This window comes from Aulonocara stuartgranti, assembly GCF_965226115.1.
Source record: "Aulonocara stuartgranti genome assembly, chromosome: 20".
Classification (NCBI taxonomy): domain Eukaryota; kingdom Metazoa; phylum Chordata; class Actinopteri; order Cichliformes; family Cichlidae; genus Aulonocara; species Aulonocara stuartgranti.
Genome location: NC_138956.1, coordinates 13,425,942 through 14,407,500, shown reverse-complemented (window position 1 = coordinate 14,407,500; position 981,559 = coordinate 13,425,942). Strand labels below are relative to the sequence as shown.

Genomic DNA, 981,559 nt, shown 5'->3' with positions numbered 1-981,559 from the left:
TGCTCTAGTGCTTTCTAGTTCTCCAAAACATATAAACAATACAAAAAGCCACTGAGCAATATACTCCTTTGTACATTTTGCTTATGATTATGATAATTTCCTTTAGGGATTATTAAAGTATGCTGATTCTGATTTTGACAAAACTTTGTATGTCCTTGTAGCCCTTGTATGTGAATGTTTTTACTGATGTTCTTTTCAATATTTTTTCTTTTTTTTTCTTTTCTTTTTTTTTTTTTTTTAATCCTACAGGACTTCAAGTTGTTTGGTATCAGCAAAAGATATTTTGGAGGAACTTTCTGCAAAAGTAAACCAGCAGAAGAAATGCAAGTTCAACATTAATAGATCAACAGTCCTGGATGGAGCAATTAGAGGTTTTAAACGAGCGACATATGATCCATGCCACACAATTTCTGTCAGGTTTTCTGACGATATGGGAGTACCTGAAGAGGCTGTTGACTTGGGTGGACCAAGAAGAGAATTTCTAAGACTTCTGATCGAAGCTTTGCCCCTGTCTCCAATGTTTGAGGGTGAAGAAGGCAAAATGAACTTGGCGCTTGATAGTGCTGGTATGTGATGGACCGAGTTGAAAAACAGGAGGAGCCCAGGAATTATTAGAAAAATATAGTTTCCATTTATTTAACCCCCAAAAATTATATTTACAAGACTAATAAATGTTGAGCTCATAAAAGAGGTCAAAGACACAAAACTGAACTCAGGCAAAGACTGCAAACTTAACAAACCAAATGACTGCCACAAACAAACATAATTGACCTAAACATGAAATGACATACAAGGGTATATATAATGGCTGATCAGACCATTGTGACACATGAGGGGTAACAAACAAAACTAAATCATAAATCACAAACGATGCAGTACAATCTAGTTTGTTAATAAACTAAACACTAAAGAAGAAAACCAAAAACCCCATTAAACCCTAAACTCAAAAATGTAATTAAATACAAATACTTTGTTTTTGCGGTTTTCGTCCTGGTCGCGGAACACTGGACCAGCTCTTTATCCTCTCCAGGATGCTTGAGGGTGCATGGGAGTTTGCCCAACCAGTCTACATGTGTTTTGTGGACTTGGAGAAGGCATTCGACCGTGTCCCTCGGGGTGTCCTGTGGGAGGTGTTGCGGGAATATGGGGTGTCTGGCCCATTGCTACGGGCCATTCGATCCCTATACAACCGTTGCAAGAGCTTGGTTCGCATTGCCGGCAATAAGTCGGACTCGTTCCCGGTGGGTGATGGGCTCCGCCAGGGCTGCCCTTTGTCTCCGGTTCTGTTCATAATTTTTATGGACAGGATTTCTAGGCGCAGCCAAGTGGCGGAGGGCTTTCGCTTTGGTGGCCTCAGAGTCTCATCTCTGATTTTTGCAGATGATGTGGTTCTGTTGGCTTCATCGGGTGAGGGCCTCCAGCTCGCACTGGAACGGTTCGCAGCCGAGTGTGAAGCAGCGGGAATGAGGATCAGCACCTCCAAATCTGAGGCCATGGTTCCCAGCCGGAAAAGGGTGGAGTGCCCACTCCGGGTCGGGGATGAGTTCCTGCCCCAAGTGGAGGAGTTCAAGTATCTCGGGGTCTTGTTCGCGAGTGATGGGAGAAGGGAGCCGGAGATCGACAGACGGATTGGGGCTGCAGCTGCAGTAATGCGGACGCTGCACCGGTCCGTCGTGGTGAAGAGGGAGCTGAGTGTAAAAGCGAAGCTCTCAATTTACCGGTCGATCTACGTCCCTACCCTCACCTATGGCCACGAGCTGTGGGTAGTGACCGAAAGAACGAGATCGCGGATACAAGCGGCAGAAATGAGCTTCCTCCGAAGGGTGGCTGGCCTCTCCCTTAGAGATAGGAGAAGATAAGATGAGAACTCGATTGCCGAAGGCAATCGAGTCTCAATGCACAGGCCTTCCCTGCTCCCGGCTCAAGGAACCATGCCCCAAACTTGGTGCCCTGAAAAAGGGATTATGTTAGTATCCTGAACATGAGGTTTACAATTCCAACATAGGGTTAAAAATGGTTGGGGTTAGGATTTGGGCTTAGGGTTGGGCTCCAAGGATAAGATTAGAATCAGCACAGGGTTAGAATTGGTTAGGGTCAGGATAAAACTCATGGTTAGGATGTCACAGCAAATATATACAGACAGGTGGAGTGTTGGTGACAATGATAATAATAATGAACATGGCAAACACAGGAAAAACAGAACAGTAATAATAAACAAGTATATACATTATGTGGACTTTATGTCCTTTAAAAACTTTTTTCATTTAACCCCTTAGGGTGTACAGTGTCCAGTTTTGCAATCCAGAGTCTTTCAGCCTTCCTCCTCTGCTGAGTAGTCCATCTGGGATTTGCCTGTGTTACTGTTGCTCTGACAGATTCCCAGCCATGTGTCAGGAAGTGTTTCACCAGTTGTGTGTGTGTGTTCTTCTTCCTTAACACATTGTACCTATGCTGGGTGAATCTTGTCAAAATTGTGTTGCTTGTCTCACCCACATACTGAATCCCACATTTGCTGCAAGTGATCATATATACACAGTTCTTGGAGCGTGGAGTCCCATTAGCTTGTGAGCAGAATACATTCCCATTAGAAAAACTGCGCAACCATTTCTGGTGCTTAAAAAATTGCCCCTGGTCTCTGAGTTTGGGCTCAGAGAGAGGTGAGATTTTTGCCTTAATGAGGAAATCCCTTAGGTTTTTATTCCTCCTAAAGGCAGCTATAACCTTGTGATTCCCCAGCAATTGGGTTTTCTGGACAAGATCCTGAAAATTGTTTCTAATCACTCTGATTAGTTTGCACGTTGATGGGGCATAGGTCAAAACAACAGGCAGGACAGGTGTCAAATCAATGGGTTTTGTCTGCAGGAATGAATTGAAGCATTTCCTGAGGAAAGAGCGACAATACCCCCTACTGGTGAGAGCTGAGAATAAAATTTTGGTCGCTGCTCTGAAGTCAGTAGGTTGTGTGCAAATTCTGTGAAATCTCAACAGTTGTGACTTTATTAAACCAGCAAAGGTATGTTTTGGGTGGAAACTTGTTTTGAATAAAAGGGCATGTGTGTCTGTGGGCTTGAAGAATACTTTAATATCCAATTTGTGTGTCTGTGGAAAATTTGGGCCTTTGAAAGTGGTTGTATCCAAGAAATCAATTGTGGTTCTATTAATTGTAGATTTTAATTTGATTGAATCATTATGGCCATTCAGAGTGCTTAGAAAGGTTTCAAAATCTTGTTCAGAGTGTGGCCATATGCCCCAGATGTCGTCAAGAAACCGGTAATAGTACAGTGGTTTCTTGACACATTTTGCCAGGGCTGCAGTTTCCCATTCCGCCATGAAAATGTTGGCATATGCCGGGGCGAATTTTTTGCCCATGGCTGTACCTTTTATCTGCAAGAAGAAGTCCCCATTGAATTCAAAGTCATTTCTCGTTAAGTTGATTTCTAATAATTGTAATAATTCTTTTTCAGGTCTTTTTTTGTCAGGGTATTTTTGGAAAATATTCCTAATGGAGTTTATTCCCTCCTTAATGTCAATATTTGTGTATAGGCTGTCAATGTCAATTGAAAAGAGAAATGATTCAGTGGGGACTTCTGTCTGCTTAACCTTTTCCACAAAGTCATACGTATCCTTAATGTAACTTTCATGCTTTATGGATAAGGGATTAAGGAAGAAGTCCAGATATTCTGCAGTGTGGTAAGTTTCACTACCGCAATCAGACACAATGGGACGCCCGGGAGGCACCTGAAATGGTATAGACCACTTTGCTGGGTCTTTGTGGATTTTAGGTAATAAATAAAAGAGCCTTCCCCTTGGCTCAGCGGAGCCCAGTAAATAGGTTTTTTGTTTGAAATTAATGAATTTTTTTAGGTGTAGATTATTAACAATTTTCTCCACAATAGGTAATGTATCCAAATAGATGGGTTTCTTTAATTTGGAATAATAGGTTTTATCATGTAATTGTCTGTAGCCCTCTTGTAGGTATTGATCCCTGTCCAAGATTACTACAGCGCTGCCTTTATCTGCTGGTTTTAAGATTATTGATTTATTTTCTTTTAGTTCTTTTAGAGCTTTGAGCTCCTCCTCCGTTAAATTTGGTTTAACGTGGCTGATGTGGAAATGGTTATTAAAATATTCATAGTCAGCTTTCATTAAAGTGGACACTTCCTGTGGAAGCTGACCTAATGGAGGAGACCACTCAGATTTAAGAGTGAAATGCTGGGGTTCTGCATCAGACTTCTCCCCATAATGGATAGCCAATTTGATTCTCCTGTGATATTGTTGAATATCATGCTTACATTGTAATTTGAAATTTTTGTCATGACCTATTGCAGGAATGAAATTAAGACCCCTATTCAGGAGGTTCCGCTGGGCAGTGGAAGGCTTAAAATGCTTAGACAAGTTAATAACACCAGAACTTACCCCCTCCCTTTTATCAGATGGGCTCAAGGGGACTCCACAAAAGCATTCCAGTGCTCCAACATATGCAAAGCCGTTACGTCAGTCCAGTGGATGTTGTGCTTCATGTCGTTGACTTGACGCAGCTCAAGACTCATCATAAGACACTACTGCTTCTCTAACTCGAGGGTCATTCTTGACAACTGTACTCTGCCTGTTTGCGATTGTTTTGACTGAGACTGAAAACTCAGTTTTATTCATGAAATTCTAGTTGTCAACAAAGGACATAGGCATGTCGGATCAAATGCAGATCACTCATCATGACTTGGAATGGACTGTTAAGGATGTGCTCCCCTCCAAAGCAAACGATAACTTTTCCGTTACGTCTGATCTCTGTGAAATGCATAGCCAGTGCTCTGACACAGGGCCATCAACCTCTGAATGCTTAAAAAGCACCAGTGTATATAGAAAACACATTATATGTCGTGATAAATGCCCTGCCCAAGTGTCCCCTCTCCCCACTGCCTTTCAGCGGCAGCCAGCAGCAAACAGATCGTCAGAGGAGGCCGAGATGATGATCAAGTTTAACATTGTCTACAATATTGCCAAAGCACTTTAAGCACAAGCACTTTTTCAGTAACTTATCTTTCCTGTAGAATTGTGCTCCAAATAAAGAACTTTGTGTTGACAAGCTTGTTAGTTAATCATTTACAAATCAATATTATCTGTATGAACAGCAATTAAAATAAAGTGAAACATGTAAAACAGTGGGGTTCAGCGATGCGATGAAAAATTTGGGTGCACCTAACTTTTGTGCTGGTCCACCTAAGAAAAAAAGTTAATCCATACAATCTTAGTGATATTGATCACTAGTTTTAAATGTTAAAATTCAAATATTCAAGCAAGTCAATATTCGAGAAAATGCACGTAAAATAAATTAATATTAGTTGTAGTTGGCTTTAAACTTTGGGGTACCACCTCTCTACTCATTGGCTCTTTTGCCTCCAACAGCCACCAGGTTTGGTTCATACCTGAGATATTACAGATTATAAAGTCACATCTACCTTTTTATGCAATTTCCTTCTCACATGTACATTGAAACAGAAAAGGTAGGACTGACTAACAACCACAAGAGCTTTCAGAGACTGATTATATACTGATTTTGAGTATAAACACCACCAAGATGCAAGCTTTGCTGCAGCAGATGTCATTGACTGCTTCAGGGGTTGCTCCCAGCAGCTGGACGGTGTCCTGGAGTAAAGAACTACATATAAAAGCATTTGAATGAAAACAACGGAATTTCAATAAAAAGAACGGAATTAGAATGAAATGAATAGAATAGAATTTGAATGAAAACAAAGGAATTAGAATGAACAGAACAGAGTTTGAATCAAAACAATGGAATTTGAATGAAAACAACAGAATTTAAATGTACAGAACAGAGTTTGAATGAAAACAGTGGAATTAGAATGTACAGAACAGAGTTTGAATCAAAACAATGGAATTAGAATGTACAGAACAGAGTTTGAATAAACACAATGGAATTAGAATGAACAGAATAGAATTTGAATCAAAACAATGGAATTTGAATGAAAACAACAGAATTAGAATGAAAACAACAGAGTTTAAATGAAAACAACGGAATTAGAATGTACAGAATAGAGTTTGAATGAAAACAATGGAATTAGAATGTAAAGAAGCGAATTTGAATCAAAACAATGGAATTTGAATGAAAACAACAGAATTTGAATCAAAACAACGGAATTAACATGAAAACGACGGAATTTTAATGAAAACAACAGAATTTGAATAAAAAGAGTAGAATTAGAATGAAAACAAAAGCATTTGAATGAAAACAACGGAATTTCAATAAAAAGAACGGAATTAGAATGAAATGAATAGACTTTGAATGAAAACAACGGAATTAGAATGAACAGAACAGAGTTTGAATGAAAACAATGGAATTTGAATGAAAACAACAGAATTTAAATGTACAGAACAGAGTTTGAATGAAAACAATGGAATTAGAATGTACAGAACAGAGTTTGAATCAAAACAATGGAATTAGAATGTACAGAACAGAGTTTGAATCAAAACAACGGAATTAGAATGAACAGAACAGAATTTGAATCAAAACAATGGAATTTGAATGAAAACAACAGAATTAGAATGTACAGAACAGAATTTGAATGAAAACAACAGAATTAGAATGTACAGAACAGAGTTTGAATAAACACAATGGAATTAGAATGAACAGAATAGAATTTGAATCAAAACAATGGAATTTGAATGAAAACAACAGAATTAGAATGAAAACAACAGAGTTTAAATGAAAACAACGGAATTAGAATGTACAGAATAGAGTTTGAATGAAAACAATGGAATTAGAATGTAAAGAAGCGAATTTGAATCAAAACAATGGAATTTGAATGAAAACAACAGAATTTGAATCAAAACAACGGAATTAGAATGAACAGGGCCCTGTGCTTCGTACGTCGCTTACTACATCCAAGATCAAATGAAACATCCAAGACCAAACCATCGCGCTAACCGTGAGCGCGCTAATCCGGTTCCCCGAACACACCTGCTGTTGACGATTAGTACAGCTGGACGCAGTAATGTGACATCACTGGGTGTCGTAAAAGGGGCTACGCATCGATAGTAGAAACATTGATCGGCAACCCTCTGATTGGTCGGCGAAAATGTCGACGGAGCGCGCTCGGCTCGGTATTTTTCGGCAGCAGAGCAAGAACTCTTGAGTGAGGGATTTCAGGAGTTTCAGAGTTTAATCAGAACGCAAGGGAACACTGCAAAGGCTGCAAAAGCAAGGAGCGAGGGCTGGCAGGAAGTTGCTGACAAATTAAACTCGTAAGTAATTTAATAATAACAATAATAATGGAGTGGATTGATATAGCGCTTTTCAAGGCACCCAAAGCGCTGTACAATGCCACTATTCAGTCACTCTCACATTCACACACTGGTGGAGGCAGCTACAGTTGTAGCCACAGCTGCCCTGGGGCAGACTGACAGAAGCCAGGCTGCCATATCGCGCCATCGGCCCCTCTGGCCAACACCAGTAGGCGGTAGGGTAGATTTATTATATTACACTATATTATCCAATATTATATTACATTATATTATAATATGTTATATTTTATCCTCTGTCACATTAGAGCCACGACAGGACCCACTAGAACATGGGAACAGGTAAAAGTGAAATATAAGAATATTCTACAGAATGGTAATATTTATCACTTATATTGCTTTTAGTCTCTTGGAAAGAGACCCTGGAATAATCTGTTTGTTTATAACAGCAACCAAGAAAAGGGCAGAGCAACAAAAGACAGGTGGTGGTCCTGCACCCCCTCGTCAACAAGTTGGTTAAGTAAATAATACCCTCACGGGAAAATCGATATCTCTCTATGAGCACACTGTCGCGCTGAGCTAAAGGATCCTGTCTGTCCCGCAATATACGCTGAATTCTGAGGACTCTCCTTATCAATCTTGCACCTTCCGCAATGGGTGGCTCGCGTATACAGACAGGACATGGCTGCGACAGACTTCCCAAATCCACCTTCGCTTTTATAGCTGTGGTCTCTCATCTTGATTACACGAAGTAATTTACAATTGCTACTCTGAAATATGAATTAAATCTGTAATAATCACATACATGTAATAGAATGTTAATAGTACATTTCCCTTTTTTAGGAAATGACCTGTGTGAAATCAATAAATGGATCAGGTGCTGCATTGTCTTTAGTTACATTGATGTTATTTATTTATGGTGAAACAGTGGTGGAATATCGCTGTTGCTTTCGTATGAATGACGCGGGCATACCTGCGTGGCCGCGATCTAATCCTGTTTACATAAAGTAAACCTCGTCCCCAGCAGGTTTACGCTTACGGCTCTGTTGCTATGACAGCAAGTCCCGGATGGGCTTCAGGGAACCGAACGATCCAAGATCACGCGAAATCGTCAACAATCTAATCCAGCTAACTTACTTAGCGAGGTACGAAGAACAGGGCCCTGTTTCAGGAAGCCGGTTTAGTGGAAAAACTGAGTAAGTATACCCTGAGTTAACGAAAACTCTGGGTTTTCGGTTTCACAAAGCGAGTTCAGCTGCAGCCTGAGTGAGTCACTATGACGACACACTCCGTGAAGCTAACCTGCCCCCTAGCAGGTTTACTACAACTAACCCTGACTGTCTCCGCCCCTTTGTCGGAAACCTGACAGTAGGAAGTGTCGGACATGGCGTGCCACTTCCTTGAAGAGCCAGTAGATCGTGAAGCCCAAATTCTCCGCAGAGCTCTCCGCCGGGAGAGAGTGATCAGAGCGCGTTTGGACATTTTATCATTTCCTGATGATTTTCTGTGCGAACGTTACCGTTTCTCAGCACAATCTATAATTTATTTGGATAACATCCTCAGGCCATATATTATGCATGTGACACATCGCGGACATTCTCTCAGTTCTGTACATATTATTTGTATTGCACTTCGGTTTCTTGCAAACGGGAGCTTTCTGTATAATATTGGTGACGCTGAGCACGTTTCCAAGGCTACCGTCTGTCGGGCAGTCAGGAATGTTACAGTTGCACTGAAACGTCTCCTGTACTCGTCTGTGGTGTTCCCCGGTCACAGACCCACAAGATTTATCAAAGAGGGATGCCACAAAATTGCAGGTATCAGGATGACCAAAACTTAATGTATGATGTGGTGATACTTGGACTACTACTTAAATTGCACATTTATTTTCAGGGTTCCCAGGCGTGATTGGCTGTACAGATGGTACTCACATTCCAATCATTGCTCCTTCAGTAAATGAAGGAGACTATGTGAACAGGAAGTCTTTCCACAGCATTAATGTACAGGTACATAGTTCCCTGTAGCATGTCAAACTAACAAATTATTTCATTATAGTAATGGATGCTAATTTGTGTTCTCTGCACTGTGAAGATCATATGTGATGCTGCCAACATTATCACAAATGTGGAAGCCAAGTGGCCAGGCTCTGTCCATGACTCACAAATATTCCGTGAATGTACACTGAGCACAAAATTTGGACATGGTGAGTTGAGAATACTTTAAAATATATAAAGACCAATTGCTTCAGGGACATTTGAACTGAAGTGTACCCTTCTGTCTTAGGAGAGTTCACTGGCTACTTGCTTGGTGATAGGGGGTATCCATGTTTACCCTATTTGCTTACCCCTTACCCTGACCCTGAACCGGGCCCACAGCAGTGATATAATCTGGCTAATTGCAGGACAAGAGCCAGAATTGAAATGACTATCGGAATGCTTAAGGCCCGGTTCCAGTGCCTGCAAAGACTCAGGGTCACCCCAGAAAGGGCATGTGACATTATTGTGGCATGTGTGATTCTTCACAACATTGCCACAATTAGAGGAGAACACTGTCCTTCTGAACCAAACATCAGCAGTGATCCAAACCATGAACATCCTGACCCTCCCACGGACATACAAGATGGAAGAGCAGTCAGAGACACCATATGTCACAATCATTTCTTTTGACCCATCACCTCAACATGTTGAAAGAAGAATAAACAGATTTTTTGTTCAACTGGCTTTATTGGTCGCCTGTATTTCCTGTACACAAAGTATTAAAAGATGTAAACCTCATAAAGTGTCTCTGTTGCTTCCTCCTCTGTAACAGCTGTCAATGTTTCTTCATTATTTTCCTGTAGTAAAGAAATAGACAACATTGCTGTTCTACTGTAAACTCATATAATCTGTGGAGTATTAAGAGTACTCACAACTGCATGTTGGTCTGGCTCAACAGGAGGCTGCACCAGATGCAGTACACCATCACCATCAACTGATAGAATATGAGGTTTATACAGGTCACTTATAACTTACAAGGGACCAAATGGCAATTAACAAACATACCAATCACCTTACACTTCATTGTCATTATGCTCTCAAAGACAACCAAGACTGAGGGAAGGCAAAATCAGTCGGAAAATAACTTCACTACAAAATAATTCATTATGGTAAAGAGTTTATCAAATGAATGTGTCGCACTGCAAAGGTGACTGTGAAGAAAGGATGTATGCACATCATGTATTATTTTGAATTTACCCCTTATGTAGGCACTTGTGTCTTGCGGGGTTATTGCCTCAGAGGATGTCCCCGCAGAGATGCCTTCGGCCACAGGGCGCCCACTGTTTTGGCTGAGGGCCAACTGCTCAGCCTCTGTGAGTGGTGGTGGTGGAGGACCCCCACCTGTTTTTCGGGCCTCCGCTTTTTTTCTGTTGGCTATAACGGGCCACATTTGAGCATACAGAGTAAGCAAATATGTACTTGTAATGTGCTCAGATAATTTCAATAAGTGCTTACAGAAAGAAAATTAATGTAGCCTCTAACTGCAATTGATTTACATGGGACAAACAGACCAAGCACTATGGCTCATAATACAATTACACCTTACCTGTTTGGACTATATTTTTATATTTCATTTTTACTTGCTGCCAGGCACGTTTGGGGCCTGTTGGGTTGCACCTGCGCTCACATCACATCACAAAATAAAATGTATAAAATAACAAATAAAATAACATATGATAAAATAACGTGTTAAATGGGTGGAAATCCCTCGATCAATGTTTAAATTAACACTCACGCATTGACTCTGTCGGCTATGTTTTGCCATGCATGCTTTTGCAGCTGTGGCTGTGTTACTTTTTTCCGCGGAATTTGCATGTTATCGGCATATGCTGCCATCAGAATTTCGGCCTCAAGCGCTGTGAAATACATTGACCGCGCTTTCTTTCCCTCCGTCTCCATGGTGACTCGCTTAATCTGTGCTCCGCTTATCAGGGCTTTATGTATCCTCGTCCGCGCGCTTCACTTGGGGTTAAAGCAACTCCGCGTTGACTGAACTAATTGTTATCAGCCTTTCTGAAACGGAATATTCCGAGTTGGACAGTTCGGGGTTACTCAACCGTGAGTGTCGTTTTTCACTCTGAGTTTTCCAAACCGGCTTCCTGAAACAGGGCCCAGGCCCCAGAACAGAATTTGAATGAAAACAATGGAAGTTTAAAACAAACAAAAGAATTAGAATAAAAACAACAGAGTTTGAATGAAAACAACAGAGTTTGAATGAAAACAACGGAATTAGAATGTACAGAACAGAGTTTGAATGAAAACAACGGAATTAGAATGAACAGAACAGAGTTTGAATCAAAACAATGGAATTTGAACGAAAACGACAGAATTAGAATGTACAGAACAGAGTTTGAATTAAAACAATGGAATTAGAATGAACAGAACAGAATTTGAATCAAAAAAATGGAATTTGAATGAAAACGACAGAATTAGAATGTACAGAACAGAGTTTGAATGAAAACAACGGAATTAGAATGAACAGAACAGAGTTTGAATCAAAATAATGGAATTTGAATGAAAACGACAGAATTAGAATGTACAGAACAGAGTTTGAATTAAAACAATGGAATTAGAATGAACAGAACAGAATTTGAATCAAAAAAATGGAATTTGAATGAAAACAACAGAATTAGAATGTACAGAACAGAGTTTGAATGAAAACAACGGAATTAGAATGTACAGAACAGAATTTGAATGAAAACAAAGGAATTAGAATGTGCAGAACAGAGTTTGAATGAAAACAACGGAATTAGAATGTACAGAACAGAGTTTGAATGAAAACAACGGAATTAGAATGTACAGAACAGAGTTTGAATCAAAAAAACGGAATTAGAATGAACAGAACAGAATTTGAATGAAAACAATGGAATTTGAATGAAAACAACAGAATTTGAATGAAAACAATGGAAGTTTAAAACAAACAAAAGAATTAGAATGAAAACAACAGAGTTTGAATGAAAACAACGGAATTAGAATGTACAGAACAGAGTTTGAATTAAAACAATGGAATTAGAATGTACAGAACAGAGTTTGAATCAAAACAATGGAATTAGAATGTACAGAACAGAGTTTGAATGAAAACAACAGAATTAGAATGTACAGAACAGAGTTTGAATCAAAACAACGGAATTAGAATGAACAGAACAGAATTTGAATCAAAACAATGGAATTTGAATGAAAACAACAGAATTAGAATGTACAGAACAGAGTTTGAATGAAAACAACGGAATTAGAATGAACAGAACAGAATTTGAATCAAAACAATGGAATTTGAATGAAAACAACAGAATTAGAATGTACAGAACAGAGTTTGAATGAAAACAACGGAATTAGAATGTACAGAACAGAATTTGAATCAAAACAAAGGAATTAGAATGTGCAGAACAGAGTTTGAATGAAAACAACGGAATTAGAATGTACAGAACAGAGTTTGAATGAAAACAACGGAATTAGAATGTACAGAACAGAGTTTGAATCAAAACAACGGAATTAGAATGAACAGAACAGAATTTGAATGAAAACAATGGAATTTGAATGAAAACAACAGAATTTGAATGAAAACAATGGAAGTTTAAAACAAACAAAAGAATTAGAATGAAAACAACAGAATTTGAATGAAAACAACGGAATTAGAATGTACAGAACAGAGTTTGAATGAAAACAACGGAATTAGAATGAACAGAACAGAATTTGAATCAAAACAATGGAATTTGAATGAAAACAACGGAATTAGAATGTACAGAACAGAGTTTGAATGAAAACAACGGAATTAGAATGTAAAGAACAGAATTTGAATGAAAACAATGGAATTTGAATGAACAGAACAGAGTTTGAATCAAAACAATGGAATTTGAATGAAAACGACAGAATTAGAATGTACAGAACAGAGTTTGAATTAAAACAATGGAATTAGAATGAACAGAACAGAATTTGAATCAAAACAATGGAATTTGAATGAAAACAACAGAATTTGAATGAAAACAATGGAAGTTTAAAACAAACAAAGGAATTAGAATGTGCAGAACAGAGTTTGAATGAAAACAACGGAATTAAAATGTACAGAACAGAGTTTGAATGAAAACAACGGAATTAGAATGTACAGAACAGAGTTTGAATGAAAACAACGGAATTAGAATGAACAGAACAGAATTTGAATGAAAACAATGGAATTTGAATGAAAACAACAGAATTTGAATGAAAACAATGGAAGTTTAAAACAAACAAAAGAATTAGAATGAAAACAACAGAGTTTGAATGAAAACAACGGAATTAGAATGTACAGAACAGAGTTTGAATGAAAACAACGGAATTAGAATGAACAGGGCCCTGTTTCAGGAAGCCGGTTTAGAAAACTCAGAGTGAAAAACGATACGCAGGGTTGAGTAACCCCGAACTGTCCAACTCGGAATATTCGGTTTCAGAAAGGCTGATAACAATTAGTTCAGTCAACGCGGAGTTGCTACAACCCCAAGTTAAGCACGCGCACGAGGATACATAAAGCCCCGATCAGTGGAGCACAGATTAAGCGAGTCACCATGGAGACGGAGGGAAAGAAGGCGCGGTCGACGTATTTCACAGCGCTCGAGGCGGAAATTCTGATGGCAGCATATGCCGACAGCATGCACATCATGCAGAAAAAAAGTAACACAGCCGCAGCTGCAAAGGAAAGGGAGCATGCATGGCAAAACATAGCCGACAGAGTCAATGCGTGAGTGTTAATTTAAACATTGATCTAGGGATTTCTACCCATATAACACGTTATTTTATCATATGTCATTCTATTTATTATGTTATACATTTTATTTTGGGATGTGATGTGAGCGCAGGTGCAACCCAACAGGCCCCAAACGTTCCTGGCAGCAAGTAAAAATGAAGTATAAAAACATAGTCCAAACAGGTAAGGTGTAATTGTATTATGAGCCATAGTGCTTGGTCTGTGTGTCCTATGTAAATCAATTGCAGTTAGAGGCTACAGTAATATACCACCTGTAAGCACATATTGAAATTATCTGAGTACATCACAAGTACACATTTGCCTACTCTGTATGCCCAAATGTGTGCCGTCACAGTCAACAGAAAAAAAGCGGAGGCCCGAAAAACAGGTGGGGGTCCTCCACCACCACCACCCACAGAGGCTGAGCAGTTGGCCCTCAGCCAAAACAGTGGGCGCCCTGTGGCTGAAGGCATCTCTGCGGGGACATCCTCTGTGGCAACAACCCCACAAGACACAAGTGCCTACATAAGGGGTAAATCCAAAACAATACATGGCGTGCATACATCCATTCTGCACAGTCACCTTGACCAAAATGAACTATGTCGTAGTGAAGTTACTGTCCTACTGACAGAGAATGACAGTCATCAAACAGTTAGGTGAATAAACAACACTGAGACACTTGGAAACTGTTAACGTGCTGCACGGGTGAGGGCCCAGGGAGAGACTCACACACACCGAGCTGCAGTGGTACGTCTTTATTATGAGCATAGCAGTGTCCTTTAATTTTGCATACATGCGTGTGTGTGTGTTAACCTCCCACAGGGTGAGCTCCCTGTTCCCAGAGACAGAGCGAGTAGTACATTCCGTACCTTTCCCAATAAGTGTAACATATGAACATATACCTCAATGCAACATAAAGCTCATAAAAGCGTTTCCACCCTGACACCTACTGATTTTGCCTTCCCTCAGTGTCGGTTGTCTCTGAGAGCATACTGACAATGAGGTGTATGGTGATTGGTATGTCTGGTAATTGCCATTTGCGCCCACATAAGTCATGAGTGACCTGTATGAACCCCATATTCTTCCAGTTGACGGTGATGGTGTACTGCATCTGGTGCAGCCCCCTGTTGAGCCAGACCGACATGCAGTTGTGAGTACTCGTAATACTCCACAGACTACATGTGTCAACAGTAGAACAGCAATGTTGTTAAATGTCTCCACCACAGGCACATGATGACGAAACAGTGACAGCTGCTACAGAGGAGGCCGCAACAGAGCCACACTATGAGGTATACAGTGTACAGTGGAAAATATAACAACTGACGACAATGTGGTACTATGATGACACCATGGACTTACTATGTCCCCGGCAGAGTGATGCTGGAAATGAAGAGGAAGAGGGTCCAGCCACTCCTACAACGAACCTTTCCACAGTGGGTTGTTCAGCACTGATTTACAACCAACCTAAGTAGGCATGTACTATGGATGCCAATGCTATGTCCCTTGTTGCAATAGCTCCCTGTGAAGCAGCTGTATAAGACATATCTGGCCAGGAAGATAAGAAAGTGCGACATGGAAATGGTGCACCTCCAGCTGCAGATCCAAAAGTCGAAGCTGGAGATTGTACTGCTGGAACAACAGTTAAGGGTGGGTGGAGTGATCATAGATGGACGAATCATGTCAGTGTTTGTACAACATACTAATATACGCATTTATTCTTTGTGTACAGGACATACAGGGTGACCAATAAAGGCAGTTGACCACAGTATCTGTGTATTTGTCTTGTAACATGTTGGGTTGACGGGTCACAGGAAATGGTTGTGGCATATGGTGTCTCTGACTGCTCTTCCATCCTGTACGTTCGTGGGTGGGTCAGGATGTTCATCGTGTGGATCACTGCTGTTGTCTGGTTCAGCTGGACACTGTTCACCTCTAATCGTGGCAATGTTGTGTAGGATCACACATGCCACAATGATGTCACATGCCCTTTCTGGGGTGACCCTGAGTCCACGAAGGCACTGGAACCGGGCCTTGAGCATTCTGATGGTCATTTCAACTCTGGCCCGTGTCCTGCAATGGGCCAGATTATAACGCTGCTGTGGGCCCGGTTCAGGGTCAGGGTAAGGGGTGAGCAAATAGGGTAGACATGGGTACCCCCTATCACCAAGCAGGTGGCCAGTGAACTCTCCTAGGACAGAAGAATACATGTCAGTGCAAACGTCCCTGTGGCAATTGGTCTCTGTATATTTCACAGTTACTTCGACCCACCATGTCCAAATTTGGTGCTCAGTGTACATTCCCGGAAGATTCGTGAGTCATGTACAGAGCCTGGCCACTTGGCTTCCACATTTGTGATGATGTTGGCAGCATCACATATGATCTGCCCAGTGCAGAGAACACATATTAGCATCCATTACCATGATGCCATCACTTGTTGGTGTGAAATGCTACAGGGAATTATGTACCTGTACATTGATGCTGTGGACGGACTTCCTGTTCACATAGTCTCCTTCATTTGCTGAGGGTGCAATGATTGGGATGTGGGTGCCATCTATACAGCCAATCACGCCTGGGAACCCTGGAAATTTATGTACCATTTGAGTGGTAGTTCACGTATCACCACATCATGCATTGAGTTTTGTTCATCCTGATACCTGCAATTTTGTGGAATCCCTCTTTGATGAATCTTGTGGGTCTGTGACCGGGGAACACCACAAACGAGTGCAGGAGACGTTTCAGTGCTACTGTAACATTCCTGACTGCCCGACAGACGGTAGCCTTGGAAACGTGCTCAGCGTCACCGATATTGTACAGAAAGCTCCCGTTTGCAAAGAAACGGAGTGCGGTACAAAGAATATGTAATGGACTGAGCGCATGTCCGCGATGTGTCACATGCGCAATATATGGCCTGAGGATGTTATGCAAATAACTTATTGATTGTGCTGAGACACGGTAACGTTCGCACAGGAAATCATCAGGTAATGATAAGATGTCCATACGCGCTCTAATCACTCTCTCCCGGCGGAGTGCTCTGCGGAGAATTTGGGCTTCAAGATCTACTGGCTCTTCAAGGAAGGGACACGCCATGTCTGACACTTCCTGCTGTTAGGTTTCCGACAAAGAGGCGGGGTCAGTCAGGGTTAGTTGTAGTAAACCTGCTAGGGGGCAGGTTAGCTTCACGGCGTGTGTCGTCATAGTGACTCACTGAGGCTTCAGCTGAACTCGCTTTGTGAAACCGAAAACCCAGAGTTTTCGTTAACTCAGGGTATACTTACTCAGTTTTTCCACTAAACCGGCTTCCTGAAACAGGGCCCAGAACAGAGTTTGAATCAAAACAATGGAATTTGAATGAAAACAACAGAATTAGAATGTACAGAACAGAGTTTGAATTAAAACAATGGAATTAGAATGTACAGAACAGAGTTTGAATCAAAACAACGGAATTAGAATGAACAAAACAGAATTTGAATGAAAACAATGGAATTTGAATGAAAACAACAGAATTTGAATGAAAACAATGGAAGTTTAAAACAAACAAAAGAATTAGAATGAAAACAACAGAGTTTGAATGAAAACAACGGAATTAGAATGTACAGAACAGAGTTTGAATGAAAACAACAGAATTAGAATGAACAGAACAGAGTTTGAATCAAAACAATGGAATTTGAATGAAAACAACAGAATTAGAATGTACAGAACAGAGTTTGAATTAAAACAATGGAATTAGAATGTACAGAACAGAGTTTGAATCAAAACAATGGAATTAGAATGTACAGAACAGAGTTTGAATGAAAACAACGGAATTAGAATGAACAGAACAGAATTTGAATCAAAACAATGGAATTTGAATGAAAACAACGGAATTAGAATGTACAGAACAGAGTTTGAATGAAAACAACGGAATTAGAATGTAAAGAACAGAATTTGAATCAAAATAATGGAATTTGAATGAAAACAACAGAATTTGAATCAAAACAACGGAATTAACATGAAAATGACGGAATTTTAATGAAAACAACAGAATTTGAATAAAAAGAGTAGAATTAGAATGAAAACAAAAGCATTTGAATGAAAACAACCGAATTTCAATAAAAAGAATGGAATTAGAATGAAATGAATAGAATTTGAATGAAAACAACGGAATTAGAATGAACAGAACAGAATTTGAATCAAAACAATGGAAGTTGAATGAAAACAACAGAATTTGAATCAAAACAATGGAATTTTAAAGCAAATAACAGAATTAGAATGAAAACAACAGTATTTGAATGAAAACAACGGAATTAGAATGTACAGAACAGAGTTTGAATTAAAACAATGGAATTAGAATGTACAGAACAGAGTTTGAATCAAAACAATGGAATTAGAATGTACAGGGCCCTGTTTCAGGAAGCCGGTTTAGTGGAAAAACTGAGTAAGTATACCCTGAGTTAACGAAAACTCTGGGTTTTCGGTTTCACAAAGCGAGTTCAGCTGCAGCCTGAGTGAGTCACTATGACGACACACTCCGTGAAGCTAACCTGCCCCCTAGCAGGTTTACTACAACTAACCCTGACTGTCTCTGCCCCTTTGTCGGAAACCTGACAGTAGGAAGTGTCGGACATGGCGTGCCACTTCCTTGAAGAGCCAGTAGATCGTGAAGCCCAAATTCTCCGCAGAGCTCTCCGCCGGGAGAGAGTGATCAGAGCGCGTTTGGACATTTTATCATTTCCTGATGATTTTCTGTGCGAACGTTACCGTTTCTCAGCACAATCTATAATTTATTTGAATAACATCCTCAGGCCATATATTACGCATGTGACACATCGCGGACATGCTCTCAGTTCATTGCATATTATTTGTATTGCACTTCGGTTTCTTGCAAACGGGAGCTTTCTGTATAATATTGGTGACGCTGAGCACGTTTCCAAGGCTACCGTCTGTCGGGCAGTCAGGAATGTTACAGTTGCACTGAAACGTCTCCTGTACTCGTCTGTGGTGTTCCCCGGTCACAGACCCACAAGATTTATCAAAGAGGGATGCCACAAAATTGCAGGTATCAGGATGACCAAAACTTAATGTATGATGTGGTGATACTTGGACTACTACTTAAATTGCACATTTATTTTCAGGGTTCCCAGGCGTGATTGGCTGTACAGATGGCACTCACATTCCAATCATTGCTCCTTCAGTAAATGAAGGAGACTATGTGAACAGGAAGTCTTTCCACAGCATTAATGTGCAGGTACATAGTTCCCTGTAGCATTTCAAACTAACAAATTATTTCATTATAGTAATGGATGCTAATTTGTGTTCTCTGCACTGTGAAGATCATATGTGATGCTGCCAACATTATCACAAATGTGGAAGCCAAGTGGCCAGGCTCTGTCCATGACTCACAAATATTCCGTGAATGTACACTGAGCACAAAATTTGGACATGGTGAGTTGAGAATACTTTAAAATATATAAAGACCAATTGCTTCAGGGACATTTGAACTGAAGTGTACCCTTCTGTCTTAGGAGAGTTCACTGGCTACTTGCTTGGTGATAGGGGGTATCCATGTTTACCCTATTTGCTTACCCCTTACCCTGACCCTGAACCGGGCCCACAGCAGTGATATAATCTGGCTAATTGCAGGACAAGAGCCAGAATTGAAATGACTATCGGAATGCTTAAGGCCCGGTTCCAGTGCCTGCAAAGACTCAGGGTCACCCCAGAAAGGGCATGTGACATTATTGTGGCATGTGTGATTCTTCACAACATTGCCACAATTAGAGGAGAACACTGTCCTTCTGAACCAAACATCAGCAGTGATCCAAACCATGAACATCCTGACCCTCCCACGGACATACAAGATGGAAGAGCAGTCAGAGACACCATATGTCACAATCATTTCTTTTGACCCATCACCTCAACATGTTGAAAGAAGAATAAACAGATTTTTTGTTCAACTGGCTTTATTGGTCGCCTGTATTTCCTGTACACAAAGTATTAAAAGATGTAAACCTCATAAAGTGTCTCTGTTGCTTCCTCCTCTGTAACAGCTGTCAATGTTTCTTCATTATTTTCCTGTAGTAAAGAAATAGACAACATTGCTGTTCTACTGTAAACTCATATAATCTGTGGAGTATTAAGAGTACTCACAACTGCATGTTGGTCTGGCTCAACAGGAGGCTGCACCAGATGCAGTACACCATCACCATCAACTGATAGAATATGAGGTTTATACAGGTCACTTATAACTTACAAGGGACCAAATGGCAATTAACAAACATACCAATCACCTTACACTTCATTGTCATTATGCTCTCAAAGACAACCAAGACTGAGGGAAGGCAAAATCAGTCGGAAAATAACTTCACTACAAAATAATTCATTATGGTAAAGAGTTTATCAAATGAATGTGTCGCACTGCAAAGGTGACTGTGAAGAAAGGATGTATGCACATCATGTATTATTTTGAATTTACCCCTTATGTAGGCACTTGTGTCTTGCGGGGTTATTGCCTCAGAGGATGTCCCCGCAGAGATGCCTTCGGCCACAGGGCGCCCACTGTTTTGGCTGAGGGCCAACTGCTCAGCCTCTGTGAGTGGTGGTGGTGGAGGACCCCCACCTGTTTTTCGGGCCTCCGCTTTTTTTCTGTTGGCTATAACGGGCCACATTTGAGCATACAGAGTAAGCAAATATGTACTTGTAATGTGCTCAGATAATTTCAATAAGTGCTTACAGAAAGAAAATTAATGTAGCCTCTAACTGCAATTGATTTACATGGGACAAACAGACCAAGCACTATGGCTCATAATACAATTACACCTTACCTGTTTGGACTATATTTTTATATTTCATTTTTACTTGCTGCCAGGCACGTTTGGGGCCTGTTGGGTTGCACCTGCGCTCACATCACATCACAAAATAAAATGTATAAAATAACAAATAAAATAACATATGATAAAATAACGTGTTAAATGGGTGGAAATCCCTCGATCAATGTTTAAATTAACACTCACGCATTGACTCTGTCGGCTATGTTTTGCCATGCATGCTTTTGCAGCTGTGGCTGTGTTACTTTTTTCCGCGGAATTTGCATGTTATCGGCATATGCTGCCATCAGAATTTCGGCCTCAAGCGCTGTGAAATACATTGACCGCGCTTTCTTTCCCTCCGTCTCCATGGTGACTCGCTTAATCTGTGCTCCGCTTATCAGGGCTTTATGTATCCTCGTCCGCGCGCTTCACTTGGGGTTAAAGCAACTCCGCGTTGACTGAACTAATTGTTATCAGCCTTTCTGAAACGGAATATTCCGAGTTGGACAGTTCGGGGTTACTCAACCGTGAGTGTCGTTTTTCACTCTGAGTTTTCCAAACCGGCTTCCTGAAACAGGGCCCAGGCCCCAGAACAGAATTTGAATGAAAACAATGGAAGTTTAAAACAAACAAAAGAATTAGAATAAAAACAACAGAGTTTGAATGAAAACAACAGAGTTTGAATGAAAACAACGGAATTAGAATGTACAGAACAGAGTTTGAATGAAAACAACGGAATTAGAATGAACAGAACAGAGTTTGAATCAAAACAATGGAATTTGAACGAAAACGACAGAATTAGAATGTACAGAACAGAGTTTGAATTAAAACAATGGAATTAGAATGAACAGAACAGAATTTGAATCAAAAAAATGGAATTTGAATGAAAACGACAGAATTAGAATGTACAGAACAGAGTTTGAATGAAAACAACGGAATTAGAATGAACAGAACAGAGTTTGAATCAAAACAATGGAATTTGAATGAAAACGACAGAATTAGAATGTACAGAACAGAGTTTGAATTAAAACAATGGAATTAGAATGAACAGAACAGAATTTGAATCAAAAAAATGGAATTTGAATGAAAACAACAGAATTAGAATGTACAGAACAGAGTTTGAATGAAAACAACGGAATTAGAATGTACAGAACAGAATTTGAATGAAAACAAAGGAATTAGAATGTGCAGAACAGAGTTTGAATGAAAACAACGGAATTAGAATGTACAGAACAGAGTTTGAATGAAAACAACGGAATTAGAATGTACAGAACAGAGTTTGAATCAAAAAAACGGAATTAGAATGAACAGAACAGAATTTGAATGAAAACAATGGAATTTGAATGAAAACAACAGAATTTGAATGAAAACAATGGAAGTTTAAAACAAACAAAAGAATTAGAATGAAAACAACAGAGTTTGAATGAAAACAACGGAATTAGAATGTACAGAACAGAGTTTGAATTAAAACAATGGAATTAGAATGTACAGAACAGAGTTTGAATCAAAACAATGGAATTAGAATGTACAGAACAGAGTTTGAATGAAAACAACAGAATTAGAATGTACAGAACAGAGTTTGAATCAAAACAACGGAATTAGAATGAACAGAACAGAATTTGAATCAAAACAATGGAATTTGAATGAAAACAACAGAATTAGAATGTACAGAACAGAGTTTGAATGAAAACAACGGAATTAGAATGAACAGAACAGAATTTGAATCAAAACAATGGAATTTGAATGAAAACAACAGAATTAGAATGTACAGAACAGAGTTTGAATGAAAACAACGGAATTAGAATGTACAGAACAGAATTTGAATCAAAACAAAGGAATTAGAATGTGCAGAACAGAGTTTGAATGAAAACAACGGAATTAGAATGTACAGAACAGAGTTTGAATGAAAACAACGGAATTAGAATGTACAGAACAGAGTTTGAATCAAAACAACGGAATTAGAATGAACAGAACAGAATTTGAATGAAAACAATGGAATTTGAATGAAAACAACAGAATTTGAATGAAAACAATGGAAGTTTAAAACAAACAAAAGAATTAGAATGAAAACAACAGAATTTGAATGAAAACAACGGAATTAGAATGTACAGAACAGAGTTTGAATGAAAACAACGGAATTAGAATGAACAGAACAGAATTTGAATCAAAACAATGGAATTTGAATGAAAACAACGGAATTAGAATGTACAGAACAGAGTTTGAATGAAAACAACGGAATTAGAATGTAAAGAACAGAATTTGAATGAAAACAATGGAATTTGAATGAACAGAACAGAGTTTGAATCAAAACAATGGAATTTGAATGAAAACGACAGAATTAGAATGTACAGAACAGAGTTTGAATTAAAACAATGGAATTAGAATGAACAGAACAGAATTTGAATCAAAACAATGGAATTTGAATGAAAACAACAGAATTTGAATGAAAACAATGGAAGTTTAAAACAAACAAAGGAATTAGAATGTGCAGAACAGAGTTTGAATGAAAACAACGGAATTAAAATGTACAGAACAGAGTTTGAATGAAAACAACGGAATTAGAATGTACAGAACAGAGTTTGAATGAAAACAACGGAATTAGAATGAACAGAACAGAATTTGAATGAAAACAATGGAATTTGAATGAAAACAACAGAATTTGAATGAAAACAATGGAAGTTTAAAACAAACAAAAGAATTAGAATGAAAACAACAGAGTTTGAATGAAAACAACGGAATTAGAATGTACAGAACAGAGTTTGAATGAAAACAACGGAATTAGAATGAACAGGGCCCTGTTTCAGGAAGCCGGTTTAGAAAACTCAGAGTGAAAAACGATACGCAGGGTTGAGTAACCCCGAACTGTCCAACTCGGAATATTCGGTTTCAGAAAGGCTGATAACAATTAGTTCAGTCAACGCGGAGTTGCTACAACCCCAAGTTAAGCACGCGCACGAGGATACATAAAGCCCCGATCAGTGGAGCACAGATTAAGCGAGTCACCATGGAGACGGAGGGAAAGAAGGCGCGGTCGACGTATTTCACAGCGCTCGAGGCGGAAATTCTGATGGCAGCATATGCCGACAGCATGCACATCATGCAGAAAAAAAGTAACACAGCCGCAGCTGCAAAGGAAAGGGAGCATGCATGGCAAAACATAGCCGACAGAGTCAATGCGTGAGTGTTAATTTAAACATTGATCTAGGGATTTCTACCCATATAACACGTTATTTTATCATATGTCATTCTATTTATTATGTTATACATTTTATTTTGGGATGTGATGTGAGCGCAGGTGCAACCCAACAGGCCCCAAACGTTCCTGGCAGCAAGTAAAAATGAAGTATAAAAACATAGTCCAAACAGGTAAGGTGTAATTGTATTATGAGCCATAGTGCTTGGTCTGTGTGTCCTATGTAAATCAATTGCAGTTAGAGGCTACAGTAATATACCACCTGTAAGCACATATTGAAATTATCTGAGTACATCACAAGTACACATTTGCCTACTCTGTATGCCCAAATGTGTGCCGTCACAGTCAACAGAAAAAAAGCGGAGGCCCGAAAAACAGGTGGGGGTCCTCCACCACCACCACCCACAGAGGCTGAGCAGTTGGCCCTCAGCCAAAACAGTGGGCGCCCTGTGGCTGAAGGCATCTCTGCGGGGACATCCTCTGTGGCAACAACCCCACAAGACACAAGTGCCTACATAAGGGGTAAATCCAAAACAATACATGGCGTGCATACATCCATTCTGCACAGTCACCTTGACCAAAATGAACTATGTCGTAGTGAAGTTACTGTCCTACTGACAGAGAATGACAGTCATCAAACAGTTAGGTGAATAAACAACACTGAGACACTTGGAAACTGTTAACGTGCTGCACGGGTGAGGGCCCAGGGAGAGACTCACACACACCGAGCTGCAGTGGTACGTCTTTATTATGAGCATAGCAGTGTCCTTTAATTTTGCATACATGCGTGTGTGTGTGTTAACCTCCCACAGGGTGAGCTCCCTGTTCCCAGAGACAGAGCGAGTAGTACATTCCGTACCTTTCCCAATAAGTGTAACATATGAACATATACCTCAATGCAACATAAAGCTCATAAAAGCGTTTCCACCCTGACACCTACTGATTTTGCCTTCCCTCAGTGTCGGTTGTCTCTGAGAGCATACTGACAATGAGGTGTATGGTGATTGGTATGTCTGGTAATTGCCATTTGCGCCCACATAAGTCATGAGTGACCTGTATGAACCCCATATTCTTCCAGTTGACGGTGATGGTGTACTGCATCTGGTGCAGCCCCCTGTTGAGCCAGACCGACATGCAGTTGTGAGTACTCGTAATACTCCACAGACTACATGTGTCAACAGTAGAACAGCAATGTTGTTAAATGTCTCCACCACAGGCACATGATGACGAAACAGTGACAGCTGCTACAGAGGAGGCCGCAACAGAGCCACACTATGAGGTATACAGTGTACAGTGGAAAATATAACAACTGACGACAATGTGGTACTATGATGACACCATGGACTTACTATGTCCCCGGCAGAGTGATGCTGGAAATGAAGAGGAAGAGGGTCCAGCCACTCCTACAACGAACCTTTCCACAGTGGGTTGTTCAGCACTGATTTACAACCAACCTAAGTAGGCATGTACTATGGATGCCAATGCTATGTCCCTTGTTGCAATAGCTCCCTGTGAAGCAGCTGTATAAGACATATCTGGCCAGGAAGATAAGAAAGTGCGACATGGAAATGGTGCACCTCCAGCTGCAGATCCAAAAGTCGAAGCTGGAGATTGTACTGCTGGAACAACAGTTAAGGGTGGGTGGAGTGATCATAGATGGACGAATCATGTCAGTGTTTGTACAACATACTAATATACGCATTTATTCTTTGTGTACAGGACATACAGGGTGACCAATAAAGGCAGTTGACCACAGTATCTGTGTATTTGTCTTGTAACATGTTGGGTTGACGGGTCACAGGAAATGGTTGTGGCATATGGTGTCTCTGACTGCTCTTCCATCCTGTACGTTCGTGGGTGGGTCAGGATGTTCATCGTGTGGATCACTGCTGTTGTCTGGTTCAGCTGGACACTGTTCACCTCTAATCGTGGCAATGTTGTGTAGGATCACACATGCCACAATGATGTCACATGCCCTTTCTGGGGTGACCCTGAGTCCACGAAGGCACTGGAACCGGGCCTTGAGCATTCTGATGGTCATTTCAACTCTGGCCCGTGTCCTGCAATGGGCCAGATTATAACGCTGCTGTGGGCCCGGTTCAGGGTCAGGGTAAGGGGTGAGCAAATAGGGTAGACATGGGTACCCCCTATCACCAAGCAGGTGGCCAGTGAACTCTCCTAGGACAGAAGAATACATGTCAGTGCAAACGTCCCTGTGGCAATTGGTCTCTGTATATTTCACAGTTACTTCGACCCACCATGTCCAAATTTGGTGCTCAGTGTACATTCCCGGAAGATTCGTGAGTCATGTACAGAGCCTGGCCACTTGGCTTCCACATTTGTGATGATGTTGGCAGCATCACATATGATCTGCCCAGTGCAGAGAACACATATTAGCATCCATTACCATGATGCCATCACTTGTTGGTGTGAAATGCTACAGGGAATTATGTACCTGTACATTGATGCTGTGGACGGACTTCCTGTTCACATAGTCTCCTTCATTTGCTGAGGGTGCAATGATTGGGATGTGGGTGCCATCTATACAGCCAATCACGCCTGGGAACCCTGGAAATTTATGTACCATTTGAGTGGTAGTTCACGTATCACCACATCATGCATTGAGTTTTGTTCATCCTGATACCTGCAATTTTGTGGAATCCCTCTTTGATGAATCTTGTGGGTCTGTGACCGGGGAACACCACAAACGAGTGCAGGAGACGTTTCAGTGCTACTGTAACATTCCTGACTGCCCGACAGACGGTAGCCTTGGAAACGTGCTCAGCGTCACCGATATTGTACAGAAAGCTCCCGTTTGCAAAGAAACGGAGTGCGGTACAAAGAATATGTAATGGACTGAGCGCATGTCCGCGATGTGTCACATGCGCAATATATGGCCTGAGGATGTTATGCAAATAACTTATTGATTGTGCTGAGACACGGTAACGTTCGCACAGGAAATCATCAGGTAATGATAAGATGTCCATACGCGCTCTAATCACTCTCTCCCGGCGGAGTGCTCTGCGGAGAATTTGGGCTTCAAGATCTACTGGCTCTTCAAGGAAGGGACACGCCATGTCTGACACTTCCTGCTGTTAGGTTTCCGACAAAGAGGCGGGGTCAGTCAGGGTTAGTTGTAGTAAACCTGCTAGGGGGCAGGTTAGCTTCACGGCGTGTGTCGTCATAGTGACTCACTGAGGCTTCAGCTGAACTCGCTTTGTGAAACCGAAAACCCAGAGTTTTCGTTAACTCAGGGTATACTTACTCAGTTTTTCCACTAAACCGGCTTCCTGAAACAGGGCCCAGAACAGAGTTTGAATCAAAACAATGGAATTTGAATGAAAACAACAGAATTAGAATGTACAGAACAGAGTTTGAATTAAAACAATGGAATTAGAATGTACAGAACAGAGTTTGAATCAAAACAACGGAATTAGAATGAACAAAACAGAATTTGAATGAAAACAATGGAATTTGAATGAAAACAACAGAATTTGAATGAAAACAATGGAAGTTTAAAACAAACAAAAGAATTAGAATGAAAACAACAGAGTTTGAATGAAAACAACGGAATTAGAATGTACAGAACAGAGTTTGAATGAAAACAACAGAATTAGAATGAACAGAACAGAGTTTGAATCAAAACAATGGAATTTGAATGAAAACAACAGAATTAGAATGTACAGAACAGAGTTTGAATTAAAACAATGGAATTAGAATGTACAGAACAGAGTTTGAATCAAAACAATGGAATTAGAATGTACAGAACAGAGTTTGAATGAAAACAACGGAATTAGAATGAACAGAACAGAATTTGAATCAAAACAATGGAATTTGAATGAAAACAACGGAATTAGAATGTACAGAACAGAGTTTGAATGAAAACAACGGAATTAGAATGTAAAGAACAGAATTTGAATCAAAATAATGGAATTTGAATGAAAACAACAGAATTTGAATCAAAACAACGGAATTAACATGAAAATGACGGAATTTTAATGAAAACAACAGAATTTGAATAAAAAGAGTAGAATTAGAATGAAAACAAAAGCATTTGAATGAAAACAACCGAATTTCAATAAAAAGAATGGAATTAGAATGAAATGAATAGAATTTGAATGAAAACAACGGAATTAGAATGAACAGAACAGAATTTGAATCAAAACAATGGAAGTTGAATGAAAACAACAGAATTTGAATCAAAACAATGGAATTTTAAAGCAAATAACAGAATTAGAATGAAAACAACAGTATTTGAATGAAAACAACGGAATTAGAATGTACAGAACAGAGTTTGAATTAAAACAATGGAATTAGAATGTACAGAACAGAGTTTGAATCAAAACAATGGAATTAGAATGTACAGGGCCCTGTTTCAGGAAGCCGGTTTAGTGGAAAAACTGAGTAAGTATACCCTGAGTTAACGAAAACTCTGGGTTTTCGGTTTCACAAAGCGAGTTCAGCTGCAGCCTGAGTGAGTCACTATGACGACACACTCCGTGAAGCTAACCTGCCCCCTAGCAGGTTTACTACAACTAACCCTGACTGTCTCTGCCCCTTTGTCGGAAACCTGACAGTAGGAAGTGTCGGACATGGCGTGCCACTTCCTTGAAGAGCCAGTAGATCGTGAAGCCCAAATTCTCCGCAGAGCTCTCCGCCGGGAGAGAGTGATCAGAGCGCGTTTGGACATTTTATCATTTCCTGATGATTTTCTGTGCGAACGTTACCGTTTCTCAGCACAATCTATAATTTATTTGAATAACATCCTCAGGCCATATATTACGCATGTGACACATCGCGGACATGCTCTCAGTTCATTGCATATTATTTGTATTGCACTTCGGTTTCTTGCAAACGGGAGCTTTCTGTATAATATTGGTGACGCTGAGCACGTTTCCAAGGCTACCGTCTGTCGGGCAGTCAGGAATGTTACAGTTGCACTGAAACGTCTCCTGTACTCGTCTGTGGTGTTCCCCGGTCACAGACCCACAAGATTTATCAAAGAGGGATGCCACAAAATTGCAGGTATCAGGATGACCAAAACTTAATGTATGATGTGGTGATACTTGGACTACTACTTAAATTGCACATTTATTTTCAGGGTTCCCAGGCGTGATTGGCTGTACAGATGGCACTCACATTCCAATCATTGCTCCTTCAGTAAATGAAGGAGACTATGTGAACAGGAAGTCTTTCCACAGCATTAATGTGCAGGTACATAGTTCCCTGTAGCATTTCAAACTAACAAATTATTTCATTATAGTAATGGATGCTAATTTGTGTTCTCTGCACTGTGAAGATCATATGTGATGCTGCCAACATTATCACAAATGTGGAAGCCAAGTGGCCAGGCTCTGTCCATGACTCACAAATATTCCGTGAATGTACACTGAGCACAAAATTTGGACATGGTGAGTTGAGAATACTTTAAAATATATAAAGACCAATTGCTTCAGGGACATTTGAACTGAAGTGTACCCTTCTGTCTTAGGAGAGTTCACTGGCTACTTGCTTGGTGATAGGGGGTATCCATGTTTACCCTATTTGCTTACCCCTTACCCTGACCCTGAACCGGGCCCACAGCAGTGATATAATCTGGCTAATTGCAGGACAAGAGCCAGAATTGAAATGACTATCGGAATGCTTAAGGCCCGGTTCCAGTGCCTGCAAAGACTCAGGGTCACCCCAGAAAGGGCATGTGACATTATTGTGGCATGTGTGATTCTTCACAACATTGCCACAATTAGAGGAGAACACTGTCCTTCTGAACCAAACATCAGCAGTGATCCAAACCATGAACATCCTGACCCTCCCACGGACATACAAGATGGAAGAGCAGTCAGAGACACCATATGTCACAATCATTTCTTTTGACCCATCACCTCAACATGTTGAAAGAAGAATAAACAGATTTTTTGTTCAACTGGCTTTATTGGTCGCCTGTATTTCCTGTACACAAAGTATTAAAAGATGTAAACCTCATAAAGTGTCTCTGTTGCTTCCTCCTCTGTAACAGCTGTCAATGTTTCTTCATTATTTTCCTGTAGTAAAGAAATAGACAACATTGCTGTTCTACTGTAAACTCATATAATCTGTGGAGTATTAAGAGTACTCACAACTGCATGTTGGTCTGGCTCAACAGGAGGCTGCACCAGATGCAGTACACCATCACCATCAACTGATAGAATATGAGGTTTATACAGGTCACTTATAACTTACAAGGGACCAAATGGCAATTAACAAACATACCAATCACCTTACACTTCATTGTCATTATGCTCTCAAAGACAACCAAGACTGAGGGAAGGCAAAATCAGTCGGAAAATAACTTCACTACAAAATAATTCATTATGGTAAAGAGTTTATCAAATGAATGTGTCGCACTGCAAAGGTGACTGTGAAGAAAGGATGTATGCACATCATGTATTATTTTGAATTTACCCCTTATGTAGGCACTTGTGTCTTGCGGGGTTATTGCCTCAGAGGATGTCCCCGCAGAGATGCCTTCGGCCACAGGGCGCCCACTGTTTTGGCTGAGGGCCAACTGCTCAGCCTCTGTGAGTGGTGGTGGTGGAGGACCCCCACCTGTTTTTCGGGCCTCCGCTTTTTTTCTGTTGGCTATAACGGGCCACATTTGAGCATACAGAGTAAGCAAATATGTACTTGTAATGTGCTCAGATAATTTCAATAAGTGCTTACAGAAAGAAAATTAATGTAGCCTCTAACTGCAATTGATTTACATGGGACAAACAGACCAAGCACTATGGCTCATAATACAATTACACCTTACCTGTTTGGACTATATTTTTATATTTCATTTTTACTTGCTGCCAGGCACGTTTGGGGCCTGTTGGGTTGCACCTGCGCTCACATCACATCACAAAATAAAATGTATAAAATAACAAATAAAATAACATATGATAAAATAACGTGTTAAATGGGTGGAAATCCCTCGATCAATGTTTAAATTAACACTCACGCATTGACTCTGTCGGCTATGTTTTGCCATGCATGCTTTTGCAGCTGTGGCTGTGTTACTTTTTTCCGCGGAATTTGCATGTTATCGGCATATGCTGCCATCAGAATTTCGGCCTCAAGCGCTGTGAAATACATTGACCGCGCTTTCTTTCCCTCCGTCTCCATGGTGACTCGCTTAATCTGTGCTCCGCTTATCAGGGCTTTATGTATCCTCGTCCGCGCGCTTCACTTGGGGTTAAAGCAACTCCGCGTTGACTGAACTAATTGTTATCAGCCTTTCTGAAACGGAATATTCCGAGTTGGACAGTTCGGGGTTACTCAACCGTGAGTGTCGTTTTTCACTCTGAGTTTTCCAAACCGGCTTCCTGAAACAGGGCCCAGAACAGAGTTTGAATGAAAACAACGGAATTATAATGAACAGAACAGAATTTGAATCAAAACAATGGAATTTGAATGAAAACAACGGAATTAGAATGTACAGAACAGAGTTTGAATGAAAACAACGGAATTAGAATGTACAGAACAGAGTTTGAATCAAAACAACGGAATTAGAATGAACAGAACAGAATTTGAATGAAAACAATGGAATTTGAATGAAAACAACAGAATTTGAATGAAAACAATGGAAGTTTAAAACAAACAAAAGAATTAGAATGAAAACAACAGAGTTTGAATGAAAACAACGGAATTAGAATGTACAGAACAGAGTTTGAATTAAAACAATGGAATTAGAATGTACAGAACAGAGTTTGAATCAAAACAATGGAATTAGAATGTACAGAACAGAGTTTGAATGAAAACAACGGAATTAGAATGAACAGAACAGAAATTGAATCAAAACAATGGAATTTGAATGAAAACAACGGAATTAGAATGTACAGAACAGAGTTTGAATGAAAACAACGGAATTAGAATGTAAAGAACAGAATTTGAATCAAAATAATGGAATTTGAATGAAAACAACAGAATTTGAATCAAAACAACGGAATTAACATGAAAATGATGGAATTTTAATGAAAACAACAGAATTTGAATAAAAAGAGTAGAATTAGAATGAAAACAAAAGCATTTGAATGAAAACAACCGAATTTCAATAAAAAGCATGGAATTAGAATGAAATGAATAGAATTTGAATGAAAACAACGGAATTAGAATGAACAGAACAGAATTTGAATCAAAACAATGGAATTTTAAAGCAAATAACAGAATTAGAATGAAAACAACAGTATTTGAATGAAAACAACAGAATTAGAATGTACAGAACAGAGTTTGAATGAAAACAACGGAATTAGAATGTACAGAACAGAGTTTGAATGAAAACAACGGAATTAGAATGTACAGAACAGAGTTTGAATCAAAACAACGGAATTAGAATGAACAGAACAGAATTTGAATGAAAACAATGGAATTTGAATGAAAACAACAGAATTTGAATGAAAACAATGGAATTAGAATGAACAGAACAGAATTTGAATCAAAACAACGGAATTAACATGAAAACGACGGAATTTTGAATGAAAACAACAGAATTTGAATAAAAAGAGTAGAATTAGAATGAAAACAAAAGCATTTGAACGAAAACAACCGAATTTCAATAAAAAGAACGGAATTAGAATGAAATGAATAGAATTTGAATGAAAACAACGGAATTAGAATGAACAGAACAGAGTTTGAATGAAAACAATGGAATTTGAATGAAAACAACAGAATTTAAATGTACAGAACAGAGTTTGAATGAAAACAATGGAATTAGAATGTACAGAACAGAGTTTGAATTAAAACAATGGAATTAGAATGTACAGAACAGAGTTTGAATGAAAACAACGGAATTAGAATGAACAGAACAGAATTTGAATCAAAACAATGGAATTAGAATGTACAGAACAGAGTTTGAATGAAAACAACGGAATTAGAATGAACAGAACAGAATTTGAATCAAAACAATGGAATTTGAATGAAAACAACGGAATTAGAATGTACAGAACAGAGTTTGAATGAAAACAACGGAATTAGAATGAACAGAACAGAATTTGAATCAAAACAATGGAATTAGAATGTACAGAACAGAGTTTGAATGAAAACAACGGAATTAGAATGTACAGAACAGAGTTTGAATGAAAACAACGGAATTAGAATGTAAAGAACAGAATTTGAATCAAAATAATGGAATTTGAATGAAAACAACAGAATTTGAATCAAAACAACGGAATTAACATGAAAATGACGGAATTTTAATGAAAACAACAGAATTTGAATAAAAAGAGTAGAATTAGAATGAAAACAAAAGCATTTGAATGAAAACAACAGAATTTGAATCAAAACAACGGAATTAACATGAAAATGACGGAATTTTAATGAAAACAACAGAATTTGAATAAAAAGAGTAGAATTAGAATGAAAACAAAAGCATTTGAATGAAAACAACCGAATTTCAATAAAAAGAATGGAATTAGAATGAAATGAATAGAATTTGAATGAAAACAACGGAATTAGAATGAACAGAACAGAATTTGAATCAAAACAATGGAAGTTGAATGAAAACAACAGAATTTGAATCAAAACAATGGAATTTTAAAGCAAATAACAGAATTAGAATGAAAACAACAGTATTTGAATGAAAACAACGGAATTAGAATGTACAGAACAGAGTTTGAATGAAAACAACGGAATTAGAATGTACAGAACAGAGTGTGAATGAAAACAACGGAATTACAATGTACAGAACAGAATTTGAATGAAAACAAAGGAATTAGAATGTGCAGAACAGACTTTGAATGAAAACAATGGAATTAGAATGTAAAGAAGCGAATTTGAATCAAAACAATGGAATTTGAATGAAAACAACAGAATTTGAATCAAAACAACGGAATTAAAATGAAAACGACAGAATTTTGAATGAAAACAACAGAATTTGAATAAAAAGAGTAGAATTAGAATGAAAACAAAAGCATTTGAACGAAAACAACCGAATTTCAATAAAAAGAACGGAATTAGAATGAAATGAATAGAATTTGAATGAAAACAACGGAATTAGAATGAACAGAACAGAGTTTGAATGAAAACAATGGAATTTGAATGAAAACAACAGAATTTAAATGTACAGAACAGAGTTTGAATGAAAACAATGGAATTAGAATGTACAGAACAGAGTTTGAATCAAAACAATGGAATTAGAATGTACAGAACAGAGTTTGAATCAAAACAACGGAATTAGAATGTAAAGAACAGAGTTTGAATGAAAACAACGGAATTAGAATGAACAGAACAGAATTTGAATCAAAACAATGGAATTTGAATGAAAACAACAGAATTAGAATGTACAGAACAGAGTTTGAATTAAAACAATGGAATTAGAATGTACAGAACAGAGTTTGAATCAAAACAATGGAATTAGAATGTACAGAACAGAGTTTGAATGAAAACAACGGAATTAGAATGAAGAGAACAGAATTTGAATCAAAACAATGGAATTTGAATGAAAACAACGGAATTAGAATGTACAGAACAGAGTTTGAATGAAAACAACGGAATTAGAATGTAAAGAACAGAATTTGAATCAAAACAATGGAATTTGAATGAAAACAACAGAATTTGAATCAAAACAACGGAATTAACATGAAAACGACGGAATTTTGAATGAAAACAACAGAATTTGAATAAAAAGAGTAGAATTAGAATGAAAACAAAAGCATTTGAACGAAAACAACCGAATTTCAATAAAAAGAACGGAATTAGAATGAAATGAATAGAATTTGAATGAAAACAACGGAATTAGAATGAACAGAACAGAGTTTGAATGAAAACAATGGAATTTGAATGAAAACAACAGAATTTAAATGTACAGAACAGAGTTTGAATGAAAACAATGGAATTAGAATGTACAGAACAGAGTTTGAATGAAAACAATGGAATTAGAATGTACAGAACAGAGTTTGAATGAAAACAACGGAATTAGAATGAACAGAACAGAATTTGAATCAAAACAATGGAATTAGAATGTACAGAACAGAGTTTGAATGAAAACAACGGAATTAGAATGAAGAGAACAGAATTTGAATCAAAACAATGGAATTTGAATGAAAACAACGGAATTAGAATGTACAGAACAGAGTTTGAATGAAAACAACGGAATTAGAATGTAAAGAACAGAATTTGAATCAAAATAATGGAATTTGAATGAAAACAACAGAATTTGAATCAAAACAACGGAATTAACATGAAAATGACGGAATTTTAATGAAAACAACAGAATTTGAATAAAAAGAGTAGAATTAGAATGAAAACAAAAGCATTTGAATGAAAACAACCGAATTTCAATAAAAAGAATGGAATTAGAATGAAATGAATAGAATTTGAATGAAAACAACGGAATTAGAATGAACAGAACAGAATTTGAATCAAAACAATGGAATTTTAAAGCAAATAACAGAGTTAGAATGAAAACAACAGTATTTGAATGAAAACAACGGAATTATAATGTACAGAACAGAGTTTGAATGAAAACAACGGAATTAGAATGTACAGAACAGAGTGTGAATGAAAACAACGGAATTACAATGTACAGAACAAAATTTGAATGAAAACAAAGGAATTAGAATGTGCAGAACAGACTTTGAATGAAAACAACAGAATTAGAATGTACAGAACAGAGTTTGAATGAAAACAACGGAATTAGAATGTACAGAACAGAGTTTGAATGAAAACAACGGAATTAGAATGTACAGTACAGAATTTGAATCAAAACAATGGAATTTGAATGAAAACAACAGAGTTTGAATCAAAACAACGGAATTAACATGAAAACGACGGAATTTTAATGAAAACAACAGAATTTGAATAAAAAGAGTAGAAATAGAATGAAAACCAAAGCATTTGAATGAAAACAACCGAATTTCAATAAAAAGAACGGAATTAGAATGAAATGAATAGAATTTGAATCAAAACAATGGAATTTGAATGAAAACAACGGAATTAGAATGTAAAGAACAGAGTTTGAATGAAAACAACGGAATTAGAATGTACAGAACAGGGTTTGAATGAAAACAACGGAATTAGAATGTACAGAACAGAGTCTGAATGAAAACAACGGAATTAACATGAAAACGACGGAATTTTAATGAAAACAACAGAATTTGAATCAAAACAACGGAATTAACATGAAAACGACGGAATTTTGAATGAAAACAACAGAATTTGAATAAAAAGAGTAGAATTAGAATGAAAACAAAAGCATTTGAATGAAAACAACCGAATTTCAATAAAAAGAACGGAATTAGAATGAAATGAATAGAATTTGAATGAAAACAACGGAATTAGAATGAACAGAACAGAGTTTGAATGAAAACAATGGAATTAGAATGTACAGAACAGAGTTTGAAACAAAACAATGGAATTAGAATGTACAGAACAGAGTTTGAATGAAAACAACGGAATTAGAATGAAGAGAACAGAATTTGAATCAAAACAATGGAATTTGAATGAAAACAACGGAATTAGAATGTACAGAACAGAGTTTGAATGAAAACAACGGAATTAGAATGTAAAGAACAGAATTTGAATCAAAATAATGGAATTTGAATGAAAACAACAGAATTTGAATCAAAACAACGGAATTAACATGAAAATGATGGAATTTGAATGAAAACAACAGAATTTGAATAAAAAGAGTAGAATTAGAATGAAAACAAAAGCATTTGAATGAAAACAACCGAATTTCAATAAAAAGAATGGAATTAGAATGAATTGAATAGAATTTGAATGAAAACAACGGAATTAGAATGAACAGAACAGAATTTGAATCAAAACAATGGAATTTTAAAGCAAATAACAGAATTAGAATGAAAACAACAGTATTTGAATGAAAACAACGGAATTAGAATGTACAGAACAGAGTTTGAATGAAAACAACGGAATTAGAATGTACAGAACAGAGTTTGAATCAAAACAACGGAATTAGAATGAACAGAACAGAATTTGAATGAAAACAATGGAATTTGAATGAAAACAACAGAATTTGAATGAAAACAATGGAAGTTTAAAACAAAACAATGGAATTTGAATGAAAACAACAGAGTTTGAATGAAAACAACGGAATTAGAATGTACAGAACAGAGTTTGAATGAAAACAATGGAATTAGAATGTACAGAACAGAGTTTGAATGAAAACAATGGAATTAGAATGAACAGAACAGAGTTTGAATCAAAACAATGGAATTTGAATGAAAACAACAGAGTTTGAATGAAAACAACGGAATTAGAATGTACAGAACAGAGTTTGAATGAAAACAATGGAATTAGAATGAACAGAACAGAGTTTGAATCAAAACAATGGAATTTGAATGAAAACAACAGAATTACAATGTACAGAACGGTCCGTGTACTTTTCGGTATTTGAAGTTTTGTTTCAGAAACCAAAACGAAAAAACGATATTTAAAAGAATTTTCATTTTTTTAATTTTTGATAAAGAATAAAATGGGCGAAAATAACTTGTTTTTTCATTCGGTGGTAACAAATAGCCGTCATACACTTAAAATTAGACGTGCTTTTTTGGATTTCTTCGTGATTCAAATAATGAAAGTATACTAGCGCAAAAACAAAAAAAATAGACGCATTTTCAATGTCTGAAACGGGAAGTACTTCTTCTGCGCGTTTTTTTATGGCGCGCGCACACCGTCCCCCACACAAGAGATCGACGGCCTTAAAGTTACACTGGAATAAACAGAGGATGGACCATTACGTTGTTTTTAGGAAAACTAAGAGAGTGACACTCCGGGACGAAGACATGACTGCAGAAAAACTGGGTCGCATCTTTCAGGTAGATATGTAAACTTCGCAAACTTTGCTTTCAGCAGTTTTTTTATGAACGTTATTGTTCTTCCTTACTGCGGAACGGCTAACGTTAACATTTGGTGATTTCATGTAGGCCTACTTTTACTAATACTATGTCTAGCCGTCTTCATTGTGCTAATATGTGAATTGTGCACATGTGCTAATGTGTAAATAGTTATTCATTGACTTTTACCGGCTACTAGCTAATAAGTAAGCCTTTAGAGCCTATTAACCGTGTGCACAGGAGTAACACGTTAGCAGAGCAACGTGATTTACGGAAACTTTTCTTAAACAGGTATCCGCGCATACTCTGTACATCACGGATGATTCAAACGTGGCTATGTTCCCCGGTGCGGTCTCTGGTGTTTTCAGCGCATTAGACCTTACACCCAGAGGTCACTATGAAGTCCACGGAGAAGACATGGAGTCAATTCCAACAGCAGGTTCCAGCGGGCAGCGTTTTGCATTTATGCGAGCACCAGCTGTGGCAGCGTCTGCACCTTCACGTTCACAGCAGGCTACTTCAAGTTCCCCTATGTCCTCCAAAACATTTCAGAGGTAGGATGAGTCTGTGTTCTTGAATATTAAATTACAGAACAGGCAAAATAAAAAGAAACATAAGGTGCATGGATAGTTGAATTGTTAAGAATAGCAAAGCTGTTTTAGTACAATTTGCCTATAGCAATCACTGAATGGATTTGTGGCCTGCTGTCTTTTACAAGATATGTAAAATTATTATGTTTTGTTTTACAGATCAGTGTACTTTGCAGATGTAGTTGGTGGGAGGTTGATTCCCAATAGAATGGTGGTTGTACGATTCCTGGAGTCTGAGGCTACGCTTCAAGGGATAGTAGGAAAAGTGCAAGATGCCATTGGTAATTACAACCCAATAATTTTGACAGATGCACAGGGCAATGCAATTCTGGAGTCGGAGGGCACAACAGGTGAGCCATAATATTACAGCTAAAGCCCATATCTTATGGAGAGACATGTCTTACCAGACTCTTTGTAATATTTATTGGGTAATATGGTATTGGCTTCTAAACAGGTTTCTTTGGTTTTGTTTTTCATCTGTAGGGTCACAGTACTGGAGACAAAATGCACGAAAAATTCTTGCTGTGCCTGAACAAGACTTTAATTGCCTCCAGGGAACAAAGAGGAAGAAACTGAGGTATGTGAATAAATATGTATATACTATAGGATGAACATCAATATAGAAGAATTAATTTGATTTAAATCCTATAATAGCAGTAAGACATCACTACATAAATCATCATCTATCAGTAAGTGATGTGATGTTTCTTTAAGCCAGTAAGTAGCTTTGACATCTGATTATCCATTTTTATTTGTAGCAGCCGTAAAGATGATGACAGTGCCAGTTTGGGAGAAGTGAGTGACAAAATAGAAGAGTTGGTGTTGGCATCTCAAAGTCTGCCAGCTGTCACAGCAGCAATCAAAGAGCTCACTGATCTTGCAGTTGCCCAGAAAGTCACAACCCCCAAGCTGCAGACACTCAAGGAGGGATTTAGCTGCGTGGTTTGTATGAGTATGTTCAAATGTTGCTTAGTAAATACATTACATCTACACTAACATTTTAATTACAATTAAAACAATGTCAAACCACATTCAATCATTACTTTGGACAAACATTTTTTTACCAAACATAGGCTCTTTATTCAGCAGTGTCCATTTAAATACTTAGGCACAGACAATCAAGATGCAGGTCTACTGTAACATAACATTCAAAAGTTTACATGCACATTTAATTTGGGTTCTCCTTGCAATCTTGACTATGAAAGTATAGCTTTTCAAATTGATTACAATGTCAGTATGGGTGACGGTACACTGTTCACAGTAATGTAAAACTAAAAAGTTCACATTTAAAATGGGACTGTAGTTGCATATATTGAATCAAGTACCTGTAACTTTTTCATTTTTCTTGCTTGCTAATTGAGAAAATGTACTGATTTTGCCCCTCATCAATTATAGACAAAAATATAGACAGGGACTTTCTCAGAACAGCGTGAACAAGAGGAATTACAGAATAACCAAAAATATTCTGCATGCTGTCTGTAAATTTATGTCAAGACTGACTTTGAACCTATAGTTTGAACTAAATTCAACATAAATGGATAACAGTCTCACTTATCTGATTTACTTTTGCAGACATCATTGAGGATCCAGTGTTCTCACTGTGCTGCAGAAGCATTATTGGCTGCAAGACATGTGTGGAACAGTGGCAAGAGACATCACAGCACTGTGCAAAATGCAGGGAGAGTAACAACGGAGTTCTACAAATTACTGGTCTAACAGCTGCATTTTCTGTATTGAAATCTTTTTTTGCAGAGGAGTAATGTAGTGTGTACACACAAATGTTTACAGTCAGTTGATTTTTTTTTTTGTCTGTTCTGTACAGTTTACAGATGCAGTGGTTCATACATTTCTCTGAGTTATGTTTATGAGACAGAGCAGAGCTTCTTTGTATGGCATAAAGTCACCATTTACGGCTCTAAAAAACAAATGTGAAATATCAGGATATTTTTCTGCAAAATGACTCTCTGTTCTAAGTTTGTCCTGTTCGGTTGTGAAGGGATCAACTCCAAAAGTCGAATATTCTTTGAGTGCAGATCCCAAGTGCTGCCTGTAAAGGTCTGCTGCTTCAAGTGCATTTGGCAAGAGCTCTGGAGAAATTCTTCTTTTACACCCATGTTCTGCAAAGTGATTTGGTATGCCTTTTCCTGTAAAAAATAGAGGAGGTGTTTAAATGTTCATTATCAGGGTTGTAAGCAATCTGACTTTTTTTTTTTTTTTTTTTACCTGGGATTCTATGAGCATTCCATGATTCTACCACACTTGCAAGACCAATGTTACACAGCTGACAGGTTAGATTGGACACACAGTATCGCACAAGGTTATCCTCCATATCTATCTCCTCCTGGTCCATCAGCTGGAGTAGGGCAGTTTTTAGTGGGTAGTTGACACGGTTGTTGATTTCAGGCCAAATCCTTTCAACTGTGTGGTTCTAAAAGAGTTAAAAGAAACATGTCTTAAATGTACGTAGTAGTACACGTAATAGTATAAGAATTTCAGCTGATGTTAATGGTACTTAAATCTTACTCTTGTGGATGAGGTCTGTAAATAAGGCAGTCTCTCCTGATTGAAGCGATGATGTGACAGCATCTCTTGCATGAACAGTGTTAAATAAAATTCCTTTCCATGGTCTACTCGCACCTGGTCCCACATACCATAGGTGATCACTGCAGGTCTGGTACAGGAAAAATAAAGAACATTTATTAACTATTTTGCTTTAAGACCAGCAAAGGTGTTATTATTTTGAATGTATTCATTCATGTTTTTTTTGGGTAATATTTTAGTTGTAGTAGGACAACATATATTTCTTAAGTTTCTTTGCAATGTCACTGTCATGCTCAGACTTTAGATGTATGTCAGAACAATTGAAAGATATGTGGAAATCCAAGAACCTTGTTCCATTCATAAATGAACACTGATTAATTGCAATAAAGTAGTTAAATGATTCATGTGCAATTCCATTTTATTTATTTTTACATTAATAGAAAATGTTGATCAAAATGTTTGGTAAGTTCTTAATATATTATATTCAGGAACATAACCAGACCCATCTGTTGCATGTCTAATTTAAATTCAAATATTGTAAATTTGGGTGCAGCTCATGTCCAATATGACTAACATGTCCATCAAAACACTTAAGATGAAATAAATGGTTTGAGAGGTTGTATTACCTGAAAACATATTCATAGATGCTCAAGTTGTTTTTGATTGGCATTGTGGAATGACTCACAATCTTTTTACTGAATCCATCTACAGCTAAAACATGGGTGACTCCAAACATTACAAGTTTCTCGTTTTGGTCCAGGTGAACCTTGTGCCCCATGCATTCAGCATGGTACGGTGTGGGATTAAGATTCCGAGCTCCCTTACAAAAAAATCACAAAAATAAATGACAGCTGACTGGATAAAGGCAGATTTGATCATACGTTTGAGGAAGAGTCAAGTAACTGTTAAAGCAGGGCGTACATCTGTTAAACAGAATTAGGCCCTACCATTACATGATGTATATCACAAATATGACAAAGAACATTGGAATACAGTTCTAGTGGAAGATTAAATAACATAGGCTACCTGGCGTCTTGCTTCATGATAAGGTTGATGCACCTCTCTTAAAATTGACCCAATTCGTCCCTCTGCAGCATGTACCCCTTTTGTGGACAGATAGCCCTTCATCATTTTGCGGCCATATGTTGGGCCCACCTGTTTAAAATAAAAGATCATGCTACTACTAGAACAACAAATGTAAAGTAGCTTATTCTGAAAGCAAATGTGTAAAGCTAAAGTATTGTGCTAATTAACTGTACAAATACCAGTGAGAGACATCTTTAAAATAACTAACGTTACCCACCACCCGCAAGACGCTAAAACGCGCGGGCGCGCGCACACAGTCTAGACTAACCCCCTTACAACCCAGTTAAGACAACCATACACAGTCATAAGGTGAAGGAAGAAAGTACCTTACCTCATTTATAGCTTGTGTCACCTCAAGCTCCAACCGTGTGTCCGAGAGTCGACAGCTAGTGATTTGCTCAGCACAAAACTTTCTAACATTTCTCGCAGAAAATCCTCTCACTTCCCCGTGTTCATATGACAGACGCTCTGATATAATTTCCGATGACAGGCCTTGTTTTGCCATCTCCATGATCACGTCTGAGTATTTTTCCAACGTCATGATGTCCACACTACAGTGTTTGCCATAAGTTTGCGCATCACTTGTACAGGTTGTTGACCAACTAAAACTTCCGGTTCAGACAAAATAAATAAAGGGCCCTTTCTCGTTCTTTTTTCTTGGGTTTTTCGTTTCTGATGTGCGAAAGGACAAAATGAAAAAAACAATTGTTTTACGTTTTTCATTTTAGCTTTTTAAGTTGAGAATTAAATAAGTGTCTCATTTTCTTTTTTAAATTATACTTTCTGAAACGAAACTTCAAATACCGAAAAGTACACGGAACCAGAACAGAGTTTGAATTAAAACAATGGAATTAGAATGTACAGAACAGAGTTTGAATCAAAACAATGGAATTTTAAAGCAAATAACAGAGTTAGAATGAAAACAACAGTATTTGAATGAAAACAACGGAATTATAATGTACAGAACAGAGTTTGAATGAAAACAACGGAATTAGAATGTACAGAACAGAGTGTGAATGAAAACAACGGAATTACAATGTACAGAACAAAATTTGAATGAAAACAAAGGAATTAGAATGTGCAGAACAGACTTTGAATGAAAACAACGGAATTAGAATGTACAGAACAGAGTTTGAATGAAAACAACGGAATTAGAATGTACAGTACAGAATTTGAATCAAAACAATGGAATTTGAATGAAAACAACAGAGTTTGAATCAAAACAACGGAATTAACATGAAAACGACGGAATTTTAATGAAAACAACAGAATTTGAATAAAAAGAGTAGAAATAGAATGAAAACCAAAGCATTTGAATGAAAACAACCGAATTTCAATAAAAAGAACGGAATTAGAATGAAATGAATAGAATTTGAATCAAAACAATGGAATTTGAATGAAAACAACGGAATTAGAATGTACAGAACAGGGTTTGAATGAAAACAACGGAATTAGAATGTACAGAACAGAGTCTGAATGAAAACAACGGAATTAACATGAAAACGACGGAATTTTAATGAAAACAACAGAATTTGAATCAAAACAACGGAATTAACATGAAAACGACGGAATTTTGAATGAAAACAACAGAATTTGAATAAAAAGAGTAGAATTAGAATGAAAACAAAAGCATTTGAATGAAAACAACCGAATTTCAATAAAAAGAACGGAATTAGAATGAAATGAATAGAATTTGAATGAAAACAACGGAATTAGAATGAACAGAACAGAGTTTGAATGAAAACAATGGAATTTGAATGAAAACAACAGAATTTAAATATACAGAACAGAGTTTGAATGAAAACAATGGAATTAGAATGTACAGAACAGAGTTTGAATCAAAACAATGGAATTAGAATGTACAGAACAGAGTTTGAATCAAAACAACGGAATTAGAATGTACAGAACAGAGTTTGAATCAAAACAACGGAATTAGAATGTAAAGAACAGAGTTTGAATGAAAACAACGGAATTAGAATGAACAGAACAGAATTTGAATAAAAACAATGGAATTTGAATGAAAACAACAGAATTAGAATGTACAGAACAGAGTTTGAATCAAAACAACGGAATTAGAATGAACAGAACAGAATTTGAATCAAAACAATGGAATTTGAATGAAAACAACAGAATTAGAATGTACAGAACAGAGTTTGAATCAAAACAACGGAATTAAAATGAACAGAACAGAATTTGAATCAAAACAATGGAATTTGAATGAAAACAACAGAATTAGAATGTACAGAACAGAGTTTGAATGAAAACAACGGAATTAGAATGTACAGAACAGAATTTGAATGAAAACAAAGGAATTAGAATGTGCAGAACAGAGTTTGAATCAAAACAACGGAATTAAAATGAACAGAACAGAATTTGAATCAAAACAATGGAATTTGAATGAAAACAACAGAATTTGAATGAAAACAATGGAAGTTTAAAACAAACAAAAGAATTAGAATGAAAACAACAGAGTTTGAATGAAAACAACGGAATTAGAATGTACAGAACAGAGTTTGAATGAAAACAACGGAATTAGAATGAACAGAACAGAGTTTGAATCAAAACAATGGAATTTGAATGAAAACAACAGAATTAGAATGTACAGAACAGAGTTTGAATTAAAACAATGGAATTAGAATGTACAGAACAGAGTTTGAATCAAAACAATGGAATTAGAATGTACAGAACAGAGTTTGAATGAAAACAACGGAATTAGAATGAACAGAACAGAATTTGAATCAAAACAATGGAATTTGAATGAAAACAACGGAATTAGAATGTACAGAACAGAGTTTGAATGAAAACAACGGAATTAGAATGTAAAGAACAGAATTTGAATGAAAACAATGGAATTTGAATGAACAGAACAGAGTTTGAATCAAAACAATGGAATTTGAATGAAAACGACAGAATTAGAATGTACAGAACAGAGTTTGAATTAAAACAACGGAATTAGAATGTACAGAACAGAGTTTGAATCAAAACAACGGAATTAGAATGAAAACAACAGAATTTGAATGAAAACAATGGAAGTTTAAAACAAACAAAAGAATTAGAATGAAAACAACAGAGTTTGAATGAAAACAACGGAATTAGAATGTACAGAACAGAGTTTGAATGAAAACAACAGAATTAGAATGAACAGAACAGAGTTTGAATCAAAACAATGGAATTTGAATGAAAACAACAGAATTAGAATGTACAGAACAGAGTTTGAATTAAAACAATGGAATTAGAATGTACAGAACAGAGTTTGAATCAAAACAATGGAATTAGAATGTACAGAACAGAGTTTGAATGAAAACAACGGAATTAGAATGAACAGAACAGAATTTGAATCAAAACAATGGAATTTGAATGAAAACAACGGAATTAGAATGTACAGAACAGAGTTTGAATGAAAACAACGGAATTAGAATGTAAAGAACAGAATTTGAATCAAAATAATGGAATTTGAATGAAAACAACAGAATTTGAATCAAAACAACGGAATTAACATGAAAATGACGGAATTTTAATGAAAACAACAGAATTTGAATAAAAAGAGTAGAATTAGAATGAAAACAAAAGCATTTGAATGAAAACAACCGAATTTCAATAAAAAGAATGGAATTAGAATGAAATGAATAGAATTTGAATGAAAACAACGGAATTAGAATGAACAGAACAGAATTTGAATCAAAACAATGGAATTTTAAAGCAAATAACAGAGTTAGAATGAAAACAACAGTATTTGAATGAAAACAACGGAATTATAATGTACAGAACAGAGTTTGAATGAAAACAACGGAATTAGAATGTACAGAACAGAGTGTGAATGAAAACAACGGAATTACAATGTACAGAACAAAATTTGAATGAAAACAAAGGAATTAGAATGTGCAGAACAGACTTTGAATGAAAACAACGGAATTAGAATGTACAGAACAGAGTTCGAATGAAAACAACGGAATTAGAATGTACAGAACAGAGTTTGAATGAAAACAACGGAATTAGAATGTACAGTACAGAATTTGAATCAAAACAATGGAATTTGAATGAAAACAACAGAGTTTGAATCAAAACAACGGAATTAACATGAAAACGACGGAATTTTAATGAAAACAACAGAATTTGAATAAAAAGAGTAGAAATAGAATGAAAACCAAAGCATTTGAATGAAAACAACCGAATTTCAATAAAAAGAACGGAATTAGAATGAAATGAATAGAATTTGAATCAAAACAATGGAATTTGAATGAAAACAAGAATGTAAAGAACAGAGTTTGAATGAAAACAACGGAATTAGAATGTACAGAACAGGGTTTGAATGAAAACAACGGAATTAGAATGTACAGAACAGAGTCTGAATGAAAACAACGGAATTAACATGAAAACGACGGAATTTTAATGAAAACAACAGAATTTGAATAAAAAGAGTAGAATTAGAATGAAAACAAAAGCATTTGAATGAAAACAACAGAATTTCAATAAAAACAACGGAATTAGAATGAAAACAACGGAATTTGAATGAAAACAACGGAATTTGAATGAAAACAATGGAATTAGAATGTACAGAACAGAGTTTGAATGAAAACAACGGAATTAGAATGTACAGAACAGAATTTGAATGAAAACAATGGAATTTGAATGAAAACAACAGAATTTGAATGAAAACAATGGAATGAAAACAATGGAAGTTCGTCCTCCTTCTGCTCCGTTCTCCTGCTCCTCGCAGGTGAGCGCTTAGCCTTATGGGCCTCGGGTTACGCGTAAACTGGCATTCGCGACGACCGGGGATGCTCTCTACTCCACGATTACTATGGGGTCAAATTGTACCCACGATGGGGTATTTCGCAACCCAATGCACATTCGTAAGTTACGATGGCAAACACTGGGGTCTGGAGGGACCCTGAACCGCCGGAGCAATCAACTCTCAACTTCACATCATCATCATCATCATCGTCGTCGTCTCCTTCTCGGCAGTGTTCGCGTAAACGGGTCTAAGTCAGGACCTCGGACTCTCCCTGCCTCCTAGTCCTCCTTCCTCCTTCTGCTCCGTTCTCCTGCTCCTCGCAGGTGAGTGCTTAGCCTTATGGGCCTCGGGTTATGCGTAAACCGGCCTTCGTGAGGACCGGGGATGCTCTCTACTCCATGATTACTATGGGGTCAAAGTGTACCCACGATGGGGTATTTCGCAACCCCAATGCACATTCGTAAGTTACGATTGCAAACACTGGGGTCTGGAGGGACCCCGAACCGCCGGAGGAAACAACTCTTAACTTCACATCATCATCATCATCATCGTCTCCTTCTCGAGAGTGTTCGCGTAAACCAGCCTAAGTGAGGACCTCGGACTCAGTCTGAGTTCCCTTCCTCCTTCTGCTCCGTTCTCCTGCTCCTCGCATGCGAGCGCTTAGCCGAATGGGCCCCAAGTTACACGTAAACCGGCCTTCATGAAGATCGGGGGTGCTCTCTGCTCCGTGGGTACACTGTGACCCTTTTGTAATCACGATGGGGTATTTCGCAACCCCAATGCACATTCGTAAGTTACGATGGCAAACACTGGGGTCTGGAGGGACCCTAAACCGCCGGAGCAAACAACTCTCAACTTCACATCATCATCATCATCAATGTCTCCTTCTCGGCAGTGTTCACATAAACTGGCCTAAGTGAGGACTTCAGACTCTCCCTGCCTCCTCGTCCCGCGACCTCCTTCTGCTACGTTCTCCTGCTCCTCGCAGGTGAGCGCTTTGACGGATGGGCCTTAGGTAACGCGTAAATGGGCCTAAGTGAGGACCACGGGTTCTCCGTTGCTCCTCGTCTTCCTTGCTCCTTCTCCATCGTTCTCCTGCGCCTCGCTAGTGAAAGAGCAGCTGCTTGGCCTGCCTATTACGCAAACACCGCCCTCCAGTTGGACCTCAGGCTCTCTGAGCCTCCTCGTCCTCCTTGCTCCCTCTACATCCTTGTCACGCTCCTCGCTTAGGTTTGCAGAGGGTGGGTTTTGCGAAAACCGCCGTCGGTGAGGACATCGAGCTCTCCGTTGCTCCTCGTCCTCCTTGCTCCTTCTCCATCGTTCTCCTGGGCCTCGCTAGTGAAAGAGCAGCTGCTTGGCCTGCCTATTACACGAACACCACTCTCTGTTTGGACTTCAGACACTCCTTGCCTCCTCCTCATCTATGCTCCCTTTACATTGTTCTGATGCTCCTCGCTAGCGTACACATAGGTCTGCGGAGGGCGGGTTTCGCGAACACCCCCTTCGGTGAGGACCTTGGGATCTCCGTTGCTCCCTGTCTTCCTTGCCCCCTCTACATTGATCTCAAGTGCCTCGCTAGTGAAAGAGCAGCTGCTTGGCCTGTCTATTACGCGAACACCGCCCTCCGTTTAGACTTCAGAAACTCCTTGCCTCCTCCTCATCCTTGCTCCCTCTACATCGTTCTCATGCTCCTCGCTTGCGTACGCTTAGGTCTGCGGAGGGCCGGTTTCACGAACACCCCCTTCGGTGAGGACCTCGGGCTCTCCATTGCTCCTTGTCCTCGTTGCTCCTTCTCTACCGTTGTCATGCCCCTCGCTAGTGAAAGAGAAGCTGTTTGGCCTTCCTATTACGTGAACACCGCCCTCCGTTTATGCTCCTCGCTAGTGTACGCTTAGGTCTGCAGAGGGCCGGTTTCGTGAACACCCCCTTTGGTGAGGACCTCGGGCTCTCCGTTGCTCCTCGTCCTCCTTGCTCCTTCTCCTTCGTTTTCATGCGCCTCGCTAGTGAAAAAACAGCTGTGTGGCCTGCCTATTATGCGAACACCACCCTCCAGTTGGACCTGGGGCTCTCCATGCCTCCTTGTCCTCCTTGCTCCCTCTTCATCGCTCTCATGCTCCTCGCTAGTGAAAGAGAAGCTGTTTGGCCTACCTATTACGCAAACACCACCCTCCAGTTGGACCTCGGGCTCTCCGTTGCTCCTCATCCTCCTTGCTCCCTCTACATCGTTCTCAAGTGCCTCGCTAGTGAAAGAGAAGCTGTTTGGCCTGCCTATTACACGAACACCGCCCTCCAGTTGGACCTCGGGCTCTCCGTTGCTCCTCATCTTCCTTGCTCCCGCTACATCGTTCTCAAGTGCCTCGCTAGTGAAAGAGCAGCCGTTTGGCCTGCCCATTATGTGAACATGGCCCTCCGTTTATGCTCTTCGCGAGCGTACGCTTAGGTGTGCGAATGGCTGGTTTCGCGAACACCGCCCTCTAGTTGGACCTCGGGCTCTCCGTTGCTCCTCGTACTCCTTACTCCCTCTACATCGTTCTCAAGCGCCTCGCTAGTGAAAGAGCAGCTGCTTCAAATAGATAGATTTGAAAACTGCGTTTTCATCTGAAAATGCTCCGCGTCCACACTATCGTTTTAATTCGTTTTCACAGAGTTGTTCGCCCACATTGAAACGACCGAAAACCCTTACGTTCCAGTACTGCGCATGCCTGAAACGCAAGACAATTCCACCTGCCTCATTTCTGCCTGCGGTTTATTTACTTTCCGGCTCTTTGAAACGTCGCGGCAAAATGTCGAGGAAAAGCACCGAGTTTTTGAAATGGACTAACAATGAGGTGGAGTTGCTGCTGCGAGTAACACAAAAGGAAAAAGTTGCAAAAGCGAGTGAGAATTAAAGAATTTGAAGAAAAGCTATCTGGAGCATCTACAGACTGATATTAATCTTAAATAGGACTGTCAAAATTGAGAGCAAACAAATTAACTGCTGTATAATGCCCTCCGCTATCTTAGTTTAATTGGTCACATGACTGCAACACATGACTAAAATGTGTCGTCATTTTCAAAAAGTTTTTGCTGTCCACACTGCCCTGCGATTTCAAATGTATTTTTTTTGAGAGCGTTTTCCTTCAGCGAAAAGGCCGTCCCAGTGTGCACGGGAGGCCGAAATGGAGAAAAAACGATGTGTGGATGTAGCCTTACAGTGCTGTGATTGCAACCATTACCCAACTCTCTGTGACAGGTACTCAGGGGCTTTGATCAGTGGTTGTTGATCAATGGTCATGAGAATTTGCATATTAATGATCGAGGAACTGACCTCCCAGCCCTTCAGTGGTGCTAGTTTCAGTCATTACTGAACTGTACTGTTTATGAAGCTGGGGAAACCTGCAGTCAGCTGAGACTGAAGCAGTCACTTGGATGAGTGATGAAACGTTTCTCCCACTGAAAACGCTACGTCCAGATGAACAGACAGTGGCGTGTCCAGCGGGGTGGCCTGGGCTGGCCACCCCAGGTGCCACCCCAAAGCTAAAACAATAAAATTCAATGAAATATCAAATGTACAATTATGTTTTCACAGTGAAGCTCAGATATCCGAGTGTAAGTGAATACAGCATCGGCTTCTGCACTATGAGCATCATGTTAGCAAAGGTAGGAGAGCCAAGCACGAAAGACGGCACCGCAGAAAACAGTTTTTCGGGGAAAGATTAACAGTTTAACATAGCTGGACTGGCCATCGGGTATACCGGGCATTTGCCCGGTGGGCTGATGACTTATTTTTTGTAACAGTATAAACAATGAGAGGTGGTGGATTGGCCAGATGTTGGCCGATGTGTAAAAATAAGTCAGTTGTTTGGTGGTGGCTATGGCGGAGCTTCCACAGAGGCCAGCAGGTGGATGAGGGAAGGGGAGGCAGGAGGAGGAGAGACACGAGGCAGCCGCCAGTCTGAGTGTCAGGTGAACTGAACTTCAGGTAAGAAGTTATGACCTGCAGTCTATCTGGGTCAACTATAAACCAAGTTTAGGTGTCGTTTATTTTTGTTGTGCTGACTTTTTACAGTCAGTTACAATAACTCGTACTGCGTGCTAGCTAGCATGACAGAGTTTCTATACAGCTGGGTGGGTGCTATGTTACTGATAGTGAACTTTATTTTATTCATAAGGTTAGTTAGTAGAGTTGCCAATGGCTCCTTAAAAAATGGAATGGTCTCGTATTCAGAGAAAATATTATGCGTTTTGTATTGAGCTGAGAAGAGACGCAGTTTGTCCCGGACTTCAGCTACAATGAAAAAGACACAAAGCTGGAGTTATTCTGTCTTTGCTGCACAGCTGCCTCTTCTTCTCTCATCCGCTCCCCCTCCCTCTCCTGTTTCTACTTCAATCATGAAACTGATCAATGATCAGCTGATCGGCTTTTCTCTCTTGTTTGTTTATCGCCCACTTCGCGCCAGAAAGAGGAAACCAGCGGATGTCGCGGTAAACAACAGCAGCACCTTTAAGCTTGATCAGCTGTTGTTAGAATTTATTTAATATTAATTTCTAGTATCAGCTGATGTTTGCTGGAGCCACAGCTGTAAAAGCTGCTGCTCATGATGGTTTGTATATCTGGTGAGAGGGAAACATGAAGATGAAACCAGGAGATGTCCTTACTGAATCATCAGAGCTGAACAGGTGATGGAGAAACAGGTTTACCTTTTAGGTGACATGAATGAGTTGAAGGGAAGTTATGAACTGTTTCTGAGAGACAAATAACACCAGGATCCTTTTCTATGTAGCTGACAGCTGGTAACTGTGCAGGGGCGGATCTAGCAAAGTTTTGCCAGGGGGGCCAGGTAGGGTATTAACAGGGAAAGGGGGGCACAAAGAAATACTTTTCTTTCTTATTCTCATTTAAAATATCTAGCTTTTATTAAATAATTATCTGAATCTTGCGAACAAAGTTTTTATCTGACGTAAAATTTATAGAAATCATACATATACCAAAAAGACAGTGTACATCACTGTCACAACAGCGTTTGTTTTCATTCAAAGGCTTTATGGCTTTAATACCTGGTGGGCCAGTCTGCAGTGAAAATTAGTGATGGTAAATTTGATTCTTTTTACTGAATCGAGTTTTAATGAGTCACTCACCAAAGTGAATCAGGTTTTTTGAGTCATTTGATTCACTGAGTCAGTTGACCAGAGAGTGCAAAAAAAATGTACATTTTCACTCAAACTTAATTTGTTTCTCTTTTCATGTAAATCCTACTGCTAAGATGAATGATTCTAAAAAAAAAAATCCAACTATTTTATAGAGCAAAAACATTTCTAAAATTAAGCAATTTCCTATAAAAATTGGTTAATAAACATTTATTTTGTTTATTTTTATTTTATTAGTATTTTCCTTAAATGTGTTAAATGTATATTTTCTCATCTAAATGTCCACTGAGCTGTGCGCCAGGGGGCGGTAATGCGCCTTAACATTGGTTGCCAACCAAGAAGAAGAAGAAGCTGTGAGCCAGGAGGGAGGGGTGAGTGAGTGAGTGAGTTTTTTAGTTTAACATTTATTTAAGTGCATTATACATAAAAATCTGATCACAGTGATTGTACAAGGTTTTAAAACATTTAGTCAACAAACAGTTTTGTGGAACTTAAAAACACTGCCCTGCATGTTAAAATACATCAAACACATCTAAATTTAGAAATGAATGAATTTAAAATACATTTTCCACATCTAGGAAGCAATTCTGAACACATAAATTGAGGCCACACACTTGAAATCTTAAGTGGTAGCTGTTTTAAACAGACATTTGATGAAGTAAATTTGGCCCCTTCCTTTTTAATGCATAAAATGTAAAAAAAAAATAAAAAAACTCACATAGATAACATATGTGGCATGCATAAGACATAATATTTTACTTAACAATAGTCTTCTCTTGTAAATCTGTTTCTGACTACCACTGACTTTCACAGCAATTACTAGAGCAAATATTCACATTTGTTTATTTTATAGTGCAACGTTCAAAACAGCATTCCATAGAATTTAGTCTTGCTCAGCATTTGCCCCTGAAACTTGGCATCTTTTAGCCTGCACTAGTGCATCAATATCAGGCATCGTATCCTGAGTAGCAGCCAGTTTCAGAATCTCATTTAAGTGCTTATGTGTGAGCTTTGAGCGTAGCTTTATTTTATTAATGGTCATGAGTGAGAAAACTTGCTCACAAAGGTAGGTAGTCCCAAACATGGACAACATTTTTGCAGCCAGTGCTGTCAATTTAGGATAGCGTGGTAGGAGATACTTGTAAAATGTGTCCAAGCCCACAGAGGCAAATTTGTCCTTCAATTCTACATCACACTGCAAATCAATGATTTCAAGTTGCATGTCAACAGGCACATCAGAAGCTCTGACTGTGAATGGTGAGCGAAAAACTGCGAATTCTGTCTCGAGTTCGCTAAAGACCTGAAATCGTTTCTCAAATTCACTCAGCAACCCTGAAATCTTGTCTTTGTACTGTTTCACGTCAGGATTAACACTTGCTGCGCACACATCTCGGAGCAGGGTCTCCGCTTGCTATCTGCGTCTCCCATAACGTGAGCTTTAACTTGAATGCATGTATGCTGTCATAATACTGTGTTACAATTTTTTTGCGTCCCTGCAACATTCTGTTCAGATTATTCAAGTGCTCTGTAATATCAACCATAAATGCAAGGTCCTGCAGCCAAAGTGGGAACTGTAATTCCTTAACAGGTTTTCCTTTTTTCTCCATAAATTGTCCGATTTCCCCACGTAGATCAAAGAAGCGCACAGCACCTCTGCTTAACCACCTTACCTCACTGTGGTCTGGCAGACCATGGGTAATGTTACAGTCACTGAGAAGGCTGTCAAACTGACGATGATTGAGACCTCTGGCTCGGATGAAATTAACAGTTCGGACAACCACCTCCATGACGTGATCCATTTTTAAGGACTTGCAGCATAATGCCTCCTGATGCAAAATGCAATGAAATGTCCAAAAATCACCCCCTCCAGCAGTGTTCGTACAATATAAATATTATATTGTACGAACGTGATCCTATATTGTCCGAACGTGATCCTATATTGTACGAACGTGATAATTATGTATATTGTAATAACGTGATATTATGTTGTTCAAACGTGAAAAGTATATTGTACAAACATGATAGTATATTGTACAAACAGGAAAAGTATCTTGTTAGAACAATAAACCTTTCACGTTATAACGTGATACACTTGTATTTTTCTTTTGCCTGGGTGGCAGCTCTACGCTTCCGTAGGACAGCTCCAGATTTGACCTCACACTTTTACTGCTTTTTTTTTAAGACGTGTCAATAAAAAAAAATGTTCAGAATGGAATTTGTTCTTTTATGAAAATATCTCAGCCAGAGGCGGAGCCAGACATTTGAAACACCCGGGGCTTAGCCCAAAGAGTAGTATGCATGTGGGATTTTTTTTTTTTTTTGGGGGGGGGGGGGGGGGGGGGGTGTAGAAATGACTGAAAGATTAATAGGCTCTGTTCAAAAAAGAATGACTTCATATAGGGAAAAATATATATCACATGTGCAGGACACCTTAAACTAGTTTTTTAATTAAGCAGCAAGGCAGAACAAGGTCAGGGCTGCATCAAGACACGAGGACTAAACCCCAATTCAACCAGACCCAGAACTGATCCAGAATTAAAAACAGGACTACAACAGTTCAAAATCAGGACTACTGAGGACTTAACCAAGACAGAACCAGAATCAGAACTAGATGATAGCACTAAAAATCATCATAGACCTGCACTACACTTATTTTTTTAATTCTACCAAAGTACACTAGTTAGATTGAGAAAAGTTTATATAATTATTCAGCCTTGTTGTGCAAACAAGCCTGCAGAACTTAATAAATACAGAATTTGAAAAATAACAAACCTAAAAAGAAACACTAGGTACGAGATACATGAGGACCTATGATACGGTGATACTTTTGGTAAACAACCATTTGACTAACATGTGTGTCTCACCTGCTCTTGTTCATCTGTTCTGTCCTCGTTCTCCTCTCTCTCCCTCTTTGTGCTGACAATCATCAAATATACAGTTGAAACCAGATATTTACTCTTCAGATAAAAACACTTTTTTAATTGTAACATCAAATCAGACTAAATGTTTATTTTTTTTAGATTGATAAATATAAAAACATATTTGTTAACTTTAAGAGTAAAGAGAGAAACTGTCTGTATTTCTTAATTGCAAATGGCACCAAGTTGTATTCAAACTTGAGCCACACTTATGGAGCTCCATAGTTCTTTTCCTGGTGTTTTGGTTGACATCTCTTGATTTTCCCATGTCAAAGAAGCAGGCTCTGTGTTTTGCCTTATATGCATCCACAGCTGTGCCACCTGTTTACTCACATGGACTCTACTAACCTATCAGAAGCTTCTTCAGCTCAGAATGGAATCGTCTGGAGTTTTCTTATTAATTAACAATAAATTTAGTGTACATGTACTCCTAAATTTGATGAAAGTGATAAAAATAGCTCTGTCTCTCTTTATTCTGAAATTTAACTAATTCAAAATATATTTCAATATTTATCTAAAACAAAAATTTACTCTAAATTGATGTTGTACAGTAAAAATGTTTTATGTTTTCTCCCTAAAGTGTATGTAAATATCTGGTTACAAATGTGAATATCCTGCTGTGTACTGAAATCCCTCTTGTTTTGCATAGAAATATACTGAACAACATACAAAGCATAATATATAAAATAACATTTACCTGAGTTTTTTCTTTGAAAGAACCCTCTAATGTCCATTCTTATGTTTCAGTACATAACTGAAACCGATTTAGTCGGGGAGGGTAAGAACTGAAAATATGAAATAAACACACGTAAGCTAAGACTCTAAAAAAAATAGCATTTGTTCGGCTTTTCATTTTGCCATTTGTTGATTCACTTGAAGAGCAAGTAACGTAATATTGGTCAAGTGATCAGTTTCATATCAATCTTTCGTGATGCACCGTCATATTTACATTATTTGTACAGTACGAATGATTTGCTTTGGTACCTGGTCAAACTTAAGCTCTCCTTAGTATGGCTGGCTCCGTCTCTCCAACAGCGCACTCACGGGCAGCAGCTGCCCCGCCCCCTCGCTCAGTCGCTTAGTGCCTGAGCTCGGATCATACCAATATCAGGGGGGGATTCACGCACATTCGTAAATTCCCACAGTGTGCACTATGTGCTTCGAATATTGTGTGTACTTTTTGTTTTATACAGTTGTCAGCCAGGCATCTAACTATGAAAAAATTACACTCCAAAATACCCCGGGCTTCTGACAAAACAACCCGGGCTTAAGCCCCGTAAGCCACCCCCACGCTCCGCCCCTGATCTCAGCACCAGAAACATTCAGGCACACGTCACACTTGGGAAGTAAAGCTGACCCTCTGCCAGCAGAGGGCAGTCACGCATCGTTGTGGTTGGTGCAGACAAGGAGGAGAGTCCCGGCTTTTGACGTCACTTCATTTTCATTCTGAAGGACTTCCAAACTAGACTTCACTGGAGATTTAAACAAACAAAAACAACCACAAAACTTCCTCAAAGATCCGTGACGACAGCTTTCTTCATCATGATCAGCTGCACCTTAGTGAACCCTTGTATGGTCACATACTGTTATCTAAACTAATAAGCACAGGGAATCCAGATAATGTGGAACTGTCAGAGAATATAAACTTTTCTCTCTGTATGTGGTCTGAGCAGGTTTGAATTACATCCGTGCTTCTGCGTGAAATCTGTCACCACGCTCCATGAACTTACACCCTGCTGTCAAGCCGCAGGAGAAGAGCAATACGTCTGATGTGGATTTTCAAAATAATCCTCTCATGTTATAGAGCCTTGATATAGAACACGGAAGTATGGATGAAGTTAAGATGGAGACAGAGAAAATAAGCAAGATAAAGTGTGTGTGTGTGTGTGTGTGTGTGCGCGCGCGCGCGCGAGAGAGAGAGAGAGAGCAAGAGTTTTGGATAATGTTAATTGAACTTACTGGGGCACTTTTGAATCATTTCCATATTCCATTTCCATATTCCACGAACGAATAACATTATGTTATTCACAGCCGACTGCAGAAAGCATTCACCATGGTGAATGTAAATACAAATATCTGTGATCCTCAAGACTTACACACCTTTTACTGACAACTATTACTTCTTATAATAACAGCAATTATTATTAGTTAGGCTCCAGGCCTTAAGAGGGTCATATGATGGGGTTTTTCTCTGTATGTATCATTGTAGTTTCTACCTTAGAATATAAAACGCCTTGAGGCGACAGTTGTTGTGATTTGGTGCTGTATAAATAAAACTGAATTCAAATGAATTGACTTGATGGACTCTTCTGACAACTAATTGAGGGATTTGTTAAATTTCGACAGAAGTAGAGATATTTTCTACTAATACTACAGTCGAGGCTTTTATTTTGTAGGCTAGACTATCATCCGGTCTCGGGGTACAGACTCGGAGATTGACGCTCACTCAGCCTCACGCAAAGCTGTTGAACCCGCTCAGCTGAGTAGAGGTCCCCGTCCTGCGGCCAAACAACAGACCGCTCCTGGTTCTGAGGGGAACACCCACCCACACCCACAAAACCCACCGGACAGGACTGGGACTTTCTTTCTACGTTCAGTTGTTTTTTTCTAAACTGCGCTGAGAAAGCCTTTCTTTCTCTTTTTTCCTCCCCGTCTGAATCGCGAAGTAGAGGTTAACCCCATCAGATACTTTCTGCTTGTTAGCGTGGATGTGAGTCTCCGTTTCACTGCAGTCAGCACTATGGACGGCTGATTCACCAGCTTTACACCTAACAGGTAAGTTCAAGGCCGTCCTTGATTAAAATTGATTAAAAAAAACAACAACAAAAAACAAGCAGGAGTTGTGGCAAAAGAACCTCTTGTAAAATTAAGAATAATAGCCTGTTATTCTCATTCAGTTTTTCTTTGTTAAAGACAGAAACCTGCTTGGTGGCATAATGCGCATAATGTAATGTAAGTTTAATTCATATTAGATACTTGTTTGACATGGAAGGTGGGCCTGCTTTGTAATTTTGCAATATTGTGCTCACAGTTTGTTTGGATATAACAGAATTTGTCAGCGTAACGCACAGTCTCCGTGCCAGCTTACCCAGCACACTCAGACCAGACTGCTTTACAATGGACATAGAGCGGGGCCACCGTGCGCACTCTCTTTGTCAGCTGATGTAGGAATGTCCATGAGCTGTGCGAGCCCATGTCAAATGCCTTGCTCACCTGCTAACATTCTCCTGGACATACGCGGCTGCCTCTTTACTGCCTCGTTTAGAAAACAGAAATCATGCACTTTGTGTTCACTGAACTTGGACGGAGTTCACTGGCGTTTAGAGGCGTGAACATGGGCTCGCTCTCACTGTTGGGTAATGATTGTGGATGTTGTTTATGTCGCGTGTGGTGACGAGAAACATCTCACCAGCCTTTAGACAATGAGGAAGCTCACCCTAAGACAAAGACGTTTCTCTCATAGATTGATGTTCTTGAGTGCGGGGTGAATGCATGGTTTGGTTGAAATGGCTAAAAAAGGGAAGCTTGACTTTAGCTCAACAGCTGGTTCTCCTGTTTTAAAACAGCTGTCAGATTTAATCCAGCAACATGAGAAACAGCTTAGAGATTGATTAAATCAAATCAGAGCCTCCAGAAAAACTCTCCTCTAAGTATCGTGAGAGGTCAGTGATGGAAAGCAGGTTTTCTTCCCATTTTTTTAAAGGGGTCAAATGTTTTGATAGGACAATTCATATGCATTTTTAATGGCTGCATAGCCCGGTCTTGAACCTTGCTTATGTAGGTCCTGTCATCCAGACACTTTTGGAATAGCTGGCCATCTGCTTGCTGATGGTCTGTTCCAAAGCACGATATCGCATTACCCACGATGGACTGTGGGGGATGAAAGAAAGTGCTTTTTATTGCTTTATCACTTTGTAGAAAAGTTACACTGTTCATAGATTTAAAGCCAGTTTGTCAGTTGTGCGATGTAAGCTGACTGTAGAGATGCTTGAATGAAAAGTTTGTAAAAGGGAATATAAAACTTTGTTTCTTTGAGGGTTTTTATCTTACAATATAAAGTGCCTTGATGTGATTACTGTTGTGAATTGGGACCATATAAATAGAATAAAACAAATGTAAATGTTCTTTGAAGAAATATAGCTTATGGTTGCCAGTATTTGTTGGTATCAACATTTTTGCGTGATATCAGACACACTGATTGGATTGCCTATTGGCAAACAATATATTACCAATTATGGTGGCTAAGGTTTTTGTCACAGTGTCACAAAATAAGGTGTTGAAGACCTGAAAGATTGTAAATCTGTTTCTTTTTGTAATGAATATTAGAGCCAAACTGCTATAGACATTTGAGGACAATATCGATATTTGGACACTTATCAATATATCAACCGATAGTTTATTTTTAAGCTAATTTCCTTAGCATTTTGTTTTAAAATCTAAAATGTGTTATTTATTCACTTGTTTATGCATGTGTGGCATTCCAACTAACTGTTGTCCTTATTAGGGAGTTGCAGAGTAACTTCTGGTGGACAAACTATGCAGCATCAATACTCATATCATGGCTGAATGATGATTTTCCCTGTCTCTTCTTTGCTTTTAAAATCTTTATTTATTGGCTATTAAAAATGATGATATTGGTAAATCATCATATACCTAATATCACCTGATAACATTAGTCTGTAAGTAAATTGGTAGAGTTTTAATGAATCATTTTGGTTTGGAACCAGTCTCCTGGAGAGGGGCTGGACTCTGTCTCAGTCTCAGTCTGGACTTGCCCCTGGTGAGAGGCGGCGAGCTGGGGTGGGTATTTTAATATCCCCTCGGCTTGCTGCCGGTATGTTGGGGTTTTTCCCGGTGGATGACAAGGTTTGTTCCCTGCGCCTTAGGGTCGGGGAACGGTTCCTGACTGTCATCTGTGCTTATGCGCCGATTGGCAGTTCAGAGTACCCAGCCTTCTTAGAGTCCCGGGGGGGGGTGCTGGAAGGTGCTCCACCTGGAGACTCTGTTGTCCTGCTGGGAGACTTCAATGCTCACGTGGGTAACGACAGCGAGACCTGGAGGAGCGTGCTTGGGAGGAATGGCCTCCCTGATCTGAACCCAAGCGGTGTTTTGTTATTGGACTTCTGTGCAAATCACAGTTTGGCCATAGCGAACACCTTGTTTGAACATAAGAGTGTCCATAAGTGCACGTGGCACCAGGACGCTCTAGGCCGCAGGTCGATGATCGAGATCGATTTTGTAATTGTATCACCAGACCTGCGACCATATGTTCTGGACACTCGGGTAAAGAGAGGGGCTGAGCTGTCAACTGATCACCACCTGGTGGTGAGTTGGGTCAGGTGGCGGGGGAGGACGCTGGACAGACCCGGTACACCTAAACGCGTAGTGAGGGTGTGCTGGGAACGTCTAGCAGAGGCCCCAGTCCGCGAGATCTTCAGCGCACACCTCCAGCAGAGCTTCAACAGCATTCCGAGGGAGACTGGGGACATTGAGTCCGAATGGACCATGTTCAGCATCTCCATTGCCGAAGCTGCTGCATTGAGCTGCGGCCGCAAGGTGGTTGGTAATCCCCAAACCAAATGGTGGACACCAGAGGTGAAGGGAGCCACCAGGCTGAAGAAGGAGTCCTATCGGGCTTGGTTAGCCTGTGGGACTCTGGAGTCAGCCGACAGGTATCGACAGGCCAAGCGGAATGCGGCTCGGGCAGTGGCTGAAGCTAAAACTCGGTGTGGGAGGAGTTCGGAGAGGCTATGGAAAAAGACTTTCGGACTGCCTCGAAGAGATTCTGGCAAACCGTCAGGCGTCTCAGGAGGGGAAAGCGGTGCTTTACCTGCACTGTGTATAGTGCTGGCGGAGCGCTGCTGACGTTGACTGAGAAAATTGTCAGGCGGTGGAAGGAATACTTCGAGGACCTCCTGAATCCCACTGACATGTCTTCCGAGGAGGAAGCAGAGTCTGGGGATGAGGGGAATGACCCACCAATTTCCGGGGGCGAGGTCACTGAGGCAGTTAAACAACCCCTTGGTGGCAGAGCCCCTGGTGTTCATGAGGTCCGCCCCGAGTTCCTGAAAGCTCTGGATGTTGTAGGGCTGTCCTGGTTGACACGCCTCTACAATGTTGCGTGGAGATCAGGGGCAGTACCCCTGGACTGGCAGACCGGGGTGGTGGTCCCCATCTTTAAGAAGGGAGACCGGAGGGTGTGTTCCAACTACAAGGGGATCACACTCCTCAGCCTCCCTGGGAAAGTCTATGCCAGGGTGCTGGAAAGGAGAGTTCGTCCGCTAGTCGAACCTCGGATACAGGAGGAACAATGCGGTTTTCGTCCTGGTCGCAGCCGAGTGGCGGAGGACTTTCGCTTTGGTGGCCTCAGAATCTCATCTCTGCTTTTTGCGGATGATGTTCTGTTGGCTTCATCGGGTGAAGGCCTCCAGCTCGCACTGGAACGGTTCGCAGCCGAGTGTGAAGCAGCGGGAATGAGGATCAGCACCTCCAAATTTGAGGCCATGGTTCTCAGCCGGAAAAGGGTGGAGTGCCCACTCCGGGTCGGGGATGAGTTCCTGCCCCAAGTGGAGGAGTTCAAGTATCTCGGGGTCTTGTTCGCGAGTGATGGGAGAAGGGAGCCGGAGATTGACAGACGGATTGGGGCTGCGGCTGCAGGGATGCGGACGCTGCACCGGTCCGTCGTGGTGAAGAGGGAGCTGAGTGTAAAAGCGAAGCTCTCAATTTACCGGTCAATCTACGTCCCTACCCTCACCTATGGCCACGAGCTGTGGGTAGAGACCGAAAGAACGAGATCGCGGATACAAGCGGCAGAAATAAGCTTCCTCTGAACGGTGGCTGGCCTCTCCCTTAGAGATAGGGTGAGAAGTTCGGCCATCCGGGAGGGGCTCAGAGTAGAGCTGCTGCTCCTCCGCATGGAAAGGAGCCAGCTGAGGTGGTTCGGGCATCTGACAAGGATGCCTCCTGGGCGCCTTCTGGGTGAGGTGTTCCGGGCATGTCCCACTGGGAGGAGGCCCCGGGGCAGACCCAGGACACACTGGAGAGATTATATCTCTCGGCTGGCCTGGGAACGCCTTGGTGTTCCCCCGGATAAGCTGGAGGAGGTGGCTGGGGAGAGGGAGGTCTGGGCTTCTCTGCTTAGGCTGCTGCCCCCGCGACCCGGCCTCGGATAAAGCGGATGAAGATGGATGGATGGATGGATTTTGGTTTTACCTAACACTAAAAGAGGAATAAAAACAACCAAAAGAAAATGGCGTTGTTGTTCATAGGTTTTTCTAAATACTGGTAGCCAAACTTTAACAGTCAGTGCATCCATGATCCGTATACTGCTGTACTGCCTTGAGCTGTAGCTAGTATAACCTAGCAAACATTTTAGCTTGAATTAGCTAATGAGAACTTGCATATATTCATATATTGTCTTCATTTTTAGCGACATCTTTCTTGTCTTTATCAAGGTCCACAGTAGTAATAAGTTGTGTATTCAGTCTGTTTAATGTATTGTAATTTTCTGAACTAACTTAAAAGTTGGAATCGACATTAGCTCATGTTTTTTGTTAGCTTTAAATATTAGTCTATTTTACTTTACTGTTTCAAGTGTTTCTGATGTATGACTGACAATAGATAGTGAATCTATCTGGAAGGCTGAATCTATAGATAGTGAATCTATTGTCTATCTATTACACACACAGAGAGATCCAAAAGTAAAAAAAAAGAAATACATACAGTGGACATTCAAAAATATGGGAGTTTAAAAATTATAGTAAAAAGTGAATGATAATAGAAAGCCAGAATGGTTAAAATAACATGTAAGGATTTATATGCTTTCAACTAACACACATTAATTTAGTTCTGTTTATCACTTACAACCTTTTGTTAAATTTTGTTAGGCTTCAGACTCCATACAGCAAGAAATCTTCTGGGTCACACCCAAAACAGTATCGCAGGGCGGCTGCCATTTCTACATGGAGAGCTTTTGAAATCAAACTGTGGCTCATTATGCTCATTATATGTGGCATACAGCTAGCATTTAGGTTTCTTCCGGAGCCCAAACCTCTCAGACACACGGAGAGGAATGGGTCGAAGGCCACTTCAGCTGCAGCTGGTCATTGAAAAAGTGATGCTGCTCAAACCACCGCTTTCTAGCCCTTTCTGTGAGTCACAGAAGCAGGACTGCTCAGCACGCATGCAGCAAGGACAGGGCTTTTTGATTTATAGGTATCAAGTGTTGACTGCACTGTAGGTTAAGTAGTTTGCCTTTAAACAGTGAGAAAAGTGGAAATGAGTGGGAACAGTAAACGGAGTGCTTTTTCCTTTTGAAATCAGAAGCCTCCCCAGCAGGCCGTCTCATCCATAACCTTCTCGGGTGTCACATACCGTAGTAGGATGTGAGATATATTTTTAGCAGCATTTTTAGTAACACAGGCATCGGTTGCTAATCATAAAAACAGGAAAGGATGTGATCCCTTGCTGAGTTTTGATGAGCGCTTGTTAATGAGTAACTGTGTTGTTAAGTTGTTAGGTGATTTCAAGGCACTTGTTTGCTTAATCATAATCAGAAACATGAACTGGCATGGAAAGAAATGAGAGGGCAAACAGCCTATCCAAGTAGGTGCATCAGTGTTTGAGAGGGGGACAATGTGCACACCAGATTCTGATGATAGAAGTATTAGGGCGTTCCCCATATCGGTCACTGCAACAGCTGGTGGTCCCTTATGGTACATTCTTCTGAGTGTGTGTGTGTTTGTGGTAGTAGGGTGTGGGAGTGGAGAATCTGCAGAGAACACTTGCTGGGGCACCACTGTGGCCACAGGCATCCCTAGGAAGATAAAGGAAACTAAAAGGCATTGTTCAAGCTCTCGGCCTGTATTTTCTTCTCTTCTCTAACTCCAAGCTGCTTCTTTTATCGGTTTTCCAAGCTTAGTTAAGACAACTCACATTTGGTTGACCCTGCTTCAGATACGCTTGCTATCTCCTGGCTAGATTGGATCTTAGGCCTCAGTAAGCCCTCGCGGGAGTTGGCTGACAGTCAGATTGGCAGCCTAATAAATACTCCTTTTCATTAGGAGCAAGCTTTCATTCACTGTACTTAAATGGAAACCCCCTTTCAATTCCCCCATCCTATTGACCATACAGGATTTACAATAGAGGCGCAGGGCGTTTGTCAAGAAAAGCGCGCGAACACACACGCACGCACGCACGCACGCACACACACACACACACACACACACACACACACACACACACGTGTCACATACTGAATCTTGATTCATATCTTTGGTTCCGCTGGAAGGGTGCAATATAATTCAGCCTGAACTCTTCTTGGTAGAATCACTTAACTAAGCAGATGGATGGGGGTGCCCAGATAACCACCAATCCACAGATAAGGTTTCTTTTCTTGGCGGTGTTAGGAAGTGGAAAGCTCGTTACTCATTGTCTACAACACCTTATCTAACAATTTATCTCCTATGATTTAGAACATGCCCCTTGGAAATTGTAGGAAAGATATTTTTTTAGTGGGAAATCTGACAGGTTTGTAGAAATTTGAATTAGATTGACTCAAAAAGTACAATTTCATTGTACTTTTGTTCTGAGGAACTCCACAAAGAAAAGTAGTAATATTCTAGAATAATTTAGAGAAATTTCAAAGGCAGACTTCTTGTTTTGTAGTGCTTGACTGACAGTGTCCTAAAAATGTTTCTGCAGTGTGGTGTACAATACCTGGTATTTCATTTGAGTTTAGAAGAAAGCATAATGCGTCCTATGTGGTTGCCCCTTAATTTGATTGAAGATGTGTTACTGCCCAGGTGTTAAGAATATTTACCACACTTACCTTTTTGTTCATGGACAGGAAACGGCATTTTTTATACAAATAAAATAATCTCACAATGAGTGTAGATGTGACAGTAACTTCTATTACTAATAATGTTTATTTTACAAAACTTTCCATTGAGCAAGCTACTTACCTCATCGCAGAATAATGCTGGCGGATAAAGGAGTGCCTCTTGTTCTCTTTGTTGTGTTAGCAGCTCTTTCCTAGCTGATATTTTATGAACACATTAGTAGTTTTTATCTTGCTGTCTGCCCTTTTTTTCTTTTTTCTTATCAACTTTTAATTGGGTTTTTTATTTTCCATAACTAAATTATTCATCTTCTCCCTTTGTTCTTTGGATTGCTTATCACACTTGCACATGAAGCTGGAAAGCTTGAATATTATACTGATGTTTTCTTGGGGGGGTTGATATTTCCGTAATTTTGGCCTGTAGGTGTTTGTGTACCGTGGCTGAATTGTAACTTTAATATTGCTCTCCCTTTCTGCCGGGCAGCTTCGTCTGAGAAGACGATGTTCAGAATGAAGTATCAAAATTTGGATTAAAAAAAATTCAATATCCGGAATAGCATAGAATCCCTAGCTAATACAACAATAAGGTCAACATTAATCCTCATTCATGTAATCCTTTTTGAAAAGGTAATCTTCTTACAATAGGTCCGAAGAAGGCATGCCTTATTAAACCCAGAGGGTGTGGCTTTTATTGTTCTGAAGCAGCCCTCAGCCGTAGGACAGTTGTGCATGTGCCACTATCCACCAGTGCCCTGCCTCAGCCACATCCCTGGTCCCTTTACCAAGCTCCCTGGAGAGCCTCAGCTCTGGCTGCAGCTCATGCTCTAGACAAAACCCTAAACCCCCAGCTGCCCCATTCTGTATTACTGCTTTAGGCCCCTAACTCTCCCTCTTCACTACAGAGTTACAATACATATAAGGCACTCTTGCTGAATTGGGTTAATTAATTACAACAGCTAAAAGGAAATGACATCTTGATCTTGTTCATGTCAAAACCCAGAAGCCTTCAGAAGAAATGTCACTAATAAGCATAATTTATATTCTGCGTTGAAGGTTGAAATGACTCTGCTGTAAGAACTCGATCTGCATCCCCCTCAAATGCCATTTTAGGGACTGTTCAAACAGCATCTGTTTGCTGTACATAATGCAACCATTTTTATTGGATTTCAGATTTGACTTTCCGCTCTTTTCCAGTTCTTTGTACAGGCTTGTGTCTGAGACATCACTGATGACGTTGGATCTGCTGATGGTAATCAGGGGTCTGACTGATTGCTGAGCCTAGTCCTTGGTGGCACTAAAGAGAGTTGTGTACATATTTGAGTCCATGCTGCCTAAACTTTTAGACAGTTACATGTATGTCCAGTTGCTGCAAAGCTGGAAACATAAACCCTCTTCCCACTAAACTGTTGTCCCTGAAATCCAGCCCTAGGCATCTGGGCAGTTGCCTTTGGATCCAGTAGAGTTATGCTAGTGATGTGGCTGACTCACAGGTGGAGCATTCCTTTTTTATAAGACATGCCTAAGCTGCTTGAGCTCTTTGGTATACTGGCAACTGCCATTTAATGCCATGGGTGTTATCAGTGTTTCACAGTTAGTTCTCAAGATCAGGCTTGAATTAATGACTGCTAGTAACAATTGAAAATCACCAGTGGTCAATGAATGATCAATATAATTTGCACAAATGTCAAGATAACATTGTGAGAATTGGCTGATCAAACACACCCAACTCAGCTGCTTCACTCTGCTGTCAGTTGAGCTAATGGATTACTTGTTTGTATATTTGAAAAGTAAGGTCCAGAGGCTTAGTCAGCTTTGCTTTCTTCATTGTCTGCAGGGGTCCGCTGTTACTCGGCTGTTTGTCTAATCCTCAGGTTTATCAGCAGTGAAAGGGATTTTTAGAGTGTCAGTCTAGATGTCAACAGACAGTAGATGGATTCAATCCCCTTAGGCTACTCAAGAGAGGGGATGAGGGCAGAGCTGTAACTGTCCAAGGCTATTGATCATCAGTAAACCATACTGCTGCCATTTACTTTGTCCGTGTTAAACAGTCACTGGTATTAATGAGGTTATTTGAGCAATAGCTCTTTGGATTTGAAAAAGTTGAATTTAGTTTAGACCCTACTGAAAATGCAACTCGCTACTTAACTGCTTCCTTAATTGGATAATATTTACATTTGCTGCTCTCGATTATTCTTTCACTTTCAAATCAGCTCACTTGGCACTTTTCATGGTGGATAAAACTAAAATCCTCTTATGCTTCCTCCTGATTAATGAGAAACTGGGGGAAAGTTATAAAAAGTTGAAGAGTAAACCATAAAACCTCAAGGAACGATCAGCATGAAGTCCACTTCAAACGGAGCGTAGGGAAGATAAAGCTGGCCTTTGCTAATTTAAAAACAAATCACAAACCACATGAAAGTTTTGATTGATGTTTGGACAGTCGCATGTGACAATGAGCCTTCCAGATTACATGTATGCTAACAGGATGTCAGAAAAGTCAAGGATATGGAAGGGCTGCGGTCTGTGGTCTGAAATAACTTAAAACTTGCAATAATGTTCCTGCAAACATTAGGTTAGCAACCATAGCTAGTTGTCTTGGTATTATCGTGTTGATGTACCTCACAGTCCCATCCTTCATAAACCAAACAATGCAGGACTTGAACCCTGTTGAATATATTGTTTTCCAAGTTATATTTTTTTCTCAATAGTCTGTTGGAAGTAATTGGCTTCACTTCTGCTTTTCTAATGAATGCAAACATCTGGGTAGCCTACTTCTGTGATTGCCATTGCTTTTTTGTACAGAAGTTACTTGATTTCCTGTGCAGCACGGATTCAACAGTTACATGCACAACTGACCTGACAGCTAATCTGCAAATTCTGGCTAGAATTTTTTAATCTGTCTGACGAGTAAATTCAGAAAGCTATGTTCTACAATCAATTAACTTAGTTTCTTTGCGTTGGTTGTATGTTTTATTTAGTTGTGCAATAAATGCTGGCCTTCCAATTATGCTTAAACAGTAACTCAGCAGGAAATGCTGATCTCATTCTATGTGAGATTTCTCTGGAAGGCTGGTATTGAACCTGAAAAGTGGCTTTAAATTACCCTGTTCTCTAGCTCATGGGAACTGACAGATAGATGCTTTTCTGCCAGACTGTTCCGAGCGTTTGAGTGGCTGCTCACTCAATGTTATATTAGATGAGGAGACGAGCAGAATGGTATAATTTAGTAAAGGATCTTGGCCTTGTGGGCGGAGTGTAGCAGAGAAAAACTGGGATTTGGTGTGTGCTTACTCCAAATGCAGCAGCTGCAGCAGAAAGAGGAGGAAATCATTTAGATGGTTTGTTTGACCGGTTCGACCGTGGCAGTCCACTAGTCTGCCGCATTTCTATGATCCAGTTGGCAGTCAGCCATAATCAAAACATGCCTTCTTATTAACATAAAGCCAAGGCTGTTGATATAAGGAAGCTAGAACCCTTGTGGAAATTGTATTTTTTCCTTGATTTGTGTATGTTCATGTCTAGGTCAGTGCTGAAGTTATGCACTGTAATAATCCTATAGTCAAATCCATTTTGAATTGGCTGAGATTTTTGTCTCCTTTCCCCCCTGCTATGGTAGATGCTACGTTTCACTTTAAAAACGCAGCTGGTTTTTAGAATCACTGAATTAAAAAAGTCATAATACATTTTTTTTTTACCAATTTTATTTTATGTTTGAAAAAGAACTAAAGAAACTAAACTCCTGAACCCCTTTGTGCAGGTTTTAGAAAATATAGGCCCTAAAAGGAAGGGCCCATATGTCACGCAAGGACTATAAAGTAAAGTGAGAAATGGTCTGCTTAGGGAGTAAAGCTCCTACTGCTATACTGCTTCACTTAGTTAACATTTGTCCCTCTCCTCACCCCCAACCGGCCGCAGCAGATGGCTGCCCCTCGCTGTGCCTGTTTCTGCCCGAGGTTTCTTCCTGTTAAAAGGGAGTTCTTCCTTTCCACTGTCTGAGAAAACCCTAATAATCAGATGTCCTCCTATAAGCAAGGATTCAAAGGGGGTCAGCTGATTGTAGGGTCTTTACTATATAAATCGCATGTAGGTTATTTAGCACTATATAAATAAAACTGAATTAAATTTGACATGTGGCTGCTGTTATACATTTCTGGTTAACAGTGGCTGCAAGGTGTAGTGGTTTACACATTCACCTAAAAAGTAAAAGAACCCTGGTTTGATATCAGAAGGAAACACAGATCTCTTTGGGGTTGTGTCAGGAAGGGCATCTGGCATTAAAAACCGCCAAATCAAATACATGGAGCTACCTGCTGTGGCAAGCACTTGTGATTAAGCTTTAGTTGAGTCATAATTTGCTCCACGACACGTCACAGCATAGTGAATAATGCCTGCCAAAGCAAACTTTATAATTTGCTTCATTTACATGATCAAAAGCCCCAAACTTTCCAACTTGCATTGGCTGATTTTGCATGATTATTTTTTTTCTTGTCTTGTGATAGTAAACCCTTTGAGGTCTAAGCCAACTCTAACCGTAACCATAGCCTAGCCGCAGACTTTGTTTGGGAAGTTTGTGAATTGTTTTGATGTTTGTCAGAATTATGTTTTCTTCTCTTCTTGCACAGAAGAAAAGAGGATGATAAGTGCATTAATCATATAGCAGTCATACACAATTTAAGTACCAAAAAATAAATTATTTGTAGCAGGATAAAACAGTATCAGTGTTATTTTCCTATCAGTCACTTCTGCACGGTTAAGATCTCAGTGGGTTCTTGAGTCATGGTTCATTAATAGATGGTGATCAACAATAACTCTTGTATGTATAATGGATAAAATATACATTGGGTTATTTATTTATTTATTGGCATGGAGTGTGGAAGTGTAATTTCCTGTTGCAGGAAACAAGTATATGGATGCTCTCAGCTATGTTTACTTAATATGTATGTAACAGAACAAGTGATGTGGCAGTGGGGAGGCTAACCAAAGTGAGCACAGTGTGTCTGGGTGTAGTCGGGGAGTATAGATTTTCATAGTGGTTACAGCATAGTCGACCACACAGTAAGTGAACAGGAGGAAATGATCCAAACACAGTAACTGAATCTTTATAGACACCTGAATGTTTGACAGCTTGATGTGCACCTCTGTAGTTCTGTCACACTCCGGGCTCACCTGCTCTGTTGGTCACAGCAAACTAGGTATTTGGAAAATAGCACAGTGTAAGAAAATGACTTATTTTCCCAACATGAACGAGTAAATCTGTTTTGTTGTACGATTCACAGGCTGTTGGTGCGAAGGAAGTGAAACTGATATAAAGATTTTTGCACAGCAATTCAACCGAAAGCAAGTGTCTCTATTGTGGGACTGTTTTCACTTCAGAAAAATGAATTTCATGTTCAGCAGTAGATTGAAGTAGTGACGCATTTTTATATAAAGATTCTTACCACACCGGAAAATATAGAATGAGAATAGGTAATAGTTTAAGAAGACTTCTTTTTATATAAAAATAGTCAATTAATTTAACAATTAATAGGTGTGTTTGTGATATCTGAGGATTCACATAACTTAGTAACTCTAAACAAGGGAGTCACTAAAGCAAAAAGTTATTATTTGAAAGATAAGAGGATAGGCTAACCTTAGAGATTAAAAAAAAAAAAAAAAAGAGCTTCACCTGCACATAGTGGGTTTTTTTCTTTTCTTTTTCTTGGCCAAGTTATTTAACGTGAATGAATTTGCAACTTAAATGTTGCCTGCTAACCAAGGTCGCTAGCATTACCTGATAACTCCAGCCTCTTTCCCAAATATAGTAACTTGTAGTTCCAAAAAACTAACATGGTGGTAAAACATTAATGTTGAGGGTTCAGAATACACAGAATACCAGCGGGTGACTGTGTCCATCGTGTACAGTATGAGTCTTGGAAAAAGGAAGCTGCTTTTGAATCTCATGTCTGTGTGTTGGAGGTTTAAGTACACAGCAACACAACAATGTACCAAAGTATTGACATAAAACAATTTGAATTTATTACAGGCAGAAACATAACATAACAAATACAACATAACAGACATAATATAATACATAAAAGAAAATACTGCAGCAAAGTTACATGTCGGTGTAACAGTAGATGTACATACTGGAGTTGACAGAAACATACCAGCACCCTTATTTTTGCACCTCACCTACCTTTGCACCTTCCCTTTGGATGACATCAGGCTAGCTGTTTTTCCCAAGTTCATTGACACAGCGATATTTAATATATGGAGCTTGACTACATGGTTGTAGACAGAAGGTAGCTGCTACACGGCATCTATCTCCAGGTGGGGTCCTTGCCCCCTTTTATTGTTCTGAGTTTACACCAATGATACCTCCCAACAGGCTCAGCCCACAGGCTATGCAACCTGCTTATTATTCTAAGATCAAGCTTTCACATAAAAGAGGGTGCTGGCATTATGAGAAACGGCCCACAAGTTGTTGTTATTGAGCCTGTGTGTGTATGTGGTCTCCATTAGTTGAACAGTAGTCAGACCAAGTCTGTTTGTCCAGCTGCTGAAGGTCCCCCCCCACCCCACCAGACTCTAACTCATACACTCACACATCCACATCCACACACACGCACACACTTGCACACGTTTGCACTGGCTACAGTCATTCCCAATCCTAAACTAACTTTAACCCTTGACTAACCAAAGCTGATTTTTTTTTTAACATTTAGTATGCATTTATAAAAATCTTTTTGCCTTGAATATTGAACTGCTTTTTACAGACCAGATTATCCTTATCCCATCAGCATCACGACCACACACACACACACACACACACACATACGCATACACACCTTGGCCTTCTGGCTTTGTGTTCCATTTAAATGGATCTTCCTCTACCCCCTCTTCTTACAGAGCCATATCTATACAGGCCATGTCTGCCTGCCTCTCTCTCCTCCCTCTGTCCCTCCCTTCTGTCATTCTTTGAATCTTTTCTTATCCTGGGGGTCCACAGTTTGACCCCAGTTGCCCTTGACACATGCACTTCTAAAGCTTCAGCCAATCAATAGAGACTCCAGTGTCCCGGTGTCAGATGTTGGCTCCGCTAATTGAAACCAACAACAACCCGTAGTGAGCACGAATGAGCATTTTTGCCTGTGTGTTGAGATGATGAATGAGGAGGATGGAGGAGCTGCCACATTCACATGGTGATCACCCAGTCATCAGCTATTGTCAGGACCTTCATTTTTGCAAGATTAGTGAGAAAAATTGTACCCCAGTCATGTCAGCTGTATGACAGCCAGACAAATGTGGCTCGAGAATTGTGGTTTTAAGGTAGCAGCAGCACTCTCACTTGCAGGCTGAGGCTGGCACTATTCTGTATTCTTCTTGTTTTCAAAAATACCTTAAAAACACCACTGCTTTACACCTCTGTATAACAGCTGGGCACAAAATGAAAAGCTTAAAGAGAAAGTGGAGGAATTGTTGATGTCAGCTTGGAGCTGTGCTTTGATACACACTGCTTATAGTGTAGAATGCCATGAAAGTGATTTTGGTATTGATAATTTTAAATAATCAGCTGTGTTATTGTTTGCCATCATGAACAGTGCATTTTTAGTTGTTTTTACTAATTTTACTAGTTTTTCAGCAAACAGTGGAACTTTTTGGCGTGACACGACAGACGTGCATCACGCTTATTGGTAGTTTTTGATTTTTCTTGGAATGTAATGACATTCAATTGTACACAGTGTAAAAGCAAAGCTATCAATTTACCAGTGTTATACTTCCCTATCACCTATGGTCACAAGATCTGGGTAGTGACCCAAAGAATGAGGTCACCGATACAAGCGTCAGAAATGAGTTTCCTTTGAAGGCTGGCTGGGTTCTCCCTTAGAGGTAGGGTGAGGAGCTTGGTCATTTGAGAGGGACTCAGAGTAGAGCCGGTTGAGGTGGTTCGACCGTCTTACTAGGATGGCTGCTGAAACGCCTCCTAGTCGAGGTGTTTTGGGGCCCGGGGCAGGCTTTATATTTCTTGGCCGGCTTGGAAAAATCTCAGCGTTACCCCGGATGAGCTGCAAGAGGTGGACAGGAATAGGGAAGTTTGCTTGTCTGTTTAGATATACTACGACCTGAACCTGGATAAGTGGTAGAAAATGGATTGATGGATGAGAATTGCTTTGGCTCAAACAAGGAATTTTACCTTCCTTCCCTCTCCCTTTAAACTAGGCTTCTTCTGATTGACTGCTGCTCTCAACCGAAAGATTTGACCAGCAGGTAGGTGGTGCCTTTGTGCTCACACCAACAGCTGCGGGCTCGAGATAACAATGTTAATATCTGCTCTCTGTGAGATCACACAGAGCTAAGAGTAAAAAAGAAAAAGGCGTTTTATTTGATTACAATAAATTATTATAAAGTGTGACAGCTGCAATTACCTTTAGTTATAAACTTATATATATTATTTTATTTTAGTTATATAAGTATAGTCCTATTTTTGTGTTGTTGTTTCTTTTTCTTTTCTTTTTTTTTGTTGTTGTTATTTTCATTTCAGAGGGAGAAATAATCTGGACATAGGGAGCCAAATAAAAGTGCAGGATATAAAGGTAGTGATCTAACCTACCTCAAATAACTGTAAAAATTCCAAAGAGGAACTCGGACTGATATGAGAATGATTTATTGCCTCATGTCGTTCATTTGGAGCATTTATTGCCTTAAATGAAATGATTCATAAAGCACTTATAAAAGCAAAGTCTCACTAAAAGAGCTTAAACACATGTTGGCTGTGCTATTGTGATGTCTCACCCAGCTGCATTATCAGGGAGCCTATTAACAGAAGAGGTTACAAGTGGTCTAAAGGGAAAAGGCTCTCAGCTTTTTAGCTCTTGACCATGTGACCAAGCAGGTGACAAAAACGCAGCCAGTGCAACTGTTGCTCTGCAAAGTGTAGAAAAATACGAGGCGTATGGCATGCTTTAGAGTGTGGAGTGCAAATTATCTAACCACACGGTAATGTTTTCACTATCAAGACTCTTGTAAACCACTTGCACTGTTTAATTTTCATCTTGAATGAAAAGACAAAAAATATTGCTGGGTTCATTGTTCTGACAAAAAAAGGGAAAGGGGGGGGGGGGGGGGGTCCTTTCATAGCTACTGTAATTAATCCCAAGCATCAGTCAGACTATTCTCATTAATAATGCATTTCTTAGCAGCAGTGCTGACACAGGGAGTGGATTTGAGTCTTTATTCAGACATTCAGCAACAATGCCAGGCAACCCTCGGAGCCAATCTGCTTTACTCGAAAGCCAGCCGCTGAGAGAAGCAGGTTTCACTGCTCAGCCGTGCCCTACGTTTCCAAACAATGACGATTACAATACACGTGGAGCTCAACAACAACAGTCCCATAATCTGTCTTCTAAATAAAAACACACCACCCTTCTAGATTCAATGTATTAAAAAAAAATGTGTGCACTTTTTTCTACTTCCCTTTTCTGTACTTAAACCACCTAATGTGTTAAAGGTTCAGTTTGCAGGACTTTATCCAATAATACATTCAGCCCCAGTTTTACTCTTAGTTTTGTGTAATCAGACTCAAATACTATATACATTTCACTGAACTCAAGAGTACAAGACTATCTGCATTTGGATTTTAATAGATATTTGAGTCACATGTCTAGTTTGAACATAGTACCAAGCAGAGCAGCCAAGTAGCCAATGTAAGCTGCTATGCAGGGGTCTTTAGCAGTGGTTTGAGGTACTCAAGATCCTTTAAACGGCTTCATCAAATAAAGCATATTTAAAAATGCTCCATCTACATGAAGGGGAGCCTTTGACTCGAGTACACATCACTGGATTCTTGATACTGATGCATCACTGTGCCAGCCAGTATATGTATATGTCAGTGAAAACTGGCATATACATATGCCGAAATAACAAATAAACACTAATGCTGACTACAATTGACCAAGTGTAGCATTGGTAGACATTTCCTTTGCTCTCCCAGCTTTGTAGTGGTCACAGTAAGCAAGTCTCCATTTCAACTGTGAAGAGAAGTCTTCAAGCTGCAGGTTTGACAGGACGAGTTGCAGCAAGAAAGCCATCGCTAAGACATCAGAATAAGACAAAGAGGCTTGCCTGGGCCATGAAACACCATCACTGGACTACAGAAGACTGGAAGAAGGTTTTATGGATTGATGAATCAAAATTTGAAATCTTTGGTCCATCATATAGGATCTTTGTAGGTCGCTGAGTAGGCGAAAGGATGGTTCCACAGTGTGTGGCATCAACTGTCAAACGTGGAGGAGGAAGTGTGGGGCTGTTTTACTACATCCAGGGTCAGTGACTTGCACAGAGTGAGAGGCGCCCTGAACCAAAACTGCTACCACAGCATTCTGCAGCACTATGCAATACCCTCTGGTATGCGCGTAGTTGGTCAGGAGTTTATCCTCTACAGCAAGATAATGACCAAAAACACAAGTCCAAACTATGTCAGAACTACGTGAGGAAAAAAGAACAAGACTGTAAGCTTGAAAACATGGAGTGGCAGCACAGTCTCCAGACTTAAACCCCACCATGCTGGTTTGGGATGAACTGGACAGAAGAGTGAAAGCTAAGCAACCTACAATATCTGTTATATCTGTCAAAGTTGGCTGTATCAAAGGTTTTAGGATAAATTTTGATCTATAAATTGATTTGATGATTTCTTTTTAAACTCCAAATGCTTCTTTGTACTATGCTTTCATTTCAGAGTGCAATGAGACATTAAACTGCATAATTGGCAATAAAAAATGGAAAAACTGGGGTGTTCTAAAACGTGTGACTGGTAGTGTTTATGTTGAACTAGTGCAAAATAAAAAATTTAAATACATTTTATATGTACTTTACATTCAAAATGTAAAATATTAGAAATAAATATCTAGTTTCACTCATTAAAAGCTAAGAAAGGTCAAATAATGTTACTTAATTTAGTTTTATTTTGAACAAATGTATTAATCAACTTGAAATATATAAAAACAATGCCAACTTTATTATAGAAAGAACCCTCTTGTTTTGCAGTTTTAGAGTAGTTGTTGGGAGTTGCTCATTACCCATAGACATCTGAACATGACAAAGGAAAACCACTTTAGCCTTATTATAGCAGATTTTGCATGGTAGCCTTTGAAATCGAAACGTAGTACTCTATTTGTGTAAATGGACTTAACCTACTTTCTACCGCTGGGGCCTTTTTTAAAGCTGGTGAAAGTAAAAGACATTCAGTTTTTGTTGTTGGTCTAGTCTGACCTGTCCAATGATGTAGTTTATATCTATATAAGTTACTCCCTCTCTCTCTGTGTGTGTGTGTGTGTGTGTGTACCTAGCATTATCTTCTAGCCCATACAGATCAGTCTAAGATTCTGTTTTCCTTTCACTGGTCTGAGCCCAGCCAAAACCATGTGGGCAGGCAGCGGGATCTCTTTGGGGCTGCAGCGGTTTGGCTTTGATGGGGATGTTTGCTTCCACAGCGGCCTCTCTTAGATTCACATACAATGAACTGAATCTGGCTTTCCTTTATCCTCTTTTGTTCTGGGGTTTTTTTTTTTTTCTTTTTGCCCACTTTGGTTGTTTTTTTCTGGTCTTTTCTGTCTTTTGTCTTGTTAGAATTTGCTCTCTCTCTTTCTCTTTTATTATCACACATATAGGCACTCACACATAAAACAGCTTTCTTTGTATTTCTTGCCTCTTCACTCCCCCCCCCCCCCCCCCTCCTTTCCAAACCCATCTCTCCCTTGGTTAAAGCATCTAGTTTGATCAATCATTGATGATCCCAGGTGTCCTAAGACCTCTGGGGAAATCCTGATTGGCTACACAGTCCCTATGCAGACTCCCCACCACACACACAGACCTGCAAGGCCCAAATATGCGTGTGCGCACACTCACACACACAAACACACACACCCTCCTTGCTGTTTCAAGATTTGAGTTAAATCTTATCCTAACCTTCTCCAGTCTCTCTCTGGGTCTCGCCTTTGCTCTTTCTTATCTCACCCTCTCCTCTCTGTACCCCACTCGATGTCAGAGAGCCAGCTTCAATTAAAGAAGCAGTGGGGTTCCTTAAGCCATTAGCCATATTAGTGTTGGGTCCTTGCCCGCGCCCCTTCTTGAACAAAGACCTCTGAATGCTTCCTGGAGTAGGTTGGTTGGCATTTGTTTGGATTCACTGATTTGCAGCCACGTACCCTCTTGACGACCCAGTCGGAGGTGGTTGTGGTTTGGCCATCTCATTATGGAGCACATTGTCTTTGTGGCTCCCTACATATTCAATTATGCTTTAACACATGTTAAAGAAAGCATTGATTGGATCACACTCTAAACCAGGGCTCGAGGGCTGGACTTTACCACAGTCGATGTTACTGCAGCTGATTACCACAAAATGTCAGTGACACTGTTGGTTATTGACTGAAATAGATGACATTTGAATATAAACAGCAGTTCTTGTGTGATTAATGATATCTAGGAGCCTCCTCTTGCCTTCCTGAGAGTTTCGTCATATGCTTAACCTTTGGCAATAATTCCTTTGTCCCCAGATCACAATCACACACCTTAGAGCTTCAACACAACCAGACTCCACTCATCAATCATCTTTGATTTTCTGCCACCTATTTAGATAGCAGGGTAATGTCTGCAAGTATGGACACTCTCTGTGTGTGTGTGTGTGTGTGTGTGTGTGTGTATTTGCATATTCCTGAGGAAGATGGAGAGAGCACAGTCTATTAAGCATTTGACAATTGAAGACCTCCCACTCTAAAAGACCTGCTCAGATTGTTCCCTCGCCCTATCCCAGGAAGCTGGGGGGTGGGGGTGGGGGTGGCATAGGCGTGTCCACGAATTGGTGGTGCGGGGGTGTGGGGCGTCCATTTTCTTTCTAATGAAGCTGTCCTTCACACGGCTTGTTGACAGAAGGCAAGGATGTTCCTTCCACCTGTCTACACTCCAATACCACTTTTGAAGCTAAATGAGCCGAAGACGTTTTTGAACATAAAGGAACCAACAGGAAATGGTAAACTGTCCAAATATTATGACTGAAGTCTTCAGTATTTAGCTCCCTCATTAAATGTACTCTTTCAATTGTTCCTCACCAGTGGGCATTTTCTACAGCAGTTGCTAAATCCTGCTACAAGCTTTGCAAAGTCAGTTAACTCCACAGTAATCTGGTAATCTGATGGTTTTTACATAGCATACATACATACACATACATATTTAATAGGTATTTCTTTGAAAGAATAGGTGTTTCAAGTGCAAAGAAAAAAATAGAGCTTAAATGAGAATATTAGACCAGTTGTTCTGACAAAGCATACTGGTGTAATATTTTATAATGTGCATCTGTTTTTTTTAATGCTCCATTTAAAAAAAAATATTTGCTTTATCATGCAGGCCTACTTGTTGTTCCTAGAGTATTTAAAAGTAGAATGGGAGGGAGAGCCTTCAGTTTTCAGGCCCCTCTTCTGTGGAACCAGCTTCCAGTTTGGATTCAGGAGACAGACACTATCTCTACTTTTAAGATTAGGCTTAAAACTTTCCTTTTTGCTAAAGCATATAGTTAGGGCTGGACCAGGTGACCCTGAATCCTCCCTTAGTTATGCTGCAATAGACATAGGCTGCCGGGGGATTCCCATGATGCATTGAGTTTTTCCTTTCCAGTCACCTTTCTCGCTCACTATGTATTAACAGACCTCTCTGCATTGAATCATATCTGTTATTAACCTCTGTCTCTCTTCCACAGCATGTCTTTTATCTTGTCTTCCTTCTCTCACCCCAACCGGTCGCAGCAGATGGCCGCCCCTCCCTGAGCCTGGTTCTGCCAGAGGTTTCTTCCTGTTAAAAGGGAGTTTTTCCTTCCCACTGTTGCCAAAGTGCTTGGTCATAGGGGGTCATATGATTGTTGGGTTTTTCTCTGTATCTATGAAGCGCCTTGAGGCGACTTATGTTGTGATTTGGCGCTATATAAATAAAATTGAATTGAATTGAATTGAATGTTCTTTTTCATCAATGTCAATAATGACCTTCAATGTGGCATGACGTCAGGGTTTGCTGAGTAAGACCTTTACTCCACTCGTAACCACCAATACCTAGTTACGCCTTACTTGGTCAACATTGCTCAATCAATTACATAGATTTTGTTTCTACTTGGATAATTGCCCAACTATCTTTTGTTAGTGTTCATGACAACGTTTTGATATTAAAGCTGTTTAACCAACCATTTCTACCTTCTGTAAAGACCTCACCAGGACCAGGAAGTGCCCACCAGTAATGGACAAAAAAACCCCTGCTGGACTGTAGAGCATGATCCAGAATGAAATGTGAATTAGGAACGCCTGTCACTAGTCCCTTTTAGAGGCTTCAGGGGGATTATGTCAGCATGGGTGCCCTGGCTGCAGATGAAACACATCTTACATGAAAGTAGACTGCCTTTGCATGCATGCAAGGTTACTGACTTTCTAGTGACTTATTAGGGACAGGCAATGACATGTCAGGTGGTTCCTAACAACCAAGTAGCAGCAACCAATCCAAACAAGTTTTTCCTCGTCTTCCCAAGGCTGGGAGAAATTAATGGAGGAATGTTTATAGTCACCATAATTTGACATCCTTCATCAGAATCCTTTGCGTGAGGGCTAACACAAGTAGCCTAAAGTAGCCTATTCTCTTGCTGATATTTGATTTGTGCAAACATACAGAAGAGTCAGTGTGAAAGCAGAAGTGACCCAGCTCATTTATCAGTCTGCCAGTAGTTTCATATTTCCAACTGGTTTGACCATGTTTTCAAGTAAAGTTTAAAATGGGCCTGTCTAACCTCTGGAAATGATTTCTGTTGTTTTTAAGAACTGATATAATGATTTAATGGTGCAGGACAACAGCAGCAAAGAATCCCTCACCAAGCATTCAGAAAATGTGCGGCATTCAGATAGGCGCCTGAGATACCAGCATTGGTGGCGGGGGGGCTATGGTGAGAGAGAGAGGGAGAGAGAGAGGGAAAGACACAGGCGTGAGTATGTATTGAGATGGGTGAGACAGGAGGGGATGCAGGACTGGCTCCACTTAGCATGTTATGAGTCAAGGGTTGGCTAGGGGTCATGAGCTGCATGAATAAAACAGATCATGTTCATGGGTCTTTCTTTCAAACTCAAACATCCAGCAATAAGTTCCTCTGGGAATAGAAGAGGGTTACTTTCAGCTTCTTCTGGGTCGCATCTGAGAAGACACACTGCGTGTTTCATAACCATAAAGCTTATTAAACTGAAGGTTTGGCACAAAGCAGAGCAGATTTTCTGGTTTCAGGCCAGGCATATTAACGGTTATTGGTCTCGTGGTTACATGTGGCACTTTCTTCTGTCATTGTCAGCTCTGTAATTCAATAATCCAGCTGAAAATCAGGGCTGATGTTGACCAGAGCCTCTGAATCATAAAATAATGGTAGAAAAAAAAAACTAATAAGAAGCAACTCTGGCTTAAAGAAGGGCAGAGGAGAGCTCAAGTGTTCTTAGTCCACAGACAGTGTGACAAGCTGATTAAAATGCCCACAGACTGGGAGAGCTGGACCTCCACTCTCTATTCACTGGATCCAGGCACGTCGTCACGACAACGAAGGACGACAAAGGACTTTTTCTCAGGCTATTGAGTGCCATGAAAGAAGAGGCAGTTGTGTGTGTGTGTGTGCGCGCAACTTTGAGTAGCGATGTGGTTGTACAAGTTGTAGGTGGTAATGTATGCAGGCCATCCGCAAACAAATGAATACACATGCACGTCCCATTGCTGCCTCCTTAGAATTCTGCCACACAATGAGCGTACTAGTGTGTCCTTGATGACGTGATGCTTCATCCGAGCATATGGCCGGTCTGAAATGAGACCCTCAGCTGGCACAGGGATGCTATTTAAACTTCCTTTGTCTGTTTGTTGACAGAATGCAAATGGCCTTTTGGGTCAGTTTTTGCCATAATTTTCAGTCTTTAGTATGATAAAACCTTATGAAACAAATGGAATAGAGCCTGTGTGTTTATTATAAAATATTAATGCAACTCTGCTATAGAATCAATTCTTCTTTCTCTCGTCATTAAGGAGTAGCAGCTCAGCCTAGCAAAGGTCTTGTTACTCTTTAAGCTTTAGAGACATCTACTGTACCCTGAGACTGTATAACAGATCTACTCAGTTCTGGATTTTGAATTTTGAAGCCTCAGTGTTAGGTTTTGGGTGTTTGTGTGTTTATTTTTTCATATTTAATTTTTTTAGATTTTTCATTTAATTACATTTTTAAGAATGACCACACATGGGTGAAAAAGTTAGCAGGGCATAAACTGCGTTACATACATACACTTTTTAGACAACCATATTGGGCCATACGCATCTTTGAATTCAGGTGTTGCCATTACTACAGGCATTAAAAATCATGCTACTTAGACAAACATTGGTGAAAGGATGGGTTGTTCTAAAAAGCTCACTGAATTCCAGTGTGGTACTTTAATGGTACTTTACCGTTCCAATAAGCCAGTCTCTAAAAATTCTGCCCTTTCCTCAAAGAGTTCCAAAGTGTTCAATGAACCATTGCAGCAGTATGCACACAATACATCAAAGTTACACTCTGTAACTGGAGTTCCAAACTTTTTCTGGGGTTAACATCAGCTCAAAACCTATGTGCTGGGAGCTTCATATTTGTGGTTAGTCTGGTACTTTGTCCATATGGTGTACTTTCTAATAACAATAAATGGCACACTTCACAAAAAATACATTACGATGAGCAAATTTCTAGTAACTTCTTGACTTGGCTGTACCTCACATGTCATATTATTTGTTAGATAATTGTATTAAAATGTATTAAAACAGGCCTAGTTGACTGTGACTGTCTACAGCTGCTCCTCTCAGCACATCTGTCCACCAAAAACTTTTTACTAACTTTTCAGCCTGAACAGTGTTCAAAAAGATGCGTTATGAAAATTTGCATACACTTTGCAGTTGTTATGAATGAGAAAAATATTAATAGAGGCTCAAACTGTGCTTTGTACCATACTGTAGAAATGCTTTTTAAAGCTATCAGGTTATGCATTTTAACAATGGAGTGTATGGGCTTTAATGTACTTTCAGAGCCAGCCTGAAGTGGCCCGTACAGAAACACTTCCTCCTTGCAAGGGGCAAGTCCCAATAATACAAAACATCCTACAATAATAGTGCAATGTTCCAGCTGACTCAAAATTCATACCTTGGAACTCGGGAGTGACGTCAGCCATGATGTCAGTCAGTGTGTTCTAGTTGGAAAGTTGGAAAAGCATGAAAAACACAGGACTTGTTTTGCTTCTGAGCAAGGTAGAGCCATTCATGCATTTGTCACTTAAAAGCTGTGGCACATTGATTGGTAGAGCCTGGTCAGAGTCACAGATACATAACATTGTTAGACAGATTTAAATCCTTAAAGTTTAACTACTGTTTATGTTATATGTCTGTGAAGATTCTCAGTCATCCAGGTCATCGTAGTCTAAGGAGCTTGGAAAGAAAAGCATCTGGACTTCTTTAAGTTGCTTGAAGACGTTTCACCTCTCATCTGAGAAGGATGAGAACTGAACTGAAGAAGCTTCTGGGATGAGAGGTGAAACGACTTCAAGCAACTTAAAGAAGTTCAGACGCTTTTCTTTCCAAGCTCCTTAGACTACTGTTTACATCCTACTCTAAGAAGTAGTCTTGGATTGTTATTGTTAGTTGGAAATCCGAGTTTAGGTGGCCTTACAGTTGAAAATTCCAGCTTCTGACTCAATCTGGAACGCAACGTCATTTCGTTAGCCCGTTTCAGCAGTTTCATACACTGCTTGAGTTCTGGTATTCACTTTAGATTGTCTTGAGTTTTAAGGACTAGTTCAGTACTTGGAAAGCTAAACAAAAATGTAATACCACTTAATAATATCTGTCCTTCGTTATATATAAGCTGCAGATGACAGGTGGTCGGCCTAACTGAAGATGGGCTTTAGGGCAGTTTTTGTTTTATCATCCTTTCCTGATTTTTTTTCTCATGTTGTCATTCCCGGTAAGGCTGACTGACTTACTCTCCTATGGAGGCCAGAGACTTGAGGTCTGTAATTGTGGCAGCATTTGTTGGCTGCTTTCCATGCTGTTGTGGTACAGCCCTTTCAGCAGAAGCTCCTTCTAAGGATCTGACCACGGGCCACTTAACACACTCTCTCTCACACACGGGACAATGAAAGCACACACTTCTCACTATTATTATCTTCATTTAACTATATGGTCCAGTTTCAGTTTTAGTTCAAAGTGTACCTCTTGAGATAGACGGGATTGTGGAGGCTGTGTATTTCATCAAAAACTATAATCAAATATCCACTTTGAGATTTATAGCAGACATAGTTATTAAGAAGCCATATTTTACTGCCCTCCAGAGCCAGTTAGGTCCCACAGCCGTTTGCTCCTCCCCGATTAAAGTTAAAATTGAGTCTCAGCTGCAATTGTCAATCACTCTCTGTCCTGTCTCTCTTTCTCTCCCTCCCTCTCGCTGAGCCCGTCCACCCCCTGCTTCCTTTTGACTGTTCTTTGATCCTTCTGCCTGTTGAATGTTGAATTGAAGAATTGCAGCACCATCGGTTCCAGTCTGTCATATGTCTGTGACAGCATAAGTTGCCCCTCTCTCCCACCTAGTCTACGTCAAAAGGTCAAAGACTTTGTGTTATGCACAGAGGAACCAGTTGCACCGTACAATGGAAATGTCACTCTCTCTCGTCAGAAGCTGACATGTAAACCTTTTGCACAGTGTGTGACACTAGAACTATTTATAAGAATTTCCAATGAGCAGGGTATATAAAATGGATGAAGATCAATGATACATCAAAGTGTTAAAAATAACTGATAGACTCATTTTCTCTTTCTTGCGATTCAGGAGATATTTGAGGCGCTGTCAGTTTCCTCTCTTATATTTTCCTCATGAGAAAAGTCAAATTTATTTCATCATGGGCATGGTGAAATCAATATTTAAACAAATATTATCATCATGATTGCTACCACCACCACAACTGTCAGTCAAAAGACCTTTTACATGTCATTACTAACAAAATGTATGCTAATAAAAGCAACCCAAACATTTGTAATTGCTGCATTACATCTATGCTTGGCATCTTTAAAATGACTTCCAAAAGACAAGAAGACGGCATCACTGTGCCATGAGTTTGTGACTGAATGGGGTCAAGTTGGCATTTAAATTAAAACTAAAATGTGGTGAATAGTTGTGATAAATCGTAAAAAATCTAATTGCCCTCAGAGTCCAGAATTTTGCACAAAAACATAGCTGCTTTGCATTGTTACAATTTAACTGTAAAATGATAAAGGTGCTTGACAACATTGGTTCTCCATTGCAGATGACATGGACTCACTGGCACAGAGTGACTGAGATTGATTGCAACCTGTCGACAATCATCTGTATTTATTCTGTATTTATTTATTGAGATTCTACGCGGCGCGGAGAACAACAAAGGCACAGAACAAAGAAGCGCCGGGGAAAACGCGCTGGTATTAGGAACAGACTGAGACAGCAGGCGCATCACGCACCACTGCCCAGTATCCTACTGGCCAATGTACAATCCATGGAGAACAAGCTCGATGACCTAAGAGCAAGGGTCACCTTCCAACGTGACATGAGGGACTGCAACATTCTGTGCTTCACGGAGACATGGCTGACCCCCACCGTGCCGGACCAGGCCGTAACTCCATCAGATTCATTCTTTGTGCTCCGCGCGGACAGAACGGCAGAGTCGAACAAAACCAAAGGTGGGGGAGTGTGTTTCATGATAAACAGAAAGTGGTGTGATGCCAGGAGCATTTCTACTCTCTCCAGCGGCTGCTCGCCACATCTGGAGTTCCTGAGCATTAAGTGCCGCCCTTTCTATCTGCCCCGTGAGTTCACCTCAGTCATCGCCACGGCGGTCTACATCCCACCCCAAGCGGACACAAGTATGGCTTTGTCCGAATTACATGATGTGCTGAGCTCGCTTCAAAACAAGGACCCGGGCGCAGCCCTCATTGTAGCAGGAGACTTTAACAAAGCGAACCTCAGACAAGTCATGCCAAACTTTTACCAGCATGTCTCATGTCCAACGAGAGGGGATCGAATTTTGGACCACTGCTACACGCCATACAAGCAGGGCTACAAAGCTGTCTCACACCCGGCTTTTGGGAAGTCTGACCACAACGCCATCTTCCTCATTCCCCAGTATAAACAAAGCATATGGAGGGAAGACGTGACCAAGAGGGAGGTAAAACGGTGGACTGCCCAATCAGAAGCTACGCTACAGGACGCACTCAACGACGTAGACTGGGACATGTTCAGAGCATGCGCAGTCGACATCAACGAGTTTACGGAAGTAGCAGTATGCTTCGTCAATATGCTAGCGGAGGAGATTATCCCCACTGCGAGAGTCACCACATTCCCAAACCAGAAACCGTGGATGGACAGATCGATCCGCACTGCAGTAAACGCCAGGACCGCCTCCTACAACGCGGGTCTCGCCACTGGCGATATGAGCGCCTACAAAGCGGCCTCATACGGCGTGCGGCACGCAGTGAGAGATGCCAAACGCCGGTACCGGGAACGTGTGGAGTCCCGCTTCCACCAGGGCGACACACGGAGTATGTGGCACGGACTACGCACCATTACGGACTACAAAGCCAGGGACACTGCGCCGATCAACGCCGACTCTGCATTCACCAACGAGCTGAATCGGTTCTACGCCCGTAGAGGGCAGGGATAGCTCAGTAGGTAGAGTGGTTGCCCCATGATCGGAAGGTCGGGGGTTCGATTCCCCTTAACAGCTACCCTGAGGTACCCCTGAGCAAGGTACCGTCCCTACACACTGCTCCCCGGGCGCCCAATGGCTGCCCACTGCTTCACTGAGTGAATGGGTTAAATGCAGAGAGCAATTTCCCCACGGGGCTCAATAAAGTACAATAATAATGTACAATAATGTTTCGAGGTTAGCCAGGCGGCTAATGCTATCTACCGCCTGACTACCGAGGACAGTGACGTCATCAGCGAGAGACCGGTGACCAGCATCGCGGAGCATGACGTCCGAGCGGCACTGAGGAGAGTGAACACAAGGAAAGCGGCGGGGCCAGACGGCATCACCGGCCGTCTGCTGCGCTGCTGTGCTGACCAGCTAGCAGGTGTGTTCACTTACATCTTCAACGAGTCCCTGGCGAAGTCTGTGGTCCCCACATGCTTCAAAAGATCCACCATCATCCCTGTGCCCAAGAACAGCAAACCCTCATCCCTGAACGATTACCGGCCAGTTGCACTGACCTCGGTAGTAATGAAGGTGTTTGAGAGGCTGCTGAAGAACATCATCTCCTCCTCCATCCCAGACACCACAGATCCGCTGCATTTCGCCTACAGATCCAACAGATCCACAGAGGATGCCATCGCCCACGTCCTACACACCACTCTCAGCCATGTGGACAAGAAACAGGGTAACTATGTGCGAATGCTGTTTGTTGATTACAGTTCAGCGTTTAACACAATAGTGCCCTGCAGACTGTTCACAAAGCTGAGGGATCTGGGACTTAACAGCCGTCTGTGTGCATGGGTGTTGGACTTCCTCACTGGCAGAACTCAGGTGGTGAGGGTGGGCAGGTGCTTCTCCAACAGCATCACCATCAACACAGGAGCACCTCAGGGATGTGTCCTCTCGCCACTGCTCTACTCCCTCTACACTTCAGACTGTGTGGCCACCCATGGCTCCAACACCATTGTGAAGTTTGCTGACGACACAGTGGTGTTGGGTGCCATCTCCAACAACGATGAGGCGGCCCACATTCATCAAGTGAAGAATCTGGCATCGTGGTGCCAGGACAACCACCTCCAGCTGAACGTCAGCAAGACCAAGGAGCTGGTGGTGGACTTCAGAAGGGGTCAGCACAGAGACTACAAGCCCATCATCATCAATGGAGCTCCAGTGGAGAGGGTGCAGTCCTTCAAGTATTATGGTGTCCACATCTCCTCAGACCTGACATGGGCTGCCCACATTCAGGTCCAGACCAAAAAGGCTAGGCAGCGCCTGTATCACCTACGACAACTGAGGAAGTTCAGGGTCTCTCCAAAGATCCTCAGGATTTTCTATACAGGCGCTGTGGAGAGCATCCTCACACAGAACATGACATCGTGGTTTGGGAACAGCTGTGTGAAGGACCAAAAAGCTCTCCAGAGAGTGATCCGTACAGCAGAACGCTGCTGCAGGATTGCTCTCCCCCCGCTTCAGGACACCTACACCAGGAGACGCCAGACTAGAGCAGCGCAGATACTGAAGGACCCGTCCCATCCAGGCAACAAACTGTTCCAACTTCTGCAATCTGGTAGAAGGTTCCGCATCTTCCGGGCAAGGACAGAGAGACTCAAGAGGAGCTTCTATCCCCAAGCCATCCGTGCCCTAAACACACACACCCGCCCGCTCACATCATCTATAATTGACTGAGACAGGACTCTTCCAGACACTCTAAACCAAGGCACAATGTACATTTCAATTCCTTTCATTTTAAATATGTTTATATTGTCTATCCTGTAAAATAGTCAGATGTCTATTCATATTAATGCACAGAATTCACCTGCTTGCTGCTACTACTGCACATTCACCCAGTGTATATACTATATGTATGTATATATATATATATATATAATGTTCTTCCTCTACACCCCCCCCCCCCATTTTTGCACATGTCGAGGAGCGTGTCAGGCTACATTTCACTGTGTGTTATACTTGTATAACTATGCATGTGACAAATAAAGAACCTTGAACCTTGAACCTTATGTATTAGAAGACAGGTGTTTACAAACCTCCAACAGTCTAAGAGTGATTGTAGTCAGTCTGAGAGGGATAGTTTGGAGGCAGGTTGCCTCCCACCAATCAAAAGTGGTCGCCACAACTATTCTCAATCAATCGTTGACAGGAAAAAGTGATTGCCATGCTTTTTTTTTTTTTTCTGTGTGTGTGACTGTGTCATTAGGTGAATGAGTTGGCTTTTTTAATGCATTTAATTAATGTCATATTTAAAGGCATTGGATTGTCCTTAACACATTCATTTTTTCTGCTAGGACTACTCTTAGCAACAAAAATATCCAGCTAACAATCTAGCTTATGTTGGCTGTACAAACCAAAACAGGAATATATTTTTTTGCTACGTCATGCATGTTTTTTTTTAAAGCATCCTGTCTCTCATGAGTGAGTGAATTAAATAGCTGGATGCTGCTTAAGCTGTGGCTCTCAGTTTAACACTAGGTAGCACAGCAAATTGGCAAGTAAAGACCGTTAAGATAAATAGCAGCTACCTGATGCATATGAATCTCTAATGAAGGCTTAGCTGGCTAAAATATCAGAGCTTGACTGCCACTGAATCGTAGGTGCTGATGTCAATACAATATAATTCATCTCAATTAACTAATGACACATCTTTAAATGAGCCTTTATCTTTTTGTGTCTCATGTTAAAAGAAAACAAAATCCATGTTGGATTATATTAAACAACATTTTTCCTTTCCTAAATATCTGCTACCAGTTCAGCAGCAAATGCAGGTTGTTGAACTTTTAAACTTCTAATGCTGAGTTGTGCTTTTATACTTTAATTTACTGCACCAAGTAATTGTTTTTTTAATGATGTATACTATTTAAAGGTATTTTTATTTCAGTATTGCCTCATGCACAAAAGACATGTTAACATTTTGTAGCAGGAAAAGCTGCTGTAGTGTTAATGGCTCTTATATTTTGCTGTTTTAATCTTACACAGTGTGAACCAGTAAATAGAATTCAGCCTGCATTGCTTTATTTTTTACTGTGATGTGTTGTTATATCTTCTGTTAATGCAAGTTTAATTGTTTTTTTTAACACTTTGGTGATCTGATAAAATAAAGATAAAATTTGATTTTCTTTCTTTCATAGTGGCATCAACCTGCTATATTGACATGAATAGTCTTTTTTACTCATAGACCAGTTTTGTTAGCACACTGGTGCAGAGGTAGCAGGAGATAATTAGTATTAGATTTGGCAGATGAAAGCCAGTGGCGCTTACAATGCATCTCAGGTTGAGGGGGACACGCTGGACCAAGCAGCTAGGCTCAACACCTGCTTCTTCCGGGCAGAGCACTACTGCCTCCAGGGTGAAAGGATCCTGTCATAAAACGGGCTAAGTAAGTGCATGTGTGGGTAGACTCTCTTTTTAAGGGAAGTGGCTTTTATCCCGTGTCCGTTAACTGTAGCCACTTGGTCAGAGAGCTGTGAAAGGGACACTATTCCCTGCTGCAGCAGACAGAGAGCTCCTTCAGCACACCGGAGGGACAGAGAGAGAGACCCTCTGTGTCTGCATGTGAACTGCGGGGGGAGAAATGGCCATTGACCCTAAAGAGGGCAACGGATATGGAAAAAGGCCAAGCATGTGTGCATCTGCCTCTCATAATATTAGTGATCTAAACATACTGATCTAACTATCTAAGTGGAGAGACACAACCAGCAACCACACTGTTGTTCCAGTAGTTCTAGTATGCTATGCTTGCAGGACACACAACACTAGACAATGGCATCTTGTCTATCAGGGATATGCTCCGCTGTTGTTCATGTTGATGGTTGATTGGAAGACTCCAGCTGTCAAATCTTTGTTCTCTTCTTTGACAATCTAATCATCATTTGTATGAAAATATGAGCATCATGCTTCCAAGCACTCACACAACCAAAACACGATCCAGAACTTGCTGCAAATGAATAGTTTAATGTTGACTCATGGGTATTTTCACATCTGCATCCATGTTGTGGGGGCAGGAATCTAAGCAAAAATGACCAGACCTCCCTTCTTCCGTCCTGGGTCCAGAAAGCATTTCAATGAGATCCTTCAACCATCTCGACTGAATAGCTGAGCTCCTGTCTGGAGAACCTGTCTCTAAGTCTGAGCGCAGATACCCTCGTAAGATAACTAATGTCCCCTGATTGTATCTGTGATCTACCCCCTGTTCATGGTCATTGGTGAGCGTAGGACTGTAGAACATTATGTCCACAGTCATACATTCATTCTCAGATTGCACTTGACCACAACTGTGTGGAGACTTTCTGCTCAACTCTTCCCCTACTGGTGAACGTGATCCTGAGATACTTCAAGTCATCCACTTGGTAATAGGAACCCACTCTTTTTAGACTGAGAAAGTCAGTGAGTGCTAATTCTCATTACAGATATTTCACACTTGAACACCTCTGTTGATGCAGATTTTTTAAAATTATTAATTTACCCTTGTTCTTTTCTTCTTCTTGTTGTTGCTTCTACCTTTATATCAGGGCAGGGGTGTCCTACTCTAGACCTCGAGAGCCAGTGTCCTGCAGGTTTTAGATGTGTCCTTGATCCATCACAGCTGATTTAAATGGCTAAATTACCTCCTCAACATTTCTTGAAGTTCACCAGAGGCCTGGTAATGAACTAATAAGGGTGATATTTAAAACCTACAGGACACCGGCTCTCGAGGCCTGGAGTTGGCCACCCCTGGGTCAGGGAAACTAGTGTACGCTACCACACACATTGTCAAAGAACTGAAGCTACTTCCAGCTACTCTCTGCTTCTGATCAGGATGCTGCTGAATTTGCTGTTTGTTGTTTATCTTTATCTGGATGTCTGCAACTGAAAAAATTCAGTTCTTCTCCACCATCATTAGAAACCTCACAAACACTGCAAGTGTTCTCATAGACTTTGTTTGTAGTGAGTCAGTCTCACAAAGCTCTCTGCAGTTTTTTTGTCATAAATCGATTTCAAGCATTTCCTGATAAATACATGTTCCTGTTCTGTATATTCTCACTTGCATCCTATTTGCGTGTGGCCACTGAAAGCCCTGCTGATCTCTAACAGATCCTTTGCCACTTCCTCTACTGTATTCTCTGGAAGGGATCCACAGATGCTACTGTTGCAGAGCCCGGGGCCTGGGGCGAGACGCCAGCCAACCCACCACTACATAACAATGCAAGGCAGTGCTCCATGGCTCCGGGCCCAGTGTCCCCCCACTGTCTCTGCGCTGTTGAACTCACATATTTTATGGGGTCTTTGGTGGTCAGTGGGCTGTCGCGGCTCATTAGGAGCTTTAGAAATGATCTTGCACAGCAGACTCTCGCAGTGATTAATAAACATGGACAGAGAGAGAGCGACAGGAATGGGTAGGGTGAAAGTTCACAGATGAGACCGCATTCTGAGACATTTATAGAGGTCATTAAATATGCTGGGTAGCACAAACACAGTACAGTAAATCACCATTTCTCTTACAGTTTATTGGGTTAAACTAATTATCAGTAGCCAATCATCCAAAAAGAAACATGAAAATACAACATTTGTGAGAAAATCCCAGATAAACTTTTGCTTTTGCTTTGTTTACATGTCACAGTTTACTTCATAGTTTCTATATGACGACCCTTTCCCCTCCCCTTTTCAGCTGAAATGGGCCAACAAGAGGTTATTTATAGGTTGCTGGACTGCGTCCCATGGCTGAATATGCTGCATACCAGACACAACTGATGAACACTGGAGATTGTTGATGAAAGGCATGAGAGAGGCCGCCCCTTTGCAGCTCTAAAGGGTGTCACTGGTATTTGTTTGACTACCAAGCACTTCTACAGACCAGATGTCGTGAATAAAGCAGAGCTCAAGGACAGGAAACGTTTAAAAGTTATGAAATGAAAGTTGTTGGATGAAGTAAAAGACATGGAGTTAAATGATTTTTTTAGAAGAAGCAATCCAAATTTAATGATTGCTCATTTCATTGATGGATGAAGCGAAAATGTTGCTTATCTTTAAAAGGTCTTATACACTGACAGAAATATCCCAGATCGGACTTCCCCTCTTTGACTTTTACATTGACTACGACTCTATTTCTCACGTCTCTGTTCCTTCCCATCCCTCTCTACTCTGCCCCACACCACAGTCATTCAGTCTGATCTCATGGTAGCTTGTAGGAAGACATCACTGATGACTAGCAAGAGGAAGTTCCCATGGCAATGGGGTCACAGTTGGCTATAAATATGTTGACCTCGTCATGTTGTCCGGTCAAAGAGCAGGTGAGGACGCCTGTTAAGAGTGGCAGTGAGAATTTGTGTAGAATAGTTCCCAGGCTCTCCATTACAGAGGCTGGATAGGCCTAAAATATCCAGCTTAACAAGTTATTAGCCCTGACACAGTAATTGTTTTAAGTTAGTTTTAGATTGGAGTAGATTAAATTAGTCTTTATTGTCCCTCTTAAGAAAAAAAATTGTTCTGGGAAACGGCTGGCATAGTTCCATCCAAGTGCAATCAAATGCAGCATGCTGTATCACAACTAGACCAGAATATATTTCACAGTATGGTACACTGTACTTTACTGGATCCACTGAATTATAGTAGCTAGCTTCATTATTACGTTAACCTGTAAAATAAAAACAAACCCCTTTTAGTCTGAGCACCGCAGTGTTTCTATGATCCTAATGCGAGACTTTCAGTGACAACAACCGTTCTCTTACAGATGAAATCCCATTCATACGTAAACAAATATAAACCCCCCCAAAAAACTAAATTTCGAAGCTTCCTCAAAGTAATTTTTTATGTTATAGCTGATTTAGTACAGGCAATAGCAAAAGACAGCTAGTGTTAGCCAATGTTGGCAAACCTTACCTATGAAGTTATAAGGAGAAGTCTTAAAGTCAACTTTATTACTGTGCTATGACTCTTTATGACTTATGCTTTATGCGACCATTGAGCATGTATTAAGTTCATGCTCATGAAGCCAGGCATAGCCGTTCACACTGAGCACAGCACCCACTAGAGGAGGTCGGGGTCTCAGGCCACCCTCAGTGTCCTGCTGGAGGTCATTTTTACATCCTTGGCAGTGCTCATCCTGTTCCTCCTTGCACAAAGGACCAGATACCATTCTTGTTGATGCGTTAAAGATCTTCTACAACCCTGTCCAGCTCTCCTAGAGTAACTGCATGTCTCCTGGAATCTCCTCCATGCTTTTGACACTGAGACATAGCAAACCTTATGGCAATGACATGTTTATTGATGTGCCATCCTGGAGGAGTTGGACTACCTGTGCAACCTCTGTAGGGTCCAGGTATTGCCTCATGCTGCTGGTAGTGAGAAAACAGTCAATAAAATATCAGAGGCATCCATGTGTAAAAGCATTTCTGTTTTGGGGATTGTCTCATTGTTGCCCCTCTAGTGCATTTCTTGTTAATTTCAATAACACCAAAGCAGCTGAAACAACCCCCTCTGCTACTTACCTGACCAGATCAGTATCTCACAAGTTTAGCTGACTTAAATCTACAGGGTGGGCCATTTATATGGATACACTGTAATAAAATGGGAATGGTTGGTGATATTGAAGTCCTGTTTGTGGCACATTAGTATATGTGAGGGGGTAAACTCCTCAAGATGGGTGGTGACCATGGTGGCCATTTAGAAGTCGGCCATCTTGGATACAACTTTTATTTTTTCAATAGGAAGAGGGCCATGTGACACATCAGACTTATTGGTAATGTCACAAGAAAAACAATGGTGTGCTTGGTTTCAACATAACTTTATTCTTTCATGAGTTATTTACAAGTTTCTGACCACTTATAAAATGTGTTCAATGTGCTGCCCATTGTGTTGGATTGTCAATGCAACCCTCTTCTCCCACTCTTCACACACTGATAACACTGCAGGAGAAATGCCAGCACAGGCATCCAGTATCCGTAGTTTCAGGTGCTGCACATCTCGTATCTTCAAACCATAGACAATTGCCTTCAGATGACCACAAAGATAAAAGTCTAAGGGTGTCAGATTGGGAGACCTTGGGGGCCATTCAATGGACCCACGACGACCAATCCACTTTCCAGGTAACTGTTCATCTAGGAATGCTCGGACCTGGCACCCATAATGTGGTGGTGCACCATCTTGCTGGAATGTGCCAGCTTCAGTGCATAAAGAGGGAAACACATCATCGTGTAGCAATTTCAAATGTCCAATGACCTTGAGGTTTCCATGAAGAATGGACCCACTATCGTTGTACCCCATATACCACACCAAACCATCACTTTTGTTGTTCCAACAGTCTTGGAGGGATCCATCCAATGTGGGTTAATGTCAGACCAATAGCGGTGGTTTTGTTTGTTTTTCTTCACCATTCACATAAAAGTTTGCCTCATCACTGAACAAAATATTCTGCGTGAACTGAGGGTCCTGTTCCAATTTTTGTTTTGCCCATTCTGCAAATTCTGTGCTGCAGTAGCTGGAGTTTGTAAGGGTGCCATTTGTGAGTAGCTAATATATTTACCGAAGAGATGTTCGACTAATGCCACTCTCCAGTGACATGCGGTGAGTGCTACGCTGTGGGCTCTTGCTGAATGAAGCTAGGACACCCACTGATGTTTCTTCATTAGTGACAGTTTTCTTGCGTCCACATTTTGGCAAATCCAACACTGAACCAGTTTCACGAAACTTAGCAAGCAGTTTGTTAACTGTAGCATGGGAGATGGGTGGTCCCGTAGGGTGTTTTGCATTGAAATCTGCTGCAATGACCCGGTATCACCAGATATCAACACAATTTTGATCCGCTCCTTACGTGTTAACCTCTTCGACATGTCAATGGCTGTGAACAAAGAGAAACTTGTAAATAACTCATGAAAGAATAAAGTTAAGTTGAAACCAAGCCCACCATTGTTTTTCTTGTGACATTACCAATAAGTTTGATGTGTCACATGGCCCTCTTCCTATTGAAAAAGTTGTATCCAAGATGGCTGACTTCTTTTTTTTTTTTTTTTGATATACAATTTTTATTTGTTTATCAAAAATAGCATAAAACAACACAACCAAACAGAGAAGAAGAAAGAAAAAAAAAACCCCCAAAAAAACAAAAAACGGCTGACTTCTAAATGGCCACCATGGTCACCACCCATCTTGAGGAGTTTGGCCCCTCACATATACTAATGTGCCACAAACAGGACTTCAATATCACCAACCATTCCCATTTTATTACGGTGTATCCATATAAATGGCCCACCCTGTATATTCTGATTTAAAAGTGTTCCTTTCAATTTTCTTTTTCTTGAGTAGTATACATGTAGTGTTGTTAATGTTATTTCAGGACAAAAAAAAACATTACACTTCACCATTAAATTAAAAAAGGAAATGCGCTTTCATTTGTAACATGGTCTCACGAAGCCAAAACATACATGAACACTTTTGATGGAAGTGTTTTGAATGCATCACGTCAGTGTTTATGTAAGCATATGATAGCAATGCGTGTTGTTTCAGTGGACGCGATCATAGTTTCAAGTGCGGTATTTCATTTTGCAAGATGTGTGTGAGGTTATGACAACACAGATGATTTGGGAAAATGATCCACAGTTTCTTGTAGTTTCTGTTTCAGATGTTTGAGAAAATCCGTCACATGCATGAACACCAAACAGTGACACTGGTCATACTGGACAGTTCTATTTGAGAACCATTCATTCAGTAGCCAAAAACTGTTGGACTCCTGACGTCGCCCATTGGTCACATTGCCTTTTACTTTTAGGATTGCTGCTTACCTGATTGAAAACAACATGGATGTGAGGGCTGTAGGCAGTGTGAATCAATAAAACATGAGAATTTGTTTGTTTTATATGCATATTTCATGAAGACTATTCCTCCCATGTCTGTACGATTTTGAGCCCTGTTTAATAGAGTGTACTCGTTGGCTTCTCACACACAGTGTATAGTATTAGTGTATAGTGCATCATAAACCGGACGCAAATCCTTTGACAGTGGGCGTGGAGGTTATTCCTTATAATACTTCTTATTCTGCTCATGAATAAGTAAAGAGGAGGCCTTGAGACACACTCACTCACTTACCACACACACGCACCTGCTCCTGGATGGCCTCTGGTTATGCAGAGATGCGCACAGATCCACACCCATTCCCAGAGATTCCCCTCCCCTCCCACCTCCCTTGTCTTTGTCCTGATTGCAGCCCCAGGGGGTAGACAGTTAGGTGAGATGGCACTGCATGTCTAATCTCTTAGAAATCTATTTGCACTTCAAGGTAATGCTGCACAAAATTGCATTTTTTTTAATACCATACTCGTATTTTTCAGAGTCTGTCATTATGCTGTGTGTTTGGCCAGAAGTAATACTTGCCAGTGCTCAGTTTCAGTATTCTTCATATCCCTGGTTTAGGGCTTATACTTGTGTATTAGAATCTATACATTTTTAGTGTTTAAATTTTTTTTTGTTACGAGGCTTCAAATTATTGATGTTTTGTTAAGACTAGATGTGTTTATAGTAGCTATCATGAACATAAACTCTCCCTTTAGGATAAAAAAAAAAAAAAGGTGGAAAGAGGCACTATTGTACAGAGGAGTTGTTTAATTCTATATGACCCTTTCCAGGGTCAGTGAAAGGTCTGGGGAACCTGTTCAATAATTGAAGGAGTTTTATCTGTAATGTGAAAGCTCTCAGTGTCCATACACCACTTTCCTCAGAGGTGTTGAGTGATGGCTGTGGAAATGGGAAATGATAGGAGTTGTTTTGAATGTTTCCAATGGTAAGGGATACTGTGGCTGCTGGCGTTTCGATTCCATTAAATGCACTCTGCACAGCGACAGAGTTAAACGCTATGCAAGTAATCTTACACGCTGGTGCTATGACATTTTCAAGAGGGGGAATAAGAGTCACCTTAAATCTTGCTTCTGTATGTCATGAATTTGCCATTCTTTTCCTGCTTTGTGTGCAGATTGGATATCCCATGTGTTGCTGCTGTCCAGACAGATGAAAGGATGGGGATATAATTCTGGATGATAAGGTGAAGAATTTCTTCAGCTGAACAGAGAACATAAATGGTGAGATCCCATTTTTCTGAACAAAGCACCATTTTAAAAAGGCTAAAACCAAAAATGTGCTGTCAGATGTTAATAACCTGTCTGCACCCAGTGGACCCAAATCAATTTGTTCATACAAATTTCAGTTGGGCAGATATCACTCAAAGATAAATAAATAGTTCATTTGCTGTTCTAGCTTTATATTAATGTATACAGGTAATGGTATAAATAGGGGGAATGACACATAATAATACAGAGCCCATTTCTATTAGTGTGGCAAAGAGGAATATCCTGTTTCAGACATAATACCTGCTAGTGGGTCCGTTTGGTGTTGGCTTTGGTCATGTTCGGCAACTGTCATAAGAAAGGTACAGGATATTACTTGAAGGCATTTAGTTAAACTGTGTGCATGCTTGGAATAATCAGCATTAGTTAGAAAAAAGAGCATTTTCTTGCTAGCTTAAATTCTTAAGAGGTTTTCAACACGTAATATTTCTGATGTTAAACCTAAGCTCTATAAAACTCTTAAGTTGCACTTTCCTTAGCTATATGGAAGCAGCTTTTAGCCTTATTAAATGCTGATGTTCAATCTTAAATATACGCTAGTGCAAGCCTTTAACCCTTTTTTCCCATCCTCAGAGTGTTTGCCATGCTACATGGGAACTCCACCCTGGTCTTACTGTTCATCCTCACCATTTTTGCCACTGTCTATGGTCATTCCTACCCCCGTTTTTCCCGTAATGACACTGAGTTCCAGCACCTGGTGCTCCACCCCGACCCCTCTGCGGGGACTGTGTACGTGGGGGCCAGGGACCACCTTTTCCAACTGGATGGCTTAGATGGACTGCGGTTGGAGCAAGAAGAGAGCACTGGACCTGTAATCGACAGCAAAGAATGCCTGCCCCCAGTCACTGACACAAATTGTCCCCAAGCCAGAAGAACCAGTAATCACAACAAATTACTGCTGGTGGATCCTAAAGCATTGGAGTTGATCACATGTGGCAGTGTGCACCAGGGCACCTGCCAGAAACGTAGCCTGAGGTCAGTCAGAGAGGTTTTGTTCTCTACCGAGAGGCCTGTGGATACCCAGTATGTTGCAGCCAATGATCCATCAGTGTCAACAGTTGGTTTGGTAGTGCGGCCAAGTGGCGGAGATAGAACTGTGATGTATGTTGGTCGGGGCTATACCGCCAGCCACCCACCCATCTCCACACGCCACCTTTCATTAAAACCCATCTTTTCCTATGAAGAGACAGCTAAACTAGCTGTGGCTGGGCGTCTTTCGGAGTATGATCATCATTTTGTGACAGCGTTCACACGGGGCACGTACGTGTACTTCTTATTTTACCGCCGTGACATCAAGTCACCATCAAGGGACTACCGGACATATGTCGCCAGAGTGTGCATGGAAGACACTTCCTACTATTCGTATGTGGAAATTCCTCTTGTCTGCCTATCACAGTCCCATTCACCTAGGAGTTACAATCTGCTCCAGGCAGCCCAGGTATTGAGTCAAAACATTATGAACACTTGTGCCTGATATCTTGTTGGTTCTTCACATTGCATCACAACCATTTTATTTTAACCATTTTATTTATTAGTGATAGAATTGCCACCCCAATATTTTTGGTGACCCCCATTTATTTCCCTTAAATAACTAGAATCAACATTTAAAATTGTGCTTTGTATTTCCTTCAGTTAACTTTGTCTAATATTACAATTATTTTGATGATCTGAAACATGTAAGTGTGACAAGTATGCTGAAGAATAAGTGTTCATCAGGGTTACGCTGACCCTTTTTCTGTGCCTTTGTTGGAACAGGTGGGACACGGGCCGGGTCTGCAGGGTGAGGATCTGCTAGGAGTCTTTTCCACCAGCACCAGCCCCACAAACGACAATCCCTCACATGAGTCAGCTCTGTGCATTTTCTCTCTACACGAGCTGGACAGATACATCAACTCAACCCGTGACCTCTGCTACACCAAAGATGGGCGGGGGGAGGGAACAGGAGAGGCCTACATAGAATATGAGGTCAAGTCCAGCTGTGCCAACCTGCCCGTGGTAAGAATACAGGAGTAAATGTTTTGGGGATTAAGCGCTGACCTGCTTTTGATGTTGATCTTTCCCGTGAAAACAAATATTTTTTTTGAGCCTTTGCATGCTCATGTGAACCTTTCAGATTGCTGAGAGAGAACATCCTTAATGCTTTGTGCTAGTTATAGCAGGAAAGCCTCACAGTAGATACATTAAAACTCTCTATCATAAGGACTTATTCCCTGATGTCGACCCATACCTCAGCTATATCGACTAATTTGATGTAAGTGTTCAGCGGAAGCCAAAACAGATACAACCATGTAACGAAGAATGACAGGACTGGTAAGATTAAGTGTAGTAACAAGAAGAAGTAGTGACTACATATAATGGATGGATGAAAGTGAAGTAATGAGGTCCTTGTTAAAAAAAACCCTAAGGTCTCTAAAGCCCCAGGAGTAGCTCTGCCCAGCTGCAGCCATTCAGAGACCCTCTCCACTGCCCTGCAAACTGCTCAGGTCCTGCCAGCCCACAGAAGCATTTAATGGGATCGTTAGGGATCAATAAACCAAACTACCCCTGAATCATATGTGAAACTGCTTAATGAGCTCTGACAAGGAAGGACGAGTCTTCTTTTGAAAGCCACGGGCAGAAGAAAATAGAAAGGGAGAGAGGGGAAGAAACAGAGACGTGAAGAGAAAGCCTGTGGAATATAGTGCAAAAGAGGAGGAAATGAAAGTAAGGAAATAGATGAATGGGGAAGATAAAGTTGTATTAAATCATGAAGTTCCCCTCCTAGCAATGATGAAACGTTATCATTATTTTCTTAATAAACAAACTGAGCAAACTAAAAAAAGATCTCTCATTCTACCCACTCCTCCTCCTCCTCCTCCTCCAGGGCCAATTATCTAGAAGCAGAGCTTGGAGACTTAGTGGAAAAGCGGAATTTGGAGTGGTTGCTTTGCAAAGCCAAAGGAAAGGAGAGACCATGTCTCTGAATGAGTCTGCTTTAATCTATGGTGCAATCCTCTTACGATGTATTAAGAGGATTCAGAGGCTCTGAGGCAACAGTGGGAATATAAACTTATTTGCTCTAAAGCTTTAGATGTTTGGCATGACTTAAAACAACAAGGGAAAAATAATAGCTGTATTTGAAATGTGATATAAAAATTTAAATGTAGCTTGAAATTGTAGCAATAAAAGTCTCTGTTGTGTTTATTTGAAGATGAACCAGCAAGACAAACTCTCTATCCCGTCACATGTTTTAGAATACCCTGAAGGCATATCCCTGCGGCTCCGACCACACCCCAAGTCCAATGGCAAACAGGGAACCGCTGAAAGCTAAACCTGCATGGCACACCTCATCTGCCCGTCTCACCGCCGTGGCAGTCAGTGTCAGGGATGGACATAGCATCGCATTCCTGGGAGACTCCAAAGGGACCCTTCATAAGGTAGCTCAGACTTTTAGTTTTTGTTTCTGTGTGACCTTGGAGAGCCTCCCCTGGTGCGCAGAGTGGGAGGCAGGGAGAAACCCCTGACTCATGGAAATATTTCTACCAGTTTCTTATTAACCCGGTGGTCTAATTTTTCATTCATCGCGCTCACATAAGTGTCAGGGATTAACTGGATCTGTGTCCACGCAGGCCTGCCTTTGTGCTCTAACTTGTCTATGATTCACATCTCAGCAAAACACACCTTACACCACATAAAACACCCTGAAACACACAAATCCAATTTCAAAGATATTTAATCCAAGTCCACGCCAGTTCCCATATACTTCTACATCACTGTGTGACTCCGGCCTGGAAGATTCCTATCATTCCAGCATTCACAGTGTTCCAACAAACACAGGCTAGCATACCTTTGTGATCCCACGCTTAACGGGTTTGCTTTTTCTTCTGCACACTGCAACATGTTGGAGACAGGGTCTTATTTTGGGGGGGTTTTTGTTGGAAAGTTTCGTCCAGAGTAGATTTCTAACATCACTTAGACTTTTTATCAAAGTCTAAGTGATGTTTTCAGCTCTTCTGTACAAAACAAAACAAGAAAAGAGAACGCTTCTACCTTCTGAACAACATCTGCATAGATGTGATAGTTACATGAAGGGATCAAGATAAGAGGATTGTAGACACAACCTGTTTTGCTCTGTTTGTGTGTGTGTGTTCTTGTGTCAACTAGAGAGAGTGAGACACAGAGCCAGACTTAGTACTTTTAGGTAGCAGATCAAAGCTGCACTCAACGTAGTCATCTGAAAAAAGCTATTGTAACAGGATTAGCGTATCACAGCAGGACAAATTCCACAGCATCCAGATATGGGACTCCATTTGAGCGCGTGTTTGTGTTTCAGAGGAAAGAGGTTGACAACTGGTGACCCACTTTAAATGTAATACTGCAGTAATATGTTGATGGTCTGTAATTGGTGTAACTGACTTGATTTTTGTGGTTGTAGTCAGCAGGCTTTACCTGCGTTGCTTTGTTGGAATTAAAAGACCATTTCTGCATTTGCCTAACTGCGCATATTTGTTTTCACACCAAGGTTTCAATAAAACAATCGATACTGCTCTTACATTGGTACATTAACTGTGGAGCTAGAGCTGGAGGTTGTTTGGCTTACGCGAGCATTATGGATGGAAGCATAAAATGGAAAACATAACAACGACCATCTTACTGCTTCCTTGTTTAACTGGTACAAAAACCACACTGAACATGTAGGAACTCGAGTGCAGGAAGTACAGTACTTTTCATCCACGCAGGTTGTAATTATATTTATTCTGTTTATAAAATTTGCAACTTTGCAAATCTAATCTACGCCGTGCTATCGTGTTCTTTTTAGAGAGAAGAGGCTTTGTTGCGGCAATTCTTCCAAATAAGCCATATTTGTTCAGTTTTTTAATTATGCTGTTAAGAACTTCAACATTTACCTGTATAGTCTGAGATGAAGCTCTCTGGCTCCTTGCAGTTTGCCTGAGCAATGAACAATCTGACCTTGTCTGTAAAGGACCTTATGACCCTTCCCACATTGATGGGAGCAACAATTGCTTCTCTAAGATCATCGTCAATGTCTTTTCTCCTTAGCAGTGTGTTACCCACACACATAAATTCTTCAGACAGGCAAACTGCTGAAACCTCTGCTTTTATAGAGATGCTCACACTTGCTAATGATTCATTAATGTGCATTTGATTAGGAGCACCTGCCTGCTACTTACCCTCTTATTTCCTACAGAAGGAGTAAAGGTGTGCTTAGGTTGTCAAACAACACTTTTTAAAAATAATAATACGTGTTGTTGTCCAAACAGATTGTCTAAGGAGCGTGTAAAAAAGGTCAATGGACTTGTATCAATTTCTTGAATAGATTTCACCTCTCACCTAAGGCTTCTTTGGGGTTGTTCATTTAATTTTAAGACTAGATTATTTGTTATTAAGTTATAGGTGTGTGAAGAGTGGGTACATTTTTTTTCATGACTGTAGATTCAGAATTCTTTAAATTCTGCTGACAGTTGGTGCTTAATTTGGCTTATAGTCTCTCCTTTCAGACAATTTATAAGGATTGTGTTGCTGAATGAGTAAATAACAGTCTCAGGGTATGAAAACTTGTCGCAGAATTAGGAAAGGACTCACTGTACAAACTATCTTATGAAGACGATGGGCTAGTGGATGTATAATTCTGAATGAATAATGACATTTTTAATCAAATCAAATCAAATCACTTTTTATTGTCACATCACATGTGCAGGCACACTGGCACAGCACATGCGAGTGAAATTCTTGTGTGCGAGCCCCACAAGCAACAGAGATGTGCAAACACAACAACACAAACGAGCAAAATACAAGAATGGCCAACCTGAAACTAATAAATATATGTACAATATATAATAGTGTATGCATTTCTGGATGTGTATACTAAATATTTTCCTACGTGTGTGTGTGTGTGTGTGTGTGTGTGTGTGTGTGTGTATACACATTTTTACAAATTAAATAGTAAAAAAATAAAATAAAATAATAATAATAATAATAAAATATATAAAATATACAGAGTTGAATATGTGCAAAAGTGCAAAATAAGAAACAGTGTCTGTGATTTCTTTGCTGGCTTGGTTTTTAGAGCCACAAGTGAACATATTTTTGAGGGCTGACTACAGCTGTCTACTGCAATAGACAGACACAGACACCTATTAATTGGTGCTAAAAGACTAGAATTTCACTAAAGTGGAGCCAAAGCATCTTGGAAAGGTTGCATCACACAGAGGGCCGTGATATTTGTCAGATAATTCCATTAATAACGATCCACCACAAACACGGTCAAAAGGTCCAGTTCAGTGAACGAAATAGCTGAGATAAGTGAGTCCCATCAGACAGGTGTTGGCTACACAGCCCTAATTTTAAGTATTAACAAATGGGTGAGTGATTACGAAAAAACATCTCCCTTATTGGTGTCAGAAGGGGGAAAATTAGGTATAGACACTTTAAAGATGGATGTTGGATATTTTGACATGGAGCTCTTTGGAGATTGACTTGCTTTCAGAGACAGCCTTCAGTGCGCATTAGATGCTGCTCTGGGCAATTAAGTATTGGCTTTGTTTTTCAGGCCTGATGATTGCCACTTAATACCTTAAAGAAGCATTAGCGTGGTGGAGATACAAGTCACCTGGACGTCTTGATGGTTAACTTCCTTGTTTTGAATGAGCAAGTGGAAGAGCAGTGGTGTTCCTGAATTGGTTTATGTCAGAAGTTTCAAAATAAAAGTCAAAACGGGATGGTGTTGGTCGCTATCCTGGAAGTGGGTTTTTTTAATCCCAGCAATAGTAAAATGACAAATAATGGAGGAACATTGATTTACTGTTAAGGAGCAGTAGGCTAGAGTCAGGTTGTTGCTCATAGCTAGCTGTTTCCAGGAGATGGCCTGCCATTTTCAGCTTAAAAAAAGTTTCTATGATGGACACATCTCTTTAATGTTCCAAAGTCACAGAGCATTACAAAGCAGCTTCCCATGCCATTATGTGTTGAGTGCATCCTCTTAATGGGATAACTGATTCTCCATTCTGTCCACAGTGATCTCATTAACATGAAGTAACATGAGAGTTTGAATGCCTGGGAATTGCTTAAGCCAGAGGTGTCTTCCTGTACTTCATATTAGATTTGACTGTGTGATAATCACATTCATGCCCACTTCTACTGCGCTCCTTTGCAAGTCTGATTTGATTTGTGTTTGAGTTGTACGCTGAAGAAGGTATTCGTTTGTCTTTTATTTTTTTGCCTGTCTCAGTTTAGTCCTGCAGTGAGGGGAATAGATCACGCTCATCCTTTCTGTCCTGGAAATTCAAATTGAGTTGGACTGATATTTGCTACGTCATGTATACCACGAATTCTATGTCTTGTGCTTTTCTGCTATAAACGTCCAGGTTTATCTTGGCCGAGATGGCACTGTGGAGGTATACGAGAACACAACGATCCACCCCAACTCTCCCATTAACAGTGACCTTTTGTTGGATCAGAATGGAGGACATATCTACATCATGACCAAAACCACGGTAAGTTTACAATGAATTATAAACACTTTAGGATAGTTTTAGGTTTCCCATATTTTAAGTCCAAATATTCAACAGCTGCAGGGTTTGTTTTTTTGGTTTTTTTTGACTGAGTATCCCCATTCAACCACTCAACCAGATGTCTCCATACACAAGACTGAACATGGATTGTAATCCATCGTCAACACTATTTATTGTTTGTCAGAGTTTTTCAGGCTTTGCGTCTTCCTCAAGCTGTTTCTCTCTCACTAATAAAAGAGGATAACAGAATATAAGCCAAAGAGTAAAAGAAAACACTGAGGCCAGCTGGCTGTTGAGGTCAAAAGTCACTAACCCCACTGTGAGTTGTACAACAGTCTGCAGGAGGTGTAAAGTCGCTTTTAACAATGGTATTGATCAGAGAAAGTGGCCTCCATTGTGTTGGCACACTCCCTACAGAGTGTGTGTGGGTAGCTATAGATGCTGATAAATGGACTTGGGGAAACTGCAAGTCTATACACAAAATTGATTGTGTCAGTCCGACACCACGGAGCACCTGAATGTAGCGCAGCAGAAGTTACATTTAGCATACACATGTGAGGCAGTTCCAGTTTCCTCATATACATTGCATTTGTCAAGAGACTGCTGGTATATTTGCATGCAAAAAGTGAAGTTCAGTTTATGGTAGTTAGAAAAAAAATTATGTGGTTAACCAATGCCAACAATAAAAGGGATAAAAGACAATATGTAAATAGGAGAGCTCCTACTTCCTAAAGTTTCTTTTTCATAGTAATGTGTGACAAAGATAGCATTAGCATTCCTAAATCCAAGCTTCTTTTTCTGCATTAAGTTAAAAAAGTACATAAATAAAAACACACAGTACAGCATCAGCCTTGCGTCAATAAATAGTATTACTTTTTGTTACCTATCTTTAGTGCTTGAATTTCTAGTTAGATTAAGTTTAGCTGTATTATTGTAGGGTCATTAACTTACAATATAAAGTGCTTTGAGGCAGCTGTTGTTGTGATTTGTTGCTATATAAATAAAACTGAAAGTGGATTGAACTCAATTAAATGTCCAGTAGATGTTTGTAGGCGAGCAGCCAGTGTAAATATTTGTTAGCTAGTCAGCCGAGCTAGCTACTGACTCATATTGGTCTGGCTTGAAGAAACAGGACACACAAAGGGCCATAACACTGTTATTATAGTTACTGAGACAAACATAGTTAAATGTGAAGCTAAGATTAGAGAGCTAGAGATTAAATATCTCGCTTCGTACGTGTCGGTAAGTATGGCAGATTTATTTTGTAATGAGCAACTTAGCCATCTTTAGTAGTCTGATGTGAATAAAAAGGAAATATAAACACAATAAAACTGTCATTACAAGCTGAAACAAATATTGAGTATAACATTCAAACTAGCTAGCTAAAGATTACATGTATAGCTAACTAAATATTTAAGAATTGTTTTTATGTCATTTTGCCATAATTTGTCTTTATTTCCATTTTCACTAAAGCAAAGCAATTATCACATTAAAAACCAAAGACAACCTCTTCAGTATTTGCCACAGTAATGCAATAAACCAATTATCAAGTCCAAGTTATTACATTGTGGTTGCCAGTTTGATGAGTTCCCAGGGACTCTGATGCAAGTTAAAATCTTTGTAAAGCCATATGCCTATAAAAAGCATTCACATTTTACCACAAGATTATTGACTTACTCATGATTATCCATGTTCACATATGAACAATTTTTGCTTTATTTGAAGCTGAAGATTTTATATATAAAAAAAGATTGGTTCACTTTAAAGACTTCATAGGATTCATAGGACATTAGTGCCATTGTTATCTACTTTAATCACCTCACTAGTTTAGCCTTACTTCTTCTTTCTTTCTTCATTTCAGGTAGAGAAACGTCCAGTGGCAGAATGTGGGGATCACTTAGACTGTCAGTCCTGTCTGTCTGCCAGAGACCCCTATTGTGGCTGGTGTGTCCTGGAGGGACGGTAAGAAATGTATTATTATTATTATCATATTAATTTTCCTTTAAGATATAGGGAGATGTAAATGCATCTTTACTGTGGCCATGATTCTCTTTTCTGATCTTATTCGATTTTCTTACATGTAACATTATTCAGCTGTGGTCAGCGGTGGGAGTGCCAGCGAGGATCTGAGCAGGGTCACTGGTTGTGGAGTTTCAACCAGACACAGCAGTGTCTCAGTATCCAACACCTCAGCCTCTACAATATCAGCCGTGGAGAGGAAACTGATGTAATACAGGGGGAAAGGGGCAGCAGATCGAAGCACAAGATTACGTTGTTGTTTCCAGTTCTTGAATTAAACCCTCAGTGGGTAGAGTTAAAAAGTAATCATTTACTTTAATGAAATGCCCTCTTTGTCTCTTTTCCTCCTTTCTTTCTTCATACTGTCCTTTCCTATGTAGATTACAGTGTCAGTAGAAGGCCTACCCAGTCTAAAACAAGGCGAGGCCTATTCTTGCTTCTTCCAGTATACAGAAACACCGGCTTTGCTCACTACTGCTGGTGTGATATGTTCCACCCCTGATGCCAGCAGTCTGCCCCCCATTAGCCATGGAGATGGTGGGTGTTGCATCCACTCATGTAACTGTTGTAAATAGTGGCTGGAGTGTTTTTGGACTGATTCACAACTTGCATGTATTTGTTTCTAAGTGGCAATGTGAAAGCTACTTCCTTCTAAAGTGCAAACAATAGCTAGTGTCAGATGACAAAGATACATGACATATATTCAGGTTTTACTTACTATTCTCTTTGTAAAAGCAAAGTTGAGGCTGCCCTCAAATAGTGTCCTCCAGTCGCTCACTGAGAATTTCAAAGAATTTGTATGTAGTTACTCCGTGCACATTTTTGATTTATTGATCAGTCAACTTGAAGCTAACGTGTCCTGGCTTACTTGTTGCAGAGTTTGTAATGGTTACCTTATCGCTGCGCTTCATAAATGTCACGGTAGCAGAGACAGAATTCACCTTCTACAACTGCAGCTTGGTGCAGCAGCTGTCTGGACGCAGGCCGTGAGTACCTCTCTAACCAAGACACATGCGTACACACACTCACATTATTAAATCTAATTTGGCGAAATGCATTAGATGCTAGTAAGGTGTTTTCAGCTTGTTACTGCAGTAAGAATGCCTGTTTGCACATTAGGTGTCTGAGTCTCAATTGTTAGCACTTTGGCTTAATTAACCCTGTTGTGGATACGGACATGGACAACTGGACACACTATGGCTAAGTAGCTATTCCTGGTATACTTCTTTGAAGTCCACCACCTGGGCCACTTGTTTAGTTGGTGCATTGTAACAGAAATTTTTCAGTGAAGTCTGCACGGTCACAGAAATAGCCCTAACCCGATATTTCCATAGGAATTGCTTGGAAAAATTCATAATAATTTTTATATGTTTCAGTTACAATGATTATTTTCTTTGTTTGTATAGTAAGTGTAATGTAGCGTTGGGTTGTGTGAAAGAGTCTGATTGTTGTCATAACAGCCCTTTCAGAGATTGCGATCATGTTTTTTTAACATTGCTGTGTTCTCTCCCAGATGCCAAGGGTGTATCAGCAGTCGTTGGGGGTGTAACTGGTGTATCCACCAGCATGTCTGCACACATAAACATGTCTGCACCGAAGGAGTGACTATCTACAACCAAAATGTGAGTCTGCACGACACAGAGAGGGCTTTTAACTGTGCTGTGCATATAGATTCTATAAGGGGAAACGGATAGCCTAAGAGTGTTGTTTGTTTTATGAGCATTTATCATACTGCTTTTCGCACCACACATACCAATTTTTGCATGCATTTTCTGTTGTTTGTTGTAGTTCTGTTTATTTTTTTATTTACTGTCCCTGTTCTATTTTTTGGTTTACCATGAATGTTTTTATGTTACTCATAAGTTACTCCTTAATGTTTTTTTTTGCTTTCACCTTCTGTTTTATCCTAATTTGTCTTCCCCATGCTTCTTTTCCCTTCCCCTCCCCCTCCCCCCTTTGCTTATTCACTTGTGTTTCCTCATCGTCAAGTTCAAACCTCCAACCCCCACCACACCAACACCCAGCAGAAAACTGACCCCTCCACCTCCTACTGTCCCGACTGCTACAACAACAACTACTGCAACAACACAGCCACCACCCACAAAGACATCTGCTCCCACCACTACAGCTGTCCCCACCACTACAATCAAAGTAATGCCACCAACAACCCCCAATGCTGAATCCATCACACCTATTGGCCTCCCTACAACTTCTCCCTCTGTCAGGACCTCTACGGAGCACACTGAGGTCACCACCATTGGCTTCGATGTGGGAAGAACAACAAAGGGTACTGATGAACCTACCAGAGGTTTTTCAAAGGATCAGCTCACTGATAGCTTAAATATCACACAAAGACACACAGTCACTCCATTACCCAGCAGCACTAGTCACCAAACAGACTCTCATTCTTTTGAACCATCTGGTGGATCTTCCTCTGAAATGAGCATGAGCGCTTCCAGCGAAGTAACCCTTTTATCAGACCCAAGAGATTCCAAAACTCAAGAGAATGACTCACCACTGTGGCTGAACAGGTCGACGAACCCAGAGAGTGAGGTGGTCTCAACAAGTTCATCTGTCATTCCGACATTTGTATTGACACAATCACCTGAAACAGATATTGACCTCAGCTTTGATTCTGGAGAGAACTCCCAATCTGATTCTACAATTGACTCTTATTTTCTGGTGAGTGCCAAAGCCAGAAAAAGAACTACTGTCACAAGTCACCAAGAGGAACCACTTAAATCCCCTAAATATACATTTAGGGGAATAGGCTTATTTGTCTCCTGTTGACAGGTAAAAAAAATCAGTGCCATGCACTGTGAAGCTACATGTATCTGGCAGTTTGCTTAGCTGAACAGACAGCTTAAGTTGCTCGTACTCACTGATTTCTGTCTATTAAAGCCTCAATATTAGCATTTTTACTACCAAAAGGAGATTTTGAAGAAAGAGCTGTCAGCCAACTGTAGCTAGCTTGGTTAGAAAGGTGTGTGTGTGTGTGTGTGTGTGTGTGTGTGTGTGTGTAAATAAATAAATACAAAAAACAAAAAACTCAAATTGCATCTACAAAAAATACCCTTTAATAAGGCTAGGTAAGCAAATAGTTCTTATATAGTGCTTTTCTACTCTATCTTGAGTACGCAACTTGCGCATTCACCCATTCGCACAAGCACTTTTTTCTAAGTTCTTCCTAACAGACTAGGATCGAACTACCAACCTTCCAGTTAGTAGGTGACCTGCTCTACCGCCTGAGCTACAGCCACCCCAAGTTTAGGTTTAAAGCTTTACTCTAGGTGGTTTGCAAAAGGTGCCAAACCAGCAATGACTGACATTACTGGAATTTTTTTGAGGTTCAGTGGATTGTCTATCATCATATCATAGCTGTTAACTTGTTGAGCACTAGCATGATATTACAGTGCTACAAGCTAAGCGTCCGTCCCTGTGCTTTACTCATACATCTTATGCTACATTGTGGGACATGTCTTTGTGCTGGTTATCGTCTTTTTGTTTCTCTTAGTTTTATATTTTGTTTGCATTTTTTCTAGGACAGCAACGTTTTTTATGGGATTTACTTTTCTTTGACAGCTTGTATTTCAAAGATGAACAGAAGAATTCTTATCCATAATATACATCATTATCTATAGTAAGGGCACCATCTTATTTTTTAAATGGACAGTTTAGTGGGGTTGTTCTTAGTTTGGTGGATGGAAGTAGAATGTGGCTTGTCCCAAACTACCTTTTACCCATTGCCTATATCAAATTTGTCCAAATCAGAGTAAAAATATGAACTTTAAAAAATAAACAAACAAACAAAAATGTCCAGAGCTGGAGAATTAATTAGGATTTTATTAACCCTGAAGATTTTAGTTCTTATAGATGTTCAGTGAAAGAAAAAAGAAATGAGCAGGTGCCTGCGTAACATTAAACGTTGAGGGCAGGATGCATGTGCAGGTCTATAAATGGCTGTATTGTCTGTATGTGTAAATGATTTTGCCGTGTCCTCAGGAATGCCCGTGTGTCGAGAAAGTTCAGGATTCTCCTCTTCTCCCTGTCAATGTTGAGCGGAAGATCACTCTGGTGGGACAATACCTAAACCTGTTTCAGGTTTGTCTCATCCTTAAATCTCAACATATATTCTCTGTTACATATTTTAAAATTGAGATTTGTTTCACTTTGTCAGTCAAAAACACTTTTAGAAACTCTTTTGTGTTGATACCAGGACACATAAGTTAATAATGTGTTTATTTTGGAATGTATTTGTGGGTCCACTCTGTACATTCAGGATGAAGATTTAAACTACGAGTGTGTACTGGACATTGAGAATAAGTCAGTGGTAGTGGATGCCTCAGTGCAGCCGGATACTGCAAAGCCATCAGTCTTCTTTATCACCTGCCAACCGCATCAGGTCAGATTACTGCAAGTCTGAAAGACTGATAACTACTCTGATTGTCTGTCTCAGTGTAACTGAGTAAACGTCCTGTGTGTGTTTGTACACCAGTTTCAATAAAAAGCTGCCTTTAAATGATGATTTATAAATACTTATTTATTAATGATAACCTGTTTAGCACAGCCAACATTACAACTAGTCCTATGTTACACCAATAAACGAGGGACATGTGCTGAACGAAGCCTGTTTTTGCATCAGTGAGCTTCATTAGCTCTCAACCAGATAACTGGACGTACGCTGTAACAGCTGTACACATGGTTTGCATCACACGACCTTGTACACATTATTCTTTTTGACTGCTCGTCTTGTTTCAGTATGTGTACTCGGTCTCGCTGGAGGAGTACCCAACCACAATCAATGTGAGGAGAAAAAACAACTTCCTCATTGACAGCGCTGAGGATCTGTATGGTGGGTTTGCATAGCTGTGCATAGTTGCACTATAGACAACTGTTGTTTAGAGTACAATAGTTTTGTGTATAGTGCATTCATTTCATATTTACTACTATAGTGCTCTCTGTTTACTTTATACCCTCTCTTGCTTCAGTGACTCTGTTCAATTGTTCGGTGGGGCGGTCAGACTGCAGCCGGTGTCGCACAGCTGACCCCAAGTATGGCTGCGTTTGGTGTGGTGGGGCCAGCAGTTCTCACTGTGTGTACCAAGACTCCTGCACCGATGAGATCAAGCACACCTGCCCAGCACCAGTCATCCACTTTGTAAGATATTTCTACCTTCTTTCCAATACTTTACTCACTTTCATTAAGTAGGGCTGAAAGGAAAACCAAAAAGTTTTTCGTCACACATGGGGCATTGTTAACTCTCATTTAACATAAAACTAACATAACTGACAATGTAAATTCATTGTTTTCTACTTATCTGAAGCTGGATTGTGATGGCAGCAGGCTAACCAGGCTTCCAGCCACACTTTCCAGTTCTTCCTGGGGGATCTTAGAATGAACTGTTCTATGGACACAGTTCTAGAGTTGGATGTCTCGAGACCACTTTTACGTGGTCTTGGTCTTGTCTTGGTCTCGACGGACTTTGGTCTTGGTCTTGTCTTTGTCTCGCTGTCTTGGTCTTGCTTTCTCAGATCGACATAGTGTTCGGAGATTTGGAGTCAACCATCGGCGGAGCGCGGGGGGGTGGCTTACTGGGCTTAAGCCTGGGTCATTTTTTCAGAAGCCCGGAGTCTTTTGGAGTGTAATTTGTTTCATAGTTAGATGCCTTATTGACAACTGTATAAAACAAAAACTACACACAATATTCAAAACAAATAGTGCACAGTCATAAATTCCCCCTAATTTTGGTATGATCTGAGCTCAGGCACTAGGTGACTGAGCACAGCACTTGCGCATGCATGTGAGCGAGGGGGGAGAAGCTGCTGCCTGCGAGTTTTGCTGCAGACAGAGGAGAGCTTAAATTTGACCAGGTACCAAAGCAAATCATTCGTACTTTACAAATAATGTAAATATGACTGTGTATCACAAAAGACTAACCACTGAATAAGCACTTAACAGCTTAGAAAAAGTGATTGGATGAATGAATTAGTTATATAAAGAGCTTTGAGTGCTCGGGTAGAGTAGAAAAGCGCTGTAGAAGAACCAGACCATTGGCATGCAAACCAGATGCTGAAACCACCCAAACTGGCTGCTTTCGATATGGAGGAGCAATGGCTCTACTCCAACTCCTCACCCTACCTCTGAGGCTTAGCCCATTTGATCTCATTTTATCTGCTTGTATTCATGACCGCACTCTTTCAGTCATTACCTATATTTCATCACCATGAAATATGACTTATATATGAACCTCCACCTGATGTGGAAGGTGCATGATCTATGTTATATTTTCAAGCATGCCTGATTAAGCCCTATGGACACAGGCCTGATCAGCAGACACTTGCCTTCAAGTTCCCCTTCCCAAGCTGGGTTCCAGGAAAGGTTCCCATTTTCTTGCTTCCGGGCAAGGTGGTTGAGCTGCAAATCTTCCTCTTCATTTGTGTTTTCCGAATCGCTCGTTTTGCCAGTGGGAGACCATAAGAGTGGCTAATGCCCCAGAAACAATGGCTCCCAGGATCACACGGAAATGCAGACCTCTCCACTACTGAAAAATTGTGATTTGCTGAGGGGGAATAATAACATGTGTCTCATATGTTTTGATTTTTTATCATACAATCAAAGTTGAAATCAGATTTAAGGTGAGCACACAGATAATGTCCACCTTCAGCAGATGCCTAGAGAAACAAATTTACTGTGTCATAATCTTATCATTTTATGCCATTAAAGGCAAATATCTACGTTCCTCACAGTATGTTGAGAGGTGCTTGCTCACAACACCTGTGCATTAAAGCGGACTCCAAACCCTCATCATTTCATTTCTTCTATTTACATTCAAAATAATATACAAGATAACAACTGACGTTAAAACCCCCCACATATATCCAACAGTCTGATGAGCCCCACTTTTATTGTTGTTGTTATGTTGCTCATGCGAATATGTGCATGCTCACCTTCTGCTTTTCACACAGTTCATGCTGGCATACTGGTAAAGTTTAGAGCGTGTTTCCCCTATCTTTGCCCTGCCACCCCCAGCAACAATTCTTGCTTCAGGAAATAACAAAAGACTACAAGGAGATAAAAAAAAAGAAGTTTTAATTCATTACAATGTCACTCTGTTTTGCTTTATGGTGACATTAGTTCTTTTTCTATGCTCAGGGATTCACTGTGAGCTAATCAGATGTAGAAGTAAATGATAGTAACTCCAGCTGAGGAACCAGTACATATGGGTCAATCATACCATGAGTACATCCTTATGTCCCCGCTGGTCCCTCATTTCTATCCTCCTAACTTGGCCACTGAGACATATCAGTTTTGATCATGCACAATATTCAGTTTGCTCTTGTGTTACAGCTGGACCCAGTATCCGGTCCCGTCGAGGGAGGGACAGTGGTGACCATTTCAGGCTCCAACCTTGGTCAGAGAGCCGAAGACATCCAGGGCTCAGTCACAGTGGCAGGTGTTCCTTGCAATGTGATCCACAGCAGATATGAAGTCTCCTCAAGGCAAGTCAGGGGCACACCTGTGTGTACACCGTTCTTTTATGTACCATACTCCCTTTGTGACAGTTCTGTGACTCTGTTGTGTAGGATAGTATGTGAAACTACAAGCAGTGGAGGGGAGAAGAGTGAGCAGGCCTCAGTCAAAGTGATGGGAGGAGGAGTCGGGCTGTCAGCTCAGTGTTTCCATTTCCAGGTAAATTAAGCAGCCATCAGTGTGTTTACATTAAACTGTAAAATGAAGTATGTGTGTGTACAAATCTGTTTTTCCTGTCTTCCTTCTTTCATCCCAACCGGACGCGGCAGGTTTCTTCCTTTTGAAAGGGAGTTTTTCCTTCCCGCTGTGCTTGCTCATAGGGGGTCATATTATAGTTGTTTTTTTTCTCTGTATGTATTATTGTAGGTTCTACCTTACAACGTAAAGCACCTTGAGGCGACTGTTGGTGTGATTAGGTGCTGTATAAATAACATTTACCGTAAATCCCGGACTACAGAGCGCACCTGATTAAAAGCCGCATGCTCTAATTTTAGAAAGAAAATCAATTTTGTACTTGAACAGGCCGCACCGGATTTTAAGCCGTATGCGTTTCAATTGTAATATAAGATATTTACACAGAGGTATTACACGTGAGGATTTTTAACGTTTAATTGAATCCGTAAGGTAACATAAACATGGTAACATAAATGTTAAGGTAACATACAAAAACACATACTGCAAATGCTTTTTTTTCTTCGAACAGCGCCTGTTACACGGCTACCTTTAAGTATACGTACGTATCAGCAACACACAAATTACGTTGCTTATGTTTTTTTTACGGAACAGTGCACAAACAACATTACAACGTCTCTTAACAACCAGTAAAAATATATACCGTATATATACTACTTAGAAATTTTATTGGTCTACTGTTACCAGGCAAAATGTTTTTGGCCGCAAGAAAAAAAATATGCATTAGCCGCACATCAGTATAAGCCGCAGTGTTCACAGCGTGGGGAAAAAAGTAGCGGCATATGACCCGAAAACTACGGTAATTGAATTGTTTAGTCCAAAATCCAGCATTTGCAAAAGAGGGACGAAAGGAGAACAAAGCAAAACAAAATATAATAATACATTAGGTTGTGTGTATGCACACATGTTCAAGAAACAGCAATGCTAAAGAGAGATTTTAGGAGAAAGGCCTTGCAAGATATGTGTCGAGAATGACAAAGGATGAGGTCCACAATTAAGAGGCTGAGGTTGGCTCAGTCAGCAGCCTATTTGTTCTGTATTTAATGAATTGAACATTTTTTCTCTTATCATTTATCTTGATTTGTGTCCATTTCGGTTATTTAGACTTACTCGTACAGTGTTGAGTCAACCCCAAACTGTTCAGAAAGAAGCCTGTTCACTCTTCAGAGAGCTCCAAATTCATATTACCCAGCTACCACGAATGGGTCAAAAAGAAAGAAATAATGCACTAAAAATGTAAATAAAATGAAACATTTCAAAAGTTTAAACTTCAAATGGGAACATAACAAAGTAACAAACGTAACAAAGGACCTAAAGATTCAAAGTAAAAGGAGTTGTTTCCTGAGAACCACTGTTGGGTTTTATAGTGGCTCAAGCACTGTATCAGTCAGCAGGTACACCTTCCTGACATATTGTACTTATGTGTCTGTGTAACCGGTTTCTGCTTCATACCGCTGCAACAGTTCGGCCCAAACAGACTCCTTGACTCTGCGTTGTGTTGTGTTTTTAAGAAGACAAGGAGTCTCTGATCGATCGTTGCCACTTTATTTCCTGAATGGAAACAACGGTGTATTATCAGTGCACAGGCTCGCCACACACCACTCCGCACAGCACATTCTCGTATGGCTACGGCAGACTGGCAGCGACTACTGCAGCCATATTACAATTTCTAATATACAATAAAATAACAGCAACAACAAGTGATGTACCTGAATGGAAACAACGGTGTATTATCAGTGCACTGGCTCGCCACACACCACTCTGCACAGCACACTACGGCAGAACATCTCATTAGCATTCCGCTTTAGCATATAGTTTCACACATTAATAAACAAATGAAAAGTACATAAAATTGGTGTTGGACATGTGTCCACTAAGCACTTATTACACTCGGTGCCCATCAGCTAATCAAACATGTTTTATGTGTCTGTACTACTTAGCTATATCGTGTGTGGAACAATACAACTCACCTCTCGTATGGCTACGGCAGACTGGCAGCGATTACTGCAGCCAGCCTCACCTAACCAGCCACACCGAGAGGGGGGGGCGCTGTTTCCCCATTACACTGACATTTGTGGCAAGTGGAATAATACCACATAAACACTGTTACATTCCCCCCTGCTGAATTCCACTTGCACACTCAAATAAACAAACACCACAAACAAAAAAAACACCCTTAAAAAAAAAACAGGTACACCACAGTCACCATAACACAGAGGACAAAAACCCAATAATCCTCAAAAAAAAAAAAAGAACAAGATTTAAAAAAAAAAAATCCAATAGCTAATCCACAGCTACCAACATGTGATAAATCTGCTCAGTAATACCAGGTCGTACAGTCACAAAGAAAATTCAGTCAGAGGACTATCCCCAAAGGAAGTAGAAGAAGAAGTTGGCCAGACCCCTTCCAAAAAAAGAACAAAATATGCCAGTTACATATTTCATCACATCATAACTGTACGCCACTCTGACACAGAAAAATCAACGACAAATAATCAGTTTCAATTCTAAAGATCAAAGTCCCACTTCAACAACAATAGAATCAACTCACCATCATCAACAATATTTAAACTTTAACAGGTCTCTGATGCATCATTTCAATCAACCTGGAAACAGGCTTAAGTAACCGTCTCCCACTCGATCTAGCACGAGTCCCCACCACCCTGTTAACATCAATCGAGTCTGCGTTGGGCGGAACAACTGTGGTCGAGACATGACCCTCAATAGCAGCTTCATTGTCCTGGTCGCTGTCAGTAATGGCTGCAAACTCCAAAACAGAGGAGGCTGCAACTGGGGCCACAGACATAAGCAGGTCAGAATGTTGACCACCAGAGGTGGCATCTACCTGCTCCTCAGTGTCAACAGGGGGAACACTGGTACAGGAAAGCTCTTGATCCACCATGCTGCCTTCTGGTCGAGTAACCTCTGTCATCAGCGAGTCGCTGGACACTGCAGACGGTAAGTCAGACACCCAAGCTGTCGTCCTGTATTCAGCCGTGCCCACTGATGAGTTGCAGACAGCTTCTCCGTCGCATCCAACCATCAGCGAGCCAGACTCAGAAAGCTCATCTCCATCATCCTGAACTGAAGCACCACTGAGAAGAAGGAAGTTCACTGGCATTATCAGGTTGCGATGCACAACTTTCACTTGCCCTGTGGAATCATCCATCAGCTTAAAGGTGTGACTCTCATCATTTTTGTCAAAAACTGTATAGACAACACTCTCCCAGCGATCAGCAAGTTTTCTTTTGCCACGTCCCTTTTTGTTGGCCAAAAGGACGCGATCACCAATCGCTACTGGGGCTCCCCGCACCTTCCGGTTGTAGAGGTCCGTGTGACGCTTCAAATTTTTGCGTGCCACCTCCTGCGCCAAATCCATGGCCTCTTTGAGGTCCCTCCTCAATGTCTGGACATATCGATCATAGTTCATGATGTCTTGGTGCTCAATAACAGAGCCAAAGATCACATCAATCGGCAGTCTTGGCACTCTGCCAAACATCAGCAGAAATGGCGCATAGCCAGTTGTCTCATGGACTGTGCAGTTATAGGCGAATGTGAGAGCTTTCAGTGCATCAGGCCACCTTTGCTTGGCTCTTGGGGGTAATGCACGAATCATGTTGCCCAAGGTACGGTTCATCCTCTCGCAGGAGCCGTTTCCCATCGGATGGTATGGGGTCGTGTGAGACTTCTGGACACCTGCCACATTCAATAGCTCGGCAATGAGCACACTCTCAAAATTAGCTCCCTGATCTGAGTGAAGGCGTTTCGGAAAGCCGTAGATGCAGAAGTAGTTATGCCAGAGTTGGTGTGCCACCGCCTTAGCAGACTGGGGCATAGAAAGGCCTGAGCTATCAATCTTAGTAAAGTGGTCTGTGACCACAAGCACATCCACTGATTTGTTCGCCGAATCCTCCGCAGACCAAAAATCTATGCAGACCAGTTCAAGAGGCTCTGATGTTCTGATATTCTCCAAAGGTGCTCTCGCCTCTGGCTCAGGCGACTTGCTAACAACACACGTTCTGCAGCACCGTACATACTCTGACACATGTTTGGCCATACCAGGCCAGTAGAATCTATGCCTGGCCAGATTAAGTGTTCGTTGTTGTTCCTGGTGAACGGCTTCATCATGGACGCCTTTCAGTACAGCGAGCCGCAAGGTTGGCGGAACAAATGGTAAATGGCCTGCATTTGTATAGCGCTTTTCTAGTCCATAGGACCCCAAAGCGCTTTACACTACATTCAGTCATCCACCCATTCACACACACATTCACACACTGGCGATAGCAAGCTACATTGTAGCCACAGTTGCCCTGGGGCGCACTGACAGAGGCGAGGCTGCCGGACACAGGCGCCACCGGGCCCTCTGACCACCACCAGTAGGCAAACACGGGGTTAGTATCTTGCCCAAGGATATTTGGCATGCAGCCAGGGTGCAGCCTGGGATCGAACCACCGACCTTCTGATTAGTGGCTGACCTGCTCTGCCACCTGAGCTACAGCCACCCACAACATACAGATAAGTCTTTGTCTTTGAGATTGGATTCTTGGAGACTCGATACAGCACACCATCTCTCACAGTTAACTTGTCCCAAGCCCTTAGAAATCTCTTCGTATCAACCGGTTCACTTGCCCGCTCCCTCCTCGAGGGTCTCTGTCCCCTTTCCACATAGGAGATCACTCTGCACAGCACATCATCACGCCGCTGGTGTCCCACTAGGTCATCACGCGAGAAGGGTTGAGAGTCAGACTGGTTTGGCGTAAGCACAGTCTGAGAGCACTGGGGCAGAAGGAGAGCATGTGGCCACACCCTGGACTCATGTTCACTATGGGCCTGGAAGACAGCTCCCACCTCAGAAGATGTCAGCATTCCTGTCTGTGCAACAGCCGTGCACTGCGAAACAACAGGCTGGTCATTGCTTGAGGCCTTATCAGCTGAGTGAACAGTCCATCTGAAGGCCTCCTGAACCCCACCAGTGGCGACTGCCTCTGCTTCTGCCAGAAGTTCCTTATATGGAACCCTTATCAACCGGTGGGAGGCCCTGGGGTGCACGAAGGGCCCCCTGCTCAGCGCGTCAGCAACCACATTTTTAGGACCAGGAATGTACTTTATGTCAAACTGGAAAGGCGCTAGCTTTGCGATCCACCTCTGCTCACATGCATCCAGTCTTGGCTTAGAAAGTATGTAAGTGAGAGGGTTATTATCCGTCCATACGGTAAACTGATGACCCCTCAACCAGTGATGAAACTTGTCGCACACCGCCCACTTCAATGCAAAGAACTCCAGCCTATGCGCTGGGTACTTGGACTGTGCATGATTGAGTGTCTTACTGGCAAAGGTGATCGGACTTGATGTAGAAGCCCCAGTAGGAACTTGCGACAACACGGCACCAAGGCCACTGCTGGAGGCATCAACAGAGAGCAAAAAGGGCTCCTCAAAATTAGGATGGGCCAGGAGCACTCGATCCAACAAGGCCTGCTTCAGCTCATTGAAAGCTGCCCTGCATTCATCCGTCCAGTCCTCCTCACACAGCTTTGTATGCACCAGCACTTCGCCGTGAACCACGAGGGCCTTTATCCCCAGATGTCAGCCGAAACAGAGGTTTTGCGATGGATGAGCAGTTCTCAATAAATTGTTGGTAGAATATTACCATCCCCAAAAATGAGCGGACCTTCTGTTGGGATGGGACACTCGAACCCTCTTCCATAAGGTCTGCCTCTGCAAGGGATGTAATGGATGCTATTTTGTCAGGGTCTGACTGTATCCCATCAGCATTTACAATGTGCCCCAGGAATTTCACAGACTGTCCCAGAAAATGGCACTTCTTTGGAGCCAACTTAAGGTTGTGAACCTGGAGTCTCTGGAACACCATATGCAAATGCTCCAGTGCCAATTCTTCTGTCGGGGCAAAAACCAGAACATCGTCAAGATAACACAGCACACTGAGGAAGTTCTGATCCCCAAAAATGCCTAGCATCCTCATGAAGGTGGCCGGACTATTGCACAGTCCTTGTGGCATACGATTATATTCGTACAACCCAAATGGAGACGTAAATGCCGTGTACTTACGGTCCTCCTCATGCACCTCCACATTATAATAACCCGAAGTCAAGTCCATTGTGGAGAACAATCCGTTCCCTCCCAAAGCAGCCAGTGCGTCAGCCGGATGTGGGAGTGGGTGAGCATCTTTGACAGTTCTAGCATTAAGCCAGCGAAAGTCGTTACAGATTCTTAACTCACCGGACTTCTTCCAAACTAAGACCAGGGGTGATGCAAACTCACTGCAAGACTTCCGAATTATTTCCCGTTCCTCCATGTCATTCAGAACCTGTCTTAGTTTTTCATAATGAGTCGGCGGCACACGTCGGCATGGCAACCGGAATGGCTTATCGTCCACAACTCGAATTCGATGTAGGCAGCCGTTAGCCTTGCCACAATCCAGCTTGTCTCTCGAGAAGATAGACTCAAACTGGGCAATAAGGCCAGTTTTTCTTTGCCAGCCGGCGAAACTGCACATGAATCAATGTCGATATCAGACAGCCCCAGATTTTGCAGCACTGCATGTAAGGGGCTACAACCACTTGTCACCTCCTGTGAGGGTAAATCATCTGGCAGAGTGGAAACATCAGTGACTAGACTCTGCTCATCATGGCACCAAGCTGAGCCAGTAGACCATTGCATGTTCTGTTGCAAGTAGGAGCCAGTGGGGCTGAAGTTCTCCACTGCTGCACAGGGGGACATGTCAGCCAACTTCATGTTCCGTTTCAGTGTTATCAGCTTGTCAAAGGGGTTCAGCACTTTCACAGGGAGCCACCCATCACTGTTTAGATGCGCTACAGTTCTCCCAACCATAACTGACCTCGGTCCAGACCTTGACTCGGTGGGCTCTACAACTACAGCATTGCCCACTTCCCCATTATTCATTAGCTGCAGCCTGCCCCAAACAAGGTGTTCTGTCAAGGGCTCTAATGCTACAGCTCTCTTTAGCTTGACAGTTCCGATCTTATCACCAACATGCCCTGGGGCCACCACTCCTGACATTGAACTCAGCAGATTTTTATTAGGCTGTTCTTCAGCACTCAGGGTCTTGCTGCATTCCTCTCCTAAATGTCCCTTTTCCCTCAGGCGATTACCCAGATACCTCATTAGGTTTCTGCCCAAAATGAGGTCCTCACTCTGCCCTGCAATCACCAACATTGGCACAACAACTTTACAGCCATACATCTCCACCGTAATGTCACACACACCTGATGGAACGGTCCTCGAACCACCACAGCCAATCAGGACGACATCCGTGGGTTGCAAGGTGGGGGTCTGCAGCACTGCATGATGTAATAGTTGGGGCATCATATTGGTGCTGAGGGTGCAGGCCATAGAGCCACTGTCAAGCATGGCTTTAACAGACACTTTGCCACCCAGGGTCACATTTTCATAGAACAGCTCATCATGCTGTGTTAGTCTGTGTGTGTTCTGAAGAACGGGTCTCCGGCCTAGCTGGCGCTCCTCACAAACAGTGTGTAATACAGATTCTAAATCATCAAAATCATCCTCTTTGGGGGCAATTTCAGGCCTAACACTTGCCCCCCCACATGTAGGCCATCTAGTTTCCCAGCTGCTGGGTGGCTGATTCAGGCCCCCTCACTCTGACATTCACGGCCCTGGGGCATTGAGCCCGTGTGTGGTTCCCAGCATGGCAGATGAAACACAGCTGATGGGCTCTACAGTGGTGATACGTAGAGTGTTCAGTGTCACCACAAATCACGCAAGGCACAATTTTGTGTGTTTGGTTCCGGGGGACCCTTACATCATCCTTAGCAGGCAGTTTTGCTTGTCGAGGTTGTCCCTCCAGGACTTTCTCTAACAGGGCTATCACATGATCAAGACGATCAGTAGGTGGTTTTGCATGAAGGTCGGTAAGTGATGCTGAGACAGAGGTTGGTGATGGTGTAGTACACTTACTGTTGCCTGTCGCCTGCTGCACATTAGGACTCACCTCCTGTTGCTGAAAACTCAAGGCACTGACTGCACTAAACTGAGGGGTGCACTTCCGGTCCTTGCCATGCTTCAGCAATTTCTCGTGCACATCAGCAACCGTCCACTGCTGCAGGGGCTTGCACTTGAAAATAAGAGACAGTTCTGAGTCTGGACTAGGGATGGGTATCGTTTAGGTTTTATCCGATACCGGTGCCAAATCGGTACTTTTGAAACGGTGCCGGTGCTCAAACTGTGCTCAAACCGGTGCTTAAAGAATGGAGAACACAAAATTGGTCCAAAAACCTCTCATGTTCAGCTGGTTTTTTGTAAAAAGATAACAATGTTAGCCTTTTCTGCAGCAATGGGGCATATATGGTATCACTCTTGGCTGGAAGCAGTGCTTAAACAATGGAAAAAACACAAACTTTGTCCATAAACCTCTCATGTTTAACTGTTTTCCACTTTTTCTTTGGTCATTTTAGCCTTTTTGGCCAGGGTGAAGGGAGTATCTGCCATCAAACAAGAAGACAGCCGCATGTAGCTATGATGATGTTTGCTAGTTTACCTTACCTGCATTAATGTAATAACGTGGTTAGCCTACTCAACGTAAATTACACACGAACAACATTAAGCTACTCACGCAGAGAAGAACGGCTGCTGCTGCCATCATCATCCTCATCATTTCTGCTACACTGGCAGGGCTAGGGGCCAGGACTCTACTCTTCGTGTTTTTGGGGGATGTTTCTAACTCCGGGTCCGATAACAGGCAACAGGCGAGTAGATGCGCTCGGTGTGGTGTGAGGTCTCGCAGCAAGCTATCAAATACAGCGCATTTCTCAGCTTTTAAAAAAAACCCGCTATGCATCGCCAGGTGTTTCATCGGATTCGAGGTGTTACCTCCTTTGACAGTATCACAGTATCAGCTTAAAGCACTTGTTGCAGGCTGCTGAGTTTGCATATTTTGCTGTGAAGTACAGCCAGACTTTTGACCGCTTCGCCTTGGGCATTTTTAATCTGTAGCTCTGCTCTAAAAAAACGTACGTACCTGGACCCGCCTACTATCCTCGGAAACGTAAAATGATTGGCTAGAAGTGTATCACAGCTCAGGAAAAAAAAGCACCGAAATAAAGCACCGAAATGTGCGCTGCTTTTCGGTCTGGTTACTACCGTTTGTCAGAACTGGTGCCATCATGGTACCGGACACCGGTACCCATCCCTAGTCTGGACAGTGGCGGATAAACATAGCAGTCAGCTCTTTTGTCAGATATGCAAAGGACTTATTTTGTCTCTTCAGACAGCCTTCATTCACCTCCATGGCTCTGTTCAACCTGAGCCAGTAATCAAACGGTGTTTCACCTGAGTTGGGTAGTGTTGCATAAAAGTCAGCTAAAGGCATGCTTGAACAGGCAGTGTCACTGAAGTGCTGCTTTAAGATCTCAAAAATGGGCTCTGGGCCCCTCTCAAGACACACAGATGGCTTACTACATATGCCCACCTTGACTATTTCTCGTGCCCTCCCCAGCAGTTTACTTAGCACATCATCAGCTTGTTCAGCAACTGGTACACCTCTTCTCTTAAAAAAAAGTCATCATTTCCTCCCATTCCTGAACACTGCATGTATCACAGCCATCCCCTCTAAAACACACAGGTTCTTTAACATCAGACTTTACAATCACATTCAATAGTGAGGGTTCTGATAACACATTATTGGCAGATCCAACAACACTGTTTCCCACTCCAGAGCCCAACCGAGATTCAAGACAAGAGGCAATGCTTTCCCCAATAGAAAACCCAATTTGCGTTGCAATCTCTGCATAAAGGTTCTCTTTTGTGGGACTGGTTTCTGATCTAGTATTTTGTAGATTATCACAGTTCCCATCAATAGGGTTTTCATTTAACTCAGCAAGGACAGGCTTAGGTGTGGAGGAAACTGGGGCTGTCAGCAACCTTGATCTGCCTCTGCCAAATGAATGCAGAGGGGTAAAACCAACTGCCCCCCTTCCCCTGCCAAAACTGGGAAAATCTGCCATGGCTCAGCAATGTGTTTCTCCCCTTTTTTATTTTTTCGTTTTTATTTTTTTTTCTTTCTACCTCTCCAAAAAAAAAAAAGAAAGCACAGAGCCCCACCCCGATGTCTCTAAAGAACGCAGAAAATGGCAGGACTAAGAAAAGCCAGTCTCCCGCGACTTTTCCACCTTCCAGGAAGCAGACGCCCCCGTTGCGGTCGCAGGATTGCAGGAGCTTGGGTCACGGCACCAGTGTAACCGGTTTCTGCTTCATACCGCTGCAACAGTTCGGCCCAAACAGACTCCTTGATTCTGCGTTGTGTTGTGTTTTTAAGAAGACAAGGAGTCTCTGATCGATCGTTGCCACTTTATTTCCTGAATGGAAACAACGGTGTATTATCAGTGCACAGGCTCGCCACACACCACTCCGCACAGCACACTCTCGTATGGCTACGGCAGACTGGCAGCAATTACTGCAGCCATATTACAATTTCTAATATACAATAAAATAACAGCAACAACAAGTGATGTACCTGAATGGAAACAACGGTGTATTATCAGTGCACTGGCTCGCCACACACCACTCTGCACAGCACACTACGGCAGAACATCTCATTAGCATTCCGCTTTAGCATATAGTTTCACACATTAATAAACAAATGAAAAGTACATAAAATTGGTGTTGGACATGTGTCCACTAAGCACTTATTACACTCGGTGCCCATCAGCTAATCAAACATGTTTTATGTGTCTGTACTACTTAGCTATATCGTGTGCGGAACAATACAACTCACCTCTCGTATGGCTACGGCAGACTGGCAGCGATTACTGCAGCCAGCCTCACCTAACCTGTTTCCCCATTACACTGACATTTGTGGCAAGTGGAATAATACCACATAAACACTGTTACATCTACATATTCTCATGATGTCAATGTATATGAACAACAGTGTGAAGCCCTTATAGATAGCTCAGGCAGGCACTTCCAGCTGCACTTCCTCACACACTTGCAGTCTGTTTCTATCTATCTACAGATTTTCTCTCTGACATGCCTGCAGTACCTGCTCTTTCAACCCCTTCATCACCTTCAGCATCCACCTCAGCCTCAGTGGAAGGGGGAATATTTATGCATCGCTCACTAATGTCTTTCTTTTGCATGGTCCTCTGATTGGCTCAGAAGCTAGACACCTAAATTCTGTTCTTTTCTATTTTAACATCTTGAGATCAAAAATCTTTTTCCTGTGCGTGTCCTAGGCCAACATAAGCACCATTAATCTGTCAGTTAAATGTGAGCTTTCTGGCTGAACTGTTATAATCAAAATGAAGTTTACAGCAGTAACAGTTCTATTCATAGCAGTAGAGCTGTAACTACATACAGGGAGTGCAGAATTATTAGGCAAATGAGTATTTTGTCCACATCATCCTCTTCATGCATGTTGTCTTACTCCAAGCTGTATAGGCTCGAAAGCCTACTACCAATTAAGCATATTAGGTGATGTGCATCTCTGTAATGAGAAGGGGTGTGGTCTAATGACATCAACACCCTATATCAGGTGTGCATAATTATTAGGCAACTTCCTTTCCTTTGGCAAAATGGGTCAAAAGAAGGACTTGACGGGCACAGAAAAGTCAAAAATAGTGAGATATCTTGCAGAGGGATGCAGCAGTCTCAAAATTGCAAAGCTTCTGAAGCGTGATCGTCAAACAATCAAGCGTTTCATTCAAAATAGTCAACAGGGTCACAAGAAGCGTGTGGAAAAACCAAGGCGCAAAATAACTGCCCGTGAACTGAGAAAAGTCAAGCGTGCAGCTGCCAAGATGCCACTTGCCACCAGTTTGGCCATATTTCAGAGCTGCAACATCACTGGAGTGCCCAAAAGCACAAGGTGTGCAATACTCAGAGACATGGCCAAGGTAAGAAAGGCTGAAAGACGACCACCACTGAACAAGACACACAAGCTGAAACGTCAAGACTGGGCCAAGAAATATCTCAAGACTGATTTTTCTACGGTTTTATGGACTGATGAAATGAGAGTGAGTCTTGATGGGCCAGATGGATGGGCCCGTGGCTGGATTGGTAAAGGGCAGAGAGCTCCAGTCCGACTCAGACGCCAGCAAGGTGGAGGTGGAGTACTGGTTTGGGCTGGTATCATCAAAGATGAGCTTGTGGGGCCTTTTCGGGTTGAGGATGGAGTCAAGCTCAACTCCCAGTCCTACTGCCAGTTTCTGGAAGACACCTTCTTCAAGCAGTGGTACAGGAAGAAGTCTGCATCCTTCAAGAAAAACATGATTTTCATGCAGCACAATGCTCCATCACACGCGTCCAAGTACTCCACAGCGTGGCTGGCAAGAAAGGGTATAAAAGAAGAAAAACTAATGACATGGCCTCCTTGTTCACCTGATCTGAACCCCATTGAGAACCTGTGGTCCATCATCAAATGTGAGATTTACCAGGAGTGAAAACAGTACACCTCTCTGAACAGTGTCTGGGAGGCTGTGGTTGCTGCTGCACGCAACGTTGATGGTGAACAGATCAAAACACTGACAGAATCCATGGATGGCAGGCTTTTGAGTGTCCTTGCAAAGAAAGGTGGCTATATTGGTCGTTGATTTGTTTTTGTTTTGTTTTTGAATGTCAGAAATGTATATTTGTGAATGTGGAGATGTTATATTGGTTTCACTGGTAAAAATAAATAATTGAAATGGGTATATATTTGTTTTTTGTTAAGTTGCCTAATAATTATGCACAGTAATAGTCACCTGCACACACAGATATCCCCCTAAAATAGCTAAAACTAAAAACAAACTAAAAACTACTTCCAAAAACATTCAGCTTTGATATTAATGAGTTTTTTGGGTTCATTGAGAACATGGTTGTTGTTCAATAATAAAATTATTCCTCAAAAATACAACTTGCCTAATAATTCTGCACTCCCTGTACTGATGTAATGATGTAACGGTATAGCAGTTCAGCACGTTCTTCAATTCAAACAAGTCGGGTTACTCAGGCGTTACGCACGGTGAAATGCTAAGCAGACTTGTTCATTTTCTGTCTCTCTTATCAGACACGCACAGATACACACACACACACACACACACACACACACACACACACACACACACACACACACACACACACACACACACACACACGGTCTGCATATGTGAGAATCAGATAAGACATTGCTTTTCTTTGTTGTGAAATCTAGCTGCCAAGATCACTTATGAGGAAAACTGGGTTATATTCATACGTGATGTTAAATGTTTATGTGTCCATAAACACCCTTCTTATCTGCAGAAACTGCTGCAGCACAGTGCAGCAATTTACAAGAAATTAAACAAGCATTTCAAAAAACCAAACAAAACCAGGCCATCTCAGGGGCATTTTCACACCCAGATCACAGGCAGCAGTTATTTAGTTTGAACTCTGCTGTGATTCCCCCTGAGTTTGCTCCAGTTGCACATGCAAGAACACGCTAATCGCCCTGGGGTGTGGACCAAAGCAGATGGACCCAGACCTGACCGAGATGGGCGGGAGCGGGGCGGGTCCCCTGGTATTTTTTAAAACGCCTCCTTTGGAGAAAGTGATGAGGCTGCAATGTGTCAGCACTCGAGTGTGGCATTAGGAAGAGTCGTCCACAACTGCTGCTGTTTGTGAGAGAAGCTTTCTCACAACAGAAATCTGGCCAATTACGGAAACCTCAGCTCCCACATGGATTTTCTTAATAAGGCCTCAAAGTGTGTTTGAAATGCAAGAAAGGCACTGCAATACAATACAGTAGGAGCGCATCTACTTATTTACATAGCAGAAGAAGGACTGAAGCCCTGATGGTAGACTTAATTAAGTCTACCATCTTTGCAAATGACAAGCAAATGAATTGCTACCTTCAACGGCCATCAGGCACACTACCAGTGTTTCCCAGAATGCCCTGGCCTTTCTTTTTATCTTCCCTATAAATCTTCATCTTAGTATTGAGTTATCGATTACACTTTTATTCTTTGCGTCTCATGCTTGATCTCTCTTCTCTCTCCAGAATCCCGTGCTAAGCAGCATCTTCCCCCACAGAGGGCCCAAAGCAGGTGGCTCCTCTCTCACCATCACAGGCCAAGCACTGAGGACAGGACACCTGAACGAAGTCAGCGTCTTAATTGGAGGAATACCGTGTGATGTGTAAGCACTTCCAGAATAAATCCTGTTCATGCTGCAGGATTTGATTTGTGGGTTAAAATCTAAAAGACGTTCCTCTTCTCAGGCGCGACATCCAGAAGGATCACATCAGCTGTCTGACCCGAGGCAGCAACAGGACGGGAGAACACGGCATCACTGTGCGGTTTGGTGGTGCAGAGCGCCACCTGAAGGGCTCGGTGTATCATTACACCCCCAACCCAAACATCACCAAGGCTGCTCCGTCCAAAAGCTTTCTCAGGTGCTTTAGTGGAATATAACTGTATACATCTAGTCCATTAATGAAGTCAAGTAAAATGCTTTTAATATTATAAAATCCATTTTTATTAAATCACCAATAAAATGGATCATCACCCATATTATCTATTTGATGAGCTTAAAAACTTTAGTTTCAGAGTCTAAAGAGAAACATAAGTTTTTCCATATTGAAACAAACCTATAGAAAGCTATAGAAAAGGGACACACACGGTTTATAAAACAAACCCCAATCCAAGATTAATACAGTCACCTCACAGCAATCTGCTGGCCGGCCGGGGCCTTTCTGTGTGGAGTTTGCATGTGCTCCCTTTGCCTGCATGGGCTCTCCTCCCACATCTTAGGGATTTTGGTGATTCTAAACTGGCTTTAGGTGAATATGATTGTGAGTAGAGGACTGTAACTCTGTGTTAACCCTGTAATGGACGGTCAGTGTGGCCGGCGTGTGCTCTCCTCTCACCCAATGACAGCTGGAATGGGCTCAACACAGGCTGGGTTAGCCCCCCAAATTACACTTGTATCAGTGCATGTGTAAGGTATTAAGCAATTCGGTATTAAATATTGCAGTATTGTAAAAGTGACGACAGACATATTAAATTAACACAAATCCACTGAACTCATTTTCTTTCCTACTGCTTTCCCCCACAGTGGAGGCAGAATCATCACAGTTTCTGGTCAGAACCTGGATGTGGTCCAGGAGCCAAAAATGAGGGTTACCCTCAGTCCTCGTGATACTCTCCCTCCCAGGAGGCGGAGAAGTGTGGTTAAGAAGAAAGAAGGAAGCCTGAACCGAGGACAGGATCACCAGGGTCCGCTGAAGAGATGGAGGAGGATTGTTCCAGAGGCGGACTGCCCTGAGGGGACGCTCTGCCATGTCAAACAGGTGTCTTCATGGGATTGTACAGAAATGATTATTTACTGCACTGATTTTGTTTAAAATACGCATCCAAGGATTATCTTCTTTTTCACTTCCCCCGTGCTCTCTTCCAGTACGAGTTTCGCTGCACGGTGAACAGCTCCTCCCTCATCTTGTGCCCGACCCCAGCCGTGGGCCCGGAGGCCATTAATGCAAGGGTCAAAGTTCACTTCCTGTTGGACAGCCTTCATTTTGACTTCAACACCGTGGGTAAGGAAGCCTTTAGGTATGAGCTCAACCCCACGCTCTACAAGCTGAACCGGAATGATCCCAGCAAGCCGTACCATCACAAACCCGGCAGCATCATCTCTGTCGAGGTGAGTTACGGGAACCTCGAGCTCGAAATAAACTGGCACCACTTTGTTTCTGCTCAAGACTGTGTTAAACAAACAGTCTCACAGTGTTGTTGAAGTCAGCCTGAAAAAATAAAATAAAACGCTAACAATGAATAGAAAACGCAACAACATGCCACTTTATGGAAGAAGTAGTTGTTGTGGTTAGATGGACAAAACTCTCTGGTGACAGGTCTGTCATTTCCTGTTTCTGTACTACTTTCAGCAGTGTGGTAAGTTTTAACAGTCAGTTTCTTTAGTAAGGTCCCTACCTGAGAGAAGCAACCTCTCTGCACTGCAGTAAAGTACACTGCGCTGCAGGCATGATAAGAGCTGTATGAATGCTCCTAATATGGAAAGGAAATTGGATAAAACCCATATAAATCCCACATTTAATAATTGCACACTATCAAAATAGTCATAAAAACGATCATCGTGATTGACAAAGTAATGCAGATAATGTGTTTCCTATTTCATGTGGAGTCATTCTCAAGGCACACTCAGACCAAATGCTGTATGCATACATTGCCTCCTTGTGGGCACAATATGCAACTACATCTTTAAATAACATAAAAGGCTTTAAGAAGTCTGCATAGGACCACCTCCTATCCTCAGTAAGTCTTTCCACTTACTGGTTCAGGTTTCAAAGAACATATTGAGAAATAAATCATATGAATGTCCTTCTATAAAATATAAATGATAATAACATTTTATTGAATGCTGCAGCTGAGTGGAAGAAGAGCAAAATTACATTCTTTCCGCAGAGGCTGGGTTTCTTCTGACTAAACACATGAAATGCTGTTGTGTTTTGTCAGAGCTGCTTTAGAAAAGCCGTACTCTGTTTTTTTTTTATCAAGGGAGAACATCTAGATCGAGCCATGTCCAAGCGCGAGGTGGAGGCTTGGATAGGTGACGGCCTGTGTTCGGTGAAGACCCTGACACACAGCCACTTGTACTGCGAGCCACCGGCTCAGCAGCCCTCGGTGAAAGGTAGGAAGAAGCAGGATGGCGTGGACAGTCTGCCTGAGTTTACGGTGAGTACATGATGCAAAGAACTGTGAATTTGAGTTCAGTGAACCCTCTCTAGTTCATATAGTAAATACTTTCTTGCTGTAGTGTTAAACTTGTTCTTTTTCACCTGCTTTTCAGGTGAAAATGGGAAATCTGAACTTTTCTCTGGGCAGAGTAGAGTACGACAGCCAGACACAGTCTACATTTCCTCTAGAGGCTCAGGTGGGAGTCGGTGTTGGAGCATCCATAGTGGCTCTCATTGTGCTCATCATAGTGCTCATATACAGGTAAACATGTTCAATTCACTGAGCATCAGTTTCTCCTTTGATCAACATATTGGTTGGTTTTGGCTGTAATATTGCCTTTTCATCATGGCTTGTGGGTCAGGAGAAAGAGCAAACAGGCCATGAGGGACTATAAGAAAGTCCAGATCCAGCTGGAGAACCTGGAGACCAGTGTCAGAGACCGCTGTAAGAAGGAGTTCACAGGTAACTTCCTCTTTTTCTTCGGGACTTTTAGAGAATACATGTCCTTAAAGTTAGACTAAACCAAGACCTTTATTCTTTTTTTTAGACTTGATGACAGAGATGATGGACATGTCCAGTGATTTGGTGGGCTCTGGGATTCCCTTCCTGGATTACCGAACGTATGCTGAGCGTATTTTCTTCCCGGGGCACCAGGAGTCCCCACTGAGACGAGATCTGGATGTCCCAGAGAGTCGAAGGCAGACGGTTGAGCAAGGGCTGATTCAGTTGTCCAATCTGCTGAACAGTAAACTTTTTCTCACTAAGGTAAGCCTCCACAGCTGCTTTTTATTAAATCTGTGTTTATTTATTTATGCTGCCTACATTTGCAAAGCAAGCCCCTTTGCAACCCACAGAATTGTTGGTTCTATTTTGCTGCTACTACTCTCCAATGTCAGCCTTATGTGCATGCAATAGAAGGATGGGGAGTTCCCATACTAGAGATACAGAGCTATTCTGCCAAGGTTTACCTGGTCTCGACAGAAACGAGGGGGATTTTTCACACACAGATTAATTAACTCCATATTCTCACCTTTTTTGTTTTTCTAGTTTATTCACACTCTTGAGGTGCAGCGGACCTTCTCCCCCAGGGACCGGGCCTACGTGGCCTCTCTGCTGACTGTAGCTCTGCACGGTAAACTCGAGTACTTCACAGACATCCTGAAGACGTTGCTCAATGACCTAGTGGAACAGTATGTGGCCAAGAACCCCAAACTGATGCTGAGGAGGTGATGCCGTTTTTTTAACCTGTCCTAGTTGGCGAGTAGGAGATGTTTTTCATCCACGGATCATTTACATGTGTCTCATTTTTTTCCTCCCCAGAACTGAATCAGTTGTTGAGAAGCTGCTGACAAACTGGATGTCCATTTGTCTCTTCACGTTTCTGAGGGTAAGTTGTTTTAAGGTTGACCAGACATTAGCTGGTTAGACACTGGCGGTCAGTGAAACATGACGAACATCAGTTACTACTATAGTGTTATTTGAAGTTATAAAAAAGAATATTTTTACTGTCTCTTTACTGTGAAGTTTTTATGTCAGGAAAATGTTTTAAGAGCCTGAAAAGGGGGGAAATCTGCTAAAATTGTGCTTTCAAGGTCATTTTTAACAACTTTGGTACAGAACTGCTAAAATTTCTTCCCTTTGAAACGCACAGCACAGTCTTAGCAATAAGATGATCAGAAACATTCATTAGTTTATATTTTTTGTAAAAAAAAAAAAATTAATTCAATTTGATTTACTTAATTTTTTTAACCCTTTAAGGGGTATAGTTGGTAGAGTTTACCCTTCCTCTTCCTCTAAAAGACAGTGTTAGGGTTTTATCAGAAAACCTTTTATGTTCAAATGATTCTGAAAAAAGACAAGATAATCCTTGTTCTAAGAAATAAAGCAAAAAATTTGATTAAAATAAACTAATAAAAAAAAAATCACACGATGGTGTGTACTATTTTCTTCACAGTATTAAAGTATTAAAACTGGCTTTAATTTCTTTTTTAAAGAGCAATGGGAGGCTCCGGTGTTAAACTAAGCAAGAAGACAAGTCCATCTAAATCTCTAGTTTGAGGCCTGACAGTTCCTCAACAAGCAGTGTCGTTAAATAGTACCAATAATACCATGGGAACACACAAGTGCTTGATGCTAAAAACTCTCATCTTCATATGATTAGATACTCCAATAAATGTTACAAATAAGCAGGAAGGAGTGCTAACTGCAGCGCTGCATGAATTTGCTGTCAGTTGTTGAATTATAACATTGAAACACTTCATTATAGGAGGAACAGATGCGCTGTATTTAAAGCACATTTCACAGAAAGTCAGTGGAGATCAAATGTCGCTCACCAGTAAGACAGTGTGACTGATCAGAAGTGGAATACCACTTTAATGAATGAATTCTTCATGCCTGGCCAGGAATCAGCAGGGGAATCTTTCTACATGCTGTTCAGAGCAATAAAGCACCAGGTGGATAAGGGACCTGTGGACGCTGTGACTGGAAAAGCCAAGTACACACTTAACGACAACCGACTCCTGCGAGAGGACGTGGAGTACCGCACACTGGTTAGAACTCACACATCCTTTGATTGCAGCATTGTTAATGTTGGAAGGAGAAACCCATGTTTTCCTGTTTGGTTTATTATCATATGCTGATATTTAACTGAATAAGCTAATAAACTAAGTACGTCCTTACTGTTTCCACAGGAATTAAGAGATTTAATCAAATGCCTACACATCAACGTGTTGATGATTAATTTGTCATCAAGACGTGAGAACCTTTATAAAAGCAGATTTTTGTCACTTTGGTCTGGAGCATTCAGGGTTGCATAAAAACAATACAACAGTCTTACCAGGAGTGGGTGTATCAGGAAAGAATGGTCAGACAAGCTTGAACAAAATTCAAGAGCTCCTCAGTTTAAAGTTGATGACAGTACAGTTAGAAAAAGGATGAATAAGTGTGGCTTATTTGGAATTCCTGCCAGAAGAACATCAAATTGGGTCATGTGACAGGACAATGCTCCCAAACGCAGCAGCAAATCAGCTACAGATTGGATGAAAAAGACAAGAATCAAGATGTTGCAGTAGCCTAGTTGAAGTCCAGACATCAACCTGATTGAAGTTGTGATGGGGCCTTAAGAGAGAGCGGTGCATGGAAAAATGTTCACTAACCTCAAAGACCTGATGTGAGAGTGGGACAAAGTGTCTTAATGCTTAAACTGATGACATTTTATGTTATTGTTGCTAAAGGTGGTTATACAAGCTACTGAGTAATGGGGTGTGCTTTTCACATAACTTTGACATCTTTAAAATAAAACATGACTAAAATTAATGTAAACGTCAAACTGTTAAGATTTAAGCTTAAACAATTTAAAGTCAAACCAGTGTGGATGGTTGCACACAAGTGAACACTCAAACACTCCTCCAAAGTGCCGTGTGTCCTACAGTGTTGTCAGTGTTACAGTGTCCTACAGTGTTACAGTGTGTTTTATCCATAACCAGCATTTGTGTACATGTGTCCAGACTCTAAATGTGGTGATGCCAGCTGCAGCTGCCAGCGGCGGCACCACAGCGCAGACGGTTCCCGCTAAGGTGCTGGACTGCGACACCATCACACAAGTAAAAGAGAAACTTCTGGAACAAACCTGGAAGGGAACATCTTTTTCTCAGCGGCCGCACATCGACTCGTTACATCTTGGTGAGTCAGATTCATTTCACAACAGCATAACTCTTTCTTGTGTTTCAGTCTTCTCTTATGTGAGGATTTTAATTATAGAGATGCAGACGTTTGTTTTTTTTGTGTGTGAAGTGCATAAGAGAAAACAAAACAACTGTCATTGAGTCAGTATTTAAACATTAAACAACCTCACCAGTCATCTAAACAACACTCGGTTCTGGTTTGAAAAAGTAAAAGGTGAAAACGCATCTGCTGAAAAGATATCACTTCTAAATCTGAAATAGAATAGAAACTAGTGTATAATTACATCTTCCAACAAATTTATACATTGTGATGAACCTAGAATTAATCCATAAAAATGAATAGGAGTGGAAGCTGCCGTATTGCTCTTCCATCTTGAATACAATGGCCGAGATGGAAATCGCCACTGCAACGAGCACATTTCATGCGTGTGACCAGCCACATACGTAGTACATCAAAGGTGGAGGAAAAGAGAACTTGCAGGTATTAATGTGCCATAGAAGTCAAAACACTTTCATTAATGTTTGTACCTTTGGACTCAAGCTATGAAGGATCGTACCTGTTTCATCATCAGAGAAATGAGTGAAAAGCCGAAGGAAAGAGACAACGCCACAGGCATCTTAATAAAATGTCATCACCTGAGCAGACGTCAGGGCTCTAACACACAGAAATGTGCAACAACATGCTAATTTATTCCTGATATTGTCAGCAGATTAGACATTTGACCCTCCCGTCTCCGAACAGCTGCGACACCCGACTAAATAGCATCAATAGCTGGTTATAGGATAATATTATACCAGCTAATGTTAAGCTCGAGTGGCCCGAAAATCACACTTTCCATCTGATAAACAGTTTGAGTCATTCTCACACACTCAAGTCAGCAGTGTTAGATCCATTTGACAGACACGTTCAGGGTACCCTCAGCAACTTCTCAGTATCTCTGTCATCAGTGAGAGGTGAATGTCACTCGCTCATCAACTCGTATCTGTTTAAATTTTACAGCCTGCGCCAGAGTAAATAGACATGGACACATTGACAGTTGAGGGAAACAGGAGACTGGCGGCCAGAGATGTTTGTCTGCTGTTCATCTGTAATCTGTCACTGCCTGCAGTCAGTGACAGATTACAGTCACTGTAGGTAGGATCATGCATTTGAATTGGTGAGGGGTAAGAAAGCCAAATTCAGCTGACTGCATTCTGCAGTCCACTGGTGTGTAGTTGTGACATTTTACACAGTGCATCTTTAAACAAGCAAAGCTGCCAGCTGGTCTACCAGATTCAACCCAGGAAATAACATCTGTGGTCCCTGAGGGTTTTCGTTTTTATCAATCCTCAAAGTTTACTGTCTTAATTCTGCAGCTATTAGCACAAGCTCAAGGTTACCTGAACATTTCTCCCTTCAGAGTGGCGTGCAGGTGTTGCAGGTCACCTAATCCTATCAGATGAAGACCTGACATCAGTAGTGCAAGGTTCATGGAAGCGCCTTAATACACTGCAGCACTACAAGGTGAGTGCTGACATCACACAAACACTGATACACACACACACACACACACCTCAACTCATTAAAGTTTTGGAAGCAGTTTTAATCACATTGTGAATGTTGTCATGTGACTGTGTAATCAGGTCCCCGACGGAGCGACGGTGGCCCTTGTTCCCAGAAACAACAAACATCACCTTCACGACAGCCACGATTACATGCCAGGAGAGAGTAAGTTCATTATTATCTGTTACCCCTGTGTTGGTATTATGGTTATACGTTGCTGTCTGTATGTAGACAACTGCATCTAATGGCAATGGTTGGCGACCTTCATTCAGACGTTTTATCTGAGCAGATGAACTCAGTCTAAATAACCAGAGGAGGGCGCTGTTTGACTGTTTATGCATATCCTATTTTACAGTGGCCGTGACTTGGGTGTGAAGATGAGTTTGTGGGGGGAATAAAAGCTGTAATAATGAACAAAAACATCAGTTGTTCACTGCGTACAAACACTTGAAACAAAGACAAACAGCTCAAATGTAGTGACCTGTTTCTCACCTACCCATCCAACTGTTTGTCCCCTCCCACCAGAGACCCCTATGCTGGATGATGGGGAAGAAGGAGGCGTGAGACTGTGGCATCTGGTAAAAGCCAGCGAGGAGTCTGAGCTGCCCAAGCACAGGAGAGGTAGTGTGAGAGAGAAGGGTGGGGAGCGAGCCAAAGCGATCCCCGAGATCTACCTCACACGCCTGCTCTCCATGAAGGTAAAACACAAACAAGGTGGTGGTCACTCACTAATATCTTAATAGGTTTTGTATATTTAAATTGAACAGACATCAGATGGTACTTATACCTCTTTTTTATTTTTCATAAACAAAACGTGTTACTGAGTGTTATTCAGGTTTGTGTTGCCTCCAGGCAGCAGAGTAAACAGCTGGGAACACCAAATGTAGTGGTTTTGTTGTGGATTCTCCACAGTTGATATACAAATATGAAATGAGTCAGCAGCAAGAAGGTGTGATGTGCAGAGACATGACATACATGTTCACAACAGAGATGCCACAAAACCCTGCTACACTCGGTCCAATCCAACAAATCCAAGTTTTTTCATTTAGAGATTACATAATTGAAAAACATATTTGCTCATGTTCCATATTTTCCTTATGAGCCAGCCAACACTGAGTATGTGAACACGGTGGCCTTTGTGACTATGACGTGGTGCTATTTTGAGCTCACGTTTTCACAAAGAAACCTTTGTCAGTTAGGAACCAGCGTGAGTCTAAATTATTTAGAGCTCACGAAATATTTATCTTTATAATGTATGTTGACCCAAGACGTTATGTAGTAATGATGAACAATGAATAAACTGGGAACACAGTGGATTTAAGATGCACAAATGTCAAATAAATATTTGGCTTGTTTTTGCCGTTACTATTACATTAATATTTAATTGAACATGTTTCCATAGTTTCATGTCAGCGGCTCTGGCATATAACCACCCCTTTTACACAAATAGCATCCAGCTTTGGACCTCTGCACACCTTGAATGTGCATGTGAGGAGCTGCTACACTGATGCATCAAAAAACAAGAGGAAGAAGAAAGGATTTCTTTTTTCCTTATCACTGTGATACTGTCACCGCGGGTTTATGACTGACGCCTCTCACTCCATGTGATCTCCTGGTGACCCTGAGCTAATTAAAGGTTTAAGAAAATAGATGATTAAGTGAGGATAAGATGACCAGACAAAATAAACGAACTGTATATTTCATAAGTTGCAATGTATGCCTGTGCTGCTTACTTGCAGAATTGTTTCAAGAATTTAAATTGGCCCATCCATGATGGGAGACTTTAAAAAGTCCCCAAACAAACAAAAATAAAAATCTATTTGTCAAATTCTGTACATTAGAGGTCAAAATGATGCACTTTCAGTTTTAGATTTAAGGCTCAAGAAACTTGGGATCCTGTATTTCCTACAATTCACTGTTTCACTATTAAATATAACCTGAATATGGTCAGAGCCCCTGTGACATCATCAAACTCACTGGTTTACAGCATGTAGCTTTTTTTTTTTTTTTTTTGTGAAAAAACCCCCATATTTCATTAAATAGAAACTTCCATCAATTGAACGCCTTGCATATTTCTTATTTTTGCACCAAACACCATGGTTCATTATCCCATGGACCATTAATATAGAATCTTATTCATTAAATATGACAGAAACCGCTCAGTTCAGACAGGTGCCTTAAGGGTCAGTCCTCTGGGCTTTCAAGGGGTAAAGAGTTAAATCCAAATTGAGAAAACCTCCTGTGACATTGGGATGGGAAAAAATAGACGCGGGCTTGTTCAGAGCCTCAGGAAATGCTACATACAGTGGGGCAAAAAAGTATTTAGTCAGCCACCGATTGTGCAAGTTCCCCCACCTAAAATGATGACAGAGGTCAGTAATTTGCACCAGAGGTACACTTCAACTGTGAGAGACAGAATGTGAAAAAAAAATCCATGAATCCACATGGTAGGATTTGTAAAGAATTTATTCGTAAATCAGGGTGGAAAATAAGTATTTGGTCAATAACAAAAATACAACTCAATACTTTGTAACATAACCTTTGTTGGCAATAACAGAGGTCAAACGTTTACTATAGGTCTTTACCAGGTTTGCACACACAGTAGCTGGTATTTTGGCCCATTCCTCCATGCAGATCTTCTCGAGAGCAGTGATGTTTTGGGGCTGTCGCCGAGCAACACGGACTTTCAACTCCCGCCACAGATTTTCTATGGGGTTGAGGTCTGGAGACTGGCTAGGCCACTCCAGGACTTTCAAATGCTTCTTACGGAGCCACCCCTTTGTTGCCCGGGCGGTGTGTTTTGGATCATTGTCATGTTGGAAGACCCAGCCTCGTTTCATCTTCAAAGTTCTCACTGATGGAAGGAGGTTTTGGCTCAAAATCTCACGATACATGGCCCCATTCATTCTGTCCTTAACACGGATCAGTCGTCCTGTCCCCTTGGCAGAAAAACAGCCCCATAGCATGATGTTTCCACCCCCATGCTTCACAGTAGGTATGGTGTTCTTGGGATGCAACTCAGTATTCTTCTTCCTCCAAACACGACGAGTTGAGTTTATACCAAAAAGTTCTACTTTGGTTTCATCTGACCACATGACATTCTCCCAATCCTCTGCTGTATCATCCATGTGCTCTCTGGCAAACTTCAGACGGGCCTGGACATGCACTGGCTTCAGCAGCGGAACACGTCTGGCACTGCGGGATTTGATTCCCTGCCGTTGTAGTGTGTTACTGATGGTGACCTTTGTTACTTTGGTCCCAGCTCTCTGCAGGTCATTCACCAGGTCCCCCCGTGTGGTTCTGGGATCTTTGCTCACCGTTCTCATGATCATTTTGACCCCACAGGATGAGATCTTGCGTGGAGCCCCAGATCGAGGGAGATTATCAGTGGTCTTGTATGTCTTCCATTTTCTGATGATTGCTCCCACAGTTGATTTTTTCACACCAAGCTGCTTGCCTATTGTAGATTCACTCTTCCCAGTCTGGTGCAGGTCTACAATACTTTTCCTGGTGTCCTTCGAAAGCTCTTTGGTCTTGGCCATGGCGGAGTTTGGAGTCTGACTGTTTGAGGCTGTGGACAGGTGTCTTTTATACAGATGATGAGTTCAAACAGGTGCCATTCATACAGGTAACGAGTGGGGGACAGAAAAGCTTCTTACAGAAGACGTTACAGGTCTGTGAGAGCCAGAGATTTTCCTTGTTTGAGGTGACCAAATACTTATTTCCCACCCTGATTTACGAATAAATTCTTTACAAATCCTACCATGTGAATTCATGGATTTTTTTTTCACATTCTGTCTCTCACAGTTGAAGTGTACCTCTGGTGCAAATTACTGACCTCTGTCATCATTTTAAGTGGGGGAACTTGCACAATCGGTGGCTGACTAAATACTTTTTTGCCCCACTGTAACTGTTAGATCAGCGGTCCCCAACCTTTTATGCGCCATGGACCGGTATATGCCCGACAATATTTTCACGGACCGACCTTTAAGGTGTCGCGGATAAATACAACAGTATAAAACTAGTACCGGTACCGAAAAAAAGAAGATTTATTCATAACACATGTGAAAGGACCCAGGAAAACCGAGTTAACGCTAAAAACGCTAACAAAATAACGCTGAAAACCGATAAAAACCCTGAAAACCATACATTTCACACCTGAGCCTCAACTCTCGCGGCCCGGTACCAAACGACTCACGGACCGGTACCGGTCCGAGGCCCGGGGGTTGGGGACCGCTGTGTTAGATGACACATGTACCTTAACTTAGCTTCATGTGCATAATCTGTGGAGTGCCCCTCTTTGTGCCATGGTTTATTTATCTCTGTCACTTTCTCTGCTCTGTCTCAGGGCACTCTGCAGAAGTTTGTGGATGATTTATTCACCGCCATCCTCAGCACCAGCCGTCCTGTACCTCTAGCTGTCAAATACTTTTTCGACCTGTTGGATGAGCAGGCTCAGCAGCACAACATCATGGACCCGGAGACCATCCACATCTGGAAAACCAACAGGTAACTGGGTGAAAGACGCTTATATTGGGTTTGGATGTTGAGAGGCAGAGTTGGAAGCCAGGAATGGGTCATGGGCCGTGAGACATATGAAACACAGCATAGATATGCTTCGAGGGGAATTTCATCCATCGAGAGATTGAAGAAGCACCCCACACAGAACATATGGACAACAGCTGGTTTTATGGTGTTACTGTACTAGGACTTTACTTGCAGATCTTGTGGAAACAGCAGAGATTTGCCAGGGTTTGCCAGGGCTCATGAACCTTGCCAGAGACTTATTAAACTGCTTGTTACTTTGAAGCATTTGGTTGATACACGAGGAACATATGACATCTTAGATTAGATTTTGTCACCTTTGTATACATCACTGCTATGTGGGTCTTCCGGGGAAACCCATTGTCACTTAGGCTACTGACAGTGGGTCCACCTGCACTTGGCTGCATCTTATTTGTTTTCTATGTACTTGTAAAGAGCTCACCAGAAAAGTGGTGATGATTTCACAGACCGTGGACCTTACATATTGTGAATAATGACAAATAAATATACAAAGGACACAAAAAGAAGTGTCTTGTATGTTTGTCTTATTGGTGATAACAACCATTCCTGTGTGTTTACCATGTTTCTCATATTTTAAACTCTCTAAAAAGGCTTTAAGTGTATTTTTGTGCAAGCTTGTTAATGCGATTACTCAAGGATGAGGTGATTATTTATATGTGCTCTTTCTTTAAAGCTTATCTAGTCAGTCATATAAATGTTATGGCGCTCTTCATTGATTCATGTCGTAACCAAACCTCCTCAGAGCAGTTCGTTTAGACATCACGTGAGCTTTGCGTTTTCACCACATTCCAGATACACGAAACCAAAAGGCCCAGGACACCAGAGTGTGTTAGAATCAAACAAAAGGGATGGAAGCACCAGTAAAGAACCTGCACTTTTTTTCTGCATAAGAGGGGATTAGAAGCATTTTTTAAAATCTGATGTATAACTGTACTTTTACATTACAATCACTGCTTAAATGTGTAAATGTTTTCTTGCTTTACCAAACAGCTTGCCACTGCGGTTCTGGATCAATATCCTGAAGAACCCGCAGTTCATCTTTGATGTGCAGACATCAGACCACGTGGATGCTGTGCTGTCTGTCATAGCTCAGACCTTTATGGATTCTTGCACCATAGCTGACCATAAACTGGGACGGGTGAGCTTCATTTGTAAAGGACAAATATGAGACACTTACAGAGGGAAGAAAAATAGCCTTTTGGCTAATTCTGACACATTAACATTGATTTGTAGATTAATATGCACTGTCCCTTTTTTTTAAAAACAAAAAAGAAAAAAAAGAATTTGAATTAGATTTTAACTTATGTCCTTCTGTGTTTGTGAGCCCTGTGTTAATTATGTACGTTTCATTTTAAGATGGTCCCAAAATTAGATTCCAGAGAATGAAGCAATTGCATCTGCTGTGACCCTCCTTGCAGCATTGCTGTGCACACTTTTTTGTCTTCATAGCACTTCAGTGTCTACCCATAGTAGATGTGAGAGAGGCCTTTCATTACTTAGAAGTTAACCAGGGTCTCTTTTTACCTCAGAGACGATAACACACCTTGTTATTAGTGTGCTGTTTGTTGGGCGCCTTTTTCTGTGGAGCATTTTCTTAGACTGTCTCAATGTGGACATTTCAAAATCTTTAGAGATGTAAAAAATACTTTTTTCTAAGATCCAAAGATCCTGTGTCTTAATCCTGCAATATACAATCCCACACTTTCAAACTGTGAAGGTCAGAGGGTTTCACACCTGATTAATTCACAGCCGACTCTAATTAAACATAAAAGAGCATTGTATAGTTTTCCTCAGTACATAACCAAATCTAATAGTCTGGGCTGGGTTTTGTCTACTTAAGACTTAACACATAATATGTAGCAAGGATCAGATATTACACATCATCTCGTGCATAATAGGAATGTGAGTCTAATGAGCCCTGCAGCCTTGTTTTGTACTCAGTGCATGTTGACATCAACAAAATTATTTGTGCACATTATTACTCCTTGTTTTACATGCCTCGTTACTCTTATGTGACATCTGTCTTCCTTACTCAGGACTCTCCTATCAACAAGTTGCTGTATGCCAGAGACATCCCCCGCTACAAGCAGATGGTGGAGAGGTAAGAATATGGCAGCCGGTCGTCCCACTGACCCCAGGCATAAAAAACACTCTGGAAGAGAGAGGAGGGAGGGGTGGAAGGAGAGAGTGAGGCACAGGACGATCTGTCAGTGCCAGACAGAGGGTAGACTAAGCCCGCGAGGCTCCATGCATGGATGGTCTGAGAGCAGACTGCTACACTTACTACTACCTTCTGCACATTAAGCTCGGCATGTCGCCCTGCTGAAATAAGTGTTGCTAGACAAGATTTTAGGTAACACATGTGCTTGTTTTCGAAGCCTTATTAGCCTGATTTGCATTTAAAAATGATCACTTCATCTTTCTCTACATGTTTTCCCCACTGATACACCAGAGACTCATAATTTGTCATATTTTCTTATTTAAAATTAAACAAGTCAAAAATGAACTGACAGTAATCAGTGGAGAGAGTGGCGAGCTCTTAGGGGTAAACATCTCTCTTGCATTTGGGTTCAAATTTCTGTGGATTTAATGTAAAAATCTGTGATTCCCTGTACCTCCAGGTACTACGCAGACATCCGTCAGACCATCTCTGCCAGTGACCAGGAGATGAACTCGGCCCTAGCAGAACTCTCCCGTGTACGTTACCTACTCTTGTTTTCCCATTTAGTCAAAGTAACCTTTTTTTTACACAATGGCTGAACACATAAATACTTTTAGGACCTGGAAGATTCCATTTAGCTGGGAGAATGACAAGCTGGATGTGGAGTTTGAAATAAAATATGAATAGCAACCGATGCAGTTTTTAACAGCTTTCCACCGCTGACGTTTCTTCGCCTCTCTATTTTTTTACTCTCCCTGAACAGAATTACGCTGCTGAGGTCAACTGCCTCGTGGCTTTACATGAACTTTACAAGTACATCAACAAATACTACGATCAGGTGAGTATCACAAAATTACGCAAACATGATGCTTGCATTGCATAGTATGCTGTCAGGGGAGAGATTTACTAGTTGTGAGCTGACAGGGATTTCATGTAATCATTATTTAAAGAGCTGGCTATGTGCATATGTATGAACTGTCAGGAGTGTAGCTCAAGTTATTGATTGACAAACTGATTGAATTCCCTGAAATATTTGGATGTCCGATCTCTGAAGTCCACAGTTGTCTCATACAAAACAGCATTAAATACTCAACAGAAACAGTATTTGCTTTTTGTAGTTCTTGTTATAATTTGAATCTCACATCCCATTCGCCAATATGAAGTGGGCAGGGTTTACGCTCTGTATTGCAATCTATTTCCAGACAGAAATCAATATTTCAGGTTCACCACTAGGATCTGTCATGTCATCTGGTTTTTGTTTTTTATATATATATAGTCCCCACAAAGTGGAGTTTGTGGGGATAGGTTAATTAATTAATCCAAATTACCCATAGGTGTGAATGTGGGAGTGAATGTGAGCGCAAATGGTTGTCTGTCCCTGTGTGTTAGCCCTGCGACAGACTGGCAACCTGTCCAGGGTGTACCCCGCCTCTCGCCCTATGACAGCTGGGATAGGCTCCAGCGCCCCCTGCGACCCTGAGAAGGATAAGCGGAAGTGAATGGATAGATTGATATATATATGTAGTCCTCCTTTCCTGACACATAGGATGATCACAGTGCACAACGCAGACTTAAGGTTTCATATGGTATTGCTCAAAATTAGTAACTGAGCCCATAAACTCACCAGGAAAAGTGTTTACTAAGGTCAGCGCAGATGGCTGTTTCCTCAGACTTTCACTGAGATTTTGCAGCAATGTGCTGTTAACTTGTCTGCCATTTTAGATGTGTCACACTGTACGCTCAAGGCTCCAGTCATAGAGGCTTAAGCTGGGCAGACACTGTACGATTTTTTTCAGTCGCGTTATTCAGCTTCTGCTCAAACTGTACGATTGACTTGCAGGGGTTAGAAGTTCGTAGGTCACGATGCAGGGTCTCACACTATACGGCCCGATGCTCTGATGCAACCCGAGTGCTCAAACTGTGCGTCCATAAAAATGAAGGTTATAACAGAAAATCTGTCGCTCGCTCTCCCTCTCTGTCTTTCACTCACACAGACACGCACACCACCATCAACTTTGCTAAATTGCTAATGAAAAACATTGATCAGGCAGCTGTGATTGAGCAGCGATGTAGATCCAACTATTTTCACGGTTGTTGTGGTCGTGATGATTTTGTGATGCCACATCGAAAAGGCTCGGATGAGCTTTCCAAAGTTCTACAAGTGCCTCCATCGCTTGTGTCCAGATCACACACTGTACTGCCGTGCTACTCCGTCTTTTTCACCGACGTTTATGTGTTTGCGCGTGCGCAGTGTGAGCAGCTGCGGTGACGGGAGGTTTGAAATCCTCCCGACCAAGCGATTGATGATCAGGAGCTGGTCGTGAGGTGTTAATCGCTTCTCGTTACCCCACATATACTACACGATGCACGATGAAGGCCAAAATCAGGTCGATCACCAAAACGGTCGCACGACTGAAAAATCGGCTCAAAATGGGCCAAAAATCGCACAGCTTTAGGGACAAGTCCACAATGATCTGGCAACCACTGAAAGGAAAACGTGAGAACCAAAGCGTGAGAAGCTTCTATAGGAGTGAAATCATTTCAAGGAAGATAGCTCATTGCTCTAACTTTAATATGTTAAGTAAGAATTTTAATTGAACTCTTTTTGCCTTCTATCAGATTATCACAGCTCTGGAAGAGGACTGCACGGCTCAGAAGATGCAGCTTGGATACAGGCTCCAACAGATAGCAGCTGCCGTTGAAAACAAGGTTACAGACCTATGATTTCCACGGCTGGGATAGACATTTGTGGAAAGAAACTTTCTTTGACATCTCCTTGGAAAAAACAAAACAAAAAGAAAACGTTTTTTTTCCCTGAGAAAAGGGACTATTTGGTCCCATACTGTGATTCTGCTGTCATTTTGACAGACTAATTGTTAGTGAGGTGTGTTTCCTGTGCTGAATCGGTGTGCACAATTACACTCCTCTTTTGTCTCATTTTGGGAGCAAAAAGAGCGCCACATCGCTGAGGAGGGGGAAAAAAACTGAGAAAATGCACATCAAAACAAAAGAATTTCTTCTGAACCTTGGATTTCTGATGTTTAAGTCACCTAAAGGGAAATTAATAACAAAACAAAAGAGATCACTTTGGGGGGGGTTTCTCTTTCTTGATGGACATTTTTCAGAGTTACTGCACAGAACATTCCTGCCCCGAGTTTAAATGTAGATTTGTTGGAGAAAAAAAGAAAATCTAAGTGTGCTGGAGGACAAAATAAAGTGACAAAAGGGAAAAGGAGGATTTGACCTTAAACACCAACAGCTTTGGAGTTTTCTACCATGTTTTCTCAAAGTCTTACAAATTGATAATGACACTGTCAGTGGTCTAAGTTATCACGTATTGAATCTGCTTCCAAGTCTTACTCTGTTGTCATGTTCAGTTAGCTGTTATTGGATGGTTTCCCTGGGTATATTTCATTTTTTAAACTCGTCATTACCAGTTCTTTTACTATAATTTGTAGCTGCTGCCTAATTTAGTTTAAAGCCAAGACTAATGTTTTATAAAAGCTCTCAATCTGCTTTTTTTTTTTAAAGATAACCTACAGCTTGGGGAATTTTCTTTTTTAAGTAAAGTTTCACAAATTTTGTTGCATTTTGCAATCTTTGCTTTTATTTGCAGACGCAAAGCAGTTTGACAAAGACATTTGTAGCTGACTTAAGAACAATCCGTCCGAAAGTCAAATCTTCTACACAAGTTAAACTACATGCAGACAAAATTCATACGAGATCAAACCCGAACTTAACTAGCAAAAATATTAAAAATAAAATGCACAAAAGAACCGAGGAACACTTTTAGAAATGTCAAATACTGGGGACATTTACTTTTGATTTTAAAGGTGTCTCATAGGTTGTTCTAGAGAAGCAAAACAAATAAAATGTGGAATAAACTCAATGAATACTTGATTTGTACACTAAACTATGATGAAATCATTTTCCCTTTAAAGTCAGGTTGAATCTAACACAAGTTTTCTAGGGTCACTGTCTAAAGTACACAATTAAATAAAATTATTTATGTATTCTTTCTCACTCTGGCCCATCCTGCATAGATCAGCTGATTGTTGCGTCTGCCGTTCCAAACACGTTGCCAACCCTTACAGAGTGCCCTCGTGTCACCAATCGATACACTGTCACCACATAAAATAGTAGAAAGGTGTTTCTCCCGTCTCTGTTTTACTTACTTTTTAATTTCCATATATTGGCCATTATAAATCCTGACACCAACAGATCTGTGAATAGCTAATATTGGCTAATGACATCAGCCCGTTGATAAATTGGTCGGGCTCTACTTTATATATATTTTCAGAAAGACCTGTTTTCTCTTCTCTGTGGTCACATGACCACTGCTTAAATTCATTGTTTCAGGAAAAATATGTTTTCGCTGAATCTTGTTACGCTGATGAAGCAGTGTCAGTGTATGTGTAATTTTTTTTTCCTTTACAAAAAGGGGGGAAAAGCTCATCTCTGAGACTTATAATCACACATTGTAATTGCCTAACAAAGGTGCCTGTTGCTCTGCCACGCCTCATGCGAGAATCCTTTTATTTTCCCAGTTTAATTTATTGTTTATTTATTTTATTGCATATGTTGTTGGATTTTTCCTTACAGATCTATGAAACATTTATTCCCATCAATTTCAGATGTTTTTTGTTTTGGTTTTTTTTTTTTTGTACATCGAGTTGGATTTGAGGAGTTTCAAACTTCAAACTCAAATCCAGTTGTTCTCAGATGCTGATTATTTTTGAACATTTTGGACCCATTTTAAATGTTTCAAGGCAGTTATCTTGTAAATTTAAAAAAGCAAACAAACAGGATTTTTTTTTTTACCATGCGCATTGGTGTTGCTTGTGTAAGCAAAGCTCAGTTCTGATGTTTGTTCTGTACATACTTTTCCTAAGTAATCATGACTTTAGCGTTCTCTAACCAACTGATAGGATGAACCTAACAACAGTTTAATGTGATGCAATAAACAGGTCCAGATGTTAACAGAAGTTTCATTTTTTGCATTATTAAATTTCTGTGTAAATATTTTTTGGAACATGAGTTAATTTTGACTTCTTTTGAAAGAAGGAGGATCTTGATGTGTTTTCAGGAGCAAATATGGTTCACTTGTACAGTTCAGTTTAATTCATGTCTAGTTCATTTTCACTTCAAAGTGCCTTTATATAATTTGAGGTAAGGATCCTAAAACATTTCAAAATTTTTTAATATATGTGATTCTCTCCTCATTAAAACACTGTAACTGAACACCTCCGTCTATCCAGACGCTAGTGAGCCAGCACAATATATATATATATATAGCCACTGGTAAAAAATGGGAAAATGTAACTCGGGCAACTAACTAGGTACACTTTTCTTTTTCTTTATTTTTTACTATGACAAAAGATGGTTATCACACTAAAACACATACTCTTCATTAGGTATGCTGATTTTTCTGGAACCAAAAGTTGCCATATTTACTGAAGAACAGCTGAAGTTAACGAGTTTTTATCTGCTGTTTAGTGTTAGTTAACATGACAAATAAAATACTAGAATTTCACTGACTTCTTGGATTGTCATTTATCAGACAATTCCAATAAAATGCTCAAAAAAGGCACTAACAACACAAATACAATCAACAGGTTCAGTTTATCAGATTGATTTGGTGAAAGTAACGTCAGCAATACATGCTGCAGACGCCTGTTGGTGCATTTTTACATGAAACGGCCTACCCCAAACACCTCTAAGCCTCAACATACAGAGAAATGAGCTACAGAAAAATATAGAGAGAAATGCACTTGTTACAAAGACATTAATTGGCAATTATGACGTGTAAACTCCAGTTAGGCATTTTAATATGGAGCAGGCTGCAGGGACTGACTGGCTGTTGGTGAAACAGCAGGTTTTAGTAGTGTTAAGCTCCACTTTTAGTCCCACACACTGTCTTCACCAAGTTTGTGGTAAACACTTGGGTCCGTCCCTAGTACTCATGCAGTATTGTAGCAAAAAATAGTCAGGTCTCAGCCAACATGTCACAGTCCCATTTCCATTGCAAGATGATCTATTTCTAGAACGAGAGCATTAAAACCTGGATGGATCCAGCTCCCAGATCCAGTCCAGTTATTGTCACTGCTATTAGTTCGATCGGTCACTTTTTCTGTCTAAATGTTAAACAGGTGGCAGCCACAGGCCTTTGTTGGGAAGCTGAGTGTATCAAACACAGTATTATCATAGACTCAACAATATACAGAATGTATTTCATTTCCAGTGTTATTGGCAGGACACGTTTTTTGTTTTTTGTTTGTTTTTAAACAGCATCCCATCAGCACTGTGACAAGTCCCTGGTTCTTGATAGCGATTAGTGCAGTAGCTGAGCGTCAGCTCGTATATTAACTGCTTCCTGTCATCAGTAATCCAGGATAGAGACTCCATATTTAGACGTCTGTAAATGTAAGAGTATGAGCACCTGTCACATGCAGCTGGTAATGCCACACCATGCTCCACACAGAGATAACAGCAATAAGTATGACTGCTCAGATTATCAGTAAAAATATGAAGTATTTCTATATAAGCTGCCAGTCAGTGTGGTGTTTGTATGTGTTTTCTTGAGGCAGGCGGGCGATGAAACGTAGTCACCCCTGAAGATATTTAATGTGTGCGTTCTGTGTATATGTTTCAAGTTGTAAACCAAAGACAGGCTGGCTGACTGTGGTCATAGCAAAAAACAGTGCAGGTCACAGTTCAGTCTGTAGTGGGCGGGGGGATCAAACGCATGAGTTAGCATGTATACTTTAAGGAAGAAGTTTGTTGCATTATCTATTTATTTATCCCTTACTAACCCAATGATCTAAATTTGTGCAGGTGCTATTTTGATTTCTCCACACAAACACACACACACACACACACACACACACACACACACACACACACACACACCGATTGCTCCTGTGGGAAGTGTGTTATTACAGCTGAGTGCAACTGGAGAATGGTAACAGCCAGCACAAGCTTTTAGGATTAAGATTGGACCAACATTAGAGAGTAATACCAGGACATGAGAGGATGGGCTGGAAAACAAGAATGGACACCTGCTCGCTCCGACGCTGTGCAACAAAACAGCCTAGTGAGAACTTTAAAGAAGCCCTGGCTTGAGCTTTGTTTGTTCTACAGTCCAAACAGGCTTGGAATATTTTTCAAGAGATCAGTATAACAGCCTATATTTGTAAAAGTACTCAGTAGGTTAAGGCCTGTGTTTAATCCTACATTCTGAACCTGTGAATCTCTACATGGTCTCCATGGTCTGCTGAGCGTTTGGTGGCCTGAGCTGGAAAGCAGTGCAGATGGAGTTTGTTGTTTTGGACCAGAACTGGTCGAACACGTGTTTTGATTTTCGGCTTGAATCTTTACAGTGATACCTACTATTCTCTAGCATTTGATTCACATCATTTTTTTAAACAGACACATACTGTGTCAGCACATAACAAACACCTTAGCAAAAAACCCCATTTAAATTCACATCTTTATACACTTACTAGCAGCCTGTTGCAAAAACATATAATTTGTTCCCATTTCTTCAGTTACAATCTTTGGAATCTATGAAAAATGCCAAAGATAACAGCTTGGCAGGCTTAAAATAGGATTTTTGCACCCAAAATACCATTAACTGTTCTTACTAGCTATTACCTGAAAACCATATGGGCATGGTGTGCAGCCTCCATCCATTTGCTTCCGCTTATCCTTTATCAGAGTCGTGAGGGGGCTGGAGCCTATCCCAGCTGTCTTAGGGTGAGAGGCAGGGTACACCCTGGACAGGTTGCCAGTCTGTCGCAGGGCTAACACATAGACACAGACACCCATTCACTCTCACATTCATGCCTATGGATAATTTAGAGTTTCCAGTTAACCTTTCCCCAATAACGGCATGTCTTTGGACTGTGGGAGGAATCCAGAGTACATGGTGAGAACATGCAAACTCCACACAGAAAGACCCTGGCCTGATGGTGGAATTGGACTCAGGACTGTGAGGCAACAGTGCTAACCACCGTGCTGCCGTGTGCAGCCTGTCCTTAAAAAGAGAACTGAGGAAACTAGACAAGTGGAGGACAAAGAAGTGGCAGGCCTAAAAATGATCTACAGCAGATGAACAGTATCTGAAAGTTATGCCCTTTAGAAAAAGTAAAGAAAATGCAGCAAAGACAGAAGCAAAGAGAGATCTTCATCAGAAATGGTCTCAGTGAAAGGCTGGCTGAGACAAAAGGCTGAAGTATGATGATATCATCTGGAGGTTAGGATTGTCTGCAGTCATGTACAGTAAACACACTCCAGCTATAGTTTCGTGTGCTTTGCAGCTGGAAAATTTCAAGGAGACGCAATGCCATCATGTGTCATCTGACTATTAACAGTTCTTCATGTGAGGTCGACAGGCCTCTTGATATCTCACATCACACACACCCAACCCTCATTCCTCTGCCTTCAACACGCTTCCCTGTTTTACGAGCCAGGAGCTCCTTTGCTCCATGGCATCCACTATAAAATGTGGTGCCATGTAAGAGTGTTAACAGCATGGTGTTGGCAAGAAAAAGCAGACTCAGCCACTGAGATGTGAAGGAGGCTGTAAGATCAAGTGTACAATATATTTGTCAAGATTGTGCCAGGTGCTTCTGTTAAACTTCTTCCTCAAAAGCTGAGCTCATCTAAATGTAAAATCCTCATACAGAGAGGGTTTTAAATTGCAATCTGTTTTTAAAAAATGGAACTTTCAGCCAACCTCTGTTCTAACGACTTTATTTTAATCCTTAAGAATGTGCTGCAGGCAGGTTTAGCAGTCTGTGATCCCTGTAGCAGCTGTCGTTCCCTCTCTTCCCTCACTCTGTTCGGCCTTGTGTGACGTTCGGCTCATCTTTTAGGGGCGCCTTCTCTCTTTTATAGCTTTCCCAGCATGCACGAGACATCGAGGAACAGAGAGAGAGAGTTTAATCTGAGGCTGGTGACTGAAAGATGCAAGTCCTGCAGCAGAGCAGGTGAAAACCTGACAGACTGTGAGCCAAGACCCTGCGGGGGGATTTCCATGTTTAGACCCTGCTGACTGCTGATTCCAGCCTCCTGAGAGACTAAGCAGACCCCCACCACAACCCCTTCTACCTCCACCACCTCCACCTCTCAGCTGCTTAACTAGATTCAAGGGCAGCAACTGTAATCAGGGCTACTTGCTTTTTTTCCTGCGCCTAACTCTCTCCTCACTTTATGCCAAAAAATCGGAAATTTTAATGTACTGGCGACATCTGCTTAATCACACCATGCAGAGGAGCCCCTGCCTGCCTCATACAGAGGCTGAACAGCATCGTGTGTGAGTATAAAACTTTCTGCATTAGTATCATCATTATTATTTCGTTTCTTCTTTCATGTTTTTATGTAGCCTTGCATTCTTGCGTGACCTCAAGAAAATGCAACTCAGCTCCTAAACTCTTTTTTTTTGACATTATCGATAATTATTTAAAATTTGCCCCTAAAATCTTTCACATTTATTCGCGTCTAGCTCTTAAACTCTACTGTATATGTCCCTCTGCTGAAAACAGACCTGTGATCAGTATTTCCAGACATGACGTGACTCCGACTCCTCGGGCCATCTGTGTATTGGGAGCAGCTGGCGTGCAGAGTTATCAGGTTGCGCGGAGATGCTTCTAAATGATTTACAGCCTAGTTAGAAATAGTGCAACTTCCGGTGCTGCTTGTCCACTCTCAGCTGGGCAGTGGGGCAAACGTCCACGGCACGCTGAGTCTGTGGGAATCTCCAAAAGTAGTTCAGCTCTCAGAAACTGACACACATATGAATACACTGTTTGAATTTCTGGGTTTGTGTGTGTTTGCAGGAGTGAGGGTGGCGTGTCTAACAGTTTCAAAGCCCTTGGATGCCAGGAGCAGCTGGATCCCAAGGACAGTCAGGTCTCTGAGGACCCCCAAGAATACTGTTATGGTAACTCACACATGTATCCTAACTTTTATCCCGAGCCTCTCGAAACCCTCAAAGCAGCTTGTACCAGGATGTAATTAAAGATTCTTTCAACATGCTGACTCTGTTATTCAGAGCCCGCTCCAGCTGGAAATGATGCAGTGTTTATGAGAATGGGCCGCTGTTGCAAGCTAAGTTCCTGTTGGCAGCATCATTTTGAGACACTGAGCGTTGCTGCTACAGTTTACAAATAGTTTTCGGATTTTTGCCAGAAGAGTTGTCCAAGTACGACGAGAGGAGCGCTTGGGCGGTGGATTGGACAGCTTTAAAAAGGAAACAGTTACCAGATTCTGGTTTGTGGAAACAAGATTGGATGAGTCTGTGAATATAATGCAAAACTGCACACTGAGCTGTTTGAAAGAAATCTTAACATGTCAAATACTGGACAGAGTAAAGTCTACTTTTAGGTTTGTCAGATTCACTACACATATTACCCGCTCGTATATTAAACACACGCCTGATATCATGTACTCTCCATTGTGCCACCATTGAACATGGAGTTATGCACTCTGAGACATCTCAAGATCCCCTAAGGATATCAGACACAAGGACATTATCATCAAATCCTTTCATCTTTTAAATTGTGAGGTGGGGTCTCCATGTATCCCACAGATTCTCAGATTCAGGAATTTGAGAGCCTTAGTCAACCCCTGAGTAATCTGTCATGTCTATCAAACCCTTCATCCACATTATATAAAAGAAACAGCGACTTCAGTAGTCCAGTTCACTTCAGTAGTTGCCCTTTTACAGATACTTTTGACCAAGTCACCAATCCGTCACAATTTGGCCTTTTGCCAAAGTAGCTGAGGCCTTCTTGCACATTTCTCTTCACTCCATTGCTCATTCATGACTGTATATAAAAGATATATGCATATAAAAGATGGCTATAGCCCCTGAGACCTAACCCTTTGATTATGGTCTCTTCAGTTTGATGTCTCAATGTTAGCATTTTTGCTAACATTGCTAGCTAGCTAAGCTTCATTGTCTAAGGAGCTTGGAAAGAAAAGCGTCTGGACTTCTTTGAGTTGCTTGAAAACGTTTCACCTCTCATCCGAGAAGCTTCTTCAGTTCTAAGGGTCAAATGGTGGAGAGTCCCAGATTTAAACCTAGTGGGAGTAACCCCCCACAGAGGGACAAAAGGACCCCCTGATGATCCTCTACCTAATCACATGAGCCAAGGTGTGAAAGCGGGTGTGGGTCACAATCAGCCAGGGTTTCGGGTGAGCTCATTGTGAAACCTGGCCCACAATGAGCTCACCCAGCTCCTTAGACTACGATGACCTGGATGACTGAGAACCTTCACAGACACTAAGCTTCATTCATAAACCACATGGGTGCAATATACAAGCACAAATAAATGTGAATTAGTGCTAAGAAACAGACTAATAAAAGACTAAAGTCTAACTGACTGAAGCTCATGCAGTGTAGGTAAGACCTGGTAGGCCACAAGAACCATTTTTGTATTAGTAAACCTACATTTTAATGACGTCCAGTTGAATATTTTAACATGAAGGTTTGCTATGATTGACTTGCTTCTGGGTCAGTCTCAAGTGAACATTGGAGTGTGTTTAGCAGTGGCTTTGATTTTCAGACCAGGAAGTTGCCGGTACTGTATTTGCTAATATTCACTGCATCTTTATAAGGTCACGGCTATAATTACCTCCACCAAGGAAGTTTTGTTTTTGGTAGAACATGCACGAAAATGCTATCTGCAAACACAACAACTCAAAAGATTTGTAGGGGTGTATAGTGGGGTCATGTTAACAATCCATTAAAATGTGCCTTTTATCCACCAAGCTGATGCAAAGTGAATATATACAACAACAACAACAACAACAACAACAAAAACACTATTGCTTTAAAACTGCCAGGAGAGAGAGCTGCCTTGGTGGAGGTTTGTGCTCTTGGAGTGCTTCGTGTAGATTTAACGTTTCAGGCTCCATTTACTGAAATGCAGCAGTTTGAAAAGGAGATTTTGACTTGGGGTCAACTTCTTACAGGTCAAGAAGAAGGCAGGTTCAGACATAATTAGAACTAGACAGCCTATGTATAAGAAGAGCAAACCACAATGACCGAGAATATAAGATCACACACCTACCGTATTGTGAGTTGACTATAACGTGACCATCTATTTAAGTTTAACCTTAAGGTGAGCCAATATAACCCCTTTCCCCCATAAAGACAACATTTGACAACCTCCACTGTACCCTTATTGACAAATTCTGACACAATAAAGTTCTAATTTAACAGACACTCTTGACCACTCTTGGTAACTTCTGATGTAAACACAGTCATTTTATTCTATTAGCAGCCTGAATTATGACAGAAACTGCTTAGCTCAGAAAACAGCTTTGAGGGACTCCTGTTTGGCTTTTGAGGGATAAAAAGTCAAAGATGATCATAAGAATCCATGCATATTTTTTCTTGTGCTTTGCTTGTGTAAATCCAAAGTGTGGCTTCTCATAAGCCTCATAGCTGCACTAAGCCTGTGTGCCTCTCTCATTATGCATTGCTTTAATGCGCAGTATCTGGTTGCCAATTTGCTGGTCTGACCTTGGTCCTCGCTTCTTACCTGCCAGCTGTGCAAGTCTTTGTGTGTACCTCATATATCCTCTGCTGCGTATGTGATACCACCGGTGCCTGACACAGTAATAAATCACAGGCTGGTGTATCTCATGCTTAAATTTAATAGACACAGAAATTCAGTTTCAAGACTGCTGACAATGTCCAACAACTGTGTGTCATGCTTGCTGAAAGAGAAGCGATACAGACGTATGCCTCGCCATTTTTCTCTGTCCTACTAGCAGATCTGAATGTATTACTCACTAACAGACATGTTATAGCCTATAGGAAGTTGCAACGCCAGAAATAGCTTTAGCGGCTATATTTTTAGTCATCTTTCAAAGCTCTCTAAGCATATGGAAAATCCTTAGCGAATGATAACAAGGTTTCAGATGTCAGGTCATATAGAGAAGTGCCTAATCACTGAAACCTAGAATAAATTCAACCATATAAGCAGTTCAACTAGAAATGGGACTTTGTTCATTCATGTCATTCTGCTTTTATCCCCCCAAGGTGGGTACCACCCCATCCAGATAGGGGACACCTTCAACAGAAGATACCAGGTGGTGTCCAAACTCGGCTGGGGTTATTTCTCCACTGTATGGCTCTGCCAGGACCTCAAGTAGGTTCATTTTGAGACTGTGTGATATGATCAGGGTGGAAGCGGTGGAGAAATTTGATCTTATTAGGCATCATATAATTATAATAATTAAAAATTGGATCAAACAAATATTTAGTTTGAGTCTTTTACTTTGTCCAGTAACCAGCATGCACATCTGATCTGGTGTCTGTGTTGGCAGGCTAGGTCGGCGTGTTGCTGTGAAGGTGTTGAAGAGTGGGGCTGGCTTCACCCAGGCTGGAGAGGATGAACTGGCTCTCCTGCGATGTGTTAGTGACCGTCTGCTTGTGAATCTCCTCTCTAAGCGCTCTGTCTGTCAGATATTTTTCTCTGTCATATCTTTGGAGCATCACTCTCTGCCAATCTTTTAATAAAGGACGAATCATCCCCTCCCTCTTTAAAAAAAAATCTCTTCTTGCTCTTCTTCCTCTGTTTTCATCCTCTCGTCTCCTCTCTTTCAACAGGCCAGTGGTTCTGTGGGCCGTCATCCCTTTGGCCAAAGGATCGTTCGACTGCTAGATGAGTTTAAGCTGGTTGGGGTAAATGGGGTACGTATCCTTTTTGGAGATGGGATTTCTTGGGCGCATATTCCAGAATCCTTTGAGCTGTTCCATTACATCATTGAAACAATCAATGTCAAAGTATTAAAATGTGAACATGTTGTAGTGGATGTAGTTTTTGCAGCAAAGTGGTTTGGGAAACTGACCTTAATGTATGGTGGTTAGACATTTGCCTAGTGCTGGAGCTGCTGGGGCCTGACCTGAGATGCTTGCAGCTCTGCTTTGGGAATCCAGGACTGTTGCAGCCTTGGATCAAACAAATACTTATCCAGGTAAGACAAAGCAGACCAGAAAACCCAGGCACCAGAAATCAAGTTCATATAAGGTGTGTTTAATTTAAACTTCACCTCTTTGTTCAAAATTTGTGGGATAATTTTTTAACCAATAGGTTTTTGTACAGTTTCCCATTTGGGGAAATTTGGGGTAATAATTTCTGAACAAACAGTTAGCGACCTTGATCTTAATGAGATCTCTAAAAGTTTCAATCTGGTTTTAATCACTACACAGCACTGAGACAACATGTTTAGGGGCTTTTAATGATATTCTTTTAACTCTGGTTTCTGGCAGCCCTACCCTCTTGTTGTTGGACCTGACAGCAGCCTTTGACACGCTGACCATGATATCCTGCTATCACGGCTGGAATCTTATGCTGGCCTAAAAGGCTCTGCTCTTCAGTGGTTTTCTGTAATTCTCTGTACTTTGGTTTGGACCAGGCCTCTATTTATTGTCACCAAATGCAGCTGCTTTTCTGCTAACTGGCACAAAACAGAAGGAGCATACCACCCCAGTGTTGGCCTCCCTACAGTAGCTTCCTGTTCCTTACAGGAGCCAACTTAACATTTTACTTTTTCTTTTTAAATCACTAAACGGCCGAGCCCCTTCTCACCTGTCTGAGCTCCTATTTATTTATACTCCAGAAAGAACCACGAGGTCCAGGTCAAAACTAACTTTAACTATTCCACGGTCTAAACTTAAATCTCGTGGTGACAGAGCCTTCTCTATACCAGACTTCGTCTTAATGTTAGATCTGCACAAACGCACAAACTTTTTAAATCGTTACTGAAGACACATTTTTATGGTCTGGCTTTTAACGCACGTTGACCTAAACATTTTGGTTTTAACAGCCTTAGTTGTTGTTGTTGTTGTTTTTATTGACTATTACTGATTTAATTTATTGATTTATTGATTTTATTTTTTTCTCTTCTATATTTTACTGTATCACTGTTGTGCATTTTATTTATTTTAGTGGCATTTTACATTGTTAAGCAATTTACCAACAGTCCATGCTGCACAATGTTAATCTAGGCTAATCATTCTGGCTATAGCTTAGTAATTTATAATAATAATAAAAAGAATTTTCCCAAAAGTGTTGCTTAAACAAACTTTAATAAAGGAAGATCTCAAATTGTGAAAACACTGACATGGTGGGGGAATCAACGAGAGCTGACTCCCGATTCCTGATGTTTTTTCCTGATAAAATCATCGGTGAGGGAGCAGGAAAGGAAAGGAAACATCATCAGATCTGTGTATTTTTCTATAGGTCCTGCAGGGGCTGGACTACCTTCACTCTCAATGTAAAATCATCCACACAGACATCAAGCCAGAAAACATCCTTGTGTGTCTGGAAGAGCAGTCCCACAAAGCACCAGCAGGGGGCAGCAGCTCCTCCTCGTTACAGACTGGGAAGGAAGCCAGTTCACCAGGCACGTTTTATTTTGTCCTTCATTGCTACAGATGCTTGAGAGTGTTTAAGAGTTTCAGTAATAAAAAGGTTCAGCGCCAGATATTTTTATTTCTGATGGGCCGTATAGGCAACCATGCAGCTGTAAATACATAAATAAATATTTGCTTCAGTATTTGTGGTGTTTGTTTTTGTGCTAAGAAAAAAATAATGAAACTAATTCAACATATAATCAAGCAAATACATTAACCATGCCATCCCAGCTATTAGAGCTGGACAAAAACAGCTGTGTACTATTTAATTTTAATATAAAACATTTATCTTGGAAATCCAAATTCATAATAATAATAATAATGTTTGTTTGTTTTTTTCTCCCAGAAAGCAATCGGGTAAACCCGTACAGCTTAAAGGAAATTGCAGTGAAGATTGCTGACTTGGGGAGCTCCTGTTGGGTGGTTAGTATTTACACTTATACACTTATAAAACTTTTGGTTTAACATATTTTATTAGTGTATTATTAAATTGTATAAAGGGTCAGCCACTTTATGTTTTTGTCATCAGAAGCTTGCAACATTAGCCTGAAAGGTGACAATATTATATGTCAACATTCTGTTCCAAAATGCTCTCTGCTGCCCCCAAGTGGACAAAAGTATTGTATTCACTTTTGGTACTGTGTGGATGTAGTTTGATCACATTTAATTATCTTAATAGCTATAGAATTGAAGAGGTTCTCTTAAAAAGCGCTATAAATCCTCCAAAGCAAAGAGGAACTGAGGTTTTGTATTGTACCTCCACACTCAAAGTAAGAACTCGAGCCAGATTTGGAAGAAAAAGGCAAAGTTTATTGTAAGAAGTGTAAACATGATGCTTCAACTCTGCTGAGAAGCCACACTGTAGAACACAAGTGACAAAGAAAATAAAACAACGAGAAAGGGAATAAAGAGGAATAGATCTTTCTGGCTCTCTGTCACATGCACACGCGCACACACACCAAATCACCTTTAAACCCTTCTGTCTGTCATCACCAGTACAAACATTTCTGTGAGGAGATCCAGACCCGACAGTATCGCTCACTAGAGGTTTTGCTGGGATCTGAGTATGGCCCACCTGCTGACATCTGGAGTGTCGCATGCATGGTGAGAGACAATCCAAACTAATGTGATGTTCACACTTTGAAATATTTAATCCCATAATGTTATGTTTATATACCATTCCATCAAATGGGAATTAAAGTAATTTGCACAATTCGTAGCTAAAGCTATGCTGCCCTGTAGCTAAATGACCTATAGTGAAACCTTTCTGATAAAAAGCTATCTGTGCATTCTTACTTATTCTGTGTGTCACCACTAAATGTTCTCCTGAATTCTCTCAGGCCTTTGAGTTGATCACTGGAGACTCACTGTTTGAGCCCAGAGCCAGTGAGTCCATTTCCCTGGAGGAAGGTGTGTTTAGATGGCTGTGTGACGAGCACTGACACGGGATTAAGTGAGATTACACCATGCCTTCATTGTAATTAGGATACTAATGCATTCTGTGCCATGCTTGTATGTGTTTATCCACCTCAGATCATATTGGCCAGATAACGGAGCTGCTTGGCAAAATCCCGGCCGCTGTTGCCTTGTCGGGTAAATACTCTGCTGAGTACTTCAGCTGCAGAGGTGAGCGTCTACCTTCACTTCCAGATGAGATCTTTCTTCCTGTGTTAATGTGTTGTTATTGCTGCCAGTGAGCTGCTCGTCTGTTGTAACAGTTTATGGTTTTCATCCAGGCGACCTGCGTCGTGTCGGTCTGCTGAGGTTCTGGAGCCTCTATGAGGTTTTGGTGGAGAAATACCACTTCCTGTTGGAGGAGGCCTCTGGGTTCTCTGACTTCCTACTTTCCATGTTGAATTATCACCCAGAGAAGAGGGCCACTGCTGCACAGTGCCTCCGCCACCCTTGGTTGACTTCCTGTTAGCTTCTTGTTAGGCCTCTGCAGCCCTTATAGACAGATGCTTCAAGTTGCTGCTAGACTTTGTCGATTTCAGGGCATCTTTGTGTTTTCACAGCATCTGATGGGCTTCTTATACAACATTCAAAAAAGAAGAATTTGAACTTCGCTACAAGAGCCCAGCAAAGCACAATGAGCTTTTTCAACTTCCTTGTGATTTTTTTTAAACAACCATGAGAAGCTCAGCTCTGACGCTGCTAATAAGTGTGAAGTTCTCAATCTGCAACCAAGTGTGGATTTATTCTTTAGTCATTTTGAATATGATTTTCTATCTGAGAATGACTCAAACTGTAATCATTTGTTGATCTTTTACAGTGCATGTGCTCGTTTAGTTTAAGTTTTGTACAGTAAAGTGAAGCACTTTAAAGAACAAAGTGACATTAGAAGGAGTGCAAATCCAAGTCAAGCCTTTTTTGTTGTTGATGTTTGTTTTACATGAGCTCAAATCATCTGATTAACCCTAAATTAATTCTGTAGCGACTTGTAAACCAGAAAAATATGGGTTTAGATATAACCCCCGCAGAGCCTGATTACAACATCCACACCACTGAGTCAGCCTAGAATCACATTAAGAGACTGAAAAAAATTCCAAAACCAAAACAATCTGAGAACTGTGTGCAAGTGCCAAAAGAACCAGTGCTGTGTATGGTTCATTTAAAAGTCCAAGCTATCTGACAGTTTTGGTCAGATCATTTTGTCTTTCGTATGTAAAAAGTTTACACGTAACTGGTTCTTATACTTAAATCTTCAGCAAGGACAAGTAAAGACTAACCTGACAATGATTTTCAAGAAAAGAATCTCTCTACAGTATTTCAAAAGAAGCAGGATGTTTCTCTCGCTGAAGAAAAAAGTTTTATAGAAATATGTGAGAGAAAAAAACGACTTCAGCTTCATTGGTTCCTGACCTCAGTAAATACATCTTACTTATTTATTTTGTAAATCATGACAAGCATTTGTGAGCAGAGGAACAATGAAGCAGGATGCGCTTCGAGGCTGGACTTCACAAAAAAGGGTCTTCCAAAAAGGTCACCATGGCTGCCCCCATCTTTCATATACAGTCTATGCTATTTTTCTTGGATGGTGACTGTTAATGTACCAGACGCTGCATTTATTGGGGTTGAGCTTCGTATAAAAAGAACTTTCTGGCACTGCAAACAGCTGTCCATTTCAATAAGTCATTTAGTACAAGTACAGTTCACTAGTGACCTTCTTTGAGTCGATACATGTTCTCAGAGACAGGCGCATTCATTCAGCATTCACCTGGTCATCAGTGACCCATCTAGTGTTGTAGTTAGGGCTGGGTTTTGTTTCTGCCACATGTTAAACAGGTGGATTTTCAGGTAGATTTCAAATCTTGTCTTAAAAGCTTGTTTCCTCTTTTGGTGTTCAAAATAGATGGAAATCCTTCAGAAAGCCAAACCCTATAGTTGACAGTAGATGGGTTACACAGACCTGGTGGACGGTCAAAGGTTAATGCCATCTGTTGCAAAGCTCTGTAGGGTGAAAATTACAGATCAGAGAAAGAGATTGTCATTGAAATACACTCATGTTGAGCGGAATAACTGGAAAAGATCATATCCGACTGTCAAGCTAAACCAGAGTGTTGGATTATCGTCAAGGAGAGCACAGGGAAAAAAGGCACATAAAGCTACACATTCTAATAACTTGACCTTATTCCCTGTAACCAGAGCATCAAATAATAATCTCACTTGTCCTCATGAAAACTAAACACAGTAACATCAGCAAAGTTGCACTGACCAGGACTCTCGTGTTAGGACTGCACAACGTTTTTAGGGTGTATGTTTTTTACATATTTTATGTTTTCATGTGAGTTCTCCTGTAGTGTTTCATCCTATCCAGCTGTAGGCTCGACACTCCACCAGTGGATTTTCTTTATAAACGACCGCATAACCACACTCTATCCTGATCCGGCGACACTTCTTGGGCCACGAGGTGGGTTTCATCGGGCTGCAAAGGAGAAGCAGGGAAGAGAGAGGTGCTTTCATGAGGCTACAGTCATTTTAATAAATCAGCAGTGTTGTGCAAGTTACTTTAAAAAAGTAATTAGTTATAGTTACTAGTTACTTCTTCAAAAAAGTAACCGAGTTAGTAACTGAGTTACAAGATTCTAAAAGTAATTAATTACTCAAAAAGTAACTATTGCGTTACTTTAAAAAAAATGTTTAACCCTCGGGGGTCCAGGGTATAATTGGCCATTTTTAACTACTTTTGATTTTCCCTCCACATTTTACCTTTAAAAACGATTTACTTTGCCTTGTTTAGTATCATTCTTTTCAGCACGACCTCACGTGTCTGAATTTATGTTTTATTTTGACATACTGTATTAACACAATTGATCTAAAATCAGACAAAAAACATAAAATCCGAGTTTAAAAAGTGATATTTTTTACTGTAAAAACCACAAACATGTTTATTCAATTATATTTCATAACTTTAAATGCAAATATAATTTGTCAATTTTAAAATCCTATGCATAAGTTTTGCAAACAACAAAGTTATTTGCAGTCATTTACCTTTTACCCCTTTTTTAAATAACCATTTCACACTATTTAGATAATAATCAGGTGTTCTGCATTCAATAAGATGCCACACAAATTATTTGTGCCACTCCAAAAAAATAATTTCTGTCCACTACAAAGGAGAACAATATTGACCGAACCAGCAGCAAAAGAAGATCCAAACTACGCTTCACATAAACATAGTTATGAATCCCCTCTGACTTTTGCTGTTTTGCTTCTACCACGATAAAATCATGCACAGCTCTCTCTCTCTCTCTCCCTCTCTCTCTCTGTATACTTCAAGAACAGTTTCCCGTCTAAAAATCTGTTTTCTTCATTATTCGCTTGCTTGTTAAGCACAAGTCTACCGTTATTTACGATGCTGTCGGCCGCTGGTTTTTTTTTTTCCTTTTACTTTACTTACTTCTGAAAAGAAAACCTAACTTCTGCTGTTCAATAGGCTTCTGAACAAATGTAAACTTTTTAAAACTATGCAAAATGCAAACCGCTTAGCCGTGTCTCTAATAAAACCTCTGTAACTTCAGAGGTAATGTTCATATGTTGATTAATGGTTTTCTTTCATTTTTGATGTACTGCAGAATATTTTTATAAAATCCCAGGCCAGGAAAACCTCCATGTTTTTCTGTGTTTTATCTTCAGCTACTTTGACACAAAGGCATCTGCTGTGACGCTCACACCTTTGATAAAGTCTTGCGTGTGTCAGCTTCCTTTTTATAGATACAAAAATATGTAAATGTACTGATCTGAATTATAATATTTCTGACTGTCTGAAGCAAAATTTCCCAGATTCAAATCGAATTGAATTGAATCAAATCGTGGATCGAATTGATTCGGGACCTTGTGAATTGGAATCGAATCAATTCTAGAAATCAGTGACGATACCCAGCCCTAGTCCAGATTACTTACATAGACAGCTACTTCCATGCAACTGATATAAGGTGCGATAAGCTGAAGACAGCTTCAACAGTCTGTTTGTTGAAAAATAGTAACATGACCGCACCACATTTTCTTGTTAGTAACGGTAACGGCATTGTAACGATAGGAATAGTAATTAGTTAGATTACTCGTTACTGAAAAAGTACCACGGTTAGTTGTAACGCTGTTATTCCCATCACTGTAAATCAGTGGCCTGAAATGAGCTGAACTGGAAAAAAAAATTCTACTCACGCAAAGCAGTAGAAACCAAACGCGTGACAGAAGCACTTGTCGCAACCTCTCCGGAAAGAATCTCCTGCTTTGTAGTTCTTGTCTTTGGAGGAGCAGATGCCTGCGAAAGAAACGAGAGCCACGCTGTCAGATCTATCTCATCTGACTTTACATTTCTAAGCTCTTCTCTTTAGGTGAGCAGGTATGAAACTGCTGGGTAAAAATGCACTTTTTTCCCCCCCAGGACATCGTAACTTTGCAAAGGCTATAAATGTCCGTCCTCTGGGCAGAACACATAAAGCCCCGCTGCAAGGGGTCAGGCACATTAATGGCTAAATCTGGCATCCGCAGTGAGTTTCCTCAGCGTTCCTGCAGGCTGCGGGTAGCTATCCTTATGGGGTTTGTCTGTCACCTTGAGAAGGGGATCAATAAGAACGCACTGATGCACTGTGAAGAGCTCCCAGGGGAATGAATGCAAGGTCAGGGTTATAAAGGACAGAGAGTTTGCGGTCAGCCAGTTTGTGTTGGTTTAACAGCCACAGCTTCCATAAATCACAAGTGTTGATTAATGTGGAAAGTAGCAGCCCCTGAGCTGCGCAGGGTAATGTGAATACATTATCTTGAACAGTGGAGGAACAGAAGTGGTTCTTACCTTTTTTGTGGTAGACTGAAGCTTCTGAGCGTCCATCGCGCAACAGAAGGATGAGGGACACGCACAAGGCAAACACCAGCACTGAAGAGTAGCCATTATTTACCGGATGTGACATTGTGAAATATAACAAGAGAATTACCTGTTTTAAACTGGCGCTTTCACTCGTTTTAATCTTGTGTGACTGTCTGGTGGAGTCCAGTGAAGTCCCTGTGGTGGCCGTGTTGATGCTGGCTAATATTTATAGTCTCACAAGTCCACTGGAGACAGAGAGCGAGAGAGAGAAGAAGAGCATCTTGTGGTCTCCTGGTTTCTTTCCACTGTCCAACTTTTGTTTCAGAGTTTGAGTGTTTAGAGTTTGGCTGTGTAGCCATGCATCCCTAAATATTACCTTTGGCCATCAGCTGCTGCGTTAAGCCTGCATGGGTGAAAGTACGGGCCGGTGTTTTGACGTGACAGTCGATCAGCTCAGCGGTGGTCCTGAAACATTCCTAACCTGCCTATTTAGCATCTATTTCAATTCACCATTTATTCCTTTCCTCCTGATACACGGAGGTGCTGACTAGTGAAAAAAACCCCTGCTGAGACCATTAAAAAGAAAACAGCTGTTTGTGCTGACGTTGCCCCTTGTGTGAAGGGACAAATAATGAGAAAACGGCATTCTGAAACATTTTAAAAAGCGTGTGACAAAAAAAAAAATCACAGACTTAAAAAATCGCATTTCCTCTGGGGATCCAAGGTCTGGCCAGTACCATACGATGAGTTTGTAGCCCCAAATTGTTTGTACAGCACATTTTCCCCCTTCTTTTGATTGTTTACATATGCTGCTGTTCACATAGCGCGATGTAAAGACTGCAGTATTGCCAGAAATGTATGTCACATATAACTTAAACTGTCTGATGTCTGGGGGAAAGACCCCTTAATTTAAGGCAAAGATCAGAAAATTGCCATATGTGAGTGTCATGTATGAAAATGGACCAACAGAGAAAAAGAGTCATATCCTTGATGTTGATTTGACACACACACACACACACACAGATGGATATGGCTGGATGTTTGAGCAACCAAAGGACAGCTTGTGGCCAGTTTCTTCCTTCCTGACAGCCTCGGGCCAATAGCCAGTCAACACACCACGCTCTGACAGAAGGCAAAAACAAAACAAACTACAACATCAAGGGACTAGAAAGAACTTGTGGTGTCCTAGGGCGCCACTGCTAGCTTCCACATAAACCCCTTTAGTCACACCGGAACATTCTGAGAGCTGTGGCCTGGTGAGACACCACAATAGGGTGAAATGGAGATGTTAACCCTGTTGTAGGTGTTGGCGGCATCCAATGAATTTTGGATTATACAGTCCATCTTCGTTGGTGTCCATAGCCAGCGTTGAATACACTGTTGAAATTGAAGTGGAGGTCAGCTTGGCTCATAGACATACTATTGTTTATTGTTTAAATTCCATGTAGGATAGTTTCAGTCCTGCCACAGATGTATAATTAAAGTGTTGCGTTTAACTTTAACCACTTCTCTAACCACATCCAACTTTTTTGTTGGGCCTTATTCCCATAAAACCTGAACCATAAATAATTTGCCCAAACCATAATTTCTTTAACCTTCGCCATGACCTATTTGTCATGCACAGATATTTGCAAAAAAAGCAACAAGTCAGAAAAACGTTGGTTTTGGACAGACTTCAGGGTAATAACATGTTCATTGCTGGGTGCTGGGATAAGCTTTTGATCACTGTGAACCTGTACGTAATTTTTTTTCTGTATAAAATAGCCACGTCCAGCTGTATTTGCTGTCTCCATAACTCAGTTTGATCCTTTTGGACAGATAACACAGTGCTTTTAGGTATATGTTATACGGAAAAATATTTAGAAGAAGTAAACAAGGGCTCAACCTCATTCTAACCAATTTATCTGCTTCACTGGAGACAGTTCTGGGTGATTTCTATTAAAAAAGCTCTTGAAATACTCCTGCACCACTCTTCATCCAGTGCCATTCAATTAGCCAGATATACTGCAATGAGATGCACTGTTGCATCAGTGGGAGAAAATTTCTCCCCCCTTAGGTATTCCACGATAAACTGCAAGAAGCCTTGGATGAACCGGGATGCTCGTCTCCTCCTGAAGGCCTGCAACACTGCCTTTAGGTCAGGAGATGCACACGCCTACAGCACAGCCAGGGCTAATCTAAAGAAGGGCATCAAAAAAGCCAAACACCATTACAAAAAGAAGGTAGAAGAACACTTCTCCAACTCCAACCCCCGACGCATGTGGCAAGGACTCCAGACCATTACAGACTACAGGACCACCAAACCCTCCCCCGCATCCTCTGATGTCTCCTTCCTCAACGAGCTCAACAACCTTTATGCTCGTTTTGAGCGAGGGAACCCCACAACCACAACCAAAGCAGACTTGACGCCAGACCACCAACCTCTGACTCCCTCCCCCACCGATGTAGGAGCGGTGCTAAGCAGGATCAATGTCCACAAGGCTGCAGGTCCTGATGGCATCCCCGGGCGTGTTCTCAGAGCGTGTTCTGGGGAGCTTGCAGGAGTGCTCACAGACATATTCAATCTGTCCTTGGCCCACGATGTGGTACCGGCCTGCTTCAAATCCACCTCCATCATCCCGATACCCAAAAACTCCAACCCATCTTGCCTTAATGACTACCGCCCAGTAGCACTCACCCCCATCATCACTAAGTGCTTAGAGCAGCTGGTCCTAGCACACTTCAAATCCTGTCTCCCCCCCACCCTGGACCCCCACCAATTCCGTCAGAACAGGAGCACAGAGGATGCAGTCTCCATCGCACTGCACTCTGTCCTCTCACACCTGGACAACAACAACACCTACGCCAGAATGCTGTTTATAGACTTCAGTTCAACATTCAATACAATCCACCCCTCACAACTCATCAGGAAACTGACAGACCTGGGCATCAGTTCCCTCATCTGCAAATGGTTACTGGACTTCCTGACCAACCGCCCCCAACATGTCCGGCCGGATAACCACTGTTCATCTACAATCATGATGAACACCGGTGTACCACAAGGCTGTGTGATGAGCCCTTTCCTCTACTCCCTCTTCACCCACGACTGCAGACCGGCTGATGGTTCCAACACCATCATTAAGTTTGCAGATGACACCACGGTGATTGGCCTCATCAGTGACAACGATGAGGCCGCCTACAGGGAGGAGGTGGATCGTCTGGCTAAGTGGTGCGACACAAACAACCTGCTGCTTAACACTGAGAAGACCAAGGAGCTCATCGTGGACTACAGGAGGAATGCTGACCCACATCCACCCATCCACATTAAGGGGACGGCTGTGGAGTGTGTGAGCAGCTTCAAGTTCCTGGGAGTCCACATCTCCGAGGATCTCATCTGGATGACCAACTGCTAGAAGCTGGTCAAGAAGGCTTACCAGCGCCTCTTCTTCTTGAGGACTCTGAGGAAGAACCACCTGTCCTCAGACATCCTGGTGAACTTCTATCGCTGCACCATCGAGAGCATCCAGACCAACTGTATAACAGTCTGGTACGGGAACTGCTCTGCCTCGGACCGGAAGGCGTTGCAGAGGGTCGTGAAAACTGCCCAGCGCATCGCCGGAGCACCACTTCCTGCCATGAAAGACATCTACAGGAAGTGGTGTGTGAAAAGGGCTGGGAAAATCATCAAAGACCCCAGTCACCCATCACATGGACTCTTCACCCTCCTGCCCTCTGGGAGGCGCTACAGGAGTCTCCGGACTAAGACCACCAGGTACCGGAACAGCTTCTTCCCCACAGCTGTCAGACTCCTGAACTCTGCCTCCTGACATCTGACCCACGTTAAACTCATGGACTGGACATACACACACCCACAACCACCTACACACACACAATGGACAACCGTACCCTCAAACACACAATAATAACATGGACTGAACCACCACTCGCAACCACTAGCACTTTATATAGCCTCTGTAGAAATTATCCACATATCTCACTTATCTTAACTGTATAGTTCTGTGTAAATAATCATTCTGTACATACGATAATTTTTAATCCTACAACTGTTTATAACTTTCATAGTTCACATTTCTGTATAACTGTATATCTCAGATTTCTGTATAGTTTTTTTTATTTTTTTATTTCATATTTATATCCTGTACATAGCTTGTACTCACTACAGCCTGTACATACCTATAGTTATAGAATGTTCACAACATACTTCATACCGTGTACATTATAACATACCATAATAGACCCATTTCTGTAATATACTTACATATCTATATTATTGCTAATATATATTGTAATATATCTATATCACTAAAGCACTTCTGGATGGATGCAAACTGCATTTCGTTGCCCTGTACCTGTGCATGTGCAATGACAATAAAGTTGAATTCTATTCTATTCTATTCTATTCTAAGTGGTGTTATAACAAAGCAGAAGTGTTTAGGAACCCAAAGCAACACAGCCACAAAATGTCAGACCGCATACAGTTACAGAGCGGTTTCACAGAGCCCTGAGGCACACAGTATTACATAAAAGTGTCCAACGCTCTGCTGACTCCATAACTGCACAGTTCCAAACCTCATCAGGCATTAACATCAGCACAAAACTGTGTGCCAGGAGCTTCATGGCAGCTGCTGTAGGTTTAACTATGTCCAATATTTTGTGTATGCCCAAAGATGTGTAAAACTGACAACATTGCAATAAGTTTTACGATGCTCCTACATCACAAATAGGAAGGCAAACATGAAATATGTGACCAGCCAAACCTTAGCCACTCAGATTTGTCATTGTGTGTCATGATTTCGGCTCTTGTTGTTTTTTTTCTGCCCAGCCCTTCCACACCCACTAGCTCTGCAGTGGGTGATCTTTCCCGCCCACTCATAAACCTGTTCCACATCCTTGCCCTGTTTCTTCTGTCATTTCTTGATTACTGTGTTCATCATATTCAGTGTCTTGTTGACTCTGAATGTTTTTGCGCTGTAGTTTTTGCATGGTTGCAGTTTGCTCTTTTTATTTTCTTCCCTGTAGATATCACTGTGGCGATGCAAATGTTAGCACGATTCAGTAAATACACGTGAAATAACCAAGAACTCTGTTTCACGCACAATGCATGGTGGCATGCGCAATGCAGGCACCAGGAACAATACCAATCACAGTCAGTCAATTTCAGTGGTGCAGAATTGAAGATTTCAAACTAGGACAACTGAGTGTGTAAGCTATGTTGGACTATTGCTGTTGGACTTCTTCTTATTATTACTTTTCTTTTCTGGTAATGTATAATAATGTGATAGAAGTCAGGAAAATGGTTACACTGCAAAAACCCTAAATCTTAGATGGTAAATGGCCTGCATTTGTAAAGCGCTTTACTTAGTCCCTGAGGGCCCCAAAGCGCTTTACACTACATTCAGTCATTCACCCATTCACACACACATTCACACATTTAATTGATGTTCCTCGGCTTCTTGCAGTATAATTATAAATGTCAAATTAGATTTGTTAAAAAAAACAATTACATACCTTTATATTTATGTATTTATAGTTATAATTCATATAATAATAATAATTAAATATTATTATAATTTCTTAAAGCAATGCATTAAATCCTTGATGGTACTGTAATAGTTAAATATTGGTAAGTTGTCTTTATATGTACATTTACTATTGGATCAGTAAATGTTAGAAGAACTTGGAGCAGTTTGCTGCAGTATGCACAGCACACGATGTCTGATTGTTTGGCAGAAACATAACCATTGATCTCAGAATGACATAATTTTTCCTTATGTGTCTGGCGTGCCATCAGACTGTGTGGCAGGCTGAGGTCAGCAGATTGAGCATAAGTGGGGCTGACTGTGGTAGGTTGGATTCTAGTATGTGAAGAAGTATTTGCATCTGGACTGTGGTAAGTCCACAGGCTGCTGTCAGAAGCAAAGCCTTGGCAGAAAGACCACACAGAAATCCAAATGACACACGATTACAGCCATATTAATTTTTCTATTAGCTGCAATACAAATCTTCCAACATCTGAATCAATCACTTAATTGTTTTCAGAGATTTCTCTCTGTTAGATGGGTCTTTGTTGACACAATGTGAAAGAGCTAACGATTCCTGAAAAGGATTCCAGGAACATCTGTATTCCAGCTCTCCATCATTCAGTTGCAACCTCGGGGTCACAGAATGGGACACCTCGTTGGCCTACAGAATAACATGACACCCATGAACTGCACTGTCTACATAGTGTCTGGCTGACATCTTTGATGCATGTCACTCTTCATTACTTTCTCCTGTTCCAGCCGTAAATGCCTAAAATACGTACAACATATATATATATATATATATATATATATATATATATATATATATATATATATAAACCCAGCACGCCCCTGCGGGCGGTTTATCCTTCAAGCTCGGGTCCTCTACCAGAGGCCTGGGAGCTTGATATATGTATGTATACATACATATATGTATGTGTGTGTGTGTAACGAACCCAGCATGTATACTGCAGTTCTAAAGTCACATACATGCTATCCCCATTTCTTAGCTTTGCAGATGGAATGTAAAAATATCAACCAGAGCAACGTGTTTTAATGACTTTGCTTTTGTTTAGCGTAAATTAGCATTGTTGTAAACAGCGGTTTAGCTTGTAAGTGTTAGCACAACTAGGATAGCTGAGCATGTAGGCTATGCTGCTATGCTACCTTTACCATGGTGGCTATAAACTGTGTTTATGGTATCATACAGAAAAATTACAGGAAACTTAAATGTTTTTCTAGTATAATGAGGAGCCCCCCGCTTACACTGTATATATATGTTAGCATTTTTTCAGGTTCAGTTATTCAATTAAAAGGAAGAGCTACTGCAAACAATTCTTGTCAGTGAGCATAAGGAAACACTTCTATTCTGATGTGAGTTGTCTGTTTCAAGACGCACAGGTGTCACTGAATGGTGCGGTTCCATGGCTTTTGTCACCACTTCTAAACCTATATGAACTCAAAAACAATTTCATGGTTGGTTGGCGAGTGGTTGGAGAAAGTTCCTTCTGTCATCAGGTGAAACTAGACACAAAGAGGAAGGAAAAAACTCCTTGCAATTGCTTTGGTCTTTAGCAGGTTGCCAGAATCTGCTGAACTTTTTCTGGAAAACACTGACTCACTAACTAAATTAAAATTACTTACAGAACAATTTGTGTCTACTTGTTTCTAAGCTATGGAATGCTTAGAATTACTCATGCACGACATGAATGACTTGCACATTAGTTAAAATTATTTACAGACTACTTAAATTTACTTAAAGTATAACCTGACTTTAAGTAAGACCCATTGTTCTACCTAACTGAAGGTATTTGCAGGGAAATTTAATTTAATTACAGGCAAATTATGGTGTTAGTCATGAGCTTAATTATAAAGTGTATCCCATTTCTCCCTAGCAACCAGATTTTGTCAGGAAGTCAATCTTTAGGCCTGTGTGACTGAAGCTTATCAGGACATGGTGAAGTTCAAAACCTTGCTATGATACATTACATTAGTTTCTTTTTTCACCTGCACACATATATAGGGGTATAAGATTATAGAGCATATGAGAATAATCTTCTTGAAAAAGTCAGCCAAGCAGTCCTAAATGCCAGTGAAACATTTAAGGTTTCTAAAAGTATAACTGTATTGTAGTGGATCGAGCCATGCAGTATCCAAGGGTGCATACACATTCAGCACAGAATTCAATACATAACACTGTGGGTGACCGATGTGGTAGCTGCTAAAAGCAGACCACACAGAGAAGGAAGCCACTGATGAATTACAGGTACTTACTGTGACAGGTTGTGGGTTCTCCAGTCACAGGCAGTCTCAGGCTATGCCACCCTCTTCGTGTGCATCTGTGTGCAGTGGCTCTGTGTGATATTATTGGTTGTGTGACTCACCCTGAACACTACAGCAGAGCCGGGTGCACTAGCGTGTGGCTGTTAATTACATAAATAGTCCTATTTCAGCCAGAACTTTATGCACAGTGATGGATCTAGGCCTCAGGACTCTGTCTGGGAGGTGTGTGAGGCTGTATGCGGAAGAACAGTGTTTACTGCTCTGCTTTACATCCGTATGCTAAAAAACAGTCTACTGATCCAGCTGGGACAGTATTTTTTGAATGTAAAATATTTTTATTCGACCTTCTCAAAATGTGTTTCAATAACAGAAATTGTCATCATGGTGAGTTGGAATACTATTCACAAATAGGAATTCATTCAACATTATAATTTTTTAAATCAAAATCAGCATGTCATCATAATCCAAGAAAACAACAAGCCTCTTTCACAGTCTGCCCACTTGGCCACCATCAAGCAACCCTATAAACAGATTTTTGTACATGTTTGGGTGTTGAAATTTCAACAAGCAGTCATCTGTTAGTAACACGAAACTGAGTCTGAGATGTTAAGCCTGATGTGACCAAACAACAATCATCATACATCATACTGAAATACACTGAAAGTAAAGCATAACAGAAAGGAAAGAGTCTGTAGTTAACACATAAAACAAAGATCTCTTCAGAAATACTTGACAAATATCAGTATATCATTCTTTTGTTATACAAAACCAAAATCAGGTGTTTCTCTTTTTTTTTTTTTCATTTTCATGGTAACACATGATCATTGATGGTATTTTGGCAACATCTGCATTTCAGGAGTTAACAGAACTATTATCATAACATAAGTCACTGGACATTACTCATCTTTGCCCCTGTCCCATCCCACCCCCAAACACGATGTCTTTATACATGATGTTACATGATAAAAAGATGATGAAATCATTGACATAGAAATGGCATTTACATAATCCACAAAGCTTTCATTTGTGGCCAGAGATTGGAAATGACTTGTCATTGACTCTTTTATTAGCTTTTCATTCTTTTTCATGTCTTTAGATGATGTAATCGAAGACTGAGGTGAATTCAGTCCAATCGCACATTGGAAAAAACCAACCAACCAAACAAAACAAAAAAACAACAACAACAAATTTTTAAATATCAAAATGTTTCCCCAAAGCAAGGTAAATAACTGGGGAAAACTAGCCAATATTATTTTAGCTATAATTCTTTGACTTGAAACTGAATTGATCTCAAATCTGCAATAAAACCCACCTAACTTCAGAGCTCAGTCTGAGTATGTAGTCTTCAGTAGAAAAAACTACAGTGTCACTACTTGTTTTGCTGGTTCTGCACCACATCTGAATTAAATCAAGAGTTCTTAGAGGCACCTGAAGTGGTACAAATATGTGCTCATCAAGGTTAAGGTATTGTCAGTTCCTTGTTAAGGTATATTTTCAGTTCATTGTCAAGTTCTCAGGAACAGAGTATCCGGAGAAGAGACCAGACCATTGATCACGCAGGTAATGATGCTTGGAAGCCTGACTCGACCATTTAGGCCTCAGGGTTTTTTTTTTCTTCCCGTGCTCTTTTTCTTTATGTAGATTTGTCGTTACATACATCCTGGGCCTGTGAAAGTATTCCCAAATGAGAGATGCACGCTATAGGAGATATTTAAATCCCAATATATACTGCATGAGAGACATTACTGCCTGCTTTATGCAAACTTTAGATACAAAAAAAGCATTCTGGTTCTCTCAAATGATCACACACATATAAAAAGCAAACATATATGTTTTGCTATACCAAATGAATGAGGTCTCTTTCAATCATTTGCATTGTTTTTTTTTTTTCTTTTTCTCGTACAGTTACTTCATGGTTAAAGTGAAAGAAACGTTTCTTGAATGAGGGCCCAGCACTTCTAGCCCGGGTGGGTGATCAATATAGGCCAAAGGGTCTGTGCAGAGCCTGCGTGGACAGCATCATTAGAATCAGCATAAGGGCTGTTGTCATATTGTCTTAAAGGCCCAGCTTGGAAAACCGGCACTATTCTACTTTAAACTCTACTAACAAGGGATGCAGCTGAGCAATGCGTCATTTAAACTTTGACCTCATCTTAAGTCCATCAATGAAAAGACTTTAATCGCATATTTGACTTGCTTGTGTTTGATCGTTTCCACTTGAGCCTTTAATACAGTACTGTGTACACAGCTTCCTGAGAGTTAGCTAGCTACCATTCTAACAAAAAACACTACAGTCTAGCTATCTGCTCATTATATAGTGATAACATACCCAGGATAACCTATTGAGCTGATCTCAAACCCATATTGGGCATCTTCCCGTAACTCATTCCACAATTGTGATAGTTTAATTAAAATTCTTAGCTGTAATGGCATAGTCTGATTTTTGAATCGCATTCTTTTACTGGTCCACAGTGATTGTGTTAGCAATGCATCCCTAACAGAGCATAACATGAATTCTAATTAACTATAATACAGTATAATGTGCCCCTCACTAGGCTGTACTTTGGCCTTGTGGTGGATGAATTGCTCCCTCAAATAGAATCAGTTACTTCGTGGGGTTTACATTATGATCTTAAAAGGGCAAAGCGTGCCAATATCTCATCTGAAACAATTACCCATGTGCAGAGCTAATTCTATTCTTGTCGTGACTTGAGCCAGGCTTTACGAGGTTCATTTACAGTATGTCAGCCTCAAGTGCTGCTCTGAGAGGGATAAGAGCCCCACGGTGCCTTGGATTACAGCAGCTTGCTTTATCATTCGTTGCAACTGCAGCTTGTCACGCTAGAATCCCACTTGTCGCTGGTATCATGACAATCGGTGTCACTGATGCAGACAAATCAATTGGCTATAGCTTGTGGAAGCTATAACAGCGCACACGGGTACAGTTGTGAGTCACAACTCAACAGCTCAAACCCGAGTACTGAATGCTCTTGCAGATGAAACAGATTCATGTCTTTAAAATCAGGAGACTACAGACTTCCTCGGTTATCACAAAAATTGGCAAAGGATTCATCGCTATACACATGATAGTTTTTAAGTTGCTGGTGTAGCAATGATCACTGTCATACATGTGTCACCATGGATAACAACCAATGACACTTGCGTGTCTAGTGCTACATCAAGTTACTCTGTTGGAGGGACAAAATCAGGGTGGGGTTGGTGACACGTCACGGTAACAATGTTACATGGACAATACTTTCTTTTTGGACAGTGGAGCTCGGAATAGTGATCATTGTAACATTGTAACTAATTTGCTGATCCCAATATGACTGTTCTCAAAGGGCCTCAGCAAGAATCATTTATAGACAGCAGACTGAACACACATCTTGTTATTAAATTTACAAACATGGTATTAGTTTGCTTGTCTTGCACTTGCCCACAGGGACCCGCACAGATTCTTCTTAGAGACCACATGGACTCTACTATAAAAGTTCCTTGCGTGAGGGCCATTATTACAGAAGGGCACAGCATCCATAAAAAAAATCAAAAAACTGGAGCTTTCATCTTATAAATGTGATCTACTGTCTCAAGCAGTCATCATTCTACTTCAGAGAACAGGGCAAAGGCAACATCTGTCCTACATATGCTTAAATTTCAATACTTGTTTTTTCAAAAAAACCAAATTAGCCTTTTTTTTGCTTAGCAGAATTACGATTTATTAGAATTATTTAAGAAATCTTGATGATTTTCTTGCCAGTTCTAAATTGTTGCTGCCATATCAAAGTAAGATTTAACTGTAGATGATTTTTTCTCTCATAAGATAAGCTCTCCATATTTTCTCAGATGCATGGACAAACACATGTTATGTTTGAATTTGGCCAATATTTTATGGAAGAACAGGAAGTGCCTTGGTGGGATTTTAATCGTAAACTCTCTACTACGAAAATCCTGGATGCAGCCCTTCCCAGAATGACAAGAGTTTTAAATCTTTGCTGTCTAACAGCCCTGTTAAGACTTAATGGTCTGAAGTGTTTTAGTACTCTTTAAAGTCTTTTTCTTTTATTCATTTGTTTATTTTTTTTTGCTGGGATTGTGACCCTCCTATCGGTCCTATGGCTACTACAAAACAGTGTTGTTTATTAAAAGAGGCATATAAGTGACATCACCTTTTTAACATTGCACCACATGGGGCCAGCAGTCCTACAGTCATATTCATGCAGCCTTAAGACATCTGTAGAGTAAACTCATCACTGTATGCTGGAGCCATAAACTGGAGTAAACTGCACACTGGAGAAGGGGATCGTGGGATAGCGCGAGGAGAAAAAAAAAAGATTAACTCTGAATAGACAGCTGCTGTTAAGTTAAACAGCTTAAAATGTACACCATACTCAATGGGGACATACTACAACAAGGGGCTTCTGTTGAGGCCATGCTAATGCAAGGGATGTGTCTCATTTCCTGTGCCATTAAAAAAGAAATCAAAGTGACCATACATGATCACTTTGATTCACGTTGCTCTGCTTCTCTGGTGAATATTTAGCTCAGGAATCCGTTTTTTAAGCCCATCTGTAGCTTCAGAAGGGAGGAGTCAAAGAAACACAATGAATTTGCACATACTCTGATGCTCTTCCAGCACGAGGAACACTGAAACCAAGGGTAGAAATACTATACGCAAATGCATTAGAGTCAGATGAGGTTTTGTTGTCGGCTGTTGTTGTCAGCAGTAATGTTATATACATCGTTAAGTATGTACAGTAGAGAATCTCCCAGAGATGTTAGGTTCTGTAAAGCTGCAATGGGGTACTCCTCTAAATTTCTCACATTTTAAAGTCCTTAGATGAAGAGCCATACGAGTCCCTGTTGAAGTGTTTTAAATATTTAATAATGGACTTGCTGCCATATTGCGAGTCTCCACTCTACCAGTGTGTGAGGAGTATTGAGAATCTGCTCTCTGAAAGCTATGAATGGACACAACACACAAACTCAACATTGGTAAATAGCAATAAGTCAAATTAACCACAGTAAAATCATAAATGGGCATTATGGTTCTTCATCTTAAGGATTGAACTTTTCACCAAAAAATCAAGACTTTAAATACAGTAAAGTTTTTTTTCTTTTTTTTTCTTTTTTACATCATAAAGGTATTCATTGAGAAAGTGTTAAATGCACTGTACAACCTTGTATAATTTTTTTTTTCCAAAATATAGTTTATCCCAGTGTGGTTGGTTGTTGTTGTTGTTGTTGTTGTTTTTTATCTTACAGAATCCTGTACACTTGGTGTCTGCATTGAGATTGGGTGATATCCTGATCATTGGAGAGGAGAGACAAGAGAAGAGAAGAAGAGAAGGGCAGAAAGAGAAGAACAGAGAAAGAGAAGTTGTCCAGTGCCCTCAGTGAAGACGCTGTACTCCGTATCGTGGCTCTCTTCTGTCCCGCACCTCAATCTGAAGGAAACAACACAGAGGCTTCATTACTGTGCTCAAAAGGAATGAAGCTATGGGTGAGATTTATAGGTGAAATCAAAGTTATTAACGGTGTGGGCAGGAGTGTAAAAAAACATAAAGCAGAAAATAACCTTTGTGAAACAGTTTTGTGGCTTGGAGTTTAAGCAAAGACTTGTTAAAATTGAGAGTCTTGATGTATTAAATGCAGTAATGTTTAACAGCACTAAAAGCATACTACTACTACTGAGCAACATTGTGGAAAGCTTCTCTTTTAACCTTTCTTCTATTGCAACAGCCCATCAACTTTGTTGAACAATAATATTATATGTAAAAGTTCTTACAAGATTTATTTAAATTTTTAACCCTTTAAAGCCTGAATCATGAAATAATTGCCCCAAAATTCAAATTGTTTGAAAATAGTGTTTATTTAACCTTCTTTTGCTTAATTCTTTTTACACTGATGATGTTGATGTCCCCAAAATTGGCAAAAAACTGTATGTATCATATATGATACACTAGGCCAGCGGTCTCCAACCTTTTTTGCGCCACGGACCGGAACAAAATAAAACTAGTACCGGTATCGAAAAAAAGAAGATCTATTCATAACACACGTGAAAAGACCCAGGAAAACTGAGTAAACGATAAAAACGATAACAAAATAAAGCTGAAAACCGATAAAAACCCTGAAAACCATACATTTCACACCTGAGCCTCAACTCTCGCGGCCCGGTACCAAACGACTCACAGACTGGTACCGGTCCGAGGCCCGGGGGTTGGGGACCGCTGCACTAGGCGTTAAAGGGTTAACTAAACTTTTAAGGTAATTTTGGAAACACTAAAACTAGACCTGTGGGCTTTTAGGGCTATCGTGGTAAACCTATATTCACAGAAAACAATGTCATCAATAATAATAATAATAATAGTAATAAATACTAAAGATTATTATTATAAAATAATTTGTGTCTAAATGTACCATTTCTTTACATTGCAGTAGTAGTGTACTGTGTGGTTGCCACTAAATTCCCAGGAAAACCTCGACCTGTCTCACATTTTTATGTGGAGAGTTCAGCTGATAAAAAGAAAGAGTCAGAAGTCGTTTGAATCTTTTACCTTTGGTTTAAAACTGTTTTGAATAAGCCCACAGAGCTGTAAACCACATGATTCCTTGTTTTTTGGAGAATAAGCACTGGATTGTTTCAACTGTGTTTCAATAAGTCTAATTAGATTCAATTTAAGGTTAGATTTAATCCTACTTTGTGTTTTACACATTTTGAACATTTCACAGCTTTTTAAGATATTTATGGTGTTTTTCACTCCAAAATCAGCGTTTCTGTTTGAGGTTAGCAGGGAGGTTTTTGTTTAGAAACTGGACAGCAAAATGAACAGTATATAAACTGGGAGTACTTTTTTTTTACTGGTTAATCTGGTAAAAGCAAAGTGAAATGGTTTTACCAGATTAACCAGTAAAAATGTGTTTGGTTCAGTTTGTGTAGGTTGAAGTTTGTCAAGGCGAAGAGCATCAGGAGATTCTGGTGTATAACTATGAATCAGCTACCCACACAAAAAGAAACTGTGCTGAACTTTTTAAATATTCCTGTGAGAAATATCCAACAGAGTTTAATATTTAAATGATTCAAACTTAGAATACCTAACCTAAACTTGAACTGACATAAGCTCTGCTGCTTGATCAACTAAAAACAAATATTTATAGTGAAATAATAAAAGTAATTTTTAAAAATGAACTGTTTTCTCAAATATTACCAGTGACAATTCTTTATTAGGAGATATATTCTTCAGACATAACGCACATTAAATGTATAAAGAAACTCGACTTACCCTTGACACTGCAAAATCTGCAAGGACAGAAAAGAACAATAGTGTTGGCGTAAACACAGTGGGGCAGGAAAAAGTGCATTTGTGCATTGAGTGAATATGCTTATGTAAGTATAAGCTAAGCTAAGGTCACCACTTTCAAACAAACAAAAAGGGCACAAACAGAAGGTCATTCATTTACTATCGATGTCTGTGCCACGTCCACATGTTTTCTTTTTATGAAACTGTTATTAAACGACTGAGATATTGTAATGCGGTAAACTGAGCAGGTTTTAAACTAAATGTTTCAAAACAAAAACCTAAACTTACTCTTGGACTCTACAAAAGTAGCTTTGCATGATTGTTAGTATGGAGATGCTCAGTTCATCCTCTGTCTGAAACAAGCTGCTTTAAGGCACTTTTATTCTTATTCATTTTACTCTTTTTGTGTAAAAAGAGCTTTGTGGGTAATTTTAATCACTTTAATATGCAGTTAAGAAACCCGATGGTTGGGTTAATGTTGAAGGATAATAGGGCTTCTATAATGATCAAACAAGAAAGCTTATTTCATTTAAATTTAAGAATTGTATCCAGCTCTAAATTTGGTAACTCAACTCTGTGTTCTGTATTTCCTTGAAAATAAAAAGTTAGTTTCTCTTTATTTACTAACCCTAACTCCAGGAATACCACAACATGGTACGAAGTGCTTTACTCAAGAGAGAACAAAAAATATGAACAACATAGATACAGATCTACTCCCCTCCAATGGCGAGCACTCCAATAGTTTCTCAGAAACAGGGAATTTTGAGAAAACAAGTGAATCAGCCAATAATTCACAAACTGAAGTGCAGGCTGCAGGGGGATTTTTTTAAAATTCCTCCTTCTTGACTTCTATTCAGTTTTTTTTATTTGCATATTTCAGAACATCAGCAGTGATAGCCAGAGTAAATACAAAATGCAGTTTTTAAATGATGATTTTACTTAAGGAAAAAAAAAAAGAAATATCTAAATCTATTTGATCCTATGTGAAAAAGTAAACTTGGGAATGTGACCTCTGGCAGTGAGTCTTTCACAGTGCCGTGACCCACTCTCTGCAGCACCGACTCTTTGTTTTAATTCAGCTACTTTGAAGGAACGGTCACGACGAGGTTTGGATAACTTTTCCCTTTAATTAATGAAATTGTCATTTAAATACTTCATATGGTAGTACTTTGACTTTGATGTAGTTACTCAGGTTATCTTTGTCTAATACTAAATTTGTTTGACAAATATGTAAAACAAACAAACAAAAAAAAAAAACAGACCAAAAATAAGAAACCAGGAAGGGGACAAATAGTTTTTCACAGCATATGATAATATTTTCATCTTCATTAAGCCAGCGGAGGCTTTGTATTAAACCAAGATTGAGATTCAAAGTTATCAGGCCTGGAGATACTGGAGAAGCTTCTAACACCCAAGCAAACTGTAACTCATATTTATGCCAGTAAATCATTTTCAAAGTGTGCACTGTATATGTAAACATAACCCTTAAATAGGCTTATTATTGATCCAGTTTTCCCGTTGTACAACTCAATTTATTTTGTCACGTGTATAGCCAACAAAGAGTCCCATGGTCTGTTCCCAGGCTATAATCTACAGGGACATTTTTTCTTTTATGAAAGAATGTGCGTGACAAGAGAAACTTTACTCTGCTGGTGAAGCATTAGAAGCATTAAATGGGTAAAATCACTAAAACTGTCAGTGAGGTTAATCAGATAAGAAGAGAAAGACACGCCCACGCACTGGAATATCTCCAGTTACCATGGAAACCATCATGGAGATAGATCATCAGAGAACCAAGACATCTTATGTCACTATTCTCTCTCTTTATCTCTCAGTCTCTTCCTCTCCCCTCCTCCTCTCTCCTTTACTCCTTTACTCGTGCTCCCTGTCTCTGTGTCGCTCACACTCTCGTCCACCGTTACAGATCGTCTTCTTTCTGCCTGTCTCTCTATTTTCTGTGTGTGGGATCGAATCAAACACGTAAACCTTATTTAAGGACATTTAATAAAATGTTTTACAATATCTTTTACTCTTCCCCCCTTCATTTCTGCCTTCTGCTGTTCCTTCCCTCCTCTTCCTCTCTTTTCATACAGCTGAAACAATGCAATTTGAGTGTCCTGATGCAACATCATGCAAACTGTCAGAAATCCTCTGGAGGACTTGCTCCCACTCTTAAATTCAGCACTGAATGCAATTTGGCTGAAGATACTTAGGTCAGGTTGGAGTGCACTCATTTTTCAGCAGGACAAATTTCATGTTAATGGACAAAAAAAGCCCTAAAAATGAGATTTGGAGAAAAAACAACTGCCTTTCCTAACTCACCTTTTGAGTTGATTTACTTTTATGAACTACGCTACATGTGTTTGTTTTTCTTTGTAGGTTTTACAGTAATGGGGTTTAAAGAGTTGCAACTGGAGAAGAAAGATTGGATAAAATCAGCTAATAACTGTATTACAGTGAAATAAATTACGTTTTTTGATTAAACTTGGAAAAGTAGTTATCAAAGATCAGCAGGTTTAAAATGAAAAGTTGCGCTTTGAGTTACAGTAACAATGATACTCTGTGTTTAAGTGTTAGGAGAGTGACTATTGCCTTCGGTTGATAGAATTGATTAAACAGTGGTTTTCTGCATTTTATAATAAGATTTAAATATTAGCATAACGGGCTAACAAGTTAGCTAGAAAACTGCCATTATTCCTAACAGGATCTTACTAAGTTAACTGTATGGACTGTATTGTACATAATTGGCTTGTGGCCATCGCTGTATTCATTTTTGTTTTGTTTTTTAAGAATAATTACTAATAATTACTTACTGGTGTAGAAGCTGACTAAGAAAACAAAGGCAATGAATACCAATTTGAAAGCAAGTTGTTAATCATATGAGTGATACTTAAATTATACCCTGCTTTATTATCTATTTTATTCTGAATCAGACTATAATTTAAAGAACAAACATTGTCTTACTATACTGATAATAGCCTATGCATGTATATATATATATATATATATATATATATATATATATATATATATATATATATATATATATATATATATATATATATATATATGCATATGTACCGGCATCGTAACATATAGGATTATAATAATGTGATTATAATCACATGTTATGATAATATAATTATTAGTATCAATATTTATTTTAAAAACTGTAATTATAATTCCAAATTCCTTTGATTTTCCTATTCATCACCCCCCTGTGAATCCACTGTTAGGTTCTCCGTTTGCGTCACCTGCATGTAATTACACAGTCACAAATATTTGTACCTGCAGTGGAATTTTCTTTGAGTCACCATGTAATATGGTATAATGAATTTCAAAAAGAAGTCTGCAGGCGGTGTGTTAAATAAGACTAGAAATAAGCTTTATGTTTACAACTATAGGAGCCCCCACTGATGGCTATTAGAACAAATGGAAGTTTAATACGCTTTTGCACTGGCTTCAATTTCAGAGGCCATCTTTTTATAAAAGGTCTCTCTTGCAGCAAGCATACTGGGTGGACGGTTAGCACTACCAGATTTGATGCATTCAGCTCAGACATGTTTCCAGTCTTACCCCATAGTTATTCATTATTACTATTTTCTCAAAGTCAGGATTACGATAGATTTTTTAACCATTTCTAAATTCAGTAAATGCAGTAAAAGAATACCTGGATAGAAATACACACAATGGATCATTATTAGTCAAGGATTGGCTTTCTTGGAGTCTGAAAGTCAATACTATTGAAGCAGTTTGGGATCATCTTGACTGAGATTGGAAGAAAAGGCAGCCAACATCTAAAAAGAGCTTTGAATGTTCTTTAAGTAGCCATCCTGAAGACTGTTTCTTAAAGTCTACTTAAAGGAATGAGAAGAAAGCTTGCCTAAGAGAGTTTAGAAAATAAATGAAATAATTTAGTGAAAGACATGTTGTCTTTAGTTCAAATGAATCCTTTTTAAAGCACTGCTCTTCATTATTCCTTTACTTACCCTTGTTGTCTGTTTGCAGATCATCAAGATAGAAATCCGTCTGCCGGTTGCCCAGGACAAAGGCCAAGAAGGAGAGAATGAGGGCATCCAGAATTCCCATGATGGCCAGCATGTAAGCCCAGCGTACAGAGCAGTCACCCAGGGAGTATTTTCCTGTCTGCTCCCCGCACATGTCACGGATCACCTCGGCGTCCCATCCATCGGGGAAGATCATGCAACCCAGCACGAGGCACACTCCTGCAGAGGACAAAGAGGTTAACAGACTTTAAATGGCAACATGGATCGATTTGGTAAGTTTACAAAGAGATGTAAAAGCAGGAGAAAAAGATACTACTAACCTATACTAACTCTCTCATGTCTGGATCTAGAACTAAGTGGTATCACCGTCTGTTTGCATCCTAAGAGTTTGTTGAAATGTTGGTGTGTCACATGTGCATACATGCAAAAGAGCATGTGAAACTTTTGCTTGGAGACTGATCTGGAATACCATTTTGTGCACTTCCGAGATCCTGAACTTGCAAACTTGCAAAACAAAATGTTTGCAAGTCCAACAAAGAAGAAATTGAAGTTCCATTTGTTAGATCCATATTTCACATGTGTTGCGATAAACTTATAAGATTACTAAAATCTGACAGTCTGCAGGCATCTTAAAGAACATCATAAGGTTTGAAATGAATTCATGTTAAAGCCTCATTTGAGTTGTGCTCCATCAATAGCAGTCTTATGTTAAAATGTAATTTTAAGACACAACTTTCTGCCTACGAGCAAATTGGGAGATCAAATGATGCAATAATGTGGTTAATCACCACCCACATCCCTGATGTGTTTAGTGTGCCTAATAGTGTTATTACGCTCACTGATGCCTGTTTCATCCAGCTGGACCAGTTTGGTGGGTGGGATAATCATGGAAATGTCATCTCCCGTACCTGGTTACAGCACTAGATTTAATTACTTTTAAGACCACATGGGACTTAAAAAAAAGCTTTCCACTAAACTTTTAAATACATTTTTGGACTTTCATTAACTGTTCCACCTTTAATGAACTATTCTTCCTTAATGGGTAAGCATTCATAGCGTACTCAGTCAGCCAGTCAGCAGCCATTGATCACTGCTTATCAGTAAAACAATATTTGTCATTTAAATGTAGTTTTATTTCTGCATACATTACAAAAGAATCCGTTAATGACAGAGAGTGGCTTCACAGTGTATTGGTTAGCACATTTGTTTAACGAGCAAAAGGTTCCTGGTTCCTGGGAGGAAACGTAAATTGCTCTGGGGTTGTGAGACGAGCTGGCGGGGGGGGGGGGGGGGGGGGGGGGGGGGCTGGCTGGCACTGAGAGAGTGGAACAATGGAGTCCATAGCCTGTGTACATTCACCATGAGACAAGGGGAGGGGAGAGGGGAGGAATTTAAAACGTACAATCACTCCAGAAAATCTGAAAGCCCAGACACAAGGGAGAATATGCAATGCACACGCACTCAGATGCACACACATAATACCAAGGCCTCTAGCGAAAGACACACATATATATCTTCAGTGCTACAACAAAAATGGTAATCTATACTTTACACCTCAGCTCATTCATCAAAGTGAGTATCACTGAGGGAGCTGATTGTGCCATATTTCTTGCTCACCAGCACTGTTTAAATAGCAGTCAGTCTGTGCCCAAGGGGCTGTAAGTAAAGCACTGGGCTCCACTGGGAGATGGGGAACATACATGGCAGACGTCACACTGGATCTTCATTTCAGACCAGACGTGTCTTTTCCACGGGCAACATCACTTGTGATACACACGAAAAGTCAGACAAATCCGGCTGAGTCTGTGATTATTACGCTTCGTTCCAATACATGTTGAAACGATTTAGCGTCTGGAGCTCAATTGGTGTGCATATTTGAATATTTTATTACTGTGAATATCTGTGTGTGCCTCGTGTGCACCACTGAAGGATGCTGGGCACCGTTCAAGCACTGTGGCTGCTGTGTTTGAATGGTACCCAGTCAAATCTGTGCACACAGTCACACACAGATCATAGAGGATAATAGCACCAGATTGTGCTTCTCAATATGTAAGACCCAGTCTTTGCTTCTAGGCATCAAGTTGTCCACACTCATAAAGGTCAATGCACCTTTCTGAATGTGGACATTTGCTTAGTAACCTGCACAGTAATACAAAGTGTGGTACATAATGCTGGTAAGCTTGTGAGCTGGAGTTTTGGAATCTAAATATGTACTAAAAGTTTTTCAAGCTTTCAGATATTAGTCAGTCCACACCTTTTACTTGAGAGGTTGGAGTGGTTCTTATCAGGTTTTTGAGTAGCATGGGTGTCAACTTTGTACTATGGCAATTAAAAAAAAACTACTTGAATCAAAATACATGCTTATAGGATCCAAACTGTACCATCTAGTCTGCAGTCAACCAGGATTGTGTGAAGGGCTGATAACTGCTAAGGAGACCTCACATATTTGTCTGTTTGCTGACTTCTTTTTAGTATTGTTGGTTTGGAAAGGCCACAATTCAGTGTGTGCAAAGTAAAAAATAGACTGAAGAAACATGAACCATGAAGTGATTACTGATGCCACATAGTTTCACTTGCACAGTTCACTTGCATTTCTACAGCGCCTCAGCCCGATACACTGTAACGTAAAGACCCTAAAGCATTCAAGAGAAACCCCAACAATCAGACGATGCCTTATGAGCAAGCACTTGGTGACAGTGGGATGAAAAAACTACCAAAGGACTCTGCATGTTTGCTGGTGGCAACAGCAAAAACACAATCAGCTGTTCTGATTAGAGCATAAACAAGTAATCCACTACTTGTTGGGACAGTAAAACCAAATTATTTTTAAACTCTATTGTCATAATACAAAAAATTAATATATAAGTACTGCACACCACACATTGTTTTTCTGTGTCTGAAAGAAAAAATATCGGCCAATTGATCAGATTTTGAAATAGCAAAGCAAATACCGGCTAATCTTAAGGAGCCTATATCAGTCGGGCTCTAAGTAATCTGAATGAAGAGAATATACAGCATGTTTTTAAAAAAAGAACTGATGCATCGTACTTACTTAAAGCAAGCTAAACTCACACAGTACAGTTTGGTGCACTGTTCAATGTTGGTAGGTAGGTGGGAGAAGGTAAGACCTTTTAGCAAAAGTGTGGCTATTTCCTGGAAGCACTACCTACAGCGCCCACTCACATCCTGGGCCTTATGACCTCAGGAAATCACATGATAGGGTGGGGCTAGGTTTCACAATGAGTTCACCCGAAACTGATTGTGACCTACACCCGTTTTTACACCTTGGCTCGTGTGATTAGGTAGAGGATCATTAGGGGGTTCATTGTCCCTCTTGGGGGGACACTCCCATAGGGCTTAAATCTGGGACGCTCCACCATTTGACCTTAGAACTGAAGAAGCTTCTCGGATGAGAGGTGAAACGTCTTCAAGCAACTTAAAGAAATCCAGACGCTCTTCTTTCCAAGCTCCTTAGACTACATACAAGCAACACAATGAGCTTTTCCATCTTTTTTGAGACAGCTTAGTGTATAAAAATGGTCAGGAAAACACGGGTCTCAGACTAAAATGTTGAAGTTTTTCTAATGGGAAAGGGTAAATATAAAATATTCAGTTTGGTAAAACAATACAACTTAGAGGGTTCTAAAACAAATGAATTCCACCAAAAGATGTGGTTTTCTAAAATGTCATGAAGGTGATTGATCTGAGTATATTAAAGCCACATCCATTAGTCATTTGGTTGAACCCTGTCACATTAGGGATTCCCTCTGAAGATCCTGCTTTTTATATACTGGCAATCCATCATGAGAATATGGTGGGTGGTGAACTCACAGCAACAGATGAGGGATGATATGAGATTAGTCACCACCTCTCTGTGTAAACATACAAACACAAGGAGTCCTATTTTGAGCTGAAATTTACGCCATTTAAAAATGTGACCGCTCCTCTGACAGAATGATTGCAGGCGTAATGGGGGAATGTAATGAGAAAGAATATAATGAGGATAACACAGTAAGTAATGAGAGAATTGAAGAGCAAAGGAAGTAATCATCGTGGGAAATCACCACGTTATTAGCTTCTTTTATGGCCTTTATGCAAAATATTAACATAGATGAGGAATGGTAAAATCATTAACTGAGTAATGAGTGTCAGGTAACATGTTTTATGGATTTTTGATGAATGTTCCCCATCTGGTTGGAAACACCTTTGAAGTTATTGAGTGTGGGCTTTTTAGAAACATGGCTTGGAGAGCCTGACGGGCACCATACTTGAGCCTCATGGCAACTCATTAACTAGCCCATTTCCCTCTGTAATACATGTTATTTGTTTACCACTTAAAGTTTATTTGTGCTGTAAGCAATTATCAAAACTTTTTTTAATCTAATATTTTGGCAGGAAATTAAATATTATCTCATCTCGTGTTATGCCTTACTATAATTCAGCGTTTACAATCATTGCTTAAGACATTGGCTTGGTCAGTAATTTTAAATCTACAGCAGCCAAAGTTATTGCTTTGAGTCCTAATAACCATGCAACATAAATGTAGGAAATGCTCCAGCAGGAGAGCATCCACCTTTGCTTTACTAACTGTGACAACGAGGACACGGCATTCTCATTGGCTACTGACTTATGATTGACAATCGTTAGCCAGTGAGGGCGGATAATTCTTCTGTCCAACTAATAATGACCTTTCTTGTTTGTTTTGTTTGTTCAGTAAGATCTGAAACTACCAGCTGAGACCATAAACTCATCAGGACAGTGTTTACTAAGGTAACAGGTCAATGAAGCCGAAGGCTGTTTCCCCATTGAGCAGGCTTGGCCAACTCCAGGCATGTAGGGCCGGTGTCCTGCAGGTTTTAGATATCACCCTGGGTCTACACACCTGAATCAAATGATTAGTTCATTACCAGGCCTCTGGAGAACTTCAAAACATGTTGAGGAGGTAATTTAGCCATTTAAATGGCTGTGATGAACAAGGACACATCTAAAACCTGCAGGACACTGGCCCTCGAGGCCTGGGTTTGGACACTACTGCCATAAACTTCAATACAACCACAAGTATTTTTACAGCAAGAGGAGTCGCCCTCTACTGGCTATTAAAAACAATGTAGGTTTAAAAGATTTTTGCTTTGGCTTCACTTTTCAAACCCAAAGTACAAAACAAACCTGCTAAAATGTACATCTTTTATTCTGTCTGTGGATTTTACATTTGTTTCCTTGATTGGTTCTCATTGTTGCCTTGAGTTTACCTTTGCCTTACTAAATGTTTAGTAAAGCCTTGATTATATTGTGTTCTGGACATAGATGGCTGAGTAATGTAATGTACTTAGTGTATTAAAGTCCCATCCATTAGCCATTTTGGTTGAACCCTGTTTGCAGAGCAAACAGTTGTTTTCCTTTAACTCTGCGGCTTGCTTTCTCCATTTGAATTCAAGTGAATGTGCACATTTCATCAAAGTTGCAACATGAACTCTGAGAATTACAACATGAGATAATCTCTGTGCTCATTTTTCTTTTGCATTACAATGAAATGCTATGTTTCCAACCCATGCAAGAGCACAACAGAGGACTAAAAGTTGTGAACTGATTCACAATTTCCAACTTACATAACAAATGCTCACAAATTGCTTTTGTGAGCATGCACAAGAATGACTGCATGCTGTGACTTGCAACATCTTTTTGGCGTGTTTAACTCTTTGATGCTGGGACCAGGTTATTACTAACAAAACAAATGTAGCATTATGCTTTCAGTTAGATCAGATTTGGGGGAGCTAAAGCTATTTCACTGCATTGTGATTACTTTTATGCACTAGCAGATTGCTGTACTCACCAGTAGTTTGCATGGAAGACATGAGTTTGTCTGCAAACACTCTCCAGAATCATGAATTCTTCATACAGACAATGTGAAAGATTATCGAAGCTTGTTGAAAAAACGGATATCCATAACTTGAAATTTAGTCTCTGAAATTTCGAAATCCCTAAAAAATTTATTTTCAAAGTTTTTGAGTTAGCTCTCCCAAACAAGAATCTCTGTGAAGGATGTGATTTCCTTGTTAACCAGTAGCAGTTGGCGCAGACACATTTGGGTAGTAACAATATCAGTGAGTTACCAATGTATTGCAAAAGTGAACACATTGGTGCCAGGTTCTTCAGCTTTGAATGTGATGATAACTGCAAACAAGGTGTCAATGTGTTTATGTGGAACTGTTGGACAGCTGATGCCTTCCGCCTTCTGCTTCAGCTTCGTTGTCACAAGGAAATTATATACTTTCACAGAGCTGACTGGTAGAGCTAACTCAAAATTTTGGATGAGTTTTTTTTTCCTGTGGCTGTAATGAGCCTCCATAAAAGATTGATGTAGCTCCCAGATTTGACAAGTGACACCACTGCAAAAGTGCCCTAAATATGCATTCTTTTTAATGTCTACAAGGGCAAAACCTGCTGATCTCAGTGAATTCATGTTTCTGATGAGTTTATTATACATTTGTACATTTTTATGCATTCAGTGTATGCTGACTGGCTGACTTGTTATTGAGTTTGTTAGCCAATGGCTGTGCGGCATCGTGGTGTGATCTGTACCATCTGGTTTCTAAAGAGCACAATGACAAAAGTGAAAAACACCAAGCTTGAGCCTTAATAACAGGACTTTACAATAAATTATGGAGGATTCCCCATCTAGCATACTACCTATGATGGAGACGGACCCACATTTGTTTCGCACTTAATAATGTTTTTTCTTTGGTTTGGTTTTTAATAGACTGAAGGTTAGCGGCATAGATGAGATTTAGTTCAGTTTCACCTAAAATATGTAACCTCTCATCATGTAATGCATTTTCTTTCTAAATCAAGCCTCTATTCAAATGTATTTAGTAACTTGTGTTGTTAACATACTCAGATGTAGTTGAGTTCAGCAAAACGTGCAAGCGCATGCACCGTTTAAAGCAGGGGTCCCCAACTCCAGGCCTTGAGGGTCGTTGTCCCTCAGGTTTTAGATCTCACCCTGGGTCAACACACCTGAATCAAAAGATTATTTCATTACCAGGCCTCTGGAGAACTGCAAGACATGTTGAGGAGGTAATTTAGCCATTTGAATCAGATGTGATGGATCACGGACACATCTAAAAACTGCAGGACACTGGCCCTCGAGGCCTGGAGTTGGGGACCCCCGGTTTAAAGCATCAGGAACTCCGCAGCAAAGTGTTCAGCACAGTACACGCTGGATAAAAAAACCCATTTCTTTGTGAATAGCATTCTAGTATGACAGCAACGATCATGTGGCATGTACTCTCTGTGCACTCTCCTCTATCTCCCCTTTTTCTTTCATCTTCAACTCAAGCCTTTAAGTGGGCACCAGCAGGCTAAAAATAACCCCCACCTTCCCACAACCCAAGAAAAGCCCTTTGAAGTTGTTGGGGTTTTTCCTCTTCCTTCCTCCCCTCCACTCTCTCAAGACACTGCATTCTGAACTTGGAAGGAAGGAACTTCAAAGGCAACAAGCGGAGGGATCGAACAGAGAAGGCGGATGGGAAGGAGGCGAGAAGAACAGAGTTGATGAGTGAAAGAATAAAAAAAATCAAGTCGCATGGCTACTGAAGCTTCACTCCATGTCTTATGTCATTCCCCCCCCCCCCCCCCCCCCATCTCAGTTCATCACCTCCTGTCACTTCTTTTCAGCTCAGCATTCACAGCCAATCAGCTGTTAGGAGGCATCAAAGCAGATCAAACCAGGGAAGACAATTGGAAATGCACCACCTGGATATGATTGTGATCCAGCTCATTAAAAAGACCGTGAATCATTTTTATTTTTAGTGTCTAAAGATATTTATAGGCTTGTTACGTAACAGTTTTGTCAGACTGTCTTATCTACAATCTTCACGGATTCTTTCTTCATTCTCGACAGCCCAAAATGATTATATAAGTCCTCTAAAAATACCATGAGTGTGCTAAATATAAATGTGTGTGTGAAGTAATTTTGACTTGAGTAGTTATAGGCTAAACACCACCATCACATGGTTGTGACATCATCCAACACCCTTTTACTCCTTAGCCATACAAGGCTGATGGGGTATTGTCATTACCCCACAGAGCGGGTGGGAGGGCGGCATGGACACTCAGGGTGGGGAATGCGATAACTTGCCATGTAGGTGACGTAGGATTTTGAAATTGATATCATAGGTGTATCTGCTAGGACCCTGAGGGGTAGAACTGGCGGTCACCAGTATTTTTAAATTTTTTTATTCTTAAGCATTGCTTTATAAGGAAATTGGAAGGTACAGCTGATGTGTTTAATTGGAGATAATTTATCTGAATGTTAAGAGCGTGACCACACCTCGTACACTCCTTTTCCAGTTCTCCATCTATACACAACTCCCCTTCACTGCAAGCGGTTTGTTCTCTTTTTGTTGCCCCACCCTCCCTCCCTTCTAAAATTCATTCCCTTCTCATTAGTACATGGGACTCATACTTACTCCAACTGCCATTATCTACTAGAAATGCTGTTAAATCTTAATGAGAATGTGGTGCTAGCTAGATCAGAGGGCGATTACAAGCTTGTTTTGTTTCGCATTTGTTTCACAAGTTACCACACACACTGGGGCCAAGAAAAGGTGAGAATATGTTTGCTATTTTCTGATAGTTTGGCTTATGGGTGGCCAGTGGTCCATGTTTTGAGTTTACAGTAGAGGCAGTGGATAACCACAACTTGTAGTTAAACGAGTGACATCATCCATTGGTTTCTGCATGTCATATTGGATGAATTCAGTGATTCAGTCATATTTGAACCAGTAGCCCTACCAATGGGAAGGTCAGTGGACAATTACCCAGCTACAGCACTCTACATGTCAAAGTATCCTTGGGTAAAATACTGAACCCTGATTTGCCCCCAGTGCATCTGTTGGAGTGTGTGTGTGTGAGTGTACTTAGGCATAGGAAAAAAGTGTTTAAATCAGGGATGTCAAACTCCTTTTACTCCACGGGCCACATATGTGGCACTTTGGTCTTAAGTGGGCCAGACCAGTGAAACTGCTGTTTCTGTCAGTAGTTTAACTGCACATTTAATCTCTGAGATATCTCACTATAAGAAGAAGAAGAAGTTTCAACAGTATGTCTCAGTTTTCTCTTAATAATGAAGAAATCCTTTTGGAGTTAATGAAAGAAATCTGTCAGCACAGCTCTTTGGCCTTAAACTGAAAGAACTGAATTTTTTAAATTATGGAAAAAATTCTAATAGCCAAACTGTCCTGTAATTATAAAGCGGAAAGATTTTGTAACATGTAAAAAAAAAAAAATATATATATAATAATATGGTAATGAAGAAACAGGAACTCTTCTGTCAGATAACCGTTTATCTATTGCTATATTACTCTGGTGTAGTGTGAATGGCTGTGGGGGAGGTCTTTGTCAGTGTGACAAGCTGTAAAATACATAAAGTTAAAAGTTCAAAATGTATTTTCCAAAGCCATCCAGTGGCCATCCAGTGACTGAAGTCTTTGCCAGGCTGTTTCTGGGCCCCAGGCCTTATGTTTGACACCTAGGCCGAAATGAATGTGTCGTTACGAAGGGAAAACTGTCCATCGAGGCCAAAACAACATTTTTTCGGACCAGATTTAAAAACGCTGTTTAGTTGGCTATTTTAACATATCCTGTATGGACAAAAACCCTGATCACCTGCACATAACATCAAGAGGAACTCCTCAGCCATGGAAAACCATGCCATATAGCATAGTCTATGGAGATTGTCTCTCTTTTAGAGGAACCCTTGAGTGGGTATTGGGGAAACTACAGGTTTTGGTCCTCAGCTTTGTCTGTTGGCTTTGTTCCCATCTCACTAAAACATGGTTCCTGTCATGAAACGCTGTGTGGCAGGCAGGAGATGTGGATCTAAAATGCAGGCGCTCAGACTTGAGGTGTTAACTCAAAGTCACAGCTTTATTGGCTGGCAGGAAAAAAAACCCATACAAACTAAACTAAACCGGGAAACAACAAACTAAAAACTCAAAGAGAGACACAGGGCGCTCCACACAGCATGAGGGACGACGCGACACTGACTCAGAGAAACACAGGATTTAAATACAATGGGAAGTAACGAGGGGAATGAGACACAGAAAGAGAGCACAGCTGGGAGAAATCAGAACTGACGAGACAAGGGAGCAAAGTAGGATACACATGAGACACAGACCTTCAAAGTAAAACAGGAATTAGCACAGATGCAAACTAGACTAGGGGAGACAGAGCAACTAAGAAACACAGAGGGCAGCTACTAAATACTCAGAGAACTAAACAGAATACAAGAACACCAACTAAGACACTACACTAAAGAACAAGCTGGGACAACAAAGAGAACTAAGAACATAATACAGAAAACTCAGAGGCACAAGAAACTCAAAACACTGGGTCACTGACCCAGGACCGTGACAGTTCCACTCTATATGAATTAAACTCTCTCACTTTAAGCCAGCATCCTTCCAATTGGTTGACCCTTGTGGATAGAAGGTTTAAAAGACAGGAGGCTGGAGCTTCTTCTGTGTGCCGGAGATGACCATATTATAGAGGTCCTCTCTCGCTGACATCACACAGTGCCAACAGTAGAAAGCTGTCTGAAACATGGCATTCAGAGCAGTGAGAGGCCTGAGCTAAAGAATCACATAACAGGGTCAATTTAAATATGGCGGCAAAACCATTATGGTACGGATTAAGACTGCATGTTGCTGTCACTTTAAACAGTGTAACATGTTACCAGTGAGGTATGTAATGGTATAGAATTAGTTGATATGGATAACTGATATTTAAAAAACAATATCCATCAGTTATTGTTGATTAGAACTGGAAATTAGCATTACATGTACTATTATTAAATTAGTATTAGTACATAATGTTGCAATATAACAATTTAGCCATTTCGACATCCTGATGGTGCGGAAACCGTTTGAGGCGAGATACTAAAACCCCCCATAAATATTTCTAACTCCTGGCATCCATGTGGAAGCAAACCCCTGCAGTTTTCAGTCCAACGCAGAGCAGCGGAGTGGAAAGGTGTGAACATGAATGCACTGAGAGATCACCATGTCCTGTCTATAATGTAATAAAGCTGTTTGAGGTCTGCCCTTTTCTCTGCTACTGTGTCTAAACCTTGGCCTGCTGTCCTCCTATATAATGGACGGCCTGGCTTGCTGATATACAGAGCTTTTATTAGTGCTGAGACCAAGCCTGCTTTGTGTGTGTGTGTGTGTGTGTGTGTGTGTGTGTGTGTGTGTGTGACAGAGAGAGAGAGAGACTTCAGTGTTAGTATGTGGACTGCTGAGGGGGCACTTTGCAAGATGTTGCTGCCGCCAGGGTTCACTGGCCCACTTGGCACAGAGCTTTTCTTTTTTATTTCTTTCAGTTTGGTTGTTCACTGTAAATTTTCTCTGTTTTAAATTAAAAGTTGTTGCTTATGTACGCTGCATATGGTTATACGGTACCGTGTACGTAGAAATGTACACATTTTACAAAACTGTAGACTTTGTCTTAAAGATTTGTGTTTACTGAGCAGGGCAAAACAATGTGTGAGCACAATGCCCAAGTAGCCCTCATAGTAGAGCTGCCACAAACAATGATTTTGATAGTTGATTAGTCTACTAATCAGATTATGGACATAAAACGTACAGCTTATTCCACCAGCATGCATCTGCTCTTATATAACTATCATTAGCTTACAGCTTGAAGTGTTTAAGGTATGTGCTAACTAAAAATAAAGACAAGATGATAGTTTTTCTTTTTAATTTTAATGAAATTTGCAGATTGTCTCAGTGAAGATTAATAAACTCAGCTGTCTGCTCCTTGCTATCTAAAATATAACAGGACACTTCTACCATCTCACAATTCTGTTTAATCAGTTTTCTGTGTGACGTTCATTCAGCTGTGTGAAAACTATAACTTTAATCTCAGCCAAACTGATTTACTCAGGAACAAATAAAACATTGAAAAAAGCCAAACAATAAAATTTTTAAGTTATCTAAGTGACTTATATATCATGTTTAACCTGAGTAGCGAAAGATGGCGGGGATCTGAAAACGATTTGCCAGGAGTTTGTTGTTCTCGCCAGCTCTAGTGAGCCTTGAACCGCCGGCCAACTAACTATTGAGCTGGTGGGTAACAGACGTCTCTGAAAACAAGCACTTTTGCAAATATGTGGTGTCTTGATAAACCAAGCAGATATTTGAAGTTTACACAGTTACATTCTCACCTGAAAATATCTTAAAAGTTTATTTTGTGACCCAGAAAGAGTAAGAACAGTAATATCTCAACTAACTAGCTGCCGCCATTGTTGGAAACTTTAATTGGCTGGGCCGCACTATGAATTCTGGGATAGGCTGGGCCACAAAGGATGAACTCGACCCATCCTTCAAATCTTGGGAAATGAAGGACAAATTTGTCAGCTGCATTTGTCAGAGTCTTCGAATTTGGACAGTCTCCGTCGCATCGCTGTAACATAATCGGCCTACAAATGCGGCCTCAGGAGGATGCAGTCCATGAATTTGGACACAGCTACGATACCGGAGATTGCGTCTTCTTCTTTGCGGTTTAACGGCAGCTGGCATCCTTGTTCATGCAGTGCTGCCATCTTCTGTTTCAGTCCATTATTACACTCATAAATCCTACTGACAGAGGCGCCCTGGGGCTGCCCTGGGGCGCCTCTGTCAGTGCGCCCCAGGGCAGCTGTGGCTACAATGTAGCTTGCTGTTGCCTGTGTGTGAATGGGTGAATGACTGAATGTAGTGTAAAGCGCTTTGGGGTCCTTAGGGACTGAGTAAAGTGCTATACAAATGCAGGCCATTTACCATTTACTACTAATTCCTACATCTTTCAGGATCTTACAAAGCTTCAAATGACCCGTCGACTATTAAATTAGTCGTCAACGATTTTGATAGTCGACGTAATTGTGACTAGTCGACTAATCGTGGCAGCCCTAGTTCATAGGTGTGGTTAGTTCATTGGTGATTTACTAAAGCTGTCTTCTAACACAAGCGCAGTTGACCCATTTCAATATCAAGTGCAAAAAAAAATAAAACATGCTTTTTTCTGTGTTAAATATTAGCACCAATATCAGTTTGTGTGCTCGATTTAAACATTCTCCTCCCTGTATTTTGCGTTTTGAGAAAGGAACTCCCTTAAATATGCACATGCAGCAGGAGCAGTCACAAAAATCTGTGAAATTCCACCTCCCTACATGCAATTTTGTCACTGCATCCCTTTGTAAATACCAAGCGTAGCTTCATGTAGTACTTTACAAGTACTTTAAAGCTGCAAATGAAAACACTGCAAATAGTGATGCATGTAAGAAGGAAATTCTCTACTGTGGCCAGATCATCTACTTCTTCCAACTCAGATGGAAAAACTCCCAGTTAGCTCTTACAGTATGCTTCATGTTTTCCAGAATTTGGCTGAACATTTAAGTAAAGCCATGTACATTTTACAATTCATCCTGCTACTTCTATCAGCAGTCACATCATCAATAAATGACCAGTGACCCACTTCTACTGTCAGCCATACATATCCATGCTGTAATATTGCCTCGACCATGTTTAACAGATGGTGGTATTCTTTGGATCATTAGCTGTTTCTCTGCTTCTCCATACTTTTCTCTTCCCATCATTCTGCTACAAGCTTATCCTGTTTATCGGCTACAAGTTTGTCTTGTAGCAAGTATCACATAAAGACACCCAAGAGTTATATGGAAAAAAAAATCTTACATCTTTGATGCTTTGTATAAGGCTGGCATCCTTGGTGCCAGTATGAATCTGAAGAAGTGTATTTGTCTTTTTGAGAATTTTTGGGAGTACCTTTTAGGAGATTTTCTTTTGTTGGGAAAGATGACCTACTATGATTTATTATGGTGCAGTTTGTGGATTTTGAAATTTGTCTGAAAAGCTAAAGTTATTTTGAAAAAGTGTAAGGAACTTGTTTGCTGTGGGGTGTCAGAAATGTCTTAAATAAACAGCAGGAACAATATGAATTTAAAATGAATGTGAAATTTCATACAGAAGATATCAGTCACAACATTAAAATCTCACTGTTGCTCTGCCTCATTGGGCATGTACCCTTGCCAGTGTGTCTGACATCAGCAATGTTGGCAGGGGATCCTTTGGGTTCTGTGGATCAGGCTTGTTCAGCCATATAAAGCATGGATGTGGAGAGTTTAAGCTTTTGGATGTGTACCTTGAACTGCTCCTGAGCAGATTTTGTGGGTTGGTAGGGCTTAGAGAAGCCTTAGTTTTGTTGTTATAATCTGTGTGGTTGGACTAAACAATGCTTGGGTTGATATTGATATTGATACTCCAAAAAATTAAAGGATTTTTTTTCAAAATAATCAGATCTCAAAGGGGAAGTGAAAAGATTATGTGGCAGACTAGTCCATGTTTTGATGACTATGCTGCTCAACCCACAAATGCTTTTCCTTGTAAATGTGGAACCATTTAGGAGGATACGATGAGATTTTTCAACAGTATAACATTTATTACCAAAAAGCATTGTTACAACAAACAAATAATCAGCCAAACACAAATTTCCCTCCTTTTTTGGGCCAAGCCTACGTTGTTGCTACTAACTACACATCAATGAGATGTAAGACTTTGTTTCTCACTCCTGCACCGACACACACACATACACAGAGAGCGACAATGATGAGACGGGTCAAAGGAATCCATTATTCAGCTGTTAGGATATTTTTAGAAACACCCCAGTGACTTTGGAATTATTTATTAAGTGCCTGATAATTAAAACATGTACGTTTGGTTGGGAAAGCCAACCAGAAATCTCAGAGAGTGAAAGACACAGAGAAGGAAAGAGTGAGCAAGAGGCAGGGAGACTTTTTCTCGCTACATCTCTCTCTGTCTTACATACACACACAGACACATATACATCTCTTTAAATACATATACATATATATATATATATATATATATATATATATATATATATACATATGTAAAAAAAACTCGACCACTGCAGCATTTATTTAAATCTACTGTGCATGTGCACACATGCTGCATGGATGCACACAGCCACATTAACTGCAGAAGCAAAAACAAAAAAAGAAAAGAAAGAAAAAATAAATACATAAAAAAAATACATAAAAAAACACCACACTGCCTCAAGAGAAGAAAAGAGAAAACGTTCTCATTAATCATTCAGCTCTCACACCATCATGTACACATTTACCCGTTGTCTCACACAGTTGCGAGAACAGATGTGTGTGTGTGTGTGGGGGGGGGGGGGGCAAGATACACACAAAGCATACCATCAGCATGCACATGCAAATGAATTTGCTGTGTTTTGCTCCCTCGCGTTCTGCCTCTCCTTCCATCACATGCACACACTGTTACGCACTCTTTCTGCTGCTCTCTTGCTTTCCTTCAGAATCCTTGTAAGAACAAAAACGGACAACAAGGAAAAACAGAGAGAAACCGAGAAAACTCAAGCTGCTTCACCAGAAAAACAACTGTGTTCACTGTTTGTACAAGAAGGAAAAAAACAACATTTTCCCTTTCAGAGTCAGGACCAACAACATATGTAGGGTGACGTTACTAGAACTCTAGTACTAACTCTAGTAGGGTCTAGTACCAAAATCATTTGCAGTGCTCGGTGATTCTAACTTGTAGTGACGTCAAAATTGATTGTTCCTGCATCTGTGACAGCCCATGAGATGGAAAGGTCATCATCTGCCTAATTCTGCAAGTCCCCAAGGACTGGATCTCCTCCAGCAGCACATTACATTATGTTCTTGTAAGTATTATATTCACTGTGGATATTATTATCAACACGTGTAGCTGTATTAAGTAGTTGCAACATAATAAGCAATGAAATTCTTCTTCTGCATGACTGGAGTTCAAAACTGCATTTTTCTATTGTAGATGTGGAGAAACTATCAGTGAACCTCAAATTTATAACAGTCTTTCCAAAATAGCTGAGTAAAAAGAGAACGCAATCATATGCAAAGACTAACTTTGAGTGAAAAAAAGCACACACAGCACGATTTCCTTTCAAAATTGTAAACATGTTAAAAAAGAAAAGAAAATGAAATTAAGTTTACATTTTGAACAGTATATTCTTATTTTGCTCTGGAGACCTAACCTTGGTGTACTCCAGCTTTCATCCAGAGTCAGCTGAGATAGGCTCCGCCTCCTCCCTTCTCTGAATTGGACGAGACATTAACAAAATGGATGAATAGATGTTTATTCTCATTGTGAATGTAGATTAATTTGACACAGTTTTTGTTTTTAAAAAGTTGAGCCTGGACATGTTTCCTAACAGTTTTTTCTTATTATAAGAGCAGTTAGAAAAAAGTCTGGAGGAGCTGAATGAATTTCCACTATTAATCTAAGCAGTAAGAGCGAATGAATATTGGAAAATTTAAACCCAATGCAGAAGCACTGCAGTGAGCAGTGAATGTAATTACTCAAGATTATTTATATAAAAGTATATCTCCTATGACCATTTTTTTTAGATTATTTGCACTGTGGTTACTCAGTGGTTCCACATCTATAGATGAGCTTTTCTTCACCCTTCCTCCAAACACCTCTGCTTTTTGCCTCAGTATCTGTTAGACTAATTCTACAGGTCATTTATTTCCATGACATTCAGACTGGAAGCAAAACTATACCCCCACAAGATCTTAACTTTACCACAGAGCCCACACACACACAAACACACACACACACACACACACACACACACACACACACACACACACACACACACACACACACACACACACACACACACACTGCTGAACAGTCCCTGACAGGTTGTTTCTCCCTACACGGCTCCTCCCCTGTGCCACAGCCCATGTCCTGCTTAGTTCTGTTTAATATTGCAACAGCCAAGGTCAGATGTGAAAGAAGGATAGTGGACTGAACTGATGGAGATGGGAGTGAGAAAGGGAGCAGTTGAGCTCTACGATTAACTTGGTACTTTCCTGTTCCTCCACCTCTCATTGCCAGAGGGATGCAGGAAAACAGGAGGAGGGTGGAGTGAGAAGGTAGTTGATGGGTGAAGTGACCTCGCCATCTCTGTGAGAAGTAAACGCTGAAATCCTATTTGAATTTCCTCTGAGGTTCTTAGACTAAATTCATCTTTGTTCAAGTAAGGTGAATTAAAACTAAAGTGCTAGCCATTTTCCCAGGAGCATTTTCCACTGAATTAATCTAAATCCAAGCAAAGGTGTGAGCAGAGAAGCTATTCACAGACCTACAGTGCTTTGGGGAAATCTAGCCCTCCACTTGTTCCTTTGTGTGAAGAAGGAAAAAAACTGCAGTTTAGTCTAGATTCTAAGTGTAAAATGATCCCATTATTCACATTCCCATCCAGGTGTGACACAACTGGGGGAAGATGGGAGGAAAATCACCTATTAGCATGTGGCTGTTGATTCTCTATTGGCCCTAACCCACTTTTGGAGCTTTTGGTTTGGATTGTAAACTGAACATTTCTTTGTTTAAGTGCAGTCCCTGATCAATTATCAATAGGGTCTGTGCAACAAGAAAAGTGGAACTGAGATGCCATTTGGATGTGATTTGTCTCTCTAGAGGAAATTTGGCGATTTGACTTTTTATTATTTGTGATGGTGCATGTTTTCAGACTAGTCTGAAGCATGTGTCGCTGTCAGTAATACTTGTAATTACATCTAAAATTCACCTACATTTTTTAAGCCAACTTTAAATTCTGGTGAGTTAACTGACCAAATATGGAAATATTTTATACCCCACTTCTCCCCTTAGCACCCTGATGAAGCTCAACCCAAGCATCAGAATGATTAGGAGAGGTAATTTAAGTAACTTTGGATGTGGTGTGGCTGTTAGTCCCGGGGGTTGATCTGAGTATTGCAGAAACTGCTGATTCACTGGGATTTTCCCTTGCAACCATCTCAAGGGTTATTTCCAGCAGCTTGTTGAATCTAAATTATTGTGATGTTACCTATTGGGTTGTAGACCTTTTTCACAAACTATGACGAGTGAGGGAAGGGTTTGAATATGAAATCGAGACACTTCAAGCTTCAAAAGGAGCACAGGCCATTGCTGGCTCTCCCAGCGGTCTCGGCTCTGCCTGATTTCCCCACCCGAGCCTCTTTGCTTTGAATTTGCCCTCAGTGATTCTCTAATAGTCTTGTCTTCTGGTCTAGATGTCGTCATACCATCCCAAACCCTTATCCTTGGAGAGAAGTGGTCCAAATTTCTATGGCCTCTGGTAGAAGGTGGCCACACATGCAAACTCCACATAGACAAGCCTCCAGTAGATGATGGATTTGAACCCAGGAAAATCTTGTTTTGAGGCAAAAGTGCTAACCACCACACCACCCTAAAAACCATATATTATTAAATGAACATGATGCTGCATTAGATAAGACCTCAAATCTATGACTGACACCATAAATTAATTAGAAAAGTGTTCACTGAGGTCATAGATCATGTACTGCCACCTGCTGGCGATAGATTACAGAACACACATTTAAGTCCCTGCACTGGTTTGACTTTTCACACCCTGAGACTACATCCATGATTTCTTTAATTTATATATATAGCACATGATTCTTCACTAATTACATATTCTTATTGCATAGTAGTCTTAGTTGGTACATGATAAATAAATTCCTAAACAGAAGCCAATTGAGGCTGTTTCTTTGGCTCGTGTCAATTCTTAATTCTTGATGGCATTGATTCAACACGGTGCTGGAAACATTCTTTAGACATTTTAGTCCATACTCACATGATAGTATCACACACTGTATTGTAGATTAGGCCATAGAGTAAGCTAAAGTTCTTTAAGAAAAAAAAATACAGTCACATTTCTGTAAATACTTAAAGTTCTTGGAATTGTTCTCATACAGCTATGGAGCACTTTTTCAATACTTTGCATTCGGCTGATCAACCACTAGCCTAAATGCTTTTCATGCTAACATTGATGAGCTTTGCAGTGGATGAGGGTTTTGTTGTTCGGCCATCTCTTGAAGCATACAAGACCATCAGCAGGATGTGGACATACTTGATATAGTCAGGATAGTTAATATGCATGATTACATACACAATATAACATAATTAAGTGGGCAAGCTTTGTAATACAGAATTAAGCCCAAAGATAACTGAATAACAAGCTACTGTGACATAGTTTTGCTTCGCGATCCAGGCCCCTGTTTTAGCACAGCAGGATTTTGTGATTCCAGTTGAGTGTACGTAAAAGACAACTCTGGCCTATTTTTAGCTTATAGGTGCCAGTACACACTGTGTCAGCGTGCTCTGCCAAGACTCCCACATCTCAGTGTTTTGAACCATGTTCCAGTTTCTCCTTTTATCTTCAGTTTTACCAATACTTAACCAGTAGGTCCCACTAGTTTCCTGACTGGACTAAACACTTACCCAGAATATAGGACAAAACCGCAGTGAGAAAATCGCTGACCTGTGTAGATGTGTGAATGTGTCTGCAGTTTCAGCTGATGGAAACACGAGGAGATGTTTCTATTTAATCTTCTTGTTCCTATAGCACACTCTAAGTGACCAGCAATATTCTGGCTCAAACTGATACCTTTTGGTTCATTTAGGCCAATCTGAGCCACCAGCGGTTCAGATTGGCTCTTACTGTATTTACTGTGGTACAGTCTGTCACTGTTCTGTGCCAGCAGACCTGCTGCTGCAACCAGCAGGGCAGAGGGGATGATTAAATGATCATTTTCAAGGTGGTGAGTGGCATTCGGCCAGCCTTCTAGATGACTTACATTCGCCACAAATCATATGAGTCCACAGAAAAGATAAAAAAAACCCACTCAGTAACTTTGATCTGTGCTCACAAATTAAAAGCAGAATATCAAAGAGGAAATAAAACTGACATTTTATAACTATATATAACCATATTTTATAATTTTACCATATAAGATTAGCTATCTTATATGGTAAGCAATAAATTCTGGATCTAATCTTCCATCCTTTTTTTATACGACTTACAAAAGTAATGTATTTGGATCATTAGAGAGGGACATACAACCCTTTCGCCATAAAAAAGAACCTTTATGTAGCAAATCTTCAGTTTTTGTTAATTTTGTTCAACAAAGATTTCTAAATCATCAGGACGCCTGAGGGCATTGGATGGTGGACATGAAGGGGCGTTTATCTGTTGTTTCAGTAGACTCAGGACTGCTACATTGATTTGATGCACTTGATTCCTCATACTGCTTAATTCTTATGTACACTGCTCAAAAAATTAAAGGAACACTTTGAAAACACATTGGATGTCAACTAGGGAAAAATCATGCTGCATCTATATACTGATATGAACTGGGTAATGTGTTAGGGGAAAAAAGGATGCCGCATCATTTGATGGAAATGAAAATGATCAACATACAGAGGGCTGAATTCAAAGACACCCCAAACATTAAAGTGATTTTCTGAAAGTGACTTATGTTGACAACATGAGACAATAGATGGAGTCCTGAGGATCTGATCTCCAGATCTGGACCAGGGCATCACTGAGCTCCTGGACAGTCTGAAGTTCAACCCGGTGGTGTCAGATGGAGCGAAACATAATGTCCCAGAAGTATTCTGTTGGATTTAGGTCAGGTGTGTATGGGGACCAGTCAGTGGTATCAGTTCCTTCATTCCTTCATCCTCCAGGAACTGTCTGCATACTCTTGCCAAATGATGAAGTGCACTGTTGTGCACCACCAGGAACCAGGGGAGGATCTGACAATGAGTCCAAGGATTTCATGGGCCTGTGAATAGGGCCCACTAGAGGATGTGGGGTCCTCAGGCCAGCCTCATAAAATCTGTTTCAGATTGTTTGGTCAGTGACATTGACACGAGTGTCCTCCTTGAGGTCATTTTGTAGCTTTGGCAGTGCTCAGCCTGTTCCACCTTGCACGAAGGGGCAGACACTGGTCCTGCTGATGGGTTATGGACCTCCTGGAGGAGGTGGCCTACCTGTTTCAGGTAACTTAGAGCGAATGCTATAGAAATGTGAATTTTGTAGTACTTTGCCTCTGTAATGCAATCTTTTTGTTAATTTATACTTCTGCTTTTTTAGGTCGTTTTTTAGAAATGCCACTGGTGATATTACAAACCCAAACCCTATTAAATGGGAATATTTAATTTTTAAATCATGCGGCCATGTCTTGCAATCAGGAGACAAAGAAAGCAAAAATTCTGAAGCATTAAAAACTTTACACTTTTTCCTAAGTGTTTTTTGCCTCTCTCTAAAACAAGGGTTTGGTAGGGTTAAGATTAGGGTCATCAACAATGATAACTTATATCTCACAGAGTTAAGAAACATAGTTTGAGGTGTTTTTAGGAAAATCAACCAGTCTCATTTCAGTTTATAAAATGTATTTACCCAATCATCTCTAATAAAAACATTTATATCTGCCTCACATTCAGATTTTCTTAATAGCTCCACAAACCTATGTTAAGTCTAATTGTTGAATGTTGCCATTGTGTTTCTTAAATTTGTACAGTCTTAGTTTAAGCAGTAGGATCAAAGCCATTCCTTTGATCCTGACCACCTCTCCAGCCACTCTGTGCTGGGGGAGGTTTTATTGTAGATACATCCTATCTGAAAGATCTGTTTCTTTTGATGTAAGCTTCCTGGGTTTATGACCCTTTGGTCAGCAGGAGGTCTCACACACACACACACACACACACACACACACACACACACACACACACACACACACACACACACACACACAGTATACATTTACATACAGTGCCTTGTCTTTGTAACCAAAGGGGGGTTGCAAGGGGAGGTGCTTTGTAAACTATTGTTTGAAGTTTGTCAATAAAAGGCAGCGAGAGGAGGCCACCATTTTTGGGGTTCTTTGTCGTGCTGGACACAGACGAGGCCTCCCTTGCGCAAGTAATGGATCGATCGACTGTCTTGTTTTCTTCATGATGAATAAGTCTCTAGAATTAGCGGGGTTTGTGGAAACACAGACCCAACAACCTATTTTTTTTTACAATCCCCCGTTCATAACGTAACAGCCACAGAACACAACTTCTGAACTGTAAAAGGAACCACTAAGCGTACACTCATCAGCCACTGTATCGGATACACGTGTTCAACTGTTTATTAATGCAAATTTCTATTTAGACAATCACATGGTAGCGACTCAATGCATTCAGACATGCTGATGACTCGCTGAAGTTCAAATTGAGCACCAGAATGAAGAATGTTTAAAGTGGGTTTAATGTGCCATGTTTGTTGGGACCAGACACGTGGTCTGAGAACTGCAAAACTGCTCATCTGCAGAGATTTTCTCACTCAACCATTTCTAGAGTTTTACAGAAAATGGTCTAAAAGGTAAAATATACAGAGAGCGACAGTTTGTAGGCAAAAATGCACTGTTGGAGTCAGAAATCACACAAGAATGGCCAGACTGCTTCAAGCTGAAGGCAACAGGAACTCAAATAACTAGTAGCTACAACCAAGTATGCAGAAGAGCATCTCTAAATGGATAACATGTTAAACCTTGATGCAGATGGGCTACAGCAGCAGATGACCAACTGGGTGCAGCTGCTGTCAGCTGAGAACAATAACTGAGAGGAGATTCACATCAACCGACAAATCTACAGTAACTGTATGATGCTATGTCTGTGAAGGTTCTCAGTCATCCAGGTCATCCAGTCAAAGGAGCTTGCAAAGAAAAGCGTCTGGAGATTGGGACCCACACCAAGTTTCGCACCTTGGCTCAGGCGATTAGAGGACCATCAGGGGGTCCTTTTGTCCCTCTTTGGCGGGTTACTCCCACTAGGTTTAAATCTGGGACTCCCCACCATTTGACCTTAGAACTGAAGAAGCTTCTAGGATGAGAGGTGAAACGTCTTCAAGCAACTTAAAGAAGTCCAGACGCTTTTCTTTGAAAGCTCCTTTGACTGTATGATGCTATCACATGACTATGGACTAAAATCTCTAAAGAATATTTCCAGCACCATGTTAAATCAAAACCACAAAGAACTGAGTATTAGTGTTTGCTAATTGGTTAGCAGCTGGTCTTTAATCCATCTATTAACAGTATTTGGATGATAAATCTGTAACTGATACTGATGAAACTATGCAAATGTTTAGAAAATAGGCACCCTGTTGGATTAAAATGAACTGACTTGCTATTATAAAGTTGTATCTGAAGAGCACATAAACTGTATTAGATGTATTACACTCCTTGATCTTTCAATAGAGGTGTTTTCAGTAAAATCAAGTACCTATTCATGTTGTCTGCTTCTACAAAAGTGTGAAAGAACAAGTCGTTCTAACAAGCTCATTGGAATTAGATACCACTATTGCAACGAGCAAGTTTATGAGGTTTCTTGTATTATTACAAAGTGGAAACCATAGCAAGTGAGCCATGAATGAGCCAACCACGTGAAGTTACAGAGCAGGGTTGCAGACTGCTGAGTTACATTATTCATATTAGCCACGAAAGCTCTGCTGACTCAATAACTGCAGACTTCCAAACATCCTCTGGCATTAACATCAGCACAAAACCTGTGCACCAGGAGCTTCACAGCTTAGCACCTCCTGTAGGTGTGTGTGGCCCAGCACTTTTGTTCATAGAGCTTAAATTCAGGAAAAGGTTGTGGTTTGTTTTAAAATGTCATGACTTAAGAGTAAGGCCACCCTAGCACCACATGTGTGTCACCAGACCACATGTACATGAGACACCAGCAGCTCTGACTGAACAACAGTGTTCACTGATCCGTGATTAAAATTTTACAAGACAACAACTAAGAAAGGCAGATTTCCTTTTACCCACATTCTTATGTAAAACATTAGAATCTTTCCTCATAAAAAGCTCCTTGCTGTTGTTGTGCTTGATTAATTGTGTGCGGGAAAACCGAGGTTCAATTTCTATTAAGCCATACGGGTTTTGATAAAGAAAGCAAAATCTGTACCTCTGCTGTTGTGTCTGATTCCTGCTGATTTCGACACACTCAGCACAACAGAGGACAGAGTGGGCAGATGAGGATGAGGAAAAGAACAATACAGGAGGAAAAAAAGTGCTGATCTCTTTCTCTCTGCTTCCCCGTCATCCTCCCTCCCTCTCATTCAGTATGCTGACTGTTTCTGTACAGAAAACTGACTCCCACGCTATTCTGCCTGGCCTATTTATCACATTGATCAGCTTATAAAGAAATCAGATATACACTGGAGGCTCGCTAGGAGAACTGCTTATATGAGACGGATCATGAATTTTTCTTCTTTTTTTTTTAGCACCCTCTGAGATGCACTGCACCGAGCTCACTTTACTCATTGCTCCAATCTTGCTAACGTGGTCATCTCATCATAAATGTGCTGACAGTTTTTCTTACACAACAGTCACAAACAAAAGAAACAACACAGAATACAAAATTTCTAAGTGTATATTGTTAGCCAAAACACAACAAATGGGAACAAAAATGTGACCCAAAACACAATGAAGGGTCTGTGTTATGTTCGCTAAAACACCACAAATAGTAACAAATTCACGTTAGATAAGAGGCTGTGGTTTCTTTTATTCCTTTCTTTTATTTTGATTTATTTTTTATTCCAGCTTCTCAAATAAGTATTTAATTTAGATTGCCACTGGTCTCTTGTAATCGTGCATCTTTTGTTGTTTGCTCATTTAAAAATCCTTCCATAGGCTAATGGCTAATGCCATTAAATGTCAGGAAACATGCAGTAATGCCTGGAGATGAACCTCTGGTAATCGCAGACATCCTGATCTTCCTTCCAGTGACGGGTGATATTTAAGCGATTCCAAAAAAAGAAAAAAAATCCCTTGTTTCTACTACAGCACCATCTCAGTAAGCATCTACAGTTGTGGCAGCCACACAGATCTAAACTGAACCGTCGAAGCTACGTCTGTTCTTCCACATCCCAAGAAGACAGCAGGAACTCAGTGTGTCCATGTGTTTGGAAAAGCCACCATTTGTCCCTAATCATTTCTAAGTGTAATCTAACAATCTAACCACAAAGAAGGGACAAAGCATCTCTCCCCTGAACACAGTAATCCAATCGACCGGGTATCATCCCTGAAAATAGCAACAGGGCCCGTTATAAGCCCTCAGTCACAGCAATTCACATCTCCGTCGCATCGCACATATCACACCCGACCTCATCATATCCTCTACAAACGGGTGGAGTGAGTGAATGAATGGCATTTGCATTACATCGGCATAAAGCAGTGATCCTGCCGCTTTCCTTACAGATGCTGTGGTGTATCCTCAGAATATCAATGCTTACGTTCTGGGGAGCTCCAGCTGCCTGCCTTATTGCTTCCAGTGCGCTTCGCTAAAATGTATTCCTACTGTCTCCCGGCTGTCATTGCAGGAGTTTAAAAATAAACAAATAAATATATTGGAATAAAATTTGTATTTCACCTCTAATAAGATGCAAAATGAGTCATAGCCTATACACCCCTAAAGACTACACCTTTCACCTTTCTCATTCGAGAAGTCAGGAGATTTTCCCGAGTCTACGGAGGCTTGAGCCGCTGACTCTCAGCACTCTGACCTCACACGTCTCCCTTGTTTTGTAATCGTTTTGAACATTTTCCTATAAGGTTGCATTGTTACGATACCTTCCGTTATCTAAGAGAGCCCAGCGGATTTTAAGTGGCTATCCATTTTTACGTGAACATTATCATTATTATTTTAAAGACCAGAGCCTTGGTGAATCCATCCTTGAACACAGCAACACCAACACCAGTGGTTGCTGCAAATGAAGCAGAAATGCCAGATTGGTTTGGGGGTGTTTTTCACCTGATTACGTTTCTTTGGTTCCCCGCGACTCCAAACACACTTTCCATTCTAAGCGACACATGGCACAAACATTGGGGGGATGCCTACCGCACAGCAGCTGCATCCAGGCGCAGGTCTTGTAAACGGTGGAGGTGTTGCAGAAGAAGAAGAGTGCCATGCAGGCGATGCAGCTGAGGATCAGCACCATGGACAGCAGCACGAACACTGAGGCCGCCTTGAAGGCTCCGGACGGGATGGAGCTGAAGTCGGAGAAGCTGCCCACGCAGGTGAGCTCCCGGCTGGGCGACGGCCCGGTACCCACGCAGTAGTGGAAGAGGCCGAAGTAGCCGGCCTGCGGCGTGTTGACGCTGTCGCCGATCCAGTAGGGCTGGATGAACACCACCACATTGACGATGGCGAAGCAGATGGTGAAGATGGCCCACAGCACCCCGATGGCTCGGGAGTTGCGCATATAATTGTCATGGTAGATCTTGGAGGCTTCTTGGGAAGGCAACATGTTTGGTCGTTTTTTTTCTCCCCTCTCCTTCTTCTTAGATATTTTTTACACCCCCGTCCCGCTTCTTCTTTACACTCTCATATATATATATATATATGTATATATTTTAAAAAGATGTAAAAGATGTAAAAGCCCCCGCACAGCTCGACACACCTCACTATTCAGATAATCTCTTCTCTTCTACACGAAAGCTAATGTTTCCCTCGCTTTGGCTGTTTCTTGGCTGTTAAAAGGGCCTACATAAGCACACGATAAAACCAGACCTGCACATATGTGTGTGATCTTACAAGACTACACATAGTGGGGGGGAAAGAATAATGGGAATGCTACATTGAAGCAATACAAAAATCATAGCCTACCTATACTCCTAATGAATAATTTACTAACACCAGTGATTCAACATTGCTGTCTAAGGCTCGTTTCCTCAGGGCTACACTATAAATGATTAACAATTAAAAAAATCACAATAGGATTTCCCCCCCTTTATTTCACAGTCGCTGGGTGGAGGGGGTTAAAGCTGCTTTTCCATCCTCATCCATCAGTCCAGAGCTGTCTTCATCATGATGTCCTTTTATTACCATCCGTGAGATGAGATGCCTGTAGCGCCAGCGGTGGACCCCCGTTTTTAGCTTCCCAGGGATCCGCGGGGTGCTCCCCTTCCTCTGCTCGCCTCTACTGTCCACGCAGCATGTGGGGGGAGGGAGGGGGGCAAAAAAAATCAACGCGGTGAAACGAAAAAGGGAAAACCAAAAAAAAAAAAAAAAAAAAAAAAGATGGAGACCAGCCTTTAACACGAGCCCTCTGTCAAATTTCAACAGTCCTTTCTCGTAAATCCGACATCCTCCACCGCCTCGACTCCATTATCATCGTGCTTTTTGTCGCCTTTATCCAGTGTGTCTCAGACCTCTCTCTCTCTCGCTTTCTCCGTCCTCCTCCTCCTCCCGTCTCTCTCTCTCGCTCTCCCTCTCTCTCTGCGCGCCCCCCGAAAGATGCTGATGTTGTACTGATGACAGCGCTGGAGCGCGTTCACGTAAGCGGGCGCAGCAGCAGCATAAGGGGTGGAGAGGCGTGGGGGGCGGATTTGCATCAGAGCGCGTCTCAGCCTTTCTTCACCTTAAATTTGAAATCACACCAACAAATATTCCGGACCCACAGTGACCACCACGATGGTGTCACCCACGGATTCAAACCATTCCAGTTCTATCATGAACGGGCTAATTTGCAAAATCTAAATATGAAATACAGACTTTTTTTCATGTTACATAGAACCCCCCCCCCGTTTTTGTGCTCTTGGGGTGTTTCAGGAGGCAGAGCAGGTCATCTACTAACGGGGAGGTTGTTGGTTCGACCCCTTAGCCTACTGCCAGGGTCTCCGTGTCCACGTATCCTTGGGCAAGATACTGAACCCTTAGTTACTGCCGATGCGTTCACGGTACTGTGTGTGAATGTTAGATAGAAATCAGTTAAACGTAGAACAACAAGTGTTTGGGTGAAAGAGGCATGCTGTTTAAAAAGAAAAGCTCTATATAAGATACATCTCTCAAATGCATGCATGGCAATACTAGCTATGCATATTTGAAAAGCTTGTAGTAGATTGATGTTTGTTTGTTGGTTTTATTATTTATTGTTTTGTTAGTTTTTGTCTGTTAATCTGCTGTTTTTTGGTCTGTTCTATCTGACTAACCAGCTAGAAATGTGAACTCTAGCATTTTAACCCGTTTGAGTGTTATCAGGCAATTGGTAAGGCCAAGTAGTGACACATACATGGGAGTGAGAACAACTATAAACTGTACCTAAAAGATGGACACAACAACCTTGCTGTCACCCACTGGTTTCTAGACTGTTTCCTTTTTTAAAACTTCAGCATTAGCCTTTAAGCAGCCATCAAAAACTGTGATGTTGATTTATTCATTTATTCATTGAGACAGAAGTGTTGGAAAGGGTGGAATACTAAGCACAGTCGGTTAGCATCTGTAAATGGTAAGGATATAACACACAGATTGAAATATGTGCTAATTATTGCTAAATAACCGATCAATAAAATATCGATTTTACAGAACTGTATTATAAACATCTTGGAGGGTTTGAACCACATAGCAAGCCATCAGCGACTACTTCGCTAGCCTCAGCAGTATGCAAATGGGGTAATGGAAAAAACAGGATTTAAAAAAACATGATTTTAATACTTTTAACTTGGGCATTTTAGCAGGGAGTCTATGGGGACTGACTCGCTTTGGGAGCCAGCCTCAAGTGAACTCCAGGGAACTGCTGCGTTTTTCAGAGCCAGGAGTTGCTGCTTCATAACAACTGATAAAAGGCACATAATGAACTATTTCAGTAAGAACTGAAGCAAAGTTTGATTAGTGTCTCTGAAAGAAATCTATTTTAGCTTTAGGGAACTATAAATTATGAAAAAAAAGGCATTTCATCAAGATGGTGATGAAATGTCTGCGAATGCACCAGACTACCATAAAACATCTGGCAAACTAAATAACTCTCTTCCTCTAATCGCACATGTAGTGATCATCCTAAGAGACGTAACAAATTATCACTGCCATATATCTCCACATAAGAAAGCACAATATTGCTCCTGCACAACAGAATCACCCACATTAACAGTCATTCGTTGCATTTTCTTTATTCAGGCTTCTGGCTTCTCCAGAGCCAGATGTTGCCTTAACTATTGAAGCCTTCATTCTCTGTCCATAAAAAGCTCCGTTATTCACCGGGAGGGGGGGGGGGGGGGGGGGGGGTGCATCTACCCTCAAGATTTCACATTCATATAAAACTAGGCCAAGACAGAGGTCTGTGAGATCATGCTTTAGAGGAGGGAGCAGACAAAGACTGTTGCATACAGTGACTGGTGTTAAGGCCAGAATAAAGCCTTCAAGGAAGTTGCATTTGAATTAGCATAGCGTTATAAAATAAACCCACAAAGAGAAACCCGGAGAAACAAAAGTGCATTGCTTCATGTTTAGGCATGGCTTATAATTTTCATAGCAACTGGATTACCAGTGCACCCGGTTCATCCTTCCTTTCAACATCTTCTGGCTGCACTTTATGCTCAGAACACACATAGCACATCTGGATGCTGTCTAAACAAACATGTATTTTTGCCCCGTGCTTCCACAGCACAACACTGACTGTCTTTCTTCATCCTGAGGCCTCCTGTCATCTGTTAGCAGCAGCGGGGAGTTGACAAGCTGTGTGTGTTTGTGCGTGTGTGCGCCACTAGCATGTGTGCTTGTGTGCTAACACTGGCAGAGTGAGTGCAAAAGGTGCAGTGTAACTACTGAAGTGAGGACATGTGAGTGGAAGGAAATAGACTTGTACACAGATAGGGGATGCCTCTTGAGGAATGAGAGGAGTTTTCATGGAGGGCAGCAGAGGGTTTGTGAATTTTGCGTCTGAATCTTTGTAAGGCTGCGTGTGTGTCGGCCTCACACAGCAGTAAAACACCACTGTAGAAGAAGAAGACCAACTTCTATCTTTATCTGTGTTTTTGCTATATCTTGTAACAATATCATTATAACTATGCATAACGCATCACCAAAGATATCTTTAACACAGAGCTCTTTCATCCGTGCCTCCATGTCATTGTGCAGTACTCCATCACAGCACATGATCTTGTATTAGGGTGCCATCTGTTGCAATTATAGTGAAGTGCAAGTGGGCAATGTAAAAGTAAGTCCAAATGCATGTCAGTGCATGGCTTAATTTTTTAATTAATTCATTAATTTATTGAGTAAATGACAAAGTTGAAGGAAGTAAGAAAATGTCTGTAGCTAAATGTTTTACTTACTTGTTAACGTCTCACTCAGCTGCAAGAGTTTAATTTCTTTGTGTTTTCTTAACACAAAGCCTGCAGATCTGTAAGCAGTCGAGCTCCTCTCTTCTTTCTAGATATGTCCAGCAATAACAAAGTAACAGAGTCACTAGCACGACGACTCCATAAAATGCTGCCAAGTACATTTAAATATATCAATGGTAAATGGCCTGTATTTGTATAAAGCACTTTACACATCCAGTCATCCACTCATTCACACACTGGTGATGGCAAGCTACATTGTAGCCACCCTGGGGCGCACTGACAGAGGCGAGGCTGCCCAGCCCTCTGACCACCACCAGTAGGCAACGGGTGAAGTGTCTTGCCCAAGGACACAATGACCGAGACTGTCTGAGCCGGGGCTCGAACCGGCAACCTTCCGATTACAAGACGACCTGCCAACTCTTGAGCCACGATTGCCCCGTGAAGTCTTTCACATATCTCATTCTGGTCCCCCACACTTCATCTATTTCTTTTTATGGCCTCTGATTGTGGACTTGTCATGGTCTTCTTTTTCTTTCCGTTGCCTATGTGTGTGTGTGTTTATAATTCTGCTTGTGCGTTTTGGAATTGGAGCCTTGTCCCGGCTCGTGCACTTCTCCTGCCTGCGTACCTGGAAGCGGTTCAATAATCACTCACCTGTGTGCAATCTGATGATTACTCACCCACTACCTAAGGCTAAAGAGTTCCCTCAGCTGCTGCCAGATTGTTTCACTGACTGTGGTGGTGTTATTTGGCTCCTCGTGTAGTATGTTTTTTTTTTTGTTGTTGTTTTTTTGACTAACCTGAATATGTTCTGCACAGATGCTTCCAGACATCATGGGTCTGCAGAGATACACCTGTCTGCAAGAAAAGGAAACCTGCTGAGAAAGAGTTAAGGAGAGGAAGAGACGTGAGAAGGAAAGCTGTCCATCTGCTTGCCCAGAAAGAAGACATTCAAACAGTTCTCTTGTTGCAGTTCAGTGTTTATTGCCTGTGTGTAAAAACATCTGTTGAACATTTATTCTTGGTTTCTGCTTTCAAGCCCAAATCTTGTTCATTTCATGGCAGTACTCTACTTATTACTGCTAACCGTCAGTACAGCATTCATATAATGAGAGGGACTTCTTCACATATAAATTATTGTATGAGTTCCACAGGTTTCTGTACCTGGACAATCACTTAATACACATGCTTCTTGTAAGAAATGTTATTAGAATACATAATATACATTTTCATTTTTATCCATATGGCACAAATCAATGAAACTACAGGTATGTCTTGAACACACAAAAACACAAAACTGCAGTTACTGTACTCTACCCTAAAGGGCTTAGAAACATGATGTTCTGAATGGCCTTTACCCTTGACGGAAAGGACAGGTTCTTCAGCGTGCACATTAAATAAATATGCAGGACGTCTTTCTTTGAGCTGCACCACATCACTAAAATTAGAAACATCCTGTCTGAGAGCAATGTTGAAAAGCTAATCCATACATTTATTAATTCTAGCCTGGACTATTGTAATTCATTATTGTCAGGTTGCTCTAAAAGCTCCTTGAAAAGCGTTCCTCTGATCCAGTGCTGCGATGAGAATACTGACAGGTGAAACAGAGAGAAAGAGATCATTTCTCCCATATTAGCTTCTCTTTACTGCGACCCCATCAAGTCCCTAATTGCATATAAAATTCTTTTCACATATAAAATCTTTAATAATCAGGTCCCATAGTACCAGATCATCCTAACACAGAACTTACTTTCTCTCAGTCAGCAGGCTTACTTTTGGTTCTTAGGGTTTGACAAGTTAGCAACAGCTATAAACTCTCTGTCCATCACATCACTTTCCTGCTTTGGACCTACTTTAAACTGCGTTGTCCCATTTAATTGCCACTCTTTCATTTCATTTTTCTTACTGAGTGTCTACAGTACTTTTCATTTTGTTCTGCCTGTTGTTCATGATCTCTATACTGCCTATATATCCTGAGCCTGGTTCTGCTGGCACTCTCTGCCATAGGTTGGTAAAATAACACATAGAAGAACGAAATATATTATATATGAAATATAATACTATACATAATTATAACTATACAATTTTCTCCTGATGCCAAGCTATAAAAACAAAAGTAATGTATACAATTCTCCAATCATTTCAGTTTATTCATACAATTTATTTGATAATTATTTTTATTCAGTGTAGCATAACCAATTACCCTTTTTCTCGAATAGAAAGTTAAAGTATAAGGCAGCACTATGATTACATTTGTATTTTGAATGGATGTACCTGCTGAAGTCCAAAGTGTCAAGACTTTAAACTATATATATAATTTAATGTCTTGACACTTTGATTCAACTGTTGCAGGTTTGCTCTAAGATGTGGGAGCCACCAGATGTCGCTGTACCTGCTGTTTGACACCAAATCAAATCAAATCAAATCAAATCACTTTTATTGTCACATCACATGTGCAGGTACATTGGTACAGCACATGTGAGTGAAATTCTTGTGTGCGAGCTTCACAAGCAACAGAGTTGTGCAAAATACAAAAGCTTCCATTTGTTTTCTGACATAATGAAAAGAGAGCTACAAAGCTTTGCAAGGCTTCCTCCATTAAGATGGGAAAATGTGTAGATAGAAACAAAATTTCACAAATTAGCATTTCAGCCATACGCTAATAAATAATGTATTTTCATGAACTTAATGAGATTATATTAAACTCAGATCAGATTATGTAGGGTGAAAATATAATAAGATAATATGATGAAAACAAAACCAAAAAGAAAATCACAGGATCATCATGAGAAAGATCTAGAATCAGCCCTAAGAGCATGTTGAAGAACTGAAGGCAGTTGGGACCATAGTAGGGTTGGTAACCTTTCAACTATCAAATAAGGGAGACTCTGGGAGACTCAACCAGCTGGGCATAGTGTAAATATGGAGTGTATGTGACATTGCAGGTAATGGTCAATATACATGACATTTAAGTTAGAATAAGGGGCAGACCAATTTTGCTCATTATACAGGATGTCCTGGCTGAAACAGGACAGCAAATGGAGTGTTTAAATGGTGAATATGACCCAAAGAACACCAGTCAAGCATGTCGGTGGAAACGTGCTGAGGGTATTAGATGACTTCACTACATGGAGGGGTCATGTACATTAAAATCTTGGACTGATCCATACCACTATGATCCACAGTAATGATATTAGAATGTCATTCGTACTGGAGAAGTGTAGTTGGATGGCAACAAAGACAGGGAAAGTCAGAACTGAGGGGATTGCACTACCAGGAGGAAGATAGCTACAAGTACCTCAGTATCCCACAGGCAAATGCGAACCATGAAGAGGCCACTAGAAGAGCCGCAACCACAAGAGACTGGCTGAGACTGGAGACTGAGAACTAGTAAGGGTCAGAACCACTATCCAGGATGAAACAACAAGCATCCATGAGTTAGGAAGATGGCCACTACTAATCATGTGCCAAGTGAATACCTCAGGCAAGGAAACCCTAGAAGGAAGAGGAGCAAGGAAAGGAACCATCATGGAAGGACAGACACCTGCATGGGATGTAGCACTGGCTGCACCGGCTGTGCACAGTCTGCACATTTGCAGGCTGTGCAAAGATTGCTCTCAGACAATCCAGCACATATGGGTAGGGTGCAAGATGCTGGCAGGCAGGGCATACATGGAACACTATAGTGTACAGGAACATCTGTGTTGAGTATGAGAGAGGACAGCAGTCTTAGGAAAATCAAAGATACTGCGTAGAACCCTCAAGCTCGCAGGCCTCTGGTAGAGGACCGGAGCTTAAAGAACAAAGTGCGCCCACAGGACAAGAGGGATATTTTTATTTTATTTTTTTAACCTATATAAAATACAGAATACTTCATCGAAATCTTTATCAAATTAAATTATTAAGTCATTCAGAAGACAGCAAAGTTATGACAAATTAAACTAATTCTGTACTTGGTTTATTGGTTTACTAAAGCTTTAAATTGTGTACATACAGCCTGTAGTGATGTGGAAAAATACTCATAATTATGATTACATTCACATGAATTTCAGTACTAGTATCCAATCTAAGGACTGAACTCATCTTCAGTCATGACCAAGCAGAGCAACTTTCCACACACGTCTGAGGAGAGAAGAAGACTAGTGAACAACATACCACTACAAATTTGATGAACCCAAATTTTCCATCCATATATCTGTGCTCAGGCTGTGAACCTTTGAAAGACACATCTGTTCTCTTATCATTATATACAGTGCTGTGCAAAAGTTTTAGACAGATAGGAAAAATGCTGTAAACAAAGAATGCTTTTAAAAATGGTTAAACATTTATTTTCATCAATCAACAAAATCCAGTGAATGAACGAAAGAGAAACCGAAATCAAATCAATATTTGGTATGACCACCCTTTGCCTTCTTCTAGGTACACTTACACACAGTTTTTGAAGGAACTCGGCTGGTAGGTTGTTCCAAACATCTTGGAGAACTAACCACAGATCTTTTGTGGATGTAGGCTTCCTCACATGCTTCTGTCTCTTCATGTAATCCCAGACACACTTGATGATTGTACAAAAGGCCAGCCAGTTCGCAGAACTCACGAACGGAGCCACATCTGCGGAGTAAGATATCAGCATACTGCTGCCGTTTAGCCAATGAGCGGTGAGGCAACCCATTCTCTTCCCCAATCAGAAGACACAATTCTACCTCATCATTACGCACACGTCGACGCAGAGAGTTCGGTCGGAGCTGCAGGTGAGAAGAGTCAGCAGAGTTTTACTCACCGTGTGGATTTTCATTCCTAATGCTGTTAGCGGTGTGCGTCCATGAGACTGTAAGTTTCTGTGTTTTATCGTGTTTGTTCTTTGCTGCGGCCATTAGCCTCCCTTGTTTAATCCTTGGCGCACACTTTGTTTACCGATTGTTACTGCCGTTTACTGCGAAGCAGCCTCTGCCGTGCGGTCATTAAGGGACCGTCACTAATTTCTCATGTTAGCTCTAATGTAAAGTGCCTAGTTAGGATTTATGTAAATAGTAAAATTAGCATTTGTTGACACTCCCTTATTTTGGTTGAATGTTCCACTATCCAGTATTGTTTGTATTGTTGTATTACACATTTAATTCACTCTGTTCACATAATTATGGAAGACTTTTATGTTCTTTCCAACAGAAACCACACCATCACTCACCACACGGCATATAGCACTTTTTCAGCCTGTTAAATCCCCTCACTCACATTATGGATGTGTGCTTCGGATTCTTGCTAAATAAATGAGTGAACAACAGATACCTGAGTGGCAGTGGATTTTGTGGCTACGCCATCTGTTCTTATCGGACAACCCTGTTGAGATTGTGGATTCATAGAGTCAGCACCTTATCATCTACATCAGTCATAGTCAGGAGGTCAAGTCCATCCCTCTTACAGTGACCTCCTCCATTACATGGTCCTTCGAGCCGGAGTTACAGTTTCGCAGGCAAGATGGCTTTCTCATCCACTCCTCGTCCTCGTCGCGATGGTCATCGGCCTCGTTACCTCGATGACTTCTTGGTGCAGTTGCCGAGGAGATCACTACCACAGGTGCATGTGTCGCACAACCAGTCCCCTGATGACCATGGGGCACATCCCAACACCTCAGCCACTCCAGCTGACCAGACTTCTCAGCATGGCACCTCAGACGTGGTATTATCAGCACTGAGAGAAATGCAGGAAGATAATAATCAGCTCAGACGAGAGGTTCAGACTCTGCTTGGTGCCCTCTCTCTCCGGTCCTCAGCCCTCCAGACGTTATCAGCTCCCCAACCTTCTGCATTAGGCCCCAGTACCCAGGACCAGAGGCAGTCCTTGTGGACTGATTCCATGCCTCAGTCTCCTCATCCTGACCATGCCTCCAGACACTACCCACACACGGTACGTTCCTTTCACATACCAGAGGATGACATACAGGATTTACCTTGGCCAGAGGCATCACTTCCACTTGATCCTCAGAGTGCTGAGCCATTCCCTGTTCCACCACCTCCGGTATCAGAAATTCCTGCTAGTGCAGCAGCCTCAGGTCCTTTCAGATGTACGTCACCTTATCAGTACAGTCAACTTCCTGTGACTGAACAGGTCGGGAAAATTAACGTGAAGGACGAGTATGGGCCTGGAGCATGTGTGAAGAGGCAGGTCACCCCTGAATATGCAGAGCCATACAACTTTCAGCGCCAACAACCAGAAAGCTTCCGGGAGATGACTGGGGACCCGCCTCGCTGGCCACCAACTGATTCCAAAGCCTGGAGGAAATATGGTCAGCATGAACCTCTACCAAGTACAGAGACCGTGTACCGGGGACCAACACCACACATTCCATACTTCACGTCTGATGACCCCAGCCAGTTCGCTCGTTTGCGAATGGCCCTTGACAATATCCTGCCTCACGATGCAACTGAACGTTTCAAGTACCAGATGCTAGTCGATCACCTCAAGTTGGAAGACGCCCTCCTTATTGCCGATTCCTACAGCAATAGTCGCTACCCATACAGCCAGACCATGTCATCCCTGATAGAGCTGTATGGTCAACCTCACAAACTTGCCCTGCAGCGGATCACTGACGTGTTGTCAGAGTCTCCGGTACGGAGTGGTGACAGCCGAGCGTTCCGTCTTTTCGCCCTGAAAGTGAGGGCTCTCGTGGGAATGTTAGAACAGCTTGGGAAAGAGGGGAGAGCAGAACTAGAGTGTGGGTCACACGTCACCAGACTGCTGTCCAAACTGCCACACAGTCTTCGAGCGCAGTTTAAGCGGTTCATCAATCCTCTTCAGACACCCATCCCAACCTTAGCAGATTTGGCAGAGTGGCTTGAATATGAAGTCCGCATCCAAGATGATGATGTGTATTTCCATCATCCTCAGCAACCTCGAGAGCCACGTGTGGATCGTGGGAAGGGTGCCAGACCCAAGCAGAGATCTGCAGCGGCAACCACAACCGTCTTATTGGGCTACGACCCTCCTGCTAAAGGCCCAGAGCCTCCAAAACAGGCAACACGTCCAGTTTCCAAATTGGGGAAGCCAAAGAAATTCTGCCCCTTCTGTAATAATCTTCAGCACTATTTCAATCAGTGCACAGATTTCAAGAATCTCAATATAGAGCAGAAGTTATCTTGGATTCAGACAGGCAAGCGGTGCTGGAGATGTGGAAGGGACCATCCAGAGGCGCAATGCTACCTGAAAGCTAGATGCCAGCAATGCAATCAGGTGCATTTGGAGACACTCCATGAGGTTAATGCATCGCGATCCACTAGCTCTGACAGACCGTCGGAGGAAGCTGTCCAACCAGTCACGTACCACGTTGATCCAACCTGGGGGACCAGTTGTGTGCTACTGAAAAATGGTCAGGGTGTGCCTCTATAATGGCAAAATGAAGCTAGAGACATATGCCATCCTAGATGATGGGTCAGAGCGCACAATCCTTCTGACTACCCACATCTCCTGACTCCAATAGAGCCTGTCCATCTGGGTCCACGGGGAGGACCAGCTGTACTCAAGACACGGCTGGGTTGGACTCTGCAGGGTCCAGCCAAGGTTCTTCTACATCAAGCCTCCACTCCTCAGTGTCTACTCACAAGCACCCTGACTCCCAGTGCTGAACTTCTCAGTAATGTAGCCAAGCTCTGGCAGATGGATGTTCTCCCATACCAGAATGAGAAGGTGGCCACACGTTCAAAACAGGATACCATGGCTGTCAAGATGCTAGAGGAGAAGACCATTAGAGTGGAGGTGGATGGTATCAACCGGTATGCCACTCCGTTGCTGTGGAAAGAGGAACCAGTCCCGCTTCATTCCACTAAGGACTCTTTCTTGGGTCACCTGCGAGCTACGGAGAAGCGCCTCCTGAAGACGCCTGTACAAGCAGCCACCTATAACCAGGAAATTCAGAAGCTGGTGGATGCAAGCTATGTGAGTAAACTGACCATTGCAGACATGGAGATGGATGGTAGCACCTGGTACATACCACACCACATGGTTCAGCATAATGGCAAGGATCGCATTGTCTTCAACTGTTCTTTCGTGCACAATGGTAACAGCCTGAATCAGCATCTCCTACCTGGTCCTACCCTGGGCTCGACGCTCCTGGGTGTGTTACTTCGCTTCCGGGAGTATCCCATTGCAGTGAGCAGTGACATCAAGGGGATGTTTCATCAGGTCCGCCTCTTGACTCAGGACAAGCCCTTCCTCCGGTTCCTCTGGAGAGATATGGATCGCACGAGGCAACCAGAGGTTTACGAATGGCAAGTGTTGCCTTTCGGGACGACATGCAGTCCCTGCTGTGCCACCTATGCTCTGCAGCGGCACGTTCTGGATCACAGCAGCCCCAGCGAGGATACCTGTCACACAGTGGAGAAATGTTTCTATGTTGACAATCTCCTCCAGAGCTTCGCATCATTTCCCGAAGCCCAGCAACTGGTTAACAAAATCCAGCAGTTGCTGCTCACCGGTGGCTTCGAATTACGACAGTGGGCTTCCAACTACCCAGAGCTCATCAGTCATATGCCACCTGGATCAGTCTCACAGAGCAGTGAACTGTGGTTTTCCCCCGATGGGACTGATGTACCAGAGCGGACTCTGGGCCTGCAATGGCACTGTCAGTCTGACGAGCTCAGATATCAGATTCGGCACACTGAGCAGTTGGTGGAGCCCACAATGGGCAACATCTATCGGGTTCTGGCCAAGCAGTATGATCCGCTTGGCCTTCTCATTCCTTACACCACTCGGGCCAAAATCCTGGTGCAGCATCTCTGGAGGAAAAGGAGAGACTGGGATGATCCAAATCTGCCAATCGACCTGCTGCAGCTGTGGCATGCATGGGAAAGTGAATTGATTCAGCTCCCTGATGTCTCCCTGCCACGTTGTTACGTGCAGCCAGAGACAGACCCATCCCTTTGCAAGCAGAGCATCCACATCTTCTCCGATGCATCTGAGAAGGCATATGGAGCTGTAGCCTACCTTCGGACAGAAGATCATATGGGGGGAATCCAGGTAGCCTTCCTAGCCGCCCGATCTCGAGTTGCTCCCGTCCGTCAACAGTCCATTCCGAGGTTGGAGCTCTGTGCTGCTCATGTGGGAGCCCAGCTTGCTGCCGTTCTCAAGTACAACTGTCAACAGTACAACAGTACAACTGTCCTGAATGCAGGAGGTGGCGCAGCCAGCCGGTCATTCCCAAGATGGCTGACCTTCCATTATCCAGTTTGAGACTTCATCGCCCAGCCTTCTATTCAACTGGGGTGGACTGCTTTGGCCCATACCTTGTCAAGATGGGGCGGCGTACAGAGAAACGGTGGGGGATCATCTTCAAATGCCTAACGACCCACGCAGTCTACCTTGATCTGCTTGCCAGCATGGACACTGACTCATTCCTGATGGGACTGCGTCGTTTCATCTCGAGACGTGGGAAGCCCTTCGAACTGCTGTCGGATCAAGGTACCAACTTCAGAGGTGGTAGCTCTGAACTCCAGGGGGCTTTCAACGCACTCGGCCCAGCTCTGAAGTCACAGTTGGCCAGCCAGCAGATTCATTTTCGTTTCAACCCTCCACAGGCTCCACATTTCGGTGGTTCCTGGGAACGGGAGATTCGTTCCATCAAGTCTGCGCTGCATACCATTCTCGGCTCGCAGCATGTCACAGAGGAAGTCTTTAGGACGATACTCAGCGAGGTAGAGAGCATCATCAACTCTAAGCCGCTAGGTTATGTCTCCTCAGACCTAGCAGACGTTGATCCGATCACTCCCAACATGTTGTTGATGGGGCGGCCTGATTCCGGTATGCCACAGGTCGTCTACCCAGAAGCAGAACTCCTGAGCCGTCGTAGGTGGAGACAATGTCAAGCCTTGGCGGATCAATTCTGGATCCACTACATCCGGAATTATCTACCTTCACTCCAGATGCGGCACAAATGGCAGCAGGAAAGAGATGAGTTGACTGTTGGCACTATCGTTCTCATTGTGGACCAGCAGCTCCCTCGTGCCCTATGGCCAGTTGGTAAGGTCAGCCAAGTAATCCCTAGAGCAGATGGCAGGGTTCGAACCATTCAGATACAGGTTGGAGACAAGACATATACACGATCAGTGGCACGACTTATCAGACTTCCAGCTCTTCCACCGGAGTCTACTGCCTGACCTTCCTAAGTGAAGTGCACCTTTGCTCCGCAAAGTTGGGGGCGGCTGTACAAAAGGCCAGCCAGTTCACAGAACTCACGAACGGAGCCACATCTGCGGAGTAAGATATCAGCATACTGCTGCCGTTTAGCCAATGAGCGGTGAGGCAACCCATTCTCTTCCCCAATCAGAAGACACAATTCTACCTCATCATTACGCACACGTCGACGCAGAGAGTTCGGTCGGAGCTGCAGGTGAGAAGAGTCAGCAGAGTTTTACTCACCGTGTGGATTTTCATTCCTTCTAATGCTGTTAGCGGTGTGCGTCCATGAGACTGTAAGTTTCTGTGTTTTATCGTGTTTGTTCTTTGCTGCGGCCATTATCCTCCCTTGTTTAATCCTTGGCGCACACTTTGTTTACCGATTGTTACTGCCGTTTACTGCGAAGCAGCCTCTGCCGTGCGGTCATTAAGGGACCGTCACTAATTTCTCATGTTAGCTCTAATGTAAAGTGCCTAGTTAGGATTTATGTAAATAGTAAAATTAGCATTTGTTGACACTCCCTTATTTTGGTTGAATGTTCCACTATCCAGTATTGTTTGTATTGTTGTATTACACATTTAATTCACTCTGTTCACATAATTATGGAAGACTTTTATGTTCTTTCCAACAGAAACCACACCATCACTCACCACACGGCATATAGCACTTTTTCAGCCTGTTAAATCCCCTCACTCACATTATGGATGTGTGCTTCGGATTCTTGCTAAATAAATGAGTGAACAACAGATACCTGAGTGGCAGTGGATTTTGTGGATACGCCATCTGTTCTTATCGGACAACCCTGTTGAGATTGTGGATTCATAGAGTCAGCACCTTATCATCTACATCAGTCATAGTCAGGAGGTCAAGTCCATCCCTCTTACAGTGACCTCCTCCATTACAATGATGTTGATATCAGGGCTCTGTGGGGGCCATACGATCACTTCCAGTACTTCTTGTTCTTCTTTATGCTGAAGAGAGTTCTTAATGACTTTGGCTGTACAGGGAGTGCAGAATTATTAGGCAAGTTGTATTTTTGAGGAATAATTTTATTATTGAACAACAACCATGTTCTCAATGAACCCAAAAAACTCATTAATATCAAAGCTGAATGTTTTTGGAAGTAGTTTTTAGTTTGTTTTTAGTTTTAGCTATTTTAGGGGGATATCTGTGTGTGCAGGTGACTATTACTGTGCATAATTATTAGGCAACTTAACAAAAAACAAATATATACCCATTTTTCAATTCAATTTTATTTATATAGCGCCAAATCACAACATAAGTCGCATCAAGGCGCTTCATAGATACAGAGAAAAACCCAACAATCATATGACCCCCTATGAGCAAGCACTTTGGCAACAGTGGGAAGGAAAAACTCCCTTTTAACAGGAAGAAACCTCTGGCAGAACCACGCTGGGGCGGCCATCTGCTGTGACCGGTTGGGGTGAGAGAAGGAAGACAGGATAAAAGACATGCTGTGGAAGAGAGACAGAGGTTAATAACAGATATGATTCAATGCAGAGAGGTCTGTTAATACATAGTGAGTGAGAAAGATGGCTGGAAAGGAAAAACTCAATGCATCATGGGAATCCCCCGGCAGCCTATGTCTATTGCAGCATAACTAAGGGAGGATTCAGGGTCACCTGCTCCAGCCCTAACTATATGCTTTAGCAAAAAGGAAAGTTAATCTTAAAAGTAGAGATAGTGTCTGTCTCCTGAATCCAAACTGGAAGCTGGTTCCACAGAAGAGGGGCCTGAAAACTGAAGGCTCTCCCTCCCATTCTACTTTTAAATACTCTAGGAACAACAAGTAGGCCTGCAGAGCGAGAGCGAAGTGCTCTAATAGGGTGATATGGTACTACAAGGTCATTAAGATAAGATGGGGCCTGATTATTTAAGACCTTGTATGTGAGGAGCAGGATTTTGAATTCAATTCTGGATTTAACAGGAAGCCAATGAAGGGAAGCCAAAACAGGAGAAATATGCTCTCTCTTTCTAGTCCCTGTCAGTACTCTTGCTGCAGCATTTTGGATTAGCTGAAGGCTTTTCAGTGAGTTTTTTGGACATCCTGATAATAATGAATTACAGTCGTCCATTTCAATTATTTATTTTTACCAGTGAAACCAATATAACATCTCCACATTCACAAATATACATTTCTGACATTCAAAAACAAAACAAAAACAAATCAGCGACCAATATAGCCACCTTTCTTTGCAAGGACACTCAAAAGCCTGCCATCCATGGATTCTGTCAGTGTTTTGATCTGTTCACCATCAACATTGCGTGCAGCAGCAACCACAGCCTCCCAGACACTGTTGAGAGAGGTGTACTGTTTTCCCTCCTTGTAAATCTCACATTTGATGATGGACCACAGGTTCTCAAAGGGGTTCAGATCAGGTGAACAAGGTGGCCATGTCATTATTTTTTCTTCTTTTATACCCTTTCTTGACAGCGACACTGTGGAGTACTTGGACGCGTGTGATGGAGCATTGTCCTGCATGAAAATCATGTTTTTCTTGAAGGATGCAGACTTCTTCCTGTACCACTGCTTGAAGAAGGTGTCTTCCAGAAACTGGCAGTAGGACTGGGAGTAGAGCTTGACTCCATCCTCAACCCGAAAAGGCCCCACAAGCTCATCTTTGATGATACCAGCCCAAACCAGTACTCCACCTCCACCTTGCTGGCGTCTGAGTCGGACTGGCGCTCTCTGCCCTTTACCAATCCAGCCACGGGCCCATCCATCTGGCCCATCAAGACTCACTCTCATTTCATCAGTCCATAAAACCTTAGAAAAATCAGTCTTGAGATATTTCTTGGCCCAGTCTTGACGTTTCAGCTTGTGTGTCTTGTTCAGTGGTGGTCGTCTTTCAGCCTTTCTTACCTTGGCCATGTCTCTGAGTATTGCACACCTTGTGCTCTTGGACACTATGGAACGCCAGGACTGCCATAATGAATTAATTAAATACACCATTAAATAATTAATTAAATGTGGCAATAATTAATTAAAATTGGAATTAATTAATTAAATAAATAGTTATGATATATGTAATTAATTAATTATTGACACATTTAATTAATTATTTATGTATTTCACGTTTTAATTAATTATTGACACATTTAATTAATTAATTATTGACATATTTAATTAATTATTTATGTATTTCACATTTTAATTAATTATTGACACATTTAATTAATTATTGACACATTTAATTAATTATTGACACATTTAATTAATTATTTAATGATATATTTATTTATTTCATTTTGGCAGTCCTGACGCCTGGCTCTCATCATGAAATAATTTTATCTGTCAGCCTCACCCATCAAACTCAGGGGGCGGGGTTAACGCTGATCGAGTCAAAACCATTGCTTTGGCCTGGTGGCCATTGTTTCTAGCACACAACAACCGGCATGTGGAAGCTAACAGAACTGAGCTTTGAAAAACCCTGTTTGTGTGTTACCAAATACCGTTTTAATATTTTTTTAGCCGAGAATGTAGTGGTTTAATCTTCATGTGTCTGGTCGGTTTGTCAAGATACAGCCTCTTTGCAAAAGTGTTTCGATGATTTCGGAGATGTCGTCCCAGTCTCACGGCAAAGCGTGGGATAGACCCGCTCGCCTCGCAAGCAATCCCACCGACAAAGCGCAGGCCCCGGTACACAGCTGTAGTAACCCCCGCTGACTTCTTTTACTGAGGTTATATTTATCGGTGTTTTATTTCCTGATGTTCTTATGTGTCCTACGTGTTTCAGTCGCCAATTCTGAATTATAACTAACATTAAAAACATGTTTAAGGAGGAGAGAGAGCAAATAAATCTGTTTAACATCTGATCTTTGGGTTTTTGTTCAGTAATCAGCGTGACCTGTGTATAAACACATAAAAGAGATAACGTTGGTGTTTCCGTCATGTAGTAACTGCTGGCTTTAACTGTACAAAGGTTGTTCGACACTATGAAACACATACAGACTTCATGATGTTCGGCTAATATTTTTATTGTGAATATTAATCATGCTGACCTCGCTCTGTACACCACGCAGCGAGGTCAGCATATCCACGATATCCTCAGCTCCATGAGTTAACACAAAGTTTCCCAGCTGACTATCTAACTGCCAACTATTCCAGAGACGTGAAAATATACAGCATAAAGAAAAGTGTAAGAGACTCAGCAGCAGATTAGAATAACAGTTATACATTTAATAAATCACCAAATGAATCCAAGAAACGAGCAAACCTGTTCCGACAATTTGAATTTGTATTCCCTCAGCTGCAGACTCGCTGCTGTTTAAATGTTTGAAAAGGAAGATTAGATATAAAAAACGTCAAACATAGACTCAGTCTGCCTTCACATTTGATATGAGGCCAGCACGTATAGTGGCCTCAGCAGGATATTACTGAAATACACGTGCTATATCATAAATTATGATATAAATAGGGAGGTCCTATTAACATGTTTAGTTTTAAAGGACACCTTCCTGCCTTTAGTCTCATTCATGAGCAGTATTCGTTTTCTTCTAACATCCAGAAGTCTGCACAATGTGTTTCATAGTTTGTAACAAGCCTTTGACAGGTAAACATAACATGACCGAAAAAGCAAAAAAAAAAAAAAAAAGAGAGAGAGAGAGAGAGTGTGTTGACATAAGAAGAGAAAATGCTCTCAATTATGGAGACAGGCAAATGGTTCATTTATGTTTGATGTGTGTTTATTCCTCCCTAAATATCGTCGGTGAAGTTTGCCATGCACGTCAGATTTTCCTGCGCATTTTTATACCTCTGCCAACAGAGAGAGAAAAAAAATCACATTCTAACAGACAGCTGGTGCTTAGAATACAGTTGAATAACTATTAAAAAACAGATGATATTTAGATGATAGTTCAGTCTAACACATGTGCCAGTGAACCATTAAACGTCTGTGAAACTATGCAGTTATGAAACGTAACTTTAACCTCAGCCAAACCGATTTGCTCAGTTGTAAATAAAACAGCGAAGTAAACGTGACCCGACAGACAGAACCTGAGTGAATGAAGTCCAGCGTTTAACCACTGAGAGCTAAAACTCAGCTGAGGTTTCAAAGCTGTGTGCTGGTGATTGGACATCAGCCGCTGATAAAGCTGTTCGCCTATAAAGTGCTCTGTAAGGAAACAAGCTCCAGCAGCTCTGCGCTCGGGGAAAATACTATATTTACTTATCTTGTGCAGAAAAATGCGCTGACATTGCGTTATATCGAGCACCGGCTGCCCAGTTAAACTGTGACTATCACCAGGTAACTAGGCGTGTTTCTTGAATTAGCAGCAGGTGTTAAACAGCTGACAGATGAGGAGGAGGATGCATGCAGGTAAACTGAGGGTCTGCTGAGCTGATCGCTGGTTTCGTGAGAAAAATGTCAGCTCGTTCTTTATGTTACAGAAGCACAGAGACACAAGACCAGGCGGAAAGAGACGATCGTTCGGTGAAAATGAGAATCTGCGAATGCAACATGTGGAACACGGAGAGTGGAATATGTAAACAAACCGGTTAATGTACCCCCTCGGTGCGCTCTGCATGCTAACTGTTAGCAGAGCTAGTGAAATCTCTGAAAACATCTGAGCACTTTTGCAAACATGTTCTATGTTGACAACCTGACCAGACATACGTCGCGACATTCGCGGCTAAAACACTGTTAAAAGTGTAGCTGGTGACAGAAAAACGGGGTATTTTAAAACTACACCACCACCATTGCTGCCTGTGATTTGATCTGCATTCTGGGATAACTGGCTGCCCCAAGTCTACACAAGCAATCGATTATCTAGGATCGACCTGTTTTGACTTACTTTGCACGGCAACCAATCAAATGTTAGAGAAGCTGCATGGGCAGCGTTAACCCCGCCCCCTGAGTTTGATGGGTGAGGCTGACAGATAAAATTATTTCATGACGAGAGCCAGGCGTCAGGACTGCCAAAATGAAATAAATAAATATATCATTAAATAATTAATTAAATGTGTCAATAATTAATTAAATGTGTCAATAATTAATTAAAATGTGAAATACATAAATAATTAATTAAATGTGTCAATAATTAATTAATTACATGTGTCATAACTATTTATTTAATTAATTAATTCCAATTTTAATTAATTATTGCCACATTTAATTAATTATTTAATGGTGTATTTAATTAATTCATTATGGCAGTCCTGGCGTTCCATAGGACACTCCAGTGATGTTGCAGCTCTGAAATATGGCCAAACTGGTGGCAAGTGGCATCTTGGCAGCTGCACGCTTGACTTTTCTCAGTTCATGGGCAGTTATTTGGCGCCTTGGTTTTTCCACACGCTTCTTGCGACCCTGTTGACTATTTTGAATGAAACGCTTGATTGTTCGATGATCACGCTTCAGAAGCTTTGCAATTTTGAGACTGCTGCATCCCTCTGCAAGATATCTCACTATTTTTTACTTTTCTGTGCCTGTCAAGTCCTTCTTTTGACCCATTTGGCCAAAGGAAAGGACCTAAATGGGCGTCCTTAAAGTCAGCAAAGAGGCACAGAAAAGAAGACCAGACACCAGCGAGGGAGGATAAGAAGGACAGACGCAACAACATTGTCATCCCCTATGTAGCTGGTGTATCAGAAAAACTCGGGAGAGTTTTCTCCAAGCATGACATCCCAGTGCATTTCAGACCCAGCAACACGCTCAGACAAAAACTGGTTCACCCAAAAGACAAAACGCCAAAATACAAACTTAACAATGTGGTGTATGCTGTACAGTGCAGCGAGGAATGCTCAGACCTCTACATTGGAGAGACCAAACAGCCACTTCACAAGCGCATGGCACAACACAGAAGAGCCACCTCCACAGGACAAGACTCAGCAGTCCATCTGCATCTTAAGGATAAAGGACACTCTTTCGAGGATGCCAATGTTCACATTTTGGACAGAGAGGACAGATGGTTTGAAAGAGGAGTGAAAGAAGCCATCTATGTCCACTGTGAGCGACCATCTTTGAACAGAGGCAGTGGTTTACGACACCAACTCTCTGCCATCTATAATCCAGTTTTGAGATCCCTTCCCAGACGCCTTAACGCCCACTCACATCCTGGGCCATCTGACCTCAGGAATTCGCATGATAAGGTGGGGCCAGGTTTCACAATGAACTCACCCGAAACTCTGGCTGATTGGGACCCACACCCAGTTTCACACCTTGGCTCAGGCGATTAGAGGATCATCAGGGGGTCCTTTTGTCTGTCTGTGGGGGGTTACTCCCACTAGGTTATATCTGGGACTCCCCACCATTTGACCTTAGAACTGAAGAAGCTTCTAGGATGAGAGGTGAAACGTCTTCAAGCAACTTAAAGAAGTCCAGACGCTTTTCTTTGCAAGCTCCTTTGACTACGATGACCTGGATGACTGAGAACCTTCACAGACCCAAAGGAAAGGACGTTGCCTAATAATTATGCACACCTGATATAGGGTGTTGATGTCATTAGACCACACCCCTTCTCATTACAGAGATGCTTAATATGCTAAAATGCTTAATTGGTAGTAGGCTTTCGAGCCTATACAGCTTGGAGTAAGACAACATGCATGAAGAGGATGATGTGGACAAAATACTCATTTGCCTAATAATTCTGCACTCCCTGTATGTTTGGGGTCGTTGTCCTGCTGCAGAACACATTTGGGGCCAATAAACAATCATTTATATTTCTGAAAGTATTTTTAGTATTTAGTATTTATTTATTTATTGTCATTGTCAAGAACAATGAAATTGCGTTTGGGGCTTCCATACAACCCAAAAAAGAAGAAAATAATAAATACCCCTTAAAACCCAAGTGTACATATTTAACCCAGTGTGACTCCAATGCAATAAGACAATCCTTAGCAATAATGTTCGTAGAAATTCAGACAGACCTGAGAAACATGACAAAATACAACAATGCAACCCATTCAATATTATTGTACTGTGAGATATGATATCAGATATGATAGTCATCTATTTAAGAAAGAGGGGGGGGCAGGAGGGGGAAGAGAATAAAGATATGATGCACCAATGCAGACCAGTTCATTGCTATTAAGAAGTTGGATATGGTTATTGTCCGTGAGAAGGGGGCAGAGAGTTCAGGAGCCTCACAGCCTGTGGATACAGGCTGTTGGCCAGTCTGGATGTTCTGGCCTGTATAGACCTGTACCTTCTCCCTGAGGGCAGTAGATGGAAAAGGTGGCGCGCAGGGTGATGTTGGTCCCGCAGGATACTGTGCACCCTCCTCAGACAGCGAGTGGGGAAGATATTACTGATCTCTGGCAGACTTGTTCCAATAATTCTGCCAGCTTCTTTCACCACCCGCTGGAGTGCTTGCTGATCGGCCTTGGTGCAGCTGGGGAACCACACTAGAAATCCATACGTCAGAACGCTGCTGATGGCACAGTTGTAGAAGTTCAACATCAGAGATCTGGGAATGTGTGCACTCCGCAGTCTCCTCAGGTAGTAGAGGTGCTGTTGGGCCTTCCGTGCAACTGAGGTGATATGGTTGCCCCAGGACAGGTCCTCGGTCACAGTTACCCCCAAGAATTTAAAACTGCTCACCCTCTCCACCGCCTCACTGCCAATGAAGAGAGGCAGATGGTTGTTATGACCCCTCTTACGGAAATCTACAATGATCTCCTTGGTCTTTTTGGTGTTTAAGACCAAGTTATTGTTGTGGCACCATGACTCTAGTTGTTGCACCTCTGTCCTATAGTTTTTCTCATCATCGTTGGATATAAGTCCGAGCACTGTAGTGTCATCTGCAAACTTAACAATGAGATTGGACGCGCAGGAGGAAATACAGTCATGGGTGAAGAGAGTGTATAGCAGAGGGCTCAGAACACACCCCTGAGGGGCACCGGTGTTGACCACAAGGGTGGAAGAGGTGTTCTTACCCACTCTGACACTCTGTCTACGGTTAGTGAGGAAGTCCACAATCCAGTTGCACAGAGAGGAGTTAAGTTTGGGACGGAGTTTGTATGGCCGGATGGTATTAAAAGCCGAGCTGTAGTCTACAAAGAGGAGCCGTGCATAGGTGTTCCTGTGTTCCAAGTGCTTCAGTAATGTGTGCAGCACTGTGGCGATCGCATCCTCGGTTGACCGGTTCTCCCTGTATGCAAACTGGTGCGAGTCCAGGGATGGTGGAAAAGCAGCTCTGATGTGTTTAATGACCAGTCTCTCCAGGCATTTGGCGGGAATGGGCATTCTTTGTCTGCAGTATTTTTTCACACCTGCCTAAAACTTTACAGTACTGTATGTGCAATTCAATAGGAAGTTCCTCCCAGTTATTCCCCTAAACTGTAGACAACACACAATAGATGCAATACATTTATTCTCTTATCTTGTCCTGATTCATAACTAACTCCACGGATTTATTGGTTTTTATATGAAACACTTTAATTTACTTCCAATATGCTAACTCAAGTTAGTTTTAGTTTTTTCCACACTATTTTAAAAATCCATGATAATATAATTAATATCTTTGAACTGCAATGTCACATACTGAACACAAGATGGGAGCATTCTATCAAACATTACATAAAAGTAATGCTACTGTTACAGAATGCTTTTCTTTGTGTATCACTTTTCTTTCCTCTTTCATATATGAACAGCCAACAACTTTAGATTCTGTTTATCCCAAAATGCTGAAGATTTCACACCAGTTAATGTAACATCAGTTATGATGAAATTGAGCATGTGCCTGACTGCATGGGTGGAAGTGGAGACGCCAGCAGCGACTTTAACTCATTAAACAGGAGGGAAATACGTAATACCCGACTGATGTTTTTATCCCCCTGCTTTTAACACAAGTCATATTTTAATCATTGTTTTTTTGGCCTTGTGGGTGAAATTTGTAACCAATAAGATTAAACTCTGGAAAGCAGGACCATTTTAAAGATGACTGTTATTGTTAGTCAGCTCCACGACAATTAAACCAAACATGGCACAGTCTTTTTGTGAAGTGATGTGATGAGTCCCATCTTCATTTAATCAAGACGAAAGAAATTATTATTGATTTTAGAAGACACCCTCATCCACACAAAATGATTAAGAGTCAGACTGTGTGCAATCCTATAAATATCACAGAACAATTATTGACTGAGAAACCATGATGACCTCTTATTATTGTGTGTTTAATGGGTCTGTTTTGGCCCTTGGTGTCATGGTTTGGATACATATTTGTGAAAATTAGAAACTCACTCGAATTGTTAAATAGTCTGGCCACGGCTGAAACCAGCATCCCTGTACGTCAGACAGTTTGAACTTTCAGTTTCACCCAGAAGGAAGAAACTGAATAGTATTGTTTAAAAATAGCTTTGCTCCAGCAGCATCACTTAGATAAAAGAAATCTTTTATTACTTGGATGAAATGCAGGCACTTTTTTGACACTGTGTCATATTATGCCTATCTACTGTTAGGGTCATTTTGAAAAATGACCCTAACAGTACTGTAACCTACTGTAACCTGAGCCTACCTACAGATACAAATAAAGTAACACTTAGAAAATCCTCTATACTTAGTAAATGCTTCTGAGATGGAAGCATCTTCTTGTCATTCAACAAGTGTTTCTAAATATGAATATTATGTATTCATACCTCTACTGAATCGTTTGTGATAACCTTAAATTGAAATGAACACCGCACAAAAGCAGAGACAGTCTTGTGATCTGTTTTTTGTTTCTTTGTGTTTTTTGGTCAGACTCAGTAGCAAAACATTATTTCTTAAAATCAGACATGAATATGAGATTTTGACAGTAATTTAAATTCAGACGCTTTTAAATAAAAACAAATGAATTGATTCTTGACATGAACAGGTGGCACATGCATATTTAAACAGCTAAGCTCTCCAAAGAAAGGACACTCAAATCAGCCTGGTGTGAGAAAGCATTGTCAACTGTCTTTCTGGACCGACGCAGACACAAAAGAGTGTAGACAAATAAAGTGTGATTTTATGTGTGTTGATTTAGCAGTAATTATATTAAATGAGAAAATAATTATTTTTATATAAGCACTTGAGGATGCCTTACAGCATAGGTGTCAAACTCTGGCCCGCGGGCCAAATTTGGCCCGCAGCCTAATTACATTTGGCCCGCGAAGCCATACCAAATTACTATTAGAGCTGGCCTACTGGTATTATACAGCTAATATATATATATTGTTTAGTATTAAGCTTTGCTTGTTCCATATTCAGTTTTTCAGCAAAACGTGTTTGAGTCCATAAGAAAAGATTCATTCTTATATCTGGAGGAATAAATATATTTCAATAAATATTAACGTTAGCCCGCGACTTTGTTCCAGTTTTGAATTTTGGCCAACTGTGTATTTGAGTTTGACACCCCTGCCTTACAGAGACAGCCTCCCTGCATTACATTCCAGTTTATGCTGCCACCTGGTGCAAATCAATGCATATAAACTCTCTCAAATGCAGGAAATTGAGTAAATGAACTCTTCACCACTCCTACACCATGCACTTTACTATTCCAGGTATTTACACCTGAAAATGGAAAGACACACTGAAAGTTGAACTCTGATTTTCCAACAATTACCCCGAGAGGTCTAAGTGATCATCAGTGGCGAGTATCTAACCCCAGTGTTTTCTCAGTGTGTAACTTCTGCCAACTGTTCTTCAAATAATGGTAACTGGGTGTAATAATAAACATTTTTACCAAATACTTTTTTTATTCCCAGGAAATCATTTTGGTTAGTAGTGGAGTTTTGGGGTTTAACCATTTTATTTAATGAGGTTTAACTATTTGTGGAGGCCTAAACAAAGGTCATAGGGGAGCATTTAGGAGTATGATGACCTTAGGTACTTCTTATACTTTTATACCTTTTTTTTTTTTTAATTCTTAGAACTTCAGAATTGGATGACCATGCCTGTTATAACTTGTGTGTTTACCCCTTCTTTTTGATATCAAGAGATATTCCACAAATAAAGCATCTGCGCTTCACAATATTCATCTGTGTGTGGAAAACTTTGAAACAAGATCATTAAGGTTCACAGTTCACTGAGCCTTGACACCGAAACACATCTAAGAACGGGTCATGAATATGCCATCTCCTAAGCTAGATGATTCTGTTTGTGTGTTCGTTTCAGATGGTTTATTGAACATCCAGCACAGGCTGTTGTTTCTCTTGTCTCCTCTACACAAGGCTGGTCCAGATGATCACAGTGTGCTTGCTGGCAGTGCCTGTGCTGAGTTTGGGACACTGGGGAAAAAAGGCTTTGCAAATCAAATATGCTGTCACATCATCAAAAGGCGTTTCAAACTGTGATTTGAACCAGAAATGGGAAATGATTGTATTTTACAATGCAAGATACAAGCAAAACTGAATAAATAAAAGTTTTTTTAAAAGCCAAATCAGAGGTTCTTTCACTTGTCTACTCTTTTTTCCCCTGTCACGATGGCTATGCACTTCTTTTAATGTTACAGCTTTTTATATATTTTAGCGATAACTGAGTCACACAGTCATGCAGTACATGGAACTGCTCGCCTCGCTATAATCAGCAGGCCTTGTGTGTATTCATGAGTAGATATACGGTGGAAGCAAGTAGCATCTTATTTAGCATCCTTCGACAGGCTTATCATGTCCTAATCAGAGAGAATTGTGACTGTAGATGGAATGAGGCGGGCTGTGATTCACAAGATTTCTTAATGCTGGTTGATGAAGTACCGCAATATATTGGACTAGCTTGATTTCAATTGCTACAAGTTTGTCACGGTGCGGCATGGCAGACCGTGGGGATATGGGGAATGAGGACCCAGGCGCGGTGCTCTGTGTATAAACAGTGCGTTTATTTACAGTGATGGAAACAATAACAGTAAATCCCCGTGCTCTCCCGTGACTCCCGTGTCGTGTCTTCCCAAAAAGTCCATGCTCCGTGTTCTCCACTGCCGTGTGTCCACACACACCCCGTGCCTGCTGCCCTCCGATGTTCCACGCTCCTCCTGAGGGGAAAATGACAGAGGCAGCCGTCAAGACACTTAATTCCAGTAGGCATACACTCAGACTTTAACTAAGCAGAAGACTAACATGGAGTCTCATAGAATGATCCCGCGTCGGTGGGAGCTCCAAGACTCTCTTAAGTAGCTCCCCCGACGAGGCCTGATCAGCAGCAGGTGTGTGGCTTCGGGTGTGGCCAGTCCCCTTGCAGGGCCACACCCTCCAGGCCTGACGCCGCCTATAAACAAGTGCTCAGCCACCCACACACACATATACACAAGCACAGAGAAGGGGAAGCAACACCAAAATACACAACAATAACACAGGTCCATGACTGCCCAGGGGTCCTGGGTCGCCCAGTCCCAGGACCCTGACAAAGTTAGAGAAATGTCCCTAAACATAGACTAAAATATCTAAAATCACCTCTGTTACTGTACAAAGCCAAATGACTTTTTAAGACCAAATGCGTTGTAGTGTAATGTGCAGCTATTGCACTGTACAGATTCCTTAGAGATGTAGGAAAAATGCATATGCTCCCATAATCCAGAAGAGAGCTGATAATGATCATTTCTACTCAAGATTATGAGACTGGGTGTCCCAATGTGTTTAATAGTTAGGACGTGAAATATGAAGTAAAAATGGGCAAATGTATAAAAATGTCAAACATGAAACAAACAAATTGGTCAGCTGAAGCTTTTTGTAGTGCTGTAATCAGCTATGGAAAAACAATGGTTGAAGATCATGGCCAAAGTTCCCATAGCCAAACTTGCAATTTTACTGCCTATGAAATGGTCATTTCCAAGATGGGGACCAGGTCTGGAACCAATCAGTAACCAGCTTCAAAGCAACTTTGTTCCACACATAAGCAATCAGACTACATTTAAAATGGATCAGTCTGCTATCACTCTGAAATGGTAAAATGGTAAATGGCCTGTATTTATATAGCGCTTTACTAGTCCCTAAGGACCCCAAAGCGCTTTACATATCCAGTCATCCACCCATTCACACACTGGCGATAGCAAGCTACATTGTAGCCACAGCCACCCTGGGGCGCACTGACAGAGGCGAGGCTGCCGGACACTGGCGCCACCGGGCCCTCTGACCACCACCAGTAGGCAACGGGTGAAGTGTCTTGCCCAAGGACACAACGACCGAGACTGTCCAAGCCGGGGCTCGAACCGGCAACCTTCCGATTACAAGGCGAACTCCCAACTCTTGAGCCACAATCACCCTGAAGGGTTCTTTCTGAATCTAAGATTGATTACAAAATATTAGCAATAATTTGCAAATCTGCTCCAGTCTGTCTGAAAGTGATTGCAGTCAGTTAAACAGTATTTGACGGTTGCCTTTCTTCAGGCAACTGCAACTGCCTTGTAGTTTCCCTAATGTTAAAGTTGCAACAGTATTTCAAACAAAAAGACATTTGACAGATGATGTCACAAATCAGTACTAACAGATGACAAATACAGAACATGCAAAACTTCCCAAAGTTACCACAAAGCTGCACTGTACAAAGACAGAACAATAGGAAGTGTTATTTATTGTGTCGAATAATTCATTCAATAACTGACTGATGTTACAAACAAAACTTAAACTAATGTAAATTCTTGATTCATATTCAAACAGCAGAGCAAACAAAAAGAATTATTTATTTCAGTAGATCACAGAAAATCCAAATATTGAGAATCATATAGAAATCACAATGTTCAAGCTCATAATTTATCAAGCAGTTGTTGAAATTAGATTTAAGGATATCATGGCCCATCTAATAGCTGTGGAGACATTTTAATCCAAAATGTCAACCTGCTGGTTACTCTACAGCGGGAGTCTGAAAAGTCAATAGACTTGGGACGCATCTGATTGGGTCCCCAATTCCTTCTGGAGCATGACAACAACAAATCCAAGCATAAAACCATAGTCAATCCCCAAGTAACCACATACTGCAAACTCTAGCTGTTGGAGCTATTTATCACCTGCTTTCTCAGAAAAGAACTACCCTGAAAGCTAAAGAGCACTGCGACCTAAGGCTGTCCAGCAGATTTACTCAGAAATGAAAGCACGCCGACATATTCAAGCACCAACAAATTAAGAAAATGGCTCTCTTTCTCTGTTTATATTATTGCATCATGCTTTCACTGTTTGTCAGACACCTGCTTTGCTCTGCACAATGAAATGGAAACTAAGCAGGATTTCTCCTCCTCGGATAATTAGCTTCAATTCCACACACACAAACACACACCCCTCGGGCCAATAACCCCTTTGACGTCTGAATACACCTCCTGGTAGAGATCATCCAGAGACATGAGAGTGGAAATTGGGTAAATAACTAGACTTTTTCTCTCTCTACTCATCATCCTACTGCCATTCTACCCCCTCCCATCCTTTTTTCATTTCTCTCCATTTTTTCCTCAACGCCATTTTCTTCAGCCCATGAAAAATTTAAATTTCTGCCTGATCAGCTGCAAAATTGAGTGGATCTGCAGACGCACATGCACACGCATGGAGACATAGCTGAAAATAACCTCTATTTGTCATTACCTGTCTGTGACAATGCCAGTGGAGAATGATACACTGATACTGTCACACTCACTGTCCATTAACTGAACCAATCCATGGATGAGTCGATGTCGGACAGATAATGACTCAGACTGTATGTTCTACACGAGGCTGAACTTCCACTGACTTGCTTCAGTGAATTTGATGACACCCTTTATAATGCGAGCCCTTCCACCACCTTTAATCTTATATAAATGTTTACATTTCCTTTTATTTGTAGTCTGTTTCTTTTTGTATATACTACAAATTCAAATACACCTTTGTTCCTTTTGTCCTCAGAGCGATTCTCTAAGACCTTTGTTGCTTTGTTTTCCAAAAATACTGTCTTTCAGAAATATGGCTCTTTGTTTTGCAAAAGAGGGGATGATGAGGTCACAGTAGGAAGCTTCAAAGAGTGTGTCATATTGCTTTCAGGAGAACTGAAATGGATAAATGATTAAGAAGCCCCTCTAGATTTAGAAGTGCAGAGATCTCATTAGAAGACGGTAGCTTGTTTCTTCTGTTACCCTAATTGGGCACGGGTGTACGTGCTCAACTTTTACCGGCTCCAGTGAATGCATGCTTTATATGATGCAACTGTACCCGTGAGTGCAGTTGTGAGAGAGGGACCCATACATTACATTAGATTAGTGCCCTTTATGCATCTCAGTCTTACTGAAGTGTAGCTTTTAATTTATTCATTCAATGGTGGCCTTGCTGGTGTGTCTTGGGTCATTGTTTTGCTGCATAACCCAGGTACACTGGAGCATCAGGACATGAACTGATGGCCGGTCCAGTCTTTGTACCTGACCATTTTCAGAGGAATGTTTGTTCAGCCATTTAAGTCACAGTAATGTTTTGTCTTAGCTACAATTAATTATTCAAGCAAAGAAAGATGCCTAACTTGAGGGACCAGTTGTGTCTACACATAATAGACAACTTTGCAAAGAATTTCAAGTTGCTTCCGTAGGCATTCTATTACTAGCAGCGTGTTTCAAGAAGACATTTGTTCCCATTTCTTTAGTTGAAGATTCTTTAGTGAGATTCTGAAAGCTCTATTAGCTTAAAACTATATTTTACCACAGTGTGCAGTGTGTCCTTAGAAATTTGGGTTAACTGAACAAGTAGAGGACAAATGAAGATGTGTCAGACCTAAAAGACTGTAATAGATAAACAATATCTGAAAGTGATGTCAGCCAATGTCTGACACAAGACCTGAGAGATGCTTTTAGCCCTTCAGTTGATCCGTCTGCTCTTTGCCTGCTTCATCAGAAATGGTCTCAGTGGAAGAGTGGATGCTTTTACATTATATCTGTTGGGACAGAAGTTTCCTCTAACAGAGCCTGCTTATAAAGATTATTTACTCAAACTAATCACAAAAAAATTTAATTCCATCAACTTGACCTACTATTCCATAAATGCAGTTTTAAAAGTTACAGATTAATTACAAGTCATGAAAATCCAGCAAATATTTCATCTTTCTCAGGGTCTAGTGTTTGAAAAATAATTAAAGTTTGGGAATTATTTTTTTAATAAAGTGTTTCTTTTTTGTTTTCTTTTTTTTTTACATTTTACAGGGCATATAGTCATAGAAATCTGTGTATGTAGAGTGAATGTTGGCACCATCACAACCAATTCAGAACTAAGAAAGCTGCTAACGAGTAGCACATGAGCGTTTGTTCTCTTTTTTTGCAAAAATGTTGTGCTTCATAACAGAGGTTCCAGCTGGGTCACCAATGGAAATTGTTATAACCTCAGGATAAAAATGCTCGGAAACTCAAGTGCCAGTTTTAGGACGTTTACTGACCACTTTTAGAAACAACCACAGCTAGTCGCACACATACAGGAAACTGTCCCACACATAACATTCCGGCAGGGAGAACCCTGAAAAACCTCTGAAGGTTCCGGGGTGCAACGCCCCAAACATACATTAACAACAACACTGTCTATAACAGAAATCATCATTAAGATTGGCCCATCTACAGTAGACTTTTTGGCATCACACTTGGAAAATAACATCAATCTTTCAACCAACTTTCCTGGTAACTTTCTTTGAGAGCAGCAGGGTCTAATTTAAACCTTTACCATTTAAACCAGGGGTCCCCAATCCCAGTCCACGAGGGCCAGTGTCCCTGCAGGTTTTAGATGTTTCCTTGATCCATCACAGCTGATTTAAATGGCTAAATGACCTCCTCAACATGTCTTGAAGTTCTCCAGAGGCCTGGTAATGAACTAATCATGTGATTCAGGTGTGTTGACCCAGAGTGAGATCTAAAACCTGCAGGGACACTGGCCCTCATGGACTGGGATTGGGGACCCCTGATCGAAACTCTCATGTTCTTTTTGCTATTAAAGTGTGTGGAGTAATTAAGCCAAGATGTTAAGAACCATTTACAGGCTTTAGAAATTTCTTATGTATATGATTCCAAAGAGTCTGGCAAGGAATTTAAAAAAGAGATCTCTAAATTATTTGAAATACATCATACATAACAGTCAGCCCAGGAGCAGACTGTTTGATGTGAAAGAAGTCTCCAATAAACCCCAAATTTCATTACATCATCTGCAGGCAACTCTTGCAACAGCTGGTGTCAAAGGAGAGTGATTTCATGAATCTGAATAGCATGGGATCCGTATCCAAAAGTAGAAGAAAAAAAATCTCACATTCACTGCAGCTCTTGTTGGTGGAAATATTTCAGTTTGGGGTTACTTTGCTCCTTCGGGAACTGAGAAGCCTAAAGTCACTGATTTAACTATGGATTCCACATCATGCGCTTAGAAGGTAATGTAAGGCCATCTTTCTAAAATTTCATTTTGAACTAGGATAGGACTTTTCAGTAGGGTAACAAAATAAGTTAGCTTGCAAATCCACTAAGGAATGGCCTAGAAAGAAGAAATGGAGGATTATGGCGTGCTCTGGTGAAAAAAAAGCCTAGATTTTAAACCTTCTGAATTAATATTTTTCAGCAGAGGAAATTTTATATGGAACAAATTTAGGTCAAACATTTAGGCAAACCCAATGGCAGACTCTGGCACAGTTATACAAAATGCTTCCAAGAAGGATTTTCTGCTAAAGGGTAAGGGGTATCAGTTCCTGATGGTAAGACTATATTAGCTATAAGAGTTTGTATGTTCTCCCTGTGTCATGAATTCTGGATGAGAACCCCAAATGCAGACTATAATATAGGCAGGTGAAATGACACTTACAGCATACCTTAAATGAATATCAGCTGTAACAGTCCAACTGAAAACAAGTTGAAAAGGGGAATAAAATTCAAGGAAGACATAACAGAACTGTCACAAAAGACTCTGTAAGGAAAAACTAAAACCAAAAATGACAAGAAACACTACAAACAGACAGTAAACAGTAAAAGCAGACTGGAAGCAGTTCAGGAGGACAAACAAATGCACTGACAAAGGACTGAGTGGGCTAATATGCACACTCACTGACGGATAATGGGAATCAGACACAGGTGGAAGGAATGACACAGCTTCACACAATCGGCAGAAGAGTGGAGGAACACAGGAAACACCTAACTACCAAAATAAAACAGGAAATGAAGAACAGTGACTGACAAAAACTGACAATGACTAAACTGAAAAGTAAATAAAACTAACTGAACCTCAGAATATAAACAAGGCAAAGACAAACAGAAAAAAAAATTAAACTGGAAAACACAGCTCAAACACCATGGCTATGAGCAAACTACGATTCATATAGAATTAGATAATTTGTGATAAGATAATTGGTGTTTAACCAGATAATTACTCTGGATGGCATTTCCTTGGCCTCAGGTAACACTGTGAGGAATCTTGGGGTCATTTCTAAACAGGATTTGTGCTTATTAAACTAATATGTCAGGCTACGTTCTTGGATTTGTGCTATATTTCTAAAATTAGATACATTGTGTCTAAATTATTAACAGCCTGTAGTTGATCCAAAATGCTGCAGTAAGAGTATTGACAGGGGCTAGAAAGAGCGACCATATTTCTCTCGCTTGGCTTCTCTTCATTGCCTCCCTGTTAAATCCAGAATTAATTCTACATTTTCACGCACAAACTCTTGAATAATCAGGCCCCATCTTATCTTAAAGACCTCATGTATACCTCGTATAACTCCATTAGAGCACTTCACTCACAGACTGCAGGCTTGTTGTGGTTCCTAGGATATTTGAAAGTAGAACGGGAGGCAGAGCCTTCAGCCTCCAGGCCCCTCCTCTGTTGAACCAGCTCCCAGTTTGGATTCAGGAGACAGACACTCTCTCTTAAAATTAGGTTAAAACTTTTCTTTTTGATAAAGCTTATAGTTAGGGTTGGATCAGGTGACCCTGAATTCTCCCTTAGTTCTGCTTCAGTAGGCCCAGGCTGCTGGGGACTTCCCATTAATGCTTCTTCACTCGCTTTTTTTCCACTCACTGTGTGTTTGCACACCACTTTGCATTTAATCGTTAGTGATTATTAATCTCTAGCTCTTGTCCACAGTGTCCTGTTTTGTCCTGTCTCCCACGCTTTATTCCCAACTGATCATGACAAATGGCTGCCCGTCCCTGAACCTGGTTGTGCTGGAGCTTTCTTCCTGTTAAAGCTGAGTTTTTTCTTCCCACTGTCCCAAGTGCTTGCTCATAGGGTGTTGTCTGATTAATGGGGTTTTCTCTGTATTATAATAGGGTCCTTACCATTCCATTATAAAGCACCTTATTGTGGATTTGGCACTATATAGATGAAACTGAATAGACTACATTGCATAATATGGCGAACTTGAACTTGAACTCTGAGTCGAAAACCCAGGACCACAATTCCCTGTACATTGCTTCGGGTGCTGTCACTTCCTTCCACCGTTCAAAGACAAAGAAATACCTGTAAATGGAAACTACTACTGGATGCTTTGAGTCATCGGGAAGACTATAATGCTATAAAAACACAAGCTACACTTTTTCCAAAGAAATATTAACCCACTACTGCACAGTGATGTCCTCAGCAAATGGAAAACTGTGTTTGTGTCTGTATGTGTCACTGCAGCCAAAAGGAAATGGTCAAAAAAGTACCAAAGAACAGCCCGATAAGGTGTGGGAGTCACTATTCACTGTGTGGAGTCACTTTTTTGTGACTTTGAATGTTATCACATATCGTATTTATGTGAACAACATAGACTTTAAATAATATCTGATAATGATGGTAAAAAAAAGATAGACACTTAGGCCTACTGTACCTGCACTCAGTAGATACACTGCTTCTGCCAACCAAAACATGCCTGTCCATTCTCTCACTACACTACAACAACCTAATATTCTCCTGTTACATCCCCCAGATTGGAAAGGCGAGGAGAGGAACACAGGGTCACTCAGTAATATTCAAGATGACTAATACATGACCTTTTAACCAATCTCATAAATCATGAGTTGATCATTTATATAACAGGAATTCATGATATATTAATTCACATATTTAATCACCATGCAGTTGTTATTCTTACCTACATAAATAGCCCTAAAAAAAAGCATTTATGCATTCTATTTTTAGTGTACAGCTGACCCAAGAAAGACAAAAACGGAGCTTGCATCACCCTCTTGTTGCATAACATTTAATACAAACCATACACTTGTGTGGAAGAGGATTAGGGCCACTGGTTAAAAGCAAAAACAAACATACACACAGAAAAAGAAAAATAGAGGCATCTTGGATTTTTATAAATGAATTTTGAGGTATAAATTCAGACTTCAATCTCTTGAATCTTTTTTTTTTTTTTTTTTTTTTTACAAAAGACGCTGCCCCCTCACCACCAACACACACACACACACACACACACACATGCTTTCCTCAGTGGTCCAAGTCCTCGTCCATTGTTACATGTCGTCTTACACAACTTAAACGGATAATTTGGGTGCGTCTCTGGCGCCACAGAACAGAAAAGGCGTTACATTTTGTCACACGTGGAAATATTCTGCCCGCTGGTGACAGACAGGCAAAGGACGAGAGGAAAAGATCTGAGGAATTTTACTCACTTTAATTTATTTTAAAAGCATGTAAGCTCCAGAAAATATTTCACAAAGGAAGAGGACGATGAAAAGAGAGAGAGGGAGATAGAGAGGTGGAGAAAGCACCTTGCTGTTGCCGGTGCCTCCGGTTGGCTGCGCTCTCCTCCCTCCTCTCTTCCTCAGCACCGGACAGATACCGGGAGCGCACGGTGAACGCACGAAGGATGAATGAACTTTACATTTGCCTCACAACTTTCCCCCCCTCTCTCTCTCTCTCTACCTGACAGTTTCTCCCCCCTCCCCCGCCGCTCGCTGTTCCAGGAACGAAACCCCTAGAGAGGAATATCTCTACAATGGATTTACCGCAATCACGATCCAGTAGTGATTAAATAGATTGTTTCCCCTCTCACCCTCTTTTCCTTATTTCTTTGCGGATGCTCATTAGCTTCGTGAGTCGAGATGATGGCATCAATAGGGGAATTCGATCCTCTCAACACCAGAGTCCCCGCAACTAAAATAGAAGTTACCGTGTCCTGCAGGTAAGGGCAAACTCCCGTACACGTACTGTAGATGCTTTTCAGTTTAAACCCTGATCTAGAGTCTGTTATTTCACCCACTGTGGGTAAAATATGCTGAAAAATTAGTTCATCAGATGTGCGTGAGGAATGTTTTGTTCTTTCATGTAACACTGATGTTTTCTATCTATCTATCTATCTATCTATCTATCTATCTATCTATCTATCTATCTATCTATCTATCTATCTATCTATCTATCTATCTATCTATCTATCGATGACCTTATGCTTTCAGATGCCCTTTGCTCTCATGGTTGCCTCCATATGTATTAAAGCGGTTTAAAAATCGTGGAAAATATTTTCATATGGCATCAAGTCTGGCCAGTGCCCTAGCGTGCCACTGATATTCATAGACATGCCTTGATGGTGAGCTGTGTGTTAGGCACAGTGCAATAGCACGTGCAGTTACAGAGTGTTAAAATGCTGCAAATAAATACACTGATAACAGCCGTTTAATTTGTCCTGTTTAATTTGTAACCCTGCAAGAGAACTTCTACAGCTGGATTTACAGTTTTACAGATGCCTTAGCTGAACAGTTGACTGAGTGACTAACAGACCAAGCGGAGAAGCTCACCCAGGGCTTTTCCAGACTGTCAGTCACCCTGCCTACCTGGGTCTGCTGACGGTCTTTCCAATTCACTCCTGAATAATGAATAGCTGTTGCTCCTGTGCTGTCCCTTCTAAGATCAGACAGATTTGAAGTGGCTAGACACCTGACAGCAGTGTGAGCTAAAGGTGAGCTCAGATGAAGAGATAAATGATAAAGTTCTTTGTGTTTTTTTGTTTGATTGTTTGTTTGTTTTTTACCTTGGGTTTGCACACTGAATGCATGACCGTATCTATGCCTTGAATTACTGAATTTCTGTTTGATACAATGACAAATGGAACAGCTGACCACTTAATATAAAGACTGGAAGCAGGAGGAAACAGTATGTCTAGCTCTGTTTAAAAGTTTAAAAACCAGCATAATGTGAGTTTCTGGGCACTGTGTGCAGGACAAAACATGAAGTAATACATCAGGGTATTAACCAGACTGAACAGACCTCTATATAACTCTCTTTAATGATGTTGGAGGTTCTGGTAAGCATGTAGAGACGGGCAACTGATTTTCTTTAGATGGGCAAAATTGCACTATTGCATTTCATTTTTATGATATCTCTTCTCCCAAAGATAGAGTTATCCTGCACACTGTTTCTGGATTTTTTTTGAGCAACAGCTTGATATACTGATACATTTCAGTGAGAAATACTTTTTCTTTTTTTCAGACTGACACGAGACAACCCTTGGGGCTTTAAAGCATGTGAAATCTGAAGCCAAATCATGGCCTTAACCAAGTAGTTTTGTTGACTAAACCTAACAAAAGTAGGGTTGAAATGATACAGTAGAAAGATCCATGTACACAAACCAAGGGAAATCTTTGGGATTACATCACACATAAGGCTTCTCTGAATATTAGTTTACTTGTGAATTAACCAGTGGAGTAATTAAATCAGTACTTTACAAACGTATGAATGTCATGACATGAACTTTTGTTAGAAATGATTATAAAGACTTTTACAGCTAATCTATGGAGTGTTTTACCCTCATAGAAGAAATACGAATGCACTATTTCACTCACTGTTTCTGCATTTTGGCTTAATTTCTGTTATTAAATAATAACATGGTGTAAAATGTCATGTTTTGTGGTTATTTGTCTAGTTTCAAGACTTGCTAAGGACCACATGATTTGCATTATTTGCTGATATGTGAGCAAAAGTGTGTGCTTTCCTTTTTTTTGGCTTTACACTTCATGGCTCAGAGTGGTTTTACATGATATACAATCACGCTGTGTGTGGATGTTGAAATTCAACCAAATCATAAATTCTGTGGACATACAATGAAAAGGCAGAATCATGTTACATAATGTTTTGGACTATAAAAAGTGTAAAGCCCATAGATTATGTGATAATATATGATTTGTCTGTTACTTTGGTTCATTTCTCAGGTGACAGTTGTCCAAATAAATATGTGAAGTCTTTCACTTGATTTTGTAATATGTGGACAACAGGAAGTACCTTCTTCATTCTGTTTGGTAACTTGTCATTACTGCCTACAAGTTGCACAACTGTTATTTTTATATACATCTTTCAGGTGTGACGCTAATGACAACCTGTCGCTAAAGAAAGCAGAAGGATTACCACGACAGACTCCCAGTATTAGTTTGTTCTTTTAGAGTACAACTGCACACAGTAGAAATATTCCGTTTCTGTATGTACTAGCACTTGTGTGAAGATTGAAGAAAAATACAGTTATTTTTCCTCACATTAGATGCAAATGTAAGCGCTCTTATTCCACAAAGTAACTGCAAAACCTTGTGCTCTTGAAATCATCATCTCAAGCGTATTCACTGTGATGCATAATAGCAGGTACCTTCAGAAAACTAACAGTCTGACACATCAAGTCATCACTGGCAGAGAAATATGTATGTATGACAAGACAGGAAAATTTAGAAGTCATTGTGGAAATGACTGGAAATCACCAGCCTGTTTCACACAGTACCAAAGGGTTTGAGTTTTTCATTTTTGTAGGACTCATTAATTGACATTAAAACTTTTTGACACATTAATGTAAAAACCTTTGGCGAGCTAGAGTCATGTAGTGTTTCTCTGCTCATGTTTTGGGAAATTAATCTTTGGTTCTGAAAGATATTTCACAAAATGTGCCAGAGTAACTGAGTCACCAGCTACCTATTTATCTTGCTGATCAGTCCTTCACTAATCATTCAGTGCTTTGTTTTTTAATTTTTTCTTTCATTTTGGCTTAGCGTTACTCAGAAAGGCTTCTCGTGATGTTTGTTTTCACAGAATAACTTGGGGAGCAGTTTAAATTTGCCCATGACCTAACTTTCAGGGTTTAGATGAAAACCTTTGTAAACATGCAGGAGAGTTAAGAACAAAAGAGATAAAAATAGGATGGAGCGAATGTTAATGAATGAATACATCTTTTTTATTGTTTCCACAGGAGTCTACTGGATGTGGACACATTCTCCAAGTCAGATCCTGGTATGTATGAACCATTTAGAGTCTGAAGTGCTGGTACTGATGATTAAGTTTAAATAAAACTGTTTGCTGGGGATGGATTTGGGTTATTTTTTGTTAGTTTGTGTTACCTAAAATGAAGTTAAATACATTAAAAATAATAAAACAAATAAGGCACACCACAGATAAATGACTCATATTTAACTTATTTATTAGTACACAATACTGCAAGATGTAGTATTGATCTGAAACAAAGTAAATACAAGATCAGTATTGATAATACCAAGTACTGAAAGTACAGCTACCGGTACATTGTGTGCAGTGTAATGATTTATGAAGTGAATACATCTTCCGAATGCTAAATGTGAATACATTTTAATGAGCACCAAATGACTTTTTTACGTTCCACTGTTAATTAGTTTACACAACAAAACATAACTTTCACAGTTTTTCAACTTTTTAGTTTTTTTGAGACCTAAAACACATTTGCATGGAAAACAAATATCCATCTGTGCAGGGATCTTTATTAAAACAGTTTTTTCCATGAATTCATTTAAAAAAAAGATCTCATTTTATATAAAATACCTCATATTCAGAAAAAAACACTGCTGACATGAGGATAAAATGTTTATCAAGTTTACAGAATGACCCGTGTACGTGTGGACACAACCATGTTCTCAGTCACATTCAGGGTGACAGTCTGATTAAGGTGTTAGGCTTGTTAGTTTTGCTAGCAGTGTGCATGTGTCAGGTTCTTATTAGACCGGTGTGTGGATGCACATGTCTCTGTGTATGTAAACATGATCAGTCAGATCCAGCAGCTTTGACAGATCATACATTTTATATGGTACAAAATAGCCTCAGAGTTGTTAGACAGCTGGGGAAAATTGTGACAGAAAGTTTTGATAAAGGAGTTCATGCACTTACTTTCTCCTACTGTTCTCCCCATAATGCCATTGGCACGATAGCTGTTGGCCACAGTGGATTTGAATGCACCAGCCGGAGCTAAAAAGTTCAGAGAATACAAGTGTTGCATACAGATGTACCTTCAAACACTATTTTTGAGTGGTTTCCATCAAACTGCTACATTTCTAAACACCAAAATTGTCCATAATTACGCCTCCATGGCAGGATGTTTTCCACCCCCACTGCTGCACTCACACATCTTGATTTTACAAACCCATGTAGAAATTTAGGTGATATCTCAATTTTTTCCCTTTTTTGGGGAGTGGGGTGGGGGGTGGGGGGTTGATTCTGAGCTGTCAATAGCCAAGCCATACTGAGAACATTTCACAGCCACTCACCTCCACAGCAGCAAGTCTGGCTGTCTCTCCACCACCTCGTGTTCATTTTATTTTCAAAGCACAAGTGATTAAAAAAAGGACTAAGACATGCTGGCCAAAAAATGGCAGTTAAAAGAAAACATGATTTTCAGAAAAGGAGAAATTAGCAATCTTCAGAGTGAAAGGAAGTCAACAGAAAAAGAGCATAACAGCTTGAGTTCAACAGGTTCACGTGTTGTAGTCAGTGAAATTAAATGCAATTGGTGAATTTAGATATCAGTTATCTCCACTAGAATAGACTAGAGAATACAATCATAGCAAAAAAAGTGTGAGCCATTGCATCTGATAATCTGACTGCTCTGTAATAGTTTTTTGGTGTTTCCCCTCATTTGCCCTCCTGGCACCAAAGCTTTTTGCAGTCTAAGTAGAGCAGTGTGGTAAGCTTGAGAGGCCACAGGGCTTAACTATCTCAGACAAGAAATGATACCTTAAGAAAGCCTAACAGTTGAGCTTTAAATGAGTTACTCAAATCACAGCTTGAGAGCACAGCTGTCCAACCACCGGTCTTCAGGCTTGGGCGATGATGACTGATCACAGATGTGAGGGCTGCCTGAGGAGCGACTGGGCTCCAACCAGTACAGACAGGGTGAAGTAGTGCGTGAGGTTCGTCTTCAGTCCAGCACACACAAGCAGATGTTGGAGAAGAGCTCTGAGCCGCCTGTTGCTACATGCACTGCAGCTGGAAGATGTAATTAGCGGAGATGCTATTATTAATCAACAAACAGAGGCAACAGGGAAGATTCAAGATTTAAAACTATTTAAAAAATAATATTTCAAGCAAAGAGTAGAGGTTGGATTTTATCATTAAGTCGCTTATTTTTTGTGCTCTCTCTCGGATCCACAGAAAATTGAACTTGCACAATAAACGTTTAACGTGCAGCATTAACAAAAAGTGCAAAGCTTATGTTAAAGACTTCCATAACTCTGATGTGCATCAGTAGTACAGTCTTTAGGAGGAGCTATTAGATGTGCAGAGTGTGCAAGATTAAAAGTCATGTTAAAGAGGATTAAAACTTTTGTTAACAAGGCAAATGTTCTTGATTCACTTCAGAAGAAATGCAAATCTTATGATGTACATCAATAGTAATTCTAAGAAGATTCAGTGCACTCATGTGGCACACTAATTAGGGGTATATGTAAACAGTATTGCATTTACTGCACTTATTGCTGATGTGAAAAGCAGCAGCTTGCTGTACATCAGCCCTTTAACCAAAATACCAATCAAAAACTGAGATACAGCTTGACATGAAAAAATGAAAAAAGGCCATTTAATATACAGTCAGTTATCATTATGAAATCAGATGATTCAATGTTGTTATGAACTGTTAATAATCATCTTTTAGATTACCTTAATATTATAAAATAACTATTGCTGTCAGAGTTAATCTTGTTAAAATGACGTTAACGCCATAACCGCATTAATGCAGCAAATCTCTGTTAGCGAGTTAGTGCAGATCGCCCCTTGCATGACCTGCATGGCGTCAACGCGTTAGTTCGTTTAGCTCTTAATGCGTTAGCGCCGTGCAGCCCCAGGCACAGGGCGATCCACGCTAACTTGCTAACGGAGATTTGCCGTGTTAATGCGGTTATGGCGTTAACGTCATTTTAACAAGATTAACTCTGACAGTACTAAAAATAACCTTTTTGTTTTGCAGGGACACATTTTCTTTTAGGTATTTTGATAAGGACATTTTATTTCACAATGTCAACTTTTATACTTCTTTTAAGCTAGCAAGCCCAATATGTGCTACCAAACTTAGCTTTTATGTTTACGGCTACTTAGCTAGTCAGCTAACTGTCTAAGCCAGTGTGTGGGTTAGTGTTATAAGCATTAGAGTTAGTGGTCTTTGCTTGATTTCTTTTTCTCCAATTATAAAGTTTAGGTGTAATATATGTAGATACCACAGTGGTTCCATACAGCTTCCAACCATGACATTCTTCTAAAATTACGCATACTTGCATGATAGAAAACCCACATGAATTTTCAGTTCATTTTCTAGCTCGAAGGTTTGTGACAAACAAATTTATTATTTTGATGTAAGAGATGGTAAATGCACTACCTGAAGAGCTTTACACAACATGACTCATTCACCCATTTACTTTTTTTCTGTGCTCAAGTGGATTTTACTTAATATTCACACACAGAGAAAAATACATCACATCTGTAAAATCAGTTTTCTTTAACTGAATAAAAACACATCAGCTAAATGTTTGATTGAAATTTAAAGCTTTTTTTTTTTTTTTTGCTTTCTCTTCACTGAAAGTTGGCCTAACTTAATATATCAGCTTTATCAGGACTCTCAGTCATCAGTTAGTTTTAGCTTGAAAGAAGAATTACTTAGTGTGATGCATCAGCAGCAACATATTCACCTCAATAATGCCACAGTCACATTAGGGAAAGCAGTGGTCAGAGACCATGACATGAACAAAATAATTTCAAACGTGTGGAATAAATTTGGGATTTCATTGCCTTTGAAATGGCTGCTTCACAGACAGGAACTTTGTCTGCAGCTTGTAGCAGTTTCTATCTTTAAAGTGACTTTGGTGTCAAGACGTTGATAAAACGGCCATAAGACGAATTAGTCTGCTATCGGGTTGCAATTGAATGGTGTCAAGGTAGCAATTACATGCATTCTGTTTGTGATAATAGGTCATTGAATGTGATAAATTTGCTAAAATTGCCTAATTACATTCAGAGTCGAGCCAGAACCTCATAGATTCCGCAAGTAGTGATGTAGTTTTTGCTGGACCGAGATTTGACTGCACAATGAATGAGGTGCTTCAAAGCCTCTTTTTTGTATAGGAAGATAACCAGAACACAAACAGTTGGCAACCATTTAAGTTGAGTCTTGTAGTGCAAAGAGATGCGTTTCAGAAAAGTTGTACTTGTACACATTGACTCAGATTAATTGTAATGTATTAGAAACCATATATAAATTAGACAGCAGTTATTTGCAAACCTTAATCAAGTCTGTCTGAGTGTGACTGCAAGCAGTGTAAGTCACACTGCAATTGTTTGGAGACAGGTTGCCTCCAATCACGTGACCTTAATATAGGTTGCCTTAATATGGTCGCCCAGTAGTTGCTGATGTGCACAGTCGACCTCTGAGTGAGAAGTTCGTTAGTACAACTGCTTGCATTTACGTAATACAAAAAATATAATCAATGCAATCACCAGGCATTTTTACTAGTCCATTTTTTTCTTTATGTAACCATAAAATATTCTTGGCTCTTGACATTTTAGGTTTCATTTGAACATTTCCACATTTAGCTCTGAAACTAGATGAAATGTGTGGGTGCCCATATCCATAGTCTCTAAGAAGTGCATTATATCTTTAAAACACACATGCATGTTCAAATGATTAATAAGAATACCATTTTTAAAATATTTTTAAGGAAGCATTTCCCTCTGGCAACATAGACATCCACAGCTGCCAATTAGCACCTCCACATCTGGCTAAAGTCAAATGTATTTTTACTGCAGCAAGATTTTATCAGTCCTCAGCAGCTGAAATACCTTTCTTATTCTGTAATTATCAAGAGTGCCTGTGTTCCTTATGAATTTCTGTGATATAGTATATGTACTGTCTTAGTGGTCTTTCTGTGTTTATAGTGGCAGGAAGGTTTAGCATGGCTCACAGGAACTACATACTTTGATCTGTAATAGGAACCAATCATCTGGATATGTCTGCCATCCAGGAAATTCTGCTGGATAATCTTGCACGCCCAAGAATTTTGTGTGAATGGTGCACTTTTACAGTTCAATTCACAATTGTCAGAAGAAACGATAAAACGATTCCTGCTGTGTTAACTAAGTTGTGAAATTGCTTGACTAAAAAGCTGCCTGTGAGTTCTGGCATCAGATAAGCCTGCAAATGCACAGTTTTCCTAGGTAATATTTCACTGGTACCTGGAAAAACACAGAACACCAGCGCCAACCTTTGCAACGCTAGAGTGCTGTGGTCTGAATGCTCTGTAACTCCCCCTCATCTAACAAGGTAGAAAAACAACTCCTCACTGCTTGCCAATCAATCCTACTTGGAGGAGATCATTGTCAAAGGAAGCAAAAATGACTGACAGGCTTAATAACCTCTTATTTGAAAACATGTTCTGTGATCTCCAGGAAATTGCAGCTACTGAACTGATCACAATCTAACAATACCTCCACCCTGTCATTCTCAATCCATTTTAATATGCAGAGAGCTGTTATACAGGCATGCATCTGTATACACTTGTCTACAGGTATTTTCGTAAGTCAGACCAGTTCACTGATTTAGTTTCTGTTGACAGATGCTCCCTGATGCATGCATCCGGGCTTTAAGACTGTAGAGAGTTAGCTGTTGGATGTTGGGCAGTTACAGGAATAAATGCTATGGCAGTAATAAGGCTGCAGCGTATGACAGGAAGGAAGCTTAAAAAAGGACTAAAGAACGTGGCTGTGTAACAAGAGGATACCGGCCCGTTCAATCAATCAGACGTTCTTTTTCCACTTCACATGTGAATGTTTTAATCAAAGTATATTCACCCAATCAGGGCTGCGTGCACTGCATCATTGAAGCTTCTGTGATTGCTAAATATAGGAACTTTAGATGAGATAGCAAAAATAACACAATATGCAATCGGGTCAAAAAGAGCATCTTGGCCTCATAAAACTGCAGGCGATTTAATTACTTTTAATATCGTTCAGAGATAATTTAGTAGGTGGTACTCATTAAATGGGTCACTTCCACTTTCACAGAGGTGTGTGAGGAGTCAGGAAGATGTTTTTTAATACTGTTGTCCATTTTTCACCGCATAGCTTAACTTATTACAGTCATTTCACAGAAGATGAGACTGACTAAAGCAGGGCATACATTTACACAGACATCATAAACTGCTGTCTTCATCAAAAATGCATTAAAGTGCCTAAATTACTCAATTCAAGTAAGGCAATGATCAGTGAAAATTTAAATTGTTTGATCACTATAGCCCTCTTGGGTTTCATTAACATAATGGATGGATGAGGGAGAGATGCTTTCTGTTCCCCGGTGATTCAGCTCTGTGTTTCAGATCAGATTTTAAACCTTGCACAATTACAGGACTTATTTGAAGGTTGTGAAACTGACATAAATCCACTTAGAATTACCCCAGACTCACGAAAACCTGTTTTTAGTATCAAAGTAATCCAGTGTTAGTTCACTATGCTTCCAGACAGAGATCGATCATGTATCCATGTATCTGTATACACGCCACGTCTCATATTTTTACAAACAAGTCATCTGTATTTAAAAGATGGGCAGTCATAAACTTTGTGTTTTACTCAGTGTGACCTCAAATTAGTAAATACTTTCATAGTGAGACCATAACATCACTAGGAAAGTGTTTTCTCAGGTCATAGAACAAAACAGCTGAGGGCTGTTTCCCCACAGACACAATATAACTGTAAGCTTTGCAATCAGACGAGTCGCCCTCTACTGGCCATTAAAAAGGATATAGATTTAGCGACACTTCCACAGTATAGACAAGTTAAATACTGTTAGCTAGATAAACAATAATAATGCCAAAGGATTGTGCGACTGTTAGAAATCATACGTACCATCTGTGTTCAAAATCAAATCCTAGCTATGTGTTAGGCAATGACTGCCTCTGTGTTTTGGAGCACTCTGTTTTTTATACAATTGTAAACTGAGTATTTTGCTAATTAATATTTATATAGAGATCTATATATTATATATACTGTAAATACCATATATTCCATACCACTGGTTTTTTTGCACTATGACAGAAAGACAAGCCTCCTCCTCCTCATTTATGTACAAACTTGGAAACAAATGTAATAAAAAATGTTTCTAATAATATCAGTCACAACTTAGTCATTTATTTACATTCCACAATACCACAATAGTTTTGTTTAACTTACAGAGTGGCTTAAAAAGAACTAAAGGAGTTCTATAGTCTGGATTTTCAGGTTCATGGTTATTCACAGAAATGTTTGGGAACTGATGACATCCCTCATGATTTCAGTATTGAATTATTGTTGCAGCATAGGAAGGGTCTTTAGGATAAAATAAAATATGATACAAAAACTTGTCTGTTGAGGGAGATGTAATGATTCAATTTGATTACATTCAAATTCATTTCAAATACATTTAATTCATATGTGCCTGTTTAGGCTCATTTATCTGCTTTTTTAGTGTTTCTGTTTTCTCTTCATGCTCTCCTAAATGCATGGTCTGTCCTTTACATTAGATATTGTGATTGAGTTGTTTTTGAAAATGCAGCACTATTAGATATGACTCAGTTTCACTGAAAAGTAGAAAGAGATTAAAATGGCAGGTAAAATTACGTTGTGACAGACCAGTTCACTTTTTACAGCTTTGTCTGTCAAAATGATGGACAATGAAATGCAACCTCTGGTGTTACCTTGTGTTAAAAGCTCTGTATTTGCTCACTTCTCTTCTCTCAGTGATTGACTTGGATAATGATATCCCTGCATCCTGGTCTGTGCTGGTCTTGGCTGAATGTAGTGACAAGGGGTTTCTGTTCAATGCCAGGGATACTGGCATTGTACAGACCACCAGCCACTGTTGTCTTCTGTGTAAATACAGGCCTTTTGATGTTGCCGAGCTCACCGCAATAAACCAAGCTAGTGATGTGGTCTCTGCCAATATTCCCCCTACATTACTATGCAAAGGTCATGAGCCATGACTGGATCCCATTTCTTTAATTAACTCATTAGAAAAAGACAAAGATAACACAATTTGACTGGCATATGATGGTATTTTTGCATCAACAAGGTGATTCCCAAAGAGCTATTAGCTGAAAACTCAGGAAATCTTAGCATGGTGTGTGGTGTGTGCTCGAAGAAATTGAAGGAAACTGGACAAGTGAAAGACAACAGGAAGAAGTGGCATGTCTAAAAAATCTACACCGGATGAGCAAATTCTGAAAGTCATGTCCTCAAAAAAAAGAAATGATGTCACACTATTAAGCTATTAATAAGGTATTAGAAGGTGCTTAATTCATCATTTATGTATCTTTACATCATTACTGCTCCTTGGTATGCCATTTATAAATGCAAATATACTGTTATGACTATGATTCTGATTATTACTAGCAGTGATAGCTGTACATAGATAAACCATGTACAGCAGTGATGCACATGCACATGCTCATTATATTAATGCTGCTATCCTGTATATATTGTACATACTATTGTTTGAGTACTTACGATTGTTTTTTTTGTACTTTTTATATTTTACATTTATATTTATTATTGAAACTTGCACCAAGGGAGTGGCACTCCAATTTCGTTGTACTCTGTACAATGACAATAAAGGCTATTCTATTCTATTGGTGTAACAGTAACAGATGGATAAACATATCTGTATTTATAAATGACATACTAAGGAAGAATAATGATGTATAAATGCTGAATTAAGCACTTGCTAATAGCTTACTAATGTTGAATAGTGTGACAGTATCATAAAGTTGAGTTGAGTTGATCTGCTTGAATTGATTCATCTACTATTTGACGAAGCCTCATCAGAAATGGTGTCAGTGGAAAGATGTCTCTCAAGACAGCATTCTTAAAACAAAAGAGTAAGAAAGGAAAGAAGGCTGAGGTATGACAAATTACACAAAAACAAAATATAAAGAAATTGGTGTCGTTTGAGACTTTTGTACGCTACAGTATTTTGGTAATAGATTTATTATTTTGTCATAATGACCTCCAGATTTTACAAATTTAGTTAACCTCCTAGGGCCTGATGTCCACATATGTGGATGTCATATTTTGGGTTGTCTAGACCAAAATACTTAATTTTGCTCTACAAGGGCCTGATATCCACTTACAAGGACATTATACTGACACTGTTCTATCGACATTTAAAACAACTGTCCTCATATGTGGATCTCATTCTTCTCAGTAACAAAAATCCGGTAAAAAAATAAATAAATCACGTAATTCTTTGTTTTTACATTCATCAGGTCCCAGTCAGCCCAAATAGCAAAGAGAAATTAAAAATGCATGCCATTGAAGAGTTTGGGTCTTAGGAGGTTAAAGATAATAGCCAGACTGGTCTGTGAAACCGTTTTTGAATGAATTGACTACAGTTACAGTCTGCAAAACAGTTTTTCAAAAAACATATTTTTCAAATTCGGGGATCAGTGATCAAAACAAATACGAAAGCACATGGCTGCATCTTTGGTTTAAAAATAGGCAGACCAAATTACAGATAGACCCCAGTGCTTCTGAACTTTGATGGCACTTCATATCAAGTGGTACTCGACGAAACCCAGTGATCCGGTTGTTGATATTCGCTATTTCAGTGCTGTAGTGAGTCTCTTTTTTCATACCTAGGTAGCTACAGCTTTGGACTTTGGTAATGATTGGATTTTTTTCTCAAGAACACAACAATAAATATGTGATCTCTTTTCTCCTGCATTCACATTCTGAGAATTTCAGCTGTTCTTGTCAACAGCTTTGAGCTAAGAGGTTGTGCTTGTTTGCGTCTGTCTGTCTGCGTATCTGTCTCCTGCTCATGAACTTGTCTGTCACAGCTTTCTACAAGAATGTGTTAGATGCCAAACACTCATCTCTTCAGGCACTTCTTCTTATCTAATTTATTGATGACTCAGCGTTTGTCCTTGGAGATGTTGTGTCACGTTGCCTGGTCGTTGTGTAAATTTAATTTGAGTTTCTCTTACTCCACCATCAAATTAGCTGATGCCTCTCTCTCACCGCCCACACAGGGATGGAGGATGTACTGTATACCTGCACTGTTCATGTGCTCATCTGTGTAAAGTACAGGACTGTTAAGTTGGCTTGCAAATAGCTTTTTTCCCATTTAGATGGACATGAATAAACATGATGCTTTGAAACCAGTAGGCTAACCAGTAGGTTTTTACAAAGAATATATTGAAGATTTTGTTGTTCTTTTACTTTTGTGCTTAAATGTAAAGCGATTTAGGAAGACCAGGTGTTTGAATGTTTGCTTTCGGCCAAATGTGACACTGTGCACTATGATTATGCATCTTCAACCCTTCCAAAAAGGCCATACTTGTACAGTCTTTCTCTAATTGTACTGGTGTGAGCTTGTGTGTAGCTCTTTGGTTTTGTTGCAGTTTCCCTGATTGCATGGTCTGACCTTGAGGTGACTTTGCTGGGCATAGAGTGCTGTGAAGACTGTGGCACTGTGTTAACACACCTGAATGCTCCAGACTACAAATTGGCAAAGATTCAGTTTTTATGGAGGTGCTCACACATGCTGGTGATCAATTAATGAAGTGCATTTGACTAGCGGCACCTGGCTTCTACACTTTGCTCATCCTGACATGCTTTACACCACTGATGCCTGACCTTCGTTTTTGCATTTCATTAATGTGTTTACTTTCATATTTGTTGCAGGTCTTGAGCTGAGTCTGTAGCAACCATTAAACCATTAAAAACTAATTTAGGTCAGAAAAAAAAATTGCAGGTATACATTTTGATTTGAAGGTTATCTTTAAGGTATCTTTAAGGTTTCTCTATTTTTCACCTATTCTAGTTCTATTGATCAATCATCTTTGAAAGGTTTTCATTTCCTAGAGGTAACCACTCCATTTCTTATTAAATCTATATCTATATACATGATGTTGCTGAAAGTATTTTCACATCTGTCTGTACACTCATATAAACCTGAGTGACATCCCATTTTTAGGGTTTAATATGGTGTCTGCCCACCTTTTGCAGCTATAGCAGCCTCTTCTGGGAAGACCTTTCATAAGATTTAGGAGTGTATTTCACTTTCTTTTTTTTTCTTTTCTACCATTCTGTCAGATGTCATGTATGAGGTCAGACACTAATTTTGGAGCTTGCAGTCTCCACTCTAATTCATTCCAAATATGTTTGGAATGAATTGGTGATGTGGTGTAGAAGAACTTGACTGGCCTGCTCAGAGTCCTGACCTCAAACCCACACCACGATTCCCCCTCTGCCAATCTTTACACCTGGCACAATGCAGTAACACAACTACCGTTTTTCTGGTAACTGCCAAACCCAGACTCGTCCATCGGATTGCCGGATCGAGAAGCATGAGAACATGTTCTCTAGCGTCCACCACTGTTCTAGAGTCCAGTGGTGGTATGCTTTCCATCACTGCATCAGATGCTTTGCATTGTGCTTGGTGATGTGAGGCTTGGACACAGCTGTTCAGACATCCAAACCCATTCCAAGAAGCTCTGTGCACTGTTTTTTTTTTTTTTTTTTTTGCCTGTCCCATTTGGTTCTTTAGCCATCAGAATTGTTGTCTGAAGACCAACAAGGATACCCAATGGATTTACTTTGCCAAATGGATCATCGTGGCATTACTGTATTGGTCCATTTGATCGACCTTTGTTTTTATTATTTATTATATTTTATTTTCAGATGTTACAGACGGGACAGACATGAGTGAGGGATAGGAAAGGGAGAGAGAAAAAGGAAGGAAAAGAAAAACAGAAGGGGAGAGGGACAGTGAGAAAGGGGGGAGAAAAAAAAATCTCCTGGATCACCTGTTGAGAGAAGAAGAATAGAAAACAAGCAAAAAAACAAAACAAAGCAACATACTAAACACAACACCATCGCATTAATCTAGCTAAGTGTAAACAGCAGTAAATACTAAATATTCAATGTTGTTGTGCAGCACGCAGGACCGACAGCGCACAATGTGCTTTGAAGTAGCAGCCAAGAAAGGTGTAAGTCTACGAGCAGTGAACACCCGTGTGCATACCTGTGTGGATCAGCGCGCTTGTATTTAAATGGTTTCCATATGTAATGGTCTGCAAGATGATGTAGCAAGCCATAGCCCCGTCCCCCAGGGCATGAAGCAGGCATGGAGGAGATCCAGGCCCCAGACATCCAGAGGCCTCAGAGTGCGAGAGCCAAGGAGGACCACTGGAGGGGCATCCGTGCCACCCTCATGGGAAGGGCTGAGATTCCCCAGACGAGGCGTCACCCAGGAGCCACTGAGCAGAAGCTAGAGGGGGCTGCACCGGCGTGCCCGCTGGCTCTGCCGGCAGCCAGCTGAGCCAGAGTGAACCGAGCCGCAGGCCCAGAGGCCAGAGGCCCGAGGGCCCACCACACCCCGGAGGAGGCCTGACCGAGCAACAGGCGCCAGGCCCCGCCAGGCCCCGCCAGGCCCCGCCAGGTAGGCTAACCAGTAGGTAGCCGCCAGGTAGCCACCGGGAGTGAACCGGTACATACCTGGGCGCCCAGCCCCGGACACCAAGAACCACAACCGACCCCTGAGGGCATCAGTCACCGGCAGGGAGTGTGGTGAGGGGAGATAGGCCTTGGAGGGCCTGGGAGTTCCCAGAGAGGTGGAGTCTAAGACCCGACCTGACATATAGACACAGAGAAACAGGCACACACAGACACAAACATGCATTCCCACCCTCATGCACACATATACAAACACTCAGAACTCACCCAACGTAAGGATTGACATAAATGGACATGTATACACAATCACACTCCCCAAACATACTCTATACCCCGGGTCCAGGTACCCTCGCCCCCAGAGGGGGAAACAGAACCCATACCCAAGAGATGTTACCCTTCCCCCCGGGGTGGAGGCAAGCAGACCATCCCAGGCTCCGCAGCAGCAGGGAGGCCAATCGGACAGCTAACATCTCCTCCCAGCCCCCCCGCCCCAATGGCTAGCAGAGAACGGGGGTGTGTGAAGACCCCATACCTCCCTCCTCCCGCTCATGTGTAGTGTTGCTGCGTGTTGTTCTAAAGTGCATTTAAAACAAGGGAGAGCATGGACGCCGTTAACGTGCCCACCCTCAAGGCCCTATATATATATGTGTGTGTTATGAGATTGTAAGTAATGTGGATGTCTAAGTTGTGAGATAAAATTGAGGCACAGGTGGCCGGAAGGGGAAAGAGGGGGAGGGGGGGGGGGATGTCTCCCCTGCACCCTTGTGACAAGGCCCTACCTGTGTGGGTGAATGTGGTGGAGCGGGAAGAGGGAGGTAGCCGGGGATGGGGAGGAAAAGGAGGGAGGGGAGGATGCCCCTCCCTAGGGCCAGCTCCCCTGCTGACCCCAGTAGGCACCCCCCGTCCTCTGGTACCCACCAAGGCAAGGGAGCCCAGGTCCATCCAGACCGGGGCCTACGGTAGCACTGCCAAGCCCCACAGGACCCGGGGCAGCCCACCCTACCCCACCACAGAGGAAACTGTACCCACCCCAACATTCAATCGTCTCCCAGACTACACAAGACAACAGACACCCAGGTTAAGTTTATTCTCCACCTCTCCTATGTCTCTCCCCCACCTGCAGAGTGGACTCCTGCAACGATGGAACAACCTCCCTGCCAGTTGAAGAGCCCCCCAGTTAGGCCGATGCACAAGAGGCCCCCTGCGCCAGGGCTGAGCCCCCATGCACCCACCCGCTCACAATCTCGGTGACACACCGACGAGGACCGAAGCCCCCAAGGCCCAGCCAGAGCCCCAGCACGGAGGCAAAGCACCCCCGAACCCCAAACCCCCACGCCTGCCCCGGATCCACTCAGGGGCAGCCAGGCCACCAGGCCAGTAACCTACGTCCACCAGTACAGACCATCCTCCAGCCCCGCTGCATGCAGCCACGAGGAGAACAACCTCTAAGAGTGACCAGAGCTACTAACCAGGTTATGAACACAACCCCCGGGTTAAGCCCTCCAGGGATAACGTCTCTAGGGGTCCTCCAGGCGCCCTAAGCCCATCCCAACTCCATATGAACCACAGTAGCTAAGGCGGGACCAAACCACGACCCCCTACCCCCGCTAGGTGATGGAGCCGATCAAAGGAGCCCAGAGGGATTGATCTAATGTGGTGGCAGAGGCTATATCGAGACTAATGTGATCTATTAGAAGGTTTCTATATTGGCTAGAATTAAGATTATTTTTATTTTTCCAGTTCATGAGGACCGTTTTCTTGGCGATGCATAGGGCAGTAAAAACCATGTGGACTGTATTAGTTTCTGTAGTGACCTCATCCAGTTTTCCTAACAAGCATACTAAAGGGGAGGTTGGAATTTTACATTACATTCTTTGTGCACTGTTAATGAACTAATCTGAAGGCCACATGATGTTTGGAGATCTGTAGTGATTGACACTGCAGAAAGTTGACCCATTAACTCTGCTGTGATTTTATTTGGCTTATGACTTTCTTGGCTGAGATGCTGTTGATCCCAATCACTTCCACAATGTTATAATACTTCTAACAGTTCACTGTGGGATATTTAGTAGTCAGGAAAATTCACAACTGGATGGGTTGCACAGGTGGCATCCTATCACTGGAATTCACTGAGCTCCCATTCTTTCTAAAATGTTTGTAAAGCAGTCTGCATCCCTAGGTACTTGTTTGTATACACTAGGGCTGGGCCATATTATACCGTTCACGGTAATACCAGTGTAATTTTGGGCAACGATAGAAAAATGATAGAATATGAGTAAAACGCGCATGCGCAGTGCCTTTGGTTTCATATGCACACGTCGGAAAAAGCATGGCGGCGAAAGCAAATCGTTGAATGAATCGGATAAACCAGAATTGGTTTGTAAAAATGCTGCAACTTCAGTGGTGTGGAACTGGTTTAGCTTTTGTCCGTCAGACACACAACAAAGCACTATTTTTGGTAGAGCATGCTAGCGGGCCGTCATTATTACTGTGTTTTTTTGGAAAATACGGCACACTTAAAATCAACCCTTTGATTTTTCTGAAAATCGACAGTGCCCCTTATAACCCCGTGTGCCTTATGTATGAATTCTGGTTGTGTTTACTGACCTCGAAACGATTTTATGTCGTACACGGCGCTCGAAAATCTGTCAAATGTTTTAGTACTACTTTGCTAAGCTACGAACCTGGACTGCTTGATGGATTGTCGGAGCATTACGGCTACCGTAGTCAGGAGCCTGGCGGAGTGATACGTACTGTGCTTCAACATAATATTATCGTATTGTGTGTGTATAACCTCTTTTTTAAGTGTTGTGGATATTATACATGGTTATGCTGAGGATATGTCGGCCAATTTCCACTGGAAATCCTGAAAAGATGAATTATGCAACGAATCTATGAATTATAAAACAAACATGAACTTAATTGTAAATTAAAATTTAAAGCAGACCTCTGGCACCTACAATACTTTTGACAATAAATCATATCAATGGCCATTGGATGGGTCAGGAAGTGTCGAGCTGGCTAGACCAGAAGACTCTTTGAGGGTCTTCTGATCTAGCCAGCTCCCCACTGGCTCTAGCCTCCTTTTAATCTCCAACTGGCTACTCCCAGTAATTCTTATTATAGAAAGCATCCACACATGCGGGTTTATGTACAAGTCTGTCTGTTAATAGATGTTAGTTTGCTTGCTAGATTGTACCATATTATGCTAAGTCACAGTAACAAAATTACAGATTTTTTTTTTTACATGAAAACAGACAGACCAGTATAAAAAATGTAACCCTTTTTTTGTTTAAATCCCTCACTCATATTACTTGGTGTGAAAGCAGGTTGCACAGTCATGGAAACTGTTTGAGTTTGGGCCATATGCAAAAATCAAATCCGTCACTCAGCAGTATACTACACTACTATTTTCTCCACCAAGGAATGAAGTTATGTAAGTTCCTTTGAAAAGAACTCTGGCGTGCTGTGTACCAACCTGTCAGCCAGCGTTTTAAAGGAGGTGTCACTTTTTTAAAATGATGATAGATGTTTAATTTTGAAACATAACTCCTTTCATTATTAATATTACATGCTCTGCAATGCTGTTAGGCAGCTGGATATGCATTTTTTCAGCCTTGTCTCAACCAGATTTTAATGAATTCCAGGCATGCGTGACCCCGACCACACAGACTTTGCCCTTGGACAGATGCAAACAGGTCTTGTGCGTTTCAGAGAAAAATTTCTCTCCAAGTACGGCTCCCTGAAGAGATTAGGGGCTGGGAGAAATAGAAGAAATTTCAGTCTTTTAGTGAAATAGACAAATATATCTGTCTGATAGATTGCTGTGGTCCCAGATACAAAATAATGAAATTCATGAGATATTTTTCTTCTCATTCCCAATAACTTTGACTGTACCGCTTTGCTCTTTTGGGCACAGCACTGAAGTGACCTTTTAAACTTCAAAGAGCATAATTTACAACTTTAATTCCTATCCAGATGGGATATTTCACTGGTGGTGGAGCTCTATTACACAGAAAATTACTGATGACATCGGATTGCTACAAGTTTGAAAGTTTAAGAGAAGACACTTTAAAAGTAGAAGCAATCTCATTTAGCTGCTTCATGCTGTCATCCAGCAGCTCCCAAAGCTACTAGCTCAGGAATTATCTGACTCTTTTATTTCTATCCACCACCATCTAAACTGCTCTCAGGCTCCCATATGAAAACATCCCACTTCTCTTATGTAACATCATTTGCTGGTGGAGTACTGACAGTTTCCATCCACATGCATGGGTGTTTCGCTCCATTAAAATCTGTAGGAGAGGCAACCCCCCAGCTGACCGTCGGTCCAGGAGTATATAAAAGTAAAATCAATTATTGTATCAATTATGATTACTCTTTGTAGTCTCTCATTGCAAGTTGGTGAGTCATGTTTATCAAATTCATCACATTATATGGTATTTCTTTTGCATTCATTTAGCTGTAGCTGCTCGAGGATTGTGACTCATCAGCAGGTAGGAGTTAATGTTTTGTTGTAACACAGAAGGTGTGGTTATAGTTTGGAGAGCTTGTCCACGTCTCCTAAAGATCTCACCATTATATTCATTGTATATGGATGAGTTTTTTATATATATATATATATATATATATATATATATATATATATTTATTTTTTAATATATATATATATATAACATCGGAGATCTGGACAGAGATCTCCGATGTTATTCCCGGGATCTGCTGGAGCCACTCGCCTAGCTTGGGAGTCACCGCACCTAGTGCTCCGATTACCACAGGGACCACCGTTACCTTCACCCTCCACATCCTCTCGAGCTCTTCTCTGAGCCCTTGGTATTTCTCCAGCTTCTCGTTCACACAAGTACACACACACACACACACACACACACACATATATATATATATATATATATATATATATATGTATATATATATATATATATATATATATATATATATATATATATATATATATATATATATATGTAGAGAGACAGAGAGAGAGAGAGAGAGGGAATGATATATATATATATATACTTGTGTGAAAACAGCCGGGACACGTGAGGCCGAATGCCTCTTGCAAAATAAAGGATGGCAGAATTTTACTATTTTTTGTCATCCATTGTTTACACATTAACATGGGAAGTTTTCTTTCCTTCACTTGGTCAATTATATTTCAATAAAGGCTCAGTGGGGTGAGTAAATGCAAGGCCTGAGTCATACCTTGAAACTAAAGGTCACTGGTCTCTAATTACCCCCAAGGTCTCCTAATGAGTTCTGAGGAAAGAGTGAGCAGCCCCTGTTGATTCAGACATCGAGGGTCGTCCATTCCACACCCACAACATCCATTAACCACGACCTACCTGAAAAGAGCACTTTAAAAAAAAAATCAGGAAGTATAAACAGAGCATTAGGCATGCTATTATTACAGGGTTTAGCTTTAGCTTTCCTAGTGAGTCTGGACATTCTTCATCTTCCAGGTCACTATAGCACATGGATCCATATATTTGATTTGATACTATTTCACGTGCAACACTCTCAGGGTTTTGTGTTTTGAACTGGAGACCTTTTGCATGTTATTTGAATTTGTTCAGCACTACACTATGAATATGTCCTTCATATTTATTATACACTGAGTGATAACTGAATGCTAAATAAATGACCTTGATGCCTGATTCCAATAATCAGATGCTGTATGTAGCCATTCACTGAGCATCTAAACCTCACGCGTACACCAAGGGGACCTGTTATGCTTCTCCCTGTTACATGGCCAAAGTTCGAAATAATTAGGTCAGTGTATGTATAAGTAATTTCTTGTGTAAATGAAAACCTCAGGGATTAGACTAAATAATAATTTTAACTGTATTTTTTTCCGTTGTAAAATACATCAGTCAAAGAAGCTAAGGCTCACTGATGCATATGGAGAGCGAAGGCTGGCATGTGTGGTCCAATCAAATGGGCAACTACTGTAGGTGGATTTAGTGCAGTGGTGTCGAACTCCAGGCCTCGAGGGCCGGTGTCCTGCAGGTTTTTGATATCACCCTGGGTCAACACACCTTAATCAAATGATTAGTTCATTACCAGGCCTCTGGAGAACTGCAAGACATGTTGAGGAGGTAATTTAGCCATTTAAATCAGCTGTGTTGGATCAAGGACACGTCTAAAACCTGCAGGACACTGGCCCTCGAGGCCTGGAGTTTGACACCTGTGATTTAGTGGATTGTAGTGGATGGGTTCAAGCTACAAACCTATCACGTAGTTTATCGGCCAGTTCTGATGAATCACATTTTCTTTTACAACATGTAGATGACCGGGTTCTTGTGTGTGGCTTAGCTGGAGAACACCTGGCACTGGGATGCAGTATGGGAAGAATGCAAGGCAGGGAAGGCAGTGTGATATTTTGGTCAGTGTTCTTTTGGGAAATGTAAGAAATGTTTACAAGCTACAGCCAGTCAGAAGAAAGCTGGTGTAAAGCTACATAAGAGGGAAGTAAAATGACTGATTTTAAGGCTCAGTAAAAGTTGTTCATAGGGATTATTAATTTGCAAATCATACAAAGCTACTCTATTAGAGTCCAAGAACAATGGCAAGGAACTTAACATCAGCACAATAAGTCCGGAAATGTAGCTAGAATGTGGTCACCTTAGCTGAACATAAAGTTTGTAAGGCTTAGTCTTATAAAATTTTTTAAAAAAAACAACACTTCCAACTGGACTGGAATCATGATGATAGACTTGATAAACTGGCAGCTTGTGCCACCGGCATCTGCCCATCTTTCTAATAATGACTTTGCATGTTGTCCTCAGTGGTTGATATTGATGAATGAAAGAATCAATGAGGTTCGAGAATTTAGTCTCCAAACATTAGCAGATCAGCAGATTTGTGAGGAAGTGCTGCTAACCTAGCTAACTCATATGACAGTCTTATAGGACAGTTTGTGTATCAGTGAAGGATTTTTGACAGCTGAGGTCTTAAACCTACTCCTTCTTTTCCTAGCTAAAATCTTACACTGCCTCACTGTGCTGGAATCAAATTTGCACTCCACTTCTCTTTGCCAAACAATCATCTATCCATCTCATCTCTCTGTCTTTATCTCCTCTGTTTTCCTACTCCCACCCAGCCTGTCTAATATTCTTACTCCACATTCCCTCCCTGTCCTCACCTTTTAGCTAGATTTCTATCAGTCACCCCTTTCTAGCGCCATCCCCCTACAGCCCTACATTCCATCTACCTGACCACTTTTCTCTTTCACCTCACAGTAAGCAGCTTGTATCCTCAGCCCGTAACTAAGTCTGTGGAATCTTATTTGTGTCTGCCTTCACTCTTATGAAATTCTCCTTCAGTGCAAATCTTGGAGGCAGGCAGCAAGAAATCCCCAGCAGACAAATAAAACCTTCACACAGGTGACTGTTGATGTAACTGTTGCTCAACCGAGAGTATGCTCTGGCATTTTCAGCTACTCTCAACATACTTATGGGACAGACATGTTGATATTGAAGGGCAGGGTGTCCTGGAAGTTATCTGATGGGTATCTCTTTAAGAAATCTGTAGACAAAATAAAATGCACAGCAGTTTAGATGTGATGAAAATCAGTGCTGGAGGGTGCAGGACACATAGTGTAAATAGTTCAAGCCACTTCCCCTCATTCCCTTTGCTAAACATAATATTTGTAGCAGTTGTTAATAATACATCTACTGTTCCTGCTTCTGCTGATTTCTGCTGTTTTATTTAGAACTGTTCATTACATCAAAACAAAGGCCGAAACATGATTTCCCTCAAAGAAAGTAGCAAAGCTACTCATCATATAACAATGTGTAGTGCTGTAGGACTGTTGCACAAGTATCCTGTGTTTCCATATTTAGTGACAGTTTAGATAAGAAGACACTGAAATTGAAATGCAGACTGGGAATTGTTATCAGAGGGGAACAAGGAGCCACCTCACAAATTTGCTCTCATCTAGCTTGAAACCTGAGCTCTCCAAGTGAGCTCAAATGCACCTTTGATGTGCTGCAGAAAATATTCATGGAGGAAGAACCTAAGAAAATGACATGTAGGGTGTGCAGTGTGAGTGCCAAGCTCTAAATATTAAATCAGTCATATTAGTGTGCACTGCATCCTTTGCAGGTGCACAAAGTTTTTGGGATATTAAACATGTTAAGGCTCACAATAGCAATTGAATCATGATGAAAATTCTGGCAATATACTGTTAATATGACTTCAATGGCTAAAATTCAGTCACCTTGTTTTGTGTGAAATAGATGCGTGTTTGTTTAGGTAAATATGAGGCGTTTCTTTCAAAGTTCTCTGTGACATTCTCTGTTTTAGTGGTCTAAGTTTTCTCTGATCGTCCGACTCACATGGCAAATATATCCATAAATACATGCTGGTGCACCTGCACTGGCCATCAGTGTTTAAGATGTTGTTGTATTATCTTGTATAGCTGGAACCATATGATTTCTATGGTACATACAGCAGTAAAAAACTCTCAAACCCGGGTCTAGAATATGGAGTGAAATCTTCAGGATGAATTTCCCTACACGCTAAAAAAAAAAAACAATCACATGATAAATAGCATTCTTCTTTATCCTCCTTTTTGACATAAACTTTTTTATATTCAGTATGATTCAAAACTGACTGAGTCCGTGAGGAAAGGCAGTCTGCAGCTTTTTTCCTATATATTTCTATGTAACTGGATACTGTAACTGTATCTGGAAATTTTTACAACCCTGCTGGCCGAGAAGGCCTGCAGTGCAGCAATATCTGAAAATGTTTTTGTCAGTGCTAGCTAGTAAACTGTGTTTATGTGGATGTGGATCTGTATGATCTGGCTCGTGTGGCTGAGCTATTTGATATTTACCTGAAAAAAAAACTGGTAGTGAAGTAAAATGCTCTTTTCTCTTTTATCTGATTGGCTCTTTGTCTCTCCGTGACAGACACAGGGAGCCAAGATAAAAGCAAAGCAACATTGTTCTTTGGAAACCAGACTTCAAAACATCAAGTGGCCAAATGATCTGAAATCCTGGATTCATTTGCTTTAGAAGAATAGTAATGGTATAATAATCATTTGTGTGTTTGGACAAAAGATTCTGGTATGAATGTGTTAACATCCTAATATGCAGATTCCTGTTTGCTGGAGATATTCTATTTCTGTAGGATGACCTGTACACTGCTAAAATGTCCATTCAGATTAGAACTTGATATGATTTGTGCTCAATTCTGAATCATTCATGTTTAGTGTCCCCTGTGTGGCCAGCCTGCAGCCAGACTGTTGTCAGGAGTCATGGGAGGAGGGATATGGAATTAACTTGTGATTTGGCCGCTGTGCAGTTGACCAGATGGGCTCCTTCCTTTGTCAGTCACTTTCCATAAAGCAGGCAATCAGTCAGGTTCTTCCGAGACGGACGACACTCAAATGGCTTTACCGGGGATTAGTTAGAGTCTGTGCTGCTCTAACTCTGCAACCTTCGGGGAACATTAAGGTCCCAAGACTCTGATCTCGGTCAAAGCACCGTGCTCTCTCTCAAACATCATTATTGCAGTTAAGAGGTATGACTTTGAGACAAACAGATTGAACCCCTGATGTTCATTTGCCTTCAATTTTTTATTTTCTGTTATTCAATTGAGGGCTAATTCACTAACTGATTAACTTGGATTAATCAGATTTATAAACCTCATTTAAGCAGCAATATTCCTGCTAATAGTCAGACAAAGAAAAGATTGTTTTATTTCAAACCCTCTGCCCAAAACGCTTGCTGTCTGCTCTTCTTTCTGTCTTATCTCGCCTCTCTTAATTGCTCATTAGGAGGGAAAATGTGGTTTTAATCGTCTGTCGGTCCAGACAGTCTGAAGTTCATTAGAGCTAATGTCCAAACTTCACAGAGGCACAAAGTGGCTGATGGTTCCTGTCTAGACACAAACAGCAACACTTGGCCAATTATTAATACACCTCATAAGGGCCTTTCGTGAGTGTTACTTGTTAGCTTAGGCATGAACATGTTTGTGTTTGAGCTTAACATGATAAACATAATAAATCTGTGGGTTATAATTGGTCTGGCTCTGTGTTTTTGCATATTTATGCTGTTTTAAAGTAACTTTTGCCCTCAAAAGACAGACATAATGTTAAACAAAGCACCGCAGGACACGGTAAACATTACAGTAAAAATTGTAACCAGTTGGAGAACTTACTTAGGCCCATTTTATTTTAACAATTCAAGAATTTATACCGTAGTCACGAAAAAGCTAATTTGTAAAGGCTGTAATGCTCGTCTGTGAAGGAAAGCAATTTGACTAATCAAGAATTTTTTTTGAGACTTAATGAGTTACTGTAAAAATAAGCCAGATTACAGTGGCATTGCTATTGATTATTAAGTAAAGGTAAATTCTTTGCTTACAACAAAAAGTGTCATATTAAGTCTTTTAAAATAAACCCTTTCTGCCTTAGCCTTTCTAGGCTAAAACGCTTTAGCCATGCTAAGTTTAAAAAGGCGGTCTCTAAGGCTTTTGGTAAATGAACTATCCCAGCAATTACTGAATGCTGTGAAATTCTGGGTCCCCATAGAATGGATCAAAAAAACGTTGGTCATAGCATCACTGGGCGGCTGATATTTTTGTACTTTGTCCAATGAAAATAGCAGATACACAATCCACTTATAAATTGGAATATGCTTGGTGACTTGGTTGCCTTAACACTTCCTCTATGAGATCAGCAAACTGTTTTGAGTGAAATATAACTCAACAACCTGTTGGTGAATTATAATCAAAATGTAATAAATCTGATGCATTTTTGTTCAAATCTTTATCAGAAATATTGTGGAAGAACTAAGTCAAGTATTAAACTGAAGTTAAACCTTTGTTGGTTTGGTCATTTGCGTTTGTAGACATGTAAAGACAAATACGCTGCTAATCAGTTTGGTCATTGCACTGTCCTCTGCTCAGAATGACTGTCTTTCTGTAATGTGTTTTATGAACAAACACAATGACAAATCTAATGACATCATGGTTATTATTATTATTATTATCCAAAGAAATACTAGGAAGCTAGACTGAGTAGACTGTGGTAACAGTTAGACCTTCATACCTGCTAAATGTCAGCATGTTAGTACTGTAATTGCGAGGCTTTCATAATTTAGCTCAGAGCACTGCATGGCAGGAGCAATGCATTAACAGAGCCAGGGCAGCTGTGGTGCTTCAGGTGCACTGTCACAGACTGTATATATAAAACATTTAAACATTTTAAAGCCTAAATCTGTGTTTGCTGGTGCTTTACATTTTTCATGAAGCAAAGATTTGGCTTGAAGGAAAACAGGGGACAGGCTACTATGAACACTATGTGAAATATACGACTCACAATAAGTGATTATAAATGAGGGGTCATTTCCCCATACACTTCTGTTTACTTCTTTTTTTCAACTAAAAGAACTTCAGGATTGCAGTTGTTCATCTGATATTTATAGTTTCTGTTCATTATTAGATGTGAGCTTTGGAAGCGCTCACTGCTCACTACATAACCACTCCAGTTACATGCATATAAGTATCTTGCAGGGTTATAGCAAGAGGTAACATTTTCAGTTATGTCAGTAAAGACATAAAGATCAGAAAGATTTTAAAAACATGGATGAAAGGTTTCCGTGGAAACCTTTTTTGTTTACATGGAAGAATAGTATTTTTCATGTAATACATTACAGTATTTTAGCCAAGCCTGTTTGAACAAGGATATGCTAACATGCAACACTGAACACTAAGTACAGTTGAGGCTGATGAGATATCATTAAATTTGTATGTGTTTGCTCACAACTGATTCTGTTATTTTCTCTGAGAGGGGAGTTTGCAATGGCACTCTACCTATTTGGTCTTTAGATCCATGCCTTGTAGCACTTCTGCATTTTTTTTTGTAATATTCATGCATATTAATAGCCAGAGAGAGGCCTGGCTGAAGGTGGTGACAGCATATCTGTGAGGCAGAAAATGTAGAGAATGATTACTCCCTCACAGTTACGCAGCGAGATCAGGATGAAAAGTGTGAAAATGAGAGAAATGTACAATGAGTTGTTATTGTTCTAATGGACAGCTGTTTTATTAATAGAGTGTAAATATCACCACTGGATATTGAAAATTCCACATTTTTTAAATGGTCTTTCATTGCGTTTAAGAAGAAATTGTTTACTCTGCTTGCGGCTACATCAGATCTAACTGAAATATATGTGGATGTGAGTGTGTTGATATGTAGGTGGCAACATGCAGAAACCATTACACTAGTGACTGAGATTAAAAAGTGTGTTTTTTCTTTTCTTCATGCTTCCTTTTTGGCCTCTACTCCTCCACTTTCCCTTCCAGTTGTTGTGTTGTATCTGCAGGCTGTGGGAACCAAAGAATGGAGGGAGGTAAGTTAAGCAACCTTTCTATTGCCAATGACAATATCCAATATTTTTGTCTACATATCTGCCAGATTTTTTTATTTTTATTTTTTTTATAGGGAATGAAATAAATGAGTTGTCTTCAGTGTTAATGATTTTCAATCAGAACTTAAAATGGGGGTTATTAAGCTGAAGTCCAGAGGCAACTCACAAAAACCCCTGAGAACATTTTGTAGAAAATTGGAAGTGTGAGCCTCTTCACTTGCCCAGAAAGTGAAACCACATCTTGAACACCCGGGGGGGGAAAGCCCCACATATCAGACCCAAACTGGTGAATTTATGTTGGAGGTGATGGAATAAATAAATTAAAAGACTCATAATTTTATGATGTTGAATGAAATGGATTCTTGTCATGACTCAGGGCAGTGAGAGAAAGAAGGTCAGTTCTTTTTCCACCTCATCAAAAATGCACCATCTGCTCCCCTTGACATCTTGCTGTCTCATCCACTGTCACTGTTTTAAAGGCAAGGTCACGTGACATTCCATTGCTCATTAACATTTTGAATACATTTTGATCTGTTAGGTCCCTCACACAGTTCATGTCTCACATCTTGGCGCTACATTCCCTCATCTAGTTTGCCTACACGTTGCCTCTAGTCACTTTGTGTACTTTAGTCACACTATTTGGCTACCGTTGATCCCCTCATTTTAACGCACCTCACACCTTTGCTTTCCATGTGGTGGGGCTTAATCAAAAAGCACTGCATGAATTGCAGCACAATCAGCAGAGTAAATATCTCTCTGCCAGCCTTACATATTGACACCTCGAGGAGATAATTGCACATGGATGGAAACCTGGAAATCCTTTGTGTGCTTTTGACATCATTATGCATTATGTAAATAATCTATATGTCATTTGTAAGTGCAATTCATGCAGAAATTATTCAGTAACGTTCAGTTACACTTACATGCAAACGTCCTGTGAGCATGATGGGTTTTTTTGTATTGTGTGACTGTTTTGTTTATTATGTGTGCGCAGTATAGAAACCTTGTCCATCAAAATAAGGTGCAATAAATTTGTATAATATTTCAAATGCACGCAGTAACCATGTGATGGGAAGGACTCAGCAAATGAAGAATCATCTTGACACTGTATCATCTTACTTATAGGCCATATTTGTTATGCAAAACAAAGCAATCAGAATCAGAATCAGAAAGGGTTTTATTGCCAAATGTTGAGCAGGTTTACAACATTAGAAAATTGCTGCGGTACTTAGTGCAAAACATTCTGTAAATAAACATAAAAATAAAAATTAAAAGTGCTAAGTAGATAGGTATATACATGAGTGCAGGTGGTGATCAGTGCCAAACATGGAATGATGCAGTGAACACAGCGTAGGGTCATGTGTTAGTGGTGGGAACAGTTATACGGTTATTGTTCATGTGTCCGACAGCAGAGGGGAAGAAACTGTTCTTATGGCGAGAGGTTCTGGTGCGAATGGACCGGAGCCTCCTGCCTGAGGGGAGCAGGTCAAACAGACTGTGTCCAGGGTGAGAAGGGTCAGCTGAGATCCGAGCTGCACGCCCCAGTGTCCTGGGGGTGTACAGGTCCTGCAGAGATGGGAGTCTGCAACTAATCACCTTCTCAGCAGAGCGCACAACACGCTGCAGTCTCTGTTTGTCCCTGATAGTGGCTCCAGCGTACCACACGGTGATGGAGGAGGTGAGGATGGACTCGATGATTGCAGTGTAGAATTGCATCATCGTCCGTGTTGGCAGGTTGAATTTCTTCAGCTGCCTCAGGAAGAAACATCCTCTGCTGGGCTTTCTTTATGACAGAGATGATGGTGGGCTCCCACTTCAGGTCCTGGGTGATGGTGGTACCCAGGAAGCGGAATGAGTCCACAAAGATGATGAGGGTGTCAGTCAGGATGATGGGGGGCAGTGGGGCTGTGCGCTTCCTGAAGTCCACAGTAATCTCCACTGTCTTCTGGGCATTCAGCACCAGGTTGTTGTGGCTGCACCAGGACACCAGACGTTCAACCTCCCTCCTGTAGGCAGACTCGTCCCCGTCCGAGATGAGTCCAATAACGGTGGTGTCATCTGCAAACTTGATTAGCTTGACAGACTGGTGGGTGGAGGTGCAGCAGTTGGTGTACAGGGAGAAGAGCAGAGGAGAAAGAACACAGCCCTGAGGTGCTGATGGTCCGGGAGTCCGAGACCGAGTCTGAGACATTCTTTCCTAGCCTCACATGTTGCTTCCTGTCCGTCAGGAAGTCAGTGATCCACCGGCAGATGGGATCAGGCACATTTATCTGGGAAAGCTTGCCTTGGAGATGGTCTGGAAGGATGGTGTTGAAGGCAGAGCTGAAGTCCACAAACAGGATCCTGGCATAGGTTCCTGGGGAGTCCAGATGCTGCAGGATGAAGTGTAGAGCCATGTTTATAGCATCGACGGAGGACGGAGGGCCAGAACCAAAACAAGCAAAAACAACGAAGTAACAAACCCTCACAGGTCACAGTCCCAAAGTCAAACCGTGCATCCCGCAGCGGTGCAAAAAAAAGAAAAAACCCCACAAAACAGTCTCAGGCGGCCCATCACTACAACAAAAGAGTTCAAGTGGCCTACCTCTTGTCCCGTGATAGGAAAATATAAATATAAACATACACTAAAATACATGAGCCCTGGGTCCCTAGACCCAGGCCATGACAGTTTACTCATTTGTTTTATGATCACAAGCGGTTCAGTTTTCCTCTGTGAACAGCTATGATCCTCCACTTAAAGGTCAACAAATCAGCAGTAGTACCCCATAGATGACTGCAGACTACTCCGTCTCAGCTCTTTCTGTGTGATTACATGCCCTTAAGCCAGAAATGAAGGTAGAGCTACACTGGCAATGGAATTTTGTGGTGATACAAACTGTATTTCATCAAATCAGTGTTATAATTGCATTCACTGAGCAGACTAAACTCTAGGAAGCTATAGTAGGTTATTAAGCTGGTACTTTTATTTATCATCCTCCCCACAACAAAGGAATCTTATTGTCTTGTTAACGGACAGAAAGCATGTGGATTTTTTTTCTGTCTCTAATGAAAGTCTTTATAGAATTAAACCAAGGAAAATCACCAGAAAACAATCCTAAGAGTTAAACAAGTCCCAGATTGTGTTTCTGCAACTGTAATCATCTATATGTTCTCTTCCCATAAACCTTGTACAAGTTAATCTGTGTTTCATGTGTCCAAAGAACTTTTATTAGAACTGTGCAGATTCTTTTAGACGTTTCCTGCCGAGGTTTAATGTTGTCTTCTTGTTCTTGAGTGTAACCAGTGGTTTGCACCTTCTTGTAAACCTATATGTCCACTGATGATGTTGCCACCTGATGGTAGACTTTGACAGTGATACACCTGCCTCCTCAAAAGTTTTATGGATATGTCATGGACATTCATGGGTATGTCTAGATTTTGTGAATTAATTTTTTCTCACCATGGAAATAATTCTGGCATCATGCACTTCAATATTCTGTGTTTTTTACTATCATAGATTGATTTTGTTTTCTCAGCCTATCCCAAAAGGTTGATTCTGTTCATCTGGATGTTGCGTTTTCAGTGGGAGAAATGTTTCGTTACTGATCCAAGTGATTTCTTCAGTCTCAGCTGACTGCAGGCTTCCCCAACCTTATAAACAGTACATTTGCAGTAAATGTGGTTACCCCAGCTGGACATTTGTCAAAGCTGGGAAGGCACCTAAAGACAGCTCCAGCCGATCCAGGAGAGAAGGACAGCTGCTGCCTAAATGAAAACCTGTAGTGATCCTTTATGTGTCAGGAATATCGGAACGGTTGAATCGCATTCTCTCTAAACACCGCATATCTGTGGCTTTTAAACCATAAAACATGCTGCTCCAAAAATTGGTCCACCCCAAGGATCACACCACAAACAGAGTAACATAGTATACGCTGTTAAGTGCCAGGAGGATTGCCAGGATTTATACATCGGGGAAACCAAACAACCTCTGGCGAAGCGGATGACACAACACAGAAGAGCTACCACGTCAGGCCAGGACTCTGCAGTCTATTTACACCTACAGGGCAGTGGACACTCTTTCAATGATGAGGATGTACACATCCTGGACAGGGAGGAACGCTGGTTTGAGCGCGGAGTCAAGGAGGCCATTTACGTGAAAAGGGAAAGACCATCTCTGAATCGAGGAGGTGGCAGCACGGTGGTTAGCATTGTTGCCGCACAGCAAGAAGGTCCTGAGTTCAATTCCACCATCAGGCTGGGGTCTTTCTGTGTGGAGTTTGCATGTTCTCCCCATGTTTGCGTGGGTTCTCTCCGGGTACTCCGGCTTCCTCCCACCGTCCAAAGACATGCAACTTGTGGGGATAGGTTAATTGGATAATCCAAATTGCCACTAGGTGTGAATGTGAGTGTGAATGGTTGTCTGTCCCTATGTGTTAGCCCTGCGACAGACTGGCGACCTGTCCAGGGTGTACCCTGCCTCTCGCCCTATGACAGCTGGGATAGGCTCCAGCGCCCCCCGCGACCCTGAAAAGGATAAGCGGAAGCGAATGGATGGATGGATGAATCGAGGAGGGGGCCTAAGGGTACATCTTTCGCCATCTTGCAATCCTGTGATTGCAGCCATTCCCCAGCTCTCTGTGAATGGTACTCATGGACATTGATCAGTGGGCTTTGATCAGTGGTCAAGATAATTTGCATAATTATGATGAGGGTAACCTCCCAGGCCATTGTTCCTTCAGTGGTGCTAGTTTCAGCTATTGCGCAAATGTACTGTTTATAAGGTTGGGGAAGCCTGGAGTCAGCTGAGACTGAAGAAATCACTCGGATGAGTGAGGAAACATTTCTCCGACTGAAAACGCAACATCCAGATGAACAGAATCAACCTTTTGGGATTTACTTACCTGGATGATTGAGCATGCATCAGGGCACTTTTCTCAGCCTAATGATGGCCTCCTTCACTTCTACCAATGTCTTTGAGCCTCATATTATGAATTCCAGTGTACAGATACCAAATACAAACATTTTTATCTTCCATCTACGCTCATCTTTTTCAGATCTTTCTTCAGGCCTTTTTATCTTCTTTTTTTTTTTTTTGTAATACAACAAAAATTTAAGAAGTGAACTTCTAAAAGTGACTACAGTTAACAGGGGTTAACTAATTAATGGTTAATTAATGGTGAACATTTGCATTTTAATCCCATCTTGACTGTTTGATTTAAAATCCACGGTGGTGGCGTGCAGAGGCAAAAACAAAAAAAACAAAAAAAACAAAAAACTGCCACTGTCCAAAAACTTATGGACTGTGCTGGGCCAGGAGAGGTCTTCACTGTTTATTGTATATTAGCTAAACTTGGCAGCCACTGTGAAAATGAGTGCTAAACCCTAATTCATTTTCCACGTTTCATCGTTTGAAATATAATTGTTTCAGTGGTGATCAGTTGAAAAGTGTTTGCAGATGAGTCGGCATCTTGAAAATGAAAACATGGGTTCCCATGAAGTAATCATCTAGTTTGTCTGCAGTCTGCCCCCATTAAAATTACTAAACTCCATGAATTTTACCCACTTTTCAAGTTTCACTTTTTTTATTTGGCATTTCTGATTGAAATTAAACCAAACAAACAAAAACAAACATGGACACACTCTGTAGCCTGCTGTCAGCAATGCTACTGTACACTTTGACTAAATTCACTTGGTTGTTTGCATTATAGGACACAGACACAGCAAGATTGCTATCCTACTACGGATTTCGGGGCGTTACTTCTGTTGATTCACTTGAAACATTTCTGTGTTCGTCTTTAATGAGAGTTTCTCTCACTTGCTTGAAGTGGGTGGGAGTTCATTCCCTGCAGCAATCAGGATTTTGCAACCTTTGAATCAAGATATGATGACAATTATGGGGTTGTTTTCTTAAGATGTCAAGCCTCTGCTCATTAAATTTGTTCAAAACACACCCACACAGTCCTGGTGAAGCAGATTAGCTTGATAGCTAGTTGAACTCCTACCTTTAAATCTGATTTCGGGTTATTTAATCATGACTATTCAATGCTACAGAAAAAGAACACTTTAAGTTGAAAGAACTTTTGGATTTGAAAGGCTTTAAGATCACATTTAAGATGGCAATTATCGCCTCTTCCTATAAGCTGTTTGAATTGTTGCTTGTATACATGTTAATTTGGGTTCTGAGTGCTAAATCCAAGATCAGTTTACTCTCGGGCAAATATGCATCCATGTTGTGCTAAGGAAGATACTATTGAATTACACCAATTACAATATATGTGGTAGTGCTGAATTCTTATTCTAATACCTGTCAAATATGCTTTCAGACATGTCTACTTACCAGGCTGAGAACTGCAGATTTCCAAGGAAACAAATCTCTTTAAACCCTCTGCAACAAATGGTTCAAAGATCCCTTATGCAGCTTTTGTATTACAGTCTCTATGAACTCCATTTAGCTTACCCAATAAACGTAAAAAACGCTCCCATAACAACATACACGGAAAACAAATTGAAGAGCAGGTCTTTCTTCTGTGCACCAATGTTGTTGTTATTTAACAGTTTTTTAGCCTTGAGTCAGTTTTTCTGTGACCCAGTGTATTTCTGACAGTGAATAAATGTTCCCTGGCAGTACTTTAGTGAAAAACAATAGATGAAAGGAGTGGAATGTTGATAAAAAGCATGTATGTGTAATAGGATTACATCTGTAACCAACTCATTTTACAGTCTTAGCTCCTATACCGACGCTGCCTTTAAAACTCCTTACTTACCCAAGAATAAGAAAAAAAAATCACTGACAAAGCCATTCCTAACCTTTGCCCACAATGCTCTAACATCTATTAACCAATCATGTCAGAGTCAGATTATAAACCAAAGGCCTCCATCCCTGGAAATAGTAACACCGCAAGAAAATATCACGGGCTTTTCCCTGCGGGTCGATACGGCGGGTCAGTTCTGAGGTCTAATATAGTAACCTGCGAGCCCTTGGTAATGGATAGGCTGGGGACACGGTTGATAGCGTGGATTATGTGCGCTGGGCACTAAGGACATGAGTCGAGGTATTGTGGCTGTGGTGAGGCAGTGCTAAGATCAATAGCTCATTACACGGTGCTGTCAGGCCATGCCACAGCCCCGCGGCCGGCAGTCCACCGGGGGATTACTGGCGTGATTGTCAGTATGATGGAGAGACAGTCTGGCCCAGGAGAGAGGCTGGGACTGAGTCTCTGTGGGCTCGCAATGTGGAGAGCCTCCTCCAGAGTAACACTCTGATTTCTCTAGGGAAACGAGGTTCAGCAAAACACAATGCAGCTCAGTGTCATACTGAGTTTTGCAAAGGTGAATTTGTGTCTATGGATTCCAGTTCTGTGTATAAATTTATTAATGACTTGTTGCTAAACCTCATGAATTTTACTTGGTTGTATCTCTGGTGTATTTTTTCTTAAAACAAGTTTTATAGCATATATTAAAAAAAAAATCGATGCTACTGTTACCGCCAATTATCACTTCTTTTTTTCTGTAGTTTGGCAGGACAGAGGTTATCGATAACACTCGGAATCCTGATTTCGTCAGGAAGTTTGTCCTGGATTTCTTCTTTGAAGAGAAACAGAATCTAAGGTTTGATGTGTAAGTAGCCTGACTTTGCTTGCTCTTAATAAATCTAAAGTAATTTAAACATGAGCACACTGTGGAAAAACTGAAATGTGGAGGCAGAGATAATTAACCTAGTAATGCCTTTGATTACACTTCAATAATTTATTTTCTCTGTAGATCCTCAGTTTATTGACTTTACTAAGTAACAGACCAAAGTCAAACACTCGACTGTTCACAGAATAGTGAAGTGGTTAGCACTGTCACCTCACAGCAAGAACGTTATTGGTTTGAATCTGCTGGCCAGTCTTTCTGTGGTGAGGTCACATGGTCTCCCTGTACGTGTGGGTTTCAGTTTAACTGGTGGTTCAAAATTAGCTGTAGGTGTGAATGATTGTCAGGCCTTTGATGAACTGGCGGCCCAGCGACAGCTGGAATAGGCTACTTCCTCTTCCCCCAGCACTTTTCAGTATCATATACATGTACATATACCCATACTTAAGGGGCATCCACATGGAAAGAGACTAGCATTAACATAGAAACCAGAGACTATGAGATGCTAGCAGAAACAAAGTGGGTGCACATGTGGTCCCACTGTAAAGTTTTTTTTTTTTACTTTTAGGCAGGCAACTGAGTGGCAGCAAAGGATACTCAATGTTTGATCGGCCAGGGGGATGTAAATATGTTAAACTACTCTAATGCGTTTAAGCAGTGTATATTACTGCATTTCCATAGTTTATTAATTTATACTGCTTATTATTTACTTAAAAACAAATTGTTTGCTGATAAATACAATCACGTTGATGTGATGCATTTCAGAGGAAAGATCCTAAAATATCATTAATGTTGTTATTCATTAATTTTGAAAAAATAAAAAAATGTGAGAATTCTTAAGAAATATTATTATTATTATTATTATTATTATTATTATTATTATTATTATTATTATTATTATTATTATTATTTATTTTGGTTTATTAAATATAATTTAGGTTATTGGAGATTATAAAATCATAGACTGTGTATAAAAGATGGATGTAGATGACATCAACTGGTTAGTGAAGTCCTGCTGTGAAGCTGAGGATATTTTAGTGTTGCCAGTGTTTAAGAGCACATTTCACACTTTCACACTATGCAAACAAAAGCCTATTTTACCAAAGCGTCGCCCCCTGCTGGTAGCGATAAATAATGTTCGTTTAGGGTACATTCAGACCTGGAAGCATTATTCACATGCTTAAAAATGTCTTCCTGCTAGATAACCCAGAAGATAAAACTCTGCAATTGGTCCTATAATCAGACTTTTCTGCTGAGTTGCAAAGTCATGGCATCACAGTAATGTGGCTCATCACTACTGTGAAGAAAACAAGTAACAGAAAAATCATGCTTCTCTCCTCTGACCAGAGTTACTCTACTACACTTTTCAAAACTGTAATAAGCAGGGCAGTTGTGGAAGGTTTTGGACTAATTTGAAACAAATATTCAAGACCTATGTGTGGCTTTTTATCCAACTTTTGGACTATACTCTAACATTAAGTAAGCAGACTCTTTTTTTGTTATCACACCTGTTGGTTCCCATGTGAAAAGAAAAATCAGTTTAAGAGCTTATTACTCTGACTGTTCAAACCTGTGTGTTTCAACTCCAGGGTTAACATAATTTCTCTAAGTTAGAACTGCTGCTTTCTGAATAAACACCCTCATTGTTCCCAGACTAATAACAAGGAAGCCCATTTATGCACTTGTCCAAAATCTCCTCCAATATAAACTCACAAGTTCTTCCTCTTGTGCCATCTATTTGTTTCTCACAGGTACAATGTGGACTCCAGAAGCTGTAACATATCCAAACACGTAAGTACAGTATGTCAACCTCAAACGACAGTTTTGACTCAGAGCTGAAGGCTCCTGGCAGCATTCAAATGTATCATGTTATTCAGCATTACTCACGCTGTAAATGCTAATTTACAGTCAATGAGTGCAGCAGCTGACAATGAATCAGCATGAAGAAAATTCCTGTTTAATAAGTGGAATTCCATCTCATGACAATGTCTTTTATTCTTCTTCTTCCCCACTAAAATAAATCACACTGGAGAACAGAAGGTGAGTGGTTTCAGCTGAAGAGTGTTGGTCTCATGAGTCCTTGTATTATTATGTCCTTTATTCATTTTATTTTTTTTATGTTCCAGTATATTTCAGCATCCCCAGAAGAATCTTGTGATTTTTCTGTGTGTGTGTGTGTGTGTGTGTGTGAGTGTGATTCACTCCCTTTAATTTCATCATATTTTTTCTCCCATTCTTTCATCTCATTTCATCAAGGACAAACAGCAGCAGCTCCCACCTGGAAAGCCCCCCTCCCCATAGTGTTGTTCCTCATTTTGTCTGTCTGCATTTTATCATTAACTCAGGTAAAAGCAACTTTCACAACTCCACTTCAAAGTGAAAGCAGCTGTCGTTGTTGTTCCAGGCACTATACTACAGCAGATTGTGCATGTCAGGGCATTTACAGGAGCTACACGCATACCCGCTTTGCAGGACTTGCACCTACACCTGCTCGCGCCCACACACCGCAAACATCAACGCTCTGCCCTCGTTGCTGTGCAGGAGTTTCATTATGTTGTGTCATCGCCTCTTTTTTTAATGTTGCCATATGGTTTTCTCTGTAGTGGTTGGGAAGGTTGTAAACTTCCAAATCTGTTGTTGTCAATAAAAATGCTGAACGAAGGGGAAACCTTTATTTCTACTAATAGGACATTTGCCCCACACACAGTGTCGGCCCTTTTAAGAATAATCAATCGGTCAACAAGCAGCTGAATAATGCAGTCCTCCAGGACTTCCTGGGCTTGACCTAGTTGGAATAATGAATGCTTATGTAAATCATGGACTCAAACTCGGAAGTTAATGTTTAATTTAAAATGGCACTTCAGTAAGATGAGATTAAACTTTAATGGAACTTTAATAACTTTAATATCTTTGATAATATCCCTATTGATTTTATAGTCTTTCTCAACTGTTATAGAGCCCATTATCTTTAGTGTTAACCCTTTAACGTTAAAACACTGAAGAGCCAGAGGTGTCTAGTCAGATGTTTCATAGAGTTTAATGGGCTGGTTCCCTCGTTGCCAACTTTTATAACTCTAGTGGATAAAGTTGAGGAGCTGCAAAATGAAACGAGCATGTGCTGTCACAACCCAGGCCTACAGGACAGGGCAAGACTCGCAGTGATCCACATCATGAGTCCAAGCAAACGCCAAAATAAGTGATACCAGAGCAAAGGTGAAGCTAAAAGGGAGGCATGGGGTGGCGCTGATCCCCCAACATTGTGTTGTCACATATTGCAATGAGTACTGCCCTCCATTTAACAAAAATTATTCCAAAGGTGACAACAGCTTGTCCATCAGGGCCCCTCAGCTTTGGATTACAAATAGACGAGTCTCAGGAAATCTGTGACTTCTTTGAAATCACTTGGACAAACCCATTTTTATAAATTTGCTTTTATCTAATGTCTATCTCGTTTGTCACTCTCATTTTAGACCTTAAATGCTATTGTGTGTATATGTTTTAACTGTTTTGTGTATGTTTGAATTTAATATCAATATATCCTATATCCCAATGTCTCTTTAACTTGGCTCCATTTTATTTCTAGAATAGAATAGAATAGAATAGAATACTTTTTATTTGTCAATTTCTTCAAATGTACTTGCCATACAAAGGAATTGAAATTACGTTTCACACTGTCCCATGCGTAGACATTGACAACAATAAGGTGCAGATGCACAACAAAAACAGCCCTAACAGTAAGGTAATAAATAGTAATATAATAATATAAATAGTGCTAAAAGAAATACTAAAAAAAAATATATAGCAGCAGGTGTGTGCAATTGCAATGCAAGTCAGGAATGTTTTCAGTTCTTGGTTCAGAGAGTGTTTCCTTGTTGGAGAGTGTGCGTGGGTGGGTGGGGGGGGTAGAGTCCAATCTGTCTTCCTATACTTCTGCCAATCTGGTGATTCTGCTGGCTGGGAGCCGGGAGGGAAGAGAGTTCAGCAGTCTCACAGCCTGGTGGATGAAGCTGTTGGTGAGCCTGGTAGTGCGGGAGCGGAGACTTCTGTATCTCTTTCCAGAGGGCAGGAGGCTGAACAGACAGTGCGCGGGGTGGGTTGCATCGTTGACAATTGTGATGGCTTTGCGGGTGAGGCGAGTGGTGTAAATGTCTTGCAGGGAGGGGAGTGGTGCACCAACTATCCTCTCAGCTGTTCTCACAATGCGTTGTAGAGCTTTTCTGTTATAGTCAGTGCAGCTACCGCCCCACACAGTGATGCAGCTGGAGAGGATACTTTCAATAGTGCCTCTGTAGAATGTAGTCAGGATGGGTGGTGGAGCACTTGCCCGCTTGAGTTTGCGCAGGAAGTAGAGGCGCTGTTGTGCTTTCTTGGCCAGTGATGCTGTGTTGGTGGTCCAAGAGAGGTCCTCACTGATGTGCACCCCCAGGAACTTGGTGCTGCTCACCCTCTCCACCGCAGCGCCGTCGATGGTCAATGGGGGGTGACAGGTGTGGCCTCTCTGGAAGTTGACAATAATCTCCTTGGTCTTACTGACATTTAGCAGGAGGTTGTTGTCTCTGCACCACGTGGTCAGGAGCTCAACCTCTTTCCTGTAGTGGGTCTCATCGCCCTTGGTGATGAGCCCCACCAGCGTTGTGTCGTCCGCAAACTTCACAAGGTGGTTGGAGCTGTAGGTTGGTGTGCAGTCATGTGTCAACAGGGTGAAGAGCAGAGGACTGAGCACACAGCCTTGTGGAGCCCCCGTGCTCAGGGTGATGCTGTTTGAGACCTTGTTGCCCACACGCACCGCTTGAGGCCTCTGGCTGAGGAAATCCAGCAGCCAGTTGCAGAGGGAGGTGCTGAGGCCCAGTCTGTCCAGTTTACAGATGAGTTGTTGTGGTATTATGGTGTTGAATGCTGAGCTAAAGTCTATGAACAGCATTCTCACATATGAGTCTTTCTTGTCCAGATGAGTTAGGGCTGGGTGGAGGGCAGAGCAGATTGCATCCTCTGTGGATCGTTTCGCTCTGTATGCGAACTGGTGTGGGTCCAGGGTGGGAGGTAGGGTGGATTTGATGTGTGACATGACTAGTCGTTCAAAGCACTTCATAATAATGGGTGTCAGTGCCACGGGGCGGTAGTCATTGAAACAGGCTGGGGATGGTTTCTTTGGCACAGGTATGATGGTGGCAGTCTTGAAGCATGATGGGACAGTGGCTTGCCTCAGGGAGGTGTTAAAGATGTCTGTGAAGACATTCTTCAGCTCCTCTGCGCAGTCTTTCAGCACACTACCAGGGATGTTATCTGGTTTTTGTTTCTGGTTTCTGGTTATCTGGTTTTTGTTTCTGTCCTGGTTTTTGTATTTTACTCATACTTGCATGTCAAAACACCCCGTACTCTGTTTTTAAAGGCGTTTAAATGTCATATGAGTAATAGCAGTAGTATTAGTTTATCAAAAAACTATGTGTGAACGATTTCAGGGGAAAAAGAATCACAATACCCTTTTGGTGGGAAAAAGCCATTGTTGCACACAGTGCATCCCTGTATATGTAACTATGTTATTTAAAATAACATAATAATAACTATCCTGTAGGGTCTAAAGTTAACAATGGCTCCATTATAATTATCTGCAGGCATATATTTATATTTCTACTGTAGTGTATTTGAGCCTGTTTTGAGGCCTGGGTTATTGATTAGTACTGTCTTGCAATTAATTGTCTTCTTTCTACCCTTTCCCCCTCGAAGGACTTTCTGGGCCAGACCTTCTGCACACTCGGAGAAATTATCGGCTCCACAGGAGGAAGGCTGGAGAGGACCCTCTCGTAAGTCCCTCACACCCTTTCTATTGTCTCATTGTGAAATGACTTCCCTCCTTTTCTGTTTATTTATTTATTTTCTTTAAGCGGTGAATCATAAATAGAAATTATGCACATAAATAATTTCTTCAGCTGGGCAGAATGAAACGAGTCCCCCCTCCATCTTTTGTTTCATTTTTATCGATGGCTGCTGGGGAAAACAACATCTCACTGATGCAGTGTGCACAGACTCGCCTGGCTAAATAGCCTCATCTATTACAGCGTTAGATCAGAGTAAGCGAGACCAGGCAAGCCTGCTGTATCACTGCACTCTGAGCTGTTGCTCCTGAAGTAGTATTGAGTTTTACTGTGTTGAACGAAAGTGGGATGTGCAGTAGAAGTCAATATAACGTTGGATACAGATATACAGAATGCGCTCATATTTTCTGCCAGGCAGCATGTTGATAGTAGAAACCAATGCTTTTTTTTTTCAGATAATAAAAGGTGGATTAGTGTGCACTCTTTGTGAGCTCAACCCCCCCTATTTTTTTCACACTGCATCCCTGCAGTGTTAGATAACACCCAGTGTTCTGAGGAGTGAACAAACTGCTGGGAGACAGAGAGAAATGTGAGGTCAGAGCAGTAACCGGCCAGATTTGAACCCATTTTATTGCAAGGACGAGGCATCTCGCTTTTTCTCTGCCTATACAGTTCAGAGTTCATCTTAAAGGGTGCAAGGAAACAATTCTTCTTCTCAGTGGCCCTCACAATAGCCCTTTGTGGAGCAGCACATAAATTAGAAGCTGGATTATATGAGCTCTGTGAGTGTCACTGCTGCTTTATTGTCTTAAATTTTGACTTCAATTTCCTTGATGTAAATGATCAGTGGACTCACTTTATGATAAACTGTCACTGACTGGGAATGATATACACGTGACTGGAGGTTAAATCCTGTGATGAAGGTAGTCACACTTGTCGAAGTTTGACAAAAGAAAATAACATTTTTAGACTCCACATTTCTCGCTCATTTTTCTCTGATCTACTACAGACTATAGATAAAAAAGTAGCCTTTTGGCTATCTCTGGCATGTTTATATTGATCTGTCCCTTTAAAATAGATACATTCAAAACTCAAAAACTTTGCTTTTCTTCAAAACATTGTAAGGTACTGACATGTACGCCACCAGGTAATAACCGCAATTTAAACCCATGCAATGAAACTAATCTGAGTTCAAAAAGTATCTGACTCAGAACTGTGCGATTCTGACTACACCTCACCTTGTAGCACTGCGCGGATGTCTTTTCCTGATTCTAATGTGTTTAAAGTGTGTTAAAAAATGGGACAGTTGCCCAGTCTCCAGAATCCAAAGGGATGTACTTAAGCCTTGTTTTATTCAACCAATAGTCCAAAGCTGGATTTAGTTTATGATAACATCAAACAGAAAAAAACATTGGAGGTTGGTACCACAGACTGTATATAACAGATGGATGCAGACATTGTGATATCAATCAAAAACTCAAGTTTGTCATTTTAACCAACAATTTATGAGATTTTTTTTTTTTACCAAACATTACAATATTTGGGCAAGAGTGCAGAGGTGGGGAGTTGTCATCTAATGCTAGTGTTGGTTAGGGTTGGTTTCCCTAAACCATGAAATACTTTCTAGAAAAAGTGTTTATTGAACCTGCTGACAAATTTTAAAACAACAAATCTAAAACTGTTTTGTATCTATGAGTTTTAATTTGTATTATTTTTGCTATATCCACTATTGTTATGCATTATATAACAAAGTTTTACTTAAAAAATTATTAAATATTAATAATACATTTTGTTTTACAATTTTTGTGTGTGAAAACAATCACATGATGATGTAGAGCGCTTAAAAGTTCACAATAACTCATGAATCAGCCGAGAGATATAATCTCTCCAGCGTGTCCCCGGTCTGCCCCGGGGCCTCCTCCCGGTGGGGCATGCCCGGAACACCTCACTCAGGAGGCGCCCAGGAGGCATCCTTGTCAGATGCCCGAACTACGTCAGCTGGCTCCTTTCGATGTGGAGGAGCAGTGGCTCTACTCTGAGCCCCTCCCAGATGGCTGAACTTCTCACCCTATCTCTAAGGGAGAGGCCAGCCACCCTTTGGAGGAAGCTCATTTCTGCCACTTGTATCCGCGATTTTGTTCTTTCGGTCACTACCCACAGTTTGCGGCCATAGGTGAGGGTAGAGACGTAGATCGACCGGTAAATTGAGAGTTTCGCTTTTACACTCAGCGAAACTCTTCACCACGATGGACCGGTGCAGCGTCCGCATCACCAATCCGTCTGTCGATCTCCGGCTCCCTTCTCCCATCACTCACAAACAAGACCCCGAGATACTTGAACTCCTCCACTTGGGGCAGGAACTCATCCCTGACCCGGAGTGGGCACTCCACCCTTTTCCGGCTGAGAACCATGGCCTCAAATTTGGAGGTGCTGATCCTCATTCCGCTGCTTCACACTCGGCTGTGAACCGTTCCAGAACACAAAATGTTTAAAGGATAAATATTACACCAAAGAAACACTGAGATAATTCATAGGACCAATAAAAAAAACCTGCCTAGTGGTGGTACAAAAATCAGGGGCTTGTCATAATAAACAGAATCCACATTTTGGGACCATGAAACTTTCAAAAAAATGATGTTATGCTATCTAATTAATTATTAATGAAACGTAGATCAAAGATGACCAGACTAACGGTGGCCAGACTAACCTAACATTTTGACTAATTAGTGGTCTCTGTTTTTTAGCATGACAGATACAGAGACCACTGGAAGAAAGTGGACCTTTAATTAAGGAAAGGAAAGTAAACAATACCTACAAGTCAAATTCAAACATTTTTCATCTTCTCTGTAGAATTTCTTGTTGTTGTCTACGCTTGCCAGTTAGTTCTTTTGCACTCCCAAATGCCTCTTTGACGTTGCTCATGGTGGTTTAGCTCAACAAACCGCAACAGTTCAGCTTCTAAACAAATGCAATTTCCAGTCTATTGATAGCAAGTCTGTGTGGGTTTGTCCTGACTGGAATGGTAGTACAGTGTGTGAATCACTGCTTCTGACTTTGGCTTGATGTGGTGAGTCAAGTCGGATAGAGGCTAGCTTATGTCCCCCTCAGCTGTCCCTTGCCAGAAGCCTTATTGACATGTTTTAGAAAGCTTATCATGCTCAGACAGACCAAACAATGCGCCTGCTATTGTCCACTTTCTGCCCAAATGCCATGGTACTGTGTGAGTGAGGGATGAAGAGGAAAAACAAAGAAAGTGGTGAAAGATATCTATATTTTCATTTTTGCTTCTTTGGAATGTAAAGTCGATGTGCTGCCAGTGCTTGAATAGCAGGCACGAATACAAAAAGGAGCCATTAGATGCGAGATTATAATAAAATACATTTAATTTTACTGCTTTTGATTTGTCTTCTCTTAACTATGGAACACGCACTCACCACCCCCTACTTTTCTTTTAAATGAAATTGGCTTTTAACGATGGGGACAATTACTCAAACTCATCACAAACCTGTCGGAAGTGCCATGCCATTAATCATCTTTTCACTGTATCCATTATTGCAATTCACCTTGAGGAGAGAAATTACAAAAGTGACATAAGTGAAAGGTTACATGCAATAAGACCCCTGACAGAGGAATTTTTATTAATGACTGATTCTGTGATTGATGGGGGATAACAGCACTTGGAGACAATCACTGGGGGATTTTCCAACACTATCCGACAACCGAAGGTATGATTGTGGAAGAATTCCTTTTTGTTCTCATGCCTTCAATGGGGTATATATTTTATAGCTTAGATTTTAATTGAATTGTATTAAATGTTCAGTAAAACTTGTAAATGTCAGCAAAGGAAAATCTTAAGACTGGATAAACATTTTAAACGATATAAGATCATCCCTCCACCCATCTATCCACTATGGCAACAAGCAGGAAAAGTCCAAACCTCATTTTCCTGGGCCACCTCCTCCAACTGTTCCAGAGAGGAAGCCTAGATCTTCTCAAGCCAGGCGAGAGATCATACCCCAGGGCCTGGTCCCATTAGGACCGCCTGAAACTGCGTTAACCATGTGAACTGGGCAGTCAAGGGCAGAGGCCCAAGAATCACTTGAGCGTGCTTCTGAAATTATGTTTCTTTTCTATTTAGTCTCTATAAGAGACTGCTGTTGTTTTTAAGAACTTGTGGCTTAAAGTGGAATACAGTGGTATGCCTTTGCCATGGTTATTGCATCTGTATTCACTACAGTACTGTATAGTATACTGTATTCACTTAGTGTTCTTTTTGCATCTTTGGGACGTTTTTTCTTCTTTTACCTTCTAGTTATTTCCATCAGATATAGGCGAGGGAGGGATTTGAAATTGCAGGTTCTTCCATTTTCATGGAGCAAAGGTTTCAGACTGGCTAAGATACAGAGCAGAATGCACTCTCTGCCACTGGAAAGACAAGTGTGTGAGCAATTTTTACAAAGGTTGTGGGGAAAACATATCTCTAGGGTTTGCATGGACTCCCCAGTTATGTATATATATTTCTCATAACTTGACATAATTTTTTTAATTTTCTTTAATTAATGCTTTTTAAAATTATAAATGTTTTGGGCTCCCAGCGGACCCCAATTAAATGCACCCAATTCTGCCTATTGCATGTTTAAGAACTGGAACTGTTTATTCAGTTAATGTTAACTATAGGCTCTAAATTAAAGTGTCATACAGCATCAATGGGATTAGGGGCACTCTGGCAGTCACTTTAAATTAGAAATACTTCATTCTACATTCATTCATTCTACGTGGGGAACTTATCAGATGTCACTGAATCTACTTGTGACAGCTGGGCCATACCCTGGCCATGCCACACATGAAAAGGAGTGGTGCTACACTTCAAGCTCTAATCCAAGCAGCAGTAACCCTCCTGGGAGTGAGGGAAAACTCCACCTGCTGACTGTCTAATGCACAGCTGGAAATCTGCTTGAAAAAGGTGTTACCTTTGCTCCTAAATCACCGACAGGAATATTGAAACCTTTTGGCAGCATGCCCTGAGCACAGCATGAGGCAATATAATAATAATAATATAATAATAATGGATTGCATTTATATAGCGCTTTTCGAGACCCTCAAAGTGCTTTACAATTCCACTATTCATTCACTCTCACATTCACACACTGGTGGAGGCAGTAGGTGAAGTGTCTTGCCCAAGGACACAACGACCGAGACTATCTGAGCCGAGGCTCGAACCGGCAACTTTCCGATTACAAGATGAACTGCCAGTTCTTGAGCCACGATCTCCCTCAAATTGTGTGCTACAGTGTTATGTAGTGTGTGTTTAGCATTAGCCATTTTTAATTATTTCTTGTCCCTGAAGAGCTTGGTTCATATTGCCGGCAATAAATCAGAAGCGTTCCTGTGGGCGTGGGGTCTCTACCACCTTTGTCAAAAATTCTGTTAACATCTATGGACAGAATTTACAGACGCAGCTGAGGGGTGATCTCAGGATCTCATCTCTGCTCTTTGCAGATGATGTGGTTGTCTCTCGTTCTCACTCTCTCTTGTTAAAGTGTGATTTATGGTTCTGCAAATGATTGCATACAATATTTGGATTTTTCCGCTCAAAGAGGGCATGAAAGGGGTTTTCACCCACCCCACACACGCTCCCATGCAGTTCTCCAACATCCTGTCTCCTGGAAGCAGATGACATATGCAACATAACTGTTTTTAACACTTTTATTGTTTTTAGCACACAGTTTCACTTCAGCCCTTTGTATGTTATTACTCAGTCTTCTCTGTGGCTGGCTAACTGACCAACAACAATACAAGCAAGAGTGACCTACAGATTGATTTTACTGCATAAACTTTGCAAGCATAACTCTGTAAGCAGACAGACCATACTTGGACTCCCAGCGGACAATGAATGTGGTGCCTCTGCTGTACCATAATTCTGCTTAACCCTTCATCAGGCAGTAACCTCCAGCATGCCCGGAGGTGGTTTGCAGCTGAGCATGAAGCATCAGGAATGAGTATGGGCACCTCCAAGTCTGTCACCCTGCTTCTCAGCCAGAAAAGGTTGGAGTGCTCACTCTGGTTTTGTTCATAAGTAAGGTGAGAGCAGAGGCCAATGGCAGGTAGATTGGTGCCATGTCTTCTGTATAGATGTTATACCTGTATATTGCACTGAATAGAGACCTGGGTGTGAAAGTGAAGGTGGCAATTGACAGGTCACTCTAAGTTCCTGCCCTCACTTATTCCGAGCTATGGGTAGTGACTGAAAGAACAAGATTGCTAAAACAAGTGGCAGAAATAAGCTTCCTAGTTGCTTCCTGTGTGGATGCCCCTTAACACTAGAACTGCTGACATTCCAAACATAACACAATTAAAAACATACAAAACTCCCGAGTGCCTCAGGAATTGTTGTATGCCATCAACAATAGAGAAAAAGCTTGGTCCAATGGTACATCTGGTGCCACTCCAGGGGACTGCATGTCCTTTCTGCAATAAAGAAACATCTGCACCCACTTGATTAAGAAGGCTAAATCAAATTACTACCAGTCATTACGGTCCTCATGTGATTATGGAAATATCATCTTGTGAGAATATGAAAGGTCACGTCTCCTGCTGCAACTTATAGTAGAATGTGGTTACAATTCTAACAGCCTGACCAGCGCTCAGTGTTTCAACTGTCAGTTCTTAACCATTGTTTTTTATTTAGTAGAGAGAGTCACTAAAGCCTTGATCTTCTTCTATTTTCTTTGAGTTTGGTGACTGGTGTAAATTTCCATGGAACCTTAGAATAATTTTCCGCTAGTATTTACTTGGTTTGACTCGACTAACCTTGGGTTCTGTCATTTTACATTACAATCGAGTACCGCCTAATGTGCCTAGTACTGGTTATAGTGATGTGGAGGTCCAGCAATGTCATTTGCATGTGACACAAATGCCACAAAAACGGAGGATGTCAAGGCGATGATATACTGGCTCCTTGCTGTATGGCTTTTTTGCCATGTCCACACTAATATGTTTTCATATGAAAACACATCTTTTTCTCTGTGTTTTGGCCTTAAGTCTACACTGAGACTGTGTTTTCGATCAAGGAAAAGCGGATACATTTGAAAACACCGTTTTCACGTCGCAGTGTGGACAGCGTAACTGCAGGCTTTCGTAAATTGTGCTATACAAATAAATAAAATAAATGATGACGAAAATTATATGATGCAGTTCAGTGACCGATTGAACTAAGATAGCGGAGGGCATTATACTGCAGTTGTTTTGTTTGCTATCAATTTTGACAGCCCTATTAAAGATTAATATCGGTTTGTACATGCTTTAGATAGCTTCTCTTTAAATTCTTTAATTCTCACTCACTTTTGCAACTTTGTACTTTTGTGTTACTCGCAGCAACAACTTCACTTCATTGTTAGTCCATTTAAAAAACCTGGTGCTTTTCCTCAACATTTTGTTGCGACGTTTCAAAGAGCCGGACAGTAAATAAATGGCAGACAGAAATGACGCAGGTCGAATCATCTAACATTTCACGTACAGGAACGTAAGCGTTTTCAGTCGTTTCAGTTTGGATGAACAACTGTTCTGAAATGATTGAAAATGACAGCCAATCGATGGCATGCAGTCTGCTGACGTCACATTTTCAGGTTGCATCACATTGCTTGGAACCCTGGCCGAGTAGGTACTAAAAAGGTACCTGGTATCAGATACTACTACCTAATGGAAAACTCTAAAAACCACCTTGAGCCATGCTGAGCCGACCCGAGTAGATACTAGTGTAAAAGAACCCTAAGTGTAACATTTAGATGAGACCTTTAATAGTAATTTAATTTCCAGCATAAACCTTTTCATCCTTGGACTCTGAGCTCCTCGGTTCATCTTCTGTCTTTAAGACTACCTCCTTTTTAAACCATCTTCCTTCAGATTGGTTGCTTTTTGTAAACATAATCCCAGCTGGATTATGTTGCCAATAGTAGAAATACAGTCTGAAGCCTAAGCTTCTAATCAGGGATTATTTGTACATACACTTAGCCACAGTTTTAAATATTAGGCTATGTTTAATATGAGCATCCACCACTGTAATATACAGTATATGTATATGTGTATGACAGCAAATAAGGAAAAGCATAATAGGTCCACTTTGAACAACTCACTAAATGTGGAGCCACAACAGTCTGGTTTTCCCCTGGGTCACAGCACAATAACAACTGCATTTTCACTAATTGGTAACATTTTTCCTCCACTGTGGATAAAAACAGTTCAGTGCTCCTTTTTTCAATGACCTCTCATAGGCATGTCATACCGTTGATCACTCAAGCCCTCTTAGCATCAGTAATGGATTTCCACAGGTCTTTATTTCTGGTCCATTACTGATTTCATTAAACAACTTTATTCATCTTGCTCAGTTCTTCGGTGCCCATTTCTTTGCAGATGGCACAATTTTATGTGCGCCACGCTCCAACTCATCTTCAGTTTGCTTTGATTGTTTTTCCTATTAAACACTAATTAAAGACAGGATTTCTTTCTTATTCAGAAAAGGCTAAGTACATGACATTCTCAACCTGCTCCAGTGACTGACTTTCAACATTCATATTTAGCAGTTAAATGATTATTAAAATTAAATAAGTAGTGGATTAGCAAAATTCCCACAATAACAGTGGTGTTACAGTATAGCACTCCTGCAATATCTGATACAACAGCATGATAATACCACTATAATGGTTACAAACAAGAATAATGCACATAATTGCTTCATGTCAGTGTTACTATGTGCACATTACAGCAATTCATCTTCAATTAGTTTTTCTGTGTTTCGGATTTGCATTCCCCCCAGCGTTTGCCATCTTTAGTGTCAGCATATTTTACTAAAAGTGTGGATATTTCATGCTAACATTGCTAATTCTATCACAGGAGGAAGCGTTATGATATATTGCTGGGGGAAATATTTTGTCACGCTCCATACTTCATATTTTCTTTGCTCTTTGTGTCTAACTTCAGCTTTCTTATTCAACATTATTATCCACACCATGAGATTGATTGGGTTTATGCTCTGTGAGGTATCCTATAACCTTAAACCCGAAACCCTGAAATCCTACACCAGTGGTGTCCAAACCCAGGCCTCGAGGGCTGGTGTCCTGCAGGTTTTAGATGTGTCCTTGATCATCACAGCAGATTTAAATGGCTAAATTCCCTCCTCAACATGTCTTGAAGTTCTCCAGAGGCCTGGTAATGAACTAATCATCTGATTCCGGTGTGTTGACCCAGCGTGATATCTAAAACCTGCAGGACACCGGCCCTCAAGGCCTGGAGTTGGCCAGGTCTGTCCTACACCATAGTATATGGTAGCATCTTCCTATGAATGTAACAACACTTTGCATCAACATTGTCCACAAAGACTGTGATTGTTTTGTTCACTATCAAAAGAGTTTAAATGGTTGTAAATGGTGGCAATGCATTTATACAGCTATGCCAAAGGTCCTACATAGTTCATCTATGTTTAACTTTAACTGTTTGTACTTGTGCTACGCTTTGCTTGGTGCAGCTGAAAACCACAAGCCACAGGAAATAATGGGCTTCAGGTGGCACCATTTAGGATGTTTTGCTAACTTTTGTATTAAAACCTTAATATTTTGAGTTGAAATATATCAGTACTAGCTAATTATTCATTAATAATAGTTTATAATGGGAAATGAATACCACATACAGTGGCTGACTTCTGCCCTTGTCATGTTTTAGTTGATTCTTAGTAATTAGGTTTTGTAATGCAGTTGAGATCTTGCATTTTAGAGCTTCTGTGGTCTCTACCACCCTCTCTAATAAAAATTATTACTTTTGGCTGCTAAGTTAACTAAAATTAGTTGCATACTGCAGAGTTAATCAAAACTTTTCTGTGCTGAGGGCAACTACAAAGCAGGTGGATAATGTGGGTTCATCACTATGCGTGACCCATTTTGCATTGTGCAAAGTTTTCAGTAACAGCAATCATAATATATTGTGACATGCATCGTATCAGTGTTGAACTATGCTTAACTGGACAGTGACAAATATCTAACCAAGGTTGGCATTTTATTTCCCATAATCCCAACAAATACTTTTAGTCTTTTTTATCTCGGTTGTTTTATGCCATGAATACAAAATCCTAAAATACCTGAGACAAAAATACCCGGTGGCCTCAATTCCCTTCAAAGACGAATGTTTTGAATTTTAAAAACTGCTTAAAACAACTAAAGCAACACAGCAAACATCCACACCTGTCAAATTATTCCCTAATGATCCCTTGAAACACCTCTTGTCCAATGCCTGCTCTACCTCAACACCACTCCCACACTACACCACAAGCCAGTCTTGACAGCGTGAAAGATTTAGTGAGAAAAAAATCTGAAAGGAACCAAAGGGAAATGGCAATATGAGAAGCATTTTGGGAAGAAAAGACTACCCTGGAAAAGGGGATATAAAACAGAAAGAGACCAGAGGAGCGCAATCACAATTCCTCCCATATGGTCAGTGTCTCTGATGGCTGCCTGCAGGGAATAGACAGGTGTCTGGAGCTTCTGATAGATCAGACACCACTAAAGCCCAGGGGGTGAAACGGGAAAGATGAAGGGGGAGAGGGAGTTGAAGAGGTGATAGAAAAGAGGTATGTGAAGGGTGACAGACAACTCAGTAGAGCGGGGAGACAGGTGGAAGGGAGGGAGAGAAGGGAATACAGCGAAAGGTAAAAAACAAATAAAATGGGTAGAGGTGACTGAAAAGGTGCAAGAGACAGAAAAGAAGAAATGAAGAGAGGGAAGAAATAATAAAGCTGGGATGGAGGAGTTGGGCTGGTAGAAAGAGCAAGATAGATGTAGGGCAGTGTAAATTTCCTTCGAGAGGCAGAAAGAGACAGAGTTGTGTTTACTTTCCAAACTGCAGAGTCCTCTCTATATGTGCTGTCATTTAGGAGATTCGCTGCACTTGTGGAGCAGGCTGGGAAACTACACACACACTAAGCTTGGACAAAGACAAATGCACAGTTGCTGTATATGAAAAGCATCAAATTGTACATAGGTTATTGATTTTTATTTTTGCTTTTTCTCCAATCGCTGTCATCAAACGCTCACGCAAATCCAGAACAACTCCAGGACATATATATGATTGTGGGAGCCTCCTTGTGTTGGTGGGTGTACATTTTTATAGGTCAACAGTTTTAGAAACGGGCTTCACGCTGCGTGGCGAACTAAGCACTCCTTTCCACTTACCTGTTTGTTGCCATGGTAACCGAGGGGGCTATTAGCCGAGGCGGTAAAAGTATAACAATGATCCAAAATACACCCTTTTGAACAAATAAATGGGGAGCTCAGCAGCATGTGTTATATGGACACCCATACAGCATGACCACATACTAGAGGTATTTTAAAACTGGAACTGATGTTAGTCAAGACCAGCATAACCCCACACACCCACATGCAATAACTAACATATGAATTCATCCGTATACGAAGCAGAAAAGTTATTTTTTTTTTTACCATATCATCACCCTTCCTGGCTGACGAGCAAGAAAGCAAGCAGACAAATTACCCATTTGTGAACAAAATCAGAAAAAATGAGGTGGATCTATTAACAATCCCACACGCTGTCACCTGCCCAGATGTAGATTGATGAGGTGGATAGTGGACTAAATAAGCTGTCCAGAGGGACGGTTTAGCAGATGTGTTTAGGACAGCAAAACAGCCAGTGTCATGAAATTTCACCTTTTTTTTTCTTTCTGCGAGACAGTGGTCAGTCTGTCGCTGCAGTGTGTCAGAGTTCATGGTGGGTAATTGGGGGCAGTTGGTGGGACGCCTTCTGCTCTGTGGCTGATGTCACGCAGGCAAAAGCCAACACATACACACATATACACGCAGTGCCACAAAGTTTTGGCAAAAAATACATTGTCAGGCAGACAAAATAACACATTTTCTGCTCTGTGTGTGGTAGCAAACAGTGACAGATTGCAGGCAGTATTATGTGATTGTTACTGAAATGCTGCTGGTGGAGAAGACATCTGCAGATTTCCTAATACTGCTGCACCACAGTGGAATACAGACAGGTGGGGATACATTGTTGGAAATTACTGAGAGTAAGGACAGGGCCCAGATTTGCTGATTAACACAGACTAGGTGTCTATTCCATTATTATTAATATGTACTAATCAGAGATTTGGTTGCATGCTGATGTCACCAGTCTATAGGCAAAATGCTTCTTAAACTTTACTACCTCGGGTAATTGAAAGTGAAAATTATTGGTTGGTTACTTGGTCAGTTCTAACACCAGAAACTCTTAACTGAAACCAGAAATCACTAAAATAAATTTTGTACCCTGATTTTGAACTAGACTGACCCAAATGGGGGTAGCAGATCATTTTCATCAGGTCATCTAATTCTCCTGGAGTTCTGCACATATGAATAGGAAGTCTGAAATACAATTGTCTAATCTGACCTCAGATTTGACCCTCCTTATAGGAGGAACTCTGTAATGCTACAAAGTAAAATAGACTTTTTAAAGTTTTTTAACAATATGCAGTTGAAGGAAATGTGACTCACAGAATTTGCAACATTGAGATGCATATATCCTTTAAAACCAGCATACATGATACTGGGTGATTAATAAAACTGACTTTTCTCCATGTGACTTCCCACCTATACCAAACAGCTTGACCTGGCCTGGTAGGCTGGGCTCTAAATAATGTAAATTCAAAGCAGTTTTACTATGCTACTATTCTTTTTATGTAATACTTCAAACTGATAAACTGATAAATGTATAAATATACAAGGTGGGCCATTTATATGGATACACCGTAATAACATGGGAATGGTTGGTGATATTAAAGTCCTGTTTGTGGCACATTAGTATATGTGAGGGGGCAAACTCCTCAAGATGGGTGGTGACCATGGTGGCCATTTAGAAGTCGGCCATCTTGGATACAACTTTTGTTTTTTCAATAGGAAGAGGGCCATGTGACACATCAAAGTTATTGGTAATTACACAAAACAATGGTGTGCTTGGTTTCAACGTAACTTTATTCTTTCATGAGTTATTTACAAGTTTCTGACCACTTATAACATGTGTTCAATGCGCTGCCCATTGTGTTGGATTGTCAATGCAACCCTCTTCTCCCACTCTTCACACACTGATAGCAACACCACAGGAGAAATGTCAGCACAGGCATCCAGTATCAGTAGTTTCAGGTGCTGCACATCTCGTATCTGCACACCATAGACAATTGCCTTCAGATGACCCCAAAGACAAAAGTCTAAGGGGGTCAGATCGGGAGACCTTGGGGGCCATTCAACTGGCCCACGATGACCAATCCACTTTCCAGGAAACTGTTCATCCAGCCCGTTCTCACTCCCGAGGCGTAACATGTCGACGTTTTGTCACGTCCCACGGCGTTCCTGAGGAACGCCAAAGGAGACCTTTGGCGTTCTTATGGTACGCGGCGGGTTATGGCTGGAATCCAGTGCAATGACGCTCCCACGGTAATAGACGTGCCAGCCCTGTATTCCAGCCCTAAACCTAACCTTATCCCTAGCCCTAACCATAACCTTATTCCTGATGTTAACCAGGACTATAATGATGTTAAATAGTGTGTTTCTAAGCGATTTGAAGAAAAAGAGCGAACATGTGTAGATGGAGTCCAGACGGTTCTCATATTTCCTCTTTTTCCGAGGTCGTCATTTAGGAACGTGGTTGGTAGCCGAAAACGTAATATGTTGACGATTTGTCACCTAGAGTAAAATGTTACGCTTTGGGAGTGAGAACGTGTTGGTTCATCTAGGAATGCTCGGACCTGGCACCCATAATGTGGTGGTGCACCATCTTGCTTGAAAAACTCAGGGAACGTGCCAGCTTCAGAGCATAAAGAGGGAAACACATCATCATGTAGCAACATCATATAGCAATTTCAAATATCCAGTGGCCTTGAGGTTTCCATTGATGAAGAATGGACCCACTATCGTTGTACCCCATATACCACACCAAACCATCACTTTTGTTGTTCCAACAGTCTTGGAGGGATCCATCCAATGGGGGTTAGTGTCAGACCAATAGCAGTGATATTGTTTGTTAACTTCACCATTCACATAAAAGTTTGCCTCATCACTGAACAAAATCTTCTGCGTGAACTGAGGGTCCTGTTCCAATTTTTGTTTTGCCCATTCTGCAAATTCTGTGCGCCGATCTGGGTCATCCTCATTGAGTGTCATGAACCGAAGTTCAGCGCACAAGCTGGACCCAGAAGCAGAGTCAACACACACAGGAGTACGAGAAAATAAACTTTATTTTAACTGAAGGTGTCCCGGGAGGGTAGAAGGAAAACACGCGTGAAACTAGAGATACCAAGGGACCGGGAGATGAGTCGCGCAGGAACGCCGAAAACGAGACTGTGGGAGGCTGCAACAGAAAAAGGAAAAGAATTATTGGGGCGCGGGGAAATAGCAGCATACGTGGGGGAAGAGTATGAGTCTTACGATGACAGCGGGGCTGTGGGAGCTGGAGGGAGGGGTGAGGGTCCGCAGGGGAGCTCCAGGAAAGTCGAGGTGGCGAGTACTGAAGGCGATTCCAGACGGGCAGGTGGACAGGCAGGTGGCTCAAAAAACACGCCGAGTTGTTATCTGAGTGCACAGGACAGAATTAGCGCTAGTTCAGACAGATGAGTTTTCACAATCGCTTTCCCGCAGGTGTACGTTACCGCTGTGAGACGACTACGGACTGGTGTGGAGCAGCAGGCTGGGCTGGATCAAATAGTCCACCTGATGATCGCCTGGGATGGGGTGCAGGTGTGGAGTTAACAGCCACGCCCGTGGGCGTGGGCATCCCATCAGCACCTCGGACGCCGGGCCGCAGACCATGACATTGAGATGCTGCAGTAGCTGGAGTTTGTAAGGGTGCCATTTGTGAGTAGCTAATATCGAAGGGATGTTCGACTAATGCCACTCTCCAGTGACATGCGGAGAGTGCTACGCTCTGGGCTCTTGTTTCTTCATTAGTGACAATTTTCTTGCGTCCACATTTTGGCAAATCCAACACTGAACCAGTTTCACGAAACTTAGCAAGCAGTTTGCTAACTGTAGCATGGGAGATGGGTGGTCTCGTAGGGTGTCTTGCATTGAAATCTGCTGCAATGACCCGGTTACTGCGTTCACCAGATATCAACACAATTTCGATCCGCTCCTCACGTGTTAACCTCTTCGACATGTCAATGGCTGTGAGCAAAGAGAAACTTGTAAATAACTCATGAAAGAATAAAGTTACGTTGAAACCAAGCCCACCATTGTTTTTCTTGTGACATTACTAATAAGTTTGATGTGTCACATGGCCCTCTTCCTATTGAAAAAACAAAAGTTGGATCCAAAATGTCCGACTTCTGATTGGCCACCATGGTCACCACCCATCTTGAGGAGTTTGCCCCCTCACATATACTAATGTGCCACAAACAGGACTTTAATATCACCAACCATTCCCATGTTATTACGGTGTATCCATATAAATGGCCCACCCTGTATAATAAATGATCATTTGAAAAAAAATCTTAGAAGGCCAAAAGGCCAGGTTAACCTTAGCATGTTAGCATTATCAATGTCAGGATGCTAACATATGTAACTGTAGTTTAACAGACCCTAAAGTCATACAAAATGTGTTAAGTTCCTCCTAAAACATGTAGAAATGATGGGAATTCTATCGAAACTCATAAGCCTTGTTACCAGTTATATCGTGTAGGAAATACCTGTGACACAATTATGTAATGTGTAATGGTATCAACAGACCAATCCAAATTTAGTCTTAATTCAAGTGTGTCACAGGTCGAATATACATATTTTAACCTGTTAATATAAGTGTTAAGATGCTATAGTTTTAGTCCAGTTTTTATTTGCTAAACATTTGCCATGTACCCAGCAAAAGAGTCTACTTAAAATATCAATCTGAGCAACACTTCCCATTTTAATCTCTGTTTTGTATTTCTCTCTGTCTTCCTCATACACATAAACAAACACACACATCACCACCACCCCGTGGTTCTTCTCATTCTACAGCGCCGTCACCTGCCATCTGGCATGGCGGTTCAGGCCTCATCTGGCCTCCTCTCCTGTGACAAGACAAAACACTTCAGCTGCTGCTCTTCTTCTCTAGACAATATTAACTTTATTAGGCTTGAAATGAAATGAATTCTCCCTACGCTCCAGATGTGACGGGAAAAAAAAACAGTGCCGACATCCGTTTTTGGTGTCGAAGTTGAAGCTCAGCAAACCAAATATCACCTATCACCTGTGACACATGCTGTGCGATTAGACATGTGGCAGAATTGTTTTTATAAGCTCTGACTTCTCATTGAAAAAAAAGAAATCTGCCGCACCATCACCGACAGATGAATCAACACAGATTTACAACCGTGTTATCTTCCAACTGGCAAGAATTAGTTGCTATTTTATCTTGTAAACCAGAGACATGTTTGTACATGGCTGTGTTTGAGCAGGCATAAATTCGTTCTGAGATAGTTTTATGCTTGCCAGCTTTGAGCATCTTGGCAAATAATGTGACAGTGTGCGATACGGACAACATGTCTAATCTGTTAGCAGCACCACTTGTTGAAACAACAAACAATTCCATGTAGGAATATGCAGCTTCCTACATGGAAGAGGCAGAGGTACACAAACTTAACGTTTGGCTCTTGTATTTAAACGTTTGTTTTTTATGTTTGTAATTCTTTGCTGAGGTTTGAAAGTCATACTAGAGCAAAAAAAAAAGGAATAAAACCTATTTGCTTTTATTTTTTGAATGTAAATCCGTTAATGATGTTTGTACCTGTCCTCAGGAACCCTCCTGCTCTGTATCATTATTGCTGTAACTTTGCCGAGCAGCAGAGCAAAATGAACAGTAACAAATGAAACTCATAGAATAAGTTTAAACAGCACATTATTAACAACTCACAACATGTGGGTACATTGGAAATGTCTTGCCGGTCCTTATATGTAAACCCTCTGCTTTCCAATGTCTATATTTGAAAACGCAACTGTTGTAAGCACAATGTAACTTCATCTCTGTGAAGCTTATCAGCCCCCCCTTCACACTCTCGCTAGCAATAAGAACAATATACTTTGATAAGATTTTAAGATGTTTTTCAGCCTCATTAAGTTATTATTATTATTTGTTTTTTAGATTAAGCTCTCTACAACAGGCTGACTTCTTCAAAATCACCTTACTCTCTAATACACACAGCTGACCAATCAAATTAAAATTTGGATTCTCTGTTATGTAACAGAGAATGTCCTGTTACGCCCACTACACATGATATAGACTGACTTTAATCCATGCCAATTTGTATGGTGCTGTTTATTATTAATGATATGGAAATAAGGTGCAAAAGTACACAGACTGTATGATTCTGTATGCAGCTATAGAGTATATTATGGCAAAGCAAACACTGAAGTATGTGTTAAATGGGTTTTATGCTTTCCATTACCATGACTGTACTAGAGTCTCTGTGATGTAAATTCCATCAGTAAATTCAAGCATCCATGTGTCCTGGACATTTTTTGTGAGTCTTCAGCTGATAAGTTAAATTGCAAGGCACCAACTATCCGTACACTCAGTCAATGCACTTTAAGCACACTTCAGAGATGTACAGTGGCTTGCAAAAGTATTCGGCCCCCTTGAACTTTTCCACATTACAGCCACAAACATGAATCAATTTTATTGGAATTCCACGTGAAAGGCCAATACAAAGTGGTGTACACGTGAGAAGTGGAATGAAAATCATACATGATTCCAAACATTTTTTACAAATAAATAACTGCAAAGTAGGGTGTGCGTAATTATTCAGCCCCCTGAGTCAATACTTTGTAGAACCACCTTTTGCTGCAATTACAGCTGCCAGTCTTTTAGGGTCTGTCTCTACCAGCTTTGCACATCTAGAGACTGAAATTCTTGCCCATTCTTCTTTGCAAAACAGCTCCAGCTCAGTCAGATTAGATGGACAGCGTTTGTGAACAGCAGTTTTCAGATCTTGCCACAGATTCTCGATTGGATTTAGATCTGACTGGGCCGTTCTAACACATGGATATGTTTTGTTTTAAACCATTCCATTGTTGCCCTGGCTTTATGTTTAGGGTCGTTGTCCTGCTGGAAGTTGAACCTCTGCCCCAGTCTCAAGTCTTTTGCAGACTCCAAGAGGTTTTCTTCCAAGACTGCCCTGTATTTGGCTCCATCCATCTTCCCATCAACTCTGACCAGCTTCCCTGTCCCTGCTGAAGAGAAGCACCCCCAGATGCTGCCACCACCATATTTGACAGTGGGGATGGTGTGTTCAGACTGATGTGCAGTGTTAGTTTTCTGCCACACAGCGTTTTGCATTTTGGCCAAAAAGTTCCATTTTGGTCTCATCTGACCAGAGCACCTTCTTCCACATGTTTGCTGTGTGCCCCATATGGCTTGTGGCAAACTGCAAACGGGACTTTTTATGGTTTGCTGTTAACAATGGCTTTCTTCTTGCCACTCTTCCATAAAGGCCAACTTTGTGCAGTGCACGACTAATAGTTGTCCTATGGACAGATTCCCCCACCTGAGCTGTAGATCTCTGCAGCTCGTCCAGAGTCACCATGGGCCTCTTGGCTGCATTTCTGATCAGCGCTCTCCTTGTTCGGCCTGTGAGTTTAGGTGGACGGCCTTGTCTTGGTAGGTTTACAGTTGTGCCATACTCCTTCCATTTCTGAATGATGGCTTGAACAGTGCTCCGTGGGATGTTCAAGGCTTGGGAAATCTTTTTGTAGCCTAAGCCTGCTTTAAATTTCTCAATAACTTTATCCCTGACCTGTCTGGTGTGTTCTTTCGACTTCATGTTGTTGTTGCTCCCAATATTCTCTTAGACAACCTCTGAGGCCATCACAGAGCAGCTGTATTTGTACTGATATTAGATTACACACAGGTGCACTCTATTTAGTCATTAGCACTCATCAGGCAATGTCTATGGGCAACTGACTGCACTCAGACCAAGACCCTTTGCTCACACACCCCACTTTTCAGTTATTTATATGTAAAAAATGTTCGGAATCATGTATGATTTTCGTTCCACTTCTCACGTGTACACCACTTTGTGTTGGCCTTTCACGTGGAATTCCAATAAAATTGATTCATGTTTGTGGCTGTAATGTGACAAAATGTGGAAAAGTTCAAGGGGGCTGAATACTTCTGCAAGCCGCTGTAGGCCCATTATGGCTGCCTGTGTCGCAGGTGTTACGAGACGATTTTGAAATCACATGTTGTATCAATGAACATACAGTATATAGTATGATTCAAAAGTTGGAGACATGCTGCAACAAGCAAATCAGTAAAATCAACACAATCTGGTAATATTTAAGTAGAACGGAGGTTTTCTACACTAAGGCGTCCATGTTTGAAAATTCTATCTGGCCTGAATTATTGTAGGAAATTCTGTTTCAAAGAATAATGAAAAAACAAAAACCAAACCCACTCCTCTTTGCATGCCACTCTGTGTACTCTTAAATGGGCAAACATGATCCAGAGGTTAAAGGCGCTTCGTCAAGATCTATACTTGACATCTCTATATTAACAGCAGATGGGAACCTAGCCTGTTTTGTTGCCTTTGAGCTGTGCACTTCTTATGAAATAGCTCACAGCTGACTTACTCTGAGTGGGTGCCGTGGAAAACTGTAGAAATTCTAAATCAATACACATAAACTGGGGGTTGTTGTTATTTTGCAATCATGCACCTCAAGCTCGCAGCACTCCACACCATGCTGACGTCTTGCAAGTCTCTGTGGTATTGAATGCATCTCATGAAGAGAAACAAATCAGGTGAATACGTGTATAATCTCAGACAGATACGGAGAGCAGCACTGTTATTCTGGAGTTAGAGAGCTATTAAGGCTTGGACAGATACTCTAGAGTCCAGGCAGCTCTTGCATCCGGCGGGCTAGCTGGCGGGCGTACAGTTCGACACACTGCGTAGATAAATTCATAAATAATTCTCTCATTGTATAGCTGCTCACTACAGCTGGCAGGCAGAACTGTCATGGTCCTGGGTCGTTGACCCAGCGTTTTGTGTTTTGTGATTATTTCCCTCTGTTCTAGTTATTCTGTGTCCTCCCCCCTTGTGTCCGGTTCGGGTTCTAGATTTCCTGTTTTGTTCTGAAAGTCTGTGTCTGTTGTCATTGTGTTCAGCTTGTGTCCTCCAGTCATCATGTGTATTCAGATCAGCTGTTCTTCCCTCCTGTGTGCGATTACCCGATTACCGTGTGTGTGTGTGTGTATATATAGTGGGTGTCGGTCTGTGTTCGTTGTCGGCTCGTCTGTGTTTCTTGGTATCCTGGTCCTTGGTCTGCGTCTCTCTGCTCCGCTCTCCGTTTTGTAAGATTTCAGGTTTGCTCTTTAGTTTCTCCCAGTTTAGGTTTCCGTTTGTAATTACTCGTGCTTCATTGCCTGTTTTTGCCACTACCACCCTGTAAATAAAACGTCATTCGTATCATCAGTTTGCTGCATTTTGGGTCCTCCTTTTCCTCCACACCACACGGCTCCCTCCCCCAGCCGTGACAGTACGAGCCGACCAAACATGGACCCAGCGGCATCCGCACCTCCCGAGGAGCTTCGGGAGGAACTAATTGACTCTGTTTCCAGGTTGGTTAACCTATGGCTCGAGCATGAGGGGGAAGAGTGTCTCCGCGCTGTAGAAGCCAGGCTACAGCAGCTCATCTCTGCTCACTCCTGGCTGCTGGACTCTCTTCACCCGCTCGCACAGGACTTCATACTCAACGAACTGCACCTTCACCCACCAGCCGCTACCGCTTCCCAACTCAGCCCGGCGGCGAAGATTTTGCCCGGCCCGCCGGAGGTTTTGCCCGGCCCGCCGGAGGTTTTGCCCGGGAGGAAGCGACGATCGCGCCATCGGCGCATCACCCCACAGCCGAAGACTAGGACTTTGGAACTGCCAGCTGTGGTGAGTGAAAAGGACCCTTTTTCTGTTTTGGACTGTGTGTCTGTTTATTCCGGGGCTGTGTTTTTTGAGTCGGCTGCCCTGCCGGTAGCTCAGTTAGCTGCCCAGCAGCCACTAGCTCAGTTAGCCACTCAACCGTCACCCCCATTACAGTCATTAGACACTTGGTTACAATCCATAGCTCAGTCAATAGCTCAGTTGACAAGAGACTCATCCGCCTTATTATCACCTATTCAGCCATCGTTGTCACCAACTCCTCCTGCACAACAAGTTAAGTCCATCCAACCCGGAAAGAACTATTTTTCACCTGTTCATGTCAAGCAGAGAGACACACCACATAATATTGTAATCAGTCCTCAAAAGCTGGCCAGCCCAGAGACTGTGACACACTCCAGGGCCTCCCCAGAGGCTGGGTCCCAGCCCCCGGCCGACTCTGGACCCCTGGAGATTAAGAAGCCAGCTGAGGACTGTATCCGGCTGTCGCTGCCCGAGCTGGGTCAATGCTCTGTGCAGCTGCAGTCTGCCTTGTGTTTGCCAGAGGCCCGTGTGCCTGCTGGTTCTGACCCGTACCTGCCAGAGGCCCGTGTGCCTGCTGGTTCTGACCCGTACCTGCCAGAGGCCCGTGCGCCTGCTGGTTCTGAACTGTGCCTGCCAGAGGCCCGTGCGCCTACTGGTTCTGACCTGTGTGTTCCAGGGGCCCCGGTGCCCACTGGTCCAGAGACTGTTTTCGCTGGGGGGCCCGAGGAGCCCGTCCAGCCTCCTGCTTCGCCTGCTGGGGAGCCCGAGGAGCCCGTCCAGCCTCCTGCTTCGCCTGCTGGGGGGCCCGAGGAGCCCGTCCAGCCTCAAGACTCGTCAGCTGGGGGGCCCGAGGAGCCCGTCCAGCCTCAAGACTCGTCAGCTGGAGGTTCAGGAGAACCTAGCCAGCCTCCTGCCTCGTCAGCTGGAGGGCCCGAGGAGCCCGTCCAGCTGCCAACTGCAGCCTCATCATCCTCGCCAGCTGCAGCTTCATCCACGCCACGGGCAGCAGCAGCTTCTTCCACGCCTGCAGCGCTACAGTCTCCGGCTTCCACGCCGTCGCCTGCTGCAGCCTCATCATCCTCGCCAGCTGCAGCCTCCGAGCCTTCATCCTCGCCCGGTGCAGCATCGTCATCTGCCTCGCCTGGCCCGGCTGCAGCATCGTCATCTGCCTCGCCTAGCCCGGCTGCAGCCTCGTCATCTGCCTCGCCTGGTCCGGCCTCTGCTTCAGCCTCGCCTGGTCCGGCCTCTGCTTCAGCCTCGTCTGGTCCGGCCTCTGCTTCAGCTTCAGCCTCGTCTGGTCCGGCCTCTGCTTCAGCTTCAGCTTCGTCTGGTCTGGCCTCTGCTTCAGCCGCGCCTGGTCCGGCCTCTGCTTCAGCTTCAGCCTCGTCTGGTCCGGCCTCTGCTTCAGCCGCGCCTGGTCCGGCCTCTGCTTCAGCTTCAGCCGCGCCTGGTCCGGCCTCCGCTTCAGCTTCAGCCGCGCCTGGACCAGCCGCTGCTTCGGTCTCGTCTGGTGCTGCGACGGCCACGCCACCTTCCCGAACTGCCGCCTCGACATCGGCGGTCATCTACCAGGCCGCTGGTGGAGCGTCATCGTCAATATGGACGACCTCCTAGACGCCGCCGCTGCCTTCCGCGCGGTCGGCCTCCAGACTTGTGTCATCGTCGCCATTGCTGTCCGCACGGTCGGCCGCCTGAACGGTTTCCTCGTCGCCGCCATTGCTGTCCGCACGGTCGGCCGCCTGAACGGTTTCCCCGTCGCCGCCGCTGCCGTGTGCACGGTCGGCCCCCTGAACTGCCTCCACTCCGCCACCGCTGCCTTCCACTCGGTCGGCTTATGGATCTACGTCGCCGACGTGGCTGGCCTCAGAAGATGAACTGTCCTGGACTTCTGAGTTGTCAGCCTCCGGGCCGGCCTCCTGAACTGTGTTTTGTTCTCGTGCTCCAGCATGTGTGTTTTTGTTTTGGACAATTCTCTCGGTTCGCTGGAGCTTGTGTTGGTCCCTCCGTCCTGGGCCCCCGCCGCCCGCCCTGGGTTGGTCGTCTGTTTTTGTTTTGGGCTGTCTGGAGCCAGCCCTTGGAGGGGGGGTACTGTCATGGTCCTGGGTCGTTGACCCAGCGTTTTGTGTTTTGTGATTATTTCCCTCTGTTCTAGTTATTCTGTGTCCTCCCCCCTTGTGTCCGGTTCGGGTTCTAGATTTCCTGTTTTGTTCTGAAAGTCTGTGTCTGTTGTCATTGTGTTCAGCTTGTGTCCTCCAGTCATCATGTGTATTCAGATCAGCTGTTCTTCCCTCCTGTGTGCGATTACCCGATTACCGTGTGTGTGTGTGTGTATATATAGTGGGTGTCGGTCTGTGTTCGTTGTCGGCTCGTCTGTGTTTCTTGGTATCCTGGTCCTTGGTCTGCGTCTCTCTGCTCCGCTCTCCGTTTTGTAAGATTTCAGGTTTGCTCTTTAGTTTCTCCCAGTTAGGTTTCCGTTTGTAATTACTCGTGCTTCATTGCCTGTTTTTGCCACTACCACCCTGTAAATAAAACGTCATTCGTATCATCAGTTTGCTGCATTTTGGGTCCTCCTTTTCCTCCACACCACACGGCTCCCTCCCCCAGCCGTGACAAGAACAAGCTAGAGAATCCACCGACTTGAAAACTATGTCAGAACAGGCTCTGGGTTTACGAGCCAAGGCGAGAGCTTTCATCTATAAATCTTTAAATGAACTTGTGTCATATGATCACGTATTTTTCTCTTCTCACTTATCATCTCAGAGCGTTTTCTTTCAATAAGTCTGTGTCATCTGTGTCTCGATGTGGCTGTTATTCCACATTCTGCTTTATCGTCACACTGAACTGGGACACAACTGAAATATTCAGGGTGTCATGACCCTGTGCCTTCTCGGCTGACTCTGTATGGCTACAAGTGTTTTTGTTGTGCTGCATCTCCCTCTCTCCCCTTCCGCGCACTGCGCTCTACCGGGGCGGAGTCTTGACGGCTCCAGCCCCTGGCTCGGACACCTGCAAACAATCATCTCACTCACTTCTTAAGGCAGCTGCTGGGAGTGCTTCCTCGCTGGATTATTGTGTAACACTCATTTCTCGCCAGCCTGAGGACCGCCGTTCGGTGACCTAAAGACCGGAGCCCGAGCTACCTGAGCTTCAGTGGATTGTGTATATAGCCGTTCCCTTCCCGTGCCTGTGTTCCCCGGAGACCCTCTTCCTGTGCCCCCTCACTTGTATATACCCGCACCTGGTGTCTACGTGTAATTAAATTGTGAACCTTAGTGACGGTCTGCCTCCGAGTCCCTCCTGAGCCTGACACAGGGTCAGTGGACAGCAGCTCATGGCTTTGGATTCAGGCCCTCGGTTTCCAACAAGTTGGATTTGGGCTCCAGTTTGGCACATGGCAGCAGATGAAAATGCATTAAAATCACAGTCCCGCCAAAAATAAATAAATAAATTGATACATAAATAAATGAAAGGCATCTAAAAATGGGATAATGACTTTTGATGAATATTGCAGAGACTGAGCACATTCATTCTTACTTTCACAACAAAACCATGATTCAAATTGAGCTGAAATGAATCACAAATCAAGGTTATAGCTGCGTCTTTAGCACCATTTATATTATTATGTAATGTTTTCTACACACATGAATAACATTTGTATGTCTCACAAAAGTGTGAATTGTGTGTGTGTGTGGAAAGGAAAAGGATTTGAAAAGGGTGTCTCGATATCAATGCAAACACCTTGTGACTGTGCCACCCAATTTAAATTCGCTGTCAGCGAAGCCGACAGCTGTGGAAACAATGGATGTCTCTCAATATACTTTTTCTCAAATTTTTCTAGTTCATTGTTTTTTCTTTTCTGCTTCAAGCTACACTCGACCACTGAATGAAACCATGGCTGATGGAAAGTGAGAAAGTTCAGTCACAGAAACTACAAACTTACAACATAAAGTACTGAAAGCACTTGAAAGGCTGAAAAGTAAATGAAATATATGAAATATATGCAACCAGAAAAATCATTGTAGACTTGTGGGAAAAGATGGTTTGTAGAACTGGAACTTGCATGGCTACAGATATGTAGACGTTACATCCCAGTCCTCAAATTACAGTGTTTTTTGTCTCTTTGGTACAAAGTATAAACAAAACCAGGCCGTTCTTCTGTGCTTTGTTGCACAGATATTCTTTCTCCAAAAATATGTAATTTGCTCAAATGTACCTATTACCTACAACTACATATATACACTCACAGAGCATCTGTGCACCTGTTAATGTGTTCAGTTATTCAATCAACCAATCAAAGTGAAATCTAGAGCTTTCACTTAATGCTCAGATCAAATATCAGTGATTCTGACAGCAGCATTTACGGTGCTGCACAGAGTTTTTCTGAATCTTTGGAAAACCTTCTGCTAAGTTGCAGCTACCTTCACACTAAGGCTACATAAGGCTTTGCACAAACGTCATCTGTAACATATCCAAAGTTGGCTGAGTTTTCCTGCTCTGGGCCAAAATAAATAGAGCTCTGATGCAGTAGTGCAGTAGGTTTTCCATTATCATGAAGGTGCACACTGGAAAAGAATGTAGCCTGGGGCCTGTTCTTCGTACCGCGCTAAGTGAGTTAGCTGGATGAGATTGTTGACGATTTCGCGTGATCCTGGATCGTTCGGTTCCCCGAAGCCCATCCGGGACTTGCTGTCATAGCAACAGAGCCGTAAGCGTAAACCTGCTGGGGAGCAGGTTTACTTTATGTAAACAGGATTAGATCGCGGCCACGCAGGTATGTCCGCGTCATTCATACGAAAGCAACAGCGATATTCCACCACTGTTTCACCATAAATAAATAACATCAATGTAACTAAAGATAATGCAGCACTTGATCCTTTTATTGATTTCACACAGATAGATACAGGTCATTCCCTAAAAAAGGGAAATGTACTATTAACATTCTATTACATGTATGTGATTATTACAGATGTAATTCATATTTCAGAGTAGTAATTGTAAATTACTTCGTGTAATCAAGATGAGAGACCACGGCTATAAAAGCGAAGGTGGATTTGGGAAGTCTGTCGCAGTCATATCCTGTCCGTTTACGCGAGCAACCCATTGCGGAAGGTGCAAGATTGATAAGGAGAGTCCTCAGAATTCAGCGTATATTGCGGGACAGACAGGATCCTTTAGCTCAGCGCGACAGTGTGCTCATTGAGAGATATCGATTTTCCCGTGAGGGTATTATTCACTTAACCAACTTGTTGACGAGGGGGTGCAGGACCACCACCTGTCTTTTTTTTTGCTCTGCCCTTTTCTTGGTTGCTGTTATGAACAAACAAACAGAGTATTCCAGGGTCTCTTTCCAAGAGACGACAAGCAATATAAGTGATAAATATTACCATTCTGTAGAATATTCTTATATTTCACTTTTACTTGTTCCCATGTTCTAGTGGGTCCTGTTGTGGCTCTAATGTGAAAGGGGATATAATATAACATATTATAATATAATATAATGTAATATAATATTGGATAATATGGTGTGATATGATAAATCTACCCTACCGCCTACTGGTGTTGGCCAGAGGGGCCGATGGCGCAATATGGCAGCCTGGCTTCTGTCAGTCTGCCCCAGGGCAGCTGTGGCTACAACCGTAGCTGCCTCCACCAGTGTGTGAATGTGAGAGTGACTGAATAGTGGCATTGTAAAGCGCTTTGGGTGCCTTGAAAAGCGCTATATAAATCCAATCCATTATTATTGTTATTATTGAATTACGTACGAGTTTGATTTGTCAGCAACTTTCTGCCAGCCCTCTCTCCTTGCTTTTGCAGCCTTTGCAGTGTTCCCTTGCGTTTTAATTAAACTCTGAAACTCCTGAAATCCCTCACTCAAGAGTTCTTGCTCTGCTGCCGAAAAATACCGAGCGCGCTCCTTCGACATTTTCGCCGACCAATCAAAGGGTTGCCGATCAATGTTTCTACTATCGATGCGTAGCCCCTTTTACGACACCCAGTGATCTCACATTACTTCATCCAGCTATACTAATCGTCAACAACAGGTGTGTTCGGGGAACCGGAATAGCGAGCTCAGAGTTAGCGCGATGATTTGGTCTTGGATGTTTCATTTGATCTTGGATGTAGTAAGCGACGTACGAAGCACAGGGCCCTGGTCTGATGAGTCTTTGTTTCTGCTGAGCGTGCAGATGGTCAGACTTTGGGCTAAACAGAATGAATCCATAAAACCTTCTTTGTCCAGGCCAGTCTCCCTGTGGTGGTGTGGAGAAATGTCATTTTGGTGCTCTCTGGGTCTCTATAATCAGACCGCCATAGTTTGACTGCTACTGTCGGTACTGACTGTGCACCAAAGTCTACCCAGAACAACATTTTAAAAGTGATTGTAATGATGTCCCTTTAGATTCTAACCCTAAGCATACATTTTGGTGAAAAGTCAAAGAGACAAACAATGAGGGAACACTTAATCAGAGTATAGCATCGAGTCAGTTAAACTTGATATTGATCTGCTCAGTTAAGTAGCAGAGGGGGTTGTTAATCAGTTTCAGCTGCTTTAGTGTTAATGAAATTAACAACTGCTGCACTGGAGGGACAACAATGAGACAAACCCCCAAAACAGTATTTCTTGATGCATGCTCAAGCATCCAGTTAAGTAAATCCCAAAAGGTTGATTCTGTTCATCTGGATGTAACGTTTTCAGTGGGAGAAACGTTTCGTCACACATCCAAGTGACTTCATCAGTCTCAGCTGACTGCAGGTTTCCCCAATCTTATAAACAGTGTAATTGCATAATGAATGAAACCAGCACCACTGTAGGAACAATGGGCTGGGAGGGAAACATTTCTCCGACTGAAAACGTTACATCCAGATGAACAGAATCAAACTTTTGGGGCCCCAAAACAGGAACGCTGTTACAGCTGGAGGTCTCACACATTTTTCCCTCCTTATCGTTCATGACAGTTTTTACTACACTACACGAGCTCAGTGATGCCCTGGTCCAGATCTATCCCAAGGACACCATCTATCGCCTCATTAGCAGCATGCCCCAATATTGCCAGGCACGCATAGAAGCATGTGGGGGCTAAGTGCTATTTTGAGTTGCAATGACATTTTGGCAAAATGGACTAGCTGGTTGCATCATTTGTGGCTCACACATATCAGTATAGATTTCCAGCATGATTTTTTTCCCCATTGAGATCTGACCTTTTTTCATAGTGTTCTGTTGATATTTTTGAGCAGTGTATTTTTTATATTTGCTAATTAGAATGATTATTTTCTTTGTTGCCTGATTTCCAAGACCTAATAGAGAAAATAATTTAATAAAGATAAAATAACAAATTCTGATTGCCTAGCATTATTGTTAGAGTTAAAGGTCACCGAGGAGGAATTAGACCTACCAGTGCATACCAATAATACGTCATTAAAACAGAACATTGTAGCGGGACAGCTGTTTCCAGGCTTACTGCGTCATTCTTGACAGTTCAATTTTACCTTGCTCCAAATACAAATTAAATGAATTTGGTTGTTTTGATAGTTACTGGCATTTCATCTCAGGGTGTAATATAATGTCATTTTTGCATCTCCCTGTTTTACAAACGTGTCCCTTTATACACCTGCTATGTCTATATCATCAGCTCAGATTTAACAGTCCTATTTTATAGACTGACAAAATCCACACCGGGTACCTGAACAGGTGGCACTTATTTAAAGATTTGTGAGCCAGGGGACTTTAGTTAAGGATCAGTTGGGATGTTTGTGTTTTGAAAAAGCTTCCTCTTATCAAAAGCCTGGGAATGACAGACCATCTCACCGTTGTCATAATCCAGTGCGTATAAATAAGACAGCACCTTTGACAAAGCTGTGTTAACATGATGTATGAATGAGAACAGGGTGAGATCGGTAAATTAAACCAGCCGATTCTTTCACAATGTCTTTTGTCTGGTCACAAAGAAATGTTAAGCTAAACTGATACAGAGTTACCAAAGGTAGCTTTGAGTTGTATGCTGTGAATTTAATTATGAGTCACAATCAACAGCCCCGCTCTTAGATGCATGTTGCTCAGATCTCGGATGTCAGAGCTTCCTGCCAGCACATGAAAGGACTGCATGTCAGAAACAAGCGCAGAGCAGGCTTCCGCTGTGTGCCGCTTCACCCTGGTAATGATGACAGTCAGTTTCTGAGACCGGGTACAAATGATAACCCATCCAATATGTGGCATATCAGGAATATCAAATGTATTAAAATGTGTGTGTGTCACTGCAGGCTACATGGTGGTTATAGGATGAGCATATTAGAGTTGAATTTACCCTGCACAAATTGACACAAAAATGGGTCTCTCATTTTTCTTTCAACTTAGACTTCCCAACTTCATGCGGACCCCAGCCAATTTTCTCTCTCCTCATTTTCAACTCTTTTAAAAATTATAATGAAACAGCAGTCAGGCTTGGCCCCCTTTGTGATCACAAAGTTACCCCTCATTTTTCTGCTCGTTTTCCCAGTCTGTTCCTCCGTTCTCTTTTTCTTCTTCTAAAGACATCCACTTTTTTCCTGTTATATCCTCTTTTGGAACGGTTCATTTGTCGGATAAGAAATACTGCAAACAGGTCATTCTCAAGGCTTCGCATTTAATTTAAGATTAAAAGGAGGAAGGAGACAAAGGAACGGGATAAAAGAATCATTGCCATCTTTAACCTTGAACACGTTGTAGAAAAGAAAAGGGACAGATCAAGTGGATGGATTTGTTCACACGTATATTGCAAAAAATTTTGTTTCCAATACGCTACAGTTGTTAAAAAGTTTTTTTTCGTTGTAATTGCCTCTTATTTTTAGAAATGGCTTGCCCATCGGAAAGTAAGTCACTGTGTGAGCGTTTCTTTAACAGCAGTTTAAAGCTATGAATGACATCTGCTTGGCACTTGTATTATTTATGGCAGGCTACAATTACCCTCTTTTGCAATTTTTCCTTCTGTTTCTCGCTCCATCTATTTACGCTCTCAGCGGGATTCCTGGGAAGAAGTGTGGAGTCATTATCTTAACTGCAGAGGAGCTCAGTAACTGCAGGGTCAGTATACACACGTGCACAAACACATGCACACATACAACCCACATGTCACTGAACAATATTGCACTGTTAATTTTTGTGTTGTAGGAGTTTGCAGTCACATTAGTCTATTTAAGTTTTTTTATACAGGGAGTGCAGAATTATTAGGCAAGTTGTATTTTTGAGGAATAATTTTATTATTGAACAACAACCATGTTCTCAATGAACCCAAAAAACTCATTAATATCAAAGCTGAATGTTTTTGGAAGTAGTTTTTAGTTTATTTTTAGTTTTAGCTATTTTAGGGGGATATCTGTGTGTGCAGGTGACTATTACTGTGCATAATTATTAGGCAACTTAACAAAAAACAAATATATACCCATTTCAATTATTTATTTTTACCAGTGAAACCAATATAACATCTCCACATTCACAAATATACATTTCTGACATTCAAAAACAAAACAAAAACAAATCAGCGACCAATATAGCCACCTTTCTTTGCAAGGACACTCAAAAGCCTGCCATCCATGGATTCTGTCAGTGTTTTGATCTGTTCACCATCAACATTGCGTGCAGCAGCAACCACAGCCTCCCAGACACTGTTCAGAGAGGTGTACTGTTTTCCCTCCTTGTAAATCTCACATTTGATGATGGACCACAGGTTCTCAATGGGGTTCAGATCAGGTGAACAAGGAGGCCATGTCATTAGTTTTTCTTCTTTTATACCCTTTCTTGCCAGCCACGCTGTGGAGTACTTGGACGCGTGTGATGGAGCATTGTCCTGCATGAAAATCATGTTTTTCTTGAAGGATGCAGACTTCTTCCTGTACCACTGCTTGAAGAAGGTGTCTTCCAGAAACTGGCAGTAGGACTGGGAGTTGAGCTTGACTCCATCCTCAACCCGAAAAGGCCCCACAAGCTCATCTTTGATGATACCAGCCCAAACCAGTACTCCACCTCCACCTTGCTGGCGTCTGAGTCGGACTGGAGCTCTCTGCCCTTTACCAATCCAGCCACGGGCCCATCCATCTGGCCCATCAAGACTCACTCTCATTTCATCAGTCCATAAAATCTTAGAAAAATCAGTCTTGAGATATTTCTTGGCCCAGTCTTGACGTTTCAGCTTGTGTGTCTTGTTCAGTGGTGGTCGTCTTTCAGCCTTTCTTATCTTGGCCATGTCTCTGAGTATTGCACACCTTGTGCTTTTGGGCACTCCAGTGATGTTGCAGCTCTGAAATATGGCCAAACTGGTGGCAAGTGGCATCTTGGCAGCTGCACACTTGACTTTTCTCAGTTCATGGGCAGTTATTTTGCGCCTTGGTTTTTCCACACGCTTCTTGCGACCCTGTTGACTATTTTGAATGAAACGCTTGATTGGTCGATGATCACGCTTCAGAAGCTTTGCAATTTTGAGACTGCTGCATCCCTCTGCAAGATATCTCACTATTTTTGACTTTCCTGAGCCTGTCAAGTCCTTCTTTTGACCCATTTTGCCAAAGGAAAGGAAGTTGCCTAATAATTATGCACACCTGATATAGGGTGTTGATGTCATTAGACCACACCCCTTCTCATTACAGAGATGCACATCACCTAATATGCTTAATTGGTAGTAGGCTTTCGAGCCTATATAGCTTGGAGTAAGACAACATGCATGAAGAGGATGATGTGGACAAAATACTCATTTGCCTAATAATTCTGCACTCCCTGTATAGCACCAACTCACAATAACAATCACCTCAACATGTTTTATATCATAAGGTAAACAATAATAGACAGAAATCCTGCCTCGTCTGTGTCTTGTCAAGCCTCCATCACTGTGTCTGGAGTTTTGCCACTTCCTGTTTTATTTTTTAGTCTTTGTTTTGTGTGTATTATGCTTTAGTTTTGCTTACCTTGTCTCATCTTCCTTGAGTGTAGCCATCTATCTTTTTCCCCACCTTCATAGCTTCATAGCTTCTCGTTGTCCTGTGCATGTATTTATTGTTTTGTCTTCATTTGTTCTCATGTTGTGGACTCCATGGCTGTGTCCCAATTCAGGGTCTGCACGCTTGAAGTACGCATTTCAAGTGCGGTTACGTCACCGCCACGCGACGACGGCTGTCCCAATTCGAAGTGTACTTCAAATGCATACTCCAAATGCGCCGTCGATTTCCCCAAATATCAAGCGTGGTCCGGTGCACGCTTCGTGGTCCCATATATCCCACAATTCATAGCGCGGCGGTGGGTGTGGATAATTTTGCCGCAAAATACGGCAGAAGGGAGCGGCCGAAGAGGGGTTTTTTTTCTCCAAACTTTATTGAACTTATAAAACGAACAGTCAGTCATTCCAGTTCAGTTTGTACAGTAGACATACAAGGCAAATAAGAGTAATAATATACAGTACAATGAAATAAGAAGGATAAATAAATAAAGGATAAAAAGAAGAAAAAAGGGCGGGGGGAATGTGACAGACTTCATAACAACTTTGTACTTGAAAGTTGTGATAGCTCAATCGTTAAACATTTCTGAATGAATTTCAATCAATGATAAACCTTTTTTATTGGAAGTTAATTTAAGAGAGTTTAAGTAATGTTCAATTTCAATCAAAAACAAATTAAATGATGGGGTTGAGTTTTGAAATTTACATTTATGTATATGGAATTTCCCTAATAAGATGGAGCGGCCGAAGAGTACGAAAAGTACTGAATATGACGTCACTTATTTATGTTCAAATGTTTAATAATTAAAGTCAGTTATATATCCACAAACACAACAAGCTGAAAGTCAGTGATATATGTATATGTGTGTATACATATATGGATATATGTGTATATATATACATGTGTGTATACATATATGTGTGTATACATACAGTGGGGCAAAAAAGTATTTAGTCAGCCACCGATTGTGCAAGTTCCCCCACTCAAAATGATGACAGAGGTCAGTAATTTGCACCAGAGGTACACTTCAACTGTGAGAGACAGAATGTGAAAAACAAATCCATGAATTCACATGGTAGGATTTGTAAAGAATTTATTCGTAAATTAGGGTGGAAAATAAGTATTTGGTCACCTCAAACAAGCAAAATCTCTGGCTCTCACAGACCTGTAACGTCTTCTGTAAGAAGCTTTTCTGTCCCCCACTCGTTACCTGTATGAATGGCACCTGTTTGAACTCATCATCTGTATAAAAGACACCTGTCCACAGCCTCAAACAGTCAGACTCCAAACTCCGCCATGGCCAAGACCAAAGAGCTTTCGAAGGACAACAGGAAAAGTATTGTAGACCTGCACCAGACTGGGAAGAGTGAATCTACAATAGGCAAGCAGCTTGGTGTGAAAAAATCAACTGTGGGAGCAATCATCAGAAAATGGAAGACATACAAGACCACTGATAATCTCCCTCGATCTGGGGCTCCACACAAGATCTCATCCCGTGGGGTCAAAATCAAATCAAATCAAATCAAATCACTTTTATTGTCACATCACATGTGCAGGTACATTGGTACAGCACATGTGAGTGAAATTCTTGTGTGCGAGCTTCACAAGCAACAGAGTTGTGCAAAATACAATAATGTAAACAAGCAAAATACAAGAATGGCTACATCTGAAACTAATAAATATATGTACAATATATAATAGTATATGCATTCCTGAATGTGTATACTAAATATTTTTCTACGTGTGTGTGTGTGTGTACACATATTTTACAAATTAAATAGAGTAAACAATAAATAAAATATATAAAGTAAAATATACAGAGTGAGACATGTGCAAAACAGTGGCATTACTGTACAGTATGGAGTGCATAATGTTGAAGTTCCAGTAGTGAAGGTGAGGTGTCTATGAAGTGTTCAGCAGTCTGATGGCCTGGTGGAAGAAGCTGTCTCTCAGTCTGCTGGTACGGGACCGGATGCTGCAGAACCTCCTTCCTGATGGAAGCAGTCTGAACAGTTTATGGCTGGGGTGACTGGAGTCCTTGATGATCCTCCCCGCTTTCCTCAGGCACCGCTTCCTGTAGATGTCTTGGAGGGAGGGAAGCTCACCTCCAATTATCCGTTCAGAGCACCGCACTACTCGCTGGAGAGCTTTGCAGTTGTAGGCGGTGCTGTTGCCATACCAGGTGGTGATGCATCCAGTGAGGATGCTCTCAATGGCACAGTGATAGAAGGTCCTGAGGATGCGGGGGCTCATGCCGAATCTTTTCAGTCTCCTGAGAAAGAAGACGCGCTGCTGCGCCTTCTTCACTGTTTTGTTTGTGTGTACTGACCACGTAAGATCCTCAGCCAGATGTACACCAAGGAACCGGAAGCTGGTCACTCTCTCCACAGCAGCGCCGTTGATGGTGATGGGGGTGTGTACTTCTCTGCACCTCCGGAAGTCCACTATCAACTCCTTTGTCTTTGCGACGTTGAGGGTGAGATGGTTGTCTTGACACCAGTGGGTCAGGGCGCTGACCTCCTCCCTGTAGGCCGTCTCATCACTGTTGGTGATAAGACCCACCACTGTAGTGTCGTCCGCAAACTTCACAATGATGTTGGAGTTGTTAGTGGCCGTGCAGTCGTAGGTGTAGAGTGAGTACAGGAGAGGGCTCAGTACACACCCCTGTGGAGCACCAGTGTTCAGTGTGACGGGGGATGAGGTGATGCTGCCCAGTCTGACCACTTGGCGTCTGTCAGACAGGAAGTTAAGGATCCAGCTGCAGAGGGAGCTGCTCAGTCCTAGATCCTGCAGTTTCCTGTCCAGCTTCGAGGGAACGATGGTATTGAATGCTGAGCTGTAATCTACAAACAGCATCCTCACATACGTGTCTCTCTTCTCCAGGTGTGACAGGGCAGTATGTAGTGTCAGGGCTATGGCATCATCAGTGGACCTGTTGTGGCGGTATGCAAACTGTAGAGGGTCCAGTGAGTCGGCTAGTGCAGAGCAGATGAAGTCCCTGACCAGCTTCTCGAAGCATTTGCTTACGATGGGGGTCAGGGCTACAGGTCGCCAGTCGTTCAATGAGGAGATGGTGGAGGATTTGGGTACAGGGACGATGGTGGCCATTTTGAAGCAGGCTGGGACTACAGACAGAGAGAGGGAAAGGTTGAAGATGTGCGTGAACATTCCAGCCAGCTGAGCGGCGCATGACTTGAGGACGCGGCCGGGAATCCCGTCCGGACCAGTAGCTTTGCGTGCGTTCACCTTCCTGAAGCACCTCCGCACATCCTCCTCAGACACAGTGTGCGCACTGACGTCATCCGCGGTGCGCACACTGTCCGGTCTCATGGTGTTCGCTGTGTCGAATCTAGCGTAGAATACGTTTAGATCCTCACACAAAGAGGCCGTGGTCTGCGGTGTGCTGGTTTTCCCTCTAAAGTCTGTGATCGTGTTTAGTCCCTGCCACATACTCCGAGGGTTGTCAAACTGTTCATGAGAACGGTGAGCAAAGATCCCAGAACCACAGGGGGGGACCTGGTGAATGACCTGCAGAGAGCTGGGACCAAAGTAACAAAGGTCACCATCAGTAACACACTACAACGGCAGGGAATCAAATCCCGCAGTGCCAGACGTGTTCCGCTGCTGAAGCCAGTGCATGTCCAGGCCCGTCTGAAGTTTGCCAGAGAGCACATGGATGATACAGCAGAGGATTGGGAGAATGTCATGTGGTCAGATGAAACCAAAGTAGAACTTTTTGGTATAAACTCAACTCGTTGTGTTTGGAGGAAGAAGAATACTGAGTTGCATCCCAAGAACACCATAGTATTTAGTCAGCCACCGATTGTGCAAGTTCCCCCACCTAAAATGATGACAGAGGTCAGTAATTTGCACCAGAGGTACACTTCAACTGTGAGAGACAGAATGTGAAAAAAAAATCCATGAATCCACATGGTAGGATTTGTAAAGAATTTATTCGTAAATCAGGGTGGAAAATAAGTATTTGGTCAATAACAAAAATACAACTCAATACTTTGTAACATAACCTTTGTTGGCAATAACAGAGGTCAAACGTTTACTATAGGTCTTTACCAGGTTTGCACACACAGTAGCTGGTATTTTGGCCCATTCCTCCATGCAGATCTTCTCGAGAGCAGTGATGTTTTGGGGCTGTCGCCGAGCAACACGGACTTTCAACTCCCGCCACAGATTTTCTATGGGGTTGAGGTCTGGAGACTGGCTAGGCCACTCCAGGACTTTCAAATGCTTCTTACAGAGCCACCCCTTTGTTGCCCGGGCGGTGTGTTTTGGATCATTGTCATGTTGGAAGACCCAGCCTCGTTTTATCTTCAAAGTTCTCACTGATGGAAGGAGATTTTGGCTCAAAATCTCACGATACATGGCCCCATTCATTCTGTCCTTAACACGGATCAGTCGTCCTGTCCCCTTGGCAGAAAAACAGCCCCATAGCATGATGTTTCCACCCCCATGCTTCACAGTAGGTATGGTGTTCTTGGGATGCAACTCAGTATTCTTCTTCCTCCAAACACGACGAGTTGAGTTTATACCAAAAAGTTCTACTTTGGTTTCATCTGACCACATGACATTCTCCCAATCCTCTGCTGTATCATCCACGTGCTCTCTGGCAAACTTCAGACGGGCCTGGACATGCACTGGCTTCAGCAGCGGAACACGTCTGGCACTGCGGGATTTGATTCCCTGCCGTTGTAGTGTGTTACTGATGGTGACCTTTGTTACTTTGGTCCCAGCTCTCTGCAGGTCATTCACCAGGTCCCCCCATGTGGTTCTGGGATCTTTGCTCACCGTTCTCATGATCATTTTGACCCCACGGGATGAGATCTTGAGTGGAGCCCCAGATCGGGGGAGATTATCAGTGGTCTTGTATGTCTTCCATTTTCTGATGATTGCTCACAGTTGATTTTTTTCACACCAAGCTGCTTGCCTATTGTAGATTCACTCTTCCCAGTCTGGTGCAGGTCTACAATACTTTTCTTGGTGTCCTTCGAAAGCTCTTTGGTCTTGGCCATGGCGGAGTTTGGAGTCTGACTGTTTGAGGCTGTGGACAGGTGTCTTTTATACAGATGATGAGTTCAAACAGGTGCCATTCATACAGGTAACGAGTGGGGGACAGAAAAGCTTCTTACAGAAGACGTTACAGGTCTGTGAGAGCCAGAGATTTTCCTTGTTTGAGGTGACCAAATACTTATTTTCCACCCTAATTTACGAATAAATTCTTTACAAATCCTACCATTTTTTTTTCACATTCTGCCTCTCACAGTTGAAGTGTACCTCTGGTGCAAATTACTGACCTCTGTCATCATTTTAAGTGGGGGAACTTGCACAATCGGTGGCTGACTAAATACTTTTTTGCCCCACTGTATATATATATGTATATATATATATATATCTTAATAATCTGACAATACTATAATGTTACCACACATTACCACAGTGAGATGACTTTAGTCTCATGAACAACATTAACTAATTGTTATTTACTAACTAATCTTAAATGACTTTTCAGTACAGAAATGAAGCCCAACAATAATGTTTTACGGTCCGGTGGTTTCAGCCTCAGATATGTCATGAGAGACATCATGACAGAGATGTCATGACAAAAATGAATGACCAACAAAACATTTTTCTCCTTCATTTCTGTCACACAAAGCTGTATGTAACGTGTCTCGCGGTTAGTATCATGGTTGCTAGGCAACCTGAACAGTGCGACGAAGCGTATACCGTCCCATTTCACAAGCCTCTCACTTCCGCACTTCTCGTACTTATAGTGCACGTACTTCAAGCATGCAGACCCTGAATTGGGACACAGCCCAGGTGTCTGTATTGGTTCCACAGTTCTCAGGAAATTCTCAGGAAATTCTCAGGAAGTTCTCAGGAAGTTCTCAGTTCACATCTAGTCAGAGTTTTGTATTCTGTTTTTGCTCCTAAGTTCTCAATAAAACAGTTTTTTTTTTACCTTTTATTTTATTTACCTATTATTTCTGTATATTTCTGTCCTAACCTGCCTGTCGCACAGTGTATTATGACAACTGGGACATGTGGAGTCCCTCAGGATTCGATTTTCAGGCCACTGTTTTTTAATTCTGCAATCTTGACCACCTCATTAAGTACACCTGTTTAACTACTGTGTAAAGCAAATGTATAATCAGCTAATCACATCATCATCCCTGGTAATGAATGTTTGAGTTTGTCCACTAAATCACTTTAAATCCACCCACCTTTACACTGAGTTTTGTAAATAGAGTGCCAATAGCCATTTGATATTTTGCTGGCCACTCTTCTCCACAGTTCTCTAAATATATTTAAGATTAACTGTCAAGGTGGTTTCCTGCTATGAACTATGGGATTTTCTCCTTTATTTTTGCCAACTCCTTGCCACAGCAATATATTAACAGGCAGTCAGACGCTAACAGAATTTCGATGTGCGTGTTTGTGTGCTCCAGATAACATTATGTGAACAGGCTTATCTCGGAAATATTTACTATTGCTACTCTGGGACATATCGCCCCTGACAAGCCCCAAATGTTTTTCAGAAATTTTGAGAAGTGTGTGTGTGTGTGTGTGTGCAAGCTGACAACCCCTAGCTGCCAATGACAAGCTTCAGTTTCCCCTAATGCCTTACTTTAGGAGAAAATAGCTAAAAGGCCATTCTATCTATCTATCTATCTATCTATCTATCTATCTATCTATCTATCTATCTATCTATCTATCTATCTATCTATCTATCTATCTATCTATCTATCTGTCTGTCTGTCTGTCTGTCTGTCTGTCTGTCTGTCTAACCAGAAGCAGAAATAATACTGCTCCTTACTAACTGCTATAACGGTGTATACATATTTATGAAGCATTCCCTCTGCTCCTGCTCGTAATATTGCAGCCATCCCATAATAAAATAAGTATCTTTTCCTAATAAAATTTGCAATTTTAATTTAAAAAAATGGATTATAACCACTGTAATCTGTGCATGCATTCAGTTATTAAAGCATAAAAACTGTTGGTGTGCTGCTGGTTCAGATTCTGTTCCTATTTGCTTCAACATTATGCACGGATTTTTACCTCACCAGGTATTTTGTATTCTGTGCGAAGCTCTGTTTTGAAAACTATTGTGAGCACACACACACAAAGTCCCACAAAAACCTTCACCTTTGTGACCAAGAAAGGAGTTGTTGAAGGAAACAAAGTTGCTGACTTAAAAACTGTAATTGCTTCTGAATTATATTGACACCTGCGCTTCCTCTCTGTCAGGATATTGCTACCATGCAGCTGTGTGCCAACAAGCTGGATAAAAAAGACTTTTTTGGCAAGTCTGACCCCTTCCTGGTTTTCTACCGCAGTAATGAGGATGGAACGTGAGTGTTGACATTTGGGGTGGGCTCAGACCTCAGGCACACACACACACACACATCTCTCTCTCTCTCTCTCTCTGTCTCTCTCTACATATATATATACACACACACACACACATATATATATATATATATATATATATATATATATATATATATATATATATATATATATATGTATTAGGCGTGCAACGATACACAAAATTCACGGTTCGGTTCAGTTCGATACTTTGGTGTCACGGTTTGATATTTTTTCGATACAAAAAAATGTTCATGCCTTTTTAATTTGTCATTTATTAAAATTATAAATATATATTTTAACTCAAAAGTACAGTTTTTAAATTTAATGTTGCTGAAATAACAAAGTAATAAAAAAAATAATCTATCTGATCGAGAAATCACTCATCTTTGGAAAAGAGAGTTTATTACAGAGAAATGGCTCTTTCCAAAATAAAAGCTATACTATACGCTTCTTCTGGGCTATATTCTCAGCAGCATATTAAACATATCAGGTCCCCATAAGGAGAATCCTGTGCTAACGGCTGTCTAAATGACTCGGGTAAAGTTTGTAGCATGCGTGCTTGTTGTTTTTGTCTGCTTCCACTTGTCTTTGCACTAGGATGATGTCAGCATAAATGTGCAGTCATATTCATTGTGTTCCCACTAGTGTTGTCAGCGTTAATCTCATTGAAATGACGTTAACGCCACAACACAGCAAATCTCCGTTAACGAGCTACCGCGGATCGCCCCGTGCGTGGGGCTGGACGGCCAACACGTTAACGAGCTAACTGCGCTAACACACTAGTTCCCACCAATGTAATTGAGCATTGCATGGCACATCCAACATACTGTTTTACTTTTGTCCATGACGCGCTTACCTTCAGGGTCATACTTCACATGAAAACCAAAATACCACATCTGAATGAGGGTGGGGGAGGTTCAATTTGCCGTGTTGCAAGGAGAGCTTAACTTCTGTCTAGCTTGCCCTGCTCTCAGTGAATCTGCGTTCGACTACTCCGCCTAGGCTGCACTGTCGAGCGCAGATCCACTGAGCGCTCAACACAGACAGCATCGTCAGAAGGAAAGTTGATAAAATAAATAAAAAATTTTGTATTGTTCGATACATATGCGTACCGAACCGAAAGCACTGTATCGAATGGTTCAATATCGATACGAGTATCGTTGCACCCCTAATATGTATGTATGTATAGGGGTACAAATCTCTGATTAGCAAAAAAATCACATCCTATTTGAGATTGTAAAGTTTTAAATTCCAGGACATATTATTATTACGTATATACAACCTCAGTAATGAACAGTAATACATGGCATCTTATACCGTGATGTTATTCTTAACAATTCTACGCCAAAATCTCTGGCTCTATTCCACAGCATGACTTTTACCGTCTTCCTTCTCTCACCCCAACAGGTCATTACAGATGGCTGCCCCTCCCTTTCTTCCTGTTAAAAGGGAGTTTTTCCTTCCCACTGTCGCCATAGTGCTTGCTCATAGGGGGTCATGGGTTTTTTTCTGTATGTACTATTGTAGTGTCTGCCTTAAAATATAAAGTGCCATGAGGCAACTGTTGTTGTGATTTGGGGCTATATAAATAAAATTGAATTGAACTGAATTCAAAATATGGAAGTAGTGTGTAAAAAACTAACTACACCCTTAGTGTTTCCATAAGAATTAAGAGTCTAAGCCAGGTGGTGGCAACGTGGTTATGTGAGCATGAGCAACCATATAAAAGCAGAAGTTTTGTCATTTTGGAGCTCTGGAGTTTTCAAGTGTGTGTTAATGCACTGGTAAGGAGGAAAGACATCAGCAATGATCTGACATCATTTCATTTACAAAATTTAACACTCTTCAGCCTGTGGGGCTGCGAAATAATGACTGTTGCTCCAAACCGCTTCCAGTACTTATTTCCAAGTGGTGCTGTGTAGCAGAAAGCACTCAATAAGTGCTACTTTCAACTGTGAAACAGCACACAAACACATTATTAGTAAAAGAAAGGTTATGGAAGGTGTTCTGTGAAGGTGTTTCATATGAAGACCACATTTAATAATACCCATTGTCACATCTGGTTCACACACTTATTTTCCATACAAATCAACTTTGCTGCACGTACACTTCTGACTCGAGTTCCACCAGAAGTCACATTTGTTTAAGTTTTTAGATCGCTTCGACTGCTGTGCCTTGGAGAGATTTTTGTAGTAATAAAATAAAAAACAGGAAGGAGAAGAAAATAAAACTCTTCTGTTATATCCTCTGGATATTCTTAAGCAGACAGAAAAAATATAAAAGCTTACAATGCCTTTTGCTCAATTGCAGAGGAAGGAATGGGAGATTAGTGGGGGGATCTTCACTGGTACAAAAGGAGCAGTATAAATGTTCTTTCCCTTTTTGTTCCTCATGGCTGATTTTTTTTTGCTTGCAGGTTCACCATCTGCCACAAGACAGAGGTGATCAAGAACACACTGAACCCAGTGTGGCAGTCCTTCACCATTCCTGTTAGAGCTCTCTGCAATGGTGACTATGACAGGTCAGAAAACATGATCAAATTTAATATCGAGGTATTTTATGACTATTTAGAAACCTTCAGAGATCTTCCATGTTGTAAGCTATTTGTTTTCTCTGGGTAAAGTAAGAACAATCGGGCACAGATAGACTTTTAAGTGGATGACATCGCCTGTTGCTGGGGCGGTCAGAATAATGCCAGCAGTCGGTCGTGGTGTCCCAGGGACCAGCACTGGTGTTATTGAGACTGACCTAGTTTGAAGACAGCCCTGTGTTACATATTCAGTCATGCTGGACCATGCTGAGCATTTGTTAAGCCACTGACTACAGAAATGCACAGTGCCACAGTTGCTATAACAAGGACTCCTGTCATAAATCTGACAGATTTTTGTGAATTCATCACATTTTATATTTGAACCACTTTAAGCCGGTTGATTTATATATAACGTTTTGTGATGTTTATCAATATTTGAGACTTTCTAGCTTTATGTAATGCTACAGCTATTGCTGTAATGCTAATGCTACAGCTAATGCTATTGAGGAAAGGCTGGTTAAGATAAGATAAGATAAGATAGAACTTTATTAATCCCTCGGGTGGGTTCCTCTGGGAAATTCGATTTCCAAAAAAGCACAGCACCGACAGAAGTTACAGAGTTATACACACACACATATATATAAATACAGAGACAAATATAAATAAAATATACAAAGGGGATAAATAGAATAAATAGGAATAAAAATAAAAATACAAGTGAATTGCACATTTCAAGTATTGAGGTCTATTGCACTGTTGACTATTTACAAAAGTATTGCACAAAAGGTATTGCACAGTGAGGTGAAGAGGCACTACAGCTTAGTTGTTCCCTCCTTTGTCCTCCTGTTTCCCCTCCCTCTCCCCTCCAGAGAGGAGTTAAACAGTCTGATGGCGTGTGGGACAAAGGAGTTTTTAAGTCTGTTAGTTCTTGTCTTTGGGAGAAGCAACCTGTCACTGAACAGACTCTTCTGGTTGTTAATGGCCGTGTGCAGAGGATGCCTGGCATTGTCCATAATGTCCATCAGTTTCTTTAATGTCCTTTTCTCTGCCACTGTCACCAGAGTGTCCAGCTTCATGCCGACCACAGAGCTAGCCCTCCTGATCAGTTTCTCCAGCCTGGATGAGTCCTTCTTTGCTGTGCTGCTCCCCCAGCACACCACAGCATAGAAAAGTACTCCAGCAACCACCGACTGGTAAAACATCCTCAGGAGCTTCCTGCAGATGTTAAAAGACCTCAGCCTCCTGAGGAAGTACAGTCGGCTTTGGGCTTTTTTATACAGGTACTCTGTGTTGCATGACCAGTCCAGTTTATTGTCCACCCACAGCCCGAGGTACTTGTACTTGTTGACCACCTCCACCTCCTCCCCCTCTATCTGAACCGGCAGTGGACCTGCTCTAGACCTCCCGAAGTCCACAACCAGTTCCTTAGTCTTTGAGGTGTTGAGTTGCAGGTGGTTTGTGTGACTCCATGCGACAAAGTTCCTCACCAGACTTCTGTACTCCTCTTCCTGATCATCCCAGATACACCCCATGATGGCTGTGTCGTCTGCAAACTTCTGAATGTGGCATAATTCAGAGTTGTAGCAGAAGTCAGAGGTGTACAGGGTGAAGAGAAGAGGGGACAGCACAGTTCCCTGTGGTGCTCCTGTGCTGCTGACCACTGTGTCAGACGTGATGTCCTTCAGCCTGACGTACTGTGGTCTGTCGGTGAGGTAGTCGGAGATCCAAGCCACCAGGCAGGGGTCCACCTCCATCCTGTTCAGTTTTTCTTGAAGCATACAGGGCCGGATGGTATTAAAGGCACTGGAAAAGTCAAGAAACAGGATCCTGACCGTGCCTTTTCCCCCATCCAGGTGTGAGTGGGCTCTGTGTAGGAGGTACAGGATGGCATCCTCCACTCCGACACCCGCCTTGTATGCAAACTGTAGTGGGTCCTGGGCATGTTGTACCTGTGGTCGGAGGAGGTTGAGGAAGAGCCGCTCTAGAGTCTTCATAAGATGTGGTTGGAGACCACAGCACAAACAAAATTGTTGTGATCATGTGCAACAAACTTTCAATCTTGTTGCCTTTAAAATATTTTTCTTCAAAGACAGAGAACAGATCTGAGACCATTTGCAGTCATTTGCAGTCTTCAAAGGGACTTTGCTTTGTTAGGACGGAGATAAAACTGGAATTAGATGGAGTCATTGGCTATCAGTCTTTTAACAATTTGTGACTTAATGGGGTGAAATTGGCAGTTACATGCCTGTTTGTGACAGTATGTCAAAAACACGGAAATTCACATTAAACAGTCCAGCCAGGACCTCATGCATTTAAAACAGAAATTCAAAATAGTTATATATTTATTGCAAGACTGCAATTTAAGTGCAACATATTAGTAACTGATTCTATAAACATTTCAACATCTGAAGAAAACCTGCAGAAAACAGTCATAGACGTAAATGAATGGTCGTAAAAGTGGGACTGTTCGTGACTACAAGGAAAACTCAAGAATCAACATTTCCACATTTAAAATCAGAGTGAAGAATTCCATATTACAACAAGTTGATAAGTTCAAATTATTTGGATTGCAAAGTCAAAAAAAGCTTTCTTTGACTTAGCAAAGATTTTAGATGATTGATAAATTTCCTTCAAGTCAAAGTGATTCCTTGATGACTATATACATATCTTCATGTATGGAAATGGAGCTGGGACAATAAATAAGAAAACTGTAGACACCATTAACTTCCTAAGACCCGAACTCTTTCATGGCATGCATTTTTAACTTCTCTTTGCTATTTGGACTGATTGGGACCTGATGAATGTAAAAACAAAGAATTACCTGATTTGTTTTACCTGATTTTTGTTTCTGAGAAAAATCAGATCCACATATGAGGACATTTGTTTTAAATTTCGATAGGACAGTGGAATGTCCTCGTAAGTGGATATCAGGCCCTTGTAGAGCAAAATTAAGTATTTTGGTCTAGACAACCCAAAATGTGATGTCCACATATGTGGATGCCAGGTCATAGGAGGTTAAGGCAGCAGAGAAGTGGTTCGTCAGCAGATGATGAGAATGTCATACATGGAAAGACTGACTATTGAAGAGCTTTTCAAAAAGAGCAAAGACCAGAAAATGTCTATGTAAAAATGTCAGAAAGCAAGATTCTTTGGACACATAATGAGAAGCGACTTTGACTATGACTTTGTACATGTGGAAAAATCTAAGGCAAGAGAAGCAAAGGCAGAAGAAGAGAAACCCAGACTGGAAAAAGAAAACCTCGAATATGTTCCTGCACTGTTTGACTGAAAGAGCACCTTGGAGGACCATGGCCACCAACACCATTCAGCAAGGCACTTACGAAGAATGACACAGGCACTTGCTTTTCTATAGGACTATAACAAGGATACAAAAGGTCGGCAACCAGTTGAGTTTCATTCATTGGTGCAGACTTACTGAGACAGTTTGAAATGTGTGAATAATCTGAGGTTATAAATGACACTGCTGTTGTTTGGAGACAGGGAGACCTGTGCAGTTACTTCATAATGGAAACCAACAACCTCTGGACGACCAGTTGGTCACCACAACTAGTTTTAATCATTCACTGAATGTGAAAAAAAAATCACTGCAATTTACTGGGAACTGACTATTTGTCCTAGTTGTGAAAAGGAGGGTGCCATAACAACCAACTGAATGGAAAATGTCATTGGCTCCATGCAGATCATAAATAAGCAGCTCTCTGCTAGCTGTGGTGCCAAACAACATGCAGCACATTTGGCTGTTCATGAAGCTGAGATGATGCTTCCAAGGTTATATGTGGAAATTTCTATTCATTTTTTCTCTGAAATCTGAAATTGAAATTGAAATCAGCTCTATCTGCTCCTGATATGATGGCGTAAAAAGTATTTTTTTATTCAATCAAACATAATTTGAGGTTCAAGTTTCTCACAAAAAACCCACGGCCTTCAAAAATAATATGTGCTTGTCTGTTTCAGAACTGTGAAGGTAGACGTCTATGACTGGGATCGAGATGGAAGGTAAGAGCATTCACAGATAAGCACTCACTACACCTTCAGACACTGATCCCTCGTGTTAGAAGGGAGTGAAACGTCTTGTTTACAGTCTGTGAGACAAACTTGGTGGTGAAGAGCTTGAGGGGTTTTGACACAATGTGCTACAAAACTTATGCTGCAAGGACAGATAGGCCTGATTTGGAGATTAATAGGAACAATTCCATATTTGACAGTTATTAAGAAAAAAAATATATATAGCTCTGTAGCTCAGATGAAAAAAACGATTTATCTAAAAAACATTTTGTTCCTGCTTGCTTGTCTGTGTGGGTGCTGTCTGCTGTAGCCATGACTTCATCGGCGAGTTCACCACCAGTTACAGAGAGCTGTCTCGGGGGCAGAACCAGTTCAATGTCTATGAGGTGAGACACAACATGGAGATGGCTTGTTATTTCATACCACCGTCATCATATAAAGACCTCGCAAATCCAATTTAGGTGATTTTAATCTCTAACAACCTCGAACCCTCACAATGGCACAATTTTTTTCTAAACTGAAAGATTGGATTTCAAGTGATGAATGTAAAAACAAATAAAATGAAATAAAAAATGTAAAAGAATGAAGCTGAAGGTTATGAAACCTTCAGCTGAAAGGATAATTTCCGGAACATATAAACAGACAGGTAATTGAAAATACAAAGTCGTGTATTTTTACATACCTTGTTATGACTTTGGCATTGTCACAATAATATATGGATTTAGCATATGCAGTAATGATTTATTGTCCATAATTTAAAAAAAAGTTTTCACATTTATAAGGTTGCATTGTGCTAACTTTGTATTCCTACCTGAAAGAGAGAGCTTCCTAGCTAGTGGGTTAGCACTGATTCCCACTAAAGGACACTTTTCATATATACAGTATAACAAGTTCCATCACATTTGTACATTGATTTTAGAGTATCACAGAGAGGAGGGGGTTCAGCTAGCATAAACAGCACTGATTTCCAGAGTATGTAACAAGGACACGTACTACTGCACAACTGTGTTTTGTTTCTAGACTTCTAGATTACTGTAGGAGCTAGACTTCCTTATAGTTTTATGCTATTGAGCAAAGGTTCTGTGGGGAATAAACGCACAGAGAATGTATCATCACATTTGCAAGGGCCACAATGCATTTGAAACACAAAAGAATTGGTATTTATAATATAATATGATCGTCACACAATGATACAGGTAGTTGCCTGAGGTAGAATCAAACCAGGGCCCTTATATTAGCCCTTTAACATATGAGTCCCTTTCTCAACAAACTGAACCATCTTGGTGGTCCACTGGAAGCTTTTTCACTCATTTTTAGTCCAGTCCTTTAATCCTTTAATCCTGCCTGACTATTTTCAAAGAAAGTTTTTTGTTTGTTTGTTAAGCTACTTAACACTGACCTATGAATCATTCAAGCACAAAAAATGCACCTGGGTCATTCCTAGTATTTAGTGCCATTTGAGTCTTCATGATAGAAGCAAGTGCACTACACTACAAACTCCCCTATTGCACAGCCTGACACATAGTATTTTTGCGCCAACAAGGTGATTCACAATGAGCTGTTAGTGAAAAATTGGCTGATATGCTATTTGTGGTATACCTCGACATGGTGTGCAGTGTGTCCTTAAAAATGTTGAGGAAGCTGGACAAAAGAAGAAGTGACGTACCTAAAAAAATATATCTGCATCACAAAGTCATGTCCTTAAGAAACAGGAAAAAAATCCAGCAAAGACTTAAGAGATACATCTGGCACGTCATAGATCCGTCTTCTCTTCACCAAATCCTCATCAGAAATGGTCTCAGTGGAAGGGTGGATGCCAGGAAACTAAGAAAGGGAAAAAGGGAGAAAGGGCTGAGGTATGCCAAGTTACACAAGAACTGGGCTGAAAATCAGTGGTAACACCATCCAAATTTAAAAGTTTCACTTCAAGTTGTTGTGAATATTCATGAAAGAGGTCAGTAGAGAGATGCAGCACTGAGTGTCTAGAATTAGATAGAACTTTATTAATCCCTCGGGTGGGTTCCTCTGGGAAATTCGATTTCTGTAGCTGACTGTAAAACACAGTGGAGACTCTGTGGCTCCTGTCAAAGGTGATGAAGTCCAGACAAGCAGATTTTAATCAGCCATGGGATGCACTGTTAACATTACACCAGTATACGCCATGAAATAAATAATATCAGTCATTACACACACACACACACACACACACACACACACACACACACACACACACACACACACACACACACACACACACTCACAAATAAAATAGAAACCAATAAATGTGTTGCATTATTTTGCTGGAAAAATCAACAAGCGCACACTGAACTGACAAATCTATTATTGCCCCCAGCTTATTCAAATCTCCTCAGTAAAGATGTACTTTGTTCCAGCCAAACAAATTAATAGTAATGTTGCAACATAATTACTGGAAAACCACGTGGTCTGAAGGAGAGAAAAAAACAGAAAGCTCTTTGATGAGCTTTATAGTGACGGACGTGCACACGGATGTTCTCTCAATTCTCTATACACACATCAGATCGATTTGTAGGCTGCCACCATTATCAGCAATCTGCTGAATTATTCATGTTCATTTTTGCACTTCATTTTAAGCTATAAGGTGGTTTTATGGAGGCACTCATCATCACTAATGTGCTCTTTCTGTCACGGGCAGGTTTTAAATCCCAAGAAGAAAGGCAAAAAAAAGAAATACATCAATTCTGGAACTGTGAGTGCACCCACGTCACCCATAACTGCCTGTCATTTCCTCTGTATTGCTATTTACTGATGTCTTATTGAATCATATAGTAGTATAGGTATCATCACCTCTTACATCTGCTTCTTTTCACTGGCTGGCCACCTGTTTAGTTTTTTTGCCTGGCCCTGGTCCCTCTCCCACCGTCCTGTTCTGTTTATCGCTCTGTATGCGTTTTGGTATGTGTGTGTTTGCCAGGTAACACTGCTGTCCTTCAAAGTGGAGTCTGAGTATACCTTTGTGGATTTCATCCGAGGAGGGTGAGTAGAATAATAATTAGCCCACGCTCACAGTGAGTGTCAACAGCCACCATTTTGAGGGTTTGTGTCTTTGTGCCAGTATCTCTCAAGATTATGTTTCCCAAAAGCATCATGCTGAGCACCACACTGAGCTCATATTGGCTTTGAAAGGGTGAAGCTTTGAGGAAGTCGGTGTTTGCAAATCTTATTTGTAAATAACTAATTTATTCAGTTCATTCACTTTTAATTAGCAGCTCTATTTGTTTTATCTAATTAGCGCTTCAAGATGGTGAAGGGAATATTGTCCTTCCATTCTAATTAGCTAGTTACTGAGACCGAGTTACAGCTTGTCGTGTTGGTAGAGTTGTGTGTTCGAAGGGTTTGTAGAGTGTTTGTCAAGTGGGCTAAAGTGCGTGTTACTCTTTCATGTTTCTTTTTATTTTATTTACCACAGAACACAACTCAATTTCACTGTGGCGATAGACTTCACCGCGTCTAATGGTAAGTCACTGCCTCACAACCATTTTGCTTTATTGTGATGTGTGCACATATTACTTTTTTTTGACCTACCAAAAAAATTTAATACAATGTTTGTGCCATTCTTTGGTTTTCCCAGGAAAATACTCCTCTGCACTTACACCTATTAAGTAGCACCTATTAGCATGCTAGCAAGCAAAACTAATGTAGGGTACATGGTATGAACTTATTCTTAATATTTTGGTTTTGCCCTTGTTGGTATGCTCAAAAGCTCATGTGAGCATTTGCAAAGCAATACTTCACAGTATGTTGTGACTACAGTCTGTTTTGCTTTGGTTATGATGTGCTGCTAATCTGTAGTTTGGCGCAGGTCAGCTGTTTCTACTGGATTCGATTCCTTACGTTAACCAAATCTAATCACCCACTCAATTTAGCTTCCTAACTGCAAATATTACTGCATAATAGCATTATTATTGTTTTTTAATAATAATATGAACTTACTTATATTGTATGGTATTACCTTCACCTCCAGCACTACTCCCAGGAACCTTGGAGTCCGTTTTGGCTAGGACATGTCCTTTAACTTCCATATTTAACAAAGAACTATGACTGCCTTCTTTTATCTGCACAATATCGTCAAAATGAGAAGCATCCTGTCTTAAACAGATGCTAAGAAAGCATTTGGTACTCTAGGTGGGACAACGCGCACTCTCTGAGTACAGACTTGCGATTCCTGGAGTTTCCAGAAGTCGAGTGGAAACAGCTTCCAGTTTGGGTTTAGGAGACAGCAATAAGGCTTTAAACTGTACTTGTTAATCAAGTTTATAGTGAGGGCTGGATCAGGTGACCGTTAACCATCCCTTAATGGTCCTGCTGCTACAGGCTAAAGCTGAATGGAGGCTTCCCACAATCCAGTAAGCATCCATTCCCCCTCCATTCACTCCCCATACACTTATATATATTACCTTTGCATGTCTTAAACTTGTTTTTGTCCTGTTTGTGCTCTTTATGCTTCTCTTTCCCTTCCTCCCCATCACTTGTGGCAGATGGCTAACCCTCCATAAGTCTTCTGACAGAGGTCTTCCTTCCCACTGTCATTAAGTGCTGTCCTATAGGGGCTCATGTTATCAAAATATAAAACTATTACCGGTGTTGGGGAGTAACAGAATACGTGTACCGCTGTTACGTGTTTAAAATACAAAATATGAGTAACTCTATTCCGTTACAGTTGCCGTTTAAAAAGGTGGTACTCAGAATACAGTTACTTTCTTGAAATACAGGGATTACACGGCGGTCTTTTCCTGTTTCATATGTTAGGCTGTCCCCTCTCTATTTTTGGTAATTCCACGCCGGTGGAAACCCAAACAAAACATACATTAAGAGGCTCTAATGCTCAACCTTGCGGCCCATGTCACCTCTACTTGCACAATGAGGTGACGAAATATTTTTTTAAATTATTGTTCAAAAAATGATTTAATATGAAGGCAATAGGCAGAGTGTTACAGGCATAGCCCTAAAGAATTTAGCCTCGTGGGCAGTATAGTCCAGTTGTAAGTAAGCTATTAAGACTCGACTGTACACTGTGTTCGTGTTTTCCTCCAAAACAATAAGTTCAGTTGGAGCAGCCTTTCAACGCCTCTCTCTGTCTCTCGCTAGCAAAGTTGACCCAGACAACAAAGTAAAGCTAGTTTTCGGCTATGAGCCCCACACGGAACCCGCCAGAGGTCCCTTTACTACGGTTCGCAGCCGCGGACCTGTTTTATATACCTACTGTTACTCATTTATGTTAAGATTATATTAATATTATATTAATATTAATATTATATTAAGATTTAAAAATCTAGTTGGTATTGGTATGGCGAGTAACCTTCAGTAATAGTAATAAATCACACAGCAATAGTACATTCATGTAGTTATAAAAAGCTTGATAACATATTAAGTAATCCAAAGTATTCAGAATATGTTACTGTCATTGAGTAACCTAACTGAATACGTTACAAAATACATTTTGGGGCATGTATTCTGTAATCTGTAGTGGAATACATTATAAAAGTAACCTTCCGAACACTCACTATTACTTTTAATCAAACTATGTAGTCCCTCGCAATTGATCTGCCAAGTTTGAGGTAGATCAGATGGACAGGTAAAAAGATGAGAAGAACAGACAAACAGACATACGTGGATTTATTTGTGACGATGTTAAAAAGCATTTTTACACTGTCTGTTCTTTTGGTGTGAGCATTGTGGAGATTCCCATGCTTCAATCAAAAATATATTCTACTCCAGGTGCTCTTGACAAAACTGTACAAGCTTAAAACAGTTTAGTTTAAAAGCATTAAGCTGGAAGTGGTGGTAAATGTGCAAATCAGCTGTATTTAACAGAAGTCTGGATTCAGCACGAAGCTTGATTGGCTCTTGCTGGGGAAATGATATATGAGAAATGTGCCTTTATGCTACTTAATTAGCATGCTATTCAGTTATATCACCTCGTGTTTTCTCCTAACTGCAGTCTCCTCTGTCTGAAACTGTGCTTTCTGCTGTTAGACACAGCAAAGGTATTTCTTTCCCTAATATAATTTGACCCTTCACCTTTCATTGGCAGGTATACTCAACTTCTTGATGGTGGGTGCTGGATAGATTGTTACATTAAGGCTCTTATTTTCACATGATGGAACGTGCAGTCAACCGTGCAACGTGCACAGGGAATGGTGAATGTGTCTGGTATTTTCATGGCCAGAGGTGCACCTGCAGCGCAGTTGGGAGCTTGATGGGATTAGGGGGAATACATTATCAGTGGGTGTGTGGGGAGCAGGCATCTGTCGTGGATAATCAAATCACCCCCCCATACCCCTCCCCTTCATCCCCTTTAAAAGCAGGGCACTCTTTTTAGAATGGAAGAGAGAGTCCAAACCACCTTATCCCAAGGGGGCAAAGAGAGAGCTGTCTTTTAGTCACATTCTGCGATCTTTATATGTGTGCAATAATTACAGCGCTAGCAATACCAATGCATTTTCTTAAGACATTTAGCATGATTGCATAAACTCCTTAATTCCCCATACAAAATCCTGTTTCCGTGAGTCTTTGATTTTCCAGAGATAAAAAGTGTCTTCTTTCCCTGCAACTATCAGATTTTACTGGTACACCCACAAGTCTTTACATAATTCATCACAGCCATAGCCTGTCTCTGTTTGCTGCATCGGGAAAACCTGAAAGAAGGAGATGAAACATATGGTATTTTCTTGGCATTGATCATCTCATAGTTTTCCACTGGTGATTTAGTGTTGCTTGTATTTTGCAGATGAAAACAAACCAGAGAGAAGGAGGCACTGTTCACTTCACATTGTGCTCTGTGTGCATGTGTGTTTCCTCTTCTAAGGTAACCCATCCCAGCCCACCTCCCTCCATTATATGAGTCCGTACCAAATGAATGCATATGCCATGGCACTGAAAGCAGTGGGAGAAATTATCCAGGACTACGACAGCGATAAGCTCTTTCCTGCCTATGGCTTCGGTGCTAAGCTGCCCCCCGATGGCAAAATCTCCCACGCGTTCCCGCTGGTAAGAAACACACGCACAGTTTAAATGTAGAAGGCAAATATGCACAGTTCATCTGTGGCAGGGTGTGCTGGACTAGAAGATGCGGCCGTGACACCAGCTGTTTGTACAAGTTGAGAAGTTGGCTCATCTGCCTGCCAGCAGGAATCTCTCAGGATCCGCTCCACTTCCTCCCGGCTCCCTCCCGAGGGGACAAACCAATAAAAAATCAGTGGCTATGAAGCTGAAGTACCTACCTGTGCTGTGAAAGTATTGATTGCTGCGGTCTTACAGAAGTGCTTCAACAGACAGGACAACTGCAGGATTTTTTTTTTAAAAATAGGAAAACTTCTTAGAAATAACTACTACTTAAAAAAAATGCATTCATTTTTCTTTGATTCTATTGTTTTCTTTCTGTAACAATGTTTTTTGCATTTAACTGATCTCACTTCTTATGATCCAGAGTGTTTTAGCTCTTTCAGTTTGAAGACCACAAGGGCAACAGTCCTTTCCATTAAAAAATGTTTTTTTTCCCCCAAAGACACTGCAGTGAATGCAATCACCGCATATAAAAAGTTCGCAAGGGGAATCTGGCTGATCAAAGTGATTTAACATTTGGCATTTTTATCCATATGCCTTTCGTCACGCTGGTTAAAACTGGTTAATAACGGGAACAGAGACCTGACAGTTTCCCATCTGTTTCCAACCATGCATTTTTGGATCATATGTCAAAAAACTAAAAGAACAACTGAAGTTCTTGGACCTTGTAACCACTGAAACAGCAGCGTGCTGGTGATGTTTACATATATGCCAGGATGGGAGAAAAGTGCAGATTGTTGTATGTATTATTTACTATGTTACTGGTTGGAATGTTCCTGTGTAATATTACTGTTTGGAAGGAAAAGGACAAGAAAGTAGTTAGCATTTAAACATTTACAAAAAATGATGAGAGCGGATTAGCTAACATTTGCTAGCTCTTTAACACTGGTCCATCTGCTGTTGGTTTCAGGGTGATTATAGTTAGTGTTGTGAAGTAGTAGTGACAAAGGAGTAGTATTTTGATGTCCACATAACATGTAACTCATCTCCAGTGTTAGTTAAAATATTCCATCACTGATAAAAAGGGTGAATGTGCAGAATATAACACGCAGTGCCATGACTCCAGTTTCACAAGTCTCAGGCATCAAATCTGGTCAAAAATGACTTGCAGGTAGTAAAAAAAAAAAAAAAAAGAAGTTTCTTTTGTCCTTCTGGTTTCTTTAAAAATGTGACATGATGTGGAAACTTTGAATAGAAAATATCTATCTGTGCTCATGTTTCATGTTGATGAATGCTTCAAGGACAGAGTGCATTTCCTAACATTTGTATGTGTTTTTGAAACCTTTAAAACTGGATACTTGCTGCTTGTGCTTGAGCTGGGCAGCTATGTGAGAAAGTAGCCAGTTTTTTAGTTTAAAGAGTGAAACTGACTCAGGTTGTAAATGTGTGTACTCTCTTTTTAAATGAGCTTCATCACCCAGTGATGAATCTAATCAGATTATAATCAGTTAAATGTAGATAGATTTGATTTTATCAAAGCTGACAGCAGCATATCCAGCCTGTGTACAATATTTAATATACACTATATGTGCACTGCATACTTCATAAGGGCAATGTCTGCTGTTTGTTGCAGAATGGTGACAATGATAATCCAAACTGTGTGGGCATCGAGGGAGTCCTGGAGACTTATTTTCAGAGCCTGAGGGCGGTGCAGCTGTATGGACCTACTAACTTTGCACCTGTTATCAACAAAGTAGCAAAGTAAGTTTGAAGATTTGATTTTGATTTTTTGATTTGATTTTGATTTTATTGATTAGCATTCAAATTCAAATCTCAGTGAAAACAGTGGAAAAAAAAAACAAGATGGATGTATGCGGTAAAATATTATATTTTTAAGTAGTAGGTGTGCGTAGTTACATCAAATTAGTTTTTAATAACTGTAAATCCTGGAGAAAGCTATGAATTTGAGTAGCATTAAGATTATATATATATGTGCAATGCTGTTTGTGAAAGTTTGGAGGTCAGAAGTTTAGACAGGAGACAGCTGTGATGAGGAGTTAAATATCATTTTTTTATACAGGGATATATAATAATTAAAAAAATCTTTATAATCTCTTATATTAAGCTGCAAAAAACAGTAAGTCTAGGCTCCTGGGCTTTGTAGCTCTATGGACACCTATTTGGTTCATCGCATGTATAATTTGCGCAGCATGGCATTTTTTAAAGTTGAAATGAGCAGGGGAATTAAGAAAATCTGGTATTCTGATGTCCTCAGTAAGTACCAGTACTGATCAATCTGATGTTTGTACATCATCCTGGTGTTATCTGAAATCTGATGAAGGCAATAACAGTGGAGTCAAAGACTAAACAAATGACAAAAAAACATATTGTCACTTTGTATCAATATTTTTTATGACTTTGACACTTAAACACATTCAAAAAGTAAAAGCACTGGAGACACAGGAAATGTGTAAATCTTTTTTTTTTAGTATTTCAGAATTTCAAGGTTAAGATTCTTTGTGCAAATAGCCGTTATATATATCCTGCATCGTTATTTCTGAAGTGGTTCCTAGATGTGTTACAAAAAAACGGGAAAGAAAAAGATTTTGCTGCCATAGTAAATTGCATGTTTTTGCTCTGGTTGTTCGAGCAGAACAGAATGTTGGACGTTAAAACTTACGTGCACTGAATGATCAGTTGTCATTTATATATCCCACCCTGTGTTGGAATGCCACCTGCCAAGCAGCAGAAGGCATTAAAGTGGTGCTAAGAGAGTATAAATAAAAAACTCACATACTCACAAAATCATCCTAGCAGTATGCTACAATCCCATTTATTAACACCACACCCACACACAATTACACACAAAGGCACAGAAACACTGACTGACACAGATTTATACTGTTTTCATCAACACAAAACAGGGAAGTCAGTGGTGATAGATTCTTCCCTCTAACAGTAAATTCACAAGCAGCAGGTAAAAAACACACGCAGACACATCCAGCTTGAAACTCATTTGACTTCATATCGAGTTAAAGTTGATCTTTAGCGATGTGAGTACATACTCTTGTTTTGTTATCATTCCCCATGATGGACAGGGAATGAAGAGCAGTGGAAAAATGAGAAGCGCGGTTGCAGGATTTTAACTTTGGGGTGCTTGTTATTATTAAAAGGTTTCTGGCTCAGGGTGTGAGTGGATGGGTCGCTATGCTGGGTGAAAGATATGAAGTCCACTTTTTATTGCAGTAACTATATATAGTTTAAGTCTGTATTGTGTTATAGCAAGGCAGGATTGTGTAAGAGAAATAGTAGTCATTGTCAAGCATATTTTGCTAACATTATCCACCATAAACATCGGTCATATTAGGTATCGGCAAAACTTTAGCATTTATTTATTTTTTTGTTATTAAAAAAAGTTATTTATTAGTGTATCCCTTTGTAAGCGCTACAGAGCCTAGTCCCACATTAGCATCTACTTTAACATAAATAAAGTAGAGATTAAAATAGAAGCTAAAATGCCTTATTTCACACAGAGGATGAATTGAGGCTCAGGATAATATAAATTAATCTTTTTTCTGTTTCTCAGCTGGTAGAGCAGGTCAGCTACTAACTGGAAGGTTGATGGTTCGATCACAGTGTGCTCCAGTCTTTATGGAAAGTATCCCTGGGAAAGGACCCCCATGTTTCTCTCCATTGCATCCATCGGAGTATGAATGTGTGAGGAAAGAGGATGTTAGATAGGAAGCACTTAGAAACAGCGTAGAATGGGTGAATATACAAGTTGTGTAAAGCGCTTTGAGTGCTCAGATAGAAAAGTGCTAAATCAGTCCAAACCAGTTCATTTACCATCTACAACAGAAAGTAGAAAACGGGCCATTTAAGTGGTCTTTGTGTCCAGGCAAGCTGTTTGAAACTTTCAAATCTATTATCAGTTCAAAATGTGTAAAAAGAAATTTCTGAAGCTGACATTTTCAAGTTTAGTGTAATTCATGATTTCAATTCAAAAGAATTTATATTTTGCATTTATATTTTGAAACTGCAGTTTCCTATGGGACTAAGGCAAGCATGTATCCAACAGCAATAGTCAACATGGCAGTAATTTAAAGAATGGATGACACGTTTTATGACAGAACGATCACTTTCACTCTGGTACTTTATAATTGTCTGTTTTTGCATTTGACTATTTGATTATTATTTATTAATGTTCTACAGGAGCATTAATAATTCTATATAAGCTCTCAATAAATTTTGTTTTGTCTTTTTTGACAAAGCTTGAATCAGTCTCGTCTGCAGCTCATTGCCCCGAAAACAGACAGGCCTTCTTATGTTTTCTTTGCACAGATTATTAGCTTTAACCTGTGTATTTCTATGTGTGTGTCTATGTGTGTGCGTGGGTGTCCGTGTGTCTGTCTATGCACATTCCCCAGCTGTGCAGCAGAGATTACAGATGGCTCTCAGTACTTTGTCCTGTTGATGATCACAGATGGAGTGATATCTGACATGGTCCAGACCAAAGAGGCTGTGGTCAATGTGAGTAAACAAACACCACATGTATACAACTCCCTTGCATGCATGTGTTAAAAATTAAAGCTGCAGGCGTACTGATGAATAACAGCCCTCTGTGACCCCACTGACTCTCCTGCATGTGGGGTGAAGATAATGTTTTTACATTGTTTGGATAAAAACGATTAGCATTCTTTGGTAAGAGCCTCTAAGTGAAGCTTTTCTTGAACAGAGGGGAGTTTTTTTCATCTTTATTGACGTAGTGTTTGAAGAGGTCAGTAATTTCAGTAACCCATCAAATTAATTTTTAAGCAGTGTTTGGTTGGGTTCTGAGGTTTCTCAAAGCACACAGTGTAGAGCATTAAAAGCAAGCTCTCTGTTATTGTCTTCATCCTAATTACCCATCACGCAGTGCAAAGTAAATTTCTCAGGTCATTACTTTAAATCACAAAATGTAGGCTGCTGCATCAGGTTAATAGCCTCACCCAAAACAAGATAAAACGTTTAACAAGTGTGAATCAACATTTAATTTCCTGCTTCTCACCCGTGGCTTTAAAAATCTAATGAGTTAATGTGGATCATCTTTCCTTTTGTCTGAACAGGCGGCATCACTCCCTCTTTCCATTATCATCGTAGGTGTTGGGCCGGCTGAGTTTGATGGTAAGTGTTTGGGTATACTAACAGGGTCTATTATTTATTTTATGGCTAAATGTGAAGGTGGAAAAAAAGGCCTATCCTGCCTGTTTCCATGTCACAGTAGATGATTTTCCATCCATGTTTTTATGCACATTTTCAATTTGCCCATAAAAATTGCAAAGAAGTTTTTTTGCCTCATAGAGGTGGATGAATGCTCACTCATTATGTGACAGATGACCAGCCCCTCAGCAGCTGAGCCCTGGTAATTTGCTGCATGTCGTTCCCCTTCTCCTCTTCCTCAACAGTTCCTGTCTGTCTTTACTATAAGATGCCTGAAAAAAGAAGCAAAACCCAACCAGTTATAAGCCTTTGACTGAAATCTGTATCAACCTGTCTCTTTGCTCCTCACCTATCTTTTTGTGCGATTGCTTCAGACTCACCATAAAAGTCCCATGACATTTGAGAGATTGTGAAAAAATGAGAGGCAGCCAGCAAGCTCTACCTACCGACCAATATTTCATAGGTTTTTTTATTGTTTTTTTGGAGGGTTACTTGTTAGATAATGTGACAAAGGACTTCAGTTACTCTATCATTTCTTTTGGACAGCATTTTCTTGAGAAAGCTGTTTAGCCTCCTGTGCGTCCCAAATCTCAGTGCTAACCTCGTTACGCTCATACACTAATTTGCAAATTTTGCATTGTCATGTTTTTAAGACCTACTGTTAATAATGCCATCATCTGCATCAACTGGTAATCAGCTACATCATCAGTGGCCTCGCCACTGTGTGGAACGTTACATAACATAATCCTCATGTGAAAGAAATAGCACTCGCGATAGCCACAGCAGCTTTATTCAACATGTTTGATAGAGCTGTCTTTACTCCATGCACTCTATGTGCTGCTATTGTTTTGAGCATTTCTTACAGATAATGGCATAACAGTCATTGTTTTGGTCTGCTGAATGATACGATGCCTGGTAGTACACACAAGACTCCATTCTGTAGGTATCTGAAGAGATTAGAAGAGCTGTTCGTGATGCAAGACCTGCACCTATGAAATCACATCGTCTTTTAAAAGTCTTTCACCCAGTCTTTTTTGTTGTCCTGCTAATTCTAGTGGTGGTGCTGTTTCTTCTCAGCCTCATATGCACACATCCCGAAAGCACCAGCACACTCACTAACACATACATAATGTATGGGATCATGGCTGTTGAAACACTGGGGAGTTAGACCTCAACAGTTCCTCTTCTACATCTCTCCAGTAGCTATTACTGTGTGTCATGTGTCTGTGTCTCTATTTCTGGTCTCCTCTCTGCTGTAGTGTAACTTTGAAAAAGAAAAAGCATATGTACAGTTATACAAAGATTTAACCTATTATTCTCAGTCTGTGTATAGATTTAGGCAGTTCTCAAGTCGTCTCTCTCTAACTCTTGCATTAGTGAAAGTAATGATTGTCCAATATTAGTTAGCTCCAAGTCCAACATGATAAGCTCAGTTTTACTAGTGATACTAGAGCAATTCTGCATTTCAATGCAGGATTCAAAAGAGAACTACAAATCAAGCTTTGGTCTCATTTATAATGAGCTAAAGAGACCTTACCTTCACAGACCTGAGCTTGAAGATAAGGTACTGGCAGCCCTCATTTTCTGGCACATTTGCTGCTACAGCAACAGGAAATAACTCTTTCTCTACCTTCTCTCTCTTGGAAAAATACTTTTTTACCCTCAGCTACAAAAGACAATGCACAGTGTTTTTCTTCCGCTCTCTTTTTTATGATGCACCCATAGCAGCTTGTGTTCAGTAGAGCTGCAGCTTGAATGACGTATGCTTGTAAATTGTATGTGGGTGTATAAATAGACATTGAAATACATCTGAATCAAACACTTAGGGGTTAGAAGTCACTCAGATACAGATTTCTTTTAAGCGTGTTACCACTGCAAGCAGCATTCTATTGGACAATCTGGAGCGCCTCAAAAGGACGCGGAAGGGTACCTTTAGCATTACTATGAGACACCTTGGGCCGTGACAAATCGTAGGTATGTTAGGCGTTGGGAAATAAAATGCTCTGTATTTTTGCTGGTGTCAAATGTCAAAACAGGTCAAATTTGACCAGAACACTAGGTAAGGATCAAATCTCTAATTATATTTAATTATATTTAACAGTGTTTTGTGTGCGTGCCCTATGAGCGTCTCCACAAAACAAGCAAAATAAAAATGTTGTGTAAAGTTCTTTGATTGCTCAGGTAAAGTAGAAATGCACTATATAAGACCCAGCACTTTTACCATTTATCATGCTACTTCCAGGTCCTGATTTTCATGTCATTGGCTGAGATCTTAGTCCTGCAGTGGATGGTAGCCTGTATAGGTTGACTGAAGTTGCACTTCAAGGCCTTTGGCCATTTTGGTTGTCAGAGCACGATGTGTTAATGAGTGTGTGCCTTTAGCCTTTGCTTTGCTTGCCAGTTTTTGTCAAGTTTCTTATGTTTCTCTTTCTGTTTTGTTCATCCTGATTGAACCTGATTCATCTTTTGTTTCTGTGCCTTCGGTTACAGTGAACAGAAAACGCTTTTAACGGAGAGCTGCCATTTTCTGTTGATATTCTCCTGTTTTTCATTGGTTTATAGGGAGGTTTCTGATGCCTAAGTCAATCAATTAATCAAGGTTTTATTTTAAGTTAGTGTTTGCTGTGTTGCTTTGACTGTCCCTGAAATCTTTCTAGTAATATTACACCCAAACCTATCTGGAAATGCAACAACAACAGCGACTCTCTGTCTAATGTGCGTTTTATATCATTGTAGCACAACCAGTTTTGATGTTTCCATTATTTTTAGTTACGTCATTAATGGATTGGCCTGAACTTTGTTATTTTGGCTGTCAAGTCCCTTCTGCAGTTATCCCAATAGGTTAATAATTATTCTCCAATCCACAATGTGGCTCCAAGAGTTTCTTCAGGCTCCTGGTAGACACGTAATACATTGAACTTTTCTCCTCCAATGCCCTCCTTTCACTTACATGTGTTTTCATTGCATGTCAATATTTTTTGCCTGCTAAGTGGTTGCAGCAGATGGTTTGATTGTGGTGGAAGTCTTTTCCTGTTTAGAGGGATTTCTATGCTCCCAACAAGAGCCGTTCAAAAGGGACTGTCTAATCACTGGCATTCTCTGTTATTGGCACCTTTACACAATTGTTGAACTGTCAGTATAGAAATAAAACTCAACTGAAATTGAATTGAATGAAAGGATATCATAAAGCAATTCTCAAGCACAGGCTTAGTTTTGCTTCAAAGTCTAACAGTGACATCGAGGGGATGTTTAAAAAGGGCATCCAGCAGGCGGTGAGGTTATGTCTCCGATACTGGCACAGCGTCCATTTGGAAACAATTTTAAAATCAGAATTATGTATTTTTAAAAAATGGTCAGCCAAGGATCTTTCATTGTTTGCCAGGAGGTTTTGCCCCCTATTACCTAAGATTCTGTATAAATGTATTTGCATTCTCAAGTTGTGCGTAGCGACCTTACCTTTTTGTCTTGGTCAGATAGAAGATATGGAGTTTTATGCAGGTGCTATTTTTCATTGCCTTTAAAAGTCGCACCTCCAGCCTGGCGCAAAGTAGGTAGCACTTTATAATAAGGCTCATGACTAAGGGTATAAGCCCCCATATTCTTTATGTTGATATTCATGATTGATTTTCTATTATTCAGTTGGGCCTTTTTTTATTTATGCTATACTTAAAAATACTTACAGTCTCATTTCCTGTAAAAATATCCAGACGTTGGGCTAAGTTAAGTCACTCCACAATACAACCTGTATCCTGACACATTTTGTTTCCCATTAAATGACCAGGAAATGATGCTGTACTTACAGTTACAGCATAGTTTAGTAGATGTACAGCAAAGAGAGAGGTGGCAAAGGAAAAGGCTTAAACTGGGTTCTATTGATTGGCTCAGCAGAGACATTGAAAGCATGTGCAGGAAGCTAGAGTGATTAAGGATGCAGAAGGAAATTTGCTAACAAGTGAAGAAAGTGTGTTGAAAAGATGGAAGGAGTGTTTTAAGGAGCACTGACTGAAGAAAATGAGAGCGAGGAGGATGGATGGAGGACAGCGAGCCTTTGTGGATCTAAAGAAAACGTATGATAGGGTGCCAACAAAAAGAACCTATGCAATATTTAATATGACTTACATACTACTTAAATGTGTTTACTGTATTTGTAAGTACTCATCTTTTGTGTAAAACATGACTTGTCACCCCTTATTCTAGTGACTTTAGGCATGCTTGTAAATTACATGCATACATATGATAATGTTGTAATTTCATATAAAACACATTACAATTCCATTTAATTACTGGGGAATTATGCCCTTAGTCATGGGCTGTACTGTAAAGTTTTTCCAAATTTCCTTCTGTGTTTGGTTGTAATTGAACTTGCCTTCTAAACACTGCTCTGTATTCTTAAGCTACTCAGTCCCGCTCTTGAGTGGCTGGAATTAGTTTCAGTTATTATTTTCATTTCCATATTTGGCTCGAGGTTTTTGCTATATAAAATATTCTAACAGTTCTGCGCTTCTTAGCCTCTGTGCTTTGTTCTGCTTCAGCAATTATACAGTGAAATACAAAAGAACGTGTTGTGCCTTCTTTATATTCTCCCCCTTTGGTTGAGTCATGTACGCTCTGCCTCTTTCTCTCCTTTTAGCTATGGAGGAGCTGGATGGAGATGAGGTGAGAGTATCCTCAAGAGGGCGTCTTGCTGAGAGAGACATTGTTCAGGTACGCCTCGAAATTCGGTTAAGTCCTCGGGTTAGTCTTGAGCATGTTTCTGTCAACAACATCAGCGTGGGGTTTATGTCCCCCGGTGGAGGACGGCTTGCATTTATAGCACACACTCAGACCCTCACTGGGGACTGCCTCATACAGTATGCAGTATCCATATGTATTACACAAGTTTACTGTATAACAATGCCGACGTTTCTCATCCATGCCTTTTGCTTATCACTGATCAGTCAGTGCAAAACCTTGACTAAAAACAACATTTGGTAACCTTTAACAGATAGATTACAAAGCTTAAAGGCATTACTGTAATTTTTACTGTTTCTCATCAGCTATGGTACATTTCATCACACAGACTAATGTCATAAGGATCAATTATAAATGTAATTTTGCTAATGACTGGTTTATATTAATATATATATCAATCATTCTTTTTCACTGTAAAAAAATTTGCAACATTTAAATTATCTTGTAATTCACCATTTATTAACAGTGGTTATTCTAAACTCTCAATTTAAACATTAAAAAGTGACTTAAAGCCATAAAAGGTCCTTTCTTTTCTGTCAATCAAATTTTCATAACAACAACTAATACCTCAGGACACTTTATATTGTAAGTTAAAGATGCTACAATGAGACAAAAAATAGAGGACAGGGAGGCTCAGTGTTCAAATGAAGAAGCACAGGAAAATAGCAAATAAAAATTGGGATAGTTAGTGAGATGAAGAAAGGGTAGAAGGTAGATGTACAGCAAAGAGAGAAGTGGCAAAGGAAAAGGCTTAAACTGGGTTCTATTGATTGGCTCGGCAGAGACATTGAAAGGATGTGCAGGAAGCTAGAGTGATTAAGGACACGGAAGGAAATTTGCTAACAAGTGAAGAAAGTGTGTTGAAAAGATGGAAGGAGTGTTTTAAGGAGCATGACTGAAGAAAATGAGAGCGAGGAGGATGGATGGAGGACATCGAGTAAGTCTTTGTGGATCTAAAGAAGACGTATGATAGGGTGCTGACAAAAGAACGGTGGAAGTCAGGAGTGGCAGAGAAGTGTGTTACAGTGAGCCAGTGGTGAGGTGTGCAGTAAGACTGACACATGGGGTAAACCTAAAGGGTGCAGCAAAAAGAAGGAAGAAATAAAGAAATACATGAACATTTCAATCAATGTCATGTATGAAAATGATGTTAAAATGACGTTCATGAAGTGGTGATATTAATATATGTGTTGATGTGTTAAATAGTCGTAACTTATAAAAGGCATGTGCCTCAGTATTAAATCTGTTTGGATATTTACTTATGTAAAGCAAAAGGATCAAGCGTTCCGGGTGTGTGACTCAGGGTTTTTCAGTTGTTTGTGAGTTCATAGTTTGTGTTCATTTTAAGAAAGGTTTTATATTCTTGCTTTATAGTCTGCTGTTAGCGATCTGATCAATTGTTTCTTTCTACTTGTGATTTTGTTATTCTGTGCTTTAGTCCTTTGCCCAGATTTTGTTGACTATAGCTCCATTTTGTGATCCTGGTCGTGTTCTCGTGTCTGCTGTCTGGTCTCTTTGACCTCTCCCTCTGTAGTTCGCCTTGTCTCAGTGATTTTTAACTTTTTAACTGTTTTAGTTTTTTCTGTTATGTCTGCACATAACAGAAAAATATCATAGAACCCGTGTTAAACTATATCTTTAGACACTTTGTTACTGGCAGGCTGTTGGAAGAATAGCATAGACAGTATAACAGATGGACGTAGCTACAGTGATGCCTCCCGTTATTTTCTGAACTCCTTTGAAACCCTGTAAAGAATTTTTCTGGTCTTAGTTCCAAGAACTAACAAGATACACGTCTGACTTTGGAACCGCTTGCTCACTGAACAACAGCTGTTTTTTTTTCTTATTTGATAAGTCTTAGCGGTGTTAAGGTAGGGTTAACACCGCTAAGACGTTACAAAACAAATGACAAAATGAATTACTAAGAAATGAATTCAAAAGCAAAGTGTTTATAGGGGTCGGGAGAGAAATACTTTTTTTCCTTTTTTTATAGGACCAGAAGTCTTTTTGCAACCACAGCTCTCGCCACCTGGTGGCCTTTTGCTAGAATGCAGGTGTAGGGCACAATGGCTTAGTTTTCTGAACAGGAAGCTGCATCTATATTTTTACTGTCTATGCAAAGAAAAATATTATTAGTTCCCATTTCTGTAGTTGAATCTCTGAGAGATGCCAAAGATAACAGTTTGAGAGACAAGGTCATTTCCTGAAGAGCTATTAGCCAGAAAATTGGCATATCTCAGCATGGTGTGCAATGTGTCCTGTAAAAATCTTTTTGAAAACTAGACACGTGGAGGACAAAAAAGATGTGATAGGTCTAAAAATTGTCAACAGTAGATGAATGGTATCTTAAAGTCATGTGCTTGAGAAACAGCAGAGACCTGACACAGGACGTGAGAGATGCATCTGGCCTTTCAGCTGATCCATCTGTTGTTCACTGAAGCCTCATCAGAAATGGGCACAGGGGAAGGGTGGCTGTCAAGAAGCCATTCTTAAGGAATGGAAACAGTGAGAAAAGGCTGAGGTAGGCCAGATTACACAAGAGCTGGACTGAAAATCAGAAGCAACAGGTTTGGCTTAAATCATCTTCAATATGAGGTTAAGAGACAGGTAATCCAATTAGTTTCTACAGCCATCTGTAAAACATGGCTTACCTAAGAGAGACTGTATTGTAGAATAAAGGTGGTCATACCGAATACTAATATTAATAAGATTTTTCGGACACCAAGATTTTTTACTTTATAAATGCATGAACGTTTATATTTATTTATGCAAAAGGTTGCTGAAAAGATCCTCATCTTTCAAAAGACACACTTATAACATTCCCAATTCCAAACTCAACAAGAGAGAGCGGCGCTTTCTGAAACTTATTTAGCTGAGAGTATGGTGAAGAATAAGCGGTGATCCCACTGAAGAATGGTCTGGCAACACTAAACAGTTATTTTAGACAGCCTTTTAGAGATATGAGAACATAAATGGGTAAATACAAGGGCCTCTGATAACAATGTACTGTTGAAGTTCCGGATAACAGTGAAGAAGAGTCAGCAAAGGGTAAGATGATAAATGAGCACTTAAAGAGATATATGTATGGCGTCTAAAAGCCGAGAGGAAAAAAATGCAATCATGTTTAGAAATACTAAATATTACTTCAAAGTTGGTCTTGCTTTTTATTGTTCCATGTGATTTAGCATTAATTTCAACATTGTCACATTTTATGGCAATAAAACACACATCCTAATCTTGTTTGAGCCAGCACAGAGACAATAGCTATTTTGTAAGTTTATAAAGAAGGAAGGAAGAGCTGTATGACTCTAATGGCTCATTCAGTTGATGCTCCTCAGCAGTGCAGTGCATAGATATGTGCATATGTATCACAAGTTAAAATCAATGAACTGTGTCATAAAGGCAAGTGATAATTGAAGTTTCTCCTTCAAGTATATTGTGAGAAAACAAAAAGAAATGTAAGTTGACTCTCCTGAAAATCTCCATTAGGGTCTGACAAACACAGCATCACCCTGAAATTAATACCAGCCATAGGTAGCCAACACCTGTGGTGGATTGTAAAACCCATATAAACTAACAAATCAGGAAGATCGTAATACTTGAGGAAAGGAAACACTATGAACCTATAGAAACAGCACTTAAGTTTATCGTGAGTCTTAATTAAGATGTTCAAGAAGTGGCCCAGTGTGTCTGATTCTGCCTCTTCAAAGTTATATTTTACAAATGTAAAATGTCACAGTAGCTTCCAACTGCTCGGAAACCAAGTAAACAAATTAATCACAGGCTATTATAGAAATAGCAGGGAGTCCATCTCATTTTTCAATTCTGGATTTTTAGCGGTCTGAATCGTGACAGTAAAAGATGTTTCTCGTTAGGCACCGCTTCAAGGGCAGCTGCTTTTATGGAAGCAGGGCTCTGTGTCCCACTTGATTGCAATGGACCGCCACAGGATACTTTCAATTTTTTTTTCATAATCCGTCTTAAATCTGCTTTTTTGCTCTTCGTAGAACATAGGTGAAAGTGCTGCAGTCAAGCCAAGAGCTTCATTTTATGTCTTTCTGTTGAGCACATCCACAAATCTTCACACACTTTACTGCAGCTATTTTTAACTTCTCACCGTAAAGCATTGCACTAATGAAAAACAAAATTGACCCCTCACAAGGTTAATAGCCATATAATTTATGCGCTTGTTCTAAAGCTGTTTTTGTATAGCTTATATTGTCTTTGAGTCTGTTTTACTTGCAGCAGTAATCACATTTGCATGCACACAGTAATCCTTTGATTGCCTTTAACCTTATTACCACAATAATTCAATCAGGATTGTTACACTTAGCAGGAAAAATATTCACTCACTCTACATTTCACGCTTTTTTGTTGTTATTGATTCAATATGTGTACTGCCATCACTGAGCACCCGTGTGTATACCTGTGAGCATGAGCGCGCTTGTATTTAAAAGGTTCTTTCATGTAATGATCTACTAGTGGGTGTGGACAGCCAAAGCCCCGTCCTCCTGGGCATGAAGCAGGTATGGAGGAGACAGTTATTTCTCTAGCTTCACATACTGAATAGGGTAGTAGAGTCATCGGCGCAACTTTGTGCTGAACTTTGGGGGGGTCAAGATCTCTGTCTAAATAAATAAATAAATCTGGGTAAATTCCTAGATGATTAAACATGCTACTATTTTGCTGGTAATAACTGAAATGAGTAAAGAAAATGAACAGCCTATTAATGCAAGATAATTCATAATTTTATTGGGGGGGGGGGGGGGTTATATTGGTTGGGTATGATTATTGGGTGGGGGTCATAACCCCCCTGGAAATTAAGCCCCTGAGTAGAGTAGGGCTCCATGGCGCAAACTAGCCTTCATACATGTAGTGTTTTATGTCCACTTAAAAGTCACATTGGCAACATAACCAGGGAGAATCTCAGACAAAAAAAAAAAAAAAAAAAAGAATATTAGGCTACCTTTTGTCGAATCTCCAGCGTTATAGTTTCATTCTGCAACTCGAATATGTTTCTTTCAATTCCATACTCTGTTTGAAACAATCATTTTACCTTCCCTCCATTTAGCTTTATTCTGATTGGGTGGTCCTCGTAAACAAAATGTTTCAACACACTTTGGTGCTCACAGCTATGGCTGTGCACCTGAGATGCTCGCGTACATGATGTACATCATGTACATGATGTACATGATGCTAAATACAGCTATTTGTGTTAATAATGCTAAAAGTTAAAAGAAAGAAAGTAAAAAAGTAGCTCTTTGAAAGATATCTTTTTTTCTTCTTCTTTTTTCTTCTTTTCTTTTTCTTTTTTTTTTTTTTGTTACCAGCTATTGTAGAAAACTAACTAAAATTTCTATTGAGAGCTCCAGCAGATTTTCCTTCTGTTCGGACTGTAATCAGCTGACCTGAGCTGCTGCTGCCCTCAGCCACTTTTCCAGCTGAGTTAAAGTGGCTGAGGCAGAGTGTAATGTTAGCATGTTGGTTATGTCCAGCTTTCACATACAGTCTATAACAGTTCTCCATGTCAGCACCACAACCACACCCTGATTTGAAAGAAGTCAGTAGGTTGAGCTAATACGAAGTATCTTGGGGAGTCCTGTTTCTTTTTCAGAACATTTAATGTGTGAAAAAAGTCAAATAAATTGTGGTTGAAGCCATGAAAGCACAAAAAATGGCACAAATTTAAGATAATGAATGTAGAAAAACAGCAAGTGAGCCATATGGCAGTTGGGGAAAAACACAGAAAGAGAGCAAGAGAGATTTCTATGACCAACTTCCTAACTGGCAGACCACAGGCAGTAAGGATGGGCGGACATGTCTCAGCCTCCACCACTCTCAGCACTGGAGCCCCCCAGGGGTGTGTTCTGAGCCCCCTGCTGTACTCTTTGTACACATATGACTGTGTGGCCACTACCAGCTCCACCACCATCATCAAGTTTGCTGACGACACCGTCGTGGTGGGCCTGATCTCTGATAACAACGAGACGGCCTACGTGAAGGAGATTAGGAATCTGGAGAACTGGTGCCAGAGGAACAACCTCCTTCTAAACGTCAGTAAGACAAAGGAGCTGATAGTGGACTTCAGCACTAAGCAGGAGAGGAACTACCAGACCCCCGTCATCAACGAGTGCCCAGTGGAGAGAGTGGACAGCTTCAAATACCTCGGAGTTCACATCACGCAGGACCTGTCATGGTCCTGTCACATCAACACCGTGGTGAAAAAGGCCAGACAGCGTCTCTACCACCTCAGACGCTTGAGAGACTTCCAACTGCCCTCCAAGGTGCTCAGGAACTTTTACTCATGCACCATAGAGAGCATCCTGGCGGGAAACATCTTAACCTGGTTCGGGAACAGCACCATGCAGGACAGACGAGCTCTACAGAGGGTTGTGCGGTCAGCTGAGCGCACCATCCGCTCCGAGCTCCCTGACCTGCACTCAATCTACAGCAGGCGGTGCTGGACCAAGGCCAGGAAGATCGTGAAGGACCTCAGCCATCCCAACAACAGACTGTTCTCTCTGTTGAGGTCAGGAAAGCGATTCCGCTCCCTGAAGACCAACACAGAGAGACTGAGGAGGAGCTTCTTCCCGCAGGCGATACGGTCTCTCAATCACACCACCACACAGTACTGACCCACACATATGGTTCTTACACACACACTGGACTTTCTGGACATTGTTTTTGCACAACACTGGTCACTATATTCTTCATTTCCAGTTAATACTTGTACAGCTGCTGTTATTGTGTATATATTTATTTATATTTAGATTTCTTCATACATTCTTATATAGTTCTATATTGTGTATTGTGTATTTTGTTGTACAGTTATTTTATTTTCAACTTTAATTTATATATTTTATCTTATTCTTCCCAGTTAAATTTACCCTTCATTCTAATTTGTGTTGTACAGTTATTTCATTTTTAACCTTAATTTATATTTTATTCCTTCCTAGTTAAATTTACCCTTTTTAATTTTTCATATTTATTTCCTATCTTATTCATAGCCTTTCCTTTTTTGTTTTCTTTAGGTCACGAGCAGTTGTCCAAGCATTTCACTACATATCGTACTGTGTATGACTGTGTACGTGACAAATAAAAAATTTGAATTTGACCATATTAATCATTGCAACATCCTCTGCATGTATTTTCTGCTTTTAAAGTACTTTAAAGTATGCTGCTGAAATCATTATCTAATAAAAGCTGTAACCGATGAGACAGCGTCTGAGAGGATTCACTGTGAAGGGGGCAAAGGTTTCCCTCATGCTCACAGTGGTCCTTAAGTAAGGCTTCGGAGGCATGAACAGCTTTAAAATCCATCACTGATGCAACCAAAGCGCTGTCTTACTTGGTATCATTATTTTCCCCTCCCTTGTCACGCAGCACCTGGTGCCAAATATCACATGACAAATGCACAAAATGCAAGTGGTATGTCTTCAGGAGACAGATGAAGCCAGCTGTGTTTCCATTTTTCATGTCTGAAAAGATCTCTGCAAACATTAAGATGACAGAGAACTTCTGAAAGTTTTGTCTTTTGGACAAGACCTCCAGTGAATGGCTACATTAACCTCCTGATGTGGAATTGGGCAAAAAACATAATACCCAAATCAAGCACTCTTTCTCATTATTTAACAAATGTGGCGTCACCTGTTTGTCAAATGTGAAATTAGAAGCTGGTTTATCAGTTTTTTTGTTAAAAAAGGACATGATCCACATTGTTTGAAATCAGAATGGACAATGAATCTTGAAAACTCTGCAGCCAGCCATGAAAAGCCTACAAATGCAGCTTCCTAGATATGCTAAGAGGTATTCTTTGATACCTTAGCTGCTGTCTCATGCAATAGACTTAGGAGTTAATAAGTACTGTATCTCAGAGCTGCTGTTTCCACATATGCTGCTATATATTATCCTAATGACACCGAGGTCCAGGGCTGATGGTCCATGTCTTTTTATTCCCAGGTAGTGATGTTTTGCCCAGCATGATTGTAATGCTGTAATACCACGTATTGTCCTGCGTGGGAATAATTCTATCCGAGAAGGTTTGATTCTACCTTTTACATGGCATGAAATGGCCAGTTAGAAGATCCACATATTACTTTGTACCCCCAGAGACCCTGTACCCATCATCACTGGCCTCCCTGCATCATTGCTAGTGTGGCGGTGATGCAAACATGGCATCCAAGGTCTTGAGCCCACTGTTTCTCCTTGTGAGAGTTGGTCAGATGGAACCTTTTGCACAACTGCCAGGCTTGGGAGCATCCAGCATCCACTTGAGGATTTTGGTACTCCGGAGACACCGTCAGTTTTGAATATCAGTGGCTTTTTATAGCTGCCTTTCAGTGTTATTTGTCTAAGGGAAACTTTTCTTAATGAGCCTTTATCTAACTGAATTCATCCGTACTCTGAGTCACTCGCTAATCTTTTCACGGTTTGATGATTTCTTCAGTTTATGTGAGATATTGGCAGTTTTCATCACTCTCGCAAAACATTGCACTATTCCAGGCTTTTTAATCTTTTGGGAGATCTTCAGAAAAAAAAGATTTTTATGTTGTCTATACTGGTATGCTACTTTTTTATCTGTACTAAATAAACAGGATGTATATAATGATTTCTGCTTTTAGTTCGTTCCATTCAGAGACTACATTGACAGATCTGGCAACCAGGTCCTCAGCATGGCTCGACTAGCGAAGGACGTCCTTGCCGAGATCCCCGACCAGCTGCTGTCTTTCATGAAGAGCCGAGGAATCGAACCGCGACCAGCCCTGTCCTCCTCCCCACTACCGCAGCTGCACAGACACATCTGACCCCCGACACAGTCTCTGCCTTTCTTGGTTCTGCTTCTCCCTCCTTGCTTACCTCGGCTCACGTCCCTCACTCTTGTTTTTCACTTTAAAAACAATAGTGAGAGAAAAATCAACCCGTCACTCACCCTTCTTCCTCTCTCATCACCCGTGGGGATAAACAGGCACATCGTAGCTACACAGCGGGTGTCATCCCTGACCCGCCCACTGCTGTAGCTCTAAATCGCCCTCTTATTGCTTTCATTTACTGTTTGCAACTGAACCGTGACCATTCCTCCCCTCTGATACCAGACCGTTCAGAGCCTGGCTTTTTTTGTTTGTTTGTTCTTAATTGTCTGATTCCCCTCTCCAGACACATTTGGAACAAAAGGTTTTGCTGTTGGTCTTCGGCCAGTGTTGCCACTCATCACATTTGGCAGGAGTGCTGAAGCTAAATAAATTCAAATTTCTTGATGAGGAATAGACTCCAGCTCGTATCAGGTGCTGTGGGGTTACTTCGACTGATTCTTTGCAGTGACCGATCACAACAATAAAATCTATTTTCACCCAGCCGTTTTATGATCTCTTATTGTTGCTGAGCCAAATCTGAAACTGTAATCGAGAATGCAAACTACTTTAGTATAATCCATTCAGAGAAAATAGAGTCCTTGGGTTTCTCCTTTTTAAGGTAGGAAATAAGTGTTGTTAGAGCTAATATGGGGAATCCACACACATGTGGCCTGTCACAGACTTAGACACACACTCGCCTCTGTCAGACATGCCACACCCACACTCTCTTTGCCCAGCATGGGCCGAGGCTGGGTGCAGATTCCCCTCCTGCTGTTAGAGAAATGCCAGACTCTCCGGCTGCCCTGCAGAGAGGAGGAAGAGGGAGGAAGGAAGGAAGGAAGGAAGGAAGGAAGGAAGGAGAAATTGTAGGTGGGAGTAAAGGGAACCGAGGGGAGGAATGGGTAAGAGAATGAGCAGAGAAAGAAAAAAAAAGTGAGGAGAAAAGAGATGCACAAAGAAGCGAGGAAGAACAAAGCATCGGGAGATCTGTTTTGTTTGAAGGGAAAGAACAATGAGGCAGATGTGAGCTGGGTTGGAGACAGCAGCAGAGAAGGCTGTAGCTCAGTGCCATCTTTAGTTGGAGAAGCCTTTGTATGCATATTTACAAGGTGTGGAACAATCTCAATGAGGGATAAACGCACATTCTATGAAAAGCAATATACCTGACTTCCAGTGTAATGTTTGCCCTATGCATGTCCCTTCCTCTCCCCTGCCATGACTTGACATTTTATTCCCCAGAAGACTGGAGCTGTGTGCAAAGTTGGCAAAGCCTGCCACCTAGTGTTCACCCCTTGTATAGCAGGGTATCTTTATTATGCATGACTACTGTACATTTCTATACTAACTCAAACAGTACCCACGCATGAACAGATGCAGCTCATCTTACTATCTTAATTCAAGACAGGCATTCCAACAAACAACAGAGGCCCGTGTAAAGAACTACAAGCATCTTTGTGAAACGTGTCACTCTTCAGAGTTAATGTCAAGTGTGACAATCGTGGTTTATATGGGATGTTTTATTTGCTGTGTGACCATATAGACTTTTTCTAAAATAATCCGTTTCAACGTCATGTTTATTGCATGTCGGGGAAGCAGAAGTGTTGCAGTGTTTAGATAATTGTCATCACTCAAAGTGATTGTCCAAAATAATCTGTACTGTACATTTTCATTTGCAGATTTTGGAACTAACTTGTATGCCTTGTGTCCTGCAGAAACATGTGAAATTACATGTATTTTTGATATTTTGGCAGGGTCATGAAAAACAGAAATGCAAAGACTCTGCGAGATGCCAGTGGTATTAGAACGTTTTCTGAACTTATTTAAAGCCCTGCTGTGATTTTTGTCTATCCCCTACTGTTGTCCTATGGCTGTATGAACTTAAAGGCAACCTATTATGCTTATTTCTAACTTCATATTTTTATTCAAGTACTCTACTAAAGTTGCTTTGCATGAGTCACAGCTCAAACATAATCCTTATTTATCTTATACTGGGGCTTGGTGCAGCGCATCAGTTCGTAACCTGTCTAAACCAAGCTGTTTTATGCATTTCCGCTGATTGGCTACCCAACATAAAAATCTGACTTAAACAGCAGATTGGTGGAGCTTTGTGCTTGCTGACTGCGCTGTGGCTCTCGGTTGACCGTATCAGTGATATCTGCTCTGTGAGACATCATACAGAGCCATGGTTAGAAAAAACAAACTGAAAAGAGAGTTTTCAAAGCAGCTTGAACCCTGAGTTTTAGCTTGCAGGGATAACTGACACCTACCCTGAGCTCATTAGCTGAACCTTTGGTCATGTGAGTATAAGGAAAAGCATAATAGGTGCCCTTTAAAAAAACAAAACAAGATGGTTAAAGTTTTATTGTATATAAATGTTCTTTTTGCTTACAGTAAAGCTTCAAGAAACTTTTACATCTGTATTTCAAACAGCTAAATTGTATGTTGACATTTTTTAGAATGTCCATATAAGGGGAATGTAGATGTTTGACCTAGAAACCCTTAACTGTTCTGACAAATATCTTGTCGTGTTTCAATATGAAGTTTGACTATGTCTGTGTTTACGCATATCACCTGAAGGTGATGATCTGCAGTACAATATATCCAAACATAAAGCAACACACTCTTGCTGGTTGTATGTTGTATGTAGTAATTCATTCAGCAGCACTATAGAGATCACTCAGAATGAGTTCCAGCTTTAAATTGTTGGTTCATTAAAAAGATTAAAGAGCTTTAATACATAATGGGGGTGCATTTGCTTCATTACCGATTTGGATTCATTGCCCTATATCTGTTTTCATCTTGTTGTGAAAATAAATACAGTACTTAACAGAGCTCCTCAGTGAATCGCCACCTTATCACAGTGGAGGGTTTGGGTGGCTCAGTGATCCCATGTTTGGCTATGTTGTTTCACAGGGCAAATTTCCCTGGGTAAGGGGCCACAAAAAAGAAAAAGAAGAAAATCCAGCGACCAGTTTAGCTTTCCCAGGATAGGGCTACTGGGGCCCCACCCTGCAACCAGGCCCAGGGAAGAAGCACCTAGTGGCTGGGCCTTGGCGTGTATCCTTGTATCCTCACTGGTTCACTGTCTATACGTTGGGGTTTGCTTAAGTGGATCAGAGGGCTGCATGCGCCTTCAGGTCAGGAAATAGGTCCTGACTGTCATTTGCACTAAATTCACTTGGTGTGGTGCTAGAGGGTGCCCTAACTGGTCACTCCATTTTCCTAGTGGGAGACTTTAACGCTCACTTGGCCAAAACCAGTGATACCTTGAGGTGTCTGGCTGGAAGAAATGGCATGCCTGATACAAACCGTCTCGAAAACCTGCAACTGAATCTCAGTTTCAGGAACATTTTTGTGAACTACAAAGTCTTACCTGCTGTGCATTCAAAAATGTTCTTTGAAGTCTCTGAACTTTTTCTAGCACATCCTGCCATTATGTCTTTTCTACTATTAGTGACAAATTGTCAGTGTAGACAGAACTGAATCGTTTTGACCCGCCCACCGCCAAAAATCAGAAAAAATCTTTTTTAATTAAAATTCTAATACGTTCACTGTGTATTTGACCAGCTTTGCTAACATGTATCTATGTGTTACATAAGTAATTTAATTAATATTACAAATTTAGGTTTAGTTTTGGGTGCCCAGAGCAAGTACTGACTATTACCACTCATTTGTGGTAAGAATAATTTAGAAACCCAGTGGATGACTTGGGAATCCAGTGGTTTTAAGATACAGATAACAGATGTCCAATTCAAGGCTTCCAGTTTTATCGAACAGTTTCTTTGAAAAAACAGATGATTTTTAAAAAGCTAAATTATTGTCAGAAAAACAGCATTCTTGCAGACACAGTTAAACTGATTTGTCAGTAGAACTGGGTCTACAAAGCAGAAAGCGTCTGGTGCCAAAGCCCCTTTCCTTTGAGAATATACAAATATCTGTTTTGAGAGATTATGGTAAATTTGTCTAAAGTGGAAATGAGAGAATAACAGAAGAAAAAAACCTTACTGTTCAAATTACTCTCAAGTATCCACAGTGCCAACACTATTCAGTTGTAATTTTGATGTAAACCTAAAAGTCTTTAAGTGTTTATTCAGAGTAATTGAACTTCAGTATTGAAGCTTCGAGGAGTCTCTCCACAGCAGGTCTGACAACATTATTTCCATCATAGTTCTTCAGGTCTTCATTAAAAAACATTTAAAAAAGGTAGATAAATATTTTCCTCTGATATCCTGATTTTGAAACAGTTACTGTGTTTGTTTCATAAAAGACTTGGTCTGGCAAATCTGTTGGATCCTTTCAGTTTAATTTACCAGACAAACAGGTCTGTGGACGATAGTGATGGGTCGTTCGCGAACGAAATGGCTCTTAGAGCCGGCTCTTTGACGTGAACGACGCGAGCCGGCTCCTTATCGCGAGCCGTCACGTGGGGTTTTTTTTTTTCTTTCTCAGCCTCTCTCTCGCACTTTTTTTCCGCTTCACTCTGCACGCGAGCCTTGTGCTTTACGCTGGGCAGAGGGGGGAGGGGCGGTAGTTACACTCAGTAGCACAGGAACAGAGCCAGAGAGAGAGAAAGAGAGGCAGGGACAACAACATTAGAAAGGTATAGTAATCATCCACAACTATTTTCGGTTGCAGATGATAAAGGATTGAGAAAGTTTATTCATGCAGGTCCATATGACAGAGAATATGCATGTTCTTTTAGTTTTCATATTATAATTTATATTTAATTGTGTTGTGGTTTGCAGTGTTTTGTGTTCTTTTCACTTTAAATTTGTGAAAGGAAAAAGCTGAAAATTTAAATAGTTAAAAGTTGAAATGTGAATAGTTGATTTTTGTATTATATGATTTATTTATTACATTTTATGTGGAGTGAATAAATAAAAGTATATTTACGGTGGCCCCTAGAGACAAAGCACATACAAACTTCAAATCACGTACGAACTCTGAAGCATGTACAAACTCCAAAACACGTAAGAAACACGTACAAACTCCAAAACACGTAAAAACTCCAAAACACGTAAAAACACGTACTAACTCCGAAGCACGTAAAAACTCAGAAGCATATAAAAACTCAGAAGCACATACAAACTCAAAACACGTACAAAAGACAACAGAAGTGCTCCAGGATGCTGGGCGCAGTGTTGAGCCTTTGTTATCTTGTGGCTACACAAGCCAGCAAGTACCAACGACCGGATTTGGTGTGTGGTAATAACAGGTAAATGAACTTTTTTTTAAATTATTTGAATATATATATGAGTGCCTGTGTATAAATACACAAATACACACATGCTTTCAATTGTGTAATTTAAGTGATCTAGTAGCTCTGCTTTGGAAGTTCAGTTAATGCTAGAAATGTGTTTTGGAGTTTGTACGTGTTTTGTCTCTAGGGGCCACCGCATATATTTATATATAAACATATATAAATAAAACCACTTGTTTTTACGTTAGTAATTCCTTTTGTGCATAATTTTATATTATTGTTAATAATAAATTAATTAAAGCAACAAAACAACCTGAAGAGCCGGTTCGGAGCCGAAAGAGCCGGCTCTTTTTAGTGAGCCGAACCGAAAGAGCCGGATCTCTAAAAAGAGCCGGAAATCCCATCACTAGTGGACGATGCAATCAAAATCAGATTACATCATATTTGCCAAACCTAGACTTCCTGAAAGCTACGCAAAGACACCATTTATCATCATCATCATCTTCATCATCATTTATTTATTTATATAGCACTTTAAAAACACACCTGGTAGACCAAAGTGCTGTACAATACTAATATGCACATAGTAATAAAACCAGACATAGCAATAAAGTTAAAAAACAATAGAGTATGAGAAGAACGATTTGGGCCAAATAAAATTGCATCTGTCTTCCGATCATTAAAATTTAAAAAGTTTTTTGCCATCCATGCTTGGACATCAGTAAGGCAGTCAAGCAGAGGTCCAGTTGGAAGACTATCAGCATGACTAAAAGGTAAGTAGAGCTGGCAGTCATCTGCGTATAGATGGAATGGCACTTCATGCTTTCAGAAAATCGCGCCAAGAGGCAAGAGGTACAATGAAAACAATAACGGCCCAAGAATAGATCCCTGTGGCACACCCCAAAGCAGAGGGGCCACAGAGGATGAGGCCGACCCCAACTTAACACAAAAGGTCCTATTTAAAAGATAGGACTTTAACCACAAAAGTGCCGAACCAGAAATTCCCACACAGAGCTGTAAGCGGGAGATCAGCAAATCGTGGTCCACAGTGTCAAATGCAGCTGTCATGTCCAACAAGACCAGCACTGCATATTTACCACGGTCTGTCGCTATCAGGATGTCATTCATAACTTTTACGAGGGCTGTCTCCGTGCTGTGGAATGGCTTAAAGCCGGATTGAAAGATTTCTGACAATTTAGATTCATTCAAGTAGTCCATCAACTGAGTATAAACAACCCTTTCCAGAATCTTACTAAGAAAGGGAAGCTTAGAGATGGGTCTAAAATTTGATATGACTGAACTGTCTAAGCCTGGTTTCTTTAAAGGATGTATGACTGCATGCTTAAATTCCCTAGGTACTTGACCAGACAAAAGAGTAGTATTAATAATGTTCAGAATATGTGGTCCGATGATAGGAAATACCTTTTTAAGAAAACGGGGAGGAACAATGTCATTTGGAGAGCCACACGGTTTAGCATTCAACACAAGTTTCTCTAAATCAGATAAAACAATTGGTAGAAAAGCAGAGAACAGACTTGAGCAAGAACCATGCATGGCTGGGTCAGCAATAGGTAGAGTCGGAGGTCTCAAACTAGCAACCTTTTCCACAAAATAATTAAGAAACTTATTGCACATAACTGCAGAAGAGTGCAAAAGAACATAGCCTTCTGGATTAAGTACAGAATTTATAGTGTTATATAGAACACGAGGGTTATGCGAGCTGGTAGCAATAAGTTGAGAAAAATAGGAGTGCTTGGCAGCCTTTACTGCTCTCTGATAGACTTTCCAGCTAGTCTTAAGAGCTTCCATAGAGACGCACAGCCTATCTTTTTTCCACCGTCTTTCACATCTTCTACATTCTTTTCTAGCGGCTCTGGTAAAATCAGTTAGCCAAGGACTAGCCTTTGGCTTGCATTGTCTGAATATAAAAGGAGCGACAGCGTCGAGGATTTATGGACTTTAATTCAGCTTTCTATCAAATCATCTCTGAAACTCTTGCCATTGCAATCACCCTGTTTGTCCTCTCCATATCAACCCTGGAAGCTCTCACAAACAGTGTGTGCATCAATACTGAAATAAAGATACTTTTCATCTTAACTCTTTAGTTACCCTTTATGACTGATTTAAAGTTTAGGTAGGTAATACACATTTAAAACAAAACAGACTTTTTGGTATAACTATTCTACATTTGCAAACTGAAAATGGCTACTTGAAATAACTTTAAAAAAAAACTTTGTATTGTATGTCCCCCTCTGGAAATCGACTATGATGCTTTGTACTCTATACAATTTTTAGTTTACAGACTTTGAAATTTAAACCTATTATTATATTATATTATTATAGATAAAGCTACCCAGCAGCATATATAAGTAATTAAAATAATCTCAAGATGCAACATTAACAATGAATACATATTAATAAATCAGTTAATACAATCCAGCAATATAATGTATTTGAGTACCTGCAGTTTAGGTACATATTTTAGTTCCAGTTTGAAAGAATCATACAGTGTTTGATCCCAGGTTACCCAGATGCACCATTCTTTGAACTATGACAACAGTGGACCCGTTGGTGCCAGATATGCTGTGACGGCCAATTGAACACAATCACCCAAAGAGACAGAGGAGTAACTCTGACTGGATGTAAAGGTGTTTCTAAAAGAGGTGTTTTGAAGCAGGCCAGAGTCAAGGAAAGTAAGAGTTCATTCAGACAGACTGAAAACAGGTCAGGAAATTACCTCTGAGCAAAGTGTAATGTTACTGCAGATAAACTGCTTTTCATGTAGCAGTCACCCAAACATCTTTTCATTTTCAGTAATCCAAAGCACCTCAGTGTGCTACACTTCTGGACAACAAGCAGATCCTGATGTCATTACAACGCTCTTCTTTCCCCCCCCTCCTTTCTAAACATAATATTTTATGAGTATGTGGAAAGAAACAAGGAACAACATCTGGCAAAAACGTGTGTTTTTAAAGGGACTTGAACAAACCTGGTTTTGTGGGACTTTGGGTAATAGGTCAGAGAGGCTTAGCTCAGGGAAACTTTGGGTAAATATAAATGAAGCTTTCAAGCCCTGAGAGAAAAAAAAAAGCAAGAAACTGGAGGCACACGTGAAATTTTCAGGAAGCTGCTTTAGGGCTACCGGGGTTGGGCAGACTACGGTCAGAATGTGCGTAACACTTTTCAAGAAAATTGCTTTAATTACTGGTTAAAGACAAAAGCAGTAGAGTTTTTGAGTTTGATCCAGAGTGGTTTGCTTAAATGTTAACTATAGGACCAAGGTAGGGTACAGCTCAGCAAGACTTTAAGAATACTTATGAGATTCTACGATGTCTGCGCCCAATTCAAAGTGTCAGAATCCATAATATAAGCTGCAAATTAAAGCAGAGTAAATAATCAAAGAGAGAAGAAATAAATCGTGTCAGGTTTTAAAAGACTCCATAAAAGCACCAGTAGTATTACCTATAACAACAATGCAGCCTTTCTGTTTTTCCACTTACCTCACCACCAAGCTGCTTTATAAAACAGCTTTTTTGTTGTTGCCATGCTGTCATAGCCGAGAGGTGCTGCAGATGAAGGTAAAAACCAAAGAGAAATAAAGAGCAAGCTGGCAAAATCTCATGCTGCGTAAATGCACGTAATGTGTCTCTTGAGGGGATGACTCAAATACCTTTAAAGAAACACTTTGAAATTTAATCAGATGATAATTTGAACACTACTCTCATACGAAGTCAGTTAGCATAGTTTGTAAACCTATGCTAACCGGCTATGCTGGACCAGTGTTTATGCTAACTGGGTTGAACCGTATTGGCAAGAAGAGCTAGCTCTCCTCCTATAAGCACTTCAAAATTTATTAAATAGATAAATAGTGATAACTAATAGACTTTTGTTATTTAATCCATACAAAAATTGGGAAAATCTTTAGGACATAACTATATCTAACTGAGAGATCTCCAGTCAGATATAGTTTTCCACCCAACTTTTACGTTGACCTTTTGGTTGTGCTTTATTTCTGATGAGTCAAAGAGATATGTCAATGCTTCACTACAGTTTCTCCTTTGTGAAGAAACAATCTTTGAATGTGGATTTTGTTACTTAGCCAGACTAGCTGTTTGTTGTTTACGCTAATCTAAGCCAACCAGTTGTACCTACCGTAATTGTACTTACCAAGTATGCATTTTGTGTATTATATAAAATGTAAACTCATCTGTAATTTAAAGGTCTATATTTTAATGATCTGCATGAACTTTTTCACACTAAGGAAAAAGGATCCAGCTTAGCCTGGGGCTTCTGAGGCAACCTGCTATAATGTGAACTGCTATTTTGGATCAAATTATCCACTAAATCCCTGGTATATTTTGTATATTATGTTAACAGCATACTTGGAAGACACTGCTTGCTACATATTGCATTTATTCTCATTACAGTCAGTTCTGTTAAATCCAATCAAAATTGATGATCTCAGTGCAAGATGTCCAAAAGTACCTGACAATACTTCTCTTCCTCATCATATAATCTTTGCATCTTTTCCCATCACTGGATTCTGTGAATAGGCTGAGACATAATTTAAAGCTATTAAATCATGATTTGGCCACTACATACTGAAGCTAACCATTTTTTAGATCAGAAGAGACTGACGAAGAAGAGGAATACATAATACCCCTGTTTTGGACTTTGAATAAAGGCAATGCTTTGTTCTCTGTGTCTGTAAACGGTTTGGATTAGGACTACAGATGCAAGACTTGGAGGCATAATATTCTCAGCGGAGCATGGCAATAGCCATGAGAGCAGCGTTAAACACTGCACCCTCTGTCCTGGAAAAACAGTATCTGGGAGCTGAGGAGTCTTGGAAAACAATGTTGCAGATGACTTTATTTAGTACCTTTTAGAGTATAGCACATCCCACAAGCAAAATGTCAGACCTTTAAGGTAAAGCCCCAAAGATTTTCATTGTCGGCCAGATTTGTGACACCATTTATGCTCAGTGTTAACCTTTCAGATCCACTTTAAATGCATCTGAAAAATAACCAGTTGACGTCTTCCTCCATGGTATCAAGTCCAAGCTCTTTCTTTTATGAAAATACGACCTGTACCATTTCTTAAAGATTGATGATCATTGCACATTTCACTGAAGAGGCCGTAAAGTTCTACTATGACAACAATGAATCTAATATTTGCTTGTGCTTCCATCCATCCATCCATTCTTTACTGCTTATCCTTTTCAGGGTCGCGGGGGGCTGGGGCCTATCCCAGCTGTCTTAGGGCGAGAGGCAGGGTACACTCTGGACAGGTCGTCAGTCTGTCGCAGGGCCAACACGTAGACAACCATTTGCACTCGCATTCAACACTCACATTCACAGCTTTGGGCAATTTAGAGTTTCCAATTAACTTATCCCCACTAAGTGCATGTCTTTGGACTGTAGGAGAAAGCCGGAGTACCCCGGGAGAACCAACGCAAACACGGGGAGAACATGCAAACTTCACACAGAAAGACCCCGGCCTGATGGTGGAATTGAACTATGGACTTGTACTTATTTTCTTAAAATAACAGATTCAACCACTGTCAGCAGTGGCGGTTCGTCAACAGAGGGTGCTAGGGCCGTAAAAATATTACCAGGAACAAAATCTAAAACAACATACATTAAATACATACGTACAGTTTCCTCATATAACATGTGTTGTTGCCTGCAGGCGCTGACCAAATTCCATTTGGGAGTTTTTCAGTCACATTTGGCTACCTGCCTTGTTTAAGAATTTGATTGGACAGTTTGGTGTCATACACATACATGTCTTGAAGAGTACTCTATTTGAACACAGAGAGGTTCTCATATGCTGCTTTAAGAGCATATGAGACTCAGGTGACCCACAAGTATCTACACAGTGTAAATATTTGTGTTTTTAAAGTTATAAAATATAGATATTAAAGTTTTAGTGTTTTTTTCCTGATCTGTAAGATGCTTTACATTATTTGACCCATCGGCCCCAATCACTTGTTTTTTTTATTCGGTGTATGTGTCTTTAGGCTTCAGCAGTTAAAGAGTTAAAAAAAATTAATTTGTGTACAAATAAAGCACAAAGGTAAATTCTTGTGTGTCTATGTGTGCATTAAAACATTAAAATATCTCAGCTGCTACCAGAAACTATGACAGCAGTGTTGCTGTCGTTGACTAAATATTGGTTTTCCTTCTTCCACTCCTGATGATGACGATGGTGACTCTCTGTTATCTACAGGTTTGTGCAATCCCATTTATTCCTATCCTTTACACCGCCACAAAATGTTCTTGTGTCTTTTTTTCTGGTCTTCTTCAAAAGGGGAATAATCAAACTACTGCTCATAAAACAGGAAAGTAAACTGCTGTTTTAAAGTTAGAATGCAGTACCATTAATGGAAAAGCCTAAATCATACTTGTCTATTGAATCAAATAAAAAATGAAAGCAATATTATAAGCACTTGATCTACTCTGTCACTATACTGTATAAAACATCAGGAAATTCAACAGAATGGAGACATAAATCTCACAGCAGGCATTTTGCATAACGCGATGCCATGAATGTGCTTGGGTCTGGTATACCGTCTTTCTTCCACATTAACAGCATGTATTTATTAAACACCCACTCACATAGCAAGATAACGGCTTTCCATTAGCTCCTGAAATGGGATACTTGATTTCAAAAATAAGGCTTATATGACTATAAGACTATAATATGACTAAACTGTTTGTGCAACAGCCTGTTAGAGGCTTCAGGAAACAAACTGTTAGTAAAATGAGCTCTAATGAGTGAAAAAAATAAGAGCTAACTGAGGGTATACGTATATACGGCCAATGTTTCACATAATTCCCTCCTGTAAACAAATGTGTGTAGGCAAACGTAGGCAGATAAAAGATTGACCCGTGACGTCTGTTGACGACAGAATTGGTTGACGACCTTGAAAGGTGGGTTATGCACTCTGTCCCGATCATGTTTTGATTGGTTAAACAAATAACAAAGGAAGAAGAGCAAACATCAGCAGGATGTATGGACCCTGGGGGATTTAGGTCAGACTGTCTTTCTTTTTTCGTGATCTTAGAATGAAAGTACAGAAGCTAATATGATGACATAAATGTTTTAAAAAATGTAAATTATATGACAAAGCTATAATGTCACAGTCTTCTTTAATAATCTATACAAAGTAAATTTTTCGATGTCATCATGTCACATGCCAAGACTCCTACTACACTGTGCATAGGATTACACATACTGTATATGTATCCTGCTGTTTGAAAATGGAAACATTAACAAGGTCACTTAATGTTTAAAAAGTCTCATTTTAATGTCCCTAGGGCACCTTCCTCTATGGATACATTGTAAGAGGACACATTAAGAAGAACTGGACATGGCTTTCAAAGAAGGCTCTGACATCAGCCAAAACTAAATTAGTATTGCCACTCACATTTGTTTTGGGCACAGTGCTCTGGTGGGATTTTATATTCCATCTGGACTACAAATCCTCCAGGAAGAGACAGGATGTGTCTGTGGTAAGTAGCAAGAAATAAATGGTTGGCTAACTCTGACATTCCTTACCTCCAGTCTTGACACTTGTCAGCCAACATGTGTTGTATGTTTGCAATAAACTAAATGGTCTAGTGAATAGGCCCTAACTGACAGCTATGCGTACAATTAACTATCTTTAACCTTGTGAGGACTAAGTCATCCATGGTGATGACTTTAACCCTAATCCTTTGCTATCAGAATATTAAATTTTTAAATGCCAGATCTTAGCAGGAATCTGGAAGCTAAGAAATAATCATTCTACCTGTAGCTGACATAGATTAAAAATTGTCTACTTTAAAAACAAAAAGGTTCTGCTTGACTTTCACAAAAAAATAAGGTTAAGGTTAATGTTTGAAAGTAGTGTTAGGGTCAATTCCAACCACAGTGTGTTAAAAAAAAAATCAGCATACAAAGCAGTTTGTTTGCCAAGTATCTGTATGGCTTTGAGTGAGAGTCAGTACGAGGCATAAGGCAAAGCAGTTAATCCATCAAATAGGATGAGACTTGCCAGGTTAACTAAAAGCCAACTAAGCTGTCTAAGAAGTGCATTAGAGTCGAGAAGGGTGTTTGTACCAGTGTGACTGTTTGTGTTGGTGGTAGCAGCATGACTGGATGGGAGTTGGAAGAGCTGAGGTTCTTTGCAGTTTTATTAAAGCCCCATTGCACAATTCTCAGAAGGCATCTTTGTTCCCAAATACACTTTTTAAAAAACAAATATGAGTTTTTTAGTATTGTTAGTATCTCAAGAGAGCGTCTAATAATAGAAGTGAGTGCGTCTATACTTGTATTACTCACATTGCGGGGACATGATTATATGCTTATATTGAGGGACCCACGCACGCTCAAAAGTATGTAAATCTGGTTAAGGTTTATGTAAGGTTCAGGCTAGACAAAGTTTAGAGTAAAGGCTAAGTTTACAAGAGTAGTAGTTTTTCAGTTTTTCAGTGTGTGTGTGTTTGTGAAGGGTCAGCTGCTCCTGAAAACTGTTCTTGGAAGTGTATTCCCAACATTTCCAAAAACAAAACAGGTCACAGTTGAATTAATTGTGTGTGTGTGCGTGCGTGCGTGTGTGTGTGTGTGTGAAGGGAAATAAACCTGTTCAGATCACACAGTGGACTGTTTACATGGCAGGATTAAACTCTCCAGGGGTCTGCTGGTCAGCTGGTGGTGCTAAATCCAGTTACAGCATGAGCACCCAACCCATGATAACACTTTAGAAAGGGTACAAACACTGTATCTAACATATGCATTTAGCAATCATATCAAAGATCCAACTGATACCCACCTAAGACCAAAGTCTCAAACTGTTTACATTTACATGTGAGTACTTGTGATTTTTATTTTGTGTTCTTCCATATGCAAGAAACTTGTCATACAAAGGAAGTATTTATCTATCTCCCGGCCAGTGGTTCTTCGGCGAGAATGCCAGCTCTTTTGAGGGTATTGCCTGTGATCAAAGAAGCACACATTTTACCCATTTCAGTTTTTGGCAGATTGCTAGCGTTACCAGAGGAAATAAATCAATTTGATTAATTAAGTCCATCTGGGGCTTACATAATATGCATATGTGTAGGTGTTTGTGAGTTTGAATGGAGCAGCCGAAACCAATTAGTATGTGGGGCAAAGAAAAGAACCTCTGTAGGCTTCATGTGACTGTTGCAATGAGTAACTGCTCTGAGCTCTGCATTTCCTCAAATACTAGCAGCACTACAGTTCTTGCAGTACAATTTCCAGCAAAATTTTGCTTGAAAAATATCTTGGGACCTGCAGTTAATCACAAACTCCAGTAACTTCTAGCTCATGAAGATACCAGGGCTTCCTGACATTTTTAACAAGCTGTCTATTGATATGAGCAAAGATGTAATCTACATGAGGAAACAGTCTTTACAGGGTGCAGTGTACAGACTTTGTCCTTCATCTCCTTGTTTTTTCTTCTTTCATTACAGGAATTCTCTCTGACTCAGGTATGTGTCAACTGAGAGAGGCTGAAACTCTGGTAAATGAGCCATGGTCCATTCAATTAGCAGGGAAAGAATGTTTAAACTCAAACTGTGATCCCGGTCAGCCTCACGTTAGGTATTTACTGTATCCAGCAGCAGTGGTAGGAAACAGAATACCTTTCAATGAACAGATTCTCGTGTTTCAGAGCAAAAAACTACTAATAACAGGCCCGATTCCACTCAAGTGTCCCATTAAGTCAATAATGTGAAAGTGAAGCAGCTAAATGGAATTGAATAATCATTCATGACATCATTTATAATTACACTTCACTGCTTTGGTGCTGTTGTGGCAATAATTGTAGTAACAGCAGCATCAGTAGTTGCAGCAGTAAAAACACTACAACAACTTTCATGCTGATAGATGTAGCCTGGTAGTAGAATTAGTAAGTATAAGCAAAAGCAGTAATAGCAGCACCGGTAGTTGTATTTGTGAAAACAGCCATAAGAACAGTAATCCCAGTTGTCCCAATCTGGGGGTGTTCTTTGATGGCAGCTTCTTCCAGCTCAGGGCACTTGCAAAGCTTAAGAATGTTTTGTCGCCTGCTGCAGGAAAGTAATTCATGCATTTATTACACCAGGCTTGACTACTGGATTAGTCTGTATTTAGGTATCAGCCAGGCTCTGCTCTCTCGTCATCACCTTGTTCAGAATGCTGCAGCCCGACTCTTGACAGGCACACGCAAACATGACCATATTACCCCGGTGTTGGCTCATTTACATTGGCTTCCAGTACATTCTAGAATTGATTTTAAGATTTTATTTCTTGCTTTTAAGTCTCTAAATGGATTAGCTCTCTCTTACCTCTCTGATCTTTTAGCTAAACATACTCCAAACAGAACTCTAAGGTCAGCTGATAACGTTCTTCTGATCGTTCCTAGAAGCAGACTAAAACACAGAGGAGACTGGGCCTTTGCAATTGTTGTGCCTAAACCTCAGAACAGTTTGCCTCTTCAAATGAGGACCTCTCCAACACTCAGCATTTTTAAAACCCGCCTGAAGATGCATCTTTACTTGCTAGCTTTTAATTGTGACGGAGTTGTTTAGCTTCTTGTCTTATCTTCTATTTGTGTGTTTGTTTATTTATTATTTACTTTTTCTCTTTGTACAGCACTTTGGTCAACCTGTGTTGTTTGCTTATGAATAAATAGATTGATTGGTTGATTGATTCATTGATTGGTCCCTGTGCTGCTGTACCATTTGAAGTAACAAAGGCAATAATAGCAGTGTTAGCAGTAGAAATACAGCAAAGACAAAGGTGTAGCATTAGCATCGCCAAGGAGTATTGAACCTGTATCCTCTCTATGGCCAGTGAGGAAAACTTCTCTGATAAATCTGCATTTATACAGCAAACAAGCTGACCACTCACTATCATCTCAGTCAACTTTTTTTTTATGGCTTTATGATCTAAATTGACCACTCCAACCTCATCTTTACCATTGGCTACCATTACTGGAGGCTGTAACATTAGTAATGACATTAGCAATGAAAGCCTTCTTCTTATACGGGCTATCTGCTTCCATCTCATCCTGTTCCTAGCATCCTCTTCTATCTCACCAACCCTCTGTAGTCATAATATTAGTAATGAGAATAGCAGTCTAGCGATGGTACGAGGCATAGTTCAGGTAGTAGCAATCATAATTATACTAGTTCCAATATTAGTAGTCATAGTAGCTTAAAAGCAGTGCTAGTTGTCACACTAGTAACAGTAGCAGTAATAATGGTTCAGATCAGTTCTATTCAGTTGTGTTTATGTCGCACCAAATCACAACAGTAAAAACTCTACAACAGCAACAACAATAATAATAATAATAATAATAATAAATATGACAAACATATGATATTTATATGATGTCAGCCTAACTTTAATAATTGTACTGCACTGTATTGTTTCTAATGATTTCCTGCACTGAGACTGTAGATGCAAATTAGCTCCATGGCAAACTCTAATTCAACAGTTGTGTTGCACCTGGTGCCTAGGAAACAAACTAGAACATTTAACTAAACAATAACAATTTTGTACTAGAACAAAATAGCAGTGCCACGAGTGTCAGTAGCAGTTTCAGCAGCAGCAGTGGCACTGGAAGTGCTCAACGGGAGTCATGCACACAACGAACCTCCTCAGTGTGGCATTGTGTGTGTGTTTTTATACATCATAATAGCCAGTGACTGTGCTGCATGCAAGTACACACTGAAACACTTCTAATGTTTACAAGCAGGCTGAAAGTGGATCATTTATCCAAACACTGAACGGTAATCTAACCTACGCAGGCAAATCAAATTAGGCTGTAGCCAGTAAAGTTCCTTCAGCCCTGTGGAGGTGTTTATATGAGGTCTGCTCAGCTGGAGTGAAAGCAAAACTTCTCTTACTGATGTCATTAGGCAGCATGTAAACACGCTCACTTGCCTGCTCAATAGCTCCCTCATTCACTCAGTCACTTGGCCACTTATCCAGACATGGTCATCTGTAAAAAGCGAAAATCTCAGCTTGCTTTCTAGGCAGCAGCTGCTGATGCTTTTCCCTTCAGGAAAATTGGGCTGTTACTTTTTAGCAGCTTTAATACCCTAATTTATGATTTATCATGTGTCAGCCTCAAACACAGTCTCTATGGTAATGTCGTGTAAAAGCTATTTATTTCTACACAATAAGTTATACAGGAAAGAAAATACATGCAGCTCTGACTGAGAATATTATAGACACTTCTTGTTGCAGGGTTTCAGTGAACACACATGGCACACTCCCTGGAAGGGCAATGGAAATATTACCAGTTGCCAAATGCAAATGAAGCACATCAACACAATGTTGAAAATGACTTGCGCCTTCAATAGCCTCAAGAGCAGTTGCTAAGATATGAAAGTGATTTTATGATCGAGCCTCATTGGCACACATGTTCTCTCTTTCCTTTACTCACACTTTCTTTCCACTGACGCCAAGCCCTAGGGCCGGCCTCCCGTCATCGAAGGCCAATTACCGTGCGCCGAGCAGACGAGCCTTCGTGAGCCCTGATTTCACTGGTATAACATGCCGAACTTCGATCACGTGACGGTTAAACGAACCAACGACTACTCTAGAGAGAGAGGGAGAGAGATCTTGTGAGAGCTGTATGAGAGAGAGAGTGTGCGAAGACAGTGCGGTGGAGTTCTATTGCCATTACGCACTATTACGCACGGACTTCCAGGAGAGAAGCGCTCAGCTTTAAAGGAGCGGGGTTTGGATTGCTTGCATATACAGGTGAGTGTGTTGGCGATTTGCTAAAAGATACTTGTTTATATGTGACTGTGTGTCTTCTGTTGATCCGTGTTGTGTGCAGTGAAGCGTGGCTCTGATGAAAGACATGCATGCACGCAAAGCTGTTACCGGATGATACGTAGAAATATTTAGCGAATTGGCGCAGTATTACAAAAAAAGAAAAAAAAGTAATCCCGTGCCTGTGATCGGAGGAGCTGTCAGCCTGCAGCGTTAAACATGCCGTGAATTCCGAAGTAACCTCCACACCTAACTAAGCACGCAGCATGGTTAAGAGCAGGAGAGCACCATGCTGTCAAAATTCTTGTTTGATGTTTAATGGCTGCAGGGTTACTCTAGGGCAGATCGTTTAGACGTGGCCAAACCTATCTCTTCCAAACCCCTTTTTCTCCCCCCTCCCATAAGGTATCACGTAGAAGCAGCAGCTGCAGAACACCAGACCCTCAATGTCATATGATGTTACCTTGTTCTGGCCTGAGATCATACATTAGATAAAAGTTCGTGTGTGTGTGTGTGTGTGTGTGTGTGTGTGTGTGTGTGTGTGTGTGTGTGTGTGTGCATAACAAAAACATTTTTTTGTTTTATTTTTTTTCTTAGGATCTCTGCACTTGAAAACTTTTAAAAAAATTTTATTCTTTTACAGAAGAGGGCGCACTATCATTTTGTCTCTAGTCCCGTTTTCATGCAGCCTTTTGAGGTTTTAAAGGGGGATTTCAGAGTTGCGTTTAATCATCATAAGCCACTCACTGCATGTAAGTGGATTTGTGTCTAGTGTGTTTTTTTTTTTTTTTAATCCACGTAAATGTAGATGTGGTGCATTGTTTTTCTGGCATAAAAATAGGCACTAAATCCCTCACTCTTCCTGCAGTGGCACCGATTGACTCCAAAACTGCAGAAAGCTTTTGGGCTCTAGCTTTACATTACACAGGAAATCATTCCTGCCCGTGGCCATCTCCCTATACAACTCATCCACTTAACACACTGTATACTGCAATAGCTACACCCTTTTGCACACGCTCTTCCTCTTATTCAGCTATTTATCAATAAGTGACTTATATGTATATAAGTCATGTATATATTATATATATTGTGTCTATTTCTTACTTAGTGCATTGTCTGTCTTGTTAATGTTTATACTGGAGCACTGTAACCAAAATAATTTCCCCTAGGGATCAATAAAGTATTCTGATTCTGATTTAATGTCGAATATCTGCCGTATTGAAAATCTTATTGATACAAAATTTCAATTGGTGTCCTCTTTGAGACAAAACCTCTGCAAAGGACCACAGGTAGAAAAACACATTTAATGACCATATGGCTTTAATGTTAGAAGAAACCGGAAACCCAAACTCCACATGGTCAACTTGAAGTCTGAACCAGCAGCTGCAGCATCCACGCTCCCGCACACATGCACAGTCTTTAAATTCCACTTCTTTCACACATGATTGACTTTCCTTTTGAAGTGCCATCAGCTGCAAACCTCTTGAACAGGCAGCAGGTAGAAACCACAAAGAATAGGAGATCATTCTCAGTCTGTTAGTGCTGGTTTACTTATTTGTTATTTTTTCTTGTTAAAAAATTAACCTCATAGACAACATTGCTGTGTTTGTGTCACGCTGGAACTTTTTAGGATTAACCATCACCCAGGAACACAAGCCTGTTAAAAGTTCCATTTCATTAAAATTGAACACAGTCTGAGCAGCTGCCACTAGATGAGGATTGTGGAGAATCTCTTTCAATTTCATACCTAATAAACGTAATCATTTGTGTTTTGTAGGAACAAGAAACACGCTTGAACGTTCACAACAGCCCGATCTTCAGAGCAGAGAGAAGCAAAGCCAGCTGCCATTCATCCGCACAGGAATGGTTGATCACTTACCATTTGGTGAGGAGACCTTCCTGTATTACACCGGCTCCCCAAAGTCTGACTATAGCTGCCTGTATTGCCACACTAATGGTGGCATCATGGTGACTGACGCGTGTACCTACCACCACCACCACCACCTGTACCAAGGAGTGACTCTCTCCTCCTCTCCTCGGCTCTCTGAGGACGACCTCAGTGACTCCTCCAGCCCTCGTTCGTCCCTCTGCTCCAGTCCCGAGTCCTCGTCCCCAGTGTCACGACATGTCCTAAGCTCCAGCTACAAAAGCAGGAGCAGCAGGAGCAGTGGGAGCTGCAGCTCCTCGGGAGGAGAGAGTCAAGACAGCCTGCTAGACCTCCTGCTGTCTCAGGCCTCCCACACCACCTCAAGTTCTAACACCAGCAACAGCAGCAACACTCTTTCATCCTCTCTGTGCCTGTCCTCTCCACCTTCCTCCACATCTTCTTCTCCTACTGTTCCCATTTTACCTACGGGGCTGGCTTGGGAGCAACAGCTGAGTGTTCTGCAGCAGCAGGCCAAAGAGGATTCTTACGAGTTCCCAGTCTTCCTCGATGAGTTGCAGGATCCTGCGGCATTCCTGTTTCAGCCCACTCTAGAGGAGATTGAGGAGTTCCTAGAGGAAAACATGGTTGTGGCAGTAGAAAAAGAAGAGGAAAGGTGCGATGAGATGATGTCCCCAACATCAGAGGATGTAGATGCAGAAAATTCAAGGACATTAGCAGGAGAACTAGTGTCACAGAACTCGGATCAAACTGTGCCTGTGGCTCATTCTCCATTCTCCTCCCACACAGAGACCAAACATGCACCATGTGCATCAGACATGGACAGCTCATCATCATCGGTAGATGCTAGCTGTGTAACTAGCTCTGCCACCAGCCATGCAGAAGGGATCAAACAGGAGGAGTCTGGATCACTGCCTTCCTCATCCGAAAGTTCCAGCTCTGCTTCTCATGTGCCTGTCATCCTACAAATCCAGCCTATACAGATCAAACAAGAACCAAACTCCAGCGCCATTTCAGAATCTGACACACAGAATCCTGAGAAATCCCAGTCCCAACAAACCCTGGCCCCAACTGACATAAAAATAGCTCAGCTCCTGGTTAACATTCAGGGGCAGACTTTTGCCTTAGTGCCTCAGCTGCTTTCTTCAGCTAACGTCGCGAGCTCAAGCAAAGCCGGGATCACCACTTCGTCCAAATTTGTCCGGATCGCGCCGGTGCCCATCGCAGCTAAACCCACAGGGCTTGTGGAAGGTGGGTTAGGTGGCAGTTCGGCTACAGGGGTGCTTTCTGGAGGTCAGAGGTACCAGAAGAATGCAGTCGCAGACCTTATTAAGATGCACAAGTGCTCTTTTCCTGGCTGTAATAAGATGTACTCCAAGAGCAGCCACCTTAAAGCCCATCTGAGGAGGCATACGGGGGAGAAGCCATTTGCCTGCACATGGCCTGGCTGTGGATGGAGGTGAGTGGGACCAAATGTTTTTATAGTAAAGCTGGTATGACTTCAAATGAAGTGAAGAGCAAGCCAGCTTCACATGACACACATTCAGTTGCTTTAGCCTCTTATAACATCCACCAGGTAACCAGCAACCCACCTAGGGTTAAGAGTAGGGAGTGAGTTAGGTCATGCCCCCCCCCCTTTAAAGAATTTTCATCTATTTGGATCACCCAAATGGAAAAGAAATCATGTAATGTCAAAATGAATGTATTAAAGTTCATTTGTAAAATTTCCTATTTAGCATGTGGTTAACCAGTTACATGGTGGATACTAAGAGGTTTAATGTTGCATATAAATCCGTATCTACACTACAGAGATTACAATAACCAGGATTATCGACTTCCACTCTATAGGATACTTGAATACTGTGTACAGACTTTAATGAGGTACCACAGTGCTACACATTAATGTGTCATGTAATGAAGAATACTCTACTGTCAGGTTAATACTGATAAGAAGTGATACTCTAGGAAATGTAATCCATCGAGTGCAGCAGCATTAAGCTGTCTTATTGTCCTTTTTGACTTCTGAAATATGCTAGAAGGGTTTTTTTGCTTCTTGGAGGAAGAGCAAATTGTTCCACATCCTTTATCTGTCTTTGAGGCATCTTTGATGTCCCCACGTCATCTGAAAGAACCAAAGATATCATTTTACAAGAGAGTGAAAACTTTAACAAGGGTATAAATGTATGTTAAATGCACAGAGAGAGGATTCAGGAACCTCTGTTTGATTAGTTTATGGATGGGAGTGAACGGAGGAATGGGTCATTGTCAGGGAAGCTGCACTCAAGGCTTTTTTAGAAGGTTACAATTTGTTCTTTTCTACATGTTGGTTGTATCCCGGCTATCTGTGTGTTTTTCTACCGTGGTAAAATTGCAGATTAGATAGAGTGCCTTTTGAAGCTGTCTGCATGCAGACTTTGTCCCCTGTTAGTTATTCCATTTGTTTGCTCACTGTCTGCAACCACTTTACTCCTGTTCTCGCAGCAGAGCATTAGTGCAGAATCAAGTTTAAAGTTATCAGTGTAGGATACAAGGTAAAAGTCTAATTTGCTGCAAACTGAGTAGCTTTTCCATGTTTAAATCATGGACTAGATTTGAATAAGAAATCCTTACTTGAACTCTTTGATCTTTGGTGCAGTGGTCATTTATTTCAGTCGTTGCCCAAGAGTGTGCATATAGAGCCTTATAGACAAAGGCCAGCCTACATTAGGGCAAGCATTGGTAACATTAAAATAACTCTGCTAAGGATTTGAAGTAAAGGGTAGATTTAAATTTAGGTTAAAGTTAGAGTGAAAAGGTTAATGTGTTTTTGTCATGGAGTGATATGTTGGATATGGTGGTCCAGCTCAGCAGTTGTCCGGTGCAGAGTTACACCTGCAATCAGCACACACTGTGAGGAGGCCGTGCTACAACTATAACCATTAAAAAAACATGTCAGACATTTTTTAACAACATTATGGATGGACAAACATCCAGGTATTTCTATATCAAGTTATTGTGATCTGTCACTTGTTATGTATGTAATGATCTCTTTTTTGGAGTCTAAGACATACTTTTTCCATGTTTTCCATGCTATAGGAACTTGTCCTTTGGTAACCTGTATCATTCCATCAAGCTTGCTGATGAAGGACAGATGAGATGAGTGATACGACTCTCATGTCTTGGCTTTATAGGGAGGTTTTAAGGCATCCAGGGGAAACTTGATGAGGTCACTGGACCCGAGCACTCACTGGAAAGCAACAGTTACAGCTTGTGGATGTTAGTTTTCTGCTTTTTCCTCAGACCAAACAGATGAGATCAAAAGCACTTTTATTAGTAATCTTGAAAAGGTGCACTTGGCTAGCTCTGCCCTCCTTTTCAAATTTTAATGCTAAGCTAAGCTAACTTCTGATCTGAAGCCCAAAATGAATTTGTATCGAGCTTTGTTTTGCTGCATTGCTGTGTTATTGTTATCAGTGGCAGACATATGGACGTAATGCATGTAATCAGTTTGCAGATCACTTGAAACTGGGGATACCAACGTGTTAGTTTTGTAGTTCAAGTAATCGGTTATTTAGTTACTCTTTACAATAATCAATGTGATGCTGTTAAAAATTTCTTCACATTTTTGCTCCTTGTGACTAAAAAGAAAATCTCAGGAATGTTTCCAATCATACTGTTGATTCAGTGAGCGTGATCAGGTGCTAAGACAGCTGAGTGCATGTTAAAGTAGGACATGCAAGCTAAGCACTCACCACGACTATGCTAGTGGCAGTGAGGTCCACCGAAGAGGAGAAAGATGCAGGTGCTACAGCTCAGAAACCAGCTAGGTGTTAGATGGAGTTCTTATTTCAGGGAAATTAATGAGCTTGTTATGTGGTGGAGAAAACTCTGCTGATACTTATTTAAACTTTAGATCTTTTTGTTTGGATTACGAGTGTATTTTGACAGAGTGTGGCAACATTAGCCATGTTTTTCGATTGGTCAGGTGTAATGGTGCACTCGCTTTCATTTATGACTGGATTTAATCTGTATTGTCAGGAAATGCAAACACTGAGTACTACATGTTTCTTTAAGTGATCCTAAATGTTCTTTCAAAACTTCATCTCCAACGTCTTTACGTGACAGCAGCAGCAATTTACTATATTATAAAGTTACCTCTTCCACACTCCTCTCCCTCTGAGTCAGGAAATGGACGTGAAGTAAGAAGTCAGGCTCCCTGTACCCTCTGTAACCTTAGAGTAGATCCATGTGTTGGCTCCTCTGAAGTAGACAGGAGAGGTATTTCATTGGCTGGATTCCCACATATAACTCAGTCAACATTATATTCCTTCCTTTGCCAAACGGTTTTCCTTTTTAAAGCTTTTTGGAATTTTTTTCCCCTCTTGTGACCATCTGGTCACATGTAAACACTTAAATTAGCACATACATACAAGCAACACACGCACACACACCCATACACGCACACAAACATGGAGCATTTTCATCTCCGGCCTGCACTGAGGCTCTCATGTGAGGATAGTGTTGAGAATCTGGGCTGGAACCCAAAGTTTGCTGTAAAAACACTCCAGCGTGTGCGTGCTCGGCATCTGTCATCAGGGCTGTGGCTTGTTGTCTTTGTCAGCTGATGCATTCATCATTACAACAAAACAATGTTGGGTGGTGACGGGGCTGTCACAGTCAAACTTAGCCTCAGATTTGGACACTTAGAGCTCAAAAGAGAGACAAAGGAAAGGAAGAGAGGGTGCTTAGTTTATGATCCATCACTCACGAAGGGTTGTTGATCTGGCGGGGACCACAGTGGATGGAAAGTTGCTGCTATTCAGCTAGATAAAAAGATAATATCTATTTTGCAAAAATCCTTCAGAAGAGTTTCATGGCCTTTGTGTTGGTTAACATGTAGTAGGCATACCTATACCTATATATATGCCAGCATCTGTGTTACTGTTTGTTACCGCCACACCTTTTAGGCTGTTTTCTTTGAATGCTGCTTTGGCGGAAGATCTAAGTTCAGGGACAAGTTAGAACAAGACCTGCGTGTGTTTCCCACAGGGCCCACGCTGTTATGTATACTATGTGTTGTGCAGCTCCACGCCAAGCTGCCCCAAGGACTTGAGGCACAAAAGCCACAATCCTCAGTGAAAAGCACAAACTCACGTAATCAAGAAAATTGCCCCTAATCCCAACCTGTAGCACTTATGAACTCGCTGAACTCACTGAGCTTGAGGACACTCTCTCTCTCTGTCCACAATCTGTGACATGTAAGCTGAGAAAAAGTGACATTGCTAAAATTGTAGACAAAGAACTATAGCAAGAATGGGCATGAGGTGGCGAGAGAGAGAAGGTGGGGTGACAAAAGAGAACAGGCGTTACGCCAAAGAACATACATGTGAGGAGAGTGAGGTTGAGTAATTGCATAACTCCTGCATGAATGTTCTCTTGAAAGATCTTTCTGGCTACAGTACATTATGCTATAGTTCTTATAGGCTCAGCCCAAATTTAGTCGTAGAGTACACATGTATGGGTTCTACCATGCCCAAGCTTGTAGCTGATATAGTAATGCTTTAGGGTTTAATGCTTGCATTCACATCATCCAGCAATTACCAAGAGTGTAGTCGCATAAAGAAGAGAACGTAAAGACATGGATCAGTATTTATTTCTGTTTACTTGACATGTTCTTGAGGTAGGGAGAACTAGGTTAAAAAAAATCCCACTAATCCCTTCAACACAAAGGTAAAAGACTTCAGTAGACAGTCTATCACAAAATTAATGTTATTCAAGGCTCCAATAAGCCATAACTGTCTGTTAACAAAACTGAATGACTGTGTGAAATGTAAAGAGGTACATGAGGGTGTCAAATGAAAAGAAACCTGTCATAGAAGTTTCCATTGGCTCGTTATCCAAACTACAACTCTTTCCTTATTTTTCTCTGCTGTGTCTTCTACTGTAGTTGTGCAACAAACAGATGAGCTTGTTAGCTTTATAAAATGGCATTTTATAACTGCATTCAGGGCTACAAAGAGATGAGCAAATCATCCCTAGCTGTAGTATATACTGTAGTAAACATTGTGTTTGTGTAAGAGAGCTAGAAAGACACCTTTCATTTGCCTCTTTTCTGTCGCTCAGTTAACTTTTCAAACAGCCTGCAACAAAAAGTGTTTTTCACACATTTGGAGAGCTTTGCAACTTGATATCAGTAACTGCGTTTTGTTTTACCTAAAGGTCCTTTGTAACATGGTTAGACAATAACTGGTGAATGTCATAACTTTTAGTGTCAGCCCCATGTGCTGCCCCCAACAGACCATAAAGCAAATAGTTATATGGTGCGGTTTTACTGAATACAGTCACAAAAAAGAAAGTACACCCCAGTATTCACTAGCGTGCACAAACACCTTTAACAGCAATGTATGATAATGTGTGACTTCATCATTATTATTGTTACTGTGGGGGAATCTGGTCTGACTCTTCGTTGCTTCAGTCCATTGAGGTTTGCAGGCGTTCGTTCATGCACAGCTCTCTTAAGGTCAGCATGTCAGTCATGTTGAGATCCACACATGACTGGGCCATTGTAGCACCTTGATTCTTTTCCTTTACAACAAAAGGATCATTGTCCTGATCCATGATCCAGTTTAGGCCAAGCTTTAGCTGTCAGACTGATGGCCTTACATTTGACTCTGGAATACTAGAAGTCCAAACCTCCGGCTCGGCAGTTGGTATGAGCTGTGTTTGCTGAAATGTTGTTTTTCTAGTTGTTTGGTTGCATTTTTTGCATTTTTTTCCAGACACGGTGATGTGCATTATGGCCTGACATCTCCACTGTGGTTTCATCTGTGCAAAGGATATTGTTTCAAAAGTCTTGTGGTTTACTCAAATGCAGCTTTATAGAGAAAAGGCTTTCTCCTGGCAACCTTTCCAATTGTAGTGTCATGAAGTTTAACATTAAACATGCTAACCAAGGCCTGTAAAGTCTGAGCTGTAGCTTTTAGGCTTTTTGCAGGTACTCTGAGCACTGGATGATCTGACCTTGCAGTGAATTTGCTGGGAAGTCCATTCCTGGGAAGATTGGCACCTGTCCTGAATGTTTTCACTTGTGACCAGTCTTTCTCTTTTTAGAGTGGTAGGATTCAGATTGTTTGGAAAATGGCCACAAATGGCCAACACTTTCTAGATTCACTGGCAGCAACAGATGCTTTTTTAAAGATCATTGCAGACAGGTTAGCTAAAACATTTCTCGCTATTGTGTCACCTTGGCACCTGCCTCCTATTTACCATCTTAAAGTCTCTGAAAGCTGTAAGGGTGTACTTGGCAAATATTCTACCTGCTCAGGACAAACATGTTAGCATTGCCACCTTTGAGCATATTGGCTCATTGTGTCTCACATAATAGCTATTATGGCTGCAGACTCTTTTGTTACACTGGGGACTGATTATCTGTACTTTCTGGAGTATTATATGAGATTATGTGGGACTTGCAATAGAGAAAGAGCTCCATATCAACAACATGAGTCGTCTTGTTTTGTTTTAAGATTCTTGCTGTCTCAGATGCCACTGCTTAGCTTTGTAAGCTCTGTCATTTACCTTCTTTTTATGACTGGCCTATTAAAATGATGAATAGGCCAGTTGTGTAATACATGTCTACAGTGGAAATGGTTTGAAATAACTGTGAGTGACATCTTTACATCTCTGAATTATCGCCTTCATGTCTACAGCCTGCCTCTGCTCCTGGAAATGTGCTAGAAAATCAATCTGTGTTGCAGATTGTTCAAATCTTAACAGCTTTACTAATATATACGGAACCAAATCAAGGTATAAAGGCACTGCTCTGTCATCCACTTAACCCTTCACTGACTTGATACCCAAGCTGGCCGAAGCCCATAGAAACCACAGCGGAGCAGGCCAGGAATAGACTGGGTTTGGATTTACAGTGCTCATGTGTTAAGCTAAATATGGGATGGCTCTTTAACTTCAAGTCGCAGGGCAATACTCACATCTATCAGATTACCCTGAAATAAAAAAGGCTGGCATGGCTTTTATATCATTTGGCAGCTTAAAGCGTGACTACATTAGTTTGTTTTTAGTTTGTTTTTAATATATATATATATATATATATATATATAACAATAGCTGTGTACAAACAGATCACATTACTGATAGTAATAATAAAATGGAACATTTGGAAGCACTAATGGGAAATTATTATAGCCAAATGTTTTTAATGTACAGTAAAATTTGATTAATTTGTTAACCACATGCTGGGGTTCCTTCCAACAGGTTTTCTCGATCGGACGAGCTATCCCGACACCGCCGCTCCCACTCAGGAGTGAAACCATACCAGTGTATAGTCTGTGAGAAGAAGTTTGCTCGCAGTGATCACCTGTCGAAACACCTCAAAGTCCACCGCTTTCCACGAAGCAGCAGGACAGGACGCTCTGCAAATGGACCCCTTTGACCCTGCTCTGGCAGCCTGACAGATATGAGGGAAGGGGAGGGAATGTGACGAAAGACAGAGGAGGGTGGTGGGGTGATAGTCCAGATGCCCTTTAAAGGAGTTTGCGCCGGACTCCTTTTTGCCCAAGTGTGTTTATGTTCAAATACGTGTGCGTGACGTACACTCATGGTACTGTGATAATTTATTGGGTGACGAGGAAAAGACTGTAACGAACTAAAACAGAAAACTGTTACTTGACAAAGCACCCTCACAGGTGGAATAAGCTTCTTGTATATTACAACTTTATTCTCAGATATTTTAGCTAACCTAATTTGGAGAAAGATCTGCTATTTTTTACATGTTGGGGTGTGTGTTATTGCTATGTTCAATCAAAAGCCTTATATCAATAAAAGGTATAACACTGGTGGGTTGGCTACTATTTAAAACTAGGGATGCTATAGCGACTAATTTGCTAGTTGTTTAAACAAAAAAAAAAGGAATCAGATTAGCTGACTTGTCTAAAAGGTAGAAAACAATGAAAACTTAATGGACGAGGTTAAACATTGGCTGTATCTAAGAGCTATGTGAAACTTTCAATCGCGTTCCTCCGTGATCAGATTGCATTTTAAATGTCTCTGACATGTGTGGAATTCTGAGCTGTATGTAATGTTGCACACAGATACAATGATTAGTTTGCCATTAGCTTGCATGCTAGCACAGGTGACATACAACCATTCATTTTCTGCGTCAAAATACTGCTGAACCAAGCTGGTTAGTGGTAATCTGCTTACTTTCCATCTTGCTACCAGGTGTACCAGTCTGTGTAACTGACTAATATTTCTGGTGCTGACTAGCAATAGCAGTAGGATTTAAACATCTAGTTGACTAGTCACATGCATCCCTGTTTAAAACCTCCACTTTTTATACTCTTCCTGGAGCCAAATGTTTTGAAAAGTAATACTAGCAAAAACTTACTGCTTAATGGCTTGAATTTCATTTGTTGCATAGCAACAAGGGCTAACTGGGCATACTATTAGGAAGTAATGGGGACTATTAAGGTCTTGGTTTAATTCTTTCTCAGTAGATAAAAAGATACACCAACATTCCATTAGCTTTGAATAAGTCTCTTTGTTGCCTTAGAGTCTGTTTCGACCTCAAACACAAGAACAAAGCTCAAGTTGATGTTGAATTACTGCTCACCAACAAATATCATGTAATTTGCACTGATACACATGACATTTTTGGTTGTCTGCCCATACTGAGAATTCTGAGAATTTTGTGTTATCTTACTGCGGTCTGACTCTTTTTGATTCATCTTGTCAAAAAATTACTTATCGTAATAATTGTAAATTTAATGGCCTTTATTGGATCAAAGCTGATGACCCTAAAGCCAAGCTTTAAAACGCTGTCTTTGTTCATCTCATGAAATGTCACAACTTCTGTTTAATGATTTTGTTATACCATATCAGTTATTACTTAATGTGACTTTCTTTACTTTATGTCACTGCTGTCATATGATACAAGATGGTAAATCTGCTGGCATCAATGTGAATCTTTTGTCTTGCCCCAGATTTTTTGAACATCTGAAATTAAATGAAATCGTTACCTGTCAAATTGAGTTTGTCTATTTGGTAGCCAGTTATTAAGGCTAGCACCAAGGACACCAAAGTAAAAAGATTAAAGATAAGCTATGTTGTTTTTGCTAAAGAACTGGCCAATGCTGTCACATGTTGCAATGACAGGATCACAGTACATATGAAAATTATAAGTACCTTCAATCGTTTATCATAGTGCATAGCGTAAATGATGTACAATTACAAAACAGTAACTAGCATTATAAAATGTTAGCTAACATCAGCTAGTGTTAGCTAACTTGTATTAGCTAATAGTGACCAACTGCAACAGAGGCAAAATACCCAAGTACGTATTGCATTTTTAAAATCAGTGCTTTATCACTGAAGACTTAATTTGTAAGAGAATAAATTGTTAATTAATTAATGTATGAAATATTTTGGATCTTGCTTAAAGAGGCATCAAATAGATATTGTCCTACTTTTCTCCACAGATTAAAACTTAAAAGAGCTCAGTTAACTTTCCATTGAGAGTGGAAAATTAGTGTCATTGCAACATCAAATGCCACATCTAAAGGGAAATCTTCATGAGTAAGTTTTCTTACTTTGGTTGTGCCCAAACATGAATTTACAGCACATTTTTCAGAATATATACCATTTTCAAAAGCATTCAAGAAACACTATTGCTGGTCTTGAACATATCAATTCTTCTAAAAGAGGTATTGTACTGTAAGGAAGCAGTGACTGTTAAGCTTTTTTTTCATATCTCACTTAACTGAGTAGATTGCTTTAATCTCTTATTCTGAATTTCCTTTGAATTAAACCAAATATCATAGGAGGAGCTCAGAGGAAATTTCTGTGCCATAAAGTTGAGAATTATTTGACAAAATTCACAGATTTGAAACAGATTTAAAATGCGGTTTTAAGAAAGACTTTTGTGGTTTTAGAAATTAATGATTTGCTGAAACCTGCAGTGATTGTCAAACCCTTTGTAGTCTTTGGTTTGCCACCAGTGACGCTATATAAAGGAAGTATGTTAACTCAGTCAGCCATTCCTTCCATGCAATTAGAAGAAACACTTTTCTGAAAGAGTGTCGTACGTGATCCCGTGAATGTATGTAAATACTTTATATTCATCTAAAAGAGAATTGAAATATTCTTCTAGTGATTTCTGTGATTGTGAAAGATTTTTAAAACTGTAAAGAAAGTGTACATAACATGATAATTCAAATATATTGTTTTAAAATTAGTTGACTTAGTGTTTGTGAGGTCTGTACACAACACATACAATATACTTATTACATGTTTCATGATGCATTCTTTGTAAGAAGTCAAAAAAATGCATATCAGCAACAGTTTATTTACATGCACTTGGCTTAACATTGAAAATAAAACAAATTGAAATTACACCTGAGTTGGAAATAAAATTGTCCGTGTGTTATGAAACACTGAAGTCATTTTCAGATGTGTTCTGTACATACCTACAACAAAAAAGCTAAAAATGTTATTTTTTGCTTTTGTTCTACAATGTAAAACATTTACAATAAAAAAACAAACAAACACGACTTGCTTTTACTGTTTAAACAGCCAATAAGTGTTTCATTAGATTTTTTTAATATATTGCTTTCCTGATGTTTTTGCTGAGAGACTTTCAGTCACATGATACAGTAAAAAATGTCAGATTTGGGCCACATTATTTGGGAATGACAAAATGAATTTATTTCTGACTGCATGTGTGCATTTATTTTAAGTGCTTTTAAGAGTAAAGAGTAAAAAGTGTTGACACTATCAATATCTATAGTTGTTGTTTAGTTATAAGATTGATATAGTCTCTAGCTAAGGTTTGCTTATGCCATCTAATATTAGCTGTAAGTGATTGGCTTTACCAAACCTAGGCTTGCTGACTTGAGTGAGTTAATTAATTAATTAAATGTCACTGTAGTAAATTACTACTACAATGTCAGAATACAGCAAGATAACTACTTCTAATAGATAGAGCATAATAGACCAATTAAGCATGAGTTAGATTTACAAGAGTGTATAAGTAATCATCTTTAAATGCCCCAGGAATCAAACTACCAATTAATATATAATCTGGTCTTCCTCCTAAGCTACAGTTAACCCTGTTAAATATATCTCATACTTAAAAAGGACAAAGTGTTGCATATTAACAGAAATATTCTGTATATATTGGACAGACCTTGAAAACTCAGTCAAACATGTCTGGCTCTGACCAAACGCACAAAACCACATACATCCAAAAATAGCCAGTGCCCTATATTTGTCTCATACTTTCTTGTGCACATTTCTGTACAATGGTTACACTACAGTACTGATGTATAGAACTTAGATCAACTGTTTTGGTTCCGAATCATTGCGCTCTTCAATTTTTTGTTTTACTGACAACAGGTGATTCACATATAAAAACCTGTGCTAATGTGCCCAAAACCAAATGATAGGTACAGACAGTGAGCTAAGTGTTAAATAAGTGTGAAGTATCTAGCAACTACAAAGCTAATAATTTACAGCGTTATGTTTGCCAAAGTCCATATAAATAAGCAATAGATCGTATGTAACAGATGTATGCATTTTATTTTTTATGCAGATGTGATCTTTACATTCTTTAATTGATTAAGGTGCTTAAGATGCATTTTGCATCACTAATGTTTTGACACAAATACATTTGACTGACAGTTTCTGGCTGTTAATCACCATTTCAGCAATGTAAAATTTGACTGCTTTTGACTGGAGTTATTATGTGTGTGAAATGAGATTTTGTCCCGCTGGCCTCACTGGTTAATCAATCAATCAATCAATCAATCAAGGCTTTATTCGCCACGTGCAGGTTGCCCTGCAGTGAAATAGGACCCCCCCGACCTTACACACACAACACAGACATCACATGGGGATACAGGTCGGAGATCGGTAGCGTTACAGAAAACAAACACTGAAATGTACATTACAATGGGAAAGTACAAGAGGAAAAAAAGAGACCTCTCCTCATGCTGGGCTCCTGGGAGGACAGCATGAGAACAGGAAACAAAAAAACTCCTATGCACAAAAAAGCACATAAATGTCCACAGCACAACATTATGGAACACGTGACAAGCCACAGGTTCGGGTGAGGGGTGAGGAGTAATCCGAAGCAAACACAGCAGCCATCCTGCCCAGCGCTACCATTCCAGCGCGGGCTCAGACCCGCCGTGTTCCCAGGAGGGAACAAGCATCAAAGGCGTTTGGAAAGGGAAGGGGGATGAGTTTGTGCATCAGTGTATATGTATGTGTGTGCGTGTCCAGAGTTCAGCTGAGACAGTGTCCTTCGCCCTGCTAGGCTAAGTAAACAGTCTTCCAGCCAACCCAGGTGGCCTTGCATGAAATGGGAAGGAACAGACTAAACACAGTCGTTATCAGGGTGTTTTTGTTCAGCTCCAGCCTTTGCGACCGCAGCTGGCGCCGAAAGGGTATCCGCATGAAGTGATGGTGCTTTTTACTTTAGTGCGAACAGCTCATATGAATTTCAAAGCAGTTCTAACAGTCCAACACTGGTCTCTCAATCTCCCGTTGGAGAGCCGTAAGCTTCTCCATGATGTTATCAAACTTGCGCTCTGTGATATTGTCATTCTTGTGCTCAAAGAGCCGATTCTGAGAACTCACGACCACAGTGAGCCTCCCCAACATGTCATCCAATTTGCGCTCAGAGATGTTATTCCGAGTGAGCCCTTCTGAGATAAGATAAGATAAGATAGAACTTTATTAATCCCTCGGGTGGGTTCCTCTGGGAAATTCGATTTCCAAAAAAGCACAGCACCGACAGAAGTTACAGAGTTATACACACACACATATATATAAATACAGAGACAATATAAATAAAATATACGAAGGGGATAAATAGAATAAATAGGAATAAAAATAAAAATACAAGTGAATTGCACATTTCAAGTATTGAGTCTATTGCACTGTTGACTATTTACAAAAGTATTGCACAAAAGGTATTGCACAGTGAGGTGCAGAGGCACTACAGCTTAGTTGTTCCCTCCTTTGTCCTCCTGTTTCCCCTCCCTCTCCCCTCCAGAGAGGAGTTAAACAGTCTGATGGCGTGTGGGACAAAGGAGTTTTTAAGTCTGTTAGTTCTTGTCTTTGGGAGAAGCAACCTGTCACTGAACAGACTCTTCTGGTTGTTAATGGCCGTGTGCAGAGGATGCCTGGCATTGTCCATAATGTCCATCAGTTTCTTTAATGTCCTTTTCTCTGCCACTGTCACCAGAGTGTCCAGCTTCATGCCGACCACAGAGCTAGCCCTCCTGATCAGTTTCTCCAGCCTGGATGAGTCCTTCTTTGCTGTGCTGCTCCCCCAGCACACCACAGCATAGAAAAGTACTCCAGCAACCACCGACTGGTAAAACATCCTCAGGAGCTTCCTGCAGATGTTAAAAGACCTCAGCCTCCTGAGGAAGTACAGTCGGCTTTGGGCTTTTTTATACAGGTGCTCTGTGTTGCATGACCAGTCCAGTTTATTGTCCACCCACAGCCCGAGGTACTTGTACTTGTTGACCACCTCCACCCCCTCCCCCTCTATCTGAACCGGCAGTGGACCTGCTCTAGACCTCCCGAAGTCCACAACCAGTTCCTTAGTCTTTGAGGTGTTGAGTTGCAGGTGGTTTGTGTGACTCCATGCGACAAAGTTCCTCACCAGACTTCTGTACTCCTCTTCCTGATCATCCCAGATACACCCCATGATGGCTGTGTCGTCTGCAAACTTCTGAATGTGGCATAATTCAGAGTTGTAGCAGAAGTCAGAGGTGTACAGGGTGAAGAGAAGAGGGGACAGCACAGTTCCCTGTGGTGCTCCTGTGCTGCTGACCACTGTGTCAGACGTGATGTCCTTCAGCCTGACGTACTGTGGTCTGTCGGTGAGGTAGTCGGAGATCCAAGCCACCAGGCAGGGGTCCACCTCCATCCTGTTCAGTTTTTCTTGAAGCATACAGGGCCGGATGGTATTAAAGGCACTGGAAAAGTCAAGAAACAGGATCCTGTAATCCACATTGCGCTCAGAGGTCTTATTCTGAGTATTCACGGCAGCCGTAAGCCTCTCCAAGATCTTATCCGTGCTGCACTCAATGATCCCATTTTGAGAAACTCATGCCTCGTCCCATCGTTTCAGTCCCAGCGTGCAGCCTTGTGGGGGTTTGAACAGCTAGTTCCGCTTTCTTAATTCTTCGATAAGTCGGGGCCAAGCCAGCTCCGATCAGCAAGAACCCTGTTACCATGGTTCCGAATAGGTAGATATCTTCAGCACTCAGGCTCACCCAAGCCCAAACTTCTCGTTGAGAAAGGGGTGTCAATTGCATTTAGGGACCAGTTGATCAAATCCATAATTCCTCTTTTAGGTTTTAGAGAACAGACTGTGAAAGAGTGTTCCAGGGAAAAGTAATACAAAAAACACGAGACTAGACAAGGACATAAGAGGCTAAGCAGGGAAGCTAAGGGAGAGGAGGAGAGGAGAAAAGTGCAACCGCCTCCGTCAAGAGCAAGAGCAGTTATGGTTATGGTTATCTATATCAAATTAGCAGGCTAATGTCATAATAAAATGTGTTCTGTTTGCACCTTTTTGCTCAGAACATTGTTGAGCTGCTGTGAAGCTCAAATATTATACTCTATTTCCTTTTTTTTTTTTACCTCTGTACACGTCTCTCCCTTACTGTCTGGAAAGTGCGAGACTGCTACAAGTCTTTTTTGTTTTCAAAAGTCAAAATAGAATCCCACATAGCCAGGATAAAATTCACAAACGTTTAATGACATGCCTTAACATCGTTTCAAGTGCTATATAAGGGTAACTTATTCACATATATAGTTTATAGACATGTTTTTTAACCACATGTAGCTCAGAAAGAGAGATCCAAGAAAGAAAAAAAAGAGAAGCTTCCCGGAAAGTTGCGTAAAAAACCTAAAGCTGGGAGACGTGAGGTATGTCAGTTTAAGATTTGTACCACATGGCAAATTTTCATGGAAATTATACCCCCATCCACTGCTGTTATAGCCAGAGCCTTTCCTTTACTCCCTACCACATAACCCCCCCTGTTTTTCACAACACTTTATAGAATAGATGTTTTCTGGCATGTTTGCTGAGTCACTGTGTAAAAGCGGAGATATAGGTGCTAAAAAAAAGGTAGCAAAACAAGCTGTGTCTGTGTCTTGTCTGTTCTAGATATAGATCGCGTTGATTTATGAGCTAGCGCAGTCTCTGAGGCATTCTGGGATGCAGCAGGAGGATTTAATTCAACACATCTGGAGCTGAACTAGACCCTGGCTGCTCGTCTGAGATTTAGCACTGAGGCTCCTTTTTCTGTTGATGGCTCCAACATTTTTCTGAAAGAAGAGAAAAAAATTGAAGGTTAGTTAAGTTACTGCATGTCAGGTATACTGAACCATATACAGCTAAGGCTGATTGCTTTAAAATGTTACTCTGAGCATGTAACTAAAGAAAAAGATGAATACAGTGTATGGTATTAAAACAGCACATACAAGCAGAGTAAAAACACACAGCTGCACTCGATTGTGGACTCTGAGAATTTGGATTTCTTACATTTACTGAATGTAGCTTTCTTCAAGGGTTCCCCATTATTAACTCGTTTTAGACACAAATCACTTCAGAGCTCAGATGAGCAAAGGAAGGAACTTAAACGAGTGAGTTTACAAAGAAAGCGGACCAGGCAGTCAGTGAAGATGACCAAGGCTCATCCCATATGAAATCAATCAAATCTGGAAAATATTTCCACATGATTCCTCTCAGCATAAGCTTTTAGGCGCAATAAATTTACTACAGCTAATTAAGCCATGTCGAATTTGAAAGAATACTAATGAAAATCCATTAATAAAAGAACATTTGCCTAGTTAAAGACCCTCAAATATTCTAAATTATATGAGTCCACATGTGTGAGTTGAAATGTTGTGCTTTGTCATTCTTTTTTTCCCACAGGACTTAGCCACATGAAAATTTCAGGGCTGAAAATCAAATTTAAGCACAATTTCTAAAGAGCAACAGGAATGCAGCCTTGTGGTTGAGTCCCTTTCATAAAACCTTATAGCCCAGATTAACCCTTTGAACCTCAGACCGCCTTTAGGTTTCCATTTCCTTCAATTACAGGCTTATGCATGTCATATATTGTTATTATCCGCACAAGCTGGACTACTTGGAAATTCATATTTTAGTTTTCCAGCTGCTATCAATATGCATGAGATGCTCTGAGTAAAGTCAACAAACGTACAAATAAATTATTCACAGATTGGCTCACTGCATTTTCCATTATGGTACTTTCATTTGTGATTCATGTGTACAGTTAGCACCATATACACAACATGTGTAGTCTCTGAGTTAGCTGAGGGGCACACATTAGCTACTTCCACTCCTGTTTGTGTTGTAGTCATGGAAGTACCAACAAAGTGAAGAAAAACTACATTTGATGTTGCATGATCTGAATGAGTGTCCTCTTTATGGCTGGTGTGGTTTGTTTATTGGGCTGTTCTGGTCCAGTACAGCAGACAATTGGTAGTAGAGGGTTGTCAGCTCATCTAGTGGTCTGGTCTAGTCTATGAGCAAGCTAGTCCATGTACTCAGTCCATTAAATTATTTCCACTTTGCTATCTGTTAGTTTGCATATTCAGCACCCCCATCATCCACTCAGTCATGCACTGCATCCAGTGCCGATCATGCTGACCGACTTGTCCCCTATGTTTCATTATATGTCACTTTTAATAAATTACATGTGTTTACAGTAAATTTCCTGCAAGGGCACATTCCTCGATCCAGATTATGGAAAAATAACATGACAACAAGAGCTGTGTGCTCTTATTGTCATCACACAGAGCCAACAGTAGAAAAACTGTTTGACTCATAAGGGTTGCTTGTACATAGTTGACCTGATTTTTATAACCTTTGGCCATGTTTAATGAATTGGACATGCATAAACCATTTGAACAATATTTATGTGGTAGCAAATAAAATAATATTGTCTTAAATATGTCAGTCAAATCTACATTGTTGACCTTTTGCAAATTATTACAGCTTAGTTTACAGTGAAACATTTATCACTGGTGTTGGAACTGGTTTGGCGATCATTTGTTTTGGTGACATCTTTGTTACTGGGACACCTTTTGGCATGGGCCATGCGGCAGTGCATTATCGGGCACATCCCAAATAGAAAGAGATTCAAACTAAACCACAGGTAAAGATTAAATAGTGCCTCTGGATGGTTTAAGTCTGCAGTCCACAACCTTTTTTGTGCCACGGGCCGGTTTATGTCTGACCGGCCTTTAAGGTGTCGCGGATAAGTACAAAAAAATAAAACCAGTACCAAAAAAAAAGAAGATTTATTCATAACACAGGGGAAAAGACCCAGGAAAACTGAGTTAACGATAAAAACGATTAAAAAAATAATGATAAAAACCCTGAAAACCATAAATTTCACACCCGAGCTTCAACTTTCACGGCCCGGTACCAAATGGGTCTTTGGCCCGGGGGTTGGGGACCACTGGTTTAAGTGATCAGCTGACTGAACAATGGTTTACACTCATCCTAAAACTGAATATGTGGCTGGTGCATCTGGTTGCTGAATACTCAGCTATCTCTGCTTAGACAGTGTAAAAACCCAACCAGGAGAGCTGACACAACAGCCAATATTTCACTAGCATCCATCATGGCCTGAGACGCACAACTGTAATAACCAACCGTCTGGCAAATGCTGCTGCTAGGTTTCTCACAGGCACCTGAAAAGGAGATCATATTACATCTTTTAGCTTCTCCTCATTGGTTGCCAGTGAGGCTTAGAATTAAAGTGGATCCTCCTGTTTGGTGTTGCTCCTTCTTACATCTCTAATGTCTTACACCCCTACTTGGCTTCCAAGTCAGCTGATCGGACTCTTTTGACTGTGCCCCACTCTAGATTTATACTCAGACGAGATGTGAATTCTCTGTCACCGCCCTCACAGTCTAACTTGAGTTTTCTTTTTTTTAAACTAGACTTAAAATTAGCTTTTATCTGATCTATTCTTTTGTTTACTGTTATCAATTCTGTCTTCTGAACAGCACCTTTGTCATAGTGAGTTGTTTTTAAATGCACTTTATAAATACATTTCAGTTGAATTGAGTTAAATTGTACAAGCTAAGCCAGATTTATGGTCCAGCAGAGGTAGTCCTGCAGTGAGTTCTGTTGCCAGATAGGTTCAGTGTTCCAAGTATGTAGTAAAACCAGTTTTTAAGCCACTCTCGCAAGTGTTTTTGGTCAGTTAGCCAGTTGGATCTAAATACTGATAGTATCAATACAGATGGTGGTACTGGCATCAGATCAGCACTAGCACTATAGTTCCCCTAAGTTCGGTATGTAGCTCACTGAATTGTGTTAAAGAATGCTTCTGGAAATGGTTTTTAGTCTTTATGTTGAATATTACCTCTATTTTATTGACCCAAAGTGCTTTAGAGATCCAGGCACTCCAAAAGCAAAAACCCAAAATACATGGAAAGCTGAAAAGTGTGTTTTGGTGTGTTAGATAATTATTGTGGAATGTGATCACAATACAGTAGTGGTCATCTAAATGTGTTTAAATTGTGAACTCTGCTGTCACTCACTGTTCTATTGTGGCCCACTTGCCAACCAATCAGCAGATGCTTACATCATCCACATGCAGCAATGGGAAGTCAGGATCTTGGAGGACTCAATGGGAGCACGTCTGTGGTCAGTGAAAACTCCTCTCCCAGATCTCTGTCCGACCGTAATTGTGTTTGCAGACAGACACGTTTGCCTGATCATAAATCCTTCGTTAGCTGTAACAGTATCTTGGGATGGAATCATGGCTTTGTATTCTGCCCCCTCGTGGACGGAAATTGATGCTGCATTAATGTCTAATAAATTTTTTACATTTATATTTTTAATAATTGAAGTAAGGATGAAAATGTAATAATAACTTAGCATTGTGTTTAATTTTTTGGTAAGCATCAGTTGATTAAAATAAAGACTATTTTACAGTATAAATGCATTCATCAAAAAAAAGTTTGCCAGCGATTGTGTGTTTGTGTCACACTGTCTCATCATGTTGAGGGAGCTTGTGAAATAGATACTGTACACACATCTGAAGGTCAGAGGCAAGTTACCCCACAGCAAACTACAGCCCATGTGCTGATTTGACATGTGGGATCAGATGATAACTGTTATGCAACTGTGTACGACTCTGCCAAGTTCAGGCCCAGTGTATGGACTAAATAAAACACTAATAAAACAGAGCAGCACGTGTCACATGCATGTTGCAATATCAGTGAAATCTGATTCTCATCAAACTGTACGTGTCTTCATTCATGGCAACAGTGGAGACTCACTTGCAGGTTGCGTTTCTTAGTGTCGTAGTGGATTTATTTAAGAGCCTTTAGAAGTTGTGCTAACTTTCTCTTGATTTCCTGATCACGGTGAATTATTGTGTTTGTGTTGGATCTTTTTGATCATGTAGAACATTCTTTGTGATGCAGCTGTCCAGTTTGGAACAAATTATTTCTCCACGCCCTTACTCCTCATTTCCTTGACAGTAGTATGCTCAAAACTGTAGCTTTGCATGCGATGTTACACATATTTAGTCATGCTGAAGTGCTAGTATGGTGCTATATCAGTCAGTCCAACACTTTGATCCAAACTGAAGCATATCAACAACTTTTGAATGGTTTAATGGAAAGTCATGGTCCAGCCAACTCATTTTTGATGTAAATCCAATAATTATCTAATGGCTCAGTCACAGTAGAGAAAAAAATAGGATAGCAATCAGTGGTTTCTCATTGATTGTGCTGAATTGTTTTGCTGTTGGAGACCGCAAATAGCTGTGTCACCTGACAGCCTCTTTCAATCACAAGGCGGTTGCACAGGTTGCCTGGTGGAAGGCATTCTCTCTCCAAACAGTTGGGGTTTAACTCAGACTGCTCGCAGTTGGAATGGCACTGATGAGGGAAACTCATCTGCATCAGTCATGAGTCTCTTTGCATTACAGGACTTGACATAACATTTTGCAGTCAAACTGCTAAATGCATGAGGTTCTGGCTGGACTCTGAAAGTAAGTAGTTAATGTGATCTTAGTTCTGTTTAATTGGTGAAAACACACAACAGCACACATACAAACACAAAATGACCCTAAATGGATCCCAAAGTACCAGCAGTTTATTGCACTATTCTACAACAATGGGAGAAGTACAGTCAGTACGTACTGACGTGTACACTTTGTAGAAAAGAGGTACACACAGACAGGTCACTAAGTGTGTGACAGATGCACACATATGCAGGAGTGGAGAATCTTTTACATGTTAATAGTAATTTGGTTATTCATAGGGTACAAAGAAAACCCCCACAGGACACAAAATACCATCCTAAGTATTGAAGCAAGCAGCAGTCAGGAATCTGAGTGCTTTTTTAAATCACAACTGACTTCAGGTCTGCCATTCCCTTTTCATGAAGAAGATGACTATGTGTATATGTGCCCAGGTATTGCTGGCATTTATACAGATCATCCTAACACAGCAGTCAGCACCTCGTCACTATCTTTTACACCAAAGGAAAGATTTACTGCACACGGGTTTGACTCCGGTGGTAATACACACCCTTTTATTCACATATTTTGGACTAATTTGAGGTAAGTCATTTCAGCATGGAGCCTGACATGGCTTATCAAGAATTATGGGTTTGTTTGTGTACATAATGATCAAAAACATCAAAAACATACCACTGTGTTAAAGCACTGCACTTCATGCAGTAAAGACATGGAAATTTCCTGAGGGTAGAGTGTTCCAATTATTTCTGGAGCCACACAAACATAAGGAATCCATGAATGTTTCAAAGAAAACAACATTTCATGTCCAGCAGTAGCATCAACGCCATTGTGCCCTTTGTGCAGCAATATCTCGGTCACACTGCTACCTATAAATCAACAACACGTGTCTTTATGGCTCGATGGTGCTAGAGATGAAATAATGCTTTTGAGAATCATTACTACACTTTAGCATCAAAGCATTCTAGTTAAAGCACTCTTTTGTTTGTTTAACCTTTATTTAAATCATAATTTAGCTTTATTGTTCCTGGAGAAAACATAAAACTGCACTAATAAGGACCTTGGCTGAATCCATGAGTCTCTTTCTGTAAGATAAGGCTGTGAGCACTAACCACTGAGGTACTGTCCTACTTGACTTCCATCAGGAGAACCAGGACATTTTTTTGTGACCTGAGGGTCCTCATGCCCTGTGTTGCTATAATATGACTGCTCAGCACTCAAGTTGAGCAGTGATATTGCAGCAAACAAGCGTGAGTTGGCAGTCCTGTCAGAAACCACACATCGGGCAGGGTTCTCAGGTCTCTATCACAGCTGTAGATGATACGCTCATGCTGCACTGTTCATGGGCAGTTTGGTCTCACAACAGTTTATGAAACACCAAGTTCTTCTTTTAAATGTGAGTGAACAGGAATTTGTTAGTAATTGATTGCAATAACAAATATATCTCATGTCCAACCAACTGTTTTCTTTACAAAAAGCAGGGAGTTGTCAACATAGCAACCAAGAAAACCAAGTTTTAAAAGATATGACAACCACTGGATTTTAACCCAAGCCATGCGAAGTGTCTAAACCTAACCTGGTAGTTTTTAATGTTTAAACCTAATCACAGTAAAATTTTGTAGTTGTTAAGAACATATTTTAAAATCATGCAAATGATGTATGACAAAAGCAGTGACATGTATGATATGAACCTGGGTCTCTGGTGTTGGAGTCAAGATGGCCTGCCTCTCCTCTACAACATTTTACGTGCCTTTTATTGAGTAATAATAATAAAAGGTAATAATAATAATGATAAGTGTATGACAGCATCCAGGTTTGCGCTTATGCTATGCTTTGATTCATACTCCTAGATGTGAGGTGCATCCATAGCTTTGGCTAAACCCAAGGATCTGTTAGGTCCCATTAGTCCCACATTATTTGCATCTGTATTCTGATTACTTTCTTCCCTGGTGGACGTAGTGGATACATTTCAGCTGTACAAGTGCCACTACATACAAGTGACATACTGGGATCAATTCAATTTAATTCCATTTTTTTATACAGCGCCAATTCACAACTGCAGTCACACAATACAATTTGACAGCCTACAATAATATATACAGAGAAAAACCTAACAATCATATGACCCCCTATGAGCAAGCACTTTGGCGACATTAGGAAGGAAAAAACTCCCTTTTAACAGGAAGAAACCTCCGGCAGAACCAGGCTCAGGGAGGGTCGGCTATCTGTCGCAACCGGTTGGGGCAAGAGAATGAAGACATCATGTGACATCATGATAATAACATGTGTAGAATGTTAAATAAACCTTTTTGACTCTGATGAAGGCCACAAGCCGAAACATGTTGCTCAGTCAATAAAGTTGTTCCTCTTCCTCTTAAGTGTTGCTGGAGTCCCTGCATTGTGATTTTTTTCATCCTCTCCACGCACCTTGGAAGCACGTGAAGTTGTGCCAGAAAAATGTTTGCTGTGAAATAAACCTTTTTGTACAGGTTTTGTAGCGTTATGGATACAGAGGGGAAACACACATATGGCATTTGAGTATGAGTGATAAAATATTCTCATTTAAAATAGTGTCCAAAAAGTCCATACTAAATGATATTATCAAAGTGATATTATTGCTCATAATACTAATATTGAGAAACTCTGTTAATGTTAGCCTGCAGTGAGTGACATGGCATGGAGTGAAGTTCCCAGCATGAATTATTATTTCCATCCAGCTCTGAGTGTCTGTGCCTAATTTACATAGAAAGGGAGGAGAGGATGTTATCTTTTTCCTCAGATCTCATTTTCATTTTCTTTCTTCTCATCATGCTGTAATTCTCTGGGCTTGACAAAGAAGTTAAAAAAAATGAAAAAAAAAGTCTGTGCAAACGCTTGTTTTGTCCTGCTGATCCAACACAGAAGTAGCTGAACATTGACACCACTTTCTTCTCAGAGTTGACCGACACTCACAGACTGGAAGAGAAGTGAAGTCAATGAAATTTCATTGAAAAGTAGTAGAACAGAAGTGCAAAAGGAGTGGGCTGTCACTGGCATTCAACATGGTTGGCAAACCAAGGAGCTCGCACACATCCGTTTGGCCTTTTTTTCTTTTTAGGATTATATGTGTTTGGATGTATATAATATATGTTGTAAACCTTTCAGGAAGAGTCATCGGCAAAGATCAACCCCGATCTACTAGATGGTAAACTAGTAGCATCAAATCAAAGCATAAAAATTAGCATCATATTGTGTAGAGACAGTGTACCACTGTCTCTACACAATATGATGCTAATTTTTAGAGACAATACCTGTCACAATCTCTTTATATTTTATTCTCCTTCTTTTTCCTATCTGTCAACATCAGCATATGTTTTATATTGTGGGCATTTGTAGTGACTCAGAGTGAAGGCAGAGTAGAGGGGAGAAACCAGCCATTTTTCCCTCTGCCCTTCCTTTCCTATGTCTCTCTTTGCCAGTTTGTTCTGCTCCATTAAAATCACCACTTGCTGTCAAAGAGTTGGGCAAAGGGCCAAAAAGGCCAGGGGCTCATGAGGTTGGGATTGGAGCGTGACAGCCAGACCCAGGCGAAAGACTTTCAAAGCATTTTTAACTGGTGTTGCATATTATGGTGGCATCACTGCTGAGCATAAATTGTAGTTTCGAAAGCTAACACAAAGCTATTTATCCGCTTGGCAACTGGGAAAAGAAAATATGAAAATCTTTGGAAAGGAAATTTATGAATTTCTAAATAAATATTGCACATGTCAGAAAATAATTAGTGAAAACATGTGAACGACTGGAAATGATGTAGGGCCAGCGAGCAAATTTTCCTCATTTCTGTGTTTAGGATTATTTGGGAGGGCCAGAAGTCATGGTAAATGGTAAATGGCCTGTATTTATATAGCGCTTTTCTAGTCCCTAAGGACCCCAAAGCGCTTTACATATCCAGTCATCCACCCATTCACACACACATTCACACACTGGTGATGGTAAGCTACATTGTAGCCACAGCCACCCTGGGGCGCACTGACAGAGGCGAGGCTGCCGGACACTGGCGCCACCAGGCCCTCTGACCACCACCACCAGTAGGCAACGGGTGAAGTGTCTTGCCCAAGGACACAACGACCGAGGCTGTCCAAGCTGGGGCTCGAACCGGCAACCTTCCGATTACAAGGCGAACTCCCAACTCTTGAGCCACGATCGCCCCATCATGGTCTGATGACTCACTGGAGCCATACCTAGCACCACTTAGACCCTTCCTCTAACGCTATCTTTAGCCTCAGTGGTTCTCCAGCTGGATGATAAACACACTTACAGTTACATCAGCCAGCAGTTAGCTGGCTAGCTATACCTTAATCTCTCAGATACAGAAATATCATAATTCGGAGACTCATTTGATTTTTGTTACTTTACTTTTCAAACAAATATAAGATGGAAAATAGGTGTTATACAAATATTTGTTCAAGATAACAAGATTCACAAATAATCTGTTGCCTCCACATTTATCTGCTCATCCTACCAACGTCTTTGCACCGTCACTGGTGGTGCATGCCAAACAATGACTGTAAGTGCTTCTGCCTGTATTCATAGAAAAGTTGGTTAGTTTATTACTTTATAACTGAAATTAAAGAGGTGAGTCTAATGTAATTTTGTATGGCATAGCCTAGAAACATTTAGGCATGGTTAAAGCTGTTTCAGCAGTCAGACCTCAGGTCTTTAAGGCATAATATAAGGAGTTTAATCCTCTGATTTCTAAGCCACCAGAGTTAATATGATATGATAGGGAACTATAAATGATGAATTATGTGTGACATTATTAAAGTGCTAAAATAAACGCAAACAGTAATGACAAAGTTAAAATAATTTGGATTTTTATAAATTATATTGGTAACTGAACTTGAAGAAAGAATGGAAATATGACACTTTTCTTGCACTAAGAAAAATGTCTACTGTAAAAATAATTGAAATAATGTTTAAATAATTTTGGATACATATAAATATTTTCTATGGTAAGGGTGGGGGTGGGGGCAGTCATTTAAATAAGTAATGGCCTTCTTTGATACCCCACTGCCTCGTTGTCTCAACTTGCACCCACATTCTAGGAATGAGCTTTGACTGTGTATCGATTTTAAACAAATAAACACTAAAATTAATTGTTGAGCCTTATAGTAGGTGAGTACAGTAGGACTGAGACATGCATTAATTGCTAATTTTAATTGAACAGTTGTCTGGAATTTGAGTTCAGTTTAGCTAATGTCTCTATTTCAGTGTCATTGTTGGACACGCCAGTATGGCAGTGAGCCATGTGCATACCATGACCCTGATACCAAAGCAACTAAATGCATCAGAAAGCCATCAATCTATATATACTAATTTACATGTGTGCTTTTCCTACCGCGACATGTCAAAATGTCTGCAGTGAAAAAGCCTTATTATGCAGCCAGAGTGGGTTGAGTGGGTACTGTTGACGTTTTGACACTTTTTTTTTTCCTGCCATTAATGCTGGCCGCAGTTGGAATCCACTGTACCTGCTGTGAATAAAGCCAGTACCAGCTGCTGTTTTCTGTGAAAGAGACATCTATAAACTTTAAAAAGCCACCTTTTTAAGCTCACAGGGGGTGAACGCTGGATATTTAAGACACAGAATATCTTCAACAAGCAGTTGTGAGGATAATACACTTTAAGGTTTTTCTCCAATGATTGGGATGAACGGCAGAGTGACAGAGAACGATGGTTAAGGATTTATACATTGTTGAGGAACACTTTGGATCATATACATAAGGAGAATGGGCTGACTACAGAAAATTATTGTGAACGGATTAAATTAGCCGTGATCATCCTTCACTGTCAGTCGTTTTGTACACAGCTGGTGTAATGTTGATTTACATAAACCCGGCTGTTGATTTGAGACTCTGAACAAATGTATTCTGTCAAAAATGATTAATAGATCATTTTTTAGTGGCTAAACAAAGACTGTGCTTCTACTTATTTAGAGAATACACATTTGTTTATTAGTTTATTAATGTTTTCAAACCATCAGATTTTCTCTTTATTTCTGGCTGTCTGGGAGGTTGAAACCTTTGATTTCAGGTTATTTTATGCGATCAAAAGTATTACTCCTAGTAAAGGAGTAGTTAAAGGGACTTTTAAAGAGACTGGTGTGCTGGTCACAAAATCATTATCTGTGAGCACTGTACTATCCACTGTGGGGGAAAAATGCATAGCAGTGCCAATGTGAGGTCTGGTTTCTTCATGTGTTTGTCTAATGAGTCATATCCCCTGAAGGAAGGCCGTGATGACCACAATCTATCCTTGACAGCATCTGCAAAGACACTCACTCTGTCTCAAAGCAGTGTGGGTCAGTGTTTGTGCACTAGCGTGGGTGGGGTATGTGCTGTACAATGTGTTTTGCTAGTGTGCCAGCAGGCCTGTATAGTACTATCAGCTCTTGTGTAACATTACAAAAAGCATTACTGTCACCGTTGGAGCAAAAATCACCGCCAGTCTGAACCCCATTACAAACATTACGCATGTGTTTGCAGTAATTAAGCTGCAATTGGCACTTTAGCACTGACACTTTTTAATGTGTTTTTAATCCAGTGTGATATTTACAATGTCTCTCTGCTGCGTTTCCATTTATTCCATTTATTCATACACTGCCTCTTTGGAACAAACGGCCAAGTATTACAGAGCAGTTCACAGAGGCACCCCTGGGGTTTCAAAAAACAGAAGTTCCAAAAGTTTTGACGTGTTTCAAATGTTTTGACGTGCCAGTGTGGGATACGTGACAAAAAAGTAATTGTGGGTTAAAAGTCGAAAGCACTAATGCTCAGTCTGGCAACCTGGTTCAGTGCGAGTGTAGTGTATCCTGTTTTTATTTACAGAAGAAAAAAAACAAAACCGTGGGGAAGGTGTTAAGATGTTGGATGGGCATTTTTGACTAATTCTCAATTCCAGAGGTTGCTTACTGAAAGTTCTTCATCAAACTTTATAAGTAACATAATTTTACAAAGTGGAATGTATGGGTTAGGTTAATTTCCCATAGGTGTGAATGTGAGGGCGAGTGGTTGTCTGTGTCTATGTGTTAGCCTTGCGGCAGACTGGCAACCTGTCCAGGGTGCACCCTGCCTCTCGGCCCAAGACAGCTGGGATAGGCTCCAGTCCTCCCCATAACCCTGAAAAGGATAAGCCGAAGAGAATGGATGGGAATGTATGTAAGATGGCTCACTTTAAATTGTCTATAATGAATTTTATAATGTGTGGATTTGTAAAACCATCCAATATTTCTACCAATAAGACTGTTCCATTGCTGTAACCCCTGGAAATATCGCCATATTACAACCCTAATTCCAAAAAAGAAGGGACGCTGTGTTAAATGTATATACAAACAGAAGGCAATCATTTAAAAATCCCATAACTTTTCGTTCACAGTAAATGATAGTAAATATATCAAATATTTAAACTGAAAAAATGTACTATTTTAAGAAATAGCTTATTTCAGCTTATTCTCAGCAATACTTCCCCAAAAGGTTTAGACGGGAGTAACAAAAGGATGAAAAAGTAGGTAGTACTAAAAAGAAATAGCTGGAGGAACAACTACTCAGGTTAACTGATAACAGATCAGTAACATGACTGGGTATTAAAAGAATTAGCATTTCTCAGAATTAAAGATGGGAAGCAGTTGACAAATCTCCCCCAAAAAACTTGGTCTACAAATTGTGGAACAATTTTCAGACATTTTTTGTAAAATGCAAAATTGTGAAGACTTTATATCTCAAACACAGTATCATGAAACAATTCTGAAAAAATCTCTGTGTAAGGGACAAGGATGAATATCAATAATGGATGCCTCCGCAGGCAATGCTCTAAGAACAGGCATAACACTTCCAGAAAACACTGTCGGTGAACACAGTTTATTCTGCTAAACACAAATGCAGGTTATAAGGCTCTGTCCTGAGAAGACGAAGCCAAGTCATGTGAACATGAACCCGAAACCTCACTCTTCACCAGGCCAAAGCTCAATCAAAATGCTATGGGGTAGACTTCCACATCTGGAAAGGCACCATTAATGCTGAAAAGTATATCCAGCTTTTATATTTGTTCAGTTCCAGATGAAGTCTTTTTCAGGGAAGGCCTCACATATTTCTGCATGAAAATGCTAAACAACTTACTGCATTTACAGTTTTTTCTGATTGCTTAAGCACATTTTTTGTAACTATTGGCTAATTTTGCAAAACTCTTCACACAAATAAGAAAACCTGTCACCCAATAATCAAAACATTGTAGTTCTCTTGCAAAAGCAAACACAGCTAGATTAACTCTTCACACCTTCGTAAAAATGGTGTTTCCGTATCAAACAGTACACACAAGCCATCATCTACTAAGCACACAATGCGCCAACTGCACACTGATGGTATGAATACAAAACACATCTGGCTTTTGCTTTCTCTGTGCACAAGGTAGGCTATGTCAGTTTGAGCTCATACTTCTGTCATAGATCCATAAGCATAGAGGGATCCAAACTTCAAGTACTGGTGTTTATTCAAACACATCAAAACAAACACAAGTGTTTATTTCCAAGTATAGGATTATTTGCAATCGCCATAATGACTATATGGGTTACTTGGTCTGCAGTGAACATGCTTCCTCTGCCTCCAGCATCTGGTCATCTAGCAATTCTGTAAAGTAACAATTTCAGTATTTTTACATCAATGGTATTGGTGTGTTTCTCATTGGCATATGGCAGTGCTACAAATCTTTGTGCGAAGTGACTGTACTAACCGATTCTCATTTCAAGATGTCCTTATGGTACTTGCTACAGTGTAGCGGCTCGAGTTAGGCTGGACCCGTTGGCCAGCTACCCTCAGGGTCATTCCACGGTTGATTACATGGTCCACTATTGTAGCTCTGATGTCATCAGCAATTCTATTTCTTACTCTTCCTACCCTTCCTCTCCCCCCTCCTCATCTTCCTCTCCCCCCTCCTCGTCTTCCTCTTGCTCCTCCTTGTCCTTGTCGTCCTCTTCATCCTACTTCTTCACCTCCACGTCCTCTTCCTCGGCCTCCTCTACTTCTCACTCTTTCTGCTCCCTCCATTGTACTCCGCACACACAGCTTACCTGGATTATAGTGCTTAGGCTGATTGCAAAGTGAACTAATTATCTAAAAAAGTTTTCACATGTGAAAGTGTGCCAGACAGTTGGCAAATTAGTGTTACAGTTTTTCTCAAATGCTAAAACACATTTCACAAACGTTACCACCAGGTCCCCCAATGTCCAAACACAACACCCTTCTCTAAAGCTACATAAACACAACCACACCTTCCCACTGCAAAACTCAAACTCCCACACCAAGAGAGCAGCTCGAAGCTGTCAAAACTGTAAACACTATACACAGCATTACACACTACAGCAAAACAATTGAAAACACAATGCTCAATTTGTGAGAAGGTTCTTTGTTTCATAACTGCCAATGCATATTTTTAGAAACTATACAGTAACGGATCGTCGTAGATCTCTGCAGAGGATTAGACATTTAGATTTGTGAGTTTCATATGAGTAGTATAAATCTATAGAAAATCCTGCACGTACGTACACTACTGTAACACAACTCAATGCAAAAACAGAATCTATTGCACACAACAGTACTCTTGAAAACATGAACAGGGTGTGAAGTTTTTTTATTTACGTTATTCACACCACACACACACCACAATCACTGTGCGGCATCATGTCGCTGAGCTGTTGCTCGCATCTCGTCCGTAATGATGGTGCGAGGTTGTCTTGCTCTCCCTCCTGGACCTTCTCCTCTCCCATGTTGGCCTTCTCCTCTTCCTCGTTGGTCGCTCCTCTTCCTCCTCTCATTTGAACTCCTCTTCCTCATTGGCCTGCTCCTCTTCTTCCAGGGCCAGCTCTCCTCCCTCCTCTGCATCAAATTCCTCTTCCCCTGACTCTGCCTTCATCCATTGTGTTTGTTTGGAATCTTCAGCATACTGTGCACTCTGAACTTGCTTTTACATGTGGGTACAGCATTAGCAACAAGTGTCTTCAATTTTGAGTCATTGTGTGTAGTGAATGACGCCAGGTGTGTTCCCTGTGTTCAAAGATTGGTGACTGTGGCAAGCATTTTGCATCACATGGGCTTTCATTTGAGGATATGAGCAGAGTTGTTTTGCAACATGTGTTTTAGCAAGGAAAAATGTGTTTAGATTTATGAGTACAGAGGGTTGTGTTTTGTGAATTGTGTCTTCATGTGACATGTGTTTATGGCACTGGAATATGGTGGCTACATTTAGTAAATGTGTTTAGACTACTGGTCATTTGGGTTACAGGATTGGCTTTTGTGTTTTAACATTTGAGAAAAACTGTAATGATAGCCATACATGTGTATACTTTTGCTAGGAGTGTGTTGGAAATTTGGTAATTGAGTGTTGTGTAGTGAATTGTGCCTACAGTTTTGCAAAGTGTGTGTTACAAAATTGCAAACTGAGTGCAAAGCAGTTTTTGTGCTTTTAGTTTTGCAAACTCAGTGAGTGGTTTTGCTATAAGTCTGAATAGTTTTAGATATTGTGCTACAGGAATCACAGTTAGGGTTTAAGCATTCAGAAAAAACTGTATTACAACAGCATGGCTCCCCCAGTAGACGAATCCAGGTGCTGAACTGATCTGCCTCCAGTCCAGACTTTTCACCAACTGCAAACATTTGGCAGACCATGAAACAAAAAAAATAAAATAAAACACAAGACCCAAGACTACTGAGCCAACAGAATCCTGTAAGAGAAGAATGGTAAAGAGTATTCCTTCCCCCCCCCTCTCTCACCATCTCTTCTCCCCTTTGGTTTTCTTTCTCTCCCTCTCTTTCTTTCATTCTCTCTCCCTGTCCTATCCCCCAGTCATGTCTGTCCCGTTTGTAGCAACTGAAAATAAAATAAATTCATAATTATAATAAAGGTCAATCAAATGGACCAATATGGCAAGGCCATGATGATCCACTTGGTAAAATAAATCCGCTTGGCATCTTTCTTGGCCTTAAGACAACAATTCTGATGGCTAAAGATCCAAACGGGACACAAAAAAAGAAAAAAGAAAAAAAGAGTATTCCTTTGCCTAAAGTACACAACTGGTCTCAGTTCCCAGACATTTATGGACTGTTGTTAAAAGAAGAGGTTGTGTCACACAGTGGTAAACATTCCCCTGTCCTGGTGTTTTTGAGACATGTTGCTGTCAAATTTAAAAAGCACTTTTTTTCTCAGTTTAAACACAGAATATTCTATTCTATTGTTAATAAAATATGACTCTAGGAGACTTGAAAATTATGAAAGTCTATTCTGTTTTTATTTACATTTCAGACAGCATCCCAACTTTTTGGAATTAGGGTTGTAGATATTTCCATGTCTTGCAATTATGCTGAATGCAGTGTAAAATTATTTTTAGCTAGTGCATCCAGTCTGCACTGACTCAGGATCTGGCAGCTCTAGCTTAGGCTCAGGATACACAGAGGTCACCAGCTGAGCCTGCAGAAACTCCCAAATACTCTCTGGGTAAGCACCAGGCGGAACAACAGTCAATAAATTTCAAATCTCAAGTTGAGTAGCCACAAGTGATACAATCTGTGATTCAATTCAATTTTATTTGTATAGCGCCTCTTACAGTAATACAAATGAAACCCCAAATATCAGACAACCACTCTATAAGCAAGCACCTGGCGACAGTGGGAAAGAAAAACTTCTCTTTAACAGGGAAAAAAACCTCTGGCAGAACCAGGGAGTGCAGCCATCTGCTGTGAGCGGTTGGGGGTGATGGGGTGAAATCAGGACTAAAGACGCACTTGTTCGAGTTTGCCAACTCATGTTTTCATAATTCTAAAACAAATGACATAGTCTCAATACGGTTACACCCATAAATGGAACACACAGTTTTATGATCTGCCGGCTCAGAAACAAAAAAATGCACAAATTAATTATTTGTGGCAATTTCAGACTGAAGTGATGCAGTGAGTAGCAAGTTTGTTTGTGAAGTGGCTTCTTCTAGCAAAAGATGAAGACACGGGATTAGTTCAAGGTTACTCGAGGCAAAAGTCGGATACACCCAGTCTCAGCAGACACACGCAGAGCGCAATGGCAGGAGCATCGTTTCCTCCTGGAAGTGAGCAGGCAAAAAAAAGGCTACAGTCCTCACCTTCTAAAGAGGCTGGGCTTGACATGACCACCGACGGACCGGGCAGTTGGAGGCTGGCAGCAGAGAGTTCATGAGTCCCAGAGCCAAGTCTAACAGGGCAGATGCCAGCTTGTCTGAGATAATCGAGATCACTGGCAGTTGACCCTAAATCTGTGCCATATTTCAAAAAACATGTTTATTTAATAGGAAACTGTATTTGAAAGTCCATTTTTAAAATGCTGGATCAAAGACTCAGGACCATGACATATGATCGTGAACCAGAGTATGGCCAATAATACACAGATGTTTTTATAATCATCGTGACCATAATGTTTCCTCAACATTGCAGACAGTTGAGTAGTTCGGTTGGAGCTGCCCTTTTTACATCATTCATCAATAAACCTTAACGTGACCAAAAACTGAGATGAGAAAAATCTGTTGCATATTCAAATATTTTCAGGAATGTTAATAAAGGTTTCATGTTGGAGGGGTGTGTGTTCTTGTATACCTGTAAGAACATAAAACAAGCGTAGAGTTTGTTCTGGCAATCCAACACATCAGGCTACAATCCGATCTTTAAGTCTGACGTCATTAACCGTGTCTGAGCCCAAACTCAGCTGCAGGTCCATAAGTCAAACGATCACTGCGGCATCACTGAGAGTTAAAAAAACTGTCCAAATCCTTTCATCTTTAATAAAATGATCAGTGTGGCCGCTCTACCAGGTTTAACAATTAAGTTTAACATCCAGGCATCCATTAAAACAGAATTCATGAAATTTAACGGAGATAGAAGTTAGCAGGAAGTTAGCTCACTAGTTTCCATCTAAATATAATATACCATGTTCTGACTGAGAGATTTCTGAAATATCCGACATAAATGGAGACAGGAAACTAAACAGCAGTGATGTTTGTAGGGTTACTGAAGTTTGGCTAGCTGGTATATAATGATGTGCTACGTGATCGCTAGCGACACAGCTATGTTAGCATAATGTAAACAGTGAAACTAAGTTTTTTCTACTCGATAAAAGTTAACGTGACGGTTAGAGACAAATGCAGTCACATGGATGGAGGATGCTGTAAGCGGACCAAACTTCAGCCAGGAGAACAACTGAGATAATCTGCTGCATGGTCTGGGCTGTAGTAACATTGTAAGGGTTTAAAAACTTAGCTTTAAAATGGATAGCGGTAATAAGGCCAACAGTGATCACTGACTGTTTTTAGATTAAATAGAACAAGAGACAAAGCATTAAAAAAGGTTAAAAACACAGCAGCCTTATTAAACACAGAGTAGTTTGGACCCAGAATCAGAATTTATCACGTCATCACTTAAAGACCAGATACCAGCAAGATCAACTAATATCAATGCAACCCACATCAGTTGACGGGCTCAGCTGATACCTTTCTGCAAGTCCAATTGGTTATCTTATTTGAGGTGTGCTATTTAAGCAGCTTTAGTCTGTCCACAGTTGCTGCACATCTGCAAACGGTCTAGAAAGCCACCTTCCTTCATGTTGTATCTGACGCGTACCATATCATGTCATGTCATATCTACTGTCTGCTCTGCGCATTGTCGTGCTGCCAAACTCCCTGTCTCCAAATTTTGTTTATGCACGAGAAATGTACATGCCATCAAATATAAGTAACTGCAGATGGAAGCATCACCTCTACTGTAACTTTGAACTCCAGTAAGTGAAAATAAAATAAACAATAAAAGGTGAAAAAAAAACAAACAAAAAAAAACAAACAAACTTTGAACTCCTAAGAAACAAATACTGTTTCTTTCTTTACATTCAAGGAAAAAAAATTATTATTTTTTATTTGGTATCTGTGCCGGTTCTCATAGTCCCAAGAGGGATTTCTTTGTGTCTTTGTGTAATTAGATTAAGTTAAGTGATGTCATTCCACAATGTAATATAAAAATGTTATACGGAGACCAAAAGGGAAAGCCTTATCGCTCTCTTAAACCCTTTGGAGGAACAAATAAGAATGTTTTGGAAAGCAGAATTCGGCCTGAGGGCCATTGATTGAAAAGCCTAATTAAACCAATGACGCACGAAAACGAATCTGAGGTAAGATGTGAGCTGTAGCCTGGAGCTGCTTGCCAGAGGTCATTAAAAGCCTTTAAATTTGGATTTCCAAAAAAGAGAGAGACACTTTTTGTGTATTTTAGTCAAAGCCACAAAAATAAACATTAACCATACTGAATGTTTTCTCTGGATTCAATGATTCTAGCATTTTCAAAATGTCATTGCTGTTAATGCACCAGTACAGCAGACCCCCTCCGGTCGTTCCAACATTCGGAACTGACAGACTGCATCCATTAAGTTTATTTTAACACTTCATGCAGCGACTTGCCATGTGGGGTGGAGGTGGAAGCGGGGGGTGATATGAGTTTCCCTGTCAGGCTGTTATTTTGTATTTCTCACTCAACTCCTTCCTTGAATCCGTTTGAGGGAAGACTCTCCAAACATCTGCCCTATTGTACCTAGAGTCATCACATTGGCGCTAGGACAGGAGGCTGTGCTCGTCTTTAAAGGTGTTCAGATGCTACTTCATAGGAAGTAATTTGTTTAGACCATGCTGAAGTCATTAATGGGCACATCTGATAGTAACTATCAATTCCCAGGAAAAGCACTGAGGAAAAGTCAAAATGTTCATTTTTCCCTTTCCAACATTGAGTCCAGCAGTTTTACTTTTTTCTTTCTTTCGTCTTTTATCTCTTGTGTAAAATTGAGGCTCTTATTAAATTATTATTTTGGCAAACACTGATTTGACTACATATCTGACAGATAAAGAAGGAGATGGAGGAAATAAATACATAACTTCTTGTTTATTGTTTGTTTTTTAGCCACAGCAGGTAACTTGACATATGTGCGTCTCTCTTCCCAGTTTCAAACCAGAAATATTTCACTGGTTAGGCAAATGACTATGGAGCAACTTTTTTTTTTTTAAATATAGTGAAAATAATGAGGTCTTGACAGCCAGGAAAGAACAAGGAAGAGAAACAAAAGCATTTGCTTGCTGCTGATTAATGTCAAACATTTGTTTCTTTGCTCTTGCCCCCCCCCCCTCTGTTTTTAAAAGATGTTTATAATTACCCACAAACGTTAACATACCAGGGTAACAATACAAATACACGAACTGAACTCAAACAACATGTTATAGCATAAAATGGTCATATACCCATTCATTATTCATAAAAGAGAAGTACACAGGCAACTGCATATTATTTAATTAGCTTAATGGGCTAAAGTCCTGTTCAAATCCTTAGCATCCACCAGAGCTATAGCAGTAGGCTTACATCCACCCCAATTTTAATGCAAGAACTATAAGGACAAAGTCACTGGACATGATTTGAAAAGTTTGATTTACCAATTAATGGAAGTGTGTTTGTTTAGCTTGTGATTACCAGGACACCAGTGTGCTTGTTTGAATGTGAATGCTGCAATCAAGTGAAGACAGTGGCTGAAGACCATAGCATGTCCACTATTATTGCATTATTGATATTGAGCAACAAGATAGTGTTAAAATGGCAATAAGAGGGAGTCAGTCTGCTATCAGTTTGTAAGTCTGTTGGGTCAAGTCGGCAGTTAAACAGAAACTCTCATGATTCCAGCTACAACCTCCCAGTTATAAAACATACATTTCTCCACAAATAGAGACGTGATCACAATCTGTCTGCATTTAGAGATTAGATTGTGCACTGCAAAACTCAAAATCCTACGTATCTAATTATTAATCTAGTATTTGTCTTATTTGTTCTCAAAATAATCTTGTCATATTTAAAATAAGACACACTCAGCTACAGAGTAACATTTCAGTAAGATATAGGGACTTGTTTTTAGACAGTGCATCTTGAAACTGGAGAATTTTCACTTGTTCCATTGGCAGATTTTTTTTACTTAATACAAGATATTTTTGCTTGAAATAAGTGAAAAATCTGCCAGTGGAATAAGTGAAAATTCTCCAGTTTCAAGATGCACGACAATTATTTTGACAACAAATAAGGTTTAAGAAAAAGAAGATGTCCCAAGTCTTGGGAACAAAAACAATGACTTAGATGAGCATTCCCAAACAACACGCATTTTTACCTACAACATGGTAGGTGATTTAGACCTCACAGGGTTACTGAAAAACACAATATTAAAGTTTGACAGTTCATACCTGCAGTGTGTCAAACAGCTAGAAGTCACAATTGGAGCCGTGACCCCCCCTTTGCCTTAACACACACAATCTCTGTCTTATGTAATCATGTATATGTCAAGATTACGTGCTGTGTATGTGCAGTGTGGCTTATTTCCACACTTGGGAGCCATATAAAAAGCAATCCATTCGCCGCCCTCCCACCCTTGTCACCTTTTATCACACGTTATTTATGGCTGCATAGAAACTCTGCAGCTACATTATACTTATTTACGCTCACTCTACCAGCACTTTGAGAAAAGAAGCCATGAATTAGAGGCCGACACACACTCTCACACACCAGGCACAGGGAAGTGTTGTAAAAAAAGAAAAAAGAGAGAGCAGGGGAAACACAACACACTTGTGCTCTCACTCCCATTTGCCCTCAGGTCTTGTGAATGTAAGGAATTCACAGCGAGGGGTGGAGGGGAAAAAAAGCTGTTTGCTAGTGCTGCGTCTGCTGTTGTGCAGATGGAGAGATGTGCTATGCAAAGTCACACACACACACACACACACACACACACACACACACACACACACACACACACACACACGCACACACACACACATGCAGCTGGCAGGAGGCTTTTGAACCAAACACATACACAGTGCGCATACACACTGGATTCATCAGTGCACACAAACGCAGATGAAACACAAAAATAAGTGTTTGCAAATAATGCCCAAATATGCAGAAGCACACACACACAAAGCCACATACAAAGCGGGAGGCCTCGCAAATAAAACCTTAGATGCTTCTCATCCAGCATGTTCTAACACAAACTAACTGCCGTAAGGCAACACAGTCAGGTCACGTTTTCAAACTTTGTTTAATAATAATGATTTTAATAATTTACCTGGAAGCAATTATTTGCATGGTTTAGGAACGGGAATGATTACATCCTCTTGTCTTTTGTCATAATTTGCCATTTTCCCTGTGATTTGTGCAAACCAACTTTGTTGTTAGATCGGTTTTAAGTTGGGTGTGTGACGTAAGGGGTGATTCAAAGACAGGACTTGAATGCCATCCAAGGACAGGGAACAGGGCTGTTTCTTAGAGCCGGATTACCAGCTAGGCAAAGCTGGGTAAGCTATCCAATGGTTCCACATCATGGACCCAGAAAGTGATTTTTTAGACTGAGATCATTTGAGTAACTGTAAATTCATTAAAACTTTGCATACAGTGGAAAAGAAAGTCTTTTCTGCCAGCCCCTCTATTTTGTGGCTCTGGTTTAGTGTAGGGCTGAATTGGTGACAAAGGGCAGCCCTGGCAGAGCCCATCATCAAGTTTTTTCCCCACATGCTTAGTTTCATTTTCACCTGTTTATTACTTTCAGTTTTACTTGCTGGTGAGGGTTAGACATTTAAGGATTGGGAAATGATTGTGGTTTAGGTTTAAAAGCACTGCATACTGGCAACCCTTGAAGTTAAAAAATAATGAGTTGGGAATGACAATCTAATCACACTAACGCCATAACCCAGAGCATCACCCACTGCTGCCATAAAGCACCAATGGACCATTCTATAGTAACATTTGTGGGTTCACCTACATTGAAGAACTCATATGGTTGAAATGTGAATTCTTATGGTGCTACTGACTAGTCTTTCCTAAAAGAAAACCTCTAGTGTCCAACTTGACGTAACACTTCAAAATCCTCCCTGTGTAGTTCCCATACACTTGCAACACTATACACCAAAGCATGTCACCAATGTTGTTTTGACTGTTCCATGACGTCTTTACGGGGAGTCAGTGTGAAGAAATGTAGTATAAGAAGTTGATCATAAAATGTAATCAGGAGAGATTTAAATTCCACCACAGAAGCTCTTCTGTACCTGACCTCTGATATCCTTTTGGAGGGGGAGTTAATCAGAGAAGATAATTGCCCCACAGGGGTCAATAAAGTACAACAAACTCAGGGTTTTTGGGTAGCTTTTCCCCTCAAGTTCCTGTCGTACTTGTTTCCATGAGTGCTGGCTTGTGTTCACTGAACCCAAGTGTGGTGGAAAGTTAAGTGAGAACACAAGCGTCTTTCACAGAACACCTTGGGAAGTTTACTTTTCATGCATGTTTGTGTGTTTTCGCGACAAAGAGAGGGAGCTGTTGTGGGCGAGAGAGCTCTCAGTAGGCAGTTTGCAATAATGTATACAGACACACTTTCACTTGTGTAAAAAGAAGGAAGCACATTAACCTTAATTGCATCTGACTTTACTCTACTGACCTAGTGAAGATAAGGAAATGTTAACATCAACAACAGGAAAAGTATGTTTTCACTGAGACTTCAGATATGCCAGCACTCGAAGTTGCAAAAGATGAAAATGCACAGTATGTGACTCAAGAACTGAGCAGCAGAACTCTTTATCCTGCAATCAGTGGGGATCCAAGAAATAAAACAAATGGAAACTCTGCTAAATCGTTTGCTGCTATGCAATGTAATGTTTTGGCTCCAAATATTGCCTGTGGGCAGCAGCATGAGGCTAATTGAGCAGTTTAATGTGGACTGTCTTACATCACTGATGCTGTCTCTTTCTCTCTTTGTGAAAACATTGTAAAAACCACTTTTGATGATTTTCATGTCTTAACATGAAAGCAAGGATTCGTCTCTGTGGACTGAGAAAAATACACAGCGAGCGCTGCCGCTGTCTCAAGCCTGACTGAATATTTAGTTGTTGTTTTAATTCAGTAACTGGTACCAGGGTAGTGCAATTGCTGCCAAAGCAGAACACACTTTTACAGGTGAGTAGTTCTTATTTGTGGGAAACGCGTGAAACCTCCTGGGGAAAAAACAACACATGAAGAATGAGTCACACTGATCCCAACACATGCCAACATTTTGTTATTATCAAATCAGCATCAACAGCACAGGATTTCAGAAAGTGGCTTTCTGGGGGAGGTTTCACTGGTCACAGTGCACTACCCTGGATACAGCAGAGGTCACAAAACCTTTATTTTAGGTATGATGCTACTCAGTCATGTAATGATTATGTGAATTTTAAGTACCTGGTTCATTTACTTATTTATTTTACCATGAAATAGTTTAAGCTACAGACTGTACAAAACTATCCTATAATTTCTACACTGCATAACAACTATTACTATCTTTTTTAAATGGCCAGATGCTGAATCCAAAAGTTCATCCACTTAATAATTTTCTCAAAGATTCAACAAAATTGCAACAGTATCTGTAATCTAATAATAACTGGAAAAAAATTTTAGCGAATGAGAACAGATTTCAGGCAGGCTGACATCTATCTTGTGAAACTTTTCATCTTTTCATGGTGCAAAAAAACCTAAAAAACAAAGATCCCCCTTTTTTATGACATATTTATACAAAAACATATAATTAGTTAAAGAACATTTAAATGATAAAAACGGAGACATTTCATGCCTGAACCTAGTTAACATTCAACATTTGAACGCTTTCTTCCACAGTGTGTTTCTTGAACGTAAGCAACCAAAGACAGATCTGTAAGAAAACTCTTGCGGTTGGTTGCGCCCCATAATTGAGGTGTTTATTGGTAGTTATTTGCCCTAAAATGTAGGAGAACTATTTGAAATTACAATAATGGAGGTCATTATTGGGATCTCACATTCTGTCTCAGTCCCATTAGCAACCACGGGCTGGCTAAGCATACACATACAGTAGTAATCTAAATATACAGATACAGTAGTATATTCAAGCCCTTACACTCAAATACACACACACACACACACACACACACACGGGGACTGTGACAGGTAAATGAACACTACCACGATTACTAAGGAAGATAAAGTTATTTTCTCATTTCCTTTCCTTCACTCCACCCATGTGTATACCATCCTGTCAGGAATCTGTGACATTACTCAAATACTTCTTTAAACATTTAAATGGTGAGATGAAAATAATCCTGTTTAGTACTTTGTGAACGTTCACATTCATTTATCTATTTTCAAGTGCTAATAAGGGGTTGGTCTGCAACTGCAGCTATTTCTGCAAAGCAGCCCAAACAAGTTCTTCAGCTCTTCCGTCAAGATCTTGGAGCACTCATAGGGTACACGAGTTGTTAAATGCTCATCACTCTTTTCTTTGTTATTTACAAATTAAATATCTTTAAAGACAGAGAATAACGAAGGCCTGAACTTTACTTGGTAAGTGACAAAGCAAAGCTCTCTTCTTTGATGATGAAGCCCAGAGTAAGGTAACTGCTGTTTGGTAAGGATGAGATCCAATGACTTGGCCAATCTAAGCTGAAAATTATTCATTATTTTTAATATAACATTTTTTTTTCATTTATTCTTCTTTATTTTTTAAACAAGTTTACATACTTTTTAAAAAAGCAAAGCTAACTTATCACATTTTACAGTGTACTGTTTGCACTGGCTGCGTTCCTGAAAGGGAAAGATTGTCAGACCACAGATTCTACCCAGGTACATTGAGTACCATTTGCAAAATGCAATGTAAATACACTCAGTTCTATTCACAGACTTGCTGTAGTATAAATAAGTTGGCAGAACATTTGGTATATGCACATATTAAGAAATAAAATTAAAGAATCTCAAAGCAGCTTCGGCCTAGACTAATCACTGGCTAAATCTGGCAAAATGATGAGCCGAGGGATTTCAGTGTATGTTGTTTTTAACTTGAAGCCCAAGATTCCTTTCTCTTACTAGGTGTGAACTTGTAAGCTGCACAGGCTCAACAATACCATATGGCTGCTGAAATCATGTTACTGTCATCAAGAGTGTTTCTGTGAAGCAGATAATCTGTGGATGTGAACTGAGACGTGAAGAAACCCATTCCTGTATTATCTTAAATTACATATGACTGATGAAAAATGAATGCATATCAAAACGGAGTGTTTTATGCAATTCGGTGACTACATTAGTGTCAGTATGTGTTAAAACATGTTAACAAATTGTTTAGTTTAGCACATTCCAACAACTTCTCTAGTAAAATATGCAAGGCAAGGCAAGGCAAGTTTATTTGTATAGCACAATTCAACAACAAGGTGATTCAAAGTGCTTTACAGAGACATTAGAAACAAAAACAAATAAAAAAGCATGATTTAAAATTGATTAAAACAAGCAAACAAACAAACTAATTAACAAACAAACAAAACAGTATATAAAATCAAAACAGATAAAATCAGTAGTTAAATGTAAGTTTTGAAATTTAATCTTAAAAGTGTGGATTTGGTGCTATGCAGTGTTTTATAAGCAATGTGAATAATCTAACAGACTAACCGCGTGAGATTACGCGACATGTTACGCCTCGGGAGTGAGAACGCTCTGGTCAGTAACATCTTGGAAACCTCTTGGCAACCACCTGTTGCTAGGGACATAAGGTGTGTGTGTGATTCTCTACCAGCTGGCAAAAAAATCTCCTTATGATTACTTTAGCTATTGTTGTGATTTTGTAGTTTGAATGACGTGTTTAGTGACATGTCTACAACAACACTGTGTAGCTATTCTCCGAACTTTAGCAAAACTGTGACAGAAACCAGAAATGGAGACCATTTGCCTTCAAAGCAAAACTTGCTGAGGTACAACGCAAACTTTAAACATGAACTGTTTCCATTTTCAGTTTGCATCGCAGTTTATCAAGTTGTACAATTGCTCGGCTAATAGTTAGTATTTGCAGACGAACATGAAAAACAACAGGCAACCATGGCAATCTGTTAACAACTAAAAGCAGTCACTAGGAAGTTTGGTGCAGCACTTTCTCTGCAACCAATTTGAACAAGCAAGAACTAGCAGCTTCCAGGAACTACTCCCAACTATTTGGGGAATACGTTTCCCTAGCAATCGGTGGTTGTATCTCTGTGGAATGTATGGTGGCTAGTTTATACATTTATGCATTTACAATATGGTGGCTACAGTATGTGTTTGTGTGAGTGTGTGTTTGTGACTGGCAGGCTCAGCTGTGTTTCCACCAGGTTAGCGACACTGTAATTCAGCCAGGAACAGAGCAGTACTCGTGCCATTCGAGGACAGATAGAGCCAATTACTGAAGAAACAAAGAACACACTTTCACATTTCCACATGATAGGCTGCCAACATACACAGTGGCCATATTAATCATATTTAATGTGCTACAGGAAATTTCCCATCACGCGAATGTGTGTGATCTTTCATCAGTTTGCACCCCACAACCCTACTTGTCCCAGCTAATTTTAACCAACCTCACTGGTTGCCCCAGAAAGTCGCTGTGAGAAGTCTGTCTTTAAAAAGCTGTCTTTTACTTTATTACTTTACTTTGCCTTTTCCCACAATGCCTTTTGCATTGGCCTCTGTTTTCTTTTCTTTTAGGTCACACACTGATGCAGTTGTGAAGTTGACCACTACGGTTTTGCTCCACAAGTACTTGTGTAGGATGTCTGGGATATTGCATCTCATCTGATGTGAGTTTGTTCTGTCCTTCATGTGGCACCGCTTCACAGCGTTGTTTCAGAAACACAGAGTTATATTTTGAAATCTTGGAATAATTTTCTTCCTTCCTGCAATCCTCATCTGCTTCATGGAGCTTGACGGGTTTTCCATTAAATATAGAAATAATGGTTATTTTAAGCAAGACTGAATGGAGAGATGCTACTGGGACACTTTGTGAGTGTGATCAGTAGAGGTGAATGGAGCAATCCAAATATCAATATTATCGATGCCAACACTGACAGTTTCAGATCGATACGAGCCAATAGGATCGATATTTGATTCCTGTCCACCAAGTTCAGTATGTAGTTTAATGAATTGTGTTTAATAACTTGTTTTGTGATTGTTGTTTTTTTGAAAACCCCACTATGAAAAATGTCTGAACCTTTTTGTTTTGACTGTTACGACTAGTTTATTTATAGCCTATAGCACTGACACAAATGTGCTTTAAAGACAAACACATTTACATTCCAGGTCTCCAAGAAACACAGTTTCAAAACACGCTCAGAAAGCTGTGCTTTTGATGTATTAACTAATTATTGTGGAAGGTAAAATCACTGTGATTTATTGGTCAATAAAATTTGCAAATGAATAACAATTCATCTCATAAATCATGACACGCTGCTCTCTACATAACCCTCCCTTTTATAGATTAAAAGCATCTGTATCATTAATACTGGCCCTGTATTTACTTGTTATGTGTAATGTAAATGTAATGGTTAACATTGTACTTACATGGAAATTTACATGCACACTTTAACAAATATCTAGTCAAATTACTTAAAGTCAGCATTTTGTGCATAAATACTTTTTTGAGTGTGTGGCCATCACTTTAATGTAGCCACTGGTAATCAAAACAAGTCATCCAAATCTATATGGAGTTTCTCATTTGTTCACATGAAAAGATTAGTCTATTCATCATTAAGTCGATGCATTCACAAAGAAAACTTTTGTTTGCTTCAAAGCCTTCTATCTCATTGCAAAAATGCCATCTTTAGCTCATTTTTTGGCAATTATTATATTGATCAAAGATTTAATCTATTGATCAATATATCAATCAGTGTTCAAAACAGTCAGAACAGAACAGAAGTTATTCAAATATGTGCAGAGCAAACGTTTTACTATAAATTGTAACGTAGCTGTTAGCTGAGTAAATGCTCTATAACTAAACTCAAAAACAACAACAGGCGAATACCACAGCAGAATAACTACTGTGCACATACCTGCAAGTCAGTGCATTCAAGCACACACAAGTGCTTCCTTCCACTGGTCATATACTGACTCATAGCACATGACGGGAATAAAAATTAATGTGAGACACGAAAATGTAAAATTAAAGAGATAACTAAAGTAATAACATAAAATGAAGCAGATGAATGATGAATGAATTGCTTTGTGAAAAACCAAAAGCCATGCTCACTCTTTCAATCAAACTGCTCTACTGGCAAAAGACCTCCCAAAAGCTCACATACTCTACCGGATTTGGAAACATTTCCTGTGTTCAAGTTTGTGGAAACAGTTCTCCTCGGGGATAATTGAGCTATTATTGTTGGCCTCTCTGAATTTTGGATACATACAGTGGGTCCAAAGTCAGAGACCACTAATGATGATATGTCTATTTTGCATATGTTTTGAATTTCACAGACATTTTTTCATTACAAATGATAATATCGGCTTAGCAATTTTGAGAAACAAGAAAAATGCAGATAAGCAGATATTTTTGGAAAGTATTTGATTGTTTCTTTTAGCTTTAATGACAGCTTGCACTCAAGCTGTGTGAACAAAACTGTACAAAACCTGAGCAAGCTTTGATGTCTAAATGATGATGGAGTGACTGAGAGAAGAATGTGCTTAGACTGCATCTTCCTGTTGTAGTCCTGCAAAGTTGATTTCTGTTTGGGCTTATTGTTTTGCTTTACCACCGAGATACAGGCCACTGGGTGAAGTATATCTCTGAAGGACAGAGCCTTATCACTCTTTGGTCAAGGAGAAGAGATTACTTCAGGGTAATCAAAACACTCCTATCTTTGATCTCGTTGTCTCATTACATGATTTTCACACATGAACTTTGTGAATGTTCACATTTTTGGGAGAATCCGGATGTTGTCGTGTCTCTCACAACAGGAAACAGGAACCACTGGAAATAATGTGGTGTTAGGTGAGGGAGCTGTCTCACTAAGAGGTCAGTGCACTGGAACATTAGCAGCACTCCTTTCTGGCATCTGTTTGCATCAGAGCTCTTCTAAGGCAATGACAAAAAAGGTGGTAGAAGTATAGGTTCCTGGGGAATATTATACACACTGCTTGGCTCCATGACCCACTCTGTAGGAACCTACATAGGAAAAAGAAAAGACTGAAATTTTTTTTTTTTTTTAGACTGACACCTAAGAATGTTATCTGGATCTGTGCACACTAAAAAATGTCAATTTTATAACCTAATTTGGGAAATTCTCTCTCTCTCTATGACTGGTGGTTCTATAGATGAGGTACTTTCATTACAATGATCATTAAAACTTGTTAACTTAGGTCGACCCCTGAGGTGATAATGAGACAGCTGCCAAAGAAGGACTTTGGTACAAAGCTTTAGTCTAACCATGGATTTGACACAGACAAAGTCCCCTTTGTTTACACTGACTTCTGAAAATGTATCCATATTGGGCCCAGGCATGAGTATCATTCGAATCCTGCTTCAGTGAAAGGAAATATAAGCTTTTGTACAAAGAATTAGGTTGGTTAATGCCACAAATGATTCCCTTTTTTTTTTTTTTTTTTTTTCGCCTGTCCCATTTGGTTCTTTAGCCATCAGAATTGTTGTCTGAAGACCAACAAGGATACCCAATGGATTTACTTTGCCAAATGGATCATCGTGGCATTGCCGTATTGGTCCATTTGGTCGATCTTTGTTTTTATTATTTATTATATTTTATTTTCAGATGTTACAGACGGGACAGACATGAGTGAGAGATAGGAAAGGGAGAAAGAAAGAGGAAGGAAAGGAAAAACAGAAGGGGAGAGGGACAGTGAGAAAGGGGGGGAGAAAAAAAATAAAAATCTCCTGGATCACCTGTTGAGAGAAGAATAGAAAACAAGCAAAAAAAAGACAAAAAAAAAGAAACAAAGCAACATACTAAACACAACACCATCGCATTAATCTAGCTAAGTGTAAACAGCAGTAAATACTAAATATTCAATGTTGTTGTGCAGCACGCAGGACAGATGTGCTTCGAGGTAGCAGCCAAGAAAGGTGTAATTTGGGTCTACGAGCAGTGAACACCCATGTGCATACCTGTGTGGATCAGCGCGCTTGTATTCCAAAGGTTTCTTCATGTAACGATCTGCTAGGGAGTGTGGGGGGGCCACAGCCCCGTCCTCCAGGGTGTGAAGCAGGTATGGAGGAGATCAAAACTCCAGACATCCAGAGGCCCCCAGAACACAAGAAACCATGGAAGACCAACAGAGGGGCAGCCGCGCCACTGTTCCAGTAAGAGCTGAGGAGAGTCCCAGATGAGGGTTCACTCAGCAGCCGCGGAGCAGAAGCCAGGGGGAGTTGCAGTGACGCGCCCGTGAGCTCCGCCGGCCGCCAGCTGTGCCTGAGTGACCGAGCCCCAGGCCGAGAGGCCGGGGGCACCCCACCCCCGAAGGGGCCCGAGCGAGCCCCAGGCTCCAGGCCCCGATAAGCGGCCGCCAAGGAGTGAGCCGGTGTGTACCTGGACGCCCACCCCCAGACACAAAGAACCACCAACGCACCGACACCTGAGGGAGTCCGCCACCGGCAGGGGAAGTGGTGGTAGGTGGACATAGGCCTCCAAACCTTGGAGGGCCTGAGGTGTCCCCAGAGGTGGCGTCTGATACCCAACCTGACATATAGACACAGACATACAGGCACACACAGACACAAACATCCATTCCCCCCCTCATGCTCTCATATGCACTTACTCCACACTCAACCAACGTGGAGACAGACATAAAGAGTCGCTGTACACACGATCACACTCCCCAAGCGTACTCTACAAACCGGGTCTAGGTACCCTTGCCCCTGGAGGGGGGAACTGCACCCAGACCCAGGTGGTGTTACCCTTTTCCCTGCGGTGGGGAGAGGCAGACCACCCCGACTCCGTAGCAGCAGGGAGGCCCCACACTCCAGACCGCAGTCGGACGGCCAACTCCACCTAGCCCTCCCGCTCCAGCAGGCCGCAGAGAATGGGGGTGAGAGAAGACTCCAAACCTCCCTCCACCCGCTCATTGTAGTGTTGATGCATGTGTGTTCTAAGGTGCAATTAAAACCCAGGAGGGCATGGAGCTACCTGCCAAGGAGCAGCAGGTAAGCGCATAGTCCCTCCTGATAGCCCTCAATGACTAAGTGTATTTAAAATTGAGAGGTGGGCAACGACGCCAGGGGTGAGGTTTATACCCTGATGGTAATTTGGACTCCGTGATTGTGCCCACCCCCAAGATCCTATATGTATGTGTAATGAGAGAGTGTGAATAATGTGAATGTCTAAGTTGTGGGATAAAATTGAGGCAGAGGCAGCCAGAAGGGGACAGAGGGGGGGTAGCCTCCTCTGCACCCTGGTGACATACCCCTACTCCAAGGCCCTGCATGTGTGGGTGGTTGTGGTGGAGCGGGAAGAGAGAGGCAGCGGGAGATGGGGAGGGAAGGAAGGGAGGGGCAGGTAACCCCTCCCTGGGGCCAGCTCCCCCGCTGACCCCAGTAGGCACTCCCACACTCCGCGACCCGCCAGGGAAAGGGGGCCCAGGCCCATCCAGACCGGGGCCCAGTGCAGCAGCGCCCCCCGGCCCCACAGAGCCCGGGACAGTCCACCCAACCCCACCACAGAGAAAACTGCACCCACCCCACCATCCACTCATCTTCCAGACTACATAAGACAGTAAACGCCCAGGCTGAGATCTTCCTCCACCTCTCCTGTATCTCCCCCTCCTGCAGAGAGAGTTCCTGAAGAGAGGAAAGCTCCTGCAAGATGTGACCATCTCCCCTACCAGTTGAAGAGCCCCCCAGGCGGTTCGACGCACCGGCGGCACCCTGCTCCAGGGCCGGGCCCCCATGCACCCACCCGCCCACAACCCCGGCAACACACCAACCAGGATCCAAGCCCCCGAGGCCCGGCCCGGGCCCCAGCCCAGAGACGGAGCGCCCCCAGAACCTCACGCCCATCCCGGACCCACCCAGGGCCAGCCAGGCTACCAGGTCAGTAACCCACGTCCGTCAGCACAGACCCTCCCCTAGCCCCGCTGCACGCAGCCGCGAGGAAACAGTCACCTGAGAGCCAACAGAGCCCCTAACCGGACATGACCGCTACCCCGGGTTGAGCCCCCCAAGGAAGATGCCTCCGGGGAACCCCCCGACGCCCTAAGCCTGTCCCTACCCCCACACCAATCACAAAAGTGAAGGTGGGACCAAATTATGACCCCCCCACCCCCACTAGGTGATGGAGCTGATAAAAGGAGTCCAGAGCAATTGATCTGATGTGGTGGCAGAGGCTGTATCAAAACTAATGTAATCTAATAGATAATTTCTATATTGGTTAGAATTAAGATTATTTTTATTTTTCCAGTTCATGAGGACTGTTTTCTTGGCTATGCATAGGGCAGTGAAAACCATATGGGCGATATTCTTTTCTGAAGTGACATTATCTAAGCTGCCCAACAAACACACTAAGGGGGAAGTTGGAATGTTACATTTCAGACACTTTGATAAATCTTCACATATCTCGCGCCAAAACTTTTGCACTGGTGGACAGAACCAAAGAGCGTGGATGTAATTGTCTGGTGTATTGCCTTGACAGTGTGAGCAGTTGTTGGAAGATGTAAAGCCCATCTTGAACATCCGATGACCTGTATAGTGCACTCTATGTAGTATTTTGTATTGTATTAATTGCAGACTGGGATTTTTAATTAATTTAAAGGTTTTTAAGCAAATCTGAGACCAGAAGTTTTGGTCTAAGCTGACTGATAAATCTGCTTCCCACTTTGCAATAGGAAGGGATATTGATTCATCTAATTTAGAAAGTGTTCTGTATATTTTAGATAATAATTTGGGGGATTTAAGAGTAAGAAAATGTGCCGCACTTAGTGGTGTTTGTAATTCAACTTGACTGAGGTTAAATTTCTTTTTTACTATGGATTTAGTTTGTTGATATTCTAAAAATCTTGTCTTGTTGATCCCATATTGTGCAACTAGTCTGTCAAATGGAATAAATTCTGTTCCCTCTAATATATGTTCTAAGTATTTAATTCCTTTACAACTCCATTCTGGGAAATTAATCATATTATTGTTTTGTAATATGTCAGGGTTATTCCAGATAGGTGTACGTTTGCATGGGATTAATGAAGACTCCGTTATTTTTAGAAACTCCCACCATGCTGTCAGAGAAAAGCTGATGTTGATACTTTTAAAGCATTCATGTCTTTTGATGTTTGAGCTAATAAATGGTAGGTCTGAAATCTCTAGATCCTTGCATAGTGCCTGTTCAACATCTAGCCAGGGCTCAACTAAGAAGGTATGTTTTAACCATTCTGAGATGAACTGAAGCCTGTTGGCTAAGAAGTATTGGTGAAAATTAGGCAGATCTAATCCTCCTCTATCCTTGGTTCTTTGTAGCGTTTTTAAGCTGATACGCGGGGGTTTATGTTTCCAAAGGAATTTGGAAATATATGAATCCAGAGATCTGAACCAATCTTGTGATGGTTTGTTAGGGATCATCAGAAATAAGTAATTTATTTTTGGCAAGATCATCATTTTTATAGTGGCGACCCTTCCCATGAGTGATATGGGTAAAGATTTCCATCTAGTCAGATCGCCTTCTACTTTCTTTAGAAGTGGGATGTGGTTTAATTTGATTCTTAACACTGACTGCTGACATAGAATTAGTGCCAAGTGTATACTGTTTCAGAATCCTCAAACTATGTGATTATTTCGAGGTTTACAAGAAAATATAACAGACATCGTATTTGGCCTCATAATTGTGGATACATGTAGCCATATTTCCACTGCAGGACATCAGGGCAACCACGAAGTGGCACAAATGTTTACAGGAAGGGCTCTAATTCTGGTGAATCTGTTGAATCACCTCTCAGTGTGGATTCGGGAGACAGACACCCTTAAGATTAGGCTTAAAACTTTCCTTTTTTATTTACCATATAATCAGAGCTGGATGAGGCGACCCTGAATCCTCCCTTATTTAAACTGTAAGGGGCCTAAGCTTCTGCGAACCCCCCATGATGCACTTAGCATCTCTTCTTCACTCACCTTCTTTCACTCTGTTTGTTTATCACTCTGCTTTTAATCATTAATTATTATTAATCCCTTCCACGGTGTGGCTTTGGTTCTGTGTTCTTCTTCTCTCCTCCAGTATCTGCCAGAGGTTTCCTCCTGTTAAAGGGGAATTTTTCCTTCCCACTGTCACTAATTGTTTGCTCATAAATAGGTCATCTGATTGATGGGGCGCTCTCTGTATTACTGAAGGGTTTTTACAATAAATTGGAGGCAACTATTGTTGTGATTTGGTGCTATATAATTAAAACTGAATTGAACAGTTCTATATTTCTATGTTCCCCTATGTTCTTATGTACTTCATTCAGTGTTTCAAATACATTTCTATTTGTCTCTAACAGAAAGATGAACATTGTTTACTGAGACAATGGGGCATGTACTATTGTGTACACAGCATGCAGCTGAGGACAATTTGGCTTAGTATGAGATCCCTTTTAAACACAGTGTAATTGTTGCAGAGCAGATTAAGATGAATGACACAGTAAACATCCAGTGACACCGAAGAACAGTTTGCACACGAAGTTTGCGGCTTTGGTTCTGTTATCAAAGATTTTATTACAGCTGGAGACTGCAGGCTTTACTGTAAAACTTTGAAGCATGCTAAACAAAATAGCGGTTAGTTTTATATACTATGTACTTTGCAGCCCACATGTGCTCAGAGTAATGCTATGCATAAACGTGCCCCAAGAAAAGGAGGAAGAAAGTGGTGGAACCATGCCAGCAAAATATTTATTGGCACCACAATTAGCTTCAGTGTGGCGTTCTTATTTGGCTGCATACTGTACTTACACACCTACACACTGTACACAACATTACTAATATTATCAAACCCAAATGCTTACAACAAACAAGCTCATTGTGTGAAAACAAAGCAGTATAGCTTGGATTTGTAGCAATATGACAATCTGTGTGTGTGTTTGTGTGTGTGTGTGTGTGTGTGTGTGTCTGTGCATATGAAGGTCCAGTTCTCATTGAGTGTGTCGCCAATATCGCCGTGCCCTATAAGTCCCAAACAGAATTTGCTCACTCGTCTGTTCTTCGGGTTAATAGATGACTTCGTGGGTTTACAGCACATGGCCTCCCAGGTTGATTTTCATAGACTGAATTTGATTCAGTTGTTCAAACATTTCCACCGTGCAGTTAAAAGGGCTGAAGGTGGCTGAATGATGATGGGAAGTTTATAGGTGATGTGCCAGTATTGTGAGTAATCACATTACATTTTTTCAGTAATGCAGTAACGTGTTACTGCTCTACATTCAGTACTTACAAGTACAATTATGTCATCACTTGTGTTACAAATGTTCTTCAGTTATCTGCATGCTAGACACAAAGAAAAAAACATCAAAAAAATAAAACACTTGCGCTACAGTCAGTTGATTTTAGCTCAAATGCGGGAGAAGGAAAATGTTGGAACGGTCCACTTTGATATAAGTTCATCATATAACCTAAGAAAATAATGTGTGGTTAATTAGATAGCTTTAACTTTGCTATGATGGTTTAATTAAACGAAGTACTTCCAAATTGGATAGCTAATTTACTAGATCATCTCTGGAAGTTTGAAAGAATTTGATGTGTTCATTGACTTGCAGCATTGGGCCTGTAAAATAGCTTGCAATATGTCTGGTTTAGCAGGAAAGCTAGTATTAGCTAAGATTAGTCAGAAAAACAAACAGCGCCATCTCATATTTCATCCACAAAACCAAACAATACCTCTATGAATCAAATTCTGAATATGAGCTTGATCATATTTTTATTTGGTCATTCGGCTTAGTCAGTGAAAACTGGCTTTCTTCTGGCTAATTTTGGCTAACCCTGAGGATAAAACTTGTCAATAACAAGTCATCAATAAACACATCCTCGATAATCCTCTATTCTGACATTTAAAATGAGCAAAACTTCCAAAATGGACTTAATGTTTTATTCAAAAATTTTAAAAAGGGACTGAGATTAAACTCATTAAGAAACTGTTTACTAATATTATTTTCCCATAGACATCTATAGGACCACGAGTCTTTTTGCAAACACAGCTATTACAGTTTTTCTCGATTGCTAAAACACATTTCTTGAAACTACGCCTCATATCCTCACAACAGTAAACACAAATCCATAACATCTCACTCAATTTCCCAAACATCCTATTTCCAGGTCAAAATGAAGCTCCACACCCAAAACTATTCACTCCTGCTGAAAAACCAAACTTTGCCCTCAGACATCAAACACAAGCCCTCAAAAACACACACACTACAACAGAGTTTTGCACACTGGTACAATTAATTCAAAACAATAGTTCCAAAACAAATAGGTTGCTTATGGTTCTCCCCTTCAAAACCCTTGTCACATGATAAACACAAAAGACGCAACCAATGTATGTACAGTGGCACATTGTCATTCATGTACTATACAGTACAACACACACCAGAAACATTATCCCACCTCAGCATCTTGTCTTTGGTCTGGGTCAGGCCAGAGAATCTCATCCACATCACAGGCTATATTGGCCCCAGCCAGGCAGTGGGGGTAAAATCCTCTTGCATGCCTGATCCACCCCTGGCATGCATCTACTGATATGTCTAGGCAGGCCTCTTCCATGGCCTGAAGGAGGTGAACACGGACATAAGGTTCTCGGTCATACACTTTCCACCGCCATGCCGAAAATAACTCCTCTATCGGGTTTAGAAAGGGAGAGTATGCAGGCAGAAAGATATTAGAAAACCTTGGGTTATTGGTAAACCAGTCACGAACCAGAGCAGCGCGATGGAAGCTGACGTTATCCCACACAACAACGTAGTGAGGCTGCTCTGGCTGTGCTGGTTCCCTGTAGTGCAGCTGGAACATATGTTGTCTTAAACCATCAAGAAAAGCAAGGAGAAGCATAGTGTTATAGGGTCCTAGTACGGCATGGCGGTGGAGTACCCCTCGTTGGCTGATGGCTGCGCACATAGTGACATTCCCCCCACGCTGACCAGGGACATTTACAATAGCCCGATGGCCAATTATGTTCCTCCCCCTTTTCCTTCTTTTGGTCAGGTTAAAACTTGCCTCATCCACAAAGATTATTTCATGGGGAACAGGCCGTCCTTCAATCTCAAAGATCCTCTGCAAAACACATAACACAGTAGAGTCAATCGGTACCCTGAACCACAGTTCAAGAGTGCTGAAATGGCAGCATAAACTGCCATGCTGTGATGGTACACAATACTTTATACAGTATCAAAACTCATACCTGAACATATTCCACACGTTGGTTTTTCACTCTGTCAGAGTTTCGTTCGAAAGGGACTCGGTATGCCTGTTTCATCTGGAATTGATTCTTTCGGAGGATGCGGTCAATTGTGGAGAGGCTGATGGCATTTATGCCTCGAAAAAGATGATCATCCTCAATCACTCTCCTTTGCATCTCTTTGGATCCATTGTTTCAAACCTGAATGAGCTGACTTTGGCCCTTTTATCTATCCATCGCAGGTTCTGATTGGTGTGTGCTAAATTTTGACTCCTAGTGTTTCCACCTGGTTAATTGTGTGCTAATTGAGCTCAAGCTATGCTGACTTAAGTTAACATTATTGCATGCTAGTGCTTTCTAAATGACTACATGGTGTACGCACTGTAAAATGTAGGGATTTGTGTGTAGAGTTTTGCAGTAACAGTTCACCAAATTTGAGTCATGTGTCAAAGCAGGGAATAGTGTTTATAGTTCAGGGAAATGGGTGAGCTTTTTGAACAATAGCGTTACGGTTTTGAAATTTTAGTTTAGAGGCCTGGTTATAGTGTTTAAGCAATCGAGAAAAACTGTAAAAAGAACACAAAGAACATAACACGTCTGCCTTTTGTACTAGCTATGCTTGACTCCCAGTGTAGCAGATAGCAGATAGCTAGATAAAGTTAGCTTCCTTGCTTGTTAATGTAATCCTTAATGTTGTTCTATTTTTGGAGGGGGGGTTGTGATGGATTCAAGAAGCTGTGTGAAGCCAAGTACTTAGCTGGGGTTTAAAATGCTAGCGTTAGCAAGCATTGGCTGTTGCTCATTGTTGATATTGGTAGCTAAAGACAGAAACAGGCAAGACACTCAGAAGCATCCATATTAGTGGCAACGGAAAGGGTCGGGCAAAGTTTCAGTTTTTTAGTCACATTGGAATGCATTCGCATATTTGCAATAAAGAAAAAAACCATAATGCATAAAAAGTGGCATTGACTGCATTTAGCTTCACCACCTCTATGAACATTCATCTCTCTAAAGCAGCCAATAAAGCAAAATTTACATCCTTAAGAACAGTTGTCAACAACTTTGTAGTTTCATTAAATGTTTTTATCTTGTTGGATTTGGATCTTGAACTAAATCACTGCACGAAACAACAAACATAAAAATGTAACTTAAATCAAAGTGCTGACTGAGACTGAGAAAGCTATCACCTCCTTGTTCTAAACACAGTATGGGCTCAGTTGCAACAGCACAAAAACCCAGCAATTCCAGTAATTAAAAAGAAAGAAGCAGTAAATTACATCCTGAAATGCTGCCATGATGGCAACACATTTTTTTCTCCTTTTTCATACAGAGATCCTGCCATTATTATACAATATACATTCAGCATCTGGTTTCCATTTGCATCGTGTGGAGAAGATGGTGATTGCAGTTCTTGTCAGCGAAACTTTTTCCTGCCTTTGTTTCTCTATGGTTTCTATTCAGTCCCATACAGCAGGATAAAGTTTGTGTGCTTGTGTGAGCCTATGAACAATACTGTACTGCCTGATTCCTCTGTTGGCATCCACCGCAGAGAAGAAGGAAACTGTGGATAGTTAATTCAGCAGAGAACAAAAGATGCTTTCATCATTCGATTTCTCAGCTTTTCTGTCTCCATCTGCTGATCTGTGCTGCGTCTGTCATATAAACGCATGCTTGGATGCACGTTTATTTATGCAATCGTTTTTCACAGCCTGAAGACAAATGATGGAAAACAAATTTAAAAAACCCCCCACAGAATTAGAAAAGAAAGGGGAATCAAAGACAAACTAAATGTAGAGTAAAATACCTGTGTACAGTTATTTTACCTGGGTTCTAGACAAAGTGGGAAAAGGAGATCACAGCCCAACAGATGATCCCTTCTGCAGAGCCCTGGATTATGTGGGCAGCCGATTTCAGCAGTCACCAGTATCTGTTACAGCTTAGCAGATGTGCTTTGTGGTTACTGTATAATACAAACACACACCACATACACATAGCTTAGATGCATGAGCAAAAATGCAGAAGTGTACTACTTCAGCGCTGAAGCTACTCCTGCATTCATGGGTTATGGATTATTGTCATTTAGGAGCCATCTTTGAGCATTTATATTTATATGTGATCAGAACTGATATGGTGACAAGAAGAACTGCAGTATTGTATAAATCAGGAGTAGCAGAGGAGCATGTTAGCATGGTGCAAGACATGTATAAAGACAGCATGTATGAGGTGTGCAGTCTGAGTGACTGACTGCTTCAAGGTGGGATTGGATCAGAGATCTGCTCTGACCCCCTTCTTGTTTGCTGTGGTGATGGACAGGCTGACAGATGAGGTCAGGCAGTAGTCTCTGTGGACTATGATGTTCCAAGATGACAGTGTAATCTATGTAGAATAGGGAGCAGGTGGAGGTATTCTTGAAAAAGGAGGTATGGAAATCAGTAGAGGCTAGACAGATTACATGTGTGGGAAAGGGAGCTGGGGTCTGAAAGCTGAAGGATCCACAAGTAGGCCAGCAGTGTCTGCGACCAAAGTACTCTATTGGGGTGATACTTTTTTTTAGTTCCAGTACAGTCCCTTTTAGGGCATTGTAACAGTAATGAAGTGCAATAGTCCAGCCTAGAAGGAATAAGTGCATGAAAGAGTTTTTCAGCGTCACACTAAGACAGGATTTTTCTCATTTTAGAGATATTGCAAGAAATCAGTCCTACTTATTTAATATCCATGATGAGGGACATATTCCAATCAGAAATGACTCCAAGATTCCTCAGAGTGTTACAGGAGGCCAAGGTAATGCCATCCAGAGGAAGTTTCTAGTTAGACATTAGATTTTTAAAGCCAAGTATAGTTTCCTCAGTTTTAAGAAATCAAACATCTAAAAGAAGAACATTCACATGCAGTCCCCAAAATGTACCAGTGCAAAATAAGTTTTTATAGACTGAAAACTCTGATACCATTTTGTTTCTAGAGAAGCTTAGTAGGATTTCCCCTTTTTTATGCAAAACAATTGTTGCTTAGATGTCATGCACATGCAACATTCTTCTTTTAATAAATGAAGTGCCACATTTGTGAAATAAATTAGGCTGTAAAAAGCACTCAAATGTCACACCAGAGCCTAAAGTTTTGGTTCATAATGAGCTTAGGACTTTTCCAGTCTTACTAATAACTCAAAGTGCTTTAAACTACCATTTTAACCACACGTGCATACAGCACCTTCTTCTAAACACTTAAAGCTCTTTATCCACCACCAGTTTAGAATAAACTGTTCACCTAACATGTCTTTGGACTGTGGTCTGTGGGAGGAAGCAGAGTACTCAGATGAAACCCGTGCACACAAGGAGATCATGCAAAACGAACACAGGAAAGGCCCCAGTTGGGCTTCAAACCACAAACCTTCTTGGTGTGAAGTGACAGCGCTAACCACTGTCTCTCTGTCCCACATGAGGTATAAAAAAAAGAACGTTTGTTATGTAGTAAGATTGCAATCATTTTTAATTTAACCAGAAACCGTGGTCAAGTCAGCTGGCTTGAGTGAAAAGCTCTGACTATGATGCTTTCTGTCTTTACCGCTCTCATTATGTTCAATGTTTGGAAGCTTTTACTGCTCGTATGGCGACATAGCGTGTTCTCGCCAACTCCATTAATGTTACTACACTTCATCTCTCTCTGTCAGCGCCACCCCACACACAGCCAAGTTTGTGTGTGAGGACTTCTTTCTTCAGCTCTGTGGAAAGACAGAAAAGAGAGAAAGAAATGAGATGTTAGTGTGGCTGTAAATAACAATATTACGACTTGCACTCAGCTGAAAAGAGACGAGTGCAGAAGATGAACATGAAAACATTTTATTCCTTATTATTCATTTACATCCTGTTGTCATTATTGTGTTAAACACCATTCAGGGAATTGATTCTTCCCAGTAGGGGCTAAGCAAGCAGGGGGGTAACCATCATTATCTGTGGTGTTTATTCTCTATATTTGATACCTGCATTCAACAAAGGAGTAGCAGTTGGAACTGGAACACCAGATTATGTGTCTGACTGGCAGACTTAAGAATCACATCTGCTGAACAGACAACATCTTTCTTTCGTGCACATTATCCACTCTTATGCCACACAATCTCTCTTTTTAAGAACTAAAACTTTGTATCTAAGCTAAACTTTGTAACTCAGTAACTGAAACCAAGAGATATGTTTGTGGCACATATTCTTTGTAGCATTTAACAAAACCCAAGAAGTGAACCCCTGGATCCAACCCAACAATTTTATATGTACTGTCACCAAATAATCAAGGCAGCAACTATGCATCTTACAGTTTTTCCTCAAATGCTAAAACACATTTCACAAACGTTTCCACCATGTTCCCCAATGTCTAAACACAACCACACCTTCCCACTGCAAAACTCAAACTGTAACACCAAAAGAGCAGCTCGAAGCTTTCGAAAATGTAAACACTATATACATCATTACACACTACAACAAAATTGAAAACACAATGCTCAATTTGTGAAAATCCTTTGTTTCATAACTGCCAATGCATATTTTTAGAAACTATACAGTAACGGATCGTCGTAGATCTCAGCAGAAGATTAGGCATTTAGATTTGAGAATTTCAGATGAAGAGTATAAATCTATAGAAAATCCTGCATGTACGTACACTACTGTAACACAACTCAATGCAAAAACAGAATCTATTGCACACAACAGTAATCTTGAAAACATGATCAGGGTGTGAAGTTTTTTTATTTACGTTATTCACACCACACACACACACACCACAATCACTGTGCGGCATCATATCGCTGAGCTGCATTGGGCCACATCACCTCATCCACATCGCAGGTTATATTGTCTCTTGCCAGGCACCGCGGGAAAAACACCCTGGAATGGCGAATCCATCCTTGGAAGGCCTCCGCTGGGATTTCAACACAGGCCAGCTCCATTGCCCTTAGGAGGTTCTCTCTTGTGTATGGTTGTCTGTCATAAACCTTCCATCTCCACGATGAGAAGAACTCCTCTATAGGGTTCAGGAAAGGGGAGTAGGGTGGCAGACAGATGTTTAAAAAGTGGTCACTGTTGGTGGTGAACCACTCTCTGATTTGGTTTGTTCTGTGGAAGCGGACATTGTCCCAAATGATCACATAAATGTGATGTGCGGGCCCAGGATGGTGTTGTTGGCGGTCCAGGAGGATGTCTTTTAGCCCCTCTAGGAAGGTGAGGAGACGTTGGGTGTTGTAAGACCCAAGACAGCATGCCGGTGGACAAGCCCCTCCGAACCCGTGGCACAAAGGGTAATATTACCCCCCCATTGGCCAGGGACCTCAGTGATGGCTCTTTGGCCAATGATGTTATGGCCTCTTTGCCTTCGTTTCTGCAGGTTGAAGCCAGCCTCATCCAGGAAGAGGTACTCATGAGGTCTGGCCATCGCGTCCAACTGTAATATCCTCTGTGAAAATGTGAAAGTACACAGGTGTTCAGAACAACAGTCAATCAGGTACCACAGTATTGTCCAGAAGTAATGTAGGCCACTGAGCAACACAGTATGTCCACTAACTGTACTGTGAACATGGATGTATACCTACTTGCACATACTCGTAACGTAGGTCTTTGTGTCGCGCAGAGTTGTGCTCAAAGGGAACCCTATAGACCCATCTCATCCGCGTCGCCAGAGAACTCGGTCTATTGTGGCCAAGCTGACATCGTCAATGCTCTCAAAGTTGACATTATCGGCAATGACTTTGTCTCTGATCTCCTGGAGTCTGATGAGGTTGTTCCCACGAACCATATCCACAATGAGGGTTTCTTTTGTCGCTGTAAATATGGCAACCCTCCCACCTCTATGTGGCGTTCTTTCAACTCTAAAGAAAGAAACGTGTTGTCAATTGACATGTGTTACAATACAGTCACCACTAGGGATGGCTATCAATACCGGTTCTTGTTGAGAACCGGTTCCCACTGTTTCAATTCCTTGGAATTGTTTGCCATTTTTGCAAACGATTCCCTTATCGATTCCAGTCTCCCCGAATGATGACACCACGTTGCGGAGCATCATTTACCCGGCAGGAAACACGGAGCCTAAGCGGCTCAAACGCTCAAAAGTTTGATTATACTTTACAAGAACGGATGACAACAGGGCAACTTGCAATACTTGCAAAGTAGATATTTAATTTAAGGGAGGAAACACTACGAATATGCAAAAGCATTTGCTCACAAAACTCGCGATGACCTTAAATGAATGTCGTGTTTTTAATTCCGCTGCGGTCTCATGAATCTCAACCCAGCAGCAGCAGTAACGTTTGCACGTCCTCTCCCGTTAATGTGGCAGGTAAACAGTGCATATTATTTTAGCGCTATCTGCCTTATTACAAAACCTGCCATTACTGTGCATTTAGGTGACCATGATGAGAGAGACAGACAGAGTCTGGCTCAGATGCTGGCAGTTCTCGCTGCAGTCTACCGGTAGCGTCTCCTTTCAGGCCAGGATAGACGAATGTCACCGAGCAGTGACTGAGTTTGTGGTAAAAGGCTGCCACAGCAGATGCCCCCGATTTTCGGTAAGTGAATGTGTTTAATTGTAGGCAGGGACATTACTGGATATTCTTGTGTAATTGCCACAGAACAATTTATATTATACTTTGTTATTGCTACAGAAGAATATTTATTTTATTATTTTACATTTACAATTTTTTTTCCTGGGGACCCTGTGACACCCCATTGAAGAGCTGTAGGCTGTGGATCTCTTAAGATCTCACTGTTGGGTTTGTAAGGCCATGCTACTCCTAAATTTCTACCTTGTTCAGATATAAAACAAAGTTCTAAGCTATTCGACTTTAGTGTTCTCCTTTTTTTTAAAAAAAAAGAATCGACAAAGAATCGAATCGTTAAACAGAATCGAAAATGGAATCGGAGTCGTGAAAATCTTATCAATACCCATCCCTAGTCACCACTGATTTGAAACCAATAGACTGCTTTCACAGGTTTGTAAAACTGTATTGTGACAAAGAAAGCAATCGAGTACAATACCTGTTGTGTTGTCTGAATGCCCTGATAATGGTGGCCACAGTGAACCTACTCAGGTTTGGACGGACTCTTAGTCCTGCTTCAGCCATTGTCATGCCATGGACAATGACTGTTGCTCGCATCTCGTCCGTAATGATGGTGCGAGGTTGTCTTGCTCTCCCTCCTGGACCTTCTCCTCTCCCATGTTGGCCTCCTCCTCTTCCTCGTTGGCCTGCTCCTCTTCTTCCAGGGCCAGCTCTTCTCCCTCCTCTGCATCGACTTCCTCTTCCCCTGACTCTGCCTTCATCCATTGTGTTTGTTTGGAATCTTCAGCATACTGTGCACTCTGAACTTGCTTTTATACATGTGGTCACAGCATTAGCAACAGGTGTCTTCAATTTTGAGTCGTTGTGTGTACTGATGATGCCAGGTGTGTTCATTGTGTTCAAATATTGCTGACTGTGGCAAGCATGTTGCATCACATGAGCTTTCATTTGGGAATATGAGCAGAGTTCTTTTGCAACTTGTGTTTTAGCAAGGAAAGATGTGATTAGATTTATGACAACGGAGGATTGTGTTCTGTGAATTGTCTTCATGTGACATGTGTTTATGATATTGGTAAATGATGGCTAGGTTTAGTAAATGTGTTTAGACAACGGGTCATTTGGTTTAGAGGATTGGCTTTTGTGTTTTAGCATTTGAGAAAAACTGTAATTGCAGTAAATGCAACATGTCGATGTGAAAATGTGTGAAACTGGTCCTGCCTTTTGTTGCTTTTCCTCAACAAATGAGATTGTTTCTGCCATCTGTTTACATAACTGAAGCCTCAATCTGTGTCCAGTTATTCATATCAACATATCAACACTTGTTTGTCGAGACACGGTCTACCCAGAATGCTCCACGTTTCTAAAAGCAGTCCGTTGGTTACTTTCCTTTTGTGCCCACGAGAATGTGAGTTTATGTTTCACTAGCTGGGCTTTCATCAATCATTCATCAGCTCTGTGTTTTGTTACTGACAACATAACTGCAACATCATGGCAGAGAGAAGACGAGAGAACAGAGAGGCAGAGAGAAAAAGAGTATTTTTTCCCCTTTTCTTTTTTTCCTTTGCAGCCACCATATCATTTGTACTGGAATCTGAAAATTGGACCTCTGAACATCTTCAACTCCCCTGGAGAGTCAACGGGCTAGTATTGTGGCTGGGGAGGAATGACTTGAGGAACGAGGAGGCTAAACAAACACAGAAAAAAAATGGCAGAGAAAAAAAACAACATCCTCAGACTGAATGCTTATAAAGAAGAGCTTTGATAAAACTGCTGATGAAAGGCTTTCATAATACTAGCTATTGCTTCTTTTTTCTTCTGTGTTTTGCTGAATCTTTCTCATTCTTCTTGTTTAAATTTCAGATGGAAACATCCTGGACAATGATTGTATCTGCAGAATGTCCTGCAGATTGCAAGGAGGAGGAATTCAATAAGAAATTAAACTGAAGATTATCAGTATTTTTCTGCAGGCTATTCAGTACAATTGCATCTATAACGCAACATAAACCATGCATAATGAAGAGTTGTTTTTATATATTTTTATATTAGGACACACAATCACAGACAACAACTTAACTTCTTGAAATTAAAGGCATCATTGGTGACACCCTTACCCCCTTCTCCAAATCCAAATCCACCCATCCTCTTCCACTCAGATCTCCTTCTCCTCAGCCACTTTCCAGCTTATCTGGGGGAAGACCAAGCCATTCCCCCAGGCCAGCCAAGAGATCTAATCTTTCCAGCAAGTCCTGATCATTTCCCTGAACCACCTCAACTGACTCCTTTTAATGTGGAGGAGCAACAGCTTTACTCTGAGCCTCTCTCAGATGACTGAACTCATGCTCTCTCTAAAAGAAGAGGCCAACCACCCTTTAAAAAAGGCTAATTTCCACTGCTTGTAGCCACAATCGCATTCATAATGTAATGGTTGTTTTAAACAAAACAGTTTTAGGTATAAACAGACTCTTACAACCTCAAGTATTGACAGCGTTTCCGCTTTCAACGCTGTCCCAATAATTATTTTTTACTGTTAATTATTATTGCCATCATTTACAAAAGCATGTTGTAAACATGTTGTATGTAAAAAGACTTAAAATTTGCTTTTGTGGGCATAAATCATCAGGAAAGTGTTTGCTGTGGTCATACATTTCAGTGAGAGGTAGGGAGGTTGTACAGAAGCATAAAAAAAAAAGTTTTCACACCATGTAACTGTTTCTAGACTAATTAAGAAGCTAAGTAGCAGCCAGATAATGCTAATCAAATGTACTTGATCAGCTAATCAGAGGGTGCCTGTACAAAAGCAGAGGTTTTGCCATTTTTCTGGTCTGGAGCATTAAGCTGTGTGTCAGAGATGGTCAGAGAATGCAAAAAAACCCTAGACTGTGTTGGCCCCAGTTAGCACGTTACGTGTTAAAGCTCGTGTTAACTAAAACATTAAAACTTCATCTTCATCTCAGTCCAAAGTTTTCATATTTTGCGTTCAGTTTTTTTAACACAAAGTTGTCAGGGAAAAAGAAATAAATAATAAATAAATATTTTTTTATTTATATAGCACCTTTCAAGACAGAATCCCAAAGTGCTGCACATAAGATTCCAAGTCATAAAAAGATTTAAATAGAGAAAATAAAACAGGCAAAAAATTAACCAAAAGCAGTTTTAAAAAGGTGAGTTTTGAGTTGTTTTTTAAAAACAGCTACTGAGTCCACAGTTCTTAATGCTTGGGGGAGAGAGTTCCACAGTCTAGGGGCCACAGTGGCAAAAGCTCTATCACCCTTAGTCCTCCTCTTAGTATTTTTTATAGCAAGTAAGCCCTGATCAGATGACCTCAAAGACCTGCTAGGAACATAGGGCTGTAGCAGATCAAAGTCAGGACAGCTTTCTTTTATACAGTTGATGCTCCTGCTATTAATCTACTTTTAAAAATAGTATCCAATAAATGCATGGTTTTCACACTTGTTAAAAAAGAAAAGAACACATACAGTATAATGACCAAATAAAGTGAATGTTTTCAGCAAGTAACAGGCTTGGAATTGAGACACTTGTTTGAAACAGATATTGAGGGACAGGCTGACACAATGGTCAATAAAGTTAAAATCAAAATGATATTGTACATGATTCAAGGTAAATTCAGAAACATGAAGTATAATTTAAATCAGTTTTGTCACAGTGATGTATTATTGTAGGAACAGCTGTAAGCATTTTTTGTTGTTGTTTCAGGGTTTGATAGGGTTTGATAGCCCTGAGGTTTGCTACTTGTTTGCTTTACTTGTTTAGTTTATTGTAAAATACAACATTTGTCAAATGCCCTGCAGTGTCTGTTTCCTCAGTTTTGCAAGAAACAGTACATAAATTGCTCACTTGTTTCACTATGATATTTTGTGTCAGTGGGATGCCCTGCTGTGCATTTCAGATTTTCTTTCAGCAGAACCTTCTCTCGGGAACATTTTCAAACATATCTTATTGTACATTTCTGATTGCCTCCAATCTCTGAGGCTCGCCGTTGAAGGCACCCTGCAGGGCATGGCTGAGGGTGTCTGGGACCAAGTGGTTTACCACAGCTGAATCCTGCCAGGCCACTGTAATGTTAAAACAACCACTGCATTCCTTACCCCGCAGTACAAGCACTGAGCCAGGCTTGGAAAGTTACCAACCTGGGGCCTGTGATTTCCCAAAAGCTTCTTGGAGCTCAAATAACAGTAGTCTAGCTATGAAACAAATAGATAAAGATCATCTTTGAGTGAAGAGGACTTAGTGAACTTAAAGCTGGTTCAGAAAATGTTGCAGTATCGTAACTTTGCCAGCCACAAGATTGAGCACAGCTCTGACAGCACAGCTCTGACAGATGAATGTGATTTTGTATTGGCTCATCATGTCATGTCAATATTTTGTCCAAAATCTTCACACATTCTACACGCACATCCAAAGGAGTCTTTTACCAGTGCTGAAAGTAAGAAGATATAGATGGCCAAGTCAAGTAATTATCACATTAGAGCCTTCTTCAACCCTATGTTTAGCCAGTCATTTATCCTAACTGTCCAAATTAGACTTTGCATCAATATTGAAACAAAATAGCAAATTAAATATTCAAATTAATTGAATTGAATATCACATAGTAATAAATAATGAACAAAAAAAAAACCTCAGTAATAGCACATGTACTGATGTAAATATCAGAGCCAGATGCAAAAAAAAAAATGGGTAGATTCATGATCACAACTTGTCTTTGTTGTCATATTGATAAATCTCCAGATTTCTGGATGCAAGTACCTGAGTCCTGGGGAAACCTGACACTGTGCCTCCTCAGCTGAACTGTTTTGACATACTCTTAAGTGAAGTGAAGTAACACAGCTTGGTAATGAAAGATTTAAACACCCACATTGTCAGTAAAACCCACATTCCAGCCTAAAGCACAGCATGACTGAGGAGGCCACTGACCCCACCAGGGCTGAGAGGCTGATGGAGTGTAACATCTATTGAGATAATTTTGGGTCATATCGACTGGTGCAAATCATGGAATGGGAAGGACCCCCTCCTAAACTCATTCATCAGCTTGCACAACTAGATTTAAAGCATGATCTCACTTGAAAATTGCAAAACAATTAGAAATGTGTTGAGGAGATTCTGCACTCACACTCGGTGGACATATGCAGACTATGCATATGTGGTTGGGATATTCATTACATTTGATTGGCTTTTGCAGTACTTTTCAATGTAAATGTAACATGTTTTTTCCTGCGTGTATTTGTGAAATTATAGTGTGTGAGTGCAGCACAACCTTATATTTCCCCTCCCTGTCCTGGTTTATTTCTTTTATGAATCAGCAGAGTGAAGCAACCAAATGTCCCTTTTCTCTCCAAAACATAGGTCTGTTCACTACAACCGTGGTGAACATATGTGCTTTAAATGGTAGGGTTAGACAGATTACAGAGACGTAGCTTTTGTTTTGCCTTTATGCTCCTCTTTTCCATCTTCTCTTTCCCCTTATGCCCCCCTCCAGCTTTGCCAGAGGTCTCTTCCACTGGTGCCAAATTATATTTCTATTACGAAAATACAATTTTACCTTGAAGAAAAGTTTATTTTTGCTTGTATATGCCATCAGTTACACTTAGAATGAAATGAGTATGCCATCAGTACATCTCTAACTAGCTCTATAGAATTTTAATTGGCTGCCTTGTCATAATTAAAAACATTTCAAACAGAGAGAATGTCAAACTGTCGTATAAAGCCACAGAGGATACCGAATCAGAGTTACAGATTTCTCTAACCCTTAAAAACTATAGTGTAAAGACACCTGGATTTTCAGCATAAATCATACAGTGTGGACATATGCATCAAAAACTTAGAATAATAATCATAAATGCACTTTTCACTTTCAAAATAAACTCAGGCTTTGAAATTTATTATGATTACTACGCATGCAGTTGTGAGGAGATTATTTTTTTCTGCAGGATGTTGCTCAAGATGATTGGATCAGCACTGGAAAACATGTGTGACTGGTAATACTGTTTGCAATATGTGATATATAATATGCTTGCTATGCAAATTGTTTCTTTACAAAGGTGTGATGCAAAATTACTATTCAAACGAGGCCAAAATGTCCAAGCCAACAGGGAACTTTAAACGGAGCTCTTTATAAAAGCAGTATATGGCTTTCAGAGGGGCACCTATGCCGGTATGTTAAAAAAACACAAATATAACACACTGACTGGCAAAGAAAAACATTTGGCTGGCTGAAAAACCTGTGTATGCGAGTGTGATCGCCATCATACAAGTTACTCATTAACCTGAGATTTGAACCAGTGACCGCCCTGGTCAGTCACATTTCCAGCACACTGTGCCAGCCCTTTCAGTTCAGCGCCCAGCTGACTAACAAACTCAAGTCGATTCATTATTAGCGCTGCTGGCAGCTGCTCTGAAACACACAGAACCTGGAAACTAAATATCTCAACCTGAAGCTGTTTTACGTATATAGGCACATTTATAAGCCACCGGTGGAGCTTTTACTGTAGCTTTTCTATTCTGCTTTGAGTCATATGTTCTGTAGAAGGTCATTTATTTTCCTGTAGTGAAAAAGGTCTTTGTCAGGCCAGCGCTGGGTTCTTACTTAATATATTTCTGCTCATTTTTATCTTCATGCAGTGCTATACAAACACTTATAATTGCATGTATTTGATTTGCATACAGCATGATTTGCAAACACATGATCCGAACGAATTACCTTGGATTTTACATGAGGCCAGTCTTAGACTTGTAATTGGGCTTAACTTCCTGTATGTTGTCCAAATCAGATACTGCAAGTTTGGCATTACACACACAGTCAGAAACCTGGCAGACACATAGTGAAACTTTGTGTCGACTGCAAGGCGGGCACAAATTCAGCTTCAGATGTCAGTTTAGGGCTTCTTCTCTTTCACACAAAGTATCTTTCAGGTTAAAAAAGAAGGGACTTTTTCGTATAAACCTTACACATAAACAGGGTCAGTCATCTTTTGCTTACTTTAAATCATCTTGCGTTTCCTGTCAACTGTATATGCCCTATGTTAGCCAAGCCCTTTGGACTGAGCCCATTCAGCAGGTTAATCTTCTCTATTATGTAATTGCAGTAGCATGTGCTGCTAAGCGTTTGTTTAAATTGGATGGTCTTTCAGTGATTTTACTAAAACAGATAAGCGATCTCATCACTTATCCTACTCACACACAGCCTGCTTCTTTGATAGAGAGGTCCGACTAACAACCCACTCAGACCTTGCAGGCAAAACAAGTCAGATAACCTGCGTCAGCCGGAGTGGTGGCCTCATAATCTACTTCTAAATGTTTGTCAAGCGTAGATCCTCATTAATATCTTTAAACACATCAAGCAAGTCAGTGAATATAAATACCTCCGGCATCGACTAATGCCATTGCAGCTAGCGTAGGCCATTTGTGCACAACATGTCCTTTGACGTCAGGGTCCTGATACACTGGGTCATGCCATTAGTCAGACAAGTGTGTCACTCCAAACTTTTTCCAGAGGTCCTGTTGTGAAGTGGCACATTTCAAACCAAACACCTGTGAACCCAGTAGTTCCAGCCATCCATGCATCCATTTTCTACTATTTATCCATGTTTAGGTCATGAGGGCGGCAGTCTGAGCAAAGAAGACCAGACTTTCCTCACCCTGGCTACCTCTTCCAGCTTGTCTGGACAGACGCCGAGTCAATCCCAAGGCAATTCCCAAAGGCCTATCCCAAGGCCTCGTCCAGATAGGACATGCCTGAAACACCTCATCTAGGATGCGTCCAGGACGATGAATGTGGAGGAGCAGCGACTTCATTCCCTCTCGTATAACTAAGCTCTTCACACTATCTTTATGGTAGAGCTCAGCCCCCTTTAAAGGAAATTACTTTCCGCAACATGTATCCACGACCTCATTACCATGATCATAGGTGAAGGTAGGGATGTAGACTGACAGGTAAATCAACGGCTCCATTTTAATATTCAGTTCTCTCTTCACCACAACTGATTCGTACAGCGTCCACATCAATCATATATCACCTAAACCTAACCAATAGTTTCACCTGCATAAATCTACCCAGCTAGTGGCAGCAAAGACAACACGAACATCCCAACAGTACATGATTCAGAGTATCCTGGCAAGGCCACCCCTCAACATCCTCCATGGACTTAAAGCTTCTTTTTGATGTAGGTCTCAGTCTTGTTAGCGCCGAATAAAGTGACCAGTTGTTGTTTTTTTGGGATATGGCTATTTAAAAGAGCAAGGAGCAACCATGCTCACTCTGCTGCCCTGCCTGCCACCATTAATACCAGTTTATTTAGGTGCTCCAAGCCACAGACAGACACTTATTTTACTTTACTGCTTGTCCATTTTTAAGAAAGGTGCACAGCAAAGGATCCAAAATTGTTTCTGAGCATGCATGAAAAATGCTTGGGCCATCACCAAAAAGCAGGCCTGGAGCACATCATGCATTCCGGGCAAGAGCAAAAAGGTTGTCAAGTGGCTGAAAGAGATGGTCACTCAGCCAGAAATCCTGGACTTAAGAGCCAGTGTCAGCAAATACCTCCTCTGCTGTCAATACATTTCATTAAATTTGTTTCAACTTTCTAACAACACATGTAGGAATTTTCTATGTTATAATGAAAGAACAACTGACACCATGAGTGTGTTCATGCATGATGATGATGATAATTACCTTGAATGATGGACCTTAAGTAAAGCAAGGTTTCCGGATTCAGGCAAATATGAATTATTATGCTTTTTTATACCGGCGAACCGAGGTACTATTACAACCTGAAAAATATTTAGCCTCAAACTGTTAACTGCCATAATTCCCATATGATGTGGGCATGGCATTCATTAGGTAAAGTGTTTGACCTTCTTTACAGAAAAGGTTAAATTCTCAGAGTAGAAACAAAAGTAATGAATGAGTTCTAGAACTCATATTGTGCACATGAGCTTAACCCTTTAAGACCTACCATAGAACCAAGTCCACCAGAGCTTACTTTATATTTTTACATGCTGTAGTACCATTTTGGGGAGCATTTCTAGTTGCTATATATCAATAAAACTATTATAGCCCAAATTTTAATAATATGTATTATAAGTCCATAGTAACTACATAAATTGCAAGAAAGTGCAATAAACTACAAAAAGATTTAAAATCGTTTTTGTTTTTTTAACATATATTTCTACTATCCCTCAAAACTTTAAAAAACAAAAAAGTTGCAAAAAATAGTTTACAACAACAGGAAATTTATTTTGAGTGTCTTCATAGTTTTATTTTTGAGATACACCAATTTTTATATACTGCAGAAAAAACAAAAATAAATCCTATAATGCAATTTCGCAAAGAAAACAGCATGTGCATCAAAATAAACTATTTAAAGCAGTGCAATTTGAGTTCTAAGTATCCCAGAAACTATTCAGAAAAGCATGAAGTCAAACATGACTTTTGAAAACACCAGTATAGGCTTATAAGGCCTATCAGTAAAAAACTACATTTTCCGCGAAAATGACGTCACTTCCGGTTTCGGGCAGGTAATGGCGGACATGCAATAGTTCGCGCTGACGTCTATTTCAATGTAGGAAGTGGCCATTTACCATAAACAGCTGATCGGATTGGCAAAGCGTGTTTCTGGAGTATTATGTTTTTGTTGCTGCAAGTGCTTTTTATGCAATTTTTGCAAAACTATATGTGGAAGGAAACCGTGACCTAGCACAAGCTGATGGCATAAGATGTAAGTAGAACATCTCTGGTTTCATGTGCAAAAAAAAATTTTGCGCTAGCTTACGTGGTTGCAGCTCTACCGGGATTTAAAAATAGTTACGCAAAACGGAGCGTGCCTGCTCTGACCGGCTTTAAAGGCTTAATGTTACAAAGCAAATGCACAAAGTTTGATTCTGTTCATCTGGACGTAGCGTTTTCAGTGGGAGAAACATTTTGTCACTCATCCAAGTGACTTCCTCAGTCTTAGCTGACTGCAGGTTTCCCCAATATATAAAAAGCAAATGCTTTAAAAGATAAGCTAGTTCTATTAAGACTAAACCTTTTTAATATTAACAGATCAAGTACCTGAATACCTCCGCCTACCGTGCTACGACTTGTTGGTTTGGCTAATTGCACTTAGCAGCTAGCATCACACCTAGCATTGCAAATAGCACTCGTATCATTGGAACATTTAAACACTTATACCACGCTACAAGGAACACAACATAAGTAAAACAATACAACACATTTTCATAGCTCCCGGTTGTTTTGGGGTTATATTTCCAAAGTTTCTGAGCTTAACTGGATAGTAAAATACATTCTCTAAACTTAACAGGAAGCTAAAGTATGTAACTCACCAGGATTTTCTAAAACAAATAACTTAAGAGATGTTACTTTCTTTGTGGTCAAAGTTTGGGGCCTTATTAGTATTGATATTTAAAAGCAATTTGGTTTTATCAACTGGCTTGTAGCACTGCATACCATGATACTTTTGTCTTGCTCTGACACACACTCAACCATCATTAGCGGGAAAGATCTCACAGGAAGAGACAGACAGCACTTCCTGTGCATGGGACGTTAGGTTGTCTTTAAAAATAAGTGGCATTGTAGCTTAGCTATGTAGCTTACAAAGAAGACAAATACAAACACACACACATGCACTGTTAGATGTACATAGAATTTTGTTGTTAAGAGTTTAGTTAAGTTTGTCTCATCTGTACATTCCTGTACACTTCTTTTTGCAACTAGAGGAGTTGCCCCCCTGCTGGCTACTAAGCCACTCCCAGTTTGGTTTCACTTTTCAGATCCATAAGCACCGATACACTCAGTGTCCCTAAACAGGTAAAAGTTTCTTTTTAGAAACATTTGCTGCTGCAGATTAATTTTATATAAAGCCATTTCTAGAAGACAGAGCAGATTGCGCAATGACAATTCTGATCCTTTGAGTTTTCAGGATTACTTCAGCATTGTTGCAAAAGGCATAATTCACTATTGCTTAAAAAGATTTTCACCAAATGTTGCATGTAAGACGAGATTTAAAATCACCTCCAGACAGAGCAATCACTTGATGTTGGCAAACGCAGTACACGCAATAAGTGTCATATTAAAGAGGTCTGCAAAGCACTTGTTTATCATTCCAGAACATACTGAATTAAGAGTTTCAACCCTATCTACAAGCTCATTTACATGACTTTTTGGAAGCCACACAGAGGGGGTTTTATGTCTGGCTTTATATGGCTTTTTTACTGGGAGCGGCTGCTTTCAATAATGAAGCCTGGGATAGGTTCTGTTAGAAAACAGTACCTCTCCTGAGATATCTGCTTCCTCTTTTACATAACAATATACAGAAACTGCTTAAGACTTGAGGGTAGGTCATCAAAGACAAAAGAGAAAGGGAGAAACGCACACACACGCATGCACACACACACACACACACACACACACACACACATGCCTGCACACAGAACTTTATGAGTGTGCCTAAGTTCTGTCTTCAAGACAGAGCTTTTAAACACTACCACATGCGAAAGAGACACTGTGTTTTTGTGTGTGCTTATGCAACCATATGCATCACAGTTGCCTCTGTTTTTGGCAACATGTGTGTTTTTGTATTTATGCTCACTTATCTGAGTGTGTCTGAGAGTAAGAGAAAGCGGGAGGGGACAGAGAGTTGACTGTTTTATTATTCACTCTTAATGCCTCACACCAATTATAAGAGTGATTAGACTGTACTTGGCAGAAAACCACCAGGCTCTGCCCCGCCTGTTTAAAGTCAATAAGGAGCCCAGCCAGAGGAGTTAGTGTTGATTAACTCAAGTCACTTACACATTCAGGATGACGCTTATTACAATGCACAATAGTTCTGCGGGACAATTATGTAACAAGATGCATGGCCAGTCAGAAAATGTGTTTTCCAGAAACTGTCATCCTCGTCCAACATTTCCTGGTTAGCATTACAATTTCTCCTGCGGTCTGACTATTCCTTGCACTTTTGTGCGCATGTGTGCGTGTGTGCGTGCGTGCATATGTGTGTGTGTGTGTGTGTGTGTGTGTGTCCTGTAAATTTCTGTTATGTGAATGTCAGACTAGTCTTGGACATTTCCAAGAGAAACCATTCATTTAATAAACCGATCCCACATCACGCTCCAGAACCACAATGAGAAAATCACATCCAGCACATCTCGCAGGCCCGTTTTGTCCCGCAGTTTGATACAGAATCTTTTATGGGAATGAGGTTTCTATATGTTGGGGAGTGTGTGTTTGCATATTTATATGTGAGGGGTTTTTGTTTCTCTCAAGTGCTGAGTTTGGCACTTAAACAAGCTTCCATTAAAAACACGAGGGCTAATATTGCAAGAAGGGCTCAGCATTATTGTAGAGCCAGTTTTGCTCCTGGAATGTATTTTTAAAACACTATCAATATATAAGTGTCCAAAAGTATTAACAAGCAAAACTGACTTAGAGAAGAACCTTACATTGAATTAGTTTCTTTGCTCTGCACTTAATCACATAGGCTCGTGTGATTCTAATCTGGTTATTTTTCCAACCGAGCTCATACTGTGCAGAAAAACAGCTCATTCAAAATTAGCATGCATGGATTGGATTGCCCAACAAAAATAGTCCCCTGAGGAGGTATTTTTGACATCTGTCACTCGTACTTCCCAAAGAAGAGACGGATTTCCACTCTGTCAGCTGCTGCTGACTGAGACAATGGCCGTAAATGGAGGTGAAAAACAGAGGGGAAGATTTGAATGCCTCTTTCCACTTCTTCTTGCAATTTCTTTTAAATACTTATTCCCATTAACCTAACTCAGTTCGTGTCTAATGTGGTTACTGATAGTCAGCAGTGTACAATAATGATTTTTCTTCACCCACTTCAAATTTTATCAGCCCATTTGAATAAGACTCACAACTCATTATGAGTCATTATCAAGACTGATATGTATGAATATCATCCACCCGTCCATCCATGCATTTCTTTAACTTTCAGAGTAGCAGCAAAGGCTGCAGCATATACCAGCTATCAAGTCATGATTTAAAATCAGTTAATCTAACATCAGTTTGTTTATTTGTCATTACTTTGTATTTCTTTATTTCCTTATTCACACTGAGCTGATGCCAATCAATAAATACGAAAGATCTTATTGATCATTGAGTTTTGGGGTTTGAAGCTCAACACTCTGAGGTTTAAGTCATCACTGGTGCCTTACCCTATCATTTAGAGAAATATGAAGTTTTTGGAAAAGTATGTAAATACTTTTTGATCTGTGTCAGTAAGAATGATTATTTTCTTTTCACTGTTCCCTGACAAGACTTGGAATGACTGGATATGTTTGTGGACTCCATTGTGGACAGGGATAGCTGGAGACACTACAACCCAATTATCATTTCTGTTATGCTCTTTTGAAGTCCACCTCTTGGGTTCATGAAAAACAGATCAGTATGCGGACATCCACGTGGATCCTCACACTCACTATCTGATGATGAAATTTACATCACATGGGCCCAAGTGTACCTTGGTAGAGTCCCGGCCTTAGACCTCAGAGAGCTAACCCACTGCACCTCTGCCAGCATGCTACTGCACATCCAGCTAGTTCTTTATTCTGACAGTTTCTAGCAGTGAAACCTCAAGGCTGTAAGCAGCTGCTAACCTTCGTAAATCTAGTTAGCTGAACTGAAAATTGAGCTTTTTAGTCCATGGTAGCAAGTGGTAAACCGACCGCAACACAAGGAGACATCCAGCTGCGGTGAAGAAGAACATATAAAAAATGTTAGCAACTGTAACTTTTATCATGCCTTTAATGTTGGCATGGGTCCAAACCTAACCAAGCAGGCAAATTCAAAAGATGGGTCTTGAACTCATGATTCAGAACTGAGGTGAATATGGACTGGAATATCCCACCTGACTCTACTATGTGAACTTGTTTCTGTTTCTGTTCAGAGAAGAATGACCAGCATTGGATGAGGTGATGAAGTAGGTAAAGGATGCTATCTAACTGCAATAATGATAATTTTAGGCTGAAATCTAATCCGTTGTTGACCCAAAGAGACATAAATGTTCTAGGATAAAACTATGATATGATTAATTTTAATATGAATGTTCTAAGTAAAACTCCTTGGGAGCATCTCCTGCGTCTTAGCTGCAGTGGGGGCAAACACTTTTTCACACAGGGCTTTGTAGGTTTGGCTTTTTTTTAGTGGTACCCCCCATTCCTTGACTCTGCACCATGGATATGTTTCCAGAGGCAAACCTGATGACAAGTCATTTGAATAAAACTTATTGATCTGGTTCCCACGCCAAAAATAAGCAGTTTTAATAAAACCGTGATATGGGTGCGTCTCTGATCTGAGCTACAGTTGAAAATGTTTTAATCCACTGAACAGACCTGGTTCAGGTGAAATTGATGTTTTGGATTCATGCTGAGGAACAGCCTGAGGACCTGCTGGCTTTAGTCCTGAGAGGTTTCACTCTCACACACACGAGAAAATGCTGCTTGAGAAACACAAGGTGGTTCAGTGGCATTCTTTTGCATCATTTTGTGTACTCACATGGAGTCAAACAAGCTGATTCCCAAACAGAAACAGCCGACATGGGCAGAAAACCCTCATCAAGGCCTGCGTTTTCACACCCAAAGCAAAGCCACGCACACACACAAAAAAGATACAGCTGTAAACACCACTTATTTCTCAGTGGTGAACCCTTTGACCCACATTATTTCCCGGTAGTCTGTGTATGTATGCATATTCGAGTACACTGGTGCAGCCCAGTGGCCGTAATCCTTAAGGACAATCAATCCTGTGCAACGAACTGGTTTTGAGTACAGTACACGTTGTGCTCAGTCAACAGCTAGTAAACTGACATACTAGCTCGCTTTTTTTTCTAAGAAAGGGCATCAGCACTTAAACTTGTAACCAAGATAAACATTTCTCACAGATTGCCTCAGATAAGTTTGATTTGAGTATGCGATTATGTAACATTGCATCAGCTGTTATTTTTAGAGGTCATTTAACTAAATATAAAAGACCTTTTACCCAATTTTCCAATTAGAATGATCAAATAAAGCAGCTTCTGAAAACATTTCTGCCTTAATCTTGTGTCGCGACTGGTTGGTTTCGGATGAAGATGTAGGAAGGAATCGATTTATGTCCCAGATTAGTCGTAGCCCGATGCAGGAGAGAAGAAAAACTTTATGGGCAGCTGATGTGGAAGTGATTTCAGATTGAATATGGAGAAAAGAACTACTACAAACGCATGCAGCAGTATTAGAGCACAGGAAGTATTGGTAATTAAATATGGTTATGACATTCCAGCAACAGAAAAACACTAAATGATGCACAGCTGTTGTACTCTGTTATTTAGTTAAGCCATGGTGACACCAGTCACGGAGGGCTGCTTGTTGTTTTTTTTGCCTCTGCCCTGTTTTACAGCCTTCCATGCTTTCTGGCCTGCTTCCCTTTGGCCTGCTTCCTTCACAGCAGGCCACTGGATCTGTTAGCAAAATCAAAGACTCTCATAACAGCACTGCTGCTTGTTATCAAGCTCTCTGACTTGTCACATGCCACTAAACCCACAACAAAAACAAGAGTAAAAATTGGATTAGATCTTCTCTAATATAACTGGTGGAATGCCAAATAGTTTTGTAATATTAAAATAATCTTTTATGAAATTTCAGTTTACTTTAGTACAAAATACTGACAATTTAATAACTTTAAAAATGTCTCCAAAAATAGCAGCTAGATAGAAAAATAAAATCATGTTCACTTATTTTCCTCCCTTTGCTCAGCTGCATAGTTAACTAAACCTCTGAAATTAGCGCTAACTTAATAAAATAAATATCAGTTTCATTAAATGAAATTACTACAAAACAAAAAAAGAGACACAACTTGGGGACACAGAGTTCATACACTGACAGGTAGTGGCAGATGTTACACTGTTTTTGGATAAGGGTTTTTTGAATTGCTAACTACACTAATGACTTGTTTCATGCTCTGACTAAAATGTATCCTTTTCAGTTTCAGTAATGTGTTTTATTCCTACAGAGAGCACCACAAAGTCACCTTAAATAGTAAAAGTATTGTATTAAAAAGAAAGCTGTATAGTAGGCTGCCAGCCATATCTTTAAATAAATTGGTCTGCCATGTTGTTCCCTTTGAACAGGTTTTGTACTTCCTAACATAATGATAATAATATATATAGTTTTTTGGATTCCTTTATTTATCTGTATAAAGGCCAGGAATAATACCGTAGTCTTCACTTTGATTGTAGTAGTTAACCCTTTAAGACCTACCATAGAACCAAGTTCGCCAGAGCTTATATTATATTTTTACATGCTGTGGAGCCATTTTTGGGAGCATTTCAAGTTGCTATACATCAATACAACCATTATAGCCCAAACTTTAATAATATGTCTGCATTAGGTGCATAGTAATTACATAAATTGCAAAAAAGTGCAATAAACTACAAAAAAATTGAAAATCGTTTTTGTTTTTTTAACATATATTTCTAGTTAGAGAAATTTAAGAGGCTTATCCCTCAAAACTGTAAATACAAAAAAGTTACACAAACTAGTTTCCCACCACAGGAAATTTATTTTGAGTGTCTTCATAGTTTTATTTTTGAAATACACCAATTTTTATATACTGCAGGAAAAACGAAAATAAATATTATAGTGCAAATTTGCAAAATAACAGCATATGCATCAAAATAAACTATTTCCAGCAGTGCAATATGAGTCTTAAGCATCCCAGAAACGACACAGAAAGTCATAAAGTCAAACATAACTTTTTAAAACACATAACAAGTAAAACACAAGCTCATAAGGCCCCGATCGTAAAAAACTACATTTCCGCAAAATGACGTCACTTCCGGTTTCGGGCAGGTCATGCGGTCATGTGATAGTTCGCGCTGATGGACGTAGGAAGTGTTACAAACAGCTGATGGATCGGCGAAGCGTGTTTCTGGAATATCATGTTTTTGTTGCTGCAAGTGATTTTTATGCAGTTTTTGCAAAGCTATATGTGGAAGGAAACTGTGACCTAGGACAAGCTGATGGCATAAGATGTAAGTACAACTCCTCCAGTTTCATATGCAAAAAAAATTATTGCGCTAGCTTACTTGGTTTCAGAGCTACCGGGATTTAAAAATAGTTACGCAAAACAGAGCGTGCCCGCTCCGATCGGCTGTAAAGGGTTAATCTGTGACCAGAGTCAATATTTTGACTGATGATGGAAAAGTTCAAAACAGCCCAGTGAGCAAAGTTGTGAACCCAAGATTCACTGAAGATCAATAATGTTTAAAATACAAGGATTTACTGACACTACCTTTACTTACGTATACCTGTCTTACATGCCTGTTTCGTTAAATACGTAACACAGATAAGATATTTGCGAACAAGCAAAAGAAGCAAAACATAAACGTTTAAAATTAGAAATTGTGGAATTTGTAAAGGTGTCATTTATATTTGGCCCAAACCAAAGACATGATGTGACACTATCATATTCTGTTGTTTTGTTGTTTAACTGTTGTTGTTTATATTGGGTTTATCTTTTGAGTGAGGTGCCTTTTTTTTTTTTTTTTTGCTTGAATGATGCAGAGGTCAATGTTAAGTGGCTTTACAAAAAAAAAAAAAAAAAAAAAAAAAAAAATCCCAAAACATTATTCTAAAAATGATCAGGACTGGAAATGAGTCAAAAGCAGCTGATGTCCAAATCATCCTTTGAAAGCCCAGCAAATGATTGCTCAACTCTGGCTTCTTGGAAGCAACACATGAAGAAATGAGCTCAAGACTTTTTGCCCAGCACTGTACTACAGTCCCAAGTGGCAGTCCTTAAGGGATGAAATATAAGCCAATGTAGAAATATCACAAAACTGCAGTTCCTGAGATGTCCACTAGTGGCTGGCTATTACTCATTCACAGCAGAAATTGACAAAATATGCACATAACCTGGCGCAAAAACAAAATGTGACTTAATCCTGCAGCTGTACTCAGAACAAATTTCGAATTAAGCCTATGTTGTTTTGGCCTGTATTTGTATAGCGCTTTACTAGTCCCTAAGGACCCCAAAGCGCTTTACACATTCAGTCATCCACCTATTCACACACACATTCACACACTGGTGATGGCACAGCCACAGCCGCCCTGGGACGCACTGACAGAGGCGAGGCTGCCGGACACTGGCACCACCAGGCCCTCTGACCACCACCAGTAGGCAATGGGCCCAAGGACACAACGACTGAGACTGTCCGAGCCAGGGCTCGAACCGGCAACCTTCCGATTACAAGGTGAACTCCCAACTCTTGAGCCACAATCGCCCCAGATCTCATCTCATTTAACAGAACATTGAACAATGCATGCATTATCTGTGTTTTAATGTGTCAAAAACCAACATGATGAGAATGAGGTGATGCACTTTGGAGCTTGTATGTTGCAAATCTCACGAACCTGTACCACATGAACAGTGAAGTCAGCTGTAGCCTCAAAATGTGGGTACAACTAAAAATGACTTCCAGGAATGAGACAGAATCTGGCAAATCTAGACTAAAACGCTTGTGGTTCAAACTGACGACACTTTCTCGAAAACCATAACAAACATTAACGCCAACAGATAGAGCTGTGGGATAAGAGCAATAATGACTGCGGTAGAAGCATTGGTAATAGCTGGAGCAGCAATGATGGCGCCACAGGGTGACATGTGAGCAACATGATCTGGTGTTTCTGCACCTGTGTCCTCATGGCACAGTTCGACAACTGGTGGAGCCACTAAGATTTAATGTGACAGCATGTGGAAATAAATCTGACACACACATCACGGCACATAATGATCTCACGAGAAACGAGGTTTGAATGCAATATGCTCTTTATTACAAGTAATGATACAATATAATTAGACAGTATTGTGAACCGACATTTAGAAAGGAGATGTAGACAGAAAAAAACTCCAATTTAATTATTTAATTCTTTTGAGACATTTTTACGCAATTGTTGGGTCTGTGTTTCCACAAACCCCGCTAATTCTAGAGGCTTATTCATCATGAAGAAAACAAGACAGTCGATCGATCGATTATTTGCGCAAGGGAGGCCTCGTCTGTGTCCACCACGAAAATGACCCCCAGATCTGACCTCCTCCTGCTACCTTTTATTGAGAGACAGTTCACACAAAACACGTCAGAACAAAGCCACGCCCCCTTGGTTCTAAGACAAAGCATTTTATGTATATGTGTGAACTTCTGTAAGAATGTGTGTGTGTGTGTGTGTGTGTGTGTGTGTGTGTGTGTGTGTGTGTGTGTGTGTGTGTGTGTTAGACCTCCTGCTGACCAAAGGGTCGTAAACGCAGGAAGCCTACATCAAAAGAAGCAGATCTTCCAGATAGGATGTATCTGCAATAAAACATTACAGCCCCCCACCAGAACCTCGAGAATCTGGGGGGAAGGACAGTGGAGTTTCATCAGTTAAAACACTGTACAAATGGTAAACATAAAAATGACAAACATCTAACAATTCAACTCTAACAGCAATACTAAAATATAAAAGTCCAATGCAAGATTTATCGACCATTAATTTGTGCAAGAAGAGAAACAAGCAGCACCTCCTGCTCTCATGTTCAGAATAGGAAAGTGCTGGAAAAACTGAATAAGAGGTGTGGAAAGGTGCAGAAAGGAAGTACAGCAGAGCAGAGAGCCAGTACAAACAGACTGTGTGTACACAGTAAACTGATAATCTATGCTTTGATTATGACGCTCGGTTTATGAAACAGAGGGCCCCCAGGCACTGGCAAGAAAAAAGGCCCACCACTGTTCCATCTTTGTCGTTATTTTGCATCCTTTCTTCAGCATGTCGGGAATTCTCTGGAAACTTTTTGGTCATTTTTGCCTTGTTTTTGTATTTTCTTTCTTTCAAGTTTTTCCTTTCGAGTTTTTAGCATCAATTATTGTTTCAAGCATGCGTGTTTGTTCCTCTATCTGACAGATCTAACAGAATTGCTAAAAATGTTTTGAGTGAAATAAGAAATTCACAATCATTAAAATTTGCCTAAGATCCACCAAGGTCTTTAAGGTCAACCTAAAAATGTCAAATTTCTTCTAACCTTCAGACTCAATAGGTCAATATTGATCTGATGGTCAATGTCATAAAAAGGCTATGAAGAAGTATTTACATTATTTAAAATGACAATGGGTTTTATAGTTGATTACTTTTATTATGACTTAATTATGGTACAGTAATGGATTATAACCATTTTGGTAAATAGGAACTGGAATACATGTACAATATTCCTGAATAAGTCTTTTTAATAAGCATTTAAACCAATTTTACTAAACAATAAATTAAATCCTTCACATGTATTATATCTACATACATAACAAAATAATAATAATTCATAATTATTCTCATTATAATGTCAAGTATATTAAAATTTGTTTTTACTGCACTACAAACTTCTTAAAATATGAAAAGAACAAAGAAAATAAAATTAATATATAAATATCTATAATACAATACTCTTCAATTAAAAGTAAATACTGCCCAAAGAATGCTTGCTGTCTGAAGCTGTTTTATGTCTCTATGAAATCTCGGTTTAGGGGGGTTTATTTATTATGACCCCCCTATGAGCAAGCACTGTGGTGACAGCAGGAAGGAAAAACTCCCTTTTAACAGGAAGAAACCTCCAGCAGAACCAGGCACAGGGAGGGGCGGGGCCATCTGCTGCAACCGGTTGGGGTGAGAGAAGGAAGGATAAAAGAGATGCTGTGGAACTGAGCCAGAGAGTAATGTCATTCTGCAGTTTACAAGTGTCTTCACAGCTGTAGCACTGAGCTTCTCTTTCTTCGCTGCCACAGCAGAAAGCCCCACGCCAGGTGGTGATGTCATCAACACCGCCATTCTGAAAAGGTCAAATATTTTGCATGGACCCTCTCACATGATCATTAAACAGATTTTAAAACCACAGGAAAAAGAAATATAAAGAACCTTCTTTTGTAATTTTTCAGGTAAATTTTGGTTGAATTTGTTCCAACTTTATTTTGTTTTCCTTTTTGCAGTCAGTCACTTGACTTTGAAGCAAAGAATTACAGCAAACCCTTTGACCCCTTGGGTTTGCGCTCAGCAGGCTCATATAGTAACCCTCATGCCACTTCACTACTTCCCGTCAGGCTAGACCTGTAGACTGACCCCACTCACATAACCATAGCTAACCCCAACACTTTGTGCACAAAAGTCTTTGATCCCAGTGCTTGAACCCGACAACTTCCACATCCATAAACTCTTTGCTCTTGAAGGGAGTAGATTAGTAAATGAGAGTTGTCAACTGACAGTTGCAAAGGTTGGGCCATGTCTGTTTAAATAACATATAGTTGTGTGAAAAACTAGAATCACTGCATTATAAGAAACATTCTTTTATTTATTTTTTATTTCTTTACTTTAGATATAGTGGATATAGGTATCACTCAATAAAAATAATTTTTGGTATGTTTTTATTTTAATTTTAATTTTTTGTAGTTGTCTGACCTGTTTATGACATCATAAACATGCTGAAATTTGATCATAGCTTGTAACTATGTAACTAACAAATACCTTTTTGTTTAAAAAAAGATCATTCATTGTTATTCACTGTATGAAAAAGTTCTGCAGGGAAAAAAAAATTTGGTGTTGCATAAATAGGCTGTCATTGTGCAATAAGCAATGTACACTTCAGCAGGATTATGCAAAAAGTCGCACTGTAGACACTCGACGGCAACATGATGCAGATGCCTACTGCACAAGCATATACATACAGAAGATACCCCTAGGCATACAGGGTGGGACTATACAGTATGTCTGTTATATCCTGCCAATGATTACCAAGTGAGCCATGTGGCAACTGTATCTGAAGAAGAATGTGGAAGCAAGAATGATTCATTACAGTACCTCAGTGACAACAGTTTTATTTTCATATATATATCCAATCCACACATGAAAGAAATTAAACTGTGCAATAATGACAAATGACAGTATTTAGTAAGTAAATAGTATTAATTACATGAAGGAAGGGATGCATAAAAAGGCACAGAAAGTCATGACACCAGCTGAAATCTATCAGTAATTAGAAAACAATCCTCCAACTTAGTGCAAATTAATATCAGCTGGTTCAGTCCCAACTGATTGCCTGTAAAAAGGTGCTTCGTTACAAAGGTGTCGCACTAGAAACATCCCATGATGGGTGAAGCAGTGAGCTCTCTCAAGACCTTCACAATCTTATTGTTGTAAACGTACTGATGGCAGTGGTTACAGAAGGATTTCGAAACTACTGAAGCACAGTGAGAACTGCTGGGGTCATAATGCAAAAGTGGAAAGAACATAATTTCACCATAAACCGACCACGACCAAGATTTAATACATAGGACGGAAAAAATTGATCAGAAGAGTTGTCCAAGAGCTACAGAAAGACCTGGAATCTGCAGGTACAATAGTTTCAAAGAAAACATCAACTAATGGACTTACTCACCATGGCCTGTATGCACGCTCACCACTCAAGAGTCCATTGCTGAAGAAAAATCATGCTGAAGTTTGCTGATCGACATTTAGAAAAGCCTGTGAAATACTGGGAGATTATAGTCTGATCAGATGAGACCAAAACTGAACTCTTTGGATAACATAACACATACTATATTTTGAGGTCAAAGGGACATGCATATCAGTCCAAAAGCATCATACCAACAGTGAAGTCTGGAGGTGGGTACATCATGGTGTGGGGCTGGCACACTTCATATCATTGAAAGAAGAAAGAATAGAAAAATGTGCTGAGACATTCTTGATAAAAAATCTGCTGCCATCTACCAGGATGATGAAGATGAAATGAGGCAGGATGTTTTTTAACAAAACAATGATCCCAAACACACAGCCAAGGAAACTCTCAGCTGTTTACAGAGAAAGAAAGAAAAAAGCTAGAATGGCCCAGCCAATCAGCTGACCAGAATCCAGGATTTGAGTGGTAGAATGGGACAAAATCACAATGCATGTGACTAGTTGTTTTTTTTTATTCAGAAGGCATAATACTTGCCTTTATGCCAGGTATTACAGTTTTTTCTGAATGCTTAAACCCTAACTGTGATACCTGTAGCACAATCTCTAAAACTATTCAGACTTATAGCAAAAACTGCTTTGCACTCAGTTTGCAATTTTGTAACACACACTTTGCAAAACTGTAGGCACAATTCACTGCACAACACTCAATTACCAAATTTCCAACACACTCCTAGCAAAAGTATACACATGTATGGCTATCATTAACACTAATTTGCCAACTGTCTGGCACACTTTCACATGTCAAAACTTTTTTAGATAATTAGTTCACTTTGCAATCAGCCTAAGCACTATAATACAGGTAAGCTGTGTGTGCGGAGTACAATGGAGGGAGCAGAAAGAGTGAGAAGTAGAGGAGGCCGAGGAAGAGGACGTGGAGGTGAAGAAGTAGGATGAAGAGGACGACAAGGAAAAGGAGGAGCAAGAGGAAGACGAGGAGGGGGGAGAGGAAGATGAGGTGGGGGGAGAGGAAGGGTAGGAAGAGTAAGAAATAGAATTGCTGATGACATCAGAGCTACAATAGTGGACCATGTAATCTTTCAATTTCAACATTATTTAAATTCAATTTTACTTTAATATTACTTTTACTACCTCCAAATAACATAAATTTAGTTTTACTTTCATTCAATGATAGTTTATTAAATACAAACCATCTATTTAACTTCATGAGTTCTGCTTCCACTGTTTTCAGTAATTTCTTTATGTCATTTCCAGAGAAAAATAAGTTTGTATCATCAGCAAACATCACATATTTTAAAGTATCACTGGCTGTACAAATATCATTTATATAAAGTAAAAATAACTTGCGTCCCAAAACAGATCCTTGTGGAACTCCACAAGTTACTTTTCTAAGTTTAGATTTCATGTTATTAATACTCACATATTGGAACCTATTATTCAAGTAACTATTTAACCAAAATTGTACAACACCTCTTAAACCATACCTTTCACATTTCTGTAAAAGTAAAGGATGATCTATCGTATCAAAGGCTTTACGTAAATCAATGAACACACCTATTCCAAACTGTTTTTCGTCCACAGCCGTTGCAATATTTTCAATAAATTCCCATCACAGTTAGAGATGTTGAACGATTTCTTCTGAACCCATACTGATGATCATTTAATAAATCATATTTATCAATAAAAGAATCTAGTTCGTTTGCAAATTTTTCAAAAATCTTCGAAAATTGAGGCAGTAAAGATACCGGGTCTATAATTTGACACAATCTGTTTATCACCGGTTTTATATAATGGGATCACTTTGGCAATTTTCATTTTGTCTGGAAAAATTCCAGTTTGAAATGATTTGTTACAAATATATACAAGTATAAAGAATAAATTGTTGGAAGTCCAGAAAGCACTAGAAGAGGAGAGCTTTGAAGCGATTGGAAGCAAAAAAGAAGCAAAAACACGATGCTAAAAAAAAGAAAAAACCTAAAAGAGATGAGGAGGGCAAAAAAGCAGGATAAGAAAGCTAAGAACAAAGAGCAGCTTTGTGTCCCAGCAACACAAAGTTTGAGGTTCATCTCTACTTTTTCTTCTTCTCTATCATTCACCTACTCCAACTTTTAACGGTTTCTGCTTTCTCCCTCCTTTCATCCTCCCATTTCCATCTCTGCCCCATCCCTGCACTCCTTCACTCCTAAGTTATAGTAGATGTGAAAACTTCCTTACTTCATTTTCCCTTCTGATGCAGCTGAGACAAAACTTTCTGCAGAGAAGACAAAAAGTATAATAAAAAAAAAGGTGCTGGTTTAGCTCAGTGCGTTGAGCAGGTGGCCACATGCTATAGGGCTGAGCACAGCCGGCCTGGGCTCAAGTCTGACCCATGGCCCTTTGCCGTATGTCAGGGGTGTCAAACTGAAATACACAGTGGGCCAAAATTCAAAACTGGATCAAAGTTGCGGGCTAACATTAATATTCATTGAAAAAAAAATCTTCCTCCAAATATAACAAGGAATCTTTTCCTATGGACTCAAACAAGTTTTGCTGAAAAACTGAGTATGGAACAAGCAAAGCTTAATACTAAACAATATATATAACTTATATAAACAGATATTTAACTTAATGTTGCACACATGCAAAATCGAAATTCCAATTAAATAACACATCAGTGGAATTAATTTCTTAAATAAAAATTGTATTTGCAGCCTTCTGAATTAAATTTTATCATTTTATCATTTATCAGATTTTCATCATATTCTCCCACCTGTCCAGAAAGCTTGTTTTCTGCCTTTCTTTTTGCCATTTTGGGATAGGTAGCATGGCAGTATTTGCATGGTTGCTATGACTATGGTCAACAGAGGAGAGGGTGCTAATGGGTCCTGTCATGACTGACGCGCCAAAACACCAACAGAGCATTCTGGGAATTGTAGTATTAGCAGTACATGAACTGTATAACACCAGCAGGCCAGCTCTAATAGTAATTTTGTATGGCTTCGCGGGCCCAATGTAATTGGGCCACGGGCCAAATTTGGCCCTCGGGCCAGATTTTGACACCTATGCCATATGTCTTCCCTCTGCTTTTCTGTCGTTTCTTCACTGTTCACAACAAAAACAGAGAGAAGAAACATCTGCAGAGAGCGTCAGCACCACATTGTGGAATTTCCATACATGGAAAATGACTCACAAAGAAATGTTTTCTTGTATGGTCAAGAGTGCGAACATCCAGCGAACCTTTATATAATGCCTTAATACAAGTATTAGAAAATAAGCAAATACATTTATCACATCCTAGTGGGTCTACATGTTGCCATTATTGCATTATTTGACAACACAGTGATGAGTACAAACACCTCAAGTCTGAGATTCTCTGGTATCTCAGTCTCTATTATTGACATGAAAGACTCATTTTTGTAGCTTTTTCCAACTAAACACAGCCCCTTGCTAATAGGTTATATTGGCTACAGTATCTATATATATGTATCCAAAATGTCTGAGAGTTGTTTTCCACGTTTGGGCTGAATCATCAACTTGTTTGACTTTAGTTAAGATAGATAGCATAAACCTAGAGTTCATCGTCTCTGGGTTCAAATTCAGAACTGGTGAGGTCACGATCAGAAACTCTAGCTCATGGAGTTTTACACAGTGTCCAAATACAAACTAAAAACATATATATACACACACACACACACACACACACACACACACACACACACACAATAAGACCAAAGTCCTCTTAGAAACAAATCTCACCACTCAGCAGCCATCTCAAAACACCTTAAGGCACTTATTTGGGAGCTATTGTGCAAAAATTGTAAATTATCACCAAAAGATAGATAGAAGAAGAAATAATCAAACACTATTATTGACAGAGAACAGAGCAAAAGCAGCCATCATTCAAAGAAGAGCTTTGAATCTCCTTGAACAAGTCTGGAGAACGATTGCTGAAGATTACTTAAATTAGAAAGAGTTCAGGCTGTGTTAAAGAATAAAGGTGGTCATACCAAATATTCACTTTCAAGCTTCTTAGAATTGTACAAGTATATACCTTATATTTCAAAAATCACTGCCCCATTTTCCAATTTGTCTAGCAAAATATTAAAAAAATGAGGGGTGGCACTGAGACTTTTGCACAGTGCTGTATGTTCCTAAAATCTTTTCAGTAATATAACAGACTGACTGTGGGGTAAAAATGGGACATGGTACATCTTTATTGATACCAGTATCATCATTAATTCTGCTCATTAATCCTGTTGAATAAAAAAAAGCCTACGCAGTACTTTACTACTGCTAATGCTAATCTAATACTAATAATTACAGAAAATTACTTATTTTCTCAAGATTATTTTATCTTTTCCTTCCTTTCCACAGAGAACACTCACACAGATTTAGGTTAGAAATATTAGTTGACACAAGAGAACAGTAATGTGCGTGAGTGTGAAAAGAGATGGTGATAGAGTGTATGCAGTGGGAGTTTCACAAGGCCAACAGCTGCCCGTGTGACCAGCGACAGGTGCTCCAAGATACATCAGAGGTGCACCAGAGAATATAAGTCAGTCAAAACGAGATGTCTTTTGTGACAGTTTCACCTACACTGACTGCCTGCTTTAGATATAGTCTTACTCTCCAGCTGCAGCTAATATCTTCATCTTCCATTATAGTTAAAGGATATTAGGCATTAGCATTAAAAACCATTTAGCCCAACTTAAGCCAGATAGACAGCTGAAAAACAAGTATCCCAACAAGAAAGGCAGGACAGAACACAGTCTGCTGACTGACTAAAGGACTGATAGTGTGGCTGGCAACAGAGGATAGGGTCATTTATTTATAGCAACATTACGAATTTCCATGATAGTTTCCACCACACAGTCCAGGGACCCTGGAAGCACATAGCTATCTATCAACCACTGTGCATATCGTCGCACGGGTACCAAAGCACTTCTGTCGGCAGCAGCTTATAAAACACTGCATGAACCTGAATCACACATTAGTCATTCCTTTTAGTTTTCCTTGTAGATGATATCACTAGTGCAGTCAAGAGGGTTTGCATACGTATATATGGGGTACAACACTCATTATCCGCTCATGTTACAATGTCAGCATGCTTCTGGGGAATATAACAATGTATGTAATTATCATGGTGAAATCAGCTGCTCTCTCACCAACACACTAATGGCAAATGCTGAACTATCATTCACTTGGTACAAAAATCAGATGTAGCATAGAGTATGGTATGTAAAAAGCTGCTTTGAAACATTGCAGTCTATGATGTGGTGCTGGGATGCTTTGTAATGCTTCCACCTTTGGCAAGAATATTGTGGTTTTAGTCTGTAATATTAGCCAAACTACAAAAACTAACATTTCTATAATAAGTAGGGGTGTTGCTATATAATGGTAGCACTGGTGTAGAATCATTAATTTTTGGGGGACAGGCACAATAATTGGGTAGCAAACTCACAATCATAAGGCAAAACGTCAAAAGGCATTCTTAGCAAAGATTTAGTATTAAAATCTTAATTATTTATCCACTTTCTCTTTTAAATAACTCTTTATATTTTCCATGATACTACTTTGATCATAAGTCAAAGAAAAATGCAACACCAAACATTTCTAATATTTAGCGATGCTAAAACACATTTAGCTAGGCTGGCTAAAAGCCTAGCTAGCCAGAGTAGCAAGAGCAATCTTAATCTAATGTCAGTCACGTCTGTGACTCTGGTTAAATGGCTTTTTCTTATTGATTGTTTGTTTGGTATTGTGTATTAAGCTAATAAAGTAATCAACTGAAGAAATATTTGATAAATATGTGCATTTATTTACAGCCCTGTGAAAAACTAAGCACACCCTTAATGGAGGTTTTGGCAGTTGGCTGGTCTGTGACACAATGTCATAATCTCCCAAACAAATTCCCCCCAAGGTCAGACTGTGCAATGCTCAGCTAAACTGCAAAAAAAAAGAAGCAAAAGCTTCATCTCAGACTCTACAGACCTCAGTTAGCACGTCACATTTCTATGACAGTACAGTTAGAAAAAAGCTGAACAACTACTGATGCTTATTTGTCCTAAAAGAGCACAGCACAGCTTAGATTTGCAATGTTACATCTGAACAAACCAGATGATTTCTGAAACAATTTCCTTTTTATAGACCAAATGTGGAAATGTTTGGCTATAAACAAACCCCCAAACAAAACAAAAAGCATATCAGCAAAAATGTTTCATGCCAACTGTCATGCAAAGTGGTGATGGCTTCTACAGTCACAAGACACGTGCACCTTACAGCCATTCTGATGACACAATTCCTCCTTACATCAACATATTATACACTTAGAAATTAGCCCATCTGTGTGACAGTTAGACGTTGGTCTAAAGTGAGTCACTGAACTGGACAATGATCCCAAACACACCACACATCAATAGCATTGTGGCTGAAAAAGAAAATAATCAAGGTACTGCAGTGGCTCAATCATAGCCCAGACCTCAACCTGATTGAAATGCTGAGGTGGGACCTTAAGAGAGCTGGATCTAAATGAATGCCCGCAAACTACAATGAACTGAAGAAATGTGAAAGACTGATAAAGTCATAATAATTACTTTAACTCACTGAAGTACATACTGTATACCTCCTGAGCTAACTCTGCGTCCTCATCAAAGGCCAAAACACAGATGCCTTTCCAAGAAGTACAAAGGTATATGACCATTTTCGGTGTGCATTATAGATTTTCTCTAGTTTCATCCCACAGTGAGTGGCTGTAGGTTTTCTAGACTCAGATGGTAGAGTGGGTCATCTAACAATCAGAAGGGCAGGGGATAAATTCTCAATCGTCCAGTCTGCATGATGAAGTGTCTTTGGGCAAGATACTGAACCCAGAGTTTCCCCCTGTGCATCCATCAGACTGCGAGTGTGTGTGTAAATGTTATGAAAAGTGCTTAAGCATAGATAAAAACACAGTATGATTGCATGCGAATGGATGAATGAGACTTGCAGTAAAAAGTGGTCTCAGTTTAAAAAAGGTACACCATTTACTGTAGTTCTGACACTTGTATGTTAGGATAATGTGAGATTCAAAGTTGGCTCTAGCCTCAGATTTTGGATAGATAAAGCTGTCTGAGTGGTAAGCAAGTCTAGACAAGTGCTAAACTAATGCCAATGAATGAATACCAATACAACACCTCAAGATCTGTAGCGATTCATTTTATTTACATTACTTTAAAGTGAAAACAGTCACCAGTTTTTAAAAGTGCTCTCTGCAAAGGGTACCCTCTAAAGGGTTAAACTGCATTACTCCAGCGACAATCCATTGTATCCCTGAAGGTGCAGTAAATATTATTTCTGAAAGAGTTTAATAAATGCATCTTTGTATGTGACTGTACTGTATGTGCATGAAGGTGTTAATGAGGTGCTGAAAATGCCAGGGCTCACACAGCCCTAATGATCTGAAGCCAAAGAACACCACAAACCATGTGCTGTACACATTAAAAAAGCACAAAAGGCAGAACATATGCACGTGCACGGCGAATCTCGGCCATTTCTGGTTTTGATTATAGTTAATATGAGTTGAAAATAAACACTGAGCAACTGGAAACCATATTTCTATAACCTCCAGGGGCTTTCCACCTCTGAAAAGGGACATAAAGGAATCCATAACTACAACATGGATCATATTACTATAAACTTAAATAAGACCTGGACTTAAAGGCTGTTAGAGACAGATCATCCTAACAGACCACCATGTATTTGATACCACCAAAATCCACTGCACCTGAATGCTTTTTTTTCTTTCTTTTTTTTCTCAGCATTTTGGAAAATTACTCTTCGTTCTTGTCAACTTTAATAAGTGGAACATTTTTACAAGCCTGCTTTGTTTTGATTGCATCAGTTGAGCAGGCCTAAAGAGAACAGAGTTTTTATAGAAACAAAGTCTCTCTGCTGGGGTCGGGTTTTAGGTTCAGCATAATTTTGCAAGTGGGTGAGAAATCTGCAAGGTAGCTGCCTATTTTAGAAAGTTCTAAAAGTTCTAATGATGTGAACAAAACCTTTTGCTGTTTTGTTTCTCATTAATCCATGCTGCCACCTAGTGGTTATATTGAGGACTCCAACTTAAACTAAATAGTATAAGTTCCTTTAAAAAAAACCATGAAAAACTGTTTACTGTATACTAAGGATGGTGTGTTCAGTTCTTTGGGTGTCAGTCCATCTATAGCCAATGTTTTATTATGTATAATGTCAGAAGGAAGATCTGGTAATGGAGTTAACTACGTAACTGAACTTTCACCACATGGTCACATATTTAATACTTTGTCAAATACTCCCTCAGACCTTTCCTGCAGACATCTTCAGCTCTTGGGTATTGTAAAGTCTGTCTGCTTTTAATCTGCACTGAATTATGAAATGTCATCCAGTGAGATTTTATGCCTCGGGCTGAAAACACAGACAGAAACCTCCTGTACACTTCTGAATTCGGTCTGCTACTTCGTTCAGCAGCGAAATCATCAATAACTGCCAGTTCCATTGGTAGCCACTTTGACAAATGAGGTCATGAGCTGTTTCTTTTTCTTTTTTTCATCCACACTTTCTTTTTTTCCATCTCTTGATTGAGGCTGATTTTTGTTTCGCCAGTCCATAGAAATTTGTTTCAAAACTGGTTTCTTCTTTCAAGTTTTTGTGAATCTTTGCCTGGTTTTCTTCCCCATAAGACATAAGAGATTGGATCTTGAAGGCAATCAAGATCAAGATGACAGACAATTCTTCCGAATATTGAATTATCCTTAAAATGTCTAAAACCTCAACTGTGGCAAGTATAGACAAAGAATTTCCATAATGTAAAGCTCAGGGCAAAAGTATTGCACTATGTTGCATTTAATCATTAGTTATTGTTAATGTCTGGTTCTCTTCCATAGTGTGTCTTTTATCCTGTCCTGTTCACCCCTCACCCCAACCCCCATGAACCGAGTGGCCACTGTGACAAAACTGCAACAGTCTTCTACAGATATACTAGAGCCTGCCAGAAAGAGTCAGCGGCGCTTCATCAGTGAGGCCTGTATGGGACTAGACAGAAGAAGAATCTAAAGGAACAATGCTGCCCACTTAGAGTTTGCCAGGCAGCACTGAAAGAACTATGAGATCATGTGGAGACAAAAAAGTATACCCATGTCTTAAGAATGAAAATGCAAGCATTATGTCTGACAAACACCAGACACTGCTATCCACCCAGCTAATGTGCAACCTGAGACAGGGTGGATGACAGTGAACCAAAGAGAGCAGCCAGTACAACGTTGGAATACTTTCAGAAGAGGTCTCTGGCTGCCCTTAACTGTTCCAGCCAAAAAGAACTGAAGATGGCAGTTTTTGGATGGCTGACGTCCAACTTGACCGAAATGGATCTGCCAATAATAATGGCCAGGTGTGCAAAGCTTATATTTTATCCAAGAAAACTCAAAGCTGTAATTGTTGTGAAGGGACTTGTTCTGAATTATAGCTATTTGAAAATTGCAAGTCTCAGATTTATTGTTGTATTAATTAAAGCAAACCAGTTACAGATTTATCAACAACATATTACAGTTTTTTACAGACGCTAGGACACATTTCTCAATACTTAGGTCACTTTTGCAAAACTCCTCACACAGTGAGCACAACAGAAGTCTATGTGGGCTAAACTGAGGATCAGTTATCATTGTTTTGGCACAAAATGCATTCAATGACTACATCTCTCAAATTTCATGAATTATTTTCTCACTCAGACACAACAACTGCCAAAAATCTTTGTACGTACAGGACATTTTGCATGTGCTTACATACTGTTTTCAAAACTGTTAAACTTATGGCCAAAACAATAACACAATGCAAAACTTAAAAAGACAGCAAAATTCAACAGCAATATTTTATTGAAACATATTTTACAGTTTCTTCTGAATGCTTAAACCCTAACTGTGATTCCTGTAGCACAATCTCTAAAACTATTCAGACTTATAGCAAAACCACTCACTGAGTTTGCAAAACTAAAAGCACAAAAACTGCTTTGCACTCAGTTTGCAATTTTGTAACACACACTTTGCAAAACTGTAGGCACAATTCACTGCACAACACTCAATTACCAAATTTCCAACACACTCCTAGCAAAAGTATACACATGTATGGCTATCATTAACACTAATTTGCCAACTGTCTGGCACACTTTCACATGTGAAAACTTTTTTAAATAATTAGTTCACTTTGCAATCAGCCTAAGCACTATAATACAGGTAAGCTGTGTGTGCAGAGTACAATGGAGGGAGCAGAAAGAGTGAGAAGTAGAGGAGGCCGAGGAAGAGGACGTGGAGGTGAAGAAGTAGGATGAAGAGGACGACAAGGACAAGGAGGAGCAAGAGGAAGACGAGGAGGGGGGAGAGGAAGATGAGGTGGGGGGAGAGGAAGGGTAGGAAGAGTAAGAAATAGAATTGCTGATGACATCAGAGCTACAATAGTGGACCATGTAATCAACCGTGGAATGACCCTGAGGGTAGCTGGCCAACGGGTCCAGCCTAACTCGAGCCGCTACACTGTAGCAAGCATCATAAGGACATCTTGAAATGAGAATCGGTTAGTACAGTCACTTCGCACAAAGATTTGTAGCACTGCCATATGCCAATGAGAAACACACCAATACCATTGATGTAAAAATACTGAAATTGTTACTTTACAGAATTGCTAGATGACCAGATGCTGGGGGCAGAGGAAGCATGTTCACTGCAGACCAAGTAACCCATATAGTCATTATGGCGATTGCAAATAATCCTATACTTGGAAATAAACACTTGTGTTTGTTTTGATGTGTTTGAATAAACACCAGTACTTGAAGTTTGGATCCCTCTATGCTTATGGATCTATGACAGAAGTATGAGCTCAAACTGACATAGCCTACCTTGTGCACAGAGAAAGCAAAAGCCAGATGTGTTTTGTATTCATACCATCAGTGTGCAGTTGGCGCATTGTGTGCTTAGTAGATGATGGCTTGTGTGTACTGTTTGATACGGAAACACCATTTTTACGAAGGTGTGAAGAGTTAATCTAGCTGTGTTTGCTTTTGCAAGAGAACTACGATGTTTTGATTATTGGGTGACAGGTTTTCTTATTTGTGTGAAGAGTTTTGCAAAATTAGCCAATAGTTACAAAAAATGTGCTTAAGCAATCAGAAAAAACTGTAAATCTAAAAATGCAGTTTAACCAGCCACAGCTGATTCACATTGTAGATGAACATCTACACAGGTGTTACTCCTTCAATTTTTCAACTCCTTCAATTCTGCCATGCCAGAAGATTCTTGTGTATTGCCCTAGTCATCCACATCACATCTTATGTCATATAAGATGTGATGTGGATGAGAACCTGTGGCCAAATGGAGGAGACCGAGTAGATTAGCATTACTATTGTATGTGTATCAGTGGATGGTGTGTATACAAATTCTTGTATTTTGGGATTACTTAGTGCAAAAAAATAAAAATACATAAACAAATATTAACGAATTCTGCATGATGTCTGATTCATTCCAGTAACATATATTGAAATTATAAACAGAGATGTGTCCTTGTTTTACACAAGAAAACACTGTGTAATGCTACATGTTGTTAGTGTTTTTTAGGTCATTGTTTTGTGGGTGACAAAGTGTGTTTGTCGGCTGTCAACCTTTGCTAGTGTTCTGGAAGAGTGAGTTTATTTGAGACCTGAATAAAGTGTTTTGGTAGTTGTAGTGCATTTTGAATGTGAAATGAACTGCTTTGCCAAGCTGAAGGTCAGTTAGGAGAATTGTGTGAAGAGTTTTGCAAAAGTGGCCTAAGTATTGTGAAATGTGTCCTAGCGGCTGTAAAAAACTGTAAAGTGGAAAATAGAAAAGTCACAGTAATGTAGTGTACTTTAAACAGAATGTACCCAGTCTAATACATTCACCGATCAGGCATAGCATTATGACCACTCACAGGTGAATAACACTGATCATCTTTTCATCATGGCACCTGTTAGCAGGTGGGATATATTATGGAGCAAGTGAGCATTTTGTCCTCAAAGTTGATGAGTTAGAAGCAGGAAAAATGAGCAACAGTGAGATTGACAAGGGACAAATTGTGATGGCTAAATGACTGGGTCAGAACATCCCCAAAGCAAAAGCAGCTCTTGTGAGCTGATCTGCACTGGTCAGTATCTATCAAAAGTGGTTCAAGGAAGGAACAGTGGTGAATCAGTGACAGGGTCATATGCAGCCAGGGCTCACTGATGCATGCAGTGAGTGAAGGCTGGCTCATACGGTCTGACCCAACAGATGAGCTACTGTAGCTCAAATTGTCAAAACAAATTACTGCTGTTCCTGATAGACATGTGTCAGAATACACAGGGCATCACAGATTGTTGTGTATGGGGCTGCATAGCTGCAGACCGAACAGGGTGCGCATCCTGACCCCTGTCCAATGACCAAAGCACCAACAATGGACACAATGGACAGGAGCAATGGAAGAAGGTGGGCTAGTCTGATGAATCACATTTCTTTCACATCAGCGTGGATGAATCTTTGGCTGTGATGTCTATTTTATTTATAACCTATAGCACATTTAAACAACAGAAGAGCTCAAAGTGCTAGGGATAGGGATAGGCACATTTACATTTCAGGTCTCCAAGAAGAAGTTTCAAAATGCATGAAAAGCTAAAAGGTGTGTTTTGTTGTGATAACTAATCATTATTACTGTTGAAATCACAATGATCGAGTGGTCATTCAATTATATTCACAATTTGCAAATCACGGATGATTCGTCTCATACTGTAAGCCATGACACACTGCTATACCCTACATAAGTTGTCTTTATCTGGTATCAGATCGATACCAAAAACACAGGACTATTAGACACTGACCCCTAAGGCATTACCCAGCATGCCATCACATAACCATAAAAAACTGCTGCATGCCCATGGCATGGTGTCATATTGCAAGCAACAGTAAAGAAATAACCAGGCTCTTCAGTTAAAAACATAAGTTAGTGAAGAGGGGGCGACCTAATAGTATTAAATAGTGTCTTTTAAACATGTATGATGTTTGATTGTAATGAATGGTTATAGTTCCTACACAAGCTCATAAAAACCTCAGTGAGGTGTGTGTGTGTGTGTGTGTGTGTGTGTGTGTGTGTGTGTGTGTGTGTGCGTGTGTGTGTGTGTGTGTGTGTGTGTGGGCACGACCCCACAAATCCCTTATGAGGGCTTCTCTAACTGTGAGGTTGCAAACGTTATTCTTTCTGTGAATGGAAAAGAGAAAATGCTGTATAGATGCCAGCCAGCCGGACAGAGATGGAAAGAGACAGGAGGAGGGGGTGAGGGGGGGTCATCCTTATCTGCTAATGCCATGAAATTCAAGACGGTGCCCCCCAGCTCGTACCCTGCACAAACACGCACGCGCAGAGCTCAGCGCACAGACACACATAGAAAAAAGCAAATGCACGAGAGAGGAACATACACATATCCTAATTTAGACAGGCATTTCCATTCAAGCACATACACACAGCATAGCAAGGGCACACACGGTTATTCTCGGGAGCTTATTGCTTTCCCCGCAAACCTTCACGAGTACTGGCTGGAGACAAAGGTAAGGACGATAAATCAAATCTAATATGGAAACTAACATACACTAGGCTTAATGTGGCTCTGTGGCCTTAGAGAGCACGCTGTCCAAGCAGAACTTTATGAATTTATGTTCAATGAGAGTGTGTCGTGATCAGTACAGACTCTAGAAATGGTAACACGTATTGGTTTGCTCTGTGCTCTGCTATAATTAAATGTCTCGCTGGTGATTCCACTGGTGTTTCCCCCCATGCCTTCAAAGATTTTCATATTGTCGTCTATAAACTACCAGGGAGTTTGAGACAGAGAGGTTTTCTGACTTTGACATTAGTCTGATATCAGACACATATCAACTTATTAAATCATAAGTTAAGTCACAGCCGGGATGATCTGGAGGTCTAAGCGCCAGGCAAACCGCCACATAAACTGATATAAAACATTTTTCTCTGGTCTTTGAAATTAAGAAACTAAAAATAAATATTTTCCTCAGCCCAAACGCTTTTCAAAAATAGTTTCTACAGCTGTATCATTATATATTATAATATTTAAACATCCTCACAGTCATAAAACTGTGAATTTCATTATTACAAACAGCAGCTGCTCGCGCGCTACACGCGAGGGGGCGGGGCTACACTCTTACGCAGTATTTTTTTTCTCGCTTTTACTCTTTAGTTTATCCAATCAGAAAGCACCTGGTTGTGTAACCGTGGTTACCGGTACAGATGTATTATGGGATATGCACATGGCAGCGTCCAAGTGAGGGAATGCATGTCAACAGAAGGATTCTGCGCTGTATGTTCGGCGTGGTTTCGGGACCTGCAGATGAATTCAGGCGCTTTGGGAGGTTTCCGGGACTCCGTGTCGAGCATGTTTGTATTACTAATGTTTGAGTTTTGCTTTTTTAAAAGAAGACAAACGTTTCCCTTTCTGTGCAGTCTTGTACGTTTACTCATGATAGCACTTTGTGATTTGAGACCACGTATCACACACCAGCTACTCGTCGGTCCCGAGTTTGAACTGATGATTTTAAAAACTCTCAATTAGTAATTAGTGTCATAATGAAATTTCCTGAATAAAACAGTTGAGTGAAGAGTTAAAAGAAACGATGACAGCTATTCACTCTAAAGTTTGATACTCCAAGTAAAACTAATTTATGAAATTATTGTAAACCACAGTATGATGAGAAATGAGAAACAGTGCCAACTTATCAACATAAAGGTTTTTATTAAAGCTGGTATATTAGCAGTGCATTACTGACTACCCTAGTGGTTGCTACAGATTGTTTAATACAGCTGTCAGCTCAGTTATTTGTTTAAAAGATATAAATAATAAAAATAAAAGATATTCATGGATTAAGAAAAGAAGGGGCTGTTTATTTATAGTATTTACAGTTCTCTGTTGTGCCCTTGTGTTTAATATGTTGATTAGCTTTCCTGAAAACAGAGCATCAGTCTATCAGAAAGAGTGGAAGCTTTAACCTATTGTCTATATAGTGTCAATTCACTGCAACAGTTGCCTCTGTGAGCTGTATATTGCAAGATAATGACTCTACAATATTAGAAAGCGCCCAAAATCAGAGGCTCCCTTATACGCAGCACTTTGCGATGGCGGGAAGGAAGAATTCCATTTTAACAGGAAGTGACCTCTCGCTGAACCAGGCTCAGCCTTATGTTACGCTCAGTTGAAAGCTGAGGGGAAACAGAAGGCAAATAAAAGGAAGAGCAGAGTTTAGCTGTGATATAACCACGGCAGACCGGCAACATGTTTCTGCTTTTCAGCATTAACTTTATTTACACAATCGGTCGCTGTTTACAAACACACACGGCTGAAACTTTCCAGCTGCCAGCCGAACACTAACAACAAAACTGGAATCCAGGACCCAGCACACTTTTAACCTGACGAGGCGTGACTACGGATGCCCTGCAGGTGCGTTTGCCTCCCCTGCAGCGGCACCGCCGACCACGCCCCGCCACATTAGTTTAACAGTGGTGGGAATGTGTAGAGCTTACATTTCTTGCTGTTCTATACACTTTATCCAAACTATATGGTGCTTTTCTCCCTTTGTGCAACTATATATGTTACTTCAGCATGCTTTCCAAATAGAGCTAGATATAACAAAGTGAAGGATCACCAATAGAAACTGTTGTCTCCTTCCATGGCAAAATATGAGAGCTAATCCTCTGTTCAGCTGATGGAAAGCATATTTGATTTGATTGGCACATCATCCTGGTGGAGTGGATGAATTCAAAAGATTGGACGCAGTTATCTCTACATTTTTAGATGGTAAAGCTGTGCCAAACTAGACCCTTACTGTCCCTATCTATTCTGTGTTCCCAGATTAAACTAACACAACCCTACTTGTCACAGCCACTGCTGTCACCATGCCTGGGGAGGATAAACCACCACAACAGGCCCGCCAGAGGAAAAAGACCAAGAAGTCCCGCTCCAAGGGAAAGAGTCCCACTGGGAGTCCTAGTGCCAGCTTGGCAAGCACTTTAGACGGGCAAGATGAGTTCATCTTCCCCCCAGTCGTGCAACCTCCACCTAAAAAGTCTACGGAGGAGAGGAAGAAAGTGCCTGTTGCCAAAGTAGAGGAAGAGACATCCATAGCCATCTGTCTTCAGGTGGTTTTTCCCTACCTGCTAGCTGGAATGGGCATGGTGATGGCTGGCATGGTGCTGGACATTGTACAGGTAAGGTCCTTAGGGTAGCTTGGAGAGTGATATCACATATTTAGAGTGGAAAAGCATGAAGTATGTTAACATAATAGTGGATATTGGGGCCTACTAGCTGACAGGTAAACCTTCAGGCTGCTCATTTGAATCCCTCATCAGATGCTGGCATCACCGCTCTCCAAGATGATTTTTTTCGGGGATGGTGTACAAAAACTATGATTAGATTTACCCCAGTGTAAATGTAGCAGCTATGTCAAAGGATACAATTATTAGACCCTCTTTAAACCCCCAGAATAAAACCTGACCATTTTTTTTCTTAGTGCCTAAAACACAGGTATAGTGGTGTCAAAAAGTGTTTGCCTCCTTCCTGATTTCCTAGTGTTCTGTATATTTGTCACACTTGAATGTTTCAGATCATCAAACACATTTTAATGTTAGACCACGATAACTCGAGTAAATACAAAATGCAGTTTTTTTTAATGCTGATTTCACTGATTAAGGGAGAAAAGTTACCCAAAACTACCTGGTCCTGTTAAAATGGCCCCTTTTGTTAAATCATAAATTAACTGTGATTAACCACACTTTTTGGAAAGCTGAGTTCAGTTTCACTAAGCACACTTGGGCTTGATTACTGGACGTTAGTGGTGCAACGGATCACGGTTGATCCGTAATCCGAACCGATCCCACTCCACGGTTCAGCACGCACGTGATCCGAAGATTCGAAAAAGAAGAAAAAAAAAAGCGATAGTTATGGTCAGCGCTAGCGGTCCAAGTGGCGGAGCAGAGGAGTTTGCGGTACTTAAGCAGCCCTTTGCTGCCCAATCTGACCGGGCTAAAGCTATTACAAAAGCTATTGGGGTGTTTAGCTGCAGACAGGAGGCCGTATTCCATTGTGCTAAACAAGGGGTTTAAACTATGATGAACGTGCTTGAGCCACGCTATGATATCCCGTTGCGCGACCACTTTAGTGGAAAAATCGTTCCAAGCATGTATGAGCAGGAGAAGATTAAAGTTATGGCTGAACTGTCCCAGGCATCTTCTGTTGCCCTAACTACTACAAATGGGTGTAGCGACGGAAAGCTACGTGACCGTGACTGCTCATCATATCACAGCGGAGTGCGATATAAGGAGCAGTATGTATTATTGTAGGGTCTACCTTACAATATAAAGCACCTTGAGGCAACTGTTTTTGTGATTTGGCGCTTTATAAATAAAATTGAATTGAGTGGTAGATACAAAGACTGTACTGCCCTATATTGAACCATAAATTTTTTTGAATAATTGCGTGGAATGAGTCTTGAGTTGAATGTTTTTAACAGGCAAAAAATACTTCAATAAGTGAATAAGTAAATGTTAAATTTTTGTCTTTTTCTTTTTTTGCTGATCTGAAAATTGATCCGATCCGTGACTTAAAACCGTGATCCGATCCGAACCTTGAGATTTTTGATCCGTTGCACCACTACTGGACGTCCTGTTGAATGAAAAAATTACTTAAATAGAAACCGTCTGACAAAGTGAAGCAGGTTAAAAGACCTTAAAAAGGAACACATCATAGCACATTTCTAAGGTTTTGGGACTCCAGTGAACCACGGCGAGAGCCATTATACATAAATGGTGAAAACATGGAACAGTGGTGAAGCTTCCCAGGAGTGACTGGCTGACCAAAATGAGATAAGAGCACATCGCCGACTCATCCTGGGTGTTACAAAAGGATCCAGAAGAACATTAAAGAACTGCAGGCTTCACAGATCTAAGTTAACAGAGTATTAAACTTTTAAGTGTGACAAAATAGGAAATCGTGAAGGGGGAAAACATCAAAATTTGTCTCCCTTCATTTTACATATAAAGTACTTCATAAGTAAGTGTTTATTGTACAGGGAAGTTATTTTCACATTGTCTGACATGTAATGTACAACAGAATATTAAGGCGTCTCTTAGCAGACAGTAAATCTATGCACACAGTGGCAGGCTGTTTTCCGGTAAGGAAAGATCTCTGACAGATTTAAGAGCTAGGAGACCAGAGGCACAGCAAAACACGTCAGTAATGACCCAGATGGTTACTCTCTCACGTTAAACGTGTTAACGTAAGGAGAGAGAGCGTCACAATAATGAAAAACTGGACAGTACACAGAGACTTTATGGTATTGAATAAATAACAACATGAGCGACATAGTGACTCATCTGCACCGGTTAGAACAGGTTGTTCGTCTAAGTGTGTATTTTTGTTTGTTTTTGTTACAGGTGGTGGGACTGTGTGTATGCTTCTGTGTACTTGTTACCTTGAAATAGTCTTCTGGCTCAGAGCAATAAAGCCATCTTCTTCTGACTTAAGTATCTCTGATCATGTTAACATGGTGTACACTGGGCCAGTAATGTCAGAAGTTATAAACTGACTGGATGGGCAAAATAGCCTTTTGAGTGAGTTGAATGCACCCCAGGGCATAGCTGCTGCTGTCCCTGGTGAATATGTTGATACTATTACATCTTCAGTAGCATGTAACAGTGTAGATCAATAGTTAAGAGATAGCAGCCGGTGTGTGGGCTAATATTATTACATGTTGTATGTGCATCAAACATAATGTCCTACCCAAATGTATGAGATCCACGTTGCACAATGTGATTTGCAGTGAACTTAGAAGACTACTATAACTTAATAGTACCCCTCTTTATAGTTACAGTGTATAAAATCTTTCTGCGCTAGATATCAGTGTATTGCAGTTCTGTTTTCTTACCTCTCCCAATTCAAGTGCATAATCCTTGCTACATTGGCTCCTGTAGGACAAACATGTTTTAGTTAGCTAAGAGAGATCAAAACATTCCACTATGTTCAAAAACCTAACATCATGTTTTAGGGTACATTATATCATAACTGCCACGACTACACAACAGCTTATGCCTATAATCGAGATTTTTCCTTTCTGTGGAAGGCAATCAGACCTCTGTTTATCTCAGCTGTCAATGCTGGGTGAGAAGCATCCATGTGTAGCTGTAAAACTGTAAAAGGAGTTCAATACAGGCGAGTCAGTCAGTAAAGCTCACCTCTGACTGATGACAGCCATACTAAGGTGAGCTGTTGAAGATATCCTGATAGATAGTTTTAGTTTGTGCTAGTGAATCTAACGTGGATTTAACATTGTTAGACTCGTACAGTTAGGGAATAAACGTTCGTAGAATGTGAGAATGTAATCAAAATGTTTATCAGAGGAAAAGTGTGATTTTTATGACACTTGAATCTAACATTAGCTGGCATAATGTTACCTTAAAATCAGCTGTTGTTGTTCACCCGGCTCGTTGTCAACTCTCCAGAGACAGGAAAGTCGCATGTCTGATCTACTGGCAATATGTCACTGCAACAGTATTGGGAATAAATAAGCATGTTTATGCAAGTTTTCATGTCTTAGAGTGTGAGTTCTGTTTAGGAGATTAATCTTGAGGTGAGGAGGAAGAGGATGAAGATTTATTTAGTTGCAAGTGGTGTTATCTCTTTGATGAAGGGGGTCCATTCTCAGATGATAAAACAAGTTCTCTTCTAGTCCCCATTTGGCATACTACATACATGGCCTGTCTCTACCATTTATGTAAAACACCATTAGTTGGAAGAAAATGATGACTTCCAGAAACTGCAAACTCACTCCTATATATTATTAATAGATTCATTACATGTTTATGAGAATGCAGTTTATTTGAAAATGTAGTTACACACTGCTGTACATGTACATAGACTATAGGATACTTTTTTTTTTCTATTAAATGACCTCAAAAATTTGTGACTATACCTTTAACCTTCCCATCAGTTCTTAATTAAATGTCAGTAATATCCTTGGTCAAAATACCTCAAGAATATAACTGACTGATGGCTCTGTTTTCTACACAATGGTATAGAATCATACTGTAGGATACAGTATAGGAATATAAGGTGGGAATAGTGAGATAGTACATTTAATAATGAGTTTGAGCTAGTCGTGTCTGTCCTGTGCCAGGTGTCCCTGGCTTATAGTCTGCAGCCATCTGAGCTGAGGGAAATCAGACACACTGCTGTCTGCTCTATGATGAGCTGGTCTCTCTCTTCCCCTCTGTCCTCCACTGATAAGCATACGTCTGTCCTCATATGGCTACTTCCCTTTACTCCATCTGTAGCTCATCAGTATTTCTTCCCACTCTGCAGTCTACAGTATCAGTTTCCCTCCTGCATCAGATGGAAGATTAGTCATGAGCTTGGCTGGGAGCTGTGTCTCAAAGCACAGCGGACGCACAAGGACGTGGAGAGTAGCCGATCTAAAATGTCGATAAAGACAGCAACACTACACTATCAGCAAAAACGATTGTTACTGTGGCCTGTGATGGTAGCTATTGTCTAAACAATCACATCCTGTTGGCCTGTCTTTCAATTACATCCAACATGCAATTTGTTGGGGTCTTGTTCACAACTGACGGGAGAGGGGAATGGGTGACTGACAGATGGATTGGTGCTGCGCCTGCAGTGATGTCTGTCGCTGTAAAGAGAGAACGAGGCGTAAAAGCAAAGCTCCCGATTGTCTGGCTGATCTACGTCCCCACTCTCACCTATGAGGGGACAAGCAGTGGAAATGAGCGTTCTCCAAAGGGTGGCTGGCCTCTCTCTTAGAGATGGGGTGAGGAGTTCGGCCGTCCGAGAGGAGCTCAGAGTAGAGCCGCTGCTCCTCCACATCGAAAGGAGCCAGCTGAAGTGGTTCGGGCTTCTACAAGGATGCGTCCTATATGCCTCCTCGGTAAGGTGTTCTGGCCTGGTCCCACTGGGAGGAGGCCCTAGGGCCAAGACACATTGAAAAGATTATATCTCTTGGCTGGCGTAGGAATGCCTTGACGTTGCCCCAGATAACCTGGAGGAGGTGGTCAGGGAGAGGGAGGTCTACCGCCACGACCCGGCCCTGGATAAGCGGAAGAAGATGAATAGATGGATGGACAGACGAAGGCAGTGCCATTTGTGTCAGCTTCTCTTTGTTCTGTTGGTTGGCTTCCAAATTAGAGCTCTATAAAAGCTCGCTCCATAAAATGTGAAATTAGATCGTCCATACATTAGACTATTGCAAACATGCAATATTTGACTTCTTTAAATTACAGTTATGGTGGTTAAATGAGACTTAAATGTTAGTTGGACAGGCTCCCAGAAACTGTTATAGTTATAAATTCTTTGAATACTTGAAGCAAACAAATGGGCCAGTGATGCATCAATCGTGTTGATATCTAGGCTAAGAGTTTACCATTAGCAGTCATTACAAGTCTTACCCAGTGTCCCCTGCTGTGTAAGTGCAAGTGTCTTTTATCTTCACTGAAACACTGAAACCCATCCCACTGCTGTTTTAGTTTTCACTGTAATTCAAAGGGCTGGACCGAAAATAAATGAAACGGCAGCCAATGTCTGAAGGAAAACTTTGAAAGACCTTCACAAAGCCTGGAGAACTATTGCTTAAGACGACCTTAAAAAATAAGTGTTTAGAATAGAATAGAATAGAATAGAATAGAATTCAACTTTATTGTCATTGCACATGCACAGGTACAGGGCAACGAAATGCAGTTTGCATCCATCCAGAAGTGCTTTAGTGATATAGATATATTACAATATATATTAGCAATAATATAGATATGTGAGTATATTACAGAAATGGGTCTATTATGGTATGTTATAATGTACACGGTATGAAGTATGTTGTGAATATTCTATAACTATAAGTATGTACAGGCTGTAGTGAGTACAAGCTATGTACAGGATATGAACAGGATATAAATATGAAAAACTATACAGAATATGAAATAAATAACTTTACAGAATCTGGGATATACAGCTATACAGAAATGGGAACTATGCAAGTTGTAAACAGTTGTAGGATTAAAGATTATCGAATGTACAGAATGATTATTTACACAGAGCTATACAGTAGTGCAGTTAAGATAAGTGAGGGTGTAGATAGTTTCTACAGAGGCTATATAAAGTGCTAGTGGTTGTGAGTGGTGGTTCAGTCCATGTTATTATTGTGTTTGAGGGTACAGTTGTCCATTGTGGGTGTGTGTATGTTCAGTCCATGAGTTTAACGTGGGTCAGATGTTTGGCTCCTTGGAAGCAAAATATAAAGAAATGGGGCTCAAGACTTTTGCAAAGTAATGTACATCCTGTAAGAAGAATTATAAGCTTTTTACATTTTTGCTGCTAATCAGTTGCCTTGCTTGTCAAATCAACCTCAGCAGTTTCCAGAAGAAACACATCAGTGTTATTACACAATGTCGAAGTGATCTGAGACTATAGCGACTGCAATTTATTTAATTCTATTTAACCAATCCAAAACCTTATTTCTTGTATTCAAATGATGTAATCTTATTTTTAATGTGGCACTTTATAGATTTTACATGTAAAGTTTTTTTTACATGTCATTAATTAATATATTGTGTATGAAAACATTTTCTTTTCTTTTTTTGTGAACAGTATGCATTGAGAGGAATGATTTTTAGTTTAAGACCTGAAAGATGCCTGGAAATCAGTAGTTGTACAGTATGTTTGTTTGCTCTTAAATACGGTGTTCCAAAACGATTATAGCAGCTAGAACAGAGGTAAAAGTGGAAGGAAAAGATGGAGGGAAAGAATGAGTCACGATACAGAGATATGGAAACGACTGAAAGAGGGATGTGAAATGCAGCAAGACTGTTCGACGTAGAACGATGGATGCCATACGCGGGAGGGAGGGAGGATAAGAGGCAGACACGCAGCAAAAAATAGCTTAGAGGGAGAGTGCGTGGCAGAAAGCCGGTCGTTTCTCTCGTGAGTTTGCACAGGGCAGACAGCCCTGCCTCTTTCTGTGCTACGTCACAGCAGAGCTGAGTGAGCAGGACTACCCTGATGCTGAAAGGAGGAGAGGAACACTTTAGTCTGCTCAAGTGGTACTGTGTGCTGCATCTCATCTGTGGATCTCCTATTGACATCACAGAGCTCACCTCGCCAAATAAGAGATTAGGCTCGTATATCAAAGATATAAAGTCTTCCTCCTGCTTCTAAACTCTCAAGACCTTTTGGACTGTTCTTCATCTTTTTGCTCCTGTCACTCATTCAGCTGTCACTCTGAGCTCTGGGTTCACAAGATACAGCTGTGCCTTTTACACTGGAGGTCAAGTAGATTTAAAGCTGGATCTTATCAACTGAGGACTCCAACAAACAAGAAACTCAACCAGAGGATTTATTTGATTCTAGAGTTGTTCAGGACAACTGGAGGACCACTGAATAGCTCAGCATTAATTTACTGGCATAAACCAGTCTTATTTTTAATGTTAGTTTTTGCAGGTTGCCGGGTAAACTTAAGACTTTGACTGCAGATGTGGATCATCTGTGCTTGTGGAACATTTTGACTGATGAATCAGAAATCGTGTTAATGATTGTTTTCCCCAGAGGTGCCGGCAAATGGATACCTCATCACTGCTGACTCACCATTGGTCCAAAGATGCCATGCTCCAGCTCCCTCAAGTTGAAGTTAAAGCTTTTAAACGTGATTCTGCCTGGGAAAACATCATTGATTGGAAGGAATGAAAACATGACGAATGTCTCGCTTGCTTGAATAGATATCGGATCTCCAGTTTGGTTCAAAGGGATGCTGAATGTTTATCTTGTGTACTGCCAAGAATGATGCAAGAAGTAGCTGTCATCTTTGGGTCATCCCTTGAGAGCAGAACATATATATGCTCCCAAATGCTGCCTCTTATTTCTTCAGGAAGAGCCTTAGGAACTGCTTGAAACATTTCCCCTGTTTTAAACCAAGGACAAACTCATTGATTATTTTCATCTTTGGTATTTCACTTCCTTACTTTATTTTGACCCCTCAGACCTTTTTTATTTTTAATCAGAGTTTTTTTTTTTCCTTTGGAATGAAGTTACACTTACCATGGGATAACTAAACATCAAACTAAGTGCTTTGATTAATCTCCTGTACAACATGGTTGTGACTCGTCTGGAGTTGGAGCTACGCTACCAAGGCAAGAAGTTACGTGGCGTGACCTGGAAGCTGACTCGATCAGAACATGGTTTCCTACCAGAGAGCTCTTGGCTCATTGGGGCGCAGGTTATCGTACCATACCTCATATCAGGACTTGGAATGGTCTCCGCGGGTATCGTTATGGACCTTATACAAGTAATTATCCAAGAATAATGTGAATAGATGTGTAGAGTTGGGTACCATCGGAAGTATTTTGATTATCGTGTCATGATTGTTGCTCAAGGGCACCACCTTCACGTCATACTTCCCTCTTTCTATAAAGAGGTGATCTTTCGTAGGTTAACCTGAAAGTGGTGTTGTATTGGAGTAGGTGGAATAACTTTTGAATATCAAAGAGATCAAAGAATATTTGAGCAAGCTCCCTACTTCACTAATTTCGATTCCCAGTGCTGAAAAACAAGCAGTGAAATTTGAGACCCAGTCCTGTTAATGGATGTTTGGGAGAAATGGACTGACCTCACTTATAGATTCTGATTGTGGGATGTTGTGGAAAGGTGGGTGGATATTTGCATACCGAGTACAGACACGTATTGACAGCTGTTGCTATGAAGAATAGATAAACGGTCTAGTCGGAGAAAAAGACCTTTTTGTTTTCCTGCCCCTCAGGTATTCACAAGCTTGAATTAGTTCAGACTAATGCTGGCCTTAGTTAAATATAAGATATTTGTCTCAGCTACCTTTTTTGTGACTTGACCTGCTTTCTGAACTCAGTCCGTGTTGTTGAGAGCCTTAAAAGAAAAACCCTGAACTGGTTAAACAAGAAATGCGTGTGTTGTGATTGCACATGTGTGCACAGCTCTGCCGGTTCACTGTTGACAGTGCTTTTTTCTGATTAACAGATGGAGTCTTGTGTTACATCCACCTTTCTGAGCTTTCTAAATCAGATTTAGACCAGAGAGAGAGACGAGAGCCTTGGGATTGCATTGAACAGTTAATTCAATAAGTGGTTTGGAGATGAGAGAGAGAAAAAGAAGGCCAGAGAGGGAGATGACTTTGTATATACACTGCATCTCCCTTGAAATTGTCACAAAGTTCTTTACTTAAAAAGGTAAAAACAAAAGTAAAGGGCTTATGTCATCCAGGTCATAGTAATTTAATGATGAGAGGTGAAACATCTTCAAGAAACTTAAAGAAGGCCAGTCACTTTTCTTTCCAAGCTCCTTAAAAGTAAAAAACCTTGTCACAGTTGAAGTGTTCCTCATCCATTGCTTTGAAGCTGATGGGTAGTAGTTCTGGTTACCTAGGTAACCCTCCAGTGTATTCACTGCCCTGTCATATGTCCATCCCTGGTATTCTGTACTGTTATGGGAATTCCCCTCAGTCATTCTATGTTCAGACTTGGAACGTACCAACTTTGCATAACCAGCATTTTGCAGCATAAATAAAGAATGGTTCAGGGTCACCTGATCCAGACACATAACTGGTATGGCAGTCCATTCTCCCTGCAGCACGGACTACACTGCCCATGAGGCTACATTCTTTAGGGCGATGCCTGTAACACTCTGCCTATTGCCTTCATATTAAATATTTTTTTAATAATATTTTTTTTAAATATTCCTTCACGTCATTATGCGGGCTGCAAGTAGGGGTGACATGGGCCATGAGATTGACACACAGGCATTAGAACCTCTTAATTGGTGTTTTGTTTGGGTTTCCACCGGCGTGGAATTACCAAAAATAGAAAGAGCATAGTCTAACATATGAAACAGGAAAAGACCGCCGTGTAATCCATTCATTTCAACAAATAATAATAATAATAATAATAATAATACATTTTATTTGAGGGCGCCTTTCACAAACCCAAGGTCACCTTACAAAAGAACAACATTAATAAAAGAAGCAATAGTCATAAAATAAGTTAAAATTGCAAAGCAGAACTTGACAACAGGTAAAATCAGCACCAAAGCGAATAAGCCAGTTTGAACAGATGTGTTTTGAGCTGTGACTTAAATGCGGGAAGAGAGTCCATATTTCTTATGGCTGGAGGAAGAGAGTTCCAGAGCCGAGGAGCAGAGCGACTGAAGGCTCTGTTCCCCATAGTGGTAAGACGTGCGGACGGAACAGTAAGATGAATAGCAGATGAGGATCGGAGAGGGCGGGAAACACTGGTGATATGGAGTAGGTCACACAAATAGGAAGGAGCAGATTTATGGATATACTTGTACGTGAGAAGTACGATTTTAAAGTTTATCCTGGCTTCTATGGGCAACCAGTGAAGCTGCTGAAGAACTGGGGTAATATGAGCTCTTGACGGAGTTCGAGTTATGACACGAGCTGCAGAATTTTGAAGAAGTTGGAGTTTGTGAAGGGACCTTTTAGGGAGACCAAATAAGAGGGAATTGCAGTAATCAATGCGGGACGTAATAAGACTATGGACAAGGATGGCAGCAGCATGGGAAGGCAAGGCAAGGCAAGGCAAATTTATTTGTATAGCACAATTCAACAACAAGGTGATTCAAAGTGCTTTACAGAGACATTAGAAACAAAAACAAATAAAAATCATGATTTAAAATTGATTAAAACAAGCAAACAAACAAACTAACTAAACACACACATTTCACACCTGTTCGCGCGATCTGAACCCTTATCGTAAGGGGAGCTACCAGTCCTTCTGTGGACGAGCTACTTTCTATTTTAAATTCCCTGAATTTAAAATACTCTCTAGACCCAGTCTAGACCCAGTTGGGGAGCTACCCAGAGCTCTAATCCCACACCTGTTCGCGCGATCTGAGCCCTTATCGTAAGGGGAGCTACCAGTCCTTCTGTGAACGAGCTACTTTCTATTTTAAATTCCCTGAATTTAAGGGAAGTAAGGAAGGGGCGGAGTTGGTTAATATTACGTAAGTGGAAGTATGCAGACCGGGTTATGTAATTAATGTGGGACTGGAATGAGAGAGTATTATCAAGTATGACACCCAAACTCTTAACCTGAGGGAAGGGAAGGGTGGGGGAACGTTCAATGTTAATGGGAAAACTTGGGATTTGGTTAAGATAGAGTTTTATTACTTAGTTTAAGAAAATTGGAGGAGAACCAGGATCTAATCTCGATAAGACAGTTTGAGAGGGAGGGAGGTGGGAGGGATGAATTGGGGTTAGAAGAAATGTAGAGCTGGGTGTCATCGGCATAACAGTGAAAATGTATATTATATTTTCGGAATATATGACCAAGATGGAGCATGTAAATAATGAATAAAAGGGGCCCTAATACTGAACCCTGGGGCACACCAGCAGAAACAGGATGGAGACTTGAAGAATGGGATTTAAATTGGATAAACTGAGTGCGGTCTGAGAGATAGGAGGTGAACTAGGCAAGGGGGGTATGACTAATGCCAATGGATGCTAACCGGTTCAGGAGAATATTGTGAGAAATGGTATCAAACACCGCACTAAGATCAAGAAGGATGAGGATGGATAGGAGACCAGAATCAGCCGCCATCAGAAGGTCATTAGTAATCCTTAACAAAGCTGTTTCTGTGAAATGATTGGGGCGTAAACCAGATTGAAATTGTTCATAGAGATTATGGTTATTGAGGTGTAAGTGAAGCTGAAAGGCAACAACTTTTTCAAGAATTTTTGAAATAAAGGGGAGATTTGATATAGGGCGAAGATTATCAAAGTTATTGGGGTCTGCACCAGGCTTTTTGAGAGTTGGAATAACAGAAGCCTTTTTCAGTGATTCAGGAACGATTCCAGTGTTCAGGGAGGAATGGATAATACTGGTTATGAGAGGAGCTAACGAGGGAAGACAGGCTTTAACTAACAGAGTGGGAAGAGGGTCAAGGTGACTGGTGGATGATTTAGATTTTATAATAAGATTAGATACATCAGATTACAAAGTAACTGTAATCTGAATACCACCTTTTTAAACAGTAACTGTAATGTAATACAGTTACTCATATTTTGTATTTTAAATACGTAACGCCGGTACATGTATTCCATTACTCCCCAACACTGCAGATAGTTCATAATAATACCCCCAGAAATACATGTGCAACAGAATCGGTCACAAAAAAACCCACACCTGAGCTTCCTCCTTTTTGTCACTGCGGGCTCTTTAAAAATACAGACTGTACTTTTTAAAATGTCACTATTGTTTTTAAAACCCAGTTTGTCATTAATGGTCACAGTGGTGAGGGGACCAGAAAAACTATAGAGTACAACATTAATAACAAAACATGAGCAACCAGACTTTTAATGTAATGAAGCAAACTTAACACATTACAAATCCCCAGCAAATATTTGGCTTGAGACCTGGCTTGTAATTGGCTAAAAGAAGTGTATTTGTTACACAGAGATACTGTTAGTAAAGGAAAAACCTGTTATTATAGACCGAGCATAAAATACTGAATTCTTCTTGAGTGTAAAATTTTCTGAAAATATCATTTTTGTGTGTCTGAAGTACCTGAATCAGTCAGCGACAGCACCAACATTAGAAAGTCCCTGGAAGTCTACAGTAGCACTGAGCTGGCTTATGTTGGCTTTTGTCCCATCACACTCGCACTCACAGTCAAGCAGCAGTATTATAGCAGAAGTGGGACATGTCCCAAGATAGCCTCTGTGTATGACAGACGTCAGCCAGATTTAGCAATCCAGAACCTGAGAGGAATTGGTATGAATAGAGATGCACTCACACCAGCACACACACTCCTCTACCATTGACAAGACTGACATTCAGTTCTCTTATTCCCTTGTTTGGATCCATTCACCTTCATCACCTGTTCACTATTGTTTAAATAGGTCAGGAGGCAGAAATGATCCAATTGGTTGCAAACACTAGAGAGTGCAGAATATTTAAAAGAGCAATAGTTAGCACGTTCATAATGGTTAAAAAACATTTAAAAATGTGTTCGGGTCGTTCTTGTATGTGACAAACCACTGGCTCTGGTTAACTAAGCTAGCTAACTGGCACACAGTAATCAGTAACTGATGGGTTAATTAATATTTGTGTTCCAGGTGTTGGAAACAGGAGAGATAATGAATTACTGCTCATCAATATGTAGCTCCATTTGTAGGGTTCAGAACATCATGGAAATGATTCATAACCTTTAAGAATGGAAAGGGCATGGTATTTAGATTGACCTGTACCGAAATGACAAAGTGTGAAGAAGGCATGTCATAAACATACTTCATCACTTATGAAACAAGTCAGAGGCAGTGATGGACATGCATAACTTCCAGTGGAACTGGGTTTCTGACATTTGATATGACAGCCAGAGAATTCAGAGGAATATAAAAAAAAAAAAAGCTCTGCTAGAACAGGGTCAGTCAAATAAAGGTTAAATTCATTCTTATATTAAGTCTTGTCACTGCGCTTTCTTTGTAAATACTGACAACACATATCAAAATCTTGCAATAATAAATCTAATAGGCACTAGGTTATTACTCACAAATCCCGAAACCCCAACATTCAGACGACCCCTTTGATCAAGTACTTGGCAACAGCAGGAAAGAAAAACTCCCTTTTAACAGAAAGAAAACTCTGGCAGAACCAGGCTCAGGGAGGGGCAGACCTCTGCTGGTACCTGTTGGGAGTGAGGAGAAAGAGAAGAGGATAAAGGAAAGAATAGAAAGATATAAGCTATATAAGCATTTTCTAAAAGGAAGGTTTGAAGCCTAATCTTAAAAGTAGAGTAGGTGTCTGTCTCCTGAATCCAAACGAGGAGCTAGTTCCACAGAATCGAGGCCTGAAAGCTGAAATCTCTGCTCTCAGACTGCAGGTTTACTTTTGGTTCTCAGAGTTTCTAAAAGTAGAATTGGAGGAAAAGTGCTGTATTAGAATATTGTGGTACTATAAGTTATTTAAGATGTGATGGGGACCGATTGGTTTGGATGTTGCGTCTGAGAAGAAAGAATTAAAATAAACTTCTGGATATTTTTTGTGCTTATTGTGCTCTGTCCTTTGAACCCAGTCCTCTGTAAAAGCCTCGTACCACAGAGAGACAACCATTCAAGCTTAATCATACTCCTTGCTGCCAATTTAGAATCTGTTGGCTCCATGTAACTCTGAATTCAAGTTGACTTTAGGCTCTGCAAGGTTTATTATAGGAATGCGATCCCCACTATATATATATGAGCTAAAGATTTATAGTTTCATGGTTCCCACACTGTGGCTCCGAGTACATCTGAAGTTTAAAAGCAAGAAAGAGAAATTCTATAACTTCTCTGTTTTCTTCAACATGCCATCCAGGATCAGCTGAGTCAGCTAGTTAAGAAGCTCATGTAGGTGGTTGTACACCTGCATAGGTTATTTCTCCCCTCTGACGGGAGCTATATTTGTTGCAGAAATTAATCTTTTGAAGTTCACACAAGGATGTATTTGCTATAAAACAATAGAGTCTTCACTGAGCACAAGCTGTTTTTTTAAACATGCTAGCAATAAATAATATATTATATCTAGCTCCTGTTATATTATATTTTATAATTGACTACGTCACCTATTTAACAAAACGTCTTATCAAACTTTTACTGACCTACTTTGTCAGTCCCCTCCACTCTTCCTTCCTTCCCTCCCTACGTGGCTGTCACATCTTCACATCATTCTGCTCTTTGTAGCTGTGTTCTTGTATAATCGCATTTATTTAAAGATCTAAACCATCATGAGGCGGACTCTGTGAACTGCACGTGTTCTAAACCCAGTGAAGCTGCACGGTATGGCGTGGCGGCGAATGCTCAAAGGAGTGGAAACAGAAAGTAGGCTACTGGGTTAGTCTAGAATATCTGATTGTCTTTCGTAATTCCATAAAGAAGTTTAATCAGGTGCAGTTGTTTTTATAATGGGAATATGTCAGGCATAATTAGTAGGAATGTTTGCTTTGGTTTTGTATTTTTTGCACTGCTCTGTAATTGTTTATTCAGTATCTCATTACACAATGTGTGTGTTCCAGCACTGGGAGGTGTTTAAGGTGATCACAGAAGTTTTCATCCTGGTTCCAGCTCTGGTTGGACTCAAAGGAAACCTGGAGATGACCTTGGCTGCTCGCCTCTCTACCGCTGTAAGAAAGTCTAAGGGTTATGTTATAAATTATCTTATGTTATCTGTGGTATGAGCATAAATCGAATTGAACATTTAACCTCATAATCCCCTCATCCTCTAGCTCAGAGTAGCTCCTCAGAAATACAATGCCTCTATAACATCTACAGTGGCTTGCAAAAGTATTCGGCCCCCTTGAACTTTCCCACATTTTGTCACATTACAGCCACAAACATGAATCAATTTTATTGGAATTCCACGTGAAAGGCCAACACAAAGTGGTGTACATGTGAGAAGTGGAATGAAAATCATACATGATTCCAAACATTTTTTACAAATAAATAACTGCAAAGCGGGGTGTGCGTAATTATTCAGCCCCCTGAGTCAATACTTTGTAGAACCACCTTTTGCTGAAATTACAGCTGCCAGTCTTTTAGGGTCTGTCTCTACCAGCTTTGCACATCTAGAGACTGAAATTCTTGCCCATTCTTCTTTGCAAAACAGCTCCAGCTCAGTCAGATTAGATGGACAGCATTTGTGAACAGCAGTTTTCAGATCTTGCCACAGATTCTCGATTGGATTTAGATCTGACTGGGCCGTTCTAACACATGGATATGTTTTGTTTTAAACCATTCCATTGTTGCCCTGGCTTTATGTTTAGGGTCGTTGTCCTGCTGGAAGGTGAACCTCCGCCCCAGTCTCAAGTCTTTTGCAGACTCCAAGAGGTTTTCTTCCAAGATTGCCCTGTATTTGGCTCCATCCATCTTCCCATCAACTCTGACCAGCTTCCCTGTCCCTGCTGAAGAGAAGCACCCCCAGAGCATGATGCACCATATTTGACAGTGGGGATGGTGTGTTCAGAGTGATGTGCAGTGTTAGTTTTCTGCCACACAGCGTTTTGCATTTTGGCCAAAAAGTTCCATTTTGGTCTCATCTGACCAGAGCACCTTCTTCCACATGTTTGCTGTGTGCCCCACATGGCTTGTGGCAAACTGCAAACGGGACTTTTTATGGTTTGCTGTTAACAATGGCTTTCTTCTTGCCACTTCCATAAAGGCCAACTTTGTGCAGTGCACGACTAATAGTTGTCCTATGGACAGATTCCCCCACCTGAGCTGTAGATCTCTGCAGCTCGTCCAGAGTCACCATGGGCCTCTTGGCTGCATGTCTGATCAGCGCTCTCCTTGTTCGGCCTGTGAGTTTAGGTGGACGGCCTTGTCTTGGTAGGTTCACAGTTGTGCCATACTCCTTCCATTTCTGAATGATGGCTTGAACAGTGCTCCGTGGGATGTTCAAGGCTTGGGAAATCTTGTAGCCTAAGCCTGCTTTAAATTTCTCAATAACTTTATCCCTGACCTGTCTGGTGTCGAGAATCTGTGGCAAGATCTGACAACTGCTGTTCACAAACGCTGTCCATCTAATCTGACTGAGCTGGAGCTGTTTTGCAAAGAAGAATGGGCAAGGATTTCAGTCTCTAGATGTGCAAAGCTGGTAGAGACAGACCCTAAAAGACTGGCAGCTGTAATTGCAGCAAAAGGTGGTTCTACAAAGTATTGACTCAGGGGGCTGAATAATTACGCACACCCCGCTTTGCAGTTATTTATTTGTAAAAAATGTTCGGAATCATGTATGATTTTCATTCCACTTCTCACGTGTCCACCACTTTGTGTTGGCCTTTCACGTGGAATTCCAATAAAATTGATTCATGTTTGTGGCTGTAATGTGACAAAATGTGGAAAAGTTCAAAGAGGGCCGAATACTTTTGCAAGCCACTGTATATGATTCACCTCAGTATCATAATAAACGAGCATTTCTGAGATTTAGGTAGTGGTGTAAGCTTCAGAAGATGAGCAGAACATTTATTATCAAAATATGTTGTGAATGGTGCCTTTGGAACCATGTAGCTTCTCCCCTAAACTTCTGTGAGACTTCTGTGCCAACAAATGGTACTAATAAAGTGAAGCATAGAAATGTTAGTGCAGTGTGAATGCTGACAGTTGAGTGATTTGAGGTGAATTTTTATGATTGCTGAATCTTTGGTGAAAAAACTGTTGAATGAGCGGAAATACACATAATCATTCACCCGAAAGCCAAAGTGCAGAACTGCTGAAAGCTGTTCACACAGAAGAAGTTTCAAGGTTGGAAAGTAGCTGAATAGCTTTTAAATGTACATTAGAAAAAGAGGTTGAAAAAATCTGAATGGATATTGAAAGCTCATATTCTTTAAATCCCTTGAAAAAAAAAAGACTCATTTTAAATGTCTCAACTGAAGAACCGCAAATGAAAAACTAGAATATTTGAAGAATATCTGCTGTGTGTGTGTGTGTGCGTGTGGTAATGGTGTTGAATTGTGTTTAAAGAAAGATTCGGATCTCAGTACTGTGAATGCTTAATCAGCAGTCACACTAATGAGCTAGCCACAGGAGGAAGTAGATGCCAAATCCAAACAAAGAATCCTTATAACTTATAGATGTTTCCACCCAAAGTCCAGCGCCCTAAGGCTTTACGAACAACGATGAGAGAGAGAGTCAGAGCCATAATCCAGAACATGTTAGATGAGCTGCTACAAGAAAGCTTCAAGCAGCTAAAGACAGAAGTTGGTGAGGTAAAGGAGGAGGAACCATCATGAATGACCCTGCCTAGGATGCACCATGGCTAACATTAAAAAGTCCTATCAATGGCTAGAAAAGGCTATCTTAAAGGACAGCACAGAACAAGTCCCAAGGACCAGATCCATTGAGGCAGGAGTCACACACACAGCTGGACCCAAGTTCCAGATTGTGCAATGTGGACCCAGAGACATCCAACACACAATAGAAGGTTGTAGCCAATTGTAGTGTAGTGATTGGGACAGTGTACAGAAATAATTGTACCATAAATGAAATAAAAGTCCCCAACTCCTGATGGGAGACACCACCAAAGGTGGTTGAGAACAATATGAGTAAGGTCATGTTGGACTTTTGAGTTCTGGATGGACCAGCAGCTCCTGGCGAACGAGATGGATATAGTGATGCTTGACAAGCAGCAGAAGACGGCAGTTGTGATAAATGTGGCAATCCCAGCACACAGCAACAATAGAGGAGTAGAGGGGCTGAAGGAGTTACTGGGGCAGACGTAGAGGGTAAAGTCGAAAGTGGTCCCAGTGGTAATAGGAGCATTAGGAGCTGTAACCCCCCAAACTGGAAGAGTGCTTCCATCAGATTCTTTGCACAACTCAGAGGTTTCTGTCTAGAATAGTGCAGTCCTAGGAACAACGAGACACTGCACAGGACCCTCAAACTCCCAGGCCTCTGGTGGAGAGGCTTTAGAACTGGAGTGTACAACTCCAGGCCTCAACAGCCGGTGTCCTGCAGGTTTTAGATGTGTCTTTGACCCAACACAGCTGATTTAAATGGCTAAATTACCTCCTCAACATGTCTTGAAGTTCACGAGAGGCCTGGTAATGAGGCCTGGCAGGGTTTAATAAGAATATTTTCTTCTTCCTGCTCCTTTTCACACATGGTTGTAGTGCTTTGTTGATAGAAAGTGTGGTTGGTTTGTTTGATCTGTTTTACCAAGTGTGAAATAAATAAATAAATGAAATGAAATAAAATGAAAACCTGCAGGACAGCGGCCCTTGAGGCCTGGAGTTGGACACCCTTGCTTTAGAAACACACACTTACCAATAGGGCTACGATGGATACATTGGATGATGATATTAAAACATCTACCTTTTCATATTATACTCTATCATTTATGTCATGCTGTTGCAAAACACACTGTTTACTGCAAGATATTTTTCATTGCCTATGAAATTATGCCGCAAATTGGTCTCTGCCAGTCACCAAAAACTACAAGCCTCTTCTGCCATCAACGCAAGTATCATGTGAAAGAGTATGGAGAGAGTTTATGAATAAGAAGCAAAAAGTTGTCAGGTGCTAACAATAAACCACAAACCCAAACGTTAGAACAGGCTGCCATATATATATATATATATATATATATATATATATATATATATATATATATATATATATATATATATATACACATATATATATATATATATATATATATATATATGTGTATATATATATATATATATATATGTGTGTATATATATATATATATATATATGTGTATATATATATATATATATATATGTGTATATATATATATATATATATATATATATATATATATATATATATAGAGATATAGATATATAGATATAGATATAGATATATAGATATAGATATATAGATATAAAACACCCAGCGCGCCCCTGCGGGCGGTTTATCCTTCAAGCTCGGGTCCTCTACCAGAGGCCTGGGAGCTTGAGGGTCCTGCGCAGTATCTTAGCTGTTCCCAGGACTGCGCTCTTCTGGACAGAGATCTCCGATGTTATTCCCGGGATCTGCTGGAGCCACTCGCCTAGCTTGGGAGTCACCGCACCTAGTGCTCCGATTACCACGGGGACCACCGTTACCTTCACCCTCCACATCCTCTCGAGCTCTTCTCTGAGCCCTTGGTATTTCTCCAGCTTCTCGTGTTCCTTCTTCCTGATATTGCTGTCATTCGGAACCGCTACATCGATCACTACGGCCGTCTTCTTCTGTTTGTCTACCACCACTATGTCCGGTTGGTTAGCCACCACCATTTTGTCCGTCTGTATCTGGAAGTCCCACAGGATCTTAGCTCGGTCATTCTCCACCACCCTTGGGGGCATCTCCCATTTTGACCTCGGGACTTCTAGGTTATACTCGGCACAGATGTTCCTGTACACTATGCCGGCCACTTGGTTATGGCGTTCCATGTATGCCTTGCCTGCTAGCATCTTGCACCCTGCTGTTATGTGCTGGATTGTCTCTGGGGCATCTTTACACAGCCTGCACCTGGGGTCTTGCCTGGTGTGATAGACCCCAGCCTCTATGGATCTTGTACTCAGAGCTTGTTCTTGTGCTGCCATGATTAGTGCCTCTGTGCTGTCTTTCAGTCCAGCTTTGTCCAGCCACTGGTAGGATTTCTGGATATCAGCCACCTCCTCTATCTGCCGGTGGTACATACCGTGCAGGGGCCTGTCCTTCCATGATGGTTCCTCGTCTCCCTCCTCTTTCTTGGGTTTCTGCTGCCTGAGGTATTCACTGAGCACTCGGTCAGTTGGGGCCATCTTCCCAATGTATTCTTGGATGTTCCTTGTCTCATCCTGGACTGTGGTGCTGACACTCACCAGTCCCCGGCCCCCTTCCTTCCGCTTAGCGTACAGCCTCAGGGTGCTGGACTTGGGGTGAAACCCTCCATGCATGGTAAGGAGCTTTCTTGTCTTTATGTCAGTGGCTTCTATCTCCTCCTTTGGCCAGCCTATTACCCCAGCAGGGTACCTGATCACGGGCAGGGCGTACGTGTTGATGGCCCGGATCTTGTTCTTACCATTCAGCTGACTCCTCAGGACTTGCCTGACCCTCTGCAGGTACTTGGTGGTTGCAGCCTTTCTAGCGGCCTCTTCATGGTTCCCATTTGCCTGCGGGATCCCCAGGTACTTGTAACTGTCCTCTATGTCTGCAATGTTGCCTTCTGGTAGTTCAATCCCCTCAGTTCTGACTACCTTCCCTCTCTTTGTTACCATCCGACTACACTTCTCCAGTCCGAACGACATTCCAATGTCATTGCTGTATAGCCTGGTAGTGTGGATCAGTGAATCGATGTCTCGTTCACTCTTGGCATACAGCTTGATGTCATCCATGTACAGGAGGTGGCTGACAACTGCTCCGTTCCGTAGTCGGTATCCGTAGCCAGTCTTGTTAATGATCTCACTGAGGGGGTTCAGGCCTATGCAGAACAGCAGTGCATATATATATATATATATATATATATATATATATATATATATATCTTAACAAAAAACTTTCTTCTTTCAGACCTGTGTTATTTGAGTGAGAGCCTTTGCCTCAACATATGAATCATGACTCCATGTTTGCAGGCTAACACAGGCCAAATGGATGACCCTGATAAACAATGGACCATGGTGTGCAGCAATCTGGCACTTATTCAGGTAAGGTATGCCGGGGAGAAATTTACACCCAAAATATGAAAAGAGTAAATAATGGGCTGGACTGTCACTGTTCAGAAGTTCAGGACTCCTGTCTTCAGTTTGCTCTCTGCATTGTGTTTAAGTACAAACTCACTCCACTTCAGTTTTTTAGGCTAAACGATTCCTGAAGCCATTTTTCGGAGAAAAATGTGCCAAAAAATATTCACTCATAAAAATTGCTGCTTCCAACATCTGTCCGTCAGTGTTCTGAATGTTAAATTCACTATCCTACTGTAGCCGGGGCCTGACGCTGCTGTGCTCTGTCCTGTTTCGGCAGGTCCAGGCCACAGTGGTAGGATTCCTCGCCGCAGTGGCAGCAATTTGTTTAGGGGCGATTTCCAGAGGAGGCATTGAACTGGAACAAGCAGCTGTCCTGTGCGCCAGCAGTATCACCACCGCCTTTGTAGCTGCTCTGTCTTTAGGTAAGTAAGCTGCGGGGATGTTCTTTATTTGGAAATTCGAATAACAGTCAGTTATTCTAGCATATAGTCACCCAAGCATACAGTTTCGTTTAGGGGTCAGGGGTCAAATCGGAAGCTGTAACTAGAAGAACCAGATGAAGCATTCACTCCAGAGTACCAGCTGTACTCACATTCTTCATGATGTTATGATAGTCAAACTAGACACATAAAAAAGGCACCATCAGTACCTCCTGACAGAGGAACTTTCTGATTGGATGTAAGATACATAGTTCTAAATAGCTCTATATAGCTTTATTATCACTTTGACCTTCAGATCAATCTGTTGAACTTGAGGTCAGAGGTCAAATGTGTCATGATATTTTAATCTTTATACAGGACTTTCTATATGTGGGCAATACACACCACACGTGTAATAATCATAGTTTCTATGCTATAAGGCTTTTTGCCAATTTTCAACCAATAAATAAAGTTGACTTTGAAGACCTCGGTGGATTTAATAGGTTGTTAACATGACCCCACTCCACACTCCCACAAGGTTTTCTCAGAATTCACAAAAAACTTTTCAAGCTGTCATGTTGACAGACAGAACGACACACACCCATGCAGATGCTACCGTTTTTAAGGTCTTAATTTAAGCTGCTAGGTGTGAATGTGATTCGTTGTAACTATAACAAACAATACGTAACAGTTTGACAGTTATACAAGCTAATGTTATTATTCTGACAGTGTTTTAGGGTGGCTTCTCATTGTTGTGAAACAAATTTCAATCAAACAGCTTTCATCTGTGCGCCTGTCCTTATATTACCCGTCTCAGCATGCACTCCCCGAATAATCCATAGTTCATGCTCACCTTAAGTGTTCTGGTGTTAAGCAGGACTGATGCGTGAAGGAACAAAACTGTCCTTGTTTCATTTTCTGCTCTGCAGGGGAAACCTCGTCACTGTCTCTCTCTACACTGTCATTTCAGTTTCTCTGTAATTCGTTTTTTTACTCATACCCTTTTGTTTTTCTTTTCTCTTTCCAGGCCAGCTATCACTCTGTGAGACAGGTTGGCGTGTTGACAGTTGTCTTTGTTGATATAGAAAAACGAACAAATTCCAGCTAAAAGCTTCCGTCAGCATTCTGTTGTCTCACAAACATGATGAAAGAAGCTGAATTGGCTCTTTCTTTCTACAGTTGTGTTTTCCCCGTATGTTGATTGAAAGTGTAAGCGTCTCACGTCTTTTGTGTTTCTGTCCCTTCACACTCTGTTGTGCAGGCCTGGTGATGATTGGAGTGATCATCGGCTCGAGGAAAGTGGGAATCAACCCTGACAATGTGGCCACTCCCATTGCTGCGAGTCTGGGGGATTTGATCACCCTGTCCCTGCTGGCTGGGGTCAGCAGCGCGCTCTATGAGTATAAAGGTGAGGAAAAAGCCGAGATGTCAGTAGCAACTATATGATCTCAAGCTCACTGGGTTTCACTAAAGTTCCTGGCTTTTTTTTACTTTTAACTGTGCGTATTTTTCCTTATATTCACAAACCTATGGCTGGATTAAAAATTTCATTTTTCACACAGCTTAGAATTGACCTTTGGAGTATGTCCAGATCAGCATCCAGAATTTACAAAAAAATTAAATAATAATAATAAAATTAGTTTCTAATATTACAGATCACTAGCACTGCTATTGTTAATGTCTGTGTGTGTTTGTTTGGATGTGATGTCCTAGGTGTCGCCCTCTGGTGATCTGTGAAGTATTTGGTTTGTGGCTGTTCGCCTCCTTAGCTCTACCCACTTGTTCTCCTTCATGACCCAGCCTTTGTGCTTGATCTGTTTTGGTTGCATGTTTTCTTTTTTTTCTTTTTTTGTTAATAAATGACATCTCTCAGAAAGTAAATGGGTGTTGTGTTACAAGCCACGGCCTTAACACAGTTTATTGTTTGAGATAACGGTTGTGGCCCCGGAGCTGCGTAGCACGGTGCTTCAAACGAGGCAACACAGGCTTTTTAAATTCATCCCATTGGTGCTGCTACTAAAAATCTTAGATGAGGTGAAATCTTGGACAAGGTCAGAGGTCAGTTTTTCTGATAGTCTTGTGAGTGTAATAACTGAAGAAGGAAATCGCCTAGGTTTTCAAATTTATACCATAGATGCCCTCGGCTGGGAGGCTGAGGGGTAGCACTGGTGGCTGCCAGTGACAAGTGAAAAACAAGTGATACAGGGTATTTTGGTGCCCTTGAAATTTGGAAGGAAAGATTTAACTGACTTTTTTCTGCCAGAAGATGGCAGCAAAAGGCAGATTTTTCCACACACACTGTGAGAATGCACTGTGTATACACAACACACACTGTAGTGTGTGTGCACTGTGTATCAAAATGACACCCTGAGACATTTTGATACACAAAAAAAGGGTGATTATAGATGTGTTCCTCTGCATCTAGTTATTTGGCATATGTGATGTAAATGTACATATGTGTGAAAACCCCGGAGCAACCCTCCCAAGGGTTTAATAAAGTTTTATTTAATCTATTCTAATCTAATAACTTCAATCTCAGCCAAACCGATTTACTCAGGAACAAATAAAAACACTGAAATAAGTCAAACAATAACATTTTTAGGTTATCTAAGTGAGTTATATATCATGTTTAACCTGAGTAGCGAAATACCGCGGGGGTTTGAAAACGATGAGCTGGGAGTTCGCTGTTCTCGTCGGTTCAGATATTTAAAGTTTACACAGCTACATTCTCGCCTGAAAATATGCTAAAAGTTTATATTGTGACCCAGAAAGTTTTAAATATTACTCTTATTACTCTAAGTAGCTGCCGCCATTGTTGGAAACTGGAATTGGCTGGGCCGCGCTATGAATTCTGGGATATGGTTTTTCAATTCTGTTGTCCGGGTGGAAAATCAGGAGAAATTCGAGAGAGTGGTGGCTCAAGGAGATTTTCGGGAGGAGCATTGAAATTCGGGATTCTCCCGGAAAAATTGAGAGGGTTGTCATGTATGTGTACAGGGGGGATAAAATGCCAGTATCATTTACATCACAGACTTACTGTATATGTAGTATAAAACTGTAAAGCCTTTAATGTTGTGTTGAATAACATTTTTCATACCCATGCAGACATGCCCATAACTGACTGGATTTGTCTCCTTTTTTTCTTTCTTTCTTTGGAGACCTTCAGTATAATGTCTTTGTCTCTCTGTCTCTCTTTTTTTAGACATATGGTACCTGTCACCTATGGTGTGTCTGGTCTTTCTCTGTCTCATCCCGGTCTGGGTGTTGGTGGCCCGACAAAGCCCTCAGATCAGAGAGGTTCTCCGTTCAGGATGGCAGCCCGTAATAGTGGCCATGTCCATTAGCAGGTAGACACTCAAACACTTAATCTAGAATAATAATAAACAGCACTTTATATGTGAATAGATTTGTTTTTTGTGTGTTTATGGCTCTTGCACATATACAGGCCTATTAAAAAGTATTTTTTATGACGTATGAAGTCTACTCTTACTTCTCCTATAAGAATTAACAGGCTGCTGCTTAGCCCTATAAAGTGTGAGCAACTTTATAGAGATCTGGATCATTCATGTGTCAAAGTGGAAAGACATTAACAATCATCTGAGAGGAGCTATTGTTGCTGCCCATCAATCTGGGAAATACTATAAGGTCATTTCCACAGCAATTTGATGTCCATCACTTAACTGCCAATCTTCCCAGAAGTGGAGTGAAGAAGCTGCAAGACCTCAACAAGCAACACATCTTGTCCTGATCTAAAGAAACAGCTGAGCAACAAAATCAATGACATATATCCAGTGGCAGTCTGGAAAGGGTTACAAAGCCATTTCTAAGACTTTGGGACTTTGACAGAATGAAGGTGACTGTGAGAGCCATTGTCCACAAATGGAGGGCACTTGGACCAGTGGTGAACTTTCACAGGAGTGGCTGACCTACCAAAGCTAGTGCAATAGACCAACGTCTCATCACGGAGATCACAAAATAACCCGGAACAATATCTAAAGAACCGCTGGTCTTAGTTTAGGTCAGAATTCATGACTCAACAATAAAAAAGACGCTTGACAAAAAGTTCCAGGGAGAAAACCACTGCTGACAAACATGAGCACAAAGGCTCATCTCACATTTGCCATAAACCATCTTGATGATCGCTGAGACTTTTGGAAAAATATACGTTTTGGAAAGTTTGAGTCCCGTTACGATTGGCATAAAACTAACAAAGCATTTAATTAAAAAGAACGGTATACCAAGTGTAGTGTGACGGTCTGGGATTGCTTTGCTGCTTCAGGATTCGGATGACTGAAGCAGCAAAGCAATCCCATGATGGAACCATGAATTCTGCTCTCTACCAGAAAATCCCGAAGAAGAATGTCTGGCCATCAGTTTGTGCCCTGAAGCTCAAGGGCACTCAAATTATACAGCAGGACAATGATCTAAAACACACCAGCAACTCCACTTCGGAATGGCTTAAAAGGACAAAATGAAGGTTTTGGAGTGGTCTAGTGACACAAATCCTAAAAGCAAAAGAAGAGAGAGCCAAAATTCCTCCACAACGATGGGAACGAGTCACTGCCAGTTATCACAAATGCTTCCTTGTAGTTCTCACCGCCAATGGTGGCACAGCTGCTTATTAGAATTAGTGGCTGTTACTTTTGTCTGTAGGGCAGGTAGGTTTGGAGAGCTTTTCATTTAAAAACAGCATCTGTGTTGACTGGGGTTACGTTGGTCTAATAACATTGGTTTGATGATGTGAACTCTGTAAGTGTGACAAATATGGACCAAAACTAAGAAATCATGCATCACGCTGTATGTACAGCATATGAGTACATAGGTTGTATTGCTGTGTTGTGATTGCCTTTGTGTTTGTGCTGTCCAGCTTTGGAGGCCTTATACTGGACAAGACAGTGAGTGATCCCAACTTCGAGGGTATGGCTATCTTCACTCCTGTCATTAATGGTAAGCAGGTCTCTAAAATGAAACGGTGCCACATGTAATTACTTGAACATGTCTGTACAAATGCCTGTGCGGTAGTTGATGACAGTGAGTTTCTGTGTGTCAGCCAGCTCAAAGTTGTAGGAAGTTGAGATCTGTGTCACATGGGTATAGTAATAAAATTTGAAAAAGTGCTGCAGTTAAATCAAATGAGCTTAAAATTTAATGTCAAACTCTCATTTGATTTAGAAATAGTGATAGCTGCTCATGTTCGGGTTTGTTGTGCATGAGCACCACAGTAAGCACAGATTTAACAGCACAGTCCACCTCTCGGGGCACGGCTGAAATATTTCATTTTACCAGGATTTGAGTGCATCTAAAATCCCCATCCAAATACTTTGACTTGATCAAAGGATTTTTCTTTATTGATTTCCTTCCAAGAAAACTGTAAACGCTACTATTTTGTGTGTTTAACAGCTCTGACGTCTGACATTAAAAAGCTGTAAACACGGAAGAAAAATATAAATGTGGTCGGTGGATGACCCATCCAGACTAGCTGGATATCAGTGTTCAGTGTTTTTCTACATAATCCTATTTAATTTGAAAACTGAAGCCACATTTCTCATAATATTAAAATCTTGTCTAAACACAGGAAGCAGGACAAGAACTTTGCTGAAGTAAAATTTTGAATTTGGCAACAATTTTGTTTATATTCACCGCCAAAGCACTAAGAACATATTATGTAATACCAATTGGGGGCATTCAGAACAGTCTAAATTACCATGCATGATGACCTCTCCTCAAGTACTTGAGCCTTTTTTTTCCAAGTGGATGTTAATTGCCATTGTGAAATGAACTGAAACCAGCTGCTAGCGGGAAACCAGTCTAAAATCATATGTGATGCTTCGGAAAATGTTCAGCCCTAATGTTAAAGTACACATGATTTGAAGTTAATGGGCTAAAACCTGAAGAACTGCCAAAATGTCCTGTAAATGAAGCCTTAAAACCACTGGAACATTTGAGAAGAACCAACTTTTTCCTTATGCACCAGAGCCGTGATGTAAGGGCATCAAACTGCTTTCGTGCATCTTTTGGAAACTCAATTTCTATGTTTTATTTTGCTTAATCAGAGTTCTTCTTTTACCAAAATATAATCACTTGTACCTAAAATGCAATATTTTGTGATTTAAAAATGGAAAAGAGTGAAGAATAAATCTAGTTTCTCACCTATTTGACCAACTATTGAAAGCGAAGCAGCCAAACAGGGATATGGTTCTAAATTATAGACTGCAGATAAAAGATGGACCTAGCCAGCATGACATCAACTACTGGTTTGTGGACGACTGTTTTAAAGTTTGAAGTTTGGTTTCTTGACTCTAGTTTTTTTTTTATATTTGGAAAAGGGCTTAGCATGTAGGGCTGTGCAATATGAACAAAATCTCATATCCCAATATAAGACATCTATCGTCCGATAACGATATAAATCACAAAAATGTAACATTTTCTGTAAATTCTGTGAATCTCGGGCAGCTCGACTTGCGGGAAGTGTTTCCAGCTGCGCGTCATGTAGCTGGAATCGAGTGTTTTAACAGATGCATGAAACTATACAATTTTAGACATAAGTTGTAACAGCCGCCGTTTTCTTTGTGAGTATTTATTACACGGCGTGCTGCGGGGAAAAGCCTGTTCTAACGTTTGAGTCTAAGGTTTATTTTTTAGCACCTGGCAGCTCTTTTTTACTTCTCATCCGTAAATAATCTGCTCTTTCAGTTTATTTTGAAAAGTCTCAACAGGATCTTGAGCTTTATTGTGAAAGGTTTATGTGAAACATAAACAAGCAGACACGCGATGGTGTTACCGTCGTTGTTGCTAACCACAACGCATAAAAACAGGCGCTTGTCTGTCCGTAGTGTGGTTATATTAAAAGAGAAAAAGAGAACTTTAAGAAATTAATATAGCCACTACAGTGACCATCAAAACAATGAAAAAATATTACCGTAAACAGTTTATTTTCCGACACCACGAAACAAACGATAGCGTAAAATGAAACGATAGACGTTTTTATATCGTCACCCGATATATATCGTTATATCGAACAGCCCTACTAGCATGCTAGGTCATCAGCTAACCATTTGGGAAGACCTAGCAGGCACTTGGTACCGTATAACTGCCTACAGTATAAATATTGTTTGTTTTATTTCGTTTTTTTATACCTGGCTATAAACATATTATTTCTGCTTTAAAATCAACCATTTTAACATCAGTGTTGGAGCTTGCCATAACTGGACAGGAACTACAGTTTCTTCATTCCCATATTGTTTGACTTAATACTATTATCTTACAATAAAATAAAATAAATGCTCTTTTGATGGGACTACTAGCTTCTACTTAGGTCGTTTACTTTTGAGGATGCTGACTTTATCTACATCACCTTTGCTGTTGTGTCAAATAAGAAGAGAATAAGAAGAACCAACTGTCAGAGTAGCTACAATCACAAACAAAACAGCCACAGACAAAATTTGAAAAGGTCGAGCGTTGCAACAGCAGCTAAGTAGACTTGGCAAACTATTTGTGGTTGATTCGATTGTGCCATTATAATGATGCAAATACATGAGTAATAAGATGCAGCAAGTCAAGCTACTCTTTTAGAGGCAAGCATAAAAAACAAACAAAAATTTAAAAATGAAGCTAAAAACTGCAGTTCATCTAGTGGCCACTTGGTGTTGGTTCCCAAAGCCAATCGGTTCCCATAGTACCCATGTGTCCAACTTACCAGCATTAAAAAGCATCCCAAAAATCATTAGAAAATCTCCTCAGATCAATAAAAAAACAGGATTTACAGTACAGGAATGTCCAGCTTCTGAAATGTATGTTTCTTTAAGATGTTAATACTTGGTTGGGAGCTCCATCACCACAAATTACTGCATAAATGTAGCGTGGCACGGAGGCAGTCAGCATGTGGAACTGCTGAGGTGTTATTTTGACAGCAGCCTTCAGCTCTGCCTGCGTGTTTTTCATCTTCCTCTTCACAATACCTTCAAGATTCTTTTAGAGTTTAGGTGAGGTGAGTTGGCAGGACAGTAATAACATGGTCAGTGAACCATTTGGTAGCAGTTTTAACACTGTTCATCCTCTCCTGGAGGATGTGAATGATCGTCATCCGGGTAACCATTAAATCAGAAGTTTGCCAAATGATTGCGGCTGTATGTGCTAAACAAGGGTGAGAGATGTAAGGTGTTTATGCTGTTTGAATAGTAATTTATTGACATACTTAAATCTGAGATACTGGATTCCTGCTTTTCATGAGCTATTAAAAGAAAAAGGTGAAATATTTCTGTTTATGTGCACTGAATCTGTAAAATATACATTTTTTGAGACGCAGTAGTACAGTGTGTACCATAAACCTGTCAAATAAACATAAGGACGAGCAGAGAGATCGTCACACTGTGCTTATAGAGACCTGATCGTCATCTTTAATGTGTGTCAAACTTCTGCCTTAATGAAAACTGCATCATGACATAGAGAAGAGGAAGCAAAAAAGAAGCAGCCCTAAGGCCGAGTGGTTTGGCTGTGAGGTGATGCGTGCAGAGAGCCGATGAGTATAGGAGAGAAGTCAATGTAAACCACTAATGATGCACAGCCAGTGTGCTGGCACAGCTCATAGGGCCTTGAATAACCACAGATCCTCCCTGTCACTGTTTCTCATTTTGATTCTGCCCATCCTCTGGCTGTTTCATAATTCGTACGCTCTTTGCGCCACGCTTATAATTTCTAAATTTCCCATCTGGTTTAAATGTCCTATTCTGGCTTGCAAAATATAACCAGCATTATGTTTTCCTCACAAAACACCCCTCTCCCTATCCTAATGGCAACTGTGCCTCTCTTTTTTTTTTTTGTTTGGTTTTGTTTTTTGTGGGGCTAAGTACTTGGAAGGGTGCTTGACATAACCGAGTTGTCACAGATATCACTGTCAACACCAGATGAAAATGGACTGTGAAAAGCAGCGGGATCTGCAAAAGCTTTCCTTGATTGTGTCGAAATGCGACTTTGAAGAGGCGAACAAATTCATTTCACCCAGCATCTTATCTTCCAGTTTGATTGTGTAACCCACCTGGAGCACATTAGAAATCAGAAAATGGCTCATCAAACAGTTCATGCTCAACCAGTATTGACACAATATTTATGCCAGAATTTGTCCCATTCTGATTTTTACCGACAGTTTTATTTGTGTGGCGTTCCACGTGCATGTGCGACTAGTCTCCACACTTTGCAGTGCTCTTTTGTACTCATCTCTCTTATGTTTCAGTTACTGTGACTCGAGTGGTCAGGCTTTAGCGTTGCTCTGGCTCGCGTCTCTCTGCAGACCCTGTCCGGATCACAGCTGTGCCAAGAGTGTGTCATTATTTGGCCTAATTTGTGTGCTGGCAGCAATAAATGAGATTAAGCGTCACTAAAGCTGTGTTTACTGTTCTTTGTGGGAGAGAACTTTGGTAACCACCCTGTAGTTTCTCTTGCTTTGTTTACATCATCTTTGACTCAGCTCGTTCATCCTCTTGCCTTCTCTTCTCATGCATAGGAGTGGGTGGCAACTTGGTAGCCATCCAGGCCAGCAGGATCTCTACCTATCTGCACTTTTGGAGCATCCCAGGGGTGCTACCCTACAAGATGAGGCAGCACTGGCCCAATCCCTGCATCACCTTCTTCTCCTCAGGTAATGCTGCCATGCGGTGGAAGCTCTCTAAACCAGAAATTTAAATGATTTAAGGAAACTGACTTTAAATGTCCTAACAGGCATTGGTAAAAAACAAATTCTACTAATGAGGGGCTGGAATCAAGCATTCTAGACACAGAATCAGCCCACCCCAACCTGCCTGAACCCCAGGAAGAGCCAGCCTCTTCACGAAATCCAAACCCAAGAGCTACAGCCCCAGGGCCACCCAACAGGCCCCGCCACACCATAGTTTTAAACTCACTGTCTCACCACCATCATCGTCATTTTCAGCCAGAGACAAACGGCCAGCTCGTGTGAATGTGGGGCTTGATCTATTAGCTGACTGCAAATAAGACTTCCAAATATGCTGATGTCAATCAGAGTCTGCAGAATGTGTAAAAAGTCAGCTGTTGATGTCAGATTAACTATAAGTGGTGACAATATTGACAATGTGGAGCTTGTAAAATAACTCATATTATGTTACATCATACAATCACAGTAAAGTTTAGACTAGAAGTTGGAGTCAAAAGATTGGTGATACAGATCAGTGGTTGATAACAAAAGGCACTATTTTCTTACATTTTCTGTCTCCCAGGGGTCAACTCAAAGTCAGCACGGGTGCTGTTGATGCTCGTTATACCCGGTCACCTGGTCTTCCTTTACGCCATCTCTCTGCTACAAGGAGAGGAGGCACCTATCACCATAGCCTTCACTGTCTGCTACCTGTGTGCTGCTCTGATACAGGTACACTGATTCAGCCCCATGCCACATACACTGTAAGAAATCATTTGGGTTTTCCTGTTGATGGTAGCCAAGACTGAGCGGTTTCTCATGAACTCGTTGGCTCTCAGCTGACCCTCAAGTTTCCAATGACAGTCTGACAGAGACTGTGAAAACCAGTCATCAGAAGGTACATTATAGACTTAGACTTTGTACAGTCTGATCAAAATGGCCGCAACCACCTGTTACCAAAGTGTGAAATGACCTGTACCAGGTGTGTGTTTGAGCAGCTCACTGGGATAAAGAGTTGCTCCAGGATAGAGCAGAAAGTCCAGCGCAATCCCCAGCATAACATCATCTATCTTGTGTTTGGAAAGTCTGTGTTACTGAACAGAATTCTGTGTTTTGTCCTTTGATACCAAGTCAATAATAGTTTGGCACTCTCGGTAATCTCCTGGAGGTTCCAGATGTCAGATTTCCTAACAGCCCAAGCCCAGAAAAGTTGATTCCATTTCTAGGAAGCTTCATAGGACACTGCCACGGATCACAGATTTTTCAGCTGATAATCAAATACTTAATACAATCAATATAGACCATGTAACCATTTAACCATCACTTTTAGATATACATTCTAATCATCTGCTCCAACTATTCATCCACTAGGTTTTATTTTTTCCTCTCCAACAGCTGTTTGTTCTTTCTTTCTTTTTTATAAACAACTGTTAGAAAGCTGTTTACTTTTAGTTGTTTTAAACCACTTATCTTATTTATTTAAAGTGGAAAAAAATATTAATATATAAATTTTTTATAGCGCTTTTTTGGGCGTGGTCGATTTGTGGCTCTAAGACCGATAGTGTATGCATTTTTCTAAGACCCTCCAGGGGTTAAAGTCAGCTCTACTTCTACCACTTTAGGCATTAGTCACACCGGCCTAGAGACCGGTTGAAAACCCCGTCGCTCCCTCAGGTCGGTTTCAGGGGAAAATGCACATTCTCCCACTGACTGGTGCGTGATCACCTGAGGTTGCTGGTTCAAATCTGTCTCAGAGAGTGTGGTGCACCAAAAATGTCCTGTTGCTTACTTTGGTCACTAGCACATTGCTACGGTCGCCCAGTGTGCACGCTTGTAAATGCCGCACATGTTTAGATGCCAGACAGTTGGTAACTAATCACAGAATGATACTGAAACTTAAAGTGTGCCACAAACTGGAAACAGAGAGCATTCACTATCAAAGTTAGAGCTGCGTCTTACAGTTTTTTCTGAATGCTTAAACCCTAACTGTGATTCCTGTAGCACAATCTCTAAAACTATTCAGACTTATAGCAAAACCACTCACTGAGTTTGCAAAACTAAAAGCACAAAAACTGCTTTGCACTCAGTTTGCAATTTTGTAACACACACTTTGCAAAACTGTAGGCACAATTCACTACACAACACTCAATTACCAAATTTCCAACACACTCCTAGCAAAAGTATACACATGTATGGCTATCATTAACACTAATTTGCCAACTGTCTGGCACACTTTCACATGTGAAAACTTTAATCAGCCTAAGCACTATAATACAGGTAAGCTGTGTGTGCAGAGTACAATGGAGGGAGCAGAAAGAGTGAGAAGTAGAGGAGGCCGAGGAAGAGGACGTGGAGGTGAAGAAGTAGGATGAAGAGGACGACAAGGACAAGGAGGAGCAAGAGGAAGACGAGGAGGGGGGAGAGGAAGATGAGGAGGGGGGAGAGGAAGGGTAGGAAGAGTAAGAAATAGAATTGCTGATGACATCAGAGCTACAATAGTGGACCATGTAATCAACCGTGGAATGACCCTGAGGGTAGCTGGCCAACGGCTCCAGCCTAACTCGAGCCGCTACACTGTAGCAAGTACCATAAGGACATCTTGAAATGAGAATCGGTTAGTACAGTCACTTCGCACAAAGATTTGTAGCACTGCCATATGCCAATGAGAAACACACCAACACCATTGATGTAAAAATACTGAAATTGTTACTTTACAGAATTGCTAGATGACCAGATGCTGGGGGCAGAGGAAGCATGTTCACTGCAGACCAAGTAACCCATATAGTCATTATGGCGATTGCAAATAATCCTAGACTTGGAAATAAACACTTGTGTTTGTTTTGATGTGTTTGAATAAACACCAGTACTTGAAGTTTGGATCCCTCTATGCTTATGGATCTATGACAGAAGTATGAGCTCAAACTGACATAGCCTACCTTGTGCACAGAGAAAGCAAAAGCCAGATGTGTTTTGTATTCATACCATCAGTGTGCAGTTGGCGCATTGTGTGCTTAGTAGATGATGGCTTGTGTGTACTGTTTGATACGGAAACACCATTTTTACGAAGGTGTGAAGAGTTAATCTAGCTGTGTTTGCTTTTGCAAGAGAACTACAATGTTTTGATTATTGGGTGACAGGTTTTCTTATTTGTGTGAAGAGTTTTGCAAAATTAGCCAATAGTTACAAAAAATGTGCTTAAGCAATCAGAAAAAACTGTAAGCTGCATCTGAACTAGAAGCAAAGCGCCAAACAGAGACCACAGATGGAGAATGACATTGGGCAACTAAAAGGAACTACGCATGACATAAGCGTTAGTGATGGGAAGTGATCAGGACCTGGGATACACTTTTCACAAGTTCCAGGGAAGCACTGATTGGCATATAACTTGATAGTAAATGGTTTAGAGGACCACCTAGGCAACTGGATCACTAACTGATTATTCAGTTACTTTCTGTTCCAGCAGTTGATGATGTGCAGTTAAAAATCTCATTTAATTACCTCAAACCATTTTTTTTTTGTCCAACAGCTTGAGCTAACATTTAATACTTGAACCATTGTTTATTCTCTTAATCTTAATAATGTTACAGTTACTATTTAAATCATTTGCTTTACTATTCGCTGACATTTCCTCATTTCAACCATTGTTTTAGGGACAGATTTAACCATACTTTAACTATTAGCCATTTTTACAACTTTCCCTTAACCTTTAGAAAAGTCTAAGAAAAGCCTCTGGACTTCTTTAAATTCTTCAAGAAGCTTTTCTTTCCAAGCTCCTTAGACTGACCTGGATGACTGAGAACCTTCACAGACAACCTTTAGAAAACTATTCAAATTCCCCATCATTTTATTTTCAGTTGCTAAATATTACTATACTGTTACAACAGGTCTTTCAGTTTCGACAGTTGGGCCATTACATTCACCAACTTCATTCCTTTAGCCATACTTTCAACCGCCCATCTTTTCCTTTTAGCTGTTTAAATCATGTATATCATTAGATTATTTGTCCATTACTGGCAGCTAATAGTTAGAAAAGCTAACTTTACAAGTACTCATTTTGACACTCACAGCCCAGTTGTCTTCTCTCTTCAGGTGGCTATCCTCCTTTATGTTGCTGACCTAATTGTCCGTTTGATGTGGAGACGGAGTCTGGACCCTGACAACTTCTCCATCCCGTACCTGACTGCCCTGGGAGACCTGCTCGGCACTGGTTTCCTGGCTCTCTGTTTCCGCTGCGTGTCAGTGGTTCAAAGCCTGGGTCTATAAACTGATTTTTTTTTCCATTAAGAACTGAACTCTTAGCCTGCCACCATCGTATTGAACCCGATTTTTGTTACATTAACAAAAATGCTTTTGATTGGACAATAAAGCATTTTTGGATCTTTCCCACTGCGCCTGAGAAATCCGTATTTGTCACAATTCAAACCTTTACACTGATGGGAGGTACAGCACTGGTGACATCCACCCATTTACATCCATTCATCTGGATAGGTTATTCTGCTTGGACACATCCACTTTAAGCCTAGCAACCAATCAATCTTTTTTTTTTTTTTGCCTAGCCAAAATGATGTCCTTCATTTTGAATTAATGTTGACTATGATTCCTCTGTTTCTTGGTCCTTATGTGGTTACCCTGCGTGGAATATGTAGCAACTTATCATAGTGGCATGACAGCAAGGTTTTGTTTTGTCTTTTTAAATCTAAGGGATAGAACAGACTTAAAGCAGCCCGTCTTTGGGTGCACTGCACTATGCATTGATTTTGGAGGATGGAGAAGATGATATATGTCACCGTATAAATGACATATGTCATACACTAACTCAGCAGTCCCCAACCCCCGGGCCACCGACTGGAATCGTTCGGTACGGGCCACGTGAGTTGAGGCTCAGGTGTGAAATGTATCGTTAACTCAGTGTCCCTGGGTCTTTTCCCATGTTTTAATTGTGAGACTTATTTTCAAAGAAATATTTATGCGTTACCATAGCGACCAGAGAGCATTAAGGGGCAGAGAAGAGGATGTTACTCTCAATGTTGTTGGCCCATTTCAGAAGGATGCTGCTAATAAAGTTACACAATTACACAGTGAATTCGCGTTTATTATTATACTTACAAAATGCCACGGTTTTTGTCTTGGTCATATTATTTTATTTTGTTGTATTTATCCGCGACACCTTAAAGGCCGATCCGTGAAAACCTTGTCTGACACTAAACGGGTCCGTGGCACCAAAAAGGTTGAGGACTGCTGCACTAACTGGAATATAAAATAATGGGGAATGTTCTCATGATAATCTTCTTATCTCTATCATAATCCACAGAATGTACTTTATAAGGATTCTAACAATCAAAATAGACACCAGTCTTTGTGCAGATTTATAATGTTGAGATACTGAGACAGATGGACGGACAGAAATAATAACTGTTAAATGTTTGACATCTGTAAATCTTTTTTTTTCTCTTGTCCACGATGCACAGCGCTCTCCTGAATATCTAATGTTCAGATTATGTAGAGCTTCTTGTTGGACATTCACTAGATAAATGTACAGTATCATTAGCGTGCACATTAGGTCAATAAGCTAATGATTACGAGAAAGGAGATTGTTGTTCAGATTTCACATCATACTAGAAATTGTTAAAAATGTGTTTCTAAACACTGAAGTGTGAAAATGTGTGTGCACCTCTCACCTTGTGCGTCACGATCTCAATGTTCAGAAAGCGTTCTGCAATATTTTGATAGTTGTGAACTTTGTGCTGCCACTTGATGATTTTAAAAAAAACCAGACAGCTGCCTCTGGAATTCTCTCACTACTTGATATTACATCCCTTTAATGGAGGGTCAACAAAGCCTTACTATTCATAGTGATTTTTTTCAGAACCAGAAGACCTCATCATTACAGCAGTGAGTGCATACTTATTTTGTCTGTTATGGAAAGTCTTTGCACATATTGGACTTTAAGGTTTTAGCTCAGCTCTTGACCAAATCCAAAACTTACCTTTAACCCCAGTTCTTGGTCATAGTCTGTCTTGATATCCTTGATTTTCTTTGTCTTGTCTTAAAACCCCAAAATAGCAGAGTTCAGAAATATCCCACTCTTGTGGACACGTTTAATCCACGCTGGTATAATTTGCATCTGGTGTCACATTCTGCCTGTGTTCACTGTGCCCTTTTTTAATTCACGTAACAGTTAAATTCATGTTTAAGCTGCTTTATATTCAGACTTTGCACATTCAAATGTTCAATAAAACATAAAAGATAGAATCGGTAAAAGTTCATGACAGCATTTGGGTGACTAAATCAGACTGGCCCAAACTATGTCCTTGTCTTTCTGTTTGAGTTTACATGATGTTTCAAAATAACACTGAAACACGAATGTGTGTGTACATGCACTCATTAAACACAAGGAGAGTTTCTCATTTTTCACGTGCATGCACTTTTCGAGTAAACCTCAGACATAAATGTGTTTCTGTCAACAACCTGTCTTCTCAGTGAACATTTATGTGAGGTACTGCAGTGTTAATAGGTCTTTGCTAAAAGCTTTTATTGTAACACTGTTAAGCACTAGGTGCATAAGAACAATAGACGTGTACTACTTGAATTCCAGGTTAGTCATCTGAGATTAGTGTATTAACTGTGATACTGTGAGATTTTAGACCACAGCTAAGATTGTGTTGTACCAGCACACAAGTGAGTCGTAACCAGTGTGGGTGAAGGGGCTGGATGATATAATTTAAAATTTGTCATTCGCATAACGATTAAGGTTAATATGACAGTTTTAGGAAATTAGTTCTTTAGACTATTATGTTTGTTTGACTGTGGATTGTCTGCTGTTTGAATTTTTGACAGTGATCCAAATTAGACGCACATTTAATTTAAAACTGTTAAAAGGAAAAGTTTAGTGTTTTAATAAATTATTATTTTCAACTGCCATTTCTAAAAATGTAAAAGAGTAAAATATTTGGATAAGAAGGCCAATAAATGGATGTTGCTGGTAAAGCCAGAGTTGTTGTAGTAGTCCCCCCGCTTCATTCATGTTCACATGGACGACATATAAAATGATGTTCTTGTAGTCTACCGTAGGTGGCGTGATGTCTGCCAGGTTATAACAAATTAGAGGGTATTTGCATTGGGCCTCACTTGAGGGTCACCCTGTAACTACAAAATGCTCTGATCCAAAGTGGAGTCTCGCATACCTGCAGACCACTACACCAAATGGTTTAAAGAGAACAATCACAGATAAAAACATGGGAACATTACTTGAGCATTTAATTTGGTAATTGTATAAACATGGACCCAAGTTCTAGTGATGGCGATAACTTGTTCACAGTGCTGCCTTTTATCCCAGTTAAATGCTTAAACTGTAAAATGGAAAAAAATAACTATTTATCTATGTCAAAGGCAATCACCGTAATATGAATTTTAAATAGTGAAACACTCTGTACCTTAAAACTAGCATAACTTTATGCTTGTATAGCTCCCTATTGAGCTATACTTATATGTATAGCTCAATAGAGCTATATGTGTAAGGTATAGAATAAGTTTAACTGGCTTAGGTAAGCTAGCACCTGCTACAGCTAAACCTTTAAAGTGAAGCAATGGTAGCAGTTTAGCTAATTGTTAAAGATAGCTAAATACTTGTTTGCTTTAAACTTTAGAGTGATAACTATTTATCTTAGCACTAACATAACCTAAGGACCTAGTCACACAGTCTGCAACCATCTGGCAACAACCAAACATGTATTCTCTGATCAGTTGTGAATTGCTGTGAGAAGTCACTGTGAGGTTGCTTGCTCAGCTCATTTCATACGGGCCTAGAGACCAGGGCAGCGTGCATTCGACTGGCAACTGGTTTCTCTGTATTGTGTGCAGTCACTAGCATGAAAATGATTGCAGAAAGATATATGGTACTGCACCAAAAACCTCCTTGAAATTGCTTTAGTCACGAGCAGATTGCTGCGGTCTTCAGCAAATTGTCCAGAAGATGCTGACTTTTAAAAACTATTCGACAGGTGGTAGTGAAACTGGGAAGACAGGGTTGTCCACTAGTCTCTAGGCTTGTGTGAGTGAGGCCTAAAAATCTACAAGTTATAAACAATGAAAACGAACATTAACTGCTAATATAATATACCTGCTAGCTATTAGCTCAACTTAGCTCACTGCTAAATGGCTTTTAATTGAGAGTGGTCATTCTTTGCATCTAGCTTTTTGCAAGAAAGCAAACCTGTATTTTATTCATTTCTTTTTTAGTGTATCATCCAGCCCTACTGGACAGTATGGAGTGCAACTGGAACAAAAACATCTGACTGCAAACTTGCACTGTGTTTTATTAGTAGTCTGAAGTTGCCTTGAAAGCAAAAATGTCAACCATGTTGTAACTAAAATCTCGTCTACAAGCATCTCAATGTTAAAAAAACCAAAACAATCTGTATTTAAATGTTGCAACAGTTCTTTGTCTTTTCCTTTACCTTTGTCAGAGCTTGTACTGTACTTCAGTGTTGACACTGCCACGTTATGACGTTAGGGCCTTTTTAAAGCGCCTTTATTTTCTAATCTTGCTGTGTTCAGTTCTTCAAGCTTCCATACCTACACTGTGCTGTCTTATGTGTCTGGAGATTAAAGCAAAATTGTTGGTGAGTGTTAATGTGACTTTGTGGCTATGAACAGTTCTATTTTAATAAAAAACTAACAGACTAATTTCCGATTGTCTGTGGCATTATCATACAAATAAGAAAAAAAAAAAGTCCTGCTACTCCAGCATGTGTATGGTTTTTAAAGTTTGGGGCAGTTTTACTATTCCTACTGCTGAAAGTGTAAAGAATGCACGAACAGTGATTTTTGCACGAGTTGCAAAAAAACCACACAAAATATAGTTTCTGCACAGCTGTGTTCAAATGGCGTTCAACTATAGGACAACTGTCATAATAATAAAGCAGACACACACAGCGCTGTCATTGTGGGTTTATATTTTTTTTTAAAACTTCAAGGTAACCAGTCATTCACTATCACATCAGCAAGTGCACTTCAGTTATCAGATTCACAGCTTGGTGTCACAATTGCATGAGAGATTCTTTCAGATTGTGCTCTGTTTGCCGTTTCACAATGACTCACCATGACAAAGATCTGACTCAAAGAACATTTCTACAGAAAATGGTTTTCTTTGGCTAGCTGTGTCCCACACAGCAGCGTCAGGGCATCTGAGATGAAAACTTAGCAGATTCTAAATTAAAAGGTGAAACATACATTTTGTGCAGTAGATCATAAAACAGAAGAAAAAAATAAAGTGTGTAATCAGGTTTTGCCAAGTTGCAGCTTCTTACAAATTACGACTTAAATTACAAACTGCTATGCAGGAAAGCATTGGAAAGGAACACCCTGTAATCCATGGCTGGAATAGAAAAATAAAATATGGCACAAAATTAAGGCTTGAATAAAGACAACTTTTAACACGTACTAATATTGCACTTTTCAAAGCGTAATTACAGGAAAATAATAAAGGTTGGCACGTGTCTGACTAAATTAAACATACTTTATAAAAGAAACAGAAGGATGTGCAGATAAGAATAAACAGCCAAAGCTTCAGTGTACACTGAGCAAACTGTGGGTGTGTTTTTTATGGAAACGTTCGCATCTGTTGTTTTGAGATCATGTCTCAAATATCTACAAAGACTAAGTAATCCCAGCTCTTAATCTTGATAAACTGTAGCACTGAGATATTCAGATTATTGTAAGGAATCAAAGCACTGTTTGGTTTGATTTCAGTTTATTCGTCTAAGAGAGATCCAAATCTCTTATCTTGTGCCCAATTATTGTTGGTTAAAGGCACCTTGAAATGCCTTTGGGAGTTATTTTTAAAGCATAATCTAATCTTCCTATAATTTAAGTGGACGCTGGGATATAAAAAGATATGTATGGGTATACAAACTGTCTCTCACTTATAGTGCTTGCAAGGAAATATCTGAGGTAATATGAATTTTAAACAAGTTATTTTTATCTTTGGCAAATATTTCAAGTCCATCTTAAATGCATATTTTGTCTTCAAAGAGTTAATGAAGGTCAAACAGTGTATTGATCATATTTACTGAACGAGGCCTGTTCGGTGACCGTAGTTGGATTAAACCTTGGTGTGCTTGCCTACAGCCCAACAAGGGGAGCTCTGACCAGGGCTAGTCCTGGGCTGGACGCAGCCCTGACCACAGCTATGTGGTTGTTTGTTCAGCCTACCTGCTCAGAGCTAAATACAGGCACATGATAGATGAGGGACGGCAACACACTTTTACTGGAATGAGGGAGCGTCTACGACTGGAAATCACTCTGGGATCTGTGGGAGCCGGTGTGAACGAGAGCTGCGAGATTTGTGCAGTTTTAAAGCAGGAGGCTGATGTGGTACGCTCTGACGGTTTCCTGGTATAGCATCGGTTAATGTGCAAAAGCTGACATGGCAAAAAGATATTGACTCTGAAAGGGAAAAGCTTTTTGTTCTTTAAGAAAAGAAAATCATTTCCTCTGGGAAAAAAAAATGAGCCCGACATCCTTGCTCTCCAAAACAATAAATACTGACATAAATAAAAGCCTTCCTAAGAGACGGCAACACTGTGCTCAGTTTCACAGTCAGCACATTTACCTGTGAGAAGAGAACCTGCTCTTCTCAAGTTTCATTTCTGGCTCACTACCTCTCAGAAGATGCAAAAACAAAGAAAAGAAATCTGTAGCGAGAGCTGCAGAAAAATGCTGATGAGGCACATTTCACCAGCTCTACAACACTCAAACTAAAGTCAAAGCAAGGCTTGCTAATTTTGATGAAGCAAAACTTTGGCAAGAAATTGCAACAAACACAAAAAGGATCTGTTTGTAAAGAGATGATGTGTCACCTGCAGTCTGCTGTGCTAAAGACAAACTCCATCCTCACTCAGTAGATCACAGCACACACACCATCTGTCTTCTTAGGCAGTTTTTAGTTTCACTTACTGAAACCAGAAAATCCAGTCACTCTCCACAGCCGTTAACTGTTTTCCTTGGAGAGTCCCAGTGTCAAGTCTCTGCTTGTGGTGGACCACTCCGAGGCAGGGAGCGACACAAAAGTGCCTGAAAGGACAAGTGATGCTCATCAAGTCCTGAGATACTCTGGTGTGGAGTAGTTGAAGAGCATGAAGTCCATGCGATACAGATTGAACAGTTTTTTCTGAAAGAAAGGACTGATGTGCTTAAAGTAACGCCCCGCCATGTGGCCGTCTGTCCTGGTCGTCTTGCCGGACGTTGGAAATTGAAGCATCCCCTCCACTCCGGCCAATCTGAGCACGGCCTGAGCATCGGGCTCCAGAGTCTCGTATTTCCCCACCACGTCGTAGTGGATCAGGCAGGGGTGGCAGAGGGAGTGCACCCGCTCCCAGTGCTCGTTGAAAGGTTCCTCCCGTTGCGTCCGAGGGTCCACAAGATACTGGACAAACTCAGGGAAAGTCACATCATCTCCTTTCTCGAGGGCTTCCGGCTTGGCGTTGGGCCTGTGCCGGCGGATGATTTTAGTTCCGTAGCGTTTGTGGAAGGCAGTGTTGTACCTGCGCGTGAATTTGTTTCTGTAGGCTGACACCAGCCGCTCAAAGGGCTCCCGCACAAAGATGAACTTGAGGTAGCTGCGAAGGCGCTGGTTGATCTCCGCGACCGAGAACTCCGAAAGCGTGCGGAGGTTACCTGCGACGTGGGCCTCATTAGCGGGGATGGCGAGGGGGTCGGTGTAGCGGCCGTCGCTGGTGAGGACCATGAGGACACGCTTCCAGTTAGTGCAGGCTACCTGCAAGTCAGAAAAGGAAACACCTGTGAAATAAAAACATGCACCTGTCTCCCTCTATCATCATCCAATCCGCTCACATTCTCTCAAACCTCTTTCATTTCATCTGTACGTGCTTACCAACCTTGGGTACATAGCAGTAAATAAGGCCATGCATGTCGTCAACAATGAGGTGTTTGAGATCCTCGGGCGAGAGCACGCGGCGCTTCCTCGTGTGGCTCAGACATGCCTGCTCCAGCAGCTCCCTGCGGCCTTGGAGGGACTTGTGAGCTGCCAACAGCTCCAGCTGCTTGTGATGAGGACGATGCAGAGAGAGAAAAAGAGGCACAAACAACTTTCAACAAAAGCCTTTTAAAAACTGCTGAAGGCCAGCTGTCAGTACAGAGTTTAACTCCTTCAAGGATTTTTGAATGTTTGAATGTTAATAAGCAGCTTGATACAAATTTAAAGTGATTTAACTAAATGCAGCATCTCGTCAGAGACTGGAAGCCTGAGCCTAAGTGTTCATTTTGCATTATGTTTAATACTACAGTGTGTTAAGTACTGAGCTTTAGATGTTGCAGTTGGTACAGTCTGTACAGTGAAAGTGAAACTTGCTACCTACTAGTTGTAGCCCTCAAGTCACACTATGTGTGTGCGATTGTGTGTGTGGTGGGACAATATGTGCCATTGTTCTCACCTGGTCTCCATTATAAAGTGTCTGCAGCGGACTTGTCCTGCTTTTCCCTGGTCTGGTGACAGCCTTCAAACCAGCTTCTGCTTTTAAACAACAAACATGTTTTACTAAAATGGACACTGAAACCTCTGAGACGTGAAGTGGACAAAACTGATCATCTCGCTGATCACATACTCCAGAGTGTCTCTGCTCCCAGGTCTGAAAAGTGACAGTAATTCAGTGGTGCCTTAAACCTGCACTAAATAATATTCAGCATTGGGGAAACTCATTTGGGTGCAAAACAAAGAATGACTGTGTAGAAGTGTATGTGGAAACAACCTGTGAAAGCTCTCGTTTGGGTGATCTGAGTAAAGTATTTCCTGACTGAATTTTAATGGAGGACGTTCATTTCTGCCTCTGCAGAGTCACAAAGGAGGACAAAGCAGTGAGCGCTTCAAAGCATTAACGGCTATGAGTACTGAAAAGTGCATTAATGTTGCTTAACACTCCCCAAGGCTGTGGTCTCCCCTAGCTCCACCACGCAACAAAAATTGTCCAAATAAGCAATGAAGCCTAGAAAAAATGCCAAAGCCTTTGATTATAAACTCCAAACTCACCATACACCGCTCTGATAAATGCACTGGAACAAACCCAATCCATGAAGGTCCTGCCCCATAAACCACAGGACCCGCTCTGCACCACAGGACACCTCCAGAGGTCCTGCATTCATTCTGATGGATCAGAGTTGTTCTGCAGCAAGTCTGCTGCATGGTGTGTCATATATCCACAACCACTGATTTAAGTGTAACCACTTCACTGTTATTTTTTCAAAATTCAGTCTGCATGTAGGTGACTAATGAGAAACAGCATCTCATATATTTGCACAAGTTTAAATTTCGCTGTAAAGATGTCCAAATGGAGTTACGGACAGAGCCAACTTTCCACCCATCTGCTGGTCCCGTTCAGTCATGATGTGATCTCCCACCATTCATTTATACTGTAGATTCTATAAAACTCCAACACCTACATTATTAACACATCTCTTTTAGCCTCTCTTTGCTTTAAGAAGACCTTTACCTGCTCACAAACACACACAACAGTTAGCTGTGGACGCGAATGGTGTTAGGCTGACCTGGACGATCTGCGAGAGTCTAGATACTTGTGCCCTTCCTCCTTCTTCAGCCTCTGTAAACACATCTGTCTTCTTCTTCCATTCCTCTATGCCACCCTCCACCCCCCCTCCCTGCAAACACAGTGTTAGTGTTTAGGTCTGCAGCTAATGGCACTAAAGTGAGAACAGAAATTTGTTTTGCACATATGGCTAAATGATGCAGAGGGCTGCTTTATATCAGGCACAACGCCAGAGTAAGACAGAGGTAAGTAAATGTGGGAAGTGTGCTTTATGCAGTTTAGCATTTTGGGGGGAGGGGTGTCTCCATACCATCATATGGAAAGAATATTAACCAGCAAGGTGAATGGCTAGGCTGTAAGTATGGAATCCAGATGGAGACGGAGGCCATTTCCCTCCTACTGTGTCTCTTCTTTTCTACTGAACTACATCAAACAAATAAAATTGAACCCCTGCTGTTCTGAAATGTTTAAAAACCCATCAGCTGTGCATTCTGGTCTGACAAAAACACTGTCACATGTTCCAGATTGACACGAAGCTGTAAATCATAACTGCTTCCTTCCATTTTGAGGAAGAAGCAAACACAAAAAGGAGAACAAATGGTGACAGAGCAAATGTGTAATGTGCACTCACACAACAAGAAGACGGCGTATCTCAGCTCAAGGCAGGCAGAGGCTGTGGAGACACAACCTCTGCCTGGGCCACAGCCTCTCTGCGTGAGCTCACATGAACCATCAAAATCCTCCACTTCCTCTGGGTAATCTGTGCCACATCATCAGCAACACGCACAGATAGACATCAAGTCTTCCTGGACTCACTGGATACATAACGAAAATCCACACCAGGCCAAAAGAAAGAACATGTCATTTCTGATATGATTTTGTCTAAACCAGTAAAGATGTTTTTTGTCAGCACTCAGGCTAAAAGTCACACTAACTGCAAAGTGGCATCCTGTAGATGTGAAACACTAAGGCTTTAAAATAAGACAGCAACTTCGAGAGATTTATAATTAAAATACATAAGGCATGTGAGCCCTCAGTCTACAGCACAGGTCCACGATTATTAAGGAGATAAGCCTTCAGCAAACCCAGGACACTTCCTCAGGAAGCTGGAAAGTAGGTCAAGAGACACTTGTGGAGGGTTTGTTAATAGTTTACTGTCTGTTTTGAGCATAAACGCTACATGGACATGAAATGTTTGGGTTTTCTATCCATGCCAAAGTCACGAGGAAAGCTCAGGAAATGGCAAATATAGGCCACAATCCAATGTCAACAACTGGATCATCAGCTCCACTCAATACATGACACAAGTGTCTGAGGAGATGCACTCAGTGAGACTGAAAGCAGGGAAAGGGGAAACTAGCATGGCCATAAATGGCAGTAGTATGCAATAGGCACTCTCAAGCCTACACTCTGTTGCTGACACAGACACAGTCACTGTCTGATGATGAAATTTATGTCACACAAGCCCAAGTGGACTCGTGGATGTGGAAACTAAAAACCCACTTCACACTGTGCTGAAGTGAGACAACAGCAAATAACTCAGTTAAATAATGTTAATATGTGTTTTATTATTTTAATAAAACACACATGACCTTTTATATCACCTTTTTTAGATCACCTTTTTATAATAATTTTGTATTTATTTAAAAATGCTAGGCAATCAACATTCAGTGGACTCTGACGCTGCCTTACACACACCTGAATGATTACTGGTCTCAGAGCAAGGAGCATAGCTATTATAGTTTAACACTAGTATTAGATCACTGCTCACATATCTACTCAGAAAAACACACTTAGCAGATATCCACAGTCAAGGTATCACTATCATGGCAGAACTGGAAATGTCAGATATTTGAATATCAAATTATAAAACTTTTAGCTGGACTACAGGCTGTGAGTCAGTCAGTCAGTGTGTAATGTTTAAAGAGCTACTCGATGGATAATCGTGACATGTTGTATAAATCATTGTGGATCCCAGAAATCTATTCACCAGCCTGTCAAACACAGGACTCGGGCTGTTATTTATTTCCTCTTTGTGCCAAGGACGCATTTGTTTCTTTATTCTTTTTCTATTATTAAGACAGACTCTTAATATTCACTGACTGCCAAATTGATGTGAACAGATAAACCCCGGTCACTGCTATCTGTGCAGCCAAAAAATATCATTTCCCTCAATACATTAGTTTGTTTTTGTGGTTTGCAGCTGATAAGCACAGTTGCAATATCTAAGTCAAGTTTGTAGTCAACATGACACACACTTTACTTGCATAACTTCTAAATATGGGTGTATACGGTCCGCTCTAAATTGTTCAATCACGAATTCCTCTATCAGGCCAACTTTTTTGATATTTTATAATACATCACATGACCACGAATACATCTGTGGTTACTATGCTCTGATCATTGTGAAGCTTAGTTTCTTTTTTTCTTTTTTTATGTGTATGTGTGTGTAGAGTGTTCTATCACACTCCACCAGAAAACCACCACTTCCTCTCATATCAGGAAGTGACAACATACCCATAGCTGAAGAGGAGCAGAAGAGGCCCCAGTCTCATTACATGCAAAAAGCCCTTGTGGGACTTGGAATAATGGCAGTTTTGTCCCCACTCTACAAAGGCAAATCACAACCCTGCTTTACTGGCAAAGAAGCTGCTTCCTCTTTTGGAAACCTCTTCACCTCTATGATCATAATGCATACAAGGCACAGAAAATTATGCTGCATCACTTGTACTGCATGGGTGTATAATTCAGCTTAATTGCACTTCAAAAGAAGGCCTATCTTTATTAGTTTCCATGAGCTGTAAGAAAGAGGAAATGTAATGTATTTTATGTGAAGTAAATAAAAGTCTGGCTCACCAGCAGCTGACAAAGGCAGGAAAGACTACAGCATTATCAAGACTAACGTGTCACCAGGCAGAGTCCGATTCACGGTGTCACAACATTCATGTGCTACAGACTGCAGATGTTGGTGATTACACAAACTAGATCTGGTAGTTTTACACTAAGTGACACTAGCGAGCTGGCAGCCGCTTTCCATTTTACTCTTATTCTTCTTACTTTTACTTGCACACCTCTTACAAACATTCAGCAGATGCACTGACTAACCAGTTCCTGTAAGTCATCACATCCTTTTTCACCTGAAAAACCTGAAAAATCTGATGTCAGACTTGAGGTTCGCTTGAAATTTATCTTCTCTGAAACAACATGTAGCATGTAATGAACTGATCTATCTGAGACATCACTGCAGCTAACAGTCTGTCGATGCATCTGCCTTTATTGTTTCTACACCTCTGCCCATCTGCGTTTCAGCACGGTTCATTCAAAAGTCTTTTTTACGTTCCAGTAATTTCAGTGAAACCTCACATCGTTCGACATCCAACTCCAGCAACTGTCAGCTCGGCTTTGTCAGTATTCTTACACAAGAAGAAGCTGAACACGTCTGATTCATAATTACAGAGTAGCACAGTTGTGTAAAACATGTCAGATAAAGTCAGGCATACTTCAGTACAGCTCCAGTTTGAACTAATTTTCTGTCTCCTGATGCAACTGTTGAGAAAATGTTCAGACGCTAAGATGACATTGTGTTTTTTATGAACTCGAACAGTTCATAAAAAACATAATTTAAGGTTTGGGTACACGCACTGCTGCCACAAACAGAATCCAATCCTGTGTGAACCTCTGCAATGTGACCAGTGCACTCCGGTCTCTTACACAGGTCTAAATGTTACAAACACATCAGCGCTAAAAAGCTAAAAACATGGCACCAATGCAGTTTAAGCTGACTATAAATAACTTCATCTTTATGTACTTAAGACACTAGCCTTATTAACCATATTAACACCTTTTACATTACAATACTAACACAGCACAAACTGCCAACAGGTGTAGCACATGGTGTGATGTGCTCTCTAATGAGCTGTTGGCTCTGTTGGAGACCTTAAAGACATCACTTGTTGCGTCACAGCAGCTGCACTGTTATCAGTGTCAGTGGCTAGTGATAAGTGGCGGTGTGCACACATGCAAATGAAGAGTGTACTTAGTTTATTTGATTAAGCTACATGTATGAATAGATATGCAAAGATTGTGTCTGTATATGTGTTTAATGACAAAGGTTTACAGTGGTTGTCTACAATATGTTTAGGTGAAAAACAATCCCCACAGTCTGTGCATGGGTGAGATGACAGAGTGGGCCCTGATGATGCTGTTTAGAGCTTTGATGTGGAATCCATCACTGTCACAAGACCCAGAGAGGATTTGGCATCAATGATGGCTGTCAAAACAGCCTTCAAAACTCTGTCAGTCATGGCTGACAGTTTGCTTTTTCGCATTCGGTGAATTCAGTTTCCTGTGTGTGGTGGCAGCTATAACAGTCCACTCCAGACTTAAAACGTAAATCAGAACAGCTCATATTGTTCAGATGCCACGGGCACATCACTGTTGAGCAGACAGTTTGCTATTGTTTCCCATAGCTAGGGAACACAGACACAGAGGCTTTACCACCCTACAGCAGGCAAAGTTGCATACAGCTGTCCAGCAAATGAAGTGGAATAAAACCGGCGAGGGTGAACACAGAGCAAACAGCACCGTGAGCGGAGAAAATATTCATGTTCAGAAATGATGATTCTAGCAAATCCCATGACAAAAAATCAAAACCCTATATTAACTATGGCAGGACGACTGACTTGGCCACACAAAATGATGCTTTGCATCTTTTAATTGGACCAAACTGTAAATTTTATGCTGATGAAAGAAAATGGTTTCCTGTGTCAAACTGAAAGAGCACAAAACCTTTTAAATTAGCGCAGCGACAGAAGCAGTTCAAAGCACTTTTAAAGGTGACACATGTGCTCCTGGTTTGACAACACACATGTTTAGATGCTCAAAGGACACTCGCATAGTGATACTGAGGCAGCTCAGCTGGGTCAGAGCAGCCACATGAAAGAAGAACGAGTGGCAAAAGATTCAATTCTATTCTTGTACAAACAGTGATGTGTTTGATCAAAAAGACCGGGTGGAAACAGGTTACGTCAGGGAAATTTCAACAGTGTCACAAATCTTTTTGTTTGACTTTTGGGGGAGAGCTAACAGTAAAATGTAAGTGGGAATGGTAATGTTGCTTCTGGAACCAATCAAACCAATTTACTGTTCACACTTTAAAGTGGAATGATGAATATAGACTTCCTCTGCCTAACAGATCTTGGTGAGATTGCTCACTGAGTGATATTCCAGACCGTGTATGTTAGCACAAGTAATTCAAATTCAATTCTGGATTCAACAGGGAGTCAATGAAGAGAAGAAATATGAGATATATGATCTCTTTCTACTCCCTGTCTGTACTCTCACTGCTCCATTCTGGATCAACTGAAGGCTTTTTCAGAAACTTTTAGACCAACCTGATAACAATAGCAAAGTAATGAATGTAGGAACAAGCATCACTCTGAGAGAGGATGTTTCTAAAAGTGACCCCAAGGTTCCTAACAGTTTTACTAGAGGCCAACCCAATGCAATCTAGAGTAAGTATCTTAAATATTGCTTATTTTCTTTAAAAATTATATCATATTAAATTTTGTGTCCCTTCACATTAATCACCTGGTTGTCCAAGCATCCCCCTGCAGTGGCTGCATGGACACTGTATGTTGTCAATCTAAACTGCCTGACCATAGTTCACTGCTGATCAAGAATTAGACACACAATATATTCATTGATGTCAAAGGGTCAGTCATAACATCAACACTAAGCCTCTTGTAATATACATCACAATCTCATTTCAGTCAAATTCCTAACTAAGTGAGCATTTAATGGCGTAACACATGACATGACTTGGGCAAATGAGTTCATAAGACCACTCTGGACAGGACTTTGTGTTACTTTCTTAAACTCCCAACCGAGGGTGTTGTTTTAGGAAGTCAGACAATAGAACCACAACAATTATATGCACCATGCTTCCTGTCGCTGCTGGGACTACTGTACTGTACTTTCTTGAGTCATGTGGTTGGAACAGAGTTGGAAATAAGTCTTTGGGTTTACAAACACAAGACAGAGCACTGGAGGAGCAGTCGGCAGCAGCAAATGTGCTAATGTTTGGGCTGCTGCATACTGGTTCATCAGGAGTGTGAGCGAGACAAAAGACAAAATGACAACTGAGAATGTGAACGAAAACTCTAGCCATAGTGTTATCGAACATTACACCCCAGGGGATCAAAAGGAACCTGATGAGGACTTTGAGTGTTTAGATAATGTACAAGTCACACAACTGACCCATGCATGAGTGTCACCGCCCACTTCAATGAGACTATACTGCCTTTCATGAGCCCTCAGTAGATTCTAGAGATGGACCGATCCGATATTACGTATCGGTATCGGTCCGATACTGACCTAAATTACTGGATCGGATATCGGAGAAAAATAAAAAATGTAATCCGATCCATTAAATATCACGAAAGCACCTCACAAAACTTGCAACACGCCGTAACTCGCCTCAGAACGTCGGAGCAGTATGCATCACGCGATAGAGCAGCTGTGGCATGCGGGACCTGTCGGTGGTCTGGATAGCATTTGGAGCTTCGCTAGCAACCCGGCATTTCATCTCCGACAAAGTTATCCCGAGAGAAGTAAAGCAAGTGTGTAAGTCCATCTCTGAATGTTTGTAAAGCATTCCCACGTTAAGCTTAACGAGCGACTACCTCTCGCTCTCCGGCTGCTACTTCAATCGTGAAACTGCTAATGATCAGCTGATCGGCTTTTCTGTCGTGAGTCTCTCTTGTTTGTTTTTGGTCCACTTTGCGCCAGAAAGAGCAAACCAGCGGCTGAACAACAGCAGCACGTTTAAGCTTGATAAGCTGTTGTTACAATTTATTTAATATTACTTTCTACACCAGGATCTTTTTCTACGTAGCTGACGGCTGGTAACTGTGCAGGGGCGGATCTAGCAAAGTTTAGCCAGGGGGGCCGATAGGGCATTAACTGGGAAAAGGGGGCACAAAGACATACTTTTCTTTCTTATTCTCATTTAAAATGTCTAGCTTTTAATAAATAATTATCTGACACCCAAAGTTTTAATTTGATGTAAAATGAATAGAAGTCAATTACTGTATATAGTGACTATTAAGTCTAATATATATACCCTAGTAAGCTATAGTACATTTTCCTTTGGGAAGGTACCATCTGTGCAGTCTGCAATTTTGTTGAAGAAAGATGTTGAATCTATTTAATATTTCTTGAAAAATAATTGATTTCTGTGCATTTTTTTTTCACACTGCATCAAATTAAGGTTGATTACGTCGATTAAGCATCATGAGGTGGAGCGTGAGGGGTGGTTCCCTATTTTTTATTTATTTATTTTTGTTGTTGCTGGGAGTTGGAACCCTATTAGTTAGGTTGCTTAATATTTACGCTAAGTACTCTTTAAAATACCAGAATAGGGAGGATGGTGTAGGTCTAAGTTTATTAGATTGATCAGTATTGCTGAACTATGAAATATTTTTTTTGTATACAGGTATAACAGAATAGCTTTAGTGTAGTTGTTGTTTTAAACTTGAGTATGAACTTGCAGACTTGCAAAATGCAGCAAGATATTTTAAAAAACAGTTTTGTTGATTAAAAAACACTATATCGGATTCATATCGGTATCGGCAGATATCCAAATTTATGATATCGGTATCGGTATCGGACATAAAAAAGTGGTATCGTGCCATCTCTAGTAGATTCTCCCATGGAGAATTCAGCAAATATGTCACTTTGGTTTATGTTCACCTTATGGAAATTGTCCTGAGGATACTGCAGAAAATTATCAATGTTTTTTAATTTGTGGGATTATTTCCCAACAATTTAAAACAGTTTGACAGCAGTTCACAGGCAGTTTTTGTAATAATTTAAGTTTTTGCCAGAATTTAGATTTTAGTTCATTATACGTACCCATGGTATTTATTTACATTTTCTTGTCCAGTGTTATAGTACATTTATCATGTTCAGCTTCTGATAGAAAATATTTAAACCAAGATTCACCTTATATTTTCCTAATCCCACTTAGGAGTCAAAAATGAAGCTTCAGGTTTGTCAGATGTAGTGATTTTAGTGATTCAATCTTCATCATGATACAAATGTATAGTACTGACTGAAATGACAAAAAAAAAAAGATGACTTTTATCCATATCGCTCAGACCTGACAATAATCTTGTATGCAGCTGTAGAGATCAAGTATTATTTTTGTACTGGGATGGCAAAGTGTTACAGAATTCAAAAGGCTGTTAATGTGACGAAAACACCACAGTGAAGTAACACCAACCACACACAACTGTCCACACTGTTTGACACTGATTACCCAATCCTTCACCAACAGTCACACTATTATTGGAAGTGATTTCCACTGCAGCTAAGACCTGGTTACTCCCACAAGGAAGTCTGTCACTTGTAAGTCTTGGTTTTATTAGGGCACCATCCAGATCCAGCTTTGGTTTGATATGATAACCTTGGCTTAAGGTAACAAATGTATCTGCCTTTTGCTGTGATAAATGAATCAGTCTTTTGTGTGTAAGGCAGCATCAGACTCGACTTAAAAATTAATTTCCTAATTTAATAAAACTAGAAAAGCAAATAAATCCGACAGCATCAATTTCTGGAACTTGAATTTATTAATAAGATAATAAATGACAAAAGGACAACAACAAATATATTACAAATAGTCTTTTCGCAACTCTGTTAGACTGGCTGCCTTTTACTTTCATTTTCTTTTTTCATCTTGTTTTTTTTCTTTGTTCTGAGTACACCTCATTTCACCTCTCCTCTCACACATGCCACATGTGGAGGGGACCTCACAGAGACAGATGTAGTGAAACAATGTTAGTTAAGTTGGTGGCAACAGGTTATGTAAGCAAACTAAAAACCTGCAAACAAACAACATAAGAATAGTGAGACCATCAAGATCAAGCATCATTATCAGAACTCATTTGATCTCAGTTTTTGGTTAAATTAAACACTTCAGCAAACAGAACCTGGTGATCAAGTCAGGGAGAAATTCCTCCAAAATGAAACTTTGCTGTTAGCTTCCTACAGGCTAAGACAACTCCCCAGCTAATTTAGGCACGCCGCTGCTGATGGGTGCTGCTGTGCTCCATCCGATCATCTTGTCACTAGCCGATGGGGCTGGGCCATATCATACCGTTCACGGTAATACCGGTGAATAATGTTGGGCAACAATAAGAAAATTAAATATTGCGATAGAATATGGGTAAAACATGCATGCGCAGTACCTTTGTTTTCATACGCACATGGTGGAAAAAGCATGGCGGCGACAGAGAATGAGAAGAGCGAAAGTGGATCGTTGAATGAAACGGATGAACCAGAATTGGTTTGTAAAAATGCTGCAACTTCAGTGGTGTGGAACTGGTTTAGCTTTCGTCCGTCAGATACACGACAAAGCACTATTTTTGGTAGACCATGCTAGCGGGCCGTCGTTATTACCGTGTTTTTTGGAAAATACGGCACACTTAAAATCAATCCTTTGATTTTTCTGAAAATCGACAGTGCCCCTTATAATCCGATTTTATGTGGTACACGGTGCTCGAAATCTGTCAAATGTTTTAGTACGACTTTGCTAAGCTACGAAGCCGCACCGCTTGATGGATTGTTGGAGCATTACGGCTATCATAGGCAGGAGCCTCGCGGAGTGATACGTACTGTGCTTCAACATAATATTACCGTATTGTGTGTGTATAACCTCTTTTTAAGTTTTGTGGATATTAAACATGGTTATGCTGAGGATATGTCGGCCAGTTTCCACTGGAAATGCCTTTTGGTTAAACTGTCTGCAAGGAATTTACATTTGCACTGTTACATTTTTATATAACTTTAATGCACATAAAAAACAGCTGCTTGTTTAAGTGAAAATACATTGATGGGTTTTTTTTGTACTAATAAAGTTGTGGATTGTAAAGTATTTTGTCTAGTGTCAATTATATCGTCAGTTATATCGTCATCGCAAATTTTCAAATGTATATCGTGATAAATATTTTTGGTGATATCGCCCTGCTCTACTAGCCGATCACATTGTTGTCACTGATATCACAATCAGATGGGGACATCCAGATGTCAAATACAAGAAAGAATATCTAAGACTAAGTATCTCGTCAAAATGTGTGTTAAATGCTCCTGGTGTGTAAATGCATTTCCTGTGGCTATGGTCCAGAATTTTGTTTAGAACCAGCTGAAAACAAGTTGAAAGTCTATAATCATATACCATTATCGTTATCATATACCATTACAACTAAAAACTATAATCTATATAATAATCAATGGCATATTGTCTCACGTTAAAACGCATGCCTGCAAGTGTTTTCAGAGCTGTGCTGTTATCAGCTGCTCCAAAAACGAAGGGAAAACGCAAAAATAGTGAGGCTAAATACAGAAGCTCCTTGTTGGTTGTGTGGTTTGTTTCCTGACTGACATCCCACTTTTGCTCTATTATTGGTGATTTATTGATTTATTTCTGCAAAAGAATTCATTCCAAGGTATCACACAGCAGCTACCATTTCAGAATGTTACATGTCAAACAGCCAGACAAACTGCATCTTTTCAAGAACTTTCAAACATCAAACAAATAAAACCTGGACAAAGAAAAGCACCTGCATTGTATTTTACACAGCTGTAGCAAATACCCCAAATACTTTAATAAAAGTGACCCCAAGGTTCCTCACAGCCGCTCCTGCGCTGACACAGGAGCGGCGAGTCCGGCGACCAGGCTGTTTCGTCTTTGCCGAAAGCACAGCATTGCAAATAAGAGCAGAACTTAAAGAATCAATCTCACCAGGCTAGTGACGATCCGATACTGATGATGACTTGGTGTCTATAAAATCGATATTTGGATCGATCCGCCTACCACTAGTGTAAAATGTATTAACACATCTAAATAGGTTTTTTGACTGGAGAAGAAGAGCATTATAGACAAGTTACAAATGAACCTTTGATTAATTATGGAATTAGTAATGTTAAAACGAAGAAGCTTTAAAAAATAAATAAATAAAACATAGCGCATACTGTAAAAGGCTGAACCGCTCACTACCTGCATTTTAAAATTGACGTCATAGCTGGCTACAATTGATTACAGTTCAGCGTTTAACACAATAGTGCCCTGCAGACTGTTCACAAAGCTGAGGAATCTGGGACTTAACAGCCGTCTGTGTGCATGGGTGTTGGACTTCCTCACTGGCAGAACTCAGGTGGTGAGGGTGGGCAGGTGCTTCTCCAACAGCATCACCATCAACACAGGAGCACCTCAGGGATGTGTCCTCTCGCCACTGCTCTACTCCCTCTACACTTCAGACTGTGTGGCCACCCACGGCTCCAACACCATTGTGAAGTTTGCTGACGACACAGTGGTGTTGGGTGCCATCTCCAACAACGATGAGGCGGCCTACATGGATGAAGTGAAGAATCTGGCATCATGGTGCCAGGACAACCACCTCCAGCTGAACGTCAGCAAGACCAAGGAGCTGGTGGTGGACTTCAGAAGGGGTCAGCACAGAGACTACAAGCCCATCATCATCAATGGAGCTCCAGTGGAGAGGGTGCAGTCCTTCAAGTATCTTGGTGTCCACATCTCCTCAGACCTGACATGGGCACATTCAGGTCCAGACCAAAAAGGCTAGGCAGCGCCTGTACCACCTACGACAACTGAGGAAGTTCAGGGTCTCTCCAAAGATCCTCAGGATTTTCTATACAGGCGCTGTGGAGAGCATCCTCACACAGAACATGACATCATGGTTCGGGAACAGCTGTGTGAAGGACCAAAAAGCTCTCCAGAGAGTGATCCGTACAGCAGAACGCTGCTGCAGGATTGCTCTCCCCCCTCTTCAGGACACCTACACCAGGAGATGCCGGACTAGAGCAGCGCAGATACTGAAGGACCCGTCCCATCCTGGCAACAAACTGTTCCAACTTCTGCAATCTGGTAGAAGGTTCCGCATCTTCCGGGCAAGGACAGAGAGACTCAAGAGGAGCTTCTATCCCCAAGCCATCCGTGCCCTAAACACACACACCCGCCCGCTCACATCATCTATAATTGACTGAGACAGGACTCTCTTCCAGACACTAAACCAAGGCACAATGTACATTTCAATTCCTTTAACTTTAAATATGTTTATATTGTCTATCCTGTAAAATAGTCAGATGTCTATTCATATTAATGTACAGAATTCACCTGCTTGCTGCTACTACTGCACATTCACCCAGTGTATATACTATATGTATGTATATATATATATATATATATATATATATAATGTTCTTCCTCTACACCCCCCCCCCCCCCAATTTTTGCACATGTCGAGGAGCGTGTCAGGCTACATTTCACTGTGTGTTATACTTGTATAACTATGCATGTGACAAATAAAGAACCTTGAACTTGAACTTGAACAAAATAATAAATAAATTCAAAGAAATTATTGTAAAAACAGAAGAGTTAAAGTTTATCATTTTGTCCACATCTCCCGGCATCCAGCGTTCACACTGCTCAACCTCAGTTTTCAGCTCTTTACATCCTCAGCTCTGCTCTTCAAACCTGAAACCATCCGATTCTACTGCTCTATTCTCAATTTCACTCTTTATTTGCTCGGATTAGTTCTCCACACTCAGAACTCTATTGCTCCCAAACAGCCAAGTGGCTGGCCAGTGTATCTGCCACTGCTCAATATCCTATCTGCGACTCACACACTGGTAGCCCCTACTTTAATGATAACAGATGGCTAATGTGGCTAACAGGTAATTGCTAATAAACTGCTAATGTTAACGTGTGGCCAGGTTAAGCTTGCTTAACCTGCTAAAATGGAAGCTTTACCTCTCTAAATTCCCCCTGCAGTACATGAACGTTAATTACTTCAGCTGTTAATGAAAAAAGAAGCCATGTGCAAGTCTGCCTGCAGTGGTTGCAATTTAATATCGTAATTGAATATTCATTTTAGTATCAAATTACTATTAATACATGAGTACTGATTCTTTTAAACCCTAGTACTGGGTGTATGTTACTTTGTGCTTCAGTACAGATAAACTCAGTTAGCTTTCTGTTAGCTGTTTACAATTGTTTGTGTTTCTTCTGCTGTCTTACCTCAATTATCCAACATTTTCACACAGTTGAACTCCCAATAAATCTGTTCTTCGATACATATTATTAAGTCACAAAACAGAACAACTTTGAAACATGGCAAATTAACTACGGGGCAAAGCTGCTAACATATTTAAGCTGTTTCCCAACCCGCTGCTACACATCTGAAGTCCAGATTTTTGTAACCGTGACGTTGTCAAAAAAACTCTACATTCACAAGTAGAGAAACTTAAAAAGAAGAAGTACAATGATAACCTAACGCAGACTAAACACCTACACAACTGAGAAGGACAGTAAGGCACAGGTAAACTTATTCAAGGTAACAAGGTGGGGGGGGGACTAAGGAAAGAAGGGTTGGCTGAGGTCAGCTTAACTCGACGCGACTCAACTTTTAAGCATTCTCCATGAGCTGGTAGTACCTGGTAACAGGCACTTTGTTAGTAGTGCTCAACTGGGGATCCAAGTGATCTGAGCAGATATGAAAATGTGGCATCAACAGAATGCGTGCCACTGATTAGCTAGTCTCAATCAATGATTAAAGTCAGTGATGATGAGGGCATGTCCTTCACAAAAATCAAAGTCTGACAAAACGCCACCAATGAGCAGCAGGTACCTTCACCTCGACGTCCTCCATTGTTTTGGCATTCGTGTCACATACAAATGACATCACTGGTATTTTGACCATGTTGCTATAACAACAACACACACACACATTAGGTGGTATACACACACACACATTAGGTGGTACTTGATAGTAATGGAAAATGTTGAGTTGAGCTGCTTTATGTCAAGCCGAGAAGGTACCAGTGGAAAATCCCTATAGGGAACTAACCTTCATTTTTAACAGGCATACGCTGTACACTGAAAGGGAGACCAAGCACATACTGAAACAAAAAAACAACTATACACAGACAAGGAACTGAAATGGAAACCAGCACAAAGATAAAACTATTAACTGATCTGTCAGAAATCACGGGGATGATCCAGGACACCATGACACACGACTTTATGGTCAGTGTAACTGTACCAAAGCCACAATGGAAATCCCATTAACTGTCTGCAACATTTGTGTTAATCATCACGTTTTCAGGTCTTAAATCCATTTTTTTCTCTACTTAAGCATCTGCAGGAAAAACAGTTCTTTAAGGTTACTCATCACAAAATCCTTCGTGACACCAGGGCTTATGGAACGAGTTCTGGATCGAACCACAGATCTGAACTATGGAAAAATGCAATACCTTATGAATATCTAAAGGGAGTAGGCTGAAAAGTATCTAAAGATGCTAAAGATTGTGCCCTGTTTCATTTCAGAAAAAGGTAAATTAAACAACGCTTGGATCTCGGTTTTTAAATTCACGCTCAGTAGATGTTCTGCTGACATCCAGTTAATTAGTCTTCTTTATTGTGGCTGCAACCTGCTTTTCATGTGGTTTTCATTTGCTACTAGCGGGTTCTAATGCAGCCAAGCCTCAATGGGTCAACCAGTAAGGGTATATAATCTGTAGATGGAAGGGGGAGGTCAATGAAAGTGCTTTAGTGTGCTGCTTGTGGAGTTGGCAACATGTGGTCTGTGTGTCTGCTACTGAAAGCCATAAAATGTGATTTCAAGCTTTTTTGTTTTTTGTTTCAGGTGTGTGTTTTTTGATATTCAGGGGGTGCATGTGATTATTTCTTTTGCCATTTCCTTAATACGTGCAGTGTTACCCTGGATACTGTTCAACAAAAACAAAAAACAAAAAATCCCCACACCGACTGATGGAAAATCCTCTTGCACAAAAATATCGCTTACAGCTGATTTGTCTGGTTTCTGTGCTCTGCTGCTTTTTCTCTCCTTGACAAACCAATTTAAATATTTGTTCTTCCTCTTCTCTAAGCGCATGTGCTGCTTCACTTCAGTATGCATGGCAAGGCACAAATCCATCATCTGGACATCTCTTTCACCCCCCTACTCCTCACCCTGGATGTCTGCAGTCCTTTTTCTCTGTGCTGCCCAGCAAACAAAGGCAGAGGAGAGTAGAGGTAAAAGGAGGAGAGTAGAGTCACGGTGGAGGAATATGTGTGTGTATGTATGTATGTATAATTGTGTGTGCGTGTGTGTGTGTGTGTGTGTGTGGGGGGGGGGGGGGTTCTCTCTCCAAAGGCAGAGGGCTTTCAAACCCTTACACCTTTTCCATGTGAGCTTATTCACGCTTCATTATGCCACCGTTAAAACTTCACAGTTTTGCAAAATTGACTGCAAAGGATGCAGACTCTAGCAAGACCACAAGACCAAAAAGCACGAAGAGCTTTATAACTTGTATTTTCCTCGCTATTAATTAGTCATTCACTTGCCCTAAACCCTAAATCCAGTGTGTGTGCCTAATTATCTGTAGTTTCTTTCACTCGTTACACCAGCGTATATTTTCCACGACAGCGAATGAGAAGAAGAGCTAGCTTAGCTAACGTCAATAAAGTGCGGACCCTCTGCTTTCTCCTTCCTTGTGATAACCACAAAATATATCGAACACAGTTTTATTTGCCGTATCTAAATACATTTAAAAAAAATGTTCGTTAAATAGTACCCCACTCACTGTTTCCCCAGTGAGTGGAATATATATGTGTGGGCTTACCTGGTTTAGTGATGCTCTGAAAGTACAGCACGAGAACGAACAGCGAGCCGAGGCACGTCGCCAGAAACAGGCGTCCTCCCCGAGGCATCTTCATCCTGAAGCCCGGCTCTGCTGACGGAGCCTCCGACCCCCCCTCTTCGCTGCCTCTACGCAGTTCATGCGAGACCGCCCGATGGCAGATACGAGACACTTGAAAGCGATATGGACCTATTCATTAATTACGGGAAGCAAACGCCCAACCAGAGAGAAACAACAGCGCAGTAATAAAACCCGTTAATTGTAACGTCAAGGATATAAATCCACTTCGCTCTGGTCGCTACTTAAAAAAAAAACAACAAGAACAACAATATTAATTATAATGGCACTTTAGATAACATTGGAAATAATGTCATGTTGATATTACAGTCCCCCCAAAAGTTATTAACAGTCCTGTTTCTTCTTAGCTCTATTTGCTACCCCCGCCTGTGGTGTGTAGAGTTTGTCGAAGCTACACAAACTTCTCCTCCGCCAAACTGGAGACCGGGCACCCTTGCCATGACGTCACACCCCCCTTCTCCTCATGCGTACTCTCCCACATCAATGCTGCATTCAGGGACAACAGGACAATTTGGCCATGATGAGGTTTTTTGAGTTAATGTAATGTAGTTATACTTGTCGCAGTATTGTGTATTGTATGAAAATGAAGAAGTGTCATCCCACTGTTGTAAAAAAAAAAAAAGGCAGGCAGAAAAAAGTACATTCGCATTAAACTTTATATACTTTTTTAATTAGCAGAATGTTTCTATTCGGCTTACGACCAGCATTTGAAGGCAACATCGCACTACAGCCATGGCATGTCCTGTCTTTGACTACAACTAGTGTATAAATGGCAACAGTTCAATGAAGTATTTGGATAAAACAAGTAAAGCTTCAATGGCTTTTTTTTTAGCAAAATAAAAAAATCACTAAACTTACATAAATAAAAGAATACGTAAATGCTCAGATTAAATAAACATACAAAACAGATAGTGAAGAGGCTGAGTTGTATTTTGCCATCACTTCACCAGGAATAACAACTCATGTATTAAAAATACATGGAATACATGAATGTGTTATTAACTTCCTTGTAATTATTTCTTTTTTTTAAAATCCTCTTCTTGAACCTCAAGATTTGAATATCTAGAGTTCCATAAATTGCAATTTTTGCACCAGGTTTTTTTTTTTCACACTCTAGTTAAACTTCCCTTCTGAACATACACATACTTTTTAACTATCAGGCCTCGGGGAAGTTACTGAGTTCTAGTACTGCTTCAAATGTCATGTACAGTGTGTTGAGTGTTACAAGTTTTACAGTGGATATATTTTCAGTTAGTTACCTAGAGAATGGAGATAAAATCATCAAAAGAGAAAATAGAAACTGGGCTTGAGTCCAATAAACGAAACAGATTTTTATCAAAAGCATCCCTACAGAAAGCTCATTTTCATTCCCGAACAAGATAAAAGGCCGATGCACACAAAAAAAAGAGCACAGCAGTGTACCTTAGTACTCCAAACAGCACACATCTATGGCAGGACCCAGCCCGAACAAAGGCTAAAGACGTGGCAGACACTGAGACAGTGAGGAGGTGCCAGGTCGGTGTGTGAGCAGTATAACCACTCGTGCTGCCACATTTGAGAATGCTGTAATTACCCACATGCCCATCATTAGGCCTACAATGTGCAGCGCCTCTTGGGTTTCTTGGAAACACTTGAGAGAGATCTGAGACTTGAGAATGAGAGAGGCATAGTTAAGAATGGTTTGGCAGATTATGTGGTTGTTTGGGGTCAATGTTAGCTTATACCACTCAACTCTCCCCGATTCATGGTTTGCTGACCACCCACGAGGCTTGGAGTAGAGTTTCATCACCAGCCCACTAACTAGTACTGTGGTAAATGTCTGCTGCTTACAGCCAGAGCTTTTTTAGTTGGCCTGAGGAACACGTCTAGAACACCTTTATCATTCTCTAATTTAATCTTTAAAACTTTCAATCTATTGTTTGTGGTCATGTATGGAGAAATTTGTTTTCCTGCAAGTGTTACCACACAGCGTAGAGTCTCTCAGATATTTGCTACTAATAACCGCAGTTGCAGTATTAGTTTACTTTTCTTCAGAGAGCAGAGACCCATCGTTTGACTGTATTCAGGATAGAGAAAAGACGTGCTCATGCCTCTATTCTTCTGGCTCTATTTCCTGACTTGAGTTCAGTTCAGTTCAGTTGACACACCACTTATAATCGCTACAGACACATATCTGCACACCTGCAGATTTGCATAGCAGATATCAGTCAATCAAACATTTCAGGCAACTTATTGTCATAAACAGTGTGTAACTACACTAAGTGCTTTTGTTTATGTTTTTGCAAATAAAGCCGTAGTAAGCCAGCTTCAAGTAACGAGCATAAAAACAGGTGAAACAGCTAATTACCAATCTTTAAGAGGATACAGAGTTTTAATTTCGAACATATTATTGATTTTTTTTTTTAAATATGCAAAAGCATGCTGGTTTAAGTTCTGAATAAAGGCTATTGCACTGCATGTTAGCTAGCTTTATAGCCTGCAGATGCTATGAAGATGTGTCCATCTGCTTATTTTGGTATTTGCACTGATGCTGTGAAGGCCACAGCTATGATCAGGAGGACAAAAATGAATTTAGAGTCTGATGTAATGTAATTTGCAGGCCAGGTTTAAATGTATTAAAATACTGCAGTATGGGAGTTATGTCAGTGTATTCATTTAACTATTGAAAACCAAATTAGCTTAGGTTCCAAAACTTTTCCTTTATGAAGAGCAAAAAATTACTTTCACTGGAGATATTTTGACTTGTCAAACACAGGTTTGACTAATGATATGTAATTTCACACTGCATTTATTGCTGGAATTGATTCCAAAAAGAGCAGTCAAAGCTGTCATCATGATATTTAGAGCAATATTTACCAAACCTTGTGTTCATGCAAAATTTTGTTTTGACATTTGACACCAGCAAAAATACCCTAAATGCAATTTGTAAACCTGAAATTTGATTACTTGTCCTAAAGGGATTCAAATTACACAGACACACACACACACACACACACACACACACACACACACACACACACACTGTCACGGCTGGGGGAGGGAGCCGTGTGGTGTGGAGGAAAAGGAGGACCCAAAATGCAGCAAACTGATGATACGAATGACGTTTTATTTACAGGGTGGTAGTGGCAAAAACAGGCAATGAAGCACGAGTAATTACAAACGGAAACCTAAACTGGGAGAAACTAAGTGACAAACCTGGGACCATACAAAGGGGTGCGGGGCAGAGAGACGCAGAGACAGGAACACCATAGAACGCAGATGAATGTAGATTAACGCAGTGATACATGGATGAACGCAGACGAGCCGACAACAAACACAGACCGACACCCACTAAATATACACACACAAGGTAATCAGGTAATCGCACACAGGAGGGAAGAACAGCTGATCTGAATACACATGATGACTGGAGGACACAAGCTGAACACAATGACAACAGACACAGACTTTCAGAACAAAACAGGAAATCTAGAACCCGAACCGGACACAAGGGGGGAGGACACAGAATAACTAGAACAGAGGGAAATAATCACAAAACAAAACGCTGGGTCAACGACCCAGGACCATGACACACACACACACACACACACACACACACACACACACACACACACACACACACACACACACACACAACCATCTATGCTGTTCTAGAGATACTACAGTCCATAGTTTTCACATGAAGTCAGAGTTCGTGGGACACGCCCAGCTGGAGGGCAAAAACAGTAGCAGGGTCCTTTGCCCTCCAGCCATACTTTGCATGTCTTTGAGTTTAAATTTAGCAATAATGCCAGATAGTTGCTGACCTCTCAGATGCACTAACCAACTTATGTTCATTTATTGCTGCCAGATGGGCGTAGAGTATCGCACCAACATCTGTTCTGGGAGAGAAGCTGGCACTTTTAGGAATTTAAATAAAGCTGCTGGGGTAGAATTTTGATCCCAAAGCCACAAAATTCCCAGTTTCTCTTCATATCTTCATTTTTCCTCCATGGACAAATGATCCAAATACTCTTGGCTGCAGACGGGCGAAAGAAACAACACTTTTGTTCTGCAGTACCGCCCACTATCTACTATTTGCTGATTTGAAGGAGTAAGTGTTTTGCCTGCAAGGGCAGCAAGTTGGTCACGTAACTGAAAACTATAAATTAATGCTATTCTCGGTCAAATTTAACCCAAATCTGTTCAGATCCATTTCTCACACTGTGTAACCCCTTGCACTGAGACAGGCAAGAGATCTGTAATAGGATGACATGGTAGTGGGGTAGTTAGCATGCACAGAGCAAGAAGATTCCTGGAGTGGGTTTCTCTAGGTACTCTGGAGTGCACCAGTTAAGAAACAAACAGGAAGTGGCTGAAGAAGAATCAATATGAGGTTTATTTAAGGGTGAACTACCTTGGATTGGTTAGATGGATGGAGGAAGTCTTTTGACAGAAGCTGCTGGACACTATGTGTGAGGTCCTGAGGACTGAGACTGAGGTGGAGTGTAAGATTTATTCAGAGGACAGCCAGATTATTGAAAACTATCCCACCATATAAGCCTGAACTCTGTCTATAACAGTGGACCTGGACGACGTGCAGAACAGAAAACATGATTTACTGTCAGAACTAAAGATGAACGTGAGCTAATGAAGATACTGTTACAGAGTCACTGGCATCAATCGCTCTGGGGTTTTTTATGGTCTGCATGATTTGGAGATACTTATTAAAGTCAAATGTTATATTTCAAGAATCAAACACAAATCAACTGTAAAGGTTTGCACATTTACAGGAAAAGTGACAGATTCCCGGGTTGATACCCGGTTGGAAGTTGACACAAATCCTTTGGGGATTGCAGGAAGGGCGTCTGGTGTAAAAGTCAGCCAAATCAAAAGATGCGGAGCTACCAGCTGTGTCGAGCCCTTGTAAATAAGGGAGCAGCTGAATGGTTCGTGTGTATGTGCGCACTCAGCATGAGGAGTCACTGAGTCAAAGATTTGGCGCTGCACTCTCAGCTTTTCTGTGCTTTATTTGTGTGTTAAATTTAACATTAAATTGCAAGCTTCAAATCTTTATGTGATTCGTTTAAATATTCTCCCCCAAAATCTGGTGCCATGAAGGGGAAACAAACAAACACACATGCAGTCAAACCTGTTCCCACCACTTTCTGTAGAAAAACTGATGCTGCGCCCCTTCTTGAAATCCCAAACATAGGTCTTTAAAGCCAGGATGGGGTCAGTAAATCTGGCGCATGGACGCTTATTTTTGCAGCTGACCTCATTAGACATACAACTGCAGGAGTTTTCTTTTCAGATCATCAAAGGATAGCAACAATGCAAAAACCAAAGTGAGATGATGGATTTGCAGTATTCATTTTTAATCAGAAATCGATCCATTATGAACACAAGTGCAGGCATACAGCTCTGCAACAGCGCAAATCTCTTGAATGTGTTTCTTTCCTTCTTCTCTCTGATCTGTAATATATAATCTGTTTGCAATAATCTAATGGGACTCACGATCAGGTGACACGATTACTGTGTAACTTCAGAACTGTGATTTGTCAGGATCTGATGATAAACAGCTTTTCGTTCTTCTGTAAATCCTGCACTCCATCTGAGCAGCCAAATATATAACTTTTACATACGTTAGCCAAAACTGAAAAAAGGGAGAGAGATAGCATGGAAGTTAAATAGAAAAAGAGAGGGAGAGGGGCAACTGTCCCACAGGAAAGAATGAAAACGTGACAGAAGACACATCCAGGGAGGAGACAGTTATAGTATCATAACATGTGAGCACTGATGGTCAGAAAGATGTTCTCCAATCCTGTCTACACTCAGAAACAACAACATAAACCTCCATGTGCATGTGTGCATCGCCCACAAGCTACACATATCTAAACAAATAGCAATTATATTTTCAACATGCAACAAAACTGCTGAATAGAAGGGCTGACTGTGTTAATATGTACAGTCTGTGTCGAGGAAAGCCTTCCATTCTCCCCCCTTATCATATAATTCTCTGTGAACACATTTGGCTTTGTGAATGTCTCAATAACAAGCAGGCTGAAATGAAAGTCTGGATTTTTGGTGATTTTGTGTTTGGGGTGCACTGATTGCAGGTAAATGAATGCAGGCTGGAAGGAATCTCAGTCCTAAAATAAATTGATTTAATTAGTGACTGATGGGACTTGAGGAAAGTAAACGTTTGCAGTTGTCCTTCTAACATGCCCTTAGCATCATTACCATTGCTTTGATCTCCGTGTGGTTTTCTGTTTGCGGTGCAGGGATGGGCTGGGATGATTCAGCCTAGTGTAGAGCCATGCACTCTAAAACTGAAAGACAATAACAGGGCGCTGCACAACATGAAGGTACATTTTCCACTACATGATTTTGAGTGAGTGTTTCAAACTCAGCCTGTAATATATCAAATACATATTATCAGCTTGTTTCATAGCAGCAGATATACTGCAGCAAACCACATTAGTGAGAAAGGCAAAGAGAGCATTTTGTAGAGCTGCCATACAGCACTACATACTGTCTGCTGTCCATGCATCTCTGGTAAAATGTTAGTTGATACTTAGTCCAAATGAGATTGTTGTTTTTACTACTTTATTTTCCTTCTATACTGTTTTGTTTCAGAAATACTTTGTAATGGGACCTTAAAAAAAGAGGTCCAAGAAAGGGATTTCCAGTAAATATGGCAGAAACATTGATGGTGTGGGTGACCGTGGTTCAGGGGGTTGGGAAGCTCATCTTGTAACCGGAAGTTTCGATCCCCAGCTCTGTTTGTCTTGGTCATTGTGTCCTTGGGCAAGACTCTTCACCTACTGCCTACCGGATGATGGCCAGAGGGGCCGATGGCACAATATGGCAGCCTCGCATCAGTCTGCCCCAGGGCAGCTGTGGCTACAACTGTACCTTGCCTCCACCAGTGTGTGAATGTGAGAGTGAGTAAATAATGGAATTGTAAAGCACTTTAAGGGTCTCGAAAAGTGCTATATAAATGCAAACCATTATTATTATGTTATCTCCTCAGTCAAAATCGGTCATGGTAGAGAGGCAAAACATGCATCGGGCACAGTATCCATGTAGAAGGTCCAGTCCAGAAATCACTCTGTCATTGTGATATTTATGGACATCTACATGTAAATCCCCTGTCCCCACTGCAGGAGTGTGATCCTTTACTGTGTTGACTAGTTAGCTCAGTAAGGTGGTCATCATCCAATCCATCTATATCAAATCTACTGCCTTGAAGTAAAAAAACAAAACAAAAAGCAAAATAAAAAACCCAAACCCCAAAACACTTGGTAAGTTTAAAGCAGAATAATGTGTTAGCAGTAGTACAGCAATCAGTCACTACTGACTACAGTCACATGGATGGTCCTGGTGGATCAGTATTATGAAAATTATTTATATATGTAAAGTTTTATAATTCTATGAGGATAAATGAACAGTCTAAATAAAGTATTAGTTCAGTCTGAACCACTATAATAAAAATTTGTCTTTATTTTACATCTGCAGTCATTTGTATTTGGAGGCTTTGTTCTGCCCTTCCACACATGTATATGGTCAAAGTTAAGTTACTGTGTCAAAGTTAAGTTACTGTGTCGTGTTGTGTTGTATGTAGTGCCGACGTGGGACAGTTTTCCATTTTCATTGTACCATTGTACTATGAATGACTGTGCAATGACATTAAAGAGTTATCCATCTATTATCTATCTATTGGATGGATTCTTATATAGTGCTTTTCTACTCTACTGGAGCACTTAAAGCACAGGCCTCTTTAACCCATTCACTCCCAGTCATACACATTCAGTGCTTTCTGTCTAACATTCTTCATGCTCTGATGAACACACTGGAGAGGAACTTGGGGCTCAGTTCAAGGATACGTTGGCGAGCAGATTGAAGCAGCCAATTAGTGGATGACATGCTGTACCTCCTGATCCACCCCACCCATGAAATATGAGGTGGAAAGAGCAGCTGCAAGATCCCAGTACAGAACATAGCAGGGATCAATGGCAAAAAATATAATTAGTCCAATTTGGTTATCTTCATTGTTAAAGAAGGAGTTCAAGTGGAGGTGGGTTCCAAAGCAGCTTGCAGATGTGCAGCTAATGTGGGTAGGCTAAAACTCCTTAAACTGGATTCCCTGCATGACATGGTTCCTATTTGGATGTATGGAAGGATGTAGGATCTGAGAATCAGCTGATACTGGCTGGCAGCAGGAACTGCTGATCTGCCTGTATTGCATCAGTGCTTGACTTCATGGTGTGTGTGGACTAATGCTACTGTATGCTATAGCAGTTTACATATGTATAGTTGTAACATTTTTTCTTCTTTTTGCTTTGGTTAAAGTTCCATTTTGGGGGTGATGGGGGATGTTGAAGTGAATACTTTTGAGCTGTTAATAATGCAGCATCAGAATTTTTAATTATGAAGCTGCTTCTTGCAAAATTCCAAACTGCTGATGATAAAAGTAAGTTTTAAAATAGTGTAATGCAGGTTCAGTCTGCACCAATGAAATTTAGTTAAAGTACATCTTTTTTTTTTTTTTTTTTAAAGTCAGTGGAGTTGGTGTGAAGTCCCTCCCAACCCCCAAATTTAGAACCCCCGCCCTGGTTGTTGTGACACTGGGTGTCTTGTTTCTCACTCTGTTTTGTCTGATGAGAGTGTTTTGTAACCCTATAGGAGAATATTAGACTGCTCAAACACTTTAATTGAACCATTATGCACCATGGAAATCATGATTCATTGTGGATGTGTGCCCACTCATTTCCTTATAGATATTATGGGTGTAATAATAATAATAATAATAATAAACTTTATTTATAAAGCACACTTAAAAACCAAGGGTATGCCAAGGTGCTTAACAAGTAAAATAGAGTATAGGAGGAGGATAATAGAAATAGGACCAAAGCAAGTACTAAATATGCAAACAGATAACTGTCACTAATACATAGGAAAGCAACAGGTACAGAGCAAACAAGAATTTAAATGAGCATAGAAGTGCATGATATAAAATCATAAAAGAAATATTAACTAGAGGGAAAGGCAAGATTGAATAAGTGGGTTTTTAATCGTGATTTGAACAGTGCAATGGAGTCAGATGCGCGGAGGTCGAGAGGAAGGGTATTCCACAGTACCGGGGCAGCCAGAGCAAACGCACGGTCACCCCGGGACTTCAGTCGAGATCTGGGTTGGGTCAGAAGTAGTTGAGTGGCAGATCTGAGTGTTCTAGCAGGAGTATGTGGTTTGAGAAGTTCACTAAGATAACTTGGCGCTAATTTATTAATAGTTTTGAAAGTAAGGAGTAATATTTTAAATTGAATACGGTACTTTATGGGCAGCCAATGCAGGCTAGCTAGGACAGGGGTAATATGGCAAAATTTCCTGGTACCAGTCAAAAGGCGGGCTGCTGCATTTTGGACTGTTTGCAGTTTAAGAAGAAGAGAAGAGGGAAGACCATAATGGTACATGCTGTACACAGACGCAGAGGAAAGTAAGCAAACAACTCCCCTGGATACTTTTGGTAAGAATTATTAGATGCCTTTTCTCAAAGTTTTCTGAAAAACATGTTTAAAATTGCAGAAATTCAGCAAAAAAAAAGAAAAAGAACCATCATTAAAGATCTTAATAGAGTGTGGTACTGGCAAAAGATGCCAAAACACTTTCTGAAACTCAGCTGGAGAGGTGCAAAGCATCCATCACAAACCAAGACATCATGTGACGTTTCTTGAGGAAGATGGAAAATAACGGCTTTTACACCGCACACCAGACTCTCTCTGAAGCGCCAAGCCGCGTCAGTCTTTTTTGGTCATCAAACAATTTGATGAAGCTGCCCGCTGGGCACGTTAGTGGGCAAGAGTCAGCTCACATCAAGCCATAGCACCTACTGAGTATGCATGCGAGAATGTCTGTTGGTCAGTAGTTTGTTATGGATAGTTTCTTTGGTGAGTTAAACCTGACAGTCTGACTGCATATGTAATGTGATTGTGTTACGGAAGAAGATGTCAGTGGAAGAAAGGGGCCTTCAGAAATTTCAGTGGGGTAATTACGTAAGTAAAGATAATTCTCTTCTGTTCCTTTTTATTTCCCAGTGTCAGCTGACAAGTTTGATTCAATGGCACTTTGTGAGATCCAAGGCAAAACATTTCTTTTCCTTGACTGTGGTGAAGAGGCACTTTATTGGCTTTTTTTCTGTAGTTATTTACATTTGAATAAAGCTCTTTCTTTTTTTTGAATTCCCTTTGCGGTTTTAAATGCAAGCAATTTTCAATTAGGCGCACAGGGAGCGGTGTGTAGGGATGGTACCTTGCTCAGGGGTACCTCAGGGTAGCCATTCAAGTGGATTTGAACCCCCGACCTTCCGATCAAGGAACCACCACTCTACCTACTGACCCATCTACCTACTGAGGATAACCTGGATGGAGATCTTCTCATCCCCAGATGGCTGTCCCTCCATGGGCCTGGTTATGCAGAAGGTTTCTTCTTGTCGAAAAAGGGAGTTTTTAAGTCCAACTGTATTGTACCTAATCAATAAAAACATTTTTCTTTCTGAGTTCTGCTTAGCTAAATAGCCTGTGAATGTGAGCCCAGCATGCAGCAGAGGCAGGTACAATAAGCCAGTTTTGAGATGTAAGGAAATAAGTTTAGAAGGTCTGTGAAGGTTCTCAGTCATCCAGGTCATCGTAGTCAAAGGAGCTTGCAAAGAAAAGCGTCTGGACTTCTTTAAGTTGCTTGAAGACGTTTCACCTCTCATCTGAGAAGCTTCTTCAGTTCTAAGGTCAAATGGTGGAGAGTCCCAGATATAAACCTAGTGGGAGTAACCCCCCACAGAGGGACAAAAGGACCCCCTGATGATCCTCTAATCGCCTGAGCCAAGGTGGGAAACTGGGCGTGGGTCCCAATCAGCCAGAGTTTCGGGTGTGTTCATTGTGAAACCTGGCCCCACCTTATCATGCGAATTCCTGAGGTCAGATGGCCCAGGATGTGAGTGGGCGTTAAGGCGTCTGGGAAGGAATCTCAAAACTGGTTTATAGATGGCAGAGAGTTGGTGTCGTAAACCCCCGCCTCTGTTCAAAGATGGTCGCTCACAGTGGACATAGATGGCTTCTTTCACTCCTCTTTCAAACCATCTGTCCTCTCTGTCCAAAATGTGAACATTGGCATCCTCGAAAGAGTGTCCTTTATCCTTAAGATGCAGATGGACTGCTGAGTCTTGTCCTGTGGAGGTGGCTCTTCTGTGTTGTGCCATGCGCTTGTGAAGTGGCTGTTTGGTCTCTCCAATGTAGAGGTCTGAGCATTCCTCGCTGCACTGTACAGCATACACCACATTGTTAAGTTTGTGTTTAGAAGGCCTGTCTGAAACACATGAAAATACCTTTCCTGTAACACGTCACAACACGTCACATGCTTTAAACATCCACTCTTTTTCACAATCTGAACATTTTGTATTCTTAGACGCCTGTTTTCTGTGAGGTTTTTTGACAAAAATTATTTCAAGTCAGACTTTGTTTACCACTCATCAACATCGCTGATGCCACTAAAAGGAACTTACAAGCCCACGAGATCTGCTCCATTTGCGATCAAAGAGCCAAAGGTCAGACTTTTCCTACATAATGAGCGTCTACTCTGACTTCAGCTTTTTAAGCTGAACCACAGCTTAAAATTTACATTGTAGGTCCTGCCTTGATGACTAGTTTGACTCATGCGGTCTGGCCTGGACAACTGCTCTGGATAACAAAGCACTATGGATAAGGACTTTCTAAGCTGTAGGACGGAAACTGTAAGACTTGGTTATTACATCTCCTCAGGCTTCACTTTGAGCACAGGAGCACCACAAGGCTGTGTGCTTAGCCCCATCTTCTACGCCCTCTACACTTACAACTTCAGAGCCCAGAGGGTCATTGAGCACTCACCCATTTTATCATCTGTTTGACTTGCTGCCCTCAGAAAGGAACTACAGGGCTTTAAAATACTGCACCGCTCTGCTGGGGAAAAGCTTTTATAATACAGTCAGGTGCATACTGAAAAGCTTCCCTTGAGCCCCCTCTCCCCCTACTGTACAACTGGATGTATGAATAATCTACTGCTTTTACACTTGATATCTTTTATGATTGTAATGACTGTACATGCAATTTTATTCTTTCTTGTAATGGTATTTGTTTTTTTTTTTTTAGTTCAAGCGTTTTATTGAACTTTTAAAAGAACCTAAACCTGGATGTGTGGATGGCACAGCAAAATGTATTCACAGACAGCTGAGGGTAAGTGTTGCAGAGGCATGACAGAATCACGCCTGTTTGTACTGCAGTGCTGTCTGAGAGCCCAAAGATCATCAGTACCCAGAATTTATTTTCAGCTTTGCGCACAGAGATTTCTCCATATATATACAGTGGCTTGCAAAAGTATTCGGCCCCCTTGAACTTTTCCACAATTCCAGAATCTGTGGCAAGATCTGAAAACTGCTGCTCAAAAAACGCTGTCCATCTAATCTGACTGAGCTGGAGCTGTTTTGCAAAGAAGAATGGGCAAGGATTTCAGTCTCTAGATGTGCAAAGCTGGTAGAGACATACCCTAAAAGACTGGCAGCTGTAATTTCAGTAAAAGGTGGTTCTACAAAGTATTGATTCAGGGGGCTGAGTAATTACGCACACCCTACTTTTCAGTTATTTATTTGTAAAAAATGTTTGGAATCATGTATGATTTTCATTCCACTTCTCACATGTACACAACTTTGTATTTGTCTTTCACTTGGAATTCCAATACAATTGATTCATGTTTGTGGCTGTAATGTGACAAAATGTGGGAAAGTTCAAGAGGGCCGAATACTTTTGCAAGCCGCTGTATATTATCTGCTATCTGGATGATTGGCGTTATGCAGGAGGAAAATTTCACCCTTAATGAAAGGATAGGTTTGACACGTTTTACAGTGTTTCTTTTAAAAGCTACGAATAGCATTTCCTTGTGAAATTTTTATTTCCCTTTGGCAATACTTGTGGAAAAATGCTTTATAGACGCTAGATACACAAGGTAGGTGAAACTAAAAATAAGAATACAGGGTAATTTGGAGGCTACGAGTACACAAACCATTGCACTCATGTATTTTACGATTAAATCAACAGATCCTCTGCATCTGCTCCACCTCACTTCAAAAAACATTACCGCACAAAATAAATGCAATTACACTGACTGGCCAAACATGTGACTTTTAACAGTTGCTCTCCGACTGGGGAACTTGTATGTGCCAAATGTGAGCTCAACATTTTACAAGCCATGTGCGCCTTCAGAAGGGATGGTGATGCTAGATGAAACTATTAAACAAACACTTCTTCAGAGATATTGCTCACATTAATGAAACAAATGCACCCAAAGTGGGACCATTTGTACGGTAAGGAAGCAAACACAGAACACAACATTGTGCTAAAGTATTTGAAGACATTACTGGTCATGGACAACTTTGCCTTCTATGCCAGGACCAGTTGCAAGCATTAAACCTAAATGTAAGAGATTTTTCCTCACATGAGTTCAACGACAGTAATATTTACAAACTATATACTCTAAGGAGCTTGGAAAACAAAAGCGTCTGGACTTCTTTAAGTTTCTTAAGATGTTTCACCTCTTATCTGAGAAGCTTCTTCAGTTCTAAGAGTAATTGGTGGCAAGTCCTGGATTTAAGCCCTATGGGTGTGTCCCCAAGGTGGTCATAGACCCCTATTTATTCACATGAGTCCAAGTGTGAAAAGGAGTGTGGCTCGAGGATTAGGTAGAGCTTCTCGGATAGGAAGTGAAACGTCTTCAGGAAACTTAAAGATGTCCAGATGCTTTTCTTTCCTAGCTCCTTAGACTGCAATGGATGACTGAGAACCTTCACAGACATTGATGTATATAACATTATTCTTATGTAGCATCTATTATCTTGCAGTCCTAAATGGGAAAAAAAAAAGGAAAAAGAAGAACAAGCAAATGTTCCTTAACAGCTTTATCTTTCCACTTATATTCACTAATTATCAGGCAATTATGTAAACAAGGCTCTTTCAAGGGTACTTTCTTTGTTTTCCAGCTGGGAGTGGAAAATAAATTCCCCAGCCTCGCTCTCTATTTTCCCCGGCAATAGTGTGGTTCCATTTTATGTTATTGAGCCACATCGGGCAAAAAACATTGATTGTCAGAAACCTTACAACTGGCTGATAACACCATATATCTGTGGATAACACTGTAAAATCTACTAATGCCAGTTCATATGCATGCAGACATTATAAAATTGAATCTAAACAGTGTGATGTGGGGTTTTTATAATGCCTGGGCACACACTGGGTTCGTATGTGGCATGCCCTGGATGGCCTGTGCACCATGCCGTACCCAAAGCAGCATTATAAACTGGTGCTATTGCTGATCTGTCACCTCAATAACAAAGTGTACAGCGACACCAAGACGCAGGTCACACAGAATGAATCTGTGCTGGTCTTTAGCTACAGCAGCACACACTTAGTTAAATGCATGAAGGACTACATAAGAGCCCAAATCCTGGCAGTCATGTCCCGAGTACTTTCTAAAGTACCACATCAAAAAGACACAGAGTTTGTAATTAAATTGATCCAACCAAATTTGCAGAAGTTGTAATATATTATTTCTTTGCACGTGGTCACTGCAGGAGAAGCTGAGCAGCGAGGCATGCCTGGTCCTTTATCGGCACAGACGCTGCAAATTATTGTAGAACTTGTATGTTTCCAAATATTTGGAGGAGCTCATGGCAGAGGAATGCTACTGAATTTCCTTTCCTAAAGCTTTGGCTTTCCTGCTTCAGTCTAGTTTAAAGGTAAAACCACAGAGAATTGATTGCAAATGAGTTGTCTAACCACAGGGAAACCACTTGAAATGTTCCAAGAGTATAAAAATCCACTCATGTGGCACTCAGGCCCAAACAGTCCACCTTTGCTGAGGTTGAGGCATTTAGGGCACCATGGTAGCTCAAATAAAACAGAGAAATGTGGATTTCTTTTTACATTCAAGGCGGAAAAAATGACCACAAAACTCAATCATTACAGACAGACGTTTTTTCTTGCCAAACTCTCATGGTGAGAAAAACTACCTCAGAAGGGTAGGCAGAAAAAAATGAAATAAGGATACAGAGCTGAGGTCATGATGCTGCTTCTGTTCCTGGGTTTACTTTCCATATCCTAAGACAAGAAACTGACAAATATTAAACCATGAACTGTGGGTAGAGAAAAAAAAAAATGCAAATGAGGCATGACACAGGTACGCTACGTGGATCAGCTTGATTTGGCCAATTTCTGTCTTCAAAGTCTTCTTCCTCTTTTGCTTTCTATTACAAAAGCAGAACTTTCTAGTTTGACTCTTGCTTTATCCAGTGAAAGTGTGTAAGTCTGACCATTGGTCAAAGAAGAAGTTTCACATTTGGGAAATGCATGAAATGCCTCTTTAATTACTAAAAAACAACAACAACCAAACAAAAAAAGCAGTTGCCTTCACATCCAGCATGCATAGCAGCATTAGTATTAATCTGGAACGTTCTAATATTCTAAAGTCTAATATTCACTGTCTCGCTGAAGGCAACATGAAAGCATTGTTACTAAAAAAATAATACCAAAACCCACCTAACAGCAGGTCTGAATATTACTAACAAATATGAATTATTTTCTTGGTTTATTCCATTCAACAGCTCTTTCCAAACTTCAGGAAATCTTCTGTGGCACACCCAACCTTTTATTCACACAAATATATTATTACACATTTCCTTCCTATTTTCATTCATTCATTTTAATCTCATGCTTGTTGTTGAGCTCTTCCAACAGCACTTTTTTGCATTTTAAATTCTGTCCTGCTAACAATAAGATAAAAGGCAGGTGTCATGGGTGTGACAAAAAAACTCAAAAGCAGGACTCGCAGACAAAACAAAGTGAATAAGAACAAAGCTCCAACTAGGTCAAAAGTGGATGAACAGAAGACACAAAATCCACAGTGGCACGTAAACAGCAAAAGCCAAAGGATAACAAACTGCAGCAAGGGACAAAAGGAAACTCGGGTTATTTATACACAAAGACACACTGAGTGCGCTCAACAGAAGTGGAAACTGGTGGGGAAAAGGATCAGCTGAGACTAATTAAAGTCAAAGTAAACACAAGAGAAAACTAATTAGCAAAATAAAAGAGGAAATGAATAAACAGAGAACCTTAATAAGGAGAGAAGGAGGACGCTATGGCATGGACTAATAACCCTTAACAAATAGTAACTACAATTAAGTCCAAAGGTACTTAATGGAAAAATGATAGAGAATTGTATTAATTACACCATGTTACTTTTGTAAAGATTTTCTCTACGTAAGTCCTGTTTTCCAATAAAATAAAATGTTCTCAAAGTTTTTAAATCACATTTTCCTGTTTGTTAAATGAATTCTCGTGGTCCACCGGGGTGCAGCAACCCACACTTTTGGCATCATGGCCATACAAAAAACTCCAGTATGGATTCAGGTCACCGGCTCCCAGTCTGTATAGAGAACTAAGGTACCTGCCTGCTGCTTACTAAATATCAAAAAGTTGATTCTGGGACGGAGACTGGAAAGTCACTTGGATGAGTGATGAAACGTTTCTCTCACTGAAAACATCGTGTCCAGATGAACAGAATCACCTTTTTGTGATTTCCTTACCTGATTGGTTGAGCATGCATCAAGACACTGCTTACTAAATATTTAACAGTCCTGGGGGACCTGGGAGTGAAACTAATTTTGTCTTCTAGGACGGCTATTTATACCCTATGGTGGTATCCAACAAAATAACATCGCGAATGCTGACATATGCTTGTTTCAAATTTTGTAACCTTCAGTGCTGGACGGTGTTGATTTTATTTCTATTGATTTGATTACAGTTGAGGTGGTTCGGGCATCTGACCAGGATGCCTCTTGGGCTCCTTCTGGGCGAGGTGTTCTGGCCATGTCCCACTGGGAAGAGGCCCTGGGGCAGACCCCGGACAAGCTGAAGCAGGTGGCGAGCGAGTGAGAGGTCTGGGCTTCTCTGCTTAGGCTGCTGCCCCCAGATAAGCGGAAGAATATGGATGGATGGATTACAGTGTGGACTTGCATAGGATATGTCAGGACTCTCATCTGTGAAAGGAGTTCAGAGTCCTGTTGAAATTTTTGTATGTGAAAGTGTAAGTATTAGTTAGTAAATAGTTATAAAATTTAGGTTAAAAAAACATGCCATCATTCAAGTACTGGAGTTTGTGCATATGTGAAAAGACTGAAGAGTGGATCTGTGGTCAACAGGTTTACTACTCCCCAATGAACACTTCTGGAACTTGATGGTTTTACAAGTTGCAACTATAGTTTTTAACACAACACAAACCAACCACAGGAAATGCCTCACTGCAGCTTCTACTGCAACAACAACGTGCAGAGAACTCACACAAATGTGCTCCATTTTATAACCTCTGCAAACCTGATGAGTCGTTCTCTGGTGTAACAGAAAGTGCTCGACACACTGCGCCACCCTGAGTCTAATTAATACTGCGAGACACTCCAAGCCAGACCAAGAGAACTAGATATAAACATTTAAATTAGCAAAAGACACAGAATCAACTTTGACAGCTGTCACTGTTGGCTCTTGAAATTAACATCAAACTGTAAAGTAAGCTAAAAAAAGGTAAAAGCGACTAACTGTTGAATCCCTCATGACACCTTATTTTTGCAGTCTTTTTAACACATTTGACAAAAGCTAGTTTAGTGCCTAAACCTAACCAACTGTGAAAGCTGTCTCGTGTTGCTTTTTTGAACGCTTGTATCGAGTTCTCTTGATCATGGTTGTTTAAAAAAAAAAAAAAAAAAAGGTAAAGAAATTCTGCTAAGTCTGGAAAAACAATAATAGCACATCTACTTGTGGTTTCACAGAGCACCAGACTCAGATGTGGATGCTTTTCTGTGTTTCAGCCTTCTATCTCGCATCATCTTAGCTTTGCCGCTCAGCACTTCTACTACCACAGGAAGAGCTGCGCCCATCAATAACACGATGATATCAGGCACATCATGTGCACGGTGAGGCTCAGTGAAGAGATGAGGTCCTTTTACCAAATTTCAAATAATGAAGTCAGCCTCTGTATGAGTGTCATCGTAAGTCTCACTGATCAAACTTCAGATCTAAACATTTTCTGAGATAGATTTTTGTACTCTTGGCTCTGTATGTTGACATTGAGATCAGGTGACCTCAGGCACAAAGCTGTGTTAGCTATATGCACAGATAGCCAATATTCGACAAATAAAGATTATTTTGAACTGTGAATCATGCAAATCTGCTGTAGTAGAGTCAAAGAAAAACATGGAGCTGGAAATGGGAGTAACAGGTTCCCTTTAAAAGTGGATGCAGGAATCGGATTGCCCCACCAGGAGGCACTGTTGCTCATCCTAAACACTCAATCCCGGTAGACTCTGTTACAGAGATGATGAGATTTAAGTAAGATTGCTTTCCAAACTGAATCTGCAGATAGTACTGTCCTATCATGTGCCAGCTGAGCATTACAGGCACCAGCCAATTTCCTGTTCCACACAGACACCATCAACTACTCAGCAAAAGCTCCAGTACTCATAAAACTAAACGCGGTTAGCTGGTAGCTTCCCTGATCACTCTCTGTCAGTATTACACAGTATTACACAGCAGTGATGTGCGATACCACTGATTTGCTTTCCGATCCGATACCAAGTAAAATTCAGGGTGGTATCAGCGATACTGATCTGATACTGATACTTTGTACAAAAACTTTTTTTTAACTTTATCCTTTATTTTATCTCAAATTATAGATTCATAATGATTACAGGACTTCAGATTACTTGTTCTTATCACTTAATAATGCAGAATTATCATACAGAAAACTGAAGTTGTGTGCCATTTGAGCATGTTGCCTGCCTGCAGCACTAAAGGACTCCTCGAGAGACGTTTGTCTCGCCCTAGCAGCACCTGTCCCTCTCCTCGTCTTCAGTTTGCCTCGTCATATTCTGTGATATGATTTACTCTGAGGTGTTTGACGAGGTAAATGGTGTTGCCAGAACACCTCACTTTCTTGCCACATGTATCACAAACCGCATCTTGGCTGTTTGTGGAGGTAAAATACGTCCACACATTACTCCATTTACACCCAGCCATTGTTGTGAGTGCGCACGCCAAGGGGCTGCAACACATTTATACAGCCGTATTTCGCACACGACTATTAAAGGCGGAAGAGGAAGTAGTTCCTTCCAATGTAGACAATCCAAATGGTATAGTTTCTTTCCACTCTGTTCCTCTTAATGATAAACTACAAATTTACCCTACATTACTAAAATATCGATATTTTAATATGAGAATCGATTCTAGAACATAAATGACTGGTATCGGAGGAATCGATATTTCAGTATCGATCCGCACATCACTATTACACAGAATGAAGATACAGGGCTGCACTTTAGCTGAGTAGCCAAAGTCAGAACACATTACAGACCACAACACAGACTCCATGTGGCCTCCAGAAAGCTGGTGATCAGTCATGAGGGATCTGTCCACACTTCAGTCCATCTCCTCACACTTCTAAATAGCTCTCCAGTTTGTGTTTCAACAGCCAAGAGGAGCAAGGAATCCACACATTTTGCTTCACATCAATTGGCTCTTAATACATTTTGATTTACTGTTTTCCCTGCCTGAATAGACAGCAGTGTCACTGAGCACATCTGTCCCACATTAAGAAGACTCTGCAGTCGCTTTTTAACGTGAGGCAGCACAGCTGTTATTGGGCCATGACTTCCACACCTCCTGGGCAGTGCACAGTTAAACATTGACATGTGATTTTCTGCATATGCAGCTTTGTCTGCACCATTTTGGCAACTGTCCTTCTGACAACGTGCATATTTTTAGATAAGTGAAAAAAAAATCACCTGCTGACATTTTTTTTGTTTTCATTTTGCATCTGACAAAACCTTCACCTTTAGTTTCTGTGGCGCAAAAAAGATGGTGTCACATATGGAAAAAGTGTTCGGCAAGCAAAGGCATCGGCTCAAAATATACAAAAGTCTGCATCTAATGTTACCTGCATGGTGCCATTTTAAATCCGCTTACTTTGCTGAACAAATAGAAGAGAAGCAGACATTGGATCTGTTGCTGTGAGCATGTTTTTAATATTAAGAATATTTTGCCTTTAGTGGTTGAAAAGCTGTCATAAAAGTTTTAAGATGTGTTTTGACTATAAAAGTACAGAGAAGTACATATATCATCACAGTAAATCTGATTTATAAGGCAGGAAACATGAGATTTCAACATTTTCCCCCCCAAAGTCACACATGGGCACATGTGCCATTTAACTGAGAAAACAGCTGAAAACTAGAAAAGAGAGCTAATAATGAGTTGGGAAAATCCGAAGGATACTGTATGGGGATTTATTTGGATTAACAGAATACAGAAAAATCTGTTTACACTCACAGAAAATCCTTCAATTTATAGGACTGGTCTCAGATTAGTTTACAACAGCAGTCATAAATGTTGGTAAACTATGACCTCTGCTGATCATAAAGAAAACAGCCACCAGGGTTAAAAAAAAGAAAAGAAAAAAGAGACTCTTTTGGCATAAATAAAACAGCCGGAGTAGAGTATAGAGAGTATATATGTGTTTTAACATCACATTCTATGTCAGCCAGCAGATGGCACCAGTTGATTATATTGTTTCCATCAGAAATCAGTGAAAACGACCATGTACAGTTGGTATCCTGCAGTGCAATGTAAGGTGATGTTTTTTAGTCCAACCAACAAAAACTGACAACTATGAAGTAAAACCCTGCTGTCTGTTTGAAGTATAGACCATTAACTCAGCTCTGTACATGTTAGCAGATGGACTAGGGGTCAAAGTAAAACAACAAGTTCACCTCACATAAATTCTTTCCTAAAGATTCTTTGTGTAATCATTTTTTAGGTTCAAGGGCGCAGCTTTTCTCATAAGTTTGATTTTATTCACTAACTTCCCATAAAACTGGCCCATAGTGTCTTGATTGATTGCAGATGGAGCAGGATGCTAAGAGGAGAGCCAGCATTTTCATAACCACTACCGTGTGCTGCAAACTGAAGAGCAATGTGCTCTGGAGTAAACTGGACTAACTAACTTAAGGGACCCGAGGGACTGACTTACTTTTTGGGCGATTTAACGCAAGTTTAATGCATGTTTTGTAAAGTGATCAGTTAACTAACTTCATTAGCTAGGTAGGAAAGACAACAAGCTGTTAGCTGGGAAGTTTTCATTTTAAACAACTGTGAGACTACAGGCTTGACTTTTTCTCCAGGCCCTATGCAGAATTCAAATATTATTAAATATCTACAAACAGCAGCAATTTTAGGACAAATAGAAACGATCATTTAAACAGTAAATAGGTGTTAGCCCAAGGGACTGAATCTGTTAAACTACAGTCTCATTTAGACAGAATTGGTGCTGTTAACATTCTTTACTTTGTCAACATGGAGATGATGATATTCATTTGGCTAATGCCCAGGATGCTTACTACCTCTGTGGTGCAGCAGCATGCACATGATGGTAAACGAAAGGATGGAAACTGCAGTTTACCCATTGTCCTCAGCAGTTCTAAAAAGTAATTTATTTACATTTAAACAATAAAACCCATAAAGCCATAAACCAGCCCAAGCCAGGAAAAAACAGATATATCAAAAACACACTCTAGGACTAGTTTTACAAAAGCCAAAACTGTTGAGCTCACGCCAGTGACTGAACCAAAAGTCTTAATATTCAAGGGCCTGACAGCCTCCTAAAACGATACTTTAAAAGAAGGAATTAAAGTCCCCTTATTAGTCCAATAAAAAAGTTTTAGTGGACGGAAAGTGTCCCCCCTCATGAAGCTGCCTGTCTGAGAGAACTAGTGGCAGTGACTAGCCCAAGCCACTTCACTGTGGTCTGAGTAATGATGGGAGCCTGTACTCACCAGGGTTGGGCAGAAGTCCGAAATCTTCACCACAAATGAAAACATGCGAAACATAAAAACACACACACTAATAAAAGTAAACCATAAAACACATAGAATAAATTATTAAAATTACTTCCACCCTGTGAATTATACACTGTTCATACTGTTTGAATTGCAATTTAATCAAATACTAAATGGAATGTTCAAATAATGTGAAATTTTGAAAATGAAAATAATGCCTACTGGGGTCAGCGGGGGAGCTGGCCCCAGGGAGGGGTCACTTGCCCCTCCCTTCCTTCCCTCCCCATCTCTAGCTGCCTCCCTCCTCCCGCTCCACCACAACCACCCACACATGCAGGGCCGTGGAGTAGGGGTGTGTCACCAGGGTGCAGAGGAGGCTACCCCCCCTCTGTCCCCTTCTGGCTGCCTCTGCCTCAATTTTATCCCACAACTTAGACATTCACATTACTCACACTCTCATTACACATACATATAGGATCTTGGGGGTGGGCACGATACACGGAGTCCAAATTACCATCAGGGTGTACACCTCACCCCTGGCGTCGCTGCCCACCTCTCAATTTTAAATACACGTAGACATTGAGGGCTAGCAGGAGGGATATTGCGCTTACCTGCTGCTCTCTGGCAGGTAGCTCCATGCCCTCCTGGGTTTTAAATGCACCTTAGAACACACATGCATCAACACTACAATGAGCGGGTGGAGGGAGGTTTGGAGTCTTCTCTCACCCCCATTCTCTGCGGCCTGCTGGAGCGGGGAGGCTAGGAGGAGGAGTTGGCCGTCCGGCTGTGGTCTGGAGTGTGGAGCCTTCCTGCTGCTGCGGAGTCGGGGCGGTCTGCCTCCCCCCACCGCAGGGAAAAGGGTAACACCACCTGGGTCTGGGTGCAGTTCCCCCCTCCAGGGGCAAGGGTACCTAGACCCGGTTCGTAGAGTACGCTTGGGGAGTGTGATCGTGTGTACAGCGTCTCTTTATGTCTGTCTCCACGTTGGTTGAGTGTGGAGTAAGTGCATAAGAGAGCATGAGGGTGAGAATGGATGTTTGTATCTGCCTGTATGTCTGTGTCTATATGTCAGGCTGGGTATCTGACGCCACCTCTCTGGGGACATCTCAGGCCCTCCAAGGTTTGGAGGCCTATCTCCCCCTACCACCACTTCCCCTGCCGGTGGCGGACTCCCAAATCAAATCAAATCAAATCAAGTCAAATCAAATCAAATCAAATCAAATCAAATCAAATCAAATCAAATCACTTTTATTGTCACATCACATGTGCAGGTACATTGGTACAGCACACCGATGTCCCTCAGACATCGGTGCGTTGGTGATTCTTTGTGTCCGGGGATGGGCGTCCAGGTACACACCAGCTCACTCCTTGGCGGCCGCTTATCGGGGCCTGGAGCCTGGGGCTCGCTCGGGCCACTTCGGAGGTGGGGTGCCCCCGGCCTCTCGGCCTGGGGCTCGGTCACTCAGGCGCAGCTGGCTGCCGGCGGAGCTCACGGGCGCGTCACTGCAACCCCCCCTGGCTTCTGCTCCGCGGCTGCTGAGTGACCCCTCATCTGGGACTCTCCTCAGCTCTTTCTGGGACAGTGGCGCGGCTGCCCCTCTGTTGGTCTTCCTTGGTCTCTTGTGTTCTGGGGGCCTCTGGATGTCTGGAGTTTTGATCTCCTCCATACCTGCTTCATGCCCTGGAGGACGGGGCAGTGCCCCCCCCACACCCTCTAGCAGATCATTACATGAAGGAACCTTTTAAATACAAGCGTGCTCATGCTCACAGGTGTACACACGGGTGATCACACCCACAAACTACACCCTTTTTGGCTCCTACCTCAAAGCACACTGTGTTCTGTTGATCTTATGTGCTGCACAATAATGTTTAACATTTAGTATTTACTGTCATATTCCCATATATCATTGTGATGTTGTTTATTCTATTACTCTTGTTCTCTTCTGCTTGTTTTCTTTTTTCTTTCTCAACAGGTGATCCAGGTGATCGATATATGCATTTTTTTTCTCTGCTCATTCTCTTGGTTTTTGTTTTTTGCCCTTCTTCCCCGTCCCTCTTCTCAGCTGTTTCTCTTTCCCTCTTTCTTTCTCCCCTTCTTTTCCCCAGTCAAGTCTGTCCCGTATTCAGCAAGGGAAAATAAAATAAACAATAAAAGGTGAATCAAATGGACCATTACGGCAAGGCTGGGATGGTCAATTTGGTAAAGTAAATCCGTTGGGCATCTTTCTTTGCCTTTAGACAACAATTCTGAGGGCAAAAAAACCCAAACGGGACAGGCAAAAAAAAAAAAAAAAGTCTTGAAATATATCACTTTTTCCACTATGTTCAATTGTTTTTTGACTTGCAGTAGTACGTTCCCAATCGGCTTGCTAAGTTAAGTCCTTAGTGAGCCAAATAGCTACACAGTGTTTTTTCCACTTCGGTTTGCATGTAGCTGCCATGTTTTTGGTGGCATTTGTGTATGTCATTGAATTCTGATAAAAACCATGTAAGGGTGTAGAGTGGGTTCATGTTAACACTCCATTAAAATTTGAACATCTGAGCTCTTCTTCAAGGTCAAACAAGGTCAACCCCACATGTTGCTGTAGAACCCACAGCTACAAAGTATCGCTTTAGTGCCCACCAGCTGCAGGCTGTCTACCCACAAAGTCCTCAGCTACACAGTGCAGTGAAAGCCCAGGAGAAGAAGTTTGCTCACAGTGCAGTGGCCGAGTCATCGCTACGCCCACCGTTCCACAGAAAGGGAAGCCCGCTCTTGTGGGTGTCCTTTATTTCAGAGTGATTCAATTCAAGCTGCAGCAGAGAGAAAAAACGGTTTGACAGGTGGGGGTTCTTAACCGCTGCATTGTTATGGTGTCATCCATTTACAGACAATAATGTGTCAAATCTCTGAAAAGTCACAAGAGAGAGAAATACCCAGGTGGCAAGATTCCTCCACTTCCCACACTTAGGACTCTTTTCCACAAAAACTATTGGATCTCTTTTATTTTTTTGTATTCTCACAGTCTTTTTATGTGAATAGCTCCATATTGCAAGTGTATATTTCCTGGGCTCCTTGACAATCTGGATCTGTCCTATCTGTAATGGAAGCGTGTCCCTTCGCAGCAGAAAATAGAGACACTTGTCACTGCTGAAACTGCACTCTGCACTCTATTAGCAACTTGCCAAAAACAATCTGTCATATTCCTCGCCGGAGTCACAACAATAGAAATAAGTTGAATTATTCTCCGGTAGCCGCCTGTCACAAACAACAAAACAGAGAAAATGAAATTTTAATATTTCCACGTTTAGCGTGATAGAATGTCACAGCTCTCCAGTTATGAGATGCCCCAAATCGTTTTTTCAGAGATTGTATTGACTTTTGTTATGTTGCATTTTATAAGAGTTAGATTACATCATTTGTAAGGATGGGTGTTTTTGTTGGACCCCGGTTGTTTCAAGACGCTCCACTTCTTCTGTCAGAGAGTGTGTAGTGGTCTGCACATACGGTTCAACCAATAATGACCCCCCAACAAAGGTATTTGCTTCTACAGAATTCAAAGAGGGCACAGAAGAAAAATAGAGAGGAAGCAAAACCAAAGACAGGGAAGTGAGTTGGAGTCATACTGGGTTGTTCACGATGCACAGTGAGTGACATGGCTGTCTGGCAGACCAGACGTTGATCTCAAGTTTTTCTTGACTTATATGATGTAACTGGGAGGAAGGCACCAAAACAACAACGATGCTTAACGAGAAGGCCAAAAAAAAGAATGACTGTGGATTTATTGATTGGTTGCAACCAGAGATGGGCAGTAACATGTAACGCGTTACTGTAATCTGATTACTTTTTCAGGTAACGAATAAAGTAAGGGATTACTATTGTAAAAACGGTAATTAGATTACCGTTACTTTCCCGTAGGAACGCTATGTTACTGAGTTACTAAAACCGTGATTTTTTTGCGAGAATGTCTCATGACAGTGACGTAAGCGAGTGCGACGTTTGTGACAACAGCTGTGTGCAGATCAACAATGGATCATATATCGAGTATGGGAGAGAGTATGAGCGTGCAGCGTTTAACGCGTGGATGTACTGACCTTATTTTGAGTTTGATTCCATAAAAAGTGACAAAAACATTAGTGTCCGTTGTGTGTGGGAAGAAAACTTCCTTTTACAGCGAAAAAAAACCCCTAAACTTCCAAGCAAGCACCGAGTGCGCTACGACGTAATGGGAAATTCACAGAGAAACTCGCGGATTCTTCCACTGACTGCCGCGGCACACCTGCACCAGGGTAAACCTCCGCCTACCCAACTCCTGCTTTACAGGTGAAAATAGAGCAACAGGACCGCTAGTCTTTGACTTTATTTATTTTCTGCTGTGTTTTACTTGCATCTATTTGAAAGACTGAGTGTAAACACAAAAAAACAAATATTTTATGTGCTGGAATGTGCAGAAAATAGGTTTAAATGTTAAACAAATTTCTTCCAGTCAGAGAATGTTGCATATAATTACATTTTTGCTTGATGCATAAAGTTAAAAGGTTAAAACTGATAAAACAACCCATATGGAAAAGAAATAGTAAAAACTTATATGTGATTACTCATGAGAGTGGCCACTTTCTCATTACTTTCATATATTGTTTTAGTAAGTATCCAAAACATACAAGTTTCATTATATAATTTTTCAAGGGATCTTATATCTGTTTTCACACTTATATGCTTTTCATACAAGTTTCACACAAGACAGGTACAAACTTTATAAGATTTATATATATCGTTTCCATATGGGAAGTTTTAAAAAGAGACTTTTCCATTTGATTACATTTTGTATGATGGATTATGCAGAAAAAGTAGAATTGGGCTGAAAGATTTATCGCTTTATTACCTATTCAGGTTGTAAATCGTGTTTTTAAAAAGTAACTAAGTAACTAAGTAATTAATTACTTTTGAAAATAAGTAATCAGTAAAGTAACGGGATTACTTTTTGGGGGAAGTAATCGGTAATTAGTTACTGATTACTTTTTTCAAGTAACTTGACCAACACTGGTCGCAACAAGAGGACAGCATGGGTTGTCCCTTTTGACATTTTTTAGGTTGATGGATGATGGCTCAGCTATGAGACGAGGGTGTGGCCGTGCTGGTCGTGTCCACTGTTCATGGCAAATACCAGGTGTTGAACTCGCCTGTATTTTGTGTACATTGATGATGTGAGCATCATCACAAAGTAAATGGTAAATGGACTGGTTCTTATAGCGCTCATTCACGCATTACTTTTTACTATGCTTTTTCGATCTACCATTCATACCCATTCATACCCCAATGGATGCATGGGAGAGCAACTTGGTGCCTAAGGATATTTAGCATGTAGACTAGAGCAGTCAGGGATCGAACCAACCATCCTCCAGATTAGCAGATGACCCGGTCTACCTCCTGAGCTACAGGCAAAGGAATTCCGGCATGCCATAACTGGTGAGTACGATATAGATAGCATCTTTGTGTGTTCCACATAAAAGATTTAAAGAATTAAAGTGAGGATGACAGATAATTACAAAAGAATTGCTATTGGATTGAACACAACACACATTCTGCTCAATAAAATTGTGTATCTGCACATACCTGTATTACAGCGATTGGGAAAAATTATTATTCATGATTGAACCTTGATTGACTAATCAAAGCTGGATTGCTCATACACTTCAGTAGCTTTGAGAAACCCCCCTTCCATTCAAACGGCTACAATAACACTTATATCCTGTATTACATGTCTTTCTGTGCTTCTCCCTAATACCAAACATGCTCCTGAAGACCAGGAGTCCAGCTAGCTGGGACACTCTGTGTGCATGTGTATGAGTCACCTGTAACGAGATAGGCCAATCTGTTAATGGATTAATGATTCACCATCTCTTTTTGCTCCATCTAGCGCTATACCCAACATGACACACACATATTTATACGTATACAGAGACCTGGAAGATGACACATTTCTCTGGATGGATTAGGTAACTGCCATAATGCTCACAAGGGTCACTACAGCATTTTTACAGCAGCTGTAAGACATGATGCATAATACAAAATAGGGCTTGTGTAGAACAAGGTGGAATACATCAGTCGTTACTGGGTTGCATAGAATCTAATCGCAGATAACAGCGCATCTGTGGAATTTGTTATTTTGTTGCAGGGCCTCACTGGGTTGGCTGTTTCAGATGGTCTTATTGCTGTAGCTGTGAATGCATTTAGACACCAAAGTCTGGGAGTCTATGTGGGCAGCTGACCGACGGTCTTTTTAGTGCCTCCTTCTGTCCTGTCACCATCATTTCTCCTCCTCTTTGGAAAAATAAATGATAAAAAATAGAAGATACCTGCCCCCAACAACATGTGCACATAATGTCCTTCCGTCTCCAACAGAGATTATCAGAGCTGAAGAAATTCACGTCCAACACTTCTCTACCAGCTCCACCACACTGCAGTGGCGACCCGTTCTGGCTGACGTGCCCCTATGAGATGCGCTTCACTGCAGTTCGGACAAGAGTTGGTGGGGCTTTGCAACTGGCACAAAACATTTTCAAAATTTTGTTATAACTATAAAAAGTCAAAGTTCTAATTGGCTTTTGCAGTCTCTCAAATTTGCTGTTTTTATCTGTTCTACATGCATCACTGTAAAGTCAATTTTGTTGACATTCTGAATATGTCTTTGTGATAGGCCCATGATAAGAAAATAAAAGCTACAATGAAAACTCATGTAAAAGATTTTATTTTATGGTTTGGTGAAGAAGAAAAAACAAAGTGAAAATCATCATGTTCTCTTCATATTATTTCTTTTCCTTCAGCAATTGCTCTCGTCTCTATTACACACCAGAGGTGCTGAGCCCAGCTGTGTTAACAGTTTCTGAGCCTGGACAAACTAGTGTTTGGGTCAGCTGGGGTCCTCTCCAGCCAGGGACAGTTGAGTTACTCTGAGTATTCTGCCCTGCCCAGGGGTAAACTGCACTATGTCCAACCGAACGAAGTCTGAACTCTGCTCCGAAACCAATCAGACACCACTTACTTGGTCACTGTTGGCACCAGGGATGCCTCAGGAAAGGAGAAAGCCATGTCTGTCAAAGTGTGCAGAAGGTGAAGTCAAATCTGGTCATAATTCTGCTCCTAAGCCGTCTTGTGCATTCTGCATCCTTAATTCCGAATAGGTTTGCTCAGTTCTGACTTTTCTGAGAAATGGTCTGAGCTGTTAGTTGAACTGGATCCAATAAATTTGAATAGTCTACTCTCCGAGCTTCAACAGCTCCTGCTGGTTTTGTTTTTGGCACCACTGCTTCATAGGATATATTTCAAAGGGAAAGAGAGCAGCACTCAGTTACTGAAAAGTCACACCAACCCAGGAAGTGTAATAATTGTTTTCTACAAACAACAAAGCTCTGGAACTGGTCTAAATTTCCTTTAAAAGACAACTTGGGAAAAAAATTGGTTATTATCGTATTACTGTTATTTTTTGATCGAGGTGGCTGATTTAGTCCACAACACTGACGAAGATGGAGCATACCTCTGAGGCTGATTTAAATTTTAGATGAGAAACTGGTGTGTGTGTGACAGATTTGCTGTCATGCTATGAGTCATATTTGGTTATTTATTGGTATATGGCATCATAAACAACAGGTTCAGTGTCATGAGGAAGGACAATTTAGTACATCAGGAAACTCGTACAGGAGGAGACATGAATAGAAACAAAACCCTTAACATTAGCAGCCCTTCAAGCTTTTTGTTTTCAATTACATCCGTTTTCATCACATCATTGGAGATTCTACCACTCTGAAAAATTGATAAACTACGTTGTATTTGTCAGTTAAAGAGAATGGCACATGAAATGTTGACATGGCATACATGCAAGTTCATTACTGTGATGGCGGCAAATTGGGAAGTCCTTGTTCTGTGGCAAAAATGCATGTGAAATTTCAAAAGCCTCCATCACAGTCATTAACTTGCATGAGTGCCATGTGAACAGTGACTTAGAAAGAAAAAAAAATGCACCCAAGAGTTTTCGTTGATTTCAGTTTATTGTATATTGTTGGCTGTCCAAATTAGAAGACTTTAGCTTTGGTTCAATTTCACTTCAATTTATCAAGGTGTGTATTGCAAATTAAAGATCCTATTAGAGAGAAACCCCCAACAATCAAACGATCCCCTATGAGCAAGCACTTGGCAGCAGTGGGGAGGAAAAACTCCCTTTTAACAGGAAGAAACCTTCGGCAGAACCAGGCTCAGGGAGGGGCAGTCATCTGCCGCGACAGATTGGGGGGTGGGGTGAAAGAAGAGAGAAAGGATAGCAAAATCGCCAGTGTTAAAGTAAGACTGAGGAGTGTGAAAATGTTCTACACCAGTGTCAGTGTTAGAAAATCAACAACATTCAGAGCTAATTTTTTTTTAACACTAACACAGAAAAGAAAGAGGGAAGAAGATGGGAATAAAGGATAGAAAAGAGGTGCTAGGAGGAAAAAAAGAACAACAGCGAGGAAACCTGGGAAGAGCATACTGAGAGAGAGACGACACAAGGGAAGAGGACAGGAAGAGAAAGAAAAGAAAGAAGGAAGAAAACAGACGGGGAAGAAGACAAGGCGGGAGCAGGAAAAGGGAAGAAAACAGAGAGGAAGACATTTAGAGTGGGAGATAGGAAAAGAGAGAAACAGGAAGGAAGATGACCTGGAGAGAGGGAGGATTAAAATCAAGGGAGGCAGGTACAGATAGAGGAAGAAAAACAGGAAGAGAGGAAAGAAAAACAAAAATAGAGGAAAACAGATGAAAACTGAGAAGAGAGCAAGAAGAACAAAGGCAGAAGACAAAAGACTGAAGAAAACTGAGGAGATAACCAGGAAAAAAACAAAAACAAAAAAACAAAAACAAAAAACAGGGAAGAAGACAGAAAGGGAGGAAGAATGGAGTAGCGAAAGGACAGGAAAAACAGCAGAAGTAGAAGAAAGGACAAAGAAACAGGTAAAAACATTATGAAAGACGTTGACGAATGATGCTACGAGATGGAGAATGACAGGAATGCAGGAAGGAAGAAAGACAGGACAGGTATCGATAAAGGACAACAAGGAAGGAAGGGAGAGGTAGAGAGTGAAGGAAATGGAGAGTGAGAGGGGGAGACAGTAAAAGAGCAAAGGAAGGAGGAAGACAGAGACAGGAAGCATGAAAGGAATACAGGGAGGGAGGAGGAAAGACTGAGGATAGCCAAAGACGAAGACAAAAAGAAAGGAATACAGGGAGGAAAACAGAGGAGACAGGGAGAGAAGTAAGAAAAGAGAATAATGACAGGAAAATGGAAACAGAAGGAAAATATGAAGAGGGAAGCAAAAAGGTAGAGAGGGAGAGGGAAAGAGGGAGAGAAGGAGAGAGGGAGGGGGACAGGAATAGTGGAGGGACAGGAATATGTGGGCAGTCAGGGAAGAAGACACTGAGAAAGGGGGAATAACAGGAATACAAGGAGGGATGAAAACAGAAAGAAAGACAGGACATGGAAAGATGAAGGACAAGGAAAGAAGAAGGCAGGGAGAAAAACTAAGAAGTGGGAAGACAGGTAGAGAGGAAGAGGGAAGAAAACAGAGCGAGGAAAATGGAGAGAACAGATGGAAGACAAGAGAGAAAGAAGGGGAAGAAGACGTGGAGAGAGAGGGAGGGAAGGACAGAGGGAGGGGAGGAAAACAGAAAGAGAGGAAGACTGAGAAGAAAAATCAGGAGATTACAATAGGAGATGGAGAATGACAGGAATACAGGAAGGAAGACAAACAGGATGAAGGACAACAAGGAAGGGAGGGAGAGGTAGAGAGTGAGGGAAATGGAGAGAGTGGGAGACAGTAAAAGAGCAACATTGATGCAAGGAGTAGGAAGAGAGAGGAAGCATGAAAGGAATACAGGGAGGGAGGAGGAAAGACTGGGGACAGAAGATGGAACAGTAGGAGGAAGGAAGAGAGCCAGTAGGACAGGGAAGAAAAAAGAAAACATTGATGAAAGGAGGAAGACAGGAAAAATGGGAGCGAGGAAGAAAGGACAGGTAGAGATGAAAGACAAGGAAAGAGAAGTAAACAGAGACAAAGAGAAGGAGGAAGACAAGAAGAGAGTGAGGAAGATAGCAACGATACCAGAGAGGATGAACAACAGAGTGGAAGAAATTGAGAGAGAATGAAAGGAATACAGAGAGAAAGGAAGATGGAGGACATGTAGAGACAATGGACAACAAGGACAGAAGGGAGACAGGAAGGAAAGAAAAGATGAAAGAAGACACTGAGAAAGGGAGGATGACAGGAATACAAGGAAGGATGGAAACAAAGCGACAGGGCAGGATGTTAAGAGATGGAGAATGAAAGGAACAGGAAGGAAGACAGACAGGAAAGGTCGAGACAAAACACAACAAGGAAGGAAGGGAGACAGGGAGGAAAGAAGGAAGAAATGAAAGGAATGAATAAATGAAGATGGGAGGAAGAAAACATGAAGGCAGAGATGAGGGGAGAAAACAAAAAAAAAGAAAGAGGAAAACAGATGGAGACAGCAAGAAAAGTGAGGGTCAGACAGAAAAAGAGGTAGAGGGAAGAAAACAGATGAAAGAAAAGAGAGAAAGACTGGGAAGAAGACATGAGAGAGGGAGGGAAGGAAAACAGAAAGAGGGAGGACAAGAAGAAAAATGACAAAAAGGAAGAGGGGAAACAAGAAGGAAAGAAAAGTGAGAAAAGGAGTAAACAGATGAAAACTGAGAAGACAAGAAGAAAGAAAGTAAGACAGCTGGAGAAGGAGGATAACAGATATGCAGGAAACAAGCTGGGAAATAATACATTGAGAGAGAAGTGAGGCAGGAATACAAGGAGGAAAATAGAGTGGGAAACAAAAATTATAGGGAAGACAAAGAAAGCAAGGAAGACAGGAATTGTCAAAGGACTGGAAAATGTGGGTAGAGTGAAGGAAGACAATAAAAGAACAGAGGAGGAAATAAAGAAACAGGTAAGACATTATGAAAGACAAGACGGAGAATGACAGCAGGTAGGAAGACAATGGAGAGGTAAAGAGATGAAGGACAAGGAAGGGAGAGGTAAGACAGTGGGGGGATTTGAGAGAGAGGGGGAGACAGTAAAAGAGCAGGGGAAGGAGGAAGAGACAGAGAGGAAGCATGAAAGGAATACAGGGAGGGAGGAGGACTAAGGATAGCCAAAGACTAGGACAAAAAGAAAAGAAGGAATACAGGGAGACAAATAGAGGCAAGGCAAGGCAAGTTTATTTGTATAGCACAATTCAACAACAAGGTGATTCAAAGTGCTTTACAGAGACATTAGAAACAAGAACAAATAAAAAGCATGATTTAAAATTGATTAGAGGGGTAAGAATAGAGAAACGCGAGAGGAAGATGGGAAAAGAAGGAGGGAGGAAGAGAGGCAGTAGGACAGAAGAAAACATTGATGCAAGGAGGACTACAGGAATAATGGGAGTGAGTGAGAAAGGATAAGTAGAGACGAAGGACAACAAGGAAAGAGGTAAACAGAGAAGACAAGAGAACAAGGGAGGGAGGAAGACAGCGGTGATAACAGGGAGGATGAACAACAAAGAAGAAGAAACTGAGTGGGATGATGAAAGGAATACAGGGAGAAAGGAAAGAAAGATGGAGGACAGGTAGAATAAAAAGGACAGCAAGGAAGGAAGGGAGATAGGAAGGAAAGAAAAGAAGAAGGGGATGAATAAACAGGAAGGCAGAGATGAGGGGAGAAAAAAAAAAAGGTAAACAGGAAGAGAGAAAATGGGAAGAAAACAGAGCGGACGTGAGGGAAATGGAGAGAACAGATGAAAGAAAAGGGAGAAAGACGGGAAAGAAGACATGAGAGGGAGGGAAAACAAAGACAGAGAGGAAGACGGATGAAAACGGGAAAAAAAAATAACGAGATGACATTAAGAGATGGAAAATGACAGGAATGCAGGAAGGAAGACAGACAGGACAGGTATCGATAAAGGACAACAAGGAAGGAAGGGAGAGGTAGAGAGTGAAGGAAATGGAGAGTAAGAGGGGGAGACAGTAAAAGAGCAAAGGAAGGAGGAAGACAGAGACAGGAAGCATGAAAGGAATACAGGGAGGAAGACAAAGGACAAGAGGAAGGACAACAAGGAAGGAAGGGAAAAATATGTAGAGAGGAAGGAAGAGAGGCAGTGGGACAGGGAAGACAACATTGAGGCAAGGAGGACGGCAGGAATAGTGGGAGCGAGGAAAAAAGGATAGGTAGAGATGAGGGACAACAAAAAAAGAAGTGAACAGAGACAAAGAGAAGAAGAGGACAAGGGAGGGAGGAAGACAACGATACCAGAGAGGATGAACAACAGAGAGGAAGAAATTGAGAGAGGATGAAAGGAATACAGAGAGAAAGGAAGATGGAAAGATGGAGGACATGTAGAGAAAAAGGACAACAAGGAAGGAAGGAAGGGAGGGAGACAGGAAGGAAAGAAAATGAAAAAATTAAGAGGAAGGAAGAAAAACGGAAAAAAGGAAGGTGGAGGTGAGGGAAGAAAAACAAAAATAGAGAGGAAAACAAATGAAAACTGAAGAGACAGCGAGAAGAGCGAAGGTGGAAGACAGAAAAGAGTGAGGAAGACTAAGGCGATAACAGGAGGAGTACAGGGAGGGAGGAAGACCGAAAAAGAAGAGGGAAGAAAACAGAACGGGAGCGAGAAAAATGGAAAGAAGAGAGGAAAGAATAAAGAGACAGATGGGAAGAACACATGAGGAGAGGGAGGAAGATAGGAAGAGGGAATAAAACAGGGAAAGTTACACAGAGGGAAAAAGGTAGAGAGAGAGAGGGAGGGGAGAGGGAGACAGGAATAGCAGAAGGACAGGAAATTGTAGGCACTCAGGGAAGAAGACATTTAGAAAGCGAAGTACAACAGGAATACAGGGAGGGATTAAAACAGAAAGGAAGTAAGGACATGTAAAGAGGATGGACAACAAGGAAAGAAGGCGGAGAGGAATTCTAAGAAGCGGATAAGACAAGATGCGAGTGAGGAAGAGAGACAGGTCAGGTCTGGAACAGCTGATCCAGAAGCGACAACTCCAATGGTTTGGCCCCATAGCTGCATGTGACACTATCCACTCTGCCATAGCTCGGCTACAGACTCAGCACCCGAGTGCCTTTATTGTGATCTCGGGTGACTTCAACCATGTATCACTGGACAATACACTACCAACATTCAAACAATATGTGGACTGTCCCACCAGGGGAGAGAAAACTTTAGACTTACTGTATGCTAACGTCAAGGATGCATACAGCTCCTCCTCCCTCCCCCCACTTGGTAGGTCAGATCATAACCTGATTCACCTCACCCCCCGCTATGTGCCAATTGTGAGGAGGGAACCTGTGACCACCAGGACTGTTAGGAGGTGGTCAGAGGAGGCAATAGCGGAACTACAGGGCTGTTTCGAGGTGACCGACTGGGAAACACTCTGTGAGCCTCACGCCGAGGACATCAATGGGCTTACTGAGTGTATCACAGGCTACATAACTTTCTGCACCGACTCCATTGTTCCAGCTCAGACTGTTCATTGTTACCCAAATAACTAAGGACATCAAAGCCCTCCTCAACAACAAGAAGAGGGCTTTCAGAGGGGGCAACAAAGAGGAGGTGAGGAAGATCCAGGTGTTACTAAAGGACAAGATCAGAGAGGCTAAGGACAATTACAGGAGGAAGCTGGAGTGGAAACTCCAGCAGAACAGCATGAGAGAGGTGTGGAGGGGCATGAAGACCATCACTGGATTCAGGCCAACCAACAGCAGGGGAGCTGAGGGAGGTGAGAATAGAGCCGACGAGTTGAATCTGTTTTTCAATAGATTCGACACCACAGTGTCTGCTCCCACCCCCACAACCTCACCTGCAGTCAGCCTGGAATCCAGAGCCACACCACTGTGCCAGCCTCTCTCTTCACATGTTGCCTCCTGTGAGATTCCTGACACCCCTCCCCCACCCATCACCTTCACTCAATACCAGGTTGAGATGCAAATGAGGAGACTTCACTCAGGCAAGTCTGCTGGACCAGACGGAGTGAGTCCCCTTGTCCTCAAGACCTGTGCCCCCCAGCTGTGTGGAGTCTTTCATAAACTGTTTATGCTGAGTCTGAGTCTGCAGAGGGTCCCGGTGATGTGGAAGACATCATGCCTCGTCCCTGTACCAAAGATGCCTCGTCCCAGTGGCCCCCAGGATTACAGGCCCGTGGCACTGACCTCCCACATCATGAAGACCCTGGAAAGGCTCATCCTGGACCAGCTGCGACCCATAGTAAGACCACATCTGGATCCCCTTCAGTTCGCTTATCAGCCTCGTCTCGGAACAGAGGACGCCATCATCTACCTGCTCAATCGTGTCTACACCCATCTGGACCAGCCGGCGAGCACTGTGAGGGTCATGTTTTTTGACTTTTCCAGTGCTTTCAACACCATCAGGCCGACCCTCCTGGGTGATAAGTTAGCAGCGATGCAGGTGGATGCTTCTCTGGTGTCCTGGATTGTTGATTACCTGACAGGAAGACCACAATATGTACGTCTCCCACAGTGTGTGTCTGACAAGGTGATTAGCAACACAGGGGCACCACAGGGGACTGTCCTCTCCCCCTTCCTCTTCACCCTCTACACCACAGACTTCAGCCACTGCACAGAGACCTGCCATCTTCAGAAGTTTTCTGATGACTCTGCGGTGGTTGGATGCATCAGCAGGGATGATGAGACAGAGTACCGGGCTGTGGTCGACTCCCTTGTCACGTGGTGTGAGCAGAATCATCTGCAGCTCAACGTGGCAAAGACCAAGGAACTGATCGTGGACTTCAGGAAGACCAGGAAACACTTGACCCCTGTTTCAATCCAGGGGGTCAGTGTTGACATTGTGGAGGACTATAAATACCTTGGAGTACACATTGACAATAAACTGGACTGGGCTAAAAACACCACAGCACTTTACAGGAAGGGCCAGAGTCGTCTCTATTTTTTGAGGCGACTGAGGTCCTTCAACATCTGCCAGAAAATGCTGAGGATTTTCTATGAGTCTGTTGTGGCCAGTGCGATCCTCTATGCTGTTGCATGCTGGGGGAGCAGGCTGAGGGTCGCAGATGCCAACAGACTTAATAAACTGATCCGTAAGGCCAGCAATGTTGTGGGGATGGAGCTGGACTCCCTCAAGGTGGTGTCAGAGAGGCGGATGCTGTCCAAGATAAAGACAATGTTGGATAACACCTCCCACCCACTCCATGACATGTTGGTCAGTCACAGGAGCTCGTTCAGTGAGAGACTGAGATTACCGAAAAGCACCACTGAACGACACAGGAAATCATTCCTGCCTGTGGCCATCTCCCTGTACAACGCATCCACTTAACACACTGTTTGCTGCTACAACTACACATGTTTCTTTTCCAAATATTTATTTATAAGTGACTTATGTATGTATGTATGTATATATATGTATATATTCTACTATTCTTAGTTAGCGTATTGTCTGTCTTGTCTTAATGTTGGTTTAAAATGGAGCACTGTAACAAAAAATAATTTCCCCCAGGGATCAATAAAGTATTCTGATTCTGATTCTGATTCTGCTGCAGCAGCGCGCCGCTCACTGGAGGACAAAGCGTGACACTTCGTGGATGACCTCCCCTGCCGACCACCAGCTGGGGACAAAAGAAGAAGAAGAAAGAAATGGAGAGGAAGGAAGAAATAGATTGAAAGTAACACTGAAATAATAAAAACTAAAGAGTACACTTTTTAAAAATGAAAACTAAACTGAAACAAGCCAAAACCCTCTGAAAACTAAATTACACTAAACTGAATTAAAAAGAAAAAGTCAAAACAAAATAACAATGAAAACTAATCATATGACACAAAACTATTACAACTCTAGTAAACTGGGGAAAAAAGGGAAAAACCCAGGACAGAGTGAAAGACAGGTAATAAGATAGTGAGACAGAGTGGAGACAAGGAGGAAAACAGAGCATTATAGAGAGAGTGAAGAAGTCCCAGAGAAGTGAGAAAGATGGGGAGACAAGAAGGAAGACCGGGAGGCAGAGAGGATAGACTGGGATGAAAATAGGAAGAAAGAATAAGATGGGTAAAAGATGAAAATTACAACTGTATCAATGTTTTACTGTTTTCTCCATTCTCACCCTGCACACCTTCATCGGTTCTGCCCTCTGCTGTAATCCCACCATCAGTCCGTATCGGTCTGCTTCTGTCGTTTTACCTAAAAGGAAAGATATCAGGAAAAGCTTAATAATTTTATTTTAAAATTAATCATTTAAATTGGTGTGTATCATGATCATTTCAAAGTAGTAAAAAAGCATACATGCACTGGTGCAGGGGCCCCTCTCTGAATACGTAAAATAAAATAGCGGTTAAAAAATAAAAAAAAGATATTGAAAATATTGTTGTTTTTTGTCAAATGTTTGTTTAAATATGTTAAGATAAGGGGTGGGACTTGATTAAAAAATAAATTAGAGGCTTCATAATTAATTAATCTTAATTAAGCACATTTGATCGCACAAGAAAATTTGCCCCAAAGCACCAAAGGGTTTTTAATTTAAAAAAAAACCATTTAAACTGCATTACAATGCAAAACAGAGAAAAGAAACAGACTTTATAACAGACTTTAAAATAAAGTGTTATTTTAAATACTTTAAGTACATTTTCAAAATGGTATCATTTTTAAATAACAATAATTAAAATTTCAACACAAAGTGCAGTTTTTCTTCTGAAAAAAAAAAAGACAAAAACATAAAAGGTTACTTGAATAGCTTCACCTTTAAACTCTGAGTAACCTTAGCCAAAATTATGTTGTACATTAGGTTAAAACAGTGTTACCATCAAACATTTTAGTGCAAAAACAAAAACCCATTGGACTCACAATATCTCAATTCTTATTTACTGTACATCTCTTTCAGCCAGTTACTTAGACAAACTAGCCTGTACACATTTTCAGAGCTCAAGGCAACTCTCCGTTTTGTTACCATGTGACTTGCAGGTGAGAACAGTCACTCACATGGGACAGAAGTGGCAGAAGTTGTTATTTTCAACTAGGGCTGGGCCATATTATACCGTTCACGGTAATACCGGTATAATGTTAGGCAACGATAGGAAAATGAAATATCGCGATAGAATGGGAGTAAAACGCGCATGCGCAGTGCCTTTGTTTTCATACGCACATGGCCGATTGTTGAGTGAAACAGATGAACCAGAATTGGTTTGTAAAAATGGTGCAACTTCAGTGATGTGGAACTGGTTTGGTGTTTGTCCGTCAGAAACACAACAAAGCACATTTTTTTGCAGAACATGCAAGCGGCCGTTGTTATTGTCATATTTGTCGGACTAAGATGCTCTTAAATCTGGGAGTAATCTGGGTCCTAAACTCCGTATTCTTCAGGTCAAACAACACTGCAGCATCACTTAGAGTTAAAAACTGTCTAAATTCTTTCATCTTTAATAAAACGATCAGTATTGCTGCTTTACCAGGTGTAACTATAAAGTTTAACTTCCAGGCATCCATGAAAACAAAAGTTATTACATTTAACGGAGTTAGAAGTTAGCAGGAAGCTAGCGGAAGTTAGCTCGCTAGTTTCGCTAGTTACCTAAGCATGATATAGCATGTTCTGACGGAGAGATTTCTGAAAAAAATCAAACGTACAGCTCTGCTATCACTTCCAACATAAATGAAGACAGGAAACTAAACAGCAGTGACGTTTGTAGGGTTACTGAAGTTGGGCTAGCTGGTATATAATGATGTGCTACGTGATCGCTAGCGACACAGCTATGTTAGCATAACATAAACAGTGAAGCTGGAGGACGAACACTAACACTTTTCCACTTATAAAAGTTAACGTGAAGGTTCTTCATGGTTAGAGACAAATGCAATCGCATGGCAGGATACTGTAAACGGACCAAACTTCAGTCAGGAGAACAACTGAGATAATCCATCCACAATACGAGGTTAGTCATTAATATACTGCAACAACATGGGAATAGAGCAGCTGCCAGAGAATTCAACATTAATGAATCAATGGTACAGAAGTGGAGGAAGCAAGAAGAATGAGTTTAATAAAGTTTGATTTATCTGACTGCTTTGTTTCGCTTAATGTGCCTTATAATCCCGTGCACCTTATGGTCCGAAAAATGCGTACTGCACACTGCAGTTTAATGTTGCAAAGCACCTCTTTTTAACTTCAGTGGATATTATACATGGTTATGCTCAGGATATGTCAGCCCATTTCTACTGGAAATGCCTTTTGGTTAAACTTTCAGCAAGGAATTTGCATTTGCACTGTTACATTTTTATAAAGCTTTAATGTACATAAAAACCAGCTTCTTGTTTAAGTGAAAATAAATGGAAGGTTGTCTTTTTGCGCTAGTAATGTTGTGGAGTTGTATTTTGTCTCGCATCAATTATATCGTCGGTTATATCGTTATCGCAAATTTTCAAATATATATCGTGATAAATATTTTTGGCCATATCGCCCTGCTCTATTTTCAACTAGTTATTTTTTTTCATTAATTAATCACAATCAACGCATTACATTTTCTACCCCTAGTTAAGACAAAACCAATAAAAAACAAAACAAAACTAGACAAACACATAATTAAAAAAAATAAATAAATCAAGTTTACCAATTGACTTTACAACTAAAAGTTATGTTGTGCAAGGAAAAGCCATTATCTGGGATCAAGCCAAGTATTTTTTCTTTTTTTTTTTTTTATGTGGAAAAATAATGCTAGGAAAGCACTTTTAGTTTTTGCTAATTTCTAGATTTATCCCACACAATACAGAAAGGGCTAAAAAGGCCAAAAAAAAAAAAAAATCAGAAAGGGAGCTCTTACCTCTCCAACGGTGGGTGAACATCTGAGAACACAATTCTAACATAAAACATAAAAAAAGAGAATATCTGGTGTGCCTTCTTCAGGGCATAGCGATACAAAGCTAGTAAAAACAAAACAACAATGGGTTCACTCAAAACACCTGCGCTAACACTTAGTACATGCATCATTTTCTTCAGTCTCTAGGGGCAGTAGTGAGGCCATCATCCAGGAAGTACATGTCCCCGTTTCTAACCAAAGATAGTGTAGACACTAGAGATGGACCGATCCGATATTACGTATGGGTCCGATACTGACCTAAATTACTGGATTGGATCTCGTTCTTTCGGTCACTACCCACAGCTCGTGGCCATAGGTGAGGGTAGGGATGTAGATCGACCGGTAAATTGAGAGCTTCGCTTTTACACTCCGCTCCCTCTTCACCACGACGGACCGGTGCAGCGTCCGCATTACTGCAGCTGCAGCCCCAATCCGTCTGTCGATCTCCGGCTCCCTTCTCCCATCACTCGAGAACAAGACCCCGAGATACTTGAACTCCTCCACTTGGGGCAGGAACTCATCCCCGACCCCAAGTGGGCACTCCACCCTTTTCCGGCTGAGAACCATGGCCTCAGATTTGGAGGTGCTGATCCTCATTCCCGCTGCTTCACACTCGGCTGCGAACCGTTCCAGTGCGAGCTGGAGGCCCTCACCCGATGAAGCCAACAGAACCACATCATCTGCAAAAATCAGAGATGAGATTCTGAGGCCACCAAAGCGAAAGCCCTCCGCCACTTGGCTGCACCTAGAAATCCTATCCATAAAAATTATGAACAGAACCGGAGACAAAGGGCAGCCCTGGCGGAGCCCATCACCCACCGGGAACGAGTCCGACTTATTGCCGGCAATGCGAACCAAGCTCTTGCAACGGTTATATAGGGATCGAATGGCCCGTAGCAATGGGCCAGACACCCCATATTCCCGCAACACCTCCCACAGGACACCCCGAGGGACACGGTCGAATGCCTTCTCCAAGTCCACAAAACACATGTAGACTGGTTGGGAAAACTCCCATGCACCCTCAAGTATCCTGGAGAGGATAAAGAGCTGGTCCAGTGTTCCGCGACCAGGACGAAAACCGCATTGTTCCTCCTGTATCCGAGGTTCGACTAACGGACGAACTCTCCTTTCCAGCACCCTGGCATAGATTTTCCCAGGGAGGCTGAGGAGTGTGATCCCCCTGTAGTTGGAACACACCCTCCGGTCCCCCTTCTTAAAGATGGGGACCACCACCCCGGTCTGCCAGTCCACAGGTACTGCCCCTGATCTCCACGCAACATTGCAGAGGCGTGTCAACCAGGACAGCCCTACAACGTCCAGAGCCTTCAGGAACTCGGGGCGGACCTCATCAACACCAGGGGCTCTGCCACCAAGGAGTTGTTTAACTGCCTCAGTGACCTCGCCCCCGGAAATTGGCGGGTCATTCCCCTCATCCCCAGACTCTGCTTCCTCCTCGGAAGACGTGTCAGTGAGATTAAGGAGGTCCTCGAAGTATTCCTTCCACCGCCTGACAATTTTCTCAGTCGACGTCAGCAGCGCTCCACCAGCACTATACACAGTGCAGGTAGAGCACCGCTTTCCCCTCCTGAGACGTCTGACGGTTTGCCAGAATTTCTTCGAGGCAGTCCGAAAGTCTTTTTCCATGGCCTCTCCGAACTCCTCCCACACCTGAGTTTTTGCTTCAGCCACTGCCCGAGCCGCATTCCGCTTGGCCTGTCGATACCTGTCGGCTGCCTCCGGAGTCCCACAGGCTAACCAAGCCTGATAGGACTCCTTCTTCAGCCTGGTGGCTCCCTTCACCTCTGGTGTCCACCATTTGGTTTGGGGATTACCACCACGGCAGGCACCAACCACCTTGCGGCCGCAGCTCAATGCAGCAGCTTCGGCAATGGAGACGCTGAACATGGTCCATTCGGACTCAATGTCCCCAGTCTCCCTCGGAATGCTGTTGAAGCTCTGCCGGAGGTGTGCGTTGAAGATCTCGCGGACTGGGGCCTCTGCTAGACGTTCCCAGCACACCCTCACTACGCGTTTAGGTGCACCAGGTCTGTCCAGCGTCCTCCCCCGCCACCTGATCCAACTCACCACCAGGTGGTGATCAGTTGACAGCTCAGCCCCTCTCTTTACCCGAGTGTCCAGAACATATGGTCGCAGGTCTGCTGATACGATTACAAAATCGATCATCGACCTACGGCCTAGAGCAGGGCTGCCCAATCCCAGTCCTCGAGAGCTACTATCCTGCAGCTTTTAGATGCATCCCTACTCCAACACAGCTGAATCAAATGAATGGCTTGTTATCAGGCCTTTGCCAAACACGATGGCATGCTGAAGAGGTAATCAAACCATTTGATTCAGCTGTGTTGGAGTAGGGATGCATCTAAAAGCTGCAGGACGGTAGCTCTCGAGGACCGGGATTGGGCACCCCTGGCCTAGAGCGTCCTGGTGCCACGTGCACTTATGGACACTCTTATGTTCGAACAGGGTGTTCATTATGGCCAAACTGTGATTAGCACAGAAGTCTAATAACAAAGCACCGCTCGGGTTCAGATCAGGGAGGCCGTTCCTCCCAATCACGCCCCTCCAGCTCTCGCTGTCGTTACCCACGTGAGCATTGAAGTCTCCCAGCAGGACAACAGAGTCTCCAGGTGGAGCACCCTCCAGCACCCCCCCCAGGGACTCTAAGAAGGCTGGGTACTCTGAACTGCCACTCGGCGCATAAGCGCAGATGACAGTCAGGACCCGTTCCCCTGACCCTAAGGCGCAGGGAACAAACCCTCTCGTCCACCGGGAAAAACCCCAACGTACCGGCAGCAAGCCGAGGGGATATTAGAATACCCACCCCAGCCCGCCGCCTCTCACCAGGGGCAACTCCAGACTGAGACAGAGTCCAGCCCCTCTCCAGGAGACTGGTTCCAGAGCCCAAGCCATGTGTAGAGGTGAGCCCGACTATATCTAGCCGGTACCTCTCAACCTCACGCACTAACTCAGGCTCCTTCCCCACCAGAGAGGTGACATTCCATGTCCCTATTGCCAGTCTTGGCAGCCGGGGGTCAGTCCGCCAGGGCCTCCGCTCCTGGCCGTCACCCGGCACACAATGCACCCGACCCCTATGGCGCCTCCTGCGGGTGGTGGGCCTGCGGGAGGATGGGCCCATGTCTCCTCTTCGGGCTGTGCCCGGCCGGGCCCCATGGATTAAGGCCCGGCCACCAGACGCTCGCCCTCGGGCACCCTCCCCGGGCCTGGCTCCAGGGCGGGGCCCCGGTAACCCTATCCCGGGCAGGGTAAACTGTTCTCTCGGTGTCCTTTTCATAAGGGTCTTATGAATCGCTCTTTGTCTGGTCCCTCACCCAGGGCCAATTTGCCATGGGAGACCCTACCAGGGGGCAAAAGCCCCCAGACAACATAGCCCCTGGGATCCCTGGGACACACAAACCCCTCCACCACGATAAGGTAGCAATTCAAGGAGGGGAAAAAAAAATCGCTATTGGTTGTCCTAAAAGTCGCTAGAAATCGCTAAATGACGTCATTGCCTAATTTGCATAATTGGTCATGCTAATCTAATATTAACCTATGTTGTTGGAGAGAGAAATAACATCGTGGAAGAGACATAAAGTGAGTAAAAAACGTCCTAAATGCATTTAGAGTTTATTTAGAACTACAAATTAAATTTCTTTTAGCAATTATTGTTTTTTTTTAATGTCACAATTCCAACCCTGCTCCTTTACCCCGGCTTGGACCGGCAAAAGTGACCCGAAATAGGCACTCTGGTGGAGTTACTTTGTGTGTGTTTATAAGTGTAGCACCCAACTCAAGTAGCTCTGGATTAACCCTCGGTTAAGATGGTGATAGTACTCTGAGCGGGGCCCTGGGTACGTTACTTATTTTATTGGTAAACAGGAGAAACGATAGCTAACCAGTTTTAACCTTTGTACTTAGAAATCTTAATGTTGGCGGTGCCTCCACTTAGTGAAAATAAGGAGTTCTGTTTAATCTTCACTAAGAATAATGAATTTATCTAACATGCTAAACCTCTCTTTTACCTTTTTAATAACCCTTATCACTTATAAACTCTGCAAATCATAAATATGACACAACACAAAACTTTAAATTCAAAACGTAAGATTTAGTCAAACCAAAGTATGATTTAAATAAAAAAAAACAATATTCCAAGTTCTGAAGTGTTTCCTTACAACTCAATTGGATGGTTTTTCCCTCTTCACAATTCACAGTCAATGTTTAGAAACAACACATTTATCCAAGATATTCCCCTTTCAAGTTCAGTTCAAATTTGTAACCTTTTAGAGCTCCTTTACTGAAACCGTTGCAGGCCTGATCGTTGCTCGGGCTCGTTGGGCCAGAAAAACACACAAATGGCCGCTTCGCTTGATAAACAAGCAGAAAACAAAACGCACGTGCTCGTGGCTACTCACAAATCCTTTGGGCTAAGTGCGAGGACAAGCTGAGGGGCAGGCTCGATTTGTGACCATGCGGCCTCCACTCGGCAACGTGGTCGGAATTAGCGGCATACATGGGCTGCTGAGCACACTGGGACAAACCCACGGAAATCCTATCCACAGCAGAAGGGTCCAGAGAATTCCTCTCGGTCCACTGTGCATTAGAGATTACTATTTAGTTCCATAGAGTAATCTGTAGCTTACATACTCAGCATACATAGCTAATACAGACTCTAAAATGCTAACATGCTAACTCGCGATTAACATCATACATTTTAAGTACTTATACATCCCGTTTAAGCTCAATGCTAACTCCACATTCAGTACTCACTCATCACAGGGCAAAACAGTCCATAACAGGAACGTAGACTCTGCATCCACGGCTATTGTTTTGACTATTCTCCCGTTAGCTCTGGTACACAACCTCCTCCGGTAACGTGCTGCTGCCGACTCTCACTAGCTTAGTTTTTCTTTTCTTCGCCTCACTTAGTCCCGCCTCCCTTACGTCTGATTGGACAATAGGTTTACATCAACCAGTGGGATAAGAACAAATACAAGATTGACAACCCAAAATGAGCTTGTAAAACAACTTGAAGCAAATACAAAGTTTTCCTTGTTTTACATTAGATAACAAACCTTTGGGTTTCTTGTAACTTTAACTCCATGAACACTTAAATTATAATTGACTTCTATTTATTGTGATTTTAAACACGTTTTTAATGCATTTGAACTCTTGTTTTGTTTTTTAAACACCTATGAAATATTTACAATAAAGTTTTTACATGACAATATTTATATCCTCTTAACCTGTAGTGTCTAAAATAGATATTTGAGACCAGGCTACACCCTCCCCGTCTAAAATATTTAGATGTCCTCATCTAACGCAGGACTTTAGACTTGGGCTCAGAGTAATGCCTTGGGTGTTTAGAGTGTTTTACATGATGGTTTTTATCTCTGGTGCTACTGAGGTTCAACTGTATAACCATGCCTTGGTGTACAATAGTCACAGGTTCCTCAGACTGCGTTCCAGGTTTGTCATAGGTCAAACGGATTACTGGTTTCACCTCTCGCTTTGACTTTCGAGTTTTAGGTCTTGCAGGAGTCCTCAACTCCGCTTCGGTGTCTGCAGCCGTATCACTGGTGTCTCCTTCCACATTTGATGGCTGACATTCCTCTTCATGAGAACTTTCAGAAGGTCCTTCCTCCAATTCCGGTTCACTCTCAGATGAGGGGGAATTATCAGAGTGAAGAGATTCTGTGTTAGGTCTGTCTGACCTGAATTCATGTCCCTGAATATGGTCACTGGAAATGGTGGGGTACTGGTAGACATACTCATTCTCAGATTCTGTGTCTGGCAAGACATCAGATAATCGGTCTTCTTGGTCCCGTATCTGACGTCTGTTGGCATGACGTCTTCTAGTAACTGGTGTTCTTACTCTTTCAGGTGAAACTGAGTTATCTGCGATTCTGACAAGATAACCGATTGGTAGCAGATGGTCTCTGTGTAGAGTTTTGACACCTCCAGATCCTTGTTCCAGTTTTACCTTGTACACAGGTAGGTTTGGCAGCTGTGTGATGACAATGTAAGGTATTGACTTCCACCGGTCTTGCAGTTTGTGTTTACCAGTAAGGCCAACGTTTCTTATCAGAACTCTGTCTCCCTCTTGTAAAGGTTGGTCTCTTACTCTTTGGTCATAACGTGACTTGTTCCTCAAATGGTTCTTTGTTGCATTCTCGGTAGCTAGATGGTATGCTTGTTTGAGTTCTTTCCTCATTTTGTCGACGTACTGCAGGTGAGTCATCTCCGCGTCATCTCCAAGAACAGCGCCAAAGCAAATGTCAATGGGTAATCTGGCATTACGTCCAAACATTAGATAGTATGGACAATATCCAGTAGACTCATTCTTTGAGCAGTTATAGGCATGTACTAACTGGCTGATGTGCTGACTCCAGTTTTGTTTCTGTACATGTTCAAGAGTTCCAAGCATTGATAGCAAGGTTCTGTTGAAACGTTCTGGCTGAGCATCTCCTTGCGGATGATATGGTGAGGTACGTGATTTTCGGATACCTAGCATAGACAAGAGCTCTTTGATAAGGCGACTTTCAAAGTCTCGACCTTGATCTGAGTGTATCCGGGCAGGTAATCCGTAATGCACAAAGTACTTCTCCCATAATACTTTTGCAACTGTGACTGACTTTTGGTCTTTTGTAGGGAATGCCTGTGCGTACCTTGTGTAATGATCAGTCACTACTAATACATTAGCAACTCCTTTGTTATCTGGTTCAATCTGAAGAAAGTCAATACAGACTAGATCTAAAGGACCTTTGCTAGTGATTTGACTGAGTGGCGATGACCGTTGTGGGAGAGTTTTGCGAGAGACACAACGTCCACATGTTTTGATGTACTGGTCCACATCAGCATTCATGCGTGGCCAATAGAAACGGTCTTTGAGGAGTTCTGTTGTCTTCTCGACTCCTAGATGTCCACATTCATCATGTAGTGATCTCATTACACTTGTTCTGTATCGATCTGGTAAAACCAGTTGTTTGTGAACTGTGCCATTGTCCAGTTTTCTCTGTCGATATAGTATTTTGTCTCTCAGTTCAAGTTTCCTGTTCTCACGACTTAACAAAGACATGTCAGGTGGTGAATTTTTGGATGTGATAAGTTGCTTTCCAGTCTGGATGGCTTGTTTGACTGGTCCAATGACTGGGTCCAGATCTTGAGCAACTTGTAAGTCTGTAGGAGTCAATTGATTTTCCAAAGTTGCTTTTAGGCTTACTGGAAGGACATAAGCTTCTGGAATCACGGATGTAGGAACTCCCAGCTGGTCTACTAGCCTGACAGGGGACTTAGTAGCTTCATAGATAGATTCCTTTTTACAGATAGCTTTTATTGCAGACTGTGGAACATCTGTCCATTCAGTGTCATTGGTGTGTTGTCGGGACAATAGATCTGCGTCTATGTTGTGACGACCAGGACGATATTGGATGTTGAAATCGTACGTGGCTAAAGCTGCAAGCCAACGATGTCCAACAGCATTTAGCTTTGCGGTGGTCAACACGTAGGTTAGGGGATTGTTGTCGGTTCTAACCGTGAACTTAGCTCCATAAAGATAGTCATGAAATTTATCCACGACCGCCCACTTAAGTGCTAAGAACTCCAGTTGATGGACCGGATAGTTTCGTTCTGACTCACTGATCTTTCGGCTAGCAAAAGCAACAGGCTTAAGGCCCTCGGGGTACTCTTGATTGAGCACGGCACCTAACCCATTCAGGCTAGCATCCACATGTAGGACATAAGGTTTAGTGGAGTCTGCAAATGCCAAAACAGGGGCATTGGTCAGACATTCAATGATTTTTCTGAATGCGGCTTGACAGGAGTGGTCCCATCGCTCTTTGAATGGCTCAGAAGGTTTGAGGTACGTTTTGGTTGTGTATTTGGTTTGAGATCGCTTGTTTTTCTGAGTAGGTGGATAACCTTTGGTAAGCTCAGTTAATGGGCGGACTATGCTTGAATAATTTGCAATAAATCTGCGATAATACCCACAGAAACCAAGGAATGAGCGAAGGGTTTTCAGATCTGTTGGCTCTGGCCAGTTCCTGACAACCTCTACTTTTTCTGGATCCGTGGCTATACCATCTTTTGAGACAATATGACCAACATATTTGACTTGGAACTGACAGAACTGACATTTGTCAAGTGACAATTTCAGACCAAACTCCTCAAGGCGATCTAAGACTTTGAGGAGACGTTGCTCATGCTCTTCGAGTGTTCTACCAAAGACGATTATGTCGTCAAGGTACACTAGGACTTGAAGAAGGTGCATATCACCCACTGCCTTCTCCATGAGCCGCTGAAAAGTGGCTGGGGCTCCTGTGATGCCTTGTGGCATTCGTTCAAATTGATAGAACCCCAGGGGGCAGATAAATGCAGTCTTTTCCTTATCTTGCTCGGACATGGCAATTTGGTAGTACCCACTCCTAAGATCGAGGACTGAGAACCATTTGCTGCCTGTAAGACAATCTAAGGCGTCATCAATACGAGGGATGGTATACTGGTCGGGGATAGTACGACTGTTCAAAGTTCTGTAGTCGATGCAGATTCTGATGGAGCCATTCTTTTTTCGCACTACAACAATAGGTGATGCGAATGGGCTTCGAGACTCTTTGATAATGCCTGCAGCTAACAGCTGCTGTAGGTGTTGTCGTACATCATGAATATCAGCCGGAGCTAAATGACGTGAACGCTCTCTGAAGGGGGTAGAGTTGCTAAGGCGGATATTATGTTCTACGTCTTTAGCTAACCCCACATCCCATTCATCAAGAGAGAAAACATTACGTCTCTGCGCTAGCTTTTGCTGTAGTCTTTTCTTCCATTCTGGAGGGGCAGGAGAGTCACCAAAATCAAAAAGTTCGGGAGCTACGGTACTAGCTTCAGGTTCTAAAACTTTAGGGTCGGTGACTACGTCCACTGCATGCATCTCGGCAATAACTGTGCCAACTTGGATAGAGGTGGGTTTTTCTGACTCATTCTGTAATAAAACGATGAAACTGTTCTCATCCATGTCACTTTCACGGAGAACACCTGGCTGGACCAACACGCCGGATGGGAGTTGGGGCATGGCAGGTGCTTCGACCAAAACAACATCTTGGGGTTTAGTTCTTTTCTGCTCTACTTTACACGTGGCATAACATTTTTTTCCCGGAGCAATGGTAAGTGGCCCTGGACCTTGCCATTTCACTTGCCCTATGGGATCGTCGGCTGCATGGGATCCTAGGGACTGAGTTTGGATTTTGTCATAAACTGCCTGTATCCTCATGGAGCTGACTTTGTTCTCACTACCGCTATCTCTGCACAGCTGAAATAGGCGGCTGAACAGAAAAGCGTTGGTACCAACCACTACAGGGGTTTCATGACCTTGTGGGGCCTCAGGACAGACGAGAGCGAGGACGTTAAGGGGACCCTTGACACCTGCTACATCCTCAGGGAACTCTATCTCTACTACTACATACCCATGGTAGGGATAGGACTCAGCTGATAGGCCCCAGATGGCTAGATTGGAAATGGGCTGTATAGGGACTGTTGGTATGTTGGCTCTATACCAATCCTCAAAGATAATGGTCACTGTTGACCCTGAATCCATGAGCCCATGGCATGAGATGTTATTGACCTTAATAGGAGCTATGGATGATGGACCGATAAGACCTTCCGGTATGTTGACACTTTGAGTTGGAACATTGGTAGTATTAACTCGGGCAACACACTGATCTTGAGCGTCTGTACTTTGACTTTGTCCATGTGGGCTTCCATGCACTTGATGAATAAGCTTTTTGATTACCTTTTGAGCATTCTCCGGAGCTGTACATTTGTTTGCAAAATGGCCATTTTCTCCACATCTGTAGCAGAAATTATCTGACTCTTTACTACTCTTTGGCTTAAAGGTAGATGACTTTGGACTAAAGTCTCCTTTGGACTTAGAATAATGGCCTCTCTCTTTTGCATAATGTTGTGGCTTTACTGACATTACACTTAACTGTGTTTTCAGCTCTTTGACTTCTTTTCTTAACTGTTGCACTTCGCTGCTTGTGTCTGATTTCTCTTTTTTCTTTTCTCTGGACATCTTTTTGTGGCTTGACTCTGTAGAATGAGACTGCTTGTTGAGCTCTTTCAGCTTTTCTTTTAGCTCCTGAATTTCGGACTGAAAATCATGTTGCTGACAGCCTTTAGAGTCTGTTTCACTTGCTACTTGCACTGCATGCACATGCGGTCTCTGTGCTGGTTTTTTGAGTTTTTGTCTTGCAGCTTCACGCTCCTCTTCTTCTCGAATTTCTTTGAGTAGGCTTAAAAATGTCGGGGGATCATTTCGCTTATCTCTTAGACCTAGCTGAAGCAGCATGAAGTCTGATTCAGTGGCACCTTTAATGAGTTGCTCAAGTCTTGCTCTGTTGGCTTCATCTACCTGTAGGCCTCCTTTTTGCACTACTTTGTTCAGTAATCTTTCCAGTCTCAGCAAGAAGTTAGACAAGCACTCACCTTGTCTTTGATGCATAGCTCTGAATGTGAGATACAATTCCTCACCGGATTCTGAGGTTCCAAAGGTACTTTCCAATGCCTGTAAGTAATCCATATGGTTTGCCATGGGATTAGACATGCGCACTGCTTGAATGATCTCCAGCGCTGGCCCTTTGAGACTCTCAATAATCCTTCTGCGTTTCTCCTTATCTGAGCACTCATACTCATCAGTCATGAACTTTACTTGTTCTAACCAGCTGTCTAAATTGTCTTCACCAGGTGGAGTAGGGTGGACTCCAGAGAAGATTCTAAAATTACGGTATGACTGGCTTTCATTTGGCTTGGACTGCAAAACATCACCTACCGCCCGAATGATTGACTCAGGGTTGCTGTTCCATGAGGTGCTAGGATCACATAGTCTTTTAACATCCTCCAATGTTTTCCCTTCATCATGTAGAAATCTGTCCAACTTCTCTGTGAATAGGTCAGAGTTTGTTTCTTGTTCCGCAACAACTATTTTCCACTTACCTCCTTCTCTAAAGGAAATCACCTCTGGTGGAACTTTGGTAGGATCGACTTCTTGACGGCATTCACATAACATGGTCAGGGTTTGATTATTGGCATCAAAAATTTTTCCTCTTACTCTTACCTTGCCCAAGGTTTTTACTTGTTCGAGTGTTTCTTCTACTGTGGATATTTCTTCCTCTTCAGACACTCCAAGAACTAGGATGGCATGTGCCTGATCAAGCCCTTCACCTCTGCACCAATTTGCAAGATTTGGTTGTGAAACATTACTTTTAGTGGCCATAGTTTTAACAACTTACTTTGTAGGGGGAAGACAAGAAATAAATTAAAATTACTTTTTAGGACCAGTGTGACTCTTAGTCACTTTAAGGTTACAGCAGATTTAGTGGTAACTTAAAAGTTATATAATACAACAAAACAATCCCAGCGGTGCCTCCAATGTGTAGCACCCAACTCAAGTAGCTCTGGATTAACCCTCGGTTAAGATGGTGATAGTACTCTGAGCGGGGCCCTGGGTACGTTACTTATTTTATTGGTAAACAGGAGAAACGATAGCTAACCAGTTTTAACCTTTGTACTTAGAAATCTTAATGTTGGCGGTGCCTCCACTTAGTGAAAATAAGGAGTTCTGTTTAATCTTCACTAAGAATAATGAATTTACCTAACATGCTAAATAAGTAGTTTAAAACCATGTGATCCACAAAACAGCATAAGAGTAAAAGAAGAACTGACTGCGTTACAGCACCCACTGCTTGTTGAGAGTAAAAGCGATACGCGCTTTCACGTCTTTTTTTAGCGACTTTTTTTAGAGAAAAAGTTGCTAAGGGGTCTGAAAACTCGCTAAATATAGCGACAAAGTCGCTAAGTTGGCAACACTGCTTGGTGGAGGTCTTTATCAGTGAAAAAATACAGCTACAGGTCCAAAATGTATACCTCTCCTTCCCTTGTTCTAAAGCTGTCCAGGCCAAATCTGGCCCCCGGGCCTTATGTTTGACACACTGTTCTTAAACCCAATACTTACCTCAAAGTGTTACATCTTCTTACAAGTATTACTGTGCTATGCCAAGGAGAACCCGTTATATTGTTAAGCCAGCAGTCACGGAATACATAATAAAAGTATTTTCTATAGTTCACTTTTCCCACAAGCATAACAATAAACAGTTTTTAATACCTGAAGAAGCACAAAGGTACAACAGACTGTTCCCCAGCTGTTGTAGTAGACCACAGCTGTGACTTTAGTAACTTTGGTGGTGAAAACTGTTCCTCAGTGTTCAATCAGTGACAGGCATCAAAAAGCATAAACATGATTTTCAGGCTGTGTGTTGGATCCGTTTGTTGTAAAGTAGGAAAACAAAGTTTTTAGACTTTTTAATTACGTAAAATAATCTTCTTTAAGTACTTTAGTAGTGCATGAGTTGGATAATTAAAATGTATTTAAAGGAAGTACTCATTATGTAGAAGCACTTTTCAGATTCATGTTCTTTATGTTAGTGGATCATTGCAACTCTTGGTGATTTTTATTTCTTTTATTCCTGGGTATATTGCAATTTATCTGCAAAATAGTAAGTAACTAAAGCTTTAAAAGAAATAGTATGGAGTACAAAAGTACAATATTTGCAGCAAAAATATAATAGAGAAGCTTGGTACATGTTCGTACAGGTTACTCTTTCTGGTTTTGTGTCGTCTTAGTTTGTTTGAGTTTTTACTTTACAGGGGAAATGCCTCTTAATTGATCTTGTGGAATATGGACTACACATCAGTCTAAACCTAATTTGTCCATATGTATGTCTTTTATACTTCTTACCAATGAAACATGAAAACCTTCCCCTTTCTGTTCATAATTGATAAAACACAGCCTTGCTAAACTTGAGATTATCTTATGGTGGGTAATATTAGTTAATATTAACTACAGATATTTACATTTGGCATATTGGCTCTTTTATTTTTTACACCATCAGACATTTTCAGTGACACACATCGAAAACACTCAGAACAGCAGTAGCAAGACAGAAGAAAGCAGTAACAAAGGAAAAGGTGGGGTTGAGGTGGGTTGCAAAGTGGCTTGTAGATGCAGAGCAAATACACGGACCTAAATATTATGGCCAGTGTTGAGATTTCTGCCAAGCCTGACTTCGTTGCCAACTTGAATTACACTAAATATGCTTAGTTTGTAATACCGACTTATTTGCAGGCCCTGCTCAGCAAAACTTCTCGCATTCATATTTAAGTCTCCTAACAAGCAAAAAAGGATTCCTCTGAAAATGGTCAGGTACAAGGACTGAACTGAAAATGAGTGAAAAAAGTTCTTCAAAAAGCTGGAGAACTATTGCTCAAGACCACTTTAAAAATCACAAGAAAGTCTGTCTTCTTGGAAGCAAAATACAAAGAAATAAGCCCATACGGAAAAGAAATAGTAAAAACTTATATGTGATTACTCATGAAAGTGGCCACTTTCATGAGTAAATCATATAAGGCTTACATGATTTACTCATGAAAGTGGCCACTTTCGCATTACTTTCATACATTGTTTTAGTAAGTATCCAAAACATGCAAGTTTCATTATATAATTTTTCAAGGGATCTTATATCTGTTTTCACACTTATATGCTTTTCATACAAGTTTCACACAAGACAGATACAAACTTTATAAGATTTATATATATCTTTTCCATATGGGAGGAGTGACTCAAGACTTTTGCACAGTGCTGCAATTATAATCTTAATCATCAGAGAGCCTTCAGAAAGGACTAAGGCTTATTACTTTATCGTCAGCTCTCTTAAAACACCTGGATCAAAGGTTGCTGTACCCACAATAAGACTGAATGTAATTGTGGGCTTTCAGTTCTGGCACATGACATTGTTCTGACAGATGAATAAATACAGTTATCAAAGCCATTCAGTGGAGAGGAAGGAAAAAAGGATTTGTTTTAAGGAAGAATTCACAAGGTTGGTGGTTCTGCCAGTCCAGTATTCACTGATTTTTTTTATACAACCTGTATTTTTCAGTTTTCTTCTGATTCTACTAGAGCTCAAGGTCACCTGCAGAACACTGGTTGGTAGCTGTTTGGAGCCTACTGTAGCATGATGTGTATAGGAGCACTGCAAATGAAATCTCTTTTGCCCATAAAGCCAGGTGTTGTCACTGCCGTCCACACTATACAGTAGTTGCTTGAACAGGGCTTCATTGCTCACTCAAACTGATGCCTTCTTCATCCAGGCACCTGCTGTATTACATCACAGTGACAACGACTGTCATTTCTCCTCCACATGTCTCATCTAAGAGCCTCTGGGAATAAAGAAGACACGAGAAATCCAGAGCAGCAACCCCCCCCCCCCAAAAAAAAACCAACAAAAAAACAAAACAAAAACCCAAACCCAAAAGAACTGCTTGATGTTGACACATCAGAAGGAGACACAACACATTTACAGGCTTATATATTTTGCAGTTTTATGCAGACTTTGTCACATGCCAAATCTGTATTAATTTAACTGACAAGAAATAGAATTCTGGTCTGGTGGTAACGAGAAACAGAATGATGAATGTAGTTGTTTAAGGTTTAGCCCCTAAAGTACCATAAAATGGATTTAGCTTCTAAACCCGAGGTTGTGGGGCACCAGACTTCACTTAAAGCTATTTTTATTTCTCAATATTTTACAGAACGTGAAAATTCTTGCAGTATACCCACTGATTTGTAGAATCTGATTCAGTGGGTAGGTGAAGCAGATGATTTCTGTCTCTCCACAAACCTGCTAGTCAACAGCTAGTCCTCTGTACACCTTCTCTTGCCCATCATGAATACACTGAGCCACTGCAGAATACTAATCCCAGTGTTTTTGTAGGTGGTGTATATTGAAAGTCTGAGGTGTACACAGTGAACAGGAATGGAGAAATCATAGAAATGCATACAGTTTTTTTTTTTTTTTTGTCTTTTATGCATGCAGTCTTCAAACCAGCCAAGAGTACATAGCCTATGGGTGATATAATAAAAAAAAAGTTTGAAAGGTTTGCTTGAAAGAAGCTACCACAATAGAGTTCAACACAAGGAAGCAGAAGGGCAGAAAAAACCTTGTAAAATTATTTATTTATTTTATAAAAAAAGAGATGGCTGAGAACCACCAAGCAACAGACACTTTTAAACACTTGATTTCACTCCGCTACATTAAAGTCTCTGTATATTAGGACATCTGCATCATCAGTGTGAAAAGGTAAGCTACAAAACCAACTACAGCACTATTGCATTACTGGTTATTCCACATATTATTCCCCAAGTTGCAGTGGAGCTTCACTGTAAATGCAGATTTGCACCAGCATATTACCACGCTGGGACGTTGTCATTTTGTTGTTCTCAAAGACCAAAATAGCTGATGTTTCTGGGTCTACTTCTGCAGAGCTGTGTAAGAAACCATTTACTGATAAGACATTTAAATAATGTATGGAGCCTTATTGACATGCTCATTGCAGATAATGCACAGGACGTATCACTGAATTTTAAATGATGTGTATCTTTCCAGATTTGATACGAGAAAAAAAGGAGCATGCTATTTAGGAGGACTGCTTCAGATGGGCCTTTTCAATTATGTTAATTCCCTCCATGGGCTTTTCCTACTTGTTACTGCTGCAGTTCTGACTGCTGACCGTGAGGGCTCGCCTCACAGCGTGCAAATCTGGTGGATTTTTTTGAAATGATGCACGAGAATAAACTGTACCAAGCATCATTATAGACACTGACTTTCAGCCACTTTCCATTCCTACATTTGCATTCTCATCTGTAACTTCATATCAAAATGTGTCTTTTCGCATAGAGCTTGCACAGACACATCAATAATACACACTCTCTCCTTTGATTTCTGCATGTTTCCAACATTGCAGAGGAATCAAACCGAACTGATGCAACCTTGTCTGAAAATCTAGTTAGTGGTCCTGCACAACAAAATAAGAGTCAAAGTGGTTGCTTAGCAACAGATATTTCACTCTGGCCTTCCTCCAGCAGCAGATGCTGTTGGAGGATGTTTTTCAAGCCATCATAGAAAATCACAAGTTGAAATGACTCGGGCTGGCTCTCGTCACTCAACAGAGAAGCAAAAAAATATGAGCCGTGCGAGAAATTTGTATTGTAATTTGGGAGGTCAGAGGTCAACATCTGAACCTTTAGACATGGAACTGAATGGGATATCTGTTCTCTTTACACTTTTAAATAACAAGAAGGCTTTCACTTTCAAAGCAGGGAGGCTGCTTCCATAACTGTCCCTTATTTGCTACCCAAAATCAATTTCTATTTAGCGCTATGCATGAATTATCATCCACTAGTAGTCAGTACTTCTGCTGTCCATGTGATGGCGCCATTGATTCATGTTTACACGTTATACACGCTTCGGTATGGAGCGCATATGAGAAAATAACCCTCCTTACATCAGCATGGTAATGATGGGAGTTTCTAAATACAGGCTTCAATATGCACCCTTACACTGTGGCATGAGCACTTAGGCTAGTTGATCCTTTGATGTCCCAGAAATAGGCTTGGAAGCAGGTACAATTAGGGTTTTAGAGAGGGTAGCGAGAGAGTGCCTTTCCCCATCAAAGCATGCGCGCTCCTCTTTGTAATGGAAACACCAGATGAGAGCTGTGCTGAACGAGTCTGTCCGTGAGTTTCGTGTTTGAAAGGCAAACACAAAAAAATATGCCACACAGTGTACACAATTTTAGCGTTCATGATAGTTGGTACAATGAATAAAAAACTGAAAAGTTTGACATAATAAGCTGCGAGAATAAACCTTTATTCACAATTCACAAAGTAAAAGAAGCAGCTCAGAGAGAACACAAATCTGCTCTATAGCTAGATATGAAGCAGATGCAATAGCACGAATACCTAGTTGGAAACTGTATCAGTGTTTCTGCACGGCACAGGTTCTTATCAGTCACTCATGCTAAACATTGCTATGCAATGTTTTGGCTGCACTTCCCCTACTGCTCAAGGCAGCCAGGTTTACATAACATTGCATGTAGTCCATTCTGGAATAAACCACAAGTCAAGTCTGCCAACCCTCATATGAATGACTGCTCTATACCTTAATGAACCTATTGTTTCATTAATGAATCAGCATAACAGGAATGCAGTTACTTTGGTTGTTGTGTTCCAAGGCTTACACACTCCATCAGTTACTGGATATTTGGATGTGTATGAGTTAATGCATTGCAAGTAACTTTCAGAACAACAAAAAAAGGATCACAGCTTTTATTTCTTCTGTGATGGATTACACAGCTTTTCAACATCTTTGCTGTCATACCCGTAAAGCAATGGCACAATGGCTTCCTGAAACAATGGTAAAAAGATATTGACAGAAATCCCAGCACGCAGCAGCAGTTCTTCATTTTCATGAAAGCTGTGTTCCTGATATTTCTCTGATTTGCTAAAGTAATGTACTAAACATCCTGTAACCCTGAATAAGAAAAGCCTTTGAGAAAATAAATGGATGGATGTACTAATCAAGAATATTTCCATGTTGTGCAACTTCTTTCTTTCAACTTATATAAGCTTGCACACCATTTTCTTTGGTAAACCTTGGTAGTAATGTATGGGATCACCTTTTGCCTTCAGAGTCACCTTAAGTCTTTGTAGCATTGATTCAACAAGTTGCTGGAAACATTCCCCAGAGATTTTGGTCCATGTTGACATGATTCCATCACACAGTTGCTGTACACTCATGATGTGAATCTCGCGTTCACACCCCACACCCCAAAGCTGCTCTACTGGACTGAGATCAGGTGACTGTCGAGGCCATTTGAGTCGGTAAACTCATCGTTATGCTCAAGAAATCAGTTTGAGAATATTCAACCTCCGTAACATGGTGTATTATTCTGTTGGAAGCTGGATACACTATGGGATGCAAATGATCAGCAACAATACTTGGGTGGGCTGTATATTTATTTGTGTGCTGATTTTGTATTACATAGTGAAAAGTGTGCCAAACATCTCCCACACCATTACACCACCACCACCACCACCACCAGTCTGAGCTGCTCATAAAACACAATATGGATCCATGTTTTCATGTTCTGCCACGTCCAGAGTCATTTTAATCACATTTCTTCATCGTTCTGAGAATCGATTAAAAACTTTAGCAGGTCGATTCGTCCTTTTTTACATGCCTAAATGAATTGAAGTGCTACCATATATCTGGCCGATTTGACATTTGCAATATTAAAATCCAACATTTATATTAATGGTGATATTTTACAAGAGTATTTTTCTATATGTATTCTTACCCCTATAGCAACCGCCATTATTGTGTTGGAAGCAATCACAAACTCTATAGTCTCTCCAACTCCAGTGTATATTCATTAATCTGTTACTCTCAACGTCAGTGTAGCTGAAGCTGAGAATTTCTGTTGATTGCAAATTGCTTCCATGCAACAGAACAAAAATCCCCATCCTAATGAGGACACACATATGATGTTTGTCTTAGCATTTAGATATGAACACAAAGCCAAAACCACAAATCAAAGATGAAAACCAGCACAAAGACACTTCATAACATTCATCACAGTGATTCTCCTGTGGAACATGAACAGCAGTCTGACTGCTCATCAATGCCGTTATTACCTGTTGAAGTTCAGGGTCTGGTTGCTGGGCTGTTCACTCAGCTTTAACATCATTCTGGGTTCTTGGCTAGCTTAGCATTAGCATGCTGTCTGTCCAGATGCTTGCAAAGAGCCCAAGTTCTGCTAGCAGCATAATGCAGTTGTTTCTATCCTGGATGCAGTTTCTACTTAACCATTGCGCTCTTGTTCTTTTGTGCAATATAAATAAAACTAATGTCCTTATCCACGCTGTAGACTGCGTCACTACTTTACTTCTCCAGCACATGAGCTAAAATTAGCTTACTTTAGCGCAAGTGCAAGAACCGATAAGCGGGATCAGTTGGCAGGCAGACTAACAATTTCAAGAGATTGAACTACAGGGAACTCTTGATTCACATCCCTAACTGTGACTGAGCCATTATGAAGTTATCCTTTATTGGGTAAAAGTGACTCTTTAAGTCAATTATACTGAAAACACTTTCAAACACTTTTAATAATTCACAACCTCCCCGACTCTACTCAGGTAGAGGTTGACAATACGTCATCCAGAACTGTCTCCTCATATCCACTTTAAATTAAAACGTCCAGAGACAATTATTCCTCTTACAGACACCAATGGTTTCAGTTTAGATTTCAGTAAACAGGGTTTCCTAATTAACAAGTGAATAATAGAACTGATCATTAAGGATGTGTTTATTATACATTGTAGGAAAATATAAGAAAGTAATTATAGAAAAATAAATGGCTAGCCTCTTTGGATAATTGGAAAATAATAAGTCCTAGTTTCTAAGGACAATTAGAAAAATGAAATTTGACATTGAAATGTTTATAAATAACTTCAGTCGTTTGTCTGAGCGAGAATGTTTTCAAGCTGAACTTGCACCTTGCAAGCAGTATACTGTATTTATATGGGCGTTTGCATCTACTCAGGGGGTGTATATGCTTCCCAGGCAGCAGTTTCGAGATTTAGCTGCCCTTAGATAGCATCAGATAAAAAACTATGACAAGGTAAAGTCTGCAAACTTCTCTGAGCCTGTGTGGGCTGGCCTAATTAGGCTTATAAATCTGGCCAAAATCTATGCAGTAGCTTCTAGTTCTCCTCAGACTGTGACTTGACATATTCCAGTTTTTACCCCAAATCACCAGGGGCATCTCTTGGAGAACATAATCCTTAATGCTCCAATTCATCAACACCCAGCACTGTAATGCAATGACACGATGAAGAAGAAAGAAAAAAAATAAAATAACATACAGCAGCGAGAGTGCAAACTTTCAGGTTGTTAAAAGTCTGAGCTTATCCATTTGGCATCAAGGCCTTTTTTGCCCTGCACTCACATTAGTCCAATCCCTTATCGCTCTCACGGTCCAGACACACTCAGATCTGGGCAGCGGAGGGAACATTGAGTTTTATATAAATCAATACTATGTCCCCAACACTTTGCTGCTCCTGGCACCCCAGGGAAGATTATAAAGCACTTGGCGAGACCATCTCTCCCCCATCATTTCTTTCTGAGGTGGGAAACTAAGAGTTGAATTGAACAATGATTTTTTGGGGGGAGGGGGGCAAAAAGACAAACAATGTGGTGCTCTGCGAGGTAAGCTAAGGTCAGCTCTGTTTTCATTACAGTCAGTTCCCAACTGCTGGACACATTGCTGCCAGCAAATCATCTTGTCGAGGTCACAAAATTGTTGCTTCTTGAGTCACTTCTTATTTTAAAAGTCGAACCAAGTGCAGTCTTATCCTCACAGTTACCACAGCTGGACCAGTCAGAGGTCTCTCGAGCTTTAATGTCGATGAATAAGGTAACATGTTGTTATTGAAATCTTCGTTGAAAATGCTATTCACAAGACTCAAGGTTAACAAGTGGTGAGCTTAGGAAGCTTTTCAATTCAACAGGTATTCAGACTTTGGGGAGATGGGAACAGGTTGGATTAGATGGGATAGTCTGTTGCCTAAGCAACTGCTACACTCCGCTGTGTTCGAAGAGGTTGCTTTATCTGTGAGGATTACACCGGGTGCGGAGAAGGAAAAAAAAAAAGATGAAGAAGAAGAAAAAAAGCTGTTTGCCGGGAGTCAAACAGTTCAGATCCGAGGCCAAAAGCTGTGTCAGTGCAGGGCTAAATCCTCACTTGGTTTAAACAACAGACAAAAGATCAGAATCTGTCAACAAGGAGCAAAAACAAAGTCGAACGAAGCAAAGAACGGGTGATGAGCAAGCGAGAGGAAAGATAAGAAGCGAAAATGGGGTTGATGTATGCTAAGTCCACTCCAGACAAAAATTATCCCGAAACAGCGGCGCTGCGTACCTAAGCTCTTAGGTGAAACGCAACAGGATTAGATTTTTTCTTCTTTTAGCTGACAAACGGCGGAGCCACATGGGATGTGTCACAATCCCCAAAAGCTCAGAGAGATGACACTTGTTAAAATTATTTATTTACATCTTCATTTCATTGTGCAGCACACCTACATCACATTCATGTGTTGTTCTGTGGTGGTTGTTTATGATTATGAATTTTCATGAGGAGTTTATAGAAGCTTTGTGATGACAGTAGAATAGAAACAGCAACACCTTTTAAAAAGACAAGTTCATAGATGTCACTGACTCGAGGTAACTCGTGCACACACATCAAACAAGGTGGCTTAATGCCATTAGGAAGGCTGTTTGTGGAGTTTCACGCATACCTTCTTATTCAAGGTTTATAATTTATTATAGTGTTAGTTCAGGAAGGCCACAAAGTTGAGCTCAGCCATAATATACTCAGATCAGCTGATGTCAATGCCAGCACACATCATACCCTTCCACATATCAACTCAAATAGCAGGGCACATTGTTTCAGCTATTTTGACCTGCCCACAGTTGCTGCCTATGCCTATACTACTTTGAAACCAACCTCCATCCTGGCACTCTCTACCTTATACAGTGAAGCGGGCCAGTAAAACTTCTCTTTCTGTCAGAGAGGTTACATATTTAGCTGTTTTTCTATATGGTGAAGAAAAAGCTGCTGTGCCAAAGAAAGAAAACGGTCTGCACAACTGTTTGGACTTAAATTGTAAGAAATAAATGTGTAAATAACAGAAAAAGCTCATTGTCCAGACTGTCCAGCTTTATTTTAAACAGTAGTTGTAAAATAAAATACATTTTTGTAGTAGTAAAGGGTGAAAAACTAAAACTTTTCTTTAATGTAATTGTTTTTTTCTTAATTACTTCGTGTTGTTGTGTTGCATTTGTGTGCATCAGTAGGAGAAGCTACAGTTAAAAGCTCAAAATGTCTGCTTGTGCTTGTTTGTGGTGAGCAGCACACCAAACAAGTTCAGAATTTTAAATGGCTTCAAGTGCACATTCAGGCCTGTGAGACTCATTTAGACACTGAGCCACGGCTCTGTGCTACATGCAGACATTTCTGCATCTCTGCCATTCAAAGACACTTTGCATATAGTTTATTTTATCTAATGTTCAACCCTGGACCGTAAATTTTCTATTTCAAGGAAGCAATTTCTTATTCAGAAGTTTCATAAAAGCCTTATTTTTATGCATTTGCTTCTACTAGAGAGAACACGGAATGGTTTCAATGAAGTTTCAAACCTTTTGTTCTCCACAATAAAAAATGACTGAAAATAAAAACGGGAATCACTTTATCCAGCTCCTCGTTTCAAATCTTTTGAAATGCAGCCAGTCGCTTGTCATTTCACATTTTCGCTCATTTATTCACTTTTTTCCGACATTCTTTCATTTAAATCCAGCTCCCCCGTTTCTCTGTGCACGTGGCCTGTACCACTAAGCTTGCTGCGTTGGGAATGTTTGCCCCCTTTCCTCCTTGACATAATGGTATGATCCCAGTCGTTTTTTGCATGTGACTGGCTGCATGGTGTGCCCATTAAGACAAAGCAGAGCTGAAGTTTGTAAGTTTGACACTCCAGATCTCAACCATTCAGAGAAGGCTTTGGAGAAAGTATTGTGGTCACATGAAACCATAACTCTTTGGCATCTGACTCTTAGGCCAAGTTTGGAGGAAGAGAAACGCTGACTATGACCTAAAGAACACCATCCCCACAGTCAAGCAGGGAGGTGGAAACATTATGCTCTGGGACTGTTTTTCTGTTAAGGGCAAAGGACAGTTTCACTGCACTGAGGGGCCAATGGACGGAGCCAAATAGTTGCAACTCATAATCGTATTCATTGCTACTTGTGCAACTGTGTTCCTCGCGCATAAAAACAGCAGCTGTGCACATGTAGAGCTTTAATCTCAGAGATGAATCCTGCTCACTCAAATCAGCCAAGTTTTGACAGTCTGGAGGTCGGAGCCTAAATGACAGGTTACTGCGTTAAACCAAGTAACACAATGGCAGCAATCTAAGTACTGTTTTAAACCATATTTGTTTACAATTTGGAAAGTAAAGTTTGCTGAATTAAATAAGTTGTTTGCTGTGTGGCAGTGAAAACACTGTCACTACCTCAATGCTGAAGAAATTGTTAGAAAGAACAAAGACAAAAGTGGTTAAATTGAAATCTAAAACCTGAAAATGAGAACTGAGATGGAATAAGACACTTAGATAGTGAAGAAAACCTCAAAGCATCCATGATTTTGTTTAAGAACAGATTGTCCTCCAAATGACTGAAGCCATAAACACATCGGGAAAGTCTTTAACAAGGTCAGGGTAGAGGGCAGTTTTCCCATAGACCTTTATAGCAACAGAACTAATTTTGGAACCACAGCTACTGTCTCCTAGTGGCCATTAAAAAGAATACAGGTTTAAGGTACTTCACTTTTCAGCCCCAGTAGCTGTTTCCATCTTTTATACTGCCTACAGTAGCCGAATCATTTGGCTAATTCCTCCACAGAAATGGAAAAACCTGAGGTTTTGCAGCAGAACAAAGTATTGTATTGAAATTATGAATATTATTTACTCTGATACGAATCCACCTGAATAAATGGACTGACTTTTATCACTCTTCTGCTTTTATTGACCAGTTAGTACAGGCCTCATTCATGCACTGACACATCCACACAGCACTACACTGTGTACACTGACTTTCAAAAAAATGGATGTTACTCTACCTCCTGAGCCACAGCCACTCAAGTAACATTAATGCTGTGCAGGCTCATGAAATTTGAATTGTCACAGTATATTTCAGTATACTTTTATGTTTTTAACACCTAGTATAAATCTTAGCTTAGCACTTTTGTGAGCAAATGCCACTCAACACGGCATTGCGTTTTCATGCTGGATGAGAGATTAGTAACGGGCAACAGCAGCCTGGAGCTGTATAGGGAGATAAGGACTTTTCTAAGTCTCACAAACCTTATGCTTTATGAAAAAAAGAGATTTATCTAACGTTATTTGGCTCATCAAGCTTCAATTACAAGTCTTAGTTCAATAATCCTATGCTAGAAATGGGCACATATTACACTCACACACGTGAAACCACAAACACGGAACGGCGGCTGAACTAAATGGATTAGGATTCTTAGAGGTGATGTCAACATAGAGAAAGCCTTACTGCAGGGAGCAGAGGCATGGAGACGAGCTGCTTGACTCCTGCCATGTCTTCACAGCGGAGGCTTGGATGCTGTAGCGACGATTGGCGTGTGTTGTTTATGCAGCCTCGCTGTGATTGAACTCGGTGGAAAACAAACAGAACCGTTACGCTACACTTGCGTGTGTTCACACTCATCCTCAGAGAGACAATTATTTGGGAAAAAAAAGAGAGAGAGAAGAAATTAAAGCATGCCATATGTAAATATGAAACCAGTGAACGCTCCATTAGAGCTGTGATGGGGTCTCCTCTGACTTGAACCCTGCTTGTTGTGTTTGTTTGGTTTGTTGTGTTGTGATCCGGCTGCAACAGCAGGGCCTCCATTTACTCAGGGTTCCCGGCAGGTCAGTGCATTAAAGGCAAAACACTGAACGCTGCTGGATATGAGGCTATTGGGGATGGCGAGGAGTTATTTTATGTGGCACTCAGTGGTAAATGTTGGAGGACTTCTTGGAGTAAACATACAACCCCATGCTGACATATTCAGAAAAGAGCATACCCAAAGCTACGTGCTGACAGAGCGACACAAAAAGTGATAGACTCAAAAAGTTCAGCACTGATGAGTATTTTTTTTAAGCTACATAAGTCGGCTTTGTGTTTTTTGTTTTGTTTTTTGGCTGCAGTGCTAGCTGGTCTGTGACTGCATATGAACCAAAGGGGACAGTGATTCAAGCTCTGACCACATGGAGAATTAGCTCGGAAGTGTGAATCAATAATCTCCGGAGGATGTGAGAAACAAGGGTGCACCTAGAAATTCTGGCCTCCTGGAAGTTGCTCAAAAGCTTTGCTGTGGCACCGTCAAATCCTCACTGATCTCCAAGGCTTAAGCCCCCACCCTCCCACGCCGTTTGAAAATGCATTTTTGGTCAATGTATCTTCTTTTTGATGTTTCATGGCACAGTTTGTCATTGAATGGACCTTTTAAAGCTTTCAAAATGTATTTTTTATTCTTTATGCATATTTGTAACACTTGCATATTTCATAAATAGAACCTGTCTGACAAAGTGAAATGGGCTAAAAGATCTATTATGCCGCAATATAAAACACAACTGGGAAACAAAGTCATTCTATCAGTGTGGAAAGGGTTACAAAGCCTTTTCTAAGGTCTTTTGACTCCAGTGAACCATCAAGAGATCCGTTATCCACAAATGGATAAAATGTAACCATAACTGAGTGGATGTGTCGAGTATGGCCTGGAAGTTAAAATAGGATACACTACCAAAGGTGGCTGAGACTGACCAAACTGATATCCTGTGAGACTTCTAGATATCAAGATGCAAACTGGTGAACTGGCTAACCAACTGGACAGTAGTTGTGGACAAGCAGAAGAAGACAGCCATAGTGACAGATGTAGCTAAACCAAGTGATAGCAACATCAGGACGAAGGAACATAAGTAGCTTGAGAAATACCAAGGGCTGAGAGAAGATTTGGAAGTTAATAGAGGTCCCAGTGGTAATTACAGCACTCAGTGCAGTGACCCCCAAACTGGCGAGTGACTCCAGCAGATCCCAAGAATGATATCTGAGATCTCTGGGGTGGCTGTAGCTCAGGTGGCAGAGCAGGTCAGCCACTAATCAGACGGTCAGTGGTTCGATCCCAGGCTGCCTCCTGGCTGCGTGCCAAATATCCTTGGGCAAGATACTAATCCCATGTTTGCCTACTGGTGGTTGTCAGAGGCGCCTGTGTCCGGCAGCCTCGCCTCTGTCAGTGCGTCCCAGGGCAGCTGTGGCTACATTGTAGCTTGCCATCGCCAGTGTGTGAATGTGTGTGTGAATGACTGAATGTAGTGTAAAGCGCTTTGGGGTCCTTAAGGACTAGAAAAGCGCTATACAAAGGCAGGCCATTTACCATTTATCTCTGATCTAGTGCAGGAACAGCAAAGATACTGTGCATGACCTTCAAGCCCCAGGCCTCTGGTAGAGAGGAAATGTTATTTTTTTCAGTGTCATCAGTGATCACAGGGATCTGTGCAGTCCTTCATAGACTTATATTGTAATGTAAATGTAATGTAATGGTATTTGTAGCTTTTACTGGTGAAAACTGAACAGCTACCCCTGTTAAAATAATTTGGTTCTAAATAATCTGAGAATAAATGTAAGCAAAACTATAACTGTCAACATGTGAATGCACAAGCAGGTGAAAACTAATCCCATGATTTACATGTGACCCAGATGCACCTCAGAGTCATGTCCTTGTGCACCTCCTGTACCACCTCCAGCACTCTGTGAAAATTCTAGTCTGACCACTCATGTCACAAACGGGAGCTTTCAACTTTTTTATTTTGGTGACACGATATGCAAATAGTGTCATGTGGAACAAGCCAAAGTTCAGGATTTTGCTGTCAAACGTCTTCAGTAACTTTAGAATGTGATATAGAACATAACTGCTTTTTATAACAGTTATTAGGGTGATTAAACATCATCCAGGTTACTGCTGGTCTCTGACTGACTGTCTTTGAGTAATGCAAATCACAGATAGTTATCTCACTGCTGAGGAGCATCATTAATATGAGCTTTTTCTGACACATAATCATATAACTGTTCATGTAAGAGTGAAAAGCAGTTCACAGTTTCACAGTTTCAATATGACAATGACTCAGAAGCTTGCTGTAGGAAGTTGAATAATTCACAGCTGAATGCTCCCTTTGTTGGCATTCTTTTTCTGTCAGATATGAAGGCAGGCGCAGACAGGTGTGTTGCTGCCAGTTGGAAATATGAAGACGTGGACAAGAAACTCAAGAAAACACTCCAGATAAAGACTCCTCTCAAGAGTCTCGTAATTGCCGCTGAGCTAAGATAACCACATTCAAAAAAACAAAACAAAACAAGAAAAACCTCAGTGACATGCTATCACAGACGCCATCAACATGTTCTTAATTAAACCGCTTCTCTACTTTGAAATATATATAATAGAGGGAAAAATCAATAGGTTTACTTACTAAAGGTATTGAAAATAGCTTGTCAGACGATAAATAAGTGATACTACTGCATCATGTGCCAATAAAATCGGGGAAAAACGTGTATTTGTGTTCGCGTTCCTTTGGAGGCTGAAGCAGGCAAATACAGGGCCGGTAAAAAAAGGTGGATGCAAGTGTCACATCACTCACATCAGCATTAGCAATACAATCAAAGCCGTGCGCTCAGATTTCAAAGTGGAATTTTCATCGTCTGCCAAGAGTGTCGCAAGCCATGCTTGCTTCTTTGAAATGGATTATCAAGAGGTACTACAGCATATTGTCACAAGGGGGCTGTCACTTTTGCCAGCTGCTGAGTGTATCTGGCACAGCTGGCCCGCTCCTCGCTCCAACTTCCTCTCTGAAGAAGAAGAACAGTGCAGTAAGGTGTTGTGGAAGCAAATTCCCAAGGGGAACCTGGGTTGCTGCACATTTTATACACAGTCTGTTTCCCAAACTGTGATCCTGAAGTTTTAGAAACCAGAAACATCTGTATTAGAGTTACACTCAGTCGCACTTTTTTGTTTGTTTTCTTTGACATTTTTATGTTTTTCAATAACAGTCATAGAGATACAGACAGAAATTATGGAAAAAAGAGAGAGAAAGGTGGATGAAACACAACAAATGTCCTTTTGCTGGGAGTCACACACATTATCCAAGTACGTTAAGTTAATTTCATCCAAGTGTAGTTGGAATTCTTTTGACACAATACCAGGACAACTCTCAACTCTCTCCTTGCTGATCCTTGACAACATTTTCTCTTTTCAAACACTGCCAACTTTTATGATGTGTTTTTTTTGTGTGTGCAAAGACAAAAGGAGATAAAACTCATACGAAAAGCAGTCCGTGTTTCTGATTGAGCTTTACCCTGCGTCCTAATGCTCAATGAGAGACAGTCACATTGTCATTATACAGGTTTGGATCAACTCATCAGTGCATACATACAGTGATTCTTACAGGAGGCATGAATGTAGTCAGCATTAATGTTTGGTGACCTTTATGGACACCATGAAAATCTGAATTCCACTTAGAAGGAATTGGGATGTTTCCGTGGATTCTGTGGCTGGGTTGAAGCCACGAGTGTATGCTCGTGTCAGTTTATACCATATCTGAGTGATGTATCAGTACAGCGGCTCGGGGATTTCCAGATTGTACAGAGGGAGATGCTGCAACAGCCTGAAACAAAGAGACTTTCTGCAGGAAAACTGTTGTCTGACTGCTAACATTTATTCAAGAGAATACAGCAGCAAGTCTGGTGCTTTCAGTACCAGTGGGTGGCTGGGTAGGTCATCTAGTGTACTAATTAGTTGGTGGTTCGATACCTGGCTGTTCCAGTCTGCATGCCTTGAGCAACATACTGAAGTTGAGCCCGATGTGTTTATCAGACTGTGAATGTTAGATTCAAAACAAGTATTTAGGCATAGAAAAAAAGCACTTGTACGAATGTTTGTGTAAAAAAAAGCAAAAAGCCATGTACTAGCTGGACAGAGAAACGTGAACCATGAGGTTCAGCAATAAGGCCCGTACAGATATAAACTTTTTTCTAAATCATTCTAAATTTCACCATTTAAAATGTAGTCATTGCACACCTTATAAAGGGAGGGGCTTTATAAAAACGCACCCAAATTGCCACAATAACTACCTCGATGTGTTACCAAGATAGATGCTGAGTAGCAAGACTTGCTGCTAGAAGGTACTTTAGTGTTGCCCGAGTACAACTCTGATGTTTACATCACAGGTTACGGTCGAGAATTACAAGAATTAACAGGAAGAGTTAGAAAAGCCTAAGTCTGATGAACTGTGGGAACTTTATATGTTTCACTTTACCACACCTTTTAGGAGTCTGAGCTGTATGCACGGAAGATAAAGACACAAGAGTTGTGGACATATGGGGCGATTGTGGCTCAAGAGTTGGGAGTTCGCCTTGTAATTGGAAGGTTGCCGGTTTGAGCCCCGGCTTGGACAGTCTCGATCGTTGTGTCCTTGGGCAAGACACTTCACCCGTTGCCTACTAGTGGTGGTCAGAGGGCCCGGTGGCGCCAGTGTCCGGCAGCCTCGGTGGCTGTGGCTACAATGTAGCTTGCCATCACCAATGTGTGAATGTGTGCGTGAATGGGTGGATGACTGGATATGTAAAGCGCTTTGGGTCCTTAGGGACTAGTAAAGCGCTATATAAATACAGGCCATTTACCATTTACATATGATTGTCTTCACTTGTCCGGAAGTCCAAAAGAAGGCCTTCAAAGTGAATCTGAATAAGGCTGCAGAATGTGATGGGGTTTTATCTGGTGTTTAGGTTGTGTTTCTGTGCTCTGTTTTGGCCCATCTGCTTATCTTGATCCATTTATTCTGCACTGTGAAGCATGATCATCCTTTATCTCAAAGAAACAATCTTGATAATATATACTGCTACTCACTAGCTGTCACTCACCTTGCTGCAACTCTGAATTTGTCAACAAAAGTAGGAACCAGAGCACGCAGTACCTTGCAAAACCTAAATGGAGTTCAGCACCCTCACAGTTTGTCAAAGAAAAAACCAATCCACTGAGTAACTCTCGACAATATATATATATATATATATATATATATATATATATATATATATATATATACACACCCAGCACGCCCCTGCGGGCGGTTTATCCTTCAAGCTCGGGTCCTCTACCAGAGGCCTGGGAGCTTGAGGGTCCTGCGCAGTATCTTAGCTGTTCCCAGGACTGCGCTCTTCTGGACAGAGATCTCCGATGTTATTCCCGGGATCTGCTAGAGCCACTCGCCTAGCTTGGGAGTCACCGCACCTAGTGCTCCGATTACCACGGGGACCACCGTTACCTTCACCCTCCACATCCTCTCGAGCTCTTCTCTGAGCCCTTGGTATTTCTCCAGCTTCTCGTGTTCCTTCTTCCTGATATTGCTGTCATTCGGAACCGCTACATCGATCACTACGGCCGTCTTCTTCTGTTTGTCTACCACCACTATGTCCGGTTGGTTAGCCACCACCATTTTGTCCGTCTGTATCTGGAAGTCCCACAGGATCTTAGCTCGGTCATTCTCCACCACCCTTGGGGGCATCTCCCATTTTGACCTCGGGACTTCCAGGTTATACTCGGCACAGATGTTCCTGTACACTATGCCGGCCACTTGGTTATGGCGTTCCATGTATGCCTTGCCTGCTAGCATCTTGCACCCTGATCTATCTATCTATCTATCTATCTATCTATCTATCTATCTATCTATCTATCTATCTATATATATATATATATATATATATATATATATATATATATATCCAAGATATTACCTATTAACTTTGTGTATTTGTTTTTGAAACTAATATTGGGATGTATCTCCCCATAATCAAGCGTTATTATGTGACTGTGTTCCAGCGTTCACAGCAAACTACAGAATAATACACTGAATCGATACACTTCTTGATTACAATTTTCTCCCGGGAACTGTGCTCAATATATATTGTTAAATTGATTGTTAACGTCATGCCAGTGTTGCTTATATGCCAGAGGTGGAAAGAAAAATGAAACTCCGGAGAGATGTATTGTGAGAGAGTGGAGAGCTTAAGGGAGATAAAGGGGAGAAAAAAAGCACAACAAGGAAGAGGGGAGAGCTATTCATACGTGTGAAGTGGCTGAGTGTAAGGGCAATCTATTTGCTACCAAGGCGATGACAGGAGTGGGCGGGAGTTCGATATCATAGCAGTGCAGAGGTGGAGCGGCAAATCTACCTTTCCTCTGTCACTGCTATCCGTCCACCCATCAGTCCATCTGTCTGACTGTACACGAAGAGGGAGGGGCCGGGAAGCCAGAGGCAGTCGAGTGATGTCCATCAGTCAGGAAAGGAAGGATGCGAGATGTGGAAAAACCCAGGCTGATGGATGGCTGAATAGTAGTGCAAACAGGGCTTGAGAGGAGGGTCACAGTGAGAAGAGATTATAAGTGGAGAGTGTCTTCTTTTGTACAGATATCCACGCCTCATCTGATACTAATATGATCTGTATCTGCATGCAATTTTGTCTGGGTAATGGCATCTGCTCTGCTCTCATTACCACCTGGGGACAACCTTTAACTTAAGGGTTGGCAGAAAGAGCTGGCTTGGTAGCCTCGCCAAATCAGTTAATGCAAACTTAATAATACGTTGATCCCCCTCTTTCCTTTTTGAAGAAATTAATGAAAAGGAAATAAAAGCCCGGGCAGCACGGTGGCACGGTGGTTAGCACTGTTGCCGCACAGCAAGAAGGTCCTGAGTTCAATTCCACCATCAGGCCGGGGTCTTTCTGTGTGGAGTTTGCATGTTCTCCCCGTGTTTGCGTGGGTTCTCTCCGGGTACTCCGGCTTCCTCCCACCGTCCAAAGACATGCAACTTGTGGGGATAGGTTAATTGGATAATCCAAATTGCCACTAGGTGTGAATGTGCGAGTGAGTGTGAGTGTGAATGGTTGTCTGTCTCTATGTGTTAGCCCTGTGACAGACTGGCGACCTGTCCAGGGTGTACCCTGCCTCTCGCCCTATGACAGCTGGGATAGGCTCCAGCGCCCCCCGCGACCCTGAAAAGGATAAGCGGAAGCGAATGGATGGATGGATGGAAATAAAAGCCCCAGCCCCAATGCTATTTGCTGACTACGCTTAAAAGCCGTGTCTGTGACAATAAACCAACTAATCTGAACAAATTCTATCAATATTTACCAATATTTGAAGAGTGGTCAAATATCCAGGCAGAACTATGTTAGAAGCTTGCTGATGGCTACCAAAAGCATCTGTCAAGTCAAGTGGCTTTACTGTCATTCCAACCATGTGCAGTGGTACAGTACACAGTGAAATGAGACAACGTTCCTCCAAGACCATGGTGCTACATATAATAGACAATTAACAGAGGACCACATAAAGTGCAATGTGCAAAGATACATGAAAAACAAAGACAAGACAAAACCATACAGACACAAGACAGTGCAGACACAAGAGTGCAATAGAAATGTGTAAAAGACTGAGTATTGTGCAAAAAGTCACTTGGTGTATGAAAGTCTGTGTGTGTGTGTGGGTGTCTGTCTGGAGTGGCTTTTGTGTGCTGCTGCCGTGCCGCCACAGTTAACTAACTAAGAGTGACGTGTAACCAAATACTATTGGGGGTCTGTGTGTACATTTGACCTCGTGTGGTTTAGAGTCCAAAATAAATTCAACTTGTGCACCAAATTCTTTTTTTTAATGTCATTAGACTGATCAGTCTGATCAACCTTGTACATTTGATTTTCATTTGTATCCACTTATCTCTTATTGACTTGACAAAATATCATCGCTTATGACTCCCAAAAAATATTGTTGGGTGAAATTCCAGTGTGTATGGGCTTTGAACATCACAGCTACTTCCATGTTTTGAAACTATGCTCTAACTTATTGGTCAAATCTTTAATTATGGCGTTTAGAAGAAAGATGGAGAATCTGACGGTGCTAACATAGCTTGTTTCAGACAGTAAATAAACTGGAGGGTTGCACCAGGCCTAATCCATATTTAAGTTAAATATGGTTTATTTTGAATAGTTAACTGTAGACATAGACACCCAGAATAAAAAAAATATCAAATTGCAAATGATCACCTTTAGGATATCCATTTCTACCACACCAATGGAAGGTGCACAGCAATGGTTTACTGAGCCTCAGGACAAGTGACAGCTCATCACGATGAGTGACAAGCATCGAAGTGCACAGGCGTTTTAATCGCCACTGACTCAAACCAGAGAATGAGGATATCACCCGGCCCACACTCACACACTCCCACCAGACAAAAATTCACATGTGCATATATACACTGACTTTACCATGTAAGCATATATCATTTTAATTTGACTATCTGTCATTCAGTTGACAGAATGTTTTTCATTTAGATGAGGACAGTGACACTCTGCACCATGTGCAAGGTCAGATAGTGAAAGATATTTTTTTCACTGTAGCTAATAAATACATATTCCACAGGTTTACCGAAGGACACTGGTGTACCGAAGAGATGTAGGCAGTATTACTTGGTTCTTGGGCACTGATATGCATATTGTGTAAGTTCACACTTTGCAAGAGCTAGCTGAAAGTTTACAGATTCAGATGAGCAGAGCCACATCATATCTTGTATTTTTCAGAGAACTGCTCTAAACAGTTTTTTCCAGAACCTTCTGCTACCACTCATGAAGCAATGAAAATACAGGTGCAATGTGTGCAAATGTTTTCCACTATGTAAACAGTGTGCCATAAAACATTCAGTTGGTTTTGAAACATAATACAAATGTTGTACGGCAACATTCTGGTCATTTGTTTTCGTCACACAACTATATATAAAAGACATACATAGCACCTGTGACATCACCCAGGATCACTCAGGGTTATGCACTACAATTTTGCAACCATGAAAAATTGGCATTGCATGGTGGGTAAAAATCTGATGGTGTTTTGCTATGTCTGTGATTCCATCGATTCTGACAAAATTCCCAACAGCATTAGCAAAAATGCAGCTCCAAACCATGTCAAAGCCTCCACCTTGGCCACATATAGCTGTACACACTCTCCTTACCTCCTCCATAAAAACGACAGTGTGAACCAAAAATGTTCAAATCTGGTTTCATCACTCCATTTGACTTGTTAACTGCTGATTTTAAGCCTTTTCTCCCTATTTCCCATTCTTTCTAATAATGACAGTTACCCTTCCACTGAGACCATTCATGATGACACTTTGGCAAATCACCGAACACTCGATGTGATGTGTACATTTAAACACAAGATCCTGAAGGCTGTTGAACAGGGTTATTTGTGACAATTAGTGATATATTTAATAGATGGAGTGTTGGATGGATGAGCTGATGGATGATTATTTTTCTGTACATCAAATTTAGAAAAAAAAAAAAGATAAAACCAAATCATACTACTATCAACAAGGATTCAATAAAATAGGGCAATATGAGAGAATCCATCACTAATGCATCCAACACCTTAGTTTTTTCTTTTTCTATGAAGGAAGCAATACAGGGCTACAAAATATACACAAACACAAAATATACATTCAAGTGAAGAAATAACCCTTTACCTTGTAGGTAAACCAGTTAATTAAAATCTTCTTAATTTACAATGCTCTTTGTTTTAAGTGTGGTGGTAAGGATGTAAAAAGCATTCTGAGCAAACTTGGTGGAATTCTGTAAATATCCTGGATGTTCCCAACAGACTGAGAGGTGACAGGATATGATGCACGTTAGTATATTACTTTTGCACAGTACAAAAATTGGAGCCATGACTTAGAAAATGAATATGAATACAGATTGATACCAGCAAATAGCAAAAGATAGCATAGAGTCATTAAGTGTTTACTGAAGTCACAGATCCAGTGAGCAGCATATTCAGAAATCCTGTGATGCTGGCTGGTCTAAGAACAGGTTTTGAAACAAACCTTGAGAGAAAACTGGACAGTCGGTGTATATTTAAAGGTGTAAAGAATTAAAAGGAGGTCTAAAGAAAAAGAGTCAGAGGACGTGGACGACGAACTGACCTGAGACATTTGTGGAAGGATAAAGGCAGAAGGTAAACTAGAAAACTGTGTAAAAGAGGGCAGAGGGAGAATGAAAATGGGAGGAGAGAAGCAATGCCTAAAACCGAGAGCAACGCTCGAGTTTACTTCTAATGGGAAAGAAAAAAAGCGCTTTACACATAAACAAGTAAATGCACACACACACACACTACACCTGTCTGATGTTGAGGAGTGTTTGTATGTTGGGTCACACTGACTGAGTGCTGCAGGTGTTATTTACCCATGCTTGTATGGCCTGCCACTATGCCATGAAAAAAGCATTGATGGGCTGGTTTCAAAGAGCCTTACCTGCTCTTTCAGCATCAAAAAGTGCACTTAGGAGCCTCTGTAATTTTCCATCCCTTTCCTCGGCTCAGGTCATATTATGATGAGCAATAGTCCCCTTCTCTCCCTCTTTCCCTCTCATCCTCAATCCAGCTGCCTGTCTTTCATTTACCCCACACTTCGTCTCTGTCCTGGATAATTCACTAGCTACACTCAAGCTTTGTTGTATTAATAACAACTGTTGACTTAACAAACAAAAAAACAAAACACGCTCCTGATAGTGATTCAGTCGTAATCAGAGTTTTCTACAGGAATGTGTAAGATTAAGGTGTAAATGTGCTGCAGATGTACTGGAGATGTAATCATTCAAAGCGCCAGAGACGCATCTGGGCACATAAAAAACAATGTGTAAAAGCAGTGTGCTGCCAATCACCATGCAGCTATGATTACATAAAGACGATAATCACGGATCGAGGTCACACGTGACCTGCAGCTTAGATGGTAACACCAAAGATGCTCGTGGAGTGAAAACAAACCATGTTTCCTTGTTTTTTTGGTGAAAAGTCTTTCTGAGGAATTCTTTCACAAGGCGTGCAAACCTGTTTAAATATGTAGCTGCTTTTCACATTAAGTTCATTAACTGTTTTGTCTAAACTTCAATATCAACGTTCAAATGTCCATTTCAAAGCATGTAACAGTTTTTTTACATTTCTGAAAGTTGCTCACAAAATATAGATATAGCTTGTAAAGTACTTTCCCCACATGACTCGTCACTGTAAAGAAAATATTGTAATATCTATTCTGAAAAAGACTATAGATAGAGGTCTGTAAATTCCACTACTTTCCTTGGAAAAATACAAAAACAAGAAGGTCTGGTAAATGTGGGCCTGCGTTGTAAAGCCTTTAGCAGAACTGCTTTTATGTCAAGGAAAAAATTTAATGACTAAATGTTAAATACGTCTAGTAGTGTAGTGCAGTTCAGTTCTAGTCATTTCTGGGGCATTTAGCTAGCTCTAAAAAGCAGGTATGTGTGTTTGTGCGTTGCATCTGTAAGTTTATGGACCCACCTTGCTAACCAAGCTAGCTACTGTTAGCTACTAACTTAGCATTGCCCCTTCTTGTCCAAACACGTTCACATCTAGCTCTAAAAGACTAAAAAGGCAGTGGCCATAATGCCAAATTCAAGACCTCAAAAACAGGCATATGCACAGATAGACAACAGGTGGCGCTTAAGACCTTTTGGTTCCCCCCCCCCCCAATCTTTTTTTGATAACAGAAAGAATTCGGTGATCTTTAGTCAGTGGTAATATTAAACATTAGTTCTCAACCTATTCTTCTCATGCTCGTCTGCTTATACAGAATTCACATAAATCTATAGAATTTTTAAGATTTATTAAGAACTCACAAGCTTCTCTGTGTTGGATGAAAACAAAGTACGTACTTGCAGTCGTAGCGCATGTACAAGTGGAACAGGTGTCTGGTGGTGCATGTGCTCCACAGAGAAGAGCTTTTTTCTCTTAGTGCACTGTTCAGTTGTATATGCAAGACAAAAGAATACCTCAAAGTTTGGGTACAAGACCACGAGACAGGAGGAGCAGCATGTTGTGTGTGTGTGTGTGAGTCTGACCTGCTGCAGAGGAAAAACAGAGACAGCCAGAGATGACAGAGTTAGTCTTTTCATGAATTCCTGACTTCTTTGAATAATTAACGCACCACCTGAATGAAATCTTCATAGAAACAGCATCAGTGGAAAATAAAACAAAAATGGAAGACATAAAAAAGACCAAAGTTTGCACTTAAAGTCAAATATGGTTGTAAGTTACTTAATTATCTATTTATGTTTTATTTGACCTTAAATATTATCTATTATTTTAAAATATATTGCATTTGCCAGTAGCAGCAAGAAATGGCAAGAAAGACAGGTTACCAAACTAAAAGAAAGTAAATTATAGCAGATAGCCCAGGGTAGCAGCTATTTGTCTGGGACATGGTTTTTCAACTAAAAAAATAAAATACAAACAGTTAAGTAAAATAAAAATACAAACTAGACTTTAGAAAAAAATGTAAACTAATTGAAATGATTTTGTGAAATTATAACAAAAATAAAAACACGCAGTGTCATTAGTTTTTGTATCTGTTAGTCTGGAACAAATTTTTCCAAACTTTTGCTTCTTACATAAGCCATCCATGCAAAAATATTTAAAAAGATTAAAACTAACAGTGAAACTAAACTACAGTAAAACTATAATTCAGAATAATTTAATTCAGAGGCAAAACTGAGTCAAGATGAGCTAAAATTAAAACTACTTAGAAAATACAAAACGACATTAACTCTGGTCTGTTATTATTATTATTACTAAACCCTTTAAACAGATAGTCTCAATGAGCATTTATAGGCAGAGAAGTATTTGAATCCAGTTTTCAGTTCAGTGTGAACAACAGCTAGTGTTAAAATGTCCTGCGGACTGTCATTGTAAGTACTTTGCTTAATTTCAGTCTGGGAGCGGAGGTAAGCAGGCTCTGGAGCCTTGTAAATAAACATCATACAATGATGCTCGCCTCGATTTTTTAGGCAGCACCAACTTTTTCATATAAGATACAATAGTGAGTAAGAAAAGAATCACCTGTGATGAATCATAATGCACAGGGTTGGCTGGAGCTCAGGAGGTGGGGCAGGTCATCCACTAATCAGAAGGTTGTTGGTTGCTCCAGTCTACATACTAACCACAAGTTGCTCCCCAATGCATCTATCGGAGTATGAACGTGTGTGAATGTTAGATAGAAAGCAAAGAAGTGCTTGTGTGAATGGATGTGAATGAGGCAAGTTGTGTAAAGTGCAATATATAAAAATCAGTCCACTTACCTTTCACCAGTCCAGAACCATGCAAATATAAAGAATATCACCATAATCAAGCACAAACAAATTTGTGGATTTTTTAAATGATCTTGCGACTTGGAATAAAGTGGTTTTTAAAAGTGAGGCTAGCATGTATTTATTGTAACTGATTAGAGGCTCATTCTGGTACCAGAAATAAACAATACTTCAAAACTGAGCGTTTATGAGAACAAGAAGACAACATCAGAACCTATATGTAGAATTTTTTATTAGAATAATCATGAATATTTTTCTGTATTTATAGAAAGTTTCACAAGTTGGGAACATATACTTGAACTTTTTCACGTAGTGTTGTTTAATCCCTCTGCGGCTTGTCAGGGAAACATGAAAACGAGCACGTTTGAAGGCAGTAAACAACAATGTGTATTTCAGACACATTAATTGCTTAATTGCAGAGGATATTTTATCCGCCATATTAACATAAGCAATTCCTTGGAAGGGTAGTGCTAGCATAGCAGAAAATTGTCCTGAGGGTCTTTGGGGAATTAGAAAGGCAGACTGCATGACGTGGTGGAGGGAGAAGTCTAAGCTAGCGGAACCGACATTTGAAGCTTTTCCCCCTCCTCCTAATTATGATCCCTCTGTGCACTCTTTTTCCTCAGCTCTTTTTTTCCTCATCACCCTTTCAAAGCCCGTTTCATTCGCTCGGAAAGGTCTGGTCATGTGGAAAATAAGCTTTTCTTTTTATTATTATTATTGTTATTATTATTATTTTTTGTGTACTGGTGAAGATACATCTTCCTCACACAGTGTGACATCAAACTCCTCTCGTAACTTAAAGTGAAAATTTTGACTCAGATAGAAGTGACATCTTTACACAATCTAATTGTTTTACTTTATCGCTTGTCAAAGTAAAAGCTTCATTCCCATGACTTCAAAGTGCCCTCAGTCTGGCAGTGCGAGCAGTAATTCCTCTGCTTTCCAGACACTCTTCAATCTCTGCTGTTTACTTTTTGTATTTATTTCTCACAGTTGTTCCTCTTCCCTCATTTCCCTCCAAACATTGCCCACCCATCTAGCGTGAAACAAAGAATAAAATCTCCTAAACGAGATCACCCGCCATGTAATCTCGCCAAATAAATGACGAACACCCGCTGCTTTAGAGAAACGCTGGCCGCAAACGACTCCCGCTGTCCGTGATGGCAGCTTGTGTGCACGACTAAATGCACCACGCTGATGGCAGCCAAAGCATGGCGAGACGCTCCGCTTTCATTTCTATTTGCCCTGTGCTGTTTGCTGACTCCGGAGATGCTTGCATTAATGGGAAATAGAAAGTAATGAAAAGCCAAAGGAAGAAATCAACCTTGTCTTCCCTCCCTCCCTGCTCGCTTCTCTATCTCTCCGTACCTGCTGCGAACATGCACATTACCACATCGTCCTCCAACGCTTGCCACCTTGTCCAGTTGGGCTCATTACAATGACAAAGGTCTGTGAAATAGCCCCGATCTTTCATTCTCCGGGCTCGGTCCTTGTCAGCACTTTCCTCCCAGATATTGTTCGGGTAAATCTGCCGACACTTCCTTCACATTTTCTCTCTCTCTCTCGTCTAACGTAAGTCAACTGTCGTTCATCTTTACTGTAGTCAAAGGCCACAATAAAAGCAGCTGTATCACAAGTCATTGTGACTCCAGACTTATATCTGCTGTGAGCTATGACAGGCTGCACTGCTTTCACTTAATGCCATTTTCTTTGCTTGGTTATCCTTCTGCCCTTTGCTTTCTACCAGTTTTGATTGTTTTCACCTATAAGTCCATGTGTCATCGTGGCAAAATGTGGTTGCGGAGATGCCTATTGTAGCAGGAACCATCAGTTTGTCCTTTGACAGGTGTTTATATGTGAACCTGTCATCTGTCAATAGAATCACCAAGAGATAGCCATGACACTTTACAGTTGTGCAGTTGAGATCAGAACAGTTTGAGGATGTAAGAAGGCCAAATGCATACTGTGCCTTCGCCTGGATCATCAATTTACACTCAGCACAAATGTCTGGTGGGTCCCGGCCAGCGTGTTTCTCTGATCAGGCTTTTTTGCACTTTCTTTAGTAATCAGACACATACATATGTATGGAGAGAAATTTGCCACCAAAGGGTTACAAATGAGTACGATATGAACGAAGCAATCTGAAAACACGTAGAAATACATACCACCAAACCTGAGTGAATACACAAAATCTGTTAAGTTCAGAATCCTATAATTTTACCTGTTTCTGTGAAAACTACACGTAACATCTCCATCACAAAACCATAACCTCCTAAGACCCAAACTCTTCCAGAGCATGCATTTTTAATTTCTCTTTGATATTTGGGCATATTGGGGCCCGATGAATGTAAAAACAAAGAATTATCAAATGTTTTTTTTTTTTTACCTGATTTTTGTTTCTAAGAAAAATGAGAGCCACAAATGAGGATATTTGTTAGAATTTTGATAGAACAGTGGCAGTATACAGTGGGGCAAAAAAGTATTTAGTCAGCCACCGATTGTGCAAGTTCCCCCACCTATTTTTTATTTTTATTTTTTTATTTACTTTTTATTGATATTGAAATCAAATGGACATCGAACAAACACGGTCAACCAACATCTGGCTAGGATCTAGTTCTCTTTAAACGCACAAATGTCTAATTTCAGTGACATAAATGTTTTATATAATGTATAAATATTGCCTTCTGTATATGTACATAGGTACACGGATCAAGTACATACACTGCTGAGGTTTAAACACACATACAAATAGGTCACATTTATTGTAATGACTGGACTTCAGTTCAGTTCCTGACTAGGAGGGGGAGAGGCTTTCAAAAGAAATGTATAGTTTAACACAATATGCCACAAGCAGGCTCTACACACAGTTCAAAGTACTCACACTGAATTTGGAGTTCTGTCTGAAGAGTCTGGTCCTTCAAATCAAAATCAGAAAGAAATACTTTGTACTGGACATGCTGCGGAAAGAAATGTGAATGAAACCATGTAATATCAACCCTCAAAAGTAAAAATATTAATGAGGCTGACAGATTAACAGTGACAACACAGCATTATAGAAAAAAAAAAAATCTGCGGCGGGAGTTGAAAGTCCGTGTTGCTCGGCGACAGCCCCAAAACATCACTGCTCTCGAGAAGATCTGCATGGAGGAATGGGCCAAAATACCAGCTACTGTGTGTGCAAACCTGGTAAAGACCTATAGTAAACGTTTGACCTCTGTTATTGCCAACAAAGGTTATGTTACAAAGTATTGAGTTGTATTTTTGTTATTGACCAAATACTTATTTTCCACCCTGATTTACGAATAAATTCTTTACAAATCCTACCATGTGGATTCATAGATTTTTTTTTCACATTCTGTCTCTCACAGTTGAAGTGTACCTCTGGTGCAAATTACTGACCTCTGTCATCATTTTAGGTGGGGGAACTTGCACAATCGGTGGCTGACTAAATACTTTTTTGCCCCACTGTATCTTCCTCCTGACCTCCTCCATAAATATTTGGGACAATTTGAACCAAAAGTTCAAAATATGCATTCATCAACCCATAAGAACTCTTACCATTGTGTTTCAGTCCAGTTCTTGTGTAATTTGGCATACACCAGTCTCTCCTGGTTTTTCCTCCTTCCAATAATGGCTTCTTGACAGCCACCCTTTCACTGAAACTATTTCTGATGAGGCTTTAGCCAACATTAGATGGATGAACTGAAATCTCAGGTCCTCTGTCAGAGCTTATTTTTTTCCTATTTCTTAAGGACATGGCTTTCAGACAATGTTCTTCTGCTTTAGGAGTGCTACTTCTTTTATTCCCATATCCAGGAAATTATTTCCCAGATATGCCAACTTTTCAGCTACTGGCTCTTTGGGAATCCCCTTGTTGGTCCAAAAATGCTATTTTATGCCTGTCAAACTGTGTTATCTTTGGTTTTTTCTGTAGATGTAACTAAAGAAATGGTAACAAAAAATGCGTTTTTGTGACAGCCTGCTAGGATCTAAGTGCCTAGAGTTAAATGGTTTAACAAACAAAAAAAAATTCCTCTGAAAATAGTCAGGTACTAGGATAGGACTGAAAATGAGTGAAAATAGTGGCTCAAGACTTTTAAAATGAAATAAATGGTAAATGGCCTGTATTTATATAGCGCTTTACTAGTCCCTAAGGACCCCAAAGCGTTTTACATATCCAGTCATCCACCCATTCACACACACATTCACACAATTTTAAACAGGATTGCACTTTAAGACTTGTTAAACATGGTGGTTAATACCCTAATCTATAGAATGTTACATTTTGCAATGATTTGGGTTTATGGGTTTGAAATGTATCCATACTTAAGGTCAACATGCTTGGTTGTTTGGATGGATATTTTTTTTATACTTGTGACTGAAAGTGGCAAAAGAGACAATCAAACAAAGATCATGGATGATATATACGATAAAAGAATCTAGGCCCAAAGACCTTAATAAGTCAAGCTGTGTTTCTCCTGCTTGGAAACAGACTCAATCTTGAAGACAGATTGGACTGTTTTGCAGTAATCTAGCAGACATCATGTAGTGTCTTTAAATTGCCACAGTTCACCAGAAAAACTTTAGTGTCTGGATGACTGAAATTACCAGTGTGGGCAGGGCAAAAATCAAGCCAACATCCCCCGATAATACCACTCCCGTGACGGCATAGTGAGAAATCTGTCCGTTGTCCACATCCACATCAGCTATCCAAACTTTTTTTTTTCTTACTGATTACCAGATCACAGACTCTCAGGGCACTCCTATAACTATCCACAGCCGTTTGAAGGGGGCATGGCAGTATTGATCGAGCTGAGACTCATCGCTCCCAGCTATCTTTATATAAAAATCTCAAGTTTTGACATAAAAGGTTTGATGTGAGAAAGAAAAAAACAAACAAACAGTTGCACAGTGACAGCCAACTAGCCAGAGCTGGTGGGAGGTATGCAGCACGATGAGCAGCACGATGTGGAAGACTTATTTTGTTAATATGCCTTACAAATCTTCTGCTTCATTAAAGGTATAGGCAAGGGTCTCGTTAATTGCTGTGCTGACACATGACTGCTCCAAGTTATTTTCTTTTTTAAAAAAGAATTAGGTATAGTTTTTCTTCCCTGCTTAGAATATTAATCACTTTCAAATTTCACATCAGTAGCATTGCTTTCATTAACACTGAGTGTGCAGCTCATGGAGGAGGATGCAGGTGGTAACCGGGTTTGTAGAGGTACACAAACAGAAGTACAACATTTGACCATGAGACAGTCTCCTGTGTGGTTGGATCTACTTGAGTTTCACCAAAAAATACCCCTTATGGTAGGAAAAATAACTTTCTTAGGGTAAAATATAACCTTCTGCAATTACATTTTATTACATTGTGGAAGGAGACATTTTTCCATGGACTTCCAACTTGTCTAAGGTGAACAACAATTTATAGGAACTTGAAACAATTAGTCTTCGACTAGAGCTGGGCGATATGAGATTTTTTCATATCACGATATGTTTTTTTCATTTCAGGCGATAACGATATCTATCACGATATAAGCCAAATAACTATATTTGTAAGATTTAAATGTGCCGTTGCTCACAAGTAAAATGTGAAATAATCAGCAGCTTGTTTTTATTTAAATATTTATTTCCCATAATAAGTTCAACAGGGTAGATGTACTTAAGGAACATGAGACTTTTTCAGATAAATAAAGGCAAATATTGCAAACTACACAAAAGACAGCCGCTAAAGCGTTTAAGTTTCAAAACAGAACAAACAAAAACAGACTAAATTGTCAATTCCACTTAGAAACAAAATATTAATTCTAAAAATAAATCTTAGTTTGTTTTACAGAAGAACAGACAAAACTAACTTTTGTCAGACAAAACTAACTTTTGTCAGTATCAAATAAACTGAGAACTAAAAGGAAATTCTCAATCTCTCCTTGTTGTATAGCTGAGCTTTTCAAACAGTTTTAACAGTTACTTTAGTCTGACAACAGCCGAATGACGAATTAGCGCTTCCAGTCAGAGACTGAGGCTACGTCCACACGTACACGGGTGTTTTTGAAAACGGAGATTTTCCGTTTTCGTTTTAAAAAATAATCCCGTCCACACATAAAGGCAGAAATGAAGGAAAACGCTGCTATGAACATGCCAAAGCAGCAGGTGGCGCTAGATTCCTAACCGTGCAGAAATGTTGGCCAATCAGAAGTCTAGAAGCCTCGGTGGGAAAAAGTAAACAAAGCTGGGGCATAGAAGCAGACCCGAGTCGTATGTGTGGAGGGACAGTAACTGTGTGTATATGTAAGCATTTAAACACTGCAGAGAGTAGAATTAACAGTAACAGTATTGTAGAAATTCATTTCACCGAAACAATAACGTGGCGCAGTGTGACGCATGCACCAGTTTATTGTATTTCCAGACTTGCTTTCGGCACAATTTCCAGTGCACGCTACTCTGTTTTTTGTCAGACTTGAAATAGCCGAAATACCTTCACACTACGGAACTTCTATGGCTCTTCCCTTCGACAATCTCTCCGGCATTGGAACCGTCATCTGTTTTCTCTTCGGTCACGCTCGGTAGATTTTTCTAGTCGGCACACTCATTTCCTCCATTACGCGCTGGCTCCATTACCCAGGGCAGCTGTGGCTACAACCGTAGCTTGCCTCCACCAGTGTATGAATGTGAGAGTGAATGAATAGTGGCATTGTAAAGCGCTTTGGGTGCCTTGAAAAGCGCTATATAAATCCAATCCATTATTATTATTATTATTATTATTATTATTACCCACTGCCTGCTTCCCAAACAAACACACGTGCGGCTTGGCACTTGTGCTGTACGTAACAAATCACGCGACGTGACGCTGCGGCTGTGATTGGTTCGGCTCTGCGCTACTTAGTTTGGATTGGCTGACCTTTTTTTTTTATTTTTATTTTATTTTAAGAGGACAAGAGCGGCGAAGTCTATCGCGATAGCTTAATTTCTCTATCGAGTAAAAGTTATATCGCGATACATATCGTTATCGTTCTATCGCCCAGCTCTATCTTCGACAGTATGTGATATTCAGGTATAAAACTGCAATGAATCAATAAATAAAATAAAAGCTACTCTGGTATGGTGACTGTAGATTAGGGATTTGCCAACTCTTACCATTGGGTTGTGTAGCCACTGTTCACTGCAGACCAGCTTCAGTATGTGAACTGCTGATGCCCATAATGGATGCTGGAACAGTACAGACAATGTCAGCCATGTCAGCAGTAACCTGGTCTAGAAAAAGTTCTGTCAGAATAAAGTGGTATAACCATTCCCTCAAAGATATGTGGATATTCACCTACTTGGTAAATCTGCAGCTTATTTTAGCATCACTCTGGGTATTTTCTTATTGACAGATTGTAACTTTAAATGTAATTTATGCAAATATGAAATTAGGGATACTACATCTATCGCAACTTAATCTATAACTTGCTGCTGGAAAGATTATACTACACTACACAAGCTACAGATGATGTGCCAGAGGCGATGGCATATTGGTGGATTGAAGTTTTTGTTACAAAATCAGTTGAATGGAAAGAAGATAATCACTCTCTCTCTGATTTTTCTAGAGCACTGCCAAAAATATGGTTGGGATTTCTAAATGTATACTGTAACATTGGTCAAACTGAATAGTAGTACCAGCTTGCTTGAAGATGAAATATTAAATTATACATTTTTTTAATGTAAGGAACACAGGCTTAAACAATGAATTGTATTGTCCTGCCTTCCTTCCTTCACTACACATCCAGCAACAGCAGATGACTGCCTCTCCCCGAGCCTGCTTCTGCCTGAGGTTTCTCCCTGTTAAATGGGAAATTTTCTATCCCACTGTTGCCAAATGCTTGCTCACAGAGGGTCGCCTGATTTTTGTGGTTTTCTCTGTATTATTGTAGGGTCTTTACCTAGCAATATAAATCACCTTGAGATGACTGTTATAGAAATAACACTGAATTGAACTGACTTGAATTATGTTCCCTTCCATTTTTCTTTGCATGTCATTCTAAAGAACTTTCATGCGATAGGCACTACTACCAGGCTTACGCTGGCACTTTTTTCCTTTTCTTTTCTCCATGGCACACATATCAGTTCCCTTGATACAGAGAAAGAAACACACAGAGACCCCACTCTAGCATGAAAATCAAAGAGCTAAATCCAAATAACAGAACACAGTACTATTTTAAGACTATTATGATTAGGGGTTCACAGTTAGCTTTTGAGCCACTGGTGCTGAAAATATTTTGCACTTGTGATGCTGCGTGGCACTTTGAGTAAAAGCAGCCACCTGATGGCATGATATTGGTTTCACCTATTTCTGCCATGAATAGGAAATGTGGCAGCGGCAGAGCCCGGGGATACTGTAGTGCCACTGTTTAATCCATGAAAGTGAGAAGGGGATTGTACAAATGGTTATTTAGGAGCACTTGAATTATTTTGGTAGCCTCAGTCTGATCGTGTACGCCGAATATCCAGACATGACACGATTAAAGCCTCCAGCTCCGAGCGCTTCACTGTCACACTGTTTTTCCGTTTCAGTGCACCACCTTGGTTTTAAAACCTGCTTGGTGCGTACTGTATGCAGAAATAAACATTGCTCCTGTGATACATTTGAATGCACTGAAATGATGAACGGTTTGGATGTGTTGGTTACACGCCACCTACAATATGGCGTTGTTGCAACCGTTTTGGATCCACTTGTACTATTTAGAGCAATTTATTACTTTCTTTTATGTTTACTTGCTGGGTGTGTGAGGATAATCACTGCAACAGTGAGAAGGCTGCTAATGAGATTAAAACTGAGAAAATACACATCCAGATTTCCCACAAGCCACGAGGGCAGTTTCCTCTCTGATGTGTGCACTTATGTGTCTGTTTTTTGTTCAATATGTATGCATTTTAAATGAAAATGACGTGAAAACAAAGATCTTAGTAATTCAATATTAAAGCTCTCACCGTTTTTTCAGATTATGTTTTTTTATCCTTTGTTTCAGCTCCATTTGAGAAAGAAATAAGAAATAAAGGAAGGGAAGGAGAAAGTATTAATTTGAAATGAGGGAGACCTCAAAACCTCCATTATCACAGAATTTGTTTTGGTGTTTTAATACTTATAGAGTGGTAAATTCAAAATTAATTATGCATGAATTTGATGCATAAATTATGGGTTGAGACATGAGGAGGGAAAGCTCGCACGAAAATGGAAATCGGAGGCTATCAAAGGACAGTGTCGAAAATCTTTCACCGTGTGCAGAAGATGGGAAAATAAATGTTTATTTTCGGGTCACTGGGAATGTTAATTAGAAAAGCTTTTTTTTTTTTGTCTTTCTTACAAGCATGAATGTGTGCTGGGCTCCGAGCTGAATGGGACTGCTTCTGCAAAGCTATCTCTGATGCATTGTAAATGACAGCTTGTCAACGTAAAGGACATTTTCAATGACAGGTTGCCTGTTCCTCTAAAGATCATATCCTTCGACCTGATGGCTGCAAGGAGCAGCAATTTCAGCATCATTAGGGTGTACAGTGCACTAACTGGTGTTTGCACTGATTAGATATGCAGATATTATGTTTTTAATAGCCCCGTGCTGCACTTACACAGATGAAAACGCTATTAAAAATATCACTATGCAGTATATTATGCTCCATACAAGCTGCTACAGCAAAAAATAAACTAGAAACATTGGTCTTAGCTTAAGTCTTTGTGGATAGTGAATGATTACATGGCTCCGAGTTGTGTGTGTATGTGTGTGTGTGTGTAAGCTAGAGAGGCCCTAAATGACCAGTTTGTTTCAATTTCTATCAGAGGCTCTGATTGCAGCCATAACCTCTCAACGAGCAACAGAGGAGAAGCCTTGTTCCACATCTGTCAGCTCCCAAACGTGCACTTTATTTGACAAACCGCTTACAGCAGCAAAACGCCGCATGATGGTAATCACACGACATGCGTTGCTCCCACTGCGGTTTTTACTTTTTGTCCCGCACCTGCACGGAGATTTCAGATGCATGCCAAAGACGGCTTTTCCTGAGGAAGACGTACGAGGAAGTGAAGTGCGTGTGTGTGTGCGTCTGTTTACTGTGTGCTTGGGACTCTAAACATGATTCACTGCAGGGGTTTGATCAAACTCTCTGCTGCAGCACAGTAGGGAGGAGGGATTCTTTATGGTGGCCAAAGGGGAAAAAAAGTACAAAGCCAACAAAAAAGCCGCTCTTCTTCTTGGAAGGTTAAAGTGCACGGACACTCTATTTTGCTCTGCTTTTCTACCGGTGAATGCAACTCAAGGTCTTTCTATGGTTGGTTAGTCCTGTGTACCCATAAAGAATGATTTATCGAAGTGCAGAGCTTCACTTAGCCTTCCAATTCTTCCACAGCCACTATACAATAACGTGTTTAGATACAGTGGCCTTCCACCAACTGCTGATCTCAATAATATGGAACGTGTTGTGTTTAGAGTACGCCCGCAGATTCGCCATCTGTTTCATATCTGCCACTCTGTTGAAAGAATTAAATAGGCTGATTATAGACATTATCAGTAAGTGCCACCCATTGTGACAACAGATGTGAATCGCTCGAGCAACGGCGGTGTAAAATGGTCCCATCCACGTCGGCCACAATCAGATGTTCCCTTCGTTCACTCAGTTGGTCGCATTCACACGCGCGAGTTATTATTTGGAAAATCCATCAACAAAGCAGATAAAAAGATAAAAGCAGAAAACAATACTTAAGCAGTCATTGTAGTGTCTAAGTATAAAGCAGGCCTGCCTTTTTTGACTTTCAAAATCGATCAAATCACTAACGGGGGGTTGGGGGGGGAAGAAAAACATCAGGCCGTGTATTTCCATCTTGAACATTGATTCAGCAAACTATCCCTTTCCAGACGCCTTAAAATAATTAGGCCCTCAAAGTTAGCAGGGGAGAAATATCCGACAATTAACTCCAGCCCTGTGCTCCTATGGCATTTAGTTTTCAGCGTGTTCCATTGTTAGGTATTGACTAAATGCCACATGGGCTTCGATCTCCCCCAACCCAACACTCCTCCCCCACCTCCCTGGCCATTAGCATGCCTCTGATTCCCATTTCATAATGCTGCTTCTGTGGAGGTGCGGTCAAATCTCTTGCATTACTGCTGTTTGTCAGGGCAGACTAAATGATGATGTGTTAGCGCTGCTGTGATATGAAGTGTCTCTCTGAGACTGCAGAAGACCCCCGTGATGCCACCTCTGTTCATTTGTAATGGATGGATTGACTGTGTTTCAGAAGGCAGACGATGCAGACTTTTTTCCGTGCAGTTTTGACCAGTGTATAGATCAATACCTTCTTTTTATGTATCAAGGTCAAAACCAATAAATGGGAGATTGAATACTAAAGAAGGTTCTAAGATTCTACAGTAGCTTGTAACATGATATAATAAAATATTCCAATATCTACAGTTAAATGTGCTGTAAAATCACACAGATGTAAATCTACCTGTGACATGTTAATAGAATGGAGCCTGATTTATAGTCTTGTTTTGAATCCCCATAAACACTACACTGTACTGGGTGAAATCAGCATATGTGTTTATACTTGTTAGGTTTATTAAATGCAATAGAAATATTATAAAGTGCTATTATAACTACAAAATGGACAAAATAGTTCTATTGAATATTATTATTATTGATAATAATAATAGCTATAAGCATTTAGGCAAGCTAGGTACAACTGGAGCCTAAAACAACTGTGCTAATAAATATATTTGGTCCTTGCATGAACTATTAGTACGAAGTAAACCAATCAGAGTGATGATTCGCATCACTGCAATGTGTACTTTCTCTTCTGGGAAGATGCACATGAGGCTACAGGCTATGATGCAGCTTATACAGCTACATCATAGACGTAATGCAGAACTATAACTCAAGCTTTCAGTAAATACAACTGTCAAGTACCAGAGCTTGACACTGAAGTCGACGTAGAAGATACCTAATGGCCAATAGCCACACACTGGTTATAGACCAAATCCAGATACAGTTTTTTAGTAAGCTATTTTGAAGTAATTAGTCTGCTAATACTTTTGTGGGTGGTCATAGTAGAAATTCTGTATGCTTCTCTTATATTTCCTACCTTTCTTCCTATCTCTCCTGGTTGCTCAAAATGCAACGTTTGGTTCTTCCTGAAGACTGTTCCTGTTTAAAATGGGATTCTTCTTCCCCGCTGTCACCTAGCGTTTGATCCTTGGGGGTTTGTCCGTGATTGAGTCAGAAAGTGCATATGGTGTAAAAATCTGTAAATCAAATATGCAGAGCCATCCACTATGGCATCCTTAGGGGCCAGCCTTCTCTGGACCATATTCAGTGCAACTGCTGTTTTCAGATCGCTACATGAAAGCCCAGTTATATCACCCTGTAGCTGTATCTCAGTAATGCCTGCTGGATCTCCTCTAGCATGTCAAAACAGTAATAATTAAACAGAATTTTCTTTTTTGTGAAGTAGACAAAGTTACAGCAAGGCAGATCAAGCAAGTAGTCCAGGCTCAGTCCGCTCTGAGCTGATATTTGCTGGCCTGCACTGACAAATATGTCTTAGGTCATTCGTACTGAATTTTTTTCTGCTAGGCAAAGTGGCACATTACACACTGACAGTCACCATGAACTATGACCTTGTAGTGCACAGAGTCACCCATGCTCATGGTCTTGCTTCTTACCTGACATGAAGCCTTTGTGCTAAGAAAATGTGGATTTTTCAACAGAAAACTGCTTGGTCATAACTGGAGATCCAGGTCTCATTTTGTCATTATCGACCAGACAAAAGTGAGATCAGTTTGGAAGAAAAGATCATGTTGGGACATTCTTTCTCTCTCTTTTTTTTTTTTTTGAATTAGGGTTTCTTGTAAAATAAAGCTGTGCTTTCCAGACTCAGTGTCTGGTGGATAATATGTCATTGGAAGAACACCTACAAAATTAATCTACACCTGAATGCAGCCGCAATTAGTACCAGCACCCACATAGCACGCACATACACATACACATACATAAACACACACCTACAAAGACACAGACACAAAGAAATACTGTCTGCCTCTATTATGTTGGTGCCCATGTTCTTGCTGTCTCTGCTACCATTAAATACACACACAGATGCACATAAACTAGCAGCCAATTACTCTCTCATTAATTATTTTACATGCTGCCCTTTATGGTGATTACTGTGACCTTTCCCTCCAAAGCATTTCCTCCACTCTGCCTCTGCCATCCCACCATCTTGGAGGCTTTTAGCCCCCAATGTTTCAACTGCGCTCCCAGAAAAGCCAGCCCCCACAATCGACCAGGCGAAAGACTGAGACCAATTAAAAGTATTTTACCCAGCACTTAAGGTTGACAGGAGCTGGCGTGCTCGGCTCAGCAAATGCCATTTTAACAGCAAATTCATGAATGCGTAATTGTTGGGCTAATGAACCTGATGGTTTGAGTGCTGTAATAGAGGGACCCCCCACCTCGGCAACCACACACACACATGCGAAAAGCAGTCATTTCTGCTGTTTTTATTCATTGGACCTGTTTATTTGGCCATGGAGAGAACCAGTCCAACATTTGTCTGAGTTCTTTAGCTGAGGCTTACAATTGCTACATGAAAAGAGAAGCAAGTAGAAACATACAGTACACACATATATCCTGCATCTGGTAATTGTCTGAAATCTAGATATGCTGTTGTTTGGTGTGTCACAGCTCTTTTACTTTCAAAAAAGAAAGCAATCTTTCATTTTAAGGGACCTTTTATATAGATGTTAAAATTCTTAAAAGGCTAGAAAACAAGCAACATCACTAGCTACTGGCAATGTATGGAAATGCTATACATTTACTATTGTGAAACTGCCTTTTTGTTTTTAAATGTAACCTGCTGTAAAATGATCTCTTCAAGGTGTTCTGAAGATTTTGCAGCTACATAACCTGGATCATGGATGTTTGCATTTGAAGGTATCAACAGTTATCCCATAGTGAAAATGCTTTTTAGGGCCATGGGGGATTTTTCATTGCAATTCTGTTGAGTAACTGTGAATGAGTGGCACAGCTTTTTCCAGCAATAGAGTCCATACTAGGCAGTCACTACATGGGAAACTGCATACGTAGGGATGGGAATCGAGAACAGGTTCTTCCAATTCCTTGGAATTTTTAGTCTGCCTGCCTGTCGATCCCGCTTATTGGTTCTTGCACTCGCACTACAATGAGCCGTCTTCAGTTCGCGTGTCAGAGGAGGAAAGTAGCGACGCAGTCTAGACCATCGATACGGACATTAATTTTTATTGCACAAAATGACGAGACAAATGGTAAAGTGGAAAACTGCATCCAGGACAGAAACAACTGCATTATGCTGCTGTTTGCAAGCATCTGCCAAGACACCATGCTAACGCTAAGCTATCCAAGAACCCAGAGTGAAAGCTGAGTGAATGCCAACCCCAGCAGCCAGACCCTTAACTTCAAAGGTAGCAAACAGATGAGCAGCCAGGCTACAGCCTCCCTTTCTACCTGTTCATGTTTCTAAAGCAGAATCACTGTAGAGATCGCTTTTTGCATTGGATTCATCTTTGCTTTGTGCGGTCAGCCTTGTATTCTACTAAGAGAGAGATCTTAGAGATGTGTGTCCTCATTAGGGTTTTGTGTTGGTGTGTGGGGCTGTAGCCTCAGGTTTATATTGTTAAATGGTGATTATTACACATACTGTTTCATTTTACACAGTAACGTGAAAGTAATGTAATGAGTAGTATAACAAATTACTTTTTCCCAGGGATAAATAAGTAACATATTGCATTACTTTTAAGAAAAGTGTTCTGTGTGATATGTGGCATAACTGACCACAACAAAGAGAGTAAATACCTCAACAAACGCGCACAAACATTTGATCCACAGCATGCAATTAATTTGCATGAATCATTTCTTTATTGCTGCTTAGCAATGATGGTGACTCTGATGGAGCCAATGAGAACCCAGTAACAGTCCATAAGTGATACTGATTGAACAGCTAAATTCTTATCAATTCCCATCCCTGAATGCATGACATGCTTTGCTTTTCCCTGACTTCAGAAGTAAACAGAAAAAGGTTTTCATTTTTCTAATCAACAGTCAATGTTTAATTAACTTGCACTGTAGAGGACAAGAAAACGCAGAAATGCACTCACCGACATCTACACTATGGTAATAAATAATACATAGATGTGCACAAATTTATGTTGTGCGTGTTTGCTGACCAAATGGTGTGGTTGGAAATGTTTCCTTTTTCCATTTCTGCTGTTGATGTTGGGACAGGAGCCGGACAACCACCCTCTTTTTTGTTTCTGAATGCTCCCATGTATTTTAAATTCAGAATTCTTTGACTGTGATGTGTCTGGTTTGACTTCTGCACTAATTAATCTCTCAATAAGCTGGTGTATCCAAGGTAACAGCAGTTTTGATTAATTTGTTTGTTTGTTTTTTACCTGTCCCGTTTGGATCTTTAGCCATCAGAATTGTTGTCTGAAGGCCAGGAAAGATGCCAAGCGGATTTACTTTACCAATTGGATCATCATGGCCTTGCCATATTGATCCATTTGATTGACCTTTATTATAATTATGTATTTATTTTATTTGATTTTTGGTTGTTACAGACAGGACAGACATGACTGGGGGATAGGACAGGGAGAAAGAATGAAAGAAAGAGAGGGAGGGAAAGAGAAATAGAGGGGAGAAGAGATGGTGAGAAAAAAAAAAAGAAAAACAAACAAAACACCTGGATCACCTGTATGGAGATAAGAAAAAACAGAAGAGAAAAACAAACAAAAAAGAGCAACATAACAAATACAACACCATCACAATAAACTAGCTAACAGTAGATAGGAGTAGCTACTAAATATTACATGTTATTGTGCAGCACGCAAGATCGACAGTGCACAATGTGCTTTGAGGTAGCAGCCAAGAAAGGTGTAGTTTGTGTCTGTGTACACCTGTGTGCACACCTGTGTGCATCAGCACGCTTGTATTCAAAAGGTTTTTCCATGTAACGATCTGCTAGGGAGTGTGGGGAGCCATAGCCCCGTCCCCCAGGGCATGAAACCGGTATGGAGGAGATCCAGGCCCCAGAATACAAGGACCCAAGGAGGACCACCAGGGGGGCAACCGTGCCACCCTCCTGGGAAGAGCTGATGAGACCCCCAAACGAGAGGTCACCCAGCAACCACGGAGCAGAGGCCAGAGGGGGTTGCAGTGACGTGCCCGTGGGCTCTGCCGGCAGCCAGCTGTGCCAGAGAGGACAGAAGGCCTGAGGCCTGAGGGCACCCCACCCCCCGGAAGGGGCCCAGCCGGGCCACAGGTGCCAGGCCCCGCCAATCGGCCACCAGGAGTGAGTCGGTACATACATGAGTGCCCAGCCCCAGACACCAAGAACCACCAACACACCAATGTCTGAGAGCATCAGCCACCGGCAGCAAGTGTGGTGAGGGGAGATAGGCCTCCATACCTTGGAGAGCCTGAGATGTTCCCAGAGAGGTGGAGTCTAAGACTCAAGCTGACATATAGACACAGACAAACAGGCGCATGCAGACACAAACATGCATTCCCACTCCCATATACAGAAACAAATACTCGGCCCTCACCCGACGTGGAGACAGACACAAATAGATCTCAGGTCTGGGTACCCCCGCCCCCAGAGGGGCAAATTGTACCTGGACCCAGGAGATGTAACCCTTCTCTCTGGGGTGGAGGAAAGCAGACCGCCTCCTTATCTGCAGTAGCAGGGAGGCCCCACATCCCAGACCCCACTGTGACAGCCAGCACCTCCTCACAGACCCCCAGCCCCGATGGTTAACAGAACGGGGGTGAGTGAAGACCCCAAACCTCCCTCCGCCCACTCATATGTAATGTTGCTGCGTGTTGTTCTAAAGTACATTTAAAACACAGGAGGGCATGGTGCTTCCTGCCAGAGGGCAGCACGGCTCCTCCCGAAAACCCTCAGTGTCTATATGCATTTAAAATTGAGGGTAGGGCACCAGCGCCAGAGGTGGGTTTTGATTCATTTGTGCTGTTGTATATGAAGATGTCATCCATATGAAAAAGGAAACAAAGTTAAAGTCATTGTGTTTTGTTTTTTTTTTGCACATTTATTCATTTATTTACCTATTTTATTTGGTTGACATATGAAAAAAAAAACGGTGCCTACAAATACATGTTTGCTTGGATTTGTAGTAATTCTTGCGATCCAAAGATCATGAATTCCTGGAGGGGCTGATACATCTGCTTCATTTTTCATATGCAACAACAAAAAAAGAAAACACATTTAGCGTCCTTTAGGATAAGGGCTGTAGCAAATTAACATACAAGCCTCTCACTAGAGCTCAGATGAGTGACACAGGTTACTGCACCTGCATGTGTTTGTAATAGAGTAGGAAAAACGGTTCAGTTCACTCCCATGGTGGAAATTTTAAATGCCACCTAATTTAAAAAGCTCATTCAAATTAGCTCGAACGCTGGCATGGCTATCGATCATGCTGTCAGGTGCAGTATAATCACTGGAAATGTACAGTATTGCTACCCATAAATGCTGTTTAAAAAGTTCACGAAAATCAGAATATTTATTTTCTTACACACGCAGTGGATATTTGTATTATGGAGACTTCTTTGTCCTTCAGAAGTTTGCTGCCTATGAATAATCAGTAAAAAGGCATCAGCTGTGCAGCCAGTAAGCCCCTGTATGCCTTTCTTTTTCTCTGTTCAGCTGTGTTGTCCCTTCCCGGGGTTATTACACAGGCCTCCACCAGGCTTTGTTTGGCCTTCCATAAGGCTCCAGCGGGACCTAATGACTTTCATTATCAGATGGGGGAATTTAATTTGAGCTGCACCGCTGTCAGAGATGAGTAGTCTGATATGGAACCATGCAGGAGAAAATAAAAGAGTGAGTAATTACTCTTTTAGGGTGTGGGTGGGGTGGTGTGCAGTTTGTGGGTGACGAGAGCAGAGCGGGTCGAGGCGCTGAGAGAAAGAGTGGGAGAAGGCAGGAGAGACACGGAGCACGGTTTATGAAAGAAATCAATAGTGAGTTGCCAGCGTCAGGTTATGAGATTTGGAGTGGGGATCTGTTTCCTCATTGTGACCGGAGCAATGGTCCGCGTTATTATCCACGAGGCCCCCGGACGGGTAAGCAAACAAAAGAGGGAGCCGGGTGAGAGTGAGGAGCTGTTTGCGGGTACACGAGAGCGAGGCCAGATTAGTAATGTGTGATTAGGAATCTATTCAGTTGCAGAATTACTGCCTTGTACTCTGTGAAAAACACGCTCACTCCCCTTTTCCTGCTCAACACAAACCTGATGTGACTGCCTCATTTCTGAGACTGAATGGGAAAATGACGGAGGAAGGAGATAAATATTCATCAGTTTCCATTTCAATTTCCCAAACCGTTTGGTAAGTTGAAAGCTATGACTGTATGTGTATATATGAATGCTTTTTTGCAAAATCTACAAGGTCGGTTGCAACGATGAAAATTACCGCCTGCGCAGTCACAGCAGATGTCTTGACATCGTCTTTCCCGGCTAAGTTGCAGCTCACTTTGGCAGCAGAAAAGTGACACCATAGCACCAAACCTTGATGAAGACAAGAAGGCTGCAGTAAAAAGGAAATCTCTCAGAGGTGTGCCATTGCCAAGCGTCGCTCCCTGGTCTTCCAGCATTTGTAAATCTCCCATCTGTCTCCACAGGTCTCTCCAATAGCAGGATGCCTGCTCTGCTGTGAAGCATCAGTGAGGCTTATTAGTAACAATAAGGCACAGCCAAACAAAAGGGGATAAAGAAGCTTATAGTGTTCAGCTCGACTGATGATTTCTTTTCTTTTTTTTTTTTTGAAGAAATTACTATATACTGTATATCCTTGGTGATGACAATCACTGTTAATCAGAACAAGAAACTCTGCTTCTTATTTTAAAGCAACCAGCTTGCAGTTCCTTTCCTTTTTGCCAATCCTGACAAGAGCACTGTGCAATTTGACAAATCCCTGCATCTCTCTTCTCCATATGCCTGTTCACCAATGTCCATAGCATCTGGCTGCATCTTGTTCCTGCTCCAACATGGCTGCTGGAGATGATCAGCTGCCATTCTCACTGTTGTGTCTGTGTGTGCGTGTGTCCCCACCACCTCCTGCTCCATTTTTCCCATTCTGCTATCTTTGCATGCAGGGGCTATTTTCGCAGGACCAGCTTGTGTGAAATTCACTTGTTATTGCTTTTAATTATGCATATCATTTTGTCTTAATACACGTGCAGCAAAACAAATTTTTAGCTTTTGTAATTACAGACAAGACGAAAGAAGGAGGGCTTCTGACCTCCCTTCTGGCCCACTTTCTCTAGCTCACTACCTTAGGATATAGTGATTGGATTGTCTATCTCTATTCAGTGATTTTCTAACTTGCTCCAGATGGCACCAACAGCATAAACATGTTCAGGGGGTCCACTTCAGTAGCTGGAATTAGCAAAAGTGATGCCTGGCAGACAGACTGTATGGAGGAGTCATAAGAAGTTTCACCTGGAAACCTGAAACTAGGAGTAGAGTCCCAACGTGTTTTTGTAGCCGGCAGCAAATGTGTCATTCTGTGGATGAAATTGGAATAGTTCTTTTTTTGAAAGACTTTAGCTTTGTTGTGTCTGCTTCGGTTTTCACGATGATGCTTGTTGTCAATCATAAGCCATTAGGGAAATGTCAGGAAGCTTGACTCTTACGTCTGACATCATTAGCCATTTCTGGGTCCAAACTCATCTTTGGTTCCCAAACACTGTGACATAACTGAGAGTTCCAAACAGCCTAAATTCTTTAATCTTCAATAAAATTTTCATCGTGGCTGTTCTCCCAGCTGTTAAAATAAAATGTAATATCCAGGCATCCATGAAAAGAGGAATAACAAGGTTTAATGGACTTAGGAGTTAGCAGCGCGTTAGTTTGTTAGATTCCATCTGAAGCTATGTACCATGTCATGACTGAGAGATTTCTAAAAAACTAGAACGTAGGGTGTGTCCATCACTTCGGGCATAAAAGTAAACAGCGCCAATGATTGTTGGGTTATTGAAGCTGGGCTAGCAGGCATATAATGCACGTTTCTGGTGTGCTATCTGGTGGCTAGCTACAGATTAGATGCATACAGAAAATCATTATGACTGTTAATGTGATCATAAATAGCAGTATTTCGCTTGCACCCTCCCCCACAAGCCACGACAGCTGTGTTTGTGTCAAGCTAACAAACTGATATTTTCCAACTCTCCAAAACACAAACAGCCACTGCAATCAATGTGCCTGACCCCAAAGAAAACTGAGACAGAAGCTAAGATATGCATCTCTTTGCCTTGAGGGGGCCCAGTGCAATACACTTCTCCCCCTCATGTTAAACCCCTCAAGTTCCTGCTCCAACAGTTGTCAATCATCTTGATGAGCGGTCTACCTTGAAATGGCATTTAGCCCTAGGCTGAGGGAACCAGCATGTGCAAATCCAGCACAGGCCCTGAAGAAGCCGTCGGTGAAGTTGCCTGGTGTGCAATTATGAAGATGCAGTGCAACCAGTCAGCTACACTGTTTCTTTCTTTTTTTTCCCTTTCTTTTTCTTTTTTGCTTGCTGGTTTTGTCAGCCACACATTTGTCCAATTAAGTTTCAAAGGCACTACTGGTAGATTTACTCATCAAGTCCATAAACAAGCACGGACGATTTAACACATATCCTATTTATTGCCATTTTACTTTGACTATAAAGCCCTTTCTTAAGGTCCTAAAAGTGGTTATCTCCTCCAGATGTTTATATAGTAATAGCTTCATTTATATGGTCAGCAGAGGGCAGCATTGCTATCTGGTTGGCATTACAGAGAACTTTGGAGTGTGAGCAGTACGTGTTACCTGCTACTGAAGCAGTTGTGGCTGCTGTGTGTGTGGGTGTGTGGTGGTGTCTAAATGAAAGGGAAAAAAAGAGTGGCAGGCAGGTGGATAACAGGAAGAAAGAGAATAAAGCAATAGCGACTGACAGATGGGCAAAAGGGGGGAAACTTAAACATTGTAATCTGCTGCCGAGCTGACGGGAGTCAGAATATTAAAAATGAAATGCCTGATTTAATTTGTGTTACTTTCACAGTCACTTTGCACTGTATTTCATTATCAGTCTTTCACATCTTTCACATGGAAGCCATCACCATCATCAAATATCAGCACTATCATATTTCAGCCTTTAATAGTGATAAAACCGAGTTATAGATGCACTAAACTCACTGGTATAAAAGGTAAACGGTTTAACTTGTCCTTATCTGCATGTAGTTTTCATCATTGATTACCTGAATTCACTCATCTGCTGTCTGAAGCGCTTACGACACCAAATACTGTTATAATGCAAACCATCCATTTATTTTATGTATTATTTAATTCCAAGAAGGGTTTTCTTTACCTACATGTCCAATATGCCCTGTGACAAACAATGAAAGGATTTACATGAAGATCATGTATTCCATGAAAAAATTTGTGACACTCATTGGTACAAACTGGCCTCGATCCTGGAGTGTACTACACCAGTGGGAAGAATACGATGCACAGTGTGAAGCAGGGAAGCCTCTCCCACTTTATGAAAAACAAAACTTGAGCTGTGTCTTCCTTTGAATTGGGAAGGACTGACTACACATTCACTTTTAGCAACTGTGCAGAAATTGTAGCTTTGCTGTGCATGCTAACAAAGTTCTTGTATAATGCGTGAGCTGAAATGGTGCGCCCTTATATTTAATCATGTTTGTGTCATTTATTCTGTCTGCTGACGCTTTAGAAAACCACTCATGATAGACGGCTAAACCACGTGAAAATTCCACCTACCTTGTGAATGATGTTGGTAAACTTAAGAACACATTTGTGGAACACGTACCTGAAATTAACTGGGAATTGCATATTTACTGGACAATTTCTTTGCCTGTTTCTCTCATGAATAAACAAAGCACTATTTAGTGCTGCCATGCAACTGTGACAATGGTTTGTCTTCCTATCAATCTGTTGACACAGATCACCTTATGAGCATGGTAACCACAGAAACAAGCTAAAAACAAAGAAGCTAGCCTTATTTTACTAGGATCAAATTATATATTTTTTTCCACTGGCAGTAAACCATATTAAACTTTTTTTGTTGTTGTTTTTATAAACTCAGGGAGCTGTAGAACAATAAAGCTGACAAAACTTGCTATGCTAATTATATCATGTACTGCTTTCACTGGTATTAGCTAAAAAATATGGTCCTCACCAAGGGTCCCCTCATCACCATGTCAAAACATGAGGGCTGGTGGACAGCAACGGCCTGCGGTTATGATTGGAAATAGCTGGTTACCACTGACAGGGAAGTTCACACCAAAGCTGGCAGACACCTTTAAGGAAAAGTCTGTGATTCTCTAATCGTGATCAAACTCAAAAGCTGTGAGAATACAAGGGTCTTCTAATAGACAATATCAACAAGTGGGATGGGACAAAAAAAAACAAAACAATGTGCTTTAAGACTGATTTAAATGTGTGAATTTTAACCACTGAAGGATTTATTAACTAGCAGAAGAAAATAATACCCTAACTAATAATTATTATATATTTAACTAGATTAGAATTGGTGGTTAGTAAATTTGGGGAGCAGGACCCTGGACAGGTCACCAATCTGACGCAGGGCATGACCACCACAAGTTCTTCTTATTTGATCATGTGTAAATGTCATGTGTAAAAACAGAATACAGCTATTTTTCAAGCAGCCCATGCTTATTCATAATAGAATATAGAAAACATGAACTATTCTAAGAAACATAGTAGTTCATTTTGAGTTTGATGGCAGCAACATATCTCAAAAAAGTTGAGACAGGTCCATTTTTACTACTGTGTAGCCCCTCTTCTTTTACTGAGTTGCCCAGAGAAGATGTAACATTGTATCTAATATTGACTTTCAATTTGAAAATCTCCAAATTCAAGAAATCTTTTGATGATAACATGCGCTGCAAAGGATGAGCTATTAACGTTTTTAACATTATTCTGGAATGGTTTTAAAATTTGAAGACAATTTGTTTGGAGACTGGTGAATCTCGTTTTACTTTACTTTTATGAAACCTGCCTCTCTAGGAGCTCTTTTTATTTCCGATCATGTTGCTGAGCTGTTGTCAATGAACCTAATTAGTTACAAAATGTTCCTCCAGCTGTTTCTCTGTAGTACCACTTACTTTTCCAGCCTTTTGTTGCTCCCATCCCAGCTTGTTTTAGATACAGTGCTGCTATCAAATTCAAAATGAGCTATTATATTTCATGAAAAAGTAAAATGTCTAAGTTTAAACGTTTAATATATTTTCTATGTTCTGTTGTGAATAAAATAGAGGTTTATGAGATTTGCAAATCACTATTAAAGCACAGCGGGTCAGCTATGGGAAGATAAGTCCACTGTGCTCCAATGCAGAAATCTCATCTCTAAGATTGTCAACGATTCACTCTGTGTGGTTGAAAGTTTATGACTGCACTCAAACTATTCAATCCGATCTGGACCAAAGTGAATGAGTTGTAGCTGTGACTGTTTGCACCTGCACCGACAGAGAAAATACTTCTCTTTCCTCTTTGCTCATAAAGGTATTTTTTATTTTTCACATGTATCTTAGAATCTGCTTTCTGAACCCAGGGTCACTGCAGATAACACGGGAATGTGCAGAATAATGCAATTGCAGAAAAGTTGTCATTCATTGTTATCATGACCTAGTTTGAGAGTTGTGTGTAGAGCAGAGATCAACAGTGCAACAGCCCAGACTCCAGACTAGACATCACATCAAACCTCCTTTTGACTTTTCCCTTTTTTCTCCCTCTGCTCCTTGTCTACTTATTTATTCCAATCTCAGAACACCATGTTCCCAGAGAATATTTTACTTGAATATTTCACTACATGCTTTCTCTGCTCCCCGCTCTCTCTGTGAGTTATAATATTTATTTATTTCAGGAATAATTTTTTGGTGAATTACAGCAAAATGGCGACAGCTGTAATCAGAGGATAAGTAGCAGCCGACATGGCAGGTGTTTGAGGGAAGATAAGGCGAAAACCATTGTGAGGCTGTGCCTGCCTTCCATTTAAATGTTTTGGGGCTCCGACTTCCTTGTTTGATTTGTTACCTTCAGCTTTCCTGCAAGCAGTCGGGTGGAAGATAGCAAGAGTTTCTTCTTAGTGTGTTTTTTTTCTCACTACAATGTTTGTGCTGTCCTTCAGATGTACGGGGTTAGGTTTTGGGCATGCCCACACAGTGCCACAAAGATCAGTGCATGTCAATAGTGCCCTTCATAGCCCTTAATAGAGCACGAGGAATTATGGTTCAAATTATGTTTTTGTTCTCTCAACTTTACAAGCAGACAGGATGGCAGGGTGAGTGTGCATGTCCACTCTCATCTGTACACAGGCTCTTCAGTTATAATATCCACAACGACACACACATACACACACCTGTCTCTCAGGAAGTAGCTGTTAATTATATCACTGTGCTGTTTTGCTCCACCAAGTCCTCCAGAGAAGCTAAAGCCAACGTGTTCTCGTTTGATTTTTGGCTCAGGCACTCGCAGAATAAAAACTATTTCCTCCATGCTCTTAGTGCTCCATTATTAAGCCAATAAAGAAGCATACAATGCTGTGTGTGTGAGAGAGTGTGAGTGCTGGGGGTGGTGGTGATGGTGGGTTCTCGTGTTGAAGCTGCTCCTGCACAGCAGTCTCATTTTTATTAGCTCCCAAGACACAGTTGACGCCAAGAGAAAACATCAGAGCCTGCACTGTCCTCCTTGCTTCCTTTCTTTTAAATTAAAGTGATATCTCATTGCTGTACAACAGACTCGCTGTGTAGGAGCTGGGAAATTGAGAAGAATTATATTGATTCCTGCCATCACTAAAAAGATGTCTGCTTTGTTTCAACACACCTTCTTTAAAGGCAGCGTTCAAAGGGGATTTTTTTTTTGGGTGGATGTAGGGCCCGAAGTAATGCCACTTACTGAAAGTTTGGGTGTAATTACTATTGTTTTAAATCACTTCAACACTCAAAGCTTGATCATTAAAGCGATGACACATAGGTGTCCTGACTTGGTACAAGAGAGCAACTCTGCATTACTGTGCAAAATGACTGAGTCACCCCTCATTGCTTCTATGCATTTAGAAGAGTTTCTTACTTTTTACAGCGGTCTTCAACAGTTGAAGCTTTTTGAAGGTGTTTTTCTTCTTTTTTTTCACTAATTTTCAGTCTGTGTGTTAAGTCAACACAGACTTACAAATCATTCAAGCATAAAAGTCAAGGGATGTTGTTACTGTATGTGTTGACTTGGCAAAAAAAAAACAAATTAAAATTTTATCTTTAATTAGTTTGTATCTTTAAACATGGAACAAATTCCATGCTGATAGTCGTAAAAGGACATAATTTATTCCCATTTCATCCATTTTTAGATGGATCTACAAAAAATGTTAAAGATAAGTTTGACAGGTATGATTTTGTCCCTATTGCCAGTCTTGGCAGCCGGGGGTCAGTCCGCCAGGGCCTCTGCTCCTGGCCGCCACCCGGCACACAATGCACCCGACCCCTATGGCGCCTCCTCCGGGTGGTGGGCCTGCGGGAGGATGGGCCCATGTCTCCTCTTCGGGCTGTGCCCGGCCGGGCCCCATGGACTAAGGCCCGGCCACCAGACACTCGCCCTCGGGCACCCTCCCCGGGCCTGGCTCCAGGGCGGGGCCCCGGTAACCCTATCCCGGGCAGGGTAAACTGTTCCCTCGATGTCCTTTTCATAAGGGTCTTATGAATCGCTCTTTGTCTGGTCCCTCACCCAGGGCCAATTTGCCATGGGAGACCCTACCAGGGGGCAAAAGCCCCCAGACAACATAGCCCCTGGGATCCCTGTGACACACAAACCCCTCCACCACGATAAGGTAGCGATTCAAGGAGGGGTGACCTCGCCAATTTCCGGGGGCGAGGTCACTGAGGCAGTTAAACAACTCCTTGGTGGCAGAGCCCCTGGTGTTGATGAGGTCCGCCCCGAGTTCCTGAAGGCTCTGGACGTTGTAGGGCTGTCCTGGTTGACACGCCTCTGCAATGTTGCGTGGAGATCAGGGGCAGTACCTGTGGACTGGCAGACCGGGGTGGTGGTCCCCATCTTCAAGAAAGGGGACCGGAGGGTGTGTTCCAACTACAGGGGGATCACACTCCTCAGCCTCCCTGGGAAAGTCTATGCCAGGGTGCTGGAGAGGAGAGTTCGTCCGTTAGTCGAACCTCGGATACAGGAGGAACAATGCGGTTTTCGTCCTGGTCGCGGAACACTGGACCAGCTCTTTATCCTCTCCAGGATACTTGAGGGTGCATGGGAGTTTGCCCAACCAGTCTACATGTGTTTTGTGGACTTGGAGAAGGCATTCGACCGTGTCCCTCAGGGTGTCCTGTGGGAGGTGTTGCGGGAATATGGGGTGTCTGGCCCATTGCTACGGGCCATTCGATCCCTATACAACCGTTGCAAGAGCTTGGTTCGCATTGCTGGCAATAAGTCGGACTCGTTCCTGGTGGGTGATGGGCTCCGCCAGGGCTGCCCTTTGTCTCCGGTTCTGTTCATAATTTTTATGGACAGGATTTCTAGGCGCAGCCAAGTGGCGGAGGGCTTTCGCTTTGGTGGCCTCAGAATCTCATCTCTGATTTTTGCAGATGATGTGGTTCTGTTGGCTTCATCGGGTGAGGGCCTCCAGCTCGCACTGGAACGGTTCGCAGCCGAGTGTGAAGCAGCGGGAATGAGGATCAGCACCTCCAAATCTGAGGCCATGGTTCTCAGCCGGAAAAGGGTGGAGTGCCCACTCCGGGTCGGGGATGAGTTCCTGCCCCAAGTGGAGGAGTTCAAGTATCTCGGGGTCTTGTTCGCGAGTGATGGGAGAAGGGAGCCGGAGATCGACAGACGGATTGGGGCTGCAGCTGCAGTAATGCGGACGCTGCACCGGTCCGTCGTGGTGAAGAGGGAGCTGAGTGTAAAAGCGAAGCTCTCAATTTACCGGTCGATCTACGTCCCTACCCTCACCTATGGCCACGAGCTGTGGGTAGTGACCGAAAGAACGAGATCGCGGATACAAGCGGCAGAAATAAGCTTCCTCCGAAGGGTGGCTGGCCTCTCCCTTAGAGATAGGGTGAGAAGTTCGGCCATCCGGGAGGGGCTCAGAGTAGAGCAGCTACTGCTCCACATCGAAAGGAGCCAGCTGAGGTGGTTCGGGCATCTGACAAGGATGCCCCCTGGGCGCCTCCTGGGTGAGGTGTTCCAGGCATGTCCCACCGGGAGGAGGCCCCGGGGCAGACCCAGGACACGCTGGAGAGATTATATCTCTCGGCTGGCCTGGGAACGCCTTGGTATTCCCCCGGATAAGCTGGAGGTGGTGGCTGGGGAGAGGGAGGTCTGGGCCTCTTTGCTTAGGCTGCTGCCCCCGCGACCCGGCCCCGGACAAAGCGGATGAAAATGGATGGATGGATGGAGGTATGATTTTTTCTTTTTTTATCCCAAAAGACTTGGTATATCTCATCATATTGTGCAGTGTGTCCTTAAAAACATTGAGGAAACTAGACAAGTAGTGGACAAAAGAAGTAGCAAGCCTAAAACCTATCCACGGCTGATGAACAGCATCTGAAAGTTATGTCCTTGAAAAATAGGAAAGAAATCCAGGAAAGACACAACACGGGACCTGAGAGGTGCATTGCTCCTTCACTTGGACCGTGTATGGTTCGCAAAAGTCTCAACAGAAATGGTTTCAGTGGAAGAGTGGCTGTCAAGGAGAAAAGCCTGAGGTTATTTTAAAATACACAAGAACTGGACTGAAACTCAGTGACAACAGGTCTAATGGAGGGGAAAGCAACTGACTGGCAACTGCTTCATTTTTTAGCATGACAGTAATATCAAACACACTTCCAGTGCAGTAGAAGTATACCTGAATTTAAGAAAAAAAAGTACGCAGAATGGCTTCCCCAGAGCCCAGAAGTCACCACTACTGAAGGAGTGTCGGATCATCTTGACAGAGAAGGGAACAAAAGGTGCCCAACATCCAAAGAAGAGCTTTGAATGTCTTTCAAGCCTGAAGAACTTTCCTCAAGACTACTGAAAGAAATTTAAAAATGCTTGTCTAAGAGAGTTCAGGCTGACTTTCAAGCTCATTTGAATATCTCATACTCTGTTTATGCCTTATATATTGTATTTCCCTTTACATTCGCACGTTTCACAAAATCACTGCACCTATTTCCCGTTTTCCTAGCAAAATATAAAGAAATTAGGGGAGAGTTGAAACTTTTGCACAGTGCTGTATCTTGTAATCAGTCATTGACCTGCTTTCTCTTGAACACTTCATATGCATTTTCGAAAAAGCACAAGTAGGGTGGATACTTTTCACATTTTTATGACCTTATTATTTTCATTGCCCTCATTGCCCTTCTTAGTGTTATGTTGGTGTTCAACAGTTAGCACAATGAGCAGAATTGGGCAAGACAGTGCAAATAGTTGGGAGGTTTATTGCACATGACCCACCACAAAGAAAGTTGTTATACAAATGGCTCAGTTATAAATATCCAGAGTATTACAGAGATGAAATATATATGATTGACATTTTACTCTCAAGTGTAAAACTTTGTTACTTATTATTTTCATTTTAACTATTGCAATGTGGACTGTGCATTCTACAGGCAGGAATGATTTCCTGTGTCATTCAGTGCAGCGTTTAGGTGCTCCTGTGACTGGCCAGCATGTTGTGGAGTGGGTGGGAGGTATTGTCCAGCTTGTCCAGCTTATCATGGACAACATCTGCCTCTCCGATACCACCTTAAGGGAGTCCAGCTCGATTCCCACAACATTACTAGCCTTGCAGATCAGTTTTTTGAGTCTGTTGGCATCTGCAACCCTCAACCTGCTGCCCCAGCATGAAACAGTGTAGAGTTTGGCATTGGCCACAACAGACTCATAGAAAATCCTGAGCATTGTCCAGAAGATGTTGAAAGACCGGCTCAGAAAATAGAGACGACTCTGGCCCTTCCTGTAGAGTGATGTTTTTAACCCAGTCTAGTTTATTATCTATGTATACTTTGAGGTATTTATAGGTCATCCACAGTGTCCACATTGACCCCCTGGATTGAAACGGTGTCAGATGTTTCCTGGTCCTCCTACTCTATAATCAATTCTTTGGTCTTTGTCATGTTGAGCTGCAGATGATTGTGCTTGCACCACGGGACAAAGGAGTCAACCATAGCCCGGTACTCTGTCTCATCACCCTCACTGATGCATCAACAATTCAGGACACAAGAGAGGCATCCGCCTGCATCGCTGTCAGCTTCTCACTCAGGAGGGTCGGCCTGATGGTATTGAATTCACTGGAAAAGTTGAAAAACATGACCCTCACAGTGCTCGCCTGCTGGTCTAGATGTGTGTAGACACGATTGAGCAGGTTGATGATGGCATCAGGGCTGGTAAAGCGAACTGATGTGGCCTGACAATAGGAAAGAGCTGGTCAAGGACAAGTCTTTCCAGGGTCTTCATGACGTGGGAAGTCAGTGCCACAGGCCTGTAATCCCGGGGCCCACTTGGACATGGCATCCTTTGTATAGGAGACATGATGTATTCCACAGCACTGGGACCCTCTGCAGACTCAGACTCATCATGAACAATTTATGGAAGACAACCTGCATCAATAAAGTATATATGTGCAAAGGACAAACACAGATACCTGCTAGTTAGTGACTGCTAAGTAATACGATAATAGAACTTAACAGTCTTAACAAAATCCAAACGGTTACAGTTGTTATGAAGGAGGGAAATGAGCTAAAGACCAGAACAATTTTTTCTTTTTTGTATGAGGCTGTTAGTGTATGATTTTGTTTGCTAAAGTCACGATTTTTGGAGCCAGAATCAAGTGCTCATTTTTTGGAACTGTAGTTTTTGGCATTTTATCTTCAATTTCCATCCCCGTACACTCCATATTCCTGTATGGATAAAAGCAGATAATTAATTTGCTGTGTTTATTGTAGTTGTGACACAGGACTGTTTGTGTGTCCGTCTGCTAGCCCTCTAATGGACTGGTGACCTGTCTGGGGCGTAACACGCTTCTCATTTGATGTCATCAGCAATAGGCTCTGTAGCCCCACTATGATGGTTGGATAAGCAGATGAGAAAATGGATGGATGGATTATAGCGTAATCACTGTTGTGTTACATTTTACATGATGTTATTTTGTGAGATGGAGTAGAATTAAGATGGAAATGGCTCCAGTTAGTATTTTGATGGAAAATGGGTACAATTCTATTACACAAGCCTATTCACTGTGTTTGCCTTGATTCAATCTCATGCAAATGACACCAGTCTGCATAGTAATCTCATACACTTTGACACATTTCTAACAGGTCAGTCATGAATCTGTATGCCATTGTTTATGCTGAATTATCGCAGTTTATTGTGAATGACTTCATCAAATTATTTATTTCTATCGTTATTGTGCAGTTTAAATAAAATCCCAAACCACCCGCCTCCGGCTGCAGATTTATGATGCTGTTTGTGCACATTCTGACATACTGCATCATTTAGAAAACAACATGATTTTCTGGAGTAACCAATTCTTCAGATGCTGAGCCATTGTTGTCATGTGTCACTGTAATTGGCCCAGCTGTTTCTGAGTGATGAGACCAGTGATGTGACTACCTGACAGCAAATTTGCAATACATATTACGCTTCAAGTCCGGATGCACTTTGCACCGCTGCATCAACGGGAAGCAAACTATCACATGTTCTGTGAGACTCTGACTGCTTTGCAGCGTTTTTTGGGCTTGCATCATTAAAGTCGGGCCTTAACAGCCTGCAGTCAGAAAAACAGAACTGTAAGGCTGTGCCATGTTGCTTCTATTCTAATATAAGCACTACATAGTGTTTGCAATTGCAGTCTTGTTCACACAGTTCAAAATTCATCCTGTGTGGAAATATGTTTGGACCAGATGTAATAAAAATGACATAAAAATAGTATTTTCATTCAGAATCACGAGAATTAATCTCTGACAGTTGTAGAGGAAAAGTCGTGTGTTGCCAGAAGCCACTGAGATATTGTGAGTCCATCAAATTTTTAACCTGCTGGTGGTGCTAAATGAAAAGTCAGTAAAGTCAGCGCTCAACAAAGTCATTAGGATAAATCCTAAATGCCCAAAAGTTTCACAGCAGGCCATTTAATACTTATTTAAATACTTTTTAATCTTGGATAAGGCGGTGGAGTGTCTGACTGACATTTCTATTTCTAATATCCTGGTGCTCCCTAGTCAAAAATGTGCAGTTTGTATTTTGGCAATGTCCAAATCCATGTGTTGCCTTTTTTCCTTCATGGTTATACAATATGAGATCAAACAGTTATGAGAATTCATCTATAAATGTCAAAAACTTGACCTCCCTTTAAAGGCTCGTCCTCGTGCATTATCCACCTGATTTGAGATTAAACAACAATTTCTGTATCAAAATGAGAATGATGAGAACTGAGTGTGTGGCTACAACCCAAAGACCAACAAGCAATATTTGGTGATAGAGTGTCACACTCTGGTTTTCTTTCCAATTTAAGAAAACTTAAAAAAATGTGTGAATTTTTAGCCCAGGGTCAAACCTTCACTGCAGACTTAAATTGTAATGTCCCGAGACGTCTGAGGGAGAGCACTCAGCAGAAACAGTTTTAACTATGGTGTGCGCCAGAGGCTCTATGCATTTCCCAGCTTGGAATTCAAGCTGAGAAATAACTTTTTTGGACTTGTACATCTGTGATGCAGCCTGAGCCTCCAACAGCATGTCAGGACTATACAGTAGATTGTGATTCATTGTGAAAGAAGCTATGCTTTTGTTGTCCTCAAACTACCACAGGAACTACCTGCAGAGTGTGTTAACACAGCCTCTTTATGTTTAACTTGGTCACTGATTAAATGTCACAAAATGTCATGTGCCTGGGCGGTTTTCCTGGTTGTGAGAGAGGTTCCAGATTTCCATCCCCTAGGGTGGAGCTTCCAGCACCTCACCTTCTCCTTGTTCCAGAGAAATCAACAGGAGGGTTCTTAAACCAGCGCTGCCTGCCACTCTCCTGCTACCATTCGTGGTAACTCGGCCTCCTTGTGTTCAAGTTCATGCTTGTCTGTCTTGTCTCTCTGTTCTCGGGTTGATCTCCTGCCATGTAACTCTTCAGCGCTGGTCCTGTTCACTTCATCTACGTCAGTCAGTCTGCAAATCAAAGGTTACATACTCACCTCGCTCCTTCGCCTGCCCTCCTGTCCATTGTGTCTCTTTCGGATTTCTCCTCCCTCTGGAGCTCCTGTAACCAGGTATTCTCCTCTCACGTGACCGCCCCCCTGCTGTGCTAGCCAGCCACTGCAAGTAAGCAACCGCCACTGCAATACCTACTCACTTCTAGCCACTCTCTTCATTTCCTGCCCAGTAACTTCTCTCTCCTATATTATAGAGTTTCCCATTCCTTTGCTCTCCTTGTGTTTCTCGTGTTTGAACGTTTCCCCGATCTCTACCTTGTACGGCTCCTGTTTTCCTTTTCAATTTTCAATCCATGTTTTAATCTGAGTTTGCATCTTTCTATAAATAAACCTTGTACATAGTACACATGTACACATGTACACATGTACATAGTACACATGTGCTTTTGGGTCCAAACCACAAGAGCCTCTAGTCCGTGAGACAAAAGGCGACTGAGCATTTGCCATTAAGGTTCCTCGGTTGTGGAATGAGTTTGGACATAGCTTCTTATTTAATGATTTTTCTTTATTTTTAATACTTTCTACATCGTAGATACATACTGAAGACATTAAATATATGAAGCAAGATATATGGAGTTATGTAGCAAAAAATTTTTTTAAAAAGTTTTTAAATGTCCTTATTTGAAAAATGTTAAAAATTATATTATGGCAAGAACCAATTGTCATGGTCCTGGTGAGTGGCTGTGTTTTTCCTCAGAGCTGTGTTTTAGTATCAGAATCAGAATCAGATCAGAATCAGAATACTTTATTGATCCCTGGGGGAAATTATTTTTTGTTACAGTGCTCCATTTTAAACCAACATTAAGACAAGACAGACAATACGCTAACTAAGAATAGTACAATATATACATATATATACATACATACATACATACATACATAAGTCACTTATAAATAAATATTTGGAAAAGAAACATGTGTAGTTGTAGCAGCAAACAGTGTGTTAAGTGGATGCGTTGTACAGGGAGATGGCCACAGGCAGGAATGATTTCCTGTGTCGTTCAGTGGTGCTTTTCGGTAATCTCAGTCTCTCACTGAACGAGCTCCTGTGACTGACCAACATGTCATGGAGTGGGTGGGAGGTGTTATCCAACATTGTCTTTATCTTGGACAGCATCCGCCTCTCCGACACCACCTTGAGGGAGTCCAGCTCCATCCCCACAACATTGCTGGCCTTACGGATCAGTTTATTAAGTCTGTTGGCATCTGCGACCCTCAGCCTGCTCCCCCAGCATGCAACAGCATAGAGGATCGCACTGGCCACCACAGACTCATAGAAAATCCTCAGCATTTTCTGGCAGATGTTGAAGGACCTCAGTCGCCTCAAAAAATAGAGACGACTCTGGCCCTTCCTGTAAAGTGCTGTGGTGTTTTTAGCCCAGTCCAGTTTATTGTCAATGTGTACTCCAAGGTATTTATAGTCCTCCACAATGTCAACACTGACCCCCTGGATTGAAACAGGGGTCAAGTGTTTCCTGGTCTTCCTGAAGTCCACGATCAGTTCCTTGGTCTTTGCCACGTTGAGCTGCAGATGATTCTGCTCACACCACGTGACAAAGGAGTCGACCATAGTAATCCCTCAGATCATCTTTTCACCCTCACGACAATACTCACGCTCACCTGGATGCTGGTCTTCTCCGTACTACACAGCCACGATTTGTGCTCTTTCCCAGCTTCGCCCGCCTGCCTCCCTGCAACTGCTACTTGGATTCTCCCGATCATTCCGTCTGGACTCGCAGCAAATGGGTTACTCACCCAAAATTCTCCTACTGCCTCCCCCACGCTGTCCTCTACCTGCTAACCAGTAAGACACAGAAGTTAACAGAACTCACTTACCTGACAAACCACTGGCACTCTCCAGACATCTGTCTCTCTAATGCAGTCGCAAAAACCATCAACCGCTACGACCACACTGGCTCACATGAGGATCGCCCCAAGAAAGGAAGCCCAAGAGTCACCTCTGCTGCTGAGGATAAATTCATCCCAGTCACCAGCCTCAGAGTTAACAGCACCTCAGATTAGAGCCTAGATAAATACCACACAGAGTTCCAGTAGCAGACACATCTGTACATCAGCTGTTCAGAGGAAACCGCGCAAATCAGTCCTTTATAGAATAGAATAGAATAATCCTTTAATTGTCCCACAAGGGGAAATTTGGCTGTAACAGCAGCAAAAAGACACATATACAAACAAACAGTACACAGGACACAGAACAGAAACATACACAAATTTTTCTTACATATTTACATTAAGGACAATATACATAGTATTGTACAGTTATTAAATTAAATAAAAATAACTACAGATAAGAAGCAAACCAGGTTGTAGTGCGAATCGGTTATTTAACTTATTGCAGTTACAGCGCAGATGTAAACATCTATGTTTGTTGGGAGCAGTTCTGATTGTGCAGTCTGACAGCTGCAGGGAGGAAGGCCCTGCGGAAACCCTCCTTCATGCATCTAGGATGCAGCAGTCTGTCACTGAAGGAGCTCTGCAGTTCAGCAACATTTACATGCATGGGGTGGGAGACTCTGTCCATCAGAGATGTTATTTTGGCCAGAGTCCTTCTGTCTCCCACCACCTGCACTGGGTCCAGGGTGCATCCCAGAACAGAGCTGAGACCTTCCTAATGAGTTTGTCCAACCTCTTCCTCTCAGCTGCCGATAAACCGCTGCTCCAACATACCACACTGTAAAAAATGACAGATGCCACCACAGAGTCATAGAAGGTCTTTAAAAGCGCTCCCTGTACTCCAAATGACCTCAGCCGCCTCAGCAGGTAGAGTCTGCTCTGACCCTTCCTGTACAGAGCATCAGTGTTGTGACTCCAGTCCAGTTTATTATTCAGGTGAACACCCAGGTACCTATAAGAGTCCACTATCTCAATGTCCACTCCCTGGATGTTCACCGGTGTCAGTGTGGTGGGTCTGCATCTCCGGAAGTCCACCACCAACTCCTTCGTTTTCCCGGCGTTGATCAGCAGGTGGTTCTGCTGACACCAGTCTACAAAGTCCAGAGTCCACCGTCTGTACTCTGAGTCGTCCTCACCTGGGATGAGGCCGACTATGGCAGAGTCGTCAGAGAACTTCTGTAGGTGGCAGCGTGGGGAGTTGATGGAGAAGTCTGCAGTGTAGAGGGTGAAGAGGAACGCTGCCAGCACAGTTCCCTGTGGGGCCCCCGTACTGCAGACCAGCGTATCAGAGACACAGCCCTGTGACCTCACATACTGTGGGCGTTCTGTGAGGTAGTCCAGTATCCACTGGGACATGTGGCGGCTGGATGGTGTTAAAAAGCACTGGAGAAATCAAAGAACATGATCCTCACAGTGCTTCCAGGCTTCTCCAGGTGAGTCAGAGCTCGGTGCAGGAGGTAGATGATGACAGTCAAATAGCTGCTAAGAAAACACTACTAAAGAAAAGCAACAAGCAGAAGAGGTTTGTCTGGGCCAAGAAACACAAGGAATTGACATTAGACCAGTGGAAATCTGTGCATTGGTATGATGAGTCCAAATTTGAGATTTTTGGTTCCACCTGCTGTGTCTTTGTGTGATGCAGAAAAGGTGAACAGATGGTCTCTACATGCATGGGTCCCACACTGAAGCCACACTGAACCAGCATGGCAACCACAGCATCCTGTGGCAACATGTCATGCCATCCGGTTTGCGTTCAGTTGGACCATCTTTTTTTTTTTTTAACAGGACAATGACCCCAAACACACCTCCAGGCTGTGAAAGGGATATTTGACCAAGGAGAGTGATGGAGTGCTGCGCCAGATGACCTGGCCTCCAGTCACCTGACCTAAACCCAATTGAGATGGTTTGGGATGAGATGGCCCGCAGAGAGAAGGCAAAAGTGCTCAGCATCTCTGGGAACTCCTTTAAGGCTATTTTGAAGATTCTAAAATATAAAAGATGTTTTAAGTTATTTCACACTTGTTTGTTTACTGCATAATTAGTTTTGATGCCTTCATTGAGACTCAATGTAAATAGTCACGAAAATAGAGAAAAACCACTAAATGAGAAGATGTGTCCAAACATTTGACTCGTAGCGTGTCAAGACTTTCTGGAACAACATAACATCCCCATCAGGTCCCCATGACAATGCTAACATTACTATTGTTCTCAAGTAATAATGGTGACCATTCTCTAAATAGTCAAACATCATGAAGCAAAAATTACATCTGAGGCTCATGGGAATGCCATTTGTTCCAGGATCAAAATTTTGAAGGAAAGTGAAGTTTTGGCCTTGTGATCTTGATCAAAAAAGTCATTAGAGGATCGTGGTATCAATTTTAGCATCAGTCTCTCAGGTAGTTATTAAGATAATGATATATGATAGCTTTGGCCTGACAGTTTCCTTGTAGCAGAGATACTTCAGGTTCTACTCTTCTTCAACCCTAATGCAGCATTTCCTTAGCTTTGCCCACAGGAGGCCCTCTTTACCAAGAATTTTTCTTCCAGCCATATTAGCCTTCGATGTGTTTCTTTCGACGAAAATTTCATAAAACTTGCCACCTACCTGCCATCGCACAAATATGACATTGTTATTTGTTCAGAGTAAAAAGCAAACATGACTCGCTGGGAAAATGATCGGAATACAGTGGAGGCACAATAAAGCCAGCTTCAAAATCAGATCAAACAGACTACTGACGTTTGTCTTCTACATCAAAGCAACGTCTTCAAAGTATGGTTAAAAGCAGCTTCTTAAATAAAATGTTAGACAAAGACAGAGGAGAACATTAAAAAAAATCGATACCTCCTGAGTCTTCAGTTGCAATTATGTATAATTTGCTAGAGGCTGTTGGAAGAACACAGTCATTTGTTGCCTACCTAGTATACACAATGAGTTTTAAAAAGAAAAAAGTTGAAAAGATTTCCAATTCCCATCTTAGCTGTCTCACATGTGACTCCAATCCAAAGTAGGAAAAAACCGTTTTATTTTTCTACTCTTCGTTGCACAGGTGTGACCTTTCTTGAACATTCGAGCAAGGATAAATGACGTCTAAACGCACTACTCGCAAAATAGTTTAAGAGCGGTTGACAGTGTTACTGCACTACAAACAAACACAAAGTGTCAGCGATGTTTGCCATGCAAATCTAACATGCGCCCCCCTCTTTGTCTTTCCCGTGTCCCTTTTAATCCGCATTCTTCTGAAGTCTGAGCGCAAAAAAAAGACAAAGGTTTGTTTTCTGTTGGCAGGGTTTCCTGATCTGCTTGCTGCTAATTGACACTCACAAGATTTGTAAGTCAGAGTGAAGGCAAAGATGTCATAAAACTTTCATGATCAAACAGTGCTAGCATTGGTGGCTGACAGTTTTACTGTGAAGAAGTCGCATCAACGCTGCAAGGCTCAGGTTTAAAAACTTTGTTGTTTTAATGAGTTTATGGTGTGTGTGAACTTCATGTGTGTATATCTTTAATCCTATGCCTTTAAGATGGTTCCCCTAAGCCTTTAGTCCTGTAAAGGAAATGTATGCTTGTGTCTTTTCAGGTGTGTGTGTGTCCGTGTGTGTGTGCAAGAGGAGGGAGGGTTCCCTTCTGCACTAACCCCAAAAAGTCATCTTCACTGAGGCAGCTACTCCTGATGAAGGGGAGCCAGATTTTGTTCCAAGCCACCAGTCTCTCGTTTTTCTCCCTCTACATCTAACCCACTCTCGTACTTGTTCTCCACCTCTGGCTCTTTTCTCTCTCTCGCTCTCTCCTACTCCACCTGCTCCAGCTCTTACTCTCTGAAAACTCTCCGGACTCCTCTGAAGAAGCTCATCTGAGAGTTACTAAAGTACTTTCTTTTTTTATGGTCAGAGGAAGAGGGAGAGTCTCTTTTGAGGCCCTTTGATGCAAAACTTTACATCTTCTTTGCTCCCCTTCACAGAAAGTTAGCATACACATCCATGGAAGCTGTATGCAGCTCTGCAAATAATTCTTCAGAGACTCATCTTTGGTGAAAGACTATCAAAGCCGGGGTTTTCAAAACAGATATTATTATGGATGGATTTCACCGCTGTGCAATATGCACCGACAAGTGTTTTTTTTTTTTTTTTTTTTAGCCCTGCAGCAAGTATGATGGATGGGTGTGCAGCTGTAAAAAAGACAGAAAAAAAATAAAGTGACACTCAGCGACATTAAATATACAAAGAGTCATGCGCACGCACACGTACCCACACATGCAGAGCAAACCTGCATGAGGCGCAGCAGCAACAGTAGAGCTCGACAGTGCAGGATTGCTTCTAATTGGAAAGCCTGCATCCAGAATTCTAATGATGCCAAAAGCCTTTTAACATTCGCTTGATATTCAAAATGCCTCTCTGTAAGTGTTAACCGAGCAGGGTTTCAGAATGTCTCTCTCCCTCTTTATTTTTATTTTTTTGTCTTTTGAAGAAATGATTGTCATTTGACGGATATTACTCTGTGAAAATCAGAGAAGAAACATTAGGAGCAGCGTGGCTCGAGTCCACCTGCAACCTGCGCATGAAAAACGTTTTAGCATTTCTGAAGTTTGAATAAATGAAATGCGGTTGCATTTGGTGTCTGTGATACAATTTCACATTTTTTTTCGCTTTCTTTCTTTTTTATTTATTTTTTATTTTTTTTGCAGTAAATGACTCACAGTAAAAGCCCGATCAACTGGTTACACAGCTAACAGTAATGCGGCTCTCCGTGATGCTTCTCTTTCATACTCTGCAGCGACCTTGCACGCTAAAAGTCTCCACGCTCTTTCTTCTTCCTGACTGTTTTTGTAAGCATGAAAACACTTTTTCACTTGTACCCCCCTTAACACGCCCTTCCTCCCTCTTCGAGGTACAGCACTATTCAAAATAGACCTCCACACTGCATGTATTTGGTCCCTGTAAGCATTAGAACAAGAGCTTTTAAATAATGTATACAAAATCTTGGGATGCCGCTGAATGCTTGACACAGGTTAAAGGTGTAATGGGCGAAGCGGCAGGGGGTCTGGTAAAAATCCTCCTCTCTTCTCTTTAGCAATGAGAGATGAGAAAGAAACCATGAGCGGCGACAGAAAAGGAAAGAACCAACTGGATGTTGTAGCTGTAAATTAGCAAGAGGAAGAGAGAAATCACTCAGGTTTTATTTGTTGGAGAGCATGTACACCTGCCCAGAGTTTGCAATTAGCCGTCAATTAGCAGCAGTTGTTGTTTGGCCATCTGTCCATAAACGCTGCATCTCCCCAGTTATTAGAGCAGACGCTGTAGCAGCAGAATGAAGCGGTTCGATGTCCACTGATACGTGCACACATACGCCCACGCACGCATACACTTAGCTGTTTTTTCTGACCTCAGCAGGAGTGACAGTTTAACTGGCATAGATGTTGGTTTAACATACGCCAGGGATGTTGCAGACGGAGAACGGATAAGAAGGCCAGGGAGGGGTGGGGGGATGTTGGGGTCAGGCCTGCCTCCTCTCCAGTTAATTGGCCTAGCTTGTAGCGTGTGCTTGACAGATTGAATTATCAAGCTGCCTCCATGGTCTGCAATCCCCCCGCGGTATATCCTGGTTGACTATTAATGACCAGCTATAGCAGCCTCCTCTGTTCTGCGAGGCTCTGCTGCTGTTCTCTCTGTTTTCGCCTCTCCCATCGGTGACTCAGAACCTTAAGCTGAGAATGTCTCGGCGTGTGCCTGTCTCCGTCCATGCTGCTCGATGCCTTTTGGTCTTTCAAGTGTAGTTTTCTCACAGAAAAGAAAAAACAACTTTAAAACTAAACTTTTTCTAGTCGAAAAGTTGAACTTTCATTTGAAATTGTACAACTCGGAATCTTAATTACCTCTATGCAGCCAATCACCTCCGTTTTATTTTTCAAGTGGTAAAGTCTTGATGGGAAGGTATAGCCAAGGCGATGGAGCAGATAATGGCAAACAGTGAATGTAGGAAGAAGGTTGATCTACTCACTGTGAATTTAGCGATATAGACAACTCTAATGAAGAATCAGCAGGGGTGAAATAGAAATAGCAGAACAAAGTTGCTACGTAGAGCAGAGTCCATTAGGATCTGTGTCCTGAAGGCTATTAGATTGTCTAAAACAAACACAGGCGTTCAACAAAGGTTAATTTGAATATTCATGCACTGCCTGAGTGCTTTACCTTTTATTTCATTTCTGTTCTTTCTGTTCTGTTCTTGTTATTTAGTTAATAGTTTAGTGACATAGATGGAAGGTGAACTTTATATGGAATATGTAAAATATATTCAGTCCATTTATATTGGCTTTGTTGTGGTGGATGAATGTGTTGGTTAAGTTTTATTTTCTTGGTAACTACATGACCTGCTATTTTCTAAGTTTTTTAAACTTATAAAATCATTTTGATTGTTCATCACTACATTATAGAAACATGTAAAAAAATCTAGTAGTGGAAAAGTGCATGGAAACAAAAACCTTTGTCTCTGTCAAAACATTTGGGAAAGACTGTACTGTGCAGAAGTGACTCACCACACATTTCTCTATGTTTTGTTTTAAATGGTATCAGAGCAATATTTTTGGGTGTTTAGAAACTTAACCCATGAATCATTCAAACATAAGCAAGCCATCTAACTCAAAGGGATGTACCAGTGTTGTGTGTACACATGACAATTTAGCAATAAATTTTAGATTTTATGTTTAGGCAGTTTGCTGCTAGTAACAAGAAACACACGATTTGTTTCCAGTTTTGTTGGTGACTCAATGTTAAATGCAAAAGATAACATACTCTGACAGGCTTGAAATTTTTGCACCAACATGGTGATTATTACGGAGTTATTAGATGAAAACCTGGCTTAGCTCAAATTAAAACATTTGAGACCTGAGTGATAAATCTGGCCCTTAACCCTTTAAATTTCAAATTCAAATTCAAATTTTATTTGTCACGTACACAGTCATACACAGTACGATATGTAGTGAAATGCTTGGACAACTGCTCGTGACCTAAAGAAAACAAAAAAGGAAAGGCTATGAATAAGATAGGAAATAAATATGAAAAATTAAAAAGGGTAAATTTAACTAGGAAGGAATAAAATATAAATTAAGGTTAAAAATGAAATAACTGTACAACACAAATTAGAATGAAGGGTAAATTTAACTGGGAGAATAAGATAAAATATATAAATTAAAGTTGAAAATAAAATAACTGTACAACAAAATACACAATATAGAACTATATAAGAATGTATGAAGAAATATAAATAAATATATACACAATAACAGCAGCGTGATTTAAGTAATGAAGTGAAAACAATGTCCAGAATGTCCAGTGTGTGTAAGAACTGTATGTGTGGGTCAGTACTGTGTGGTGGTGTGATTGAGAGACTGTATCGCCTGCGGGAAGAAGCTCCTCCTCAGTCTCTCTGTGTTGGTCTTCAGGGAGCGGAATCGCTTTCCTGACCTCAGCAGAGAGAACAGTCTGTTGTTGGGATGGCTGAGGTCCTTCACGATCTTCCTGGCCTTGGTCCAGCACCGCCTGCTGTAGATTGAGTGCAGGTCAGGGAGCTCGGAGCGGATGGTGCGCTCAGCTGACCGCACAACCCTCTGTAGAGCTCGTCTGTCCTGCATGGTGCTGTTCCCGAACCAGGTTAAGATGTTTCCCGTCAGGATGCTCTCTATGGTGCAGGAGTAAAAGTTCCTGAGCACCTTGGAGGGCAGTTGGAAGTCTCTCAAGCGTCTGAGGTGGTAGAGACGCTGACGGGCCTTTTTCACCACGGTGTTGATGTGACAGGACCATGACAGGTCCTGCGTGATGTGAACTCCGAGGTATTTGAAGCTGTCCACTCTCTCCACTGGGCACTCGTTGATGACAGGGGTCTGGTAGTTCCTCTCCTGCTTAGTGCTGAAGTCCACTATCAGCTCCTTTGTCTTACTGACGTTTAGAAGGAGGTTGTTCCTCTGGCACCAGTTCTCCAGATTCCTAATCTCCTTCAGGTAGGCCGTCTCGTTGTTATCAGAGATCAGATTAAGACCTACCATAGAACCAAGTCCGCCAGAGCTTATATTTTTACATGTTGTAGTGCCATTTTTGGGAGCATTTCAAGTTCCTATACATCAATAAAACCATTATAGCCCAAATTTTAATAATATGTATGCATCAAGTGCATAGTAATCACATAAATAGCAAAAAAGTGCAATAAACTACATAAAAATTAAAAATTGTTTTTGTTTTTTTTAACATATATTTCTAGTTAGAGAAATTTAAGAGGCTCATCCCTCAAAACTGTAAATACAAAAAAGTTGCACAAAATAGTTTCCCACCACAGGAAACTTATTTTGAGTGTCTTCATAGTTTTATTTTTGAAATATACCAATTTTTATATACTGCAGGAAAAACGAAAATAAATATTATAGTGCAAATTTGCAAAAAAGCAGCATATGCATCAGAATAAACTATTTCTAGCAGTGCAATTTGAGTCCTAAGCATCCCAGAAACGACACAGAAAGTCATAAAGTCAAACATAACTTTTAAAAACACCAGGCTCATGAGGCCCTAATGGTAAAAAAAAAAACTACATTTCCGCGAAAATGACGTCACTTCCGGTTTCGGGCAGGTAATGGTGGACATGCGATAGTTCGCGCTGTCGTCTATTTCAATGTAGGAAGTGTTATAAAAAGCTGATCGGATCAGCAAAGCGTGTTTCTGGAATATTATGTTTTTGTTCCTGCCAGCACTTTTTATGCAGTTTTTGCAAAGCTATATGTGGAAGGAAACCGTGACCTAGGACAAGCTGATGGCATAAGATGTAAGTACAACTCCTCCAATTTCATATGCAAAATAAATTATTGCGCTAGCTTACGCGGTTGCAGTTCTACAGGGATTTAAAAATAGTTGCGCAAAACAGAGCGTGCCCGCTCTGATCAGTTTTAAAGGGTTAATACAACTACTGTTTACCAAAGCCTCATCTGAAATGGTCTCTGTCAAGGTTTTGAGCGCAGGACTCATTTGCAGGACTCTCGCTGGGTAAAAGTCGGAAGGTGGTTTATTTACAAAGGTAGCACCAGGTGGAATATATATACAGACATACATACAGTGCAGAGAGGGAAATAGCAATCCAGGGCAGCCAGGGAAAGGTGCAGGTAGGGAAGGTCCAAACTCCTGTTCATGCAGCCAGTGACTCACAACAATCCACAATCCAGTCCTGTCACAGCTCACTCACACTAATGCTCACTAATTCAGGGTCCACGAGGAAGGGAAACAGGCGATGACTCATGGAAGTCTGCACACAAGAGAAGTTGATGTTAGCAAAGAGCGCAAAGAAAATGCGCTGAAATCACTAGGCGAGCTGGGTTACACATACAGAGGTTAGTACAACAATCCAGCAAAGAATCAGACTCCACTGGGGCCCTATCACGCATAGTGGTCACTACAGTGGACAGCTATTCAAAGGCTGTTTTCTTGTATTTGTGTCAGTGTTGCTTGCACATAACCCATTACATTGGACACTGATGTGTAACTCCATACGCTGCCACCAACTGGTCGTTTAATATTACTATAGATGTATTTCTTATGTACTTTATTCATCTTTTCATGCCTAAAGATGAATAAAAATATCCATCCATCCATCTATCTTCTTCCGCTTTATCCGGGGCCAGGTTACCGGGGGAACAGCCTAAGCAGAGAAGCCCAGACCTCCCTCTCCCCAGCCACCTCCTCTAGCTTATCCGGGGGAACACCAAGGCATTCCCAGGCCAGCCGAGAGATATAATCTCTCCAGCGTGTCCTGGGTCTGCCCCGGGGCCTCCTCCCGGTGGGACATGCCCGGAACACCTCACCCATGAGGCATCCTTGTCAGATGCCTGAACCACCTCAGCTGGCTCCTTTCGATGTGGAGGAGCAGTGGCTCTACTCTGAGCCCCTCCCGGATGGCTGAACTTCTCACCCTATCTCTAAGGGAGAGGCCAGCCACCCTTCGGAGGAAGCTCATTTCCGCCGCTTGTATCCACGATCTCGTTCCTTTGGTCACTACCCACAGCTCGTGGCCATAGGTGAGGGTAGGGACGTAGATCAACCGGTAAATTGAGACCTTCACTTTTACGCTCAGCTCCCTCTTCATCATGACAGACCGGTGCAGCGTCCGCATCACTGTGGCCACAGCACCAATCCGCCTGTCAATCTCCGACTCCCTTCTCTGAATAAAAATACTTAAGAAAAATATCCTGATTGAGGTTGTCATAATTCATGCATGAAATTGTTAAGGAAAGGAAATATGGAGAAAAGGCTGAGTTATGTCAAATTACACAAGAACTGGACTGAAAATCAGTAGCAACAGGCCTCGTGGAGCAATGGATCCAAATTTTAAGGTTTTTGTTCGAATTGTCATCAACATGTACAGATGAGTCTGGAGTATAGCAGTGAGTGACTACAGCTGTGTAAAACACAGCGGCGGCTCTGTCCTGGTTTAGTGCTGCATTTCAACCAGTGATGGAATAATTTATGAACTGAAAACACAGAAATGTGCCCTTCTATCTGTAATCCAGTCCAGTCTTTTGGCGGGACCTACATTTATTTATCAGAAATGTACACGTCAAATTTTCGGATTTTAGAAAATTTATGCAAATTTATGCCAAGCTTGCTTGTTGCTTGTTTTTGCATTCTGTTAATCTCTCTTCTCCACCGTATCTAATATTTAGCATTGTGGTCAAAGGCTGAACAGTTTGTAAATGTCCCAGGTGAGGACTTCGCGAGCCTTGTTGAGAGAATGAAGAGTGACCAAAACTTTTGTCAAATGAAAATGTAGCTATAACAGTGCTTGCAAAGGCTTAATTCCAAAAAGCCAGACATTGTTGTAATTTTATTAATGTGGTCTTGAACAATAGTTCTCTAGCCTTTGTGTGGGCCTTCCAAAGTCTTTCTTTGGACATTGGCTGCTTTTTCACTCATTTTCAGTCCAGTCTGTGTGCCTGACCATTTTCAATAAAAGTGTTTATTATTAAGCCACTTAACAGAAAATCACTATGTCATTCAAGCATAAAGGCAGCTAACTCAAATGATGAACTAGTGCTCAGCTCCTAACCATGACCCTGGAATGGTTAAGTGGACAAGGATGGATGGATGGACAATTTAAACTGTATCTTTATGCACTTTGTTACTACCAGGCTGCCATAAAACACATCATTTGAACAAATCTAAAGCTACATACATAAAGTATTTATTAAATGGAGTCATTCACATAGAATTTACTTTGGGAACCACCCATTTATATCAACATCTCCCCAAGTATATTTTATTTCTCTGTGACACAGCAACATAATCATTTTCACTGTTAAGTTGCTTATAAGTATTTCCTTCTGCCATTTCCCTGCTCATGTGTCCGTGCAAGGAGACTGGTCTTTTCACCATCGTGACAATTCCTGATGCCATTCTGTGATCAAATGGATTCCAACTTCACTTTCCTGGATTGCAGCTGGTGATGGTACTTTTTGTAGAGATCCTGTGAGCTGATGGGTCACTGTAGCCAGTACGGCAGCAGGTGGGCGACTGGTTCATGTGCAAGTGTATGCTGTGGGGTACTCTGCATTTTGTGCTTTGTTATGATCCACATGTCAAAGTGTCGTCCACCATCCGGTCGTTAGGTCTGACGTCACTAGCCGTGTCTGGGCCTAAACTCCGCCGCAGGTCCATATATCAAACGATCACTATCCGGTTGTTCAGTCTGACGTCACTAGCCGTGTCTGGACCTAAACTCCGCTGCAGGTCCGTATATCAAACGATCACTATGGCATTACTGAGAGTTGAAAAACTGTCTAAAGTCTTTCATCTTTAATAAAATAATCAGCGTTCTGCTCTACCAGGTGTAACAATTGAGTTTGACGTCCAGGCATCCATGAAAACGGAATTTATGACATTTAACGGAGTTAGAAGTTAGCAGGGAGTTAGCTCGCTAGCTTCTATCTAAATACAATATAGCATGTCCTGAATGCGGGGTTTTGGAAACAAATTAAAACGTACAGCTCTGTTATCACTTCCAGCATAAATGAAGACAGAAAACTAAAAAGCAGTGACGTTTGTAGGGTTACTGAAGTTGGGCTAGCTGGTATATAATGATGTGCTACGTGACCGCTAGCGACACAGCTATGTTAGCATAATATAAACAAGCTAACTTTTTTTCCACTCGATAAAAGTTAACGTTAGTGTTCTCGGTGGTCAGAAACAAATGTAATCGCATGGCAGGATGCTGTAAAAGGACCAAACTTCAGCCAGGAGAACAACTGAGATAATCCATCCATAATACGAGGTTAGTCATTCATATACTGCTGCATGGGCTGGGCTGTAGTTACATCCTAAGGTTTTAAAAACTGAGCTTAAATAAATGATTAGCTGTAATAAAAGCCGAGGGAGGTCAACAGTGATCACTGACTGTTTTAGGAGCTTTTTGAGATTAAATAGAAGAAAATACAAAACATTAAACATGTTAACAACACAAAAGCCATATTAAACGCAGACTACTTTAGGCCCGGAAGTAGGATTTGTCACGTCATCACTTAACGACTGGATTGCCTCTATCCTTTGTTGTAGTAGGAAAACAAAGTATCAAAAAGTAAGAGTGATGAAGGAATTGAAAATCAGTTATAAAGTTCTTTTTATTTGTTTTCTGGAACCTTATCACTTTAATTTATCCCAGTTAAAACATATGTGTGTTTAACAGTAGCAGCAAAAATGACCACTACTTCACCTTTAAGTTTTTTGTATTCTTTAATACTACTCAACCTGGCAATTAAATAGAAACAGCATGCTATTTACCGGCAGTCTGAGCTCCAATCAGAATAAAATGAAACATAGAAAAGACACCCTTTTGTCCAGGCTGGCATATTTCTCAGTTTGAAACTGAGGCTGGTATAATGGTGCCACCTCCTGCTGTGGCTAAAACCAGGCTGCCTGCTGGCTTCCTGACAACCCTAACATTACTGCATAATCAGTGCTTACCATCGCTCACACCAGGCAGATACATGGAAATCTCTATCTCTCACACACACGCGCACACACACACATCATGGATACAAACAAAAATACATCAACTTGCATATAAATAGTGACTTGCGTACAGTAGAGGCTTGCACACGCTTCTTTCGCTCTCGAAATTACAAACAAGCACGCTCACATCACTCCACACATCACATGAGAACAACGAATAAGTATCCTCCGTTCGCCCACACTCAAACACGCACATGCTCACAGCTTGTGTGTGGGCCATTGTGAGTGACAGCGAGTAGTAGTGGTGGTTATCTGTGTACGCACAGTCGGTATGTGTCGTCTTAAAATGCCAACCGTGGGTGTCTAACTTGAAGATAAGATATTGAGATCTGAAAGCAAAGGCTTGCGGACCAACTTTGGCACCCAAAGTACATTGAGATAAACGTGTACAGGGTGTGTGTGTGTGTGTGTGTGTGTGTGTGTGTGTGTGTGTGTGTGTTGAGTGGTGACCAAAAAGAAGAGCGAGGAAGGAGGGAGGAAGATACAGGAAGAGAGAAGGAATCTCATTCCAATTATCTCTCCAGACCTGTCCTTGTGACAAATGTCAGATAAGACTTTTGCAGTGATAAAACCTACCTCACCCTCAAGACTTTTGAACCCTCCTGGACTCTGTACCACTAAGACTCTTGTTACATTGTCTTTTCTGATAGGCGACTGTGGTAGTGTACACACACACACACACACACACACACACACACACACACACACACACACCTATATATATATATAGCTGAATTAATTCAACAAATCTAAAGCCTTTCCTTTTGGTCTTTTCCTTCTCCACACCTCTTTATTTGACTCAGCAGGGTATCCATTAGACAGACCATTTCTGCAGGATAACATCCAACCTGCTGAGGTGTAGGCGAGCAAATGCCAGATTTGCGTACATGCAAATTTCGCTGGACCTTCCATGCAATTTATGCTCCCAATTGGTGTGAAACTGACATGTGATACACTGGGGCGACAGATAGTTATGCAATCAGTAGCAGGTAGTCCTGGAAAAACACTGTTTAGTGCTTGAAGACAGAGGTTAAAGGGACAGTCCACTGGTGGAATTTAACAGTAAACGAAAAGAATAACATTTAAATTGATGGATGTTGAAGTCACTGATTCAGTGGGGCGGAAAAGGAAAGACATGCAAAATATTTAACAAGGATCTGACTTGTAATTAATGCAGCAAATACCAAAATAAAAACTTGAACAAGAAATTAAAGTACTGGTGTGACATAAAAAGAGAAAATCTAAAATAAAATCAGGCAAAAGGACAATCTGATATCTGATAAATGAAATTCTAATTTAATTTGATGTTCTTCAGGCTTAAAATTAAGTAGATGATTTTTCTCTAAAAATGTCTACTTATAAAAACATTCTATATAGTGCTCGGACAGTTTATTGACAGTCCGAACAAAAAGGCTGGTGATCTGTTTGGACTTTCAAGTTAGTATAGTCAGTAACATTAATGTCTCTTGGGGAGAATTAAGATAAGACAATAATGATAGTCACTATTATTTTATTCAGTACTGAGACCGTGATTATTTTTCATGACTATTCATTGATTTTAGTGGCAAAAATTAAAACTCATATCAAAAACTGCACTGTCATGTAATCAGGAAACTGCTTTGACAAACCTCACATCTGGACAAATTTTTGCACATTTTGTCCTGCCTATTCACCTGAAATCAGCGAGTCCAAAGAAAGAAAATGTGTTACATTCAAAAATTGTGCAAATCTTTTTAAATTAATCTCTGTAGACAACTATTATAAAATCTTGCACAAAGCATAATGAATATGAATAAATTATGTTTATGAGATCTATGCGTAACTCATTTGCAGGTGTTGAAGCTGTATGATAAGAAATACGAAGGTTAAGAATTGTTCCATTTTCCCGACTTTAAATTTAAAGTTGAGTTAGCGTGACGTAAACCAGAAACAGAAACTTGATATCAAAGTAAAAGTCATGTCTTTTGAAATGTGTTTATGAAATGATCAAGATCCACGATCCAGTTCAAGTATTGAAAACACAGTGTTTCCCACTGCTTCAGCACCTTGAAGCCAGCTTTCCAGCTCCTTCCCTCACCACACACCTGGTTCCTTCCAGCGAATCCAGACGCTAAAAAGAGGGGAGAGTTCATTAGTTTCAATCCCTCTCACCTGTCCCCTCTGACCTCCCGGCACCGCCCTGTGAGCTTACCGTACCACCCTTCCACTGCAGCAGAGCCAGGGACCACGCCCAGAGTGTTGACTGGCAGAAACTTCCACGCCACCATTTCCTGGTTTCTGCCAATATTCTTTAAAGATATACGAATGTTATAGTTATTCTGAGAGTAGAAAATGATGATGTCATTATTTAACCTCCAAGTGAAACAGTTTACAAGCTAGCAGGCAACTTACCTCCAAAACTCTGTTTGACTGTGCAGAACTATCAGACCTTCATCTGATCCAGAATGCTGCAGCATTATTAGCATATCTTTGTTTTCTCCCTGTTAAATTGAGAATCAAATCAAAGTGCTAAATAATCATATTTTAAAGACCTGGTTGTACCAGATTATACTAACAGAGCCCATTGCTCAGGATATAGACACCCACTTTCCTTTTCAATAAGGCTTAGAGTTACGGCTGGATCAGCTGACCCTGAACGCTTCCTAAATTGTGCTTCAGTGGGCCCAGGCTGCTGGAGGCTTGGCTTCCTATCATACATTAAGCATTTCTACTTCACTCAGCTTTTTATCTTCTTTGTATGTTTATACACTACTACTGCTATTTAATCATTAGATATTATTAAATAGCAGTTATTAGAAACCCTTCCTCTCTCTCTTATAGTTAGTAAGTAAAAGTAAGTAACATTTTATTTGTATAGTACCTTTCAAGACAGAAATCACAAAGTGCTTCACAGAAAAGCTAAAACTGAAAAACAGAAATCAACCAAAAGCAAGTTTAAAAAGATGTTTTTTTAGCTGTTTTTTTTAAATGAAAACACTGAGTCCACAGATCTCAGGCTGTCAAGAGATTTATTCTAAAAGACACTTCTTCAGCTGAGAGTCAGAGAGTGGAGACACACGCTGCAGTTTTTACTTGCAAGGGTGGTCACAGAGCGCTCACATCAGAGTGGGGGCCCTGTGAAGTGCGCTCTGTTACCGCTCTGGTCTTTATTTATATACAAAAGTAATACAATAGTGAAGGAAGGGAGTTCCAGAGTCTGGGGGCCACAGTTACAAACGCTCTAGTCTTTGTCATGTCACCCTCCCTGGATGCCTGGAGGGTTCTTTCTGTTTAAAAAGAGTTCTTAATTTCTACTGTTGACAAGTGTTTCTCATAGGGGGTGGTGCCATTGTTGGGGTTTTCTTTCTGTTATTGGAGGGTCTTTACAACACAAGCTCTTTCACAAATGTCGTTTACGCATGATTACCACATTACTTCTGGTTTATTTGTCAGTCTGTAAAATATTTTATTAACATTGCCTTTGAAATTACCTGCTGAAATGTACATATATTCAAAGACAATACAATACAATAACCCTAACCCTTGTAACCCAGTGGTTACAAACATCAACAGTTAATAATTAGCAGTCATTAAATTTACAGCATAGTAGTCATCTAGATCAGAACTGCAGATGACTACACATGGAGCGAGACCAGCAGCACTTACTCTGTGTGGATTGCTACCTTCCAGTCAGCACTGAAAGAGTACTGCCTGCCAAAATAAAGATTTTATACCTGAGGTCTTCATTAACTACAGCAGTTTGTGTCTGCAGTATTTCAGCCGAAGCAACTACAGACTGTCAATCACGCAGTGCTTCTTGCCCTCACTTGAAAATGCCAAAACTCCTCTGCTAAGGTCAGCTTCTCTTGGTTGCTTGATGCATGATGCACACAGCTAGCCACAGACCCTTTGCAAAGTAGGACAGGAAATCACAAGAACCTCCCCTTTCATATTATGCAGGCAGTAGTCAGACCCCTGCAATAGTGTACAGAGTACCCATGGGACCCTATTACTAGTGACACCACCAGCCTCCACAACCCTAAAACAGCCTACAGAAAGAAAGAAAGGAAGAAAAGGAGGAAGCAATGGAAATTAGATGGAGTATATGAAGGAAGGTGGCAAGGAGTGACAAAAAAGTTGAGGGGGAGAAATAGTTGAAAGGAGGACGAAGCACCAGGTGTGTGTGGGGGAGATGGTCAGTGCTGAAATAGAGACGATATGAGCAGCAGGAGGAGGTCAGCAATAAGAGGATGATGCAGTACAAGAAGAAATAGTTCTGGGAAAACAATTGCTTTGGTTTGGAAAAATGGGGAAAACTGATTTTGTTGGAAATTTTGTTGGTTTCACAAACTTCACAGAACTCATTAAGCAGCCAAAAGATGTATTTATTTTTTTATTTTTTGCCAAAAGATGTAGTCTTCTGCTTCTAAGCCACCTTCACATCGATAAATGAATAGTTGAAACATGTGCATTTTAACTGATGATAACTCTGATATATTTCCACACCCATCAGTGCAATGTAATTACAGTATTCCTCACCATTCCTTTCAGTGTCCTATAATTGGCTCTTTGAAACACAGAAACTCAATGCGGTGTGTCTTACTTAGTGTATAATTGCATTCTTTTTCTGCATCCCTGTGCCTTTGGTCTGTCTGAACATGTCATTAAGCATCTGCCTGTACATTTAATGTAAGCACTTAGAGAAAAGCGTGCGCGTGTCCTCGCGTGTAACTAGCGTGGCGGCTGCGGCAGCAAGAGATTTTCCCTCCGCATAATTGTGCATCGTTGTTGAGACAGTCATTACCGTGACAGATGAGCTTGAGCTTGATGCAGTTTTTTCCTCTTCTCTCAACAGGCAGATGTCTCCTCTTGATCTCCGTCTGTTGCCTTTTGTGTTGCCACGCAAAGCGTTTGTCGGGATATTCTCCGAGTCAATTAGCTAACGAGCAGCTAACGAGGAGATAAGGCCAATTAAGATAATAGTGATTGTGACGATGGTAATTATGACAATGAGATTGGTGAGCCACCAGGTCAGCTTAAGGGAGAAGCATGTACCAGAGGCACGGGAAAAAAAATCTCTCAAAATAACTGGTTGCAATTAAAAAGACACGTCAAACATCCTTTTTTTTTTGAAGAGCTTATGTCGTTAACTAACACATTTGCTTTGATGGGGGAAGAACTGTTTGGAATTGCATGTAGTGACAGATTTCAGGCGGAAGAAAACAAAGCTGAGTAATTAGCGAGAAAATGTGTGCAAACAAAATACACGTCGGTTTGTAACTAATCAGGCGCATGTTAAGTTGTTGATTCAAATCTGTGTCTGGGGTAAAAAAAAACAACAAAAAAACAAAACAAACAAACAAAAAAAACAAAACCAAAAATAACGTCATTGTACTTTTTTACTTTGGTGTGACTGACATCAGTGGCCCGTGTATCAGTGTGGTTTTAAAAGCCTGTGAAGATGATGGGAGTGCTAAAGCGCCTCAGGAGAGGCTAGAAGGGGTGGTGCATGTATGTGTGTGTGTGTGTGTGTGTGTGTGTGTGTGTGTGTCTTGTGTCTGAGTTCTTGTGGGCATTCAGTGGGTTCTCCCCAGAGGGTAACAAATGTGAAATGATTATTTCCTTCCTGCATGCACACAAATTTACTGTATAAAGAGCTCCAGTAGAAAATAAACAAGCCTTCTGTGAGACTACCGCATTCAAATAGTGAAAACTTATTGTAAATAGCATTCAGTATAAGAAAAATGTTTGTTTTGGTTTTTTTATCTGGATCCAACCTCCCCATTTTCAGTACACACACACACACACACACACACACACACACACACTGTTGGATCAGTAATGCCATAACCTCCCTTCTAACCCTTTGAGCCACACAAAGACACACTAAGTGTCTCAGGTTAGAAATTGGATATGTCACATGCTCACTCTAGCGTGAAATACACGATGGTGAGAATTTTTTCTCCTTTTCTTCTTTTTTATTCTCTCTTTAGTTCTTCCACAGTTTGTCCCTTCCTCTAATGTAAACCTTGTCACCCTTTGTTCATTCCCCCCAGCTTTATCAAGCTAACAGTAGCAGTTTTATAACTAACCAATAGGTGAGACTGCTCCAGTGTGGCAATCCCTTGCCGGTTTCCAACCTTCTGGCCCAGTCAATAAAGGTATTGAACTGAACATGTTAGATTTAGGCATTTAATTCTCGATGATTGCTAGTTTCTCATTAAAGTGTAATGTTTTTTTGATCAATCTGTCTCATCAACCTTACTAGGTACTTCCCAGCTCAGTGGAGGATGGTAAAGTGAACTGTAGATTACAGGACTGGACCAGTTGTAGTAGTAGTACAGAAGGTCAACCAATAGAAATGTTAAGTGGATTATTAGGTACTTACTCTGAAACTTCTCCTCAGGTTGAACTTTTAGGTCCAGATTTACTAACTGCCTGTGCCACCACAAAACCTTTTTTTTTGCTTGTATCAAGATTTATTACAGAGGTGAAGCATCAGAGCTCCTTTTGCAGCTAAATTTATTGCATATGTTTTGTGGGATTTGCCCTTTGAGAAACACATTTTGGGGAGGGAACTGTATTTTAAATGATCACAGAAATGTGATTTACTAAGGTTTGCAGCAGGCAATTTATTACAAACTGCACCAGATTTAACACCAAAAAAAAACCAAATTTCTTATTTTGCACCAGATGCGGCTGTGACGGTGCTGATAGATGCATGACATGGGGAGAAGTTGTGAGAACGAGTGTGTACAACCTCTGTTCTGCAACTCTTAACTAAGTTGAGTGTTTATAGCAGAGGCCCACATTTTTCTGGCCTTCAATAATAGAGTCCTGATCAAAAGTTTAAGACCACTTGAAAAATGGCCAAAAATCATATTTTTCATGGTTGGATCATAACAAGGTTCCAAGTAGAGCTTCAAGATGCAACAAGAAGAAATGGGAATGAGACAAAGCATTTTATGAGTATGCAATTTATTGAAAACAACGCTTAAACTGAAACAGGCTGTTTTACAGCTGATCTAAAGTTTACACACACCTCCAAAAAAACCTGTAAACACCCCAAAAGAGAAAACATAAACTCAGTAATGACTAGCTCCACTGTCATTGTTGATCACTTCAAAAATTTGTTGCAGCATGCTTGATGCAAGCGTTTCCATGAGGTAAGTGGGAACATTTCTCCAAGTGGTGAAGATGGTCACTCGAGGAGCATCTACTGTCTGGAACTGTTGTCCATTTTTGTAAACTTCATTGCCATCCATCCCCAAATGTTCTCAATCGGATTTAATTGGACTCAATTGGATGCAAAATATGATTTTTTTGCTATTTTTCAAGTGTTTCTGTGTAAGAAAGCACAACCTAACTGAACCTATCCCAGAGAGGTTCAGTCAGGTCCCAGAATCACAGTACAAGACATAACGATAGGCTGTATATTTTGGGTATCACAGTTTTGGGTAATAGTTTGGCTTTGACGTGTTTCAGGGTTTTTTAAGCACATTTCTGCCCTGAGATTTGTCCACAATGAAAATCAGTGTTAACTGGTACAATGAATTTCTTTGTCTTTTCTCAACACGTGTTGAAAGCATTGGTATACTTACTGGAACGATCTGCAGTGCCTTTATTCACAGTACATTGTTAGTAAACTACAGTGGCCCCTAGAGACAAAGCACGTACAAACTCCAAAACACTTGCAAACTCCAAAACACAACGGAAGTGCTTCAGGACGCTAGGGGCAGTGTTGAGCTTTTGTTACCTAGTAACTACACAAGCCAGGAAGTACCAATGACCGGATTTGGGGTTTGCAGCCTTAAAGGCCGCATTTTAAGGCCGATTACGTCACAGCGACAAGAGAAGGCTGTCCCAATTCAAAGGCTGCTCAAAATGCGGCCCTCAAATGTGTTCTTAATTTCCCTGAATTTTAAGGATGGGTCGGTGTAGCCTTCATGGCCCAACATATCCCAGACTTCATAGTGCGGTGGTGGTGTGGATAATTTTGCCGAAAAAAAACAGTGGAAGCGGAGCGGAGGAAGAGTAAACTTTCAGAAGTAAGTACTGAATATTATGTCACTTATTTATGCGCAAATATTTTTTTAATGAAGAACATTAAACCATTATTGTTGGCCATATGTCGGGAAAGTTATGTGACATTAGCGATGTCTGTACTTTCAGAATTAACTTGGTTTTAAAGCCTTTACTTTAAAAAAATATATATATATAGTCGACCTTAATCTTACAGAGATTGTGATGATTTTGTGGATAATTAAAGTCAGTCATATATCCACAAACACAACAAGCTGAAAGTCAGTGATGCTGCTCAGTTTGCAGTCCTGAACATCACGGCACAAGCAGGATCCACTGCACTGTTAATGTTAGCTATGTTATATTGCTGCCTCTGTTCGGTGGCGTCGAGCCAAACTGACTTTAATGTGTGTTTGAACGAGCTGACGGTTCACTCGTTAAGCTGAAAGAAAGATGCTTTAATCACAGGAGTCACACATGTGTCCACTGTACCATCTGGGAACTCTTCTTGTTTCGTAATAACACAAACATTAAATCCTCCTTCTTTTGTGCTGTTTTGTAGCAGTGTAAAGCGGAAGCGAATGGATGGATGGATGTAGCAGTGTATACACCTGAGACTGCCACCTGTCTGTCTGTCCTGCACTCGCTCTCTTTTTCTTTCTCTCTGATTGTGTAATAAAAGTATGAACATGTGTTTATAAGTTACACTTGTGTTTGAATCCTGCAGCTTATCACACATTTGATTTCCATATGTGACAACTGCAAGTGTCCAGAGTGAGGACAGACTGAGGGACCCACTGCTGCACATCATCTGTGAGGCTTTGCACCCCTGATGATCCACCAGGACAAACTCAACAGTAGGGATGGGTATCGTTTAGGTTTTATCCGATACCGGTGCCAAATCGGTACTTTTGAAACGGTGCCGGTGCTCAAACGGTGCTCAAACCGGTGCTTAAAGAATGGAGAACACAAAATTGGTCCAAAAACCTCTCATGTTCAGCTGTTTTTTGTAAAAAGATAACAATGTTAGCCTTTTCTGCAGCTATGGGGCATATATGGTATCATTCTTGGCTGGAAGCAGTGCTTAATCGATGGAAAAAACACAAACTTTGTCCAAAAACCTCTCATGTTTAACTGTTTTCCACTTTTTCTTTGGTCATTTTAGCCTTTTTGGCCAGGGTGAAGGGAGCATCTGCCATCAAACAAGAAGACAGCTGCATGTAGCTATGATCATGTTTGCTAGTTCACCTTACATGCATTAATGTAATAACGTGGTTAGCCTACTCAACGTAAATTACACACGAACAACATTTAGCTACTCACGCATAAAAGAACGGCTGCTGCTGCCATCATCATCCGTCATCATTTCTGCTACACTGGCAGGGCTAGGGGCCAGGACTCTCCTCTTCGTGTTTTTGGGGGATGTTGCATAACAGGCAACCCACCCGCAGTAGATGTGCTCGGTGTGAGGTCTCGCAGCAAGCTATCAAATACGGCGCATTTCTGGGCTTTTAAAAAAAACGCCATGCGTCGCCAGCTGTTTAATCGGATTCTTGGTGTTACCTCCTTTGACAGTATCACAGTATCAGCTTAAAGCACTTGTTGCAGGCTGCTGAGTTTGCATATTTTGCTGTGAAGTACAGCCAGACTTTTGACCGCTTCGCCTTGGACATTTTTAATCTGTAGCTCTGCTCTAAAAGAATGTACGTACCTGGCCCCGCCTACTATCCTCGGAAATGTAAAATGATTGGCTAGAAGTGTATCACAGCTCAGGAAAAAAAAAGCACCGAAATAAAGCACCGAAATGTGCGCTGCTTTTCGGTCTGGTTACTACCGTTTATGTCAGAACCGGTGCCATCATGGCACCGGACACCGGTACCCATCCCTACTCAACAGTGTGTGAGGAAGAGGAGGAGGAAGAGCCAGCAGCAGCTGACAGATGGAGAGAATAGACAGACTCTTCCCTGTTTGTGAAGGACTGCTAGAAAAGTTTAAAATAACTAATTGTCTGTCCTGAATCAGTCTTATTAGGTAATGTTAAAATAATTTTATCATTCCAGTGTTTTCAGTGTGGGAGAAAGTACTCAGGGCCTTCAATTTAAACACTATGAAAGGCAGCAACAAGTGTAATATTCAGAAACCTAAAGTATGTATCAGCAGCAGAATGGACCTAAAAATAAATATTTGTTCCAGTTCTATGAAGCTTTGAGTATTTTTGGATTAGTAGCACTGCTGTGTTTGTTGCATCATATTGCTGTAATTGTTTATATGCTTTATATATTCTGAGGTAAGTTGATCTATAGTGTTACATCATATTCTATAAGGATGTTATGTGTTTGTAGACTTTCTGCCCAGTTTGACCCATTTAGCAGAAGCCAGCCTGTTTAAGGCTCTGATATCTATTCTGTATGACTTAAAGCAGTTATGACATGGTCTGATTTTCTCACCCAATAAAGGAATATTTCATATATCAGTCTACTCTTCATTTTATCAGAAACAGTTATCACAGCTTGTACATTTTCTTTTTATAAATATATGTAAGCAATGAGCCAAATTTAGTAATGCCAGCATACTGAAGGAACAACATTTGTCTCTTATATATGATATACCTATATATGCACTGTCAAAGATACTTGTCTTTGAGTGAAGATTTAAGGTGATAAGACATATAAATAACTGCAACTTGAATCTGTACTGAAGCTCAGTATTTGGCACAGAGTTCATGTTCACTGCTGTAATAGCTAATAATGATTAATATAATAACTATAATATTGGCCATATTATATTTACATTACCAAAGTGATATGACTTTAGTCTCATGAACAACATCAGCTAATTCTTATTTACTAACTAATCTTGAAATAACTGTTCAGTACAGAAATGAAGCCCAAAAATCATGTTGTACTGTCCTGTGGTCTCAGCCTCAGATACTTATCAAATCACACAAAGCTCTTGTAGAAACAAACAAACACACAAAATATGTTCTCCCTCATTTCTGTCAAACCAAGTTGTATGATACGTTTCCAGCGGTTAGTATCATGGTTGAACTGGAAAAATAAAAATAATCTTAATTCTAACCAATATAGAAATTATCTATTAGATTACATTAGTCTTGATACAGCCTCTGCCACCACATCAGATCAATTGCTCTGGGCTCCTTTGATCAGCTCCATCACCTAGTGGGGGTGGGGGGTCATAGTTTGGTCCCGCCTTCACTGTTATGATTGGTGTGGGGGTAGGGACAGGCTTAGGGCGTCGGGGGGTTCCCCGGAGGCATCTTCCTTGGGGGGCTCAACCCGGGGTAGCGGTCATGTCCGGTTAGGGGCTCTGTTGGCTCTCAGGTGACTGTTTCCTCGCGGCTGCGTGCAGCGGGGCTAGGGGAGGGTCTGTGCTGACGGACGTGGGTTACTGACCTGGTAGCCTGGCTGGCCCTGGGTGGGTCCGGGATGGGCGTGAGGTTCTGGGGGCGCTCCGTCTCCGGGCTGGGACCCGGACCGGGCCTCGGGGCTTGGGTCCTGGTTGGTGTGTTGCCGGGGTTGTGGGCGGGTGGGTGCATGGGGGCCCAGCCCTGGAGCAGGGTGCCGCCGGTGCGTCGAGCCACCTGGGGGGCTCTTCAACTGGTGGGGGAGATTGTCACATCTTGCAGGAGCTTTCCTCTCCTCAGGAGCTCCCTCTGCAGGAGGGGGAGATACAGGAGAGGTGGAGGAAGATCTCAGCCTGGGTGTTTATTGTCTTATGTAGTCTGGAAGATGAGTGGATGGTGGGGTGGGTGCAGTTTTCTCTGTGGTGGGGTTGGGTGGACTGTCCCGGGCTCTGTGGGGCCGGGCGGCGCTGCTGCACTGGGCCCGGTCTGGATGGGCCTGGGCCCCCTTTCCCTGGCGGGTCGCAGAGTATGGGGGTGCCTACTGGGGTCAGCGGGGGAGCTGGCCCTAGGGAGGGGTCACTTGCCCCTCCCTTCCTTCCCTCCCCATCTCCAGCTGCCTCCCTCTTCCCGCTCCACCACAACCACCCACACATGCAGGGCCTTGGAGTAGGGGTATGTCACCAGGGTGCAGAGGAGGCTACCCCCCCCCCCCCCCCTCTGTCCCCTTCTGGCTGCCTCTGCCTCAATTTTATCCCACAACTTAGACATTCACATTACTCACACTCTCATTACACATACATATAGGATCTTGGGGGTGGGCACGATACACGGAGTCCAAAGTACCATCAGGGTGTACACCCCACCCCTGGCATCGTTGCCCACCTCTCAATTTTAAATACACGTAGACATTGAGGGCTAGCAGGAGGGACCATGCGCTTACCTGCTGCTCTCTGGCAGGTAGCTCCATGCCCTCCTGGGTTTTAAATGCACCTTAGAACACACATGCATCAACATTACAATGAGCGGGTGGAGGGAGGTTTGGAGTCTTCTCTCACCCCCGTTCTCTGCGACCTGCTGGAGCAGGGGGGCTAGGACTAGGAGGAGGAGTTGGCCGTCCGACTGCGGTCTGGAGTGTGGAGCCTTCCTGCTGCTGCGGAGTCGGGGCGGTCTGCCTCCCCCCACCGCAGGGAAAAGGGAAACACCACCTGGGTCTGGGTGCAGTTCCCCCCTCCAGGGGCGGGGGCACCTAGACCTGGTTTGTAGAGTACGCTTGGGGAGTGTGATCGTGTGTACAACGTCTCTTTATGTCTGTCTCCACGTTGGTTGAGTGTGGAGTAAGTGCATATGAGAGCATGAGGGTGGGAATGGATGTTTGTATCTGTGTGTGCCTGTATGTCTGTGTCTATATGTCAGGTTGGGTGTCAGGCGCCACCTCTCTGGGGACATCTCAGGCCCTCCAAGGTTTGGAGGCCTATCTCCCCCTACCACCACTTCCCCTGCCAGTGGCGGACCCCCTCAGACATCGGTGCGTTGGTGGTTCTTTGTGTCCAGGGATGGGCGTCCAGGTACACACCGGCTCACTCCTTGGCGGCCGCTTATCGGGGCCTGGAGCCTGGGGCTCGCTCGGGCCACTTCGGAGGTGGGGTGCCCCCGGCCTCTCGGCCTGGGGCTCGGTCACTCAGGCGCAGCTGGCTGCCGGCGGAGCTCACGGGCGCGTCACTGCAACTCCCCCTGGCTTCTGCTCCGCGGCTGCTGAGTGAGCCCTCATCTGGGACTCTCCTCAGCTCTTTCCGGGACAGTGGCGCAGCTGCCCCTCTGTTGGTCTTCCTTGGTCTCTTGTGTTCTGGGGGCCTCTGGATGTCTGGAGTTTTGATCTCCTCCACACCTGCTTCACGCCCTGGAGGACGGGGCTGTGGCCCCCCCACACCCTCTAGCAGATTATTACATGAAGGAACCTTTTAAAAAACAAAAAACAAGCGCGTCCATGCTCACAGGTGTACACACGGGTGATCACACCCACAAACTACACCCTTTTTGGCTCCTACCTCAAAGCACACTGTGTTCTGTTGATCTTATGTGCTGCACAATAATGTTTAACATTTAGTATTTACTGTCATATTCCCATATATCATTGTGATGTTGTTTATTCTATTACTCTTGTTCTCTTCTGCTTGCTTTCTTTTTTCTTTCTCAGCAGGTGATCCAGGTGATTGATATATGCATTTTTTTTTCTCTGCCCGTTCTGTTGGTTTTTGTCTTTTGCCCTTCTCCCCCGTCCCTCTTCTCAGCTGTTTCTCTTTCCCTCTTTCTTTCTCCCCTTCTTTCCCCCAGTCAAGTCTGTCCCGTATTCAGTAAGTGAAAATAAAATAAACAATAAAAGGTGAATCAAATGGACCATTACGGCAAGGCTGGGATGGTCAGTTTGGTAAAGTAAATCCGTTGGGCATCTTTCTTTGCCTTTAGACAACAATTCTGATGGCAAAAGAGCCAAACGGGACAGGCCAAAAAAAAAAAAAAAACCAAAAAAAAAAAAATAGTATCACGGTTGCTAGGCAACCTGGGAAGCGCGACGGAGACTAGACCGTCCCATACAGACAAACTTGCCGTTTTTTTTGCAAATCGAGCTCAATACTGCCCCTAGCGTCCTGGAGCACTTCCGTTGTGTTTTGGAATTTGCATGTGTTTTTGAGTTTGCGAGTGTTTTGGATTTTGCAAGTGTTTTGGAGTTTGCAAGTGTTTTGGAGTTTGTACGTGCTTTGTCTCTAGGGGCCACCGTAGTAAACCACTGAAAAGACTTTCTACCCAATGCACTAGTCAAATCTTCTCCCTCCAATGACTTTCTGTTTAACACCTGTAACTTTACTACTTTCTTACGTGCTCTTTTTTTAAATTTATTATTAATTAATTTGGTTTGAGAAAAGAACCATGTACAATATTAACATGAATGTTCCCATTCATTGCATTGTACCAGAGATAGCTTAAGCTAATTTGCATTTGTAGTCCCTTAGCAGGTCATACACAGAAGATCATAAAAGTGTCACATAAAAGGTATTATACAACACACATAACACAAAATAAAAACCCAAAAAACACACCAGTGTCTACAAGTCTGTGAATCTTTCAGCAGGCATTTAAATTTGTTTTATAAACTTGTGATAGAGCTGCAGTTCTGAGTCGAAGCTTTCACAGTGAAGCCTGATTGCCTAGAAGCTATCAGCCTATCTTCCTTTTTTTGCTTTCTTATTGATTTAATCTTTTTTTTACAGTTGTTCTTTAAACGTACCTTATAGATAACTTTAAGTTGAGTACTCCCATCTGTGCTTTTCTGCAGCTGTGGCCTCATCCTAATTTGCCGTGCTTGGCAAGTCTGGCCCTAACGTGGTAAACAGTGGAACTGGAATATCAACTCCCAGTTCCAACAGATTTTGTAGTATTTCATGCCTGCCTCAGTGGTAAGTTTTCATACTTCACTTATTAAATTAAAAAAGGATCTCAAATCGAATCCAATTTTTAATATGTACTTAATATGATCCCTTAAGCTGTTGCGTCTGTAACATGTGAACCAGGTGCACATGTACTCTTTGCCAAAGCAGAGATATATTCAGCAAGATAAAATCAAAGGAGAACAAAAGTGGGATGAAATAATGGGTCTGTATGTACTGCAAGCTACAGCACAGAAGATTATCTTATTTAACTGACAACAAAGCTCTTGGGGATAACACATTTGCACTAGATAGAAGAAAGATGGTACCATGAGATGAGAGTTTCCTTTTTGTAGGGGAATAAAAAAAAACCGTAGACGTACAAAACAAAACAAAAAAATGTCATGGATTAGCTTGCCAAGTTATTTTCACTTTTACTGTCTACAGAAAGAACACAAAGAGAAACAAGATCCAGTGTGACTGTGCATCTCTCAATGGAAAGACAGTTAGAAGAGAAAAATCTTAGGCGAAGAAAATATTTTAATCATACTATTTATGATATATCTATTTATTCATTTCAATGTAGTAAAATTATGATTTGAACATTTCTCCCATTTATCTGTGTAAGTGATAAAATATCAGTTGATCCACATGAATAACTGCAGTTATTCACACAGCCACCTTCTGAAATATGGTGGTGTTACTAGGGAGACCCAAGAAACTTAAAAAAGTCCAGACGCTTTTCTTTCCGAGCTCCTTAGACTGCGTAGGTGATATGTGAAATAAAGGTTAGCTCAAACTGTATTTAAGCCCTGTAAAAAGCTCACTTATTACTTAGTATTATAAAAGAAATTTGACTGCGTGTTAGTCAGGTGTTGTCTGCACCAATCAGAGAGCCCTCAGAGCACAGAGCATGCTTCTATCTGCTGCTGCATTTTTATTGTTTTCAGTAGCACAGCAGTTGTGAAAACCATATCGCAACTAACTGAAATTCAGGATGAACAGATAATAGAGATTTGTATGCGTCTCTGATTCATCCAGCAATAAACTGAATGAATTGTTTTGTGGTTGATGACACATTAAGAATACAATAACAGTGCAAAAAAGAAGCCTTATATATATCAAAGTCTCATAAGGCCTGTTAAGATTTCAAAGAAGATAAGTGTGATCACTTTGATGAGACAGAGAGCCTTTAATTTCATGACATCCAGAAGAGATTTCTGGAAATGGATTTGGGTAAGTTAAGATGGAAAACATGTTTTTTTTCCTGCATCAAAAGAGCAGCTTTGGACTGTGGGACAACAGCAACCAGCAGCTGGAGAAGAAAGTGAAAAAGGTTAAGTTCACCTCCTGCAGGTGCCGTTCCTCTGCAGCGATTATCATCCTCCACCATGCTCTGATGGCAAAAGCAGATAGACAGCCTCCGCCTTGTATGTTTACTGACAATATTGCTTTTAAAGAGACGCCGTCCTTCAAGGCTCCCGAGAATGGCCCTGACATTTCAAGGGAACATTCTCTGAAAGGTGCTGTCTTCATTGTGATGTCTATTGAAAGTGACAACAACAGCTTGCATTTACCGGCCTCCCTTACTCTCTAACTTGGTGCAGATGGAAGTGCATTTGATGTAACGTGTTTTCACTTCTGCTCCCAATCTTAAGCCATTACTGAACATTACATTGTCTGGGGATACAGGACATTTGGTGGAAAGATGGAAATGATTTGATTTGGCTTTTATAAGAGAAACAGTAAAGTAGAGCCTGTTTTCATGTAAACCTCTGACAGTGGACAAACTAATTTAGTATAGAATTTCGGGTAGAGAATCTGTAGGAAATAGTTTATCTAAATGAGTCCACTCCATGCCTCAGCTGTAAAAATATGCTTAATATAAGGAAGACGTCTTCATATAATCCCTCCTCCCCGCCCCCTGTTATTTTTTATTTGGCGTCCCTAAATCTCAGAGAAAACTCACTTGAAGCAATAAAAGAAGTCAGCCAAAATTAGCCGCACAGTGGAGCTAATACTCCAAGGAAGAGCAAATGACAGTCATTACCTTCCAGCTACCTATCATACAACAAACTCCCCGCTCTCCTCACTGTTCTTCAGCTCATTTCGGAGCAAATAGACTCTAAAGACAAGCTCTCATCTCATCCTTTAAAACCCCGGTGTAATTGTCCTCCTTTGCTCTAAGATTGGAGTTCACACCTCTTCCTCCACATCTTGCTTCTTTTATGTGTCTGATGTAGTGGTGAATCACACTCATCCATCTTTTATGCCCCTTTTAATAGACACTCACGGTAATTGCGCTGTTAACTTTGGGGACTTCTGGCTCGGATGTTCGTGAAAGACCAGTCCTGCGTTTTGGGGATTGGATGAGATTGGATGGTATGGCTATTTTGGGTTTCAACTGCTGTAATAATGATATGCAGGCAAGGTAAGCTTGATCTTGCATATATTACATGTCAGTTTCCAGTTTCATTCCAGTGCTGTCACATAACTGCATTCACCAAGAAATAGATACAGACTTAAGAGGTATTTGCACAAATTCATATGAGGCAACTAGACAGTAGCTTTATCGTGGACTGAAATGAAATAAATCTGCAAGGAAATTTAAGAATGCCAGAATTATGGAAAGGCTATGAAAGTAGTATCCTCTGGCATGCAGAGTGTTCAGCGCTTATATAACACCAGCTCCAGTGCATGCACACTCCACGGAATACCAAACAGGCTTTGACTTAAACAGCAACTTTTCCTAACCTAATGTGAAAGAGCCAATCTCTAACCCCATGCCACTGCTTTCCCACCCCATTCTCGGGGTTAAATGTCTTTAAATTGTGGGGCCAAAAGGCAGGATGAATGTGAGGTGAGTATGAGGGCTTATTGGGGCGTAGTTTGTGGGCTCTTGGTGGTGGTGTTGAAGGTGAAGCCATGGTCAAGCACGGCTGCTTGGTTGTCTGGATTGATCCACCGCCATGGATGGGTCCACCACAGGCTAATTTCATCCTCCACTGAGCAGCGGAGCAAAGGGGAACCGGCTGTCCTTTGAGACCCACGTCAAGCTCCCCTCTTACAGGCTTCGGATTGACATGGTTCCCTGAGGGGCATTGTTTGGTTTGGTGGTGGGGCACGAGTGGCGAGGAGGAGCAGGTTGGCCTGATCTCACAGAGAGTTTAATATGAGAGGCTGATACTGATGGTACATACTTGGGAATTTGGGTGTTTCAGAGAATGAGGTGCTTTGTTATCAAAGGAAGAAATAAGAAGAAAAGTCAGCCAGTCGTGCCAGTCAGCCGCTTCTCTATCAAACCTATAGGTTAAAAAAGATATGAGCCACATGATCGAAAATGTTTTAGTAAACTAAAATTAAGATAAAACCAAGTGTGAAAAAAACCAAACATTTTAGTTACATAGCATGATGATGAAAACTATCTAAATATTCTGTACTTTTTTAATATAGTAGGCAGCTGCATTTCTGATACCAGGGTCTCTTGGTTTCTTCTCATGCATCAACACATCTCCACTCCACCAAATCTCTCTGACCCTAATTTTTTAACAATGTCCGTGTTTCTTGGGTTGTCCGTTGAGATGCCATGTTGCTGTTACTCAAGTTTTACAAAATGACAACACTTTCTGTTGTCATTTTGTCTTTTATTTCACCTAAACTCAACTGAGGTGGTGTGTACAGCCGCAGTAGCCCAAACACTACTACGTGTTCCTCTTACCCTGTTTGTGTCACCATGACAAAGCTTTAACTCCATTTCTACCACAACTGGTTCGGCAAGGCACTATTCTTATTGTCACTGGCCTCTCATTCTGCCTGTCAAAAAATACATGGAATGAGTTCTATTGAGTTTCTATTGACCATTTTTCTATCAAGTAAAAGTTCATTTGAAATAGTTTAATATGCGTTTATTGGTTTAATCGTCCAGCCTTACTTTGTACATGTATACCCTTATTTTGGCCCACCTATGACAAATTTGTACATCACACTACGTTCACAGACCTTTAAGGCCAGAGAGCCTGACATTGTGTTTTTGGTGATATGCCTCTTTCTGTAGCTCAGGTGGTAGAGCAGGTCATCTACTGATCGGAAGGTTGGTGGTTCGATTCCCGGCTTCCCCTAGTCTGCATGCCAAATGTCCTTGGGCAAGATACTAACCTGAAATTGCTCTCCGATGCATTCATCGGAGTATGAATGTGTGTGAATGTCAGTTGTGTGAATGGGTGAATGCACAAGTTGTGTAAAGTGCTTTGAGTGCTCAGAAGAGTGGAAAAGCGCTATATAAGAACCAGTCCATTTACCATTTAACTACTGGTTGAATTAATGTTAAATTTTCAACAGATGATGTGGTTCGGTTCATCCGGTGGTGTCCTCAAGTTTGCACTGGAGTATTTCACAGCTGAGTGTGAAGCAGCAGGAAACAGAATTAGCAATGTTTGAGGTGATTGTTCTCAGCATGATAAACGTGGAGTGCCCACAGAGTTTAGGTTTCTCAGGGTCTTGTTCACAAGTGAGGGAAGAGGGAAGCCAGAGATTGACAGACAGATTGCTGCAGTGTTTGCATTGCTGTGGATGCTGTACCAGTCTGTTGTGGTGAAGAGAGAGCTGAGAATAAAAGCAAAGAATCCGATTTACCAAGCAGTTTACCTCCCTATCGTCAGCCATGGTCACAAGCTTTGGGTAAATGGACTGATTCTTATATAGCGCTTTTCTACTCTCAAAGCGCTGTATACAACATGCCACATTCACCCAATCACACCCAATATCACAAGCACTGACACTAAACCGAGTGCTTTTTCTAACAACATTCACACACATTCACACGCCGATGGATTGTGGGTAATGACAGCAAGAATGAGATAATGGATACAATGAGCTTTCTCTAGACTTGAATGGAGAAAGCTAGCTAGACTCAGTCATAGAAGTTCAGTCATTCATGAGGGACTTTTCGAAAGGCACCTAATGAGGTTGTTTGGACTAAGTAGGACCATCACACCATAACGAATGAATTTAGCTAACGACATCACAATGATTTGTTTACAAAAACACGTTGACCTGGTATAACATGAGGCAAATTGACATTTTGTGAACAGAAGTATACTGAAAAGATTTAAAAAAAATACAGATGGTTTATGATATTCCTAATTATGTCTTCCCATTTAACTTCCATAGAATTTCTACCTTGATTTCTATCGGTGGTATTACATGTATGTAATACAGATGTAATACCACAGTATCGGTGGTATTACGGTGTAATGGTGTAATGACTGATGTCTAAAATGTGCTTGAACGAATTCAAGGTTCTTATCTCTTTTACCTGTGAGCTAGATTCGAGCATGGACCTTCATTATCAGTGTTATTAGCCACAGTCAGAACAGCTCTTAGCCACATCGACCTGTCTACATGGATCTGACACTGCAAATTGGAAATATATCATGTCCATCAGCCATTAGCTCCATCCACTGTGTCAGCCACATTTACAACCATTTCATATTTATAAATAACACAATTAGGTGAATAACCTTGAGAGGGCTCCTGGCATTGTTTTCTATGATAGCCATCCACGGTAATTATGCATTGATTGAGTCTCCTGACAAACATGGGGGCTAAATGAGAGACAGAGGCTTCCATGGCTCTCTCTTGCTCTCTCCCTCCATTATGAGTGATAACTTTTAGGCCTGTCTGCCATGCTATGGTCTTAAATTACCCCAGCAAAGTGAGAAAGCAGGAGGATTGGAGAGCTGAAAAAAAGTGATATTTCATTATCACTTCATGACGTTAGTTACAAATACACAATGACATGACATTGGTAGCAGATAAATCAGATACCGAAGTGACAACAGGAGCTAATAGCGGTTTGATAGCTAACTAACAGCTGGAATTTATTAAACTCCGAGATAATGACCTGCCTGCTTACATCCTTATTTCATAAACTTAAGTGAAGAATTAAAAATACATGCAAGGCCATTAAGATTCTGTGAGTAAGTCGTATTGTGCTCATCATTACATGGATAATATCACATTAAATAGTTCTAAAGCAATGACATTCTTGGGAGAATAATTTGAGTAGAATAATAAAGATACAAAGCCTTCAGCGCGTGTTCATTTTATATAGTCATTGTCTAATTTAGTTAACTGAATGAGCTATCTTTCTCATTTGTATGAAAGGCCTACCTAAACAGTGATGATAAGCACTAATATGCATTTGTTGCTATTGTTAGAAATCAATTATTAAGTGTCTGTTTAGAATAAACAAAAGATTTCTTATCAGTTTTAGCTGTATATAAGTAGGAATGCAGGGGCTATCCTTATTATTGTTTGGAGTCGATCTGAGCCAAGTAGACAAGAAATCAGTGCAGCAGGCCTTAGTGAGTGGGCCCATGATGACCTTTTTAACAAAAATACAGCAAAGTAAAAAATGATCTTTCTGTAATTTTTAAAAATCCTGAATATTCATGCAATCAAAGAAACATGTAAACACTGATTTATGTTCAAACAGCTGTCACGGTCCTCGCTTCAAGCAAACAAATCTGGCTCATATCTGTCACACAGAATCAGTAAGAACACAAAAGAAATCCCATAAAAATAGTTGAATCCCACAAAGCAACATCTGACCCAAGACTAAATGACATTTCAGTCCAAAGGTCATAGAAAATTTCCGGAAAGAGCTGTCCTCATGTGATCGCCAACTGGTAACCGTAATGTAGAGTGTCGTAGAGGGGTTGAAGGCCACGACGCTGTTTGCAGGGATGTCACCCTTAATTCACAAGCACATACATGGCAATAACCTACAACTGATAGCAGGTGCTTACACATATTTAAAAGATACGTCTACCTTTGTGGTACATATTCTATAAGAAATCGCCTCCACAGAAACACACAAACATACACTTTCTATTATATGTAGGACAATTTTGCTTGTGGTAAAATGACCCTGTTGTCATTCATCTTTACATCTCTTCCCTTGAGGTTGTACTGGAGAGAGAGGAAGGCAGAGTGAGAAAGATAGAAGAAAGTGCCTGAGACTGCAAATCCGTTACAAAGGCGAGTCATTGATTCTGGGATGGGGAATTAATGAAGCTTCGGCCGGATATGACAGTACAGTGTCAGACGGTGAAGAGTTATGCAGGCCGTTGGGCTCTGGTAACCATTAGCTTACAGATAGTGTGTCTGAGAATGAAAAAAGAAGAAGCAGGACAAGTTAAAAAAGCATTCATTAAAAGAAAGGAAAAAAAAAAGGAAAAGAAAGCCAATTTTCTGGCGTAACGTAGGCGCATCTTTAGGCATCACTGTCGCTGTTAATGGCAGTTTTCACTCAGAGCTGTTCAAAGTCTGCTCTTATCTCGGATAAACGCTCCGCAGCGTTGTTTCCTTTCTGATGAGTCATGGCTGTGATAAATCAAGTGTAATGTGTCTGTTTTGTGCTTGATTTTGCCCAGAAGTGTGTTTCAGACTATATCAAATTTTCTTTTATTCTGATGATTCAAAAGAGATTAAGTGCTTCTGTTACTGCTACTATCATCAGACTTGCTACATATGCATGTGGTTGAATATTAAGTGCATTGTTCATCTTTGTGTACTGTGTATGGGAGATTACGAACGTCCACACAAAGACAGAAATACACGTGAAGTATTTTTAATCACGCATTTTCTGCGTGATAAAATCTCAACACGAAAAGCTAAATAAATCATTTTATGCTTGATTGCTTTTCATGATAACAACATTTTTACACATTAAATAAATTTATTAAAGGTACAGTAAGTGTATTTTGAAGTTATTCATAGAACAGAGAATATTACACTCATAAACATTATAGCATAAAGTTTCAAATTAAATTTTCTTCTGATTTGTTACATTTTACAAGCAAAAGAGTTGAACAGGAGATAAGTAGTCGTTCCTATGCTAAGCCAGAGCTGTGTGCCTGAGGTGAATATGTTAAGGCCATCACACCTCACTGATATGATAGAGATCCAAGAGCAAAATAAAAATGTCTGAGAACTGAGCTATTGATTCATAGGTACTACTTACATACTCTGACCTCATTATTTGAAACAATGGGAATAATGATAAGCATCATAGGTGTAAAAATTCCCAAAGGCTATTTTTTGTGGTTTCTTAATATTTTATTGATAATAATAATAATAGTTTCAGAAATACTGTATATATATACTGCTCTGAACTCTGGATCTTGGCATCGCACTGTATTACACAAAATCTCCATCTGCCTGTTTGTTTTACCAAGAACCCAAATTGACACACAGGTACATCTTAGACCCCTGAGGATCTTTTCTATACTTTACTATATTGAAATGCCATCATCTTGCCTAGGAATCGACTACCAATGGCCTAAAATGGCCCATCTGTAGCTTTTATTGACCTATAACAATTTATAAAAAACACTTTATCATGGAAATAAATTTAGAAACATGGATTGTATTTTACTTTTTATGTAGGAAGATTTAACCTAGTGTGCACGTGTATCTGAAGTGTGAACTTTTGTATGATCTTGCTTGCTGTTCATATATGTGCGTGCCTTTATCTCTGTGTCATACTCACTTACTGGCCAGAGATAAATAATAGCACAAAGCCCCGAAGCAGCACCAGCACACATTACCCGATAGATCTGAAGTGACAAGTGCAGGGGGCAGATCCATGGCACACACGCTCATGTGACAGTCAGCGGGCTTGTTGGAAACTCGCTAAGAGACTCCGAAGTTAGCCGAGGATGTCTCAGAAGAGAAGAAGGCTCTTTATCGCTTTGATTTTGTTCTGATATCACTGCCAATATTTCAGTAATTCACCCCCCGAAAAAAAAGTTACAACATCTGAGCTGTGAAAAAGCGCAACAAATTCAATTCAGCGCTCCATACGGCTTGTGGGACGGCTTCAGACTGTAGCCAACAGTTGGACAAGTGGCTTTGAAATCCTCCAATACGGAGTTAAAAATGACAAAAGCTGTGGGAGCAAAGTTTTTTAGCGCTTTTTATTCTCAAGGGCCTTTCTTTAACAAATGATGAAGTCTTCTCTGCCTCTCCTACATGAAATCTTCGCAGTCCATCCAGCCAGTCAATCATCATTTCCAGGTAATATCTCAGCCACTTTATAACTGAAGGATATCTGCTATGATTTAAACTCGGGAGCAATTTAAAGGAAGTTTGCTAACAGCCTAATCTCGGTCGAGATGAAAAATGTCAATATTCATTCCTGTCAAAGAAAAATATGACACCTGAGATTCCCTGGAGGGGAATGAGAGGTGGGACATGCAGACACACCGGTCGAGCTTTGTCTCACACAACACACACACACACACACACATCTCTTTGTAGATCTCAAAAAAGCCTTCTTTTTTTCTAAAAGCCATGATAGGAGCTCATTGAGGAAAGCTGGCGGCACTGATTATCTGAAGGTATTCCTGTCTGACCTGGATTCGCGGGTTATTAGGGTGAAGTGCTCTGACTGCCTGGCCTCAGTCTCCTCCCTCACCTCCTCGCCCTCCACACCCACCCTTCCTCTCTCTCCTTCATCTCAAGCCATTAATGCGGAGGCATAGCCGCGCCCGCATCTAAATGTTTCATTATGGCAAGAGTGCAGATGCCAATTTCTTTGCCCATCTCCCCTCACATGCTCCTCTTCAGCACCCAGCCACCCCCTCCCCCGAAACAGCACCTCCAATCCACCACCCTCCTTCACCGAGGGAGGAGAGCAAAGCATGACAAATTGAAATAAATGAGAGAGGAGGGAGAAAAAAAAGAAGGTGGCACGGGGACAATGCCAGCGCCCCGGCTCCTCCTTTGACTGGAAAAAGGAGAAAAAGATGATGGGAGAAAGAGGGATGCAGCCGAACAGATCAAGTGAGGAAAGAGGGACGGGATGGGGGAGGGGTTTGAGTGATGGTGAGAAAGGCAGATTATTTATCCAACTATTATTATCATTTCAGAACCAGCTGTCCTCGTTCAGCCCTCTGTTTCATCCTCCGCTCCCTCTCTCCGCTTTGTGTAATGAGTGGCAGTAATTGGTGGATCTTATTGACCTTTGCGGCTCTTCATTTCCACGCGTGTGTGCATCTGTATGCGCGTGTGCATGCCACAGGTTCCTGCTCAGGTTATGTACATTACAATATTCCTTCTCATTCGATCCAGCACAGAAAGCACTCTTAACAATGTTTTGCTATGTAACGTGACAAATTGGTCCGACCCTGTCAGAGAAGAGGATATAGGCAATAATGGTGTCTAGTCAAACAGGGCTACTCGTGTCAAAACAATTCCACTCTGGTCAGCTTTAACGCCTCCTCATCAAGAAGTTTGGGTGAAATGAGAGTTATTTTTAATGGTAACTTCCTGTGTGAAGGTTTATTCTTCGACTTTTTCTTTTTCTTCCACACTGTGATTTTTATTGAAAGTAATTGGCTCTGCTTGCTTCCAAAATTACCGCTACATCAATGCAATAACAAAAACTACCAAGTCAAACTAAACCAGAATGCAAGATTTACCACAATACAACAGTCCCAATTGTTTCACTGACTGATAACATATTCACTTGTGATGTCAAACCAGCAGGCCAAATAGCCCAAAACCAAATTAGAATTTGCAAACAAAAGAAGCCCCTTTTTTCATTATTCTTTAGGAGTTTGCTTTTCGTTGAGGTCCACAGTCATCTGTCCGTTTTCAAAGTGGAACTTTTATTTCTTATTGTGAAGCGAGAGAAATGTTTCAGCCTTTGGAAAAATGAAGCCGACTTCAGGACAACTGTGCAAAACACTAATTACAACCTTGACTATGTTTTGGCTGTTTATTAGAATAATACTCTCAATTTTCTTCCATTTAACAAAATGTATTCAGTATATGTTGAATTTTTATTTTCTAAAAATGTAAGAAAGAATTAAAATAATGTTTAAAAAGTCTGAATATTCTGTCTGTCTATAATAACTTCAAGTCTTCTGGAAAGGCTTTCCACTAGGTTTGCTGTGTTTATGGGAATTTTTGATCATTCTTCCAGAAATGCAGTCAGAGACTGTTGGATGAAGAGGCCTTGCTCATTGTCCATCCATCCATTCACTTCCACTTATCCTTTTCAGGGGCGCTGGAGCCTATCCCAGCTGTGTTAGGGCGAGAGGCGGGGTACACCCTGGACAGGTCGCAAGTCTGTCGCAGAGCTAAGACATAGACAGAGACAACCAATCGCACTCACATTTATTTCCCCATTCACACCTACCAATTTAGTGTTTCCAATTAACCTAACCCCACTAACTGCATGTCTTTGGACTGTGGGAGGGACCTGGAGTACTCGGGGAGAACCCACGCAAACACGGGGAGAACATGCTCATTGTCTCCACTCTAATTAATCCCAAAGGTGTTCTCTCAGGTTGAGGTCAGGACTCTATGCAGCCTAGTCAAGTTCTTCTACACCAAACACGCTCATTCATGACTTAATAGACTGTCCTGTTACAACACGGCTTCTCGGCCATGTTGTAACAGCAAGGGGCCATCCCCAAACTGTTCCTACAAAGTCAGGAGCATGAAATCTTCCAAAATGCCTTAGTTCCTTTCACTGGAACTAAGGGGCAGAACCCAATTTCCTAAAAACAACCCCGCACCAAACTCTAATCCCCCCTTCACCAAACTTTACACTTGGCGCAGTGCAGTCAGACAAGTACTGTTCTCCTGGCTCTCCTGTAGGCTGGGCCAGCATGATATTAAACCTTATGAATGAAGAATGGGATGTCAATCAACTTCGTGTGTGTGTTGAAGGTATATAAGCAAATACTTTTGGCAATATAGTGTAACTTCATTTTGTACATTGTGGTATTGGGGTGAAAAGGGGAAGATAAAGTTCTGCTTTAGGGCAGGCCTATCTTGACATTGCTCGTCAAGAGAGGGTTCAAAACATCATCGGCAGCCAAAACGCTCAATCAAGCCTTCCCAATGGGACTTCACTGGGACAGCACCTTTTCATTGGCCGCAGCAGTTGTGAAGGGAGCAAAGGAGGTCGTGAGATGAAGACACAGAGTAAAATAAAAAGACAAAAATCAGAGGTGTTTAAAGTCCTGAATTAAACACAACTAAACATATTAGCAGTGAATTAACAGAAACTGTTCAGCCTCGTTGCATCAACTCTATAAACACTAAAAACAGCGGCTGCCCTTTGTCTGACTTACAGAGGAGAGCTACACGTGCTTAGTGTGACACATCTAGACTTGTCTCCTCCTGAAAACCCAATTTGCAAACGATGAGAAATTTAAATGGAACAATGTGACAAAAGACAGGTGTGACGCTACATTATTAGCATGTATACTTTCTCTAAGAATCACAGCCTGATATAAATGGGCTAATGTATTCAGTGTTTGAAATGTGAGACAAGAAGAGAAGAGAAACAATGTATTTTTGGATCCAGAAAGAAAGTGATAGAAGTCCTGAATCTGAATTAGCTCCAGACACCTTCATCTGTCATTTATTGCTCCATTCCATCCCCTCTTCTGCTTATTGTGCATGTGAGTGCCCAGCTGTGACAGCTGGAGCATCGGGAGAACTGGTGTGAATGTGTAATGTGTGTAAATGTCTTTCCTCTCCTGCTACTACTGTATTTGCTGAAAAAAGATACCGACTTGAAAACACAGAATAAAAAAGAAGCACATTAATACAAAGTTAGCAGTCGACTATAACCGGGTAATTCAGGATTGTGTCTTTCAGGTGTTTCTTTGATAGTCATGGGCACCTGTAAAATAAATGAGATTTAGCTGAGAATAAATAATGCTAAGATGTCTAAGGTAGTTTTAGTCTTTGGGCTATTTTAAATGCTGAAGCAGGAAATGACTTTAAACACATGGTTATTGCTAAATGTACTATTTATAAATCAAAGTGTAATCAGTGCACTGTCACTTGGCATCTTCTTCCTTCGGCTGACGCTTGCCTCAAGGCTCCACAGTACTGTTCAAACACTCTCACCAACTTTTTAATATGATTGCTGGGAATTTTTTTGTTTTCTTTTATACACAGTCACATTATGGAAAAGGATGTCCGCTAGACAACAGACCAGAGCTTGTTTTAATAGAAAAATTTCCATTACTGACCGAATCTTTTTTTTTTAACAACGACAGGGTGTTTGGCATTTTAGATTAGAACAAGAACATCTACCATTAACATTTAAAAATTCTAGGTAGATTTTTTTAAATAAAACATAAAATTTGACATTATCAAATGCAACCTAAATGCACCCGAGACTGTTGTCGGTCACAGATGGGCATAGCTCAACCCTGGTCCTGAAGGGCCACATGCTGCAGGATTTCCCTGGGGGTGAAGTTGGTCCTTGCAACATCAGGAGGTCCCATGTTTAAACAGTCTTGCTGACTTCTGATCATTTCCTGGGTGAAATGTACCCAAACTTCAAAAGTCTGGCTGAGGTAGTGCTGGTAATTCCACTCTGTAGTGTGACAGCAGAGCACGAGTCCAGCATTCAGAACAAAATGAAACAGGCCATGAAAAGTTGTTGGTCAGAGTCAGAGATGTAAAACCCATTCAAAGTGGTGCTGACATTAAAAGTGACCACATAGGGGTGTTCCTCCTCATATTTTTTCCATATTCCCATTTGCATTTCCTGTTCTGTGTACTGGGACGTACTGTGGGTAAAGTTGAAAATAAAACACTATTTTATACATTTCATTATTAGAAATTAAAATGACAAGTAACAAAACATGAGGGTAAAAAGAAATTCACAGACAGGGTTGTCTGTCACACCTGTTTGAAAATGTGTTATTTTTTATGTGAGGTATAATTTTGCTGATTGAATGTTCCAGTATTTGCAAATTCTGCACTGTTGTTTTCATGAATCTTTATTGATATTTTAATACATATACAGTCCAAAAGTCTAAAGCCGTGAGTTGAGAAACGTCTGATTTGTGTTTATTTCCAATCTAACATAAACTGAAAATGTTGGATATAAAAAGGGCAGGTTTAAAACACATCTGACGCACAGTAGTTGAAACACTGAGAGAACTGACTGACAGAAAATGAGGTTTAAAGAATTTATGAGATCACTTTCCAGGGACTAACATTAGGCAAAATCGGGATATGCCAGTTCATCAAATGTTACGTCAATAAAGCCCTTTTCAGACATGGAATACACAAGACTGCTGGCTTCATTAGTCTGTCAAAGTAAAGGCATTTTGTCATTCACACAAAGGTCACTCATATGAAGACACAACAGCACAAACACCCACTGGATCTGTGAATTGGTCTGACCATTATTAAATTGAGGCATTTAAACTTTGACATGTGAAGTACGCATGTCATTTGTTGTTAGATCCATATAGAGCTTGTCTCTAAGTCAGGGGTCACTCCAAAGGAGAAACATATGGATGCATTTTGCTGCCTTCTTTTTATGTTTGTGATGAACTCTGAAGACAAACTCCTTAATGCAGATGGAATAAACTTCAGCTCCTCATGATGTTTTGTTGATACCTGAGATGAAAAATTAATATGAATATTTTGTGCGTTAAAATTTTTTTTATCGGCATTCCTAGTGGAGGCATTCACACCATGGAATTTCTCAAAACAAATTTGCAGCATTTACTTTTTCAAATCAAGTTAGATTTTTCCAATTTTTCACATAAACAGATCTGACCAATCAGACCACTGCATCTGGCAAGAAGCGCACCCTTAGCTCAAAACGCACACCAGTGCTGAATGCACAATGATATGACAACAGTAAAAAAGATACAGTTTCACCTCAGAGAAACAGCTGCTTTTCCAGGTCTCTGAAATGATTCCTCTGCCTCCTCAGATGTGGTCCAAATTCTGCCAACAAGAGCTTAAACTGCCCCACTGACATCCTGAAATATATCCAAAAGTGGTCGTGATACAGCTTCGACTCTTCAATCAAACTATGAAATTCTCCCTGCTGCTGCCTTCTTGTGAGACATCGATGAACCCAGAATCTCTTCTTCTTCATTTCCTTGTGTAGAAACATCAGGACCAGCTCATCATTTTTCACAATACACAACAAATTTGCATCCAAAAAAATTCAGTTATCTACCCAGTTTTCCTGATTTCTCCTACTTCCCCACCTTCCCTTTTACTTCATGAACTCATGTTCACCTGCTTCCTTACCTCACACCCTCCTTACTTCCTTCTCCTTCCCATCATTCTCTCCCTGTTGCCCCCATTACTTCACCCCAGATACACTCTCTTTATTTTTACTCATGGTCTCACTACTGTTTATCTTTTCCTCACCTGTGGCTGCTCCCAGCTTCCTACTTTCACAACATGACTCTCACCCATTCATCTCAGGTTTTTCTGTAAACCTCTGTTCACTTCTCTCCCTTCCCATGATCTACTTTTATGTACCCCACCTACTTTTTTGTGCTTTTTTTTGTCACCAACCCAAAGGTCATTCATTACCTTCTTCCATTCAACTCCCCCACCTGCTTTTATATCTGCATGATCTGGGTCATCTGCCCCATACACATATATTTTCCCGAGACATAGAGTTTGTCTTACAAACCACCCTGTCACACAGAAAAACAAATCAAAACTAAACCATTTCAGCCTCTGATTCATGCTTTAGACATGACGGCAAAGGATCACGGCCACCACAGTCATGCACCAAATCCAGACAATAATCCCTTGCAAAGGTAAAATCTGAGCGAACATAGTTATTATGAACTGTGGGACTTTGAAAATAAAATAAAAACCGATCCATTATTACAAGCTGAAAACACAATAATCCAAAGAGTTTCTACAGGGCACTTCAACAAGTAGTTAGTGCACGTTTTCGAAACACACACACAACTGCTGGAAAAAACTAATGCAGTTGTGATCTGTGAGACTGGCTTTTTGCAAAATGGTAATAAGATTGAGAACAACTTGTACCATTTACAAATTAGGAAGCTCAATTATGACACACTAGTGGTTCAGTAAAATACAGTCTAATAATCAGTATCAGAAAGAAGAAAGTAGTTAGTGATAGGGCGATCGTGGCTCAAGAGTTGGGAGTTCACCTTGTAATCAGAAGGTTGTCGGTTCAAGCCCCGGCTTGGAAAGTCTCGGTCATTGTGTCCTTGGGCAAGACACTTCACCCGTTGCCTACCGGTGGTGGTCAGAGGGCCCGGTGGCGCCAGTGTCCGGCAGCCTCGCCTCTGTCAGTGCGCCCCAGGGCAGCTGTGGCTACAATGTAGCTTACCATCACCAGTGTGTGAATGGGTAGATGACTGGATATGTAAAGCGCTTTGGGGTCCTTAGGGACTAGCAAAGCGCTATATAAATACAGGCCATTTACCATAAACCTTGTGCTGATGTGACGACCATAGGCTAGATATTATACATTTCCTGTTCATTAGGAAGGGATATAGTGCTTTAGGACCATAGACTTTATGTAAAAGATACCAAAGCCAAAAATACATCCACTGTCGGTTTTAGAATCTTCCTTTCAAAGTTTAAAATAATAAATGTAATGGTACCAACGTGTCCCAAAAACAGAGCAACACTAGTCATAAGAAGTAAGTGGTACAAAAAAGAAAAAAACTGGAGGAACATTTTGTAACTAATTAGGTTGTTTAGCAACAGCTCAGCAAAATGTTTGGGTATAAAAGAACATCTTGGAGAAGCAGAGTTTCTTAGAAGTAATGATGGGTAGAGGGTCACCCATTTGGATGAAACTGCCTCTGCAGATTGTGGAAAAATTTCAGAATATTGTTCCTCAATCTAAAATTAAAAAGCCTTTAGTATCATTGACAGTCAGATGATTACTATCATCAAAAGATCCTGACTATGTGGAAAAATCTCTGCTTGTAAGGGACACAGCTAAAATCAATATTTCATGCCTCAGGTGGCACTGCATTAAAGAAGAGCCATTATTCTGACACGGGAATCATTGCATGGGCTCAGGAACACTTCCAGAAATTGTTTGTGAGCACTGTTCACCATGCCACCCACAAATGCAAGTTAAAGTTCAGTCATGCAATGAAGAAACCGATGTGTGACAATGTGATGAAGATCCAGAAATGCTGCCGTGTTCTGTAGGCCAAAGCTCATTTAAAATGGACTGCTCTTCTGTGGTTAGACAAGCTGAAGATCACGTCTTTTTCAGGAAGACAATATTAAACTGCATATTGAAGTTATTCCAACAGCAGAGCTTTGTAGTAGAAGAGTCTGGACTTTCTGAAGTCCAAACTTTTGGGTGTTTTCTATGTTCTATTGTCAATAAAATATGATTTTATAACATTTGCAAATCATTGCATTCCAGTTTTTTATTTCCATTTTACACAGCATCACAACCTTTTGTGAATTTGGGTTTACGAAGCAGCGCGGTTGTTTTTTCAATCATTCACATGTATTTCATCTTAGAGTGACTAACCTTCACTGACCCCCAATTGCTGTAAACAATTAACCATTTTCTTTGCATTTGCATTTTGTTGCATTTTTAGCACTTTTATTCAATCCCCCTCTGTTCCATCTGCAGCCTATACAAACTCCACATTTCCTTTATCCATTTCAAATTCATTAAAGTCATGTAGCTTCTCAATAAACAGAAAACCTTTATTTTTGAAAAAGGCTGCGTAAGACATTTGTAGGAATGTGGCGTAAACAACTCTTTTACCTGAAGGAATGCGGTAAGTAAAAATGTGAATGACGATAATTACTTTTTATGTTGGTCGTTGGTAACAGTTTATTGAAAACAAAAACCACAAATAAAAAATGCCATTTGAAATACAAACAAACAAAGAACTGAATAAAATGGAAAGAGCACAAATTATTCACCAAATAGATGTAGCCAGAGGTTTACTTTACCACACCTCTCCTTTTTATATAGTGCAGAGCATTCATGGCTCGACATCCTACAGGAGAAGAAGAGAAGAGTTAGAAGAGAACAACATGTGGAGAGCAGATAGGGAGTGGGTGATGAAGATGGTCAGAAAGGTGTTTATAAAGTGAAGAGGCTGGAGAGACACATGACTTTATGATCTATTCATACACCTCTGCTCACCATACTTTATAATTCAAATGTGAGCACAACTTTGGGAATGATCTTAAAACTGAGGTCAAATATAACTCGTTCTCATTCTCGGGATGTCAACTACTGCTGTTTTGTCAAACCCACTCATATCTCAGAAATATCTGCAAAGTGTCCTTTGATGACAGTGCCTTTAAGCACTAAATGTGGATATAAGGAACAAAAAGAGTGAACAAATCCGCGTGAAGAGCGAGAGTAGAGTAAATAGCATGACTGTCAGTCAGGAGAGTTCAGTTTGTGTTCTCTTTGGGAACTTTGGATTTTGCATTCAGTATGGCTTTGTGGTTTAGTTTCCCATTCACTTGTTATTAGTTAAAGGAAGTAATTGTACTCAGAATTTACAAAATGTACGTAAGAGTTTCACAGGCTTCAAACCTTCTGGTCAGTTGAAAACTTTCTGTGGAGTTTAAATCTTCTCCCACAGTCCAGGCTTGTTGAAGAGTCATAGGTGTGTGTGTGTGTGTGTGTGTGTGCGTGTGCGTGTGCGTGTGTGTGTGTGTGTGTGTGTGTGTGTGTGTGTGTGTGTGTGTTGGACTAGTAACATGTTTAAGTGTATCCCACCTCTTACACTGTTATAGCTGGAACTTTGCAGCTTTTGCTATAACTGAATATCAAAGGCATTGAAAAAGAGAACCTGTCTTAATTATTAAATTACTTACTCATCAGAACAGTTTTATGTTGATTACATTTATTTGCAGTGTTTGAATGTCAACAGCAGAGTAATAACTTTTCTTTTTCAGAAAAAACTTTGTTAAATATTTATATAAACAAAGATTTCTTTTTCAAGGACACCTTAACAACACAGAACATTTTTTCAATATAACATAACTCACAGCACAGAAGCACTGGCAGTACTGCGGTACAGTGAGGAGGCGGCTGGGACAGGTCAGTACATTGACAGATAGCTGTCCTGATGTTGTCTGTCAATTCAGATGATTCTTCATAAAAAAGCCATTCATCCTTGCTCAAGGTTTTCAAATAACCTTAAATATTGGCTTTGAAAAAAAAAAGCAAAACAGACAGAATGAACTGAATATGCTTATTTCCACTCAAGGATAACTGACTTCATGTTCTTCCTTTCACAGAAAGGCTCTTTGTATCGCAGTAGAGTAATGGAAAATTTGGCTTTGAAAATATAGATAAATGTGATGGCTAGCTTTTAGACTTCAGCACTTTAACTTCTGGCTTAAAAATATATAAGTGTATATATATACATATATACTTTCAAATCAGTGAGCTGAAAGGTGGACAACATGAAAATGCACAATAACAGCCTGATTAACCCTTGTATGGTGTTCGGGTCTGTGAGACCCGTTTTCACTTTTTTTCAAAAGAAAAATGAAACAATTAATTATTTTTTCAACCTGAAATTCATTGGCTTTGGCTTATTTTCTGTGAAGAACATAAATCCGAACTAATTTTCAATGACCTCATACTGTACCTCCCCCCACGCATTTACATTACATACAAGGTGTTCGGGTCCACTGGACCCAGGTCTAATAAAAGTGTTGAAAGTGAAGGTCCTGTGTTCCCACACTCTGTCTTCCTCCTTTCTGGTGCTGCTGATAGTGTTTTCTTCCCCTCCTGCTCCCGCACAAAGTTGCAACATTGTTGTCTGCTCTTACATTCCCACACATTTTACCCTCTTTCTTGAGGGATCGAAATTGTATTTTCTCATTCCCTGTCCCTCCTGCTAATTAGGGGCATAATACTATAAATAAGACTTTGCCAGTGTGGTTCTTTATCACAACTGATCAAGATGGCAAAAGATTATCTGCTGCGAGGGCCATCCAATTGATTTTGGAAGAGAGAGGGGCTTCGGATGATGATGTTGACAAAGAGGTTTCAGAATATTTCACATTTCTGAAAATTCAGAGTCTGACAGTGACTTTGAAGAAGAGGATGAGGTTGAGCACTGTTAGAGTTTGTATTGTTGATTGTTATTTATGCTTAGAAATATTTAACCATAGATGCTTAGAGGTGTATAATCAATTGTGTAGTGATAAGTTGTGTGATCTTTAACAGGCTACAGAGGCTTGGTGTGCATTCCACACTAGAATGCACACCTACATCCTGGGAGCACGGGAAGAGGTCGCATCTTGTTTTAATTGTTTTATGGTAGGATTAACGTAGCTACGTCTGTTCTAGTCTAAGTGCTTTTCTGTTTAGATGAACTGCTGGACTTCCTCACCGGGGGGGGTCTAGTCTACCCTCTTCCTGACCAAGGATGTTTGACCCTTTGATCAGCAACACACACACACACACACACACACACACACACACAGGCAAGGTACTCTTTGTTTGTATGTAGACGTCGTATGTTAATGAACCTATGCATATTCATGTAACCTCAATAAAAGGACAGTGTTACGGGAGGACGGACGAGAGCAACTGGGGTCAAGCGAAGGGACGGCGCTCTGTCCGGTCTCTCCCGTGCACGAGTAACATGAAGAACTTTGCCTATTTGTGTCTTGCTTAGCAGTGTAATTATATTGTCTTCAACGTTCCAGCGGATGGGTTCAAGCTACAAACCTATCATTAATTGGTCCTTCGAGCCGGATGAAGGCCTGAAGTGAGGTGATGGGAGGCCATAAAACTAGAGTGCTGAGAGGTCTGCAGCTTTGGAAATAGCTGAGACCCATGTTGACAAACAACAAAACTAACTGGTATGTTTGAATGTTTATTCTACATACATTTGGACTCTGGTCCTATGGACAACGAAACAACTAGAAGAGACATTCATGACGCCCTGCAGAACTCAAACCACTCTGCAGAGAGACATGTGATTTGCACACCCGGAGGAAGCATCACCAAGCTGAGATGTTTTTGAAAATGTTACTTTCTTAGTTTCACTATTAAATTAACAATTTCTTTGGTTGCTCGTAAGATGCAGTTTGCCATGAGATGAGCTCAATGAATGGGGTAACTGCTAATACATTTATTAAACTGTGTAACTTTTACAGTAATTTAGGGTGATTTGACATATGCTGAGTAAAAAAATGTTTGCATTGAAACTGTCAGACATGAGGTATGCATAACTGGGAACTTTCTAGCATAAAGGTCAAAAACGGGGGAATGTTAGAGTTTGTATTGTTGATTGTTATTTATGCTTAGAAATATTTAACCATAGATGCTTAGAGGTGTATAATCAATTGTGTAGTGATAAGTTGTGTGATCTTTAACAGGCTACAGAGGCTTGGTGTGCATTCCACACTAGAATGCACACCTACATCCTGGGAGCACGGGAAGAGGTCGCATCTTGTTTTAATTGTTTTATGGAAGGATTAACGTAGCTACGTCTGTTCTAGTCTAAGTGCTTTTCTGTTTAGATGAACTGCTGGACTTCCTCACCGGGGGGGGGGGTCTAGTCTACCCTCTTCCTGACCAAGGATGTTTGACCCTTTGATCAGCAACACACACACACACACACACACACACACACACACACACACACACACACACAGGCAAGGTACTCTTTGTTTGTATGTAGACGTCATATGTTAATGAACCTATGCATATTCATGTAACCTCAATAAAAGGACAGTGTTACGGGAGGACGGACAAGAGCAACTGGGGTCAAGCGAAGGGACGGCGCTCTGTCCGGTCTCTCCCGTGCACGAGTAACATGAAGAACTTTGCCTATTTGTGTCTTGCTTAGCAGTGTAATTATATTGTCTTCAACGTTCCAGCGGATGGGTTCAAGCTACAAACCTATCAGCACCATTTAGTAACAAAACGAAGACGAGTACCCCATCTGCAGCCAGCTCCAGGACCAGAACAAGCCCACCAGTCAGCAAGTGAAGAAATATGGATGTCAATAACTGGTGAAATTGGATGGTCTTCTTGCCCAAGAAATGCAGAGCTGTTACTGTGATAAGCCAGGGCCAACACGGCTGACAGTTACTCATGTACAGGACATCAAGTCTTCATTTGAGCTTTTCATCCCAGATTCCATCCAGAAAATTATTCTGGATTGCAGTAATCTAGAAGGAAGGTGTGTTTTTGGAGAGAGGTGGAAGGAGATGGACCAAATTCATCTAAGAACCCCAAAGGCCTACTTTGGGGTTCTTATCCTTGCAGGAGTTTTCAGGTCCAAAGGGGAATCGACAGAATCCCTGTGGGATGCAGAAACCGGCACGAACCTTTCCGTGCATCAGTGTCTCTGGAAAACTTCCACAAAATTTCCAGGATTATCCGTTTTGATAACCGAGATGACAGACCAGCTCGACGGCAGAGAGACAAGCTAGCTGCCATCAGGACAGTGTGGGATAAGTGTGTGCACCACCTCCCCCTGTTTTACAACCCTGGGCCTAATGTCACCATTGATGAGCAGCTGATCCCATTTAGTTGTGAAACATATTGCTTCACGTGTAAATGTGTTGTGTCTTTCCACTCACTCCACTTGATTATAACTGATTTTTTTTATAACATTTTATAGAAAAACAAAAACGAGAAGCACATTAATTCATAAATATGATCTAACAAAGGTAAAGGGAAAAAATTAACCATGTTTGCTGTTCATATGGTTTGTAATTGGGATGAAGTGAACATCTGTTGAGTAATTTAACATAAAATTGTTTGATAGTGTTAATTTCAAAAGCCAAAACTCTAGCGGGTCCACCAGACCCATGAACACTGGCTGAGTAACAAAAATATGAACACCACACAAGGGTTAAATATACAAAAAAATATATTTTTTATAACATTTTAAATTGCACAGTGCATCAGAGTCAGCATTAGGGACATTAAAAAAGTAAATTGACAAATGAAACAAACAAAGACTACATTAAAGTCAAATTTTCACAGCTAAGAGGCAGAAATAGAAATTGTAATATTCACATTACATTCATATGCAGACTCAAACACGGACTATTAATATTTTCTGTCAGTGTGGTATGACGGCAAATGTCATTTACACATTCACACTTTCTGATACAAAAAAAAACCCAACAAAAAATGCTTTTTGTTAACATAATAATTTAGGTAAGTACTTTCTACCCTGTTTCGCAGCTGCAGTTGCAAATATACAGAGCACTCCTCACTTTTCTTGATAAGTTTGTTGCTATGCCAACAGCAGATGATAAAGTGGCTGAAAAGCATTCCCGAATCATCTGTTTGTATTAGGGTGTTGTATGTTCCATTATACTCAAAGACATTTCAGCACATTTTGAAGGCCACATTACTTAAAATGGTCTCCAAAGGCAGCTCAACATTATTTTGTTATTACTATCTCTGATAAAGCGTCACTATTACTAAACTTGCTGTGAGATTTGTGTTGTCTTAACCAGTCTATTAATTTAAGAAAAAGCTACAGAAAATGCAAGCTTATATCAATAAATGTAAAAGGCTGTGACTAATATATACAGTTTGCATATTCTGTTGCTGCCTGTGTGGGTTCCCTGCAGGTACTAAGACTCTGCCACAGCCCAAAGACATGGTTGTTCAGTAAAATAGTGATTCTAAGTAGCGCACAGACGTGAATATGAGTCTGTATAGTTGTCTGTCTGTCTTTATTAGCCTTGCTGACGACCCGTCCACCCTTCACCCTATGACATTTCGGTTAGACTCTAGCCACCCCCTTGACAATGAACTGAATAAGTGTTTAAGAAAACTGATGAATGTTATGTTAACATGTGATGCGAATGACAATAACGCTCCTTGAATCCTTGAATGAATGTATTTATTAGCAGTTATGTTAGGAAAACGTTCCCGTGTCAATGATGTGCTCTTAGTATTAAGGAACACATCTAAATAAGATTATAGTTGCAGTGCACAGACAAAGGTTGTGATAGTTACAAGTAAAAAGGACACACATTTGTCACTTTTCATTGCTTTCTGATTTTGGCCTTGTAATCCTAGTTTCTCTTACTTTTGTACCTTTGTTGTGCTAATGTCACTAGCTTTGATTTTGCTGGATGCCCTTTATGGTTTATTATACAGATTTAGTCCAAAATAGTTGTTAAATCGGTTTCTTTCATTTTTATCTTTTAATTACAATTCGGGTACATATGTCATCATTCAGTACTCTGACTAGCTAAGTTGTGTATGTATACATGAGTGAAACACTTACCTGAACAGACCCTTAACTGAGGATCTTACGGCAGCTTTGATGAAATTTTTCTTATTAACCAACCAAAAATTATTGAGAATTGCAATTATGAAACTTTCATTTTAGATGGATTGTTCTGTAATACCCCAAGTGAAATAAGTTTATTATTTCCAGCTGCAGTGATGTGTTTTAAAGACAGTTCAGACTCATTTTGTTTGTCTTTTTGAATGTTCAAATACAAATAATCATGTTCATTTAACTGACATGGCTGAAATACTTCTTAAGACAAAGTATGAATGGCAGTAAAAAACAAAAAACAAACAAAAAAAAAAACGTAACAAACACAATCAAGCAAGCAGTTTAAAGAAAGAAAAGGTGCATCCATGCTACCTATTAATTCAATTGCATTAAATGTTATTCATATAGCAACAACTGTCACAACAACTGTTCCCTCAAAGCACTTTATATTGTAAGGTTAAGACCCTGCAATAATACAGAGAAAAACCCAACAGTTAGATGAGCAACCAGTTTGGTGACAGTGGGAAAGACGAACTCCCATTTTAAAGGAAGAAACCTCTGGCCGAACCAGGCTCAGATAGGGTGTCTACAATTTGCCATCTGTTGCGACCCCCAGCTTCTCGTGAAAGATGGAAAATAGTAGTTTTTCTTGAATGAATGGCAGTACAATTGTTTGTGTCTGAAACCATGGTGAATATGTCAGAGCAATGCCGACTTTTTCATGACTCAACATTAAAATATTTAGTCATAATAGGGATTTAGCAGCCAAGCCAAGAGTCCCAGTGGGTTTCACATCTGAAGTTCACTATAACTTTGTCTGTCATTGTGTGGTTTAGCCATCATGTATTCTGCATCCTGTGTTATCTCACAACAAGCAGCAGCACACAGAGGCTGCTCCCTGCTAGGAACAGACATTAACTTTGGGGTACTTCGGGGCGGACGCCAGAGAATTAGCCTTTGCGAATATGCATAAAATCACTTCAATAGACAGAAAGGAAAGAAAGAGGGGGGAAGAAAAAGACATTATCTGTGTAGCTGGCATAGATTTCATCGGATAAGACTGTATGTAGACATGTGTTTGAAGGTTTCGTCTGTGGGTGTTTGGGGAAGCAATCATACCAATTACTCTTTGTGTGTGTGTGTGTGTGTGTGTGTGTGTGTGTGTGTGTGTGTGTGTGTGTTATAATGAACCCGTTTCTCTTAAATCTTTTGCTCTATTCATAAAATATAGATACTACAGATTCCCATTAGAATTTCAATGGTTATTTATTATTTCTGTAGGATGAATAATTCAATTTTCATTTTTTGCAAAGGCAGCACTCAAAAGGATGAGACGATAATAGTCGTCATTAACAGCCACTCTCGCTCTCCCTCTCATCCCCTCTTTTTCTGGCTCTCCCTCGTTGCTGATTTGACAATATTTTATATTTTCACCCCCATAATAACCAATAGCCAAGTAAAAACTTTACAAATTACAAAACGAAAAAGAAAAAGTGAGACTTTTTCCCCACCGACCTTGATTACCATGTGGATTGAAACAGACCTATTATGTTAATTTTAAAATCATTATTTTTATTCTTGGGCTATCTAGAGAAACTTAAATGAGTGACTGTTTAACCCTTTAGCGTTTTGCTCAATTGGTAGAGTACATTTTCAGGCCCTATATCTAACTGAAGCTTTTAATGAAATTGACCTACCTTAGTGAGTCTTTTCTACCAGTAGGTTTACATCTGCCAAAAAATCCACCAGAAGGCAGTGTGAATGTAAACGGTTGACTCTTCTTATCCCTTTCCCAACCAGGAAGTCAGAAACAAAGAAACATCCAACATAGAGTGTTTTTGATGAAACTAAGGTAGGAAGATATACTTTTTTTGATATATGATAGTGTTAGAGGACTTACTAAACAGATGTATGTCACTTGACAGCATTAAAAAAGTGAAATTAAATGTTTAAATTTTTTTTTTAAAAAGTGGTCAACCAAACGGTTGATTTGTCACTTTATGGTGTTACTGCTAACATAACCTAAATGTTATTAAAATTGATTATTTGCCATAAAATCAGACCACTAGACCCTTTTTGTTAATCAATTGCTGTTGATAAATCACATTAAGAGTTAGCACAGCACGGATATGCTGAAATAATTTCCTCAGTAAGTCATTTTTGTAACTTTCTGAGTTTATATTAGTAAATATGGTAAAAATCAAGAGTAACATGTGGAAATCACAAATATCATAAGTAATTACCTTTTAACCTCTTAAGCCCCAATGCCCCCTGATACGGGGGCAAAAGGCAGGAGATCAGTTAGGCTTGGGGCTTAAGAGCTTAACCAAATTACAGTAGCTGGTAAATTAATATTACTAAGTTGTCAAAATCACAATTTCATGTTTAACAAGTACTATATGGACGGTAAACAATTATATGGCTAAAAATCACATGGTCCTGTGGCATGATAGTCATGATAGCATCCACCTTAAACCACGGTGTGTTTGAGGTCATGGTTTCATATGAAGCCGCAAGGGCTGGCACTCTCCAGCAGTATATTGCCAACAAACCAGATGTGTGGGGCTTTAAATTGTTCTGCCAAGCAAGTTCATCTAGCATCATCCACAACTTACTGCTGTATCAAGGGTGATCTACATTCTTCAGTGCTCCCCTCAGTGAAAAGGAACAGAAACCACCTCTAGGGGCCAAAGTTGTAAAAAAAAAAACCACTATGCTAACCCATAAAAGAACCTCAGCTCTTCACAAGTTTCAGCTTGGTCCAGAACTTGCACGCCTCCTTGGGTGTCCGGTCCATTGGTACTGTATGACCAAACTGCACTGGTGGAGCTCCCCTGATGGCAGACAAAGACCTGATGAAGAAGGGCTATGGAGCCTGTTATTATAGGTCTGATGAAGGTCTGATTGCAACAAAATGGTTTGACAACAAATGTGTCAACCTTCTACACAATGCCTCTGGGTTCATGCCTCTTTCATCGGTCAAATGGTGGAGCAAAGAGTCCAATGCAAAGATGACCATTCCATGCCAATCACTCATCCCTGTATATAATTAGCATATGGGAGGAATTAAGCTTTCTGATATGATAGAGAGAGAAGGAAGAGAGGATAAAAGACATGCTTTGGAAGAGAGCCAGATATTAATAACAAGCATGTTTAGGACCTTGGAGCTTCATGGACTATGGTAGAGATGAGAAATTCACCGTTTTTCATCAGTGGATTTTGGAACACCTAATTTAAAGAAGTGTGCATCAGCACATTTAACCGAGTTTAGATTAACTTCTGGATTCCACAAGTTGCGGGTTTATGCCATATGTGCAGTGTGGGTCCTCACCAGCTGTGTTTCAAACATTTTGATCTATTATAGGTATTTAGGGTGCATAGTTAAAACATGGGGGAAAAGCCTTTCTTATGTCTTTAATTGATTAACAAATGTTTGCTTAGGGTGATTTATCCTCAAAATTGACCTCATTCTCTATGCCGTTCCTGTACTGCACTTCCAGCTTGCCATAGCTTCTGTCTGGAATGCCTTTGAAATATGTTTTGGTCTGTCTGGTGGAATCTCGGGCATTGACTAGAGTGCTCACAATCACATTACAGCTGGAATGCAAAGAAGCTTTTCCCTCAGGAGAACAACTGGAGACAGGAGGAAACTACTAACCAGGCTCTGTTATGTCTTAAAAAAATTGTAGAGTTATTCTAGAATCCTGCCTTGGAAGATAATACTTGTATATTTAAAAAAAAATAGGATAAACATTTCAGTGTTTCAGACATGAATGTTGTGGACAACAGAAAATATTAGAATTGCTGAACTTCCAGCTCTTCTAAACCCTAACAAAACAAAAGAGAACTACTCATACTATACTGACTACATTTCTTCAAAGAACATCATGCAAGCCAGCAGGCAACTATTCACTACTATATAAGAGTGCAATATGAACATTACGATGTTGTGCAACAGAGAATGTTAAAAAGCATCAGCCAATGTCATTATAGTTGACTTTGGCTAATGTCAGGCTTCCATACTTACTTTCTGACCCCGCATGAGTCGGTGCTCCCTGAGTCTGGTTCTGCTGGAGGTTTCTTCCTGTTAAAAGGGAGTTTTTCCTTCCCACTGTTGACAAGTGCTTTCTCATAGGGTAACATCTGATTTTTGGAGTTTTCTCTGTATTATAGTAGTTTTTAACTTCCAATATAAAACATCATGAAATGGCTGTGGCTGTGATTTGGTGCTAGATTAATAAAACTGAGTTGAATTGAACTTTGTTTCTAACCCAGAAATTGCGTAATTTATTTCATTGTGTTGAGCCAAATGTGTCAAGACTTTCAACTAAATTTAATTTAATTATGTGAAAAAATAATATTAGATATTCTCCTAAATCTAATGTTTTTTATCCATGAATGTGTCTGATTTTAAAGTTAGCTACTTTCATTAAGCATGCCAGTTAGAAGGAAAGGTTTTTTGTTTAAGTGTAATAGACAGAAACTAACATGTGTTAAAGTGATTTGGGTACATTTTGAAAAGATCTTAAATGTATTTTTAATGCCTGAATATTTCATGTGGTTAGCTCCTGTACTGTAAAATTTTATGATGGCTCAGAAATGTGAAGAAATTAAGATAAAAATCATAATTGCTCAATATATCCTTAATTTGTAAAATTCTTATTGGATGAAGGTCCAGTTTCCTGTGCCCCCCCAATGATCCACACCTTCTCCTCACAGACAGGCCACCATTTCTACAGTAATAAAGTGACTCCTTTGATAAGCTGTCAGACACTACCCAACATGTGAAAGTAAATAACTCCGACTCTGCTGGCTTTTATTTAGAGCCTTGTAAGTAATGACCTTTCAAAGGGTTTGTGTAGGGGCTTTTGATATCCATGCTGTCATCATCCTTTCTCTTCACCTTTTCTTTTACTGAAGTGTTAATGAAAAAAAATTCAAAATGCCACAAAAATCACCTTTTAAAAGCCAAAAAGAACAGTGAGATGAAAGGCGATTGCAAGCTTTAAGTCTATGCTATGACAGTCGCAGTGACAGACGCTTCATTCCAACTTCTAACACGGAGCACCAACAAAGGCAGATCAGAGATTCTGTGACTTACCTTTTGTTATTCTTCTTCTGTCTATCTGAATGTTACTCACCTCTTAGGTTTGTGATAACCTCTTTACTTTTCATCGTCTTTTGTACTCTTCCCATCTCTTTGCATCAGGATATGACAGGTGAGCTGGGAATTGGAAATAGGATGCCTCAAAGAGGCCAGGTCTGAGACTAGAGGTTGAATGCTAACTATGCAATCTTTTACGGAAACTCTACTAATCTCACCTCATTTGTGCTCATGCGTTTGTTCTCTCCTATGGGATCTCTAAAGTTGCATCAAAAATGGATGGACTTGTGAGACACATATTCTATAACGGTATCCAAAATAACTAAGAAGAATAACTAAGTGCAAAGATTCTGAGGGCTAAAATATCACAACAAACAAAAGTAGTGTAGTAGTACATGTCTGAATTCTCAAGAATGATACATTCAACCTGCAGGAATATCCACCCTTTGTTGTCCTTTTGTAACTGCTCTGCTTTTCCTTCCCTCTGTGAAGTGTCTGTCTTGTATGTCCTAGGTGTTAATGCTAATTGGAAAGTGCAGATGCCCAGCGGAGATTGGTATGGCAGTTCGCAGCTCACAGATAATTGGCTCCAGACTGATGACAACCTGTTACATAAGGAGGCAACATGGCCGCTGCCATGGACTGAGGATACGTTTGTCTTTCTCTCATTTCAAACAGTCACACTTGTTTCTTATTGGCTTTACTTAGTAAAGGAGTTTTTTGGTGTGAGCTGCTATTTAGTGACATTGCTGTCTCTTGTTTGTGTGAGATAGTGAGGAAAAATGTTGTATTTGGGTTTGTTTCTATTGGTTTGAACATCAAATAAATACAACTTGTCACTTTTAATATTGTATCAAGAAAGTTGTACTCATGGCTGAGAATTTGCTTTATAATTTTATTTTATTTTGTTTTATATGTATATGTATTCTATATATTTATGTATATATATATTTAAAATATGTATGTGACGCGATAAAGAGCCGGCGCACAGCATTGCAGTCTGAGTGTTTTAATTTCCAGACTGTCTTTGGGGCAGCTTTCCAGCTGTCCTCCTCCTGCTCCACACCGCGTTCTGTCTTCAGATCAAATGATGGAGGTCAGCTGTGTGTGTCAGCCTCCCCTGAAACCACACCCTGAACCCACTACTCCACCCCTTCTCTGCAGCTGAACAACAAACCATATCCCCTGAGAATGTATTTTATGTCTTATATGTTTTTTACATTTTGAAAAATATTTTATATATGTGTTTATGTTTATCATGCATTTATGTGATTTTCAGAACTTGGGAGTTTGGGGAGGTCAACACTATAAAGGACGTATAGGAAGTTAAAATTAGCCATTTCAGCAATGTGGTAAAGGCCGAGGCCACAAGGTAGGCAAGTTAGAAAAGTTATATTATAAACATGTATCTAACCATTAAATCAATGTAAAAGCATTTTGTGTCAAGCTAATTTTAACACAACTCAGACGGGAACATTAGAAAGTCATTCTCAGACACAATAATAAAACTTAGTCAGATCCACCAGTCACTGTTTTCATTTTACTCAGGAAAAAAAAAACAGATTACAGCCATTACAATAAAGGGAGGCAGTTGCTACAGTCTACTTCTTCATAAAGTCTTGTACTGAACCAGAGTTCAACCAACAACCAGGGATCTAAATCACTTAATAAAAATACCCAATCTGTTCCCAACTATGCCATTTGAAGGAAGCCCTGTAATAATAATCTTTAAAGCCCCACATTTCTTTTCCACTTTTCATGTATTTAGCCCTTATTAATTCCTCCAGCTGGCTTTTGATGATGTACAGTTGCTATGAAACCAGTGATGTATCTATAAAGCCTCTATACAGACAATGTAAGTTTGCTCTTCTTTCAGCTTCCAGATATTGTGGCAGCTATTGAGTTTTGCGTTTCACTACACAGCACATCTGTGTTGCATTGCGTCTGTGGTAATGCAGTGACATTGTGGTTGGGCTAGACGCTATTCTAGGAACCGTAGGACAAGGGGCGAGGAACATCCCGGACAGGCCGCCATAGTGCTGCAAGGTCGACAGAGAAAAAATGCCAGAGAATGCAGACACAGGAAGACAGACAACCATCTGCACTCACAATTAACCTAATCTTACTAAGTGCATGTCTTTGGACTGTAGGAAACTCCACACTGTTGCCTGAGAGGCAACAGTGCTAACCACCAGGGAACCTTGCTGCCCGAAATTAAATTTGCAGATGTAGAATGAGCAGTAGGCTGATAAAAACTTTTGAAAAAACTTTATTGACTTTTCCGACATATAAAGGTGTTAAAATACTTTTCCTATGGATCTTACATGTCTACCATGGAATTCTTCATAGATTTCAGCCGCGCAGTGTCTCTTCATTATAAGGTCTTGGGCTACACACACTGCTTCACCATCTCTCCATCCTCCTCTCAACAATGCATCAACAAGAGCTTGAAAAACAGTATCCTGCTCTCTATGTCCAACACTTCCTGTTTCTGGAGTGAATGACAAATGCTGGAGCATTTTAATGCATCGACTAGACCAGCGTCTTCACAGCTTCACATCATTTAAACGCACATACATACACAAAAACAGACAAAAACACTGTCTGCTGTTTGCAAAGACAACACGACAGTCTTCATCATAAAAGTTCCCGTTCCCGTTTCTTCTAGCAGCAACTACTTTTTCATATCTGCTTTAGTTGGTTTGTGTTTCAGTAACACATTCATAACTGAGTGCACTGAGTGTGGGGGATACATAGAAAGACAGTTTGAAAATACCCTGTAAGTTCCACTTGAGCGCCTCTCATCCTGTCAGCCCACTGCAAGGCCAGGTCGCCTCAGGGTCAGCCCATCTCTGATTATCTCATATGATTGGCGGCTCTGTCCATGGCCACGGGCGAATGAGTCAGTACGACATCAAGCCTTATTGGATGAGCCCTGAGATCAGAGGCGAGGTCAGAGGTGGCAGAAGACCAGAGGGGGGAGATGTTAGCTTATGATTGGTTTATGAGTGACAGCTTGACACAACCAGGTAGGCAGAGAAGAAGAAAGGAAAAAGGGGTCAGGTACCACTAAGATGTATTCAATTAGTTGCCTTGGCAATCGTAATAGGATTAGTTTAATTTAGAATCAGCATGATTGTGATCTATTTGTGTGCTGCTGTTGCAATCTGCTTCTGGGGCTGGAAAATGTGACTTGTTTTTTAACCGGTAGATAAGATGTACTTTATATTTTCATACGTTTTGCTGTATTCCAGATGCATAACATAATGCAGCTTTCATTTGAAAGAAACTTTCAAGTTGTCCTCAAGTATGTTTGTTTTTTATGAGGGAATTTTAAGCCTTTATTTGATTGAAGAAGTGGAAAAAGAAGTAGATTTTACTCATTCAACCCCAAATTGAATGGAATTAGATTTGGTGGAATCAAATTGGGAAACCACTTCCTGTGGTTCATGTGTCCATGAGTTTGCTTGGTCTCACCATGCCTGCGTTGACTCTACCTGGGTACTCCAGCTTCTTCACACACTGCAAAGACATGCATGCTAATTAACTGGCGCTTCTACACTCTAAAAAGTAATTCAGAGGCTTAGTAAATATCACTATAAATATAAGTTAGATGAGCCTGATAAAATCTATGAATATCCTTTTAGTAATTATTTGAGTTTGATAAGTTGAAATAAATGTCTAACACGTTAACTTATGTGTTTGTGTTAAATTAAGGTATTCATTTACATTTATCTCAGACAAAAAATTCAAGTATGTAAGGCTTTGAGCTAAAATGGAAAAGGCTCTTGTCTTTTTAGTGCTTGTTTATTTTGAGTTATTGCCATGTTTATGAAAATTTAATTTTCATTTGGAAAAATGTTTAACATGTGGTCATTTTTCATACATGTATTATGAAAAACACAACTACATATTAGTTTGTTTGGTTGTTTAGACTTAGACTACCAGTGGAATACAATGACATTCATATTTGAATGTTAGAGGGTGATCGTGGCTCAAGAGTTGGCAGTTTGTCTTGTAATCGGGAGGTTGCCGGTTCGAGCCCTGGCACCGACAGTCTCGGTCGCCTACTGCCTTCTGGTAGTGGTCAGAGGGTGCCAGTGTCCGGCCGCCTCGCCTCTGTCAGTGTGCCCCAGGGCAGCTGTGGCTGCAATGTAGCTTGCCATCACCAGTGTGTGAATGGGTGGATGACTGAATGTAGTATTAAGCGCTTTGGGGTCCTTAGGGACTAAGTAAAGCGCTATACAAATGCAGGTCATTTACCATATTTAATATGAAGTACAATTTTGATTACATTTAGTTTACAATATTAAGTAAATGGAACAAAATTTTGGATTAACTGACCATCTGTATTTCAGTTACATTGACCAAGCATGTCAGTGTTATTTACTCAATTTTTTCATGTTTGTGTAACAACTACAATTATTCATTTCAACTTAATATGTTTAAGCTTTAGTTATTCAATTGATCAAGTATATTGAACAGATTTGAGTGGTTTCCAGTATACTCAATATTTTTAAGTGCAAAAGTGTTGCGTCAAAAATTTTAAGTAAATGTCAGTGTTAGTTTTTACAGTGTACAGTGGTCATAGGTGAATGGTTGTCTGTCTTTCTGTATTAGTCCTGCGATATTATAGGCAACCTGTCCGGGGTGTCCCTCACCCATTGCCCCACAACAGCTGGGATACACTTTAGTCTCCCTGAGATGCTTAAAGTGAAGCTATGCTTTTAACATTCATGGATTTGTCTAAAAAGGGATGTGGGGTGTACTCAATTAGATTGAACTAACACTACAGATTTAGATTATTATTATTACACAATGAAAAGTAATTAGGTTGGATTCAGTTACGTTAGCTGATGAACATTATGGGTAATTTCATTGGAAAGCATTCAACTCCTACAACTATGCTAGACCCTGCTGTTCTGTATACACAACATACTATAACATTTTTCTTTTTTTCCCGTAAGAATTTAAATCATGACACATTCCAAAGATTGCTCAGCACTGCTCCACCACCTTATAATTGAAATTAATATCAACAAACAGAGCCACACAGCCCTCAGTACTGTTTTCGATGTTCTCGCAAGTAATTTCGTAACCTTCAGTGAAAAACTCCATACCCCTTTTCTCTGTTGTCCAGGTTTCCGATATTCTATTAAAAGGCTGGTGAATCAACTTAGGTAATGTTTGATGTTGTGAAAGTTGGCATGTAGGTGTCTGCTGTTAAAGTGAATTATTGAAAAATTTATTTTCTGTCCGTCTAAAGGGTTGCCTGTCTAATAACAGCAACCGTTTTTAATCTTCACGAAAAAGTTGTTATCAGGGTTTATGTCATTTTGCATTTCCTGCTGATGGGGTTCAGTTTCAGATCATCTTGCAAATCATGAACAGTTGGATGTGTTTTAGCTGTGTCGGTTGCTATGAAGAAGTTGTCATAGCTGGTTGGCAATCATAAGTTCCTTTGTTTATTTAGCTGTACTGCTGCAGGGATGATGTGGATGAATAAAGAGTTTATTATGCTGCAAATAGGCAGTGTCCCTCTTTGCTCTTGCAGCTTTCATTGCAGCATTAACGCCTTCCTTTTCCTCCTTACTCCATCTGTAAAGTCCTTATTTAGGTGTATTTTAGTTTGACTTGGCCCAATGGAGGATAATCATTTTGTCCTTGCAGTTTTACATTAATCAACAGCCAAAGCACTAACGCTGAAGTTTTGAAATGCAGAATCCAAAACTATTGATGTCATAGTGATCTTTTATACTCATCATGTATCTAATTTGCATTGTGTAGCAGTTTATCTGTGCCCTTTTCAAAAACATCCAGTGGGCCAGATTGGAGTCCTTGCCAGGCCTGTTCTGGCCCCCAGGCCTTATGTTTGACACCCCTGCATTCAAACTACAGGAGTTGCTTGACTATGGAAACCCATCCCATGAAGCTCCTGGTGCACAGTTCTTTTGTTGATGTTAATACCAGAGGAGGTTATTGAGTTACTTAGTCAGCAGAAGGCTGGACGCTTTTTACGCACTACGTCTCTCAGCACTTGATGACTGCTCTGTAACTTTATGTGGTCTCCCACTTGATTCCTGAATGCTTCCACTTTGCAATTATGCCGCTTACAACTTGATATGGATGATGAATGTACTGTAGCCTCAAAACGATATCTCGATACATCAGGGAATTTGCAATAATGATGTCTCTGACTTTATATGTTTAATAAATACTGAAAAACATCTTATCAGTGCTTGCAGCTTGCAATCAGCAACATTTATTCATGCACTCAAAATCTAGTCCCTTTTCCATCTTTCTATCCTTCCATCCTAGGGAAGGTAGGGAATGGCGTTGTATCACTGACATCATCACCTAAAACTTTATACTGGGATTATCCCAGATGATATGATGTGGCACAACCCAAGTGTTTGATTTGAAACACCTCTGGCAATGGGAGTGAGAACACATATTGTCTAGTACTTTTAAAATCGAATATGCACACAGATTTTAAACTTTATAACATTAAAATCTGTGAGCTACTGTACGAGACTTTTACACTGACTTCTGTCGCAGTGAGTGAGGCACTTTAACTCTATCTGGAAAGCTGTATATTAGAGAAAACTGTGGACACACTGAGCAGCTGAATGAAGGTTATGAACTGCAGTGTACACTTCAAACATGGAAGTGAGCTTCTCTAGTACTTACAGTGCAGCAAACAAGTTGTGCGCCTGTCTCCCCCACTAAACTCCCTCTCCCATGCTCTTAACAGCTGCACTCAACTCATCTTCCCTTTCTTAATCATTCCTGCACTTCACCCTCACTTTCATATGCTGCCTCAGATCTCCACCTCCACCCACACGTTGCTTCTTTAAAGCCTTCATCCTTGAGTTTCTCTCTCTGCTTTTGCTCAGACTTTTCCCTCCTTTTCTGCCATTCTACCCCCCAACCTACCTCACTTCTTGTCTTCTTTCTGTCCATCTTCATCTTTTTACACCATCTCTCTTCTCCTAGCCTCTCTCAGCCTCTAACTAATCAGTGTCTCATCGCGTAAAGCTACTTGTTACAGCTGGGGGGGGAAAGGCTGAACAAGCCAATAATCTCCACCATTGCTCAGGTTCATTGTCCAGCTCAGGTAAGAGTTCAAGTGTTTCAGAGGGCCGCTCAGATCACATCAAATCCCTGTCTAACTTAACCCCTGAGATTGTTCCAAATAGCACATTTCTCATTAAAAGTGCCTGAGTACTCCGTCAAATGTCAGAGCACTGAGTCTGCAAAATTTTAGCAGCCCATTCCCTGGATATATTGAATCTGAAAAGAGAATGTCAGGGCAAGGATTTGATGGATTACTGACCTGACCAATGGGATTAAGTTCAGTCAGAAGATGTTAGTATCAATGAGGTGCTATGGAGATGAATAAAACACGTTATTAAGACTAAAGATGTCTGTCCTTTTACAACATTCAGAATTTGAGAGGAGCCATCAGGTTGGATTTCACTCCAAAAACAGAAGCTAAGAAATCAGGCCAACAATCGTGGAAAGAAGTCTTACCCCATTCAACCCTGATGTGCACAAAACTAAATTCTAATTTAATAATTAAACTACACTAAGTACAGTCACATGCTGCTCTTTTTTTTTTTTTTTGCTGTCGTTAAATAAAAGTGAAGCTCAAAAATGTGACAAACTAAACCCTAATTAAAAGTTTATTATTCCCTTGGGAGTAATTTGGTGGGTACAGCAATAAGCACTGAAATCTGTAGTGGAGATGAAAGTTACTTAAACAAACATATTTCTAATCCTGGGATAATAGTCCTCAACATGAAATATAAAATGTAAACAAAGTTAACTTCAGAAAGTCCAGATGAGCAGAGTCTCTAAATGGTCACGTGTACTTAGATAAAGTACAGATGTATACAGATGCTATGTTGAAAATGACTAAGTATATTAGTTATAACACTATAATATACAAAGTATATCAAAATATACTTTGCATTTTCTATTTATATATATAGATGTGTGATTAACTTTGGTGTATTATTTATTTATATTTAACTTGCGAAAAAAGTATTATTATCTGCTAAATGTTTCACTGCCAGTCCCTAAGTGTGTATGTCCACTGTTTGGGCTACAGTGGGCTTTTAAACAAACTCAGTTTTAAATTGTCCAATTGTCCCCATGATCACTGGTGGATTAGTGATGAACAGCGATGTGCAAGACTAGCCACCTAGACGATTACACATTGATACCCTTGATTTTATTTTATTTTTTTACAAATACTATATAATACTAAATAGCAGTTTTCTCGACCCCTTTCTCTTTTTCTGCTGGCATTGCCAACATTAGCCAGATTAGCAAACTAGTCTGATATTGCATATATTTTCAGCCCTGCTGACCACCAGAGCACCTGACTCAAACTCCCTCTCTTTGCCATTGAGAGCATCCTCAACCACCTGGTATGGCCACAGCACCGCCTACGACTGCAAAGCTCTCCAAAGAATGGTGCGGTGCTCTGAAAGGATATTTGGAGGCGAGTTTCTCTCCCTCCAGGACATCTACAGGAAGCGGTGCCTGAGGAAAGTGGGGAGGATCATCAAAGACTCCAGTCATCCCAGCCATAAACTGTTCAAACTACTTCCATCAGGCAGGAGGTACTGCAGTATCCGGTCCCGAACCAGCAGACTTTTTCCATCAGGCCATCGAGACTGCTGAACACTTTATAGACACCTCACTTGCACTTACCGGAACTTTGACATTATGCAATCCATACTGAACATATATGCCATTTCTTTTGCTAAATATTCAACTGCTGACCTTTGTGTATTTTATTTTTAATTTATTTATTTATATATATATATATATATATATATATATATAAAATAAATAAATTAAAAATAAAATATAACTTTTGTTTTTTCTTAAAATTCTCCTTCTCTTATATTTGGTTGTTTCTTATGTTTCTTGTATTTTGCACACCACTGTTGCTTGTGAAGCTTGCACACAAGAATTTCACTCACATGTGCTGTACCAGTGTACCAGTAATGTGATGTGACAATCAAAGTGATTTGATTTGACAGTCCTCATTTATAAAGTGCTCCGTAAACCCTAATATTGTGGCTAACAGGTGTATTTTGTCTAATTGTCCCTAATTGTCCCAATTAGGGACAATTAGACAACAAGAAAGAACCACTTACTTCTAAAAAGACACAGGGTAGAAGTGAACAGTATAGCATTATTTTTAATGTAAAACTAATTATAGGAGCCAAAGGCGGTACAGAGTGATTCCTGTTAAACTGCTTCTCTATCATATACTAATGTGGGACTTTTTAGTGGCAATCAACTTAGTGACGTCATATTCTGTACTCTGACAAAATGGCACTGAACATGCTCTAAAACTTGTGATGTAAAACACCTGTTTTTTTTTAATCAGTGTTAAATGGCAATTTTAAGTGAGAGTTGTTTTTAAAGTAGGACTCAATGACGTAAATGGTTTATATGTATAAAATAAATCACTGTATGAATGCATGAACAGATGTTGCCTGTAGCATGAACGTGCTTTAGGTGGTCGCTAAAACTTGAAATGCACTATATAAATATGAAACTATTCAGAAAACAGGAAGAAAGATACGAGAAAACAACAGCAGTGATAGCATGGGCGGAACAGCTAAGCAGCAAGCTTTATCTTCCCACAATGCTCTGTCAAGTCGAAACAGCTACAGATTTAGGTGATTTAGATGATTGTGCCTACACCTACGCAAAAATAACACCACTCAGTATTTCCTTTTTATAGGTCAATGAACGCCTGAATGTAGGTTGAAGGAGAAATCTAATAACTATCTACTGTCATAAGAGACGTGTTGGAAAAATATAAATAAATAAATAAAGAAACCATTGAAACAATGGTGTGGATACAAAACCCCAAACTTGTATTATTAAGACTGATGTATTGAACATAAGGCACTACACATTTTACAGAGAAAGTCCTGAAAAAGGCTGAAAAAAGCCCAAAAAAAGGAAGCAAAGTAGGACCGTTTCAGTTTTTTGTTTTTGTTGGGGTTTTTTTGCCTGTCCTGTTTGGATCTTTAGCCATCAGAATTGTTGTCTGAAGGCCAAGAAAGATGCCAAGCGGATTTACTTTACCAAGTGGATCATCATGGCCTTGCCATATTTGTCCATTTGATTGACCTTTACTATAATGATATATTTATTTGATTTGATTTTCGGTTGTTACAGACGGGACAGACATGACTGGGGGATAGGAGGAAGAATGAAAGAAAGACAGGGAGGGGAAGAGAAATAGAGGGGAGAAGAGACGCTGAGAAAGGGGGGAAGAAAAAAAAGAAAAACAAACAAAACACCTGGATCACCTGTATGGAGATAAGAAAAAACAGTAGAGAAAACAAACAAACATAACAAATACAACACCATCACAATAAACTAGCTAACAGTAGATAGGAGTAGCTACTAAATATTACATGTTATTGTGCAGCACGCAAGATCGACAGCGCACAATGTGCTTTGAGGTAGCAGCCAAGAAAGGTGTAGTTTGTGTCTGTGTACACCTGTTTGCATCAGCACGCTTGTATTCAAAAGTTTCTCCATTTAACGATCTGCTAGGGAGTGTGGGGAGCCATAGCCCATGAAGCAGGTATGAAGGAGATCCAGGCCCCAGACATCCAGAGGCCCCAGAATACGAGGACTCAAGGAGGACCACCAGGGGGGCAACCGTGCCACCCTCCTGGGAAGAGCTGAGGAGAGCCCCAAACGAGAGGTCACCCAGCAACCACAGAGCAGAGGCCAGAGGGGGTTGCAGTGACGTGCCCGCGGGCTCTGCCGGCAGCCAGCTGTGCCAGAGAGGACCGAGCCTCAGGCCCAGAGGCCAGAGGCTTGAGGGCACCCCACCCCCCGGGAGGGGCCCAGCCGGGCCACAGGCGCCTGGCCCTGCCAATCGGCCACCAGGAGTGAGTCGGTACATACATGAGCACCCAGCCCCAGACACCAAGAACCACCAACACACCAACGTCTGAGAGCATCAGCCAACGGCAGCAAGTGTGGTGAGGGGAGATAGGCCTCCATACCTCAGAGAGCCTGAGATGTTCCCAGAGAGGTGGAGTCTAACGGTGTGTTCACACCGAACGCAATGGACGCGAATAGAGCGTCAGGTTTACATGTAAAGTTAATGGAAAAGCGCGATGACCCGCGATTGCGGCTCCCGCGAAAATTCGGAAGCAGATTTGCGTCGCCAAAACGCCTGAAACTCGCATCAGTCTAGCGCGTTTGGAGCGTTTGACTCGCGAAAAAAACCACGCGCGTGAGTTTTTGTGTTGTATTTTGTGCATCGCGTCTACCGCTCAAGTTGGAAAAATCTGAACTCCAGCGTCAAATCGCGCCGCGACAACCAATCAGGAGCCTGGTGACGTGGCTCTGACCTAGGTCAAAGGGGCAGATCCAGCCAAAGCCCTTCATTCTTCATTCAGTATGGAGGAAAAGCTCATCAGTGCCGTGGCTAATCACCCTGAGCTATATGATGCTAGCTGCTACTTCTACCGAGACAGGAATAAAAAGGACCTAGCTTGGAGACACATAAGTGAGGAGATCGGGCAACCTGGTAAGTTCATTCCTTCTTTTTAATTTTCAGACTGACCCGATGAAGCCGCGCAAAAGCTAGCAAGCCCGCCTACTGTCCCGCGATTTTCCCACTGATGTACAAATACCTTTCCGCTAACAAGATAATGCGTTTATTCAGAGGACATCTGCAGGAGAAAGTGGAAGAGCCTCAGGGACACATATAATAAGGAGAAGAGGACAGAGAAAGAGAAGAGGAGTGGGTCTGCAGCAGGATTGGGGAAGAGATGGAAGTTCTTCGCGGTCATGGGGTTTCTGGACCCCTTCATCACCCCGCGGGAGACAAGCGGCAATATGGTGCGGACCGTGGAGAACTTCTCCCCCGAGGACCAGGGACAGCCCGAAGAGGCAGCAGGGGAGTGTCAGTCAGAAGGTATGTTTAAAATGAATTAATGTAGGCAGTTAATTTATGCATGTTGTCATACAGGAATATATTTTGTTTATTAATAAACAGTATACAGTAGTCCCGCTGTTCATCCGTCACTGCCTCGCCTTTTCGCTGATTCTTCTTTTATTGCACCGTACAGCTTTCAACAATGCGCATTGCATTCTGCAGCCCAAATGACAAATCTCCTCCGTGTCGTGTCTCCTGCGCTTGCCAAACTTATCATGTTTTGATAACCATCACGTCCAATAGATAAAAAACAGCACAAAAACACTCTTAACTATGACCCTAATTAAGAAAAAGACACCTGCACCGGGAGAAAAAAAGGTGCACAAAAGTGGCGCCGCAGACGGCGAAAAAGCTCGGCATAATACTTTTACGTTTTAAAATCGACAAAGGTTTGCACTTTGAGAATCAACTTGTGAGAACTGTGACTACTGTTCATGTGCTGCAATAAATGAGAGACCACTGTATATAATAATAAGTATATAAGTATATAATAATATAATATTCTCTATGACTATTGTCTTCAACCTGTTAACATTTAATATTGTCTTGATAGAGTCAAGTAATCATGCAGCAGAGTCCTCCCCTGTTGCTTCTCCTGGCTCCCCAGTCCCTGGTCCCTCCACTCCTGCTGCTGCACCCACAGGTATGAACATCAAGCACCGCTAGCTTTTTACTTGCTTGAATCCCCTTGTGATCACCTTTACTAAATATCTACAACCAATCTGTTCATATCCTGTTTTTTTCAATTTTGAAAATGAAATCTAGTAGCAGCCTTCTCATTACTTTATGTTGTTTTGTGCTGTGTTTTACAGGCCCACAGAGGAGGACAGCTCAAAGGCGGGCGAGGACGGGTCCCAGGACGGTCCATCGGCGGTGGAGCTGGCCATCCTGGAGTCCCTAAAGAGGCCACGCCCGTCTCCAACAGAATATTTTCTCCTCAGCCTTGTTCCTGCTCTGGAGAGCATGCCGCCTCAAACACGAGAATTCGTGAAATTTCAAATTTATAAATTCGTTTTTGAAAACAGCACAGCTGTGTTAAATTTGGAAACATTGGACCCTAATGATCAGTAGTTTTCTGATGAGGCAGCAGGTCTCCAGGGCAGAAACAATGTTCTTATTTTTCTCCTCCTTCTCCCTGAGGCTCTTCCACTCCAAGCTGGGTCCTTTTTATTCCTGTCTCTCTGTAAATAGTTAAATTTTATATATTTATGTTTAATGTTTTTGTTACTGAATTTATATATTTTTTCAAATAAACATTTATAATGACAAATGTCTCTGTTCTACTACACAGCAAATATTGGCACTTGACTTGACACAAGTAGAATTTATTTCATATTATACTAATGACAAAACATACTAATACAGTGGGATACAAAAGTTTGGGCAACATTGTGAAAAGTAATTATTTTCCTGTACAAACCATTGGTTGTCACAATAAAAATTGTCAGTTAAATACATCATATAGGAGACACACATAGTGATATTTGAGAAGTGAAATGCAGTTCACTGGATTTACAGAAAGTGTGCAATAACTGTTTAAACTAAATAAAGCAGGTGCATAAATTGCCAACACAAAAAAAGAGAAATGAAATAAATATTTAGTATATATCAATGTGTGTGTCTCCTATATGATATATGCAAGTGACATTTTTTACTGTAACAGCAATTCATACAGGAAAATAATGACTATTAATAAGGTTGCTCAAACTTTTGTACCAGACTGTATATAGGAACATAGTGAAGACAAGTTACTTAAGAGAGTAAAAAGAGGTTAGTTTATTTTGGAGTAGAACTCCATTTATTGAGAAAATTTTAAAAAGACAGGAACACTCTTTAGAGGTTTGTGGGTGGCTCTTAAAAGAGCCGTTGTGGGGAAGTCACTGGGACTTCAAACAGGCTACTCCTTTGGTTGCCAAGACACTGCTCCCTCCTTTGAGAAGTGAGCCATGAATTTCTCCCTCACCAGGACAGCCTCTCTGGAGGAGTTGTTTGCTGCCATACGACCCAGGCCTTGCAACGGCTCCACCACAGCAGGTGCCACACCCCTCACAGCAGGTGCCCCTCTCTCGTCCACACAGCGCAGAAAATTATGGAGAACACAAGTTGCCTTCACACACTTCTCCGCAATTTCAGGACGGAGCTCCATGGCGTGCCGATACAACCTCCACTGTGAGGAGAGGATACCGAAGGCACCCTCCACTATCATCCTGGCCCTGGAAAGGCGATAGTTAAAGATCCTCTTCTCTAAAGGGAGGAGGCGTCCAGGCAAAGGCCTCATGAGCTCACGCCGCAGCGGGAACGCTTCATCAGCCACAAAGACATAGGGCTGGGCTCCACGGTGTTCTCCACCAGGTAGAGGCTGGTCAGGAGGCAGATGGAGAGTCCCAGCCCGAAGAGCCTGACCAAAGGTGGAGTTGGCTAGAATACCACCGTCGCTGGTCCTCCCGTACCCCCCAACATCAATGACGCGGAAGCGTTGCTCTGCATCCACAACCGCAAGGAGAACAATGGAAAAAGTTCCCTTGTAGTTGTGGAACATGGATCCTGAGTTGGGGGGTGCCTTCGTCTGGACGTGCTTTCCATCCAGAGCTCCACAGCAGAGAGGGAAGTTCCAGCGCTCCTGGAATCCCTCTGCGATGGACCGCCAGTCTTCAGTTGAAGGCACAGCCATGAAATCATCCACTAGACAGCCCCAGATGGCCGTCGCTACCTGGGGGATGATCTGGTTCACCGTGGACACACCAACTCGAAAACTGAACGCGATGGTCCTGAAGGAGTCCCCGGTGGCAAGGAACCTGGACAAAATTGTTTAAAATGAGTATTATGTGTACTGCAGTTACAAAATATAATATTGAAATTACAAAATTACAAATTACAAAACATAAATCTTACATAAAACATTTTGTAATTATAAGGATAATTACATGATGTTACGGCTGTGGCCATAAGAACACTGTGTGGGCTGTTTGTTCTGTGTCTCTTTACTGTGTTTAAGACTCTTTACAGGTCCCTCCCCTAATGAAGAGTAGTGCGCAGCTGATTGGACCATGGAACAGGTGACCACATTCAAAAAGCCGCTCTGACAGCTCCAGGGAGAGAGAGTGTGGAACGAGCGAGTAGCCTGACAGCCGTCGCAGTCCTGACCCTGGTTTTCCCAGCCTGTGTTTATCTTGTGTATTTGTGGGAGTGTGAATTGTGAAAGCCGCTCCTAGTGCATTAGCTGAGAGCTTAGGCACTCGTGGGCTGAAGCGGAAGGGGTGAGCTGCCTTTTCTTTTGGAATCGTTTTCTCCTGTTTTCTTGGTCAGGGAGCGAGGGATAGCTCTGTCATTTGTTTGTTCTTTTTTCTTTCCTAGGGTTTAGTTAGTCTTTTCTGGTGGGACTTAGTTGGTTTTGTTCATTATTTTGGCCTGGGCTCACCCTGGAGCTATGCTTCTTGTCCTTAAATAAAATCACTTTTTTTACTCACAACTGGTTTGGATGTTTGGCTTGGGAACCAGGCCGGGGATTTGTCTCTCTCTCCTCCAACCTTATGTGCGTCCCTACCCGCCTAGATTAGGGGCGTAACACATGATATATATTAGATATAATCTAAAACAGTCTGCGGTGATTATATACAAATATTCAACTATCCCAGAATTAAACCAGGTCTAAATAAAAAGGAGTGAGTATCACTACAAAGGTTAACTCAGTGGTTCTAATGCTACAGTTTGATATCAGTAAACACCGAGCGCATACATTGATATGACACCACAGCCATGCTATCATTGCAAACACTGATAACAGCATAAATCGAATTAAATCGGGACTTGATGAGACCTTCTGAGTATCAATGGAAATATTATAAACAGTCATCTCCGTACCACAGTTTACTATTAGTAAACACCGAGAGCATTCACTGTTAGCATAGCACATCCATGTTAGCAGTGTATAAATGGATGGTTTAGCATATATTAGCACAGGTATCAATAAAGGACTACCGTATTAAATACTTTTACTAACCTGCAGGTGGGATTGAGCGCCTGTAATTGGTGTCTAGGCGGGCGATTCTGGGGCCGACGGGGGAAAGACGGTGATATCGCTGGAATCGGCCATCATCCAGGCGCAGCTCCTGGAGCAAATGGTGAAACTCATCAAACTGCTCACGCCTCTGGAGGACCTGATCAGAATCAGAATCAGAAAGGGTTTTATTGCCAAATGTTGAGCAGGTTTACAACATTAGGAAATTGCTGCGGTGCTTAGTGCAAACATACTGTTATAAATTAAGCTTAAATAGACATGAAAATAAAAATAAGAATAAGAATTAAAAGTGCTAAGTAGATAGATAGATATATACATGATATATACATGAGTGCAGGTGGTGATCAGTGCCAAACATGGAATGATGCAGTGAACACAGCGTAGGGTCATGTGTTAGTGGTGGGAACAGTCATACGGTTATTGTTCATGTGTCCAACAGCAGAGGGGAAGAAACTGTTCTTATGGCGAGAGGTTCTGGTGCGGATGGACCGGAGCCTCCTGCCTGAGGGGAGCAGGTCAAACAGACTGTGTCCAGGGTGAGAAGGGTCAGCTGAGATCCGAGCTGCACGCCCCAGTGTCCTGGAGGTGTACAGGTCCTGCAGAGATGGGAGTCTGCAGCCAATCACCTTCTCAGCAGAGCGCACAACACGCTGCAGTCTCTGTTTGTCCCTGATAGTGGCTCCAGCGTACCACACGGTGATGGAGGAGGTGAGGATGGACTCGATGATTGCAGTGTAGAATTGCATCATCGTCCGTGTTGGCAGGTTGAATTTCTTCAGCTGCCTCAGGAAGTACATCCTCTGCTGGGCTTTCTTAATGACAGAGATGATGGTGGGCTCCCACTTCAGGTCCTGGGTGATGGTGGTACCCAGGAAGCGGAATGAGTCCACAGAGGTGATGGGGGTGTCAGTCAGGATGATGGGGGGGAGTGGAGCTGTGTGCTTCCTGAAGTCCACAATAATCTCCACTGTCTTCTGGGCATTCAGCACCAGGTTGTTGTGGCTGCACCAGGACACCAGATGGACCCAGGTACGGCGAGGACGTCTTTTACGCCGCTGCTCTGCTCTCCACAGTACATAGAGAAGGGAGACTCTCTCTTCAAGCGCTAGCTCGACAGCTGCCATCTTGCAAAGATACCGTCTGGCACAACTTCCTCCCACATTTCCGGTTCACGCGCGTCTGACGCGCTATGGATTTTTCTTGGACACGCGTTGAGGCGCGAATGTGCACGTGTCAAATTAGGGGCGTTTGGGGCGTTTTGTTCGCGTCCATCGCGTTCGGTGTGAACACACCGTAAGACTCAAGCTGACATATAGACACAGACGAACAGGCGCACGCAGACACAAACGTGCATTCCCACCCCCATATACACAAAAAATACTTGGCACTCACCCGACATGGAGACAGCCACAAATAGACACTATACACACATTCACACTCCCCAAACATACTCTATATCCTAGGTCGGGGTACCCCCGCCCCCAGAGGGGCAAACCGTACCCGGACCCAGGAGATGTAACCCTTCTCTCTGGGGTGGAGGAAAGCAAACCGTCTTCTTATCTGCAGTAGCGGGGAGGCCCCGCATCCCAGACCACAATCTGACGGCCAGCACCTCCTCCCAGCCCCCCAGCCTCGACAGTTAACAGAACGGGGGTGAGTGAAAACCCCAAACCTCCCTCCACCTGCTCATATGTAGTGTTGCTGCGTGCTGTTCTAAAGTGCATTTAAAACACAGGAGGGCATGGAAACCGTCAGTGTCTATATGCATTTAAAGTTTCAGTTTTAAAAGATTTATTTAAAGGCAACAAGTTCTCAGAAAGGAGCATGTGAAACTTATAGACTCTGACAGCAGCGATGCAACTGGCAGCTCTGTGGGAGAGGAGAAATTAGCCGAGGCCAAGATGGATAAGTGTCTCGTGGAAAAAGGTAGAGGAAAAGATTAACAGTCTTACTTGGAGGCTTGAGTGATTGAGGCTAAGGGGGTCCTTTGGAGCGCAGGCGAGCTTACAGAAAGGTGAATGGCATGATGGAGAGTGGGCAGACAGGTAAGTCCATCAAGTTACAACTATGAGATTACAGGGTGTGAGTGGATGGTGGGGAACTCGGACTTTCTTGGAGGAACACAAGTGGAACAAGTTTGTCTATCTTTATGTACAGGGAGCCTGATTACCACCATCACACTAAAGACGATCTGGTGAAAATCTGCTTCAACATCCAGTCCTCAAATACCCAGGTGTTGATAAGGGAATGTAGATCTAGAACTCAACGTTTTTTGTAACATAAGAGAGGACGACAAAATAAACACAATAAACCTCAGAGCCTGCCTGGACCATGACAAAAAGCACAGTTACGTACAAACAGAGTTGGCAAAATACAGACATTCTGTACCAAATTACAAGTACAAACACTACTGTTAAAAATTACTTCAGTAAAAGCTGAAGTACCGAGTCAACCTCTTTACTCAAGTAAAAGTAAAAATGTAACGGCTCTGAAATGTACTCAAAGTAACAAAGTAGCTCTTTGGAGGAAGTTTCTATTTTTGTGCAAGGCTAACTGAACCTTGTACTACATTAATTAACATAATGATAAAATCATATCACTAGATGGGAAAACAGGGAGTGCAGAATTATTAGGCAAGTTGTATTTTTGAGGAATAATTTTATTATTGAACAACAACCATGTTCTCAATGAACCCAAAAAACTCATTAATATCAAAGCTGAATGTTTTGGAAGTAGTTTTTAGTTTGAAGCAGAAGCCGGACCAGGCGATGCTGATGAGGATGCTGGAACCGGACCAGGCGAGGCCGAAGACTCTGAGGCCGCAGCAAGCGAGGATGATGAGACTGCAGCAGGCGAGGGTGATGAGACTGCAGCAGGCGAGGGTGATGAGACTGCAGCTGGTGATGAGACTGCAGCTGGTGATGAGACTGCAGCTGGTGGCTGGACGGGCTCCTCGGGCCCCCCAGCTGACGAGGCAGATGGCTGGACGGGCTCCTCGGGCCTCCCAGCTGACGAGGCAGAAGGCTGGACGGGCTCCTCGGGCCCCCCAGCAAAAACAGTCTCAGAACCAGTGGGCACTGGAGCCCCTGGCACACACAGAACAGAACCAGCAGGTGCGGAGACCTCTGGCAGGAACACAACAGAACCAGCAGGCACACGGGCCTCTGGCAGGAAGGCAACAGAACCAGCAGGCACACGGGCCTCTGGCAGGGACAGAACAGGACCAGCAGGCACACGGGCCTCTGGCAAACACATAGCGGCCTGCAGCTGCGCAGAGCATTGACCCTGCTCAGGCAGCGGCAGCTGGGTGCAGTCCTCAGCTGGCTTCTTAAACTCCAGGGGTCCAGAGTCTGATGGGGGCTGAAACCCAGCCTCTGGGGAGGCCCTGGAGTGCATCTCAGTCTCAGAACTGGCCAGCCTTTGAGGAATGTTGACATTGTTCTTGGGTTTGTCTCTCTGCTTAGAGTACGGAGTTGTTGAACTGTCCGTTATGGGTTGGACTGACATGGCTTGCTGTACAGGAGGAGTAGGTGAAGGTGATGGCTGAACAGGTGGTGGAGCAACTGACACAGGATGCAGGGCTGGTGACTGCTGAACAGGAGGCTGAACTGAGGATAAAGCTAATGATTCTTCTGCTAACCGGGCTACTGACTGGGCCATGGATTGTAACAGGGTTTGTAATAAGTCTGGCTGTGACTGTAATTGACCTATGGATTGTGAGGCTGATTGTGGCGGAGGTGGCGACTGGGCTTCTGGCCGGGCGGCTAACTGAGCTTCTGGCCGGGCGGCTAACTGAGCTTCTGGCCGGGCGGCTAACTGAGCTTCTGGCCGGGCGGCTAACTGAGCTTCTGGCGATAAACAGTTTTTGTCCTGTGCCGTACAGAACATCACCCCTGAGTAAACGGTCCCACAGTTCAGACCAATAATACTGTCCTGTCCACTCACCACAGCTGGCTGCTCGGAAATCCCCAGGTCCGACTGTGGCGAGGAGCGTCGGCAGTGTGAGCGCCGTTTCCCCCTCGAAGGCTGGGTTGACGGGCCGGGCAGAACATCCTCTGTCGGACTGGGCAGTGAAGCATGAGCTGCAGGGTGGGTGGTAGCAGCCGGGGGGTGAAGACGGAGTCCATTCAGAATGAAATTCTGTGCGAGCGGGTGAAGTGAGCTGAGCAGCCAGGGGAGACCAGAAACCAAGCGCTGTAGCCGATTAGCCACGGCTTGGCGAAACTCTCTCCCCTCGTGCTCCAGCCACGCGTTGATTAATTTGTCCACAGAGTAAACAATGTCCTCCCGGAGCTCCTTGGGCGGGTTGAATGCTGCTGGGTCCATAGTGGCCGGTTCGTACTGTCACGGCTGCCGAGGCGAGCCGTGTGGATTTAGAAGGAGGACCCAAGATGCAGGCAGTGGATGAGATACCGGTGGTTTTATTTACAGAGGTGTAGTGGCAAACAAACAGTGGGGCATAACAAACAACTAAAGACACCTAAACTGGGAGAACTAAAAATAACAGACCTGGGAGCATATGACAACGGATGATGAATAGCAGAGAGACGCAGACGAGGAACAGGACACCGTGGAACACAGGGTAACAGACTGACACGGAGTTACACAGACTGACACGGAGGAACACAGACGAACCGGCAACAGGCAGGAGAACACACAGGGCTTAAATACACACACCAGTAATCAGGGGATGAGAGACAGGAGGGCAACACAGCTGGGAGGAATCTGGGCTGACGGGACAGGGGAAACGTAATCTGATCACACTCACATATGACACGGACCTTCACAATAAAACAGGAAACTCAGATACATGGAACCAGACAAGACATTGAACTAAACAGACAGATTCACAAACAGATGGGGAGACACCATAGACAGACAGATACAGACGCAGACTCAGAGGCAGATCGAAAATAACACAGAACTTAAACAATCATCTAGAAAATGATAACAAACTAAAAGCGCTGGGTCACCGACCCAGGACCATGACAATTATGGCATTAGAGGAGTGGTGTTAGAGTGGGTAAAGAGTTATTTGAGAGACAGGAAACAATTTGTGAAAATTGGGGAACATCAATCAGAGTGTATGGACATTGTTTGTGGAGTTCCGCAGGGGTCAGTATTGGGACCAAAGCTGTTTATCCTCTATATCAACGATATATGTAGAACATCAGATATATTACAGTTTATTCTATTTGCAGATGATACAAATATTTTTTGTGCTGGAGAGAACTTACAGCAGCTTTTGGAAATTGTCACACAAGAAATGATTAAACTGAAAACATGGTTTGATAGAAATAAGTTATCATTAAATTTGGAAAAAACGACATTTATGTTATTTGGAAATTATAAAAAAGATGCCGAAGCAAAGTTATTAGTAAATAATGTCGAATTAGAGCAAGTTTCGGATACAAAATTTCTGGGTGTGATAATAGATAACAAAATCTGCTGGAAACCTCATATAAAGTATGTACAAGCTAAACTGTCAAGAAGTGTCTCCATACTGACTAAAGTTAAATATTTTTTGCCTTCCAAATCACTCCGGGTACTTTACTGTTCACTTATATTGCCATATTTGGAATACTGTGCGGAAATTTGGGGAAACACATATAAAACTTCACTTCAACCAATATGTAAAATTAAAAAAAAAGCAATCAGGATAATTAGTAAAGCAATCAGGATAATTAGTAAAGCTGGATATAGAGACCATACTAACGCCATGTTTTTGAAATTAAAAATATTGAAGTTTATGGATCTTATAAAATACAAAACGGCAAAAATTATGTATAAAGCTAGATACAATATGTTACCAAGAAATATACAGAGGATGTTCTATGACAGAGAAGGAGACTATGAACTAAGGGGTAAATTGAATCTGAAGATTCTTAAAGCACGGTCAAATGTTAAAACCTTTTGCGTAACTATTTATGGAGTAAAACTGTGGAATAGCTTTACTGCAGAATTACAGCAATGCTCAGGAATTGGCAAGTTCATAAAGACACTTCAAAAATTACTCTTGGAAGGATATGATATTGAAAAAGACAATCACCCATTGTATGTATAAATATGTCAACTCGTATTTAAATTATAAATATCGTGCCAGCCTTGTTGATATAAGTTTTCTTGTGTATTGTGTGGAATATGTGATGAGGAGAATTAGGTAAATATGTGGGATTAATAAGATGTTGAGCAGGGGTAGGAGTTAATAAGTATGTGCATACTTCTTCCTACTCCTTTTCAGACCAGACAACTGTTATCTCATGTTAGACGAATGTGTTTTATTTTATTATATTTTTCTTGTTTGTCTGTACAAATACATGTGTGTGTGTATATCTACACATATATTCATATTCGTAAATGAAAATACATGTAGACGAGTATATATTGGTTTTTTTTGTTTGTTTTATTATGTCTGAAATAAATAAAGATACAGATACAGATACAGATACAGAGTAAGACAACATGCATGAAGAGGATGATGTGGACAAAATACTCATTTGCCTAATAATTCTGCACTCCCTGTACAAACTTTAGTCTAACTTTTTAAAATTCTAATTGTACTCAGCTCCCAGACACTGTGAGATAAACTGCACACAAACAGTGTGTATGTTTGCTGATGTTTGTTGATCTAAAACACTGCATTTAATTTAAAAAAAAAACTGTGACAAAATAATAACTCCACTCAAATGCGTTAAAACAGAGGTAACAAATCTGTTTTGAAAACTTAAGAAGCCAAAATTACTGATATTTGTTCAGGGAGTAAAAGTAAAAAGTAGTTAGGAATAAAAGGAATAAAATTTTTAAGTAAATAACTGAAAATTGTACTTAAGTGCAATTTTACTTCCCACCTCTCCATAAAAAGACCGTAATAGCAGGATAGAACAGAATTATAAAACAAGCAGCGTGCTGTGATTGGTTGTGGAAACCCGTCCTCAACCCATCTCCTTTTCCTTTTGTAGTCGTTCCTCTTAATGAAGCCTTTCACTTTTATAGTGTGCACATCCAGAACACTTTGATGACATGAATTTCCCTAAATCAAGGGTCACTCTTTTCGTAGTGTAATGATCTAAATGTTCTCTTGTGGAAAATTAAGTTTGATTTGGGATGTTGTACCTTGGGGCTGTAATCATATGTGATGCATTTCTAGCAACAGGGGGTGTTTTGTAGTTGTTTTGAATGGGTCTGAAGCACTTCACATTCTGCTTTTTTGCTCCAGGCGCCTCTCATTTATCCACTTGTGCCTCCCTGCTTTTATTGAGGAAGCACCTGCACTCAAAGTTGAAAATGACCACGCTTTGACGGGCTCCAAGAAGAAAATGACCCTGCTCTGCTATTTTTTTTATAAACGTATTGTCCAATCAGACGCAACTAGCAGACAAGCAGGCCTAATGCTCTGTTAAATAAAGGCAAGCAAAGGTTTTCTGTGGTTGTTCCTACTTATGCCGTTTCAGTGCGAGAGAACAAGCTGATAAATTAAAGAGCGTGAGGCAGTGACTGAAATAGATACTAAGTTTCTTCTTTTGTTCTTAAGTTAGCTAATTACATTACTTTATTTGATTCCTCACTTTTGATTGGCAGCAGCTAACTATATTTTGTTGCCTGGCAACAGCAAAAGGACCCTTTGAACACCTCTGCGTTTGCAAGCTTTTCAAAGTCAAGGCTTTTAAAATGAGCTCAACCTATTGTGCCCGTTTCGAAGGCAGAGAATAAAACTGCATCGGAAACAAAGCAGCCCATAGGCTGAAATAATTTTGGGTTAAATACAAAAGTGGAATGACTGTGAGACTTGAAAATAAGCCGCGACCTTCACTCCGCATGAGCCCATCTCACTTTAAATATGGAATGTTTCTAATAAATATGCTGCTGGTCTTTCAAACACAGTCACGCACTGCAGGGCTTTGCCCAGGAAATGTCAGCTCGCTGGATGGTCAATATCTGATAACCTTTTTATGCTTGATCAGAATGTTAACAGCGGTCACCAGGTTAGGCAGCACTGAAATCAACACCCGAAATCACTTTGAAAAGTGCAAACTCGTATCCACCTGTGGACTTGAAGCATGGCCTTAAAACATTTGTAACTTGAGGACTGGCTGTAGACCAGAGATTCTAACGGTGACCCAGTTTTACATTTCTGAAAATCTGCAGAACTTCTCAAACTATTTATCCATCTATCTGTCTATGAAATGCCATTTAGAAAATAATTCTATTGAAAATGCCTGCACTCTATAAACTACTACTAGTAATAAGGCTCAGTATTGTACTACAGATGACGAAATTTAGGTACTGTTGCATCTTAGAAGACTAAATGTAGTGAACCTGTAGCTGACCGTTAGTCGTCCTAAAGGAAGACTATGTGGAATGAAAACTTAATTTCCTTTTAATTTCTTAAACTCAAAAATGTAGTTTTAAAACCAAGAACTAACAAGTAAGTGAGGTGTGAGTGAAGTAAATATATTTAAGGTTCATTCTATATATTCAGACTTTCATTCTGTATATTTGACTTTTCATTCAATATATTCAAGTTTCAGCTCCCTGTAATATGTATATTTATGTATGTATGTATGTATGTATGTATGTATGTATGTATGTATGTATGTACCAGAGGGACAGCTAAGTTTGGACGCAATGTTACAGAGGAAAGGTTGGTTTGGACACCAGATAGGAGGGATAGTTGATATACTGGTCAAAGGATGCTGCAGATGCAGCTGCCAGGCAGGAGGAAAAGAGGAACACCATAGAAATAATCAATTGATGTAGTGAAAGAGGACCTGCAGAGGGTTGAAATGCTAGAGATAGGGTGAGATAGAGGTAAAAGAATGAATTGCTGTGGAGATCCCTAAAGAGAGTAGCTGAGAAAAGAAAATTAACATGAGTTTCAACTTCATTATAGCCATTTACACTATTATTGTCTCCTCTATTTTCACTGAAGATTTATCCATACAGTATTTGAAAGGTAATGCTCTCCAGTTTCTGGAAAATAGTTTAGTGAGTGCCTATAAAAACAACTTCAGGTAAGTCAAAAGATTTTGTGGCCTTGTAAGTCATTGGTCCGTCATATCTGAGTCACAATAACTATGGCGTTATTTTGTGCCACTATTCTGACCGCACGTAAAAAAAACTTGCAGGTGCAAGTTTTGTTATGTACACCATTATATTTGTGCCACAAAACCAACCAATCACAGACTTGGATGCAAAAAAATCTGATTGGCTGTTTCAGTTATTTCTAACTCTGGTAGAACTAACTTTTATTAGGCCTATTGTTTGCTAGGCTGTTATTTCTTCATACCTCTGAATTATGAGCATGTCCTTCAGATTGCAACCTGATATTTTGATTTATTTTTTAGATTTTTTGAAACTCTTACATTTCGAACAGTCTTTCTCTAAGTACTCTCTTGACTTTATGAAAGTATTTCAAAGTTTTTCTTTGGACTTTGGCTGCTTTTTAAATAATTTCAGTCCTGTCCTTGTAGAGGAATTTTTTTTCAAACTCTGCTTGAAACTCTTAGGTGGTGTGGTGATTAGCACTGTTGCCTCACGGCAAGAAGGTCTTGAGTTTGATCCCACCACTTTGCCAGGGCCTTTCTGTGTGGAGTTAGCATGTTCTCCTGTGGCATCTCCCTGGTACTCTGGCTTCCTATAGTCCAAAGATCATACAGTTAGTGGGGTTAGGTTAACTGGTCATTCTAAATTGCCCGTAAGTGGGAGTGCAAACAGCTGTCTGTCTCTAAGTGTCAGCCCTGCAGCAGACTGGCGACCTGTCCAGGGTGTACCCTGCCTCTCGCCCTATGTTAGCTGGGATAGGCTCCAGACCTAAATAAACTTGTCAGGTGATTCCATCAAGTAGAAACTGCTTTCTTCTACATATTTTTAAATTACCCTCTGTTATAAATTTTATATGTTGTCACAAAGTTTAGATATATATTAACAATTTTTGACTGAATACTTTTAAAAATGGGATTTTAACAGTAATGTAAAATTAAAACTCTAACAATCTTTGGTGATTAATTTTATTAAGGAAAAAACACATCAATACCATTCACTCAGAACGCTTCATAGACAGGCAGAGATGGGGGTTTTCAATTATTCCTGAAATGCTGTTTACATGTGTTTAAAATCACAGAGAGGACATTTGAGCCAAGGATGGAAGTCGTTGGCTTTCTGTGGTTCACAGTGGGCAATTTTCTATATTTTAAAATGATGCAATCTATAGATCTTTAGTAAAAACTGTTGTTAAAACATCTACGTAATATATTTTTATAAATCATGTTATTAAAGTGTTTATTTATTTATTCATGATCAGGATTCCTGCAGTTTCTTATAAGTTTTGCGTGGTTTACTCCCTACATTCAAGTTGAGGGGTCATATGATGATGATGAAGCTTTGATTGGAAAATTCCAAGAAACAATATAGAAAATGTATAAAATGGGTATCAGCTGCTAATAATGTCCTGATTGCATAATTGAAAAATATCATATTCTGAGTGGGCAGGGAGCACTGTTTATATTGACTCATTAAGACCAGGTTGAACAGTAATAACTCCTAATTCTCTATCATCTGTCAGCACATGGAGTTTATCCACCTATAATTAAATAAATATGTACTGCAGGTTGGACGACTGGTTGTGGGACATGTACCAATTGTTGGATTTGGAGTGTCCCTTTCACAGCGCAAAAGTTTTGAATCAGATTATTAAAATAAATTGCAAAGGTGATGTACTAAGATTAGCAGCAGACTATGGGCTCAAAATGTGGTCATAAATATTTTGTATTTGTAAATCGGTTTTGTACTTGTAAAAAAGATTTGTATGTGTAAAAAAAATTTGTGCGTGCGTAAAAAAGATTTGTATGTGTAAAAAAGATTTGTGCGTGCATAAAAAAGATTTGTGCGTGCGTAAAAAAGATTTGTATGTGTAAAAAAAATTTGTGCGTGCATAAAAGAGATTTGTATGTGTAAAAAAGATTTGTATGTGTAAAAAAGATTTGTGTGTGGACTTAGCCAAAAAAACCCTGCAAGTTACAACTACGAATTTTGACCCTATTTTTCTTCCTTACATCTGATTGGTGAATGTCATGTCAATCACAAATGTAACAATCCAATCAGAGAACAGATGGGTTTGGCTGTTGGAGGGGCACTTTTTTGAACTGCAGGTTCTTGAAGGGTAATCTCTATATAAATATCCGATAGCAGTTAGGTCCCCTTACTTTCAGCAGCTGTTGAAAGGATAAAGTTGTGGTATATCAGTGGTTAGAAATACATTATTACTTTAGGATTAGTTTAACACAACGCCAGGGCTGACCCGGGACCATTGCTGTGAGTCACAGCGAGCAGCATAAAAGTCCTTTCACATCGGACGCAGGATGTGCTGCTAATGCTAACTGCTAACTAAAAGCAAAGGATCCAGAATTTGTTGCTGGCTGCTGGGCTCTGTGGGTTTTTGCAGCAGCTCTACCTGTACTAGATGCACCTGCTCCTTGTCGTTTTTATCTCTGACTTTATGTGAACTACAAGAGTTTCTGTTTTTTTTGATAGTTCTTCAAATGTTCAATAAAAACATGTATGCTAATTCATAACGAAGAAAGCTTTGTAATGAAGACTGTCATTTCCAAAACACTGCCCGCCCCCACCCCGCGGTCCGCAGCGCTGTTGAAAAGGCTGTGGAAGTCCCTGTATATTAAACACATAGTCCTGTGACACAAAAATCACCAAACTCGACGACCACAGACTGTTTTCCTTCGTGGTGATGAAGGAAAACGCTGGGTTGGCATGTAAAAGGGCATTTATTCCCTTCAAAGACCTGCAGTTAAAAAAAAGCGCCCCTCCGACAGCCAAACCCATCTGTTCTCTGATTGGATTGTTACATTTGTGATTGACATGACATTCACCAATCAGATGAAAGGAAGAAAAATAGGGTCAAAATTCGTAGTTGTAACTTGCAGGGTTTTTTTGACTAAGTCCACACACAAATCTTTTTTACACATACAAATCTTTTTTACGCACGCACAAATCTTTTTTATGCATACAAATCTTTTTTACGCACGCACAAATCTTTTTTACGCATACAAATCTTTTTTACGCACGCACAAATTTTTTTTACACATACAAATCTTTTTTACAAGTACAAAACCGATTTACAAGTGCAAAATATTTATGACCACATTTTGAGCCCATAGCAGACAGCTTGAGTAAGCAGGCAGGACTGATTTTTACCGCTATGACTGTTAAGCTTCATGCTTCACTCCTATAGCATCATTTCACTGACCATATTAATCATCAGAAAGATTTCGAACAAAGCAGCAAATATTTAATACATGTATGCAGAAATACACACACACACATATACATGTTGGTCAGCAATCAGAGCACATTTAAATTCAATTTCAATTTTGCATTTCAAATAAACAATAAAACCGTTTTATGTTTTCATGTGCAGAAAGTCAGTAGTAATAATGCAAGCATCTCTTTCTGATTGGCTTGTTCAGTGTACACAACCTTCATTTTATTTGCTGCAAACATATATCTAGTTGTGATTCTGAAGCGAGTCAGTCTTGAGGAGCTAACCAATTTTAATGTGTCTCTTATTGTAAAAGCTTTGCAACAGCTAACCACTCAGCATTGATCATAATTTCATTCATCTATTTAATTCTAAACCTAATCATAATTATTGTTATATGGTTTCTGTGTACTTTTGGATCACATCTAAATCAAATCAAGGTTTTGAGTTGTCCTCTCGCTCTCTCTCTCTCTCTCTCTCTCTCTTTATGTATATATATATATATATATATATATATATATTAGGGGTGCAACGATATTCGTATCGATATTGAACCATTCGATACAGTGCTTTCGGTTCGGTACGCATATGTATCGAACAATACAACATTTGTAATTTATTTTATCAACTTTCCTTCTGACGATGCTGTCTGTGTTGAGCGCTCAGTGAATCTGCGTTCGACTACTCCGCCTAGGCTGCACTGTCGAGCGCAGATCCACTGAGCGCTCAACACAGACAGCATCGTCAGAAGGAAGAGCGCAGGGCACCTCCCCCACCCTCCCCCACCCTCATTCAGATCTGGCGTTTGGAATTATTTTGGTTTTCATGTGACGTATGACCCTGAAGGTAAGCGAGTCATGGACTAAAGTAAAACAGTATGTTGGATGTGCCATGCAATGCTCAATTACATGGGTGGGAACTAGTGTGTTAGCGCAGTTAGCTCATTAACGTGTTGGCCGTCTAGCCCCATGCACGGGGCGATCGGCGGTAGCTCGTTAACGGAGATTTGCCGTGTTGTGGTGTTAAGGTCATTTCAACGAGATTAACCTGAAAGCACTAGTGGGAACACAACGAATATGACTGCACATTTACGCCGACATCATCCTAGTGCAAAGACAAAAACAAAAAGCATGCTACTAATTTTAGCCGAGTCATTTAGACAGCTGTTAACACATGATTCTCCTTATGCTGCTGAGAATATAGCCCAGAAGAAGCGGATAGTATAGCTTTTATTTTGGAAAGAGACATTTCTCTGTAATAAACTCTCTTTTCCAAAGATGAGTGATTCCTCAATAAGATACAGGGCTCGCAATATCGCTAGCCCGACGTCCCAGGGCTAGCGATTTTTTTCAGTCGGGCTACCAAAATCTATCTCTTCCCTGCCCGTCGGGCTATTGCAGGAAGGAAAAATATATGTCAATGCTTTTGCATTCTTTCAGAAATGTAGCTGGGTAATTATGTCATTGGCATCGGTGAGCCACTGTCAATATGTGACATATTGAAATCGCGTTTGAATTTGCGCTTGTTTTTTTGCTTTCACTTTGCAATCCCGCGAACTGTGTATAGAGAGCGACAGCACTGATCTGTGAGTGATGAAAATTTGTGCACCAATTCCTCTGACATCGTCTTATTAATCGTTAGCTCACTATGCAAACATGACAAGTGAAATCTCCCGCAGCAAGCTTAAACATGTGAGAGGTTGATCGCGCAGAGAATCGCTGAGCTTATGTGAGTGCGTGTGTAAAAGCAGCAGGATATATATTTGACTACGATGACCTGGGCCCTGTGCTTCGTACATCGCTTACTACATCCAAGATCAAATGAATCATCCAAGACCAACTCTGAGCTCGCTATTCCGGTTCCCCGAACACACCTGTTGTTGACGATTAGTATAGCTGGATGAAGTAATGTGACATCACTGGGTGGCCCAACAGGGGCTACGCATCGATAGTAGAAACATTGATCGGCAACCCTTTGATTGGTCGGCGAAAATGTCGAAGGAGCGCGCTCGGTATTTTTCGGCAGCAGAGCAAGAACTCTTGAGTGAGGGATTTCAGGAGTTTCAGAGTTTAATTAAAACGCAAGGGAACACTGCAAAGGCTGCAAAAGCAAGGAGAGAGGGCTGGCAGAAAGTTGCTGACAAATCAAACTCGTAAGTAATTCAATAATAACAATAATAATGGAGTGGATTTATATAGCGCTTTTCAAGGCACCCAAAGCGCTTTACAATGCCACTATTCATTCACTCTCACATTCACACACTGGTGGAGGCAGCTACGGTTGTAGCCACAGCTGCCCTGGGGCAGACTGACAGAAGCCAGGCTGCCATATTGCGCCATCGGCCCCTCTGGCCAACACCAGTAGGCAGTAGGGTAGATTTATCATATCACACCATATTATCCAATATTATATTACATTATATTATATTATAATATGTTATATTATATCCCCTTTCACATTAGAGCCACAACAGGACCCACTAGAACATGGGAACAAGTAAAAGTGAAATATAAGAATATTCTACAGAATGGTAATATTTATCACTTATATTGCTTGTCGTCTCTTGGAAAGAGACCCTGGAATACTCTGTTTGTTTGTTCATAACAGCAACCAAGAAAAGGGCAGAGCAAAAAAAAAGACAGGTGGTGGTCCTGCACCCCCTCGTCAACAAGTTGGTTAAGTGAATAATACCCTCACGGGAAAATCGATATCTCTCTATGAGCACACTGTCGCGCTGAGCTAAAGGATCCTGTCTGTCCCGCAATATACGCTGAATTCTGAGGACTCTCCTTATCAATCTTGCACCTTCCGCAATGGGTTGCTCGCGTAAACGGACAGGATATGACTGCGACAGACTTCCCAAATCCACCTTCGCTTTTATAGCCGTGGTCTCTCATCTTGATTACACAAAGTAATTTACAGTTACTACTCTGAAATATGAATTACATCTGTAATAATCACATACATGTAATAGAATGTTAATAGTACATTTCCCTTTTTTAGGGAATGACCTGTATGTATCTGTGTGAAATCAATAAAAGGATCAAGTGCTGCATTATCTTTAGTTACATTGATGTTATTTATTTATGGTGAAACAGTGGTGGAATATCGCTGTTGCTTTCGTATGAATGACGCGGACATACCTGCGTGGCCGCGATCTAATCCTGTTTACATAAAGTAAACCTGCTCCCCAGCAGGTTTACGCTTACGGCTCTGTTGCTATGACAGCAAGTCCCGGATGGGCTTCGGGGAACCGAACGATCCAGGATCACGCGAAATCGTCAACAATCTCATCCAGCTAACTCACTTAGCGCGGTACGAAGAACAGGCCCCTGGATGACTGAGAACCTTCACAGACAGATATATATTTTAGTTCTGCTGAGCCAAATAAGACAGGTCAGGGTGAAGAAGTGACAGCCAAAGAAAAGCTTACCACAAAACGGAGAAGTTATGACAAATCAGACTATAAGGCAAAAAGAAAGTGCAGCTTTATGGTTTCATGGACAAAATAATTTCTGTGGCTGCAATATGATGAGCTAAATAACCAGGGCTGCACATAAGTGGTCCCCAGGTGCGCATTCGCTGTCAAAATAAAAAACACGCACAAGGGTTAGGGTTAAATTTAAAAACTGTACTTTTGAGTTAAAATATATATTTATAATTTTAATAAATGACAAATTAAAAAGGCATGAACATTTTTTTTGTATCGAAAAAATATCGAACCGTGACACCAAAGTATCGAACCGAACCGAACCGTGAATTTTGTGTATCGTTGCACCCCTAATATATATATATATATATATATATATATATATATATATATATATATATATACATAATGAATTTGTATTCATGACTCGTACGGGTGTCCTTCCCATTGCTATTAAATAAATGCATGAAAACCTTTTTAGGAAATTTGGTAAAACTTATACAGAAATATTCAAAATCAACTAAGAAAATGGATCAGTGTAGTTATCCCAGTAATTAATACGTACTTTGAAACAGGTATGCTTAAATAAATAAAAAAACATTTTTAGATATTCATAACAGAAATTGGTCTGTTTCTATAATAATGACAAAAGCCAAGCGAAAACATACTTTCCAAAAAACAAAACCAGACCTTTAAAGCATAAACTAAAAAAGGAATGTTGTAATCCATAATCATGTTTATGGTTCCAAGGAAACACATATAGATACGTTCTGAAGCGATGCTTTATGTGTAGAAAAGTCTAGACAATTAAAGTTGACTTCTTTTAGTTGAGTTTGTTTTGTCTTGGTGCGAGCTGCTGAAACTGACGACGTGCATTAGATTATGGTGAATTCCTGAAATGTTATTAATTCATGACATTATTAGTATTCATGAAAGCTTTTTGCCCTCAACTGTCAAGTCAACTTGAGTCTGCAGGGAGCTTATAATGGCTGCATTATGACAATATGACTGTAGGCCACTCAGTTGGTGAACGAGCCAGTGATTCTAAAACTTGAATGAGGGGCTGATGCTAATCAGCTAACTACACAAATATGGTTTCAGTGCAATGACACAGCTACATTAATAAAATGTAGTTGAATGTGGAAGGCAGCTCATTTAAAAATGGCCAAATTTAGCTTTGTTGGTAAGATTGGTTACACTGTTGCTGGTTGGATTTTCAGTTGAGCCATTGTTGGATAATAAGAAACAACTATTCTTGTTGTTTTGAGTCATACATCATCATACTAACATAGATCTCTAAAATATCCTAAAATTACTTTAAAGGTAGTAGTATTCATTCAATACATATATACAGCTTAACTATAGCATTTAGGAATATAATTTTTCATCAAATTATTCTTAAAATGCCACTAATATGCCATTTTTTTCTGTTTTCTCACATAACGTTTTATGATCATTTCAGGTCTGGTGGAACTTACCGAGAACATTATTTCATTAAGTTAAAATATATAAGCAATATTTGGATCTTTACAACCAGTGTTGGTCAAGTTACTTGAAAAAAGTAATCAGTAATTAATTACTGATTACTTCCCCCAAAAAGTAATCCCGTTACTTTACTGATTACTTATTTTCAAAAGTAATTACTTACTTAGTTACTTTTTAAAAACACGATTTACCTATCTCTTTATAGGTGAAAAAGCGATAGATCTTTAAGCCCAATTCTACTTTTTCTACATAATCCATCATACAAAATGTAATCAAATGGAAAAGTCCCTTTTTAAAACTTGTTTTGTTAGTTTTAATCTTTTAACTTTATGCATCAAGCAAAAAATTTAATTATATGCAACATTCTCTGACTGGAAGAATTTTCTGCACATTCCAGCACATAATATATATATATATATATATATATATATATATATATATATATAAATAATACATTGGAATACATTGGGAAGATGGCCCCAACTGACCGAGTGCTCAGTGAATACCTCAGGCAGCAGAAACCCAAGACAGAGGAGGGAAACGAGGAACCATCATGGAAGGACAGGCCCCTGCACGGTATGTACCACCGGCAGATAGAGGAGGTGGCTGATATCCAGAAATCCTACCAGTGGCTGGACAAAGCTGGACTGAAAGACAGCACAGAGGCACTAATCATGGCAGCACAAGAACAAGCTCTGAGTACAAGATCCATAGAGGCTGGGGTCTATCACACCAGGCAAGACCCCAGGTGCAGGCTGTGTAAAGATGCCCCAGAGACAATCCAGCACATAACAGCAGGGTGCAAGATGCTAGCAGGCAAGGCATACGTGGAACGCCATAACCAAGTGGCCGGCATAGTGTACAGGAACATCTGTGCCGAGTATAACCTGGAAGTCCCGAGGTCAAAATGGGAGATGCCCCCAAGGGTGGTGAAGAATGACCGAGCTAAGATCCTGTGGGACTTCCAGATACAGACGGACAAAATGGTGGTGGCTAACCAACCGGACATAGTGGTGGTAGACAAACAGAAGAAGACGGCCGTAGTGATCGATGTAGCGGTTCCGAATGACAGCAATATCAGGAAGAAGGAACACGAGAAGCTGGAGAAATACCAAGGGCTCAGAGAAGAGCTCGAGAGGATGTGGAGGGTGAAGGTAATGGTGGTCCCCGTGGTAATCGGAGCACTAGGTGCGGTGACTCCCAAGCTAGGCGAGTGGCTCCAGCAGATCCCGGGAACAACATCGGAGATCTCTGTCCAGAAGAGCGCAGTCCTGGGAACAGCTAAGATACTGCGCAGGACCCTCAAGCTCCCAGGCCTCTGGTAGAGGACCCGAGCTTGAAGGATAAACCGCCCGCAGGGGCGTGCTGGGTGTTTTTTTTTTTATATATATATATATATATATATATATATATATATATATATATACAGTGGGGCAAAAAAGTATTTAGTCAGCCACCGATTGTGCAAGTTCCCCCACTTAAAATGATGACAGAGGTCAGTAATTTGCACCAGAGGTACACTTCAACTGTGAGAGACAGAATGTGAAAAAAAAAAATCCATGAATTCACATGGTAGGATTTGTAAAGAATTTATTCGTAAATCAGGGTGGAAAATAAGTATTTGGTCACCTCAAACAAGGAAAATCTCTGGCTCTCACAGACCTGTAACGTCTTCTGTAAGAAGCTTTTCTGCCCCCCACTCGTTACCTGTATGAATGGCACCTGTTTGAACTCATCATCTGTATAAAAGACACCTGTCCACAGCCTCAAACAGTCAGACTCCAAACTCCGCCATGGCCAAGACCAAAGAGCTTTCGAAGGACACCAGGAAAAGTATTGTAGACCTGCACCAGACTGGGAAGAGTGAATCTACAATAGGCAAGCAGCTTGGTGTGAAAAAATCAACTGTGGGAGCAATCATCAGAAAATGGAAGACATACAAGACCACTGATAATCTCCCTCGATCTGGGGCTCCACGCAAGATCTCATCCCGTGGGGTCAAAATGATCATGAGAACGGTGAGCAAAGATCCCAGAACCACACGGAGGGACCTGGTGAATGACCTGCAGAGAGCTGGGACCAAAGTAACAAAGGTCACCATCAGTAACACACTACAACGGCAGGGAGTCAAATCCCGCAGTGCCAGACGTGTTCCGCTGCTGAAGCCAGTGCATGTCCAGGCCCGTCTGAAGTTTGCCAGAGAGCACATGGATGATACAGCAGAGGATTGGGAGAATGTCATGTGGTCAGATGAAACCAAAGTAGAACGTTTTGGTATAAACTCAACTCGTCGTGTTTGGAGGAAGAAGAATACTGAGTTGCATCCCAAGAACACCATACCTACTGTGAAGCATGGGGGTGGAAACATCATGCTATGGGGCTGTTTTTCTGCCAAGGGGACAGGACGACTGATCCGTGTTAAGGACAGAATGAATGGGGCCATGTATCGTGAGATTTTGAGCCAAAACCTCCTTCCATCAGTGAGAACTTTGAAGATGAAACGAGGCTGGGTCTTCCAACATGACAATGATCCAAAACACACCGCCCGGGCAACAAAGGAGTGGCTCCGTAAGAAGCATTTGAAAGTCCTGGAGTGGCCTAGCCAGTCTCCAGACCTCAACCCCATAGAAAATCTGTGGCGGGAGATGAAAGTCCGTGTTGCTCGGCGACAGCCCCAAAACATCACTGCTCTCGAGAAGATCTGCATGGAGGAATGGGCCAAAATACCAGCTACTGTGTGTGCAAACCTGGTAAAGACCTATAGTAAACGTTTGACCTCTGTTATTGCCAACAAAGGTTATGTTACAAAGTATTGAGTTGTATTTTTGTTATTGACCAAATACTTATTTTCCACCCTGATTTACGAATAAATTCTTTACAAATCCTACCATGTGGATTCATGGATTTTTTTTTCACATTCTCTCTCTCACAGTTGAAGTGTACCTCTGGTGCAAATTACTGACCTCTGTCATCATTTTAGGTGGGGGAACTTGCACAATCGGTGGCTGACTAAATACTTTTTTGCCCCACTGTATATATATATATATATTAGGGGTGCAACGATATTCGTATCGATATTGAACCGTTCGATACAGTGCTTTCGGTTCGGTACGCATATGTATCGAACAATACAACATTTGTAATTTATTTTATCAACTTTCCTTCTGACGATGCTGTCTGTGTTGAGCGCTCAGTGAATCTGCGTTCGACTACTCCGCCTAGGCTGCACTGTCGAGCGCAGATCCACTGAGCGCTCAACACAGACAGCATAGTCAGAAGGAAGAGCGCAGGGCAAGCTAGCAAGACAGAAGTTAAGCTCTCCAGATCTGGCGTTTGGAATTATTTTGGTTTTCATGTGACGTATGACCCTGAAGGTAAGCGAGTCATGGACTAAAGTAAAACAGTATGTTGGATGTGCCGTGCAATGCTCAATTACATGGGTGGGAGCTAGTGTGTTAGCGCAGTTAGCTCGTTAACGTGTTGGCCGTCTAGCCCCATGCACGGGGCGATCGGCGGTAGCTCATTAACGGAGATTTTCCGTGTTGTGGCGTTAAGGTCATTTCAACGAGATTAACCTGAAATCACTAGTGGGAACACAACGAATATGACTGCACATTTACGCCGACATCATCCTAGTGCAAAGACAAAAACAAAAAGCATGCTACTAACTTTAGCCGAGTCATTTAGACAGCTGTTAGCACATGATTCTCCTTATGCTCCTGAGAATATAGCCCAGAAGAAGCGGATAGTATAGCTTTTATTTTGGAAAGAGACATTTCTCTGTAATAAACTCTCTTTTCCAAAGATGAGTGATTCCTCAATCAGATACAGGGCTTGCAATATCGCTAGCCCGACTGAAAAAAATCGCTAGCCCCAGGACGTCGGGCTAGCGATATTGCAAGCCCTGTATCTGATTGAGGAATCACTCATCTTCACTCACCAAAATCTATCTCTTTCCTGCCCGTCGGGCTATTGTAGGAAGGAAAAATATATGTCAATGCTTTTGCATTCTTTCAGAAATGTAGCTGGGTAATTATGTCATTGGCATCGGTGAGCCACTGTCAATATGTGACATATTGAAATCGCGTTTGAATTTGCGCTTGTTTTTTTGCTTTCACTTTGCAATCCCGCGAACTGTGTATAGAGAGCGACAGCACTGATCTGTGAGTGATGAAAATTTGTGCACCAATTCCTCTGACATCGTCTTATTAATCGTTAGCTCACTATGCAAACATGACAAGTGAAATCTCCCGCAGCAAGCTTAAACATGTGAGAGGTTGATCGCGCAGAGAATCGCTGAGCTTATGTGAGTGCGTGTGTAAAAGCAGGAGGATATATTTCATTTCTTCTGAGCCAAATAAGACAGGTCAGGGTGAAGAAGTGACAGCCAAAGAAAAGCTTACCACAAAACGGAGAAGTTATGACAAATCAGACTATAAGGCAAAAAGAAAGTGCAGCTTCATGGTTTCATGGACAAAATAATTTCTGTGGCAGCAATATGACGAGCTAAATAACCAGGGCTGCACATAAGTGGTCCGCAGGTGCGCATTCGCTGTCAAAATAAAAAACGCGCACAAGAGTTAGGGTTAAATTTAAAAACTGTACTTTTGAGTTAAAATATATATTTATAATTTTAATAAATGACAAATTAAAAAGGCATGAACATTTTTTTTGTATCGAAAAAATATCGAACCGTGACACCAAAGTATCGAACCGAACCGAACCGTGAATTTTGTGTATCGTTGCACCCCTAATATATATATATATATATATATATATATATATATATATATAGTGTTTACACTCAGTCTTTCAGATGCAAGTAAAACACAGCAGAAAATAAATAACGTCAAAGACTAGCGGTCCTTTTGCTCTATTTTCACCTGTAACATAGCGGTGGTTTACCCTGGTGCAAGTGTGCCGCGGTCAGTGGAAGAATCCGTGAGTTTCTCTGTGAATTTCCCATTACGTAGTAGCGCACTCGGTGCTTGCTTGGAAGTTTAGGGGGGTTTTTTTGCTGTAAAAAGAAGTTTTCTTCCCTTGCACAACGGACACTAATGTTTTTGTCACTTTTTACGGAATCAAACTCAAAATAAGGTCAGTACTTCGGAGGGCTCGGGGCAAAACAAAACAGGAGCACCAGAAGGTCAAAGACAAAAAGAAAAACAAAAACACGAGTCCAAAACAAAAAGAAAGGCACACCAGAGCACAGGAAAACAGAGTCCAAAGCAGAAGAGTTCAGGGGGCCAGCCAGGAGGCCGACAGCACAGGAGTCCAAGACAAAAAGAGTTCAGGGGGCCGACCGTGCGGACGGCAACGGCGGTGACGTGGATACAGTTTGGGAGGCCGGCCGTGCGGACGGCAACGGCGGCGACGACAGCGCTGGTCCGGGGGCCGGCCGTGCGGAAGGCAACGGCGGCCACTCAGGCGATGGCGGTCCGGGGGCCGGCCGTGCGGAAGGCAACGGCGGCCACTCAGGCGATGGTGATCCGGACCAGGCGAGGATGAAGACTCGGATGAAGCTGGACCAGGCGAGGATGAAGACTCGGATGAAGCTGGACCAGGCGAGGCTGAAGGCTCTGAAGCTGGACCAGACGAGGATGAAGACTCGGATGAAGCTGGACCAGACGAGGCTGAAGGCTCCGAGGCTGGACCAGACGAGGCTGCAGCTGGCGATGAGGCTGCAGCTGTTGCTGGCTGGACGGGCTCCTCGGGCCCTCCAGCTGACGAAGCAGGAGGCTGGACGGGCTCCTCGGGCCCTCCAGCTGACGAAGCAGAAGGCTGGACGGGCTCCTCGGGCCCTCCAGCTGACGAAGCAGAAGGCTGGACGGGCTCCTCGGGCCCTCCAGCTGAAACAGGAGACAAAGGCCGGAGCGGTCCCTCGGACCCTCCAGCGGAGACACGAGACAAAGGCCGGAGCGGTCCCTCGGACCCTCCAGCGGAGACACGAGACAAAGGCCGGAGCGGTCCCTCGGACCCTCCAGCAGAAGCCATCACAAAGCCAGCAGGCATGGAGTCCTCTGGCAGACACGAAGGCAATGGATGCTGTGCTGAGCACTGGCCCTGCTCAGACAGCACTGACACGGAGTTGTTCTCTGAGGGCTGCTCAACCTTCAGGGGTCCAGAATCAGCTGGGGACTGAGACCTAGCCTCTGGGGAAGCCCTGGAGTGCAGAACGGTGCCTGAAGCAGCTAAAGCGCGAGAAACTCCCTGACTGGACCTTAAATTTTCTCCCTGCATGGAGTGAATGAGTGGAACCGGTAATGCTGGAGCCAGGGCTACGGGTAGCAGGGGCACTGGAGCTACTGGGACCTGCGCGACAGGCGACACTGGAGCTACTGGGGCCTGCGCTACAGGCGGCACTGGAGCTACTGGGGCCTGCGCTACAGGCGGCACTGGAGCTACTGGGGCCTGCGCTACAGGCGGCACTAAAAACTGAGCTGAGGGGGACACTGGAAACTGAGCTGAGGGGGACACTGGAAACTGAGCTGAGGGGGACACTGGAAACTGAGCTGAGGGGGACACTGGAAACTGAGCTGAGGGTGGCTGCGAGGGAGCTAACTGAACTGAGGGTGGCTGCGAGGGAGCTAACTGAACTGAGGGTGGCTGCGAGGGAGCTAACTGAACTGAGGGTGGCTGCGGGGGAGCTAACTGAGCTGGGAGTAGCTGCGGGAGAGCTAACTGAGCTGGGAGTAGCTGCGCAGGCGATACGCAGCTCGCGTTGACATCCGCCACACAAAACACAGCCCCTGAATGAACAGTCACGTTGTCTGGAAAAGACACAGTCCTCACTCACCACAGCCGGCGAATTAGAAGTCCGAACGTCCGGCTGTGGGGTGGCGCGACCGCGGCGCGATCGGCGTTTCCTCCCCGCAGAGGGCTCCGACGGGCCTGGAAAAACCGCATCCGATAGGCGAGGCAGACGCGGCTGCTCCGGGGTGGCTGTAGTTTGTTGCTGCAGGACCCAGTCCGACAGTTCCCGAGCTTGCGCCGCCTCCCGGGCTTCATACAAGTTGGCCAATAAGTCCAAACATCCTCTGACCTGGCGGAGATAGGGATTTCTGTTGAGGATCGCCTCGATACCATTTATCCCAACGATCCTTGCTCTCGTATTCGAGGTGTGGGTTATCCAGTCGACCAGGCGTTGGAATTGCATCAGATCCCTCTCCCCGGGCAAGTCTGCTGGATCCATTTTTGTGGCTGGTTCGTACTGTCACGGTTTGCCGGGGCAAGCCGTGTGAATAATAATGGATCCAACTGCAGGCTGCTGAAGTGGAGGGTGAGTTTATTTGCAACTAAAAGGTACAACAGACAGGGTGGCGAGGAACAAAACGGTGAAAACTCTAAACTGGGAAAACTAAATAAAACACTAACCGGAATACAAACGTGACATGCAGGGAGAATGACCAGAGAATCAACACAGAAGGGTGGAAGGGAAATAACACAGACGAACCAGCAACTACCATGACAGAAGACACAACTTAAATACACCCAGAGAACACAGGGAGATTACACGCAGGTGGGGAACACAGCTGGGAGTGATTATCGTGACGAGACTAGGGAGGCAAACTGAAAACACTCACATAAGACGCAGACCTTCACAATAAAACAGGAAACACATACACGCAATGACATAACACACCAACTAAACACAGACTGGGGGACACAGAACATAGGAACATGAACAGAAGAATACAAACACCCAAGGTAACCAAAACCACAGAATACTAATAGACTAAACATAAACACGGAGTCGCAGGATTAAGAGTAAAGAATATTTAATATTTTTGTTTTTGCACTAATGTCATTTAAGGTGTCAATATTAAAGTGCCCAAAAATGAAGCACATTTTTTTGTCTCTCAGTTTGCTTACTGTCTTGTCTTTGTTATGCTTATGCAGTATAAGAATTCATCCAGTTTAGTCTGGAAAATATTGAAATCAGTCTGGAGGTTGATAAATCACCCCTACTATTATTTTTTCCTCTGTTGATAAATAAAGAGACTGAGTATCATTAATAATGAAGTCTTATGTTTTACGGAGTCGTAGCTCTGTGAGGATATCCCGGACAGCGCGCTCAAGCTGGAGGGCTTTCATCTGCTGCGCTCGGACCGGCAGGCCTCTCTCTCTGGTAAGACCAAAGGTGGAGGTGTCTGCTTCTACATTAATAGTGGCTGGTGCACAGATGTAACAGTGATTGCTCAGCACTGCTCTTCCTCTCTGGAATACCTTTTTATTCACTGCAAACCGTTTTATTCTCTGCGGGAGTTTGCTTCATTCATCCTGGCCGCTGTTTACATCCCGCCAGATGCGGATGCGCAGGCAGCTCAGTGCGCACTCGCGGAGCAGATACTGCACATGGAGCGGACATTCCCGGACTCTCTCATTATTGCTCTTGGGGACTTTAACAAAGCCAATCTGAGCCATGAGCTTCCCAAATACAAGCAGTATATTAAATGCCCGACCAGAGAGGAGAGGACATTAGACCACTGTTACAGCACGATCAGCGGGGCCTATCGTGTGGTGCCCCGCGCTTCATTCGGACTTTCTGACCACGTCACGATCCACCTAATCCCCACGTACAGACAGAGGCTGAAGCTCTCCAAACCTGTCGTGAGGACCAAAAAACTGTGGAGCAACGAGGCTGTGGAGGAGCTTCGCACGTGTTTGGAGTCCACAGACTGGGACACAATGAAGGCTGCTTCTAACAGCTTGGACGAGTTTACGGACACTGTCACCTCCTATATCCACTTCTGTGAGGACAGCATTGTGCCATCACGCACCAGGGTGAGTTATAACAATGACAAACCCTGGTTTACTCCTAAACTCAAAAAGCTGTGGCTGGAAAAGAGAAAGGCGTTCAGAAGCGGAGACAGGGACTGCTACAGAGAGGCCAAGTACAGGTTCACTAAAGAAGTGGACATTGCTAAACATCAGCACTCTGAGAAGATGCAGCAGCAGATCTCAGAGAATGACTCGGCCTCTGTGTGGAAAGGTTTTAGGAATATCACCAACTACACGCCTAAAACCCCCCACTCCACTGATGACTTGCTCTTGGCCAACACCCTCAACGACTTTTACTGCCGTTTTGACGAGCCATCAGGCAGCCTTCACACCTCCAACGGCCCCAACAATAGAGACACTTTGGACACTCATTCCCCCACCTCTCCCCCCTCCATAGAGCCATCACCACCTTCAAACACTTCACCTACAACACCCCCCTCCTCACCCCACACAAAAGAGGATTTCACACCACCTCCTCCCACCACAACTCTTCATATTCATGAAGAAGGTGTGAGGAAGCAGTTTAAGAGTCTGAGTGCTCGAAAAGCTCCCGGCCCAGACGGTGTGTCTCCTGCCACCCTCAGACACTGTGCAAACGAGCTGGCCCCAGTGTTTTCTGGCATTTTCAACTCCTCACTGCAGGCATGTCATGTGCCTGCCTGCTTCAAGTCCTCTACCAAAATCCCTGTCCCCAAGAAACCTAGGATCACTGGACTAAATGACTACAGACCCGTGTCTCTGACATCTGTGGTTATGAAGTCTTTTGAGCGCCTGGTTCTCTCCTATCTCAACACCCTCACGGCCCCCCTCCTGGACCCCCTGCAGTTTGCATACAGAGCCAACAGGTCTGTAGATGACGCCATCAACATGGCCCTACACTTCATCCTGCAGCATCTGGACTCCCCAGGAACCTACGCCAGGATCCTGTTTGTGGACTTCAGCTCTGCCTTCAATACCATCCTTCCAGACCATCTCCAAGGCAAGCTTTCCCCGATGAATGTGCCTGATCCCATCTGCCGGTGGATCACTGACTTCCTGACGGACAGGAAACAGCATGTGAGGCTGGGAAAGAATGTCTCGGACTCCCGGACCATCAGCACCGGCTCCCCTCAGGGCTGTGTTCTTTCTCCTCTGCTCTTCTCCCTGTATACTAACTGCTGCACCTCCACCCACCAGTCTGTCAAGCTAATCAAGTTTGCAGATGACACCACCGTTATTGGACTCATCTCGGACGGGGATGAGTCTGCCTACAGGAGGGAGGTTGAACGTCTGGTGTCCTGGTGCAGCCACAACAACCTGGTGCTGAATGCCCAGAAGACAGTGGAGATTATTGTGGACTTCAGGAAGCACACAGCTCCACTCCCCCCCATCATCCTGACTGACACCCCCATCACCTCTGTGGACTCATTCCGCTTCCTGGGTACCACCATCACCCAGGACCTGAAGTGGGAGCCCACCATCATCTCTGTCATTAAGAAAGCCCAGCAGAGGATGTACTTCCTGAGGCAGCTGAAGAAATTCAACCTGCCAACACGGACGATGATGCAATTCTACACTGCAATCATCGAGTCCATCCTCACCTCCTCCATCACCGTGTGGTACGCTGGAGCCACTATCAGGGACAAACAGAGACTGCAGCGTGTTGTGCGCTCTGCTGAGAAGGTGATTGGCTGCAGACTCCCATCTCTGCAGGACCTGTACACCTCCAGGACACTGGGGCGTGCAGCTCGGATCTCAGCTGACCCTTCTCACCCTGGACACAGTCTGTTTGACCTGCTCCCCTCAGGCAGGAGGCTCCGGTCCATCCGCACCAGAACCTCTCGCCATAAGAACAGTTTCTTCCCCTCTGCTGTTGGACACATGAACAATAACCGTATGACTGTTCCCACCACTAACACATGACCCTACGCTGTGTTCACTGCATCATTCCATGTTTGGCACTGATCACCACCTGCACTCATGTATATATCATGTATATATCTATCTATCTACTTAGCACCTTTAATTCTTATTCTCATTTTTATTTTCATGTCTATTTAAGCTTAATTTATAACAGTATTTATAACAGTATGTTTGCACTGAAGCACCGCAGCAATTTCCTAATGTTGTAAACCTGCTCAACATTTGGCAATAAAACCCTTTCTGATTCTGATTCTTTCTGATTCTGATTCAGTGCACATATAGGCACAGCACATGGTCTCCTGAGTAGTGATGTGCGGATCGATACTGAAATATTGATTCCTCTGATTCCAGTCATTTATGTTCTAGAATCAATTCTCATATTACAATATCGACATTTTAGTAATTTAGGGTAAATTTGTAATTTATCATTAACAGGAATACAGTGGAAAGAAACTATATCATTCGGATTGTCTACATTGGAAGGAACTACTTCCTCTTCCGCCTTTCATAGTAATGTGCGACATATGGCTGTATAAATGTGTCGCAACCCCTTGGCGTGGCACTCAAAACAATGGCTGAGCTTAAATGGAGTCACGTGTGGATGTATTTTACCTCCACAAACAGCCGAGACATGGTTTGCGATACATGTGGCAAGAAAGTGAGGTGTTGTGGCAACACCACTAACCTTGTCAAACACCTCAGAGTAAATCATATCACAGAATATGACGAGTGTATGTTGAGGCGAACTGAAGAGGAGGACAGGGACAGGTGCTGCTAGGGTGAGACAGACGTCTCTCATGGAGTCCTTTAGTTCTGCAGGCAGGCAACATGTTCAAATAGCGCACAACTTCAGTTTTTTTGTATTTCTTTATGATGAATTCTGCATTATTAAGCGATAAGAACAAGTAATCTAATGTCCAGTAATCATTATGACACGTCGATACCACCCTGAATTTTACTTCGGAAAGGAAATCAGTGGTATCGCACATCACTACTCCTGAGTCTAATTCCAGAAAGGTCTGTTCAGAGAAAGAATATGCACATAATGATCTGTCATTAATCCAGCTAATCACATCAAAACTCACACATCAAAACTCACCAACAGGGACAATAGGTCACGATGATGATTTTGATGTGTGTATGGAGCAAAGAATGTAAATGCCTATTATTAATTTTATGTTTTCATTTCTCCATTGCATAACTCTTACATTTAAACTTCTCATTAACATTGATGAAAGTAATGCTGTTCAAGCACTTGACTTTTTTTTCTCACAACTTATATCATTCAGGTCTTTACAAAACATAGTATGATTTAGGACCACCCTGTTTACTACCTCACTGATAAATTAATACATTTTAAATGAACAGATATGAAAGACAGAAAAAAAGACAGTTCAGTACCAGGTAAACAGAGCATCAGCATCCATGTGAGATCGTACCAGCAACAATAAATATAAGCTTGTGATCCAAAACTTTTCAAGGCTATCTGCTTCGGGTAAATTATTTATAAATATAAAATTGATCGGAGAGGTATAGATACTTCTATCCTGAGATCCTGTAACTAAAAAACTGCAGTTTGTTGTTACCATGTTGTTGAGTTGAATTTGTTAACAGCTATCTGCAAGCTTGTCCTTGTATTTTTGTGTGGTTCGTCCAGTGGTTTCATTCTTTTAGTGTTTAACTTTTCCAGAATGTGTATTTTTGCTATTGTTCTCTTGAATAATTTCTTTGCTCTGTAGGCCTTGTCCCCAGTGTTATATTGAGCAAACTTGACTATAATTCCATTTGGTTTGTCGGTGTTATTTGGGGGTTTTGATCCATCAGTTTTAGAGCGCTGCACTTCTATGTTAGGGCTTTTTTTTTTGGTCTGTTATCACTTATATCACTAATCTTTTCTGCTTTCAACATCCTTATTTGGTTTACCAAATCAGTGAGATGCCTCCACATCATCATACTTTTTTTTCTTTGCATGCCGTTGAGTTTATCGGCTGTGTTTTGAAATTTATACCTTAGTGAGTCGGTGATGGACTCAATAATAGCCTTCTTGATCAGTTCAATATCATGCTCATTTTGCAAAGGAAATCACATTGAGGAGCTTGAGGAGCATCCCTTGTTACAAGCCCACCACTCCAACAATAGATGTCCATGAAGCCAACCAAAACCAGAAAACGAAAACAGGAACGAAAAGTCCAAAAACCATAACAGAAGAGCAGTTCAGGGGATCATGGCATGAACTAAGCTGGTCAGGAGGGTAAAGGGAGGACCAGCAAAGAAGGCAAAAGGATTTTGGATGCTGACCTGGTGGTCAACAGGAGCTGGATCCTGGTGGCAAGGATGGCGCTTCTCAGGATGCAAGGAAAAAAAAAAGGATGAGCCCCTCTGGGGATTGGATTGAAGGCCACCGACAAAGAAGACCCTGTAGAAGCTGACAACAAAGGCAGAAGGGCTGTGGCTGCACTGGAGACCATCATGCTCATGTGGTCCTGGACCCACTGGCTCATACTCATGTAACACACACCCTGGCTCATGTAGAAGAGCAGTGAGGACAGGGCATCTCCTTGGTAGATCCCACACTTGATGGTCACAAGTGCTATTGGCTTGAAGTTAGCCTCTAGTGTTGTTCCACACATTATTCACAGCTCTTGATGAAGGCTCTTAGGGTCCTGTTGATCTTGTACAGTTCTAGGCCTTCCAGGGTCCATATGATTGAGTCATAGTCAATTTAGGTGGTGCACAGGTCGGTCAGTCTGGTCTTACAGTCTTAGGAAACTGCTCAATCTACCAGGAGCTGGTATTTCACTCCTCTGATATTCCTGCCAGTTCCTTTCTGTGCCCCACTCATGTATTGAGCCATGTGCCTGTTCACCTTGGCTGCTATGATGCCTAACAGGAGCTCCCATGTGGATGATATCTCCCCCTTGACCTGACGTCCTGGTTCCCCCTTGCCGTAGCATTTGTGTTGTATCTCATCGAACTCCAGTTGTGATAGCAGTTCCTTTTTCCAAATTTTGGAACACTGAGCCACAAAATGTTTCACCGTCAGTCTGGATGTTGGGTTTCGAAGATTCCATAGGTTCCACATCCTCCTCCTGTAACCCCTTCCACTGGGGTTTCTGCGTAGTAGCATTCCAACGGCGCACTGTTCTCATCTCATCTCTGCCCACTTATACCTTGTTGTTTCAGTAGCCCACTTCTCATCAGTGTGTCCTGGTTCCTGAACACCTGACGTGGACCTTGTTAATTCGGGTGTATCTCTCACTCACATTTGAGGTAAGCTTGTTAGCATTGGCACGGGCTAGCCTAGGGACCCTTACTGGATACAGACGACCTGGTCTGGATATATATAACAGCGTAGTTCTAGAAACAGCTAAACAGAGCTTGAAGGATAAAGACCACCCCACAGGCTGAGTGGGGAATTTGTAATATATTTGTAATATGTGCAATAAAGATGAGCAAGACGTTATTAACTCAACTCTGGCATTAGCATGTTCCACCGCCATCTGGTTACTGCATTTTTTTCTGCAGAATACATTTTTTAAAAATATGAATATTTTATTAACCTTTTTAAAAACATTTTTTATATATTCAATTTATACTGGAAAAACATTTCCCCTGTTGGGGTTATTAAAGTTCTTCTCATTCCTGATATTATATTTAATTGAAAATAATGCCTGCACAGTTCAGTCTAACTCAAAAAATGCAAGGTTCAGCAGAAAAGCAGCAGAGTCGAAGTGTTAAAGGCTGGATTTTTCCATCATTACCAGAAACTCTGTTAAAGCTGTGAGAAGAACTAAGGAGTTATCCAAAAATTGCTGTGTGTGTCTGTTTTATCCATGTATATATTTTCAAACTCACAAGTTTGCATGTCTATGGTGTCTAAAGATAAAGATACACTTAAACACAATCACAAGAAAAAAAATCTCTTTCATCAGTAAATATATAATATGGTAAGTGAGATTTCCAGTACAGTGCTGTACTACAACAATGTGATCAGTATAATGAACTGCATTTGGCAGTGGTGATGTAGCTCTTTGCTATACATCTTTTGCATATCCATATCTATTTGTGTTTGTGTTAAAGCCAGTACACACCTTTTAGTCCCACTATTGCATCATGCAAAACATCAAGGGACAGTCGCCTACATACTGAATGCTGAGTGTTTTAATCGCCTACTCACTTTGTTTCATTTATTCCAAATGACTCACTTTGGCTCTTGTCATCTTACTGTTGAAGACACTGAACAGTAGAACTACAGAGGGTCACACATGGTCTGGGAGTATGGCTCACATTACAAGATTTTTGCTTCTCTTCCTCTCTTATCTGCCACTTGCAGAACATTGGTGTGAAAGTAACCATGATATAAGTTGGTGCAGGAATAATGAGAAAGCAAAGGCTCTGCTTGATGAGGATTAGGTAGAGCTGTACATTGCATCTCCCCAAATCACATAGAAAAAAAATCTTTCTTGGTTAAAAAAGTGAACTAAAGTAAGTCTTCTTCTTACTCTGAGTAACCAAATTGTCAATTTGCTACTTAGGTTACCTTACTTCTAACTTTTTTCTGCATCATAAATCATATTTGTCATGGACTTGGACACTGTGGTTGTCAGAAAAGGTCTACAACCACTGCACTGTATCTGAATATGGATCACATTTAGCCTCCAAAGGTGCGTCTGTGCTTGTTTGCTAAAGGCATTTTGATTCTGAAATTAATGAAATGAAATAGCTAAATATGATGAACTGATAACTGACGGTTATTCATGGAGTATATCTTTATACCCTTAACAGTTAGCTGGTGAATCAAGATAACATATCTATGGACCAAAAGTTCAGTTTGGGGAGTTACATCACATAGGATGAATTCTGGGCTCCCTGGATTGTACTAACCCTCATTACCTTTTCTGGCTGCACATGGCACAGGGGTGTGGAGGTTTGTATGGTTTCCTCATTGCAAGAAGGTCCTTTGTTTTCTCTAGGTACTCTGGCTTGACAGTCCAAAAGTGTGAGTGGGTTAGGTTAATTAGGCACTCTAAATTGGAGAGCATCAATTGTCTCTTGTGCAGAGTACCCCCCACTCCTCTGCTTTGCCACATGACAGCTGGAATAGGTTCTAGTCCTTGTATGACCCTCAAACTGGATGGATGGATTGGACCATGACGCATGAATTATATGTTTTCACAGTTTATGAAAGGCGCTCTTCTATGACCAACTTTCCACACAAGATATCTGAAATTTTAAAAAGGTAAACCGATAATCCTTCTGCATTAATAATCTTCCACAGAAAAAAATTCAGCAGTTATATTATTGGGACAAAGGAACACTGCAGCCTCTAGGGGTCACTGTTGGTTCCAGACTTGTCATCACGCTTGATTGTGAGATAGGGCACATTTATTCAACACCTCTTTTAATTTTCCTTTACATGTATAATACATTATTTTTCATTGTCCCATCATAGCAATAATAGTCCTATTTCTATTCATCATTGTAATTAAAATCAAACCAAATCAAACAGTCTTTGTCCTCTCGCTCTCGTTTTGATGTTAAATCTGACTTTCTCTCCATTAAAGTAGTTTTATTAGTTTGACTTTCTCTGGTCAAACTAGCAAGAACAATGAACATGGACAAAGTTTGATTTCCTTGTAATTTCATGACTTGATTCTAGATTTTTAGAGGTGAGACAAAGGTCACGGAGAGCAGCACACTCAGTAAGGACTGCAGCTGCACTGCTACGTGAAGCATAAAAAGATCAAAGCCACACCGACTGTACAGTAACAACTAAAACATTAAGTCCATGCATACCTGCAAACAAGTGAGCACACTAACTTTGCCTCTTTCCACCGACCTCCCTCTCTCACACCAGCACAACACACTTTCCTGTCCACTAACTAATGCATGATTTGAGGGCCGCTCCACTCCCTCTTCATCATTAATGCTCGTCTGATGCTCGGTGACTGATCAATCCCGGCGCTTTAGAGACTTCACAGATGTGTCTGATTAGCAGAGACGCACATTCGCACATTCACACCCTGTGATTGACATTTTACTGAGGCTAATGAAGGAGACATCTCAGTGGCAGGGACTAATAAACTCATTGACAAGGGTAGCAAGATGAGTTATTTAACACCTTTGATCTTTCCAACAGGGGCCAACAGCCCTGCAGGATCAGGGCGATGATTATTTTGGATACACATTGAGTTCACTTTGAAGCCTAAACACAACACTGCACCGTTTCCCAGAAATGAAGGAATACCAGTTAATTTATCCGTACAACAAAAGCATTTATCACAGCGTGCATCTGTGTTTTGTAGTTTTGTAGATCAGCCACTGAAAATACTAAGAAAAAGAGTCTCTAACTCCTAAATATGCACATTTTTTGACTCACTCTTCACCAGTGCTCGATTACTAACTGTAACCATTTTTATGTTGAAAAAACAAGTGGTCTCAGTAAAGAGTTTTTACCAAAAAATAGTGGGGTTCAATCAAATGACCACAAATTAAGATACAACACATACTTTTCAGGGTCTAGTAACGGGTATGGTAAGATGGCAGGGTAAATGTGGGAGGTGTGTGGGGTCAGTGGACAAAGAAGTCATGTGACTGAGCCATGCTTGCAGTGCTTTTATTCAGTTTTCCTTATTATACATCATAGCCTGCCATTCCATCTATTGTAATGTGTGGAAGTACAGACACCTTGATAACTCTTCTCAACTCATAATGAGTGACAGAGTTAGGCAAGAACACAAGTTACCCAAGTTAGAATAGGTTGGTTTTTTTTTTCATATTTTAGGGGGAGTCTTTATTTTTTTAAGTAATTTTTGAATATTTAATGCTCTGGTGGATGCATAGAGAAGTAGTATTGAGAGAACTTCACTGACCTGTTTAAACTCAGGAGAAGCAAAGGAGTACAAGAGATAAAAGTTGAGGAGATGCTTAAGTATTAAGTATGACTAGCCTACTTGCAGTTTCCGTTATTCTGTCTATCCATGATTCCATTTCATATTCAGTCTAGCATACTGCTCTTACTTGACAACCCCTAAATACCTGATGCATAATTCACCTCCCAACCTCCTCCACACGCACTCTCACTTACATTAAAAATTACAGTACTGGAGCCAACATTCATTTCTTTATACGTTGCCCTTGAGACGGTGAATGACTCAGTGTTGTTTCTAAACAAAGCCAACAACTTAACAAAAAAAATAGTTTAAATTGTACATTTAGGAAATTTGTTACTAGCAGCTTGTTGCAGAACCACATCATTAGTTCTCGTTTATTTATTGAATTTACAAAGAAATGCAAAAGATGATGACACAGCTTGATGGCAAGAAATTAATTTTTGCACAACAAAATGATTCCTGCAAATTGAACAGCAAATATTCGAGTTGTTGAAGCCTTTTCATAAGTGGAAGAGTGGCCATCATCCTACCCTACATGTGTGTGTGAATGGGTGAATGACTGAATGTAGTGTGAAGCGCTTTGGGGTCCTTAGGGACTAGAAAAGCGCTATACAAATGCAGGCCATTTACCATTACCCAAGCATGGGAAACTTGCCAATTACCCAAGAAGTAGGTTCAAAATCAGTGGTAACAGGTTTTAAGGGGTGATCAATCGAAATTTAATTTTTTTCCATTATGTATGATGGAGGTCTGGGGAGAAGGAGTGTGTACAGATATCTGTAAAACATTGTGGAGGCTCTGTCATGGTTTGGGGCTGTATTTCAGCCAGTGTTGTCGGGGAGTTTCTCAAAATCGATAAAATTATGAACACAAAAACATAGTGTGACCTTTTTTTCCAACAACATCTGCAAAGCATCTGACTGGCAACATCTTCATTTAACAGCATGATCATAACAAATATTGAATTTCAAGCTCGTTAGCAATGCACAAACTATTTTTAACCCTATTTACTGTATTTCCAATAAATTGCTGCATCTATTTCCAATTAAATAAATATAAAGAAATTGAGATTGGTGCAGGATTTTTGCACACTACTTGTCTTTAAACTGGGAAATGGGGAAAATGATTTCTGACACATGTACAACATGCTGTTTAACTTAATCATAAGTTAATCATAAGTGATTAGTCTATGAGCAGTGATTAGCTAACTTAATTAAGCTATCTAGCTAGTGTTGCACACTACGGATGCTGGTAGCATGAATATTTAATGCTTATATCTGTTGGATTTTTCATTGGAAATTCATTCAAGTTCACATAGACAACACAGTGAAGGTCAAATTTTTTAAAAAGTTGCAGTTCAATCCATTTAGTCACTGATGTAATTCCCATATGTACCTTGAAGAACTGTAAAAATAAATAAATAACATTTTTATTCTTGCAGAAGCCTTTTGTTTTGCTTGTATAATACATCATATCATACTTCATGTAAAGTGCGACTGAAGCGTGTGTCTGCCGTGCTAAATATGCATCGAGAACAACAAATGTCACACGAACAGTGAGAGCGTATATTGTAATATGTAGTGATAAGTCTACTAAGCAAGATGGAAGGCTGCTGATGCACAGAGGAAATGGCTGAAGATAAAGGGAGCGCAAAATGCGGAGGGAGGCTGGAGAGGGCGAGAAAAAGAGTGAAAGAGAGGGCAGATCAAAGCTGCTTTTCTCGCTTTCTGCTGCTCTTGATTCCGAGCAGCGGGAGGTTGTGTGATGCGAGCTGCTTCATCCAGAGTCATAGCTCCCTGGCTTTGGTGTCGTTCGGGGAGATTCACTGTCCCCCCTGGGCTGTATACATGCCAACTAGGCAACCGGGCAGCCTGCACAACCAGGCCATGCAAGGGAGGGGAAAAGAAAGTTTCTCATCCAATCACACTTGCTCTTTCACATGTTCAAGTTCACTGCTGTCTCTAATAGTTTCTCTCTCCCCTCTGTACCCCTTCCTTTTCTTGCTCTCTTCCCTCTGTGAACTTTATCTTGAAATCAATGTTTTCTCTTTTTTCTTATCAGAAGAACTTTTTGTCCTCCAAGGACAAGTGCAGAGCACACTTGCAAAACTTTATTCTCAGCCTGACAGTTTGTAGCACAGCGGAGGTGGTAGCGTTTCTTACAAAACTTTTTAGGTGTGTGTGTGTGTGTGTGTGTGTGTGTGTGTGTGTGTGTGTGTGTGTGTGTGTGTGTGTGTGCATGTGGGGTGATTAAAGCAAGTTTCACTTATATGCTTCGCTGAGCTCTTCTGTTCTTTTTTTCCGCGCTCTTCCTTGTCTTTTATTCTCCCCTCTTTTTCTCTTGATGCTACATCGTACAGAAGGCCATGAAACAGAAGGTTTTTTTTTATTATGTTCTTCAAAAAGAGCAATTGGGGGCAGCCAACAAAAGGGGCTTCTAATAAGCTGCCTACATATCACAGCAGAGGGTGAATCCCATGTTGTGTTGGCAGAATGATTAAAAGTTACCTGTGCCAAATGATTACTGTAGCGGTGTCCCGGGTTCAGCCGTGCTGAATGCGAGACGGCCTTTTACTTAGCCGGCACTGTTTAATTAAAACACAGTCAAATGAGATTTTGCCACAATAAGGAATGATAATGGGTCAGCTAACTGATAGGGAAAGCTTTATCTGTTCTCATTAACCACTCCCTTGATAGCCTTCATGTAATGGAGGAGTCCATCACCCCATCTCATTTGGGAGGAAGGGAAGGAAGGAGCAGAGGAGTGGAACAAGATGGTAGACAGAATGTAGGATGTTGGAAATAATACAATTAGGAAAATGCTAACACTTTGAGAGTTATGATCCCTGTAGGCTAACACCATGGGATGCAGTGCACCAGTTTGGTACCAAATGGATCTCCAGAGCTTTAACTGCTGCCTCGTATTTAGCTGGAAATTCAACCTGCTGACACTAATAGGCCCCAGAGACGTGTCATGCTATAAGGAGTAAAACTGCCCTTAAACAGTCATATATTTACTGATGTGACTTTTGGTTTAATGATTTGATGACAAGCAGTTCACATCAACACATCAGCGCCAGAGCAGGAACTAGCATGCCCTATACATAGTAATCAGGGTGACGGTGTGCTTGAGCACGATTGCTCCCCCTCACACGTTGCACTTAACACATGTTTTTGAAAAGGCCTTTAGCAGAGCATGGGTTTCGTGATTTTACGCGTTTAGTGGCCTTAATGGGAAATGGGATGACACAAGATGTCACATATTTGCCAATTGCTTAATAAAGCAGTTTTTAAGGAAGCTGTCATTAGGGAAGTATTGGAGTCTTGTGTGGAGCCATTGATAGGAAAAATATGTTGTACTGTGCCTCACTCCAACTTTGGCCCTCACTAGTCAAAAAAATGGACTGACAGATAACCTTCAATTCAATTCAATTCAATTTTATTTATATAGCGCCAAATCACAACATAAGTCGCCTCAAGGCGCTTCATAGATACAGAGAAAAACCCAACAATCATATGACCCCCTATGAGCAAGCACTTTGGCAACAGTGGGAAGGAAAAACTCCCTTTTAACAGGAAGAAACCTCCGGCAGAACCAGGCTCAGGGAGGGGCGGCCATCTGCTGGGGTGTTGGGGTGAGAGAAGGAAGACATAACCTTATGTGACTACACCCTAAGTTTCCACATACAGACTGTATATAAATGTGGGATGTATCCCCCCTGTTAGTGGAGCCTCAAATTTAGTGTTTGTTGCCATCTTAGCTTCATGAGCACAGTATGGTTGAGAGAAAAAGCAAATGGCTGGGCTAATCGCTATATTTGACTTTATTTATTACCAAGTCATGTGCTTTTCATGTGCTGATATAAGTGAAACTACACAACTGGAAGTTTATTTTTGCAGTCACAGGCGTCATTCTCTTGCCATTAAAGAGAATGCAGTTTTAACCTCTTCCAGCCATTAATTTCTATTGTATTTTCCCATTTATAACATGCCCATGGAATGGAAAAGATAATAAGAGAAGAACTATATGGCCAAAAAGCACGTATGAGCAGTTTCTAAAAACGTGTTTAGTAAGTGGCTACTAAACAAGCTAAGATAACTCTCCTCAAATGTCATCATTGAAACAAAATAAATGTTTCTGGGGCCTCAACTGTAATGTCTGTGTCACAATAACCTCTTGTCGTTTTTATGAAAATTTGCACATACACTCCTCAACTTGTTATCCAAAGTAGTGATAAATTTCAGACGTCAATGGTTAACATTGAGTGAGATATTCACTTTTAAATTTGTGTCATTGCGTGTCTCTTTTGCGTGTCTCTTTTTGCTTTAAAACGCTTCTCTAATACTGACAAACACGCTGAGGCATTTTGGTGACTATAAAACAACCATTTAAAACATTCAGGTGTGAGTCGGTGGTTAGTAACTACTCTGCTAATTATGCAAGCATCCACTGCTAAATCTCCGCAGTGAAATGTGGGAATTGCCCACAATAAATAAAGCTGAAATCCCACCAAACTATTTATGCCTGCTACTGTCCGAAACTGAGAATGAGTGCTGTCATGAAACATTTAAATGTTCCAAGCACATAACAACTTAGTCTTTATGGCAACATAAGATGCAATTCATGGACTTTTCCTGGTTTTAATGTTTGAATAAAGCAGCCACACAGCAAGAAATGGATGTTAACCAATAAAATTTACAACTTAATATCTTCATGGAAATCCCTTTTATTTCACCTAAATGGATATGAATAAATAAATTAAACTTAATCAGACTACATGATGACTTCAAAGATAGGGTTTCACTACATTTACTGGCTTGTAAAAACAAGCCAATATATCTGAATAGACTGTAATTTGTTACTACTGCTTAATGTAAAATGAACTGACAACTGGTTGAACTGTATAAAAATAAATACATTGTGGAGGTAAGCATCAACGACACAGAGCTCTCAGTTCTCACTCCTTCTTTATTCGTCTCCAACATCAACTGCGCATATCGCGCCACAAAACACAGGAACACACTTCCTATACACTGGGTGTGAGTGGAGCCCTCTAGTGGTCCACCACACATGCCCCCCCCCCCCCCCCCCGAACACCCAGCAGAACTAGTCCAGGACCCGGGGCTTAAGCAAACGGCCGGAACGGCTGAACTGGGGGGGTGGGGAACTGACAGAGGGCCACCCAGCCCGGGAGCGAGGCTGGCACTGGTGGTCAGAAAAAGCTGCAGACGACTCAGACTCCGTTGATTTTGGGTCGCTCCTGGGGGAAAAAACAGAATCCATCAGCCCAGTGGCAGGTGGGCGGCCGCGGCGAGGGGCCTGGGCCGGGACCACCTGATCCTCTTGCATAACATGTGCAGGCTTAAGTCTGTCAACAGAGACAACTTCCTGCCGACCGCCAAAGTCCAAAATGAAATGTTTGTTGCCTGGTTCAAGAACCCTGTATGGCCCGTCATATGGTGGACGCAGCGGAGTCCTATGGGCATCGTGCCTGACGAAAACGAAACGAGCAGAGTCCAACGAACTCGGGACAAAAGTGTCAGGCAGGCAGTGGTGCACAGGACCAGGAACAGGAAATGAGTCTCTTGGGGGGCGCCACTTGTTAAGGAAGCCCGGAGCGCGGCCTTAAGTGACCGGTGAAACCGTTCGCACATCCCATTAGCTTGCGGGTGGTATGTTGTGGTGCGGTGGACCTTGACTTCCAGGCCGTCAGCCATAGCAGACCAAAGCTTGGAAACAAACTGGGGGCCCCTGTTCGAGGTAATGTCAGCAGGGGGGCCGAAACGTGAAACCCACGTTGACAAAAATGCCTTGGCCACCGTCGCCGCTGTCGTGGACACCAGGGGTACCGCCTCCGGCCACCTTGTTGTGCGGTCCACCACAGTCAAAAGGTGCGTGAAACCCTGTGACTGCGGCAAGGGACCAACCAGGTCCACATGAACGTGATCGAAATGCCTACCTGGGACACGGAAAGGTTCGAGGGGTGCCTGTGTGTGCCAGTGGATTTTCGAGCGTTGGCATGGGATACAAACCGCTGCCCATTCTTTCACCGTCTTGCGAAGGCCCGGCCAAACAAACCTGGCGCTGACCAGCTTGACCGAGGCCCAGACGCCGGGATGAGAGAGGGCATGCACCGAGTCAAAAACACGACGACACCACGAAAGGGGAACCACCGGGCGGGGCGGCCGGTGGAAACGTCGCAAAGAAGGTGCGGACCGCCGTCCCACACCGGGGTGTCCTCCAGCATGAGGCCCGTTTTTGTTGACTGAAGGGCAAGGACGTCCGGGTCAGCACGTTGCTCGGTGGCCATGGCAGCATAGTCGATGCCGACATACACCGGAGAAACCAACACACGTGAGAGACAGTCAGCGACGTGATTGGACTTACCAGCCACATGCTGAATGTCTGTGGTAAACTCTGAAATGGCCGCCAACTGGCGCTGCTGGCGTGCGCTCCATGGGTCAGAGACCTTGGACATCACAAACGTCAAAGGTTTGTGGTCAACGTACGCAGTAAAGTTGCGAAAAAACGAAAATGTCGTGTCGCGAGATGCAGGGCCAGCAACTCCCTGTCAAAAACACTGTACTTGCGTTCAGCATCCCGGAGCATACGACTGAAAAAGGCGAGCGGTTGCCAGAGACCTGAAACCCGCTGTTCCAACACCCCACCCACTGCCACGTCAGAGGCGTCTGTGGTCAACGCGATCTCCGCCGATGGAAGCGGGTGGGCCTGCAGGGCGGCGTCAGCCAGCGCAGACTTGGCTGCAGAAAACGCACGGACGCGTTCCGGCAGCCAGTCAACCGGATCTTTGGCTGTTTTACCTTTTAAGGCAGCGTAGAGTGGCTGTAGCAGGTGGGAAGCTCTGGGGAGAAAGCGATTGTAAAAATTTATCATCCCCAAGAACTCCTGCAACGCTTTAACCGACGTGGGACGCGGGAAAGCCGAAATGGCCTGGACTCTGTCGGGCAACGGAACCACACCTTCAGCGGAAATGCGGTGCCCGAGGAAATCCAGAACAGGCAAAATTAGTACTAAACTTGAAAACTTGAAATATGGCTGTTGGTCATTTGGAGTTTTTTGTTCAATTAAGTGGCTGTTGTGCATAGCAGCTCATGGGTAGTCGATGGCAAGTTATTTTTAAGAAGTGTAAAACCCTTAACCCACTGAGAGATGCCGGCTGATTTGTGGTCATCTATTATCTAACCCTGTTATCAGCTCTTACCACTAATTAAATGACTCGTCGCCACAGCTCCAGTTTTTTTCCTCTATTTTCAGTGAATATAAGCAGTTTTCAGGATGATCCTCTAAATAAAATACATGAAGGAAAATGTCAAGCACGTGTGAGGGCACATCAAGCCTTGCCCTCTGCTGCAGCTCCTAAAATGAGATGTTATTAGCATACTTCTTGGGTCAAGGCGCCATACTGTACTGCACTGCAAATTCTACCTGACAACATGAGAAAAAAGGATAAGGCTGTGCCCAAAGAACTAGTGTACTGTGAATGCAGACAAAATTATCATCATATCTTGGAGCTACAATATTTCAGCGCTAATTGTTTGTGCTAATTCTCTTTCTAATTCACCACCCCCTGCCTGTTATTATCAGGATCATTAGACAGAATCATTAAGCATTCAGGAGCAGCGTGCCTACCTTTGTGTGAAGCAAACGCACTGAACTGCTAAAGTCTACCCACTTGCTTGCCGACATGATCAAGTGATTTTCAAATTAAAGGACAATAAATTGGTGCAATGAGGGTTAAGGGTGTTTTTATGCTAAGTGTTTACTAAAATAAAGCTTGTTTTCTCCTAATGAACTGCAATTATTTAGCTTGTTTCTACTGCAGGATCTTTATTACTACCATCAAGATTATGGCACATGATTAACATTGTTAAGACCAGCGAGCTTCCTAAAAACAACTGGGGTTTCTTTAAAAAATACTGGCAAAAATATACGATTTAAAAACCTTTAAGGAAATATTTTGAGACAATCAGACTCTTGTCATTCCCATGATCAGGACACCTGATAGGATACCTGGTCTTTGTTCTGTCTGTATGAGCCATTTTTCTTCAGCAAGCCTAAATAATGATGTCAGTACAGAGATTTCTTTGGCAGAAGAAAACAAATTATATAACTAAAACTGCTCTGGAAAAACAAGTGCAGTCTTATGCCTAACATGCCTAATCCAGTATGCATGTTGATCAATGTACACTTCAACTGACCTGTTGGAGCATACAAGGGCGTAGATTTGGTTTTGGCATTGGTGGGGACGAATGATTCAACCACAGAACCCTGCCCTGTTCCCCCCCCCCCCCCCTTTTTTTTGTCTTTGCTTCTTGATAACAATATACTTCCCTACATATGCTATTCTGCATGCTTTTAAACCATTTAAAATTACAATTCATAGTTTTATTTGTGAAATATATAATGTTAAATTACTGACTAAGTATTTTAGGCTTTAGTTTACTTCAGCCATATTCCATATAAATCAGGTATCATACAAAAATAAAAATAGCTTCAAATACAGTCATGACAATAAAAGAGTATGACTTTAAGGACTTAACAACATTAGTTCAGTTATAGTACACCAAGATCTGTTATACATTAGCACTAAGGGAACACTGAATGACCTGGTGGGTTTTGTCCATAAAACTACTCATCTAAGATTACCACAAAGTAAAAGATCTCTCAGCAAGATTATGCAACATTTTAGGCACTATTGCCCCAATCAACTCAGTGAGCTGGGATTTTTCATTCTAAACATGAACTACTGTTACAGCAACAGACATAGACTACTGGTGCCCTACACAACAACTCAATGTTCATTTTTGCATGAGTGCATATTTAAAACAATTTGTGCAAACTGCACTACAAGGTGGAATATTTGCAAAATCATGACTACCTCATGACATTTTGTCTCAAAATTTAACCCTATGAATATGTCAGTGCCATTAGGATGAAATTATTGTGCCACCAACATTTTAACGTTAGAGGTATAATTTTAACAGCCTCTGTAAACTAATATCCTGGCTTCCTCGAGGCTGCCGTTTTCTCTGACAGTTTCAATCAAAATTAGAAATGCTACTCAGATAATTAATAATGCTGCATGTTGTGCAGTTAGTTTCCAAAACAAGTTATTCATGGTTACATATAATTTTAGACTGATGTGGGCCAAAGCCTAGCATAGCCTGTAACGTTATTATGACGGACATATTTTATGAGTGAACTTGACTTTAAGTAACTTTAAGTAACAGGTTTCTTTGAAAAATACTTATATCCAGGTTCTTCCTTTTTGCTATCATCCTCCTCTCCTCGCAGCGCAGAGTTGCCGCTGCTAAAACTAAACAGAGCTCCGTGAAAGGCACAGCCAATCACATTGGCCATATTTGTCACATGAGGTAGGACTCCAGTAGAGAATGTAATTTAACTCTGTCTGCACCGCTAGGTGAATGAGACGCTGACAGGTCATTTTTTTCTTTCTATCGGGTATCGATTCAATAATCGCTGAATATTGGTGGGGACATGTCCCTTCCATCCATGCCAAATCTACGCCCTTGGGAGCATATATACAGGACCCGTGGATGTCCTGCAGACTCTGCCATCAAACATCACCAGCAGATCCTTTTGATTTTCTGGACTATAGCTGAAGGGGATAGGACATGTTTTGACATGGATCAGGCCACGCTGTGGCACCTTAAGCTGTTCTGAGACTGTTTTTTTCTAGTCTGACCACTCAAAGTGCTTTAAAGTCTTAGACACATTTTAGTTTTTCATATGTACTATTAGATTCTATTAATCCTATGCATTTGAGCACTTTTTAAAAGCTGAAAACTGAGCTCGTACAGTTCTAATGACCCTGAAAGCCAACTTAAACTCCTCCAGGACAGCAGGCTTAAAAGTGTGGGTTGAGTAAGTGTTGAAAATGAAAAATATACATACATAAAAAAAATCTTAGTAATAATTATAGTACTGTTTGCAAACTCAGAATTGTGTTCTATTTGGATGGGACTATCTACTGAATCCAGCATGAAAGTTGAATGAAAACAGCACTGCCTTTATTTTTGTCACTAAGAATTTTATATTTAAAGCCTTCTACATGCTTCATTTATTGTAAAGTACTACTATATATAATTCAAAAAGCATCACAAGTTTTCTTTTGCAGTATGAAGCGTTTTATTAGTCTGTGCCCAAATATGGAACTTTTGTCATTTTTAGTTTCCCTTTTGCACATTATTTTTGTGAACTAGCACTTTGATTTGTATTACTTTATATTTTTATTTATTTCATTTTCATTCTGACAGTCCTGTTGAGTAATGTTAAAAATACATTTGATTATTTTCAAATTCTTATGTTTCCTGGGTCATGAGATAACAGGACGATATTCACAGGTCCTGGAGCTTTAAATGGGAGGTTTGCCCATAGGAAGCAGAGATAAGAGATATTGAAATTATTGACTAATCAAAGGAAAATTGGCAGGTTACTCGATTAGCAAAATAATCTTTAGTTGCTGCCCTACTGGACTGAGTTAAATGCAGCAAATATTTAAAGAAAACTCTTCAGAAAGCCCAGAGAACTATAGCGCAGGACCACTTTAAAAAACTAGAGGAAAGTCTGGCTTCTTGGAAGCAAAACATAACAAAATAAGGAGTCGCTCAAGACTTGTACACAGTGCTGACTCCATATTCTATGCAATAAAATGATGTATTTCAAAAGTTGCATAGAATATAGAAAAGCTTTCCAGTTTCTCTTCTTCGCTGCTTCCACAATCAAAATCGTGTCTGCTCGCCCAAACCAGATGAACATATTTTTAACATACCACCTCACCGTGCTGACAGTTTTGGTTTTAATTTTGCTTTCAGCACTCAAAGCCCCACGCCCCAGAACCCACACTCCCACACACCACCTGCCAGTGTTGCTACCTAATCAAGTCAATTAACACTGAAAGCTCAGGACTGGACTCTCCAGTCATATATCTGCAGATTCCTTGCACACAGACTTTGTGACAACCAGAAATTCAGCAAAAGAAATATAAATTAATTGGCATTTCTGTGGACTCCTGTTATGCAGATATAGGAGGAGTTTATTGTTTCGAAGTAAACAGCTGGTGGTATTCATTTTCAAGTTGGAGGACCATTAAAACACAGCAGAGGTCTCGAGAAAATTACATACCTAAAAGAGCAGCACTGAAACCTCAGTGGAAAAGTCTTCTCATCACTCCTACACAGATCTGATGTTTTTATCCGTCACAATTTTTTTTTCTTTAATAGAGTAAAAGCTCGGAAACGCATCGAAGAAACAGGTTTCACATGATTTATTTGTAAGTCGGTCTGCATGACACATTGTTTATTGATGAAACCAATATACATCAAAGTTTTCCACCTGAGAAAAAAGTGAAAAATACTGTGTGTTTTAAAGTTATGTTTTTCATGCAAGGGCAGAAAAGGTTCAATTCAATTCAGTTTTATTTATACAGCGCCAAATCACAACAACAGTCGCCTCAACGCGCTTTATATTGGTTATATATTATAGACCCTAAAATAGTGTAGACCCAGGTTGTGGCATACAACAAAATGTCTCCTAAACAAATGACAGACTATTCACCACACTGTCTGACCTCCAGCACAACACCTGCCTGTGGATGCAGGTCTTTTTATCAAAGCTTCAGTCAGTGAGGAAGGGCCCCTCATGGTCCTCCACTCTGTCACTCAGAGTAGGAGCTCCACAAGGCCATGTGTTGAGTCCTGCTTTGAGTCCTGATTTCATGAAGAAGCAAAAGACCACCAGCCACTGTACATCGACAGGGTTAGGATAGAAAGTCTCTGGAGAGCCTCCAGGTTCAGGTTCCTATACACACATCTCAGAAGATCTCAAGCAGACAATACAATCAGACTGCTTAGAGACTTTACTTCCTAAACAGCTTCTGGTGTCTTTCTACCATTGAAAATGTCTTGACATACAGAATACTCATGTGGTACAGCCGGTGGTCAGAAGGTTACTTTTAAAATGTATTCCACTACAGATTACAGAATACATGCCCCAAAATGTATTTTCTAATGTATTCTGTTATGTTACTGAATGAGAGTAACGTATTCTGAATACTTTGGATTACTTAATATATTATCATGCTTTTTACAACTACGTGATTTTACTATGGCTGTGTGATTTATTACTATTACTAAAGGTTACTCGCCATACCAATACCAACTAGATTTTTAAATCTTAATATAAAATGAGTAACAGTAGAGTGGACATTAGGCAAGACTGCACTTTTTGCAGTGATCTCGTATAGAAAACTATTTTGTGCGTATATAAACCCATATGGAAAAGATATATATAAATCTTATAAAGTTTGTATCTGTCTTGTGTGAAATTTGTATGAAAAGCATACAAGAGTGAAAACAGATATAAGATCCCTTGAAAAATTATATAAATGAAACTTGTATGTTTTGGATACTTACTAAAACAATATATAAAAGTAAAGAGAAAGTGGCCACTTTCATGAGAAAATCATATAAGCCGAATATGATTCGCTATATGAAGTAGGCCACATCTTATGCAAGTCTTTTATGAGTTTTTACTATTTCTTTTCCATATGGGAAACAGATCCGCGGCTCCGAACCGTAGTAAAGGGACCTCTGGCTAATACGTTGGGTTCTAGGGCTGGGTATCGTCACTGATTTCTAGAATCGATTCAATTCCGATTCACAAGGTCCCGAATCGATTCGATCCACGATTCGATTTAATTCGATTCGATTCGATTTAAATCTGGGAAATTTTGACAGTCAGAAATATTATAATTCAGATCAGTACATTTACATATTTTTGTATCTATAAAAAGGAAGCTGACACATGCAAGACTTTATCACAGGTGTGAGCGTCACAGCAGATGCCTTTGTGTCAAAGTAGCTGAAGATAAAACACAGAAAAACATGAAGGTTTTCCTGGCCTGGGATTTATAAAAATATTCTGCAGTACATCAAAAACGAAAGAAAACCATTAATCAACATATGAACATCACCTCTGAAGTTACAGCAGTCTTATTAGAGACACGTTAAGCGTTTTGCATTTTGAATAATTTTGAAAAGTTTAAATTTGTTCAGTATTGAACAGCAGAAATGAGGTTTTCTTTTCGGAAGAATGTAAAAGGGAAAAAAACAGCGGCCGACAGCGCTGTAAACAACAGTAGACTTGTGCGTAACAAGCAAGCGAATAATGACGAAAGGGAAACTGTTCTTGAAGTACAGAGAGAGAGAGAGGGAGAGAGAGAGCTGTGCATCGCGGTGGAAGCAAAACAGTAAAAGTCAGAGTGAATTCATCACGATTTTATGTGAAGCGTTTGGATCTTCTTTTGCTGCTGGTTCGGTCAATATTGTTTGGAGAGAGATCAAACTAACAGCTTTAGAATCGGCGCATAAAGGGCGTGAACACAAAGCGCGGACCCGCCGACAGATCAGAATCAGCGAGCTGTCGGCTTTCAGCCCCGACTGTGAGAAAGGCGACATCTAACTGATTCTGATCCGCGGGTCGCGCTGTGTGTTTAAGTCTATGTGCAGAATCCGTGTTCCTGCTCTCATTTACTGTCTTAACTGTTTGGTGGTTCTTGAAATTTTGTGAGATGTCACCAGAGATTCTGGCATTTTGGGCAAAATAAATTTATATTAAAAAATCGATTCAGGATTTTAATGAATTGATTTTACGTTATCCAAGCCAGAATCGATTTTAATCGATGAATCGATTATAAAAACCCACCCCTATTGGGTTCCGTGTCGGGCTTGAAGCCGAAAACTAGCTTTACTTTATTGTCTTGGTCAACTTTGCTAGCGAGAGACAGAGAGAGGCGTTGAAAGGCTGCTCCAACGGAACTTATTGTTTCGGAGGAAAACACGAACACAGTGTACAGTCAAGTCTTAATAGCTTACTTACTGACTGGGCTCGTCAGGCACTCCTTTTGGCTGCAGTTGTTATTATGTTATTTAAATGCTTCCATCTCCCATTTCTGCTCAGTGACAACTTGTACTTTTCCTTTTTCTCCCTCCCTTGCACTCACTGACACATAATGGGTATGGCAGTCCATTCTCCCTGCAGCACGGACTACACTGCCTATGATGCTACATTCTTTAGGGCTATGCCTGTGACACTTTACCTATTGCCTTCATATTAAATAACGTTTTGAATAATTTTTAAAAAATATTTCTTCACGTCATTATGCGAGCTGCAAGTAGAGGTGACATGGGCTGCGAGATTGAGACACAGGCATTAGAGCCTCTTAATGCGTGTTTTGTTTGGGTTTCCACTGGTGTGGAATTACCAAAAATAGAGAGAGCATAGTCTAACATATGAAACAAGAAAATACCGCCGTGTAATCCATTAATTTCATCAAAGTAACTGTATTCTGAACACCACCATTTTAAACGGTAACTGTAACAATACAGTCACTCATAATTTGTATTTTAAATACATAACGGCGGTACATGTATTCTGCTACTCCCCAACACTGGGTATAGCAATAGCGCAGTAGCTGAGAAAGAGTCCTAGTTATAGGAGCAACAAAGAAGATCACACACATATATCTCCCTACTGTAAGACATCTATGCCCCCTGATGCCCATGGAAGGCATCCAGCATCATAAGAGACTCAGACCACCCAGTACACAAATTCTTTGAACTTCTTCCCTCAGAGAAGAGATACAGGTCCATCAGAGCATCAAAAACAAGACAGATGAACAGTTTTCACCCCAAAGCTATCACCACACTGAACTCAGCACTGAAACCACACACCTTGTAGATACTACACTGCAATTTTTGGATTTATCACTATTATTTATTTACTATTCTAACCGGTGTTTAAGTAACTATAGAACTGTGTGTGTGTATGCTGCATGTGTAAGAATGCTGATTTGTGATTTTTATAGTAGATTTTTTAGGACTTTTTATGTTGTACTTCTGATTTTTGTTGTATTATCATCCAGTTTACTTTGGTCTGGTCTTTTCTTTGGTTTCTCATAACAGTTAGTGAACCAGATCGTTTGAGTACTCATTGTCAAGATGAAGACACCAGTTTTAGATGATTCAAGGTTTGTGATATTGTTTGTTTACTTGCTGGAAGCAGCCATAAAAAAATGGGGACACTGTCATCAAGTCATAAAGGGATGGTCATGGTCAACAATGAAACTCAAGTGGCTGTTGTGTTTTAACAATGCTCAATTAGTACCAACGGACCCAAATAATAGATTCCCCACACCACTAAATTACCACTACCAGCCTGAACCAATTATGCAAAGCAGGATGGAGACATCCTTGTTGTTTATGACTAATTCCAACCCTGTTATGTAAATGTCTCAGCAGAAAATTAAACTCCTCAGACCTTGCAAAAATTTTCCAATCTTCTATTATATAATTTTGGTGAGCCTGTGTGAGTTGTAGCTTCAGTTTCCTGTTCTTAGCTGACAAGGGTGGTCTTCTGTTGATGTAGCCCATCTGCTTCGCGATTTGATGTGATCAGCATCCAGAAATGCATTTCTGTATACCGTGGCTGTAAAAAATAGTTATTTGAGTTGCTGTTCTCTTCCTGTTAGTTCAAACCAGACTGCCAATTTTCATCTGGCTTCTGGCATCAATAAGGGATTTTCACCAAGAGATCCCCTACTTAGTGGATATTTTCTTTCCATTTTTTCATCCAGCAAGCCCCAGTGATGGCTGTGCAGGAAAATAAAAGTGGATCAGAAGTTTCTGAATTACCCAGACTAGTCTGTCTGGCACCAAAAACATATGCCATGTTCAAAATAACTTAAATAACTTTTCTTCCCATGTTTTGATTCTGAGCCTATATTAAGTTGCTGCCCTATGATTGGCTGATTAGATACTCACGTTAAAAAGTAAATAAACTGCTCTTCCTAAAAATGTCAGTTAGTTTAAGTCACATGCTTAAGCTATCTTAACAATTCAAGGTTATTTCTACTATGAGTGTAACCACTTTGCGGGGCACTAACACCAGAAAAATCTTCTAAATGAGCTCATTTCATTCACTGAATTGAACATTTTGAATATGTTTGTGGTGTTGGTGCTTTTTAAAGCATTTTTTAATTCATCTTACAGGTAATTGCTTGCTAACGGAGAGTGTGTGTGCCTGAGTATTTGCAGTGAGTAAAATTCTGCTATTGCTTTATTCATAATTACTTTGCAGGTTTCAGTAAGTGTGAGGTTCATACATAGTGTTTTTGCTAATTAACTAGCTAGCATTAGACGACTTGGAAAACTTCCATTCCCTCTTGTCCAAATATGGTCACTTCAGGCTCCGCAAAACCTAGATGATGCAAAATTTAAGGCTTTAAAACAGAGGCGGAGCCAGACATTTGAAACACCCGGGGCTTAGCCCAAAGAGTAGTATGCATGTGGGATTTTTTTTTTTTTTTTTTTTGGGGGGGGGGGGGGGGGGTAGAAATGACTGAAAGATTAATAGGCTCTGTTCAAAAAAGAATGACTTCATATAGGGAAAAATATATATCACATGTGCAGGACACCTTAAACTAGTTTTTTAATTAAGCAGCAAGGCAGAACAAGGTCAGGGCTGCATCAAGACATGAGGACTAAACCCCAATTCAACCAGACCCAGAACTGATCCAGAATTAAAACAGGACTACAACAGTTCAAAATCAGGACTACTGAGGACTTAACCAAGACAGAACCAGAATCAGAACTAGATGATAGCACTAAAAATCATCATAGACCTGCACTACACTTATTTTTTTAATTCTACCAAAGTCCACTATTTAGATTGAGAAAAGTTTATATAATTATTTAGCCTTGTTGTGCAAACAAGCCTGCAGAACTTAATAAATACAGAATTTGAAAAATAACAAACCTAAAAAGAAACACTAGGTACGAGATACATGAGGACCTGTGATACGGTGATACTTTTGGTAAACAACCATTTGACTAACATGTGTGTCTCACCTGCTCTTGTTCATCTGTTCTGTCCTCGTTCTCCTCTCTCTCCCTCTTTGTGCTGACAATCATCAAATATACAGTTGAAACCAGATATTTACTCTTCAGATAAAAACACTTTTTTAATTGTAACATCAAATCAGACTAAATGTTTATTTTTTTAGATTGATAAATATAAAAACATATTTGTTAACTTTAAGAGTAAAGAGAGAAACTATCTGTATTTCTTAATTGCAAATGGCACCAAATTGTATTCAAACTTGAGCCACACTTATGGAGCTCCACAGTTCTGTTCCTGGTGTTTTGGTTGATATCTCTTGATTTTCCCATGTCACAGAAACAGGCTCTGTGTTTTGCCTTATATGCATCCACAGCTGTGCCACCAGTTTACTCACATGGACTCTACTAACCTATCAGAAGCTTCTTCAGCTCAGAATGGAATCGTCTGCAGTTTCTTATTAATTAACAATAAACTTAGTGTACATGTACTCCTACATTTGATGAAAGTGATAAAAATAGCTCTGTCTCTCTTTATTCTGAAATTTAACTAATTCAAAATATATTTCAATATTTATCTAAAACAAAAATTTACTCTAAATTGATGTTGTGCAGTAAAAATGTTTTATGTTTTCTCCCTAAAGTGTATGTAAATATCTGGTTACAAATGTGAATATCCTGCTGTGTACTGAAATTCCTCTTGTTTTGCATAGAAATATACTGAACAACATACAAAGCATAATATATAAAATAACATTTACCTGAGTTTTTTCTTTGAAAGAACCCTCTAATGTCCATTCTTATGTTTCAGTACATAACTGAAACCGATTTAGTCGGGAGGGTAAGAACTGAAAATATGAAATAAACACACGTAAGCTAAGACTCTAAAAAAAAATAGCATTTGTTCGGCTTTTCATTTTGCCATTTGTTGATTCACTTGAAGAGCAAGTAACGTAATATTGGTCAAGTGATCAGTTTCATATCAATCTTTCGTGATGCACCGTCATATTTACATTATTTGTACGGTACGAATGATTTGCTTTGGTACCTGGTCAAACTTAAGCTCTCCTTAGTATGGCTGGCTCCGTCTCTACAACAGCGCACTCACGGGCAGCAGCTGCCCCGCCCCCTCGCTCAGTCGCTTAGTGCCTGAGCTTGGATCATACCAATATCAGGGGGGGATTCACGCACAGTCGTAAATTCCCACAGTGTGCACTATGTGCTTCGAATATTGTGTGTACTTTTTGTTTTATACAGTTGTCAGCCAGGCATCTAACTATGAAAAAATTACACTCCAAAATACCCCGGGCTTCTGACAAAACAACCCGGGCTTAAGCCCCGTAAGCCACCCCCCCGCTCCGCCCCTGCTTTAAAACAAGGGTGGGTAACTCCAGGCCTCGAGGGCTGGTGTCCTGCAGGTTTTAAATGTCACCCTGGGTCAAATGATTAGTTCATTATCAGGCCTCTGGAGAACTTCAAGACGCGTTGAGGAGGTAATTTAGCCGTTTAAATCAGCTGTGTTGGATCAAGGACACATGTAAAATCTGTAGGACACCGGCCCTCGAGGCCTGGAGTTCCCCACCCCTGCTTTAAAATGTACACCTTTCATACAGTTTGTGGCCTTGAACCTTGATGGTAGTTATGTGACATAGCTATGGCACACCTTAAGCCCTATCAGTCCACCTGTTACAGCATCGTGATCTTAATAATAAAAACCTCAGAGGCGCATTCTTATTAGAATCTAAAAGGTTCAGTACGTCAGATGTGTTATAGGCTGCAGCAGTAAGAAATATGTCATATGAAGTGAATGAACTGTATACACACGATATATGTAACGTGACTTCATAAATCTTAAAAGGAACCCAGACTATTATGACAAGTTACTCTAAATATGTTACAAATTATCTCCACTACATAAAAAAACATACTTGAGAATAACTACAACTTTTTTGTTATTCATTAAATCTTTGTTGTTTAAAACTATTTTGGAGCCGTGGGAGCGGCCATGTTCATTCGCACACAATGCATTCTGGGACGATGACATGTGTTGGTTGTCGGCAGTATAGGCGCTTTCGTTCAGCTAACCTTTTTTGTTTTTCATAGTATAGCAATGGTATTAATTGACATGCCTATTAATGACCTGGTTACGACTTGGTAGACCAGCACTATACCCGGTCATGGAGGCTAACACGGGCTGCCCAAAGAACATCTGGTTTAAGACATACGGCTTCAAAGTTTTGGAGCACTGTGTTGCATGGAGAATCTGTAACATAACGAGATCGTAATTTCACTGTATAATAATGATAATGATTCTATTAATGTTTTTATCATGCGGTTATGCGATACCTGCTGGATAGCTGCTCCCATAAAATTGAGCTCTTTACAACAAACACTCTCAGTCGCTGTTGCTATTGGTAAGCAGTAGCCGCATAGCCACCAGTAATTTTCCCTCACTCTCGCGTCCTCGTGTGACGGATTGTTTTCATCTTCATCTAAATGAAGTACTGGTTGACTATTTTCATCCTCTCTCTCGGTTTGCTCTCGTTCAAACTGGAAAGGTTGAACAAAAGCCATTTCCAGAGCGCTGCAAACTGTGAACTTGATGCAGTGCAATCGTATGGTGTCACTACCCAGAGTGCATTGAGAAGTAAATAGCAATGGCGGCCTACTAGTAAATCGGTTTTATATAAAATGTGCTTAAAAGGAAAACATTTGGCATATTTTAATACCACATATATATTATTGAAAGCACAGTGCATATTTTAGCGTATACATGTCTTAATAACTAGGGTTCATTTTAACAAACTTACTGGGTTGGCAGCTGCTGCTACTGCCAACTGGATTTGAATTAATTAGAATTTTAATTAACTTTGAGTCTGACCATCAGATGGTGCCAAGAGTTACATGGTGATGCTGTCAGGTAAAAACCATGGGTGTCCAAATAGTCAGAACACAAGGTGCACTAGACTTCCGCAGGCACAAGCATTCTCCACTGCAACCACTGAACATCCAAGGTATGGACATTGAGGCTGTGGACAGCTACAGGTACCTTGGTGTTCATCTGAACAATAGACTGGACTGGACTCATAACTCAGATGCCCTCTACAGGAAAGGGCAGAGCAGGCTGTACCTGCTGCGGAGACTCAGGTCGTTTGGAGTGGAGGGCCCACTCCTGAAGACCTTCTATGACTCTGTTGTGGCTTCTGCTATCTTTTATGGTGTGGTCTGCTGGGGCGGCAGCATCTCTGCTGGGGACAGGATGAGACTGAAAAGGGTGATCCAAAGGGCCAGCTCTGTTCTAGGATGCCCTCTGGACCCAGTGGAGGTGGTGAGTGACAGGAGAACGGCGGCTAAGCTGTCATCCCTGTTGGACAACATCTCCCACCCCATGCAGCAGACTGTGACAGCACTGAGCAGCTCCTTCAGTGGGAGACTGCGGCACCCACGGTCTGGGACGGAGAGATTTCGCAGGTCTTTCCTCCCCACTGCTGTCAGACTCCATAATAAAGACTTTAACTGATCAAGCACACACATCCATACATATGCAATAATACTAAGTGCAATAATCCTTTCTGTCATCGTTGTATTTTTACTCAGTTGTATATAGTATTTGTATTTGTATTCTATTTTTATCTTATTGCATATTTATTTTATTTTATTCTACTGTATATAGTATTTTATTTTATTCTATTCTGTACAGTTGTGTACTGTATTTATTCTTATTGTATTCTAATTTTTGCCTCATAACTTTTGCACTGTCCACTTCCTGCTGTGACAAAACAAATTTCCCACATGTGGGACTAATAAAGGTTATCTTATCTTATCTTATCTTATCTTATCTTATCTAGATAATGATACCCTGAACCCTTTTTTTTAGTGAGTTCTGAAAAGGTAGTCTGACCTAACTCATAGAGGAGCATGTTGTCCTTCAACTTACATGGAAACGCAACAGTTGCCAACCTTGGACATACAAGGTTTTCCCTGATGAGTAGCGGACGATTTCACATATTCCACGCAAATGCTCTGCCTCCACATTCATGCTAACAAAGTGCATGGTGACACACGCTCACACTGCAGTTCACCAGCTGAATGAGTTACATCAGAAGTTTTACAACAGCCACACAAAAGTTGCCCCATAACTTCTATGTTACACTGTCAGCACATTTCTTTATAGCAGGATACGACAGGACAGCCAGAGGGCCGTCAGCTGCTTCATTAAGGATCTCAGCATATCCAATTACAGAGTTACGACTGTTTGGTTAAGGGACAGAAAGCTTCAGAGAAAGAGAGGAGCATAAAATGAGAGAAAGGATGTAACGGTTTAGGGAATGTGTAAAAGCAGAGCGCAAAGAAAGCAAAGATGAAGAAAAGAAAATGACAAGTAGCGGCTCATAAAGAGAAGAAATTAACTGAATCTAGTATTAAAACTAACACTTTTGTCCCCCAAAAAACACTGAAAGGCTTGGCTAAGATAATCTGAGTAACCTTGAAGTAAAGAGTATTAAAAAGTGTTAAGAACTAAAATGTAATCAGATGCTGTATTTGTGGAATAATAATAGCTCTTTTACAGTCTTGCCTCCAGTTCACTGCACGCTTCATCCCACCCACATGCATTTGAACAATAAAGCATAAGGGACATTCAGTACTCTCTGCTGGCCCATTTAGTGGTTTATCAGGGGGGGAAATCCTTAATACAACTAATAGATGAAAAAGTTATCACAACACAATTTATTTTTCTTACATAAAATGCAATAATGAGTCACCTCAGCTTAGAGGTATAGCAGCACTCCAAGATTGTGGAGTTCATTCCCAGGAGAAAAGGACTCACTTGTTTTATATATGTTGCAGAATATGGCATGGGGGAATAATTGAGAGAATCTCCCACTAAGCATTGGGTTCTTGGCTTCTCTATAAAGGGGGAAGAAGACAGGTAGGAGGGTTTGATGTTGGGGGTTTTTCTGTAGGACACAGTTGCAGCAGGGAAGCCAGTTGAAATTGGAGACTCCAGTATGAGAAGTGCACATTTTAAAGGAAAACAGTTTTAACCTGGCCTGGAAGGTTTTGATTTTAAAATAATAAAATGATACTGGAGGGAGGTCGCGTTTTAATCAGGATTCATGTGGATTTACTGCGATAAAAAGACTAGATTGGAGACCCTGTGTGCTGAGTTCAAGGAGGAATAGCCTACTCTGGAATTAGGAGGCAGTGAGAGGAAATCAGTCAAGACTTGGAGATGTTAGTCCCAAGATCTGGTGTGAAAACCCACTATTTAACAACTCAAGGCCCAATAAGGTGGGTGGAAAGCCTTTCTTAGGAAGATGCAAGATTGATATGTGCTTGGCTGCTTGTTCTTCTGAGTGATCACCTTTTCCTGTTTTTAACCAGGCTAACAATTCTGACGGCTTTGGGCCTTGGATTGCAGGCCAGAACTGTGTCTTCAGCCACTAGTCTGCTCTGGAGTACAAAGACATCTTGTGTACCCCATTTTCAGTGTGAGTGTGTCGTTTCCTACTGGTCACTATTAGAACATTACTTTCTTGTACAAAGGCCCACTTTGTGGTCCTCTTAACATTTATTCATTAATTTGTTTTAAAGTACTTCACAGAAACTTGTAAAAATGAAAACAGCTATAGTGGTGCAAAATTAAGTTTTACTATGAAGTCAAATGTCCTCCAATCCTGGTTTGTGTCAAACTTTTTCAAGCTTCACTGCTTTTTGGTGGTTAGTTAGTGGTTAGTCAAGTCAGTGTCTTCCATGCAAACTACCAGCAACCATGTTTTTTTGGTGCAGCACCCTGTTTGTGAATGACTTCACCCAGTAACAGCCAGCAGCCTCTAGCAAACCTTTGCCAACCGGTTGGGGAATACATATTTCTCCCTACAAACCAGAGGTTCCTGTAGGCTCACTGACATGTCTGTGTAATTGAGTCTCAATACAAAGATTTAGGCCACGATTTCTAAACTTTATCCCAGGTTGAAAACTTGCACATATTAATATGTAGCAAGGCTACATTTTAATTCATAAATTTTGGAATTGTCACCTGACACAGGAGTTGTTCGTTGTACTTTACATTTCCACTATACATGCAATGCAGAGAAGGAATAAACTGGTGCAATGGATAAATATTTTGATGCCAAGTTAAGGTACCTGGCTGTTTATGACATCAAGACAGCAAGCTATATATTACTGACCTTTTGTTTAATAAGTCTGTGCCTGTTTTTTCATTTGCAGTCCTTGTATTCTTTTTTTTATTTCTTTGGAAGGAACTGAAAATGTTATGTGCTATACAAAGAAAGTTCATTATTAATATCAGACATGCATGGCAACAGCAGAAGTACTGTTTGTTTTAATGGCTGCTTTATGTGAAGTGGTCCACTCAATGAGCAGTGTAGTGCCGTTGGTACAGTTTTGGGTAAAGGGACCATTTTTGCTGCCAGTCTTCCATTTCTGTTACCAAAACTCGTGCTCGATTACTTCTCTATTTTCACAAATAAGAATGCAATTTTACAAAACACAAACACTAAGCAGAAACTACAAACTACATTCAGATTACGATAAAATGAAAGTTTCAAGCCAAACAATCAACATTATTACCTCTTCAAAGGTCTGTATGATAAGAACTTGGATTTTATTGTACACACTGAAGAGCTCTGACACACAAAGAAACACTGAATGTGGTTAAACTCAAAATGCACTTAAGGAGTCTGATTTTAGACATGTTCAGGTCAAAATGAAATATAGAAAACTTCCATATGTCTAACTATAATTAAATAATGTCTACCCTCAAAACCCACCTGTTCAAGATAGCCTACTCTGTTTAACTACTCCATGCTCTTAAACTTTGTTTTATTGTTGTGTTCATTTCCTGCTTTTATGCTTGTCCTGTTTGTTCTGTAAGGTGTCCTTGAGTGTTTTGAAAGGCGCTTCTAAATAAAATGTATTATTATTATCATTATTATCATTCACAGTTTGAGAAAAGTCATTTAAATCCCTCAGTGAAACTGTTTATCTAAGCTGATGCTTTACTGCTTAGACGTTTATTTTTTGTTCTTACAGAATAAGCTGCTGCATATGTTAGCTGAACAGGGCCATCTTTTGAACCAACAGAGACAGAAGAAGTGAAGTCTGAGAAATTACACGATAATATTAATTGTTAGGTTTTTTAAAAGGTTTTTCGAATAATGCAAATAACAAATCAGCAGAGAATTTCCCTCTTGTTTCACAAAGGGTTTGAGTCTTTTTCAGGTAATTGTTTCAGTTTCGTGACCCACAGCTTGAAATGTTGTGTTCATTCAGAAAACTCTCACAGAAAGCAGACTGCTAGAGAATGTCTAAGCAAAAGCTGAGCAGCATCATTTCTATAACGCATTAACACAACTAAAAAACCTCAAAGGATAAAGTTAAATTTCACAAAAGGGTAACACTGATTTGACTTTAATTTACCCATGCAAACAATGGAGAAACTACCAGTGAACTTCCTCTCTGTCATGTTGTCAGGGTCTGAACCAAGCCCAAAATCAACAACATGCACAAACAGCCCACGGATGTCTAAACTTACAGTTTGCGAAGATACTGCATCATTTTAATTTCCATAATTCTTATGCAGCCAACAGGCAACTGCCAAAATTCATGTGCAGCAAATCTGCTTTGGCATTAAGCATGAATGCAAGAAGTTTATATAATATATGTAAAGTCAGTTGTGTCGGTCAGAGAACTGGGTGGTTGTATAATAAAAAGCCTCACCACTAGAAACTAAGTCACTGACATTTTAAATGTGACCACTGTATCTTTATTTACTTTGATCAGGGCATTTTTGTTGCCCTAAAATTAAGGAGCAATATTTTGACTGATCTCTACTATTCAGGGTCAATTTATCAATTCAAATCCTTTTCTTCGTTATATGGAGTCACACAAACCACCTGCAACTCAACACCTCAAAGACCAAGGAACTGGTTGTGGACTTTGGGAGGTCCAGAGCAGGTCCACTGACAGTTCAGATAGAGGGAGAGGAGGTGGAGGTGGTCAACACATACAAGTACTTCGGGCTGTGGGTGGACAACAAGCTGGACTGGTCATGCAACACACAGCACCTGTATAAAAAAGGCCAAAGCAGACTGTACTTCCTCAGGAGACTGAGGTCTTTCAACATCTGCAGGAAGCTCCTGAGGATGTTTTACCAGTCGGTGGTTGCTGGAGTACTATTCTATGCTGTGGTGTGCTGGGGGAGCTGCACAGCAAAGGAGGACTCATTCAGGTTGGAACAACTGATCAGGAAGGCTGGCTCTGTGGTTGGCATGAAGCTGGACACTCTGGTGACAGTGGCAGAGAAGAGGACATTAAAGAAACTGCTGGACATTATCGACAATGCTGGGCATCCTCTGCACACTGCCATAAACAACCAGTGTTGGGTAAGTTACTTTAAATTAGTAACTTAGTTACATTACTAGTTACTTCTATCAAAAGTAACTCAGTTACTTCAAGTTACTCGTTACTTTCAAAGTAACTAGTTACTAGGGAAAGTTACTGGTTTTACTCAGAATTCTCTTGTTAATGTGTTGCTTCCGTAACTGGATACCCAGCAAGATTGCCAGTCTTCTAGCTTGCTTACTTGCCACAAGTGCACTGTGCCACCTACCAATAGAAAGGAAAAAATAATGTGCATATTTCCACGAGAGAAGTCTCACGCCTGGACCGTCGTTAACTGCCGCCATGATTCTAGCCTACGTCACAGCGTCATGTGCGCTTTTTACTTTTTGAGCTAGAAAAAAATCCCACTATGGTCCTTTTAGGTCCCATTAGCACCAGTGGAACCATATAAACTCTACAGCTCTTGATTATCTCAATCATATGCCAGTTCTAAACAAAATTCCCTCTGTATTGAGTTGCGCCATAAGATTCTGAATATAAACCATAGCCAAATGGATGAGATGTGAAAAAACACACCCACCACACCACATGGTGAATTTCTCTAAAGAGAACAAAAACACTCCTTAGTACCAGACTTCTGTTTCCAGAATTAGAACTTATATGATGACGTAATTGTTCAGACCCAGAGTGCACCGCTTGGTAGGAGAGTCATGTAAATCTGGTGTGGAAGAGTACAAACAGAAGACTAACTTATTATTTTTATTTCTTTGGCAAATTAAACAACTCAAACTAAAAAAAAAAACCCCACAAGAACTACATCTCAGGCTCAACAGCCCTAAAGTTCATGGCAGTCCAGTTGGAAAAAGACTGAAAAAGCTTGGGTAAAGTAGAAGGGTTCCTATCAGCAAACCTCTTCTTTCTAAAAATAACACACCAGCAAAACCTAGGCTTGCAAATTTCCATCTGAATAAACTGCAAAACCTTATTCTGGAACAATGTATACATGGTGTATACACCATGTATATACAGGGTGGGCCATTTATATGGATACACCGTAATAACATGGGAATGGTTGGTGATATTAATGTCATGGTCCCTGTGCCTGTACTTGTGTTTTTGCTTTCTCTCTCTCTCTCTCTCTCCCCTTCCTCTCTGCCTGGGCGGAGCTCACTGCTGGCTCCCGCCCTTGGCTCACACACCTGTTGGCGATCAGCTGATTTCCCGACTATTTGAGGCTGGGCCACAGATCTTCTCATCGCTGGATGATTGTGCTACTAACGTTAGTAGCTTCCCAGCTCCCGTGGTCTTGTACCTTTACGCCCTACCTTCGTGACTTGTGAGTGATTTTTCCCTTTCTTGTTCCAGTTTACCTTCCCGGACCTGTGACCTCCCAGCTGTACGAACGTGTGTGAGTTGGATGTGAGGACGTGAGCGAGCGTGAGAGAGAGAGCCTTCCCCTAATCCCTTGGAACCCTGGATTTTCCCCCGTCACTGTATATATTATCGCACTGGTGTGTAAATAAACGGTGCTCTGAGACGTCAACCTGTTCTGCGTTTGAGTCCCTGCTTTCAGATTGTGACAATTAAAGTCCTGTTTGCGGCACATTAGTATGTGTGAGGGGGCAAACTCCTCAAGATGGGTGGTGACCATGGTGGCCAATCAGAAGTCGGCCATTTTGGATACAACTTTTGTTTTTTTCAATAGGAAGAGGGCCATGTGACACATCAAACTTATTGGTAATGTCACAAGAAAAACAATGGTGTGCTTGGTTTCAACGTAACTTTATTCTTTCATGAGTTATTTACAAGTTTCTCTTAGTTCACAACCATTGACATGTCAAAGAGGTTAACACGTGAGGAGTGGATCGAAATTGAGTTGATATCTGGTGAACGCAGTAACCGGGTCATTGCAGCAGATTTCAATGCAAGACACCCTACGAGACCACCCATCTCCCATGCGTAGCACTCGCCGCATGTCACTGGAGAGTGGCATTAGTCAACGAGGATGACCCAGATCGGCGCACAGAATTTGCAGAATGGGCAAAACAAAAATTGGAACAGGACCCTCAGTTCACGCAGAAGATTTTGTTCAGTGATGAGGCAAACTTTTATGTGAATGGTGAAGTTAACAAACAAAACCACCGCTATTGGTCTGACATTAACCCACATTGGATGGATCCCTCCAAGACAGTTGGAACAACAAAAGTGATGGTTTGGTGTGGTATATGGTATATATATGGGGTACAACAATAGTGGGTCCATTATTCATCAATGGAAACCTCAAGGCCACTGGTATTTGAAATTGCTACATGATGTTGCTACATGATGATGTGTTTTCCTCTTTATGCTCTGAAGCTGGCACGTTCCCTGAGTTTTTCCAGCAAGATGGTGCACCACCCCATTATGGGTGCCAGGTCCGAACATTCCTAGATGAACAGTTTCCTGGAAAGTGGATTAGTCGTTGTGGGCCAGTTGAATGGCCCCCAAGGTCTCCCGATCTGACCCCCTGACTTTTATCTTTGGGGTCATCTGAAGGCAATTGTCTATGGTGTGAAGATGCGAGATGTGCAGCACCTGAAACTACGGATACTGGATGCCTGTGCTGGCATTTCTCCTGTGGTGTTGCTATCAGTGTGTGAAGAGTGGGAGAAGAGGGTTGCATTGACAATCCAACACAATGGGCAGCACATTGAACACATTTTATAAGTGGTCAGAAACTTGTAAATAACTCATGAAAGAATAAAGTTACGTTGAAACCAAGCACACCATTGTTTTTCTTGTGACATTACCAATACGTTTGATGTGTCACATGGCCCTCTTCCTATTGAAAAAACAAAAGTTGTATCCAAGATGGCCGACTTCTAAATGGCCACCATGGTCACCACCTTGAGGAGTTTGCCCCCACACATATACTAATGTGCCGCAAACAGGGCTTTAATATCACCATCCATTCCCATTTTATTACGGTGTATCCGTATAAATGGCCCACCCTGTAGTATCATTCACATATATGTATACGTACATATTGCTTTTTATGTTTATGTTTTTCCCCCTCGTTGTATATTGTTTCCTCTTCTTACTTTTGCACGTTTGTGGTCCATCTACCCAATTTCGCTGTGCAAGAAACTGCACAATGACAATAAAAAGCTCTAAGTCTCTAAGTCTAAGATGACACCAAAGTGGAGATGTTTGGCCATAATTCACAGCACCACATTTGGTTAAAACAAGCAAGTTAGCACAACTGTCTCAAACCAATTTGGTGGAGAAAGGCTGATGATTTGTGCCTGTTCTGTGGATTTTCTAGTCACTGAGTCGAACATGAACTCCTCTGTACACCAAAGTGTTCTAGAGTCAAATATGCTGAAGTCCAAACCTCAACTGGGCTGCAGTGCTGTGCTTAGAACTAAAGAGTGAAAAAAAGAGGGCCCAAATTCTCCAAAAGGATGTGAAAGACTGATAAAGTCATAGAGAAAAAGCCATTAAATCAAAAAAATGTACTTTGTTTATCACAGAATTATGTAGTCCTGCAAAAAAAAAAATCACATGACTTTATCGATATATAACTTCAAATGTAGCCATGCGAGGTTCTTGTGTCACAGATTTTGGGCATGTTAATGGCATACATAAATCAATTTCTTGGTTGGTGATTCCACTTTGGTTGGTGCTGCTATAGTTGTGCCATTTGTGCTCCCCAAAGGATGAAGCCCAGGAGCTTCATCTTCCCTCCTGGCGAAATTGAGGATGTTTGTCTTTAGTCAGCCAGCAATTACTAAATACTGTCAGGAACACTGGACACATGTCCTTCAGGTTCTTGAGATGTAGTTTGAATCTGAGTTACTTTGGCATTTACTGGTATATTTTGTTTTTTCCACAGTAGCATCCACAGGTTAATGTGGTGACCTGGGCTGGGGACCAGAGCCAGTACGCTGGCAGTGCACTTCCAATCCAGCCTGGCAGAGAGCCTGCTGCTGGCAGTGTAGTAGAGCGATGTGGTCCAAATACCCACAGAGCCCGGAGCAGCTCAACCTCATATTACCAGCCAGCTGATTACCATAGTTGCTTTGATATGAAGAAGCACACACTGTTGTCTCTCCTTCTCCTTCTCATTCATTCAGCTCCCTGTTTTTAGTCATTCCAAATTCTCTATTTGGCACAATAGAAAACGACTCTGAGAGTAACATCAAACAAAGTATGTGAGGTATTGTTGAGATTTTTGGTCATTTGTGGCCAATGATGATTTAATAGAATACTTCCTCTGGATAATTCTGTTGATTCTTTGAGTATTTTAAACTGGAGAGCTGCTCTGACATCTGGAGCAGCTCTCCAAGAACTTTTGCTAGACACTGACACTTATGTGGTACATGCTGTTTTAGTGTGTTCTTTTGACTTATTATGTTATTAGTATTATTAATATGGTATACGGAGTTGTTTCCATTATCCACTCATTTGCTTTAGCAGAAATGGAATCAAAGTAGCATCAAGCTACTAAGCACGGCATTCCAGATGTCTTTTTGTCCAGGGAGACAACCTGGCATTCTGAGGACAGATGAGACATAGTGAGATATCAGTGAGTTTTAGGTCTGCACCTAGGTCTTCTCTCAGCTGGGCATATCTATAAAACCTCCAAACAGAAACTTTCACTGCATATCCTGGGTGGATACTTGAATCATCTCAGCTGAACAACTAGGTCAAAAATTCAGGAGGAATCTCAGAGCTCTACTCTGAGATTCCTCTTTTGTCCATCCACTCAATAATAGAAATTTCTGCCACTTGTATTTACAACCTCCTTCTTTAGGTCACTACTTAAAGCTCAAAACCACAGGTGAGGGCTGCAGCATACTGACTGGTCTTCTTCTACTTTCAACGGCTCTCTTTAGCAGTCACCACAAGCATTTATCTGCCTCCATCTCGCCTTTATCCCTCTCATGCTCCTGTCACACCAATCCTCTGTTTGTCCTCCTTAATTACATCTGTGAACCTTTGTTTTTGTTGCTATTCTATTTAAACCACATTTCCATTGGTGTAAATTTAAAAATGATAATAAATATATTTTTTAATGTTAAAACGTGTTTCATATTAGATCAGAGCTAGATGGTCTCGAGACCAGCTAGCTGGTTCAGTAAAGTAAGGAGATGATGAAAACATGGCATAAAAAAGAAACAAAACATATTATTTTCACAGTGAATGGGAGGAAGAGTTCTTTCTTACCACTGTGAAAGATTTATGGTGTATCTCATTTGCGGGGCCAGTGTGGCAACGGCAAAGTGGCACAATATGGAGAGACATTTCCGAATGTGTCACATAAGCTACCATGCTAACTACGCAACGGGCAGCAAATCACGAGCGGAAAAAGCGCATGAGTTAAAGGCAGTTTTGAGAGAACAGCAGTCTTTTTTCACGAGATGGGTGAAAAAATCCACAAAAAGCAACCAGAGCCTCACTTAGAGCTACACATTTCTTGATTAATATCTGATTAAGGCATTTTCAGATGGGGAGCTTTTCAAAGAAGCAGTGATGATAACTGCAGAAACTGTGCCTAAAGACAAGTAATATATGGAACATATGGAATATGGAGTAATATGTAATCTCCACTCTCTCCAATGTCCAACTGGGGGCAACTACAATGGTTAGAAGAGTATCGACTATGTCCAGGAACATCAGCTGGATGTGGCAAAGTGCAGGTTGTTTAGCGTCCTATGTGATGAGTCCATATACAGCAAGGTGTTATTGGAGGACCTGTCAGCTGAATATGGTGACCTGCTACTACACACGGAAATCCGATGGCTCAGCAGGGGGCAAATTTTGCTTCATTTTTTGTCAATCAAGGAGATTGTGCAATCCAAAGGCAAAGACACACGGACTGGACACTTGACCTTGCATTTTTAAGGGACATTACTGGGAAACTGAACCATTTGAACTATGAGCTGCAAGGCAAGGGTAAGACTGATGCTGAGATGATAAGTAATTGAAATGCATTTAAAGCCCAGATGAACATTTTCATGTATTTACAGAGGTAAAGGGTGCTGCACTTTTGTGCAGATGGCGCTGAAAGACATGCTGAGACTTTTGACAAAGTTACAGAAAAGTCATAAAACAGATTTGGGTCAACTGGAAACATCATAGTCCATGGAGACTCCTGCCGGACCTCATCTGTCAGCCTGTCCATCGCATCGCAAACAAGAAGGGGCTCAGAGCCAATCCCTCAAGTAAGCCCACCTCCACCTTGAACTCTAACTCCTACTATTGCACACATCAATGTAGTCACAGTACATTCCTGGTCATGGAGTACCACAGTTTCTTTCCAGACATCCTATAAAAGGTTTCTTCATGGTGAAACTCCTGACCTTCTCTGATAAATAACAATAGTTGTTTATCAACAAAAGTTGATAGTTGAGTTGAGTTGATTTGTTTCTCTCACACCACCTTCTCATTAATCATGAACACGATTGCAGGATTCTTAAATTCTTCCACTTGGAGCATCAGCTCTCATCCAACCAAAAACAAGAAATCCAGAGTGTTCAAGCAGTAAACCGTAGTCTTAGACAAGTACGTGCTCCTCCAGCTTCTTCACACTCTCCTACACGCTGCTCATACATGCCAAAAGTCACATCCTGATCAAGCCACCAAAGCCATGGGATTTGCAGGAACCAGGAACAAAGTTCAGGGAATCCCAACTTGTACACACTGTTCACCTCAACTGTGCTAGAAATTTTGACCATGAATTTAAGAACTTTAGACTCCAGCATGAAACCTAAATGACTTTGTCCTAATGACTATAACAGCCTTTTAAAAGTGGCTTCATGGTGCATAGTACATTTACCTAACAAGCAAAAAAAGAAATTAATCCCTGGTTTGATTCTGGGCTCAAGGGATCTGATATGACAGAGAGAAAATATTCCTCCCAAATAATGTCTACAAAGAGTCCTTAAAGGCTACACAATCCCCAAAGCAATAATTTTAAAGTAAAGTTAGCTGTACTATATATAGCCTGGAAGAGAAAAATACCTTTATAAAGCACCTACTCCATTGCATATTAACTATATTCTAAGACAACTCATAGAGACATTTTAACACATTAGTTAACTATGCTCTTATGTGGGAGATAGTGGCTAGATAATGGAATAAGACAATGGAATAAGAGGCTTAAGTGAGGGAATGAACCTTAAATAAGAAAAGTAAAAAAAAAGAAAAAAGATTGAGATTGGATTTTGAGGACCTATTTTCCTGTATGATCGCACCATAAAGAGAAGGGAAGTGATTGCCGTTCACTCTTTGTTTTTTCAACTCACATGTGAGGCAGTAAGACGTTGCACTGCAAGCACTTCCTCTTCATTTCTGTGCCCATTCTTCTCAGTGAGAATAAATCTCCACGAATGACAGAATAAACAGCACAACTGTCAGCGTCATTACAACTCTTTCTGCCTGCCTGTGTTCCCCGTCTTTAAATCTGAGCTCCGGCAGAGACTGATGTCTCCTTAATTATTTGGCAAACAAACAAGTTGCTTGTCATCCTATCTCACTCTCTTCATCTTCTTCTTCTTCATTCTTGGCCCTGTTGGCAGATTGCTGAATAATGGAGTGGCTCAGCCTAGTAGCCTGCATGTGGGGGTGTGTGTGGGCTTAGTGATCCTGCTAACATTTATATTGAGTGCCTGCAGTATGTGCTGTGTGTGTGTGTGTGTGTGTGTGTGTGTGTGTGCGCGCGCGCGCATTAGATAATGCGCAGCTGGTGCCTGAAGGTTGTCCTAAAGCAAACCTCTGGCGAACTGTTTCTGCCAGTAACACACATACACACACACACACACACACACACACAGAAAAGAAAAAGAGGAAGGTGAGAGATAAAAATGGAAAAAGCAGATAAAGTCAATGAGAGACACCAACACCCCAAACAACCCTAGTACAATATCTACAGTGTCAAAATGTCGCTATACGTGGATTTTTTTGGCAATCAAAACACAATCGTGTCATGTTTTAGATTTTTTGTGTATGTATCACATCCAGAATGTCAATTCTAGAGAGTTTCACTTCAGTCTTAGGCTTTGTCCTCCTGTCTACAGAACATTTGTTGGTTTATCATGTCTTCACACATAAATGATACCGGATAATTCAAAACCTATTATAATTGTCTTAACTTGTAAACTATTATTATCATTATTAGTGTGAATGCTTGAAAAGCATTCACAGTATTGTTATTCGAATCTTTATTAGTGTGAATGCTTGAAAAGCATTCACAGTATTGTTATTCGAATCTTTATTATTAGTGTGAATGCTTGAAAAGCATTCACAGTATTGTTCTTCTAATCTTTATTATTAGTGTGAATGCTTGAAAAGCATTCACAGTATTGTTATTCGAATCTTTATTATTAGTGTGAATGCTTGAAAAGCATTCACAGTATTGTTCTTCTAATCTTTATTATTAGTGTGAATGCTTGAAAAGCATTCACAGTATTGTTCTTCTAATCTTTATTAGTGTGAATGCTTGAAAAGCATTCACAGTATTGTTATTCTAATCTTTATTATTATTATTATTATTATTATTATATTTTATTCTGTATTCCGTACGTTTTTTGTAATCCTATAACTTCAAAACCGTTCAACTTAGAAAAACCATTCAAACACCGTTAGATTCCTATTCTTTTGGACAACACTGCTTCTATTTTTCATATTTTTAACATTTATATTTTTAATTTTATTCAACTTTATTCAACAAAAATTTATAATGTATTTCAATGGGGAGACCCTTCAAATCCTCATTCAACTTACTCATTTTTAAACTCTTACTACTTCCACATACATTGACATAGAGCCACCATTCAAACTTTAAAACGAAGACAAGACATTCAACTATTCAACTTGTATTTATCTTTTCAATATCTATTATACTTTTTCTTCAGTTCCAGTTTAAGTTTCATGATGTTTTTTCACCCGTTTCAGAGTTTATAATGGGTGTGTATGGGACGGAATGTTGGGGCTAGAGTGAGGCAGCTCAACTGCTAGAGTGAGAGGAGCAAAAAAATTAATCTTAAAATCTTTTTTAAAACTGCTGCTGTGTCCGCAGCGTTTGCTCTACAGGTATGATTTTACCCTCAAAACGTAGCCATCGCTGTCCTCTTTCATCCAATGTGTTTACTATTGTCCTAGGTGTTATGGTTCTTTCATAAATGTCACCAATGCACAGCCTCCTCCCTCCAACTCTTCCATAGACTCTAATGTTAAAATGTCTCAGAAGGTTCGTTTGAAAATCAGAAGAGCATGGTGTCTTTCCACTGTCACCACGTCCATATAATAAACTCCACAGGCATGAAAACTGAGAATTCAGTAGACTAGAAGCTGCTGTCGCTCACGGTGAAAGAATTTTGTCAATACGACTTTTACTTTTCATTTGGGAACGATTTGTTTCGGCCTGACTTTTCTGTTCATTTTAAGCAGCAAAAGTGAGGTGCATGTCTGTGTACGTGTGTATGGAGCCATTGGGTGCGGTCACTATAGCAACCAGGCTCACACCTGCCTGCTTAACGAGCTCTGCCTGCCACTGTACCAAGATTCATCTTTAGCACTTCTCTTTCAACTGCTGCTGTGTCCACAGTGTTACAGCCATCATTTTACCCTCAAAACGTGGCCATCGTTGTTCTTTTTCCAACATCTTGTCTTTCAAAGCTCAGAGATGTAAACTTTTTAAACTGTGTGGGTCCAAGTGGAGGGATCACATTTGAGTCATTCAGTGATTCAAAGAATATGACCTTTTAATATTCTTTCAGATGTTTTCTGACTCTAAATGTTCTTTTCTCATTTCTTAGGTTTTTCTAATTTACAATTAAAACATTTTCAGCTTTTTTCCAACTTCTTCTTCTGTGTAACCTTCAGCTTTTAGCAGTTCAGCACTTTTGTTTTCAGGTTAAATTCGGGTTGTTTTTTTTTATCTCATTCAAAATTTTTAACTTAAATTCAGTAATTATTTCATTTCAATGCATACATTCAGATTCAAGCATTCACACTGCAGTTTCTTCAGAAAATGCACTTTCTAGTTATTATATTTTATCTATTCCGTACGTTTTTTGAAAGCCTACTCCTTCAAAACCGTTCAACTTAGAAAAACCATTCAAACATCGTTAGATTCCTATTCTTTTGGACATGATTGCTTGTATTTTTCTCATTTTTAACATTTATATTTTTAATTTTATTCAACTTTATTCAACAAAAATTTCCCATGTATTTCAATGGGGAGACCCTTCAAATTCTCATTCAACTTACTCATTTTTAAACTCTTACTACTTCAACATACGTTCACATAGAGCCACCATTCAAACTTTAAAACGAAGACAAGACATTCAACTATTCAACTTGTATTTATCTTTTCAATATCTATTATACTTTTTCTTCAGTTCCAGTTTAAGTTTCATGATGTTTTTTCACCCGTTTCAGAGTTTATAATGGGTGTGTATGGGACGGAATGTTGGGGCTAGAGTGAGGCAGCTCAACTGCTAGAGTGAGAGGAGCAAAAAAAATAATCTTAAAATCTTTTTTAAAACTGCTGCTGTGTCCGCAGCGTTTGCTCTACAGGTATGATTTTACCCTCAAAACGTAGCCATGGCTGTCCTCTTTCATCCAATGTGTTTACTATTGTCCTAGGTGTTATGGTTCTTTCATAAATGTCACCAATGCACAGCCTCCTCCCTCCAACTCTTCCATAGACTCTAATGTTAAAATGGCTCAGAAGGTTCGTTTGAAAATCAGAAGAGCATGGTGTCTTTCCACTGTCACCACGTCCATATAATAAACTCCACAGACATGAAAACTGAGAATTTGGTAGACTAGACATTGCTGTCGCTCACAGTGAAAGAATTTTGTCAGTACGACTTTTACTTTTCATTTGGGAACGATTTGTTTCGGCCTGACTTTTCTGTTCATTTTAAGCAGCAAAAGTGAGGTGCATGTCTGTGTCCGTGTGTATGGAGCCATTGGGTGCGGTCACTATAGCAACCAGGCTCACACCTGCCTGCTTAACGAGCTCTCTCTGCCACTCTGCCAAAATTCATCTTAAACACTTCTCTTTCAACTGCTGCTGTGTCCACAGTGTTAAAGCCATCATTTTACCCTCAAAACGTCGCCATCGTTGTTCTTTTTCCAACATCTTGTCTTTCAAAGCTCAGAGATGTAAACTTTTTAAACTGTGTGGGTCCAAGTGGAGGGATCACATTTTAGTCATTCAGTGATTCAAAGAATATGACCTTTTAATATTCTTTCAGATGTTTTCTGACTCTAAATGTTCTTTTCTCATTTCTTAGGTTTTTCTAATTTACAATTAAAACATTTTCAGCTTTTTTCCAACTTCTTCTTCTGTGTAACCTTCAGCTTTTAGCAGTTCAGCACTTTTGTTTTCAGGTTAAATTCGGGGTTTTTTTTTTATCTCATTCAAAATTTTTAACTTAAATTCAGTAATTATTTCATTTCAATGCATACATTCAGATTCAAGCATTCACACTGCAGTTTCTTCTGAAAATGCACTTTCTAGTTCTATTTTATTATTATCTATTCCGTACGTTTTTTGAAAGCCTACTCCTTCAAAACCGTTCAACTTAGAAAAACCATTCAAACACCATTAGATTCCTATTCTTTTGGACATGATTGCTTGTATTTTTCTCATTTTTAACATTTATATTTTTAATTTTATTCAACTTTATTCAACAAAAATTTCCCATGTATTTCAATGGGGAGACCCTTCAAATTCTCATTCAACTTACTCATTTTTAAACTCTTACTACTTCAACATACGTTCACATAGAGCCACCATTCAAACTTTAAAACGAAGACAAGACATTCAACTATTCAACTTGTATTTATCTTTTCAATATCTATTATACTTTTTCTTCAGTTCCAGTTTAAGTTTCATGATGTTTTTTCACCCGTTTCAGAGTTTATAATGGGTGTGTATGGGACGGAATGTTGGGGCTAGAGTGAGGCAGCTCAACTGCTAGAGTGAGAGGAGCAAAAAAAATAATCTTAAAATCTTTTTTAAAACTGCTGCTGTGTCCGCAGCGTTTGCTCTACAGGTATGATTTTACCCTCAAAACGTAGCCATGGCTGTCCTCTTTCATCCAATGTGTTTACTATTGTACTAGGTGTTATGGTTCTTTCATAAATGTCACCAATGCACAGCCTCCTCCCTCCAACTCTTCCATAGACTCTAATGTTAAAATGGCTCAGAAGGTTCGTTTGAAAATCAGAAGAGCATGGTGTCTTTCCACTGTCACCACGTCCATATAATAAACTCCACAGGCATGAAAACTGAGAATTCAGTAGACTAGACATTGCTGTCACTCACGGTGAAAGAATTTTGTCAATACGACTTTTACTTTTCATTTGGGAGCGATTTGTTTCGGCCTGACTTTTCTGTTCATTTTAAGCAGCAAAAGTGAGGCGCATGTCTGTGTACGTGTGTATGGAGCCATTGGGTGCGGTCACTATAGCAACCAGGCTCACACCTGCCTGCTTAACGAGCTCTGCCTGCCACTGTACCAAGATTCATCTTAAGCACTTCTCTTTCAACTGCTGCTGTGTCCACAGTGTTACAGCCATCATTTTACCCTCAAAACGTCGCCATTATTGTTCTCTTTCCAACACCGTATCTTTCAAAGCTCAGGCATTTAAACTTTTTAAACTGTGTGGCTCAAAGTGGAGGGATCACATTTGAGTCATTCAGTGATTCAAAGAATATGACCTTTTAATATTCATTCAGATGTTTTCTGACTCTAAATGTTCTTTTCTCATTTCTTAGGGTTTTCTAATTTACATTTAAAACATTTTCAGTTTTTTTTCCAACTCCTTCTTCTGTGTAACCTTCAGCTTTTAGCAGTTCAGCACCTTTGTTTTCAGGTTAAATTCGTTTTTTTTTTTTTTAATCTCATTCAATATTTTTAACTCAAAATTCAGCAATTAATTCATTTCAGTGCATACATTCAGATTCAAGCATTCACACTGCAGTTTCTTCAGAAAATGCACTTTCTAGTTAGTGTGAATGCTTGAAAAGCATTCACAGTATTGTTGTTGTAATCTTTATTATTAGTGTGAATGCTTGAAAAGCATTCACAGTATTGTTCTTCTAATCTTTATTATTATTTTCTATTCCGTACGTTTTTCGCCGACTATCTCCTTCAAAACCGTTCAACTTAGAAAAACCATTCAAACACCATTAGATTCCTCTTCTTTTGGAATGGTGTGCTTCTATTTTTCTCATTTTTAACATTTATATTTTTAATTTTATTCAACTTTTTTCAACAAAAATTTCCCATGTATTTCAATGGGGAGACCCTTCAAATTCTCCTTCAACTCACTCATTTTTAAACTCTTACTACTTCAACATACGTTGACATAGAGCCACCATTCAAACTTTAAAACGAAGACAAGACATTCAACTATTCAACTTGTATTTATCTTTTCAATATCTATTATACTTTTTCTTCAGTTCCAGTTTAAGTTTCATGATGTTTTTTCACCCGTTTCAGAGTTTATAATGGGTGTGTATGGGACGGAATGTTGGGGCTAGAGTGAGACAGCTCAACTGCTAGAGTGAGAGGAGCAAAAAAATTAATCTTAAAATCTTTTTTAAAACTGCTGCTGTGTCCACAGCGTTTGCTCTACAGGTATGATTTTACCCTCAAAACGTAGCCATGGCTGTCCTCTTTCATCCAATGTGTTTACTATTGTACTAGGTGTTATGGTTCTTTCATAAATGTCACCAATGCACAGCCTCCTCCCTCCAACTCTTCCATAGACTCTAATGTTAAAATGGCTCAGAAGGTTCGTTTGAAAATCAGAAGAGCATGGTGTCTTTCCACTGTCACCACGTCCATATAATAAACTCCACAGACATGAAAACTGAGAATTAGGTAGACTAGACATTGCTGTCGCTCACGGTGAAAGAATTTTGTCAATACGACTTTTACTTTTCATTTGGGAGCGATTTGTTTCGGCCTGACTTTTCTGTTCATTTTAAGCAGCAAAAGTGAGGTGCATGTCTGTGTACGTGTGTATGGAGCCCTTGGGTGCAGTCACTATAGCAACCAGGCTCACACCTGCCTGCTTAACGAGCTCTCTCTCTCACTCTGCCAAGATTCATCTTAAACACTTCTCTTTCAACTGCTGCTGTGTCCACAGTGTTAAAGCCATCATTTTACCCTCAAAACGTCGCCATCGTTGTTCTCTTTCCAACATCTTGTCTTTCAAAGCTCAGAGATGTAAACTTTTTAAACTGTGTGGATCCAAGTGGAGGGATCACATTTTAGTCATTCAGTGATTCAAAGAATATGACCTTTTAATATTCTTTCAGATGTTTTCTGACTCTAAATGTTCTTTTCTCATTTCTTAGGTTTTTCTAATTTACAATTAAAACATTTTCAGCTTTTTTCCAACTTCTTCTTCTGTGTAACCTTCAGCTTTTAGCAGTTCAGCACTTTTGTTTTCAGGTTAAATTCGGGTTTTTTTTTTTATCTCATTAAAAAAGTTTTAACTCAAAATTCAGCAATTAATTCATTTCAGTGCATACATTCAGATTCAAGCATTCACACTGCAGTTTCTTCAGAAAATGCACTTTCTAGTTATATTTTATTGTGTGGATGCTTTAAGCATCCACACTATTGAGTTCCTGTTTCTCTTTATTCTTTATTATTATTTTTATTATTATTATTCTAGTTGCCACTTTTTCTGCTTTCTTTGGCACTTAACTACTTCCACAATTTTTATGCTATTTTCACCGTTCAAATTTTATACTATTCTGCTATTTCTGCTAAACATCGCTATGATTTTTGCTATTTTTTGCTATTATACTTTTTAAAATATTCCACTTTTTTCCTTTAATTTGTCCCATTGAAATGAATGGAAAACTTCCAAAATTCTGCTAAATTTTGCTTGTTTTTGAAACTTAACTACTTCCTCATACTTTCGCCTAGAACAACCATTCAAATTTTAAAATGTTCACAAATTATTGGGCTATTCAGGTATGATTCAGCTTTTTCAAATCTTTTACTGTTTTACTTTTATGCCTCTTAAAGTTTTGAGTTGCAAAATTATGATTTTTCACAAAATACATGCGTTGTAATGGTTGCTATGCTCTTGGCTTCCAGTGTGCCACTGAAGCTTTTGCAATTTTCACTTCACGTCCGAACAACTTCTTGCTACTTGCTCAATTTTCACTCAACTTCCACAAATTATACATCAAAACGTAGGTATTTTTGCTGGCTTTCAGAAAATGTCACCATCATTGTTGTGGGGTTTATAGAATTTTGGCAAATCTCCTCAGACCAACACAAGGTCTCAAAACTCTCCATATAAAGTCAATGGAGAGCTTGTTCAAAATCATCGCTGGATTTCTGTAATGAGAGGCATATTCGAATCGTCATATCTCCTTAACGAAGCGACTTTAAGACATGAGGCTTGTCCCGGTATATCTTCAGACACTCCTGACGCTCACAATTCAAGAATTTCTTTCTCACCTATTACCGTTCTGAAATGAATTGGACTTGTTTGAGGGTAGGAAATTTGTCCCTCGCTCAGATTTCTTCAGATTTCAAACTGTGGAAATGAACCACTTTTTTCTCTTGTCATAACTTTTTGTTGGATTTCCACAGAGACCTGAAAATTTCCATGATTGTTCACCAAAGCCTGCTGTCTCTTACGGTTAAAGAATGATATCGATACTCAAAATAGATTTAGAGTTAGAAAGCGTTGTTTGAGGGCAAGTCAAGGCAGTTTTTGCTTCGCTCTACTTAGTTATGGTGCATTACAAGTCAAATATCTTTAATAATTCATATTTTAATGATAAATTGTTAACACTGGAAGATTCCCCCATCTCTTCTGAACAAAACGGTGTAAGAATGACCGCTCTAGACCCTACGGTTAGGAAATTATGGTCATTTGTTTGAGGGGAGTCCTCACTATGAGAAATAGGCTGCAATAATCCTGTGCCTCTCTGTGCTGCGTGTGTAAAAAGATGCACCTGTTTTGGCGGGAAAACGTAAACAGCCACTCTGATTGGTGGATTTAAATTCGGCAGCTCTCTCCCTCTGTGTCTGTGTGTGTGTGTGTGTGTGTGTGTGTGTGTGTGTGTGTGTGTGTGTTTAGTGGGAGAGGGAGAACCCTACCCTTATTTGGCAGCATGTCATTGTAGGATTTAAATTGAATATAGTTAGACTGGTTGACTGGATTAGAGCCTGTGTTTGTGTGTCCCTCTCTGCATTTCTGTTTCAATATGCCTCCATATTTGTAATTTTGTAAGTTATTGCTATTCTGCTAAATCATAGTATTTCTGGTACTTTTCGGTACTTGTGGTAAATACAGTATTTCTGCTAAATTATAGTATTTCTGCTTTATTATACTATTTGTGCTAAAAGATAGTGTTTCTACTAAATGTAGTATTTCTGCTTTTTATACTATTTGTGCTAAATTATAATATTTCTGCTTTTTATACTATTTGTGCTAAATTATAATATTTCTGCTTTTTATAGTATTTGTGCTAAAACATAGTATTTCTACTAAATGTAGTATTTATGCTTAATCATAGTATTTCTATATATTTCTGCCAGGTACCCAGGCAGCCAATCCTCTGTGAGGACTGAGACATTCAAATTTGCATATTGGGGCCTTCATGGCTTCTAAGCCAGCCAATCATATCTGAGGGCTGAGGAATTCAAATCCACAAATCAGGGCCTGCACGGCTTCCCAGCCAGCCAATCATATATGTGGTCTGAGGCATTCAAATTTGCATATTGGGGAATTCGTGGCTTCTAAGTCAACAAGTCATTCATGTCATATATCTCTAAAAATTCGCATTTTAATGATAAATTGTCAACACTGGAAGATTCCCCCATCTCTTCTGAACAAAACGGTGTAAGAATGACCGCTCTAGCCCCTACGGTTAGGAAATTATGGTCATTTGTTTGAGGGGAGTCGTCACTATGAGAAATAGACTGCAATAATCCTGTGCCTCTCTGTGCTGCGTGTGCAAATAGATGCACCTGTTTTGGCGGGGAAAAGTGCACAGCCTCTCTGATTGGTGGATTCAAATTCAGCAGCTCCCAGGCTGACCTAGAAACTTACTTCTCTCTCCCTGTGTGTGTGTGTGTGTGTGTGTGTGTGTGTGTGTGTGTGTGTGTGTGTGTGTGTGTGTGTGTGTGTGTGTGTGACAGAGAGAGAGAGAGAGAGAGAGAGAGAGAGAGAGTGAGTAAGCCTTTTAATGGGATGATCTCATTCTAAGATTCAAATTCAATATATTTAGACTGGGTGACTGAATTGGATCTTGTGTGTGTGTCTCTCTGTGCATGTGTGTTTCCTTATGTGTACATATTTGTGATTGTGTGGCTGTTATAGATTTTTTTGCTGATTTTTTTTCATTTAACAAGTATATTTGAGGGACCCTCAGCATGTTCAGCATTTTTTCACCTGTCCATTTTGCTTTTCCAATTTTTCTGTTTAAGTTATTACTATTGTGCTAAATCATACTATTTCTGCTATTTTATAAGATTTGTGCCAAATATAGTATTTCTGCCAAATATACACTCAACAAAAATATAAACGCAACACCTTTGTTACTGCTCCCATTCCTCATGGGATGGACGTAGAGACCTAAAATTCATTCCAGATACACAATATAACCATCCCTCCCAAACAGTGGTCACAAATCAGTCCAAATGTGTGGTAGTGGGCACATCTGCTATATTGAGGTAATCCATCCCACCTCACAGGTGTGCCACATCAGGATGCTGATCTGACATCATGAGTAGTGCACAGGTGTACCTCAGACTGCCCACAACAAAAGGCCACCCTTTTCTGCAACTTTTCAGCTTTTTCAGCTAGTTTTAGCAGACAGCTTCAGCTTTAAAGCAATTCAGAATTCATATGATTACAACCAATATGTATTGGAGTAAAAGAAACAAATGTGCAATGAACATGTCAGGAGTCGCTGTTAAAAAGTCTCATGGCAGTGGGGTTAAGGGACCTCCTGAACCTCTTGAGTCCTGCAGTGGAGTGAGATGAGCCTCTGCAGCTCCTACTGTGAGGATGCTTAGGCGATCACCAACACCAGCTCCTTGGTGTTGGTGTTCAGAAGAAGACTGTTCTTATTACTGCAGTCAGTTAAATAAATCTATCATAATAAAGTACATTTTAACATAATGACCTTGTGTTTATTTATGTCTTTTAACCATTATTTCAAATTCAAAGAATCCCATTTGAAACATTTATTAAACTTATAGAATTAAATTAAAAGTTGTTTTTTGTTGCAAAAAAATCTAGTATAATAATATTTAAATTTACATATATTTTCACGTTTTCCATGCCAATTTTGTGTAATTGTGGAGTTTCCCACTTTTCCCACTACTCGTGAATGCCTCCTTTTTTACGTCTCCGCCTGACTCCTGAATCTCCGTCCACTCTCAGCTCAATCCGTGCCGGTAAGTGCTGCTTCTCTGTCTCTCTTATCTGAAATGAAATGTCTATAAGCTGTATGAGGGATTTACCCAGTTGTTGTTAGTGACTTATGAAGCCAGTCGAAGTATAAGTCATGTTAAAGTAACACAATGGCTGCTTTTTTAGTGAAACGTTGTAATTTTACTATTTAAAAGGAGTGTTTGGTATGCTAGCCCTAAGTGCTAACGCCTAGCCTAGCTGCTATAGGCCCAGTGTGAAATTAATATGGTTCATTTGATTGTTTATTACAGTTATTGTGTTGTATTTGGTTCATTCGGTGTGTTAGTGTTTCTGAGTCTGTTAGGGAAGCTGAAGTTAGTTCTCTTCACAAATCAGTCAGTTAAAAACGGCCTCATTCTTTCGGTTGTGAGGTAATGAGCCGTCATTTTAGAACCACTGATTAGCTGCTGAAGCAGCAGGGTCGGCAACTTCAAAGGAGCCATTTTACCGCCATTAGCTGTGTCCCAAAACGTCGGCTGCATCTTTCGGAGGACCCAGCTTTCGCGGTCTACGTGGACCGAGAAGGCTGTGAAACTGGACGGTCTAGCCTTCAGATTTGCGTCACCGCTGTCTCGCTGGAGTTTAATAAACTCGGCCGTCTGCTCCTTGCTATTTAAAATATAACAGGACACTGGCGTAAATTCTCGACCGTTTAACGTTTATTGAGCTGTGTGAAAATCCCGGAGGACCCACCGGATGGATTAATAAAGCTTTATTTAATCTAATAATCTAATAACTTTGATCTCAGCCAAACCGATTTACTCCAGAACAAATAAAACACAGAAAAAGGCAAACAATTACATTTTTAAGTTATCAGAGTGACTTGTATATCATGTTTAACCTGAGTAGCGAAAGAGCGGGGGTCTGAACCCCCCTCCCGGCTTGCCATCGAGCCGGTGGGTGACAGACGTCTCTGAAAACGTCGGCACACTTTTGCAAATATGCGATGTCTTGATAAACCAAGCAGATATTTGTAATTTACACCGCTACTTTCTCGCCTAAAAATATGTTAAAAGTTTATTCGGGGAAATGAAGGACTCATTTGTCGGCCGCATTTGAGACAGCCTTCGTCGACTGGCTGTGACATAATCGGCCTTCAAATGCGGCCTCCGGAGGATGCAGCCGACATTTTGGGACACAGCTTCTGACTGAAAGCCGGGAGAAGAAGAGTCACGTGCCTGTACCGGTGTGTTTTTGTGCTGTGGGTTAATTAACAGAAGGGAGAGAGAGAGTGAGGATGAAACACATAATATAAGAATAATAACATCTCTTAACAAGAAGTTTTTTTTAATTAGTTAATTTTAGTTTTTTAGTTAAATTTTAAGAACTGTTTAACAAACACTTGTTTGTGCAGGTTGTTTTTTTTTTTAATGAAACCTACACCTGCAGCTCTGTTTAACTTCTCACTTTGTGAAAAACTAACGAAATATAAAAAAGTCCACCTTCAAATAAATAAAATGCAGCAGTGCACCATTAATATTATAAATATGATATGTAGATATTTAAAACAACAGCATATTAAATGATACTGTGTGCAGGTGATAATATTTTTAGGAAGCAGAATTTGAATGCAGAAGAACTCAAATGTTGAAGCCTACAAAAATAACATCCAAGCTTTCATTTATGATTGTTCATGCTTTGAAATTGTGATGTCAGAATTTGATAAAGTGTGCAGAGCTAGGTGTAGCAAATCATTGCTTATTAAATCTACTGTGTTATCTAATAGCACCAAACTAATAGAGCTATCACATAACTGAGAAACGTGTGTGGCTTATTACAAATGGATGAAACCACATTTTACCTTAATGAAGACAGTAATCTTTAATAAGGTGTAGAAAAAGAGGAGAGTTGTTTGTTGCTGTGGTAAACAAAGAAGTGTACTGAATCTTTTGTACTACACAGAGTGATGCAGTATTGACTGTGATGCTGATTTGAGTTGTCTCATTCTGTGTTTTTGTGCTTTGTCTTTTGTTACGCAGAGTGAAAGAGATCTTTGGTTTTGCCTTTGCTGGTAAGTAAACAGTGATTGTAACTGAAGCAGTATGAACCTGGCATTGCGTAGCACATTTGGCAACTTACATACTTGACTTGACATTTGGCAACTTGACTTTTTGTGATATGTTTCCATTTACTGATTGGCAAAAACACAAAGTCAGGTTTTATTACATGGTGTAGGAAATATTTGGTATATCCTGCACTTGTGCCAACAAATATTGCTGGCTATTCTTTATATTTCTGTAGTAATGAATGCTTTTATTACACTTGCTATAGCCATGTGAGATGCTGCAGTTCATTTATCTCCTCTTTAGACTACAGTAAGCTAATAAAGCCTTAAATAAATTGAGAATTTTACTAGTTAATTTATGTCACAGTAAATTGGATTGTGTGTGAAGAGGCTCAACAGTCTGAATCATCAAACAGTGATCTGATGAATTGTTTCCTTTCTCTAGACTGCTGATCTGATCGTCTCAGTCTGGTAAGTAAAGGTTTGTCTGAGGGAAATGTTTCTCATTATAAATCAAATCAAATCACTTTTATTGTCACATCACATGTGCAGGCACACTGGCACAGCACATGCGAGTGAAATTCTTGTGTGCGAGCCCCACAAGCAACAGAGATGTGCAAACACAACAACACAAACGAGCAAAATACAAGATACAGGAGATTCAGTTTAGTGCAGTGAGTCAGCACAGCTCTTGGCAATCATCAGATCCTAGAAAAGTCTATGTAAACATTTCCAGACTTACAGATCTCTCTTATCATCATAGTACATTTTTAATTAGGCCCTAATATCGGCCATGCTAAGTTTATTGTAGATTTAGTGGAGTGTGTATTAAACATGCCCCAAATTTGACTGAAAAATGTAGAAACTGCTGTATAGGAGTCATCTGTCTCCAAATTTTTCATTTTGCCAAAAGTCATACTGAGTAAATTATTTTTTACTTTTATGTTAACTGCTCCCCAGACATTATGATATACTGTTGTACCAGGTAAGTACACACAGAAATGGGAATTTGAGACCTTTGGGCATTTAGGATCATGTGAGTTGAGTGCATGTAAGTGTGGTCTGAGACTGTCTGCTCTGACTTCATTGTGTGGGTTTAGCTTGACCATATAATGTTTATAGTAAGTTTCTGTAGCACCGCATCTTGGTTTACAGACTCTGTTTGTTTTTATTGTGTTAATAGAATGCAAAAATGTCCTTAGAAATGTTCCACCACCATATGATAAACATTTTCATTCAGTTGAATCTAATAATGTACTGTACAACTCTTCAGTGTATAATATATGTTCTGTATTTTTCGGACTGTAAGGCACACTAAATTCTAAGGCACATTAAGCCAAACAAAACAGATAAGTCAAACTTTATTCAACTCATTTACAATAACTCTCAAAATACAGAACAATACACTCACTTTTCAGGATTTATGGACTGATGAATGTGGATTGATCAGTTTGAAATCTGCTTCATAAGCATGGCTCTCAACAGGTGCCAGGCCCTTATACACACACACCGTATTATGTTGAAGCACAGTACGAATTACTCTACGAGGGTGCTGACTATGGTAGCCATGCTCCGACAATACATCAAGTGGTGCTGCTTTGTAGCTTACCAAAGTCATACTAAAACATTTGACAGATTTGACAGAGTGCCGTGTAGCACATAGAAGTGGTTTGAAATCAGTAAGCACAACCATACATAAGGTGCACTGTCTATTTTTGAGAAAATTAAAGGCTTTTAAATGTGCCTTATAGTCTGAAAAATACGGTAAAGCCAGGTTTATTGGAAGTGTGTCTAATTCCACTTTCTTTCTGTCTTACAGGTGACCTGCTGCAGAAAACCCTCTCCCTCTATCATTAACAAGCCATTAACAAGCAAATTCAGTCTGTCCTATCACTCTCCCTCTCCCTGCTCCATCTTTTTTGACAAGGGATTCTATCTTCTATCATTTCTCCGCCATGTACTCTATCTAATTTTGACAAGCATAAGCCCTAGTTTGACAAGAAACCAAGTTTGACAACAAACCAAGGTTGACAACAAACCAAGTTTTTGGAAATTGAAGTTACCGCAACTTCGACGATCTGTTTTCAGAAATCTGAGAGATCTCTGCTCTCACTGCTCCTTCTTTCCTGTCGTTAAACTCTCTCATATCCACTCATTTTACTGGAAATTACAAGTAAGAAGTTGAATATACAGTACAGTAGAAGTCACTGTAGAAACTACTTACACAGCCCTACATTTGTCATTTTAATTTTGCATTACACTTTGGAATAAACATTGATTGGCTGTTTGGCTTACAGGTGCAATTGCTTTGATAAATTATATAAAATATACACCTCTTAAAGGTTTATTTGTAATAAGACAATCTGGTTATTTTGTAATATATACATTCAGACTGCTCTATTTACATAAATATTAAATTAGATTGAACTACATTTTTCAAGTCGGTTTCATTGACTATAACATTTGACTACATTAAGTTTATACTAATATTATTTAAGGACAAACCCATTTCTGTTACTCAGTGTAAGTATTGAGTTACAATTGTCATTGAGAAGCTGCCCTGAGGACCCAGACTTCCTGTTTCCTGACTGCTGCAGAACATCCAGCTGAAGAATCCTCATCGCCTGTCATCTGATCACTACACCACCACAGCTCCTTATATTTGCTTTAAATTTTAGATATCTGAAAGATTTACACAAAGTCTACTTCAAAGCTAAGAGTTTTATTATAGCCTGTTGATTGATTGTTGAGATTTATTCTGCATATTACTTCACAGAAGTATAGACCTATTCATTAACCAGTCTGGTTAAAAAAAAGAATAATATACAGTTTTTGAAAAAGCTACAATAAAACCTTTTAAGGATCTTTCAATAACTTTTATATTGAGTTTGTATTTAAGCCAGCCTTTTTACATCAATTAAACAGTTATAAGAACACTTTACCATTTGTATAGTTTTACATTTATCCATTTAATAGAAACTTGAGGAGTTTTTCAGTGTTTACAGGTTGATTTTTGTATACATTTGTGTATAAATACATATAAGGTCCAGTTTGTACTTGCACAAAATGCCAAGGAAAGGTCAAAGGTCACAGGCCCAGAAGCTTAGATGGCAAAAGGAGAAGGAACAGGTAAATGTTTCTCAGACCGGTGAGCAGGTAAAGGTGTCTGTTACAAGTATTCCCAGTCCAGAAGTGCAGCTCAGCGTTCAGACGGCCGCAGTGTCTTATGCAGATGTGGTAAAGAGAGGTGTTAGCTCATCATCTGTGCCAAATGCTAAAGTACAGCAGGTAATCCAGACTGAACCCCAGCTAACTGTGCAAACGCAGCATGATGGAGAAGCTCCAGGACCATCTCATGTACAGGTTACAAACAGTGAAAGTCGCCCACGAGTGAGTAGCATCTGTGCATCCCGAAGCCAGGCCAATGCTAAGTATGGAAAGTACCGGAATCAGCAATGCATGGCGAACAGTTTGGTTTTCCTGTCATTCTTACACGAGGATGAATTCATTACCAGAGCAGATCTTAACCGTGTGTTGGACAAAGGCCATGCCGTGTATTCAGATGCCAGAAAGAGGTTTGTGAACAGCGTGTTTCTAGCCTGCGATGAACTTCCCTCAGTTGTCACCAGCCGCAGACACGAGTATCAAGTCGACATGTCTCAGTTTGCTCATTACGGCACATTTGATGGTACAGATCACTTTCCGAGCCTTGAACAGGGACTACAGCGTTTGGCTTCAGAGTTTCGCTACGCTTTGCTAGTCATGGGAGGAACAGTCATCGCAGTTTGCAGGCTGACTTCAGGTGAATACGCATACTTTGACCCTCACCCACGTAAGTCTACAGGAATGCCATTGTCGCTAAGTGTAAGTGGTGGAACTGCAGTTGTGTTAAAATTCACACGTCTTAACGACATGATTGACAGGATCAAACGTTTGTACCGAATGTGTAGCATCGCACCAACCTGCACTTATGAACTACAGCCTGTTGAGTTCCACAGTGAAAACGCTGCTGACCAAAGAGATGCTGATGAAAACAGACAAACAGCTACAACCGTTCCAGCACCAGCTTTAAATGAACCTGAATTTGAAACCCCAAAGTCCACTGAGCAGACACGGAAAACTGTGGCCGACACTTTAGCTACTGAAGTGATGTCATCCAGAGTGGATTATTCAAATGAGCCAGCTGCTGAGCTGAACAATCGTCCTTCTGATTATTTAGAAATAGAAACCTCTGCATCTTCTGTAAGAGACACTCAGGTAATAAAAGATTCTGTTCCTCAGAATGATTTAAACACTGCCTCCTGTTTAACTATGACAACAGAGGAACTCTCACATAAACTGTTGAAGCATAATAAACAGCAAAGGAGAAAGATTAGGAGACAACTATTGGTCCAAGAAAAACTATCACAGAGAAAGGAAAATGAGAAAAAGAAAGAAAGACAGATGTACACTTTTGATGAAAGCTTTAAGGCAAAGAAAAAAGATTCTAGTAGAAAGTCTCATGATTCTGATCACAGTAAGAAAAAGAGTGTGTACAAAAAGAATCTATATAAACTCAATGCTACATACAGAGAGAAACAGAGAGAACATTTTAGAAAAATCTATAGAGAAAGTGCTAAAATTAGAGAGAGAAAAAGAGAACGTGTCATAAGGATGTATAAAGAAGATTCTTTATTCAGAGAAAAGCAGAAGGAACGAATAACAAGAACATATAGAGAATCTCCCGTGTTCCGAGAAAAGCAGAAGGAACGAATAACAAGAACATATAGAGAATCTCCCGTGTTCCGAGAAAAGCAGAAGGAACGAATAACAAGAAAATACAGAGAATCTCCCGTGTTCCGAGAAAAGCAGAAGGAACGAATAACAAGAACATACAGAGAATCTCCCGTGTTCCGAGAAAAGCAGAAGGAACGAATAACAAGAACATATAGAGAATCTCCCGTGTTCCGAGAAAAGCAGAAGGAACGAATAACAAGAAAATACAGAGAATCTCCCGTGTTCCGAGAACAGCAGAAGGAACATGTAAGAAGAAATTACAGAACTTGTGCTGAATTCAGAGAGAAACATAAAGCTTACATGAGGTCATATGTTTCTAACCTATATAAAGAAAGTGTAGAATTTAGACAGAAAAAAAAATGTTACATCACTAAACGTTATGGAGAAGAGAGACAATTTCAGCAGCAACACAAGGACAATATGAGAGAACGAATGAGAGTAAAATATTGGAACAGTATTTCTTTTAGACAGATGCATAATATCAGATGTGCAATGAAAATAAAAAGAAAATATCGTCAGATGCATCGACCAGCTGAAAGTTTACAGTGTCATCCAGATAACACTTTAATGAATGAGGCCATATCTCGTTTCAGATCCAACATTAAGTCAGCACCATCTTATGTTTGTACTGTTTGTCTAAAAGCTTCTTTTCCTAATCAGGTGAAAATCTGCAAAAGAGAAAATTACTCAAAACACCAGACTGTAGCTCAGCAGTGTCTAACTGGTAAATTTGTTCATGTGTGTGATGAAGCATGTAATGATCACTGCAGCTTTCCTGTTGAGAGAAAAAAAGAATATATCTGTCACACGTGTCACAGTTCCCTCAAAAGTGGACGCATGCCAAGACTTGCTGCTGTTAACAGTTTAGAACTGCAGGATATTCCAGCTGAACTGTGCGATCTCAACATTCTGGAGAGACATCTGATTGCCAAATGCATACCTTTTGCTAAGATTATTCCACTTCCAAAGGGCAGACAGAGACTCATACGTGGTAATGTGGTGTGTGTACCATCTGAAGTCCAACAAACAGTTGACTGTTTGCCTCGGTTAAGAAACCATTCCCAGATCATGAGGATAAAGCTGAAAAGACGACTGTGCTACAAAGGCCATCAGCTGTTCCAGACTGTTACTTGGTCTAAACTAATTCAAGCCTTGCATAAACTGAAACATATTCATCCGCAGTACACAGATATTATTATCAGAGATGATGCATTGCTTTGTGATCCAACGTTACCTGATGATGACAGCAGTGATGAAGCCAGCATGGGAAGCGATGATTATGATGAAGCAGATTTAATGGAAATTGACAACTATGAAAAAGATGCCCTTTTGTGCGAAAGTGAGTCTGAAAGTGAACAAGCTATTAATATGCAACCCTGTGATGAACAACCAGAGGAACAAAATCCTGATGAACCAGAAAGTGATTTGAACAATGGAGGTTTTGCTCTAGAAAGCTGTCTGCAGCCTGTTGACATTTCAGAAGAGATTCTTTGTTTCACTGATAACACATATTGTGTGGCTCCTGCAGAAAGAAACAATCCTGTTAGCTTCTTCAGAACTCCTTATTTGGAAGCCATGGCATTTCCTGTGCAGTTTCCTACTGGTCAGAATACACTGGATGAAAAGAGACTTCTTAAACTCACACCGAGTGCTTACTTCAAGTCAAGGCTTTTTAACATTGATGCAAGATTTGCTAAAGACACAAATTACCTGTTTTTCTCACAGTTTGTCACTGAAATACATTTGGCTAATTCCAGCATGACAATACAGCTAAGGAAAGGTAAAACTATGACCAAAGATGGACGCAAAATCACATCAGGAATGTTACAAAGTAAGACAGAAGTAGAGAAGCTGGTAAGAAATAAAGATGCAATCAGATTTATGCAGCCACTAAGAGGAACTCCAGCTTACTGGCAGAAAACTACCAAAGATTTATTCAGTATGATTCGTCAAATAGGAACACCTCAGTTCTTTGTCACTTTCTCTGCTGCTGAGATGAGATGGCCTGAAGTGATTCAAGCAATAAAGAGACAGCAAGGTGAAGAGGTTGATTTTGAAGCCCTGGACTGGTCAGAAAAGTGTGAAATTCTAAGATCAAATCCAGTAACCACCATGCGGATGTTTGATAAGCGTGTTGAGGCTTTGTTCAGAGATTTGCTTTTTTCTCCTGCACAGCCCCTTGGTGAGATCATTGATTACTTTTACAGAGTTGAGTTCCAGCACAGAGGTAGTCCGCATATACACATGTTGCTGTGGATTCGAGAAAAGGTAGAAGTAGATGTGGATGATGACCAAACTGTCTGTGACTTTGTGGACAGATACATCTCAGCTCAACTCCCTGATCCAGACAAACAACCTGAACTGCACAAAAAAGTCACTGAACTACAAAAGCACAGCAAGAACCACACAAAGACATGCTTTAAGAGTGTGAACTCTGGTTGTAGATTTGGGTTTCCAAAACCACCATCCACAAGAACAATGATTGTGAGACAGGATGAGGATTCAGACACTGAAGCTGCAAAAGCCAAACTCAGACCTTTGTTGAACCTGCTGAAGGAACCTGAAGCTGCTTCCCTCACCATAGAGCAGATTCTGTCACGATGCAACTTGACAATGAATGAGTATGAACAATGCCTCCAGAACATAAACAAGAAAACAGCTCTGATTCTGAAACGTGACCCAAAGGACTGTTGGATCAACAATTACAACCCAGATCTGCTTGAAGCCTGGAACTCTAATTTAGATGTCTCATTCATTTTGAATGCCTATTCATGTGTAGAATACCTCTGTAAATATATAACAAAGAAAGAATCTGGCCTCTCTGAATACCTGAAGACAGTTATCGATAACTCTGATAAGAACACCGTCAATGAATGTGATGAAATGAGAGCTGTGATGCAGGCTTACTCAAAAAAGAGAGAGATCAGCGCACAGGAGTGTGTGACTCGAGTCTGTGGCCTAAAAATGAAAAAATGTTCCCGCAGTGTTGTATTTGTACCAACAGATGATAACCCAGTAAAAATGAGTCGGCCCATGAGCTTCCTGGAAAGCACAACACATGACAGCTGTAATATTTGGATGACAAGTTTGAGTGATAAATACAAATGCAGACCTGAGACCCCAGAATATGAGGAAATGTCACTGGCTGATTTTGCTGCCCTGTGCCGGTTGGTGAGTGGTCCAAATGAAGGAAAAGATGTGCTTCCTCTTCTAAACCAGCTTGGATTTGTACAAAGGCGAAAGAATGATAAACCAGCTATAATCAGGTATTACCACTGTTCACAGGAAAAAGATCCTGAGCAATATTATGGTCGACTGTTGAGACTTTACCTTCCACACAGATCAGAGCAGGAACTGAAACCACAATGTTTCCAAACCTATCAGTCCTTCTACAACTCGGGTTTTGTGCGACTTCCATGTTCAGACCACAGTGAGTCTGTGAAACGGATTGTGAAAAGAAATAAAGACAAGTATGAGAAGAACTCTGAGGATATTGAGAGTGCACTGGAAGAGTTTGAACAAAATAGGGATGTTGTGATCGATGAATGGTGTAATCTTGCTCCTGAATCTGAAGTTGTGAGGCTGCAATGTGATGAGAATCTTCCTGAGAGACATTCTGATGATGAGAACGAACAGGAGAATGTCCCTGACTACAGTCGTCAGTCTGATGCTGTAACAAAGATCAGAGCCATCAGAGAACAACCTGCAGTAGATCCAGCCGTGGTACGTGTAATGTATCAGAATCTGAACCAGAAGCAGGCCTGCGTGTTCTATGCCATAAGAGACTGGTGTATTCAGCGAGTTTGTGGTTTGAACCCAGATCCATTTTTCTTCTATATCAACGGTGGTGCAGGAACTGGAAAGTCACATCTGATTAAATGTATTCACTCTGAAGCATCAAAGATCCTGAGCAGACTGCCTGCTAATGCAGAAGAAGCTGACATATCAAATCCAACTGTTTTACTTACTTCATTTACCGGGACAGCAGCTTTTTCTATCAATGGCTCTACATTACATTCTCTACTGAAACTACCCAGGAGTCTGAAACCACCCATTCAAGGACTTGGTAACCAACTGGATGAAGTCAGATCTGAGCTGATGAATGCAGAAATTATTGTTATTGATGAGATTTCAATGGTTTCAAAACCCCTTTTTGCCTATGTGGATGCAAGACTGAAACAAATCAAAGGCACTCAGAGACCTTTTGGTGGAATGTCAGTTTTAGCTGTTGGAGATTTTTACCAGCTGCCACCAGTGCGACAGTCTAAACCTCTCTGCGTTTACGATCCAGAACAGATTGACCTATGGCAGGAACATTTTCAGATGATCACTCTAACCGAGATCATGCGTCAGAAAGATGATGTGGCCTTTGCAGAGATGCTGAACAGGATTAGAGTGAAAGAAAAGACGGATGAGCTTTCTCAGTGCGACAGAGATTTGTTGTCACAGGCTGTGACTGCACCAGAAGAATGTCCAACTGAGGTCTTACACATTTATGCCACCAACAAGAATGTGGAATCCCATAACACAGATACCCTGAAGAAGCTTCATTCAAACATCATAATCATCACTGCAGACGATTTCCAGAAGGATAAACGTACAGGCAGAATGGAACGAAGAGACAAACCATTTACAGGTGGGAGAAATGATTTACCTGACACTCTGAATGTTGCTGAAGGAGCTCGAGTCATGCTGACCAGAAACTTGGACACACTAAACGGTTTAGTCAACGGTGCTTTTGGTATACTGGTAAAGGTGGTGAGATCTGAAAATGATGGACACATAATCAAACTGGGGCTCAGAATGGACAACCGGCAGCCTATGAGACACAACCGCAGTGCTAATGCAGCATCTGATGATCTGGTTTACATTGAGAGAGCAGAGGAGAGTCTGAAGTTTAAAGGAGCGGTACGCAGACAGTTTCCTGTAAAGCTAGCATTTGCCTGCACAATTCACAAAACTCAGGGTCTTACAACACAGACAGCTGTAGTTTCAATGAAGAACATTTTTGAACCAGGTATGGCTTATGTTGCTCTCAGCAGGGTGACGTCTCTCAGTGGACTCTATTTGCAGGACTTGGATGAGAAAAAGATTTACTCCAATCCCGAGGTAACTGCAGCACTCCAAACCATGAGACAAGCCAGCGTTGAGGAAATGATGCCTCTTCTTCAGGTCAGAGAAACAGCCAGCAGACTTGACACTCTTACACTGATCCATCACAATACGGAGGGTTTGCCATCTCACATCAGTGACATCAAGAGTCATCATGAAATGTGTTTAGCAGATGTTTTGTGTCTCACAGAGTCTCACCTCCAAGGCTCCTTTGTTGCAGACAGTCTTCATTTGGACGGCTACACCATGTTCAAACGCAACAGACATGTGTCCTACACAAACTTTCCTCACATGGCCAGCCGAAGTGGTGGGGGAGTTGTTGTGTATTTGAGGAATCATTTTCAGGTTCAGGTAAAACAGTATCTGCATAATGTCACTGATCTTGAGTTTTTAGTGTTGAAGGTTCAGGCTCCATTCCCTGCACTCATTGCTGTTGTGTACAGACCCCCTGACTACAGTTTGACACCATTCATGCAAAACCTGGTAAGTCTTTTAGATTCCCTTGAAATAATGGACTGTCACCCAATCATTGTGTGTGGAGATTTTAATGAGAACCAGTTGCAGAGTGGAAGAAAACAGATTCTGGAGCAGTTTCAGTCGAGAGGGTATTCACAGCTGATCACTTCTGCCACTACAGACAAGAACACCCTGCTTGACCTCATTTTTATTTCTCAGCCAGATCAATGTCTCCATTCCGGTGTTCTGAGATCATACTACAGTTACCACAACCCTGTGTTTTGTGTCCTGTCCTCGAGCCAATCATGAAGTCGTCTGGTGAGTTTTGAAACAATTACAGATCATGTTTGTTACAGAGTTTACTGATTGTAGAGTATGAAAAAGATTTTTCATTGGAAAAAATTGTCTTCCCTACTCTGTCTGTAAGAAGACCCTTTCTTATTGCAATGTTATTAATCATGTCACCAAATCATGGCTGTACTTCATGCAGAGCCGGGAGATCTGCTTTCTGTTATCATGCACCTCAGATCTGAAATATACTGCATTAAACGGACATAATTTATTTTTTATTCTCATGTTTTAAATGACTAAATCTACTTATACATTTTTTCATGGATGTTAATTGTCATCTCCTTTTTTGATACTTTTTTTACTCTGACGTATGTATCTCAACAAACGAGATCTTCCCCTCCAAGATGCTTTCAAATATGAAATAGTAAATAAATAAATCACAGATAAATGCAGGTATTTATTATGGGTCACATGAATAAATACAGACAATTATATTTTCTTGATTATAGTAAATTTTGTAGAATCAAATGTTTTTTGGATGAATGAGGTTTTGCTTATCATGTTTTACAGGTAAAAAATGTTAAAAGTTTTAAACTATCTTTAGGCTACCAGAGATGTCTATAATTATACATTATGTAGAGAAAAACATTTTCACAGCTTACAGAATTTGTATAAAAACTGATTTAGAAGTACATGGAAAGTTTCTGCATCAATTTTCTGACTTGGCCTTTATCCGGGTGGGTTTGGGTTTGGGTGGATAAAGGCCAAGTCAGAATTCTCTGAACAGCTGGAAAAAGCTGCTAATAAACAAAGACATCAGAAAGCGGGGGCTTTAGGTGTAGCCCCCGCTTTCTGACGCACTAATTAGATTTAGTAACTGACACCCCATACCAGCATTATATAGACACTTGGGGGCTGAGATGGGTGGGTGGGGAGGTGGTGTTAAAAGCACTTTATGTTTTGTAGATGTATTTTTTTCAGACAGGGCACACACAGTCCTGTTTCCTTTGTGGGAAAACCTTCAAACTTCACCATCCTCAGCTGAAACAACAACATCTTAACACCATCTTCATGAACTGCTGAGCCAAACCTGATCCATCAGTGCTGGACTGCACAGATAACTACATGCCACACAGAGACTGCTGTTTTATGAACTGCCATACCAGTATGTCTTCAATGGAGAAGATGACACACCCATCACCTGACCTCCTGCCTGATCTGGAGACCATCATGATGCTGCCACACTACACACCTCTGAGACCATGAATGATGACTCCTACTGAGGAAACTGTATTTCCTGTCAGAGATGCTCAGTGATCCTCAGAGCAGAGAGCGGTATGATTCTTTATCTTTGATAAAAAATGTCAGTGTTTTTAATTCAATTAATTAATTAAAATCCTGTTTAGTGCATAAATAATTCCACACTCAAATGATTATACTTGTTGACACTTTTTGAGTTTTAATTCACATTATGGATTACAAATCTATGCTTTTTCTACTCTGTCTCTCTGTGCAGGTATTGCTGTCTTCTGAGTTCTTCAGTGTCCCAACTGAGACATTCAAACCTCATTGCAGAGCTCATGTCTTTCCTCACCATCATGTGAGTGTGAGATTGCTCTGGATTCTGGTTATGTGGCCTGCAGCACCTATAAGGTATTTCAACATTGTTCATTGCATAACTTATTTGTAGTTTTTAGGCCTTAACACAAATAAAATGTTCCTTTTTCTGTATTTTTTAGAACAAGCTCGTCCAGTGTGCCTGCATTCCAGCTTCTTAGACTCTACTCAAGTGGACAGAGTATCAGTGTTTGGCCACTCTTACAGACACCGACTTCTGTCAACTCACTGCTACTGATCAGGCACCTGACTCCAGGAAGACAGAGGGCTGCAAGCCTGTCATCGTTTCCAGTGTGGCTTTGTATTCTTGGGGTAGCATCAGATTTTTCCCACAAATATTCAAAGGTAACACTTATTTTAAGCGTAGTTATTAAGTCAAAAGTCTTCCCTTGTGTTAATTTTATTTTTTTTATTTGTTTTTGTTTTCTTTTAGATTTATGTGCACTGATCGGATGTGGTGGAGCTTTGTTAACTGTGTGGAAAACATCTGTTTGTGATGATATTTACAATGAGGCTTTAAGGTGACAGTTTCCATGTAATTTCAATCCTTTTACTAAGCAAAAACATGTTTGCAATTAACATATTTTTTTTAAGTTTTGTCTTCTGGATTTCTGGTTAACATTCCTCTGTGACAGCAAATACTAAACTGGTCCAAGTACCCAGCATATCATTGGTCAAAGGCAAAAAGGACCACATGTCACACTAGCAATGAATTATTGACTGTGTTTGTGTCATCAGATTTAACTAACAATATCAGACATATGAAACTGAACTCTGGATTAATGTGCAGATTTTTTTTGTGTTTTTTTTTATTGTTGAATAATTATTTTGTAGAACAAACCCAATCTATTTACCCAAACAATGTAACTTGTTTGGGTAAATAGTGGATTAATATATCTAAGTCTATAAGTATAGCAAGCTGAATTCATACAGACACACAGCTCTAAATCCTGGATTGTAGGATGTACAAAAATGATCATGTGATTATTATGGACATTTAAATAACTATATCTATTGAACCATTACATGTATTCTTTTTAGAAATTACACAATCTCAAAATGTGAAAAAAGAAAGTGTTTAAGAGAATAAATAATGTGTGTTTGTATGAATCCTGCCTTAGTATGGGGTGTCAGTAACTACATTAGTATAGAGTAGGTCTAACAGTGGTTTTCCACATCTGCTCTAATACAGCAGTCCCCAACCTTTTTTGCGCCACGGACCGGTTTATGCCCGACAATATTTTCATGGACCGGCCTTTAAGGTGTCGCGGATAAATATAACAAAATAAAACTAGTACCGGTACTGAAAAAAAGAAAATTTATTCATAACACACGTGAAAAGACCCAGGAAAACCGAGTAAACGATAAAAACGATAACAAAATAACGCTGAAAACCGATAAAAACCCTGAAAACTATACATTTCACACCTGAGCCTCATCTCTCGCGGCCCGGTACCAAACGACTCACGGACCGGTACCGGTCCGAGGCCCGGGGGTTGGGGACCGCTGCTGTAATATATATAGATAATGGGTCAGACATATAAAGTCATTTTGAAAAGTTCATAAAGGTCATTTATATGTGTTCCTCTTTATCATTTTATATCAGGTCAAACAGCTGACTTGAGTTTTGATCAGAGTAGAACCATAACATTCATGCTAATGGTTCTACTGTTTACAGTTACTTTATGATGGATTTCACCCTGGTCACAGCACTATGTGAAAAGCTGTTAGAGGTAAAGTTAAGCCAATTAATACCTCATCATAAGTCACTCTCTAACGCAAAGCAGTGATTATTTTTCACTGTAATTTATTCCACAACGATGTTCTTTATTTGATCCTTGTTTCTTTAAATATGCAAATCGATTGTTCAGCTGTGTGACTCTCCACACCTCAAATATATCACAATGTGGACTTCATTTTGACAGTATTTTGTAGATTGGTACCATATTTATCATCAAATCAGGAAACTGTAAACTAATTGAAAAAATTAAGCTTGTGAAAATTTTAATGTGGCATAGGAACATGTTGTTTATCCTTGCCAAATGGTATTTACACAAAACTCCAGCAAATCAGAGGATATATTTTTGTCTCTCACTTGCTATATATGTGTATATTTTTGCAGTTAATAGCCTATCATGTGTCTGCGCATCTTAGGGCCATAAACATAAACATGGCAAACAAGGATATGTTCACAATTCCAACAGATGCTTCAATTGTTTGTATAGATTTTAGATCAATTTGATTTGCATTTTCTATTAATATTTTTCTGTTTGTCCCAAATGGTATTTTTATTTCTTTATGCCATTATTGTAATCATTGGAAACAACTGAGTAAATATTTTGTATCATATGTTTCTAAAAATATTTGAATGTTCTACTTTTCTACTACTGGTTTTCTACTTTCTAAACTTTCTGTCACTTTTTGGCATTTCAATAACATTATTTTTGGGTGTTTTAATCTCTGACCGCAGCATCTTGTGCATTTATTACCTAAATGTTGTTTGTGTGGGTCTTGCCTTTGTTATGTTTTTTTGCCATTTTTAGATTTCACCAGCTGTGCAAACTCGCAATTTTACCTTGGTTTTGTTCCACATTAGTTTATCTGCCGGCACGTTTTCTTCCTTTTCTAATGTTTTTGGTAATTTTTCACAGTTAAACAAGTAACTTTGAGGTTACTTCAGCATTTTCAGCTGTTATCTGTTGACAGTTTTGCCTAATTATTACATTTCTGCAAATTTCTAGCAGTTCTGATAAGTTGTAATATTTCTGCCAAGTTTTTAATTTTCTACTAAATTATATTATTTCTGCTAGGTTACACTACTTTTGTTTGTTATGTTATGTTAAGTTATGTTATTCTAAATTATTGCATTTCTGCTAAGTTATTACATTTTTCTTAACTTGATATTGTTCTGCAAAGTTATTAAAATTTCAGCAACTTTTTAAACACTGACTTTGATTTCTTCAGCTTCTTCAGCTATTTTCAACTATTTTCAGCAGACAGCTTCAGCTTTACAGTTTCCTCTAAGTGATTGCAGTTCTGCTAAGTTATTACATTTTAGCAAAGTTCTTTTGCTTCTGCAAAGTTTTTACAATTTCTGCAACTTTTCAGCTTTTTCAGCTACTTTTTGCATACAGCTTCAGCTTTAAGCATCCACACTGCATTTTCGCAGGAAATGCAAATTTTTCTAGTTATTATTATTATCTATTCCGTACGTTTTTTGAAAGCCTACTCCTTCAAAACCGTTCAACTTAGAAAAACCATTCAAACACCATTAGATTCCTATTCTTTTGGACAACATTGCTTCTATTTTTTCTCATTTTTAACATTTATATTTTTAATTTTATTCAACTTTTTTCAACAAAAATTTATAATGTATTTCAATGGGGAGACCCTTCAAATTCTCATTCAACTTCCTCCTCTTTAAACTGTATCTACTTCCACATACATTGACATAGAGCCACCATTCAAACTTTAAAACGAAGACAAGACATTCAACTATTCAACTTGTATTTATCTTTTCAATATCTATTATACTTTTTCTTCAGTTCCAGTTTAAGTTTCATGATGTTTTTTCACCCGTTTCAGAGTTTATAATGGGTGTGTATGGGACGGAATGTTGGGGCTAGAGTGAGGCAGCTCAACTGCTAGAGTGAGAGGAGCAAAAAAATTAATCTTAAAATCTTTTTTAAAACTGCTGCTGTGTCCACAGCGTTTGCTCTACAGGTATGATTTTACCCTCAAAACGTAGCCATGGCTGTCCTCTTTCATCCAATGTGTTTACTATTGTCCTAGGTGTTACGGTTCTTTCATAAATGTCACCAATGCACAGCCTCCTCCCTCCAACTCTTCCATAGACTCTAATGTTAAAACGGCTCAGAAGGTTGGTTTGAAAATCAGAAGAGCATGGTGTTTTTACACTGTCACCACGTCCATATAATAAACTCCACAGGCATGAAAACTGAGAATTAGGTAGAGTGGACATTGCTGCCGCTCACGGTGAAAGAATTTCGTCAATACGACCTATACTTTTCATTTGGGAGCGATTTGTTTCGGCCTGACTTTTCTGTTCATTTTAAGCAGCAAAAGTGAGGCGCATGTCTGTGTACGTGTGTATGGAGCCATTGGGTGCAGTCACTATAGCAACCAGGCTCACACCTGCCTGCTTAACGAGCTCTGCCTGCCACTGTCCCAAGATTCATCTTAAACACTTCTCTTTCAACTGCTGCTGTGTCCACAGTGTTACAGCCATCATTTTACCCTCAAATTGTCGCCATTATTGTTCTCTTTCCAACATCTTGTCTTTCAAAGCTCAGGCATTTAAACTTTTTAAACTGTGTGGATCAAAGTGGAGGGATCACATTTGAGTCATTCAGTGATTCAAAGAATATGACCTTTTAATATTCTTTCAGATGTTTTCTGACTCTAAATGTTCTTTTCTCATTTCTTAGGTTTTTCTAATTTACAATTAAAACATTTTCAGCTTTTTTCCAACTTCTTCTTCTGTGTAACCTTCAGCTTTTAGCAGTTCAGCACTTTTGTTTTCAGGTTAAATTCGGGTTTTTTTTTTTATCTCATTCAATATTTTTAACTTAAATTCAGTAATTATTTCATTTCAATGCATACATTCAGATTCAAGCATTCACACTGCAGTTTCTTCAGAAAATGCACTTTCTAGTTAGTGTGAATGCTTGAAAAGCATTCACAGTATTGTTATTCTAATCTTTATTATTATTATATTTTATTTTTCCGTACGTTTTTTGAAAGCCTACTCCTTCAAAACCGTTCAACTTAGAAAAACCATTCAAACACCGTTAGATTCCTATTCTTTTGGACAACATTGCTTCTATTTTTCTCATTTTTAACATTTATATTTTTAATTTTATTCAACTTTTTTCAACAAAAATTTATAATGTATTTCAATGGGGAGACCCTTCAAATTCTCATTCAACTTACTCATTTTTAAACTCTTACTACTTCCACATACGTTGACATAGAGCCACCATTCAAACTTTAAAACGAAGACAAGACATTCAACTATTGAACTTGTATTTATCTTTTCAATATCTATTATACTTTTTCTTCAGTTCCAGTTTAAGTTTCATGATGTTTTTTCACCCGTTTCAGAGTTTATAATGGGTGTGTATGGGACGGAATGTTGGGGCTAGAGTGAGGCAGCCCAACTGCTAGAGTGAGAGGAGCAAAAAAATTAATCTTAAAATCTTTTTTAAAACTGCTGCTGTGTCCGCAGCGTTTGCTCTACAGGTATGATTTTACCATCAAAACGTAGCCATGGCTGTCCTCTTTCATCCAATGTGTTTACTATTGTACTAGGTGTTATGGTTCTTTCATAAATGTCACCAATGCACAGCCTCCTCCCTCCAACTCTTCCATAGACTCTAATGTTAAATTGGCTCAGAAGGTTGGTTTGAAAATCAGAAGAGCATGGTGTCTTTCCACTGTCACCACGTCCATATAATAAACTCCACAGGCATGAAAACTGAGAATTCAGTAGACTAGAAGCTGCTGTCGCTCACGGTGAAAGAATTTTGTCAATACGACTTGTACTTTTAATTTGGGAACGATTTGTTTCGGCCTGACTTTTCTGTTCATTTTAAGCAGCAAAAGTGAGGTGCATGTCTGTGTCGTGTGTATGGAGCCATTGGGTGCAGTCACTATAGCAACCAGGCTCACACCTGCCTGCTTAACGAGCTCTGCCTGCCACTGTACCAAGATTCATATTAAACACTTCTCTTTCAACTGCTGCCCTGTCCACAGTGTCACAGCCATCATTTTACCCTCAAAACGTCGCCATCGTTGTTCTTTTTCCAACATCTTGTCTTTCAAAGCTCAGAGATGTAAACTTTTTAAACTGTGTGGGTCCAAGTGGAGGGATCACATTTTAGTCATTCAGTGATTCAAAGAATATGACCTTTTAATATTCTTTCAGATGTTTTCTGACTCTAAATGTTCTTTTCTCATTTCTTAGGTTTTTCTAATTTAAAATTAAAACATTTTCAGCTTTTTTCCAACTTCTTCTTCTGTGTAACCTTCAGCTTTTAGCAGTTCAGCACTTTTGTTTTCAGGTTAAATTCGGTTTTTTTTTTTTTTATCTCATTCAAGATTTTTTACTTAAATTCAGTAATTAATTCATTTCAGTGCATACATTCAGATTCAAGCATTCACACTGCAGTTTCTTCAGAAAATGCACTTTCTAGTTCTATTTTATTATTATCTATTCCGTACGTTTTTTGAAAGCCTACTCCTTCAAAACCGTTCAACTTAGAAAAACCATTCAAACACCATTAGATTCCTATTCTTTTGGACATGATTGCTTGTATTTTTCTCATTTTTAACATTTATATTTTTAATTTTATTCAACTTTATTCAACAAAAATTTCCCATGTATTTCAATGGGGAGACCCTTCAAATTCTCATTCAACTTACTCATTTTTAAACTCTTACTACTTCAACATACGTTCACATAGAGCCACCATTCAAACTTTAAAACAAAGACAAGACATTCAACTATTCAACTTGTATTTATCTTTTCAATATCTATTATACTTTTTCTTCAGTTCCAGTTTAAGTTTCATGATGTTTTTTCACCCGTTTCAGAGTTTATAATGGGTGTGTATGGGACGGAATGTTGGGGCTAGAGTGAGGCAGCTCAACTGCTAGAGTGAGAGGAGCAAAAAAATTAATCTTAAAATCTTTTTTAAAACTGCTGCTGTGTCCGCAGCGTTTGCTCTACAGGTATGATTTTACCCTCAAAACGTAGCCATGGCTGTCCTCTTTCATCCAATGTGTTTACTATTGTACTGGGTGTTATGGTTCTTTCATAAATGTCACCAATGCACAGCCTCCTCCCTCCAACTCTTCCATAGACTCTAATGTTAAAATGGCTCAGAAGGTTCGTTTGAAAATCAGAAGAGCATGGTGTCTTTCCACTGTCACCACGTCCATATAATAAACTCCACAGACATGAAAACTGAGAATTTGGTAGACTAGACATTGCTGTCGCTCACAGTGAAAGAATTTTGTCAATACGACTTTTACTTTTCATTTGGGAACGATTTGTTTCGGCCTGACTTTTCTGTTCATTTTAAGCAGCAAAAGTGAGGTGCATGTCTGTGTGCGTGTGTATGGAGCCATTGGGTGCGGTCACTATAGCAACCAGGCTCACACCTGCCTGCTTAACGAGCTCTGCCTGCCACTCTGCCAAAATTCATCTTAAACACTTCTCTTTCAACTGCTGCTGTGTCCACAGTGTTAAAGCCATCATTTTACCCTCAAAACGTCGCCATCGTTGTTCTTTTTCCAACATCTTGTCTTTCAAAGCTCAGAGATGTAAACTTTTTAAACTGTGTGGGTCCAAGTGGAGGGATCACATTTTAGTCATTCAGTGATTCAAAGAATATGACCTTTTAATATTCTTTCAGATGTTTTCTGACTCTAAATGTTCTTTTCTCATTTCTTAGGTTTTTCTAATTTACAATTAAAACATTTTGAGCTTTTTTCCAACTTCTTCTTCTGTGTAACCTTCAGCTTTTAGCAGTTCAGCACTTTTGTTTTCAGGTTAAATTCGGGTTTTTTTTTTTTTTATCTCATTCAAGATTTTTAACTTAAATTCAGTAATTAATTCATTTCAGTGCATACATTCAGATTCAAGCATTCACACTGCAGTTTCTTCAGAAAATGCACTTTCTAGTTAGTGTGAATGCTTGAAAAGCATTCACAGTATTGTTCTTCGAATCTTTATTATTATATATTCCGTACGTTTTTTGGCATCTAACTCCTTCAAAACCGTTCAACTTAGAAAAACCATTCAAACATCATTAGATTCCTATTCTTTTGGACATGACTGCTTCTACTTTTCTCATTTTTAACATTTATATTTTTAATTTTATTCAACTTTATTCAACAAAAATTTCCCATGTATTTCAATGGGGAGACCCTTCAAATTCTCATTCAACTTACTCATTTTTAAACTCTTACTACTTCCACATACATTGACATAGAGCCACCATTCAAACTTTAAAACGAAGACAAGACATTCAACTATTCAACTTGTATTTATCTTTTCAATATCTATTATACTTTTTCTTCAGTTCCAGTTTAAGTTTCATGATGTTTTTTCACCCGTTTCAAAATTTATAATGGGTGTGTATGGGACGGAATGTTGGGGCTAGAGTGAGACAGCTCAACTGCTAGAGTGAGAGGAGCAAAAAAATTAATCTTAAAATATTTTTTAAAACTGCTGCTGTGTCCGCAGCGTTTGCTCTACAGGTATGATTTTACCCTCAAAACGTAGCCATGGCTGTCCTCTTTCATCCAATGTGTTTACTATTGTACTAGGTGTTATGGTTCTTTCATAAATGTCACCAATGCACAGCCTCCTCCCTCCAACTCTTCCATAGACTCTAATGTTAAAATGGCTCAGAAGGTTCGTTTGAAAATCAGAAGAGTATGGTGTCTTTCCACTGTCACCACGTCCATATAATAAACTCCACAGGCATGAAAACTGAGAATTCAGTAGACTAGAAGCTGCTGTCGCTCACGGTGAAAGAATTTTTTCAATGCGACTTTTACTTTTCATTTGGGAACGATTTGTTTCGGCCTGACTTTTCTGTTCATTTTAAGCAGCAAAAGTGAGGTGCATGTCTGTGTGCGTGTGTATGGAGCCATTGGGTGCGGTCACTATAGCAACCAGGCTCACACCTGCCTGCTTAACGAGCTCTGCCTGCCACTGTACCAAGATTCATCTTAAACACTTCTCTTTCAACTGCTGCTGTGTCCACAGTGTTACAGCCATCATTTTACCCTCAAATTGTCGCCATTATTGTTCTCTTTCCAACACCGTATCTTTCAAAGCTCAGGCATTTAAACTTTTTAAACTGTGTGGATCAAAGTGGAGGGATCACATTTTAGTCATTCAGTGATTCAAAGAATATGACCTTTTAATATTCATTCAGATGTTTTCTGACTCTAAATGTTCTTTTCTCATTTCTTAGGGTTTTCTAATTTACATTTAAAACATTTTCAGTTTTTTTCCAACTCCTTCTTCTGTGTAACCTTCAGCTTTTAGCAGTTCAGCACCTTTGTTTTCAGGTTAAATTCGGGTTTTTTTTGGTTTTTTTTAATCTCATTCAATATTTTTAACTCAAAATTCAGCAATTAATTCATTTCAGTGCATACATTCAGATTCAAGCATTCACACTGCAGTTTCTTCAGAAAATGCACTTTCTAGTTAGTGTGAATGCTTGAAAAGCATTCACAGTATTGTTATTCGAATCTTTATTATTAGTGTGAATGCTTGAAAAGCATTCACAGTATTGTTCTTCTAATCTTTATTAGTGTGAATGCTTGAAAAGCATTCACAGTATTGTTCTTCTAATCTTTATTATTATTATATTTTATTATTTTTCCGTACGTTTTTTGAAAGCCTACTCCTTCAAAACCGTTCAACTTAGAAAAACCATTCAAACATCGTTAGATTCCTATTCTTTTGGACAACATTGCTTCTATTTTTCTCATTTTTAACATTTATATTTTTAATTTTATTCAACTTTATTCAACAAAAATTTATAATGTATTTCAATGGGGAGACCCTTCAAATTCTCATTCAACTTACTCATTTTTAAACTCTTACTACTTCCACATACATTGACATAGAGCCACCATTCAAACTTTAAAACGAAGACAAGACATTCAACTATTCAACTTGTATTTATCTTTTCAATATCTATTATACTTTTTCTTCAGTTCCAGTTTAAGTTTCATGATGTTTTTTCACCCGTTTCAGAGTTTATAATGGGTGTGTATGGGACGGAATGTTGGGGCTAGAGTGAGGCAGCTCAACTGCTAGAGTGAGAGGAGCAAAAAAAATAATCTTAAAATCTTTTTTTAAAACTGCTGCTGTGTCCGCAGCGTTTGCTCTACAGGTATGATTTTACCCTCAAAACGTAGCCATGGCTGTCCTCTTTCATCCAATGTGTTTACTATTGTCCTAGGTGTTATGGTTCTTTCATAAATGTCACCAATGCACAGCCTCCTCCCTCCAACTCTTCCATAGACTCTAATGTTAAAATGGCTCAGAAGGTTCGTTTGAAAATCAGAAGAGCATGATGTCTTTCCACTGTCACCACGTCCATATAATAAGCTCCACAGGCATGAAAACTGAGAATTAGGTAGACTAGACATTGCTGTCGCTCACGGTGAAAGAATTTTGTCAATACGACTTTTACTTTTCATTTGGGAGCGATTTGTTTCGGCCTGACTTTTCTGTTCATTTTAAGCAGCAAAAGTGAGGCGCATGTCTGTGTACGTGTGTATGGAGCCCTTGGGTGCAGTCACTATAGCAACCAGGCTCACACCTGCCTGCTTAACGAGCTCTCTCTCTCACTCTGCCAAGATTCATCTTAAACACTTCTCTTTCAACTGCTGCTGTGTCCACAGTGTTAAAGCCATCATTTTACCCTCAAAACGTCGCCATCGTTGTTCTTTTTCCAACATCTTGTCTTTCAAAGCTCAGAGATGTAAACTTTTTAAACTGTGTGGGTCCAAGTGGAGGGATCACATTTTAGTCATTCAGTGATTCAAAGAATATGACCTTTTAATATTCTTTCAGATGTTTTCTGACTCTAAATGTTCTTTTCTCATTTCTTAGGTTTTTCTAATTTACAATTAAAACATTTTCAGCTTTTTTCCAACTTCTTCTTCTGTGTAACCTTCAGCTTTTAGCAGTTCAGCACTTTTGTTTTCAGGTTAAATTCGGGGTTTTTTTTTTTATCTCATTCAAAATTTTTAACTTAAATTCAGTAATTATTTCATTTCAATGCATACATTCAGATTCAAGCATTCACACTGCAGTTTCTTCAGAAAATGCACTTTCTAGTTATTATTATTATTATTATTATATATTCCGTACGTTTTTTGGCATCTCACTCCTTCAAAACCGCTCAACTTAGAAAAACCATTCAAACACCGTTAGATTCCTATTCTTTTGGACATGAATGCTTCTACTTTTCTCATTTTTAACATTTATATTTTTAATTTTATTCAACTTTATTTAACAAAAATTTATAATGTATTTCAATGGAGAGACCCTTCAAATTCTCATTCAACTTCCTCCTCTTTAAACTCTTACTACTTCCACATACGTTCACATAGAGCCTCCATTCAAACTTTAAAACGAAGACAAGACATTCAACTATTCAACTTGTATTTATCTTTTCAATATCTATTATACTTTTTCTTCAGTTCCAGTTTAAGTTTCATGATGTTTTTTCACCCGTTTCAGAGTTTATAATGGGTGTGTATGGGACGGAATGTTGGGGCTAGAGTGAGACAGCTCAACTGCTAGAGTGAGAGGAGCAAAAAAATTTATCTTAAAATCTTTTTTAAAACTGCTGCTGTGTCCGCAGCGTTTGCTCTACAGGTATGATTTTACCCTCAAAATGTAGCCATCGCTGTCCTCTTTCATCCAATGTGTTTACTATTGTACTAGGTGTTATGGTTTTTTCATAAATGCCACCAATGCACAGCCTCCTCCCTCCAACTCTTCCATAGACTCTAATGTTAAACTTGCTCAGAAGGTTCGTTTGAAAATCAGAAGAGCATGGTGTCTTTACACTGTCACCACGTCCATATAATAAGCTCCACAGGCATGAAAACTGAGAATTAGGTAGACTAGACATTGCTGTCGCTCACGGTGAAAGAATTTCGTCAATACGACTTTTACTTTTCATTTGGGAACGATTTGTTTCGGCCTGACTTTTCTGTTCATTTTAAGCAGCAAAAGTGAGGCGCATGTCTGTGTACGTGTGTATGGAGCCATTGGGTGCGGTCACTATAGCAACCAGGCTCACACCTGCCTGCTTAACGAGCTCTGCCTGCCACTCTGCCAAGATTCATCTTAAGCACTTCTCTTTCAACTGCTGCTGTGTCCACAGTGTTAAAGCCATCATTTTACCCTCAAAACGTCGCCATCGTTGTTCTCTTTCCAACATCTTGTCTTTCAAAGCTCAGACATTTAAACTTTTTAAACTGTGTGGATCCAAGTGGAGGGATCACATTTTAGTCATTCAGTGATTCAAAGAATATGACCTTTTAATATTCTTTCAGATGTTTTCTGACTCTAAATGTTCTTTTCTCATTTCTTAGGTTTTTCTAATTTGCAATTAAAACATTTTCAGCTTTTTTCCAACTTCTTCTTCTGTGTAACGTCCAGCTTTTAGCAGTTCAGCACCTTTGTTTTCAGGTTAAATTCATTTTTTTTGTTTTGTTTTTTTTTATCTCATTCAATATTTTTAACTCAAAATTCAGCAATTAATTCATTTCAGTGCATACATTCAGATTCAAGCATTCACACTGCAGTTTCTTCAGAAAATGCACTTTCTAGTTATTATTAGTGTGAATGCTTGAAAAGCATTCACAGTATTGTTCTTCTAATCTTTATTATTATTAGTGTGAATGCTTGAAAAGCATTCACAGTATTGTTCTTCTAATCTTTATTATTATTCCATTTTTTTATTATTATTATCTATTCCGTACGTTTTTTGAAAGCCTACTCCTTCAAAACCGTTCAACTTAGAAAAACCATTCAAACACCGTTAGATTCCTATTCTTTTGGACAACACTGCTTCTATTTTTCATATTTTTAACATTTATATTTTTAATTTTATTCAACTTTATTCAACAAAAATTTATAATGTATTTCAATGGGGAGACCCTTCAAATCCTCATTCAACTTACTCATTTTTAAACTCTTACTACTTCCACATACATTGACATAGAGCCACCATTCAAACTTTAAAACGAAGACAAGACATTCAACTATTCAACTTGTATTTATCTTTTCAATATCTATTATACTTTTTCTTCAGTTCCAGTTTAAGTTTCATGATGTTTTTTCACCCGTTTCAGAGTTTATAATGGGTGTGTATGGGACGGAATGTTGGGGCTAGAGTGAGAGAGCTCAACTGCTAGAGTGAGAGGAGCAAAAAAATTAATCTTAAAATATTTTTTAAAACTGCTGCTGTGTCCACAGCGTTTGCTCTACAGCCACCATTTTACCCTCAAAACGTAGCCATCGCTGTCCTCTTTCATCCAATGTGTTTACTATTGTCCTAGGTGTTATGGTTCTTTCATAAATGTCACCAATGCACAGCCTCCTCCCTCCAACTCTTCCATAGACTCTAATGTTAAAATGGCTCAGAAGGTTCTTTTGAAAATCAGAAGAGCATGGTGTCTTTCCACTGTCACCACGTCCATACAATAAACTCCACAGGCATGAAAACTGAGAATTCAGTAGACTAGACATTGCTGTCGCTCACGGTGAAAGAATTTTGTCAATACGACTTGTACTTTTCATATGGGAACGATTTGTTTCGGCCTGACTTTTCTGTTCATTTTAAGCAGCAAAAGTGAGGCGCATGTCTGTGTACGTGTGTATGGAGCCCTTGGGTGCGGTCACTATAGCAACCAGGCTCACACCTGCCTGCTTAACGAGCTCTCTCTCTCTCTCTGCCAAGATTCATCTTAAACACTTCTCTTTCAACTGCTGCTGTGTCCACAGTGTTAAAGCCATCATTTTACCCTCAAAACGTCGCCATCGTTGTTCTTTTTCCAACATCTTGTCTTTCAAAGCTCAGAGATGTAAACTTTTTAAACTGTGTGGGTCCAAGTGGAGGGATCACATTTTAGTCATTCAGTGATTCAAAGAATATGACCTTTTAATATTCATTCAGATGTTTTCTGACTCTAAATGTTCTTTTCTCATTTCTTAGGGTTTTCTAATTTACATTTAAAACATTTTCAGTTTTTTTCCAACTCCTTCTTCTGTGTAACCTTGAGCTTTTAGCAGTTCAGCACCTTTGTTTTCAGGTTAAATTCGTGTTTTTTTTTTTGTTTTTTTTTTAATCTCATTCAATATTTTTAACTCAAAATTCAGCAATTAATTCATTTCAGTGCATACATTCAGATTCAAGCATTCACACTGCAGTTTCTTCAGAAAATGCACTTTCTAGTTATATTTTATTATTTTTCCGTACGTTTTTTGAAAGCCTACTCCTTCAAAACCGTTCAACTTAGAAAAACCATTCAAACACCGTTAGATTCCTATTCTTTTGGACAACACTGCTTCTATTTTTCATATTTTTAACATTTATATTTTTAATTTTATTCAACTTTATTCAACAAAAATTTATAATGTATTTCAATGGGGAGACCCTTCAAATCCTCATTCAACTTACTCATTTTTAAACTCTTACTACTTCCACATACATTGACATAAAGCCACCATTCAAACTTTAAAACGAAGACAAGACATTCAACTATTCAACTTGTATTTATCTTTTCAATATCTATTATACTTTTTCTTCAGTTCCAGTTTAAGTTTCATGATGTTTTTTCACCCGTTTCAGAGTTTATAATGGGTGTGTATGGGACGGAATGTTGGGGCTAGAGTGAGGCAGCTCAACTGCTAGAGTGAGAGGAGCAAAAAAATTAATCTTAAAATCTTTTTTAAAACTGCTGCTGTGTCCGCAGCGTTTGCTCTACAGGTATGATTTTACCCTCAAAACGTAGCCATGGCTGTCCTCTTTCATCCAATGTGTTTACTATTGTCCTAGGTGTTATGGTTCTTTCATAAATGTCACCAATGCACAGCCTCCTCCCTCCAACTCTTCCATAGACTCTAATGTTAAAATGGCTCAGAAGGTTCGTTTGAAAATCAGAAGAGCATGGTGTCTTTCCACTGTCACCACGTCCATATAATAAGCTCCACAGGCATGAAAACTGAGAATTAGGTAGACTAGACATGGCTGTCGCTCACGGTGAAAGAATTTTGTCAGTACGACATGTACTTTTCATTTGGGAACGATTTGTTTCGGCCTGACTTTTCTGTTCATTTTAAGCAGCAAAAGTGAGGTGCATGTCTGTGTCGTGTGTATGGAGCCATTGGGTGCGGTCACTATAGCAACCAGGCTCACACCTGCCTGCTTAACGAGCTCTGCCTGCCACTCTGCCAAAATTCATCTTAAACACTTCTCTTTCAACTGCTGCTGTGTCCACAGTGTTAAAGCCATCATTTTACCCTCAAAACGTCGCCATCGTTGTTCTTTTTCCAACATCTTGTCTTTCAAAGCTCAGACATTTAAACTTTTTAAACTGTGTGGATCCAAGTGAAGGGATCACATTTTAGTCATTCAGTGATTCAAAGAATATGACCTTTTAATATTCTTTCAGATGTTTTCTGACTCTAAATGTTCTTTTCTCATTTCTTAGGTTTTTCTAATTTACAATTAAAACATTTTCAGCTTTTTTCCAACTTCTTCTTCTGTGTAACCTTCAGCTTTTAGCAGTTCAGCACTTTTGTTTTCAGGTTAAATTCGGGGTTTTTTTTTAATCTCATTCAAAATTTTTAACTTAAATTCAGTAATTATTTCATTTCAATGCATACATTCAGATTCAAGCATTCACACTGCAGTTTCTTCAGAAAATGCACTTTCTAGTTATATTTTATTATTTTTCCGTACGTTTTTTGAAAGCCTACTCCTTCAAAACCGTTCAACTTAGAAAAACCATTCAAACATCGTTAGATTCCTATTCTTTTGGACAACATTGCTTCTATTTTTCTCATTTTTAACATTTATATTTTTAATTTTATTCAACTTTATTCAACAAAAATTTATAATGTATTTCAATGGGGAGACCCTTCAAATTCTCATTCAACTTACTCATTTTTAAACTCTTACTACTTCCACATACATTGACATAGAGCCACCATTCAAACTTTAAAACGAAGACAAGACATTCAACTATTCAACTTGTATTTATCTTTTCAATATCTATTATACTTTTTCTTCAGTTCCAGTTTAAGTTTCATGATGTTTTTTCACCCGTTTCAGAGTTTATAATGGGTGTGTATGGGACGGAATGTTGGGGCTAGAGTGAGGCAGCTCAACTGCTAGAGTGAGAGGAGCAAAAAAAATAATCTTAAAATCTTTTTTTAAAACTGCTGCTGTGTCCGCAGCGTTTGCTCTACAGGTATGATTTTACCCTCAAAACGTAGCCATGGCTGTCCTCTTTCATCCAATGTGTTTACTATTGTCCTAGGTGTTATGGTTCTTTCATAAATGTCACCAATGCACAGCCTCCTCCCTCCAACTCTTCCATAGACTCTAATGTTAAAATGGCTCAGAAGGTTCGTTTGAAAATCAGAAGAGCATGATGTCTTTCCACTGTCACCACGTCCATATAATAAGCTCCACAGGCATGAAAACTGAGAATTAGGTAGACTAGACATTGCTGTCGCTCACGGTGAAAGAATTTTGTCAATACGACTTTTACTTTTCATTTGGGAGCGATTTGTTTCGGCCTGACTTTTCTGTTCATTTTAAGCAGCAAAAGTGAGGCGCATGTCTGTGTACGTGTGTATGGAGCCCTTGGGTGCAGTCACTATAGCAACCAGGCTCACACCTGCCTGCTTAACGAGCTCTCTCTCTCACTCTGCCAAGATTCATCTTAAACACTTCTCTTTCAACTGCTGCTGTGTCCACAGTGTTAAAGCCATCATTTTACCCTCAAAACGTCGCCATCGTTGTTCTTTTTCCAACATCTTGTCTTTCAAAGCTCAGAGATGTAAACTTTTTAAACTGTGTGGGTCCAAGTGGAGGGATCACATTTTAGTCATTCAGTGATTCAAAGAATATGACCTTTTAATATTCTTTCAGATGTTTTCTGACTCTAAATGTTCTTTTCTCATTTCTTAGGTTTTTCTAATTTACAATTAAAACATTTTCAGCTTTTTTCCAACTTCTTCTTCTGTGTAACCTTCAGCTTTTAGCAGTTCAGCACTTTTGTTTTCAGGTTAAATTCGGGGTTTTTTTTTTTATCTCATTCAAAATTTTTAACTTAAATTCAGTAATTATTTCATTTCAATGCATACATTCAGATTCAAGCATTCACACTGCAGTTTCTTCAGAAAATGCACTTTCTAGTTATTATTATTATTATTATTATATATTCCGTACGTTTTTTGGCATCTCACTCCTTCAAAACCGCTCAACTTAGAAAAACCATTCAAACACCGTTAGATTCCTATTCTTTTGGACATGAATGCTTCTACTTTTCTCATTTTTAACATTTATATTTTTAATTTTATTCAACTTTATTTAACAAAAATTTATAATGTATTTCAATGGAGAGACCCTTCAAATTCTCATTCAACTTCCTCCTCTTTAAACTCTTACTACTTCCACATACGTTCACATAGAGCCTCCATTCAAACTTTAAAACGAAGACAAGACATTCAACTATTCAACTTGTATTTATCTTTTCAATATCTATTATACTTTTTCTTCAGTTCCAGTTTAAGTTTCATGATGTTTTTTCACCCGTTTCAGAGTTTATAATGGGTGTGTATGGGACGGAATGTTGGGGCTAGAGTGAGACAGCTCAACTGCTAGAGTGAGAGGAGCAAAAAAATTTATCTTAAAATCTTTTTTAAAACTGCTGCTGTGTCCGCAGCGTTTGCTCTACAGGTATGATTTTACCCTCAAAATGTAGCCATCGCTGTCCTCTTTCATCCAATGTGTTTACTATTGTACTAGGTGTTATGGTTTTTTCATAAATGCCACCAATGCACAGCCTCCTCCCTCCAACTCTTCCATAGACTCTAATGTTAAACTTGCTCAGAAGGTTCGTTTGAAAATCAGAAGAGCATGGTGTCTTTACACTGTCACCACGTCCATATAATAAGCTCCACAGGCATGAAAACTGAGAATTAGGTAGACTAGACATTGCTGTCGCTCACGGTGAAAGAATTTCGTCAATACGACTTTTACTTTTCATTTGGGAACGATTTGTTTCGGCCTGACTTTTCTGTTCATTTTAAGCAGCAAAAGTGAGGCGCATGTCTGTGTACGTGTGTATGGAGCCATTGGGTGCGGTCACTATAGCAACCAGGCTCACACCTGCCTGCTTAACGAGCTCTGCCTGCCACTCTGCCAAGATTCATCTTAAGCACTTCTCTTTCAACTGCTGCTGTGTCCACAGTGTTAAAGCCATCATTTTACCCTCAAAACGTCGCCATCGTTGTTCTCTTTCCAACATCTTGTCTTTCAAAGCTCAGACATTTAAACTTTTTAAACTGTGTGGATCCAAGTGGAGGGATCACATTTTAGTCATTCAGTGATTCAAAGAATATGACCTTTTAATATTCTTTCAGATGTTTTCTGACTCTAAATGTTCTTTTCTCATTTCTTAGGTTTTTCTAATTTGCAATTAAAACATTTTCAGCTTTTTTCCAACTTCTTCTTCTGTGTAACGTCCAGCTTTTAGCAGTTCAGCACCTTTGTTTTCAGGTTAAATTCATTTTTTTTGTTTTGTTTTTTTTTATCTCATTCAATATTTTTAACTCAAAATTCAGCAATTAATTCATTTCAGTGCATACATTCAGATTCAAGCATTCACACTGCAGTTTCTTCAGAAAATGCACTTTCTAGTTATTATTATATATTCCGTACGTTTTTTGGCATCTAACTCCTTCAAAACCGTTCAACTTAGAAAAACCATTCAAACACCATTAGATTCCTATTCTTTTGGACATGACTGCTTCTATTTTTCATATTTTTAACATTTATATTTTTAATTTTATTCAACTTTTTTCAACAAAAATTTCCCATGTATTTCAATGGGGAGACCCTTCAAATTCTCATTCAACTTCCTCCTCTTTAAACTGTATCTACTTCCACATACATTGACATAGAGCCACCATTCAAACTTTAAAATGAAGACAAGACATTCAACTATTCAACTTGTATTTATCTTTTCAATATCTATTATACTTTTTCTTCAGTTCCAGTTTAAGTTTCATGATGTTTTTTCACCCGTTTCAGAGTTTATAATGGGTGTGTATGGGACGGAATGTTGGGGCTAGAGTGAGGCAGCTCAACTGCTAGAGTGAGAGGAGCAAAAAAATTAATCTTAAAATCTTTTTTAAAACTGCTGCTGTGTCTGCAGAGTTTGCTCTACAGGTATGATTTTACCCTCAAAACGTAGCCATCGCTGTCCTCTTTCATCCAATGTGTTTACTATTGTACTAGGTGTTATGGTTCTTTCGTAAATGTCACCAATGCACAGCCTCCTCCCTCCAACTCTTCCATAGACTCTAATGTTAAAATGGCTCAGAAGGTTCGTTTGAAAATCAGAAGAGTATGGTGTCTTTCCACTGTCACCACGTCCATATAATAAACTCCACAGGCATGAAAACTGAGAATTCAGTAGACTAGAAGCTGCTGTCGCTCACGGTGAAAGAATTTCGTCAATACGACTTGTACTTTTCATATGGGAACGATTTGTTTTGGCCTGACTTTTCTGTTCATTTTAAGCAGCAAAAGTGAGGTGCATGTCTGTGTGCGTGTGTATGGAGCCATTGGGTGCAGTCACTATAGCAACCAGGCTCACACCTGCCTGCTTAACGAGCTCTGCCTGCCACTCTGCCAAGATTCATCTTAAACACTTCTCTTTCAACTGCTGCTGTGTCCACAGTGTTACAGCCATCATTTTACCCTCAAAACGTCGCCATCGTTCTTCTCTTCCCAACACTGTGTCTGTCAAAGCTCAGACTTTTCAATTTTTTAAACTGTGTGGATCCAAGTGGAGGGATTTTAGTCATTCAGTGATTCAAAGAATATGAACTTTTAATATTCATTCAGATGTTTTCTGACTCTAAATGTTCTTTTCTCATTTCTTAGGGTTTTCTAATTTACATTTAAAACATTTTCAGCTTTTTTCCAACTCCTTCTTCTGTGTAACCTTCAGCTTTTAGCAGTTCAGCACCTTTGTTTTCAGGTTAAATTCATTTTTTTTTTGTTTTTTTTTTAATCTCATTCAATATTTTTAACTCAAAATTCAGCAATTAATTCATTTCAGTGCATACATTCAGATTCAAGCATTCACACTGCAGTTTCTTCAGAAAATGCACTTTCTAGTTAGTGTGAATGCTTGAAAAGCATTCACAGTATTGTTATTCGAATCTTTATTATTATTATTATTATTATTATATATTCCGTACGTTTTTTGGCATCTCACTCCTTCAAAACCGTTCAACTTAGAAAAACCATTCAAACACCGTTAGATTCCTATTCTTTTGGACAACATTGCTTCTATTTTTCTCATTTTTAACATTTATATTTTTAATTTTATTCAACTTTTTTCAACAAAAATTTATAATGTATTTCAATGGGGAGACCCTTCAAATTCTCATTCAACTTACTCATTTTTAAACTCTTACTACTTCCACATACGTTGACATAGAGCCACCATTCAAACTTTAAAACGAAGACAAGACATTCAACTATTGAACTTGTATTTATCTTTTCAATATCTATTATACTTTTTCTTCAGTTCCAGTTTAAGTTTCATGATGTTTTTTCACCCGTTTCAGAGTTTATAATGGGTGTGTATGGGACGGAATGTTGGGGCTAGAGTGAGGCAGCCCAACTGCTAGAGTGAGAGGAGCAAAAAAATTAATCTTAAAATCTTTTTTAAAACTGCTGCTGTGTCCACAGCGTTTGCTCTACAGGTATGATTTTACCCTCAAAACGTAGCCATGGCTGTCCTCTTTCATCCAATGTGTTTACTATTGTACTAGGTGTTATGGTTCTTTCATAAATGTCACCAATGCACAGCCTCCTCCCTCCAACTCTTCCATAGACTCTAATGTTAAAATGGCTCAGAAGGTTCGTTTGAAAATCAGAAGAGCATGGTGTCTTTCCACTGTCACCACGTCCATATAATAAACTCCACAGGCATGAAAACTGAGAATTCAATAGACTAGAAACTGCTGTCGCTCACGGTGAAAGAATTTCGTCAATACGACTTGTACTTTTCATATGGGAACAATTTGTTTCGGCCTGACTTTTCTGTTCATTTTAAGCAGCAAAAGTGAGGTGCATGTCTGTGTCGTGTGTATGGAGCCATTGGGTGCAGTCACTATAGCAACCAGGCTCACACCTGCCTGCTTAACGAGCTCTCTCTGCCACTCTGCCAAAATTCATCTTAAACACTTCTCTTTCAACTGCTGCTGTGTCCACAGTGTTAAAGCCATCATTTTACCCTCAAAACGTCGCCATCGTTGTTCTTTTTCCAACATCTTGTCTTTCAAAGCTCAGAGATGTAAACTTTTTAAACTGTGTGGGTCCAAGTGGAGGGATCACATTTTAGTCATTCAGTGATTCAAAGAATATGACCTTTTAATATTCTTTCAGATGTTTTCTGACTCTAAATGTTCTTTTCTCATTTCTTAGGTTTTTCTAATTTACAATTAAAACATTTTCAGCTTTTTTCCAACTTCTTCTTCTGTGTAACCTTCAGCTTTTAGCAGTTCAGCACTTTTGTTTTCAGGTTAAATTCAGGTTTTTTTTTTTTTTTATCTCATTCAAGATTTTTAACTTAAATTCAGTAATTAATTCATTTCAGTGCATACATTCAGATTCAAGCATTCACACTGCAGTTTCTTCAGAAAATGCACTTTCTAGTTATTATTATATATTCCGTACGTTTTTTGGCATCTAACTCCTTCAAAACCGTTCAACTTAGAAAAACCATTCAAACACCATTAGATTCCTATTCTTTTGGACAACACTGCTTCTATTTTTCTCATTTTTAACATTTATATTTTTAATTTTATTCAACTTTTTTCAACAAAAATTTATAATGTATTTCAATGGGGAGACCCTTCAAATCCTCATTCAACTTACTCATTTTTAAACTCTTACTACTTCCTCATACATTGACATAGAGCCACCATTCAAACTTTAAAACGAAGACAAGACATTCAACTATTCAACTTGTATTTATCTTTTCAATATCTATTATACTTTTTCTTCAGTTCCAGTTTAAGTTTCATGATGTTTTTTCACCCGTTTCAGAGTTTATAATGGGTGTGTATGGGACGGAATGTTGGGGCTAGAGTGAGGCAGCTCAACTGCTAGAGTGAGAGGAGCAAAAAAATTAATCTTAAAATCTTTTTTAAAACTGCTGCTGTGTCCGCAGCGTTTGCTCTACAGGTATGATTTTACCCTCAAAACGTAGCCATCGCTGTCCTCTTTCATCCAATGTGTTTACTATTGTCCTAGGTGTTATGGTTCTTTCATAAATGTCAACAATGCACAGCCTCCTCCCTCCAACTCTTCCATAGACTCTAATGTTAAAATGGCTCAGAAGGTTCGTTTGAAAATCAGAAGAGCATGGTGTCTTTACACTGTCACCACGTCCATATAATAAACTCCACAGGCATGAAAACTGAGAATTCAGTAGACTAGAAGCTGCTGTCGCTCACGGTGAAAGAATTTTGTCAATACGACTTGTACTTTTAATTTGGGAACGATTTGTTTCGGCCTGACTTTTCTGTTCATTTTAAGCAGCAAAAGTGAGGTGCATGTCTGTGTCCGTGTGTATGGAGCCCTTGGGTGCAGTCACTATAGCAACCAGGCTCACACCTGCCTGCTTAACGAGCTCCTCTCACTCTGCCAAGATTAAATCAAAAATGTGTGTTACATCTAAGCAGTTGTAGTAAGATTAACTTTTTCAATAGGTACAATAAGACAGGTTTGACAGGCTTTTGCCACAGATTAACAGTATGTCAGTAGTTAATATAGGCTAACTGAATAGAGCCCTGAATTATTGCCCTGTTAAATTCAAGTTGATTGTGTATTGGTGGACTTGTCTTCTCCACACAGGTTTTTCATACCTCGGCAGTTTTAGTCAGTTGATGACTTTAAAATAATCTTTTCTGACTGGATAATTAAAGCTCACAGCATCTACCTGTCTGTAGTGTATTTTCCCACATTTTAAATAATCGAATCTCATTTAATGTCTCTGTTTTTAGTCTGTATAGTTTATCTCCCCACGAATACGCTCAAAGTAGTCTTAAAATAAAATCCATAAAACAGTTCAAGATGACATACTTTTTATTTGCTAATTTAATGCCAGTTGCCCTCTTTCCTGAGTATAAGCGAATGAGTGACATAAAGAGAAAAAGTACCAATTTGTATGCTGGTGAGTCTTGTGTATTTTTTTCTCTGTCTCTCTATGACAGAGAAATATATATGCTCATTATTGATGTTCAAACTGATGCTCAAATTTCCAAGCACCACCTGAACGCCTCATCAGTCTTTAACTAATCACTGCACCAACTGCCGTCATTCCGCTTTGCTCTCTGCTGTGGTAAGTACAATACACTCAGTACAGCATTGTTTTAATTTTATGATGGTAAAAATACATGTTTGACATTTAAACTCACATATCAAGTCTTTTTAAAGTTCAACAGAGTTCAAAGAATAAAGAAAGCAAAAAAAGAATAACCTTTGCTACCATTTATATAGGTTTATGACTTTTGCTGTTAGCAGCAGTGCTAACGCTAGCTTCAATGCTAATGCTAGCTATAGTGCTAACACTAGCCTTAGCAGTTGTTAACTGACAAAAAGAATATTCTTGTGATATTCCTGTGATATTTATTGGCGGTCAGTGAGACAAAAGTAACAAATGAGATTTATTATTGCCATTGTGCCTCAGTTTTAACAGTAAGAGTACTTCATGACTTTTGCTGTTAGTAGCAGTGCTAATGCTAGCTTCGATGCTAATGCTAGCATCAATGCTAACGCTAGCTATAGTGCCAACACTAGCCTTAGCAGTTTTTAACTGACAAAAAGAATATTCCTGTGATATTCCTGTGATATTTATTGGCGGTCAGTGAGACAAAAGTAACAAATGAGCTTTATTATTGCCATTGTGCCTCAGTTTTAACAGTAAGAGTGCTAGTTCTACCAGCAGTGCTAACACTAACTGAAGTGCTAACGCTAGCAGGAATGCTAGCGTTAGCAGCGATGCTAAGGCTAGTAACAGTCTAACAGTAGCCTTATATAAGTACTTAAATAAATACTTCAGTTAATTAGTTTGAATTATAAAATGGCTGCTGTATCAGCTGGTGTGCTATATTACTCTATAATTACCCTGCTGACTATAAGTTCAGTGTATCATGTCGTGTTGGGTTTGTTTTTTTGTTAGTCTGATAACACTGTACAGACAACTAACATGTTATTTCTTGTCTTACACTTTCAGGAACTTGACTCACATCTGTGCTTTGCCTGGTAGGTGTGCACATACTGTTAGAGAAGTACACCAAAATTTTAAAAAAAGAGTCTGACTAATATAAGCTTTAAAGTGATGGGTTCAAACTTTGTGCTAGACCTTTTAAACACATTTTTATAATAAATACACATAAGTTCAGCTTAACAATTGGGCTAAAATATTTTTTTCGTACATTTTTGCACATTACATGTGATTAGTTAACAATTCACTCAATCATATTTGTATTTAAAAATATTATTGCTGAATTTAATTAAATATTTATTCTTTTAAAAAGTGCCAAATTGTGCAACTTTTTGCACATGGCAGCCGACAACAGTTTAGCTTGAATATTTGTTTTGTCCTTTTTCAGTAGTCACAATTAGTTCATACAATTACCATGTGATATAATTTTATTAAAAATTTTTTTTTTTCTTGTTTTTTGTTCACAGTGTGCAGAAGAAGAACAAGGACCAGATCTCCAGTCTTCTATCTCACATCCCAACCCCCCAACCCCTCTATCTTCTGTCCTACTCCACCTGTTGTCTCTGCCTTCTTTCCATCTGTATTTCACCCTGTGGTTTGTGAGAAATTTTGCCAAACCAAGAATCTTATTGCGGTTTGATTTAAAGCCGTGTCTCTCCTGCTCTGTCTGTTCTCTCTGCTAAATTTTCTCTCTACCTGTTTTTCACTCTTTGGCTTGCTGCTGAAAAATGCACAAGCCAATAAAGCAATAAAGAGTGCATATTTTGCCTCAACCTGAGAACAAACTGAACAAACAAAGAAAACTCTGCGGTTTGATTTAAAGCCGTGTCTCTCCTGCTCTGTCTGTTCTCTCTGCTAAATTTTCTCTCTACCTGTTTTTCACTCTTGGCTTGCTGCTGAAAAATGCCAAGCCATTAAAGCAATAAAGAGTGCATATTGCCTCTACCTGAGAACAAACTGAACAAATAAAGAAAACTCTAATTCACGGTTTGATTGTGATTTCCCAGCCGTGTTTCTCCTGCTCTGTCTGTTCTCTCTTCTAAATTTTCTCTCTAGCTGTTTTTCACTTTGCGCTTGCTGCTAAGTTGTGCCAAGCCAATAAAGAGAGTGCATATTATTCTCTCGACTGACAAACTGTCAAACAAACAAAGACATCTGTTTCTGAGAAATAAAAACTGAAATATAAAGACAAAGAAAACATCTCCTGCTCTGTGCCACTCTTATTTTATAAACATATTTTCTAAAGACTAAGAGAAACACTTGTGTAAAAATGCCAAGGAAGCAGAAAAAGTCACAAGCTGCAAAACAACGCTGGAAGAAGTTCCATGAGTTTCATGAAGTACCAACATGTGAACAAGCTGAGTGTGATTTTCCTCAGAGCTCTGCAGAAGACTTTGTGTCTGCAAAGACCAATGCTGATGGTGTCAAACAGGCAGGTCAACATGTTCCTGCACATGTACAACAGGTATCCTATGCAGATGCTGTAAAGATTGGATTGCAGCATGAATTTAATGATCATCAGGTAAACCATAGAGACCAACCTGAGGTGTCAAGTGCCCCACAGGTGGGTTATGCTGATATTGTAAAAAGAGGCCGTCACAGTGATGTGGCAGGACCATCTCATGCAGAAAGAGTGAACTTTGAAAACCAGCCCTCTGTTACACATATCTGTGCATCTCACAGCCAGGCTCATCCCAAATATGGAGACTCCAGAAACAAGCAGTGCACATGTAACTCACTCACATTTCTTGCTTTCCTTCATGAGAATGATAACATGACTACAGCTGACCTTAATCTGGTCTTGGATAAAGGTGATGTGATGTACAAAGAGGCCAAGAAAAGATTTCCTAAAAATATTCATTTGGCTACCGATGAGCTGCCAGACAAAGTTGATGCTCGCAGGTCTATGTATCATGTCGACATGACACAGCCTTCCCGGTATGGGACATTTGAAGAACCTCCAGAGGAGGCAGTAGATACCTTTCTCAGCTTAGAAGCAGGACTGAGCTGCCTGTTGTCAGATGTGCAGTATGCCTTACTGATTATGAGTGGATTGTGTATCGCAGTGTTCAGATCCACATCGGGCAAATATGGTTTCTTTGATCCACACTCCAGAACAGCCAGTGGTCTTCCTCTAGCACTATGGTCACATGATCGTGGTACGGCTGTGATGGTGAAATTCACACTCCTCAGTGACATGATTAAGAGACTCCAGGATTCTTATGAAATGATGGAGATATCACCTTCTTGTAACTATGAACTGAAGCCTGTGCAGTTCTACAGTATGAGCACAGTCAACCTGAGTGATACTATCACAGACACAGTCTGCAGACCAACAGCTGCCACTGCTGTGGCACCTACTCACTCTGATACAACTGTTGATGAAGCAAACTCCTCTTCTCCAAGGAGAAACACAACCACTGATCTTACTGAGATCTCTCCAATGTCTGTTTGTACACCACTGGAGAAACAACAAGAAGTCCGTATGACTCAGTTCACATCACACGAAGCTCCTCAAAATGAATTTACTTTTATAACTACCAAAGAACTATCGAGTGACTTTAATTTCCTTCCATCAAATGATGTTTTTTCCTGTCAGTCAAGGACTGCAATAAAAAATGGTGCTAACTGTGATCTTTCTGATACAGTTATACAAAAAATCTATAAACTGACAAAAGTTAATAAACAGCAAAGGCGCAAAATGAAAAGAAGATTAATGGCATCAGACAAACCAAGAAATCAGAGAAAAGAAAACCAAAAAAGGAAAGAACGACAAAAGTACGCTTCAAATAAAGATTACAAAGAAAAGAAGAAATCTTCTACAAGCGAGGCATATAAAAACAATCCTGAAGTTAGACAGAAACATCAACAATATATTAAAAGACGTTACTGTGAAAATGCTGAATTCAGAAAGAAACAACAACAATATATTAAAATACGCTACTGTGAGAACGATGAATTCAGAAAGAAACAACAACAATATATTAAAAGACGCTACTGTGACAATGCTGAATTTAGACAAAAACAAAAAAACTATATCACTAAAAGGTATCAAGAGAGCCCAGATTTCAGAGAGAGACAGAGATCTCGAGTGACTCAGCGTTATGCACGTGATAACGCATTCAGAGTAAGACACAGACAACTAATGAAACAACTAATGCGAGACAGGTATCAAAGTAATCTTGCCTTCAGGATTATGCACAATATGAGATGTGCAATGAAAATAAAAAGGAAATACAGATGGGTGAACAGACAAACCCAAGAGAGTGACAACAGTGTGATTAACGAGGCCATATCTGTGTTCAAATCACAAATCAAAGCTGGACCATCATACCCATGTACTGTATGTTTCAAGGCTTCATTTCCAAACCAAGTACGACCCTGCAGAAGGTCAAATTATGTCAAAAACCCACATGTAGTTACAACATGTTTGACAGGAAAGTTTGTTCATGTTTGTGATGAAAACTGCAGAAATGAGCAGTGCAATGTTCCCGATGAGAGAAAGAGAGAGTGGATTTGTCACACCTGCCACGATCATCTTAAAAATGGATCCATGCCAGCACTTGCTGTTGCCAATAAGTTGGATCTTGCTGATATTCCGGCTGAACTGTCTGATCTCAACATACTGGAGAGACATCTCATAGCCAAGTGCATACCATTTGCCAAGATCATTCCTCTTCCCAAAGGCAGACAAAGAGCAATTAGAGGAAATGTGGTCTGTGTCCCATCAGAGGTACAGGAAACTGTTGAAACACTACCTCGATTGAGAATTAATTCTCAGGTCATGAGAGTAAAACTGAAGAGACGCTTGTCTTACAAAGGTCATCAGCTGTTTCAGACTGTAAGCTGGTCTAAACTTGTGCAAGCACTGCATAAACTCAAGCAGATTCATCCACAGTATAAGGATGTGAGCATCAGAGATGATGCTGAGCTGTGTGATCCAACTCTTCCTGATGAAGATGATGAGGATGATGATGATGAAAACATGAATGAGGACGATTATGATGAGGCTGATTTAATGGAAATTGACAGCTGTGAGAAAAATGCACTGAGTGAAGCACAAAATATAAATGAACAGGACATTGACATGTTACCCTGTGATGGTGAACAATCGCATGAACAGATGAGAGATGATTCAGAGCAAGCAGATGGACTGACTAATGGTGGTTTTGCACTCGAGTCCTGTTTGCAGCCCCCTGATGTGGCTGAGGAGATATTATGTTTCAGTGAAGGAATCTACTCTGTTGCTCCTGCAGAGAGAAACAATCCAATAAGTTTTTTCAAAACACCTAAACTGGAGGCCATGGCCTTCCCTGTGCAGTTTCCTACAGGCCAAAACACACTTGATGAAAGAAGGCTGATCAAAGTATCCCCCAGTGGGTATTTCAAATCAAGACTTTTCTGCATTGATGATCGTTTTGCCAAAGACACAAACTATTTGTTCTTTGCACAGTTTGTGACTGAAATACACTTGGCTACTTCCAGCATGACGATACAGTTAAGAAAGGCAAAGCCTCTGACCAGAGATGGGAGAAAAATAACCTCAGGCATGTTACAAGATAAACATGAGGTGGAGAAACTGGTGCGAAATAAAGACGCAGTGAGATTCATGCAGCCTCTGAGAGGAACCCCAGCCTATTGGGAGAAAACAACAAGAGATCTTTTTGCCATGATCAGACAGTTGGGAACTCCCACGTTCTTTTGCACATTTTCAGCTGCTGAAATGCGCTGGCCTGAAGTGATCGAGGCAATAACAAGGCAGCAAGGTGAACAAGTGAATTTTGAAGGACTTGACTGGTCAGCAAAGTGTGACATCCTGAGAAGCAATCCTGTCACAACAATGCGCATGTTTGACAAGAGAGTTGAAGCATTATTCAGAGATTTACTCTTATCTCCCGCAGAGCCACTTGGCAAAGTCATTGACTACTTTTACAGAGTTGAGTTTCAGCACAGAGGAAGCCCACACATACACTGTCTCCTGTGGGTAGAAGGTGCTCCTGTGTTTGAGGAGGATGATGAGCAAACTGTTCTTGATTTTATAAACAAATACATCACAGCTCAGCTGCCTGATCCACATAAACAACCTGAACTGTACAAGAAAGTAACAGAAGTGCAAAAACATAGTAAGAACCACACAAAGACGTGCTTTAGGAGTTAAAGCTCCGGGTGCCGTTTTGGTTTTCCCAAACCACCCTGCAATGAGACAATGATCACAAGACCCAGTGAGGATGATGCACTGGAAGTAGAAACGGCAAAGAACAAGCTCAGACCACTGAACCAGCTGCTGAATGAACCTGAAACTGCTTCCATGAGTTTAGAGCAGCTCTTGGAAAGATGCAAGTTGACACATGCAGAATATGAGAGATACCTGAATAAAATGAACATGAGGAGTACGATCATACTAAAGCGTGATCCAAAAGACTCTTGGATAAATGGCTATAATCCACATCTGCTTGAAGCCTGGAACAGTAATATCGACATAAGCTTTGTTTTAGATGCTTTCGGCGCTGCAAATTATTTAATGAAATATATATCAAAAAAAGAGGGCGGGCTATCTGAGTACCTGAAAACTGTCATTGAGAACTCCCATAAAGACAGTGTAAATGAGTGCGATGAAATGAGAGCCGTCATGCAGGCATATTCAAAGAAGCGAGAGATCAGTGCACAGGAGTGTGTTGCTCGTGCATGTGGTCTTCACATGAAGCAATGTTCACGTGCTGTAATATTCATACCAACTGATGATAATCCTGTGAAAATGAGTCGTCCCCTGTCAGTTCTGGACAACACAACACCTGAGTCTTCCAATGTTTGGATGACATCTTTGAATGACAAATACAAAGCCAGACCTGAAACACCAGAGTATGAGGAGATGTGCATGGCAGACTTTGCTGCTACTTGCAGGATTGTCTATGGCCAACAGAAAAAAGGTAAAGATGTTTTGCCCCTTCTCAATGAGATGGGGTTTGTGCAAAGGCGCAAAAACAATAAGCCTGCTATCATCAGATTTCACCGCTGCTCACAAGAAAAACATCCAGAGCAATATTACGGAAGACTGCTTAAACTGTACCTTCCTCGTCGTTCAGACCACGAACTGAAAACACCATCGTTGCCAACCTATCAGGCTTTCTATGGTGCTGGCTGTGTACAGCTGCCAGGTACTGACCGTCTTGAGTACGTGCAACACATTGTCAAAAGAAACAGAGAAAAATATGAGAAAAACAGTGAGGAGATCGAGAGCGCTGTTGAGGAATATGAGCAGAACAGAGGTGTGACTGACGAATGGTGTAATCTGGCACCTGAATCAGATCTCGTAAGGTTGCCACTTGTCGAACAAGAAAGAGAGCGAGACAATGAAAATGAACAGGAAGATGTGCCCGACTACAGCCGTCAGGCTGATGCTTCAACAGAAGTCAGAGCCATCAGGGAACCCCCTGCTATTGATCCCACATTGTTACGTCAGATGTTTCAGAATCTGAACAAGAAGCAAGCCTGCATATTTTATGCAGTTAGAGACTGGTGCATTAAAAGAGTCTGTGCTCTAAATCCAGAGCAGTTTTTCTTTTATATTAATGGTGGTGCTGGAACAGGAAAATCACATCTTATCAAATGCATCTACTCAGAAGCATCTAAGATACTGAGCAAAGTGCCCAGATATGCAGACGACGTTGACATATCAAAACCCACTGTCCTGTTAACTGCTTTCACTGGGACTGCAGCTTTTAACATTTCTGGAACAACACTGCATTCTCTTCTCAAGCTGCCTAGAAGCTTAAAACCTCCCATTCAGGGACTTGGCAATCAGCTGGATGAAGTCAGATCAGAACTTTTGAATGCTGAAATAATCGTCATTGACGAAGTGTCTATGGTGTCAAGACATCTGTTTGCATATGTAGATGCAAGACTCAAACAGATCAAAGGGACTCGGAGACCCTTTGGAGGCATGTCAGTCATTGCTGTCGGAGACTTCTATCAGCTACCCCCAGTGCGACAGTCTAAACCTCTCTGTGTGCACGACCCGTCTGAGATCGACCTGTGGCGGGAGCATTTTCAGATGATCACTCTGACTGAGATTATGCGTCAGAAAGATGATGTTGTCTTTGCAGAGATGCTGAACAGAATTCGTGTGAAAGGAAAGTTGGATGAGCTTTGCGAAGCAGATAGAGATTTGTTGTTACAGGCCATAACTGAACCAGCCCATTGTCCAACTGATGCGTTGCACATTTTTGCAACTAATAAAGAAGTGGATGCACACAACTCTGCAACACTGGCTCTGCTCCACACTCATATCATTGACATCCATGCAGATGATTATAGAAAAGATCCTAGAACTGGCAGAATGGCACTTCAAGACAGACCATTGAAAGGAGGTAAAAACGAGTTACCAGACACACTGAAAGTTGCAGAAGGAGCTCGTGTCATGCTCACCAGAAACATTGACATACAAAATGGTTTGGTTAATGGAGCTTTTGGAATACTACTTAGAGTAGTTCACTCTGAAAACGACCAACACATCATCAAGCTTGGACTTAAAATGGATAATGAGACATCTGGAAAGAATAACCGCACACCAGCAGACGACATGGTGTACATTGAGAGAGCAGAGGAGAATCTGAAGCAGAAAGGAGTGGTACGAAGACAGTTCCCAGTGAAGCTGGCCTTTGCATGTACAATACATAAGGTACAGGGTATGACAACTACATCAGCTGTTGTCTCTCTTAAGAGCATTTTTGAGCCCGGCATGGCCTACGTAGCTGTCAGTAGAGTGACGTCTCTCAGTGGACTGTATCTTCTTGATATGGAGGAGAAAAAAATATTCACCAACCCAGAAATCACTGCAGCACTTGAGAACATGAGACAAGCCAACCTTGATGACATGATGCCTCTTCTACACGTGAGACAAACCCTCAGCAGGTCAGAGGTTTTCACCATTGTTCATCATAATACAGAGGGACTGCCAGCTCACATTAATGACATCAAAAGTCACCATGAATTGTGTCTAGCAGATGTTTTGTGCCTAACAGAAACACACCTGCGGGGCTCTTTTGTCGCAGAGAGTCTCCACTTGGAAAATTACAATTTGTTCAAACGCAACAGACACCTGTCCTACACAAACTTTCCCCAGATGGCAAACAGAAGTGGTGGTGGAGTTGCTGTTTATGTGAAAAGTGACATTCAAGTGCATGAAAAACAGTACATCCATAATGTAACTGACCTTGAATTTCTGGCTTTAAAGGTTGAAGCACCAGTCAGTGCTCTGATTGCAGTTGTATACAGACCTCCAGACTACACTCTGAGGCCATTCCTGAAAAACCTGGTAAGCCTATTAGACTCATTGGAGATCATGGACTGTCATCCCATCATAGTTTGTGGTGATTTTAATGAGAATGTTTTATCCAGTGCAAACAAACCAATCCTGGAGCTGTTTGAGTCTAGGGGATACGCACAGGTCATCACTGCCCCTACCACAGAGAAGAACACACTGCTTGACCTAATTTTCATTTCTCAGTCAGATCGATGTCTCCATTCTGGAGTCATGAAGACATACCATAGTTACCATGACCCAGTATACTGTGTATTGTCCTGTGATGATTCATGATCTAGATCTTTGAATACAGTAAGTAATATCTATATTTTTGAATGACTTAAGAAAGTAGAGCGATGCTTGAACTCCAGAAAGAAGTCCAGACGCTTTTCTTTGCAAGCTCCTTTGACTACGATGACCTGGATGACTGAGAACCTTCACAGACATAAAGTAGAGCGATATTTAAAAGTTGACGCCCTGCATTGCAGTATAATGTTTGAATTGTTTACATAAAATACAATTACATGAATTAAGTAATGATATCAGTAAAAGATGACAATTTTATTTATTACAGAAAATCTAAAATTCACTAACAGTAACCTATAAATGTCAGAAAAATCAAATATAGCAGTTTAAAATGAATAGTGTAGGCATATCCTCTCTGCAGCCAGGCTTCAACATCCTGCCAGGCTGCCCCAGTCTCACTGTGGCTGGGAGGGAGGGAGGGTGGACCAGAGGATTGCCTACACAACACATAAATGTTCAACAGCTTCTTCATTGTTTCTGAGAGAACAATAATGACTAAAGGTTGCTTTTTAAAAAAACAAACAAACAAACAAACCTAATTACAGCAATAATGACAGTTAAGCCACTTTATGTGTGCCTCTATTTTGAAATACTATTTACAAAAATGTTATTATTTTGGTTTGTTATAAACTTTAAACTTTTTCAAAAGTATACGATTATATTTTTGGACCAATTTTACTATGAAACATAAATTTTTATGAGCTTTTATCATGTTTCTGGCCAGTGCAATCATCAGGGTGGGTCTGGGTTGATAACTGCACATTTCTGGCCAGAAATGTTTCAGCAGTGTTACATATGTAGTGCATATGTTACACTTGCTTTCTGTTACCAGCTGATACCCTACATTTGTATAGACATTGGATGGTGTGAGGTTGGGGAGTTGAGTGGGAGGGGGGGGGGGGGGAGGGTACGGTGGGAGTTGAGGGGGGGGTTTCCTTTCCTGTTAGGTTTCCTTTTTTTTTCCTTTTTTTTTTTTTAAGCAAGACACAGTCCTCCTGTGTCTTCTCCAAGCTTCACATGTAAAATCCAACAATGTGAAGCACATAGCAGCCAGAAACTGTAATGCCACAGATCAGAGAAACTTCATCATCACCATCTTCATCGCCATACAATCAGAGCGTGAGACTTCACATCTGGAGCACAGGAGAGATTCTGTGATAAGTCCTCCTTCTAGCTTGTCCCACAAGCAGCCGGTGAGATTTACTCACAACAAAAAGGGTTAATGACATAATTTCCATGAAAACATGTATTCATTCTTTGTAAAGTGTTTAAATTGTGTTTTCACTTGACCTTAGGAGTGTTAGAGTGTATTGTAATGTCTGTACTCAGGTGTTTCCCTCTGTGATCCATCCCCTTCAGAGCCGAGACACTCAGGACTGAACAGACTGCACAGTTTCTGTGACTGAGCCTCCAAAACACCTTCTTTGAAACCACTCATGATAGAAGGGCTTCATATTTGCAGCAGCACTACTACAGGTATTCAGTTTATTACAGGATGTGTTTGTTTCTTAGGACCAGCTCTGAGTGGACACTACCTAACATATACACCTTTCTGTTCATTACAAACCCACTACTCTGGATCATATGGCCAGTTGGCAGGAATGTTGCTGCAGGAAAACATCCCTGGAGATCACCATCATTGTCAGACTGACTGTGCCTCCTCTGTGCAGTGTCAAGATCCTCCCTAAATGAGTGTGTAAGTTAACATTTTCATTATTTTATTCCCTTTGACAAGACAAGTATCACTGATATTTACATTTACAACTACATATGTTGCTGTTTTCTGCTCTTCTTTTAAAGTTCTCAGCTATCCTGCTTCTGTGCTGCTTGCCACACATCAAACTGTGGCCGGATGACAGGGAGGATCCACTCTGAAGTCACTGGACATGATGAGGATCATATGGGACTTTATAGTTTCACAGAAACGATGTGCTCTGTGATTACAGGTTTTAAATGGACATAATGACTGCCTCTCTCTGATCAACAGGCTAAAGGATTGTTGTCATTGTTAGTGCTCTGTACAATGTATGCTTATTTAGTATTTCATCACAGAGCAAACCTTTTTTTCTTTAACATATTTTTATTTTTTTATTTGTGGGGATAGGTTAATTGATTAATCCAAATTGTCACTAGGTGTGAATGTGCGAGTGAATGTGAGTGTGAATGGTTGTCTGTCCCTGTGTGTTGGCCCTGTGACAGACTGGCGACCTGTCCAGGGTGTACCCCGCCTTTCGCCCTATGACAGCTGGGATAGGCTCCAGCGCCCCCCGCGACCCTGGAAAGGATAAGCGGAAGCGAATGGATGGATGGATGGATATTTTTATTTTGTTCTAATGTTGAATTAACTGTGGGGATTTTTTTTAAGTGGGCACTCGGGATGTCATATGACCAGAAATGTGGTAACTGGAATTCAACAGTATGGAAGAAAAAATCTGCTAAGAACAAAACACACACAAAACCCCCCAAGAAAATTCAAATTCATTCCATGTAATCCAATCTAAAACATTTTAAACTGCTGAACAGCAACACAAACAGTGTTAAAAAACAGTGTTAACAGAATGATTATGATGATTTTGTACCAAAGTTTCAGGTCACATGGCACACCTAGTGTGTAGTGTGGGGTATCAGCTGGTAAGTATAGGTTTTTTTTTCATATTTGTGTCCTTAGAGTTCAGATAGATAAAGCCTTGTGTATAATAAGGCTAACTAATTTTGGGACTTTGTGTCTGAGCCCAGGTTAAAACAATGTGTAAAAAAGCATTTAGTGGCATGGCTGAACAATGCTGTATTGATACTTATTTATCCATGTTCACAAAAAGGACTAATGTGTTTATTTGATTATTTGCATGTGTTAAACTGTGTCACCACCTTACGCTTTCATTTGACTTTACTCAAAAATCTCTATACAGTTCTCTTTTACCACTGTGTGGACTCTGTTTACATTAAAACATAAAGAAGAATGAGTAATAAAAAGATGTGTAGACAGATTAAGTAGACCGATAGAAACAGCTGTTCAGCCATGTTCTAAGAAACCAACACAATTTAAAGGTTCAGGATTGTGGTTTTAAAAGTTGAATTTTCATGTATTTCATATCTTGCTTATTATTTTTTATTTAGTTATTTAATTTAGTTATTTTTATTTATTCTACTAGTCCTTTTCAGAAAGAAGCTGTAAAATATGACTTAAGATTTTTATGTTATTTTCTATGACATACAAAACAAATTGATGTATGTAATACTATTAAACATGATATACACATGTGTATATGTCTGAAAAACATTATGCTGTATATTAAAGTTTGTATTTTCTCCAGAATTTTTGTTCATCTTTTAAGTTCATTTCAATTAGAAGAATTTGAACTTTTAATATTCATTCAGAGGTTTTCTGACTCTAAATTTTCTTTTGTCATTACTCATCTTTTTATTATTTACATTTTAAACATGTTTAGCTTTTTTCCAACTTCTTCTGTGTGAACATCAGCTTTCAAAAGTTCTGCACTTTTGTTTTCAGGTGAAAATTTCTGTATTTTCCAGCTCATTCAGAATTTTTAACTTAACATTCAGCAATTAATTCATTTCAGTGCATACATTCAGATTCAAGCATTCACACTGCAGTTTCTTCAGAAAATGCACTTTCTAGTTATTTTTTAACATTCTAAAGTCATAACTGTAGTAACTAAACTAGGGAGGTGCACTGTCCTGGATGAAATTTGATGTGCTAGACATCTACCAACAGTCCCAAACAAACATCTCAATAGAGATAAAATCTAAAAGAAATAAATAAAAGAAATAACAAAAAAAAAAAAAACTATGCAAATTGAACATAATATAAAATGTTCTAAGCTGTGACTGATTCTTAGAGATTTGCTTAAGCATGCTTTAGTTATTTGTTGCTGGTCTTTCCACTACAGTCTTGAATACCCTGGATACTATGGGTTCACCAAGGTCATTTTTTGATTGGTTGCCAGGCTCCAAGAAGGCTTTAAATAATATGAGCTGGCCTGAGGGCAAACACTAAAGAAAAGCGTGCTAGAGCAGAGGAGATGGAGAAACAAGACTGGCATACTAGAAATATATGCAAAAACAACTGCAATATATGAGATATGCCTTGGCTCACCAGAAACATGAAGAGTGAAGCCACACTGAGGGGTAAAAGTGGAGTCTAGCTCACTTTGATTTAAAGTATAAGGCCCGCATCCTTTTCTTATTGATCCACAACCGAGGGATTTATTGTATGTGCTACAAATGATGACTGTGTCTTAGGCCTGCACGTGCTCACAACATGTATCTTTACAAAAAAATCATGCTTCTGTTTACTGATCAGTTGTGCTTTGGCCTTATTAGAGCTGGAAAAATAAAGTTGATTTAAGTCGACTTGATTAATTTAGTAAATTTTTTAGCAATACGTATCATTGGTGTAAAATAAAGAAATTCAAGTGTACCTTTACAGAAGATAGATTCTCTTTTTACTGTGAATCCTGTGAGAATCCACATGACTCGGTAAGTCAATAACAGCTGTGGGTCACAAATTCCTTCCATGTGTTGTTAAAAGAACCAAAGAATGATTCCTGTACCTGTCCTTACACACGCACACGCACACACACACACACACACACACACACACACATGTATGCTAACTGACCAGAACAGAATAGCCACAAAAGTGATTTTTCTCCCACCTTTTCCCTGGAATCATGCCCTCGGTTTTGGGCTTTTTTCATTCATTGATTCTAGGTGGATTTTTTGAGGTAGATTTTTCTTGATCACTGTTATTTGCTGTATGCAAAGCTGAAATGGCTACTAGTTTGACTACTTGGAGTAAGTGAGTTAACATTAGAGGAAACCAGAGGTGTATATTTCAAAGGCACAGCGCCGCACGATTTACAATGAAAGAGGGGGCCAGAAAACATGACTATCAAATATCCCTTTTTATTACATGGTGCACATTCTTTCATTGCATTACTTTAAAGTTTGACATATTTTAAGAAGTATTTTTGTGCAGTATACATTTTTCATGGATTAAAAGGCACCTTTTCTGAAAGATTTCCATGGCGACGGCCTGCTGGGAAATATATTACTTATAATTCCTGACCATGTACTATTTATAGAAAATTTGCAAGAACCTGTTAGCAATGTGTGGGAACCGGCAAGTGAACATTTTGTCCTCAAAGTTCGTGTGTAAAATGGGCAATGGTAAGGTTTGACAGGTTTGACCTGTGATGGCGAGACAACTGGTTAGCAGCGTCTTCAGCATCTCCAAAACCGCAGCTCTTGTGGGGTGTTCCCGGTTTGCAGTGTTTCCATATTTTCCAAAAATGGTTCAAGGAAGGAACAGTGGTGAACCAGCAACAGGGTCGTATTGCGTATTGGGCTGCATAGCTGCAGATCTATCAGGGTGCCCGTGCTGATCCATGATGGATATGTGAGTATCAGACCTAGACCATGGACCAATGAAAGAACGTAGCTTGGTCTGATGAATCATCTTTTCTTTTACATCATGTGGATGGCCGCATGTGTCTGTTTCGCTTACCAGGAGGACACCGGCCACCAAGATGCATTATGGGAGGAAGGCAAGCCAATGTGATGCTTTGGGGAATGTTCTGCTGGGAAACCTTGGTCCTGCTGTCCTGGCAGCAAAATTGAGGCCAACACAACATAATGCAGGTGGTCATATTGTTTTTTTCTGAGTGTCATATATCATAACTGATTGTGTTCACGGTAAATTTGTTTTGAGGATCTCCTTAGGTTATAGCAGAGCTTCCCAAAGTGTGGGGTCCGCCCCGTAGGGGGGGCGCAGAGCCATTGCAGGGAGAGCGTGGTATGAAAAGGGGGAAAAAAACGCTTGGACACTGCTAGCACAGGGCATCCACACAAATGCAAAGCAGGAGATGAAGCATAGCTGAATATGTTTCCAAACCAACTTCATTCTAAGCCAAAGACTAGAAAATATGATGAAGCATATCTTCCCTTTGGTTTCACCTGCACAAGTGCCAAGGTAGGTCTCCCCTGCATAATTGGTTTTCCCTTCGCCGGGAGCAGTGCTGGGCTCTCCAAATCACGGACAAACAGTATCCCACATTCTTGATTTTTAGTTCACAAACACTTCTTGTAATGACTAACTACTCCTGACATTTTGGAGATTTTAGCTTTTTATACAGTAAAGTTACAGCAGGATACAAATAATATCAGGCTGATCCTGCCATGATTTGTTTCCCCGGTTCAAATCACGGATGTAGCCGTCGCATTGAAATGTAATTATTATGTGATTGCAATGTTCAAAATTTGGTGTTTAATCTGGATTCATGTTGTGTTGTCGCCACCTACTGGTGGGCCTGAGTGTGGCGCTTTGTGGTGCGCATGCTTTGGGGTGAGGCTCAATTAAGCGCACGTGTCACCAGAGACTGAAGGCTCGAGCCAGAAAGAGAATGCTAGCCTGTGCAAAGGGTGGAAATATAGACGATATGGACTACAATTGCTCATGAATGTTCAGTAGAAAGGCGCACACGGTATGTTGGTGCATTTACTTTGTGTGTATGTTTTATTTGAGTTGTAATTTTTGTTCTGCTGATGTAATATCCGTGTTTTTCATTGATCATTTCACCATAGTTTTTCACGGTGTTTGCTGGTGAAAAGAAGATTAAAATACTGGCTGAACATCAGTTGGAGCATGGCCCTTTATTCTACTTCGAACATGAAAAACCTTCAGGAGCAGTTACAGTGAAAAACGTGGCCTGTTATGGAGCAAGCAGCCAGAGCCCTGCACGCCATTCTTCCAAGACGGCAGCCCACGTGGAAGAGTAGACTGTGAGTTCTTACATCAGCGAAACGTTTGAACTGCATAAAGAGATCTAAGAAAAGGCCAAAAAGAAAATTGTATGGTGTAGATATTGTACATTTGTTCATTTATTGAAAGTTTATTACTGTGCTGTTTGATATTTAAGGTAGTGTACTCTGGGTAAGTTTCCTTTTATTGTTCTAAGTTGTTGGTTCAAAACATTGTAATGGAGCAGAGTACACAAGAAACTCATATCCTTGAGCAAATACTTATAGCCTTAGAAGTTGAAAAGGCACAGTTAGAAAAGAAATTAGAAACTGAACTTGAAGATGCAGAAAGAGAAGAAGTTGAAGCACGCATAGGAGAAATTTATGGAGACCTTGAAATACACAAAATAGGGCTGCCTCAGCCATCATCTAAACCTGACGCAGAGGTGAGACGGACAGACCGTCAAAGGCAACTAACAGAAAAAATGCGTGAGTTTAAACAGACAGAGATAACAAGCAAAGAAAGAAAGTTTATGTCAACATATTTAAACTTTAAGGCAGAAATTCAGCTCACTAGGTCCAAACTTAAAGAAGAATGTTCTAAAGCAGAATTAGCTGAAATGATCAAGTCAGTAGAAAAATGTGAGTTAGACCTACAGCAAGATTATGTGGCTTTACGTGCACTGACTACACCATCTCAAGATATGAGAAGAAAGATGGATAGCTGTACTTCAGTTTCTGCTGAGATGATGATACTTCTGAAAAGGCGTTACGCAGATGTTGACAAAGAGTTTGATGCAGGAGCTGTAAAAGAATCACTCCTTCAGTTACTCCAAAGAGAAGGTGCAGAATCAATTTATGGCTCAACTGTGTCTAGAGCTGGAAGAAATAGCCAGCACAGCCATAGTCAGCAAGGAAGTCATGTATCTGCAAGGAAAGCAGAGGCAGCAGCACGACTGGCATCAAAGCAAGCTGAAATAAACAGAGAAATGGAAATATCTGCCCGGAGAAAGGAGATATTAGCTCAACAAGAGCAATTGAAAATGTTGGAAAATCAAAGAGATCTTGAGGTCATTCCGGCAGAATACAATGTATATGCTGAAGAGGAATCAAAAATGAATGCTGAAATAAGAAATTGTGAAGTAAGGAGTACTTTGTCTTTCAGCCAGCTTCCTAAACCACTTAGCAGTCCCCCATGCACCCAAGTTCCTCAGAGCACTGCACCTCCTCACTCTGAAGGTAAATTCATCCTGACCTCACAAAGTGTTCACGCCCCTCACTATGATACTCAAGTGGTGCCAAAAGAAAGTGAGCTCTCTCTGGTGCAGGCATTAAAAGAGTCCTTAGTAATGTCTAGACTCCCAGTGCCAGAGCCGTTTACATTTACAGGAGACCCACTTAAATTTGTTGAGTGGAGCACTTGCTTTAAGGCGCTTATCGAGACTAGCTGCACAGATTCAGCCCATAAGCTGTTCTACTTGAAGAAGTACATTGGTGGAGAAGCTCTCTGTGTTTTAGAAGGGACATTTTATCGAAGTGACGAGGAAGCTTACAAACAAGCTTGGGATGCTCTGAACAAACGCTATGGACACCCATTTGTAGTTCAAAGAGCCTTTAGGGGAAAACTAAGCCGTTGGCCAAAGATTGGTCCAAAGGAGTCACTTAAATTGAGAGAGTTTAGTGATTTCCTCATTTCTTGTAAGAATGCTATGCCTCACGTCCAAGGCCTCAAGGTTTTAGATGATTGTGAAGAAAATCAAAAAATATTGCTGAAACTTCCTGACTGGGCCACAACCCGCTGGAATCGTTATGTCACAAAATTACTGGATGAAGAAAAGGCATATCCAGGGTTTGCAGAATTTGCAGACTTTGTGGCTGAAGAGGCGCGTATAGCATGTAATCCAGTTTCTTCTCTGTTTGCCTTAAAAAACACATTTGAAAAACCTGAGAAAGAACAAAAACGTCTGAAGGCCAGTGTCCTGGTGACATCAGCAAATGGGTCTAAAGATGTGAAGAACACAACTACAGCTCAGAGCAACAGAAAATCAAAACCCAACCCTTCCTCAACTCAGAACAAACGGCAACTTGAATGTATCTGCTGCAAGCAAAATCATTTTATCTATAAATGTGCAAAGTTTACAGCAATGCCGCTTGAAGAAAAGAAACAGTTTATTAGGGACAACAATATGTGCTTTGCTTGTCTGCGAGTCGGCCACATTTCCAAAAACTGTCGACAGAGAGCAACATGTAATGTCTGCAGACGAAGCCACCCTTCTCCTCTCCATGAAGATCCTCCACTGGGAAATGAACCTGAACCACCATCAGAAGAGGAGAATGCAGCCACCGTATCGTGCAGTGTGAGAGTGGGCAACAATGATTGCACTTCAATGATCGTTCCAGTGTGGCTTTCTTCATCAGCGAAGAATCAAGAGACATTGGTTTATGCTCTGCTAGACACCCAAAGCAGCAACACATTTATTGACCAAGATATTTGTGAAAAGATACAGGCAAGCAGGGAACCAGTGAAGCTAAGGCTGACAACAATGACTGACAGGTGTTCGATTGTACCTAGTCAAAGAGTGGATGGACTGAGGGTAAGAGGGTACAACTCAGAAAAGTACATTGACTTGCCACCAACCTACACTCAAGAGTACATTCCATTGGAGAAACACACTATTCCAACTCGAGAGACAGCAAAAAAGTGGCCCCATCTACTTAGCATTGCAAATGAAATGCCAGATCTCTTGGACTGTCCTATAGCTCTTCTCATCGGTTACGACTGTGCAAGAGCGCTAAAGCCAAGGGAAGTCATACCAGGAAAGGATTATGATCCCTATGCAATAAAAACAGACTTAGGGTGGAGTATCGTGGGAGCCATTAAGCCATGGAAAAGTTCAATGGGAGCAGCAGGGATCTGTCATCGTGTCACAGTAAAGGAGCTGCCATCTGTCACGCCTGCTTCTGTGATTAAAGCACTTGAAAATGACTTTCTGGACACAAACCATAAAGAAGGGAGTGTATCTCAAGAGGACATTCAGTTTCTAGAGATGCTGAATGAGAACATTCACTACAATGAGGAAGGCCATTTAGAAATACCTCTGCCTTTTAGAGAATGCCCACAGCTTCCAAATAACAAGCAGCTTGCAATGTTTCGCTTGAAACGTTTAAAAGGAAAAATGGATAAGAACCCAAAGTACAAAGAAGACTACATCAAGTTCATGAATAGTGTCTTTAAAGATGGTGATGCAGAGGAAGCAGATGGCACATCAGGTAGTAACACATGGTACATTCCGCACCATGGCGTGTATCATCCCAGGAAGCCAGAGAAAATTCGAGTTGTTTTCGACTGCTCTGCTAAACACGAAGGCATCTCTTTAAATGACCACCTACTCACAGGCCCAGACTTGATTAATGCTCTGGCAGGGGTTTTGTGCAGATTTCGAGAGCATCAAATAGCAATTATGTGTGATGTGGAAAAAATGTTTCATCGCTTCCATGTCAACCCAGAGGATCGAGACTTCTTAAGGTTTCTGTGGTGGAAGGACGGGAATACAGATACTGAGCCTAAGGAGTATCGCATGCGAGTGCACATTTTTGGAGCGGCATCATCACCGGGATGTGCTAACTATGGCATGAAGTATCTCGCCAGGGAACAAAAAAAGGACTACCCGCTGGCAGCCAGATTCATTCACAAAAACTTTTATGTGGATGACGGGCTAATCAGCATTGATTCAGTCAGGGAAGCCAAGCAGCTGGTCTGTGAAGCACAAGAGGTCTGTGCAAAAGGGAAACTGCGCTTGCACAAATTTGCATGCAACAACAAGGAGGTCATGAGCATTATCCCAGAAACAGAACGAGCCAGCAAGACCAAAGATGTAAACCTGAACTACTCTGTAATTCAAATGCAAAGTGTGCTGGGAGTAAAGTGGAACATAGAGGCTGACGTGTTCTCATTCAGTGTAGCCCTCAAAGAAAGGCCAGCCACACGCCGAGGAATTCTAGCAACAGTTGCTAGTGTGTATGACCCGTTAGGTTTTCTCTCACCCTACATTTTGACAGGAAAACAAGTACTCCAGGAAATGTGCAAACGCGGAGTGGGATGGGATGATCCTATTCCTCCGGCACTAGAGACCAAATGGAAAGCATGGCTCGGTGACTTGGAGAATCTAAAAAGGATTGAAATACCAAGATGCCTTGTTCCTGAGAACTTCGGCAAGGTCAAAAAAATTGAGCTGCATCATTTTTCGGATGCCAGCAGCAGTGGCTATGGACAATGTTCATACATCAGGATTGTTGCTGATAAGAACGTGCATTGTGCACTGGTCATGGGTAAAGCCAGAGTGGCACCCACAAGAATAATCACTATCCCACGCCTTGAGCTCACTGCAGCTGCAGTTTCTGCAGCTGTAAGTAACTTCCTCAGGTCAGAGCTCGAGCGGAAAATTGACGAGGAGTTTTTCTGGACAGATTCTAAAGTGACGCTTGGATACATAAAAAATGATGCTCGTCGCTTTCATGTCTTTGTGGCAAATCGAGTTCAGAAAATAAGAGACTCTACTGATCCGAAGCAATGGTTTTACATTGAATCTGATCAAAATCCAGCTGATCACGCGTCTAGGGGCCTCAAAGTGGCAGATCTGCTAAGCTCGAATTGGCTCACTGGACCTAAATTCCTATGGGAAAGGGAAATTGTCACAAACCAACATTCCCCTGATCTTCTTGTTGGGGACCCAGAAGTAAAGGTCCTGAAAACAAATGCCCTTGAAGAAAACAGCTTTCTTGAGAGGTTCTCAAGATTTTCCAATTGGGATACAGCTCTTAACGTTGTGGCAAGAATTAAAAGACTTGCAAGGAGAGATAACTCAGGACCCATTAGTGTAAAAGAAAGACAAATGGCTGCTTTTGTACTCCTCCAGGCAGCACAGAGGGAAGCCTTTAAAGAAGAGCTCAAATGGTTCAGTCAAAACTCAGCTGGACTACCAAAAACTCATAAAATGTATCAACTTGATCCTATTTTGGTAGACAACCTGCTTAGGGTTGGAGGAAGGTTGAGAAAATCCTCAGCATCATTTGCATTGAATCATCCAGTAATCCTTCCAAAGGAAGGCATTGTCACACAACTCGTTCTTGACCACTGTCACAAGAAAACGCAACACCAAGGCCGAGGCCAAACTCTGAACAAACTCAGGGAAAGTGGCTATTGGATCATAGGTGGCAGTAAGGTAGTGGCCAAATACATTAAAGGGTGTGTCAATTGTAGAAAAGTGCGTGGGCCAGCTGAAGAACAACGCATGGCTGACTTGCCATTTGACAGAGTGGATCCTTCGCCCCCATTCACCTACACTGGAGTTGATGTTTTCGGTCCCTTCTACACGAAACAAGGTCGAAAGGAATGGAAGAGGTATGGCCTATTGTTTACGTGTTTAAGCTCGAGAGCCGCGCACATTGAGATGTTGGAGGATCTCTCCACTGACGCATTTATAAACGCTTTAAGATGCTTCATAGCAATCAGAGGCACAGTCAGACAGATTCGTTCTGACCAAGGGACAAATTTTGTCGGAGCTAAGAACGAGTTCAAGAAGGGTCTGTTGGAATTAGACAAGGAGATGATTTCTACTTATCTAGCTAAAAACCAGTGTGACTTTCAAATGAATGTTCCTGAAGCTAGTCACAGAGGAGGCATTTGGGAACGACAGATCCGCACTGTTAGGAATGTCATGAGTTCTGTCCTAGCCCAAGCCACAGGGAGGTTGGATGACACCTCATTGAGAACTTTCTTCTATGAGGCCATGTCAATTTTGAACCATCGTCCACTCACTACTGATACAATCAACGACCCCAACAGTGCTGAGCCTTTGACGCCTAATCATTTGCTCACAATGAAAGAGTCTGTGCCACTTCCGCCTCCTGGTAGATTTGTAAGAGAAGATTTGTACGCCAGGAAGAGGTGGCGGAGGGTGCAATATTTAACAGAGTTGTTCTGGAGCAGGTGGCGCAAGGAATACCTAACCAGCATTAGTTTAAGACAACGATGGCATACTCCTAAACAAAATGTACAGGTTGGAGATGTAGTGATTTTAAAGGAGGACAATATTCCAAGAAATGAGTGGAAATTGGCAAGGGTGGTTGAAGCCAATGAAGATGATGATGGTTTAGTGCGGACGGTTAAGATCCAAATAGGGCAAAAGGATCTGGGAAAGAAAGGTGAACGTTTGAAACAAGTCTCTTTTCTTGAGAGACCAGTTCAGAAACTAGTGGTACTAGTTAAAGGGTCTAAACTACAGTGAAGTAGTACAAGGGTTAAGAACACAAACATAATATGTGATCTATAAGTTTATTTAAGAAGTGTTTTTTTTGTAACATAAGTTGATGTTTGATTGTCAATTTATTAAAAATTACAGGATTTAATTTTGTTTAACACATGTAAATAGAAATCCTTTGTAATTTTGGTGGCAGTGTAGCCGTCGCATTGAAATGTAATTATTATGTGATTGCAATGTTCAAAATTTGGTGTTTAATCTGGATTCATGTTGTGTTGTCGCCACCTACTGGTGGGCCTGAGTGTGGCGCTTTGTGGTGCGCATGCTTTGGGGTGAGGCTCAATTAAGCGCACGTGTCACCAGAGACTGAAGGCTCGAGCCAGAAAGAGAATGCTAGCCTGTGCAAAGGGTGGAAATATAGACGATATGGACTACAATTGCTCGTGAATGTTCAGTAGAAAGGCGCACACGGTATGTTGGTGCATTTACTTTGTGTGTATGTTTTATTTGAGTTGTAATTTTTGTTCTGCTGATGTAATATCCGTGTTTTTCATTGATCATTTCACCATAGTTTTTCACGGTGTTTGCTGGTGAAAAGAAGATTAAAATACTGGCTGAACATCAGTTGGAGCATGGCCCTTTATTCTACTTCGAACATGAAAAACCTTCAGGAGCAGTTACAACGGACAAACAGTATCTCACAGCAGTTTATGTTTTTGAACCCATTTTGTACAGAGAGGCATTTTTTGAAAAATGTATTGATAGCAATGTTGAATATTATTACACAGGAAAAAAACAACTACGCGTAAAATAATTACACCATGACGCCTCTGCCTTTGTAAATGGAGGGAGAGTAACTGTGTGTGTATATATAAGCGTGTAAAACCTGAAGATAGTCAGATTAACAGTAACAGTATTTTGTCTCTATCTGCAATTCTGCAGGGGGGGGGGGCATTTTTCTTGTAAAACAAAGGGGGGTCTAGCAAAAAAACTTTGGGAACCACTGGGTTATAGCATATGGTTAAATAAATGTCTGTTCTCCTAATCTCTTACTTCTGTCAATGGTACAGATCAAAAGTTGGAATGATGCTATTGACATAACTGTTTATTGTTAAATTTTTAATACTTCGCACTTACACTATGTGTGTGTGTGTGTGATTAAGAGAGAGAGAGAGTCTCAGATAGCATGTTTGCGTGAGTAGGCGTCAACGAAAGGCCCAAAACAAATATGTAACCCAGCACCTAACTCTGAGTTGTTACACCCATAGATGAAATGACAGGGTGTTACTGCTGGAGCCATTCCAGTCATCATCATGGGGAATGTGAGGTGTTTGGACAATAATATGAACAATGTTAATGATACAGAACAGAGTGAGTGCAATTAGAAGTGCTTCACGGTGTGGTGCACAGTGTGACGCAGACATCACGCTGTGAGCTAGCTTCAGGAATTTTCAGATGGACGTGGATGTTAATCTGACTAGTGAGAATAAATGTATGGGATTCCACTAGCTGTGATTCAAAAGCGGTGTAATCCCGGATTCCTGCAAAGAAACATGTCTGAGATACTGACTGATACTCATGTCAGTAACTGTTGTTGTTTTTTGAATCCATCAACTTGCTGTTTGGATTCCTCAATCAGCTGATGCAGAACTTATCCAAATAATTGGCTGTAGTGGATGGCCATGGATAATTAATGGATCCCAACCACTCTCTACACCTCTCACTGGACATGCAGCTGAACACTTTACTTCCGTTTATTTAAGTTAAGAAGAAACTGATAGCAAAAAAAAAAAAAGAAAACTAATGTTGGACAAGCTAAACTAACCTGATCAAAAAGAACAGAGAGTGGCTGGAACAACTGAACCCTTTAAAAATGCATGTCTAGAAGTTAGAACCAATCGGCTCCCTGGAACACCCTCCACTAGTACAGTTATAATCACTCAGGGCTGCTCGGGTTCCCTAAGGTGTAATCACATTAGTCAAGCTCCCCTTCAAAGTCGTGTAATTGTTCACCTCTGGACCCCTTCTGGTGCCGCTGCTATTTTTAGATCACTCCACAGGAGTCCCATTGTGCATCTGCAATTTCATCATGTGTTTTGGAAAGACAAAACTCCAAAACACAGACTTAACAATGTGGTGTATGCTGTACAGTGCAGCGAGGAATGCCCAGACCTCTACATTGGAGAGACCAAACAGCCACTTCACAAACGCATGGCACAACACAGAAGAGCCACCTCCACAGGACAAGACTCAGCAGTCCATCTGCATCTTAAGGATAAAGGACACTCTTTCGAGGATGCCAATGTTCACATTTTGGACAGAGAGGACAGATGGTTTGAAAGAGGAATGAAAGAAGCCATCTAAGTCCACTGTGAGCGACCATCTTTGAACAGAGACGGTGGTTTACGACACCAACTCTCTGCCATCTATAAACCAGTTTTGAGTTCCCTCCCCAGACGCCTTAACGCCCACTCACATCCTGGGCCATCTGACCTCGGGAATTCGCATGATAAGGTGGGGCCAGGTTTCACAATGAACACACCCGAAACTCTGGCTGATTGGGACCCACACCCAGTTTCACACCTTGGCTCAGGTGATTAGAGGATCATCAGGGGGTCCTTTTGTCCCTCTGTGGGGGGATACTCCCTCTAGGTTTATACAGTATCTGGGACTCTCCACCATTTGACCTTAGAACTGAAGAAGCTTCTCGGATAAGAGGTGAAACGTCTTCAAGCAACTTAAAGAAGTTGACTACTTACCTACATGTTTCCTCCTTCACTTCAGGGACCCTGCTGGAAAACCTGCCTCGTACTTGCCTGCAAAACTGCCTGCCCCACTCTCACACTGCTTGCTGAATTATGTACCTGCTCCAGAGGCTAAAGTACTGGAACTCCTAGCCCTGTGGAAAGAGAGGAAAACAGCCCCTTTACTTGACGAATACCTGTACATCCTGGAACTATGCTCTAAGCCCCTACAGCTTTTGAATTAAAGACTTACCTGAAAGTTTATTATCGGGTCAGCCGAGTCACTGTTGCTATAGTTATCTGCAACTATTCCTTGCTGTTGTTGACTAAAGGAGCTATTCAAGAAAACTGGTAACATTTTGATGCCCTAAATCTGAGTTCTTCAGGTGAACCTCGTCAGGGATAATTAACCTAACTATATATTAGTCATGAAATTACTTTTATTACACACAAAATGTATATAATTGGATTACTACTAATTAGTACACATTACAATAGTGAAGATCAGGTAGTAACGAAAGAATTACTTAAATCTAAATAAACTGTCATGTTATATAATGTCAGATTGAAGGCTCTGATCTTGACCTCAGTACCTTTTAATAGGAATGTATTAGATTGTTGCTTTTTAACACTTTTTAAGGTTCTGAAACGTTTGGTGTGAAATTCTTCATTTTTCTCATGTTTATGTCGTCGTTTGCCGTTTTTAAGTTTTGTAATGCAACATTCAGAGCTTATTGTAAATTATTGCATCACTGTTGTGAATAGTTAATTGCATTATGCAGCACTGGCTCTTCATGAAAGCACAGAGTGTTACTGAATGTTTGGACAGTGCTGGCCTGTAATGATGCATCCCATTTTATTTTGTCCTTGTCTGCATACCGCGTGTGGGATCTGCAGATTCTTCTGCATTGAGCCTTTTTTTAATTGACCAGGAGCCATAAAACATAAAAATTTTGTAGGTGTCAAATGTAAATGATCAGTTGACTCACTCTTTTCACCGTTGCCTCTGATTCATACGTCAGTTGCCACTGATTCACTGGGTTTCAGCATAGAAGTCACTTCAATTTCATTTTAGTGCAGGGAGAAAATGATTCAGACATGTTAAGTGTCTGATCTGTGTTTCCACAGTGGATCAAGCTCTTTTAAATTGAATAGCTTAATGAAAGATACTAATATGAGATGTGATGGCTTTAAAGGGCATTAAATTGTGGGAAAGTGTTCCATGCGCAAACTTTGTTTGCACACGAAGCGAGAGAGTGATGTCTGCATTGTGCTTCGACGACGAACTGATGTCAGCTTTTATTATATTACATTAGTCCTATGGTTGCTATAAAATAGCTCATCTTTTTTTCTTTTTAACAACTTATTATGTAATATTGAAAAGCTGATAAATGTCAGGCATTCCATCACAACGCCTACGCACGCGTGGAAGTCGTGCTGTTTCAGTGGAAACTTCATGCATTTACATTTAATTTAACTCAACAAGCTGATGGAAAAGTTGAAATGTGTCAGTGTCATTAAAAGTAGGTGGTTGACATTTGACTTCTTTTTTTTTTCTTAAATGAAAAGGTAATTTATTTCCTTTTTTTTTAAAACTTCCATTTCTTGGTTCATAGTTTGGATTTCCAAAGAGCTGCCCTCAAGACATCAGACATCATTTTACTGTTTACTACTTCAGAAGCAAAGCAGCATTTCAGCCGCTCTCCGCACGGCTGTTGATTATTCATATCAACTCTGTGGAACGACGAAAGAAAAAGTCAAGTGAAAAGGCATAGTGATGAAAGAGGGCGAAATAGCAAGATTAGAGGAGGGAAATATTGGCAGAGAGAGAAAATGCAGTGCAGACCAGGGGATGGGGGGGTGGGGGGGTGAAGAGTGTGACAAAGGAAGAAAAACAGAATTGAGGGAAACAAAGAGAGAAAATGTACAAAGTAGAGGCGGGATGTACCTGTCAGCCCTGTGCCGCTCATCCTCAGGCCATCTGCTCCCCTACATCAAGGGCTTTGCATTGATTAGCATGCCATTACACCCTTCAACTGGGTGGGGTGGTGGGTGTTTGTGTGTTCATCCATACAAACTGTAGTGTTTGTCTGTGTGTGAGCCTTTTATATGTTTGAAGGAGTGTGATGTGTTAATATGCGTGCATCTGTGAGCTTGTGTTCATCTAATCTTGGTGTGTGTGTGTGTGTGTGTGTGTGTGTGTGTGTGTGTGTGTGTGTGTGTGTGTCTGACTGTGTTGGTCCTGTGCGTACGTATGGGACTTGTTTGGCCATAATTACACCGGTGCATTGAGGTTTCCAGTTGAATGCTAGTGGGAGGTGGGTGAAGGTCTGACTGGAATAACCGGGGTTACAGATCAACAGGGTTCCTCCTGGGCCTTCACCCTGATTATGGCATGACGTGTGAAAGAATGGCACACTGGGGCTGCCTGGGAGTGTTTTTTTTTTTTAAATGATTTCAGTTGGTTGAAATGCTTGCAAGACCACATTGCCTGCCTATACAAACACACACACACATCATGCTCAATGTGGAGGGAGGCAGCTCCAAGCTTGTAAAATCAAATGATTAAATGATTTCTAATGCACTGAAATCTGTCTAACATTTGTTGGCTTTGCTAGCTAGCTAATTATATTTATATTATAATAATTTATTTAATCAATAATCCCTAAATGATAATAATTGTATTAATCATTTAGGGATTATTTGTTTTATTTGTAATTGAGGCTAATATTTGTGTTTGAGAACTGAAAAGGGAACTTTGTGAAAAAAAGAACAATACATAGTTTACAAAGAACAGTGCTAGCAGCTGTTAAGATGTGCTTACACAGGTATGTTCTGAACTTTTAGCCAAATACTTACACTGCACAGGTATAATGTTCCCTTGTTCCTCATCTCAGCTTTGCATTTCAGCTTCTTAAAATTGGTCAGCAAACCAATGAAGATAGCCAACGAGCTCAGAATGACATTTCTCATTATTGACCCTAACCTACAGTGGGGCAAAAAAGTATTTAGTCAGCCACAGATTTTCTATGGGGTTGAGGTCTGGAGACTGGCTAGGCCACTCCAGGACTTTCAAATGCTTCTTAGGGAGCCACTCCTTTGTTGCCCGGGCGGTGTGTTTTGGATCATTGTCATGTTGGAAGACCCAGCCTCGTTTCATCTTCAAAGTTCTTACTGATGGAAGGAGGTTTTGGCTCAAAATCTCACGATACATGGCCCCATTCATTCTGTCCTTAACACGGATCAGTCGTCCTGTCCCCTTGGCAGAAAAACAGCCCCATAGCATGATGTTTCCACCCCCATGTTTCACAGTAGGTATGGTGTTCTTGGGATGCAACTCAGTATTCTTCTTCCTCCAAACACGACGAGTTGAGTTTATACCAAAAAGTTATACTTCGGTTTCATCTGACCACATGACATTCTCCCAATCCTCTGCTGTATCATCCATGTGCTCTCTGGCAAACTTCAGCCAGGCCTGGACATGCACTGGCTTCAGCAGCGGAACACGTCTGGCACTGCGGGATTTGATTCCCTGCCGTTGTAGTGTGTTACTGATGGTGGGTGACCTTTGTTACTTTGGTCCCAGCTCTCTGCAGGTCATTCACCAGGTCCCCCCGTGTGGTTCTGGGATCTTTGCTCACCGTTCTCATGATCATTTTGACCCCACGGGATGAGATCTTGCGTGGAGCCCCAGATTGAGGGAGATTATCAGTGGTCTTGTATGTCTTCCATTTTCTGATGATTGCTCCCACAGTTGATTTTTTCACACCAAGCTGCTTGCCTATTGTAGATTCACTCTTCCCAGTCTGGTGCAGGTCTACAATACTTTTCCTGGTGTCCTTCGAAAGCTCTTTGGTCTTGGCCATGGCGGAGTTTGGAGTCTGACTGTTTGAGGCTGTGGACAGGTGTCTTTTATACAGATGATGAGTTCAAACAGGTGCCATTCATACAGGTAACGAGTGGGGGACAGAAAAGCTTCTTACAGAAGACGTTACAGGTCTGTGAGAGCCAGAGATTTTCCTTGTTTGAGGTGACCAAATACTTATTTTCCACCCTAATTTACGAATAAATTCTTTACAAATCCTACCATTTTTTTTTCACATTCTGTCTCTCACAGTTGAAGTGTACCTCTGGTGCAAATTACTGACCTCTGTCATCATTTTAAGTGGGGGAACTTGCACAATCGGTGGCTGACTAAATACTTTTTTGCCCCACTGCATACTTGAGCTTATGAAAATTGTTTTTGAATTAAAAACTTCATAATGATAAACAATAATCCCATCTTTTTACCTTTTTTTTTGGTGATTGTGTATCAGTGTCTGATAAGGCAACAGACATAATATATTTATTTGGCAGTATGGTGGCACAGTGGTTAGCACTGTTGCCGCACAGCAAGAGTTCAATTCCACCATCAGGCGGGGGTCTTTCTGTGTGGAGTTTGCATGTTCTCCCTGTGTTTGCGTGGGTTCTCCCCGGGTACTCCGGCTTCCTCCCACAGTCCAAAGACATGCAGTTAGTGGGGAATTGTTCAATGTGAATTACCCATAGGTATGAATGCTTGTCTCTGTGTGTTAGCCCTGCGACAGACTGGTGACCTGTCCACGGTGTACCCTGCCTCTCGCCCTATGACAGCTGGGATAGGCTCCAGCACCCCCCACGACCATGAAAAGGGATAAGCGGAAGTAAATGGATGGATTGGTGTGTCCAGCCCCCTTTGAAACATGACTGTTACCCCTCTAAATGTACTAACAGAAACTAGATTTCAAATGTAATGGCAACAAAAGACTGGGGGTCCTAAAGACCTAAAGAGTTTCCTGACAAAAGCTGAGAAAAACTTTATTGTTCTTTTTTAATTAGGTGTGTATATATTAACACCTGATTAAAATAGGTACATATGGGACTTGAAATGTACAGAACTCAAAAGGAACCTGGAATGATCCAGAAAATAAGCAGAAGTCAAAACAGCTAGAAATGGGTAGAAAACTAGGAACAATAAATAATCAAACATAAAACTCAAAACTCTCAAGACATAAAACTCTGACTACTGGAAAACAAAAAGACCTAAACTAAAATCTAGGCTCCAGAAATCAGACTAAGGGCTCACACAACTTCAGAAACAATGCAACGAAACTCCAAGAGCATACAAAAACAAAATTAAAGTGTCATATATTTCCATGTATTACAATCAGGCAATAAATGTATATGATTCTGAAAAGAAGCATTTTATATAATTACTTTATCTTAAATACTAATTTGCTTTTTTAACTATTACTTCCGTAGGAAGTTTGGCTCTTACTTAAGTGAAAGGTCTAAGGTCACTTCGCAAAGCATTCATTCAATACAAAACTATTTTCATGCTCTTGTGCACGGCCAGTTTCAAACAGTGCATTTATTACCGACTTCCCGTGGGCACCTCCTGCCTTGTTCTTGACAGCCCCTCTTGAAAAAATCATGAAAATGACTCTGGTGTATTGGCAGCATTCTTGCAAATGAATGGACTGTCAAAAGTGCCTTCAGTGCAATCTAAAAGAAGGGCCGAATGTATGTTAGAAATTCTGCTTCGGTCTCGTGTGTCTTGGCCAAAATAAAAATACACATACTGTATTATATGTGTGTATTAAAATGATCTTGTTAAATGAATTAAACATTAAACATTTTTTCAATAACTAAAAAATACACTACTTACTACTGATCAATATATGTTTAACAAACAAGAAGACAAAATAAGTAATGATGCACCAAAACAAACAAACAAAAAAACAAGAAAAAAAATTCTAAATCAAGTCAAAGAACACATTTAAAAAATTTGGGGAAAAAACAACATGTTTTGTATATTTGCAGAATTATATTGGCTAAACCGAAGAGAGTGGATGAATGACTGTGTGGATAAAATTGTGGATGAGTTGCATGTGTATAAACACATTGTGTGTTTATGTGAGTGTTCCTTATGTGGATACGTGAGATATCAATAAATCACAACAACAATAATAATAATAACAGCAAAAATGATAATAATAACAAAGCAATAACAGAAATAATACCAACAACAATCATTAGTAATAATAACAGTACTAAAACCCCTCACAACAAAAGAAAACAAGAGGATATTAATGAAAATATGAACAGAAATATTAGTAAAACAGGGGTGCTAGGGTGGGAACTATGAACATTTATGAAACTAATGATTAACAGACTTTTACATCCATAGTATACATTCAGTATTGGTCATACAATACTTCATTATCACATCAGCTCTGTTATCAGATACATTCAAAATATTCAATTAGTGCTTAAAAATGAATTTAAAAAAGAAATGTTTCCCCAAAAGGACTTCTGTGCACCACACTTGTCGTTACCCAAGATTTAATTTAAAACTGACATGGTGTTCTTTCTATAGAGTCCCAGTACTTTACAGTGTGGCAAGCTAGCAGATGACCTAGGCAATGGTGTCATGCAGATATCAGCCTTTAGCTCAGTAAACTTTGTTTCACTGTCATGGTTTGAAAGAGCAGTGAAAGAAGCCATCTATGTCCACTGTGAACAGAGGCGGTGGTTTACGACACCAACTGTCTGCCATCTATAATCCAGTTTTGAGATTCCTTCCGAGTCACCTTAACACCCACTCACATCCTGGGACATTTGACCTCAGGAAATCACACGATAGGGTGGGGCTAGGTTTCACAGGGGTTAACCTGAAACCCTAGCTGATTGTGACCCACACCCGTTTTCGCACCCTGCCTCGAGTGATTAGGTAGAGGATCGATAGGGGCTCCATGGCACCCCTAGGGACACTCCCATAGGGCTTAAATCTGGATCTCGCCACCAATTACTCTTATAACTGAGGAAGCTTCTTGGATGAGAGGTGAAACGTCTTCAAGCAATTTAAAGTCCAGACGCTTTTCTTTCCAAGCTCCTTAGACTACGATGACCTGGATGACTGAGAACCTTCATAGACATATTTCACTGTCATGGTTAAACATTCAGCACAGCTTGCAAACTACTCTGTCTCTGTTCTTAATGCACATATCTGTGAAATGCAGCTTTTAATGCTTAATTAAAGGTATAAGAATATCTTTTTAGATACAGTCCATCAGCATTTATTACATAATTACCTTTTAATTCTGCTAGACCTCATTGTGTGATCACGCAGTGTTTTGATTCACAAGTCAGAAAAATACATGTTTAGCAGAGAGTTTATACTACTGTGCATTGCTGCTGTGGAGTTTCCCTCCGATGACAGACCTTTAATGTTTGATGCCCTGAATATTTGATATTGAAATAAATCCCTCACGCTGCTAGTGGTTGGTGGTTTTTGTCTTTTGAGCAAGTGTGCATGCAGTGAAAACACACTCATTGGTACAGTGGTAGGTGTGTGTTTGTGTGTGTGTTCTTCTTTTTTGTCTAGATGTGAAGCAGCTCGGATCACCCACAGACATGCACACAGTTGGCAGTAGACAGCTTGCCAGTGAGCCAGCTGTAGCATGAGGCTCCAGATCCATCTCAAGCCAACAGGATCAGAGCAGCAGGCCTGTGCTTTCTCTCATGAGAACACACACACACACACACACAAGCTGTGAGTGATGCCTTTAGCTGCTGCGCTGTTGGGTCGCTGTGAGGTTCATGCATGAGATATCTACACAGGCCACTGGGGGAAGAAGAGCCAAAGCATCGAACACAGGCCTGGTTGAGGGAACAGTCTGTGATTTCAATATGATGCCCTGCTTTTTAAGTTCCTACCCACTGCCACTTCTTGTGAGGTCACAGTAAACCAACAGCTGGAGGTGGCGGGGAGGATAGTTCCATACAGTTGTAGAAAATTAACGGGAAATTAAGAAAACTGTTCTTTAAGTAGAAACAGTCTTTACATTAGTGACAAGTAGAAAATCTGGACATCTTATACATAATAACTTTGTGAGAGATTTTAAAAGAAAATTACTGTAGATACACTGCTGACATTTAAGACCAGCAGAACAATACCTGCACATGATTTTTAACAAAACAAAACAAACAAACAGAAACTGATGAAGTGTATAAAAAATATTTTACAGCTATGCCTTTCTGCTTTTTAAGTATATCATTGGACATTTCTGGTTCTAAATGCTCTTTCAGTTGCCAGCAGACAAACACTGATAACATGACAAATGCGATTGTTTTAGGTGTTACAATAAAGTATGTCAAGGTAAACAGAATTAGATGTTAGAAGTTAGTTAGGCAGCATCGAATGATAATATACACAAATATGAATGCACTGCATGTATATGTGTTTTATTTTGTTAAGAAAAGTAGATCTGAAACCGAGCGGTGCTTTGTTATTGGACTTCTGTGCTAATCACAGTTTGGCCATAACGAACACCCCGTTCGAACATAAGAGTGTCCATAAGTGCACGTGGCACCAGGACGCTCTAGGCCGTAGGTCGATGATCGATTTTGTAATTGTATCAGCAGACCTGCGACCATATGTTCTGGACACTTGGGTAAAGAGAGGGGCTGAGCTGTCAACTGATCACCACCTGGTGGTGAGTTGGATCAGGTGGCGGGGGAGGACGCTGGACAGACCTGGTGCACCTAAACGCGTAGTGAGGGTGTGCTGGGAACGTCTAGCAGAGGCCCCAGTCCACGAGATCTTCAACGCACACCTCCGGCAGAGCTTCAACAGCATTCCGAGGGAGACTGGGGACATTGAGTCCGAATGGACCATGTTCAGCGTCTCCATTGCCAAAGCTGCCGCATTGAGCTGCGGCCGCAAGGTGGTTGTTGCCTGCCGTGGTGGTAATCCCCGAACCAAATGGTGGACACCAGAGGTGAAGGGAGCCACCAGGCTGAAGAAGGAGTCCTATCAGGCTTGGTTAACCTGTGGGACTCCGGAGGCAGCCGACAGGTATCGACAGGCCAAGCGGAATGCGGCTCGGGCAGTGGCTGAAGCAAAAACTCGGGTGTGGGAGGAGTTCGGAGAGGCCATGGAAAAAGACTTTCGGACTGCCTCGAAGAGATTCTGACAAACCGTCAGGCGTCTCAGGAGGGGAAAGCGGTGCTCTACCTGCACTGTGTATAGTGCTGGCGGAGCGCTGCTGACGTCGACTGAGAAAATTGTCAGGCGGTGGAAGGAATACTTTGAGGACCTCCTTAATCCCACTGACACGTCTTCCGAGGAGGAAGCAGAGTCTGGGGATGAGGGGAATGACCCGCCAATTTCCGAGGTCACTGAGGCAGTTAAACAACTCCTTGGTGGCAGAGTCCCTGATGTTGATGAGGTTCGCCCCGAGTTCCTGAAGGCTCTGGACGTTGTAGGGCTGTCCTGGTTGACACGCCTCTGCAATGTTGCGTGGAGAACAGGGGCAGTACCCGTGGAATGGCAGACCGGGGTGGTGGTCCCCATCTTTAAGAAGGGGGACCGGAGGGTGTGTTCCAACTACAGGGGGATCACACTCCTCAGCCTCCCTGGGAAAGTCTATGCCAGGGTGCTGGAAAGGAGAGTTCGTCCGCTAGTCGAACCTCGGATACAGAAGGAACAATGCGGTTTTTGTCCTGGTCGTGGAACACTGAACCAGCTCTTTATCCTCTCGAGGATACTTGAGGGTGCATGGGAGTTTGCCCAACCAGTCTACATGTGTTTTGTGGACTTGGAGAAGGCATTCGACTGTGTCCCTCAGGGTGTCCTGTGGGAGGTGTTGCAGGAGTATGGGGTGTCTGGCCCATTGCTACAGGCCATCATTCGATCCCTATACAATCGTTGCAAGAGCTTGGTTCGCATTGCCGGCAATAAGTCGGACTCGTTCCCGGTGGGTGATGGGCTCCGCCAGGGCTGCCCTTTGTCTCCGGTTCTGTTCATAATTTTTATGGACAGGATTTCTAGGCGCAGCCAAGTGGCGGAGGGCTTTCGCTTTGGTGGCCTCAGAATCTCATCTCTGATTTTTGCGGATGATGTGGTTCTGTTGGCTTCATCGGGTGAGGCCCTCCAGCTCGCACTGGAACGGTTCGCAGCCGAGTGTGAAGCAGCGGGAATGAGGATCAGCACCTCCAAATCTGAGGCCATGGTTCTCAGCCGGAAAAGGGTGGAGTGCCCACTCCGGGTCGGGGATGAGTTCCTGCCCCAAGTGGAGGAATTCAAGTATCTCGGGGTCTTGTTCGCGAGTGATGGGAGAAGGGAGCCGGAGATCGACAGACGGATTGGGGCTGCAGCTGCAGTAATGCGGACGCTGCACCGGTCCGTCGTGGTGAAGAGGGAGCTGAGTGTAAAAGCGAAGCTCTCAATTTACCGGTCGAGCTACGTCCCCACCCTCACCTATGGCCACGAGCTGTGGGTAGTGACCGAAAGAACGAGATTGCAGATACAAGCGGCAGAAATGAGCTTCCTCCGAAGGGTGGCTGGCCTCTCCCTTAGAGATAGGGTGAGAAGTTCGGCCATCCGGGAGGGGCTCAGAGTAGAGCAGCTGCTGCTCCACATCGAAAGGAGCCAGCTGAGGTGGTTCGGGCATCTGACAAGGATGCCCCCTGGGCGCCTCCTGGGTGAGGTGTTCCAGGCATGTCCCACCGAGAGGAGGCCCCGGGGCAGACCCAGGACACGCTGGAGAGATTATATCTCTCGGCTGGCCTGGGAACGCCTTGGTATTCCCCCGGATAAGCTGGAGGAGGTGGCTGGGGAGAGGGAGGTCTGGGCCTCTTTGCTTAGGCTGCTGCCCCCGCGACCCGGCCTCGGATAAAGCGGATGAAGATGGAAGAAAAGTAGAGCACAGCTATAATTTTGGAGGTAACCCCTGGTAGCAAATTCAATGCTATCAACATAGTTAGCAAATGGGGGCTAGCTGTAGCTAAAAAATTATCTATTACCTTTCACCGAACTATGGTGAATCTAATATAAACACTGAATCATTATTGAATAGTTATCAACATTACTGAGATTATTTAAATATTACCATGGATTTTACAATATTAGCAAAGTAGCTACAAAGACGGTTGATATAACCAATATTGCATTATCTAGTACTAATTACAAAATATTGGGGAAAACTAAGTGGAATGTCTTCTGGAGTCGGAACAACAACTGAGGGAGTTGGCAAAAGACTTCCCAACTATTGATGGCACAAATATGAGGGAGTATTAGGGCGACATTAAGTAAAAATAGTGTTTTATTCATTTTGAGAATAAAGTGACATTTTTTTAGATTAAACTCTATTTACAATTTCAAGAAAAAACTTTGACAATTAAGTTAAAACACTGAGATTAAAGTTGTTGTTTTAAGTCAAACAACTACCATAGCTTCTATACCATCTACAAAATGGCTTGTGTAGATTAGTTAGTTACTAAAGAATCTGTTTTAATCAGAAGTTAATCATTTCTCTTTTAGCACATAAACACAGTGTGGTGATTATTTGCCTCAAAAGGATTGCAAATGGTACAATGTGATCGACAAGCGTTAAGTATAATTTACAAATGTGTACAACAATTTGTGTGTAACTTTTACTACTCATGAGCACCTGCTTCAGTCCACACATGAATACAAAGCAATCTGACCTCACGTAACAATATTTTACAAATGCAATTAAATACTGATCATTTAGGCAAAATTTATTAGGTTCAGCTCACGAATCTGATCATCAGAATCAGAATCAGAATCAGAATACTTTATTGATCCCTGGGGGAAATTATTTTTTGTTACTTTGTTACATATTGACTCAAAAACCTTTTTTTATGCATAAAAATGTCTAAAACTACAAATATCCCTCTTGTTCACTTACAAAATGTTAATCACATGATCAGGGCCTATCTGGTGCCTATATCACCAGATAGGCCCTGATCATCAGCATCATTAACATGCCTACGTGGGGTTTTGAGACAAATTTAACACTCCCAGCTTTGTACAGATCCACCAATGCATTCAAGTTCCAGTGTAAAACTGGGACATCTGGGCTTCCACTGCATGCATCCCTTTTTTTCAGGCAAACTTCTCTCCATGGGTGATAAGTTTAAGGACATTGAAGAGAAGAAAGCTGCATCTAGTCACAAAAATTTTGTGTAAAACTGAAACAAGTGGCTATGGACAGATGTGAGAATACTGGTAGTTTTACCCTCGTGCTGGAAAGACAATATATGTTGTATCACAAGACACGATAAAGCATCTGATCAAGTTGGTTCAATAATTCATCGACACAAGGCATTTTGTAGAGAGTATAGCAGCAGTGGCAGTTGTTTGACTCGTATCTCAAAACATCAACTTGCGTATCAAAACGAACACGAATTGCCTTTTCTTGATGTGCCTCTAATATTTTGATCAATGAAAATAAAGAAATAGTGGCTGATGCTACACTTTTACATGTTGTTTATACATTTTTTGCCAACATGAGGTTTGTATAGGGTATTAAGTGTAACTGGTAATTTTTGTGGACCTAGATTAGTTAAAAATGATTTATTACTCTTTTTGATGATGATTTACAACTCTTGATCAAGAGTTGGCATTTCGTCTTGTAATCGGAAGGTTGTGGGTTTTGCCCCAGCTCCGACAGTCTCGGTCGTTGTGTCCTTGGTCAAGACACTTCACCCGTTGCCTACTGGTGGTGGTCAGAGGGCCCAGTGGTGCCAGTGTCCAGCAGCCTCGCCTCTGTCAGTGCACCCCAGGGCAGCTGTGGCTACAACGTAGCTGCTGCATTGAGCTGAATGTAGTGTAAAGCGCTTTGGGGTTCTTAGGGACTGAGTAAAGCGCTATACAAGTACAGGCCAATTATTAGTTATTTATTATCAAACCTTCATTCATCAGAAGTCAGATGAATGACTTTACCTACCTACTTCTCTTGAAGTCATATTAGGACCAGAAGAGTGCCACTTGGAAGAGTGACTGTAGTACTGTTGAATAAAAAGCTCATTCACATTACAGCAGAAACTGGGCGAGAATCTCCTCGAGACCAGCAAAAATTAGTGGTTCCTCGGTGATTGCATTAATTTTTTTCCTTCAACAATCAGTTGCAAGAATTTATGTCAGTCAACTGGAATGCAAAAACCTCAACCTCTGGGTGACTACTTTTGACTTTGCAGGGTACCTAGTGGGAGGCGACCTGTCTCTCTAAACAACTCAGACTGACTGGTGGACGTTTCCAAATAATCGCCATCTAATTTAGCACATGTAGCAATCAGTCTGATTCAGTCTGTGGCAGTGAATGCAACTCATTTCTCTTGTTTCTCTTTAAATATAGGACTCTACTGGTTGACATCTGATTGCATTCTGGTTACTGTATGTTCCTTTATAAAAAATAATTATGAATTTATGTGGAGGAATTTCTGATTCAGATCAATGAGGTTCTGGCTGGACTCTGAATGTAAGCAATTAATGTGAAATTCTGTTTAATATGAATTTCATTGTATGTAGATGGCAACAGAATCATGATTTATCAAAGTTAATTGTCATATCATCATAAACAGATTGCATGCAATTGCCATCTTGATCCAAAGATTGAAGAAACTGAGTGTGAATAGTCACAAACCTGGTCCCTGCTTTCAACGCCACCACACATGGTTGCAACAATTTTAGTTGTGCCGCAGTCGACAACCAGTTTTCCTGGTGTGACTGTACTATTAGGCATTAAATGGGAACAGTAGAAAGTTGGCCAATAAATGACCTACTTATTCAATGTCAGTATGGCCACTGATATAATGTAGATCAAACAAAGTTTGATGATAGCTATTTTGTTATAAAAAAAAATCTAATGTGTAAAAAGTGAACAAGAAGTCATCAGAAGGCAAATGATTACAATCATTAAAGACCACACACTCTGTGTGACTTCAATCAAGTGACTGTCTGCACCTTCATCTTGAGCGTACAGATTTTTCACATTTAATGATGTTCCAGTGTGACCTAAATGTAAAGTACGATCAGGGGGCCCTCAAACATAATGATGTGCTGGGAAAGGCACTGAATGTCCAGGAGGCTAATAAAGCCTTGTACTAAACAGTTACTATTGATTAAGTCTTAGCCTCTAAATGAATTGTTGTAATATAATCAATCTTAATTTTATCTGGAGACATACGCCTCCCCACGCTTTCATCACCCTGAGTTTCTTATGGTAGTTTTCCTCATTCAGAATGAATCTAGAACACTGAGGAAAGAAGGTTAAAGTAAAATAATATTAAACCACTTTTTGTTTTTGTAATTTAAGTACTGAAAATCTTAGCCTGGCCATGTGTGATTCTTCCTTTGGTACTCTATATCTCTCTAAAATCAATTTACAGTTTTGACCTTTTCCATTCTTAAATCACATTTGCAGTGAAATAGGTGGACATAGATCCATAAATGGTGACTCGGGATTTATTTAGTGGAACTAAATAAAATAATTACATTTGGGAAGTTCTTTTTCATTTCTCTTAACCTAGCTATTGTACAGATACTACTGTATCTGGTAGAAGAAGACAACGTAAAAACAGCAAGGTATACACTCACTCTTTGTGAAGTACACTTGCTTAATGACAGTGTTTACGCACGTCCAATCAGCCAATCAGATGGCAGCAGCAGCAGTTGAAACGAACACAAGATTAGAGGAATGAAGTCATTTAAATTGGTTTCAGTGTGGCATGGAAATTGACTGGTCACAATCAACATGACTATTGCTTCTGACCATGTCCATCACTTTATGACCAAGGTGTATCCATCTTTCGATAGCTGCTTCCAGTAGCCTAATGAGATATGTCACAAAGCTCAGATCATTTCAAATAGGTTTTCTCAATGTGACAGTGGGACTGCTGTAGTCAAATGGTCTCCACGGCCACCAGATCTCAATCCCATAGAGCACCTTTGGGATGTGGTGGAACGGGAGATTCGCATCATGGATGTGCAGCTGACAAATCTGCAGTGACTGTGTAATTATATCATTTCATGAGCTGAAGTGTCTGAGGAATGTTTCCAGCACCTTGTTGAGTCTGTGTCACAAAGAATTAAGTCAGCTCTGAAGGCAAAAAGGGATCCAATTCAGTACTAATAAGGTGTACTTAATAAATTGTCCTGTGAGCACAGAACAGCCGGATTTGAAATGACTAGGGAATGCTTTTGCATACTTTGGACATATTTTAGACCATATGTGAAGTGACGTTTTTTTTTTGTTTTTGTATGGTGAGATTACCAACAAAGTCCAGGCAAAGAAATGAAGTGATGCTTATTCTCACAGGGTGCAGCAAATAAAAGCAGATTTGCACAAACTGAAAATATTGAAAAATAGTCTTCTCTGTCATGAAACCATATCTGCTGAGATGCTGCCATAAAATGTGGATGAAGCCAGATGCCACACAGCAATTAGTTAAACTGCAGTCTCAAAGACATGAAGACCTGGATGGCCACTAATTTCCTGTTTCTAAATTCAAATAAAACTCAGGTAATTGTACTTGGCCCTAAAAAATCTTAGAAACTTGATTCTTACTGAACTTACCTTCAATGTTATACAAATATGTAGGATTGTTTTTCTGCATTTATGCGATATCTCTAAAATTAGAAACGTCCTTTCTCAGAGTGATGCTGAAAAGTGAGTTCATGCATTTATTACTAGTCTGTCCGAATTTGATTCATTATTATCTTGCTGCCCAGTTTTCAGGTCCCTCTTCTGTGGAACCAGCGGCCAGTTTAGATTCAAGAGACAGACTCCCTCTGTCCTTTAAGATTAGGCTTAAAACTTTCCTTTTTGATAAAGTTTATAGTTAGAGCAACACTGATTCATCCGTTAGTTACACTGCAATAGCTCTAGGCTGCTCGGGGCTTCCCATGATGCACTGTGTTTCATCGGTGTTTCGTCTTCTCTCTCCGCTATTCACTCTTTATGTTTATACACCACTTTGCATTTTAATATTTATTAACTTAACTTTATTGACAGTTTAGCTGTGAAGGGTAGACAGGAAGAGAGACAGTGCAGAGGACAGCGTAAAGGAAAGGGCCACAGGTGGGACTTGAACCTGGACAATCGCATTTCAGCCATAGGACTAATAGATGGACAGAGAGTTAATGAAATCATAGAAATGATGAAATCTGAAAATCCTGCTTACTGATTAGTTGACCTTCTTATTTTCCTACTGGCCACATATTTATGGGTCTCCAAAAACACTCAGCAGTTATTTTTGTGCGAGTAGCACAAAGCTAAACTTCCCTTGATCTTAACACACGTCGGGAGCCTCAGTCTGACACATTAGCCTTACGCTTTATAACATGGTAGTCAAGTACAATTCTTTCTTGTTATGCTTAAAGTTTAGTTTGGTAAAGCTGGAGCATGTCTGCGTCTGGCATGTGACAGCCAAGAGTGAACTAGGGGTGGCCATGTTTTCAATATTCAAAACAGTAAAAATAAATGATAAAATAACTGAATAACTAAACTGTCCAATATACCCTGGATAGGTCACCAGTGAATCACTTTGTCAACTGTGACAGGCTCGAGCAACTCCATGACCCCAAACTGTATAAGCAAGTAAATGGATGGAATTGATGGCTTGTTTTGATCTGATAATATATAACGCCATCTAATCACCAGATGTTGTGTACCCTGTACCTAGAAGCTGTTTGGTGACGACCATTAAACAACCATGCATAATGTGGGTCTGATCAATTTAGCCAGAATTCAGGCTACATCAATCCTACTATCCTATTTTTTCCATCTCCAGGTGTTCATAGTTAAAATTAACTACAAGACAAAAACAGAAACACACACATTATATCAACTTAGTATTGAAACTGCAGTCTGATTTGATCTGAATACCATGGTCCTTGGAGGCCAAGATGTTGAGTGTTTTTTTCCTTAGTGAATACAGCATGTCACAGGGGTTAAATACCACCTTAAGGAACAATGGAATTGAAAGTGAAGGCAATTAGCAAATCAATAGCTGTTCAGAGCTAGCGGTTTCTAGGGAGGTTAAACATCATGATTCTAGGAGAAGGGTTGGCAACACTGTTTTTTTCCTCCCTTTTCACTCTGAATTGTTTTTTTCTTCTTCTTTGCTACCACTAATTAGCAATAAAATGCAGCCCTCCAAAAGCACTTCAGTGGAAAATGGAACATTGATTTTATTTATGTTTGTATCAAGGCGCTGTATAAAATATCGAGGTGGGTAAAAATGCTGTGAATTGATTTAGGCAAACAGGGAGGAAGAGGTTTGACAATCTAAATTATAAAGTAGAGGTCGCTCGTCCTAAAACTTTCACATAAAGGCTTTTAATCTATCACTCCGAATGTGTCCAAAGCCCAGAATTCTCAAAGAGAGCATTGATTTCTCAAAGTAATTGTTCGCATTCCAATTCATGAAAAGGTAAACCTGTGAAGCGTGCAGTCAGAACATTTTGACTGTGACGCATCATGACAATGAGATGTGTGCAACGTATTATTTTTATATCATAAGAGTAAGACAGTCTTAGCGGTAAGTCTGTGCTATTCGATTAGATTAGAGCAGTCACATCCAACCATTTAGCGTAGGGTCAGTGCTCCCATTTTATGTTCAAAGAACCTTTTTCCAAACCCTATGATTGTTTTTCATATTTTCCAGCTTGTACAAAGCTTATCAGAGCACAAGAGCAATGTTGCTTACTCTCAAGCAAAGGGGCTGCAGCTGTTACTGTCAAAGACTTTGGTCAGACCTGACAGCCCGGCAGGATGTTGGCCGTCAGTGCCGCTCTTTGTGGCTGCCTTTGGGTCAGAGTTTTGGTCGACACCTCATCCGTCTCGGCCATCCTAAGCCTGCCAGTAACAAGGACCTGGGGGAATGAGGTGATGGGGGCTGGATGTATGAAAGGCTGAGAAAAGCAAAGAGGTGAAAGTGAGGCAAAGGGCAAAAGGGGAAAGGGCTTAGGATAAATGCAGTGAGAAAAGGGCAAGAGAAAGTGAAACAAAGGGCAAATGAGAATGCGTTAAAAGAAAAGTTTTAAAAAATGTACTGGAGTGAGTGAAGATGGTTGCTTTGTAGAAATGTAAGAGGAAGTGGAGAAAAATGGAGAAAAAGGCCATAAAATGTTGAGAACTAATACTGGTCAGCATTCTTTCTTCAAGAGCTGTCATAATATTATAACTCCCAAAGGTGTTTTACCTTCAGAGATGGCAAGGTGACCTATTGTGCTCAGTCAGTGGAACAAACCAACTGTCAATTAGTGTAATGACCCACTGGTGGCCTCAGCAAGGCGAGCCGACGCGGCCACAGTGGTTGCCCTTTCTTTAAGCTGATATGAAATGTTTCTTATTCTTTCATTTTATTGATTTCAGTTTCTCATCAAACAATGCATTTCTATTTGCACCTATCTACTTATAAGGACAAAAATCAAATTTTTCAGAACCAGTTAAGCAACAATAAATTACTGTCACTCTGTCAACAGTAATTCATTTGACAGTGAGAGAAAGCTTCAGAACCAACTGTAAGCCTATAAATGTACTGTCAGTGCTATAGAAACAGCATGTCTACAATGGGAATAGTAGCTACTGGATTAACAAAATGAGCAAGCCTTTAGGTTTAAGTGTTTAGACTATGCCTTTAATCCCCAAAAGCTGATTCTGTTCATCTGGACGTAGCGTTTTCAGTGGTAAATTCTACGTCCCCCCAGTGAAAACGCCACGTCCAAATGAACAGAATCAACTTTGGGGCATTTACTTACCTGGATGATTGAGCATGCATCAAGACACTATGCCTTTAGGTACATATTCAGAGTATCAGGGGACAATCTGAGGTTCACCTGGATGCATGAACTGGAGAAGCCAGGGACTGATCCACCAAATCTCTAAGGGATAACCAATTTCCAATTTCCAACCATATTTCTTCAGTGAATGTATAATTAAAACACACATTGGTACAAAAACCCACCTATCACAGTTGTAGGTCTGTGCCACATTGATGTGCAGTTACATGTGGATTTGCTATATTTTTGGTATATTATACTGTTCAGCTATAGAATAACAAATAACAAAAATGTGATACTCAAAATAGATCTCAGTATTTTTTTCAATGAAAGTCACATACTAGAGTGAACATGGTGAACAGCCCAGATTTTAGCCACCAAAAACAATCAATAGCAGTTCAGGGGTACGCTGTATTCCAAATAATTTCACCAGTTTATCTGCCATCAGAAAAGCTCATTCAAGGAAGTGAAGCCGTTACACTTCACAAAATTCACAAGAAAAAAACAGTAATTTCACCTTGCAAAACACAGCAGTCGTTTGTCTAGTGCTACCTCAATTGATTATTCAGTTACTGTTATTGTATGACTTTGGTGTTTTCATGGGTTAGCTCGAAGTCAAAGTGACCAGTGACTCCTGTTCTCTGGGAGGCAAAAAGAAAAAGCACAGTTTTTTACTCAGAAGACTCCAGAATGGCTGATTACTTTCTTAGCGTGTCGTTTACACAAAAAAATACATTTGATCAACTGTTCCCACACATGCAGTTTAAACACTAAGTTAACATGTACCTCCAAACTTTGAGTTCTCATTCATCATTGGACAATTCCTCTCTTTCTTGAGGGGAACATCAGGCTTCAGTAAGCTTGAAATGCAGAGAAAGAAATGCGGTGTAGCACTCCGCCCTACACTGAAGTGATGCCACCTTAAATATATGCTGTTAAAAAAGCAACACGGCATACACAGGTATTTTCAAGTGCTGTTTGGTCGGTGAACACAAAGGGACAAACAACAATGAAAAAAAAGTGACTTTAAGGTTGATTTTCTTGGTGTTTACAGGTAATGCGTTTTAAATGACACTGCCATTAAATAATCAGAAAACTCCTCTCTGCAGGTCCACAAAAGAAGAAGACAGCGAACACCAGAGCAGCTCTCACCCCACTGACCATCTCTTTCTGTATATGTCTTCATAGCCACTTATTTGGAGACACTTTCCCGAGAAAAAGGCTGGAAGGTGGCTGTTAAGACTGGTGAAGACTGGAATGTGGGATGTATTGCAAACATTTGTGGGAGGTTTTATTGTGATTGCACTCTACCTCTCCTGAGAGCCCCAGGAACTTGGATTTAGCACCACCTCCGGAACAATGCCGAATTTAGTTTCAAGCACATATCCACAACCAAGGCAGAGACACAAAGTCAGAACCTGTAAGTATAAAAGTAAATTAAGGTTGGTACGTTTCCATGGTGAACAGCACCAATCTAAATAGAATGAGGTGTAAAAATGCAGCAAAGAAAAAGTCATTTAACAACAAGAAAAGGTAGAAATGTTGTGTTTGAAATCAAACTATAATTGGCTCTCATTGAGAGTTCCAGCAAACAACTACAAGTTTATCATTTGAAATCAACTTGGAATAATAAGGAAACAGATTAAACTGCCTGGCAGTCAATTCGACTTTGTTTAAAAATTGGTAGTAATTAGTGCAATGCTTCTGATCTGGTAGAGTCAATATAACGTAACTTTCCCAATGAACTTAAATGCATATCCCTAGATCGCTGCAAATGGGATATAGTAGTAGTGATACTTGGAAAGTCATTTCACAGAAGCAGCTCTGTTTGATCTCTCTCCACTCACGGACACAACTGTGCACCTGCTATCAATGCATCTGTAGAGGTGAACATATAGACCCAAACCCTATGAATCACTGAGCGTCCAACTCCAAGGCCACGCTGAGTCGAGTTGAACATTTTCTCCACATGGCTTGACTCTTAAGAGCCCGCTGTTCTCAGGCTTCTTCTCTCCGCTCTCCTTTAACCCCCCCCCCTCCCCCCACCCCAAAAGAAAAAAAAAAACAGAGTCACTAAAAAGCCCTTCCACTATCATTAATTAATGCAGAGTTGATTAGTTTTCCCCACTTGCCGCTTCAGAGCCCGGTTGACTCTTTCCACACGCTTATAAAATAGCAAGAGGCAGCAGCGCGGTGTTGAAATGTGGTCGATGACTGCTGGAAATTAAACTCCAATGAAAAGTGGACTGAGTGGGTTCAGCGGTGCGTGGGGAAGGGAAGCCTGAAGGGCGTGTGTACAGTGTATGTGTATCTGCTGGTGTGTTATAGGGGTGGGGAAAAAAGAAATAGTGTGTGATGATATATAACATTTCTGCATAGCAGAGATGAGGGATGCAATAAAAGCAACCTCCCCAACACACACACCCACACACACACACACACCCGCAATGTAATACAATTTATTCGCTGCACAGGAAGCTTATAATGCTCAATTTTTGTTGAGATCATGTCAGAAAGGTGTAATCAGCTTCATGTTCTCTTTTTTTTAAACTATGCCTTTTTGTTGTTGTTCTCAGTTTGGGATCATAAAGCCTCACAAAGGCTTGGATTACATTATGTTGCGCAGGTGTTGCTTTTATTGTATTTTAAGCCTGTAGATATTTCTTCTCTGCGAGTTGCACATTTTGCATCCCCGCGTGTCTTTATGAATAATGGACGCTCGTGCAAGTCTGCTTGTAAGGGAGCTGGAAGGAAAGCCGGAGCAGGTGAGGGGAGTCAGCGAGAGAGCAGGAGACAGAGGGAGCGCGATCTCATAGTAAACACACAGCCTAGAGCTCATTAAAAGTGACTCTCAGAGGGTTCAGAGGCAGCAGCAGCGGAGTTGGACTCAGTCTAGCCCTTGTCCTCCCGGCTCCATACTAAACAGCCTAATTAGACTTAGATTCTCCTGAGCTCCCTAATGATAGCGCTTCAAAAAGACAACACAAGGAAATAAAGCACGTCGGGAGCCTCAATCTGATGATTCTGCTCGCTTTCTCGCCCTCTCACACATCAATAATGTCAGTTTATGCACTCGTTTCTTTTGCCGCAGTGGAACTGAGATTGTGTTCAGGGGATTGAGTGCTTCATCTGTTAGCAATTCTTTTATACAGTTTTAATGCTTGGCAAATTGACTAGACGGCTGCTTAAAAAGCCACTATTTGTTTGTCACAATGACACGGCCTTGTTTTTCCTTTTTGGCTGCGTGTATCTTTGATGAATATGAGAATATGCCATACATCTGCAGATAACAAATACTGCACAAATACTGCAGTCACTCGCATTACATTTAAATGTGCTAGATAAGTAAGTATATCGGTAAACGTTGTTACAGTATTCTCCTATATCCACATAGTTTTTAAGTTACTCATGCAAATGAAAGTTTAAGTAAAATGTATGCAAAGGACACCAATTATAAGAGAATATCATAACAGATTTTAATAACATTCTGATTATTTATTTAAAGTTTTAAATTTTGGATGTTCCTTGCACTTCTAACAACACACTACGACAACAAACAATGTAGAATGCGGGTAAGTAATTTTGATCTTGCCGGGAATTTGGATATTGTTGTACCGTTTGTATTTGGACACTTCCAACAAAGTTTTAGTCGATTACAAACAGCACAGCATTTGTAATGGTCAATATTTGTCTCAAATCCTCGTTGTTTACTCTTTGGTGAATTATATTCTTTAGTGTGTCACAATTTTAGTGAGAAAAAACCCTCAAACTTTGCTTTTTGCTCCAAGAATTTCATCATATTTACCTTCAACTGAAGGAAAAAATGATACAGTCAGGTCCATAAATATTTGGACAGTAACACTGGTTTTGTAAATTTGCCTTATTTCATCACAATTGTTTTGTTTTGGCAGAAACTTAAACAGCTTAGTTAAGCCAACACCACTTATTCATATTCAATAAACCTGTTCATTTCGTGTTGATAAAACGTGATTGAAACATGTTTAGATGAGGTATGTTGAGCTCTTGGGATATTTTAATCCTTCACAGTTTTGTAATTTTGTTCCAACACTATTCAATAACGTTTACCCCAATACTACCTGGTCACTTAAATACTATATGATGTCTTCTTATTAAATAATGTTCAACAAAGTCTAGAGTCTGGTTAACATAAAAGTTAAATTGATTTACAACGACTACCATCCTACTATCTTTATCCGGGCTGCAGGGGGGCATTTAACAAAAGTTAGGGTTACGCTGGGGTATAACCCTGAAGTGTTATGTCCCAGCCCCCCTATCATGTTATCTCAACAAGAACAAATTAAGTTGTTGAATTTCATATAGATCCTACATGATTTAATTACGTTCACCATAGAAACATGAAATTAGTTTGTTCAAATTACAAGTTAGACTTTTCTAAATGTAACAACCAACCAATGTCCTTTTTTCGGTATACCGAAGAAAGTAGAGGCAGCTGCTCGACTTGACTGAGATGGATGCCTTCCTCAAACCACAATCCAAAGCGTGCAAGACTGAAATCCCGTGTGGTGTCGCAAGATTTAACATGCTATATTATTGACTTACTTCACTCAAACATGATATAAACAATTTAATACCCTCTCTGCGTATCATGTAGTTTCTACACTATATAGTGTATTATCTCATGCTTTAAAGTTAAGTGTATACACTTAACTTTAAAGCATGAGATAATTTTGTTGAATACACACAAGATGCTTACATAAGTCCAAGAGATGGCCAATCCCTTTGTTTCAGTGCATTTGATTGAAGTGTGGATTTATGTAAAGTGGTAAAAAAAAAAAGATACATATTAAAATATGTTGGTTTGTCCAAATATGTTTGAACTACTGTAAATGAAGTACTGTGTCTGTGCTAATGCAATACTTTTGTTAAATAATAATAATGGATTGAATTTATATAGCGCTTTTCAAGGCACCCAAAGCGCTTTACAATGCCACTATTCAATCACTCTCGCATTCACACACTGGTGGAGGCAAGCTACGGTTGTAGCTACAGCTGCCCTGGGGCAGACTGACAGAAGCGAGGCTGCCATATCGCGCCATCGGCCCCTCTGGCCAACACCAGTAGGCGGTAGGGTAAAGTGTCTTGCCCAAGGACACAACGACCAGGACAGAGAGCCCAGGGATCGAACCGGCGACCTTCCGGTTACAGATACGCTTCCCAACCCCTGAGCCACGGTCGCCCGGTCAATGTATTTTATTCAAATACATTGAATAAAAGCCGAAAGTCTGCATTTCAATCTCGTCTTGATTGCTTGATTTAAAACTTACTGTATGTGAATAAATGGTGTAGCAATGGGTAAATGAGATCATACTAAAACAGCCCTGCAGTCATCTCAGGTCTCATACTTGTAGTACTTCTATTATCTAACAGTAACAGCTTCTGTCTGACATGAAACTGGGGAGGCTGCAGCTGATAATTTCTGTAATTTCCTAACCGTGATGCTCCAACTGGCTTGGACTCTCTTAAGGTCTCACTTTATATTGTTCACACCACTATTCATATCTTTGTGTTACAAATGAATTTGCTGAATGTAACTGAAAAGAGACCAAGTGTTACAAAAAGTAGCCAAAATTTTACAACCATCCTAGACAAGGTTTAACCAAAACAAAAAAAACCTGTCTAATTCAATTACATCGTATTTATGTAGTGACTGTTCACAGCAACAGGGACTTTATATTGTGAGGCTAAGGCTCTACATTAATCAGGGTGAGAATGCCAACAAAAAAACAACACCATGAAAACAGGCTTGTGACACCTTCCAGTTAGTAGATGATTTCTACTTCCTGAACTACAGCCACTCCCAACATTTTTACAATTTTTTAATGTATTCATTTAATGGAAGCTGCTTTAACCTCAGTCAGACACCTGCACTACCCTCCTGAAGTTGTGCGTCTGACACACAACATCACAGAAGCGCTTCTCGTGTGTTCCCCGGGTGACAGTGATAGCTGTAACAGTTATAATGTGGGTAGTAAGTATTCATGATTTATTATTTGAATTGACTGTGTGTATTTGTAAAAATTAGATCTCGTTTTTTATTTTTAAATCTGTGCTGCAGTCCTTAAAATGTGACTCGGTTTTATTTTTCCTTTGTTGTTTTTTGTCTTATGTGAAGCTGTGTTTCTAATTCTGTAAATAAAATTTACTACCAAAATGTCAACTTTGCCTTTATTTTTTTTAATGAACCACTCATACTACCCACGCCATGTGACACAAGTGGAGCATGAACAAAAATAAAGAATGTAGACTGCATGAGCAACTCATTTACGAAGAAGTGAAGGAGTAGGGTGCAGGAACAAACATAGAGTGTTTTTAATATTTGTGCTCTATCCTCATCAGACTGACAGTTACCCTGTGTCGTTTGTCTCTCTATGCTTTGGAGCTGCGAGGAAGAACCGAAACACGAGCTGGCAAAGATGAGGAGAGGAGATGAAGAGAACAGGGGTGTGTGTGTGTGTGTGGGGGGGGGGGGTGGTTGAGAAGATGAGAGCAGAAAATTGAACGATCAGCTAACAGGCTTTGTTGAAACAAAGCTTGCTGGGGGCATCAAAGGCGAAGGAGGGTGGGCGGGGTGGGGTGGAGTGGTGGGGCAATGTGCAAGAGAGGCTACAAACAGACAATAAACACTGTATCCCCAAAGGGGAAACAAGAAAATGAAGATGTGACAAGAGTTCTGATCCTTTGCCCGTACAGTACACTCCAGTTATCTGTCATGGAGCTCACAGCGACGCGCTGAAACACACAAACGTGACATCGCTGTAACATAGGCCACATGTAAACACATACAGTATAGACTCAAATGTGCGGAGGCGTGAGTGCCCAGGATGCAACACTCCTCTGCATGCTCTCTCTCCGACATGCAGGATTAGGGTGATTTTATGTGATTAAGCAGCCGCCAGTAAGGTTCAAGCAGGTTTTTGTAATAGTTTAATTCATGGGCGAGGAGACGGGCTTAAATGAGATTGCAGAGTGTGGTCGATTAAGCTCATTAGGCGTTTTGAAGAGGGCAGCCTTTCTCGCATCCTTCTTTTCCTGCAATCAGATCCGGGATGAAAATGGGAATTAATTAGGAAGAGAGGTTCACGCTGTCCCGTCCCAAATGTGTTACACTGTCTGCGTGCGTATGGGCGGGCTGGAAGCTCCGTGCTTTATCAGTCTCAGTCCTGACCAACAGACTTGAAGTTTTTTAATAAATCTCCATTTATACTTTTTTTTCTGGCTAATTGAAATTCATACAGTTTCTTTGCAAATTTGCATTAAAAACGTTTTGATCCAAATGAGAAAATCGGCAAAAATGAAATATGAGTTAAGGTGTGTTTCCATCCACTACTGTTATGCAAATTTGGGGTATTGGGCACATCAAGATAAACAGCTGGTCCTGATTCACTAGTCAATGCCATTAAACTGTTGCAGGAAATGAGGCCATAACCACACAATGTAATTAAAATAGCACCAGTCAGACCCTAAAGAATGAAAACTGTGGAAATTTAACTTGGGTGCGACAGAGAGAGACAGAAATCTCCCCGGCTTACCTTAAGGTCTTAACATCCAGCCTTTCATGTTTAAAATGATACTTACCCATGCCTATAGGTATGGGTAATAGCCATAAGATCATAGACTGGACTTTAGACAGAGAATCAATTCAGACTTCCAGTATAGGGTTGCTGGGACCACAGGTCAACAATGTATTAAATCAAGCAGAACCAGGCCCAATCTTTTTGGTGCCCCAGGGTAGATTAGCATTGGTGCCCCTGTTATGACTGGACAGATCGCCTCTGACCAGGGCTTATTAATATTATTCATATGGGAGGAGTAGTACAAAAATGTTCTAATAACTGATAAATGATTATCACCTCAAATCTGATGTAGGAGTTGTTCACAAAGTCAGTGACTATTAGCTTACTTTATTTCTAACTTATTATTAATTTTTCATTATTACAAAGGGACCTGGTGCCAAATTTTGGGAGTTACACAGGTCACCAGTGTGGTGAAACACCAGTGTGCTCAGTTATGCTAATGCTCCCTATCAGGATCCAGCACACTGTGTTAAAGAGTTTCATTTCCTGATTAGGAAATCAGGGAGCACAGTAACGTATTTTATTATTTCAAGCAAGTCTGTACGTTTAGTATTGCCTGTAATGACCTCAGTCCATCCAATGTGCCCTCGTAATTGTGCTATACCTTTATCATTATGGTAATAACAGGTGAGGGTCATCCTCTACAGCACTTTGTGTCATATGCACAGCAGTGATATGCTTTTACCTAATTCTGGTGCTGAATTTGGACATACAGTACTCCTGCACTACAAGTCTTTTGTTGCAATATTTGAACTCATCATGGTTCTGGTTCCGGTGAACCAGATTCATGTGTTTTTGAGTTTAGTTAATATTACTTGGTTTAGTGTCAGTGATGGTTGTGATAGTTTTCTGCTTGTATTATATTTGTAGTTCCAGTCTTTAGTCTTGGTCACTGTGCCTTCCCTGTGATCCACATTTCATGTCCAGTCACTCTTGTCTCAATCTTTGTGCATCTCCTGTGTCCAGACTATGTTCCCTCTGTCTCCCCAGTCAGTCACGTCTCGTTGTCTCAGTGTCAAATCCGTGTCTTTGCATGTGTCATGTTTTACTTTGACTGTCTCGTGCCCTATGTTAGTGTATTCAGTTTTGCTTCCCAGCCATGTTTCCACCTGTTCCCAATCCCCCTGTTATCCTGCATGTGTATTTAGGCCTTCAGTCTTCCACTCTTTGTTGTTCTCCACGTTAGCTGTGTGTGGCATGTGAGTTCCATGTTCCCCAGTCATGTCAAGTCAAGTCTTGTCCAGTGATTAATGACCAGTCAGGAGTTTCTTAGTTCTAGTTTATGTTTGGTTTATGTTTGTTTCTTTAGTATTCATGTATTTTGTTTTTAGTTCATTTTTTCCAGCAAACAAAGCTGCCACTTTCAGGTAAGTTTTACATTAAAGAGTCCTGCGTTTGGGTCCTAACCTATCCTGCCACACAGCTTATCATGACACAACTTGGATTTTAGGTTAACCAGCCCATGAGTGTTCCTTTCCACCCATATGCTTGTGCTCACAAATCCAGAGTACATCACTAGCTTGTAAAGTATCATCCAGCCTTTGTTTACATTTCAAAGGTAATGGCAAATCAAGTAGCACCAAAGACAATAATAATAATAATGGATTGGATTTATATAGCGCTTTTCAAGGCACCCAAAGCGCTTTACAATGCCACTATTCATTCACTCTCGCATTCACACACTTGTGGAGGCAAGCTACGGTTGTAGCCACAGCTGCCCTGGGGCAGACTGACAGAAGCGAGGCTGCCATATTGCGCCATCGGCCCCTCTGGCCAACACCAGTAGGCGGTAGGGTAAAGTGTCTTCCCAAGGACGCAACGACCAGGACAAAGAGCCCGAGATCAAACCGGCGACCTTCCGGTTACAGATACGCTTCCCAACCCCCTGAGCCACGGTCGCCCCAAATGTCAAAATCGCTGCTTTTAGGCTGACTAAAGATGATTGTTCTAAAGAGATAAAGGTAGTATTAAAATTTTATGAAATGTTACTACCTGTTGTGCTACTACATGTGCATTATCCTAATTGCACTTCCAGGCTATCATGTTATTTTGAAGGCTAACAATCTCTGAGGAATGTTTTGGGCATCTTGTTGAATCTGTGCCATGAAGAATGAAGGTACTTCTGCAGGCAAAAGAAGATCCAACCTGGTAGCAAGGTGTATCTAATACAGGGTTTAGTGAGTGTAGATGTAAGACACCATAAAATAAAAGAAGTGAATGGGGTCTTACAGAAACAGTACAAGAACATTATCTTTTTTTTTGTTTCTGGACTGTTTGTGTAGACCACTACACATACAAGAAAATTTGATGAAGCTGGGCCAGTGAGGCTGTGAATGGTTGTGGAAAAGGTGTGGCCAGCTGTTTAACCTCTACAGAGGCCAACTGCCTCAATTTCTTCACTCAGACACCTGATAAGAACTTATTGAGACTATTATTTAACACTTACATGAACAACAACCTGAACAACTTCAACTCCTTAGTTTAATGAAATGTTCAAGTGGATGAGCTCAACTCTTTCAGCTTTTTTTTTTTACTTCATTTTTTATCAGTTTAGAGAGCTCAATTTATATTCTATTAATTTATGATCACAAGCACATATGTTGCTTCCTGTTGTAAGGCCATAAAAAGGGACAGCTGTTCATTCACTGCCAGCTCCTGGTAAGTTATTCCTCTTCATAAACCTAGGCAGATGTTAGTGTCTTTGGGGATGGAAGTGGAGCCATCGTTCTTGTTTCTTTTTTAAATGACATCTTTAGTACATACAAGGTTCAGTCAAATGGTTCCAGAACAATCATGAAAGGACATATTTCATTCAAATTCATCCCGTGAAGGTTGTGAAGTTTGGTGTTCCAGTCCTCCCACCATGTTTGGATTGCTATCTGTAAGTCTGAGTTTTGACCACTTACATGCATGCATGCATAGATAATGCATGCTGGCTCTCCTCCAGCGTGTAAAGAGAGTGGCCCTTCACTTTGGTTTGATTCAGTATAAGGTCATTTAAAAAACACAAAACAAGAGACTTGGCAAAAGTGTCTTCATTTATCAAAACTGTAGACAAGTTGTAATATTTGTTCTGTGTATACCAAGAAATTCAGAACACTGCTGAGGTTTCAACTGATGGCTTATGTCCTGAACTTATGTTGTAGGAATTAACTTTATTCTTCTCACATATTCCCGTAGCATTTAAGTTTAAAACAAACAAAAACTGCTCACTTCACCCTCACTATCCTGTCTCACCTACATATAATATTTATAATCTGACAAAACCTGTGCTTCTGTCCTCTCATGTTAAACGTTAAGCCTTAGGAAGCTGTGGAAATGTAAATATAAACCATTCAGGGATTTAGCATTCCCTTTGCCTTTGACAAACCTGCCATAATCACTTTTATGCAGTTTATTGTTTACATTCCAAACCCTCCAAGGGTTCTCCAGATGAAGACAAATGATATTTACTGCTGTTAGTTATTTAACTTAAATTCATAAAGAGCACTTTGGAGTGATGAATGCATAATTTAGGGAGAGGCAGTCTCTTTTATAGGGCGTTAAAGAAGGCTTTCTCTTTAAGTGGATGGTCAAGACTGCAGACTGAACAGAGTCATGAAAACACTGCAGACACCTTGTATTCCTCTTTTTTCACTGAACTGTCAGAAAGCCCCGGGGGTCCTCAAAAGTTAGCTTCTTAAATTCTTTCCAGATTTTTTATGAGGGTTATTTTTTTTTCATCTTTCTTCTCTGAAATGAATATTTTGAACCTTAGTTAGCTGAACCCTGCAGTTCTCTCTCTGCTCACATAAAAGTTATTGTTATGGGAATATCAGTCTGATGAATACAAGTCAAGTAGTAGTTATGATTCATTTATACATATTTACATTTTTTAAGCTTACAGTTTAACCCTGAATGAGTGGTTGCTGACTAGTCAAGCATTACAAACTCCTGCTGTGCAGCCAAAAATAATTAAACTGTTGGCAGTGTTTCTGAAGATATTTAAAAAAAAAACCATTCTGCTTAATTTTAGGGGAAATGTATATGAAAGTATGCATGAGACGAGTAAATTAATCGATGAACTGCTGGTGCCATATAAATATGGCATTTCTGTTTGGATACCGTGCTGTTAGCATCATACAGACACTTCATACTTTAATAAAGACCTGGAAGAAACCCATACAGAGTAGAGACTCTCAAGCAGGAAACTGGAAACTGTAGCATAGCACGCTTAATGTCAGGTAGGCAGAAGTAGGACCCAAACACAGGACTTCCTGTGTGAAGACAGGGCATTTATTAATAGAGAAATGAATACAAAGGTGCAAATAATCCACAGTGCGCGATTTTTTTTGTGTGTCCAACTACCCAACAAAACACGAGCTCACAGAGTCCAAAACAGTAATTCAGCTGGCCGGCCGCAGGTCCTGTGGCGGCGACATAGCAGTACAGTCTATGTTTTAGGCAGCTCAGGATGTGGCTTAGCAGGACATGGACATGCAGGCCGTGTAGGACGTGTAAATGCTAGTATATTGTAAACACTGTGAACTGCAATATTAGCAGATTTCTGGAGCAGTTTGTTCTGCTGTTGGGATTTGAATTACATGAATTCATCTCTCTAATGTAATTACAGTTAGAGTTTGCTATTTCATAATATCAGATAGACTTGTTAACTCAATAAAGCCCAGTTACATCATCAGTTACATATAGCTCAACATCATTTTGACAGGATGCTTATGCATAGACATGCCAACATACTAGCATAGCTGCTTTAAATATGTTTAAAGTTATTATAACCAACGGACAAAGAATATATATTCTAGCTAAAACACCTGTAAATAACTGAGAAAAATATACATTCACTCGGCCACTTTGTTAGTTCCCGCCTGTTCAAGTATTAATTAACACAAATATCTAATTAGCAAATCAGCTAACTGGCAGCAACTTAATGCATTTAGGTATGCAAACACAGTCGAGGCGACCTGCTGTAGTTCAACCTGAGCAAGAAAGAAAGATGATTCAAGTGATTTGAACCTGGCATGGTTGTTGTTGACAGATGGGCTGGTATCAGCGTTTCAGAAACAGCGGATCTACTGGGATTTTCCCACACAGCTATAGGGTGAGTCTGAATGCAGTAGACTTTTTAAAACCAACTTCAGTTCCTTTTTAACTCATCTATTTTATTGTTTATTTTAGTGGTGTATTGTGTAAAGATAAGAAATCATTATAAATAACACAGTACTTGTAAAATATAAGCCACAAAACCCATCCTGAACTGTCCATCTCTATATAACACTATCTCAGGCTCACATAGCTGATTACTAAATTCCCCTTCAATCATTAAAAGTAATTATATCCACATTCTCAAGACAAACTCTAATGTTTCCCTTGTATCAGTGAGCCTCTTGTGTTTATCGTAGTGCATCTATTTCACAGCTGTGCAACCACTTTAGTGTAGCATTAGCTGGATGGCATGAGTTTATTAGAATGTTTATCACTCATGAGGAATGACAATAATCAAGGTAAGCGACAGACTGATGGTTTTATCGCTCAGTTATCATCAAACAGGAATAATTGACTTAAGCAATGATGCACAGAGATGTTTAAAGCACATCAGTGATAGACGTGCTTTCCTTTTCATCTTGTTTTTCAAGTCAGTCCCCTCCATCTCTGCTTTTTAACCCATGTTTTGATGACGCCACCATCGGTGTTGCTGGGACAGATGTTATGAAGAGACACAGAGCAGTGAGGGATGCATTTACAGTGCTTAGCAAATTTATTAGGCCACCTGTATGCAAAAAAAAATCAGTCATGGCCCTCATAAACATGAAGCAATATCTTTGAGTAAGGAAAATATGGCTGTGTATAAACTAAACACATACCACTGAAGTAAGTTCCATTACATTTAAATGTTTATATTGTACTTATGTACCAAAATTACATGAATCAATTGAACATAGTCAAATTACTTAAAGTCAATTGTGTATTTGAGTGTGTCTTGGTTAAATGTAACTATTCTATTCTAATCTATTCTATTCTACTCTATTCCATCAGGCAAATACCAAACTGAATTCAGATTTGAGCCGGCACAATTGACTTCTTAATCAAATATTCAGCCACACACATATATAGGAATGCATATATATTCAGGAATGCAATAAAATAACTAATTTGGCATCTTAATCAAACAATAAGAACATCTTTTCTATTTTTTTATCTGCTTTGAAGTAAATTTGAAAATTCATGGATAACAAAATTATATTGTACTTCTAAAAATATGATTTCAGCTAAAGGGCTTGCACATGCTAGTGGATTAACTATTACAAAAACATTAAAAAAAAGATTTTAGTAGTTACCAACAATTTGTTAATTTAGGGCAGCTGTACCATAAGACATCCATTTTGTGTTGGTGTAATAAATTTGTTAAGCACTGTAGGTGTTTCCACCATAAAGTTAACAAACCCAAACAGTGTCTTTTGTCCTATTGATGGCCCAAAATGGCTAATAAAAGAAAAACCCAGGTCTTAAAAAGTTTCTGATTCCTCCCAACACCACTGGATGAAATGGATAAATCATTCAGTGGTGATTCGGTTTAAAAAGAAAGTTAAAAAAAAATCCCCACAAACAACAACAACAAAAAACCCAGTAGCTCTTCAAAAGAGTTGCTAGAAGCCTCAGCAGTTCATTACTTATGAACACTGATGTTTGTAATATATTATTTATTCAGCAAACTCATTTCAAGTGCAGTACTGTTTACAGTAGTTCTCTACAAGCTGTTCAAAAGTATAAAGACACGCTTCAGGCTAGAAAAAGCATTTCATCACAGCATGCAAGTTTTCCCTCTACATTAACGAGTCATTCAGAAACAAAGAGCTTTAGTGAGCTGGCGCTGGGCATACCTGGCATCCTGAATTACACTGGATACAAACAGTATATGCTGTGATATTCCTCAGAGGGAAATATTACTTCCATATGGCTTCATTGTTAGTTGAAGTTCTGTATATACATTCCACTATGATCTCTTTATAAAATTTACTGTATATCATTGGCTTATAAGGTTATAATGAAAAAATATAACAATACTGATCCAACTCTAAGCTTCAGAACAGTAGTTCACACACTAATGGTTGTCTTTTATATACAGCTGAATGAATATTAGTGTGAAGGAGAAGAGTTCTTCTCTTTGTGGCCAAAAGATACCACAGATTTCTTTTGTTTTATTCCTTTTAACACAGATTTAATATTTTTTATTGTGCCCCATTAGACTTCTTGATTGTTTCACTGATCATTACAGGTAGTGCCCATTTCTAGTAGGATTTGTGGTGGCGCAGCGAAAAGCAAACCACCCTTGAACCCTGTAAACTTGTTAACTTGTTAAGCCTCAAATCTTGGCTCGTAGTAGGCCAAAAACTGAAAATATGTTTGCACAAAAATTACAAAGACAAGGCGTTCTTTCCCTTTTCATTAATTTTCAGTCTATTTATTTTTTTGTTTGTTAAGCCACTTAACACTGACCTTTGACCTGTCAAGCAAAAAAGGCCCCTAGCTCAAGGGGTAAACCAGCATTGTGTTCACTCACAACAAACTAAAAGCGCTTTGAATAGTCTTCAAGAAGCCTGAAGAACCATAATAAACAATTAGTTCAAGTGATCATACCAAACATGGATTTTCAAACTTATTTGATTTTTTCAAGATATGCATTTTGCTTAACTTTCCTATTACACAGTGTATTTTTATTTATATTTGGACGTTTCATTAAATTGCAGCAGCTGTTTCCTATTTTGCTAGCAAACGTTGATGAAATTAAGGCTGAATCAGTGCTTTTTACTGTATTGTACAATATATGGATATTGGTAAACTCTTGAATTATGATAACTCTTGGATTTTTTTCTAATATTTAATGGTAGAAAAAAACCAGGATTACTTGTGAAATGAAAATAATAAAATGGTAACAAATAAAGCTGCACATCAGTAGCCAACAGGTAGCATTTCAAACTCTGCCATCATGCCTCTTATCCCATATTGGTTGTTCTAATTACAGAGCCAGCATTACTCTCGACTACACAAATAATCCTCTTGCTGTAAAACCTTGAAAAGATACGCATGGGAACTTTTACACAGAGGAAGATGTTGCTACATGAAATGTCAGATCACAGTAAAGGAGATGTTCTTGATGACTATCTCTTAGTCAACTAAACAAGGGGGGGAAAATAGACTGACCAACTAGTCTAAAATTAAGAAACACTCAGATCAAGTCAAATTTCAGAAGGCATTTTAAACCATTAATGACATTCTTCAATAATGAATCATGCCGCTTAACTGTGCGGCACCTCACATCATGCACATAACACTCCGAACAGACAACGAAGAAGAAAAACACTTAACACAAACCGAAAATGTGTTACCAAAACAGTTGTTCAGCTATATCTAAAATGAAAAATTAACAAAAAAATAATGCGACTGAAAACTGTGGTGCATTGTGTTGAAAGGATAAAACATCCAGCCATTTTCTTTCAATTACCTGAAGTCAGGTCGAGGGGGCAGCAGTGGGGAAGCGCAGGCCTCCCTCTTGCCACCCACCTCCTCCAGCTGATCCAGGGAAACATCGAGCCATTCCCAGGCCAGCCGATATGTTCTCTCCTGTGGGTAGCTGGGATAATTATTGTCTAAAGTAAAGGTTATGTTTTGGTTTTCATATGTACCTGTTTTCAGTGATATCAACTTTAATAGCAGGAAAGTAGCCATATAGTTCTGTTCTTTCTCTTTTTTGCCATATTTTTAACTAACCTGTATTTGACAACAGCTATGAAACTATGAAAAAATTCTCAGGGAAAGTCCACCTTTCAGAGAAAGCTCATTTCTTGCTTGTATCCGCAGTCTCATTTTTCACCTTTAAAAGAACTAGCGATAATAGTGTTAACAAAAAGGCCAAGAGTAAGAGATTTATGTCTTTTTTCACCATCGACGCTCCATCTAGTGGCACCGGACTTTAATTAAAATGTAAAACAATTTAGTGATATTTAGTGATATTTAGTGATATGTTTTTAGAAATTCAACTAATAAAGTGGTTACATTTAAAACAGTTGGTGAATAATATTAATAGCCTTTATCCATAGAGTTCCTTTCCATTTCTGCATTGCTGCACTGTAAACCCGAATAAGTTACCAGAACTCAAAAAAATTGAGGCAATCGATTGCCTCAATTTTTTTGAGTTGATCAACTCAAAAGTCAAAATTTTCCAGAACATAAAAGTTTGGATTACATGGTACTTGTATCTTTTGAGAACGGTCAACTCAAATATTTGCAGTTAATATGACTTAAAGTTTCAAGTTTACAAATTCAAAGGAATAAGTTCACAGAACTTATAAAAAATAAGCACACAACCACAACATTTTTATGTTAACAAAACTCAAATGTTTATTAGTTTGTGTTGTCATTATTTTAAGTACACGTTAGTCAAATATGTTGACTACTTTATACTTAAAAACATGTGACCCAAAACTTAAAATTTTTGAGGCAATTGATTGCCTCAATTACACTGAGTATCGGTAACTTAATATGCAAAATTCATAAACATCTGCCATTGAACAGTATCTTGCCTGCTCCCTTTTAGCACATTAAGTTGAAATTAAATACATTTTTTTTTTTAATTAATTAAGTTAAAAATAATTAACAAAAACATTTATAAATTAAAATAAGTAGACCAAAAATTGTTTAGTCAGGAAAACTGTCAGAGTAATGAAAAATAATGCCAAATAATAATAAATAATATCATAATGTGCTTTTGGCTCTCTGGCTAATATTTGAATAAGGCACCAGGGCAGCAATTTGAGTGAATTACAATGCTATTTGTTTTACATTAACCAGTATCAAACAGTGAAATTTAGGTCATCTTGCGCAGCCCACAATGTTTTAGAAATAGTATTATGAAAAACATTAAAACATACAAAACATTAGTGTTGCTTTGCATTATGTTAAGGAGAACAAAGGCACGTTGTATAGTTTGGACCTATTGGCTGAACACCTGTAGAGTAATGCAATAACGTTTTGAGGCATTATTTAGATAAAAGGAGAGAACTTTGAACTAGCCTTTTATAATGCTTCACCCTGCATCCTTCTTTCAGATGAGTTCCTACATAACCAAGTCATTCTTGAGGGTCTGTAACCTGGGTGACAGTTTACCACTTTCTAGACCAAGTAAAATCTTTTGAGTAAATTCTAAAGTGTTGGTCAGGGCTTTGGGGTAGCTGAGGTGAAGTGCATAGATCAGTCCAAACATTACCAGGAAGGCTTCACCAAATCTGGGGAGACTGAACACGGCATCACTTTCAATGACGACAGAGATTTTCACAGGTTGGTAGTGAACTGGACTTGTCGTGTCATGGTCACTGATGACAGTGAAGAGGGCCACTTCAACACCATCAAGCTCCAACTCATCAGATTCGTCCTGAATTGATGAAAAAGAGATACTAATCACAATCTAACCCAAGAAATACAACAGACGACATATAATTTCTCATTTTACCAACTCCCATTGAGATCCAATACCTCTTTTACAAGGGAGACCTGAGTCTCACTGTAAGAGGTGAAAAACAGAAGATCCATGTTCTGCACACATAAATCAGCTAATTCACCAGAGAATCAAGTGGTGTGAGATAGACTGAAACTAAGCTAAAGGAAATACACAGGAAAATGTTTTACTAAACATCTTATCACTTTCAACAAAACACCAATTCAGTTCATTCGTAGTGAGGAGACAGAAAAGACCATACATGGAAACCGTATGGGTAGACTAAACAAAGGTAAGTCCAAACAGCGCATCAAAATACATGTTTGTACTTTGATGCACTGTTTATATAGACAGTAGTATCTGTTAGATACTTAAGGATACTCACAGTGCAGGTTCTGAAAAATCCAGAGACATCCTCACGCAGATAGACAGGAAGGGCGTGGAGAACGGTAGTGCGCTTGGTGTGGATATCATGGATTTCCTATTTCCAGATAAAAACAGAATTGTATATACTGGTGAGTTTACTGAACAACAACAACAACAGTCAAATCAGAACACATGTCCACAAATAACCTGTTCACATCTTTAATACAGTCAGACAAATAGCAAACACAAAGTGGAATAATAGCAAAATTCAAAAAGCTCATTTAAATCATTGAACCTGTCCAATGTTCCACTGGTTCAACCTATGAAATGTGTAACAATCTATTATTACCTGTTCATTGTGAATTCTTAGAATTTCAGCCAGGGCATCTGCTGTCTTCCGTCTGAATAAGGTCATCAGTCGAGGAAGATGGCGGTCAAGTAGAGCGTAGAATGTATTGGGCAGGTTCTGATTTGTAATCCGCTGAAACTCTGCATACAACTACAGCAGAAGGACAATACAGTTCAATTTGAAGCATCTCGCACATCTTTATAAAGCAGCAAAAAGCTGCCACATGAGTAAGAATTACAATTTTCATTTTAAAGAGAGCTGATCCATATTACCTCAGACCCCATTTTTAGAGCAGGCCAGAGGTCCAAGAGCTCCTTCACAATCCTAACCCTGCACATATAGTTTAAAATATAGCGTTTCTAACAAAAAAACGGCTTAAAAGCACTCTCACTGCAGATAGGTATCTCCGCTGTGTAACTGCAGGGACAACGGGCTTGTTTGGACCCAACTATTCTGAGTCATGAGAGGGGGTTTAAAAATTTTGAGAGATTAAAACACTTTGTTTCATACTAGGTGACCGGGCGCTACCTCTAGAACAAGTAGTATCTAACTTTTTAAACAGCCTGCGACCCTCATTACAACAACTTAATGCTAGCTCTGCAAGTGCAAAGTTTCCTTCGGGGAGAGCAGCAAAGCACATAAAAAGCACGGACCCGACATTTCTGCTATTCTTTTCGACACGCACCCAAAATACAACTAAATATTCGTATTTTAACAATAAACTAATATCAACATTGAAAACTTACTGTAAGTCCAGTGATGCTAGTTGCTGCCGTTAGGTCCAACTTTCTCCAGTCGTCTATGTTGCCTCTTTGGTGCTGTTCCCGCCCATATACCTTTACTTCTTTATGTGTTTCGTATTAATGCTCATTAGCGCCGCCTCCCGCGGCGGAGGGTAAATCAGAGATTAACTCGGAATAAAAATTGATTCCTGCAGCTGCTCAACACTTACGGAAAAAATTTAAAATATATATGTAGGATACATTGATCAAACAATGAATATTAAAATAATTACATTTTGTCTTTTTCTGGCCCATTGCTACGGGCCATTCGATCCCTATACAACCGTTGCAAGAGCTTGGTTCGCATTGCCGGCAATAAGTCGGACTCGTTCCCGGTGGGGGTTCCCGCCAGGGCTGCCCTTTGTCTCCGGTTCTGTTCATAATTTTTATGGACAGGATTTCTAGGCGCAGCCAAGTGGCGGAGGGCTTTCGCTTTGGTGGCCTCAGAATCTCATCTCTGATTTTTGCAGATGATGTGGTTCTGTTGGCTTCATCGGGTGAGGGCCTCCAGCTCGCACTGGAACGGTTCGCAGCCGAGTGTGAAGCAGCGGGAATGAGGATCAGCACCTCCAAATCTGAGGCCATGGTTCTCAGCCGGAAAAGGGTGGAGTGCCCACTCCGGGTCGGGGATGAGTTCCTGCCCCAAGTGGAGGAGTTCAAGTATCTCGGGGTCTTGTTCGCGAGTGATGGGAGAAGGGAGCCAGAGATCGACAGACGGATTGGGGCTGCAGCTGCAGTAATGCGGACGCTGCACCGGTCCGTCGTGGTGAAGAGGGAGCTGAGTGTAAAAGCGAAGCTCTCAATTTACCGGTCGATCTACGTCCCTACCCTCACCTATGGCCACGAGCTGTGGGTAGTGACCGAAAGAACGAGATTGCGGATACAAGCGGCAGAAATGAGCTTCCTCCGAAGGGTGGCTGGCCTCTCCCTTAGAGATAGGGTGAGAAGTTCGGCCATCCGGGAGGGGCTCAGAGTAGAGCAGCTGCTGCTCCACATCGAAAGGAGCCAGCTGAGGTGGTTCGGGCATCTGACAAGGATGCCCCCTGGGCGCCTCCTGGGTGAGGTGTTCCAGGCATGTCCCACCGGGAGGAGGCCCCGGGGCAGACCCAGGACACGCTGGAGAGATTATATCTCTCGGCTGGCCTGGGAACGCCTTGGTATTCCCCCGGATAAGCTGGAGGAGGTGGCTGGGGAGAGGGAGGTCTGGGCCTCTTTGCTTAGGCTGATGCCCCCGCGACCCGGCCCCGGACAAAGCGGATGAGGATGGATGGATGGATGGATGGATGGATACATTTTGTCTTCCACTAATGCATTTAAGACAATTTGATTTTACTTATTTGGTGAAACACTTTGAGATTTTATTGTATTTTAGCATGTGCTACATAAATTAAGTTTATTATTAAATCCTACCTACTTGAAACAACAAAAATAACAGGACTTTACCATTCTTATATGTCCTAACTTAACTGTCTTACGTTGTGCTTAAGTTATGATTTTAAGTGATGCTTACTTAATATAGAAATAGTTAAATTCAATCAAATATTATTAGTTTCATTTACTCAAAAAGAAGAACATGTTACACGAACTTGACATATTTAAGTTAACAGAACTTTTTAAAGACTTTGAGTATACACTATTTAATCTATTTAATTACTTTGAACATTCGGGTTTACAGTGTGGACCTGATACAAATATGACAAGTTCATGCAGTATAAACCAAATTATGACAGAAACCATAGCTTTCTTACAAGCAAATCATCGGAATTATTAACTGCAACTGTCTTCCTCGCAATGGCCTCCAATAATAGTGAACAATCATGGAAAGACAGCAAAAAAAAGTTCCCTGTTTGCCTGTCATCACTCAACACTCCCCCAGCCAACTCTCCTTCTGTTGCCTTTCTCTCCGGTCTCAATCGCCTGGCGGCAATGTGACTCCCTCTGCTGTACTCAAGTGTCACTGTGATGTGGCTCGTTGTAACCATGAAGAGATACCTGATAAAAGAAAGAGAGAGAGTTGAGGGGAGAGAAAAAAAAGCATCATTGCTTGCCTCTCATGGTACAGCTGCTGGAACAGAGCGAGGCAAAGCTGGCGGTGGATACGGTCGCATTGTAATTACCTCTAATTGCCTCGTCTAAAAACAGACACATATCACACAGCCGCACATGCAGATAGATTCATACTCCACAGCATGTAATCATGCTGCAAACATCATAATAGGTTTTTGGTATGAAAATGCCATAATGATAGAGTCCTAACAAAATTTTTTTTACATCTCTTCCCCCCATATTCTCTTTCCCTGATGCCCCTCCACCCTGCATTCACCTTCATCACTAAGGTACATTGTAAAACGTGTCTGTACGCCGTGATTTCATATTGAGGTGGGTACAATGTGAAATAATTGTGTGGCTCCCGGTGTGTGTTTGCATGAAGGGGTGCGCAAACAAATCACCTCAGAGGAAGAGAAAGAAAAAAAATAATAGAAACGCACAAGAGACCCTCGTGTGTGTGTGTGCGTCTGCAATCATCTTTTTGCGCTCCCTCTTTCTCTCTTCTTATTCCTATTCCGATCACTTACACAAACACACTTAGACGAACGCGGCATGAAAGAAAAAATACACTGATGAGAACTCGAGTACACACTTGTAGGATGTAGGAGCGCATGTACACAGTCGAGCACACTCTGCCATTTTCTCTGGTAAATCAGCCCGGTTGGACGTGTTAATGCTATTCTGCCTTCAGCGCATTAGAACTTCCTCCAGGCTATGGACTGCACTGCTGTCTATACTGACTTTATTTACCATTAACGCTTCTGTTACTGATGCAGTAACACTGCATCCACTGGATTTTCCCTGGAGTGAGAAATCCATTATCCTACTAATAATTCGAGAACTTGCTCTGTGTCCATCTGACTGTTTGTTCTTCATCTATCTCTGCAACTGTGTATCCGATTTGTTTCAGACTTACTGGATATGTTGCTCAGCACTGGAGACAGGGCACTGCTGAGTCTGTGGGTTTTTTGAATGAGTAGGTCTCATGTTTTGACTAAACCAGAGACAATATAAAAGATTGAGCTAGCTTCTGAGTCTAAACCAGAATTCTTTTTAACAGGTTACCAGGGAGCAAAACGTGGGGTTTCAAAAAGACTTTGGATGCTTTATGGGGTTGACCTTGGTAAACACTTTCTGAATCTGAGGCCATGGTCCTCAGCAAGGAAAGGGTGGAGTGCCCACTCTGGGACCCAGTGCAGGATCTTAAGTATCTCATAGTCTTGTATATAGTAAGGGAGTGAGAGAATGACAGATGGATTGGGGCCAGCTGCAGTGATGCAGATGTTTCACCAGTGAAGAGAAGTGAATCTGATGATTTACTGGTCGATCTACGTCCCGACCTCCAACTTTGGTCTCGAGCTTTGGGTAGCCACTGAGAGAATGAGATTGTGGATACAAGTGGCAGGAATGAACTTTCTCCAAAGGCTCGCAGGCCTCTCCCTTAGAGATAAGGTGAAGAGTTCAATCATTAAAGAGGAGCTTTGAGTCTCCTCCACGTTTGAGCGTGTGACAAGGAGGCCTACTGGGCACCTCCTAGGTGAGATGTTCTGGGCATGTCCTACTGAAGCCCCGGGTTAAACACACTGGAAAGAATATCTGTTGGATGGCCTGGGAACTCCTCAGAGTGCACATGGATAAGCTGAAGGAGGTGGCTGGGGAGAGGGAGGTCTGGGCTTCTCTGCTTAGGCTGCTGTCCACATAGCCTAGCTGGTTAGAGGAAGAAACAGCTGGATGAACAGTGGATTGATGTTTCTGAGAGGACTATCGAGGTTGTGCTTCGTAAGTCTTTAGCCAATGAAGGCGCAGTTTCACAGTTAGGTTGTCACATATGATTTCAAAATTATAAAATATCGATAGCAGAAACACTCTTCATATTTTGAGAGTGACTGCTGCCTGCTCCATTCTGTGTATGTAGTGAGGCACATGTACATACACATGAATGTTTGTTAGGCTTTAAGTCTTTCACTGACATTCACTGAACTTAACGCATTCCCAGGCTTCGCACCCCAGAGTTTAGTCATCATACCTCTAACCCTAACTGCGATTCTGAATGGAACTCAAACCAAGTTGTAACTCTCAAACTGCTGTTTAAAAAGGTGTGTGGAAAGATGAAAGCGAAATAGTTTTAACTAAAATGGTCCTTACAAAGATAACTGGACATGTTTTAATGTATTTATTGTTTGTGTGTTTTGGCTTTCCTGTTGCAAATGATTTTAATCATTCACTGTTTTTTTGAGAAAGCTGCATCAACAACATACATAATCACAAACAAATTCAGTGAGCATATCCTCGCTCTTTCTCAGAACACCAACTTAATAACTGCCTGCATGTGGTGCATTTATGGGTAATCTGGAAATTGTTGCCACAAAACAGGGGTTATATATTCCTTGAATGTATACATTCTTTAAAATAAAAGAAGCCCATACTGCGCATGTTATGCGTAAGTCCTTAAAGACTGAATATAGATGGAATCACATAAACAATCCTGACACACCCAAGCATAGACTGAGACTATAGAAAAGACAAGCGCCCACTTTGACACACATGTACTTCGCAAGTGGGATCAAACCAAGGAAATCAGACCAGAGTTTTGAAGTCATTTTAACCTAAGGCTGTTTCCCTGGCAACCTTGTTTGTGCGGTAGAAGATTCCTGCCAAGGATCGAGAAACTGGGCGGAGAATCACTCAGAGCTAAATCAATGGAATGTCTATGGCGGTGCATTAAAACAACAGAATTACGGGAAAAATTTCTGGTGAGTCAGTGTGTAAAATGAGTGCTATGAATCAGGGAACTAATTGGGATCTTGATGGCAGAGTGGAGAATGAATCATTTTCAAAATACCATTTTATTTTATGCTTTACATTGAAACCAAAAGAACATGAGCTCCTCTGCGAGTGGCAGAAGCTGATACACTCAAAACTGAAGTTGCTGTTGGGAATAAACAAGGATGTTTTAATGACTTCCTGATAGGCTGACATTATGAAGATGGGACTTTTTTTCCTCAGGAAACAGCATCGCAGTACATTCAAAGTTTCATAAATTTTAATTGATATTTCTTCAGTTTGTCTCGTTTCTGGTGAAAAGTGCGCTCATTACCGAGTTGCTTCTGTGCTGCTTTTCCCAGAGATCATATGTCAGTCAAACAGTGGGTGTAGGACCAAAGCTGGCAGCAGAGTGAAAATTCTAAATGCTAGATGGCAGCTCAGTGAGGCTGTTTTTCTTTTTTTACACTTTGTGTCGTAATACACTGTTTCAGAATTGTTTAAATACTGATTTGGATAAATGTTTCATTACCAAGAAGGCAGGCAAATATGATTAAAGCTAAAGAAAAACATGGTCTTTGGGTTAATTACTCATTAAAGCAAGTAGCAGGAGTCACTTTGTTACTATTTCACAGCAAAAGACTGGAATAAACACAATTATAAAGGCATGTATTCAGGTGCACAGCTGTTCTGTCAGGTCTGCGGCTCAACAAACAATGCACGACAAAACAGAGAAAAACGGAATAACTGAAAATGAATGGAAATAAACAACCTAGTTCAATTAATATATGCTGTCTGATAAAACAAAAGCACTACCAGATGCATAATGGATGTTATTCCACAGCTGGCAGGCTTTCTGCTGCAAAATGAATTCTGGCCTGAAATTAACCCTAATCCTATCGACTGGGGTACCCGCAGACCCCAGAGGTGCATGTTTTGTTGTATCTCACTCGTGACCATGTCAGTGGATTTGTTCCTAATGACCTCACACCACTGTTTCCCGTTTCTGTTTTAATAAGAGCACATATTGGGGTGCTGGGGGACCCCAGTCAAAAGAATCCAATTTCACCTGTGCTATTTTATTAGATGGAACTGTTTGTTATGGCTCCTGTTTTACAGGATCACACTATCAAGGGGGTGGGAACACTCCACCGTTCATTTTGAAGACGACTGACACAAACACACCGAGCTTGGCATTAGCCAAATTGTGTTACCGCCAAAAAGTAGTTTTGTGTAAACAGCACTGAAATTAATTTAAAAATTGTAATAACATTTCTACATTTTAGTTAGATTTCACCAAAGATATATAGTCTTTTTTGGCAAATTAATTAAATTAAGTGCATGTGAATGGCAACACAATATTATTATATAACCATCTGACACACTGCTGATTTTGTTTTTACTATGACAGCTATTGTCAATACACATTAAGTTGTTTTGGGGGGTCAAAATCACCTCGGAGGGTTTCAACACATAATAGTCAAAAAATCATTTTCATGTTAAACATTTTGTTGGAATGATTCACAGATTCAGACACGGATAAACAGAGTAAACACAAAATGCAGTTTTTAAAGGATGACTTCATTCATTAAGGAAAAATCACGATGTCCAAACATTCCTGATCCTACATGGAAAAGTCCTGAATTAACTGTGGTTAACTAAATTTCTTTGGAAAGTTGAGTTGAGAAAGTTGAATTTCACTAGCCACACCCACAGGGGAAAAAACCAACCCAAACCTACATCTGACGAATAATATGGTTTCCTTTGAGGTTAACTGTACTAAAAGGCTGTCCAGTTTTGGCATAAGAATTTTTAGGATTTTATTTCTTATTTGATATACAGGGTGGGCCATTTATATGGATACACCGTAATAAAATGGGAATTGTTGGTAATATGAAGTCCTGTTTGTGGCACATTAGTATATGTGAGGGGGCAAACTCCTCAAGATGGGTGGTGACCATGGTGGCCATTTAGAAGTCGGCCATCTTGGATACAACTTTTGTTTTTTCAATAGGAAGAGGTGACATATCAAACTTATTGGTAATGTCACAAGAAAAACAATGGTGTGCTTGGTTTCAACGTAACTTTATTCTTTCATGAGTTATTTACAAGTTTCTGCCAGCACAGGCATCCAGTATCCATAGTTTCAGGTGCTGCACATCTTGTGTCTTCACACCATAGACAATTGCCTTCAGATGACCCCAAAGATAAAAGTCTAAGGGGATCGGGAGACCTTGGGGGCCGTTCAACTGGCCCACGACGACCAATCCACTTTCCAGGAAACTGTTCATCTAGGAATGCTCAGACCTGGCACCCATAATGTGGTGGTGCACCATCTTGCTGGAAAAACTCAGGGAACATGCCAGCTTCAGTGCATAAAGAGGGAAACGCATCATCATGTAGCAATTTCAAATATCCAGTGGCCTTGAGGTTTCCATTGATGAAGAATGGACCCACTATCGTTGTACCCCATATACCACACCAAACCATCACTTTTGTTGTTCCAACTGTCTTGGAGGGATCCATCTAATGTGGTTCAGTGTCAGACCAATAGCGGTGGTTTTGTTTGTTAACTTCACCATTCACATAAAAGTTTGCCTCATCACTGAACAAAATCTTCTACGTGAACTGAGGGTCCTGTTCCAATTTTTGTTTTGCCCATTCTGCAAATTCTGTGCGCCGATCTGGGTCATCCTCGTTGAGATGCTGCAGTAGCTGGAGTTTGTAAGGGTGCCATTTGTGAGTAGCTAATATCCGCCGAAGGGATGTTCGACTAATGCCACTCTCCAGTGACATGCGGCGAGTGTGCGCTGTAGACTCTTGCTGAATGAAGCTAGGACAGCCACTGATGTTTCTTCATTAGTGACAGTTTTCTTGCGTCCACATTTTGGCAAATCCAACACTGAACCAGTTTCACGAAACTTAGCAAGCAGTTTGCTAACTGTAGCATGGGAGATGGGTGGTCTCGTATTGCATTGAAATCTGCTGCAATGACCCGGTTACTGCGTTCACCAGATATCAACACAATTTCGATCCGCTCCTCATGTGTTAACCTCTTCGACATGTCAATGGCTGTGAACAAAGAGAATCTTGTAAATAACTAATGAAAGAATAAAGTTACATTGAAACCAAGCACACCATTGTTTTTCTTGTGACATTACCAATACGTTTGACGTGTCACATGGCCCTCTTCCTATTGAAAAAACAAAAGTTGTATCCAAGATGGCCGACTTCTAAATGACCACCATGGTCACCACCCATCTTGAGGAGTTTGCCCCCTCACATATACTAATGTGCCACAAACAGGACTTTAATATCACCAACCATTCCCATTTTATTACGGTGTATCCATATAAATGGCCTACCCTGTATTTATATTCATCCAAAAAATCAACATGGTGAAACTTATAAAGCTGAAGATATAAATATGGCTTTTACTTTTACAATATTTGCATGTAATCAGCTTACATTTGCCTCAACGTTTCTATAATGTTTAAAAGTCACATGCAATAAATATACAGTTAGGTCCATAAATTTTAATTGTATACATTACCACAATTAATTTTAAATGAAACAACTCAGATGCAGTTGAAGTGCAGACTTTCAGCTTTAATTCAGTGGGTTGAACAAAAAGATTGCATAAAAATGTGAGAAACTAAAACATATTAAACACAGTCCTTTCATTTCAGGTGCTCAAAGGGAATTGGACAATTTAAATAACTGAAAATAAAATGTGTTAGATGGGAACATTTAGCATATTGACAGCTGAGAAAACTTTTTTTCTACAAAAACTAAACTTCAAATCTGAGCAAGTACCGAGCACGCTGCCACAGGAATGTGAAATTCACAGAGAAACCCCCTCATCCCCCCACTGACATGAGCACTGTGGCCATGACCGGGCAAACCTCCACCCGCCCCACGCCTGCTAAACAACTGAAAATTTAAGAGTCACAGGACATAGTGCGACTTTATTTTGTTTATTTTTTGCTGTGTTATACTTACATCTATTTGAAAGAGAGAGTGTAAACACCAAAAAATTATTTTATTTTATATTCTGGAATATGCAGAATATAGGTTTAAATGTTAACAAATTTCTTCAAGTCAAAGACTGTGGCATATAATTGTTGCTTCATGCATAATGTTAAAAGATTAAAACTAATAAAACAATTTTTTAAAAGACGCTTTTTCATTTGATTCAATTTTATATGATTATGCAGAAAATGATTTTGGCTGAAAGGTCGATTGCTTTGTTACGTATTCAGGTTTTGTATCATGTTTTTAAAAAGTAACCAAGTAATAAAGTATCTAATTACTTTTACAAATAAGTAATCAGTAGGGCAACGGGATTACTTTCTTGGAGAAGTAATCAGTAATTAGTAACTAATTACTATTTTAAAGTAACTTGACCAACACTGGTTGCCAGTGTCCTGTTGATCATGGTGAACACCTTAGTTGAACACATCGCCCTGACAAAATAAGAAAGACACACACACACACACACACACACACACACACACACACACACACACACTAACAGAAGACATCTAATACATTTGCCGTCCTGAACCTCTCATACAGTAGAAGTGGGTGTGAGAACCAAATATCCAAATCTTTCACATCTGTTATTAAAAGGTTTTTGACTTGCCAGCTTTCTCTAACAAGGTCTGCCTGATATCCGATTGCACGCATGCAAGAATAGTGCAGGTAATTGCAAATTCAGAGCAAGCTGGTGGGTTGTGCTGTGCCTCCTGCCTCCTTTATTTCCATGCATCTCCTGCTGTGTGCTAAATGAGAAAGATGACTACTTTAGACAGTTGTCTTTAAATGTCTTCATACAGTATTTTTCATGGTGATCAAGAGTAGTTGGAACAAAAAGGAGTTCACACATGCTAACATTTAGTTTTCCTTAACACTCAGCTCTTTTTTTTTTATAAATTAATTGTTCTCTAAATCGCTTAATTTACTTTGTTGATGTACATGTCAGACTTCTAAATAAAGTGAAAAGGGGAATTTTAAGTTAAGAAAACACACACACACTTTCTGCTATTAAATCATATCCCTCAGATGTAATTCAACTCCTTCCTGTCATCTTTATGTTTTAATGGGATTTTTTTGTTTGTTTGTTTGGTCTTCTTCTTATTCACTGAAAAAAATAGCCTCTGTGGCCATGCTTCAATTCCACTTTTTCCCACTAATGCATAAGTTGCATTAGATCGATCTTCAGATGTCATAATTTAGTGAATACTGTTTTATTCTTGTTGTGTTTACATATATAACAACAGTCAGTTTCATCCCATGTTCAATTCAGTTTAAATAGAAGCCAAGTCTGTGGAACCACACACACACGGCTACTCAGCTTGCACTTTAAAGCTCCCTGTGTATCTACAGTATTTATGTTTCCTGGAGGCAGTTAATATTTTTTTAAACTACATATTATCCACATTGTTAGTCTGTCATTACTGTGGTCTGCAAATTGATTTCATGTTTGAATAATGAAAAACAGTAGGATCTCTCTGTCTTTTTAATGAACTTTGATCGCATCAGAGCTGACTTCAAGCCAGAGCTGGATGCCTGTGGGTTTAAGGGTCGATACTAGGAGTGCATCTAATAACCATGTATTAATGATAACCATGATATTTAAAACTGAAATAAAACTTAAACATGAAATTTTGATATCGTTCCAGTAATACACATATGATGATCTTGTAAATGACAAATGAATAACAGAATGCTTTTTGTGCAGTTATCGGCATATACTCCCATTATGCACTACAATCATTGCTAAATTTTTCATCTTTTCCAGTTAAGACCATAAAAGCATGAGAAGCAAGAGCAGCTCTAACTGGAGCACATACATGACATCGCTAGCATGTTAGCTAGTGCACATTGTATTTAACCCTAAAATTGCTTCTGAAGTGCATTGGAATTCTTTGAGAGTCAGAAAACCAAAAGACTGAAAAACACAGCATGATAATAGGATGAAGCTAAAGCTGTGTCATCTCATTAGTCCACAACATGCATGTGTACAACATCACAACAGCCCCCAATACACCTTTCTTTAAGGCCTAATATCGACTTAATTACAGAGAGCGAAACACAGCAGCCTGCTGGGAGAAAAAAAAAGGTCAACAAGAGCAGATTTCAGGACTATAAAATAATAAGATACTTAAATATATAAAAATGCTGAATCCTCCGAGGGGTGAGTCAGTTCAAACCACGCACAGCACGCACTCATTTGATCCACTGTTTATATAAAAATATTGACTAGCTCAGCTTTAAGGCTTAAGATAATTAGGACATTCATCAAAGTAAGCTGCTATTACCTATTAATTCTTATTATCTGATCAGCTCGCTTTCCATCTGTTTCCTTCATCAGTGTTTAGTCACATTGCGATGTTTTTGATGGAGAGTTCAACTGATTAATAACGCTGATGTGAGGGATGACAAAACAGAGAGGAGAAGAGGGTGAGAGAGAAGAAGGAACGCCGTGCTGAGGGAGTTACCCGTCTGTGCCGTGTTCTGATGGATGGCCTTGCCTGCAGCCCTACCACTTTTAAAACTCTGCTTTAAAGCTGGTGTCTTGCGTGGAAACACACACATGCGCGCGCACACACACACTGAACTGCTTGAACTACTTCTTTAGTATCTTCTGATGTGTTTGTGTCCCCTGAACACACACTTTCAGAAAGCCAACTCAGCTTTACTACACAGAGCGAAGGTGTCCTCTACGTATATTGTACCACCACTACTCTACTTTAACATCAGGACATTTAGAGGTAATATGACAGCCTCACTGATGCCAGTAGAGTGCACATACTTCAATATTCATCACACAGGGAGCTACGCGCACACACACTGCACTTGTCTCACTGTGAAAGTTTCATTTTTGCATTGCTACTGAAGCTCGGGGTTAATTGTCGACTGTGCTTTTGCAGGACTTTATTCGTCTTTTCATGGTAGTGCTCTAGCTATACTAAAACTGCCATGTGCAGTGTTAGAAATGCATGTACTTTGGGTTTTAGGTGCAGTAGAGCTGCTACCTGAAGAAAAGAAAAGAAATGAAAAAATAAGGTTCTCCTTAAGTCTACACGACAGATGGCAGTGATCGCCTTTTTGCAGTTCCCACCCAAACCATGAGCTCGCAAATGTTTGTATGTGTGTGGGTCTGTTTACACGTGGGTGAAACATGGGGATGGAGGGCAGGAAAAGGGTGCCATCACATCCCACAAGGGACTGTGACAAGGCATTGTCCCGCCAGTCTGTCCGTCTAGCACCCCACCTGCCTTGTCTAAGCATCCATCTGCCCATCGCACATAAGCCCACTCCATCCATCCAGCACCATGCTTTTAACAATAGATTGCACTGTTTTAGCTCAGTGATTAGCACTTTGGAGCCACTATATTCTATTTTGCAGAGACAGGCAGGACCTGAAGACAATTACGATTGAAAATGAGATTCACCACGAATGGCCGAGCAGCAGGCAGACACGTTATTGGCTCTCACCTGTCACGAGTTAACCAGCATCAAGAAAATGATGGGTTGATTTCTGGTCACTAAATGCCACACACACACACACACACACACACACACACACACACACACACACACACACACACACACACACACACACACACACATCGTATCCATGGTTACCAGGCTTCAATAATATAGATTCTCTAGATATGCTGTTTATGTCAACATTGAGACTGTGAGAGAATATGGGAAAGACAATACCAATAAATAAACATTACCTAGTGGAAATGCATCCACTTTAAGATATAAAAACCTTTCTCGATCTGTGTCTCAGTGTGAGTGATGCGGTTCTATATAAACAATTTTCCTCCAAAAGTAAGTTTCAGGCTTCTCACCCGCTGCAAATGGAAAAAAAAACTTAAAAGGAACACAAATAAGGACAAAAACATACGTTTCAATGCGTTTAGATCTTTTTCCTAATATTGCCGTTTTATTTCACTAGTCATTACAAGTTGTGGTCTTAAATTAAGCTCCATGCAACCGAAATCAAAAATTCTTAGAAGTAAATTGAATCATTTTATGAATTTAAAGAACATAAAATCATTTCTTTTAAAGCTTCTAAGCCAGTTTTACCTAAAAAAGCTTTTTGTAAATCTCAGAAGAAAATGAACTCATGAAGGATGTTAATTTTAATGTTGTTTATGTAGACTTTGTGTTATTTCTTTTCTTTCTTTTTTTAAATTTTCATTTTGAGGCATTTTTAAGGCAGTGCCAATGGCCCAAGACAACACAACAGACAAACAAATTTCGACAGCAATGGTTCAGGTCATACTTTGATTTTTGAGCCTTGGTTTGTTTATATAAATCAATTTTTCTAAAGAGGGAATGAATCACCTTTTAACGCAAGTCTGATCATGTCATCAAGACACATAGCCACACATGCACTGCATTATTCTGATGTACTTCGCATTTTACCTGAACACTCTTTAACGTGACAGAAACTTGAGCTAGCATGCTCCAGATATAACAAACATGCACAATAACTCTGCACAAGTGTAAAAGTATGGGAAAAATAAACTTTGTTACATTTTTGAAAATAAAAACTGTAGCCTTAGTGTTAAAGGCAATACTGTGAACATTAGTATTCACTTCGGCTCCGTTTTTAGGAACAGTGCTGCCCAGAGTATAGCAAAGTAAATGTGCTAACAAATCATAAACCACACATGAACAAGTAGCTCCCAAGCCAGCACAGAGATATAATCTCCAGAGGTGTGGACTCGAGTCACATGACTTGGACTCGAGTCAGACTCGAGTCATTAATTTTATGACTTTAGACTTGACTTGAAAAAATGAAAAAGACTTGTGACTTGACTTGGACTTTTACACCAATGACCTGGGACTTGAATTGGACTTGAACCGGTTTACTTGAAAAGAATTGATATTTCACCCCAAATATAAAATTTAACATACATATTATATAGAAAGTGTGCACCATTAATTCAATTCATTGATTCATTTATTCAAACCACACTCCGTACGTATGTGTGCGTGAGCTGTAGCACAGCCAATCAAATTAACCAGATTTTTTTTAAAAACCCTCAAAAATGCTGCAAGGAGTTATTTTTTTCAGGTACATAAACTATGAAGTAGTCAACAAAAAAACGAAATGCAATATGCAAAACATGCAAGAAGAGAATCACAGACAGAGATGGAACAACTTCCAACTTTCTCCGACAGTTGAAGTTGCATAAAGAACGGTAGGTGGTGCTTCTCTTTTGCTACGATGAGATAGCTGACTTCATCTAACTAGCAAATGTTGTCCAGGCTCCGTTGGTGATACAGTTTTTTTAATGTGTATGATATTTTTGTCATGCGATTTTAAAGCCAGTCCTACAAGCATATCCAAGAATAACATGCAGCTTATCTCAGAACTGTCCGTGAAAATTTTTCTTGGAGCTAGGTTTAATTGAGCTGCATTTTATAGAGGTGCAATTTCACAATTTGTGTATATTTTCTACGTTCACTATTTTGTCATGTGTTGAGAAAAACACAGATTTTAAAATTACATGGTCTAATATTTACATTTAGCATAACCGCAACATTCTTTTTTTTTTAAAGACTCGAAAGGACTTGAAATTCAACGTTTCAGACTTGTGACTTTACTCGGACTTTTACACCAGTGACTTGAGACTCGACCCTGACTTGCCTGACATTAATTGAGACTTGACTTGTGACTTGAGGATAAAGACTTGAGACTTACTTGAGACTTGCAAAACAATGACTTGGTCCCACCTCTGATAATCTCGCCAACAGAGTCCTGGGTCTGTCTTGAAATGCCCAACACATTTCACAGAGAAGTCATCCAGGAGGCATCCTAGTCAGATGTTTGAACCACCTCAGTTGGTTCCTCCTGATGTGGAGCAGCAGCTCTACTCCTCACCCTAAACATATGAAAGAATTCAGCTTAACCTCCTGAACCAAATAAAGTGCAAAGCATGTTAAATTGCCAAATTCTGTTTTCCAAATATAAGAGACAAGAGGTTTTGTACAAGATTAGAAGTTTCTGAAATGTAGACATACAGAACGATAGTAAAGACACCTCTTTCAAGCATTTTACGAACAAAATGACAAATATCACTGCCATCAACAAAAAGGACATAGATTACATGACGCAAAACAAAAAGCACCATCTGCTGCAACTAATAAAGGGGAAATTCATGGTCTGGATTGCAGAAGAATTTAACCACGTGGGTTGGACTGAACACAGTGCCAAAACAACAGATCATGCAATTTATTACTAATGTTGTCTGACGGCAAGATTCTTGAAGAAGAAACTTCTTAGACAATGTTGGAGTATTTGAGGTATTCACATAATATATATATAACTTAAGGTTATGGTAGAAAATAATGACTTTGTTCAGCAAAATGATCTTGCAACATGTTTTTGATTTTCCTTTTCTATATTTTTCTGTTATGATTCATTTATTACTTTTATTTCATGTAACCTGCTTTTTTTGCAAGTTGCATCTTTGTGCAATAGTTTCCTCTGTTTGTCAAATGTGATCTTGTCCTTTTGCACTCTGCAAACTCTGTCTTTAAAGGTAACATAAAAACAAGGTGAAATATTCAAAAACTCTTATCATTGTATAGTATTCCACCAACCAGACCCTAATATCTTATTTTCTGAAAATCTGCACTGCAAATCTCTCTGAAATACTTTGGTACTTTGATGCAGTGTGATGTGAGGCCTTTACACACTTTGAACGTTCTGCATTAATAATAACAATATCCAGTTCTGATTAGGTGCAGAGAGGTCTGAGAGGTTACACAGACACAACTTCTCTGGGCAATCTGTGTGTACGCTATATCGGTCTGAATTCAGCTGATGATAGTGGTGGGCGGCCGCATTGGGAGTCTTGTTTGCACCAGATATATGACCTTGTGTTGTCTCCAATCAGATACACCAAGAACACACAAAGTCTCCAGGCGATCGAGGCTGTCACACTTCATAAAAACGAGATGTTGAGAAAAAAACACAAAGTTTTAAGTCATGAGAAGTAGCCTATGTATTGACTTCCACTGTCTGAATATTGAGCAGAATGTATAAATGTCTCCAAACTTTCTTCACTAACGAAATTCATATATATATAGATAGAACAGACGGCGTGTCTTAAGTTTTTATTCCCACTGTGGAAGAAAAAAAAACTTTTATATGTGATATAATAATGTGTGGGTGGAAGTGTAATTTGTGCATTTGACCTCTTTTAATATTTCAGCGGAAACTTTTTAAAACTTGAGCCATCAACAATTGTTCTACTGCCAAAGTAATGTAAGTATTGTTACGACATGTAACTGCTCACTACATGAATAAATACCACTGACTGAGATGTTAGTAGACATAATTAATACAATACACTTACATCATGTCTATTCTCATGGCAGTAACTAAATTTGCTGCTGCAGTATTTTAACTTTACAGTGTTACCACTACAGTACTGAGATCCACTGTGCACATTGTAATAATAATATACACTGTACTCTGTACGCTGTGCCAGCATTTTTACCCCCCAGCCCAGTAATAATTATTTTACTGCATCTGCTGCTTGTCTATGAGTGGGCTGGTCCACAGTATATAACTTAAACATGGGGAAGGGGGAATCACACTAACAAACAAATCTTAGTCTACATCTTAATCGCAAATTCATCACAGATTTTGTAATCTGTTCTAAATGATCTTGACAGGATGCTTTTTAATGTTTGTAATGTTATTACCAGCATGAGAATGGACAAATAGATATTTGCTTTATTCACATGCATGCAATAATTCAAAACAACTACCGTCCAAAATATTCTCCAGAAAAACTTCAAAGGTACATAAACTATGCCAAAAGTACACTTAACTATATACTCCCACGTAATATAACTACCTGCAAGCTGTAGGTATCTTGGCCATTTATCTGTGGCCAAGAAAAGTTTGCTCCTCGTAGAGTTGTCCAGATGTCTCTGTTGAAAACTATCCCGCATGGACTGCCCTCGTGTGCTTGGCCAGCAAGTGAGACTCGACGTACTACGGTGGTAACCCAGTTAACATCGACAGTAAGCACAAATAACTTTAAGCAGCTGGCAGAGCTTTAAAGCTGAACTTGCCATTCTAAAGACACTTTTCTTTATCCATTTCTGCTTACTATCTACAACATTACTCATGTAATGCTTCCAGACACCCCAAACTACAGGGACAAGCCAAAGGTCGAAGACCATGTGTTAATCATGCTTCAAAAATAGTGCGTTAAAAGGAATTTGCGTTAAAGCGTTATCATCATGTTAACTTTGAGAGGCCTAATGTAGAGTCTGGAACCATCTCAAATTGTTCAAATCACATTCTTTAATACTGAAAGTTGTTTTTATAATCAAAGAAATACAAATTCTTTAGTACTTATAAAGAGATATAGATAGATATTAAATTCAAATTCAAATTTTATTTGTCACACACACACAACCATACACAGTATGACATGGGGGTGAAATGCTTGTAGCTGTACAATGCCCGACCATTAAATGACAGAAGAAAAGTTTTACAATATGTACAATTTACTACAAAAATTTACAAATTAACTTAGGAAATTACAGTAAAGAATGTGCAAATAGCAGAAGAGATTATAAAGATAAGGATTATAAATTATAGGAATTATAGGATTATAGGAAATGTGTGGTGGTGCGTGTGGTGACGTGTGTGAGAGTCCAGTCTTATAGTGACGTGTTTGGGAAAGTCCAGTCCTACACCTGGTTCAGGCCCCGAATAGCCTGGGGGAAGAAGCTCCTCCTCATTCTCTCTGTTTTGGCCTTAAGGGAGCGGAAGCGCTTCCCAGACCTCAACAGTGAGAAGAGTCCATTGTTGGGATGGGAGAGGTCCATCATAATCTTCCTAGCTTTGGACTTGCACCGCTTGGTGTAGATGGACAGCAGGTCAGGGAGCTCTGATTGAATGATGCGTTCTGCCGAGCGCACCACCCTTTGCAGATCTCGTCTGTCCTGCTTGGTGCTGTTCCCAAACCAGGTGCAGATGTTTGCCATCAGGACGCTCTCGATGGTGCAGGAGTAGAAGTTCTTGAGCACCTTCAGTGGCAGATGGAAGTCTCTAAGTCTTCTGAGGAAGAAGAGATGCTGACGGGCTTTCTTAACCAGGGTGTTGATGTGACAGGACCATGACAGGTCCTGAGTGATGTGGACACCCAGGTATCGGAAACTGTCCACTCTCTCCACTGGCGTGCCACTGATGATGAGGGGTTTGTAATTCCTCGCCTGCTTTGTAGTGAAGTCCACGATCAGCTCCTTAGTCTTGCTGATGTTTAGGAGGAGGTTATTCTCCTGGCACCAGGTCTCCAGGTTCCTAATCTCCTCCAGGTAGGCCGTCTTGATGTTGTCGGAGATCAGGCCCACAACAGCAGTGTCGTCAGCAAACTTGACAATGGAGGTGGTGTCGGATGTGGCTACACAGTCATAAGTGTACAGTGAGTACAGCAGGGGGCTTAAAACACAGCCCTGAGGCACTCCAGTGCTGAGTGAGATGGAGGGGGAGACTTGTTTTCCCACCCTCACTGATTGATTATTTATAAAATATGAATACTCAGTTTGACAAGTATTAAACTTCTAGCATGCTAATGTAGGGTGAGGATCATTTACTCTTGGAGGAATAAATCCCATCTCCCACTCTCATGGGAGTGGTCGTTCAGACAACACCACTACAAGTGGAACTGCAGAAGCCAGCAAATGTTTGTAGAACCTAACAGTAGAACCCTAACCCTAACCCTGCCATAAAAAGAACATTTTAAGCCTAATTTTAAAAGTACAAAAGTGCCTTATTGGGACGACATGTTAATATGGAGTCCTTTAAATATTTATTCAGGACTTCGTGTCATTACTTGAAATGATGACAGGCCAAAATCCAAGTGTTTTTTTGTTGGTTTTTTTTTTTTTGGGGGGGGGGGGGGGGTTCCCTACAAGCAGGTGGGAGAAGAGGCTTCAACACAACACCAAATGGCAGGTAAAAGATGCAGCACAGTGTTGGAAACAGTCTGCTGTTCAACATCCAGCTCCACATCCATCCAATTCAGCAGTACGAATCTTCCAGGTCATGTTTTATTTATAACATTAATAAATTAGGTGAAACTTTTAAGTTATGACTCAGGATCCTCAGTATTTTCAGCAAGCAGCAATTGAGAGGTAGCAGACTGACATTTCAAGACACATTTAATAAACATTTTATATGTTCTGCTGCTATAAATACAGCTTATGTTGCTGTGCATACTGAGCATGGTTGGCACGCAACGAGTTGGAGATTTAAGATGGCGGCGCGCACAGACGCAGCGGCCCGGAGCTCCTACACTTTTGCACTTTTGGTGGTACTGTGTATTATTTCACACAGTCTGGGGTTACTTCAATACAACAGAGATGATCTACTACAACTAAGCCGTGGAGATCTTCAACTAACATCCGAGTATCTCATCCCCCCGGAGATCGTTAAGCAACCCCCGGGGCTACCCGCAACAGCAAGCCGCAGGAGGAGACGTTGCGAGCGGAGGCAGAAGAGAGGCAAGCGGGGAGGCCTGTGGGCACGGCTAAAGACTAGTCCGTTTAAACCACCACTCCCGATCATATTCCTCTCCAACGCCCGTTCAATCCGTTACAAACTGGATGAAATACGACTGCAGATCGCCACTCGACGGACTTTTAATAACTGTTCGTGCATGATTTTCACTGAAACCTGGCTGGACAGCGCCATTCCCGATGCGGCTATCGATCTAGCAGGCCGCACCGCCTATCGAGCCGACAGGTCTGCGGACTCGGGTAAGAAGACTGGCGGGGGGCTGTGCATCTATATTAACAACCTTTGGTGCACGAACGTCACGGTAACGGAAAAACTGTGAAGTACAGAGGTAGAACTGTTGGTGTTAAAGTGCCGTCCATTCTATCTCCCTCGGGAATTTTCTGCCGTTTACATCTGCGCTGTTTACATTCCACCAGATGCTAATGCTAAGCTAGCGTTAGCACAATTGAGCAGCAGCATCAATAACAGCCTGGTAGCACACCCGGACAGTGTCTTTATTGCGGCTGGGGATTTTAACCACGCGGACCTGAAATCTGTACTTCACAATTTCCACCGTAATGTGAAGTGTGCTACCAGAGGAGATAGAACGTTGGACCAGGTGTACACCAACATGGCGAATGCGTACAGAGCCCAGGCTTATCCCCACCTGGGTCTGTCAGACCATCTCTCCCTTCTGCTACACCCAATATACACACAAAAGATCAAGAGCACTGGGATTACAACCAAAACCGTGAGAACATGGCCGCAGGACGCTATTCCGATGCTTCAGGACTGTTTCCACTGCACAGACTGGGATGTATTCAAGGTGCAGGACACTGACAATCGTGTCGCATTGGACAGTTACACCTCCACTGTCTTGGACTACATCTGTTTCTTTGTGGACAATGTAACAACTTGGAAACGATTCCGTGTGTTCCCTAATAATCCACCCTGGATGACACACGGAGTTCAACAACTTATTCGAACAAGGAACAACGCTTTCAAATCCGGGGACCAGGAGGCATACAGTGCTGCCAGGGCCAACCTGAGAAGAGGCATCAAGACTGCCAAGCAGCAGCACAGGAGGCGTATCGAGGCCAGGTTTGAGAACAACACAAACCCAAGGCAGGTCTGGGAGGGCATCAGGGCTATCACGGACTACAAAAGAAGAACACCATCACCCTCAGCCGACAGTTCTACTCTGGCTGAGGATCTAAATCTCTTTTATGCCCGTTTTGACAGGGAGAACACCGACCCTGTCCTGTCCCCTCTCCCCTCAACCGACCCTGCTCCGGTCCTGAGCACTCATGAGCTGAGGCGTGTGTTCCGGAGCATTAACACCAGGAAGGCGGCCGGGCCGGATGGAGTGCTGGGCCGGGTGCTAAAAGACTGTGCTGCGGACCTGGCGGACGTCTTCACCTCTATATATAACACCTCGTTGTCCTGTTCACTGGTACCATCCTGTTTCAAAGCAGCAACCATCGTTCCCATCCCAAAACAGTCAAATGTCACATGTCTGAACGATTTCAGACCTGTGGCACTCACCCCCATTCCCGCCAAAGAAGCTGGAGAGACTGGTCATTAAACACATCAGAGCTGCTTTTCCACCATCCCTGGACTCGCACCAGTTTGCATACAGGGAGAACCGGTCAACCGAGGATGCGATCGCCACAGTGCTGCACACATTACTGAAGCACTTGGAACACAGGAACACCTATGCACGGCTCCTCTTTGTAGACTACAGCTCGGCTTTTAATACCATCCGGCCATACAAACTCCGTCCCAAACTCCACCAACTGGGACTTAACTCCTCTCTGTGCAACTGGATTGTGGACTTCCTCACTAACCGTAGACAGAGTGTCAGAGTGGGTAAGAACACCTCTTCCACCCTTGTGGTCAACACCGGTGCCCCTCAGGGGTGTGTTCTGAGCCCTCTGCTATACACTCTCTTCACCCATGACTGTATTTCCTCCTGCGCGTCCAATCTCATTGTTAAGTTTGCAGATGACACTACAGTGCTCGGACTTATATCCAACAATGATGAGACAAACTATAGGACAGAGGTGCAACAACTAGAGTCATGGTGCCACGACAATAACTTGGTCTTAAACACCAAAAAGACCAAGGAGATCATTGTAGATTTCCGGAAGAGGGGTCATAACAACCATCTGCCTCTCTTCATTGGCAGTGAGGCGGTGGAGAGGGTGAGCAGTTTTAAATTCTTGGGGGTAACTGTGACCGAGGACCTGTCCTGGGGCAACCATATCACCTCAGTTGTACGGAAGGCCCAACAGCGCCTCTACTACCTGAGGAGACTGCGGAGCGCACACATTCCCAGATCTCTGATGTTGAACTTCTACAACTGTGCCATCAGCAGCGTTCTGACGTATGGATTTCTAGTGTGGTTCCCCAGCTGCACCAAGGCCGATCAGCAAGCACTCCAGCGGGTGGTGAAAGAAGCTGGCAGAATTATTGGAACAAGTCTGCCAGAGATCAGTAATATCTTCCCCACTCGCTGTCTGAGGAGGGTGCACAGTATCCTGCGGGACCAACATCACCCTGCGCGCCACCTTTTCCATCTGCTGCCCTCAGGGAGAAGGTACAGGTCTATACAGGCCAGAACATCCAGACTGGCCAACAGCCTGTATCCACAGGCTGTGAGGCTCCTGAACTCTCTGCCCCCCTCTCACGGACAATAACCATATCCAACTTCTTAATAGCAATGAACTGGTCTGCATTGGTGCATCATATCTTTATTCTCTTCCCCCTCCTGCCCCCCCCCCCCCCCCCTCTTTCTTAAATAGATAACTATCATATCTGATATCATATCTCACAGTACAATAATATTGAATGGGTTGCATTGTTGTATTTTGTCATGTTTCTCAGGTCTTTGTCTGAATTTCTACGAACATTATTGCTAAGGATTGTCTTATTGCATTGGAGTCACACTGGGTTAAATATGTACACTTGGGTTTTAAGGGGTATTTATTATTTTCTTCTTTTTTTTTGGGTTGTATGGAAGCCCCAAACGCAATTTCATTGTTCTTGACAATGACAATAAATAAATAAATACTAAATACTAAAATACTAAATTTGGAGTTGATGTATTTTTTTTTTGTTGCTGAGATTTAGTGCATCTAATTTTAGAAATAATGATCTCAAACAGCATTCTTTGAATTTTGTTGACAACAATCACGCTCATTTTATCGCACATCCATTGTTTGTATGTATGTGACTGACCACATCATGCAGCTGTAGTAAATAATGTGTTAATGTGCAACATGTGTTTCATGTCTGCATGTCCCCATGTCCATAAAATTGAATATGCAGATTAGTATCTACCTCAGTGTAGCAGTAAAGGAAGACACGACTCTCTGTGTCTCTCTAACTGGTGCATGCCTGCACACAGCAGTAGCATCATTTGACTCTGTTTTCAGAGAAAGTGTCTTTACCCTTGTTCATAGCTGGTACCTGCTTTTAGTGTCCAAACCAAGTCTCACTGCAGATTTTTTGGGAGAAACACCGAGAGAGAACACTCTTGCATGAACTGGGCCTTCATTTCTCTTTCTGGGGCAGGGAACACAGCACACAACATTTGGATAATTGTCATATCGAATCTTGTTCCCATCTAGGCACACAGCTGATTTCAGTAATTAAAGCACCCCTGTTGGCAGCCCTGTTTCACTTCACAGTGGCTGCAGCTTCACGCTGGAGTTGCTTCTTCTTGCACACTGCCGGCAGTGAAGGTGTCAGTCACTTCCCACAACAAGGCCAACTACTTAAAGGAAGAGTCCATCCATTAACCCACACCGGAGTCAGCGCACATACATACAGTCCACATCCTTTCTCATATTGCACACTGCTTTAAAAAATAGTAAGTAAAGAATTATGGGGGTTTTTTTTGTTTTGTTTTTTACTGTCATGAAGAATTACTTTAAAATATACTAGATATGAGTTTTAGCGTTGCTACTCAGCCTTGTTTCCACTTGAGGCAATCGTCTTCTTCTTCAGGTTGTTTCTGACTTTGACTTTCAGCTTTGTTTCCTTTCTTTTAAAGAAATCCTATAATGTCCTAATTAAAATCCAGTTTGAAACAGTGAGTTCAATTGCTTAGAAGCACAGTGAGTATTTAGCGCAGTCTCACAGGAGTGTTAGCACACGGGCCTATAGACTGACGATTGCCTGGCAACCACTAGGAAATAATGTGTATTCCCTGACAGGTTGCTACGTGGTTGCTGGCAGTCACTAGGTGGAACTGGCAACTTGTTTGAAAACACTTGCCAAGGACTTGCTAGAGTGCCTGATGCAAACCAGAAACAGATACAGTACCTATTATATTCAAATTAAAGGCTGCACCTTGCAAAAGATGTTGGTTACAGGTTATGGTTATGGTTATGGCCAGTTCATTTTTTTCAGTCTTGATATTGATACCACTGCAATTCTCAAGTTACATCAAGAAAAATATAAAAAATAAATAAATATGTGGAAAAAATGCTATGCTTTGCTGTCATTCAATTGTTGTCAGCTGTCCAGTGTTTGTGGTAATAAACTATTGAAAACATATGAAGAAAAACAGAGAAAAGTTGAAATACCTCCAAACTACTGACTATTTGCTGTAAGCCTCCTACTTCCCACTACATACTGAAGCACTTCTGCTGAATGCAGAAAAAATGCAGCGCTACGAAGACTTGCATCTCTAGTTTGAGAGGAGTTTGTATTGTGCAGCCATGAAACAAGCTGCCAACTGTAATACATTAGTTTCAATGCTGTGCTGACTGTCACCAAATACAACTCATGCTCATAAACATGTATGAATAAAGTGCTTTTTTCATGGCTAGTGAATGTTTTGCTGTGAGACCAGGCTATAATATTTCCTGCTAAACACAGACTTGTAATTATAATATGTATTATAATCTCTTCTTATAGCCGGCGTTAGAAATTACATTAATTTTTTGGAAATTAATAACGAATGCAACATTTTTCGAAACATCATTGAGTTACTTTCATGTTTGTCATTACTGATACAACTGTAACCTTCAGTGATGCTTTCCCTCAGAGCAAATCAGATGGGGAGAGAGACGTGTCAGACCACCAGTAATCTTTCTATAATCACATCCTCAGCTCCAGTCTCTCTCACTGGGTGTTTACCTTGGCCAAGGCTGTTCTCGGATCAGCTCGGTGTTTCCTTGGCCTCTGCCCCCTCTCTCTACTCTGCCCACTCAGGCTGCACTTCTGCCAACTAAACAGGCCTATACCAGTGGCACAGAGAGAGAGGGGGAGCGAGAGAGAGAGCCAGGATAGATGGAGGATGGAGGGCAAAAACAGCAGAAAGCAAACAACATCCGGTAGGAAAAAAGTTACTGGCCACGGGAAAAGTAGTTTACCCAACTAGCTCCCGTCACGCCAAGTTTGGACCAACTTTTGAAGAGTCACAAAAAAATTAAATAACTGTTCTTCCCCATCTGGACAAAGCCAGTACATATTGTAGGCTTTCTGAAAAAAGAGAAAATAACAAAAAAATCTTTCCAACAAACATATGAGTGAGAAAAAAATCTTTCAGAGGCTGATTATTATTGGCTAAGGTGTTATTTTTCAGGCTGCAGCTGCTGTTGGTTCACATTTCATGCTGCCCGAACATAAAAGAAACCCACTGGGTGACATTTTACTGTACCAACTAATGACCTTATAATAACAAATGACATCCAACTAAGGTTTCAGAAAGCAAAGACTTTGCAGCTAGAGAAACGTACATAATACATCTCCAGGAGGACACAGCTATTACTGGCAAGAATGTAAATACATTCAAATAATAATAGCTCAGTTCGAGGGAGTCGGCTTTTGTTACTGAATTTTCACACTGTGTGACTTCTTTTTTCTTTTTTTTTTTTATTTATAAATGTCTCATGCTGAGCTACATATTCATCCATTTATGGTATGTGCTGCTTTTCAAATGAGATCCAATAGGCTGGTGCTTACATTAAACGTTTAAAGAGAAAAAATCAGAGTAATTGGTTGGTGTTGTTAAAATCATCACGAGCTTGCAGCTGGAACAATAGTTTAAAGCCACTGACTTTCCACAGTTTGAATGATGATATGTAGGATATTAACTTTTTATGACCAGTGTTGGTCAAGTTACTTGAAAAAGTAATCAGTAATTAATTACTGATTACTTCCCCAAAAACGTAATCCCGTTACTTTACTGATTACTTATTTTCAAAAGTAATTACTTACTTAGTTACTTTTTAAAAACACGATTTACCTATCTCTTTATAGGTGATAAAGAGATAGATCTTTAAGCCCAATTCTACTTTTTCTACATAATCCATCATACAAAATGTAATCAAATGGAAAAGTCTCTTTTTAAAACTTGTTTTATTAGTTTTAATCTTTTAACTTTATGCATCAAGCAAAAATTTAATTATATGCAACATTCTCTGACTGGAAGAAATTAGTTTGATATTTAAACCTATTTTCTGCACATTCCAGCACATAAAATATATATATATATTTTTTGTGTTTACACTCACTCTTTCAGATGCAAGTAAAACACAGCAGAAAATAAATAAAGTCAAAGACTAGCGGTCCTGTTGCTCTATTTTCACCTGTAAAGCAGGAGTAGGGTAGGCGGAGGTTTACCCTGGTGCAGGTGTGCCGCAGCGGTCAGTGGAAGAATCCGCGAGTTTCTCTGTGAATTTCCCATTACGTCGTAGCGCACTCGGTGCTTGCTTGGAAGTTTTGGGGGGGGGGGTTCGCTGTAAAAATAAGTTTTCTTCCCTTGCACAATGGACACTAATGTTTTTGTCACTTTTTATGGAATCAAACTCAAAGTAAGGTCAGTACTTCCACTCTTTAATCGCTGCATGCTCATACTCTCTCCCGCACTCGATTGTTGATCTATACACAGATGTTGTCTCGAACGTCGCACTCGCTAACGTCACTGTCATGAGACATTCTCGCAAAAAAAATCACGGTTTTAGTAACGCAGTAACGCAGCGTTCCTACGGGAAAGTAACGGTAATCTAATTACCGTTTTGGCAATAGCAATCCCTTACTTTACTCGTTACTTGAAAAAAAGTAATCGGATTACAGTAACGCGCCCATCTCTGTTTATGACAAACAACCAGGCTTGTAAAACAGACACTCGGGCCATGCAACAACCACCAGTAAAAAAACAAAATCAGTTTTTATGCTGTTTAGTAGTGGTGTAACGGATCACGGTTGATCCGAAATCCGAACCGATTCCACTCCACGGTTCGGTACGCACGTGATCCGAAGATTCGAAAAAGAAAAAAAAAGTATGTGTATGGTGCGCGTGGTTGGTCTGTCAAGCGGTAGTTATGGTCAGCGCTAGCGGTCCAAGTGGAGGAGCAGAGGAGTTTGCAGCATTTAAGCAGCCCTTTGCTGCCCAATCCAACCGGGCTAAAGCTATTACAAAAGCTAATGGGGTGTTTAGGTGCAGACGGGAGGCCGTATTCCGTTGTGCAAAACAAGAGGCTTAAACTGTGATGAACGTGCTTGAGCCACGCTATGATATCCCGTTGCGCGTCCACTTCAGTGTGACAAGATCGTTCCAAGCATGTATGAGCAGGAGAAGTTTAAAGTTATGGCTGAACTGTCCCAGGCATCTTCTGTTGCCCTAACTACAAATGGGTGGACCTCCAGGGCAAAGGAAGCCACGTGACCGTGACCACTCATTATATCACAGTGGAGTGGTAGACACAAAGCCCTGTACTGCCCTATAGATTACATTAGATTAGATGAAACTTTATTTATCCCTCGGGTGGGTTCCTCCGGGAAATTCAGTTACAGTTACCATATATACACATATATAAATACAGAGTATACTCACTCTATTGCAGAGTGAAAATGCCCTACAGCTTACTTGTCCCCCCCTCCTTTGTCCCCGTTTCCCCTCCCTCTCCCCTCCAGCCAGGAGTTAAACAGTTTGATGGCGTGTGGGACAAAGGACTTTTTAAGTCTGCTGGTCCTTGACTTTGGGAGAAGCAACCTGTCACTGAACAGACTCCTCTGGTTGTTTAAGGCTGTGTATAGAGGATGCAGAAGCCATGATGTCCATATTGCACCTTAATTTGTTTTTATATAAGTGCATGGAATGAGTCTTCAGTTGAATGTTTTTTAATAGGCAAAAAATACTTAAATAAGTAAATGGCGAGTCAAATTTTTTATTTTTTTTTCTATTTTTGCTGATCTGAAAATTGATCCGATCCGTGACTTAAAACCGTGATCCGATCCGAACCGTGAGATTTTTGATCCGTTGCACTACTACTGTTTAGCATAACAAACATTTGATATCAAGTCAGTTGAATTGTATTTGAGTTGAAATGTATTTGAGTCTGAAATATTAAAACATAATCTGGACTAGCTCTTCCTAGCATAGTTTTAGCTGTGACAAGTAGCAATAGAGCAGCACATGCGAAAAGAAATTCAATGACAATCAGTTAAGCTTGTTTCAAATGTAGACATGTAGACATGGTCAAATTCAAACCGACCATCAGAAAGGAGAAGAAAGGTGATTTAGTACTGCAGAAAATGTCACAGTCCTCCAGTCTCCTGTGAGTCATACCCATTCCCGTGTGTTCTGAGTGACTTACAGAGAAAGAGAGTTGGTTCCCTGATGCAAAGAAATCCGTGTATTCTGGAGCCCTGGAGGCAGACCTCACCATTTATGAACTTTGCTTCACTGTAAGTAAACACACTGTTACTTGACCTGTTCCAAGTCTAACATCTCAAGTCCACCAGAAAACCATTAACGATGACAGAAAATTGGACAGAGAAGCTCCAACAAAAAGAAAATGTCCAGTGAGCAGCATTTAAATGCTTTTTAAAGGGAAAATGCTTCATTGACGTCGGAGATTAGAGAACAGCCACACTGCTTTGAGCTGATAGCAAAACACTAGGAACTCAAAAACCACGTATTACAGCCAAGGTATGCAGAAAATGAAATTTGAACACATAACATTTTGAACCTGAAGCAGATGTGATACAGCTGCAGAAGACCACACGGAGTGAAACTGAGGCTATAGTGGCCTGGTCTAATGAGTCTGAATTTCTGCTGCAATGGTTGGATACTATGAAAAAAACATGAAAGCCTAAATTCAGTCTGCCTTGTATCTTCACTTCAGGCTGGATGCTAGCCTAATGGTGAGAGGGGTGTTTTCTTAGCACACTTTGGGCACTGTTAGCATTAGCTGAACATCACTTACACACCACAGCCCATCTCTTTATAGCCACAGTGTACCCATCTTCTGATGCTTCTACCAGGATAATGAACCATGTCATGCTCAAATCATCTCAAAAAGGTTTGTTGATGATCAAAATGCATTCACTGCATGCAAATGGCCTCCACAGCCACCTTTGGGATGTGGCCATTGAGAGTTTGACATCATGGATGTGCAGCTGAAATCCATGAATCCAAATATTTTAGGAATGTTTCTAGCATCTCTTGAGAAGAAGTGGCCCTACTTTGTGCTCCTGTGTACATTAAGCCATTTTATTGCATTTCCACCCACTACACCAGAGGTCAGAGGAGAAAGGTGCCTACAAAACTTTACATCACTTTAAAGCCATCTGATATCTGCTCTGTTGTTTTTATTACAGTTCAGGAAGACATCATTTTAAATTCTGTCTTACTTTGATTGTTGAATTTCAGACATTTTACAGAGTATAATTATATAATATTAGTACTCAGTATTTTAATAGCCAAATAAATTTTTTTTCAGTTACTCTCAGTTGTTACTGGAATTAAAACTTAGCTGTCCTAACTAGCAGAGTAGCATATACACAGTATACAGAAGGCTGGATGTTTAGTGTATGTAATTATAGAGTGAGACAGACACACTGGTGCCAATTAGGCCTATTTTTTGTGACAGCAGCTTTGCTGTGTGATTGGCTTTATTCACATTAAAAACTGGCATTCTGTCCATAGTCTAACAGGCAATCTTTGAACGCTGGTGAAGACTATATAAAAACACAGACAGCAGCACATCCTGTCCTCCTGGAGTGGATCCTACATCCAATATCAGCATTTATAAATGAGGAAATGGCATTTTTCTAAAACTGTGCTGATGTCTTTTTACATACGCTAAACACTAAACATGAACGAAACACAGATGCAAAGTGCCTTAAACAATATGCATGTTAAGTGTTCATAACAGATTATCAACAACTATTGCCACAAAATAAAAAACATCAATCCAAACTGCATCTCGTTAAACATGCTAGTGATAAATCTACAATTCACCATTACATTTTGTGTTCTGCATAACTGGTTTCTCATTTTTAAAAAATATTTTATATCAAATTAAATGATAAATATGTTATGAAAAAATAGCCGTTAATATCTCTTTCAGAATCCTTCAATGATCTTGTGGAGTGCAGACACCAACATGTTTGGATATGAAGACTTTTCTGGCTTAGTTGTTGCTGGCTGAGAGGTCAGTTCATTATTCAGAACAATGTGTTCACTTTTCTGTTTGTTATCTTGCCACAGTTTTAACAAAGCAACTGACAGTAATAAAAAAAAAATTAAAATGGCCAACTGTCGCAGTCACAAGTTTTTTCATGTTTGATTGCTTGCCAGCTTGCTAGGGAAGAGAGTGAAAGGAGACAGTGTGAAACATTTTGGTTTGGTTTCTAACTGTCTGTTTGCTAACTTGCACGAATTGGATCCAGTGACAAGGTGACACAAGAAGATAGACTGTATATCTCTGACTCATACTTATACTAATGGAGGATAGATGAATTAATGAAGGTATCTGTCCACAGTGTTCAAATATCAAAATAACAGCAGCTTCATCGTTGCCTGTGATGACCAGAAAACTGAGTTACACTTTAAACACTCACACACACCCACACATACCCACAGACACAAAGGACATCACTAGTGATGGCACAAAACTTGACATCAGAGGCTACAGAGCATTTTCATATTCATAAGAGTGAAATATAAATGAGCTCTACACGCATGAACACTATGGCACAGTTACAGATTCAAATAAATTAAACATTAATATTTACATTTGCAACAAAGTGGATATTGCGCTTCCACTAATGTTAAATATTGTATAAAGGGCATTTGTGCTCAGGCACACATTGATTTGGTTTGAAAATGAAGGGTGTTGTTTACAAAGGCTTTGAAATGCTGTAAAAACCTTATACTGCGAGAATAGCTGCAAGGTTTCTACTCTGATGTTGCGCAAAATGACATTCGACTGTGTACAAATGCAAATCCTGTTTTCTTGCTGTCCTTATTGCTAGTATAGTTGATGATGCTGGCAAACGGTTTATAATGAACGTGTTTATAGTCCCGAAAATTAACCATGAAACCTTTGAACTCCTGTTAACAAAGATCTGTCACTTGTTACACAAGATATTGTGATCACACACTGATGTTTTACTGGCAAGTTTTATGACAACCAAAAGAAGTGGCCCTACATCATTTTCACAACTGATTTCATTAGTACTTATAATAAAAGTGATAATGATGCTTGAGGTTCACAACATAATTTGATAATCACAAAATCCAGATGTCTTTACTTTTTGCACAGTGTGTTGCACTATGAATGTAAAGTCAATTGAAGAGAATTGGCGTTTTGTTCATCAATCATGTTCCATCAATCCTTGTTTTAGCTATATTAATTTTGCTGTGGTCCTTTGCATTTGAGGTCAGATGCAGCTTCTTTCCTTTGATAATTACAGAGATTGTCTAAACCAGAGTAGCCTAAAAAGTAAACCACCAGGACATGAGTTAGTAAAAGAATAAAAGAATCAGCCGAGAAACTAGTGTCATGGTTGGCTGTGTGGCAGGCAGGCAGGAGTGGTGGACCCAAAATGCAGGACTCTCTGGAGACGAGATTTAAACTGAAAACGCAGCTTTATTGCTGGACAAACTGCTACAGAAAATAAGTCTCACAAAAGCAAAACAAAACTCTAAATTGAGGTGCTGGAGGACTGGAAATCATGAACACACAGCAAGTTGAAGGGACGACACAACAGGGAGCACAGGAAAACACAGGGCTTATATACACAGGGGAGTAATCAGGGAATGGGCAACAGGAAGGAGACACAGCTGGGAGAAATCAGGCTAACGAGACAGGGGAGAGGTAAAACTGAACGCACTGACATGAGACATGAACTTTCAAAGTAAAACAGGAAACCAGAAACCATCACACACAGACTCAACACCAGTTTTGGGACTAACGCGTTATTAAGTAACGCGTTACAGTAACTACGTTATTATTGTGGTAATGAGCACGGTAACTAGTTATTATTAGAGATGGACCGATCCGATATTACGTATCGGTATCGGTCCGATACTGACCTAAATTACTGGATCGGATATCGGAGAAAAATAAAAAATGTAATCCGATCCATTAAATATCACGAAAGCACCTCACAAAACTTGCAACACGCCGTAACTCACCTCAGAACGTTAGCACGTCGGAGCAGTATGCATCACGTGATAGAGCGGCTGTGGCATGCGGTACCTGTGGTCTGGATAGCATTTGGAGCTTCGCTAGCAACCCGGCATTTCATCTCCGACAAAGTTATCCCGAGAGAAGTAAAGCAAGTGTGTAAGTCCATCTCTGAATGTTTGTAAAGCATTCCTGCGTTAAGCTTAACAAGCGACTGCCTCTCGCTCTCCGGCTGCTACTTCAATCATGAAACTGCTTAACGATCAGCTGATCGGCTTTTCTGTCCGTGTCTCTTGTTTGTTTTTGGCCCACTTTGCACCAGAAAGAGGAAACCAGCGGCTGAACAACAGCAGCACGTTTAAGCTTGATAAGCTGTTGTTAGAATTTATTTAATATTACTTTCTACACCAGGATCTTTTTCTACATAGCTGACGTAGCTGACGCTGGTAACTGTGCAGGGGCGGATCTAGCAAAGTTTAGCCAGGGGGGCCGATAGGGCATTAACAGGGAAAAGGGGGCACAAAGACATACTTTTCTTTCTTATTCTCATTTAAAATGTCGAGCTTTTAATAAATAATTATCTGACACCCAAAGTTTTAATTTGATGTAAAATGAATAGAAGTCAATTACTGTATATAGTGACTATTAAGTCTAATATATATACCCTAGTAAGCTATAGTACTTTTTACTTTGGGAAGGTACCATCTGTGCAGTCTGCAATTTTGTTGAAGAAAGATGTTGAATCTATTTAATATTTCTTGAAAAATAATTGATTTCTGTGCATTTTTTTTCACACTGCATCAAATTAAGGTTGATTACGTCGATTAAGCATCATGAGGTGGAGCGTGAGGGGTGGTTCCCTATTTTTTATTTATTTATTTTTGTTGTTGCTGGGAGTTGGAACCCTATTAGTTAGGTTGCTTAATATTTACGCTAAGTACTCTTTAAAATACCAGAATAGTGAGGATGGTGTAGGTTTAAGTTTATTAGATTGATCAGTATTGCTGAACTATGAAATATTTTTTTTGTATACAGGTATAACAGAATAGCTTTAGTGTAGTTGTTGTTTTAAACTTGAGCATGAACTTGCAGACTTGCAAAATGCAGCAAGATATTTTAAAAAACAGTTTTGTTGATTAAAAAACACTATATCGGATTCATATCGGTATCGGCAGATATCCAAATTTATGATATCGGTATCGGACATAAAAAAGTGGTATCGTGCCATCTCTAGTTATTATGCCAAAATCAGGAACGCGTTAGTCGTTACTGGGATTTAGATAGGGTCGTTACTCGTTACTTCGTGTGGTGGCTATCGCGGAGGTTCCACAGATTCAGTAACATTAGCAAGTGGTGGAGGCGAGCAGGTGGATGAAGGAAAGGGGACGCAGAAGGAAAAGAGACCTGAGGCGGCCGCCGGTCCAAGTGTGAACTGAACTTCAGGTAAGAAGTTATGACCTGCAGTCTATCTGGGTCAGATATGAACCAAGTTTAGTTGGAGTTTATTTTCGTTATTCTGACTTTTTCCATACTGCGTGCTAGCTAGCATGACGGAGCTAGGTGGGTGCTATGAAGTTAATGATGTTTAACTTTATTTTGTTCATAAGTTATTAGAGTTGCCAACCGTCCCGTCTGGTATTCAGAGAAAATATTACGCATTTCTTATTTAGGTGAAAAGGAACAGTTTTTCCCGTAATTCAGCTACAATGAAAAAGGCACAAAGCTGTAGTTATTCTGTGTCTTTGCTGCACAGCTGCCTCTTCTTCTCTCATTCTCTCCCTCCCTCTCCCGTTTCTACTTCAATCATGAAAACTGATCAATGATCAGCTGATCGGCTCTCTTGTTTGTTTATCGCCCACTTTGCGCCGAAAGAGGAAACCAGCGGATGTCGCGGTAAACAACAGCAGCACGTTTAAGCTTGATCAGCTGTTGTTAGAATTTATTTAATATTAATTTCTAGTATCAGCTGATGTTTGCTGGAGCCACAGCTGCAAAAAAGCTGCTGGTCATGATATGGTTTGGTTATCTGGTGAGAGGGAAACATGAAGATGAAACCAGGAGATGTCCTTACTGAATCATCAGAGCTGAACAGGTGATGGAGAAACAGGTTTACCTTTTAAGTGACATGAATGAGTTGAAGGGAAGTTATGAACTGTTTCTGAGAGACAAATAACACCAGGATCCTTTTTTAGGTAGCTGACAGCTGGCAATTGTGCAGGTGCGGATCTAGCAAAGTGTGGCCAGGGGGGCATGTAGGGCATTAACAGGGAATGGGGGGCACAAAGAAATACTTTTCTTTCTTATTCTCATTTAAAATGTCTAGCTTTTAAAAAATAATTATCTGAATCTTACAACAAACAATTGATAGATTGATGCATATATACCATCAAAACAGTGAACATCACTGTCACAACAGTGTTTATTTTCATTCAAAGGCTTTATGATTTTTCCTATAATGGTGGGCCGGTCTCTAGTCAAAATGCCCGGGCCAATTTTCTGTCCCAGTCCAGCCCTGTATGCAGCTCATCTGCAGTCTGGTGTTACCTACATCTTCCTATTCAGAAGGCAGAATTTCTGAGTTCTGAGTACAATCGAAAGCAACACGACTGCAGTTTTTGTGTTGGATGTAAAAGGCGCACATGACTCTGTGACGTAGGCTAGAATCATGGCAGCAGTCAATGACGGTCCAGGCGTGGGATTTCTCTCGTGGAAATGTGCACATTATCTTTTCCTTTCTATTAGTAGGTGGCACAGTGCACTTGTGGCAAGTAAGCAAGCTAGAAGACTGGCAAAGTTATGGAAGAAACACATTAACAAGAGAATTCTGAGTAAAACCAAAGTTACTTTCCCTAGTAACTAGTTACTTTGAAAGTAACGAGTAACTTGAAGTAACTGAGTTACTTTTGAGAGAAGTAACTAGTAATGTAACTAAGTTACTATTTTAAAGTAACTTACCCAACACTGCTCAACACTGAGAGGCAGACAGAAAATAACGCATGGAACCCAAACTATACATGAGGCAACAAATCCTTAAACACGAATAAACAGAAACCTAGAATTCCAATAACAATCAAAGCACAAGAGTATCAAAGGGCAGCCCATAGTGCAAAAATAAACCAAAACATCAGAAACTCAAAATGCTGGGTCGAACCGACCCAGAACCGTGACAACTATGTCTATGTTTAGGGACGTGAATAAGAATCCAGACTCAAATGTTCAGAAGGTTTTAACTTGGAAACGTTAATAAATGCTAGTAGAGCCTTCCAATATCATCACATCACTAATTTGAGCCTGAGCTAACTTACTTTGTTACTGCTACCAAGGTTAGCCTCCTTTAGTAGACAGAGGTGTGTTAACACTATCCCTCAATACTGTATAGAAAATGCCAACGTGTCTTCTTGTCTTGGGTTAAAACTTAATAAACTATAAAAACTCTGAAAAACTCTGATTTATTACCGTTTCCCACATCTTTGATATCTTTGATAACTTTTTTTTCTTTCCCTTGTTTGTTATTTTGTCCTTATTTTACACTTTTTCTAAAAAACTTTTTTTTCTACTTTCTTTTTGTATTAAAACAGTTGTGATTTGTATTTATTTATTTTTGTATTTTTAAAAAAATGATGCATGGCATAGAAAGCGTATCTTTGTAAAAGGGTTCTTTGATCAGGATGTTGAACGTTGTGAAAAATAGCCCGAGAGAGTCCAGACGCAGAATCAGGATCGGCATAGAGTCGAGATCATGGGTAGATTTCAAAAGAAATTCATGATTCTTAGAATTTCCACCGAAGATTTTTGAGAAAATGTGCTTTTCATGAGTTGATATACAATGTAAAAAAGAAAAAAGTCATTTTTAGATGATAACTTCATGATATGGGATGCTTACCTGAGGCATTTACAGGATTTTCTTCAGTGATATGGCAAGAAAAGAATATTTGATCACAAAAATTAATCCTCAACTACCCGATACCTAAAGAGTTGCAAAACAATTATATGCTGTGTGTGTGTGTGTGTGTGTGTGTGTGTGTGTGTGTGTGTGTGTGTGTGTGTGTGCGCGCGCACGTGTTTTCCACTAATTTTTACAATTATACATTAGATTTTTTTTTTCAAGTATTTAAGATTAAGTTTCGATTTTTTTTTTTTTTTATGATGGTAAAATTGATTTTAGAACCTATTAATTAACAAACTGGAAAATTAACAACACAATACCTCCACAGTTGCTTACAGCCTCTCTCTTATTCACTGTTCACACTGCTCTGCCTCAGTCTGCTGCTCTGCTCCAGATTTTATTCTTTATTTGCTCAGATTACATCTCCACACGCTTGACTCTCTGCTCAGTTCAGCTGTGGTACCCCTGCTGTTCTGCACAGCCAGCAACTCGCCCAGCTCTCCATGTGTCCGTAATCCGCTCTCTCAAGGCGCAATATTCCATTCGTGACCCATTTAAGCAGCAACATTTTCTTCCTTTTATCAAACTAGAGTCCTCTAGCTCATTCAATAATAACAACAGATGGCAAATGTGGCCATTGGGTAACTCTAATGATTAAAGGCTAATGTTAACACATGCTTTGTCCAGGTAACTACTTCAGCTGTTAGTGAGGGCAGGAGCTGTCAGTGCGACATGAAATTGTTTGTCAACTGGAGAAGGCAAAGACAGCACTGTTTATATCAATAGAAATACATGAAGGTTACATGAAGTATAAGGATGTTAAAACTGTACTTTAGTAAAGTACTTGAGTTTTTTCCGGTACGTACTTGGTTTCACTTGACTCGACTTGGTTTTGGTCATTTTCCATTACAATTGAGCAACACCTAATCTGAATGGGGTTGTTTTAGCAACATGGCCAAAAGTCCAGTGACGTCATTTGAATGCAACACAAACACAACACAACAATGGAAGACGTTGAGGTGATGATATATCTTCTGCTCAGTCTATGGCTTTTTGTCAGACTTCGGGGACACCAGTGTTTTGTGTAGTCGTCATTTAAAATAATGGTGGTTTTGATTTTTGTGAAGCAATCTCACAACTCATCGAGTGATGTCACTGACTGCTCAATCAGTGGCATGGAGTCCGCTGACCACATATTTTCTGAACAACTCAGCTGGCTTGGAACCTCTGCTAAGCAGATACTAAAAAAGTACCAACTACCAGGTACTACCACCTAATGGAAAACCCTAAAAACCGACTCAAGTAGGCTCTGGTGGGCAATACAGTAAGTTATCTTCCACCAATGGTCACATTACTGGTATGATTAGCAGTACTGTAGTTTAGTGGCAGTGGGGCAGGACAACAGAGGCACCAATCATATTTCATGTAGGGGTCATGCTCCACGGCCTCTGTACATGCCTCTATTATTTAAATTTTTGCTAATTATATGACATGTAATTAATTACTTTGGAATAAAGCAGAGACACAGTACTGAATAGTAAGTTCTCCATGTGGAAACTTTTGCTGCAAAAGCCCTACTTTGAAATGCCGCCCCAGTGGTTCCTCCCATCATGAACAAGCTGCTTGACTGTGCAGACAGATGGATGCAGTCAAAGGGGGCCTGTGAAATAAAGAAAAAAACATCGCAAGTCATATTATTCATTGCTAGAGTGGTGCCATCACTTGCTCAGTCTCAGTCTGTGAAGATGTGTGCTGTACGTCTTCTTGAGGTCATTCTGTTTGAGACAGCTCTGAAAAACGACTCTCTGCAAGGACATTGTGTAACAGCTAAAACAGCATATGATATCATTCTATTAGTCATCTTCTCCAAAAAGGCTTCCCCGTTTTTTTCGCCTTCTCTGGATGCTCCCTCTGGCTTCTAACATCATCCTCTGAAGATAAAGCCTGACTTCAGTAATTACAGTGATATTTTACTGCAGTTCAACTTCTTTCTTTGAAGTGCACTTATCTAGCACAACTTCATTTTCTATGAAACGACAGAATTGTCTTCATTTTGTATTCAGCAGTGGCATGCAGGCCTTCCCCTCCATGGTTCACTTCATTAATAATTAAATGAGGAAACACACTATGTGAAAAGTGATCTACAGACCAAGGGGAAACAGGCAACCTGATTTACTGGCTAAAGAGCTTCTTTTGGATGTATGTGGGGAGGCTCACATGATATTAAAGGTTGTATTAGAATAAAATACTTTGTCCAAAGAAATGAAACACTTTTAAGGTTAAAAACATACTTGTTAGAAAAATAGACAAATAATCAGCAACACAGTTTATGTGATTATTTGGTGTTAATTTGTATTCCGCAATCTCTATAAAAGGTGACGGGACTTCATCTGCAAATCTCAGTCACAGAGTAAAAACAGCGGTTGTATCAGGGCACCTAATTTGATTACACAGGTCACCAGGTTTAAGGCAACCTGTCTCCAAAGAACCACAGTCTGACTTGGACAGGATACAATCACTCTTAGACAAATTGGCAAGTAACTGCTGTCTAATGTATAAATAGTGACAGACTGCCAACACACTGTAATCAACCTAAGTCTGTTCAAAATGGGATTCGACTCAACAGGTCGCCAATTACTTGTCCTATATAAAAGCAATGCTGCAAATCACTTACGTCATTCTGTTGAAGTTGAATCACTGTTCTTCTGCTGCAACTACGTCAGTATTCGTGGAGGAATTTCTGATTTTCAGCTTCAGGTCTTTGAGGTTCTGGCTGAATTCTGAATGTAAATAGTTCATTTGAATTTCAGTTTAATGGAACCTTCAGATTTGCAACAGACGTCAGCAGATTTTATAGCAGTTAATTGCTACAATATCACAGTTTTCATTTTATTAGCCAACTAGGCCCGATCTAAACGTGAAGTGATTTGACAGACAGCAAACTGGCTTGGTACACCAAAGTCCCTTTGATGATAACAGTGGACTGACTGATCGCAAGTTGATTGTGCATAAAATCACAATCATTTTTGGCCATACTTTCTGGTTTCCCTGGTGTAACTGTAGCAATAAACAATGCACAATAACTTTTGTACACTAACTAAAATCACTGGACACTGTTGCCAATATCTTCCACAAAACTGCCTGCTGAAAAGTTCAAACTCTGCGTGTGAGTATGCAGACAGAAAATGATTTCTGATGTAAATATTTGATCAAAGTTTGTATCAAAGAAAATTCTTAAACACTCCACACTCTTAGTAATATATGCATATGCGGTTTAACCCAGACTGTTTGTATTTCACAGCCAAGGCTATAAAGTGAAATCTAATAAAATCATGCATTTTAACCACTTAATGCTAAGCACTCATTGTTGTGTGAATCCTCACGTTGATTGTAAATTTTAAGGGCAAGGACTGCACAGTGTAGTGGCTGGAGAGTAATGACATCATCAGCCAACAAAGGAGGATAACACTTTTGCTTGTCCTGGTGTGTGTCAGTAATTTCCCCATGCAGGCAAAGAAATTATGGTAATTGTGTTATAAGAACAAAAGTAACAGCATAAACTTTACTTGGCAGTGGAAAGAGAGCCATGTTGCTAGTGATGGCCCTTAGGCCACTTGCTGGTTTTTCTTTTTTTGTTTATTTGTTTTGGGGGGTTGCAGTTGCATGGATGTGGTTTACTCTGAATAATGGCCGATACAGACTGAGCAGCATGGGACTGTAAGACACCCTCTCTCCTTCAGTGTAACTGGTTTAGTTAACCTTGAAAGAGGGAGAGTGACTAAAACAGGACTGAACATCTGACGGGTGTTTATCTGGACCCAAACCTAAGGCCTGAAAGAGTTTAAAGCAACACTGAGTTGACAGTATTTCTGCTACATCAGTAAGTAATGAAATTTCACCTAATTATTAACCTAATACAGCCTAATAATGCAAGGTTATTAACCTGTATTAGGTTAGAAGGATTGTATTCTATTGCCACCAAAAGCATAAATGCCAAAGTTTGTGTGGGTCTAGCTTGTAGCATTAGTGAGCTTTTCCATGGGTTAAATAAGTTTAAAAAAGCACAAGTTGAATTGTGTTCATCAAAAACACTCACAATAACCAATTAACCCCTGGTGGACTAGAGCTGCTTCTACATCTACTGCTGTCAGCACATACTGCACAAGCACAAATCCTACAGTCACCAACAAAGGCTGAAGACACGAACAGGAGCTGTCAGAGTCCAAGTTTCACAGTTAGTCCAATGATTAACACCTGTCTTTGAGACTGAGGCAGTTAATATCAGCCGGAGCCACACACTGACAGTGATTGAATCAAAATCACACATCCATTGTAGATTGGCAGTGCATTAGCTTGCAAATGAGGCTTTCAGAATTTCTTTTCCGACACGGAAAAGTTGCAGTGAGTGGCAGCAATTCTGCCTCGACATCATCTCAGTATTTTCCCTCCTCTAGTGGTTTTCAAATGGTCCTGCTTAAATAAGACCTTGTGCTGCTTTATCATACTAAGTGTTGCAGTGGTGTCTGACAAGAAAGGGCATTTTCTGTTGAAGTCGCTGAGTGCTTGCCGCCAGACAAGTCCGGTATATGTGCACAAAGCACATAAACCACGTTTGACTTTTTTTCCCGCCACAGCTGGGTTTTTTGATTTAGCGCCCAAGTGTCATCAACATGTGGCAGCTATTGTTATTCTTAAATCTCGCTTGAGCGTTCCATTAAAAATACAGGGCTGGAGCTGTCTGCTCTGTTAGGCGTCTGAATCACTAACAGGATGTCATCACTTTGTTTGGAGGAAACAAAATTCTGACACCTTCAGAGAAGAGTGGCTGCGTGCTGTCGATCTCCGGAGAGACGTTTTTCTGGAAAAAGGAAGATACTGTCAAAATGCATGCACGCGCACACACAGATAAATAAGATGGCTGACAATTTGGGCACACAGATTCAGAGAAACAAGGCTCAGAGAAACAACACATCCACACACCCACGTGGAGACACAAAAGATTTTAACAGTAGGTAAGATTGCAGGGTCCAGGCGGTGCTTTCACACCTCTCTGTCTTCTTCATGTCTCACGTCCCTCTTTTACAATGACAGCACCCACTGGGAGAATTGTGTAAAGGACATGATGGAGGGAAGCTGTTAACGTGTGTGTGTGTGTGTGTGTGTGTGTGTGTGTGTGTGTGTGTAAGTGTGGGAAGCGCTCAGAATGTGTGTAAACCAGCACTTACTGAAAGACAATTTTTTAAAAAGACGCAGCATTTTATTTTAGAATGGGCTCATTATGCCCGTCGTTCTCACCCATGGGAACAGCACCACACATCAAAAGTGATGTCACATCCACTGGCACAAGCCCTGCTTTGGTTTCGTTTCAGCCGAGCATGCATCTCTCAGTTTTCGTAACCTCACGCTGGTGCCAGGGCTAACACTACCCGGTTAAAGGCACGAGTGTATGATCATGTTGATTTTTACCACCAGTTTAATAATATATCAGTGCAGAGACTCAGTTTTGACGTCTTCGTCTCCTCCTATACCAGCACTGATGTGGAGATTTTGTCTAAATGGTGACACCTATCATTCATCACTGGTAATTGGTAAATTGACTGGTTCTTATACAGTGCTTCTCTACTCTGAGCACACAAAGCACTTTACACAACTTGCCTCATTCACCCATTCACACTCATCCACGCAAGCACATTGTTCTATGCATGTGCTTTCCATCTAACATTCACACGCATTCATACTCCAGTGGATTGAATGCCATAACAAAAGCCATAACCACTCTGAACTCACACATGCACTGGTAAACACAGTTCCACACCCCCCGTTACAAGGATTTCCCTCTATAAGCCACCACTGTGCAATATTTAATTCCACATGTAATAACCCAAACTGTATATACATCACTTTATTTACATATTTATTTCCTTTTGTAATTGTTTTATTTGTACATTTTATATATTTTTTCTCAGAAACTGTGCATTACCTAATGCACCTAATGCAGCAATACCAGTAGCCCAGCACAGCTAACAGCCTATCTTCCCAGTATGGAACCCTGTCCACTCCATCAGTACAGTTTGAATTCATTGATCAGTGACATCCATCTCAAAACATCAACAAACACAGAGTTCAATTTGAAGAGCTCACATGTTGCACTGTCTCAGGTTACAGTTCAGAAGTTTGCTTTAATAACACAATAATAAACTACTATATTTAACTACTCTTTAGAATATTGCAACAAATCTGAATTATTCTTAATTTTTTGATTTATCAGTTATGACACATAGCTCATTGTTACAGCACTATGTCCTTGAACACTTACTGTTGGTCCAACCTAACAGCAAAGCGTGTAATATACATGCTGGTCCACTGTGTGTATGTCATACTTTGTCTCTCCAAAGAGTGATATGGACATGTATGCAGAAGCTTCAGTTTATGTCCATTTTGGTCACATATGTCCAAATGATATTTTTCTGTAAGCCTTGTGTTTTTTTCAGATGCAGTTTTGCAAACCTAAGTTGTGCTGCTTACCCTTCCAAACAAGCCATACTTGTTCAGCCTTTTTCTAATTGTACTCTCCAGAACTTTTTGCCCTCAGCCATATAAGCAAACCTCTGACTGGCTGAACCAGCAACTTGTTTGAGTTTGAAAGAAAGACACTATTTCTATTTGTAATATAAAGTCTAAAGGTTTCTTTCTTGATAAAAGCATAAAGTTATGGTTGGGTCAGGTGACCCTGAACCATCCCTTAGTTATGCTGTTATAAGCTCAGGCTGATGGAGAATTACTGTCACTTCTGCTTGTCACGAAATTTTGTCTTCTGTCTTTGTGTTTTGCCTCGTTTGTTGTGTATGCTCGCTCCGTGCTTTCCTGTTTTCTTATTTCTTTCCCATCACATCTAGTCAGCTTGCAGATGGCCCTGAGTGGTGTTCTGTGGGAGGTTTCTTCCTGTAAAGGAGCTTTTCCTCCCCACCATCACTAAGTGCTTGCTTACTGAAAATAATCTCAGCATTGTGCTTCTCTCTGATATTGTGGAGTCTTTACAATAAAACATTAAGAAGCTTGTGTTCACTGATTTTGTGAACTTGTTACACATTTTATTTGAAACGTTTTGTGATTTTTCAGTTTGTCTTATATTTGTTAGAATCTAAAGTCTGAAAATTGAAATTTGGATTTTGACCAGATCCTCTGTGGTGTCCCTGCAACTGACATCCTGCTGGCTCCATCTGCTTGTGCAGCTTGATGAGGCTCCCATGAAAACTGACTAGGAGTATATTTTTAGTGGAGCAGAGTGAAGAGCAGCTTCTGCAATCCATCCCGTTGTGTCTCAGTGTTGACAGTCTTATCAATAGAGACACAGGCCTCTAATACCTGCCCACATTAGAGCTGTACGCTTATAATTAAACTGAAGAATTCAAATCCTTAAGTAAAAAAAATATTAACTAAAACTAAAAAGAGGGAAAACAGGGAAAAAAGCCAGAGGTGATATACATTGTTTTTTAAAAATTCTCTTTTAACTGATTTTTTTTTAACTAAATTACATTTTTTGAAAAAAAAAAAATCTATATATGTGTGTTTGTCTTTTTAATAGCTTTTTCAAGTATCTTTATGATACTTGAATTTCCCAATTTTGTTGCATATTTTTATTTTGCTATGAAAAAAAAGGAAATAGGTGCAGATTTATCTTAAAGCGTTAATGGAAACACAGTGTATAAGGCAAAAAGTCACCCCAATCGGTCACAGCAGATGACCGCCCCTCCCTGAGCCCGGTTCTGCCGGAGGTCTCCTCCTGTTAAACGGGAGTTTTTCTTTCCCACTGTTGCCAAAGTGGTTGCTCATAGGGGGTCATGTGATTGTTAGGTTTTTCTCTGTATGTATTATTGTAGGGTCTGCTTTACAATATATAAAGCACCTTGAGGCGACTGTTGTTGTGATTTGGTGTGGATAAAAAAAATTTAATGTAATTTAATTGAAAGTGAGTTTTTACAATTCCAACAAGCCTGAAAGTCAAAAGGAATAGTTCACTAAGCTTCTTGAAGGATGTTTAACAGCTCCTCTTTAGATGTTGATTTTTTTTTTCTTGATCGCTGTCAAAATAATCCCACACTGTTTCAAAATGTTCAGGTCAGGGCTCTATGGAGGCCAATCCATGACTGATTATTTTTTTAGTGTGTGATTTTCTATCCAGTTATGGTTTTATGGCACTGGTGGTCTGTTTGAGTTGATTATCATGCTAAAAAAAAAAAATGAAGCTGTTGCCAACAAGACACTTTCCAGATGGTCCTGGAAGGTGCATAAAATCTCTGGTGATATTTTTGTTAACAAATCCATTAGCTATGACAAGATCCCCAACAGCGCTGGATGAAATGTAGCCACAAACCATGACAGAGACTCCACCGTGTTTTGCAGATGGCAACAGACACTCATTGATGTACCTCTCTCCTCCATACATATTGTCAATAATTCGAACCAAAAAGAGACTCCACCATGTTGTACCTCTGCACACATCTGATTTGAACAAAATCCAATTTGGAGTCATCACTTCATGAGACCTGTTGCCACTCATTTTTAGTGAGTCCTTGACTAACCTCAGCCTTTTCTGCGTTCCACAACCACACCGAGACCATTTCTAATTAGGTTTCAGTGAACAATAGATGGATTAACTGAAGGTCCTCTCTCAGGTCCTTTGTCAAGTCTGCGTGAGTGTTTGCTATTTCTCAAGGACATGACTTTCAGATATTGTTCATCGTCAAAGATTTTCAGCCATGCTATTTCTTCTTTTGTCCTCAACTTCCCACTTTCATCACATTTTGTAATGACACACTGCACATCACACATCAGGTTTTTGGCTAACAGCTCTTTGGGAATCACCTGATGTGTGCAAAAATACTATTTATGTCTGACTCTCAAACTATCTTGTCTTTGGCATTTTTCTAGAGTCAACAAAAAAAGGGAGCAAATTAAGTTCCTTTTGCTAATACGAAGTAATAAAATAAATTGTTTCTTTGCTATGTTGTCTCTTACATGTCAACACAACACCCGGTCATCTCCTGAGATAGATGCCGTTGTTGTGCTTGAATGATTCACAGGTCAGTGTTAAGTGGCTTTACAAATAAAACAACATTCCTCTGAAAATGGTTGGGTACAAGGACTCGATAGAAAAGGAATGAGAAAACAGCCAAGGCCCAAAGAATAACTTTGAAAGATCTTCAGAAAACCCTGGAAAACTTTTGTCAATACAATTTTTTTATCAAAAAAGAAGGGAAGAAATTAAGGGTAGGGTAAGCAGTATAGTATAACATATTATTGTATTTCAATACATACATGTCTAGCTTGCTGTAGTCTTAGATCTGTATTATCTGAGTGGCAACAGATATACCTCACATGACCATGGCCCTGAAGGGCAGGCGATCAAAATAAACTTGACTTAAAGAAAGAGTGGCCTTAAAGATGTCAGACACTGGATTAAATGAACTCTGCAGCAAGGCCCAGACATAGATTAGGATTATTTTAAACCGTGACTCATGCAAAGCTGCTCTAGTAGAGTACAAAAACCAAAGCTCTGAATCTGGAAATGAGCATAACAGATCCCCTTTTGGCAATTAGGTCTTGTTTCCTGCTCTGAATGAGTAAGCGTTTGTGTCTGTGAGGCCAAGTTCACATATTCAAGTGCACTTTCATGTTTGCACAGTGTATTTGCATCTGTATACGTGACAGGTGTCGACAGTTTAGCATTTAACACCTGTATGCCAGCGTCACCTCAGAGCCTCTCAGCCACTCACTACCTCTGCAAGACGCCACTTTCTTCAACAGGCTGAAAATAGAGTTGACTCCAGCTGAGTCCCCATGAGAGTACACACCATGGGTCTGCAGGGAGTGTATTTCAACACTCCACATGAATAATAGCAGCACTTTGTATCGAGGGAAATGTTTTTCTACCCTCCGTCTCTCACCTCTCTCTGGCTCCCCAGAGACCTTGGCAGCTTTCCGCACAGGGACATTTCTTTAAAGTAAAGATGTTGACCTTTACAAATAGAGGTGGACCACAGCCAAGACTGCTGCTCACTATCTGTGTATCACCATATGGGAAAGATGCATTTGTGCCGCAAATAGCACAGAAGGCAGGCTAAATGGGTTCACATGTTGTTGTTTTTTTGGTTTAAATTTTCATCATCCTCTATTTTCCAGCAGTCTTCCTGAAAGTGGTGGAAATTGGCAAAGAGAGTTTGATGATGCACGCTCAAACTTTTCATAACGTAAACAGCAGATGATGAAAAACACTTGAGTCGTGCTTGAAATTTATAAAAAGGGCCTTTCTATGGAGTGTGAAACTGAATAGCATTGGTAAATGTCTGCCTGATAGCGAAACTGCTGCAGAACAGCAGAGAAGCACTGCCAAGCTCCCCAAAGTGGAACATTACATAAACATTTCACAAATACGCATGGAGTTAGGCTGCTTATTAATATTTAAAAATTAACCTCTGATTTAATGAAAAAGAATTAAAACTCATCTGACATCTGTCTGTAATGCAGAGAACCTTTCCCTGTATGCATCAAAACTTACAGGCAATAACTTTATGTGAGAAACATCAATGACAGGAAATAGGAGAAGACAGACAAAACTCTATGTTTACTGTAGAGATCCACAACTAGAATTAATGTTTCATTTATATGTGAGCTATGAAATATTCTCTTAGCTCTTGCGTGATGTAAGTCATCTTTTCATAAGGGATTTCCACAATCAGGAGATTTAGTGTAATAGGCAGGACGTGGGTTTCAGGAGAACAGAGTTAAAGAAGAAAGCGAATTGCTTCCCCCTTGGGAAATTAAACAGGAGGCCCATTAGATGAATTTGAGTCAAAAATCATAACTCTTATCATAATCCAGCATAATTTTGAAATAAATACACAAACTATCAAAGTGTGACTGAGCTTGAAAAATGTGTGCTGGTGTGGATTGTTTCATCATCGCCATTGGTACAAGGGAAAAAAAAAAGAAAAACAGAAAACAAAACACATTTTTTTCATTTACATGAAATAATGTTTAAATAATAAGCGGGAGGGTAATTTTCAGTGTAAAAGTTGCACACAAAAAATGCCTTTTTAATTTATTTTAGCCATCTCTGATCTGTGTGAGCTCAACATGGTAATGCTCAACTGACCAATATGTCAATACAACAATTAAATAGTTTTTGGTTGCAGGGGTGTATCTAGAAGGGGGTATGGGGTGTCAGCAGCCCCGTGCAGCCATGGGACTAGAGGATTTTTAATCTTACAGTCCCAGATACCGCTCGATGAGAGCACGGATAAGACCAGTAGGAATCTGAGTACATTCACTCAAGTAGTTCACTCAGATTGAATGTACTTTATTTCTGTACTTTCATGCACACTCTGTTTTTAATGCAATTATTGCACTTCATAAATCATACTATTTATTTTAAGGCTTTAGTTACATTTTATTTTGCCAATTAATTGCATTACTATAGGTTAAGCAATATATAAGTAATTAAAATTAATAACAGTTACAACATAAATCTGCAACAGGCTGCAGGACTGCATATGAGCTAAAAAAAAAATGGTTTGTACATTAGCTTTGACCCCTTATGAATGAAAAATGCAAATTTCCTGTACCCCAGCCTGCTGCATGGTCCTCCCTGTGCCACCCCATTTTTAAAATTCTGGAAACGCCCATGGTGGGTTGTTCTATACCTTAAAGTGTACTAATATAATGTTTTTAAAAAATAAATGAATAAAAGTAATCTGTTCTTAATGACTAGACCAAACATTGCCCAAGACACCTTAAACCAAAATTGGTCTAATGATCTAGTGCTGGATCCTAAATACACCATATTCATTCTCAATTGTACCACATGATGTTGGACTTTACATTTATAATGGTGAGATGAAACACTAAGAAAAGTACAGCTTGTTATGTCTTATTAGTGTACCGTAGCATAAAGTTTGGCCTCCATGGACACTGTAAGTTAAGATATCACAACATGTAGACAATGTTAAATATTGGCACATTTTGCTTCCACCTTTCAAGGCTGAGCCGACAATCATGCTCCAGCTGATGGAAAACTGGTGCTGTGCCCAAATGTTCCAGGAAAGCTTACAGAATTTCTGGCAGCAATTGTTTTTCTCGAGGGCGTACCGAACCAAGGAAGGACATGAAGCGCATTCATCTGATTCAGTGTGAGTTACACTTGCTGATGATATCATTACCAATTTTTTATTGTCACAAAAATGGAAAAATGGAACAGAATCACCTTTTAATTTCTTTAATATGTATTTATTCATTCATTTATTGATTTTAGTTTGCTTAGTCAGTATCAAAGTAGCCCAGTGTTAGCTGTATATCTGTGGGTGCATCACAAATGAATAGTGCTGTTAGCTATTCAGGTAACTACAAAGTTGTGAAATGTAAACAAATATGGAGTGCATGCTAAATAAATTAGCAGGAGGACCAGTGAGTTACTGGAGAAATCGAAGATAATTAAATGATTTTTATTTTTTTTATTTTTTTTGAGTGACATCATGATTTCCTGTGACCCTGACGAGGATAAGCGCAAGAAATTGGATGGATGGACAACATGATTTGCCTTGAGTCTTCTTTAAGAAACCCGTGAAATTTAGGGCCCATTAGGTTTTGAAATTTATAAACTCAGGTGATCAGCAACAAAGCATGTAATTTCATAGTATTCCTGTGTACTAGCTCTCCAGACTTTGTTTTTCTTTGGATATTGGCTGTTTTTTGTTTTTTTTTCACTCATTAGCTATTAGCTATTTGGAAAAAGAGACATTTACCCAGGTTTTGGCAATGGCTCTTGGGCGTGGTATCTTGGCATGACATGCAGTGTGTGGACAAGTAAAGGACAAAAGAAGAAGCAGCAGGCCTAAGAAACTATCTACAGCCGATGAACTGTATGTGACACTCATATCCTTAAGAACTATGAAAAAAAATAGCAAAGACCTGACACAGGACCCAAGAGATACAGCTGGCTCTTCAGTTGATCTATCTATTGTTCACCAATTCCTCATCAGAAGTGGTCTCATTTGAAGGGTGGCTGTCAAGAAGCCATTGTTAAGCAAGACAAATGCTGACGCATGCCACATGGCACAAAAACTGGACTGAAGATCAGTGGCAACGGGTCTTATGGAGTGATGAATCCAAATTCAGGAGAGAGGTACAACAGTGAACCTGTTCAGTTGTCTGGAGGCTCTGTCACAATTTAGGGCTGCATTTGAACCAGTGGTGCTGGGGTGTCATAACTCTCAGACACAAAAAAGTACCATCAGATTTTGATGCACTGTGTAATACCATCTGGGAGGCATCTTGTTGGCAACATTTTAATTATTTAGGATGACAATGATCCCAAACACACTGCCAACACATAAAAAGTCATGGATCGGTCTGGACCTTCACATTAATGAATGAAGCGTGGCATCATCTTCAATGAGAATGGAACAAAAGGCAGCCAACGTCAAAGCAAGCAGGGCTTTGAATGTCCTTCAAGAAGCCTGGAGAACTATTCCTGAGAAATCTTATAGGAGGATTCAGGCTGTATTAAAGACAAAAGTGTTCAAGGACCAAATATTGACTTTTAAACTTTTTAGAATTGTAGAAATTCAGTTGGGTTTTTTTTTTGTTTTTTTTTGCCCTTACACTGCAAATAAGGGGTGGCTCGAGACTTTTTCACAATGCTATACTTTTAGAAGCACTGAAAAAAAAAAAAGAAATTAACTGCCTCCAATAAAATCAGCAATATTCTCCTGTCTAACTTGAACTAATCTCAGGTGAATTGGAGAGAAATTGATGTTACACTAAATAACGCAAAATGATGGCTCCGCGGGGGTTTAAGTGTTTTAAGTATAGCAGTACATAAAAGTACTGAACTCTCCCTTAATAAGGGGTTCTGCTTTTTGGCCAAAAAGAGGTCACTAGCTGTTGCTTGAGATACAAACCAGTCGATGTTAATATGGCGATATACGGAGAAGAGGAGAAACGAGACCACATCAAAGAGAAGGCCACTTCTCTTTCCTTGACCTCTCTTTTATCCGTGTCACTCTGAAATGTTTTCTCTTTCAAGCCTGTCTCTTCTTTTGCATTCAAGATGTAGCGCACACACATTTTCACATTTCTCTTTTTATGCTTATTCTGAACACTTTTTAAAGCCCAATAGATGATCCCCCCTTTCGTTTCTCCTCTCTGTCCCCTTCTTTTCTTTCCATTCTTTTCTGCATTCAGCAGCGATCCCATCTTTCTCTCAGGGGAAATGGGGATAGAAGACAGTGGGCGCCTCTCCAGGGTGTCCTTTGGATTCGGGTGAACCACCTGGGCTTGAAGCACTTCACAGTAGAAAGACGAGACACACTCACACAGACATACTAAAAGTGAGAGGAATAGGCCAGCTGGTTAGAGTGTGCATGCGTGCGTGCGTGCGTGCGTGCGTGCGTGCGTGCGTGTGTGCGTGTGTGATGAGATATGCAAAGCTCCTCACGCTGTTCCCAGTGGGTTTCCTATCACAACACATTACACATTTCTACCTCTCACCTCATCTAAATCCATCTTTCTCATTTAAACACACATTTTTTTAATGTGTGCACACTCATCTGCAACATCAGACCACACGCACACACACACACTCTCACACACATACACACACTGGCCTGTGTGCTGCTGTGGCTGAGTAACTGTCATCGACAAAGTGCAGTGGGAGGTTTGGAAGCTGTCCCAGTGTTTATTGGGGAAGAGGAGCAATGCAGAGAACCCACTCTTCATCCTACATGACAACCTCTGCTCTACACACTTAAAAGGAAAGCTTTGAAGTTATGGTGTTGCGCAAAAATCTTGAGTCACCATTTATTTCTTTATATTTTGCTTCTAAGGATTCCGACTTTTCTTGGAATTTTTTGAAGTGGTCTTAGTTTGCAGGTGTTCAAAGTTTTTCTTTGGATATTAGCTACTTCACTCAGTCTCAGTCCAGTCCTTGTACCTGATCATTTTCAAAGCAATGTTGTTTGTTTCTTACGCAACTTAAAACTGATCTAGAATTCATTCAAGCATGAAAAAACACACCTGGATGAACTTAGCAAATTGTGCATTCAGGTACTAGCAGACAGTTGCAAAAACATCATTTGTTCCAATTTCTGTAGGTGAAGCTACAAAAAATGACAAAGATAACACAGTTTGACAGACACAGTAATAGTTTTTCTTGCACAAGCAAGCTGCTTTCCAAAGCACTATTAGCCAAAACCCTGACATACAGTAGCTACACATGGTGTGTGGCATGTTATTAAAGAAAAAAATGAAGACACTGGATGACAGGAGGACAAATAAAGTGGCAGATCTAAAAAGCCATCTACAGCAGATCAACAGTATCAGACTGAAAATCATCTCCTTAATAAGGAAAAAATCCAGTATAAACATTACACAGGATCTGAGAAATACACCTGCAACTTCCTCTCTTCACCAGTACATCATCAGCAATGGTCTCAATGGAAGGCTGCCTGTCATGAAGCCATTCTTAAGGGGGAGCAACAAGGAGAAAAGGCTGAGGTAAGCCACATTACACAAGAAGTGGACTGAACATCAGTGCCAACAGGTCTTATGGAGTAATAAATCCAAATCTAAACTTTCTGGTTCAAATTGTCACCAGTTTATATACAGTGTTGGGGAGTAACGGAATACATTCCCAACACTGTTTATATATAGAGGAACCCAGGAGAGCTACAACAGTGACTGCCTTACAGCCTGATGGACAACATGTAAAGAAGAGCTTTGAATTCCAGAAGACCGGAGAACTAGTCGTAAAGACTACTTAAAGAAATGACAAGAAAAGCTCCCCTTCAGAGTTCAGACTGTGTTGAAGAATAAAGGTCATAAACAATACTGACTTTCAGGCTTTCTAGAATTGTACAAATTGTGTTTTGCTGTATACACTGTATATATACTGTAAGGCAAATTTATGTTTGGACATGTTTCAATAAATTACTGCACCTATTTCCCAATTTCCAACCAAAATATAAGGAAATGAAGAGGGGCTCGAGACTGTTGCACAGCGCTGTACACCTTAATGAAATTTAAACGGAATTTCAACAAGGCTACTTAGGAGATTTTTTTTTCTCACTACTTATTAATTTCAGAAAACAGAAACTCTGACCTGCAGTTCATTATTTAAGGGCAGCAGAATAATTTCACATCATCTTCTGTTGATATTGAGGGAAATTCTATGATAATGTGATGAGTTTTGATTTAGTCTCCCATCTTTCTCTTTGGCAAGTTAATTACAATTAGAAGCAATTCAAATTCAAATTTAGTGACTATTATGGGTTAGACATGCAAAAACTGTTTGGTGCAATGTGACTTTGTGCCCCTGATACACTACTCAATAATATTATAGTAACACTTTGAAAACACATCAGATCTCAAACGTGTTAGATATCTATATTGATATGGAGTGGGCCATGTGTTAGAAACAAATGTCACATTGTTTTAAATCTAAGACACCTCAAAAATCAAAGTGAAAAAAGGATGTGGCGGCCTAGTACTTTTTAACCAAAATTTCATTATAGCAACTCAAAATGGTACTCAGTAGTTCGTATGACCCACACATGCTTATACGTATCACTGATCCACCACCAAACCAATCATGCTTAATGATGTTACAGGCAGGATTATGCTCTCCACAGCTTCTCCGGACTGTCACATGTGCTCAGGGTGAACCTGCTCTCACCTGTGAAAAGCACAGGGTGTCAGTGGTGGACTTGCCAACTCTGGTATTCTATGGAAAATGCTAACTAAGCAGCGATGCCAGGCAGTTAGCACAGGGCCTACTAGAGGACGCTGGGCGTTGAATCCGCTATTGTAACAGTGTAAATATCTAAAAGAATAGGCACAGTTGGTCCATTTTCAAATAAAAATGTACTTGAGTTCAATGTATTTTTGAATTTGTCCTAGTACAATACAAAGTAAATGTACAGCGACAGCACAAAAATAAAGGACAATATTAAAACACTGCAATATTATTGAATCGAGTTTAAATAGAAATGAACCAATGACCTTCTATGAGCAAGCACTTGAGCACAGAGGGGAGCAAAAAAAAAAAAACCTCAGGCAGAACCGGACTCCGGGAGAGCAGCCATCTGCTGGGACCAGTTAGGGTGCTGGGAAGGGAGAAGATGAAAAAAGAGCATAAACAGACAACAAACAATATGACACTAAACACTTGGCAGGTAGTGAGGGCCAGTAACTGCAGATCAGAAACACACAGCACAGCTCTGCACCACAGATACCTGCAGGAAGGTAAAGGGAGCAAAGACAGAGAGGACAAAGCACAAACTAGGGTAACGCGAAAACATAAATGCATGAGGAGTGAAAGAGAGGAGAGAAGAGGAGAGAGGTGCTTAATGCATTATGGGAGGTCCCTCAGCAGGCTGAAGCAGAATATCTACAGGATGGATCAGGACTGCATATGCTAGGTAGAGTAAAAAAAAAAAACCTGACATCCCACTTCCCGAATGTGGCAGACCCCCTATGCTGACACCGCATTGGTCACATGACACCCAGACACTGACGTCTGTAGTAGACAGATTACAGGATGCTGAATTCAGCAAATGCAGATCATTTGTGGTAGTTTTAGTTTGCGGTTTGAGATTTTTTTTTGTTTAGGACCTTGTGGGCTGGATTGAGACAGTTCACATCTTTTCCAGTCTGATGTCTTATGCCACATGTGCCACATTAAATATAGAAGTTATCAGTCAGTTTCAGGATATATCAATTCTAATCAATTCAATTTTATTTATACAGCGCCAAATCACAACAACAGTCGCCTCAAGGCGCTTTATATTGTAAGATAGACCCTACACTAATACATATAGACAAAAACCCAACAATCATATGACCCCCTATGAGCAATCACTTTGGCAACAGTGGGAAGGAAAAACCTTTTAACAGGAAGAAACCTCCGGCAGTGCCAGGCTCAGGGAGGGGCGGGGCCATCTGCTGCGACCGGTTGCGGCGAGAGAAGGAAGACAGGATAAAAGGCACGAACTCTGCCATAGTCACAGCTAGCTATCATACTTATTTCTGTATCCATTCACATTATATAGAACAAAAGCAAGGTCTGCACACTGCTGCGCTCCTACAATACATTATTTAGAATTGGTATCCAGTGTTTTAAACAGCAAGCTCTTCTCCAGGCAGATTTGAAGCAACTTGTACACATCTTTTTTTCTCTGTATATAATATCTTGTATATAATATATACAAGATATTATTATTATGTATATATACAAGATATGGGTGGGAGCCTTTATAAGTCTTCCTGTAGGAGTGGTTAGTTTCACAGATAAATTGCAAAAGTTGTGCTGTTTTCTTAAACCCAGGTGTGGTCAGTTCATTTCAGTATGAAATGCAAAAATATAAGAAGTGATTAAGTAAACACCATCATTGAAACTGCCCAAATGCTTGAAAGGGCTGGAATAGTTTTAGAAACAATTGGCAGAAAAATATTCATGGTATTAGATATACAAGTGTCTAAATATGTGAGATCCATCAAAGATGACACAAACTTCCAAAAGGAACCAGAAACGTCTCCTTTCCATTACTACTTGAGTGTTTCACAATCACATCCGTCAAAGGGTTGGTGGTTTTCAAGCGCTCTGCTAGCAACTACAGCTGTCATCCTAATGTGATTGATTTTTATGAAATGCCTCCTGCAAGATTAAGAAGAGGTACTGGAGCAGTCAAGGGCCATACACCATGGACGTCCATCTAAATTCTCCTCTGCTTTCACTCCACTTCATTTCAAACTCTTTTCAAAATTTTAATTTATGTTGATGAAGTTTGCAGACACCCAGTGAAGTAGCCAAACACTGACCCACTGTTGACCCTGATGCTTTTAATATTTCTGTAATTAATTCCAGGCATGCCCTCAGAAAGAGGAGGGCAGTGGGGGGTTTGGCTGGCTCATGTTGGGAAGAGTCATCTCACCTTAGGGCAGATCTTGGGCAGATCTTGGGGTTAACGTGAGGATCCCGAGTCTGACAGGGTGTCAATACAAAGCAATTTACGGGACCCCATGAAGAATCGACCCCCTAGATAACAGGCAATTTCTCTGCTCTGCTGGTCACCACGGCCTGCAGAAGACCAATTCAGAGCAGAGAGGAGTAAGCAGAGACCAAGAGAGAAAGAGAGAGGTTGGGAGAAACAAGAGAGGAGCTGTGATTAGGAGCATATACCACACAGTATCAACACATGCCTACAGTGATGCCCCGAGTACTTCTGCTTTCATACACAACCTTTACCTAGACTTCAGCACACTCTCAGAGTGCTGCATATGCAGCGAGCGAGCAGATGCACACAGATTAACATTTCTGCACTGACACACGAAAACTGTGGCTTGCACGCCCACACGGAGCGCAACCACCAACATCGCTGAAATGGAAACGGCTCAGGAGAGAGGGCATGGGCAAGCAGCATTATGCTATGGAGACAGAGGAGAGAACATAAAAAGGAGAGGCTTGCACTGATCTCTTTTTAAACTAGAAGAGAGACCAAATCATTCCAAATACATGTAACTTGCGAGGAAAAATTAACTACCTGACTTGTTTAGTTGAGGGTTTAAATGATTTATTTCAAGTTAAAGGAACTCTCAAAGCTGAAGCATACAGATGCAAGAAAGCAAACGCTAACCAGGAGATTCAAACCCAAAACCTTCTTACATTAGATTTCACTTAAAATATGGAGACAGGTGTCAGTCTTCTGAATTCTGACTAATGCTGTGTAACTGAAATATGTTGGATTTTGATTTTAAATTGTTTTTCTTTTATTAGGACTAAATGTTTTTATTTAATCAGTACTCATAGTTTTCTTCCTGTTTCAAAAACTGGGTCTTAAATTGCAGACTTTCAAAAAGAAAGAAGCATACTATTTCCTGTTGAGATGTAGAAATAAAGTTGTTAAGCATTTACAGATACTGACCACTGCTAACCTTAGGTCACCTGCATTCTGATTCAGATTTTTAGTATGTATACAGTGTCGTGTTCAAATTTTTCAGAAGGAGTTCAGGAGAAATATCTGTTGTTTAAAAAGAATGAATTTGCTTTGGCAGTTCAAATTACAAGTTACAGCGCTGGACCTTTGCATGATACTGCATTTCGTTGCTCTGTACCTGTGCATGTGCAATAACAATAAAGTTGAATTCTATTCTATTCTATTCTATTCTATACAATAGTCTGCTTCACAGAAAGGATGACCCTCATTGGGCCGCACAGCGTATATACTCTGACAATAACAAAATATTATTATGGCTATCTTCTCCCAGCACCCATCCTGATGGCTCCCTTCGAATCCACTTTGTTCAGTCCGGCCTCACCTCGTATCTGCTCCTCAGTTGATTCTAAGGCCCACTTTAGGACATCTGGCTGTCTTAAGCGGTTACGAATCCAAACCCTTTTGTCAGAAATCTTCATCATTATGTATAGAGGAGGTCAGAGAGTTACGACAGTGTCTACAACCTTTAGTAAAGCACGGTGGAGGTACTGTCATGGTTTAGGGCTGCATTTCATCAAGTAATGTTTGGGATCTTGCCAATTCCAAATGTCCATACACATCATTAGATTTTGATCCACCACCGAATATTATATGGAAAGCGTCTGACTGGAAGCTGTTTCATTTTTCAGCATTGCAATGATCCCAAATGTCCTGCCAGTGCAGTAAAAACACACCTGTATAGAAAAACTCCCAGTGGAACACTAAGTCCCCCAGGTGAGTGAACATGAGTCATAGATTAGTCTTTCCATAATCCAGACTTAAACATTATTGAACCAGTGTGGCAAGTATTTCGACAAAGACCAGAACAAAAGGCAGCCAACTTCCAATGAAGAGCTTTGAAGAAGACTGGAGAACTATTAGGGGAGAGTGAGGTAAGATGAGCCAGTGGGTAAGTTGAACCACCCCTTGTATCTAGGTAACTGTGTACATGTTTTGTTATGTGACCATAAATCCAGGAAGCACTCATCATTTCCATCCTGCTATATTAAAGAGGAGCACATTGGAGAAGGGGTAAGTCTGTATTACACAAAAAAATGTTTTCTGCTTGTCAAAGTAAAATTTCTGCATATCAGGTAAATTGACTGTAATATTAAAGCAAATGTATCTGTGTCTAAAATGATATATTATACATGTTGGTGGGTTTCTAAAATATAATATCATCTGAAGAAGTTTTCTAAAGATTAGCCTAAATTGCTAAGCTAGCCCGTTTTTTTCAAAGTGGTGGCTATGGGGCAAAGTGAGCCAAAGGCTATGGGGTAAATTGATCCAATGGTTCAACCTACCCCACCATAAGGCACTGAAATTTATTTAAGGCTCTGACTTATTAAATAGTATTTTAGTTCAGTATACTGAACCCTTTTGTTGTATTTGTCATATGTTAACTATTATAGAAAAGATATCATGCCAAGGACCTACAGACGGAAGACCAGCTGGGGCTCAACACCCCTGGAGGAGATTGAAAGGGCAGCGAGTGAAGTCAAGGGAGGAAAGTCCATAAGATCAGTGGCTAAAGAAAGACAAATTGACAGGTCAACCCTCAGGAGATATATTAAAAAGAGGGACACACAGGAGGTCAAATCGGTTGGCTATAGTGGAACAGCTTCAGCAAAGAGAGTCTTCTCTGAGGAGGTGGAGAAGGAGCTAGCAGAGCATATCAAGAAGCTTGCAGAGCAGTTCCATGGCATTTCCCCAAAGAAATGCCGTGAACTGGCATTAGAATTGGCAGGCAGAAACAACATTCCTACTCCCAGCAACTGGACAGAGAAAGGTTTAGCCGGTAGGAAGTGCAAGCAACAACATTTCAGTAGGTTGGCACAGACTAATGTATTTTGTGTAGTTTACTACTTTACCATTACATTTTTTAGGTAAAGAATGGTTCAAGAATTTTTTAGGCACGCCACCGTCTCTCTTGTCGTATGCCTGAGGCAACATCTTTGGGAAGAGCTACAGCCTTCAATAAGACTACAGTTGGGGAGTTCTTTGACAATCTGGCTAAAGTGATCGACAGGTAACAGAATCCAGGAGCCACCATTACATTGGCCTGGTTGACAGGTTTGCAGACAACGAAGTGAGTGCCAGATTTCTCAGAAGAATCCGAGGGATCACTAGCAGTAAGAAACCCACGTTTGTGTTCAAGGAAAATGATGAGGCATCTTTCCCACGCAAGGATGTGCTGAAGAAGCTACCTCAACCTCAACAGGCTGGAGGAACTGCAAGGAGGGAGCAACAGTTCATATTCCCCTGCAACCTTGATCATTGGAATATTGAATAGTTCTTTTGAATAAATGGTTTTGAACTGGTGGTTTGTTTAGAAACCACCAGTTTCCAGGTTTGTTCTCACAGGTTTACAACTGTTAAAATGGTTTGTTTTCACAATATGATCAGTTTTACATTTTAAAAACTACATGGTCAGTTTGCCCCAAGATGGCTCAGTTTACCCACTGACTAGGTTCAATTTACCCCTAATCTGGGGCAAGTTGAGCCAAAGGAGCATTTTTTTTTAATAGGTCATTATTTTGGGCAGCGTCATCAGACATAGATTCTGATCATTACATTTGAAAGGAGACATCCTGAAATAAAGGAATATGTTATCATTCTATTTCTGTGTCATTTTTTTCTCACATCCAGGGCAACATGAGTAAAAAGTGGCTCATCTTACCTCACTCTCCCCTACTTCAAGAAATTAGAGGAAAGCTTGCCTACGAGAGTTCCGGCTATAAAATGTGGACTGTACTTCCATGTATGTTGCTGCATGTTTCAACTAACTGCGACACCTATTTCCTATTTTTCTAGCAAATTTTAAAGAAATGAGGCAAGGCTCATTGTTCCCATTGTTGCTGAGTGTCATTGAATTTCAATGGTCTCTGGTTGCCACATTGCTGCTTTCAGCATGTAGGCCCCTTAATAGCCTCCATCTCATTAGCTGCAATTTCTTTTTTGCAGTAGCTGCAGCAGAAAAAGGACCACAGTGGCCTTTGAGACAGCTCAATGACACATATGATGGCATAATACTAAACTGGCCAGCCTACAGGTACGGAGGGCGTGAGATAGGAAGGGACAGCTAGCTGAGTACAAGTGATGTCACTTTCAAAATAAAACGCATAAAGCACCCTTTAAATAGACAAAACACATTTTGGAATAGCAAGTGTTAGCCTTAGCTGCTAATACTTATGCTGATAAATACCGTTTTCAGTCTGCACACATAGTGTCTCTGTTTCTATGGTATCACAGTATATTTTGTTGAAACATGGTGCTCTGATTAATGTGAAATGTATCATCATGTTCCCTAAAGCATACCAGGTCTTATATTTAATTTATATAAAATCACTCATTTCCTCTGATGCTGCTTTGCTTAAATCAAGGTGAGGTACCTAAACTGTATGACTCACTGTCCCCTGTGCTCAAAGCACATCCTGTAAAGAATTATTCTTGTCTAGCTTGACACCTGATCTCAACCCCCATCCAGCAGCTTTGGGATGAATTCAAATGAGCCTGGCCTTATCCTCCAACACCAGCGTTGGATCTCGCTAATGCTCTTGTGGCTGAATAGGAGCAAATCACTGTAGCCAGGTTCCAAAATCTGATACAGAGCCTTCACAGAAGAGTGGAGGCTTTGTAGCAGCATGTTTATGTCTGTGGAATGATGTTCAGCAATGATATATGGGTGTAATGTTCAGGTCCTCACACACCTTTGGCTATATATTATGTATAATCTGATTTACAGAGCTGCAGTGAAGAAATGATCCTCCGTCTGAGGACTACAAAGCATGAAAGTCAAGTTAAGAGTGTCCAGGATGACACAGTGAGGGTGTGTGTGTAGGAGAGAGCAAAAAAGTCTTATACATGGAAAATTACGGACAAAGCGGAGAGGGAGAGAGAGGGAAAGAAAACATACAGCATGTATATGGGCTCAAATTGTGGTCAGAAATATTTTGTACTTGTAAATCAGTTTTGTTTGTGTAAAAAGAATTTGTGTGTGCGTAAAAAAGATTTGTGTGTGGAGTTAGCCAAAAAATACGTGTGAAACTCTGCACTCAAGTTTCAAGTTACAAATATGAATTTTGACCCTGTTTTTCTTCCTTTCATCTGATTGGCCAATGTCATGTCAATCACAAATTTAACTACGGTATGCAATCAGAGAAAAGATGGGTTTGGCTGTCGGAGGGGCGCTTTATATTGGGCAAACACTAGGAATACAGAGTTCTGTTAGAAAGAGGATAGTAAAGCAGCCAGTCTTACCAAGTTCCCTTTTTAAAATAACTAAAAATTGTCATTTTAGCAGTTTTTCATTTTTGTTGTTGTGCCTTTTTAAGGTGGTGGGGGGGGGGAAATCACCCTTTTACAACGTTTGAAATGGCCATGAAATATCTGAGTGGGCTGACAGGATTTGTGGATCCAATACCAATGACTCGAGTCAAAAAGAAATGTGGACACTTTCTGCATTTGAAATTCCACATCTAAATTCTGTTCTGGGTAAAAAAAAAAACAAAGGGGGGGGGGGGGGGGGGGGGTAAATTCAACATTCTAGCTGCTCTGTTATGGGTGTACTTCAGTAAGCATTTGAAGAAATTGAAATTCTGAAATTCTGACTGTGTCTGAGCCAGATTTCATGGTAATAAATCCAACAGTTCATAAAATTTCATTCAAAACATCAAATATGCCACAGTGGATAAATAGGAACCAAAATTACCAAGTTGTGTTCAGGGAGGGAAATAACTTCTTTCTTGTTTTTTAATGGAATCATCTACCAGCCATAATGTTCAAATGTTCAAATTTAACAACCACTCTTTGAAAATCATTATTTTTGGTCTACCAGCTTCTTATTACAAGAATTTGTCTAGTGGCCGGTGGGCATTTTTCCAATCTGGATACATCTTCAGTGACCAAAGCAGGTGAGATCACATTTGATAAGGTGATTTTTTTATGACATGTTAGTCTGGATCAAGTTGGTAGAATGACACCCTGATATCAACGTGCACACCATTCTTAAAATTCAGAGTGCCAAATATTCACATTTTGTCTAAGTTGCTGATGTGTGTCATAGACTGGATTTATGACACCTCACCTCCAGCTCATCTAATGAAGTCACTTTTCTGAAGCCCCAGTTGTCACATTTAAACCAAGTAGCATAATGATTTATTTTTCAACATGCCATGAATAGTTTTCAGTGTAAAGGCTTGTATTTCAACTCAAACCATAAACTTTTTCTATACCTAACCAAGTTGGTTTGATACCCAAACTGTTTATGTTTTGGTAGCTAAACCAAAGAGGGAGTTCAAACACAAGTAAAAGGAAAGGGGAAAGTAACCACAGCATTTGGTTACACACCAATCAGTCAAAACGTTATGAGCACTAATACTGTCTGCCTTGTGTTGTCAAAACAGCCCTAACCCATTGAGGCCTCACTAGACCCCTGAAGGTGTGCTGTGGTATCTGACACCAGGATGTTAGCAACAGATTCTTTAAGTCGTGTAGGACCCCATGGATGCTCCTCAATCCATTCCTGAACCATTTTTTGCTTTGTGGCATGAAGTTTCCATGAAAGAGTGTATATCAGGAGTGGGGGAAGGCCAGGCCTGAAGGGCCAGTGTCCTGCAGGTTATAGATGTGTCCTTGATCCAACACAGCTGATTCTAATGCCTAAATTACCTCCTCAGCATGTCTTGAAGTTCTCCACGGGCCTGCTAATAAACTAATCACTTGATTCAGGTATTGACCCAGAGTGATATCTAAAACATGCAGATCACCAGGCCTTGAGACTTGGAGTTCCCCACCTGGAATGCCAGGGAAGTGATGCACGCACACCAGGGCCATTAACATGATGTAAAAAAAAAAAAGAAGAAGAAGAAAAAAGAGATTCATCAGACCACCTTCTTCCATTGCTCTGTGGTCCAGGTCAGATGGCCATGTGCCCACCCCCAACAAGATGTGATGATGTGTTGACCCAGGGTGATATCTAAAACCTGCAGGACACCGGCCCTCGAGGCCTGGAGTTGGAGACCCCTGGTTTAAATAAATGTATGTCTCCCATAAAATAAGTTTACGGAAACTGAAGGAGCATATAACCCCAGTATTGGCCTCCTTACACTAGCTTCCTGTTACTTACAGGATCAAATTTAAAATGTTACTTTTGTTTTTAAATAACTAAATGGCTGAGCCCCACTTACCTATCTGAGTTCCTATTTATTTATGCTCCAGAAAGAACCACGAGGTGCAGTCCAAAACTAATCTTGTGGCGACAGAGCCTTGTCTGTGGCAGGTCCAAGACTCTGGAGTAGTCAGCGTCTAAATATTACATCTGCACAGACACTGGAACATTTTAAATCTTTACTGAAGACACATTTTTATTGACTGGCTTTTAGTACGTGTTGACCCAAACATTTTTGTTTTAACAGCCTTAGTCCTTGTTGTTTTGGGGGTTTATTTAAATTTTCTTATTGTATTACTCTTTCTCTATTATATTTTTATTGCATCACTGTTGTGCACTGTTACTTATTTTGGTTGTATTTTAGTTTGTAAAGCCCTTTGTGCAGCATGAGCGGTTGGAAATGTGCTATATACCGGTAAATAAACTTGACCTTGACTTTGGAAGTGACACCGATTAAAAAAGAACATCAGTGGCCCATGTCTTCTGAAAGGTATTCAATGCATTGAGGCTAAAAGAATACATTTTACTATACGAGTGATAAACTTTTATCATTGAACTGTTAATTATCTTTATTGAGATCCAAAGTACTCAGTGTGGGGATGTTTCTTGAGCAGACTAACCAGTAAATTCTTCATTTCCTTAAGTAGTTCTATTTTTCTTTTCTGTTTACACAAGATTCAAATTCTTCCTATAAATCAACACCTTTAAACAGCAAGACATCTTTTTTCCATGTTTTCAAAGAAAGCTTATTAGTAAGCAAGAGTGCAAGCAGACTAGCAGGGATAGGCAGAGTACAGCTGTCAGAATGACTGAGCTGTTGCTTTATCTTTGATCCTACTCTTACCTTCTTCATTTCTGTTATCTGTTTCTGCCCTGAACTATAAGAGTATGAAACAAAGCAGGAGCAACAAGGTGAATGTGCTGTCACTCTGTTACTATGGAGACACAGGTAGCAACTCTCAAGGTGAGGTTGTATTTAGAGACCTGCCATGCAAACACACAAGATGTGTTTTTGATGTTACTGCACAATCACATTGTGGCAATACTTTGATTCATAGGTGACGTGTGTGAGATAGTCCAGAAAGATTGCAGTCCAATGAAATGGTGGTCCAAAATGTAAATTTTTTGGGTTGAGTTGTGGAAATTTTATGTTTTCACAAGTTGGGACAATATACAAGTTGGCATAGCGTTCTCAGTGTTTGCTCCCATCCTGCCTCTTTGCTGAACATGACGTTCCTCCACATCTTCAGTGTGTTGTCTACATGAGACCAGAGATTGGCTGTGTCCAGTCTGTTCCACATTGTCTGGGTAGAGTAGGACTGACTCCAGATAATGTTGCAGCTTGATGATGCAGAAAACCAATTTGAAGTCATCCTATGGACATCATAGTCCATAGGATGACTGGTACCCAAGGTGCTGTGCTAAAGTAAACATAAAACAATATATATATACACATGAGAGCAATTAGAAGAAGCGGATACAGGAGGGCAACAAAATGCAGTTGATAATAATTAAGCACAACAGAAAGAAGGGTAAGCAAAAACACCAAACGCAAGTGACTACCAAAATAAAACAGGAAATGAGATCCATAACTAAATGGGGAAATAGAGCACATGAAAGAACATAACATAGGAGAAGTGACACAGGAGGATAGGACATTTTCTTGGCACTTGTTGGACCCCTTAATATCAAAGGAGCATCTGTTGTTGCCAACTAGCATTGTTTCAGCTTTAGACATATAATCAAGTGTACACTTTATAATCAAGTGTATTAACTATGGCAAATGATTGTGAAAAGTTTAAAATATTTTAGATTCTTTCAGGTCTATCATCTATTCGATTTGAGTTTGCTTATTCAAGCTTTTATCTTCTTTCAGAAAGAGGAGCATGTTGAACTGCAACCACCATTCACTAACTGCTTTGAGAAGTTTTTGCTTTTGTGCTTCATCCTTGTTTTTTCTGAACTCATTTGGCTTTGGAGCATATCAAACTATATTAACAAAGAAAAACAATCTTGTTCCTCCTCTGCATAATTGCTTGATGATGTGCTGACCTGTTATGCAGACTGAGACGAGTATTACAGCAGGCTGTTATCTCTCAACTAATTTAGCAAGATTATATGGCTATAAAAAAGATAAGGCTAAAAACAGATAATAATTTAATTTAGTCTGTGATTTTCATCACTTTTTGGACACAACAAACAAAAACTATGAGGAACATGTCAAAGACTTATGACTATACTTGTTTATATGAATGTAATTACCTTCATTACTAGACACATTACAAAAAAATAAACTAGCATTAAAGTTGTAATTGCCTGTATGCAGCAACTGCTATAACTGAGATTTTCTGGCCTCAAAGTGGAACTATTATATTTGCTCTGAAGTTATCACATTAACTTTTTATGAGAAAGCTTTACCTCTGACTTTGAATAGAGGTATTACAATGAGCTATTCCTTTAGTAATAGCTAGTTGTAATAATTGTGATTTAAAGAATTTAAAAGAGTAATCATAACAGGTGAGCACTGATCTTCAGATGAATGGTTTTACCGAAGCGCTTGGGTCAGGATTTAGAGTGCATCGTAGCTAGTGAAGGTTATGAGTGATCTTTTGATGATTTCTGACAGCAGACTCACCATTGTGCTTGTACTACTAGAACTCAGTACAGCATTCGTGAACAGCCACTGATCACTATTTTTTTCTGCAGAGATTAGAACATGCCATTGGTACAAAAGGAATTGCCCTTTGATGATTTAAAACATATCTGACAGATTCCAGTTTGGGCATGTAAATGGGAAGTGTTCTTCAAACAAAAACGTTAGGCATGGAGTTCCACGGGGTTCTGTGCTGGGACCAGTACTCTTGTCATGATCTCACATCTGAGGAGGCAGAGAAATCATTTCACAGAGAGAAATAAGTAATATTTTACTTAAAAAAAAAAAAAGTAACGTCCCCTACACAATATAGTGTAGTTACTAGAAGAATGCATACTGGACTGGAAAATAAATGCATTAAACTGGAAAGTGAGCCCCTACCCATGACTGGACCGACTGTGATATGGAATATCCATTTGTGCATTTTAAACTTACAACTCTTTAACACTTTATAGTGCAACGGATCGTCAATGGAAGCAAAACCAAAACCTGGCATTTTGCTTTTCCTGTGTTTTTTTGATATTCACTGAGGAGTGGTGATGAAGAGGTGGAAAGAGAGAGGAAAACAGGCGAGAGCACAAACTCCGAAATCCTTTTATAACCACTTGGATAACAATAATTTCCTCCTAACACGTGTTTTCACACTGCGTTGCTGTACCTACGTGAACCACAAGTGCACCTGGAGCCAAGGTCTTCCTGAAACTTACTGCTTTGTGCTTAGCTGTGGCACTAAGCACAATTAAAACAGAGCCTGAGAGTTTTAAGTTCCCAGGAAGGGATAATCCATTTACCAAACACAGTGAAGCTCAGACAGCCGGCTATGGCAGAGTCACTCTGCCAGTCAAGAGGGTCAGCAGACAATGACTAGAGCTGTATGCTACTCTGTTAGATTTGTCTCCTACATTGTCCTTCTTGCTGCCCCTATTCTTCTCTTCTTTCTCCTAAAATCTCTTGAATTCTGCAGTCTAATCAGGTCTTGACGTATGGCTCATTAATACAGTAAGGTAAAGATATTGGATTAAGAGCAGATTAAAGATGATTAGTGCTGCATAATGAGGACTAATCTGGGGCTCCTCTGTTCCACTCTGTGTTTTAATATGTGTTTTTCTCTGCCCCTCCTCGCTGGTTGAGTCATCTGCCTCTAGATACAGCTGCTGAAATATACATGAGATGTTGGTTTACCAAAATAAACAAGATCTGTTCAAAAACACAGGGGATCTTCAAAAAGGAAGAGTTTCTTGTCTCTTAAATACAGCTGAAGTAAATTGTCAGACAATTCATTAGAGCCAAAAACCACACTACAGACTTCGATTCTTGAGTTCAAGTGACAAATAGGCGCATGCTGTTAAAATGTAATGCTTAAGTGCTTAAAGGCACACAGACACTCAGTCTATGCCCTTGAACAGTGCAAGGAGAGCGAGAAGGTCACAGACAATCATTCCAGGGTCCTCTGAGGCCTCTCAGCATCCGGGACGCCACCTTTGGGAGTCCCACTCCTTCCTCGCCCCCTCTTTTCTCTCTTTCCCCCTGCCTTTGACTTTCTTTATTCTCATCGTTTCTTCTCCTCTTTGCTCTATACGTCCTTGTACATATGATCAGTTTCAGGCAAATAAATAAAAGAATTAATTACCTTACACATCCTATAGAATCCTGAAGTTTTAAAGTGCTACAATGATAAAATCTTGATGCATTTAACTACATTTTCAATAACTTTATAAAAGCACAGGTCATTTGTTCAGGTGCCTTTAAAGTTTATAGTGAAGAAACTGTTTCTCGGTTCATCCAACTATCAAGAGAAGGCAGCAGCAAGGAGAATTTCATGGTTTGATCCAGCATTTGAAGCTGTATCATGGTCACTTTTGTACATATTTCAGTGGGGCAGTTTGAGCTCGTGTTGGCAGAGTTGGGGCCACTTCTGAGGAGGCAGAGAAATCATTTCATAGAGAGAAATATGTAATACCTTACTTTTTTAGCAACGTCCCCTACACTATATACTTGTTACTGACTAGTTAGAAGAATGCATACCGGGCTGGAAAATATGTGCATTAAACTTAAGAGTGAGCCCCTAGCCGTGACTGGACTGACTGTGATATGGGATATCTGGTTGGTATTTTCATATATTATTATATATTATAGTCAAGACCAATGTCTTGACTGTAGTTTTTAAAAGGAACATTATGGGACAAAAACTACCGAAACAACGTGAAAGTGATCGTACATCAGCGGTCGTGTTTTCATAAACTTTACACTGCAAAAGCCGCCCCCTGCTGGCTATTACAAAGAATGCAGGTGACTCTGGTTAGACCAGGAAGCTACTACTCCGTCAATCTTTTATGTATAGTAATAGTTATATAAAGTCTGTAAGTAGAAACTCTCCTTTCTCTGGTTTATGTTTTGGGTTATATTCTATTACTGCATTCAGTATTTCTTAAAGCTCTCGAGTGTCAGTGATGTTTCAGTTTCCTGCTCAGACAGCAACAAGCAGCCTGGAAACACAAAAATCAATAAGATAAACAACAGAAGTACTGAGCGCTCACTGACAACTAAAGATTTTTAACCTGGCAGGTCAAGGGTCAGACAAGCCACTCAAAGGTCTACATTATTTTATATCATTATATAGTCTGGACGTTGACAGCAATTAAGATATTTCTGAGGAAAAATATGTTTGAAAAACTTTTTAAAAAATTCTTCTGACTGATGAAACCCGTGTTGTGTCGAAGGCTGTTATTAGAAGAAATATGTTTTGGCCGGATTCTTATCTTTTTAAAAGAAAGTGAAAGGATGGGTTTATTGTGATGATTTCAAATGATGGTTTTGATCGATTAGTCACTTTTTGCTTCTTTCAAGGACTGCCCTGTTATTTGCTGGAAACAGAACTTCCTAACAAAAACTGAAAAATCTTGATTTCATAATTGCAAGTTTTTGAATTAAATTGCCCTTTTCATTCTTCCCCCCTCCACCTTCTCTGCCCTTCCATCTCCCACTCTGCTTTATTCTCCCAAAGTCCCAATTCCACAATTCCTTCCCAATCACAGACTCCCTGAGGATTTGAGGCCCTCTCTAGTCACCGACGCCCCCACCTCCCTGCCCCCGTGAGACAAACACACACAAAAATGGCACATCCCAATTCATACTACACACTTACACTCACATAAACACCAATCTCTCTGGCTCATCCCTTTATCCTCCATCACCATCCCTATCCCAGATGTGACCCTTCCCAGGAGAGAATCCCCCATCAGCCCAAAATAATAAAATAAAATCCCATCGCCTCACCCCCCAGAACCCTCCAGCACCTACGTGAAGGAGGGGAAGACGTGCTGATGAATGTGATGGGATAGATGTGGATGAGAGGAGAGCAATTAAAATCTTCTATGCTCTCCTTTTCTTGCCAGATCCAGAGGGAAAACTGGGAGACAGAGATTGTGTCTGGCATGAAAAAAAAATCTATCTCATCTCAATCAAAGAAACCTATTTTGAAGCCTGAATAAAGACAAAGAACCAGTTGCTGGGACCCCTCACATGATGGATGGAGGACAGAATGGCATAGACTCTAATGCAAAAACAAACATTTTATGGACAAATTTAGTGTACTCTTTATATACTCTTTATTTAGTGTACAATTATACACATTTGAATATTGTTACTTTTACTCTTAAACATGTGTCAGGAATCAAGCACATGCTAGAACATGCTATGAATTTTGAATGGAAGTCCATGCAGAGAGCGCACACATTTAGTGTAAATTCATGCATATTGATATGATTCTGAGGGTGGGCTGATGTAGGGTTTTTCACACAATACTAATCTTTTCATCCATGCTGAGTGGTATGAGTATGACTGCTATGGATGGCAAGGCTTCAATAACGGGTAGACATCCAACTGCTTTACAAAAATAGAACCAAAATTGTGGGATGCTGTGTAAAATGTAAATAAAAACACAAAACAACAAATCTTTCAAATATGTCACCTAAGACATTTTACAAAAAAATATTGTCTCATTTTGAATTTCATGGTACTTATCTGTCTCAGAAAAGTTGGGATGGGGGCAACAAAGGCTGGAAAATTAAGTGGTAGTAAAAAGGAACAACTGGAGGAGCATTTTGCAGCTAATTAGGTTAATGCAGTGATATTTGCAAACCATTGTGTCGGTTTTAATTACATTTGACACGGCATCACAATTCTTTTTGGAGCTGGGGTTGTAAAAGGTCACAGAACAAGCAATGGATCATACAATATACTGTGCAGTCATGAAGCTAATGACATTCTCGTCAGCACTGAAATGTCACATCCTGTGCCTTTTATGTGCATGTGAGTGGTTGTTCCAAGCATCTCAGAAAACTTGTGAAAATTCTTCTGTGGGTGTAGAGCGTTTCATCGTCTTTTGTGTCGTCCTGTAATCTCAGACTGGACCCCATGATATTAAAATCTGAGGGCTCCGAGGGGAACCTACAATCTGTTACAGGACTGCTTAGTATTCCAACTCAATTTGCAGAAACGCACCCCTAACCTTGCAAAGAACATCATCTTCCCTCCACTCCTGTCTCCAGACACTCATCCTTGTAGTACTCTCCTGTCCTTTGGCAATCATGCAGCCAAATATTTCATTATCCCCATATTTAGTATTGAGACTCAATCTCACTAAATATCTCTGAAAGTAATGGTTTTCTAGCAAAATGCATTACTGGGTCCAACAAGTGTCTTTAATGTATTTCCTTGTTCACACACCTTTGTAAACACAATATATATTAAATGTGTTTGGTCCATAGCACCACTTGCGATCAGATTAATTAATTCATTAAAAAAAAATTTTAATCCACAGCAAAGCTTTAGGTTTAGCATCTACAGGGTGGGCCATTTATATGGATACACCGTAATAACATGGGAATGGTTGGTGATATTAAAGTCCTGTTTGTGGCACATTAGTATATGTGAGGGGGCAAACTCCTCAAGATGGGTGGTGACCATGGTGGCCATTTAGAAGTCGGCCATCTTGGATACAACTTTTGTTTTTTCAATAGGAAGAGGGCCATGTGACACATCAAACTTATTGGTAATGTCACAAGAAAAACAATGGTGGGCTTGGTTTCAATGTAACTTTATTCTTTCATGAGTTATTTACAAGTTTCTCTTTGTTCACAGCCATTGACATGTCGAAGAGGTTAACACGTGAGGAGCGGATCGAAATTGTGTTGATATCTGGTGAACGCAGTAACCGGGTCATTGCAGCAGATTTCAATGCAAGACACCCTACGAGACCACCCATCTCCCATGCTACAGTTAGCAAACTGCTTGCGAGACCAAATAACTGCACTGAGTTGAGTTGGGATTTTAATTTAAACATTAACCAAATCATTTCATAAATCTTTCTTTTTATGTTCACCATTACTCATGAGTGAATTCTCTAATGCATTTATGTATACCGCTTATATTCAATTCAGTTTTATTTATATAGTACTATATTACAGTAACAGTCACCTCAAGGTAATTTATATTGTTAGGTAAAGACCCTACGATAATACAGAAAAAACTTCCAACTTCCCCCAGTGAGCAAGCACTTGGCAACAGTGGGAAGGAAAAACTCTCTTTTAACAGGAAGAAACCTGTTAAAGAAACCATGCTCAGGGAAGGGCAACCATCTGCTGTGACCAGCTGGGGTGTTATTAGTAAAGCATTATTATGATGCGCTGACTATCCTATATTTCCACTGCCCCCCATTTGGGTTGTAGAGCGAGACGTCAGCCAAAAGCAGTTGAGTGTCAACAACCTCCCCCAATAATTTAAAAGGAGTTCATACGTTTAAAAAAGCCTAAAAAACTATAAGCTCAAACAGCTTGTGAAAACAAGTCCAGATGAAATTGTATATATGCAACTATGAAGCGAAGGGGAAAAAAATACTGAAATAGAATTGAGAGTCTACACTTTTTGTTTGTTGAGGTGCACAGGCCATGATGAGACCCACTGAAGAGACACATCCAAATTATAAAATGCACGACAAAGAAAATTACCAACAATTTCAAAGGGCTTTTATTTTTCACAAGGTATCTCTGCAACACAACTCAAGCTTCTCTGAAGATCAGAAGCAAACTCATCACTATGTCTCCCATCTGAAAAACCCAATGATATTTGCTTTTTACAATCACTTGGTGTATCATTTTAAGTGAAGTAGCTACCACCCTCCCACATGATAAACAAACTACTCAGGCTGGGTTTTAGACAGAAACTTTATTTATGTATTTTTTTTTTAAATCGAAGAACTCAGCCCAGTTCCTGGTAAATGTTTGTCCGACCACATTCCATCATCTTCAAACACTCCAATCAGCGCAATCAGTCAAGACCAGTGCAATCACCATGCCCAACAAACACAGCTAAAATGATTGGTTCAGACTGTCAGCGTCCTGCAGAATTGCTTTATCTCAAAAGAAACTATAAAAAACAACTTCTTCTCAGTACTACTTGATTTTTATTCCACTAGCAATAGCTGGTTTCTCTGGGGTTGTAATGATACGTCTAAGATGCTGAGATGCACATTGCTTTTAAAGTTTCTAAGTTTGGATTTTCTTCAGCGGTGCTTTTGGGATGTTTGTACTTTTCAGCTTCCTTAAAAATACTCCAGTCATGTCATGCAGTTTTACGAAGGTGGAAACACTTTTTTGCAGGGGGTGAATCGACAGATTATTTCCACTGTCGGACCAATTAGTCTCATGTTATATAAGTACATACATATGTCAGGAGAAAACCATAAATGAAATGGTAATAAATTCAAATAAAATGCAAGTTTCTGGATTCTAACTAAACCCAGTTGCTCCGTCTGGTAAACGTTGGGTGATTTCATCTGTGAAGTACTTCCACGTACTAAGCAGAAATTAATAAACCATGTAAGGAACCCAAAATACTATACTGTCTCTATAGGATGAGCACATACTGTATGTGTGGAACCTTTAACTCAAGCAATTACAATTTTGATTAATGATGGCGGGTAAAAAATGTGCAGCAAATTTGAGAGCAATTCATTAAGTAGTTGTGAAACGTCTTGCTTAGAAAATAGATGTGAACCCCATGGTGGCACTAGGAAAAACGCCATTGGGTATCCCTGCTTCTGTCCATTACCAGCTTTTTCATTTTGCACAAATCTGACCAACTCTTCCAAGTTTGTTTGTTTTTGCCCTCTCACCATCTCTTTAATATATTTATACGTATCATAACACTGTGTTTATGTGCTTAAAGAGAAATCATTTCCTCCTAAAATCGATTCTAACGTACGATTTCACTAACTCATCTGTATAGCAGGCGTGGCAGTTGATTGACTTGAAACAACTTTAATCGCCACATTTTGACTTTATTCTCAAAATGAGCAATAATATCTTTTTCTTAATGTGACTCCCTTAATGGTTACTAATGTTTGTGGGCAATCTTCCTGCATAACTAATCGTGATGTTCTTGAAGTGCTTTAGTAAAACTCATAGGATCACCAAAGTTTGTATAATTCATCCTTTTAAAACAAATAGAAATGAGATGTTAATAGATCCAATGATGTTAATGGATGTTAATAGATTCATTCAGATGTTAATAAATTCATTATGAGCTTTATAATTAGTTAAATATCTCCACACATATCTACCCTGTGCTGATGTTTGAGAAAAAGTTAGAAGATAACTAAAGAGTGTAAAACATTTCCTTCAGGACCTGGAACATCAGTACCAAAATCCAAGGCGAGAAGGCAAAGCGGTGGACCAACATGCAGACCGACCTCTTGTGGTGTTTATAGTACAGTGCTGAACCATGTGCTATGTCTTGGTGAATGATCAATGATGGGGCAGTGGCTCCTAGAAGGTGACTTACTAGGTTACCAGGTTACCAGGGCGTGGCTGTCTGATTCATGACACAATCATGATTTTACACCTGCAGGGAAAGAAGTAGGTTTGGTGTGGGGTTAGAAATGTCTCTCCTTTAGTACTTTAGCTTGCTATACTATCTCTTCACTTAGTGTCTTCTTCTTTGTTGTCTATGTGCATACTTTTTCAGCTTGCCCCTCTTCCAGTTTTCTTAACAGCACTAATGGTGAAAGTCTCATTGTTCTGGAGGTGTAAAGGACGCTCTGCCCTACACTATGCTGCATGCCGTGCTCTTTCTCCCTTCCTGCACCTCGTTCTCCCCCACAAAACAACCCCACCTCCCTCCCAGTAGGGGACTAGTGCCATGTGGTGATGAATAGTCAGATGTGAGGCAGGAGGACGCACAATGTAGGTCGAGCTCCAGGGGTTGTCGTCTACTGGTGCGTGCATGTGTATTTATATATATATATGTCTGCGTGTGTGTCTCTGTTTTAAAGCACTTGGTGAGGCACCTGGGTGCACGCTGCTCTCCGGTGTAAGGTGGTGCTGGGTGTGGATTGGGGGGGGGGGGGGGGGGGCACATACCTGCTACAGAATGATATATGGGGTGTCCGTACCCCCTTGTATACCTGTTCCCGTTGCCTATTCTGTCTCTGCCTGGCACACAATGATGCACACACACTTACAAACACACACCACCCCCGCACCCCCACCCCGAGACATGGTGTGGATAATCAGCTCATTTGCTATGGTGTGGTTAGATTAGTGTATGAACATATGCACGATGATGAACTGCACTGCACCAGAGCGACAACCTTGTTCGGTGAGACCGCAAAGTCGCGCACACAGAGAAGAATGGCCTAACAAATGACAGTGAACTGAAGTTCAATGACTTTGGGGTCAGAGGAAGCTGGGATGCAGTGCAGATGTGAAGTTGGGATGTGGAAGAGGTCGCAAATTAAATGGGCTATAAGCTGCTTGATGTCACAATTCACATCTGGTATCTGTGGTGAGCATTTTCCACCTTTTCTGCTTTTATTGTTTGTTTGTGTTTCTTTTATCTTGGCAGTGAGACCCTAATATTGTAGGGTCTTTACCTTACAATATAAAACATACTGAGGGAACTCTTTTTTGAACAGCACCTATAAAAATAAAATAAAATTGAATTGAACTGGCAATAGATGCTTGATAAAGGAACATATCGGGCACTAAGACTTTAAACAGCATAAAACACAAACCTGGTGGACTTCAGCTTATTAATGGTGGATAATGTAACGCTAACACTGCCTCTTAATTATACTGTACACATACTGCATACACACATTTCTGGAGAAACTGAGATGAGGACAGATGGAGGACAGTGAGTAAATCAGGAAGTGCAGAGGATTAGTTAGGAGGAAGAGAGGGCAGCTATGAAGAGGATAATGCGTGGAAAGGCAGTTGGTCTAGATGACATGCCTGTGGAGGTATGGAGAAGTCTTGGAGAGAGGACAGTTTAACCAGATTAACACAATCTTGGAGCGTGAGAGGATGCATGAGCAAAGAATAAGAAGAACAAGGGTGTAGAGCTGTTAATCAGACATAAAATAAAGATATGGGAAGAAGTTGTTGAAACTAGGTTTAGAAGAGAGGGGATCAGTGGGAAGCAGTACTGCTTCTTGCTACAGTACAGCATCTGCACTACAGATGTGATATTTGCTTTAACCTTCCTGCCTTCTTGGGACCTTTTTGTGCCACTGCTATGTGTTAAATGGCTGCCATTTCCACTGTGTTCAGTGGAATATAACCAAACTTGCCACAGGATAGTTTTTACCTGTCAATGTTAATATTCCAGTGTGAATTCCTTAAATCAGCCTAAAATGGCTGAGCAGCAGAAATCCCCACACCCATCACCCTGGGGACCATTTTCTGCCCATTGACTTCCATTATAAACGCTATTTTTCAACCCCAAATTATCATCATATGATTTTATTTTTTCTTCTTTTCTTGGATGTCAATGAAGACTCAGGGCCTTGAAGTTTTAATTTTTAAATTGCAAAAAAAATGCAAAAAAAATAATGGCAGGTCAAAATGTATGTTGGTGCCAATGTTTGGTCCATCTAAAGGCCTACTTATAATGACAATCACATATTACTTCAACTGGTTTTTTGTGGAAATATTTAGTTTCGTTTTTTGGTTTTTGGGGCTTATAACACAGGGCGCTCATGTAATAACACTGGGATTTGAAGGGTTAAAACAACGAAAATATAATTAAAACTTTACATGAATATTTCAGGGAGAAGTAGTTTTACAAGGTTGGCTAATTTAAAGTGGAATAAAATATGGATATATGGTCTTTTTATGGCGTGGCTGAGAATGGTCCCTAGGGTGATGGGTGTGAGTTTTTTAAAGGATGGCAGGAGGGTTAAAAGTGCTGAAGGAGAAGTGTGGAAAAGGTCAGAAGGAGTTGCACTGTGTCTCTGTGGATCTAGAGAAACCATAGGGTCCCAAGAGAGAAACTGTAGTACTGCATGAGGAAGTCAGGAGTAGCAGTGAAGTTTGTGAGGGTGTTGCAGGGCATGTGTGAGAACAGTGAGTCTGTGGTGACTGGTGCACGAGCTATGTTTGCTCTGAGCAAGTTGTACCTTCTAAGTACAACTTCATAAACTTAGAACAAAAAGGAAGTAGATTTGTGTATGGTGGATTATTTCTTTATTTTAACTATGCTTCTTGGCAATAATACTATTGGAATCCACAGTCAGTATAAAGAGTTGAAAGCTGGCATTTGTAGAGAAGATTTAGCAGTTTTTCATGGGCGCGACTGAAATATTCAACCCTGCTGTTCAACCCACAAATGCATTTTCCTTACAAATGTGGGACCATTTAAGGGAAAATAAACAGGCTTTCCAGAGGTATTAGATTAATTGCCAAGAGGCATTTTTACAACAAAGAAATAACAGGCCAAGCAGAAAATTTATGCTAAGTTTAGTTACGCCAGTTTTAGGGTTTGTAACAATGTGGAAACCTGTAACATCATGTATTAAAGTTTAGGAAGGGACAGACCGACTTAATCTGACATCAATAACAAGAAGCTGATTTAGACGTCCGGATGCTTGCTCAATAATCAAGGTAAGAAAATCTCCTAAAGTTGATTCTTTTTGTGTAGATGCAGCATTTTTCAGTTGGAGGAATATTTCATCCATAAACCAAGTAACTTGTTGAGCTTCAACTGACTGCAGATCAGTTCACAATCATGAAACTGATTGTGGCACACTGTTTGCTTTGGTGGTTAAAAGACTAGGGGAAACCCGCAGTCAGCTTATACCAATGAATTAGAGATTTTTTTATTTTGTATGAGCTATATATTTGAACTCACTGAAGAGTTTTTGTCAGATCATAGCTAGTAGGTGCTTTAGTTACTCAGTGCTGAAACCAGCAAAAGTTAATCATGAAGACCCTGGAAAGGCTCATCCTGGACCAGCTGCGACCCATAGTAAGACCACACCTGGATCCCCTTCAGTTCGCTTATCAGCCTCGTCTCGGAACTGAGGACGCCATCATCTACCTGCTCAATCGTGTCTACACCCATCTGGACCAGCCGGCGAGCACTGTGAGGGTCGTGTTTTTTGACTTTTCCAGTGCTTTCAACACCATCAGGCCGACCCTCCTGGGTGATAAGTTAGCAGCGATGCAGGTGGATGCTTCTCTGGTGTCCTGGATTGTTGATTACCTGACAGGAAGACCACAATATGTACGTCTCCCACAGTGTGTGTCTGACAAGGTGATCAGCAACACAGGGGCACCACAGGGGACTGTCCTCTCCCCCTTCCTCTTCACCCTCTACACCACAGACTTCAGCCACTGCACAGAGACCTGCCATCTTCAGAAGTTTTCTGATGACTCTGCGGTGGTTGGATGCATCAGCAGGGATGATGAGACAGAGTACCGGGCTGTGGTCGACTCCTTTGTCACGTGGTGTGAGCAGAATCATCTGCAGCTCAACGTGGCAAAGACCAAGGAACTGATCGTGGACTTCAGGAAGACCAGGAAACACTTGACCCCTGTTTCAATTCAGGGGGTCAGTGTTGACATTGTGGAGGACTATAAATACCTTGGAGTACACATTGACAATAAACTGGACTGGGCTAAAAACACCACAGCACTTTACAGGAAGGGCCAGAGTCGTCTCTATTTTTTGAGGCGACTGAGGTCCTTCAACATCTGCCAGAAAATGCTGAGGATTTTCTATGAGTCTGTGGTGGCCAGTGCGATCCTCTATGCTGTTGCATGCTGGGGGAGCAGGCTGAGGGTCGCAGATGCCAACAGACTTAATAAACTGATCCGTAAGGCCAGCAATGTTGTGGGGATGGAGCTGGACTCCCTCAAGGTGGTGTCGGAGAGGCGGATGCTGTCCAAGATAAAGACAATGTTGGATAACACCTCCCACCCACTCCATGACATGTTGGTCAGTCACAGGAGCTCGTTCAGTGAGAGACTGAGATTACCGAAAAGCACCACTGAACGACACAGGAAATCATTCCTGCCTGTGGCCATCTCCCTGTACAACGCATCCACTTAACACACTGTTTGCTGCTACAACTACACATGTTTCTTTTCCAACTATTTATCTATGAGTGACTTATGTATGTATGTATATATATGTATATATTGTACTATTCTTAGTTAGTGTATTGTCTGTCTTGTCTTAATGTTGGTTTAAAATGGAGCACTGTAACAAAAAATAATTTCCCCCAGGGATCAATGAAGTATTCTGATTCTGATTCTGATTCTGATTAAGCTAAGATATATGTCTATGTATGTCTTTGCAGGAGGAAACATAAGAACCCAGAGGAAACCCATGCAGGCACAAACTCTTCCAACCTTCTAGCAGCAGTACTAGCCACTGTATGACTATGTCACCCAAAAGGAGCAAAATGTGTGTTCTTGTGCTCACTTTAAGTGAAACCGCCTTTTCCTTCTCTTCAATCTTCTTTAAATTGCTCTGAATAAAAAAATACTGGTAGCCACCAGCGCCACCCCTCAGCCTCGTAGCAGTAGGATCGTTAGGTGGCACAAATCCCCTGGAGTACAAGTTCTAGAGCACATAATTACCACGTCTCTGTAGATCTTAATTGGGTGCATACGAGCCTTAGTGACTTTATTCCCCATTTCTATTCAAGAGCAAGTGGCTATGGAAGTACCAGAAATAAGAAATTCTAAAATTATAATAAATAAAAACCACAGAGACTACTGTCACTTTCTGTGAGTGCCATTATTATGGTAAGAACTATAGTTGGACCTTCCTTCACGACCATAGGGATTTTTCACTAATATTCTACTCAACTTGATAACATGTTAGCTTTTTATACTTTATATGTCATGGAAATAAGATTTTCTCCATCACAAAGATTCTGTTTGTTTGGAAGTTAAACACCTTTTTGATGCTGTTTTTGCTGGGTGGTAATATAATTAAAAGATAATGAACTTGTAACAAGATTTCCAGTAAACTCGACCTCTGACCTTTGACATAATTTGTAGTAGATTTTTAGTAGATACATCTGT

General features: G+C 40.6%; 19 protein-coding genes and 6 long non-coding RNA genes across 50 annotated transcripts in view; 15 read left to right on the top strand and 10 right to left on the bottom strand.

The window, feature by feature from the left end:
• Positions 1-1,802, top strand: part of LOC309698007 (uncharacterized protein) — a 9,579-nt gene extending 7,777 nt beyond the window's left edge. The window contains exon 5 of the mRNA XM_082520276.1: positions 250-1,802. Coding sequence (XP_082376402.1) covers positions 250-574 — 325 coding nt within the window. The 3' untranslated portion in view covers positions 575-1,802. The remainder of the gene's footprint in view (positions 1-249) is intronic.
• A 7,041-nt stretch (positions 1,803-8,843) lies between these two features.
• LOC309697346 lies at positions 8,844-11,164 on the top strand. The gene is made up of 3 exons (XR_014273804.1): positions 8,844-9,263; positions 9,349-9,460; positions 9,541-11,164. It is a non-coding gene; the product is annotated as an uncharacterized lncRNA (long non-coding RNA).
• Positions 11,165-14,390: 3,226 nt separating this feature from the next.
• On the top strand, positions 14,391-15,766 carry LOC309697888 (uncharacterized protein; the record flags this gene model as incomplete). 3 transcript variants are annotated; one of them, XM_082520097.1, is made up of 5 exons in its annotated part: positions 15,062-15,157; positions 15,234-15,296; positions 15,381-15,440; positions 15,523-15,654; positions 15,737-15,766. In XM_082520097.1, the coding sequence occupies 5 exons, from the start codon at positions 15,062-15,064 to the stop codon at positions 15,755-15,757; spliced, it is 372 nt and encodes a 123-aa protein (XP_082376223.1). The 3 variants fall into 3 exon arrangements, 2 of the variants coding, with proteins under 2 accessions (XP_082376223.1, XP_082376222.1); XR_014273952.1 differs by lacking the exons at positions 15,523-15,654; positions 15,737-15,766 and adding an exon at positions 14,391-14,539 and having other exon boundaries at positions 15,096-15,157; positions 15,381-15,482; XM_082520096.1 differs by having other exon boundaries at positions 15,523-15,750.
• A 46-nt stretch (positions 15,767-15,812) lies between these two features.
• On the bottom strand, positions 15,813-17,019 carry LOC309697887 (putative nuclease HARBI1; the record flags this gene model as incomplete). The annotated part of the gene is made up of 4 exons (XM_082520095.1): positions 16,662-17,019; positions 16,473-16,585; positions 16,276-16,387; positions 15,813-16,195 (listed from the first exon to the last, which is right to left on the bottom strand). Exons 1-4 carry the CDS (start codon positions 17,002-17,004, stop codon positions 15,813-15,815), a joined length of 951 nt encoding a protein of 316 aa, XP_082376221.1. The 5' UTR covers positions 17,005-17,019.
• Positions 17,020-24,358: 7,339 nt separating this feature from the next.
• Positions 24,359-25,734, top strand: LOC309697759 (uncharacterized protein; the record flags this gene model as incomplete). 3 transcript variants are annotated; one of them, XM_082519875.1, is made up of 5 exons in its annotated part: positions 25,030-25,125; positions 25,202-25,264; positions 25,349-25,408; positions 25,491-25,622; positions 25,705-25,734. In XM_082519875.1, 5 exons carry the CDS (start codon positions 25,030-25,032, stop codon positions 25,723-25,725), a joined length of 372 nt encoding a protein of 123 aa, XP_082376001.1. The 3 variants fall into 3 exon arrangements, 2 of the variants coding, with proteins under 2 accessions (XP_082376001.1, XP_082376000.1); XR_014273903.1 differs by lacking the exons at positions 25,491-25,622; positions 25,705-25,734 and adding an exon at positions 24,359-24,507 and having other exon boundaries at positions 25,064-25,125; positions 25,349-25,449; XM_082519874.1 differs by having other exon boundaries at positions 25,491-25,718.
• A 46-nt stretch (positions 25,735-25,780) lies between these two features.
• On the bottom strand, positions 25,781-26,987 carry LOC309697758 (putative nuclease HARBI1; the record flags this gene model as incomplete). The annotated part of the gene is made up of 4 exons (XM_082519873.1): positions 26,630-26,987; positions 26,441-26,553; positions 26,244-26,355; positions 25,781-26,163 (listed from the first exon to the last, which is right to left on the bottom strand). Exons 1-4 carry the CDS (start codon positions 26,970-26,972, stop codon positions 25,781-25,783), a joined length of 951 nt encoding a protein of 316 aa, XP_082375999.1. The 5' UTR covers positions 26,973-26,987.
• Positions 26,988-37,338: 10,351 nt separating this feature from the next.
• On the top strand, positions 37,339-40,146 carry LOC309697334 (uncharacterized protein; the record flags this gene model as incomplete). Of its 2 annotated transcripts, none has more annotated exons than XM_082519184.1 (6): positions 37,339-37,778; positions 38,088-38,350; positions 38,546-38,736; positions 38,870-38,963; positions 39,145-39,338; positions 39,959-40,146. In XM_082519184.1, the coding sequence occupies exons 1-6, from the start codon at positions 37,581-37,583 to the stop codon at positions 40,144-40,146; spliced, it is 1,128 nt and encodes a 375-aa protein (XP_082375310.1). In that variant the 5' UTR covers positions 37,339-37,580. The 2 variants fall into 2 exon arrangements, with proteins under 2 accessions (XP_082375310.1, XP_082375311.1); XM_082519185.1 differs by having other exon boundaries at positions 39,145-39,328; positions 39,959-40,102.
• Positions 40,147-40,223: 77 nt separating this feature from the next.
• Positions 40,224-562,013, bottom strand: LOC309697331 (uncharacterized protein). 5 transcript variants are annotated; one of them, XM_082519175.1, is made up of 6 exons: positions 561,819-562,013; positions 41,954-42,082; positions 41,554-41,747; positions 40,910-41,057; positions 40,610-40,814; positions 40,224-40,530 (listed from the first exon to the last, which is right to left on the bottom strand). In XM_082519175.1, exons 1-6 carry the CDS (start codon positions 561,999-562,001, stop codon positions 40,226-40,228), a joined length of 1,164 nt encoding a protein of 387 aa, XP_082375301.1. In that variant the 5' UTR covers positions 562,002-562,013; the 3' UTR covers positions 40,224-40,225. The 5 variants fall into 5 exon arrangements, 3 of the variants coding, with proteins under 3 accessions (XP_082375301.1, XP_082375300.1, XP_082375302.1); XM_082519174.1 differs by lacking the exon at positions 561,819-562,013 and adding an exon at positions 42,345-42,602; XM_082519176.1 differs by lacking the exon at positions 561,819-562,013 and adding an exon at positions 42,231-42,330.
• On the bottom strand, positions 54,220-55,913 carry LOC309697996. The gene is made up of 3 exons (XR_014273978.1): positions 55,778-55,913; positions 55,491-55,578; positions 54,220-54,791 (listed from the first exon to the last, which is right to left on the bottom strand). It is a non-coding gene; the product is annotated as an uncharacterized lncRNA (long non-coding RNA).
• plxnb1a (plexin b1a) lies at positions 57,209-145,356 on the top strand. Of its 2 annotated transcripts, XM_082519164.1 has the most exons (39): positions 57,209-57,568; positions 96,345-96,413; positions 97,069-97,933; positions 98,251-98,490; positions 99,729-99,911; positions 103,860-103,988; positions 105,868-105,968; positions 106,101-106,233; positions 106,406-106,562; positions 106,903-107,011; positions 107,539-107,647; positions 108,015-108,707; positions 110,028-110,126; positions 110,305-110,427; positions 110,784-110,877; positions 111,014-111,183; positions 113,374-113,525; positions 113,610-113,715; positions 127,760-127,896; positions 127,979-128,152; positions 128,815-129,049; positions 129,157-129,399; positions 130,272-130,448; positions 130,564-130,712; positions 130,813-130,913; positions 130,999-131,216; positions 131,499-131,677; positions 131,772-131,838; positions 132,854-133,000; positions 133,958-134,132; positions 135,535-135,638; positions 135,758-135,842; positions 136,203-136,375; positions 140,026-140,186; positions 141,234-141,381; positions 142,280-142,344; positions 142,865-142,940; positions 143,168-143,242; positions 145,024-145,356. In XM_082519164.1, exons 2-39 carry the CDS (start codon positions 96,406-96,408, stop codon positions 145,126-145,128), a joined length of 6,465 nt encoding a protein of 2,154 aa, XP_082375290.1. In that variant the 5' UTR covers positions 57,209-57,568; positions 96,345-96,405; the 3' UTR covers positions 145,129-145,356. The 2 variants fall into 2 exon arrangements, with proteins under 2 accessions (XP_082375290.1, XP_082375291.1); XM_082519165.1 differs by lacking the exon at positions 108,015-108,707.
• On the bottom strand, positions 119,317-124,174 carry LOC309697335 (uncharacterized protein). The gene is made up of 2 exons (XM_082519186.1): positions 123,847-124,174; positions 119,317-121,861 (listed from the first exon to the last, which is right to left on the bottom strand). The coding sequence occupies exon 2, from the start codon at positions 121,135-121,137 to the stop codon at positions 120,079-120,081; it is 1,059 nt and encodes a 352-aa protein (XP_082375312.1). The 5' UTR covers positions 121,138-121,861; positions 123,847-124,174; the 3' UTR covers positions 119,317-120,078.
• Positions 151,326-160,112, top strand: LOC309697050 (SRSF protein kinase 3). The gene is made up of 12 exons (XM_082518683.1): positions 151,326-151,720; positions 152,244-152,347; positions 155,459-155,567; positions 155,746-155,833; positions 156,029-156,116; positions 156,290-156,396; positions 157,665-157,827; positions 158,184-158,260; positions 158,834-158,941; positions 159,178-159,247; positions 159,371-159,463; positions 159,574-160,112. Exons 1-12 carry the CDS (start codon positions 151,641-151,643, stop codon positions 159,759-159,761), a joined length of 1,275 nt encoding a protein of 424 aa, XP_082374809.1. The 5' UTR covers positions 151,326-151,640; the 3' UTR covers positions 159,762-160,112.
• LOC309697338 (LHFPL tetraspan subfamily member 4 protein-like) lies at positions 172,292-210,625 on the bottom strand. The gene is made up of 4 exons (XM_082519194.1): positions 209,093-210,625; positions 183,237-183,473; positions 179,230-179,246; positions 172,292-177,393 (listed from the first exon to the last, which is right to left on the bottom strand). Exons 1-4 carry the CDS (start codon positions 209,499-209,501, stop codon positions 177,340-177,342), a joined length of 717 nt encoding a protein of 238 aa, XP_082375320.1. The 5' UTR covers positions 209,502-210,625; the 3' UTR covers positions 172,292-177,339.
• cpne9 (copine family member IX) lies at positions 245,387-361,248 on the top strand (the record flags this gene model as incomplete). Its single annotated transcript, XM_082519173.1, has 20 exons — positions 245,387-245,466; positions 248,503-248,543; positions 273,357-273,403; positions 280,914-281,017; positions 282,787-282,826; positions 286,760-286,836; positions 316,799-316,862; positions 326,027-326,130; positions 328,566-328,670; positions 332,655-332,696; positions 333,016-333,091; positions 335,380-335,433; positions 335,659-335,720; positions 336,154-336,200; positions 339,553-339,734; positions 341,383-341,510; positions 344,177-344,279; positions 344,855-344,912; positions 349,579-349,652; positions 358,301-361,248. 20 exons carry the CDS (start codon positions 245,387-245,389, stop codon positions 358,481-358,483), a joined length of 1,671 nt encoding a protein of 556 aa, XP_082375299.1. The 3' UTR covers positions 358,484-361,248.
• LOC309697936 (Krueppel-like factor 15) lies at positions 376,335-388,408 on the top strand. 2 transcript variants are annotated; one of them, XM_082520161.1, is made up of 4 exons: positions 376,335-376,490; positions 377,149-377,257; positions 378,283-379,849; positions 386,638-388,408. In XM_082520161.1, the coding sequence occupies exons 3-4, from the start codon at positions 378,369-378,371 to the stop codon at positions 386,813-386,815; spliced, it is 1,659 nt and encodes a 552-aa protein (XP_082376287.1). In that variant the 5' UTR covers positions 376,335-376,490; positions 377,149-377,257; positions 378,283-378,368; the 3' UTR covers positions 386,816-388,408. The 2 variants fall into 2 exon arrangements, with proteins under 2 accessions (XP_082376287.1, XP_082376286.1); XM_082520160.1 differs by lacking the exon at positions 377,149-377,257.
• On the bottom strand, positions 434,220-440,058 carry LOC309697344. Of its 2 annotated transcripts, XR_014273802.1 has the most exons (5): positions 439,684-440,058; positions 438,243-438,518; positions 437,487-438,106; positions 434,497-436,388; positions 434,220-434,382 (listed from the first exon to the last, which is right to left on the bottom strand). It is a non-coding gene; the product is annotated as an uncharacterized lncRNA (long non-coding RNA). The 2 variants fall into 2 exon arrangements; XR_014273801.1 differs by having other exon boundaries at positions 434,220-436,388.
• LOC309697329 (solute carrier family 41 member 1-like) lies at positions 475,958-517,728 on the top strand. Of its 2 annotated transcripts, none has more exons than XM_082519172.1 (11): positions 475,958-476,120; positions 477,619-477,944; positions 492,823-492,930; positions 498,868-498,939; positions 499,256-499,400; positions 500,659-500,805; positions 502,600-502,744; positions 504,265-504,344; positions 508,897-509,031; positions 509,627-509,775; positions 513,133-517,728. In XM_082519172.1, the coding sequence occupies exons 2-11, from the start codon at positions 477,633-477,635 to the stop codon at positions 513,304-513,306; spliced, it is 1,467 nt and encodes a 488-aa protein (XP_082375298.1). In that variant the 5' UTR covers positions 475,958-476,120; positions 477,619-477,632; the 3' UTR covers positions 513,307-517,728. The 2 variants fall into 2 exon arrangements, with proteins under 2 accessions (XP_082375298.1, XP_082375297.1); XM_082519171.1 differs by having other exon boundaries at positions 477,589-477,944; positions 513,133-517,675.
• LOC309697336 (carbohydrate sulfotransferase 11-like) lies at positions 517,981-538,862 on the bottom strand. Of its 4 annotated transcripts, none has more exons than XM_082519187.1 (4): positions 538,305-538,862; positions 521,496-521,575; positions 520,941-521,105; positions 517,981-520,819 (listed from the first exon to the last, which is right to left on the bottom strand). In XM_082519187.1, exons 1-4 carry the CDS (start codon positions 538,396-538,398, stop codon positions 520,139-520,141), a joined length of 1,020 nt encoding a protein of 339 aa, XP_082375313.1. In that variant the 5' UTR covers positions 538,399-538,862; the 3' UTR covers positions 517,981-520,138. The 4 variants fall into 4 exon arrangements, with proteins under 4 accessions (XP_082375313.1, XP_082375315.1, XP_082375316.1 ...); XM_082519189.1 differs by having other exon boundaries at positions 520,941-521,102; XM_082519190.1 differs by having other exon boundaries at positions 520,941-521,102; positions 521,496-521,572; positions 538,305-538,861.
• A 60,851-nt stretch (positions 562,014-622,864) lies between the features above and the next one.
• Positions 622,865-904,001, bottom strand: LOC309697339 (uncharacterized protein). Of its 3 annotated transcripts, XM_082519196.1 has the most exons (6): positions 903,610-904,001; positions 903,136-903,193; positions 902,864-903,013; positions 902,534-902,629; positions 901,921-902,085; positions 622,865-624,007 (listed from the first exon to the last, which is right to left on the bottom strand). In XM_082519196.1, exons 2-6 carry the CDS (start codon positions 903,145-903,147, stop codon positions 623,963-623,965), a joined length of 468 nt encoding a protein of 155 aa, XP_082375322.1. In that variant the 5' UTR covers positions 903,148-903,193; positions 903,610-904,001; the 3' UTR covers positions 622,865-623,962. The 3 variants fall into 3 exon arrangements, 2 of the variants coding, with proteins under 2 accessions (XP_082375322.1, XP_082375321.1); XM_082519195.1 differs by lacking the exon at positions 622,865-624,007 and having other exon boundaries at positions 900,780-902,085; XR_014273795.1 differs by lacking the exons at positions 622,865-624,007; positions 902,864-903,013; positions 903,136-903,193 and having other exon boundaries at positions 900,780-902,085; positions 903,610-903,994.
• On the top strand, positions 719,474-721,037 carry LOC309697683 (uncharacterized protein; the record flags this gene model as incomplete). Its single annotated transcript, XM_082519798.1, has 4 exons — positions 719,474-719,725; positions 719,864-720,115; positions 720,690-720,779; positions 720,949-721,037. The coding sequence occupies exons 1-4, from the start codon at positions 719,596-719,598 to the stop codon at positions 721,035-721,037; spliced, it is 561 nt and encodes a 186-aa protein (XP_082375924.1). The 5' UTR covers positions 719,474-719,595.
• LOC309697407 lies at positions 775,342-776,967 on the bottom strand. The gene is made up of 3 exons (XR_014273817.1): positions 776,902-776,967; positions 776,615-776,701; positions 775,342-775,917 (listed from the first exon to the last, which is right to left on the bottom strand). It is a non-coding gene; the product is annotated as an uncharacterized lncRNA (long non-coding RNA).
• LOC309697682 (uncharacterized protein) lies at positions 802,677-811,010 on the top strand (the record flags this gene model as incomplete). Its single annotated transcript, XM_082519797.1, has 6 exons — positions 802,677-803,053; positions 804,662-804,693; positions 805,133-805,158; positions 806,507-809,709; positions 810,646-810,794; positions 810,992-811,010. Exons 4-6 carry the CDS (start codon positions 807,754-807,756, stop codon positions 811,008-811,010), a joined length of 2,124 nt encoding a protein of 707 aa, XP_082375923.1. The 5' UTR covers positions 802,677-803,053; positions 804,662-804,693; positions 805,133-805,158; positions 806,507-807,753.
• On the top strand, positions 810,998-818,909 carry LOC309697798 (uncharacterized protein). 7 transcript variants are annotated; one of them, XR_014273912.1, is made up of 6 exons: positions 810,998-814,635; positions 814,766-815,058; positions 815,251-815,349; positions 816,304-816,657; positions 816,839-816,975; positions 817,062-818,909. XR_014273912.1 is itself a non-coding variant. In XM_082519951.1 (2 exons), the coding sequence occupies exons 1-2, from the start codon at positions 811,039-811,041 to the stop codon at positions 814,904-814,906; spliced, it is 3,738 nt and encodes a 1,245-aa protein (XP_082376077.1). In that variant the 5' UTR covers positions 810,998-811,038; the 3' UTR covers positions 814,907-815,431. The 7 variants fall into 7 exon arrangements, 1 of the variants encoding a protein (XP_082376077.1); XR_014273915.1 differs by having other exon boundaries at positions 814,766-815,349; positions 817,062-817,284; positions 817,373-818,908; XR_014273913.1 differs by having other exon boundaries at positions 814,796-815,349; positions 817,062-818,908.
• On the top strand, positions 841,005-842,256 carry LOC309697886. The gene is made up of 2 exons (XR_014273951.1): positions 841,005-841,094; positions 841,524-842,256. It is a non-coding gene; the product is annotated as an uncharacterized lncRNA (long non-coding RNA).
• LOC309696559 lies at positions 849,128-853,235 on the top strand. Of its 2 annotated transcripts, XR_014273538.1 has the most exons (4): positions 849,128-849,370; positions 851,024-851,140; positions 851,257-851,360; positions 851,465-853,235. It is a non-coding gene; the product is annotated as an uncharacterized lncRNA (long non-coding RNA). The 2 variants fall into 2 exon arrangements; XR_014273539.1 differs by lacking the exon at positions 849,128-849,370 and having other exon boundaries at positions 850,617-851,140.
• Positions 904,002-981,559: the final 77,558 nt, after the last annotated feature.

Coding starts and splice junctions, on each gene's coding strand:
- LOC309697331 (XM_082519174.1), bottom strand. CDS start 42,554: ATGACGTTGGAAAAATACTCAGACGTGATCATGGAGATGGCAAAACAA. Junction 41,058..41,553: donor ATCTATGAATATGTTTTCAG/GTAATACAACCT, acceptor TTCCTGTACCAG/ACCTGCAGTGATCACCTATG. Junction 40,815..40,909: donor TACAGACCTCATCCACAAGA/GTAAGATTTAAG, acceptor TAACTCTTTTAG/AACCACACAGTTGAAAGGAT.
- plxnb1a (XM_082519164.1), top strand. Junction 97,934..98,250: donor ATCTGCTCCAGGCAGCCCAG/GTATTGAGTCAA, acceptor TTGTTGGAACAG/GTGGGACACGGGCCGGGTCT. Junction 107,648..108,014: donor TGACTATCTACAACCAAAAT/GTGAGTCTGCAC, acceptor CTCATCGTCAAG/TTCAAACCTCCAACCCCCAC.
- LOC309697335 (XM_082519186.1), bottom strand. CDS start 121,137: ATGCTTGACAGTGGCTCTATGGCCTGCACCCTCAGCACCAATATGATG.
- LOC309697050 (XM_082518683.1), top strand. CDS start 151,641: ATGTACTGGCGACATCTGCTTAATCACACCATGCAGAGGAGCCCCTGC. Junction 152,348..155,458: donor CCCCCAAGAATACTGTTATG/GTAACTCACACA, acceptor TATCCCCCCAAG/GTGGGTACCACCCCATCCAG. Junction 155,568..155,745: donor TGGCTCTGCCAGGACCTCAA/GTAGGTTCATTT, acceptor CTGTGTTGGCAG/GCTAGGTCGGCGTGTTGCTG.
- LOC309697338 (XM_082519194.1), bottom strand. CDS start 209,501: ATGTTGCCTTCCCAAGAAGCCTCCAAGATCTACCATGACAATTATATG. Junction 183,474..209,092: donor CTGGATGCAGCTGCTGTGCG/GTAGGCATCCCC, acceptor TGTCCTCTGCAG/GAGTGTGCCTCGTGCTGGGT.
- LOC309697936 (XM_082520160.1), top strand. CDS start 378,369: ATGGTTGATCACTTACCATTTGGTGAGGAGACCTTCCTGTATTACACC. Junction 379,850..386,637: donor TGGCCTGGCTGTGGATGGAG/GTGAGTGGGACC, acceptor TCCTTCCAACAG/GTTTTCTCGATCGGACGAGC.
- LOC309697329 (XM_082519172.1), top strand. CDS start 477,633: ATGCCTGGGGAGGATAAACCACCACAACAGGCCCGCCAGAGGAAAAAG. Junction 492,931..498,867: donor CTGCTCGCCTCTCTACCGCT/GTAAGAAAGTCT, acceptor CCATGTTTGCAG/GCTAACACAGGCCAAATGGA. Junction 509,032..509,626: donor CATCACCTTCTTCTCCTCAG/GTAATGCTGCCA, acceptor TCTGTCTCCCAG/GGGTCAACTCAAAGTCAGCA.
- LOC309697336 (XM_082519187.1), bottom strand. CDS start 538,398: ATGAAGATGCCTCGGGGAGGACGCCTGTTTCTGGCGACGTGCCTCGGC. Junction 521,576..538,304: donor TCAGAGCATCACTAAACCAG/GTAAGCCCACAC, acceptor GTTGTTTAAAAG/CAGAAGCTGGTTTGAAGGCT. Junction 520,820..520,940: donor TTTACTGCTATGTACCCAAG/GTTGGTAAGCAC, acceptor TCTGACTTGCAG/GTAGCCTGCACTAACTGGAA.
- LOC309697798 (XM_082519951.1), top strand. CDS start 811,039: ATGGCATTTCCTGTGCAGTTTCCTACTGGTCAGAATACACTGGATGAA. Junction 814,636..814,765: donor AAATGATGCCTCTTCTTCAG/GTCAGAGAAACA, acceptor TGTGTCTCACAG/AGTCTCACCTCCAAGGCTCC.
- LOC309697339 (XM_082519195.1), bottom strand. Junction 902,630..902,863: donor TAAGAATTCACAATGAACAG/GTAATAATAGAT, acceptor ATCTGGAAATAG/GAAATCCATGATATCCACAC. Junction 902,086..902,533: donor GATTTTTCAGAACCTGCACT/GTGAGTATCCTT, acceptor TCATCAATTCAG/GACGAATCTGATGAGTTGGA.